The sequence below is a fragment of the Ambystoma mexicanum genome, chromosome 9 (assembly GCF_040938575.1).
Source record: "Ambystoma mexicanum isolate Mex_15411 chromosome 9, UKY_AmexF1_1, whole genome shotgun sequence".
Taxonomy (NCBI): domain Eukaryota; kingdom Metazoa; phylum Chordata; class Amphibia; order Caudata; family Ambystomatidae; genus Ambystoma; species Ambystoma mexicanum.
In genome coordinates, this window is record NC_090931.1 from 636,647,020 (window position 1) to 637,796,199 (window position 1,149,180).

The window sequence follows — 1,149,180 nt, forward strand, 5'->3', positions numbered from 1 at the left end:
ATTCGCCTTGACTAGAGAAGCCCTGCAAGGATGACTTCTCCCTTTGAGTTGGTGGGAACAATGAACTCCAAAGTAAGCCCATCTGGACATCCTCTCAGAGCTGGCTGTTTTTCCACTGCTGCTGGAACCGAAGTGCCAGGGAGAGGAACACTAGATTGAGTGTGTTGCTTTTAAGTCGGACCCAAGCGCTAGGAAGATACTCTGGACTTCCCTGATGCAGGACTGAGCAAGCCTGATTCACCTCAACAGGGTGCTGGACTCCAGAAGCAAGGAAAGTCTGAAGTGGTATCCGAGAACCGCAGTGTTGCTATTTGCTGTCAGACGCGAGGAGCTGAAATACAGAAGAACCGCTGAATTGAAGTTTGCCCATTGCTACCGCTGACCTTCCCATTGCAGAGCAGGAGTCCCCAGACATCCTCTCTCTTGTCCCCATGACTGAGGCTCAGGAACAACAGGATCTGCAGAGCTGTACAGGAACAGAAGGCAGTGGAACCATTTCTTCTAACCAGAGGTACTGTAAAGTCTAAGGGCCTCATCACGAGTTGGGCGGTAACGCCAGCGCTATTAGCGCCGGCGCTAATAGCCCTACTGCCAAACCCCCTGGCAATATTAGCGCCGGATCATGGGTTAGGCGGAAGGATTATTGCCCATTCCCCATTGGGCCTATTCAGGAATTCCTCATTCCCCATTGGGCTCAATGGGGAAAATGTGCGCTATTACCGCCGGCGGATTTCCTGCCGGCGGTAATCGCGCTGAAAATCGGCAATTTTGACTCAGATTTCCCCCCATCTTATAGCTGGGGGGAAATCCGCCAAAGCCATGATCTGGCGGACCCTTAAATGCGGCGGTAATAGCACTACCAGCGCTTTTAAGGGTTATCGCCAGACTCGTTATGAGGCCCTAAGAGAGCTTACCTCTTGGTGTGTAGCCTCACTTGCTCTCGGTTGAGAACTGTCTTGGTTACCTTGCACAGTTGCTAAAGCTTTTCCTCTCACAAGCCTCCCAGCTTGTGGCCCTTCAAGTGTTCTATTTTCTACAAACATTTCTAAAAACATTGTGCAAGACTTTTTAACCTACCTACAAAGAAGATCTTCAGCTCCCCTTGACATTGTGCAATTAACATTGGCTGTCCTGGCTCCCTGAGAGTCTCCTCTTTACCTTTGACTCTGTGCTTTATGTTTTCCCCCAGGAAAGGATTAAACTTATTTGACATTGGAAGGTTTTTAAAAGTACTTACCTGTTTATGTATTCTTTGTTAACCTTTGTTTTATTCCTGTAGTCTATCTTTTGCACCAAACTCAGGATTTCTCAAAATGTAACATTGATAAATCAATGTCCACAGTGTCCTAGCTATTTACGTCAGATGGGGGTGTAGGAAGAGTCTGTGTGCCATCCCCAATGGGTATCATCTAATTTAGAGAACCAGAGTGTGTTATGAAGTGTATTATAAGTGTTATATATATTGCTCTGTTCTGAAGAAGGCTTATACAACTGACTGTGAAATAAATTAATAATTGTTTTATCAAGAAACCTTGAGTGTAAATGTTTATTTGAATAACTGCTACTGTGAAACTCTTTGTCACAACATTACTGCTCACATTGACCCCTCTTGAGATAAGCCTGGCTGCTCAGCCACACTACCAACCTGTAGTTCAGACTTATACCAAAGGTTGGGGTCCCTATTGCCAGGAGGTCTGGAGCAGCTGACGGGAGAGAGCTGCTGGAGAGAGAAAGCAGCTTCTCTCGTAACAAGCAGAGAGACCGTGAGGCTGGAGAGGGAGCCGTGGAGCAGACCGGCTCGAGAACTGAAAACAAGGATGCAGACCGCAAGAAGTAACACGCTGCAAGAACTCCAGAAGCCAAGTGTTTGGAGGCAGTCTTAGCCTGACCACACGAAGCAGAAGAGCCCAGCAAGGACCACAGGACATTGTAGAGAAGCCAAGAAGTGGATAAGGCAACCAAAGAGGAGACGCCGAACAAACACCTCCGGCTTACCGTGAGAGGAGACTACACCAGCTAAAGCCGATGAGTCCACCCAGGGGAAGCTGGGACACCGGGGCATATTGGGAGCCATGGCAAAACCATGTAAACATTCATGAAGCATGAGAGAGAGAGAGAGAGCGCAAGCGAAAGAGTATTTCTTCAAAAGAGGGAACAGAAGGAAACCGCAAAGCTTTCAAGATTGCGTGTGTATGCGATACACGTATCTAAGAAAGTCCTTGCAGTAGAGTATACCAGGCAATTGCAAGTGAATGCATCTAAGAAAGCCCTGACAGGAGAGTATACCAGGCATTTGCAAGTGAGGCATCTAAGAAGTATACCAGGCAATTGCAAGTGAGTGCATCTAAGAACACCTTGGCAGGAGAGTATACCAGGCAGTTGCAGGTGTGTGTGTTGCAAGAGGAAGCCCTGGTGGGGAAGTAGACGAGGCAGGGACAATGTGAACATTGCATAGGTATTGCATTCAGTAAAGAGGTCCTGAGAAAAGCAAATCGGGATGAGCAAAAAGGCTTTGCTGATCACAAGAGGAGTGGAAACCTGGCAGGAGAGTATACCAGGTATCCTAAACAAGACCAGGACAGAGAGCCAAGTTGTTTTGTGCACTAATTGTGTTATTCAAACCTGGCAGGAGAGCACACCGGGTATCCTGACAAGACAAAGACAAAATGCCAAGTTGTTTGTGTACTAATTGTATTATCCAAACCTGGCGGGAAGTACACCAGATAACCTACCAAGACAAAGGGGCTCATTGCAAATTTGCCGGTATCCTTTAAAAGTGCCAGTAATACTGTGTACCAGCACTTTTACAGGACCGCCATAGTATGTGTAATACAGAACCCATTTGCCAGAATTACCAGCGCTGGTAACACCACTCACAGAATTACTGGTGCTGGTAACACAGGCAATGCAAATACTGGCAATGCCGCAACCATGGGCTGGTAATAACGGCAGAACGGTATTACGGCACATTATGAGCATGGACTTGCTGGAAATAGAGCATATAATTGCCAGGCAAGTGCGCATGGAGGCCAGGGATGGGTGCATGGCCCGTCAAAAACTCATTGATGACATTTTCTGAGTACCCCTTTCACTCTGCGCTTGCCTTGCACTTTACTGCATATGATGCGCACACACAATAAATACTTGTACCAAAATAAGGCATGTCCACTCATTGCTGCAAGTGAAAACTATTTTGTATTGATCGAAAAATTCAAACTACAACACCCTATGCCCCTGCCCCTCACAACTTTTCCCGACACTTGCCTCTCCCCCTCCCCACACACCCTGTCCCCACACACACCCCTCCCGCATACCGTATCCCCACACACCCCTCTCCCCACACACCCTGTCCCCACACACACCCCTCCCCACATAACCTGTCCCCACACATACCAAACACCCAAACATCCCAGTGTCAAACACAAAAGTGTCACTTTTTAGGCTTCTTGGCCACAGGCCCATGGCTTGCTCAGGTGTGGCTGTCAGCCGCTGGGAGCGGCAACTGGGGCTGTCCTGATGCGAGCTACCTGGGGTGGTCACAGTTGAGGGTGGGTCAGACCCATGGGCCCCCAAGTGCTCCCTGGTGACCTGCAGGGTGTGGTAGAGGGGCTCAGCCATTGTTGACACCCCCTCATTCCCCTACCGGAGCCTTTGTGTAAGAATGAAGTAGGCAGCGGTGGTGCGTCCCATGGCCAGTGCACACATGTGGCTGCTGGCTTGCATGCACTCCCTCATGAAGCAAGACTCATTCAGCTGCTGCTGAACCATCTTGGCCATTGCCCTGTGCCTTTCCTTCATGCCACGGACCCACGCATCCATGTCCTAGATGCTGGGCATGGCTGGTGGAGGGGGACTGTGCAGAGTGGTCAGGCTTAACGATGCTGTCGGGTAGGGTGTGTGCTCATCCCCATCATCTTCATACTCCTCCACCTCCTCCTAGCTGTACCTGTCACAATAGGGTGGTGGCTTGTGTGGCATCGGTGGTGTGTAGGGCACAGGAGTGACAGTTGGGCCACTGGAGAGAGTTGTAATCTGTCTGGCAGCTGCCAGTGGTGACTGTGGCTGTACAGCAATCACAACAGGTGGTGGTGGTTTGGCTGCAGGTGGTGGTCGGGCTGCAGGTGGTGGTTGGGCTGCAGGTGGTGGTTGGGCTGCCAGCCATGTTGCTGTCAGAGGATGTGCCTGTTGGCGTGAGATGAGCATGCAGTTAGTCTTCAGGGAGTCATGTCAGAGGGCTTGCATTACATTCATGCTGCATTGTGTGTGTCCTGCTCTTGTCCTGCTGTTTGATTGGCTTGTTTGTGTGCTTCTACATTTGGGGGGTGGTGGTGCACATTGCCTGTTGGTCTGCCAAGGTAGCTTGTTGTGTGTGCAGTGGGCCTATGTTTCATGTCCTGTTCTCCCTTGGTGCACATGGTTGCTCATCATGTGTCCATGTGTTGGGCAGTGCATCTTGGCTACGGTGTTTGTGTGTTGCTACGTCTGGTCGCAACCCCCTGGCATGTGTGTGTGACTGGCCCATTTTCTGTGACTGGCACGTGTTGGACCTGCTCCCTGTTTCCCTGCCCGGGATGCCTTTATTTTGACTCAAAAATTGGCATTTACATAGGGTTTGTTGTACTTGCCACCATCGCCTTGAGCCCCAGCACCGGCCTCTGCTGCCCCGATTCCCTCGATGCCCTCCATTTGCAAGGAGCAACTGCACATATCCTCCCAGGGCATCAGGGTCAGGGGTTCCACTGTTCCACATGCTGTGGCTGCAGATTCTCTCTGATGGGTGGCCAGAATGTTGCGGATTCGCAGTAGCAAGTCATTCCACCGCTTCAGGCAGTCACAGGCATGCATGGGACAGGCCCGACTGCAGTGACCTTGTCCACCACCTCCTGCCATAAGCTGTCTTTCTCCTTTGTCTTGTCCCCTTTTTCCTGCCCCAAACAGTGCATCATCATTTGCCACCACATTGTCGGTGAGTGCTGTTAAACGCGGCTTGCGTAGACAGACTTCTGGCACCCTGGATATTGTTCGCCAAGACTATGGTACTATGGTTTCTGGCAAGGGGGCAGGCGCACATCCATGGACCTGGAATATGCTGCTAATTCCGGTGTTCGGAGTACCTGTAATGGTACAACCGCCACGCCAGAAATACAAGCCTTTTTCTGGCTAACTTGTAATGAGGGCCAAAGAGCCACGTTATTTTTGACACCACTTTTCTTATTTCTCAAGTGCAAACTCAAGGAACTGATTTTGTTGAATAAGCAACCAAGGGAGGAGAAATACAGGGGAAGGGAATCACCCTCTGAAATAAGGAACTCTATCCTGTTAAAACATTTGTGTTGGATTTACGCGTTTTCCTTTTTGAACATTTGTGAACCATGTATGGCCAAGGAGATTACCCTTTTCACTTTGGAATGTAGTTTGTTAGAATGTGAGCACCAGAATAGTACTTTGGACACGGGACGGTTTTGCTTTGGACATCCTGACCTTGACAGACGCTTCGTTTTGGTTTTAGGTAGGGAAATACCTCTTAGAGCAGGGACAGAGGCATTTCTATGGCCAAACAGCATAAGTCTCTGTGTCTGTGTTGCATTCCTGGTTCCTCACACAAGCTATATGATAATTTGCTGTTATGAGTTAAGTGATAACTTAATGCCATGAATCATTGAGCTTTTTGTCAGGAAGTGTATTCATTCCATGTCTTGGGGGGTTTCCCTGGGTATTTGTGCAATAATGGATATGCCAGTGTATTTGTGCAATAAGTGTATGCTAGCCAGTCTCAAGCAGGGCCCGAGGTTATATCCCACCAAAGCAGTGCAGGGGGCTGGCAGCAACAGCACCAGCAGAGATCATGGTTACAGAGTTTTCCAGCCATATTCATAAGAGGACCCATTTGCCCTTGCAGCAACGAAAGAGGAAGAAGGAAGGCAATTACAAGCTCTTGAGGGTCTCACATGGACAGGTTTCGATGGTCAGGGTCACATGATCGGTGGCTTAGCTGTAGCGCTACAAATTCTTTTGGAAAATGTAGTTAATTTATGATTGCTTTATTGGTTGATTGAAAGATTTCAGCAAGCTAGCATCATTTAAGAGGTTATGTTATAATGTTTTGCCTCTGTGTCTTTAATAGAATCAAGACTTTTCTGAAAGTTACCATGGAAGATCTTCCTTCTGCAGTAACACAAAAGCTTTCTCACTTGAGGTCTGCAGGAGGGGGAAACTGAGCATCATTACATGGTTCCGTTCCATACCTGCGTTTTACAGCAAACAAGATAAAATTAACAGAAAAAAACAAGACCAAATGGCCTTGCGGGGGAAACATTTATTAAACACATTGTTTGCGTAGACTACTTTTTATAATGTGCTTATTTACTCTATCCTACTGGTTCATTGTTTGACTTTCTCAGCAGACTCATACTGGCAATCTAGCAGTCACTAAATATTGTGCATTTAGGCCACACTGTGCAGCTGGATTTTGTGAACTTTTATTTGAAAATGTTTTCTGCAGAATGTTAAAGGAAGTATCATTCCAATTACAACCCTGATATTTTTCATAAAGTAAGGACTAAAGCATTATATATTTGGGTCAAACTGTATTGATATTTAGAGCAAGCCTTCCGTGCCGCACCCCAAGGATGTGGTTCATTGATTGCAGACATTACCGTATTGCAGGGAGCACACCCTTTTTTGTCAAGGAGTCTTAAAGTCTGTTTCTTAAATAACAGTGGTCAAAGTGACAGGGAACTGTCAGGAGCAGAGATAGACTACTTTTACTTTTTACTGTCAACAGTTCCGCAACTTTTTGCAACCATTTTCGCCATTCCAGAACTGTTCTATGTGAAGTTTAAGCACATTTCTCCACTTAAGCACCCATTAGCCAGACCTTGCAGGATTTTGCAGCATTAAATGGCAGATTTTACGGCATGAAATGTCAAATTTTGTGGCACAAACCTTTATTTATTGCAGCATTTTTGTGGGACGTTTTGCAGGAAATAGGCAGAGTGCAAGGCTACAAGAGAGCCAGGGTATCATTATTATGTATCTTTTGTATTCATTTAATAGGAAGAGTCCCAGATGTCTCTGGCTTGGCAGAACAGTGTTTGATTTGGCTACATTTTTGGTTTAATGTACATGCCTATTTAATAGTATTAACTAAATTGATCATTATCAGTTGTAATGCTGAAAATATTCCCCTTCTATGTTTTCCAATCCCCCAAACACCCACACACCTCTCTCAGAAACACATATCTCACCAACTCCCCATCACAACTTGCATTCTTTAATCCCTCACTCTGTCATACAAATACCCACGTGCTATGTCACACTGTGAAGTCACAATTTGCACTGCCCAGCCCTTGCCACACTCCAAATCATACTCCCAACTCACACCTTACACTCTACAATTCCTCCTGCAATATACAGTCCTTCATTCTTTTGTGCTGCTTCTGCATCTTGCATCCTTTCTCTCATTCTATCGCACTCTTCCCTCATCCTTTTTCCCAATCTGCAGCTCAATGCCTCTTTCTGACCACACGCTGCCTCTACTTTCTGTACCTCTGCTCGCTCTCAGATTTCTGGGCCACCGCATCACTGCTTCCTCTGCTCTCTTGTGCAGCGCTTCCTCCTCTGACCCACTGCTCTCCCTATGGTTTCTTGCCTATCACTTCACATCTCACCCATCACTCTCCCTCTCTCTCATAGTGAAACCATTTTTTAATTTTTTTTAAATGTAGATTTTGACCCAGATCCTCAAAAAATGGGGCATTTAAAAAAAGAACGGAGGATATGCTATTTTTAGACAACCCATTTTTGGAAATGAGCAGGTCACCTTATTATCAAAGGTGACTGGCGCATTTCCACAGGCTTGAGCTGTAGCGCAAATTGTGCGCTGGCCAGCTGCCTTGAATGGTGTTCTGGGTTGTTTGACCGAAGTGTAATTATTTGCGGCGATATTGACCGTAGTCAATTTCGCTGCCAATTAATTTGCACTTCAGCCAAACAACCCAAAATGTACCTTTCACCACCACCCCATCCCCTCCCCTACTTAACTGCTTGGTCACTGCCGCTTTCCCTGCAACCCTGCGGTGCCAGATCCGTCCCTCTAACGCGGGTCGGATCCGACTCCGCAGGGTCCCTTTTTTGTTATTTTCTTTTTTTTCTGTCCCCACCTTCAATTTTGAGGAAAAAGGGGAAAACACTTCTGCAACCACCCTAGACCAAAAATACTGAACATGGGGAGCGGGTGACACCCCCGCAACATGTTTTCGGTATTTTTAAAAATCGAGCGAATAGTACTGATCAAAATAGGTCAAATAGTACCATTCGATCAATTTTTGTCATCAAAATGGGCAGTACCTTGAATAGAATCGCTCTCGCGACAGTGTCCTGCAAGCTCCCAGCACCTTTCACAGGGACAGGCCCTCCAGAGGCCTGCCACTGTAAAATGCAACCCCAAAAAATGCATTTTTATCCTGTTTGAGGAACAGAAATGCAAGCGACACAGCAGCGGTTCTTACCTTAAAAGAAATGCATGACAGGATCAGGAAAGATCCTGTCATGCAGTAGCAGCCCCACATCCTGTACGCGTAGGGTTACCTACAATTTCTGCACATTTAAAAATGCATCTTGCTTGCAAATGAGGCATGTGCTTTTAAATTGGCAGAAATGCCACTTTATTTGTTCAAGGAGGTGAAAAAGGCCATCTGAATGGGCGCGCATATAAAATTTGCCCATTCATGTGTCCCTTGTGGATTGGGCTGCACTTTTTTGGGGGGCAAGTGATGAGATGTGTTAGCGCATTTCATTTCTTGTGTAAAAAAAAAGTTAAGAACCTGGCACCCTGAGTATTTTTTTTAAACAGTAATTTTTGCAGATTACTTAAAAAAAAATATATATTTTTTTACTAAAGATGTTGTTTTTGCACAAAATGGCCGTTTTCGCAGCATTTTGCGGGATCGCAAAATCGCTATAAGCTGGAGGGTCTGAAGCAGTTACAGCTAAACTGAAATCTGTTTCAACTCAATCGGCTGTCAAACAGCATAGCTGCAACTCTTGAAAAATGTGTTGCACGTTGCACCCTGCCCGACTTACAGTTCCACTACTTTTTTTGGTACACTTCTACCACTGATAAGTAATGGTGCAGCTCATATTGGGCCTCATTATAAGTTTGTCGGTCCACGAACTATGGTACCGGTAAGCTTGCCGGTACCGTAGTTCCTGGGCTGGCAAACTACGAGTTTTGCTTGTGGGTGCCTTTCTGCCCGCCAGGTCAGACCTGGCGGGCAGAGTTGCACCCCGAGCAGAGCATGCCGGTGCATCCGGCTTCCCCATTCCCATTGAGCCCTATGGGGCTCAGATGGAAATGGGGAAGAATTTTTCCCGGCGCCCAAGAATGGGCAAATATTGGGTCCGGCTAGGCAGTAATGACCCGGTAATTGCCCATTTCTGGGCGCCGGAAAAAATAAAATACTGGCTACCGTCAGCCTCATAACGAGGCTCATAGTATTTTCAAAAACACAAGAGCAGAGGAGAGATTTTGACTTAAAAGGCAAGTTTATATTTATAAAAGAAACTTTAGAATTCTTCGCTTAGAGGGAAAATCAACCATGAACATTTTGCTTTGTCTCACATGGCTGAGGGAACACACAACTATGAATAGTGTGAAAGGAGTTCATTAAGCAACAGTAAACCATAAAACTATTGCATGGAAATTGGTTCAGGTATGACTAACATAAAGGTTCTTGGGAAATGTAGTCCTTGGACTCAGGATTATATACGAAGGACAGCAACTGAAAAGGCATAAAGTAAGTTCCAATCCTGAAGGCCTACTGCATGGGTTACTCTAGTGCTCAGTTTGTCCCTTCTTTTGGGGATTACAGGGCCTACACACCTCTCTCAGGAATTAGGGTTTTCTACCTTCGGACAGTGCCGCAACAGTCCTCTTCTTGGGGCTTTCCTCTCTTCCAGGGTGAAATCGCTCTCCCCCTCTGTTACAGATCACATCAAAGTCATCCCCTCCCTCTCTTCACTGGAGCACACCCTCTTCTGGGCTGACAGTGCTCTCCTCCCCACCGTTGGAGCAACAGCCTCTTATGGGATTCAAGGGGCTCTTCTTATAACATACCCTCTTCCGGGGATCAAAGTCACTCTTTATTCCTAATTATCACCCCCTCTTCTCTTATGTTAAGGGTCTTTGATGTATCTCTTTCTCAAGGATATTCCTCCTTTGTGAAAAGTACAGTGAGCAAAAAGCGATGGCTGCGGACTCTCAAAGTGGTAAAACAAAAACACAGAACAGGTTATCATGCCATGTTCTTTCTAGAGAGGGGCACCTGCTACCTTTTTTGTATTTTTGGAAGGAACTTGGGGTTGGTCACCCTAAGTTACCTGGGGGAATCCAGACCAGACGTGGACCCCTTGCTCACTGTGCTCAGAGAGGCACAGCTCCACCTCACTGATGAGGCCCAACAAGACTGAAACACGTGTCTGTGGTTGCTGTTGGTAATCTTGTTCAAAGGAGGATTGCCTGGCATTTCGGTGCTGGACTGCCCTTGTGGGCGGGACAAAGACTGATATGCAAATCGAAATTCCTCCTTTGTGAAAAGTACAGCGAGCAAAACAGGTTATCATGCCATGTTCTTTCTAGAGAGGGGCGCCTGCTACCTTTTTTGTACTATTTCTCAAGGGGTTTTTCTATCACACTCACTGGAGCACAAAAAGAGGGGGGCTTACAAATGAGGCCCTTACAGACTAACCTCACAGGATTCTTTCCAAAGACTCTACCAGAGAGTCTATCCAAATCAGACCCTGGGTCTTAGGCAAACAATGAGATAACAAATAGTTAGTAAAGACTACCTTTGCCCCAAAGAAACAGTATATTCAGGATCTCATCTCCAAGGATGCATCATGTATATAGCGTCAAAACCCGGAACAGATTCTGGAATGTCTACTAGGAATTCCTAGGAATATAGGGGAATGACTAGCACGTTCAGAGAGACCCCTTAGACATCAGCTATGGATCCTCCTTTTGGGAGGTAAATAATTGATCATAGAAGCTTGGCCTCCGGTTTTCCAAGCCAAGTGACCTGGGACAATGGTAGTTCTTCTAAGGCATGCAGTATTTTTGGATCAATGCTCGTTTTATACATTTCTACAAAATCCTGTATGTTTCCTCCACCTCAATGCTCAATGTAGTTTTTTATTATCAGCCATTGCTTCAAAACTTTTCCCTGTACAAAGGACTCATAATATGCAGTAGATGGTGTAGTCATTATGGGGAAACCCAACTAAATGACTTCCTGGGCACTTTCCAATACAGTCATCTCCATGTGCCATTTAATTATTTCTACAGTTCTATGGGACCCCCACAAGCTCATTGTCTTGGTCTTTATTTTATTTATAATCATTTTGTTTTCCCTGGCATATATAAACAAAGCATTCAGTGTTCACTGCAGCCCAATGTGTGTTTGGTCAAAAATGATTATATTTTCAGCATATAACAAACTGACTGCTTTTACACCATTTATTCTCGGTGGGAAATTATGGGCGGCCATCAGAGCCAATTCCATATCAGCAGTGTAGGATTTGTATAAAATCGGACCGAGTGTGCAGCCCAACTTAAGGACTAAATTTGTTGGTACAAATTTGGAATGGTGACCCTCAGCATTAAGTTAAATAGCAATTGATGTATTTGTATACAATTATTGTATAAAATACTACAATTGAGGGTCTATTCCCCATTCCTTTAATTTCATCCATAACTTGGGTCTTGAATCCAAGTCAAATGCTTTGGAAAAATCCACATAGCAAGAGTGGAGTTTATCAACCCCCTTAGTGCTTTCATGAATGATGTACTGTAGAGTGGCAATACTTGTAATAGTATTTTATCTCTTCCGAAAGCCGGTTTGGAATATACTCAGGCTATTCAATTCTTCCAACCAGTTACAGAACCTCTCCAATACAATATTGGCAAACGGTTTCTGGCTGGAATCCATCATGGCCAAAAGGTGGGAGTTTGATGGTTCTAATCTACCGCCTTTCTTAAATATCTGGACCATGATGGCTTTCCGCCAGCTATCAGACAATCTGCCAGTTTGGACTATGTACTTGAAAAGTACCGCCAAAACCCCAGCCCACAGAATGCCTTCACTCTTAAAAACAATGTATCGAATTCCATCCAGGCTGGGAGCCCTGGAGGCCTTAACTTTGCCAATAAGGCGCTCCAGGTTCTCCTCGTTAATGTCCTCACCAAATGGGCCTGCCTTCTCTTCCTCATTATAAGTAACCTCGTGACTGGGTACCCCGTCCATCTCCCCAAGATAATTTTGCTGAGAGAAATAGAGGGTTTGAATATATATTAGCCATGCCTTCTTAGATATGGAATTAGTTTCAACTGGTTAAATGAACATACAGTAGTTATTAAAACAACGCCAAAATCTACCCGCAACTGGTTAGATGAACATACAGTAGTTATGGGACTTTAGCCACGGAAATAGCTTCAGCCAGTTAGAATCTCTAATTAAAAATTTATGCATTTTATGCCAGTTTTGATATTTAGTGTCAAGATTTTTTAGCATTTTTAATCTTTGTAGAGGATCTATACTGACTTTATCACTAATCCACTTGCGTTCTCTGCAATATTGTTTCTTTCTTTCCAAGATAGCATGATCGAAATAGTTTGACTTATCTACCCTGGCATTTTACTGTCAAATTTTGCAATTCTAGTAGATTGCAACGCCGCTGTAACCATATTCCCCAAATCCCATTCAGTTGCCCTCAGTCTCACCTCCACATTCGACAGAATTTGTTTTATGTTTATAACATTTATGTTTTTGATGTTACTGGGTACCAACCAAAGCTTATTTCCTGCATGGTTTACCATAACCGTGGAACATTTGCCCACTGAGGGAACATTTGTTTCTACCCTTATAGTCCAGCTTAAAATACAGTGGTCACTCAACTTGTTGTGGGTGATAACACCAAAGCTACAAATGAGACTGAGCTCTGGGTCGATTATCACATAATCAATGAAAGATCTAACTATACCATTTGACCAGGTATATTGCATATCATATTGGAAGTCCCTACCTTTTTTCTGTGCGAGAGGAGCTGCAGCAACGTTCTTCCTTGATTCAGCTTTCCTTTTTTTTTTTTTTCTCGAGACTGTGTGCACTGCCACTTTAACGTCCCTGCCTTCAAAACAGGAAGGAGAGCGCGGAGCGCGCGCGGAGTCGGGAGTGAGTCAGTCTGCGTCAGTCCCTACCTTTTTCTGTGCGAGAGGAGCTGCAGCAACGTTCTTCCTTGATTCAGCTTTCCTTTTTTTTTTTTTTTTTTTTTTTTCTCGAGACTGTGTGCACTGCCACTTTAACGTCCCTGCCTTCAAAACAGGAAGGAGAGCGCGGAGCGCGCGCGGAGTCGGGAGTGAGTCAGTCTGCGTCAGTCCCTACCTTTTTCTGTGCGAGAGGAGCTGCAGCAACGTTCTTCCTTGATTCAGCTTTCCTTTTTTTTTTTTTTTTTTTTTTTTCTCGAGACTGTGTGCACTGCCACTTTAACGTCCCTGCCTTCAAAACAGGAAGGAGAGCGCGGAGCGCGCGCGGAGTCGGGAGTGAGTCAGTCTGCGTCAGTCCCTACCTTTTTCTGTGCGAGAGGAGCTGCAGCAACGTTCTTCCTTGATTCAGCTTTCCTTTTTTTTTTTTTTTTTTTTTTTTCTCGAGACTGTGTGCACTGCCACTTTAACGTCCCTGCCTTCAAAACAGGAAGGAGAGCGCGGAGCGCGCGCGGAGTCGGGAGTGAGTCAGTCTGCGTCAGTCCCTACCTTTTTCTGTGCGAGAGGAGCTGCAGCAACGTTCTTCCTTGATTCAGCTTTCCTTTTTTTTTTTTTTTTTTTTTTTTCTCGAGACTGTGTGCACTGCCACTTTAACGTCCCTGCCTTCAAAACAGGAAGGAGAGCGCGGAGCGCGCGCGGAGTCGGGAGTGAGTCAGTCTGCGTCAGTCCGCGTTAGTTGAGCGGACCTGACTTGACATGACTGCAACAACAGCGGAATCCACCCACGACGGTCCCGCAACAAGGCGGAAAACCTTGCATCAACGGAGAATGCAAAATCCATGGGTCGCCCTTAAACCAGATAAACCCACAACATCACCGCTACTCAAGGTAAGCGCTGTGCTCTGCAAAAATAAGTGCGCCACCGACTTGACTCTCGAGCTCAATATGCCAACTGAGCTAGTGCCTGAGTTGGATTCGGATGTACTGCCTGTGTGTAGCGAAGCGACTGTCAACGAAACGCTGTCGCTTTTACCATCTCAAGTTCTCGGCGAGTCCAATGAGCTATACACCATCGTTACTAATAATGACAATTCAACAGGTGAATCAGATAAACACATGACATCAACAAGTTTTACAGACTGCCAGCCAGCCATTGTTGTTCCTCCGTTAGCCGATAACACTCTAAAAACGATTGCGTCTGATAGTACGCGATCTTGTGATTCAACCCCAACTCCAACTCTGTTTATTGCAAGTGAAGAGCAGCAACTTAAACACACGAATATGGAAGGTCTATCAGTCACTGCTGCCGAGCCGCTCCCTGCGACGAGTCAGGCTGTGGGTGTGAGCCCCTGTTTACCATTTCAACCAGAATCTGCTGATATCTTTTACTCGCCGCTTGAAGTTACGGATGCAGAGATATTGGAGGCATCCCAAACTGAAGAGCCAAACACTTCCAACCATGATTCCCAACATGAATGTCAAGCTGCTTCAAATGTTTGCCAAGGCAACATTCATCAATTGTTAGCTGACGCACAAACAGGGCCCTCATTGATATCGTCAGAATGCGTAGCTAACATCGGCCCTGCGGCAAGACACTCGAAGATCATGGATTTTATGTCTCATGAGTGCGTGCCTACAATAACGCAGCACCCAATGTCCACTAGAACAAATCGACCAACATATTCCCGCCAAATCGTCCCAGAAATGCACGCCTTAACATTACAACATATGTCCCACAAACTGGCGGGAATGAAGCAGTCTTCCTTAATAGAGCATACAGGGCTGGAGTCGCCCCGTAGAAGTACTCTAATGAAGGACATTACAAACAACTCAAATGTTTCTCCTTTATTGTTTAAAACTGCGAAACACACCTCGGATTCAATGGACACGGGAAAAGCGCCGCACCAAGTGAGTACGGCGCAGAAAGGTCAAAATACTACAGCAGTTTCATCTCGGCATAGAACCTCTAAATCAAAAGTGGCAAACAAATCAAATACTGAACATGAGCAATCGGAAGATGAGATTGGTGAAACAGGGGAAAAGAATACCACGCGAAATCGTGAAGCACACTGGGCCTCACTAAATTGCTCACAGCAAAGTAGAGATGAATCCAAGGATACTCAAGCGAAACCAAGTCTCTCTTCTGCTGCGGCAATACAGATTTATAATAACGTTTTAGCTGCTTCTAGCACTGCCTTGCTCCCCTTCTCAAAGATGTATGAATCCTTACATGAAACTATAAAAGATCAATCCTCCTTAATTGTCAGCCTAAAGGAAAAGATGGACAAGTTTGAAGAAACAACAACTTTCCTTCAAAACCAACTTTTACGAGAGGCTGATAACACGATCAGATGGCAAGAAAGGTTAAGCGACCTTGCCGCCAGACACCACTGTCAAAACGACACCTTAACTGAAGGTCTATTAGACGCTGTAAAGTGGATGCGTCATTATGATTTCTCAACCAATTTAAGCTCGTTACCAAGCTGTTGTCATCTTAAATCGGAAACTGTCAAAAAAAATAACGTGCAACTTGATACTCACTGCAAAAATCCAAGTGGAGAACCAATACAGGACTCTTCCCATAATGCAGATTCACCAGCAAAACAAGATGTAGAGCAAAATTCGTGCAATAAAATTTGTTCAAATTCAAAGGACTTGCCACCCGCAGTATCCGACGAGGCCACAACTGACATCCAAGGACCCACAAATGTGATCTCAAATCTACCTTTAAAATTGACCTCATTTGGAATTTTTGATGGAGCTGCTAAATCTATCTCACTGAGGCCGGCATCAAATTCCAAATCTTCTTTAAGAAACGACAAAAATTTGGAAGTTGCGCCACCAAGCAAACGCCCTCAGAATGCAACAAAACCACGACCTTCCCCAACGAATACAACGAAAAGGAAATACATCAGAAATATAACTCAAAAAAACGATCTAGGTTTGTCCAGCGACACGGTGATAACCAAAGAAGACAATCACCCACTCACTGAAAGACCTCACATCGTGTCGTCTACAAAACGTGGTCCTCAACCTCCGTCAAAAAAACGTTTTCGAGCTGACGCCGAAATGAGCAAGCTGAATGAGTCCATCACTGACCTTTGTGACCTTTCAACTTACTCAGACGAATTGGAAGAAAACTCAACGGGAAAACAAACTGATGATCGTGTGCTGGTCAGTGACAATCGACAACGATCGTACGAAGAAGATGCGTCAAAGGGAAACCGCGCATTACCTTCTACGCAACTCACAAAGAAAAGTTCAAGGAGACACGAAGAAAACAGTCTTCTCCTTACTTCAAAGTTAAACCCGAAACAAACATCGTTTCAGAAAAAGAACTTTATTCGTCATCCTACTCGTGACTACATGGATCCAAGTGAGCAACTTAATCAGTCAGCTTGTAAAATACGACTGCAAAACCTTCACGTTGACGATGATGATCTAAATCTGAATCGTCATAATGTAATGAAACTTTTCAAATGTATTCCATCACTTCGTACTATTGTCTCTGATGACATCAAAATCGTTGAGTATCCCACAGAAAAATGTTGCGACCAAGTACTATTACACATTATTTCATCTTCAGTAAGAAACACTATTATGAAAGCCGCGGACGAACTGCTAGTATTTGGTTTTGACATCTCCCTCGAATTCAATGATGTCAACTTAAGCAGAGGACCCAAATCCAACTCTTGCAATTCTTTGTTAAAACAAGACGAAAGACGCACCATGAAACGTTCATCCATGCAAATGGGTAGCAACACTCGCGACAGAAACAACAAGTCCTTTTCCCACTTCAAACGCTTGGACAACACACCAAACTTCGCTGACTCGAGATACTAGCAAACACAGATCCCAAACGAAATCCAGTGCGTCTTCCTATCTTGGAACACAAGAGGTTTTAATCATCTTTTTAATAATGCTTGGGCAGAAACAGACACGCCCTTCGTCATCAGTCTACAGGAGACTTGGTTGAGTGAAGTACCCTCATGTGATGGATATGTAACGCTTTTGAATCCGGCCATAAAGAATCCCACAGGCAGACCATCCTCTGGCCTACTAATGTTGATAAAAATTACTCCATGGTGGTCCATAACTGAGTCCTTCTGCCCGAACCCCTTCGTCCAAGGCGTCATTCTACAGACCGCAGATATTAATATTCAGACGAGGAAACATCTTCTCATTTTAAACGGATACTGGAATCCGACACAAATTAGTAGCAAGAAATTTGTAAACTCTGTCATTACTCAAATCGACAATGCTCAACTAACATATACAAATCTCTCCATCATATTCAGTGGAGACCTGAACTGTTCTTGGTTCAAGCTAGAACAACCTTCAAAGACATTTACACCTATATCCAACGACGATGAACCAGTGAGAAGTCATATGTGGAGAAGTGCCTTGAATATTCGTGGCTGCCAAATGGTAAATGGAAGGGTGAAAGGTGATCAACCGCCCCGTCATACCTGGGCCAACAACAAATCACGATCAATCATCGACTACTATTGGGTTTCCCAAAACTTGTTTGAAAATGATCCTTCCCTAGAAATTTGTGAAACGAAATACAGCGACCACGATCTTCTCCGATTCTCATGTAGGTGTGAATGGTCAAAACAAACAAATAACTACTCAATTCCTTTGACAGTAAATACAGGAGGAAACCGAATACGAATAAATGGCTCCCAAGTCAATTCTTTGACTAAACAACTAGAAAACTCAAGCAAGTCTTTGACGGTCGATTATGTGCCATTGCTATCAAATTTTCGATCATCTAAAACTAGTCACAAAGCTGCAAATAATTCTCACAAACATTACACCACCATGCTCATTACAGATGCAAAGAAACAGATGCACAGAGATATTAGAGCTTTGAAAAGGTCCCCTCTCCCGACCTGTGGTGGAAAGCCCCTAAAAGTGGCAATCCGTTTGAGAAGGCAAACATATCGTAATTGGCTTCGATCTCAGAAAACAATAATTGATCAAGACAGAGCGGAATCACTCATGAAACATCTAATTACACTAAACACCTATGAGACTTGGAAAATACTAAATTCAGGAAACCAGCAATGCCATTCTTTAATAACACATGAAATCGACGCTGCAACGTGGGAAGCACATTTTTCAAACATGTCCTGTAAATCAACAATGGAACCAATATCAATTCCACGTGGTTCTGTGCCAAACTGGGACCTACAAATCACGTCAACTGACATAGAAGAAGCTATACATGGACTAAAAAATTCTAATGCAACGGGTCCTGACATGATTTCAAACGTGATGCTAAAAAGAAACGCTCCTGAATGGGCAGTCTTCATCGAGACGCTCTTTCTGCAATTGTCCAATAAAATGGTGATTCCGAAATCTTGGCAAAACGCTATTGTAGTGCCGATACACAAAAAAGGCAGTAGGGCGGACCCAGACAACTATCGTCCAATAGCTCTTTTGGACACGATTGGTAAAATTTTTGCTTCTTTCCTACGTCTAAAATTGTCAAACTGGGCTACGAGAAACCAAATCATCGACATTCGTCAAACAGGATTTACAAAAGGAGTCGGAGTCGAGGTAAATCTCATGATCTTAAACATCCTAAAACTAGAAACCTTAAAAGCAAAGAAAAAAATCCATATTGCCTTTATTGACTTACGAGGAGCGTTTGACAATGTAAATCGTGACCTGCTATGGAAGAAGTTGTTTGCCTGGAACTGTCCCCAAGAGCTGACCGCTCCAATAATTGCGTTACATTCTGATACCTCAATTAGAGTGCGGCTGAACACCCAGGGCGAATTGTCAAAACCTGTATGCACCAATAAAGGTGTAAAACAGGGGTGTCCATTAGCAGCGGAACTTTTCAAACTGTTTATTTCCGATCTCCCCAAACACTTATCGTCAGCACGTTCCTTCGCTCCGAAAATTAATGACACACAAATTCAATGCGTTGTGTATGCAGACGATGTTGTTTTGATAGATTCAACTGAGATCGGGTTGCAAAGACTCTTAAACAAGTTACAAGAGTACTTGGATTTGAACGATCTACATCTGAACTCTGGAAAAACCAAAATAATGACCATCGGAGCGGCTGGCTCAAAAAAGCAAAAGCAATTCAAGTGGTACATAAATGGGATCCCCTTGAACACCACAAACTCCATAAAATATTTAGGAATTATGTTTAATTCTTCAATAAACGAACAGCATTGGAAATCGGATCTTCTTAACAAGATGACCCAACTGAGTATTCAAGCAAGCAAAATCTATAACTCATTTGGTAAATTTAGCCTAAAACCAATTCTAATGTTCTACCTCCAAAAAGTGGTTCCAGTAATCACTTTTGGTTCTGAGGCTGGGTGGAACCTTGACGCGAAGATTTGGCAGAAGCTAGAGGGCCTATTTTGGCGTCGTGTGTTGAAACTTCCATCTTACATTTCAATGATCCAACTAAACTACGAGCTGTCACTAATCCCCTTGTACACACATGTCATGTGGAAGTCACTAATGACCTTGCGTAAAATGAACCTGACCCCAAGGGCCCCTGCGTACAATCTTTTCGAAGTAAACCCTGACCAATCACCATCTGGACTTCTACAAGAATGGAGACAATTGTTGGCCAAACTATTGACTCGAGCAAGCATCTCGCAAGAAGATCTGATGCTACGTCCTCAATGGGCCAAAAAGAAATTTGAGCAATGGAGTTGGATCGAGAATTATGATCAACGTGCGTTAATGCCAACTACGCTGAAATCTGATCTAGTAGTTCACAAATTAAATGTTCCTAGTCGATACTTGACCAAATGTCCATCTAGACATCATCGTGCTCAGTTCTTGAGACTTCGGTTGAACGCCCTTCCGACTAAAGCAATGCAAGCATGTCGTCACATGAGAGAAATGACCGACAACCTCTGTCGATTCTGCAAGCTTGAGATCGAAACTACAGAACATCTACTGTCGGGGTGTACGGCGTTGGTTGAACGGAGGACACAACATTTAAGTGGTTTTACCCCCGTGACCTCAAACAACCACCATTGGTGGCAATATGCAGCATCTGGACATAACGTCAAACTGACATATGGGGTAGTGAACTTTCTAGATTCCTTGAAACTACATGAAAACTAAAGGATTACCTTAAGTTTAGTCTTAACTACTAGGAAGAGTGACTGACTGGTATAGTGTCTTTTCTACTCCAACAGATGAAATGTAATAAAAGCACGGAGACCTGTCTGTTTACACACAGGTTTATCGAGCTGAAATTATAAAAAAAAAAAAAAAAATATTGGAAATCCTGAGTCATTACCATACATTTTAAATTTAAAAAGTCCATGATTCCTGCCCTGGAGATATGACACCCAATTAAAGAACTTTGGAGTAAATGGAAATCTCTCTCTTTCAAATCACCTGCAATTAAGACATGACACTTAGGTGTTCGCTCTTACCATTTAGTGACAGCCTCTAGAACACTCATCAGAATTTTGCAGGTTTGAGCGCCACCAGGAGGGTCATAAAAATTTATGATCAGGATTTCTTCGTCCTTCTGCGGTAGGTGCTTCAAAATACCCATTCAAATGTTTGCAGAGTTCGTCGTATTTGGCAGCAAGGTCAATTTTAGATTTTATTTTACCCCTATGGCTAGGCCCCGAGAGGCCCTACCCTTTCCTGAAGGCACAGCATGATTATGTAATATTTAAAAAGCATCAATACGAAAAGGCTTATTACACCAGGTTTCCTGGAGGATAAATATATCCACTTCACCCAACAGTTTTTGCCCCTCAGAGTTTTCAAAAAATGATCGAAACCCCCTCGTATTCCAAGATAATCAATTTAAGGAAGATGATAGTTCTGCTGGTCAGTTGGCCCCAGTAAGAGAACATGATGAAATCCAGTATTCCTTTGTAGAAGTTTTTTCGCGCACCTGGGAGCTTTTGGGATTGCAGGGCTCTCAGTACATCACGCTCTGACGAAAGCTTATTTACATTTCTGGCCCCAAAATATTAGTTGCTTTTCAACACCCGGTTTTGGGCCTTGCATTTTCTGACAGGCAATCAAAGTGAATCCAGCATGCATCAATTGCTCTGCATGTGTTTTCAGGAGGGCCACCATTAAGGGAGACGCCAACTCCACCAAGACCCAGTTCATGGAGGTATTCCATACAGGTAGCTCCATCTTTATAATATCACTGTATTGAATGACCTCCAGGTAGTGCATTTGTTTAAAAATAGACAAAAGGGTCGACCCATAAAAGGATTTTCAATAGTTGACTCATTCTCCTCAAGTATGATCGAGGTGCCCTCATCTTTTAAGGCATTAGGATGTATGATGGGAAGTGTGATCTTAGTACCCAATTCCGCTGGGATTGTGTAATTTTCCTGCTTATGCGCCCACTCTGACTTGGTGGGCCAGTCTTCGTTGAAGACCCGTTGTAGGACATGTGCAGCCTTATTTGTTGGCTCTTCTTTAGAGTTCACTTTTAAAACTATGCTACTTTCCAGAGGTCTTATTCCCCCAATTTTCAATGGGCCCTTCAGATATGCCTGGCGTATGATGCCATCTGGGGCACGTTTTTGGATTAATGTCCCCGTACCACAAAGGTAATCTTGGTGGGCAGATTTTTTGTCGGTTTTGACTTCGTTGTTTTGTATTCCAACTTCGTTTGAACCAGTGGTGCGTGTAGGGTCTGTGGTTGTTGGTTGTTTGTTTTTAAGTGCATTTTTTAATTCCATCGGAGGGGCAATTTGCGCCTCCTCGAAGTCCCAACCCACCAAGCTTATTTTCTTAGTTTTCTCTCGGGTTAGTGATTGGTTTTAGTTCTTTGTGCCCTGTTTTATCGGGCACTATCTTTATTTTGCCACGTAATGGGCTTTTATTACCTTCCTGCAGACTGGCCGTATTTCTAATTGGAGGCAACAGATCTGCGTTTTTTGTTGCGGCAGATAAATGCTCAATTAGTTTCAACATAAGTGTTTTAGTCTGTCACTGTTCATCGAGTATGAGGGCCAGGGTGTCAGATTGTACATCCAACTTGGTCACCATTTAAGCGTGGGAGGCCTTCAGGTGACTCAATTCGCTACCAGGAGGGTTGCAACAATTGATACTTTCACCATCACTCACAGACTCGTCTGAACTAGCCGAGTTTGCGTGTGATGCAAAAACCACCATATCCGGTGTATTAGAAAGATTAATGTCAATGGCGTCTTCGGGATTGTTTGTCCCTGCAACAGAGATTCCCCACCAATCGATGCCTGCTTCAAATTCACCACAAGTTTCAACAGTGAGTTGTTATTATCAATTAGATGTGAGAGGGAAAGTTCATGATCCTCCTCCAGTGTTATAGATGAATGGCGGGATGATGAAGAGGGTTTAGCTCCAAAGAAAGCAGTAATATCAGCTTGTAAGGGTAAGGCCTGTTTGGTATTATTTACCAGATCGTATTTGGTTTGTCATCTTGTGGAATGCAGCTTATTATGCATGACGGCACTGCGTAGAGTTGCTTTACGAGTCATGTCTGTTCTACTTCCAAGGAAGTGTGTAGCCCCTACCCTGTGATATAACTCAGGATGATCCAAAGGTGGTCAAAAGGCGTGGAGGAGGAGAAAGAAAACTAGACCAAACCCCACTCTCTTCAATACACCGTCCCAGTCACAAAGCACTTAATGGCCACTCGTCACGTTTTGCCAAAAAAGTTAGATGTATTTACAATGTAGTTCTGGAGGAGCACCAATTATTAGGTTCACAATGCAGAAGTGAATTCATTGTTTAAGTGATGTGGCTACAGATCGACCCCTTATGCCATTAGTGTCAATTTCCTTAGATTTGTCTCTCCCATACCTGGGGGCGCACTGTACCAGCTCTCACAGAACGCTGAAAGGAGGTCGCTCTAGTTCATGAATCAATGGAGCCGCCTAAGGCAATTCACCATCATTTAGAATGCGCCCGTTACCTTCCCAGGCTGCGCAGACTGCAGTAGACTGCACACTCTCTCGCCACACTCTTTGGCCGCTTTGCGGTGCTGGAAAGTCTTTAAAGCAGCGTTCAGGCTCACAATGGATGTAGCTCCGCCTCCTCAATCACAACACCGTATGTAAAGTAAAGAGAGTACTTCAGTAGACTGCACACTCTCATGCCACTCTCCGTGGCCGCTATGCAGTGGGGGGAAAGTCTTTAAAGTACTGTTCAGGTTCACAATGGATGTAGCTCTGCCTCCTCAATCACAACTCTGTATGTAAAGTAAAGAGAGGACTGCAGTAGACTGCACACTCTCATGCCACACTCCGCAGCCGCTTTGCAGTGGGGGAAAGTCTTTAAAGGACTGTTCAGGTTCACAATGGACGTAGCTCCACCTCCTCAATCACAACTCAGTATGTAAAGTAAAGAGAGAAACAAAAGAGCAATCCAATGTGGATAGCCACGTCCCCTGCACACTTTCTAGACGGCCAAGATAGGCCTATTGATAATTTTTTGTGTACATTTTTCTTGAAATACAGTATCGGTAACTTTCAATCACTTCTGTAGGAAATGTCCATAAATAATTCAATTGAAGCTTTCTATTTTATAAAAAACAATTATTGCTTTTTATTTGTCTTCTGGTGAGCCCAATGCGTTTCGAGTATAAAACACTTCATCAGGGGCGGCTTTTTTCAACAAATTAAAGTCTACAAAAAAAATACATATAAACATCAATTAATGTGAACTTGAAGCAGATATTTCACAATTTTGGAGAACATCATATCAATTTTTCAGATTAATTTTTGTACAAATTAATTTTTTACAGATCAATTTTTTACAAGGCAGTCGGCCTAATGTACAGATCAACATCCAATTTTGCAGTCCTCATTAGTTATTCATCACCCATAGAGCGGGAATATATAGGAATTCGTCAAAAAATCAACAATTAAGATTGACATGTAGATGTCCTAAGTCAAATGTAGGCATGTAGTTTCCTTCTTAATTTCAAATGTGGGGTAATGTCCCTTATGCATGCATAGTTGTGGTACACTGGGAGGGTGAGAGTGATTTCCTTATAAAAATTCAAGTGTAGGGAATTATCTAGAAAGAATATCCCCTATACATGCAAAGTGATGGGAAACACAATAGGAAAGGTGGGTCAATTATTGCAAAGTTTGTTAAAGAAAAAGTTGGGGGTGTAGAAAAATAGGCATGTATAGGGGATATTCTTTCTAGATAATTCCCTACACTTGAATTTGTATAAGGAAATCACTCTCACCCTCCCAGTGTACCGCAACTATGCATGCATAAGGGACATTACCCCACATTTGAAATTAAGAAGGAAACTACATGCCTACATTTGACTTAAGACATCTACATGTCAATCTTAATTGTTGATTTTTTGACGAATTCCTATATTTTCCCGCTCTATGGGTGATGAATAACTAATGAGGACTGCAAAATTGGATGTTGATCTGTACATTAGGCCGACTGCCTTGTAAAAAATTGATCTGTAAAAAATTAATTTGTAAAAAAATTAATCTGAAAAATGGATATGATGTTCTCCAAAATTGTGAAATATCTGCTTCAAGTTCACATTAATTGATGTTTATATGTATTTTTTTTGTAGACTTTAATTTGTTGAAAAAAGCCGCCCCTGATGAATTCCTATATTTTCCCGCTCTATGGGTGATGAATAACTAATGAGGACTGCAAAATTGGATGTTGATCTGTACATTAGGCCGACTGCCTTGTAAAAAATTGATCTGTAAAAAATTAATTTGTAAAAAAATTAATCTGAAAAATGGATATGATGTTCTCCAAAATTGTGAAATATCTGCTTCAAGTTCACATTAATTGATGTTTATATGTATTTTTTTTGTAGACTTTAATTTGTTGAAAAAAGCCGCCCCTGATGAAGTGTTTTATACTCGAAACGCGTTGGGCTCACCAGAAGACAAATAAAAAGCAATAATTGTTTTTTTATAAAATAGAAAGCTTCAATTGAATTATTTATGGACATTTCCTACAGAAGTGATTGAAAGTTACCGATACTGTATTTCAAGAAAAATGTACACAAAAAATTATCAATAGGCCTATGTTGGCCGTCTAGAAAGTGCGCAGGGGACGTGGCTATCCACATTGGATTGCTCTTTTGTTTCTTGTATAAATCCAGCCTAGGTACCAAGGCTGTGTCTTTCTCCCCCGCACCTCGAACTATTTACCAAAGATTACCATTCTGTCTAGCTTTAACTAAACTACATTTACTTTGGTGTGCAAGTGTACTACTTACCTGTGTTGTAAAGTAAAGAGAGACCAGCAGTAGACTGCACACTCTCTCGCCAACTCTGTGGCTGCTTCGTGGTGGGGGAAAGTCTTTAAAGCAGCATTCAGGTTCATAATGGACGTAGCTCTGCCTCCTCTAACAGAACGCGGAATGTAAACTAAAGAGGGGACTGCAGTAGACTGCACACTCTCTCGCCACACTCCGCATTGCTACATAGTATGTGCCATTGAGCAAAAAGTAAGGACTGGTCAGAATGGTAGGCATTTGGCTTATACAGTGCTTTAAATGGGCCGGTCCTACCCGGCCCTCAGTACCTGCACTTCTTATTTTTGAGCATTTGAGTGCCTGCACTTCTCAACACATGAAAGAGAGTATCAGTACTCATCTATGCTGCCAGGAGAAAATGAAAGCTTTTCATTTCTCTTTATTGCAACTTAAAGGACTAAGCTTCTGCAGCCTTTGATGGGGAAAGAAGAGCCCTTTCCCTCTTCCTTGTTCCGCCACCTGCAGTCCCCATAATGTCTCCTTCGGGCTGACCCTGCTGAATAAAAGGAGATACAAGCATCCATCTACTGTGCACTCAGCACACTAGACGTGGGACACTGTTTCGCTGAGTGGGTCCACCTGTCCTTTGATGGAGCAGGGATCGATTTGGAAAGCCTGGGAAATTACTTTTTCAAGATGTTTCTATGTTTGTGGCAGTGCCTATTTTATGCAAATGTTTAATTTGTGTTGTGATGGAACGTTTTCGACTGAAAACTCGCACATAGCTCCAGTTACCTACCAAATTTCTTATTAGGCAATGAAAGGGAGCAATAATAAAATTCCCCTTCTAAAGCTCCATTTACAGCTATGAAATCTGCTAGTTTGATAAGCAAAAAAGAAAGTCTCATTTAACATGGATATTCAAACTTTCTTAGCACAATGCAATGGAAGTTTGAGTGACAGGATCTCAGATACACTACTTTACCAAAGTTTGGGCTCCTTGGCACATAATTTAATCTCACTAGTTATTGCCTGCAAACAGGGTGTGCCTAAAAGGAGCCTGTGCCGAAACAGCCAGCGCTGAAATCGCTGGTACAGAATGTCTGGCTTCGTAGCTTGGGGGAGTACCTGCACTTTTTTTTTTTCATTTAAAGCACTCGGCGTATATATTCATATATTTTATTTTCAAATGCGAATTAACTGAAATGTTACATGCAGAATAGCATGTCAAACAGACACAATATAAAAGGCTGTCCCGTATTAGTACCTGCCAACAATGTAATGCTTGCTTGTGTTGTAGTTGACTTGTTAGTATAGTTTAGTTTACAGATTTATATAGCGCAGCCATGAACCCGTGGGCATAAGGGCGCAGGCCAAAACATAAACTATTGTGCAAAGCTGACGCGAGGAATCAGGATCAGAAGCGCTCAAGGGATTTACCCGGGACTATTGAAAAAAGACGGAATATGACTGTTTTGCTATTGCCCTATTTGTTTTGAGAAAGGCTCTTGAGCAGCCGAAACATGTGTAAACCAGGAATAAAGGGCAACCAGGAATAAAGGGCTTTGTGGCTTTGAAAAAAACGTATGTGTGGCGCAATCTTTGAGTGGCAGACCTTTTTGATCTGTTTTCTAACCAAGGAGGTAGGGGATTGGTTCCTCCAACTTTTGCCACACGGATGCGACATGGCTGAAAAGCCTTATTAATTAATCTAAGGTCGCCAACAGAAGAGGTTGTACCAACATACATCCCCACAAAAAAACGTTCAAAACATAAACTCAGAGACAGAGAAAGCCGATGATGAATAGGGAGCTATAATGAGCATAAAAGGAGTATAAAATGCTTGCGAGCCAACACTGAATTGTTACTCCACATAGCACTGAATAACATTGCAATTGGAATTCTGTGAGGTGTCAGATGTCAGTCAACAGGAAGAATATGGGGTGCTGTTGCACAGCTGAAGCATGGAGACGTAGTTCTCTGTGTTGCGTGCCTGTACCACTGACATCCTGGAATAACTGCACTTATTCCTGCAATAATCCAGTGAAAAGCCCAGTGTAGGAGGTGCAAAAGCGGAGCTGCACCGCCGCAGGACCCAATCAGCTTACATCCTCGTCTGGACCTTGGCAGTGGCCGATTGAGTGAAGTGGCTCCCTGCGGCCCATGACAGGCACCATTGTGGCTACCCGACCTAGCTGTGGGATCACCTGGGTCTGGCCAGGCGTCCCACCGGTTGCAGCTTGGTGACACCGGGTGGCTGGAGCCGCATGGACTTACCCATGTGACGGGTGGAGGGGTAGGGCAGAACCATGAGCTGCGATTGAAATGCACAGAACACCTGCAGTGCACTGGCACACCGGTAATCCCGGGCGGACTCACTGTGGTCCCCCCTCCCATACGTTGGAGTGCATACTGCTGGGGGGTGTGGCAACAAGGAAAGAAGAGACTGACCAAGTGGTGCTATAGTGATAGCTGCAAACCTTTATTTTTAAAGTAAAAGATAAACTTATCTGTCCTTCACTCTAATGGGGTTTCTTACCTAACCTAAAGATGCGCTGATGCAACCAAGATAGGGCATTCTGCATTGATCATCTGGGAAGAGCGCTTGGACAATGATTTAGCAAAGTGCTTTGAGCGCATAATGGTGGAAGGGGTGTGAGCACCAGTAACATGCGCGGGATACAGTCATCTGTTGCAGTATGCAAAAAATTTAGGGGCCTGAGAGCAGGCTTACCCTGGTCCAGCAAGACGCGCAGTTTCTCTTTGGTGGGAGAAGAGAACCGGCATGATTTCATGGCCAGACAGCCCTTGGTGGTCACCCTTTGTGTAGATCCCACTTCATCTGCCAGCTCTCTGCATCTTTGGCTTTCTCATGTCACCACAAGGTCCTAGGGCGGGCAAGACTCCAGCGCCAAAGAACAGCTCACGAGGCAAACAAAATGGCCCTGTGTCTTCAGTCTGATGAATTGATCTTATTATCTTTGTTGACCAGCGCACGCTGCTCTGCCTGCAGCACATCACTGTACGCCTATGCTTATGCCGTCGACATTCCCACAAGCTTTACTAGCCACCACATGCTTACGGCAAGCCCCGATCCAGCCGGCACCTTCATCCTCCTTTAGTCAGCTACTGTTATGCCTCACCTTGCCCGCCGCCTCCGCCAGGATGGCGTTTTCGACCTCTTTGAGGTCTGCACGCTTTTTGAGGCCGGAACGCCACGTTCCCCATTCGTTCCCACACTGTCATGGTGGCTGCAGCGGTTCGTTTGCCCAATCCAACATAGCATCATTCCTGGTTTGCTGGGTTGAAACGCTATTTCATTGTTTTGGGTGAACGGTAAGGTGCGCCTTATTGCGTTCATGTTTTCCTTCCTCTTCTCGACTCTACACTCTAGTTTCTTCTGTGTATTGACTCTTTTTTGCTTGTTACCTTACCCAGAGCCTTCTGGACTCCTCGTTTTGGATTCCATCTGCTATTTGTCCTGTCTGGACCAGAGACACTGCAGGGTTTTTTCCTCTTTTGGGCTATCGTCTCAGGGGTCACCAGCCCGAATTCCAAATCATACAGGAAGGTGGCTTCTGCGGACGGTAGACTCACTTTCACCAAAAAAAAGAGGAAGGAGGCAAAGGTAAGGCCTGGCACTGACAGCTACACACAACTCGACCTGCCCAGACGATCTCCAGCCAACATTCTATGCCACCTCGGAACTCGGCTTTGGCAGCTTACCTTAGGCCTCATGTATGCCATGACCTTGTGCAGATTACTACCCCCCCCTTTCCCTGCCTATCAGCACATTTCTAAGGAACAATAAGCTAAGGGAACGTACCAACAGCATTCCGAAAGCTAACCCTAGAGGGTACCTGACCCCCTTACCATATGGGCTGCCTACCAACGTCCAACCTTCATTCCATCTCTCCCTATCCAATCAGACACAAACATCTACCCCTAACCCATTGTCCACCCAGGTGACCCATGACAGGCGGCCTCTAGGCAGGGTGGACACCAAACCTGCTATACTGACTCCCACTATGCCGAACACCACCACAGTAGTATCCCAGCCACTAGCATAACCCCTACTAAGAGGAGCCCTAATAAATGGCAAGTCCATCCCAGCGCAAGCCCTAGACATAAACGACCTCATCACTGCACAATACCTTAACTTGTTAGCCATTTCTGAATCTTGGCTACACTCTGCATCTGGTCCAGCCCTGTCCCTAGCTATGCCTAAAGGTTACGCCATACTTAGAAGGGATAGGCTTGACTATAGAGTTGGATGTGTCACTCTAATCGTCTAAGACTCCCTTCAAGTAAGAATGTCTAATGCTACCATGAAAGGCAACTGCGATACCTTATCACTCAAATTATCTACCTCACCTAACAACTCCCTAAATATCCATGCCATCTATCGCCCCCTATGTCCACTTGCATCCTTCGAGAAGGATCGCATCCACACCTTGGAGGATAATATTAAGCCTACCTCCCTGCATCCTGTACCATCCTGCAAGGAGACCTCAAGCTAGGCCTAAACGACTCCATTGATCTCAATGCCACCCCAGTGGCAAACATGCTCTGTGCCCTGGGCTTCAGACACAGTATGACAGCCACATCCCACAACAAAGGTTGCACCTTTGGGTTGGATTTGTGACCTGAACAGCCAGTTCACCATCTCCTCTGACTCCTCATGCCCGTGATCGGACCATCATATTGTGATTTTCTTCTTCCCACCTACGCAGCCCTCATCTGCCTCCCCTCCCACCGACCTGGTCACGCAGTGCATGCAAAATGACCAAGGAAAATATCATTCCCCTTCTTTCACCACTTCAACTAGAACTACTACATTCCAATGACCCAAGTGTTCTTGCGAACATGTACTTAAGCACGCTGACAATAGCCGCTGACACAGTAGCACCACTAGCTGCCCGCAAGGCCGAACCTGCCACTCATATCAATGCTTGGTTTACCCCTGACCTCCAGGATCTGCGTTCCAAGAAACGCCTGGCTGAAGCCACCTGGAAGAAATCCCAAACGGACGTATTCAAAATACTATTCAATTAACATCTCCTAACAATACAAAAAGGCTATACTGGCAGCCAAATATGCAGCCTATAACACCAGGATTTCAAACGCCACGTCCAATATCCAAGAAATCTTTAAAATACTCAGAGAACTAGAAACCCTGACTGCCCCCCACTCCACCATTACCAGAGATATAATCTGGTGTACTAACGTACAAAAAAACATGCTTGGTAAACTAAACTCCCTGCATCTAGAAATTGCCACAAAACAAGCAACTATTAATACATCTAACATTCCTCACCTTCTGCCGCCTGCCTCCTCCAGTCTCAACACCCCTGCATTCCATTTTAGAGAAGTCTCTGAACTAGAAACCTCCAACATCCCCAAAGGTCTTAAACCACCCAGATGCAAAGGTGATGTCTGCCCTGCCTCCATCATCAAGGACTGCTCAAAAGCCTTAGCTCCATTTATCACTAGTTTAATAAACACCTTGTTTGCCTCGAGCCTTGTCCCATCTAGTCTAAAAGAAGCCTGGGTCCCCCCCTTACAAAAAAAACCTCTTTAGATCCAGCAGAACCCAACAACTAGCGTCCAATAATGACAGTGCCCTTCCTCTTAAAGGTACTCGACAGGGCTGCTTACAAACAAATACAACACTTCTTGGAAACAAATAGGAATGCGCAAGTCTGGTTTCTGGACAGGGCACAGCACTGAATCAGCTTTGCTGGACTTAAAAAACCACCTTGATGGGCGCTGTTGCGCAGTCGAGAGATGGCCGCCTGATTAAGTTGCTCTGTCTTGGGCAACATACTAAAGAGGTAAATATCCTTACTGATGCAGCGTTACTTTTTCGGAAAGCAGCAGGACTGATACCTACTAACCTTCAGCATTTGCTGTCTCATTGCCGTCTCCCATATGACACCGTAATAGAGAAATCTGCAGTTGTCTGAAAGGTGACTGCGACTGGGACCCCAGTCCGCCCCAGACCTCCAGGAGGGGCGGGGCGCCGCTGGTGAACAGAGCGAGGCTTCTGAGGCCACATTGAGGAGGAGCTGCTGCTGCTCTGCTGCACCGAATTGGGAGACACTCACTCGCGGCAGCTCCTGGTTTGCACAACCAACGCCATTGGGACCGCTGGGCCTCCTGGCATCGGGAGACGTTCTATACGTTCGATGGCGGCTCCTCCGCCTCAGCTATGTCAGCTGCCCTGACAGCTTTTGACCGCGGGAGCTCCAGACACAGGCTGGGCAGCCGTGTGGTGCGAGCGGCTCACCTGGTATATATCCTGCACTTCAGGGGCTGCCCCTTTGGCCGCATTGGGGGAGCTGTGAGCCGTATTGAGCACCCATACGGGTAGCTTCAGCCACGTCCTGCCGTGCTGGATGCGTGGTGCTGCAGCCATAGTGGCCTGATGTTGGACAACAGTCGCGGCAAAGAGAAGTCTCATGCCATACCTGGACCGCAGGTACTGAGCCCCGCACTTTCCCCCAGCTGACGCGCGGCTTTGTGCAGGGGAATCCGCGGCCGCGGCAAACCCACCTCCATTCCATCTACCCTAAGGGAGACAGCGGGGTCTCTACAAGCCTTGTTCCATGCTACCGCTCTGGAGAGATCCCCCCACTGCCACCTCAGCTGTGCGATCTGCCCTGTCCTCGAATAGTATTACTAGACCCTATTGGTACTGGCGGGACCTTGCTGTGTACTGGTGACTATTGCATGGGGTCCACGTTGATCCTGGGTATCCCCCAGGCACCACACCCACAATGCAGACCGGTAACCATGCACACTTTGGGTCTGGGGAGATAGAGAGGCAGGCAGACCCTACTGAACTGGCATGAGTGACAACTTCTAGATACAGCTGCCCACAATCTACCCTATTACCGCGAGGCAGGACGGCTGACTCGGGTTTAGGTCGGGGCGACTGGTGAGCGTTGCCTGACCTCAGTTGGCACTGTGCTTCCCCGGCGTGAAACACACCACCCTGGCACACCACTTTCCATACCATAATTGGCTGGGAGTGTCGCTATCCAGTTTGCTTGAATTCTACCAATTGCCTGCAGATTGGGGATGCGGTTGGGCATTACCTGCTTGACCAGATTGATTGAAGGACCCACAGTGCGATCCAGGAATGCAGAACACTGCTGTGTCAATGAGGGAGGACACAACCCATTCTATCCTATATAGGTTGCGACAGGTCTAGCGTGTGATTCTCTCCATGGATGGATAGCCACCTTTCCCATTAAGTCCCAGTTACTGGAACTGTCTTCACTTTGTTTGGTGGGCCTCAGCCTGGTTGGAGACTGGCTTCCCCCTGCGCCAAACCTGCAAACAAAGTGGGGACTGCACCCCATCCCACCTCTTTACTTCTCTGAGTGTACTTGATCTCAGGCACCTATCACCTGACACCCCTTGTTCCTTCGTACCATACCTGGTTCCCCGGCACACCTTTTACGGGGTGCCGAGTTCCATGTCCCATAGCCCAGATTAGCTGTGCTTACTGAGGACCTTGCACTAACGGCTGGTGGTCGGAATTGGTCACATCTGCCCTCACCTTCTTCACCTTGCCTCCACTTACTGTGCCCTACTGCAGCTCTCCATACATTCTGCTGCGGTCATGACCAAAGGGGCCAATAGAAAACAAATCTCTATCAACATGTTTAACAAGGCGGCACCAAAGCCAAATGAGGCACCTCCTGAAGCCGAAGCCCCCGAGCAGAGTCTCCCTGAACCCGTCTATTAGCCAGACTGATCTGTCAGGAGATGGGGGCACCTCATGTCCCAGCAATTGAAAGAGTGGATGGTACTCTGGCCCTCTCATCTCAAGAAGTCAATGATGAGTTTTGTTCCTTCTATGAATCGCTCTACACTAATATCGACACTGCCCCTGTGGCGGATATCGAATCCTTCCTTGACAGTCTGCCACTCTCGATTCTGTCCACAGAGACTAGGGAGGATCTGGACTGCCCATTGTCAGCAGAGTTGTCGTCCAAGGCAATCGACTCACTATCATCGGGAAGGGCGCGAGGTGCCGATGGACTCACTACTGAATTTTATAAATGTTATAAGGGCTGCCTGGTTCCCCGGTTGGGAGCTGTGTGGGAGGAGGCATGCGTTGTCGGTGCACTCCCACCGTCTCTCCGGGAGGCAGTTATCTCAGTGTTACTAAAGCTTGGCAAACCGCCCACACAGCGCGGTTCCTATCGGCCCCTCTTTCTCATTAATTGGGACATCAAAATATTTGCCAAGGTACTAGCCCTCCAGTTGGCACCGTATATGCTATTTATTGTCCACCCTGATCAGTCGGGTTTCATCCCGGGGCGCTCCATCCGTCTTAATCTGCGTCGTTTATTTGACATCCTAGTCCGAATCGACCCAGAAGCGCAGGCTGTGGCAGCCACATTAGATATGCAAAAGGCGTTAGACTCGGTCTACTGGAGGTTTCTGTGGTTGGTATTGTAGAAGAGTAATTTCGGTGTCCACTTCCTATCCTGGGTGAAACTTCTATATGCCTCCTCTGTTGCTAGGGTCCGCAAAGAAGATTGGTGCTCAACCCAATTTGAGATAGCTAGGGGCACCAGACAGGATTGCCCCTTTTTCGCCCTTAATATTTGCATTGGCCAATCTACCCCTTGGCAGATAGAGTCCATCAACAGCATGCCCACAGGGGTATAAGACTTTCTGGCGACCCAGAGATCATATTTTACAAAAAAGGGGGAAGAGCCCCCTGCGTGTTCAGTGGGAGTTCGGGGCAAGGCAAAAAATAAACAAGGGGTTGTAACTCTCACTGTAAAATGACCAAGCGGTTGCGGTCCAGTTTTATGTTCAGATTTCCCAACCAATGAATGTTCTGCTTCTTAAGAAGTCAGATAAATAGGGGAATAGCCAGGAGAACAATTAGGGCAGAAATATTTGACCATACATTTTATTTATTAATGCAAAAAGAAAACATGTTTTTAAAAATGTTTTCATTGTAGAGAGAATTAAGTAAAAAATAGTAGTTCTAAGCAATGCAATAAAGATTTTCACATGAGATGTTCAGAAAACATAGACAATGAAGACAAAAAATAACCACTTAAATGGTTGACATTTTCAAACAGAATTATTCAGAGTATGAACACAATAAAGAAAAAAAGAGGGGGGGGGGGTAAATTCACATTAAAGCAAACAAATTACACAGTTAGATTTGATGTTTACAATGCTAATCAAACTTTCTTATGACAAAGGTACCCATCCTTTGTCTTCGTCGGAACCGACAACTCCTCGATCCGGCTTCAAAAAATGCAGAGATTGTGGGAACAAGATGTCGTTGACTGACCCTCACAGGGTTTGTCTGTGGTGTTTGGGAGCTGAACACCATTGTTCGGAGTGCGAGGACTGTATGTCCATGACAGCTAAGGCCCTGAAGGAGCGTAGGGGGAAGCTGGAGAAAGGTAAGACTTTTAAAGCTACTTCTTCGTCGACGAAGTCGAGACATTCGTCTCCTCGTCACCATTCGCGCTCCAGGTCTCGGAGTGGGTCCCATCACTCCTCGAGATCGAAGCACTCGAAGAGGAGACGTCGAAGATCCCCTTCTCCGTCTTCCTCTTCCTCTGTTTCGCCAAAGAGAATCCCTTGCCCCACGAAACATAGTTCCCGGGCTGAATGGGAGGAATTCTGCAAAAATATGATGAGCGTCTTCGAGAAAGCGGCCTCGACCCCCTCGAAGACTGCCGAGAGCGATGCTCTGATCGAAAGACCCGAAGGTCAAAAACGCCGCGAGTCGCAGTACCCGGCGAAGGAAACCTCTCGAGCGCGTCTCGAACCCTCGAGTAGGACTATGACCTCCAAACCTTCTTCGAAGGTTCCGACGACGCTGTCGACGAAGGTTCTGTCGACGCCGAGGTCGGTGTCTTCGACGCCGTTGTCGAAGGGACCTTCGACACACGAGTCTGTCGACTCGACGCCAGCTTCGACACCGGCGTCGACGCCAAGAAAGGTCACGACACACCCAGTGACTATCCCCAGGTCCTCGATGACGATGGCTTCGAGATTGTCTAGTAGAATCCCAATTCTGTCGAGGTCATCGAGGCCTCCGCCTTTGTTTTCGACGCCACGCTCGAAGCCTTCGACGTCGGCGTTGACGACATCGACGTTTTCGAGGCCGATTATGACAAGTTCGGCACCCTCGGCTTTGGAAATGGGGTTTACACCCTTTATGAGTTCAGAACAATTGAGAACTATGTCCTCAATTATGGAAGAAGGTGAATTGTCTGAACAGGAAGACACATTTGAGTTGCAGGGACCTGTAACCCCAATCAGAGAGGAATTTTCCTCTGAAGAACGCAGGTTAAAGGATCTTCATGATTCCTTACATGAGGCAAGTGGGTTAGACACTTCCCCTGAGGTGGAGTTTTCTAGGCAAGACCCGGGGGAGCATGCTGAAACCCCCTATAGAGCCTTAATGGCCAGGATCACAGAGTTTATTGGGTGGTCTGCACCTTCACAATCTTTCCAACAAGATGACCTCACGGATATTCTTGACAAAGGCCCACAGAAGGATCCTGTGGTGCCTTTTCATAAAGCTCTTCAGAGGAAGATTATGACGAACTGGGAAACCCCAGATGTCGTCCCGGCAGTAAATAAAAAACTGTCTACAAAATACAGGGTATCCTCTACAGACCCAGAGTTTTTGTCAAAGCACCCATCCCCAGAAAGTCTGGTGGTACAGGCGGCATCTTCTACCGATGTCAAGATGGCTTATCCTACCGTCCCACAGGACAGGGACGATAAAAAATATGATGCTATGGCAAAGAAAGTTTTTTCGGCATGTAGCATGGCGTTAAAATCTGTTAATGCTACTTGCACCCTTGCTAGATTCAGCCATACCCTTTGGGAGTGTGCTTCTACAGCGGCTGACTGCATCCCGGAGGGAGAAGAAAGGGAGGCGTTCCTGAATATCATACAGGACGGTAAAGACGCTATGTGCGAATCCCTCCAGACGGGCATTGATTCGGCAGACAGTATCAGCAGAGCAATGGCGGCAAGTACAACAACCAGGAGATTCGCTTGGTTGAGAAAGTCTGGTTTTGCCCCAGATGTGCAAGCCAGGCTCTTGAACATGCCATTCGATGGCTCTTCTTTGTTCAGGAAAAAGGCGGATGACAGTTTAGAGAAACTGCAAACTTCAAAAGCAGCAGCAAAATCCCTAGGTGCTGCAATCCGTCAGACACCTTTTCGTCCCACAGGAACCACTGCGAGGGGCAAGTCCTTTCGCTTCTACTCCGCATTCGGAAGAGGTAGAGGACGACCGGCTCAAAGGGGACAAAGAAGAACTACCCGAGGTGGACGGGGTAGATATTCAAAAGCCGCAGCAACAGCAGGTGCCTCTTTACCATCGGCATCTGCATCAGCCGCCCCAAAAACACGCTGAGGTCTTCCCTCACAGGACACCTGTAGGAGGCAGGTTGACTCAACATCTGGCGGTATGGCAGGCTATCACGTCAGATGCTTGGGCATTGGAAACAGTTGCCCAAGGTTACTGCCTGCCTTTCCTACCCATACCTCAGAGTCAACCACCGGGGATCAGCTCTCAGAAAGCTCCAGATCCGCTCCTCTTGCAGGAAATTTTGGACCTGCTAGAGAAAGGTGCCATAGAACCGGTACCTGTAGCGGAGAGGAACAAGGGCTGGTACTCGCCTTATTTTCTCATTCCAAAGAAAGACGGAGGACTGAGACCCATCTTGGACTTGAGAGAATTGAACAAATTCCTCAGGAAAGACAAATTCAAGATGGTCACTCTTTCTCAGATCCTCCAGGCCCTTCAGTTCCAGGACTGGTTGGTATCTCTGGACCTTCAGGATGCTTATTTCCATGTGCCTATCCATCTCAAACACAGGAAATACCTGAGGTTCGCAATTGGCAACTCTCACTATCAATTTTGAGTGCTGCCATTTGGGCTGACCTCCGCCCCGAGGGTCTTCACCAAGTTAATGTCGGTAGTGGCGGCAAGTCTAAGGAGGGAAGGGATGCAAGTCTACCCCTACCTGGACGATTGGTTGATCAGGGCTGTCTCTTCGGAACAAGCTCAGATCCAGCTAAATCACGTGTGCCACTCCCTTCACAAACTGGGCTTCTCCCTCAATTTAAAGAAGTCACAATTGATACCATCGCAGAGACTCCAGTTCATAGGAGCGATCCTGGACACTTCCCTGGGAAAAGCCTCGCTACCAGAGGTGAGGGCTCAAGATATTCTACAGATGGTTACCAAGTTCCAAGATGCCCAACGTCTCCCAGCCTTCGATTTTTTGAGGTTGCTAGGCCTCATGGCATCCTGCATTTTCCTAGTGCCAGAGGCTCGCCTGAGAATGAGATCCCTCCAGTGGGCACTGAGGACTCAGTGGTCAGAATTCTCAGGGAGAATGACAGATCTTCTTCAGGTTCCCGACAGGGTGGTTCGAGACCTTCAGTGGCGCCCTGTCAGGAGAACATTCTGAAAGGAGAACATTTTTGGCAACCCTGGCCGGAGATAACAGTAGTCACGGATGCCTCACTCACGGGGTGGGGAGCCCACGCTAACGACTTGACCATCAGCGGTCGTTGGTCTCCATCGGAGTCCAGACTACATATCAACCCGTTAGAGCTGAGAGCCATCAGACTTGCGCCAAAGGCGTTCCTGCCAGCTGTACAAGGGTAAAACGTCCTGATAATGACGGACAACACAGTGGCCATGCATTACCTCAACAAAAGAGGAGGCGTAAGATCACTACCCCTGTGCAGAGAGGCGATGCAGCTCTGGTTTTGGGCAATCCAAGAAGGAATCTCTCTATCGGCAGTTCACCTAGCTGGAGAGAAGAACTTGACAGCGGACGCTCTGAGCAGGCAGAGCACAGTCTCCCACGAGTGGGAACTAGCTCAGGAAGTCCTTCAAGAGATCTTCGCCCTTTGGGGAACCCCTCAGGTGGATCTGTTCGCCACCAGCGTCAACAGGAAATGCGATCTGTTCTGCTCAAGGGAATTTCCCCGAGAGGAGCTCTGGGAGACTCGTTCATAGTGGACTGGGAGTTTCCGCTTCTGTACGTGTTCCCACCGGTCCCTGTCATTCCTCAAATGATCAGGAGGTTGAGAAGATTCCGGAGAACCATGATCCTAATTGCCCCGGATTGGGCCAGGAGAACGTGGTACCCGGACCTTCTAGACTTGTCCATCTGCCCTCCAGTTCGACTTCCACTCAGAGAGAACCTACTCTCACAGAAGGGAGGTCAGGTTCTCCATCCAGACATCAAAACCCTCAACTTTCACGCTTGGCTTCTGAAAGGTTGAGGTACAAGGATTGGGACCTCCCTGATGATGTTATGGAGGTGTTGCTTTCGGCAAGGAGGCCAGCAACAAAGTCTTTATACCGCTGCCGTTGGAACAGATTTTGCAGCTGGTGTAGAGAACAGAATATCGACCCTTTTTCATGTGGTACACCAATGGTTTTGTCCTTCCTTCTATATTTGGCGAATTCAGGCCTTCAAGTTGGCACCATTAAGGGCTATCTCGCAGCGCTATCCATCTTTAAGCGCACTGCGGAAGAACCATCCTATTTCAAGTTACCCTTGGTAATACAGTTTCTAAAGGGGTTAACCAATGTTTATCCCCCAAGACCATTCCAAGTTCCCCTATGGGATTTAAACTTAGTACTAACTTTCCTGATGGGCACACCTTTCGAACCACTCCATTCTTGTTCGTTAAGATTCCTTACCCTTAAAACTGTTTTATTAATAGCACTTACATCTGCTAGAAGGGTGAGCGAATTACAAGCTCTTTCTTGTAAACCCCCTCACACAATATTTCACAAAGACAAAGTTGTCCTGCAAGTGAAGCCTAATTTCCTCCCAAAGGTGGTTTCTGAATTCCATATCACTCAGAAGATTACCCTACCATCTTTCTATCCTCCTCCTCATCCGGGGAAAGAGGAAGAGAGGTTACACAGGCTAGACCCTAGAAGGGCTTTAAGTTTTTACATCAGTAGACTAGCCAGGATAAGACAGGCAGACCAGCTGTTTGTAGGTTACACAGGTCACAAGCTGGGGTTACCAATAACTAAGCAGACCATTTCCAGATGGATCATTCTAGCCATTCTGGAATGTTATAAACTGGCAGGAAAAGAGCCCCCTCAAAACCTTAGGGCTCATTCGACCAGAGGTATTGCAGCTTCATCGGCCCTCAAAAGAGGTGTGCCGGTTAAAGACATCTGTGCGGCCGCTACATGGTCATCTGTCCATACCTTTACACGATTTTACAATTTGGATTCCTCCTCCAGTCAAGAGACTAGGTTTGGAAGGGCTGTATTGCATTCTATTCATCAATAGAAGACAGCGTGAAGTCAGTACTCCCTCCTTCAATAATAGAATACTGCTATGGGAGCCTATCTAAGATGAGGAATACGTCGGAGGACACAATCCCTTCGAAGAACAAGTTCCTTCTTACCTTGTAACGTTCTTTCGACGGGATGTTCCTCCGACGTATTCCTCATCGATCCTCCCATTCATACCCGCAGTTCTACTTCCCTTTTTATTGCAGCTTACGCTCCTTCAGGGTGATTAGTCTAGTCCAGAAAGTATTATTGTGGGCTACAAAATGGAACTGAGCAACGGACGCTGCGCGCGGCCTTTATAGGCAGGATGACGTCGACGTCGATACGGCGGCTGTCGAGGGACATCGACTTGAAGGACGTCGACGCGCAGCGCCCTCTAGAGAAAAAAATTTCCGAGGCCAGCAGAGCTGGAAGGAGATATCTAAGATGAGGAATACGTCGGAGGAACATCCCGTCGAAAGAACGTTACAAGGTAAGAAGTAACTTGTTCTTTTTACTTAATTCTCTGTACATTGAAAAAAATTTTAACCAATTTTTTTCTTTTTGCATTAATAAATAAAATGTATGGTCAAATATTTTTGCCCTAATTGTTCTCCTTGCTATTCCCCTATTTATCTAACTTCTTAAGAAGCAGAACATTCATTGGTTGTGAAATCTGAACATAAAACTGGATCGCAACCCCTTGGTCATTTTACAGTGAGAGTTACAACCCCTTGTTTATTTTTTGACCCTGAGATCATTTCACTCTATGCGGATGACTCCTTCCTTTTCATCCGCTCTCCTGATGAGAACCTGGCCCAAATATTGGATGATGTTGTTCTTTTGGGTGAATTATCCGGTTTAAAGGTTAACTGCTCAAAGTCCATACTATTCCCGTTGACCGATGCCACTGTGATCCCTCAGGATCTCCATGGGCTTGCCTGGTCTCAATCAGAGATTACATATCTTGGGTTAGTGGTGGCACGTCACCGGACTCCATTATATGAACATAAATACGGGAACTACCTTGCCTCTCTCACCCGTAAAACTGCAGACTGGGCCAAATTACTGATTACACTAGCCGGAAGGGTGGCTATTCTCAAGATGATAGTTTTACCACAGCTCCTATATAGATTCCAGAATGTCCCGCTATGACGTGGTGTTGAATTTTTCAAGTCACTGACCCGGGCCATCAATGCCTTCCTGTGGCACTCTGTGGCTGTCCACCTGAAATTAGACACGTTGGCTGCTCCAATTGCACAGGGTGGGCTTGGTGCCCCTAATTTTGAGTGATATTGGATCGCTGCGCAGGCCCACTCCGCTAGTTTTTGGTTTGAATCCAGCGGATCCCCCCACGTCACACTCGAGCGCCTAGCAGCCAGCGATCTGGATATTCGCTCTTTGGTTCTCCTTTCTTTAAGCCTCAAACTAGACCCCATTACCAAGGTCACGATTTTGGAAACAGACAGACACCCCACATCTATTCCATGGCGACGTCCCCCTGTGGAACTGCCTCCCTGAATCTCCTAGAGTGGATGCTGCAACGGTTCTCAACTAGTCCAAGAAGGGTCTTGATACTTTACGGGATGTTTTCACTATGGGAACCTTTACAGAAGGGCTGGACCTACCAGAATCCTTTAGAGAGCAGCCATCCCGTTGGCTTCAATATGCGGGCTTGCGTCAAACTCTTAAGAGCAGGTGGCCTGAATTCCCTGCGATTCCCCCGGATGATTCACTACTATCCGAGATCATGATGGGCACCACCACGAGGGGGAGGGTCTCCAGGCTATATGGCCTTCTTCAGGGAAGAATAGCCCACTCTTGGGATATGCTTAGGGGGCGTGGAGTAGCGACATGGGTATTGAAAAAACTGATCATAAGTGGGACTCTCTGTTTGCCTGCACCCAAGAAGTCTCCTTTAATTCCAAATTCAACTGATCCAATTTAAAATACTCCACATATACCACTATACCTCAGCCAGACTACATCATATGTCAGGGGTCGGCCTTCTGAGTGCCCCAGATGCAGAATGCACAATGCTGATTATATACACATGCTCCGGTCCTGCCCAAAACTCTCTCCATTCTGGGAGGAAGTTTGTAGGGCTGTCTCTCAAATAATTGACTGTACCATTATACCATCCCATTTACTTGCCTCTTCCACAAGTTCCCCTGTACCTGTTGCAACCTCAGGAGGCTGGCTGGACTATGTATTTTACTTGCGACCCATTGTGTTTTGTTACTCTGGTTGCGCCCTAGAGCTCCCACTTTCAACCAATGGCTTCAAGCTGTCACTTGTGCCTCCAACATGGAGGAGCGTTGGTCTGCCATGCAGCTGACAGTGAGTAGACCCAGAAACATCTGGACCCCTTATGATCCTATTTATTCTCCTTGACCAATGAAAATGAGGATGACATTGACGGCCCGCAATCTCCTAACCGCTATTCTGGTTAATTTATCTGTGTGTATACTGGGTGCCTGCCTTACTTGATGCAATGTTTTTAAACTCCTCTATTATGGCCCTGCGTGGCCATGTTACCAGACTATGTACTTTGTTTGTAAGATGATGATGGCTTTCACTATGCTCTCTGTTCTCTGTTGTACTGTCAAGCAAATTAAATAAAAATACATTTTTTTAAAACACCACCTCGATGATCTTAAAGACGAGGGAAAGCCTGCCCTTCTCCTCCTCCTTGATCTATCGCCGGTCTACGACCTGGTCGATCATCAAATATTATGCCACCACCTTAAAGCCTCTACCAACTTCTCCCTGGAAGCCACGACCTGGATCTCTTCCTTTCGAATGGGTTGTGTCCTCCCACGTATTCCTCATCTTAGATATCTTGCCTCCCAGCTTTGCTGCTTCAGAATTTATTTTCCACCATAGGACGCTGTATTCGAGGCCTCGGAGTCGTAGTCCCTCAAGGGTCGCCTTCGAGCGTCAACGTCATCCACTGTATAAAGGGCTCGAGCCGCGCCCGTTACCTCAGTTCCGTTTTTCCAAGCAACTGCTTCGTGTCACGAACGGCGCATCAGGTTTTTTCTCGACGATGTCCTCGTCCTCTACTCCCACCACACCCAAGACAGGTTTAAAAAAATGTCAGAAGTGTGGTAAGAAAATGTCAATAACCGACCCCCATAGGAATTGCCTCTGTTGTCTCAGCCCAGACCATCGGGTTGCTGAGTGCGGTTCCTGTCAGGCCATGTCCAATAAGGCTCTTAGGGAACGGAGAGGTAAGCTGGCAGTGGGAGAGGAAACTTACAAGTCATCTAAAAGACAAAAAGATTCGGAAGAATCTAGTCGATAATCTCGCCATGGGTCGAGGAGGTCAAGATCGAAGAGTCACTCGAGGAAATCCTCCTCGTCTTCGACTAAGAAGTCAAAAAAGCAACATCACAGGACTTCTTCCTCCTCTTCCTCCTCTGAGAGGAGAGTGACTAATCCATACAAGCACGATTCCCCTGAAAAATGGGAGGCCTTTAGGGCTTTGATGCTTAAAATATTCGAGAAAATGGCCCAGACCCCTTCGAAGATGCCACTTGGAGATCATGCCCCTTCCCACTCTAAAAGTGACAGAGGGAGATCAAAGACTAAACATGCGAGAGCCGAAAAAGAATCGAGAGTGTCATCAAGGGAAAATTCTCCGACAAATCGTACTAAGACAAAACCTCTGGTGCATAAACCAGTGGTAGCGGAATCGACATTGGCGTTGAAGTCGAAACTCGACTCGACACAGTCGACGACTACAGTGTCGAAACCGCTGACAAAAGTGGCGTCGACACCCTTGACTGTATCGAAGCCTTCTTTGACAGTATCGAAACCTCCTTTGAAAACGCTGAAGCCAGCATCTTCTTTATCGACGCCTTCGATGCCTTTATCGAGGCATTCTTTAATCCGATACCCAAGTTGACGCCATTGCCCATGCCTAAGTCAATGCCACCCTCTTTACCTGAAAAAGCTTTCCATCCTCAACCCAGACAGGAATTTTTCAGATCCATGTCATCCATTTTTGAAGAACACTCCTCTGAAGAGGATGTTACCTCAGCTGGAGTTGGATTTCGAGCCAGAGAGGTCCCTGAAGAGCTAGTGGACCAGAATTCCAAGATAACAGATCTTTATGACTGTCTCCAAAATGCAAGTGGCCTAGACACTTCCCCTGAAGTGGAATTTGTGAGACCGGACCCTACAGATCATGCAGATCCTAGTTATAGAAATCTCATGGGAAGGGTCATTGATTTTATGGGTTGGTAGGCAACTTCCCCAAATTTCAACCAGGATGATATGATGGACATCCTGAGTGAGGGTCCTCTAAAAGATCCTGTTCTTCCATTCCATAAAGCACTACAGAAGAGGGTGATGGTAAATTGGGATTACTCCTGATTCGGTTTCAGCTGTAAACAAGAAATTTGTAGCAAAATACAGGCCATCTTTATCAGATCCGGAATACCTATCTAAACATCCCTCCCCTGAAAGTCTAGTGGTACAAGCTGCAACCTCCACTAGGCAATCAGTTTACCCCTCAATACCACCAGACAGGGATGATAAAAAAGTTGATGCTTGGGCCCGGAAGGTTTTTTCTTCGGGCAGCATGGCCCTTAAATCGACTAATGTAACTTGTACTTTAGCAAGATTTACATATACCCTGTGGAACTGCATGACATCAGCGGGTGAACACATCCCGGAAGGTGAGGAACAGGATGGTTTCCTAGCGATAGTAAAAGATGCTATGGAGTAATGCCTTCAGTCAGGACTGGACACTGCTGATAGTGTAAGCAGGTCCATACCATCTAGCATGGTCCTTCGCAGATTTGCATGGCTGAGGAAATCTGGCTTTGCACCTGATGTGCAGTTTAGATTATGCAATATGCCCTTAGACGGCTTGAGGCTGTTTAGCTGCAAGGCGGACGAGAGCTTGGAGAAGGTGCAGACCTCGAAAGCGGCAGCAAAATCACTTAGCGCCGCTATAAGTCAGCCTCAACAGCACTCCTACGCAGGCTCATCTTCCTGGAGGAGTCGCCCCTTTCGTTTCTACTCTTCTTTTGGAAAAGGGAGGGGGCAGGCCAGTCAAAGAGGCCAACAGAGAAAACCCTTTCGTGGTGGAAAAGGGAGAGGTGCTAGATCAGCCCCAGCAGCGGCTACTACATCCTCAGCCAATGCAGCAGCCGCTGCAAAGCCACTTTGAGGTCTTCACCCACAAGACCCCGGTGGGAGGCAGAATCACTCGGTATCTTGACGAATGACGGGGAATTACGTCAGATGCCTGGGTGCTAGAGATAGTGAGCAATGGTTACTGCCTAACTTTTCATCAAAGACGTCAAAATCATCCACCGGGAGCCAACTCTCTAAAAATTCCAGACCCGCTCCTTGTGCAGGAGATTTTAATCCTGCTAGAGAAAGGTGCAATAGAACATGTACCTGTAGCGGAAAGGAACAAGGGTTGTCACTCTCCTTATTTTCTCATCCCCAAAAAGGACGGAGGATTGAGACGCATCTTGGATTTAAGAAATTTGAACAAATTCCTCAGGAAGGACAAGTTCAAGATGGTGACCCATTCTCAGATACTTCAGGCTCTTCAGCTTCAGGGCTGGCTGGATTCATTGGACCTTCAGGATGCTTACTTTCATGTGCCAATCCATCTCAAGCACAGAAAGTACCTGAGGTCCGCAATTGGCCGTTCTCATTATCAGTTTCGAGTTCTACCATTTGGGCTGAACTCCACCCTGAGGGTTTTCACCAAAATTATGGCGGTGGTGGCAGCGAGTATCAGGAGAAGGGGGATTCACGTCTACCCTTATCTGGACAATTGGCTAATCAGGGCATGTTCACCCAAACGAGCCAAGGGACATCTGGCCTTGACCTGCCACTTATTACACAGACTTGGCTTCTCCCTCAATTACAAGAAGTCACAAATGATTCCAAGCCAAAGATTCCAATTCATCGGAGCAGTCCTGGATACTTCCTCAGCGAAAGCCTCGCCTCGCGAGGAGAGAGCTCACCACATTCTGCAGATGGTAACAAAGTTCCAAAATGCCTAACCTCTACCGGCATTTGACTTTCTAAGATTGCTAGGCTTCATGGCATCCTGCATTTCTCTGGTGCCAGAGGCTAGATTGAGGATAAGATACCTTCATTGGGCCCTCAGGACTCAATGGTCTCAATTTTCGGGGGAGATGCCAGATCTTCTGCAAATCCCAGCCAGAGTGGCTCAAGATCTGCTATGGTGGGCTTGCAAGGAAAATATCCTCAAGGGGGAACCTTTTTGGCAACCATAGCCGGAGATAACGGTAGTGACAGACGCCTGACTCACGGTGTGGGGAGCCCACACAAACGATTTGACCATCAGCGGTCGTTGGTCTCCATCGGAGGTCAAACTACACATCAACCTTTTGGAGCTGAGGGCAATCAGACTAGCGCTGAAGGCCTTTCTGCCCTCTGTACAGGGAAAGAATGTCCTGATAATGACCGACAACACAGTGGCCATGTACTACCTCAACAAAAGATGAGGCGTAGGATCACTCCCATTGTGCAGAGAGGCAATGCAGCTCTGGTTTTGGGCAATGCAAGAAGGAATCCCTCTATCGGCAGTTCACCTAGCCTGAGAGCTGAACACGGCGGCAGACTATCTGAGCAGGCAGAGCACAGTCTCCCACAAGTAGGAGCTAGCTCAGGAAGTCCTTCAAGAGACCTTCGCCCTTTGGGGAACCCCTCAAGTGGATCTGTTCGCGACCGGTGCCAACCGGAAGTGCGAACTGTACGGCTCAAGGGAATTTCCCCCAAGAGGAGCTCTACGGGACGCATTCGTGGTGGACTGGATATTTCCACTCCTCTATGCGTTTCCTCCAGTCCCTGTGATTCCTCAGGTAATCAGGAGGTTGAGAAAGTTCAGGAAAACCATGATCCTAATTGCCCCAGATTGGGCCAGGAGCAGTTGAGTAACTTTGCTGAAAATGTTGGGGGGGACATGACATCTGAAGACAAGGTGCCCCAGCCAAATGAATGGGGACAAAATGGTGTGGCATGAAAGTTGAGGGGGACAAACACCCCCGCCCCTCCCCCTAAAATTATGCCCATGGCCAGGAGGACGTGGTACCCGGACCTTCTGGACATGTCCATCTGCCCTCCAATACGTCTTCTACAAAGAGAGGATCTTCTCTCGCAAAAGGAAGGTCGGGTTCTCCATCCAGTGGTCAAGACACTCAGTCTTCATGCATGGTTTCCGAGAGGCTGAGATATAAGGATTGGGACCTCCCGGATGACGTTATGGAGATTTTGCTTTCGGCCAGAAGGCCAGCAACAAAATGCTTGTACGGTGTCGTTGGAACAAGTTCAGTAACTGGTGCAGGGATAAGAATGTGGATCAATTTTTATGTAATACTCCAACAGTACTTTCTTTCCTCTTACACCAGGCCAATTTGGGGCTCCAAGTTAGCACTATAAAAGGATCTTTGGCAGCGCTATCTATCGTTAAGCGTTCCTCGGAAGAGGTGTCCTATTTTAAATTGCCCTTAGTCATTCAATTCTTGAAAGGGCTAACAAATGTGTACCCTCCGACACCTTTTCAGCTGCCCATCTAGGATTTGAATTTAGTCTTAAAATTTCTCATGTGTACCCCTTTCGAACCTTTACACTCTTACACATTAAGACTTATCACTCTTAAAAAAATGTGTAAGTGGCTAAAAAATCTGCCCCCATAGTAAGTGAGTTGCAGGCACTCTCTTGGAAGCCTCCTCACACCATTTTCCATAGGGACAATGATATTCTAAAATTCAAACCATCTTTCTTGCTTAAAATAATCTCTGATTTCCATCTGTCACAGAAAATTACCTTACCTTCTTTTTACCCTCCTCTTCATGCTAATAAGGAAGAGGAAAGGTTTCATACACTGGACCCAAAAAGGGCTCTCAGTTTCTACATTTCCAGATTGGCAAATCTTCAACAATGTGACCAACTATTTGTTGGGTATACTGGACACAAATTGGGCCCTGGTGTGTCTAAACAAACCCTATCCAGATGGATAATTCTAGCAATCTCGGAGTGCTATAAATTGGCTGGAAAAGAGCCTCCAGATGCATTAACGTCTCATTCAACCAGGGCCACAGATCTTCAGAGGGGTGTCCGGTGCAGGATATTTGTGCTGCGGCCATCTGGTCGTCAATGCACACCTTTGTGAAGCATTACTGCTTGGACTCTACTTCATATCAAGGAGGACTCTTTGCAAAGGCTGTCCTTCATTCAGTCCATAATTGAAATTTCTGGTACTCCCTCCTCCAAATTCTTACTGCTTTCTAAAGATGAGGAATACGTGGGAGGACGCAATCCATTCGAAGAACAAGTTACTTACCAACTGTAACGTTCTTTCAATTGGATTTTCCTCCCACGTATTCCTCATCGACCCTCCCAACCTACCCATCCATACAGTTTGTGCCAGTTGCACTCAAATTTCCTTAAGTGCCTGAGGACTATAAAGCCTGATCAACTGATGCGACTGTGAACACAGTAAAAACAGAACTCAGGTAACGGGCGCAGCTCGAGCCCTTTATACAGCGGATGACGTCGAGGCTCAACGACAGCCCTTGAGGGACTACGACTCTGTGGCCTCGAACACAGAGCCCTCTGGTGAAAAGAAAATTCAGAAGCAGCAAAACTGGGAGACAAGATATCTGAGAGGAGGAATAAGTGGGAGGAACATCCAATAGAAAGAACATTACAGTTGGTAAGTAACTTGTTCTTCTGGTAGATAGATCCATGAAAGTGTTCGCAGACTCGTCTAGCGCCTCTGCAGCACCCATTTCCTGTGTTGTTCCTCAAGGATCTTGTGTATCCCCACCTTATACAATACATTTACCAAACCTGTATTCAACCTTTTGGACTCCATCAGCATATCGTACACTAACTATGGCGATGACACCCAACTGCTCCTTTCCTTGTTAGGCAACTATGACAGCGGCTCTACTACCCTCAACAAAACCTACCTGACAATTCAGGCTTGGATGGCCACTAACTATTTTTGCCTAAATGACGACAAGACAGAGCTCCTACTGCTTGGCTCCCCAGCAATGTTAAAGAAGCTCACTGCCCAGTACATTTCTTTCAATATTGACGGCCTACAGATCCCTGTCTCCTGTTCAGTAAAAACCCTCGGCACCACCTGAAAGCTACCCTTTCACTAACAAGTCAAGTGAACTCCGTTGCCTCTTTAGCTGCCTACACAACCAAACTGATCAATGCTACCAGACGATTTCTTACGCCAGCTAGTCTTACAATTGCTCAAGCAATAATCGGATCTAGGCTTGACTACTACAATGCCCTCTATGCTGGTAACTCGAAGCAGAATATCAGTAAGTTGCAGGTGATCCAAAACAATCCGAAACTTGGATAAAAGCGCTTCATAAATTCCAAAGAAAATACAACAAAAAACATACCAAAATAAAATACAAATTAAATATAAAATAGGATGTCTCTTGCGTCTGCACCATACAGGAGTGTGAAAGGAGAAAAACTATAGAACCCTGGGGTGATTTGCAGATTGCAAAAAGGTCCCAAGGCACCATTAAATCCCAAATTTCAGCCATCGGCCTTGACCAGCTTTTTCAGAATGTTTTTTAAGGTCTGATTAAATCGCTCCACAAGCCCGTCTGTTTGTGGGTGGTATACAGGGGTGCGTAGCGTGGTAATGTGGAGGATTTATTTCACTTCTGCTATAAGATTAGACATAAATGTACCCCCTTGGTTAGTTAGAATTTCCTTAGGAAAACTCACCATGATAAGAAGGGTATTACTTATTTTAGTATTTTCTGATGTGCTGATGTGTTACTCTTTATCGGAATCGCTTCTGGGTAATGGGTCACATAGTCAACAATTACCAAAATATACTTATTTCCTAATTGGGAAGGTTCTAAAGGGCAGACAATATCCATCCCTATTCTTGAAAATGGGATTTCAATAACTCAAAAGGGGTTATAATGGGGCTGAATACATATTGTCCAGAGCTGTCTTCTGATATAGTGTGTATGTGGCAACAAATATCCAAATGTACCCCTGGCCAGAAGAACCTGGTATGATTTGGTTCTGCTTCTTGGTGGAGCCTAAGTGTCCAGACGTCAAGTGGACATGCACCACAATGTGGCGGTGACTCCTAGGGAACACTAATTGAGTCCTTGATGCTCTCTCAGTTGTGATATCTTCTCGATAAAGGAGACCTTTGTTTATGAAGAAGAAGGGGCCTCGCTTTTATTTACCTTCCTCCTCAGTAACAGCCTGATGAAAAGCCGCAGTTAAAATCAGAATATTCCGTTGTGCGAATGCTAGATTGGGGGCTACTTCCATGTCTTCATCAACCGGACCCAGCACTAACAGAAGCGTCTTTGCTTGTCACTGGGGTAACCTCCTTAGGGAGAGGCTTGTCAGCTTCCCCAAATGCCTTGGTACCCAGTTCTGTAATCTCTTGCTCTGGGACTTCCACTGGTTTGGGAAAAAGGGCAGCTTCCAATATACCCTGCGCTACTTTAACCCCATTCTTGTTGTGGTAGGGTTTCTTCCCATGGTTCTGGAGCAAAATCTTGACATCTCCCTATTAATCCGGGTTGATCACTCCTGCTACTACATCTAGTGCATGCCTCCAAGCCAAGACCGACTTTACACACAAGCCTGATGTATGTGCCTTTAGGTGTGGACAAGATTAAGCCTGTGGGTATCAATTTGTGTTTTCCTACCTCATCCACCATGTCCTAGCTACTACTTAGATAGAACCCAATGGACTCTGAAGTTGCTTTTGTAGGGTCAGAGGCTCCGGTTGTCAATTTGGTACATCCTAAGGATCCCCCAATTATTGTCAGTTGTGCACGATCCATTTTGACACCATTTGTGGCAACAAGGTATGAGGCAACTGTCCAAGTGGTGTCATAGTGATTGCTATAAATGTTTATTTTTAAAGTAAAAGATAAATGTATCTGTCCTTATGGGGATTCCATACCTAAACTTAAGAAACTCAGCTGCTCATTAGGAGGTCTGTGAAAGTCCAAATCAAAAGGCACCACCCCAGTCCAAAAGCTCCTAAACTATCCCTGTCACTACAAGAAATAATACTAAAGTTCAGGTTCTGATCGTGAAACAGGAAAATGACTTATTTCTCGTAAATATAAAGTGTCCAAAAGATGTCAGTTCTCCTCAAAATGTTCCAAGCTTTTCATGACAACCAGAACAATTCTATAAGACCCTTGTGTGGCTAGGAGAGTGACTTCCTTCTCCTAACTGGTTCCCCAATTTCCTTGATTGACTTCATCAAAACTTGTAATTACTTCAAAGACGTTTCAACACACTTAGGGTTCTTTCTGCTCTTTATCCTGTCCCCACTGGGACGATGAAGATGCTCCCCAAGCCCCTCTCTACTTTCCAGCTCCACGCTGTTGTGGAACGGCCCAGGGAATTATTCTACAAAGAGATTCACTACTTCATATCGTTCATAATTTACAGTCTCGAGTATTCCCAACCCCCTCCCAGACTTGTACTTGTTCTTGTTACCTTCTCCCGAGGAACTCTTCACCGGCATCGTCAGTGGTTGCGGGTTCACTCTCTCTATTTCAGCTTCTTCTTTCACGCTACTTCTGCGGCCTGCTTCTCTCCACAGCCAATTACTGTTGGTGGTTTTGGTGCTCTTGTAGGACCACTCAGTCCACATATGACAGGTCACGCCACCACCACAGTCTTTTGTACTCTGCACACTCGCCCACGTGGTATTGCTGTATGCTACAGTAGGCAGTCTCAGCATCGTTGTCAGATGGAATGGTACACCTACTACAGGTCTCGCCAACACCTTTCTGTCCATGCAGGTATACAGCGGCAGTTCTGAACCTACTCGAAAGACACTTCCCTGTTCGTCTCTCTAGCTCTCGAGACGTGCCTTACTGCAGTTTCCCAAACCCCAAGATCTGCCTTGCAGGCTTCGATGCAGCCACCACGCTTGCTGGGTTCTCCTTCTGGACGTACAACAGCTCTCCGCATACCAGAACCGCACAGGCCACTGCCGGACAGGTCAGAAGATGACAAACACAGTCCTTCTTTGCTAGGCAGTTTAAGTAGCGGGGAGAGCCTCAGCATTATCTCAGTCAAATTGATAGCACCTTAACACGCGTTCCTCCCGCTCAATTGTAGCATTCTCAAGCTTTTCTTCGTCTCTGTGCCTATTACATCAGGGTGGTTTGATATTTTATAATAAACATCGTTTCGGACGTGATCTTATCTGTAGAAGATTCAGGCATTAAAATCAGCGTGCAGGGTTGGGGTTTAAAGGGTCTGTGTCTCCCACTTGCATCCTTATCCCCAGGAGGGGAGTCCCTCTCCATGAGCTCCTCCCCCATGTTACCACCCCTAGGGGGACTATTGGTTAGTGGCCCCACCTCCCTAGCCTCATGGAAAAGGGCTCCCCCTTGGGAGAAGTGACGCTATCTGCAGGATCGTCACAGGGCCAGACATGACTGTGGGCCGGGGGTGAAGGTGGGTGTCACCCTGGTGCCTCAGAGGTGCCATGGCCCAGGCAATGCTGGTGGGGAGTGATGGCCTGGGGCCTGAGGGGGGTCTTCCTGGACTGCAGTGAAGGGTAGTGGGCCCGGACCAGCGAGTGACCCTCCCCCTGGGAAAATAAGAGTCAGGACTGGAGAATCTGCTGGTTTAGGAGGGTCGCCTGCCTGGCTTGACCACCTGGACCCTCTTGTGTGAGAGACTGGGCAGGAAAAAGGTCAAGGTGGGCACCGCAGGCTGAGGCTGACAGACACAATAAAGAGGGGAGCATGGAGAAGAGGTGGCGAAAAAGATAAAATAAAGAAGCACACAGGATAAAATGGACTAAATATGCAGTCCCCAACCAATCCAGGCACAGGTTTCAACATCTACTGGAGTAATGATTAATGTCACTTTGCCACCTGGTGGCCTCTCAGTCACGGATTTAATGGCGGCTATCACTGACTCAAGATTTTCCATGGAAAATAAGATAGACTCCATTGGCATTGATGTTAATTTGCTTCGCCACAACCTCCACAAGATATCCACCAGAATTAGTGAAACCGAAAAGGGGATTGCTGAATCTGAGCACATCCTCCTGATACTTGGGCAACAGGTCTCTGATATGGCACAGAAGATTATAGTGCTGGACGACAAGATAAAAGAAGCAGAAGGCTGATCACCAGGAGTAACATCAGGATACTTGGCCTCCCATAGAAGTCAAAAGGCCCATGCATGGAGCTATTCCTTGAAAGATGGCTCATTGACATCATGAAGTTGAAGGGCCTCTTGAATATCTTCTCTGTTGAGCAGGCCCATTGTATTCCTACTTGCCGAGTGCTCTACCGAGAACTGTCAGGGCCAAGCTGCTGAACTACCGGGACCATGATGCAATCCTCCAGGTCTCATGCACTAAAGTACCCATAATGTATAATGGAGACAAAATCGACTTCTTACCGGACTATTCCAAAAATTGTAAAAATGCATGCCAATCATTCAACGCAGTCAAGAAGAAGTTGCAATCCCTATATGTTAAATATGCCCTTTTCCTCCGAACACAGCTGAAGGTCTGCCCAAATAGGAAGACCAACCTCTTTGCAGACCCTAAAAATACATGAAGCTGGATCGAACTTCATTTAGACAATGGTCTGGTAAGGAAGCAAAGAAAAACAAAACTAGCAACCCTGAATGCTCCCATTCGACCCAAGTCCCAGAGGCCTTCTGCAGATGAATCTGCAAATCTTCCAGATGATGATACTGAGTCACTGCAAAATGCGGGCTGAATGATTCTCATAAGACAAAATACAGGCCGCAAAAGATAAACTTAGGCAAGGGCATATCATCCCAAAACAGGTCCGGATAGGGCTCTCCAAGACAGAGCTTCCCAACCAAGGTGGTAGCGACAGACCCCCTCAAAATTCAGTTACACCAAATATGCTGTTAGTTGGGTGTAAGGGCGAAGGGCATTTCGACCTTTGCAATTACTTTTTAAGTTGTGGTTCATGTTATGGGGACAGATGAATCTAGTTTACAGGAAGTATGGCTGGGGGTGAATTGGGGAATGTTGGAGTTCAATTATGAATGATCAGAGGTAGTGTGAGGAGTCAGAAATGATACTCAGACACAAATTTGACATGATTTTGGCTGAAGACATTTGTTAGAAAACCAAAAGGGTTGGGAAAAGACCTTGCTGTCCCTGCACTAGTGGAGTTTCCCTACCTAAACTCAAAACTAAGGATCTGTCAGTGTCAGAATGCCAAAAACAAAACCATCCTTTGTCCAAAGTACTATTCTGACCCCTACATTCTAAAGAAAGGAATTCTAAATGAAACGGATAATGTCTTTGGCCTTGAGTGTTTGGTGAATGTTCAAAACAAACAAACGATGTGTAGTTTCCACTAAAAGAAGTTTCTTAAGGCTAGATTTCCTTGTTCCAGAGGATTTTTCCCTTCCCCTGGATTCTTTGTTGGTCTCTTGTGTTATAAATAACAGTTCTTGACTTTCCCTTGGGTCAACAACACAAGTTATCTTTTTGTCTTTCTTTCTTTTATGTGTGTTCAGAATACCTGCCAGGATTTTTGATTCTCCAGTCTTGTAGACCAACACAGCCTACTGGCTAATTGTTCACTTTCAACTTGCCTGGTGTGTTTCCCTACCAGGACTTCATTTACACTCTTGCAAGTGCCTGGTATGCTGTCCTGCCAGGCTTTCTGAATTCACACTCTTAGAATTGCCTGGCACACTCTCCTGCCAAGGCTTCTTGAAAATACATACTTGTAATTGCCTGGAGTTCTCTTCTACCAGGACTTTCGGGAATATTGCATTTGGAACTGCCTGGTATACTCTCCTGCCTGGGTTTCTCTTGAATGTACACATTTATAGCTGCCTGGTATATGCTCCTGTCAGGGCTTTTCGGATGTGTGCTCCTGCTCACTCTCCCACCTTTGATAGGTCTGTCTTGTAGCCTTCTTGGCTAAAATACTTGGTTTCTTATATATTGTTTTTTCAATCTTTCATTCATATATTAGTAACATGCATGGACAAACTTGAAAGTCGCTCCCTTTTGGAAATTTCCCTTTACATCATTCTCTCTCTGGGTTTTACAAACCGTTCCTTTTCTCTCGTGGTTTCACAAGTTACATTTATTTCAGATTTGCTAAGTCACCGACACGCCCCGGTGATCCCTCTGTCTCTTCCTGGACTCACTGGTTCTTGATGTTGTTTGCCATTGTTTTTATGGTCTGCCGGTGACGGTCTCCTCTTGCTTTCTGCGATGCGACCCTTCTTCCACCAGTTTCCTGGTTTGTGTGGCTTTCGCTGTGCTTGGCTGCTTCGCATGGGATTCCGGTGAGTAGAGTGCTGTTCTCCGATGCCAGTGAACGCCCAGGTGCTCCCTGCTTGCTTCTGGCATTCCCGCTGCGTGTCACCTGCTTCAAGCAACCTTCTCCCTCCAGGACTCTGAGCCAGTTGGCTCCACAGACTTCTTCTTGCACAGAGGGGAGCAAAACGCTACTTCCAGCAGCCTCTCTGTGGTTATTGCTTCAGTGATTGAAATGTCCCAGGCACAGGTGTGCACTCGCTGCCACAAGAGAGCTGCCTGTGCTCATGGATTTGCGTTCTCTGCATTACTTCACCCCTCTTCTACTTCCCAGTGTTGTGGGGATTGTTTCTAACAGTAGTCCCCTTCTAAAAATAGTGGATGAGTGTTTGCAATTAATTTTAAAAGCAAACTAAGTTTGGAGGACGAGTGTGTCGGACTGGGAAAAGTCTTTCACAACTTTACAAGACCAGTTTGAATTTAGTGACAGATTCACACTACCATACTACCCTCCATGGGTGGAAGAGGGGAGGTATTACAATAGTCTATTAGGCCATGGGGAGTTGGAGATGTATTTTCAGAGGTTCTAAGTGATCCGACCGCAGCTGAATTTGCCGCGCCCGGAACGTTCGCATGAGAAAGGTGCGAACTACCAAAGGTTTGCACCCTTCTCATGCGAACACACATACTCACACCCACACACACAACACACCAATAACACACCCCCCACCCACACCCTCAACATAAACAAACCCCACTTGCCTTCTTCTTCACGCTGGGTTCCTGCGGCGTCAGTTCCCTTTCATTTCAGTGATCGGGAACCAGCGCTGCAGGGTTCTTTTCTTTTTTTTTTTTTTTTTTAACGGAAGGCTGTGGGGGTGTCCCCGGCAACCCCCGCTCACTATAATATAAAGTATAGTGAGCGGGGCGGTGCGGGGGACACCACCGCAGACCCCGTTTTTTTACAGTACTACCACCAAAGGATCGAACTTTTGGTGTTCGAACCTTTGGTAGTAACATTTTCAGACCTAATGGTTCATGCGAACCATTAGATTTGGTCAAAACGACCAATACCTTTTCAGAAAGGTAAGGGAGATACCATGTCTCTCAGATGATATCACCACCCTCTCCCGGAGGTTGTCTCCCCCCATGTGATCCTCCCTTAAATAATCGTCCCCAAGGTCAGGATCAGGTAGCGGTTGACGTCCCCAGGCCACATGGGAGGAAGCTACCACCAGGAAAGGAGTGATAATACCATCTGATTTATCACATGTAGGATATGTTTTTTCCTCAGGGCATAGAACTAGATGCTGGAATGGGTTGAATGTCCTGTAGAGGGTTCTGTTACGTTTTCCAGATGAGTGATACTGCCAGTGCTCAGTTCAGATGCATGCATTGGAATGTCAATGGGCTTTATGACAAGATTAAAAGGGGCACGGTACGGCAATTAATCAACACGCATAAGCCTATCTTTGTAATGCCTCAGTACACTCACTTATCTGGGTCTGAATGCAGTTTTTTTAAACAGACTAATTATGGGAAGGTTTGGCATGCGGGATTCACTCTGGGATCGAGCGGTGTCATGAGACAGATTCACAAACATACACCCTTTGACATCACTGAGATCACATGGGACACCCGGGGTAGGTATCTTTTGGTGACAGGGCTGTTTAAGGGAGAAAAGATAGATCTTCTAAACGTCTACTCCCAACCGCCAGCATTGATTTCCTTCTCGAGTTATAAGGGCTGTTGTTGGGACATCCTGTTGATTTGTGGGTGATGGGGGGTGATTTTAACAATGTGATGGACCGCTCCACAGACAGATTTCCAAGGTCTGACGGTCGAGAACGGACCCAAACTAAACTGTGCGAGTTTGCGCAAGTCAGGGGAATTAGGGGTGTTTTCCGGTCAATCCATCCCCATCTTCAGAGTTTCTCATTTCACTCGGGTGCATATCTCTCCTTGCCCCAAATTGCCTATTTCTTTCTGTCTAACACAGACTTTAAAGGGTCAAGGATGCTAGTTTTCTTTCATGAGGTGTCTCGGACCACTTTCCGTTCATGCTCTCAATGGATAGATCAGAACGTGCTGGCCAAACAATGTGGCGGATAAACTTGGACAATCTTGGCTTCCCAGATGTCTCGAGACAATGGGCTGACAAAATGAGGTAATATTTCCTACTTTACACCCCTTCAGTGAAAGGATGTTTGTGTTAGAACTTGAAAACAAACGTTTGGAACAAGCCTTCCTCACGGACCGTCCCCTGACTTTCCACAGAGCCCTGCTACCGTCGCAGGCTTCATACAGCAATTGTGCAATGGACACGGCTTGTCAATCATGCCTAGTGTCTTGGGCCAGAATATATGAAACTGGGGACTAGGCTAGGAAAATGCTGGCGTGATTGGAACAGAGTGAAACCGCCTCCTGTCCTATCCTCAAGGACAAGACTGATGGAGAAGCAAACGCCGTTTTGGATTCCGAGAGGCCTTCGCTGGGTTTTATGCATGTGCACGCCAAATAGTGGTGGAGTCAGCTGTAACCACATATGCAGATATCCTAGAAGAAATCCTGCTCCCTAGTATTACTGACCAATGCTCTGAGACCTTAAAGTCGTACATAACAGAGGAAAGGCTTCTACAAGTGATTACATTTTTAGGCCGATATTCATTACTGGGCGGCCCTCCGACTCTAATTGCGCAGGCAGGCCGCTTTATTTAAGATGATGGCCCTCCCAGGTACTTATATGTTCTCCAGAACACTCCCATGCCGATACCAAAGGGGGAATTAAAACAAATCCATGGGAAGGGTATCAACCTGTAATATCAATGTAGACGCTATGCAGCTCGGTTTGGGAGGGCAGGATCAGTCTCCCGAGGACAGAAAATCCTTCTGAGTGGTGCAATTGGCCGTCGCAAATGAGTGGTTACATGGGGATCTCTCTTACCCACACATCGGCCTCGAACGAGAATGGGTGGTGTTTGAAGACCCACTTCTTGCACTACATTGTAATACGGGTTTGTGGGGAATGCCACTTGCATAGTAACAGGTTATCCGAACACATAGGGCAGTGATGAGGGCATTGGTATCTGACTGGTGGGTGATGTGCTTTATTAAGGGTGACTTAAGACATTTCAGGAATTGCAAAATGACTTCCGACTACTAACCCCAGACAGATACACTCGGTTTAGACATACATTGCATGCACAATCCCGGGGAGTTTATGACTACCCTGTCTAGACCCCATGGAAGATGACATTAATGCTAAAGTCATCAAGTGGTCATTAATTTCACCTAGAACCTGCTTAAGAGACTTAAGACTAGATGGGAATGGGATGTAGCTGTCACTGATAGGGAGGAGTGGCAAAAGGCCCTAATGTCCCCTAGAAAGTGGCTATCTCAGCTCGTTTTCGGCTAGTGCAGCTGAACGTCCTCCAAAGGGTTTATTATACGTGTGCACTGTTGTTCAAGTGTGGCCGCTCTACTGACCTGACTGTTTACGTGGTCGATATACAGAGGGTACATTCTTCCAGATATTTTGGTACTGTCCAAGAATCAGGAAATTCTGGCTTGCGGATTAGAGGCAGATATCCAGAGCACTGCTGCAACCTGTCCCTGACGAGCCAAAGCTAGCCCTGCTTTGAATATGATGGGAAACCCCCTTCACTAGGTACGAAAAATATCTCATAGCAAAGCCCTAATTAATGCTAAACAAAATATTGCTATGACATGGGGTGTCGGGGAATCACAGAAGATCTCCAAATGGTTGCAGGATATTGACCAATGCATGTCCATGGAGGAACAAGTGTATAGAGCTAGGGGATGCCCGGATAAGTTCATTAAAGTTTGGGGCAAATGGCAGGAGGACGACTAATGGCTGTAAATGATGGGACTGTTTTGATTACAAATATTACATTTCTTTTGAATATTGTGAGTTTTATCTTGGTCTATACACACAATCAATCGTCAGGACTCAGTGTCATGTTTGTGAACATAAACCAGGACATGGTTAAGATAATATGACAAACCAACATAAAAGCTCAAAGGGTAAGTCATATCATAGTAGCCAATTACACATGAGCGGTCTTGAGAGATGCAGGTGCGAGAAGTAGGTTAGTTGATGTGACCAAATTAATACTGCTTGGCAGGAGTACAGGCATGAGTAGTGGTTCTAAACTCCCAATCAACTCCACACTTCTACCAGAACAGCACTGATCTCAATTATAAAGATGCAACAGGCACAACATGAATGGTATACCTCCTTCTCCTCTTTTAAGATAGCCTGAGCTGAGGGTAGGCTCCCTTCTTCATTAACAGTTTGAGCCAGCATGGAAGCATCAAAAACAACAATAGTACGGAAACTACTGGAATAAATGGCTAGTTGAGTTTCTATAAAAAATAATACTTTAATTAAACTAAAATCACCAATAAACGATTTAAAACTCTAAAAAACTAACTCACAAATTAGATGCGAAGAGAATGCAGACTTCGTGAGAAAAGGGCACTCTGAGTATTGAAGAACAGGTAAATAGCCTTGTAGAAAAGTAAAGCATGTTTAAGAATATGTCTTTAAGGTATAACATGTGGTCTTTATTGTCACGAGGGTCCATAGAAGATAGCCAGGGTGGCAGAATCACATATATACACCCTCCTGTCTTTATTCAGCGTCTCGACAGCACCGAGCTGGGTTTCTGCACACTTTCGCATGTGTCAGTGTGGGTTGGAGTTGGCAAGCAGGCTCGATGGGATTCAATACAGCGATGCTGTTGACAAGCAACTACTGTTCGTGGCTCGAAGAAGCTTAGGTCTCAATACTTGGAAAGAAGAGAAACAGATTCAGTGGCAAGCTGGCTTTATTGAATTTCAGCAACGCAGTGCGATTCGACAGTGGCAATGACTTATGGCCCGAAGAAGCTTGAAACAGTTGGCAATGTTTGGGTTGGTGTAGCTTGAAAGTACTCAAAGCAGCCCAAAGATGAGAAATGGGTCTTTGCAGTCTCTCTAAGAGGTTTGGAGTGTTTGGAGTAGCTTGAATTGGCTCAAAATTGCAAAGAGAGCCAAAGGCAGGTTAATTTGGTAATTGGGGTGAAGTTGGACCCTTCGCCTGTTCATTAAGTAAATTTGAGTACATCTTCTGTCCTTCCCAGACAGAAAGCTTGCCAGTGACACTTGCAGCGGTTGCCATTTCAGCAGGCAGTCTTGGGTACCAATGTCCAGCTTCCGTCAGGCCTTGCCCCAGCGAGCCATTTCACATGTTTCCCTGAAGCAGTTAGAGAAAGTATCTGCACCCTTCTTGGAAATCCTTGTCTTCACCCAAAGGATGGGAACTTTGGGCAGCCTTTACCCCAACAAAGCTCCAGTGAAACATCTTCAAGGTGGTTCCAAAATGATTCCTCTAAATGGTTTTAGCAGGCAATTTTCCAAGAGGAGGCTCTAAGATGATTCATTTATACAGTCACTTTTCCACAGTGGTTGGTCTATTCCATGTCTTCTCTAACGAGCCAATCCTTGCTGTTGTAACAAAGGTTATTCCTTAAAATGTCAACTCCCAGAGTGCCTTGTCTGCAGGACGTTAGGGGGGCCTCAGAGAGGATGTGGGGGCTTAACAAATCCAAGATGGCTGGCTTCTTCTACAGTGTGGAGGTTCACTCCAGCTATACTCTCCTTCCACCTATTTCCTGTCTGCCTCAGATCAAAAGGACTCCTGAAATTTTCTCCCTGGTATGACTTCCCTGCTGTGTTTCAGAGACCCCTTTGAAGCTCACAACCTGCCTTAGAGGAGGTATATCATTTTCTTATAAGGGAGGTGTCAAGGTGCCATCCTGTCACAGGTTGCCCCTTGGGTTGAGTAGATAGGTGAATCCAGGGGGTTTCTTTAGAAGCTATCTGGTGATATTTGAAACTGCTTTTGATGAGTTCCACTGATTAAATGGCTTTCATGTTCAAGGAAAACATTCTAGTGTGCTGTGGCTAGTGGGGAAACGGAGCCAAAGTGGGAAGCAAGCACACTAAGGCAGAGATGGATGGATGAGTAGTGGAGATTCAGGGCAGGGGGTATGGAGCAGTGCAGTGGGCAAGATATTAGGGGGCAAGAAAGTGGATGTATTTAAAGATGAGGAGCACGAATTTGAATGGAGTGCGATTTTGTATGAAGAGCTAGCCAGTGTCGTGTCTCTGGGAAAGTGTGCTGGAAGATCTAGGTAGGTAGAAAAGTGTTTGGTTTGTAAAGTTGAGGACTTCATTGAGAGGAGTGAAAGTGTAGAAGGGAAGCGCAAGGCGTAGGAATGTACAGCAAAATGTACTGAGCACTAGAGTAGAGAGCTTTTGTAGAGTTGGGGGTGAGGTGTTGGCATATTTTTCTAATTGTGAGTATGTTAGGCCTGGCTGCAGTGGCAGTGGGTGTGATGAACTGAGAGTGTTTCTGGGGACTATCAAAAAGAACCAAAATGTTATGAATCATGGGTGGAGGTGTGAGGCAATACAGGGAAAGGAAAGAGAAGGGAGAGTAGGGTTGCCGTTGGAGGCAGGGAAGATGATGATTTCCTTCATAGAGGAATTGAGCCTGAGGCAGTGGTGAATGGTGGTTATGCAGTTAGTTTTGCATTCAGAGATTGCATAAGTGAATCGCCTTCAAAGAGGTGATGGTTAAAAACAAAGGAGGACATATGTTTACCTATAGGTGTAAATGGTGAAGAGTAATGACCCTTTAATTGAACATTGAGGAATGACCATTTGCAGTGGTGTGGGGGTAAGAGATGTTCGCATTGCATGAGATGTAGAAGGAGCAGTTGAAGTGATTGGATGAGGTCTAGTCAAGTGCAAGTGGAAGACAAGTCAAGTGCAAAGTGCAAGTGGAAGCAAAGTGTGGACAGATGTTGAAGGAGGGAGGGATGCTCTACAGCATCGAAGGCTGCAGAAATGTCTAGTGGAATGGGGATGGAGGAGAGGTGAGAGTGATTTACAGTGATTAGGAAATTAGGGAAGTGGGTGTAGAGAAGTCTCGGTGGAATGTTTTGATCTGCAATCAGATTGGAGGGGATTGAGAAGTGAGTATGCTTCGAGACAATTGTTTATATGATTAAAGATAATCCTTTTGAGGATTGTGTTGTGGTGGTGTTGAAAAGAGCTAAATCCATAGAACAAAGGATTGTTGGCTTTAGCCATAGGATTCCTAGATACAGGTATGATAGAGGCTGTTTTGTAGCAGGCCGGGAAGATGCCAGTAAAAAAGGAGAAGTTGAATAGGGCAGAGAGGTGGGTGGAGGTGATAGATGGGAGATGTTTGACAGTTTGAGGCGCAAAAGGAGCAATTGGTGCCCAGGATGGGTTCGCAGAGTATAGGATAAGTAGAAGATCCGTAGAGGAGGTGGCGGCGAAGTGCAATAGTAAGGAGAGAATGGGGTAACAGAGTTGGGTACGGAAGAGATCGGTGGCTGCACAAGGTATCCCTTATTTTTGTGATTGTGCAGAAGAAGCAGAGAAAATTGGGAAATTGAGAAGTTCTTAAGGGGGAAATCATGCTCTACAGGGTCCTGGATAGTTTGCATGGCTGTCAGCATAGAGAGGAAGTCAGAGTAGTAGTTTGAGCATTTATCTGAGCCAAGAGTGGTGGTAGGGGTAAGGAGACAGTGTTAGCAGAGTAAGGGATCTTTCTTTCTGCAGTGGAAGCATTAATATGTTTGTCAAGAAGAGCTGGATGGCTGAGGAAATCAATGCTTATGGACGTGGCTGAGGGCGGCGGAAGAGAAGGCAGAATAGTAGTGATCACTGATTACATGAACAGTGTGGAGTTCAATTCCATGAAGGCAAGCTCAATGGATTGAGCAACTGGAGAAGAGGGAGCTTGGAGGGAGAACTATGGAGTTAGGCTTGTCTTTACATTTGGTGATAGATGAGGGACCTGGCGTGAGTGGAAGGGGGTACAGCGATGTTGAAGTAAATGAGTGAATGATCAGAGGGGGAAGGAGACAATAGTGAGAGCAGAGCAGTCCATGACACAGTAGAAGAAGATAGGAATATGACTTCCAAGGGGATTACCCGGGAATATGTGTGGAAAAGGTTATGTAGGTTTAATAATGAGTTGTTGGAAAGAGTAGGGTAATGTTGAAACTAAAGGTCCGATGAGCCATCATCGGGCGACGGATAGATAGCACAGCGAGTAGAGCACTTGCTTTTGACATCCGTGCAGAGCCTGCTGATGTAGGTTTTGAATCCCGGGAGGGCCAAACTCAGGCTTTCATCCTTCCGAGGTTGATAAATGAGCACCACACACCGTGGGTAATAATAAGCAAAGCTCAGATACCTGAGGGTTTGTAGCGCTATATAAATGCAAAAGTATTATTGGTATTATTATTATTATATTCTAGAGGTTATGGGCTGTCCATTATGGTGGTAGGGACATCAGCTGGGAGTTTTTCAAGTAACATGTGCTGTTGAAAGAATAAATGGTTAAGGAGGCCTTTTGGCGGTAGGTGAATAGGATTGCAAGATGGTCACATTTTTGAGGTTTCACTGCTAGATTGTGTCCAGGTAATCTTTGCAGGACTTTGCTCATATGTTTGTTTTTCTGTGTTTTTTTTCTAAACTAAAATGTTGTTCAGGTAAACTACTACAAAAACAGCCAATAATGCAACATTGAATCTCTGGAAAATCGCAGGTCTATATGAATGCATTCCTTGATATTTAAATAAACCATAAGTTGTCCTGAACGCAGTCTTCCACTCATCCCCATTTCTTATATGAAGCAGATGGAAAGCATTCAGAAGATCTAATTTAGTGATCACACATACTCCTGAAGAGACTTGAGCATCTCTCAATGCGTGGTAGGAGATCACGATCCTTGATGGTCCCACGTTGTCAAAAGTTGATGCAGGCCAGAAGGTCAAGTGTCTTCTTTGGCGCGAAAAGTAAGGGTGCCCATGCAGGTGACTTGTAGGGGGCAATTAATCAGTTGTGCAGATGCCCACACAGGTATTCCCTCAGTGTTTCTTTTTCCTTCTAGGTGAGAAAATAACATCAAAAAGAAACCAAGGTATCATGGATAAGGTCTATTCTACAACTGTATTGACGATACTCTGGTAGTGCCTTATTTTTGGTACTTGTGAAGACATTCAGTAAAAGATGGTACTTTATCAGTACGTGGGTTTGTACCGATATGGTGTAGAGCTGTGAACCCCTTTCGGTATCTGTGTGCAGTGCCACTTGATTCCAATAGCCAATTCCTGAGACATACCTGTTTGATCAAAATTCCGATGTCAAAACAAGGAACATGTAGACAAGCCTATCAACAAGATGTTTTTTTGTACCCAATGATCCCGGTAGTGATTGATGAAAATCACATTTACTCTTTCCGTGGAAAGATGGCCGCCTCGTTGAATTTGCCGAGTTTGTTCTTCTAAAAGCCTGCATCGACCAGCTGATTGCGTGCTCAACCCCATATCAGCCAATTGGGAGGACGGGCGGAACATGTTAACATTCCACCCCTTTAAACAGCGTTCTCCGATTCTTGGTGTTTCTGCACACCCAAGTCGGGTAAGCATTCGCCTTGTGCGACTTTGACCCGCTCAATTCAAAAACTTTGCAGCATCGCATGTATCGGACACACAAGAATGATCCCGCTCACTTCACTTTTACTGCTATTCTCCTGCACCTGGACGCCGCACTCGCCACCACATACTAATGTGTCCCCGACCCAGACAAGTTCCATTCTACGTGAACTTTCGACTGGATTGTCAATGCCTATCAAAGCGTCTCCAAGCTGGTCACTGCCACTGCCTTAGGTGCCGTACACGCTAGACCCTCTCCACCTTCAATTGATTGATTTCTTATTTCTCTATGTTTACTGCGTACCCTATTCCTGAGGCACTTACTACGAATACTCCTAGAGTGTGCGCTATACCGAAAGCTACCTATGCGACTCCCAAATGTTTAGTATATAATTGACCACCCGACCCGTCAAGGCTCTAGTCGCTCAACACCTGCCATTATGCTCCCAATATTGTTCACTACTGTTTGAATGTGTTACTAGGATTCTTAGATTATTTCGCAACCTGTTGCTGGGTAAAGTCTGATGTTATACATTTAATGGATTTTATGACATGGCACACGCCAGCCAGGGACTTCTTCCACTGACACTGAAGGAGGCGCGCAATAAAAAAAAGCCTTTTTATTTTTATTTGAACCCTGGGTTCTTTTTTGAGAAGGCACCTGACCAATCTAACACCCACCTTAACAAATACCCTGTGTCGCAATGGACCATGAACCAGGCCGGTGTGTAAAAATGAAATATTTATTTATTTTTAGAATTGAAATGAAAATCAGAGCAAAACAAAATTTAGGGCAGCAGCCACCATGGTGTGGCAGTACCAATGCAAAGTCTTATAATACAGTTACTTCAATTTTCAACATAAGATACCTACACCTTTAATAGAAATGGAAACAAAATCACTTTTCTTCACAATTACAGATAGCACATAGGTTATGCACTCCCCCTGCAACACTTCCCCCAAACACCTGCTGACTAAATTCTGTGTGGATGGAAAGCAGTGGCAAGAAGTCAGAAAGAAGAGGGAAAAATCAGATTGAAAATTCAACCCAGCTCCCCAGAAGGGGAGGCCAAAACAAAAATGAAAACACTCCAAAATGAGCAAAATGGCATACTCAGATTTTACTGGTTACTGGCAGATCAGTTTACACTTGCGGTCGGATAGCTAGGACAGAATTTCGTGTGCTGCACTTAAGAGACAAGGAAGCTTACAGGCTACTGAGCAGGGCACTAAAGCAACGTGAACACAGGTGAGAAAATCGATTTTGGGAGGAAAACAATGCAACAGAAATCATACGCAGCAGAATTGCAATTTCTTATTTCACACAGGCTTTAAACTGGCAAACAGCTAAGAAAATGGGCTTAACAGTCAAAATCGGAAATCGGTTTTTGGAATGGGAAACAAAGGTACAAGACATATAGGATACTGAAGAGAAGGGATTACTCTGGATAGGATGATGGTATGGTTTTTTTTGATGGGAAATGCAAGTCGGATTTTTAAAGAAAAGCAAAATACACTGTTAAATTCGGTTTTGTTAGCACAATGATTAGTTCTACTGAGACTATATTTTAAGGACTATAATTGTTAAAGAAAGGCACATGTCATGAAGTGGTTGGGTTTGAATTGCAACCAGCTCATTGTGAATCTCTTCATAGGGGAATTAATTTATTTATTTCAAATGATACTAGGGAATTACACAGATAACTGGAAGAATTAGTAAAGAAATATGCTAACAGATGTAGAATAACTCAGATTCTCCTAAGGAGAGGGTAAACAGAGGATACTGGCAATTTGGGATATGACTAATGCTTTTATGGGATGATTTTAATAGGATTTGTATAGGATGCAAGGTGAAAGAGCGGGATATGCAGTTTTTGGGTACTGGGTGATAGGATACTTACAAGGTAAGCTTGAGTTTGGTAATTTGGACACCCAGCAAGGTCTCTGGACAGCGGGGCCAAGGATCTGGTCATGGGCAGCGGGGTCAAGCGACCTGGTTACTGGGTCAACTGGTTTCTCCTGGATGGGTACAGCTCGGCAAGGTCTGGTCACTGTGGACAGAGGGATGGGTCAGCTGGGCAAAAGGTCTGGTCACTGGATTCTCCTAAAGGGGATCAGCTGCATTTCCTCCTTTTCCCCTGGATTATTGGGTATGCCTGGATCTGAATAGGTTGTTCTGACTAGATCTGGATAGTGGTATGTATCTCTGCTTTCCTGGATCTTGGGGTCTGGTTTTCAGTTGCTTGTCCCTAGTGTTTCCCTGTCTCTCCCTTATATAGGCAAAGTGACATCAGAGAATTGTAAAATCTGGGGGGAAGTACTATGAACTTACCCCTCTACTGGGATAGGCCAGGCTCCGGGTGTCCCCTCCTCCCTCCAAGCTGAAAGGTTCAAAGATAGTGACATCACTTCATGTGGGTGCAATTTATGACTCCCTTTGTCTCACAGACCTATTTTTTACAAACATGAGTTATGGAACAAACACTTCATATTTACACTAGTCACCATCATAAAAATCAGATAGGCAGATCCCATATTTCACAAGGAATTGAATTGTCCAATTTCCAAGTCTGTGCGAGGTAGCATCGGTTTTGAGCACCATTTCATCGTTTTTAGGAAAAATATAATATTTACAATTCTGCAAATGGCTACACATATGCATACTACATATGCATACTAGTATTTGGCATATTTTCCCTACGTTTAATGTCTGTGCCATTCATGCTTGCCGGGGAAGATGCACATGGTCTCATTGTGCTTGTCCAAAAATCACATGAAAACTGGCATAATATCACATTGCTGCTTATTCAGAATGCGGGGAAAATGTCTTAAAGTATAATGTCCTTTATTGTCAATGAGTGTCATAGCTAGAGGCCCGAGAACACAAAAACCACACCATCTAGTGATGGGGCAATGGGTCACTTATATCCCTTTGGGACCCATAAACACAGGGGCCCTGGCTGGCCTTTGGCGCCAGGCTCATGTAGAGATGTGAGCAGGAACACTTTATTTCAGTGCAGGAGTGCTTTTACTTTATTTCAGTGCAGGAGTGCTTTTATTTTACAAGAACTTTCCAGGAGCTGATACATCATCATGTGCTGACTCATCGGGTGTGGCTCCCAAGGCCTGGTCTTCATGTGCTGACTCATCAGGTGTGCCAGGGTGTGACAATCAGGTTGAACCTGGTGGGCGTGGCTTCAGAAGCTCAGCTATAAGCTTCTCCACCCTTAAGGCCGGTGCTTTGCATTACTGTGCACTTGTGTGCAACGTGATGCTCACCGACCGCTTGGACCAGTTTACTTACCTTTGAAACCAGGCGTTCTCAAGCATACTCACCTCCAGGAAACCGGTTCTTCATCGCTTCATCTGCAGACTCATCTCCTGACATCTAGTGATCTTGATCCTGATGCCGCAGCAGCGCGCTCCTCATCCATGAACTCAGACGATGTGAAGAAGAAGAAAGACAAGGTTAGAACATCTGTCCTAGGAACGGACAGCAATACAAGACAACAAACTTCACAATACAACAAAAACAGACAAGGAAAGACAAATGCAAACAGGAACACTTACCTGAAGTATAGTGGCTTAGTCGCAGCAGGACTGGACTACGACGTACAAGGGACCAGTGAAGGAACTCGGTCCAGATCATACAAGTGCCCCTGCCAGAAGCAGCAGGACAGAGTGCTCGCCAAAACTAATCAACAGGTGAGCTTTCCAGGGACAGCGCATCCCACGGGTACCACGGTTTGGGAGAAGGGGTCTGGAAGGAGACCAGGCGCACAAGCTGGCATACTCACGCCCCCTATTCTCCACACAGGAGCAGTCCCAAGGAACATCATCTATTACCACCAGTCACAACATAAGCGCAGAGGGCGAAGTCGGACCCAAGTGACCTCACCCCCGGGAGGGCTGCAACCGTGCCCCAACACCTCCGCAGAGACCAGGTGAGCGTAACAGAACGTGAAACCTCTTCGAATCTCTGCCTGGGCATTATGGAATCTTCTGAAATGGACCAGTTGGCCCGATTACTGGAAGAGTTACGGGCTGAAGTTCATGCCTCAAGACAGGAAACCAATGCCCTAAGGAGGGATCTAATTGTTAACCGGGAGTGGACAGATGAACTAGCAAGGCAAATGCTCCAGGCACAGGCAGGCCAGGTCCCACTTCCGGGGTATTCCCCTCCTGCCGTGCCTCCACAGCCCATGCCAGTACAGGCGGTTCTTCCAAGGGGGGTTCCCCTGGCCCCTCCAGAACGCTTCACAGGTGATCCAAATAAGTATGCCATCTTTATGAATCAATGCCGCCTACATTTCTTGTGCAGACCTGGGGCATTCCCCAACGATCAAGCAAAAGTGGCATTTGTACTCTCATATTTGGGAGGTAGTGCAGCGGACTGGTCAATACCCTTGGTAAACCAGGATGATCCTTTGCTTCGAGACTTCAGAGGTTTCCAGCATGAAATGGAGAAACTATTTGCACGGCATACTCAAGGGAGGGTTCTGGACAATGAACTGTTGTCACTACGGCAGGGTAATCAAGACCTACTAACATATATCGCTTCCTTCAATTGTCTGATAGCACAAACTAACTGGCCAGAGGAGAAAAGAACTACACTCTTTTACTGAGGCTTGCGAGGGGAACTTAAGGACGTATTAGCCCAAGTAGTAAATTCCCCGGAAAGATGTGTAGAATACATCGACCTGGCAGTGCAGCTCGATCACAGATTGCAGGATCGGAAGATGGATCGAGCCTAGGCCGAGGAGCGGTCGGTCTATGCGCGACCCTGTGAGAATCAAACCAAATCCCACGATTAGTCTGAGCCAATGCAAATCGGAGGCTTGCAGAGCCCACACACCAAAGCAGAAAGGGAGAAAAGGAGACAGCTTTGTGTGTACTGTGGTAAGGCAGGTCACTATCTCTGAGAAGGCCTGATGAAACCACCCAGGAAAGCAGTTGGAGCAACTGACAAGGGTGAAGAAGAACAGGACTCGGGAAACTCCAACGCCCGGCAAGCGTAGGGGTCCACTTGTGGAGTGGTGAAAAGGAACCTATACAGACCTCACATCTAGTCATCCCTGTGCTCCTGATAAACCACAAGCAACCATTGAAAATACATTCCTTGGAGGCATCCATTGACAGTGGGGCTGTGGGAAATTACATGGACCAAGATCTGGCTACCCGATAGGCCTTCCTCTCCGACAGAAGCAGGTTTCGGAAAACGTCACAGCAGTTGATGGATCTCAGCTATCATCCGGCCCAGTGAAGCATTACACTGAGAAGGTCATGCTTCTGTGTCAGGACGGTCACCAAGAGGACATCACCTTTGATCTCATCGGTGCTCCTAAGTTCCAGATGATATTGGGAATGCGCTGGCTGGAAACCCACAATCCCAGTATTGACTGACGTAAACGAGTTCTGACCTTTCCCCAAGACTGTGCCGACCCCTGTTATAACAAGGGATTCTCATTAAAAGGTCTTACCAACTCAGGTTCGTCGAAGAAATAAACCATACTGGGCTTCACCAGTCCACTACCACCTGAATACCTGGATTACTAAGATGTCTTTCAAAAAGAACAAGCGAACACCCTACCTCCGCACAGACCGTATGACTGCCAAATTGATCTGGTTCCCTGCAGCCAGATTTACGCCCTAACAGACAGGAAAACCAGCATCTAAAAACTTACCTCGATCGGTATCTGGCAAATGGCTTCATTCGACCGTCCAAGTCCCCTGCATCCTCGCCCCTCTTTTTTGTGCCTAAAAAGGAGGGAGAGCTGAGAACTTGCATTGACTACAGAGCACTTAACCAGATCAGGGTAAAAACCCAGTACCTGTTCCCGCTTATCCCTGAGCTCTTGGATCAAGTCAAAAATGCTCAGATATATACAAAACTAGATTTACGAGGGGCCTACCATCTAGTAAGAGTCAAAAAAAGAGACAAGTGGAAGACGGCCTTTCGCACGAAATATGGCCTTTTTGAATATCAGGTTATGCCCTTTGGACTATCTAATGCCCCGGCGCCATTCCAATTTTTTGTCATGAATGACATGCTCCACGAACTGTTGGATGTCTGCGCTCTCGTCTATATTGATGACATTCTTATCTATTTGACCACCAAGGTGGACCACGTCAACCATGTCCGGGCAGTTTGGGAGAAACTGCGGCAACACCGGCTATATGCCAAATTGGAGAAATGCTTCTTTCATGTGACAGAGGTAGAATTCCTCAGCTTTATTCTCACACCACGGGGCGTACGCATAGACACGCGCAAGGTTGTCGCTATCCTTAACTGGCCCTCACCGACATCCATGAAGGGAGTACAGAGACTACTTGGGTTCGCCAACTTTTATCGCCGGTTCATTCCAGGGTTCTCCCAGATCGTCCACCCAATCACCTCTTTACTACGGAAAAATAAACAATTTAATTGGTTCGCAGAGGCAGAAAAACCTTCCAGGAGCTAAAACAAGCATTTACCACAGCACCAATTCTACGGCATCTTCGACCAGAACTACCATACGTGGTCGAAACTGATGCTTCTAACATAGCAATGGGAGCAGTCCTGTCACAACGAGATCCAGAAACAGGTCAGTGGCATCCCGTGGCATTCTGGTCTCGCAAGTTTTCAGCCCCTGAATTGAATTATGCAATCACTGTAAAAGAACTGCTAGCAATTAAGGCAGCGTTCAAAGCCTGGAGACATTGTCTTCTTGGAGCTAGACATACAGTCACTGTCGTCGCAATCTACAATGTATGAAGACCACTAAAGCGCAATCATCATGCCAACTCCGCTGGGCTCTCTTCTTTGCGGAATACGATTTTGTCATCACCTATAGACCCGGAGTACACAATGGAAAAGCGGACGCCCTGTCTCGCATGAGTGAGGGAGAAGAGGCATTCACTACACTAGACCCCGTGGCCATCATCCCGGAAGGACGAATCCAAGGCATGCATGCCGCAAACACCACTCTAGACAACTTAAATCTGACTGCAACACTTGATGAGTCCACCAGCGCAACGGGAATGGCTAGGGAAGGGAGACCAGTATACGATCGTGGACAACCTACCATACTCCCAAGGACGATTGTACATCCTGGACAAGAAATTACAGAATCAAATCATCACGATTCATTAGTAGAAGGGGATCCGGGAATAGCCAAAACCCTAGCTGAAATAAAGAAAAATTACTGGTGGCCAACGTGGCAAAAGGACATTGTCCAGTTGATCGCAACCTGTGGCACCTGTGCACAACACAAATCCAAAAAACAAAGTCCCACAGGTCTGTTACGTCCTTTAGAAGTACCCCCAGCACCTTGGCATACGCTATCAATGGATTTTATTATAGACCTTCCTCCTCTAACGGATACAATACCATCTTAGTCGTCGTAGATCTGTTTTCCAAAATTGCCCACTTTATTCCCATGAAAGGTCTCCAAATGCTTCTATTCTGGCTACCGTGTTTTTGGAACAGATTGTCCGGCTACACCGGTTCCCATTAATATTGATATCAGACCGAGGAACTCAGTTTGTCTCTGCATTCTGGAAAAGGTGTTGTAAAATTGCCAAAATCGACCTCCGGTTATCTACAAGCATCACCCCCAAACGACAGCCAGAATGAACGGACTAACCAGACCCTCGAGCAATACATAAGGTGTATGCTGCAACAAAATGAGGATACCTGGAAGGACATACTTTGGTTAGCAGAATATGCATATAACAACTCCATTCACACCAGTACGGGACAAAGCCCATTCTACATAGTGTACTGTCGACATCCACGGACATCCGTTTTCGACCCACTCGAATCATTAGAAATGCTTGCTGTAACGACCTTACACAAAACCATCACCCAGGTTCTTAAAGAAGCAGCAGAGCATCTTGCCCGAGCCAAAGAGAAACAGAAGCAGTTTGCGGATCGACACCGAAGGGAAGCTCCCAACTACCAAGTCGGAGACAAGGTTTGGTGAGCATCCAAAAACATCCCCCTGAAAGGACCACAGGCGTTCCATCCCAGATATCTGGGACCCTACACTATCAAGGCTGTGATCAACCCTGCGGCTATAAAATTAGAATTACTGGGGCACATGCGGATCCACCCGGTGTTTCATGTCTCCCTCCTAAAACCATTCAGACCAGGTACGCAGATCGATACTCCACTGGATCCCGAAATAGTTGAAGGAGAACCAGAATACCAAGTTAAAAGGATCCTAGACTCTAAGAGGGTCCGGTCCAAGTTATACTACCTCATAGACTGGAAAGGTTATGGACCCCAAGATCGGACCTGGGAACCCAGTGAGCATGTCCACGCTCCACGATTAATCAGGCAGATCCACTGCAATAACCCCACTAAACCAGGGCCAGGGGGGAAACCACCCATGAGGAGGGCCTTGAGGAGGAGTGCTGTCATGGCCACAGGCCCCAGAACACAAAAACCACACCATCTATTGATGGGAGCAATGGGTCACTTGACTCACTTATGTCCCTTTGGGATCCATAAACACAGGGGCCCTGGCTGGACTCAGTCCTGGTGCCTTTGGTGCCAGGCTCATATAGAGATGTGAGCAGGAACACTTTATTTCAGTGCAGGAGTGCTTTTACTTTTTTCAGTGCAGGTGTGCTTTTATTTTACAAAAACTTTCCAGGAGCTGATATATCCTAATGTGCTGACTCATCGAGTGTGGCTCCCTAGGCCTGGTCTTCATATGCTGACTCATCGGGTGTGGCAGGGTGTGGCAGGCAGGCTGGACCTGGTGGGCGTGGCTTCAGAAGCTCAGCTATATAAGCTGCTCCATCCTTAAGGCCGGTGCTTCGCGTTACTGTGGACCTGCGTGCAACGTGATGCTCACCGCTGCTTGGACCAGTTTACTTACCTTTGAAACCAGGCGTTCTCCTGCATATTGACCTCCAGGAAACATGTGCTTTATTGCTTCATCTGCAGACTCATCTCCTGACATTCAGTGATCTTGATCCCGATGCTGCAGCAGCGCGCTCCACATCCACGAACTCGGACCCTGTGAGGAAGAAGAAAGACAAGTTTAGAACATCCGTCCTAGGGCCGCGCCACATTTGAACCCTGCGCACCCCCTAGTTAACAACTTACCAGCTACTGTACCGCTGCAGCTTCGTTCCTCATTCCCTCCGGCTGCCGCCTCGTGCTCCGCAGCTTCTGTCGGGCCGGCAATACGACAAAAACAGACGAGGAAAGACAAAGGCAAACAGGAACACTTACCTGGAGTATAGTGGCTTAGTCACAGCGGAACTGGACTACCATGTGCAAGGGACCAGTGAAGGAACTCGGCCCAGATCATACAAGCGCCCCTGCCAGAGGCAGCAGGACGGAGTGCTCGCCAAAACTAATCAACAGGTGAGCTATCCAGGGACAGCACATCCCACGGGTACCACGGTTTGGGAGAAGGAGTCTGGAAGGGGATCAGGCGCAGAAGCTGGCATGCTCACGCCGCCTATTTTTCACGCAGGAGCAGTCCCGAGCAGCATCACCTATTACCGCCAGTCACCACATAAGCACAGAGGGCAAAGTCAGACCCGAGTGACCTCACCCCCGGGAGGGCTGCAACCGTGCCCAAACGCCTCTACAGAGACCAGGTGAGCATAACAGTGAGGTAGATTTGCCCTTGATGTGGGCGGTACTACAAATCCCCACAACAACTGTCTCTGCCAAGCTTGGCTGGCAACAAATAACTTTTATGATGTCATTTGAAGTTGTTGCCAGTTCCCCCTTCAGAGGGATGCTTGAGGAAATCGCACCTCACTGTTATGCCCCACCCATCTGGCCTCCTTTGTTTATTCTGGCTGGGCTGCTGGCCACTCTGACGAGGTTGCAAACTCCCACACTTTGGGCCTTTCACGTACCCCGGTGGGCTGGTTCACTGGTGGAGATAATTCTGTTCCCATGGGAGGCAGGGCACCTTTGAAGTAAGTGCCCGGCCAACCCTGCTCTGCTGGTTTCCCGTTTGTTTTCTTTTCTTTCTTTCAACAGAAACCAAGTCTTTTGGGGAATAAATATAATGTACATTTTAGAGCAAGACCTCCATCCCCACATATTTAATCCCATATCTGTGTGAGCACAGACTGTAATTGTCTTTCATTTTGAAACGACATTCACCTGCTTTGCAAAAGCACAGTTTTACACTTGGGTTAATTCTTCTTGTGTGTCACTTTACAAATGCGGTTTTTGGCGCACACAGTTTCACTTCACTCAATCTTCTGGAAGGCTTTTACAGATACGGTCAGTTTCTGAACACAGAGAGATATGGCCAAACATCTCTTTGAAATTGGCATGGGAAAAAGAAACACTGCATCATTTCTTTCATTTACTGCAGTTTATGCATGATGGTTGATAGCAAAAGAAAACACAAGCCGTGTTCAGTGGAAAACCACATTCTTTGCCTTTCAGGTGATTTCCCAGTTCATTAGCTGTTCTGGAAATGTATTTGCCTCATTTCTTGATGCTCAGCAGAAATAAAGCATACCATGGTGGGTTTCCATGAAGGGCACAACTTTGTGATGTTTTAAAATGAAATAAAGAGCAAAGTCTTGAATGCAGGTAATTTTCTTGTGCAGCCTGGAGTCTTTAAATGACAGAACAGCAATGCAGAGCCATTCTGAACTTGTTATTTTCCCTGGATTCAAATGAAGGAAAACAAAATGCAGCCATTCTTGGGGTCGCTGTGTTCAAATCTCGCCACACATGTGCTAAGCAGACAAAAGCACAGCCGTTTTTGGGTGAATGTTGAAAAGACGGTTTTATGATGAAGGGCATTTCTCTTATAATAACAATTAATAAAGTGTACATAAATTTGTCAATATACAATGAATTTGCACAGTTTTGTGAACCTAGCTCCAGAATGATGTGAGTGAGCCATGACATGGCCATTATATGTGAATTGCAGGAGTAGCAATCGTTCCTATACTTTAATCACAAATTCCATTATATAGTTGTTTCGAGTAATTTCTCACCTATGAATTGGTTGGCCTTGCCTCATCCTCAATTGTCATTTGTCATTCCCATCAGTACATTTCAGTCATGTTATTTTAGTCTGAAGTATACCTTGTTTTCAGTTGCTATTTAACAATATCATGATCGTTTTTTAGTATTTTCATTAGATCTTGACACCATTCGAATTGTTTGGAATACATTAGGTAATCTCTAAGAGATGGGATTTTTATTTTTCACTCGTTCATAAACTTTGTGTATTTAATTCTTGATTTCTCTCGAGAGTATTTGACTCATAAGTACAATCAACCCTCTACTAGTTGATAGATTCTAATGTATTATATATTTTCTATTTCGTTTGACAATAATTTTCTCTTATTTTCTTTCTTCTTGTCTCCCTCTCTTGCTCCTCTTCCCTCTTCTCGCTCCTTCCATATCTACTTTCCCCCACATACCTTTAAAATAATGTGTTGCAAAGCTTCCAGTATGCTGTTTGTCATTCTTACAAAAGTGTATATATATGTCAGTTTGTTGATATGTTTACTTACTTTCAATCTTTATATAGGGGCTAATGTGATTTCAAAATCACCATTTGTACATGTATTTCGCCGGAGAACCCTCCCAAACCTCACATAGAGGGTGTGCCTACTTGTTACATTCAATTGCATACTTTAATATGGGGCCACTTTGAAAAATATCTACAGGGCCACTTTTGGTTCCCAGTCCACCCCCTCTCATGTGAGAGCCTACTTGTGCCTCACGGGGTACTACAGATACTTTATCAAGGGGTATGGGAGCATTCTCTTCCCTTGAATGACTTGACGTCTAAAAAGATGCCAAAGGAATTCACTTGCACTCCTGCTTGCAAGACTGCTTTTCAGAACTTCAAAGATGGCTTGTGCAGGGCTTACTTTAAAGATCCCTGATTATGGTCAGAAATTCATTATCCAAAGAGTTGCTTATGAATTTGGAAGTGGAGCAGGTATATTACAGCTGAACTCAGAAGCGGTTGACCAACCCCTTGCTTACATCACCAGGCGACTGACTTAGCGATAGCACAACTGGGACACAATTGAAAAAGGCATTTGCGGTACTTTGGGCGGTATGCAAGATGAAACCCTACATGTTTGGGTCTCCTTTTACCATCCAGACTGACTACAGGTCTCTCATGTGGTTAATGGCCGTGCCGGGAGAGAAGCACAAGTTGCAGTTCTGGGCCATATCCCTAAAGATCCATGATATTGGGTCAAATCAATATAGTTGACTCCCATTTTGCTGAACTTTTTTACCTCTTTTTTAACCGCAAAATGCAGGGGAGAACCCTTGCTCCTCCCCTCACCTATCCCATTAACCCCCTTTCTATATACCTAACCCCAACCCAGGACCTATCTTTTTGCTGTAAATAAAAGAGTTAAACCAAATTGTGGTAAAATGAGATTCAACCAGTTTGGTATTTTCCTGAAAGCATCACTCGGTGCGAAATCACATGTGAATTACATCTAAAAAAACACATACTATCACCTTGAGCTCCTTAGACCGATTAAACCTTTCCTGTCCGAACAAAAAATGGTATTGCTCTCCCACATGCCACAATTCTCCACAGAATTTATTTCTGCAATGCTGTTTTAGGGGGGACCAAATTAGAGCTGCATTCATAAACTGCAAGTCATTCAAAATGATGCCGTCCGCATTGCTAAAAATCTGCCCCCGGAAATCTCATTTGTCAGAAATAAGAAAAGAGTTGTACTGGCTTCCAGTAGCAGCACGGGTGCAGTTTCAAATATTCCCCCATCAACCACAAATGTGTCCACGGCGATTACCCTGTCTACCTCAAGGATAGGCTGGCCAAACAGAAGTCTAAACGAGTTCTACGGTGCACGGGTGCTTGTTTGCTCTCAACCCCAGGAATAAGATGGGCCAATGGCAACGGCAGGTCTTCTTCTATCTTGGCTCCTATGGCTTGGAATTCCTTGTCTTTGAATCTTCGTCAGGAACGTAACTTGATTCCATTTCGGAAGCGTCTGAAAACCACCTTGTTTGAATAGGTTGCTTGCCTACTAGCTTGTCCTTCCTTCCTTTCCTTGTTGTCCTGTCTTTGATGTTATGTCTTGAGTCTCTATGTGCGCCCTGAATCCTGTGGGTTTTTGGCGCATTATAAACAAATAAATTGCACAATGAGTACAACAAAGCAACATCTCCCCTCGAGCTGCCACAACGTCTCTGCTTGCTTGTCTCCCTGATGCCTGCTGCCGGTGCCCGGTGCGTCCCGTCAACCGGCGCACTGTTCCTTTGCCTCAGGGATGCTTAATGACAGAATATTTGCAGAATTTCAGTGCGGCCCAGAGCCGGAGCCACAGTGCTTCACGGCTTCATCCCTCACTCGCTGGCCACGCCCCTGCAGTCCACGTTTTTAAAAAACGTTTATCTACGCTGCAAACACGTACCAAAATGCATGTTGTCTGAAACCTTGATAAACACTACACACGCTACCCGTGATGAAAACAACCTCACGTTTTTGCACTGCTTCTTCAACCTTTTTGGTCAGCACACCATCTGAGTACCCGTTTACTGAATCAAATCAGCCCCCTCAAATTACATGAGCTTATTTATACAGCCGTTAGCAGCTTATTCTTACCTAGTTCTGTGCTCATTCATTTTTTATTAAATGGTTGCATTGATTGCTGTATTATAGTTCCAATTTTTGTAGAACATTGATTGTGCATCCTTTTATTTGTGGAGCACAATACTATTGTTGCAACTGTATCAGCTCACACCCGCCTGAAGATAGCCTGCCTTCGGCCCATGTTACCGAAAGAGGTGAAGTAAGTAAACCTATCAGGCTGGGCCTATTTTAGACACTAATCATGCATGTACATGTACAATGCAGTAGGCATGTCATCACAGGCTCTGACATCCCTAAGTATGCTCATGTATCTGATATTCTGTGCAGTGAGTTCTGTTTAATGGTGGATAGGCCAATGAGTTTCTTTTTTGTTTAAATTCTTTGTAGTCTTCTACCTGATTGTCATTAATGCGGCAGATACGTATGAAGTTGTTGGTCACCTTCAGCAAGATAGCTGCATACTTATATCTTAATTGGCGATTTTGAGATATACAGTCGAATTGCACGTCAGGCTTGTGTAGATGTAAAATTAAATGCATTCTTGTACGTGTAGTTTGCTTTTCCCATGCATGACTACAAACCCGAGTATGCAAATAAACACAGCACCGGAAGAGCCTATCACTTGTCTGCCATTATTTCACCTCTAACCCCACCTTTCAATTATGCCCCCAATGCTCAGGTCACTCGCCCACCCCCACAGGAGTTGAGATCCCAGAGTACATTTTTTTCCATTATATTTCCCTTTTCAGGCCAGGTGGGGAGAAACTTTACTGATCTGTAAAAGAGAAGTTTTAAAACACCTCACTATGGGGTTTAGCTGCCTTAGAGGTGACAGTACTATTTTTGCTTCTCCCTTCTCCCACATTGTTGAAATCATGTCTGGGCAAAAATAACCCTAATGGCTCATTAAGATGCCAGTTCCTGGGAAGGATTGAACAAGCCTGTTCAACATGGTGGGCGCACTCCCTTTGAGCTCCAGCCTGAGATCTATCCTGAGGGCTGTGAGTCTCCGATGTAGCTATGTGATTGGCACAGCACTGGGTTCTTCGGAAGGGGGGTACCCTTACTCTTCTCTACCACTCCACCAGAAATGTTTGGTGTAGCCTGCTGAGCCAAATATTGGAGAGATACTTCCAAGATAGAGCCACCTGCCTAGTAATGGAGGTTACCTGAAGTCGACTCTGACAGAGATTGTGAAAATGCGCCATTGTTGAAGATATGTGAGAGACAAGGCTGTGGAGTCAAAAACTCGAGTGAATACAAAGCAGTGATTCAGTGGCATTGTGTGGAGCTCCTATGGATTGAGCATAGCCTCAGCCTGGAGTAGTGGAGGGGGTCTCGATCATCTTTAGAGCAGGAAGTGGGGCTGAGAACCTTTCATAAAAAATGCACAATATAAATAATTTCACATTATAAATCATTTCATACTGATAAAATTAAAGCCATGTGTTAAAATGTTCTAATCATAAAAATTAAGTAAAAATCACAAAACATTTCCATAAATGTAAGAGAGATCCAGACGCGTTTATGCAATACAGTGACCTTGCAGCCTGAAAAATTAACAACGGTTACGAAAATCTCTAAATATTTACCAAAATGTCAAGCTTTCTCTAATATTGCAAAGTTGATTCCAGTTAAGCCCTGATTTTCCATGCTGCACAAAAGAAGGCACCCAGTTCTTTAGTTAGGGCAGTATCGAAATCACCGCAAAGGAACACCATAGCCTCGTTTTCTGACTGAATCGCTTTTACTCTCAACCGGGGTGGAATTTGATGTTTCTTAAATTCTTGTACATAGGACAGATTAACCAAAAGTGTATTACATTATCGGTCATTTTCCAATGGCAACTATATAAACTAGTATTACTGAGTTTCTATTACTTTTTGTTGTGATTTAGCAGAAGCTTGCCACATGGAGCGAATGCAAATAGCATTCTTTCCTGCAGCCTTGCGAGGAAAGAAACAGGAAAGAGCAATGTACATGGACCTCTGAAATGAAATTGGTGGTCTCAGTGTCAAATCTGAAGACTAGATCGAGAGCAACCACTTTAAAAGTCCTGTGTTTTCCTACATTGGAAGGTGACAAAACACTACATGAGCTAGACAGTGTTTTTTGTAACTGGTTGTCCTGAAGGCCGTTAGATGAGGAGAAGTGAGTGTCCTGAGGGCGCTGAGACCCCGCCTGGAAACCTATATGGAAAAGAGGGCTTGGTGACGAAAGCTGGTTCTTAAATAGTTCTGTGAGCTGGCACTGCTCTTACTTGGTGATTCTTTTTTAGTTGTTATTCTCAAATGTCTGTTATTATGATTTTCAATGCTTGTGAGTGGGGTGCAGACCCACTAATACACGCCTCCATGCTGGGCACATCAATAGTGAACAAAAATAGACAGACCTAGGCTGTTGAGCCTTCGGTGTGGGACGCCCAGCCTACATTCCACTATGTGGTTATGTTTCCTTATTAGCGAAGTGGAATATAGGTTTCTTCGTGTGGTTTTCTTTATAAAAGATAGTCATTAGTTAGTTTTGTTTTCTGTTCATAAAGTTTTAATTGTCAAAAAAACGTATTAAGTGCAGATGCAAATCGTGTGAATGCATTTCACACTATTAACAGTACTTCATCAGGGCCTATGATTCTCGCCTGATCTGTACAGTCATATGCAAATAGTGATCATTATTAAATTCAACCCAACATAAATTATCATACAAGTTGAAATTGCATAGCAGCAAGCCAATCCATCCGTTAAAATCATTGTATCCACCTTAATTCAAATAATATGCGAAAGCATTGGGCCACAGGACAAACCAACCTCAACAAGAAGGGAATGGGAAACAGTAAGAAAACATGGGGAGAACATGGAGAATAGATTAGATTAAAGCACTATTTTCTTGTACTGGTGTCTAAATAGAGAAACCATATGTCATGGTATTTCATTAGAGCACTATTTTCTTATCCTGCTGTCAGATTCTATAACGTGATCGCGTGAGTCAATATGTTGGCGTTATGTTGCCCTTCAGGATAACACACATTTGTATTGATTTACTTGGAGGGTTCCCACGTACTGATCTTCCTTTATGGGTTCAGTGCGTGGTGAATCCATTAAAATCGGCCCGGTAAATACCAAATTAAAAAAGAAAATAAAATCAAAACTAACTGTTATTACGTGCAAGTGGCCACGCGTTGAACTAGGGGTGGTATAGCGTGCTCACTGCGTAGTGAACAAAGATAACGCTGTTGCTTCACAGAGGAATAGGCAGAAATATAAATGTAAATGTCTGACGCGTTCTGCTATGGCATAATTCCGCTGAACCGGCAAGTTCCACTCGGAAACGTGGCATAGCCAGAAGTACTGTGGTTCAGAAGTCTAAAATAGTGTGCTTTATTTGGAAATGTTTATAGCACATAATGTGAATACCGTCACCTCTGGGTGTTTACTACTCAGGGCCTCCTTTAGAGTTTGCCAATATTTCCGCCAAACTGCAGCATTGTTCCCAATATCCGACCTCCAATATCAATACTCCATGCAGTAATCAGGCGGTGACAGAAAGGGTCGATTTCATTTACAGTCATGCAGACTCGATAATTACTGCATGTGGGTATTACCAGTTGTGGTAGTTAGCGCAGGCTGTAATGGCTCTATGTGGGCAACATTTTCTCCACACAAAATCTGGTGAAATGTACCAGTTTCTCTTTGAAACTCTTCATTTGAAAGCTTGGTAAACGTTTTTACTGCACTGCCAAACTCTAAATGAGGCCCTAAGTCGGACTGAAGGCACCATGTGTAATGGAAGGAAGTTAGAAAAGGAGAGTTTCGAGCCCGCGTCTGCCCAGCAGCTCGAAGCAGTGTTAGTGTGTTCCTTAAGTAAGGGCCGTCAGTGATGTCAGGTAAAATGGTCTTGTGAAGCGTAACTCCTTCCAATTTGTGGCATCATGGGGCCCGAGTACTCTATTTGTACGGATTAAAAATACCCTGGGGTCCCCTATTTTGACAAATGTATAAAAAGTCTGACGTACTCTGGTTTTACAAATGAAAGGTACTCTGTAGTACTGAAGGTACGCTTGTGGCCTTTGGTTTCACAGGTGGAAGATTCCGAGTACTGGGATTTTAAACGTAATATTCATGACATGATAGATTCGTGTTCAGCAGAACTGTCAGTACAATCAGCAAGAACGCTTTGCTCGATTCGTTATTATGGGGTGCTGCTCTGCTTTGACAAATAAACTTACGTTGCACGCCCTCTGGTTCCACAAGTGCAAGGTACTCATGAGAATGTATACGAATAGTAGATGCCCAAGTGTCCTCCTCTGGACCTACCGATGAAAGGTTCTCTGGGGAGAGGTGTTGCTTCCAGACAGGCTAATTTATCAGGCGGGTGCTGTTGTGATTCACTGGTGCCATCACAGACATGTGGAGCTGCCAGGTCCCGCCCTTGGAGAAACGTGTCCTGATCCAAATTGCTTTCCACTGGCTTTCCACATGAAATTAAAACATAAGGGCATCTTTTTACAGTCTCCATTCTCAGACATCAGTGTACCCGGCTGCACCTTAAACCATTGACGAGGGAGCCCTGCCCAGGGCCGCGCCCGTGCAATAAAAGTGCCCTGGATACTGGCACCTGAGCACACCCAGGACGGCTGCTCCTGGCAGCCTGGTACCCTCCGCCCTTCGTGCTCCTTCGGGCAGGCAGGAGGAAACCAGGCCAGCCCAGGCCGAATGACTGAGCCAGCCTTATCGCCTTTGCTTCAGCCAGGCTCCTCGTGTATCGAGTCTCTCACCTCTACTAGGCTGGACAAATGCCCACCCCCCCCCCCCGCTCCTCCCTATATGTTTCTCACCTCAAAGACAAAGAGCTAGGGCTTCACACGGCCTCCCAGTGAGGTATTATCCTTTTAACACATCTCAGCAACAGACCCCTTACAACAGGAAATTATTAGTGATGAAAGCAGGTAAAACTGGCAGTCACTGTTGGTGTGCCACTTTTCCCCCTTAGAATTAGATAAGGTTGTATTAACTAATGCAAGTGTGATTGTTGGGGTGATTAGAAATGTTGGTGGTAGAGCACAAATCAATGTGTCATCAAAACCTGGTGAGATGGCTAAGCTGCTTCCAGCAAAAGTCATACCTCTTAAAAGCACACAACACCAACGATAGAAAAAGACAAATAAAAAACCATGGAACATTTAACCCTAAAGTTCATCAATGCTGCACGCTTGAAGGCCATTAACTCCTCCAACCCTGGGCTCCGATCCCAAGTCCCTCCTACACAGGGCCCTCTGTCAATCTTGGCCATGGGGCCCTTTGCCTTAAATCTGCCACTGGGGAAGGTGCCACACAAGTTATCTGCAGTACTCTTTGCTGCCCATTCTGTTCGTTCTGCCTCCCAAGGTAGAATGTGCTGAATAACACATCATTTTGGATCATACGTGACATTAGGTAGTCTAGTAACCTTTGGCTCATAGGTGGTGCAGAAGCATCCCCTCTTGAGGCTACATGTTTTTTCTCATGGGTGTTTTAGGGCCACTATTATTTTTTACTCTTGGGTGGCAATTTACCATCAAAGATAGAGAACCAAGAACACTGTTATAGGTATATGTAATGTGGCACGTAATGGATATCTCACACGAAAAGGTACCCTATTCGGGAAAGCGAGCGAAGCAGGATGAGTGCTGAGGTGCTTCATTCCTCACCAATAACCTTGCTTTTTCCACCATGTGGGCAACCTCCCCAGTATAACTGCCTGCAACCTAGAGAAGGACTGTGTGGTCGTAGGAGTTTCCTTTAGCAATGCCCACACTTCTGGCTTTGTTACTGCTTGTTTACAAAGGGCTATAAACAAGTGCTTTATATTTCCAGATAAGCCGTTGCTTCTGTATGATAATCTCATGATTAGCCCATAGCTCAGTCCTTTGCCTCGTTCATATATCACAAGGACTACTGGACTGGCCAGCGAATGGCTTTGAGTCTTGAACTGGGCAGACCTGAAGTGTTGAACTTGGAGATGCAAATCCTTTGTACCAAGCCACAAACCTCCCGACAGTTTAATGCCCAAAGGAGGAACCTCTTGAGTCTGAACCCATGCCATTGAGCACCACGGTTTAGTGAGGTAGACAAATCAGAAACACGCCAATCATCGATCAGATGAGTAATTGCATCTCTTAAAGAGGAAGGACTGTTATGGTGTAGCTAAACTCGGTGTCCACCAGGGCCCTAAGATGTAAAAGAAGAATGTATTTTCTGCTTGTAATATTATTAAAAAATAGTTAGAACAGGGCCACCTTCCTCCTTTCACCACCCTATCCATGGTCTTGTTTCAAGGTTCATTGTTCATGTGTCAGCTTTCGAATGTGTGCATTGCTGTGATGGGCAGCTCAACATTTGTTTTGCTAGTCAACCTTTACACCAGTGCTTCATGTCAAGACGTCTTCCTGGTGTAAATCCACTCAGTGGTTGGTTTTTTATTCAGGAGTCAAATTATCCCCATACTAGCAGACAAACGTACAATCTCTTCTCTGTAAACTAGAGTAACAGCAGAAGCCTGGACATTGCCCGATTGCAAATCTAGAATCGCAAAGTAGAAAAGACCAGAAAGCAGGCCTTCTTCAACTACTCAATCGTTCTGCCTGACATCAAACGGATGCCCTCTGTATTGCAATGGAGAAAATGGCTCACAACACCTCTTTGCGTAGCATCTCACCGACCAATAATGTACGGAATCTCCCCAACCGAGACTGAGAATGCCTTTCCCCTGTCTAACCCATGTGCCCTGCCTGCAACCCTCTGTATACACTCTCTCTGTATCCCCACTGCACTCTTAATGGTATTCCTCTCTAGTTGCATACATATTCGTGTATGCCAATACTCTATGCCCATTTTGTAAAGCGCTGTTTTGCTTCTCAGCTAGGTTTGCGATGTTGAAAGTTAAATAAAAACATAGATATACACCTACACAGGGTTTGAAAGAGCAAAGGATGCGTCCTGATTTCCCTGCATCTCTTTTTGGTTTCTACAGGGCATATTCTGCTCAGCAGGGTTCCTCCCACGTTAAAGGAGCCTGTGATTCCCACAGCTAGAAGGCACTTTTGTCTAACCACCCATGGGAGTTTCAAAGCCTTCTTGTTGTTTCTTTTGTACACCCATCTCACAGGGAGGCGGCCTGTCCCCACCCTTGCTGTTCCTGACGAAACTAATACTTTGTTCAGTGTTTAAAAAAAAAAAGATTTAAGTAAATGGAAAACGCAGATAGGTGAGGCTGGGATGGATTTTTTCTGGAAAATTTCCAACAATCCTGTGAAATTCAGAGTGCCCATTCCGGTTGGATGAGTGTTTAAATGGGTGAGCAGCAGTGCTCAGGAATCACTGTGGAGTCTGACTGCCAGACTGGGTTCCAAGCCAAAAGGGTGGCAGTGTTAATACGCGGATCGGGGATGGAAGGCCGTGACGGAAATGTTCTGAGGGGGAAAAGACTGAAGATTATTTCTCTGAAATAACCTTCAGTCTTTTCTCTCCTGAACATTTCCGGCTTGGCCCCTGCCTCCACCCACCTCCCTACCCCAAGCCCCCTACTTTCCTTCGCTGTGTGCCGCCGACTCTGTGTTCCTGTAACGCCTGTTCCCTTTCACTTCTGTAATCGGGAACGGGCGCAGCAGGGTCCTTTCCTTTTTTTTGCGCTTTTGAGGATCGGCTTTCGGGGGACACCCCTGCAACCCCTGCTCACAATATAGTGAACAAGGGTGCGGGGGACACCCCCCGCAGTCCCTGCAGCCCTTAGCACCGAATGGGGGATTTTGTCAAACTTTTCTGCCATTCAGAATTTTCGAACGGCTGAAATTCGGTCAAATCTCCCATTCAGGCTTTTTTTTGCAGGCTTTTTGAGTGATTCCTTAATATGCCAGATAGCAACAGTGGCTTTCTCGTTCGCCGATCGCGCATGGTTTGGTGTCCATTGATCAATGGCAAACCCATAGAAGAAGTGGTGGGAGCGGTTGGGTCTGAGCACCTACAACACTGCACAAGCAACAAGGAAGACATCTGTAGCGTCTGAAGCGCAAGAGCATCATACCTGCTGAAAGCCTAAGAGCTCTTTTCAGGTATCACTGAAAAAGAAAATAAGTAGATTACTGAGTGCAGGTTTAGGAAGGCAATGTGGTATGTGCTGGGCACCGCCTCTCACAATGCAGTTTCTCAAGCTTTAAACAATGCATTTCCTCAAGTGCAGTACATACATTTAGCTGTCCCTTTGGAATACATTGGGGGTCATCACGACCCTAGCAGTAGCCGTGCCGGTAAATAATGTCATGAATTTACCGGCGCCTGGGAATGGCCAATTACCAGGGCATTACAGCCCTGGCGGACCCAATAATTGCTCATTCCCGGGCACTGGTAAATATTAGTCCCCATTTCCTTTTGAGTCCCATTGGACTCAATGGGAATGGGGAGGAGGGATGCACCGGCACCATTTGTGAATGGTGCTGGTGCATCCGACATGGTCTGCGAGCGGGTGCCGGTGATATGATATGATATAATATGATATTTTATTTGTATCGCGCTCGTACACAAATGTTTCAGAGTGCGACTAGGCAAGGGAGGGGAACATGGGAGAACAACAAAAACGATCTTACTAGGCCCAGTGATATTGAGAACGCGCAAGTGCATGGGAAAGGTAAAAGGGGGAAAAGTGCATGGAAGTGGGAGAGTGGAAAGTGCAGAGCAGAGGAGAGCAGATAAATAATAAATATAAAATAAAAAGAAAATGGAGGCAATAACAGTGGTAGTGCAGCCAAGCAAGTGGCAAGTGCTGTATTTAAAGCAGCAGACTGAGTAAGTCTGGTAAGTGCAGAAAAAGGAGAAAATGGGGGTGGGGGCTGTATGGGTACAGATACAGTCCCCAGTGCAAGGGGTGGCCAGGAGGCAGTACAGGAGGGTGGCAGGGTGAGCAGGTACCTGGGCCCAGGGGACAGAGGGTGGCCAGGTGCACAGTGCCAAGAGAAAGTAGATCAGCAGGGGAGAGGGGGAGCGAAGGCAGAAGCCAAGAGGAAGGTCTTGAGGTGATTCCGGAACCGGAGATGGTTCTCCTCAAGTTTTAGAGTGGCAGGGAGGCTGTTCCAGAGGGAGGCCCCAGCCGAAGATAGAGATCTACCCCCAGCTTGTTTCTTTGAAAAACGATTGACCCGTAGGGAGTTAGAGGTAGAGGAGCAAAGAGTTCGAGAGGGGAGGTATTTGCGGAGGGATAGCTGAAGGTATTTTGGACCCAGGCCCCAGAAAGCCTTGTGGACAATGTAAAGGGTTTTGAATTTAATCCTTGCAGCCACTGGGAACCAATGGAGAGATTTCAGAGCTGGAGAGATGCGATCCCAGGGCTTGAGGCCAAGGACACGTCTCACAGTCCTGTTCTGGATAAGTTGCAGAGGTCGGAGAGTAGAGGCAGGTAGATTTAGAAAGAGGCTGTTATAGTGGTCCAACTTAGAGAGAACCAGAGGTTGGGAGACAGTGAGCTTCTGAGGGAAGGAGAGGAAAGGCAGAGTACCTCTGAGGAGGTGCAGTAGGAAGTTTGACTTTTTAGAGACCTCAGAGATATGGGTGGAGAAGGAAAGTGTGGAATCAAAGATGACCCAGAGGTTCTTAGCCTCTCAGGTAGGGGTGGGAGGAGGGCCAAGGGAGGCCGGCCAGAGAGTAAGGGAAAAGGATGGAGATGGTGTGTCGATGAGGAGGATCTCGGTCTTGCTGGCATTCAGACAAAGATCATTGGCGGCACACCAATCTTGAATGGCAGTTAGGCAGTCAGAGATGAGATAGGGAGAGGAGGTGGCTGAGGGCTGCCGGAAAATGAGTTGAGTGTCATCAGCGTAGCACTGGAAATTTGAGCAGAAAATGGCAATGCAGTGGACGAGAGTTGCCAGGTATTGGTTGAAGAGCCAGGGTGAGAGGTTAGACCCCTGGGGAACCCCACAGGTAGAGAGGAAGATAGATGATAGGATGGGAGGGTCGATCAGAGAGGAAAGAGGTCAGCCAGGTCAGAACCTGATCAGTGATACCCAGGTTATCACGGAGATGGTTGAGCAGGATGGTGTGGTTGACCATGTCGAAGGCAGACGAGAGATCAAGAAGGATGAGGACAGAGAGAATGTTAGAGTCCAGGTTGGAGAGCAGATCTTCACGGATGTTCAGGAGAGTAGTTTCCGTGCTTCTGGCCGCTCTGAAGCCAGACTGGTGGTCATGGAGACAGCCAACGGAATCTGAATGAAGGTTAAGCTGAGAGATCGCCAGCTTTTCAAGGAGTTTGCCCAGAAAGGGGGTAATGGAAATTGGGCGATAGTTAGACGGACAGGAAGGATCAGCTGTGGGTTTCTTGAGAAGAGGATGCACAAGGGAGTGCTTCAGAGGGGAGGGGAAGGATCCTGAGGCAAAGGAGTGGTTGCAAAAATCGGTCAGGGCCGGAGCGAGGGTGTCAATGCGGTCCTTGATGGTTTTAGAGGAGCAGGGATGAACCTGTTTTGACGAGGCTTTCATAGATCGGACTTGTCTAGTAACCTCGTCAGGGGAGAAAATAGGAAAGGAAGAGAAGGACGGTGGGGGGGTGGTTAAAGGGGGTCTACAAGCACAGACTGAGAGGGAATGGGGGGCAGGGGAGGAGAGGGTGGACATGATGTCCTGGGTTTTTGAGATAAAGTGCGAGGCAAGGGCATTGCAGAGAGCCTGGGAGGCAAGAGGAGGGGTGGAGACTGCTGCAGGGTTGGCAAGCTCCTTGCAGATCTTAAAGAGTTCTGCAGAGTTGTTAGATGCCGCAGAGACAAGGGCTTGAATGTGGGCTCTCTTTTTAGTGCAGACAGAGAGTCGGTATTGCCAGTTTGTCAGAGGATGAGCAGGAAGCCCTCCATTTCCTCTCAGCCGCCCTACACTTATGTTTAAGTGTAGCTAGGTCGGAGTCATACCAGGAATTGCACTTGGCTTTGGACTTCAAGCGGATCCTCATGACAGGGGAAAGAGCATCAAGAGTGTCAGCGATAGAAGAGTAGAGAAGGGACAGGGTTGTGTCGGGTGTGAGTCAGCCAGAGGAGGAGGAGGAGGAGGATGAGGAGAGAAGGTGGCAGCGAAAGCCTCAGCAGACACACTTCATAGGTCGGATATCCGAGAAAGTAAGTGGCAGTGTTGGGGTGGGGTTGGCTTGGGGGGAAGAGAGTGAGATATGGCATGAGAGAAGGCAGTGGTCACTTAAGGAGAGAGGAGTGGTCGAAGGGATAGAGAGGGGGAGGCCATGGGAGATCAAGACATCAAGTGTGTGACCTGCAGAGTGCGTCGGGCCGGAGGGGAGGATAGAGAGGGAGAGGGAATCACAGAGGTTGCGAAGAGCAGGGATGAGGGGCACAGAGAATCGAGGTGGATGTTGAGGTCACCAAGGAGGAGGAGTTGAGTGGTTGAGGCCAGGAGGGAGGAGGAGAGGTCAGCCCACTCAGAAAGAAAAGAGGTGATATTACCAGGGGGCCGGTAGAGAGTAGCAACAGTAAGAGAGTGGCTAGGAGAGATTGAGAGCCTGCAGACAAGGCTTTCAAAAGAGGAGTAAAGCTGAGTGGGAATGATAGTGGCAGGAATCCATCCAGGAAAGATCAGGGCTACGCCCCCTCCAGGTCGAGAGGATCTGGGTGCAGAGAGGATCTTGTAGCCATCAGGGAGTAGAGTGTCAAAGCTTGTGACAGAGCTGGCCGTGAACCATGTTTCTGTAAGACCGAGGACATCAAGGTCCAATTCTTCAAGGAGATGGCAGATGTCAGAGGAGTGTTTGACAGCAGAGCGAGAGTTGAGAGTGGCAAGATGAAGAGGGTGGCTGGCCTTAAAGATATTCCGGGGAGGGGTACAAATCAGCAGTGCTGGACTGACCCACCGGGATACCGGGACGTTCCCCGCTAGGCCTCGGGGCCATAGGGCCTATTTTCTTGCTTGGGGAGTTGGGAGAAGGATATCAGAAGGATATCATCATGTGAGCGAACATCCAGGCCAGACTGGGTGGTTAGCTATCACTGTGGCCACTGGCTGGTGCATTTCTTGTGGCCGGGGCTGCTGGGCCGGGCTTGTGCACGCCTGCCCATTTCTGAGGTGCACTGCCCCAGGGAACAAACCACACGTGCCCTGCCGCCTTGCCCTAGACACTGTCACTGTGCGCAGATGCACTGCAGCGCAGGCTCTGCCCAGGCAGGGACCTCAGTGGTGCTGACTCTGCTGCTGCTGAGTGACAAAGCGAGCAACGTGCTCAGGGGCAGGCTGGCCCTGTCTGCCACTTCATTTCAGGTGAGGGGTGTGATCGTGCAAATGCAATTGTTGAGACATATCCACAGTGTTTTACGTGTGCGTTTATTTTTTGGGCTTATTTGGATGGACGTGTTTTCGGTCCGATCTGGCAGTCCTGGCCTTTTGTTGCAGCACCCGCCTTGCTTGCAGTCCTTAACCAGACTTCAGCTATTTTACAGGCAGAGGGTATTGGTTTATTGTGATGAAGCGTGTTGCAAATGTGAGCAAGTGAGCCAAGAAATGATTGTAATTGCGCAACGAAAAGGCTAGGTCGGAAGGAAACGGGGTAGAGGGAAGGAATGGGTCTGCAAGGTGCTCCCAGCCCTAGGGCCAGACTCCTGGGGTGTTTATGTGGGATAGTCTTAATCACGCAGGACCCGAGCGAGTCTTGGCTCCTATGTATAAAAACTTCTGTAACTTCAAGGGGTCTCTGGATACACTGCACGCTTCCAAAAATCAGAAACTCTCGGGAGGGTAGCAACGTTCGGCTCTACATCAGGAAAGCACAGACATACAGAAATCCAGCATTATATTTAATGTTATTTCTTATTTGTTCGATTAGTTCCTTGGGTCATTGAATGTTGTGATCGGGTGCTAATGTGTCCCTATTTTTCCTGCCATTTTACCCTAACGCCATTCCTCGTCAGCCCCCTCTTCATTTCACTCTTTGCTAACGCAAATCTGTCTGCATGCTGCGCATGGCTGTTTATTAATCGTAAATCGCCAGCAAAGACAATATCGTGTAGCTTAATAATATTACATGGAGGTCAAGCCAACGGAAAGGCCAAAAAATTCATTCAAAGGACATCATTCAACCATATATACAAGGAAAGAGGCTCCCCCAGCTGCACAACAGATCATCACACATAGAACAAACAATTAATTTGTAATATTATATTTATTTTATACAAATAGTCTAAAAGAGTATTAAATTGTCTAAAGCTCTAGTACAATATACAAAATTGTATCTTACAGTTGGCTAAAAAGGTGCATACTGTTAGTAATATTAATGTCAAATAGTGACTACTGCGAAAGGTTATTATTAAGTCAGTTGATCACATGAAACCTAGGAATTAATCTGGGCATGCCGTGGGTGGTGCCCCAAGCGAGTGAAGGGAATCACTCAAGTGGGGGACCCCCAGTCGCTCTGACCAGACTAATTATATAAACAATCAAATAGATGTCAAAAAAGCAGTCCAAATAATATTGAGTCCAGAAAACCAAACAAAGAAGGTTTCGTTTCAATAATCAAATCAGGAACACAAAAGACCGAACTATGGAGAGAAATTGTATTGAATTCCAAACAACAAAACAGTAAAGCACACACACTAAAATCTAACTATGGGATGCTGTGCGTCAACTACTAAGGTGTCATGAAGAAGGAAAAAACAAATAATAAATGTGAATGACATGGCACCATTGGAAAATAGTAGTTTCGATGGAAATAACACATCTAGCAAAACATGCAGGTGATGTCCATCTTCGTCAGGACATAGCATTCCCTTGAATTTCATAGATTCTGGATTGTTCATCTGTGTTTTTGTCTGAACGTACCCAGGTGTGGTTAAAAAACTTTTTTGTCTTCTATATGTTTACACATTTTTAAAAAGTAAACACATTTTTCACCTAAAACAGGGTATGGAAAAGAAAAAAGAAGAAGAAAGAAACACATCATGAATAGCAGTTACATACTAAATAAAAAATAGTAGATGATCTATAAGTGCAACAAGCGGGACCTCTCCCATATCAATTGGTTTCAACAAGTCTTGTGACATTCAATGTAAAAAAGAGAAGGGGGAGAAAAGGTAATTACCATAATCTCGACCCTGTATGGGGGCTGATTCCACAATCCTGTCAATAAGTCCAGGGGGTAACTGTGCATCCGCACCAAAAAAAGAATCTCAAACAAATTGGATCTGCAACGCAAGGTATAAATATACAGTTAGAATTTTCAATTATCTTATAAAGTACATGGTAATGAAATTACTCAAGAAATTCCTACAGAGAACAAGTGAGGCAAGGAAATCAAGTAGATCCAGTTGTACCATGGTCCCGGTGAAAAAGGGCCCAAAAGGAAAAGAGTCGGAAAGGACAGTCTAAGAACAATTGATGAAAGTAAGAAAATAAAGGCTGACGCAATCACTGGATCTATAGGTGACTGAAAAAATATCAGATCCAAGAGTTATTTAAAAATGGATTGGTTGTCCAAATATAACCCACTTGTACATCAAATGTATGTGAGCTAAAGCTCAAAATTGAAAACTAGAATCGGGCAGCTCACCTGGATGCCCCAATGTATATGTTCAGAACTTTGAGAGCGTGGCATACAAGAAGACAACGCAGGTAGAGTTCAAAGTACCAGTCTAATAGTAGTCTTAGTAAGGACACTGAATCCCACGGTCCACAGGGCTTGTAAATTCCTCAGTTGTACAAAGACGAACTTGACAAAACGAATCTGCATAAATAAATAAATTAGTAAGTAAATGAATAGATACTGTTTCTATGGTCATGGTAGAGTTCCACGGTATAGAATAATTCCAGAGTAAACAAGCGAATAAATCTTGAAACTACCAATGTGACTCACCCAACTGCATGGTCTAACTAACATAAGAAAATAAATAAATAAAATAAAACAGCAAAACACTCCCATAGATTAGACCGTCTACCGGTTGCCTACTCGCTAATTGGCCCCAAAGTAAACGACCGGATGATTATAAACCACTGTTTATAGCTGATCCATTCTCCTAATTCCGAAAAGCACGGGCCAGTTTACTAGACCGTAAACGGCTGATAGCCCGTCCATCTGTTTGTTTAGGAATAGCCTGAAAGGCCGGAGCTTTAATCTAAACGAGTCTTGCCTTGTTGTGAACTTTCGGGTGTTAAGGACTCCTTATCACAAGGAATCAAAATTCAAGGCTCCCTCTAACAGTTGGCAACAGAAACAGATGGAGAGGGGCATTAATCCAAAAAACAACAAAAGGAAACAGGACCAGCATGTTACCTGTCGTTGAATGATGTCCTTTGAATGAATTTTTTGGCCTTTCCGTTGGCTTGACCTCCATGTAATATTATTCGTTGCTTCCCTCCAGCCAGCGAAGTAGGGGAAACCCATCGTTTGTTTTGCTGTAATAGTGCAGTGTTCTCACTGCGTGGGTTACTATTTGAGTACAACTCTTTTCCTCGCAGGGTCTTTCTTGATTGTTTTTCCTCCAGAACAAACTTGTTCAAGTGAAGTGTGGTATCTCTTCTTGGTTCCTCTACTCCTGGACTGCCATACATATACACTTATCCTCTCTCCCGATCTTTTCTTTTTCTTTTGATCAGTCAACAAAAGTTTTTTACCCCCCCTTTTTTCCTTATGGCGGCCTCAGATATCTACTCCTTTAGTGAGGAACAATTGGCTGAAGCCATTCGTGTACCCTCTTTTTTTGATTCATTGGCCCAGACTACCGGGGAAGAATCTAATACGGGTATCACCAGTGAAGATATTCTTAAATTAAGAAAAAAGAAATTTAGGACCGAGATGCATGGGCACCTTCTTACAGAATACCTTAAAAAGAACATCATACCACAGGGTTTGTTAGTCAGGAACGAACCATGTCTCTTTGTCGATGATCTAGAATACAAAACAGCATTCTCTGGAATAGGAACTAAATGTAGTAGAGACTGGATGCTTCTGACCATTAACACAGCCATCAAGAAAAGTGTCATCGTGGGCAACGAGATTGATGAAGCAGAGGCGGCATTTGCTCTTGATACTACTATTCTTAATATCAAGGAGAAGCTTGATCTTATTGACAAGCATACAAAAGAATTCATTAAATTGACTACAACAAAAAAGATGGAGAAACTTAAGAAAGATATTTCCACCTTTTCTAAAGAGTCTGCCTACCCATACCTGAGTCCCGAGTACGCGGGACCTGGTCTGTGGATCGATCCCGCTAATCCCAATCAAGGTCCCCAATTCTTTAAGAAGAGAGTCACCTTTTCCGACAGCTCCTCGGATGGGAGTGGCTCTTTCCAGAATCAAAATTCACGCGGATATAGAGGACGCCATTGGAATAGAGGTCCACGGAGAGGTAGAAGAGGTCGACAGAATTGGCATTTCCAACAGTACATGCAAATGCCAATGTTTGCACCCCAGGGACCTTATCCGGCCTTCCCTCCTTCCAATCTCCCTTTTCCTCCCGCCGAGCCAGGACCCCCGCCCTTAGAAAACATGTTCCAGACCAGGAGGAGATCTTACCAACGCTAATTAACCAGTCCGCGGTCTATAATATCTCTAAACGGACCTTAACAGACAATGAGATTACTGTCCTTGAAAAGGGCTTTTCATTTATTCCAATGCGTAATCCAAGTCAAATGGATCTAGAGATGGAGCTTCGGGGCTTTTTTAGAAAAATCAGACTAAAGGATTATTATGGAAATAACAGTAATGATTTAGATAACAACAACACACCGTTTAAACCTAAGTCTACCTTTACACCTACATCCCAAATGGTCTCCAATGAAACCATCATCTTTGAACGTGCAGTCTTACGAGACTTCCATTCCATTTTCGTGGAACCTACTGACTCGAAACATAATCAATGTTACAACTTTTCCAAAAAAGATTGGTCCTGCCTTGAAGAACTGAAAAGGGACACTTCTATTATCATTAAACAGGCCGACAAAGGCGGAGGGGTAGTTGTCTGTGATGCTTCTTTCTACGATTCAGAAGTACTAAGACAACTAGACAACGCCAATTTTTATTTGAAACTTAGAGGGGACCCTACAGTAGGAATACAAAATGAAATTCTAGCCCTAGCTACACGGGCTAAAGATGCAGACATTTTGAGTATTAAAGAATTCCAATTCCTTACTAACAAAGGTATGCGAGCTCCCCTCTTCTATATTCTTTTGAAAATTCATAAGAATATGCTTAACCCCCCAGGACGTCCAATAGTGTCGCTTTGTGGCTCGATCCTTGAACCATTGGGAAAATATATCGATTATTTCCTTAAACCCTTGGCGATGGACACCCCTACTTATCTGGCAGATACTACTGATGCCATTGTCCACCTTGAAGGCCTTCCTTTCAACCCTGTCAATAACTTGTTTATTACTCTGGATGTGGAGTCTTTATATTCCAACATCCCCCAAGCAGAGTCTCTACCTATTATGAAATTCTTTCTGGACCTTAGAAGCGATCCACAACTAGTTCCGAGTGAATTTATAGTTGACTTATTGGAAATCGCCCTTACTAAGAACTATTTTAGGTTCAAGAAAAGTTTTTATTTACAAGTAAAAGGAACCGCGATGGGCGCTGCTTTTGCCCCCAACTACGCGACGCTATTTATGTGGGCTTTTGAAAAAGTTTCTATATTCGACGACTCCAATCCCTTTCTGCAGTCCATCACTTTTTATAAGAGATACATAGATGATATTATTATCATCTGGGACAAGGCCAAGGGTGACCATGAACTATTTCTCACATGGATTAACTCCCTTAATGAACATCTTAAATTCACTATGTCCACCAGCAACACATCTATCTCTTTTCTAGATCTTCTACTTAAAATCAAGGATGGAGTCATCTCGATAGGACTCTATCGTAAAACCACAGATCGGAACACGATTCTGCATTTTGATAGCTTTCATCCTCAAGCCCTGAGAGAAAGTATTCCCTATGGACAATTTTTGAGAGCAAGACGAAATTGTACAGACAAAAAAGATTTCGTGGCCCAGTCTAACATCATAGAGGAAAGACTATCACAGAGAGGCTATCCCTCGCATATATTAAGACAGTCGCGCAAAAGGGCAAGGCACCAACATCGGGAAATTTTGTTGGCCAAAAAATCGCTTGAAAATTCGAACCAATCGCGCATGGTTTGTGCAATGACTTATAACACACACCATGCCCGAATCAAGAAAGCTATTGGTAAACATTGGCACCTGCTTCAAATGAATACACCTGATTTAGAATACCCCATGTTTGCCTTTAAAAAGGGCAAGAATTTGAAAGGCTGGTTAACCCAGGCTGACAGATTACGGACCCCTCTGTCTACCAAAACGATAACTGAGATGTGGGGAATGGAAAAGGTGACGGGTCACTACCCTTGTGGCACTTGTTGCCAGTGCGGTTCCACCAGTGCAACCAATATAGTTACCATTAACCATAGACCCTGGAAACTTAGAGGGCACACGACGTGCAATTCAAAAAATGTAATCTATGCCGTCATGTGCCCATGTAAGAAAACATACATAGGCAAGACTACCAGACCTGTCAAATTGAGGATATCAGAACATAAGTCTAGAATCAGGACCCGCAATTTGTCTTCACCTTTAGTTGCTCATTTTGTAGAGCACCTTCACAGTTGCGAAGATCTACGTTGGTGGTGTCTCCAACGTATAGTAGGATCCGATCAATATGCTACGGCCAACAGACTGGCCTCATGTGAGCATTGGTGGATTTACAACACCCAAAGCCACATTTCAGGTCTAAATGCCCAGGAAGAATGGCAATCAGTATTTAACTAATCAATATACAGATTACCTTTGTCCAGATATATGTAGGGCTCCTCCTTCCTTTTTTATGGTGCCATCAGTTTCTAATTTCGCTATTCCTGGCCCTGCATTCTCACAGGCCTTTCTTTTGTGTCACACTTCATGGAAGGGCCGACTGCGTTTTATTCTTTTATTTCTTTTGTTGTTTTTGTCCGGCTTTGCAATGCCGAGTTGCAAATGTGTCACGGCTCATTTCCAGGACACGCGCATGTGACTTAATGAAGGCGAGGTATCTATTCGTTTAACACATCAGAGACAACATACGTCCCGAATAGCCTACAGCCTTGCGAGCAATTTCAACCACCGCCCAATGCCTGAGGCTATACGCATTACGTCTGTAGTTACGTATTTAAGCCAGGCCACGTCGTAGGAACGACGGCCCGGGATTTCCGGTTTCGCGGAGCTTGAGTACAATTCAAGATTGCCGCAGATTGAATGACAGGTAACATGCTGGTCCTGTTTCCTTTTGTTGTTTTTTGTATTAATGCCCCTCTCCATCTGTTTCTGTTGCCAACTGTTAGAGGGAGCCTTGAATTTTGATTCCTTGTGATAAGGAGTCCTTAACACCCGAAAGTTCACAACAAGGCAAGACTCGTTTAGATTAAAGCTCCGGCCTTTCAGGCTATTCCTAAACAAACAGATGGACGGGCTATCAGCCGTTTACGGTCTAGTAAACTGGCCCGTGCTTTTCGGAATTAGGAGAATGGATCAGCTATAAACAGTGGTTTATAATCATCCGGTCGTTTACTTTGGGGCCAATTAGCGAGTAGGCAACCGGTAGACGGTCTAATCTATGGGAGTGTTTTGCTGTTTTATTTTATTTATTTATTTTCTTATGTTAGTTAGACCATGCAGTTGGGTGAGTCACATTGGTAGTTTCAAGATTTATTCGCTTGTTTACTCTGGAATTATTCTATACCGTGGAACTCTACCATGACCATAGAAACAGTATCTATTCATTTACTTACTAATTTATTTATTTATGCAGATTCGTTTTGTCAAGTTCGTCTTTGTCCAACTGAGGAATTTACAAGCCCTGTGGACCGTGGGATTCAGTGTCCTTACTAAGACTACTATTAGACTGGTACTTTGAACTCTACCTGCGTTGTCTTCTTGTATGCCACGCTCTCAAAGTTCTGAACATATACATTGGGGCATCCAGGTGAGCTGCCCGATTCTAGTTTTCAATTTTGAGCTTTAGCTCACATACATTTGATGTACAAGTGGGTTATATTTGGACAACCAATCCATTTTTAAATAACTCTTGGATCTGATATTTTTTCAGTCACCTATAGATCCAGTGATTGCTTCAGCCTTTATTTTCTTACTTTCATCAATTGTTCTTAGACTGTCCTTTCCGACTCTTTTCCTTTTGGGCCCTTTTTCACCGGGACCATGGTACAACTGGATCTACTTGATTTCCTTGCCTCACTTGTTCTCTGTAGGAATTTCTTGAGTAATTTCATTACCATGTACTTTATAAGATAATTGAAAATTCTAACTGTATATTTATACCTTGCGTTGCAGATCCAATTTGTTTGAGATTCTTTTTTTGGTGCGGATGCACAGTTACCCCCTGGACTTATTGACAGGATTGTGGAATCAGCCCCCATACAGGGTCGAGATTATGGTAATTACCTTTTCTCCCCCTTCTCTTTTTTACATTGAATGTCACAAGACTTGTTGAAACCAATTGATATGGGAGAGGTCCCGCTTGTTGCACTTATAGATCATCTACTATTTTTTATTTAGTATGTAACTGCTATTCATGATGTGTTTCTTTCTTCTTCTTTTTTCTTTTCCATACCCTGTTTTAGGTGAAAAATGTGTTTACTTTTTAAAAATGTGTAAACATATAGAAGACAAAAAAGTTTTTTAACCACACCTGGGTACGTTCAGACAAAAACACAGATGAACAATCCAGAATCTATGAAATTCAAGGGAATGCTATGTCCTGACGAAGATGGACATCACCTGCATGTTTTGCTAGATGTGTTATTTCCATCGAAACTACTATTTTCCAATGGTGCCATGTCATTCACATTTATTATTTGTTTTTTCCTTCTTCATGACACCTTAGTAGTCGACGCACAGCATCCCATAGTTAGATTTTAGTGTGTGTGCTTTACTGTTTTGTTGTTTGGAATTCAATACAATTTCTCTCCATAGTTCGGTCTTTTGTGTTCCTGATTTGATTATTGAAACGAAACCTTCTTTGTTTGGTTTTCTGGACTCAATATTATTTTGACTGCTTTTTTGACATCTATTTGATTGTTTATATAATTAGTCTGGTCAGAGCGACTGGGGGTCCCCCACTTGAGTGATTCCCTTCACTCGCTTGGGGCACCACCCACGGCATGCCCAGATTAATTCCTAGGTTTCATGTGATCAACTGACTTAATAATAACCTTTCGCAGTAGTCACTATTTGACATTAATATTACTAACAGTATGCACCTTTTTAGCCAACTGTAAGATACAATTTTGTATATTGTACTAGAGCTTTAGACAATTTAATACTCTTTTAGACTATTTGTATAAAATAAATATAATATTACAAATTAATTGTTTGTTCTATGTGTGATGATCTGTTGTGCAGCTGGGGGAGCCTCTTTCCTTGTATATATGGTTGAATGATGTCCTTTGAATGAATTTTTTGGCCTTTCCGTTGGCTTGACCTCCATGTAATATTATTCGTTGCTTCCCTCCAGCCAGCGAAGTAGGGGAAACCCATCATTTGTTTTGCGCTAATATCGTGTAGCTTGTCATGATAGTGTTTTGCTTTCTAAATATATGTTTTGGGCTTTAATCAACATTCAGAGCTGGAGTGGCTCCGCCCAGCTGTATGAAGTACTAGTGAAGGTTTGCTGCTGCCCGTCTCGAGCAACTCAGCGCACTCTTTTAACCACCAGGCCCAGCCGTCCAGGGCCTTAGAATAACGCTGACGAATTGCGCTGCACTGCACCTTGAAAAAGCTACAGCAGTGCTAGCTAGCTAGCTAGTAAGAAAGTCTCACTCGCGACAGGCAGCAACGTGCTAGTCCCTTTTCCTGAGGAGAATTGAATGTGAGTTTCAGGGGCTGCAGTGCTCACAGTCAGACCCTGGTGTATGAAATCTGGCACTGTTTTTGGCCGTTTTCAGCTTCCTCTGTAAACCGAGCTCCATGTATTTTGCTTCATTTACATGCGTTTTCTCTATGTGTATGTTTAAAAAAACGAATGGACCCTCTTGTATCTTGGCTGCCCGCGTGCCAGTTATTTAAATTCCTCAGTTTAGAGGGCAGTGTTCTGTCTTCAAGTTTCGGGTGTGTTTGGCTGCCTCAGGCCTAAACAGTTCATCAGGGCTGTGCTTTTATTGGATCTGTGCACTTCTGGGAGAATCTTTCGGAAAACATAAAAATGGCTATTCCACCTCAAAATAATAGCAGAATTCATGGGAAATGTAAGAAGAAATCATGACAGTGTTTAGTTTGAGTCCAAATATTTTTGTGGGATAATCTTGTATGAAGTACGACAAAATGTCACTAGTAGTCTAATAGTTTCAGAGGAGCATAATGAAAGCTCTGAGCTTGAGTGCCAAGGAGAATCGTCTCAAAGCGCTTTTCTATGGGAGGTGGAGACGCTGCAGTGCATCAAAAAGATGCATTTTTATTTTATTTTTAAGGGTAGAGTGGCTGGCTTCTCTGCAGATTTTTAAAGAGAGAACCTTCTATAGTCCAGGACCTCTACCGCAAAGCATTTGAGGGTGAACTTTGAATACATTAATGAATGAGTGGGCTTCTATAGTGCAGCACTGCAAACCAAATTGTCTCAATGCACTTCCTTTTAGGAGGCGTGGTGCAGCGGAATGTTAAATTTCTTCTAAGAGGGTGATGGCTGGTTTTGATGTGGATTGTTATAATGTGCACCTTCTACAGATCATGGTCGCTACTGCAAATCATCTGCCTCCTTTTGATTTGCAGTTAATATGTGGGATCTTGTGTGGGATCTGTAGGAGGCTGTTGTCAGGGGTCCATATGAAGCATCCAGGAGGCCACGTCTCTATTATTCCAAATGGTTGTGGACGTCACATCATGAGTCCTTTGCTCAGGCCTAGAGGCTAGGTCTGCGGTTTTGCGTCCAGTATTGGGGTCATATCTCTTATTACAACATGACTTTCTAATCCATATATGTTTACAACATACATTAAATGCAATCATTTTCACAAATTTTATTCAACATTTTTTTGGGGGATATTCCCAATCCCCTCATAGGAGGGTTGGGCTCACGCAATGTGCTCGCTCCTTTGGTGAAATATGGGGCCACTTTCAAAAAATGTCCAGGGCCGCTTTTGGTTCCCAGTCCAGCCCTGCAAATCAGAGGTACGCCCTGCGGAGTGGCAGAGAAGGAGAAAGAAGTGGTCAAGGTAGCCAAGGAGTGAGAGGAGGCGACAGCTGGAGATGAGAGGAAGTTGATGAGGCGAGGGAAACGCCTATCAAAGAGGAGGAGATTGGCCTGAGGACCTTGGACCATGACAGTGCCCTTTAGGTAGACATTAAGGATGACTCTGGAGGAGTCGAAAGAAGCCATGAGGACATCCCAGCGAGTGCCACCATTAATGGGAGAGGAGGAGACCGGACAAAGCACAGAGATCATATGAGGAGTCCATAGATCCGGTGAAGGTACAACAAAGAGGATGTCAGTGAGGGTCTGTCTGGAAGAGGCACTGGTATAGGTATCAGCGATAGGGAGACCAGGGTTGGAAGCCAAGATATCCTTTTTAAATTTCTTTTTTCCAGACTTAGTGAGAAGGGAAGGGTAGTTGATAGAGAAGCAGTTGGAATAGATGGGAGAAACAGAAAGCACCATGAGTGGTAAAGGGAGGAGGCAGAGGGAGGAGTATGCAAGTAAAGCAGTAATGAGCAGTCACTGGGCTAGCAGGTTGCAATCAATGGCTGAAGTTAGAATGCACAAATACACTTAAGTTTGATTTTTAGCCAAAAGCACAAATACAGCTAAGTTTGACTTTCACCTAAATGCACAAATACAGCTAAGTTTGATTTTCAGCCAAAAGCACAAATACAGCTAAGTTTGATTTTCAGCCAAAAAGCACAAAACACAGCTAAGTTTGACTTTCACCTAAATGCACAAATACAGCTAAGTTTGATTTTCAGCCAAAAGCACAAAATACAGCTAAGTTTGACTTTCACCTAAATGCACAAATACAGCTAAGTTTGACTTTCAGCCAAAAGCACAAATACAGCTAAATTTGACTTTCACCTAAATGCACAAATACAGCTAAGTTTGACTTTCACCTAAATGCACAATTAAAGCTAAGTTTGGTTTTCAGCAAAAGGCACAAATACAGCTAAATTTGATTTTCAGCCAAAAGCACAAAATACAGCTAAGTTTGACTTTCACCTAAATGCACAAATACAGCTAAGTTTCATTTACACGTTAGATGGGAGACCAGTAATAAAGGAATTTAGGGTATGCAAGTAAAGCAGTAATGAGCAGTCACTGGGCTAGCAGGTTACAATCATTGGCTGAAGTTAGAATGCACAAATACACTTAAGTTTGATTTTTAGCCAAAAGCACAAATACAGCTAAATTTGACTTTCACCTAAATGCACAAATACAGCTAAATTTGACTTTCACCTAAATGCACAAATACAGCTAAGTTTGACTTTCAGCCAAAAGCACAAATACAGCTAAATTTGACTTTCACCTAAATGCACAAATACAGCTAAGTTTGACTTTCACCTAAATGCACAAATAAAGCTACGTTTGGTTTTCAGCCAAAAGCACAAATACAGCTAAGTTTGATTTTCAGCCAAAAGCACAAAATACAGCTAAGTTTGACTTTCACCTAAATGCACAAATACAGCTAAGTTTGACTTTCAGCCAAAAGCACAAATACAGCTAAATTTGACTTTCACCTAAATGCACAAATACAGCTAAGTTTGACTTTCACCTAAATGCACAAATACAGCTAAATTTGATTTACACGTTAGATGGGAGACCAGTAATAAAGGAATTTAGGGTAGCGGTCACATGGGAGCGGTGAGCATATATATAGTTTTAAATTGGTACATAACAGGGAGAGTTCAGAGAACCCTCCGAAAAGGAACTACAGGTAAATCCAGGAGGGAACTAACCCAAAAAGTATATGTTGAAAGAGCCATGGCAGGCTGAAAGGCACCTGCTCGCAGACATCGTAGTTTGCCGGTCCGGTAACAACGTGCCGGTAGCTCACCAGCACTGTTGTTACCGGACCAGCAAACTTATAATGAGGCCCATAGTTTTTTGTCTAATACAGTGAAGTTACATAACGGATGGGCTTGTGCCACTATTCCTCATAATGTGATCACATGTTTGAACTAGATTCCTTGTCTAGGAAGCGAGGCTCCGCAATCTATGGCATATTTATGTGGATTGCAATATCATTTTTCATCTTAACCTCATTCTGGTCAACAGATGATACTGCATGCAATATGTCTCTCTTTGGCCAATATTCTATTTGCGGTACTAAGATATGGCACCATTGAAAATACTATTTTCACTATTTGCACCTAATTCTGTGCTGCTTGGCAAATGGAGGATGGCGCGATTTATTGTGTCATCCGGTGCTGCCATGATCACAATAGAGCACATTTTAGATGAGCCGTAATGTAAATTTACTGTGTAAAGTCGTACTTTTATGCATAAAATGTACGTTATGGCTCAATTTGATTCATTTGTATGGCGCAGAGGCAGTGGTCGAAGTGAGCGGGAGCGGTCGGGAGCGGTGCTCCTATATTTTTTAAAATTACCTTGTACAGCTCCTATACTTTTATTTTGAAAAGAAATCATTCCGGAATGGTTTTGTTTTAAAATAAAAGTGTAGGAAGAAGTTGAAACCTTCACTTTCAGTGCACTGCACTGAACGTTCCCTTAAACAGCAGGTGCAAGTGTTTGGGGGCTGTATTGTGTGTGGGAGGGGTTCTGGCAATGGGGTTTGTGGGGAGCAGGGGCAGGCCTGGCCAACAGGGAACATAGTTCCACTACTTTTTTTCGTACACTTCAACCACTGCGCAGAGGAGGTGCAGATCATAAGTTACGATTCCGCCTCGCTCTTCCTCTATGCCATACAAATATTGGAGAAAAATGCAATCCATAGGAATCCATTGTAAATGCTGCCGTGTGTAAATGGCAGGCAGCGTTTACTAATTTGGGTGGCGTATAAGTGAGTACACCACTATTTTACACTCTGCTTTTGCACGCCCCCATGTAAAAAGGTGAACATTATGCAGGGGGCATCTGTCTATGCCAAATTGTAATCACAATAGTTCTCCAGTGCGTAATTTATGAGGAACTCAAAAATGAGCTCCAATATGGCAGCTACAAATCAATTCCCGACGGACCGCAAGTGCAAATATTTGGAATAAAAGCACACCGCACTGCAAGAGCAGCATAGAGCACATTGCTGCAGCTTATTTGTTCCAGCACAAACCACAAATGTGTGCATGGAGGTGAAAACATACTTCTACACGTCCTTTTATTTCTTTCGGCAACACATTTGTCTTATTGCAGGTGTCTCGGTGGTTCTTTCTTAGTTTCTTTTGAGGAAAATAACCAATTTGCAGATGAGCTCACTCTGCGCAGGCAACAATGGTAGAGGGGGAATGCCAATTCAGGATGTTTTGGCGTTTCATGGCAGCCCTTCTGCCAACACCTGTATACTGTCAGCTTGCAGTGAATTCATTTATTTTATTTATTGAGTATTTATAAGGTGTCGATACACAATGTGTTTCGAGGCGCAACAAGACAAGAGGGTGTGGGAACAGGGAGGACAAAACAAAAACGATCCAACTAGGCCTTGTGACCTTTGGATCATGCAAGCTCAGTAGCAAGAAGTGCACGGGAAGTGCGTGGGGAAGTGCCGGTCAGGGCTTAAGGGCCTGGGAGAAAAGGGAGTGCCAGAGGAGGCCAGGTGAACAGAGCCAGGGGAAAGCTGAGAGTGCAGGAGAAGGAAGGTACACAAGATAAGTGTGAGGTAAGGGGCTGGAAGGGCTAGTAGGGTGCAGACCCAGCCAGGCTAGTGCAGGGGGAAGGGTCCGGAAGGGCAAGTGCAGGTTGATGGCGGGTCAGGGGAGACCAGGTGCAGGGGTAGACTGGACTAGGAGGGGGCGAGTGCCCTGTAAAACTCTGAAAGAACCAGGCATCCAGTCAAAGACAGACGTGGACATTAGCAGCGGAGAGGGAGAAGGATGGAAGAAGAGAAAAGGAAGGTCTTGAGAAGCTTCCGGAACTTAAGGAGATCTGGCTGAACTCTGAGAAGGGCAGGGAGGCCATTCCAGAGGGAGGCATCTGCGGAGGAGAGGGATCTATCCCACACTCTCTGCTTGGAAAAGCGTCTGATCTGCAGAGACTTAGAGTTAGACAACTGATGGGCTCTAGAATGGAGGTATTTAGGGAGAAAGAGTTGGATGTAGCGGGGTCCTAGACCCTTGAAAACCTTGTGAATGATGCAGAGGGTCTTGAACTTGATAATCACAGCCACCAGGAGCCAGTGAGAGATTATAAGGCTGGAGAGATGAAGCTTTAAGCCAAGGATAAGTCTTGCAGTCCTGTTTAGGATTAGCTGAAGGGGGCAAAGGGAGGATTTAGGCAGATTGAGGAAGAAGCTGTTGCAGTAGTCCAACCTGGAGAGAATCAGAGCTCTGTAGACATTCAGTTTCTGGGGGAATGTGAGGAAAGGCAGAATGCCTCTGAGGAGGTGCAACTGAAAGTGGCCCTTCTTGGCAAGGTCCGTGATGTGAGGAGAGAAGGAGAGAGAGAGGACTTGAAGATGGCACCAAGGTTCTTTGCCTCACAGGAGGGTGATGGGAGGGGGCCCATGGAGGGCAGCCAGAGTGTGGGAGGGAAAGAGGTAACAGGGGTCCCAATGAGAGGGATCTCTGTTTTACTGGCATTAAGGCAGAGATCGTTGCAGTGCACCATGCCTGAATAGCAGACAGGCCGTCAGAAATGAGAGAGGAAGAGGAGGTGGTAGAGGAGGGAAGCTTGAACGGGAGCTGCGTGTCATCCACATAACTCTGGAAGTTAGGAGATAAGGTGAAGATCAAATGGGCTAAAGGGGTCAGGTAAATGTTGAAAAGCCAGGGCGAGAGGATAGAGCTCTGAGGGACACAGAAGGTGGAGGGTGAGATGGTGGAGAGAAAAGGGCCCAGTTGAACCTGGGAATGTCGGTCCGAGAGGAATGAGGTCAACCAGTCCAGAGCCACGTTCGTAATGCCAAGGGTATCACACAGGCGATTTATCAGGGTGGCATGATTAACTGTATCAGAGGCAGAGGAAAGGTCAAGAAGGATGATAATGGAAGGAGAGCTGGAATCCAGATTAGAGAGCAAGACTTCACAGGTGATCAGGGAAGCATTTTCTGTGCCTCTGACAGCTCTGAAGCCATTCTGGTGGTTCTGGAGGCAGCCAACAGATTCAGTGTGGTGGATAAGATTGGAGATGGTCAGCTTCTCCAAGAGTTTGCCTAGAAAGAGGGTACTGGAGATAGGGCGCTAATTTGCCGGACAGGATGGATCGGCAGAAGACTTTTTGAGGAGAGGGTGCACAATGGAGATCCAGTGGTAAAGGAGTGATTGCAGAAATCGGCCAAGGCTGGAACAAGGGAGACAATGTTGTCCTTGATAGTTCTAGAGGAGCAAGGGAGCACCTGGTTAGAAGATTTTCATAGAGCTGACTTGTGTAGGAACCTCATCAGGTGTTATGGGAGAAATAGAGGAGAGTAGAAGGGCAGTGCAGAGGGGGGCTAAGGGAGGCCTGAGAGCTGGTGAGGGAAAAGAGTGTGGAGTAGAGGAGAGTGAGGACAAGATGTCCTGAGTTTTAGAAATGAAGTGAGAGGCCAGAGAAGTGGAGAGGGCCAGGGAAGGCAGAGGAGAAGTGGAGACTGCAGTAGGGTTAGCAGGTTCCTTGCAGATTTTGAAAAGTTCTGCCTTGTTGTTAGTGGCCGCAGAGATGTGGGCATGGTTATAGGCCCTCTTCTTAGAGCAGATGGAGAGTCTTTATTGTCTTTGGAGCAGACGGCAGGCCAGTTTGTCAGAGGATGTGCTTCAAGCCTGCCAATTCCACTCAGCTGCTCTGCATTTCAGAGCAGCCAGGTCGGAAGTGATACCAGGAGTTCCACTTGGAGGCAGGTTTCATGCAGATCCTCATGACAGGGGCAAGGATGTCCAGAGTATTGGCGATGGAGAGTTGAAGGTTAGTAAGGGCTGTGTCAGAGTGTGAGTCAGTGGCAGGAGTAGGAGGGGGAGTGAAGGTGGTGGCAAAAATGGCAACTGATACTCACTTCATAGGTTGAATCACGGAGAAGGAGGCTGGCAGTGCGGGCGAGGGCTTAGCCGGGGGACCCATGATCAAACCAGGAGAGAGGAGTAATGAGAGGGTTGGAGATGGGGATGTCAGAAGAGATGAGAGCATCCAAAGTGTGTCTGGCTGAGTGTGTCGACCAGAGGAAGGAATGGAGAGGGACAGAGAGTCACAGAGGTTGCGGAAGAGCCCTAAGTCGAGGTGAATATTGAAGTCTCTAAGGAGGAGAAGCTTGGAGGAGGTAGCCAGGAGAGAAGAGGTGAGATCTGCCCATTGTAAAAGGAAGTGGGAGACCTGGCCAGGGGGCCTCTAGATGGTGGCCAGAGTCAGAGAGAGGCCAGGAGGGAAACCAAGCCTGCAAACAAGGCACGAGGAGTTTAGTATAAATGAGGAAGACTATATATTATAAATGATAAGGGTTTATTGATACTTGAGTATTATTAATATATATATATATATATATGGGGATATGAAAGGAGTCTCTGAAGGAGGATGCTTCAGTCTCTCCAATGCCAGCTTCAGTGTCCTTTCCACCATTCCACATTCTCCTTCCAGAATCCCTGTAGATTCCACCCCTAGTGCAGCAGAAGATGTTACCATGCTACACATCCCTCTTCTTTCTAGACAAATCTTCACTCTCCATAGTCCATTAAGTACTTCGGTCTTTGATACCTTCTCCCAAACCTTGATACCGAAGTTTGTGTACCAGTTGGTGCATATATTGAATTTACTGATAAGGAAAATTCCTGACTCATTCTATTTTCATCAACATTAATCCTGTCCACACTCTCACCATTAGCTTTACCATCCATTCCCATAATTCTTCCATTGTTCCATACTCTTCCGTCACTTGTTCTTGCAGCATGTTTAAACACTTCAACAACTTGGATAGGATTAGACCACTTAATGCCTTTCACTCTCAAAGCTTCTGTCAGTTTTACTCTCACAAAGCATCCTACTTCCAATATCTTGTTAAACCTAAATCTTCTCTTGTCATGCCATACTTTATTACTACTTTGTCTCTGTCTAATCATATCTGCCGCGTCACAGGTTATTACTCTCATATTTAGCACTTCAGTCATCCATCCAGGGCATAATTTAGTGGTTGCTTTTCTACGCAGGCTCAATTCAAATGGTGAAACACCAGTAGTACTGTGTGGAGTAAACCTGTGTGCTATAACCACCTTTCTGACTGCTTCTTTCCAACTCATTCCATTTGCCCATGCCCATCTAATAGCATCTTTGAGAATTCTGTTATATCTTTCTACTACACCATTAGTTTGTGGGTGATAAATCGCACTGGTAACATGCTTAATTGATTTTTCTCTCAAATACTCTTCCATCTCTTTGGAAATAAATTGGGGCCCATTGTCTGATAACATAACCTCTGGATAACCCTCATGACCACATATATCTTCTACGAAATTAATAATATTCTTGGTCGTGACACTCAGCATCATTTTTAGTTCTGCCCACCTTGTTAATATATCAATCATAACCACACAAAATGTTTGACTTCCATCACTCCATACTGGACCCATTATATCAATCCCTACTTTCATCCATGGTCTACTTGGTATATCAATCATAACCATGGGGTACTCATTACTCACACAGCTCTTGTCTGACTTATTACAAAGGATACAGTCTCTTATGCTCCTTTCTATTTCTGCATTGCATCCCGGCCACCAATACATATTCCTTATTCTACTCTAGGTTTTGGAAATGCCTTGGTGCCCTTCATGTCCCAGTTCAATTATTCTCTTCCTGACGTCTTCAGGTGGAATTAGTCTGTCTCCTCTAAGTAAATATCCATCTTGTACACTTAGCTCATCTCTGACACTCCATAATCCATGTACTTCTGCCTCTTTGATTTTATTAATGGGAATATGTTCACTGTTGATGTTTTCTATCATAAACTTCATTTTCATGTCTTTATTCATCCCTTCCAACCATTCATCTTTGGCAATAGCTGTGTCCTGTAATATACATATAATTTCTTGTTGACTTTCTTCACTTTCACTTTCACCTTCCTCTTGAACATTCGTAAGCCTAGATAGGCAGTCTTCAGCATAATTCCTTACTCCCGGAATGTATTTAACCACTATGTTGAATTCTTGCATTCTATGAACCCATCTCCTTATTCTTGCCGACACCTTATCCAATCCTTTATTCATGAATAGTTCTACAAGTGGTTTGTGATCCGTGTGTATCTCAAATTCTGTTCCCCACACAAAGCTCCTGAATTTGTTTACTGCTCATACAATAGCTAAGGCCTCCTTTTCAATTGTTGCATATGACTTTTCTGCTCCTTTTAACAACCGTGAAGCAAACACAATTGTTTTCTCTTCTCCATCATGCAGTTGTGCTAACACTGCACCTAGACCTACGTTACTGGCGTCCGTTGTAATAATTGTACGTTGTCCTCTTACATAGTTCTTCACTGCTGGCGCAGTTGTCAAAGCATTCTTTATGTGATTGAATTCTTTCTCACAATTTTCATTCCATTCATATTTCACATTCATCTTGGTGAGATCCCTCAGTACGGCTGTGTGATCAGCAAACTTCCTAACATATTTAGAATAGTATTCATCCATTCCTAGAAATGTTCTCAATTGTTCTTTATTGCTGGGGGTTGCCATAGTATTGATTGCAGACATCAAATCTGGTTTAGGTGCAATCCCTTCCTCTGATATAACATGGCCTAGATATTCAATTTGCTTCCTATGTATTTTTGACTCTTAATGTCATACCCATCTTGTGCAATTTCCTCAATGCTTTTTCCAGTCTACTATCATGTTCAGATTGATCCTTGGCATATATCAACCCTTTGGTTTTCGGTCCTTTTGATTCGACCCTTTGGTCATTCGATCCTATGCATTCGAAACTTTGACCTAGAACCCATCTGCTCTTTATTATTTTTCTTTGGTCTGTTTTTTTTTTTAGCCGCTTTATTATAAGTGTCTATACTCTCGTCGATCAACTATTGTAGTTGCCTCTTGATGTGAGACGTTGATGTTTACTCATTCATTTGAAGCGCCACATCGCCGCCCTTCATACTATAGTGGCCTTTGTTTGCTGTTGCCACAATAACCTTCTTAAAATGGCCGCACGCAAATGACACGCGTCATCACACCGCGGGTGCTTTTCTCTAAAGTGCCTCCCTCGTACAATGGAAATACGCCCGAGCCACTCGAGGCAATGTTCAGGTTAGGAGCAACACGGCCCGAGGCAATGTTTTGATTCAATGCCATCACGCGGATTCAACAGCAAGTCTGTGCGCTTACTTGCGAACTTTATAAACAGCGATAGATTCAATTGCCTGAAACTCGCCTATGCAGTCACAGCTAAACTTTTGCCAATCATGTACCATAACCAGGCTATCTGCGGCTCACCTTCTTTTCATTGGATCCTTTGCTCAAACGTTCCATTCATCAGCTGATTGCAGGGTTATCCTTGTCGCCAATTGTAGTATAAATAAGGAAGACAACATATTATAAATGATAAGGGTTTATTGATACTTGAGTATTATTAATATATATATATATATAAGGGGATATGAAAGCAGTCTCTGAAGGAGGATGCTTCAGTCTCTCCAACCGCCAGCTTCAGTGTCCTCTCCACTATTCCACATTCTCCTTCCAGAATCCCTGTAGATTCCACCCCTAGTGCAGCAGCAGATGTTACCATGCTACACGGTGTAGGCCAGAATGGATATGATGGTAGTAGGGACCGACTCAGGGAAGATCAGGGCCACTCCGCCCCAGGGCCAGTTAGGCATGGGCTTAGAGATGATCTTGTAAGCCTCAGGGAGGAGAATGTCAAAACTTGTGACAGAGCTGCCAGTGAACCACGTCTCAATGGGAGCCAGGACGTCTAGGTTGATGTCTTCAAGGTGCCAGATGTCAGAGGAGTGTTTGACGGCAGAGCGAGATTTGAGGGTAGCTAAGTGGTAGCAGGTTGCCACTTTTAAAGATATTTCGAGGAGGGGGTGCAAGAGTGTGGTACACCTGTCGGAGGTGGCAGAGGGGTGACAGAAAGAGGATTGTCAGGAGAGGGGAGGAAGTTGAGAGACGTATGACGCCTATAAAGAAGGAGGAAGTTGGGCGAGAGCCCTGGACCATGATGGTGCCATTTACGTAGACATTAATGATGACCAAAGAGGACAGAAAGGATAACAAGTGTACCTCCCCATGAGTGCCACCATTAATGGTAGAGGAAGAGAAGATAAAGGGCAGAGGACAGGTACCATAAGGCAGTCCAAAGGTCATAAGGGGAGTCCGAAGGACATTTTTAGTGCACTGCCAATCTTGCAGAAATATGTCAAACATATTTTGTAAAAATAGAAACATAATACTCCTGGAGGGGGGCGCATTCTAGTACTGCTTCTGTCAACCCTAACCTTCAGTGAAGAAAAAAAGATGGCCACAGCCTGTTTTAAAATGAGTGCAAACTCAATTTCTGCATGTGCATCAGGAATGAAGAGCTTCAGTGATTGGGCTAACCAGAATAAAATGCCTGTGTTCCACGCACCCTAAATGGAGGCTGGATGTGACTTCCCAATGTCATCACAAATCTGTGTTGGGTCTTAAATATGCAAGCACACACACACACACGCACAGGCACACGCACACGCACACACACACACCTTGTTTATGCCGTAATGTAAAGTCAGAAACCAATACCTTTGTAAAGATGCAAGGGCAGTCTTCATCCTTAATGGTAGGGCGATGAACTAAAAGCATTGATCGTCTACCGTGAAGCATACATCTTGCCAATATAATTCTCAAATTGGGACACAGAGGCAGGTGTATGTTAAGTCCAGTGATGCCAGAAAAAACCCAACAAAAATCAATGGAAATATTATCTGCAGTGTTTCCATCTTGAAATGGGTAGTGCTGACATACTGGTTAATTTTCTTACGGTCTAATACCAATCTAAATTTTCCTACTGATTTTTATACAGGGACATGCTTTGAATAGACACCTGTGCCTTGTTGTGCCATTGCCACTGGAGCATTTGCTCTTTTTTGCTCTAGTTTCTGGACTGATTGCTTCAGTACTCTTTTTTTGTCTGGATTGCCTGGATATGGAGCATGCAGAAATCCTGAGGTGAGGTGAAGGAGATCAATACTTAATTTTGTATCCTTTCCTGATGATCTGAAAGACCTCTTTATCTTAAGTAGCTTTGTCCACGGAGTTGGACAAATATCTCAAACAACCTCTGAATGGGACATCTGGCGACCCTCCAAGATAGTCATGACCTTGGATTCTTGGCACTTGGTGATCTCACCTAATGGATGAATGAAAGACTGCTGGCCTTTCTTTGCGCCTGGGCCTCTTCCTAGATCATGGAAACTTGCAATCCTGAGATTCCAAAAGACAAAGGTTGTGTGGGTGCCGAAGTGGGCTTCGCCGTTCCCCTGAGAGCCCCTGTATGTTTTGTATCCTTGAATATCCTACCTTTGAAATCCTACGCTTAGTGCTGCATTCTTCTGAGCTGCATCCAGTTCTTGTGCAAATGTGGCAGGTAGCAGGCCTGAAGGCACCCAAAGTTAATGCTGAAAATCTAACCCTGTTAATTGCTCGAACTCAAATGAGTTCTGCTTGGTGATGCATCACATCAAATAGCACTGAGCATTCAGTTCTTCTGTTTAAGCTGAGACTGCGCAGCATAGGTAATGTTGCATTGGCTATTGTGCCAAATGAGCCCCTATGCGGCTCCTTCTCAATGCTGACTTCACCTTTATTTTGACTGTATCCCTTAAATGCCCTACCCATGGTAAAAGACAAAGAATATCAATTTGCAAGTCGATTGGCATGGTTAGCTCTTGTCCCACCAGCAGGTAATGCTTTTCCATGAATCCATTCCCTCAAGATTTTGTTGACAGAAGAGATTGGAGGGAAGACCCCTCTAGCACTTTGATGAAACTGCCAAATGTGGGGGTTGGAGGAAGGACCTTGATCCGGCACTGGAACCCCCATCCCTCAACACACATGTGCCACAGTGCTAACAATTAAATTATAAGCTCTCTTTCAACATATTTCTTTCCCACTGATCACCCTCAGGATCTCCCTCTTCCTATAAAGAATCTAATTCTGTGGAAGACAGAGAGAAAGAGGAAGCTGATTCATTCCTCCTGGATGATTTTCTCTTCTTTCCTAATAGCTCTGTGCAACAAGATTTTCTAGGAGAAGAGTCCTGACAGGCCTTACATTGTAGACTACTTTTCTCCTTCGATAATCGCTCATGGAGTTACTTCAAAGGGTGCTTGTCCCAAAGTCACTAGCGTGCGGAAAGCTAACTTTTCCACATGTTCCTCATCGAATAGGTGTTTTGCTGTGGTGTACCTATGTGCCCTGAGGGATCTCTAATGCGCCCTATAGAACAAACTGAATTAACAATATTAAAGCACTTTGTTTTTCAAATTGCCCAAATCAGCACACATCTTGCAAAAGAAATCATTATTTTAAAAATGTTCATTCTCAATTTGCTTTTTTTGGTGTTACTGACAGCAAAATGTTGAGCTTTCTTTGTGCCTTCTTGGTTTTAAAGAATGTTTTTCCCAATTAACTCAACACAATATGGCTGCCTGTCACCATACAAGACCAGCAGTTGATTTCATGTTGGAAGCTATCAAATAATAGATTTGTTGTGTTACTGTCAAAAAATGGGTCCATGAACAAATCTATTCCGTTCCTCCCTCCCTCTCTCCGTCTCTCTCATCTCCCCCGGGCAGTACCCTCCCTAGCCCAGATGCCTGTGAACCCCAAGATGGTCACTGGGTAACCCCTGCTGACTGTCTGGTCGTGATGGCCCTTTGTTTCTCTCTTCCTCTGTAAAACAAACTAGGTGAATCCTAACCTAGCTCCCACAATGCAATTAGTACACGAAGGCCATCCCCACTAACTACCGCCCAATCATCACCATCCCCTTCCTCCTCAAAATCCTGGATTGGGCGACCTACCTCCAGATTCAATTATTCCTCGAAGCTAACAATCTTCTAGGATAAATCTGTCTTCAGGCCTGGCCATGGCATGGAAACAGCATTGCTGGTTCTGAAAAACAATCTGGATGAGATCAAAGATGCAGGCAAATCAACCCTCCTTCTTCTGCTTGATCTGTCTGCAGCCTTTGACCTCGTGGCACACCGAAAACTCTGTCAGCACCACGCATCAGAAGCTAATTTTTCGCCAGAAGCCATATATGAGAGTTTTCACAGTTAATGCCTCGCACCACCCACCCCCAGCCCCTGTCACCTGCGGCATGCCTCAAGGCTTGTGCCCATCACCTAGCCTTTACAATATCTTTACTAAACTATTAATGACCTCCTTGACGACTTGGGCATTCTCTACTCCAACTACACTGACGGTACACAGATCCTCCTCCCTCTATCCGGCAATTACATCACTGACTCTAAAACTGCACACAGTCTACCGAACCATCCAGGCCTGGATGGCCTCTCATCTCCTTTGCCTCAATGACAACAAGACAGAATTTCCCATGGTCGGTTCCCAAGCCTTGACCAAGCTAACAGTTCCTTCACCTTTGATGGCATCACGATCCCAGTATCCAGTGTTGTAAAGACCTTGAGTGTTCACTTAAATGCCACTCTGTCACTAATGAGGCAGTTCAATGCTATTGCATCCTCTGCTGCTTACACCACCAAACTAATCAATGCCAGTAGACCATTCCTGTCGTCTGACAGCTACTTCGCCTTCGCCCAGGCACTCATCTGTTTCAGACTGGCCTATTGTAATGCTCTATTTGCTGCCACTTCCACATGAAACATCAACAAACTCCAGGTCATTCAGAAAAATGCTCTTAAGGCTGCCCTTAAGATTCTGAGGCGAGATCACATCACGGCTGCCAGAAGAAATGCTCATTGGCTACCTATACACAAGCTTATTATCTTCAAAACATTAGCCATCACCCACTATCAAATCTAAATCCTAAAGACCCAGTCGCTCCCTTCACCCTCACCGGCTGGTAATGCCAAGATTCAGCATAAAGAGAACTAGCGGACTGAGCTTCCCGGTCATCTCAGCCAAGAACTGGAATGCACTACCCCCTGCACTAAGATCAGAACAATCATACTGGTCCTTTTCGAAAACACCTCAAGAAATTGCTATTCTCTTAGGGCCCCTCCAGGGTGTGACCATGTACTGTATGACTCTTGTTTTTTCAATGTAATGGTCTTTTGTTGTTTTAACTCTCTAATCAGTGCCTTGATGCCCATGGGTTTACAGCACTTTATAAATGCAATACATACAATAAGTAAGAGGTGCCTTGCAGACAGTCAGGCTTCACTCAATCCTTCTCAGTATACCATTGTACTCCTTGCGCTGATGTTCTATCCTTCCTCCTCTATTTTCTACTCTCCTCCCTTTCTTCCTCCCTTCCTCTCTCTCACATCCGCTCTCCTCACCTTATTCCTTCTGATGTTCTCCTTCTTACTCCTACTTTCTTTCCCACTACTCTCCTCTTTCCACAATACTATTCTCCCCTCTCCTCACTCCTCCTTATCACTTTTTCCCACCAACCCTTGCGCATTCCTTCAGCAATCCTTCTCCACATCTCCATGCGCTCTCCTGCCTCCACTTAGTCATTTGGTCCTCTTTCTCCCCCTGTGACCTAACCCGAACCACCCACACCGTCCTGTTTCCTGTCGCCTTTTTTATCCTCAATTGATTCTCTCCCTCAGCTGATTTCCCAGAACAACCGCTGGCTTTCCTTTCCGCAGAGGAGGTGTTTCAGGTAAGCAAACACATAAAGGGGTTTTGAAGGGTTTAGGCCTAGCCCCTTCTTGTACGGGGGTCCTCCTGCATCTAAAAATGGCAGCCTGCTCAAAATTCTCACCAATGTCACATTTCGTATTAGAGCTAACTCGAGTGTTGCAAATGTCGAATCCATTTCGCATTGCGCTGAAATTCTGAGTTGCTGCCCTGATATGCAGATCACTCTGTGGTTCTGCTGCAGGTAAGAGAACTGACAGCCTTCATGTCGTGTACAGTGCAGCGATTGCCAGTTTACTGTGTGGATGGCGGTGCAGTCCTGCTGCTCTTCGCTGTCTCTTTCTTGGTTAGGTTACTTGCTCTCTCCTGTACTGCCAGCCCATCTGATGTTGTATTCCGATGTGACAAATAGATAGAAACTGGTCCGCTTTCTGCAGTACAGTCTCGTGACAAGGAAAGGTAGTACTTAGTTCAGTCATGCAGGCACAGGTAGAAGTGACCAAGATTGGGCCCTCCTAACACCCACACCCCACCTCTGGAGCGGGACTGGCTCTGGTGAAAACCCTGGTAGGCCTCTCATTCTCTCATTCCGGGTTGAGAGGGAGCCCCAGCCCCTCTTGACACGTTCAGGTCCCTTACCCTGTCATAATCTCCTTGTTACAGATATCAAAAATATTCCTTGTGCATTATAGAAATTCTTGAAAGAGATAGTTTGCTTCCAGATGTAGACCAAATACAGGGTACTTAGAGCATCTAACATAGACAAACGATAGTTCAAAAACATGTTTTACGATTTTGGTTAGGCCCAACAAGCAATGCCTAATTTAAAATGTTGGTCTTAACCACCTGGATAGTGCAGAGCTGTGCCTTATGCCTCAGTACGTGCAATGGTGGTTACTTCCTCCATGATGGGCTCTCTGGACTATTGTAACTCAGTATTTATTTATTTATTTGTTTATATAGCGCTAAAGCCCGCAGGCAGTATATCTTGGTCAACCAGCCTTTTTGATTCAGTGCTTGCAAATTCTCCAGAATTCTACACCACGGCTAGCGCTAAGTGCTCCCAGGTTTACTGGTTACCTTTGATTGACCGAATACATTTTAAGACTCTATGTATTACGCACCAATCAGTTCAAAAAACAGGTGTAGCATAACTGCAATCGAAATTGGTCCAATACCACTCAGTTAGATGCCTCCGTTCAGCCTCAAAACATTTGCTAATTGTCCCTCGCTATCGTCGGATGCCTGCTGGTGGCCGCTCCTTTTCTGTGCTTTCTGTGGAACTCACTCCCAGTTTGGCTGTGTGAGGTTACTGACCATCTTGGCTGCCGTAAGGCTTTGAAATCCTACTTATTTTAAAAAGTTTGTCTTTTGTTCTGTCAGCACCTTAAACTGTTTCCTTTGCATAGCGCCTAGATGGCCTTAGGCGTTAGCTCGTGCTTTATAAATTCCAATACACTAAAATACATGACAATACCGTGTTGAACCGCAACTCATGGTAACTTTTTAGTCATGACGACTATGCATCAGTGTTTTCCCATCACCTTCAAACATTATTAGCAACAAGAAGTTTCTACTCAAAACGTTTGATTTCAAGAAGCACTCAAAAAGGAGGGATGGTTTGATGATGAGTGTAGGACTGTAAAGAGGGAATTAATCCACTGCCTTGCTTACAACCTAAGTGTGGATAAAACCAAATTGCAAACCCTTAGAGCCAACTGTAAGCAAGTTATAAAAATGAAGAATGGGTCCTTTCATAGAGCAAAAGGGGACGACTTGCTTAGTGCAGTGAAAAGGGGAGATCCTTCAGCCTTCTGTAAACTAGAGACAGCCATAGAGCTGAATGGTGATTTAGACCTGCAGAGTAACATAGGTCCAGATATGTGGCGGAATCATTTCCAGGAGCTATATGAGGACACCTCGGTTAGCTTGGTTGATTAATTGGACAATGAGCCCCTTGAGGGGGATACATTTATTGGAGGAAATCAGTAACTGAGGAAAATGGGCCTTTAGATTATCAGTAACTGAAGTAGAGGAAGATATTACTTCACTGAAGGGACGCAAAGCACCAGGACTGGATAAAACACTCATTGATCTTTACAAAGATGAACTGTTTGTTTGGGCTCATGTCCTTTGGCAACTTTTGAATGCAGTGATTAATTAGAAAAGGGTCCCAGATTCTTGGTGAGGGGCTGAGATAGTCCCCATTTATTTTGGGAGGCTGTCCTGGGAACTACCGCCTAATATCGCTGCTAGATGCAGCAGGTAAAATGTTTGCTAAAGTAATATTCAGACCCACAGGGGTGGGTAGAGTCAAGTGAGATTATTAACCAGTTACAGGAAGGCTTTCAGCTAGGCAAAAGTACCTTAGAGCAGAGTTTTTTTTCCCTTCATTTAATTTTACAGACGTACTGTCTTGAACAATACCAAGATCTATGCGATTTGTGTGGACTTAAAACACGCTTTTGATGGTGTACTGAGGAAATTGCTATGGCAAGTTCTCTCCAAGAAGAATAAACCTGACCATTTATTGTCTGTACTCCAGCAATTATTTACTGGTAACACGGCTGTAGTTTGATGGGGCCTGTCGGGGAAGGTATCAAGACTGTTCAATGTGAAAAAAGGTGTGAGGCAGGGGTGTGTTCGTGTTCCCCTCCTGTTCTGCATCTATATACATGAAGTCAGTGAAGACTTGGTAGAGAACTGCCTCGCTCCACCAAGATTAGGTAGTGACAGGATACCAGCTCTTTTTTTTGCAGACGATGCGGTTCAGCTTGCCTCATCACCCATGGGCCTCCCTCTTAGGTAGTTTTATCCAACAATTGAGACTGTAGATAAATAAAGGCAAGACCAAGGGTGTGGTATTTAGATCTACATTTTCCAAGCACTGCAAATACAATATTCAGATTGACGTTTGTAGGCTGCAACAAGTCCTCTTTTATGATTATTTAGGCATTCGATTTGCAGAAAACAGATTATAGTCAGCTCAACTGGTTAAATCATATGCAACCCTGGAAAAGAATAGTGGGAGGGCGTAGAACATTCTCAGCTTGTCGTGGGGGGCGCGGAGGAGGGCGGTAACCACCACTATTGAGATTTACAACTTGCAATCTAAATCCTCTGCCCTCTATCGAGCTGAAATTTGGGCTGCATCAATAACCAGAGTTTAGCAACTATAGAGAAGAAGTGTATTAAACATCTTCTTATGCTGCCATTGAGTTCTACTAATGCACTGATTCATATGGAGATTGACCTTCAGCCAATTATGGATCAAGTGGGTCTTAAGCCAGTGCGTTTCTGGCTCAGAATATGGGCAACGTCAGGATTAGCCAAGTATTGAGGTGCCTTATTGCATATTTTGTCATTAGAAGGAGGACAGTCTCTTCCTTGGCTAATACATGTAAGGAAATGGCTAATTGCATTGAACCTGAATAGAGCGTGGCTTAACCCGGCCTCAATCAACAGTGGCAGCAAACACAATGTTAAAAATGCAGCTGCTTTGCTGTCAAGAAAAGAAAAGGTGGATTCTTGCCTACTGTTGGGTACCGCTCATTATATTTGTCCATTAAGCAAGAGTTCGGGTTTGAGGAGAATCTTGACATAATCTCACCATCACATGCACAAGCACTTAATATTGAATTTAGGTTGAAAACCTTAAGACTAGCAAAGTTCACAACGAATTGGAGTGGGCACAATTTTGCTATCTGTCCAGTTTGTGGAAAGGGTGATGAGACTGTATTGTGCTTTATATTTTTCTGTGATGGTTTAAAAATGCTGAGGATCAAGTATTGGATACCTTTACTTAAAGCTGCATGCATTCGTTCTATGAAGGATGCAATGGTTTATTGCAAATCTACAATCAACTTGAGTGTGATTTACTCTGTAGCCAAGTACATCCATCATGCATGGATCAGGAGGACATGGTTGAGTAACCATCTATCACCCAATATGAATGTAGCTATCAAGCCTTAAGTAAATTGATGTAGAACTAATGAGGAACAGGATATTAACCTATCACAGTAATTTGTGGGGATAGCATAATTAATTTTCTCTTTTAATGTACTTATTATATTCTTTTTGACATATTCGTTTCAACTTTCTTGGAAGTGTGTTGATTAATGTTGCTATGTCTTTTACTTCAATGATTTTATATCAAATCTTTGGATGTATTTGTTTGACCTGAAGACTTATGTCGAATTAAGTCAAATGAAGATAAAACGATTTCAAGATCCGATGCATACTACTTAACAATGCAGCATTGTAGGGCCATTACCAGGTGGCTGAAGGTCTCGACCAAAATTTAAAAGTCTGAGAGAAGTAAGGGCCTTTAACGAGAATCAAGGCATGTTACCACCTGCTTATAGCATGAGGAGAGGGGCATTATTGTTATTAGCACCCTGGGCGAAAGCCCTGACATGATAAGGTCAAAACATATTAAAAAAGGCACAGGCTGGGGAGAGCAAAGCCTCCAGTGTGTGTGTATGTAAATAATAAATAAAAGGGTGACAAGGCAGCGGGAGGCCAGCAGCTCCCAAAGTGGAAGGAAGGGAGCGGGGGAGGGAGTGTGGTATTGCCAATTGGCAGCTTGGAACGCAGGCTTTGATCCAAAGGTAAAGCCTGCATTCTGTGTAAGCTAATTAGCTGACTGGTATCCTCTGGTTGCTAATATTAAGTGCTCTTTGAGAAGGATGAAAAGAGCAACATCATCTCCTTGAACTCTGTCTCCCTTGCTAGGAAGCCTCCCAATACAGGTTTAAAATCCGCAAAACTATCCATATTACAGTAAATCTGGAAAACCTCAAATCGCCCTGAGTTCAGTGGGCCCTTCCTGATTGATTGCCCCTGGCTTTTGATGGCAGCGAAGGGCAGAAGGAGCAGTTATGTACATTTTGCTCCTTCCTCTTACTTCTGGTCCTTGTGTGGGCAGAAGTTGTGGTATTGTTATTTCTACTGCAGATGTGTTATTCGACACAGAAGAGGAATGGAAATGGCCCCTTTTTGCTGGCCATAATAATGTGACTGGCCATGTTCTTGAATACTTGCTAATAGGAATTCAGTCAATGAAAGAAACAGCCTTCAATATCAATATGGTTGTCTATATATATAACGGGACGACCGCAACTGACTTGTGTCGTAGCTGGCCTTAATAACTTACAGGTGTTACCAGAAAGGTTGAGGAATTTTATTGAAAGGCGCAACAAAAGTATATCAACTGGTTTGTGGGTGTACATCAGTCTGTCTATGAAAAGGCTGATGGTTTACTAAAGGCACCAGCTGTGGAGGGACCTGGGAGGTGGTGTTAGGGCCGCCCTCTCTCTCAGCTCCCATGGGGCCACCCCTAACCGAGGTATAGGTAACCCCTGGTTAATAGTACTGCCCAGTAACCCCTATTGTCTACCATTGCCTTCCTCAACTAAAGATGTCTCTCTAAATGGCTAGCTCTCTATCTCCCTCAGGTACTTTCTAACTGGCCCTACACTGATGATAGTTAGTACTAGTGACTGGTGTAAGTGGGTGCCATTCAACCCTCTATCCCCTTACTACTCTCCTCCTCCCATTTACTCTCCTTTGTCCAACTGCACCAAATGTCTCGCTCCACTTTCTCTACGATGTTTCTATACCACCAACCCCCTACCTCTATCCTCCGATGTGAGTACCTTCCTTTGTACCACTCTCCCCTCTGCTACTACTCAACCTTCTCTGCACTACGACTTCTCTCCCTGCTCCAAACTACTACTGATCTAACTTCTCCATGCTATGACTATAACTACTCTCACTGCCACTTCTTTTACCTCCCACCTCCCCTCACTTCCCTCTGTTGTCTTCCACACTTCTTGTCCTCACCCCCACCCTTTGATGATATTCCTCTATCCGCCCTACTACTACTACCCCCTCTGTACTACTACCGCTCTCTTATTCCCCAAACTCAGGGATATGCTTTCTTGCTCACCCTTCTAATACACTCACTCTCCCTACTCCTATCCCATTCTCACTTATCTTCTACACCCATCTCATCACAGCCAACTTCTACACCCCTCTTTACCAGCCTCACTCTCTCCTAGTGCTAACTCCCTCTCACACTAACTACTACCCCACTCGCCAACTCCTATTTCTCACCCTCTCTCTCTCTCTCTCTCTCTTATGCACCTGCTACACACCTCCCTCCCCACGTCCTCAGCTGATCTTCACTACACTACAAACAACTGGTACCACCCTCTCTAACAAGTACATCATTTTAGCAAAGCTCTGCCACCAACTCTCCAACACTCTCCTCCATTGTCTGTCCGCCGCCTGATCTCTCGCTCCACCTCCAGCTTCTCCTGTGACCTCACCCATATAATTCACACTCTGCCTTTCCTGCTACCTGTTTTATACTGTGGGACTGGTGGTTTAGTGCCTTTCTCCCTATCCCATTGCCTTTAGCACTTACCTGACTCCTTGCACCACTCAATGCCTGTCTTTTCCCCAGCACCTAGATGAGAGGTTTAAAAAACCCTCTATGCCCCTATGCCTTTTCTAACAAGGATTTTACAAGAGTCTCTGATGGTTTTCTGTCGTGTTGTGTAGCTGGAAGTACATTGTTCTGGAGTTGAGCGTCCTGTGCTCTTTTGAGGTGCTGGTTGCTGGTAGGCTGTGGTGAATGCTTGTGGGTCGTCTGGGTGGACATGTTGCTGCTTCCCCCTTTTGTTTTGGATCCTGTTTTGGATCCTGTCCGGGTCTTCTTGGCTGCTTTAAGATGGATCGTGGGCGATGTGGTTCAGAAACAGAAGAGAGGGAACCGTGGCCAGCAACTGTAGTGGGAGACACAGAGGGGTACCATTGTTAATATTTTTGGCACATGGGGGGAGTTGTTGGGGATGGTGGACTCCCCAACTTCCACCAGCGCTGGTTCTGTCTTTTATTTTAGTGAGCCTCCTGCCCCAGTTTGAGAAGGTTCACCCATCCCCCTTGAAAGGGTCATTACCCTGACCCTGTAACACTTGGCTCTTGTTACTTAAACTGCATGTGCCATTGTTTTCAAACTTAAAGGCAAACAGTTTCTGATGTTTGAGGGATGAGGTGTTAAAACAGCACTGCAGGTTTCAACATGATATAATATGATATGATATTTTATTTATATCGCGCTCGTATCAAGTGTTTCAGAGAGCGACAAGGCAAGGGAGGGGAACAGGGGAGAACAAAACAGCGATCTTACTAGGCCCAGTGACATTGAGAAAGTGCATGGGAAAGGGAAAGGGGAAAAGTGCATGGAAGGGGGAGAAGTGAAAAGTGCAGAGCAGAGGAGAAACAGATAAATAATAATAAATAAATAAAAATAAATAAGTAAGAAAGGCAATACACGTTGGTAGTGCAGCCAGCATGTGGCAAGTGCTGTGTTTAAGGTCGCAGGCAGGGTAAGTATGATAAGTGCATAAAGAAAAGAAAGGGGGTGGGGGTCTGTATGGGTACAGATACACACCCCAGTGAAACATCTGCAACACGCACAGACCACAGATCTATGTTGATTCTTCTCAAAATCCTATGTTAGTAGTTTTTGTTATACCTCACCACTTACCACTGTAGTGGTCTAAACAGCATAGATTATTGCCCGGAAAGTGGCATTTTGTAACCCACAAGGGGTGTCAAGATCCTAGCCTTCCGAAAGATTGAAAAGCGCGGACAGAAAGGAGGAAGGAAAAAGAGGGACCAGAGTTCACAAACATGAACGATTTCTAAAAGAAAGAGCGGAGGTAGAAGCAAGGGATGGAGTTTGTGATAGTTTTCATGGTTATACTGTCAGTGAAGAGCAGTGACAGCATACCACTGATTGGAAAAGGGCTAACGCATGATGCTCCAGCAAAGATGTGTGTAATCCACGAGAGCAGTTTTCAGTGTGTTTAAGAAGTAATCAGTCAGTAGGTGGTTGTGGGATGGGCTTGAGTTGCGCTCCAGCGCACCCTTGAAGTATGGTGGCTTGTTTGTCTGTTAGGTTTTACCAACCTGCCAGACACCAGACAGAAAATCCTGGGATTGCTCAGCCTGCAGTCCGAAGAGAAAGTGCCCAGAGTGGACAGCATGAAACGCTGAACACAAAAGGGAAAGAGGAATAGAGAGTGTTGACTCTGTCTCTGAGGGCCATACCTGCATGCCCACCTACTGGGCTGGGGGAAGGGGTGTTATTGGTATTGAAGGGGGAAATCTGCAAATAAAATTACGTTTTTTATCAAGTGGCCGAAGTCATCAATGTTCCATGAAATTCCAAACTAACCCCCAGATTAGACGGATAGAATGCAATGCTTATTGAGGGTGCGCTGGCCCCAAGCATGAAAAGAGTTGATTCCTTTTCACTGTGAGAAAATTAACTGAGAGGTGACGGTGTAAAATAATGCATGGCAGGCTAGCTGCATCATAGGTAATATTCTGTAAGGAACTGCTTTGGTCTGGCCTCCTATTCACAGTTCTTCTCTTGGAGCTCTGCCCTCTGGCTCTGGCTTAGAAGTAAAAAGCCTGCTTACAGCTGCCATTGAAGAGGGATACTCTTTATGAGAAAGTCCTTATAAAGTTAATCATCTATACTTGATGATTTTGTACTTGGATCAATGGCTGGAACCCTTACTTGAAATATCAGCACGCCAAGGAGAAGGAGGACATTCATTTTGTGGATCTGGCAATCTTTCAAAATCTACTGACCGGAAATGCCCTGCTTAGGTATGAGTATTGGCATCAAAGCCCTTGTAGGGCAACTTACCTCTTGCCCACGTTCTAAGTAACCAATAAAAAGGTACATATCGGACGGATTATGAGAAACGGTCTGTGCAGCTAACAGATAGACTGAGGGGAAAAGGGTATCCTAGACTACCGGTGAAGAGATCTAAAAAAAAGTGCCACAAATAACAACAGGCAAGCCTTGTTGGAAGGCAGCAAATATGAACATGTCAGTGATAGGTTGGTCTTTGTCAGCACTTTTTCTACAGCATCCAACAAAATCAAAAATCTAATTATTGACCATTGGCATATTGTAAAAGTGGAAACTACCTGTTTGATATATAATCTTTTTGGATTTGAATCAAATCAGATTAGATACAGTGGTAAGAACAAAGATGTGCATTCACCGTAGACACCAATATACTATCACAGAAATGTGGCATGTTGCTTTTGCCTTCCCTGCTAAACATAGCCAAGACATTGATCAGAGTTTGATCACAACATGACACAAAAATCATTCACAAATTGCAATACATCCACTGTGATATTTGAAATCAAACGCTTGTGCTTTAAGATGTACCTAGGGATAAAACATATGCAACGTTTTTACAGGACTCGTCGAACACAGGAGTTTCATCAACAACAAAAATAATTGTAGCCTCATTAATACAACATGTCTTACAACATAATAATTATGAAAGTGAAATCAAATGGGTGGTTGTACAGAAATGTAGCCACCACAAACAACAAATGGTGGAGGACATGATTTTTCAATGGTACAAGAACACATTTTTTTTGGAAAGGGACACATTAAGCATTTCTGGATATTAATTGGGTTTACATTAGGCCACAGAATGACATATAATATAAACCCTTGTGAAGTATGCAGAGTTGACACTCGCGAATGATAGCAGACAAAGGTAAAACGACTACATGGAACATCAAAAACAAAAAATGCATGGCAGCTAGTACTCATTGTTGTTCGAAATTGATGTTTGTAGTTCTAAACTGTGATAGATCCAAAATAACAGAATTTCAATGGAAACAAATATGAGGAAAAGCAAAATCTCCCAATGTCCCACAGTGCCAATTTCAAGCATGGTGCTCAAGACGATGATGTGAACAAGTCTGTATCAGGCATGGCGCACTTCTATAGTATATTGTAGATTCACAACAACGTGCAGATAGTAACAGCATCCTCATGTAATATCCAAACAGGAAATGTGATGAAGAGATAAACAAGAAACACAATAGCAGACAGCATGCCTCAACACGTTTCATTATACACAAAAGGATGGGTAAAGGTAACACCTCTACCACCTGTTTTCCTCCTTCCTACCTTTGATATTGTCCACCTTCTTTTCTCCTCTTTTCCCCACCACCCATTCTCCACCTTCCACCGCTTGATTTTCTTGTCTTTTATCTGCTGTCCTCTCTTCACCCCCTTTCAGCTCCATTCTCCCCCACTCCTTCCCCTCATTCTCCACTTTCCTCCCCCTCATAGCTACGTATCCCAACAGCAGCTCTCTCCAAACTCCTCTCCTTTCCTACTCCAGATGCCCACACTGCCGCCTTTCCTTCATACTTTTTATCCTCAATCTGCTCCTCCTTGGCTTTTGTTTGGGCCTTAGGGTTTTCAGGTTTATCTTATTATTTTCTTAGCTTTTTCATTGATCTTTGTGGCTGTGTTGTTTCGTGAGACAACGGTACCAACTGGCATGGAGGCTGGACTGTGGCTTTGAAAATCCTGTTTGCAATCTTGGGACTGAGTGCTCTTGAATGAATGCACCGTTGGATGCAACCAAGGTAGTGGAGCTGCATCTGATTTTTTTCAAATGGGTAAGCACCTGTGAAGCACAGTTTCTCTGCAGACGGTTATCGCCTGTTATGATTAGATTCTCCATTTTGTCTTTAGGCCCTTTATCCAACAGCTTGGAGGAGACACCCTGAACCACACTCTTAATGTCCCAAAAACCAGGTAGAGGACGCATCACCATCCACCCCACATCTATGATTTATAGCGACATCCCTGATTTTACTATCAGCAAGTCAGGCACTCGATTCATACAGCAATTACAAATAGAAACTTTAAAAGTAAACAGGTTTGTAGCATTTACCCCTAAAATGTGCAACTATCACAATCAAGCCTGCCCCAAGCTCTGGACAAACAAAGCCACATCCATCATCTTCCCCAAATCCACATCTAACCCACCAAGGGGCCTTTTGTCATTCTTGCCTTTGGGCCCATTTGTCTTAAATCAGCCACTGAGAAGAGGCTGCTCATCATGTTACTAAGAGCAAAGGAACTGCATTGCATTATGCAGACAGTTGTGGCAAGCATTTTAAACTAAACTGCGGGAGTGGACAGAGCCTACAATGATTCCTTATGAGAATTTATGACGAACATACTTTATTTTTTTAATGTATTTTTTTATTTGATTTAGTTGAAAAATCAACTTTACAAATATAGAAAAGGCATTACATGAAACCTAAAAACTGTTCATTATTATCTCTCTAAAATGTTTTGTCAACTACCATAATACATTAGTATTCTAAAATAACCATCACATTTTGAAACGCAGTACTTAAAATCAATTTGCTCGATTCTCTCTCTAAATTTGATGATCAACTGTCGCATTACACGACAAACAAAATCAACAAATCACTAGCTTAAATGGGTTAGATGGATATTGTCATATTCTCGCACTAAATCCGCTCTTCATTTCTGTGCAAAGTTACCAATAAAACCATCACATTTTCATCTCCACACAGCTATTAGTGATTCATATATTATTCTAAATCTTTCTAGGATATCTAAAGGTATATCATCATGGTATCCCTCCTTCCCCTATTTTTTTTTAATCTTTTCTTAAGGATTCCCCTTGCTCTGTCTCTGGGTTCATTAGATTGCATATATACTGATAAAATCAATAATTTTCAATTTCACCAGGTATCTAATTATCGCTATATTCAGCGTTGTGCATTACACATCATTTCCCATACAATGTCTTTACTACGTACTGTGAAGTATTTGAAATACTGCCTGAAACATTCACGTCTTAAAGCTTTAAGATTTGTACATTCTAACATTATATGCTGTATTGTCTCAATCTCATTATCATTTTTACAAAATCTGCATTTATTGTTTTTAGTTGTTCCAATATTCCATTTAGCAAGGACTGCCCATGTCGGTTTCAAGTTGAATCTAAATCTCATAATCTCATTTCTGTACTGTTGATTTGTTTGTTTCATCAAGTACCTTGTAACATCATTAAGTTTTGTGTGTGGAAATACCCATTTTGGAAACATTTATATTTGCCACACTCTGTTCTTGTCTTAATCCAATCTATGCTCCACAGCTTTTCTTTTGCCTTCACTGGGTTTCCTTTCAATAATGCTTCACTTATGCCGGCTTCTGTCAAGTTCTCTCTGCATCTATTTTGCCAATTATTAATTGTTTCGACTCCTTCCTCAATGAGGGTCTGGTTTATAATCACAATTACTGTGTTTTGGTAGCTTCCTGCACTTTTGCATTTAGCGTATAGATACAGCGAATTTCAGTCTATGATTACTTGTAATGAGGGCAGGCACAGTTCCAAACGTAATACCAGTATAGGGAAAGCTTTTTTGGGAGATTCAGTAGAGTCTTCCAATATAGGCCTTCTAATATGACCCAGTAAGGCTGTTCTTTCCCTGATTTACACGTCTCACCGTAGGTAATGGTAGGTACCACTTTTGGTCGGCAATAAGTAATTATGGTTTTGCTAGTACATTTCCTGTATTTGTTTAGGATTAATTTAGCTTGTGAACGGAGCATATTCATTTAACCTTAATTTCTTCTTGGTATGGGTCATCCGCATTAGAATCATTAATATTCACTTGAAGGTACTTTTATTGTTTAACCACTTTAACTGTTTCACCATTAATTTGCCATCTTTTATTAATTTTATTTTTAGATAGCTGGTTACCTCCAATGATCATAATGTTGTATTTACCTGAGCTAATCTGCAGGTTGTTGTCTTTAGCATGTTTTTCCACAGCTTGTATGATCCAACTTAGTCGTATGGGTGTTTGATCAAAAATGATTGAATCATTGGCATACAACATATATTTAATCTGCGTCAAGCTTAATCTGAGAGGGTTGGATTTTACCTTATTAACGTCGTTATTTATCTCGCTAATGTAGAAATTGAAGAGTGTAGCAGCTAACAAGCATCCTTCTTTTAGTCCCACATTAGTTTCAATTTCTTTTGTTAGTAATCCATCTCTATTCAATTTAACTTGTACAGAAGTTCCCATATATAGCTGCTGTACTGCATTAATTAAATACTCCGGGCAGCCTGCTGTTTTAAATTTACTCCATAGCAAAGGTCTGGATACCATATTAAAAGCTTGACGGTAATCTATAAAAGCTACATATAGTTTCCTTTTTTTTCTGTATAGCTTGGTTTTTTAGAGCTTGTAATGTATGCAAATTAGTTGTCGTTCCGAATCCTACAACAAACCCAGTTTGATAAGGTTCTAATAAATTATTCACCTTTAGCCATTTCTTTAATTCACCCAATATGATCTTTGCATATATTTTTCCCGGTGCGTCCATTATGGCCAGTGGTCTGTAATTATCAGGTTTCATGCGATTTCCCTTCTTAAATACGGGCAATATAATAGACTTTTTCCAATATTGCGGTATAATACCTGTTTTCTGTATTTGTAGATATATTTGATACAGAATTTTAGCCCATTTCACAGGGTGTTGTTTCAAAATAGCGTTTGATATGTCATCCGGCCCCGGGGCCCTGGCTTCATTCAGTTTACCAATTATTGATTCTACGTTTTCAATCTCTATCTCTAGTTTGTTGTCACCCTCTGTAATCAGTTGTATTTGTTGCTGCCCAATGGAACTCTGATAAAATAACTTCTCAAAATGTTCTATCCAACCATCTTACCCTATTGAATTTATTACATTCAACTTAGTCCCTGTTCCAGCTCCTTCTTTAAGCAAAGTCCAAATCTGGGCATTTGATTTATTCATTATCGATCTCAACATACATTCCCCATCCGCTTGTTTTTTCACAGATGTATACTGTCTCACAAAGTTTCTATACTTATTTTTTATGATTCCTACTTGTTTCTTGAAATCAAACTGTTTCTCAGCTGTAAGGTTTCTAATCCCTTTCCTAATTTGTCTTTTCTTATCTCGTATAATTGGATTGTAGACTTCGGTATTGCTTCAAATTTACGCAACACCTCTATATATGGCTTCTCCGGTGACAACAGTATCTGATCTAATAATTTGTCTAATTTCGGTTCAGACCATTTTATACGATTCAGACCTTGATTTACCTTGAGGTCATTCCCATCATATGTCTTCTTAAATTGCTTAATCGCTATATTACATGTAATCTCTATGACATTATGGTCGCTTAGGTCACTAGCTATAATTTTAAAGAACAATATTGTAGTTAGCGATTGCCTTGAAACGAAAACATAATAATTGCTGTTGTAGATCCTCTCCTCCATGTCGATTGCGGCGGGTCATCGCCTTGAGTACAGCCATTTAACATGGCCAATGTTTCGGTTTTCCATTAGGTAAAGCCATTTCTCCACTCTTTTAGTTGAGGTTTTTCTACAATTTGTAATGCAATGTGTGTTTAGGTCACCAGCAACTATAGTCATGATATAGTCAGATCAGTATCTATTTCATCTAATAGCTTTTCAATCAACGTCAATAATTGGTCATCTGTAACTCTCACAGGATTCCAATATGTATTTATGATGGCTATGACTGTAGGGGAATTCTCTATTTCATATTTAATAAATTGTAACCCTGGATGTGGATTCCTCCATTGAGACATTTTACCTGGTAAGGGCACCTTTAAAGCTGCCATTAAACCCATCACAGCTCTCCCTCTATTCTGCTTAATGGCGGCTACCCAACAAATTTGTCGGTTCGGCCACAAAGGTTCAACAGTCTGCCACGTTTCCTGTAGCAATATTAACTCAAACTTGTTCAACATTTCCCCTTTTTCCGGGATCATTAAATGAGAATTACCTCTGGTATTCCAGATGCCAATTTTAAACTTAGTTGTAACATTTCCTCCTTCATGCTAATTTGAAGTCCTTTGATTAGTTTCCAATTGAGATTTGACCAGCCATGCCCATTTAACTGGTTTGGGATCAGTTATTTTCTTTTTCTTATTTTCATAATAAACTTCTTGCTGCAAATGTTCTATTGACCCTAGGCAGTTTATCAATAATTCTTCCTGTTGGTATCTGTGCTCCTTTCTGTTTTATCCCTCAATATTTCTTGTCAATTTGTTCCTTTTTTCAATATTTTGCTTTGAGTTTAGTATCTTAAACCCACGCTCCTCTATTTTTTCTCCCTCATGCCACATCAATTTTCTAACTAACAATGAAGGAACGTGTATCTCTGCAGTATCTAATCTTCTGTTTCGGGTGATGGTAACAGCTGTTATATCTCACAATCGTATTTCCTCCAGGGATTTAATAGAGTTAAATAAGGCTAGTAATACCATTCTGTTTGGGTAGGGATACATATATTCTCTCTCTATCATTCTAATCGTGATGTATTTGTTTTCTTCAATCGCACTATATGTATCTTTTACTACTCCTTCCCTTACTCTCTCATTTTCCCTAGCCTTTACTTCTTCTTTTTCAGTTATTTCTCTAATATTTCTATTCATCTTTGCTTTTCCCTTTTTATCTTTCTCATTTACTGTGATGTTCTTTATGTTAGCCCTCTTTTGTTCCATGGTTTGAAATATCTGGGTTGAATCCCATATGTTTTGGTTCACCAATTCCAAATCATGGCTGATCACTTGTTCAGATATCTCCATGTCACTTCTATTATCTATAGATGTGTTAGTATGAGTGGTCATATTCATAAGTATACTCATGTTTGTATCTGTAAAGCACCGGCTATGGAAGTACTGGAATGGCTGGAAGTTACTGTGACCCGGTGGATTGTTCCAGCAGTGCAGCGCGCTCTAGCCTTCTTCCAATATGGCCACCGCATCTATTTCAGTGGGCGTTTACCAAAGCCCATTGCGTTGTATCCGCCCTTTGGTAACTTTCACCCAGTTCGTACTCTGTCCTGGTGTACCAGCATTTCTATGTCCTGAAGCGTCTCCGTCTCCGGCATCGCCTTCTCCTGTTTTTCTTTCTACTTTTCTTGTCCACTTGCCTCCTACGGTTCTTGACCACTACTCCAATTATTCCTTTCACTTCCCTTGTTGCTCTCTATATCCTTGTTACTTTCTCTGTGCCTCAGCGGTAGTCTCTGACTTCTCTCTCTTACTTTCAGCTTCTCTCTAACTTACTACTCGCTTTACCGTAACCACGTTACGTTTTCTGACTGTCCTCGGGTTCCCGCTCTGCCACTTCAGTCAGCGGGGACTCTTTCTCCTTGGCCGCAAAGCTCTCCGGCTTTTCTTCCTGTTCTATATTTCCTTACCTTATGTTATATTTTCCCCAGACTTGCCTGTGTTTTCTCGCTTCGCTCTATTTATACTTTTCTTGTTTGGTGCCGCTCTCTTCCGTTTCTGCAAGCTACCCCTCATTGTCCGACTAAATCTTACATGCTTTCCCCTGGAACACAGCCTTCCTTAACCCACTAAAGGCTGCCGGGTGTGCTCCTTCTGACTTTAATCCGGAGTCCCATTTCTACTAAACTTCACATCCCCAGTTCTCAGAAGGGGAAAAGGACTACTTTACTCTGCAGACTTCGATTCGTGTTAAAGGACACTCGGGGGTCTTACTCCTTTTTGGACTGCAGAAGGAGAAAGAGGACTATCTCTACTATCCCAATTACTACAGTCAAAGACATCCCTATTTAAACAACAGCAGGGTTTTTTGTGCCTTGGAGGCTTTTTACCTGGATTTAGGGGGCTTGGTCCTCCAGGTTCCCCTAGACTTGGGTAAGTCTACAGGCCAAGGTGGCCTACGAGGGAGCTTGCCCCTATCTACACCAAAAGAAGGAAAAGAAATCTAAAGAATCTAAGAGAACACGCCTAAAGAAGGATTCCAAAGCCCAAGTAAGTACATTAGCAGATTCACCGCGGAAGTACTAGAAAGTACTGTTTGCTGTCTCTGCTCACTGCCTGAGTTTCTGCCTGAGTTTCTGCAGCTACCGCTAGCGTTTCACTGACTGCGCTCTCCTGGGACTCGACCAGCTTCTTCGGCTGGAGGAATCATTTTGCAGTGACACTCGTTTGTGCCTACTGCTTTAAGAAAAGCTTCTGGCTGCACTTGTTCCCGCCTCTTCATCTTGTGGTTGGGCGGCATAAATATTGCCGCTCTTGCGCAATCGCGCGCGCACCGCGGAAGTACTAGAAAGTACTGTTTGCTGTCTCTGCTCACTGCCTGAGTTTCTGCCTGAGTTTCTGCAGCTACCGCTAGCGTTTCACTGACTGCGCTCTCCTGGGACTCGACCAGCTTCTTCGGCTGGAGGAATCATTTTGCAGTGACACTCGTTTGTGCCTACTGCTTTAAGAAAAGTAAGCCTAAGCAACTTTACTCAAACTAACTTAAGACACGGAAAGACAGAAAGACATTGTAATATACGGAAAGACACGGAGTTCTACCTTGCCTGTACCTTACCATTTGTAATTCTATCTCATATAGTGTCCTTTCTTTGTGTCTCTAGGCTTCTGGCTGCACTTGATCCCGCCTCTTCATCTTGTGGTTGGGCGGCATAAATATTGCCGCTCTTGCGCAATCGCGCGCGCACCGCGGAAGTACTAGAAAGTACTGTTTGCTGTTCGCGGTGTGCGGCTAAGCGGGGGTGCATTTCTAACTTGGTTTAATTCTTGGGAATCACTATAAGTAAGTCGGCTCTTCTATTTTTTTAAGCCAAAAGAGATCGGTGAAAAACAACCTCATTACTGCGGGTGTATTAAATTCTCATTCCACAAACATGAGAAACTTATACACACTAAGCACAGGAATGCCATTGCTTCCTAACGTTTGGAGACTAGAACACGAACATGCTAAAACTAAAACGAGTGAAACCAACACCAATACTGCTCCTAGCACTGCTCTCGCATGCTCTACACCTAGATTAGTACATGGGAGCCGAAGGTGTGTCAGCAAGAGGGCCTCTGTTGGTAACGCATCAGATATTCGATCTTTTTGCTTTCCTGCTGTTCCCCCCAGCATTGGTCCTGCTCTTCAAACTTCCATACCGATTGTCGACACTATTAGCTGTTTGCCCAATGACAAAGTCATCGAAGGTTATGATGAAGATGCTGTGATAGAAATAACTGGATGTGACATCTCCCTTTCAGACAGCACTGTTTTGAGAGAGGTATCTAGATCTCACACCAACGCTGTGTTGGGTAGTTGTTCTTCTCCCCCCCATAATGACGTGCTAATGACAATTGACTTAGTTAACCCTAAAAGTGATACCTCCAATCATGTGTTAGAAGAAAAACTATCCTTTTCACCAAATATCTCTGCAATCACTTACCAGAATCAATGTGTGTCATCCTCGTCATTCATAAATCCTACACCGCGCAGGCAAACAGAATCACAAAGTCACCCAGTGCAAGAGGGCGTGTCTAGGGCTGTTATCATATCATTCGAAGCTATGCAAACGACAATGAACATCTTACTTAAATTATTCGATACTTTGAATGATAAGATAAAGACCCAAACTGACTTACTTAATTTAGTGGTATCTTGGCAAACCAAACATGATGCTGCACTTGTAAAACAGGAGGTTGTAACAACCTCTGATTCAAAAGCAATAAAATACCCAACAATGGCTGCTTCGGCTGCATCATCTGTTTCTGAAGGGAATGATAATTTTTGCCCTGACACTGGTTTATGGACTCCAGTACTCCCTTGCTTTCCTAACATCATTGTTGACCAAGATACCAATGCCACATCAGACTTGGCCGCACTGGACAAACAAAGGATTAAGACTCCTCCTAATACAGTAGTTAACGACGTTTACACTATCTTTTCCAAAAAGAAACATCTGTTAAAGCAATTAAGCCCTAAACAGGCAGTAAACAGAGCGACAAAAAAATCTAAAAACATCAAGAGCTCCAAACAGCCAATTACAGCTGCCTCTAAACAGTTTATTAAACAACTTACAGTTACTAATAAGAGTGTTCAGGCAGCTTCTTCAGCTGTAGCCAAAAAATATCAGTTACTAGCTCAAACTCGTAAACAACAATCTATTGCTGCCTCACTTCTTAAACATAAAGCAACTCACTACGAGCCTCTTGATGACTTGATTAAGGCAGTAGATTCCCATGCTAGCTCGCACAAAGACATTACATCAAAAGCTGCCCCAGTGTTCCCAACAGGTGAACAGTTGAGTCACCTGGCAAATAACTCAACGATTAATGCTGCAACTCGCCGTGATGAGATTAGGAAAGCTGTTGATGCTTATATGGCCCTATGTCCAGCTCAAAGAAACCTTACAACTCCTGCATCCACAAACTCACCCCTCTCGTCCGTAACATCTTGTGAGCTCCAAGTTATGAGTGATCGATCAGACAAGGGTGATGTTGGTAAATTCATAAATACTGATGCCATAAATACCAAATCCCCTTGTTCTAGTGCTCACATGGATGATCAGTCGTCCGCTTCTAATTGTAAAGGTAAACTTGAATCGGAGATAGCCCAATTGGTTAAAGCACTTCTGCCTACCAAAAAGAATGGTGAAACAAGCAACAAGCTCTCGATACTATCGAATCACAACACGTCTATTCTTCAAGAAAAACCACAACCAAAACTTAGCCACCCCAATCTAGGATCACTGGAATTGAGTTGTCGTCCAAATCCACACCCCCAATACACACTAAACCCCCAATCCATTCTAGAAATATTCTTTGATATAGACTCTTTGAACGATGTCATTAGTTCTGACATTGAACAAGTTGAATTCATAATGCCCAAACAACAGAGTATAGTCAGACTATGGTTTCGATCCAGAGTAATCAAAAATCTCGTTTGGCAGGCAAGGGAGGTCCTCTTTTCCATGGGCTTCCTGGTAATGTGTGAAACGCAAAGAGAGTCCGAGTTTGGTCCTTCTGCTCAAGATAATGTCAAAAAGAATGTTACTTGGAGCAGTGATGTTGACAATCATGATTTGAACCGTGCTATAAGTCAGAATTGTAAATGCCTTTGCAAAATCAATGAAAGTTAACTAGAGCAAGAGAACGTGAAAATTGTTATATCTCTTGTTTCATGGAACACACGTGGTTTTGGTCATCTACTGGGAAACAATAATAAATCACTTTTGGAGTTTGATATTGTAATGTTACAAGAAACCTGGATTACGAAACAAATTTTATGGGATAACCATGAACTTCACTCCACGTTAGCCCTGAAAAATCAAAGAGGCCGTCCCATGTGTGGCCTGCTGACTGCAACTAAAATCAGTGTAAACATATCCATCATACACAATTACTCTCCCAACTTTTTCTCTCAACTAACGATTGTGTCTATTAATTCCGTTTTGTATGCTCTGGTTAACCTTTATTGGAATCCTCTTAAAACTGATGACTCAGAATTTGTTCTTGCTGTATCAACATTGTTGGACTATTTAACTGTTGTACCTAAAATATCACATATTATTGTAGCAGGTGATTTAAACCTTCACTGTGTCACAAAATTGCAAGTATCTGAGCAAAATCGGAGAATCCTATGGACTCACCTTATGAAGTCAAGAGGCTTCCTGATGATGAATGGGTCAGGGCCGAGTGATCAACCTCCACAAAACACATGGTCTCAAAGAGATAGCAGTGGAATCATTGACTATATCTATGTTAACGACTCACTATCCTTTCTCTCACCTGAATTCAAAATTAATCAAACTCAAAATAGCGATCACAACCTGCTATGTTTGCAATGGAAGATACCTCATTGACAATTATCGATTAGTGAAATAAAATGGGATCATCCTATAATGATAAATAATGGTGCCAATAGAGTACGATGGACTCCAGACACCATTACGCAATTTGGTATGTTGTTGGAATCTGCCTTTGACAGTACTCATAGTAGTACCGTTCCAAGTTCAGTATATTATGACATTTTACAAAAAATGACTCAATCCTACAACAAGCCGAGACTCTATAAGACGCGTTCCCATGTGTTTGATTGTAAAATTAAGGACAAGAAAACTTCCCTTAGGAAAGCAAAGCGAGAAGCTATGCTTCTACCTCTATGTGATCGTTTTCCAAAACTTAAACAGTTAAAAACAAATTATAAAAATTGGATTCGGCACCATAAAGCTCAAATGCTACAAAAAGACGGAGAGCACATGTTGGAACTCATAAAAAACAAGAACACATCGTGTACATGGAAAGCCATAAATAATTCATCTCTAACCTCACAACAGTGTAAACAAATTCAACAGGTCTCTGAATCCACATGGGTCGAACATTTTCAGAGAATTCTTGCGTCTCCTAATCATGATACCCCAGTTTCCACCCAAATTAAGGGCAATCCGTTCTTTCTTAAAATAGAGAAATCTGACATTCTGTATTATATTCAAACAACTAGCGCTTCAAGAGCTCCAGGGCCTGATGGGTTGTCCAATTACATCTTCAAACAAAACCCAGAATTGTGGTCTGATATTTTATTCTCTTTATTTCAGCAAATTAACTATTCCCAAATATTACCGAGTTCCTGGAAACATTCCATCATAGTTCCATTGTATAAAAAAGGCAATCGAGAGAAACCTGAAAGTTATAGACCCATTGCGCTGCTTGATGCGCCAGGCAAAATATATACCAGGATCGTTCTAAAAGAATTGAACACATGGATGAACCTAGTTAACATGCGTGACCCTTTTCAAACTGGGTTTGTCTCAGGTCTTGGCACGACTCCGAACATGCTTGTCCTCAATCTACTAAGAACTAAATATATCAATTGTAACCAAAATCTTTTCATGGCATTTGTCGACTTTCGTGGTGCTTTCGATTCTGTTGATAGAAGTTTGTTATTTTCTAAACTTAGAAGGTATGGTTGTCCTTATTCACTATTACGAATCATTGAAGAACTTCATTCGGACACATCGATTCAGATTAGATTATCTACAGAAGGACTATTGTCCAGGAGAGTTAAATCAGAAAGAGGGGTTAAACAAGGATGTATCTTAGCCTCAACGCTCTTCAATCTGTTCCTTTTAGATCTTGGCACAGACTTTGAGGAAATAGAAAGTGATGCTCCTAAACTAGGATCCCAAAGAATCAAATGGATCCTCTATGCCGATGACTTAGTAATGATATCTCAAACTCCCAGAGGCCTCCAGAACCTGATTCAATGTCTTGAAAAATACAGTAGAGTGAACAATTTGATAATCAACACAGAAAAAACGCAAGTGGTGATTTGTCAAAAAAACAATTCTAAGGTAAAATTCAAACAATGCAAATGGATACTAAATAATGAAAACCTCTGCTTAGTTAATACTTATAAATACCTAGGCCTACACTTTGCTGGAAGCCCGGTGCCTTTGTTACAGCCGTCCATCCTAATAGCAAAAATTCAATCTTTAGCCTCACAAGCTTCCATTATCCTGCGAAAATATGGGAAATTCACAACTAAACATGTGTTGCTTTTTTATAAACAAAAAGTAATTCCCATAATAGCTTATGGGGCTGATTCCCAACCACCACAACCAAGAAAATATTGGGACAAGCATGAAGGCACATTTTGGAAATCGGTTGTCAAATTACCCACCTGTACACCAACGGCATTGTTGAGACTAGAAATTGGCTCTAATTCAATCTATTGTCATGTCCTATGGAAAATGTGTTGTTTTTTCAGAAAATGTCTGATAGGTGTCTCCCAGCAAAATGTGATGAACACTATTGCGTACTACTTGTTAACCTCTGCTGACAGATTTCCAAAAGCTTGGCTCCAACATGTGATTAACATACTTACCGAAGCTAATATTTCTTTGCAAATGCTAATCTCAAATCCAACTAAAGCGAAGAAAACATTGTTCTTATATGACTGGATTCTGACCCAAGATCTGTGTAAAAATTTAGTTGATTTCTCTTGGACTACCTTTTATCCCAAAAAACTGGGTACAATGGAAAAATATTTACAAAAATGTCCTTCACATTTTGTACGAGCCCAGTTGTTAAGAATACGCTTAAATCTTTACCCCACACATGAAATCTTGTCCAGACGTGATAAGGTCCAAACGCAAAGTAAACGCTGTCGGTTTTGTAATGATAATAATTGTATTGAAACCCTTAAACATCTGGTAGTGTCATGTTCTGCATTAGAGACTCTACGGCAAATCTATTTTAAAAACTTTTTGCAGTTCTATTGCTTTCGCACTGAAGAAGAAATTTGGGGCTTAGTAATTAATAGTGAACGCCCAGCAATTTTAATTGCTTTAGTTAAATTTATATCTACTATCTTCCATTAACATGGAAGTGTTGTAAGTACAATGAGGTGTAAGATATTCTTCATTGTTTATATGTTGAAGATGAAATGTACTGAATTTTTTAGTTGTTATGTATTGAATGACTTAGAATAACTTTCTCTTTTGTGCTTTTTTGTTCTTTCTTAATTTTCACTTTCTTTTTCAACGTTGTTTTATATTAAATATTTGAAAGGTTGTTTCTCAGCCAAACAAATAAAAAAAAAAAAAATAATAAAAAAAAAAAAAAAAAACATTAGCAGATTCAGGTGAGGAGGAGGAACGGGAGGGATCTCTGGGTGTTGACAGTATCTTGTTTTCTATCTGATGTTATACTTCTATTAGGATCCATTTTGTTAACTTCATCATTTTCATAGATGTCAACAATTGTCTGCTGTTTATGTATATTCAACGTCTATTTCGCTTTTTTGAGCGGTGTGGTTAATGCTTTAACACATTTTCTTTCTCAGTATTCAAATTCTTGTTCTTCTGTGCTATTTGTGTTTTGTTCTTACTTTACTTTTCCCCTTTTTCTGTTGATAAAACATGTCATAGACATGTTCCTCTTCTGCTAAATTGCATGTGTTGCGGTTATTAAGTTCCACTTCTTCCTCAGTTGGGGTTACCTGCGTTTGTTCAATCTCTATTATCCCTTCCTCAATATTTTCAACATAACTGGGAATAGTACTATCAGAAAGTCATATATTATTCTCCTCAGTGGCTACGTCAATTACAACAAGCTCAACTGGCGTCTGATGGTCGACACTCGGACCAGGCCCCAGAATTTATATGGAAACCAGGCATGGTCTTTGTATTGTTTACCATCTTATTTTCTAAATGTTCGTACATTTTTGTTAGTCTATAGATACCTGTATTCATTGCAGCAAGCGTGATATCATAAAGCGGTATATTAGAGTGTTTAAGCCCAAAAGATGGTCTGGGGGTAGGTTTTATATATGACATATCAGAGGAAGCCGTAGGGTTCATGGTTTGTGGATGTAGTCTAGGTGTAAATACAGGAGATGTTGAAAGGTTTGTTTCTTCGTTTACTTGATTCAAAGCTTCCTTTTTTTGTTCATCTAATATTTGCGTTTCTGGTACACATATCTCGTTATCGTGAATGTCACTTATCTTTCTTCGAAATTATCGCCTGCCCCTCGTTCATCTTCCCCGTGTTTGTAGTTCCATTACATGCAGAGGGTTAATTATGTCTACACTTTTGTGAGGTACATGTGTATCAGTTACTTGTAAACGAACATTATCACATGCTATATTAGAGTTTTTACCACCATGTTGCTCGGCAGCGGTTATGTGATCTAAGGCTCTATTTTCTGTGCTGAGTTTTTGCGATAGTGACACTAATTTTACCTATTCTCTATTTGCTATCTCAGGTTGAGCAAATGTTTCACCCTCAGCGCCATTTTGTCCGCAGTGTTGCTGGTGACCCAACCCTATTAACACTTGAGAGTATAATATCAGTGTTTCCAAACTTTCATTTGCATGTACTTCGACCAACATTTCCTTAAAGTTACCTATCACCGACTTAGATTCTCACTGCTTTTTGTAACCTTCAGACTGTTTTGTGCTTACATTACTGACCATTTCACATATTCGGGTATTGAATTCCAAAATGTCTTCATCTGTTACGTGTACTGTTTTAACAGTTCTTAAATCTATGGCCGGCGCACCAGCTAACGCTGTCATAGTTATACCCGTTGAGATACGAGTATGCGAGGTTTCTTCAGCCATTACATGTACAGTTTTAGCAACACTTATGTTTGTATCTGACTCACCAGTTAACTCTGTCACGGGTAAGTCCGAGTTATCAGTTTTCGCAGTATCCAAACTTGTTGTCCTTCGAGTTGGTAGCCACAATTTCTGCAAGTCCGCACCTGCATATGAGAAATGGTTGTTTCCTTTCGTTTTCATTTTAGGAAGAGGGTTGCTCGGCTGTAATTTTTGTTTGTTCCACCTCTCTTGCGGTCATCGAATCAGGTACAGCAGGGGGTGTTCTCACACTAGTGGGAACGTTCGTGATAAGAGTTTGGCATATTTGTCTTCAAATTGTACACTGTGTACATACAGTTCCAGGGAGACTTTAAAGTGCCCACAAGGCTCAGAATCGCTAAAACTAGTCAATCCGCTCCTGCTATTCTTTACTAATGCGTGACGTTACTCCCTGAGAGCGCTGACTGCCCGACTGCCCCGCTGCACAGTTGAACAGCCAGCACTCTGAGGAAGCACTCTTCCTGAAGCACGCACACAGGAAGCGCGTGGCCTGGGGATTTTATGGCTTCTTGGGTAAGTAGGCGCAGCCTAGCCAATGATGTCAGAGGTTTGAAAGTAAAGCTGTAGATAGTATAATACAGAGTCCAACAGCAAGCAGCGTTCCAAAATACACAAGTATCCAGCCGAACAGTCAGCGCTCTGAGGAGGCTCTCTTCCGAACATACTCGTCCATAGCACTTAAGGGGTGCGTTGCCCTTTGTTGGAACCAAGCCCAAATATATAGAATGATATATGGGCAGTTATCAACTGCACAGATTTTTTCTGCCAAGCAGTTCTAAATGACATCTGATAGCCAACGGGTTCAGATATTGCTCAGAACTCTGAGGTAGAATATATATCTTAGTTGAAATCTACCCATCTTTCATTTTATGGTGTGGATGGCCCCTCCGCCTCCCCCATCTATAAACAGAGCAGGGGAGGCATGACACATTGATATAAAACATTAAAATAACAGGTTCCCTCACCCCATAGGAACCCCAAAAGGAAAAAAAAGATTACCTGGCAGAGAAAATGCCATATCCCTCTTCCATGAAGTCATGGCAGCTAAGTTGTACATTCGATACGTCTCTGCCATGAAGTGCCATGAAGTAGGAGGATACAGCATTCAAAAAGGGAAGTAGTTGCTAATGGGTTCCTATTGGAGCACTACGCAACAGTAACATACTTTTCTATGGGTTGTTTACGTTCGATGTCGCAAGCACCATGTAACTGGTCATCATTTTGAAGCAAGTCATCGTCCCTTTCAAGAAATTCCATAATGCAGAAGGAATGAAACACGTCAGGTTTTTTTTTATTTAGGAAACAAGGACATGTGTGTAAACATGTATTGTAACTGCACATAGCGAATAATGCGGTTACTTTACAGATAGACATACTGCAAGTGTACTAGTGGATAGCATCTAACAAGAAATGAATTGCTGGTTCTGTGTGGGGACGTTCATCCATAATATATTGAATTACTTAAACATTTTCTTTGAAAAGAAATCCAAAGATTGCACAAAAAGGGTTATTATTTTTGTGCCAGTAACACAAAAAATAAATGTGAGAATGTTTCTCTTGGGCCCCTAGTGTTGATAGATTTCTGTTTGCCAGTGTCAGCCCTAGGCCACTATCCCACGGTTCTCTGGCTCCTGCGTGTGTAAGATCACCCTTCACCATCTCTGCACACATGCTAGTAAGGCATTATGTCACGAGAGGGGCATATCGCATACTAATGTCTGGGACATGGGAGGGGGGCGTGTTGCTTATCCAACAGGGTCAAGGCCTGTGAATCTGCTCTCGGAAGGATCTATGTGATCATTGCGACGGCCGAAAATGCGGACTTATTTTAACCCTTTACACCACATATATATGTGGCAGGCAGGGGCGTTGCTAGGGGGGGATAAAGGGGGTATAGACCCTGATCTTTTGGTTGTAGCCCCGGATAGAATCTCAGGAGCTACAGCCAAAAGACTAGCTAGCCCCCAGTGCCAACAGTTCCGACATCAGCATAGCCCCGGGTCTTTTCCAGACCTAGCATCTCCCCTGGTGGCGGGAGACCTCCACAGGCCACGCCCATATTAATATTATATTATATACCCCCCCACATATATATGTGGTGTAAGGGGGGTCCAAAAAAAAAGTCAGCATTTTCGACCGTTGCAATTGTCAGGTCGACATTTTGGTACAATTCCCTCTCGGAATACATATGCAGCCGCAGCTGGGGACAGGAGATATCAATGGCAGGTGTGCCCCATAGAAATGCTAACAAGAGCAGAATGTTTCCACACTAGTCCCAGAGGATCTTGCACTGTTTGGACATACCCATGGTATGCACCAGGTCCTGACAGTGTTAGCTAAGGTAAGGGGAGGCTGATACTAGTGATGGCGGGTAAATGAAGGCACCAAGCTTGCGATAAAGCAAGGTGTTTGGTAACATGCAGATTTAATGCAAATTGCTGGCGTGTTTCTGTTTTGTTTGGCTGGGGTGTGACCTGTGTAGCTGATCCTCTCAAGGATGGCTGGGCAAGGACTGACATGTTGAAAATAATCCTTGCCTTTGCTGGATGCGGGGGATGAAGGCTGTGTGCCAGGCGGTTGCCTCACTCTAAATTGCCAGGTCTTAAGTAAACCAGGAAGCCAGGAGCTGAAATCCCAGGGACACACACATCGCAGGGAGGCCTTCCCTTCTCTCCCTCTGATATGTGGTTCTGTGGTCTAGTAAACTAACTCAGAGTTAGGAACTTTGATTGATATAAAGAAAAAGGGAAAAGGGACTTAAAGTCCAACTCACATATATGGTTTCAACCCTTTGGCCCATCCCTTTTCCCACCTAATGATAGGTAATGCTTATAACTGGCCGGTTTGGTTTATTATTTTATAATATGTAGTTGTTTATTCATGCCGTAATATTTTCTAGTATGTGCTTATTTATTCAATTATCATATAAGTGTTGAAAACCAGTCTTTCTGTACACATAGAATGTTTTGGTAGGACTGTTAACACATCCAATTCAAGTGACAATTCCCATAGCTCTTAAATAGACCAATGTCAGGTAGGTGTATCCCATCCAGTGCTCTGTTCTTTACATTTTGGGACTTGTAGTTTTGCATTTGCTGTTGTGAATTAACCCTATCACGCTAAGGGGCAATTGTTTTCGAAGCTTTTAAGTGGCACTCATTTGATTTGGCTAATGTAAAGATGTATTTCCGTCGCTTTGTTGATTCCTCTGGGTTGTCCAACTCTAGGCCTTAGGGTCGTATCCATGTCTGGTGTTCAGGATACCGCTTATTAATATTCATGAGATAAATTTGCATGGGATGATTCTAAATGCATGCAGATTTTTCCTCATGAATATATATATATTTGTATTGTTGTGTCTTAGCCGATCATCGACTTTTCACAATTACAAAAAAAAGTACATCTACAATTTACAGAATTAAAAAAACATTGAAACGGCGGCTTGGCCTGAAGCGCCAGCGATGCGGACGCTCATTGAAAGCCTCCTTGTGAAGCCCTTTCTATATGAAGTTGTTGTTGGTCTCAACGCCTTGGGGAACTCTATGAAGCCCAGGCTTTGCCTGTGAGCTGAAGGGGCACAGTCACAGCAAGCGGCAGCACTGGGAATTGTCTGGGAGCCGTTTTTTTGGAGTTGATGGCTCTGTCACATTTGCAGTGGAGCGACGGCAAAATGGCGGCCGTTCGCTGCAACGACAAAGTCCCCGCTGCCCAGCCCCCTTTTCCGAACCGTGCATTCTCCCGTTTAGGGAGCCGAGATTGAGGCGGTGATTCTGCCGGCGCTGCAGCGCAGGGGAAAGCTGCAGCGCTCTGGCATATATGTGAGGAACAGAACCATCGTGAATCTACTGGGGGTGGGACATGGCCAGATGTGATGTGGAGGTGAGGGTTTCCACCCCGCACCCCTTGATTAATAGTTGAAGCTTGGCTGCAGGGTAAGTGCTGGACTATATGGTGTAGCAGCTGAGCTTGGCTGGGAGATATCCTGGGCTCCGGGTCTGGCGGTCTGGAAACTTGGCCCACTGAGCAGGGGAGCAGCCTGAGGAGGATACCCCCAGGGCCTTGGTCGAGCATTTCTCCAGCATGGGGTCTGGCATGGATTCACATGCTCATGAATATTCCCCGTCGTCAGGCTGGGAATCCTCGGTAAAGAAAAAATCAGTTTCAGTTTCGTTTCTGAACTGTCTTTCTACTAATAACCAATCACTGGCCTCTGGGTCATACTGCCTCCAGCCAATGACTGCCCTCTACCTAAGCACCTCCTCTGGCAGCCATCTTCAGATTTTTACTGCACGTTCAAATGTTGGGAGTCCTTGTGCTATAGCTCTCGAGCCTTTACTGCATTTTGCTTTTTTCCTAAGAGTTTACTCTTATTTTTCGGTCAATTCGAGCCTCAAGCTCCACCGATTCTTCTTCCGATCAACGGGGACCCGTTTCAGTATTTTTCTACGCCCCTGAAGGGTGAATTTTCATTGAGTTTCTCTTCTTGGAGGATTCGGGAAGATCTTTGAGGCCTACCCCGCGTGGACATGGCCAGGACAAAGGAGACATGACGCCTGTTGGATCCAAGCTGTTTAGGATCTGCCCAGGATGTGGATTACAGAATGTCTTCAAGGAGGACGAGCACTCCCGGTGCCTCTACTGCCTTCACGATGACAAGTTGCACGTGGAAGAGGACTGCGTGTTCTGTAAGAACATGTCCGTCCGGACATTGAAGGACCGTCAGACTCAACTCACTAACTGGCCGGAGGGGAAGAGCCCAGCAGCAGGTGAGAAGAAGAAGAAGTCCAAGCAGTCTTCTAAGACCTTTGAGGGTGCTCCGGCTAGGGGGGCCCAACAAAAGGCAAAACACTGCGAGTCCGCGGGTACCGGGAGCAACGTTGGTTCGGGCTCCACGGCTGCCAGGCAGGGCACGGTGTCGCTGATGCCATCATCCACGAGCCAACGCTCTGGCTCGGGGAAAAGGAAGTCGGAGAACCCGGGTAAGATTCGGGAGAAGCCCCGGTCGATCCCGACAGAGAAACCCAAAGGGGGGCGAGGCAGTGACCCTCCCCCGAAGGTGAAGGCCCCAGACGTGCCCAAGGTCGTGAAGGCCCTGATTCACCTGGCGAAGGCCTCGATTGAAGGAGTCGTGGCGGCCCTGGCGAAGCCTGTGGAGGCTACCCCAGTGGAGATGACTTCTGGACCTAGAGTTTTCCTGCCACCCCGGAGGGAATCATCTTTTCAGCCTATCGAGAAGACCCCCGTGAAACCCCAGGATGAGAAAGAGGAGGGGCACGGTAGCCATAACGGACACAGATACCACATCCGAAGATGAGCTTGCTGGCGTCAAAAAGATCCTGGACAAGAACTACGAGGAAGTTAGGTCCTCCGGGAGGGATCCCGACGAGGTGGACGAAGAGAGCAACGGTGGGGCCGATGAGGAGCAGCGGGCCGCGGATGAAACGGATGTCCCCACGGCCCAGCCGTCACTCCTGTCGCAACCGATGCCTATGCCACAGGACAACTCAGGAGCAATCTTGATGGCTATCCAGACCCTGTGTACGGAGATAAGGACAAGGTTGCCCTTACGGACAATCCAGCGGCGCCTGGACCGTAGGGGAGCCCACCGAACAAGCAGAGGCGAATCCATCCCCCCTCTTTCCAGCCTTCACCTCTAACCCCTCCACCGAGGGATGAGACGGGAACGGAGACGGCACGGACTTGGATGGATGACGACGGTGGTGACGACGGGATGGATCTCCCGTCACCCCCTGCCCGGGCCTCCCCCCCGACGAAATTGGCTCCTTTCACGCCATGATCGGCAGGGCATCAGAGCTTTTCCAGCTTTGCCCCGAAGAGCAGAAGAAGGAGGGTTTCCTCTACCAATGATGGGAGGCCAAGAGGAAGACCGTCCTCTCAGTCCCGTTACTGGACGACATCTGGGATGAAGGGCTGTCACTGCTGAAGAACGCGTCCACGGCTCCTGCGAAGAGGGACCGGTACGAGAAGAAGTACCGGGTCCCAGACTCTGCCCCTATGTGCCTCAGAGCACAGCCGTCCCCTGATTCAGTGGTCTCTGCAGCGGCCAAGAAGAAATCAGCAGGGGCGACGGCATCAACTTCCACTTCCCCACTGGACAGCGAGGGGAAGAAGCTGGACACCATGGGACGACGAGTCATCTCGTCGGTGGCGACGGCCATCAAAGCAGCCAACGCCCTCGCGATCGTGGCCCGCTATGACAGGCAGCTGTGGTACAAGATCGCTCCCCTCCTGAATTTCCTGCCAGACGACAAGAGGGTGGAAGCCCTTGATATCCTACAGGAAGGCAAAGTGGCTTCGGACCACGCCATCACGGTGGCCACAGACATCGCCGAAACCGGCTTTCGCCAGATGGGCAATGGCGGTTGCCTTCGACGGCGCAGTTGGCTCAAGGCCACCGACTTCCGTCAGGACGTGCAGACCAGGGTACTAGACATGCCCTTCGATGGGAACAACCTGTTTGGCAATGCAGTGGATGAGTCACTGCAGGCCATCAAGGCGGACACCGAGACGGCCCGAGCCTTGGGTTCTCTCCATCAATGATGGCCGTCCTTTTGGGCCTCCGGAGGCAAGTCTAAAGTTGCCTCCAAAGGATTCGCCGGCGGTTCCGCATCGTACCACCAGGCGGCCCGCTCTTCGTCGCAGAAAGCCTATAGAGGCCGCAGCAAGGCTGGAGGACACCGTCATCGCCAAGGAGGCCAAGGTGGAAAGGCCTCGACGAAGCAAGACTGAACCGGCCGTGACGTTGGGCCCCCACCCGAGCACCACAGTGGGAGGCCGGCTGACAAATTTAGTCAGCGTGTGGGAGTCCATCTCCACCGACCGTTGGGTGCTAGATGCCCGGGTCCACGGGCACACTCTGGAGTTCCAAAGAAAGTGTCCCCCTCTACCACCTGTGGCCAGGAAGGTAAACCATGTGCCACAGCTGCTTCTAGAGGTACGAGCGATGCTACAAAAGGGCGCAATAGAACTCGTCCCGAAGCGGCTCCGGGATCTCTGGAGTATACTCGCGGCACTTCCTTGGCCGAAAGAAGACCGGCGGCTGGCGGCCCATCCTAGACCTTCGCCGCCTCAACAAATACATCAAGTCCCAGAAGTTTCTGATGGTCACCCTTCAGCACGTGCTGTGACAGCTGGAGGAGGGTGACTTCCTGTCGTCGCTGGACTTGGAGGATGCCTACTTCCACATCCCCATACACAAAGGACATCAAAAGTTCCTACGGTTCGTGGTCCAAGGGTGACACTACCAGTTCAAGGCCCTGCCCTTCGGTTTGAAGTCGGCGCTGAGGGTCTTCACCAAGTGCCTGGCACCGGTGGCGCTGCGGCTGCGCCTGCAGTGGATCCACGTATACCCCTACCTGGACGATTGGCTCATCCGAGCAAGGGCAAGAGAACTTGCCATCGATCACACAATGAAGAGAGTCCAACTGCTCACGGATCTGGGATTCTCGGTCAACTTCGCGAAATCCCACTTGGTACCGTCGCAAGATGCCCTGTTCCTGGGAGCCAGACTCGACACAGTGGCACGGTTGGCTTCACCGTCGGAGGAAAGGACTAAGGCCATCCTGGGCAAGGCTGTTGACTGTGGAAGTGGCCAGGGTGAGGTCCATCAAGTCCCTACTCGGCATGATGTCATTGTGCATCTACCTCTTGCGTCTATGCAGGTTGCGGATGCGGCCAATGCAGGAGTTCCTCGACGTCCGTTGGATGCAAGCGGCGGGCAACTTCGAAGACAAGATCTCCATCAACGAGGCGTTCCATCAAGCAATCCGGTGTTGGGGCACCCGCACGCACCTTGCGGCGGGCATGGATTTCCAGACCCCAGCGCATCAGGAGACGGTGATGACGGACGCCTCCCTGGAGGGATGGGGAGCACACACTGGAGATCTCCACGCAAGAGGCCTTTGGCTCCCGGAGGAGTGGTCCCTGCACATCAACGTCCTAGAGCTCCAGGCCGTGTTCTGGGCCCTCAGGTCTTTCCTTCCGTCCCTCAAGGGCAAAGTGGTACAGATCTTCACCGACAACACCACCACAATGTTCTACATCTGGAAGCAGGGGGGCACCAGATCCCCAGCCCTATCCAAGGAAGCGCAGGATCTGTGGCACTGGGCCGTCACCCAGGGGATGTTCCTGGTGCCTTTTCATTTGGCAGGAGTGAAAAACACTGTCGCCGACTCACTCAGAAGGGAGCTGCACTCTTGATACGAGTGGGAGCTTCGGCAGGATCAAGTGGATCTCCTATTCCGACCATGGGGCAGTCCCCAGATCAACCTGTTCGCGACTGCGGCGAACACCAATTGCCGGAGGTTCGCCAGCAGGTTTCCCCAACTGGGGAGCATGGGCGATGCATTCTCCTTCGCCTGGGACGGCTTGTTCCTATACGCGTTCCCAGCGCTGCCGTTGCTTCTGCGACTCATCAATCAACTCAGACGGTCCCGATGCAGGATGATCCTCGTCGCACCGCCGTGGTCGAGGCAGATATGGTTCCCGGACCTTCTGGACTTGTGGGTGTCCCTCCCAGCCAAACTGCTGACGGATGCAGATCTTCTCGTCAGGGAAGGAGGCGCCATCCTGCATCACGACCCGGGATTGCTGAACCTGCAGGCCTGGCTCCTGCAGCACTAGAGTTCGGAGACTACGATATCCTGGCGGACTGCAAGGAGGTACTTGCAAAGGCCAGGGCGTCCTCGACTCTGAAGTTCTATGGACATAAGTGGAAGAGGTTCTCTGCCTGGTGCCATGCACAGAAGATCAACCTTCTACGGATTACGTCCCCTCAAGTGCTGCCGTACTTGCTGTCGCTCGCCAAGGTGGGACTGGCGCATGCCTCCATCAAGATCCACCTGGCGGCTATCTCCCGCTACACCAGAGCTCCGGCCGGTCGTTGCTGTGGTCTCACCGCCTGGTGAAGGAGTTCATGAAAGGACTGTTTCGCTCTTTCCCGATGGTGAAGGCTCCAGCCCCGGTGTGGGAGCTCAACGTGGTGCTGACGAGGCTCATGGGTCCCCCATTCGAGCCCCTACACTCGGCACCGCTGAAGTTCCTATCGGGGAAGAAAGCTTTTCTTGTGGCCATCACCGCCGCACGATGAGGGGGAGAGATCCAGGCCCTCTCCTGTAAACCTCCATACCTGACATTTCACGAGATGAGGGTAGTGCTGAGGACGCCCCCCTCCTTCATGCCCAAGGTGCTGTTGGACTTACACCTCAACAAGCCCTTGGTATTACCTGTTTTCTTCCCGTCGCCTTCGCCGCCGGCTGAGAGGACTTTGGACTCGCTGGATGTGGCTAGAGCGCTGAAGTTCTACGTGGACTGCACGAAGAGCCTTCGGAAGACATCACAGCTGTTTGTGAGCTTTGGGCCTGTGAACCAAGGGAAGGTCCTCTTGAAGGCTTCCATTTCCTGATGGCTCTCCAGCTGCATCATGCACTGTCACTGGTTGGCAAACCGAACGTTGCCCGGCCTTCCGAAAGCCCATTCAACCAGAGCGATCGCCTGTCTGGTGTGCCCCTGCTGGACATCTGCAGGGCTGCTACATGGAGGTCGACACACACCTTCACGAGATTCTACTGCTTCGACCGGGAATTCCAGGGAGGAGTCCAGAGTCGGCCAGGCAGTGCTGCGCAACCTGTTCACTTGCAGGTGAGCCTGGTGAGGAGGTAAGAGATGTTTAATGTTGAGTTGTTGAAATGCTTAATGTTGAGCCTTGCCACCTCCCGTGGTTGTTCATGTGTGCACTGCTATGTATTCTTGTATTCATGAGTATGTGAATCCATGCCAGACCCCATGCTGGAGAAGGAACAAGTTACTTACCTTTAACTGTTGTTCTCCAGCATGGGTTTGGCATGGATTCACATGCAAACCCTCCCTCCAACCCCTCTGCGGCTCTTCTCTTGGTCCTACTGCCTCTTTACGTGCTACCAAATCTGAAGATGGATGCCAGAGGAGGGGCTTAGGTAGAGGGTAGTCATTGGCTGGGGGCAGTATGACCCAGAGGCCAGTGATTGGTTATTAGTAGAAAGACAGTTCAGAAACTAAACTGAAACTGATTTTTTCTTTACCGAGGATTCCCCGCCTGATGACGGGGAATATTAATGAGCATGTGAATCCATGCCAGACCCATGCTGGAGGACAACAGTTACAGCTAAGTTTCCCCATCTGGGCCCAGCATTTCCAGCGGAACCACCCTGGAATGGCGTGAGCCCTGAGGAGGGGAGGCATTGTTGGCCCTGATCATGCTGCCTCTCTGGTCTGTGGAAGAAGAAGGCTTTGCACTGCGCCATCTAGGTGTTTGTGTTCCGGTGATATTCAATACAAGCTCAGGTGCGGCTCTTAACAGCATCAGCAATGGCCAAACATAAAAAGCCACAAAGGAATTTTGACATTGCCTCGCTCCTACAACCTCAAGATAAAGGGAAAAAAGCAGAAGTGGGGAAAACCACTGGCCAGTCCCCGGAGCCCCGTACAGGATCACTAGCCACAAAAGAGGATCTTCAGTCCTTCATGTCAGAGATCAAAACAGAATTTCATAATTGCATGACTCAGATCTCAACGAAACTTGACCAAGTTGATCATCCGGTTCTGGAGGTGGAACAACGGCTCAGCGAGGTTGAATACCATTCTACAGAACAATCGACTCTAGTGGCAGAGCTACAGCACAGGGTCCGGGCTCTGCAAGAAGGAGGTGAGGCTATGGAGAGTGAACAACGGCTCATCGAGGTTGAAGACCATTCTACAGAACAATCGACTCTAGTGGCAGAGCTACAGCATAGGCAAAGACGTCTTTATGGGAGGGCAAAAGGGGTACTTGCCCCGGGCCCCCACCTTGGAGGGGTCCCCAAGAAGGAACCTTAGTAAAATAAAGGTCAGTTTACCTAGGTCAACAAAATTATGTATCACACATCATGATTTTCTATGGTGTGATTCTAAGACTAAACCTATTTTCTGTCTGTTGTTGGCAAGTACATGTTGTTCTGATGTTTTCATCCTGTAATGCTATTTTCACTGTGGTATACATAGTTTGCGTGGCACAACACCTGTAGCATTCTCACCTTTCTTTGGGGATTAAATTGATCATGTGCAATAGCCAAAGTTGAAATACATATTGATAAATGTGAGTGCCCCGATGGTTCAGAGGATAGCTCAGTGTGTTAAGCATTCATTGCAGAGATCTGCGTTCATATGCAAGATTACAATACCAAATTCCTGCAAGGCCGCCTCAGCGTTTTGAATGTATGAAGTTGTTAAGCCTGCATGTATATGTACTTTGTTTCATAGCACTCCAGGTGTTATCATCACCAATGTACCTGCACCAGATAACATTTTCTATAGAAACTAACAGAGCGTCAGTATGGTGAAGGTCTAGAAATTGGTTTGTTTAGATGGGGAGTTGTAAAACCTAGGCAGGCACCTCCATTGATGACAATAAAGTGTTAGAGCTGTTTATGTATCCAAATACCAGACTGTGGAACCAAAGCGTTCTTGCTTGGATCCTGGCTTTACCAGTAGCCGATACAGTGATCCTGGACAAATCTTATATCACTGACAGCACTGTACTGCCTTCTATGAAACGGTTTACTTCTCACATACTGGTGGCATTGTTTGGCCGATTGCCTGATCTTTCCTATCATGTAGGCCATTTGAGTGGAAGGAGTTCCAGACAGAAGAGAGCAGACCAGATATTGCAGGCTTCTTACAAGTATATTTTAGGGTCCGCTTATGTGACAACAAAACGGTTTGCTTTCTTGTGCAATTCAAAGGTTTTTCTGCATGTTTTTAAATACCATTGTGCAAGCCTGTTTTTGGGGTGTATTTGAAGCTTTAAAATACAAAAGAGAAACCTATATGAAATCTTCTAAGATCACATCCATTAGTATGCTGGTATTTATATACTTTCCTTGATGATGGAGATCATGAAGCTAGAATCATTCCCATTTTGCATAATATGTTTCTATAACATTTTGTTTTTTAAAATGTTTATATTCGGTTATGTGATTTTGATATTTTCCAAGTCTGTAAAATTGAATCATTTTCAGTTCAGGGTAAAAGCTAGAAAAGAATTGGTAAAGAGCAGAGATTGCATAGTGGGTACGATTCCCAGCTTCACCTCTTAATCAATGTGTGATCCTGGGTATCTCATTTAATCTTGTATTTGCTCACCTGTCAAAATTGCAAGTCCCTAAACCGTTCAAAATTGTAAGCCCTTCAGAGTGATTTCGTTCTCAGGGTATGATCGTTAAAAAAGACTCACTCATGGTTTCACTGGCTACATAGTGTTGCTTCCTCTATAATGATAGTGAGCATTGCTATATTACACACCACAGCCACATGTTGCTTTGCTCTGGAATGGCAACACTGTTTGAAAACCATGTCCCACTTCTAATCTCAGTCTGTCTGGATACAGACACCTTCCTGGTATCTTCAAATCGTCATACACTCTCTATGCTATGGTATGTGGAGTTTATCCTTACTACCCATTGGTCGCCTGTATCCATGCTTGAGCACTTTTGCTGTCTCTGAGGCAGCTAATCTGAGTCGTTTCACTATTCTGTCATATAATCTGTGTCCTGCAGTTATACTATGTCCAGTGTACCTTCCTCGTGGCTGCTATTGATGAAATTATTTCTGTACCTATGCTTGAAAACAAGTACCCTCGCGTAGACTGCTAATGTTGCCCTTGAAATGCTACTTGTTTATCACTCGGATTACAAAAAGAATGAAGAGGGAAATGTATCTGAAAGGGAGTTTATCATGCTTATTTTGATCTCTGTGAGGCAGCGTATCAATTGATGGGTTGTTATCGTGACACGGGGTGCTGAGCACTAGATATTCTATTTCCCTTAATTCCTTTAGTCTGTTGGAGGGGGGCCCCAAAGGTGTCCGTGCCCCGGGCCCCAAAGTGATTAAGATGGCCCTGAGCATAGGGTCCAGGCTCTGGAAGAAGGAGGTGAGGCTATGGAGAGTAAACAGTAAGACATGGAAACCAGGGCCCGTAGAAATAACCTTTGGGTTATAGGGGTCCCATCCACAGTGGCGGATCAGGCTTTGGGCACCTACATTAGGGACCTCTTTCAGGCGCGATCAACCCACCTTGGCAAGGTGATGCTACTCTTGGATCGAACCCAGAGACTGAGGACCCGCAGGGGGGTGTCCCCAGGCTGTCCTCCAGGTGTGATCACAAGGGTCTACTTTTATACAGTGAAACAAGAGATCTAGGGGTTCCGCTACACATTTTCCAGGACCTCGCAGCAGCAACGGTGCAAAGAAGAAGATCACTCAGGCCGCTAACTGCTCTCCTGCAGGACCAAAAAATAAGGTACCGTTGGCTGTTCCCCTCTACCTTGCTGTGTACTTACGGGGATGCAACCAGAACCATCAACTCCCTGGAGGAGGCAGAGGACATCCGGTGGGGACCTATCCCCGATAAAGACAATGGCTCGTCAATGGATCCCCTCACACCAAAGAAACAGGACGCTCCCAAGTCAAAGCACAACACCTGAGCAATGGTGGCCAGAGGTTGTAAGCCTGGCACGCCCCCAAAGCCCTCCTGAATATCTTTCTATGATCCTGCCACGTTTGTTTCCCAGCTTATAATTGTCCAGCATCCATTTAGGCAACACTCTTGATGCATTAATTTGGGGACCTGGGCGTCACACGGCCTATGCCTGACCAGGAGTGTGATGACACCTGGGGACCAATGGGGCGAAAAGCCTGGTTCTAATCGTTTTCACAGTTACGGTTCTTAAGTTGGTTTGAAAAATTGAAAACCCGGTTGCATCTCGGAACTGATGCTATGAATGAGCTAGATGACAAGTGATACACATCTGGGTCCCCCTCCATCACAACAAGTTTGGATTTCCAGGGAACCCCTCCCCATCATCAGAAACAGAACTTTCTCTCACTCAATGTAAAAGGCCTAAAATCTCCAATCAAATACAAATCGATGCTGCAGCGCTCCAAAGATCTGAATGGCTCTGTGGTGTTTCTGCAGGAAACTCTTCTGATTCCAGTGGATTTTTCATGCCTACATTACAGAGACTTCCCGAGACTCTACTTGGCCTCCTACGGTTCCACATCCTTCTGGCAAGACATACGCCGTTCGTGGAGCTGGAGACATTATTTAATCTGCAGGGGCACTACACAGGAGTAAAAGGTATGCTCTCCGGCCAGCTCTACTACCTGGTTTCAGTTTATGCCCCCAACGAGGGTCAAGAAACATTCTTGATGGAACTGGAATCTAGGTTTCTTCCCTTTCTCGAGGCTCAGGTGGTCATCAGGGGTGACTTTAATGAGGTCCCTGATCTGGTACTGAACAAAACACACCAGCCCATGACAAAAGACTTTAAGATTGCATTGGGGCTACTTCGCCTGTTTAGGTCCCTGGGGGTGGTTGAGACATGGAGTGTTCTGCACCTGGGCGAGAAGGATTTTTCATTTTTTCTCATGTTCACTGCACATCCTCTCGAATAGACTTATCTTTGGCCACCCCCCATCTAATGACATTTGATGATGAGGTGACTATAAAGCCGAGGATGCTCGCTGGCTATGCTCGTATTCTTCTAACGGCCCGAATTCAGGACCCTGATCCCCCTCCCATGCCCCAATGGAGTCTGCATGATCCAATCTTGAATGACATGGCACTCAGGGATGGGATTGCTAAAGTCATCCAGAATTATTTTCAGGAGAATCCCACAGACCTCACCTCAACAGCCACTACCTGGGAAGATATGAAAGCATTCATTAAGGGGGAACTAATTGCCCACGCTGCCGCCTATCAGAGGTGTAACTCAGAGACATGAACATTACTGGAGGGGGAGATAGCAGAGGCAGAACGTAGACATAAAGAGGGATGATCCCCTAAAATCTATAGTTCCCTCCATGTGGGCTGAAATAAATTGGAAGCCTTCTACGCAGAGGACACAGGCCGATCCCTTCCCCAAAAGAAACAGGGGTACTATGCGGTTATGCTTGATCAAAATGGCGCTGGTGCGCAATGCATTCTGGGAGCGCTCAGAGCCATGATGGATATTTACTTCATACCGCAGTGAAAAGCTGCACACATTTTGCTGAGTGTTAGATTCACGGTGCTGAGAAAAACATGGTTTCCAAACCTGGTATGCGGTCAAGGACATTTCTGCTGGGAAACCTAACTTTGCTATGGTTCGCTACTGTTCTCCGTGGAGCGTGTTTTTAGAGAAGGGAGGCACTGCGCTTCTTGGGGGAAGCTCTCGATTGACCCAGCTGGCAACCGACGGCTGTTCCTCAACTGCGCAAGAGCAATTTCCAGAAGGTTCGAGAATTGACTCCCCTTTGTGGAGTGTGTATATATGCGGGAGCCTCGAGGTGGTCAGGTGAGACTTCAGCCGGAGAAGGACACTTACGTCCGGCCCTCCTGTGAGCTGTGGTGCTCTCGGCCTGGCTGTTCCCAGGGTCTTCCAGCCGCTCTGGACGAGATGAGGAATCCTGTTACGCTCACAGTGATGTATTTCCTTTTGAATTCTTTACTTCTTCTGTGATCTATGTCCATATTATTTTTGTGAGTTATTTCTATGTACTTCTAAGTTTTGAATAAATAGCTGTATAAGAGCTCATTATCTTCTAAGAGTGCGTGGCTGTGAGTTATTGCGTCTGTCTACGTTTAAAGTATTTGCTCTGTAATTGCATTGGTGATTTATGTTTGTTCCGTGCACAAATTCCTGGTTAGAAAATTAGCTAAGTCTAAATGCCGGAATGTCGTTCTGGGCCTTCGGGATCTGCAGGGTACTGTCCAATATGCTGAAGAAGATGAACTGTAATTAGTGACCTCACACCTTGTTGAAACTATGACAGCGCCCCCACTGCCCCCGGGTCCCGTCTAAACAGAAGCGGCATATAGAAGGGGCTCCCCTCCTTCCCCATCTTTCTGACGCAGATGGTGAAGACTTGGAATCACCAATTACTACTGAGGAAATTGACTCAGTAATTAAATTGCTGAAAAGGCAGGCCTCGGGCCAGATTCTATAGGCTCTTTCGAGCCCAACTCTTGTCCCCCCTCACAGCTCTCTTTAATTCCTTTCGGCTCTCTGGCTGCACCACACCATCTATGCAGGCCTCATCAACCATCTTGATGTTAAAACCAGGGAAAGACCCGAGAGACTGTGCCTCCTACAGGCCGATCTCTCTGCTGAATAGCTGAATATAGACGCTAATATTTATTCGAAAGTGCTGGCCAATCGACTCGCTAGAGTCTTGCCCACGATAATTGACTCTGACCAAACAGGCTTTGTCCTTGGCAGACCGACAGGGGATAATATTCGCCGGGGACTAAATTTGGTGGAAATATCGGCCATGGAACGCTGCAAACTTGCACTTTTAGCGTTGGACGCAACTATGGCGTTCAACAAGGTAGACTGGGCTTTCCTGCAATTTACACTTGAGGCATTTCGTTTTAGAATGCTCTTTCAGAGAATGGTTCTAGCCAACTTTGTAGCACCTAAGACCTCTGTACGGGTTAACCTAAGGTATTCTGTCCCAATATCTGTCACATGTGACACAAGACAAGGATGTCCCCTACCCCACCTACTGTTCGCCCTTATTATGGAGCCCCTCGCCCAGAGAATTCACCTCAATCCCATCATCGAAAGGGGTCAAGATAAGCCAAAAACAACACAAGCTTTCCCTTTACGCCAAAGACGTAATGCTTACCCTAACAAACATCCGGCCCTCCTTGCAACAAGCGATCCTAGAGCTGAATTATTTTGATCAGGTGGCAGTGTTTGACATTACTATGGCAAATCTGTAGCCCGAGGGGTGGGATTAACTGCAGAAGAAATGGCCTTACTTCAGCCTGACTGCCCTATTAAGTGGCATTGTAAAACAATACAATACCTGAGGGTCCATATCCCTGCATGTCCAGGAGAGTTATACGCAGCTAACTTCCCATCCATTTTTAGAGAGCTAGGGGCCGATTTGGATGGATGGTCTACCCAGGAGATTTCATTGATGGGGTGTAACGCTCACCTGGTTCCCTCGGAGGCGCGGGTCTTGACTGGGCGATGCAACCGTCTTCAGTGTCAGGCGTAGGATACGTTTGGCTCCCGGATTCGGCCCCTTTCTCACCGAAAGTTTAACCTGAAGGGTGAGGTGTCTGCAAGTGGAAAATCAAGGTATTAGTGCCTGGAAGATTGGGAGAAGTCCCAAGCCCCTCTCTCCCTCTCTCCCCGTGGTACTCGGTCGATGGTTGTGCTCACCTTAAATAGGTGAATGCTAGGCTCTCCATCCTGCGTCTCATGCAGGGGCGCTGGGTCCAGTTACTTCACTGGATATGAGTTCAGCCTCTTAATTGCAGAGGGTAAGTTGAGAGCGATGCCACCGTGTGCTGCACGAGCGTGACTTGTAAGTATAAAAGTTCCCTTTAGATTGCTCTCTTCAAATGTCTTATCTCCTTAATGTCTGTCTTTTCCCTTTCAGATGCTGTCGGTGCCGAAGAAGATGCTCCCCACAGGTTCGTGGCAGAGAGCGTAACAAGATGATGGGGCATACGAAGGCACGTAAGTAGAAAGGCTGCTCTAGGGCTGTAGAATGCACCTTAATGTCTCTTTTGTCTTTACAGGTGCCGGAATGCAGCGCGAGCAGAGTTGGAGCGGGCGTAACACAAGTAAGCAGTTTTGTAACTAAGCGTTACTAACCAATGTTCTTTGTCTTTGCAGGCCCGATGCCGTACGAGATATGCAGAAAAAAAACGCCTTGAATGCTGCCGATGGATCGGGTAAGTTGAACCGCCAACTTTGCCTTTGCCTAACCTGTGCCTTCTGTTTTGCAGGAGCTGCTGAAGACTGAGGATTGGTTCCCAGCAGGTAATTTTCGTATTCACAGGATCCGGAACTGAAGATTCACTGGAGCTGACACGGTGAGCGTCCTGCTGCAGATGCAGAATAACGCGAAGCACCTTGCATCAATCGGGCGTGGTTTAAATAGTCCATAGGAGTGCTTAGGTGTCTTCTTCCACAGCCTCGCCCAGACAAAAGAGTTCCTGCTTCCAGAAGAGGTCCAGCATCAATGATCCAGGGAGTGGTGCCTGCCCCACCCAGAAGGAAAAGTAGTCCCTGCCAGAAGAGAGTGAAACATCATCTTGCTGGTAAGTAAGCAGCATGGTCTGCTGCAGGTAGGTCCACCCAAGCACTCTCACACTTGTTATGAGCCCGGCGCTTCCTGTGCCGGGACGGGTCCATGCTATGAGCCTGGCACCACCGGTGCCAGGACAAGGTCCAAAAGGTCCCTATTGGGACTTGCTGGTGCCGATAGTATATGTTATGAGCCTGCTTCCAAGGATGTTGGGCAGGTCCTGACTCCTTGGAAGCAGTGGTCATGACATGGGGCGCATTACGGCTTGCAAGATTAACCTGCTACGCCGGTTATTTTATGCTTGTGTATCTCTCCTAGTGGAGGTCCCATTGAAACCCCTACTCCGGTTGCAACAGAAACTGTTTCGGTTCATATGACGGGGGGGAAAAGCCGTAATAAAGTAATGATGGGCGATGCCCATCTGTGCAGGTTGGGAGTTCCCCATTCACGCAAGTACTATGTGGCTGTGCAAATATCATAATGAGTCGACATTGAGCAGTCCAGACTCCCACTTCCCCTCTACTCCCTACCGTATATTCCCCAATCTGCACAGAAACTCTGGCACGTACCTCTTTCCTCCACCAAAACCACAGTGAAAATTTGGGACTGGGCCTTAAAGACAAAAGGGCTCCCCAGAGCATAGGGCCGCCCACATCGATTTTCCATAATCCTGCCTTTACACCAAGCCTGTTCCCCTTGAACTTTAGGAACTGGACTCGAGACGGGTTGACCACCCTTTCCAAACTGTTTGAAAACGCTCAGCCACGCACTTTTGAGAACTGCGAGGGAGTTTTCCGACTTTCCAAGACTGACCGATTTTCCTATGCCCAACTCCGTCACTGGATTACTTACCCTCTAGTTAGACAAGGGGCCATCTGTGACCTTGGGCCTATTGAAATCACCCTACAGGAGGGCTCACAAAAGTGGACTATTTCTAGGATATACAGGCTTCTAAGGGATGACATGCTGGCTGGCCATCCTCACTACATGTCACAATGGGAGAAGGATCTGGGCCTCCCGTTAGACAATCAGTCTTCGGTGAACATTTGGACGAGGAATTTCTCCTCCTTGAGATGTGTGACAAAGAGTGTGCCCTTAAGCTGCTTTTTCGCTGGTACTACCCCGCTGTGCAGCTACATCATTGCCAGCACTTGTTGGGCCCTGGGTGTTGGCAGGGTTGCGGAGTACTGAGGGCATATCTGCATATGTGGTGGGACTGCCCCCTTGTTCAGGCTTTTTGGGAGGGGGTGCTCACCTCGATTGAAGCGTTGGACTTCCTAGGAGCCCTGAAGTGATCCTACTGGGCTCCCCGGTTCGTGGGGTTTACCCAATGGCTGGGGCGATTGATAAATTACACACCCAGCTTCTCCTGACAGCTAAGATCATGATTGCCCGTACTTGGAAGTCTCCTGAAGGCCCACTGCTGTCTTTATGGTGGGGTAAGATCTGGGATATCTTGGTTGCGGAGAAGGTAATCGCAGCAAAGGAAGGCCTAGTACACTGGTTTACAGATATTTGGGCTCCAGTCCTGGAATATGATCAAGACTTTCCAGCATAAACATAAAAACCTAGGCTGCCAGGGCTGTTCTTGTGAGCCCATGTGGGACTATGGGATAGTTTTCTTAACTTTCCAGATGGACGATGTAGGGAAGCTAGAGGTGGGTCAGAAACCACTGGGGTAACGGGTGATTAATCCAAATTGTGCATTGATTTAAGAAAGAAAATGATGTATGTTACGCTGTTGATTTTGTCACTCCTTATGTGCAACCGGTTTAAATAAAGTTGTTAAAAAAAGAGTGAACCAAAACAACACATTTTTACAATCACACATCAGTTCATAAAGAAAAAACAATAAATAGACTAACTTTTAAAAAAATAACTTTTATTTATTGATTGGCAGCACAAGTAGAGTACATTGGATTACAATGGATCTCAGGAGGTATCCTTCCATCTGTGTAATATGCATCTCTTGGCTACCATGCAACCCGGGTTGACAAAGGAATGGAGTCTCTTATTTGGTAGATTTTCCCTCACTCCAAACAGTGCCCCTAAGGGGGAGCGATCTAAGGGAATGTCCACAATTTCGGACAGGGTGTCCAACACAGAGTTCCATAACACCTGCAGGCGCCTACAGGTCTGAAGCATGTGCATATGGTCCGCCGGGGCCTCTCGACATCTAGGACAACTGTGTACAGCAGTATGATACATTTTGTTCAGTTTCATGGGGCTATAGTACAGTCTGTTCAGTATTTTGTATTGCATATATCTAAACCTGAAATTTAGGGAAACATTTTTGGTATGAGCACATATTTAACTCCACTGCACATCAGTTAATTCAATTCCCATAATGTCAGACCAGCCAGTCCTTGCCCACGAGGACAGGGTTGGTTGTTTATTCAGCAATATTTTGTATAGTGTCGAGAGTAGCCACTGGCTACCACAAGAATTGGCGATAAAAGAGAGCACCTCAGTTTCAGGGGGTTTGTTCAGAAAAGCCGGCCATTGTGCCATGACGGCCGCCCATATTCTGTAATACTGCATAAGTTGAACCCGCGTACCAACGTGCCTCTGTCGCCATGTTAGCGGAGAGATAAATGTACCATCCGGGAATAGGTCAGCCATTGCCTTTAACCCAGGGGGCCCCAGCACGTCGCTGCCTAGGTGTCCCAGGTCAGTCCGGTTCCCGGGAACCTCCCCAGAGGGAGCCATTTATAATTAGGATACGCTGTACCATGCGCAGCAAAGATGGAGCACCAGGCTAGCACTGTGGAGGCCACCAGGTCGAACGCGCAATTATCCTTGTATTTACGGCCCATGATCTATGTCCTGAGATCAGATCTACCCGCGGCTAATCTCTCAAGTTTGACATGTGGGGGTTGTAGCTTTTCGTCACACCAGTGGATGGCAAACAGGGCCTGTGCTGCCACCCAGTATAGCTCAAGATGTGGGGCCCCGAACCCTCCTCTATCAAAGGGGGAGTCATATCAATCCACATTTTCCAGACTGCACCAACGTGCCATAAAAATTGTGAGCAGTACCTCTAAAGTCTAGCGAAAAAGGGTTTGCCAGGCCAGATCGGGACATTAGTAAATATATATAAAAGTCTAGGCACTGCACCATCTTCACCAATGATAATTTGCCAGCCATCGAGAGTGGGCGTGCCTTCCATCTGTTCAGCCTGTTCATCACATACCCTTCCACCGCTAGATAGTTGTCTTTCAGTAGGGTGGATTTTTTTCCTGAAACCATCACACCCAGGTATTTAATTCCATATGGGGACCAATGGTTTTATTGTTTGCTTCCTCTATCTTTCTTTCCTCAACTTTCTTCCTGTCCTTTTCTTGTTTTAATCTACAATGATGGAAAAGAGTCAATTGTATCTCCGGCCATGGTTTTTCTTCGATTTCCACAATCTTTTTTAATTGCCTTAGTACCCCTCGGGAAGTCTGTGACTCAAAATGTGGTAATACATTGTGATGTCTTTATCCCATGGTTCTCTAGTTTCTAACCTCCACTTTTATTGAATACCTTGTAAATAAGCAGCAGGGCCTTCATCAGGCCCCATTTTCCTTGTCATAATTGCACCCATATCTGGCGTGTATGGGTATTGTATTCTGAGAGCCCTCCAAACTTCTGCTCTGCAATTATTAAAAGGAGCTCCGTCATGACTAGTGTTTTGGGCTGTCACCCCAGGATACCCTGCCCGCTTCCATATGTCCTCTGATTGTTCGCCCAATATGGCAGCGAATAGGCTTTTTATGTCACCTACTGCTAGTGTCATCCCAGCTGACATTCATCTCCAATTCATAAATCCACTTTCTCGCCCCTGCTGTAAGTGATGGCCATTTATAGATCAAGTGTTTTTATCTGTCTGCGGCCATCGTATACATACTGTGCTAGTCCTTCCCCTTTCCCGAATAAAGGGAACTGTTTTATCCCTGTTCCCCATCCACTCACGGCAACACCATTTGCCTTTGTAACTGCGTCTGCTATGCTAAATCTCTTTTGCACAGGTAATTTTTCTCTCTTCTAAACTATTTGAGCGCATTGTTGGGCGTCTCAATTGTTGAATGGGTTCTGGCCTTATCGCGGTTCCTCTATCTCTATCCACATTACCTCCCTCCCTATGTATGTAGATGTGGAGGGGGGGTGTGCTGCCTCCTCTTTGCTTTCCCTGGCTTCTTCATCTTCCAACATTGTATCGTTGCTGTTTACATCCGCTTCATCCTCCCTATCCTGAAAATCTAGCCGTCCCAGGGGAAGTCTCCAATATCTCCCACTCATCTCTTCTTCTATCATATTCCTGCCTTACTTTGGCTTGCCTGTTCTCCAACTTCCTATTGCTCCAATATCATCCTTTCTCTTCCTAGCTAGGCTGTAACTCCTTCTCATAACCCCTTCTCCCTCGTTATCTGACAATGCATGTCTGCTCATAATGTCATCAACTTCCTTGCTGAGTCTCTCTAAAGCTTCTCTCTCATTCTTTCAGTCTTGAAGTGTATGCCCACTGATAATATCATCAACCTCTTTTGATCGCCTTTCCCTTCTTCTTGCTGCATCTTGTTGTCTCGCCCTTTCTCTTTCTTCCTATTTTTTTCCTTTCTTCTTCGCTCACTTCCCGTCTTTGTTTACAATTTCTCCTTTCTACGTTTCGCCTTTTCTCTCTTTTTCTTTCTGCATCCCGTCTCTCCTTCTCCCTTTTTTCTTCATCCCTTTTTCGCTCTGTTCTCTTTGTCGCTCATTTTCTCTCTCCTCCACTATTCTTTTCTCTTCTTCTTTATCCTACCTGTCTCTGTCATGATTCCTGCCCCTCATGTCCCCAGCCGTCCAAGATGTCAGGCTGGAGCCAGGCCACGATCACCTACATGGCCCGCAAGGGCCTCTCCATCCCTCCAAAGACACACTTGGAGTCAGACCTGACTTGGCGCTTGTGGCACCAGACTCAATCTAGGATAACATTTGAGATTGGACTTGTGGTGCATTGATGGGGTGTGGTTCAGCCCAGAGACACCTGGGATACCCAGAGACTATTTAAGCCACGCCCAGGCTGAGAAACATGCTTTGTGTTTTCTGCACCTGCAGCGTGACACTCACCGTGTTCGGATCGGTCTCCAGTAGGCCTGCATCTTTCTTCTGCGCTCAGCTCCTGCAAGAACAAGAACAGCTTTAGGAACAGCCTTACCTTGTGGCGCTTCTGCCCATCATTCATCGCTTCTTCTGTTCTGCGGGCATATTCGGCGGTGTCATTCCCATCCCGGCACGCTGCTTCCTAAGGAAAAGGGAAAAGAACAGAAAAAAGGCATTAGTAAGCATTCAGCAAATCTTCGCTTATTTTTAAAGACTGTACGAGCTTCAAATGCTTGCCTGAGTCCCAGCCGCTCTGGGGGAACACTGTCCCCGGAACTTCTCATCCATCTACAAGAGGGAAAAGACACTCCAGGTTAGTGTGGAAACATCTAGAGGCGCCGCATACCGTGCATACTCACTGCATTTCTTCTTCATAACCTTCATCCACGCTGAAAACGTCGCGGCACCTAAAAGACACAGAAAAAGAACTCAGTTCAATACAAATACGAAAGGGTCGCATTGCATATCACACTCTCACTCACCTTCAGCGCTACTCATCTCAGCAGCATGTCGCCATCCCCGGACGCCAGCCACCATCTAAGGAAGGAAAGGAACGAAGTTGGAGAACTGTTCAAAAGACTCATTATACTTACCTGTCGGACTCTTGCCAGTGAAGTAACTAGGCAGCAACGAGCCCGCATCAATCAACGCACCCCTGCGCTGAAAGCAGGATGGAGAGCACACTTTCCAAGAAAACAAGGTGAGCTGTGGATCAAAGGGAAGGGTTGGACCCCGGGGAAGAAGGGGTTCAAGCACACAGAGACAATAGGGAGTTAAACTCTACCAATCCTGTGTTTCAGGCCCAGTCTCCAGTTGAGTAGACTGCAGGGAAGAGTTCAAGGTCGTTAGAGGTCAGAACAGGCTGAGTGACGTCCCCGTGGATACCAGGTGAGCGTTACAGTCTCTAACTTCCTTTGCCTTTTTTATATTTGTCAATGCCCTTTCCATCCAATTTGAGCATGATCTATCCCGGGTACCATTGTTGTCTCTCTCCGGTCATCTCACCTGCCTTTCTCTCTCTGAACCTCTTGCTCTGCTTCTGTTAGTTAGCCTTGCTTGCAACTCGTGACAATCATCATATTCTACATGTGTGGACAGTGGTCCGTGTTTGTCTATTTTCTCTCCACTTATAATGTCTTCACTACTGTATGCAAGAGGTGCATATGTGGCATTAGTATATCCTGCTTCTGCTTTTAATACATGTAATAGGTATAATCTCTGTACAGTCGAGGACTGCTGCTCGCTCTGGGATAGAGGAGGAGGAGCCGTGGGTGTCACACACCCTTCATGTCACAAGTTTGCCCCCTTCTCACCTGTTTTTCCTTTCTTGTGACGCTCTTGGATGTAGCTTCCTTGTTTCTTACTGTCCGGGATTTTTATAAACCTGGACGCGGGTCTTCGAAGTCCAGCGTGAGGTTTTAGCCTTCCAATTGGAAGCGTTCAATATCCGGGCGAGGAACCAGGAGGCAGACGAGTCGGCTTGAAGGAGTGGGGGCTCCGACTCCGAGCACGAGGAATTTCCAGGAGTAGACCCACGAAAACAAGGTAAGGGGAAAGGAATAAATGAGTACCAGGAAGGAAGGAAGGAAATAAGGTATCAAGGAGAGCGCAAAGCGAACTTCGGAAACGCACGTCTAACTACACCATGCAGTAGCGTTGAGAGGCGCAGTGCCACGGAGGCGTGGCCTTTTTCTAGGAAGCCGAACGTAGCATGAAAAAGCTGGTGTGTAGCGCTTCGGAAGCGCCGGCCATGTTGGTAGAACCGTGGAGTTTACACCGCGGTGCATCATGGACCATGAAGTCCAAAATGGGTGGGTTTTGCGGATCATGGCAGCATGCCTCCTCCTAAGCCCGGCCCCTTCGGGTTTGCCTGGGTGGATCCGATGATATCTTTGCAACAGACGAGGGGCATTCATGTTTGAGACTGGTTCCCAGGTGCGCTCACTGGGAGGGTATCCTTTCCAATCAACCAGATACTGGAGTTGGCAGCGTCTGTATCTGGAATCACATATCCTGGAGACCTCAAACTCAAGTTGCTTATTGACGAGTACTGGAGGGGGTCTTGGAGCAGTTCGGGTGGATTGCACAAATGGTTTCAGCAAGGAAGTGTGGAAGACTGGATGAATCCTTTTCCACAAATCCAGAAGCTGGAGTCGGTAGGCTACTGGATTAATGATTTCTTTTATGGAGAAGGGTCCATAATACTTGGGGGCCAATTTATTTGGTCGTAGATATCGAGGAAGAAGTTTCGAGGACAGCCAAACTTTCTCTCTGACCGCGTAAGGAGGGCTCGGTCTTCTTTTGGTGTCTGCATACCGTTTGACGTCTTTCCTGGCCTTTTCCAGTTTGGGGTGTTTGTGGACATTGATTAACATTTCGATCCAGGAATCAACTGCAGGGACTGGTGTTGGATGAGGCAGGATAGACGGTAGAACTGACTACAGAAGAACGGGCTGGTTTTGATGGCTGAATGATCCGAATTGCTGTAAGTGAACTCAGCTACAGGAATAAGGAGTGACCAATCATCCTGGACTTTGGTGGAGAAACAGCGAAGATACTGCTCTAGGGTCTGGTTGACTCGTTATGTTGCTCCATTGGTTTGTGGGTGATATCCTGATGACAACGCATGCTGAATTCCAAATATTTGACATAGTTGTTTCCAAAATTGAGATATGTATTGGGGGCTCTGTCAGAGATAATTTTGGATGGTAGTCCATGAAGTCTGAATATGTGTTCCAGGAAAATACCAGCCAATTCAGATGAAGATGGTAGCTTGAAGAAGGGTGTAAAGTGAGCCATGTGTGTAAAAAGATTGATAGTAACCATTATGGTCGTGTATCCTCTGGATAGAGGGTAACTCCACGATAAAATCTGTGGCGATGATTTCCCAAGGTCGAGTTGGCATTGCTGGTTGGTGTAAGAGACCTGCAGGTCTTCTGTTATCATGTTTGTTCTGGTTACAGACTGCACAGGATTGGACATAGGTTCATACATCGTCTTTCATCCGTGGCCACCAGAACTGTCTCTGTAAAAGATGGAGGGTGGTGGTGATGCCACGATGTCCTGAATGGAGGGTATTGTGACATAGTCTTGTGATTTTACGTCTGAGTTCCAATGTGGGTACTGCCAGCCGGTTTTCCTTGAAAAGATACCCGTCTTCCTGCTTGAGGTTCCTAAGACTGTTCCTTTCGTATTCCTTCCAGAGTTCGGAAGAAAGTGTCTTAGCATGAATGTCCTCCAGGAGAGAAATAGCTTGAGCTACAATTACAGAGTCAGGAAACATCTTGGGAAAGCAATGTGTTTCGAGAGGCTCGTAGTCAGGACGTCTGGACAAGGCATCAGCTATGATGTTATGTGTTCCAGGAAAGTGAAGAATCTGAAACTGGTATTGGGCAAAAAAAGAAGGCTCAGTGGGCCGGACGGCTGTTTCTGCACTCCAGGGATTGTAACACTTGTAAGTTCCGATGGTCCGTACGAACTTGTACTGGGTGTTTGGCTCCCAGAAGGAGATGACGCCAGTCAGTGAAGGCTTGTTGGATGGCTAGCAACTCCATCTCCAGGACAGAATAATGAGTTTCACTGGGAGTGAAGGTTCGGGATAGATAGGCAATGGGATGTTCCATCTTGTCAACAAGTTCTTGTTTCAAGACTGCTTCGATGGCGTAGTCGGATGCATCAGTCTCAACTAGGAAGGGTCCGACCGTATCAGGTTGAGCTAGGATGGGAGCTCGAGTGAATTCCAATTTCAATCGTTGAAACGCCGAGTCCTGAGCTTAGGACCACTGAAACGGAGTGTATTTCCTTAAGAGTGTTACAATACGGTGCACAATGTCAGAAAACGCGGGTATGAATTTCCTTTAAAAGTTAGCAAGCCCCAGGAAGGATTGAATATGTTTCACAGTAGTAGGAACAGGCCAAGACAAGATGGAATCAACCTTGGAAGGATCCATGCCGATACCTTTGGAGCTAAGAACAAACCCAAGGTAGTGAATGGTCGATACGTGGAAAAGACATTTTTCAGGTTTGGCCAGGAGCTTATGTTCACATAAATGTTGTAAAACTGCCTTAACGTATTCTTGGTGTTTCCGAGGTTCCTTGGAGTAAATCAGTATGTCGTCTAGGTATATAATGACGAAAAGTAACAACATGTCAGAAAAAACCTGATCCATGAAGCGTTTGAATACTGCGGGGGCACTAGCGAGAACAAAGGGCATTACCAGATACTCAAAGTGACCATAGGGAGTTCTGAAGGCTGTCTTCCACTCATCGCCTTCTTTTATATGGATGAGATGGTAGGCACCCCTGAGATCGAGTTTAGTGAAGATGACAGCACCCCTCACTGCCTCCAGGATGTCCGAAATAAGAGGTAATTGGTAGCGGTCCTTGAGGGTGCATTGGTTGAGGCCTTGGTAATCCAAACATGGTGTAAGCTCCTTAGAGTCTTTTTTAGGGACGAAGAAGAGAGAAGCACCAGCTGGGGACTTGGAAGGTCGAATAGTTCCATTTGTTAAATTGGTGTCCAAACATTCTCGGAGGGCACTCTTTTCCGGTTCTGACAAAATTAACATTCTTCCAAAAAGGATCACCCCTGAAGGCTCTGTATCAATGACACAATCCTCAGGTCTGTGAGGTGGGAGGGATTGAAGAATGGCTGTTGAAAACACATCTGAGTATGTTTGGTATATTTGGGGAATCTGGATGATGTTGGAGACAGTTACTGAGGATTGCTGAGGTTCTTGGAGGTCTTCTGAAGGGCTTGGTAAGGTGGTAAGAGATAAACAATGAGACATGCAATGTTCTGAACCGAGAAACAAGGAACCTGCTGCCCAATTGATGTAGAGATTGTGCTTCTGCAACCAGGGCATGCCCAAAACCAAGGGATAATGCGCCGATTTAATGATGTCAAATTTGAGGATTTCCTGATGATTGTTTATTGACAACAGTAAGTCCTTGGTTTGTTGGGTTATGGGTCCAGAAGACAAGGGTCTGCCGTAAATGGCTTCGACCAGTTGTACTACTTCTTTGGTTTCTCGTGGGATGTGATGTTTGACAACCCAATCATGGTCTATGAAAATGCCCATGGCACCACAGTCCACTAAAGCCAGGATGGGGTAGGATTCCTCTTTGGAAAAGGAAAAGATTGTTTGCAGGATCACAAGAGTGTTCTGTCCAGGAGATTTCAAGGAGGGAATAGACGAGGAGCAAACGTCTTTCTCCCGAAGCTGTGCTCCGCCTAGGATCGGGAACTGAAGTTTCCCGAACGCCGAGGTGGTGCTATGGGACATTCCCTTACAAGGTGTTTATCAGAGGCGCAATACATGCATAGCCCAGTATTGATCCTATGGATCCTTTCCTGGGGGGAAATAGGTCCTCAGATGGCTCCTAATTGCATTGGTTCAGGTTCCGATGCTTGTGGAATGGTTGCTTCTTTAGGACCGGGATAGTTCGTGGCTGGTTTAGGAGATGTTGATTTAGATTTCCTCTTCTCCGCCTTCCTTTCCTGAATCCAGAAATCAATCTGTAGAGAGAGGTCCATGAGGGCTTGAAAGGAGCTAGGGCGAGCTACTCTGGCTAATTTGTCCTTTATCTCCTCATTTAAACCTCTTCGAAAGAGGTTAAAGCTGGCTTCTGGGGACCAGTCAGCCACTTTGAATAACTGTTTGAAGCGTGTCACATACGTGAGCATGTCCTGGGTCCCTTGTTGGAATTCGAACAATCTTTCCTAAGCACTGTAAACGAGTTCATGGCGATCAAACATGGCCTTAAGGGCTTCCACAAACCCATCGTAATCATCCAGGAGAGCATCGCCAGTGTTGACTAAGGGAGTAGCCCAGGTTAAGGCATTGCCCGTAAAATGAGATATCATGAAGCCAACCTTAGCTCGTGGGGTAGAAAAATAGTATGGTTTGAAAGTGAAATGTACCAAACAGGAATCTAGGAAGGCACGTAGATTTTTTGATGATCCGTCATATTTGTCGACTACTCCCCCTAACAGGACACTTTCCTTGGCAGCAGAATCTCTAGACAAAACCAGCTGCTTTAATGCAGCATTCTCAGCCTTAAGTTTCTGAACTTCAGTGGTTAATTCTTGCATGCCTCTCATGAGGTCCTGGACTGCGGCTTCCATATCTGTCTTTGTATCAGGTTTGAGGCGTCTCAATCTGTCACAAGTTTCTCCCCTTCTCATCTTCTTTTCCTTTCTTGTGACGCTCTTGGATGTAGCTTCCTTCTTTCTTACTGTCCGGGATTTGTATAAACCTGGACACGGGTCTTCGGAGTCCAGCGTGAGGTTTTAGCCTTCCCATTGGAAGCGTTCAATATCCGGGTGAGGAACCAGGAGGCAGATGAGTCTGCTTGAAGGAGTCGGGGCTCCGACTCCGAGCACGAGGAATTTCCAGGAGTAGACCCACGAAAACAAGGTAAGGGGAAAGGAATACATGAGTACCAGGAAGGAAGGAAGAAATAAGGTATCAAGGAGAGCGTGAAGCGAACTTCGGAAACGCACGTCTAACAACACTAAGCAGTAGCGTTGAGAAGCGCAGTGCCGCAGAGGCGTGGCCTTTTTATAGGAAGCCGAACGTAGCATGAAAAAGCTGGTGTGCAGCGCTTCGGAAGCGCCAGCCATGTTGGTAGAACCGCAGAGTTTACGCCGCGGTGCATCATGGACCATGAAGTCCAAAATGGGTGGGTTCGGCGGATCATGACACTTCATCATGGTGATTAGGCATCCATTCTTTCGTATTTGGCTCGACTATGTCTTCTCCATACACTTTCCGTAGTTGCAGTATACATGGCCTGTTCTGGAGTTGTTTTTCATTATATGCGGCATGTAAAAAGGTGCACATGTGTTGCAGTACTGTCTTCGAATGAGTGCCTTCTTGTGGCCGGGGCATAAACATCTTGCCCGCAGTGTCTCAAACCCACTGCATGTGGTATTTAATAATTTTGTGCTTATATCGGGGCAATGACTTACAAAGTTGAATGATTGGAATGTGCCCCATTATAATACTGTGCAGAATAACTTACCAAATTATATTTCAATTCTCATTTGCCCCTTGTATCTCCTACCTGATGCTCTGCGGAAGCATCCGGCCCTCTGAAGAACAGCTGTGTGATCCAAACCGCTTCTCCCCAAAGTAGCGCAGTGTGGTATGAACAAACCCTGTGTACTGTGTGGTAGGAGGGGTTGTAATGTTGGTAGTTGCTCTCTGCCCCAGCGATGGATGTGTTGTGTCCCCAACAATGGATGGATGTGTTGTGTCCCCAGATGAATGAGTTGTATAGTAGGACCTAATAGCAAGGGCAAAGGAAAAGTCACTATGTGCTCCTACCTCTTTCCCCCACTATACCCACTAGCCCCACAGGGCTAAAGAGAAGGCTGGACTCACCTTATAGTTTGTTGCTATGCACACACATGTGCAAATGGGAAGTGCACCAAGGACCAGTTCCTTCACTGGTGATATGCGGTGCAGTCCAGCTGCGACTCACGTGGTGTTGGGGCAAGCTGCCCTTCTTAGGGCTTCATTACACGGATGGCGGTAGGGATTTACCGGTACCGGTAAAATACCGGTACCGGTAAATCCCTACCGCCTTACTACGAGGTCCCTTTGCGGGTTGGGGGATTTAACGCCTGCTTTTTGCAGGCGTTAAAATCCAACCCGCTAAGGGACCTCGGAGCTAATTACGGCACAGCAAAATTGCGGTGCCGTAATTAGCGCCTTCCCCATTCCCATAGAGCCCTATGGGGCAGAAATGGGAATGGGGAAGGGCAATGGCGGAAGGGGGATTTACCGCCCCTCCAACCTTGGAATGGGGCGGTAAATCCCCTTTCCCGCCAAGGCGGTGCCGGTATTTTACCGGCATGAGCCATGGCGCTAATAGCGCCATGGCTCACCGCCTACCGGGTAATGAGGCCCTTAGTCTTTATTTTGTGTTATGCAGTGATGATTGGTCCATGAGTGCCATAAGGTCAATGTCTAAACAGTAGTCTTCAGCTTTCTGTAGGTCTTTTGCCTTTCTTGCACTATGCACAATGTGGTGTGCTCTAGTGCTTCATGGCGGTAATGAGAATGTCTCTTTCTTAATCCTTCATTCTTCTGTTTGCAGGTGTTGTGGGTCGGCAGGCCAGCAAAGATGTGACGAAATAGTAGTTATGTTGGGGTGCACACGCCTTAAATGGGCTTTTGCAAGATGTGCGCGGCGTGTCTTTTGTGGAAGTGTTGCGCTGTAACTTAATTCGTATTTCTTCTTGCAGGAACAGGAACGTGATGGAAAACAAGGTCCTGGAATCTGGAGGCCCGGTAAGTGCTGTGGTAGGTGGCGCGGTGATGCTAGACAGGCTGAAGTTGTAAGCGTTAAGCCGCTTACTGATAGCAGAACTAGCACAAAGCAATCGTTGAGGGTATGGGCATGGTATTTATAGTTCTGGACCACTCCTAGCGTGCATAGACTGTGTAGCCTGATGTATGCGGTGGGGTGCTTGGGGGCCATGTTGGTTTCCAGATTGCATCCATCCCTGGTGGCCATCTTGGAGGCGGCTGAAGGAACAAGTTACTTACCTGTAACTGTTGTTCTCCAGCATGGGTCTGGCATGGATTCACATGCTCATGAATATTCCCCGTCGTCAGGCTGGGAATCCTCGGTAAAGAAAAAACCAGTATCAGTTTCGTTTCTGATCTGTCTTTCGTAGTAATAACCAATCACTGGTCTCTGCGTCATACTGACCACAGCCAATGACTGCCCTCTACCTAAGCACCGCCTCTGGCAGCCATCTTCAGATTTGGAAGCACGTGAAGTGGCAGTATGACCAAGTGAAGAGCCGCAGAGGGGTAGGCGGGAGGGTTCGCATGTGAATCCATGCCAGACCCATGCTGGAGAACAACAGTTACAGGTAAGTAACTTGTTCCTTCTCCAGCATGGGGTCTGGCATGGATTCACATGCTCATGAATAAAGAATACATAGCAGTACACACATGCACAACCACGGGAGGTGGCAAAGGCTCAACATTAAGCATCACATCAACTCAACATTAAGCATCTTACCTCCTCACCAGGCTCACCTCAGGCGAACAGGTTGCGCAGCACTGCTTGGCCGACCCTGGACTCCTCCCTGGAATCCCGGTCGACGCAGTAGAATTTCGTGAAGGTGTGCGTCGACCTCCACGTAGCAGCCCTGCATATGTCCAGCAGGGGCACACCAGATAGGAACGCCGTGGTAGCTGCGATCGCTCTGGTGGAATGGGCTCTCGGACGGCCAGGCAGCGGTCGGTTTGCCAACCGGTGACAGCACATGATACAGCCGGAGAGCCATCTGGAGATGGAAGCCTTCGAGAGAGCCTTCCCCTGATTGACAGGTCCAAAGTTCACAAAGAGTTGTGACGTCTTCCGAAAACCCTTCGTGCGGTCCACGTAGAACTTCAGCGCTCTAGCTACATCCAGCGAGTGCAAAGTCCTCTCAGCCGGCGACGAAGGCGACGGGAAGAACACAGGTAACACCAAGGGTTCGTTGAGATGGAAGTCCGACGGTACCTTGGGCATGAAGGAGGGGTGCGTCCTGAGCACTACCCTCGTGTCGTGGAAAGTCAAGTACGGGGCCTTGCAGGAAAGGGCCTGGATCTCTCCCACTCGTCGTGCGGAGGTGATGGCCACAAGAAAAGCTGTTTTCCACGATAGAAACTTCAACGGGGCCGAGTGCAGAGGCTCGAACGGAGGTCCCATGAGCTTGGTCAGCACCACGTTGAGCTCCCACGCCGGGGCCGGAGCCTTCACCGGCGGGAACGATCTGAACAGTCCCTTCATGAACTCTTTCACCAGACGATGAGACCACAAGGACGTCCGCCCCGTGGTTCTGGTGTATCGGGAGATCGCAGCAAGATGAATCTTGATGGACGCGTGTGCCAGACCAGCTCTGGCCAGCGTCAGCAGGTACGGCAGTACTTGGGGAGCCGTAATCCGTAGAGGGTTAATCTTCTGTGCGTGGCACCAGACAGAGAACCTCTTCCATTTGTGTCCGTAGCATTTAAGAGTCGAGGACGCCCTGGCCTTTGCAAGAACCTCTCTGCAATCGGCCGGTATGTCGTATCCTCCAAACTCTAGCGCTGCAGGAGCCAGGCCTGCAAGTTCAGCGACTTCGGGTCGTGGTGGAGGATGGCGCCTCCTTCCCTGGAGAGTAGATCCGCGTCCGCCGGCAGCTTGATCGGCGGGGACGCTGACAAGTCCAGCAAGTCCGGGAACCATATCTGCCTCGGCCACGCAGGTGCGACGAGGATCATCCTGCACCGTGACCTCTTGAGCTGGTTGACGAGCCGGATTAGCAGAGGCAAGGGAGGGAACGCGTAGAGGAACAGGCCCTCCCAGGGGAACGAGAACGCATCGCCCATGCTCCTCGTCTGGGGAAACCTGCTGGCGAACCTCCGGCACTTGGTGTTCGTCGCCGTCGCGAACAGGTCGATCTGGGGTGTGCCCCACCGTCGGAAGAGGCGATCCACCAGATCCTGCCGTAGTTCCCACTCGTGGCACGAGCGCAGCTCCCTGCTGAGTGAGTCGGCGATGGTGTTTTTTATCCCTGCCAGATGAAACGGCACCAGAAAAATCCCTTGGGCGACGGCCCAATGCCACAGGTCCTGCGCCTCCTTGGACAGCGCTGGGGACCTGGTTCCGCCCTGTTTCCTGATGTAAAACATGGTGGTGGTGTTGTCGGTGAAGATCCTCACCACCTTGCCCTTGAGGGACGGAAGGAAGGACCTGAGGGCCCAAAACACTGCACGGAGCTCCAGGACGTTGATATGCAGGGACTTCTCCGTCGGGAGCCAGAGTCCCCTTGCGTGCAGATTTTCGGTGTGCGCTCCCCACCCTTCCAGGGAGGCATCCGTGGTCACAGTCTCCTGGTGGGCTGGGGTCTGGAAGTCCATGCCCGCCGTCAGATGCGAGCGGGTGCCCCACCACCGTATCGCTCGTCGGAAACTCTCGTCGAGCTTGATCCTTTCCTCGAAGCTGCCCGTCGTCTGGATCCAGCGCGCATCCAGGAATTCTTGCAACGGGCGCATCCGGAGCCTGCACATGGGAATGAGGTATATGCAGGAAGACATCATCCCGAGGAGGGACTTGATGGACCTCACTTTGGCCGCGTCGGCCACCAACATCCGTTGCACCTTGCCCAAGATGGTCCTGGTCCTCTCCTCCGACGGGGAGGCCAGAAGGGACACTGTGTCGAGCCTCGCTCCCAGAAACAGTGCGACTTGCGCGGGCACCAGGTGGGATTTGGCGTAGTTCACGGAGAATCCCAGGTCCGTGAGGAGTTGGACGGTCCTTGCCGTGTGGACCACGGCGAGCTCCCTCGTCTTGGCGCGGATGAGCCAGTCGTCCAGGTAGGGGTAGACGTGAATCCCCTCGCGGCGCAGCTGCGCCGCCACCGGTGCGAGGCACTTGGTGAATACCCTGGGTGCCGACCGTAGTCCGAAGGGAAGGGCTTTGAACTGGTAATGACGCCCCTGGACCACGAACCTGAGGAATTTTCGGTGCCCCTTTAGGATGGGAATGTGGAAGTAGGCATCCTCCAAATCCAACGACGATAGGAAGTCTCCTTCCTCCAGCTGACCCAGGACGTGCTGGAGGGTGACCATCCGGAACTTCTGCGCCTTGATGAACTTGTTCAGACGTCGCAGGTCTAGGATGGGGCGCCATCCTCCCGTCTTCTTCTTCACGAGGAAGTATCTCGAGTAGACTCCGGAGCCCCGAAGCCTCTTTGGGACGAGTTCGATGGCACCCTTTCTGAGCATCGCCTTTACCTCCAGGAGAAGTTGAGGGACGTGAAGTTCTTTCCTGGCCACGGGGGGGACACGCGGGCACCTTCTTTGAAACTTGAGCGCGTGGCCCCGGGCCAGGGCGTCCAGCACCCAACGGTCGGTGGAGATGGACTCCCACACGCTGACGAAGCCCGCCAGCCGGCCTCCCACCGGGGTGCTTCGGTGGGGGCCCGACCCCACGGCCGGTTCAATCCTGCTTGGACGCGGCCTTGCCGCCTTGACCTCCTTGGCGACGACGGCGGGGTCCGCTAGACTTGTCTCGTCCTCTGTAGGCCTCTTGCGACGACGAGCGGGCCGCTTGACGGTAGGAAGCGAAACCGCCGCCGGAACCTTTGGAGGCGCCCTTGCCTCCGCCGCTCCGAAAGGGCGTCCGTCGTTGCTGCAGAACTCCAAGGGCCCGGGCCGTCTCAGTATCCGCCTTGATGGCCTGGAGGGAATCGTCCACTGTCTTCCCAAACAGGTTGAGCCCGTCGAAGGGCATGTCCAGGACTCTGGTCTGGACGTCCTGCCGGAAGTCCGTAGCTTTGAGCCATCCACGACGTCGAAGGCAAACGCCGTTGCCCAGCTGGCGGAACCCAGTGTCGGCGATGTCCGTCGCCACGGTGATGGCGTGGTCCGAGGCCACCTCACCTTCCTGCAGGATCTCCAGGGCCTCCGCCCTCTTGTCGTCCGGCAGAAAATCCAGCAGGGGAGCTATCTTGTACCAGAGCTCCCTGTCGTAGCGAGCCACGATAGCCAAGGCGTTGGCCGCTTTAATCGTCGTCGCTGCCGACGAGATGACTCTACGTCCCATAGCATCCAATTTCTTTCCCTCGCCGTCCGGCGGGGAAGTCGATGTGGAGGCCGCACCCCCCCCCCGCTTTCTTCCTGGCTGCCGCGGAGACGACGGAATCCGGGGTAGGCTGCGCCCGGAGGCATAGGGGGGCCGTGTCCGGGACCCGGTACTTTTTCTCGTACCGGTCTCTTCTAGCTGGCGTCGTGGAAGGGTTCTTGAGGAGGGAAAGGCCCTCATCCCAAATGTCGTCCAACAGAGGCACTGCGAGGACCGTCTTCCTCTTGGCCTCGCGCCGCTGATAAAGGAAGCCTTCCTTTTTCTTCTCCTCAGGGCAGAGTTGGAAAAGCTCGGAAGCCCTGGAGATCATGGAGTGGAAAGATCCGATCTCGTCGGGCGGAGAAGCCCTGGTGGGAGGCGACGACGGAATATCCTCGTCGTATGCCTCGTCGTCCGTACCCGTCGCTGCCGTGTCAGTCCCCGTATCATCCCCTCGGGTGGACGGGGAGGAGGGCTGGACGGGGCGCGACGGTTGAAAAGGAGGTGGTGGATGGATCCTTCTTTTCTTGGTAGGGGGAACACCAGAAGGTCCCGGTTCTGGATCCCCCGACGGGAGAGGTTCCTCCGTCGGTAACGGTAGCCTCGTCCTTATCTCGGAGCATAAGGACTGTATGGCCAACAAAATGGCCGCCGAGTTGTCTTGCGGCGCTGGCAGAGGGGAATCCGACGGGCGAGCAGGGGCCCCGTCGGTATCCTCGACGATGTCGTCGTCGTCACCTGCGTCGGGGTCCATTCCGACGGGCTGGCCTTCTTCCACGCCTAGGCAGTGGCTTAAGACCTCGATCAGCTCCTCTTCTGAGGTTGAGGCCGAATCTACGACGACGCCCTGCCCCCCCTTCTTCTTCCCCACGGAGGGTTTCACGGGGGTCCTATCGATGGGCACAAAAGAAGACTCCCTCCGAGGAGGCAGGGAGATTCTGGGCCCTGAGGTCGCCACCACTGGTGCAGCCTCCACAGGCTGAGCCAGGGCCGCCGCGACCGTTTCGATAGAGGGCTTGGTCGGATGGATCAAGGCCTTCACCACCTTAGGTGCGCTCACCGCCTTATCCTTGAGGGAGGGGGCACTGCCACGCTCCTCCTCTGCCTTAGAGCTCGACCGGGGCCTCTCCAGGAGCTTCGCCGGGTGCTCGGCCTTCCTCTTACCCGACCCAGAGCGTTGGCTCGTGGTTGATGGTGCCGGGGAGGGTGCGCCCTGCCTGGCGCCCGTAGAGCCCGACCGTTCGGCGCTCCCGGTGCCAGCGGACTCGCGGTGCTTGGCCTTATGTTGGGCCCCCGTCGCCGGGGCGCCCTCAAAGGTCTTAGAAGACCGCTCGGATTTCTTCTTCTTCTCGCCAGACGGGCTCTTACCCTCCAGCCAGTTGGCGAGACGTTGATGGCGGTCCTTCATGGTCCGTTCCGACATGTTGCCGCAAAACGCACAGTCCTTCTCCACGTGCGTCTTGTCCTCATGAAGGCAGTAAAGGCAGAAAGAGTGTTCGTCCTCCTTAAAGACGTTCTGCAGCTGGCATCCAGGGCAGACCCTGAACAGCTTTCCGGGCGTCGAGCTTCCCTTCTCCTGGGCCATCTCCGAGACCGGGCCTGAGAAGCTTCTGGAGTCCTCCGAAGTGTAGCTCGACGAAATCTTCACCCTTGAGGGGCACAGACGAATCCGATGTAGGATCGGTGGAGCTTGAGGCTCTTTTGACCGAAAGAATCGAAGTTTTTTGTGAAAAAGCGCGAAAAATAGCACTAACGCTCGAGAGCAATAGCACGAGGATCCCAACACATGAACGTGCGGTAAAAATCTGAAGATGGCTGCCAGAGGCGGTGCTTAGGTAGAGGGCAGTCATTGGCTGTGGTCAGTATGACGCAGAGACCAGTGATTGGTTATTACTACGAAAGACAGATCAGAAACGAAACTGATACTGGTTTTTTCTTTACCGAGGATTCCCAGCCTGACGACGGGGAATATTCATGAGCATGTGAATCCATGCCAGACCCCATGCTGGAGAACTCATGTTTCCATGGTGCCCCTACACCAGCCATGGCACGCTTATGCCAGCCAGCAACCAAAGTGATCCAGCCTTCCCCCATGTCTCTACCCTTGTGACTGCTGCATCCTGAGGGTGTGTTCCGTGTGATCATGACACTCCTTTCTCCTTTTCGCACCCCTTCCCAACAATACTTTTTTAAAATTAATACATCTGCCTCTCTCTCTGAAACCACGCCTTTTGCATCACCCAATTCTTCAGAGCGTCACCACAAACACCACTTGTGCTCCGAGCAGCCCCACCTCGCTGCTTCAACACCAGACCACACTCCTCGTCCACACCATTGCTTTTTCATCCTCCACAAACACACAAAAATCCACCTTTTTAAGGCCTAAGCTGTCTTACAACATGAGGCTGGAGCCAGCAATTACTACACAATAAAATACAATACAGCTGTTTTCGCAACTCCTGCCAAGGTAACCCATCTCTTTTGTTATTACTGACCCATATAGAAGCTTATGACGTGATCTTTTCCAACGATTGTCGGAAGCTATCGCCTTTTAACTCTTATTTCTCCACAATATACAAAAAACCCTTTTCCCACCTTTGCCATGCCTATTTCATACTTACATCTGTGGATCTGCTGAAGGTCTTCGGCGTCGAGTCTCCCCTAACAGCCAGCTGTCCAACCATGCCCTACGGAGCGGCATGAGGGGATCCGGACAGGACTTTCTCCAAGGGGATCCTGTCACCCGCTCTCTGTTGCGCATAATCCCGCTCTCCACAGGTCACCTCCGCAGCCTTCTGGGTACCCGGTGAGGACCCTTTGACAGTCAGACAACACTTAGCAAACTATTACCTCTGCTACCATCTGTTAAGACGGCCTAGGAAAACCCTAAATTACCCAGAAGACTCTGAGACAATCCAAACCGAAGACAAAATAGACAAAGTGCAAGGAAAATTCCAGCTTTATTATCATCCAAATAAAGCAGGGACAGCATACACGCATTACAATCTTGTTTCTCTCAGAGGATACATAGAAAACAATTGGCTAAATAGCACAAATTCGTCATCAATGACATCACAACATAATCTTAGTTGCAAAACCTACAGGGAACGGGGATTGGTTAGTGGTGGAGACTGGGGTAAGAGGAGAGAGGCCTGTGGACTGTTCATTGTTAATTAAAGAAGTTACCATCCCTCATTCCTAGACCATGAGACAGGGTGATCTCTTTGTACTTGGCCTTGTGCAGCATCTCGTGGCTGTGTGTACATGTAGGAGTACGGCAGGTGTCCTATCTGTTTTCACTTATAATGAATAGACACTGTCTTCCAATTATGGGTCACATGTGTTTTCTGTTTCCTCTAGGGACTCTCTTGGGTTATCCTTCATGGAGCTTTTTGGATTACTGTGTCCTTGCACCTGCCTAACAAACACTGGTTATGCTCTTAATTAATCTGGGAATATATTTGTACTTATTGCATTTTATATAGCGCTTTACATAAAACAACATATATGGCTTGCGTCTTGGGAATCGTTATCTCGTGCTTTCTCTCTGCCGTTCCTATGCTCCCTTATTTATGGTAACCTTGGCTTGGGTTGCTGGCTACTGTCTGAGCTTTGCATTGATATGTATTTTTGGGCATTCAGCGTTTTGAGTTCTCTCAAAGTCTTGAGGCCTTTTGTTTAATTAAAAGCATGCTGCAGCTTCCATTTTAAAGAAAATCACTGCCCAAATACACTCTTGTTTCTATGTTAGTGAACTCTATTCACGTGTCATTTATGTTGCATTTGCCTTATACATTAGGCATGTTAGTATTCTTCATGTCTTGTGGATGCTATGCTAATGTTCTTCATGTATAAATGCATATTTTACCTAGTGTTTGTGTTTCTTCATGTGGAATGCATGTGTGCTTCGTGTCTAATGCAGGCAATTGTTACTGTTAAAACATTACTTTCTTCTTTTGCCTTCTTAAGCCTAAATGGTCTCTGTCTTGCTGTACCTGCCTGGGATAAAGGCGATACGGTTGCGTCATTGAGTAAGGTTTCTCACCTGTGTGGCATTGGGTCGGGGGAGGGGACATATTCATCTGCCTCCCAACACAGGTATGCCCAGACGTGGTTCCCATACCTGCTGGGCATAGAGACCCTAGCTACTCCTCACTGATGAGGCTAAACTAGCCTGAAACATGTTTGGGGATGCTTGTGGTCTCATGCAGAATGGATGTGACCAAACAGTTTGGGCTGGACTGCCCTTTTTGGGGTGGGACCAAGCCTGATTTGCATATGGTCTTCCCCCTTTTGTAAGGGCTTGGCAGGTGAACAACAATGGTCTGGAGGGTGTCCCAGAGCAATGTCAGAGGATAAGACTAATTCTAGACCTTCCAGCCATCACCCCTTTTGTTTTGCTATGGTGCAACGGTTCAGGTATTCTGTCAGACCCTGGTGCTGGTGCTTTGTCTACAGTCTAGGAGTACAGCGCAAAAAATATTTCTCCCAGGGTAAATAGTACGAGTAATTCATTTGGCTCTCCAGGATCAAGGGTACTACAATTATTTGACAAAGTTGGCTCTGAAAAGGGCTTTTTCTAAGGAGCCACTGTCAACTCCATATCCCAGGCCTCCAAATGTTTGAAGGTGGAGGATTATCTAGGTTTCATTTTAGCAAACAACCCAGAGCCTGAAAACTTCTGTGAAGGCGAGGTCTTTTACAATAACGCCCCAGAACTGCCAGACTGGAGGGTTTGATCTTTCTCCTCACAGTTTGTGTGCTAAAAGGTCCAGGAACAAGTCTGGAAAAAAAAGTCCAAGAGCCAGTCTGACACCAACCAGAAGGAGGTCAAATCATCCTCCTCCATCCAAAGGGCAGCTGAATGACAGAGGTGAACAAGAGGAGTCTACAAACAGGAGCCTGGGAGTTGGAGTGGCCTCTTGGGCATCAGAGCTTGGGACACCGGCAGCTGTTGCTGAATTTTAAAAAATCACTGACCCTGGCGCTGAACGCTGATTAAATACATGCTTGGTACCATGGGCCTGGACAGAGACAGCAGTAGGACGAACAAGAAGAAAGATGGAAACTGAAGAATTTGGCATTCTCCTGGAGAGAATACACCCTCTCATCCAGGATAACAATCCGAGAATGATCCAGGAACTCAGAATTAGTCAAAGAAACCTTCGCTGGAACGGGGTCTGGTATCAGCATATTAAATGATCCACGGAAGAAGAAAGCTGATGCTCATTTGTATCCCACCTGATCTTGTGGTGCCTCTTCTTCAGAGACAAAGACTTAGGTAGTTGGGAGGGATTCAGGAATGATAATTGGAATCAAGGTTCCTCTTATGGCTACTCTGGTGCTTGTCAGAAGCTCCAGAAAATGTAGGAAGAAGACTTTGAATGCGGAACCTGAGGGTTCCTGAATGCAAGAAGGGCCGCAATCACCAAAGCACCTGGCCTATGGAGGATGTGGGGCTCATCTTCTAAAGGGTGGTCCCGGGCTACCACCCTGGCCGATTTGGTGGATTTAGCCAAAGCTAGATCCACCCTATCTATGCCTGTTGAGAGCTATGAGGTGCAGAGCCAAGGTCTTGGTGCCTCTCTTTGGCACTGTTATAAACATGTTTTGCTGGAAACTGGGTCCACACACAGAAGGACTGATGCTGTAAGATTGTGCTAATTGGTATACACACAGGTTACCTCTGTGCTAGAAGTCCTAATACTGAGAGTCCCTCAAGGGTCCCCAGGATGCCCACCAACTGAGGGAGCACTGCATGAAAGGAACCAACGCACCAAAGCACATCGGGACGCCCTCTTACCTAAATCAGCCTGGCATTGGTTCACATGTTTGGCACTTGATCTCTTCCTTGGGCTAAATATATTAAAGGTGGCTCCAGGGAGACTGTGGTGCGATGCCTGCACCAAATGCACAAGAGTGTACCAGATACAGGTTCTCGAGACACATTACACAGACCAGGTGAGGTTTGGCAGATGCAGAGAGCATATGCACCGTATGTACTACTTAAACTCTGTGAGATATGGCATGCACCCCTAGTGAAGGAGGAGCATGGCAAAAAGCTTTTAAAAATCCAATTGAATCTCTTTTTTTTTTAAACAACAGTAAGTGTGTTGCTAAGCAAATTTCAATGTTTTGCTGCTGGCTACTGCCTGCCTTGCCCATCCTGGTACGGATCGTCATGGCGGTTGGCCCACAAAGCAGGAGTAAAGTGCATGTGAGGCAGTCACTCAAAGATAAACCCAAGTACAGGAGCAAGGGTAATGCAGACTGGAGCAGCTTTTTCCTGGCACATTTTCCACCTGCCAATGCTGGGACTTTCCGGCTGTGATGTGATGGTGAGTGCCCGGTTGTTGCACGCTCAGTCTAAAGTTGCACCCATGCTCATCTGCATTTTTTTTAAAACACTCCCTTTCCTTGTTTGCAACATTCATTCTAAACACCCCTTATTCCCGAAATTAAGCAGTCAGTAAAACATTTACACCACCCTTATACTTGATAATGTTTTACCTTTCAAGAGACAACCAGACATCTCTGTATACTGCCTTATTGTACACAGAACACAGAAGTCACTTTTTCACAGAAGCATCTTGCAAGCAGGCAATGCATTTTCAACACACAGTTTACATGTCAGCGAATTAGACACATCACAGACTAGCCAGCATTAGTAAGTCAAATAAAAACAGGTTTGTGTGGTGTAGGTGCTCACTGTGAACTATGTACCCTTTCAGGTACTTTGGGATGCTAGTAGTCCCTTCGCAGTGAGATGTAACTACACAGAGAAGGGGACCATTAGCACTCTCCATTTCACACCTGTGTCTGCTCCAGCCTAGCAATAAAAGGAAGTACTTGAAAGAAACGTACCTGGGGCCTGTGAAGACCGGCTATGGCTTCACTATCACATTATCTCAAACCCCATGATAGGTGCAAGCCTGCAGTACACATAAAACAATCCTTTTATTAGAATTTCATGGAGGCAGACATCTGTGTTTTACACTTCAAAAAGGCACGCTTTTCCGCGTTTTCATTGGCCAAAATGTGTACCACACAGCAGTTTAAGTGCCTCCACCGGGGGGCAGACACCCGAGAAGAAGCTTGTGGGCAAAGACAAGGATCAAGGCAGTCTGACTCAGCCCCTCCTGACCCAGATCATCATGAGGTTTGGCCCTTGGAGAAGGAACACAGCTGAGTGAGGTGTGTGTCTGAGGAACAGCCAGAGCGTCAATGCAATCTGTGGCAGCTCTTGCCCATTGCCCAGCACCTTTTTGACTTGACGGCTTTGCTGTATTGCTGCTAGCTGCTGCCTCTCCCACACCTTCCTGGCCCTAATCATCATGGCTGTCGGTCTGCAGAAGGGGATCGAGACAGGCACATGAGAAGCCCAAGGACAATGGCAAGAGTCAAGGGGCCTCATTACATGGAAGGCGGTAAGGTTTTACGGTCACCAGTAATGGTACCGGTGACCGTTAACCCTTACCGCCTGATTACGAGGTCCCTTTGCGGGTTGGTACTATAACGCCTGCTTTTTAGCAGGCATTAAAAACCAACCCGCAAAGGGACCAGGGTGCTAATTACGGCACCGCAATTTGCGATACCGTAATTAGCACCTTCCCCATTCCCATTATGCCCTATGGGGCAAAAATGGGAATGGGAAGGGCAATGGGGGAAGGGGGAATTACCGCCCCACCAACCTTGGAATAGGGCGGTAATTCCCCTTTCCTCCAAGGCGGTGCCTGTATTTTACCGGCATGGACCAAGGAGCTAATAGCACCTTGGTCCACCGCCTACCGTGTAATGAGGCCCAAGGCAGTCTGAGGCCATCCCAGGCAGCTGGGGCTGCTGAGACCTATGGGTTTATTGGCTTTTGTGTTGCTAGACTGCCTTGTTGTTCCTGACATCTGCTCCTCTGCGAACGTATTGCAACATTTCTCCCTCCCAGTTACAATGGCATTGCTACCTGCCTGCCTTTTTCAGACCTCATCACGCTGACTTTATTTGTTCCTTTCCCCCTGAATGTTTTCTGGGAAACATTGAATTTCTCTATTGGGCTTTCAGTGCCCTTTAGATTTGATTAGGTTTTGCCTGTTTGTTTGTTTATGGTAAACGCTAGTCTTTTGTTTGCATATTCTATCTTGGGTTTATTTTGACCTTTTTTATTTCAATACCCTTTTTTCCTCTTACATTTCTTTACCATTGCCTCGTGTAATTTCCTACTATCTTATTAATTAGTGTGCAACTCTTTGGTGAAGGAGACTTAAAAGTTCAAATAAATAAATAAAATAGGTGGCACACTCCCTGTGAAAACTTAAACCAGAAAATGTCCCAATGATTGAAATAGTCATAGAGAGAGACTGAAGGAATAGGCAAAATAATCCCATACTAAAAGGATGGTGAGAAAGCAGTTCTTGGCTCGATAGTCAAAACAACATGAGCTTGTGGTTAGGGCACGAGGCATGTTTACATGGACTACGTTGGTGTCTAATGGAGTGTTCGTGTGTGGGATTCTTTATTCTAAATCCTACTGCTGATATATTAGCACCCGGGGTTGGGGGAGCAGCCAATCAGGTTCTGCCGATAGCGGGCTGAAACCGCTGATCTCAAACCACGTTCCAGAGAAACCGCGAGCTATCTCCCCTGCCCCGGACTGCCATCTTGTCCCCACTCTCCTTTTCCTTTTTTCTTTAACTTTAGTTATTATTGAGGAACAACACAAAAGGGTTGACCTTCCCCCGCAGCCTGATCCTCTGGTGGACTTCGAGGGGGAATTTATTTATTTATTACATTTGTTGTACGCCCAAACCCGGGGGTACCTCAGTGTATGTACATGAATACTTAAACTTAGTAGTTACAGAACATGTTATACGTATACTTAGACTTAGTTGTTGCATGCATATACAAGGAGTGTCTTAGATACAGAGTATTTACATAGCAGAGGAGAAAAGAGGTTAGTATTTATTAAAGGGCCATGTTTTGAGGAGTTTCTTGAAATTGATCAGGGATGGCTCATTGATGATCTTGGCTGGCAGTGAGTTCCAAATTCTGGGGGCTGCTACAGAGAAACTGGAGCTACCAGTTCTTGTGTTTTTGAAACGTGGTATATGCAGATGTACGTTAGCTGTGGATCTCAGGGTCCTGGTTGTATTTTTGCAGTTAAGGCTTTTGTTGAGGTATATAGTGGCATGCCCAGTAACACATTTGTGTGTGAGTGTAAGCGTTTTATGGAGTATCCTCGCTTGGATAGGGAGCCAGTGTGCCTCTCTCCTGAGGTGCGAAATGTGCTCTGGTTTTTTAATGCCTAGAGCCGATCTTACGTCTTTGCTCTGCAGTAGTTGGATTTTATTGATTTTATTTTTGGAAGTACCTAATAGAAGTATGTTGCAGTAGTCTATTTTGGTAAGGATACGGGCTCTTGCTAATGTAATGCAATTTTGTTGTGTAAGGAATTGGTGACTCAGCGAGATAGGTTTAGTGGTATAGGCTGTGGAAGATGCAAGGGCGTGATATATTTGTTCATAGTGAGACTCTAATCTAGGTAAACCCCTAGGGTTTTCACTTGGTTTGAAATAGGGATGGTAGTGTTGTCGATGGCAATATTTTTATATTGTGGGTGAAGATTGGCTAGTCGGGTAGGGGAACCTACTATAAGGATCTCAGTTTTTTCTCCGTTTAGACAGAAGCTGTTAGCTGCCATCCAGTTCTGGATGATAGTATAGATTTTGTTCACACTAATGGTGTCTTGGTCTAAGTTGCCTGAAATAGGGATAAGTATTTGTTTGTCGTCGGCGAAATTTGTGTAAATTACTCCCATTGCATCTAGGGCTGCAAAGAGTAATTTGGTATATGCATTATAAAGTGTTGGGGAGAGGCAGGATCCTTGGCGGACTCCCAGCGGTACTGGAATAGGATCAGCTGCTGTGTCGCCTATGGCTACTCTGGAGGTGCGATCTGAAAGAAATGATTTGATCCATGTGGTGGCTTCCTTGGAGAAGTGAAAATGATTAGCTAGTTTTTGGCACAGTTTGCTGTGATCTGCTAAAGCTGCGGACAGGTCAAGGAGTAACAGGATACATAATTTTCCTGAGTACCTGACTGAGTCCATTTGGTTTTTTAGAATCAGCAAGGCTGTTTCAGTACTATGTCCAGGGCGGAAGCCTGACTGTCTCTCTCCTTGGGCTTGGACTTGGGTATATGCAATTTTGTCTATGATCTTAAGGAGGAAAAGGACTGTGGTGATGGGGCTATAGTTGGTGGGAATAGTGGGGTCTTGGGTGGGCTTTTTAAGGAGTGGGGTAACCCACGCTTCTTTGATATTAGAAGGGATGTTGTTGCCGTTAAAAGAGGCACTTACAAAGTTGGTTATAATGGGCGCTAAAGTGGGGGCGCAGTCCTTAACTAATTTAGCAGGGGAGTTATCTCCTTTGCAGTTGAAGGGGTTGAGTGACAATGTGGTTACTGGAGCAAAGTGGAATTCAGGTATATTGTTGGTGGGAATGCTAGATGCCAGTGGGATTGTCTTGGTGGAGGTACCTAATATTTTTCTTTGTGATTCAATTTTGTTTGCAGCGTGCTAATTTTGCCAGTTATTGCATCTTGGATGGTGGAGCACCAAGCTTTATTTAAAACAACTGTACTAGGAGGATGGATGGGTGCTTCCAATTCCTTGATGATGGCGAACAGTTCTTTGGTGTCCGAGGAGGCATTAGCAATACGTGTATTAAGGGAATTGCCTTTCTGAGAGTATGCCTCCATTTTATAGGATTTGGAGATTAGTTGTAATTCTTTTTTAGTTTCACTAGAGGGATTTTTTCTAAATAGATGTTCTAGGGCTCTTTTTTTCCTCCTTAGTTCAATGAGGTCATTGTTAAACCTGGAGTTGCTAGGCTTGTGTTTGGGGCATTTGGATCTAAGTGGTGCTATTTCATCGATGGCTATCTTGATACAGGTGTGGTAATGTGACAAAATCTCATCTGGGTTATGCAGGGAGGGTGGTTGAGTGTTTAATAGTTTATTTAGCAGTGGCATTAGGTTTTCTGGGGTAAGTTTCCTAGAATTTCTCATCAGAGTAGGTACTGTAAGAGAGGACGGGGTTTGGGGGGGTGGTGCCCCTCGTTGTGATGATTTCAAATCTAATGAGGGAATGATCTGTCCAGGATAGTTCTGAGATGTCTTCTAGGAGGGCTGTGGTGTTCAAGGTTAGGATCCAATCAAGGATACGTCCTTTTGAGTGGGTTGGGGCATTGACAATTTGATTGAATTGCATTTCTAGAAATGCATTATGGAAGGCTGTAGCTCTGTGGTCGCATTGGTCGTTATATCCCAGATTGATGTCTCCTAGGAGGATACATTTTGTGTTGGGTTTGATGAGTGGGGTGATGAGCAGAAGTAGTTCAGTGTCTGGGTTGTTGATGGTACTAGGTGATCTATACATTATTAGGAGGTTGAAAGTGGTTTTAGCGTCAGTAGTAAGTTTGAGCGAGAAGAGTGCATAGCTTGGTAATGTTTCTATTTTACATTCTCTAAACTTGAGAGATGTTTTGAAGATGATGGCGACTCCGCCACCGATAGTTTCCTGTCAATCAGTATTGAGTATTCAGGGGGTATAGCTAAGGTGAGCTATGGGCCTGAAGCTGAGTGGAGCCAGGTTTAATTTATGGCAATGAAGTCTAATTTGTGTTCGAGGATAAGGTCGTGGGTGTCTATGGCGTGAGCGCCTAATGATCTAACATTGAGTAGGGCACCTTTTAGGGGTTTGGAAACAGGTGGTGAGCAGCTCGAAGGATTACTCTGTGGTAGCGGAATCTCTTTCTTTCTTCCGGCAGCCCTGGCCTTCTCCCCAATAAAGCAAGACCCCAGGTCGCTAACTTCAAGTCCACTATGGCCCCCACTTCCAGCTGCAGGGCTGGGTTTTCCGCCACAAAGGCCTCGCTCCCCGGGTGCTGGACTCCAGCAAGGCGTAAAAGCTGGAAATCTCTCCCCACCGGGACTCCCACGGTCCTAATGCCCAATCAAAGGAGCTATGAGGGTCCTGCTTCAACCCCGAACCCCCATTGGGCGATGGTATAAGCCCCTGCTCATGGGCTGCGATCACTGTGATTCTAATCCGTGTCCTCAAGTACGAGCAGCTGCGGCCCGCCTAGGCCCTGTCCTCAGTCTCTTCCTAGGCCTCAGCCTCCCGCAACCTGCTTGGAAATGGTTGACCAACAATTGGGTTTGTGCAAATAATTTTCTTTTGATGCGCAGAGTACCATTAATCCCCTTAAGAACAGTGACCTACAAGATATCAATGATTCTTTTCTCTGCTTTAGGGAATTCTTCAAATACTTGACATGGGTAAAAGGTGTTATTTTCTTTCCCCCTCAAATGAGCTTGCAAATTATTAACATGTCTGTTGTTTAATAAATGTCCTTTTTCTACATCTTTAAGAGTCTGTGCATGCTGTCTTTATAAAACGGGTCTTAAATGAAGTGCATTTTCTAAAGAATTAATTCAACTTCAAATGTAGTTTGAGCAGTTTGAGCTTTTGCAAATATCGGTGCTTGCCAATCTTTAGATAGGGCCTAAGAGCGAGACAGGTAGCAATATTCTCTGGCTTTTCAATCCACACCTTGTGGTTAAAGCTTTCTTACTTCAATGTCCCTGCAAATGTGGCCAAGATAGCCTTGTCTGGTGTCTCCAGAACACCTGTATGCATGCTGTCCAACTCCATCAGGTATGCGCAGGTGTGTATAGTGGAACTATATGGCAGATGTTTCCATGTGACCAACTTCTCTGAACCAACAGTTCCACCAGTCCACTTGCTGGGTCCCCCTGCTGGAGGCTCACTGGAGGTGACAGGCCATCTGCCCCACTAACTGATGGCACTCCACTAGCCAACTCTCTTGTGGCTGACGTGTGGCAAGTCCTACTCTCCAGGCTCACCCCCCTCAGTTCTCATTCAGAGGGTGTGGGTGCCGGGGGGTCCTCCTCATTGGCCCCTAGGCCCAACCTGCACTCTGTGCCGTGCAGCGGGGGGGTCCTCTGCCCCTGTCCACCCTGATGGCAATCAGAGTATCTCTACAGAGGAGCACGTCAACACAAATCTCTATGCGCTCACCCGCTAGGCAGGGTCAGGGACTCACAAGTGATGCTCCGGGCCAGGGACAATCAGGGCCAGCACTCTTAGGCAGTGTGGCACCTATGGGAATGGAGGTGACGACGTAAGGAAATGGAGGAGGCACCCAAATAACAGGGCAGCGTCCTCCTCCTTTGGGTAAGGGGGAGGAGTGCAGGCAAGCCCGGGAAACAAGAGGGAATGCAAGTCTGCCAAACGGGCAAGAAAGGTAAACAAAGGAAGGGGGGTGCCTGGGGTCTTATAGGCCGCTGGGCATTGGGCTGCCTGAGCATTGCAGCACAAGGACGCCGGACACTGGAGGACGGAGGCAGCAGTTTTGTTTTGGTTTTTTTGCAGCGTTTCCTGGGTAGCAGCGGAGCATATTGCTGGTGTCGTGAGCCGAGCCGCGAGGATGGAGGCTGCAGTGGTGAAGCGGATCTGCCGCCACGATCGAGCTGCCGTTGGGAAGCTGAGCAGGCCAAGGAGCGGAGTGGCGGAAGAAGGAGAGGACAATCGCAGTGAGGACACAACGGTGAAGCCACATCGGTGAGGCCGCAGGGAGGAGCAGCGAGAGTCGGAGGTGAGCGAGGGGATGGAAAGGGAAGTGATAAGGGCCCGTTTGCTCCTCTGCACGTACCTGCGACCGCAGCAAAGCACAAAGGCGTCCGCATGCGTGCTAGCCGGTCGCTTTTAAGATTTAAGGGAACAGTGATATTTCCGGGCCGCCAAGGGTGAAAAAGAAACTTTATTTGAGAAAGGCTTAGCATCGCACACTGGAACTCTGCAGTGTCAGAGTTCCAAGGCCCTGTTACGAATTTCAAAACGCTAAGGCTGGTCGCCGGCATCAGGTCTGTGGTGGCGTTTTGTTTAGCAGTTTTGCGCAATATAGCAATAGAAACTGTGCGTGCACCCTAGGCCGTTCAACCATAGGTTGGTACATTCGAGAAGGAAGCACATGCCTCAAAGCCAATTCTGGGAAGGACCTTACATTAAAAAAACAGGCCCACAGCATGTGATTAAGCAATAAAGGAAGGATCACTATTCCCAAGCAGTGCGTGTGCCCCAGAGGCTGCTGCAAGGGCCAACAGAAGCAGAGCAGGTGAAGGGTTCTGACACCAAAGAGGGTTTAACGCCAATCCTTTGCAGTGCGCGTGACTGGAGGCCACTGCAAGAAACAAATCCCTTGCAGTGCATGTGCCTGGAGGCCGCTGCAACAAGCAAGATGTCTACACAAGATGGGGGCACGCCAGGGTTCTGCTATCTTGAAAAAGAATTGGAGCAATTCATCATGATGGCATGAATGGCCGCCACCAAACACGGGCCAAATTGGTTACAGAAGGTGGCATTGCAGCTCGATGGGGAGGTGGCAGGGACAAGCAATAGGTCACAATCCCCACTGTTGTTCCCTAATTAACAGAAGAAGAGGCTAGGCAGCAGATTCTGACCATTGAAGATGAAGAGAGTGGTCCTAGCGAGGACGAAGAGCCGGTATCTAAAAGGAGCAGGACATTGACCGCTTAGGCTAAAGCAATCAGACAGCAGGCCGAGGCGGGCAAGAAGTGGAAAGCAGCTGGGGGTGACAAAAGCAGAGGGAAAAAGCAGGGGCCCATGGCCAACTCAGCGGCCTTGCCTGCGGATGTTCCAAGGTGTAGCAGCAGCACACCCAGCACGCATGCAGCCAGCTCGGCGGTGGTGGCATCAGAGGGACCTGCATCCTTGGAACAAGTTAAAGGTATGGTTATGCAGTGCCTGTAAGCATGGGGTAATGGGGGGAATGGTCAAATGTTGTGTAGGAATGTCAATGCATTCAATCAAGTGGGGAGGAATGCTGAAGAAATGCATCAGCAAGGGGAAGTGGAGAGGCTGGGTGGCTTGGGGGGGTTGTGAGCCCTTCCACCATGAATCAAGCCGCCCCACTGCTTAGGGAAATGTCTCCAGGGGAGGGCAGCCAGCTGCAGCAGGCGGGCGCAACACCGGTAGGCAGTCAAGGGCAAGGTATTGTGTGGGGTATTGGCACACAGCATGGGAGAGCAATGCAGGGCTTTGCATCAGTACGATCTGCGTGGAACGCCTTAGTATGGCACATTGCTTTGGCCTACAAGGAGAGGATTTGGCAGAAGGAGTTTTTTTTAGATCTTTTCCTTACTAGATATGGAGCCGGTGGGGCTTGGTTTACGTGAGTTGTCAGAGAGGGAAAGGGAGAAGAAGGAGAGGGAGAAGGTCAAGAAAGAGGAGAACTTCCACAATTGGTTGGCAGCTTTCAGGTTGTTGGCATCCAGTATGATAGAAAAGTTCCCACAGGATGCCAGGGCATTATTTGCATATGAGCAGTACATCCATAACGCATATCGGACCTATGGTGGTGAAGCTTGGTTAAAGTGGGAATTTAGGCTGAAGATACAGATTTGGCCTACAATGTCTTGGGATGAGGTGGATGTTACGGGTTACATCGAGAAAAAGGTATCATCAAGGGAGATGGAGGACAAGGCCCAGGGTGAGAAGCCTTATTACAAAAAGGAGAGATGGTCTTATGGGGACAGGAGGAGGGGGTCCTTTTGCAGGCGCTCCTCCTGGAATAGTCGGCCCAGTTATCAACAGTGGGAGCAAGCGGTATGCTGGCAGTTTGAGCAGGGATATTGCCCCTTTGGCACAATCTGCAGATTCAAGCACACAGGGGGAAAGGGGGCAGGGAATCACAGCACATCTTCATCCAAGGAGGGAAAGCAGAGGGGTAGCGCGAACCCCAAAGAGAAGGCTAAGCGTAATTGACACCCACTTGCCCACTCCCCTACTCCTGCATAAATTTATCCCATTTTTGAATACGTATCACAATAGCGCTGATGCTAAATTACTTTGGGAAGGTTTCAGGTGGGGGTTCAGAATCCCTTACGACAGGGCAATGGGGAGCAGGGAAGCAGACAATCTAAAATCAGCTGTGAGAATGCCAGAGGTAGTGGTGCAAAAAATTGCTAAAGAGATTAAACTGGGTACGGTGGCAGGCCCATTCTCTACCCCGCCTTTGGAGAACTTTGGGGTGTCACCGTTGGGCCTGGTGCCCAAGAGGGAAGAGGGGCAGTTTCGCCTCATACAGCACCTATCATTCCACGAGGGGCTGTCTGTGAAAGATGGCATAGCCGACGGGAGTTGCAAGGTTCATTATTCGTCATTTGAGGATGCAATAGAGCTAGTGAGAGCCTCGCAGAGAGGCACATTGATGGGGAAAACCGAAATTGAGTCTGCCTTCAGGCTACTGCCAATTAGCAAGGAAAGCTACCATTTGCTGGGTTTCAAAGTAAAGAACTCTTACTATTACGACAGATGCCTACCAATGGGTTGCGCTATTTCTTGCACTTATTTTTAAAAATTCTGTACTTTTTTGGAGTATGCATTGAAGCAGAGGGCTCAGGGCTGGGTGGTGATGCACTACCTCGACGACTTCTTGAGAAAGAAGGGACAGATCAATGTGGTGTGCTCATGAACAGGTTCCAGGCATTGATGGATGAGATGGGGGTCCCCTTGGCAAAAGGGAAGACAGTGGGCCCACTCATGAGGCTTACATTCCTGGGAATAGAGATAGACTCCTTGGAAGGGAAGTCAAGACTGCCAAAGGACAAAGTGGTGAAGCTTAAAGAAACTATCAAGGAATTGAGGGGCAGGAGTAAGGCCACCCTGAGGGAGCTGCAATCATTGGCAGGGAATTTGAACTTTTTGCGAGTAAGGTAATCCTGGCAGGGAAAGAATTTGCCAGGAGCATTGAACTCAAGACTGTAGGGCTGCAACACGCTTCCCAGCACGTGCAGCTGAGGGCGGAGGTTAAAGAGGATCTCAAGATGTGGGATGGTTTCCTGGATGATTTCAATGGGGTACTACTTTGGTGGGGGCAGTGGGCCACGAGCGAGAAATGAAGGCTTTTCACTGACTCTTGAGGCTCACACGGATTCAGGGCTATTTTGGGGAGCGAATGGTGCGGCCAAGCCTGGCCAGCAGCATTGTATCAGGAGGGAATTACCAGGGACATCACTCTGCTGGAGCTATTTCCTATTGTGCTTGCTTTCAGGCTTTGGGGAAAGTCTTTACGGAATAGGTGGGTGATTGTGTGGTCAGATAACCAGGCAGTGGTCCAAATCATTAATCAGGGGTCGTATAGCAATTTGAGGGTACTCAGATTACTGAGGGAGCTGACGACAAGCCTGCTCAAACTGAACTCCGAGGTAAGAGCTCGACACATTCCAGGAGTAAAGAAAGTGGCAGCTGACTCTCTCGTTTGCAGTGGCAGAATTTCATGGGGAACTGTCCAGGGGCAAGACAGAGGATGTGACCCCGTTCAAGGTTCAGTGGTGGGGCATGATCTGAGCTCACTGATCCACATGGCCCTGGCCCCGGGGACAGCAAGGAGGTACAGGGGGTGCTGGGAAAGATTCCTGGTCTTTCTGGAACACATTTTGACGGATCTCCAAAGGGTAGCGCCAGTACGCACCTTTGTCGGATGGGGATGGTGGTCTGGGAAAACCAGATCCCGGATGTCCTACCATTTGGCAGCAATAGCACATTACTACAAACTTGGGGGAAAGCCCAATCCCACCAAGGAGCATTACATCGTAATGGCTATGAAAGTTTGGGCAAAGCAAACAGAAAAAGCCTGATGCAAGGCGGCTCATCGATATTTTTAAATTACACAGTTTAATAGAACCTCTGCGCAAGATTTGCCGCAGCGAGGCAGAGAGGGTCTTGTTCACAGCAGCTTTTACATTGGCCTTTTTTTTACCCTTCATAGTGAGCGAGCTGGTACCTGAGAATAGAGAGGGACAGGCTCTGGGTTTTTAAGGCTGGAAGATGTACAATTATCAAAGGAGCAGTGTACATTTATTTAAGGAGATCTAAGACTGATCAGAAGGGAAAAGGGAGAACAGTCACACTTTCTAGCATACAGGGGAGCATAGTGTGTCCAATAGCCGAGCTGTCAGCTTACCTACAGGAGAGGCAACAGGCGGGTGTAGGGTCACGTCTATTCTTGCACAGAGATGGGTCGGCCCTGAGCAGGTTCCAGTTCAGGTGCGTGATGGGCATGGCTTTGAAGGGGATGGGTGTGACAGGAGGGGTGTTTGGAACACACTCTATTAGAATCGGGCGCCTAAAACAGCAGCCAAACTGGCCATGGGGCCTGAGGCAATCATGAGAATCGGGGGTTGGAACTCGGGGTGGATTAGGAGGTACATAAGGCCTGACAAAATGTAGTATTAATGTATCTGCTTCTCATCTCCCTCCGATTAACAGCAACCCGAAGGAGGAGATGGTCCGTTTGGGTACTGGGTTATTCTTTTGTGACTAGGGCAGGGTCTAAATGGACGGCAGAAAGACAGAGGATGACCGCTGGCGAGTATCGGATCTAGTGGCATGGGGTGCCTGAGATGAGATGGGCTTAGTTACAGGGGCACATGGATAAGCTGTTGGGTAGGCATCACAGGCCCGATGTATTGATCATCCATCTGGACGGCATCAACCTGACAAGCTGGGGCAGGGGGTCGTTGATGAGGGAAATGATGTTCACCTTACAGGAGTTGTCCTCTCAGTTGGTCGATACAGAGATCATCTGGTCCGAGAGCATTCCAAGACAGGAATGGAGGGGCATAGAAAGTCATTTGGCAGTTTAGAAGTGAAGGAGGAAGTTAAACGAGGCAATGGCCAAGTTCTGCAGGGGCAGAGGTTTCACGCAGGTCAGGCATGGGCTGATCATCTTGAAATTACCGGAAAGCTCTGAGAAGGACGGCGTGTATTTGTCATCAGCAGGCATAGATCTGTCTTTTGGAATTTGTGCACTAAGTTGCTGAAATTATAAGAGAAGAAATGGGGCAACCACGGTGGGCGTCGACCCACCTTTGGCGTGGCAGTGTTTCTGCGACCAGTGGTAATATACAGACTACTAACGAGCCGTAGGGAAGCGGGAATGGTTTTTGTTATTCTTGCGACCAACGCCCCTTGGAGGCCTAAGCGGTAAGGGCACGTAAGGTATCGTTGAGGGCTCGGCTTCCCCCGACACAACGGCACTCCTCTAGCAGGGCAGGTGGGGCTCAGACAAGAATGGTTGGGGGAGCTTTGGCCTACAGTGGACTTAGTTTGGGAAAGGGGAAGCAAGGTTTGGACACAGAGCAGTCGGCTGGTCGCCACACCTTCAGAACTATTTTCACAAAGTTTGGTTCGCAGTGTTTTAAATCTGGTAGTTATTAATAAAGTTGTGAAAATAAATCTGCTGCCTTTTATGCCAACAAAGAAAGAATGACTCATTCTGCACCTTTTAACCTTGGTGGGGTACCAAGGGTGGTGAATGGCTCGCTTCGCTCTGGCCGTTAACTCGTTTGCCGGGCCGTTTACCCCCGGTATAGCCCATAGAACGTGTTACTAAAGCTATATTGCAGCATCTGTAGAGCAGTTTTTGTGCCCAGTCTCCTGGAGCAAGCCTTTCCCAGAAAGTTGTAAAGAAGGGAGGGCCTTCATTGATGTAAGTGCAGTAAATTGTGTGTTGAATTTGGCCCTGATGAATGCAGAGAAATCAATGTAATAGCTAGGACGCAGAAATATATAATTAATAGCTAGGACATGAAAGCATGTTAACCTCATTTGTATTCTTTAATATTTTTAAAATCATATGTTCACAAATCAAAAAAAGGTACACTTCGATGACAGAATGTTGGAATGCCATCTAAACCCTTAATTAATTGGGAATTAGTCATAGGCAATACTATGTTGCACATGTAAATGTGAATTGTGTGGGCATGAGACCCAGTCATCATGGTGAGATCAAGGTCAGGCCCTCCCACATAGTGAATTGTAATATATAAATATTGGTGATTTATTGTCTATGATTCTAAGAATGAAACATGCTTTAAGACACTTAGATTTAAACACAGTAATTAGATTATATTTGATAAGATTAATTTGATACAAGATCTGTGATTACCTTTCAGATAGAATTTAAATAATTAAAAAACCTCTTAAAGATAATGTATTGTTCTCATGAGACCTTTCCATGTTGAAGAAAACTCTATATTAATTCTGATTCCCAGCGGGGTGAAATAAGATGCCCATATCTGTAGAAGGTGCCCAGGCAGCGCAGCCTAGGGGAGGTGACTGTCCTGTGATCTGGCACTTAGCTATGGACCCACTTTGATAAGACACCTCAGATATATGTCCTGGTCACTCCCCTGGATAAGGCACCTTGTAGGTGGGCTGCTCAAATGTATAACTACATTCACGGAGGGTAGACCGCGCTGTCTCGCTGTGCCCTGGTGTTTTGTTTCTGAGATGGTACGCTATCTCTATTGCGCTGCTCTTGTGTGTCCTCCAGACACCCAGTGTGAGGATTCTTGCTGGAAGACTGCTTTGGTTGCAGCTCTGTGGAGAGAAGCTAACCTGGTGGTTGGGAGGTTCTCTGTATTGTTTTCAGGGTATTTGTTATCAGTAGCCTGATAACCTAGTTGTATGATAGAATGACATTGATTAATTATGTGCTGGTGCTGGTTTTAAGGTATTCACTGGAAAGACGGGGGCTCTTTAAGGTCAGAGGGTCTGCAGCTGACAAGAACTCATACCTAGGTACCTAGGTAGCCTGTCATTGCATAAGACCAAGAACATGCACAGCAAACATGTGCAGCAGTGAGAACTTCCCGTGCATACTGAGAACGGGAACAGCATAGGCAACGGGAGCGCAAGCAAACAGCATGGGCAGCAGCAATGCAAGCTTCCCGTGCCAACAGAAGAGGTATGGCACCGGCAGCCAAAGTGCATGCTTCCTTCACACACAAACAAAGCCATCTCTGTTTCCATAAGCACCTCAAAACCTTCCTCTTTGCTTCGGCTTTCTCTCATCATCTCCCTTGCTGAACTCCTGGCTGAAACTGCACTGGTTACCTGGCCACCCTCTGACCTCGGGCCCAGGTCCCCCACCTCACCAGTTGCACTCCTGCACTGCCTCCCTGGCAACCCACGCACTCGGGGACTGTTTTCTGTACCCCTACAGACCCAAACCAGCACATGACACCTAATGTCTGCACTTACCCTTGCACTTGCCACCAGCTGGCCATACTTCTCTTATTGTTTATTTATTCTATTTATCCCATGTACTGCACTGTCCCCTCCCCCTTCTCACCCTGCACTTTCCCCCTTCCCCTCTCCCCTGCACTTGCAAGATCTGAATGACACTTGGCCTAATAGGATCGTTGTCTCTGTCTTCCCTTGCCCCCCCCCCCCATTGTCGCATTGCGCCTTGAAACACTTGTGTACAGGCGCGTTATACATGCCATATCATATCATATCATTGCAGCACAATACGCAGCAATTCAAGCTTCCCACTTGCACAGAATTGGTACATGACAGACAGCCACATGGCAAACATATCCCACAGACCAGGTGCAGCACAGCAGACAGATTTGGTCTCTAGCAGCAGGGATCCGATATTATGCAGTGTGTCACTGTGGGGAAACAGTGGTTAGCTTTGTCTTGCACCCTGCCTGGCATTTGTCATTCTCTTTTGTGTAAGCGTATCTTCAGCTGCACCTGTTGTGTTTTTGCTTTGCACGTTGGGGCATTTTTTAGCTGTGTCTCAGCATAGTATGTGCAGTCTATTATAGTAACATTGACCGCCTTATTACACGCTCCCTTTGCACTCTACCCTGCAAATGAAGGCAAGTAGGCGGTGGGAACCTGTGTACACAATAGTGTAAACATAACGGGTCCCCGGCGGCTAATTACAAAGACCTCCAGAATGAGCAGTTTGCTCTCTAGATATGCTTTCTAACTCTGGGGCCCTAGGCCAGCCAAATTAAGTGGCGGGCCACTGTGGACAACATCATCTACGGGCAGTGTTATAAAGCCTATGCTGCCCATCTGTGTATGTACATAGCACCAAGAGACCATAAACACGGAAGTGACCGCTCTATATAAATCACAATAACACAGAAGGATACTAGCTCAAGCACACGCATGTCGAATCACTTACAGTACAGCTGTACACACTGACTCCGGCTCACGGGTTGGTGGAGTAAAGCAATGGCAGTCTATTCTTGATTTCACTTTATTGCACGTGCCATATCCCTCTGGTTCGTACAGGCCTGATGGGCTCCAATATGGAACTATATGCACTGCTGCATATTCCACGGGAAGTTCGCAGATGGTCTTGATTGATGCAAATATGTTGTTCGTGTATGTACAGTGCTCAAATCGCGCCTTTTCATTGATGCCTCTGGGCACTTGGTCAGGTGCAGTGTGCTGATTTAAAATTAGAGGACTTCCGCCAGCTCCAGTGCGTGGGTGGTTGAGCCTAGTTGGTTTTGGGGTGTTCAAGAAGCGTCGTGCTTTTCTGATCTGGGGGTTGCTATATTGCGTGCGTTGCAGCGTGCTACATTGTCTGCCATACAGCACTCACTGGAAGCAGGGCGAATCCACGTTTCTGCAGTCAACACGAATCCCCGACCCCTCGTGGACAGGGAAAACACTGCAGCGGTTTCAGAGTTCCAAAATGTGCACGTGATGTGGTGGAGAGATCATCTGCCGCCGCGTTGACCTTCTCTGAGGCTGAACTTGTGTCAGAGGGATGTCCAAAAAGGGATGTCGAGGTATTCAACGTGCGTAGTGAGAGGACTTGGGTAATTCAGTCAGGATGGAGAAAAGAGATGTGTGGAGTAAGGAGAGGGTGGCAAGAGTGCCAGTGGTGCCAGGTGTGATGGAGGTGGCTGTTTGTGTGAAATAGCAAGGGAAGGAGGCGTGTTACATGTGTAAATAGTTTTACTGAGCATAGTTCTGTCATGGCTGTGGAATTCGGGTGCAAGGATTCCATGGTAGAGCTAAGAGTAAGGGGATCGAGTGTTTGTGTTTGAAGAAGGCTCATTGAGAGAGCGACAGCTGAAGGAATGGGAGTTTGGGCTGCTACTTTGCTGTAACCAGAAAAGGACATAAAGTTACGTGTCTCCAAAAAAACAACAACAAAAAAACGTGTTGTGTCAGTTCCATCTGCTATTCGGAAACACCCAAAGTTCGCTTCACTGCTAGGAGTTATGGGCGGGTTGTGCCATTTGCCCACCCTGGGAAGGTGCCCAGGTCAAATATGCTGAATGTCCAGGTGTTTATGGACAGCGTAATTGTGAGTACTCCGAGGATATTCAACATGAAGCCAGCCTTCGCCTGTAGGATACACAAATAGGGTTGTTAGCTTAGGTTAGACAGGCACATTCCAATAGATCTGTTGACAGAGTTTTCACACAGGTCGTTGCATTAAGACCTTGATTAACTTTTTTTACAGTGATTGGTTTCTTACGTTTCTTAACATCTTACTGTGATTGGACTCTAGAACCTGCGGTTTCCACACACATGCGCCTTAAAAAAATGAGGTTTCTATTATTGCGCTTCAAGCCGGACTCCAGCCTCTAAGCGCAGGACGCCTAGGTATCGAACGCTGCTCAGTGTAGTCTTGTATCTGAGACGAGTGCGTCGCCCCTGAGCTATCCTCACGGGACAGCCTTCTGAACTGCATTTCTGGCATTATAATCTATTACCTGCTGCAGCAGCCGAATTAGCTCACTGAGATACTGCACTAGCAATAAAAACAGAAGTCGTGATGTCTGATGAAATTTGATCAAACTCACCAGAGTGAAAATCTGAGTAAATACACACCTCATGTAGGCCTGTGTGTATGTCAGCCTCCTTCAGAGCCAATGACTTCTGATATAAAGCCCCTTTTCTAAATCTACCGCTAGTCACATCAATGATATGAATATTTGGACTGACCTTGTGTCAGGCAATACAGAGGCTGATTACAGGCAGACAGAATAAGGGCAGGGGGTTCAGGTCAAGAGCGTTCAACAGTGGTTCCCTTCCCTTCCACCATTGTGTTTGTATTCCCCCTTTACCACACCTCACAAGCAGCACCTCACCCATCCAGCCTCACCCCAGCATCTCACCTCACCTCCCGTAAATCACCCTTGCACCTTACCTGAGCACCCTACCCAACCTCATTCCAGCACGCAACCAAAACCCACCAGGGGACCCCATCAACCTCACACAATCCCCTCACCTGACCACAATCCAGCAACCCACACCACCCTCCATTCCTAGCTCGTTCCACTTCCAAAGAACACCCCCTTAGATTGGCCCAGAACCCTATAACACCCACCAAGCCTAGCACCTCAGCACAACACCCACACACTTTAGCTCCCCTCAACACAGCACCATTCCACCCTAGTTTGACCCAGGACATCACCCACCAACCATAGCTCACACCAGCACAGTGCGGACAAACCCTTGCTTCACCCAGCTCCCCAAGCCCATAGGTCATTATAGCACCTCAAACAAGTTTGCTCCAACAACCCAAAAGGTTGCCACAACACCCCATGCCTTAGAAGCTAGCACCCACCTACCCTATCCACAGCACAACACCAGCGCACCATCCACCCACCTTCTATGGCTTGCTCTATCACGGCAACAACGCTTGCCCCAACAACCCAAAATCTCACCCAACACGAACCAGCTATCCTACCTCTCTCCAATACACAACAATACCCACCTGCCCTAGATTTTCCCAGCCTGAGCTTGCCCCACCATTCTCACCCACCACAGCACCCCACTTCACCCACCAAAACCTTCCCCACCACCTCACCCATCAAACCTCACTCCTCGCACAAACCCTAACTCTACCCCGCTCCCTACCCACCAACTACAGCTTGCTTTAGTATCCCATCAGCACTCTAAGTATTCCCCCAGCACATAGTTCATCCTAGCATCTCAAAAAAGCTCACCCCAATAGCCCAAATGCTTTCCACAACACCCCACACCTTAGAAGCTAGCACCCATCTACTCTACCCACAGAAAAACACACAACACCAGCACACCATCCACCCACCTTATATAGCTTGTCCCAGCACAAAAAAGAAGCTTGCCCCAACAACCCAAAATCTCACTCAACTCAACATGAACCACCTGTTGTATTGTAACTCAGTCACACAAGTGAGCTATGTTCACACCAGTAATGAACACCATGAGACGGGATACAGCTCTTCCTTTCTTTATTGTCTAAGCATAACTGACTAACTGTCCCTTGCTAGTCCCCTCCCCACAGCCTCCCACATTCCAAATTCCACTAGCCACATTCCATATTCCCTTACACTACAACACCACCCATCCTACCTCGCTCCAATACCCAACTACTGAGCCTATACATATACATTATTGAAAGTGTCCCAAATCAATCCATAGTCTTCAATCACATTTCTTTAACATATGATACTCTTTCTCCGGCTGACAATAGTAGCATACTTTGGAGCCAATCCTTGAGTTGGGTCTTCCCACTAGATTTAAATTTCAGAAGAATCTGTTTCTTAGCCATTAATAAAGTTTTATATGGTTTCAGAGGGTAGTTTTAAATCGCTCTTAAAAAACCAAGAACACAGAAAAGCGGGGTACATGGTAAGACTGACTGAGCCACTAACTCCATTCACGAGAGGATTTGCTCCCAATACTGACAGATTATTCCACAAGAATAAAGCATGTGTATATTAGAGCCAGTTTCTTTATTACAGGGCCACCACACATCTGATTGTAGAAGTTTACAGCCTAATCTTCAACAGAGACCAGTGCAGACAGTGGATTATTCTCTGCTGTGTATAACTCAAGTCTAGATCCAAATTGAATCTTCTCATATTTTTTATATATAGTCAACCATTCGGAATCAGATACCACCATTCTCATCTCTGATTCCCAGGGTTTCCTTTCTAGTTGCTCCATTGATAATTCATAGCTTCCAGAGAGCAATTTGTAAACTACAAATGTAGGGAGATGTTCGATCTTTGCCATAATATATAGGCCAGCACGGTCATGAATTTTGGCATTTCATGGACAGAGGATGGAAGATAAAATGATTTGTAGCACAACAAACTTTGACCTTCAAGTGTTTCGCAAACAGGGCCAAAGTGGAGCTTATCCAATATACATTTTAAGTAAATCCAGCTAACCCGATCAAATGCTTTTTCTGTGCCTACACTCACAGCCATTAATAGTTCTTGTGAATTTTTATTTAAATGGATGACATCTATAACTTCACACATGTGTCTCACAGCTAAACCGACTCAGCATAAAACCAGACTGATTAATGTGAATAAGTCAAGCTAATATTAATCTCAGTCTGGTTGCATAGATTTTTGCCAAGAGCTTAACATCCACATTGAGCAGAGAGATGGGCCTTTAATTAGCGCATTTCGTATTATCTCTACAAGGTTTCAGTATGAGTGTGATTAAGGCCAATTGCATAGCCTCCGGTAACAAACCCTGTGCTTTAATTGCCAAATAGACATCAAATAGAATGGGGCACAATAGGTCAATAACTGTGCTGTAATACTGTATTGGGACCCCGTTAGGGCCAGGACTTTTATTCCTTGATGTATTCTTTATTGCCCCCAGCAGCTCCTCCTTACTTGGTTTTGCATCTAAAGTTTCAATTTCAATATCAGTTAAAACAGTTAATGCAATCCCTTGCATAAACTCCAACTTGTCAACTTCAGTACATGTATCCTCAGGCTTATATACCTCTTCATAAAAATGTCTAAAAGCCTCCATAATTGCATCATTTTCAGTCAAGACTATATTATAATCTGTGACAATGGACATACCACTCTTACTAGTCTGCACCCTTTTAAGCCTACTGGCCAAAAAATGATCCTGCCTTATGTTATGAGATACTGATTATGATTTCCCCTCTAATAGTAGCTTTCAGTGCCTCCCAAAGATGTCTTCTACCGAGTTTTTATTTTCAGCAATATAATAAACAAGTTCCTCTCTAATAGTCACCCTAACAGCCGTATCTGCCAGCAAGGTGGTATTGAACCTCCAACCTACATCTCTCTTCACATCAACCAATGAACAGACCAGGGACAAACTAATATCTGCATGATCAGAGATGACTATACTCCCAATCGAGGAGTCCAACATATATGGAATAGTCACCTAGAAACCAAAAAGAAGTCACTACAAGAGGAGGATTTGTGTGAATTGGAATAAACGCTGTCTAGTACTAGGATTCAGAATTCGCCATTAATCAACCAAGTCCCAAGTCTGTAACAAATACTTAAGCTCCTGAATTGCCCTCCCTTCTCTATGACATGGACTATCAGGACATCTATCTAACACCACATCAAGGACTTCGTTAAAGTCCCTCCCAGTATAATACCCTCTACCTGAAGTGACCCTAGGACATTTCATACCTCCAAATAGAAATTACCATGATCTGTATTAGGAGCATAAGCAAACGCCAGGATAGAGAAGTCCCCTCCAAATTAATCTATATTGCAACATAACTACCCATGGGGTCTATGATTTTCTTACCCAGGACCATGTGAATGTTACGTTGGAAAAGAACAGAAACCCCTCTCGATTTCTGATTATAACAACTAGATACTTCAACTGTATACTTCTTATTTAAAATATAATCCTTATCATTCTCTAACATGTGGGTTTCTTGCAAAAAAAAACATGTCAGCTCTCATCTTCTTTATATGTGTTAGAATGTTCTTTCTTTTGATTGGGTTAATTAGACCCTTCACATTCCATGACAAAATTTTCTGTTTCAAAGCTTAGATTGTTTATTTCAATTATGCACCAACCGACATATGCCCATAGGCAACATATTTGAGATGGCTCAAATTGAGACATACAATGGGAAAACAGGAGTGGATACAGATGTATATTAGGACAACGCAGGGTCCTAATATTCACCCTCAACATACATACATAAACCAACAATACAATAAATCCACAGTCATACCTTAGGTCAGAACAAAGTGCAAAAGAGATCCTGTACCCCCACTAAATAATTATATTATGCTAAATTCCGAATACCAATTCATCATAACCTTCCCAACTATTAGTCTTAGCTACACAGATGGAAGCCTAATAGAGAACACTTGTCTAAACACATATCCAAACAGAGTACACAATGGCAACATCATCTTCCTGCCGCAGAACATTAATAGTAACTATCAGCATCAAAGGTCTGTGTATAATATACAACTCTTAAGGAATCATGGCGCAGTCCTCAACTATTGTACAACCTATTAAATTGAAGCTCTAGAGACACTCATAATATCTAGGGAACAGCCAAAACGTTGCCTCCCTCATAACAACCCATCAAGACCCAATGTTCCCCTATCAAAATGCTCTCAGAAGGATATTGACCAATGTAGCCTCAGTACTTCTCCATGTGGACATATTTAGCCCCTCTACCTAAGAGCACACGATCATATTGCCATAAATGTGATCCCTAAGCACACATTTTAGCAGTGACTCACTTCCAAGCTCTAGCGCACATTCTACGAGAGACACTGCAATAATCCATTCCCAGTGCATGGGCGTGTTATCAGGGAATCATCCCCCACTGAGCCGCAGCGCCAGGTATAAACGTATCAAGTTACAACAGTTCTCCAATATCACACTCCCCCACTGAGCGACAGCATTGTATCCTGTGCACACTATATCACACCACCATAAACCTTCACCCATCAGGCACAGGCACATTCTCAAAAGCTCCCAGAAGTGCTCCCTTACGGTATGTTTTCACTGTACTATAGCGCCAAGAAGACCTGAACGCGCTAATTTCTCATTATTCATGTATAGTAAGCAACAGGTATGCTTTAAGCATTCAAAAACTCTGAGCTACTCAATAAAAACAGAACGAGAAGGTGAATGAAGATAGTCACCAACCATGGAGTTTACAAAAAATCGCTCATTGACATCGACCAGTAATCGTCAGAGAACAATTGGTATCCCTTGTCTACAGCATTCCAACACCAGAGGGAGCACTTATGACAGCAATTGGAACGCTCAGGGCAAATTAAAAAAACAACAGTAACAAGGTGCCAGCGCCATCTTGGAAGATGCCTAAATATTATATAATGTATATAAACACAAGCATCTTAACATAGATGTATACAGTACATTCACGCACACACATGTACCACATGTGATGACATGAAACCCAAGGGCTAAACAAAAGGCAAAACACATTACACCATTCTCGTAAGAGTTAAAGAAAAACAGACAGACATATAGGCACCAGAATAAGGCAAAAAATCGAAGCACCATATCAATCATAAAATACGTCTTATCCAGAACACCAACATAGAACAAATATTCACAATATTACACAGCAAGTATCGAATCCTTCAACGAACAGAATTAGCTCAGAGCCTTATTTTATCTAGAAGTTTCCCAGCCTTCACATGATCCGTGAAGGTGTGATTCTCACCCTCCTCCACCACCAGATGTTTTTTTAACTGGAAGGGCATAGATGCTTCCCTCTAATGGGTATGTCAGGCAGCCGAAAGAAACCCAAAAGGGGCTTTAAGGGTGTTTCCCCCCACTAAGAAATTTGTTTAAATAAGAAGTTCAAACAGTGCAATTTTTAGCATACTTCTATATTAACCCGTTGTTTAAAAGGCATACAATTTACAATCCGTTCTGCATTTTATGTTTATTTTTATTTGTATTTAGATTGCGCACACTGCAAACGGAATTGCCCCGTTGCACTGGCAAAATAGCCAGAGAGATAGTGCAATCAAGGAGAAACATGAAGGGGAAAAGAGAAATAAGGAACAGAGGTAAGCCAAAGGGTCAAGTGTAGCAGGGGAAAACATATGATGGAACTAGCAGTAGTGTAAGGTGAGTAGGCAGGTTAGAAAAGGAAGCTTTTGATTTCAGCCTTATAATCCATAAGGGAGTCCTTTGCTCTAAGATGAGGTGTCAGGGAGCGCCAAAGGCATGCGCCAAACAGAGAAGGTTCTGGAGACTGGTGTACGATGAGGGAGCGCTCTAGATGAGTAGTAATGGTGGATGTTTTTGTGTGCAAATAGTTGGAGGCCCAGCTCATTAATGCTCCAAATGATGAGGCAAAGCACCTTGATCCTGAGTGCCACCGAAAGCCTGTGAAAACTTATGCAGATAGAGCCTAAGGGAAATGCTTCAGGGTGGTTGGAAAGTCCTGTGTTTGTTTCGGATCTGTTCTGATGGGCATCGGGGTGAGATAACCTTAATTGTGATTGTGTAGCCTTGAGCAGGCCGGAAGGCAGAATATTTCCCATTGTAGAGTGTTTATTGTATGGTGATCTGTGTACCAAACAGGTATTTCCTGTTGGGTTAGTCTAGATTTGTTTCTGTTTATCCAATTTGCTTAATTGAAGAGCCATGTACTGAGTTGTTTCCTGGACATCAGGTGGGTCACTTAAATGTGGAGATGCTTGGGTATGGTGTCCCATAGTTTGTTAGCCAGTAGGGAGAATAAGGATCCCTCTTCCCTTATCCTGTTGAAGTTATGAACTGGGAATAGGCTGGCGTTGCTTGACTTTGGTGGCCTGGAAGGTGTGTAATGCTGGAATTTTGTTGTGAAGAAAGTTGGGCCCTATCTGTGGTAAATGCAGTGGGAGATGCAGAGGGTTTTGAAATGTATTAATTTCTTGATGGGAACATAGCTAGGTATGTAAAGTAGGGGGCTTATGTGTTTGACCCTTTTCACTCTGAGAAGTGATCTGGTGGCTGTGTTTTGTACTCTTTGTAGTTTATATATGAGATATATTGAGAGACCTAGATATAGAATCAGGATGCTCCAAATTCGGGCTTTATCTATCGATGCAGGCCCGGGTTCGGGCAACCTGAATGCTCACTGCACCCAACCTCCACCGACACCACTGTTTTCCCTCTTTTCCTTCCTCTTTCCCCCAAATCCAGTCCCTCATTACCCCTCAACACCAACCAACTTACCTCGAATGGGCTCCTCTGCCCAGCTCAGTCCGCTCCACTCTGTCGCTTAACTTCCGGGTAAGCCATGGAAATGGAAGAGGGGCTCAGAACGGAGCTCCGCCTTACATTTCCATGGCAATCCTGACTCTCTCCTGCTGCTGTTGCAAACGAAGCAGTGCAGGTTTTTTATATTGCTATTAGCCCAACAAGGGTTTGCCGAAGGGTGCTAATAGCAATAATACTATGTTTTGCGGGCTACACTGGCCTGTACCTTGGGCCCCAGGCCATTATCGGCCGGTGTAGCACGCAGAATGCTGGATTATTGCTGAAGTGATCTCACTTCTATTGTACTGTGTACAGAGATAGATATGGTATGATGCTTCATAGAGTCAGCAGTTGAAAAGAACAGCTTCTGACAATGGCTCTTACCTGCGGTTTGAGCGTTTGGCCACTCACCATTGCAATTATACAGATAGGTGGGCATTTTCCAAGTAGTGTGTACTGGCCACAGTAACACATCCAGATGCCACAGGAGAGGCCACTCTGCACAAGTATGTAAAGCTAATATGAGTGAGGGCATTGCAAAGAAGTGTGTGAGCATGGTTTAAAAGGAGTGCAGGATTGAAGAGGCATTAGTCATCTTACCACGAGAAGGATAATCATATATAGCGTCCCATATCGATGCCTAAATTATGGGTTGAAAATCCAGTTATTGGTTGACAGTAGCAACACCTTGGCCACCTAAGAATGGAATTAAAGCCTGGATCAGCCAAGTGAACATATTAATCTGTAGAACGTGGGCACAATGTATCCCAGGGTATTAAAAAGTACAATTGCAAGGCATACATTAGTTTTTCAAAATTGATTAGTCAAAATTGCTAATGAAAAGATGTTTTATTAGCAATCTAACCTAAATGATTAGCAATGTTTCTTGTAACAGTTTTCAGTGGGACACAAAGTTAATTGCAACAAGACATCAATAAATACTCAGTTGCGTTGCATCACGCTGTAGAGGTGCCACTAATTGTGGCGCTAGTGTGCCAACTTCCACATCAGAAGCAAACTGTTTTGTCCCGTAAATGACCTGTTATTTTTTGATTTTCTTCTATTTGCTGTGAGGCTCTTTTGTACAGATTCCCAAACATTACTGTCACAAGTGATCATGTTAGGCACCAGTTGACATTGGCACCCAAATGTAGCTCCTGGGAGCTTGTGATGTCAAGTTAACCAGGCTGTTCTATGCTAGAAAGGAAGCTAAATTGCATTCTTTAATTTCGATCCCTGATATTCAATCAATTCTCCCAACAGAATATAAATCAATTGTAAAATCCACTTCCTCTTGTGTATGTTTGGGGCTCAGGCAGGTGTTGCAGACATTTGGGTTCATCATGAAAACAAATGCAGGGCTGCTTCTGCAGTGCTTACGTGCCACATACATAGTGGCTGAGGTAGCTGGTTCTCTTCACAGAGACAAGTCTATGAATCTGGCCCTGGAGTATGATATGATATGATATGGCATACATAACGCGCCTATACACAAGTGTTTCAAGGCGCAACGAGGCAAGGGAGGGGGAACAGAGGGAAGACAGGCAACGATCTTACTAGGCCAGGTGTCATTCAGATCTCCAGGACTGATGCTGCACACAAACTCTCTCCACCAGAGAACTCGTCCCCCAACATGAAAGGAAGCCACCTGCGCCAGGTGCCTAAGCCACACAAGGTGATGGAGTCCTAAAAAATGGGGGAAGACTGTGCTTGGTCACTATGACAAAATGACCAGACTACCCTGCAGGATTCATCTCCTCCAGGCTGTACCTAACTACCATCATGTCTGTCATTATCAATCCCGCCCCTGAGCACATCATAATAAACAGCCGTGCAGTCACTTGTGACACGATTACCCTAATTTCTATGGTAGTAGTAGACGCAAAAGGTATACATTCACTGTGACCCTCATGTCCCTAGCAGCAGAATTTGGTGTCCATTAGCCAACTCAATGGTACTTATTTTATCGGCCTAGGAAGGATGAAGGGCAGAGTGAACCCAACGATTTGAACCTTTGGCCATGAAGTCTAACAGATCATATAGTGTGTGTGTTCGTCCACCTAGCCACAACCACCGATCCTTCCATAAAGTTGAGAAGCTCAATGCAAATATTAGTACAGGAAAGGCGTGCTAGCTCCCACACCCTGCATGTGGGATCAGAATTTCCAGCACCCAGCATCTTCCATTCTGCTATGGAGTGATGTTTATACTTCAACATAGAAATGCACTAGAAATGCCTCGTTTCATTTTTTTGGGGAAAACATTATGAAAACTATTTGGAGGGTGAGGAAACCACTATCCTGTGTATGGTGGACTCAGCTTAGTGGCATGCTTCTTATTACCATGTCATATTTAATTAATTTGCAAACAGCCCAAATGTGCTTTATTGGTAGTGCCAGTCTATGCATGTTTTTTGTGTGGGGCTACCAATCAATCTGGAAGAAAGGCTTATTGAAAAAAACATGGCCTAGACACATATAGCCCTTCTGAAAAACAAATGCTAACTATGCCAATTAAGAAAAATGGAGCACAGCAGTTATGGGGACTGTCTGTTCATGAAATCAGCCACCCCACCCTTCGATTTCATCTGAGGCGCTGGCCTTAGCCTCTACTCCATGTGGAGCCATCGGAGAAGAGCAAAAACGAATAGCATTTTTGGGATCTTAGCGATTGATTTGCAGCTCTTCCGAAAAATACTCGAGTAGTAGCTATAACTGCGAAGGTAGCTCATTTAGTCATCAGTGTGGTTTGTGTGGTCTCTGAATTAAACATCCCGCCTTTAATTTCTTCCTATGTAAATGCAATGGGCTAATAACCCTAACACTTCTTCCTCAACTCCTACGAAGCACTACTGAGGGTTACGGGGGAGGGTTGTGTGCTTTGTTTCTTAGAGTAGATACAAATAGTGTTTGAATACCGTGTGGGCAGCAGACTTTGCAAAACTATTTACTTCCAAGCTAATGTACTGTAAAATGAGTTCACGTGTGATGACCAGTAGCCATCCAATTCCACTTGGAACCACACCAGTGGCGTCGCTAGGTGGGGCCTGGGCGGCTGCACCCCCCCCTGTGAAACCATGTGCCCTCCCCTACCTAAGAGAGCAGTGACCATGTTCTCCCCTTACTTTTGTCTGTGCCCCCCCCTACTTTTGTCTTTGGCCCCCTCTGTGCCCCTCCTAAAATTGATTCCTGGCGCCGCCACTGAACCCCACACATCTACCCGCCCATCCTCGCGCCACGCGCTATCTTTGTGTATAACGGCCTCACTTGAAAACAAAGCCAAAGAGCTGCACGGGTGGAATTGAGAACATAATGTTAGGGATTTGCAATTCAGGATTAAAGGATCTTTTGATTAACACAAAACACTCACTCTTCCATTCAGAGGAGACTAATCCAGTTCTGCTTAAAACGTTGCATTCTGTGATTTGTAGTCATGTGTTTATAATGGAGAAATCTAGGACTACAAGTTCCAGAATCCAAATAAAACCAGGACTGGCTTATTGTCTCCCAAATGGAATATGTTGGCATATATTCAGAAAACCAAGTACATACATAACAACATTCGAGTGCACCAAAACGGCCAGATTTAAAGGAGTGCAACTTTATTTCATGTGACAATGTTTTTTTACAGTGTTTCTTAAGGCGAACAAGGTTCTCTCCCCTCAGATGAGTGCAAACTCTGCGTAAGACAACATTCAGTGCAACAATTAAAAAACATTAAACAGACCACCTCCATAGCATGGCCACAAAACTCCAGGACAACGCCAAGATGCATTTAGCGTCCCACCTCTTGCGTAGTAGGCAACGGTTCTGAACATATGCGAGCCTCGTTCTGGCTCGCGCAAGCGTGCATTTAATAAACGAGGTCCCGAGACGGCAGTTGCCGCTGGGACCCCATACCAGCAAGACGTGTCCTGCGTATGCTTACCTGGCAAGTGTGCGTGTGGGGTGGCCTGGGGCACATCCGCCTGGTAACACAACCTACTCGCTCTTACTCCACCCGAATGAAACACTTTCCGTAAAATAAACAAAGTGAAACCCACGCCAATGAAAGCGGGCCATAACGGGCACAGATAGAATGTAATGAGACACCCTCTCCCTGATAGAATAAATTGGATCCCCACACCAAACAAATCGGCCTTCCCGGCAGGGCCATCATTAATTTTGCAACCCCCTAACCTTAACACATACGACAGATAGGGAGTGTGTGGGGGGGGGCGCCCACCAGGGCAAGTGTTAGGCAGAATCCTGTGCAGTTCCCTTGGGGAACACTGCAGAAAGATTAAGACTACAGGAGTAAGTAGTAAACCCAATTGGTAGCAGTCTGCACCACTCAGATTTACCTGGTAGCTGTGGCTGAGCAGTCAGACTTCTCTCAAGAAGAGTAGAGCAGTATATAGAGTATACACAATAGGGCTAACAACACAGTAGGGCAAACAAACACTGACCAGAGCTTTGTATAAAAAGTATATAATTATTTATTTAAAACACACTTTAGCAATATACTAGCACTCTAAATCAAAAGCAAGTTAAAACACAGTCAGGTAAAGTATACACACCTCCCTTGATAACTATCAGACAAGTCAGAGTTAAAACACCACGATTTGTTAAACAGATGTGAGCGCATAACCTGATGGCGCGCCAATAGTTCAGTTAAAGGGAGAGAAAAAGGCAGAGCATAGAATTAAAACAGGTCCCAACACTTTTAGGAGTTCTCAGCAAGGGAATAAAGGCAGTAAATACTGTAGAGCCAGAGTTCATAAGCCAGGCCCACTTTGAAGGGAGCAAAGCGAAATGTGCCCAGGATCACACGGTTTAAAATGCACTAAAAGTCTTTGCAGAATGTTCAAAAGAGGTTGGGATGATTCAAGAAGGTAAAGTTAGAAGGTCTGGGGCCAACCCAGTTGGAAAGCCAAGGATGTAAGGGTCACCTTGGGTAAACCGAAGAAAGGTAGGCCAGGCAGGACACAGTACCTTAAAGAAAGAGGAAGCTCCAGCGGTGGCAGTTGATCCTGGCAGTGGTTGCAGTTCATTGTTTCGACCAGGGGAAGAGAGGATCTCGTTGAGGAGGAAATGTGGAGTCGTTGCACTGCACAGGGATGAAACCAGCCGCGGAGTTCGTCGATAAAACGTGCGTTCCTTTTATTCGCGGTCAAGGTGGTGAAGCTTGGCTATCCGGCCGCCGGGGTGCTTGGCACGGGCGATTCAACCAAGAGACGTCTTTGGAAGGCGAAAGGGGTGAACTGGTTGGTCCCACCAGCTCAGAGGAAGAAGACTCGTCCAGCAGATCTTCTCTTGTCGTCGGGAAAGTGGTGAGGTAGTTGCAGCAGGGCTTCACCGGTGGTGTCATCGTTGCAGATGGCTCAGCTTCTTCCCTCTTCGGATTGTTAGGTCCTGTGGCGACTTCTGAAGTTCCAGTCCCAAAGGCCCTGCTTTTATGCAGAAAAACCCCCATTCAACAGCCTAGCTGTCACTCAAACATGCTAAGTGGTGAGCCGGGCGGCTCATCACTGGTCCAATCAGAACAGACGCAACGCAGTCCAGGGTGCCAATTCGCCTCTCCACACATCCTGTGGAACCCAGACAGAGTGGCACAATTTGGAGGGCTTCTGTGGAGAAGCCTGCCAAAATGTGGAACAAAGGGCTCGACCTTGGTCAGAGTTACAGAGACGGACACGAATGCCATTTTAGAAAAGAGTTCTGGCAAAAAGACCCAACCGTTAATTTAATATTAAAAAATAAACCGGCGGTATCTTTAACATTGCACTAAAAAGTGGTGCGTTTAAAATCAATGGGAAAATCCCATAGAGAATATTCCGGTGGAATATTTCGCGTGGTAACCACTGCCACCAGCCAGAAACTCGACAAGGGGGGACTGGATAGTGCCCCCTTGAAAACAGACCCAGGGGCAATATAATTAACCCCTTCCAGTACTTCCACAGTCTATGTTTGGGAGTCACTATGACACCCCTGTGTTACTGCACTGAGGGTGCTGTGTAACACATACACAAAAAAATAGATGATACCCTATGGAGTAAAAAGAAAACCCCATAAGCACATAACAAGTCAAAGACATACCTCAAATCATGCCTAAGAGTGGGAGGGAAAGAGTCTTACTCTTAGCATGAGAAAAAAACAAACCCCAAAAATCCAGCAAAGCTGCTGGGGGACTCACTAGGTTTGGGAAATTAGCCTTATAAGAGAATTCTCCCTAACAGCAACCATTTCACATACCTTCAGAAAATCTCCAGCCCCTTCTACTACCACCGTGCAGCTGCACTAGTGGAAAACGATGAAAACACGGCAAAGCACTGAACTTGTACCATGCTATTCCTCTCTCTGCCAAAATAATCAAAAAATGTGCAAAGGTCCCTGGCTGAATTGTTAGTGATGTAGCAACCTGACCACTTCTCTCCTGAGCAGCGCCCATTATTTTCAGTCCAGCTTGATGGCTTAAATTTATGTCGCAGTTGCAGCGACAAACTTCATAATATGACAAGCAATTCAAATGTATTGCATCGCTAATAGCGATGCGATACTGCTTATTTTATGCCTTGCAATTGTAAGCCGAAGGAGGTTTCTGCATTAAGTAATATTGGCGTAGAATGCTAAGCAATGTGTGCACAAGGTTGTGTCTATTCTTTGGACTGTGATGAAAAAATTGCGTGGACAAATGCAGAGACTTTGTGGAAGGTATACATGGACTGATAGAGTCCACTGAGTGGTTAGCTCCCATTGTTATTACATTGAAGGCAACAACGAATCAGGAAATGTGTTGCTTTGGGAGATTGCTATAAAACAATGTCCATCTTATAAATTAAATGTTGAGCATGATTGGTGAAGGTAAGGGGTCCTCTGACTGCTTACTTCATCCAATATGCCATAAGGTGCAAATCGGTGCTTAGGCATGCCCTTTGGTTCGGCGTCATCAGTTTTTCAAAGAGACATGGACATTTTGTTAGGTAAGTTTGAGGGTCGCCACGTTCCCAAGGCAACAATTTAGTGTGGGCGTTCAGTGGAAAAGAGCATGATCGCTTATTGTCTAGAGTGTTATGTGAGCTTGGTAAAGTGGGCCTCACAGTTGAGAGGGGGGAATGACCAGAATCAGATTGCTTCAGCGTCTCATTAGGACACTGCATAACTATAGAGGGATAGTTTGTGCAGGCTATGGTATGTGTAGGCTATGGTAGAGGCTGATGACTTAGCCAGGCAGAAAGCTTAGAAGGCAGGCTCATAGTATTTCCTGCGTTCCGAGCCTCCTCCGAAGCTGGAGGCTGTCATCTTTTCTGCAGCGCAGGTAATACCCCAGTGCATGTGCCCCCCCACCCCACTCAACCTTTCCACCTCCACACCGACTCCACTTCCCTTTCCAACCTTGCACTACTTACCTGCGGCTGCCTTGCCCCTCACCAGTCTGGGAACGCTTGTTTTTCGGGCCTTCCCCTCTATGGCAATAGCCGCCAGGAGAAGGGAGAAGGGAGTACATGTAGTTCGCTTCTCCATTTTCCCATAGAGGACATTTTGGTTTGTAATTTTTTTTTTTTTTTTTTATTGAACTTTACTCGGTAAAACCAAGTTTTGTCAAAATTTCACAGTAGTCTGAAGTGCCAGTATCCTTTGATAGCAGTGGAATGCGGCCATACTGCTTTGTCTATCACACCTAGCAAGGTCGCCTAGAGCAAGGCTCCACCATTAGTCACACGCCTGGTACTGTGGCAGCTCATCTTCTAAGTTTTGCTGTTTAATTTGGTCGAAAACCCGGTCGATGAGTTTGGCTAAGGCTTGAGACCACTTGTTGTTTTCACCGGAGATCAGTCTGTTCCACAGATCATCTGTTCGAAAAATCCATAGATTATCGTCAAGCGCAGGGAGGTACAGATTTCTAGATTCCTTCGTGTTCACACATTCCATCACCAAATGTTTCAGTGTTTCCGTGGAATCGTTGTTTTTACATAATCTGCAATGTTTAAACCCTCCGCCTCCTCTAATGGCTATGATCTCTCTGGTGGGCAAGAGGTTGAGCCTTGCTCTCATAATTACGGTTCTCACTCCTTTTTCCGGGAACTTAGCACAGTACTGTAAAGGTTTTTTTACCTTGTTGAAAGTTGGCGGAAGATGGTTCAGGAGTTTATTCCCGGTGGCCTTTTCTATGGTCGAGATCCAGTCCAGGTCTTCTAATTTCTTTTTAATTCTGTCGGGGTTTTCTTTTAGCTCTTTATCTGAGCATTCAATTTTTGCCAGATCCTCCCTTCTTCTGTTGGCCCAGTTTTTCAAGGCCGTGCACTTCCCAGTTTCAATTTCCTCACAAATAGATGCCACGATGGGTAGTGCGTCGGCCATGATGATGTTTCTATATAGGCGCATCGCACTTTGGTCAACCATGGAGGCCAAGGATAGCAGCCCTAGTTCTCTCCTGATCGCCGGCATGGAGGTCGATTTAGGGAGCCCCAGTACTGCTTTCCACACATATCCTTCCAGTTTAGCCCACGTATTCCGTGGGAGGTATAACGAGGTCTCTGCTCCATAGATTAGATTTTTTAAAGAATTTAAAATACCCCCACTACTAGCACTCAGAAAAACATGCCAGAGTGCTGATAGCTATAAACCCCTCTGTGGGGAGCAGGGGGCGGCATTATTTGTCACCTAATGGCACTAGGGGCCATGTTAATGCCCTCGCTTTGCTCAGGCCTGTATCCTGGGCCCTGGACCATTACCTGACAGTTAATGACCCCCACATCAGGGTTTGTTGCTTGAATAAAGTTTAAATGTGGTCTTTCCTTGGACTTACGTAGTTTTACATGAAATTCATAATACACTTTCTGATAATATAGAAACCTTGAGAGCTATTTGAAAAAGGGAATTCATTTTGAATCTACTGAGTACACACATGCATTTGCTGGATAGAAAAAGGACATTTGCTCAGTTCCCACATTCCACATGTCGGGTGAGTGCTAGAACCTTGCTGACAGTTGATGCATGTGAGTATGCTATGGGCACATTCTTGAGCGAGGTGCAGGATATAATTGAGGGACTGACAGCATTTGTCTCACAGGCAGCTTTGCCAGATGTGGAAACTAGAGTGTGATCAAAAGGGAAGCTTTTGTGTGTTTCTGTGCATCAAGGCATTTTTAATGTTCTTGTGGGCAGTATTGTACTTGCTTAGATATGATCTGATCACAAGCCATTATTATTTGCTTAGCAAAAAAGATCAGCAATGGCTATTCATTTAACAGCTAAATGGCTAGGTAATTCACAGGAATATCATTTTAGATTGGATATGTTCCTGTGCTGAACAATAGTCTTGTAGACTATCAAAGAAGACATTTTGGAAGGAAGTTGTCAAAGCCTTAGTTCGGGAGATGAAATTATGGGGCACCATTGTTCAAGGAGCCGAAGGGGAAACTACATCAGAGCAGGTCTGGTTAGAGGAGTTGAATAAGGTTATGTAAGGTCAGAAAATATATGAAGGATGGACTGCCGATTAAGGCAGAATGCCATGTTAACTTTGTTAAAGTAAAGAATGAATTATTGGGGTTTGTTTTGGGAGTTATGAGAGGTACTTGTCTATTGGCACCAGTGAACCTACAGCCCAAATTTGTGAATGTGCCTACAAAGGAGATCTTAGAAAAATTATAACCCAAAGGGACAGCTGTTGGCGGCTTTCAATGGATTCTGATGAGAAGATGGTAGTCTATTTTTGTGAGGCATCTGCTATAAGCGATTAAGTATTCACAATGTATAATTCTGAATTAAAATCTATTGAGAATTCAGGAACGTGATAGAGTTAAGTAGCTTCAGATATAGTAGGTGCATGGGGGATTTTATGAAGCTATTTTCTGGTTGTTTATGCTTTAAAATGTTTCTAAATTGAGTTTGTGAGCAAGGTCACAATCAGGACAAGAGGGTCATCAAGTTTTTAAAAGGGGTGTTTTACTGATAAGGTTTTTCTGAAGAGTTATTCATTGATGATAGTGTTCAACTTACTTTCCAGATAGATGAGAGATGATATGAAGAGTTGCTTCATAATATTGCACTGTTTAGTTGCAAGTCTAAATCTCATTAAGGAACTGTCATTAATTGATAGATTGTATTGGAAGACGGTTCTGAGCAGTATGGTCTCTGCATAGAGAGATGCCCCAGTATTGGAAGATTTTATTGGAAGATGGTTCTTAGCAGTATGGACTCTACATAGCGAGGTCCCCCAGTACTTGGTGGGTATTCTACATTTATAATGTGCAGGCAAAGGAAGTTGAGTTCTTACTTTGTCCTTTTGGGGATGGATTTAAGGAAGGGCCAAGATGTGTATATGAATGTTGTTTTCAAGTAAGTGCAAGTGCATCGAAGGAAGTAAAAGAATATTATGAAAGTGACACAAAAGGATGATGAATTTGGAAGTGGGTGCATGTAGGTGTATTAAAAGCCTGTGATCCTAAAACAGTGTGAAGAATTTTCCACATTTTCACTGCCCAGGAAAGTATTAAAAGTGAGGACATGTTATGTAAAACTGGATAGTTGACCAAGGACAGGCTTGTGAAGGTGTATGCAATTGTTGTGGAGGATGCAGAGGAAGAGGCCAGTGTGTCTTGTACAGAGTAGAGTATGTATTATGATGATTGTGTGGCAACAGTATTTGGGACACATGGCGCCATCAATGAAAGTAGTAGTAATAATTGTGCAGAGGAAGAAAGAGTGGATGGTGTTCACCTGGATCAAGCTGACATTCAGAAAAAAAGTCAGAAAATGAGAGCATCAGGTAGTGAACCTTTTTGGAAAGAGATACCTGGCAGGAGAGCACACCAGGGTATCTGTGTGAGCCAAAAGGGGATATTCCTGGCAGGAGAGTAAACCAGGATATCAGGAGTTTTCAGTTGAGAATTTTCCTTGCAGGAGAGTGTACCAGGAAATTCACTTTGAACTGGTGTACTGAAGAGAAATGTTGTCATATTAAGTTGTTGTTTCAATTGAACATTGTGTCACCTGGAGAATTTGAAAAGACTTGCCTTTTGCCATACTTTAATCACTATTGAAGAAAAGACATGTGTTTAACCATCCTGAAAAGTAGGAAAGACTTTCCTTTGCCATATTCCATCCAGTATTGTGAAAAAGACATTCTGATTAGGCATCCTGAAAGACTAGGAGAGTGTTCCTCTTTGTTATATTCCAACCAGTGTTGTGGAAGAGAAGTTTGTTTTGTCAGCCTGTGGAAAGTATTAGGTAAAAGAGACAAGAGACTGGTCTTGAAACAGAACATTTTGAACAATTTTCCCGAAATAATCCAGGGGAAGGGAACCAACCCCTGGACACAAGGATTGTTTTGGTTGGAGTTATATGTTTATATTTTTTGCACATTTTTGTTGAATTGAAATTTTAAACATTTACCTTGCACCTTTTGATTGTGTACATTAGTGGGAGGGTCAGATTTAGTTTGGACACAAGGTCAACCTGTTTTTATTTTATAGGAAGGGACATTTGCTTTAGGATAGAGAAAGTTAGGCCTTTATCCAAACCCCTTTCTGTTAATAAAATGGCTGAGGATGAGAATATTACCACTTTGTGTCACCTCATTTCTGACCCCTCTCAGTCAGCTGATGATAAATCTAGGGTAATGAAAATCTTTGCAGGCTTCATGGTTGACAGTATCTCGTTAATGTTTAGTAAGGGATGCCTGTGGATCCAGATGTTAGCATTTAAATCTCTGAGATCTACACACATCTTGATTGAATCATCAGTTTTACCAACAATGACTATCAGTGCTAACCATTCTGAGGACTTGCTAGGTTTTATGATATCCCCCACACACACTTTTTTGAGTTCTTCAGCTAACGCATCCTTGGTACCAATTGGTATATTACTTACTTTGTGTATTGCCTTGGCTCCCCTTTTTAAGACAATACGTTTTTGTAAACCGCTTGAGCTTCCCAATCATTTTGTTGAAGACATTTGGAAATGCCTTCACTAGGCCCTCCTTAAAGGGGAAGTCTTGTGTGGCAATGCACAATATTGGGCTCGCTTCACCCAGGTGCATTTTATTTTGAATAGCTTCTTGTTCCTTCCATCCTAGAATAAATGACCCATTCTCAGCCATAAACGGTTCGCAAAAAGTCTCTGTGTCTCTAAACTGAAAATGAACCCACTTATATCCTCGAATGGTGATGGGGCTTTTCCTGTAGACTGTGGCCTTCACATGGTGGGTCTTAAATCCTGCTTATGCTCCTTTAGTTCACCCTCACACGTGAGGACATCCACGATTATATACCTGTGTCTAATATCATGTCTATTGGAATGCGATTGAGCTCCATTTGTTTCCATGGGCCCTTCTTCTCACCAGTGTTTTTGGCCAAAAGGAAATCCAGGTCGTCATCATAGTTTAATATAGTTAATACGCTCATGGGTGCCCAAATGTATCTGAGAGCTCTTATGCTGCCCCTGCCACTAGTATTCTTGCATGCTCTCCCCTAGTGGCGTAGCATGCCACATTTAAAACACTCTGAATTTATAGCTGAGCATTCTCTCTTCCCATTGTAGTGTCTGGTACATCCACAACTGTACCATCTAGACTGTGGATGTGTACCCTGCACGCTTCGAATAGCAGGCTTGTTCTTTCCATCTTTGTCGCTGGGATTCGTTTTATATTTTATTGGGCATCCAGAATGTCTCCTAATCTTCTACATCATCACTTTCCTCTTCACCATCGACCTGAATCCTTTTCATATCTTAGATGGTGGGGTCCTGTTGCACATTTCCATGCATTTTCTTCCTAGTTCCATTGTTATTGCCATCACTATTGCTTGTTCCAAGGTGGGGTCATTTACTTGCCATAGCTTCTGTTGGATGTGGGAATCCGCCGTGTGTAACATCAGCTGGCCTCTGAGGTATTTGTCAGCTACACCAGTGAATTTGCATGATACTATCAAACCTCTCAGGCTCGCTATATAGTTGTTGATGGACTCCCCCTTATTTTTCTTCCTTGTAAAAAAATAACAGCTCTCGAGGACCACGTTGGTTTTGTTGCCGTAGTGTTTCTCTAACTTTGCGATGCCCATCTCATACTTCCTGGTCAAAGCTGTGGCATTGGGGTCCCCAGGTCCATCCTGGTTAGTGACATCAGGTAGTGTGCGGAAAATCCTCAGTCCTTCTGCCCCTATACAATTCAGCAAGGAGGTTTGTTTCAAATTGTCATTGAACTTGCTCCCCCTGATGAACCTCAAATAGACTTGAAAGGAATGTTTCCATTGTTCCTACAGCACTAGAGGGTCTTGTGGGGATGAGAGGAATGTATATGGGGCCGGTATATTTTGCATTGTGCACATGCTCCTTCCTTCCCTTGGAAAAAAACTTTGAAACAACTTAAAAATTCCTCCAGTTGTGGAAGCTTTTAAATCTGTGTAAATGCCTGTATGTAATAAGAATGGCACATTACTCTTGTTACAGTTGAGTTGTGACATCACACTTGCCAATTCCAGAGCCAGCAAACTGCGTGAAAAGCAGCTTTCTGCAGAATTCCAACTACTGAAACACTTTATAAAGCCATGACAAGCTTTTCAGATTCCTTACTTTTGAATTAATTTTGTTGTCAAGTCACCCATTAGTCAATACATTTGAGATGTTTATGGTAGTATATTGATTTAGTAAGCTGCTGGGCTTTACCAAAGGAAAGCAGGAATATATTTGCATGACACCATATTTCTAAACCACAAACATTTTTTTATTGGATATTTAAACTGCTTAAAATGTGTTGTTTGTAAAATATTACACCTTGTATATTGGTATGTTTCTATATCATCAGATTCAACATGCATTCAGCATATCAACAACTGGAATATTTCTTTCCGAGAACTGATGAAGAGACCACATACTCATGTAGTTGATGGTGTTAACATGCATTACAAGGAATAAAATGTGTCTTGCTGTACATTATAGTGGAATCACAGGTCACCTCAGAATTCTGTGAACTTATAAAGGAATTCAGCCTTCAGCCTTGTTCCTCCATATAGTTTCGGCAGTTCTCGGTAGCTGGTAACCTACAATAAAGTATACGTTTTTTCTCAAGGAAAGCGACTGCAGCACAAACAAAACACCGACATTGCGAGCCATTGGAGGGCTCTTGTCGGGAGTTACACGCTTCCTGGAGGAGGCGGAGCTGGGCTGGTCACATGACCTTACACGTGACTTCTGTGGGACTACAAAACACAGAGGCCACCAGCAGAGCAGTGTATACGTTTTTTCTCAAGGAAAGCGACTGCAGCACAAACCAAACGCCGACATTGCGAGCCATTGGAGGGCTCTTGTCGGGAGTTACACGCTTCCTGGAGGAGGCGGAGCTGGGCTGGTCACGTGACCTTGCATGTGACTTCTGTGGGACTACAAAACACAGAGGCCACCAGCAGAGCGGTGTATAAGTTTTTTCTCAAGGAAAGCGACTGCAGCACAAACCAAACGCCGACATTGCGAGCCATTGGAGGGCTCTTGTCGGGAGTTACACGCTTCCTGGAGGAGGCGGAGCTGGGCTGGTCACGTGACCTTGCACGTGACTTCTGTGGGACTACAAAACACAGAGGCCACCAGCAGAGCGGTGTATAAGTTTTTTCTCAAGGAAAGCGACTGCAGCACAAACCAAACGCCGACATTGCGAGCCATTGGAGGGCTCTTGTCGGGAGTTACACGCTTCCTGGAGGAGGCGGAGCTGGGCTGGTGACGTGACCTTGCACTTGACTTCTGTGGGACTACAAAACACCGAGGCCACTACCCTTGAGGCGCTAAGCCCGATAGGTGAAAAGGGCGCTGACTGTTTTGCGCGCAGGTGGCGCTACATTTGGTTGGGAGACTGCGGAGGCTTACTCTCTTTGATCCCTCTCAAGAATTTACACACCACTTGTGCCTTGGTGTAAAGGTGAACCCCTGTCAGTTCACAGGAGGAGCTGCAGCAACAACAGTCTACGGCAGCTAGGCACGAAGGCTGGAAGGTAAACCTCACTTCTAAGTCGCATGTTAATACCTTGCAATCTGAAACAGAAACAACGGAGGAGGGCGTTGAAGAGACTAGCCCGATAAAACGGGCGGACACTCACCACCTAGAACCGAAGCCATCTTCAAAACCCTCAAATAACATATTTCACTCTGGAGTGGTGGGTGGCGACACTACGGGCTCCGACAAGGATACAACGGTAAAAGAGCCGCCACTTAAGGTACCTAGCCAGGCGCCTCAAAAAAAACTCCCACACAGAGCCATTCTTGCGACAGTCCTCAAAAGGAACAAACTGTGGCAAATGACAATTCCAGTGTTCTACAAAAGCCCAGCAATGCCCATGATGGCGCCCCTTTTGTCTTTGGAATTGACAATAGGACAAATTTCACCCAGTACCAAAATCAAAGGTCAAATTGAGGCTGGAAACCCTTAGGAATTTCATTTCAAACTGATCCAGCTATTCCAGACATCCCACGATCCGTGGATCATTGGTGGCACGCGCCCCTAGCACAGGGCTCAAATGGGGATCCAACGCCCACAATGCCCCCAGATGGGGGAGCCACCTTACACCAAGATAAAAACCGACTCAGAGGCTACCCCTTGAGGACTCACAAAGGACTTCCTCCGCAGCAGGCCCCGTTTCCTAGTAAACGATTTAGAAGACAACCTTCACCGACTGATGAAGATCTCTTAACGATCTTGGCCACCACTCAGGCGGAGAAACCTGCCAAAAACGATCCAAAGATAGACACAGAAATGATCACAGCATTTGCGCTTGTAATGGCCCCATACATGAAACTAATTGAGTCACAAAACGAGCAGCTCCGGGATCACACGACTACCATTGCCATGCTATACTCCAAAATGATCTTCGTAGAAGGATTTGTTACCGCGATCCAGTCAAACCTGGACAAAAGTGCTGATCAGTCCGCAGAAATCCTAAAGAGTATCATTGAGCCAATAATCAAGGATAGAGAAACTAGGAGATCAGAGAGGTTGAGTCTTCTTCTAGAAGGAGCGGGTGGCACCCAGGTGGGCGTGGTGAGTCCAGCAAAGACTTTAAATCAGACTACACCGTTATTTGGGAAGGGATCAGAGGAAACTTTTAACTCGCCAAAACATCAGGACAAATCCACTGGCACTGAACCCACTACAGAGACGAGGGGTGGCACTTCTCACAAAGACTCAAGTTCAACTACCCCAACGGTGGTTGACCCTCTACCTCCGGTGACCACCGTGCCAATTGGACCGACCAAACCTAAGGACAGAGTTAAATTATACGATCTGTTCACAAAACCAAACAGAGGAGTAAATCTGACGGCCAGTGAAAAATTAGAACTCAACAAAAAAGGTGACAGAGACTATGGAAAACCGATCTCTGGGTCGACAAAACAGTCAGGCTCTGCGCCCTCCATCTTACGAAAAGCACCAGCTCGGCCAAAAGCTACAACCAGGCTAACTCTACCCAGAAATTTGGTCTTACCCGACCAACCTTTAATCTATGCCAGAACTACAAGGCAATCCGGTGGGGCCTTCACTAAACAATCAAAGGTCCCTACCGAAGAGACCGACTACCTCTCAGACAATGAGAGGCACAACGATAGCGTGAACAGCTCTCTCATGGATTTATCAGTTTACTCAGACTTGAACGACTCCTGGGTCGAAGAAGTGGGCCCAGCATCTACGGCACCCGAATCTAGTCCAGAGAAAGAGGAAGCGTTGGCAATATCAGAACCTAATGACGCAGCTCAAAAGGTGGAAGGGGCCAACAAAAGGTCCGAAGAAGTTGGAAACGTCCTAGCTGAATCTCCCATCCTTCAGGCAATAAAACTGAACGTAAAGGGAGCTGACTCAGCTAGGAACTTCTTGTGGAAATCCAGAGTCCACATTCCAAGGGTCAGCCAGGCACGTGTCTCAGTGCAGGAGGGGGAGACCAAGGACACTTCTGGAGTCATGGCCTTCAAGACCCTTGAGAGCAAGAGGATTACACTGGAAATGAAGAACGTAAGAAAAGAAACAAACTCCAAACCCCAAAATGAGTGCGTAAAGGGCACACGAAGAACAGTGTCTTGGGGTGAAAATACTGACACGGGCTTAAGATCGTGGCCCAAAAACAAAAATTAAGACAAAGGACTGGATGTAAAGGGTGGTAAGGGCCCTTATAGAGTACTTCTAGAGAGAACTCTTGGCTACGAAGACAACCTCACTATGAATCGAAACAATGTAATGCTCCTTGTACATTCAATTGACTCACCCGACAACTTGAAATCAAAGGACATTGATCTGATCGAATTTCACAATGAGCAGCGCCAGGATATTGTGATCCTTCATATGGGGAAATGGAACACAAGATCTGCACTCCTCAAACTTGGCCCCAAACTCAATCTTTGTGGGTTTTCGCTTAAGGAGTTGGAGGATGGCAAGCGTACCTCTTCTGAAGGCATTAAGGATAGGGACCACGTCAATGAAGGATCTCAAAAGTACAAACCAGTACTGGAACATGGTCGTCCATCACACTTGGTGAAAAGGGCCCAGGACGAAACACAGGCTGACGTCCGAGGGGTTCCAACGCGCAGCTCCCCGAACACACTCGAGTAACTCTGTAAGCAGCCCGGACGACTGGAGGCGGTTGGCGGGGTTCCTAGCAGCAAAATCATAATGCCAGCCAGCTCCCTCCTGTGCTCCACGAACCACCTTGGCTAAAGGCAAAACAATCATGAGTTGGAACACAAGGGGGTTCACCCATCTGATTGGCAAACAAGCCTGGGACCTAACAAAATACGACCTCTTTTGCTTACAAGAAATGTGGCTGTGCGACCTACCCCTCCTAGACGGATATGAAATGTTCCTGAACCCTGCCATAAAGGGACTTAAAGGTAGACCTAGCTCGGGCCTCCTGCTGGGCATTAAACGCACATCTGGTCTAAGGGTGACTTCGTCCATAAATCAAAACCCTTGGATACAACTAACCACAGTCCAATTAAACTCCAAGGTAGGGTCTGACGTAGTGGAATGGAACCTGCTCGTTTGTAACATCTACTGGAGACCCATGGAAAGACAAGAGGACAACTTCAAGGAAGCCTTGCTTAAAGCGATCGATGACGCCAGGATCTCGCGTCCAAACCTGGAGGTCCTCCTCTGTGGAGATTTCAATATGGAATGTTTTGACAAAAAGGGGAAAAAAATCGAGTTTCTGTCCTTGCACTCCACAAACAACATATCAAGAGGAGTCGACCTCGACAAAGAATTAGCAAGTAGAAACATCTTAATGGTAAACGGAAGCCTACTGGGCGACCTACCTGCTGCCACTACATGGAAACGGGCAAACCAAGGCAGTATATTGGACTACATGTTTGTAACAGAGCCACTGATGGGGAAACTAAAATCGTTGAGAGTGATCCAAACAGACTTGAGCGATCACAATATCCTGGAACTTGAAACTGAGGAATGGAATACAGATCACTCCCAGATTGTCCAACACCTACCGGAATATCAACTCGACCTGACTCCGGGTGGAAACAGAATCAGGATCCAGAGAAAAGACATGGGTGCAATATTGGACAATCTACTGGGGCTACAATCTGTCGAGCAAGACCAAAATGCAAATCCCATCGAATACATCAAGGTATTGAAGGTCTTTATTTATTTATTTTATTTTTTACATTTATAAAGCGCTCACACAGCCCGCAGGCATCAGGGCGCTGTTACAAGAATTGTTTGTTTTTTCTTAGTTGCTAATTATGTTTTTTTTTTGTCTTAGTTACGTATTTATAACGCGCTTTAACACCCAGAGGTTTCTAAGCGCGGACCCGGGGATCGAACCTGTGTTGCTTCGTGTCGTTTTGCTTCCAAGATGCGCACGGTGCCGCTGAGCTATCCTCCCGGGACTTCCACAAAAAAGTTGTGGATAGGAGTGGTCCCACTACATATAGGCATGCCTATGACCACCAAATCGTAGCCAAAAAAAAGGCCGTTCAGAGGGCCAGGAGGCATTCAAAAAATCCAACACGCCTGGTGACCTAGTTCTGTACAAAGAAACCAGGAACAGCTAAAGAAACTGGCTCACCCAACACAAACACCTCTTATTGCAAAAAGATAGTGAGAAGATGCTAAATCTAGTCACCAGTAAAAACATCTCTGGTATATGGAAACTAATCAACGAGATATGCATCCCTGCCGATTCAAAAACTGTAAACCCAATTCCACCTAAGGCCTGGGAGGAGCACTATCAGAACCTCTACTCCGCAGGAAACCTCAGCGGCCCCCCAAATTCTTACCATCGGACAAACCATGGGATTTGAAATTTGACAAACAAGACATTGTGGATCTCATCAACAAGTCAAATTCATCCCGTGCTGCTGGGCCGGATGGTCTCACAAACAACATCCTTAAGAGAGACCCGGAGAAATGGGCTGAATTTATGACAACCCTGTTCAAAAACATAATTAGACTCAAAAGGATCCCTAACTTCTGGACCAGGTCTATAATTGTACCGATCTTAAAGAAGGGTGATAGGTCTGTACCTGGGAACTACAGACCCATCGCCCTACTGGATGCAGTGGGCAAAATATTCACTGCAGTGCTCCTCAAACATCTGAATGCTTGGAGTTGGCGGTCACATCACCAGGATCCCTGGCAGTCGGGGTTCCGCAAGGGAATTGGAACATCCCTGAACATACTAATCATTAACATACTAAAATGTATGGTCAAGGGAAAAACCTACAAAACCATCTATATCGCGTCAATAGACCTTGAACAGGCATTTGACTCTGTTGATCGTGGCCTCTTGTGGAACAAATTAAGGAAAAGGGGCTGCCCAAACAATCTGAGGAAACCCCTGGAGGCTCTTCACACAGGAACAACCATTCAGATTAGACTGGACAGAAAAGGAACCCTATCCAACAAAGTTGCGTCTGAAAATGGGCTGAAGCAGGGGTGTCGTTTGGCACCTGCCGTCTTCTGCCTATTTATATCAGATATGTTTGAAGCATTTGGGGCAGTAAGAAGCTTCCCTCCAAAAATTGGAGGGACCCTTGTGGGTAGGCTGTTGTTTGCGGATGACCTTCTTCTGTTAGATCAGACTGCAATAGGTCTACAGAGACAGCTGAAAGCTTTGGAACTGTACGTTCAGGAAAACGGACTGAGAATCAACCCAAATCATGGGGTTAGGAACAATGAACTCCGCTAAGACCTTTAGGTGGCATCTAACAGGGGACGTCGTTCCAGTGGTCTCGTCAATGATCTATCTTGGCATCACACTCAACGACAGCATCCAAGATGGTCCGGGTGTTCTTAGGCTAAGACGCAAAGTTAAAAATTTGGCATCTCAAGCACTTCTAATTAAGTCACGTTACTGTTCCTTCTCACTTCATCCCCTCATTGACTTTTACAAACTTAAAATTTCTCCAGTATTGATTTATGCAGCTGAGGCCAACTTCTTCCTTGCACCAGAGGTTTGGCGTGTGCTTGAAAGCCAGTTCTGGAAAAGGGTATGGAGCTTACCTTCATCTCTCCCAATGGAATGCGTGAGGAAAGAACTGGGGCTTACCTCATTGTATATCGCTATGGTCTGGAAAACACTAACCCTTTACAGCAAATGTTTGGTTCCTCCGGAAAGAAGTGGTTTCATGGCTATAAAAGAAGCACTGTCTGGTAACCAGATACCAGCTTTAAATACATGGCAGAATACATGTACAGGCATCTTGGAAGTCATTGCCCAAAATGTAGACAAGCTACTGGAAAATCCGTCCAGGGTAAAGAACAAACTGTTGGACTGGGATTGGATCATTACCCAGGACAGGCTCAGTCTATTTCCATCCATAACCTTGGGACTTGATGAACACTACAGCAGAGGTACATTGCTCCCATAACTTGAAAAATTCCCGTCCTACTCAGAAAGGCAGCTCTTTTTGAGATTTCGCTTGAACCTTCTCCCAACTAGGGAGGTGCTGGGGAGAAGGTCCAAAAAAAGAGAAGATGGGTTAACTCTGTGTCGATCTGTGGTTTGGAGGTAGAAACTTTACAGCATTTGGTAATGAGTTGTGTTCCACTCTCGGCCTCCAGAGAAAAATGGTTGGGAAAACACTTCGAGAACTTCGAGACAAATCCTCCGCACGAGAGGTGGACCATTTTAAGATGGGGAGGAAAAGTATCTCTGACTTTGGCACTGTTGAACTTTGTGAGAGACATTCTCTCAAATCTAGACACATAATCTCTCTGGTCTCAAACTTTCCTCCCTATATAGATGTGTAATTTTTAGTTTTTGTCTTTTTTCCTTTTCTGTTTTAATTAATGAACTATTTGCATTTAAAGTTTTCTTGAAAACTAATTGATGCTAATAAAAAAAAATATATATATTCTTGTAATGTACAATTGGGCTACTTTATCCCATATATTATGTACATGTTTTATAAATATAGTGTAGGGTTCCTTGTATTATAACAACATTTTGTGCAGGCGTTTATGCACATATTGCAGGCTCCCGTGTGTATATGAGAGTTATATAGTTATATGTGTATAACTAACCTGTCAGTCAAACCCATTTTCTATTAATGAAAACAATATTTCTTATTGGGGCAGGACTTAGAGCTAGCCAAGAGTGCAAAGGGGAAGGTGTACTGCTTTCACACTTGGCTGGGAACAGGTTGTGACTGTGCAGATGAGAGTCCACTTTCTAGATCAAGATGCAGTGAGGCAGGGACCCCGCCATTAACATTGTCATTTCTGTATGTGTGTGTGTGTCTGTGAGTGTATAAGATGGTTTTGTAGCTTCTGTGAAGGTTTGTGCAGGTAGGTGTGTGTACCTGTGTGTACGTGTTTGTGTGCTAGTTGGTATATGCATGTTTAGATCGATGTGTGCCCACCTTTGCAAACGCATGACTTGATCTGTGAGCGTGGGAGAGCACCTGTATACCCACCATATCAATCACTTTAAGTTGCCCGTAGCCGAAGACAATGGCGTTGGGAGGAGTTGCCACTGGCAGCATGAAGGCCAGGGATGTTGAGAGTGTGCAGGGCAGCATAATGTACAATGGATGGATCCTGATGGCTTTAGCCTATCACAAGATGAGAAAAGAGAGACAGCTGTGAAACACCACATTCATGTTCGCACATCTTTGTGCTGAAATCATATTTCATTAATTAAATACGATATATGATATGTCATCCACTGGGGAGAATGGTCAATCATTTTGTGTGCAGCGATTCTGTCTACCTCAGTTATATCTTAACGTTACAGCATTAGGCCGAAGCAAAGTCTCTGCCCCTCAAAAGCCACATAATATGTTCAAATAGTAAGCTGTTGTGATATTGTTATATCAAAACAAAAATTGGGGCACCCGGTATTCAGTCCTAAATTGCCGGAATGATTACATAATTTATAAATAAGCACCAAATTAAGGAATGGGCACAGTCTTTTCAATATGCCCAAACTCAGTAGGACATAGACCTACATCATTAAAACATAGATTCATAAAGCTATTCATACACTAGTTCTCTCTTATCTAGTATTCACTTTTATCACAAGGACCGTTATACAAAATTATAAAAACTCTTATAGAGAGATAGTTGTGTGATTAGTAACTGCCATTTTGTGAGCACGAACAACATATTATGTGGCTCATTACGAGTACGGCGGTGCGGTAAAAATCGGCAGTAACGGATTGGTAACTCAGTTACAGTCACATTACCACAACACCATACTACAAGTTAGGCGGGGAAGTGTAGGATTCACCTCCAGCAAAAAGCTGAAGGTAAATCTGCCACTTTACTGCCGAAAATTGGCAAAACCGTCGGAATTACCGCCGGTGGTCATTCCATCGAAATCTCCATTGTGCCCTACGGTCTCCAATAAATGGGGACTAACACCTCGTACCACCACTTGTAATCCGGCAGTAAATCCGCCGGACCAAGTGGCAGTAACTTTTATTTTGTTTGGCTGTATTGCGGCGAATTTACTGGTAAATTCGCCGGAATGCCGCCAAACTTGTAATGAGGCCCAGTGATCACTTAAATACAGGCCTATTTAACAAGTTAATAAGTGAGAAATCTGAACTCTTCATGTATGCGAAGGGGATTTTTAGACTACTAGTGTCGTTGTTGATAAAGAACCTGTTTGTTTGCTATCACAAAAATCATAGCATTGCACAAGTTCTGCAACACTGAACACCAATGAAAAACATTACAACATGTTGACATTGTGCTTTGGCCAGATTTTGGGGATACAGAGAACAACTCTATCCACCATCCTTTTGATTAACAGCCTTCATCTGGGCAACATTAAGTTCCAAAGCCGACTGCAGCCTGGCCTCTGCTTAGCTTAAAATTGCGTATTCATGATGGTATTGGGTGCTGAGTCAAAGCTGTGGAGCAACCCTACAGGCTGCAAGTGTCGACAATTTGGGGTAGAAGAGGTATATAGCCCTGTGAAGCACCTTTCAGAGAATTATGGTGGTAGGATCTGTGTATAAAGGTTAACTGATGAGACAGCACATTGATTGGGGTCACCCCGGAAAGTGTTCGTCCATGAATCTCATTGCCTATTCTGGCATGGTAAAGAAGTATACCTTGTTGCAGCGTTAGATTCTGAGTTTTGCTGGAAAGAGCATGGCATATTTCACGTTTTGACGCAAAGCCTCTTTTTGGCTGCCATGAAGGATTTTCGCTCCTGTTGCACACTCGCTGAGAAGTCAGGGGACAAGTGGATCCTGTTAGAGCCCAGTAGTAGATCCTCTTTGGCTCTGGCTGCTCGAAGTAAGGCATCTCGGTATCGGTAATTAAATACCCGAGCAATAATTGGGCGAGATGGGGTGCCAGGTTTCGGTTTGGGAGCAAGCATACGGTAGGCTCTCTCAACGGTGAAGTGTGGCGACAATTTGGGATTGTCTAGCAATGACAGTAGGGTGCGTTCCACAAATTCCTCAATTGGTTCAGTGATATTGTCTTCAGGGACCCCTATGAACGATAGGTTATTGCGTCGGGATCTGGATTTGAGATCGTTGTTCTTTTTACGAATAGTGAGCACCTGTTTCGATAGAGAGGTGACATCTGCTCTTAGTGTGCGGCCTCGTCTTCAGTGGTTCCAACTCTAGATTCCACTCCTGTGATACGGGTGTCAGATCTGCCCATGCATGACTTAATTGAACTGATTGTACCGCTCATATCATCCAATTCGGCGTGGAGGGAGGTGTATCCCTCCTGCATGTACTCCGTCATCTGATGCAGTTCGCCGGGTTCGTGATGAGTTGGTGTGCTGCATGATGCCTCAACTGCGCAGGTGTTATCCTCAGTGGGCTTGGACGCGGTTTTCGCAAACATATTGATGGAGCTCTGTTTTTTACCGGCAGCTTTTGTCATAGTGTCAGTTGATGCAGCTGACTCGAAGCGCTGTGGTCAAAGCTATGGGGGGCCAGCCTTAATGTCTCGGGGTTGGAGAGCATTCACAACTGATGGGACGTAAGGTATGGTTGTAAGGGTCTGGATTCAGAACACTGGTGTTTGTACCTGTGGGTGACAATGGCAGGTCGTGAGGTGTTGCTTCTTGTGTCTCGTGGGGTGGTTACACCGGTGGCCGTAACAGTCTCTGCCACAGGGATAAGGTGGGTGGAGCAACGATGATCAGGCAACTGAGGCAGATCAGGTTAGGGGATAGATAGGTACTGCAGGTTCCAGGTGGGATTGGGCCAGCTGAGAGCCAGTACCGGATCAGTGCCAGATCGGGGTACCACTCACTGTGCTAGTCTTTAGTCCAGGTAGGCGTACAAATGCCACTGTGGCCAATAGATACATTTCTCTCTGAGTGGGAGTTGAGGGCTGTAGGCCGATTGCAGGGTACACCACTTCCTTTGAGTGCTGGTAGTTACTGTGTGCAGCAGTATCACTGCGCTGTTGCCATTTCCCAGTGGTAAGGATGAGTAGGGTGCTCCAGGCAGTGGGATGTGGTTTGATAGAAGCGGAGGCCTCTACTGGACCCAAGCATAAAAGTGCGACAGGGTAGGATAAGGTTGCCTCAAAATACTTGGAGATAATGTATTGGCGAGTCCAGCTTCCCCTGAGGATAGTTGTACCCGGCCAGTTCTGGCTCCAGGGGGATCTGTTCTAATGTCCATAGTGTCAAGCATGTAGAAACTGGAGCTGGGCTGCTATTGGAGAGAATCAAGCAATTTGGCCCAGGATACTACTCAGGAGGGCCACCTGAGAGGCGTCAAGTTTAACTTCCAGGTCCCTTTACTTTCAACCAGGGTGGAGGGACCGCCTGAATAGGGCCGCTGCAGTGCGTAGTCTTAGCAAGGAGGGGCCCTGGTGGAGCGGGGGCTGATCGCCTTCAGTGCATCCTGGCTGGGCACCAGGGCAGGTCCCACTAAGGACTAGCAGTCCGGGCAGCCACAGTTAGCAGCATATTGAGGCATGGTGGGGGGGAGGTGGTGTCGGATTGAAAGGCAGCTGCCTCCGAGGTCCGCATCCGAAATGGTTCTGAGGAGGGTTGGTCGCAATGTCTGTATGCCGACTGGTAGGGGGAGAGGGCTTCACCTTTGTGGGATCGGCATGTCAGTGATTGGGCAGCTAGTTGTGCGCTGTTGCGGTGGGGGGAGTTAGTGCGGCTGGTATCTAGCTGGTCGTGGGGCCAGAGAGTGGACCCAGCACTGGGAACTCACTGGATGATCCAGCAGTGACGGGTGCAGGCAAGCGGTCCTGGCGCCCAGGTGCATCCGCTTTGGGCCGGCCCAGGGGTTGAGCAAGGTGGAGCGCACCGCAGATGGATTGTCTGTGGGCACCCTCAGTGGTGATGATGTGTCGTCTGGCAGCTGGTCCCTGGCGTCCTCCGTCAGGGCAGCAGGACCCCCGCGCACCACAGGATCCCGTGGCCAGTGACAGCTCCCTGCAGAGGCGGGGACAAGGCCTCACTGGGCCATCCTCAGGGCTGTGGAAAAATGATGCGCGGCAAGCAGTCCCTGGATGGCAGTTAGCGGGATCAGCTGCAGCGGTCTCGCTTCTGTGTTCTCCCATAGGGTCAACAGTAACTTTGTGGCAGTATCGGCACCCTTGGAACAGTAATCTTGAAAGAAAGCGATGCCGGGCTGCGGAGCTCAGGAATCAGGTGACCATCTTCCTTGAGCGCAACAGCGCCCCGCCAGAATAATATATTTCAAGCCTGGAGTTAGATCCAACCATTCAAAAAAGTATATATCTGTTTTGTAATCTACAGGTGATCTTCACAGTCTTAATTTCACCAGCAGACACCCACATTTGTGTAAAGACTATGCATTCCAACTGTTAAGCTAATATCGCCCACACATTCATGAAGACATTTTAAGCGGCAAATGTATGTAGGAGTACGTATCTCCTTGCCGACTTGCCTCATAACGAGTTGGGCAGAGAAGTAAAATGCGGGGGTAACAATATTATCACCGAATTTACTGATCCGCCCGTGTCCTGTGTTCCAGGGTATTCACCTCCAGCTCTGAGCTGGGCTGGAGGTGAACATGCTGGCTTCAAGGTCCTTTTCTGCGCTCTCGCCGTTGCCGCTATTACCACTGACCCCATTAAGATGGACAAAACGGATGCTGCAGGGTCAGAAGGAACCGAGGAAGCAAAAAGGTAAGTTGGGGTGGGTGGGCGAGGGTGGGGGGGTCAAGGTTTTGCTGGATGTGGCTGCAGCAAAATTGTATTTGCGGCCGAAATTGACCACAGTCAATTCCACCGTGAACAATTCTGACACGGTAAAATCACGTATATCCTGCAGGTTAACCTCTGGTCTGGAGCAATGTTTGCAGAGCTTTTCCATAGCAAAGAAGAAGGAAATCCTTTAGTGAAACCTAACCCACCTGTCCTTTGAGGGTTCTCAAACTCCACACGTATCAGTTCCTTAAGGGTTCAAAAGGTCTGCTCACACCTGTACTTTTAGAGTTCATAAACTCTGCTCTAATCTACAAGTTGTTCATGTATACAAATGTGTACTTAGTCTCCGCAAAACTGAACAGATATATGCACTGATGGTCCTCAACTCTACACATGTATGTACTGTGAGTGGTTTCAACCATCTCATGCATCTGTGCTTCGGGGTCATCACAATACATGCACATCAGTTCTTTGAGCGATCTCAAATTCCACACATCTCTGCTTTTAAGTTTTCCCAACGACTCACACCTGCACTTTGTGGTCCTCAGACTTCACACATCTGTGCTTGAAGGGTTCTCAGCCCGCTCATAACTTAACCTTATGCACATATGTGCTTTGAGACAGATTCCCAGGATATTTCAATACAAGGAAACACGCTGCAGCAATTATTCCTATTTAAAGTACGGTAAATAACTATTGGACGTACAGTGTTCTGCTGCTGATGTCCTTATTCTTTGATAATTCACAACAATTTCTTACAGATGTAGTTGCTTCATTTAAACTATGCGTTTGCCATGTGGATACTTGTGCGATGGGCATCAAGTATCCAAAATGTACATATATTTGTCTGTTAAGCCTCATTTGTCAAATGTTGAATTGTGCACCATTTTAGTAGCATTACTGACATTTAGCGGTGTATTTAAAAATAACAAAATAACAGTTTGTGTTTTTTTTATCTTACTTTTTTGCGAGCACACAATCACTATAAGCTGGTGGGTCTGTTTAGTGTCCTGAAACGAAACACATCTTTGTTTTGATTAGAAAACAATGGACCCTGGATGTCTTGCACCGATACACTATGATTAGTTGAATTAATAATCATGCTTTCCAGAGTTCTGTCCAAAAAAAAATAATTTGTGTTTAGAATAGGTCAGTCGACATGTGTTTCAACCGATCAAGGTCTTTTTCAAGGCTATAGGGTTTGAAAGCTACCCAGGTTGTTGGGTTAGTTGGACTATCAATTTTATGAATCCCAGTTTTGATGGCATGCCTTTGCACATCTAGTGTTTGTTGCACAATATAAATGAAAAATATGTGACCTATTCTAAATACAAATGAAAACAATGTTTTGACAAAATTCTGGAAAGCACGATTGTTAATTCAATTAATGATAGTGTATCAGCACACGAAATCTGGGGTGCATTGCTTTCTAGTTAATACACGAGGTGTGGACAATGCCTCTCCTTCCCATCACCTTGCTGCAGATCAAACTTTAACATAACATATATTATGAAATGGAATTACCCAGTGCTGCGAAAGTTGATTCAGCCTCTAGTGCCTAATCTCTCGTCATCTTTGTTTTGATGGTTCCCTAACTACACACATCTGTTATTTGAGGGCTTTTATACTGTATGCACATCTAGGTATTGGGGCAGTCACACATCACTCACATCTGCACATTTTGGGCGCTCTCAAACTGCACACATCTGTGCTTTGAGGGTTCTTAAATGCTCCACGTCTGTACTTTGTGTTCTTCAGGATTCACATTTCTTCCCTTCATAGAACCTCTCTATATAGCGGCATGCTTTAAAAGGAACATTTCAAAAGAATACCCAGCACATATAGATGGTTATTCCACTTCTAAGGCTAGCTCTTATTATGACATCAAAACACCTCACAAGTCCCATTTACCCTGATGCAAAACATGAATTTCTTGAAGATACCCTGGGCATTTTGGTGGGCTTAAGGGGTGCAATACACATATTGCTTATTGAATTTCTGGGTTCTCTAATGGGATTTCTAGTTTAATTCGTTATTTGGTTATTGTGTTGTGTATGTTTGTTGGTGGTGCCACTGGGTTATTTGGAGAAATACTACATCTTTAGAGAACATTTCATTTTCCATGGTGGTAATACCAACGTTCTACTGTATGTAGTAGAAGTTTTAGTTGCTTACCTGTAACTCCTTTTTGAATGGATTGTGTCCTCCCACAAATTCCTCATCTTTGATATATCCAAGTCTGCTTGCTGCTAGCTTCGGAATAGGGTCGAGCGTCGTGCAGCTTTGAATCATGGCCCTGGTGGCCTCCGTAACATCCTCATCCGTCACTTTGACGCTGGTGTATGAAGTACACGTGGTGACCGTTACCTCAGTTCCATTTTTTCCACATACTAGCATGCTTCAGATCGACATCGCCTCAGCAAAATTTCGATAATGTTTCACTCAAATCGAGTCGACTACATCATCTACTCGACATGTCCTCTACACCGAAGATGGGGTGTAAGCGGTGTGCTGACTGTGGGGCAGAAATGTCCATTACAGACACGCACTGTGTCTGTATGTGGTGTCTGGAGATAGGCCACAAGGTGGACGACTGTGGCTCATGCCAGTCCATGACTGTTAAGGCATTGCAGGAAAGGAAGGGGAAACTTGAAGCAGGTAAGCCCTCTCCCAAATCCTCCTCCATTACTCCGTCCAAAAGAAAATCTTCCTCTGACTTGAGGGATGTATTCCCTCAGAAAAAGCATTCCAAACACAGGAGACATCCCGATCGAGGTCACAACTCTCGTTGGCCTCTCACAAAAAAAGCAAGAAGCAACGTCACAGATCCTCGTCGACATCTTCCTCCTCTCCCGACAGAGTGTCTTTCCTGAAGAAGTCTTCGCCTCCCGTGGAATGGGAGGATTTCCATTTAAAAATGCTTGACATTTTTAAGAGGCAGGCTCCTCCGAGTGTCCCTCTCAAGGAGTCAAAGAAGTCAAGTCACCCCTGTGCATCTAAAAAAAAGACCAGTAGGGAGTCTGATGTGTCTCCTTCCCACGCACGTAAGAGCGCAGGAAGAGATGCTCCTTGACACAAGTCGAAGGAGTCTTCCCTGACGTACAAGACAAAGCCAACATCTTCCTCCTTGAAGGAAAAGGGTTCAGAGCCTTCAACTGCGGTCTCGAGGCTTTCTCCAAAGCTGCTGAAGCTGTTGAGTAGTTCACCCAAATCGTTGAGGCATGTGCTCTAGTTGAAACTGTCGAGGCATTCACCGACCGTTTCATTGAAGTTGTTGTGGCCTTCGACGCCATCGGGGCATTCAGTGCCTTAGAAGTCTGTAAAGGCCTCTATTGACTCCTCAAAATCGTACAAACCTTTGGCTAGACCAGATTTCTTCCGATCTATGGGGTCTATCTTCGGGGATTTGGACCAAGCTCCATTTGGGTATGAATTTGGAACACCCAATGTGCCAGAGTAGCTTATTTCACAAGAGTCAAGAATGCAGAACCTAAGAACCTAAAAGAAACCAGCCGTTGGGAGACATCTCCTGAAACTGACTTTGGGAACCTAGAGGTGGCTGGATATTCAGATTCATCCTACAAGTCTGTCTTTAGCAAAGTCTCAGAATATCTTGGCCGGTCAAAACCAGCTGCAATTGTGGAAAAGACGACCTGACCAATATACTGGACAGTGGTCCAGTAAAAGAAGTAGTATTACCAATCCACACCACTTTGAGAGTGAGAGTGGAAGCCTCAAGAGTGGGGCTGAGCCCTTCACTGGTCTAAACTGATTATATTGGGTGATTTAAACATATGGTGTAACGCCCAAGATGATGCTGATTGTAGACATCTTCATGACATTCATGACCTGCACCTTGCCTCTAATATACCAACACACATGGGTGGTCACTGTCTTGACCTGGTCCTCTATAAGGGTATTGAATTATGTGAATATAAAATTACACCAGTAAGCTGGTCAGACCACGCTGTGGTTAGTTTTTCATTTCCGATCATCTGCACATCAAATACTTGAACAATAAATACTAAGGAGCAGATGCTCCGGTGAGGGCGGTAGGGATTTAACGTTACCGGTAATGGAATACCGGTAACGTTAAATCCCCATGCGAATTACGACCCGACTCACCGCTATTAGCGGCACCGCTAAGTACGGTACCACTAATAGCGGGCAGTCTGCGTGCGCGCGACCCACCATCCCGTAAATTACACCATGCCGCTATTAGCACAGCATCGCAAGACGAGCGGACATGCCAATAGCGGCATGGTAAAGCCCCCAAAACCCCTTACCGCCATGGTGCAAATACCGGCATCACGAACCACACGTTAAGAGAACTGAGCAGTGTTCCCACCTGCCACAGGTGGACACAATCAGCACAGGTGGAGGCAATGGAGACTGTGGCAGCTCAAAAGGAACACACCACACCCCTGCACACACCAAGATGGTTCCAATACTAGCAGCATTACATGGGCTGTAGGACATGATTGCAGCACAGCTGCAACAACAACAGGCAGCACAAAGGAGACGCAGGGGGATGAGGAGGGGGGCAAGACAGGCACAGCAAGCACCACCAAGGCACCTAATCATACCACAGAGGCACCCACCAATCCCCAGGATCAGAGCCAGTCCATTTAACCTAACCCCTGAGCAGATACACACCCTGTATCGTCTGGACCGGGATACCATCACCAGCATCATGGACATGATACACAACGACATTGTGAGCCTCATAGACATCAGAACTGCCATCCCCCCTCTACTCAAGGTGGTGACTGTGCTCCACTTCCTGGCCACAGGCACCTACCAGCATACAGTGGGCCAGATGCATGGCATCTCCCAACCTGTATTCTCACGCATGCTGAATCAGGTACTCGATGCCCTCCTGAAGCATACACCTGAACACATATCCATGCCACGGACTGCCCAGGAGATTGCAAACACCAAAGTTGGCTTCTATTCACTGGCAGGCATCCCAAGTTGCACCAGGGCCATCGACTGTACACATGTGGAATTGGTGGTCCCACATCGCAATGAAGTGGTCTACCGAAACAGGAAGCAATTCCACTCCATCAATGTCCAAATGGTATGTGACGCCAACAAGATAATCACACATTGCTGTGCCCGATTTCCCGGATCAACCCATGATTCCATGGTCCTGCGGAACTCAACTATCCCACGCTACATGGAGCGACAAACCGCACAACGTTCGTGGCTACTTGGCGAGTAGCAGGGCAAGCACATGGCAGTGTGATTTGGGGGGGGGGAGAGATACATACTCCAATTGGGTGTGATTGGGGGGGAGAGATACATACTCCAACTGGGTGTGATTGGGGGGGGAGAGATACATACTCCAATTGGGTGTGATTGGGGGGGGGAGAGATACATACTCCAACTGGGTGTGATTGGGGGGGGAGAGATACATACTCCAACTGGGTGTGATTGCGGGGGGGGAGATACATACTCCAACTGGGTGTGATTGGGGGGGGGATACATACTCCAACTGGGTGTAGCTTGTCATCTGTCTGCAAAATGCACATACAGATGTACGCCAATGTCCATCTGGGAAGGCCGCAACGTACTTGAGATGAACCGACATGCAAGTATGAGCTACACAACAGAGATGACATTTCAGGTCTAGTAGCATCAAACATCCATCCACATGCACATTGCACAACATTCCACGCTACCAAATACCCAGATTTCATACGTGCCATCAAGATAGTCATCCGGAATCAGTTCAGCACAACATCAATAATGCAATGTGCCCTATGATGCATGCAAAGGGATCAGCCCTAGCCATGGACATAGCATTTCACCACGCACCTTTACCACCACTGAAGTGATGCCACACTGCATGGCAACATCTATGTTGTAATGGCAGTACAACAACAGTGAGGAACCAAATCTGCCTGGGCCCAGGGACACCTGAGACCTCGCCTCACCCAGGACATGTCAATTAATGTTGGAGGCAATAATGGGGCATGTCTACTTGCAGGGTCGATATCACCCTTGCACATTGCTGTCACACGGACCATCTGCAAGTATGCTGTTGGCTGTGTACTTGAATCACAATGCAATGTCAATTTGTGTGATATGAACAGGCCGCTCTTGAGGTGAACAGTAACAGGACCCCATTTGTTCCCCCATAGAGGTGATGCGGGCTATTCCCTGAAGAGCTGGCTCCTCACACCTGTACGGAACCCACAGAACAGGCACGAAGAGGAATACAATCGTACACATACCCATACCCGCATCGTGATCGAGCAGACTTTTGGCCTTTTGAAGTCACGGTTTAGGTGCATTAGCAGGTCTGGTGGCGCTCTCCTGTATGGCCATGAAAAGGTGGCCAAGATCACCATGGCATGTGTCATGCTGCACAATATGTGTATCAGACGGAATGTGCCACTGCCCCCTGACGTTGAAATAGAAGCAACTGATGAGGATAATGATGGTGATGAGGACAGAGGTGAAGGGGATGCAGGTCATGCAAGAGGGGATGGGCAGGAGGGACGTGCTGTGAGACAGTATCTGATCAACCAAATATTCTGAGGAACATGTTTTGGTACTGTCACATGGATATGGGTAGTAATGCACTGGTGTATGTTTAGAAGCACGCAATGAACCCTGTCTCCAATAAAGTACACAAACACAATGAAGATGTCCAAGCCTGTGTTTTGATCAGACACCAGTGTATTAAGTAACGGAAAGATGAAAAAGTGCATGTCCCCAAACTTCCCACCACCCTTCCACCCACCCCCCCACAACAGACCCATAACACCCTTCCACCCACCCCCCACAACAGACCCATAACACCCTTCCACCCACCCCCCACAACAGACCCTTCCACCCACCCCCACAACAGACCCATAACACCCTTCCACCCACCCCCACAACAGACCAATAACACCCTTCCACCCACCCCCCACAACAGACCCATAACACCCTTCCACCCACCCCCCACAACAGACCCATAACACCCTTCCACCCACCCCCCACAACAGTTCCTCATGTGTCTGCCATGTTTGCGTTGGCCCATGCACGCAGAAGAATCGCCATTGACCCCCTATTGGCCATTGTCTGCAGCAGCATTTGGAGGATGGCCAGACATGCGCCTGGTGGTGCGTGTTGAGCGGCGGAGGGGGCTTGTCTGCGTTGAAACGGCGGATGACGACGTGGCAGACTGTCCTGGTGGTGTGAAGTGGCTGTCCATTGTGTCAGCTATTCAAGTGAGGACCTCCCTAAGTCTGGCTATCTCCTCACACAGCCTGTCAGTACAGGCCTCCATCCTCTCACTGGAGTGCCTTGCCGTCTCCACAATATCCTCCCTGAGATGGGAAGCCTCCTCAACATGCTGGCCAACCAGCACAGTTAGTTCCTGTTGACGCTGCCGAATGGTGGCCAGCTCGAGGGCAGTGCTGGGCGATGGTGTAGTGGCTGCTGTGCCCTCAGATGCATCCATGACAGCAGGTGAAGCCACCATGGGGGACATTATGGCTAGAATGTTGTCCTCACCAGTAACATCAGACCCAGGTGTCTGGAATGGTGCTGGCTCAGGGGTTCTAGGGGGGCTTGGGGTGTGCATCTCCATTGTGCCAACTGTTGTGTCCTCAAGATCAGATAGGGGGGCAGTGGCGGCTGCCTCTTCTGCGGAGCTTGGCGCAGCTGATGGTGGGCCCTCGGTGGCTGGTATTGGTGGTTGTGGGTTCACCTCCGGTGGTGGGGCTGCAGTTTGTGGTGTGGCTACTTCTACCCTGGCAGTGGCACTCCTCCGATGCTTGACACTCATCAGGTGGAACCTTCCCCCCTTGCCCCTTGATGTCGTGGGGGTGTCCTCAGAGTCCTGTGCCCTTGGTCTCTTACTTGTAGGCGGTGCCTGGGATGCATTTGCGGCATCCTCACCATCTGTATGTGAGCCTGTCAGGGACAAGAAGGGAGATGGCATTGGTTACGTTTCTATGTACTTCATGCAGAATACATCAATGATGCAGTTGTGGCCATTGGGACTTAATAGTTGTGGATGCAGGAGATGTGGCAGTTCAGTGCCTCATCCATGCATGGTTGTGTTTGGCACTTGTCTCTGGTGATGTGTGCATGTGTGTGTGTTTGGGTCTGACACTGACATGGGCAGGGATGGATGCATGTGTGGATGTGTGTTCATGCATGAGAGGATTCTGGGCTCACATTTGGGGGGAACAGTACATTCACATAGCATCCTGTCATGTGTACACTCACCTCCATCCGAAGTGGTTCCCACGCCTTGCTCCATGGTGCCTACTCCCTCAATGGATTCCACAGGTCTCCTCCCATTACTTTAGTTTGATGGGTGAACCGGCTCCATCTGCAGTGGCTATTCGGTGCTTTTCAGCAAGGATGCCCCTCACCCGCAGTCTGAGGTCGTCCCACCTTTTCCTGCACTCACGCACAGTGCGGGAGCTGGTGCCCACTGCACTGACTTTCACCGCAACTTCATCCCAGATGGCCTTTTTTTTAGTAGTGTCGCCACCGCATTTCGTTGGCAAAGACAACCTCGGCATTGTCAGCCAGGGTCTGGGTCAGCATGTTCAACTCCTCTGATGTAAATTTTTCTTTGCGCTGCCTGTCAGTGCTTTTTTTGAATGCCTTGGGAATGTTGAAGGTGTCCCTGATGATTTGCAACTGTAACCTACTCCAAACAGGTACAGGGGGCAGAGGATGGCAATGGATTGTGTTTTTAAGGATGGCCGCCGTGCTCTTTCCCGTTCCTGTGCGATGACGCTATTTCCGGTTCCGCATTTTAACGGTCACCGCTAATTGCGGTGACCGCTATTTGCATGCAGCATGAGGGCGGAGGTGCAATCTGCACTTTCGTCGAGGGCGGTAAGTGATTTTTTGGGTCTTTAACGGCATGGCGGTAGGGTCTTTACCGGCATGGCGCTATGCTCGTGTCCGCGTACTTGTAATGGTACGCTATTAGCGCCCTCTTGCAAGGGCGGACACGTTAAGAGCGCCATGCCGGTAATTTGAGGTTTTTACCGCACAACGTGTAATGAGGCCCCTAGACTGTATTCGAAGTAACAACCAATTGGAGGACTTAAAGTACGCACAATTTCCAACTAATTGTATTGATCTATGCACACATATTATGACACATATTCAAATAAAGTGTGATAAAATTGCCCCCTTAAAAAGCCTAAACAAAACATTCAAGAGAAACAACCAGTGGTATAGCGAGAGGTTGAAAGACTACAGAAGAAAAGAAAAGATTTGGATCAGGACTAGAAACACTGTTGACCCCCAGAATGTTCAACTGGCTCTGGAAAAATACAAACACGAGATAAGGCTTGCAAAATCATCTTCTCTGCAGAAACAAATTAACCTGGCAGATTACAGGCCTAAAGAACTCTTTTCGGTGATTAAAAACTTTACTAACCCAGAATGCACTGATGTTAGCTTACCAGCCTCAACTCAAGTGGCCAATGAGTTAAGTACTTTTGTCTGGGAAAAAATTCATAAAATCAGAGATAATATAGACTTGCAATCTACTGATCTAATTGAAAAAAATATCGAATCGGACAAGGACAATTCTCATGTCAAATTTTCATTTACAATGGTTAAGACTGAGGAGGTTGTTAACTTGCTGGCTAGTCCTAAACCTACCAATATTGGATACGACCCAATCCCAGCCTATTTTGCAAAACAACACGCAAGTGCACTTGGTGAGGCTATTCAAATTTTTGTTAATGCATCTCTTGCTCAATGTTGTGTCCCACCGGATCTAAAGATATCATTTTTGACCCCTCTGTTATAGAAAGCAACACTAGATCACAAAGTGTTAGCTAACTATCGGCTTATTGCCAGCCTTTTATGGCCTTCAAAAATTCTGTAAGAAATAGTAACCATGCAACTGCAGAGTTTTTTGGAGGAACATAAGCTCCTGGACCCATATCAGTCAGGCTTCAGCGCCAGTCATGGAACGGAGACTGCACTGGTGGCAGTCTGGGATGACTTGTTGAAGGCCGCCAACGAGGGATCGGTCAGCATGTTAGTCATGCTGGACTGTTGGCGGCCTTCGACACAGTCGCCTTCAAAATTCTACTCTCTAGACTTGTATCAGTGGCCCGTGCATCTGAAGAGGCCATGGGCTGGTTTGCTTCTTTTTTGACGGATCGGACCCAGCAGGTCAACGCAGGTCCCTTTCTTTCTGACTCTCAGCCTGTGAATTTCGGGGTTCCTCAGGGATCCTCTGTGTCCCCCAAATTATTTAATATCTACATTCGCCCAGTGCTGAGAATCCTATCTGAGTTTGGGTTGTGTTATCATTCCTATGCTGATGACACCCAAATCTATATTTGACTGGAGCAACCTCAGGAGGAAAATTAATGAGTTATGTTATGTGCAGACAGGATAAAAACCTGAATGCTGAAGAATAAATTACAATTAAATCCAGCTAAAACAGAGGTTATTACACTCGGCCCAAAAAGAAAAGCCGGTGAGATTCTGCAATCAACCCCATGTCCATCTCTGTTTGAGCTACCGACAGAATTTTCAGACAAAGTAAATAAACTTGGCTATATCTGACAGTTCACTATGAACTGCAATCTATAGATTAACCAGATGGTCAAGTCTGTCTATTATCAACTCAAATTATTAAGCCCCTGCTGCCGCTTATTGAAAAGAAGGACCGCTCAATGGTGGTTGGAGTACTTACAAATTCACAGTTAGATTATTGTAATGCCCTCCTCATGGGGGTTCAAAAATTGCAATCACAAAGATTGCAGGTTGCACAGAATTCCGCAATCAGGCTGATCTTCAATTTGTCAAGAAGGTCAACTGTTTTCCAACATCGGAGGAGCCTTCATTGGCTCCCAGTAAAGCAGAGGATATTATTTAAAGTGCTGTGCATGGTCTTTAAGTGCATTCATGGATTAGCACCAGCCTACTTCACTTCGAAAATTATAATTCATCTCCCAACTCGATCACTTCGATCTATGGGAAAGAACCTTTTGGAAGTCCCTCTTGCAAAGACATCTACATGGGGCGAAAGACGTTTTTCCTCTTTTGGTCCTCGATCCTGGAATAGCCGACCACTGGAACTGCAACGGATCGAGTCTCTTCCCATGTTTAGAAAGCGATTAAAAACTTTTCTCTTTATATAACCAATCTATCACCTCTTCAGATATTGAGCCACAGTTTAACCAAGTCTATGTTTGACTACTAAAATTCCATCTGCGCCTAGATGCAGTTCTGCTCGGACCCTGTGGGGTATGCACGTTAGAAATTTCAAAATCAAATCAGAGTGATGGAGAATTGACTGAAACCAGATTCTGTCCCTCCAGTTTACAAATTGCTGACAACGAAATAAAGAACGGCTTCTATAAATCCCCCATTCCTCAATAGGGATCCAACACCAGAAGGCCTAGTGTTTCAAGCTGCTACAGCATCCTATTGGGCATCAGCTTATCCATCCACTCCTGCTGACAAGGACAACAGGAAGGCTGATGCTATAGGGAAAGGAATGTTCAGCGCAGGCAGTATGGCGTTGAAATCTGCAAATGCCACAAGTGCCCAATGAAGTATATACACACCCTTTGGGGGTAGCTGCCTTAGTAGCAAACCATATACCTGAAGGAGAAGAGAGAGAGGGGTTCTTGAACCTCATTCAGGATGGAAGAGATGCCATGAAACAGTCATTGCAGTCAAGTCTAGATACGGTTGACTCTGTGAGTAGGGCAATGGCTGCCAGTACCGTATTAGGATGCCTGGCATGGCTCAGGAGATTAGATTTTAGACCAGATGTCCAAGCATGTTTGCTGGACATGCCCTTCGATGGGACTCATTTATTTGGTGAGAAAGCTGACAGTAGCTTGGAGAAACAGCAAGCTTCAAGGGCTGCAGCTAAATCTTTAGGGGCGGCAATAAGGCAACCTGTACAGCCTTCAGGACAAGGGCAGAGAGGACACCCTTTTCCTTTATATTCTTCCATTTCAAGGGGAAGAGGGCAATACTCTCAGAGGGGTTAGAGGGGGGTAGAACTTCCCATACAACACCCTCTGAATTGCCCTCAGCTGCAACTGGAGAAGCTCAATTACTCCTTCACCCGCAAGTCTGTGATAGGAGGCTATCGCAACATCTCCAGAGTTGGCGAGGCACAACTTCGGATGCATGGGTGCTACAATCAATGGCCTTTGGTTAGTGCCTCCCATTCTTCAAGAAGCCCGGATTGCCCCCCAATAGCTCAATTTATGTTTTTTTCCAGATCCGCTCCTCGAACAGGAGATTCTCATCCTATTGGCGAAAGTTGTAATAGAGCTGGTACCTGCAGCGAAGAGGAACCAGGCTTCCTAATCTCCCTATTTCCTAATTACCAAGAAGGACGGAGGAGTGCAATCCATCTTGGACTTGAGATGCTTGAACAAGTTCCTCAGGAAGGGCAAGTTTAAGATGGTAACTCTTTCACAGATCCTTAAGGCCCTTCGACTCCAGGATTGGTTGGTGTCACTTGACCTTCAGATTTCTTACTTTCATGTGCCCATACATCAGAAGCACAGAAAGTACCCGAGGTTCTCGGTTCTCATTATCAGTTTCATGTTCTGCCATTCTAGCTCACCTCTGCTCCGAGGGTCTTCACCAAGCTTATGGCAGTGGTGGCAGCAAGTCTAAGGAGGGAGGTGATTCACATCTACCACTGCCTGGACGACTGGTTGATCAGAGCTTGTTCTCCGGAACAATCTCAGAGTCACCTCAGTCGAACTTGCCACTTCCTCCACGAGCTGGGCTTCCCCCTGAACTTCAAAAAGACCCACCTGACACCCTCACAGAAGCTTCAATTTATTGGAGCAGTCCTGGATTCAGCTTTTGGAAAAGCCTTGCCACCCAAGTTGATGGCTCAACATCTCTCGCAGATATTGCAAAACTTTCAGAGTACGCAACATCTCCCAGCCTTCGGCTTCCTAAGGATACTCGGCCTCATGGCAGCCTGCATTTATCTGGTGCCAGAAACCCGTCTGAGAATGAGATCCCTTCAGTGGGCTCTCAGATCCCAGTGGTCTCCATTCTCCGGCAGAATGACACACCTTCTCTAGGTCCTGACAAAGGTCGCCCAGGATGTCCTGTGGTGGGCCTGCCGGGAGAATGTAATGAAAAGATAACCATTTTGACAACCATGGTCGGAGATAACATTTGTGTGGAGTGCACATGAAGGATCTTTTAGTCAACGGACACTGGTTTCAGTCAGAGTCCAGACTCCATATCAACCTTTTGGAGCTGAGGGCAATCAGACTGACGCTAATGGCCTTTCTGCCCTCAATACGGGGGAAAAGTGTCCTGATAATGATGGACAATACAGTGGCCATGCACTACTTCAACAAGAGAGGTGGCGTAGGGTCACTCCCCCTGTGCAGAGATGCAATGTAGCTTTGGTTCGGGGCACCAAGAGAAGGAATCACTCTTCTGGCAGTTTATCTAGCCGAGAAGAAAACATGGCGGTAGAGGCTATGAGTAGGCAGAGCACGATCTCTGGGACTTAGCTCAGGAAGTCCTTCTGGAGATCTTTGCCCTTTGGGGAACCGCTCAATTGGATCTGTTTGCGACAAGTCTCAACACGAAGTGAGATTGGTTCTGCTCCAGGGAATTTCCCCCAAGAGGAGCTGTAGGGGATGCGTTCGTAGTGGATTGGGAATTTCCACTTCTGTACGCGTTTCAACCATTCCCCATCATTCCGCATGTCATCAGGACGTTGCAGACGTTTTGGAAAACCATGATCCTTATTGCTCCGGATTGGGCCAGGAGAACGTAGTATCCGGACCTTCTGGAAATGGCCATCTGCCCTCCAATTCGTCTTCCCCAAAGAGAGGGCCTACTCTTGCAAGAGGGAGGTCGCATTCTTCACCCAGAGATAAGGACTCTAAATCTTCATGCCTGGTGTCTGAGAGGGTGAAATACAAGGATTGGGCCCTTCCGTAAGACGTGATGGAGGTGTTGCTTTCAGCTAGAAGACCAGCAACTAAATCCCTAGACCGCTGCCTTTGAACAAGTATCACAGCTGGTGCAGGGAAAAGAAAGTTGATCCTTCTGCATGCTAACTTTCCACTGTTCTTTCTTTCTTGCTCCATTTGACCCATTAAGGGTTGCAAGTGGCCACAGTCAAGGGCTACTTGGCAGCACTGTCATTTTTTAAGAGATCTCCTAATGAGGGATCGTACTGAGGTGCCGATTGTCATACAATTTCTTAAGGGACTAACAAATGTGTTCCCACCTACTCCTTTTATTGTACCAACACAGGACTTGAACTTGGTATTGAGGTACCTCATGGGAGCTCCTTTTGAGCCTTTACACTCTTGTCCTTTGAGGATGTTCACACTCAAGACAGCCTACTCACTGGCAATCACGTCTGCTTGCAGGGTAAGCAAACTGCAGGACCTGTCTTTGAAACCACCTTTCATGTCATTTTTCAAGGACAAGGTAGTATTAAGAGTCTGTTCATCTTTTCTTTCGAAAGTAGTGTTGGAATTTCAACTAGCACAAGGTATAGTCTTATCGACTTTTCATCCTCCACCTCACCCATCAAAAGAGGAGGAGTGACTTCATTGTCTGGACCCTAGAAGGGTGTTAAGTTACTATATTTCAAGGACAGCCAATGTTCGTCAGGATGACCAACTTTTCGTAGGATACACTGCACAGAGATTAGGTTAGCGGTCACAAAGCAAACCATTTCTCGATGGTTAGTTATGTGTATAATCAATTGCTACTCTTTAGCAGGAAAAGATTCGCCAGAAGGGTTGAGGGCACATTCCACCAGAGGGGTGGCTGCTTCTTCAGCTCTGGAAAAGAGAGTGCCAGTACAGGACATCTGCAGCGCTGCAACTTGGTTGTCCCTTCATACTTTCAGCAGGTTTTACTGTATAGACTCTATGTCAGGAGAGGAGGCCACATTTGGCAAAGCTGTCCTCCATAACATTAACAAATAGAAATTCTTAGCACCCACCTCATAAAACAGACTGCTATGGGAGTTTATCAAAGATGAGGAAAACGTGGGAGGACACAATCCATTTGAAGACCAGGTTACTTACCTGTGGAAATGTTCTTTTGACTGGATGTTCCTCCCAAGTATTCCTCATCGCCCACCCATCCTTCCCCTCTTGCTTGCCAAGAATTTCTGTGTTTTACACCTTCCTTTCTCGCAACATCCAGTATGTCTCCATCTATGGCAAGGTATGCAGAATAAGGGGAATAAAATAGAACTGAGGTAACGCTCACAACACGTGCTTCATATACCAGCGTCGACATTATGGCCGAGGACGCTACGGTGGCCGTCGGGGGCCATGATTCGATGCCGCACGACCCTATGAAAAAAAAATATTCCACAGCAAGTTGCAAGGAGACTTGGATATATCAAAGATGAGGAATATGAAGGAGGAACATCCAGTCGAAAGAACGTTACCACAGGTATCTTGTTCTTCTCCAGCATGGGTATCTTTCTTAGCTTCATATGCTTGAATTATTCCTAGTCTGACGATGGGGAATAATTCAAGCATGTGAATCTAAAGGTCTAATGTTGTGGGAATGTAATTATTTGGTGCAGTCCAGATATTCCTTGTTGGGAACACTGCCTTCCTTGTAGGAATTCCATGGTTTCCATGAAATAAAACCTGAGTTCTTTGGTTAGATTACCAGGTTCATTGGTGCCGTCCCCAGGTTTTCAGGTAACATTAGTGAGTCCATCTGTGAAATAATCTGGTTAAGGGATAAACTTGCCATTTAGGGAACAGTAATTTCAGTAGTGGGAGTCATTCTCCTTGGTGGAATGACCACGTACTTTTGAAAAATCATTACACAATGTCTCATAATGAGTACACACACTATCAGCACTCTGCGTATGTCGTTGCTCACCATTGAAGCCAGGATTGGTAGGAAAAGCGTGGTGGTTGCCACATTGCTTGTGCACTCTGTGAAGGTGGCGATCAGGAGGCAGAGGATGAAGGCAATAGCAGGAGTTGGTATCGACTCCAGGGGTGTCAGCTTCTGGCCCAGCCAGCGAGAAAGTCCGGATTCCTGGAAGAATGGCAGTGCAGAGTACAATTTAATAAACCACACCAGGGATTACGAATGTTTGTGTCTTGTTGACACGTTTAGGAGGTTTATGGACAGTTCCTATGGGTACAAATCCATTGTAGGAATAAACAAAAAGACTGTTTACAGTAATGGGGACCCTTTGTGGCAATCTCAACGAATAGCCCAATGACTAAATGACCGTCTTTATTACCGTCTTCACCCTATTACCAATGTGTGGAGGAGGACGGTGGGAGCTTCATGATAGATGTATTTTCTGGCCTTTTGTTCCTCCAGCGTGTGCTGTGCAGTTCTGTCACTGAACAACAACATTTGTTTAGCAAATGGCCCACTTCCACCTGCTTTGTTTCTGATCATTGTTTATTATTGCTGTGTTTGCATGTGAAACATCTTCCTCTCTTGGCCGCCCTCTGCCCTCCGCTCCAGGTTATGCCACACTATTTGATTTGCCGACATGAAAGTGCCAAATAAACCATAATCACCACAAATAACAGTGACCTTTATAAAGTCACTTGAGCCTCAAATATAGTGAAATATAGTGACATTCTAACAGGAAGGCACAAAATAAACAGAGTGATCCAAATAACAATATACAAATTGTCCCACCATGAACTGTTCGTGCATAGGTCACGATGAAACCTTAACTCTCTCTTGATAATTTGGAGCCTCCCTAATTGCAATAGACATTGAGGGGTGGTAGGACATTTGAACCTGCAATTTTACAAAAGAAATTACTTTTTTAATTCAATATTTGTATTGTTTTGAAATAAACACAACAATGATAGCACAATGACATCGTGTTAAGCCAATACCCACGGGTTAAGGACAGTTTACGTTCCTTAGAGATGGAGCCAAGGGGCCAGTAGCAAATGTGTCCCACAACCAGTTCACATTTGGATCCCATTCACAGATCCTGCGTAATTCTATAATGTTCCCTGTCTCCTCCATTCCCTTCACCCGTCTTTGTGGGGGTCGCTGTCAGGTGTCGGACTGGATGCTGAGCCCATTGGTTTATTGATCAAATAATTCTTGTAGGGGCCCCACATGTACCTGGGCCTGGTGGAAGCTGTTGGAAGCTGATATGCAACCCCAACAATCTGTCCCGCACCCAGGTTTGTAACAGCAGCAGAGCCCTTACCCCATGCTTTTTGCAATGCAACGGTTAGCCAGTACCGGCAATGGCCCAACCAGCCGTCTTGAGTGCCCCGGGCCAGCCTTTGTTTAGCCCAGGAGTGCTATTATGGGAGACATATCCACTGGTACCCCAATAATCTTGTGGATTCTCTGAAAGATCCCAGCCCAAGATGTAGCCACAAGATTGCATTCCCAGGCCAGGTGTATGAAGGTAGTCAGTGAATATGCACATCTTACACATGCATCTGAAGTGCAAGGAAAGAATCTGCGGAGTGACGCCGTGTGTTGTATATTTGATGCAAGAATTTAAAGTGTATCAGCTTAAATCGACTGTTACGTGAGGCATATTTTGTTTGTGAACAGCAATATCGCCACATCTCTGGTATCGACTGGTGTGGGGTCTCCTTCCATGTGCCACAAGCTTTCTCTGGCCATCCCACAACTCTACCGAGGATCACAGCATACAGGCTGACATGGGAACGTGCCAAAGAGTCCCTTAATTGCATTTACACGTCCGTAAATAAAGGAAGATATCCAGAGCAGAGGAACCCTCAAATTGTTGAACCTATCTAAGGCCACAAATTGCTAATTTGGAAATATGTTCAAGAATTTGGTTAGGCCCAGCCTTCCCATACACTGAATGAAGAGTTTTTGACTTGTCAGAGGGACCCTCTGTATATGTATGATGGCCAACTTGGGTGATTAAAGTTGTGTGTCCTCCATTTCATCTGCTATTTTAGACCAGGCTAAGATGTACACGCCACCACATCTGTCATGCCTGCCCTCCTAGGGGCAGTTTTCAGAATGGTTGATCTGAGAAGAGATGGTGCCACTATTGCCCTTTCAATTTGAACGTGGGATCTGTCTGGGTTGGAGGAGTACTAGTATGATAAAAAATTGTCCATGGGCCGAGGGGTAATAGCACTCAAGGTCAGATGGAGCCCGTAACTATGCTCTTCAATGTTTTAAATAATGTGCTCAGCGGGAAAAAAAAGGAACATTCAGAAATAGATAGAGACGCCTCGGCAGGAGAACCCTTTAATGAGATATATTCTCACTAATAGGTTCTGCCACTTAAGTGTCGCTTCTCTAGCCCCCGCCTAGACCTTGCTAAAAGTCTCCTGCCAAAGTATTTCCAGGCTCCTAGCTAACTCCACCCCAAGATACCTGGTCCTAACCGCATGCCACTGGAATCCCAGTCTATCCGGAAACTCTGAGGTCCAGTCTGTTAGGGGGAAAGGGCTGATTTCACAGTGTTGATCTTGAGCCCAGAGAAGCAGCCAAATTCCAAAATGTCCTGCATTATCAGCACCAGGTTGGACTCAGGATTTGTAATAAAGAGAGTCATGTCGTCAGCATAAAGAGAGATTATTAATTTGTATGCGTATAACTGAATACCTCGGTGCAAGTGGCGTTCCCTTATAGAGCCCGATAGTGGTTCGATAGTCAGCACAAATAGCATCGGCGAGAGGGGCACACAACATATATTAAGATATCATTTTAATAGTACTTGGCAAAATATAGGTTAAAGGTTGTGATGTTCATGTCAGTATTTCACAGCATAAAAGCAGTCTGTTTTTAAGTTTGAAATGGATTGACAGGTGTAGGCAGATATGGCCTTACATTATTTAAAGAGCAATATTTGGTGTAGGATTTTCAGTGTAAAATGTATTTCAAATGTGAAAGTTGTAGACTGACACACCCTTTTGTTGATTGGATATAAATGTTCCCTACCAAGCAAAAAGGCATTGGTTTCTGCGCCTCTAACACCGTTGAAGGAGAATCCTTATTCGGTGACGCCAACCTTCCTTTTTTCAACATGCTCATGCCTCAAGGATTTGCCAGAAACTCCTGCAGTGCCAGTCATTATTATTTTATTTCGGGAAATATACTCCCATAAAAGTTCCTTCAAATAGTTGAGAATGTACATTTCGAATGGATTGTGTCCTCCCACGTATTCCTCATCTTAGATATATATCCTTACCTTTAGGTTTCACCTCGGATATATATCCTTACATTTAGGTTTCGCCTCAGAAAACATTTTGTCTCTCCAGCAGAAGGCGCTCCACTCGAGGCCGCGGCGTTGATGTCCCTCGACGGCATCAGTCAAACATCGCCGTCATCCACCCTATAAGCGCCTCGAGCGCTCCCGTTGGCTTCAGTTCCGTTTTTCCGTTAGCTTTGCTTCGGATCGAGTTAAACGGCGCTTCAGTATTTTGTGTGAAAAAAAAGCTATGTCATCGTTTTCGAACCCTTCCACACCGAAGACAGGCTTTAAAAAATGCCTAAAATGTGGAAAGAAGATGTCCCTGACAGATCCACATAAGAATTGTCTATGGTCCCCCAGTCCCGACCACCGTACAGAAGACTGTGGTTCGCGCCAGTCGATGACCCACAAAGCCCTAAAAGAGCGTAGAGGTAAACTGGCGATGGGGGAGGGTTTATCGAAGTCCACTTTAAAAAAGAGGGACTCGGACGAGTCTTCGAAGTCATATCATAAAAAACATCATTCGAGGAGTAGATCGAGGAAGTCTTCTTCGTCTTCTAAAAAGGCTAAGAGACGACATCAATCTCCCTCATCCTCTTCGACATCTTCAGAAGAGGTTATCACATGTCCATCTAAACATGACTCTCCGAGGAAATGGGAAGCTTTTCGAGTTTCCATGCTAAAAATGTTTGAGAACGCGGCCCAGAACCCCTCAAAAATAGCTAAAGAAGACCATGCTCCTGCTCACAAGAAAAGTGACAGAGGAAGGTCCAAAACAAGGAAAGCCGATAAAAAGACATCGAAAGAGTCATCGAGAGATTCTTCTCGATCACCTCGTAAAACCGATCCTTCGGTTCATAAATCGAAGGCAGAGGGAAACAAAATGGCGTCGAAAGATCATACACCATCAAAGTCGACATTGACGTCGTCGAAGACTTCGAAGGTCCTCGAGTCGACAACTCCCTCGAAGGAAGCTACATCGAGTTCACGCTCGAAAACCACGAAAGCTCCTTCGACGGTTTCCACAGCTCCCTCGACGATTACATCGAGGTCGTCGAAAGTTCCTTCGACGATGTCGAAGGAGGTGATTAAAACTTCTGCGCCATCGACGCTTACGTCGACGCCCAAACCTTTAATAAGGGAAAGACCTGTACTGCCTTTTCAACCTGAGAGTCAACATGATTTTTTCAGGACCATGTCATCCATCTATGAGGGAGATTCATCAGAAGAGGAGGAAGTAACCTCTGCTGGTATTACCACCAATAGCAGCATGGCTACCGCCAAGGTCGTAATGAGGCCCATTATCTGGAACACCCCAACAAGACCCCATTCTACCATTTCATATTGCCTTACAAAGAAGGGTTGGTTCTGCATGGGAACGTCCTGAAGCCATAGGGGCAGTAAATAGAAAGTTTGTGGCAAAATATAGACCTTGCACATCTGATCCAGAATACCTCAGCAAACACCCAACTCCGGAAAGTTTGGTAGTACAGGCAGCCACGTCCACAAAGAATGCGGCATACCCTACAATCCCTCCAGATAGGGACGATAAAAAGGTGGATGCATGGTCTAGGAAAATCTTCACATCTGGCAGTATGGCTTTGAAGTCTACTAATGTAACTTGTACCTTGGCAAGGTTCACATATTCCCTGTGGGACTGCATGTCAGCGGCAGCTGAGCACATCCCGGAAGGTGAAGAACGTGATGGCTTTCTAGCTATTATAAGGGATGGAAAGGAGGCTTCGGGAGAATGCCTTCAATCAGGGTTGGACACAGCTGACAGTATCAGCAGGTCCATGGTGACTAGCACAGTGCTACATAGATTTGCGTGGCTAAGAAAGTCTGGGTTTGCTCCTGATGTGCAATCCAGGCTTCTTAATATGCCCTTTGATGGCTCGAGGTTGTTCGGTAGCAAGGCAGATGAAAGTTTGGAAAAGCTACAGACCTCCAAAGAGGCGGCAAAATCTCTCAGTGCCACCATAAAACAACCTCAGCAACGCCCCTACACAGGCTCATATTCCTGGAGGGGTTGTCCTTTTCGCTATTATTCCTCAAATGGAAGAGGAAGAGGGCAGGCCAGTCAGAGAGGTCAAAGAAAGGAAAAGGTGCTAGATCAGCCCCAGCAATGGCATCTGTACCTTCAGCCGCTGCTGCAGCTGCCGCAAAACCACTCTGAGGTTTTGACCCACAAGACCAAAGTGGGAGGCAGGATCTCACAGCATCTAGAAGAATGGCGGGGCATTACTTCAGATGCTTGGGCACTGGAAACACTATCCCAAGGTTACTGCCTTCCTTTTCTAAAGAAACCTCAGAATCACCCCCAGGAATACAACTCTGCCAAATATCCGGATCTGCTCCTGTTGCAGGAAGTTTTATTCCTGCTACAGAAAGGTGCAATAGAACATGTACCTGTAGCGGAGAGGAACAAGGGTTGGTATTCCCCATACTTTCTTATTCCAAAGAAGGACGGAGGACTGAGACCCATCTTGGATTTGAGAAACTTGAACAAGTTCCTAAGGAGGCACACATTCAAGATGGTCACACTTTCTCAGATCTTTCAGGCTCTCCAAATCGAGGAATGGTTGGTATCATTAGACCTTCAGGATGCTTACTTTCATGTGCTAATCCATCTCAAGCACAGAAAGTACCTGAGGTTTGCGATTGGCAATTCTCACTATCAGTTTCGAGTTCTGTCATTCGGGTTAACTTCCGCCCCAAAGTTTTCACCAAGTTGATGGCAGTGGTGACAGTGAGTCTCAAGAGAGGGGGAATCCATGTCTACCCCTATCTGGACGATTGGATGATCAGAGCACGTTCTCCAGAGCAAGCCCTGGATCATCTGTCGCAGACTTGTCACTTCCTTCACAAACTAGGTTTTTCTCTGAACTTAAAGTCAAACATGATACCATCACAGAAACTCCAGTTTATAGGAGCAGTCCTGGATACCTGCTCGGGCAAAGCCTCGCCTCCCGAAGAGAGAGTTCACCACATTCTGCAGATGGTAAAAAAATTCCAGAATGCCCAGCATCTTCCGGCCTTCGATTTTCTCAGGTTGCTCGGTCTGATGGCATCCTGCATTTTTCTGGTGCCAGAAGCCAGATTAAGAATGAGATCTCTTCAATCGGCTCTCAGAACTCAATGGTCCCAATTCTCAGGGGAAATGTCAGATCTGCTGCAGGTCCCAGCCCAAGTAGCACAGGACCTACAATGGTGGGCTTGCAGACATCATATCCTCAGAGGAGAATCTTTTTGGCAGCCATGGCCGGAGATAACAGTAGTGACGGACGCCTCACTCACAGGGTGGGGAGCCCATATCAACGATCTGACAATCAGTGGACGTTGGTCTCCATCGGAGTCCAAACTACACATCAATCTTTTGGAGTTGAGGGCAATCAGATTAGCGCTGAAGGCCTTCCTGCCCTCTGTACGGGGAAAGAATGTTCTGATAATGACGGACAACACAGTGGCCATGTACTACCTCAACAAGAGAGGAGGAGTGGGGTCACTACCTCTGTGCAGAGAGGCGATGCAACTCTGGTTCTGGGCAATACAAGAAGGGATCTCTCTATTGACAATTCATCTAGCCGGAGAGCAAAACACAACAGCGGACACTCTGAGCAGGCAGAGCACAGTCTCTCACGAGTGGGAGATAGCTCAGGAAGTCATTCAAAACATCTTTGCCCTTTGGGGAACCCCTCAAGTGGATCTGTTCGCGACCGGGGCCAACCGGAATTGCGAACTGTACTGCTCAAGGGAATTTCCCCCGAGAGGAGCTCTAGGAGACGCGTTCGTGGTCGAATGGGAGTTTCCTCTTCTGTATACGTTTCCTCCAATCCCTGTGATCCCTCAAGTAATCAGAAGGTTGAGAAAGTTCGGGAAAACCATGATCCTAATTGCCCGGATTAGGACAGGAGAACGTGGTACCCGGACCTTCTGGACATGTCCATCTGCCCTCCAATACGTCTTCCAAGAAGAGAGGATCTTCTCTCATGACAGGAAGGTCATGTTCACCATCCGGAGGTCAACACACTCAACCTTCACGCATGGCTTCTGAAAGGCTGAGATACAAGGATTGGGATCTTCCGGATGACGTGATGGAAATTTTGCTTTCTGCCAGAAGGCCAGCAACCAAATCTCTGTATCGGTGTCGTTGGAACAAGTTCTGTAACTGGTGCTGAGAAAAGAATGTGGACCCATTTCAATGTAATATCCCCACAATTTTATCTTTTCTGTTACATTTAGCCAATCTGGGGCTCCAGGTTGGGACGATAAGAGTATACTTAGCAGCGCTATCCATCTTTAAGCATATTTTATAAGGACAAAGTAGTTCTTAGGGTTAAACCTTCTTTTTTGCCAAAAATTGTTTCGGATTTTCATCTGTCACAGAAAATAACTTTACCTACTTTTTACCCTCCTCCTCATGCAAGCAAGGAAGAGGAGCGGCTTCATAGACTAGATCCCAGAAGAGCTCTTAGTTTTTACATCTCAAGATTGGCAAAAATTCGTCAGTGTGATCAACTATTCGTGGGATACACTGGACGCAAACTGGGCCTTCCGGTAACTAAACAAACATTATCCAGATAGATAATTTTAGCCATAACAGAATGTTACAGATTGGCTGGAAAAGAACCAACTGATGGACTGAGAGCTCATTCAACCAGGGTCATGGCAACCTCAACAGCACTAAAGAGGGGTGTCCCTGTACAAGATATTTGTGCAGCAGCCACATGGCCATCCATGCACACCTTTATAAAACATTATGCACTGGACTCGACTTCTTCTCAAGGAGGTCTGTTTGCTAAATCTGTACTCCATTCTATACACGATTAAAAAAGATACTGTACTCCCACCTCCAATATAAAACTGCTTTGGGAGTCTATCTAAGATGAGGAATACGTGGGAGGGCAAAATCCATTCGAAGCACAAGTTACTTACCAACTGTAACGTTCTTTCGATTGGATGTTCCTCCCACGTATACCTCATCGACCCTCCCAACCTAACCCCACAGTACAGTTTACGTGAATTACACTCTAAACTCTTTTAAGGCTTAGGTCAAAAGAGGCATGCCATTAACTAATCGAAATCCATGGACTATAATATACGAAAAAACAGAACTGAAGTCAACGGGCGCGCTCAAGGCTCTTATACGATGGATGACGTTGATGTTCGATGGATGCCATCTAGGGACATAAACGCCGCGGCCTCGAGTGGAGCGCCCTCTGCTGGAGAGAGAAAACATTTTCCGAGGCGAAACCTAAAGGTAAGGACATATATCTAAGATGAGGAATACGTGGGAGGAACATCCAATCGAAAGAACGTTACAGTTGGTAAGTAACTTGTTCTTCTTAATTCTATATACTAAAACTATCAGATTAAAAGAAGCAAAACATTAAAACCAACTATACCATCCTAAAAGCATACTAGTGCCGTGCAACATTCCATAAGAATAAAAGATGCAAAACACAATTTTTGACAAGCTTTCTAGAGCAACAGGATGATTATTAATAGATAACATCTTCTAAGAGAAGGGTATTTAGGACAAAACAATAAACAATCTCTACCTCCATCTCTAACCATTACTCATGTGGGAAAATCACCATTCAGTTATCGAGAGCCCTGCTACTAAATCCTAATGCAGATGAGCACCGCAATTTGATCAAGTAACAAGTTATTAACGGGCCCGTTATTAGCTCCCTCCCCATTCCCATTGAGCCTTATGGGGGCTTAATGGGAATGGGGATGGCTTCCCTGAATGGGGAAATACCGGGTCCTCCAAGGTTGGAATGACCCGGTAAGTCCCCATTCAGGGAACCCGGACCCGAGTTTGGAGGAAGCCATGGTATCCAGTTAATATGTGGGAAAAAAATTCGAATGACAAAAATATCGAGAACATTTTATCGATTTTCTTTTTTCTAATGTACTATTTTTTATTTTACATGTTTTTTTTGTTTCACGAGTAAAAAAAAGGGTTAAAAAATATATTTAAAAAGGGGGGCTTGGGGGGGAACCCCCCGTTTCAAACAAAAAATAACAAAAAAAAGACATTCCACATATCTTTTTTTTGTAACATTTTTTCGACATTTTGGCATTCGAAATAATGTAATTCGAAATACTCACTATAAACCGGCAGCCATGCCGCAAATAGCGGCATGGCTACCTCCAAACTCGTAATGAGGCCCCTAGTCACACAAAATCACGTGTCAAAGCAACGCGGTCTTCAAACAACACTTACTGAACCATGGGGTTTACCTAGACCCGTGGGGCATACACCATGCGGAATGTGCAGTTGTTGTGCTTCTACAAATAGGTCTAAAGAAGTTGACCTAAGTCTTAAGAGACCTTGGGCACAATATCAATTCACTAATTGTAACTCCAGAATGGTGATTTACGCAATTTGGTGCTTATGTCGGAAGGAATATATTGGAATGACTGAGAGGAAAGCAACGTTACATATTATAGAACATAGAAGCTGTGTCAGGAATCTGGTACTCACTGCACCTCTGGTCAGATATTTTTTGGCGATGGGCCATGCACACGATTTGTTCATACGGACAATATTATTACAGATGTTGCCACTGGACAACACATCAGCAAATAAAAAAGGATTGTATAACAAAAAACAACGCTTAATTTTCTTGTGTAAAGCGTTGAGAATGGTCTTAATGAGACTATTGATTGGCTGAATGTATGATGCTCAGTCACATTAGATCCTTAGTAGGGACTTTGCAATGTGAACAAGCCAAGAATTATCAAGTGCTAACCAAATTTACAGACTTGACAAAAAGAGCTAAGATTTTTCTCAAAAGATTTTTAGGAGGGGATTATATGTCGATATTTGTGTACAATAGAATAGATGTGAAAACCATTAGGAAGATTAGATTCCTGTAGCCTTTTCACCTTTCCATGATGGCAGTCCGTTCAGTGCTGAATGCAGAGTGACAATTAGCATACAAGTGGTGCAGTGCACGCGATTTCCCGATGGTTAGATCCGCCTCCTAGTCGTTTTTTTAAAGCAGGTGTAATGGCGGAGGGGCCCTTCTACTGGTCAAAAAACATTTCGAGTGGATTGTGTCCTCCAACGTATTCCTCATTTTAGATGTATTCCATCCAGCTTTGCTGCTCTTCGGAAATTTTTTCGGCAGAGGGCGCCGTGCGTCGATGTCGTCGAGTCGATGGTCCCTCGAAGGCCTCCGTCGAGGGTGACGTCATCGTGTATATAAATAGCACGCGCGGCGCCCGTTGGCCTCAGTTCTGTTTTTCCGCAGTATACGTTGCTTTGGACATTCGGTGCGCTTTGAGTTCTGTGAAGAATAATATATAATACAAATGAAATATGTCCTCGTCATCGATGCCGACCACAGCCCCGAGATCGGGATTCAAAAAGTGCAAGTCGTGCGTCTCAAAAATGTTGATCACGGACCCGCACCGAGAGTGTTTGTGGTGCCTCGGAGAAGGCCACGACATGGAGGCCTGTACGAAGTGACAGGCGATGACGGGGAAGGCCTTGCGAGAAAGCAGAGGAAAGCTACAGGTAGGTCGAAAAACCGATCGTAAAGCCTCTAGCGTCAAGTCGAGATTCCGTGAGGAGAAATCTCCTTGACGCGAAAGGCATTGATCTAGGTCCCGAAGCGATTCCCATCGCTCGTCGTCTTTGTCAAAAAAATCGAAGAAACAATGCCACAGGTCTCCCTCCACCTCGTCGTCAGACGAGTCTCCGAAAAGGATGAAATGCCCCACGAAACACTCGTCTTCCGAAGAGTGGAAAGCATTCAGGGTCAAAATGATGGAGGTGTTTGAGAAACTCCCCAGGAAGGAGTTTTTCAACTCCCTGACCTCAATTTTTGAGGAACAGGAGAGATCTGATGAGGAAAATGTACCTTTTGGGCTAGAATATGGCACCCCAAATGTCCCAGAATGCTTGATCTCAGAAGAAAGCAGAATGAGGGATTTGTTGGAATCTTTACACAATGCAAGTGGCATTGACACATCTTCTGAGAATGACTTTGGCAGACCAGAACCAGGAGAGCATGCCAGTCCATCATACCGTCAATTAATGACGAAGGTAGTAGATCACTTGGGATGGGCTAGACCACCAGCCCAATTCATCCAGGATGATTTAACAGATATATTGGACCATGGTCCCACGAAGACCCAGTACTACCCTTGCAAAATAGGGTGGCCAAGAATTGGGAAACTCCGGATTCTATTCCTCCGGTAAATAAATCCCTCACCTCAAAATACCGCCCGGCCAGTACCGACCCCGGCTATCTGTCAAAACATCCAACTTCCGAGAGTCTGGTCATACAGGCAGCCACAGCTTCTAACAAACTTGCGTACCCTTCTATCCCTTCAGACAGGGATGATAAGCGTGTGGATGGCTGGGCACGGAAGGTATTTTCAGCTGGGAGTATGGCTTTAAAATCGGCCAACTCCACATGTGCCTTGGCAACATTTTCGTACACTCTGTGGGAGTGCATCGCAATGGCGGCGGAGCACATACCAGAAGGGGAAGAAAGGGAAGGGTTGCTAGCCATCGTTAGAGATGGAAAGGAAGCCATGCAGGAATCCCGTCAATCTGGATTGGACACTGCGGATAGTGTAAGCAGGTCCATGGGCACTAGAACAGTAAGGCCCATATTTGCGTGGTTATGGAAGTCAGATTTTGCACCGGACGTACAGAACCGCCTTCTGAACATGCCTTTTGACGGGTCTCACCTTTTTGGCAACAAAGCTGACGAGAGCCTTGAGAGGTTGCAGACCTCAAAAGCAGCTGCCAAATCTTTAGGAGCTGCTATTAGGCAACCTCAGCCTTTTCGTGCGCAAGGACAATCGTGGAGGGGACGATCCTATCGTTAATACTCCTCATATGGAAAGGCAAGAGGAATGGCCAGTCAAAGGGGCCAGAAAAAGGCCACTCGCGGTGGACGAGGAAAACGTGCAAAGCCAGCTCCAGCTGAAGCCTCTCTGCCATCAGTGGCTGCAACAACCGCCACAAAACCACTTTGAGGACTTGCATCACAAAACACCTGTAGGAGGCAGGCTGTCACAGCATCTGCAAGAATGGCGAGCCATTACTTCAGATGTTTGGGCTCTAGAAATAATAGCCCAAGGCTACTGCCTTCCTTTTCTAACGCAACCTCAAAGCAATCCACCAGGGAGACACCCGTTGAAGTCTTCGAACCCGCTCCTACAGCAGGAAGTTCTAATCCTACTGGAGAAAGGTGCTATAGAACCAGTACCTGCAGCGGAGAGGAACAAGGGATGGTACTCCCCATATTTTTTGATCCCCAAAAAGGACAGAGGACTGAGACCCATCTTGGACTTAAGAAACTTGAACAAGTTCCTCAGGAAGCACAAGTTCAAGATGGTTACCCTTTCTCAGATCCTTAAGGCCCTTCAACTTCAGGACTGGTTGGTGTCATTGGACCTCCAGGATGCTTATTTTCATGTGCCGATTCATCTCAAGCACAGAAAATACCTGAGGTTCGTAGTTGGTGACTCACACTATCAGTTTCGAGTCCTGCCATTCGGATTGACCTCCGCCCCAAGGGTCTTCACCAAGTTAATGGTAGTGGTGGCAGCGCACCTCAGGAGAGGGGGGATTCATGTCTACCCCTACCTGGACGATTGGTTGATCAGGGCGCGTTCTGCCGAGCAAGCACTGGATCATCTGAAAGTCACCTGCCACTTCCTCCACAGACTGGGCATCTCCCTCAATTTCAAGAAGTCGCAAACGACACCTTCCCAACAGCTTCAGTATATAGGAGCTGTATTAGACACATCCTTGGGAAAGAGCTCGCCTCCCAAGTCGAGGGCTCAAGACATTCTTCAGATGGTTTCCAAATTCCAAAATGGCCAAAATCTCCAGGCTTACGACTTTTTAAGGTTGCTCGGCCTCATGGCATCCTGCATCTTCCTGGTGCCAGAGGCACGCTTGAGGATGAGATCCCTTCAATGGGCTCTAAAGACTCAGTAGTCCCAATTGTCGGGTCAAATGAAGGATCTTCTTCAGATTCCGAACAAGGTCCGACAAGATCTTCTATGGTGGACCTGTACAGAGAACATCCTAAAAGGAGAACCTTATTGGCAACCATGGCCGGAGATCACAGTAGTGACGGACGCCTCACTCATGGGGTGGGGAGCTCATGCCAACGATTTGACAATCAACGGTCGTCGGTCTCCATCGGAGTCCAAACTACACATCAACCTTTTAGAGCTGAGGGCAATCAGACTAGCGTTGAAGGCCTTCCTGCCATCTGTCAGGGGAAAGAATGTCCTGATAATGATGGACAACACAGGGGCCATGCATTACCTAAACACAAGAGGAGGTGTGGGGTCACTACCTCTGTGCAGAGAGGCAATGCAGCTCTGATATTGGGCAATTCAGGAGGGAATCTCTTTAACGGCAATTCATCTAGCCGGGGAAGAGAATATGACGGCAGATGCTCTGAGCAGGCAGAGCATGGTGTCCCACGAATGGGAACTGGCTCAGGAAGTCATTCAAGAGATCTTTGCCCTTTGGCGAACCCCTCAAGTAGACCTATTTGCAACCGGTATCAACCGAAAATGCGAAAGGTTGCTCAAGGGAATTTCCCCCGTGAGGAGCCCTGGGGGACGCGTTCGTGGTGGAGTGGAATTTCCCACTATTGTATGCATTACCTCCGATTCCCGTCATTCCTCAGGTCATCAGGAGGCTGAGACGCTTTGGGAGCCGCATGATCCTAATTGCCCCGGATTGGGCCAGGAGAACATGGTACCCAGACCTTCTAGACATGCCCATCTGTCTTCCAGTACGTCTTCCTCAGAGAGAGAAACTTCTCTCTCAAATGGAGGGTCAGGTTCTCCATCCAGAGGTCAAAACGCTCAACCTTCATGCTTGGTATCTGAAAGGCTGAGATACAGGGATTGGAACCTTCCAGATGATGAAATCGAGGTGTTGCTTTCGGCAAGAAGGCCAGCAACAAAGTCTCTATACCGTTGCCGTTGGAAAATGTTTTGCAACTGGTGCAGAGAAAAGAATGTCGATCCTTTTCTATGTTCTATTCCGGAAGTACTATCTTTCCTTCTGAGCCTAGCACATAGAGGTCTAATATTGGAACAATAAAAGGTTACCTTGCGGCGCTTTCCATTTTCAAGTGCTCGTCAGAAGAATGCTCCTACTTCAAAATTCCTTTGATAATACAATTCTTAAAAGGACTCACTAATGTGTTACCTCCTCACCCATTTCAAGTACCGATTTGGGATCTCAATTTAGTCCTAAAATTCTTAATGTGTGCTCCTTTTGAGCCTATGCACACGTGTCCATTAAGATTACTAACATGGAAAACTGCCTTCTTAGTTGCTTTAACATCTACAAGAAGAGTGAGCGAATTGCAGGCACTGTCTTCTGGGCCACCCTATACTGTGTTCCATAAGGACAGAGTTGTGTTGAGGGTTAAACCATCATTGTTACCGAAAGTAATATCTGATTTTCATTTAAGTCAGAAAATTGTTTTACCCGCATTCTATCCGCCACCCCAGGAAAGATTACACAGGTTGGATCCAAAAAGAGCTTTAAGCTTTTACATCTCTAGACTTTCCAGACTTAGAGTGGACAACCAGCTGTTTATAGGTTACACAGGCAGGAAACTGGGTCAATCGGTGACAAAACAGAGAATTTCCCGCTCAATCGTGCTTTGCATTTCAGAATGCTACAGACTAGCACAAAAAGACCCACCAGAAGGGTTAAGGGCTCATTCCACCAGAGGCATTGCCTCTTCGACAGCCCTTCAAAGAGGTGTTCCAATAAGGTCCATTTGTGAAGCAGCAACTTGGTCTTCACTACACACCTTTTCAAAATTCTATAGCCTGGATGCTTCCCAGTCTAAGGAACTGAGTTTTGGGAAAGCAGTGCTTTATTCCGCCATCTAAGGGCATTGAAAAAATCTAACCCCTCCTCCAGAGAAATTATACAAAATACTGCTTTGGGAGTCTACCAAAGATGAGGAATACGTTGGAGGACACAATCCACTTGAAGAACAAGTTACTTACCAACTGGTAACGTTCTTTCGATTGGATGTTCCTCCAACGTATTCCTCATCGCCGTCCCAGCCTACCCCTCTGTAGATTTTTCCGGGTTATTGGCATCTCAAATCTCGAAAGTATGATACCTGTCTGCCGGCACAATCTACACAGTACAAGATCAAAGATAAAAAGGGGAAAAACAGAACTGAGGCCAACGGGTGCCGCGTGTGCTACTTATATACCCGATGACGTCACCCTCGACAGAGGCCTTCGAGGGACCATCGACTCGACGACGACAAATTTCCGAAGAGCAGCAAAGCTGGATGGAATACATCTAAGATGAGGAATACGTTGGAGGAACATCCAATCGAAAGAACGTTACCAGTTGGTAAGTAACTTGTTCTTCTGGATTCTTCAGTTCCTCAAGTGTTGGGGACTATCTCCCTTCTGCAGCCTTATTCAGGCTTCTTGTAAAGTTAATTAACTGCTGTCGGGCTGCCTCCCTACCCCAGCCTTCTTCAGGCTTCTTCTCTGTCTCTGGGTCTCCGACCCTGATTGACAGACATGGTGCCTTTTCACCAGGCACAGTTGCAAAGAACAGTAGTTTGGATATGTCTCCAAATTGTGGTTGGTCCCTGATAGGCAGAGCGGGTTTCTTACCACCAGACACTGCGACAAAGAAGAGTAGCTTGGATGCACTCCCAAGCTGTGGTGCCACATTCAGACTTTTTTACTCGCCTGCCAAGTACTGAATTTATTGTATATCACTCTCACAGTTCTCTTTGTGGTTCCTGGATTTTACATACAGGCTTGAGGTTTTCGTCAAGTACCCTGCTAAACATGGTTCACTTTTCTGCCAAGTATTATTATCTCTGTTTGGCTTTCTGAATGTCTTTTGACTTCCACTAGGGTCCTAGACCCCTTTGTGTGGCTTCTTAGACTTACTTGCCCCCTAAAGTTGTCTCTGTCACTCTATAGAGCCCCCAGCACCTCCCTGTACATCAGCCTACCTTATTTCATGGCCTGTGATGTTCTTCGGCCATCCTGCGTGCCTGCCATCTGCAGTGGGGCTTCCCGTGCTTCTTTTTCTCATCTCCGGGTGCCGGCGGCTCCGCCGTGCGTGCTTCTTCCTAGTCGGCGTGGGACCGTCTTCCATGGATGATGACCTTCGTGGATGCCATAAGTGTCTTCCTTGCTGCTTACCGCGCTGTCCCTACACACCGGACCAGCTTGACAGTGACCTCCTTCTTACTTGGCTCCCCGGTTTGCCTCTTTCCTTCGTCTCACGGTTCCTCCAGGGCGGGCTTGACCCTTTGTCAAGTCCTTCTTCACTTTTAACTTGGTTCTTTCCAATCGGTTGTCGATAACCACTAGAATGGGCAAAGTGGTACCGGTAGGTACTCTGTACTTCTCTGCACCTCCTCTGTGTCACAGTACTGACCGGGTTATGATGTTGTGGCTCACTAGAGGTCTTCCTCATCTCAGTACTCTCTACTTCTGGTTTACTACAGAAGTACATGGCTTAGGAGGGTAGGGGTGATGAGGGAGGAGGTGAAGGGAAGGTGGGGGTGTTATAGGGATACTGCAGTCCCCCAAAAGGTGACTCTTGGAATCAATAAAGTACACACAGTAACAAGTAGAAATTATAATAAAATTACATTGCAAGACCTACAGACATGCATTAACGATCTGATGACGTCTACCTCTAGCCATGATTCAGCTGTTTCATTGGCATCTTGCCATATTCAATGTATAGGTAAGATGCTTGACCAATGAGTGCCTTTGAAGATAAAGAGGATAAGGGAAAGAAAAAATAACCAAAAACGGTTTACTACTCATCTTGCCTACCTGGAGCAGGAAAAGAGAAAGGCGGAACACCTATGGATAAAAACCCAATCCCAAGACACTACAGAAAAATGGAAAGCTATTGAGAAGAATTACCGGACAAAAAAAGGCTTCTATGATACACACATTTCCAACTCTGCAAACAATACCAAAAAAAGAAAGTTAGTTTCAAGCAATCAAGACTGTGAAGCCGTGCAAAAACCGTTCGCTGATAAAATACATAAAGCACAATATAGTAATATTGGCACTGGAGAGATGAATGCCAGTTTTACCTCTGAGATTCTTTCTACTCAGTGTCAACATCATGAAAACCTCCTATTTTCATTTGAAGCTATCACAGAGGATTCTCTCATGAAAAGTCTTAAAGAAATGCGCCCCACTTCCTGCCAGACAGACATTCTCCCCGCCAAAGTTGTTTTAGAACATTCAGACACTGTTGCGCCTTTTTGAACGCGTTTTAGTGAAAGCTTGCTTTTACGATAATCATGTGGCTGACTCCTTAACATTTTTAACAGTGACTCCCCTATTGAAAAAGCCCAACCTAGATCCAACAATTCACTCTAATTTTAGACCTATAACTAACGTCCCATTTATGTTGAAATTAGTGGACAAAGTTGAGGCTATTCAATTCCAAAAACACCTGGAAGAGTCTAATATACTCCATCAGCGTCAATCAGGCTTTAGAAGCTTTCACGGAACAGAAACTGCAATGCTGGATCTACAAACAGAAATGTTAAACATTATTGATGAAAGTAGATCAGGTCTGCTGATGCTCTTAGATTTATCAGTAGCCTTTGATCTTGTAGACCATGTTAGATTGCTACACCAAATCCAGGATATAGGCAACTGCTCCACTAACACAGTAAAATAGTATCTTAACAATAGAACATCAAATATTGTCTGGGAAAACTCCTCCTCATGCTCAGAACCTATCACATGTCGAGTTCCTCAACATGTTTGTCCCTGGCTCTTTTTAACATCTTCTGTCATCCTTTATGTGATCTTTTGGAATCTACTGGGCTATATTTTACAAACTATGCCGATGACACTCAGCTTGTTTTTAAGGTGAGTGGGGACCACAGAAGGGATTCTGACTTAGTTATGTCTGTGCTTTCACTGCAGCTTCTAGTGCCATGCCACAGCCACCACCTCTAGTGTCACACACCGATGAAGTCCCAGCAGTGGGTCACAGACCTCAGAGGTTCAGCACGCCCTAATCCCCATCGCGTGGAGTGCAGCCACTGACACATCGCGGCAGGGCCCATGTCCCTAGAAGGGATGATGAAGAAGGGGAGGAGAAATATGACCATGACATGGCCGATACCACACCATGCTTCAGCCCGCAGCCACCACAAAGCCCACAAGCACTGCTTGTGACCAACATGTCTGCAATATGTACAAGGCTGTATGGCACTGAGAGGCAGCAAGCAGTCATATATATGCTTGTGGGCCAACAGCTGCATGAAATGCATGCCATTCGGGATTGCCTGCAGGGTTGTACCCGCAGGATTTCTGAACACTCAGCCATGCTACCACAGCCATGGTCACACTGGTACAGAGAGTGCTTGAGTGCTTGAGCACACAGATGCATCCTCTGCATCTGCTGATTCGCTCAACCAGGCCATCCAGCAAACCCTGTGGTACATCTGGGCACAGTGGTCTGAGCCATCCACCTCGGTGACCCCCACAGAGGGCTCCCTACCCAGCAGCCCAAGGTGCCGCTCACTGCACCACCTGACTGCCAAAGAGCAGGAGAAGGGCCCCAAGCCCAAGAGGGGCAGGAAATGACAGTCAGACACTGATGGGGTGTTTTGAGGGTGGGTTATTGGGAGGGTGTTTGGAGTGTGGGTTATTGTTGTGGTGAAGGTTGTTACACGTTCGAAGATAAAATTATATTCACTTGAAGCAATGACCGGACGTTCCTTATTGTGTGCAAGTTTTGAATGTGTGCAAGAAAATAGATATATACAAAGGAGCAAGGGGAGTGCAATTTGATGGCTTCATCAGAAGAAGTTCTCAATAAGTTCCTGGTGAGCCAGTCGCCTGAGCCTGGATTCCACATGCTCAGTGTGTGCATGCATGGCACCGTAGCCACCATGTCATCCTCCTCAGGGGGTGGCATGTCCAAATCTAGGGGTACGGGTATGTTGTGCCGGATGCCGATGTTATGCAACATTGCACATGCCAGCACAATCTGGCCCACCTTCTCCGGCCTGTTCAAGAGTGCACCCCCATCCGGTGTAAACATCTGAAGCGGACCTTCCACAGGCCAAAGGTGCGCTCAATTGACACCCTGGCCCAGACATGGGCCTGATTGTACGCCACTTCCTATGGCATCAGGGACTCCTCAGAGGAGTCATCAGTCAAAGAAGCTGCATGTTTTCAGTCACCTGCAAGGGGAAGAGACACAGGTGGCAAGCATGGTGATCTGGGAATGTGTTACCTGTAACAGCGGCTTCTCAATAGAAAGTCTGTGCATGCATGTCCTATGTGTCATCGCACTTTGCTATTTCACATTCCAGCCCTTGCATGTGGAGTCAACTACTCAAGGGGTGCATTCTGTCTGTCATGGTACATCTTGCACACTGCTCACAACCGACAGTCGTAGCTTCCATGGAACGTGATTGACAGGGCAGTATGCCATTTTGGTTGGTTTGGCGCTGTGCACTGCTCCCATGCTTGGTTCCTGATGGGGATCTGGGTTACACGTGCAGGTCATCTGTATCGATCAGTTGATGGATTCAAATACATGGTGCCCTGGTTAAAATGTCAGTGTCATATCCCTCAGCTGCAGTTTATCAGGATGTCATTACATGTACGGCAGTGTTCTTCAGGCCTTGATATGACGGACATCCCATGGGCTCAATTGGTGTTGGTGGTCCCTACTCCTGGTTGTTCCCTACCCCTGTCAGCTCACACCAAGGATGTCTGCTGGGCAGGCTGTTCAGACTTCCAGGGTGCCGTAGTATCAACTACTCTCCTTGTGTATATTTTGTAATGTGTGGTTTGACTTTGTATGGACGGTAACTATGGTCATTGGGTATGTTGCCATCTGTCATCTTCGCACTTCTTCCATGGCTCCTGGGGCCCCCACTGGACATCCTTTGGATGCCTCTAGATGGGCCAGCCCCCACCCTTGCAGACCATGTATGTAGTGGGATTTGTGGTGATGCATTCTGGTACCTGTAGTTCAGTTTGTGTGGCTGGACTGTTGGGGAAGCATGTCTTGACCATTCACTGCTGCATCGTGAGTCATGTCCTACTCAGGTGGGTTGCAGCATGTTATGCATTGGGTATGCGTGTGGGTCCTGCATGTATGAGGCCTTGTCTGGTCATGCAATCTCTATATGTGGGTAACACCCTCCCACCCCCCCCACTTGTACAGCAAGATTAGTGTGATGGACCATGTACTCACCCAATGCCCAGGTTCGTTGGCCTCTATCCCCCTCCATGTATGCTGGCAGGGTGCTGTTACGCAGGACCATGGCATCATGGGTTGATCCTGGGAACCGGGCACAGCAGTGATCGTGAGGTTGGCATCACAGGTGACCTGGACATTAAGTGAATGGAACTTCTTCTGGTTCTTGTAGACTTCCACTGAGGCCTGAAGTGCCACCAGCTCTACATGCGTGCAATCCAGGGCTACCACCACATTGGGCCTACATGCAATGGTGTCAATTCTTTTCTTTGTGGCGTTCACCTGTGCCCTGGTGGTGGAGAGTGCAATGTGCTGTCCAACATGGAGCAGCAGTGCGTCCAGCACCTGACCCGGCACTTTGGAAAATCCAGGCTGCAAAATGCCATTTAGCTGGCTCACAGTGTGCTGGAACGTGCCCATGCCAAGGAAGTGCAAGACCAACACCAGCTTTACTAGGTATGGCTGTTCTATGTCATCCTGGATCTGGATGAGGAGGTCTGCAGTGGTCTCCCTGTTGAGGTGGTAGAGGGTGAGGATGTGTGTGTCAGTGAGGGTCCATGGTGTAGCCCTTTCACAGGGTTTGGGCGCACGCTGTGCATGGCGTCTCCTCACAATCCACTTCCTCCCCCCCACTGCCTTTTGTTCCCTCTGGTGGTACTCCAGCCCCTGCAGCTCCATGTTGGCATGATTAGTGGCAGTATGGCGGTGCAGGGAAGTGTGTTTGGGGAAGGTGTGTCCTTTGTGTACTCTTCCTGGGTGCATTGGGTGACCTTTGGTGCACCAGTGGCCTAATTTCCATCACCTGAATATATTTACCACCTGCTTTCTGGTGTAGCTATCTCCACCTTGATTTTGCCGGTGTTACCAGTGAAAAACTACAGTGTTACAGCCATTTCCCAACGTGTAATTGGTTGGTAACACCGTTGTGTCAGTAATTCCGGTGCTGATCGCGCTGGCGTCGTGGATTCTGTTGCCAGTTTTACCAGCACTGGTATTTCCAGCGCTGGAAATATTGGCGCTGGTAATACCATCAATGGTATTGCCGCAACTCGTACTTCACCGGAACGATAAAAGTGCTGGTAACCGGAATTACCACCACTTTGACCATATCCTGGCAAACCCGTATTGAGTCCCATTGTTTCTTCTCTTTTCCCCTCATTTACTGAGTAATTCCTCGTTCAGAAAGGGTTTGTTGAGTGTTCCCTGCTCTTCCCTAGTACCAGTGCCTTTTGGGTACCTTCTCCAGCGCTGCAGTTCCACGGCTTCCCTGTAGTCAGTCTTGCGGTTGCATGGTGTATGTTGGGTCTCCCATTCAGCTCCTGTATGCACCAAAGTAACCTTTTCTTTCCTACATACATATCACTTATTACATTTCATAATGCCAGCTTATGCCATGCTACCCTCAACCAATCTTAAATTGGTGTCAAGGTAATTCTTTTAGCAGTGGCATTATTCGTAACTGAAAGTGGCTTCCTGGAGAGGGGAATGCAGACAGCTCTTAGACACCATCTGTTAGGGCCAATGTGTTCTGATTGTATTCCCTGTGTGAACACCATCTGAGCACATTCCCTAAGGAGCACATACCCTAGGGACTACTTAAGGAAATAACTTCCTTAGGGAATGCCACATGAGACCCTTCACAACCACGGGGGGCTTTGATGCTTCTAAGGGGGGTGGCCTCAGGGTACCAGGTAGCATGATCAACTACGACCAAGATATACCAGTTTCCGGAGGAGTTCTGAGGATCCAAAGGACCCACAATGTCCATACCTGTTCTCTTGAAAGGCTGCCCAACCATGGGTAGGGGAATTAAGGGGGACTTTGTGGCTCCACCCGCCCTGCCAGATGCTTGCCAGGAAATAGCAGGACCGGACAAATGCTTTTATCTTTGACCCCATTTGGGGCCAGTAGAGAAATGAGCTGACAGCGAAGGTGACCTGCCAACGGAACGTTGTTAGCCAACTTCAACAGGAGCCTTCTGTGGGACTGAGGAAACACCAAACGCCAGCTGGCCCCCGACTCAGAACTCTTGTGCTCACCAAACAGGAGTCTGTTCTCCCATTACACCTTGAACATCGCAGGGGTTTCTACCTGGTCTTGCTTCTCTACCTGCTCATACTTCTCTACCTGCTCCGGCCTCTCTTGGCCCTCTTTCTGATCCCACCTGTGAGGCTAAAAACCTTGGGGCATCTTCGACTCCACACTTTCCTTCTCTCCTCACATCTTTGACGTCTCTAAGAAGTCAGACTACCATCTGCACCTCCTCAGAGGTATTCTTCCTTTCCTCTCTTTCCCCCAGAAGCTCACTGTCTCCAGACCTCTGGTTCTCTCCAGTCTGGACTACTGTAACAGCCTCTTTCTAAACATGCCTGCCTCTACTCTCTGCCCTCTGTAACTCACCAAAACAGGACTGCAAGACTTGTCCTTGGCCTCAAGCCCAGGGATCGTATCTCTCCAGGACTGAAATCACTGCACTGGCTCCCAGTGGCGGCAAGGATTAAGTTCAAAACCCTCTGCATTGTCCACAAGGCCTTCAGGGCCCTGGGACCACAATACCTCCAACTCTCTCTTCCTAAATATCTTCCTTCCCGAGCGCTTCGCTCAACTGCCTCCAACTCCCTCAGGGTTAGTCGCTTCTCCAAGCAGCGAGTTGGTGGTAGATCTCTTTCTTTGGCAGGGGTCACCCTCTGGAACAGCCTCCATGCCTCTCTGAAACTTGAGGAGAATCATCTCTGGTTCCAGAAGCACAGCAAGACCTTCCTCTTTGCTTTTGCTTTCTCTCCTCCTCTCCCCTGCTGATCTCCTGTCTGAATCTGATACTGCACTGGCTACCTGGCTAGCCTCTGATCTCGGGCCCAGGTCCCCTCCCCTTCCAGTTGCAAACCTGCACTGCCCTCCTGGCAACCCTTGCCCTCTGGGACTGTTTTCTGTATCCCTACAGCCCCTATTAGCACTTGACACCCGATGTCTGCACTTACCCTTGCACTTGCCACGAGCTGGCCGCACTCCTATTTATTGCCTCTATTCATTTTACTGTTATCCTATGTACTGCACTGCCCCCTCACCTTTCCCCCCACAGTTTATCGCTTCCCCACTCCCCTGCACTTGCAAGATCTCAATGTCACCTGCCCTAGTAGGATTGTTGTCTCTGTCTTCCCTCTGTTTCCCCTCCCATGCCTCATCACACCTTGAAACACTTGTGTATAGGCGCGTTATAAATGCCTTATCATATCATATCATATGCCAAAGTTGGACAGTTGCGCTGCGCTTGACAAAAGTCAGCCTGGATTGGGCACCCAGCTAACGACAAGTCACTTATCTCGGGGAGACCTGCATGGTCTGAAGCTACTGTGTCCTCCACCTCAGTTTCGTGTTCTACGTCTGTAGGCAACCCTGAGCTCACTGAGTTGTGTGCCACCACAGCAATTACTTCAGTGGCCACTAGACCCTCTCCAGCAGGAGAAACCGTCTCTCTAGACTCAGGATCCGAACTGGGTATTACCGGTGGAGCCAGTCTTATACCATTGTCAGCCAGTAGAGCTGGACCCATTGCTGCCAGTGCTGCTGCCCGAGCTGCTTCCTTTGCCCTCAATCGTGTGACCGCAGCGATAATTTCAGCATCAGGCCTATCGTTCCCTAAACTATGGTCTACCAGAACGGTATTCTTGACAGCGACGCAAAGTTGAGAGGTTTACCCCTCCAACTGAACTGCACGATAGCCAGTGGGCATCGGGTGAGACGAACAAATCCCCTGACTAGTCTGGGGGACCAGGAATGATCTGGTCCTCTTGCACCCATCGTCGTCATACAGAAGTGATGCTTACAGCAGTATCACAGAGTACTGGGCTTTTGCACCCGTTAATGAACACATTGTCCAAAAGGATCTCTGTATTAGCGGGATCTGGGACCTCGGTTGGAGACCCAGTACCTTTCCCACTCAGGGATACAAATGCTCACATTGAATATTTCCTCTTCTTCTTCCATGAGCATAGCGTTGACTACGACGAGCTTGGGTCTAGCCTTGCAGGCAGGATTTCCCTTCCCATGTCTCTGATCTCATCAGATAATTCAGCCTTGAGGGGCTGTGAGCGTGGACGCCCCAGTGCTAGGGGTGCCCTCATTTCTCCTTTCTGCCAGAGTTGACGATGTAGGGGACGGGTTTCTCTCCTCTGACTTTTGGGGCCCTTTCTTGGCAGGGGGGTGCAAACCTTTGTCGTTAGCCTCTTTCGGTTTATGTTTCTTGCTCCCCTCTTCACCTGGTTTGGATACACTAACGACAGCCTTTTTCTGGATGCAAGAGCCACAAACTGATCGGCAGCCTTTGAAAGCTTCCGAGGGTCCATGATAGTCTTGTCCACTAGATTCTAGTGTAACTCCATCTCACATTGTCCAAGCATGCTCTCACATGTAATCAGATTAAACATGCCCATAAATGTGTGTACTTTGTTAGCTGTGACCCAACCACTCAGCTATTTCAGGGACTGATGCATAAATGCCTCAAAGGTTTGACTCCCCTTCTTGGTGAGCTCTTTGAAGCTCTTGAGGTACTGTTCTATGGTCTTGCAGAACTTCCAGAGGACTGCAGCCTTTATCTTGGAATAGATGGGACTCTCTTCCGGAGTCAACTGAATAATAACATCAGTTCCAACTGTTGGAAGACGGCTCATAAAGGCTGCTCCCCACAACTCCTCTTCCACTTCCTGGAGGCAGAAAGCTAACTACAGCTTTTCAAACCAGTCAAAAATATCCTTCCCCTCTTAATATGGTTGGACTTAATCCTTAGGGAGGTGGCACTAAGATTTTCCTGCGAAGCCACAGCTGGAGACATTTCCTTCTTGGCTGGAAGTTTTGGTGGCTTCTTTCTGGGCCTCAAGCTCCATCTTGCGCAGCATCACTAAGCCCCTTTGCTTCTTTTCCTCCAGGGTGACTCTCCTTTCTTCCAGGAGGTAGATCCTGTCAGGGTTGATTACAGCATGATGCCCCAGGTGTCTGGCTAGAGCTCATGATACCCTGGATGCGTGCAACTTGGGGGAGGCTTGTGGCCTTTGGGAGACCACTGTGCCTGCCTGGTGGGAGGAATGCTGAGAAGCTCTATCGCTGTCACTCTCCTCGTCAGTATCCACGCCCCCCCGGGTGCATGGGCAATAGGGTTTTGGGATCCATCTCGCTGCTGGTCCCTCCATCCCCCTAGCTTCCTCGAAAAGGTTGGAGACTTTTCAGCAGGTTTGCTTACTTAACCTTACCGCCATGAGGGAGACCCCTCTTTCGACAGGGGCCGCGCATTGACCATGTCATGGTCTGCACTGTGCTTATGTCGAGTTACATGGTTGTAAAAATACCATGGCAGTAAAAAACTAACACTAACTGCACACAGTTATTTTGGCTGGCTGGATGGCTATAAGAACAGTATATTTCAAATCCCACCGCTCCCACTAGTGTGTCGAATTGAATTCTTCCTCGCAGGAGTACAAGGGTTGAGCAGTGACAAATGGCTGCCCAGCCCTCACACTTCTATAACCAAAACACAATGCAATCATAAAGGTAAAACTGGGACAGTTAAGAGATATACCTTGTTCGCCTTTTGTGGTTACATGGGCCGAGGGCAGTCTCTACTCCTAAGAGGGGTGTGAAGGTGAACCAGTAGTGATCCAAACAACACAATATCGCAGTCCAAAATAAGGGAATGTCCAATCAAGGTTATATAAAAATACAAACACTTTAATTAAACACGCCATCTGCACGTAGAACAAAAATAGATTACTGTACAAAAACCCTCCCCAAAGGAAAGACAGAGAAGATTTGACAGACTGGAGAAAGTAGCACTTTGAGATTAGTTCCAGGGGTTGTAGGTAAGGTACTACCAAAAAGGATATCTTGGTTAAGACATCTGCCGTCTCATGGAAGAACTCGAACTTGATGTTCTCGGTCTGACTGAGACATGGTTCACGGCCACATCTGTCACGAATTTTGACACTCTCCTCTCTGATGGCGACAGGATAGTCTCTGTGCCCAGAACCAACCGTCCCGGTGGGGTAGTAGCCTTGATCTTCCTGAAGTGGATCCCTGCCTCTATCATTCCTATGCAGGACTACTCCTTTAAAGGCCTGGTCTGCAGGCTCTCTCTCCTGGTCGCTCTCTCACTGTGGCTAATATCTACCGGCACCTGACCAGGTAACTTCCTTCTTTTGCGAGTGGGCCGACCTCTCCTCCTCCTTACTGGCCTCTAATGCTCAGCATCTCCTCATCTCCTCCTCAGAGACCTCAACATCCTCCTGGATGCTTTCTGTCCTTCTGAGATTCTCTTTCTCTCTCTCTATTCTTCCCTCTGACCCGACTCACTCTGCAGGGCACACCCTGGATGTTCTGATCCCCTCAGACCTCCCCCTCTCTAACCCTCTCACCACTCCTCTCTCCTGGAGTGGCCATTTTCTCCTCTGCTCCCACCTCTTTCTCTCTACCCCTCAGGCCAAGCCGACTGCATCACTGCCACCCACCTTCTTGATCATCCGACCCAAGAAGCGTGTGTCAGTCAAGACTTTCGCCGCCACTTTGTCTCTCCCTTTTGCACCTCTGGCTAACTCATATCTTGACACAGCCCTGTCTAACCTCCATTGTTCAATCTCTGACACCCTTGATGTACTTGCCCCGTCATGAGGATCCGCTTGAAGCCCAAAACCAAGTGCAACTCTTGGTACGACTCAGACCTCATAACCTTAAGCACAAGTGTAGGGTGGCTGAGAGGAAATGGAGGGCATTAGTTGCACCCTCTGACAAACTGGCCAGCCACCTGCTCCAAAGGCAGTACCGACTCTCTGTCCACACTAAGAAGAGAGCACACATCCAAGCCTGCGACTCTGCAGCATCTAACAACATGGCCAAACTCTTTAAAATATGCAAGTAGCTGACCAATCCTGCTGCAGTCTCTACCTCTCCTGTTCCCTCCCAGGCCCCCTGCACGGCCTTGGCTTCTCCTTTCATCAATAAAAACATGACATCCTGTCTACCCTCTCCCCCTCTCCATCCTCGTCCTCTACTCCTGGCAGGTCATCATTAATGTTTACTTGAACGGTACCGTCTTGGTCCAAGTGCCCTCAAACCAACCTTCTCCTCTTTGATAGATGCTTCCTGCGCCTCATCAATTTTCTTTCTTCTCCTGCTGTCCCCTCTCTCCCCTCCACTGCTCCCTCCCCTCCCCCTGCTGTCTCCTCCTTAGCTACCTTGCCCTCTCCTCCTTTCTCTTCTGCCCTCCCTCAGGCCGCTTCTATACCTATGCAGGACGTACCGCTGATTTGTACCCTCCCCTGGAAGTCTTTCAAGGACGGCAACCTTCTCCATATTGTCAATCTAAACTCTTGCTCAGCTGTGAAACACTCCTCTGACATCTGCCACCTCCTGGAGGGACTTGATGTCCTCGGTCTCACCGAGACATGGTTCACGGGCCAGCTCTGGCACAAGCTTTGACACTCTCCTCCCTGATGGCTACAAGATCCTCTCTGTGCCCAGGTCGTACCGTTCTGGAGGGACTGTAGCCCTGATCTTCCCCGAGATTCCTGCCTCTGTCATTCCTGTGCAGGCCTACTCCTCTTTAGAATCTTTAGAATGCCTCTTCTGCAGGCTCTCTCTCTCTCCTGGCCATTCCCTTACTGTGGCTACCATCTATCGGACACCTGGTCAGATCCCCCCTTCCTCTCCAAGTGGGTAGACCTCTCCTCTTCCCTCCTTGTCTCAACCACTCAACTCCTCCTTATTGGAGACTTCAACATCCATCTGGATGCTTCCTGTCCTCCCACTGGACTCTTTTGTGACCTCTGCGACTCTCACTCTCTATTCTCCCCTCTGGCCCGACTCACTCTGCAGGGCACACTCTGGATGTTCTGATCTCTTCAGAGCTTCCCCTTTCATCCCCTCTGACCGCTCCTCTCTCCTGGAGTGACCACTTTCTCCTTTCCTCCCATCTCACCCTCTCTACCCCTCAAGCCAAGGACACCCCAGCACTGCTACCTACCTTCTTGGTTATCCGTCCCATGAAGCGTGTGCCAGGTTAGGCTTTCACTGCCACTTTCTGTCCTTTCCCCGCTTGGCTGACTCAGACCCTGACACAGCCCTTTCCATGCTCAACTCTGCTATATCCGATACTCTTTATGTTCTTGCCCCTGTCATGAGAATCCGCTTAAAGCCCAAAGGCAAGTGCAACTCTTGGTACGACTCAGACCTCATCACCCTTAAACGCAAGTGCATGGTGGCCGAGAGGAATTGGCGTGCTTCTGGTACATCCTCTGACAAACTGGCCTGCCGCCTGCTCCAAAGGCAATACCGGCTCTCCGTCCGCACCAAGAAGAGAGCCCACATCCAATCCCACGTCTCCGCGGCATCTAACAACTCGGCCAAACTCTTTAAAATCTACAAGGAGCTGGCCAATCCTGCTGCAGCCTCTACCTCTCCTGTCCCCTCACATTCCCTCTGCACGGCCCTGGCTTCTGATTTCATCTCTAAAACTCAGGACATTCTGTCTTCTCTCTCTTCCTCTCCCCCTCCTCCATCTACTCCCAGCTCCTCCTCTGGCCCTTCTTGGCCACCCCTGCTCCCTGCTTCTCTGCCTTTCCCTTGTTCTCCTCAGACGATATTTCTAGACAAGTCTGATCTATGAAAGTCTCGTCAAAACAGGTTCTTCCCTGTTCATCCGAAACCATCAAGGATCACATTGACACGCTTGCTCCAGCCTTGGCCGACTTCTGCAATCACTCATTTGCCACTGGGGCCTTCCCCTGCGCCCTGAAGCACTCCCTTGTGCACCTTCTCCTTAAGAAACCCTCTGCCGATCCCTCCTGTCCGGCTAACAATCGCCCGATCTCGATTACTCCTTTTCTGGGCAAACTCTTGGAAAAGCTGGCCATCTCCCAGCTTAACCTCCATACTCAATCTGTTGGTTGTCTCCATGACCATCAGTCTGACTTTAGAGTGGCCAGAAGCACGGAAACTGCTCTCTTGAACATCTGTGAATACCTGCTCTCAAACCTCAACTCTAACCTTCCTGCTGTCCTTAACCTCCTCGATCTCTCTTCTGCTTTCGATACTGTCAACCATGCCATCCTGCTCAACCATCTCCGTGATAACCTGGGTATCACCGATCAGGCCCTGGACTGGCTGACATCCTTTCTCTCTGATTGACCGTCTGAGGTCCAACTTGGGTCCTTCCTCTCTTCTATTTCTCTCTCTACCTGTGGTGTTCCCCAGGGGTCTAATCTTTCTCCCTAGCTGTTCAACCAATACCTGGCACCTCTCACCCACTGCATAGCTGCTCTCTGCTCCAACTTTCAGTGCTATGCGGATGATGCTCAGCTCTCTTTCAGGCTGCCCTCAGCCACCTCTTCTCCCTCTCTCATCCCTGATTGTCTGACCGCAATCCAGGAGTGGTGTTCCGCCAATGATCTCTGCCTTAATGCCAGTAAGACAGAGATCGTCCTCATCGGATCACCAGCTCTGTCCTTTCCTCTCACTCTCTGGCCACCCACCCTGGGCCCTCTTCCTGCTTCTACCTGTGAGGCTAAGAAACTTGGGGTCTTCTTCGACTCCACACTCTCCTTCTCTCCTCACATCGCTAATGTCTCTAAGAAGTCAAACTACCAGCTGCACCTCCTCAGAGGTACTCTTGGTTTTCTCACTTTCCCCCAGAAGCTCACTGTCTCCACACCTATGGCCCTCTCTAGGCTGGACTACTGCAACAGCAACTTTTTAAATCTACCTGTCTCAACTCTCTGTCCTTTACAACTCATCCAGAACAGGAATGCAAGACTTGTCCTTGACCTCAAACCCAGGGATCGTATGTCTCCAGCGCAGAAATATCTTCATTGGCTTCCAGTGGCTGCAAGGTTCAAGTTCAAGACCCTCTGCATTGTCTGCAAGGCTTTCTGGGGCCTGGGACCGCAATACCTCCAACTCTCTCTACCTAAATATCTTCCTACTCAACCCCTCCACTCCTACACCTGCAACTCTTTGAGGGTCAGTTGCAAAGAGTTGGGGGCAGACCTTTTTCTTTGGCTGGGGCCTCCCTCTGGAACAGCCTCCCTGCCCCTCTGAAAATTGAGCACAACCATCTCCAGTTCCGGAAGCACCCCAAGACCTTCCTTTTTGCTTCTGCCTTCTCTCTTCCTCTCCCCTGCTAATATCCTGTCTGATCCATGCATTGGTCACCTGACCACCCTCTGAATTGGGGCCAAGGTCCCTGCCGGTCCACTTGCAACCCACACTGCCGCTCTTCACCCCCTGCACTTGGGGTCTGTATCTGTAACCCTACAACCCCCTCCCTTGCACTTATTAGCCACCCGTTGGCTGCACTTCCGAGCACCCGCACTTGCCACCCGTTGGCTGCACTCTCTGCTGTTTCCTTTGTCTCGCACTTCTCCATCCTCCCTCCTTCACCTGTACTTGCACAATTTGAATGTCACAATGCCTAGTAAGATCATCGTTTTTGTCCTCCCTCTGTCTCCCCCATTGTCTTGTCACGCCTTGAAACGCTTGTGTGTAGGCGCGTTATAAATGCCTTCTCATATCATATCATATCATATCAAGACAGGGATGATTGTGACCTAACCAGTCTCTAGGGCCCAAGTGGACCAGGCGGCAGTTCAGTGTCACAGTACCTGAATTCGGTTCTTGTGGGCTAACGAATCAGACATGGGTTGCATGTTGATGTGAGCTGATCAGGCTCAGTCGGGCACGTAGGAAAGCAGAGGCCCTGGCAGCAAGCGGGCATCGAACAAGGGAAAATGTGGGTGCCGTTCCAAGAGCAGTTCAATGTTGGCTGGCAGAGTCAGGCTTTAGCCGCTGGCAGAGGTCAGCAAGTGACGCTCCAGCAGTTGTGAAGTGGTGATCAAGGGGGCATGAAGGTGCAAGCAATAGTTTTTGGGCTAGCTGGGCTGAGCCATGTGGTAACCTCCAGGTAGGATCGGCGAGTGACTGCCCAGGGATTCGGCTTGGTTTCCAGCTTTGAGCAGACACTTCAGGCATGGCAGTTGATGGGCTCCGCTAGGACGCCATTCTGTGTCAGGCTGATGGAGATGCAGTGCAATAGTTTGACTGGTTGTAGGAATGCAGATACCAGTACCTTCCCACTCATTCAGGATGCAGGGAACCGGTTCGATGCAGGTGAATAGGGCACTTGAGCTGCTTTGGCCCTTTGGTCCTCGAGGACAGGATTCTCCGCATCAGGGTCTGCTCTCCGGGGACAGAAGATCCATTGCAGATTGGATGGTCGAGTCCTGGTCCACAGTACTAATCGCTCCAGATAGTCTCTGTGAGTGGCTAGGGACGAGATTTTTCTTCTGTTTTAGACAGTTCCTTCTTCAACTGTGGCGGAGTGCTTTGGGCACTGCAACTGAACGTCTCTTTGGCCTTAAAGCCATCAAAGAGAGGCTGGGTCCTCTGGGTTTCTGTACTGCCGGGTGGCATTATCGGACCGTCTGACCCTAATACACATTCCCTTCCACAGCAGAGCTTACTCACCGGAGCTGACACATGTGCAATACCAATTGGTTTGTGGCGGCCACAATCATAAGTATCACCATGCACTATGCCTAAACTCGCCTGTCCTAGAACTCTAGAACTTTTATTGAATCTTTGTTTTGATACTTTGAAAATGTCACGCACTCGAAAGCAAGAAAACAGCTATCAGAGGTCCTGGTATCACTAAGGAACTTTCTAGGGATCTATGCTCGGAAGAGGGGGATCCAAGGATGAAAGGCATCACCCAACGTGCAAGCAGAAAGGAACTTTTGTTTATTATTTTGAACACATCATGTCAACAGAGGCAAGAGACTTTTTTGTACAAAAGAGACTTAACCACTGAAGGCCCTGATACCGGAAAATGGAACTGTTTGCTTGTCCTGGGAAAGCTTGAGCGTGTGCTGTGCTCCGGAATCCTACCTTGTCCCATGCTTAAAACGTGGGGAAGGGAGACCCCGGCCACCGAATGCTGACTTATTCTTTTTGAACACTACCTTCTTTCTTATGAACACTATCCCACACTTCTTTTGTATTCGGCGTAAGGTAGAAGCTTGCTCCCATCTTAGATTTAGGTTTAGATTTAGGTTTAGATTAGGCGTTTTTCCAATCTACCTTTACAGTTTAATAAACACCCTTGAACTGTGATCACTTGTGTCTGTCTTTACTATTGCCATCATGAGTTCCTTGCAGTAGCCACTACATTCAACAACTCTTCTTGTGGGACAGTCTGACTCACAATAACCAATGGAGTGGGAGGGCGTCTCCTTTCGACCACTGCAGTCCCTGTTTTTCTCAATCTTTTTCTTCAGCTCCACAGCCAGTATGGTAATGTTATGAGTAGAGACAGGAGCTATTGCGTTATTTGACTTTTCACAGTTGTCCCTCTGCTAAGGGATTCCTGGTGACATCTCAACTTTTTGTCATGCCCAGATCTATGGTGTTCAGCAGGAGGATAAGAATTCGAGCTGGAGTGTGACCAATGTTTTCTCTTTTTCCCTACAATTATCACTGCACCCCTTTGACAAGGCACAAGCAGCATGCAGAGAGGTGGCACAATTTCAGTAACCTGTTCTGACGTCTTCTCACTCAGCATCATTGAATGATCAACAACCGCAGCCCCTCCTCTCTGCATGGGAAACCCACTTATTGGGAATTCTTGTGCATGGAACCAGGTCTCGATTAAGCTGCTTACTCAGGCCACATATGTGGTAAACGCTGGAGGAGGAGCAGGATTGATGGAGCATAAGACAGATCACTATGCCCAAAAAAAAGATTGAACTCATACAGGGTCCTGCAGAAAGTGACTGGGGTGAGATAAAGGTTTGGACCTCTGTAGCCATATTCCTGAAAGTAATACTAAAAGAACATCCTTCATTACTATACTTATGAGCTGTTAGAATGAGCATCAAGGTCGTCTGCCACCATGGGAGACAGGAAAAACAGGACATGATGAAGAGGGTGATGCCATTTATCCCTACCCCTACTCCGAGCAATACAAAATCAATAAAATGTAATTTCCATTTTGGGCAATGAGTTGCCTGCCTCTGGGTGTAGTGTCACCCTCACATTCTTTGGACTGGTATGAGGAGGGAGGGTCATTCCCTTTGGGTAATCTTCTGTGATGCACTCTCAGTGATCTCAAAGTCAAATAGAGAACAACTTTACCAGGGCCATCCACCAGACACGAGCCATTCCACAATTAAGCTTAAAGGCTAAAAATAAAGTTTTAAAAAACATTGCGTTCCCAAGCTAATTGAGAAAGCAATATAGCGTGCATTTATTGATATGTTATTGGTATTCATACCTTTCTACAGCTGCCATTTGCATGGTCTCCATGTGCTCTGGCGGATCTGAAATAGTGGGGCATGGATGAGGTTAGAGGGGAATGAGGGAAAATGCAAGATAGCTTTATTAATGCGTAAGAGTGGAAATACCCGCAGCTCTACGTGTCAGTCGGTTTCTAGGTGTTCTTTGTCAAGAGCATAGAGGCATTTGTGTCCACATGGGAGCCTTGTGTGCCCGTGGTGTCAAGATGCATTTATAGTTAACGTGATATGTCAGTTGATTGGACCAGTGTAGTATTCTAAAGTTCAATGTCTTGGAAGGATTATTCGATTGCTGTGTGTGAGCGGGATAGTTCGTACGTGTATAGTATGCTTGAGTGTAGTGATAGAGAACACTAGTACAAAGAAGTTAGTGGTTGAGGGCCCGGTTCTAAACTTGGAGCCTCCGTCCACTGTGGCCATAACCACACCTCAAAAGGGCTGTTCTTAGTGTGTCCTCTCAGTTGTGGTGCCCTTCAGAAAAAAGTGCTTGGGGGGAGAGGTCCTGAGGCACCCTAAAGGGGCCGGAATCTCTCCCAGTGGACAGTGTGTGCTGAATGGTCCCGGATGAGAGTGAAGGAACACAATAAGGAGTGTAAGACATGGATAACATGCAGCAGCATCTTTTTCCCCAAGGAAATTTTATTGTAGGGGTTCCTGTGAGGGTTGAGTCCTGGTGGGGTCCCCATTAAATTGGGTAATAACAACTACTATTACAATGCTTAGAAATTTGCGAAATCCAGCATTAAGCGTTATGTAAGAACGTGGTAATATCATCAACATTATCTCCAACTTTTGATCCAGTCTCGCCATTTCCTACTGTGGCATGACATTTTTTACTGTATCACAGTACACAAAACTCGCCTTCTCCTGCCCCCACCCAAATCAACCCCCCGGGCCAGAAAAATCCCAACACAAGCCTATGCACATTTACACGATCTTAAAACATACATTCACACAGCCTTCACACAGCCAGCATCCATTTCCAAAATCATTCACACAGCATTCTCTCGCTCATTCAAACAGTTTAACGCGCTCATTGACAAAGCATTCATTTCAAACAGCCTTCACACACTCATTTCAAACACACATCCATGCAGCATTCATTCGGACCCTGCTTGTCACTGATGGTGCCTCTTGTGACAAGAGCCCTCCCACACACGAGACCTGCAATCAGGAAGCGCACCAGAGCACATTCTGGTTTCTGACATGCATGCAGGTGCTGGAGGGACCCTTTTCCAGTGCCCTGCTGAGTCTGGATGTGTGGGGAGGCGCAGGAGTGCCCCTTGCACATTCAGGCATGCAGTTCCCCAGCCTACATCCCCAGTGGGCCTTGCAAGGCGGGGAAAGCAAAACGCCCCAGCCTTGCATTTTCAATTGGACATCCAGTCTGGGGAACATAAACTGTCAAAGGTACAGTTTATGTTCTCCAGTGGTGGTGGTGTCTCGAGCATTAGCAAAAACCAAGAGCTAGAGGACCTTGACAGAGACCAGACTCTTTCAAAACTATTCTGAAAGTACTCTAACGAATGGATGCATAGTCCAGGCAGAATAATAAAAAATGCAGTAAGTCTTCTCAAGATGCCTGGTGGACAGGACAGATACTCTGTCGTTGTTGGCCCCTGCATACAGCTGTTATGGTTCTTAGAGGTATACAATTTAATCTCACTCTCGTAATGAGGCACCTATCCTTCGGATAGTCACTCCACACTAAGTAGCCCTGCAAGGAGTTGGCTGACAATATGATTTGGGTGCCATTAGATTGCTCGATTAGCTCTTTAATTTCTCTCTGAGTTTGGACACAAATTTTCAAGTGCATTTTTAATTTGATAAATTCAGCTTCCATTCCAACGAGAGGCAGGATTACTAAAATAAATATTAGAAGAAAATCTTGGAAGAAAAGTGTTTGTATGTTGAAGCGATGGAACTTCAAGGTACCGAGATCTTGTTGAAAGCAATTAATAAGGAAGTGTGTTAGAGTCGCTGTGCTATTGTTCCAAAGCCGGATTCAATAGAACACTGGTTCTAGGGAGAGATTGCCTTTGAGAAGTTCTATGTTCAATTCAAGATGACTAGCATAATTAGAAATTGAAGGTCGTAAACCTAGAATTTTCTTTAGGAAGTTGTTTTCTATAATTTATAGGGGAGCAAGATCTGCAATGCCCCTTAGATCCAAATCAAATCTTGCAACTGCCGCATATTTTGATATGTACACCTCCAAAGCCATCCTCACTGGCTGCGCCCTGCAGGTTTTGATAAAGAAACCCGCCGCCCCCTATGGCCTGTTGCATTTTAACACTTTATTTTTATCAATATGGGCCTTCCCGCTGAGTTCCAAACTAAATCACACTCCTGAATAATCAAATTTGGATACCCATGGGATTTGACTGGAATTGGTACAAATTGGAGGGCATTTAATCACACTTCTTCCTCCGTTACATATCATTAATGCTGATTTGTCCACATTAATCTTTGAATCCAAAGAGTTCATAAACTCAGTATATGCCGTGATCAGTAATTGAAGGGCATGGGAGGTCCTTGCAAAAATCACAGTATCATCTGCGTAAACCAGTGCCAGTGTAAAACGATTGCCAACTGTTTTGATCATCTGCGCCTGAGTCAAGCAAGACACTAAGAAGGCCATTAATGTACAGCGCAAAAAGGAGTGGTGCAAAAGACACATCCTTGACAAACCCCTAGATTCACATGAAAGTCTGCAGTGCATTGACCATTCAAGATGCACGGTAAATCGGTTCTTGTTTGATATACACTGAGTTGCCTATGATTAAATACAATTTGAGAGTTTGCTCACTGGTACATAGGCCTGTCAAAGCCCAGCTGATTATCAGTCAAGATGTTATTTTCTGGGACTCTAGAGTCCAGTTTAGCTAGGGTTCCTCTCCCAAAAATCTTGAAGCGATAGTCCAGGAGAGAGATTGGCCTATATGCCGATGGATTATTTCTCCACCTTATTGAACATTGAGTAAATAATCACCTTTTTCAAGAGTCAGGAAAATGTCACTCCATGATCATGACATTTGAACATAGTTGGAAAATGGGCCCATATTGATATTAGATGTTTGAATAGGTCAACTGGGATGATGTCAGGTCCTGGGCAATGACCATTTGCCTATTTCTTGATAACTTTAGCCACTTCGCCTATTGATTCTAACTAAACAAGCAGCTGTTTGACCTTCAGTATCGTTGGTAGTGTGTTTACAGGCTACCAGTTAAACGTTTTCCTTACAAGAGTGCTCTTTTGTAGTGTAAAGAGAAGAAAGTGGGTTACCCAAATATGATCCTCTATAGTGATTTCAAGACCGCTTGATCCACAATGATATATAATAGGGCCAGATGAAGACATTTCCCAAAATGCTCTAAAATCTTTCGATGCAGAGGTCTCAAATAATTCATACTATGCCAGATTATCAAATTCTTTCTTCCAGACAGAAATGGCTTTCTTGTAGGCAGACCGAGCTTGCACGATCATTACTCTCGGTATATCAGGATTTCTATGGGCTTCAAGAAGATTACCCTTAGCTATTTTGCAATCCCTGTTAAACCAGCCCATCAGTCTATGAGCAGATGGTACCTTTAGATTGTGAAAGAAAGAGTCTGTGAAGTTGGACATCAAGCCCAAATAGATTGTCAATCTTTGGGAAGCGTTAAGATCAAGTGTTACCAGTGAGGCAAAACAGCGTATGCTTGGCGTGATAAGAATATTATATAATCTTTCCTCATCAAACTCTTCCCATATGAGTTTCCTACTTTTAGAGGCTAATTTCACCAGACTTGTATGTGGGTAAACATTTGGAGGACCCAATACTGTTTTCCAGTTAATCGGTAATGTGATTGGATGGCGATTGCTGCAACAACCACTTTGGACTCAATAATGGAAGGCCCTTTGCATCAGGAATGCAAAAATAATTAATGGTCGAGCAGCCCCTTGAGCCTTTGAAGGTTAACGCCCCTGGAATGTCTGAAGGAATACGACTGTTGAGTGAACGCAGGCGCCATTCCAGCAACCAGTCATGCAATTGAAGCCCATTTGAACATACACCAGGATCTCTCATGCACAGATCTGCAATGCCTAATATGAAATCCTCACTACTGTTGAACAAATCCGGTGGAGATTGATCGATGTCAAGTGTCAAGTACTCATGTGGTGTCAACAGAGGAAGAATCATTTGGAGAGTCTCCGCTTTGAACCGGATTGTCTGCATACATAAGTTAATGTTCTTGAGATCGAGAATCATGTGAAAAACCCAAACCTTTGGGCACCAAAAATAAACCCTCCTCCTTCCTCCTCCTTCCTCACCAAGGTGAGGCAGAAATGATACCATGATTCTGTGGGAGAGAGTGGATGATGATTACCATAGCCTGGGCATTCTCTTTGTTCCTTCAGAGGCATGTGAACACTACTTCTGAGAGAGGGGGGATCGTTGTCAACTCAAACAGCAGCCTTCCCCAACAAGTCTGCACGCCCAGCCATCCATGATTAGGGTTTATTTATTTATTTGAATTTTTGTTTAGCGCTCGCCCTTGCCAGAGAGTCTTGTAGCATTTTACATGGTTTAAATATTGAAAATGTGGGCGTTCTGTAGGATGAACTTCAGCCTTCTCCCTTTCAGGGCCTCTGGTTGATAGTCTGTAATCTGCCCGTCTATGCTAGGCCTCCACGTTGTTTCAAGAAAACATTGGCTTGGCAGGGAAACACTTAGATGCAATTTTACCATCAAGGGAGTCTGAAAGCTTCCAATCTTTCGATGGATTTTGTCATCATACTGACCGTGTCTGTTCCAAGTTACTTGTCTCCCTGGTATGGGAACCACATTCTTCTGAGATGCGTGTGTCTTCCACTCCCATATGTGTATGTGTCTTGGAGTCTTCGCTGTTGCACTGCGAGAAAGGGCTGCAGTGGTGATAGAATTCATGTCATTGCTGCACATAAGTTGAATCTGCCTCCCCATCATGTTCAATTTTTCCCCACATTCATTATCCTTAGCCATCATGAAGAACATGTCTCGAAAGTCCTTCTGCTTGGAATGCACTAAATAGACTGTGTGCATTCTTGATATTAGAGAAAGGTTTTCAGGGAAGTGTCCACTTTCCTGTCAGTAACATCCCTTTGTGCCATGTCCTCCTGTGCCATTGATGCTTTGCTAGTAAGGTTAGGAATCATGGAATCCACCTTAACATGTCCCCCCAGTCTTGTGTGCTCCCAACCTAAATATTACCTTTTATTTATGAATTTGGGAAGTATTAACTTCTTACGGATTCCCCAACCTCTGTCCAATGCTTTCTGAATTGTGTGTAGTATGGATGCTATTTTCCAGGTATTCATTCAAAACTGCTAAGGCAGTTCTTGGCATCTTCTGCCTCAGAGGTCGAGCAGTACATTCCAAATGCCCCCCTACATGTCAAGGATATCTGTCTTTTTCTACTTGGGGGAACATATCTACTCTTGGCCCAGGGATCCTCTTCATACTCCTGGCCCTGCCCTTGGGGTAACTTCTCCCAGTCTTCATTCAGAGCCTGGGCCACCATCTCCATGAGTAAACTTTGCTGTTCCTCTTTTGATTTGGGTAACCCTGGGAATAAGGGGCTTCCCTGGGCTGGTTATATTTGTCTGGAACATGAACCACATCCACTGTCGAACCTAGGATTCCTTTGTCTGTATCTCCTAATTTTTGTAGAACGATTGGCATGCTCTGCAGATCCGTGTCCCCCATGAGAATTTACTCCTGCTTCTCTCTGATTCCAGGAGTTTCTGCTCCTGTACCATGATCTGTGATGGCAATGGCTTCTGCTACCATGATGAGAGGAACTGTGGCACTTCTTCTCTCTGGTAGGGACCTCGCTCGTCCTCTGTAGTGCCTTCTGTCTGAGGTCTCCATGTGTTCTATTTCGAGTTAATTTGCTGATAATTAAAGGCCTTTGATACTAGGTAAATCTAAACTCGCTTAACTTGTGCATACCCTTCCTCTGTCTCTCTGTCCATGAGTCACTTCCACTTCCTGGTTCATCCGTGTGGCCTCTGTCACTGATCTTCATCCCACCTTCTCATGGAAGCCCAGGCCATGCCTGATGTCACTGAGGGCATCGTTACAGAGGTACAAATAATTTTGGTGCCCCTCCCCACTCCGTTGGTAACCTTTCCATTGCACACCGTACAGTAGGTCTACCATGCCCCTAATATAACCCACAATCTCCTTTTCTTCTTTGTGTGTTAAACTCAGAATGCTCTTCCCAAAACAATATCTCTGACACTGAGGCAGGATTTGAAACACTTATGCAACCCCCCAACATACAATCTCACAAACACTGACACACATGCAGACGCCTAGGAAATGCACCTTAATGCAGAAGTATAATATTTAAGCATGGACATGTACAAAACAGGGTAAGAAGACGTTCTGAACAAAGAAACAAATCCCTTGTTTTAACTAACTCTAAATTGCAGCAGGATTTAATTATACAATCCAGTGTTTTTCAATTATGTCTTTTAGAAGGGCATGTAGGAGAGCGAAGAATAATTCAATGTCTTGGAGTGAATGCATGTATTTGCTCCTGAAGAATGTCGTTTAGAGTATCAACTACGATAGCATATATATTTTCTCCCATGCAGTTGAAATACAGCGTGCCGGCTGTCTTTTTGCTGTGGTTGGTTGTTGCTGGCGTATAGAATATTGGATGTTGTGTTTGACCCATGTTGTTCCCCTTTCCCCCTTGAACTGATCCCACGGACCAGCATTGCAAGCGGTGAAGAGGGGATACATGAGAGTGCGCCGTGTATTCATGTGGCTAGGGGCCTGGACTTTTTCTTCTTCCTTGGGTCTTAGAAGACACCCGGAAGTAGAAAAAAAGCTGTAGCCCTCTGCCTTGACATCGCAGCTGTTGATTATGAATTCCATATTCCTCTTCCGTGATGTCAATGGCTGCCAATAGGAGTCATATACAGCAAAAGAAACAGTATGAGGCTGATTTGATGCACTGTAGCAGTATACGCCAGACAAAATAACAAGTTAAGTGAGAAGATGAGCAATGAAAGCTTTTTGATCTGTATCTCCGACTACGAAATAGGCATGCTTATAGAACTATACTATGACCCAATTTTTGAATTACGTGCTAAATGCACGGGGGGACGGGGGGGGGGCTCATGCATGTGCACTTACTTTTGCTAACTAAATTACCAATTTTATCAGTGTCCATAGAAGAATCTGGGTGAGTGCACACACGACCACTTGCAAATAAACAACAAATATATGTATTCGCAACATATAAAGGAATATAGTAAAGATATGTTTTGCAATAGACATTCTACAAATAGGTTTTGGAAGTCATTAAAGGAGATGCAATACACACTTAATTTAAAAGAAATGCTTAATTAACAGATACCAAATTGAAAAGGTCCTAGCAACAGCAGGTCTACTCGGCTAGATGGTAGTGCTAACAACCACATCTCGGGATCTGGGATCTCCAGACTTGGTAGCAATCAGATAACAGGTCAGGCCATGGGGGTCTGGTGACGGTTGCAGACTAGTGGCCCCAGGACAGTGAGTCAGCAGCAGGAACGAACTTCTGTCTTTATTAGGAGAGACCTGAGAGAATGAGACCAGATCCACCAACCCTGGGACAGCACGTATGACAGGGAAGTCCTTGAGGCAAACTGGAGGTCATGTTATGCTATTGCTCCAGTAATAGGAGTCGGGAACTCTGCACCACCTCAAGCGAGACTGTTGTGTGTGAGATGTCCGTGGTGCCTGGCCAATTCCATTTCCTATTTTTGAAAAATGTTCTGCCACGATTCAAGAATTCATGTCATGTCACATGTGTTCCTAAAATGGGCACCATGCCTTATTGTTATTCGGTTGCCTAGCAACTACATTTGAGAAGCCGTGCCGTCGATTGGGCGCATTGTGTTATTTTAATGCCCAGGAAGCACCCGAAGGTGCTAGCCGGCCTATAAACAGAAGGCCGATACAAAAGGCCGCCTGTGAAGGCCGATACAAAAGGCTGCCTGTGAAGGCCGATACAAAAGGCGCCTGTGAAGGTTGATACAAAAGGCAGCCTGTGAAGGCCGATACAAAAGCCTGCTCGCCTGTCTGTGCCTGTCCGGGCCGACCCGTGGCCACAGGATGCCCGACTCTGCCCCTCTACATCCATTGCAGACCCTGATCTGCTCACCGCAACTAACTCTGATGCAGGGTAAGCCTATTTTGTATGCCTGACCTGATGCAAACATCCGGCCGCCTACCATAACACTCTTTGTTGGCCACCACCACGAGACCTCACCCTTGAGCGAACCACGCCCTCGTTTGCTCCAAGTACACCCGTGGTCGACACGTATCACCACACCTGATTCCCCATTATTACTCACCCACAAATGTTAATTCTAACGCAGCCACTATGTCTCCAAACGCTATGACTACTTATTAACCTGTAATCAAATGATGTAACAATACGGATCTATACTGTAATACCGTAACATGCTAACGGCACTGCTTGACCACCCTGCACATTCTGCTTAACGAGCCTATTCTGCTTACCACGTACTACACATCTGAACCGCTTCTCACCTTACATTTAGCTTAATGTGCCTCGTATGTCTACCATGCATAATTGTTGAATTGCCTCCTATTTCATTCTTAGCATAACCTGCCCCATATGTTTAACACGCTCAAATTGTTGAATTGCCTCCTATTGCATTCTTAGCATAACGTGCCTCATATGTTGTACACGCTCAAATTGTTGAATTGCTCCATATTGATGTTATATGCATAGCCATCCTGCAAAAACCCTCATCGATAGACCATCAGTCTAAGTTCACCACCGGTATTTTTCGGTATTACCCAAATTGACCTTTTACAATTGACCTTTTGCACAACTGACCTAATTATAGTGGTCCTAAGTGACCTTCTGCACAATTGACCTTCATATTATTTTAGTTATTTTATATATGTATTGGGTTGGTTATGGATTATAAATAATATAAGGGGATTGGGTGGGGGGTTGCAGGGGGTTTTGAATTGGGTGGTGGGTTCCGGGGGGTTTCCATATGGGTTTAGGCATATATGGCCTAATTGACCTTCTAAATTAGGTCAATTCTCCCAAGGTCAATTGTGAAAAGGTCAATTAGTATACAACCGTCTTTTCCTGTCTAATTTGCTTGCATAGTAGCACAGCTAGCTACCCCCGTTACTCATCCTACGCCCTGACTGCTTACACACTCATAATCAACTGGATCTGCCCTGCACGACCCTCTTGATCAAGCAACTCGACTCATCTCACAGTGCTCTGCCACGATCAAATAGTCAGATAATTTGCATGATAGCAAATCTTACAGCAGTCTATCTAGTCAACAGCCCAACTTTCCTTGCCACTACACCCCCTTGACTGTATACTGAATACTTACCTCCACCACCCGTACCTCACTATGTACTTGCTCTACATATTATGCTACACACCACTACTACTTGCCAACCTGCTACTGCTCACCTTGGCCACCAAGAACGCCAGCCACCCACCATTCCAGCCCACTTGTTTATCTAACAACATGCACAAAACAGCCTGCACATCGTTAACCATGAGCAGTAGGCTCCCGTCATCAGATAGCGTTCCACCTTCTGCCTTCTTGCCTTCCTGTTGGCACCTGTTCCGACTTCCAGGTGGCCGTCCCCTTAAAACTGCTCAAGCACACTGCCTCAATGTCCCAAGGTTCAAGCTCCAGAAGGCCGGGGGCAGCAACTTCCCTGTGCTTGCTGCTAAGCTATGGAACACACTACCCATCTCACTCAGATCTGAACCTTCCTTCCATTCCTTTAGAAGCAAGTCAAAATATGGCTCATAGCGCAAGATCACTAGCCCTCAGACCTAGACGACGATACGACTTCGCCCTCCGGTAACCACGTAAATGTGTCTATTACCAACATGCTCCCTGCCAATGTTTAAGCATGTACAAGATGTAATTGATTGTCCTAGAGGAATAGCTCAGCGGCAACGTGCTCACCTTGGAAACAAGACAACACGAAGCAACATAGGTTCGATCCCCTGGTCTGTGCTTAGAAACCTTTGGGCATTAAGCGCGTTATAAATACGCAACTAAGAGACATATTTCTGTAACAGCGCCTCAGTGCCCCCGGGCTGTGTGAGCGCTTTAAAAATGCAAATAAATAAATAAATAAAGTAAATACATTAAAAACAATTATGTATTCTCTATTATTGTACTTGTGTACCATTACAGTGTATATATGTACTGTGTAACCTGTGTAACCTTGAGAAATGCGCCCAGAGGCCCCGGGGCATGGTGCGCTCTACAAATAAACAAATCAAACAAATTCAGCTGGAATAAACTTATTTACTGTACACTTAACATGATATTTTAACTGAAAACAGGCCCCCTGATTTGTGCTGCCCCATGGCGGGGGGAAAGGGGCGTTTAAAAAAAAGCAATACATTGACAGCTTTAAAAAAAAAAATCTTTTTATTCTGATTTTATTACTTAACAGAACAAGAGCAAAGCTCTCAACACGAAAGTCCACCATAATGAGCATGCAAACATTGCACTTTAGAAAACATTTTCTTTTTTCTGAAGTCTTTCTGGATGTCCACTTTAACTTGTGGGATATATTTGCATAGACAACCCTACAATCACTCAACACAGTTCAAGTCGACGGGTGTCCCCCCTGGCCTCAGCACACAAGCAAATATCATCCCTTGTAAGAAAAAGAGTTAAGTGGGTGAACATTTTGTTGTCACTAGACCATGAATCCCACAAATCATAAACCCCATATTTCTGTACTTCAGAGGTGCCCCACTTGCATTTAAAGAACAATAAAAGCATGCTGCCCCGTTCTAATTGGAATAATTCAAACTCACCATCTATTGCTCAAATGTCTTCTCAGCTCCCGTCTTCTGCCACAACAGCCTTTCCAGGTATAAACTTTAATAGTTGTTCAGCTTATTCCACGTCCCAGAAAATATATTCCTTGTCCTTCCATGTAACCTTCAACTTCGCCGTTCTCAGCAACTCTGTCATTATGCCCAGAGCAAGAAAACGTTCTTAAGCACAGTGAACTTCTTCCTTCTTTCTGTGCCCAGCGCCAGGTCAGGAAAAATATGAATTTGTTCTTCCTGATATTTAAGATGGTCCCTCTTTGCCACGGCAGTCATGATTCACTCCTTGTCTCTCAAATCTGACAATTATACTATATAATAAAAGGCTATATGTAGGTTTGTCCGAAGCAGTCTTGCCCGCTTCGCCTGTTATTACTGATAGAGGGAGCTGTTGTCTTATGCATACAACAATAAGACTTTGAGTTCTTCTTCCGGGTGAATAAAGTGTGTATTTGCCTGTTATCACTGCTTGAGGGAGCTGTTTCCTTAAGCACCTCCACCAGTGCCCATCAGAAACCCAAGACCACTCATCTCCTGAACCCCACTGCCGACCCACCAGCACTGCCCGTGCCCGCTCCCCCCACTACCACACCCCACCCCGCAATCACCCACCCCCCGCCTTGCCATCATACCCCTGCCACCTCCCCCCCGACCGCACCCTTTCCCCTCCCTAAAAACTGCGCGCCTAGCCCTAGCGAGAACCAAAGCTGCCTCTGTCTCCCCCTCTAACCCCCCTACCCTCTCTCACACCAATCGCAGCAAAGAAAGCGTGCGGACTGAACGAGTGTGCCGACTGGACCAGGGTGTGAACTAGACGATGATAATGACTAGACGAATGTGTGGAGCGGACGAGTATGAGGAACGGACGAATATGTGCAACGGACGATACTTAATATGCTTTGGAATGAAGGAAACACTTGAAAACATACATCATACCACACCCCACGCTTACTCTCCCCCTTACACCACCACTCATCTAGAACACAGAGATACTATGACACCATTCGGTATAACTGTTCTCATATCTACATTCTCCCGCTTACTCCACATCACTCTAAGTAATCATTGCTGGTTTCACACCCCCCAGCCAGGCGTTCTCCTCAGGCCTAACGCAGCCACACTCGTTCTGGGTAAAACCGACCAGAGCGAACACATACTCCTGACCGCTCAATCACCACACCTACAGCTAAGAAGCAGCTACCACTCGATTTCCGCACCAGCTGCACACATACCTGGTGCGCACACGCACTTTTGGACTCCCTCTACTCTCTCTACTGACCTGAACTTCGGTTCCCAAGGGCGTTCAACCTACCAGCGCCTTCAGACCATACCAATGGTATATAAGGCACTATATATAAATGCAAAATAACAATAACAATAACAATACAACAATAGGACTTTAAGTTAATCTTCCATGCAAAATAAATGTGTATTTCAACAATGATAACATCAGTTAGCAACAGAAAAGGCCCAAGACAGATACCACTTCAACAGTATACTTCAGGTTGCATACACTAAGAAAATATATGCATTCAAAAAAATAATATTAAACAGAAATTTCATTAAGCACTATTTCTCTAACAAAATAAATTACTTTTTTTCAATGTACTTATGTATTATGTCATTATTAATTGTAATATTTTTTGGTATGTAATATATAATAATATTCTTCATGTATGTTTTAAACTTGATTTGATTTCAAATTACTTTATTTTATAATCTCATGTCTATTTTCAATCATGCTGCTCATGAATTGTGTTACTCTGACATCCCTCAACATTATATGTGATTCCAAAACCCGTAAGTGGAATCCAAGACAAGGGGCCTCACTACAAGCATGCCAGTCCAGAAACAAAGGTTGCCAGTAAGCTTACGGCACCGTAGTTTCCGGACTGGCATACTACAGGTCTGCCTGACGGAGCTGCTGTGCCCGACAGGACGCACCCTGCCGCACACAGCGCCCATGGTAGGCAGACCGTGCCACGGTGCTGGTGCTTCCGTGGTGCCCACTCCCATAGAGTCCTATGGGATTCTATGCAAATTGGGAATAACAATTTACCGGCACCTGGCTTTCCGGAACGCCGGAGTTGTAATCCCCCGGTGATACCAGGAAGTCAGGCACCAGTAAATATTTATGAGTCCGGCGGCAACCCGCCGGTAGTACCAGCACGGTTACCACCAAACCCGTAATGAGGCCCGATGAGGAGCGGATACAACAGTTGGCCATAGGTACTATGTTGAACCTTCAACCGATTCTCTGAGATTGTTTGAGGTTACTACTCTTCCACGTAAAAGGAGCAAGATCCTTTACAATTGTTTTTTGTATTAATAAAAATTACATTAAAATACATCACATAATGGTTTATAGTGACATTTTCGAATGCCACATTTTCGAAATGCCATTTTGTCGACACAAAAGTTGTCGAATTTTTTAAAAAAAAATGTTTTTATTTTATTTTTAAAATGGGGGGTTCCCCCAACCACCCGTTTTTTTATTGACACTTTATTTTACTAATGAAACAAAAATAAAACATAAAATAAAAATAAAAACATTCAGAAAAAAAATTCGCCATTTTGTTTCGACAAAATGGCATTTCCAAAATACGTTTTCGAAAATGAAACTGGATAGCCACATAATATATTTACACTCTTGTAATGTCTTCCGTTACGCACATTAGCCTGTGTACACAGGCTTTTCCAGTGATTTAATAGCAAAAGGTGTGGAACTCACTGGTGAGTCTGAGGGCCTCATGATGGGATGCCTTTTGATTCTCCAATTCTTGCCAACGTATATAGGATCTTCCTCTCCCTCCAACTCTTAGGGCTCCAGGAGCCAAGTAGACACAAAGGCGATTGGTTCATCTCCTTCCACACCCACCAGGAGACCAAGGATTCTCACCAGCTTCGCCCGCACCACGTTTTCCAGGAACTCCAACCTGGCTTCCATCATTTTGTTCCCCTTAATGGTGCCCTCCATCTCTTTCCACAATTGTTCCACTACTGGAGTTAGCTGTGTGCATTGCTGGTCCAGCTCAGATGTTCTTTGTTCTAGAGTGTAGTTCTGGAGTCAAGTTGTGCCACCTTTTCACTCATTTTGCCAAACTTGTTCTCCAGCCTAGCCACAGACCTTTCAACGTGCCCCAGGGGCGCTAAGACCGAGTTTCGAGATGGGGATGCCTGACGTGAGTCTGTTTCATTTGGCTGTTTACCCCATGGTGCAAAGACGTCTGTTTCCGCTCCCTTATCCCTTTTCCTGGTCTTTCCAGTTCAAATTTCGCCCTCAGATTCGACCCAAGATTTGGAAAACCCAGTTATCAGAGCAGAGCCAGATACAAGTCTGTCGTCTACAGCCCTGCACTGCTTCACTCAGATCACTCAAATTGTATTGACAGGACCATTAGAATCCACCACATCTGTGAAGGGTTGAAAGAGTTGGCAGTGACTCACTGGGCACCCTCTAAAATCCTGTAATTCTGCGATCAAGCTGAAAATAATGTGTTGGAAGAGGAGTAGAATCCTGTAGTATTCACCCAAAGCTTTGGTCTACTCATTGTTAAGAAAATTCCCATGTCAGCTTCAGGTGCAACCAGTGCCTTGGATTGTGCCCACATTAAAGATGGCGGACCTGCACAAGGAAAAGCACTCGGAACATCCTCCCTGGGGCCCCCTGATCTCCCCAGGTCACCCTGGTCCCTGGTCTTCACAAAGGTAAGCTCAGTCCTCCACGCTCTGCTCACTGCTACTGCTCTCTCACTCACATGAGGTGCTCGATTCGGTGCACTCTCGTGAGTCTGCTCAGCCCCACATCAGGCATGGTCAGAATCCGACACCAGCAGAGCGTTCTGAAGCCTTTCCCCCTAATTTCCACTGGTTCAGAGGGCTGAACGGCTAGTGAGGATCTGTGTCCTCAAGCCTCTAAGTGCAAAGCTCAGCGGGAAGGCTTTGGCATCGCCACCATCTTTGCCACGCCCCCCACAGTGACTGCTTTTAATGGAAAATAGAAGCCGTTATAGCTTGATGGGGTGCAATATTTTTACATAAGGTGGTGAAGGGGATCAATTTTAAAAAGTTTGAATACCACTGACCTAGTGATTGCTGTGCCCCGGTCCTGCAAGCCTCGTACAGAATGCTGCAACGCAGGGAGGGTGGGGGTAAGGGGTGTCTAAGGAACGGTAATGATATGCCTAAAATAAGAAGAATAGGAAGTGAATTTCTTAAGAATTCGTCCCCCACACTTTAATGATACATCTCACATGAATGCAGCTCGGAACAAGCCCTCCTGTTAAAGGCGGCTTTCTGTATTTTTACATGGACTCTCCTTTTCAAAAGTAGTTTCACGGTTGCACTAGGCACTTGTTGGCTGTGGCCATCTCCCCCTCGTCCCACTGCTTGCCCTTATGGTGCCGATTGGTCGTGCTCGCAGCAAATGACCAAATGTGGTTGTTGTGGCCAGCACATGCCTTTTGTGCATGCATCGAGCGCTCTTCGCCCATTTCACACTTGAATGCAGCTCGGGACGGGCCCTCCTGGGTAAGGCTGCTTTCTTTGTTTTTATTTGGATTCTCATTTTCAAAAGTGGTTTTATGGGTGCACTAGGCACTTGTTGGCTGTGGGCTGCCTCCCCCTCCTCCCACTGCCAGCCCTTATGGCGTCAGTTGGTCCGTGCTCACAGCACGTGACCAGATGTTCCCTGTTCACTGGCCCTCCCGGGGCAGCCTTGCCTGGGGAGCCGGCCAAGGGCCTAAGGCAAAGAACAGGTCCCTTTCTGTGCAGCTACCATTCCCCGTTTGCCCCTGTTCGCCCATGGACACCTGACGGTACACCTTACAGAGACAACCAGGTAAGGTGGAATGGGAGGGAGCAGAGCCATTACCGTGCTCTGGGAAACCCTGCCACTCTTTTATAAGTACTACCTGCTCTTACAGCTGTGCTAATTGACACTGTCCTCTTTAGTTTACCAATGTACTTTGTGAGAAACCAAAGGGTGTCTCACCGGCTAGTCCTAGGGGACTGGTCATCCAGGTGGCCAGGACACGGCCATCGCTTTTGGATCCAGTTCCTGGGGGTGGACCAGTGCGGGAGGATCACCTGGGTGAGGGTTCTTTGTGGAGTGGGGGTGAGACAGCCGATGGTGAGACACAGTATTCCCCCCTTTTTTGTTCATCTGCCCCATCCTATTTTTTAGGATTTTCCGAAGGCCCAACTCCCCCCCCCTTTTTACACAAACACTGGGCTGAGGAAGAGGGTGACTGAGTGTAAGCAGACTTACTCTCTCACATTGTACTGGACATGTCCCTTTAATCGGGTCAGACAAAGTCGAGCACTTTACACTAAATGCATAGACCTGATTCCAGTTAGCTCTCCTCACACAAATAAAAGGCAACCCCTAAAGACACACTCTGAGCAAGTCGGAACACGAGTACGAGCAGAACTTCCGGGATGAAGGCACATCTACTGGAGCAGAGCAACAGACCAAGGGATGAGAGCAGCGGGCCGAAATCCCCAAGGCTTCCCTACTGGAGGTTGTTGCCTCCGGCAGACTGCGAAAGGCACGTGGAGAAGGCCAGATCCCACAAGTGAAGATTGCATTGTGTTTCAAGGACGCCAGCAACCTTCCCGGGAGAACGGCAGAGTTGGGGAGGTGAGGCCAAGCCTGTGTTACTAACCTTGACTCGTAAATTGGAAATCGCAAAACAAGACAGAAGCGCACACAGCCAATAGTTGGCAAGTGACCCGAGAGACCGGTGTGTGTTAAAGAGAATGAAGTAGAAAAATATCACAAGTGAAGGCTGCACACGTGTGGATGGTACACGAAGAAAGGCAGAACTTTGAATTAACTTTAAAGTAAAATGCAGCTGTGAGATCAGTGATACTAAGTAAAATAGAGGTCCGGTGAAAGGAAGTAGCCCATTTGAAAGTCTCTGTGAAAGGTACATTTTTTTAGGCTAAAAGGCAAACAAACAGCAAAGGTGAAATAAAGAAGATGAATTCCTAGGGAAAGGAAGAGTGAAAGTAAAATAGTGAACGTTGAGTCGAAGTGGTCCTGTGGTGGTCTGTAAAGAAAGCCATGCACATTCGAAAAGACTTCGACATCCGAAAGTGGTATGAGCCCGACTGAGTGAGAACCGAAGTATAATAAGCTTGGGGAAGGGAGCCCCCCTTGCAACTTTGTGTTGAACTTTATCGGAAGAGGTCTGAGCCCGACAGAGGGGGACCTACGAGAACTGTGTGGTGAAAGGTCTGAGCCCGGCAGAGGGGGATCTTTGTGAACGTTTTGGTTGAAACATTATTTTGGAATTAGAGAAAGAGACTTTAACATTGAAGGAAGGCGAGCTTTGATCCACGGTTTTGAACTGTGTATTGTGTTAGAAACCAAGCCAGAGCGTGTCATCCTGCCTACAAGGATCGCCTTACTCCGGGAGGCCTACAGTGGGGAGGAGAGCTGGTTCAGCCACATTATCGTTTGAACAAGGATTTTTCCTTTTGCATGCATATCTCCTTTTTACACTTTTTGTACAAAAGATAGGCAAGTCATTAGGTTTTGTTAGCATAGGCCTTTTTGATTTTACAGACTCCAGTCAGACTGTTTTGTGTATCGTTTGATGGTCGAGACTACTCCCATCTTAGTTATAGGGGAAAATAGGATATTCTCCAACCCCAACATTTTCAATAAAGGTTTTACAAATGTTATCCATTGTGGTAGTGTCAATACTTGTGATACCATGCCTTCCCTACAACTTCCAATATGCTGCATTTAGAGGATCTGGTGGGGTTACCAAACTGTTATGCTGGGAAAGGGTGGCAGGTAGGTAATGTTCTGCACCTGGCAAATGTACTGATACCAGGTTGACCTATACTCATGTACTGTTTGAATGTTTTGAATCAAGGTGTATTTCTTCACACAGCAAATGTTTTGAATCTATATGTATTTCCTCACACGGCAAATGTTTTTAATCTAGGTGTATTTCCTCACACAGCAAGTGTTTTGAATCTAGGTGTATTTTCACACAGCGTAGGTTTGAATCTACAATTACAAGCTCACAATGTCTTCAGCTGTGCTCAGAAAGGCCACTAGATTAGGTCCTGCCGCACACCAAACTCTTTGAGAGCAGCCAATGGGCCTCAAACCGGCAGGTTGCCATCGGACTTGTAGATTTTACCGGCACCTGGCTTGCCGGAAACACCGGGGCATTGCAACCCTGGCCGTCCGGGACGTCAGGTGCCAGTAAAATGTTGTTCCCCATTCCCATAGAGTGCCATAGGACTATGGGAGTGGGGAACACGGAAGCACTGGCATTGTTAATACCGGAGTTGGTGCTTCAGTGAAAGTCTGCCTACCATGGCCACAGTGCCTGGCAGGGCCAGACCTGTCGGGCACAGCTGCTTCAGCAGGCTGACTTGTACTTTGCCGATCCACTTACCGGCAACGTTGTTTCCGGACCGGAAAAGTTGTAATGAGACACATATTGTTGAATTTAGATGTTTGTTGGGGGCTGCCATTGTACAGAATTTAGATGAACATGACACAAATGTTCACAAACCCACTAACAACCCTCAAATATTCTGCTTACCCTAAAACACAGAACAACATACTACATAACTCTACTGCAACAAAACATAAGGCCATCACAAAGCACAACAAACTACGCACAATACAGAACAGAAAACTAAAACAACTACACAAACTGCAAACATCCACACACCAAGCACAACATTACAACCACCAAACAACACAAACCGTCACACAGTGACAGTTTTTTCCAAACTGAAGCTACCAGCAGCACATAAAAGCTCTCGTGCTTGCACCTCTCAATCCCACTAACAAAACTCCCCCCAGCCCTCCTTCCTTTTCAGATCCACCAGAGCGCCAAGGGACTTGGTAAGTGGCAGCAGTGTGTGGTTCAAGAACAAAAAACATAACAACATCAAAGGTCATTTGTTTAATGTCTTCAAACATTCACTGCTTCGTTATTTTCCTCTTGTGTTCATCTCTGTGGCCACTAGGTGGCAGAGTGGTACTAGTTAATCCAAGGTGCCAACCTTGATAAAGCTTTTCAGCGAGGTGCCTTCGTTATCAGTTGTAAACAAAACTTGAATAAGCAATGCCCAAAGGGCGTTTTCAGTGTAATGTTGGCATAAATGTGCAATTGTTGAATGTGTGTCTACTTTTATATCGCACAGATTAGTGACTTTTATTCAGTTGTAAGTTCTCGCAATGCTGGGAAATGAAGCGATCTACTGACCACTGCTCCTCTCTGTAGAGCCACGTGCCCAGAATCTAATCAACATCTATGATATGATGTCAGCAATATTACCAGTGGGTACCATACTCCATCCTGGGCTTTCATTTCTCAATCAGTTGCAATCTGGTACATGTAGTATTCTTTCACTTCAACTGAATACGAGAGACTAAAGTAGGGGGACCAACTTTACTAAACTATTTCGGAGGGACACTTTAGAGGCAGAGGCGCATCAGACTACAATGTCGTTGATGCTGCTCTTTCCGCAGTATCCACTCTTTAACAGGAGTGGCATAGGCATTCTCACAGATACAAAGCACAAAAAATAAAATGACAGTACAGTTAGGCATACAGGCAGCTGCCTGTTAGATTCCCTTTGATGGTCTGTCCAGGGATTTCCGATGCCCTGTGTTGCAAAAGTTCAGCAGACCCCCTGGTTTGCCAACTTATTGACATGATCAAAAATGACATCACAGAAAATTACATTATAAAGGAGTATCATCAGTCTTTGATACTCTAGAGCATCATTGGTAGTGACATTAAAAGAAGTTTCCGTCTGCAATTCAATTCACAACTTGATGTGTGTGTTGTGCATGATGAAAGATCACTATTATCATTATATGTACGCACTCCATGGTTTAGCAAACCATGAGAGGGGATTTAAAAAAAAAAAAGAAATTGGCAAAAGCCACAAACTGCATTACTTCTAGATACTCTCACATTTGACAGATAGAATATAGTAATATTGAATGACTTGCCCAGGGTCACACGCTTTGGTTAAGTGATGACACTAGGATTTGGGCCCAGTCTGTGATTTAAGCACACGAACACATATCTTCCCAGCTGTAGTTCATACAAGTATTTGTTAAGGTTTGGGTTTTAAGCACTTAAATAATTTTATTTTTAAAACCCTACCATGAAAAGTAAACAAATTACACAAGCAACTACCTGCACAGTGTGTGGACTGTTGCAGAAACTTGTCGAGCAAAAAGAATATGATTATTCATTTATTTTCCCCGATCCAGAATGGAAAATTACAGTAGCGCCCTGCACACATGTGCACCTTAAACTAATCTCGATTGGTTTTTTAAACTGTATTCATGTTGAACGAAAATCCAGCACAGTATGAGGTCACCTGCTTGAGTCATTTTGTCACATAGCATGCAGGCGTATGCTCCTCTCCCATTTATTCACCGACCATTCGCACCTCTTAGGTGACAAAAACCCTTCCCCGAGCACTCTGGTCTGTGGGCCATCATCCTCTAATTGTTCTTATTGTACTGCTCTGCTTACACAGATCAAGAACTCAGGAGAAGGGCGTATCTGCCTTGCCCTTTGTTAGGGAGAATTCTCATTCTGTGGCTAATTTCCCTTACCTATAGAGCCCCCAGCAGCTTTGCTGGATTTGAAGGGTTGTTTCTTTTTTTTTTCCTGCTCAGAATGAGACTCTTTTTCCCACTCTGAGGCATTTTTGCTATGTGTGTTCTAGGCTATTTTTGGTGTTTAGTGTCTGTGGGATTTTCTCAACCCCATAGGAACCATTTTATTCACATGTGTTACACAGCACCCTCCGTGCAGTGACACAGGGGTGTCGTAGCGACCCCCAAACATAGACTCCATACCCTGGGACTGACTACTGTCTCCCAGGGCATGTAAAGTCCCCATTGACTTAACTAGTCAATTTTTGTGAACTAAACCAGTACAAGCCATCTTACTATGGAGGTTCTGGGAAGGGTTAATAGTTTTTCCCTTATGTTCATTTTGGAGAGGGTACCGTACAGTCCCTCTCACAAAAGTTTCTGGCTGGTAGCAGTGGTTACTACCATAAATATTCGACCGCAAATATTTTCCTATGGGATTTTCCCATTGTTCGAGGCTACCACATTTTCTGACAGCCTCTACCATACCGCCGGTGTATTTTAATATTAACTTTACTCCGGTAGGTTTTATTTGCCAGAACTTTAATATAACCTCTTTCTCGTGTCTTTCTCTAAACTCCTAACCCAGGTCGGGGATCCTTTATTCGTCCTTTTGGCAGGTTTCTGCCAAGAAGCCCTCCTTTCGGCGCCACTGAGTCTGGGGTGGGTACGTTGTATGAGAGGGGGAGTAGGACCCCTGGACAGGGTTGCCTCCGCAGCCCATGTTGCCTTGATCCTGATAGGCTGGAGGGTCTCCCGCCAAGATGACCACTCCACTGTGTGAGTGACAGCTAGACTGTATGAATGGGGCTGCTTTTGCATAAAAGCAGGGTCCTGAGGACTGGAAGAGCAAGATGTCGCCACTGCAACTAAGAAGCCGAAGAGGAGAGAAGCCAAAGACATCTGCAATGACTGAACCACCGGTGTGAAGCCCTGCTGCAGCGTCTCACCACTTTTCTCCACATGACGAGAGAAGATCTTCATCTGCAAGAGCCTTCTTCCCTTGAGCTGGTGGGGCTACCAGTCTGCCAATCGCCTTCCTGGACCTGCCTTGGTCGAATCAGCAGTACCCTGTACTCGGAGGCCGGATAGCCAGGCACCAGTCCACCCAGACTGCAATTTAAAGGAGCATACCTTTTATTTGTCGGGCAGCACCACGGCTGGTTTCATCCCTGGGTAGTGCAGTAACTCGAAACTTCCTCCACGACAATAGCCTCTCTTCCTCTGCTGGATCCCCGAACTGCAGGAACTACCAGGAACAACCGCCACCGCAGGAGCCACTTCTTGATTTTAAAGGTACATTGTTCCGCCAGGAAGCCCTTTCCTCGCGGTAGAACTAAAGGTGTGTAAATTCCTTTACCTACCTGTTGGGTTGGCCGTCCCTCTCTCTTAACATTGTCTTTCACCTTCTGCATCCACCGTTTCAAAATCGTTAACCAAAGACTTGACTGCAGCTAGAAGAACATTTTGCTCCTGGGCCCTTGCCCTGTACCACTGACTCTGGCACAGGCCTACTGACTCTGGCTACATTTGTTAGAACTGCCTTCTTTAGATTGCTTTTCAACTTAAAAACTATCACACGAAAAACGTGTGAAATTCAAGACAGGGAGGCGTTGGCCAGCTATAAAGGGCAGCAACACAAAAGTCAGGACTTTTTGCTCTCCCTGGCAGACGTGGGACATGGCCCTTTAAATCGGGACAGTCCTGCAAAATATGGGACGGTTGGCCACCCTATTGATGTAATCTCTATGACTGGAGTAGGTTGACATAGAAACCAAACTTTGTCAACACCTTATTTAGTTGACTTAAGGTAATGTTCAATACAATTAATATAATTACAAAAAGATAAGTAATGTATTTCTAGGTGCGGGGGAGAAAACCACAACCTTGGCATATAGGTTTTATATAGAACACTGTCTATGGCCAAAACAAAGTCAAACTTTTATGGGAGGTGGCAAAATGGCTCCTAAAAAGGGATCTAATTTGCTACTTCACAGCTTGATAGTGATTTTTTGTGATGATTTGAAAGTTTTTACATGTAGTTCATCCAAATTGTAATACAAATGACCATTCAATTGTTCATTAGTTCAGGCTTTTATTATTCATCTGGCCCAACGCGTTTCGAGTAAACTCTTCATCAGGACCGTACAATCATGTTTCTACAAAAAATTCAAACAAAAATCAATAAATTGATTGTATCAATTTACAATCAATAAACAATGCTTATAAATTACAATCAAAATCTATTCATTTTCATTCATACATGTTCGACAATTCACTTAGTTAGCATAATTAGGTGTTTAACATCTAAAGGACCTGTTTCCCTAATACTCCATAATGTTTAATCCTAAACGTAGGTTGCCATAGAGCCATCTGGTAACCTCAGACATAAAATTAAAAATGAACAAGCACTTGAAGCACTTCACTTTTGTATAAGCGCTGTACAAATAAACAATTACAAGAGTGCACTGGGCCACACATGGAAAAAGAAACACACTTCGAATGGATTGTGTCCTCCCACGTATTTCTCATTTTATGATATTATATCTCTCTAGCTTTGCTGCATCGGAAAACATTTTCTTGACTGAGGGCGCTGAATGCAGTGTCGTTGCGTCAATGTCCCTCGAGGGCCTACGTCGATCGTCAACGTCATCATCAGCATAAATGGCGCATGCAACGCCCGTTGGCTTCAGTTCTGTTTTTCTGAGCTTATGCTTCAAGTCATTAACAGCGCGCTTCAGTTATTAGCAAGAAAAATGTCTATTTCTTTGGCCCCTTCGACAACAAAATCTGGTTTAAAAAAATACCATGACTGCGGATCGAAGATGTCAATTAGGGATCCTCCTTGCGTCTGCCTGTGGTGTCTGGGCTCCGGGCACTGTACCGACGACTGTGGGTCCTGTCAGGCCATGACAGAGAAAGCTCTCAAGCAGCGTAGAGGTAAACTGGTAGTGAGGAGGTTGGCTTCGAAGTCTTCTTCGAAGCAGGAGAAAAAGTCCTGCGAGTCTAGGGACACATCCCTGCGTAAAAAATCAAAGCGGTCCGATCGAGGAGTCGATCGCGGCTATCTTCGTCTTCTTCCTTAAAGGCAGCGAAGAAGAGACGTCATAGGTCTCTCTCTTCATCATCTGATTCCTCTACCAAGGTAATCAGATGCCCGCCAAAATCCGATTCCCCAGCAAAGTGGGATGCATTTTGGTCAGAGATGAAGCGTATTTTCGAGAACGCGGCCTCAACCCCTTCGAAAGAAATGCACAAGAGCCATGCCCGGTCGCTCCCAAGGACAACAAAGGGAAGTCGAAGGTTACAACTTTGAAGCCATGCACTAAGACGGCATTGCGTCGAGAAAGTTCTCGACCCGACGAGAAGCCGTCAAGAGTGTCGACTCGGGATCCAAGTCCCTCTTTGGTACCGCCAAAGAAGCTTAAAGCATTGAAGACCTCGACGTCTTTGTGGACTCCATCGGAGTCAGAACTGTCGACGCCAAAGTCGAAAGCAGCGCCGAGTAAACCGCCGCTATTTTGAAAGCCATCTTCATCACCGTTGACGGCGACTTCGACTTTGTCAAAGCCTTTTGGCATACAGGACAAGATTTACAAACCTGTCCCAAACTAAGACTTTTTTAAGTATATGTCTTAGATATATCAGGAGGAACAGCCCGCTGAAGACAATTCCCCTCCTTTGGGGTTGCAATTTGGCACCCAGGATGTGCCAGAAGAGCTCATCTCTGAAGAGTCAAAAATGAGAGACCTGTATGATAATCTCCAGTCGGCTAGTGGTCTTGAAACCTCGCCCTGAACTGGAATTTGGCAGGCCTGACCTCTCTGAGCATGCGGATTCGTCCTATAGACATATCACATTCCGGGAGGCAAAGAAAGAGTCAGCTTCCTGGCTTTAGTTAAGGATGGTAAGGAGGCAATGGGATAATGTCTCCAGTCAGGTTTGGATACTGCTGACAGCATCAGCAGATCCATGGCTGCTAGCACTGTACTACTTAGATTTGCGTGGTTGAGGAAGTGAGGGTTTGCACCGGACGTACAGGCTAGACTGCTCAACATTGCCTTTGACGGCTCGAGGTTGTTCGGCAGCAAGGCAGATGAGAGTTTATAGCAGCTGCAGACCTCAAACACGGCAGCTAAATCCCTCAGCACCTCCATTCGACAACCTCAACAACCCTTTTCAGGTTCATCTACCTGGAGGGGTCAGTCCTTTCGTTTCTATTCCTCAATTGGAAGAGGAAGATGACAAGCCGGACAAAGGCGACAAAGAAGATTCCATTGCAGTGGACGACGAAGGGGTGCTAAATCAGCCCCAGCAGTGGCAACTTTACCCCAAGCCGCTGCTGCAGCCGCCTCTAAGCCACTCTGAGGATTTGACCCACAAGACTCTGGTGGGAGGCAGAATTTCTCAGCAACTGAACGAATGGCGGGGCATTACTTCAGATGCTCAGGCACTGGGAACGGTAGCCCAAGGTTACTGCCCTCCTTTTCAAAAAAGGCCTCAAGATTATCCACCGGGATACAACTCTGTCAAAATTCCGGATCCGCTCTTTGTGCAGGACATTTTAACCCTGCTAGAGAAAGGTGCAATAGAACATGTACCTGTAGCAGAGAGTAACAAGGGTTGGTATTCCCCCTACTTTCTGATTCCCAAAAAGGACAGAGGATTGTGACCCATCTTGGATTTAAGAAAGTTGAACAAGTTCCTCAAGAAGGACAAGTTCAAGGTGGTTACCCTTTCTCAGATCCTTAAGGCTCTCCATCTCCAAGACTGGTTGGTATCATTGGACCTTCAGGATGCTTACTTTCATGTGCCAATTCATCTCAAGCACAGAAAGTACCTGAGGTTCCCGGTTGGCAGTTTTCATTTTCAATTCCGAGTTCTGCCATTCGGGCTGACCTCCGCCCGAGGGTTTTCACCAAGTTAATGGCGTAGTGGCCGCAAGTCTCAGGAGAGGGGGGGATTCACATCTACCCCTAACTAGACGATTGGCTGATCAGAACTTGTTCACCCAAACAAGCCCAGGACATCGCTGTATCGCCTGCCACTCCCATCACAAACTGGGCTTCTACCTCAATTACACAAAGTCCCATATGATACTATTCCAAAGACTACAATTCATTGGAGCAGTCCTGGATACTTCCTCTGGGAAATCCTCATCTCCCGAGGTGAGAGCTCAACACATTCAGAAGATGGTAACAAAATTCCAGAATGCCCAGCATCTACTGGCCTTCGATTTTCTGAGGTTGCTCGGTCTCATGGCATCCTGCATTTTTCTGGGCCGGAGACCGGATTGAGAATGAGATCCCTTCATTGGGCTCTCAGGACTCATTGGTCCCAATTCTCACGGAATATGTCAGACCAACAGCAAGTTCCAAGCAGGGTTGCTCAGGACCGTCTATGGTGGGCTTGCAAAGACAACATTCACAAGGGAGAATCTTTTTGGCAACCGTAGCCGGGGATAACGGTAGTGATGGATGCCGCACTCAGAGGGTGGGAAGCCCATCCACACCAACAAACTGACAATCAGCGGTCCTTGGTCTTCATCGGAGTCCAAACTACACATCAACCTTTTGGAGCTGAGGGCAATCAGAATAGCATGGAAGGCCTTCCTGCCCTCTGTACAGGGAAAGAATGTCCTGATAATGAAGGACAACACAGTGGCCATGTGCTACCTCAGCAAGAGAGGGGGTGTAGGGTCACTAACACCATACAGATAGGCAATGCAGCTCTGGTTCTGGGCAATACAAGAAGGAATCTCTCCATCGGCAGGTCACCTACGCCGGAGAGAAGAACACAGTGGCAGACACTCTGAGCAGGCAGAGCACAGTCTCCCACGAGTGGGAACTAGCTCAGGAAGTCTTTCAACAGATCTCCACCCTTTGGGGAACCCCTCAAGTGGATCTGTTTGCGACTAGTCTCAAGCGGAAGTGCGAACAGCATTGCTCCAGGGAATTTCCCCCAAGAGGAGCTCTAGGAGACGCGTTCATGGTGGACTGGGAGTTTCCACTCCTGTATGTGTTTCTCCAGTCCCTGTCATTCCTCATGTAATAGGGAGGTTGAAAAAATTTGGTAAAAACAATGATCCTAATTTCCCCGGATTGGGTCAGGAGAATGTGGTACCCAGACATTCTGGACTTGTCCATCTGCCCTCCAATACATCTTCCACAAAGAGAGGATCTTCTCTCGCAAGAGGAAGGTTGGGTTCTCCATCCAGAGGTCAAGACACTCAGCCTTCACACATGGTTTCTGAAAGGCTTAGATACAAGGAGTGGGACCTCCCGGATGACGTAATGGAGATGTTGCCTTCAGCCAGAAGGTCAGCAACTAAATCATTGTACCATTGCCGTTAGAACAAGTTCAGTAACTGGTGCAAGGATAAGAATGTGGATCCTTTCCAATGTGACACACATATGGTGCTTTCTTTTCTATTACACATAGCCAATCTGGGGCTCTAGATTGGAACCATAAATGGATACTTGGCAGCGCCTTCCATTTTTAAGCGCTCCTCAGAAGAGGATTCCTATTTTTAAATCCCCTTGGTTTTACAATTTCTAAAAGGGACTTACCTATGTATACCTTCCAGTTCCATTTAATGTACCTGTTTGGGACCTAAACCGTGTATTAACATTCTTGACATGTATCCCGTTTGAGCCTTTACATTCATGCCCTTTAAGGCTCTTGGCATTGAAAACGGTCTTCCTTATCACAATTACATCAGCCCGCAGGGTAAGTGAGTTGCAGGCTCTTTTTTGCAAGGTTCCTCATACTACTTTCTATAAAGATAAAGTCATCCTCAGGCTAAAACCATCTTTTCTACCGAAGGTAGTCTCCGACTTCCATTTGTCGCAAAAGGTAACGTTGCCAACTTTCTATCTTCCTCCTCATTCAGGTAAAGAAGAGGAGAGATTACATAGATTGGACCCGAAAAGGTCTCTAAGTTTTTACATTTCAAGAATGGCTACATTTCACAGGTTGAACAACTTTCCATTGGGTATACAGGCCCCAAATTGGCCCTGGCAGTCACCAAACAAACAATATTCATATGGATTATCCAGGCCATGCGGGTAAGGATCCGCCAGAATGCCTAAGAGCTAATTCCACAAGGGGCATGGCAATCTCTGCGGCTCTTCAAAGGGGTGTCCCAATAAATGACACCTGTTCAGCGGCCACTTGGTCGTCCATTCATACATTTGTCAAAAACTAATGCCTGGATTCTTCCTCCAGTCAGGGAAGACTTTTTACTAAAGCCGTCCTCCATGATTAAATTGATTGATCGTGCCACCTCCAAATTGTTACTGCTTTGGAAGTCTATCATAAGATGAGGAATACGTGGGAGGACACAATCCATTTGAGGAACAAGTTACTTACCCCTGGTAACGTTCTTTCGACTGGATGTTCCTCCCACGTATTCCTCATCGCCCATACTAGCCTACGACGCTGTACAATTTACGTGTATTACACTATGCTTTCTGAGAGTCTACGTTCTTGGGTACGCCTGGTTAATTCCTCTAAGAAGGGGAAAGGAAAAACAGAACTGAAGCCAATGGGTAATGCATGCACTATTTATGCTGATATTAATGATGGACAGAGGCCCTCGAGGGACATCGACGCGACGACACTGCATACAGCGCCCTCTGTCGAGAATTATTTTTCCAAAGCAGCAAAACTGGAGAGATATAATATCATAAGATTAGGAATACGTGGGAGGAACATCCAATCAAAAGAACGTTACATTGGGTAAGTAACTTGTTCTTCTCTTAGGACAACGAGAAGGAAATCCTATTCTGACATCACAATGATAATTCATGTATCGAGGTATTCCTTTATGATTCACTGCCCTGCTGTATTTGCAGGTTAAAATATCCAGAGTTTACCCCCTGAGAAGTGTGAAGGCTCAGCTCCAGCCTGCCGCAGAGTTCTGGATGTAGACGTTGAAGCAGGGCCCGCCATGCAGCAGCAGTAAGCAGAGGGCGCGGGCCCCTCTGTGGTGAAACCGAGAATCCGGGCGAGCGCCTGCAGAGGAGGCAGGGTTATTGGAGCTGTGGCTACGGGGCTGGCAAGCCTTGGGGACAATCCACATGTGTCGCTAGCTGGGTCCGGATCACTGATCAAGGTCAGAAGAGCCTGGTGGCTGAAGACTAGAGGCGCTCCAGCACTGACAACATTAAAGGCGCGGAGCAGAGGAGACCCGGGAGACTCGTCGCTGGAGCGGTGCTCAATGACCGGCATCACAGTGACTGGGGCTGGAGCAGTTGTTGGCTCCTATCGGGTAGTGATGCGCAGAGAGCCAGCCTTTCCTTTGCTGGAAATCAAGATCACAGCTGCTTGCCCGGGGCGGTTACAAGCCATTCCACAAGAGGGACGTTGGGGGTAGGCATTCAGCTGGCATGAGGTCCCGCATGCGGGTGAGAACTGGAGCCAGAGGAACACTGGAATTTCACTACGTGATGCCTCAGAGAGGTCACCCAGATTAGAGGCCGCATTGCGATGTACAGAAGTGTTGAGAAGGAGCCCACAGGAGCATGCGAGCATATAAGTGAGGGTTTGTGGGGGACTGTGTTCTGGGTTCTGATGCCTGGACCGGTGGCACAACAATCTTTGCCCTTTCCCGCCCCTCAGGGACTGGGGGGATAATCGTGAGTTTTACACTCTTCAATTCTCTGTTCCCTTTAACTGTGCATCCACCACCATGTTGTACTTGTTCCCAGTGTTGTTGGCTAAAATCGATTTTAGATCTCCATTCCATTGTGCATCCACAACCATTTTCTACTGTTCCTAGTGCTGTTGGCTAAAGTCGAAGTTAGGTGTGCTTGTAATTGTGCATCCATCACCATTGTATACTGTTTCTAGTGCTGTTGGCTAAAATAGAATTTAGGTGCACATTCCATTGTGAATCCACAACCATTTCGTACTGCTTCTAGTGCTGTTGGCTAAAATCGAATTTAGGTGTGCATCTAATTGTGCATCCACCACCATTGTGTACAGTTTCTAGTGCTGTTGGCTAAAATCGAGTTTAGGTGTGCATGCCATTGTGCATCCACCACCATTCAGTACTGTTTCTAGTGCTGTTGGCTAAAATCAAATTTAGGTGTGCATCTAATTGTGCATGCACCACCTTCTGTACTTGTTTCCAGTGCTGTTGGCTAAATTCGAATTTAGGTGCGCATCTAATTGTGCATCCAACACCATTTTGTAGTGTTTCTAGTGCTTTTTTGCTAAATCAAATTTTTAGGTGTGCTACCAATTTGTTAACTGATCTGTATTTCTGGTAATTTCCAACGTACTCAAAGATCTGTCTGCTTGGCCGCCTGGTGTGATTCTACTGTTGCAGAGTGCTTACCCTCTCACCTGGTATCCTCTGGCTCCCTCCACACCCCCTCCTCCCTTTTCTCTCATCCCATAACTCCCTCCATCTCCCTTTTTTTTTTAACTGCTTCTCCATCTCATACCCCCCTTTCCGACTAACTTTGGTAGGAAGAAACTAAAAAAGGCATTTCTGGTTTCCAACCCTGGTGTGCCCATTGCGGACATGTACATCACTGTCTCCTCTAGGCAAACTATCACTGACATTCTCTTTGTCGTTCCTTCTTCTAACCTATAGACCTCCCCCATATGGTCTTTGTCCTCGCCCCTTTCTCCTCCTCTCCCATTACTGGCGGCACCAGATGGGAAGTGCTCTTGGCGCACTTCGCATCTTCCAAATGCACCATTAATGTCTATCATAATGGCACTATCATGGCCCAGGGCTCTCAGCCAACCTCTTTCTTCTTGACAGGCTTCTTCCTTCTGTCTTCAACTTCTCTCCTTCTCCTTCCACCCCTCCTTCCCTCATCCGCCTCCAACACCCCCCACTGGTGGCCCCTGACCCCTGTGCCCCCCCACAACATTTTTAAAGGGGGCAACCAACTGCACTTAGCCACCCTCAACTCTCGCTCTCCTATCAAACAGTCCTCTGACATCTGTCACCTCCTTGAAGACCTGGACCTCAATTACCTTGATTTCACTGAGATGTGGTTCCAGGCCAGCTCAGTCACTGCTTTTTACACTCTTCTTCCTGATGGCTACAAAATCCTGTCCGAGCCCAGGCCCTTTCGTAATGGTGGTGGAGTAGCTCTGAGCCTTCCCTGAGTGGGTTCCTGCCACCATCAGCCCCACCCAAGCCTACTCATCCTGTGGAAGCCTAGTCTGCAGGCTGCCTGTCTCACCTACTTTCTCTGTTACTCTCGCTACCATCTACAGACCCCCTGGGCCATCCTCCCTCTTCCTCTTAGAACGGGCCAACCTGTCCCCCTCTCTTCTTGCCTCCTCCCCCAAACTTATCTTCCTTGGGGTTTCAACATTCATCTCAACTCTCTCATTGGGGCCACTGTCCTCTTCCACAACCTTTGCAACAGTGTTTCCCTCTCTATCCTTCCTTCTGGCCCAACCCACTCGGTCAGACACACCCTTGATGCTCTTATTTCTACTGACATCCCTCTCTCTAACCGTCTGATTACCCCTCTCTCATGGTCTGGCCACTCTCTCCTCTCTTCTCACCTTGACCTTCCCTGCCCCTTGGTGCCTCCACTAGTACTGCCAGTCTCCTTCTCTGTTATTCGACCGATGAAGCGTGTGTCAGCCGCTGCATTTGCCTCTTCCTTCATCCATACTCCACCCCCCTCATTGGATTCTCCCTCTGACTCTGTTCTTGCTAATCTCCACCTCTCTATCTCCAACATCCTGTACATCCTTGCCCCTGTCATGAGGATCTGCATGAAGCCTGCCTCCAAATGCAACTCTTGGTATGACTCCAACTTGGCCGCTTTGAAACTGCAAAGCTGCAGAGCGGAAGTAGCTTGCGTATAGTTCATCCTCTGACAAACTGGCCTGCCGCCTACTTCAAAGGCAATAACTCCTCTCCATCTGCTTCAAGAAAAGAGCTCATCTCCAAGCCTGTGTCTCTCGAGCTACTAACACGGCTGAACTCTGTAAAATCTGCAAGGAACTTTACAATCCTACTGCAGTCTCCCCTCTTCCCACCCAGGCCTTCTGCTCTACACTGGTCATTCACTTCTCCTCCAAAACATTGGACTTGGGAGGATAGCTCAGGGGCAATGTGCTCGACATGGAAGCAAGATGACACGGAGCAACACAGGTTCGAACCCCGGATCCGCGCTTTGAAACCTCTGGGTATTACGCGCGTTATAAATAACCTATCATATCATGACATCCTGTCCTCTCTGTCTCCTACTCCCCCATCGACCCGTCCCCCTTCTCACCTCCCTTTTCCTCCCAAACGCCCTCACACTCTCCTCTTTCACTCCCATTGAGCCGGATGAGATCTCTCGAGTCGTCTGCTCTATGAAAGTCTTCTATAAACAGGTTCTCCCCTGCTCCTTCAGAACCATCAACAACAACATTGCCTCTCTCACTCGACCCTTGATTGACCTCTGAAACCACTCATTTGCCACTGGCTCCTTCCCCCAACCCCTCAAACACTCTTGGGTGCACCCTCTCCTAAAAAAGCCATCTGCTGACCCTTCTTGCCCGGCTAACTATCGCCCTATCTATATCACCCCTTTCTTGTGCATACTCATGTAGAAACTGGTAATCCCCCTACTGGCCCTCCACACGGAAATGGCCGGCTGTCTCCACGATCACCAGTCCGGTTTTAGGGCTGCCAGAGGCAAGGAAACTGTTCTCCTGAACACCCGTGGAGACCTATTCTCCAGCGTGGATTCCAACTCCCCCTCTGTTCTGATCCTCCTCGATCTCTCCTGCCTTTGACACTGTAAACCACTCCATCCTCATAAACTGTCTCTATGATACCCTAGGCATCACGGACACGGGACTGGCATGGCTTACCTCCCTCCTTTCAAACAGACCCTCCCAAGTGCAAACAGGTTATTTTCTCTCCTCCACACTTTCTACCTGTAGAGTCCCCCAGGGCTCCATTCTATTGCCATGGCTCTTCAACATATATCTGACCCCTCTGGCCTACCTGATCTCCACTTTTCCACCTCGTTTCCAGAGTTATGCAGATGACACACAGCTCTCTTTCAAGCTGTCATCCTCTACCTCTTCCTCCTCCTCCCTCATAACTGACTGCCTTACTGCTATTCAGGCCTGGTGCTCTGCCAGTGATCTCTTCCTTAATGCCAGTAAGACCAAGATCCTACTCATTGGGACTCCTGCTCCTGGTTTCCCCCCTCTCTCTGGCCTGACTCCTTGGGTCCCATCCCCTCACCCACCTGTGAGGCAAAAAACCTTGGAATCATCTTTGACTCTTCTCTCTCCTTCTCTCCACACATCACAGACCTTGCCAAGAAGCACAACTTTTATCTCCACCTTCTCAGGGGCATTCTTCCTTTCCTCACCTTTCCCCAGAAGCTCAATGTCTCCAGAGCCCTGGTTCTCTCTAGGCTTGACTGATGGAACAGTCTCTTGCTCAATCTGTCTCTTTCCTCCATTCGCCCCTCCAACTAATCCAGAATAGGGCTGCAAGACTTATCCTTGGCCTCAAGCCCAGAGACTGACTCTCTCCTGCCCTAAAATCTCTTCACTGGCTCCTGGTGACTGCAAGGATCACATGCAAGACCCTTTGCATCATCCACAAGGTCGTCTGGGGCCTGGGACCTCTGTACATTCAGCTTTCCCTCCCTAAATACCTCCCATCCAGAGTCTTCGGTCCTCTGGTTCCATCTCTGCAGGTCAAACACTTCTCCAAGCACAGAGTGTGAGGTAGATCCCTCTCCTTGGGTAGTTCCCCCCCTCTGGAATGGCCTTCCTTCCCCCCTCCAACTTGAGCCGGACCTTCTAAAATTCCAGAAAATTCTCAAGACTTTCCTTTTCTCCTCTTCCTTCCCTCTCCCCCTCCCATGCCAAATCCCCCTCTGCTGCTATGACTGGGGACTGTCCCTTTAGGGTCATACAGGGTCCAGACCAACCCCCACCAGGCCCTGCATCCCTCTTTACATCACTTGCCCTCATGCTCCCTTTCCCAGACCAGCCCAACCTGGTCCTCCCTTCCCATAGCACTCATCATCCCTTTCCCCCTTTTCCCCTGGCACTTAGCACTTCCTGGACTAGCTCAACCTGGTCCTCTCTTCCCACAGCACTCCTCCCCTGGCACTTGGCTCTGAGCCCCCCTGCACTTCCCTGCCCCCTTCCCTGGGGGCACACCACTCCTGCACTTCTTCAGCTACCGACCTCACCCCTGCACTTACCAACCTTCTCAAGCACTTGCACGGTAGGATTGTCAGGATTGTCATAAGACCAATATAACCGTTTCTTGTTTTTGATTCCTCTATGCTCACGATTCCCTTGTCCCTTGTCCCTTCATGTCTTGTGGTGCCTGGAAACACTTGTGTATAGGCGCCATACAAATGTCCAATAAATAAAATGCGTATCGGGCAGAGGGGAGAGTTGGCACAGTCTAACTTAAAAGTTTGCAGTTTCAGAAAGCATTGAACTAGAGACTTAGCAAGGACCAATCTACAGGGTCCTTTTTGGATGTCATCCAGATCTGGTAGAACATTACCTACTTACTACCCTAATTTTTGGTCTCAACCATACGTCACTCTTAATAAAGTGAATGGACTACACTTTGAAACGGAATACTGATCTATTCTTAAAAGCATGGATCATTCTTGAGCAAGGTCCAGCTTAGCTTCATTGAATAGTAAATCCAGTCAGGGTTTCAAGATAGCCACAATGCATATGCATAAGGAACATTTACATATGAGGAGTTTTAATGAAGCTCATTTGCATATTAGTTCATCGAGTCTGAGAACCGGACTGGATTTGACCATTTGGTGGGTTAAGATGCTCAACCTTAACCTTGGGAAGAAGCAGTGGAATATCGGCCCCTCTTTGAACCTTGGGTCACTCTAGAGAAAAGGACATGGACCACAATTGAGGAAAGTACATTTGTCATTCTTGCATCCTTGGGATACACTTGAGAAAAGGGCATTGGACACTCTTGAAACCTTCATTATAACTTGAAAATAAACCACTCTTTGTAACAGGAGAATAGTTACTCTGGGACTTCACTTCAGAAGAAAGACCAGTCTATCCCTGGCAATAGATTATCAGTCACTTTTGCAAACCACAGTTATTCTAGAAAAGGACAGAGAATGCACTTGTGTATGGAGTTTTGCTTACTCTTGAGAGCCTAGAGTTAGTCTTGAGAACAGAGCATGTGGCACTCTTGAATATAGGACACTGGTCACGTTTGGGATTGGGTACTGGCTTTGTTTAATAACATGTCACTCTTGGCTAAGGAGCCTTGGCAAGATGCGCAGGCATATTAAAGTAAATGCAAATTTTTCTTGAACACAAAGTTGGGGTCTCCACTAAGGATTGAATCACTCCTGAAAACAGAGCAGAGGTCTTTTTTTAGGAATCACCTGGCAGCACAAGCTCTTAATGACAAGTTCATTTATTTCATGAAGGTTATTTTATAGAATAGATTGTGTACTGGGACACATATTTAGATCTGGTAGACTCACTCGGTTGGGCACATGTGATTTAGAAGATTGATCACTCAGATTTAGGTTATGAAAATGAAGCGCACCTTATTACCTCACTGCCTTTAGCCAGAGCGAAGCCACCTCCAAGCAGGATCACAATGCCCCATGGCATCTTCTCATTTACAGTCTTCCAGTTCAGCAGGGCAGGAGGCACTCTAATCGTCTTCTTACCGCCTGCAGTAGTAGTGGCGGTATAGAGATTGGTCATTAGGAGTACAAATACGGTAGGAAACATTTTATCCAGAAATGTTATGACACTCCATAATTAAATAAGATCACAAACATTCCCAGAGGTCTTTGAAATCATATGATTGGCTTGTCAATAGCCAGGGACAATGTTATCTAACAATTGTATATCTGCCAGGTTTTCTTTTTAATACGTCTAACTATTGCAAGATAATGCCTAAGTACTACGCTTCTAAAAATGTTATATCATCCAAATCAAATACAGTATAACAACCTCCTTTACTTGCAGATTTGTTTATCACAGACTTTCAGGTTTTGATATCTTTTATGGAGACTACATTAGCTTTTTAAGTTTCAGAGACCTTCTTCATCAGATGGTAACAGGCAAAATTGAGGGACGGAAGAGATCTGAGAGTTTTACAAGGCTGACATGCAAGGAATGCAGTGCTGTGGTAATCTTATCTAACAATTGTAAATCCGCAACACAGAACTGTTGGCTTACAGACAAAGCAGCTAGAAATGGTACACTGTTTAAAGAGATGCTTGTGGTTACATAATTGAAGCAATCCATTCTTGTGTTCTTTCCCACACATGTTAAAAGTGTTTCTAAAATGTCGCCTAGTTAACTTGAAAAAAAATGTATGTCTTTTTATGATGAAAATGTCTTGGGGTGCAGGGTTTATAAAGACAGAGTGAGCATTGTGATAGCCTTTGTGTACACAGTTGCATTGCTGAAAACCTCTGCGCCAGAAATGAAAATGTTCAGATACTTAATGCTTTTTCACAATGCTGACTGACCACAGTAGTTGTAACACTTAAAACTTTACAAAAGGACTTTACACTGGTATACATTTTGTTTAGGCACTTTACATGCTGAGTGACTTCTATGTCTTGGCAAGAGAGAATAATTACTAACACATGTATGAAATTGAGGGGTACATTATCTGTGTTGTATGGTATGTTTTCTGATGGTTTGGGTTTTAAAGTTCACCATAGTGAGATATAAAACCCACATCTCTATTAAAAGTTTTGTTCTTTAGGTCGAGCGACTTCAAATGCTTCTTGTGTCTTGTATTTTGGTAATCCCCCCCTTAATACCAAAACTGACAGGTCCTCAAGTGTGTGTATGTGTGTGTGTTTATCTTGTGTAAAGTGGTGTTTTACCAGTGTTTCTGTTCTATGGCTTGAGATGTTTCGTCTGTGTATGTTCATTCTTTTGCACAGTTCCTGGCAGATTTCATATGTATACTTTTCTAGCAGGCATTTCTTGCATTGGGTGAGGTACACACTGTTGGAACATTTACAGTTCTAATTCCCTTGAATCTATATTGCTCGGTTCTTTTGGCTTGTTATCGCAGATTCAGTGCAGATGCATTGGTAGATTTTGCATCTTTTATTTCACGGCTACGTTACAGGTCTGAATTGTTGTTGAAATGTGTTTCTGGTCTGGCACTGTGATACATTTTTGGTTGTTCATATTGAATTAAGGGGGTGGTTCAATGGAAATGTCCTTTAGTGTTTCGTCCCTGTTGAATATTAGTTGTAGGTCCTCAACAATTCTGTTCATTTGTAGTTGTGGGTGATAGGTGACAACTGGAAGTATTCGTTCTGTAGTTCTTCTTTCTCTGTATTGTAGCAGGTTCTCTCTTGGAATTTTCGATGAACGATTAAACTCCCTGTCAATCTGTCTGGCTGAGAATCCCTTTTGAAGAAAGTATGTGGGAAGTGTGGCGAGTTGCTGGTCCCTTTTCCTCGTGTTGAAGCATATGTGTTGGTACCCAATAGCCTGTCTGTAAATAACAGATCTTGCTGTGTCATTTGGATGGAAACTTGTGCTGTGCAAGTACTTAATAAAAGAGGTTCTTGTATACAGCTGTTTCCATAAGGCCATTCCTTACCACAGAAATAGTGGTATCCAGAAAGTGTTTGCTTATCTTGGAATAGTCCAAGGGGAATTTAATGTGGTATTGAAGTAATGGATCGAGTCATGCAATTGTTTAAGAGAATATTCACCTTCTCTATAAATCATAAAAATGTCATTGATGCATCGTCAGTATGTTTGTTTTTTCTAAAATTGTTGTTGGTAATCTTCCTAAAGGACTGGCATAAACAGGTTCACATATTGAAGCACCATTTGTCTGCCCATGCCCCATAACAATGTTTTGTAGGATACCTCCACATAGAGAGCTTTCACCCCAGGACTGCTGGCACTCTAATTACTATCCTCAACACTCTTCAATATGGGACTGGAAAAGACAGAATCCCAGGAACCCCCACAAGATATTAAGAACCCATAAAACTAGAGTCAAATCCTAGAGACCAGTTTGTTTCGAGAGATCGATAAAATCACTTCTCCTCTACCAATACAGTCAACAACAACAAAATCAGTGGAATATGCAAGAGTCCCCGGATATATCTCATCCTTGTTCTTTCCTAGGTCTTAACAATGAAGAACCTGGACAAAGACCAGTCATATCCACCTTGCATAGGGGAAGGGTATGTGAGAAATCTGAAGGTTTCTTACCCGCGCTAGTCCCCGGGAATCTGTCATCCAGCTGGCCAGAACACGGGCATCGCTATTGGATCCAGTTCTTGGGGGTGGACCAGTGCGGGAGGATCACCTGGATGAGGGGTCTTCAGGGAGTGGGAGTGGGGCACCGGATGGTGAGACGCGGTATCCCCTTCCCTGTAACACCTTTTCCCCATCCTAGGAACTCAACCCCCCCACCCCACCTTTCCCGATACAAACACTTTCTCACAGACAGTTCACCGTGAGCGACAATGGACTAACACTAGAGCCGTATACCTGACATGTACCAATACAATGGTCAGGCAATTACTGATCATTACACACAGTGGATTTCCATCACACTTCCCCACATGAATAAAAGGCGGAGAACGAAAGCACACTTGGAGCGAGGAAAAGCATACGAGGAAACAGCAGTTCCAAGACGGCAGTTTAATACAAGGAGAAAGACGGCGAGACCAGAGAGGGTTACAAGGAGGGAAGTGCCCTTGACCTTTAAAGACCATTACTTTCATGAACCTTGGAAAGTAAGAAGCCTAAAACCAAGAACTAAAGCTGAACAAACCTACATTGTGCATCGAAGGTACCCGGGGCTCTCCTGTGTTGATAACCAAGGCATGGAGGAGCGATTGCCACTGTGGTATGGTCGTTGGCTCCTACAACAAAGCAGCACCAGTAAAGACAGCACAGCCAGTGAGTTGGAGAGACTGATACCGAACCAGCTTGTGTTTGAACCAAGGTTGCAAGCGGCAACATTGTATGAAGGAATGCAAAGAGTACAGTGTATGAAATGCATGTGATGAGGGACGCGAATGTAATTGGAAATCAAAGGAGTGAATTAACTTTGGGAGGCCATTTGAGATACCATATACAGAGTGGTCCAGAGCCACGTGTGTGCCCATTCGAAGGTCTCCGTTAGGCATCCAACTAAATGGCGACTGTATTGTATTGTATTGTAAAATGGATGTTTGTATCGAAGTGGTCCTGCAACGGGTCAAGCCTTCGATAAACCAAGGTGAACTACAATTGGTCCGAGCCCGGCTGAGGGAGACTAATTGAAAAGGGGAACGATCTGAGCCTGGCTGAGGGGGACCCGATGTGAACCTTGAGTCACCCGAGAAAAAGAAATATTCTCTGAACTTTGTAAACATTGGGATCTGATCCCAGAAGAGGGGGATCCAAAGTCACAATCGTAAAATAACAGGGATCTGAGCCCCGATGAGGGGGACCCAGGGGGAAGCACCTGAGCTGAATACTTGTATGAAGAAAAGAACTGTGTATCTTATTTATTTGTACATCAGGCCCTCTGAATCAAGAGACTTTGATGAGAAAAGAGATTTGGGCACAGAAGGCCATGTTGTTGGAAATAGAACTGTATCATTGTGTCGAAGAAGCCAGAGTGTGTGCTTTGCTCGAGTGAACCACCCAAATAACCAGACAGACTCAAAGAATATGGCAAAATACTACTTCATTATTAGCTCAAATAAAGTAGGGACACCTGGTGAACAAACAAACTGCAGCTCACACACTCTCAGCGATATTTCGATTATGCAAAGGTTTTATACTTCGATGTATGTCAGCTATGACAACATCCTACATGGCAAATAATACAAAACCTATCAGGTGGCGGTATTGGTTAAAGAAACATGTATACCTATATATTGTTTAGGTATAAGTAACTTAATTGGCTGCCCCGTATCTGGTAGGCACGCCTCGAACTACCTCTAAATACGTATAATACAGATTAATAGCAGAATAACAGCAGCAGATTGGCTTCTCCAACATTGTATAGTGCAGTGCCACATAGGCCCTCATGATTGTTTGGCATACTCTCCCAACCTTGGACTTTTGTCTCGTTAGCAGCACGTGAGCAAAACAAAACGGAGGTGCAGGGAACGTCAGACTACTACCCACTTGTTAATTAGCCTTACCATCTCTCATCAGTTAAGCCCCGAGCCAAGGCTTCTTCTTTGTAGTTGGCCTTGCTGACTGTTCTCTTCTCTGGGACTTTTAAGGGAGTGCAGGTACATCCCTATCTTCAGTTAGAGCCTAATGAATAGGCCTTGTTTTTGAGTCTTGAATCATGTGTGTGGGGACCATGACTTTGTGCATTTTGACCTTTTATTTGATGCTATTTAATTCAATTGTACTGGGTTTTATTACTCCTCTTGGTCTCTGGACACTTGGTTGTTCCATCTCATACGCTTTCTGCATCTTTTTAAAAAAAAACTTCTTTATTGGCATTTTCTTATTCACAACACAAACAGATCTTACTGATTTAACAACTTCATAACTAGGCCATTCGCCAGTCCGCCCCCCCGCCCCCTTTGACACACAAGTTATTGTAATTGGATCCATTAACAACAGGTCCATAGCTAAATACTGGACCATGGCATGCAATCTGGTCATAGCATTTTCTTTTCCTGGTTCTTATCGCTTGGTTTGCACAGTGACACCTTGCCAGGCAATCCGTAGGTCATCTTTAACGACTGAGTCAGTGGGCATGCCTGCCCTTCCTCTTTTCGTTCTGGGTCCAGCTCACGGCAAGTTCATCTCCCTTGTTTGAGTAGTACTGGCGGAAGAGCGGCCAGTAGTCCACCGGACGACTGCTGTCAGGTAGCGATAGAGCATAGCAGGATTCTCACTGTTCACACATATGCATGAGTTCCACCCATCTAGTGAACATCGGGGGTGAGCTCCTCCCCCAGTTGGAGGCGATAAGGTGGCGTGCAGTTATAGATGCCATTCCCAGTAGTTTCCTCTCCCATCGGGAGCCCCCTTCTATCATCACTAGGAGCCAGCCTGCGGGTGAGAATTCCATTTGGACATTAGTATTTTGGACATAACCTCCTCCACTTTCCCCCAAAAAGGGTGCATTCGTGGGCAGGCCCAGGCTAAGTGGTAGAAAGTTGCACTGTCCGCTTCGCACCTTCTGCACCTGGATGATCTGTCTGGGTAAATTCTGTGTAGTTTATCTGGGGAGTAATAAACTTGGTGAAGGTATTTATAGTGTGTCAGTCTATATCTGTTATTTATGGACAGTTTGCGAGTTTGGAGGCAAATGAGTTTCCACTGTTCATCGCTAAATGTCTCACCGAGCTCTCCCCTCCCAGGTGGTTTTGAACTTTTGGTCTGGGGCCTCCTTCCTACTTCTAGCTAGTTTGCATATAGTGGATACCAATTTCCGGGATGTCAGGGGTTTTAGTGCGTATTGTAGCACCGGGTGAGTAGTGGGTGCCTTGGGGAATTCAGGCATCTAGTTTGGAGTGTTTCCCTAAGTCTGTAGTACATGAAAAGTGTTACTGCGGTCCACTCTCTCCTGGATTTCAACGACTGCCAGGTTATAAAGTTCCCATCTTGTACAAGGTCTCCCAGAGTTTGAACCCCTAACCTCTGATAATGTATTCAGATTCCTCCGTCAAATGTGAGTGGTATACCTTGCATGTTGTAGACCTGGAGGTCCGGGGAGTAGGTTGTTTCCGTACCGGTCAGGAGTGACATTCATCCCCAGGCTCTGCATGTTACCATTGTGGGTTGGACTTCCCGCTGCAGTGGTTGTATTGATGTACCCCATAATTTCTCCACTATGTCTTCTGGGAATGTTGTCTCTCTGGCCAGTATGGTGTGTGGGTAGTCCTGGGTTAATTGGTCCCAACCTGCAACATATTGCAACTGTGCTGATAGGAAGTACAGGTATATGTCGGGGTATTCTAGGGCGCCCTGTTCGAATGGCCTTACCAGGATATCATAGGATATTCTTGCATGTTTTCCCGCCCATGCCAATCTGATCATTAGGAATTTTGTTCGTGCCCAGAAGGACCGTGCCGGCCAGATGGGGACATTATTAAAAATATAGAGTAACTTAAGGAGGATGACCATTTTGTCTAGGGAGATACGCGCTGCCTGGGACAAGGGTAGGTGTATCCAGGATTCTACTTTATGTCACAGTTCCTCTGACGTCTTCAGATAGTTATTGGCATACAGGCCCTCTATGTCGGTGGTCACCCTCTCCCCTAAGTAACGGATACCCAGGGGGCACCATCGAAACTCTAGGCCGACATTACTCTGGGAGGCCACCAGATTTGCTCCAGTTAATACGGAGCCCCGAGAGTTCCCCGAATGTACTGATGTCCTGCATCATGCGGGGGAGGTTCAATTTAGGGTGTTTCACATATAGCAGGATGTTGTCCGCATATAATGATACCATATTAAGCTGCTGCTGTATTCGCACATCACGTTGAGCGTGCAGTTCTCTGATATGGCAGGCCAATGGCTCCATCGCTAGGGCAAATAGTATGGGTGACGTGTCCTCCTGGTTGGATAGATATACTCCTAGGCCAGCCCGTTTGTATATACGGCCGCCCTAGGTGCAGTGTATAGCAGTTTAATCCATTGTATATATTTCAACCCGAGCGGTGTAATACTTCAAATAGGAATGGCCAAAGGGGTTTTCGCCATCCAGGGCGGCTATCGTTATGGGGATTTCCGGGTCTACATTGTGCATGAGTTCGAACACTCATCTTAAGTTGTGTTGTGTGGACCAGTTTGGGATAAAGCCGGCCTGGTCGGGGAGGACCAGCGCCTCCATATATGGTAGTAGTCTCTCTGCTAACAGTTTCGCAAGGATTTTATTATCAATATTAATCAGTGACAGCGGTCTATATGATGTGCATTTCTGCAGGTCCTTCTCTGGTTTAAGTAGGACTGTTATCAGTGGGTAAATAAAGGGGTAGACCAGCACTCAAGTCCCTGATCCTTCAGGTATACTATACAAATATCCAAAATTGGATCAGTAGAATGGGATGACACTAACTAAGTTTCAATACATATCAAATTTTATTCAGTAAACTCATCACAAGGAAAATTCATCCTAATATCATAAAAATCGATAAAAGAACAGTCAATTCATACCCTCAATCATAACCACATACAGGAATCATTAAGACATTCAAATATAAAAACACCCAAGTGTTTAGTACATCAATAAGCATTGGAAATATTGTTAAACCAAATATTTTCAGTTATCACTTAGGCAGTGACCCAGTCCATAATATCAGGTGTCGTTGTGTATCTGATGCCAAATTTGACCAGATATCTTTCACAGAAAAGCGTCGACTGTTATCAGTGCCGTTCTTGTGGATTCCGGGAAGGTTTTGCATGCTAGAGCGTTTTCAGACATGGCCTGTAGGTTGGGAAGGAGTATATCGACATATGCCTTGTAGAATTCTAGCGGTTAAGCCGTCATTCCCAGGTGCTTTTCCGTTTCGGAGGGCTAGTATCACTTTACGGATCTCTTCTATCGTTATCGGGTTATTTAGTACCCCCTCCTCCCCCCCATTTCAGATTCCAGCCATCCCAGGGCCACCTCGTCTAAATAGTTTATCAGGGCATCATATCCTGCTGTGACATGGGAATAATTCAGCTGTTTGTAGTATTCTCTGAATACCGAGTTCATTCCTGCTAGGTCTCGGACTAGATGTCCCCCTGAGTCCTCTATTGACGTAATGGGTGTCATGGGTTTTTCTTGTTTTATGGCCCAGGCAAGTGTTTTGCTTGGCCGGTCTCCCTCTCCGGATCTGGCGGCTGTTATTGGGTCCCCTATACACTTGTCCTCTTTGCACGATAATTGGCGGAGTTCCTCTCTCAATTTCCCAAGAGCCTCCCTGATTTCCTCTGAGTCTTGGCAACCTTTTTGGTTCTCTGAGTTTTTGATGGAACCCTCAGTTTTCATTATGGGCCTTCTTATGGCTTTCAGCACCCCACCCTCTCTAGAAATGCAACAGCCTCTCACATACACTTTGAAGGCTCCCAGACTATGTCCGGGTCGGGCCCTGAGTTAGTATTGACTTCAAAATATGTCCAGATGTCTTGTTCTATCTCACTTCTGAATGCTACATCTTCCAACGCAGAGGATCTGAACCTCTAATGTGCCTGTCTAGGGGGGTTTAGTAGACCGGGTACTCGTACCAGGACTGGGGAATGGTCAGATAAAGTGTGCAGCAGAATGATTGCTTCTGTCACATTCTTTGCCATCGGGGTAGTGGCCATTACGTAGCCTATACGGGATGAGCTCCCGTGAATGCTGGAGTAGTACGTGTATTCTCTCTCCTCTGAATGTTGTTCTCTCCATATATCATGCAGATCGTGTTGTTGTGCTATGAGTGACCAGGCCTGTGCTGCGAGGGGTTGCTGTAAATTGCGTGGTGGAGTATCTATAGTATTCTAACGTGAGGGCCATGTTGAAATTTCCTACCGAGATTGTATCATAACCCGGGAATGTCTGTATGTGTTTGGCACAGGCGTGGAAGTATTCCGGGGAGTCTGTGTTCAGTGCATAGACATTAATCAGTAGCAGATTAATCCCCCGGATCTCCCCGGCCAACATTATGTATCTTAGTTCTTCATCACAGACCAGTTTGTGTAGTCTATAATCGAGGGATGTGTGTAGGTAGATTGCGACCCCTCTTGAATGTGTAGTATATGACAATCCATATCTGTGAATCCCCCAGCCCGGCATGCCAGAGATGGGAGTGCCGCGGGCCAAGTGTGCTTCCTATAAACAAAGGACGTTGATGCTATGGCTTTTGCAATGATTTGCAATTAACTGTATCTTTTTTTGCCCAGTGAGACCCCTTATGTTCCAGGACATTATTGACAGCGGGTTACCTCCCCTCCCAGTCATAACTGAGTCATTTCTCTATTGCAAATTGAATAGTTTCCAGCCTAACCTTATCCCATATATGTATGAACCTGTGTTGAGGCATGCATGTGTGTGTCTTTGGGCGTAGGCGCTGAGAACTATCACCAGCCGCTACCAAAACTTCCCTGTTCCCTCCTTATCCCTTCCCCTTCCAACCCTCCTGCACCAGTAACTATAACCTACCGGCTTCTCCCCCCCTCATAACACCCAACATCAACAAATAACAACAGGCTGCTACTGAAGCGGGAATCGGGGAACTGAGGGCGGCCTCTGCACTCCATATGGCGACTACCATTATTTAAAGGCCCCAGCCCTCCGTCAGCGCCCGGAGGAGATTGGTTAAGTAACATTATAGTAACTTAGTGATTAAGTATCGTTATAAAAGGATATGGCGGTGGTCTCATGGTGTATGTCCTGGTGAACCCCCAGGATCTGGGATGTTCAGCTCAAACCGCAGATTCAGGGGAGGTAAAAAACAGTGTTGTGCCGTTGTGTTGTATACATAGCTTGGCCGGATACATCATCAAGTACTTGATGTTCTTCGTCTGTAAGGTTTTTTTCACGGCCTGGAACTTCTTACACTGTTCTTGCACCATGGGGATGAAATCCGGAAAGAGCCTGATTGTTGAGGGGCCCCATTTCAGTTCTTTCTTGCTGCGTGCAATATGGTGTCCCTGTCCCTGTAACAGAAGATTCTGGCTATGATGGGCCTCTCTGGTGCCCCGGGAGGGGGCCTCGCTGCCAAGGATCTATGGGCACGCTTCACCATATACATTCTGGACAGAGGTGGGCTGTCTAGGATCTCCATCAGGAGCTGCTCCACTTACTTCTCCATGTTGTCTATTCTGGTCTTCATTCTTGGTTAGGACTTTTTTGACAGCTTGTTATAGATCTGCAACTTCCCTCTGCAGCGTGGATACTTTGTCCTCATTCTCTCCGATCCTTTGCTTGGCTTCGGACCTGCGCCCACAGAGTTTTTCTATCTGTATTGCCGAGACATCTTCTTTGCACGTTAGGGCGTCTATTTTTGCCCCCCAAGCTGTCGGTGCTGCCTTTTAGGGCTAGGAGGGTTTGATTTTGCGGCTGTTCCGATCAGGCAAATTGGTCCATTTTTACTTGCTTCTTAGGGTTTACCATTTCGGTACTGGGACTATTTGATCCTGGTGGTTGCAGGGGGGGGGGGGGGTGTTCTTGCAATATCGTGCTGAGGTTGTCCCGTATATTGATCGGGTTCAAGCGCTCTGAGGAATGGTGACGTTCATGGTTCACTGCCTCCCTATTAATGCCAACGGGCCGGGCCTGCCCTTACTGTTTTTTTAGGCCAGTGTAGTTTATATTTTGACTGTTTGTTGCCCCCACGTGGGGAACCGTCCCCAGCAGTTCAGGTGCCCCCCTCCTGGCGGTAAGAGTGACGTTGTCTAGCCACAATGGTTTATTCTCTCTCAAACAGGCAAATATCCCTTGTGGGGCCAGTGGAGGATTTGTCGTGCTCTCCGGAGCTGAGAGTTTTAGCTCGGTGTTCGTGTTAGGGCCTCTCCCTGGTACTCCTCCAATTATGGGGGTATCTGACCGCTGTCAGTGCCCAGTCAGGCTGTTTTGTCCTCTGGATCCTTGGTCCTTTGTCACTGCAATACACCTGTTTAGACGATTCCATGCTGTAGCCTGTGCGTGTTGTGGGGCCTCAGCAGGTCTGCTGAGCGTATCAAGCGTTGGGCATACTCCGCCCGGTTATGCCTGCTCGCATCCAGGAGGCCGTATGCCGTTGGGGCTACCCGTGAGAGCCGGGCTGGGAGCTTAGTGACGGTCGAAGAAGAAAAAGGTGGGGGGCAGCGGGTGCCCTAGACGATTTTGTCACCCTGCAGCCCAGGCTCCTTGTGTACCTTGGTTTGCATGCATGGGCTGAGGATGGTGCCAGTGCCTCAGTGCCTACACTCTGCAGGGTATATCCACTGTTATCCGGGCCCACTCATCTAGGAGGCTCTTCCTTCCCCTTTCGGGCTGGTCTGCGATTGACTCAGAGCGGCGGTAGGGTTGTGTGGTCCTGGGTCAGACTCCCCCTCCTGCCCCACTGCGCAGCTTCTCTTGTGGTGTTGATTCCTATCACTGAATGGGGGTTCGGGTGTATGTCAGCGGCTGTAGAATGACCAGACTGCCCCGATCCCACTCTGCCTGTCGGCGGTCAGCCGTCTGCCGCCCCTTCTCTCTGCCCCGGGGGATCCAGCCAGCAGAGGTCTGTGCAAGCACTGGGATGATGTGGCGACTCGTATGAAATGCAGGATATGCTAGGATGGTCGGGTCTCAGTTTTCGTTGGCTTTAATTCGCCCTTACGCAGATCTTCTGAGGTGGTTCGCCTCCCACCCCGGAGTGTGGCTCTGGCCCGTGCACGTGCAGTCACGACTGTTCCTCGGCCAGGGGGTTCTTCTCTGCTCGCCATTCGGCTGGGACCTCTCGGGCTCGCCAGACTGTTGCATGGTCTACCGAACTGTACCGGGCACTGCTGGGATCAGTGGCCGGCTCTCTGTCCGTCCCGCAAACCTGCCGGTGCTGTCCTCCGGGCCTCTTCCTCTCTGGGACCGTTGATGTCTGTCGGGTCGGCGTTTCCCCCTGCTGCCCCGCCTTTAATGCTTGCTGTTGGGGGTGAGCGTAGTTGATCCCTTCCGCTGTTGGAATGTGCACTTTGCTGCTGTACTCTCCTGTCCCGGGCTCAGGCCGTGTGGTCGGCCCCTCCCCCACACTGGTATCTCTCCTCTGGGGTTTCTGCGCAAGGTGTTTCGGTTTGCTGCTCGTTGCCTGTGGCACCAAACAAGTTGTAAATTCTCCACCACCTGCACGGGTGTTTCCCACAAATGTTCCGCTGCTCTTAGGGCTAAAACGGGGCGATAGGTGCCAGGATCTTAAAGAGGAGTCTTTCAGGCGGTGGCCATCTTGCTCAGTCGCGTAACAGCGCCCCGCTTTCTGCGTCTTTAATTGTTCCATGCTTGGCACTGGCAAATGTTTTCTTCTTTACTTAATCTAAAAGAAATATGTCATGTGAACATTGCCTATCCCTTGTGCCTTGCAAGTGTTCCTTGATGTGGAATCCTTGATCCCAGGCCAATAGACATTCTTTGTTCTTTGCACAAAGCTGTTTTTCCAGCACCTTTCAGCTCTGCAGCCTTGGTCCGTTTCTGAGGTAGTATCATATCACACCCTCTATATAACTATGCATCTCTTCCCTCGTTGACTCCTCCAGCCTGGCATATACGTATCGATACTATTACGCAAACCGGGCCGGGATATCTTTACCATTCTCTACCACGACCCCATTTTAAGACAAGTCCGACGTCCATCTTTTTGTTCATGGTCGCTCTTATTGTGTTATATTTACATCTACAGCAAGCGTCTGTGTGTCTTCTCTACCATGCGTTTCTGCGTATATACATGTATTGATCCTCTTCTCACTTATCTCCTTAATGAATATGATTTCTTCTTCTCTGTATATATGTTTCTCTTATTACTTCAATTGAATCTTTATTCGTGAAGTATTTGCATATCATTTTAGTGCGCCTTCATGTCTTTTCTTTATGACGTTACTTTGCTTTGGTGTGATTTCTCTTATAGCTCTTCTATGTCCAATGTTGTATGTAGATATCCTTCTACCAGATCAGAACAAGGGTACATTTGATATGGTTGTCTAAGTGCATAACATCCCTTGTATCTTCGATGCGGTATAGGGATGAAACCGTGTGTCAAACACAGTACTCTCTTGCTGCTATTCCATTATGACGGAAGTTAGGGGGCGGGCACTAGAGATGACGTGTACATCTGCCTCTCTACAGTCCCCTAAAGGGTGGTAACATGCAGAAGGATCCCCTAGGGAGAGACTCCCCTCCTGCAGACAAGGATGTGAGTCGGGAACACAGCTCCTTTATCTCTCAACCCCAAAGGGCAATAACACCCAACCCTCCTTTACATATGATAAAGTCTGAAACTATGTGTTACTGTAATGTGTCAGACAGTCTCACTATGACAAGTACTGGGACGAAGAAGAACCCAAGTACGCCACAGTCAAGCATGAAGAGTGTTCGAACAGCTGTTCTTAATCGAACTGATAATACGCTGGGGCAGTTCCAGCTACTTAAGTTAAACAGTAAAAAAGGACAAGGAGAGCAACATCCGGAAGGAGATGTTGGCGAGCTAGGAGGCCACCACAAAGCCCATGCGTTTGAAACAGGGTGTTCGAATGCTGTGTCCGAGCAACAGTGTGAAGTGACAAAAAAGAACCAAGAGACGCAAGGAAAGCGTCTCTTCAGTTGGCTGGGAGCCGACAACCCTGAAGTTGAGTCAGTGCAGTGGTGGCATGACCTGTGGTGGGTGGACCGTACGGTCCACGAACTACGCTGAAACTGCCAACACTAGCATGCAGCAGAGCCACATAGGCAATTGCATGGTAAGTACGAGGAACTGTGGTGGTTGTGTGATAGATGGACTGGGGGGTCTGAAATGTGCACCCGACCTCCATCAGTAACAGGCCACAAAGTCAAGAGGGCCAAAGAAGATCAGAAGATGAAAGAGAGAGAAAGTACCCGCATCTCCAGGCCAAGATGGTGAAGTGTTCCCTGAGAAAAGGTAACAGAACAGTATTACGTCCGGGATGGGGCCAGGAACATGTGAGAAGATAGATAAGATAGAAGTAGATCCTTTTGCAACTCCCTGGTATTGAAAAGTCAAGAAGGACTCAGTGTCTTGACTTGACGCATTGTGAAGAATATATGGGACTATGTCCCCAAGTTCCACAGAGAGAGAGAGAAAACTACTCCCTACGCAAGCCTTGAGGCCACAGGTGGTTGTTGTTTCGCAGGATCAGACGCCGCCAAGAACCCCAGAGCTGTTGGAATGAATTCAGGTATTAGCACAAACAAGCACAGTACTGCAAACAATGTAACTGTTTACAAGGGTAGTGTAAAAGGGCTTACCTAAGGGTAATTGAAAGGTGCTAGGAACTCTGAGGCTGTGGTGCAAGGAAGCATCAGCAATCCATAAAGCCAGGCGCCAGAAACTCAGCGCTGGCTACACACCTGATAATTCTTGGATGTATTCGTGACCCTGTGATACTCGTGGACTACTTGGAGGCACCGTAGCAGTTCAAGGAACCTCTGAGACAGTAGAGTAAATGGCAAAGCAGAGAAGGGTAATCCAAACAATCCGTTAACCGTTAGCCAAAAATCCAAAAGTCTGTGAATCCGAGCAGGAACCAAAACCACAAATCCAAGGAGCAAGAATAATCAGTCCGTAATCCGTAAGCTTGGTGTCTTTTTCCAATGAATCCAAAACGTGAATTGAAAATGCCAAACAGTGTGTGAAACAGTTGTGAAGCGGCGAGTGATTCAAAGTGCGCAGCTTTTATGTCTGCCGACTCTCGATCATGTTTGCGGAGCTCAAGGCATGTGGCCGGGAAGTCGGCCCGGAACCAGGAAGTAGTTGCGGTCGGCTGCTCCAGCCCGCTCGCAATCTCCATGGCAGTTGCCACTGGAAACGAGGGAACAAACAAAATTGACCTCTGACATAGCCTTGGAGCTGATGACGCTTCCCTCGCACCACAGGTAGCGTGACCTTATGAAGGGCTGACTGTGACTTGGGGAGTCTAACTGTGCTATGTGTCTGGGAGTCCCCGGGGGCATGAGTGTTATGTAAAGCAGTGTGCCTGAGGGTAACCTTCCTTCTGCGCATTTGACACTCAGGGATCCTATTTGTCAGTCCGGCGACGGCAATTTGAAGAGTATTGGTAAAATGTTGAAGAGTCAAGGAGAGCTCGGAGAGTCTCTCCCTCATCCTGTTGGGGGGCAAGTTAAAGGGCGGTGTTCAAGTTGAGAGAATGCAAAGTCTGTGGAGGAAACTTAAGGAATTGATGAAGAATCTAAATTTGAAGCAACTCAAGAAAAGCCTACTGAAAATCTCGATATAATCTAGGAGAAGGGAGACTTTGTTCTGTTCTAGTTCAGTGATATTTGTCAAATATTAAGAAACCCAAACTTTGAGAGACTGCTACTCATGAGAAGGAAGTCATTCTCCTGGGTTGGGATAAGAACTCTTCCATTAGCTTAGTGATTTGTGTCTAGGTGACAGGGACAGAGTAGGTGTTTTTGACTAGGATGGTACTCTTTCTTTTGTTCATAACAGACTTCCTGACCGGTCAGAGTTTTAGTTTGTTATTGCATGGAAATCACCTTTAGTTAGGGATAGACATGATTACTTTCTTTTTGTTCAATAAAAGTTTATAACTACAAACATGCCTTCATTGGTCAGATCCCTCATTCCAAGTGACCACAAATGGTGTCAGAAGTTGGATAGTGCCCAACTGACATAGATTGGGGGTCCCTTAAGTTCACTAAACTGACCACCAGGGCTTCCAATCCCATGCTAGTAGCTCACAAATCATTTAGATTTGATATATGTCGCACTCAGGATATGGTTGTTCATGTGGGAGAGCGCCAACTATTACCGACAGGGTTGATTTTATCTCCCCCGAAAGGCACTTATGTGAGACTAGTGTCAAGTTTTAGTTTGTTAAGGTGGGGAAACCACTTTTAGTTAGGGATAGACAGAATTACTTTATTTTGGTTGTATGAAAATTTATAACCACAAACATCTCTTCACTTTGTCAGACTCCTCATTCCATATCACTACACTAAACACACCTTGTCACTCTGGATCATTCTGTGCATTTCAGAAAGTTATTCCTTGGCTGGAAAAAACATCCCTGAAAATGTAAGGGCACATTCGACCAGAGATGTGGCAACATCTTCGGCTCTGCAAATAGGTGTACCGGTGCAGGATATCTGTAACGCTGCAACCTGGTCTTCGTTACACACCGTCTCAAGATATCACTGCCTGGATTCCTTGTCGGGTCAGGATGCTAAATTTGGAAAAGCTGTTTTAAACACCATAATACAGTAACAAAATCCACTGGTCCCACCTCCAATTATAAAAAACGCTGTAGGAGTCTATTAAAGATGATGAATCTGTGGGAGGACGCAATCCGACAAACTACTAACCCCTGGTAATGTTTTTTCTACTGGATGTTCCTCCCACAGAATTCTCATTGCCCTCCCAACCTACCCCTCTGACTGTGGGTGAATTTAGCTAATTCAGACTTCCCATTCTTTTAACGTCCATGTGGGTTATGTATCCTAATGTCTGCTGTGCGAAAGGGGGGAAATCTAGAACTGAGGCAACGGGCTCAAGGCATGCTATTTATACCAACGTCACATCCGATCGTAGCCACTGAGGGACATAAAGTCTTTTGATGCACGGCGCCCTCAGCTGTCGAAAACGTTTCTGAAGCTGCAAGCCGGATATCGGTATATCAAAGATGAGAAATCCGTCTAAGGAATGTCCAGTAGAAAGAACATTACCATGGGTAAGCAATTTGTTTGTACTTTCTAATAATTAAACATTTTTAAAATGATTTCTGTAGTCAACTGAATAGTTGTATTAGATTCATATAATTTTCATTGAAATCAAAAGGTAGTTTTTAATTTAGTATAATTTTGATTTTACATTAAGGAATTTCAGTGCCATTAAATGTAAAATTTATTTTGAATTTGAGTTTTCCTTTCTAATTTTAACATTTGTATTGTATGTGCTTTGTAACAAGTGAAAAATTGACACATCTGTCCACAGAATCATTAATCTTTTGAGATGGTAAAGATTCCAATGTTTTGAAGCATAATTTCACATTGGCAATGGATTTGGTGTCAAGTCAGACATGAATTATAGTTCTAATTATTTGCATGAGTTTTTTAAGAGGATAGAAATATAGCGTTTGGGAGCAGAGAAGGACAGCAACATGCATCAAAGTGGAATGCCTTTTTTTGACTACTCCTTCCATGCAAAACCTCTTTAGTTTCCATGTTAACCCTTCATTTCTCAGTCCAATTGAGTCTCTTTGTCTCTTTGTGTCTTTTTGAATTCATTTATTATTTTGTCTAGCACTCCTCTGCTAAGTGGATGTACTATGCTTTTATTACTCATTCTAGCAACAGATTTCTTTTGTCATCCCCACCCCGTTGTCCTTTCCCTTATTGGCCTTCCAGTTCTAGCAATTATGGAAAATGCAACGTCTTGTTCTATATGCATTCACTTTAATAGGAACGTGAACGCATCCATCATATTTTCTCTATCCCACCCTTATTTCAGAGTATGCCTGGTTTGTTTCTTAAGTAATTGATTGATTCTTTATTAAAATTCTCCAATAACAACAACTGTAAATATAATCACACATAAACATCAAAGTATACAATTCAAAATGATGCTCTATATAAAATAGAGGCCCTCCTTATGAGGGCTCTAGAGACATAATTATATAGATTGTACAAAAAATCATCATCATTGCAGACAATTATTAAACAAATTTCATCTTGATAAAATCTAATATTTGTAACTTTAAAATGGGGGGATAAAAATCCCCTGCAAAGATCTAAATAACAAGTACAAAGAAGTCAAAATAACCCAAATCGTCCACCCAGCCAGTATTACAATGGCAATAGCTGCTTGTCACATTTTTATCCCACCGCATCTTGTCTTTTAATGCTAGCAAATTCATTATTGTCATAAGAAACAGACTCCTACATCATGCCCCAGATCAAATAGAACATATTTTGCCACCCCAAAGCATGAGATCGCATGCAGTGGCAAAGAGAGTAAATGGAGATAGATTGCTCACCGTCCTCAGGTTCTTCTCCAGATCCTACTGCATTGCTTTCTGCTTCTGCATAGTGCCAGTATTAGGCAATTAGAAGTAAAGAGAGCAGTCCGTGTATGAATGCTCCACATGGACAATAATGCGCACCCCTCATTATACCATTGGCATTTTAACATTGCAGGGGATCCCCTGATTTGCCAAACCTCCTTTTTTAAATTAGGGTTAATTGACTGACCCAAACAAACATTCAAAAAATAGCTAGAAAATCTAATTTGCTCCTGCACCTCAATGGTTGATATCCCTAATTCTAGATGCATGGCACTATTTAGAGCGCCTTGAGGGAGGCCCACTAGTTTCTTCAGAATAGCCTCAATTCTTGCTCCCATATATCCTCAAAGTGCATACCTTAGCTTTAAACACCCCCAGGCATTTATCTAACATGTAACAACCATACATGTAATAAAATCTGAGCAAGCCACACAGTCTTGCTGCAACCTTCTCGGCAATTGCCGAGATATGTTCCGACCATTTCCTGTTCTTAGTGAAAAGTAATCCGAGGTAGCAGTATGATTTTACTACCTCTATCATTTAATTGTCAAGGGCCCAAGATGAGTGATTTCTTCCCTTGCCAAATACCAGAACTTTGGTCTTCGTCTATTCAGTTTTAGGCCATGGGCAGAGAAATATTATTTGGCATAAAGAGACTCTGTTACAGCCCACCAAGTGTCAAGTCAATCAAGGAAGTGTTGTCAGCATACAAAAGGAATCTGAAGGCAGTGTCATTCAAAGGAGGAGGATTGGTACTAGTTCACATTATTTCTGGGTTAAAACCAGAAAACTACAAAATAAATAACATTGGAGCTAGGGCACATTTCTGCTTCACACACTTGTTAGTTGGGAATTAGTCCATCAACCGTCCGTCAGAGAATACCCACACTGAAGCATGTGTGTCTCTATAACAGAGTTGAAGCAGAATTAGGAATCCAACCGAACCAAGCCTTGGGATCGAGTCAAAGGCCTTTTCCTGGTCAATAAAAGCCACATATATATTTATTTTTTTTAAATGCATTTGGTTTATATCTTTAAACCTTACATTTATACATTACTCAAATTCTTTAGAAAACAAGTTAAATTTCTACAATCAAGTATTAGAAAGAAAAATATCAAAGTTTATCATATCGACTCTTGTGGCTCAATGTCCAACCAAAAGCGGATAATGGCGTTATCATCATTTTATTGTTGCCAGTTAGTATGAGCGACCAGCCACATATAGCTTTCCACCTCTAACTAAAGAATATTTATCAGTGTGGAAAGCACCAAACAGTGATCAATTGTGGAATAACTTCTTTTGTAACCTGGCTGCAATGGCTTAAGGAGGTCCGAAAATTCAGCCCAATCGTCGACCCTGGCTATTAGGCATTTAGTGTACTTGCCTGGGATGTCGAGCATTGGAATAGGTCTATAACAATTGGGGTCAACATTGTCCCCCTTCTAAAAGAAGGGGACTATCATGCTCTGAGACCATGTACAAGGTAATACCCCAGAGAGGCTCACTGCGTTAAAAGGTTTAAATAAAATCAGGCCCCATCTATCTGGGAAGCCTTTAAAAATATCGGAATACATCCCGCCAGAGCCTGTTGCTTTACCCAAGGGTAAAGTGTCCATGATCGAGACAATCTCCTCGGCACTGAACTTTACTTCTTCAGCGCTGAGGTCAGCACTTATTACTAAGGGCACTTTGACGGGATCCGAAATGACCCCCTGGAAGTGCGACCTACACTTCTCAGCCGAGATATACTCTCCCTATTTTCACCAGGCCCCTCAAAGCCGCTAGCCACCAGCTTCCAACACTGTTTGCTGTTGTTGGTCTGGACGCTTGCTCTAGTTGGTCCCACTGTTTTACAGTGTGCTCTGATTCGTTCTTTTTTGACAGTTTCTTATAGTGCCTTTTGAGTTCACGCAGAGAGTGTAAATGCATATTCTTCGCCCTATTTAGGGTGTAGATTTTGTTCTTCAACAACCTACACTCTCTATCGTACAATGGTGCGTCCCTTATTTTATTATTTTTCAGCCGTGCTTTATGGTTATAAAGAATGTGCATATGGTCTCCATGAGTTTATAAAACATAGATACTAATTCAGCATCTGAAGAGACTTTGGCCAAAATAAGAGCTCTAATATTGCTGGCAAGCCTGAATGGATAATTTCACCAAATTCCACCACATTGAATCATCACAATTGCCCAGTAGTGTTTCCCACTGCTAATAAATCTGGAGCAGAATTTGACATGTGTGCATTGTGCACCAACGTAGTTACTGGCACATTATCACTTTCTACTCTGTCTAGTACTGTGAAGCTAGCAATCTTACCAAATAAATGACAATCCACAATACACTAATCAATAGTTGAAATACACCCTCCCATCGTGGGTCCTGACGGGCAATCACCCAGAAACCTCCCGTTTAATTCAGTTAGTGTCAGGGAGAATTCTCAAAAATGTGCTAATTCCCTCCACCTTAGAGACCCCCAGCAACTTTGCTGGATTTTGAGGACTTGATTATTCTAACCTGGAGAGAGTGAGACCCTTTTTCCCACTCATGTATTTTAATGTGAATTTTACCTCTGTGTTTCTTTTGGCTATGGATTCTAACAAACTCCATAGGAATCATCTTGTACATTGTGTCACACAGCACCTTCAGTGCAGTGGCACAGGGAAGTCTTTCAGATTTCCCAAGGTTTAAATACCTTCTCTGGGATAAACTACTGTTTCCCAGAGCAGTAATGTGAAATTGACTTACTATCTTCCAATAGAGTGATGGATGGTTTACTTAATATCCCCTGTGTCTAAATGCTCATGTAATATTTTTATGTTACCCTTTCCTCACAGAATGGCTGGAGGCAGTGGTTTCGTACCGAACTACCATGGGTTTCATTTACCGCGGCTGTTCGCAGCCCCGGTAACTCTAACCACGGGAACCCTCTTTTTCAAAAGGGCGCAGTGCCATCTTTGACAGAGTGGTCCCCAGTCTTTGTAGAAAGGTCCTTCTGGGGAGATTCTCTGCGCGCCAAACCAGGTTTGGCCTCTTTGTTCATTTTGCCTTTGGCGGGGTTTCTGAATGAAACCCGCCTCTGGCTCCATAGTGTCTGGGGTAGGCAGGAAGTTAGGGAGGTGCCCAAAACTCTGTGTGCTTAGTCTCCTAGGAGACCCAAATGCACTCTGGCATGATTGGCTGGCTATCTGTCCGGCAAGGACAGCCACCCTGCTGGGTAAGTGACAGCTAGACTGGAATGAATGGGAGAGAACTGAATAAAAGGCAAGTCTTTTGGCTTGGAAGGCAGAGTCGACCACTGGACGAAGGAACCAAAGAAGAGCTTGAAGAGGACGCCTGATGCAACTCCTGGACAGTTGGTTTGCCTGGTGAAGCCCTGCTGCAGTGCCAACATGCCAAGTTCGTATCCACAAAGAAGCCCCTGCAAGGACGACTACTTCCTTTGAGTTGGTGGGACCAATCAACTCCAAAGTAAGCCACCTGGACACCCATCTCGGAGCTGGTTGAATTTCCTCAGAGTTGCTGCAGGAAACTGTATAGCCAGGGAGAGGGACACCAGATTGTGTGCGTTACTTTTAAGCTGGCCTAAAGCTTTTGGAAGATCCACCGGACTCCCACGGATCAGGACGGACCAAGCCTGAGCCCCCTCAGCAGAGTGCGGGACTCCAGAAGCAAGGACAGTCCACCTTGACAGCCAGGAACCACGTTGTTGCTATATGCGGTAGCTGAAACGTGAAACAGCCATTGAAAGTGAAGTTTGCAGGTTGTGGGTTTTGGCAGTCCCAGTGCAGTGCAGGAGTCCCCCGACGTCCTACCTCTTGTCCCCACATTGAGGCCCAGGAACAGTGAGATTCTGCAGAGCTGCACAGGAACAGAAGTCATCAGCTGCATCTTTTCTTCTTTACCAAGGTACTGTAAAACAAGTCTAAGAGAACGTACCTCTTACTGTAGAAGTGCTTGTAACTTCCACAACTCACAAGCCTAATCAGCTTGTGGCCCTACATTTGATTCTTCTTTTCATCAAAGACTCCCAAGAACTTGTGCAAAGACTTTTCCATTTACTTACCAGAAGTGCTTTATCCTATCCAATACTTTTGCCCATTGACTTCGGCTTAGCCCATTGAATTGAATGACTCTTCTAGTGAACTCTAAAAGGATCTGCCTTGCTTAAAAATATTTGTGGTCTCTTGTGTTCTAATAATCTTTGCCTTTCACCAACTTTTAAAGAGTGGTCTGAATGCCAACAGTAAGATATTAATGTTCCCAGCACCCTTGTTACTGAAGTCACCTGTGGGTGTAGGTTGTGCCTGTGGGCCATCCCAAATGGGTCTTTTATGATTCAGAAACTCAGAGTGTACAGTATTGAAGTGTATTTGTGTGTTACTAGTATATTGCTCCCTTCTAAAGAAGGTTTTATAACCGACTGATAAATAAATTAATAATTGTTTATGCAAGAAGCCTTGCGTGTAAGAGTTTATTTGAATACCTGTAACTGTGAATCTTTGTGTTACTCCACTACAGCTCACATTTCCCCTCTTGAGATAAGCCTGGCTGCTCAACACACTACCAAAACTGTGCAGTACAAGCTTATACCAAAGGCTGGGCTGCCTATACCTGTAGTCATAGTTGTTTGTAATGTTCCCATAGGGTACTGCATTCAAACCAAACCTTGCCTAACAGTTAGGGTGTGGTGCCTCCAGATGGACCACAGAGCTTGTCCATGATCATCAGGCTTAGAGATAGAAAGTAAGCATCTCTGGATCTCACATACTTCATCCAAAAGGCTGCACTCCTCGTCTAACTTAGGTAATGCCCCTAATTTGGCATTGAGATCACCTATAATGACAACATGATCCCTGGGGTTTAAGAATAAAAACTGCTCAAGTGAATCTAATACATCGCGGTCAATCACAGAGATGATTTAGATCATTACCCCGCCCCTTAAGTGAGAAAGCCATTATGTAATCCTGGTCAGTCGGGAGCTTCACAATGTGTACGAAACCATGTATTCAGGCCAGTCTTTGAATGTCCCATAACACTCTTATTAGCTGGTATCGAGAAACAAATATAGCCAGGTAGTGTTGGTGCCACCAGATTCCAAGTTCTTTTGAGGCAGATAATATCATACTGCCTAATTAAAGATAGCCAATCACCATCTAGCAATGTGTCTCTCAGACCAGCAATATTCCACAATATAATACTCATGCTAGTGATAAGCCGACCTCCAGGGGTTCCTGATGGGTCGGAGGAACATGATTTATGCCGCTAAAAATAGATTCACTAGCTTGCTGAGAGAGACTCATAGGAAAAAACCTTAAATTAAATATCTGACACCCGCACAATTGGGTGCATTGCACTAATTAGAGAGTGCTTATAAGAGTTTTTATTACCATGGTTTTTCCCATTAAAGGTGCATATCAAATTATGCTGCCTCCAGTCTTCAAGTGGGTCAGGGGAAGCAGTTTTGCTAGTCTTAGATGGGCCTTGAATTCTGTGTTGCCGTCAGGGGGACCTTCAACGCAAGTAACAACTTTGGGTCCACTTATGGTTGTTTGGGGACAATAGGATAGAATAAACAGGCCCCTGCATTGATGTAGCTAATATCGGAGGATTCAGGGCCCCCTCGGTTGCCAATATCGGGCCTTCTTTGGTCAGGAGAATCTGCAGTGTCACTGTGTTTCTAATCAGTGGCACCGGCAGCAAACCTTGAAGGTAGAAGAATTGCATGGAGCCACTGCACTACCTGCTATCAGGCTAATAGCAGGGCTGCAAACATGATTAGAGGCACACACCATTAAAAACAGTGGAAACACCATGTCCTGCGGACCCTCCATTAGCATCGCCAGCAATAGGCACAGGGCCGAAGTTAATAGCCGCCCTTAAACCAGCTGATCTTCTTAAGTACTGCCTAATAAAATTTGTGGCTTAAACCATCACAATTTGGTCAGCCATCTATGGGCTATCTCCAGTCTGTCTTTATTCCTTTGGAGATTTTGCTTCCGAAACTATGTGCAAAACTTCAGATATGTCGCACATCAATACTGTATTATAATTGTAGCCTCTGGAACCAGTCGGAATACTCGTTTGGTCAAAGGGAGAATTGACCACAGCACTTCAGCGGTGGCATCTATATTCATAACCAGTAGGCAGATGAAGCCGTCAGAACTGGCAAATAATCCAGATCAAAACTCTTGCATGCTCTGCACAGTTAGAATGCAACCTCTGTTCTATTGCTAGCCTTTCCCAGGGGATGATGGTAGTATTGCATGGAGCGTAACAGCTTGCCTGATGTCAGGCACAAAGATCTATAGGCCAGGGCACTGAAAGACATGTATTGACCGTAGTGAAGTTGCACAGTCACAAGGCAAAGAAGGACCTAATCCTCCACAGTCAATACTTACCTGGCAGTTGTCTCCATGTGTGGGAACATTGATTATAAATCAGACTAGTTAAATTCGTGTTTGAATCAAAACAACTTTGGAACATAAACAGCTCTGGGCCTCATTACAAATCCAGTGGTAACCCACTGGTGCTACTGACGGGTTGACGCCAGACTGAAACCCTGTTTCCGCCGCCTGATATCCCGGTGCCACCAGGACATTTCCAGTCCAGGCGGCCTGGGATATCAGGTGACGGAAAATGTTAGACTCCCTTCCCATGGAGTCCTATAGGACTCAATGGCATCGGGCACACAGAAGCACCGGCACTGTGGCTAACAGTGCCGGTGCTTCTGTGACAACTGCTTTCCGGCGCCGTTGCACCCAGCAGGTCAGACCAGCCGGGCGCACAGGCACAGGAAAGCAGAGTTATAGTCTGCCGGTCTGGAAAGGGTGCTGGTACGTTGCTACCGGCACCCTTATTTCTGGACCGGCAGACTCGTAATGAGGCCCGCTGTGCTTTTTTTGAAATCCCAGGGGGCGGCACGAGTGTTGCATATTTTTTAATAAAGCATATATAGTTGTTTAGGTTATAGAGTGTTCATTTAAAACATGTCCACATGTCCCATTCCATTTGGGAGACAGTAGTCCAGTCCTATTGTTCTCTTTACAATGGAACAATCCAGACTACAAGCCCAGAATACATAGTGAAAACCGTAACTTGGCTAGCATCTCCTGAATGGAATGGACAATGTTGGCATTTAAGGTTTTTGCGTATCGAGACAGTTGGAACGCAGTTCTTTATCCAGGTTTGTGTTAATGCACCTCCAAAAAGAGTGAAAGATGTCACACTATCACTGTCTTGAATTTGTATGATTTCATCTTATCCTATTTCGGAGAATTCATTGGTTACCATGAGTGTGAAATGTTTCAGTCAGAATGTTTTTTTCAGCACTTGTTTTTAGTCTTTTTCTGTGACAGGAAGTGTTCTCTGTGAATCTGCGTGATTGCCATTGGCCAACTGTCAACTAGCGACTTTGCAGGATTTAGACGATACATAGGCAAACAGGTATAATATCTAGAAACCCATATATTGGTTGAACATCAATTGCTGATATGAGAATGTATTTTGAAAAAGAGGAAATTGGCTTCCAGATTGTGAATCGAGCAAGGTAACATGCAATATGACTTCCCGGCTTAAAGAATAATTCTCGATCGCCTGCTCTTTTCTTGGTGCTTCCACCCTTGCTACCTATAATGTCATACATAGCCACTAGACTCTCTTTCTTTGGATTCATTACAAGAGCCTGTAACATTTAGTGACATGATTTTGCTGAGAGATTTTTCCATTGTGCATGGAAAGTTTATTTTTTTAATCTAAGCTGCCCTATCTGTAGACTGTGACGAATCCCAAGATTTTGTCACTTCTCACTGAGGGGGAGCCCCTTCCCATGAGGCCATGGCAGTGAGGTTGCAACCCGATAGTCCCCCTGGGGGTGGTACTCAGCGAGAGGATATCATGGGGAGAGACTTCACCTCTGGGGACAAAGGAGACTGTCTTGGGAGAACGCAGTATGATAACCCTCCAGCCACACCTTGTAGACCTTCGTATCCCATTTTACCCAACTCCCTAACCCATACTTCGATGTATGTTTGTAAGTCTGAAAACGTAATAACTACTGAGACGAGGAAGAGCAGGGATGGCCTATGGGAGACCTACTTAACAAATACTGTGACGAGGAGGAGGTGCTGAACAAGGAAGAGCAATGCTGAGCACTTGATCAAGTCTAGTCTTCTATGCCCGCTTACAATAACAACGAAAGAAGGGCTTACTATGTTGTCAAGCGAGCCCATGAGCAACAGCAGGAGTGGAAGCTGTGAGCCGCGGCAGCAGAGAGACGGCAGAGACCGCAGAGCAGAAGAAGCTGGTGAGTTGCAGAAGGAGGGTCTCCAGGACCAGACCTCGGTCAGTCCTTTGGCCGTGAGGCCAGGCAAAGGTAAAGACTATGTAAGAAGGCGGTTCAAGTGCCATACTCACATTGCCGGTAGTCACGGGTCACAGAAGCAGATGTGAGAAGCTGACGACCACGGAGGAGGAACGGACGGCCAATTCCAGTCCCCAGAAGAGCCACCGCCATGCGCCAGAGCCCCTAAAGGTAATGAGGTGACCTTCGGACCATCTGGGACATAGAGGGGATAGCGGGGACTAATCCATACGCCTCAAAGGTTGCGAGGCCTAGGAAGAGGCCAAGGAGGGTCCGGGACCCAACAATAAGTTGTGAAGTATACACACCTGAACCCAGAGGTGGTGAAAACAGGGACCCTGAAGAGAGAATTGTGAAGATTGGAGGAATCTCCTTCTGGCTAGTGGTAGAATAAAGCCACTGACCACCAGAGAAGGGTCGAGGACTCAGGAACAAGAAAACAACATGAGTCATCTTCCTTGTGGCAGTATTTGGGTTGAAAGGGCTCCAAGAACAGAAATACAAAGAAGAGAAATATGGATCTGGGACCTGCACCCACAAAAGAAGATCCCTACAAGTCATCTTCTTCGTGACAGTACCTGGCAGGAGAGTGAACTAGGTCTGCCAAATCAAAGCAGTAGAGAAATACGGATCTGGGACATGAACCCACAAGAAAAGAGTACAAATCCTCTTCCTTGTGGTTGTACTTGGCAGGGGAGTGAACCAAGTCTGCACAAGTCTGGAGACAGGGAAGCCTGGGTCTGGGACCCTCAAAGTGAAAGACTGAAAGTGTTGAACTATGACACTAAAGTGATAGAGAGGCCAGGGAAAGGGAGTTATTCTCCTTGGTGATGTTGAATTGTGCAACCAAGTGAAAAGAGACCAGGGAAAGGCAGTCATTCCCCCTGGTTGTAGCAAACTCTGAAGTCAAGATACCTGGAGAAGGGTCAGTCAGTAATACGTTATTCGGCTTCCTTCAATTACATTTAAATAAAGTAGATACAAAATACAATAAACTACAACCACACACTTCTGTATACAAAGTTAAAATATAATAGTTTAAAAGTGTGCAACCAGTTAAGAGTGTGCAAGTAGCTGAGCTTCATTAAGTTTACATCTCTCATTAAAAACGTTGTTAAATTGTCCTACGCAGATGTTTAAAAGGGGCATGAATGTATTCATACAGGTCAGATACGAAACAACCCTCACTGCATGGCAAGATAAACTGAATTGCCTCAGAAACTGATCTGATGTTGTTGTAGATAAAGTGGGAGCGCAACCACTGCCTCCATAGATCCAACAGCATCTTACAAATCAACAGAAAGTGGAGTAAGTCCTCAATGGTCCCACTATTGCAAGAGCAATACTTGTTCCTGGGCGGGTCATCGGATTGTGCTCACTGACGTACCTATAGATGTTGAACTGCGAGCGGTAGCTAGATATCTCAGTGAGAACAAATTTAAAATAGTGATCATGATCTGTTCAAATTCCAGATCCATGGCTTTCTTTTTAAACTGTTGTTTGTAAATTGTGCCCACATTGAGCTGCATACTATCGATATCCCACATTTTACAAATGGAGGCACAACTCTTAAACCAAGGATATACAGACCTAGTCATTCACCTGGTAACCAAGAATAGGGGAAGTGAGTAATTCCCCCTGGGTGTGTTGAACTGTGAAATCCAGATAACAGGAGCAGGGAGTCTCCTGGCAACCAAAGCTGAAAACACTGAAAAGTGTTAAACGATAAGCAATGTACCTGTCAGAGAACTGCTGGAACTTTGGGACTCATCACAAGTATAGCGGTAACTGGTACAATTGGCGTTAATTCTGTTACTGACAACTGTACTACTATGCCAAATTCTGACTTCCCCAAAAAATGGCAGTAATTCTTCCAGCAGAATTACCTCTGGCGGAATAACCTCCAGCAGTAATTCCTCCAATAAATAGTGGAATTAGTGCTGGGGCTAATTCTGCCGATGGAATTACCTTAAAAAAAAAGAAAACCTAATTCCGCCTAATTACAGGACCAAAATCAGCAGAAATACCTTCAAGAATTTGAGGAAATTCCGCCAAAAACACAGCACAGTTACCTCCAACAAAAAGTTGGAGGTAAATGCATACAGGTGCTACAAATCAAGGCACAGGTGCACCAGAACCACTCAGGAGGAGTATACAAGAGCCACACCTACCCCAAACACACACCCAAGCAACATGCAGCCACAAGCAGATGTTGATTATGGTCTCCAAAACCTGCTAGTCTACCTCCAGCTACAGCAGCATGCTGGACCACAGCACAGAAGGAGAAAGGCACCACAAGGGAGCAGGAGTCGTATGCTGCAGAGGGCACCCATACCATGTGTCTGCCCATCCTCATGGGCACTGATGGACAGCCAATTAGTGACCCTATACCGATTGGATCGATCCACCACCACCAAACTGCTCACCCTGATACAGGCAGAACTGCTGAGTGTCATTGCAATCAGAACTGCCATCCACCACCTGCTGAAGCTTGTGGCAATACTACACTTATATGGCAGAGGTGGATTCCAACACACAGTTGAGACACTGCATGGGATGTCACAGCCCACCTTCCCCAAGGTGCAGGACCACGTCCTGGATGCGCTGATGAGGCATGGCCATCTGCACATATCCATGCGCACCACCCAGGTGCAGGTGCATGCAGCAAAGGCACGTTTCTACAACAGTGCCCATTTCCCCAATACCATAGCAGCATTGGATTGCACACATGTGGCATTGGTACCCCCAGGCAACAGAACAGGCATACCGGAATGGGAAACAGTACCATTCCATGAATGTGCAAATGACCTGCGATGCCGACCTCACAATCAACCACTGCTGTGCCCGGTACCCTGGGACACCCATAACTCAATGATACTGCAGAACACCACTCTAACTGTGTACATGGAAAGGCACAGAGGACAGAGCACTTGGCTTGTGGGTAAGTAGCCGAAATCACTGGCACACACCTGGGGTATGTATGCATTAGCAAGGTGAAACAACTACAAGTCCCATGATGCAACAAAAGAAATGGACAGAACAGGCCCAGAACCCTGACTGACCCACGACAGGACACAAACTTGAACCATGTGACGACACAGGGCTTCCTGCCATGCAATGCAGCACAATACAACGCTATCAGGGCAATGTACAACCATTGAAAGCATTGCCATGGACCCTAAATGGCGTAGTGCGACACCATATTTGACCAGTGCACTGCTAATGACATAGCATTGTCAAATTCCTCATGACTGCCAACTCCCACAAAGTGAATGACTGCAAGTGACCCCTGTAGCCCACGTCCCATCAACCTCAATGCACACAAGATGCACCATGCACAACCACTGAGTCAGGCACATAGGGTAGACACGTCAGGACCATTGACTACTTACCCGACCCACACACCGCCATATCTCACACAGTCCATTCATGTTTTTCAGGCGGCGCTGGATACCCACAGTTGCCATGGCTGATGACCCCTGTGAGAAACCCTGCTACACCACAGGAGATAGCCTACAATGAAGCGCATTGGAGGACTAGGTCATGCATCGAGCGGACATTTGGACTGCTGAAATCAAGGTCTAGGTGCCTTCACCACACAGACGGTGCATTCATGTACAGCCCTGAGAAAGTTTTGCAAAATTGTAGTAGTATGCACAATGCTGCACAACTTGTGCATACATAGGAACATAGAAATGCCTTCAGATGAGGACCACAACTCCCCTAGCTCAGATAAGGAAGATGATCAAGCTGTGAACAGGGCACCAGAGGACATACATGGGGATATGAGCGAAGGACGAATGGTCCGCCAGGCCCTCAATTTCCTTTGACTTGGGATACATGCAATGAATGCACAAGTCCCAATTGCATTGAATTAAAACATACAAGATGATCTGGATTCAAGAGTGTTTTTTCCTGTCAACAAGGGACCCCCAACACCAACTCCCAGCCCCAACACCAACTCCCAATCTCAGCCCCAACACCAACTCCCACCCCCGCCCCAACACCAACTCCCATCCCCAAGCCTCTGCACCCATCCCCCACCCCCAGCCTTAACACCAACTCCCACTACTGCTTCCTTTTGTCCCCCTTTGTCCTCGGGGTGGCAAGCATGAGATGAGAGGTGCTGTGAATGGCTTGGTGGTGGTCTGGCATTGAACCCTTAGTAGGGGCGGCAGACACGCATCAACCCTGAACATTGCCCTGGGAGTGTTACTTTGTGAATATTATGGCTCGGGTCATGGTCTCATTGGGGGCTGATAGCTGCTTGGCCAGATCCCTCACCCTCTGGCTCACAAGGATTTGGCTGGCATTAGTGTTCACTGTGCTCCTTCACAGTCGTTCCATGGCCCGGGACATCTGTCTTGCAGACCCCTTAATCACATCCCGCTTTGCCTGTGAATGTGCTAATTGTTCCTGCGCAATTGCGCGCATCTGTGCCTGCCCCTGCTTGATGCGGTTTAGTCGGTCTCAGATGGCCTGTATTGTGAGGACTGCAACAGGCACCAGGGATTGGGCATGGCCATGTACTACATGCCGTGCTGGAGGATGGATTGGATCGGCCTGTTCATTCGAGGACGTGTCCTGTTGGTACTACAGTACATGGTGCAATGAGTTTGGTGAAGGAGTTGTGTGTAGTGGCAACATGCTATGCAGGGGTGAGGACTCATGGGAGAACTGGCAGACAGATGAATGAGCATGGCCTAATGGTGTGTGAGTCAACTCCACATGCACTTGTGCTGAGGCAGCCATGGGCTGTTGGTCTTGCAGGCTGTCGTCCACACTCATGCCAATGTGTGCCTCTGCAGACTGCACAGCTGTGGTGGTTTCCCCTGTTATTGGTAAAGCTGCCTGCACATTTGTGGCCTGTTGATACCGTATGCCTGTGTCATTTGCCGCGGTGGATGGAGCAGTAGTTGTCACAATACAGGGTGCCTTTTTTTTGGTGGAACGCTGCCACTCCGCGCCCTATCCTGTCCAATTGGCGCAGGGACACCTAATGGTGCTGGTGTAGTGGACGGTCCGGGCTCATCAGATGGCTCCTGGGTGTCTGTTGGGAGACATTGATATGTGAATGAATACATTGGTTTAGTTGTGCATGACAAGTCAACACATACTGCCACTTGCACTTTGCCCTCCCAGTGTATTGCGCCGGCAGAGGGTGATGATTCATTTGACTGGCAGTGTTGGGGTAGCTGGCTTTGTATCAAGGTATCCATGTGGTTGATGTGGGGTGACTTGCCTGTTCACTTACTCCAGACCAGAGCCTGATTGGTGCTGTCAGCTAATTGGTTGATATTGTGAACTAGGGGTCATGTCGACTTGATGTTGGTCATCGTGTTGATGTGTGGTACGTTGCAGCTGCTGGGCTCGTAGGGCTGACACACATGTCCAATGGTGTTCAGGGCTGGACATGGATTCAGTCATTGCAGTGTTGACTGTGCATGGGTGGCCCGTGTGTGGGCAAGGGGTAGTCGTGTAGTGCGCTGCGGATGTGTATTTGTTCTTCCATCCTGCCGTATCCTGATGGTGCCTGGCTGTCTCATCCCCTGCCCATTCTGCTTCGTTGCCATGTTTGGGGTGTCATGGCTTCAGTGACTCATGTAGTTGTGGCCTGCTGTCTTGTCATGATCTCTGCTTCCAAAAGGTCAGGGTTTTCCCAACTCCCTTGGAAGCAGATCCATAACCCAGGTTCCGAGTGCCAACCAGTCCCAATTGGGACCTTTTGGACCAGGTCCTGGCGCCGGTGGCACCAGGCTCATAAATATGCCCAGTCCCAGCGCTGGAAGCGCCGGGCTCATAATGCTTGGGTGGACTTACCTGCAGCAGACCATGCTGCTTACTTGCCTGCCAGTTGAGCCTCTGATCCTCTTCTGTTTGGAACTACTTTTCCTGTTGGGTGGGGCTGGAGCCACTCCCTAGATTCAGAACACTGGAACTCTTCTGGAAGGCAGGAACTCTTTTTTTTACCAGGAACTCTTTTCTTACTTAGGCGTGGCTGTGGAAGGAGACACCTAAGCACTACAGGAGGCTATTTAAACCACACCCGGTGGATGAATCTTGCTTTGCGTTATTCTGCACCCTCTGCAGCAGAACGCTCATCGTGTCTTCTGCATCCGGTCCTGGGCCTAAGGAAAAAGGCTTACCATCCTGAATCCAGTCTTCAGCAACACCTATAAAGACAAGAAAGAACAGGTTAGCATTCCGGCATCTGAAAGGCAAAGGCTTACCTACTCTTCGTGCACTCCGGAGGTCTTCACACTGCATTCCGGCATCTGAAAGACAAAAGCTTACCAACTCTTCGCACGCTCCGGAGGCCGTCGGCGCTGCATCTCGCATCTGAAAGACAAAACAAGGTGCGTTTAAAGACATTGGGGAACTTTAATACTCACGTGCCATTACTCCTTTCCACATCTAACCCAGTGGGTATCCCGGCACCCTGCAGCCGCTCCGAACTTGTACCTGCAAAATAAAAAGACAGTTAGAGCGCTTCGTGAAGCTGGCAACAAGCGCTTACTTACGTGCTTCCAGGCGCTTCTATTCATCACACGGGCTCCATCTTCAACTCACTTCAGCCCGTCATCCGCCATCGCCGGAACCCTGCAAAACAAGAGACATCATTATTAAAGACTTTAAAGACATTTGAGTTACTCAAAACTTACCGTTCGTGCAGTAAACGACGGACAGCAGTCCTCTGAAGTCAAGAGGCCTGCGCTACCTATCCAGTGAAGAAACTGGTTACAGCACCCTGCCCCGAGGCAGATGGAGAGCTCGGCATTCACTTACCTAAGGTGAGAGCGTTAACCTGTGGGGGTCTACAGGAGAGGAGAAGAGGAAAGAGATAGGGACACCCCAATAACCCCAGTTCATTAACCCCGTATTTTCTATCTGCAGACATCTCACTCTGCACGTCAGGCATACAGGGCACAGAGGTCCAGCCCAAAGAGCCAACCGGGTGCTGCACATGACCTTTGAAGATACGGTAGTCGCCCAGTCAAGACCGGCGCCTCTGCGAGAATCAGGTGAGCGTTACAGAACGCAAAGCCTACCGCAAAACTCTCGCCCAGACGCTATGGAAACCTCGGATACTGACCACCTAGCCCGGTTACTTGGGGAACTAAGGGCAGAAGTGCATGCAGCTCGTCAGGAAACGAACGCTCTAAGAAGGGAACTAATTATTTCCAAGGAGAGAACAGATGATCTTGCTAGACAATTGCTACAGTCACAAGCCGGACAGACCCCGCTACCCGCATCAGGGGCAAATCTTCCTTCAACATCCTCTATGAATCCAGTGCAGATCAACCTACCTGGGAATGTACCTCTGGCTCCGCCCGAACGATTTTCTGGTGACCCAAAGAGGTTTGCGGTATTTATCAATCAGTGCCGGTTGCACTTCTTATGCCGGCCAGCAGCCTTTCCAACTGATCAAGCTAAAGTAGCTTTTGTACTTTCGTACCTTAGTGGCAATGCGGCAGACTGGTCGATCCCTCTAGTTAATCGAGATGATCCGGTTCTCCATGATTTTCAAGCCTTTCAGCTTAGTATGGGAAAACTGTTCGCAAGACATGCACAGGGGCAGGCCTTGGACAATGAGCTTCTTTCGTTGCGACAGGGTAATCAAGACCTTTTGGCTTATATTGCATCTTTCAATAGACTAATAGTGGAAACTCAATTGCCTGAGGACAAAAGGATTACGCTGTTTTATAGAGGTCTACGTGGAGAGCTCAAAGACGTTTTAGCCCAAGTAGTGAATCCCCCACAAGACTGTTCGGATTATATAGACTTGGTCGTTCAAATAGATCACAGACTGCAGAACAGGAAGGCCGATCGTTCCAAGTTTGATGCTCGATTATTTTCCAAACCGCCCACTCCTTCCAAAGGAGTAGACTCCGGGGAACCCATGCAAATAGGGGGTCTGAAAGGTCCTCTAACACAAAGGGAGCGGGAAAGGAGAAAACAGTTGCAATTATGCCTATATTGCGGAAACTCAGGGCACTTTCTTCGAGACTGTCCGGTGAAACCTGCCAAGAAGGCAGGTGGAGCTGCAGTTACCACAGTTACAAACTCTGAGCAGGGAAACGACCTCGCCCGACAAGAATAGAGGTCCTCTTGCCGAGCGTGAAAACCAGTTCCGTGACCTCGCATTTCGTGATACCTATGGTCCTCATTAGCCCTGATAATCCGGGTCGATTACATGCAATTGAAGCTTACGTCGACAGCGGTGCCATCGGCAATTATGTGGATCATGAAATGGTTTTGAGGATGAATCTAACTCTTTGTCCCAAGGCTGTAAAGGACGTCATTACTACGGTGGATGGTATGGAGATAGCCTCCGGGCCAGTAACGCATACCACTCAAGAGGTGACGCTAGTAAGTCAAGATGGACACCATGAGAAGATCGTGTTCGATGTGATCAAGGCCCCTCAGTTCCAGATTATTCTAGGAATACCTTGGTTAGAGAAACACAATCCTCTGATCGATTGGCGAGCAAGAACGGTCCAGTTTCCAGAATGTGTCTCTACGTGTCACCCTCCACCTGGTGTTGCACTGGCAGCAATTTCTTCAGAGACTCCCCAGTTACCTCCCGAATACCTAGAATACCAAGATGTTTTCCGGAAGGAGCAGGCTAACTCTCTACCTCCTCATAGGTCTTATGACTGCCAGATAGACCTGATACCTGGATCTACTCCTCCTTGTAGTAGAATTTATGCCCTCACCGAGCCTGAGAACCTTCACCTTCGACAATACCTGGATCAATACCTGGCAAATGGGTTTATTCGTCCCTCCAAGTCCCCTGCCTCTTCAGCTTTGTTCTTCGTTCCAAAAAAGGAAGGAGACCTTAGAACTTGTATCGATTATCGCTCCCTGAACCAGATCACCGTTAAGAATAGATATCCGTTACCTTTGATCCCTGAACTCCTGGACCAAGTCAGAAAAGCATGCATATATACAAAGCTGGATCTTAGAGGAGCTTACCACTTGGTACGAGTAAAAGAGGGCGATGAATGGAAGACGGCCTTCCGCACCAAGTATGGGCTATTTGAATATCAGGTCATGCCCTTCGGACTTTGCAATGCCCCGGCCGCCTTTCAATATTTTATGAACGATGTCCTCAGAGAGCTCATAGATGTGTGTGTTGTTGTTTACATCGACGACATTCTCGTTTATTCTTCATCGGAATCTGAACATCGGAAACACGTGAAAATGGTCCTCGAAAGATTGCGTCAACACAAACTTTTCGCTAAATTGGAAAAATGTGTTTTCAACGTGACTGAAGTTGAATTCTTGGGATTCATATTATCACCTGGCGGAGTGCGTATGGATTCAAAGAAGGTCGATGCAGTTCTCAAATGGCCATCACCATCCTCCGTAAAAGGTGTGCAAAGCATGTTAGGCTTCGCTAACTTTTACCGCAGGTTTATCCCCGAGTTCTCTCGAATAGTCCAGCCCATCACTGCCTTGTTAAAGAAAAACAAACGTTTTGAATGGTCTACCGAGGCGGAACAAGCTTTCCAGGATTTGAAGACTAAATTTATCTCTGCACCAATCTTAAAACACCCTCGCCCCGAACTCCCCTATATCGTGGAAACTGATGCTTCAAGCCTTGCCATGGGGGCAGTTCTATCACAAAAGGACCCGGTAACCAATCAGTTGCATCCCGTGGCATTTTGGTCCCGCAAATTCTCGCCTCCTGAAGTCAATTACACGATTACTGACAAGGAACTTCTGGCTATCAAGTCTGCCTTTAAGGCTTGGCGGCATTATCTGCTGGGGGCCCGACACACCGTTACTGTGATTACGGATCACCGAAACCTGCAATATTTGAAAACCGCAAAAGCCCAATCCTCTAGACAACTCCGTTGGGCATTATTCTTTGCCGAGTTTGACTTCATAATTACCTATCGACCTGGTACCAAGAACGGTAAAGCCGATGCCCTTTCTCGGATGGGAGTGGAAGAACACTTGATCAACCCTAAACCTGTACCAATCATTCCCGAACAGAGAATTCTGGGTGTAATCACCACAGAATCCATAGAGGAAGTTAAGGATAAAGCCAGGCAACTTGTAACTCCAGCAGACATACAGAATTGGCATCTGCAGGGAAAGGACTTTGCAGTAAAGGACAACTTATTGTATTTCCAAGAACGATTATACCTACCCAGCACAGATTTACAGAAAAAAGTAATCTCTTGTTATCACGACTCCTTAATGGAAGGTCATCCCGGTATAGCCAAGACCTCAGAAAAGATCAAGCGCTACTTCTGGTGGCCGTCTTGGAAAAAAGATATCAGAGACTTTATAATGTCCTGTGGAGTATGCGCCCAAAACAAGAGTCAAAAGGAAAGACCAGCAGGCCTCTTACGCCCTATTGACATCCCACCTCGCCCTTGGCATACGCTTTCTATGGACTTCATCACCGATCTACCTCCATGCTCCGGATACAATACGATTCTAGTAATCGTGGACTTATTCTCCAAGATGGCGCATTTCATTCCGCTCAAAGGCTTGCCAACAGCAGCAATTCTGGCCCGAGAATTTCTCGAAAACATCGTCCGACTGCACGGTTTTCCTTCGGTTCTAATTTCGGATCGAGGTAGTCAATTTATTTCTCATTTTTGGCGAAGTTGCTGTCGGTCGGCTCAAATTGATGTGAGACTATCGACCAGTCACCACCCTCAGACCGACGGACAAACCGAGAGGACCAATCAAACTCTGGAACAGTATTTACGCTGCATGCTGCAACAAACTGAAAAAACTTGGAAAGATATCCTTTGGATAGCCGAGTATGCCTACAATAACTCTGTCCATTCGGGAACTGGGAAAACCCCGTTTTTTCTTTTGTACGGCAGTCACCCTCGAACCTCGGAGAAGGAAGCCCCTCACTATCAAGTAGGGGATGAAGTCTGGTTATCCACCAAATATCTATCTCTAAAACGGCCACGCACATTCAACCCAAGATACCTTGGTCCCTATTCCATCACTACCATAGTAAACCCAGTAGCGGTCAAGTTGGACTTGCCCCCGCACATGAAGATACATCCGGTCTTCCACGTCTCTCTATTAAAACCCGTGCAACCTCAAACCCGACTAACCAAATCTCCAAAACCTATCCTAGTTGATGGAGAACTCGAGTTTGAAGTCAAAAGCATTCTGGACTCCAAGATCTCCAAATCTAAACTATTCTACCTAATTGACTGGAAAGGCTACGGCCCCCAAGAGAGATCCTGGGAACCTGCTGAATATGTCCACGCTCCTCGCCTAATCAAAAGATTTCACCGAACATTTCCTGACAAGCCAAAACCCTCGGAGAAGCCCGGTTTGGGAGGGGCCTTGAGGGGGGGTACTCTCATGATCTCTGCTTCCAAAAGGTCAGGGTTTTCCCAACTCCCTTGGAAGCAGATCCATAACCCAGGTTCCGAGTGCCAACCAGTCCCAATTGGGACCTTTTGGACCAGGTCCTGGCGCCGGTGGCACCAGGCTCATAAATATGCCCAGTCCCAGCGCTGGAAGTGCCGGGCTCATAATGCTTGGGTGGACTTACCTGCAGCAGACCATGCTGCTTACTTGCCTGCCAGTTGAGCCTCTGATCCTCTTCTGTTTGGAACTACTTTTCCTGTTGGGTGGGGCTGGAGCCACTCCCTAGATTCAGAACACTGGAACTCTTCTGGAAGGCAGGAACTCTTTTTTTTACCAGGAACTCTTTTCTTACTTAGGCGTGGCTGTGGAAGGAGACACCTAAGCACTACAGGAGGCTATTTAAACCACACCCGGTGGATGAATCTTGCTTTGCGTTATTCTGCACCCTCTGCAGCAGAACGCTCATCGTGTCTTCTGCATCCGGTCCTGGGCCTAAGGAAAAAGGCTTACCATCCTGAATCCAGTCTTCAGCAACACCTATAAAGACAAGAAAGAACAGGTTAGCATTCCGGCATCTGAAAGGCAAAGGCTTACCTACTCTTCGTGCACTCCGGAGGTCTTCACACTGCATTCCGGCATCTGAAAGACAAAAGCTTACCAACTCTTAGCACGCTCCGGAGGCCGTCGGCGCTGCATCTCGCATCTGAAAGACAAAACAAGGTGCGTTTAAAGACATTGGGGAACTTTAATACTCACGTGCCATTACTCCTTTCCACATCTAACCCAGTGGGTATCCCGGCACCCTGCAGCCGCTCCGAACTTGTACCTGCAAAATAAAAAGACAGTTAGAGCGCTTCGTGAAGCTGGCAACAAGCGCTTACTTACGTGCTTCCAGGCGCTTCTATTCATCACACGGGCTCCATCTTCAACTCACTTCAGCCCGTCATCCGCCATCGCCGGAACCCTGCAAAACAAGAGACATCATTATTAAAGACTTTAAAGACATTTGAGTTACTCAAAACTTACCGTTCGTGCAGTAAACGACGGACAGCAGTCCTCTGAAGTCAAGAGGCCTGCGCTACCTATCCAGTGAAGAAACTGGTTACAGCACCCTGCCCCGAGGCAGATGGAGAGCTCGGCATTCACTTACCTAAGGTGAGAGCGTTAACCTGTGGGGGTCTACAGGAGAGGAGAAGAGGAAAGAGATAGGGACACCCCAATAACCCCAGTTCATTAACCCCGTATTTTCTATCTGCAGACATCTCACTCTGCACGTCAGGCATACAGGGCACAGAGGTCCAGCCCAAAGAGCCAACCGGGTGCTGCACATCACCTTTGAAGATACGGTAGTCGCCCAGTCAAGACCGGCGCCTCTGCGAGAATCAGGTGAGCGTTACATGTCTCATGTGGATGCTTCATGCATCTTTGTGGTTGCTGTTGCATGCATGGCAGTCACTGCATTTGTGTATGCCGACATGGTTGTACATCTATGGGGTCTTCATTCATTCATTCAGGTTCTCACCCTGGCTGCTGGCTGCAATTTCTGCGGTGCCCACGCCATCGATGCCAGCCATATGTAGGATGCCGCTCACCATCTCCTTCTAGGGTATGAGTTGGAGGGGTTCCACACTCCCGCCACCAGTGCCTGCCGTCTCCCTTCGGTGGATGGAGATGGTTCCACCTTTTTTTCATCTCATCTGTCTCCTGTTGCACATGGCCCACAGCCACCACCTTGTCGCTAATATCACCCCATATGGCATTTTTCCTCTGCTGACTTGTTTTCCGGTGTTGTGACCCGTATAACTCCTCCGAGTGGGCCACCACCTGCTCCGCGAGTACAGTTAGTTAATTCTCTGTGATTTTGGGCTTCCTAAGCCTTATATCGGAGACCCTGCTTTTCCCCTTTCCTCCTGACATGATTGTGATGGTCAATGGGTTTTGACAGCACTACTAAATTGTGATATCCAATGGATTGTGATTTCCAAAATGGCCACCGCATGGCTTCCTTTTATTGCAGTGATGTTTTTCCCTTGGCGGAATTTCCATCGACAGAAACTCTGCCATCCTGTACAGCAGTAACAATAATTCTGCTGATTTGTAGTGGATATTCCACCACATCCATGATTTTTGGCAGTAATTCCGCTGGGCGGGATTACTGTTACCGCCAATGCTGTGTGCGCGCGCACGCCATGTTGGAATACAGAAGTAATTCTGCTGCGGGACACGGAAGTAATGGTAATTCCGCAGCAGTGGAATTACCACTGATTCCTGGACTAACTCGTAATGAGGCCCCTTGTGTTGGAGGACACATTTGACCCAAGGAAGGGAGTAATTTCCCTAAGACAAAGCCAAAACCTGGAAGTGAACTTTTATCCCCAGTCCAGAAGCAGGGAGTCATTCTTCGGACCAAGATGGTGTACTTTATCTCTAGTTTAGTTTTAAGTGTATGGGACAGAAGTGGGGTTTTTGACACATGACACTGGACTATTGATTTACACAGATATTCTGTCCGAATCCTTAGTGTTTTAGTTGATGCAGGAAAACCTCTTATAGTCCTAGGGCGAGATATGTCTTTCCCCAACCCTTCTTTTGTAGCTCCAAGGTATCGAATTTTAAATTCGAACCCTGAACAGGCATGCATAAATGTGCCACAAAATAAGTCCATTCTTCCAGTGATGAAAGCCTTTCTTTCCATCACGTCAGTGAAAGTGGTTCAAATTCACGCAGTAAAAAACACTGTTTTCTTTTATGTGAACAAAGTTGGGGCACCCACTGTGCAAGGTGCCAATCCAATTTTGTCTCAACAAAACTAAAGGATGTCAGCGTTCTCCATCCTGTGTCCAAAATCCTATCCTGACCTTACAGCTAAGCTTAAGAGAAAGTGCATAGGGATTCATGCTTTCAACTGGACATCTGTAGTCTTCCTTAATGTTCCAACATAAAGTTCCAAAAGGCGCACAAATTAACAAATGATTAAAGTTCCCAAAGGTTTCACAACTCTTAGAACAATGGGAGAGGTATTCCTTTCACTCATGTTTTCAGCTTCTCTTCAGCTCTCTAGCACAGTTTATTTCCTGGTAAAAGACACATTTCCAATCAAGGGGGCATGGTCCCCTTCTAGCATCACACACTCAAGGGTTCCTCCTCACCCCCTGAGTTACTCCACAGTTCATAGTTCTTTTACAATTATTCCACTGAGGGGTTAAAAGTCCCTTTGTCTAGACATTGCACTCTTGAATTGAGATGCGGGACTCCAGATTCGCATTCCATTTGGCCTGTTTTACTCTTCTACCAGGACTTCACAATATTTGCTTTACATTCAATTTGACCTGGTTTATTAAACTGCCAGAACTTTACAATATTTCGCACTTAACTGGTAGACTGTCCTGCCAGGACTTTACAACAAGTTACTTTTCCTTTCAGGTACAGGTCCCCAGACTCGCGTTCACAAAGTAAACAGCATAGCCTAATCAATCAATTAAATCATCTATCATTGGCATGGGGTAATTGTCGAATTGCGTTTACCTTTTTGAAAATCAGTGAAAAACCTCCAGGATTGATCAGGCTTTGCGACAAGGACTATTGAAGGACTATTGAAGAGCACCAAGAACTTTGGGATGGTTCTTTAATATCAGAGGCTAGGATCTTCTCCACCTCCTGTATGACTATCTCTTGCCTGGTCTCAGGAATTCTAAAGGGTTTCAGGTTATCAACTTTCCCTGATGGAGTCCGAATATAATGAGACTCCTTTCACTCTCCCAGGTTCATAACTAAAAACATCCGGGAACTGAGTCAGAAGGTCCTGGAGATCTTGTCTCTGATTTTGTGAGAGATTTACGGGTGTTAAGTTGTTCTCTTCCTGTCCCTTCGTTAGATGGGTAGACATTACCACAGCTGTGTTTGCTTCCATTCCTATAGCAGGTTAATGTGATATACTTGGGTCTTCAACCGTCTATCCGGTTGGGAGAGCTGGTAGTTACAAGGACCTGTCTTCTCTGGGACCTCATAGGGTCTATGCCATCTTGATAACATTTTGTTCACTGAGGATGGCAACAAGACTAGAACCTTCTGTCCTATGGAATATTATCGCACAGTGGCTTTCTGGTCTTAAAGAGACTTCTGGTGTTCCTGAGTCTTAGTCAAATGGGTGCGGACTATATACCTTACGGTTGTTATATGTTCTTTCAGACATTGGGCTGTCTGAGACAGGGATAATAAAGCTTCCTCCCTTTCCTCCCACGTCTCCCTCAACATATGCAGTACATCCTGTGGCTACCATACAAAAGCTCCAAAGGTGAAAATCCTAAGGACAATTGGGTAGTCTTCCTAATGGTGAAGAGAGCCCAGGTTACCATGAGGTCCCAATTCCTCCCGTCCGCTTCCACCAATTTCTTTTACAATTATTCCACTCAGGGGGCATGATTCCCTTCCCCTAGATTTCACACACTTAAATTGAGATGCAAGTCTCCAGATTTGCATTTACTTTGGCCTGGTTTACTCTCCTGCCAGGACTTTACAACAAGTTACTTTTCCTTACAGGTATGGGTCTCCAGACTCACCTTCACAATGTTCCGCACATATATTTGGATGCAGGTCTCAGCCTTGCACAGTGCCTGGTTTACTCTCATGCCAGGCCTTTCCAATAAGTTACTTTTCTTTTCAGGTACGGGTCTTAAGACTTGCTTTGACAATGTTCCACACATATATTTGGGTGCGGGTCCCAGACTCACACACAGTTCCTAGTTTACTCTCCTGCCAGAACTTTTGATACTGTAATTGGGTCAGTGACTCTTTACCTTCTTGTTTGTTTCTTTCCCTTTTCATTAAAGGGCTTTCAGCCTGCTTTAGCACAATGCTTAGCTTTTCCTGTGGTGCATGACATTCGTCTTGAAGCGCTCAAGTGTCCTGCTTTACCCTTTTGGGCTCACCGGTTTGTTTTGGCAGCTCCATCCTTCTTTGCGTCGTCCCACGTTTGCTGTCGCTTGCCGGCGGCTCAGAGCAGCATTCTGGCCCTTCTCCGCATCTCGCCTTTTGTTCTGCGTCTTCTGGCAGCCTCCGACTATCCTCAACCTCACCACAGCAGATCTCTGGCTTCACAGCTCCCTCTGGACAGCGTTTGCTGCAGCTCTTCAGCATTGTGCAGCACTCCGCTTGCAGCAAGGTCTCGCTGTGGCATCTCTATATCTGCAGCAACTCTCTCTCTCACACAGCTAATGGGTGTTTAAGCATCCCGCTGCTATGTATTTCCTGCCAAAAACCTGAATGCAGCTGAAGGCTTCCTGGGTATGGTAATCTTCATCAATCTGGTCTGCTTTCTCGTCTTAGTACTTTGGTATAATTTGTCCGAAGGAACCCTGATGTGAGTAACAAGATGGTTGTATGGGTTCAATACCACAATAAGCCATGACAATCTGTGAACTTGGGGTCGGGGGGTTATACTCAGAGTGGAAAGGTGAATACAGCGTTTCTTGTGCCCAGTTTCTCTCCCTCTCATGAGGGGCCTCTCCCCCCACATGATCCTCCCTTGGGCAGCTACCCCCAGGGCCGGCATAAGGTAGTGGCTGACCTTCCCTGGCCATATGGAAAGAGAGGTTCCTCAGAGAGGAAGTGATGATATCGCTGGATTCATCACAGTGCCTAGCATCACCCTTTAGGCAGGAGTTACCACAAGGGATCATTGAGCTACCAAGAGATGCTAATGCAACTTTTTGCACAGCATTGTGTTTAAAAGTGTATAAGTTGTGTTCTAATTCTTCTTTGTTAACATTTTCAAATGCTCAAAGTTAATGTCACATATACAGGCTTGTGAAGCACCAGTTGCCTGAGGAGCCAAAAGTAGCTCCTGGTAGCTGTTGATTTTAAGTTAAGCAGGGTCTCCCATGCTATAGGCAGCAGCTAAACAGCTCTCATCTCCCAGATTTTTCAAACCCTGATTCTTCTTCTGTGTAGACCAAGGGCCTTGCAAGTGCAGACACTACAGTGGGTCTCCCAACCAAGTTCTGGAGCAATGGTTATCAGAGAAAATTGCCAAGAGGGACTCACAAAGGGCACTATGAGTAGGAACATTTCCGTTTGAGTCCATCATAGTAGAGCCAGAAGTAACTGTGATGAGATTTCCAAAAACATGTGTTAAGGGTACTGGTTATAATCACATTGACCGGACAGCTGAGACTGGACTTAAGCACCTTAGTCATAGAAGGCCACAACATGAATACAAGAGGACACGAGAGCTAGGATCTCTTTGATCAGATCACCTGAATAGAGGTTTTTGACTGAAACCCTTTAATAGTCTCCTTAATGGGGATCATACTTGACAGGGAGGGAAATGCAATCCCAGTAAAATGTTCAGGGTTTTCCCAAGGAATGGAATCCTCTCTACTGGGAATAAGTGAGGTCTTCTTTGATTTACTGAATAAATGAGCCTGAACAGAGTAATGCATCCCTCTTGAACGTGCTGCCACACAGCAGGTCCTGGGAAAGGGCATTCATCAGAAAGTCATTCATTTAGCGGTACTCTTGAATCCCTTGAAGCATGTGTTGGGCTGCAAACACTGAGAGAACCATGGTGAAAATTCAGACCAAAGGGAAGACATTTGTACTGGTAATATAAACCTCCTATTGTGAACCTCAGGAATTCTGTATGGTCTTTCTTGATGAGAACAAGGAAGTGGGCCTTTTGAAGATTGGGAAATACAAACATATGCCCTTTTTGGAGAGACTCCCAAGATGTCCAAAATATTCAATATGTTTGAAGGTTATGTAAGGGTGCAGAAGAAGACTGACACACAGTTGACATTGAGGTTGATATACACTTTTATTAGTAATGAAACTAAAGAGAAAACCTAACTTTCCCTAACTCTAAGAGGGGTTTCCCTACCTCAAATAAAATACTATGATTTCGGTCAGGATGTCCGTGTAAATCAATAGTCCACCATCCTGTGCCAAAAACCCACTTCTGTCCTTTACACCTATAACTAAACTAAATAGGTAGAGGATCTTCTTGGTCTAGAAGAATGACTCCCTTCTTCTGGACAGAGGATCATAGTTCCAGTTGCTAGGTGGGATCTTTACCTGAAGGAATGACTTTTTCCCCCACGTCTCAATCCCTTTCCAAGGCACAACACAAAGTTCTAGGTTGTAATGCCAAAAAGCAATACAGTTCTCAATTCAAACTCAAAAGGTAAAGTTCCAATTCAAACATCACCATTCCTGTTTTCCAATAGTTGCTTCTTCACTATTGGGTTCCTGGAAAATGCCTCCCTTCTCCAGGTATCTTGACACAAAGTGAGGGGGAATGACTCCCTTCCACTGGCCTTCCTTGGCTTTGTTCTCACACTCTCTTGGCTTTTACTTTCACACTTCATAACACCAGGAGGAATGACGGCATTCTCCAAGCCTCTCTTGGCTTACGTTGCACAGTTCACAACACCAGGGGGAATTACTCCCTTCCCCTGGCCTTTAATGCCTTTACTTTCACAGTTCACAACACTGGAGGGGATGTCTCCCTTCCCCTGGCCTTTCTCAAGCTTTTTATCACAGTTCACAATTCCAGGGGGAATGTCTCCCTTTCACTGACCTTTTGTCACAGTGCACTATGTCAGGGGGAATGTCTCCCTTCCCCTGGTGTGTCGAATATATAAAACTGTTGGTGCGAGTCCCAGACCCGGGTTTCTTTAGGGCTTCGCCTGGGCAGATCTGGTTCACTCGCCTGCCTGATACCACCACAAAGAAGATGGCTAATGAGGAGCTCCTCCTCCGGTTGTAGGTTCCCAACCCTATTTTCTCCTCTGTATTGTGTTCCTGATATACCTGGTTCACTCCCTTGCCAGGTACTATCCTATGGCCAATTGCTTAAGATATCCTCTTTGGGTATATCTGGGTCCCAGACCCCGGATCTGAGGTTTCCCTTGCCCCTTTTCTCGAACTCGACAGCCCATGTACTTTCTGGGACTGTGCCAGTTCATCGATCACATGCTTCTCCTACGTCTTGTTCGGTTTCTCACATTCTTGTCCTGCTTCTGCTGCATCTGCAGTGGCTCTGCTGTGCCTCTCTCTGTTAAGTCCTCCCTACTCTTTGTTGTCTCTGTAACTGTAGGGTATTCAGTCTCCCCTAAATAAATGCAAGTGTGTGGTATGGAATTGGGGGATGAGAATGTGTGCCTCACAGACTGAGGGGAGGTAAAGGAAGTGGGTGGAGGGTGAGGGGTGTTGTACCACATTCTTCCGAGATGTCCTCCCTGATCCCCGTAGGGGGAGTCTTTCACCATGAGTACAACCCCCAGCGGGACTATGGGTAGCAGCCTCACCTCCCTGGCCACATGGGATGGGGCTCCCCCGCGTGGAGAAGTGACGACATCTTGGGATTCATTACATATACATCTCCTAACGCTGTTTGCTTCCCCATCTTGCATTAAAGCAGGGTTTTGTTGTGGTGTCTTTGAATTCCACCTCTCTCTGTCCCCCGTATTCCATTCCCAAAAAGGGTATTAGTAGCAAAGTCATCTTCTTCCCAAGTATTCAATGGAGAGTACTTATCAGGACCTTTATTTATTTCTTCAAGGATATTGCCAAATCGGGGGAAAGTCAGTGCTGATGATAGTTTCTTCGGGGAGCCCTGGTATTATTGCTGAATTCATTATAGTTTCTTTACCCCTGATGTTAATGCCAACCAGAGTTCTGTGATATATCCCCTGGGCGCCATGCTCACAAGTGATTTTAACAGGGTTCCCTTTTGGTATTTCATCAGCATCGACCAGATCTGCTCTCACTGCTGTCTGTTCGCTCCATGGGAACTCCATTCTTTATGACTGGTTTGTGAGTTTTAAACGGGGTAGGTAGACAGAGACAGATACTAAGGGTCTAAATGTCTGGATCTTCCTGGTGTTCTATGTTGTCCCATGATTTTTCCGTTTTCCAACCTACCTACATGGGTTCTTTCCTCTGGTTTTTGGGGAAGTTTCTGGCTATATGTCCTCTTAATCCACAGGAGAAACAAATGGGAGCTAGGTTTGTGGGTCCTTTTGTTTCTTCGATATTAGTGAGTTTTTTTTTTTAATGGATTGTGTCCTCCCACGCATTACTCATCTTTGATATTCGATATCCAGCTTCAGCTGCTTTGGAATTTCTTTTTGGCATAGGGCGCTGTGCATTGATGCAGTCGACTCAATGTCCCTCGAGGACCTCAGTCTCGAAGGTGATGTCATCAAAGGTATATATATATATCGTAGCGCCTGTTGGCTACAGTTCCATTTTTCAGAGTAAGCTTACGCTTTGAGAACTACAGCGCGATTCCATTGTTCATTCAGAAAAATGTCTTCATCTTTGACACCTACTACCCGAAGACCGGGTTCAAGAAGTGTCAGGAGTGTGGCTCCAAGATGTCGATAACTGACCCACATCGAGTATGCTTGTGGTGTCTCGTGTGGAGCACAAGACCTCAGCCTGTTCGAAATGCCAGTCGATGACCGGGAAAGCTCTGAAGGAGCGAAAAGGGAAACTGCCGGTAGGTAGAAACACAAGAAATCCCCATCGACTACCCTGTCAAAGAAACCTTCTTCGGATGATGCGAGAGGTGACTCTCCTCGAAGGAAGAATGCAAAAAGGTCCAGGTCGAGGAGTGACTCCCACCACCCTCATCGTCATCGAGGAAGTAAAAAAAGAGGCACCAGAAGTCGCTAACTTCGACTTCTTCATCAGACTCCTCTCCCAAGAGAGCTATAATCCTGTCCCTCAAAGGCCTCCACTCCTGCCGAATGGGAAGCATTTAGGTTAAAAATCCTAAAAATATTTGAGAAAAAACCCTCAAAAAGCCATGCTCCTACTGCGCCTTCTAAAGCCGGTAAGGAAAGGGCTTGAGCCAAATCCTGCAAGCCCTTGAGCCCGAGATGAAGGCCAGATCCTCATCCAGCGCTGTCGAGGCATCGACGCGATGAGAAATCATCGAAGGATCTTTCGAGCCGTAAGTTGAAGAAAAAGTCAAGATTGAGGTTGTCGACGCAGCTGCGCCTTCAACACCAGCTGCGTCATGAGCGCCATCAACGCCAGCTGTGCCATCAACACCAATGGTAGCTTCGACACCGAAGCCAAAAACGACTTCAGTAAAGATTCCATCCCATCCCAGCTTTGACTTAAAATGTGCCTGATAGTTTTATATCAGAGGAGTCAAGGTTAAAAGATCTTTATGACAACTTGCAAACACAGCCAGTAGAGTGGACACTTCACCAGAGCTAGAGTTTGGTAAACCTGAAGCTGGTGAACATGCAGATGCAGCATATAGACCGTTAATGTCTAAGGTGGTAGATTACTTGGGATGGAGTAGACCTACCCTCCCCTTCGAACAGGATGATTTAGCAGACATCCTTAATAAGGGTCCGCAAATGGATCCCATTTTACCATTCCACATTGCTCTTCAAAAAAGGGTGACAGCCACTTGGGAGATGCCGGAGTCAAGTCCGACAGTAAACAAAAACTTGACACGAAAATACCGCCCATCTAGTAGTGACCCCAACTACTTGTCAAAATACCCCACCCCAGAAAGTCTGGTGGTGCAGGCAGTTACGGCAATCTCAAAACAGGCAGCTTACCCAACCATCCCTCCAGATAGGGATGACAAGAGAGTAGATGCATGGGCAAGGAAAGTATTTTCTGCAGGCAGCATGGGTCTTAAGTCAGCCAACTCCACATGTGCCTTAGCAAATTTTTAATTCACTCTATGGGACTGTATTTCCATGGCGACTGAGCATATTCCTGAGGGGGAGGAAAGAGACGGGTTCTTGGCTATTGTTAGAGATGGCAAAGAAGCCATGTGCTAGTCTCTTTTCAGTTGGTCTGGATTCTGTTGACAGCATCAGCAGAGCCATGGCAACAAGCACCGTAATATGCAGATTTGCGTGGTTGAGGAAGTCTGGATTTACAGGGGATGTGCAATCCAGACTCCTTAACATGCCTTTTGATGGGCCTTACCTTTTTGGCAGCAAGGCTGACGAAAGTCTTGAGAAGTTTCCAAATTTGAAAGCGGCAGCCAAATCTTTAGGTGCCGCTATTAGGCAGCATCAGCCCTTTCGCCCCAGTGGACAGCCTTGGAGGGGTAGATAATTTCGCTACTACTCCTAAATTGGAAGAGTGAGAGAAATGGCTGGTCAAAGAGGCCAAAAAAGACTACCTTGTGATGGATGAGGGAGAGGTGCAAAGCCCCCTCAAGCAGGGCATCCTTACCAACAGCCACTGCTTCAGCCACCTCAAAACTTCTCTGAAGTCTTGGGTCACGAAACCCCAGTTGGAGGCAGACTGTCTCAGCATCTGAAAGAATGGCGAGACACCCTTTCCCAAATATGACGGAGATGTTGGCAGTGGTAGGAAAGGCAAAGTATTTCTCAAAGTTAGACATGGCATCCACGTACCACAAGATAAGGTTGGATGAACGGTCTAAGGAACTAACAGCCTTCATCAAGCATGAGGGCATATTTCCGTTCTGCGGGATGCCTTTCAGTCTTGTTTCAGCCTCATCGGTTTTTCAGAAGGTGATGGATAAGCTTTTGAGGGACCTCCCTGATGTGCATTGTTTCCTGGATGACATTCTGGTATCCAGAGAGAATTGGGAAAAACAGGAGGAAAATGTAAAGAAAGTTGTGGGCATCCTGCAGAAGAGGGGGTTAACGTTGAGAGTGGAAAAGTGTGTGTTTGGAAAGGAGGTGGTGTAGTATCTAGGACACGAAATATCAAGTTTAGTTTAGTTTGTTTATTTATAAAGCGCGTCGGAACCCTCAGGTAGCTGGGCGCATAATCATGTGTACAGCAGAGTTACATATCGTTACACGAGCATCATAAAACCACAGACAGAGCATACATTGGTCCAGGCTCTGAGTGTTTACATACAAGAGTAGAATATACCGAGAAGGGTATATACAGAGAATAGGCACAAAATAGTTACAGTGGCGAGTGAGGACCTGGTTACAGGTTGGTCCTGAATAAGCTGTGGATAGAGTAAACATTACTGGTTGCATTACAATTACATTGCAGGTAGAGAGCGGCGGCTGGCCGGATGTGTCGGTGAGAGACTAGATGTCTAGGCTAGTAGCCATGATTTTACCATGGCTCTGAATGGCCAGAACGCAGTTTCCGATCTAATTGTGGGAGGGAGGGTGTTCCAACATTGTGCTGCGAGCACTGGGAAACTGGAGCCTCCTGCTGTTTTTAGGTTATAGTTAGGGATCTTTAGTTGGTGCAGGTAAGGAGTTCTGGTGGGTCTAATGGGGCAGTGTCTAGAGAATTTGTCAGAAAGGTAACGTGGGGCAGTGCGTGACAGGCACTTGTGGGTGATGACCAAGGTTCTTAGCTTAATTCTGTCGCGGATCGGGAGCCAGTGGACTTCTTTGCTAACCGTGGATATGTGCACCTTGTGCGGGAGGTTGAGGGCACATCTTAGTGCATTATTTTGCAAGATCTGGAGCCTATACAAGTGATGGGTTGAGGCCCAAGAACGAGTTGGTGGATGGGATCAAGAAGATAAAATCCCCGGAAAGCAAAGAAGATCTGAGATCTTTTCTAGGGATGACGCAACTTTACAGATAAGGTTATGAAAATGAGGAGTTTGCTCAAGGAGGGTGTAGAATGTGTGTGGGATGGAGATTGTAAAAGGGAGTTTCAAATGATAAAAGGGGAGATTGACATGGAGTGTCATTTCCATAGATGCCAGTGACACAGGGATCAGGGCTGTATTGACACAGATTAAGGAAAATGGTCAAGTAGTAATAGTAACACATGCATCAAGAATGTTGAGAGGAGCAGAGAGAAATTACTCAGTCTTAAAAGGAGGCCCTAGCCTGTCACTAGGGTGTTGAGACATTTCGAAACTTTGTGTGGTATACAGATTTTATCATCAGAACTGACCACAGGCCTTTAAAGGTAATTTTTGAAGAGAAGGGACTAGAGAAAGTGTCTAGGAGGGTGGCCTAATGGGTGGCCAGGATGCAAGGCCATACGTTTGTCATGAAAGTGATTCCTGGTGGGGAAAATGTTTTAGCAGACCATATCTCAAGACTGAGTGAGAGTGGACGAGGAGATGGTGATTGTCATGGGGAGGATGTTATTATCGACACTGTGTTTGTGACTCATGATGGCGTTATGACTCGCGAAGTTTCCAAAACCGAAGCAGTTTTGAGAAGTGAATATTGGTGTCCTGGATTTGACCGGGATGTAGAGAGAATGGTGGGGAGGTGTGTAGTGTGTGACGTCTCGGGTAAAAATGCTGTAGCGCGTCTACAACCAGTGGTAAAGGTAGACGTACCGTAGAAGGTGTGGAGTGATTTAGCACTGGATATCCTAACTCCTGTAGATATGGGAAGTGGACGTGGACAATTCATTGTTGCGTTAGTTGATTTGTTTTCACAGTGGAAAGAGTTCCAAGTTGTGCGAGATATCACGGCACAAGTGATGGTGGAATTTCTACAATGTGTCTTCGAGAGGGAAGGATTGCTGAATAAATTTTGACAGATAATGGTAGACAGTTTGTTGGAGGATGCTTCCAAGAGTATCTTAAACGTTGTGGGGTAAAGCACAACAGTACTGCGGCTTATCAACCGCAAACCAATGGAATGGTGGAAAGGGTAAATCGCTGTGTGATGGAGGCAGTGTGGATGGTAGGAGCTTGTGGAAGGGAGAATTAAGTGGCAGTCAGGGATATACTATATGCCCTGCGACAGCCCCACATGCGTCCACAGGAGCCCATTCGAATTAACGAGAGGGATGGAACCCAGTACTAGGGTATCACCTCCCTGGCTAGGTAGGGCACGGAATTCTGACTGGGTTGTGGAAGAGCTGAGAAAATGGATGGGAAGAAATGTGAATGAGTGAGAAAGATGAATGAGAAGTCGGGGAGAAGAAGTGTGGAAGTTGCTGTGGGTGATTGGGTGCATATCAAAAAAGGAAAAGGAAAAGGGGATCTATTATATTCCAATCCGGTCCAAGTAATGGAAGTTCTGAGAGGAGCGGTGAGGGAGCGGGGAGGTCAAGTGTGGAACTTAGCAAGGGTGGCACGGATCAGTTCAGTGACACGTTCAGAGAATTGACAGTTAATTTCCAGGTCCCATGAGGTATGGGGATTCCCCTCGAGGAGCTTTGTGAAAGGACATCTTGATGAAGTCTAATGTTTTTCTTGATTAAATAAATAGTTCATGTGTTCATGGTTGTGTCTGAAACCACCAGTTGTTTAATTAATAGGTTAAGGGAGGGAGATGTGTTGTAATGTGCTTCCTCCATTATAATGTGTAACCAGGATACAGAATGTGGCTAGCACAAGTACAGATGGAATGTTATTATTCTGGGTGAGAATCGGTTGGAGTTCAAGGTACTGCTGGATGTGCTGTGGGTCTTATGCTGTACATCTTACTAAATAAAGTCAGATTATTACCTACCTGGAGTGTTGGTATCATCCTTTCAGATATCCTGGCAGGAGAAGTAAACCAGGAGTGACCCCAAAAAGTGAACCTAAAATTGTGAATACAAGAGGGAGAATTCATACCCCTTTTAAGGAGCAATAATAAAGTCACGAATACCCTGGCAGGAGAGTATACCAGGGGTAGAAAGAGGACTGAGTATGAAAAAGTGAACTGTGATAAAGTGACATTGAAACTAACAGAAGTATTCTAGGGGAAGGGGAGCCCCGTTCCTGGTGGAACTTTGTTTCTTTTCTGTTTTTGCACCTTAAGAACTTTTTTGGTTGAGAACTTTGAATGAAAGCTACAAGTACCAGAATACCCTTGTGCACATTATACTGAGTTTAGAATGTAAGTGTCAGTTTAATATTTTTGGACACAGGGCCGAGGATGCTCTTTTGTTTAACATCCTGACACAGACATTCCTTAGTTTTGTTGAGGCAGGGAAACCACTCTTAGGATTAGGAATAGATAACATTCAGCCCAACCCTTTTTATTATTTTCTGGAAATAGTTTATAACCCAAACTTAACATGCCACTGTGTTCGAGTCTTATTCTTGTTTGTTTACAGCTGTTTGTGTCTTGAATACAGGGGAGATTGCTCCCGACTATCTGTTGATCCTTTTGGTCTCTTTCCTGCAAGTTGGATTTCCTACTTTGATGAGGGACTTCTCCCGAGGCACTCTTGATATTTAAAACTCTTGTTACCAGTTTGACAAGGTAGTTCACTCTTGGTGTATTCTTCACTTTGAAAGTAGGGAGACTGTCTCTTGCCTTTTTCCTCCTTGACTATTAGCACCCATCCGTCTGTTTTCAATTAATACTGGTCTCTTGGTCTTTTGTGTATCACTGTAATGAGGCAGATCACTGCCGGCTCTTGGTTCTTTGGGTATCACTGAGACAAGGGAGATCACTACCGAGTAACACTTGACTCTTTATCTGACTTGAACATTCCCCCAGACCTCACCCAGGTCTTCCGCAACTCCTGTTACCTTTTATGTGGGCGGAGTGCATCTCCCGTTCTTCCCGAAGTCTCTGGTTGGCTTCTAAATCACACACGTCTTCTGCATGTCTTTCTTGGTTCCTCTTTTGGGGCAGCTACATGGCACTATCCTGCTTGTGTCGGTCTGGGTGCAGTTTCTGGACCACTCGGTCCACCTCTTGGAGGTCGCGCAACCACCAACTTCCTCACAGTGGATGCTGGAGTCGGATCCGTCCTGACTCACAGAGAGCCTCTTCTCGTCCTGCTTGAGGTTCTCTTCTCCTGAGGGCAGGTAACTTCTATGTACATCCTCTTCTCCCAATGCAAATCTCCCAGGTCGGTATCTTGGGATGCCAGCTTCTTTTACTGCATCTACAGGCCAGCTTTCTTTTCCCCCAGTCCCTGAGTTCTTCTTCGATCTCTACTTTATACAGCGGGCTGTGCCCCTGCGTAACATCAAAATCTCCAGTTGTTTTGAAGTCCTCTTCATGCTTCCTTGAAGCCACCCCGTTGCAGTCCATTGGTAATTCATGCTAAGGTTATTCTTCATGTTTCCCTGAATCTTCTTCATCACAGTTATGTTGGATCTTGCAGGTGAGATAGAAGAAACCTTACAACAGCACACAGCAGTACTCTCAGGATGGTTCTTAGTTAGATTAACCAGGGCCGTGGGTTTTAAAGGAGAGGGTTTATGGAGGTTATTCATGGTATGGGAGACCTTGTCCCCATGAGGGGAGTCTCTCCCTGTGAGGTTCTCCCACATATTACCATCCCTAGTGGGACTTTTGAGTAGCGGCCTCACTTCCCTAGCCTCATAGGGAAGGGCTCCCCTCTGGGGAGAAATGATGAGATCCTGTGAATCGTCACAGTGCGCACCTTAAATCCAGTGACATATTGCATGCACACCTGGTGTTAAGGAGGAATTTGTGTTATAGGAAAGGAGGAAATGCTTTAATACATTGTTTTTAGAAAAATCCCATTTCATCCCATTTTTAACAAACAACCCTACAAATAGACACCTTGCGAAAAAAGAAAATAAATACATCCCAATGTGTACAAAAATGGCACAAAAAGGAACCAAAAATAGAAAAAGAAGCACAATTAAAAGGATAGGGATGAAAGTAGTTCCCTGATCTGACTGCTAGGTGAAAAGACAGTAGCTGCCAGATGGGGCGCCGGGTGCTCTTTTATAGAGGGTACATGGGTGCATAATGGGGGTTCCGGTATCAGGATTCTTGTACATTCAATTTCTGCCTTAATGCAGCATCTCTAGAGAAGTGTTTCAGTCCAGCTTGCTGCAGGAGTAGGTCTTTCCGGACAAGTTTTGAAGGAGGGGGCGCCTTCATGAATGTAAGAGCAATAAACAATGAAATCACACTGAGGAAATTAAAGTGATGAATGGTAGTGCACTCTGACATTTTTTTCAAGTGGCATTGTAAACAACGAAGCAATCTGTCTGTAAGCCTCTCATTCGGTCTGGGTGCTTCTAGCAGTAAAGGTCTGTTAGCAAACCCTTATTTGCAGCATCACACCTTCTATTTTGCATTATGTTACAGTACAAATGGGAAGTGGTCTTGTGTGACATTGTATAGCTCAATATTAGTTTATAGTGGACCACCACTGCACTGCTCTTCACCATATATTTGTGATGTAAGAATTTGTGGGAGGGGTTCATCAATCTGTGTAAACTTTACATTTTTAGAATCTGCAAAGCCTGCTCAGCCTTGTCCTGAATAGTAGAGTCAATACCAAGCTTCACTCGCTAGGCCTGAAAGAGACTGAGGATTGAGGCAGACCTCTCCATGCTTAATGTGAGAGCTAAACTTAATAGGCGGCTCCCTCCATGCCATCCGCATGCTATAAGAACTTGCCAGTTGATTCCTCCTTCACCTAAAACCTAAGAGTGCCGGAAATGGGAGCTTATTCCAAGTGGGTCTCTCTGCTTTCAGTTGTAGAAGTCTCCTTCTCCTGATTCCTTGGAGTTCACAGAATGGGGTCTCCTGCCAGGTTGGTCTCCCTGCTCACAGGTTTTGCCATTTATAGTACTTCATAACCTATTGACTAAAAGCAGGAAATGCTGGGCTTCCAGGTGGGCCTCTATGTTTTCAGGTTTCGTAAGTGGAGGTCTCCTTTAACTGCCTCCTGTGGGTGCACTTAATCTAGGGCTCATGCAAAGTGTGTCTCCCAGCTATCATGTCTTGTTAGTAGAGGTCACCTTTACCTGATTCATCTGAGTTCCGATAAGCACAGGTAGGAAGCGCTGATGGGAAAATGAACAACATGAGCGAAATGAAGATGGCAACAGTAGCATCTGTAACATATCTGTGGGAGAGGGAAGCAGAGCATCAGTAAAGGAACACAAGATTGGGAAAAAGCAAGGAAAAGTGGAGTAGAGGGGCTACAGAGAAATAAAACAGATGTGGGTGTTAGGATAGGTAACAAATAGCTTGAGAAAACAAAGTACCAACAAGAAGATAGGGTGGATGAAAGGTTGAGATAAGGGGATAAAAACATGAATGATAAAGTGGAGAATTGAGGCTTTGGAGAGATGAAAAAGAGCTGAAGGGGCCAAGAGTGGAGTGAACGAGAAAGGCAAATGTGAACCAGACATTAAGCAGCGATTTGGAAGACAAGAAAAGAGATGAGTTAGGAATGTCGAAATGGAAGTGTAAGGAGAGTACAAGGATTTTGAATTCACAAGAAGAGATTGAGCCGTTAAGAAATGAGCGATATACAAGTCAATATACATGATATGTAAAAGATGGCAGAATAGATTTTCAGGCCTGAAGAATAGAGGCAAACAAGTCAGGAAAGGAAGGGAGATGAAGATCCAAGTAAGGAAAGTGATTGTCTGAAGCAGAGAAATCTAAGAGCCAATGGATGAGATAGAAAAGAAAGTGGAATGAGGAATGTTGTCCTCAAGAGTAGAAAGATGCAGGTTGCAGGAAACAAGAAGATGATATTGTGACGAGGGGAGGTAGATACAGCCAGGTAACAGTAAAGACAGTAGCTAAAATTGGTGGATTGCTAGAGGAGCAGGCAAGGGAGAGATTTATGAATAAGAGCAGAAACAGGAGTGAATGCAGATTGTGGAGTCCATATATGAAAGAGAGAAATAATGTACAAGCAAACCAAAAGGGAGTCATTTGGAAGGATACATGAGGAGGAAGAATGAACATGTGCAGAGACATGAGAGCGAAGAGAAAATAAATTGTTATCCTGAGGTAAGAACGTGTGCTTCTTAGAGAAGATGCTTTATCCATTCCAAAATTATCACCCTTTGAAAAGTGTAAGAGGAGATATGTAATTGGCCATTTTTGCCTCATTACAATTTATCGAGACCCTTTGAATTTGAGTCTCTAGTAGTAAGATTTATAAATGCATGCGATTTGCATTTGGATTTCTCAATGTGTGACTGATACCAAAATGTCTGAATGTTTTTATACCAATAATTTGGTATGTCTGATAGTAAGTCTGTAGATGTGTATCTCTGATTACAGTAATTGTATGTGTGTGTTTATGAGTGATACCTTTCGATAAATCACTGATATTAAACCCTTTGTTCCTGAAGCTGAGATTTCAGAATGTGCATCTCTGGATGAAAAGAAGACGAGACAGTCGCCACATAGTATATCACTTTTCACTGCAGTGGACACTAACTCTTTCTTTCGGTTGAAGCTGATGGTGGCCCAACCTGGCATGAATCCTGGTTCCCTGGTGAACCACAGCAGCACCAGTAAAATGAACAGAACAAGAACCGCAATCTCAGCAAAGGTCATGGGGCCCAGCTTGCTGTGCTCACTGCGGATGACTTGGTAGGCCCTCTTTTCTTTTGCTTTTTCTTCAGGTTTAATTCCAAACCCAAAATTCTTACGGAAGCTGCAGGATGAAAGGGGTGAGATTAGAGATTGCAGCAAAGATGTGCAAATAAATATACATATTACACAGTTTGTAATCCAGTCTATGTGCTTCGAAGCCACACAGTTTTACTTGCATAAAAACTATAATATCTAATTTAAGTGATGCTGAGCGGCAGTCAAATCTTCAATGCATATGACATTTGCTAAGTGTAGAACTCTAATCCAGTACCAAATGGAATCACACTAACCTTTTAGATATAACACCATATATGCAAGCCTTGTACTACCCAGCACAGCAGTGAAGTGGCCCTATCACCAGTCAGCTTGGTGGGTACATTCTTTCAATATGGGCAGATCCATGTATTGTTTCCCTTCTTGAGGTGTGGTCAGGATTAAATCTGCTGTACAAGAACCCTTAAAATGGACAACCACGCTGGTTGTTTTTAGGTCAATGTCTATTTTTCCCGGGCAGATCTACGTGGTTCGTAACATAAACAGTTAGATGGAATCAGTGGTTCTTGTGCATGCTAAATTAAATTAGAGGAAACCTATACATGTATACATGCCTTTCAAATACAGAATTATGATGTAAATCAGCTAATTTCAAGTGTTAAGGAAAATAAGTATAGCAAGTGGGGCAGCTGAATAATATCTCGGCTATAGGTAACATAACATATGGTGTGAGTCAACTATGGTATCACTTACATATAACGTAATTCAGTGATAATGGGATAGTACAGGGCCATCAGTAGAAGTACTGAGGTACTGACTAATCAATAGTATATTCAAAAAATGAGGACATGGAAAATATGGCTAATTTTCAGTAATTCAGGATTATTTGGTTCCCCAGAGTAGCCAAAGCCAATGAAACCAAGAATGACCTGGCTGGGATATGTGAAACAGCATTCTAGAATAGGAAGGGGCTGGACGTAAAGAGATGAAGTAGCACATCAAGTCCTCAGAAGGTTGTGGTAGTCCTTAATATGGTAAGTTTATTTCAGAAGTTTTTCTTTCAAGGAGAAATGTAATGCCCTAGCAATACCATCACAACCTAAAGATGTTGAAAGGAACAGATTATGTTTGTTTGAGTGGCATTTATAATAAAGTGCAATCAAAGATCGGGGCTGGGCGTTTCCGAGGTGCAACACGAACAGGATTTGCATCATCTTATAAAATCCTGGAAAATGTGATAACCCGATGCACTTTACTTCAATATGAGATGTAGATACGACAATGTGATTGAGGGATGCATTACAACACCTCTGCTCAGAATGCATGGCAGGTAGGGAGCTGGGTTGGCTGGCAATGCTGATAATGCAGTGGGTGTTAGTCGTCATTGAGTCCTCCATAAATATTATGGAAGTATAGCAGGTCCATCGCACGGTTGCATTACTGAGTTTCTGTTTGCTTGACTGCGCCCTTTTCTGTCCTCGGTTGAAGGTCTGGTCTACTGTATTTTTGGGTGATGTGCCATTATTTGTTCAAAATGTAACAAAAAAAATCAATGAAATGCTGGCTTCCCAGCCCTTATCGATACCAGAGTATCTGAAAGCATGGGAGTCCACTAAGGGGGCCACATTGACTAGACTTTGGTACACTTAATCTATATCAGAGAAGAAACCTTTGAGTGTGGTGTACCACAAAGAAAGCCGCAAGGCTTTTGGGGTTCCATATTGCTTCGCCACATTGTTACCCTTGGACCTGTATGTTGATAGTAATTGATCTTTTCAACTCCGTCAAAAAGATAACTCATGCTGATGGAAGGTCTCTGGTGTGTAATGTTCAGGTGGGGGTTTGTAGGGACCAGAAATGCTTCAAGAAGCCATGAGTGTGCTGGCCTACTTGGAAAAGGGAACATGTAAAAGGCTCTAGGCAATATTTTCATTTCACTAGACCACACTAAAATTAACAATTCGCATCTTGTGCAATTCAATCAATCAAAGCAACTTTATTCAGCAGTTAAAAGCCATCAAAGTTCATCATACAATCATAGAATAGACAAATATGCATACAATACAATAGTAAAAGCATAATCATACATATGATAAAAATATAAAAACAAACCACATGTATAATATATATATATATATATATATATATATATATATATATATATATATATATATATATATATATATATATATATATATAGGGGGAGTGTTCTCGCAGGCCTAATACCATTCATTATCTTGCTACAAGCAAGTGATGGATTCAATATTATATTATGTTAGTCAATCAGTTGCCCTAGTGCACAGTTTTCAGCCCGATGAACATATTATGCTACGCAAGCCACTGTACGACAACCTACAGTACATTTACAAAATTCCAATGCATCCTGTAGAGTATGGAGGCCTGCTTGCCTAAGAAGCGTCTCAAATACTGTACTCTTGTTTGTTTCAACACATCACATAATAGCAAAACATTTGCAAGTGTCTCCTCACCCAGACCACAGATAGGGGGGCACGCCTGACCCACCTAGGGTCCATTACTTTGTGAAACATGCAATGTGAAGTGTGCCCATTATAAAACTAATATACAGACTCTCCTCAGGTCCGAAGTTCAATTTACATGCCAAACAGTGCATGGATCCTTCCAAAGCTCAACTTCATCCAAGTCATACAACATTCTTTTTACATGGGCAACCCACGGAATTTATCCTGCCGGGTAAGCTCAGGAGGTGTTTTAGAACATACCAGTATTTACCAAGCCCCTCTGTACACCACAAGCTAACCCAATATAGGGCCGGTACAGTGTGACTTCTCCCCAATTGGGCAGACATTAGGGTTCAAGGTAAAGCAGTGCATTGGGCGAGCATATGGAAACCTGGACTAGACTTTTTTAGGTGTTTATTTTCATTTTTTCTGGGCTAGCTACAGTCGCATATCCCCAGAGTTCTGCTCCATAAAGTGAAGCTGGAATGGCTTTTCTGCGATATATTTCTAGGACTGGCGTGACGGCATCTCTACCGTATCTTGCAGAGGAATTCTTGTGTGCGCCACTATGTTTTCCTAGAGCAGCACAAGCCTTGACCAAATGCGTTGTCGAGGAACCTTATTCCTAAATAATTAGGATTAGGATTGGATTGCACTTGTTCCAAAGGATTTCCAGTCACAGTAATGTCTATTTTATGATATTTAAAGAACCAGGGCCTGAAAACCAGCTCCTTTGTTTTACCGGTATTCAAGTTCAGCTTAAGCTCATTGCATCTTTTTTACAAAGATGTCCAGGTTATGGTTTAGGCCTTGTGGGGAAGTGGAACACAGGACCACGTCATCACCGTAAAACAGTACAGTATATGTGTCCATACCCATTTTTGGGCATTCTAAGCAATCATTCATTAGTGCTGCAATAATCTCCTCCACATCAATACAAAATAAAAGGGGGGCAAGGACACATCCTTGTTTTACACCTTTTAATCCATCAAAAGTGTGTGTGACTTAACCACCCAGGCCAAATCTCACTACTGCTTTGTTATTGCAGTGTAATGCCTGTATTATTGAGATCAGATGAACAGGGACATTCCTTTTCCCCCAAGACCTGCCAGAGTATTCCACGGGATACACCATCAAAGGCAGTCTTGAGGTCAACAAAAACAGCATACAATTTCATCCCCTCCCCTTAATTAAAATATATTTCTGCATCATTACGAACATTCTAAAACTTTGATCCATAGTACATTTCTGCTTTTGAAAAACGTTCTGAAGGTCACTAATGACACTATTTTCCTTTGCCGAGGTTTGTAAATAGAACAAAATCACCTTCGCAAAAGTCTTTCCTGCGCTATCCAAGAGCGAGATCAGCCTATAGTTTGCCAGGAACTCTCTGCCCCCCTTTATGTATATTGGTACTATTGATGCACATTGCCAGGAGGGCGGTACCGTGTTAAGATGTATAAGAGCGTTAAACAACCTGCACAGTACAGGTCCCCAAACGCAAGGTTCATCTTTAAAAATCCTACCTGGCTCAGAGGCCTTACCACTCTTCTGGGAACAGATCGCATATTGGACACCTTTCCCACTCACTTCAAAGTCACCCGCCTCCCTAAGCGGTTCAGCAATGTACTGGCTTATCGCATCATCTGGTGCGCACGATAACCTCTGGGGATCATCATATAAACTTGCAAAGTGTTCCTTCCAGCATCTCCGGTTATACATCAGTCAAAGGAAGCTTCCTCATGTGCATCCATCCCCGCAACCATCTTCCAGTAGGCTACCATACCACCCTCTTCAAAAGCCTTTGTAAGGCAGGCCCATTTATTTTGCTGCATATGCTTCTTTTTGTGGCTAAGCTTTTAGCAGTAAAATCTGCACTGAAGAAGGGCACTATTGTGGACAGCAGAGCCGACGTCAAGACATGCGAGCAACTGTTTTTTTTTGTTGCAATCAGGCAATCTAAGTCATACCAGCTAGGCTTTTTTAACACACCCTTTCTGATTCCGGACGGATCCCTCGTGAAAAAAGGAGAGAGATTTCCAATAAGTGTTTAATACTCAATTAGAATATCCTCATTGGGTGTCCCTTCTCCATCAGTCGTCTCCAAGCTGTCCACAATGGCCTCATATATTTTTGGTTTCAAACCCTTTTCTACAATCCTAGGCCATCTAAGTTTTCCATGCGTTCCCTGTTACTGATATGGCACCCACCCCAGGGTGAATTGGGGGTTGAGACTCAGGATCAAAAAGAAATCTAATAGTCAGCAGGCGATTATCACTTGCTATGTTTGAAAGTACTTCGAAATGGCAGATTTTATTCCAGTCCCTGGCCAGAACCAAAATAAAATCAATGATCCATGTGCCATTTACACCGATGTATATCAAACCAGCTAGTTGGTCGTTAGAAAAACAGCCATTACACGCTTTTAATTCTAAGCTATGAAGGATAGATATTGTATCTATAGCAAAGTGATTTTCTATCCTGGGCTTGTCAGCCACCAGGGGTGGGATGCCCCCAGCACCCTCCAGGTCATCCTAAATCCCTTCTAATTCGCCAACAGTTTCCATGTGAAGGTTGAAATCACCTGCCAACAGTAGATGGGACTTTGCTTGCTCTGAACATTCCCAAGTCATTGCCAGGTCCTGATTTCTTTCAATTACAGTTAACCCGAATGTCAGAACAGGCCTGTTGTATGGATTAAACAAAATAATATGTTCACCTCCCGATGTAAGCGCCTCCAAATGTTGGAGTTTGGCCAAACCCGTCGGTCGGAAAGCAATGTCCCATTTCAGAGTGACATCAACTAGGATTCAAAGGCCCCCACGTGGCCTACCTTTAGGACCTCTATTGGCAGGGATCTGAAATGATTGATTACCTTGCAACCTGACCATCTCATCAGTACAGGTCTCTTTCAGAAACATTATTTGGTAACCTCTAACAAAATCAATCCACTGAGGATCTTCAAAATACTTTGTTATCCCGGCTATGTTCGAAGAAATCAGCTTAATTTGGTGGCTATTGGGAATAGAAAGCTCATGCCTTGGTCAATCTATTTCTTGAAGACCACCATCTACCAGCTGCACATGTGTTGTTACCGCCCTCTAGTTACCTGGAAGCTAGCCACATGCTTATTTCCATGTGCTGGCGGTAGGACCAACAAACCCTTTCCACGCTTTGCTATTCCCCCAGGTTCATAGCCATTTAGAACAAGTGATCGGACCATATTTGACAGTCCTACAGGTGGATAGGTACGAAGGTCAATGTCCAAGAACCCATCCACCAAAACCTGGCGGCGGAGAAAAACCTGAAGGTAATCATACTGGCTGGTGGGAGAAGTCGCTTACAATTCACAGTGTCCTCTCTAATTATGGACAGACTGCCCTTGGCATATATAGCATCCAGTGGGCACACTTGTTCCTTAAGGAGTTTGGATCTTCCTTTGTGCCCACACTCAATTTGGGAACATTAACCATTACAAAATAGGGGGCTTTACCATCATTCACCCCACAATCATCAGCTCTTCTGTGACCAATGATCAATGGAAAGCTCCCATGCATTAGCTGCCTTGGCGTTGTCTTTTCCAAAGCAATCCTCGAAGGCCAACGCTGCCCACTTGAGAATAGGGGGTGAGGGGCAACACTGATGGCAGAACAAGACTGGGAGCCAGGCAGGCTAGCCCTGCATGATTCCATTAATTTACCAATAGTGCCAGAGCTATGGATACACATCTTTGAATCCCTCTGCCCGCAATGCAACATTATCAAAATATTTAGATTTACTATTATCCAGGTTCCTGTTAGGGAGAATTCTCATAAATGTGCTAATTCCCTTCACCTTAGAGACCCCCAGCAACTTTGCTGGATTTTGAGGTCTTGATTTTTTTACCTGGAGAGAGTGTGAGCCTTTTTTTCCCACTCTCTCATGTATTTTGAATGTGTTTTACTCTTGTCTTCTTTGATTATGGAGTTTTGTACAACTCCATACGCATCATCTTTTCATTTGTGTCACACAGCACCCTCAGTGCAGTGACACAAGGGAAGCCTTTTAGGCTGTCCCAAGGTTTAAATACCTTCTCTGGCATAAATTACTGTTTCCCAGAGAAAGTAAAGTGAAATTGACATTACTAGTCTTTTCAAATTCCTAGACCCAGCACACCCTATCTTACAATAGAGTGCTGGTGGGGTTACCTAGTATCCCCTGTGTCTAGAAACTCATGTAGCAGTCAAATGCTACCCTTTCCTCTCAAAATGGCTGGTGGCAGTGGTTTTACAACAAACCACCATGATTTTTCCCGACCGCGAACACCGGTAGTGATAAATCGCGGGAGCCTTGTTTTTCAAGATGCCGTCTGAGCCCCCTTTGTTTAAACAGGTCCCAGACTTCTTTTTCCGCCATTTCTTTTTGGAAAGGTCCTTCTAGAGTTTGTCTCTGTGCGTCAAACCAGGTTTGGTCCCTTTGTTCCTACGCCTTTGGCGGGCTTTTGGACTAAAGACCGCCTCTGGCGCCCGAGTGTCTGGGGTGGGCAGGAAGTGAGGGAGGTGCCCAAAACTCCCTGTGCTTAGTCTCCTAGGAGACCCAAATGCACTCTGGTGTGATTGGCTGGCTGACTGTCCGGCAAGGACAGCCACCCTCCTGGGTGAGTGGCAGCTAGGCTGGAATGAATGGGAGAAAAGTGGATAAAAGGCGAGTCTCTTGGCTTGGAAGGCAGAGTCGACCACTGGAACGAAAGAACCAAAGACGAGCTGAAAGAGGGCGGCTGCTGCAACTCCTGGACCATTGGTTTGCCCAGTGAAGCCCTGCTGCAGGTCCGAATCGCCAAGTTCATCTCGACAGAGAAGCCCTTCAAGGACGACTTCTCCCTTTGAGTTGGTGGGACCAAACAAATTGACACTAAGCCACCTGGATCCCATTCTCTGAGCTGTTTGTATTTTCGGAAACCGAATAATGAGGGAGAGGCACACCAGCTTGTGTGCTTGACTACAGCTACCGGAATTGAAGATTTGTCATTTGCCAGCTTTTTTGACCAGTCCCAGTGCAGTGCAGGAGTCCCCCGATATCCTCCCTCTTGTCCCCACGACTGAGGCTCAGGAACATCGAGATCTGCAGGAACTGCCAGGAACAGGCGTCTTCAGCTGCATCTTTTTCTTCATTGTAAGGTACTGTGAAAACCCGACTGAGAGAACTTACCTCTCAGTGCGAAAGTGCTTGAAACTTTGGCAACTTGCAGGTCTAGTCAGCTTGTGACCCAACATATGAATCTTACTTTTACAAACTACTTCTGAGAACTTTGGCAAAGACTTTTACGTTTAACTACCAGAACTGCCTTATCCTATACAAGACTTTAGCCCATTTACTTTGGCCTAACCGATTGCATTGAATTAACTCCTCTGGTGAACTCAAACTATTTGCACTGTTTAAAAGTAACTGTAATCTTCTTTTTATTAACCTATGCCTTTTTGCTCCTACTTCAAATACGCTGAATGCCATTTTTCTCCTCCTTCAAAGCAGTTTAAATGCCTCAGAAACTGACAGTGTGAAGTATTGAAGTGTATTTTTGTGTGATATAGATTGCCTCCTTCTAGTGAATGTTTTATAACTGACTGTGAAATAAATTAATACGTTTTTTACCAAGAAACTTTGAGTATGAGAGTCTATTTGAATACTTGTGATTGTAGACCTCTGTGTAACATCATTACAGCTCACATTCCTCTTTTGAGATAAGCCTGGCTGCTCAGCAACGCTACCAAAACTGTGTAGTACAGACTTATATCAAAGGTTGATTTTGCTTACACCTGTAGCCCTAGTTGTGTGTAGTGGTCCCAAAGAGTACTGCATACAAACTTTGCCTAACACTCGTGGCAGGCGGTGAGGATGAATTGTAGAGTTGTTACATTGAGAGTTCTGCTTCACTTTTGTTCAAATAGTAACCTTTACAAGGCTAAGCACCACTAGAAAAGCAATTTTGTCATGCCTGATACGGATAACTTCAGACAGGAAGCCCTGATCATTCTAACAGTAGGTCAACTGAAAGATATGTGTACGGTCAGGAATCTCCCTGTTAAAGGAAAGAAAAATGAATTGATTGAAAGATTGTTGTATTTTGAAAGTCTGAGAAGTGGGTCTGTTACACCTACTCCTTCAGCAAATGTGGAAAATGTTGATGTGGATGATAATTATTCAGAGTCTAACTGTAATGTAATTGAGGAGCAAGACGAGTTAGAGGAGTTTCAGGATGTGAGCCCCTCTGCACCTCAAAAAGCTCTTAGGCCTCAACCTTTAGCCACACGGACCCTACCAGGTCCAGTACTGAGCCCAGAATTTGTCTCCCTTGAAAAAATGAGACTTGAGTTAGAGTTCAAAAGACTCTAAATACAAACTGAAAGTAAACATCAAGAAATCAAACTCAGAGAAATGGAATTGCATCATGCTCTTGAAATTAAGAAATTGTCTCTTAAAACTCGTTCTTTTCCAGAGTCTTCTAGGTCTTCCAGTCCTAAGAGACCTTGCATGCCTAAGGAAGCTGTGATCATGTATGAGGTGAAGCTTGATATTTTGGATTGGCTGGCTGCTTTTGGGCATAACTATGGGATTCAGGGTTTCACAGGGAATCAGTTGATTCCTTGGCTTTTGTCTAGGCTCCCCCAGGTTGCAACTGATGCTGTAATGGAGGTGGGGGAACCTGAAAGATTGGAGTATGAAAATGTGAATCTAGCTTTGATAGCTAGATTTGGGAAAACTCCTTCCCAGTACTTTAAGAGGTTTAGGACCCTCAAAAAGCATAATGGCACACCTTGGGCTACCTGGGTGTGTGAATGTTGGAAGAACTTAGATGGTTGTGTGAAGGGTTACAGAGTTAACACTTTTGAAGGAATGAGAAATCTATGTGTGTTAGAATCTATTTTTGATGCCTGCTCTCCTGTGCTGAGACAGCATTTGGCTGACTCTAAAGAGATTGATCCCAAGAAATTAGCAATGGCTGCTGACTTGTGGGTTGCCAACAAGGCTACTTCCAAGGATTCTGGGGCAACTCAGAAAAAGGATGAAGGGAGGCAGCAAAAGAAAGATGGCAAAGAGAATTCTAATATCTCAGTCCAAAAGAGGGCCCCAAACAGAAAAAGGGTAAGCCACAAGGGAATCCGAATCAGGCTAGTGAAACCTCTGGTGCCAAACCAGAGGGAGGTCAGGAAAAGCCCCCATTTGTCAAAACCTTTTGAACATGTTATGCTTGTGGATCAACTGACCATGTGAAAGGGGATCCAAGATGCAAGGGTAAACCTTCAGGGGTCCACACTGCCTGCCTAGCCTTTTCCCCAGAAGGAAAAGTACATATGGCAAGTAGAAACTTTCAACTACTGGCTGAAGACCCCATTGAAGTGTCTGCCAGTGTTTCTTTAGTGTCTGTGGGAACAGCAGAATTTAGATGTCTATAATTCAATTGCAGATAACACAAAAGAATATTACAAGGACAGTGTACTTGTGAATGGTCAGGAGACCCCTGCCATTAGAGACACTGCGGCCAGCATTACAGTGGTGGATGAAACTTTTTTCAAACCTGAGGATGTTGCTTAGGCACCCAAAGGCCTCACTAAGTTTGCCGGAGGCCCTGTCAAAATGCTTCCAAGACTACCTGCTCTCACCCAGTGCAACAACATGACTGTAAGGATACCTGTTAGTGTACAAAGTGAGGTGCCTGGGAGAGTCCTGCTGGGGAATGACTTAAAAACTCTTGGAGTTGTATCAAACACCTCCAGGCCTCCTAATAAAAGGAAACAGGAACAGACAAAGAAGGCCAGAGAGAGTACCTTAACAGACTCTCAAGAGGTTGGTACAGGGGAACCTATAACACCCAGTCCACAGGAACGACTAACTGCTATTTCCAAGAAGAAGGCGACAAAGGGGAAGCCCAAGGTCTCAAGGAAAAAGCCAGAGAGCGCTCCTGTGCAACCCACAAGGATATCCCTGAGAGGACTGTCCAAGGTCACACCTGTGACTGCTCCACCAACTGAGGCTGAGTTTGAGGAAAAACCAGGAAAGGTTGAATCAGCTAATGAAGATTCAGAGCTGGAAGAAGACATTCCCCCTGTTGGAGATCTGGATCCTAAAGACCATCCTGAGCTGCAGTCTTTACTGGCAGAAGGTGGCCCCTGTAGGGCAGACTTCAGCAGGGTCCAAAGAGAGTGTCCTACTCTTGAAGGACTTTGCCAATATGCAACTTCCCAACTGGACGGGCAAGAGTCAGGGAAGCACATGTTGTTCTGGGAAGATGGCCTCTTCTACAGTGAACCTACTGAGTCTATCCCAGGGGACTACAGAAGACTTGTGGTGTCTCTAGAGATAAGACAACAGTTCCTACAGTTAGCCCATGAGATTCCTTTAGCTGGTCACTTAAGCTTTAAGACGACCAAGGAAAGGCTTTCTCTGTATTTGTACTGGCCTAAGTTGGGGTCTGATGTAGATGAATTCTGTAGGAGCTGTCACACTTGTCAGACATCTGGCCAGAGTGGAGCCAAGAATGTGGCACCTTTAGGGCCTCTCCCAGTGGTGGGAGTCCCTTTTGAGAGGATAGGAATCGACATTGCTGGTCCCTTAGACCCTCAAACCTCTTCAGGCAATCGATTTATATTGGTTGTAGTAGACAATGCCACTAGGTATCCTGAAGCCATACCTGTGAGGACTGTTACTGCTCAGGCAGTTGCTAAGGCCCTACTTGGTATTTTTACCAGGGTAGGTTTTCCTAAGGAAGTCATCTCTGATAGGGGATCAAACTATATGTCCCACTACATGCAGGCCATGTGGAAAAACTGTGGAGTGACTTACAAGTTTGGAACTGCTTACCATCCCCAGATGAATGGGTTGGTAGAGAGGTTTAATAGAACTATGAAGAGCATGATAGGTGCTTTAGAAGAACCCCTTAGAAGAAAGTAGGACCTTCCTCTGCCATGCCTTCTCTTTGCTTATAGAGAAGTCCCTCAGGAGGGAGTTGGATTTAGTCCCTTTGAGCTTCTCTATGGTCATCCAGTTAGAGGTCTGTTTGCCCTTATTAAGCAGGGGTTGGAGAGTGGTCCTTCCCCCAAGCCAGTGAGAGTCACTATGTGCCAGGTCTCTGGAGGAGAAGGAAACGCATGACGACAAAAGCATCTGATAACTTGAAAGCAGGTCAGGCTCTGGTGTAGCATTGGCATAACCAGAAGGCCAACATGGTTGAGTTTACTCAAGACCAGCAAGTTCTAGTTATGGTACCTACAAGGCAGAGGGCCTTACAGGTCAAATGGATTGGACCCTTCAAGGTTGTGGGAAAACATGGAGAAGTCAATTATTTGGTGGACTTAGGCAACCCGAAAGAGGCCCCCAGGGTCTTTCACACCAACCGTCTGAAAGTCTATGTCTCAAGACCAGAAGTGGGAGCTTTGCTTCTAGCTTCTGCTCATGAGGTGGAGAAGGAGAGTGAACCTCTGCCTGATCTCCTCAGGGGACAACCTTTAGATGGGATGACAGAAGGAGTTAATCTCTCTTCTAATCTGACACTGGAACAAAAGGGGGAGTGCGTACGTCTGTTAAATCAGTTTGCCCCTCTGTTTTCACTATCTCCAGGCTTGACCCCTTGTGGCCAGCATGATATTCTCACTGGTGACTGTTTCCCTTTTAAAAGCAGAGGTTACAGGATGTCAGACCATGTAAGAGGCCACATAAAGGAAGAAGTCAACAAGATGCTTGATCTCGGGGAAATAGAGCCATCTACCAGTCCATGGTCTCGTCCAGTTATGCTAGTGCCAATGTCATGATCCAAGGAGTTGAGATTCTGTGTGGACTATAGAGCTCTAAATGCAGTCACAAAGACTGATGCCCATCCTTTACCTAGGACAGATGAGCTGGTGGATGAACTTGGTTCAGCCAAGTACCTCAGTACATTTGACCTAACGTCAGGCTATTGGCAAATAGCTCTGACGGACCATGCCAAGGAGGAAACTGCTTTTTCGACCCAAGCAGGCCTCTACCAGTTTAAGATAATGCATGTTGAATTAGAAAATGCACCTGCTACATTCCAAAGGATGGTTAATCAAATTCTGAATTGGATGGAGGACTTCTGCATGGCATACTTGGATGACAATGCAGTGTTCAGCCCTACTTGGAAAGGACATGTTGACCACTTAGGATATGTATTGCAGGCTTTTGAGCATGCCCATCTGACCATAAAGGCAAGTAAATGTCAAATTTGTCAGAGCAAAGTCGTCTACCTTGGACATGAGGTAGGAGGAGGTGAAATAAGGCCACTGTCTAGCAAAGTACAAGCTGTACAAAAATGGGCCAGTCCACTAATCAAACCCAAGTGAGAGCCTTTTAGGTCTCAGGGTTATTATAGGAACTTCATAGAGAACTATGGGTCCATAGCTTCTCCCTTGAATGTGGTCTCCTTACCCAAATTCCCCAAGAAGGTCAGGTGGAATGAGAAGTGCAGTAAGGCATTTGAAGGATTTAAGAAAGCCCTTTGTCAAGCTTCAGTCTTAAGAGCTCCTGGCCATAGCCAAACCTTCATTGTGCAAACAGATGCTTCCAATACAGGTATAGGTGCAGTTCTGAGTCAGCTGGACGAGAAAGGTAGGGAACACCCTATCTGCTTCATCAGTAGGAAACTGAAGGAACCTGAGACCAAGTGGCCAACCATAGAACGTGAGTGTTTTGCCATTGTGTGGTCTCTGAAGAAGTTTAGACCATACTTGTATGGATCTACTTTTGTGATTCAGACAGAACACCAACCCTTGAGATGATTAATGAAGATGAAGGGGGAAAAACCTAAATTGTTACGATGGTCCATCAGCCTACAGGGGTTTGATATTACAATTGAACACAGTTCAGGGTGTAATCACCAAAATGCTGATGGTCTGTCCAGAATGTATGACCGACTGGGGTAAGGAGATTCATCCAGGGGTGGATTAAATCCTCCTGTCCCTTAGTCTAGGGCTGAATGAGAATTCTCATACATGTGCTAATTCCCTTCACCTTAGAGACCCCCAGCAACTTTGCTGGAGTTTGAGGACTTGATTGTTTTACCTGGAGAGAGTGTTAGCCTTTTTTCCCCACTCTCTCATGTATTTTGAATGTTTTTACTCTTGTGTTCTTTTTTTATGGAGTTTTAGACAACTCCATAGGCATCATCTTTTCATTTGTGTCACACAGCACACTATTCCTTAGAATTTAAACTCCATGAAAAGATTAGAGGCAAGGAAGGTCGGTATATCCTACTGGCTGGGGAGATATCTGGCCTAAAGCTCCTTCTGATGAACATATACACCCCAAACACAGACTCAACAGAGTTCTTTCAACGTTGTGCCAACTACATCCATAGATTCCCGGATTTCGACATTGCGTGGGTGGGTGATTTTAACATGGGCATGGTAACAGTATCTTTGGCTAGGAATATTATCAGTGCTGACATGCTCCCCAGACACTTTCAGACTATGCCCCAGTATTAATTCACGTTACAGGGCTGACCAAACCCCCGAAACAATCATGCTGGTGATTTAGGGCTGGTGTATTGGATGACACTGTGTTCCGGGAAGAAATTGGGCAAGACATACAAACTTACTTTCTAGCTAACTTGGGCTTGATCCCTGACCCCGGCCTGGTCTGGGAGGCCTTTAAGGTTTATATTAGGGGGTGTTGTATTTCAAAAGAAGGAGGGGTCCTGAAGACTCTACGCAGGTCTACACTAGAGACTGTTATTAAAGATTTGGAGATACAACAGGGATTCCAAGATTTACCAGCGGTACGTAATACACTGAGAATGAAAAGGGAGGAGGTGAGTCTATTGGCAGCCAAAGAGGAAAGGTTTATTGAAGACTCAATTGCGGCTGTGAGGTACAGTGAGGGCGATTGACCCAGCAGGACACTCTCCTGGTCTATCAAACATGAACGCTAACTAGGGGCCATTATATAAGTACAGGGCCCAGATGGGACCCCTAGTAAAGATCTCGAAGGGATCAACAGTATCTTTCGCAAAATTTTACGATCGCCTGTACACATCCCAATCGGATGTTGGACATGATACTATAGTGCAATATCTAGATAAAATAGCTCTGGGGTGGCTAGACCTGACCCAGGGTGAGAGCTTGAATGAACCTTTAACGGACGAGGAAATTCGAAAAGCAGTCCTCTCCCTCCCTAACAGAAATGCTCCAGGCCTGGATAGGATAACGGCCAAACTCTATAAGGCCTACGTGGACCTCCTGATGCCGCACTTGCGGGACATGTACGAGACCGCTGCATTTTCGGGCGTCCTCCATGAATCTACCAGATCCGCCATTGTAACAGTGCTGCTTAAACCAGTCAAGGACCCCCTAAAATGTACTTCGTACAGACCACTGTCCCTAATCAACACGGACAACAAAATCCTAGCTAAAATACTTGGCGACCGACTTCTATCCTACATGCAGGCACTGGTACTCCCGTACAAGGCAGGCTTCATCCCTGGACGGTCTACCCAAAACAACCTGAGGTGACTATTTACGGTTATGCATAATGTCATTCCAGAAATCCCAATTGCTGTAGCCGCTCTGGACTTGGAGAAGGCCTTCGATTCTGTAGATCGGCCTTTTCTTTTCCAGGTTCTCTGTCGCTCTGGGTTCGGCCTCAAATTTATACGTTGGGTCCGCCTACTATACACTGCACCCAGGGCCGCACTGTATACCAATGGAATGACCCTCTGACTATATTTATCCAACACGGAGGACGCGCCAGAATTGCCCCTTGTCACCAATTCTGTTTGCCCTCATAGTTGAGCCACGGGCCTGCAGCATACGAGAATTTCACTCCCACCGGGGTATACAGATTCATTCACACTGCTCCATTATTTCCCTGTACGTGGACGATATACTATTGTATGTGAAACATCCAGGGCAGAATCTTCGAACATTGGTACAGAAAATAAGCAGGTTCGGGGACCTCTCTGGGTTGAGAATAAACTGGACCAAGTCAGAGGTATTACCTCTGACTCCAAGTGTCCAGCAGCCACACATAGGAAGGGGCTTCAGATGGTGCCCACAGGGCATTTGGTATCTGGGTGTCCTGGTGACCCCATTCATGGAAGATCTATGTAGGGAAAACTATGTAAAGGCACTGGAAGTACTGGAGCACAGAGTGGGATCATGGATCCTTCTACCTATCTCCCAGGCTGCTTGTATTTCCCTGGCCAAAATGGTGATCCTTTCCGAAACTCCTATATATATTTAACAATGTACCCACATGGCCCCCTGCGAGCTTCTGGTCCTGACTCAAAAGCCTGATGGTGCAACTAGATTGGGCGGGCAGACAGGCAAGAGTGTCTTATGACAACCTCGCCCTTCCCTACGAACGTGGTGGCTTGAAAAACCCAGATTTATGTATATACTTATATATACTTATGTATATACTTACAGATTCAGTACTCTGTGTGGTGGTGGTCTCCCACAGCTGAACTCCCACATGCACGCCTAGCGAAAGCAATCACTTATCCAAACAACTTGAAGGGACTGTTATGGGGAAAGGGGCATGCTCCGAGATCCAACCACATGTAAAGCCGGGGGTCAAATATGCCGGGTGGTGGGTGAGGAGGTCTGTTACTCCCTAAATCTTCCCATATTTAAGGTACGTGGGTTCCCTATTGCCCACGAAAAAGTATTCCAGAAACACTTTGAGAGTTTATAACATGGGACACCATGAAAGCTAGAGCCAAATTGATGGCGGTGACTATGCTGCTCTATTTTTGTCTCGGAGATAATTAAAACCAAATGGCCAGGTTTTCTGCAAGCCCCTGTCCCCTCCCCAATATTTCAATATGTAATTGCCCCACTGTTCACTAGGACATTGGTATCCACCATCTAGAGGATGATTAGAACACTGAAGGATGTGATGGGCCAGAACTTTAGAATCAGGTGGGAACTGGCACTGGTGACAGTGATAACTGAAGAGCAGTGGAAAATTGTTTGCACACAGACCCGTAACCTGTCCCTGAATAATCAGTTCCGATTAATCCACTTCAAATTCCTACACTGTCTACTATTCACCAGCCCGCATGTATTGGTTCTTTCCTGAAAGATCCCCTCTTTGTAAAAGATGTGACAGAGACTCGGCCGATTCTGTCACGTGGCATGGTTGTGCCCACATATCAGACCCTTTTGGGAAATAATCGAGGACGCCATGTCTCAAATGTTAACATCTGTGAGGCACTACTCTACATAGCTGTGGCTGCTGTTGGCAATGATTGAGGAGGGCTCCCGTGCAGAAAGGAGATTGCTGGGGATAGCATCAGTAACTGCCAGATTTCTAATTGCTAAAACCTGGCGGAAACATAAAGCACCATGTTTTCAGAGTTGGCTGTACTTTATGAATATGTGTGAGAAAAGAGAATCACGATACGCAACAACGCTGCTAACCGGTAGCAGACCACTTGATTACTCGGACCTTTTAAGACACTACTTTGCCGAACAGATGCAGAACTCACCAGCTTCTGGAGGAAGCCCTACAACAGCAGGATCTCTCTCCCAATGTGAACGCACAACCTCACATATGTGGGAAACAAACTTTGGACAATACAGAACCAGGTGAGATGAGAACTCCCGCGTGCTGAGACATTTTATGGTAATGTAAAATATATGAGAACCAGGATTACTGTGGTCAACTTCTTATATCACTGGGATGGACCGTGTCATATTGTATCAAGCCTATGGTTGTACAAGTATGGGTAAAATTTGATGTGCTGTATTGGGTTGCTCAAGGGAGGATTGGGGGGTGTTACTGTTCTATATGTAATCTGGTAATCACTTACCGCTTTGTAAAACCAATAAAAAATTTTTTTTAAAATCACTATTTATTCATATCCGGGCTTTTGGCCCATTTCCCCCTCATGATCTTTTTCTAATTGCTCAGTAAGGGCTCTGGATTTACCAAAAGATCATCAGCAACTGGTGGGCTTCTTTGTGGTTTTCCTTGGAAAAAACAGCTCACTCCTCTATGGCATGCTTATATGGAGATCCCCAGGTAAGTAGCTGTTGCCTTTATACTATGGATGAGAAACTGTTCACTGCCCTTAACATGGAAGGCGTCGTCAGATTATGAGAGCAGACAAAAGCAGAAAGGAAACAAGGGCATTTTACAGTAGCTCAGGTGATACACACACGCTGCACCACTACCCAATCCGGGGGAAGCTCTGTACCTGTTCCTCTGCCCCTCGGTCCCACGGACCACAGACCACTTTCACACACTTCTGCGCATGCTCCGTGCCAGAAGTGAGGTTTTATAGTGAAGACAACAGCTTCCAAGTAAGCCTGCACTCATGGCACAGTCCAAGTTCTTAAAGGGCCAACAGCAGGAAAGAATTTGCCAAAAATCACCTCCACAAATGTAAGCACTTTACCAGCTTGCAGGAACCAGCATTACACACAGGTACCACAGACCACTTTCACCCACTTCCGTCTTCAAGATTGCTCTCAGTCGGCATAGTCACTCTAAACTCTCTTCATGAGATGTAAGACATCAACACTACCAAAAAACCATCATGATAAGGAACCAAGAACAACAATAACCCCATCCTGATGGATAACAACACTAGAGGTCTGATACTTTCAACACAAAGAATTGTGAAGTTGGACATTATGTAACGCTTAGAAGAATTGCAAAGTTAGCCATTTTGTAACGCTCAGAAGAATTGTGAAGTTAGCCATTTCGTAATGCCTAGAGGAACTGTGAATTTAACCATTTTGTAATGCCTAGAAGAATTGTGAAGTTAGCCATTTTGTGACTCCTAGAAAAATTGTGAAATTGGCCACTTTGTAACGCTTACAAGAATTATGAAGTTCGCCATTTTGTTGCACCAAGAAGAATTATGAAGTTAGCAGATGTGTTGCACTTAGACGAAATGTGAAAGGGAGCCAATGCGCTGCACACAATTGATTTGTGAGGATAGCAAATGCACTGCAATTAGATGAAATATGATGATAACCACTGTAATGCACTTAGAAGATTTTGAGGGTAATGTGGGGGAGGCATGGTATCACAAGTATGGCAATGAAACAATGGGTACAATTTGTAAAAACTTTATTGAAATTGTTGTGGTTGGAGAAACTCCTATTCTGCCCTATAACTAAGATGGAAGTAGTCTCGGCCATGAAGTAATAAATAATGCAGTCCTAGTGGAATCTGTCAAATCAAAATGGTCTATGCTAACAAAACGTAATGCCTGCCCATCTCTTTTGCATGTATGCAAAAAGGAAAAGTCAGTGTTCAAATGAATAAAGGTGATTGAACCAGCTCTCCTCATCACGTTAGACCTCACGGAGTAAGGCTGTCCTTGCAGGCAGAATGACACACTCTGGCGCGGCTTCCAATACAATAAACAGTTCCAGAATGTGGATTGTGGCCCATCTGGCCTTCCAGTTTAAGTCTCTTTTCTCGACTTCCAAATAATGTTTTAACCAGAAAGTTCACAAAGGTCCCCCTCTGTCGGGCTCAGACCTTCACCACACAGTTCTCGTAGGTCCTCCGCAACCGGGCTCAGACCTCTTACGATAAAGTTCACCACAAACTTGTCAGGTGGGCGGGGGGCTCCCTTCCCCAAGCTTATTTCACTTCAGGTCTTCCTCTGTTGGGCTCGGACCAATTTCGGATGTCAAAGACTTTTGAATGTGTGTGGTGTACCTTTCAGACCACTGCAGGACCACTTCAACTTAAAGTTTACAGTTCAACTTTCACTCTCCCCTTTTCTACGAGTTAAACCTTGTTATTTATATTTTGCTGTTCTTTTGTCTTCTCACTTCAAGCAAATTTACTTTTCACTTCGACATCCTTCGACTAGTATCCTTCAACATCGACTTCGATGGTGGATGAATTCCCGACGCCATCTTGTTAGTCGACACCTCCGATTTATGCACCGGTAGGTCTGGTCTTTCTTTATGAAGTGTCAGGGAAATTTCTTCCGACTTGTCGTCGGATTTCACGCATCTGGTCTTTAACCTCCCCTTGTCACTTTTGGAGTGAGCCTTTTTCGAGGGAGTCTGGGCCGCGTTCTTGAAAATGTTCATCATCAGAGCCCTAAAGGCCTCCCATATTTTGGGGAATCATGTTTAGAAGGGTATGGGATGACACTTGTGTTAGCCGATGAGGAAGAGGACGAAGGAGATTGTGTTGTCTTTTCTTCGATTTTTTTAGACGAAGAAGAGGAAGATTTCCTTGAACGAATTCTCGATCTCGATTTCCTCGACCTTCAGTGAGATTTTTCACTCGATTCTCTCGATTCTTTTACCTTTCTCGAAGAAGAATTCGAGGATTCCTCCCCCAACGCTAGTTTACCTCTACGTTTCTTACAAGCCTTGTTCGTCATAGCCTGACAGGAACCACACTCGTCGACCCGGTGGTGCAGGCCCAAACACCAAAGGCAATTTCGATGGGGATCGGTGATCGACATCTTCTTCCCGCACTTCTGACATCTTTTAAAGCCAGTTTTGGGCGTAGAAGGATTCGATGAGGAAGACATTTCGCCGACAAACTGAAGCGCCATTTTCGTGACACGAAGCAGTAGCTATCGGAAAAACTGAACTGAAGCCAACAGGCGCGGCTCAAGCCCTTTATACTACGGATGATGTTGACGCTCGACTGCAGCCCTCGAGGGACATCGATGCTGCGACCTTGAGCACAGCGCACTCCAGTGAATTTCTTTTTTCCGAAGCAGCAAAGCTGGAAGATACAAATATCTATCTAAAATGAGGAATACGTGGGAGGAACATCCAATCGAAAGAACGTTACAGTTGGTAAGTAACTTGTTCTTCTATCCTATCCCTCTTCCCTCACTAACCCAACGCGCCCTCTTTCTTACAGAGCAACGTCAGCACCCGGAGACTATACCAATGGTAAGCAGTGCATGATATAAGACAACTTAAAATACCATAACAATGAAAAATTAGAACTCTACTGGCTCAGCCAAGCCCTGAACTCCCAACAAGACCAGAGAATGAAATTCGAGGGGGCAACCATTAGGCAGCAGGGCCAGTTACTGGCAAATGTAAATAATTTCATACACTAAACATCAGAACCGACTATTCAGCAATGCGTTATATATTATGGAATGCTTTCCCCAAGTTAGCCCATCCTAATTTCTGAAAGGTTACATATATACCAAGACATTTGTAAAACCTTAGTTTTTAACAGTATGTAACCAAACTTAATGTCAGTTCTTCTTGGAGCTTACTCAGATGTCCAGTTTTAAGAGACCAAATAGACCCCTTATCAAGAGCGCTCACATTTCCATCCACACGCCCTCCTGCAGGGTGTGCTTTAGGATGAAGAATGACATTTCATTGCAAATTATTCAACCACATGATTAGCATAATCATTTAGCATAATCATACTATTGGCAATCTCATGTGTGTGCCTGTCAGATATCTTAAAATGTTACGCTCTCACTCTTGAGATCTGTGTTCACCAGGCAGTTTGCAGGTTTCAATTTTGGCAGGGCATAATAAACCTTTCATCTTGTTGAGGTTGATACACCAAATGAGTGTGTGCCACATAAAAACCAAGTTGTTATTAATTATTTTATTTAATTTTTTACATTTATAGAGCGCACAAAGCAACCCTTAGGCATCATGGCGCTGTTACAAGATAAGCTTACTTAGTTACGTAACAAGAAATGATGGGGGGAAAAAACTACAGGAAAAGACATCAGACACCCTGTAAGAAGTGTGTTATGTTCAAGAACACTTTCTTGGTACCTGCAACTGGTCCTAAATACAAATTGAAGTTGAGGAGGACAATTCCGTAATATAAATTACATTTGACATGTGGCAACATACTGCCTTATAGGCTTTACATTAACCATTCTTCTACAAGTAAGGTGATGATTGCTTGTCTACGGAGTTTGCTTTTTGTTCATTTCTGCACGTGCAAGGGGCATGAGATTGCCTAACTTTGAAAGTAACTGGCACATAGATCACCAAGTCTAGTAGCTTGCAACATGCCTGCCATCAAAACATTCCAACCTACGTTCTTATGTTATTAGACTGCACCCTGCAAGCAGTGAAGAAATTGATAGGTTCTTATTCATTTTTAATGTTTTTTTGTTCGTACGTACACAAGGCAACATCCTATTTAATGGAACAAACCCTATCAACACCATGCTTAGTTGCTGCTTTTTGAAAGCCACATTCGTCACATTGCTGCCCAAAGTGCCTTGCCGCCTACTGAAGACATACATCAGGGTAGAAGACGTCCGCCTCACCTGGAGTAACTCTCAGCAGGGGATACTCCTCTTCAGATTGGCAGGATGACAGGTTGGGGCATGCAATGTAGAATTAGTGGTTGTGGGTTTACATTAAATGCAATGTGATCCTCCTTGTTATAGATACGGAGACGGAAAAAGGATCTGTGTGTGAATGATTTCATAAAACAATTGTAAATTAGCCATAATCCTAGTCTGCAATTGAATGTGGATATTCTCCTATCAACTATACATACATACCCCAAGGTGGGGGAGCGGATAGCATTCCAGCGGAGTTAGGATAATAAGTGGTGGACGAGAAGGAGCAGCAGAGCATACCTGCTGGTGGGACCAGGAGAATCACCTGGTGACATACTCACTGAGCAGGAGGAGGCCAGTTTGAAACTGCAGGCTAGAGCTGTAGACCTGTTGAAGACAAGCTGGCAGGCACAGAGCCTGGCAGGAGCCAGACTAAAACTGAGATGCGTGGTTTTGAAGCAAGTCAGGGGTGCTACAGCTCCTAAATGACAGAGCGAGCAGGGCACTATATTGGGCACTATATTCTGAAGTTACTCTTTGCCGTATTTCTATCCTGCCTGCTCGTGGCGAATGCCGTTTGGCCTGGAGGCTCCTTTGTTCTTCGGTAGTCTGGGCATCTTCCATCATGGCCCCTGGGCAATCTATAGTGTGCTGATGCACACCACCAAACAGCATAGGCCTGCCTGATTGGTTGTTGAGATTCACATATCCCAGTAGGCCAGGGGAGACAGCCGGCAACACTGGCCTCCTCTAAGTGTGAGGCTTACCCTGTCTGGGCATGTCTGGGTGGAAGGGGCCTCCTCTCCCTTCTCGTCGGCAGCACACTGACCTAAATGATGTCAAGGATCCTGCAATCTTTGTGAACCGGCAAGTCTCCCCGCTGCTTTAAGACTCTTCTGCTACACAGCCCTGGCACCACTTTTTCCGTCAATAAATCTGCAAGATCCCCCCCTTGTGTGTACTCTCACTTCCTAAAGCCGTGCAGCTACTTATCTACTTCCCTACTCCACTCTTCCATTATGTCGCTTCGCTCACCTAACTGCACTCCTCTACAGTCTTGCACCAAAACGCAGCCGGCTGATTGTGCCCATACCTTGTGCCTCAATTCATTCTATTCATACTGTCCACCAATCCCTATCTTGCTTTGTGCATTTGCACTATGCGTTCGCCTGCTTGCTGCCTAACTCTTGACTTCTCCTCCCTTGGGATATTACAATTTGTTTAATCATTTTTTAACGCTGTCTTCACCCTGACTGTTCTGATGGTATACAGTGATTATAATGAAATACAAATAACAAAAAATTTGAATAACAAAAAAATATATAATGAAACAATGTCGAATTTTGGATTAAAAGTATATATGGGGTGTGAGGTAAGGGATAAAAAAGTGTTGGGGGTGGGGTAATAAAGCTAGGGAAACAGGGTGTTGGGGTGGACCCCCCCAAATTAAAAAAGAGAAAGAAATTCACTAAACAGACTAATGCTGGTTTACTCTACGTTCATTATTATTGTACTTTCTGAATGTTGCATCTCGACGCCTATGGCTGCCACTCCCTGTGATTGTGCTTTAACCTGGCCTCCAAGCTTCATGTGCAAAATCTAGAATGTGTAGGCATTTTGAACCCATGTGACTGTGTTTAATCTGCCCTCCTAGCCTCATGTGTAAAATCTCGAATTTGGGCATTTTGAACCCCGTGGCTGTGTTTAACCTGGTCTCCCAGCTTCATGTGTAAAATCTTGAATTTGGCCATTTTGAACTCCTGAGACTGTGTTTATAATGTAGGCCCGCCTTCTGTTCCCCCATATCTTATTCATCATGATGTGCTACTACTGTCTGCTGTAACTTAGCCTTTTACCTTGGATACCTGATTTACTGTTCATCTCCTCTTCTCGCCCTTGTACTGGCTGCTAGGCCGCCTGGTGAATTCCTCTTGCATAGTGCAGGCCCTCTTCCTGCCCCACAACCCCTGCATCCATGGTGCTCTCTGTCTCCCTGATGTACTCTAATTGTCACTCTATAACCTATCCTACCTTTCTCTCCAAGTCTGGAAGGAAAAAGTTTAAGAAAGTTCTCCTAGCATCTAACCCAGGCCCCCCTTGCCGATACTTATGTCAATGCTTCCTCACTGACATCCTCTTCACCGTCCCTTCTCCTGACCTATGGACTCCCCATATGGTCTCTATCCTAGCCCCTTTCTCCTCCTCGCCCATTAATGCTGGCACCAGATGGGAAGTTCTCTTGGCATACTTCTCATCATCCAGGTGCATCATTAATGTCTACCATAATGGCACTATCATGGCCCAGGGCTCTCAACCCAATCTCCTCCTTCTTGACAGGCACCTTCTGTCCCTCATTAACTTCCTCCCTTTTCCTGCCACCCCTCTGACTGCCACCCCTCTGGCCTCCACGCCCCGTAGGACTGGTGCACCACGTCCCTCTACCCCACCTGGGAAGACCTTTAAAGGCGGAAACCAGCTTCACTTAGCTACCCTCAATTCTCGCTCAGCTTTTAAACACTCTTCTGACATCTGTCACTCCTCAAAGACTTTGACCTTGACGTCCTCGCTCTTAATGAGACGTTGTTCAATGCCAGCTCTATCACTGCTTTTGACACTCTTCTTCCTGAAGGCTACAAGATCCTCTCCAGGACCAGGTCTAACCGGTCTGAAGGTGGACTGGCCCTTGCTTCCCTGAATGGATCCCTGCTTCCATCATTCCCAACTTCCGAGAACCCACTACAATGCAGATGGACCCGCAGCTCCGCCATGACGAGGGCTTATTTGCTCTTCACTTAACGAGCCATGCAAAGTATGGGCCTGTAATAATTTGATGCCCCTCTAAGAGTGCTACATGGCCTATACTCCTGAAGGCCCTTTTCTAGCAGCCGTGCCCTCACTGCTTCTCGAGCCCACACAGCGCTGCTGCAAGGACCCTTGCCAAAGATGGCGGACTCACAGCACAGCACTGGAGTGCACGCCTGACTTCCCTGCTGGGATCAGGCTGCTAACACGATTGGCCCACCACCACCTCAAAAGGACCAATAGGGAGCCGACAGGCGAACGCCGGCCCCCACCAAAGACCCACACACAAGACCTCTATTAGTGCCTGTTTGAGCCGACGTGCGGCACAGCTCTCTGCTCCCTTACCCCTGATTTAAGCCCCCTGCCCTCTGCGCCCTAACAGGGTATGGCACCTTGCTGAACGCAACTGAAACTCTTTGCCCCCATATAACAGTGCCTGATTTCGTCGCAACAGCGTGAGGCGCACAGGAACACCTAACAACCTAAATCTATACCTGGACTGTCCACACCATGCAACGCTCATCCACCCTAGACTATTACGACATCCCAACTCAGGCAACTGTAAGTTAACTGCATCTAGGGTCCAGCCTGCACTGATATTATGTTTTGCGTCTAGCCTGCCCTGCCACTGTGCCCTGCTATTGTGATTTGCACCCAGCCTGCATAGATATTATGTTCTGCATCTATCCTGCTCTGCCACTGTGCCCTGCCTTTGTGATTTGCATCTAGCCTGCACAGATATTATGTTCTGCATCTACCCTGCCCTGCCACTGTGCCCTGCCTTTGTGATTTGCATCTAACCTGCCTTGCCACTATGCCCTGCGTTTGCGATTTGCATCTAGCCTGCCCTGCTATTGTGATTGCACCCAGCATGCACTGGTATTATGTTCTGCATCTAGCCTGCCCTGTCACTGTGCCCTGCCTTTGTGATTTGCATCTAGCCTGCCCTGCCACTGTGCCCTGCGTTTGTGATTTGCATCTAGCCTGCCCTGCTATTGTGATTGCACCCAGCATGCACTGGTATTATGTTCTGCATCTAGCATGCCCTGTCACTGTGCCCTGCCTTTGTGATTTGCATCTAGCCTGCCCTGCCACTATGCCCTGCGTTTGTGATTTGCATCTAGCCTGCCCTGCTATTGTGATTGCACCCAGCAGCATGCACTGGTATTATGTTCTGCATCTAGCCTGCCCTGTCACTGTGCCCTGCCTTTGTGATTTGCATCTAGCCTGCCCTGCCACTGTGCCCTGTTATTGCGATTTTCACCCAGCCTGCACAGATATTATGTTCTGCATCTAGCCTGCCCTGCCACTGTGCCCTGCCTTTGTGATTTGCATCTAGCCTGCCCTGCCACTGTGCCCTGCTATTGCGATTTGCATCTAGCCTGCCTTGCCACTGTGCCCTTTTATGGTGATTTGCGCCCAGCCTGCATAGATATTATGTTCTGCATCTAGCCTGCCCTGCCACTGATCCCTGCTATTGTGATTTGCATCTAGCCTGCTTTGCCACTGTGCCCTGTTATTGTGACTTGCACCCAGCCTGCACAGATACAATGTTTTGCATCTAGCCATTCTGCCGTTGTGCCCTGCTATTGTGATTTGCACTTAACCTGCCCCGCTACTGTGCCCTGACACTGAGATCCGCACCTAGCCTGCCCTGCTATTGTGCTCTGCACCCTGTCCACCTTAAGTTTTGCCTCACCAGACACACCTACGGCACCCACCCGACACTCAGCCATGCATATCAAACTTCAATCTCCCATCCGTCAAGCCAGTCAACTCCACAACACAACCTGATCAACCGTCACTACCTCCTCTGTACCCTCCATCCTTCAGAGAAATAAAAGACTCATAAACAATATTATACCCACTCATTACCTTAGGAATTTCCATCAAACTAAGGCAAATAACCTCACTACACCTACAACAATAAGGAGACACAACAAGAATAAAGAACCCAACCATCCCTCTGTCATTAAAGGTGGTCTCATGAATGCCAGATCTCTCCTGGCACATGCCCTAGATATCGCCAACCTCATCACCATCAACAACTTAGATTTCATTGCCATAACAGAAACATAGCTACACCCAGCAGCCGGCCCAGCCCTTGCGCCTGCCCCACAAGAGGGCTATTGCATTACCAGAAAGGACAGAATCACCTCCAAGGGAGGCAGAGTAGCCTTCATTACCAAAAAAAATCGAATCATTAGATAACTACCCAATCAAGCTCTTCCATCAGGGGAATCCCTATCACTAAAATAACACTCTCCGCTACAGCCCCCATCCTCCTCCACCTGATTTACAGACCAACAGGCCCTACCTCGTCTTTCGAAGAAGACATGGCCACATTACTGACATCTGACCTTAAGCCCACATCCAAGGTCATCATTTTAGGAGATTTTAACCTGGGCCTCAACGATAATAATGACAAGCCACCGCCCTAGCCAACACCATTGAAGCTCTAGGTTTCTCAATCTGCTCCACCAGCCCCACACACACCAAAGGCCACGCCCTAGATTGGCTAGCCGACCACAACTGCACCATCAACATTTCGAACAATGACGCCTGCCCCTGGTCAGATCATAATACAATATTGTTCACCATCAACACACCATCTCACCCCAGCACACCTACCGCTATCGCACCTTAGCCAAGCTCGCAACCTTCGCAACATCACTCCTGCCAACATCCTCTCACTACCCACCCCAATCATAGATCACAATGACACAATTACCGACACCTCTGAACTAGTAGACATCTACAACCAGACTATTGAGACAGCCATTAATGAAATAGCCCCCCTCGGCACATATAAAGCCAAACCTAAAGCCCACATCAACCACTGGTTCACGCCAGAGCTCAAAGACCTGCGCAAAAACAAGAGAATTGCTGAATCTTAAATGGAAGTCAAACCCCAGCCTCGACAACAAGACGCATTTCGCCCCCTTAGCCTCAGAATATAAAGAAGCCACCCTACTAGCTAAGAGCAAGGCGGATAGCACACGCATAAACAATGCTAAGTCTAGCTCCAAAGAGCTTTTCTCTGTGTTACAAGAACTAGAATCACCATCCCAGGCCCCAGACACGGCCACTAAAGACCAGGCCTGGTACGAAAGCATACAAAGAGCACTCCTAGACAAAATTACCTCACTACAACAGAAAATCAATCAGAAAAAAATGAACCTCGCCCCCCCTCAACCATCTACTACAGAACACAACCCCACAAAGCCACTTCCTAGATTTGAATTCTCTCCCATTATGATTTAAGAGACTATAAAAACCATAAAAGGCCTCAAACCATCTAAATGTCAAGGCGACATCTGCCTGGCCACACTAGTCAAAGACTGCGCTGAGAACATTGCCCCGTTCATCACGCCATTAATTTACAATTCCTTTACCTCCAACAAGGTTTTAGACCTGACCACAGCACGGAAACAACCCTAGTCGATCTCAAAACCCAAATGGATGAATTTAGAGACAGAGGTGACCTGGCCATACTCCTCCTATTGGACCTTTCAGCGGCGTTCAACCTGGTGAACCATAACATCTTATGCCGTCACCTGGCCAGCGATGCCCACTTCTCCAACAATGCCATAAACTGGATTAAATTATTCTTGTCAAATCGCTCCATTAGAGTCTTCTCCCCCACAGCGGCTGCACCACCCTCACCAGTCACCGGCGGGGTACCACAGGGATCCTGTGTCTCCCCCACACTATACAACGCATTCACCAAACCGCTCTTTGACCGACTTGACAAACTGGGTGTCACATACACAAATTATGCTGACGATACCCAGATACTCATACCCATCACAGGCAACCATGACACTGACTCGAAATCCCTGAACACCATCTACTCTGCCATCCAGGCCTGGATGGCACAACACAAACTCTGCCTCAACGACAATAAAACTGAGATCATAGGCAGCCCTGCTAGACTGAAAAACCTCTCATCCTCTTACACTTTCTTTATCATCGACGGGAACACAATCATAGTGGCCAAAGAGGTCAAAACTCTAGGGGTATACCTCGACTCCTCGCTAACTCTCACTCATCACGTCAATGCCATAACATCAGCTTCTGCATACACAGCCAAACTCATTACTGCTTGCAAACCTCTACTAACGTTAGAGAACCGCGTCACACTGGCAAGAGCCTTGATCCTCTCCAGGATCGATTACTGCAATGCCATCTTTGCAGGCTCCTTGGCAAAAAACATCTCAAAACTTCTCCAAACTTCAGGTTGTTCAAAACAATGCTTTTCGAGCTGCACTCAGCATCCCTAAATCAGCTCACATAACCACTACTAGATGAGACATCCACTGGCTATCAGTCAAAGACAGGATCAAATTCAAAATACTCTAACGCACAAATGCCTGTCCAACACTGCACCTCACTATCTCTCCAGCCAAATAACAAAATCTCAACCATCCAGACCTACCAGATCTCCATATATCGGTCAGCTGGCCATCCAAAGATTTAAAAGAAGCAGGTGGTTCTAGCTTCCCGGTCTTGGCCGCAAACTATTGGAACGACATGCCCCCTGAGCTCAGAACTGACCCCTCACTCTGGTCATTCCGAAAAAAGCTCAAAACCTGGCTCTTCAAACAAGACCTCAAAGATAACTACTAAGTCACCACCTTCCATACTCATCCCCTCTAGTGGGAGTGAGATGCCCTATGGGACCCAGATATCACCCCACCTCACTTTCAGCTATACACCAACAAAACTCAAAATGTGGTCCTGCTGGATTCCAGTAGGAGGCAACCAATTCCCACGTTCCTGACTAAAATTAAATCAAAAGTATGTATCTGACTAAGCTAAATGTAATTGAATGTAACCAAATCCTTAACTACACCTGTAAGCTGCAATTACACATATATGATTGTGACTAAGACGAAAGTAACTGGATGTAACCTACTCCCTACGCAATTTCTAATGAGCAAGTCTGAAAGTAACTGGATGTAACCAACCTCATGATTCACAAGACTGTATTTGCACCTGTGACCATATGCTTAAGAACAAGCGCCCAGATGCCCCAGGGCTAGGTGTGCTATATAAATAAATACAATAAATAAATACCCACTCAATCCTAATCTTCCTTTGAATGCCTTGTCTGCAAGCATGCCGTCTCTCCTACCCTCTCGCTCACTCTTGCTACCATTTACAGGTCCCCTGGGCTGATCCCCTTCTTCCTCTTGGAGGGGGCCGACCACATCTCTTCTCTTCTGACCTCTACCTCTAACCTCCTCCTCTTCAGAGACTTCAATTTCCATCTTGACTCTCCTGATGTGGCCATTGTACGCTTCCGAAACCTCTGTGACTCTCTTTCCCTCACTATTCTTCCCTCTGGGGAAACTCACTCTGCTGGGCACATCTGGGATGTGCTTTTCTCAGCTGACATCCCTTTCTCCAACCCTCTCACTGCTCCTCTCTCCTGGTCTGATTATTCTCTCCTCTCCTCCCATCTGGAGCTCCCCGGCTCCCTGGCTAAGCTCCTTCCCGCACTGCCAGTCTCCTTCTCTGTCATTAGACCAATGAAGCGATTGTCAGTAGCCACTTTTGCCGCCTCCTACATTCCTCCTCACTCCCGCTACTGACTCAAGCCTTCACTTCTCCACCTCCAACACTATTGACATCCTTGCCCCTGTCATGAGGATACGCATGAAGCCTGCTTCCAAGTGATATAGTTGGTATGATTCTGACCTTAGCCGCTCTGACACATAAGTGCAAAGCTGCGGAACGGAAGTGGCTGGCTTCTTGCACATCCTTTGACAAACTGGCCTGTCGCCTACTCCAAAGACAATACAGACTCTCCATCCGCTCCAAGAAGCGGGCCCATATACAGCCAAACCTTTCAAAATCTGCAAGGAACTTGCCAATCCTACTACAGTCTCAACTTCTCCTCTTCCTTCCATCCCCTCTGTACGGCATTGGCCTCCCATTTCACTACAAAAACTCAGGACATCCTGTCCTCTCCTCAACTCCCCTCCCTCCTACCTCTGCACGCAGGCCTTCCTCAACCCTCCTCCCTCTTTCCTCCCTTCTCTCCTGTTTCACATGATGAGGTCACCAAGACAGTCTGCTCTATGAAAGTCTCCTCCACACAGGGGTTTCCCTGCTCCTCTAAAACTATCAAGTACAATATTGCCTCTCTTTCTCCTTCCTTGGCTGAGTTCTGTAACCATTCTTGTGCCACCCGTTCCTTCCCATCACCCTTAAAGCACTCCCTTGTGCAGCCCCTCTTAAAAATGCCATCTGTGGACTCTTTCTGCATGGCTAATTACCGCCCTATCTCCACTACCCCTTTTGTGGCAAACTCTAGAAAAAGTTGGCAATTTCTCAACTAATCCATCACACTGAATCTCTTGGCTGTCTCCACGACCACAGTCTGTCTACAGAGTAGCCAGAGGCAGGGAAACTGCTCTCCTGAACACCCTTGATGACTTGCTTTCAAACCTTGGCTACAACTCTCCTTCTGTTCTCATCCTCGATCTGTCCTCTGCCTTTGCCCTCATTCCACCCTCATAAATCGGCTATGTGATACCCATGGCATCAGTGACCGTGCACTGGATTGGTTGACCTCTTTTCTCTTGAATCAGCCCTCTCAAGTGCAACTGTGCCCTTTTCTCTCCTCTATCTCACTCTCCACCTGGAGCATCCCTCAGGGCTCTATCATCTCGCTGTGGCTTTTCAATATTTACCCTGCCCCTCTCGCCCACGGGATCTCCGCCTTCTCTCCTCATTTCCAGTGCTATGCTGATGGCACACAGCTTTCCTTCAAGATTCCCTCTTCCTCCTCTACTTCCTCTCTCATCCCCGACTGCCTGACTGCTATCCAGGCATGGTGTGCTGATAATGATGTCTGCCTTAATGCCAGTAAGACTGAGATCCTTCTCATTGGAACTCATGCTCCCTCCTTCCACCTACTCTCTGCCCGCCCTCTGTGTGCCCCCTCCCCTCACCCTCTTGTGAGGCTAAAATCCTCAGTGTCATCTTTGACTCTTCTCTCTCCTTCTCATCCCAAATCGCTGACCTTGCCAAGAAGGCCCACTTTCAGCTTTACCTCCACAGAGGCATTCTCCCCTTTCTCACCTTCCCCCAGAAACTCAATGTCTCTAGAGCTCTGGTTCTCTCCAGGCTGAATTATTGCAATCACCTCTTCCTTAACCCTCCTCTCTCCTCCCTCCGCCCTCTTCAACTAATTCAGAATAGGACTGCAAGACTTATACTTGGCCTCAAGCCCAGGGAGCGCATCTCTGCTGCCCTACATTCTCTCCACTTGCTCCCGGTGGTTGCAGTGATTTAATTCAAGATCTTCTGCATCATCCACAAGGCTTTCTGGAGCCGGGGACCTTGATAAATCCAACTCTCTCCCTAAATACCTCCCTGCTAGAGCCCTTTGGTCCTGTAGCTCCAACTCTCTGCAGATCAAACAATTCTCCAAGCATAGAGTGGGGGTGGGAGGTAGATCTCTTTCGTCGGCAGGAGCCTCCCTCTGAAATGGTCTCCATGCCCCTCTACATCTTGAGCCGGATCTCCTTAAGTTCCAGAAACTTCTCAAGACCTTCCTTTTTTCATCTTCCTCCTCTTCCCCTCCCTTGCTAGCCTTCATCTGTTGCTGTGACTGGTTGCCTGTGACCCCTATGAGTCCTCGGGGCCAGGCCTTCCTTCAACCAGTCCTCCCCTGCTCCCCTTTTCGAGCACTTGGCCTCAGGCTGCCTCCCCAGACTAACCACTGAGGCTGGTCCACCTTCATCCTCGCACTATTCACCCCTACACCTCCCACCCACGGCACTGGCCCTCTTGGCCTCCACCTTGCACTTTCCCATCGGTTGTCCCTGATTTGATTGAATGAAAAATGTCAGAGAGAGAAAAAAACGAAAGTCATTTAAACAAAAATGACTTTCGTTTTTCTCTACCGCAGACATTTCTGGTAACCCACATGCCCCCACTCCTTGACCCGAGCAGTTTTGTAAGAAGTGAAACCCGAGCAGTATTATCTGAGGTTTTCCATAATTGAAACAGGATGGAAGCAAAGTGATCCCAGAACACTTCTTGGATATAGAACAAGAATGTATTTTTTGTGACATTCAGTGTCTCTATTGAAGGGAAAATTTCTTTTTTCTATGTTTAATTTTTTCTTGTTTGTTTTTTCAAAATGTATAGTTTTTCTTTTTGCAATTGATGCAGGTCTTTTTTGGATTATTATCGTTCTGTATGGGGTATGATTTATTGAGGTATTGTTGATCTGATTGTCATATGTTTTGAGCCTGATACATACCTAAAAAAAGAAAAAAAAGTGTCTAACAGCTAGTGAAATGTCACAGAGGCTCATGTGTAATATATTGTTTTATGTTCTTTATTAAATAATTGAAAAAAAAAAAAAAAAAAAAACATCCTTAATGTATAGGGTGTAACTTCATATTTGGTTAAGTGACAAAATCAAAGTAAATGATCCAATTATATATTTTTTTGTTTGGTCAGAGAGAAAGAGGTGTGTACAGGTAATACATATACCATATCACCAGTTTATAACCTGTGGGGACATTTTTTGTTGGTTTTTGCTGATTGTTTTCCCCAGTCCACCACAGAGTAGGGGATTTACCCTCCAGTATATATACCCACTCTTTTACTTACCTTTTGGCGGCACGCTTTCAGTGTGTGTCGCCAACTCCTCCATTTGTCTGCAATGCAGGTTCCCTTAATTTACGCCCATGGAAACCAGCGCCACAGGGTCGTTTTTTTTAAAAAAAAGCTTAATGTGTTTAGGTCGCGCAACCACCGTTCACCTTGTTCACTAAAACGCACGGCACCGAATGGGATGGTTATTTGAAATGTTCAGCTGTTTGTCATTTTTAAACAGCCGTAATTTGAATAAATATCCCATTTGTTTTTGTTATTCGGTCATTTGTATAGATAAACTGAGGTAAACTGCTCAGAATTTGGCTGTATTGAAGTGAAACCATTGGTAGAGAGTGATTACTCATGAAGGGTTTTGAGGGAAGATGTGGGTAGGAATTGGGACGTATACAGAGTCTAATGAGATGGAATTTGAAGTATGCTTTTGGCTCTAAATAAGGAATGTAGTAAAACATGCATTTATTCATTAGGTGGTGATTTGTAATACACGCTACATGGCCAAATATTGCTTCACGGATCAGGGTCAGAATAAGTGGAGAAGGAATGTGAAACAGCAATCACAGCTAGGCTAAGGATCAAGTCCATATATATCTCAAGTCAGAATGCCAAATTAATGTGCAAAGGATTGAAGGAACAGTTTCTTTTCAGTGCCTTCCTAAAAGTACAGTGGCATTCTTACATTTTTTGTTTAGTGGATCGGTTTCGCAGTATAAATCCAATAACCCACTAGATTAGGACTATTCACGTCTGACCCACCTGTTAATCCGCAGCCGAACGTATACCGCGTTCATCACCCGCTCAACCCACCTTGCTCCTGACACTCAATGCTTACTGTGTACACATCCCTGTGCACAATCACCTGCGCATGTACCCACGCATACTGTCATCCCCTACTAATGATACACCATGTAACCTTCCTGAAATGTGTAACTGTAACACGTACATTGTCATCATTTACTGCTAATGCACCTTGTAACCCTCCTGAAATGTGTAACTGTAACATGTAAGCTTAAAGTATTCTTGAACACGCGCCCGGATACCCTCGGGTCTGGCGCGCGCTACAAATAAATAAACAAACAAGTCTCCAGAGCTGACTACACTTGTTTTTTGCACACAAAAAACATAAGCCACCTCTTGCTTATGATGTATACCTTAATGCAGACTGAATCTTCGCCAGGCTAACGCGGATGCCATATTAGCTGGCATTAACCAAAAATGATGGAGGGAGATCTCAAACTTTTTGTCGGACCTCCCTACTCACAAGCAAGCAGCCGCCAAAGCGGGCCTAACAGAAGCAAAGGTCATAGTCCAAAACCTTCTAGCATCATCAGTGGCACATATACACAGCGTGTCGGGTGTATGTGTGGGAATAGGCATGAGACACACAGCGTGGATGCATGTCACAAAATGTAATGCTGATGTACAGGACCGCATACTAGACTTTCCTTTTGAAGGGGCGGATTTTTTCCATTCATCTACTTTTGAGAAACTTACTAAAAAGAAAGCGAGCTCGCAGAGGGCCAAATCCCTGGCTATTTTGGCTAATCCTACACCTAAGGGTTTTGGGCCAGCCCATACCAGAACAGACAAATGACCAAAGTCATTCAGAGGCTTCCGATGTTTCCAGGAGAGGCGGGCCGACAACCTGACAGGTCTCCCAGCGCCCACAAGTGCAAATATCAGCACACAGATCTGAATGGGTTTTTCTCGTCTGTCTCCTCCAAACCAGCCTCAAACCCCAAGGAACAAGGAGGCCGGCGTGTGGGTCTACAGCACCCATGTTGGGGCAGACTGGCCCTCCACAGTCAATACTGCTGTCACATCTTCAGGGATCCATGACTTCTAACTGTAATTTCCACTGGTTTTCGGCTCCCTGTCCCACCACAACCACCTTCCTCACCTCCAATTCTTTAGATAAGCTCACCAGCACTACGTGCAGAGATAGCATGCCTCATCCTGAGAATCAGGTTGTAGTGCAAGTACTCCACTTGCAGAGAGAATCGGGGCTTTACTACAGGATCTTTGGTATGCAGTAATTAAATCGTGGAAAAAATATCGCCTTTACAAAAAATCACAGCAAAAGTGCTGTGGTTTGACCCGGTAAAGGTGTGCCCCATTATACCATTTAAGGGGAGCGGGGGTTGCACGGTTGTCCCCTGCATCCTTTACATGGATTGCAGCGTCAAAACCACAGCCTTTTTTCCACGATTTTTTGTGTAAACTGCCAATTTTGCCACGATTTTACCACATGGAACTGGATTTTTTTGGGAGTAGCGTTCGGCCTATCATTCCTCAACCTTTTTCTACCCTTAGAGAAATTCAAGATGATGAGCCCTGTGGATATTGAGGATGCCCTCTGCAAGGGAGATTGGATGCGCTCCCTGGAACTTAAGGACGCCTGCTCACATGTCCCAATCTGACAGTTGCTTTGAAAGTTTTTAGATTAATGGTTGTGGGTCTTCCCTTTCAATACAAAGTCCTACAGTTTGGTCTAAATTCAACTCCTTGTGTGTTCACGAAGATCATGAATGTGGTGGCTTTTGTTCACCGGACAGGCGGTCACTACATCTATCCCTACCTGGACAACTGGCGAGTCAGGGCCAGCTCTCCAGAAGGAGGGCGATATACAATGCAAGTATTCACAAACAAGGTTTTTGAACTGGGGTTTTCAGTCAACCAAGAAGTTGGATCTTACCCCTTCCCAGTCATTCATTTTCCTGGGAATTTCCTACACAAGAAAGATTCAAAGACATTTAAAGTGGGGTCAGCCATTTCCTCGGCAGAGAGACAACTTCGGTTTGGTGGTACCAGCATATCCTAGGGCCCATGGCACCATGTATCCTATCAGTACCATATGCCGGACTCAGGATGAGGATATTACAACTACATTTAGCAAATTTATGGGATCAGCAGGATAAGGAATCCCAATCCGACAAAATGTCCAGATCACAGGAGTTGAATCATGATCTCAAGTGATGGAGCATGGAGGTGAATGTAATGAAGGGGGCATCATTAGAACTCCTGTAATGATCATGACGGACTCATAGCTAGAGAGCTAAGGAGCCACACTGGACAGCTTCTCAGTTAATGGAATGTGGTCATCTCAGGACAGAGAACAGCATGTAAACTGAATGCGATAGGACAAGCACTCAAAGCCTTTCTACCACTCATCAAGGGCAAGGCATTCCTGATCAGAATAGGCAGTTACCCGTCCATGTTCTATATAAACAAGCAGGGAGACACACAATCTCCTCCCCTGTGCAGACTGGCGATGTAAATTTAGGACTGGGCTCTGTTCTAGGGCATTCTCCTGTCATGGGTGCACCTCCCTGGCGGGAACAACTTGGAGGCTGATAGTCTGATCGGGCTTAGAGAGGGTATCTTCGAATGGAAACTTCATCCCGAGGCCCTGTTCCCATTGTTCAGCTCCTGGGGTCACCCGGAATTGTATCTCTTTGCCACAAAGGAGAACCTGAAGTGTCATCACTTTGTTTCATGGATGGAGATTGGTAGTCAGGCTCTAGAAGACGTGTGCACCATCTCATGGGACAGGGTGGGGTGTTACACATTCCCTTCAATCTTATTGGTTCAGATGGTGATTTGCAAGCTCAGGAGTTCAATAAGGTGTCGCGTGATTCTTCTGGTGGCCCTGCAGTGGCCATCCAGAGTACGGTACTCAGACCTGGTTCACATCTCCCACAAGGGTCATTTCCCCTCTGAAAACAACAGGGACACATCTGCTGACTCAGCAAGGAGGATCAGTGGTATACCTAGCCCTAGGCGCACTATACCTAGCGGCCTGCTTTCTGAGGAGTTAACCCTGCGACATCTGGGCCTACCAGATCAGAATCTTATCATAATACAGAAGGAAAGAAAGGATTTGCGACAGGTTCAGTATAAAAGCAAATGGACACATTTTTGCTATTGGGCAAAGAACAACAACATGGATTCTGTCACATGCTCCCAGCTGCTATCTTTCTTGGTACACTTGGCACAATCAGGCATTCAGGTGGATACCTGCTGTATCTATTTGACGGTCATAGGGACCAATAGGAGTTGAGAGGAAATATAATTTTCATCTTCTAACCCAGTAGTCAAAATACATTTACAGGGTTTATCAAGACTTTACCCTCCTTCTAAGCAGCCACATCCTGTATGGGACCTTAATGTGGCCTTAGCAACTCTAGTTTATAAGCCTTTTGAGCTGATGGTTTTGACAGATATAAAGTGGGTGATACAAAAAATAGCTTTGTTAGTGGGTTTAACATCTGTCCGCAGGGTCCGTGAAATACAGGCACTAGCATCTTCAGAGCCCTATACAGTGTTCTACAAATAAAAAGTAGTTATTTGAACACATCCAAAGTTCCTGCCAAAAAAGTTTCATCATTTCATATAAACAGGTAAATTATACTACCAATGTTCTCTCCTAATCTGCAATCGGACGCAGAGAAGACCCTTTATTGTTTAAACTTCCGAAGAACGCTTTATCTTAGCAGAACTAACCCGTTCCGTAAATCAGACCCTCTACTGGTCACTTCCGGGGATCTTCTCCAAGCACTTAGGCATCAAAGTATCTATAGCGAGTTGGATGGGTCAGCTCTTGGAGAATCGTACAGGTTTCAAAATAAACTGTGCCCTCCAAATCTTCATGCTGATGCGGTCCAAATCTTCAACACCTCAGCAGTGGCTTTTCAGTGTCAGGTCTCTTGGGATGTTCCAATTAAGGCAGCTGCTTGGGCTTCCCCTTGAGATTTTGCAAACACTATTGTTTAGAGGTGAGTGCCAGATCAGATGCAACCTTTGGCCAGGAAGTGTTGTGGAATCTGTTTGCTAAACAAGGTAGTCAGTGAAAATGTAGCCAACAAAAAAATAGTCAGTAAAAAGGTTGTGGTAAAATACCTCTGCAGTGAAAATGTTGCCAAGCAAAAAGTAGTCAAAATGTAGAGCTGAAATGTAGCCATTAATGGAGTGCTGCTAGGGTAATTGGTAGGGTTAAGGAGGGTTTTGTGGGCTTATGATTGCCTGATTTAGGGTTAGAATAGGGGTTGCCATAAGGATATGAGTTAGAGTACAGAAGTTGCGGTTTAGTTAGTCGTAAGGGTCGATTAAGCATCATGGTTAGTGTAGGGGTTATTTTGCAGATTCAAGTCCACCATTAAATCAGACCATTCTTTAAGGAAGTTGGAATTGTAACATGGTGATATGCTACCACTCTTACCGGAGAGGATTTTCTGATTCCCTTGATATCTACAGTTTCTATTTTCAATTGTTCGGTAAGGCCTGATCTATTACTGTTCATGTGTTCAGGTATTGAGTTCAACCCGCCACTTAGTCCATCCATGTGGCTTTTTGCAATGGATATTGTAGTCTTGAGGTAGACGGCACAGTTGGCAAGGAATAGTTCAAGAGCCAACTCTCTCTGATTCCCTAGGAAGGAACATGGCTTTTTCTAAAATATTGTATAAGCATTTTTAACTGCCAATATTACATTAATGAGACTGAAATAAGGAGCCAAGGTATAGAAGGCATTTTACTTGGTGGGGAGGTGATGGTATTTTATAGGTGTGTGGTTTGGGTTGTGCGCGATGTCTACAAGGTGGTCTGGGGTCCTGTGCTCTAGCCATGCACTGAGGCCTTGCTTCAAGGTTGAGATGAGTTGTTTGATAGTTTGCCTTTAGCAAGTGTGGTGAGGACCATGATGGGTGCTGGTTGGTGCATGGTTGAGAAACTACAGCAGGTTCAAGTGGTGATTTAGTATTGATTGTGGATGCTATGTGGAGGTACGTGAAGGGCCAGTCCCCTATGCATAGCACAGAGGTGGTTGTTGGAGTGACTATGCTTTCAGCGGCCTATTGGCCGTTTCTCAGATGGATTTGGGAAATGAAACTCCTATGTAGAGAGAGCATTTGTTGTAGAAAGGCTTATTTGCGCATATAGATGCGATCTTTGATTGCCATTTATAGCTTCAAAGGGTAATGGTGTTAAACCATAAAATAGGAAAGGAGATGTCCATTGCTCTTCTTGAAGAAACGATCATATTGAACAGTCGTAAAGGAAACTACAAGACATCTTCACAGTCATGTCTGGGAGATGCTGCGAAAGGGTGCCACCAGCTTTAAGGCTGTCCAGGAATATTTAGAGGTTATCTGCTATCTATACTCAGTCCCCAGGACATCAGGTCTCATATGCAATAGCCGATGCCTTGGAGCACGTGTCTGGGGACCTGAAAAGACTGTTGCAGAGAGAAGCACATAACATTTGTGACCTGATTGTGCTAGTAACAAGATGTTAAAATCAATTCTCTGATAGCTCGATGTAATGATCAAGGATGTTTTAAAACTGTTTAGCCAATATAGAAACTATTTTTAATGATTTTGAAACTGAGGAATTGCCTGCTGAGAATTCATTCATGAGATCATTTCAAAGTCAATCAAAGTTAGAGAACTCTCTAATAAAACTTCTCATTATGCACAATTACTCCATAGTAAAGAATCTATGTAAAGATGTTTTATATTGCAACATAATTTCATTTTGTGTATAATATAGGCTCTCCAAGTATGTTCATCGAAAGCCAAATTCACTCTATGTTTCTGGATACAAAACATTAGTTTTAATACAGTGAATGTAAAAGGGAATTATTGACTAAGCAGGTGTTTATTCTCAAAACCTAGTGTGATTACAAGGCTTGAGAAACACAGTTGGAGACCCTTAAGAATTTTCTGCATTCATTGAAGTATTTACACTACTGCCAAACACATTTATTTCGCTCAGTCATTTCACTTGTAATTCAATTTGGCTTAACATGATTAAACATTAGCTAATTTTCTAAATACCTGCTCTTGGTATTTAATAGGTAATGGTATACTATTTTAAGCACTTGGTTTACCTAGAAGCCTGCGACAAGCAGAATAACGGTTGTGAGATATTATGTTGTGTAAGTGCCATGTAAAAGTCCAAGCCCTTGGTACTCTAGACGCGAAGGTGATCCATTACATAGCACAAGGTGATTGGAAGGAAGTTCCAGAGTGATATGGCCCAGACAGAGATTGTTCTGCCCCTAAGTCTGACACGCTTGAAAGATTGTAAAGTGGCACTGGGTACGATTGTGAAACGAGCAGACCAGGGAATAGGATGAAAATGTGTCAGAGATAAAAGAAGGACTGGTGAGATATAAAAATCTTCAAATCCATCCATTTTTTTCCCACGGGAAGAAAATGATAGCATAGAAACACTGATAAGAGGTGATCAAATATCTTTAACCTACTATAAAGACTGTTATTGCTGCCGTATTCTGGACTATTTTTGGAAAGGCCTCAGTAGATGATATTGCTGTGTGTAATAATTGGTGAGAGGAACATGTTTGCCACTCTGATAATGTCAGAAAATGAGATGCTTGAAGAATGTGGCAGAGAGAGTCTTCCGTTGAAGGAAGCGCAACCTGGGGACCAGGCTAATTTGATTACCCAAGTTGAGGATGCAATCAGTGTGAAATTCCAGATTCCTCATTACCAGGGCTGGTCAAGTACATGCTCCCATTTCCTCGGTCCAGAAATTGGCAGTAAATCCCTACATTTTTTGTAATGAGGTTCTCATTCTAATTGGGGTTCATTTGAATAAGGTCGGTCAACATCCACTGCTTTCTCTCAACCAGAAAGCGCAAGAGACAAGGTGTAGCTATGTGGAGAGGTTCGATGGATGAAAGGAAAGAAACTTAAAACCCACTACCCCTCCCTGTCTTGCCCAAGATGTGGATTCAATCACAAAGAAAGAGATAGTGCAAGTTAATGGTGACCCATTCACTGGGCCTCATTACGAGTTTGGCGTTGTCGTAAAACATGGTGGTAATGAAGTGGCAACAGCATTACCACTGCATTACCACACCGCTGAACTACAGGTTTGGCGCTAAGGCTGCGGAAATACTTCCAACAGAATGCTAGAGGTAATTCCCCCGCCTTTACGCCCAAAATGGTAACACTGCCAGTAGTAATAACGTTGAAATCCCCATGGAGTCATATGGGGTCATATGATGCTTCATTACGAGTATGCCAGTTTGGAGAAAGGTGCTGGTAACAACGTGTACTGGCACCTTTTCTGGACCAGCATACTCCCAAGTCTACCGGTAGGGGCAGTGAACTACCGGTAGACCCGACCTGCCGTAGTTCAGGCCCCTACGAGCAGATAATATACTGAAGCACCGGCACTGTTAACAACATTGCCGATGCTTCAGTGGTTCCCATCCATGGGAATGGGAACTTACCGTTACTCCACTGCCTGTAATATCCCAGTAATACCGGGATATTGGGCATCAGAAACAGTAAACAGAGATTGCCGGTACTACTGGCGGCTTACCGGCAATCTCGTAAATGAAGCCTGTGGACTCAAATTAATGGTGACTAACACTGCCTACCACCACTTGTAATCCGCTGGTAATACAGCCAGACCAAGTGGTAGTAACAGTAATACCAATTGATGGTATCTCAGTGGCATTACCACTGAGATACCACCAAACTTGTAATCAGGCACACTGTTTCTATAGCCTAAATGTCGACAATGCATTCACCATTATGGAAACCAAGCTAGAGCCCGCCAGGGGGTTTCTTTCTGTGGGTTTAGGGGTGTCTCCAGATCCCCTGAACATATTGTGAATACTGTGCTCTTACAAACATTAGTCCTTCCTTTTCCTGTGTGTCCCTCTCTATTTAGGATGTGAATGATTAGACACCTGTGTGCCTTGGGATGAGGCTACTTAATATCTCAGCCTTTGTGTTATCCATCTCATTTGTATTATTTTAATTTGGGAGGATAACTCACATGTAAAATGTGCACCCCTGACACGAACCCAGCATGCTCATTGCAGATTTTAATTTCAGTTTTCAAGATCCTGATGTCAATAAATTGAGTACCATTAAATTGGGTAAGAATTCGAACTGCCATTATTATTACAGCACTAGGAGGCGAGAGGAATCTGGCATGAAACACTATATACAAATCTGATATTATTACTAATATCATCTATGGTGAATGAAAGACTGGTTAGAGCATATTTTCTTCTCTTTCGACAACCAGAAAGTGTGGAATCCAGGCTCTAACTACAGGAGAAGCCTCCTTGCAAAGGTTCTCTTTGGTTCTACCCAAGGCTTCTAGCTCTTTAACCAATCTGCAAGCTTGGATTGGAGGTTGTAACCGCCTGTAAAGGCTGCATTCCAAGCTTCCTTTTGTGATGCGTAAACGCTGGGCTCTGGTAAATGATGTGTCACAGGCGTAAGCATAAGAGCATAAGAGGTCTATCAGCCACTTTTAGTCCCTAAAAATAGGCAAATACTCCCAAAAAATAAACATAGCGAGCACAAATACTCCCAACAATTAATAGGAAACTGGTACATATGAGGTTGTGTCCCTGCTTTCACCTACATTGCTGCATGGATATGTTTTGACTAGTACTGCACGTAGTACCACCGTAAGAAACTGCTATTATTAATGCCTGATCGGAAGAAGTAAACATGTATCTTTTAATGTGCATGAATAACTTGGTGCAAAGAAATTATGATCACTAAATCATTTCCGTTTTCCAGTTAAAACATATTTTCACTCACTTATACAATACTCCCATTGGAAATTAGAATAACATGTTCACTCCCATTAATATAATTTTACTCCCAACCTTAAAAAATATGCAGTAAAATACTCTCACATCAAAATCTTATCGGGAGGACTGGTCACAAGGAGCACCAAGGGTGACTGCCTTTTTTTCCATGCACAAGTTCTAATAGCGTTAGAACTCTTAACGTTAGGCTCTGTTGTGTGCTAGGTGACCTTTGCCCTCGGTCGAGGTTCTTTGCCTTCATCTCAGGTCTACTAAATTGGGTGGTGGTCACCTAGCATATTTTGAGCCCTCTGGTGCTGGCTCTAATTCTTCAATAGTTCCTCTGGGATCCAGAATTGCAACAACATTCAGAAGCACTTTGTTGATGCGAGTACCCCATAGTTTGCAAGAAGACAGACGTCAGCTTTTACCCCTTTGACTTGGATGCCACTCAATGTACTCACTTGAAGCCGAGGAACAAAATCTGCAGCCAGACATAAGAAAGTGCTAGCAGCAGTATCATGGTTGGGAATGCAAATCCAAACCAGGAAGCAAAGTTAATGATATTGTCGTTGTCAGGGAACAGCCTGCAAAGAAACAAAAAACATGTATGTCACAAATCCTTTTCACCCAAGATATTGCACATATTTCTTTCAACCTCAGATATTATACATGTTTCATCACACTCCCAGCTGGCTGAGTACTGGAGCATTCACAGCTCATTGGTTAGGAGTCTCAGGACCCATCGTAACAGTCCCTTTGGGTCCCTATATGGTGAGTGGGATGTACTATGATGCTGCACCTCTACATGAGAGGGGCTGTCAGAATCTTATGTATATCGGAAAAACCAGGGTGAGTGAATGGCATGCCTACACTTAGAGTAGTGAGAGACTCCCAAAATACCCTTGGGCAAGACACAATGGGCCTCATTACGACCCTGGCGCTCCCCTAATGAAGGGGGCCAGTACGGGACTGGCCCCCTTCATTACGGGAGCGCCGATTACAAGCTTCCCATCGCGGGACCCGGATCGGACGCCTGGTAAAACCAGGCGTGCTTTCCGGGTCCCGCGAGGGGAAGAAGGACGTAACAATGGGCCAGTTGTAATGTGCCCGTTTTTACCTCCATCCCCATTCCCATTGAGCCCTATGGGGGCTCAAATGGGAATGGGGAATGGTTCCTGCAAGGAGGAATTACCGTGTCCTCCATTGTTGGAATGACCTGGTTATTCCTCATTGCAGGAACCTGGTAAATGAGCCCAGTTTGGTGGCAGCCATGGAGCTAATAGCTCCATGGCTACCGCCAAACTCGTAATGAGGGCCAATGACTCTGTGGCTTACAAATACACAGACACAGAATGGTGGTTCAAAACCTTTATTTGTTATTGTATATCAAAATAAGAGACAATAATTATTTGTGCATAACTACAATACAAATACATAAAGGCTATCTTTTGGGACTACTTTGAAGGTGGGAGGTGCCGGCTAATAGAGTGATGGGACCTCAATTTGGTGACCTAGGAGTGGGGTGTAGACCTGAGAGTGCTTCCCAGAGGAACACCACTCGTCATCTGTCAGGAATTGCTTCAACAATTCTCAACTGTTATTTCCTCTCAGAACTCTTACTGGCAGGCAGCTTGGAACGATCCATTTGCAACAATGTTGGCAGTGGTAGCGCTGGTTGGAGTCTTTTCCCATACAGCATGGAAGAATGCATCATTTTTAAACCAACCTTTTACATGTTCAGCATTGTGTTTCTAAGAGGATTAATACATAAACCTTACTGAAACTAAACTTCGATTTTGCCTGTTCCTTTTTTACATATTTTCATATCGTATTGCATTGAACATTTTACCAGCAGCTGTGGGGATTGGATCAGGCATGTTACAGGGTACTATGTGTCATTCCTTCATACCTTTGTCACATGTTCCTCTAATATATGAAAAGATTACCCCTGGTAAAGTTCTTTCTGATGCATGTTCCTCCCAAGGATTCTGCATTTTTGATATATTTGGATCCTGCTTTGCAGTCTCTGAAATAATGTTTGACAGCAGGGGTCGCTGTGCGTCATCAGTGTCAATATCTCTCGACAGTTACCCTTCCTGCTTCCGGATGTGATGTTGATGATAGTATAAATTGCATGCACCATGCCCCAATACCTTAGTTCCTATTTTTCCCTCTCCCCATGCTCAGCCTTCTTGAGGAGAGTAATGTAATCTCGTACAGGCATTGAAAGAGCAAAGAAATTACAATTCGGTCGAAGTCAGAGGGGATAGTTGGGGAGGCGATGAGGAATCAGTGGGAGGAACATTCATAGAACATTACACGTGGTAAGTCATTTGTTCTTCTAATGGATTCTGTCCTCCCACGAATTCCTCATCTTTGATAGACTACCTTAGCAGTATTTAAGATGGAGGTGGGAGAAGCAGATTCTTGTGATGGTATAATTAGCCAATAATGTTATGTAAAGGTGCTCTTCTAAATCGAGAGTCCTGACCTGACACAATATCTAGGCAATACTGCTTTGAAAACTTATGGAGGGAAGAACATGTTGCAGCATTACAAATGTCCTGCACTGGTACACCTCTTTGTAGAGCCGAAGCAGTTGCCATTCCCATGGTGGAATGGGATCTTAAATGATAAGGGACTTCCTACCCGGTAATGGAATAGCATTCCGAAATGTAAAGGATAATATATATGGTAAGGGGCTGTTTGGTCACAGCTTTGCCAAGTTTGTGACCAGTGTAGCCAATGAATAGCTGATCATCCTGTCTAATGATTGTCATTTTTGATATATAAAAGCTGAGAACTCTTTTCTGGTCAAATCTGTGTACCCTCTCTTCTCCCTTAGAAGGGTGAGGATGGGGGTAGAAAACTGGTAGTGTGATTTTTTGAGATAGATGAAATTCAGACACCACCTTAGGAAGGAAGGAGGGACAAACCCTCAAACAAATCTTCTCCTTCCTAAGACTATGAAAGTTGGCTTGCAGGATAGAGATTGTAGGTCACTAGCCCTGTGAGCAGAAGTGATAGCCCTGTGAGCAGAAGTGATAGCAACTTAAAAGATGGTTTTCCAGGTTAGTAACTTGAGAGGACAGGCATGGAGTGGTTCAAATGGTGCGCCCATAAAAAATGTAAGAACCAGGTTCAAATCCCAGGACGAAACCAGAAAAGCGACTACCGGGAAAGTATTCATCTTAAAGTAAGAACCTTCTTCCGATGTGTGTTTGAATATTGATAACAACGCCAAGTATCCCTTACAGGTGTCCACCTGCAACCCTTGATGGGCTAGGTGCAGTAAAGAAAGCACTGCAGGTGTATTGCAAGAGAAATGATCTATATCTTTAGCTTAACTGAAAATCTTGTTCTAACGGCAGTTTAGTTGCTGGTCTTCTAGCTGGAAGCAACATCTCCATAACATCTTTCGGGAGGTCCAAATCTTTATATTTTAGCCTTGCAGAAACTAGGCATGTAAATTCAGCGTTCTAATTCCTGGGTGAAGGAAGCAACCTCCCCATGCCAGAGTAGATCCACTCTCTGGGGAAGACGGAATGGAGGGCAGATGGACAGGTCCAGAAGGTTCAGGTATCACTTCCTCCTGGCCCAATCTGGAGCAATCACAATCAGAGATTTCCTGAAGTGCTCCAGCCTTGGATCTTTCATAGATTCACATGCTTGAATATTCCCTGTTGCAGACTGGGAATCCTCTGTAATTAAAGCAATATAGATTGCTTATTAGGACTGTGAAGTAATTCACTTGTGTAGTCCCTCCACATCACTTTGGTCCTTATGACCCCAACCAATGAGGTGGCAGGGCTTAAGTTCCACCCCAGGCAGCCATCTTCAGATTTTTCACCACGGTCAGTTAGACACTGAAATCCTCTTTAGATCTCTGAGCAGCTTTCATCAGTTTTAGGACAAAAATCTTTCAATTGTAGTCATTCTGTGAACTATTTAATTCAAAAGGAGGTCATTTTCCTTCTCAGAGTTTCCTGGGCTCAGGAGACTCTGTTGTCACCATTCAATTGTCAAGCAAAATGTTTCCTCAAGGCACCCCATGACAGAGGCAGTCATGGAACCAGCAAAGGAGAAAACATATTTATTCAAAGACTGCAGTAAGTTCTGTAAAAGGTCATCTTTGTAAGGAATCAGCATCAATACTGCATCTACTGACTGTACCCTCATGACTTCCAGGCCTGTCATATCTGCAAGTCTTTCTCACAAAAGACTTTACAGGACAGACACAGGATGTTCCTGCTTCAACTAGCAAGCAGACAACTATCTTCAGATGAGGAATTGTCCAAAACAGTCCCTACCACTTCACACAAACATGTTGAGAAGCAAGCTTAAAAAAGACAAGCTTCTTCAGTTTAGAGGGCAGACTCAACACCTCATAAATCAAAAAAGAGGAGTGACAGGGGGCTTCAATTGCCTTAAAAGAGACTAAGGGCCTAATTATAAGTCAGGCAGTAAGGGGTTAACGGCGCCGGTAAAGGTGCCGGCGCCGTCAACCCCGTACCGTCTGATTACGAGTTCCCCTCGCGGGACCCGCTCTGCACGTCTGGTTTTACCTGGTTTTGCCAGACGTGCAGAGCGGGTCCCGCGTGGGGAAGAGGGAGCAAACAACGGGCCGCTCGTAATCGGCCCGTTGTTTGCTCCCTCTCCCATTCCCATTCAGCCCTATGGGGGCTGAAATGGGAATGGGGAAGGTCCGGGCCCCTGAAGGGAGGAATTACCGGACCCTCCGAACTCGGAATGGCCTGGTAATTCCCCATTCTGGGAACTCAGACCCGATTTTAGCGGCAGCCATGCCGCCAATAGCGTCATGGCTACCGCCAAAGTCGTAATGACAGCCTAAAAGTCATAATTCTGAGGAAAAACGCAGTCTAAAGGTACAGTGATTCTCCTTAAACCGTTATCCGCAGAACGGCCGTCCACTGGGCCACCGCCTATGAACTTCTCTTCTACACCCTCCTCGGGCAGCGGTGTGTCACCAAAACTAGGCGGACCGTCAACGCTGGATATGTCGACGGAAGGGCGTTCGAGACAACAACAATTAGAACCTCTTTGTCCACGACCAAAGCTTCGTCCACGAAAGGTTTGTCGATGGCCTCGTCGACAGCAAAGCAGTCACTGTCCACGAAACATAGCTGGACCACGAAAGTCCATCTACCAGGACACTGTTGACGGAGGCACTGTCGAGAAAACCATGTCCACGAAAATACCCAATGATGTCATGTCAATGGGAAAGTCACCGTCCACGGTACAAAGCACATCTAAACCAAGAGGGCCATCGTCTAATGTCGACGGCACAACATCTTCCCCGTCCATGACAGGTAGACAGAAGAAGAGCACACAATGGTGGACAGCCTAGGAACAGCTGGAAGCCTGTCTCCAATCAAGGAAATGGCAGGACCTCCAGATGTCATCCTCCAAAAAGATTTCTCCAATACTGAGGAAGGGGAGGAACCACTTATGCTGAAGGAACAAAGCCCACCTTGGCAACCCACCATGGAGGACATGTCAGATCCCTTTGCCGCTGCACTCATGCAGTCAATGCAAAGAATCATGGATGCATTTCAGAGATGGCAAAGAGCTTGATTAACGGCACCACCAACTTCAAAGCACCAAAGTGTCTCTCCACAACATGGAAGTAGATCACCTACAACAGTAGGGGCAGGTTCTCCATGGCGAGGCAGGTCTCCCTTACCTATTCACTATGTCTCTCCGCACCGATCTTCTCAGAGCAGGTCACCTCCTGCCCCTCCACACAGATTGCCTTCACAGAGTAGGCAGCATGAACACCGACTGGCTCACAGTACATCACCGCCAAAACCCTGAGACAGGTAGACCTCCTAGTAGACCTCAAAAGCAGAAGCAGTGCCCTACACCATGGATAGGTTCCCGAGACAGGTCGCACCCTGGAGGAACATTGCCAAGGCCTTCACCGCCTCCGAGGACCCGGGACAGAATAGCTCTGTCTAGAGCATCAGTATCAGATTTGCAGGAGAACCTGTATGACCCAGATCTTAGGGATGAACCCTTTAGGGACTTCTCGGATCAAGATACACAGGACGATGAGCCAGAGGAAGGGGAACTTTGCAGGGATACGCCAAATCAAGACAGGGATGAGTGGGAAACCCACTTAATTGAAAGCAACGAAAGCATGACTCACCAGTAGGTACTTCAGCACCAGAAGACGGTGTATCTTTTCACACCATAATGGCCAAATGAGCTTATCTGTTTCAACTTCAGGTTTCAAGAGAAGACAAGTAATCTGTGCTCTATTGGAATAGGGACAAGCACAGGCAGACAGTAACAACCATCCCAATCCTCAACACGATATGGGAAGCAGGGGAGAAGATATTAGCAACTCCTCTACGTACCCTAGCTCTAGTTGCTCATGCAGAGAAAAAATATAAAGCAATGGATGCTGTGCCATTTGGACACCCTATGCCAGACTCCGTTATCACAGTAGCGCAAAGAAAAAAGTGACCTACCTCGGCCTCACCATCAACAGCTCCCCTGGACAAAGAAGGTAGATAGCTCAAAAATATGGGTAGGAAAGTGTCCTCGGCGGTGTCACTCAACATAAGAGCAGGTAACACGCTAGCAATGACAGCTAGATTCAACAGGGAGCTATGGCTCAAGATGTCTAAGCTGGCCAAACATCTGCCGGCAGAGTTCCAAGAGGAGGCAAAGGCCATTGTGGCAGATGGAGAAGCCACATCTGACCATATGAGTGACACAGTAGTAGACATGGCCGAATGTGGATTCAGGCAAATGGCCCATGGTACAGTGCACAGAAGGCAGTCCTGGATGAAGCCCACCAAGGTACAAGCTCCAAAATCTGGACATGCCCTTTGATGGGCAAGACATGTTCGGCAAAAAAATAGGCGACCATTTTAAGGGTATAAAATCGGATACAGATACAGCGAGGGCTATAAGCTCTCTCAAGGATAAGGATAATAAACATCATAGATATCGTTCCTTTCGCGGTTCCACCGCAAGATACAAGGGGTACAGCAGATCCTTCAACATATAAGGATTGTCCTCCACTTTGTACTGAACCAGCAACAGATACGAAAATTCAGCAAACCAGATAAACATACAGAGAGGCAGGCAGGGGTCGGCCAGGCTAGGTCCCAGCGTAAGAAGAATTGACAGAAGAGCGCTACACCATCCACATCGCACCCCTGTGGGAGCGTGAATAAGCCAACACTTACACTGTTGGCAACAGATAACATCCAAAAGGTGGGTGTTGCAAGTGGTGCAAACAGGACACAATCAAATATCTGGGTCATCCTCCGTGTCTGCCTCCGCAACCTTGAAGGGTCTGTAGGGAAGGCATGGTGGTATGACACTGACACAATGATTACAATTTGTAAAACCTTTACTGAAAATGTTAGGGTTGAAGAAACTCCTATTTCGCCCTATAACTAAGATGGGAGTAGTCTTGACCATCAAACGATAAACAAAATAGTCCTAGTGGAGTACGTCAAATCAGAAATGGCCTATTGTAAGAAAAACCTAATGCCTGCCCTATCTCCTGTACAAAAAGTGTAAATGTATGCAAAAGGAAAAATCAGTATTCAAAAGAATATAGGTAGTTGAACCAACTCCCCTCCTCACATTACACCTCACGGAGTAAGGCTGTCCTCATAGGCAGGCCCACTCTGGCTCGGTTTCTAACACTCTAAGCCGTTCCAAATTGTTGATTGAAGCTTGCCTGGCCTTCCACGTTAAAGTCTTTTCCTTGACTTTCAAAATGTATATCAACGTAAAGTTCACAAAGGTCCCCCTCTGCCGGACTCAGACCTTACAGCACAGAGTCCACGTAGGTCCCCCTCTGTCGGGCTCAGACCTCTCACGTCACAATTCAAGACAAACTTGCAAGGGGGCTCCCTTCCCCAAGCTCATTGTACTTTGTGTCTCCCTCAATCAGGCTCAGACCCCATTTGGATATCGAATACTTTAGAATGCACGTGTTACGCTCACCTGGTATCCACAGGGACGCCACCCAGCCGGGTTACTCGCTGGTATGCTTCTCAGCTTTGCCCTGATGTGGTCTGCGGGGAAGGTTCTGCCTGAAAATACAGGAGGACTGTGTTCAAGATGGACCGACTGGGGGAAGTATCCTCCATCCACCCCCGTATGATTTCAGTCCCTCTGGCGCCCTCTCCTCACCTTGTGGTAGAATTAGGCGTGCTCTCCGTCCTGCCTTCTTTGCAGGGGCGCGTTGTCTTTCATGGGCGAGTGCGGTCCAGTTACTTCACCGACGTCGGCCCGTTTGATATTGTTCAGGTAGGTCTTATTGCTGTTCTTTAGTTTTGTTGCTATCCTGCATGCCTTTCTTTGTTTAAAATGTCTCTTTTTTTCTCCCTTAGGTATGCGGAACTTCAACGCGGCAAACTGGCTTGGTTGAGCCCCGCTGGTAAATGATGGCGCATTAAGAGCGCTATGATGCTGTAAGCGCTATGCGCAGCGCTGCAAAGTCTTGCCTTTGCTAACCTGTGTTTTCCTTCCTTGTAGGTCGCAGTGTTCTTCAGCGCGAGTGGAATGTCCGGAGTGGTGCCAGCCGAGAGGCGACCAGCCAGGTAAGCCTTTTGAGCAGTTCGTAATTTGTAAATGTCTCTACTGCTTTCTTTAATGTTGCCTCTATCTTCCTCTTTCAGGTTGTTCTGTCCGGGAGGCGTGCAGATTCGAGGAAGCTGTTCTCAGTAGCTGTGAGTGTTTAAAGATGAAAACTGCAGGTAAAATGCTGCTGCTAATGATGTTCCTTTTGTCTCCTTGCATGTTCTGCTTCTCCGAGGTTCAAGGGAATAGCTGGACACGGTGAGTGTCACGTTGCAAGCTGAAAAGTAACGCGAAGCGTGTTGTCTTGCTCGTGTGTGGTTTAGATAGCCCCAACAAAACAGTCCAAGTAAAGTAGTCCCTAGGCTACCACACCCAAAACACTAGACCGCATAGCTTGGTTCTTTGGAACCAAGCTATGTGGATGCCTCCATGTTGGCTGACAATACAATAAAGTAGTTCTCAAGCACATTGTTTTTCATGGTGTATGAGCCTGGCCCCATGAGGGCTTTTGAAGAGGATGCCAGGCTCTAGAGGCCCGAGTCCTGACTCCACCTGGCCAATGGGTTTGCCAGAGGGGGTTTTGGGCTAGGGTTGTGACAGCACTCCCCCCTAAGGCCCCTCCCATGGTGTTCCTTCTGTCCGGCCCAGGTTTGGTTGGGAAGTTCCGATGGAATTTCCTGATTGGACGTGGTGCGTGGATATTCTCACTGGGCTCCCAGGATCTATCTTGTGGTCCAAATCCTTTCCAATCGACGAGATAATATAGCTTGGTCCTAGAGTATTTAGAGTCCAAGATATCTTTGACTTCGAATTCTGGTTCTCCATCAACAAGTATGGGTTTAGGTGCTGTGCCAATCTGTGTGCTGGGTTGCATTGGTTTCAGGAGGGACACATGGAATACCGGGTGGATGTGTAGATTAGGTGGTAAATCCAGTTTCACGGCTGCTCGGTTGATAATTGCCTTAATGGTATAGGCTCCTAAGAATCTGGGATGAAAGGTCCGGGTTCCCTTGATGGGTATGAATTTAGCGGCTAACCAAACTTTGTCTCCTACTTGATAATCAGGGGCCTTTTTCCGGTGTTGGTCGGCAAATCTCTTTTGTTTTTCTTTGGCATGAATAAGGTGTTCCTTTGCCCTTTTGAAAGCCTGAGTAATGGTTGTGTGTAGAGTCTTTACCGCTGGCATTTCCAAGCTGGCTGCAAGGTCGAATTCAGAGGTACGTGGATGTCTGCCATAAAGGGTATAGATGGGCGTTTGTCCGTGCTTTAATGCAAAGAATTGTTATATGCATATTCGGCTATCCATAGTAGGTCTTTCCAATTCCTTTGTTCGTGGTGCAGCATGCACTGTAAATATTGCTCGAGTGTCTGATTGGTTCTCTCGGTTTGGCCGTCCGTTTGGTGATGGTGACTGGCAGATAGCCGAACGTCGAACTGCGCCATTGCACAACATTTTTTCCAGAAGTTTGAAACACACTGGCTGCCTCGATCAGAGACCAGAATCGAAGGGAAGCCATGTAGCTTAACCACGCCCTCCAGGAACACTTTTGCTAAAGTGGCTGTGTCTGGGAGGCCTTTGAGAGGAATAAAATGGGCCATCTTCGAGAATAAGTCCACAATTACAAGGATGGTGTTGAACCCTTGGCTTGGAGGTAGATCAGTGATGAAGTCAAGGGAAAGAGTGTGCCATGGAACTGGAGGAATGTCCAATGGTTGTAGGAGACCAGATGGTTTTTGTTTCTGTGATTTATTTTGTGCACAGACACCGCAGGACTGAATATACTGAATGATGTCCTTACGCCAGGTAGGCCACCAAAAGTTCTCTTTCACCTTAGCTAGGGTTTTGGCGATCCCAGGATGCCCTTCGATCAGTGAATCGTGATAGTTTGAAATAATATGCTGTTGTAATTCCTTCTTGGGTACATATAGGCGATCCCTAAAAAAGGGTAGATGGTCCTTGATGGTATATTGTTCTCCTTGAGTTTGCCATGCGAGGTAGGCATCAGGATTCATTGTCCGTTGGATTTCTTTTTGTAGTTCTGCATGTGTTAAGGCTGTCGTGATACCCAAGAGTTTGTCTTCAGGTATAATAGGTACTGGGTCTGGAGTTGTATATACTATTTCATCTATGCCCATGCGATATAAGGCATCCGCCTTTCCGTTTCTGACTCCTGGTCGAAATGTGATTACATAATCATATTCAGCGAAAAAAAGAGCCCACCGTAATTGGCGGGAGGACTGGGCCTTGGCTGTTTTGAGATATTGCAGGTTCGGTGGTCTGTGATGACTGTAATGGTGTGTCTGGCCCCCAGAAGGTAGTATCGTCAAGGCTTTAAAGGCAGATTTGATAGCCAGGAGTTCCTTGTCCGTGATGGCATAATTAATCCCTGGAGGTGAGAACTTTTTCGACCAGAAGGCCACAGGATGTAGCTGGCCGGTTTCCGGGTCTCTCTGTGAAAGGACAGCCCCCATTGCGAGACTGAACGCATCAGTTTCAACAACATAAGGGAGGTCTGGACGAGGATGTCGCAGGATTGAAGCGGAGGTAAACCTTTGTTTAAGTTCCTGAAAGGCTTCTTCTGCTTCTTCAGTCCAAGCAAACTTTTTATTGTTTTTTCGTAATAGTACTGTGATTGGGTGCACAACCTGAGAGAAGTCTGGGATGAACCGGCGGTAGAAGTTCGCAAAGCCCAGCATGCTTTGTGCCCCTTTCAGAGACGTCGGTGAAGGCCATTTCAGAATGGCATCTACCTTGTGCACGTCCATTCTGATGCCTCCTGGAGTAAGGATAAAACCAAGAAATTCTACTTCGGTGATGTGAAAAAGCATTTTTCAAGCTTTGCAAACAAGTGATGTTGACGGAGCTTGGTGAGGACTGAACGAACGTGCCTGACATGATCTTGTTCCGAGGCTGAGTATACTAAGATGTCGTCTATGTACACTAAGGCGCACACATCAATTAACTACCTTAAGACGTCATTCATGAAATACTGGAATGCCGCAGGAGCGTTGCATAACCCGAAGGGCATGACTTGATATTCAAACAAGCCATACTTAGTACGGAAGGCGGTTTTCCATTCATCTCCTTTTCTGACTCAGACCAGGTGGTACGCTCCTCGAAGGTCCAATTTGGTATAAATCTGGGCATCTTTAACTTGGTCTAGCATCTCAGGGATAAGTGGCAAGGGGTAGCGGTTCTTCACGGTGATCTGGTTCAATGTGCAGTAGTCAATACAGTTTCTCAAGTCTCCTTCCTTTTTCGGTACGAAGAACAAAGGACTGGCTGCGGGGGACTTCGAAGGACGGATAAATCCGTTTGCAAGGTACTGGTCTAAATAGGATTTCAAATGAAGGTTTTCTGGTTCTGTGAGAGTGTAGATCCTGCCACAAGGGATTTGTGCACCAGGAACAAGGTCGATCTGACAGTCAAAGGGCCTGTGCGGCGGCAATGTATTGGCTTGGTCCTTTCGGAAAACATCCTGGAAATCATGGTATTCACTTGGTAAGGTATTAGTTGCTCCCAGGGTTGATACTGTCGCTCCGGGAGTCATGGGGATACAGAAGTCGGGTTTCTCCTCTTGGTAATAGCAGGCAGGGGAGCAGTCACCGGGGAAGGTTAATTTTCGTGCCCGCCAGTCTACCAAAGGGTTGTCAGCAACCAGCCATGGCATCCCTAGTATTAGCCTGAACTGAGGTGCCTTGATGAGATCGAATGAAATAGACTCCCGATGTCCGTCCTGGTACAGCAAGGTTACCCTGGCTGTGCACTAGGTTACTGGTCCGGAAGCGATTTCTGTCCCATCCACGGTGGTTACCTTGTCCATAGTTGGCTTAGAACACAAAGAAAACCCCATCTCTGCTGTCAGATCAATATAATTTCCAACTGCTCCGCTATCGATGTATGCTTCAACGGCATGCATTCTTGACGACTGCTGGTGGTTAATTAAGATCACTGGTATTGCAAAGTGTGAGGTCAGCAACTCTTTCTTCTCACTCGACAAACTGACCTCTACGTTTGTCGAGCTTGGTAGTTTTCCGATTCCTTAGCTTCATCCTTCTCCGTGGCCCCGACTGTTCTTCTTGGGGGTTTTACTGGACAGTCCTTCAGGAAATGTCCTGGTTTCCCACAATACAAACAAAGCTGTTGTTTTCTTTTGTCCCGCTCTTGTTTTGTTAATGGAGGCCGTATTCCTCCAATCTGCATGCGTTATACAGCATTTTCAGGTACACATGGTGTGTTTTCCCTTGGTCGAACATACATGGTCCGAGGGTCCGTCTTAGACCGGTCTGCCTTTCGGTCCTGCAACCGGTGGTCTAGCTGCACGACCAGATTTATGAATTCTGCACAGCCTCTGGGTGGATCAACCACCTGGGCTAAGACGTCCTTTAATTCGCCTCGTAAGCCTCGATGGAATAACGTAGTTCTTTTGTTTTCTGGCCACCTAGCTTCGGCAACCAGTCTGTTGAAGGTAGCAATGTACATTAACAAGTCCCGATTCCCCTGTCGGAGGGACAAGAGTTCATTGTCTACTGCTTGTTCCTGGGTATGGCGAGCAAAAAATGTTTCCATTTCTCTCTGGAACCCCCCAAATTCATGTAATAGAGGATCGTCACCAACGGCACCAACCAATCTGCTACACTACCACTCAGGTATGATAAGACAAAAGCTACCTGAGCTTGGTCGTTTGGAAATGCTCCAGGCCAACAAAGAAAATGAAGGCGGCACTGATTGATGAATGCCGCATACTTCCGTGGGTCGCCCGAGAACCTTTCTTGTGGTGCCAGGGGTACTGTTCTGCACCGGAGTGGGTGGTATGGCGGGGTTTTGCATCGTTGGATTGCTTCCAGATAGGGGTGTCTGTCCTGCCTGTGATTTCAAGTATTGACTGCTAATCTCTTCAGTGCGTTCTTTGGTCACTATTAGGTCTCTCCGGAGGGCATTAGTCTCTTGTCGGGCAGAATGAAGCTCAGCACGAAGCTCTCCTAGTAATTGGGTCAATTGGTCCATTTCTGATGTCTCCATGGCGCCCAGGTGGATTTGTTATGGTAGGCTTCGCGTTCTGGTACGCTCACCTGGTATCCACAGTTACTTCACTGACGCCAGGCCCGTTTGATATTGTTCAGGTAGGTCTTATTGCTGTTCTTTATTTTTGTTGCTATCCTGCATGCCTTTCTTTGTTCAAAATGCCTCTTTTTTTCTCCCTTAGGTATGCGAAGCTTCAGCGCGGCGAACTGGCTTGGTTGAGCCCCGCTGGTAAATGATGGCGCATTAAGAGCGCTATGATGCGGTAAGCGCTATGCGCAGCGCTGCAAAGTCTTGCCTTTGCTAACCTGTGTTTTCCTTCCTTGTAGTTCGCGGTGTTCTTCAGCGCGAGTGGAATGTCCGGAGTGGTGCCAGTTCTTAGGAACCAAGCTATGTGGATGCCTCCATGTTGGCTGACAATACAATAAAGTAGTTCCCAAGCACATTGTTTTTCATGGTGTATGAGCCTGGCGTCAAAGGCGCCAGGCCTGGCCCCATGAGAGCTTTTGAAGAGGATGCCAGGCTCTAGAGGCCCGAGTCCCGACTCCACCTGGCCAATGGGTTTGCCAGAGGGGGTTTTGGGCGAGGGTCGTGACAGCACGTGGTTCTTTTACCAGACCACCGCAGGACCACTTCGACTCAAAGTTCACGTTTACTTTCACTTGGTTCGCTTTTGCTGTCTGTTTGCTTTATAATTTCAAACAATGTACCTTTCACCGAGAATTTTTAATGGGCTACATCCTTTCACCGGACCACTCATTACTTAGTATCTCTGATCTCATAGCTGCCTTTTACTTCAAAGTTCATTCGCAAGTCTGCCGTTCTTTGCGTCTCATCCACAAGCGTGCAGCCTTCACTTATGATATAATGTTGCTACTTCATTCGCTTTAACACACACCGGTCTCTCATGTCGCTTGCCAACTAACCGGCTGTGTGTGCTTCTTTCTTCTTTCACTATTTTCAATTCACAAGTCAAGGTTAGTACCACAGGCTTGGCCTTGTATCCCCAACTCTGCCATTAACCCGGGAGGGTCGCTGGCGTCCTTGGAACACAATGCAATCTTCACTTGTGGGATCTGGCCTTCTCCACGTGTCCTTCACGGTCTGTCGAACACAACAACCTCCAGCAGAAAACCCCTGGGGTCTTCTGCCCGCTGCTCTTGTCCCTGGGTCCGTTGCTCTGCTCCAGTAGGTGTGCCCTAGTCCTGGATGTTCTGCTTGTACTCGTGTTCCGCCTTGCTCCGATTGTGTCCTTAGGTGTTGCCTTTTATTCGTTTGACGAGAGCTAACTGGTATCAGGTGTATGCACTTAGTGTAAAGTGCCTGACTTTGCCTGACCCGATTAACAGGTCATGTCCAGTATGATGTAAGAGAATTAGTCTGGCTACTCTCAGACACCCTCTTCCTCGGCCTAGTGTTTGTGTAAAAAGGGGGTGTAGTCGGAGTTGGGACTTCGGAAAATCCTATAAAATAGGATGGGGTATATGAACTAAAAAGAGGGTATTACCACGTCTCAACATAGGCTGCCTCAGCCCCACTCCCCGAAAACCCCTCACCCAGGTGATCCTCCCGCACTGGTCCACCCCCAGGGTCTGGATCCAAAGGCCCTGGCCACCTAACAGAAAGATCCTCTGGGACTAGCGGATGAGACACCCTCTGGTTTCTCACAGGTCCACCTTCTGGAACATCTAAAGGTAGAAGTGGACAAGCTCCTACAGAAGGTGGCCATAGAATGTGTCCCGGAAAATCAAAAGGGAAAAGGATTCTATTCTCACTTCTTCTTTATCAAGAAAAGAAATGGTTAGGGGTGCCCAATTTTAGACCTGAGGGCATTAGACAAATTTATCAATTGCATACAATTCAAGATTACACCCCTCCAACTGGTGCTCCCATGGTTAAACAAAGACAACTTTGTGGCGCACATGGATCTGGAAGATGCGTACTTCCATATTCCGATTTACCCGACACACAAATGGCATCTCAGGTTCTCCGCTGAGCAGGCACATTTCCACTACTGCATGCTCCCTTTCAACCTCAAATCAGCCCAAGGGTATTCACAAAGTGCCTAGTGCCAGTAATAGCACATTTCAGGCGAATAGGGATAGAGGTATTCCCTTACTTAGATGAGTGGCTAATAAAGGTAAACTCTGCAAAGGCCACAGCCACAGCAGTAGCACAGACAACATCAGTGCTACAAGACATACTTCTTTCGATCAACAAGCCGAAATCATCACAGATACTGGCTGAACCACCCTCTTCCTCGGAGCAGAGTTGGACACTCACATCCCAAGGGTACACCCATCATCAGAAAGGATAACCACAATGCTAGGCCTAGTTGCTTGGTTTATCATCAATGCCTCTTCCACAGTACGTCTGTCGGTGTCCAAAACCTATACTTGCCCTCACAACTAACACTAAACAATGTGTAGGGATGTCAGCACTAAAAGAAATAGTGTTGCAAACAAAGTTCTTAGCTCCTTCCAGCTCTTTCGCGTTTCAGCCCCTTCCCCTAGTTCAAAACATTTCCACACAAAACGATCTTGGGGCTCCCTTCCCCAAGTTCAACACAGTTTCAATGGACCTCTGGGTCCCCTTCCCCAAGTTGAACACATTTCAAAGAGTCTCAGCGCTCCTTTCCCTATGTTTAACAGAGTCAGTTCTCTTGACTTTCAATAAGTGTTCCAAATCAGCTTTGCAATCTTCCAGGCTTTTCCACGGTTTACTTCACTTGTTCTCTTCAATACTTGATTGACACAGCAGCTTCAGAAATGTAACTTTCCTTAATTCACTCCAAGTAGGAGTTATTCGGTCTTGGTGCAGTTATCGGGCGACCACACAGTCCACCCACTAGAGGTCATGCAACCGATAACCCTTGGCACTTTCTTATGTTCAATTGCTTTCAATTGACTTCCTTGCCAACAACACAGGCTCCCTCTTTGAACCTGTGTCAATTGCGGAAGTGGCACGCAAGTGTACTGTTGGGCTGGAGAGTTTCTGAGACGGAATTGACTGCCTGGATTGAGGCGTTGGGACTTTGCCCTGACAAAGTCCGTTGTTTGTTTTTGTGCCCCGCTCCTTGGTCCCTGCCCACAGCTCTCGGCTCCGACGTGCTTATAGCTTCCCGTGGTAGCGCACCCGCAAGTGGCACGCAAGTGGGCTGTTGGGCTGGAGAGTCTCTGAGACGGAATTGACTGCCTGGATTGAGGCGTTGGAACTTTGCTCTGACAAGTGAGTCGGAAAGAGGAAGCTCAGAAGGCTCTTTTTGCAGCGCAACACGCTGGTTACCCTGCAAAGTATTTTGAAGCACTGCGAAGTATTGGTGCCAAATGCTGGGTCTTGGGATCTTGTGACATACTCAGAGACATATTTTGGGACTTGGGGACTTGGGGACTTGGGGTTTGGGGTTTTGGGTTTAGGAAGTTGTGAATTTGGAGACTCATGTTGATGATGGTGTAGTGCTTTAAAGTTAGGCTGCACACTGATTCTTGGTATTTTTATTTTTCCAACAGAGTCCGTTGTTTGTTTTTGTGCCCCGCTCCTTGGTCCCCGCCCACAGCTCTCGGCTCCGACGTGCTTATAGCTTCCCGTGCTAGCGCACCCGCGCGCGCACCCGGAAGTGGCATGCAAGTGGGCTGTTGGGCTGTTAGGCGGTGAGGCGGCTGGGGCGGTGGGGCATAGTGAATTTGGTGTGTCCCATTAACTTTTATGGGTCGGGGCATCCTCCTTTGTGGTATATGACTTATAGTTTTACTTTGATTGTTTGTCCCCTGTAAAGCGAGTTATTTGTGTGCACAGTCAAGCCCACTAATTATGGCAGAGGGGTTGCGCAGTGTCACAAAAGCAAATCTACAAATTCTAAAAAAAAAGCAGAGGCCGAGCAAATTGTGGCCAAATTACATTTAGATATGTCTTCCATTCCACTTTCTCGTGAAGACGACATGGAAAGAAATCTTTCCCCTGAGCCGTCACACGGAAGTTTACCTTTGTAAGAAAACGTGAATGGCTCCTTTAAGATCTTAAAAGATGAGGCCTTGTCTATAGAAAGCGATCCCGCTTCTAAAGCTCCAGCCTCCCCTGAACGTGCCAGGGAAAACGATCTGTGTAATCCTCTTGTATCTGATGGAACCGTTCCTCCATTGTCAAATACCTTGCCTGTAGCCAACGGTAATTTTGACTCGACACCTTCTAAAATAGAGGCCCATGCAAATATAGTCACTGAGGTGTCTAAAGAAAACTCCCTGCACAAAAATCGCATAATGAATATTGCTTGGGAGATTCCCTCTTCGAAACTGGCTAAAAACACCATAGAATTCTAAACAGCACTGCGGTCCTTATCCATCAAAGAAGCTAATAAAATATCCCCGAGAGGTTGGGATAATGAAGAGTCTAACCTAAATCTTAGTTTAGTTAGAGAAGCGATAAAAAAAAAATGGGAATTGAGCAGTTTGGCATAAATACTGCTGATTTTTCCATGATGGCCCCTGTAATAGAGCTGGAACTGGGAAAGCGCATAAGACTGTCACATGAACCTTCTACCCCAGTCAACAAAAGTAAATATGGGATTGATAATGTTTTTCTATTTAACAATCCCCAACCTTACTCGTACGCTGTGCCTCCTCATTTCAGTGCTCAAAAAGACGCACGAATGCTAGGGGGTCATCTTTCTTCAAGAATAGTTAGTGTGGGAGGGCCTGCTACTCAGATAAACAGTTCCCCCATCTTAGAAAAATCGATGCTCCAAGGTACCCAACTTTCACATAGTCCAGAAGGTCTTGGGCCTTCTCATATTGATTTCAATAAGTCCATGAACCATGGAAATGCGCCACAGATGAATCACGTCTCGACAGATCAAAAAACTCTAGAGACGAACAACAACATTGCCTTGAAACTTTCCCTGTGTTGACCCGGATCCTAAACTTACTAGATAGGGGTCACGAGCAAACACATGAGGAAATAAAAATTTTGCAGATGCAATTGTCTGAACTCATAGGTAAGCTCTGTAAAATGGAGGGCATGTTGTTTTCTTGTAATATGTTTTCAGCCCTGATTCATAACAAACACGCAATGCCGGATTCACAACATATTGCCACTCAAACTAAGTCTTTAGCAGAGGCTGTGACCGAAGGACTTTTGCCCAAATCTGTTAAAGAGACGGTCACTGTCTCACCGATTGTAGGAATAGAGGACACTAATGCATCTAACATTGCAGCCCTGACTATCTTAGTTACTGAGATGGGATCCTCACTTGCATCGCTTTCTATGCCAACTGATAAGCAGGCAATTTTGCCCATGATGGGCATTGATGAGGCCCACCTGCATAGTCCGACGGCATTGACTGACCTAATTGATCTAACTGGAGAGGATCAGATGTCAAAGGATATAGAAAAAAAGTCTAATGTTGATCAATCGCGCGCCAAACCTATATCTTTGCCCCAAACTAAAAAACAAAGAAAAGCATTGGTTTGTGCTGAAAAACCAGTATTTTTAATAAAAACTTGAAAGGAAATCAACAAAAAAAAAAAAAATCAAGAATGTGAGAAAATAGATAAACATAATACACACATGAAAGATATTTGTAATTTATCTGAGGGAGACAATATCATCGAAAAAAATCTTTCATGAAAAGAAAAAAGCCTTGGAATGCAAGGCGAAGGATGATCGTAAAACAGAATCAATTAAAAATGATCCAAAGAAGCCTCAAATGAAAGTTAAAAAAGGGGCAGTCTGCGTGGACGAAGGAATGGCAAACTCAGACCTGGAACCAAATCCTTTTCCTGAATCCCCCAATCAAAAACAATCTGTTCTCTCTAACTTTTATCCAATGTTGAAAACAAAAAAGACTGAGAAAGTGATCCTTGGCACAGATAATGGGCAAAGGGCCTTTAAATATGCAAGCTGTGGAAAGAAGTTAGTAAAGATTAAATCTTCTATGTCCAATGGTCCAAGTCTGAAAACATCTGACTCAAAAGCGCTGGATTTACATGATGTACTCGATGATAATGTTGCCCACGAAAGAGCACAAGAAGGCAAACAAAAATCACCAACCTCAAATACGTCGAATTTGTTGTCACCATGCCCACTAGGAAATTCTAATCTTAATGGGACAAAAGCTGCCGCAATTTTGGGACAGCACGACTCCTCAGCAATAGATAACTCTATTGACATAAAATCTGCTACGGTTATGGGATGGGAAAGCGCGCCACAGCGTCATGGTAAGGCTCGCCTGAATCGTACTTTTATGATGTCTGTCATACAAGATATTCCCGCCCTGCGGATCATTCGCTCAAATGATATAGATTGGGTGAAATTAGCAGCGACAAATAACAACAGAATGATCTGCAAATTCATGTCTCCGTTTATTCTAAAGCTGCTATGGGAACATAAAGAAGATATAGCATCCATTGGTTTATCCATCTGCATTTTTCCCACGCCTGAGGAAACAACGATTTTTCTGGAAACAATGCCTCCTGTATTCGAAAGTAATCCTCCTGGATCCACTCAGGGCGTTCCATCTAATCTGGATGCTGACACTATGAAACAGTTTATGGCATTTGTCTCAGTACTAAAGGAGATGTCATGGGGAGATCCTAATATCGATCAACCCGCAAATCAACCAAAAGGGATGAGAGATTCCTAGCTTGGTTAAACTCTCTATCATCTCGTGGAACTCATGCGGTTTGAACAACTTCAAAAAATGGTATAGCCTAAATTATTTTCAAAGACCTGATATTATTTTTATTCAAGAATCTATGAATCAAAACAACTTTATCATAGAGGGCTATTTTGCATTTACACAGGGCGCCAGGCGGGGTCCCTTGGGACGACCCTCGGGTGGTCTTGCGATCTTAATCAATACCGCATATAAATGCTCCACTGTGATGATTAGTAGTTCTGAATCAATATTAGCTATAGCTCTAAAAGACGATGAGGATCCTTCCATTATTCTTATACTGATCTGTATTTATTGGAATAAACTAACTACCCCAATTGAGAGCATCTTGGATGAATTGAACGATGTATTAGAAAAGGGCCTCATTTTGTTTCCTTCAGCCAGAATTATTGCCGGTGGTGATTTGAATTGTTATTGTTATGACAAAAGTATTTACAACAATGCCATGTGGAATAATCATTCATCTATCTCAAAGAAATATGGGCTCTTGTGGAGTACCTTTTTTCTTGACTGGGACATGCAGACGCCTTGCTTTCCTTTGGATCTTTACCACTACACTTGGGCGAGAGCAGGGTGCAAATCTTTAATCGATTATTTTTTTATTTCATCTAGTCTTTATTCGAGTATTGACGCCTTAGTGATAATCAATCCGAATCTAGGTGATCATATGATGATTTCTCTGACCCTGAACCTTTCCATGGCTCGCTTTGATAACAACCTTTTTTTTAGCTTTAGTAGAACCTGATCGTCACTCTTTAACAGTGAGATGGAATCCAAGGGTATGTTCCATCTTCACACAGCACCTTGAATGCGATCCTAAAATCATTTTACTGTCTGCTCCAGGAAATCCTTTTCTTCTACATTGGGATAATCAGAATTCGTCTAGAATCCAATTTCACTTACAGAAGTTAAATAACATATGTAAAAAGACTGAGCAAGTTATTTCTACTCATATCCATAAATTTAACTTTCAAGTCTCACATCTGAAAGCGCAGAAAAATTCTGAGGTCAGAGAAATTATTAAAGCATTATGTCCGTCTGAAAATCGTAATGCATTAATTAAAACTGTTAGACAACGATATCGAAACAAGCTAAAATGGCTAAAGGGAAAACTGCATTTCGAAGACAACCAACGAGTTATCTATCATCTGCTGAAACATGACTCGAGGCAAATCTGGAGTATATTGCGCTCAATTACATCGGATTCTGTTAATACAATTGAATCTGTTATTAATGCAGGAAGGTGGGTCTCCTACTTTAAGACCAAATATCATATGCCTGAGCGCTTTGGTATGCTAAAGGGAGGAGAGCCTCGGTTGCGTTTAGACACACATGACAGCTGGTCGATTAGAGATATTATTGACGCCATTGGTAAACTTAAACATTCTAAGGCCCCAGGACCCGATGGTGTCCCTCTGTGTGCTTAAAGGGGTAATTCATAGAATTCAGCGCACAAGTGGCGCACGCGGCTGGCGCACAGTGTGCGCGTGCGAATCCCTGCGCCAGCCGCGTGCGCCAAAATACATTTCCGCGCACAGCGTATTCATGGATTCCAGCCACCAAAACCAGCCGTGGCGCACAGTGGCGCAGCGACCCTGTAGCAGCGCCAGTTATGCCCCCAAGAACGCCCCTTGCGCAGGGAAAAGGCATCAAAATCCCCAATCCAGCGCAAAGGGCTGCGCTAACCCTGTACCAGCACAGCAAGCGGGGTACGTGTATCACTGGGGTGCGCGGGAAGTTCTTCACGTTATTTCAGCTGGGTACGTGTATTTCAGGGGTGCGCGGGAAGTTTCACATGTGAATTCAGCAGGGTACGTGTATATCAGGGGTGCGCTGGAAGTTCCACACGCGAATGTCCTGGGTACGTGTATTTCGGGGTGCGCAGAAACTTACACACGTGAATTCAGCAGGGTACAGGCAGCAAATGGCAGGGCACGTGGGCAGCAGGCAGTCAGGCAGCAGCAGATGGCAGGTGGGAGCGTGCTCGGGGCTCTGGGGGGCAGTAATTCGGCCTTCTGGGCAGGAGCGTGGTCTTCCGTGTGCTTACGCATGGCCAGCCTGATACGGAGTGATTTGGCACGTGAAAATTCTGCACGTCAGCGTGTAATTCGAGGAAAGGCCCTTAGCGCGTAAGCGCGTCTGCACGCATACGCAATTTCATTGGACAGAAGGCCCCTCAAGTGCAAGCGCCCCTGTGACGTGACGCGCGCAGGCGTGCATGGGCATTTCAGCGCGCGTGAAAAACTGCACGTCCGCGTGTAATCCGAGGAAAGGGCCCATGCGCGTAAGTGACGTGACGCGCGCAGGCGTTTCCCTCAGCACGGGTTAAAGGTGAGCGGGGCCAGCAGTTCGCTGTACGTGCCTTTCCTGGAGACTGACGTGTGTTGCTGCTTCCTGTTGTTTCGCGCGCCATCACAACTTCACAACTTCACAGCTATCAAGGCCGTATCTCTTCTTTTGGCGGGGGTATCGCGCTAGTCAGACGGTGAGTCGCACACGCTCTTTTTCCCACTGCGGGTGCCCCTGTGTATCGCACCCATTTTCGATGTCATAGTAGCCTGCGTGTCCCACGCGTACACGTTATTCGTGTTACTGGTTGAATCCACGCACGTAGGCTGCAGGGTTGCGTGCACGGTTTTACTGCAGTTTTGGGGTGCCTGAGCATTGCGTGACCCGTCACTACATCACCGGGGTCACATACAGCCTTGCAGGTGCAGGGGGGCTGTTAACATCTTGCTTCCCACCCCCTTCACCCCAATTGCCCAGGTCAATTGTGGTGTACACCTCCCATTGGCACCACTCCATCTGTGCCGGCACTACTACATCTGTGCCATGGTTGGGAGGGCACCAAAGGTGAGGGGCGCCTCAGCTGGGCGTACTCCTCATGGCGGGCGTGATCGGGGACGTGGCCGTGGTGACCAGGGAGTAGGGGGACTCCAGGGTGTCCAGGGCGGCCACAGAGGGGGAAGAGGCAGGGGTGCGCCACTTGAGCACAATGTTGTGCCATGTGTCGGTGCAGTCATGCCACCACCCCCTGTGGTTCCGGGGGATGCAGCTTCTGCATCTGGCACTGGCGCCCTTGTGATCCGGCAGTCCGTTCCATCGACTGCCACGGGCCCAAGGGTAGTGGTAGCTGCAGGTGCAGCTGTGGACACCGCCACCCTGGCTCAGGGTCTGCCAGCGCAGGCTGCGTTGGCACTTGAGGAGCCCTTGGTAGATCTCCAACAGGCCAGGAGGGAAACCATAGGGGCAGGCCGGGCTGCTCAGACCAAGACACGTGTCCCTGGGGCAGTTATGTCATCTGCTGCCCCGAACAGCCGGGTGTTGGCAAGTACAGGGGTAGATGCACCCAACAACACCCCGGTTGTGAGTCTGCCAACCAGGACCGGTGCGGTCAATGACCCTGCCACAGCTGATGTTGCTGCGCAGGGTCCATTAGAGGGCACCCAGCTGCCACTGACACAAGTCAGGCCTTTGGTCGTCCCTCCACCTGCCACTCCCTCGGCTCAATCCACCGAACCCACTGGCCATACTGGTCAGGGCGGCATTAGCCAGCCAGGGTCTGCGCCACAGTCCAAGAGGAGGAAGGTTGCACCTGCAGCACAGGCTGGGACCCCACACACAGCCACGACCTCCTGCACGTCGAGGAAGAAGCCTTTCTGCAAGCAGGAACTGGACTTCCTCGTGGACTACGTGCGGGGCCACAGCCGTGACATGCTAGTGGGTGCCAATAGTCAGACTACGGCTGCCCAACTTGACACCCACTGGAAGCATGTTGCGGAACATGTCAGTTCATTCGGCCATGAGGTGCGCACGGCGCAAGAGTGCAAAAAGCGTTGGAATGACATCAAACGCAGCACTAAGGCTAAGCGTGCCTCTAATTACAACTTGACTCTGGTGACTGGCGGTGGTCCTGCACCAGAGGAGGAAGAGCTCACTCCGCATGAGGCACTCGTTGCGGAGTTCATACCACCTGAATTGGTCGAAGGAGTGGGAGAGATGCTGGACTTTGATGCCCAGTCCAGTGAGTGTTGATGCGTGTTTGTTGAGGACGTGTGTGTTTCACTTGTGGGATGTGTTGTGCATGATTGCCACTACATGTGACGTGTACATGGTTCTGATGTGTAAGTAATGCAATGCTTCCGTGATGCATGTCTCCTCTGCCTGCATGCGGGGACTCCATGTAGGCATGCTCCCTTGCCCCTCCTCCGCCACTCTGCACCCCAGTTCCACCTTTGCACTGGTCTGCTTCAATCTTGCCAATGTGTACTTTCTTGTTCATGCGTCCTGTGTAGATGCTAACTTCCAGCGTAGAATCTGCCAGAAATATGCCGTGTGGTACAGCCTTAGTACTTGATGCAGGGTATCTCACTTGTACTGTGCATAGGTCAGATGTCCCGCAGGGACATGAGTGCCCATTTATGCTCCATGTGCATTGCACGCATGCCCCTATGTGTCCTTGACTGGATGATCACTGTAATACAAGTCCTTGGTTACATACATTGCATGGCATCTCATCAGCCTTCCCATGTCAACTGTGGCTCAGTACTGCGTTGCACACATGTTTAGGGTCTGACAATCTGTGTGGCTCACAGGCCTCAGCCTGTTCAATGGCCAATGACTCTGTCCAACTGTTGTTGTGTCTTCTTCACACATGGGCGGCATCCAGAGTTTTCATCATGTGTCCTGCTTACTGTCCCATCATCATTTGCAGTGTTGTCACTTGAATCACATTAAGCTGTTGATGCCAGTCAACACTGCCTGTCAATACACAGATGTATGGTCATCCTTTTGATACCATGCTAGGCATCCCTGCTTTGGTACTGGGGTGGAGGGGTGCTTGGCTTCTAGATATGGTACACATTGAATGCACAATGCACGTGATGCCTGAATTTGACCTTGCACTGCCTTCACATTTCCTGGCACACACCATGGAGTCCTTGTACATGTAGGTAGTGAGTGGCGTACACATTTTCTGCACTGCATAGACCCACTTCCATGGAAACTGCCAACTTTCAACAGGTCTGATCACAGAAGCAATTCAAAGTTGACCCAGCATGCATGCCAGGTTATATGTTGTGTGTCACATGTCTGCCTGATGCATTTGCTGTCGGTGTGTGTGTGTTGTGTGCTTCTGACATGTGTAGTGACCTTTTTTCTCTCTATTTTTCAGGTGATGACGCAATGGAGGCGGAGGATGGTGTTGTCATGCCAGACACAGGGTTGTTACCACTACATCAACCCGGCATAAGTGGGGGTCGTGGGGTGGTAGGCCACGAAAACCCCCAAGTGCTACAGTCCATCTTGTCTCTGGCTGCCTATGAGTCCAGCCTTGATGACGACTCTGACGTCCATGTTGAGTTGGATGAGCATCAAGTCCATGTGTCAGGGGTGAGTGATTCTGATGTGGACACTCCTCTGTCTGCGACACCTGCACTGAGGGATCAGACAGTCTTGGTTCCTCCGCCCGTGGTGGATCGGGACGCAAGGTCACCCTCCACACCAGTCACTGATGTGCCTGGGACATCACGTCGACGGGGGCATGTAGTCGTGCAGCCGCGGGCGGTGCCAACACAGCGAGGACCCCCGGTCCTTGGGTCCCGCAGGGGTCAAGCCCGGCAATGCGGTCGCCGCGCGCAACCGCAGTATACTGAGTGGGAGCAAGACATGACTGCCAATTCAGAACGGCAGGGGGCAGCAATGGAGAACATCGCTGAGAGCATGGAGCGTGTGGCCCGATCTGTGCTCCCCCCTGCTAGGCAGGTGCTTCTACAGCAGCAGGCGGCACGGTCCACGGCCCGCTCGCTCAGGCTGGGCATGGCGGCCTCAGACAGGGCACGCCAGGCTGAAATGTCGTCTCTGCGTGAAGCAATTACTGCTCACGCAGAGGCGTACATGGATGCCCTGAGGGAGGAGTATGCTTCCCTCAAATCCACTCTGGGTGTCCTTATGATGTCCCAGAGGCAGCGGGTGGAGGAGAGGTTTGCACAGCTTGAGCGTACCATCTCGGCTGAGCTACAGGAAGCACGTGCATCACGTGAGGTTCTGCATGCAGACCTACGTCACATCGCCACACAGAACCAGGCTCACCCGTCCGGCAGACTTGCTGCCGACGAGGGGCAAGCTGCGGCTAGGCGTGGCCAGGCTACTGTGCCACGTCCTCCTTTCCAGGATGAGCCAGACTCGGATGACCATCTATCTCCCACTTAGGTCGGGCTGTGCAGGCGTTGAGCCCATGGAGTTTTTTTTTTTGGCTCAGCATCATCGCATGTGGATGTTGAGCAGCACCCTGTACCTCCCCCCTCCTGGGTGCCTCCCCTCCCCCCCCCGGGTCGTATGTGGCCATTTTTGATTTTTCTTTTAGTTTAGTTAGTTAAGTTTCTGTTTGATAGTTAGTTTAATTAGGTAATGTAGGTTTTCCATAGTTAGTGTAATTAGTTAATATAGTTTAAAATTGCTTGTCTATTGTGCTTTCATGTGACGGTGCGGTGCTTTGTGGCTTTCGAAGGCATCCACTGTCTGTTCCAGCTGGGCCCTTCAGGCTTGTCTTGTGTATGTGTTTGCTGCTTGGGGTCCTTGACTCACATATGCCACTCCTGCCTCCCTTATCCATGGGCTCGCAAGGATGGTTCGGTGTGACAACCTATTACACAAGGGCTTTGGACTGTCATATCTGTGGCATGTCTGGTGCTGTGTGACTTGTGTTGACACCCCTAGTGGGGATGATTTCGGTGTTATTGACCACTGTTCAGCTTTTGCTAGATGGGGTGTTTCATGATTAATGTGTACATTCATTGCTATGCATTGTGTTGTATGTTTCTTATCTTTACTGTACACGTGCTTGTTGCAATTCATGCCGTAGATATTGTGTTCCACACTTTGGATGTGAAAGACGGACTGATGGTGTGATTTCTGATGTAACTCTCTGACATGGTCAAGTAATGAGATGCCTGAAGAGACACACACAGATGACTTTAAAGCATTAATCATGTGTTTCATGCCCTTTCTGCAGGGGGATGAGCCTCCAGAGCACCTTTGCCAGCAGACATGGCCCATTGGACGTCAGAATTCTGGACACGTTTGTTGGTGCCCACATGCACATGTGTGCACAAGCAGAGGCACAGGGATTGCAGACCTACATCCTAGAACTGCTGACGTGCTCCAAGGAACTCCAGGCAAGGTGAGCAGCACAGGGTGGCCACAACACAGCAAAGCTTGCACCAGGCGAGTTGCACATGCAGGCTTAGTCACAGCACTGAGGGTGAGCTTGGACGAATATTGGTGTTGAAGCACACAATGCAGCTCAGATGTGTTGGTGGACTGATGGCTGTTGATTGTAAAGTTGTCTGGGACACCTGCAGGGGCAGTGGCACATACCCTCCGGTACACCAAGGTCCATTGAGGCACTTGTATCAACCATGTAGCCTTCTGAGACATGGAAAGGGGCAGCTCACAGGGACATACAGCAAGGGACATACTCGGGTGCAGTGCATTTCATTTCCATGTACATTTTGATAAATGCACTGCCAACTTTGTTTCGGTCATGGTTGTACACAACTTGCTCTGAAGTCATGCCTTGCTATATGGGTCTGTCTGCTTACCCAGGGAACATTGCATGTTGTGTGAATTGTGACACATTGGTGTTCCATTTGCCATGCACCCACCGGCGGCTGACTTACTGCATTGACTGTGTATGACCCATCACAGGGGTAATGTTATATATGGGTACGAAGCATCTACACCGGATTGCCTGTTTGTAGAGTAGTTTGTTGCTATGGGGCATGTTTGGTGGTGTGTTTTTGTGTAATGGGCACGTACAGGTTGTTGACTGTGGCTCTCTTTGCAGCATTGCAGTGCTCCTGTAACCGGACCTGAGAGTGCGCAGGCAGAGGCCAGCACTCAAAACCAGAGCTAAGTCTCTTGTTGTTTTTCTTTCAAACTGCTCTGCATAGGCTTGCTGGGGGGTGCACTAATGCATGGATGAATGTGTAATTCAATTTGGTATGTTTCTTTTCCCCTAATCACCCGGAATCCTATCCAATTTTGAACCCTGTACCCTCTACACGGTGTTCCTGCTTCCCGTACCTATCCAAGCAACGTTCCCTAACCCTCTTTCCCCGCTGGGGTTGTGGATGCCTGTGTAAGCCCCAAACTTGCAGGCGCCAAAACCCTAGAGGGGGTGGTTGGTTCGTGCCACTCCTAAGCCTGGACTACAGAAGGCCATGACAATGATGTCCAAGTTTGTTTGGATTGTGTATGTGTTCATGCAGGTAGTACATTTTCGTGCATTCACTACTTTCATGTGTCATTCCTCCTCCCCTCTCCTGCCACTCATTCCAGTTATCCAGTGTGCCAACACCTGTCCCGACTGCATATCCCTGACCCTCCTTCCCCACCAGGGTCTCAGAGGCCTGTGTGAGTTTGACCTTGCAGGAACCCGGGACACGGTGGGGGTGGTTGTTTCGTGACACTCCCACGCCTGTACACGGGACCTGTGACAGTACACATCCGTTCATGGTGCATCATTCTATGTTATGTACCACACATGGTTCACATCCTGTTGTGACATTGTTTTACTGTGCTACCTTGGTTGTTACATCATTGTGGTAGTACTTGGCCTTTGTGAGGTACTGCTACGTCAAGTCATCTACTGGAGGGTGTTCTGGTTCGTTTTTCTGGCTTGGATTTTGTGATTTTGCAAATGAGTGTGGACTCTGAGGGTGCAGGCACCTTTTTACACACAAGGTGGGAGATGGTGACGAAGGGGAAACGTGATCCTGTGGCCAGGTGGAATTGAGTGTAGAAGGCTCCATGACCCAGGTGCAGTTGTTCAGTGGGTCATGGTCATTTGTGAGGGAGGGGGGGTTGTTGTTGATAGTTGCCTTGCCCTGCAGTGTGATGGGAACCCTGACATTGTAATGGTGGTATCCTATGTACATGTTGTGTTCTGCTGATCAATGCCTGTTCATGTGTTGTGTTTACCTTTCAGGTGCGAGGGGATAGTTGTGGTTTGACATGCTGGGGAGTACACGTGGTGAATGTTCACATGTGATGTGTAGAGGACACTGACGGTCACTTGATTGCACATGCATATGTTGAGTGCATGTCCTTACTGACCCACACACTTGTACTCTGATGCACTACATGTACAACCACCCTTGCATATCCACGTGTACACTGTTTGCCTTCTGGTGCCCACTGTGTCCCTGCAGCACATGTTCTGTGACCAATTATGGATCCTGTACATGCCTAATTTGCTTTTTGATGTGGTCTGTCGCTTAGATGTGATGCTAAGGGTGTGCATCACACACAATGGCTGTTCACTGTGCTGTGCGCTGAGCAGTGTGTTGCAGGAGGTGGACACAGCACACAGAAGCTGCAGTGTTGATTTTGCAATGCACAATGTGCATGTAGACAGGAATTCATTGTTATGTTACGTCTACAACTCTTGTAATGCATTTGGAAATGACTTATTTTGGGTGGGAGGTTGTTGGTCAGTCATTTCATCTGATTCCATGTCAGGCATCATTGTCTGATGCCACTGTACGTTTTGGACATGGCAATGTGTACCTTATTGTTACTGTGTTGGTGTATGGGTATTGCTTGCCATGTCATGTTGTGGTTTGGGAGGGTTTGAGTGACATAACAGTGATGGCCATGGCCTGTTTTGCAGCTGTGTGTGATTCACACCTTGCATGTCAGGGTCATCCGCTTCTCAAAGCAACTAGCTGGGGGTAGATCTCTCTCCGCGGCAGGGGCCTCCCTCTGGAACAGCCTTCCTGCCTCACTGGAACTTGAGGAGAACCATCTCCGGTTCGGGAAGCACCTCAAGACCTTCCTCTTTGCTTCTGCTTTCTCTCTGCCTCTCCCTTGCAAAATTCTTCACTGGAACTGCACTGGATCTGCAACTGGGCCACTCTCACCGACCTCGGTCCCTGGCCCAGCCACTCTCCACTTGCACTGCCTACCTGGCAACCCCTGCACTGCGGGACTGTCTCTCTATCCCTACAGCCCCCCTTCCCAGCACTTGTCTGCACTTACCTTTGCAGTTGCCACCAGCTGGCCTATGTATTTGTTTTTTAGTCTACTTACCCTGTACTGCACTCCCCCTCCCCTCCCCTTCCCCTTGCACTTTTCCCTTCCCCCTACCCCTGCACTTGCACAATCTAAATGACACCTGGCCTAGTAGTATCGTTGTCTGTCTTCCCTTGTTCCCCCCTCCCTGCCTCATCGCACCTTGAAATACTTGTGTATAGGCCATATCATGTCATGTCATATGTGTGCCTTTTGGTCACACAGGATAGCTTGTGTTTAAGTAGCTAGGGATGGAGACAATGTGGCACTTCCATGGCAACTATCTCAGGGTGGTAGGGTTGTGACAGTTGACTGTCTCTTTGTCATCATCGATTGTCACCTGGTATGTGCCAGGCCTGTGTGCACTCCGCAGGGGTGGGAGTTTAGGTGAAAAATGTGGCCACAAGCTGGGTCCGGGCTTCCTCGCCACGTGCCCTGTCCCCTCCCATGTGGCCACAATGATCCTGCACACTACTGGGGGTGCATAGAGTAGCTGCCCGCCAGAGCGGTCAAGGGAGCGGAAACGTGACTTGAGCACTCCGAATGTGCGCTCCACTATGGCCCTGGTTGCAATATGGGCGGCGTTGTATCTTACCTGGGGTGGGGTGGTGGGGTTCCGGATTGGCGTCATCATGTGGTTGCTCAGAGGGTAGGCACTGTCCCCTGGGGAGGTGTAAATGGTTGTGATTATTGGGGTTTGTGTATTTGTGTGTGTGTGTGTGTGTGTGTGACATGCATGCATGTGCAAGGGCATTTGTACTCACCTAGGAGCCAGGTGTCGCGATGCTGGCCAGCTTCCAGGGCCCGGCTCAGGGCGGACATTCTGTATATGAAACTGTCATGGGTGGAGCCAGGGTAGTTTGCATAGACAGAGGTGATGATTCCCTTTGCATCGCATACCACCTGTACATTGATGGAATGCCAGTGCTTGCGGTTTTGGTAGATGTGCTCAGTGGCCCTAGGTGGATGTAGGGCCACATGGGTGCAATCTATGGCACCGAGCACTTTGGGGAAGTGTGCCACCCTGAAAAAATCCAGAACAACGGCCTGCCTTTCTGCGGGTGTTCTGGGCATGTATATGTGCCTGCGGACTGAGGGGCGCGCTGTCATGATTGCCAATACCTGGTGTAGGCAGCGTGACTGCGTGGCCTGTGAGACCCCCCCCACTATGGCAGTAGTCCGCTGAAATGACCCAGTGGCCAAAAAATGCAGGACATTGAGCACCTTCTCCAAGGGGCTCAGTGCTTGGGAGCAAAGGGTGGGGGATGTAAGGTCATCTTCCCACTCCCTGACCAGGTCTAGGATGATATGGGGTGGAAACCTATACCTGCCGTAGACCTGGTTGTCAGGCATCCCAAAAAGGCTTGTCCGTGGTCCGAAAATGCGTGCCCTGGCTATTCTCCTCCTCCTGCGGTGTCCCACGATCAGTGCTGCGACAAATGGGGCATTCATCGTAGCTGTATATACGTGTTTGTTGTTTGCGTGCACTTTTATACTGTGCGCGGGGACGCTTCCGCCTGCCTTCGTGTGGCGGACGTGTTGACGCCTGTGTGCGTCTTTTGCCGTGCGCGGGTTTCCCGTATTCAAATCCATGAATACGGGTTGTTGGCGTGCATGTGGGCGTTCCGTGTAGTTCCCTGCAGTACTTCCCCAGTTACGCCTTCTTTTTCACGCGTTATTCCCCATTGCGCGTATTACGCCCACTGTTCCGCCCACTTTGGTTGTGTGCGCCGCCCTATGGGCGCTTTTGCTGTGTGTGCCTGCGTGTGCCATGGCAGGATTGGGCGCACGGACAGCGGGAAACACGCGCAGCGTCTTCCTTGAATCGCACGCGTGCGCTGCGTTTCTCACGCTTGCGCTACCTTGCGCATGCTTGCGCTGGGATTTTCGGCGCACGTTTGCTCCATGAATCGACCCCTTAATATCACATATATGTTTGCATAGCACCAGTTTGCTTGGGAAGCAAAAAGTAGCTTCTTGTAATTGGTGTCAAGTCAACCAGGCTCTCCCAGGCTCTAACCAGGAGCTAAATAGCTCCCAGTAATTTCGAACCCTGGATAACATTCAAAGTAATCTCCAATAGGGACAAGGTTTGCTGAGGAATGACGTGCATACCACCACAGGCTTGACAGGTACCTCCAGTCTGCAAACACACATACTATTGACCAACTTATGTTCAAATATTAAATACAAAGCGTCAGTCCACTTGGAGTATATGGTCACAGTCTCCGAAATCCCGTCAACCAAAGTTTAAGCAGTGAACCCCACTATTTGCTCTTCACAAATCGCTGAAAAGTAAACTGCTGATACTTGCCTTATATTTAGGACTGCCAAATCAGTATAAAGCAAGTGTCAACGAACAAGGGTTGGTGGATGGGAACCTACCCTCAGCTGGGTTCTACTTCCCCTTGTACTTTACCTGTGAGTGCAACCTTCTTACCCCATTCATTACTTTACCTCCCAGCGCTCCCCATTACTCGAGAGCCTAACCAAACTTTCTTCTTGAAACCAACCATGCTTTACACCTGCTATGACATTTCTTCCATAGAAAAACAAGCCCACGGTTACCTTGTGTTATATAATTTGGGCCTCAGGCCAGCGTCTATATAGCAACGATTTGTAATCACTAACCCAATGCATATTCGGTTTTATAACCTAGTGCTGAGAAGCGCCCACAAGTGACATGTTGGGGATTTATAAAACTCTTAAATACTTAAGTAAATAACTAAATAAAAATAAAAACACAAAATATATGCGTAAAAGTAATGACATTGGATACATGAACTTGTGGAATTACTTTCTACCTTGTTCTCCTGATACAGTTCCTTCTGAATAGTGTTGTGGTACATCAGTGTGGTAGAGGACTGGAGTGCCACGTTCCTCTTAGTTATTGTCTCAAGTAATGTTCACCTCCCGATGTCGGGGTACTTTCTTCTTTTATTGCTTCATGGGGACACTACAAAGTGCTTACCAGAAACCAGATATTTACAATACTTACTCGTCCATCTGTCCTTTGAGTACCAGGTTTGGGGCTGTGCCGGTCAGCGTGGCTATGCCTCCAATGCTGGCAGAGTAGCAGACACTCAGACTCATCCCCTTGCAGAGCTTTAGGTGATTCTCCTCCTTAAAACGCTCATCCTCTCCTGAAGGTATTGATCCTTTCTCATTTCCTGTAGAGAAAGAATGGAACGTGCTGAGTACTTTACAGGATGTTTTGGTTATTCAACTGGTGCACCAAAGTAAGTAGTGTTGCTATTGGAACATAGGAGAGATTTGCTAATAGGAAGAAGTAGTTGCTTAGTGAATGAATTACTGGTATATCATAGCTCTGAAAATTGAGACCACCTTTGTGGTTTGAGTGGTGGGTCTTCAGAGAATTCAGAAACAGTGGAGGGTGGATGTGACGTTCATAATGCATACATTAAGGTACAGAGTACTTTGGCTCTCTGCAGTTAGTGAATTCTTCCCAAATCTCTCCCTAGTTCATGCATACCTGGGATCAGTATGGGTGCACTGCCATTGAGAGTGCTTTTTTCATACTGATGAATTCTTCAGACAACAGAGTTGCAACATGTTTGTTATGCTCATGTGTTACATTTTCACATTTGCAGTGTGCTTATGTGGGCTATTTCAATTCCTAATGTGCAGCACTTTGAGTGACTCTTTATTATGAGCCTCAAAAGGCAAATGTGATGGAGTGCTATGCCCATCAAAATGTAAAATCATGTAGTTAGTATTAATTGATCTTCTGTGGAACAGTGTCCATAGAGGACATCACACAGCCATATGCTCATGTAGTCACAACAAAGGAATTTGCATTTGTGGAATAAGACCAAAGTACTCTGTGTCTATAGGTTTTCAATAAATGGTTGCCTTCTTGCTATACAGTTTATCAGTTTAACTGTACTTTAAGACAGTTAGAGGTATTTGACCCCTGGTTTATTAATAATTGCTTAAATTTACTTGCAGAGTATGCTAAAGAGCATGGTTTAATTATTCATTTTCTAAAGATCAAAACTATGGTCTTTTGTAGAAGTAATATAATGATAATGATGTGTTTTTTATATAGCGCCCTAATCCAAAGCTCTTTACAGAGCACATATTTACATACAATATCACCCAACCGAAATTGGTACTAATTTATCGACCTCGGAAGGATGAAAGGCTGAGTTGGCTTTGCCGGGATTCGAACCTGTGACCTGCAGATTATGCTCAGATCGCAGCAGTGAGCACTCAACCCGCTGAGCTATCTTACCAGCATGAGAGATACGGCTCAATACGACTTTAATCTGAATGGAGATAGGATTGAACGTGTGACCAAGCACAATCATCTGGAAATTATTATTGATCATAGGTTAAGTTGGGCTGATCAATTTAAAAAAATCAAACCGGAAGCACAGCAGCTAGTTGGTCTATTGACCAAATCTTTCACTGAAGATGCAGGGTATTCGTTGTCCGCTTTGGTCCTGATCTACAAAATGAAAATTGTGGCCAAATTGTCTTATGGGATAGAGGTTTGTGGAGCTAAAGTTGAGAAAGTATTGTATACATTGGAAGGGTTTTGCTAAAAGGCTTTATTAAGTTTAGCGTGGTGACTCCCTGTTGATTTTATTTATTGAGAACTAGATATTTGCTCTATTCGGTCGATTGTTCTAATTTGCTGTATGACCTACTACTGGATGCTGCTTAACTCAGGTGATACAATTCTGAGTTAGTCCAACTCCTCGAAATATGCTAGCATTATCAGCCTGCTCTTAACAATGGATAACCAGCAAGCATAATTGAATTATTATATGCAAAGGAAGACCATCATTATTGGTAAGGTATCATATACTTTTCCATAATTGGTAGAATAATTAAACTCACTACGAGCAATACATAGCCAAAATGGCGGCCGTAGCGCGATGTAGGCCATGACGCCAACGTGCGGATGATGCCATCACGCTAGGGCACGCCAATAACAGACATTCGCCAAAGAATCGTAAAGTTAAAACAATCAAATCTAGAAGGAAGTATTTGCATGACCAAGTCGTTGTCCCTTTACATCTTATCATGCGACCGAAATTACAATAGCACCAAGAGATTACTTTCTTTAATTAGATCAACACCACGGATCCAATGTGCACTCCAAAATGGCGTCCATAGCGTGATCACGTTCATCATGTAGTTTTACGGATGACGTCATGACGCTATAAGACGCACATAAATAGCGGCCATCTTAGCTGACCAAAACGAGCAGTTCCAGCTATGATCCCCAATCTGGCTTAATCGCACCAAAGGAGAAATCCAGGTAAGAAAATTTGCAATGCATTTAGTTTGGGAGTTGAATATCTCAACTCTAGAAAGTATATTTTTGAAATAGAAGGATGGAGAGCCCCAATCCACCGCAAACTTAGTTTCTCTCTTATACTATCAACAGGGACTGACCTTTACTAATATAAGAAATACAAATCCAACAAGATCCTTTAACTATTAAGATGCACAGGAATCCAACCATTGACCATCAAAAGTCATAAGGAAACGCTGATCAGTAAGAAATATTCTTTTTGTATCACTTCGGATACTTATCTTAAAAAGAAAAAAATGGTTTCTAATGAAATAGGAATTTGTGTAAAGTATTGAATCTTGGTATACACTTGCAGTTGTTGGCGCAATGTTTGTCTAAATAATTAACTAACACATTATAATGATGCATATATGTCACAAATTGATTTTACCCTTTTACTATCTTTTTTCTTCAAAATTGTATCTCTTTTTTTCTCTCTTTTTTTCTCGTTTTTTCTTGTTCGCAATAGCAATATATGCATATTTACCTCCTGAAGAACCACCGAATACAAAGTGGGGAAACACGTGTTGAGGGCTAAACATGTGAAAATCAAAAAAAAAAAAAATCTGATTCTGTGAAGATAACAGATATCCTTAAAACAATCTAAATCAAATCAACTATTATTTTGGAGCGCCTGTCAAACAGTGTTTGAATTCTTTCTTTGATACAATTCTTCTGTCCAGTAGATGAGAACAACAAGACCTGTGCTCTTTGTAAAACTTCTATTTCTGACAAGATCATGGATGAGGGCGTGACATGGTGTACAATACTGAACCTCAAACCTCAGCTATTCACACTAACTTCATTTAAAAGGCAACTTTAGAATGCACTGGGTGTCCTCGACAAAGAGCAAGCATAGATGGATCTTAAATCTAAGAAAATTAGTCCCAACTACATTAGGAGCCCAACATACTTATTGTATTAAATTGTACCGCCCAAATTATATTAAAGAGTTCCCCAGTGCTTATATTGGGAAGAAATATCTATGTGTGTAATTTAACGTGGTAGAGACTCTTGATAATATTAGGGGTCAGATTGGCTTGGGTTCAAGTTAATATAGGAGGAGCTTCTTTTTAAAATGGAAGTGACGTTTAAAATCCAGGCATAAAATCCTGGGTCACAGTAGCAGCAAACATCTTAGACAGGAGCTCAGTAGTCACACAGCCTTCACACAAAACACTTAGCTCCTCACTTTGCGCACGCACTTCACGTGGGTTCAAGTTAATATAGGAGGAGGTTCTTCTTAAAGTTGAAGCAACCTTGAAAATCCAAGCATACAATCCTGGGTGACAGTAGCAGCAAACAACGTAAACAGGGACTCAGGATGCACAAAGCCTTCACACAAACACTTATCTTCTCACTTTGCGTGCTATTCTGATCTCGACTGAGTGCTCACGGGATGAACAATGGGAAAGCGCATGATCCGTCATAAAAGACATATCACATAATTTGAAGTCAAAGTCAATTCAAAGTGCCCTAATAACAATTCAGACTGTTGTGGTCTTGAAAAGCATGTGTACCATTGTTTGCCAGCGATGTGGAGTCAGAGATGCAGGCTTCTAGCATGGTATGTCAGGAGCTTTGCAGACTTTGGTGCCCAGAAGTTCATAATCAACATCACTGCCACTCGACACTGCTAAACTATCTGGAGGGAGATATTTATAAAATGTCGATACCTAAAAAGTATTATTCTGGCGTTCTTGGTTGACAAATATGGTAGTGTAAAGATGTGGGAAAAAACTGCCCACCCACCGCCGCTACAGTTTTGATTGGGTGCGCTAATGGATATTGCACTGCAGGAGTAATTGACAGTAAAATGAATGGGATGTAGCACAGATAACGTAGCCAATAAGTGTACGTTTACAGACACAAGCTTGCCCTCACACATGCCCCAGATGTCTAAGGTTGCTCTAGTCCACTTAGCTTGCAAGCTTGCTATTCCCCATTACCTGCCCACAGCACTTTCTTGTAATGAGTGTGAATTTGCCATAATAAAACATTGCAGCAATCTTGGATTGAGGATGAATGGTAAATTTACTTTTAAGCAGATGCTCTTTTAGCAACAACATAAACAGTACAGAATAACTGTGTTTGTAATAACTCTTTTACGTCTCTGGGCACTACCTGGTGCAGTGGCTGCACATAAAAGGGCCCATTGGAGCATCCTAATTAGTTAATACTAAACTATGGAATTTTATCATTGTGATTTAGTGCACATATCATCTCGATATGACTTCCTGTGATGTGACTTCCTGTGATGTCACTTCCCCTTTTCAACATGCGCTCTCACCCTCCAAGCAGTTGTGAAAGGTTGAGAGCTATACAAACACATGCACATACGTATACATTCACTCACTCATTTACACCCATACACACGATACGCTCGCTCATTCACACACAAACCCAGGCTCAGCCTTCCAAACATAATACACTCACTCATTCACACACTCATTACACAAAACATAGCACGCCTTGCATGCACGCACGCACGCACACACGCATACATACATAGAAACATTCATCGTAAAAATCCAACACCCACGCAAACACACTAACAAAAAACGTTTTTTCTCTTACCTGCCCGAATCAGTCTTCTCGGAGGGACTCTATGCATCCAGCTTCCAGGCTCCACCATGCAGACGGGGCCAGGAATCAGGAACAGCTTCGTGGCTGCTGACTTACGCATGGGAAAGCAGAGCATTTCTTTTTTAAGTCGGAGTGGGAGGACTCTTACTTCACATATAAACAGGCCGATTCATGGAATTAATGTGCGCCGAAAAAACGGCGCACGCGTGCGAAAACGTGCGATTCGCAGTGAAATAGCGAAAATTGCAGTGCAAGTGCGATTATCGCACAGAAAACATCGCACATCAATTCATGGAAGTCCGTGCACGCGCAAAATGTAGGATGTGCGCTGAAAAAGTGCGCGGCGCATGCTGGCGCACGCTGGCGCACAGGTCATCGAACGCTGTGCGATAAGGCCACAGCGAATTCGCACATAGCGCGGCGCACATAACAAAAGTAGGCGTAACACGGGGCGTCACACGCAGAATGGGGAACAACTCGTGAAAATGTGGGCGTCACGGGGGAAGTACAGGAGGCAAGTGCGCAGAAGGCCCACACGCTCGCCTACAACACGTATTCATGGAATCGAATAGGGAAAAACAGCGCACGGCCAAAGACGCGCACAGGCCCAAACATGTCCGCCACACGAAAGCAGGCGGTAGCATCCCTGCGCAGGAAAAAAATGTGCGCCAAAGTTCTACACTCGCGAGAAGGCCCACACGCGATCGGGCCTGGGGGAGCGTGTGCGTGTATCTCAGAGGTGCGCGAGAAGTTTACACGTGATCGGGCCTGGGGGAGCGTGTGCGTGTATTTCAGGGGCTCGCAGGTGTTTTTACACGCGATCGGGCCTGGGGGAGCGGGGTACGTGTATTTCAGGGGCTCGCGGGTGTTTTTACACGCGATCGGGCCTGGGGGAGCGGGGTATGTGTATTTCAAGGGCTCGTGGGTGGTTTCACACGCGATTGGGCCTGGGGGAGCGTGTGCGTGTATTTCAGAGGTGCGCGAGAAGTTTCACACGCGATCCGGCCTGGGGGAGCGTGTGCGTGTATTTCAGAGGTGCGCGAGAAGTTTCACACGCGATCCGGCCTGGGGGAGCGTGTGCGTGTATTCCAGAGGTGCGCGAGAAGTTTCTCACACGCGATTGGCCTGGGCGCGTGTATATCAGGGGTGCGCGAGAAGTTCCACACGTGATTGGCCTGGGCGCGTGTATTTCAGGGTTGCGCGAGAAGTTCCACACGCGATTGTCATGGGCGCGTGTATTTCAGAGGTGCGCGAGAAGTTCCACACGTGATTGGCCAGGGCGCGTGTATTTCAGGGGTGCGGGAGAAGTTTCACACGCGATTGGCCTGGGCGCATGTATTTCAGAGGTGAGCGAGAAGTTTCACACGCGATTGGCCTGGGCGCGTGTATTTCAGGGGCTCGCGGGTGGTTTCACAAGCAATCAGGCCTGGGGGAGCAGGGTACGTGTATTTCAGGGGCTTGCGGGTGGTTTCACACGCGATCGGGCCTGGGGGAGCGGGGTACGTGTATTTCAGGGGCTTGCGGGTGTTTTTACACGCGATCGGGCCTGGGGGAGCGGGGTACGTGTATTTCAGGGGCTCGCGGGTGGTTTTACATGCGATCGGGCCTGGGGGAGCGGGGTACGTGTATTTCAGGGGCTCGTGGGTGTTTTTACACGCAATCGGGCCTGGGGGAGCGGGGTACGTGTATTTCAGGGGCTCGCGGGTGGTTTTACACGCGATCGGGCCTGGGGGAGCGGGGTACGTGTATTTCAGGGGCTCGCGGGTGGTTTTACACACGATCGGGCCTGGGGAAGCAGGGTACCACTCACCGTCTGCCTTGCGTGTAGAAGAACGCGTAGCCAACACCCACCCGCTGTGAAGTAATAGCGTGTGAACCCCAACGCCTGCAAGACACACGCACCGCACCCCACGAAAAGCAACGCCCGTGCGCCATACGTCACAGACACGCATACGCGCTAAGGGCCTTTGGTCCAATGGAATCGCGTATGCGTGCTGACGCGCTTACGCGCTGAGGGCCTTTCCTCGATTCACACGCTGACGTGCTGAATTTTCACGTGCCAAATCACTCCGTATCAAGCTGGCCACGTGTAAGCACACGGAAGACCAGCTCCTGCCCAGAAGGCCGAACTACTGCCCCCCAGAGCCCCGAGCACGCTCCCACCTGCCATCTGCTGCTGCCTGACTGCCTGCTGCCCACGTGCCCTGCCATTTGCTGCCTGCACATCAGCCAGGGGTGCTGTTGCTGTGACCACCCCTGCTGGAACCGAAGACTCCCGACTGGGATTCCATCGCTCCACAGCCCAGCCCCAGGACCCAGTTGCCCACCCACTCCTGCCTCTGGGGTTGTCATGTCGGGCACTGCAACATCTGGCACCACTGACAACCCCCGGCCAGAGAGGCAGAGGGGCACCAGCTTCAGTGCCACCGAAGTTGGTGTCCTGGTGGAGCAAGTCCTGGGGCAGTATGATGCCCTCTTCGGAAGTTCCCGCGCCGACAAGGAAGGACGGACTCGGATCTGGACTGACATCGTGACTGCCATCAACGCGGAGGGGGTGGCAGTCCGCGACTTCCAACATGTCAAGAAGCGCTGGGAGGACTTCAGGTCCAGGACCCTGAACAAGGCCCGGCGCCTCTTGAAGGCAGCGGATGCCAAGGGGCGCCGGGGCCACTTGTCAGAAGTTCAGATGAGGGTCCTGGAACGCATATCACCAGCGCTCCACGTCCAGGTCCTTGAGAGGCAGACCCGTCTGGAGTCGAGCGGTAAGTGTACATGCATCATGATTGAAAGCTGTGCGTGTGGTAATGTTTCAGTGGTGTGCAGGTTGCACATCTGTTTGTATGGGGTCGAATATGGGTGGGGGTGTACAGGGCCTTGGGGCTAACACATGCGAGGGCTGTAATGTGTGAGACATGGATGGTGCATGTGTGTGTAGGCTTGCATGCCAGATGCAGTTGTGTGGGCACACGTTTGGATGAATGTGTATGTAAGTAGACATGTCCGTGATGTCACGCATGTATGTTGTTTTCAGCTGCATGTATCAGCACTGTGTACATGTGCATGTGTGTGTATTTGACAAGGGTGCAACAGTGATGCAACATGGATGCATGTGACAGCGGGATGTGGAAGCCTGATTGGCAGATGTGACATGGATGCCCATCTGTACACTGCGACACTTGGCAGAGGTGTACACATGCATGCAAGTGTGGTGGTGTGTGTACATGTGTGGTGCACTTCCTGTGTTGAATGTGATGTCTGGCTCAGCTTTGCCTGCTCATGCTGTTGTATGGGTATGGATGGTGCTGGCAGTTGCGATATGGCTGTGGTATGGCTCATGTGTGCGAGTTGAAATGACATGTGTGTTGGGGATTGTGATGGCATGTCTGAGGTTTGCCAATGCCACTCATGTACAACTGTCATGTGTGTATGTGTCCATTGTACAGTGCCCTGATGCCTGTGTTTTATTTCTCCCTGTCTGCAGCGTCAACTGATGAAGAGGGCGGAGAAGGTGCTGTGGAGCACAGCGGCGGGGATCCCACCGCCAGCCGGAGACGCAAGGCCCGGCTCCCCTCCCATGTTGTCATCTCGTCGGGGAGTGAGGAGTCCGGTGCCGCGTCCCAGGCCGCAGCTGCCGGGGGTAGTTCCAAGAGGCGGAGGTTGGAGTTGGACTCCTCGGCAGCAGAAGGGGCAGCTGGGACCCCACAGGGCCCAACGGGGGAAGATGGCACAGAGTCATCCAGGTTGGTGGGGGGTTTGGTGGAGGAGGCCGTGCAAGCAACAGAGACGGGGTCTGGAGGTGGGGATCCCACTGGTGCTAGTGGTGCAGTGCAGGACCAGGGACAGGAGGCAGCACAGGCCGCCGCGGAGGTGCCTGTGTGCAATCCTGTCCCTGATCCTGTCCCTGCATCATCTTGCACCAGCAGGGATGCCTACGTCCAGACCTGTTTTCAGGCAGGCGATGAGCAAACGACAACTGGCCTTCCTCTGCCTGCGGACTTGGCTATCCGGGTCCGGGTTGAGCCTGTCCTGACTGGTGTGGCGTTGCGTCAACGGGCCATGCGAGGTGACCTGCAGTCTTTTCATGAGGAGACTGCACGTCATCTCGAATGGCTCGTTGACCACGTCAGCCTGCTGGGACAGGTCACCCAGGCCGGATTCCTCTGTTTGATGGGGCTTGCTACGACCCCCTCCTCAACTGAACCCCCTACGCGCCAGTCGTCCTCCATGCCATCTTCCCACCCATCAGTCACCTAGGTGCCCTGTGGAGCTGCCTCTGACGGTGCGGCCAGGCTGGTGGAGGAGGCATCCCTGCCACAGTCGGGAGTCGGACGTCCAGCAGGGGTGGCCACATCAACGACTGCACCCCAGCCGGCGGAAGATGTGCAGGCAGCAGGAGGCAGTGCACGGGCAGAGGCACAGCAGCAGCAGCAACGTGGTGGGAGCCATGAAGGCTCGGGGCCTTCAACATCGGAGGGGCAGGCATCGGCCGGAGGGCAGGAGGACCCAGGACAGAGAGTGTCTTCCGTGTGGCAGCGGTTGGGCCACGCCATAGATGCGGAGCGGCAGCGGGCGGAAGAGGCACGGCTCACAATGGTCAGGTAGTGTTAGGTTTCCTTTGTTTTTTGATTTATTTTGGACCTTTTGGACATTGGCCACATTTTTGTATATAGGTTATTTTATTAGTTAGTGTTGTTAGATAGGTTTCATTCTTTTGTTGGGATAATGGACCCTGGCTTGTTCGTCTGTACATAGTTCACTGTTGGATTTTATTTTTCTTTCACAATTTACCCATGGAGCAATGGCTTTCAATTATTATTTCCCATTGTATTTTCTTTTGTGGACAGTGACTTTGGACACCATTACTTTGGATTATGATTTTTGGTTTTGCTTTTTTTCACGGACATGCTTCTTTTCATTTTTGTACATTCCCATTTCTGTTTCTTAATTTTTGAATCTATTTATGTTTCCTTTAATACATATTTTTTTATCGAACTTCAATGTGTAGTATCATCTCATTGGTTTCATGCATATCATGATATGGGTTTTGAGATTCACTGACACCATTGGGTGTATGTGAGGGACATGTGTTTGTTTCGAAATTTGCAATTGGTGTTCTGTCATGTAATTGCCATTTCTGAGTGGGTGGATGCAATACTCGGGTGGGTATTTTGCATTTGGAGGCTGACCATAGGGACCAGGGATCTAGATTGTGATGACATGTTGGCTGGGGAACATGAGTTGGGGCCTGCTGGCAGGTGCCCCACAGTGCTGGGGGGTGGGGGTGGTGGGGAACATGAGTTGGACATGGGTGGGGGCCTGCTGGCAGGTGCCCCACAGTGCTGGGGGGTGGGGGTGGTGGAGAACATGAGTTGGACATGGGTGGGGGCCTGCTGGCAGGTGCCCCACAGTGCTGGGGGGTGGGGGTGGTGGGGAACATGAGTTGGACATGGGTGGGGGCCTGCTGGCAGGTGCCCCACAGTGCTGGGGGGTGGGGGTGGTGGGGACATGAGTGGGACATGAGTGGGGGCCTGCTGGCAGGTGCCCCGCAATGCTGGGGGTGGGGGTGCAAGGGGACATGAGTTGGTGCTCATTAGTGCAAGGAGACATGTGCCTTTGCTGGGGGGCATGCCCATGTTGGGTGGGCTGCCTGCGGGACATGACCAGGGATGCAGGGTAGTCCCCTGTGGTGTGGGCTGCCTGCAGGGGCCGTGGAGGATGTACAGGGAACACCTGGGAGGACCCACACTGCCAAATCACATGTAGGACTCCTCGGCACCCCTGAAATACACGTACCCTGCTGAAATCGCGTGTGAAACTTCCCGCGCACCCCTGAAATACCCGCACGCAGCCCAATCGCGAGTATAACTTCTCGCCCAATCGCGTGTGAAACTTCTCACGCACCTCTGAAATACACGCGCCCAGGCCAATCGCGTGTGGAACTTCTCGCGCACCCCTGAGATACACGCGCCCAGCCCAATCGCGTGTGGAACTTCCCCGCACCCCTGAAATACCTGCACGCAGCCCTTCTCGCGCACCTCTGAAATACACGCGCCCAGGCCAATCGCGTGTGGAACTTCTCGCGCACCCCTGAGATACACGCGCCCAGGCCAATCGCGTGTGGAACTTCTCGCGCACCCCTGAAATACCCGCACGCAGCCCAATCGCGTGTGAAGCTTCCCGCCCACCCCTGAAATACCCGCACGTAGTCCAATCGCGTGTGAAACTTCTCGCGCACCTCTGGAATACACGCGCCCAGGCCAATGGCGTGTGGAACTTCTCGCGCACCTCTCAAATACACGCACACGCTCCCCCAGGCCAATCGCGTGTGGAACTTCTCGCGCACCTCTGGAATACACGCGCCCAGGGCAATCGCGTGTGGAACTTCTCGCGCAACTCTGAAATACACGCGCCCAGGCCAATCGCGTGTGGAACTTCTCGCGCACCCCTGAAATACACGCGCCCAGGCCAATCGCGTGTGGAACTTCTCGCGCACCTCTGAATACACACGCCCAGGCCAATCGCGTGTGGAACTTCTCGCGCACCGCTGAAATACACGCGCCCAGCCCAATCGCGTGTGGAACTTCTCGCGCACCCCTGAAATACACGCGCCCAGGCCAATCGCGTGTGGAACTTCTCGCGCACCTCTGAATACACGCGCCCAGGCCAATCGCGTGTGGAACTTCTCGCGCACCCCTGAAATACACGCGCCCAGCCCAATCGCGTGTGGAACTTCTCGCGCACCCCTGAAATACACGCACCCAGGCCAATCGCGTGTGGAACTTCTCGCGCACCCCTGAAATACACGCACCCAGGCCATTCGCGTGTAGAACTGCCATTCGCGTGTAGAACTTCTCGCGCACCCCTGAAATACACGCGCCCAGGCCATTCGCGTGTGGAACTTCTCGCGCACCCCTGAAATACACGCACCCAGGCCATTCGCGTGTAGAACTGCCATTCGCGTGTAGAACTTCTCGCGCACCCCTGAAATACACGCACCCAGGCCATTCGCGTGTAATACTTCTCGCGCACCCCTGAAATACACGCACATGCTCCCCCAGGCCAGATCGCATGTGAAACTTCTCGCGCACGCGTGTTCCCGACACCCGTAATACGCGTTCCCCGCTTTGCGTTTGCTGTTTGCCAGTCCGGTAAACTGGTACAGGGTTGGCGCAGCCCTTTGCAATGGTTTTGCGATCTTGATGGCTTTTCCTTGCGCAAGGGCGTTCTTGGGGGCGTAACTGGCGCTGCTGCAGGGTCGCTGCGCCACACTGCGCCACGTCTGCTTTTGGAGGCGAGAATCCATGAATACGCTGTGTGCGGAAATTGATTTTATCGCACGCGGCTGGCGCAGACATTCGCACGGGCACGCTGTGCGCCAGCCGCGTGCAACACTTTTGTGTGGAATTACATGAATCGGCCTAAAAGTCTTTAGTTTCTTTCTAAAGCCAGAGTGCAAGCACCCTGACTTCAAAAAGAAATGCTCTGGACTGCAGAAAGATAATTTCTCTCAGAAGTCCGAGTGCACATGCATACTCTGGCTTCTGAAAGAAAGGTTTTCTTTCTGAAGATGACGGCTCATGTTGCGGGGCCACCCACACTGCGGGGGTTTCAGGGGCCCCCGTTTCGCCAGTGGCTGCGTCATTGCAAACTGACGAGGTTATTAAACAAACCAAATCTTAGCCCCATGTCTCTGTTCCATTGTGACATAACTGTATTTTACTGAGCACTCTTTCGAGCGCTAGAAGCGCGTTATTATTGCCCATGAGGACATTACTAAGCACCTTAATTCATAAATATTTCATGAAAACCATTGAATGTAAACGTCATTTTAGACACGATTTGCGAGTCATCAAAATGCCTAATGTATATTGTGTATTTGTGACTGGGTTATGCTGTTTTAACCATGGAGCTTTTTTCCTTATTCATCGTTATTAGTATTATGCGCTATATGACCCATTTATTAAGCAGTGTTTTATCTTCCCACACGTTTTTCACTTTTTCTTAATGTTTTTTTTTTATTCTGTACTACTTTATTATGTGCTGTTGAATAAAGGTTTATGATGATGGTCAGGAAAAAGTGGTTTGGGTTAAAAAGAAATCTGCCTGGGAGCACCACAGGGAACACCACATGGAACTTGCTGGTTATCCAAATTAAAGTCTTGGCACACATCTACGTGAGGAGGAGGAGCAGGATGGACATGGAAGGAGGCTGCCAGTGGCAGAAGAAGACACATAGGGGCAAGGACCAACAGCAGCCGGGGAGGATAGAAGAATGGAAAGAGCAGTGGAGGGCTAAATGTTGGCCAGACAGAATTCAAATCAGTTGGAGGTGAGTGATGTGGGCACAATCTCTGGCCAATAGAAGCAATTCATGGTTATACCAGCTCATATAGCTCAAAGATTGTCCAATGGGGAAGGCTGTCGGGATTCCAAGAGGTATAATAAATCCATGTAGACCAGGCCCTAAGGGCCGCACTGTGTGTTATGGGTCCTGAAAACCGGGTAAAGTCGCAAGTGCAGAGGGTGCTTAACAAAGTATACAGGACAATAACTTGCAGTATGGCCTGAGAGCGTGGTCTGTAAGGCTAGTACACCACCCCCTCATTGTTTAAAAGATCAAATAAAAAAGTTATTTCTTCACCTGCAGGTCCAAAGCCAGAATATTTTTAATTAGATCAGGTTTGATCCCTTTGTTTGTTTTGCCTGTACTGAAACCCGCCTCTGGCTCCGGTGTGTCTGCAAAGGCAGGAAGTGAGGGAGGTGCCCGAAACTCCCCTGTCCTTTGTCTCCATGGTTACCTGAATGCACCTAGTCCACCCTGCTGTGTGAGTGACAGCTAGGCTGTGCATGAATGGGAGAAACCTTCTTAAAAGGCGAGGCTTCTTGGACTGAAGAGAGAGTCGACCACTGGGACGAACAACCCGACGAAGAAACCGTAAACAAAGCTTGCTGCATCCTCCTGGACTTTGAATGGCCTGGTGAAGCCCTGCTGCTTTGCTGAAACTTCTGACAAGAGAAGCTCCGGAAAGGACGACTTCTTCCCTTAGGTTAGTGGGACCAACTTGTGCGCGCATCTTTAACTTCACATCAGCTGTTTCCTCCAACATCAGCCTGGTGTCTGCATGTTCTTTTCAAATGAAGATCAGCTGCTTTTGCCTTTGCCTCTGACTGAGTGCTGTCCAGCACACCTCTCCATCTGGATCAGCTGTGTGTGCTAAAAGCCTGTGGACCTCACGTGCACCTTTCATCAGGAAATCAGCTGTTCGTGATTTCCACCGAGCACGCATCCAGCAGCAGTTGAACATTTTACTTAAGTAAGGCTGTGGCTCACATTCTTCTGCCACGCCCCCCCCCCCGCCCTGTGAATGTGAGTCAAGAAATTGCACTTAGTTTTTATTAATGGAAAAAAATGAAAGAAAGCAAGTAAAGAAACGAAAGTTTGGAAGAAGTTAAAGTGAGTGCTTTTCTGTTTGCGCATCTGATTGCAGCTCATGCTAAGAGAAACACGTGTGCAGATCCATGTGTTTTTCACATAGCACATTGCTGCATTGTGCTCCTGATTTGCCCTGTTGAGAGAGCCTTTGACCTCCATTTTGCTTTATCCAGAAAGCATTCCATTAACCCATTCCAACGTGGCTGCATGATTTTTATTGCATTCTGGGCTGGCTGTCTTTGGCCCTGATGATTGGCTGCCTGCATCTTTCAATCGGATTGGTGGGGCTGGGAGGTGTGGAGCCAGCCTGTTGTTCTAAGGCCCACATCTAAGGCCCCTGCCCGCTTACCGGGATGCTACATGATGCTACTACTACAGCCTGATCCTCCCTGGGGCTGCCAGCTCCCTCAACTATGAACCTGGACTTCCAAGACTCTCTCACTTCCCCCTCTATTGGTTGTTTCGCTCCTTCTGCCTACCCTTTTGATTTCACTTCACTAACCTTCACTCTACCTTCTTGTTTTCAACTGGTCTTCCCTTCATGCTCTCGTCTAAGCATTCACCTATAATTCTACCTCATTTCATTTACCTATTGGTACCTTAGCAATTGCCCTGAAATTCTAATGTGCTTGTGTTTGGGAAAGTCAAATTTGGGTGTGTTTGGAAAGTCCAATCTGGGTGTGTTTGGGAAAGTCAAATTTGGGTGTGCTTGGGAAAGTCAAATTTGGGTGTGTTTCCGTAAATCAAAATTGGCTGTGTTTATTTTTCACCTTACTTCTGCCCTCAATTGTAACCTGCTAGCCCAGTGACCGCTCCATACCTCTGATCTTGTATATTTCTCCTACTGCCTCCTCTCTCTACCTGCCCATGCCGTTATCTGTTTCTCCCATCTATTCAAACTGTTTCTCTATCAACTTTCCTTCTCTTCTCACTAAGTCTGGTAAAAAGAAATTCAAAAGGTATATCTTGGTTTCCAACCCAGGTCTCCCCATTGCTGATACCTTTTCCAGCACCTCTGCCAGACAAACCCTCACTGACATCCTCTTTTTCGTTCCGTCACCAAATCTCTGGACCCCTCATATGATCTCTATGCTATGTCCTGTCTCCATCTCTCCCATTAATTGTGGCACCCGCTGGGATCTCCTTGACTCCTCCAGAGTCTTCATTAACGTCTATCTAAATGGTGCTGTCATGGTGCAAGGGCCTCAGGCTAATCTCCTCCTTTTTGATAGGAGTTTCCCTCACCTCATCAACTTACTCTCATCTCCAGCTGTCCCCTACTCTCTTCCCCTGGCTACCTTGCCCTCCTCCACTTCCTCCTTTGCCCCATCTCAAGCTCCTTCCACACCTCCGTGGGCGTACCTCTGATCTGTACCCCTCCCCGAAAGGTCTTTAAGCCTGGCAACCTTCTCTATATTGCCACACTCAATTCTCACTCGGTTGTTAAACACTCCTCTGACATCTGTCACCTCCTAGAAGAACTTGACCTTGATGTCTTCGATCTCACTGAGACATGGTTCACGGCCAGCTCTGTCACAAGTTTTGACACTCTTCTCCCGGGCGCCTACAAGATCCTCTCAGCCCCCAGATCCAACCGGCCTGCAGGGGGTGTAGCCCTTATCTTCCCTGAGTGGATTCCTGCCTCTCTCATTCCCATTCAAGCTTACTCCTCTTTTGAATGCCTAGTCTGCAGGCTCTCTATCTTTCCTAGCCACTCTCTTACTGTTGCTACTCTCTACCGGCCCTCTGTTCAAATCACCTCTTTTCTCCCTGAGTGGGCTGAACTCACCTCCTGCCTCTTGGCCTCAACCACTCAACTCCTCCTCCTTGGTGACCTCAACATCTATCTTGATTCTACCTGTCCCTCATCTGCACTCTTTCGCGACCTCTGCGATTCACTCTCCCTCTCTATCCTTCCCTCCGGCCCGACTCACTCGGCTGGGCACACAAATGATGTCTTGATCTCATCCTGCCACCCCCTCTCTACCCCTCTTACCACTCCTCTCTCCTGGACTGATCATTGCCTCCTCTCCTCTCATCTCATCTCTCCATCTCCTCCCCCCCAGGCAAGTCCACTCCTAGATTGCCACCCACCTTCTCAGATAACCGGCCCATGAAGATTGTGTCAGTCGAGGCCTTCGCTGCAATCTTCTTCCCACCTCCTCCACCCCAGGCTGACTCACACCCTGACACAGCCCTCTCTTTTCTCTGCTCCTCTATTTCTGCTACTCTTGATACTCTTGCCCCCGTCATGAGGATCTGTTTGAAGTCCAAAGCCAAGTGCAATTCTTGGTATTACTCTGACCTAGCTACACTTGAACGGAAGTGTAAGGCGGCAGAGAGGAAATGGAGGGCTTCCTGCTCATCCTCTGGCAAACTGGCCTGCCGCCTGCTCCAAAGGCAATGCCAACTCGCTGTCCACACTAAGAAGAGAGTCCACATGCAAGCCCGCATCTCTGCGGCATCTAAAAATGTGGCCGAACTCTTCAAAATCTGCAAGGAGCTGGCCAACCCTGCTGCAGTCTCCACCCCTCCTCTCGCCTCCCAGGCTCTTTGCAATGCCCTTGCCTCTCACTTTACTCTAAAACCTAGGACATCATGTGCACCCTCTCCTCTGCTCCCCCTCCTCCTCCCTCTCCTTCTCGACTTGCTGGCCCTCCCTCAGCTACCCCCATCCCCCTTTCTCCTCCTTTCCTCTTTTCTCCCCTCCCGAGGTAGCTAGACAAGTCCGATCTATGAAAACCTCATCAAAACTGGTCCATACCTGTTCCTCTAAAACCATTAAGGATCACATTGACACCTTTGCGCCGGCCCTTGCTGATTTCTTCAACCTCTCATTTGCCCCTGGCTCTTTCCTCTCCCATCTTAAGCACTCCCTTGTGCATCCTCTCCTCAAGAAACCCACTGCTGATCCATCATGTCCGGCAAACTACTGTCCAATTTCCATTACTCCCTTTTTGGGTAAACTCCTGGAAAAGCTGGCCATCTCTGAGCTTAATCTCCATTCCAACTCTGTTGGCTCCCTCCATGACCACCAATCTGGCTTCAGAGCTGCCAGAAGCACAGAAACTGCTCTCCTGAACATCCGTGAAGACCTCCTCTCCACCCTCAATTCTAACATTCCCTTTGTCCTCATCCTACTAGATCTCTCCTGTGCATTCGACACGGTCAACCATACCACCCTGCTCAATCGTCTCCGTGACAACCTGTGTATCACTGATCAGGCACTGGCCTGGCTGACCTCTTTTCTCTCTGACTGACCCTCCAAGGTACAACTTGGATCGTTCCTATCTTCTATGTCCCTCTCCACATGTGATGTCCCCCAGAGGTCTAACCTCTCGCCCTGGCGTTTCAACCAATACCTGGCAACCCTCACTTATAACATCTCCATTTTCTACTCAACTGTCCAGTACTATGCTAATGAAACTCAACTCAGTTTCAGGCTTCCTTCAGCCTCCTCTTCTCCTTCTCTCATCTCTGATTGTCTAATCGCCATTCAAAATTGGTGTGACAACAACGATCTATGTCTAAATGCCAACAAGACTGAGATCCTCCTTATTGGTACACCACTTCCATCCTTTCCTCTCACTCTCTGGCTGGCCTCCCTTGGCCCTCCGCCTAGCCCCACTTGCGTGGCTAAGAACCTCAGGGTTATCTTTGACTCTACACTTTCCTTCTCCGCACACATCTCTGATGTCTCCATAAAGTCACAATTTTTACTTCACCTCCTTAGAGGTACTCTGCCTTTCCTCTCCTTCCCTCAAAAGCTCACTGTCTCCCAAGCTCTGGTTCTTTCCAGACGGGACTACTGTAACAGCCTCTTTCTAAATCTACCTGTCTCCACTCTCCGCCCTTTACAACTAATCCAGAACAGGACTGCGAGATTTGTCCTTGGCCTCAAGCCCTAGGATTGTATCTCTCTAGCCCTGAAATCCCTTTATTGGCTCCCAGTGGATGCAAAGATTACATTTAAAACCCTCTGCATTGTCCACAAGGCATTCTGGGGCCTGGGTCCAAAATACCTTCACCTATCCCTCTGTAAATACCTCCCCTCTCCAGCCCTTCACTCCTCTACTTCTAACTCCCTCAGGGTTAGTCGTTTTGCAAAGAAACATGCTGTGGGTAGATCTCTGTCTTTGGCTGGTGCCTCCCTTTGGAACAGCCTCCTGGCCACCTTGAAACTTGAGGAAAACCCTCTCCGGTTCCGGAAGCATCTCGAGACCTTCCTCTCTGCCTCTGCCTTTGCGCCCCTTCTCCCCTGTTGATCTGTTTTCACTCTTTGCATCGTGCACCTGGCCACCCTCTGTCATTCGGGCTCAGGTACCTGCTCACCCTGCCACTCTCCTGCACTGCCTCAGGTCACCCTCTGCACTAGGGTTCTGTATCTGTACCCATACAGTCCCCCTCCCACTTTCTTCTGCACTTATCAGATATACCTTTCTAACTAACTTTCACCTGCCACTTGCTGGCTGCACTACCAAGGTGTATCGCCCTTATTTATTATTTATTATTTATTTTATTTTATTTTTATTTAGGTTTTCTCTCCTCTGCACTTTCCACCCCAACTTTCATGCACTTTCCCCCGTTTCCCTTTTCCATGCACTTGTGCTTTCTCAAATGTCACTGGGCCTAGTAAGATCGCTGTTTTCTTTTTTGTTCTCACTTGTTCCTCTCCCTTTTTGCCTCCCAAACACTTGGGTAAGAGCGCGATATTAATAAAATATAATTTCATTTAATTTCAACTAACCCCGAGACAAACTTTGCTGGAAGACCTTCCCCCAACTGGCTGTACTTCTTTGCTGCTGCAGGAACCGAGTGCCAGGAGTCAAGAAATCCGTAACATCGAGTCGAGTGCAACGTCTGTAAACTGGCCAAAAGCTCCAGGAGTCTCCTGAGGAACCTCCCAATGCAGGACGACCCAAGCTCGAGTCACCTCTCCAGAATGCAGGACTCAAGGAGTGAAGGTAGCCCAACCGGTGACCAAGATCCGTGGTGGTGCTGTTTACCGAGCGCTGAAACCGCAAAGTGCTGCTGAGCTGAAAAGAGCCCGTAGCTGCCACTGACCATCGAATTGCTGCCGCAGGAGTTCCCAGATGTCCTCCCTCTTGTCCCCACAACTGAGGCCCAGGAACCCAGGATCTGCATCGCTGCAACTAGACAGAAGCCAACTGGACCCTCTTCTTCTAACCAAAGCTACTGTTCTAACTTTGGGGTACTTACTTCATTGTCTGTAGCTTGCTCTTCTCAGTTGAGACTGGCAGTAGGTGCGTCTTCTAGAGTTGATCTCAGCTCGAACTTTCACAAGTGTAACAGCTTGTGACCCAACAGTGATTTTTTTTCAACAAACTCTCTAACTTTGTGCAAGACCTTTGCTATCTAAGAAGTGCTTCGGCTCCATAGACTTTGCTCCAATTCACTTTGGCTGTCCTGGCTCCCTGCAGACTCTTCTATTCCATTGACTTTGATTCTTACTGTCCCTCATAGGTGATGCATTGGTTTTAAACTAATATTGCTGGGAAAGGTTTTTATTTAGACTTCATTGGAAGATATAAAGTTCTCACATGCTCTGAGAACCTGTTTAACCTTTTTCCTTCCTGTAAACTTTCCTTTCTGCCAACCTCAGAATTTACAAAGTGTACAAATGATATATAAATGCCATTACTGTCCTAATTAGTGAAGTCACCTCAAGTTATAGGAAGTGTGTATGGAGCATCTCTAGAGAGTATCTACTTGATTTGGGTTGATTCTTAGAAAGTATTTTGGAGTGTATTTTTATTGTTGCACATTGCCCTTTTTAAAGAATGCTTATTTAAAAATAACCGTTAAATAAATAAATAGAACATTTTTTTAACTAAAAACCTTGAGAGTAAATGTTATTTGGCTACATGTATTGGTGGATTTCATTGCTACAGCTCTACAGCTCACATTTACCCCTCTTGAGATAAGTCTGACTGCTCAGTCACACTACCAACTTGTTTAGTACAGACATATACTAATAGGTGGGTTACCTAATACCAAGTGGACACGGGTTGTGTAGTCTCCCACAGTGTTACTATATCAATTCTTGCCTAACAGTGCTAAAATATGAGTAAGAGAATGTGAATGCTCAGGGAGGAGGAGGAGGGTTGTGGCTTCCTACACAACCGGGGCGCATCTGCTGGGGGCAGACGAGCAATGTAAGGGAATTTGGTAGTATGGTGTGGGGGTGCAGGTGGGACGTGAGGGTTTGAGGCTGGGCCACATCTGGCTTGTGCAGCCCGGCAAATATTAGGGTGGCTGGGAGCAGGGCCAATTCCCCCCAACGTAAAAAGAGTGTTGCAGTGTTTCCAAATGCCTGGGAAGCGTATGCCAGGTGCGGCCCAGATTATTAGGGTGGGCGAGTGGTGCAGGCTGCAGGGCTTCTGTCAGTGAGGCACTCCAGTGATGTGAGGGAGCACCACACTGAGAACTCGTGTCTGTGGCTCTGTGTGCTCTCAGCACAGCATTCCTGTGAAGAGAGGGAGCGTCGTGCGGAGAGCTGTGTCCCCACCTTCATGTGCATCGATATGATGCCTGGCTAATCTGTGAGCAATACCCGTTTGTTTAGCTCGCGGATTAGCCAATTGCCATAGCAGACCGGTGGGTGCACTAATAGGGATCTCACAAGGAAATGTAAAAGTGTTGGCAAATAAGAATTCTCTCATGTAAATCGCATTTGCTGTGTATAGAGGTAAATTGAGCAAAGTAATGATTCAAAGTCATGAAGATCCTAAAAGTGGGAAATACACTTAGTAGAAGTAGAAATCCAAGCATTCTCCTACAAAATAGCGGCCACCATTCTGATGTCTTCTCTGAATGAGCCAGCATTGCTGCGGACATACCATAGCCCATGCCACAGTATTCAACCAGCGAAAGTCTTGGTGAGTGGTCATGTGAGTAGACTGAGGGAGCTGCAGAAGTCACTTTCATCTGTGGTTAACTTTCTCATCCTCTGAACAATATACATTATGCAAAATGAAGTCATTGGGTATATGTTTACCAAGTAAGGCAGTGTGAAATATGGGATATGTAGGCATATTGGTTAGAAGCTACGTCTGTGGCCAGCAGAAGGTGGAACAGTGCAGTAGTCCTGTTCTGCCAAAAATACTTATTTATTTCTTTTAGTTTATTGGGCATGCAAGGTGCTTGAACATCAATAAATTGTGTTTCAAAGTGCCCACAGGGCGAAGGGAGCAAGGTAACAGCAAGACAATGGAATATGATAGCAGTGATGAGCAAAATACAAAAGGCAGTCCTACTAGGCCTTGTGAACATTCGGATCGTGCAAGTGCAAAGAGAGGGGGGGGGGGAGCAAGTTCTAGAGGTTCCACAGAGGGGGGAAGTGCCAGAGGACCAGTTGCAGAGGCAACAGGTAAGTGCCAGAGAGCCAGTTGCAAAGGCAACAGGTAAGTGGCAGGCAGTGACCACTTGTTGGAAGAGGGGTCATCAGCCAATACAAAAAATGCGGGCCTGTGAGACATCACAGGCCAGCAGTGCCGGAAGGCAAGTGCAGGGGTAGGGCGGATGCTGCGGGCGATTGGACAGAAGGTCAGGTCCCAGAAGGACACATAAGGGCCCAGGCCACCAAACACAGCGACTGTGGGGTTTAGCATGGGAGGGAGAGTGGGAAGGAGGAGTTGAAAAGGAAAGACTTGAGGTGCTTGCAGAACTTTAGGAGATCCAGCTCAAGATGGAGAGAAAGGGGGAGGCTTTTCCAGAGGAGGGACCAACCGTGGAAAGAGAATGGCTGCCTGCTCTCTCCTTAGAGAAGTGCTTGACAAGCAGGGAGTTGGAGCCGGAGGGTAGGAGGGATCTGGAAGGAGAGTATTTGGTGAGAGAAAGTGGCAGATAACGTGGACCCTAACCCCAGACAGCCTTATGGGTGATGCAGAGGGATTTAAATGTGATCCTTGCAGCAACTCGGAACCAGTGGAGAGATTTGAGGGCTGGAGGTATACAGTCCCTGGGCTTGAGGCAAAGGATAAGTCTTGCAGCCGTATTCTGGATTAGCTGGAGGGGGGCGGAGAGAAGAAGGTAGATTAAGGAAGAGGTTGTTACAATAGTCCAACCTGGAGAGTACCAGAGCTCTGAAAACAAGCTTCTGTGGAAAAGGGGAGGTATGGGAGGACACCTCTGAGGAGGTAGAGTTGGGCGTCCCCTGCTTGACCGCAATCCCAGCCTCAGTACACTCGTAGCTTTACGAGTACAGGTAAGCCTGCAGACCTCTACAACTAGTGTCTATGACAAATTCTGAGACAACCCACTAAAACACATGTTGTTGCACCTACAGATTGAAGAATTGATTTGGTCTGGTTTCCAGACCTTTGATCTTGCGTGAAGTTGTTGTCAACTCCCCGCATATTTTTTCCACGGGCTACCTCGATCCCTTGAGGTAACTTTCCTTGGTTTTCTGATCATGTTCAAATTAACTGTGTTATTTCATTTACACATTATTTATTTTGGCATCTTTTCTTTTCCCTACTGTGTGGCTTAATTCACCTTTTCCATTTACCTTGCAACTCATCGAAAATTGGTATGTTATTTTTATATTGTTTTCACGCATGGTTATATTTTGTAACACAATCACGATTTTGTTTATGTTTTTCAAAACTTGATGCTTTTGGTATAAATGTTCCACAGTTTGTGTAAATTAGACCTGCCCTGATGAAGGAGCTGTATGCTCCGAAATGCATTGGCACTTTATGTCTATAACAATTATGGGATGAGTTAGCCGCGGCCTCACTAAGATTTTATTAGTGACCAACTTGGAATTTTCTTTTTGATAAACGCATATTACTTTTGGATCCGACTAAGAGATTTATTTGGATGAGTTACATTCTGTAAATACAGTGAACATTTACTAGTTGACTCTAATTTTGCAAATTGCACTGCCCTTGGTAGGGCTTATACAGAGAGCGGCTGTGTGGCCAGGTTTGTTACCTGGTCTTCTGTATATTTTTGTGTTCCACGAGTCAGGGTGTCTCCAGACTCATCGTAGCCAGCTCCTGTGAATTTTTTGAAAGATGATTTATAACCTCAACCTTTTTTGATCTGTTTGAAAGTGAATTTAAACAAGTGGTGCCCACTTACTTACCTTCCTGCTCTTGTTCTTCCTTTTTTGAGACACACGTGAGTGGATATACCATCCCAGAACAGGCAACAAGATTTTCCTGAAGATTATAACATTGAATGCATCAGACAACTGCAAGATCGGACCATTTCTGCACCTTTAGACCAAGACCCCACTCTTTCTATCAAATTGAACCTTGAGATGTTGTTGGATAAAGCCATGGAATTAGACTGGATAAATGAACACACCTATAAATTCCTCAACAACCCACACCCAAGGGTTCCCAATTTCTATACGTTGCCCAAAATTCATAAGGATCTTGTTAAACCACCGGGGAGACCTATTGTTGCTGGAATGAGTAGCATCAATCAACCATTGGGAGTGTATATTGACTTTTTTCTGCAACCTCTAATACAATAAACTTCCACATACGTTAGAGATACCACACACCTCTTACAGCAACTACACTCTGTTATTTTTGATTGTGATCACCTGATGTTTACCATTGATGTGAAGAGTCTATACACATCTATACCTCATGACCTTGGGATAGAATCAGTTGAATGGCTGCTGTTAAAAGCACCAGAAATTCGAGCACAGAAGGAATTTATACTATCTCTACTTCACTTTATTTCAGAGAACTCATATTTTCAATTTCAAGACAAATTCTTCCTTCAAGTGTCTGGTACATCAATGGGGGCCACTATGGCACCATCCTATGCGAACTGTTTTATGCATAAGTATGAAATGGACCATATACTGAATAACCAGGAATGGAACAAAAATATACACCTCTGATTACGGTTCATCGATGATATTTTTGGAATATGGACAGGCACGGATGAGAGCTTCAGTGACTTTTTCACATATCTTAACAACATCGACCAGCGCATCCAGTTCACCAAAGAGACCTCCAGAGACAGAATCACATTCCTTGATGTTCAGATTGAGAAAAAAGACGCCAACTATTCTACTACATTATTTCGAAAAATCACAGATCGCAATAACTTACTTCACCGCCTGAGTTTCCATCAGTCCAGTTTACTCAAAAATCTTCCTTACAGTCAATTGTTGAGAGTTAAAAAGATCGTGAGCGATCCTGAAGACTACTTAGCACAGCAATTGAACATGAGAGAGAAATTTGAAGCACGTGGATACAGAAAGGATGAATTGGATTTGGCAGTCCAGAGGGTTAATTCCCTTGATCGTGACAGCCTATTGAAAAGTACTACTAAACCCAAGAAAGAACTCAAAACTCCAGTATATGTTTCTAAATTTTCCATTCAGAGTAACAAAATAAAGAATTCCATTAAGAAACATTGGAGCATTTTTAAGAATGATGTAAGGGTCCAGAATCTATTTGAACAACTTCCAGTCTTTGCTTATCAAAGGAGCAAAAACCTACGAGATAAACTGGTCCACACGAGGCCACCGATGAAAGAACCCATTACTTCACGCACAGGAACATATCCGTGCTTACATTGCATCAATTGTAATTTGGTGATCAAGGGTGACACGATATACCATCCCAGAACAGGCAACAAGATTTTCCTGAAGACATTTGGTACGTGTGATAGTGTGAACATTATATATGGTATAAAATGCCCCTGTGGTAAGTATTATGTAGGACAGTCCACGAGATCAGCAAAGGCACGTTGGAACGAGCACCGTTCGTGCATACGTACATGTAACACCAACTCGGCGGTGGCACGCCACTGGCGTGATGAGAGCCACAACCTGACTCAAATTAGATTTGTCATTCTTGAAGTGTTAAAGAAATCGAATCCCCATGAGGATTTGGGCCTGCGACTCAACCAAAGAGAAACCTTTTGGATAGACAAACTTGGGAGCCTCTACCCAAATGGCCTAAATGAAGAGATTAACTATCACTGTTACATTTGAATCATTGTTTTCCATGCTTGACTTAAGAGGATTATGTTGATACATGAGTGACTAGTACATGATTCCCTTCCTCTACCAATGTACATTTATACCGGGACACTTTGGATGACCTCTCTCTTTAAGGGGGTCATTCATGTCTTTTATTTTAGGATTCAATATGAATTGTTATCACATTAGGATCCAATCACCAACGTTTACACACCATTGTCGCCCTTCCCGAACTTAGGTTTGGGACCCAAGGTAGCGCCTTCCGGGGGCTACCGCATGCGACTGGTGTATTTATGATAAATGTACATGATATATCCACGATTACACCCATTAGTTGTTTATGTAATGGTTTAGATACACATGCTACCCTTGCATGATTTTTTCCATATATCGCAGTGTGTCTAATATGCTTATTATTATCATTATTATTATTATCACAATGTTTGTTTATTTTATCTATGAAATTTTCACTCATTTATACACAATTGTCAGTATGTTTTCTATGTCTATTAGCCTTTTTTCTCACATTCAATTTTCTGTTCTTTTCCTTCTACAATTCTACATTTATCAGTAGCTTTACTGTAAATTCTTTTTTATCTGGATTCCTGGCTTGAATTGCCTGATTGCATGGAGTGCAATCGTCAGTATGTTTTCTATGTCTATCAGCCTTTTTTCTCATATTTAATTTTTGATTTTTTTCCTTCTATAATTCCGTAATTATCATCAGCTCTACTGCAAATTCTTTTTTATTTGAATTCTTGGCTTGAATTGTCTGATTACATAGAGTGTAATCGGCAGTATGTTTTCTATGTCTATCAGCCGTTTTTCTCATATTTATTTTTCGATTTTTTTCCTTCTATAATTCCGTAATTATCATCAGCTCTACTGCAAATTCTTTATTTCTATGATTCTTAGCCTTGATTGCCTGATTGCATAGAGTGCAACTGCCTATCGGCATCGTGTCGATCAATGGACACATTTGGGTCACGTGTTTATATTAGTATGAGTAACCTTGGGAACGCTGTTCCCTGGCAATGCGGAATGGCGTCCCCTGCTTGACCGCAATCCCAGCCTCAGTACACTCGTAGCTTTACGAGTACAGGTAAGCCTGCAGACCTCTACAACTAGTGTCTATGACAAATTCTGAGACAACCCACTAAAACACATGTTGTTGCACCTACAGATTGAAGAATTGATTTGGTCTGGTTTCCAGACCTTTGATCTTGCGTGAAGTTGTTGTCAACTCCCCGCATATTTTTTCCACGGGCTACCTCGATCCCTTGAGGTAACTTTCCTTGGTTTTCTGATCATGTTCAAATTAACTGTGTTATTTCATTTACACATTATTTATTTTGGCATCTTTTCTTTTCCCTACTGTGTGGCTTAATTCACCTTTTCCATTTACCTTGCAACTCATCGAAAATTGGTATGTTATTTTTATATTGTTTTCACGCATGGTTATATTTTGTAACACAATCACGATTTTGTTTATGTTTTTCAAAACTTGATGCTTTTGGTATAAATGTTCCACAGTTTGTGTAAATTAGACCTGCCCTGATGAAGGAGCTGTATGCTCCGAAATGCATTGGCACTTTATGTCTATAACAATTATGGGATGAGTTAGCCGCGGCCTCACTAAGATTTTATTAGTGACCAACTTGGAATTTTCTTTTTGATAAACGCATATTACTTTTGGATCCGACTAAGAGATTTATTTGGATGAGTTACATTCTGTAAATACAGTGAACATTTACTAGTTGACTCTAATTTTGCAAATTGCACTGCCCTTGGTAGGGCTTATACAGAGAGCGGCTGTGTGGCCAGGTTTGTTACCTGGTCTTCTGTATATTTCTGTGCTGCTACTCTGTCAGCATAGAACAAGAATCTGCTACTTTGCACTTTCCTAAAACAGTAATACAGGATACCATGAGGCGGAAAATGACACCTCCCACAGTCACTGTACTTGGTCATTAGGAGGCCTGGGCGGTGAATCATCCTTCTCCCACCAGCCTTGTGGATACATCTATGCTGAGTGGAGCATAGTGCATTTTTTGACACATTGATTTCTGTGTGGGAGGGTGGCGGGTGTTACTGAACTGAATGAAGCACAGTGCCTCTTGTAGTATTTAGTCCTGTTGAGGTATCAGTATTGATGGAGGTCAGCAGGTTTATAGTACAAATAGACCCACATTCTCAAAAAGTAACAAAAAATCAAATGCGCAGATGATGTTCTTTTTTATTTGTGTGCAGGTCTTCGTGTTCACAACAGTGCCCTGCGCGTTTCTAAATTATGCACTGGCCAGCCCCTTTAAATACATTAATGTCAGGACCTGACTTGCGACACTGATATGACATGCTACCAACATGCACAAGGGAGAATGTTTCAGAATGACGGGCCATTCAAAGGCATGAGCACTGTAAAATGTTTTAAAAATAAAAATGCATTTCTATCCCTATCTGAGTTATAGAAATGCAAATGAGACAGCAGTGTTTCATAACGCTGATGTTGCACTTAAAAATAATTCATAGTGTGACTCTATCATGTAATGTGCCATCCACTTCACAGAAAAAAGTCGATGAAAAAGGGCATAGCTACGAACTGCTGAGTCCCTATGGCTGCCAAATCCCAGGGAGAGAAAAAGTAATACTCTCCATAGAACTACAGGTCCATGTCTCTCCGGATCTAATTGTATATTTGAACCCGAGACAGAAGAAAGGGCTGAGAATACTACCACTCTTCGCCTGTGACCAAAACATCCAAGTCATAGGGCCTCATTATTAAGTGTGCCGGTCTGGAAAAAATGCTGGTAATTCCAGCTCAGGAATTTTTTTGCCGTAGTGGCACACTTCAAGTTTGCATGTGGGGGCAACGGATCTCCCAGCAGGCCTGACGTGCCGGGAGTAAATGACTGAATCACTGGCACTGTTAGTAACTGTGCCGGTGATTCAGGTCATCCCATCCCATGCAGTACTGTGGAAATGGGAATTTACTGGCTCTCTGCCACCTGCAGTGTCCCAGTAATCCTCTTGCTCTTATAAGGGTGTGGGTCCCATACTCGCAATGTGCTGTTGCAATAGTTTGGTTTACTCCCCAGCCAACCATATGCTTCCTTCTGTACTGTCGCTGTTTCTTTCAGGGTCCCAGACCCTCTTATTCTCTTGCTCTCATGATACCAACAATGATTGCAATCCTGTACTCAAGTATCAAAAAAGACTTATTTGAATACGAGAAGCCAGAATGTTCTAGAAGAAAAGTGGCTTTAGCCAGCGGAAGAGCTTTGGGATGGGACATGCTGATGCCTAGTAAAGCCAGGACCAAGTAGTGTGCCATTCTGCTTCCTGGACTTCATGTACACATTGTGTCTGATGTGTTGCTTCACCATGCTTTTTCCTGCTGTGTCTGTATGCTGCCATCTTTGGTTCCTTTACAAGGCCGTCTTAGGTGCTTTTACTTTTTTAGTTTCACCTCTGCCACTGGCAGACTGTTCCAAGCATTCATCAGCCTTTCTTCGCTCCTCCTCCAGGCCATACATGCAACAGTTCTATGTGGTCTCTTGGACCAAGACTTTCCATTTGCTCTATGTTTATTCCTCAACTGAATCATAATGTCTCTATCATTCACTCTCCCTTTTTCCTATGAAAGTCCTTGAGCCACTCTTCATTGGACTGATTGTTTTAAAATATTAAAAAGTTGGTTGCCCACCGAAACTCAATTTCTCCTTCTGAATTTGGGCACTTGAAACCAGATACAATATAATCAATGAAATATCATCAGTGCTATGAGAAAGGGTGTTCACACATCAACCTCATATGTGAACCACAACCTCCTTCTTGATCCTCCCAAAGACTTGTCACAATAGTATAACTTACTGAGGTAAACAGACTCCGCGCCAAGCACATTTTGTTGTTTGGCAGCCATTACAGCCTCCCATTCCATTGTGTACGTCTCTTTAGGATAGCTGTGCCTTATATGCCTGCATGTGCACTTTTAATTTGACTTTTATGTTCCCCACACCTGCTTGGTATCACCTATATAGTAGACCTTTGTATTAAACGCAAAATGTACATACCTTGTTTACCGGCTACAATGGAATATCGCTTAAGAATGCACTGTGAATACCCAGAGAACTGATCGCTAAGGTAGTCAACGTGGGATCTCCTTTTTCTCCCAATCTACTCCATTTAGTACCACCTTTCACTGAGGCAGTGCTTGTCTGAACACAAGCTCAGCTGGGATAGTGCTCCCTACAAAGAAATGAAGGTGGGGTGGATGCTTTGATAACCAAAGCCTGAAATGCTTGAGAAACAACAATGAGCAAATGTGGTGGGGAAGCAATGATGATAATAATATGACATTGTTATATAGGTGTTAATATTTCCTAGTTTAATGATACTCAATTTATCAACCTTTGAAGGATGAAGGGCTCGTCAACATTGGCGCGGTCCAAACTAGCGAGACGAGGGCTGGACTTCTTCAGATGCAAGCACTTTAACTTGTGAGCTGTTCTCTCAGACAATAATACCAAGGGTTTTACTTGAAGCTACTCACTTTCATTTTGGTCCTCTGGCATCTGCAGTATTCTCTGTTGCTGCTCAATTGACTGTTTCTCACTCCCAGGACTGGGTGCTGGCTTTCTCTTGGCCTCATCAGGGCTGGCAAAGTTGGCCTGGGGAGGGCCATACTCCTCCAGTTCAAATGCTTGATTAATTTCCGCGTTTGGCTGACCACCATCCTGCTTCTCTTGTGCCTTCAGCTTCTTCTCAGAACTGTGCAGCTGATCCAGCACGGCCTGCGCTATGGGCACCATCATGGCTGTGGTGGCAGTGTTGCTAATCCACATGGATAGGAATGCCGTCACAAGCATGAAGCCGAGCAGCAGCCTGCAATCAGGATGCAAAGAAAGCAGAGAAGATTATCACCTAACCTCTATTCAGATTATGAATGAGCAGATCTCCCTTGTAAAAACTGGGAACTATGTAATATACACTGACCATTGTTAACATGGGAAAATCAAAGCAATACTATTCTACTATTTTAATGATGAAAATATCACATAATATTTACAAGAAACAGTACAGTTCCTACCAATATACTCATACAAATCTATGCACAAATACACACAACAATATTATAAAGCACAATTCATCATACAAATTACCAAAAAACGAACACAGTGAAGCCCAATTTCATTTATGTACATTCATGTGAACATTTTATCTAACTAACAGCCTTTCCTTAACATACAAATAAAATTGATCAAACAGTCCTAAATATGGTCTACGTGTTGTTTTTGTATAATAACGTTCTCTTGTTCTGTCTGTTGGTACTCATCCAACATTACATCCAGACACCAGTAATTATTATTCTCATTAAAAGATTGAATGGCTTGTGAACATTAACGTCTATCCAATGACTGACTTCAGGCCTCATCAGGAGTCTGGTGTTATCCCGGCGGTAATAGCGCCGGGATACCGCCAGTGCAAATAGCTACTCGGTCTGGCGCTATTAGTGCAGAATCATGAGTAGTGGTACAGTGGTAAGTTCCCATTCCCCATTGGGTCCAGTGGACACAATTGGGTTGGGGAGTGCTATTACCGCCTGCAGTAATTGCGCTGTCGGTAATAGGGCTGAAAATGGATGAAAACGGGCGTAAAGCAGGATTTTTACCTCCAACAAAAAGCTGGAGGTAAAACCCCAAACTTTCCACCCAACTCATAATAGAACCAGCCCTTAAATACACAGTAATAGCATTACCGCCGCATTTAAGGGCTACCACCCAACACATGGTGAGGCCCTTCCTTAATAAAAACTTTGTTCTTGTAATCACCAATCGATTTAGATGTGTACAGCAAATTAATGCCATGTCTTCACCATCGATTAACAGTTTAGATCATAATTTGAAGTTTACCTGTGAATTGATTGCAGAGAGCATTACTTTTCTTGGATATGGTTATTTCGCATAAAGAAGTATATTTCATTTGTAAACCTACCAACAGAAATACCACACTCAGATTCTCCAGCCATCATCCCAAAGGAATTGTACTTTACTCGCTGTATGGAATGTATTTTAGGATTTGCAGGAATTATATGAGAATAAAACATTAATTTTTTGTAAATCAAATTTTATTGCAGTTTTTAAAGTATAAACAGACCAATTCAAAGTATTAATTACAATTGTTTGAACAAGCTCTTCTGTTCCCCTCCTCCGTTCACTTTTCGTCACTTCCCATCTGTGTTGTCCATGGCTTGTGGGCCACCTCTCCTTCCCAAAGCCTCGCCTGCCATCTGATATTTCGTATTGAATGGCAATTATGTTTCCTTTATATTGTCCTTCACTCCTTCGGAGTAAGATCTTCATGTCACCCACTGTCAGTGTCGTCCCATCCGTCAATCGTTCTAACTCATATATCCATTTCCCCGCTCCTGCAGTCAGCGAGGGCAACTTGCACCTCATATTCTGTTTGTCCATCTATTGCCATGGTATATATTATGGTCATCCGCCACCATTTTCTAGCAACGAGAACTGTGTCAACTGTATTCCCCTGTCGTGTCTCTCTGTCTTTGGTAGCTGTGAATGCTTTCATCATCCTCACTCTTTTCTGTGCAGGGAAGGCTGTTAGCCTCTGTGCATATGTAGTAAATTTGCCTGCTCTATGTGATCTACCTTTGGGATGCTCAAGGCGCACTTTGGGTTCAAACTTACGTTTCTCAGTGTCTTCCTCTCCAGCCCGCAGTGTCTGCCTTTTGAGGCTTGCTTCTCTGAATGGGGCAGCTAGGCCTCCCCCTTCATCAACGTCACTTTCTCCTTGGTCCTCATCGGACTCTGTGGTTCGGATGCTGTCGTTGCTGTCCTCTGATCCTTCATTTTCAAAATTAAGTCTCCTTAGCATGCATTTCCCTTGTCGTTTCCCCGTTACTCTGTCTAGTGAGTTACTCTCTCCCCTCAATGGAGACCCTGCTATACTCCTGCTTGTCTTTTCGGCGCTGAAGCACTATCCTTCCTGCTCCTATACAGTATCCCTATTCTTCTTTGTATCCCCTCTTCCTCATTGCCATTTAAATGTGTTTGTCCCGTCATTGTCTGCTACCTCCCTGAGGCATCTCTCTCAAATTATGTCTCTTTTCCGTTCCTCTCTTCTCTGCGTCGATGCTCTTCAACAAGCCTTTCAATTTCCATCTTCCTCTTCTCTCTCTTCACTTACAGTTACCTCTCTTTTTCTTCCCGTGCTTTTATCATCGCTTTTTCCTCTATCTCTGTCTGTCTTTTCCTCTCTCCACCTTTTCCCTTTTGTCTGCCTTCTCTTTTCCCTTTTCAGCCACTCTTATTCCTCTTTCTCTTCCCTCTCTCTTCTCTTTACTTCCTCCATTATCTCTGCCCAATCTCTGCCCTCGTCTTCTGTCCCCTTGCACTTCTGAACTTCCTCCTCTGCACTTCTGTGTTTGGCTGCATTCCTTCCATTCAATTTGAGCAGTATCTGACCTTCTACCCACTCGTTTGGTGGGGCTGTCACTTCGTTATCCCCACTAGGTCCCGATCTCATTTTGGTATCTCCCATCAGTTTCACTGCAGGTCACTGCGCTCCTTGCGTTTGTCATTTGTAGCCTCTATCCTCTTATTTGCCTGTTTCGTGCCACTAAGCTTGTCCTTGCTGCATATACGGTATTGCTATACCCTGGCGCTGCTTTTAATTCCTTCAAGGAAGGGGAGGAGGAGCCGTGGCCGCTTCGTCCCCCACATCGCTATGGTTCAGCATCCACTCTCATTTGGGTGGCTCGGCGTCCCCACCATGGAACATTTTCCATAGCTCCAGTATTGCTGATCTGTTACTCAATTTCTTTATAGCTGGCATGTAAATACGCGGTCATGTGTTGCCGCACATATTTGGAAAGACTGCCCTCCCGGGGCCATGGCTTCACCATTTTGCCTTCTGTATCATGTTTCCATTCCGCGTTATACTTGCGTAATTTGTCTTGATACCGTAGAAGGGACTTACACAAATGTTGAAGGGGTGTATGCACCCATGGTGGCACTTCACTCACTGACTGCCGATACTTACTTGACCTCAAGTCAGGGTTTTTGACACATTTGAACACTTTGTCAAGTTGTATATTGCACAACTATCATCAATTCTCAATTAAATTCTCCAAAACCGTAACAATTCTTAACATATTCCACCAGCCTCTCTGGCTCACCACCGCCAATAAGAACATGCTCTGTGCACTACCCACACTGTATTTTATGCCCTTAAACGCCAAGCCACATTTCCTTCACATGCTCTTCGAACCCAGCCCAATCGGCATAACACTCTTTGACAATTTAAACATCACTTCATCAGGTTAAAAAACCATTGTCTTCTATTATTCAACACTTCCAGTTTGTGTCTTCTTTCCGCTTTCTCTTACCACCACATCTGTGCCCCACTACGGGCCTTCGCTCTCATATCACCGTGCCATATCCTATTCAACAACCTTATATTTGATGTCACAAGCTTAAAACAAAATCCCAGTTCTACAAGTGTGAATCCCAATACTTTGAGTGCCCTCTCAATTATTACAACATTCCAAGACACAATAACACACATGACAAAACACACGGCCGTCTTCCTGCCTCTCAAATCACAGGGAATACCAAAATCATGTGGTCCTTCTTCTATACTGCTGCACATAGGAATACATCTACATGAGATAAACTAAGAATCCACCTTCCGCGACTTCGGTGAGCTACGCTAGCGCCTAGACACAGGGGGTCCATACAAAAGTCATCCATGAACCAAGCTAACTGCCTAGAAAACAGGTATACTTTTTTTTGTCTTTTGTCTTTTCCATCCGTAAACTAAGCTAGCAGCTAGAGGACATGTATACTATTTTTTTTGTCTTTTGTCTTTTTCATCCATAAGCTAAGGTGATGCCTAGAGAACAGGTATCCGTTTTTGTCTTTTTTCTTTTTTTATCCGTAACCTAAGCTGACGCCGCGAAACACGGATGCTTCACAATGACACAAAACAAACAACGTACAACAATTTCCCCTCCCCAGTATTTGTAGTATGGCTGAGTCTATACTTGCACTCTGTGGATCATCTGAAGCCTTCAGGCACCGCCTCTCCCACAATCTGCCACTCTGCCGTGTGGTCTGCTTGGCATCCCATGGGGAGCGGGCACAAATGTCTCCAAGGTGGCTCCTGATGGCTTTGTGATTATCCACGCTTGGTTTTTTAATGCGGTCCTCGCTGGTCCTGATGCCTTCCTCGGGGCATGCAGCAGAATAAGAAGGTCTTAATTGCTGAGAGGTCTTAGCGACCGTCCTCTGCTACCACTTGTAATAGTGGCAAGGAGACTATTATCCGTCTCCCCGTTTACATGCCCCAAGAACGGAAATCCCAGCCATAGGACAAAGTTCACTGTCTTCATTAACAATTCAATAACAGGGATTGCAGCATGAGAAATGCAACTTTATTCCAGTTTTGTCAACCCACAACGTCACAAAAATGTTGTTAGATCCCCAAAACCTAACAGGGGAAGGGATTGGTTAGAGAGGTGAACTACATATACATTTTATAAGGGAATAGCACGGTCACTGGGTGAGCCATATCTGGTGGCTCCTCCTGAGGCCACCTTTATGTGTTGCGAATACAAAATTACAGGTTAGTGTAAGGTGATTGGCCGGTGCAATATAGTGTAAGCTTAGCGTGGAAGGTGATTAGGGATTGGGCAGAAAGGGTCTTCTCAGCCTTGAGAGCTTTGGACAGTCGCAAAGCCAAATGCGACTATTCAAGGTAGTGGGAACGACCCCGAAGGTACTGCATGTTCCCAATAAGTTACCATCTCCGATCTCCTACGGCCTGAGACAGAACATTTGGCTTTGAACCTGTGTTACTTTTGTATCCTCCTGTCTTTGGTTCGATGGGAACAGACACCTCAGTCTGGCTCAAATGAATAGGCTCTGTCTTGTAGGTTCAGGTCACGTGTGTAGGGACCACAAAATGTATTTCTCTTGCTTGCAATGTAAGGATTTGTGGCTTGTTTTCCCTCCAGGTGTACTATCTCTTCTGCTAACTTGAATCCTTCCTTCTCTCAGTGTCCTTCTTGAGGCTGTGCATGGTGTCTGAACTGAAAGCTTGGTCTGCATGCTTCAACAGAATCAGCCTGTCAGCCTTTCCCTGTGTTCTTGAGTTCGTCTTGCTTTTCCGATTCACTCCAATGTACCTATGGCTTAGTTGCAGTGAAGCCTCTGCAAGCAGTTCATATGTATTCTCATGCGTCTTGCCATTTTCACATAGAAAAAGGTATACGTCTATCAGTCCTCTAGCTATATGAGTCATAAGCATATCCTTTGTGTCTATCATCAGTAAAGCTAAATGTCTGTAACTTCGTTTGAGTTGGTCATTGACAATCACTGGGGTAGATCTTGGAGCAGTTTGAGAGGGCTGAACATATGGTTTCAACAGAGAAGTGTGCAAGACTGGATGGCTCCTCTTCCATGATTCTGGTAGACGGAATCGAAAGGCCACTGGATTGATGATTTATTTTATAGAAAAGGGTCCGTAAAACCTGGGAGCCAATTTATTTGGCCATAGGTGACGTGGTAGGAGTTTTGAGGATAACCAGACCTTATCGCCTATTGAATAGGAAGGTCCTGGTTTTCTTTTGGAGTCGGCATAATGTATAACGTCTCTTCAGGCCTTTTCTAGGTGTTCTTTAGCTTCCTTGTGCACATTGATTAATGTCTCAATCCAGGAATCAACTGCGGGAACTGCGGTAGGGTGAGGAAGAATGGATGGCAGTACTGAAGGATGAAATCCTTGACTACACAGCTGAATGATCCGAATTGTCGTATGCGAACTCGGCCACAGGTATTAGGATTGACCAATCATCCTGGACCTTGGTGGCGAAGCAACAAAGATATTGCTCCAGGGTTTGGTTCAGTAACTCCATTGGTCTGTGGGTGATAACCCGAAGACAAAGCACGTTGGATTCCCAGTATACAACATAACTGTTTCCAGAACTGGGATATGTACTGGGGTACTCGGTCAGAAATGATCTTGGAAGGTAGTCCATGAAGCCGGAATATGTGTTCTAGGAAAATTCCAGCAAGTTCAGATGAGGATGGTAGCTTGTTTAGAGGCGTAAAATGGGCCAAATGTGTGAACAGATCTATGGTAACCATTATGGTTGTGTAGCCTCTGGAAGACGGTAGTTCCACGATGAAATCTGTGGCGATGATTTCCCAGGGTCTTGTTGGTATTGCCAGTTGGAGCAGGAGACCTGCTGGTCTTTTATTGTCGTGTTTGTTCTGGTTACAGACGTCACAAGTCTGGACGTGGATCTTGATATCGTCCTTCATCCTTGGCCACCAAAACTGTCTTTGTATTAGATGGAGGGTGTTGGTGATACCACGGTGCCCTGAATGGAAGGTATCATGGCATAAGTTTGTGATCTTTTGTCTCAATACAGGGGTGGGGATAACCAATCGATTATCCTTGAATAGATATCTGTCTTTTGTTTTGAGTTTCCATCGGTTGTTTCTCCTAAACTCCTTCCAAGGTTCCGAGGACTGCGTTTGGATTCGGATATCCTCCAGGAGAGTAATTGTTTGAGCAACAAATATAGTGTTGGGAAACATCTTGGGAAAGGTCCGGTCTTTCATAATCAGGACGTCTGGGCAAGGCATCGGCAATAATGTTATGTGTTCCAGGGAAATGGTGGATTTGAAATTGGTATTGGGCAAAAAAGAAAGCCCAGCGCGCTTGACGACTGTTTCTGCATTCTAGGGATTGTAGGACTTGAAGGTTCTGATGTTCCGTGCAGACTTGTACTGGATGTTGGGCTCCTAGAAAGAGAGTTCGCCAATCAGTAAAGGCCTGACGGATGGCTAAAAATTCCTTCTCCAGGACGGAATAATGAGTTTCACTGGGAGTCAAGGTGCGGGAAAGATAGGCGATGGGGTGTTCTAACTTGTCAGCAAGTTCCTGTTTCAGGACTACCCCAATGGCATAGTTGGAGGCATCAGTTTCAACAATGAAGGGTCGGTCAGTGTTGGGTTGAGCAAGGATGGGAGCTTGTGTGATCTCCGACTTCAACCGTTGGAACGCCGAATCTTGGGCTGAGGTCCACTGAAAAGGAGTGTCTTTCTTTAGTAATGTAACTATAGGATGCACGATCTCAGAAAAAGTTGGAATGAATATTCTGTAGAAGTTAGCAAGTCCCAGGAAGGATTAAATTTGCTTTACAATAATGGGAACAGGCCAAGAAAGAATGGAATCAACCTTCGAGAGTCCATTCCAATCCCCTTTTGGCTAAGAACGAATCCGAGGTAGTGAACAGTAGATACATGGAAAAGGCACTTCTCGGGTTTGGCCAGGAGTTTGTGTTCACGTAGACGTTGTAAGACTGCCCTTACGTGCTTTTCATGTTTTGTATGGTCCTTGGAGTAGATTATTATGTCGTCTAGATATACGATGACGAAGAGGAACAGCATGTCAGAAAATACCCGATCCATAAAACGTTGGAAGACTGCTGGGGCATTAGCAAGTCCAAAGGGCATAACCAGGTATTCAAAATGGCCAAAGGATGCTCTAAAGGCTGTCTTCCATTCATCACCCTCCTTTATACGAATAAGATGGTAGGCGCCCCTGAGATCTAATTTTGTGAAGATGACTGCACCTCTAACCGCTTCCAGGATGTCTGAGAGGAGAGGCCATGGATAACGGTCCTTGAGAGTGCATTGGTTAAGGCCGCGGTAATCCAGGCATGGCCTAAGCTCCTTGGAATCCTTCTTGGGAACAAAAAACAGAGAAACGCCCACCGGGGATTTGGACGGGCGAATAGTTCAATTTTCCAACTTGGTATCCAGGTATTCCCGGAGGGCCCTTTTTTCAGGTTCTGACAAAATAAACATTCTTCCGAAAGGAATAACTTCCGAAGGTTCAGTATCGATGGCACAATCATCAGGTCTGTGGGGTGGTAAGGCTTGAACAATGGCTGTGGAAAACACATCTGCGTAAGCCTGGTAGGCCCTGGGAATCTGGATGACGTTAGAGACGGTGACTGGTGCTTGCTGAGTTTCTTGGAAGTCATCAGGGGGCTTTGGTAAGGTGTTTAGGGACAAACAGTGGGACATGCATTGTTCCGAACCAAGAAACAAAGAGCCTGCTGTCCAATTAATGTAGGGGTTGTGCTTCTGTAACCAGGGCATGCCTAGGACCATAGGATAGTGGGCAGATCTTATAATATCAAATTTAATCCTCTCTTGGTGGTGGTTAATGGAAAGAAGAAGCTCCTTGGTTTGAAGGGTTATGGGTCCTGAAGGCAGGGGTCTTCCATTGATAGCTTCAACAGGCTGCATAGTCTTTCGTGTTTCGTATGGAATGTGATGAGGAGTGACCCAATCAGTATCTATGAATATGTCCATGGCTCCACAATCCACTAATGCCATGATGGGGTAGGATTCTCTCTTGGAAGGCGATAGGAATGCCTGTACAATCACAAGGTTGTTTTGTCCAGGAGAGTTCAAGGAAGGAATTGATGTGGAGCAGACACCACTCTCCCGAAACTGTGTCCCATCTAGGATCGGGAGCTGGCGTTTCCCGAACGCCGTGGGGGAGCGATAGGGCACTCTCTCACAAGATGTTTATCGGAGGCGCAATACATGCAGAGACCACTGTGAATACGGCGCATCCTTTCTTGTGGGGTAATGGGTCCACAGAAGGCCCCCAGTTGAATGGGTTCTGGATCCGAGGTCGGAGAGACTGCGGGCTCTGGACTGGAAGGATGGTCTATGGCAGTTTTTTGGAATGAAGACTTAGACTTCTTTTTCTCCGCCCTTCTTTCCTGGATTCAAAAGACGATTTGCAGGGAAAGGTCCAAAAGGGCCTGGAAGGAATTTGGGCGAGCTACCCTGGCTAACACGTCCTTTATTTCTTCATTCAGGCCTCTTCGAAAGAGGGTGAAGCAGGCCTCTTGGGACCAATCAGCTTCCTTCATAAGTTGTTTGAAACGAGTCACATATGTAAGCATATCCTGGGATCCTTGGCAAAAATCAAGTAGACGTTCTTGAGCGCTGTAAACCTGTTCAGGGCGATCAAACATGGCTTTTAGGGCTTCCACGAACCCATTGTAATCATCCAGGAGGGCGTCGCCCGAATTGACTAGGGGGTTGCCCAGGTCAAGGCGTTACCAGTGAGGTGTGAAATCATAAACCCCACCTTTGCTCTCGGAGTGGAAAAGTAGTAGGGCTTGAAGGTGAAATGTACCAAACATGAATCAAGGAAGGCACGAAGGGTCTTTGGAGAACCATCATATTTGTCCACTACTCCACCCAACAAGACACTTTCCTTAGTAGCAGAATCACGAGACAGGACTAGCTGCTTTAAAGCAGCATTCTCTGACTTAAGATTTTGAACTTCTGTGGTGAGTTCCTGCATGCCTCGCATGAGATCTTGGACCGCGGCTTCCATCTATGTATCTGTATGGTTCTTTAGGCGTCTCAATCTGTCACAAGTTTCTCCCCTTCTCACCTGTTTTTCTTGTTTGCTTGTGACCTTCTTTGGTGACTTCTTTCACACGGTCCGGGATTTATATAAGCCCATGTGCTGGTCTTCGGATTCCAGCGTGAGAAAGATGTTTCAATTCTAGGATACGTTCAGAAGTCCAGGACGGAACCAGGAAGGAATAGTGTCCGGGCTTGGAGGCACGGAACGCCGTGACACGAGCGCGGGCGACAATCCATGAAGTTCGGAGGTAAGTTAGAGGGAAGGAAGGAAGGAGGGGGATTCAAGGAACTGGAAAACAGGAGTGAGGAAAAAGCCCCGAGCGAACTCAGGCAACACACGTCCAACTACAGCGAGCAGTAGCGTTGAGACATGGAGCGCCGCGGGGGCGTGTCTTTTTAGTAGTCTGCAAGGCATGGAGGGCAAAGACTGGCAGGCTGCATTCCGTATCAGGCGGCCATGTTGGGAGGATTACTGCATTCAGTGCTCTATGGGTCAGGGACCATGAAGTCCAGAATGGAAGCAGGCGACGGTTCATGATACACTGTGTGATTGCACATGCTCAACGCAGGATCTTGTGCTTCTCCACCAGCACCTGCTCGCTCCTGGCCCACTGGGCCTCTCCCCCCCCCTGTGTGCTGCCCAGTGTTCCCCCATCTACAAAGGCCACTCAGAAGCCGTGACCCTTCCCACAAGAAACCCCACACTAGTACTCACTGTTCCATTCCAGGCAGCTGTCTGTTCAACACCGGAAGAGCCACAACGAGCTCGAAAAGCTCGTCCAAGACCGAGGAGTCCACAGCTGACCACCCGAAGCTGCTCCTGCAGCGCCTGTGAGAGAGCTGTGACACTGCGGCGCTGCTCACTGTCACTCCCGCATAGCTGATCACCCGAGGCTGCTCGCCGGCGCCTCCAACGCTCTTGCAGCACCTGTGAGAGAGGCGTGACACCGCAGCATTGACCACCGTCACTCCCACACCAGCAACGACACACAGCCCCTCGCCTTGCTCAGGAGAGCACCCACCGTGAGTCGCGCAGCGCCCCGCCCCACCCTTGCGCTAATACGGAGCTCACGGACTGACGGGAACGCTGGCCGTCCAGAGGGGGAAACCAAACAGAAAACAATCAACCCTCATTATGCACACTGTGCAGCCCGCTTCCCCTCACTAAGCCTTGAACAAAACCCGAAAACGGGATCCCTCCCTCCCATACAGACTTTGTGTCCCCTGCAACAACCCATCTGATGAATCAATAGAACGAATCCTAACAACACCTGAACTGCTGGACAAGAGACCACACAGGCTCACCCGACAGATTCTATCAGAAACCTGCTGCAAATTCCTGAATCGAAAGAAGCCCAAGGAGACCGAAAGGGCCTGTCCCTTGGACCCTCACACTCCCAGCTCACCCAACTCAAACACCACATTCACGGTCATAACGACATGAGTCCTAAAGAACTGCCAGGAGACCGAAAGGGCCAGCCCCTTGGATCCTGTCGATACAAACTCAACTGCGGCAACACTGCAACTCTGCCCAGGAGACCGAAAAGGCTTGACCCTCGGATCCTATATTCTATAAGCATCTCAACGGACTCTATACTGCCAGGAGACCGAAAGGGCTTGACCCTTGGATCCTACCCACCACGCCTTGAAAGAACTGGAAGGAGACCAAAAGGGCCTGACCCTTGGATCCTGTCAATTCAAATCCAACTGCGGCAATACTGCACCTTTGGCCAGGAGACCGAAAGGGCTTGACCCTTGGATCCTGTATCATATAAGCATCTCAGTAGAATCCTTACTGTCGGTAGGAGACCGAAAGGGCTTGACCCTTGGATCCTACCCACCACGTCTTAAAAGAACCGACAGGAGATCGAAGGGGTCAGCCCCTTAGATCCAGCCGAGACGACTCCAACAGACAAACCCCTTCATTCTTTGAGAGGAAAAATAATCCAAATACACATTGAAAGGACAAGCATCAACCTGAAAGACTGTCCCCTCCAGATCACAGTGAATCTAAACATCGAACACAACTGCACTTAACGAAAAGTGACCCCAGCGGGCAATCAAGACTGAGAAGAAAAGTGTCTTGGCTCACTACACACACATCAACCTTTTGGCACCTGGCCCCCACAAAACACGAGAGGTAACCCAAATGATAGGGAAAATACCAATAATACTTGACATCATGCCGACTCAAATTAAGAACAAATCAACAAGCCTTCACAACAAATCAGGAAGAATGTCTACAAATCGTACCACCAAACAACAAATCCTTGGAGGTCCAAAAACAAGACTACGAACCAAACTCAGCATTGCTGCTAACTCTGATCTAGACTCCTCGCAACTAACTATGGAACAATCACTTCTAAGAGCATCTAACTCCAAAGGAATTGCAAAACACCTACCACAGAAGTTTGATCTGGACCACCCATTCCTCGAAGACCCCAACAACACAGTAGACACTCTCATCACCAACATCACAACCCAAGGAAACCCCCAATCAGAGCCTGAACAACTAATCACTGGTGCCACACACCACTCAAAACCTGAAGAAAGAAATCTTAATCAAATCAACATGCAAGCACAAATTCACAGCTCTAGCAATCTGAAAAACTGGTGGATTCCACCATTGAACAGGCGAGCGTTAGCATTAACCAGCCCGGTGACAATGTTCAAACCCCAAAGATAAGCCTACAAACCACTGTGTACCCAGAAAACCCACCCACAACTGCTAACCAAGACACCCCTCAGCCAAGAACTACTCCAAATTTGACAGAAAACAGAAAACTGGCAGAAACCATCAGCGACCCTCCAAGTGACATCACCAACCACCTCAGGCCCAATGTCCAGATCGCAAATACATGTACACAAACCTCTATCGAACCAGAAAACTCAGCAGCCCTTAAAACCGATGACGTGACACATGAAGGCTCTAATGCTACAGCAAAGGATCTTAACAACCATGTATAGGAAAAAGACACTCCAAGACACCAACCAAATGAATCTAGAACCCACAACAACCTCCACAAGCTATCAAGCACGGCAACCCTACAAAGAAAGAAAGAATAAGCAAGACGAGCCAAACTCTCCTGGCTACAAACACACAATTCACTTAAAATGGCACAACCACTAGAATGTGTCCCTAACAAAGAGGCAACCAAGGCCGCAAGATTATCGATGGACATCACCGAAATTGAATCGATTATGACAAGCATAGACAAACGAAAGGAAATATTTGGCACTCTGCCCGGCAACCATCACTTGCATTTAACCTCAACCCCCTGTATTATGCAAGAAAGGCACCAGCTGCCTGGTAAAACAGAAACCAAAACTATTGCTGCTGACAAACAACATCCACCAAACCGTTTTAACTATGAATCAGATGACTCCTACTACACACCGGATCCAACAACTAAGAACCAACAACCTACTCCCCAGTGTAAAGTTCAACAGGATAAAAACACCAACACAACACCGAAAGACCCTGACCTTGATGAACACAACCACCCCAGGATTCCCACTACCATGCTGGCTCTACAAAACATGCTCATCACAGTCTATCCCAATCAATGATCCCTTATCTCAAACTACACAAAACCATGAAAGACAGTATCAGAGACCAAGCAACTCTCTTAGCCATGATACATTCTAAACAAACCTATATGGAGAACTTTATCTCCACCATTGAAACCCGTCTCAACATAGAAGCAGAACAATCAAATCGCTGGCAACAAAGATTATCCGAAATAGCAAGAAGTGACCGCCAAGAAAAAGCAAAGCTAACATCTGAAGTACTATCCTTGCTGAAAGCACACCACCAACAAAAAACAGTCCCTCAACTGAACCAACTGACTGACCAATTTACACCCGCCCCCCTCCTTCCGAATTTACTGTAACAAACGAACCCTGCAGCTTTGACCACTGATCAATGCCTCCCAAAAGAAACAACTGGAAACATCCTCACCCCACAACCGACTACTCAGGAACCTATCATGTTAAACAAGAACCCCACAGATCCATATCAGATCTTCTCAAATGGGAAGAAAATACCAGATCACAAACCAATACAAACCAAAAATAACAAAAAAAGACAAACAGGATCAAGAGCGTTCCTGAGAACAGTGAAAGCAACCGACCTGCCTCACACACCGCCGAAATGCAAGACTCAAACTCTCTCTGCACCACACATCATGCTAACTCAAGAAACACAAAGAACCACTACTCAGCCACAGTCTCTGGTACCACGAGCAACACCCGATAAAACACAGATTGATGAAGAGTTACTCAACTTAACCACCCATGGTGACCAAACACCAGACGATACACCACCATCCGTACAACCCATAGCTCCCTCGAGCTTCATAATAATAGATGAATACGCTTCTGAATCTGAATCAGCAATAACAGACAAGTATGAAGAAATCTCAGACGCGTCTTTGGAAAATGACACAATGGAAGCAACAATGGAGACAACATATGATCAAATCTCATCCGACTCATTTAGATCACGATCGCAAGACCGCACCAAGGATAGTTTCACACTCCTATCATTTGTAAATCTGTTACAGCAAAAAGAAATGTATGCAATTTGCATTGAAAATGAAATCATCAGACCTGAACCACTAATACTCAATAGAACAAACGTTCTACGCCTTTTTGGAGCAATACCGCAGCTAGACAAAATAGCAACAAGAGACATCGATCTGATAACATTTGAGGATGACCTGCACCTAGACAAAATCATCATCGAACTATGCGATCCTACTGATCAAGAGCTGATTCTATCAAGACGCTCCCAACTCAAAAAGCTCGGTTTCACATGCTGGGCCACCACCATAACAAGATCAACCAATATACAAAAACACAGACCAAAGAACGACAGAGACGCTTACTGGCAACATCAATCCAGGACAAAAACGAACAACGACAACAGCCATCATTCGAGAGCAGCCAGGAACCAGAGCCGATCACCACAACTAGAATAATCCAGCAGATCCGAACGACCATTCAAAAGAAACTACGACTTGGAAAACCCGTAAACAGAAACCGTATCCCCACAAAACTCAACGACCTCTAGATTATAACAATTAACAAATCTGGAAAACACGTGGTCACTCTGTTCGTGGAATATCAGAGTAAACTTGCATCTCTTCAACAATACCTCACAGGACCTAGAAAATTACCAAATCATATGCCTGCAAGAATTCTAGCTCAGCGAAACACCAGCCTGCGATGGCTTCCTGACTTTTCTCAATCCTGCAATAGTCAAAAAACAAGGCAGACCGGCATCAGGCCTCCTCACCCTAGTCAAGATAAATCCTCAATGGACTGTATTGAGCACCGAAAAAATCAACTCTTGGATCCAAATTACAACAATAACGACCACACAGCAACATCCAAGAAAAAAAAAAATCATGAACTAACGATTGCAATATTAAACCTATATTCGAACCCCGCAGCAATAAGAACTGAATCCTTTATCGATGGAGTATTCATACCAATCGACAGAATTGTCGCAAACCAACAATCTGTAGAAATAATAATATGTGGAGACCTGAACATCAACCTATTCACGCAGAGCGGCATTCTTCGATCGCAAACACAACTCTTACCAAAAGCGAGCAGATGGATGAACGAAATCACCACCTGCAACTTCATCCTCTTCAACCATGCAATGAACAACTCTGCATCTTACATGCCAACTTGGTCCAGAGGATCTTCAACTGCAATCATTGATTAAATATTCTGATCACACAACTTGCATGCATCTGTGATGACAGCTCACATGATAAAATCAAACAAAAGTGACCACAATCAATTAACTGTACATTCCCACGCGCAAAATGAACAGATAAAAACCATACCATCATGTCCATTAGAACTTGATGGAACATCAACCAGACTACGCATCCCACAACCAGCGATGGCATATCTACCAGAGAGGCTCCACGCTTCCACCCTGAGAGATGCCGACAAATTGAACTATGAATGGATCCTAATACCCTTCCAACAAACAGTCAAAAACCGACCACAGAAAAACCACCACCATACATACAACCAGGAAATAGTTGGCAATAAAAAATGTCTGATAAAATCGATACGCCATCTGAAGAAAACAAAATCTTCTGAAAATACAACACGGATAAAAAAGCTGAAACAATCATACTCCAACTGGAGAAAATCTCAACAAAAAATCCTCCAACAAGCTGACGCAGAGAACATAATGAAAACATACAAGTCACACAACACGAGAGACCTTTGGAATCTTCTCAACGATAACTCACAAAAACAACATAAATTGACGGCTAACATCTCACAAGAAAAATGGATCACACACTTTTACAACATCTATGGGGCCCGACCAACGAAGCATCAAGACGAAGCGGCCCGGAACAAACCAAAATGGCAAGTAAACGTCGAATATGACAAATTCATACGAATGATCAAAAACCTAAACACCTCAAGAGCACCTGGTCCCGACGGCATATCCAACGCTGTCATCAAACAGGACCCGCCGGCCTGGGCGAATTTCATGTGTCAGATCATAGCTCTGATAAACATACTCAACCAAATTCCAAAATGTTGAAGGTCTGCTATAATCGTCCCCATCTACAAGCAAGGCCCTCGAGTTGAACCACAGAACTTTCGCCCAATCGCCCTACTGGACCCGCTTGGAAAACTTTTTGCATCAACACTACAAAAGCAACTAACTGCTTGGGCAACTGACAATGGCAGGTTCTCGGCTAGGCAAACAGGCTTCACCGACAACGTGGAAACCAATATCAACTTGATGTTACTCCACCTAATAAAGCATGAAGCCATCAATAACCACACCACTGTACACGCCGCCTTCACAGATCTTAAGATGGCCTTTGACGCCATATCACGAGACAAACTCAAAGCATGGAAGTGCCCATCGAACATCCTGGAGCCAATCATTGTATTATACTCAGAAACTTCTATAAAAGTGAGACTATCAAAACAAGGTTCTACCACCAACGCAATCACTACGGTAATTGGACTAAAGCAAGGGTGCCCTTTGGCGGCAACCCTGTACAACTTGTTTACAGCAGACATTGAGGAACACCTGATTAACAACCAAACCAACCCCGTGAAAATAAACTCAATGCCAGTCCCCGTTATGGCATATGCTGATGACATCATCCTGCTTGACAAAACGACCTCTGGATTACAAGCAGCCTTGACAGCACTGAGCAGTTACATGAAAAGAAATGAACTAGCAATCAACATCACAAAAACCAAGACAATGGGCCTCATTACGACCCTGGCGGAACGGGTTAAACGGCGCCGTAAAAGGCTGCGGCGCCGTTCAACCCGTTCCGCCACATTACGAGGTCCCCTCGCGGGACACGTTAAGCACGCCTGGGAAAACCAGGCGTGCATACCGGGTCCCGCGAGGCGAAGAGGGAGCAAACAACGGGCCATCTCGTAATGGCCCGTTGTTTACTCCCTCTCCCATTCCCATTCAGCCCTATGCGGGCTGAAATGGGAATGGGGATGAACCGCGTCCGTGTCCTCGAGTGAGGAATTACCGGGCCATCCGAACTCAGAATGGTCCGATAAGTCCTCATTCCGAGGACACGGACATGCATGCGGTTTTGCCAATAGCGGCATGGCTACCGGCATACCTCGTAATGAGGCCCAATGACTTTAACCAAACCATCAACTGAAAAAGCAAAACAACCAACATTCAACATCGATGGAAACCAACTAGAAAATGTGACAACCTTCAAATATCTTGGCATACTAATAAATCAATCTAAAATAGATGAACAATGGCTGGATAAAATAGAACAAACATCACAAACTCTGGCACGACAAGGATGTCTCCTCCATCGGAAATATGGGAAATTCTCTTTCAGACCTATCATGGCTTACTATAGACAAAAATACATTCCCATAGTTACTTACGGCACAGAAGCAATGATGAATACTGGCACAGTAAACTGGATGAAATACAAAGCAATTTTTAGGCGTAAAATCCTCCACCTCCCGCAGTCATACCCAATGCCAAGAATAAGACACGAAATGGCAACCCAATCAATTGCATCCATCGTACTCTGGAAGAGACTAGACATATTCTGAAAAAAATCCTTTCCGACCAGAAAACTTCAGCGATACAAATTCTGAGAGCACATGCAAACACTTTCAACAACACGGTACTACAAAAATGGAAACAGACCTTAATGAAGAAATGGCAAACGATGAGATATCAGAAGAACTGTTAACTCTCCACCCACAACATGCTAAAGTCAAACTCCTACGAAACGATTGGATAAAAACGATCCAAACCAAAAATGCCTATCAACAGAACCTCCAGTGCAACACAGATAACAGAAAAATTCATGAGTTACCATCATATCTCCAAATGTTTCCAGACCAAACCATCAGAACAACGTTTCTAAGAATACGCTTGAACATCCTACCTACAAACTCATACCTTGCTACAATTAGGCAGATTTCCACCACAAATAACCACTGCCGCTTTTGCAAGGTCGAAACAATTCCTGAAACCATATTTCACCTGGTGATAGAATGCCAGTCACTTTCAAGCCAACACCAACAATTTTGGGCCTTTTTTTAACTCTCATCACAGCAAATGGACACAGAAGAAAGATGGACCGCCCTACTCAATGGACAAAACAACAAATACACATACACAATCACTCTTTTTCTCAGCACTATACTAGAACTCAGCAAAAGAACTTCCTGAGACACACTTCACTTATTATTCTATCACAGTCCCTAAAGCACAGATGAAAAAGTTTATAAACAAACTAAAACATCTAAAAATTCAAAAAATATACTGTCATCCAGGTGTGGTCTGAACGGTTGTGTGAGTGAGAAACGCTTCTCACACCAGCGATACATCAATGATGGGGAGGAAGGGCCCAGAAGCGTCTGTTGGGTTAGGGCCTTTGGCTCCTTTCGGGAGGCCCACTATGTGTATGTTGCTCCTTCCTGTGGTGGTGTGGTTATTGCGTGTCCTTTGGCTTCCTCCACCCTGATTTTTAGGTTGCTCACTTGCTGTTTCAGTACGTGGATCTCCGAGGCGTGGGATGTGCGTGCTGCCGTATTTGGGGACGTTTCTTCCTCCAGTTCATCTGTGCACTCTGCTATTTTCCGTACGTCTTGACTAACTAGGTTAACGTCCTCCTGTACAGCGCCCACTTTGAGTTCCAACGCTGCCTTGAGTTCGGCTGTGGCTGCCTCCAGTTTGGTCTCCCATGTCACGTTCAGGTCCGCAATCGCGTCTAGGATCTGTTGGTCATTGTGCGTGGGAGTAGTGTCCGGCTGCGTGTTCTTTTCTTTATTTCTGACCCCCTCCGTTTGTGGCGGGGCCTTCGTCTATTCTTCCATCGTAGGTTGCTTCCCTTTAGTTTTGGGGAGTTTGGATGCCATCACGTTGCTTTAGTTTGTTGCAGTGCTGAGTAGCTCACCCTTCTTTCCTGGGGGTGACTTGTGAGGATACCTATCGCATGGTCCGAGCCCCCCTTAACGCTCTGCTTGCGGCTGGAGTTGTCTTGGCGGGTCCTCACACCTGCGGTTGTCACCACATCCCCTCCGCTCCCGGGGCCTCAGCCGGGGTTTTTGATTGCCTTCCGTGGTGCCTGCTCATAAATGTCTTCGTGCCCTCCACCTCTCCATAGCAAAACAGAAAGGTGATAGCTGGAAGGTTTTGAATTAATCATAACCACAGGCAAAGCTCTGGGCAACCCTCCAGACCATCGTTTTTCAGCCTGCCAAGCCATTACAGAAGGGGAAAAACCATATGCAAATCAGGCTTGGTCCTACCCCAAAAGGGGCAGTCCAGCCCGATCTGCTAGGTCACATCCCTTCTGCACGAGACCACAAGCATCCCCAGACATGGTTCAGCCTTGTTGGGCGTCATCAGTGGGGAGTAGCTTGGGTCTCTAGGCCCGGTAGACTCGGGACCCACGTCTGGGCATACCCGTCCCACTCGGGGTGACTTTAGCAAAACAGAAAGGTGATGGCTGGAAGGTATTGAATTAATCATAACCACGGGCAAAGCTCTGGCCAACCCTCCAGACCATCATTTTTCAGCCTGCCAAGCATTACAGAAGGGGAAAAACCATATGCAAATCAGGCTTGGTCCTACCCCAAAAGGGGCAGTCCAGCCCGAACTGCTAGGTCACATCCCTTCTGCACGAGACCACAAGCATCCCCAGACATGTTTCAGCCTTGTTGGGTGTCATCAGTGAGGAGTAGCTTGGGTCTCTAGGCCCGGCAGACTTGGGACCCACGTCTGGGCATACCTGTCCCACTCGGTTTGACTTTAGCAAAACAGAAAGGTGATGGCTGGAAGGTTTTGAATTAATCATAACCACGGGCAAAACTCTGGGCAACAACTCCAGACCATCGTTTTTCAGCCTGCCAAGCCATTACAGAACGGGAAAAACCATATGCAAATCAGGCTTGGTCCTACCCCAAAAGGGGCTGTCCAGCCCGAACTGCTAGGTCACATCCCTTCTGCATGAGACCACAAGCATCCCCAGACATGTTGCAGCCTTGTTGGGCGTCATCAGTGAGGAGTAGCTTGGGTCTCTAGGCCTGGCAGACTCGGGACCCACGTCTGGGCATACCCGTCCCACTCGGTTTGACTTTAGCAAAACAGAAAGGTGATGGCTGGAAGGTTTTGAATTAATCATAACCACGGGCAAAACTCTGGGCAACCCTCCAGACCATTGTTTTTCAGCCTGCCAAGCCATTACAGAAGGAGAAAAACCATATGCAAATCAGGCTTGGTCCTGGGCATCCAGCCACTCCGTTGCACCCTCTGCAGTCTCGAAGAAGAGGGCCTTGTTGTTATGGAACACCTTCAGCCTTGCCGGGTACATCAGCATGTATTTGAAGCCTGCCTCACGCAGTCTCCTCTTCACTACCCCATAGTTCAGTCGCCGTCTTTGTACCAGAAGTGTATAATCTGGATACGCAGTGATGGTCACCAAGGCTCTCTGTATTGTACCTCCTTTCTGGAAGTGTTCAAGTATTTTCTCTCTGTCTCGGTATTTCAGAATGTTTGCAATTATCGGTCTCGGAGGTGCCCCTGGGGGAGGTCTTCTTGAAAGGGCTCTGTGTGCTCTCTCCGCTGCGAACCCCTGGGTAAGCGCCCCCCCCTCCAATCTCCTAAAGAAGCATGGTCTCAATGTAGTCTGTTGGGTTGGGGCCTTTGGCTCCTTCCGGGAGGCCCACTATGCGTATGTTGCTCCTGCGGGCACGTCCTTCGGCTTCCTCCACCCTGTTTTCCAGGTTGCTCACTTGCTGTTTCAGTACGTGGATCTCCGAGGCGTGGGATGTGCGTGCTGCCGTATTTGTGGACGTTTCTTCCTCCAGTTCATCTGTGCGCTCTGCTGTTTTCCGTACGCCTTGTCTAAGTAGGTTAACGTCCTCCTGTAGAGCGCCCACTTTGAGATCCAAAACACTGCCTTGAGTTCGGCTCTGGCTGCCTCCAGTTTGGTCTCCCACGTCGCATTCAGGTCCGCAATCGCGTCTAGGATCTGTTGGTATTGCGCGTGGGGGTAGTGTCCGGCTGCATGTTCTTTTCTTTATTTCTGACCCCCTCCGCTGGCGGCGGGGTCTTCGTGTATTCTTCCATCGTAGGTTGCTTCCCTTTAGTTTTGGGGAGTTTGGACGCCATCGCGTTGCTTTAGTTTGTTGCATTGCTGAGTAGCTCACCCTTCTTTCCTGGGGGTGGCTTGTGAGGATACCTATCGCATGGTCCGAGGCCCCCTTAACGCTCTGCTTGCGGCTGGAGTTGTCTTGGCGGGTCCTCACACCTGCGGTTGTCACCACGTCCCCTCTGCTCCCATGGCCTCAGCCAGGGTTTTTGATAGATTTCTGTGGTGCCTGCTCATGAATGTGTTCATGCCCTCCACCTCTCTGTCAGGTGTCATCATAGTGTGCTTATTTTGCCGTTGTTGCCAGTCTGCCTACGCTGTGCATCCGGGCCTTTTTGTCTCAGGGGGGCCTCATTATTCCCATTGTGGACTGTGTGGTGGGCCAATCCACTGTTGCCTTCTGCGGTGCTCGCAATGCCACCTGGCCGCCTCCTGATGCACCACAGCGGTCACACCGCTGATTTTAACAATGTTGCTGCGGCGAGCCGCTACCTAGGTCAGCAGTACTTAGGAAGAGGTTCCAGCATGTATCAGCGTGTCCCATGTGGCGTTGTGCACTTGTGCCCTATCCCATACGCCCCGGGATCTTGTTCGTTTGGGCCTGATGTTCTGGTTCCATATATGGGCAGCGCTACGCCCCACCTTCCTTGTTGGACTTGCTCCGCGGCCGTTCCTATGGTGTCCCTGTGGCTTTATCTATGTTGTGGCCCTTTGCTACAGTTTTCTTTCCTGCTCCATTGGGGCTGGGGACCCGTAGGTTGCCCCCTCATTGCTCCATCTCATCTCATTAACTATTGTGGGCCATATACCCTAGGATCCAGTGTTAATATATAAGGTGCTCCTAGAGTCGTGGAGTAGGACTGTGTGATGTTTCCTGCCTATTTGTCGGGCCACTTCACTGCTGTTGTCGTAGGGGTGCTTATTTGCTCTGCCCGTGTGTGGGCTGGCACACCCTCCTGAGCAGTTTCCCCGAGTCCACGTATGCCGGGGTTCTCCTCCAGCCACGCTTCGCTTTTTGCAGTGAGTTCACCTGTGTTGTGCCACCACTCGCTTCCACTGCAATTAGGGCGCCCCTCAGGCTCCAGTAGCCACGTCAATTTTGGTGTTCCAAAGGGCCGGCCCGAGCCTTTATTGTGCTGCCACTGTTGCGCACTTTTTAATCTGTGCAGGATCTTACAGTCTCTCTGCTCCAGGCTCCGCTCCGAGCCTTTGCTACTGTATCAGTTTGTATCGGCCATTTTAATGTCCACGTCCGCCTCGGGCAGTGTGCACCCACTGGCAGCCAGGTGTGCTCCGATCAGCTGTCTTCTTCTTTCCCCCCTCGGCCCGATGAGGCTTCCAGACCTGTACCGCTGCCCCCTTTGTCGCTCAACCCCTAGCCTCCGGTGCCAGGATGTGTTGTCACGGACCACTTGCCTTGATGGTGTCCTTCTTGGCACGCTTGCTCAGCCGTTCCTCTCTACGGCCAGGAGAGTGGCTTTCAATGCTATGGGGTTGGCTCGCCTACCATCGCACTCCAGTGCGGGCTTAAATCAGCTGGCAGCAAATTTGTGTCACAGGATTTGTCAGTTACACAGACCCTGTGGAGAACTCCTTTGTTCTCTGCTGATCGCCATCTTGGTATTTCACCAAGGGCACGCTGCCCATCTTTTCCTCGTCCGGATTCTGACTTCTACACCGCAATTCTCTACGTTGATCCGCACGATTTGTTCTCTGCATATTCGTGCAACCGCTTATACAGTTTTCATGTAAGATAGCTCCGCATGAGCATGTCTTATGGCAGGATCATTCAGGATCGGCAGGAGCTCCGCAGGAACGCATCCGATCGTATGGCTCTGTAGCTACGCCCCCCTGATTGGGTAATACTTTGCTAGGACGTTGGGGTCTTCTTTTCTTTCAGGCGTGGATTAATGTATGCCAATTTTGATACTAGTGGGACGATCCCAGTGGTGATGGTGTTATTAAGCAATTATAGAAATTCATGCATCAACGGTAGATAAGTGGTATGCTTGCAGAATAATGTGTTAGTGGAGGAAAATAGAATCCCAATGGTCAAGGAATCAGTGACTTTGCAATTTCCGTATGTACAGCAATGGGTACTGTTACATATATAGTAATGGATCTTGTGTATATTGCACTAGCAGAATAGTACCGATTGCATAATTTACACACTTGACCGTTGTTTATGTTTATATTTTTATATAGTGCCGCAGCCCGCAGGCATTATGGCACTTAACATGAAGACACGGACGACAAGTAAATGACGGGACAAGCAGGCCCTATAAATAGGCAGAGATGGGAGTTCCTGAGATACAAGTTTATCTGAAGAGAGCTGTTTTCAACATCTTTCTAAACTTAAGATAACTTAGTTCTCGTCTAAGGTGAAGTGGAAGTTCCATCTTAGGGAGGTTTTAACAGGAAAGGCTCGGCCCAGTCCGTTTACTTTTTTTGCAGTTCCTGATTGACTAAAGCTTTATTTTCAGACCTTAAGCTCCTACTAGGAGTATATGGGCTGATTTGCTTTTTCAAAAACTCAGGAGCTGTTCCATATAGGCAATGGTGAACTAAGGTCATTGCCTTAAAGGTAATGGACCTTGAATCGATAACCAGTGGAGGGCTTTCTTCTCTTTGGTAATATGATCCCTTTTGGTTTTACCGGCGATAGTCCTGACCACATTGTTCTGGACAGTTTGGCATTGCTTAATGTATTTTGTGCTGATTCCCCTCATGAGCGAATTTCCATAGTCCAATTTGGACAGGACAATGCCTCTGGCTAAGGTGGAATTATTTTGTTGATTCAGATGAGGTCGATTTCTATTTAACAATTTTTGATGGTCCCTGCAATTTGCTTCAAATAGGGAACATGTGCATCTGCTCCCAAGGAGACTGTAAGTAGACACCACGGGTCTTTACTTTCTCTGACACCTTGACTGTGGCATTTTTAATTTCAAATGCCTTACAGGCTGGATCAAGTTTGGATCTAGATTGAGCCAAAAACCATGAGTTCCGTTTTCCCTCCATTGAGGCACATCCATTTGGACTTCATCCATGCCTCAATGGAGTTATAGATGGTGTTAAGCTTGTCATTGTCAGTAATATGACAGCCTATTCACTCCATAACTAGCTGTGTGTCATCTGCAAAATTGGTGAAAAATATACCCGTGTTGGTAAGGAGGGTGCAGAGACAACGCATATATATATTAAAAAGAAGGGGGGAGAAACTGGCTCCTGGGGTTACACTACAGTCTACTGGTTGAGAGGCTGAAGAATATTCGCCCCATTGTATCTTGGAACACCTATTGCCAAGAAACAAAGAGATCCAATCAATGACCTCTTGTGAGCAGTTTCCTGCCCTATCAAGGGCCTCTCTGAGCTTCTGATGGTCCAGCAAATTGATAGCTGGCGAGAGGACTAGTAATATGAGTAATCCTGATTTACTCCAGTCCATTATCTCCAGCCTTTTAGTCGCAAGATCCAACAATGCCGACTCAGTTCCATATGCCTCTCTGAAGCCAGATTGTTGGACATGCAGGAGATTGTTTTTGATCAATATATTTTGTAACTGTCCTGTGGTAACTTTGTCTAAGATCTTTAACAAAAAGTTGGAGTTGGTGATAGGACGGAGGTTTACTGGATCACGTTGCTCTAGACCAGGTTTTTATACTAAGGGAGTGACCGTTACCGTTTTTATAGAAGTAGGCACTTTGAGATCTATGAAGGAGGCATTGACCATATGACAAAAAAAGGGGGGGAATAGTTTGGCGTTGTCAAGAATCAGTTTTGGAGGTAAGATGTTTTCTGCACATGAAGTGCATTTAGTTGCTGATAAGATTTTCATGATCTCCTCTACAGAGATTGGGGAGAAGTAAATTTCACCTTTTCGGAATGATCTGGTTCTGTAACAGAGTCAAGGTTTAATGGTGCATGGTTAGCTGTAATACATGATCTGATATTTTCCCTTGCCTTTCATGTTTTATTACAGAAGGCAGTTTGGACAATCTCACAGACTACTCCTCAAACTATCCAGAAGAGACCACATCACTCCTGCCCTAAAAACAATACTCTGGCTCCCAGTAAAACATTGCATCACCTTCAAAACAATGTTCATAGCGCACAGGGCAATCAGTGGACAAGGAGCAGAATTCCTACAAAAGAAAATAACCATCTACAAGCCAACGAGACTCCTCAGGTCAAGCAACGAAATCTGCCTGGATCTAAAACCATACCTTAAGAAAAAACTCGGAGGCACCTCCTTCTACCACTTAGCCGCAAAAACCTGGATCAACATCCCAAAAGAAATAAGAAACATCAAAGATCACCTAAAAATTCAGGAAATTACTAAATACCTGGCTCTTCAACACCACAGACTCAAACTGAAAAGTGAAATAACAGAAAGGAAAAAGGATGACTAAACTTAAGAGGATACTGACAACACTCAGAATCGACTAAGAAACCCCCACAACACCTGGACAGGTGACGCCAAGTCAAATTGAACACAAGCGACACCCTAAAGACAAAATCAATGCCACCAGCCAATCCCAGCCAACATCCTCACTCGCCCCATAGTTGCTACCAGGTACCACACTATTGTAGAATTGTCTAAATGTTAGCAATCAACACACTCGAACTGAGTTGTGGATATTAGCAGGTACACTGGCCATATGAGTGGGAAAGGAACACAGGTAAGGTTATGAAGGAAGTTGATGGAAGTGGAGGCAAGATGTGAAAGGGACTGTGAATACCAAACAAGCTCAAATCAGGACAGAGGTGCAGAAATGCTCCCACACCCGATCTGGGCAGATTACGCAAACCCAGCGCCACACTTCAAGACAGAAATGCCAACTAACCAATCCACTAACAATTTCCCCCTCTGCATACACCTCTCTAACTCCAAACCAAACACAACCACAAAGCTACAGCACAACAAACCGCACAAACTTCACTACATTGCAACAACAAGACAAAAAACACACATAGACTTGCACAACAGTACACGATGACTACGGGCCGCAAACACCCCAGGCCCAGCCAACGGAACCACAGGGCTGCGTCCGCCAACAGCACATCAATGCTCCCTTGCAGCCTCATCCCACTAACTCCCCCTCCCTCCCTCTTTCAGAGCTGCCAGAGCACCAGGGGACCACTCAGGTGGTGATAGTGCACGGTACAAATGTCCTTGAACATTAACATTAACATGGTTGGAATGGGGGGGATAGTGTTGCCGGTTTTTCAACTGATTTGAGGATTTGAAACAATTTGCCTGTCGAATTAGATGCAGCAGTAATACGGTCGTTATAATAGTTTTTTTTAGCTGGTGTCACCTTTTCTTTATACAATTGATCTAGATTTTTCCAGATTTCCTTGTTGACAATGGATGGATCTTTTTGCCATTTTCTTTCTGTTTTTCTTTTGTCTTTTTTGAGTTCACAGGTTTCTGTGTTAAACCAATTTTGATGATTTTTGTTAGGTCTTGCTAATTTCTGTTTACCAGGGGCATATTGATTGAGTACAAAGTGATTATTAAAGATGGTAATTAATTTTTCATAGGAGTCATCCTCGTTGGTGGCATTCATGATGTTTGAGACGCCAAGTGCGAGAATGACTGGTGTGATCTTTTTGAGGTTTCTACTTAACGTGGATATAGGAGTGTTATTTAATTTCTTAACGGTGTCATGAGGTGTAAATCTTAATTCAATTTTATAATGATCGGTCCAAATGCATGGATAAGTCCCAAGAATAGTAGTGTTCACATTATTGGATATGGCCCAGTTAAGCTGGTTTCCAGTATTTGAAGTGGGTTCTGTATTGACTACCTGAAAGTCAATAGCATTAAGTTTCTTTTTCTAGGAGAATAGCCTCTTTATCTTGTAGGCTTCCTATGTTATGTTATGTTATTTGGCATTTATATAGCGCCCTATATATCATTGGTATGATCTCAAAGCGCTTGTGGGTTGAACGCCCTTGGGGACGGTAGGCCAGGTCAGTCGAGAGAGTAGGGTAGAAAACATTGATTGGGTGCACTCAATACGTGTCCAGCCAGTGTGATTTGCGTAATGGAGGCTGCATCCTAACCCTAGGTGTGGTGGTAGTGAGAGATACGTCGAATGTGTGCAATCAGGTGGTTGTTCTCCAAGACTGTATTCTGGCGGCATTAGGCCTGTGTAGGACGTTTATGTGTGCAGCTAGGCCGATTTTATCGTGGGGTATAGCTGCGTTCTAACAGGTTCTTGAGGTGTTCATGAAGGAATTGTTTGTATGTGAGCAGCTAGGCTGAAATTGATCGAGGGATATAGCTGCGCTCTATTGTTTGTTGGTGTAAAGTGGAGAGTGAGCATAGAGGTAGGAATGGTCTGGAGTGGATTATGTACTTTTAGGAGCCCACTGTTCCTGGTTACTTTCTGGGTCTGGATGAGCTGGCAGTGATCGTCCTCATGTTTCGTGGTAGCGGTACTCTGAGGCAGATTTACAGGTTGGACCGGAGTAAGTTATGATTTGCCCGGTCAGAGGGTCATTGTTCATTAGGCTCGGCACTATGTGTAAAAATATACAGAGTCGTCCCTGGATAACTCTGGATGTCGGATTTCAACGTGAGCAGAGTACAAATAGAGTGGGTAGTTGCACAACCCTTCCTGAAACTTATCTGCTGGTAATTTAGCAGCCCTCTTTCTTCAACCCAAGCGGACAGCAGGTCCAACAATACATTTGCAAACAACTTGGAGCTGCAGTCTAACATTGGCAGAAGTCTGTAGTTAGTAGGCACTTCAAGTGGTCCTTTCTTGAAAACAGGAACAAGGACTGAAGCCTTCCATGAACCTGGAATGCAACCCGTTTCACAAATCTGGTGATATAGTTGATGAAGAAGAGGAGCCCATAATAAGGGGTCTCCTTTTAGCACCAGGTTACGTAAACCATGAGGGCCAGTAGCACCAGAGGCCTTAGATTTAACTATGCTGGATATGAGATCCGCCTCTTCTATTGATTGATTGATATTTTATTTCTATTGCGCTCATACACAAGTGTTTCAGAGTGCGACAAGGCAAGGGAGCGGAACAGGGGAGAACAAAACAGCGATCTTACTAGGCCCAGTGACATTGAGAACGCGCAAGTGCATGGGAGAGGGGGGAGGGGAAAAGTGCATGGAAGGGGGAGAGGTGGAAAATGCGAAGCAGAGGAGAAACAGATATATAACAATAAATAAATAATAAAGGCAACAAACAGTGGTAATGCAGCCAGCAATTTGCAAGTGCTAGGTTTAAGGCAGCAGACAGGGTAGGTCTGATAAGTGCAGGAATTAAAAGGGGGGGGCTGTGTGCCTGCTAGTCAGCGTATTACTCATGGACTTTAATTTTGGACCCGAATAGGATTCATCGCCCCTCCAAAAGACGCTGCCTGTGTGTTGGCCCCACTGTGCCTCTGACATACGTACAATCTCCTTAGCCTGGTTACTCGTGCCCTGTGCTCTTAAACAGTGCCAGAATGTCCTTGAATTATTTATCCTTCTTAATTGATTTATGAATTTCCAGCCTGTGTCATTCGCTGAAAATCTGTGCCCCCTCAGCCAGGTCTTGTACCTTGCTCTGGTCCAGGCCATCATTTCTATTTTGTCCTGAATGCTCAACCTGCCCTCCCTTTTTATTCTGCAGATATTCACATTTAGCACTGTATTCCACTTAACTATAAGAAGATCGAAGCAACGGCCTGAATTGGGAATGTGTTTTTTTATGAGTTTGTGCCTCGGGTCTATTGGTCCCAATAGGGCTTGGAGATTACTTAGATTCCCCTTACAATAATTGATGATTTGTGCTTCTTTCAAACCACATTTTCCCAACTTCTCAGTGACTGGCGCAGTGTGATTGTATAATTTGCTAACTTGTTTACCTTTTTGTGGAGTATTGGGCAGAATACCCACGCCCTACAATCACCCGCTGCCATCTTGAGAATATATATTGTGCACGCAAGCGCTTGGGTACCTTTGTCTTCTTGCCCCTGGATTTGTTTGAAATTATCAATAATACCCACGGTCCAGCGAAGCCTCTTCCCCTGCAAATTCACCGTAGGGTTGCAAACCAATCTGTCTCTAGGTTTAAATGTGCCCTCATTGTAGGTCATCATAGGCACTGCATGGTCACTGACCTTTGTAGGTCTTATTTCAAGCTCTTGGTTGTATCTAGCTAATTTAGTGTTGTTAAAGATAAAATCTATGTGGCTGCTATACAGACTGTTGGACCAGGTGGTTAACTTTTCCCGTAGTGTAGGAGTTAAAGGACTAAGGTCAAACTCGGCCAAGGCCCCCCTCCATTCCTTAGCCCGGGACCCCATCTGGCTCTTCTTGCGGTTCCTTCTTTGCTTTGAATTATTTGACCACAGTGAACTTTAAAATCGCCTGCCAAAATAATAATGCCCCCAGGAAACTCAGTATGCCAGCATCTAAAGGCCTCTATCACTGTGTCCATTAACTCTACCGTTAACTGACCACCAGTTGGGTCATAGATGGTGGCCACTAGTACAGCTCCTGGACCCCTTCCTACGTTCTTACAGTGGTAAGCCATAACATTTCGAAGCGCCCTGTTTGTATGATATTCAGACATGTTGGTCGGCACCTTTGCTCCAATACACAATCCGCCTATGGGCCGTCCGCTTAACTGACAGAGAGAAGGGCAAAACAGGAGCGTATACCCATCTAGCTCAAACGTTGAGCTTAACCAGGGCTCCTGTAAACAAAAACAATGGGCATTTCTCATAATTGTCATAGACTCAAGGTTGTTGAAAAAGGAACTGTGGCCCCTGGTATTCCAGGACAGCAGTCGAATAGTACTTAGCTCACCCAGTATAGGGGGTCAATGTTGTGGCTGAGTTACCCGGGCCATTGTCCCTTTTGCCTCAGCAATCCTTGATTGTTGTCAAACTTTCTTGTTCCCGATATAGCGTCTATAGAGTGAAGGGCAGAGTTGGGCGACGTGTTGTAGCTGGCTGGACAGAAAACTGATATTTCAAAACCCAAATCATGTAGAGCTTTAGCATTATTACAAATACGCTGCACGACTATAGGGGATAAAAAAAGGGGCCAGCACCCAATTAACTTTACTGTCAAATGTGGGCAGCTCAATCTTAGAAATGCCCTTTGAAGACACAGTACAGAGGTCTGAGATTAAATGTAGGCGTTCCAATAACTATGTTCTATTTAAAAAAGGACTATGGTCAGTTGTGTTCATCTCCACGAACTTGATGTGTAGAAGGTCTGTATACCATGCTGAATCCGTTTTCTCCCTCGGTTTATCAACTGGTTTTGGCCCTCGCTGGTCCACTCGGTCAAGCCAAGTGACTTGCTTATATGGCCCTTGATCGGTTTCCCGCTGGTTGGTATGCCTACTTGGTAGCGCCTCTCAATACTCAACTTCCCAATCTCCCATTGCACCAGCAGGAATCTGCGAGGGGTCATTTGGCAGCAGCAATGGGCCTCTTGGGGGAGTGTGTTTCCCGACGTTACCTTATTTGTAAGGGCATGTTAGGCACAAAGGAAATGGGACGTTCTTTACTTGCTGTCGGTTTTATATCCTGTTGTTTGTAGACTGGTTTCAGTAAGGACAAGTTGGTTCTGCTTGCCAAATCCAAGTTGTCAGCAGGAACCTGCAAGTTCTTGCTTGATTGAGCTGCTGTCTCCACAGGCGCTCTGCCCAGCCAACCATCAATAGGGCCCCTGAGGTTACCGCACCTCACCTCCCCATTCCCAATAGGCTTAGTCACAGTGGTCAACCCTGTTCTTTTTGGTGACCCTTACAAGCACCCATTTTTCTCTGTTTAGGGATCCGTCTTTCCGATTGCAGTCCCTTCACTGCAGGGACCCTTTTCTTACATTGTCTATATTTTTGAGATGGGGGGGGGTTTGGCTCGTTCAGAAGAGAGTGTTCTGTATAGATGGTCTCTAATTCCGCGGTCTCAGATTCAGCCACCACATATTCCGACCCTTCCAAGGGGATATCCTGACTTGGAGGGGACATGGCCTTTCCGCGTTTGGAGTCCGACGTTACACCCAACGCCAGAGGCAGCACTGCGGGCCATCCTGGAGCTCTGGCTGGGCTGCATTACACCATTTCCTTCAGGGGAGTGATGGGGACCCTGCCGGGGCTGCCTGAGACCGCAGCTGTACTTGTGGATGGCCGACCTACATTGGAGACAGGTGCCCAAGGACAGGGGCAGTGACCCCGGCTGTCCTGGAGCTCTGGCTGGGGTGCGTTACAGCTTTTCCCTTCGGGAGGGACGGGCAACCCCGCCGGTTTGCCCCATAGCAGCCGCTGGACTTCAGGACCGCCGACCCGCTTGGGAGACAGGCGCTAAAAGCTGGAGGGAGCACTTCCAGCCGTCCTGGAGCTTTGGCTGGGCTGCATTACACCTTTTCCTTTGGGGTTGTGATGGGGACCCTGCTGGGGCTCCCTGAGACTACGGCTGTACTTGTGGAAGGTCGACCCACATTGAAGACAGGTGCCCAAGGCCGAGGACATCACACCCGGCCATCCCTGGCCGTGCCGCATTACAGCTTTTCCCTCCGGTGAGGGATGATGACCCTGCCGGGGCTCCCTGGGACTCCAGCTGGACTTGGGACAGTCGACCCATATGGGAAACAGGCACCCAAGGCCGGGGACATCACCCCCACCATCCTAGAGTTCTGGCTGGGCTCTGTTACAGCGTTTCCCTCCGGGGAGGTATGGAGACCCTGCTGGGGTTCCCTGGGAATGTTGCTGGCCTTGTGGACAGTCAGCCCACATTGGGGACAGGCTCCCAAGGCTGAGGGCAGCTCCGCCCTATGTGCTGGAGCTCTGGCTGGGCTATTTTACAGCTTTTCCCTCCAGGGAGGGATGGGGACACTGCCGGGGCTCCCTGGGACCGCCGCTGGACTTGTGGACGGTCAACCCACATGAGTGACAGGCGGCAAAGTCCAGAGACATCACCCCCAACCGTCCTGGAGCTGTGGATGTGTTGTATTACAGCTTTTGCCTCCGGGGACGGATGGTGACCCTGCAAGTCTCCCTGGGACTGCCGCTGGACTTGTGGACCGTAGATCGACATGCGACATGGTAGACAGTTGCCCAAAGCTGGGGACATCAAACCTGACCATCCATTGAGCTCCGGCCTGACTGCATTACAGATTTTCCCTCCAGGGAGGGAAGGGGACCCTGCCGGGGCACCCTGGTACCGTCGCTGGACTTGTGGACAGTCGACCCATATTCGAGACAAGTGCCCATGGTTGAGAGCAACCCCCCAGCCGTCCTTGAGCTTTGGTCGTGCCACGTTACTGCTTTTCCCTCCGGTGAGGGATGGTGACCCTGCCGGGGCTCCCTGGGACTGCCGCTGGACTTAGGGACGGTCGACCCACATAGGAAAAAAGGTGCCCATGGGCAGGGCTATCACCCCCAGACATCCTAGAGCTCTTGCTAGGCTGAGTTACAGCTTTTCACTCCAGGAAGGGATGGGGACCCTGCCGAGGTTCCCTGGGACAACTGCTGGACTTGTGAACAGTTGACACACATTGGGGACCGGCGCCCAAGGCCGGGGACATCACCCCTGGCCATCCTGGACCTCTGGCTACGCTGCGTTATAGCTTTTCCCCCCAGTGAGGGAAGAGTACACTGCTGGGGCTCCCAGGGACCGCTGATGGGCTGGGGTACGGTCGACCCACATGGAAGACAGATGCCTATGAATGGGGGCAGTGCCCCCGGCTGTCCTGGGGCTCTGGATGGGCTGCGTTACAGCTTTTGCCTTCGGGGAGGGACGGGGACCCCACCCTCACCCCCCAAAAATCCCAACAAGACAGCATAATGTTGTTTTGCCTTCTTTGGGGGAAATGTGTGCTGTTTTGCATCCATTTGCCCCCAAGGAAGGCAAACCAACATAGGGAAATTTTGCCAGAGGCACAATAGGGGGCTGGCCCTCTACCTGTAGGGCCAGCCCTCTTAGTGCTGCCCCATGGAGGGGAAAATCCTTCCTGCTTCCTTGGGGGGGCAACATTGAGGGTCTGGCCCCATTTTCCCAACCCTGGGAAGCAGTAAAGAGCACTAAGCCACAAGGGAAAGATTTTGGAGTTAGGGGGCTGTATCGCCCATTGCCCGTCGCAGTACACCCGTCCGTCCTGGATCTCTGGCAGGGCCACGCTAGAGTTTTTCCCTCCTGTGAGGGATGGGGACCCTGTGGGGGCTCCTTGGTACTGTCGCTGGACTGGGGGTAGTCGACCCACGTGTGAGTCAGACTCCCAAGGCCGTGGCCAGCACCCCGGCCGACCTAGAGCTCTGGCTGGGCTGCGTTACAGCTTTTCCATCTGGGGAGGGATTGGGACCCTGTGGGGCTACCCTGGGACCACTGCTTGGCTTTGGAACGGTTGACCCACATGGGAGACAGGCGCCCAATCCCGGCGGCAGCACCCCTGACCGTCCTAGAGCTGTGGCTAGGCCGTGTTACAGCTTTTCCCTTCGGGGTGGGACGGGGACCCCACCCTCACCCCAACCCTCATGTGGCCAAGGACTTGGGCAGTGATCCTGGCTGTCCTGGAGATCTGGATGGTCTGCGTTACAGCTTTTCCTTCAGGGAGGGACGGGGACCCCGCCAGGTCGCCCCATGGCAGCCTGCTGGACTTCGGGATGGTCGACCCGCATTGGAGACAGGCGCCCAAGGCCAGAGGCAGCACTCCGGGCCGTCCTGGAGCTCTGGCTGGGATGCATTACACCTTTTCATTCAGGAGAGGGATGGGGCCCCTGCCGGGGCTGCCTGAGACCACGGCTGTACTTGTGGATGGTAGACCCACATTGGAGACAGGTGCCCAAGGCCGGGAATATCACCCCTGGCCATCCCTGAGCTGGTCCCCCCTGCCAGGTTCCCTGCGACCACCGTTGGACTTGTGGACAGTCGACCCACATTGGGGACAGGCACCCAAGGCCGGGGACATCACCCCCGGCCATCCTAGACCTCTGTCTGGGCTGCGTTAAAGCTTTTCCCTCCTGTGAGGGATGAGGACAATGCCGGGGCTCCCAGGGACCGCCGCTGGGCTGGGGGACGGTCGACCCACATGGGAGACAGGTGCCCAAGGATGGGGGCAGCGCCCCAGGCTGTCCTGGAGCTCTGGCTGGGCAGCATTACAGCTTTTCCCTCTGGGTAAGGACGGGGACACCACCGGGTCACCCCATGACAGCCGCTGGACTTGGGGACGGTCAGCCACATGGGAGACAGGCCTCAAGGCCAGAGGCAGCACTCCCAGCCATCCTGGAGCTCTGGCTGGGCTGCATTACACCTTTTCCTTTGGGGGAGTGATGAGGACCCTGCCGGGGCTCCCTGGGACCACCGCTGGACTTGTGTATGGTCGACCCACATTGGGAACAGGTGACCAAGACCAGGGAGATAATTCCCGGGCATCCTGGACCTCTGGCTGCGCTGCATTAAAGATGTTCCCTCCGGGGAGGGATGGGGACCCTGCTGGGGTTCCCTGGGACCACTGCTGGACTTGTGGACAGTCGACCCACATTGGGAAACAGGAGCCCAAGGCCGGGGACATCACCCCCATCCATCCTAGAGCTCTGGCTGGGCTCTGTTACAGCGTTTCCCTCCAGGGAGGTATGGAAACCCTGCTGGGGTTTCCTGGGAATGCTGCTGGCCTTTTGGACAGTCGACCCACAATTGGCACAGGCGCCCAAGGCCGGGGGCAGCACCGCCCGCTGTCCTGGCTGGGCTATTGTACAGCTTTTCGCTCTGGGGAGGGATGGGGGTACTGCCGGGGCTCCCTGGGGCCACCGCTGGACTTGTGGACGGTCAACCCACATGAGAGACAGGCGGCTAAGTCCGGAGACATCACCCCCAATGGTCCTGGAGCTGTGGCTGTGCTGTATTATAGCTTTTGCTTCCGGGGACGGATGGTGACCCTTCAGGGCTCCCTGGGACTGCCGCTGGACTTGTGGACTGTCGATTGACATGCGACATGGGAGAGAGTTGCCCAAAGCTGGGGACATCAAACCTGACCATCCTGGAGCTCTGGCCTGGCTGCATTACAGGTTTATCCTCCAGGGAGGGATGGGGACCCTGCCTGGGCTCCCTGGTACCGCCTCTCGACTTGTGGACAGTCGACCCACATTCGAGACAGGTGCCCATGGTCGAGAGCAGCACTCCCGGCCATCCTTGAGCTTTGGCTTTGCCGCGTTACAGCTTTTCCCTCCGGTGAGGGATGGTGACCCTGCCAGGGCTACCTGTGATTGCCGCTACCCACATAGGAAAAAAGGTGCCCAAGGATGGGGGCAGTGCCCCCTGCTGTCCTGGAGCTCTGGCTGTGCTGCGTTACAGCTTTTCCTTTCGGGGAGGGACAGGGACTCCACCCTCTCCCCCCAAAAATCCCAACAAGACAGCATAATGTTGTTGCTTTCTTTGGGGGAAAATGTGTGCTGTTTTGCACCCATTTGCCCCCAAGGAAGTCAAATTTTGCCAGAGGTACACTAGGGGGCTGGCCCTCTACCTGTAGGGCCAGCCCCCTTAGTGATCCCCCATGGAGGGGAAAATCCTTCCTGCTACCCTGGGGGGCAACATTGTGGGTCTGGTCCCATTTTTTAAAATCATTTCATTTATTTATTTGCATTTAGTTTATACAAACCTTTGCAAAATGTACACAGCGTAAGAAAAATCAATTGAGAATAAAATTACATTCTTATACAATTCATAAAAAAACAATTCATTCAAAACAGTACAATACCATATTTCGAACAAACCTAATCCTAAATTTTCTAATTATACATACACCAACATACATGTAGCAGCAATTCATTACAGAAATATCAACAGCAAAGCATATTAAAATTAAAATTTTAGATCTATTACCATTCCTATACAACCAACCTAACAAAACAATAACACAATACTTTCAATGACACCCTTCCTTCAAAATTTAAAACATCTACATATATGTAACAAAATCAATAAACTATATGTAAAAATCATTTAGGATCTTCGTGTTGTACATTCTTAGAAGTTCTGTTGATGAAACATTATCTACAACCTATAGCATCTTTCTATATAACCAATCCTTCAATAGTAATCTCAATATAATCATTTTAACTTCAGGTATATATTTTTATGGTAAACCACACACATTTTTGAGATCCACTATTAATCTAATTTTCAATGACACACTCTGGACATGAAGCATTTGATACCAAAAAGTTTCCCTATTAACCAAATTAATTGATGCCACAAACTGTGAAACATATCAAATTCTTTGTGGTAGAAGCACTGGGCAAATCAATAATAGATGTAACGTTTCCACTTCTCCTTCCACCTCACAGAATCTACACCATTTAATGTCATCACAGTTATTTATTCAAATGTTTACAATTTCATTAGTCAGCATAACATTGGCTCTAAATCTCCTGATTTGATTTAGAAAAGACTTACTAGGATATTTCACCAAGTACACTTCTAAAACTGGATAGAATTTCCATAATGAGCAAACTTCATTGAAGATCCTTGAATTGTACATTATTTCATTATTAACACACCAATCATAACAATTAAATCTCTCACTTTTGATGGTCTGTTTAAAGGTGTGGTAATAGACTATCCCAAAGTACATAAAACAGATTCCACCTCCTGGTTCAGCTTCATCATAAATACACCTTTTTTATCCACCTCAGCTATAGCATATAATTCTCCAGCATGGGGTCTGGAATAGATTCACATGCTCATGAATATTCCCCGTCATCAGGCTGGGAATCCTCGGTAAAGAAAAAATCAGTTTCAGTTTCGTTTCTGAACTGTCTTTCTCCTAATAACAAATCACTGGTCTCTGGGTCATACTGCCCCCAGCCAATGACTGCCCTCTACCTAAGCCCCTCCTCTGACAGCCATCTTCAGATTTTTACCGCACGTTCAAGTGTTGGGAGTCCTCGTGCTGTAGCTCTTGAGCTTTTACTGCGTTTTGCGATTTTTCAAAGAATTTTATCTCATTTTTTCGGTTAATGGAGCCTCAATCTCCACTGTTCCTACTTCTGATCAACGGGGACCCGTTTCGGAATTTTCTTCGCCCCTCAAGGGCGAAGTTTTCATCGAGTTCCGCTTCTTGGAGGATTCCAGAAGATCTTTGAGGCCTACCCCATGTGGACATGGCCCAGGACAAAGGGAGCACGACACCCGGATCCAAGCTGTTCAGGAGCTGCCCTGGATTTGGATTGCAGAATGTCTTCAAGGAGGACGAGCATTCTAGATGCTTCTACTGCCTTCACGAAGAAAATACGCACGTGGAGAAGGACTGTGCGTTTTGCAAGAACATGTCGGAGCTAACCATGAAGGATCGGCGGATCCGCCTCACCAACTGGCTGGAAGGGAAGAGCCCAGCAACAAGTGAGAAGAAGAAGAGGTCCGAGCGGTTTTCTAAGAACTTTGAGGGCGCTCCGGCGACGGGGGCCCAACAAAAGGCAAAGCACCGCAAGTCCGCGGGCACCAGGAGCGCCAAACGGTCGGGCTCCTCGGCTGCCATGCAGGGCGCACTTTCACCGACGCCATCAACCACGAACCAACGCTCTGGCACGGAATAGAGGAAGTCAGAGAACCCGGGTAAGCGTCGGGAGAAGTCCCGGTCGATCCCGACGGAGACAGCCGAGGGGAAGCGAGACAGCGAGCCTCCCCCCAAGGTGAAGGTCTCAAGTGCGTCCAAAGTCATGAAGGCCTTGATTCACCCGGCTAAGCCTCTATTGAGGGAGTCGTGGCGGCCCTGGCAAAGCCTGTGGAGGCTACCCCACTGGAGGTGACCTCAGGGCCCAGAGTTTCCCTGCCACCGCAGAGGGAATCCTCTCTTCAACCCATCGATAAGACCCTAGTGAGAACCCCGGTGGAAAGAGAAGTGGGGGCCGGTGGCCATCACGGACACGGATACAGCCTCTGAAGAGGAGCTGGCTAGAGTCATGAAGTTCCTGGACAAGAGGTTCGAGGCGGTCTGGTCCCACGGGAGGGATCCCGACAAGGCGGACGAAGAAAGCGACGGTGTTGCCGACGAGGTTCCCGTGGAGGCGGAGGATTCCACTCCCCAACCATCGTACCCGTCGCAGCCGGGACCTGGGCCACAGGACAACTCAGGAGCAATCTTGATGGCGATCCAGGCCTTGTGTACAGAGATAAGGACAAGGTTGCCCTTACCCCAGCGGACGACCCAGCGGAGCCTGGAGAGTCAGGAAGCCCTCCAAGCAAGCATCCTCCACCGCCCTTCCAGCCTGCACGGCCCTCACAGCCTTCATCTCCCTCAACGGATCCGAGGGATGACACGGGAACAGAGATAGCCACGACGGGGACGGAGGACGGCGGTGGTGACGACGGCATGGGCCTTCCATCGCCACCTCCTCTGGCCTCTCCGCCCGACGAAATTGGCTCCTTCCACGCCATGATCGCCAGGGCATCCAAGCTCTTCTAGCTCTACCCCGAAGAACAGAAGAAGGAAGGTTTCCTCTATCAACAGCGTGAGGCCAAGAGGAAGACGGTCCTCTCGGTCCCGTCACTTGACGACATCTGGGACGAGGGGCTGACGCTCCTGAAGAACCCGTCCACGACCCCTGCCAAGAGAGACCGGTACGAGAAGAAGTACTGGGTCCTGGATTCCGCCCACATGTGCCTTAGGGCGCAGCCGACCCCGGATTTGCCCGTCTCAGCGGCGGCCAAGAAGAAAGGGGCAGGGGCGACGGCTTAACTTAGACCTCCCCGCCGGACGGCGAGGGGAAGAAATTGGACACCATGGGACGACGGATCACCTCGTCGGCTGCGACGACGATTAAAGCGGCCAACGCCCTCGCGATTGTGGCCCGCTACAACAGGGAGCTGTGGTTTAACATCACTCCTCTGCTGGACTTCCTCCCGGAAGACAAGAAGGCTGAGGCACTGGAGATCCTGCAGGAAGGTGAGGTGGCGTCGGACCACGCCATAACGGTGGCCACGGACATTGCTGACACCGGCTTCTGCCAGATGGGCAACAGTGTTTGCCTTCACCGGCGTGGTTGGCTCAAGGCAACCGATTTCCACCAGGACGTGCAAACCAGAGTTTTGGACATGCCTTTTGACGGAAACAACCTGTTTGGCAAGACAGTGGACGAGTCACTGCAGGCCATCAAGGCCGACACAGAGACGGCACGGGCCTTGGGGGTTTTTCAGCAATGACGGCCGTCCTTTTGGAACTCCGGAGGAAAGCAAGGTGCCTCCAAAGGATTCGGCGGCGGCTCCTCATCGCTGGAGGCCTACAGAGGACGCGGCAAGTCAGGAGGATCTCATCCTCATCGTCAAGGAGGCCAAGGCGGCAAGGCCGCTACCAAGCAGGACTGAACCGGCCGTAGCGTTGGGCCCCCACCTGAGCACCCCGGTGGGAGGCCGGCTGGCAAAGTTCGTCAACGTGTGGGAGTCCATCTCCACTGACCGATGGGTGCTGGATGCCTTGCCTGTGGGCACACTCTGGAGTTTCTAAAGAAGTGCCCCCGTATTCCACCCGTGGCCAGGAAGGAAAACCACGTCCCTCAACTGCTGCTGGAAGTAAGGGCGATGCTGAAGAAAGGAGCCATCAAACTCGTTCCAAAGAGGCTCCGGGGCTCTGAAGTGTACTCATGATACTTCCTCGTAAGAAAGAAGACCAGCGGCTGGTGACCCATCCTGGGCCTTCGTCATTTAAACAAGTATATCAAGTCCCAGAAGTTCCGGATGGTCACTCTCCAGCATGTGCTGGGGCAGCTGGAGGAGGGCGACTTCCTATCGTCACTGGACTTGGAGGATGCCTATTTCCACATCCCCTTTCTAAAAGGACATCAAAAGTTTATCAGATTCGTAGTCCAAGGACGGCACTACCAGTTCAAGGCCCTCCCCTTCGGATTGAAATCGGCGGTCAGGGTATTCACCAAGTGCCTAGCACCAGTGGTGGCGCAGCTGCGCCTGCAGGGGATCCACGTCTACCCCTACTTGGACGATTGGCTCATCCGAGCAAGGACAAGAGAACTCGCAGTCGAGCACACAGCGAAGACCGGCCAGCTGCTCACAGATCTGGGATTTTCCATCAACTTTGAGAAATCCCACTTGGTTCCGTCGCAAGTCGCACTGTTCCTGGGAGCCTGGCTCGACACAGTGGCATGGTTGGCCTCTCCATCAGAGGAAAGGACGAAGGCCATCCTGTGCAAGGTGCAACGGCTGTCGACCATGGACGTGGCCAGGATGAGATCCATCAAGTCCCTTCTCGGCATGATGTCCTCGTGCATCTACCTTGTGCGCCTGTGCAGGCTGCGGATGCGTCCACTGCAAGAGTTTCTCGACGCCCGTCGGATGCAAGCGGCGGGCAGCTTCAAAGACAGGCTCTCGCTCAACCAGACCTTCCGCCAAGCGATCCGGTGGTGGGGCACCCGCGTGCCTCTCGCGGCGGGTATGGACTTCCAGACCTCAGCACATCAGGAGACGGTGACGACGGATGCCTTCCTGGAGGGATGGGAGCGCACACCGGAGATCTCCATGCAAGAGGCCTTTGGCTCCCGGAGGAGAGGTCACTACACATCAACGTCCTGGAGCTCCGAGCCGTGTTCTGGGCCCTCAGGTCGTTCCTTTTGCCCCTCATGGGCAAAGTTGTGAGGATCTTCACCGACAACACCACCAAGATGTTCTACATCCGGAAGCAGGGAGGCACCAGATCCCCAGCCCTATCCAAGGAGGCCCAGGATCTGTGGCACTGGGCCGTAGCCCAAGGGATGTTTCTGGTACCCTTCCACTTGGCAGGAATAAAGAACACCATCGCCGACTCACTCAGCAGGGAGCTACACTCGTGCCACGAGTGGGAGCTGCGAAAGGATCAAGTGGATCTGCTATTCCAATGATGGGGCAATCCCCAGATTGATTTATTCGTGACAGCGACGAACACCAAGTGCCGGAGGTTCGCCAGCAGGTTTCCCCAGCCGGGAGCATGGGCGATGCCTTCTCATTCCCCTGGGACGGCCTGTTCCACTATGCGCTCCCGCCATTGCCGTTGCTGCTGGGACTCATCAACCACTCAGACAGTCCCAGTGCAGGATGATCCTCGTTGCACCGGGGTGGCCGATACAGATCTGGTTCCCGGACCTTCAAGACATGTCAGCGTCCCCCCTAGTCAAACTGCCGACGGACACGGACCTCCTCTCCAGAGAAGGAGGCGCCATCCTCCACCACGACCCGGGGTCGCTGAACTTGCAGGCCTGGCTTCTGCAGCACTAGAGTTTGGAGGGTACGATATCCCGGCGGACTGCAAGGAGGTGTTTGCAAAGGCCAGGGCGTCCTCAACTCTCAAGTGCTATGGACACAAATGGAAGAGCTTATCTGTCTGGTGCCGGGCACAGAAGATTAACCCTCTGCGGATTACGGCCCCTCAAGTGCTGCCGTACTTGCTATCGCTGGCCAAGGTGGGGCTGGCCCATGCCTCCATCAAGATCCATCTGGCGGCTATCTCCCGCTACACCAGAACTCTGGGGCGCTCATCCCTGTGGTGCCATCGCCTGGTGAAGGAGTTCATGAAGGGACTGTTCCGATCGTTCCCGCTGGTGAAGGCTCCGGCCCCGGCGTGGGAGCTCAACGTGGTGCTGACCAGGCTCATGGGCCCACCATTCGAGCCTCTGCATTCGGCACCGTTGAAGTTCCTGTTGTGGAAAACAGCGTTTCTTGTGGCCATCACCTCCGCACGACGAGTGGGAGAGATCCAGGCCCTCTCCTGCAAGCCCCCATACCTGACCTTCCACGAGACGAGGGTGGTGCTGAGGACGCCCCTCCTTCATGCCCAAGGTGCCGTCGGACTTCCATCTCAACGAGCCCTTGGTGTTACCTGTTTTCTTCCCGTCGTCTTCGTCGCCAGCCGAGAGGACTTTGCACTCGCTGGATGTAGCTAGAGCACTGAAGTTCTAGGTGGACCGCACAAAGGGTTTTCGGAAGACATCAAAGCTGTTTGAGAACTTTGGACCTCTCGAAGGCTTCCATTTCTAGATGGCTCTCCAGCTGCACCATGCACTGTCACCGGTTGGTAAACCGACCGTTGCCCGGCCGTCCGAGAGCCCATTCGACCAGAACGAACGCTGCTACCACGGCGTTCCTATCTGGTGTGCCCCTGCTGGACATCTGCAGGGCTGCTACGTGGAGGTCGATGCACACCTTCATGAGATTCTTCTGCATCGACTGGGATTCCAGGGAGGAGTCCAGAGTCGGCCAGGCAGTGCTGCGCAACCTGTTCGCCTGAAGGTGGGCCTGGTGAGGAGCTAAGAGATGCTTAATGTTGAGTTAATGAAATGCTTAATGTTGAGCCTTGCCACCTTCCGTGGTTGTGCATGTGTGTACTGCTATGTATTCTTGTATTCATGAGCATGTGAGTTCATGCCAGACCCCATGCTGGAGAAGGAACAAGTTACCTACCTGTAACTGTTGTTCTCTAGCATGGGTCTGGCATGGATTCACATGCGAACCCTCCCTCCTACCCCTCTGTGGCTCTTCACTTGGTCCTACTGCCACTTTACATGCTACCAAATCCGAAGATGGCTGCCAGAGGGGGGGCTTAGGTAGAGGGCAGTCATTGGCTGGGGACAGTATGACCCAGAGACCAGTGATTGGTTATTAGGAGAAAGACAGTTCAGAAACTAAACTGAAACTGATTTTTTTCTTTACCGAGGATTCCCAGCCTGACGACGGGGAATATTCATGAGCATGTGAATCCATGCCAGACCCTTGCTGCAAGTTGCGTTTTTTACCAAAGGACTAAAGATTTCAATGACTGTAGACTTATTTCATATCTAATCATTTCCATAGGCAAACTTTTTGGCAGAAAAAATAATACCCCTTTCCAAATTAGACTTTCTATACCTTTCAAATATTCTAGACATTGATATGACCAAAACTCAGAACCATACAAGAGACGAGGAACAATCTTCATCCTATAAAATTCTCTCAAAGGAACTAAGGAAAATTTTCCGAATTTGCGTTCAATTATTCTCGTTTGTCTGAGTGCAGTTTCGGCTTTCGTCTTCAACAGATTTTTTGCCATACTTACTAAGCCTATATCTGAGATTACATAACCCAAATAACCCATGGTACTGGATAGCTTAACTTGCTTCCCTTCACAACACCAGGATAATTTAGATTGTGTTTTTATTCTTTTGCCTAAACGCACAATGACAGTTTTAGTCGGATTGATTTGAAGCTTTAGAACTTTTATATATTCCACAAATGTATTTATTATACATTGGAGCCCCACTTTTGTACAGTCTAGTAAAAGAAAATCATCGGCATATGAGATCCACTCAATCGAAGAGCCTCCAATTTTCGGGGAAACTAATCCCTTATTTTTGAGAGCCCTTCCAGCACCAGAAGTGTATAGGTTGAAAAGGGTTGGTGCTAACATGCACCCCTGCCTCAATCCATTAAGAATATTAATTTTCCTTGTTAACAGCCCTCCTGAGTTCAATCTTACTTGAATACTAATATGTGAGTCCAAAGCAATTATGATGTTTAACAAACTTTGTGGCATACCCATTGCATTTAACATTCTCCAGAGGGTAGATCTACCGTCCCGATCGAATGCCATACTAAGATCCATTAAGGCCATAAAAACAGGCTGAGCTCCTTTTTTCATGGTGTCTCTTTGAAAGGAAGTGAGAATCAGTCCCCCACAATCTGTTTCATACCTTTCTTAAATCCTGTCTGGTAATACTCAAGATGTCATTTGTATCTATACATTTCTGAATGTCAATTAATACCAAGCACGCAAAGATTTTGGAATCGGCATCACTCATAGCAATTGGCCTATAACTTGTCGGATTGCTTCTTAGAACTTTTTTATAAATTGGAAGAACATAGGACAGACTCCAAGAGTCGGGAATGGTCTGGGTCATAAGAATGTTATCAAACAACAGGTATAGGATTTTGGACCATACACCAATGTTCTCTTTTAACAGTACATTTGAAATACTATTAGGACCAACACTTCTTGGGTTTTATAATAAGGCAATTGATCCCAGTACACGTCAAATTGATGCGCCAGCCAGATGACTCAATTTTACCAGCAGTTGCATAATATACATATTTCCTATATATTTTAGAAAAGTGGTAAATCCACAGTTGTTCATTTATTGGATTGAGGAATCTTGTAATTTTGTTTTGCTTCCAGATTGTTTAAAACCTCCCAGAAGGATTTGGAGTTATTATACCTAATGGATAGAATTAGTTTTTCACAATCTTTTTGGTATAACGTTCCTCTATACCATATATTCCAGTTTTTGAAACTTTATTTAAGCTTTTTGATCTTCAGCATTTTGACCCCCACAACATCTTTACTTTTTTGTATAACTCTAATTTCTTTACAGAGACTAGCTTTACGGTTGTGAGTCAACAGATCGAATCTATACAAATGATTAGTAAAAGGCAATTTCGAGTTGGAATTCTTATTAACCATCTTCATCATGGTTTCTTTTAAATAAGGTGTATAATTTGACACAGAATATTTTAATAATTTCAATTCCATTTTTAAAGACTCAAAATCATGTAAAATAATTGTTATACATTTCTTTGTTTTATTTTGCGTCCATTTCAGTCTGTTGCACCCTGTATTGACCAAAAATGTAGCATTCAAAAACTCTGAATTGGCTACTGAAATTGAACATTGTAAATCACAAATAAGCATCGCATGATCACTGTATGGGGAATCTTTTATAACACATTTTCTCAATCTCGTGCTAAATTGATAGGAGAGAAAGACATAATCCAGAATAGAGGAAGACCCCTTGCAAATTCTAGCCACAGGGCCCCTCTTACCTTAGGATTGCCTCTCTTACAATTACTGGTCGTATCATGTCTCAAATCTGCATATAATAAAGGATTGATATTACAATCTGCATTAAGATCCCCACCAATTACAATTTGTCCCCTTTAGTTTTGTCAAGCCAGATATCTATAATGTCCCCTAATTGGGAGAGATTTTATTCCAAAAGAGCATCACAGTATTCCAATGGATTCCAATAGACATTAACGACCATCATTTATAATACATGGGCCGATTCTTTAATCTGAATAGTAAGTATAAGCATACAATTATCTATTCTCCATTCATCCAACTTCCTAATAGATCGACCTTGACGATAGCCAATCATGAGACCCGCTTTAGGCATCCCTCTCTCCCCAACGATCGCAAAAAAGTATTGATGGTATGGAAGCCATCCCAAATAAATTCCCCTCTCACCCACAGTTCCTGAAGTAGAATGATATCAAATCCAGATAGCTCTTTAATTAGTTCTACTTGATTCACCAGATGGGAATGGCCATGCGTATTCCAAATACATACACGTAATTTTTCAATATTGCTACAGTGGTTCAAATTTTGAAGCTGACTAATAGAGTCTCTTAAAGATAGAGCCAGCCATCGCCAAGCCTGAGTCTCCATTCCTTTATTCACTTCTTCTTCTCTATTTACTGTCGACCCCTTTCTGTGGATATCAGAGTAATTCCTTGTCATGGAGTCCTTTCTCCCATTATCCCCATTGGTTGTTCAAAATTAGCAATGTTGAAGACCCTTTTTTGTAGGGCTGCTGCTTCTTTTAGGAATAGGGCCCTCACAAGTGGCGAGGGAATAACAAGCCGTACGTAGTCAAACCTCAAGTTATGGATGAAGTCCACCAATATTATGTCTGATGACGAAATTAGACTTAATTCAGGGATCTCAAACAACAACGAAAGAATATATGATCTATTCAAGGCTCTAGGACCCCCTCCTCAAACAGATATGACATTATCAAACTTGGGTAGTCTGGAAATACAGTTTTTCTCAAATCAACTTCAACCTGGGATAAAGTTCTTTTATCCCCCTCCTTATAAATGTTATTGATAGATCTAGAGTTCTCCCGGCCCATACCCAAATATTTATTCTGGCCTTGAGAACTCTGATGTTTTTATCTTCTTACATGGTGAAGATGAGACGTGTGACAGCTTCCGTATCCAATAACATATTACCAGCCACATTGGACACCAGATCTCCACCATGGCTCAATAGACCCTCATCCTTCTTAGGTACCACTTTGTTGGTTACCCCGTTTTCTAGCAAATTCTTATCAATTACCTTTGCCAATGGCACATTGCATCCCTTATCAATCCCACCTTGAGGTATAACTAAGTCACCAGTGGATACCTTTGAATTTGCCACAGCTTCATAATCTATAGGAACACTATCATCAACCTTTTCTCGATCCAAGAGTTTGAGGTGGACCTTCTCCAACAACTTGTCAGTACCCACTTGCTCCCTATGGGCTGATATGGGTGTAACCGTCCTAGAGAGAGTGTTCGGGTTTTTAAAAATCTCAAAGAAGTCATTGATGCCATATTCAATAGATTTGAGCTGTAATTCAAGACGGGCAGAATCTTTTTTATTTTGCAAGACATCAGCGAGATTCTATTCCAACTCTTGATACTCGCTCTGGGTATATTGATCCAGGGTCAATTGTACTACTTCCAGATTTAGGTCCTTAGTTGTTTTATGCCCCACCTGGATCTCTGACTCTACTGGGGATTTATTTGCATTTAAACCCTTTGGAGGTTGACGCATATCAGCTAAGACTTGCCTCTCAGAAATAACCTCCTGAGAAGCGTCCTCGATAGTATGCGTGAGGATTGTATCTCTCAAAAATGTCCTAGATGAGTTCTTCCACATTTTCATATCATTCATTTTTTTTTGTTTAAATTTTTTCTTGTTTTTTGGTTAATTTAACCTTGGACGGTAAACCCTCCACTTGTTTGTATTCCAGATCTGAATTGTGGCCCCCTCTACCATATTGATCACACTGACTGGAGGAATTTTACATATGGCCAGCTGAGCAGAAATATCATTGGGGCTTTTACAAGCATCTCCTTACATATGGGAATAGTGATGTCTATTACTTCCAGAATAGAAGCGTCGGGATCTTTATCGTTGTGCATATTCAACCCCTTACTTTGGTCATTCCACTTTAACTTAACCTTGTCGTCTAAGAGAGCAGAAACACAAATGTTCATGTCTTCGTTAAATTTATCCAGAAGAAGCCCAATAATCCGAAATATGCCGTGAAGCACTTCCGTTTGTTTCCTGAACTCTTGTATGACAAGACCATTATGAAAACCTAGTAGGGACAATAACTCAGGCACGTTAATATTGCAAGATTCTATATCACCACTTTTGTCATTGTGCACCGAAAGACCCAGCAAGGAGTCACCTTCTTGAAAAATAGAAGGAGTGTCAATAAATGATTTATTACTTTCATTAGCTAGCACCTTTTCGGGATCTTCCACAAACAATGATTGGGAGGAAACTTCATTGATAGGATCTAATTCTATCACAATATTTGTGTAATTTTTTTAAAATTCATTTGAGCAATACATTGCACAATCAGGTAATTCCTCCTCATTATCACTGATTGTAGGTAGTGGAAGGGCAGCTGCTCTAGCTAAACTAGATCTTTGTGTATTGATGGACCCAAATATACCGGGAACTATATTGGTCCTATCCATATTGGATTTTCTCTTCATACTAGGCAATAGCCACACTCCCAACAAAAGTACACGTTTCTACAATTATGAAAAGAATCACCACACTGCCTAAAAGACTTTCATGTAAAAGCGCATGGAATTCTAACTGCAGATTAACTGTGGATTGATTTAGACATATACCTGCTTATTGAATTTCTCTCTGACTGCTATGACTATTGCAGACCGCATGGCAAAATAAATACACACAGCCACGCGAGCCTCATTAAATAATAGCGTTTCAGTAATCAGTGAACAAGGATACTACCATATCCCGCAGTATAACATGTACCTCTGGCACTCCACGTAAAAGAGACCATGCAAACCAATTTCACCATCGAGCTTTAACAGACCGTGTGCACCCCTGCACACCCGAACAGCCAAACAGCCTACTTTGGGCTACTTCGGGTGTGCGTGCGGGTGTGCAAAGAGTCAGTATTTGTGATGGTAGCGAGGTAAATTGGGGGCCGAGACACACGGATCCAAAGACCAATCACAGCACTGAATAAACAAGAGAGAAGAGTCCGTTAGACCGCTAATACAAACGTGTGTAGAAACGTGTGTAACAGAGTAACAGAGTTCACTGCTAGTAAAGTTCCAAGGATAAACGTTTGGCCTCTTAGAAGAATCTTGCTACTTCAAAAGTTACGGCAGGGGAACTTTGTTAAACTTCTTCTTGCTGACGGCACAGGCGACTCGCAGGACACAGCAAGCAGCATCTAGTTTGGCCCAGCCAAACAGCCTACTTTGGGCTACTTCGGATGCACGCGCGGGTATTTGTGATGGTAGCTGGGTAAGTTGGGGGCGGAGACACACGGATCCAAAAGCCAATCACAGCACTCAAAAGTTACGGCAGGGGAACTCTGTGAAACTTCTTCTTGCCGACGGCACCAGTGACTCGCAACACACAGCAAGCAGCATCCAGTCTGACCCAGCCAAACAGCCTACTTTGGGCTACTTCGGGTGCGCGGGCGGGTGTGCTGCAGGGTCAGTTTTGTGATGGTAGCTGGGTAAGTTGGGGGCGGAGGGACACAGATCCAAAAGCCAATCACAGCACTCAAAAGTTACGGCAGGGGAACTTTGTTAAACTTCTTCTTGCCGACGGCACCCGTGACTCGCAGCACACAGCAAGCAGCATCCAGTCTAACCCAGCCAAACAGCCTACTTTGGACTACTTCGAGTGTGCTGGTCCCATTTTGCCAGAGCCTGGGAAGCAGTAAAGAGCACTAAGCCACCCGGGAAATGATTTTGGGGTTGGGGGGCTGTATCGCCCATTGCCCGTCAAATAACACCCGGCCGCCCTAGTTTTTCCCTCCGGGGAGGGATGGGGACCCTGTGGGGGCTACTTGGGACTGCCGCTGGACTGGGGGGTGGTCGACCCACGTGTGAGGAAGACATCCAAGGCCGGGGGCAGCACCCCGGTCGTTCTAGAGCTCTGGCTGGGCTACATTACAGCTTTTCCCTCTGGGGAGGGATGGGGACCCTGTGGGGGCACCCTGGGACCACCGCAGGGCTTTGGGATGGTTCACCCACATGGGAGACAGACGCCAACGGCCGGCAGCCTGCATGGGAGACAGGTGCCCAAGGCTGGAGGCAGCACCCCTGGCCGTCCTGGAGCTCTGGCTGGGCTGCATTACACCTTTTCCTTCAGGGGATTGATGGGGATCCTGCCGGGGCTGACTGAGACCACGGCTGTACTTGTGGATGGTCGACCCACATTGGAGACAGGTGCCCAAGGCCGAGATATCACCCCTGGCCATCCCTGAGCTTGTCCCCACTGACGGGTTCCCTGGGACCACCGTTGGACTTGTGGACAGTTGACCCACATTGGGGACAGGCGCCCAAGGCCGGGGACATCACCCCTGGCCATCCTGGACCTCTGGCTGGGCTGCGTTAAAGCTTTTCCCTCCAGTGAGGGACGAGGACACTGCCGAGGTGTCATGATTCCTGCCCCTCATGTCTCCAGCCCTCCAAGATGTTAGGCTGGAGCCAGGCCACGATCACCTACATGGCCCTCAAGGGCCTCTCCATCCCTCCAAAGACCCACTTGGAGTCAGACTTGGCGCTTGTGGCACCAGACTCCCTCACTCCCATAGGATAACATTGGGGATTGGATTTGTAGTGCATTGATGGGGACAAGATGGATGCCCCCACATATTTTGGTTTCTAGAACTGCATGTGCAGTCTAGTCTTTTGGGTGTGGTTCAGCCCAGAGACACCTGGGATACCCAGAGACTATTTAAGCCACGACCAGGCTGAGAAACATGCTTTGTTTTTTCTGCACCTGCAGCGTGACACTCACCATGTTCGGATCGGTCTCCAGTTGGCCTGCATCTTTCTTCTGTGCTCAGCTCCTGCAAGAACAAAAACACCAATAGGAAGGAACAGCCTTACCTTGCAGCACTTCTGCCCATCATTCATCGCTCCTTCTGTTCTGCGGCCATCTTCGGCGGTGTCATTCCCATCCCGGCATGCCGCTTTCTAAGGAAAAGGGAAAAGAACAGAAAAAAGGCATTAGTAAGCATTCAGCAAATCTTTGCTTATTTTTAAAGACTGTACGAGCTTCAAACGCTTACCTGAATCCCAGCCGCTCTGGGGGAACTCTGTCTCTGGAATTTCTCATCCATCTGCAAGAGGGAAAAGACACTCCAGGTTAGCGTGGAAACATCTAGAGGCGCCGCATACCGCACTTACTCACCGCATTTCTTCTTCATAAGTGGCATCCACGCTGAAAATGTTGCAGCACCTAAAAGACACAGAGAAAGAACTCAGTTCAATACAAATACGAAAGGGTCGCATCGCGCATCGTGCTCTCACTCACCTTCAGCGCTACTCATCTCAGCAGCACGTCGCTATCCCCGGACGCCGGCCATCATCTAAGGAAGGAAAGGAACAAAGTTAGAGAACTGTTCAAAAGACTCATTATACTTACCTGTCAGACTCTTGCCAGTGAAGTAACTAGGCAGCAACGAGCCCGCATCAATCAACGCACCCCTGCGCTGGAAGCAGGACAAAGAGCACACTTTCCAAGAAAACAAGGTGAGCTGTGGATCAAAGGGAAGGGTTGGACCCCGGGGAGGAAAGGGTTCAAGCACACAGAGACAATAGGGAGTTAAACTCTACCAATCCTGTGTTTCAGGCCCAGTCTCCAGTCGAGTAGACTCCAGGGAAGGGTTTGAGGTCGTAAGATGTCAGAACAGGCTGAGTGACGTCCCCGGTGAGCGTTACAGAACGCAAAGCCTCACATCAAAATCCACCTGGCCGTCATGGAAATGTCAGAAACCGACCAGTTAGCCCACATGTTGGGGCAGCTACATTCCGAAAGTACATGCAGCCAGGCAGGAGACCAACACCCTGAGGAGAGAGCTGATAGTAGCCAAAGAACGCACTGATGATTTAAGCCAGCAACTTCTCCAGTCACAAGCAGGGCATGCACCATTGCCGGGAAGCGTGCCCTCGATGCCAGCACCATCAGCCAATCCCGTTCAGATAACCCTTCCTGGGGCAGTTCCCTTGGCCCCGCCCGAACGATTTACGGGGGATCCCAAGAGGTTTGCAACGTTCATGAACCAGTGCCGTCTGAACTTCCTTTGTAGAACAGGGGCCTTTCCGAATGACCAATCATGTGTCGCTTTTGTGCTATCCTACCTGAGTGGTAGCGCCGCGGACTGGTCTGTACCCTTTGTGGCCCAAGACGATCCTTTGCTGCATGACTTCAGGGGCTTTCAGCAGGAGATGGAAAAACTGTTCGCCCGTCGTACTCATGGGCAGGCATTGGACAGCGAACTTCTGTCCCTACGCCAAGGGAATCAAGACCTATTAACAGACATAGCCATGTTCAATAGACTTGTAGTTGAAGCAGAATGGCCAATGGAGAAGAGAACCACGTTATTTCATCGGGGCTTGCAGGGGGAGCTCAAGGATGTTCTCACACAAGTAGTGAACCCCCCGAAAGACTGCTCAGAATTCATTGACATTGTTGATCAACTGGATCATAGGTTGCAGGACCGAAGAGCAGATCGAACCAGACCGGACCCTCGCCCCATGTATGTGCGTTCAAAGGACAATATTGCCCACACAACGGAAGGTTCAGGAGAACCAATGCAAATCGGGGGGGGTCAGATCCCCCTTGACTAAAGCGGAAATGGATAAAAGGAGACAGCAGCAGTTATATCTGTACTGTGGAAGGTCAGGTAATTTCCCTGTGAAGCCACCGAGGAGGACGGTAGGGGCCACGGACAAGGAAGATACCATCAAGGAATTGGAAAACTCCCCAGCCCGGCAAGTGTAGGGGTCCACTTGTCGAGCGAAGAAAGTGAACTACAGACCTCCCATTTTGCACTATCTGTGGTCTTGATCAATCACCAACAACCATCTCGGATGCACGCCGTAAGAGCGTACATTGACAGTGGAGCCGTTGGGAATTACATCGACCAGGATCTCGCGTCAAAGATGGGGCTTCCGTTATGCCCTAAATCAACCACTGTCGACGGCACAGAAATAGCTTCTGGTCCAGTATTCCAATGCACTGCAGCTTTAACCCTTCTGTGCCAGGATGGACACCAAGAATCTATCATTTTCGACCTTATTAAGGCACCACAGTTCCGGTTGATTTTGGGAATGCCATGGTTGGTAGCTCACAATCCTCAAATCGATTGGCGAGCAAAAGAATTGGCCTTTCCCGAGACTTGCGCTCACACATGTTATCGCCAAGAGAAACAACCAATAGACACCAGAACCTCCACGCTTGCGACTGTGGCAATCAGCACCCTACCAAGTGAATACCAGGACTTTCAAGATGTCTTTCAGAAAGAACAGGCTAATACCCTGCCACCGCATAGACCATACGATTGCCAAATCGACCTAATACCCGGCACACAAATCCCTTGTGGGTGAATTTAAACACTCACGGAACCAGAAAACCAGCACCTGAAGGCCTATCTTGACCAATACCTGGCCAACGGGTTCATCCGTCCCTCGAAGTCTCCAGCAGCCAGTCCTCTATTCTTCATACCTAAAAAGGAGGGGGACTTGAGAATGTGCATCGACTATCGCGCACTGAACCAGATTACCGTAAAAAACTGCTACCCCCTGCCACAGATCCCTGAATTGCTTGATCAAGTCAAAGATGCCCAAATCTACACAAAACTAGACCTGAGGGGGCATATCACCTTGCTCACGTAAAATAGGGTGACGAATGGAAAACTGCTTTTCGCACCAAATACGGCTTGTCCGAATATCAAGTAATGCCCTTTAGCCTTTGCAACGCGCCTGCAGCATTTCAATATTTCATGAACGATGTCCTATGGGAATTGATTGATGTCTGTGCTCTAGTGTACATCGACGATATTCTAGTATATTCCGCATCAAAGCAGGACCACGTTAAACATGTCCGATCCATATTGGAGAAACTCCGTCAACACCAGCTCTAAGCCAAGCTCGAAATGTGCTCATTCGACGTCTTCGAGGTGGAATTCCTGGGCTTCATTCTCAGCCCGAATGGAATCCGATTGGATGTACACAAGGTAGATGCTATCCTGAACTGGCCATCCCCAAATTCATTCAAGTGGGTTCAAAGTATGCTGGGTTTTGCAAACTTCTACCACCGGTTCATCCCAGGATTTTCGCAAATCGTGCATCCCATTACGTCATTGCTAAGGAAAAGCAACAAAAAGTTCCAGTGGACAACAGAAGCTGAGGAAGCTTTCCAGGAACTCAAGGCAAGATTCACATCTGCCCCAATCTTACGCCACCCTCGCCCTGATCTCCCATACCTGGTGGAAATAGATGCCTCAAGCATGGCTATAGGAGCCGTCCTCTCACAAAAGGACCCAGAAACGGGCCAGTTACACCCTGTTGCCTTCTGGTCGCATAAATTCACACCCCCTGAACTCAATTACGCTATCACAGACAAAGAACTCCTGGCCATTAAGTCAGCCTTTAAGGCATGGCGGCACTACCTCTTGGGCGCCAGACACACAATCACGGTAATAACTGACCACCGGAACCTCCAGTACCTAAAAACGGCAAAGGCCCAATCCTCACGAGAACTACGTTGGACTTTTTTTTTGCTGAATATGACTATGTGATTACATTTCGATCAGGGGTGAAAAACGGGAAGGCCGATGCCCTTTCCCGTATGGGGGTGGAAGAGCAAGGGTATCAGACGCCTGACCCAATAGCAATCATCCCGAGTGACAAGCTCCTAGGAATCACAGCAACCATAACTCAGAAAGAATTACATGAAGAAATCCAAAACCTGATGAGTCCGGAGCAATTACAAGCATGGAGTGCACAAGGAGAACATTACATGATAAAAGATCAGTTGCCCTACTTCAGGAATCGTTTATTCTTACCAAACCAAGAACTACGAGAACAAGTCATGTCCGTTTATCCTGATTCCTTGATCGAGGGCCACCCCGGAATCGCTAAAACCCTAGCAGAGGTAAAACGAAATTATTGGTGGCCCACTTGGCGTAAAGACATTATCCAATTCATCCTATCTTGTGGAGTGCGTGCTCAAAACAAGTCATCCAAACAGAAACCGACTGGGCTATTACAACCATTGGAAATCCCACCAGCACCCTGGCCCACGTTGTCCCTCGATTTTATTACTGACTTACCACCCAGTCAAGGGTTTAACACTATTCTTGTGTTCGTGGACCTATTTTCAAAAATGGCACATTTCATTCCTCTTAAGGGGCTCCCAAATGCTTCCACTCTGGCAAAGGTATTTCTTGAAGGCATCGTACGGCTCCATGGGTTTCCTTCAGTTTTGGTCTCAGACCGAGGTACTCAATTCGTATCTAACGTCTGGAGAAAATGCTGCTCTATGGCCCAGATCGACATCCGGCTATCCACCAGTCACCATCCCCAAACGGATGGTCAAACTGAGAGTACAAACCAGACGCTCGAGCAATATCTGCGTTGCATGTTACACCAAGCTGAAGGAAGCTGGTTTGACCTATTATGGATAGCTTAATATGCCTATAATAATTCCCTACACACCAGCACTGGGCAGACACCCTTTTATACCATGTATGGCAGGCACCCACGTACTTCTGTGTTGGACGTTCCTACAACCCTGGAAATGCCAGCAGTCAAAACCTTGCACACAACCATTTCTCAAACCTTTAAAAGGGTAGCTGAACACCTACTTCAAGCTAAGAATCGCCAAAAGACGTTTGCTGATCAACACCGAGCAAAGGCCCCCAACTACCAAGTGAGAGACAAAGTCTGGCTGGCGTCTAAACAGGTGTCCATTAAAGGAACCTGAACTTTCCGTCCAAGATACCTGGGTCCATTCACTGTCACCTCCGTGATAAATCCTGTGGCGGTCAGACTAGCTTTGCCGTCAAACATGCAGATTCATCCTGTGTTCCACGTGTCTCTCCTTAAACCTGTTCAACCTGGGACCCTGGTAGCAACACCACCGCAGCCAGTAGTAGTTGCCGGGGAGCCAGAATTCGAAGTCAAGGACATCCTGGATTCAAAGTACGTCAGATCCAAATTATAGTACTTAGTAGACTGGAAGGGGTATGGTCCACAAGACAGGACATGGGAGCCTTGTGAATACATCCATGCACCTCGCTTGCTTAGACGATTTCATCAAAACCATCCCAACAAACCAGGACCAGACAGAAGAGCCACCATGAGAGGGGCATTGGGGGGGAGTGCTGTCATGATTCCTGCCCCTCATGTCCCCAGCCTTCCAAGATGTCAGGCTGGAGCCAGGCCACGATCACCTACATGGCCCTCAAGGGCCTCTCCATCCCTCCAAAGAACCACTTGGAGTCAGACTTATCGCTTGTGGCACCAGACTCACTCACTCCCATAGGATAACATTGGGAATTGGACTTGTAGTGCATTGATGGGGACAAGATGGATGCCCCCATATATTTCGGTTCCCAGAACTGCATGTGCAGTCTAGTCTTTAGGGTGTGGTTCAGCCCAGAGACACCTGAGATACCCAGAGACTATTTAAGCCACGCCCAGGATGAGAAACATGCTTTGCGTTTTCTGCATCTGCAGCGTGACACTCACCGTGTTCGGATCGGTCTACAGTAGGCCTGCATCTTTCTTCTGCGCTCAGCTCCTGCAAGAACAAGAACACCGTTAGGAACAGCCTTACCTTGCAGCGCTTCTGCCCATCATTCATCGCTCCTTCTGTTCTACGGGCATCTTCGGCCGTGTCATTCCCATCCCGGCACGCCGCTTCCTAAGGAAAAGGGAAAAGAACAGAAAAAAGGCATTAGTAAGCATTCAGCAAATCTTTGCTTATTTTTAAAGACTGTACGAGCTTCAAACGCTTACCTGAATCCCAGCCGCTCTGGGGGAACTCTGTCTCGGGAACTTCTCATCCATCTGCAAGAGGGAAAAGACACTCCAGGTTAGCGTGGAAACATCTAGAGGTGCCTCATACCGCACTTACTCACCGCATTTCTTCTTCATAACCGGCATCCACGCTGAAAACATTGCGGCACCTAAAAGACACAGAAAAATAACCCAGTTCAATACAAATACGAAAGGGTCGCATCGTGCATCGTGCTCTCACTCACCTTCAGTGCTACTCATCTCAGCAGCACGTCGCCATCCCCGGACGCCGGCCATCATCTAAGGAAGGAAAGGAACGAAGTTAGAGAACTGTTCAAAAGACTCATTATACTTACCTGTCAGACTCTTGCCAGTGAAGTAACTAGGCAGCGACGAGCCCGCATCAATCAACACGCCCCTGCGCTGAAAGCAGGACGGAGAGCACACTTTCCAAGAAAACAAGGTGAGCTGTGGATCAAAGGGAAGGGTTGGACCCCGGGGAAGAAGGGGTTGAAACACAGAGAGACAATAGGGAGTTCATCTCTACCAATCCTGTGTTTCAGGCCCAGTCTCCAATCGAGTAGACTCCAGGGAAGGGTTTGAGGTCGTAAGAGGTCAGAACAGGCTGAGTGACGTCCCTGTGGATACCAGGTGAGCATTACACCGGGGCTCCCAGGGACCGCCGCTGGGCTGGGGGACGGTCCACCCAGATGGGACGGGGGCAGCGCCCCAGGCTGTCCTGGGGCTCTGACTGGGCAGCATTACAGCTTTTCCCTCTGGGGAAGGACGGGGACCCCACATGGGAGACAGGTGCCCAAGGACAGAGGCAGCACTCCTGGCCGTCCTGGAGCTCTGGCTGGGCTGCATCACACCTTTTCCTCGGGGGAGTGATGTTTTCTCTGCCAGGGCTCCCTGAGACAGCGGCTGTACTTGTGGATGGTCGACCCACATTTGAGACAGGTGCCCAAGGCCGGGGACAGTCACCTTGGCCGTTCCTAAGCTTTGGCCATGCTGTGTTACAGCTTTTCCCTCCAGTGAAGGATGGTGACCCTACCATGGCTCCCTGGGACTGCCGCTGGACTTGGGACGGTCAACCCACATGGGAAACAGGCACCCAAGGCCGGGGACATTACCCCCAGCTGTCCTAGAGCTCTGGCTGGGCAGCATTACAGCTTTTTCCTCCGGGGAAGAATGGGGACACTGCTGAGGCTCCCTGGGACTGCCGCTGGAGTTGTGGACGGACAACCCACATCGGAGACAGGTGCCCAAGGCTGGAGACATCACCCCCAATTGTCCTGGAGATGTGGCCTGGCTGCGTTACAGGTTTTTCCTCCAGGGAGGGATGGGGACACTGTGGGGGCTCCCTGGGACCGACGCTAGACTTGTGGAAGGTCGACCCACATAGGAGACAGGTGCCCAAGGCCGGGGACATTACTCCCAGCCATCCTAGAGCTGTGGCTGGGCTGCGTTACAGCTTTTCCCTCTGGGGTTGGATGGGGACCCTTCTGGGGCTCCCTGGGACTGTCGCTGTGCTTGGGGATGGTCGGCCCACATGTGAAACAGCCACCCAAGGCCAGGGACATCACCCCCGACCATCCTGGAGCTCTGTCTAAATTAAAGAATTTCCCTCTGGGAATGGATCGAGACCCTGCCAGGGCTCCCTGGGACTGCCGCTATGCGTGGGGATGGTTGAACCACATGGAAGACAGCCGTCCAAGGCCAAGGACATCACCCCTGACTACCCTGGAGCTCTGGCTGGCCTGCATTACAAATTCTCCTACAGGCCAGCCAGAGCTTCAGGATGTAAAGCAGCCCACCCAGAGCTCCAGGCTGGCCTTGGGGGTGGTCAACCCAAATGGGAGAAGGCCACCCAAGGCCAGGGACACCACCCGACCATAAGAATGTCCTCTTCCTAGGCCCATTGGTGTACCAGTGGTTTAGCCTTTTCCCTTTGCGCCCAGGTAAGTGCACCGACACATGTGTGGTACCGTTTCCATCGGGATACCTGTGGGAACGTGGGAAGGTAGGACTTGTGTTGTTGCCTCTGTATTTCGCTGGTTTCCTTGTGGCAAATGTCTGAAAATTGTTTTTTTCCCTACATTTTGAACTTTGCCGGTCCTTGTGGGTAATACATTCTAAGACGATTTGCAGAGGTTAGACCTGTTTGTATTCCCACAGGTGTCTTCTTTTAAAAAATGTATGGGGTTCCCTGGTTTCCTTGGTGGCTAAAATCTGTGGGTGGTCCACAACTCCCAAATGCCAGTGGTTTAGCCATTTCCCTTTACACCCAGGTATGTGCGCCCATACATGTGAAGTAGCGTTTTTGTTGGGACACCTGTGGAGATGTGGAAAGGTCGGAAATGTGTTGTTGCTGGCGTGTTTCAGTGGTTTCCTGGTGGCAAATGTCTGAAAAAGTTTGGTTTTTTGCCACTTAGTGGAGATTGCCGGGCCTTGTGTGTAATACATTCTAGGGCAATTGGCGAAAGTTAGACCACTTTGGATTCCCCCGGGTGTCTTCTTTTCAGAAATGTATGGGGCACCCTGTTTTCCATGGTGGCTGTAACACCCCAGGCCCAAACGTATGGGTTGTCCAGACGGCAAAATCCTGTCTTAACCAAGGTGTTTGACGTACCAGTGGTTTAGCCTTTTCCCTTTGTGGCCAGGTAAGTGCACCCACACATTTGAGGTACCATTTTTGTCAGGAGACCTGTGGGAATTTGGGAAGGTAGGACATGTGGTGTTCCCAGCGTGTTACAGTGGTTTCCTGGTGGCAAATGTCTGAAAATTGGGTTTTCTCCCCTCAATTTTGGATTTTGCTGGGCCTCGTGGATAATATATTCTAGGGTGATTTGTTCAAGTCAGACCTCTTTGGATTCCCACAGGTGTCTTCTTTTCAGAAATTCATGGGGTTCCCCATTTTCCTTGGTGGCTGCAAAACCCCAGGCCCAAATCTGTGGATTGTCCACAACTCCAAATACCATCAGAATTTCCTCTTCTTTGGCCCTTTGATGTACCAGTGGTTTAGCCTTTTCCCTTTGAGCCCAGGTAAGTGCACCCACACATGTGAGGTACCGTTTTTGTCAGTACACCTGTGGAAATGTGGGAAGGTAGAACATGGGTTGTTGCCGCGTGTTTCAGTGTTTTCCTGGTGACAAATGTCTGAAAATTGGGTTTTCTCCCCTCAATTTTGGATTTTGCTGGGCCTCGTGGATAATATATTCTAGGGTGATTTGTTCAAGTCAGACCTCTTTGGATTCCCACAGGTGTCTTCTTTTCAGAAATTCATGGGGTTTCCCATTTTCCTTGGTGGCTGCAAAACCCCAGACACAAATCTCTGGGTTGTCCAGACGGCAAAATCCAGTCTTCCCCAATGCGTTTGAAGTACCAGTAATTTAGCCTTTTCCCTTTGCGCCCAGGTAAGTGCACCCACACATGTGAGGTACCGTTTTTGTCGGAACACCCGTGGGAATGTGGGAAGATAGAACATGTGTTGTTGCCAGCGTGTTTCGGTGGTTTCCTGGGGGCAAATTTCTGAACATTTTGTTTTTTCCCCCAGATTTCGGACTTTGCCGGGCCTTGTGGGTAATATATTCGAGGGCGATTCGCGCAAGTCAGACCTCTTTGGATTACCACGGGTGTCTTCTTTTCAGAAATGCTTGGGCTTCCCCGTTTTCCTTAGTGGCTGCGACAGCCCAGGGGCCAATCTGTGGGTTGTCCACAAGACCAAAATCCTAAAAATGTCCTCTTCGCAGACCCTTTGGTATACAAGTGATTATTAGTCTTTTCCCTTTGCGTCCAGGTAAGTGCACTCACACATGTGAGGTACCATTTTTGTTGGGACACCTGTGGGAACCAGGGAAGGTAGGAGATGGGTTGTAGCCAGTGTGTGTCAGTTTTTTCCTGATGACAAATGTCTGAAAATTGTGTATTTTCTCTCAATTTCGGACTTTGCCAGGCCTTTTGGGTAATACATTCTAGGGCTATTCGAGAAAGTCAGACCTCTTTGGATTCCCACAGGTGTTTTATTTTCAGAAATGCTTGGGGTACCCCATTTTCCTTGGTGCCTGCGACAGCCCAGACCCAAATCTGTAGATTGTCCACAACTCTAACTATCATCAGAATTTCCTCTTCCTAGGCCCTTTGGTGTCCCAGTGGTTTAGCCTTTTCCCTTTATACCCATGTAAGTGCACCGACACATATGTGGTACCATTTTTGTCAGGACACCTGTGGGAATGTGAGAAGCTAAGATATGTGTTGTTCCCAGCATGATTTGGTGGTTTCCTGGTGGCAAATGTCTGAAAAATGAGTTTTTTCACCACTTTTTGGAGTTTGCTGGGCCCTGTGGGCAAATCATTCTAGGGCGATTGGAAAAAGTCAGACCTCTTTGGATTTCCCGGGTGTCTTCTTTTCAGAAATGTATGGCCTTCCTTGTTTTCCTTGGTGGCTGGGACACCGCAGGCCCAAATCTGTGGATTGTCCAAAATTCCAAATATCATCAGAATTTCCTCTTCCTAGGCCCTTTGGTGTACCAGTGGTTTAGCCATTTCCCCTTTGCGCCCAGGTAGGAACACCCACACATGTGAGGTAGCATTTTGTTGGGACACCTGTGGGGATGTGGGAAGGTAGGACATGTGTTGTTGCTGGTGTATTTCGGTGGTTTCCTGGGCGCAAATATCTGAAAATTGTGGTTTCTTCCCTACATTTTGAACTTTCCCGGGCCTTATGGGTAAATATTCTAGGGTGATTCACACAAGTCAAACCTCTTTGGATTCCCACGGGTGTCTTCTTTTAAAAATGTATGGGGTTCCCCCTTTTCCTTGGTGGCTGCAACACCCCAGGCCCAAATCTGTGGGTTGTCCGACGGAAAAATCGATTGTTCCCCAAGACATTTGAGGTACCATTGCATTAGCCTTATTCCCTTTGGTCCCAGGTAAGTGCGCCGACACATGTGAGGTACTGTTTTCATCGGGACACCTGTGGGAGCATGGGAAGGTTGGACATGTGTTGTTGCTGGCGTGTTTCATTGCAACTCTGGTAGCACACTTCTGAAAATTGTATTTTTTTCACCACTTTTTGAGTTTTCTGGACCTTGTGGGTAATACATTCTAGGGCGATTGGCAAAAGTCAGACCTCTTTGGATTCCCCCACATGTCTTCTTTTCAGAAATGTATGGGGTACCCCATTTTCTTTGGTGGCTGGGACACCGGCACAGACCCAAATTTGTGGATTGTCCACAACTCCAAATACCATCAGAATTTCCTCTACTTAGGCCCTTTGATGTACCAATGGTTTAGCCTTTTCCATTTGTGCCCAGGTAAGTGCACCCACACATGTGAGGTACCGTTTTTGTCGATACACCTGTGGGAATGTGGGAAGGTAGGACTTGGGTTGTTGCCGCATGTTTCAGTGTTTTCCTGGTGACAAATGTCTGAAAATTGGGGTTTCTCCCCTCAATTTTGGATTTTGCTGGGCTTCGTGATAATATATTCTAGGGCGATTCGTGCAAGTCAGACCTCTTTGGATTCCCACTGGTGTCTTATTTTCAGAAATGTATTGGGTTCCCCGTTTTCCTTGGTGGCTGTGACACCCCAGGCCCAAATCTGTGGTTTATCCAGACGGCAAAATCCAGTCTTCCCCAAGGCGTTTGACGTACCAGTAGTTGGCCGATTCCCTTTCTGCCCAGGTAAGTGCACCCACACATGTGAGGTACCGTTTTTATCAGAACACCTATGGGAATGTGGGAAGGTAGGACAGGTGCTGTTGCCGGCGGGTTTCGGTTATTTCCTGGTGGCAAAATTCTGAAAATCTAGTTTTTGTCTCCACTTTTGGGAGTTTGCCAGGGCTTGTGGGTAATACATTCAAGGGCGATTGGCGCAAGTCAGACCTCTTTGGATTCCCAGAGGTGCCTTCTTTTAAGAAATGCATGGGGTTCACCGTTTTCCATGGTGGCTGCGACACCCCAGGCCCAAATTTTTGGGTTGTCCAGACAGCAAAATCCAGTCTTCCCCAAGGCGTTTGACATACCAATAGCTGACCTTTTCCCTTTCTGTCCAGGTAAGTGCACCCAGACATGTTAGATACCTTTTTTGTCAGGACACCTGTGGGAATATGGGAAGGTAGGACATTGGTTGTTGCAGGCTTGTTTCAGTGTTTTCCTGGTGACAAATGTCTGAACATTTTGTTTTTTCTCTCATTTTTGGACTTTGCCGGGCTAAGTGGCTAATAGATTCTATGGCGGTTTGCGCAAGTCAGACCTCTTTGAATTCCCACTGGTGTCTTCTTTTCAGAAATGCATGGGGTTCCCTGTTTTCCTTGGTGGCTGTGACACCCCAGGCCCAAATCTGTGGGTTGTCCAGACGGCAAAATCCAGACTGCCCCAAGGCGTTTGACGTACCAGTAGTTGACCTTTTCCCTTTCTGCCCAGCTAAGTACACCGACACATGTGAGGTACCGTTTTCATCAGAACACCTATGGGAATGTGGGAAGGTAGGACATGTGCTGTTGCCGGCGGGTTTCAGTGATTTCCTGGTGCCAAAATTCTGAAAATTGTGTTTTTTTCTCCACTTTTGGGAGTTTGCCAGGCCTTGTGAGTAATACATTCTGGGGCGTTTGGCGCAAGTCAGACCTCTTTGGATTCCCAGAGGTGTCTTCTATTAAGAAATGCATGGGGTTCACTGTTTTCCATGGTTGCTGCGACACCCCAGGCCCAAATCTGTGGGTTGTACAGATGGCAAAATCTAGTCTTCCCCAAGGCGTTTGACGTACCAGTAGTTGGCTTTTTCTCTTTCTGCACAGGTAAGTGCACGCACACATGTGATTTCACGGGGCGTCTGATGTACCAGTGGTTTAACCTATTGCCTTTGCACTCCGGTCAGTGCACTGACCCATGTCGGGTACCCTTTTCATCGGGACCCCTGTGGGAATGTGGGACAGTAGAACATTTGTTGTTTTCTCTTGGTTTTCAGAACATTTTCACACATTTCCTACTTCACTTTGTTACATTTCATTACCCAAATCTGACTTACATTTATCACTGTTCAGGCACGCTATGCTTTTGTAACCTGCACAAGTCACCTATCCATCAAAAGTTATGCCTGTGCTCTTTAAGAAAATGTATGCTTGCCATTCTTCACCGCATTCGTTTTCCTTATTTTGAAATGCTAAGTACATCTGTTTAGTCTGTCAGTATAGAAATCCTCTGTATGATGGCTCAATTTTTGGCATGTGGTAATGCTTGTTTTGGGAAACATTACCAAAAATGTGTGATTTCTTAACTAGATGAGTCGGGGGAATGTAGCCGTGCATTGCTTTTCTCAATATTGACAGAAGCCATTACCTTACCAGTCCAAACTTGTCCAGCACATACTTTTTTTCACTAATTTTTCCAATTGTTTCCCAAATTATAGAGATTTTAGGTACATAGTTGTTGCATGACCTGTGCAAATCACCCCTTCCTGAACTTAGAATTGTGTCTATTTTTCAGTAATATATGCTTTCTGGGTTCCCATCGAGCTTTCCTGATAGCCCCCACGTTTTTCTTGCTACTATTTCGCTCTGCGCTGGGCTAGTTCCGCATTGTCACGGGCAACCGAACCACAACCCCTCTCACCGCTCACAATGCTGTGGTGTACCGGTGTATAGCAGTCTGGCAGTGCTACAGCCTCTGCTCGCTCCTCTCCTCTCCGCTCTCTCCACTCCTCCCCGCTCTCTGAACTCTCTGCTTGAGTCCCTGGTCTCTCAGCTCAGGGCTAGAGGAATTGACCTCGCAACGTGCTCGTAGGAGGATCGTCAAGCCGCACTGTAAGGGGGAACGCTCTAACTCTCAGAACTCACGGCAGCTCCCAACAATCTGTCAGTCATACCCAGTCCCAATGATTTTATATTGAAATTTGGAACTCCAGATGTTAGCTGTAAACCCATTGGCATACTCATAGAATTACTTTAGCAGTAGCAGCCGAGAATACACGGGCATGAATGGCCCTTCCAAGTCCTCTCCCTGCCGCAAATGACCTACACACAAATGGTTCATCCCCACCTTAAGATGCTAAAAATCCATAACTGGTCCCTGGAGCGCAAATGGTGAGACTCCAGAACCCTCCAAAGCAAATCAGCACTCGCCCAATACCACGAGCCAAAAAAGCCTATTATAATAAAAGGAACCTGAACTGCCGTAGTGGCAGCAAAGAACTCCACAGGATCATCACAGAATTCCTGAACCCATCCTGCACCACAGCCCAGACTGCCTCCACACAAACACTCTGCAACTCCCTCTCTGAACACTTCTACAAACCATCCATAGTCAGGACGCCCAACCTCAACACCAAACTCTCCAACCAGTCTGCCCACCCTACACATGCTCTACAAGAATCAACCGTCCAACTCCCCGAAAACCCTTCATTCTGCTCTTTAACCCTATCTTGAGCGAGGAGTTTGTCATACTAATATCCATCAGCTGGCCGGTTCACCCCTCGACCCTTGTCCTGCCTCTCTCCTCAAAGAAATTTCACCTCCACTGGTGCAGGAAAACTGGCTTTGTCCATTCTTAATGGCTCCCTCACCTCCTGCCACTTCCCAGAACCCTTCCAAACTGCACATGTAAAACGACTTCTCAAAAAAAGCATCCCTCGACCCTCTCCTACCAATCAACTACAGGTCCATTTCCAACACCCGATTCTTGGTAAAGCTCATCGACTGCACTGCGTACTCTCCACGACACGGAACAGAACCTACTCTGATCTCTATCTGGGATGACTTCAAAGTCACAGCAGGCTCAGACGGATGTGCCGCACTTGTTCCTCTTGACCTCTCGGCAATGTTTGACACCATTAAACACATGATCCTCCTTGACAGACCGCACTCCCTAGGAATACGAGATTCAGCGTTCACCTGGTTCAGCTCATTCCTCACTAACAGACACAAAATCACTCTTCTCCCCCTTTCCACTCCACCGCAGGCCCAGTAAACACTGGAGTACCCCAAGGCGCCTGCCTCTCACCCCTTCTCTTCAAACTTTACATGACCCCCCACCCAGGATCATCTGCTCACACAACCTCACATGTTATAACTATGCGGGTGACACACAAATTATATGATATGATATGATACAGCATTTATAACGCACCTATACACAAGTGTTTCGAGGCGCGATGAGGCAAGGGAGGGGGAACAGAGGGAAGACAGAGACACCGATCGTACTAGGCCAGGTGACATTGAATTCGCGCATGTGCAGGGGAAGGGGAAAAGTGTGGGGGAAAGGGGAGGGGGCAGTGCAGTACATGGGAACGACAGTAAAATAAATAGAATAAATAAGCAATAATTAAAAGTGCGGCCAGCTGGTGGCAAGTGCAAGGGTAAGTGCAGACATCAGGTGTCAAGTGCTGGTAGGAGGCTGTGGGGATACAGAAAACAGTCCCCAAGTGTGGGGTATGCCAGGGAGACAGGGTACAACTGGCTTGGGAGAGGACATGGGCCCGAGATCAGAGGGTAGCCAGGTGACCAGAGCAGTTTCAGCCAGGAGTTCAGCGAAGGAGAGGAGGAGAGAAAGGAGAAGCAAAGAGGAAGGTTTTGAATCATCTTGAGAATTCCTAAATCAACCTCCAGCATCGCCCTGACCTAGCAGCATGTCTCATTGACACTGACCGCTGGATGACGACTAACCATCTCCTTCTAAACCCAGGGTAAACAGAAATTGAGGCATGCGGCAAAACTGCTCTATTCCCCCAACTGACTCCCTGGCTCCCCTCACTCAGTCTCCCCCTCCCCCTGCTCCCAACCACCACCACTGTCAAAAACCTCGGCTGCACAATGGACTCGGATCTAACTCTGTCTCACCACATCAACAATGCATCCAAATCCTGTCATTTCCTCCTTAGGCTTCTGAAACGCATCTTCTGTTACCTCACTTACCCCAATAGACTGGCTGCAATATGTCCTTTGTCATGTCCAGGATTGATTTTGTGAACTCCCTCTACCTGGGTGCACCTCTCTGCCAAATAAACAAACTCCAGCGTTCAAAGCTCGGCTGCCAGGCTGCTTCTCACACTGGGATGAAAGGACCACATCTCACTCGCTCTTCACACCTTACTAGGGGAGTACCGAATAGTAGATTTAGTATTTGGTAAAATACTGAATAATTGCCCAAAGAAGTGTCCGCCAATTACTATCACTGGGGTGGGGGGCCATCACTTTTAAAAAGCAACCTTTCTACATGCTTGCCACACTATTGCTACTTTCTGACTGCATTTGTTTTCATTATTGTCCTGCCATGTTAGTGGCCTCTTCGGGTCATCAGTCATGAAAGCAATTTCACTTCATTTACAGCAATTTGCTGGTTTAATTACTGTGCTGATGAATTGCTTGAAGGAATTAAGTTACGAGTCTTTGCCAGTGTGGACACACATTTTACAAGATAACAGAAGGGTCTTCAAGAATGCCCCACCAGTGGGGGCCTTTTGTTATTATTAACTCATCTCTCCTGCCCGCACATCCTTTGGTGTTGTGCTGCAACCACCCAAGGGAAGGGGCTATTTAGAAGACGCAGCAGGGAGCTCATCATAGTTTGATGGCTTTCTTTCAAAGTGGAGGGGATTATCTTTTGGGAGGGGCTGCCGAGTGGCAGTGGAAGGAGAGAGTTGGCCACCTTGTGCCCTCCAAAGACAAGAACAGGTTAATGAATCTGACCAGAGATGGGAGGAGACAGCGGGAGCCCCTCTCTCCAAAGGAAGACAATTACTGACCATCAGTTCCTGAAAATGCAAAACCAACAGTTTGCCATAATTGTTTTTGTAAAAAATGTTTTCCCTCTCACCCAAAATAAAGGGTGTATTCAAGTGTTGGCCCCCCCTCCACCCAAAGAAAACCCACGTTAATTTATTTTCAGTACAAAGCTGGCAACGCCATTCAAATATTTAGTGTTTTCGTTTTGTGTGCTACATAATATATATTTTTGAAGCAGCGTTTAGTGATAAGAAATAAAAGAGGCAGCAGGCATGTTGTGCTTGTGTGTTTTCAGAGGACCATTGTGAAGCAAATGCGCCAGAAGAAGAAATGTTTGTGCTTTTCCTAGAGTGCATGCACCCTGCCTGGATGTAGACAGTGTGCCACACATACACACTTCATGCCAGCAGGGGTCTGGCAGGGACAGTGACACCGCTTCAGTCCCACTGGATCTACAGAGGGGACCTGTGTCTTATTGGGGACCCCTGGCAGGCTTTCACACAGAGTGGCCTACCTTAACTGGCAACACACACACACACGCACACACAGAGACATAAACCCTGCAGCACCCATGACATAACAAACTGCTCCTAGGGGTTGGCGCCTTCATCCCCAGTTAAAAACTGTGGCAGCTGCATTTGTGACACGTACAAACTGTGCACTGTTCGTATTTGATTCTTTGTTAATCATCATGCGCATTGGTACTAACTTATGTGCATTGAAGAGTACATTACGGTAGCCACAATTTGCGCTCCCTCGACAGAAACCTTGTGAATCAGGAGCAGCCACTTGAAAGCAATCACCACTCCCTACTTTCATCCTCATCTTCAAAGCAATAAACATTGTCACCTGCCTGATGTGTCAGAGACCCTTAGCGCGTACAGGCCTGCCTTTGAAGCTTCTTAAAGCACATTGTGCCAATAACATTGGGTAAAAGTACCAGCTGTACAGTGCTTTGGCAGTAGCTTTGCACTCATCAGCGGGTTTTAAAATGCAGCTTTTCCTGCTCATTTTCAAATATATAAACTTCCAAGTATTACTAAACAGTCTATCAGAAATTGCAGTTTGTAAATATGGTACACTCAAATACAAAGACGGTGAGATGCCTGAATGATTCCAGGCATGCAGTCCAAGAGGAAACTATTCAGCTTCGAGTGATAATTAATTAATTATTTGGCCAAATGCCGAATAGCTCATTTTCAGCCGGAATTCGGCTGAATATTTACTGGAAGCCGAATTTCGGTATACCCCTACACCCTTCACTGACTCCCAATTGGACATCCAGCCACATTCAAAATCCTGTGTATTACACAGAGAGTGGTGCACCAAATACCTACAAGAAATAATCACCACCCAATTCGCTCCCTTAGGTCAAGGACAGCCCTCCTCCTAGCGGACCCCGCCTCCAATTTGGCCACAATCAGAGGGTCAGCCTAATCAACGATGGCGTCAACTTTGTGCAACTCACTGCCTCCACGCATTAGACACAGCCAAGACAACACGCCTTTCTGGAAGGCACTCAAAACCTGGCTCTTCCCCCTAAAACTCAAGGGTTCTCCCTGACCGCCGATTTACCACCACATCTCAAGAAATGGCTGGGTATGCCTTCATTACGGGCACATCAATAGGCTCTCGGACCAGGAGATATATACCTCCAACTATCTAGAGACAGTGCCCTTGACATGAAACCTGAATCATAGTAGCCCATCTGGAAATTGTAGCAGCACTTATTTACCTATGCCATGACGGAGGTGTTTTCATTGCCTTCCTCGACCAGGTATACATTAAACTATGAGGCCAAGAGATATTTGTCTCCAATCTATCTGGACCGACTGTGCTAGACTCCTATCCCAAGCACTAATAGCACTTAGCTACCATTGAGATGGCTGAGCTTGATCATTACTCCTTCCAGATATGCAATATGCTATCAGTCCAGGAGATGCCCATCCTTGCTGATCTTACTTATGTGGAAATCTTGGAGCGAAACTACATACCAAGGCTACTTATATCTTTGCTAATCCTACCTATCTGGGAATGTATCTAGCAAAAATACTGACCAAGGGCCTCTCCAGCACCTATATTAAAGCAATATGATTTGGACCAGATCTGGCTGTCATCATCCTCCAGACAATGCTAATAAGCAATTGCAGACCCAACAAGACACAGGGAAGACCTAGGCTAATAGCCGAACCCAAAGGGAGATTCTGTCCCCTCGACAGGCACTGGAAACTCATCAGGAACACAGTCCCCCATAAATCCACACAAACACTCAAACACAACAATATGCTAACTCTTCCCTCTGCACTAACAAAGGATAGAACGCAGCTATAACCCTCGATTAATTCGGCCTAGCTGCACACACACACCTCCATGATCACTTCGTCAGTCTTTAGAGCGCAGCTGTATCCCATGAAAATGTGCCTAGCTGCATTCATAATCCCATTCACAAACTCTGCCGCCGGCAGAATGCAGCTACCGAAGTCCAACTGGCCTTGCTGCACACATTCCGCTGATCTTACACAACCACTGCACCACGCCTAGCACTAGAATGCAGCTACACACCACTTAATCCACCCTAGATGCACACATACCCAGTGCACCCTAACACTTTACTACACTACTCTCTCCACTGACCTGGACCACAGTCCCCAAGGGCGTTCAACCCACAGTGCTTTGGAATCATACCAATGTTAAAAGATGCTATACAAACACCCAGTAACATAACATAATATAACATAACATATACTCGTCCGGCATCCTTGTGAGCCTTTCCATATCATAGATATCCTTTACCTTTAGCAGCCACTCTCTTTTAGTGGGAAGTTATGATATTTTCTAGTTCTGTGCGACACACCTCCTCATGGCCACCAGGATCGTGTGTCACATTTGGTTCAGGGTGTGGTTCTCCCCGCCCCCCTCCCCTATTCCAAAAAGAATAAACAACTGGGACATACTCCTTGCATTACCGTCTAGGTCCCTCACCCAGGCTAGGACTTCCTTCCACAACCTCGGAATGTGGTCACAACCCCAGATATGTCTGTAGTCCCCCACCTCCTAGCACCCCCTCCAGCAATCTGGGTACACTTCTGTGTACATTGTAGGGAGATTGGCTGGAGTATAATGCCATTTGTGAAGGAGCCTAATGGCTTGGGCTTTGTATTGAGTTGCCACCAACGTCTTATAGGCCTTCCTGCACATGAGTGCCTAGAGATTGTCTGTGATCTCCACCACCAAGTCCTTTTCCCATTGTGTACGCACCCAAATGGGTGCAGCCGGTTCTGCCAATGGTATTTCCCTATACAGAGTTGAGACCTTTAGACCCACTTGACGTCAGGATCAGCCTCTCGAAGGACGTCATCTCTGTGATGAATCGGATGATGTCATCACGCCTTTCCCTGAGACAGCCTCTTCTCATATGGACATGGTACAGCAGCCGCTACCTGATACTGACCCTGGGGGCGGCTATTTGAGGGAGAACCACATGGGGGCAAGTGACCCACGGGGGGATGACATAACATCATCAGGTGAGGCACAATATCCCCCTTTTCCTTTTAGGGATATTCCCTCCATCTCTCATGTCCTAATGGTATACTGTTATAATTTCCTTCAACAACTTGACAATCTTGCTGACAGTATTCCTCAATATCTGAAAAGCAAAAAGGAACAAGAACTGATACGAGGAAGAGGCAAGGAGCAACGGTGATTACTTCTAATGTGAACCAACACCAGCAGTCTAGTAGCTGGAAGTAGGATATTGGCCTGCCATGGTTTAAAAACATGCCGGGAAAAAAAGCATGAAGTTTGTCTTCTTACCTAGCTGTGGTAAGAACAAGCAATGAGAGAGACCAGGAGTACGTCGTCAGACAGCACAGCAGGCTCTCTGCTTCTGACATGGTACGGACCAACCTGAAGAAGCAGGCAATCTTGCCAATCCTGGGAGATCAGAGAACGCTGAACAAAGAAGCTCATGGGTCAGAGCACTGCCACTGAGATGCCGAGAAAAGGAGAAGCTGCCAACGGGAGTCAGAGGCGTGGGGGAACTGGCGAGCCAACTAAGCGGTACGCTGACCTGTTGACAAGCTGCAGACCGACACAAGAGAAGCAGGGGACTCCGAAGTTGCTGCTGAGAACTGGTGAACCCGCTGAGAGGGACAGGGTCACCAAGAAACCTTGGAGGGGATACTGTATACAGAAAGAAACACAGTATAAGAGCTGGGGAGGCCTGAGCAAGATAACAGGCCCCCTGGGAAATTTGACTATAACATAAAAAGTCCATGGGAAAGGGTTTGGAACCAGAGCCATGTTATAAAATACACATGAGTTAAACAGTGTGGAAGTCCATGGAAAGGCGTCTTGGACCCGTAGCCATATCATAAAATAAATCAGTGTGGCAGAAAAGACTGAAATGAAATAAATGTTGAAAGAAACTCCTGGCAGGAGAGTATACCAGGCAAAGCCATATGGGTGAATTGAACTACAGTGAATGTGAAAAGGAACCTGGCAGAAGAGTGTACCAAGTGTTTTGCAGGTCTGGGTCCTGCACCCAAATTGTATCAAGGAACAATATGAAAGAACTTGGCTGGGGAGTATACCAGGTGTTCTTGTTGTTTGAAACAGAGAATCCCAAGGAAGATTCATGCCCTTTGGATTTTTGGATTACCTTGAATGTGAGAAGGCTTTGGGGAAGAGGAACAATTCCCCTGGAATAAGTTGCAACATAAAGAGGAGGGGAGTTATCCTCTTGAGCTACAAATAACTTGGTTATTCTTTTGAACCTTTTTGTTTTGGTGAAAAGAAGCCTTGGGAAGGGAGTGATTCCCTTGAACTGTGAACATTATTCATTTAGAATTTTTATCGGATTTACCCCTTTTTGTTAAACATGACCATTTGTGCACTTTGCAAGTCAGAGACATTTCCCTTAGCACCTTCGATTTACTTTCAGAGCGTGAGGGCTAGGATAGGATTTCGGACACAGGACATTTTTGCTTTTGACATCTTGACAATCAACCGGCCCTTAGTTTTTGGTTGAGGTAGGGAAATACCTCCTTAGGTTAGGGACATTGAGGCATTTTCCAATCCCGTTTTCATTTAATAAAAGTTTATGGCAAACACCATGGCCCTTATTCACAGTGTTTTTTCCAATGGGGTTTTGTCATTATAAAATGCTTCTGTGAATTTGGCCCATGAGTCCTGTGTGCCCGCATCTCATTCCTGGTTCATCACATCTCCCTCCGGAGTTTGTTGCCCCAGAGTGTGTCCATCAGTAACCCCTTGAGTTGGAGGTAGAGGAGCACTGGCAAAGTGCCCACATTCAGCAGTGCTTCCAACCTGTCTCTAAGTGGAGGGGCTCAGATACAGCTTAAAGGTAATGGCCACAACGTAAGCCATCACATTCCCCTTTCTTCCCCCAAAAGCTTCCAAAATACCGCCAGTACCGGATGACCTGTAATCCTCTTCAGAATCCTCTGTGGGGCCCACAGCCATTTTCCTGCGGACACCGGGTCGAATAGGGAATTCTCTATGAAGGCCCACTGCTTAGAGTCATTTTTATCAAGGTAATTCACCAGAACCCTCAGCTGCGTGGCCTTGCAATACCTGGTGAGGTCGGGAAACCCCACCCCTCACTTTTCCTTGGGGATTCATAAAGTCTCATAAACTATTCTTGGCACCTTGTTCTGCCACAGGAACCCTGTGAGGGGTTGCTGGGCCCTTCGGAGGAAGGCTTGAGGGACTTCTATTGGCAGCATCTGGAATAGGAACAGTAGTCTAGGCATGATTGTCATCTTAATCATGTTGAGCCTTGCCATGCAAGACAGTGTTATTTTATCCTATCTACCAATGTGCCGCTGAATCTGGTCCCACAATGGGGCGTAAATTGCCTCAAACAGACCGCCATATTCTCAGTGATGGTTATGCCCAAATACCGTAACCCCTCCTTCCGTGTGAGCAGCGGAAGGGCCTCGACATACTCCCTGTCTCCCCCCCCAAGCTTCCCACCGGGATAGCAATAGATTTAGTCAAATTAATCTTGTACCCAGATAGTTTACTGTATACCCAGAGTTCCTCCATTATGTGGGGGATGGAATCCTGTGGGGAGGTCACATAGAGCAGCATCTAGTCAGCGAATAGGCTAACTTGAAGGTATTCTCCACCCCTCTCATAAGTTTGTTGGCTCTAATGATATCTGCTAGTGGTTCCATTGTCAGGGCATACAATATGGGGACAGTGGGCAACCCTGCTGTGTCCCCCTCTCCAGGTCGAAGGGCCTCAATCTGTGTCCATTGACCCACACCCTCACTTTTGGGTGAGAGGACAGAGCCCCCATTCGGTCCCTCCACAGTCTCCCAAAGACCATTCTTAGAAGTTCCTTCTCCATAAACGACCAGCTGACTCGGTCAAAAGCCATTTCGGCATCAAGGGAGAGCATTACCATACCCTCCACTCTGAGGCGCTGCCACCAAGTCCAGAATTTTTGTCAAGTTGTGCGAGCCATGTGTATCAGAGATGAAACCCAGTTGGTCCCTGTGTACCAGTCCTGGGAGAGCCGAGTCCAGCCTAGGAGCAAACACCCTGGTGTAAATGTTCACATAGATGTTTAGGGGTGATGTCGGGCAGTAGGATGAGCATTTCGTCCTGTCCTTCCCTTCTTTGGAAAGGACCGCAATAAGAGAGTCCAGGAAGAAGGGTAGGATCCCCTCCACTCCCCGGATACCATTAAAGACTCAAACCCAGTAAGGAGGCAGGACATCTGAATAGTTTTGGTGGGATTTGCCCACTTTCGGGCGCTTAATGGCCTCCAGTACCTCCTCCCTCGTGATGGGTGCATCTAGTCATTTCCTGTCAGCAGGACCCAAAGTAGTGAGATCTAACTTTCTTCAATAGCCGTCCAAGGCCTCCCCAAAGGCCTCATCCCCATTTCTGAACAGGTCTGTATAATAGTTAGTGAATTCTGCTGCAATGTCTTGCGGGTCTTCCCGACTCCTCCCACTAAATCCTGGTATCTGCTTCACTACGCTGTGCAGCTTCTGAGTCGGCAGCTTGTGCGCCAAGAGCGCTCCTACTCTAACCCCTTTTCTGTGGTAGTTTTGCTTTGTAAATTTCATTCTGTGGTAAATTCAACCCACCACCAGAACATCTGTTGCATATTGAAGAAAAAACTAAAACGAATGCCAATCAGCTGATCTGTGTGACTATGTTCTGTTAATTTAGAAAAGCAAAAGAGGGCACAATAAAAAAAAAGTGACATATTTTGCATGTATTTGATTCTTCGTTCTCTTGACCTTTCTTGATTACCTTTAAAATAGGCAAAGGTTTGAAACATAAAGTCAGGGCCACAAGCATTGTGAATAAACAACCATCGACCACCATTCCATCTATGTGGAAGTCAATCCGAGTAGAAACGGGGGTACGCCTTCCGTTAGAGTAGTTGATGAGGAGATATATCAACCGGAGTAGAAAGGGTGGTATGCCTTCCTTGATGTCTACAGTGTTGCCTCTCGTCAAAAAGGCTCCATGTGAGGAGTGTAGTGTTGGTGTTTAGCACCACATGATGTTCTCGAGGGAGGAGTGTTTGTTGGTGGAAGGTGCTTTCCTGCTTTGAACGAGGGTGAAGACATATGACCCCCACTGGTCTTTGGTTTCGGCAGAGAACCCTGCGTTGCCCCATCTTTATTCACAAGCTTTTTGTGTCATCAACGTGTGGCTGGGATCTTAAGCCCTATTGGTTAGAGTCTAAAAAGACCAAAGGATTTGGAGTGACTACGGAAGTGAATGGCTACACAGGCCCAATGGGGCTATCTGTGTAGAATTTTCCTATGGAAACGTTTATTTTAATGATAAGTTTTAAATTGAGGATTCCCAGTCTGACAAATATTCAAGCATGTGAATCTATGAAAGATACCAATGCTGGTGAAATACAGTTACAGGTAAGTAACAAAGGGCCTCATCACGAGTTTGGCTCTAAACCAGCACAATTCGCTGGGTGTAAATATCGTTACCGCTGGGTCGCAATCAGCGCCGTATCACAACCTGGCGTGAACCCGCCCCCGACACCGCCGGTAACGCTGTTAGCGCCTGGCGGTAATAGCGCTGGAATAAGGGCTACTGCCAAGGAAGCGGTGCTAATAGCGCTACCGCTGGCAAACCCGGTGCTATTAGCGCTGGTGCTAATAGCACCGGCGGAAATTGCGTCATTGCCAGAATGGGAAGCATTGCAGTGGCCATTTTGAAAAACACAATCCATTGAATATCTCCACTACCTGCAGCCAATCGTTCCTGTTAAGCTGCAGATATGTCCCTGGGGAGGCTACGAGGCAAGGGGCTGAACATGGTCTGAGAACATGTAGGTAGCGGCCCACTGTGAGGAGCTGTATGGAAGCAGGCAAAAGAAGGCCAGTGGCGGACAGCAATCTGGAACACCATTATAATAGTTTCCAGTGTACCCCGTGATGGTGAGGACTGCCGGAAGAGGTGGAACAACCTGATGGTAAAGGTGCAGGGACTGCTGTCCCAACACGGCCATGAGTCCCTGGCGACAGGAGAAGGCACTGTCGAGCGACTGGTCCTCACCATCTGGGAGGACAAATGTAGTACGGTGCTGGACCTCAAAGGGATAGAGGGGCTCGGCAGTGCAGAGGTGGGACCCATCAGCCAGAAGGCAGGAGGTGAGTGACCCCCCCAAACAAATGCATGCACAAATGACACCCCAGCATAAGAAGCCCCAGTGGACAGGGACACAAGCCAGCACACCCCGAAGCTGGGCATGCCGATAGGGCAGAGTTACGGGGTGGCACAACAGCCACCCTCCACAGCAGCCATGGGGCATGGCACCAAGGACACTCCTGAGCGTCACAGCAGCGGGAAGGGCAGGCAAGTAAACCAAACAATTGCCATGCCCACCACACCCCTACTGGCGCACCCTGTGCCAGCGGGATTGAGGTGCGTGAGTGACCATGACACCCTGCAGCAGTCACCCCAGCATGAAGCTGTCCCAGTAGGCTTGCCCCATGAGGGCATGGCAGACAAGCCACAGGGAAGTACACGTCCCACACGTGGACATGCACCCTGCCTGCCAATCACTGTGCACCACAGTACAGCCCTGCTGTTTGCACAGCATTGCCCCATATAGTCATGAAAGTGCAATAGAACCAGCCACCCCCCAACACCACCATGTGAGTGCCACCCCGGTAGGGGATGTGGGGCCATGAAGGTGCACAATCATGCTTGTCAGACATAATCGGGCCCAGCATGGACACCCTGCCTTACCCAAACACAGGCCAATGACCAACAGCCTATGGGTCTCACACCCATCGCCACAAGCAACCCCATGATGGTGGTCCCACATGCATCCTCCCATGGCTAACCATGCCCATTTGCCCATATGTGTGGGGTCACATTATGTACCATTGCAATTGTGTCTTGCATGCCTACAAACGTGGGGGAACCATACCTGATGACATTTCCTATGTCCCCTACAGGCACTCACGCATCGCCATAGGCGTCGAAAGAGGAGGTAGCAGGCAAATCAGGGAGTGGTGCTTCAAGGCCGTCAAGTTCTGCCACCACCATTCCACATAGGTGCACACGATCCTCACCTAGGCGCACAGACCGACGTGCACTGCCTGCAGCCAATAATACCAAGCCTGCAGGTGGCACCGTAGGCCCTATGTCAACACCATCAGCCACCAGGAGCAGTGCAGGCCAAGCTGCGCCCATACCTGCAGTCGTACGCATGGAAACAGAGCCAACACCTGCTGCCAGTGCCACTGAGGCGCCAAAGGGGGACAACCAGCCCAGAGTGAACACCTGCTGAAGGCCTACACTCCCCAGGAAGACCTCCACACCACCAGCACATAGCGACACCAGAGCCTGATGTGGACACTCCATCTGATGGCTCACCTGCATTCAGCCTTGGCCCAGTGTAGAGCCCCCCAACCAGACCGCGTAGTCCGTCACACAGCGTGCTGCTGCAAAGGCTGGATAACATGGAGCACAGAGAGCGGGATATGGAGGAGATTGGGCACACTCACTCTGCACACGTGTAGGCCATCAGGGAGAGTATCCAGGGGGCAACCCGCAGGGTTGTGAGGCAAATGGTGCGGAACAGGCCCGAGATGAGTACTGTAAGGAACGCATGGTGGTAATAGTAAAACAGACACAAGTGGCCACAGTTCAAGGGTGCTTATTGAAATTGTTCAGGGGTGTGATATCGCCTATCTAAACCTAAATCTAAAGATGGAAAAAGCAAGAGAGCGTTTGTGTACTGTTACTGTTGTAGCTCAGTGACCTTCCAGTCACAATGTTATGTATGATTGGGTTGTCGCATCTTCCTGAAGTATGGCGGTAAAAAAGCTAAAATGCTGCTTGAACTAGTGAATGTCACAATACTTAATTGAAGACAGGTGCCAAATGATCTTTTAGTTATCACTATTTATTTTCCATAACGTGGTGCCCTTTATGATGACACATGTTTTGGCCAATTTGGCCTTTTTCAAATCTTCCGAAGAGAGCCGAAGCGTAAGACAGCAGTTTGAACAAACTAGATATTTAACCCTTTATCTCATCAAAGTGAATTGAATCCCTAAAACACCAATGAATAATTGATAATGCCCTGATTTGAAAAAGGCCAAATTGGCCGAAACACATGTCATCATAAAGGGCACCACGTTATGGAAAATAAATAGTGATAACTAAAAGATAATTTGGTGGTCCTAGTGGAGTTTCATCAACAAAAAGGGCCTTTTCTAAAAAAAAACTATTGCCAATCTGTACTACTAAATTACAAAAAGTGTGGGAGTGAAGTTCATAAAAAATAAAGAAGTGTTCACAAAATGATAAGTCAGGATAATTGGACCGTTGTCCTCCCATCCCCACGTTTTCAGCATAGGGCAAGGTGGTTCACTCGAGCAAAGCGCACACTATGGCTTCTGCAGCACGAGGATACAGTTCCATTTTCACAGTTCACAAATTTCAAGACCTTCTGTGTCCAAGTCTCTTTACATCTCTTGATGCAGAGGGCCTGCTGTACCAAAAAAACAACACGTAAATGTTCCTTTTAGTATTCACAGTATTCAATTTGGGTGTTCATGCTGGATCCTCCTCAGCTGTACTCAGATCCTTTTCGCAAACAAAAACTTCAACGTTAGATCCCCTCTTCCGGGCTCAGATCCCTTTTCAAACAAAGTTCAATGAGTCTCCCTCAGCTGGGCTCGGACCAATTGGATTTACTTTAAACTATCAAAGACTTTAAAATATGCCCAGGGTTTAGCTTGACCCATTGCATGACCACTGCGATCTCAATATTCCTCTCACACTCAGCATCAGTTGGATACCTAACAGAGACTTTCGAATGAGCACCCACATGGTGCCGGACCACTCTGTGTATGGAATCCTTTTCTTGTTTCCCAAGAGTTCAATTATTAAGTTCAACTGATTCTTTTTTTACTTTCAATTGCAGCTGCGTCGTTCATTCCGAACACTTCACACACTGTTCTCTTTATACAATGTTGTCGCTTGCAACCTTGGTTCAAAACACAAGCTGGTTTAGTATCACGTCTTTCCGACTCACTGGCTGTGTTCCTTTTTTTGATGCCGCTTTGTTGTAGGAGCCAAGGACAGTACCACATCGGAAATTGCTTCTCCCCTCCTTGATTACCGACGTGGGAGAGCCCCAGGTATCTCCGACATACTGTGCAGGTTTGATCAGCCTTAGTTCCTGGTCTTCGGTTTCTTTCTTACCAAGGCTTTTGAAAATAACGTTCTTTATAGGTCAAGGGGGCTTCCCTTCTTGCAATCCTCTCCGGTCTCACCGTCTTTCTCCTTGTATTAAACTGGCATATTGGAACTGCTATTTCCTCGTGTGCTTTGCCTCACTCAGAGTGTGCTTTCGTGCTCTGCCTTTTATCCGTCTGGGGAAGTGTGATGGAAGTCAGGTGTGTGTACCTTGCCTAACCATGGTGTTGGGACATGTCAGGTATATGGCTCTGGTGTTAGTCCGTTGTCGCTCACACTGAACTGTCCGTGAGAAATTGTTTGTGTTGGAAAAGGGGGAGGTTCAGTTCCCAGGTATGTTATCTGGTAGGATGGGGAAAATGTGTTACAGGGAAGGGGATACCGTGTCTCACCGTCCTGTGTCCCACTTCCACTCCCCGAAGGCCCCTCCTCCAGATGATCCTCCCGCACTGGTCCACCCCCAAGAACCAGATCCAAAAGTGAGGGCGTGTCCTGGCCACCTGGATGACAGAACCCCAGGGACTAGCAGGTGAGACACCTTCTCACATTACCAATACATCGCCCTGACAATATATGAACAATGTGTCAGAGATGACAGAGGGTTCCTCTGCCCTAGCAGAAGCCATCGGGCAGGGCAATGAGTTGCAATGGCAGCAGTACCTGGTGACATGCTCCGTCTTGTCCACCTCCACCACACCCACAAAGGGATCCCAACAGGGCACACTGCACCGACAGTCCCAGCGCCTTCTTTGCACAAAGTCACTAGGGAGTTGGCAGAGGGCAAAGAGGCCCCGACAGTGAATGACTCTGGCACATTGGCCGTCATGCCATTAAAACTGTAAAAATGAATCAATGCAAGGACATTCCTGATTGTGTAATTGTCATGTTTATTGATTGGGGTGGTGTTACACAGTCGTGCATGGCTTGTGCCATGTGAAAGTGTCAAAATAAAATGTCTATCATCCCTGGCATGCCATTCTCCCATGCCTCACGTCATCTCCTGCAATGTATGCATTTTTCTCTGCCGCAGGCACTGCTTTTTCTTCCTCCGAAGTTGGCATTTCCACGTCAGGGGGTAGCAGAACATTTCTCCTCAGGCAGATATTGTGCAACACAGCACACCCAAGCACTTTCTTCCCAACTTTCTCTGGAGCGTACATCAGGGCTTCACTGGTATGGTCAAGGCTGCGGAAACATGCCTTCAGGAGGCCAAAGGTACGCTCGATGCAGACCCGGGTCCTGCTTTGAACATTGTTTTAGGCATTCTCTTGCAGTGTTTGTGGATCATACACAGGGGTCATTAGCCACGGCAGCTGTGGGTATCTGGAGTTACCTGCATGGGTGGAGGCACACGCATTAGTCACGGTGTAAGGTGTGGGGGTAGACTTACACAAGATCAGGTCAATGGAGTACTTGTGCATGCAGATGGGCCTTCATTTCACGGCAGATGGGCCTTCATTTCACAGGATGTCTATTCATGAAGCGTCACTCGTGCCATGCATTGTTTGTGCTTCACATGCACCCTGTTCCCTTGCAGCATATGTTACGTAGGGTGTCTGTCGAGGACATGTCCAGCAGATATGGTGGCTGTCATGTTGATGTGTATTCACACCGTGCATGGGGCATGTTGCTGTGTTCCCCATGGATCCTCCCTGGGCTTCAGGTGGCAACGGGGGGGCATTGTCGGCTGCCCGCATATGGGTGCATGGCTGTGGCACTGGCAGGGATATTGTGCTGTGTGGAATTTTTGCCATTTCTCTGCATTGCTTTGGTGAGCGCATGTTGCATTGTGGTACCTGTAGTCATGTTGGTGTATTTGGTTGATAGTGTATGTGTACTACTGCTTCTCCATGCAGGTAAGTCCGACATGTGCATGCTCATTGGTCTGTACTATGACGTTGGTGCGGAAGGTGGTCAAGTGCCAATTTCACATTCGCTTGTCATGCCAGCCTTTGTGTAGTTCAAACCCCCCACACTCCCTTTTGGGCATGTGACCCACAGCGCATGTGTGCTAGCTTTTCTACTCACCCACTATATATGTCTGTTGCCCTTTGTGCCTCTACATGTATCCTGGCAGTGTGCTGTTTGCAGGACCATGGCATTGTCGGTGGAACCAGGGTAGCAGGCACAGCAGTGGGTGATGATGCGGTTGGGGTCTCAGGTCACCTGCACATTCATGGAGTGGTAGTGCTTGCGGTTTCGGTACACTGCTTCGTGGGCTTGAGGGCCAACAGCGCAACATAGGTACAGTCCAGGGCAGCGATCACATTTGGCATCTGGGCAATGCCATAGAACAGTGCATTCATGGCATTGATCTGGGCTGGAGTGGTAGGCAGTGAGATGTGACGTTGCACTTGCCGCAGGAGGGCTTCAAGCACCTGGGCCAGCACTGCACAGAATGTGGGCTGTGTCTTGCCTTGCATCATGGCGTGCTGGAAGGTGATAGTTCGAAGGTATTGTAGGACGGACACTAGTTTCAGCAGTGGGGGCACATCTGTCTGGATGTTGATCCTGCTTCCTATGCCGTCCTGTATTGTGGTGAGCAGCTCTGTTATGGTCTCCCTGTTGAGGTGGTACAGGTTGACCAACTGGCTGTCAGCGAGGGTCCAAGGTGAGGGTCTGAGCCTGGGGATTGGGGCATGCCTCTCCTCCTCTCCTGCCTCCCCCCCCCCATTCTCCTGTACTCCCTGTGCCATGTCCTGGTTGTCCAGCCTCGCTACTTCCAAGCACAGCATGAGGAGATGCCTTTCCCAGCTCACAGTGGCTAGTGACAGCATGGTGTTGGAAACAGTGTTTGGGTTTGGGGTGTGCCTTATGTGGGCCTCTGGGGTAGATTGAGAGCAACTGTGGCTTCATTTCAGGCACCTGTCTTCATTTACTCCAGCTGGAGGTAACTGCGCTGTGTTTTCGGCAGTATTAGCGCCGGTTTTCTGTGCGAATACCACCAGACATGGACTTGTGATGCGGCTGTGATCGCTCCTCATGTGGCCGGCTGTAATTGCGTCGGCTGTAATAGCGCTGGCTGTAATTGTGCTTTCTGTGAAAGCGCAGGCTGATTTTCATGTCGGCAATATCTGCATCGGCTCATGAGCCGGCGCAGCAGTATTGGCGATGCTTATTCCGTTACCGCCGCTTTTAAGGCTTACTGACGGACTTTTGATGAGGCCTAAAGACATTTAACAATCTTTCCCAAGATTTTCAGACTGGGGATGCCCTTGAAAAACATTTTGTTTGGAAAATATCAGCCAAATCCCCCCACTAAGTCAAACGTTGTTAGCAATAGAATTTTCGGATTTCTTATGGCTCATAGGTATCACCTTAACTATAGGGTGGCAATATATATATTTTTTATATTGCCGCCCTATAGATAAGGTGAAACCATTGTACATATACTGTTCTCAACATTCTTTTGCTAATAACTTTTGATTTTCTGGATGAATTTAGATGAAATATTCAAAACAAAAGGTTTGTCATCACCCCTACCCCCCAAACTGCACATTTTTGGAAAGATTTGTTAAAAAATGTAAAAGGTACGAGGAAACAAAAAACGCTGTTTTCAGCCTACTGCCATTCATTTACCTATTGAGAAAAAGTAAAATTTGTGTGAAGCCATAGCACAAAAACAGCTGGACGAATTTGGACCAAATAAGAAACAACTTGTGCACAAAGCGCTGACTTAATTTCCTTGACAGGTTTGGAGTAAATCTGTCAATTTTCTTAAAATATTCAACAGTGAATGGGGTTCACCATTGCTCCCAAAAACCTGTATGTATCTCCCATGATGCTTTTCAAAAATAAAAAACCACCATCTTGTTTTTCCATAAATGCAAGTGATTTCCACAGTAATCTCACAGTAAATTTGCAGTAATTTTGCAGTAATTTCATGCATAATTAAGTAACTTTTGACTCACTGGGCGGATATGTTTGAAATTTTCCAAAATAAAGATTTGCCGATTCCCCCCAAGACTCGAAATTTTGGGAGCAATTTCTCAAAAGATCAAAAAGTTAATAAGAAAAGAAAAAACACTGTTTTTGGCCTAGTCCCATTCATTTTCCCATAGAGTATAAGTGTATAATTTGAACACCCGTAGTGCATAAACCGCTGGACAGATAAATAATAAACAACACAGGCACAAAGTGTCTCAGATATATTTTGTAAATGTTTTGTGGGAATTCCATCAAGTATTCTTTAAAATATCTGACAGAGAAGGGGGTGCCCACTGCTCTCCAAAATGTTTTATATCTATCCTATTGTGCTTTGAAGCAGAGAGGCTGAGAAGCTTTTCAGAACTGAATACTACTATTATTTTTGCTCGATGCAAAAGATTATCACAGGGATATCAAGGGAAGCCGAAGGCCGTGGCCACTGGCCCTGGCCAAAGGCCAATGATAGAGGGCCTTGAAGAAACTATGGTAGAACAAAACCCTCGAAAGTCAGTGAATAAACTTTTATTAAGAGAGAGGGAAGACTTAACACAACAACATCCTTGAAATTCAGCAGATGTGGGCAGTGAGTATCATTTTAACTTGGCATTACCCCCATAAATGTCCCTTTGATGCCATTTTGCATGTTATTATGAATCCCTTCTGTCACGCTATGTATGTGCTAATGGGCTTTGCAAAGGATGGACACCGAATTAAGATGGTACTCACTTCCCACATCCGCTGAATTTCAAGGGTTTAGTTGTTTGAAATCGAATCACCTTGACACTCTCGTAACAAAATATATTTGAGCAAGAAAAAGTACTTCCCTATATATTTATAGAATCACCCAAAAAGTGATGGCGGGTTTAAATAAGGCTTGAAAAAAACTCTTTAACCTGAAATCTGAAAGTAGGATAGTCCATTTGAGCCAAGTCATACATTGCACAAAGCCACCTAGTAGCCATCGCTGGAAGTTCACCTCTTGTTCTGAACCACATCAGCAAGACATTGTGGGTATGCAAATTAGCCCAAGTGCAAGCCTTTTTCTCCATTGTCTTTGTCTTAGAGGGCAGTGCTACTTTATACATAGCTTAATCAACCCAAAGTTTTCTGTAGAAGCACTTTATATTGTTAATCCATTTTAAAATAAATGAGATATTTTCTGTGAGGCTCTTCTGAGGAGTGACAATCTTAAATCTCTCCTTGAGTAGGAAGCTATTCTAGGCTGAAAATGTGAGGCATGCCATCCAACCATTATTGTCCTTCTTTGAAAGGAATAGAAATGAAAGAAGTAATTCTGATTCACCTGATTCAGTGGTATTTCGTCATTGGGTCAGTTTCAGAAGTTTCTGTACGTCCTCTAGAAGATTCGATAAAAATTGTCGGCGAAGGGAGTAAGATTGGAGAAGGACAAGCGGTACCCTGTATCCATTGGGTGCTATAGTGTCCAAGGGTTTGATGTTTTTTCTCTCCAAGATGTTACATAAAGGGATATTCTAATGAATTGTGTCCGCTCACGGATTCCTCATCATAGATATATTCATATACTGCTTTGTATTCTCGGCAAATAAAAAAAGACAACAGGGGCGCCATCATCGACATCACGTGCGTAAGTGGGAATGGTCGAGGGACATCGATGACGATGCTGCACAATGCCCCCTGCTGTGAATATCTTTTTCAAAGACTGCAACACAGGATACAGATATATCTAAGATGAGGAATCCGTGGGAGGAACATCCATCAGAAAGAACATTTCGAGGGGTAAGTCATTTGTTCTACTGCCCCAACTAGGGGTGAGAACGATGCTAGATCATCTTACTTTTAAGTTTTGGCTTCTCACCATGTGTTGAAGTGGCCCCAAACAATTCCTGGGCTGTTGAATCTTCTTGGGTGATGCAGCAGAAGATTGTCTATATCCGATTCTGCTCTGAGTTCAACCTAAGAATCCTCTGATGCCTCTACAGCTTGAGCTCTGACCTTTCTGCTGAAAGGTAGTGGATATGATATGGCATTTGTAGCACGCTTATGTTTCAAGGCACAACGAGGCAACGAAGGGGGAACAGAGGGAGGACAGAGACAGCGATCTTACTAGGCCAAGTGACATTGAGATTGTGCAAGTGCAGGAGAGGGGGAAGAGGAAAAGTGCCAGGGGAAAGAGGAGGATCAAAACAATAAGAAGAAGTGTGGCCAGCAGGTGGCAGGTGCAAGGGTAAGTGCAGCCAGCAGGTGTCCAAAAGTGCAGGTAGGGGGACTGTAGGGTTACAGATACAGACCCAAGTGCAAGGGTTGCCGGGAGGTAGTGCAGGTGGGCAACTGGGCAGGCAGGGACCTGGGCCGGAAATCAGAGGGTAGTCAGGTTACCAGTGCAGTATCAGACAGGAAATCAGCAGGGGAGACGAAGAGAGAAGGCAGAAGCAAAGAGGAAGGTCTTGAGGTGCTTCTGGAACCGGAGATGGTTCTCCTCAAGTTTCAGAGAGGCAGGGAGGCTGTTCCAGAGGGAGGCCGCAGCAGAAGAAAGACATCTACCACCGACTTGTTGCTTGGAGAAGCCACTGACCCTGAGGGAGTTGGAGGTGGAGGAGAGAAGAGCTCGAGTAGGAAGGTACTTATGAAGAGAGATTTGGAGGTATTGTATTGAGGACCCAGGCCTCAGAAGGATGATTTAGGAATTAGCTTGGATAGGACTAACACATATTTTGCTGTCTACGTGTTTTCTCTTTATTCAATTCTTCATCCATTCATGGAGGGAAAAGTGTAAACCCATCGAAAAGAGGAGCCGTAACCTTTTGTAAGACTTCCCAAAGGAGCTTTGTACTTATGAGCCAAGTCACCTGCTTCATCTCTAGTCCTAAACACATCACTCCTGCACACTTCCCTGGTACAATCAGCTATAGTTGTTGCTTCCCTTATTCAGTGTAAACCCCCATTTTTTCTAAACACCTCTGGGTGCTCTATCCCTACCAACATTATCCAGATGTCATTAAAATACATTTTGTGAAGAATAATGCAGTAAGAAATGTGTGACCTCTCACCCTGAAGTTTTGGTTTTGTTCATTCTGGTGGTATGAACACCTTCTCTGCATACCTCCTGGCTGTCCCATACGCCAGCCTCCGCATGAGGAGGTTCCAGTTGCATTTTGCGAATTCCTGGGATCAGGAGTCGGGCCATCAGGGGAACCCTGTCTCCATCCCACAACATCTGGACCACAAACTCCAATGGTGGTAGCAGGAGGAGAACATCTTGGTTGGCAGACTGTTCCGTCCACCCCCCATAAAGTACACCATTACCTATTAGCCACTCTGTGAACGCACTTGGTGCATGGGCTCTGGACTCAGACTGACAGGCAGAATCACATCAACTGGCTTGAACTTGTGGCAATCCATTTGGTCCTCAAGTCCTTTCTCCCGACCATCGAGGACAGGTCTGTGTGAATTCATAAAGACAACATGACCTGCATGTACTATATCAACAAAGAGGGGGACAACATATCCCTGCAATTGTACTTGTTGACCCTGGAAATCTGGGAATGGGCTACCAGCCAGGAGTTGTGGATCTCAGCTGTCCACCTTCTGGGAGAATCCAACCTGGAAGCAGACAGACTCAGTCGCCTGACCACCGACATTTACAAGTGGCAGCTGAATGGGAGAGTATTCCAGGAAGTGTTCAGCAGATGGGGCCACCCCACCACAGACCTGTTTGCGACAGTAAACAACCGAACTTGTAAGCTATTTCGCGTCCTGGGGAGGAAGGGGATGCAACTCTAAAGAGGACGAACTCCAGATACCCTGGGATGGGATGTGGGCATATGCATTCCCACCCACACTGCTGGTGCAGAAAGAGGTGAGCAAGATCAGGAGCTCCAGGAACCTCAAAATAATCCTCATAGCGCCTCACCTGCCGGCGCGACTCTGGTTCTCGGACCTGCAGCAGCTGTAAACCCAGCCGGAGATGGTACTTCCTCTGGGCAAGGGCCCTTTACTAGCGCAGCAGGGAGGTGCAGTGCTACACCCCTCCCCGAGAGGCTAGCCCTAGCTGCCTGGTTCCTGAGCAGCTAGCGCTCCAGCACCTTCAGTTGTCGAGCGACAATCTGGAGATCATTCAAAGTGCCAGAAGTCAGATTACACGCAAGCAGTACAGAAGCAAATGGACGAGATTCTGCTTTTGGGCTAAGGAAAATGGGGTGAACCCACTGGTATCCACCCTCGACAAGTCATATCATTCTCGGCCTATCTCGCCAGGTCTGGCGTCCAGATCGATAATTGCCGGACATACCTGGCCTCTATTGGTGAATACAGGAACTCCGACTCTCCAATCCTGTCTTCAGCCAATCCCGTAGTGAAAAAACACCTGACGGGGTTGACCAGGCTGTATCCCCTGGTCAAATGCCTGCATCCTGCTTGGGACCTCAACCTGGTGCTAAGTGCTATAGGCCATAAACCCTTCGAACCCATGGCCACAGCAGACATCAAGTTGGTTACTCTGAAGACAGCCCTGCTGGTTGGTTTTACGTCAACTCGCAGAGTGAGAGAGATTCAGGAATTAATCCCCTTGGAGCCATACACTAGATTTCACAAAGACAAGGTTGTGCTTTGCACACACCCAAAGTTCCTTCCAAATGTGGTGTCATCCTTTCATATCAACGAGGAGATTGTGCTCCCCACATTCTTCCCGGACGCCAAGGAAGACTCCGAGAAAACGCTCCACTGTCTGGATGTCAGGAGAGCGTTGACATTTTATCTGGATAGAACGAAGGGCATCAGCAAGACGGATGCACTGTTTGTAACATTTGGAGGCTCCAGGCCTGAGAAGCAAGCTTCCAAGGCATCCATAGCACGATGGATGACAGCAGCGATCCAGGAGGCATACAAGGTGCAACGTAAGGATCTGCTACAGGGCATGCATGCAGATGTGGTAAGAGCCAAGGCGACCGCAGTCGGGTTCCAGCTCAAAGTTCCTTGGCAGGTGATCAGCAGGGCAGCAACATGGGCCTCCCCTTCAGCTTTTTGCAAACACTACTGCTTGGATACCAGTGCCAAGGCAGATGCAGCATTCGGCCAAGCGGTGCTATTTAATCTATTTGCCTAGTGGGTCAGGCTCTTCTCCCCAGGTCATTGTGTCAGTTGTAATCGCCCATACAGGATGGAGGGAAGGGGACGGGACGTAGGAGTAATTAAGTCTTACTCACCTGAGTGACTAATGTACTCCTAGTCCTCTTTCCGTCATACGTCCCACCATCCATCCCCCTATAATAAGACCAGTGAGGTTGTTCCGACATGTCAAGAGGGGACTGAGGTGTGGCGTTGGTGGGTAGTAAATTTAAAGGGGACATTTATTTTTCTGGTGGAAAAGAGGTTCCGTTCCCGTCCCTCGCGAGAGATACCCATACAGGATGGAGAAAAGAGGACTATGGACTAGGAGTACATTAGTCACTCCGGTGAGTAACACCTAATTTCTGTCTGTCTAAATTGTGGAGGACAAAAGGGCATGCCAATGAAAGGCTCTTAAACAGAAGCTGGCCATTGTACATGGGGAGTGACCTGGGTAGCTCTGCTGTGGGGAAGCACAAACTAGATGCCATACAGAAAGGACCTGCTGGCTAAATTGAAGCCCCACCATCATGTGCCAGAGGAAAATGGCACTTTTCTCTGTTGACGTTCTGATACTATTGTTGGTGCCATGGTTGATTTCTGCCGGCTGCAAATCTGAGTTTAGCGCCCAGAACCCTGTGCTTCAGAACCATGTGTAACATGCTTGTCTCTCTGTGTTTTCTACCATTGGATGAGGGAGCTGGATGTGAATGTTCAGTTAGATGGGGTAAGTGTTGTGATATGGCACTGTTGGTGTGAGGAATTTGACTATCAACACAGTGGATGTGCACTCGCCTGGGCTTTTCGAAATGTTTAAATAAAAAGAATGATGATAGACCAACCTCAGGAAAATCTGTGGGACTGATCCACACACATTTTCCTGTCCTCATACGATGACAAAGCATAGACCTGTGTACTTCGGGCTGGACAACGCCTACAGGCACCATCCGCCCCTGTCATATTTAGTTGGAATGTGACAAGCCAAGGAATGCACAAAGTCATCTCCAGGGCCACCCTTCCCCCTGCCATGGTCAGCCTAATTAACTGACAAAGGCTCCATGGATCCACCCTGCTCTTTTGTTAGGCCCTGCAGCTGGTGGCAGCCATTATCATACCAACAGGGAGTAATTAGAAAAGGCCCCCTGGGCCTGGCTTAACAAAGGAGGCAGTAAACCCAACAACCTTTCATATGCAACTGTGTTAACTTGAAGCCAGCTTCTGCCTCTCAGTATCGATGGCACTGAACTGTCATGCCTGAGTCTGTTGTTTACAGTAGGCCACCCCACTAGGGGGACCCCATTCATAAGGTATGAGAATGTGTTGTGCAGGAGTCAAAGTGTCGGGTCCCGCTGCAGCTTCAAAGGAAACCTGCCGCTTTAATGAGGAACCACAAAGAGATCCATTAACCAGAGAGACTCTTTGAGCAGCAGACGGGAAGATGGGTGGGACTTAGTATCACAAGTAAGTGTGGCCAGAGCTCTTTCTGTTGAGAGAAGGTTTCATCCATTTTAGTTCTGGGGCACACCTTGATCCTGTTTCCCCCCATTTACATTCCTTGTTGCAAAGCACTCTGGTTATGGCCTCATGCATACAGGAGATTGTTGGTAGGGACACCAGGATTTAGTAATTAAGGGTGGCTTAGCCTACACCAATCACTGTGTCCCAGTTGGCTTTAAAAGAAGGCGAGCCCCTCTTTTGGCAGATCATCTGACAAATTGCCCAAAAGTAACAAAGAAGAACTCAACCTTGGACCCTGGCTAAAGGTACGGTCTGCCTTACATCTTCCTTCAGTGAAGGAATGCCAGGATCTACAAAGAGGGAAGCAAGACCCCTGCCCTAAACATTTCCCAGGGAACCGAGGGAGATAAAGAACTTAGCGGACCCTCCAGCCACTCCAAAACCAGTACCCAGCCAGCACACAGCATGCCCTGCTAGGCTCTGAGGTAAGCTTCCTGGATAGAGAGTACCACAAGGTATCTGAATCTACAACCAAGGACAAGGCAGCTGCCTGCAACACACTCCACAGCTGTGTTCCGACCGCCTTAAAGGAGGACACAAGACCACTGAAGAAGCTGGGAGAAGTGCCTCAACGAGCATGTACCGACGTGCGCCTTAAAGGACATTTTTGAGCCAGTTGAGTTCCTCGAGCTGCAACCGACTGCAATGCTGACTGTTGTCAAGTCGCAGTTTCTTAAAGACATCTGAGACGTATCGACCATTGCTTCAAACCCGCCGAACAGCACTGAGACAATGATTCCTGACTCTGAGCCGCCCAGCCTGCAGCCGTTCGTCCAGCTATGCTTCGCTGAACTATTTTGCTGCCTGATACCCACAGCTGACTCCCATCTTGAACTCTGTCACAGAAGCCTGCAAAGCACCCTGAAGCCGACTCAACCCTGTCGAGCACCAAGAACATTTATAGCCAAAGGTACATTGTTGTTCTGTCCCCCTGGTCCTTCCCAGAAGGCCCCTAGAGACATATTAAGACCCATTTCTCGCTTTGTGCTGAATCCAAGAAACCTTAAATTGTTGTGGTTATTAACCATAGCGACTACCCTTCTGTCAGTATCCACAGCGCATCCCTTTTCTTTCTTTGAAACTATCTGTCCTCTGCATTCCTTTACAGGGCGGGTTGTATTGTGTAGTGTTGCTAGAACCGTTTGTTGTGATATAAATAAAGTTGATATTTTTGATAATACCTTTTCTGGACAGTACCTTTTATCATTGGGTAATAAGTGTATCTTCGCTGTGTTGCAACTAATCAAAGATCCACAATCTTTCGGAGGTAAGCCTGCTGTTCTGTTCACGTTACCAAAATAGGAAAAGGAGGTTTTTGGAGGCCTCAAGAACAAAGGCAAATCATGAAATGTAATTGTGGAATGGACGGATAGAATGAATTTAAGTGAATTGACTTGGTCGATATAATTGCTTTATGTTTGTGAGAGTTTGTGCATAAGTGATTTGTGATCTTAAATCAAAATGCAAAACAATTGGTTATGTTTTAATAATTGTAACAATTGATTTAAATGTTTTCAATACATTTTTGTATAAAGTGATATTGTAAAAGTTGAGTAAATCAGCTAAAACAATAATAACAAAATAAAAAAAAAGGCGGTTTATAATTTGCTGGTTATTCCAATCTGTTCAGATCCCTTCTGGTGTATTACAAGTGTGGCGCTGATCGGTGGTTTAGAAACCGATATTCACCCCTGGACCACTGGTACCCCGGAAGTTGATTTGTCACAGTTGGTGATGGTCATGGCATTCATGTAGGGGGACAATAACATTGGACCCTCGTGTGGTAAATTGAGGGTTCAGGCATTTCCCTGTATGCGTTTGAGCCTGTGGCTGGCTTTTCCAGATCCCTTTGCTGGAATCACAGAGCTGGCAGTGATCCTGGTGGCAGCATGCATCCCATCAAGGATGCCCTAGGCTCCAATGCTATCAAATCATGCATGAACTGTTTAAAGTGGGGGACAGACCACATTGTGGAAACCTGCAATGGCACCTACAGCCATGATGTTGCCCATGAGGAACTCAGGGTTTTTCTCTTAGCTGCAAGAGTGTAACTCACCCTGTAAGACAAGAGGAAGCCAACTGGGCTGTGCAGAAGCCAGATGGACCAGGTTTGGTCCTACCATCTGACAGGATTATAGACAACAGAGGAAGCATGAGAAGTCGCGTACCTGACAACAAGGAAAACAGACTGTTTCCTGTTTTCCACCCAGCCAGACACCTTTGCCAATCCATGATGGCAGCAAGAGCTTATAATTGCTTGCACACCTCTTCCCGTGGATCAAGAAGTGCAATCATCTTAGGAGGCACAGACTGATTCATAAACTGACGAAAAGCTAATGACCAAGGTGACCAGAAATCTGTACGGAAGGATCGTAAGAGAGGTTTTTCTTGGTTTTCTCTCGGTTTTCTCCTTGCTGGATGTAAAAAGGGAGATAATTTGAAGGCCAGCTTTCCAAAGGCAGGCACATTTGTTTTCACTGTCCGGTTCCTATGATGCAGACCCTAATAAAGAGGGGGACAAAGAGCGAGTTCTGTGGAACGAGATCCTACAAAGCAGTGACAGCAGTGACAGCAGTCATCTGATTACCTGCAGTAGCACTCCTTAATGACATTTACTGACTGGTTCTGAAGTCTGATGATCGAATACACCAGCCTTGCAGTGGCAAACCTGACTTGGCCAAACATCCTTATCTGTGTTGTAACAGATGGTGTGCCAAATAATCAATTGTAACAGGTGTCAAAAAAGTCATAAAAGTAACACATTTCACAACTATTAATGGCCCCTCTTCTTTTTCAGACAGATACACAGCAGATTTTGCAAGATGTGGGTATATATTCAGTTAAAGTAAAAACATATTGTGGTCATTCATGCTCATTCAATATATAATTACTCTGAGACTTCAAGGTGTGGTGACAGTTAGTTGATAGAAATGTACCTTTCATTGAATCTATAAGGGGGGCTGGGTCAACACGACTGCCTCAGTGACAACAGCATCCAAGTACAAAGCATTTTGAGCAGTCACAGTTCAAAATGCTTTGTGGTCAAACTGAACGCATGCCAGATATAAGGATCAGTGGGGAGAATTATCCACTCAATTCTTTTCAACATGTGTTAAGCACTCATACACACCAGAAAATACACTTTAATGGATTGTATTCTCCTGCAGATTCCTCATCAGATAGCTATCCATTCCCGCGCCAGCTGCTTGGAAACATATTCGATAGGGGGCGTAGTATGACTAGGCCGCCGATCCCTATTGACTCAACCGTGCCATTCGTCGGCTCCAGGTGTAACGTCGGCCACCATATATACTACGTCACTATGCCCCATACCTCAGTTCCTTTATTCTGCGCACTCAGCACATTGCTTTTCAGAACGAGTCTCGAGAGAGAAATTGTAAATTCAATAAAATTGGACTAAAATTGTCACTTTGCTTTTTGTTGATATGTCCATTCCTAAGGCGTCCGGGTTTAATGGGCTCAAGACTGCAATGCCAAGATGTTGATCACTGACCTACATGGCATCTGAATGTGATGCCTGGGTAAGGATCATGTCATCGGAAACAAGCAGAAGGATCCAGCTTTAAGGTCATTGCACATATTTTCTGGAACTCCCTCCCCGCAGGCATCAAAGACAAACAATCTTACTTTATGTTCAGGAAACTGTTAAAAATCTGACTTATTAACTAATTTGGCTAAATCCACACCCAACCCACCATCTCTTCCTTTTGCAGGATTTGTTCCTGTTATCTGGCTGTCCTTGGTACTAGCGCCATGATACCCTCGAGTTTGGCCGCTACACAAATGCAATAAATTAATAAATAGATAAAGTTGAAGATTGTGGTTCTTGTCAGCAGATGAACCACAAGTCGTTGAGGGAACGGTTGGCGAAGCTAGCGCTCGGGTGGCCCCCATTGAAAATCCCTGGCTCATTTGATCGCCATGTCATCGCGGCAAGCGACAGAGGGTCCTACGCCTGACAAGGAGGAAGGTACCGGAAGAAGACCAAGAAAACATTGCAGTCTCAGAGCGATTCGTCATCCTCATCTTCCCACAAATAGAAGCAGCGCTACCAATGCAGGTAAGAGAAATGCAGTAAAACCTATCTGAGTCAAGCAGAGTGGGAGACTTTCAAAGAGCAGATGCTCCTAATGTTTAAAACAGCCGCAGCCGGTATGACTCCGGTCTCGACACTGCAGGCTCCCATGGCTCCAGTTGTGCCAGGAGGCTCTGGCACCAAGAAATCCAAGTCAGGCCTGATGCCCTCGTGCTCGACCACGACTACTGGGAACACAAAGGGCCCAATGTCATCTGCGCTATTAGGACTGGGAACGGCGCCGTCAAGGGTGATGACTGACCGTCCCATTGTTCATGAGTCTCGATCGATGTTATCCGACACTATGCAGTTGATTTTTCGATGAGGAGGAGGGGGATCAGGTGGCTTCGGGCCTCTGGGTGAAGGGGCCAGTGGAGATGACTTCTTTGCCAACCAGGCTGATTCGGTTGCTCTTGCAGAGAGCTCCTTGATGCAAGTGGTCTGGACACATCTACTGAACTAGACATGCAATAAGCCACAACATGTGGACTTGGTAATGTCCAATACCACAGAACCGTTGAGAGGGTGGTGGAAGCCTTGGGTCTGAGTGCAGCATTAAAGACCCTGTCAGCCTATGACCTGACAGATATTCTAGATAAAGGCCCCAAAGCAGAAAGGGCATTGCTATTCAATGTGGCTATTTCTGATCCCATTACAACCTTGTGGCTAAAACCTTACTCCACTCCAGCTGTGATTCAGAGCTTCCCGAAAAGTACAAACCGCCAAGGGGGGACTTGCCGTTTCTGTCTACTCACCCTACCCTTAAAGGCCTAGTAGTGCAAGCAACTCCAACTTGTCAACAGCCAGGTAGTCTAAGAAGACCGATACCCTAGTAAAGAAGAATTTAGCTTCAGGCAACATGGCCCTCAAGGCAGTGAACGCATCCTATGTGTTCGCCAAATATTCACATGTTCTATGGAGATTTGTCGAGCAGGCAGCAGAACATATCCCTGCTGGCAAAATGAGGGATGGCTCTCTGTGACTTGTGGGTGATGGCAATGTGGTTGCTTTCCAGGCACTGCTGTCAGGCCTTGACACTGCAGGCTGCGTGGGTAGGGCAATGGGATTGTCCACTGTGCTGAGAAGGGCAGCCTATCTGAACAGTTCTGGGTTCTTGCCAAATGTCCAGGCTAAGCTGCTGGACATGCCTTTCGATGGCCTAGGGCAGATGAATCCTTGGAGAAATTCAAGAAATCTAAACTAGCTGCCAAGTCGCTTGGCCTGGCTGTGCAACAAAAACACCAAAACAATCTTTCTGCTTCGCCTCAAGGGGAAGAGGCCATAGTCGGTATGTTCCATTTGGGATGAGAGCACAGCTCCCACAAGCCAGAGACGGACAGAGGTGTTTTTCGCTTCTCAGACTGGGAAAAGGGGCCTCTAGGGGTCAGTAGACTGCAGACATAGTGCCAGGGGAGCGCCGCTCGCCAAGCTGCTTTGAGTCCTCCCCTCATGTTTCTCTGATTGGAGGGAGAACTTGCAAGCATTTTCCTCAGTGGAAGGAGATAACCTCCGACACCTGGGCATTGCAATTTGTCTAATGGGGTACTGTGTTTCATTTTGAAGCAAACCACCAGACATAACACCACTCCCTCAGCAACAACCAGAACAGGGGCTTCAGGAGGAACTGCAAACCCTGTTATTGAAGAGTGTGGTGGATGAGGTAACACCTGAGCAGAGAGCATCAGGCTGCTATTGCTGTTATTTTCTGGTACCTAACAAAGGAGGAGGACTCCGTCCCATTTTGGACCTCAGGGCTTTGAACAAGTTCCTGAGTAAGGACAAGTTCAGAATGGTGTCTTTGAAAGAAATTCTCCAGGCACTGCAACTTCAGGACTGGTTGGTGTCGCTGAATCTTCAGGACGCTTATTTTCATGCGCCATTGGAAGCACAGGTGTGTCCTAAGATTCGTCATAGTGGACACACATTACCAATTGAAGGTGCTCCCCTTTGGACTAACCTCTGTGCCCAGGATCTTCACCAAGCTGATGGTAGCACACCTCAGGAGATCTGGTGTCCACGTATTCCCATACCTGGATGACTGGCTGATCCGAGGGAGGTCGCCAGAGCAAGTATCGACTCAGCTCAAGGACACCTGCTCACTGCTAAACAGGTTGGGCTTCTCCCTAAACTTCCAGAAGTCCCTCGTCACACCAACACAGAAGCTCCAGTTCTTTCTAGAAATCTTGGACACATGGGTGGGGAAGGCTAGCCCCCCTGAAGAGAGAATCACCAGTGTCAGGCAAATGGTTGAACTCTTCCAGACCGACAACAGCTTACCAGCGGCCTCCTTCCTCCACCTATTAGGTCTCATGGCTTCCTGCATTTTTCTGGTGCCAGAGGCCACACTGCACATGCACTTTCTGCAATGGCTACTGAGAAATCAGTGGTCCCAATACTTTGATGCAATGAAGGACATCCTCAAAGTGTTGAGGTCAGTGGCCAGCGACCTTTCTTGGTGGGCCAACAGAGAAAACATGATGACAGGGGAAGCATTTTGGCCTCCATGGCCCATGGCCCAAATGGTCATGGATGCATTATTGAAGGGTGGGGGCATTCATTGTGGGGATCTGCAGCAGGATGGCTTTTGGTCACCAATGACAGCCGTTGGCATATCAATAGGTTGGAGTTGCTGGGGATCAGATTACCCCTGATGGCCTTTGCGCGCTCTCTCAAAGGGAAGCACATCCTTTTTATGACGGACAATACAATGGCCATACACTACCTCAACAAACAGGGGGTTGGGAGGTTCAGTCACTACCCCTTTGGAAGGAGGTGCTGCAACTATGGTTCTGGTTGCTGGAGAACCAGATCTCCACTTCAGCTGTCCATCTAGCATGAATGGAGAACGGACTGGCTGACACTCCGAACATGCAGAGCATGGTATCACATGAGTAGGAAGTGTGCCAGGAAGTTCTCGAGGGGATCTTCGCTCAATGGGATACCCCGATGGTAGATCTGTTTGCCACGAGAGCAAACGCGAAGTGCAGACACTTTTGCTTTTCGGCCATATCCCAGCGAAAGGTGCACTGGGGGATGCATTCCTGATTGAGTGGGTCTTCCATCCCCACTATGGCCCTCATTACGACCCTGGCGGAGAGGGGTTTACGCCAGCGTAATGCATGGCGTACCTCTCCGCCAGATTACGACTTTCCGTAGCGCCATGGTGATTTTTACGCCCGGATTTTCCGGGCGGAAAAATCCATGGCGCTACGGGACCTCTTGTTAATTACGCCACCGTAATCTACGGTGGCGTAATTAACGCCTTCCCCACTCCCATTATACCCTATGGGGCAAAAATGGGAATGGGGAAGGGTAAATGGGGATTGGGGACTAACCGCCCCGCCAAGGTCGGAATGGGGCGGTGAGTCCGCCAACCCCCATGGCGGAGTTAGCAGCTCTGCGCCATGGACCATGGTGCAAATTGCACCATGGTCCTCCGCCAGGGTCGTAATGAGGCCCTATGTCTTCCCTCCAATACCTGTCATCCCGTGGGTTATGAGGAATTTTAGGATATCTCTAGCCACCATGATCTTGATCGCCCCGGATTGGGCAAGGAGGACATGGTACTTGGAACTCCTAGAATTGACCATCTGCCCACCTCTCCAGTTGCTTCGACGGCCGGACCTCCTATCCCAGTCGGAAGGTTGAGTACTCCACACAAACCCAGAATCACTCAACCTACATGCGTGGCTCTTGAGAGGATGAGATTTGATGACTGGCACCTCTCAGAAGAGGTACTTGAGGCTGCACACAGACCGTCTACCAGATCTCTGTACGCGTGCAGATGGAGAAGATTCAAGGTGCGGTACAGGGAATTCAGGATAGATCCTATTGCTTGTTTCACCACTAAATGAGGGAGTTCCCTTTATCGCTAGCATCCTCAGGCCTTCAGGTTGGTACAGTCAAGGGCTATTTGGTGGCTTTGTCCATTTTTAAGATGTCTCCGGATCAAGGATCCCAATTCACGATCCCGCTTATGACCCAATTCCTGAAGGGCCTTGTAAATAGGTTTTCGCCTACACCATTTGTTGTTCTGGACTGGGACCTAATTTTGGTTCTCACATTTTTGATGCCGGCTCTGTTTGAGCCCATGCATTCATGTTCGGTCAGGCTACTTACCTTGAAAACTGCCTTCCTTGTGGCAATTACATAGGCAAGACGTGTAAGTGAGCTGCAGGATTTATCCTGTAAGCCACCTTTCCTCCGGTTCTTTAAGGAGAAAGTCTCACTCAAGGTGCAGCTTGGATTTCCTGTCTAAAGTGGTCTCTGAATTCCACGTGTCTCTGAGCATCGATTTGCCAGTGTTTTACCCTCCTCCACATTCTTCCATAGATGAGGAGAGGCTGCACAGATTAGACCCTAAGAGGGCTCTCAGCTTTTATGTGGCAAGGACTGTGGAATTCAGACACACTAACCAACTCTGTGGCTTTCTCTCTGTCTAGAAAGCATTTGTCTGTATCAAAACAGACACTCTCTCCGTACATAACTCTCTTCATTGCAAAGTGTTACCAGGGAGCAGGGGAAGATCTGTCACCAGGAATCAAGGCACATTGCACCAGGGGCATGGCATCATCATCTCCTTTGCATCGGGGCATTCCAGTAAAGAAAATATGCTGATCAGTGATTACATCTAGGCATTACTGCCTGGATGTAGCACGTGGTGCGGACGCCCCTTATGGTTGGGCGGTTTTGCAGAGCTTCCTTGTCTAAAGGGCTTTCATCCCACCTCCGTACTCTGTACTGCTTTTCGAGTCTGATGAGAAATCTGTGGGAGAATCCATTGAAGGAGAAACTACCGGTAATGTTCTTCCTATCGATTCTTCTCCCGCAGATTCCTCATCACCCTTCCATCTGGCCCTACTATGAAAGTGGTTGTCAGTCTATAAGTGGTTGTCCTCTTCTTGTAGGACGAGTTTTTGAATATTTGTATGTTAGGCTCAGTTTGAGGACTTTCTGCGACAACGCTGTCAGTCAGTGATTTTCAGTGCAATCCTGTTCCTTTTAAAATAAATGTTTTAAAAAAAGATTTTTATTTGGACGTTTCAGCCTGAATTCTTGGATTCTTCTTAGCGAGAAAAGGTGAGTAACTAAGGTACGGAGGTGTAGTGGCATAGTATTTATGGCAGCCAATGTCATGTTCGGAGCACACGAGTAGCGCGATCGAGTCAAGAGGGATCGACGGTCGAGCCAAGTCCTGCTATACCGCCTGGTGAAAAGGTTTCTGAGCAGCTGACACTGCAATGGATATCTACCTGATGAAGAACCTGCAGAAGACAAATTCATAGAAAGAACATTACGGTAAGTCATTTCTCCTACTGCTCCTACATACCTGACAGAGTCTCCCTACCTGAGCTCAGAAGAATAAAGTGGCATGACGTATTAAGTGAGGGATCAGAATGTCTGCGAGTCGCTGTTTGGGAGTAAGATAAGTTCATGTATATACCATTAACAGAAAGATATGCACAAACTGGGAATAGCAGCAACAGCTGGAAATGCAGCCAGTGAATTCCACCCACCTAACACATAAGCAGAATCGATAACTCACAGAGCTGGTTTGACACCGACAATCAGCAGTACGCGGAGGGCAATGCGCTTGTGAAGGTTCCAGTGCTCCACTGCAATAGCAAAGAGTAACCCTCCAATGAAGAGCATGTTTGTGTCTTTCAAGTACTGTGCGCAGACCTGTAAGAAAGAGACGAACAAGGTGTCATAGATGGCACTGGGCAACTCATGAACAGGTAGGTAGTTCTGACAAAGCAGACAGTTGGTTTGGTAGTGTGCTCACAGATATAAAAAAAACTGGAACAAGTTGAACAAAAAGCTCTGGGCTTGTTAAAGCTTTAATTTATTCCCCTATCCTGGTTTAGCTAGAAATGCTAGAAATGAAGTTGGGACAACAGCAAACTGACAATGATTGCTTTGTTACTGGAAGTACCTCTACAGACTGCATTGGAATTGAAGAACTGGCACATTTGACACTGGGATTGGTAGAGTGGGCAATTACTGCACAGGTAGAGGTGGCATGGGTAGCATTGGCAAACCTGCTGCCGATGGCACTGGGTTTTTAAAAAATCTGACATATGTTAAAAAGCCCGACAAAGTAAGCGTATACTGAACTTGTAGTGAGAAGTTGACTGAAATAACACTGGTCCTGGCACAGCAGGGCCAGATGGCATTGCCCTGGCCAAGTGAATTTATATGGTACCAAACATGGCACATATATCGCCAGTTGTGGTCTAACTCCTAGAGCTGTCACTAGGTTTAGGAAAGGGCAATAACGAGACCAGTCTATTTTAAAGGAACCGCTCAGAACCCTTTTAAATGTACCTTCACAACAATTCTCCTAAATAACCTCAAATTGAACCCTATTCCCACAATCAACTTTGCATTTATTGTAGGCCTCCCTTCTGAGATGAGATTGATGGAGGGCTTCGTCAAGGTCCAGCTGCTGATGCATGATGAAGATCATATGATATTGAAATAGCATAACTGAGCTTCCGACCCAGGCATGTCACTGAGACAGTTGTGCGACTGGGATCTTTGCTTCCTATATCTTGATGTGGCTTTATACTAGCAACTGTATATTTTAAAATATCATAGCAGTGCTACAAGACGAACATTTACTACTTGGAAGATTGGGGGACCCCTTAAATTACAAAAATAAAATTGTTAAATAAAGTGTTGTTTCAAATGTTTGTCGTTATTTAGGGTGTCGTTATTAACAAACAGTAGATTTTCCCAAAGTATATTCACACATGTCTTTAAACCACTGATGAGATGCAGTGACAGAATTTGACCAGCATCCACTAATCAGCACGTTGAACAACTGATTTGTTAAAAGACATACATTAAAATTACAGTAAAATCATAGATAATCTGTTATTGAACATATACTAGAAGTGGGCTAATTCAAGAGCAGTCAAGAAGCATCTGAATGCGATCTGCTGATGGCAACCAACATCTTGGGTAAGTAGAACGTTTTGTTGAAAAAACGCAAATCATTAATATGAAAACCCCACCTAAAGTACTAAGGGAGTATCTTCCATGACACTATTAAGTAGAAGCAAAATATAATTAAAACGGTAACGCATTCAGCAACTGGAGCTTATACCTCTTCAAATAAGGAAAGGTGGGAAGCATTTTAAAGATATGAGAAATTGTGTAGATCAGAAGAAACATTAAAAAAACCTAGACATTTATCAATTTATGGCAGATCTGCAGCATAATCAATTGACATTTGTGAAAATCAATCCTTGGAAAATAAATGTAAAGCCCAGAGGAAAAAATAATTAACCAATAGAAAAAGAATAAAGCAGCAGATCCAGATGGTCTTCTGAATGATTTCCTACAGAAATGGGCCCATTGTTAGAGAACATCTTTATTTATACATGGTGAGAAGGGTAAATCTTGAATAATACAAAAATATCCATATTTCCAAAAGTTAATAAAGATCCATAACACTGTCAGCCATATAGACCTATTTCACTACTACATTCTGACATCAACATTTTGGGGAAAATACTAGCCACAAGTTTCAACCCAATACTCCCAAAACTGATAGTCAGTGAACAACAAGAATTTGTAACACAGAAGGAACTATTTCTATGTAACTCATACACTTTTAACTGCAATAGATAGGTCCCACTACCCATTCACACAATATATGTATGTTAAAGAGTATTTCAATGGATGTCTTTTCTCCTGCATATTCCTTATCAGATAGATATCCCTTCCAGCATCAGCTGCTCTAAAACCTTTGACAGGGGGCGTAGTGCACCTCAACTTGACCGTCGATCCCTCTTGACTTGATTTGGTGGTTGTCACCTCCGGATGTGATGTTGGTTGTCGTTCTTATACTGCGTAACTACGCACCTGTACCTCAGTTTCTTTTTCCCGCAAGCTCAGCTAACTGCTCACAGAACAACTATCTCACGAGAATTTACAACCAACAAGTTTTTGTCTTTTTTTCAACATGATTTCGCCAATATCCATTCCCAAAGTGTTGGGTTTCAAGCGCTGCAAGGACTGCAGTCCGAAGATGTCCGTCATCGACCCACACAGCATCTGCGTGTGGTGCCTCAGTGTCGGCCAGGTCACCGAGGGCTGTGGTTCTTGTAGGACAATGAACATGAAATCGCTACGGGAGAGAGCTGTGAAACTCGCATTATGGTGGCCCCCTCTAAATCCCCAGCCTTCTTGACCGTCTGGTCGTCAGAGGTCGATACTGAGGGGCCCACTCCTGAAAAGGAAGATAGACATTAAAAAATAATCAAAGAAGAGATCACACTCTTGGATCCTCCTCCTCCCAGCATCAAAAGAAATGGCGTCAACGCAGCAGGCACAAATCCAATTTGTCGGACAATCCCTACCTCCAGAGCTGAGTGGGAGGCTTTTAAAGAGCAGATGCTCGTTATGTTCCAGAAAGCAGCTACGGGTACGTTTGACACCTGAAAGCAGCAGGCTCTGGTGGCCCCATTGATGCCCGGTACCCCTGGCCCCAAGCAGACCATGTTGTTGTCATCAAAGCCCTCCAGCTTGATGCCGATTGTTGGCAGTGCGGGTCTGTTTAGGCGCTGCTAGGCCAGGGTCCATTGCTGTCGTCCCGCAGGCGGACTTTTCAACACTATGGGTTGGAGTGCCCAGCTAGACCCTTGTCAGGTTGCAAAATCACAGACATTCTGGAGGAAGGACCCCATGCAGATAAGGCCATGCCCTTCAATGTGGCTATTGCTGAACCCATCGCCACACTCTGGCAGAGGCCACGTACCATCCCCCGAGGATTTCTGAATTCACTAAATAATATAAGCCGGCAAGGTGAGATCCAATTAACCGCTCCTCTCAACCAACGCCTGAGGGATTGGCGGTGCAGGTGGCTACTGTGAACACTAGGCCAGCCACATCCACATCTATACTCCTTATGGATAGGGAAGGGAAGACGGTTGACACCCTAGCCAACACAAGGGTTTTCTTCGGGCAGTATGGTCCTTGAGGCAGTTAATGCATCCTGTGAATTACATATTTGGTTTGTGGAAGGCTATTGGGGATGCCTCTCGGTACATTCCAGAAGGAGAAATGCAGGAAGGCTTTCTGAGAATAGTGGATAATGGCCAAGAAGTGGCCCGGTTGTCATTGCAGATGGGCCTGGATGTAGTGGACTGCATCAGAAAGCTCTATGGAGCCGCCAATTATCTTGAGGAGACAGGCGTACCTGTCCATGTCAGGATTCTCCCGCAACGTCCAGAACAGGTTGCTGGACATTGGCTTTGATGGTGAGAATCTGTTTGTCCCTAAGGCTGACAAGTCCTGAGATAAATGTAAGGACTCAAAGCTTGCCACCAACCTCTGGGCCTAGCTGTTCAGCAGCTGGCTGAACCTGCCTTCGGCTTCACCTCAAGGGGAAGAAGATATAGACGATATATCCCCTTTGGCAGGAAAGCTCAGCTCCCACAACCTAGGCAGGGCCAGAAGCATTTCCCGTGCACCAGAAGGGGCAGGGAGGCCTCCAGAGGCCTGCAGTCAGTAGCAGCAGCAGCTGGGGTGGCTCCACCCTCAAAGCCACTTTGAGTTCTACCCCACCCATGTTTCCCCGGTTGGAGGATGGATAGGAGAGCATTGGCCCCAATGGCAGGAGATTTCCACTGATGCCTGGGCCCTTTAGCTCATCCGATGGGGCTACAGTCTGCCCTTCCTGAAGAGGCCACCGGACAGACCACCTTCACCTCCTCAACAGCCGAAAGCTCCAGGAAGAACTGAGGACCCTGTTACTGAAGGGTGCTGTGGAAGAAGTACCTTCCGAGTAGAGAGAAGATTGGGTTGGTATCCCCAGTATTTCCTGGTACCCAAGAAAGGGGGAGGACGTTGTCCCATCTTGGACCTCAGGGCCTTGAGCAAGTTCCTTAGAAAAGACAAGTTCAAGATGGTGAGAATAATTCTCCACGCTCTCAGGCTTCAGGACTTGCTGGTGTTGATAGATCTACAGGATGCTTATTTCCACTTGTCGATCCACCAAACGCTAGTATATTTCTGAGATTCCTCATGGGGACAGGCACTACCAATTCAAAGTGGTCCCCTGTTGGTTGACCTCCACTCCCAGGGTCTTCACCAAGGTGATGGCAATGGTCGCGGCTCACCTCAGGAGATCCAGCATCCATGTGTTTCCATACCTGGACGATTGGTTGATCTGGGGGGAATCAGCTGAGCAAGTTTCGTCCCCCTCAGGGTCACTGGTTCAGTGCTACACATGATGGGCTTCTCCTTGTACTTCCACACAACACCAATGCGGAGGCTCCAGTTCATCGGAGCGGTCCTGGACACTCGAGAGGGAAAGGCCTTTCCCCCCTGAGTAGAGTTGCCAATTTCAGGCAGATGGTACAGTTGTTTTCAGAGCCACACCAGTTTGCCGGCAGTCATCCGTCTGATCTGTTAGGTCTCTTGGCTTCCTGTATTTCTTTAGTGCCAGAGATCAGACTGCGGATGCGATCCCTGCAGTGGCGACTAAGGAGTCAGTGCTCCCAATACTTCGGCACATTGAAGGATGTCCTAAAGGTGTCCAAGTCAGTGGCTTACGATCTCTCTTCGTGGGTCAGCAGCATCAACATGATGGTGGATGAACCTTTCTGACCTCTGTGGCCGCGGGCCATGGTAGTTAGGGACGCATCCATGAAAGGTCGAGGCGCTCACTGCAAGGACTTGCAAGTGAGTGGCCTTTGGCCCCCAATGGAGAGCTGTTGGCCCATCAACAGGCTGGAGCTCCGGGCAATCAGACTAGCCCTGAAAGCTTTTGCGCCCAAAGGGAAGCATGGCCTCATCATGACGGACAATATGGTGCCCATGCACTTCCTGAACAAGCAGCAAGGTGTATAGTCTCTTCCCCACTGCAGGGAGGCAATGCAGCTGTGGTTCTGGCTTTTGGAGAAATAGATATCTGTCTCCGCAGTGCATTTGGCAGGGATGGAGAACAGATGAGCGGATGGTCTGAGCAGGAGGTCCTCGAGGGTATCTTCACACAGTGCAGTACCCCGACCTTGGATCTGTTTGCCACGGAGTCCACAGGAAGCAGAGACAGTTTTGCTTGAGGGAATTCCAGGCGAGAGGCGCAGTGGAGGATGCATTTTTTGTGGAGTGGTGCTTGCCAATATGCCTTCCCTCTGATTCCCGTAATTCTGTGGGTTCTCAGGAAGTTGAGGAGGTATAGAGTGGCCCTGATCTTTAGCTCCCCGGACTCTGCGAGGAGAAAATGCTACTCGAAACTCCTGGAATTGGCCATCTGCCCACCTCTCCCGTTGTCTCGGCGGCCAGATCTCCTATCCAAGTTGGAAGGTTGAGGGCTTCACCTGCAACCTGGAGTTCCTCAATCTACATGCGTCGCTCTTGAGAGGATGAGATATGATGACTAGGACCTTTCGGAGGAGGTACTTGAGGTGCTTCTGGCTGCACAAAGCCATCAACAAGATCATTGTATGCATGCAGGTGGAAATGATTTGAGGCGTGGTTCAGGGAATGTGAGATTGACCCCATCTCTTGCCCCACCAATACAGTGATGGAGTTCCTTCTATCACTCGCCTGGTCAAGCCTTCAGGTGGCGACAGTCAAAGGGTACTTGACGGCTTTGTCTGTTTTCAAGCAGTCTCCGGATCAAGGAACGTTTTTTTACAATTCCGGTTATGGCCCACTTCCTGAAGGGTTTTGTAAATAAGATTATAAAAGAGGCAGCTAGAGATCTAGCCCCATTAATCACTAAACTTATAAATTCCTCCTTCTCCAGTAACTCTGTCCCAAGTAACCTCAAACAGTCCTGGGTTCTACCGCTACTAAAGAAACAGACCCTCGACCCAGCCATACCCATAAACTATAGACCTATTACGACGGTCCCCTTTTTATTGAAAATCCTAGATAGAACTGCCTTTCTGCAAATTCAAGATGGATTACCTTGAAACTCACAAATTACTTGGAATCTGGCAATCTGGCTTTAGACCCCAGCATGGCACAGAAACCGCCCTTGTTGAACTTAAAAGCCAGACGGATGAACTGAAAGACAAAGGCAAAATGGCCATCCTACTCTTACTGGACCACTCAACGGCTTTTGATTTGGTGGACCATATAATACTTTGAGATCACCAATCATCAGCAGCCCATTTCTCCAGCTCTGCAGTCACATGGATCCAGTCTTTCCTCGCAAATAGAACAATGCGTGTATTCTCACTCTCAGCAGCTGCCGATCCCATTCCCATCACCTGCGGAGTCCCTCAAGGATCCTGTGTTTCGCCCACTTCGTATGATATTTTTACAAAGCTGCTATGTGACAAACTGGATCGTCTGGGTGTCACCTATACAAACTATGCGGATGACACCCAGATACTCCTATCCCTATCAGGAACTTATGACATAGACATCGCTTGGATCAATGAAGTCTACAGCATCATTCAGGCATGGATGGCTACACATGGCCTCTGCCTGAATGATGATAAGACAGAGTTGCTCCTAGTTGGCTCCCCTAACAACCTTCGGAAACAAAGTCCTCACTATTCAAGCATCCCTATTGATGAAAATAGCATACCCGTAGCCAAACATGCCAAAACATTAGGTTTTTACCTCGATGCGCAGTCTAACTTAACCAAACAGGTGAACATGACCTCATCCGCCACTGCCTATACCGGCAAGCTGATCAGAGCCTGCAGACCACTATTATCACCTACCAGCTGTCTCACATTGGCGAGAGCGCTCATACAATCGAAACTGGACTACTGTAACAGTCTTTACCTAGGTGCCAATAAAGCCATCTTAAATAAATTACAGATCTTACAAAACAATGCGCTTAGAGCAGCACTAAATATCTCCAAAAAAGAGCACATATCAGAAACTAGAAAGCAACACATGTGGCTCTCTATACATAATAACATTGATCTAAAAACCATTTGCCTCACTCATAAAGCGCTCAAGTCACAAGCCCCTCCATATCTCACAAACAAATTCTCATGGAAAGTGTCCAATAGAATCACTAGATCCTCCAACACACCCTGCTTGGTGGTGCCCAGATACAACCTAAAAAGAGCCGGGGGCTCTAGCTTCCCAGTACTAGCCGCCCAGCTTTGGAACACACTCCCTCAGAACATTCAATCTATTCAAGTATTTGACAAATTCAAAAGCCAGGTCATCACATGGTTACTGAGCAAAACATAACGTCCACAACTAATAGCCTCTACGGTCCCCTTGTTGGGACTGCAAAATGTGCCCGCACTGTCAATATGACTCTATGCTATGACTGCATAACTTGTATAATAGCTATACTCCTCCGCTCACTCACTTCCCATATTGTAACCCTGCCATGATTGTGTAAATTGTATAACTGTATAACCTGTATAACTTGTATATTCCTCCTGTCGTATACTTTCCCATATTATACTGTACAGTATTGTAACCTTTCCATAATTGTGCATACGCCTTGTAACCATTATTGTTCTACTAGCGCCCAATTACCCTCGGGTCAGGTGCACGTTATAAATAAAATAAACAAACAAACAAACAAATAAGTTTCTGCCTTCCCCGTTCGTGGTCCCACACTGGGACCTTAATTTGGTTCTAACATTCCTGATGGCAGAGCCATTGGAGCCTTTACACTCTTAACCTAGCTGCCTGCTTACAGCATTTCTGGTGGCTATTAAGTCAGCCAGATGGGTCAGTGAACTGCAGGCCCTTTTGTGCAAACCACCATATCTTTGTTTTTTCAGAGAGAAGGTCTCTCCCAAGGTACGGCCAGGGTTCCTGCTGAAGGCGTTTTCAGAATTTCACCTGTCTAGGGCTATCGACTTTCCGGTGTTCTACCCACCCCCTCATCCCTCCAAGGAGGAGGAGCAATTCCATCGGCTAGACCATAAGAGGGCACTTATCTTTTATGTGACGCAAACGGCAGAGTTTAGGAAATCAGACCAACTGTTTGTGGTCTTTTCCTTAGCGAAGAAAGTTTTGGCTGTCTCCAAGCAAACTATTTCTAGGTGGACTACACTGTGCATTTTGGAATGCTATCATAATGCAGGAAAGGAGCTTCCACCAGGAATTAAACCCCACTCTGCCAGGGGTGTTGCTGCATCTTCAGCTCTGCAAAGGGGAGTGCCATGGAGGGACATTTGTCAAGTGGCGACATCGTCCTCACTGCATACTTTACCAAACTCTATTGCCTGATGTTGTCCATGAAGCTGATGCTCGCTTTGGGAGAGTGGTTTTGTAGGGTTTCCTAGTATGGGAACTTTCATCACACCTCCTTGAATCATACTGCTTGGGGAGTCTATCTGATGAGTAATCTGTGAGAGAAAGTCAATCAAATGAAGGAGAAATTACTTACCAGTAATGTTCTTTCTATGGATTCTTCTCCCGCAGATTTCTCATCAATCACCCTCCCAGCCAGCCTTGCTATAAAAGTGCCTGTAGTTTGGTGACTGATGTCTTTGATGGGGGAGACGAGCTGTCTCTTTGAGCGGCTTCCATAGAGTTATGACTATATTTGTGTCCCGTGCATATAATTTGTGTACAATTTTAAAAAAAAATACAATCACATGGCGACGCCTTGTTAGGTTCTCCCTTTTTGATTTTTATTAAATCAAAATGTTTTTGGATTCTACCCTTCGCAGCGGCTGAGCTGGATGAAAAAAGGTGGGGAACTGAGGTATGGGGGTGTAGTGATGCAGTATATGAACAATGGCTGACATCACCTCTGGAGTCAACAACTGTTGCACTACGCCCCCTGTCAAACGTTTTCTAAGCAGCTGATGCTGAAAGGGATATCTATCTGATGAGGAATCTGTGGGAGAAGAATCCATAGAAAGAACATTACCGGTAAGCAATTTCTCAATTTGAACTGGTAGAGTGGGCGATTCTCTGGGTGGCAATTGAAAAAAAGGTTTCAGGGCAAATATGTATCAAATCATCAGAGTATTCCACGAAGAACCACTGGCAAATTAATTACGATTAAAAGCCAATGAAGATCCAAACTTTCCTTCTAATGGATTGCGTCCTCCCACGTATTCCTCATCTTAGATAATATATATCTCCAGCTTTGCTGCTTCGGAAAAATGTTTATCGACAGAGGGTGCTGTATGCGGTGTCATCGCGTCGATGTCCCTCGAGGGCCTCCATCGATCGCCAACGTCATCATCTGCATAAATAGCACATGCAAGGCCTGTTGGCTCCAGTTCCGTTTTTCTGAGCTTCAAGTTATTATGGCACGCTTCAGTTTTTCGCAAGAAAAGTGTCTTCATTATCTACTCCTTTGACACCACATGTCGAGTTTTAAAAAATCCCACGACTGCGGATGGAAAATGTTTATCACAGATCCTCACTGCGTCTGCCTGTGGTGTCTGGGCTCCGGGCACCGTACCGACGACTGTGAGTCCAGTCAGGCCATGACAGAGAAAGATCTCAGGGAGCATAGAGGTAAACTGGCAGTGGGCAGGGTAGCTTCGAAGCCTTCTTCAAAGAAGCGAGTGAAAAAGTCTGGCGACTCTAGAGGCTCTTCCTGGCGTGAGATCACAGCAATCTTTGTCTTTTTCCTCAAAGGAGGTGAAAAAGAGACATCATAGGTCTCCTTCATCTTCGAGTGATTCCTCTATGGGGGTAATCAGATTCCTGATAAATTCTGATTCCCCGGCAAAGTCGGACGCAGTTCGGTTGGAGATGATGCACATTTTTGAGACTGCAGCCTCGACCCCCCGAAAGAAGTGCACAAGAGTGACAAAAGGAAGTCGGGCCATGACAGAGAAATATCTCAGGGAGCATAGAGTGACAAAGGGAAGTCAGGCCATGACAGAGAAAGATCTCAGGGAGCAGAGAGGTAAACTGGCAGTGGGGAGGGTAGCTTCGAAGTCTTCTTCGAAGAAGCGAGAGAAAAAGTCTGGGGAGTCTAGAGACTCTTTCCGGCGTGAGATCACAGCAATCTTTGTCTTCTTCCTCAAAGAAGGTGAAAAAGAGACGTCATAGGTATCCTTCATCTTCGAGTGATTCCTCTATGGGGGTAATCAGATTCCTGATAAAGTCTGATTCCCCGGCAAAGTCAGACGCAGTTCGGTTGGAGATGATGCGCATTTTTGAGAATGCAGCCTCGACCCCCTCGAAAGAAATGCACAAGAGTGACAAAAGGAAGTTGAAGTTTACATCTTTCGAAGCCGAGCACAAAGCCTGCATTATGTCGAGAAAGTTCTCGACCTGACGAGAAGTCGTACGAGCGTGTCGACAAGTTGGGAACCGAGTCCTTCTTTGGTACCACCAAAGGAATATAAAGCGTTGAAGACTTCGACGACTTTGTCGACTCCGTCGGAGTCAGATCTGTCGACGCCAAAGTTGAAGGCAGTGCAGAGTAAACTGGCACCATTTTCAAAACCATCTTGCACACCCTCGACGACTATTCCGACTTTTTTTCAAAGCCTCTTGGCATACAGGACAAGGTTTACAGACCTATCCCTAAAAAATACTTTTTTACGTCTATGTCTCCCTCCTTTTGGTTTGGAATTTGGCACCCCCAATGTGCCAGAAGAGCTCATTTCTGATGAGTCAAAAATGAGAGACTTGTATGACAATCTTCAGCCGGCTAGTGATTTGGATACCTCGCCTTAACTGGAATTTGGCAGGCCTGACCCCTCTGAGCATGGATATTTGTCTTATATAAAGCTCATGAGTAAAGTCACTGAGTTTATGGGGTGGAGCAGGCCTTCCCCTGCGTATTAACAAGATGACGACCAACATCTTACACCAGGGTCCACAGAAGGACCCAATTTTGCCTGTTCTTATGGCACTGTAGAGAAAAGTGACTGCTAATTGGGAGACCCCTGAAGCTGGACCTGCGGTTAACAAGAACTTTGCAAGGAAGTACAGGCCTTCCAGCACTGACCCAGAATACCTTCCAAGCATCCCACTCCTGAAAGCTTGGTAGTTCAGCCAGCTATGTCAACCAGGCAATCGGCGTATCCCTCTCTGTTATAGACTAGCGGGTAAGGACCCGCCGGAAGGGGTATCAGGTAATATTATCGCCACCAAAAATATCGCCGTACATATGGTCGTCGGGAACGGCCATAGGCGATATTTTTGGTGGGAATAATTTATGGGGTAAATGGTTGGGGGTGTTGCGGGAGTGTCCCCCGCTCCCTTTTAAAATATATGGGGATTGCGGGGGTGTCCCCCGCAGGTTCAATGGGGTAATATCGCCGCAAAAATATGGTGACATTTTTGTATGGCGATATTTTTGCAGCGATATTATCACATGGAACCCCGGAAGGACCAAGGGTTCATTCCACAAGTGGCATGGCAACCTCTGCGGCTCTTCAAAGGGGTGTCCCAATTAATGATATTTGCTCAGTGGCCACTTGGTTGACAATCCATGCATTTTTTAAACATTACTGCCTGGATGCCACCTCCAGTCAAGGAGGACTCTTTTCAAAAGCCGTCCTCCATTTGATCCATGATTAAACTTTAATTGATACTCCCACCTCCAAAAGAAACACTTCTTTGGGAGTCTGTCTAAGATGAAGAATACATGGGAGGACACAATCCATTCGAAGAACAAGTTATTTACTTCTTGTAACGTTCTTTTGATTGGATGTTCCTCCCATGTATTCCTCATTGCCAGAGGCGTTGCTAGGGAGGGTGAGGGGGCTATAGCCCCTGGTCTTTTGGTTGTAGCCCCGGATAGAATCTAAGGGGCTACAACCAAAAGGCTAAATAGCCATGATTCCCGACAGTCCCAACATTAGCATAGCCCCGGATCTTTTACAGACCTAGCAACTCCCCTGCTCATCGCCCCTCCCAGCCTCCCCCACCATATAATTTACATGTATCACACTCTACGCTTTCTGAGAGCCTACGATCTTGGGGAAGGCGTGGTAATTACTCTAAAAAGGGGAAAGAAGGTCGGCCACCAGGGGGCGCACGGATGAGTCGCCTCTCCGTGTGAGCTCCGTACACAAGGTCCGAAAAGTGGCAGTGAGCCCCCACTTTGAGACCCCCCCCGATGCTGATTTTCGAGCGAGAGGTGCGGGAAGGTGTCCTCCCCACCTGGGAGAAAACCCGGTGAAAATCGGAGGCGGCATCATAGCGAAATTAACTTCGGCGCGCTGAGGCCTCCGGCGCGGCGTGCGAGCTGCGGATCCTCCGATGCAGGCCTGAGCACACGCGGGGAGAGCCGCTTCCTGTGATTGCCCCGACGCGGTTCCTGGAGCCGTACACTACTGCTCTGTCTGGCTGGGAGCCCCTCTTGGAGCTCGCCGACACTCCCACCGCTGCACAGTGAGTGGATCTCCCCTCTCCCCCTGTACCACGAGACGGCTGTCCCCTCCACTGCCGGTCTCTGCTGGCCTGTCCTCGGCCCTCGGCCCGGTGACGTGGCGGGGCCTAGCCCTCCCTAGCAGCTACCCTCCAAAGGAGCCCGGCACTCGCTGCATGACCGGGGAGGAGGGTTGGAGGGGGAGCCACACATTGTGACCGTAGAGGAGGAGACGGTTTACGAAGACATGGAGCTCCGGAGTGCCTTATGTTGCCCCCCCCCAGCGGACGTGGCTCTGTTTAGACACCCTGCACGTAGAACAACACCGCGGATGACGGTCCCTCGTCCTGAATGGTATCTCCTACCACCACTTCTCTTGTGATACGCGGTTCCGTGCAGAATCCACTTCTACTCCAGAGAATCACCGGAACTGAGGGTTGGGCCCCCAAAAGGTTGGGGCGTGTGCCTCCTCGAACACCCCCGCATACCAGGCAGCCACCGTTGTGAGGACGAAAACCGGCAGCACACCCCTGGGTCTTCGCGGATCTCCTCTGGCTGACGTGGGATTGGGAACTAGGCCCTCTGCAAGCCCTCTACACATGCCTCACCGTACTTGCTGGACACGCTGACACATACCTGTTTTTCTCCCTGGAACGATCTGCCTGAATGCGAATGGTCAGTCCAGACCCAACCTCCCCTGCTGCGCAATCTTACATGAATATCTCTTCAGGCAAGTAGTGGTACAATACTCGTGAGATTCTGGTGGCCCGTGTCCATATCAGAAGTACTGTGCGTGAAAGGCCCCACGACTGAACGGGTCCTAACGCTATATCCACTGAAGATCGCTAGAACCTTTTTTATCCTGCTGGGTGATTCGGGGTCCCACCCCCCATGGACCCTAGGACTAAATTGGCGAAGTATACGTTCTCACCAATTGCCAGATCCCCCTTTTCGATTTCTATGATGTCATCAGCAGGGTCCGAGGCTGCTGCGACCAAGGCAGACGTAGCTGACCTGCTTGCTGAAATGAAGGGCATGCGAGCAGACATTGGCAGTAGGATAGATAAGATCACACAAAGGATAGACAAAATGGACGACAGGCTCGAGCAGGTTGAGCACAATCAAACATCTCTGAGTGTATTAGAAGCGCAGATGGATCACCGCATTGCAGACATATCAAACAGAGAAGACGAATTGCGTCTTAAGGTCGACGACCTTGAAAACAGGGAGCGTCGTAACAACATCCGAGTTTTTGGTGTTCCTGAGAAAGAGGGTGAAACCGAACTGGACCTGAAACACTCATTACACGCTATCTTGAAGCTCCTCTATAACGACGACTCGATTGATGCACCTAAAATTGACCGAATCCACAGGGCTGGAGGTAGACCGGGGGGCCCGAGATCGGTCCTGGCCCGATTTCATAATTATGCGGACAGAGCACGAGTTTTGGATAGGGCCAGAACCGCCCCACAATTGTCCTTGGAGAACTCCGTCATTTCTCTCTATCAGGACCTGTCATCCCTCACGCTAGCAATGAGGAAAAAGTGCTCTCCGATCACGAAAATGTTGAAGGACAAGGGTGCCAGGTACCGATGGGGGTACCCATTCTCCCTCACCTTCGAGTGGGAAGGCTCGACATTGAGACTTGTCTCGGAGAAAGATATTGCCGACTGCATATCGAATCTGATAGGCCCGCCGGAAGATGCCTCTTCTCATGAAGATCAAGGGAAATCTGGCGGCGAATGGAAAACCAAGGCTCCACGGCGGAGAAATATACCAGGTTCTAGGAAATATAGAAAAATGAACACTTCCCAGGACATGGAGCACTGAAAGTGTGAGAACTGATCAAGTTATTCTGCTGAGGGGGTTATGGACTCGTGTACAGGAGTCAACCTCCTGCTTCGCGACTTCCATAGATGGCCTACAGGCCAAATTGTGAGTGGTCACTTTCTCCACGTGCTAGGTATCCATAGCTCTGTGTGCCTCAGAAGCTCGGACTGTGATATGGAGTAATATTCACATTGCGTTGGCTCCTGGAGGGAGGTTGATGACTCTGTTATTAGATTATTGTTAGCGTTAGATGCGCACAAAAGTTGGGGGCTCACTGATATATGTGATTTTATTATGGTAGGACCGCCTGTTTTGCGGTCTTCACTGGTGGTCCGAGTTCGGCTGGGTGATGTTAACCTGGGCGAATCGGGCGCCGAATACGTTGGGGATGGGGAAGGGGTTGGGGGAGGGGGTGTTTGGAGAACGCACAGTCTGCACTAATCTTGATCCAATAGATGCACAGATGCACCTTGGAAACACTGAGGTCTATTGTACGTGCCGAAAGACCTGGTCGTTGGCCTCTAAAGAGCTTTCTGGGATCCACTCTTATGACACTGACCCACACATTGCAATAGCCGACGGGATATGTGCCACGGCACAGACGAAATGGCCGCCCACGACCTCTGAATATATCTATGATGGCACCTACGCCCCGTAGTGACACATTACGCATTTGCACACTTAACGTCAAAGGCTTGAACTCCCCCACGAAACGATCAATGGTGGCCAGGGAATTCAGGCAATCAAACGTAGACATCCTGTTCCTTCAAGAAACGAGATACCGGAGGGGTGAGGAGAGGGCCATACCGTCACGGGAGATTGGACTTGCTTACTGGAGCTCGGGTATACTGAAGAAGGCAGGGGTGGGGATTCTGGTTCGCAAATGCCTGCGGATGACAGTTCTTGACATATGGACAGATACTGAAGGTAGGGCGATCACGGTTGTGGGCAACATAGGGGGCATAACAATTACTCTGGCTACGCTTTACGCACCCAATCAGGGACAAAATCGGTTCCTTCACAAAATCTCTGAAAAGGTCTTCAATATGGCTAAGGGGCACACTGTCCTGGGTGGGGACTTTAACACATGGATGGACAGTTCTACTGACAGACAGACTAGAGCCGACGCATTAGATCCGCCCGTTACCCGAATTGAGGCTGACATTAAGTTTACCCTTGATCTGTATGGCCTTGTTGATAGCTGGCGATACCTGCACCCGTTAGACAGAGGCTTTACCTTTCACTCCCTCCCCCACGACACACTCACACGCATCGACTATATTTTCCTTTCCAACGATCTTCTACGCGTGCTGCAAGCTGCCACTATATATCCCTCCGCATGGTCAGACCACGACATGGTTGCGATTGATATATCTTGGACTGAGCTCGCACCCCGGAATACTAAATGGAGGTGTAATGAATCCCTCTGGGCTGACCCGGTCTTTAAAGGGACCTTTGAAACCGAAATCGAGCAATTCTTTTCCACTAATGATACAGGAGAAGTGGGGAAGGTGTCTGTGTGGGAGGCAGCCAAGGCAACTTGGAGGGGAGTCCTTATAACGGAAGGGGCTCGAAAGAAAAGGGAACGCGCTTTAATGGAAAGGGGCATCAGGGAGAGGCTTAGTGTGGCTCAGAACCTGGCGCAGTCCTCCCCGTCTGATAGACCTAGGTACTTAGCTGAAGCCAAACAACTCAGAGAAGAATTGAGGATACTTATTGCTGGCAAAACAGCCCAGACCCTACAGTGCCTTAAGCAAAAGTATTACGAGAAGGGGGATAAAGCAGACGCCCTGTTAGCAGCCCGCCTTCGTGCACAGAAAGCGGAAAGATGGGTTGATAGAATTGAGAGGACTGACGGCACTCTTATAGATACGACTGTCACGTCCCCGGAGGACATACAAGAGGCATTTGCCTACTTCTATGAAGACCTATATATGTGTGACCCACCTCCCCCTATGGGAAGCATAGACGCATATCTTGAGGACGCGCGTCTTCCTACTCTCACAGGTACGGAGGCCGAATCCTTAGATACACCGATCACTGAGGATGAAGTTGAGAGTGCCATTAAGAGGCTGAAAATAGGGAAAGCCCCAGGGGATGACGGATTCACACCGGGTTTCTATAAAGCATTCTCCACCCTTCTTGCCCCTTTCCTAGCATCCTTGTTTAACCATATCTTCGATACGGGTCAGGCCCCCCCATCCTTCTCTCAGGCCCTCCTGGCTGTAATTCCTAAGGAAGGTCGAGACCCCAAATACTGTAGTTCTTATCGACCCATCTCGCTTCTTAACATCGATGCAAAGGTGTATGCCAGAGTCATTGCGGCTCGGCTCGAAACATATCTCCCTAGACTGATACACTCTGACCAAGTTGGCTTTGTCCTGGGCAGGCAAGGCGCAGATACTATGAGGAAAACACTACACTTACTTCACGAGGCACAGGGAATGAAGGGGGACCCATCTCTTTTGTCGTTGGATGCTGAGAAGGCTTTTGATAGGGTGTCATGGGACTTTTTGGAAAGAGTGTTAGTGTCTAATGGGTTGGGACCGAAACTCTGCCGCGCCATTAAAGCATTGTACACCTCCCCCACGACGTCTGTGGCGGTGAATGGAGGATACTCACGCTGGTTCCCCCTTGAAAGAGGAATGAGACAGGGTTGCCCACTGTCAGCAATATTGTTTGTGATGTCCCTCGAACCACTGGCGCAGAAATTAAGGAGTGACAGTAGAGTTAAGGGCATCACGGTAGGAGACAGGGAGTATAAACTGGGACTATACGCGGATGATATCCTGCTTCATCTGACGGACCCCTTAGACTCGATCCCAGCTGCGCTCAACATAATTGAGGAATACGGTGCACTGGCCGGCTTAAGAATCAACACAGGGAAGTCAGTCCTCCTCCCGATTGACAAAGATAGGGATTCTGAGATCGTGCGCTTTGCCCCGCTAGGAGTTCAAGTCAGCCTTACTACCCTCCGTTACTTGGGCATCAATGTCACCCGCGATCTTGACTCCTTATATGGAGCTAACTTTCCACCACTGTCACTCGCCCTACAGAAAGATAGCCAACGCTGGTCTAGGCTCACGATCTCCTGGATGGGCCGTTTAAATGCCATAAAGATGGTCTTTCTCCCTAAAATATTATATTTGTTTCAGATGCTCCCCATTAGGATCCCCCCAGAATACTTCACGGAAGTGAGAAAATTGTTTCTGACCTTCCTATGGCAGGGCCAGAGGCCAAGGATTCCGAGATCCTTACTCCAGCTCCGCAAAGACAACGCAGGAGTAGGCCTCCCGTATATGGAGACATATTACAGGGCGACACAACTTAGGGTTCTTGTCCCGCACTTTAGGCAACGTTCAGAGCCCCAGTGGATAGCGCTGGATAATTATCACCTCCGTCCCTTTATTGTGTCCGAATGGTTATGGGTCCCCAGATCTCAATTGCGTGAGGGAATCAGATCCCACCCTATCCTGGGCACATTGTGGGCAGTATGGAAACCCGGCGGGAAAATGATGGGCGTCACGACATGGCCATCTCCCCTAGGACACCTTTGGTCACCAGGAATCCGAGATGCAATCCCAGAACCAGGAGGCTATGAAACATGGTATCAAGCGGGGCTGGAAAGGGCGGGCCAATTATGGCGCAATGGAACCTTTATAACCATTCAGGAGCTCCAGGAGGCGCTCGGCATAGGCCCGCTCTCGGTCTTCCTATATTTGAGACTCAAAGGGGTAATGACAAGGTCAATCTGGAAGGACCAACTGCAGAGGGATCTTACCCCGTTTGAAATGATCCTTGATCGATGTACGGGCTCCAGTGGCCTGATAAGTGCTATGTACTCGGCTTTGATCGAGGCCGATATTTCCCCCTCCTTGGTGCTTAAAAGCAGATGGGAAGCAGATATGGGTAGGCAAATCTCGCAAAAATTGTGGCTACAAATCTGCAGACGTACTGCGAAATCCTCTATATCCTGCCAGTATAAACTGCATGCTATAAAGTTATTGTATAGGTGGCAGTATGACCCGATCAGGCTCGCCAAGATGTACCAAGGGGTTAGCCCATACTGTTGGAGGGGCTGTGGGATGCGAGCTGATTATTGGCACATGTGGTGGGGGTGTACAATGGTTCAGACCTACTGGTCGGAGGTTCTTAGCTGGATCAGGGAACTGGACAATGAAGGAAGGGTACAGCACCCAATGCTCATCTTGTTTGGTCTGATCGAAACAGGGGACAAAGTTGTAAAGGCACCTACAATGGTACACGGTCTACTGATGGCTGCACGAGCCTGTCTCACTATGGTATGGAAGAGGCCAAAGCTCCCTAGTAAAACCGAGTGGCTTGGGGTTGCCCAAACTCTCTATAGAATGGAATGCTTGACTGCCGCCCTACGCGGAGACCTTACGGATGTCGAAAGTGCCTGGTTTGAGTTCAGAGCCAAACATGCCTTGTAAAGATAATGTGTGCAGAATACTGTTGTGATTTGTGCCAATACTGACAATGAACGATGATTCTCGTTGTGGCGGCTCCATGGGCCACGCTATGTGTCTTGGTCGGACACTATATTTGTACTCAAAGCTTTCTGATGTGGTTTCACTGTTTAATGTTGTTTTTCAATCCCGTACTTGGAAATGTTAGAGAAGGGAGGGGAGGGGGGAAGCAAGATTGGGTATTACAGATTTTACTTGCAATATTGTTTAACTCTCAGGAACTATTGCGCATGCCATACGGAGACGGTATTCACCTTACATGCCATTTCTAATATCTTATTGACAAACTCTGTATGTAGATGACTGTTGACTTTGCATAAAATCAATAAATTTTGAATTTTAAAAAAAAAAAAGGGGAAAGAAAAAAAACAGAACTGAAGCCAATGGGCGATGCATGCACTATATATGCTGCTGATGATGATGTCGGCGATCGACGGAGGCCCTCGAGGGACATCGACACCGCATACAGCGCCCTCTGTCGATTTTCTTTCCAAAGCAGCAAAGCAAGAGAGATATATTATCTAAGATGGGGAATACGTGGGAGGAACATCCAATCGACTAACGTTACCAGGGGTAAGTAACTTGTTCATTGGGGGGAATGTGCCATGGGTGCCCTTTATCTCTTATTTTATGTACAATGTTTAGGGAGCCATTCATATACAACATTCACCAAGATAAAAAACATGGCTCTTTTTAAAAATGTTTGATTACTTTCAGATTATTTATAATTTTGTTGATAAATGACCTAAAATTGGAGGCATACTTAGTCAGATTGTCAAGATTTCAGATTATAAAATAATTTTAGGGAAAATGTAACTGCACAGAGATCCATGTCACTGGTAAATATAACACACATTCCAAGCAAATTACAGAAATGTGTTTAATCAAACTTTGGAAGTCTAAAAATAATTGAATCATTTGAAAAGATCACTTACGGGGCAATGCTAGCATCTTCTTTTCCTCAGATATAGTGAACCACAGATTCATTTGTCTAGAATAATAAACTCCCAAGAGTTTCATGGAGGCATGATAACACTCTAAACAGAAGGTTGGATGGGCTTTGTCAGGCTTTCAATTCTATCACTGATTCAACAACATCACAAGGCTACCTATTATTATGTTCAAGAACCAGATTCAAATATATAACTGGCCATGCAATACTACAGAATTATCAATTATTATAAGGGAAAACACCCTACTGTAGTTTATAAGAATATTGTACGTGACAGAGGAGTTTCAAACGATGAGTTCCTTTATAAGGTTACAGACTCTGAGGTGACTTGCAATATTTTGTATAAGTATGGTTTCGGGGGACTACTAATAATACATGGCTATATACTGTCATGCCCTTTATTACCGGGGCTCTTGCTTAGTGTTATGCAAGAGTTCCTCCAAACTAAGCAAGAGTTCCTCCAAAAGCAGATCCATATAATCAATCTAGAATCTGTATGGATTCCCCAAAAATATGCAGCTTCTAATGTGTTGCAGAAAAATAGTTTGAGTTTAATAGAAATGCCTATAAAAACGCTTTCATGCTGTGCTTTGAAATAAGTAGCAACATGCGGTTTCTTGCTCTCATTTGTTGAAATCCAACACTGCACAAAATAAACATACTGTGATAAACAGTTCCTTATGAGTTGATGGCTGTAAAGTGTCAGAGAGCGATTTTAGAAGAAAGGAATTTGTAAAGCTTGTCATAGCTTTAAGTGCTGCATTGGCAGCTGGAATTCAGCTTGGTGCTGGTTTAAGCAGCCGGCATTTTGATGTCACAACTCAAGCATAATAACTGAATACGGAGCAGTTGGTATGTAATGTTCTTGTTGCAGGTCATTAGTGATGTCACAACTAGCCTTAATAAAAACACGTGTTGGCCATGTCTACCTTTTCAGTGAATCTCTTAGCTCTGTAGGAACAGTACAGATTATTGTAAAAATTGCTAATTGTAATTACAAACAAGTAAATATAAAATAAATAAATAAATAAATAAATAAAAACATTATTTACAATCTTTTTTTTTCTTTCTTTTTCTTTTTTGGATTCACATATTTCTTGATAAACACATATTACATTACAATCAAAGACATTCCACAGAAATATGTACATAACTGGTCACTTTTTCATCTGACAGGTACATTGCAACATCGAAGTATATACTCTCGTAAAATTCAGACTAGATGATGGACCATATGTATAGTAAGCAATCAATTTAAAACAACTCCAAAAACTTCCCCAGATTACTTCATGCAGGTTTCTTTTCTTATTGCTGTACAGAATCACTCTCTCCATTCACATACGTTGCATATCGATAAGTCATGCATTGACTGAAGGTGCTAGCTCATTTTTCCAATCTTGCAATATAATTATTTTCCCCGTCAGTGAAGCTCTGAAGAGCCAGAACCTCTGCAGGTTTGACAAATCAGCTATTACATCCTCTTCCCCCGTTATAATGGTTGTATAATCGTAATCGATATCCAATCTCAAAATCTTGTTTATATTTTTTGCAATTTCTTGCCAAAATACCCTCAAAAAGCTGCACTCCCACATCATATGCTCAAAGGTGCCCTCATATGCTTACACCTCCAACATGCCTCTGACTCTATCAAACGCCTTGCATGGAGTTTAAGCGGAGTCCAGTATACCATGTTTAATGTGTTGATCTGTCTTGCCTTGCCCTTTCTCCAAGGTTTAACGATGGCATGCTCACATTCCTGCATATATTGTCTTAATTAACCTCTTTGTATTTAGCCAGGTGTTTGTAAGTCTGTGAAGCAATATGACCATACATTTTGAACTCCTTCAGCCAGTCTGCGGAGTATTTTCCTTCATCTGGGATTTTCGCCCTATGGTCCTCTTTAATCTCCAATATTCGGCAATACGTGCAGCCTTCCAACCCTTTTTCAGCATTCAAATTGTTAAAAGTGATCCACTTCTTAACCTTAAATAGGTTGCCAAGCCATCGGATATCACAGAGGAACCAATATACCTAGAACATCGGTTTTAAGTCCATCTCAATTTCTGGGTTAAGCCATAAAGAAGAATTTTGGGAACAGGATGCATCCCCTTTGGTCAAACACACCAGACCTTGACAACATTCTTTTAAAAATGTGGTTGGTAGATAAGATTTACAACAATTTCCATCCACTGATGTCAGAAGCGCCCTCAGTGATAGCGGCGTACATCAAGTCGTCTCTGCCTGCGTCCAAACATCTGTTGAACCCTCAATGAATGGGAGTAAGTGTCTTGCCATGAAAGCCAGATGACAGTTTTTAAAGTCCTGAACTCCCAATCCTCCTCTTTCTGGTGATAGCTGTAATTTCCATAACTTAATGCGTGGCTAGTTTCCTTCCCATAAGAAAGATTGTACCATACTCTCTATTTTCCCCAGTTCCTTTTTCTTTATGGTCAACGGGATCATACTCAGGATGTAATTTTTGCGTGGTGCAGTAGTCATCTTGATGGCGTTAACTCTCCCCCATAGGCTGATTTAGTTCAGACCATCTATCTATGTCTTTCTTCAGGTTCTCCATCATAATTTTCCGATTCACTTCGATCATGCGGTCCACGTCTCTAGTTAACCAGATTCCCAAATATTTCATTTTTTCAGGACACCAACTGAAACCGTAGCTACTTATTTGTCCACTTGTACATCCCTATGAAGCTGCCATGGCTTCTGATTTTGACCAGTTTATCTTGCATCCTGAGAAGTCATGAAATGTGTCGAATTATCTCATTGCCGCCGGGACCAAAGTATCTACATCACGTGTCAACGTGTCACTAACAACATGTCGTCAGCATATAATCACAGTTTTTGTGATGCTTCACGGAATTGGGCTCCTCTGATTAATGGATCCCATCTGATTCACTCCGCTAAAGGTTCTATCTCGATGACGAGCAGTAATGGTGATAGTGGACATCCCTTTCTCGTCCCTCTTTCCAGTTCAAAACTCTACGATGATAGACCATTCGTATTCACACTGGCTGTGGTTTTGAGTATAACAGCTGTATCCACTGAAGTAGATTTTCTCCTAGGCCGAAACCTTTCAAAGTCGTTTGCAAGAAGTCCCATTCAATGCGATCAAATGCCTTCTCAGCATCTAGAGACATGATCACCACATCTTTTGACAATTTCCTACTCACATATAAGGTCAGAATTAGTCTGCGCATGTTTTCTGATGTATGTTTCCCCTTGATAAAGTCTGCCTGTTCTGGTCCAATCATTTAGGATAATATGTGCTCCAATTGCATAGCCGGTGCTTTTGCTAGTATTTTATTATCTGTGTTAATTAGGCTTATTGGTCTATAGCTACTCATTTCCAATAGTGGTCTGCCTTTTTTCAGAGATAGAGAAATAGAGGCCTTCCTAGTAGTGGATGGGAGTAACCTTTTATTCCTTAATGAATATAGCATTGCAAGCATCAGTTTAAATACCTTCTCTAATTTTGTACAGTTCCGCTGGTAGGCCTTCTGGTCCTGGACATTTCCCTACATTTAGTCGGTAAGCCATTCTCTTAAGTTCCTCCACACTAAGATCAGTTTCCAGACTTATTCTTTTTTCATCATCTATTTCTTTAAACAACTTTGCATGTGGACACCTGTAGCCAGCTTTGCTATCTCCAGCCAACTGTATACCTGTAGCACCTTGTACGGTACGGCCCATTACACTTGCCCCCTGTGTCTGCGCATTAAGTTTGCAGATCTCCCAAATTACTATGATCTACGAGTCTGCTTCAAACTACAACTACCTTGCATGTGACACTATTAGATCTGCCGAATACTAAAGAGAGTTACACGCTGCTTATATTCAGCCCTCTTGTTAGATGCCTGGCCGGTCGCTGCACAATACCGAAGGCACCATCTTCCTCCCAAGAGGCCACCGCTATGCAAGTTACAGATCCTCGCATACCTGCCTATAAGCACTTTGTTGCCTGGCAATCATTTTCCTTCCAGTACTGTGGCCATTACTTTGAACACTTTATTGTTCTATCGTGAACGGCTGTGCTGTGGCCTCATCCTGAATGTTGCACTGTACTGTTGCCCAATTGTTGGTGCACTATGCTGTTGCCCCATTCTGAATTGCTGCACCTCACTGTTGCCCTACTATGAGTTGCTGTATGGTGCTGTTGCCCTACACCGAATTGCTGCACTGTGCTGTTGCCTTACTCTGAATAGTTGTTGCACTGTACTAGCGCCCTATTTTGATTTGCTGCACTGTGCTAGTTGTCCTGTACTGAATGCTGCCTTATGACCCTATCTTGAATGCTGCACTGTGCTGTTGCCATACGTCAAATGTTACATTATGTCGATGACTCTATGCATAATGTTGCCTTATGCTGATGCCACTGCCTTAAATGCTGCACTATGCTCAAGTGCTGTTGCCACTTCTTAAGAGATGCTTTACGCTGGTAACAATAACACCTATATTAGCTCACCATTGGCCCTCAGACTCCAGTGCCCTAGAAAGTGACACCCTCACCAAATACCAGTATGCTCATTACAGCCACCAGCCAGACTATCGGCTTCACATTTCTCATACAGAGCTTTATACTCTACCTTATGAGACTTCATACACCACATACGACTCTGGGAGTTTTTCCACCATGGCGCCCACCCATTTGTCCAACAACTCCACTACTAAACAACTTCCAGATACGAATGACTTTCAATACCCAGTAATACTGAGCATTCGCTGCACCACCAAGGCTATGAATACTCGTCTCAGAGCTAGGTTAGCCAAAATACTTGAGCCTCCTATCAGCTCACTTCCTACCACTACAGGAAAAAGGACACCTAAAAATTCAACAAGCCCAACGCCTGCAAGCACTAATTTAGCATACAACCGCCTTCCTATAACAAAAAATTGTATAGCCCAGAACCACAAACCTAAAGTCCATCTAGTTCCCCACCTGACAATCACAACTGCCATGAGCCTTCCTATTAAAGGAGCCCTAATAAACTCTAGATCACTAGTAGCAGACGCCACGGAAATTGCCGAGCTGATCCAGAGTGACGACCTAGACTTCCTTGCCATCACCGAGACATGGTTACACACTGCAGCAGGTCCTATGCTTATGCTCGCAATTTGGGCTTCCATGACCCTTCGGACCAGCCCGCCTTAGCAACTGCAAATATTCTATCAGAACTTGGCTTCACCCAGAGAAGCAAAACATCCACCCATAACAAAGGTAGAATACTAGATTGGGTGGCAGACTATAACTGCCATGCCAATATCCTCTCCATCTTACCGCAAGCCTGGACCAACCACTACCTACTCTCATTCATGCTTTCTACCAACAGACCCCCGCCTACACCTGCCCCCAGGGCTCCACCCACACTAAATAGAAATAAAAAGAGTATTACAGTGGATAGGCTTACTCTGCCGTACTTCCCACCCTCAACTCACTGCCCAACAGCACTGACTCTGAGAGCCTAGTTAAGGAGTACAATAAAATTATGGCCTCCTCCTTAGACCAGATCACCCCCTTCAAACTTAGACCAAGTAAGCCGAAAATCCATCTGAATAAATGCTTTACACCATTTCTAAAAAACCTAAGGCAACAAAAAAGAAACTGTGAGGCTGCGTGGAAATGACTACCATCAGAAGCTAACAAACTCAAGCTTACCAAATTGTCATCCCTCTACAAAAAAGAAATTTGCCTTGCTAAACGAATATCCTACTACACTCACATATCACTAGCGAAGTCCAATATGAAGGAATTATTTACCATTCCCAAAGAAATAGAGACTCCCATAGCAATACCAGACACTTGTACCAAAGATAAAAAATGGTGCTCAGACATTCAACACGCGCTAACCAATAAAATATCCACCTTACAAAATAAAATATCTAATAAAAAGCTTCTTTAAAGGACTCATCCCCACCTAAAATAATTGGGAACACCAACAAAGTCCAACACAGCCGATTCAACTTCTCCAAAGTATCTATTCTTGAGGTCGAAAGAACTATTCTGTCCCTCAAACCCTCCAACTGTCAGGGTGATCTCTGCCCAGCACAGCTTATCAAGGACGCGGCTCGAGACTTGTCACCCTTCATAACTAAGCTCATCAATGCGTCCTTTGCCACCGGCATCATCCCCACTACCCTCAAACAATCATGGGTACTCCCACTCCTGAAAAAAACGACACTAGATCCATCTACACCCACTAACTATAGGCCAATCACAACAGTGCCCTTTCTTCTAAAAATTTTGGACAAGGTGGCCTATATGCAAATACAAAAATATCTGGGACTACACCACTTACTAGGAGCCAGACAATCAGGCTTCCGTCCACAACATCGAACGGAGGCGGCCCTCATCGATCTCAAAACTCAAGTCGATGAGCTTAGGGACAATGGCAAATCAGCTCTACTCCTCCTTCTAGACCTTTCAGCTGAGTTCGACTTGGGTGATAATACAATTCTATGCAACCATCTTGACATTGCAGCACACTTCTCCAATGACGCCATAACTTGGATCAGATACTTCCTAAGTGGCAGAACAATGATGGTCTTCTTGCCCTTACCAGCGGCAGACCCCATACTCATCACCTGTGGCGTGCCACAGGGGTCCTGTGTCTCGCCCACACTGTACAACATTTTTACCAAGCCCTTGGACCATCTCGGTATTATCTACACCAACTATGCAGATGATACCCAGATCCTCATCCCACTTTCAGGGGATTAGGACAAGGATTTGGCCTTGGTAAACAGAGTACACATCATCATCCAGGCATGGATGGCCATGCAATGACTATGCCTGAATGATGATAAAACAGAACTCATCATCCTGGGCACCCTCACCAACTTAAAAAAAACAAGGCCCTGACTATTCCTCATTCATAATTGATGGCAACCGCATTAAGGTAGCACAGGAGGTAAAAACACTAGGGGCCTCATTCCGAGTATGGCGGTAAGGGATAGCGGCCACCGGTAACGAGACCGGTGGCGGTATTCCCTTACCGCCATACTCCGAGTTCCCTCTGCGCCCTCGCCCTTAACGCCTGCTTTGAGCAGGTGTTAAAGTCGAGGGCACAAAGGGGCCTGCAAGCCAATAACGGTGACCGTAATGAACGGTCACCGTTATTTGCATCTTCCCCATTCCCATTGAGCCCTATGGGGGCTCATTTGGGAATGGGGAAGAGCCTTGGTGAATGGGGAATCACCGCCCCGCCAACCTTGGAATGGGGCGGTGATTCCGCCATCCACCAAGGCGCTGCCGGTCCGGGTACGGCGTCAACCAAGGCGTTAATAGCGCCATTGGTTAGCGCCGTACTCGGAATGAGGCCCTAGGTTTTTATCTCGACTGTACTCTCTCCTTTGCCAAACAGGTTAACTCACTAGCGTCCACTACGGCCTATACATGTAAACTCATTAGAACAGACAAGCCATTTCTTTCTAATAGCAGCTGCACTATCCTGGCCAGAGCCCTCATCCTGTCCCACCTGGACTAATGCAACACCCTGTACCTAGATTCTACCAAATCCACAGTGAGAAGAATCCAAACCTTACAAAATAATGCCCTTAGAGCGGTACTAGGCATCTCCAGAAGAGACCACATCTCTGTGAGCAGTCCTCAGAACAACTGGTTCCGGACTAATGACAAAATCCTCTTAAAAACTTTGTCAATAACCTATAAATCCCTGAAAAAAGCTGCCCTCATCTACCTTTCTGAGAGATTCCAAAAACAGACCTCCCCAAGACCATCCAGATCAGCAAACAAGGATCGCCTATCCATCCCTAGATTCAAACTTTCTACGAACGGGGTTAACAGCTTCCCCGTGAAAGCGGCCAAATTATGGAACTCCTTGCCCTCTTGCTACGCTCACCTGGACCCCACAGGGGTGTCGATCGGACACGGACAGCTGCGGTCTCCATCAACGTGATGCGTAGTGCAGAGATGACTGTCTGGACATGGCCCGCCTAGTCTTGTCTGCTGGACCCAAAGAAGTATTTTCCTGCAAGTGGAGACAGGGATTAGCCACCTGTGGGTTTTAGTGATGGCCTCCCAACTGTTCTCGCTCTCCCCCACTAATCACCTCTGATATCCCCTTAGTAACCTCACCTTATGTTTGTAAAAGATGAGCTCTCCATCCTGCGTGTCTTGCAGGGGTGCGTAGATACCAGTTATTCACTGGTTTGAAGGCGTTGGGAGAGTTCTGGTAAGCATTGACTCTGAAGTCCCAGGCGGGATTGGTAAGTATCAAGTTCAAAGAGTTCAATGTGCCCGATGTTCACTCTTGTCCCCTTCCTTAAGTTGCAACTGAGTTCGTGAGAAGAAGGTCTCGTAGCTGCTGCTGGCGTTCAGGTAAGAGTCTGTGTTACCCAACGGTGTCCGGTAACTATTGCATGCGTTAACGTGTTGTTTTTCTCCCTCTTTACAGATGCGGCATATGAAGATATGGAGAATAATACCACCGGTGGTAAATCAGGTAAGTCTATGGTGGTAAGAGGTATTTGTTGATTCCCTTGGCTCACCTTGTTATTCTTGTGCCCCAAGGTGCCGGAGTATGGCGAAGAAATGATGGAGACAGTGCCGGATCGAAAGATGCTGTGAGAACTGGTGAGTATGGCACCGTGCTGGAGCTGGCGAAGCGACACGTGCAGGACTCATGTACTTTCCAGGTCGGGAGATGAAATGGATCTGGAATCATGTGAGGAATTTGAAATAAGTTTGTTTTCTAACCTTGTCTTTTTCTTCCTCTTTATTCTAGGAGCTCCGGATTCGAGGCGGGTGTGGCAGAAGACTGGATGCTGACTGCAGGCACGCGGGCGTGGCAGAAGACTGGATGCTGGCTGCAGGCACGGTGAGAGTCACGCTGCTGGATGCAGAATAACACGAAGCATGTGCTGCTGTTCGGGCGTGGTTTAAATAGCCTCCAAAGTAGTCCCAGGAAAGAAGTCCCTGTAGTAAAATAGTCCCATCCAGGCCTCACGTTGGCTTGGATTTATTTGCAGCATGGTCTGCATGAGGTAAGTAATGTCTATGAGCCTGGCGCCTATGGCGCCAGGACTGATTTTTATTATGAGCCTGGTGCCTACGGCGCCAGGACTGAACCCAGACAGCCCCTAGCTGGGGCTGCTGTTTTTTTTTTGTAAATGTCTGGATGCCTGCTCCCGGGGCTGATGGGCTTGATCCAGATGCCCGGGGGTACGCATCATGACAGCACTCCCCCCCAAGGCCACTCCTAAAGTTGTTCTTCCCCTTGGCCCTGGTTTGTCTGGGAAGTTCCGATGGAATTTCTTCACCAACCGAGGTGCATGAACGTGGTCACTAGGCTCCCATGACCTTTCCTGTGGTCCGTAACCTTTCCAGTCGATTAAATAAAAAAGTCTTGATTTAACCAACTTAGAGTCCCGGATATTCTTTACCTCGAATTCAGGTTCTCCATCTATTAGGATGGGGTCAGGTGGTTTGGCAAGTCTTATCCCGGGTTGAACTGGTTTCAGAAGTAAAACATGAAAGACAGGATGGATCTGCATATTAGAGGGTAATTCCAACTTGACGGCCACCGGGTTGATAATGGCCTTAATAGTGTAAGGTCCCAAATACCTAGGATTAAAAGTCCGAGTTCCTTTTAGAGGTATGTGTTTTGTAGCCAGCCAAACTTGATCCCCAATGTGATATCGTGGAGCATCGCTTCTATGTTGATCAGCATTTTTCTTATATTTCTCTTTCGCTTGTTTCAAATGTTCTGTTGCCTCCTTAAAGGCTTGTGTAATAGTAGAGTGTAAATGACTAACTGCAGGCATTTCTAAGTGCTGAGGTGAATCGAGTTCTGAGGTTCGAGGGTGATGTACGTATATGGTACAGAAGGGGCTTTGTCCGGTTCCAGAATGTACTGAGTTATTGTATGCATATTCGGAAATCCATAAAATATCCTTCCAATTGCTTTCGGTCTGGTGCAGCATGCAACATAGGTACTGTTCAAGGGTCTGGTTGGTCCTCTCCGTCTGACCATCGGTCTGGGGATGGTGACTGGTTGATAACCTCATGTCGATTTGCGCCAATTGACAACATTTCTTCCAAAATTGTGAAATGAATTGACTGCCTCGGTCAGAGACCAATACGGAAGGAAATCCGTGTATTAGAACAATGTTTTCGAGGAACTCCTTGGCCAAAATTGAAGCGGAAGGTAATCCTTTTAAAGGAATAAAGTGGGCCATCTTGGAAAAAAGATCCACAATAACTAGTATGGTGTTAAATCCATTACATGGAGGTAGATCTGTAATAAAGTCTAAAGACAAGGTGTGCCATGGTGTAGGTGGAATATCCAAAGGTTGTAAAAGGCCAGCAGGTTTTTTCTTCTGGCTTTTGTTTTGGGCGCATATGCCACAAGACATCACAAATGACTTTACGTCTTTTCGCCAAGTGGGCCACAAGAACTGTCTCTTAATTTTCGCTTCAGTTTTTGCGATACCTGGGTGCCCTTCCATCAGGGTGTCATGGTAATTGGAGATGACTAGTTCTTGTATTTCCTTGTGTGGTAGAAATAGTCGTCCTTGATAGTAAGGTAGGTCATTGACGACTGAGTAGTCCGGGCCTTTCTTTACCCACTCCTGCAGGGTTGCTGGATCGAAGAGTTGTTGGATTTTTTAATTAATATCTTCTAATGTCTGTTGAGTAGTTATGCCAAGAATTCTTTGCTCAGGAATTATTGGCACCGATTCTGGGTTTGCATATGCTTCTCCCATCCCTATTCGGGATAAGGCATCTGCTTTGCCATTTTTGCGGCCTGGTCGATAAGTGATCACGAAATCGAATTCGGCAAAGAACAATGCCCATCGAAGTTGTTGCGATGATTGGGCTTTGGCTGTTTTTAAATACTGCAGGTTCCGGTGATCAGTGATTACGGTAATGGTATGCCTGGCACCAAGAAGGTAGTGCCGCCAAGCCTTAAAGGCGGATTTGATAGCTAATAGCTCTTTATCGGTAATCGCATAGTTTAACTCAGGTGCTGAGAACTTTCTGGACCAAAACACTACTGGGTGAAGTTGACCAGTTTCAGTATCCTTCTGGGACAGGACAGCTCCCACGGCTAAACTGGATGCATCAGTTTCTACTATGTATGGAAGCTCAGGGCGTGGATGCTTTAAGACAGGTGCTGATGTGAATTTCGCTTTCAGCTCTTGGAAGGCCTTTTCAGCCTCTTCAGTCCACAAGAAGCGTTTGTTTTTTCGCAAAAGTGCTGTGATGGGGTGTACAACATGGGAAAAGTCCGGAATGATTCTGCGGTAGAAATTAGCAAATCCGAGCATGCTTTGTACCCCTTTGACTGAACTGGGTGATGGCCACTTGAGAATTGCGTCCACCTTTCGAGAGTCCATTCGGACTCCCTTTGGAGTCAGGATAAATCCAAGAAATTCAACTTCTGTAGCATGAAAAACACATTTTTCCAATTTTGCATATAACTTGTGCTGGCGTAGTTTCTCAAGGACTGCACGCACGTGCTTAACATGGTCTGAATCTGAGGAGGAGTACACTAGAATATCATCTATGTATACGACGACACAGACGTCAATGAGTTCACAAAGGACATTGTTCATAAAATACTGGAAGGCTGCTGGTGCATTGCACAAACCGAAGGGCATCACCTGATATTCGAATAATCCGTACTTGGTGCGAAAGGCAGTCTTCCATTCGTCGCCTTTCTTGACACGTACCAGATGATATGCCCCTCAGAGATCTAACTTAGTGTAGATACAAGTATCCTTTACTTAGTCTAGTAATTCGGGGATCAGAGGCAATGGGCATCGGTTTTTTACCGTAATCTGATTTAATGCGCGGTAATCTATGCACGTTCTAAAGTCACCTTCCTTTTTTGGCACGAAGAATAAAGCTGAGGGTGCAGGAGACTTAGAAGGACGAATAAAGCCATTAGCAAGGTATTGGTCCAAGTATTGCCGTAGGTGAAGATTTTCAGGTTCCGTGAGGGCGTAGATTCTACTGCATGGGGGTTGTGCAGCGGGTAGGAGGTCAATTTGACAATCGTATGATTTGTGAGGAGGTAATGTATTGGCCTGTTCTTTTTGAAAAACATCCTGAAATTCTTGGTATTCCTGAGGTAACTGCACGATTGGGGTAACGACTGTAGCCAGGCCTTTGTTCAAAGTTTTCTCCGGGTAACAGGTGTGTGCACAATCCGGGAAGGTTATTCTCTTCTCTCGCCATTCTATACAAGGATTATGTGTTTCCAACCATGACATCCCCAATATTATCTGGAACTGTGGGGCTTTGATTAGATCAAACACAATAATCTCTCGATGCCCATCTTGATTCAACAGTGTCATCTCTGGAGTGGAATGAGTTACAGGCCCCGAGGCAATCTCAGTTCCATCAAATGTGGTGATGACATCCGAAGTGGTCTTTTTGCAAAGAGGTAGATTCATCCTTGACACCAATTCATGGTCCATATAGTTTCCTACGGCCCCGCTATCTATGTATGCCCTTACTGCATGCATACGTGATGGCTGCCTGGGATCAAGTAGGACCATTGGAATGATCAGATGCAAGGTCTGAGTGTCCTTCTTTAAGCTCGGCAAGCGGACCTCTACGCTTGTCGGGCATGGTCGTTTCCCGAATCAGGCTCTATGTGGCTTTTATCAGCAACTCCTACCACCTTCTTGGGTGGTTTTGTAGGGCAATCCCGTAGAAAATGTCCTGAGGTTCCACAGTACAGACACAACTGCATCTGTCGTCTTCTTTCTCTTTCCTTTTGAGTTAAGGGTCCTTTAACCCCCCCCGATCTGCATTGGTTCAGATGCATCTGTTCCTTTGGGGGCAACGTTGGGTTTAACCAATACCCGATTCTCGAACTTAGCTCGATCAGTCTTTCGGTTCTGAAGTCAGTGGTCTAGCTGGACCACTAAGTCTATAAATTCTGTGCAATCCTGAGGTGGGTTCACAACTTGAGCCAAGACGTCTTTGAGTTCTCCCCGAAGTCCACGATGAAACAATGTAATTCGTTTTTCCTACGGCCACCCGGTTTCCACCACCAACCTATTGAAGGTTGCAATATAGTTTAGCAGATCCTGGTTGCCCTGTCGTAAGGATAAAAGTTTGTTGTCCAGGGCTTGACCCTGTGAGTGTCTGGCGAATAGTTTTTCCATGCTCCTTTGAAAACCCTGAAAATCCCGGAGAAGAGGATCATCCTGGTTGACTAACGGAATGGACCAATCCGCTGCGCTGCCACTAAGATATGACAATACAAAGGCTACTTTGGCTTGGTCATTTGGAAAGGCTCCCGGTCTGCATAAAAAGTGCAAGCGGCATTGGTTCATAAACACGGCGAACCTTTTGGGGTCCCCAGCAAAGCGTTCGTGTGGAGCTAACGTAATATTTGCTGGTAAAACCACTTGCCCAGGATTGCTTGATGAAACAGGGGTTGGTTTTCCCCCATATCCAGGTAGAGGCGTTTTCCCAGCTTGGTTTTGCAGTAGTTGCCTAGCCAGAACATCAGTGCGCTCCTTTGCGACAATCAGTTCTCTGCTGAGGGCATTAGTCTCTTGGTGAGCGGCATGTACTTCCGCCCTAAATTCCCCCAATAATTGGGCCAGTTGGTCAGTTTCCGAGTTTTCCATAACACCCGGGTGGGTATTTTTAGAAAGGCTTCGCGTTCTGTTACGCTCACCTGGACCCCACAGGGGTGTCGATCGGACCCGGACAGCTGCGGTCTCCGTCAACGTGATGCGTAGTGCAGAGATGACTGTCTGGACTGGCCTGCCTAGTCTTCTCTGCTGGACCCGAAGAAGTATTTTCCTGCAAGTGGAGACAGGGATTAGCCACCTGTGGGTTTTAGTGATGGCCTCCCAACTGTTCTCGCTCTCCCCCACTAATCACCTCCAATATCCCCTTAGTAACCTCACCTTATGTTTGTAAAAGATGAGCTCTCTATCCTGCGTGTCTTGCAGGGGCGCGTATATACCAGTTACTTCACTGGTTTGAAGGCGTTGGGAGAGTTCCGGTAAGCATTGACTCTGAAGTCCCAGGCGGGATTGGTAAGTATCCAGTTCAAAGAGTTCAATGTGTCCGATGTTCACTCTTGTCCCCTTCCTTAAATTGCAACTGAGTTTGTGAGAAGAAGGTCTCGTAGCTGCTGCTGGCGTTCAGGTAAGAGTATGTGTTACCCAACGCTGTCCGGTAACTATTGCATGTGTTAACGTGTTGTTTTTCTCCCTCTTTACAGATGCGGCATATGACGATATGGAGAATAATACCGCCGGTGGTAAATCAGGTAAGTCTATGGTGGTATGAGGTATTTGTTGATTCCCTTGGCTCACCTTGTTATTCTTGTGCCCCTAGGTGCCGGAGTATGGCGAAGAAATGATGGAGACAGTGCCGGATCGAAAGATGCTGTGAGAACTGGTGAGTATGGCGCTGTGCTGGAGCTGGCGAAGCGACGAATGCAGGACTCATGTACTTTCCGGGTCGGGAGATGAAATGGATCCGGAATCAGGTGAGGAATTTGAAATAAGTTCGTTTTCTAACCTTGTCCTTTTCTTCCTCTTTATTCTAGGAGCTCCGGATTCGAGGCGGGCGTGGCAGAAGACTGGATGCTGACTGCAGGCACGCAGGCGTGGCAGAAGACTGGATGCTGGCTGCAGGCATGGTGAGAGTCACGCTGCTGGATGCAGAATAACACGAAGCATGTGCTGCTGTTCGGGCGTGGTTTAAATAGCCTCCAAAGTAGTCCCAGGAAAGAAGTTCCCCCGGACCACACCAGAGTAATAAATAGTCCTTGTAGTAAAATAGTCCCATCCAGGCCTCACTTTGGCTTGGATTTATTTGCAGCATGGTCTGCATGAGGTAAGTAATGTCTATGAGCCTGGCGCCTATGGCGCCAGGACTGATTTTTATTATGAGCCTAGTGCCTACGGCGCCAGGACTGAACCCAGACAGCCCCAAGCTGGGGCTGCTGGTTTTTTTTGTAAATGTCTGGATGCCTGCTCCCGGGGCTGATGGGCTTGATCCGGATGCCCGGGGGTAGGCATCATGACAGCACTCCCCCCCAAGGCCACTCCTAAAGTTGTTCTTCCCCTTGGCCCTGGTTTGTCTGGGAAGTTCCGATGGAATTTCTTCACCAACCGAGGTGCATGAACGTGGTCACTAGGCTCCCATGACCTTTCCTCTGGTCCGTAACCTTTCCAGTCGATTAAATAAAAAAGTCTTGATTTAACCAACTTAGAGTCCCGGATATTCTTTACCTCGAATTCAGGTTCTCCATCTATTAGGATGGGGTCAGGTGGTTTGGCAAGTCTTGTCCCGGGTTGAACTGGTTTCAGAAGTGAAACATGAAAGACAGGATGGATCTGCATATTAGAGGGTAATTCCAACTTGACGGCCACCGGGTTGATAATGGCCTTAATAGTGTAAGGTCCCAAATACCTAGGATTAAAAGTCCGAGTTCCTTTTAGAGGTATGTGTTTTGTAGCCAGCCAAACTTGATCCCCAATGTGATATCGTGGAGCATCGCTTCTATGTTGATCAGCATTTTTCTTATATTTCTCTTTCGCTTGTTTCAAATGTTCTGTTGCCTCCTTAAAGGCTTGTGTAATAGTAGAGTGTAAATGACTAACTGCAGGCATTTCTAAGTGCTGAGGCGAATCGAGTTCTGAGGTTCGAGGGTGATGTACGTATATGGTATAGAAGGGGCTTTGTCCGGTTCCAGAATGTACTGAGTTATTGTATGCATATCCGGAAATCCATAAAATATCCTTCCAATTGCTTTCGGTCTGGTGCAGCATGCAACGTAGGTACTGTTCAAGGGTCTGGTTGGTCCTCTCCGTCTGACCATCGGTCTGGGGATGGTGACTGGTTGATAGCCTCATGTCGATTTGCGCCAATTGGCAACATTTCTTCCAAAATTGTGAAATGAATTGACTGCCTCGGTTAGAGACCAATACGGAAGGAAATCTGTGTATTCGAACAATGTTTTCGAGGAACTCCTTGGCCAAAATTGAAGCGGAAGGTAATCCTTTGAAAGGAATAAAGTGGGCCATCTTGGAAAAAAGATCCACAATAACTAGGATGGTGTTAAATCCCTTACATGGAGGTAGATCTGTAATAAAGTCTAAAGACAAGGTGTGCCATGGTGTAGGTGGAATATCCAAAGGTTGTAAAAGGCCAGCAGGTTTTTTTTCTTCTGGCTTTTGTTTTGGGCGCATATGCCACAAGACATCACAAATGACTTTACGTCTTTTCGCCAAGTGGGCCACCAGAACTGTCTCTTAATTTTCGCTTCAGTTTTTGCAATACCTGGGTGCCCTTCCATCAGGGTGTCATGGTAATTGGAGATGACTAGTTCTTGTATTTCCTTGTGTGGTAGAAATAGTCGTCCTTGATAGTAAGGTAGGTCATTGACGACTGAGTAGTCCGGGCCTTTCTTTACCCAGTCCTGCAGGGTTGCTGGATCGAAGAGTTGTTGGATTTTTGAATTAATATCTTCTAGTGTCTGTTGAGTAGTTATGCCAAGAATTCTTTGCTCAGGAATTATTGGCACCGATTCCGGGTTTGCATATGCTTCTCCCATCCCTATTCGGGATAAGGCATAAGCTTTGCCATTTTTGCGGCCTGGTCGATAAGTGATCACGAAATCGAATTCGGCAAAGAACAATGCCCATCGAAGTTGTTGCGATGATTGGGCTTTGGCTGTTTTTAAATACTGCACGTTCCGGTGATCAGTGATTACGGTAATGGTATGCCTGGCACCAAGAAGGTAGTGCCGCCAAGCCTTAAAGGCGGATTACCTGCATGAGGTAAGTAATGTCTATGAGCCTGGCGCCTATGGCGCCAGGACTGATTTTTATTATGAGCCTGGTGCCTACGGCGCCAGGACTGAACCCAGACAGCCCCTAGCTGGGGCTGCTGGGGTTTTTGTAAATGTCTGGATGCCTGCTCCTGGGGCTGATGGGCTTGATTCGGATGCCCGGGGGTAGGCATCATGACACCTCTACACTGAGAATAGACCAATCTTACCAAAACCTTAGAACCAACACTATCCTGTGGCTGAAATCCAATGACCACTAAATTCCACGACATAGAACCCTGCAGGGCAACTAGCAATACCATTCTGTTCTGTTAACGGTAAATAACGACACATTCTGCCTTATATGAAATGCATCTCTCTTTGAGACCCACTACTGGCTACCCCCACAATGGTAACCATAACTCTCTACACACTGCCTGTAATATTTGTAAATATCTGTTTATCCAATATTATCTGTAAATACCTGTACATACCATTTATGTATGTAATGTTTGTAAGTAAATTATCTTATACCATGGGCCTCATTACGAGTTTGGAGGCAGCCATGCCCTTAATAAGCTGCCTCCAAACTCGGGTCTGGGTCCGTGGTCACTGAATGGGGAAATACCAGGCCATTCCGACTTTGGAGGGCCCGGTATTTCCCCATTCAGGGAACCCGGACCATCCCCATTCCCATTTGAGCCCCCATAGGGCTCAATGGGAATGGGGAGCATGTTAACAATGGGCCCGTTAATGACGGTCCCCTTGTTAACATGCTAGTCCCCTCACGGGACCTGCAAAGGGCGTCTGCTCTGACCAGACGTCCAGAGCGGGTCCCGCAAGGGGACCTCGTAATAGGGCAGAATGGGTTTAACGGCGCCAGCACCTTTACCGGTGCCCGCACCTTTATCAGCGCCGTTAAACCCATTCCGCCAGGGTCATAATGAGGCCCCATGTCTTGTAACTAAGCTTTGCATATTCTTGTAACTGCTGTGCCCTGATACCCCTGGGTCTGAAGCGCATTATAAATAATAAACAAACAAACAAACAAACAAAAACATCCTTTGATGTAATCCTTCAAGTCTTCCTCATTCGTATTTGCTTCAGAAGTGTACAGTTTTCAGTACTAATCTCTAAACTCATTGTTTATTTCCACTGGCTTAAATGTGGTAACTCCAGAGGATCCCATAATTGCACTGATCATTCTCTCACTCTCCATTATCCTCAGTTGATGTACCAGTAGCCGGTCACACTTCGCACCCCCTTCGTAGTAATTGCATTTTGTTCTGAATAGTAGTCTCTCTGCTTTTTCCAAAAGTATTTTTTCAATTTTATTTTTCTTAATTTTTAATTCTAAACGTAATTCTGTAGTTCAATTTATCATACATTGTGCTTCAATCCTATTTACCTCTTCCTTTAACATCCTCGACTCCTTCTCCCTTATTTTCAATTTTTTACTTGAAAGGCCAATTAATATACCGCTCATGTAGCACTTAAGTGCCTCTCAGATTCCACAGACACTTCATGTGTCCAGTATTTTTCAACAAAAAAATGTAGTCTCCTCCACAATTTTACCCAGTCTCTACATCATCAAGCAACGTAGTGTTCATTTTCCAAAAGCTCGTTTTTGGCATTGGTAAGGTTAATGACATCACGAGTTGGCCGCTAACCCCGGCGGTATTACCGCCGGGGCTATTAGCTCTACCGCCAAATCCCCCTGTGCTATTAGCGTCGGATCCTGGGTTTGGCAGAACGGTAAGTCCCCATTCGGCCCATTCGGGAATCTCCCATTCCCCATTGGGCCCAATGGGGAATGTTCGGCGCTATTACCGCCGGCGGTAATAGCGCTGAAAATCGACAAAATTGCAGCAGCTTTGTCCCCATCTAAAAGCTGGTGGTAAATCCACCAAGCCCGTGATTTGGCAGACCCTTAAATGTGGCAGTAATAGCATTACCCCCGCATTTAAGGGTTACTGCCAAACTCGTGATGAGGCAGATTGTCAATTTCCCCCCTTTTTACATTTTGTGTGCACATACCTGATGTTAAAAGTAGATCAATACGTGAGTATGTATTATGTCGATCAGGATGAAACGTGTAGCGCCTGTCTAATGGGTGATTCTATCTCCATATATCTAGTAAATTAAACTCTACCATAAGATCTTCAAAAGCTCTGTTTAACACCCTCCTCAGAACCTGGTGAGCTAACACTTTTGTCCCATAGCAGATCCAATGCCACATTAAAATCACCCCCCAAGATGAGGTTATGTTGGCCCAAATTCTGTATAAACTGAGTCAGAGAGACAAAGAATGAACCATCCCCTCCGTTAAGAGCATAAACATTGCAAATACTCCATATTGAATTCTGTACATTCATGGCGATACACACTATTCTTCCATCCGGTGCCGTTAAACCCTTACCGCTGCATTACAAGGTCCTTGAGCGGGTCACGCTAAGGGCGGCTGGTTTTACCAGGCACACTTAGTGGGAGCGCTAAAGGACCAGCATGGTAATAACGGGCCCATTAATAACATGCTCCCCATTCCCATTGAGCCCTATGGGGGTTCGAATGGGAATGGGGAGGTATCGGGTCCAGGTTCCTTGAATGAGGAATTACTGGGTCCTCCAAGGCTGGAATGGCCCGGTAATTCCTCATTCGAGGAACCCGGACCCAGTATGCGGTAAGGGGGTAGCCATGATGCTAATAGCACCATGGCTACCTCCAACCTCAGAATGAAGCCCAGGGACTCCGTGACCTTTTATATCTTATTAGGTGCAGCAGTATAAATTCCATGCAGCAGTGGTACCTTTGACATTCTAAAAAGGGCACAAAAGTGTGATCTATTTAGATTAAGGTTCGACCCCAAGAAGTATGAAAGTCAGCATTTAGCTGTAATTTCTTTAGTGCTTGTGCATCGACTTGTGCCATTCATGTGGTCTAACGAATCTCGCCTCTCCCTGCCTTGGTCTGCCCCAGGTAGTCACTTATTCACGACCTTCCGGATAGGTGTTGGTTAGAGAAGTTTATCAAAGTAGACATACACTCTTGAATGCTCCTTAACTATGAAGTCGAAGGGGACTCTAGTGTTCAAAAACACATGTATTCTCTCAATGCTCCCAAAACACACCCAACAAATCTAACCATAGAGGACAACAATATGTTCAAATTAGAATATCGAGAATATACCAGTGCAAGGAATTGTTTTGCAATCAGTGCCATAAACTTGCCACACTATGGGATTACTCATTACATGCCATACCAAGCGTGCTGTCATCCCAGGGCACCAACCGACCTAACACCTGCATACACCAAGGCCCATGACTTGAAAGCTGGAAACACAAGCCGTATTTAAAGTAGAAAAACGTTCAATACCTGGCAGACGCCTACTAACTGGAGCTGCACTGGGAGGCTAATCCCCACAAGAGTCTTCCAACTGCAATTATTCGATCTTCGAAATTTTAAAGTTGAATTTTAAAGTTGAATCCGGGTGGGCAAGTCACCAGAGCCTAGACCAAGATACCACACATCTCTCCCTTCAGAGGGTAACCCAATACTATACTAAACATGGTCCTGTGTGGATAGTTGCTAGGAGTCCTCAAATATTGCTCCGAGGGTGCACAACACTAGACTTCCCCTGCTTGCTGTTCCTGTCCCCAAACTGCCTTCCCCCCTCTCTCCAGCTCATCAACAAGAACGTCCTTTGACCAAAACCAAACTGCGAAGTGATAAACTTTGAGGAAACAACGGGCGACCCCTCTGTTGTCATATGAACAGCAAGATTGAAGGATGAATGATTAGACCCACACAGTTCAATTTAATACGGGTCTCCAAATCCCCTTCCTCTCTGCAGGCGCACATTATAGTGCCGTCATCTTCCCACAGCACATCTCTCAGGTCAGCCTAGGTAGTAGTTAGGGAATGCTTCAGATGCAGACTGTTTCTATACAAAGACATGTGAATCTGTACCATGACATTTGTTTATTTCTAGGTTTCACATAACTCCCCTTATGACACAGGCGGTGTTAAAGTTCTTAGCAAGATATATTGCAGTCATAAAGGCTTGATGGGAAAGTAAGGGAAGTGACATGGGGGCAATATTACTGTAGTTTGGGTGCGTCAAGTGGTTCGCTTTGTGGCCGCCATGACAGTGTTAGTGAAGACTACTTTTACCAGCTTCCACCCCTTGGGTGCATAGGGCCTAAAAGTTTCACGGGGTCATACCGTAGCATAACCCGCACAGCTCTATGGCTTCAGCGAAATCAGGCCAGCACGGTCCCATAGTGATTTGCAGTGCTCATTATTATTGCCATAGATAGATTGTATCTCCTCCTGTGTGCTGTTGATAATGGCATTTACTGAATGTATTTCCTGTGTTGCCCTAGAGAACCATCTGGGAAATGTGTTCTATATATATATATATAATTAATTCATGTTTTATTTCTCAGGAGCAGAACCCCCGACCCTCCCTTGGTTTTGTGCACTCTCCCTGCGGTCACTCAAGCTAAGTTGGGGAAATTTATAGGCCTTCCCACTTAAAATATTCAACAGTCATTACAGACCGTGAACCATTTATAATCCTGGAGCCCCGTCTGGAGCTATCCACCCCACCCTACGCTACAGGCCGCCTCCTACCACTGCTGCCAGGTGCTGTCAGGGGCAGTTCAGCAATCATTGCGAGCTCCCCGTTTCTTTCCATCACTGGCAGGGTGCAAGACTAATGCTGTGTGTCAGGTAATAATAATTAACTAAGACATAATGCTGCGTTATTAGCAAACTGTGCAGCAATCTGGACTGTTATTGCTGATGGCTATGATCTGATCATTGGATGAAAAAGGGCCACAAATGGTTTAGGTTGTGAAACCACAGAGGTCCCTCTTCGGATGTGAGCTGTGGTAGCAGACCAGCCATGCTTTGCTACCCCTGGTCCCTAAAAATTCTCCTAGTCACATCTGTTAGTGGGGAAGCTAATTTCGATGCCAAGGAACAGCGAAGCATACTTCTCATATTACAAATCATGAGCTAAATTTAATTAATAGAGGGGATATATGTTCCATCTGTTACGGTGGAAAAGGAAGGAGGGCTCCTTTAAGGAGGACGGACCAGGGACGAGGGGAGGGAGGCGGGAAGAGAGAGGATGGGGAGGGGCAAGGGAGGAGGGAAGGCAGTTGTAAAGAGGAACAATAAAGTGAAAGTGGAATGTTCCCTGTCTCCTGCATCCATCACTGGGGATACGTGGTGGGGCCTAACAACTGGCGACGAGAAGTGACATGTCCTCACGGCAGGACATCACCACCACATCAAAGGCAGAGCATGAGAAGGAAACCACTGCCATGAGTAAGCAGCACCCAGCGCCGAGCTGAACAGAGGGAAAGAAGTCAGTGGAGAGGCTGAGCATGGATGCGGAGGACCACGCAGTAGGACCGATGCGAATCCAGCAGATCCGAAATAGGCTGAGTAGTGTGGGCCCCCCTTCGCTCTTGTTTCTGATACCCTAATACCTGGGGAGAAGAAATAATAATACAGACAGAGTATTTGTTAGTGGAAAAATTATGGCCGTAGGCTATTTTATTTTCTACAGAAAATAACACCACACCATAATCATGATGACCAACAATAAAACTCGCTTTTGGGCACGTCGTTTCCAGGGGATGTGAAAGCCCCGCCTTTTCCTAGGCTATTTTCCGATACCCATGGACACGCGCCGCTGCTGCCTACGACTTTTCTTCTACCGTGTACCGTATGAAAGTACTCGGCGTGTCTGTTCCATGTTCTTTGTCTTCTTGTTGTTGTGCGGGATGGGTGGCAAAACGTTTTCTATCCCCCTTTTCCAGGCCCTGGGAGCTTACCCGAATGAGGTGAGCTCCTGCCTGGTTATGTGTCCTCCTGCCTTACCTTGGGGTACTTATACCCCTTTCCCCTTTGTTGTCCGACCTGGGGGGGGGCTGAATTTCCTCCTGCCCCCCCTTGCCTTTCCTCGCACCTTTCCCCATTTGTGTACGTTCCCCTGTCAACGCAGAGGGTGGGGGCGCCGCATTGTCTGCCCCTCCCTCTTTGTTTTCGCGCCGTTTGTTCCCCCACCCTGCGCCTAACCCCCCAGGCCCTCCATCGTGTCGTACTTTGTACGACCCGGGGCCTGGGGCATAGGCTGAGTAGTGTGGGCCCCCCTTCGCTCTTGTTTCTGATACCCTAATACCTGGGGAGAAGAAATAATAATACAGACAGAGTATTTGTTCGTGGAAAAATTATGGCCGTAGGCTATTTTATTTTCTACAGAAAATAACACCACACCATAATCATGATGACCAACAATAAAACTCACTTTTGGGCACATCGTGTCCAGGGGATGTGAAAGCCCCACCTTCTCCTAGGCTATTTTCCGATACCCATGGACATCCGTTCCTGGACACGCGCCGCCACACCTGAGTGGGTGTTGCCTAGGCCACTCAGGTCCCCCCATAAAGCATCCCTAACTGCATCCCGGTGCTGTTAAAGCTCTGAAAATGTTATCTGAAAATACCCCCATCCCCTTGTTGGAGAGGTGTACGCCATCCTGATGGAACAAATCCGGGTCATTCTGTGACAAGCCATGTTTTATGAAATGGATCCCTGTGCTCCTGCAATACCTTTCTACTGTTTTGTTTAGCTTTTTTCTGGCTGTTTCAATGGCATGCCTCCTGTGTGCCCCGTACCATATTCTGCGGGTGATGATCTCGGACATAAAAATTTCTGTTTTCCACCAGCAGTGTGCTATCGCCCTTAATGACTCACACATGTTGCGCATTAGCTCGGCCCTGTTTGTTTTGACCAGGTTGTTACCCCCAAGGTGTATTACCAGGTATTCGGGAGGGTCCCAGAACCCGATCAAATCAGATAGCCGGTCGTGAATGTCTTCCCACAGCATTCCTGGGAGGCCCCACCAGGAAGTTATCGTCTTTTTAAAATGCAGGCCCTCTTTGAAGTCTTCTATCCACCTGCCCGCCCGGGTCACGAAAGAATGGCCGACTATCCACGCTGATCTGTATGGCCCTGTATCTGCATTTGTGGGTGGGAAAGGCATCATATCAGATTTTCTCGTACATATTTTTTGAAACATTGTGACCTCCACCCCCCAATTTTCTTTACGCCCTTTGCTCCCAGGCCCCCTGCCCATGCCGATGTGGCTGCCCCGATTCTGAAAGAGTGGGTCCCAAACTCAGCTGCATCCCACCCCCCCTTTGCTATGGTTTTCTTTAGTAATGCTTGGAACTGGTATCTGCTGAGGGCCTTGCCATCCCTATGTATCAGTAACTGCCCCCCGACTTCCGGTCGTACCTCCAGGAATTGTTTGGTAATGCACCTGGGGCAATGTTCCCTTTCCTTGATGCAGTTTAGCTCTATTGCTCTTCCCTTCCCCATTTGGTCTGTTTTTGATTTTCTCAGTATTATTGACATACCTTTGGACCCTATGCTGACGTTGCTTTTTGCTAGCCCGTCTCCTGCGAATGTATTGCGTGCTACCAGTTCCCCGATCCTGAATGCCCCATAGTATGCTAGCACAAAAGCCGTTCTGAATAACCTAGTCTCATAGCTGTCGCTACATGTGTCATGCAATAATTGTAACAGCTTCACCACTTTCTTAAAAGCCAAAGGTCTCCTGCTGTCTGGTTTCCTTCCTTCCAACTTTGCCCAACCCCTCATTGCATATTTTATCCGTGCACTAACTGTCGGGTCTATCGCACCGGCCACTTTTGCCGTATATGCGACCGCGGCCAAATGCGCTGCTGCCCAGCTTTTCCTTTTTCCTTGCGCAAATGCTTTCGCCAAAAAATCGCACATTTTGGAAACTGTAATTTCCCCCACTTCTTGTAAAGCTGTTCCTTTTAGCACATCAATCACATGTTTTTCATATTGCTTACCAGTCTTGTATGTTATCACGCTCCTTGCCAATCTTTCAATCACCTGGCCTTGTTCCTGTGGTCTTTCCTCCTCTTCCGAGTCAACCTTGTAGTTAAACAATCTTTTTCCAGTGCTTCTAGTGGGACCCATGCCTTTTTTGGCGTGGGCGTTTTCATCCATTTTGCGTCCGGCCGTAGCTCTCTGAACTTGTCCCACTGGAAACGAGACAATGCATCAGCAACCATATTTTCTTCTCCAGTGATATGCCTTGCCCTTATGTTAACATTATTTTTTAGACAATCCAACGTTATTGCCCTAATTAATTCCAAGACCAACGGGCATGATGCGCTTCCGTTATTTATCACGTGCACTACTGCCATGTTGTCGGACCAAACATTTAGCTCTCTGTTGTTTAACTCTGTCTCCCATGCGCACAGCACTACCCAAATCGGGAACAGCTCTAGTAGCGTAATGTTACTTGTCCATGCAGCCTCGTGCCATGATTCAGGCCAACCTTCTGCGCACCATTGTGTACCCAGTATCGCTCCAAACCCAAAGCCCCCGGCTGCATCCGTGAACAACACCCTTTTGTCTTCTTCATTTATGGGTATTCGCCATATCACTGACCTGTTAAATGCTTTAAGGAATTCGCTCCATACCTCTAAGTCTTTCTTGATTCCTCCACCCATTCTGACCCAGTGGTGTCCCTCTTTGGTCCCTCTTGTTCTCTGTTCCACCCTCCTCTGGAATATCTTGCCTTGTGGTATGACCCTGCCAGCAAAGTTTAGTTTCCCTGCTAGCGATTGCAATTCCTTCACTGTGGCCTTGTTTCTCCCTTTCAGGTCTTTGATTGTGCCTAGCAGGTCTGCCACCTTCTCTCCCGGGATCCTACACACTTCTATCCGTGAATCAATTTCAAATCCTAAAAATTGGATTATCTGTGTTGGGCCCATTGTTTTTTCTTCCGCCAGCGGGAAGCCCCACTCCCTTGTTACTGCCATGAATTTCCTTAATGTATCCTTACACAGCTTGGAACCCTGCGGTCCCACAAACAAAAAATCGTCCAGATAGTGAACCACTTGCGCCTCTAGCAACTCTTTTGTGAGAGCCCATTGTAGGAATGAGCTCACTTTCTCAAAATATGCGCATGATATGGCGCAGCCCATTGGGAGGCATTTATCGACAAAATATTCGCCCTCCCAATGCATGCATAGCCACTTGGTGGGTATGATAAGTGGTGGATCAGCCTAAATTCGCCTGCCTCCTTCTTGGGGACCAAGCCTAGTGGTGAGCATATGTACTCGGAAAATGGTGGTGACTTGTAAGGGCCCCCCATTCTCCCCAGTTCCACCTCTTTCCTGATTTCTTGCCCACTAGTTCCTTGTTCTCTAATGCGGATTTCAGGTTTCTAGGGATATTCTGGGACCCGTGCCCCTTGAAAGGGATGTTGAAACCCTCTTGAAATCCTTGCCTGATAGTCTCAGCTACCTCTTGGTCTGGGAAGACCCGTAGCCATTTCTCCATTTTCTCGATTTTGACTGGTGTGGCCCCTCTCTCTACTTCTTCCTCAATTCCGTTTTTCCTGCACCCTGTGCGTGCTGGATGTTGCTCGGGTGCATTTGGCGGTACTATGTTCCCCCTTACAATTCTCGCATCTGTGACTAAACTTGCATTTCTTACCCCAGCTACATGGTATCCCATTCTCGAAATTTCTGCATTGGGCTGACCCCGACTTATCTGGCCCATAGCTCCCCCTACGACCCCCTTGGGCTGTTGGTAGTATGTTGCTCTGCCAACTTCTCTGAGTATTGTATTGTCTGCTCCGAAAACTCTGATCCCTCGTTCTGTCGTAATAGTTATCGTATCTCCTATTGTTATATCTGTAATCACTTCTGTAGTCGTTCTGCCAATATTGCTTCCTATGATAGCTTCCTGTACTACCCTGTTCTTTGTTGTCCCATTTTTCTTTTAGGACATTAAATATGTACAGGTTGTAGTTTTCCTCATCCCAACCTATGTCTGGAAAGCAGTCCATTTCCTTCCTAAATTCGTGGTCATATTCTTTCCATGCCTCTCCCCCAAATGCCTTGTACACCTTCAAAACTTGCTGTTGGTATGTTACTAATGATGCCCCGTCTTCCGGGTATTTTTGCAGAATAATGGTGGACATAATCTGAAAGGCCGCCGTCCAATTATCGAAATTCCTTGCTACTGGTGCCCTTTTTAATAAGCCCTTCTCATCTTCCTTTACATCCTCTATTGATACATTCTGTCCTCTTCTTTGTACATCTAGTAATGAAAAGATGTCTATGAGCTCTTTTCTCCATATCTTTTCCTTCACCTTCTGACTAATGTACCATGCCTGTGCCTTCAATGACCGACCTTGTGCATCCTTTCCAACCGTGGGCCTGCCATATTTTGTCATAACTGTGGCTGTGTCTATCGCTGTTACCGTAGTTGACCCTGCTGCAGGCACCGGTGGGCTGGTGGGCGCTCCCTGAGGGGTGGACCCTGGGGGGGCCCCTTGCGGCACTGCTTGTGGTATGGGGGCCCTGTCTTCTGCTGGTACTGGCCCTCCTGCTCCCTGACCGACACCTGCCCCCCCTCTGTTGCTTTTTTCTGTTTATCTTTGTATACTACCCCCTTCCATTTTACCCATGCCTGCAAATGGTCCCTTTCCTCATCTTCGCTACTTTCCGTTTCAGACAATATATTTTTTTGCTTCTTCTCTTTCCCCTCCATGGGCTCTGGGCGACTTACCCTGAGCCGTGATGCATGTTTTTAACATTTTCACAATTTTGTCCCCAATATTATTATCAAATTTTTCAGTAACTTTTTTGTTTCCTTTCTTCTGTTTTTTCTTCGGCACCTCCGTCTGCTCCTGTGGGTCCCTTGCCGCCTCTCTTGACCTTTTCTGGCCTTGTGGCAGCGCATCCTCCTCTTCGCTGCTACTGGAATCCTCTAGTAGCAAAGGCGACATAGCCCTAGCCCTTTCCTCCTTTTGCATCACCTCCACCACCCATTGTGCTCCATACTCCTTTTCTGCTTTCTTTGCCCATGCGCTGAATTCCTGTGCTCTCTTTGCCCTTACGTCTGCCATCTCTCCACACTTGGCTCCTTTTCCTTTCCTCTTGTGTGAACTGGATACTCTTTATTTACTACAATAGTTTTTCTGATTTGCTTTGCTTCCTCTTTGCTCCGGATATTTCCTCTGCTGCCCTTTTATGGCCTTTATCTTGGCTTCAGATGCCTGATTTTGGTCACCATTACAAGTGTGTGTCTCTTTAAATTCCCTTGTGTCCTCCTCTCATTATTGGCACCAAGAGCGTTAACTTTGCTCCGTGCCGTCTGTGGCCACGCCCCCTTGCGCTGTCTTCGGCTTGTTTTGTTGCTCTGCCCTTAATTGGTACCTGAGCCCAGGATCGCTGGATCCGCCCCACACGTAGCCTTATTTTTTGGAGCCGCGCACCCCTGTGTCGCCGGTTTCCTGTAGTCTCCGCTCGTCGTCACCTGCTGTTATCCTTCCGCCGTAACTCGCCGTGCCGCTGGACTCCCTTCTGCAGTGGCCCGGCGTGGCGCTCTTCTCTGGGCGCTCAGTCCTTGTGCTTGCATACAGCGACGCCTGCTTCTCCTCTGCACTCCTGCTGGTCCTCGGATTCGTTAGGTCCCGCTGCTCGGCTCGTCCGTGTGGCTTCTCCTGTCTGCGTCCCCGACGCGGACACGGCACCCGGCACCCTTGTATCTCTTCCGCTGCTCTTTGCCTCAGATGAGGGCTTCGTCCTCTCACGGCTCTCCCGCCGACGCCACAGCACCCGGCGCTCTTCCCACAGATCTTCGCCTCAGATGAGGGCTTCGTCCTCTCACGGGCTCCATCTGCAGCGGGGGGGAGAGATGAAAACAAGAAAAGCCTGCAGAGGCAAAACGTTTTCTATCCCCCTTTTCCAGGCCCTGGGAGCTTACCCGAATGAGGTGAGCTCCTGCCTGGTTATGTTTCCTCCTGCCTTACCTTGGGGTACTTATACCCCTTTCCCCTTTGTTGTCCCCCTGTGGGGGGGGGCTGGATTTCCTCCTGCCCCCCCTTGCCTTTCCTCGCACCTTTCCCCATTTGTGTATGTTCCCCTGGCAACGCAGAGGGTGGGGGCGCCGCATTGTCTGCCCCATCATCTTTGTTTTCGCGCCGTTTGTTCCCCCACCCTGCGCCTAACCCCCAGGCCCTCCATCGTGTCGTACTTTGTACGACCCGGGGCCTGGGGCAGGCGCAGCGGAAGATGACCGGTGGGTGAGGAGGAACCAGAAGATGGTGCAGAGGACACGGCACGTGAGGAGGGAACTGACTGGTGGAGTGATGATGACCCGGCACAACCGGCAATGATCCGAAGGGCAAGGACAGCCCTGCATGGCCACCGGTAAGAAGAGCGGGATGGCTGGAAGGAGAGCCAAGAGGGCGCACACCACGAATCTGCAACGCCCAGGCGTGACCGGCAGAAGCAGCAGAGGGTGTGGAGGAGCCAGCGCCACCGCCGGAAGGACGAGCACAGCGGCTGGAAAGGACAGGAGAGGAAGGGACCACAGAGCTAAGCGCCAGGCATGATACTGCAAACGAGGCTGCAGGAAAAGTAGCGCATGTCGCGGCCAAAAGCCCAGCCCACCACAACGAACACAAAGCAGTACAAAACGGACGCTACGGTTGCCAATATCATCCATAAATGTGTACACGGAGACGCTCCAACCTACCTGAAAACATTGGTTCCACAGTATCGCTTGGCATTGCGTTCGTCTAACAAAGGGCTGATTGTCTGTCCCAGGTTTAAAAGGGAAAAGGGTGTCAGTAGATCCTTCCAGGTCAGAGCTGCCACGTTTTGGAATACTCTCCCTATTCCCATGATGCAAGACCTGAATTTTCGGACCTGTGAAATGTTCCCATGCTATCTGTTCGTCTGTTTGTGTTGCACCCTGAAGCCTGTGGGCTGTCGGCACGTTATAAATAAATAAATAACAGAAAAGAGTATTAGCTAAACTGCCTACTCAGCCCCACACTACTACTAAACTAGAAGTGATCCCAATCATAAAGATAAAACAGGCATAGCCATTGAGGTATACCTCTTTCACCTTTGGGGGAACAGTGGCGGAAGGCAGGCTATACTCTCAGGAGGGGTGTGAAGTGATAACAGGAGCAATCCAACCAGTAGTTAGTACAAAGACTCAAAAATAAAAAACCGGCCCTCTCAAGGTTTTCTCAAAATATATATACTTTTATTTTTTATTTTTGTATTCTATTTGGTATGTTATAGCAATCGATTTATTTTCATATCAATAAACATAAAAGAAGAAAAGTTAAATCTTAAACGTCATAATGTACAAAACAACTTAATCTACAGAAATAAAAAAATTAAGACAAGAATATATAAAACAGTGATCTATCTCTTAACTATCAAGTGAAAGTTCTGTGTCTTTTCAAAAGTCTTCACTTACTTTCTAACATACATTATACGATCATAGCAAACTACATATTTACTTTGTTTTGGTAAATGGTTTAGTAATGGTTTAGCTATATTGCACAGATTATGAAGTGCGATAATTAACGAGGAAGTATTCCCTAACATGCATTGGCCCCAAAACACAGCTGTCTTCATAATACTCACGTTATGGACCAATTTACCTAATGATTCATAACGTGCTTCTTTTATCTTAGGGCACTGTGTGTATATATGCCTGAGGTTTTCATATGCATTAATATTGAAACATAGTCTGTATGTCCTCCTATCTCCTGTTAGAGAGTCGGTCCTAGTACAGCTAAGCATGGAAGTTGATTAAACCTTATCAGCATGAAGAATCTCTTTGTCACAGCACAGGGGAACTTTAATAGATAAAGTTGGGGCTTAGCAAATACATAGGTTAATTCAACCCCATCTTGGATTGAGGCCTAGTTCAAGATTGATACATCTAAGGGACCTCTTGCCTAATTCAGCCATTATTAGATATAATTCCCAAGATAAGTCCACCGCACAGTCTATTTTCACCAAGACGTTCTGGCAAACATTGGTTAGCCAATCCAATTTTTTTATTACTCACATCACTGAGTTCACCGCTTAATAGCATAAAAATAGGTATTTCTAGCTTTTTTTAATTTTGAGCCACATATTTAGCCTATGGATAGCCAACATAGTTGTCAAGGAGGCTGAACCAAGTTCTGATCTAATTATGCTTAGAAGAATATTGAGTCGTATCCAGCTGTAAAGAGCCTTCAAGTAAGTCAAGCAACTTATCCATAGATTCCCAAACCTCTAGTCTGTACAATATGGTGGGAACCACACTTTATTTGTATGCCAGAAGAAGCTCACTACTACTATTTCCCTCATAGGAGCGAATATAGCTCATTATTGGTCCCAACTTTCTATGAGCTTTAGTTGCATTTTTGGCAAGAGTATCCTGCCCAGAAAGTGGGTCCGTGATTAGTAGGCCCAAATACTTATAGCTGGAAGTCTTTTTTTTTTTTTTATAAGATCGCCTATATTGACCTCCATTTTTCTTAAAGAATTTTGGGGAGAAAAAAATCATAATTTCTTTTTTCCTTACATTTATTGTTAAGTAGTTTTTCCTGGAGTACTCAAAAAGAGGGGGGGGCATAGACCCCTTAAGGCCCATCATAATGTGATCCAAGATGACAATGTTGTTGGCGTATGATATATCAGGAAATGGAATTGGCCCCGCTTGAGGCGGAACGTTGTTAAATGTTTCTAATTCAGCGGCTAGATCAATCGTGTAGAGGTTAAAAACAAGGGGCGTGAGTCCGCAACCCTGCTTTAAACCTCTACCTGTAGGCACATAATCAGTAAAGCCGCCTGCCCCATATAAGTAGACATGGACCATGATGTCTGTGAAGTTGGAAAAGCAGATTGAGAAGTCTTTCTCAATCCCTCAACTAAGAAGTTTGGACCATAGTTTTGTTCTGTTGATACCGTCAAAGGTCTTGCTATAGTCCACATAGACAACATATAAAGGCAGGCCCTTGCCGTGCTTAGCTTTATTAATGAGAGTAAGTAGTATTTGTAAATCATGGAGAGTAGAGCAGCAGCGTCTAAAGCCAATCTGGGTTACATGGAAAATGTATTCAAAACTAACCTAAGAGTCAAGAGCCCTCAAAAGTATCTTGGCAAAGACTCTGCCTGAGCCAATAGTTTGCAGGGTTATCTCTAAGCCCAGACTTAAAAATAGGTATCATCAATGATCATTTCCAAGATTTCGGAATTGCATTTGTCGCTATGATGTATGTAAAATAGTCAAAGAAAATGGCTGCCCAGGTGCAGGGGTCTTCCTTAACAATTATATTTGTCTGGCCATCTGGTCCCAGAGCACCAGATCTTTTCGGGCTCTTATAAGACACCCAATGTCATCCACGGTATAATCACTTAGGTCAAATTTAACATTATGAATGTCCCAGCCCACATCCTGAGCAGCAGAATAAGTTTCAGAAGCATATGTCAGCCACTTATCTGCTGTGACATTGTTTATTAAGGCCATGTTGGTTTGGTTAGTTTTACCATTTATTAAAGGCCAACATTTTTTGTATCTTTAGACGTGTCTTTAGACGTGAACATTTTCAGCATGGTCTGCCATTTTGTTGTTCTGTTGAAGTATTTTTGTTCTCTTAGCCAATTTCTATAGCGTTTTTTTTAGTACTTGTTTTTGTTTAACATCCCATGACAGAGACTTTAGTCTTCAGCATTTTACAGAGAGCTCTTTCAAGGGCATGTTTTCTTATTGGCTATTAGGCTATCATAGGCATCACAGCTAGGAGAAAGCAATATACTCTGCTTTGGGTTACGGCACTAAATTATCCCAATTTGGCTGTCTAATTTCCAATGCGGATCCCAAGACAGGTTCTTGGTTGATAGCCAATACCTATCTTAGATTATCATTTAAAACCTAGATATTATGCCTTGTCCACAACACAAGATTACCATGCTTATTGACAGAAAGAGTGCCTTCCATGCAGACTTTAGACATAAGCATTCGCAGACATTCCTCCTCTTTACCCCTTTCAGGCTGAATAGTGTTGGCATTGCTCTCCATAGTTAGGTCCTCCATCATTACAGATGAAGATAAGCTCTCATAATCTGCTTCCAGAGCCAATATATGACTGGTCTGTGTTATTAAGGGACTATCAGCACTAGACGGCTGCTCATCAGGAATATGTAGCAAAGATGTATTAAATTTGTGCTGTAGTAACACGCCGTCAAGATAGTTTTTATTTCTATTCTTTTTGTTTTTTGCTGTCTTTTTCTTCTTTCCCTTCTTCCCTTCTAGTGGATAAATATGGGACTGCTGGTCAGCATCTTCAATCATTGAGGCAAGGCGTCAATGGGTTCAGCGTCCAGTTGCCGGTGTTTCTGTTTAATGGCCTTCCTCTTTGTAACTCTTTTTGGTGCTGTCTTTTCTTTTACCCTACTGTGATTTTCCTTTCTGCTCCTCATTCGTGTCATGCAAGCCAGAGGAAGTTATGCAGAGGTTGTCCTGAACAACACTGTCAGATTCAGGAATATTCGTGTTAATATTTACTTGTAAGTCACACATGGTGACCATTTTTGGGTCTATTATGTCTTCAGGCCCATTCTCTATCGTGTTTGGCTTAGAGAGTGCTTGTTGGAAATCTGCCCTTCTAATATTAATACTAAGTTCTGCAATAATTGTTCAATATTAGACAGCTCAACATACTGGTCTTTCCGAATGTTTTGTTATCCAGTGCAGACATCCAGCAAAGTTTTGCTCCTTGTCTCAAATTCCACTGCATGAGGGCAGGTTAAATAGAGTCTCTCTGGGATCGGGCCGTATTCACATTGATTACATCATACTCAGAGTGGGTAAAAAGGCCATGGGCAAGGCTGTGACTCAAGTTTTTAAAAGATTTGGAAAAAGCGCATGGGTCTACATTTAAGCAATTCGTGTCCGTGGGGGAATTCACGAGTGCACAGTCGGGTAGCTTTAATTCAGCACCCCCTTTCTGCAGACTTAAACACATCTCTAGAAGGGAATTGTTGTAAATCGCTGAAGGGGCTGTGCTATTAATTATATTTTCGATGTTACCAGCTGTTGTACATACAGTAACTTTGCATGATGGCGTCCCCGTAGTTCCAAAGAAGGCTGTAATTTTCCCCTTCGCTTTTCCCTCAGTATTTTTTCTGAGGCTGGAATGTGATCTGTCACATGCCACGGTCGACTGTGCAGGTTATAAGCCATAGGTCCTGCCAACCAGCTCTCTGTACACAGAGAAATGCCCTTACAGCACCGCAGGCAGAAATAACACACATTTCTTACCAGATCTCACAAGTGGTAAGATGATTGAAAGCGAGCAGTGAGGAGTCAGTCGCGTTCTCTTCGTGCCGTCAATCGGCTCTTCACATTGATACCACCTCTAGAGTAATAGCTATTGGAGTTGATCTAAGACAGTCAGCTTGGGTTAGAGCCACTCATTTTAATAGGGATGTTCAAGAGAAAATGTTAATCTTACCCTTTGAGGGGAATGAGTTGTTTCACTCTTCAACTGATGAGGAGTTGAACAACAAGAAATAGTCCAGTGCTGCGGTCAAATCCTTGACTGTATTGACAAAGGCACCCCAAAAAACCCTTTCAAACATCCAGGCAACCACACTCTGATTTTAAGAATCAAAATCTCAGAGGGTTTTGTGGATACCACGAGAGAAAGGGCAGGCAACCTGACAGGTCGCCCAGCTCTCATGGAGGAAAGCAGCAGAACACTTCTAAAAGAGGATTTTTCTCTGCTTCCTCAGCATCTGCTACTGATCAAAGAAACAATGATTTGTACCTCTGGATCCACTCCTCCCGAGTCGGAGGCAGAATTTCAAGTTTCCATAACAGCTGGTGTACCATCCCGGAGAGTTTCTGGATCCTTTCAGTAGCCATGAGGGGTTACAGGTTACCAATTGCCTACTGCCCACCTTCATCTTCCCCTCAAATTCAACTAGGTTCGGAATCTCTCCTTCAAGCGAATGCTAACCTCTTGGCAATTTGAGCGATAGAGGAGGTTCCCACTCAAGAAAGGGGCAGCGGCTTTTACTCTTGCCTGTTTACTGTACCCAAGAGGAATTAGGCAGGCCTGCAGACAGTATTGGACATTTTCTATCTAAATCTATCAGGTGAAGATGGTTACGCCAGCTCACATTCAGAATGCCCTCAACAAGGGAGATTGGTTGAACAGGCTTTATATAGAGGACACATAACTGCATGTTCCCATCTATGCCCATCTATGCCGTGTGCAGGAAATTCCTCAGATTGTCCTTGGGACAACAGCATTTTTAGAACCGAGGGCTCCCATTTGGTCTGAATGCATCCCCTAGAATGTTTATGAAACTGATTTGGTGGAAATGCATGTATATGTTGGAAGGTTTTGTCTATGTCCGAAGTGTATAAGTTATATAATTCGGGCGCCAATGGACAGCCTTGCTTTAGCCCCATGGTGGTGTGTATTTGGGATGTTGTTAACCATGACTTGTCCAGTCTTACTCTCACAGACGTGTTGGTATACAGCTTTGATGTTATACAATACTGTCAGAGGGCACTTACATTGTGATAACTTCCGCCACAAGTTTTCTCTGCTGACCATATCGAAAGCCGTAGATGGGTCCACAAAGGCCATGTATGTTTTAGTTTTTGTTTTCACTGTTCTATCTTTCAGCAGGTTGATTAGGAAGATTTTAAGGGCAGTCCCTCTCCCTTTTACAAATCCCGACTGCCATGGGTCCCTTCTTACTGCCTCTGAACTCCAAGTAGATAGAGACTTCAGCAGGACAGAGGCGAAAATCTTCCCCAACACATCAAGAAGGGCTATAGGCCGATAGTTCTCCGGGTTTGTCCTAAGGCCCTTATTGAAGATCGGGACGATCACTGCATCCCTCCAAGAGTTAGGCACCTTCCCTACTGATACTATATGTTCAATTAAATGGTTCAGAAAGGTCGCCCATTCTAGTGGATGATTCTTGAACATCACATTCGTAAGACCATCCGGTCCTGGGGCCCTCGAGTTTTCGAGTTTCTTAGTAATTTCTTCCATAGTAGAGACAGTATAATCCAATTGCGTGTCCTCTTCAATTGGACATGTTTTTGATCTTACTCCTGGACTCACTTTCGGCTGTTTTTGAGCGTAAAATTTACACCATATATTCACCGATATTGGATTCGACATCAAAGCGTCTTGCGGGGCATTTGTTTCATTTATGATGCCCCAAATTTAATTGCTGTTTTTATTTTGAATTTTTCCTAACATAAAAATAGATTCCTGGCTTAACATAATTTTGTTTGTGGATACGTAGCCAGTTTCGATATTTCTGTTTAGCTTTCTTTATTTTCTCCACTGTTTCTTGATTTTTGTTTTTGGTTAGGTTCCTTATTTTTTTCTTCAAGAGATTTTTTCGCTCTACAATCACTTTATCATACACATGATTTTTTGTGGTTGTCGGTTTGTTGTCACCTTCCTTCTGGATAGTTCTAAACTCTTCGAGTAGGGGTAGGTAGTCAATACTATTTACATCTTATTCTCTTTGTCTTTTCTTTATCAAAGCCCTTAGGTTTAAGTTTAATCCAAAAAGGTTATCAGTTTTTATTCTTAGTCTATTTCTACCCGGATTAACTGAGACTGACAAATCGATTCCATGATTGGTTATTTTGTTATTACAAGTCAACTGTAAAATGTTGTGATTACTTGATGAAGTAGTGACCACCTCCAACTTTTCAATTTTATGTGACAAATTCAAAGAGATATTTATATGTTCCAGGATCTCCATCGAGAATAGGCCTCCCCAGGTTGGCCTTCCCGGGATATCCCCTTTTATTGATCCATTCAGGATTACACAATCTCTTGAAGTTAGTGACTTTCTCCATCGGATACCTCGTTTTTGTTTGTTCGTACTAACTGCACATAAGTTGTCTGTTAGTGAGTTACCTATGTGAAGGCATGAACAATTTAGGTCAATTTAAGTCACCCACTATTATGAACGTTGGGTCTGGCCATTTTTCCCTCTTTTCATCGATTAGTGTTGCTATGTCTTCTGGGAAGTTCACGTTTGATGGTACTACCGGGTTCCAATAGACATTAATGATTATCAAAACTCTGCAAAGCAATTGGAACTTGCTTTGTTTTAATCGTCAGTAACTGGATATACGGGGTTAAATTTAGCTCATTGAGCACTTCCCAGTTCATGTCGTTCTTTATTGCTACCAGTAGACCCAATTTAGGGCTTTCCTTTTGTCCCTTTAAGGCTGGGTTTATTAGCACTTGTTATCCGTCTATAATCGGGGCATCCGGCAGCCATGTTTCCTGCAAACACATAACGTGTGCTTTCATTTGTTGCAATTCACCTTTTCTATAAAGGTGAGTGAAACCTCTTGTGTTCCAACTCATCAACCACCATGGCTCTTCTGTTTTCCCTTTTAAACATTATTCTGTTTGTTAGGCAGAATCACCTGCAGTACCCTTTGGGAACACTACAGGTAATTAGGACTACAAGTGTAAGCACAATTTCACCTTTGGTACAAGCCTGTACTACACAGTAAAGTGGTAGCGATGGCTGAGCAGCCAGACTTATCTCAAGAGTTTAAGTGAGCAGTAGAACAAGTTACACAAAGGACCAACAAATACAGTGATTCAAATATACACTTACTCAAGGTTTCTTGGTAAAAGAATATACGTGTATTTACTCAGTCAGTTAGAAAACATTACACTAGCATAAGCATCTCAATATCACACACTAATAAACCACAAACATACAACCGGTAAGTAAATGAAAAGTTTAGCTCCAAATGAATTGGGAGCAAAATGGCACTTCAGATACTTAATAAAGGGGTAAAAAGACAAGGTTATAAGAATAGACAGCCCAAATACATTTGTAGGCAGGGCAAAGGGTTTCAGTTAAATACAACCAGAAATTCTTCTCAATAGGCCTCGGCCAAAGTCAATGGTTCAGCGTCTTTTGTATAGGATAGCACAGTTCTGGTAAGCAACGGTTAAGTCTTTGCCACAGAGTTTAGAAGAATTTGGCTAGGCAAAAAGTATGACAAATTTTAAGGGCAGGACAAGCCTTCGTAGTTGAGGAAAGTTTCATGCACTTTCTTGATGGCCGAAAAGATTTCCGGTCCGCGTTTGCACAGTGCCTTGTCAATGAAGAAAGCTGTAGCTGAGGAAGTTGTTCCTGGCAGTTCGAGCAGATCTTGCTGTTCCTGAGCTTCAGTCGTGGGGACAAGAAGGAGGACGTCGGGAGGTTCCTGCGCTGCCCAGGGATGAGGCCAAAAGCTGTAGCAAGACGTCAGTTTAAGGTGTGAGTGCCTTAAAGTCCACAAGCTGGTTTCCTTCCCTCTGGCTATCCGGTTTTCAACAGCACTCTGATGAAAATTCAACCAGATGGGGTGTCCAGGTGGCTTGCGAGTTGGTTGTTCCCACCAAACTCAAGGGAAGAAGCAGTCTTCTTCCTTCATCTCGTCTTCGGTTCTTTTGTTCCAGTGGTTGACTCTGCTTTCCAAGTTCCAGAGACCTGCTTTTAAACAGTTTTCCCCCATTCATTCCAGCCTGGCTGTCACTCACATAGCAGGGTGGCTGTCCTTGCCGGACAGCCAGCCGGCCAATCACGCCAGAGTGCATTCAGGTCTCCTAGGAGACTAAGCACAGGGAGTTTCGGGCACCTCCCTCACATCCTGCCCACCCCAGACACCCAGGCGCCAGAGGAGGGCTTCAGCACTGAAGCCCGCCAAAGGCCAACGAACAAAGGGACCAGACCTTGTTTGGCATGCAGAGACAACCACAAGAAGGACCTTTCCTAAAAGAAATGGCGAAAAAAGATGACCGGACTCTGTTTTTACAGATAGGTCTTGGGCGCCATATTGAAAAACATGGCTGACCCGATTTTTAGCTACCGTTGTTAGTGGTCGGGAAAATCATGGTAGTTTGATCTAAACCACTGCCACCAGCCATTTACATTAGGAAAGGGTAACATATTACTGTTACATGAGTGTTTTGACTCAGGGGAAGCTAAGCAACCCCTCCAGCACTCTATAGGAAGATTGGGTGTGCTGGGTCAGTAAATTTAAAGAGACTAGTAAAGTCAATTTAACTTTACATGCTCTGGGAGACAGTAGTCAGTCCCAGAGAAGGTATTTAAACATTGGGAAGTCTGAAAGACATCCCTGTGCCACTGCACTGAAGGTGCTGTGTGACACACAGAAAGAGATGATACCACTGTAGTTGTTTTAAAACTCCATAACCAAAGAACACAAAAGTAAAACACACACACAAAATACATGGAAGAGTGGGAAAAAAGGCGCACACTCCTCCTAGAATAATCAAATCCTAGAAATCCAGCAAAGTTGCTGGGGGTCTCAAAAGGTAAGGGAAATTAGCACATTTGGAGAATTCTCCCTAACACTGTTGCATTTTTGCTGCTACCAAGTTAGCTAGCCAGTTCCATTTGTCATCATCCTCTTCTGTATTTTTGTTTTATTCTTGTGTATTCCCCATATTCCTTCCATTTTTATGCATGTTGTTCCCACTTGCCTGGTTTCCTTTGTTTTTGGCTGCTTCCCTTCCTATGGGTTTTGTACTTTCTAAACCATGGTTTTCCCCCTTTTTTTGTGAGCAAGTAGTTGTTTTCACTTAAATCAAAGCCCATTGGTCTCAAATGGAAAGCTTCTTCCAAAAGTAATTTTTTGACCAGTCTCGAGACTGAATGAAGCAACACCTTATCTGTTTGTTCCTCTTCTGGGAAATCTACTCTGGCTATATCTTTAGATGCTATCAGTCTCAGTGCCGGGATATGGTGCGATCATCTGAACATTTCATCTATTCAAGATCAGACCATCATTGTAATGCAACATCCTTTCCAGAATGAGGCCTTTTGATTGTTCCGAAGTGCCTTCCTCCTCTTCATATACATTTTTATCATTGGAACCGTTTGATGGTCGATATCTATCTATTTTTTTCTGAGCTCAACGAGTTGTTCGACTAACTTCTTCTCCTTTTTGATCGCCCTAACCTCATTGGTGATGGTACTTGTTTTTTTCCCTCTTCTTGCGTATTCTCCTTATTCCGGTCTTTAGAATACCTATCTCATTTTTCCTTGTTTAATTTCCGGTTTGGACCCTTTGGAATTCTTTCAGGGTCCATTGTTTCTGAGCTTCTAGCTTCTTTTAATTTTCTGGGCTCACCAGGCCCTAAATCTTCTGTTAAATGTTTCCTTTTTGGTTCATCCATTTGGGAATCCTCCCTCTCCTCATTTTCTTCGGAACTGCTTGTATCCCTCTCAGAAATTACTAAGTCAAGATCTTGCTCTGGGTCAGTCTTGTATCTAGTGCTTTCCTGCTCCTCCACCATTTCCTCGTCGTCTGAGATCGAATAAGTTGTGAGGTCCAATAGTTCCTGCTTGATTTCTTCCTCGTCTGAGAGCTCCACAATCTCTGGAGTTTTTTTTCCTCTTTCCTTTTTCTTTTCATCGGTCTTTTTGAAGGTGGTCCGTTCTATCAGCACTGTACGTTTAAAAAAAAATAGTCAACTCTTGTTGGAGTTCTGGTTAGTAGCCAATGGTTGATTCTTTGTTTTTTTTTGTCGTAGTACTCCCTTTGACACCCTTGTTCTTTTGTTCCAGTTGTACAAGTTGTTTTACATGTTTTTTTCTAGATGTTTTTAGTTTTACTTGTTCCCTGTCTTAGTGAAAAGGTAAAAACAAATGTACTTTTTCAGTATTGATGTTCGATTCACTGCTTTTATTTTCGCTTTCTTGAGCTATTATCCGTATACTTGGGGCTATAGATTCTGAGATTGTCTTTTTTGTTTTTCTGTTTTTTCAGAGCCATTACTGGCTTGGTTTTTCGATGGGAAATGTCTTTCTCATTCGCTATAGGCGTTCCTGGTGTGTTTGGTTCTGACTCTGTTGACTCTGTACCCCTACTCGCATCCCTGTTGTCTGTCTGTTGATTTCCTAAGGTGTGTGAGTTTCCCTATGACGCTCCCTCCTTGTTTTCTTTGTTCTTCCTTGGGGCCTCTTCTTTTGTTAACTGAATTAATGACTGTGTATTTTCTACTGTATTTACCTCTCCAGAGTCAACAGTCTCTTGGGTCGTGTTTTCAATATCCCAATTCATGATATATGCAACTTGACCGTTCCCCCCCCTTGATCTCGCTTGGATATATGATTTTTTTCCATAGTATCCTTTACAATGAGGTTCAACGCGTAGTTGTCAATCACCGCCATTCGTTGCGACTGACTACAACCTTCTTTCTGTTCAGTTTGAACCCCCATCTCCCCATAAAGATTCCGCGCTTGTGGGCTTGGATTTCCCAAATGTTGTTGGTCCAAGCTACATGGCTCTTTATCCTTGTTGTTGTCTGGAGAGACCTGAGATTATATTTGGTCAGTGCTGCTCTCTGGGACTGGTTGTACTCCATATTCTGCCTCATAATTATCAATATAAGAATCAGTACTAGCTCCTATAATTACTCTGATGTTAAATGGGTAAGTAATGAAGTTGTCCGTGCACAATCGATCGTGCACTTTTATGCTAGACTTGTTAGGGATGCCTGGAGTTTCTGGTTCGGATGCCCATGACGGCGTGGAGCTGTCCACCAACTCCAAATCTTCCGTATCTGCTCCCGGTCTGTCCTGAAGTATCCTCACCTGCAATGGACCTGATGGCACTGAGTGTGGATCCAGCAGGGGGGCCTCAATAGTGGTTTGTTGCAAACGTAACATATTTCCCTTCAAGTTAACTGCTTAAATATAAAATATAAAATATGTCTGTAGATTAAGTCTACCAGCACGGTTTCTTTTCCGTGTATAAACGGTGGCTTACCTTGGTCCTTAGCAAACAGAACCTTGTTCCTTCGGCCGCGTGTTACAGAGCTTGTCCGCCACCAGCTGACACCGGACACTCTGACCACACTCCGCTGCGCTTTGCTCCCAGCCAAGCAGGGGCGTCGTGGAAGTCAGCAAGCCAGCAGCAAGTGAAAATAGACTTCAGGCAGCATGCCAGCAGCAGGTGAGTATAGACTCCTTCTCCTCAGGTCCTCCCACATTTTTCTGGTACTAATCCAAGTTTTCCTTTTCGCAAAGGTTGAATTCAACAATAAACACTGTCAAGGTCCACGGCACACCGGGCACTCTGACCACACTCCGCTTCACTCCCAGCCCACTTTTTGAGAAGGGGCGAGCTTCGGCGTCAGCTGAGGCGTGGCAGTCAGCAAACCAGCAGCAAGTGAAAATAGACTTTAGTCAGCAAGCCAGCAGCAGGTGAGGATAGACTCCTTCTCCTCAGGTCCTCCCACGTTGTTCTGGCACTAATTCAAGTTTTCCTCAGGTGGATCTTTTTGCGACAAATCAGAATTGCGAGTGTCCACGCTGCAGCCCCACTGGGGCAGGATGCAGAATCTTTAGGGGATTCTCTGCAGATTCCTTGGGATAGTGAAGAGCACAAAGCACTTCCCCCAATTCTTCTGATTCCGAGGAATCTGTCAAAATTCAGAAAGTCGGTTCATTGCATTATGATATTGATAGCACCAAACTGGACGATCCGAATTTGGTACTTGGACTTGCTACATCCTCAGTTCTGATGGTCCATGGCTAATTCCTGTAACTCAAGATCTGCAGTCACAGCAGGAGGGGGAGGTGTTCCACCCCTCCCTGATAACGCTGACCTTAGAGGCCTGTTACCTGAGCAGTTAATATTTGCTGGGTTGGGCCTGTCAGATGACAGTATGGCTATAATGGCTATAATGGCTATGGCTATAATGGCTATGGCTATATGGCTATAAAATCTATAAATAATTTTGTTTGATATATATATATATATATATATATATATATATATATATATATATATATATATATATATATATATATATATATATATATTACACGGCCCATGGTAGTGGCCGTGTAGTTATTGTTAAGTTGCTAAACCAATAGGAAGAGCACTTTTTGGGCGGGTTATAACTTCGCTCCCCCTGGACAAATCTTCGCCAAAAATAAAGTATATTGGCCACTCTGATTTTTTTTTGCAAAGTTTGGTGTGGTTTGGTGAAGGGGGGGCAAAGTTATAGGAGGGTCCCACAATTTCTGTCGTGCCTACAGCCCAAACCGCTGGACGGTTTTTCACCAAATTTGCGGCAGGAGCGGCGGATTGGTCCCGAAAGCGTGCTTTTGTTAATTTGGTGTCAATCCGTCCAGTAGTTTTTTTTAAACGAACAAAACATAAGCCAAAATAATTAGTGATATCTATGACCGCTCCGCGAACACACTTCCCTGTTCGCTCTGCAGACAGGACACCGATTAGATAATCGGCTCACGTCATGTCCGCGGACAGGCGACGTGTTCTCTGATTGGCTGGGATTAGGCGTGAGGCGCGTCAAATTGTTTCGATGCGCCTGCCATATTGTATGTATTGAAGTGTTTGTACGTTGGTTGTAATTATTTTTTAGTATGTTAATTGAAGTGCATAGTTTTGAAGTGGATGTATTATGTTTTTGGGTTGTGGTCATTTGGTAGGTGTTTGTTTCTATGGTTGTGTCATGCTGCTGTGGTTGTGGCCAGGGCCTAGAGTCTTGGGTGCATGGCCTAGGGCCTACGGCCTTCACCAATGCACCCAAGACTCTAGGCCCTGGCCACAACCACCGCAGCATGACACACCCATATAACAAACAATTTGATTGTGGTATGTGGGCTCTTTCGGGAATATGTTTTCAAAAATGTGAGTACTGATTGGTAGTGTGATAGCGTTTATAGGATAGTGAGATGATGTGTGTTTGTTTGTTTATTGGATTGTGTTCAGATTGTTGGTATTGAAGACTCTAGGCATTTTGGGTTGTATTTATTGGCGAGGTGTTCGTTTGCATGGCTGTGTTATGTTGCAGTGTTTGTGAGTTTAATTATTATATACTTACTGTTTCCTTTGTTGAGGCTATATGAAGAGTTTTGGCCAGCCTATGCAGTCAAGACTGTAGTGTTTGGAAACAAGCGTTGCAGCATAAAATACCCATGGAAGCAAACATTATGGAATGTGATTTATGGTTAGGTGTTTGCTTGAATGGGTTTCTTATGCTATGGTGTTTGTGAGTCAAATCATTATATACTTACGGTTTGACTTTTGTGGTTGTATGCAGTTGTTTTATGACATGGGTAGTTGGAGCAGACATTGGGCCTCATTACGACCTCGGCGGTAGCCATGCCGCTATTGGCGGAATGGCTGCCGCCGAAATTGCGTCCGGGTCCCCAGAATGGGGAATTACTGGGCCATTCTGAGTTTGGAGGGCCCGGTAATTCCTCCTTCCAGGAACCCGGACCCAGACCTTCCCCATTCCCATTTCAGCCCCCATAGGGCTGAATGGGAATGGGAGAGGGAGCAAACAACGGGCCGATTACGAGTGACCCGTTGTTTGCTCCCTCTTCCCCTCGCGGGACCCGGTAACGATGCCTGGTTTTACCAGGCGTCCTTACCGGGTCCCGCGAGGGGTCCTCGTAATGTGGCAGAACGGGTTTAACGGGTCCGCCTCCTTTTGTGGAGCCCGTTAACCCGTTCCGCCAGGGTCGTAATGAGGCCCATTGTTTTTCAATCACTGTGATAAAAGAAAAAATCACGTTAGTATAGGTAGTTTATAATGAGTATTGCATTGCATAGTAGACACTTCTGCATTTTGTCGACCCTCAGTTAGTACTTTAGAAGTACTATAATTCAAACCACTGTAGTGTGCAATTTGCTAAGTTCCTGTGTTTGTTCATTAAATCATTGGGTCTGTGGGAAAAAAAATCCATGCTGGATTAAAAAAACACTTTCTACGTTGTGGTACAATATATTTGTTTCATTGGCCCTCATTAGGAGGTTGGAGGTTGGAGGTAACCATGTCGCATTTAGCAGCATGGTTACCTCCTTACCGCATACCGGGCCCTGGTTCCTCAAATGAGGACTTACCGGGCCATGTCAACCTTGGCGGACCCGGTAATTCCTCGTCCGAGGAACCCGGACCCGGTCCATCCACATTCCCATTCGAGCCCCCATAGGGCTCAATGGGAACGGGGAAGGAGCTAACAACGGGCCCATTTTTAACGGGCCCGTTGTTAGCTCCCTGGTCTCCTCGCGGGACCCGGTAAGGACGCCTGGTTTTACCAGGCGCCCATTGCGGGTCCTCCGAGGAGACCTCGTAATAGGGCGGAATGGGTTTACCGGCACCGGCACCATTACCGGTGCTGGTAAACCCATTCCGCCAACCTCCTAATGAGGGCCATTGTTTTCAGTAGGAGGAATTGAATAGGTGTATGTTTTTTATTTGGAAGTGGTGGTAGTATTGTTGCAATTAGATAGCAGTTGGTGTATTATATTTGTTTATTTCTTTTTCCATTTTAGTGGTATTCATCTATATGTTGGCTTGTTGCAGATTTTTGGGGCAGTTAGATGCCTGTTGGCGTATTCTAACTGTTTATTTCTTGTTTCATGATATTCATCTATCTGTTGGCTTGTTGCAGATGTTTGGGCCAGTTAGATACCTGTTGTCGTATTCTAACTGTATAGTTCTTGTTTGATTTTAGTGGTATTCATTTATCGGTTTGCTTGTTGTAGAATCTTGGGGCAGTTAGATACCTGTTGGCGTATTCTAACTGGTCATAGTTTTGAAGTTCAAGTTTTGTTTATGTTCATACACAGATTAGTTGTTACTACACAGGTTAGTTGTTACATTTTGGTTTTAAGAATATTAAATAAGCATTAACAAGATTTGCTGGTAATTCTTTTTTTATATATGCAGTGTAGTGACCTCCATTGTTGTGCATTGTTGTGGCTCCTGCATGGTAGATTATACCTATTGTTGTGAAGGTTTTCTTACCGAGTGATACTTGTCCATGTGTGAATCCAGTCAGCTTGCAGTTGTTTTTAGTACCATCTGCATTGTAACATAAAAGCATTACTATTATGTATTTATTATGTGTCTGTATTTGTGAGGTGGAACGATTATCGGAATTTCAGGTATACACATAATCTGCTATGGTTTGCATTTTGTAGAAGTTACGGAAATGGAATGGATTCACAGTTAGGTATGGATACATACTCAAAGTGTTCATTAGGAACTCTTTCTTGTACTACATGCTTGCAAAGAGTGCATGTATGTTTCCACATGTATGAAATCTGGAAGATTGCATTTATAGGTATGTTTTTGTTTGCTAGTACATCAGAAATTCTTGTGGATCTTCTTGTGAGTTTATAGTGTATTTGACCATTCCAGCACAGTAGTACAATTCCTGCCTTATTCCAGAAACACTGTAACTGTTGTCAGGATTGTTGGTTGCATTTCTATGAGGGACTAACATTATAGGTATGGATACATACTCAAAGTGTTCATTAGGAACTCCTTCTTGTACTACATGCTTGCAAAGAGTGCATTGCATTTATAGGTATGTTTTTGTTTGCTAGTACATGTAACGCTCACCTGGTTCCCACGGAGGCGCGGGCGTGGTCTGGACGGCAGTGGCCTCTTCGAAGGAGATGTTCAGCACCCTGAAGATGGAGTGGGCTGGGTTCCCAAATCCGGCTTGTCTGGCTCGGATGAATACCCTTCTGTGAGCGAAAAGGAAGGGTTAATACTCTGCGGGTTTTGTGTTGATCTCCCGTTCCCCTTCTCACCCTCCTTGCAACCCTTCTGTAATTCCCTGTGGAGACTCACCTTAGGTATTGAAAAGGCGAGCTCTCCATCCTGCTTCTGATGCAGGGGCGCGTTGGGATCCAGTTACGTCACTGGATAGTAAGTTCGAGTTCGCTTGTCTGTTCCGGTAAGTACCGTAAATGTTTATGGCACGCTTGAGTCTAAACTGTTCCTCTTCTCTTTTACAGGTAACGGAAGACTCCAGGCTGAGGGCGGTTTCCGTCGAAAACCTGATTTCAGGTGAGTTTTGGTGTAGGCCCACTACTGTCTTTTCCTGTCTCTGTTTCCTTAGGGGCCGGAATTCGAGAATGCCGAAGAAATGGAGCCGGTACGAAGCAGAAGCTGAGTCCGACCTGTAAGCAGGTAAGTTTTAAATTGTTTGTTTGCTACGGTACTTGCATTCACTAATGTGATGTTTGCTTTTTCCCCATAGGGGCCGGGGTGCTGAAATGCCCAAGGAATGGCATCGACCCGAAGGTAAGAAGAATTAGCTTGGCGGGTAAGTGCTTCTTGGTTATTTTCCCCTTCTCACCTTGCTTTCTTCTCTTCGTCTCCCCGAAGGTGCTGGAATGCTGCAGGAGATCCGGATGGGCGTCGCAGAGCCGAAGGCGCCACGTGCAGGTAAGAGAAGTGCGCCGAGATGTATGCGACGCGGTGAGTATTTAAAATGATGTCTTTTTGCAGGAACGTTGGCGCGCTGAATCCGGAATGCAGCTTTAACAGGTAAGGTTTGTTTTCACCTGTTTCTTCTTCCCTTTTCTATCCTTAGGCGTTTCCAGGATGCTGGCAGGCATGGTCGAGGACTGGAGCAGGAGCAGGCACAGTGAGCGTCCAGCTGCTATGAGCAGAACAACGCGAAGCGTGGTTTGCTGTCTGGGCGTTGCTTAAATAGCCTTTCAAGTAGTCCCATGTATGTATCCTTCCACTGAAGGTATGTATCCTGCCACCAGCCACACCCGTGTGGTTAAGTAGTTCCTTTTTCATCTGAAGTTGTAGAATGATCTGCCAGGTAAGGAAATTGCAGCATGGTCTGCTAGGTAAGTTTGCACCAAACACTATTCCTTCCATATCTTGTATGAGCCTGGCGCCGATGGTGCCAGGACTGTTATCCCTTATGAGCCTGACGCCAACGGCGCCAGGACTGAGTCCAAAGAGCCCCTATCTGGGGTGGCTGGGACTTCCCTAGTATACATGTTGCCTGCCTCTGAGGGTGCCGGGCCCTGTCTGGCTCCTTGGAGGTAGGCATCATGACAGTACCTCCCCCCAAGGCCCCTCCCAAGGATGTACAGTCCGGAGGCTTTGGTTTGTGTGGAAACTTACGATGAAATTTTTGTATTAGACGAGGTGCATGTATATGATCGCTTGGTTCCCAAGATCTCTCCTGAGGTCCATATCCTTTCCAATCAATTAGGTAAAAAACCTTTGACTTGGACATCTTAGAATCTAATGTCTTTAACTTCAAATTCCAGTTCCCCATCTACTGGGATTGGTTCTGGTGGCTTGAGTAGCCTGGTTCCGGGTTGTACAGGTTTCAACAGTGATACGTGGAAAACCGGATGGATTCGCATGTTGGGGGGGCAGATCAAGTTTGCAGGCTACCGGGTTGATTACAGCCTTGATTGGATAAGGCCCTATATATCTTGGGTTAAAAGTTTGCGGGCCTTTAAGTGGTAGATGTCTAGTCGCCAGCCACACTGGATCTCCAACTTGGTAAGGAGGTACTTCGCTCCGATGTAAGTCAGCATTTTTCTTATATTTGTCCTTGGCCTGCTGTAAATGAGTCTTGGCTTCTTTGAAGGCTCGGGTTATGGTGGCATGTAAGTTATCCACGGCGGGCATTTCAAGGTCTTGAGGTGGTTCAAGATCCGAAGTTCTGGGATGGTGGCCAAATAAGGTATAAAAAGGAGTCTGGCCAATTCCTGAATGCACAGAATTGTTGTACGCGTATTCAGCAATCCATAAAATGTCTTTCCAATTATATTCTGATTCATGCAACATGCACCGTAAGTACTGTTCCAATGTCTGATTTGTTCTCTCGGTTTGGCCGTCGGTCTGAGGATGGTGGCTGGTAGATAAATGCACATCAACTTGTGCCATTTGGCAACATCTCTTCCAGAACCGAGAAATAAACTGGCTTCCCCGATCAGAGATTAATATGGATGGAAAACCATGTAGACGAACGACGTTCTCAAAAAATTCCTTGGCTAGGGTGGAGGCTGAAGGCAGCCCTTTCAAGGGAATAAAATGGGCCATCTTGGAGAAGAGGTCTACAATTACCAGTATAGTATTAAATCCATGACAAGGAGGTAGGTCAGTTATAAAATCCAGCGATAAAGTGTGCCAAGGTGCCGGTGGGATGTCCAGAGGTGGTAACGGACCGGCTGGTTTTTGCTTTTGACTTTTATTTTGGGCGCACACTGCGCATGTCATCATGAAAGATTTTATATCCTTTCCCCAGGAGGGCCACCAGAAATGCCTTTTAATTTTTTCTTCAGTCTTAGCGATGCCCGGGTGTCCTTCCATTAGTGTCTCATGATGATGGGCAATAACGAGATCTTGCAAATCCTTTTGAGGCAAGAACAGTCGCCCCTGGAAATAAGGTAAATCGTTATTAATTGAAAATCTGGGATCTTTCAGGCTCCATTCTTGCAAGGCTGCAGCGTCGAAAAGCAATTTAACTCTAGTTTGAATATCCTCTAGAGTTTGTGAGGAGATCACCCCCAAAATTCTCTGTTCGGGAATAATCGGAACTGGATCTAGAGTTGGGGTAGAATCGCCCATTCCTATTCGAGATAGTGCGTCCGCCTTGCCATTCTTGCAGCCGGGGCGATAGGTGATCACAAAGTCAAATTCTGCAAAGAACAGGGCCCAACGGAGTTGGCGTGAGGATTGAGCTTTGGCCGTTTTTAAGTATTGAAAATTCCTGTGGTCTGTAATTACGGTAACAGTATGTCTTGCGCCGAGAAGGTAATGACGCAAAGCCTTGAAAGCTGACTTGATAGCTAATAGTTCTTTATCTGTGATTGCGTAGTTAACTTCTGGAGCTGAGAATTTTCTGGACCAAAAGGCCACAGGATGCAGTTGGTTCGAGACTGGGTCCCTCTGTGATAGAACCGCCCCCATGGCTAAACTAGATGCGTCAGTTTCCACAACGTAAGGGAGATCTGGACGGGGATGTTTTAACACAGGTGCGGAGGTGAATTTAGTTTTTAGTTCCTGAAATGCTTGTTCTGCTTTCGTAGTCCATTCGAAGCGTTTGTTTTTCCGTAAGAGGGCTGTGATGGGTTGAACCACTCGAGAAAACTCCGGGATAAACCTTTGATAGAAATTGGCAAAACCAAGCATGCTCTGAACCCCTTTCACAGAACTAGGGGATGGCCATTTGAGGATCGCGTCCACTTTCCGTGAGTCCATTCGAACTCCCTTTGGCGTTAGGACGAAACCAAGAAACTCAACCTCTGTGACGTGAAAAATGCACTTTTCGAGCTTTGCAAATAGTTTGTGCTGGCGTAGTTTCTCCAGGACGGCCTTAACATGTTTTCGGTGATCAGAGTCCGAGGAAGAGTACACTAGGATGTCGTCAATATATATGATGACACAAACATCTATGAGTTCTCGAAATATGTCATTCATAAAATACTGGAAGGCAGCAGGTGCGTTGCACAACCCGAAGGGCATCACTTGGTATTCAAAGAGTCCGTATTTGGTGCGGAAGGCCGTTTTCCATTCATCGCCTTCTCTGACGCGCACCAGATAGTAAGCCCCTCTTAAATCCAGCTTGGTAAAGATGCAGGCATCTTTCACCTGGTCGAGGAGTTCAGGGATCAGAGGCAGGGGGTAACGATTCTTAACCGTTATCTGATTTAAGGCGCGATAGTCAATACATGTTCTAAGGTCGCCTTCCTTTTTCGGCACGAAGAACAAAGCTGAAGAAGCCGGTGACTTTGACGGGCGAATAAACCCATTGGCAAGATACTGATCCAAATACTGGCGTAAATGAAGATTCTCTGGTTCGGTAAGGGCATAAATCCTACTACAAGGCGGTTGAGCATTGGGTACCAGATCAATTTGACAATCGTATGGCCGGTGAGGTGGTAAGGTGTTGGCCTGTTCTTTTTGAAAAACGTCCTGAAAGTCCTGATACTCAAGTGGTAGTTGTGCTGACACACAGGTTACTGAGGCTAGACCCACTTGTGGATTTCCGGAATAACAAGTTTGTCTGCAGTTAGGAAAGGTGATACTCTTTGCTCGCCAGTCAATTCGAGGATTATGTGCTTCTAACCAAGGGATCCCCAAGATTACCTGAAATTGTGGAGCCTTGATTACGTCGAACACTATGGTTTCCCTATGACCATCTTGGCCAACCAGTGTCATTTCTGTGGTAGAATGTGTTACCGGCCCAGAGGCAATTTCGGTCCCATCAACTGTGGTAATGACATCTTTGGTGATTTTTGGTCGGAGAGGGAGACCAATCCTGGAAGCCAATTCAAGATCAACATAGTTCCCAATAGCCCCACTGTCGAGATAGGCCTTTATGCCATGTAATCGTTGAGGCTGCTTTGGATCCACGAGGGTCATTGGCATGATGAAATGCGAGGTCAAAGAGTTTGTCTTCACGCTCGGCAAGCGGACCTCTACGCTTGTCGGGCTTGATCGTTTCCCGAATCAGATTTTGGAAGGTTTTGGTCTGTGGCTCCAACCACCTTCTTGGGTGGTTTTACCGGGCAATTTCGTAGAAAGTGTCCAGACTCTCCGCAATAGAGACATAACTGGTTTTGCCGTCTTCTTTCTCGTTCTTTCTGCGTTAGGGGTCCTTTTACTCCCCCAATTTGCATTGGCTCCGAAGTGTCACTACTCTTGTGGTTTGCGTGGGTTTTTACCAAAGCCCGAGTTTCAAATCTAGTCCGATCAGTCTTTCTATTCTGGAGTCTATGATCAAGTTGGATCACTAAATCAATGTATTCCTCACAGAGTTGGGGTGGATTCACAATTTGAGCCAGAACGTCTTTTAGCTCTCCACGAAGTCCTCGATGAAACAAGGTGATTCTTTTATTCTCAGGCCACCCAGTTTCCACGATCAGTCTGTTAAATGTGGCGATATAAGATAGGAGGTCTTGGTTCCCTTGACGCAAAGACAGAAGTTCGTTATCCAAGGCCTCACCCTGGGCGTGCCGGGCAAATAATCTCTCCATACTAGCCTGGAAGCGTTGAAAGTCACGAAGGATAGGATCGTCTTGATTTACCAACGGAATAGACCAATCGGCTGAACAGCCGCTGAGATACGATAAAACAAAAGCCACCCTAGTTTGGTCATTAGGGAAGGCCCCAGGTCTACATAAAAAGCGTAAACGACATTGGTTCATGAAAACAGCGTATTTCTTGGGGTCCCCCGCAAAACGTTCAGGTGGGGCCAAAGGCATGTTTCCCGGCAGGTTAATTTGCACCGATTTAGTGGAAGCCATAGGAGTGGACTCTCTCCCGGAAGCAGGTAATGGCGTTTGTCCAGCCTGATTCTGCAAAAGCTGTTTAGCCAGGTCATCGGTTCGTTCTTTGGACAAGATCAGTTCTCTTCGAAGAACGTTGGTTTCTTGGCGGGCGGTGTGAACTTCCGCCCGTAATTCCCCCAATAGTTGGGCCAGTTGGTCTGTTTCGGAAGTCTCCATGGCGCCTGGGTGGGTAATTGTGGGTAGGCTTCGCGTTCTGTAACGCTCACCTGGTTCCCACGGAGGCGCGGGCGTGGTCTGGACGGCAGTGGCCTCTTCGAAGGAGATGTTCAGCACCCTGAAGATGGAGTGGGCTGGGTTCCCAAATCCGGCTTGTCTGGCTCGGATGAATACCCTTCTGTGAGCGAAAAGGAAGGGTTAATACTCTGCGGGTTTTGTGTTGATCTCCCGTTCCCCTTCTCACCCTCCTTGCAACCCTTCTGTAATTCCCTGTGGAGACTCACCTTAGGGATTGAAAAGGCGAGCTCTCCATCCTGCTTCTGATGCAGGGGCGCGTTGGGATCCAGTTACGTCACTGGATAGTAAGTTCGAGTTCGCTTGTCTGTTCCGGTAAGTACCGTAAATGTTTATGGCAAGCTTGAGTCTAAACTGTTCCTCTTCTCTTTTGCAGGTAATGGAAGACTCCGGGCTGAGGGCGGTTTCCGTCGAAAACCTGATTTCAGGTGAGTTTTGGTGTAGGCCCACTACTGTCTTTTCCTGTCTCTGTTTCCTTAGGGGCCGGAGTTCGAGAATGCCGAAGAAATGGAGCCGGTACGAAGCAGAAGCTGAGTCCGACCTGTAAGCAGGTAAGTTTTAAATTGTTTGTTTGCTACGGTACTTGCATTCACTAATGTGATGTTTGCTTTTTCCCCATAGGGGCCAGGGTGCTGAAATGCCCAAGGAATGGCATCGACCCGAAGGTAAGAAGAATTAGCTTGCCGGGTAAGTGCTTCTTGGTTATTTTCCCCTTCTCACCTTGCTTTCTTCTCTTCGTCTCCCCGTAGGTGCTGGAATGCTGCAGGAGATCCGGCTGGGCGTCGCAGAGCCGAAGGCGCCACGTGCAGGTAAGAGAAGTGCGCCGAGATGTATGCGACGCGGTGAGTATTTAAAATGATGTCTTTTTGCAGGAACGTTGGCGCGCTGAACCCGGAATGCAGCTTTAACAGGTAAGGTTTGTTTTCACCTGTTTCTTCTTCCCTTTTCTATCCTTAGGTGTTTCCAGGATGCTGGCAGGCGTGGTCGAGGACTGGAGCAGGAGCAGGCACGGTGAGCGTCCAGCTGCTATGAGCAGAACAACGCGAAGCGTGGTTTGCTGTCTGGGCGTGGCTTAAATAGCCTTTCAAGTAGTCCCAGGTATGTATCCTTCCACTGAAGGTATGTATCCTGCCACCAGCCACACCTGTGTGGTTAAGTAGTTCCTTTTTCATCTGGAAGTTGTAGAATGATCTGCCATGTAAGGAAATTGCAGCATGGTCTGCCAGGTAAGTTTGCACCAAACACTATTCCTTCCATATCTTGTATGAGCCTGGCGCCGATGGTGCCAGGACTACTATCCCTTATGAGCCTGACGCCAACGGCGCCAGGACTGAGTCCAAAGAGCCCCTATCTGGGGTGGCTGGGACTTCCCTAGTATACATGTTGCCTGCCTCTGAGGGTGCCGGGCCCTGTCTGGCTCCTTGGAGGTAGACATCATGACAGTACATCAGAAGTTCTTGTGGATCTTCTTGTGAGTTTATAGTGAATTTGACCATTCCAGCACAGTAGTACAATTCCTGCCTTATTCCAGAAACACTGTAACTGTTGTCAGGATTGTTGGTTGCATTTCTATGAAGGACTAACATTTGCAAACACAATTGGTCTGTACCATGTAAATAAATGTTGTCAATAATCGGTGGCAATTGCAATAGAATATTTATTGCTACATTTGCATAGCAATTTACACAAGTTATATTTGAAAAGTTTAATAGATTTGACAGTTCTGTGTCCAAATCATTTGTTGCGAGTGTGTGTTGCTTCTTTGAAAAGGTAGTTGAGTTACTTTGATTAGTAGATTCTTCTTTGGTTGTGGTCCTTGATGAAGTATTAGCTTCTTTTACTTTCTTTGGAGGAATTGCTGTGAGATCCTGCCTAGATTGAGTCTGAAGTAGTTTCCTTTTACACCGTTTTGCTTTTTGCGGAACAAGATAGGTAACTCCTTGTGATTTGTGAATGGTGACTGCGTATGCTAGAGTTAGATAAAATTGTTCTCTGCGTACATACATGTCTTTGAAAAGAAGGAAGCAGGCTTTTGAGCATCCTATCCTTTTAACTTCGGATAGTTTGTCAAAGAGAATATTGACAAATTGAATGTTGTTGTCACGTGGGTATGTTTGAAAGCCAACAACTGTACCAAGTGCTCCATTAACTAGTCCTTGCTCTTCGTCAAGGTTTTGTTTGAGCATTACTCTACAGTTTAAAGATAATTTGTATGTTTTCTCCAAACCAGCTGTGTTAGAGATAGAGTTTTCCAAGGTGTTTAGCCTTGTTGTGGCGTGTTGACACATGGGTAGTGTTATACCATGCACGTCCAGTTTGGCTGTGGAGGCAATTTGAACTATTGGTTGCATTTCTTTTTTTAACATGGTTTCATTAAATTTTGAACAGCTTGCAAGAGTTGGCGTCAAGGACATACCATTGACATTTTTGTGTGCTAATTGTTCCACGACAACAGTAGCACAAGAGTTATGGCCATAGAGTGCATGGATGTGCCTGGTTTTTAATATAGATTGTGCTTCTTGAGATAGTACACCAACTCTGATACTTTTTCAAATGTTGCCGTATGTCAGGTCTGCAGACTGATGCATATTTTCAGTTAATTCTCTGTATTGGAAATGTTGACAAAGGATGACATTTCCTATGCTGCCAAGAATTTTATGGCACAGTTTGTGCCCTAAGGTTTTAAAAATAGGTTCAGCTTTCACTGGTGTTAATTGAAGAAGATCTCCGAAAACAATAATGTGTTTTCCTCCAAAGAGCTCTTCGTAGTCTGTTTTGAGGATCTCTTGTAGTCTGAGGTGAATTAAAGCCAACATTAGGTTGGAGACCACGCTCACCTCATCTATTAGCAGCATTTTCATTTGTTTGAAAACTCTGCGTAGTTCCATTGCAGCTTCTGTAGAAAGTTTGTAATAGTCTAATTTGTTTTGGTGTTCTACTGGAAGGAGTAGTAATTGGTGTAAAGGGACACCACCTATGTTGTAGGCAGCTAAACCTGTTGGGGCAGTTACAACAGCTGACAGTTTGTTCTATGTCAATTGTTGAAAGAACTTGCTGATGATTTTGATTAAGAATGTTTTGCCTAAACCAGCTTGACCACTCACGTCTAGCAGTATAAGTTTGTAATCTTGGCAGGTATAGTTTTTATTTTCATGTTGCACACCATATTCAATTTGTTTTGTTACTTCTTGGAAAATGCTACTCTGCTCAGTGTTTAGTTGTGATTTCAGTACAGCAAAGTCTCCTGTAGATTGCTCATACTGACACATGGGGCCTCATTACGAGAATGGAGGTAATGAAAAAAGGAAGGCGTAATGGTAATAGTAGCATCATTAACAGGTCCGGGGCATTCTGACACGACAACGCGTCAATACCGGCACCGCCCGTACCGTGCCCCCTCATACCGGCATGTGTGTGTACACGTGCCCCTTCGGGGAGCAAATACCGACATGCCGGTAATAGGAGGACATCACAACCCACGCGGACATGCAAATACCGGCATCTCGAAGGCGGTAATCAGGGGCTGCATGATGCCGGCCATACAGGCATCGCGGACCACAAGCAAACAGCAATCAGCATTCAAGCCAACTGCCACAGGTGCACACAATCACCAGAGGTGCACTCAATGGAGTCTGACCCAGCATAAAAGGAGTACACCCACACACCACACCCCTTCCCACACCAAAATGCTACCACTAGCTGTTGCAATCATGGCGCTGGAGGACATGCCTATACTGCTACAACTACAGCAACAACAGCAACTACAACAACTACAGCAGCAACAACAGGCAGCACAGAGGAGATGCAGGAGGAGAAGGAGGGTGAGACAGGCCCAGCAATTACCACCAGTGCAGCCAGTAGTCCCTTCTAGGCAGCCGCCAATCCCTCGCATCAGACCCAGTCCATTCAATCTAACCCCTGAGCAGATCCACACCCTGTACCGGTTGGACCGGGACACCATCACCACCATAGTGGACATGATAGGCAACAATATTGCCAGCCTCATAGAAATACGCACTGCCATCCCCCCGCTACTAAAGGTGGTGTCTGTGCTCCACTTCCTGGCCACAGGCACCTACCAGCACACAGTGGGCCAGCTGCATGGCATTTCACAACCACTATCTTCACGCATGCTGACCCAAGTGCTGGATGCCCTCCTGAAGCACGCTAGCACACACATATCCCTACCACGGACTGCCCAGGAGATAGCCAACACCAAAGTAGGCTTCCATGCACTGGCAGGCATGCCCAATTGTGTTGGTGCCCTGGACTGCACCCATGTCGAATTGGTAGTCCCCATGCCGTAGAGGCGGTGTACCGCAATCGCAAGCAATACCACTCCATCAATGTGCAGATGGTATGTGACCCCAGCAAGATCATCACACATTGCTGCGCCCGATTTCCTGGATCAACACATGATGCCATGGTGCTGCGTAACTCCACGCTACCCCGTCACATGGAGCGACATGCTGGACCACGTGCCTGGCTGCTTGGTGAGTTGGCTGAGTGGGCCATGGCAGTGCATTGGGGTAGGTATGTGTTGTGATGCATACCCCACCTGGGTGGGAATGGGGGGGATGCATACACCACCTGGGTGGGAATGGGGCGGGGGATACATACACCACCTGGGTGGGAATGGGGGGGATGCATACACCACCTGGGTGGGAATGAACGGTGAGTGGAGAATGCACGCTGTACTAATGACACCTGACCTGAACCCCCCCAACCCCAACAGGACACATCATTGGCACACATCTGACCATTAACTCATATCAATGACCACATATAAGACTAAGAACCTGACCACTATGTGTATGTCAAGCAATGCATGACTAAACAGGATTGCAACTGTGCCAATGTGGCTACTGTGTCCATGCACAGTGTAGTATACACAGCATAAATGGGAGGTTAAACATTGTCGCACAACCACAGTACATCCCCCTCAGCATGCATCATTTCACCCTGCATCATCTATTGAATGCCATCCAGGCTACCACAACTCATAGCAGTATATTATGCATCTAGATGACATTTGTGCATATGTACAGGGACATGTGCATGTCCACACCAAATAGTTGCGGCCATGACTGTGATTCCTGAAGGTGGCAGCTCAGAGTGACACACACCTATTTGTATTTGCTTGCAGGTGATGGAGGATATCCCTTGAGGTCGTGGCTAGTTACCCCTGTGCGGAACCCGCGGAACAGCCATGAAGAGGAGTACAATCGGATACACACCCGTACCCGTGTACTGATTGAGCAGACCTTTGGCCTGTTGAAGGCGCGGTTCCACTGCCTAAGCAGGTCTGGTGGAGCACTGCTTTATAGGCCTGAGAAGGTGGCAAAGATCACCATGGCCTGTGTCATGCTGCACAACATGTGCGTCCGGAGAAATGTACCACTGCCACCTGACATTGACATGCATGCACCGGGTGAGGATGATGAGGATGGAGACGGAGGTGAAGCAGCACCCCTGCCAGTACTTGATGCACAGGATGGCCATGCAGTACGCCAATCACTGATTCACAAATACTTCTGAACCACAGGGACTTTGACAGACATGTGTCAGTGACACACCGGGTCCATGTGGACATGCACACAGGGAATGTTGGGATTTGGGTACTGAACACCGTCATACAATAAATGGATACACATGAAATGAACAATGTCCAGGCATTATGGTTTTTCTCACAACAGGTGTATTGGTTTAAACTGCAAAAATGTGACAACCACCCCCCCTAGACCCCTCCAGTGAACTCCCAAACCCCCCAGTGAACTCCTAAACCCCCCCAGTGAACTCCCAAACCCCCCAGTGAACTCCCAAACCCCCCAGCTAACTCCAAACCCCCCCAATAAACTCCCCCAAATGCTCCCATCCACCCCCAACAACATGTGTCCCACTCCCATTGTCCGCCCACACTACTTGCGGGACTTTTTGCTCTCCGGGGGCTGCATTTCGGTGTGCCTTGCACTCCTTCTGGTAGGACGCACAGGGCTGGTGGGGACTGAGGAAGCAGGTGTGGTGGCTGATGAGGAGTCGATGGGGACTTCCACGCCTGCTGCAAGTCATGGCCGCGGCATGTGCAGCAGGATGGATGTTAGTACCTGTGTTATGGCCCCCAGACAGTCCCTCATCAGCATTGCCGAGGCATTCACTGCGGCTGTGTTGGCTGTAATGGTGGCAGTGGTCCCTGCTATGGCTGTGGCAATTCCCCGCCTGGTGTCCTCGCCATCCGCTATGTATTGCCGCAGGAGCTCCAACATCGACTCCTGTCGGGCCTCCACCCTCGCCAGCTGTGACTCAAGGGTGTTGGTGGGAGCAGGAGTGGTGGGGGGTGGTGTCACGGGGCCTGCATTTTCAGTGCTGTCCTCCAGGAAGGGACTCGGGTCCAAATCATGCAGGCAGGGATCAGCACTGATGTAGGTTAGTGAGGGCTGAGTTTGGGGCGGGGGTGGACACAGGGCTTGGGGTGGGTGGACATGTCACTTCCGTGACTCCCTCCTGGTCCACATTCTCCTCAAAGTCATCTTCAGTGGTGGCCAGTGCTTGTAGGGACTCCCCTTCCACTGGTGTGGTTGTGGGCAGCTGTGTCTCGACTGTGTCAGGCACACTGCCTGTAGGTGTGGGCTGCGTGGCTGCCCTGGAGTTGGTGGTGGCAGTAGCCCTTTTCTGTGGGTAGCCTGTGGCGGGACGTGGATGCCCTAGCGGTGGTGTCTTGGCTGGCATCTTCTCCATCGGTGCCTGGGGGGTAGAAGAGATGCAGGGCATCAGTGATGGTGTTACATGTCAGAAGCATACTATGGTGCTGTTCATTATTCATTTAATCATGCATTCATGTCTTACAGGTGTGTCACACAGGGTAGTATGAGGGGGCATTTTGCAATTTGCTGCATGGCAGGTGGCATGCCGTTGAGTTGGGGTTTGTGTGATGTATTACATGGGCACGGTCCATGTGTGTTGGCTGTGTGTTGGTTATGGGATTGGCACTCAGCATGCATTTCTGTCTGGCAGGGTTTGGCCCACCATCTGGACTTGGATATGTTCATGTGGGTGTTGGGACATGCATTGCCTTGCCTAGACTCTCTTCCACATCACTTGTGCTACGTCATGGTTTCCCTTACAGGGATCTGCAGGGTCACTCACCTCCTTCTGGTAATGATGTTGCACCCGTCTCCATCTCCCCAAATCCCTCGATGGACTCTGGATTAATGAAGGTGCTTGCGGTCTCCTCCCAGGTGGTCATTTTGGCAGGAGAGTGGGGACCCCTGCCTGTGGCCATGGCCTCCCTCCTGTTGCTTGCAATGATGTTACGGACCCTAAGGCGGAGATCGTCCCACCTCTTCCTGCAATCCTTGACACTACGTGGGGTGGTTCCCACAGCGGACACCTTGCAGGCTACCTCCTGCCAGATGTCCTTCTTCTGCTGTTGCACCTCACGCTTCAGGTTCTGGGATTTGATGACATCTGCATGTGCGGCAAGGGTGTCCGCAAGCATATTTAATTCAGCATCGGAAAAGCGCTGTTTCTGCAGCTGGGGGGTGGTCTTCCGGGTTGCCTTAGACATTATCGAAGTATTGCCACTGAGCTCTCCTGGAAACAACTGGTGGTTTGGGAGGATTGCAATGGATTGTGTTTTTCAAGATGGTTGGCGAGTTTGGAGAGCCCGGTAATTCCTCCTTCAGGGAACCCGGGCCGGACCTTCCTCATTCCCATTTGAGCCCCGATAGGGCTCAATGAGAATGGGTGCGGGAGCTAACAACGGGCCGATCACGACCGGCCCGTTGTTAGCTCCCTGGTCCCCTCGCAAGACCCGCTCTGGACGTCTCGTAAAAGTGCAGAATGCGTTTAACGGCGCCGGCACCATTACCGGCACCTTTAAACGCATTCCGCACAGGTCGTAATGAGACCCATGAAGTTGTTTACTTGACCTGTTGTTGAAACTGGTCTAGGGAAACCAAAGCGGCATTTGGTGTAGTATTTCCCTTTGTTTTTATATTTGCGACAACAATAGTTCCCGCATTTGTGTCTTTGAAATTGTAAAATTTGTGCATGAAGGTCACTATGTGTTGTTTGTGAAGGGATTTCACAAGTGACATATTTTTGAATGAACTTCAAAACAGTGACATCACTGTCCTTACCAAATTTAGGCGCATCTTTAATCCATAAAAGCATATGGATGTGTGGTGCTCCTCTAGCTTGGTATTTATTTCTCCAAAAGAGGTTTTGCACTTCTCCGAGGGGAGGAACAGTTATATTACAAATGAAGTGTAGCATAGCAATGAAGCAATGATGGAAATATCTTGATACATTCACAGGATCTAGAGAGCAGAGCTCTCTTGGTGTTTTTATATCTATGTTTGTTTTGTTTTTGTTTGCTATGCGTAGGAAATCGTGTAAATCTTCCCATGCATATTCTGCACAACTTAATATCACAAACCAAGTGGGTGGGCCAAGGTTTCTTATCATACAGCGTACATCTCTGTGACATCGGAACCAGTATTCTTTTGTACCAGGAATGTTTGCTAAAAGATTGGTAATGCTTGACTGTAAAATCTCATCTTTTTCTTGCACTTTTTGTAGTAATTCCATAGCTGACATATTTTGAAAATGGGTACCTGATTTCAATGTGTGTGCAACTCCATAGCATAGAGTTGCTAGTTCCCTTTCAATGAGTAGGTGGAATATGTATTCCACGTTTTGTCGGAATTTGGGTTCTTCAGAATACATTCCTAAAGAGCGGTATTCTGATGCTGTTATTTGTGTGGGTCTATCATCGTACCTTCCTCCTTTTCCAGTAGGAAAGAGTAGAGTAAAGGCACGCGCTTCTATACTTTTTTCCCATATGCTGATTGGAGATCCTTTGGCTGGTCGCATTTGGTATGTTTCCAGTGCATCATCTATGGTCTCTTTAAAGTGCAATGGGTGAATTGTATAATGGTCTAAAATATTGGATTCTGTAGCAGGATCTAGAAGTTGAAATTGACCAGTTTCTGATGAGTCTTAAATTATTTCAGTGGTTTCCCTGAGGTTTTCTTCAATATTAATTTCTCTGTAGTATTCATTGTTGTCTTTTAGATATTGCAGGGCTCGTCCAACTTTATGTAAGTCTGCAAGTTGTTGCCAAATTTTTTTGTCTTTTGTAGGTACGCCATTTACTAAGATAATTAAAGATTGATCTATTGGACGTTGCACTCCCAGAGTGTGTACATTTTCTTTGAGATCTAATAGCAAATAAACTACTTTGCCACAAATGCCTTTCACTAATTCAGAGGGAAGAAGTTTTGCTGTTTTTGAAGGCGTATTATTCCTTGAAATGGGTGCACTGTTTGAATTATGATGCTCTCCTATAAGTTGAGTTGTTGAAGGGGTTTCGGTAATGGGAATAATTCCAAGTTATTTGTGATAGCACGTGAAGGTGTTTGGTTGTTGTCAAGTTTTGCAGTGCAGTAACTGCAAAGTATTAAGGGGTCAGTAATTTCGTATTTGTTTTCTGCTATAAGATAGAGAAATAATTGGAACCACTTGGAATTTTCATTGTCTTCTATTTTGTACGTTCTGTCTATAGTTTTTGTGCTATTTTTATAAAAAGTTCTGCGGCAACATATACACAAATTGTAGGGTACTTCAGCAGATGTACTTTTAAACTTTAGTATTTCTTTTCTGTATGTGTGAAATACAAGGTTGCCATCTGTACAGTTGTTGGTAGTCTGTTGTAAATCTATTGCATTTTGTAAGTGGCTTTCAATTCCAAAATATTTTCTCTGAATATGGTCTATTTCTTCAAGTAGTTGTTTGGCTGTAGCATGTAGAAGATTGTTATTTAAGTTGGCTAGTGCTAAAGCAGGACTTTGGCATGGTACAGTTATGGACCAGATTTCCTATAGTTGTATGGTGTGTTGATATCATTTTGATATGGTGGAAGGGGCTTTTGCAAATAGGTCCAGAAATGCAGGTTAATGAATGTCCTTGTAGTCCTGTGTATTTGCACACTGGACAGGTAGGTATTTAGTAGTAGTTTAATTTTGAATTTGTCTTTGTCTTTCACATACTGATTGAGGAACTGGCGTAAAGATTTGAAAGATTTTTTGGCAATTTTACATATTGATGTGCAGGGCCATTTGTAGACTGACGCATTGGTTCAGTGAAATGGAGAGTTGATACTACGTTTCCTGGGGATATTTATGTGAGCAGTGTTTCTTGTTCCATAATGGTATTGTTAAGTTTTTCATACCCGTGTCCACTGCTATGTATGGCAATTGGCTTACTTTGCTTTTGTTTGTATGCTTCTTCATTGAAATATGGTTCTGTGCTGGTGGTGTGACTCCATTCACCTACACAGATGTTTGCGAAGCTATCTTTTTTGATAGTCCGTTTATTGAGAAGTCTTTTTTGTAGTTTAGTACTTAGTTTTGTTAGTGGTTTCATTCTGTTAAAAACTAAAATAAATAATTTCCTTTTGAGAAGGATTGCACTGTCTATGAGAGCTTCTGGGATTAATTTTCTACAATAGGTTTTAACGGTTGTGCGTGATTTGTCTCCTGTTTTTATAAGCTTCTGAAGGACTAAGAATTTGTTTTGTAAAATAATTTATTTGGTATGCTTACTTGTGGCTACATCGAGATTTATAGGTGCAGTGTTAGCACTAGTGGTAGCTGCAGTCTTGTTAATCACTTTCTGTTTCATTTTCTATTTTGGAACAGGCAAAGTTTGAGGAGGCAAAGTTTCTTTACTGGAAGCTGGTTTTGTTTCGCTTAGTGACTGTATTAGCTGTTTTGTTTGAACTTTTTGTACAAATTCTGCTAAAGGTGGATGCTTATTTTGGACACTTTCATTTTGGTTTTGTCTACTTCTGCGTTGCTTTCTACAGAGTTGCTTTTTGGTAGGCATTCTTTGGGGTCTGCTGGAGAAAAAAAAGAAAGTGGGTTGGGATGTTGTGCATTGTATGTGTGCTTTGTGCATGAGTGTCTGAGTATGATGGTAAGCATGTATGTAGTGGTGTGTGATTGTGCAATGGGCTGTTACTTCAGGTTGGGAAGGCTATTCTCATATTTGAGTGTTACTATACTGGTGTTCAGATGACAGTACAAAGTATGCACTTGCTGAGGGGCAAGCAGTAATACTGAATCTAATGATGCAGGGTTAATACAATTGTTTATTCTACAATCCTAGAATTCTATAGTGTTTGAGTAACAGTTAAAACATTATGGCAGTGCTGCACTTACTCTTTTGGATGGAAAGAGTAGGTTTCTTCTGAGTTCTGGTTCGTACTTCAGACCCTGCTGGTTTTCAGGATAGTGGTCTTCACTGCAATTGTGAAAGAAAGAAGTTAGTAAATATGTGTGTTAATAGCACTGTTGTTAATGTATACATGAATTTGTTTGTTTTTGCAGTAGTAGTTCTTTCTGATAACTGTGCATAGCATGTAGATATAGGGCCTCATTACACGGATGGCGTTAAGGAAATAACGATACCGGTAATGGATTACCGGTATCGTTAAATTCCCTTGCCGATCATGACCCGGCCAATCGCCATTAGCGGCACCTCTAAGAACGGTGCCACTAATAGTGGCTAGTCCGCGGGCGCGTGACCCCTCATCCCGTAAACAGCGGCATGGCGCTATTCGCACCCAATCACAAGCCATGTGAGCGTGCTAATAGTGGCATGGAATAGCCCCCATAATCCCATACCGGCATGGCATAAATACCGCCATCGCGAACCACCCGTTAAAAGAAATGAGCAGTGTCCCCACCTGCCACAGGTGGACACAATCAGCACAGGTGGAGGCAATGGAGACTGTGGCAGCACAAAAGGAGCACACCACACCCCTTCACACACCAAGATGGTACCAATACTAGTAGCATTACATAGGCTGGAGGACATGATTGCATTGCAGCACCTACAACAACAGGCAGCACAGAGGAGACGCAGGAGGAGGAACAGGAGGAGGGCGAGACTGGCACAGCAAACCCCACCAGGGCACCTAGTAATACCACAGAGGCAGCCACCAATCCCCAGGTTCCGAGCCAGTCCATTTAACCTAACCCCTGAGCAGATACACACCCTGTACCGTCTGGACCGGGATACCATCACTAGCATCGTGGACATGATACATGACAAGATTGTGAGCCTCATAGACATCCAAACTGCCATTCCCCCTCTACTGAAGGTGGTGACTGTGCTCCACTTCCTGGCCACAGGCACCTACCAGCATACAGTAGGGCAGATGCATGGCATCTCACAACCAGTATTCTCACGCACGCTGAACCAGGTGCTTGATGCCCTCCTGAAGCACGCACGTGAACAAATATCCCTGCCACGGACTGCCCAGGAGATTGCAAACACCAAAGTCGGCTTCTATTCACTGGCAGGCATCCCAAGTTGCATCGGGGCCATCGACTGTACCCATGTGGAATTGTTGGTCCCACATCACAATGAAGTAGTCTACCGAAACAGAAACCAATTCCACTCTATCAATGTCCAAATGGTATGTGACGCAAGCAAGATAATCACACTTTGTTGTGCCCGATATCCCGGATCAACCCATGATTCAATGGTCCTGTGGAACTCAACGATACCACGCTACATTGAGCGTCAAGCCGGACAATGTTCGTGGCTACTTGGTGAGTAGCAGGGCAAGCACATGGCAGTGTGATTGGGGGGGGGAGAGTTACATACTCCAACTGGGTGTGATTGGGGGGGGAAGAGATACATACTCCAACTGGGTGTTGACTGTCGTCCGTAGAACAAATGGACATACATATGAAAGCCAATGTCCATCGGGGAAGGCCACAATGTTCTGGAAAATAACCCATATGCAATTTGAAGCTGCACAACATTGAGAACTATCCAAGATGCCAAATATGACACATCCATCCACATCCACATTGCACATCATGCCACACCACATATTACACAAATCAGCAACATGGCCTCAACATAGTAATAGAAAATTAGCACTGCACAACATCAATACAGCAATGCGCCCTTGAATGCATGCAAAGGGGTCACCCCTAGCCATTGCACTGACCCACACCCCTAGACCACCACTGAAGTGATGCTTCACAGCATGGCAACATCGATGTCAGAATGGCAATACACTAGCAGTGTGGTACCAAATTTGCCTGGGCCCAGGGACACCTAAGACCTGTCCTTACCCAGGACATGTCAATGACTGTCGGAGGCATGCATGGGGCATGTCCACTTGCAGGGACGAGCTCACCTTTGCACATTGCAGTTACACAGATCATCAGCATGCATGCTGGGATTCGTGGATGTCAATCACAATGCCAAGTTGGTTATTGTGATATGTACAGGTTGCACTTGAGGTGAACAGTAACAGGTCCCCATTCTTCCACCCATACAGGTGATGCCGGCTATCCCCTGAAAAGGTGGCTCCTTACCCCTGTACGGAACCCACAGAACAGGCACAAAGAGGACTACAATCGTGCACATACCCGTACCCGTGTCGTGATTGAGCAGACATTTGGCCTTTTGAAGACACGGTTCCGGTCCATAAGCAGGTCGGGTGGGGCTCTCCTGTACGGCCATGAGAAGGTTGCCAAGATCACCATGGCATGTGTCATGCTGCACAATATGTGTATCAGACGGAATGTGCCACTGCCCCTTGACGTTGAAATGCAACCACCTGATGAGGAGGATGATGGTGATGAGGACGGAGGGGACAGGGATGCAGGTCATGCAAGAGGCGATGTCCAGGAGCGACGCGATGTGCGTCAGCATCTGACCAACCAAATATTCTGAGACACATGGTTCAACTCTGTAGCATGGATATGGGTATTAGTGCACTGGTGTTTGTGGTGAAGCGCACAATGGTCCCTGTCCCCAATAAAGTACACATACACAATGAAGAAGTCCAAGCCTGTGTTTTAACTAGTCACCAGTGTATTGAAGATATAATGTGATGAAAAAGTGCATGTCCCCAACTATACCACCACCCTTTCCCCCACCCCTCCCCCCACAACACTCCCAAAACACCCTTTCCACCCTCCCCCACAACACTCCCAAAACACCCTTTCCCCTCCCCCCCAACAACCGCATGTGTGGCTTGCACAACGTTGGTGTCCTGCTGCACATGTGCCAGCTAGACCCTGCTGTCCCTCATTTCCATTCCCACCACCACCATTAGGAGGTTGGGAGGGTGTGCGCCTTATGGTGCGCAAGGAGCGGCGGCGGGGGCTTGTCTGCCTCGAACTTGCAGAGGATGAGGTGCCTGTTTGTCCCTGTGGTGGTGGTGGGTACTGGCGGTCCATCGCGTCCGCTATGCGGGTGAGGACCTGCCTCAGTTGGGCCATCTCCTCGCACAGCCTGTTGGTACAGGCTTCCATCGCCTCCCTCGTGTGCCTAGCATTCTCTATGACCTCCCCCCTCAGACAGGCAGCCTCATCCACATGCTGGCCAAACAGCACTGTAATGTCCTACTGGCGCTGCCTGATGGTGGCCAGGTCAGCTCGTGGTGTGGCTGCTGCACCTTCCTCCATGTCTCCACCATCAGGTGAGGCCACTGGTGGGCTCCAGCACCCTGCCGTGGTCTCCTCGCCAGACTGGCCATGGATACTGGATCTTGCTGTTGGCCGTGGACTTGCTTCTGGGCTTCCCTGGGGGCTGGGGGTGTGCATTTGCATGGGGAACTCATTGGGGTCCTCCACGTCAGACAGCAGCGCTGTGGCTGCTGCCTCACCAGTTGAACTGGTGGCAGCGGAGGGTGGGTCCTTCGTGGGTGTAACCTGTGTTGGTGGGATCACAGCAGTGGGTGCAGCAATTGTTGCAGCCGTAGATTGAGGTATTGATGCAGTGGCCCTCTTGCTATGTTTGCCCCTCTGCAGGTGCTCACTCCTCCCTGTGCCCCTTGATGTGGTGGGGGTGTCACCTGTCTCCTGTGCCCTGGGTTTTTTCTTTGCAGGGAGAGCCTGAGTCGCTGTGGCCTGTTCTTCGCTGTCGGTCTGTGAGCCAATGGGGGACAAAGACGGGGATGGCATTGGTGATGGCTAAACGTGCTTCATGCAGATTCAGTTCATCATGCTGTTCTGTGCATTGGAACTTCATTAGTGGGCATTCAGGTCATGGGACTGTTGAGTGGGTCATGGGTCTGTGTGGCACTTGTGTGTGGTGATGCGTGCATGTGTGTGTGTGTTGGGGTGTCACACTCACATGGGCAGGGTTGGGTGCATGTATGTTTGTGGCCGCATCCATGAGATGATTCTGGGCTCACATTTGGGGGGGTGCCTCACCATTCACAGTGCATTGTTTCATGTGTACACTCACCTTCATCTGATGTTGTGGCTGCACCACACTCCATCTCCCCGACTCCCTCAATGGATTCTACGCCAATCGTGCTGGCGCAGGTCTCCTCCCACTCCTTGAGTTTCATGGGAGAATCATCCCCACCTCCTGTGCCCATGGCCAGCTTACGGTTCGCAGACAGTATGCTGCGGACCCGGAAGCAGAGATCGTCCCAGCGCTTCCTGCACTCCCTGACGGTGCGGGTGGTGGTGCCCACCGCACTGACTTTCAGGGCAACCTCTGCCCAGATGGCCTTTTTCTTAATCAGGGTCTCCCGCCACATGCCATTGGCAAAGACGACATCAGAGTTTGCTGCAAGGGTCTCTGTCAGCATTATAAGCTCCTCATTCGTGAACTTCTCCTTACGCTAGTGGTCTGCCCCTTTCTTGATTGCCTTTGGCATTGTGAGGGTATCCTTGAGGCTTTGTGATGGCAAAGTGATGGTCCTGGGGGCAGAGGATGGCAATGGATTGTGTTTTTAAAGATGGACGCCGTGCTCTTTCCCGTTCCTGAGCGATGATGCTGGTTCCACTATTTAACGGCGACCGCTAATAGCGGTGACCGCTATTTGCGTGTTGCAGGAGGTAGGAAGTGCTATCAGCGATTTCGTCGGTGCCGCCAAGGTTTTTTTTGGGGTCTTTAGCGTCATGGCGGTAGGGTCATTACCGGCATGGCGCTATGCTCGTGTCCGCGTACTCGTAATGGTATGCAAATAGCAGCCTCTTGCCAAGGTGGACACGTTAATAGCGCCCTGCCGGTAAAGGCCGTTTTTTACCGCGCACCATGTAATGAGGCCCATAGTGTCCTTTGTCTATGTGCATTCTGTATATTTTACTTGGAATATGTCAGATGAGCTTGCCTTAGAAATGATTACAATAGTAAGCACACAGAGCACACTTGGCTTTTTAAGGCCGTGTTATTGGATGTTAGGAGATAGGAGAAATAACCGTATGCTTTTCTTGCTAGTTATACAGGGTAAATGGCAGGAAACTGTGGGGAAAAGCATGCAATGTATGCATTTGTGAAGGTGTGGGAAATAAAGCAGAAGGATTTGATGGGTTCAGCAGCTTATTATTCTCCAGGATAGTTGTAGGGGAGAAGGTTCAAATAAGAAAACCTGGAAAAGTGGCAAAGGGACAAAGCAAGTTTACCAGACTGGAGGTGATTAGCAAACTACTTGGTGATCCCGTGGTGCTTGGAGATGGGAGAGTCTGAAATAAAGTAAGGGTTGCAATGAAGGGTCTGGTGCTTGCCTTGCAGACTGAACGGAAGGGGGAGATGTTGTATGTGTTGGTTTACTACACTGTTTGTACATAGTTGTATATGATGTGATAGAGATGACTGCACCTGTGTATAGTTGAATGCTGTTGTAAATTCTAGAATGGAATGGGCAACCAGCTGGAATGAGAGAGCTGTTTAGATTGAAATAACAGTTGTAGAGGCAGTGGTGTTGTTTCAGCTGGGAGCCTTTCGAATGGTATTTGTTTGCATGAATAAAGATGCATGTACTCATCCTGGCTGTGTGTTACTTTATAACACACTACAAAGCCTTCTCCCACAATTATACTGTTATTTGTCCCATCTTTCAACATTAAATGACACTTTGTTAGACAGTTGTGTGTGTTGTGTCTGATTACTATTATAATCATTCCTAAATGAAGTTCAAATGATAGATTGTATGTAATATATCCAGAATGTATAGAAAGGAAATTGTATGTACATCCTATGCACTATAATGCATTAAATGCTATTATGCTTGAAATGTGGATAAATAGGTGGCAGTGGTTACACAAATGACAGAATGAATGAAGACAATAACAGTTTGCAGATTACAGTTAGTAATATGGGAAATAAAAATTGGGAGAGCAGACAGCTTTGCAAGTGACATTTGATCATAGCAGATGGGAGAAATGACAGTAAGCTTTTTTTTTACAGGTTATACAGGGTAAGTGGCAGTTACCCTGTTTACATGCATTTATACAAGAGCTGTACATGTAGTGCAGAAAATATTCATACCTGTAGTTTGTGTTCATACATGTGGATGGAGAGCAGATAGCTATCGCTGTGTCTTTCAGAAGGCAGATTGTCTGGATTTTGGGAGACTCATGGATAAATTGGTTGGAGGTCCATGTAGATCGCTGTGGGGTGGCTGCACATCTTGGATTCCCTCATGTGGAAGTGCACTGGCATGGAGTGCGTGGAATGAAGTGGCTGGATTTGGTACCTCTTTGTGCAACTTTAGTGACACAGTGTCATCCAGACATTATTATTATTCATTGTGGAGGGAACAGTATAGGACATGTCTCTGGAATCTCTTTGCAAATTGCAATGAAGGAAGGACCTGGGAAAGTCATGGACATGTTTCCAAAGTCCCGAGTAATTTTTTCTCGTATTGCGCAGACAAATGTGGGTGTGTTCTTCTTCATTTGGTGCACAAATGGAGAAAGTGAGGCGCAATGTCAACAAGGCTGTTTGTGCCTTTTTGAAAGATGTTGGAATGTCCTCTTTTCACAATGAAAATATTATGTTTCATAGTACACACATTTTTCGCAGAGATGGAGTACATCTTACTTATGCTGGCAATCAGATATTTCTGAGAAATATACAAAATGCATTGCAACCCTTTTTGGAATTATAGCCATCCTTTTTCCAGTAGGTGTTGACCATTTGAAGTTTTCAAAACACAAAAAAACCCACCAAAAGGCTCTTTTCAGAGCCACCACTTCCTCCCAGAGAAGAGTGCAATGGTTTTGATAGGACAGCACCCCAAAAATGTTAAATGTCCGCAGACTTCTAAAAATGCACAGGGCCCTGCAGCATTTCATTGGCACTTCTATTTTTGAACTGTGAAAGGCAGCTCTGAAAAGAGCCTTTTTTGTTTTGGTTTTTGTTGTTTTGTATTTTTTTCAGACATGACACATAAGGAAAGGAAGGGAAGGGAGGGTAAGGAAGGGGCACCAACCACAGGGATAAGTATGGGCAGGTGGAGAGAGGAAGATGTACGGTGGACCTTAATCAGGTAGTGGGCAGTCCTTCTCATGCTCACGGACCGAAGCCTTGAAAGCACTTCGAAGGGTCTCCCCCCTGCAGAGTACTGTGTCGCAGTACATACACAATACTGTGACCCTCGAAAGTTAAGGGTCTACAGCATCACAAATGGCCTGCGAGGCAGCTGGAGGGATGCGCTGCCCCACAGGAGTGCCTCTTGTGGTGGCAGGAGCAGAAACAGAGGATGCTGCAGGGGAACTCAACCTACTACGTTTATCGCAAGGTACAACCTTATGAATAGCCCCACCGTGGAACAACCGTAGGTGTCGCTTCATTGAGGTAGTACCGTAGCTGTACAAACCTGGTTTGCCACGACTCAGCATCAACTGGCACTGAGTGCAGCACACCTTGTTTGCATGAGCTTTCAGTACTCCATCAAGAGTGGCAAACAACCTCCACACCCAAGACTCACGTTGAGTGTTAGTAGTAGAGAATTCCACTACCTCATCCTCATCATCCTCTTCATCCTCCTCTGCATCCTCATGCCTGTTTCCCTCTGCAGGCCCTTGGGAAGGTGGTGCTGGTGGAGGGGTTGGGTTTGGTGCTGAGACAGAAGTAGCACCAGCAGCAGCCATTGATGCCATCAGGACAGCTGTCAGGAATGTTCCAAAGGGAATTAATACAGTAGCAAAAGCAGGTCCACCAAGGATCAATGTCCAGCAATGCTCTGTCTTGCTTGGAAATACAAAAGCAGAATGAGGACCAGCTCTGGGGTGTGGCCTTTTATAGGGGTGCTGGGGCGCGCTTCGCGGATACCCACGCTGTGCGCGAACACTTCGAACACCAAAAAAGGCTCAACAAGTTCCAAAAAGTATGTAGATCGATAGGGACATTGGGCCTCATTACAACCCTGGCTGCGCCGTATGAACAGTGCCAATAAGGTACCGGCACCGTTCATACCGGACCGCCACATTACGAGTTTGCTTGCGGGTGGCGGTATGCGCGTCTGGTCTGGCCGCAGGAAATTGTATGTACATCCTATGCACTATAATGCATTAAATGCTATTATGCTTGAAATGTGGATAAATAGGTGGCAGTGGTTACACAAATGACAGAATGAATGAAGACAATAACAGTTTGCAGATTACAGTTAGTAATATGGGAAATAAAAATTGGGAGAGCAGACAGCTTTGCAAGTGACATTTGATCATAGCAGATGGGAGAAATGACAGTAAGCTTTTTTTTTACAGGTTATACAGGGTAAGTGGCAGTTACCCTGTTTACATGCATTTATACAAGAGCTGTACATGTAGTGCAGAAAATATTCATACCTGTAGTTTGTGTTCATACATGTGGATGGAGAGCAGATAGCTATCGCTGTGTCTTTCAGAAGGCAGATTGTCTGGATTTTGGGAGACTCATGGATAAATTGGTTGGAGGTCCATGTAGATCGCTGTGGGGTGGCTGCACATCTTGGATTCCCTCATGTGGAAGTGCACTGGCATGGAGTGCGTGGAATGAAGTGGCTGGATTTGGTACCTCTTTGTGCTACTTTAGTGACACAGTGTCATCCAGACATTATTATTATTCATTGTGGAGGGAACAGTATAGGACATGTCTCTGGAATCTCTTTGCAAATTGCAATGAAGGAAGGACCTGGGAAAGTCATGGACATGTTTCCAAAGTCCCGAGTAATTTTTTCTCGTATTGCGCAGACAAATGTGGGTGTGTTCTTCTTCATTTGGTGCACAAATGGAGAAAGTGAGGCGCAATGTCAACAAGGCTGTTTGTGCCTTTTTGAAAGATGTTGGAATGTCCTCTTTTCACAATGAAAATATTATGTTTCATAGTACACACATTTTTCGCAGAGATGGAGTACATCTTACTTATGCTGGCAATCAGATTTTTCTGAGAAATATACAAAATGCATTGCAACCCTTTTTGGAATTATAGCCATCCTTTTTCCAGTAGGTGTTGACCATTTGAAGTTTTCAAAACACAAAAAAACCCACCAAAAGGCTCTTTTCAGAGCCACCACTTCCTCCCAGAGAAGAGTGCAATGGTTTTGATAGGACAGCACTCCAAAAATGTTAAATGTCCGCAGACTTCTAAAAATGCACAGGGCCCTGCAGCATTTCATTGGCACTTCTATTTTTGAACTGTGAAAGGCAGCTCTGAAAAGAGCCTTTTTTGTTTTGGTTTTTGTTGTTTTGTATTTTTTTCAGACATGACACATAAGGAAAGGAAGGGAAGGGAGGGTAAGGAAGGGGCACCAACCACAGGGATAAGTATGGGCAGGTGGAGAGAGGAAGATGTACGGTGGACCTTAATCAGGTAGTGGGCAGTCCTTCTCATGCTCACGGACCGAAGCCTTGAAAGCACTTCGAAGGGTCTCCCCCCTGCAGAGTACTGTGTCGCAGTACATACACAATACTGTGACCCTCGAAAGTTAAGGGTCTACAGCATCACAAATGGCCTGCGAGGCAGCTGGAGGGATGCGCTGCCCCACAGGAGTGCCTCTTGTGGTGTGTGGTGGCAGGAGCAGAAACAGAGGATGCTGCAGGGGAACTCAACCTACTACGTTTATCGCAAGGTACAACCTTATGAATAGCCCCACCGTGGAACAACCGTAGGTGTCGCTTCATTGAGGTAGTACCATAGCTGTACAAACCTGGTTTGCCACGACTCAGCATCAACTGGCACTGAGTGCAGCACACCTTGTTTGCATGAGCTTTCAGTACTCCATCAAGAGTGGCAAACAACCTCCACACCCAAGACTCACGTTGAGTGTTAGTAGTAGAGAATTCCACTACCTCATCCTCATCATCCTCTTCATCCTCCTCTGCATCCTCATGCCTGTTTCCCTCTGCAGGCCCTTGGGAAGGTGGTGCTGGTGGAGGGGTTGGGTTTGGTGCTGAGACAGAAGTAGCACCAGCAGCAGCCATTGATGCCATCAGGACAGCTGTCAGGAATGTTCCAAAGGGAATTAAAACAGTAGCAAAAGCAGGTCCACCAAGGATCAATGTCCAGCAATGCTCTGTCTTGCTTGGAAATACAAAAGCAGAATGAGGACCAGCTCTGGGGTGTGGCCTTTTATAGGGGTGCTGGGGCGCGCTTCGCGGATACCCACGCTGTGCGCGAACACTTCGAACACCAAAAAAGGCTCAACAAGTTCCAAAAAGTATGTAGATCGATAGGGACATTGGGCCTCATTACAACCCTGGCTGCCGCCGTATGAACAGTGCCAATAAGGTACCGGCACCGTTCATACCGGACCGCCACATTACGAGTTTGCTTGCGGGTGGCGGTATGCGCGTCTGGTCTGGCCAGACGTGCATACCGGCACCGCAAGCAGACCAGGATGCTAACAAGGGACCCGTCATTAACGGGTCCGTTGTTAGCATCCTCCCCATTCCCATTGAGCCCTATTGGGGCTCAAATGGGAATGGGGACGAACCAGGTCCCGAAAATGGGAATTACCGGGCCTGCAAAAGTCGGAATGGCCCGGTAATTCGCTTTTTTTGGGACCCGGACACGAGTTTGGAGGTAGCCATGCCGGTAATGACGGCATGGCTACATCCAAACTCGTAATGAGGCCCATTGTCTGGGACATGTGCAAGGGTGAACCTACACAGTAAAATACCTTGGATTGCTCAAAAAAGCACTTTTTTGATGCCCGGATTGTATTTGCAAACAAGGACCCATGCTTAGCGTGGGTGCGGTCACATGATGATGTTGCGACGCGTTCGCGAATGCGATGGGTGTCCATAGGACACCAAATGCATGGGGTCGGGTGTACGCATGCGTGCAGGTGTTCTACAGACAGTGTTCATGTCCCCAAACTAATTAAAAGTGCGACACACGTGCAGCGGACAGTTACGGACAGGCGCGATGTTCGTAGGACCCAAGGGTGTACTACGCATGTGTGTAGGTTTTCTACGGACAGTGTTCAGGTCCCCAAACCAATTAAATGTGCGTCACAACTTTGCGTCACAACTTTGCAGACAGGCGGACGGACTATGGCCCTCATTACAACCTTGGCGGAGGACCATGGTGCTCTTAGCACCATGGTCCATGCCGCTAAGGTTGCAATTCCGCCATGGTGGATGGCGGAATTACCGCCCCATTCCAAGGTGAGTGGGGCGGTAATTCCCCATTCACCAATGGCCCCTTCCCCATTCCCATTTTTGCCCCATAGGGCATAATGGGAATGGGGAAAGGCGATAACTACGGCACCGTAAATTACGGTGCCGTAATTATCGCCAAGGTCCCTTTGCGGCATGGCTTTTAATGGCTGCAAAAAGCAGCCGTTAAACAGCCATCCCGCAAAGGGAACCTTGTAATTAGGCGTTAAGGGTCGGCGCCGTTTACGGCGCCGTAAACCCCTTAACGCCTGAGTCGGAATGAGGCCCTATGTGTTCTACGGACATATTCATTATGGTTGTGGACAATGCGAACAGGGGGTATGTTCTAAGGACACCTTAATTTGAGTAGTTGCAGACATCTGGACGGATTTAGTGTCCTGCATTTTGATTGCGGACAGTGCGAACAGGCATTGTGTCCTAAGGACACCCCCATTTTGGTTAATTGCGGACATCCCGGACACCCGCGCTGTCCACAGACACCTCAACTGCCTTTTTAAAAAAAACAAGACATAGAGGAATATAGTAACAGCACACATAATATTTTATTATTGTATAAAAATATAAAAATTATGAAAGAGAGAGGAAGCAGAAATGGATCCAAATACAGGGCAATTAGGGGTTTGTACATGTTGGATGGTAGGGGAGGAAGGGATTGAAGTCTCATCATAATGTTTTTCTTGATGGGGATATTTGGGGATGGTTGGCTGGGACATGGAGAAGGGGAATAGGTACATGTAGGACAGTGATATTAAATTCTTTCTTTTATATGGTCCTCTACAAAGTTTTTCAAAATAATGAAATTTGCCATTAATAGATCAATTTTCTGCTCTAAACGCTGCAGATGATTTCCCAAGGTGTCTGTTTCTGGATTATTCTTTTGTCTGTATGTTCGGTTAAAAAAAATGTGTTAAGTACACATAAAATAATGGTTATTGATTGGTTTGTTTAGAGAAGTGTAGTGTCTAACATTAGTATTACTGTTTTCACTCATTTCGTCCTGAGGAACATTTTCTTCTAGCCATTCCAAAGTACTAGACATTTCTGTGTAAAATATATATATATAGTGTACCTTACTACAGAAAGTTTATAAATATAGGAATGACTGTAGTGTACTTACCAGTTTCTTTTTTAGTTTTGCTATTACTGCTTCTTAGGTGTGCTGTTGATTTTTGCTGTGCAGTGTCTGTGAGGTAATTCTGCTGGAGGCATGTGCTATTTTCTTATGCTATGTTCCATTATGTTCCATATGCTATGTAATTGGACTGTTGGTGTCTTACATATACAGTTTGCACTTCTTATTTATTATTGAATGTAATTTATGTATATGCTGCTCTTTGAACATGTTCAGTGTTTTTATTGCATGATACAACAATGTAAGATACCCCCTGAGTTTTTGGATAGTGTTGATGTTGACCGAGTCCGTCCGCTGACATGCACATGGTCCGCGGACATCAGAACCACTAGCGTGGGACAGGGGGTGAGTATGTTCTATGTTACATGTATATAAACTAAGGGAATCCTGCTAAACACCTATCAAATTCATGCTATCTATTTTTATATTCAGTGAACAAATCTTTTTTAAGAGAATGTTATGGTTAAGTTGCGCTCCTAAAAAACTATGAAAATTCTGTGAAAAAACATTGTTCATGGGACGTTATGGTTTAGTTGCGCTACTAAAAACCTATGAAATTGAGTGAAAAAACTTTGTTAAGGGATATTATGTTTACAAGTAAAACCAAAAAAACCCTGAAATTAGCAAGTTATGGTAAGCTAAGCAACCATAACTCGCGCTACCACCATGCAGTGATGTCATCAATGACATTTAACATTTCAAATCTTTGATGTCCTGGGGGTTAGTCTCAGCAGTGCACGGTGGTGGTGCGAGTTATGGTTGCTTAGCTTACCATAACTGGTGAATTTCAGGGGTTTTTTGGTTTTAATTGTAATCATAACGTCCCTTTAACAAAGTTTTTTCACTGAATTTCATAGGTTTTTATTAGTGCAACTTAACCATAATGTCCCTTTAACAAAGTTTTTTCACTGAATATATATATATATATATATATATATATATATATATATATATATATATATATATATATATATATATATTACACGGCCACAGTAGTTATGGTTAAGTTGCTGTTTCCATAGGAAGAGCACTTTTTGAGCGGCTTATAACTCTGCTTCGCCTGGATGAATCCTCACCAAACTTTGCAAAAAAAGTATATGGCCCACTCGCAAAGTTTGGTGAGGTTTGGTCCAGGGGGGAAAAAGTTAAAGGGGGGGGTCCCAAAACATATTTTTTTCCCATAGACTGAATGAGGGAAAAACTTTGCGCACGGCTACAGGTCAAACCCCTGGATGGATTTTCACGAAATTTGCTGCAGGTGCAGGGGCTTGGACTGGAAAGCGTGCTTTTGTAAATTTGGTGGCCTTCCGTGCAGTACTTTTCATTAAAATGACCAAAAAGTAGGTCTGAAAGAATTAGTGATATCAATGTCCGCTTCGCGGTCACACTTCCATGTTCGATTCACGGACAATACACCGATTGGCTAAGGGGCTGGCGTCATGACCGCGGACACGCGACGTCTCTGCTGATTGGCTGCAGCGAGACGTGTTCTGCGTCAGATTGTTTGGATGCGCCCGACATCTTGGATCAGCCGATAGCGGAGCGGCAACCAGCGGAAACATGCTATATTTATAAAACTCTTTTGCTGTGTCATAGAGCGTTGGGAAAGGTTCAGACAGTAAAACTTGGGTGATGAATGCATTTGTTCTGGCGGTCGGTCTTCATGGTGTATTTTCTATGGCCACCTTGTACACACAGAAAATGAGGGGTCTAATAGCAGTAGTATTTCAGTCCATGCAATGCACAGGGAACTTGTAACTGTTGTACGGACATGCGTGGTGTTAGCGAACATTGAAATTGACAACATGCCGAAATTGCATTACTTTTCCCTACGGATATTGCATTCATTAGTACGCCATGATGTATTTTCTATGGCCTCCTTGTACGCACAGAATATTAGGGGTCTAATAACAATAGTATTTCAGTCCATGCAGTGCACAGGGAACTTGTAACTGTTGTGCGGACACGCATGGTGTTTGCGAACATTGAAATTGACAACATGCCGTAATTGCATTACTTTTTCCTACGGATATTGAATTCATTAGTACGCCGCCATGGGTGTGACATGCTACAGTGGTTGTGGCCAGGGCCTAGAGTCTTGGATGCATGGCCGTCCGCTGAAGGCCGAAGGTCTTACTTCCAAGACTGTAGGCCCTGGTCACAACCACCGCAGCATGTCACACCCATGGATACACCCGTAGTATTGCGTATCGATTGGCTGGTTTGGGGAGTGTGTACCGTCTTGGGTGCATGGCCGAAGGCGATGCACCCAAGAACAAAGTTATAAGCACTGGACGTCCCATCACATGTAATATCTATGGACATACAGCTAGGAGTGCAGCCTCTGGCCAGAAGCACTGACGGATACCACACCTATAGACAAGCCCCAACTACCACACATCACTGAGGTGGTTGTGGGGAGACCCTGCACCCAACAACAAAGTTATAACCTCTTCATGATGTATTTTCTATGGCCACCTTTACGCACAGAAAATGAGGGGTGTCATAAGGGTAGCATTTCAGTCTGTGCAGTGCACAGGGAACTTGTAACTGTTGTAAGGACACATTGACAACATGCCATAATTGCATTACTTTTTCCTATGGGTATTGTATTTATTAGTACGCCACCATGGGTGTGACATGCTACGGTGGTTGTGGCCAGGGCCTAGAGTGTTGGATGCATGGCCGTCAGCCGAAGGCCGAAGGCCTTACTTCCAAGACTGTAGGCCCTGGCCACAACCACCGCAACATGTCACACCCCTGGATACACCTGTAGTAATGCGTATCGATTGCCTGGTTGTGGGGAGTGTGTGCAATCTTGGGTGCATGGTCGAAGGCCATGCCCCCAAAAGCACATTTGTACATAGTGTAGTTATATGCCCCAATGGATGTTATATGGTGTGGTAGTAGTGGCCAGGATGTAGAGTATTTGAACAAAACAATAAGCACTGCAGTTGTAAGCAACTATGGATTGTATATACTGTATACCCATACATTGATAAATCTGTGGCCTCACACTCACGTCTGTAGCCTGTGGCTACAAACTACTGCAGCATACCACAGCTATAGGTACACTTGTACTATCATGCAACATCATTAAGATGGTTGTGGGAGTTTGTATGTAGTGAAATTACAAGGCAGAATGGCTCCAATATGCTGTGGTGTTTCTGCCCAGGACCCAGAGTCTTGCCTGCATGCCCAAAGGCCATGCACCCAAGATTGAAGTCATAAGCAGTGGGGTTATAAGTGAATATGGGTGTGGTGTAATGCGGTAGTTGTGTGCACGTCCTAGAGTCTTGGCTGCATGGCTGCAGACGATGGTCCCAAAAGTTAACTTATAAGTAGTTAATTTACAAGGACCATGGTTTTGATATGGAGCGATGGTTGTGGGTAGGAACTATACTGTTTGTACCTTGGTCGTAAGGCGTAGGTGGTAGGGTCCACAACCAAGATGCAAGGGCCAGCCTGCAGCCACTGCAGCATATTAGTACCATAGATTAGACGTGTAGGTTCGCATGTGTACAAAATGACTGCCAAAATACTTACTCCTTACTTTGTTCAGTATCCATATATGTGTTAAATGACTTTAGTACTTGGCGGAAGTATCATTTTTGTAATTTCTGTGATAAAAGGAAAAAGTATGTTAGTCTTTGCATTTTATGAAAACTTACTACATTGCATAATAGACAGTTTACCTTTTTTTGTTTACCCTCATATTTAGTTTACAAACCAGTGTACTGTGCATTCAGCTCAGTTTCTGTGTTTGCTTTTCTAATCCTTGGGTCGGGGGAAAAAAAATCCATGTCGGATTAAAAAAAACCTTCATTTGCTATGATACTAACTACTTCCTTGTTTCATTTGAGTGTTTCCTTCATCTTTCTGAATAATGTTATGTTTGTTGCCTTGCTGGCGATTTGTAACAACAGTTAGATACCTGTAGGCGTATTTTAACTGTGCATTTGTTCTTACAGTTCTGTGATATTCATTTATTTGTGTCGTTGTAATATCCTCTTGGGCAGTTAGACACCTGTTGGCGTATTCTAACTGTTTGTAGACTTTTCCATAATTTTCTGGTAGTCTTGAAGTACACATTATTTATTACATTTTGGCTTTAAGAAGATTAAATACGCATTTGTAAGATTAGCTGGCAATCGCTGCTTTAGAGTAATGGTGCTATCATTACATTCAAACCATCCACATTTCTTTTTAATGTATGCAGTATAGTGACCTGCACTGATTGTAGCACCTGCATGGTAGATTATACCTACTGTTGTAAAGGTTTTCTTTCCAAGTGACACTTGACCGTGTGTGAATCCAGTTAGTTTGCAGTTGTTTTTGGTACCACCTGCATTATAACGTAGAAGCATAAGTATTATGTAGGCACTATGCGATTGTATCAGTAAGGTGGAGCGATTGTCTGAATTGCGTAGGCCGTAATGCGGCCCAGAAGGGAGATCTCTTGCGATAGCCAGCGGTTGAGATCCTTTTCCAACTCCTCAAAGGGGGGGGGGGAGTTTGTCTGATACACTTCTCCTACACCATCTCCTAATTGCATTGTATGATGTCTAAGCTGCACTGTTAGGCCTCTCTCCCACTATACAGGTCTCTCAAACGTAGCAGGAGTTCTGCCTCCTAATTGCATTGTATGATGTCTAGGTTGCACTGATAGGCCTCTCTCCCACTATACAGGTCTCTCAAACTTAGCAGGAGTTCTGCCTCCTAATTGCATTGTATGATGTCTAGGTTGCACTGATAGGCCTCTCTCCCACTATACAGGTCTCTCAAACTTAGCAGGGGCTCTCTCCCCAAACTGCAGTGTAGGATGTTTAGATTGCACTGACAGGCCTCTCCCCCACTGCGCGGGTCTCTCAAGTTTAACAGGGGCTCCGTCTCCAAACTGCACTGGGTGGCGCTTAGATTGCGCTGGTGGACGACTCTCCCACTGTGCAGATCTCTCAAACTTAGCAGGAGCCTGGTCTCCGAACGGCACTGTGCGATGTTTAGATTGCACCGATAGGTCCCCCACCCAATATACAGATCTCTCAAATAATCTAACTGCGCTTAGTTCAAAACTCTACCAATCCCGGAATCCCCCACCAACAGTTCGCCCTTAGGAAACATACCCTACCCTCCGACAGGAAACAACACTGAGCCAGACAACACCCCAGCGTACCCATAGAAGGAAAACCGAGGTCACTGCGAACGCACAGCACAAAGGACCAACTACATACCACGCCTGCACCTAAACTGGAAAATGGCCCGTAGCAATAAAGGACGCAGAGAAAGAGAACAAGACCATACAACAAGAGACGCGATCACACAACACCGACAGAACCCACAAGAAACAGCCCGATTGGAAGAAAACGCGCCTAAAACAGCCACAACCGAAATAAAATCCACAAGAGAAAAATCCTTATACCTCACACCTTACCTCGCAACAACCACGGTACACCGACACACCAACACAGAAACCTCGAAACATGCAAACAAGTTCCTGATACATGCAGGAAAAAGAGGGGGGCGCTCATCAAGAGAGTGGGAGGGCTCCGACCCCATCACCCCTTACATTACAAGAACAGAGGGGCAACATCGACTTCCACTACATCCCACACAATACGGCGAAGTACCAACAACCAGCAACGCCACCCCCGACCAAACAGCCGGACCCAATGAAGAAACCACCACTGATCTTCATCCGAGTAGCATCACAGCAGAAACACCAAGACTAATCAGCCCTGTTATCAACTTACTAGACCGCTTCAATGAAGAAGCAGCTGTCGCCGTTCTTCATCCTACCGACATCAATGCGGAAACTCCACGAACAGACAATAACAAACCTGAACAACAAATAACCCCAAAACAAAACCTCACCCAGAGAATCCACTGTAATCTAATAAACGCAAGGTCAATGTCCAAACACTCAACGGAAATATACGACCTCCTGTCAGAAGGAAGGATCGACATCCTATTTGTAACCGAAACGTGGCTAGACGACAACCACAAGATCACCCTCAACAACTGCCTGCCTGAAGACTTCAAATGCATCCAAACAAACAGAAAATCCAAAAGAGGGGGGGGGGCTAGCAATCATCCACAAGGAACAACTGGCCATCAAAGTGGAAGATCCACTAAACATCGATAAATGCGAATCCTTAATACTACGACTTTCAGTAAACCCCAAAACCAACCAGAAATTCATACTGATATACAGACAGCCAACCTACGATGCGACTTTCGTAGACGATTTTACGGAAGCAATCACTACCCTAGCCATCAACTACAATCACCTGATCATCCTCGGAGATTTCAACATCTGGTTCGACGAAGAAAGCACAACCACACAAAAATCCTTAACCGCCCAACTAGCAGCCATGAACCTACAACAACTAGTCAAGGGAGCAACCCACTCAGCGGGGCACACACTTGACGCAATCTTCGCCAACAAGGATCTCATCACCACGGCACCCCCGATTCAAATACTTTGGAGCGACCACCTCATTATTCCGTTCACAATCACAGCGGCCGCTCTGACAAAAAAGCAACAAGAAAAGCAACCCATCATGATGAAAAGAAACTGGAGAACCATAAAAAACTCCAATCTAACCGAGCTCCTAGAACTCAGCAAACCACAAGCATCAACCATGGAAGAAGCAGGCCTAGACAAAAAAGTTGCCCTACTTCATACCTGGATCGCAACAACCCTTGACGACATCGCCAAAGAAAAGCCCTTCACCCCATCACACAAGAAAACTACAGCAAAATGGTTCACCCCACTACTCAACGCCATGAAAAGGAAAAACCGAAATGAATGGAGAAACAACAACAACACCGCAAACAAATTGAAATACCTACAACAGATCCACGCATATAAAAAAGAAATACAAAAAGCAAAGAGGAAATACTACGACAACCGAATCTTCAGAGCACCAAACGCTCGAAAAGGACTATTCAAAATCATAAACGAAATAAAAAAAAACACTGCCTACAACAACACGCCAATTCCATCGATGAAACTTTGCGAGGACCTCGGAGAACACTTCAAAAACAAAATGACCTCCATCCAACACACCATACAAAACAGACCAAGCGTTCACAGCTCAAACCCCACCAACGCAGACGAGGAACACGCAAACAAGCTATGAAACCTCCCAGAAATATCAGTTGAGGCTTTCGTCAAACGGTAAACCAAAGCAACAAATCGGGCTCTCCAGAAGACCCTTGTCCCTCGGACATATACAAAACAATTCTCAAACAAGGAACCCCCATGGAATCTCCTCAACCTCTCAATCTCAACAGGTAAAGTACCGCAGGCCTTCAAATTGGCTTACATCAAACCACTACTCAAAGACACAACAGGAAACGTAGAAGACTTATCTAACTAGAGACCCATCTCCAACATACCCTACATAGCCAAACTACTAGAAACGCATGTCTACCAAATAACCCAAGAATTCATAGAAGAGCACTGCCTACTAGACCAGGCACAAGTTGGCTTCAGACCTATGAGAGGAACAGAATCGGCTCTCCTCTCAATATGGGACGACCTAAAAACAAACGCAGACTCAGACAACAGCACCGCCTTGATTCTCCTTGATCTGTCTGCAGCCTTTGACACTGTCAACCATGCCATCCTCATAAAGAGATTAGAAGGACTAGGGATAACAGACACTGCCCTACTATGGATCAAATCCTTCCTAACAAACAGAACAGAAACAATATGGATGAAACCTTGTAAATCCAAACCCAGAGTCTCTATGTGCGGAGTACCACAAGGATCATCCTTCTCTCCGCTTCTATTCAACATCTACATGTACCTACTAATCAAACTCCTTAAAAAACACAGCCTCACATGCTACAACTACGCCGTCGATACTCAAATAATCTTCAACATACAAGACACCCGAGAAGAAAACACCACACTAGAGAACTGCCTTTGTGACATATTCAACTGGATGAACCTCAACCATCTCAAAATCAACCCAGGCAAAACAGAGATAATGATTGTTTCAAAAAAGGGAGGAGACATCAACTACATCCCCTGGCCAAGAGAGCTCGGCAGCACACCAGAACCATCATCAACTGTAAAAAACCTAGGGGTCCTCATGGATAACAACCTCACTCTGGAGCCACAAGTAAACTCGGTAATCAAGAAATGTTTCTTTCTCCTGCGAGCAGCAAAAAGGATCCTACCGCTCCTGTCATTCGCCAACAAACCACTTTCCATCATCGCTCTGATCATGTCCAGAGTGGACTATGCCAATAGCCTATACCTGGGCATACCCGAACGACTTCTAAAAAAACTGCAACGCATACAAAATACAGCAGCCAGACTCCTCCTCAAGCTACCCAGAAGAGAACACATCACACCCGCGCTAAAAATACTACACTGGCTACCACTGAAACAGCTAATAAAGTTCAAGGCCATGTGCATCACGCACAGAGCAATACACAAACAAGGCGCAGAATTCCTAAGTGACAACTACGCCTACACCGACCGACAAGAACACTGAGATCAAGCAGCGACATACGCCTGGAACCAAAACCCTACAACAAAAAAAGACTCAGAGGATCGTCTTTCTCTCACCAGGCACCCAAAACCTGGAATGACCTACCTAAGATTATACGGAATACCACAAACTACCTAGCATTCAGGAAACTCCTCAAATCATGGCTCTTCAAGGCATAACCACAACGGAGACGCACTAGAATGCCCAGACATCAAACAATGATGGAAATAACTCCAACCTCGACCACCCTCAAATTGGACAAACACTCAAACCAAATACCAACCACTCGACAGAGCATAAGACATCATGGAAAATAGCCACAAAGGAAGGCTGCAGAGACTGACCACATACCTAGACCCACACGAAAGCCCAATTGACTCCCCCACTGGTACGTACCGGACGAACATACCCAGACCGACAGACGCATCGAGATAGACGTTGGCCTGCGTCGCATCTGGATAGGATCGATTGAAGAATAACATGCCCGCACTTAGAAGAAACATGAATGCTAACATGTGCCACACCTAGAGTTGTGAATGGCGGCCTGTGTGGCGCTCGGATGGAGTTGTGAATGTTAGCATGCCCACAACTGGACGGGTCTCTGGACACTGACCTGCGCCGCATCTGGGTGGGAGTGTGAGTGTTGGCATGACCACGCCTGGATGGAGTCCTGGGGGTTGGCCTGCGCTCAGATGGAGTTGTGAATGTTGGCATGCCCACAACTGGACGGGTCTCTGGACACTGGCCTGCGCCGCGTCTGGGTGGGAATGTGGAGGCCGACAGGTGCCGCACTCGGACAGAGCTGTAAATGTTAGCATGGTAAAGGTCAGGTAACCTACTAACCAATATAAGCTCAAACTCTGCATACTTATCTCACTCAAAAAACTCGCACAACCATCTCTTGCACAACAAGCCGCACGCACTTCACAACACTGCAACAACACACAAGCAGGAACAACAGCACACGCGGACTGACTCCGATCCGATACCCGCACCAAAGCTCAGCACCCGGTGTATACCGGGTTGATGCTGCCAACAGAACACCACTCCTCTCACTATCCTACTCCCTTCTTCACCTTACTAACCCATCCCACCTTTATCGTTTACAGATCCGCCTGAGCGCCTGGGGACCAATTCCGTTGGTGACGGTGCGCAGTACAAATACCTTTAACATTTAACACTTTTGCCGAGTGGGCCTGGATTTGGACCCCCAAATATGGAATTGACTTGCCGCTCCACTGAATCAGGCTTTGCTTCTCTAGGGCTTTTCTTTCACCTGGGCCCAGACCCACCGATTTCTCAAAATTGATAGCGAAACCTGCTACTCTCCCGAATCTCTGGATTTCGGCCAAGGCCGCCTTCATAGAGGCCGCGATATCAGTGATAGTCAATAACACATCGTTGGCGTAAAGAGCTATCTTCTGTTGGGAAGGGCCTACTTGTGGGCCTTTGATCCGAGGGTTCAGGCGGATGCATTGGGCCAAGAGCTCCATGGTGTTAGCAAAGATTTCATAATTGTATATAATTTTCCCTCCATGTGTCAACCCCCAAACATTTTGCTGCTGTTTAGACACCATTGACTGACTTTGCCAGAGAAGCACAACCTTCAGCTGCACTCCTCTGGGCTTTTGCTCCCTTTTTATGGGGAAACTGACATGCCCTTAAGACATTTTGTACTGGGAGACTTAGTTTCCCTTAGTCCTTTCCTCATGTTGCAACTTTTGTGCTATAAACAACATAGGGAAACTTTTGAATGGCACCTCCAATCTAGGGTACGTTGTCCTTTCTGTTACCACTGTCTATATTTAACACACAAAACAGAAATCGGAGAACAGCTTCTCTCGAGCTAGTTAATAACTAAGCCCTCAAAGCATAGTCCTTACACTCTCCTTAATCGGAAAAGATATCCTGTACCTTCATGGTGCTACTGGCCCTAGAGAGCGCTGTGGCACCGACTATCTGGAAAAGATAGATGAAGAGAAACTCACCCTATTCTTTACATATAGTGAAGTGACTTACAGACAAAATATTACCAAAGGTACACAAAATGTATTAAAAAATTGCAGATTAGATGAATTCCTAATCTGCAATTTTTTAACCATTTTGTGTCCAAATTAGGGTTTTGGTAAAGACTAACTTTAGTAATATTTTGTCTGTAAGTCACTTCACTATATGTAAAGAATAGGGCGAGTTTCTCTTCATCTATCTTTTCCAGATAGTCGGTGCCACAGCGCAACTTTTGTGCAACATGTAACAAGTGTGCAATGTATCTTACCATACAGCACACTTGGGTCTATAGTCATTTTCCTAAGGCCCTAGAAACTCTCGCTGGAATTTTTATGAACTGTGCAGATGTTTCATGGACAGGACTGGTGGCAGCTATCTTTTCACATTCTTTTTAACTCTTTTCTGCCATGTTAACCTTGTTTGGCACGAATAGGTGGCCTGGCTCCAAAATGGCCATGCCACAAGGTTCTTTGTCCTGTCCTTTGGCCATTTTGCCCCTTCACCTTCCTCAGGTTGAGCCGACTCGGGTCGGTCCTTATTTGGTCATGCACTTTCCTGCGAGTCCCAATGCTTTTGCGGGCTTCTGCATGCCTTGTGTGTATCCCTCCAGGATGTGGGCTGGAATGTCTGGTTCCAATACACATCCTGGGTGCCAGAGAGTCTGGAGTGCCATGAATGACTGGGACCACCATGGTCCGTGATTGGTCCATGTATGGAGTGTGTGTTTCTGAGCAGATCTCCCATTGAGTCCTCTTCATTTTGGCACGAAAGGAACTTTGGATAAAAGGAGGCCAAAAACACCCACACCAGGTCGATCTCCTGAGTTCTCACTGAACAAAGGATAGGATCCAAGTATCCTGCAACTACAAAGCTGAGTCGAGGAACTGCTGGTGACCCGCTGGAAGGTTTGGCACCCCGAGCCTGCTCTCATCCCGTGGGACCCCTCTGCATCTGGTCGTCATAGAAGGTCTGCGAAGATGCTTTCACCCATTGGAATAGTGGGACCAACTATTCTCGGCACCTTCACCAAACCCTGCAAGTAAGCTTTCTCGGAAGTGTCCGTGGGCCAACCAGTGGGCTGACCAGCTTACCCAATTGCTTTGCTCTGTCACTGCTGCCGTTTCGAGAAGGCCCTCGAGACTTGGTATACTGCTAGCTCTGTGTCCACAGCACCCTCACACCGAATTTCGTACACTTGGCGTTCCCAGGTCTGAAGTGACATGAGTGCGCCAGGACCGGAGTAAACGCGGTTACAGTGTTGCCCCGCCGCAGCAACGTCCTTTGCAAGTCTGCTGCATCTGTGACGTTCTTGCCCCTAAAGCCTGCTGCAGTGAAACTGGGTTGATTCATCCACCCAGAGTGGAGACATCGCCACTGTCCTGTTTGAGAATCATCGCTCTATCTCAGGAACTAAAATGTGCCGAGACGTTCTTTTTTGCGTCGGGGACCGGTGAGTACTCAATACCCCAACCGGTGGCCCCTAGCGCAAGGGCCCATTTTTATGAACAAGTGGCCCCTGGCGCCCCCTCTCCTTTCCACTGCTATTGTGAAATAGCGACTCCATCCGGAACTCTCAAACTTCCTCTGCCTTCAAGTGGAGCCCCTGCTTGAACAATGGGAACTTGTTCTGCATCGCCTCATCCACCTTCCCGAGCTGCTAGAGACCCCTGAAGAGACCCTGTTCTGCCCATTGGAACAACCGTGTGCGTTTGCATTGCAGGTACTATTGAGCACAAGGCTCCTCTCTTCTTAGGGGTTGGACTGTCTCTTAGTTAGGTGTATTTTCGATGTTGAACTGGGCCTAAAGAATATCTGTACTGCCTGTTTCCTTCCCATCTAGGTTGTCGACATATTTCGTGCATTTACCCCTTTAGACCCCAATGGTCTTGTATATATATTGCATTGCTTGTGAGGTGTTGCTTTACTTAGTGTTACTGTGATTCTTTTGCTATGATCTATGTTACAAAGGCCTTGTAATAAATGTGTCTATATTTTTAATATAACACCTGTCTGCAGAAATGTGTAAGTGTCCTTGCTCTGTGTGCTCATTGAGGTCTTTCAGTCACCCTCACCCCTCCTGAGACGTAGGGCCTCATCACGAGTTTGGCGGTAACCCTTAAATCCGGCAGTAGCGCTATTACCGCCCCATTTAAGGGTCCGCCAAATCAGGGCTTCGGCGGATTTCTCCCCAGCTTTGAGCTGGGTGGAAATCCACCGAAAATCCGCGCTATTACCGCTGGCGGGAAATCCACCGGCGGTAAAAGCGTGAAAATTCCCCATTGAGCCCAATGGGAAATGGGGAATTCCCGAATGGGCTAAGTGGGGAATGGGCAATACCCGTTCGGCCAAACCCGTGATTCCGCGCTATTAGCACCGGGGTGTTTGGCGGTAAGACTATTAACGCCGGTGCTAATAGCGACAGCGTTACCGCCCAACTCGTGATGAGGCCTTTAGTCTTGACCGCCTGCTATAGCTACCCTGATTAGTCTGGCTTGTCCAGAGGTTACCCTGTTCCAAGAAACTAGGCTGGCCTTCTGAACCTCTGCCCACCAGGTCAGAGTCCAGAAATCCATCTTTCTCCAGCATTGGATCTTTCATGGATTCACATGCTTAGAATATTCCCCGTTTTCAGACTGGGAACCCTCGGTACACTTATATAGCCGTTTTTCCATTGGAAAACTTCGACACTTTTGTGTCCTATCCACGTCGTTTTTGGGGCACTCACGTTTGCCCCAATAGGACATGGCGGTATAAATGCCCCACCCCCGCGGCTCCCTTCAGATTTCAACCGTCTTCCAAAGTAGTGGGATCACCTCGCGTCATCTACTATTTTGTCAAGGTTGTTCATTGTGGTTTTTTCCTGATGTCTGGAAAAGCTCTGTTCCGCCCGTGCGCTACATGCGGGCTGAAAAAAGTGTATGAGGGGGATGGACATATGGACTGCATATATTGTCTATACCCTCACCACTCGGCAGACAAGAGCGATATATAAGGGCTTCTCCCAAAAGACTCTTAAAGACCGGAGTCGGCGATTGGTGGCCTGGTTGAGCGATGGAGCCGGTGTGTACAAGCCTTCGGAGGTAGGCTCCATGCGTAGCCTGGCCTCGGCATCAAAATCCTCAGGGGCCCCCCGCCGTTCGGCATCGGCTGAACCCCCGGTGAAGAAACCACGCCCTGCGGAGAAGGGGTCCTCAGGAAATCATTCCGCAAGGGAATCTTCACTGAAGAAAACATCATCATCATCATCGTCGAAAAAGGAGAAAAAGGAAAAGTCGAGATCCTCCTCAGGTGATCACCATAGATCATCCTCGAGTCGAGAGTCTGAGAAACACAGGTCAAGTTAAAAAAAGGCGGGAACGCCTCAGGGAGCTGCGCAGATAGCACCGTCGTCGACAGCAGTACGATCATCGACTCCCTCACTACCAATGACCCAGTTGGCTTCGTCTATTGTTATGCTGCAGGTGGTGGCTACAACGACGGCTGGCCCAACCTTAGCCTCGTCGACGGAGATGCAGGAGGCCTGGCGACCGGAGGTATTCGACCCGGTTTTACCAGAATCCTTGCTGCAACAGGAGGCGGCCTTGTCTGTGTCCTCTGTGGACGAGAAGTGTGAGAGGATAGCTGGGCCTGCAGAGCTCGGGTTACAAGGGGTTAGCAAGCTGACTCTTTCCAGCACGATTAATATCCCGGTTACAACCCCTCTTCTTAACCCGCAGTCTGTTCTATCACTGGAAGTTCTATCCAAGTTGCAGACCTTGTTAAAGAAATTGGACGAGAAATTGCCTCAGGTGGCAGCTCCAACCATATCGACCGTCGACGAACCTGGCCCTTCCCGTCGGCCAACTCCGACGATGTCGACGACTGTACCGGCACGTGAGGACCTCACAGGTGCACGCCCGGAGGAAGGAGAGCTGCTGGACTCAGACTCAGACAGAAGGTCCTTATCGGATGTTTTGTTATCCCCCTCTACGGATCCAACCTGGGAGTCGGAAGCAGAATTCTAAGCCCCAAGGAACCCAGCTCAGCCGTCTCCCCCGGACGACATTGGTACGTTCCATGCCATGATGAGCAAAGCATGTACCGAATTCGGATTGGCTCAGGAGGAAGAGAAAAAAGACTGTTTTCTATTCAACCACATGGGAAAGAGAAGGAGGTCGGTGTTCTCAGTACCCACCCTGGATCATGTGTGGCAGGAGGGTTTACAGACGATGCGTCATCCTTTCTCGGAGGCCGCAATAAAAGGTAGGCTAGAGAAAAAATGTAAGGCTCCAGAATCCACCCCCAAATGTCTGTCCTCCCAACCAGCCCCAGAGTCAGTGGTGTCAGCGGCTGCGGCGAGAAAAGCAAGGTCCCAGCACAAATGCACGACTCCTCTGGAGAACGAGGCCAGGAGACAAGATGCCTTTGGAAAGAAGGTGTTGTCGGTGGGTGCAACGACGGTGAAGGCGGCCAACTCTCTGGCTATAATGGCCAGGTATGATAGAGAGATGTGGCACCGGTTGGCACCCATACTAGAACATCTCCCAGAAGAACACAGGAAAGCGGCGATGTTATTCATCCGTGAGGGTGAAGAGGCCTCAAATCATTCTATAAACATTGCTGTGGACCTCGCAGAATCAGGATTTAAGCAAGTCAACAACGGGGTGGTTCTACGGAGACAAGCGTGGCTTAAATGCACTAACTTTAGACCTACGGTGCAATACAAGGTGCTGGATATGCCCTTTGAGGGAGAGCTTCGGTTCGGCGAAAAGGTGGATGAGGCCTTAAAGGGCATGAAGGAGGACTCTGACACGGCGCATTCTTTGGGTGCCCTCCAAAGTGGAAGGAATTTTCGTTCTTTTCGCCCCTTTAGGGGAGCATCAGGGAACTCCCGATTCTCAACATCAAGGGACAGGTCTTTCAATAGACCGGCGTCCTCCTCACAGGGCTACAGATGGGCTTCTCAAGCCGCGAAACGACGCCCGGACTACCAGACCTCCAAGAAGAGGACGGGCTACTTGTCGTCGTCGAGAGATAAGCAGACCAAAGACCAGCAATGACGAGCGTCAGAACGTCCTGGGAGGCAGGGTATTGCATTGTGTCGACGAATGGGAGCAAATAACCATGGATCAGTGGGTGCTGGACACTGTAAGGTTTGGGCATTCCCTGCAATTCAAAAGCAACCCTCCACATGTTCCACCAGCGTTTTTGGCTCAACCCCACCTGAGCGTGTTGCAACAGGAGGTGGTGCTTATGCTACAAAAAGGGGCTATAGAATTGGTTCCTGCATCGCAGAGGGGTCAAGGGGTTTATTCCCGATACTTTGTAGTGAAAAAGCCAAACGGAAAATGGCGTCCCATTCTCAACCTTTGCGACCTCATCAAAGCATTGAAATGCCTAAAATTCAAGATGCTCACACTTCAGGAAGTGATCCGGTCTGTCCAAGAAGGGGATTTTCTGGCATCGCTGGACCTTCAAGACGCGTACTTCCACATACCAATGCGTCAACGACACAGAAAGTTCCTAAGGTTTGTAGTAGGACGGACTCACTACCAGTTCACAGTGCTTCCTTTTGGACTAAAATCCTCTCCCAGGATGTTCACGAAATGTTTAGCTCCATTTGCAGCATGGTTGAGAAAGCAAGGCCATCACGTGTACCTGTATCTCGACGACTGGTTGGTAAGGGGATCCTCCCCTATGGCAACCCAAACAAGTTTGCAAGCCACCATGCCACTTTTACGACGGCTGGGATTTGCAGTAAACTTCGAGAAGTCTTTGTTGACTCCATCGAGAAGCTTAATGTTCTTGGGTGCGGATTCGAAACCCAGTCAGGGTTGGTGAGGCCATCTGTCGACAGAATCCACAGACTCAATCAGTTAGCAAGTCAGTGGAGGATCAATACCAGAGTATCAGTGAGGAAATATATGTCGATACTGGGCGCTATGGCGTTGTGCATTCCTCTGGGGAACAACTGCCGCCTTTTCATGAGGCCAATTCAGGAGTTCCTGGCGGACCGGTGGACCCAGACCCAAGGACTCTGGTCGGACAAACTGGTCGTCGACGACGACGAGCTCCTACGAGCTCTTCGATGGTGGCAGAGCTTTCAGAACCTATCCAGGGGGGTAACCCCGGCAGGAACCGGAATTTTGCATGACCATAGTGACGGACGCGTCGCTGACGAGCTGGGGTGCACATATGGGCATTCTCCAGATGCAAGGTTGATGGTCTCCGAGGGAGTCGCTCCTGCACATCAACGTTCTGGAGTTGAGGCAGTGTGCTGGGCCCTAAAATCTTTCCTACCACAAATAAAGGGCTTGGTAGTGAGAATACTGACAGACAACACGACAGCAATGTTTTACTTGAGAAAACAAGGAGGCACGCGGTCCAGAACCCTTTCCACCGAGGCTCAGAAAGTATGGCAATGGGCGCTGAAGCACGATATAACCATCGTAGCTCACCATCTCCCTGGAGTAAGGAACGAGCAAGCGAACTTCCTCAGCAGGAAAATGGACCAAATACACGAATGGAAGATAGACAGTCTTCAGTTATTGAAGATCTTCGAGAAGTGGGGGCAACGTCCCCTGGATCTCTTTGCAACAAAGGAGAACAAGAAGTGCGAACTGTACGCCAGCAGGTGGCCAAAGAGGGGCTCGCTGGGGAAGGCGTTCTCCTTCCCGTGGACGGACAAGTTTCTCTACGCCTTTCCTCCGTTTCCTCTCATACAGAGAACCCTGCAATGGATTTGCAGATACAGGTGTCGATTCATCCTAGTGGCTCCGTATTGACTGAGGCAGGTGTGGTTTTCCGACATGCTTCAACTGTCAATAGAGCAGCCGATAACATTTCGAAAGCCCCGAACCTCCTGTCCCAGGACAAAGGGACAGTGTGGCATCACGACCCGGACAGTCTCAATCAAACAGCTTGGCTCCTGACTCTTCAGAGTTTGGTACCCTGAGTATTTCGTCGGATTGTCGGAGAATTCTGCAGGCTGCACGGGCCCCTTCCATGAACACGTCGTATGCATGCAAGTGGAGGAGAGATCTCGTCACCCTTAAACGCAAGTGCAGGGTGGCAGAGAGGAAATGTCGTGCTTCGTGTTCATCCTCTGACAAACTGGCCTGCCGCCTGCTCCAAAGGCAATACCGTCTCTCCGTTCTCATCAAGAAGAGAGCCCTTATCCAAGCCCGCATCTCTGCGGCATCTAACAACTCGGCTGAACTCTTTAAAATCTGCAAGGAGCTTGCCAACCCTGCTGCAGTCTCTACCTCTCCTGTCCCCTCCCAGGCCCTCTGCATGGCACTGGCCTCTCACTTCATCTCTAAAACTCAGGACATCCTGTCCTCACTCTCCTCCTATCACCTCCCTCCCTCTCTTCCCGGCTCTTCCTCTGGCCCTTCTGCAGCCACCCCTCCTCCCTCCTTCTCTGCCTTTCCCCTTTTTTCTGCTGACGAGGTCTCCAGACAAGTCCGATCTATGAAAGTTTCACCCCTGTTCCTCCAAAACTTTCAAGGTCCACATCGATTCCCTGGCTCCCGCCCTGGCTGACTTTTGCAACCACTCCTTCGCCTCTGGAGTCTTCCCATCCCCCCTCAAGCACTCCCTTGTGCACCCTCTTCTTAAGAAACCCTCTTCTGACCCCTCCTGCCCGGCTAACTATCGCCCAATCTCCATCACTCCCTTCCTGGGCAAGCTCCTGGAGAAACTGGCCATCTCCCAGCTTAACCTCCATGCTGAATCTGTTGGTAGCCTTCATGACCATCAGTCTGGCTTCAGAGCTGCCAGAAGCACGGAAACTGCTCTCCTGAACATCTGTGAAGACTTGCTCTCCAACCTTGACTCTAACACTCCTTGTGTTCTCATTTTGCTCAATCTCTCTTCTGCCTTCGATACTGTCAACCATGCCATCCTGCTCAACCGTCTCCGTGATAACCTGGGTATCACTGGTCAGGCTCTGGCGTGGCTGACTTCTTTCCTTTCCAATCGACCCTCCCAGGTCCAACTTGGGTCCTTCCTCTCTGACGTCTTCTTCTCCACCTGTGGTGTTCCCCAGGGATCTAATCTCTCTCCCTGGCTTTTCAACCAGTATCTGTCACTCCTTGCCCACTGCATCGCCGCCCTCTGCCCCAACTTTCAGTGCTATGCGGACGATACCCAGCTCATTTTCAGGCTACCCTCCGCCTCCTCCTCTCCTTCCCTCATCTCTGACTGTCTGTCTGATATCCAGGAATGGTGTGCCGCCAATGACCTCTGCCTTAATGCCAGTAAGACTGAGATTCTACTCATCGGCACACCCACTCCCTCCTTCCCTGCAGCTCTCTGGCTGGCCTCTCTTGGCCCTCTTCCTGCTCCTACCTGCAAGGCTAAAAACCTCAGGGTCATCTTCGACTCTACACTCTCCTTCTCTCCTCACATATCTGACGTCTCTAAGAAGTCACACTACCAGCTGCACCTCCTCAGAGGTATTCTTCCCTTCCTCTCCTTTCCCCAGAAGCTCACTGTTTCCCGAGCCCTGGTTCTCTCGAAGCTGGACTACTGTAACAGCCTCTATCTTAACCTGCCTGCCTCCACTCTCCGCCCTCTGCAACTCATCCAGAACAGAACTGCGCGACTTGTCCTTGGCCTCAAGCCCAGGGACCGTATCTCTCCAGGACTGAAATCTCTACACTGGCTCCCAGTGGCTGCGAGGATTAAGTTCAAAACCCTCTGCATTATCCACAAGGCCTTCTGGGGCCTGGGGCCAAAATACCTTCAACTCTCTCTTCCTAAATATCTTCCTTCCCGAGCCCTTCGCTCATCCGTCTCCAACTCCCTCAGGGTCAGCCGCTTCTCAAAGCAACGAGCTGGGGGTAGATCTCTCTCCGCGGCAGGGGCCTCCCTCTGGAACAGCCTTCCTGCCTCCCTGAAACTTGAGGAGAACCATCTCCGGTTCCGGAAGCACCTCAAAACCTTCCTCTTTGCTTCTGCTTTCTCCGTCCCTCTCCCCTGCTAAATTCTGCACTGAAATTGCACTGAATCTGCAACTGGGCCACTCTCACCGACCTCGGTCCTGGGCCCAGCCACTCTCCACTTGCACTGCCTCCCTGGTATCCCCTGCACTGCGGGACTGTCTCTGTATCCCTACAGCCCCCCCCCTTCCCAGCACTTGTCTGCACTTACCTTGCACTTGCCACCAGCTGGCCCTATTTATTTATTTATTTTTATTCTACTTACTTGTACTGCACTTCCCCCTCCCCTTCCCCTTGCACTTTTCCCTTCCCCTACCCCTGCACTTGCGCGGTCTGAATGATACCTGGCCTAGTAGGATCGTTGTCTGTCTTCCCCTTGCTCCACCCTCCCTGCCTCATCGCGCCTTGAAACACTTGTGTATAGGCGCGTTACAAATGCCATATCATATCATATCATATCAAAGCCAGCCAGGATTGCACCCCTTGAATATAACTCCGGAACAACTTCTACCATATCTGCTGCATTTGGTGGAGAGCGGATTGTCTTTTTCGTCAATAAAGGTACACCTGGCGGCCATCTCAAGGTTCACGAGGAAAAGGCAGTTTTCTCCCTTGTTTAGTGATAGGCTGATAAAGCACTTCATGAGGGGTCATGAGGGGTCTGTTCCGTACATTCCCGCCGATTAAGCGCTTTCCACCGACATGGAGTCTTAACTTGGTGTTAGCGGGGCTAATGAAAGCTCCCTTTGAACCGATGGCTTCCTCGTCTACGAAGTTCTTATCGTGGAAGTTGGCTTTTCTAATAGCTATTACGTCAGCTCGACGGCTCTCGGAGATACAAGCATTGGTCATAGATTTGCCGTACTTGAGGTTCTTTAAGGACAAAGTGGTGCTGTCGACTAATCCTCATTTTATTCCAAAAGTTCCTACTGTTTATCATAAACATTCGTCAATTGTTCTACCTACCTTTTTCGCAACTCCTTCATCGGCTGCGGAAAAGGCCCTCCATACTTTGGACGTGAAGAGAGCTCTGAAATGTTACCTTCATCGGTCTCAGCAAATCAGGACTACGCAACAACTGTTTGTGGCTTATGGTCCGTCGACGAGAGGAAAGGCAATCTCAAAACAAGGACTAGCTAGATGGGTCTCGTCGACGATTGCTTTTTGTCACTCTAAGGCGGGAAGGTCGTCCGAGAGCTCATTCCACGGGATCAACTTTGTCCTCGGCGGCGCTGTGGGCAGGGATTCCGCTGACAGACATTTGCCAAGCGGCGTCCTGGTCGGTGCCACACACGTTTACCCACCATTACTGCCTTGAACGGCAATATTCGGACGATGTGCAGATGGGAAGAGCAGTCTTGCGCCATCCGTTTCAGTAAGGTAAGCCCTGACCAGGGGGAATGACCTTATATATATATAGGCCAATAAAGAAGCAATGAGAACTGCACAGGCTGCTTCTCTCTTCAATGAAACACTGAAACAGAAGAAAGCGGCCCCACGCTCCGGGAAAACAACAGAGAGCAATAGCGAAATTGGACTTCTAAAAGAGCTGGAAAAACTTCAAAAAAAGAAGTTAGCAAATGGTGGGAGGAGTACCCCTTAAAAAACTATATGGAAGTAGGAAGAATCCCACGAGGTCTCAGAATATTGACTATCCCGTCATTTGAGGAACAAGACCCCGAAATGCTCAAAGAATGGAGCGAAGCCACTAACACCTGCTCAAACATGTTTTTGCAACTCTTGTTAAAATATGCGGGAGCCGACAGAAGGAAAGCATTCGAGAAGATTAAAGAGGTGGAGAAGAGGTTGGCGGAGACGCCGGAAAGCGAGGAAGGAAAGAAACTGAAGATCAATATGGAGAAAAACCTTACAAGTTACGAGGATGAAATTAAACAGCGGAAACAACGTGACAAATAAGACTATGAAAGAGGAAGTATCTATACGTTTGCCCGGAGATTTGAGCAATTAAAACAAACATCTGCTAACCAAATCCCTATAGCCATGGAGGATGATGACAAAGATGGAAACGCAGATTCCTTAGCATCAGAGTCAGATGCGACGGCAAGTGAGAATGACGAGCCAACCGTACGTTTAAATATTTTAGAAGAAATGAGACTGTTACGCCAAGATGGCAAAAAACAAAAACAATCAAAAGGAGGAAATCAAAGCCGAGGGAAGAGCAGAGGCGGCCAGGCAAAACGAGGAGGGGGCAGAGGGGCAACCAATGCCACAAACATTATACCGGCCAGATCACTATGCTCTGGAAAATAGACGATAAAGTCAAAACTGGAGGACAGAAAATTATCAACTTGTCGGACCATACCCTTACTAACCATCAGGAAAGGGTTTTAAATCTTGGTTTGAACTTCTGCCCAGCTGCATCTTTCAACTACGTTCAAACACGGATTGATTTTCACCATTTTGTATGCAAACTTCGTCTAAAGAAATTCTTTGCCACCAACCAAATTGCCACCAAAAAAACACTTAAAGAGGAGGCAAAACAGATCTAACGATTAAGGATTTAGAAGCACTGACAGACTTGGTAGATCTACAAAAAATACTGAGCCTGATGAAGAGCTTGGAGAAAGGAGAATAGATCTTGACGATCTTAACATAAGAACAGATTGGACCACGAAGAGCAAGCTCAAATTGAAATCTAAATTTAACCCAAAGGCTAATCTGGGCAATAACATTGAAGTATTTCAGACTCTTGCTATAGAGGACTTAAAACAATATCGAAGGGCGAAAAAAACGAAATTTAAAGACAATCTGTCAATAAAAGACAGGACAGCCTTGAAAGAACTACAGTTGCTTACCAACTGTGTCATCAAGCCCTCAGATAAAGGGCGCAACATTGTCCTAATGAATAAGGATGACTACATAAAGGGGGCATATAAACAACTGGATGACAGAAAATGCTATGAGAGAATTGGAAGCAATCCCATCAAAAAGTTGGAAGAGAAAATAAATAATTTCCTGTCCGGATGGGAGAGTAAAGGCATCCTTACTGAAGACAATTGTAAGTTTCTGAAAACATCGAACTCGATTATACCCACAATCTATTTTCTCCCCAAAGTGCACAAAGACACGAAAAAACCACCTGGGAGACCAATAGTTTTGTCAATGGGCTCGGCCCTGGAAAATATGTCCAAATATATTGGGCCTCATTACGACCCAGGCGGTAAGTTACCACCTGGGTCGTACCCTTACCACCATGGTGTAAACTACGTTTACACCATGGTGGATGGCGGATTTACCGCCCCATTCCAAGGTGAGTGGGGCGGTAAATCCCCATTTCCCATTTACCCTTCCCCATTCCCATTTTTGCCCCATAGGGCATAATGGGAGTGGGGAAGGCGCTAATTACGCCACCGTAAATTACGGTGGCGTAATTAGCACCATGGTCCCTTAGCGCCATGGATTTTAACGCCTGCAAAAAGCAGGCATTAAACTCACCATGGCGCAAAGGGACCTCGGAATCAGGCGTTAAGGGTCGGCACCGCTTACGGCGCCGTTAACCCCTTAACGCCTGACTCGTAATGAGGCCTATTGACAATATGCCATGGGAACAGAATTACATCATGGCAACAATGGATGTTGTGTCATTGTACACTTCCATCGGACATGAATATGGCAAGCAGGCATGCGAAAAGTTTTTAAATACAAGATCGCTGAACTATCTGGAACACACACAAATGGTTTTGGAGATGATTGACATGTGTCTGACAAATAATGTTTTTATCTTCAATAATGAATTCTTCAGACAACTGCAAGGCACTGTAATGGGCACAACCTTTGCCCCATTGTATGCCAATCTTACAATGGGAGCCTGGGAAGCTTCCAATGTCTGGTCAGATCAGAATCTTATGTCAACAGAAAATGTTGTACTCTGGCTAAGATATATTGATGATCTTTTTATAATCTGGAAGAGATCTGAGAAGGCATGGATCGACTACTCAATGATAATGAATACAATCTCAGGTTCACAGAGACACATAGCCGTACTTTCCTAGCTTTTCTGGATGTGAACATTAGAATTGTAGATCAGACACTAACAACTGAACTACACAGGAAACCAACTGGAACCAATACACCTTTGCATGCGACCAGTGGCCATTCAAAAACCTTAATCTGGAGCATACCCTATGGGGAATTTATAAGAATTCAGCGCAACAGCTCAACTTTGAAGGCATAGGACCAAGACAGTAAAATCGCAGCAAAGGGGTTTTCTGAACAATGCTATCCAAAAAAGATTATTGAGAAAGCTTACATTAAAGCAAGGAAACAGGAAAGATTGAGCCTTCTCACAGGATCCCGAACCCTAGCCAGAACACAGAATGAAAAAGAAAAAGATACAACAAGACTGATTCTAACCTTTGACAATGAAACATCTAAGATAAAACAGATACTAAGAAGACATTGGAAGATCCTAATGGCTGACAAAGACCTTGCAAACAATCTGAAACTGTACCCAGAAGTAAGTTTAAGACGCAACTGTTCCTTGAAAGATACCTTGGTTCAAAGTTTCATGAAAAATGAAGCAACATCAAACAAAGGAATGTGGCTAACAACACAGAGATTGGCTTTCTTCAAATGCACAAAATGCAATATTTGCAAATATGCCAAAAATTGCGCAATCTATGAACATCCGATTTTAGGCAACACTATTAAAATCCTGGACACGATCACATGTGAAACCAAATATGTTGTGTATGCATTAGGATGCGCCTGACAGAAATGGTACATAGGCAGCACTAAATGCAAGCTTAAAATACAGATTCAGCAACATGTAAGGGCAATTCGAAACCAAGACCCGAACTACCCAATGGCCAAACATTTCAGCGAACATTATGACAGCAACATGCAGAGTTTTTATTTTTTTGGCATCTACAAAATTGATAAAGAACCGAGAGGTGGCGACCAAGAAAAAAGACTCCGCCAAAAAGAGACCTGCTGTATTTTGGACTTTGAAACAAAACATCCAATAGGCCATAATGTGGACGAGGACCTGTATACCTTCTTGGGACAGTAATTTCAGACTTTGTGAATGCATATTCTGCTTTTTTGTCTTTTCATCTCTGTGTTCCTTCATTTTTGTTCACTTTTTTTCAATTTTTTTACTTTTTAACTTCCTGCTTTACATGACCTGCCATGGACAATTTCTATTAATCCATCTTTCATTTCCTAATTTTAACTTAGATGGATAACGTTCAAGCCTATATACAATGAGATTGGTAACTATCTCAGTTCCCATTTCCTCTCTTGCTATGTCTCTGCCTCTCTATTCATTCAAATTTTTCTTTTCATTTCTCTCTTTCTCTGTTTCTTTCTTTTATTCGGTATTTATAAGGATGAGGCAGCAGCCTGGTGTGGGGACAGTTATTGGGGTCTCCATTTTTTCTCTTTTATGCACTTAAGGTGATCTTGTTGTTTTAACGATGAGACATGTGATGGAGGGGGGGTTTGAAAGTAAGAAACTTTGGCATTGTTACAGCAATTTCTTTTGACAATGGAAAGTTGTATTTTCTAAATCAGAGATAGATTTGTATGATATAGTATGCCCTTCATATATGAACCAATTCTGTTTTGAACATTAGCTTCTATTGATAGCGAGATAGTAACACACCAATTTTGGGGCTACTAATGTGTTAGTTCCATACAGACAGATATAGATATATATATGTTTTCAGAATTGTTTGCTAATCTATATCGAACCGGTAATGTCTAAGTTGATAGTCTTCTCTGTTAAATAGACATATGAACATACAGGCATTACGGACTGTCCAATGCCACTGCTCAGGGAGTTATAGCGACTTTAGCCATTGTATACACTATGCTTGGACAGTTGCCAGATATCTTCCTGATATTTTCCTCTGATAACGCCAAAAGAGACTGGTTAGTCATAAATAGAAGAGATTGGGCCACTAACATAGGAATTTCAATGATAACGATTAGGGTGAGTCCATGGAGATTCACCGCACCCACAAGAGATATACGGAGCATACATGTGACAACAAAGAAAACATAGATGCATTAAGCATTTGATTTTATAAAATAATGAGCACTATGCACTTTAATGCTGGCACATTGCACTTTAATGTTGCTGTATTTTGCACGAGTTGCACTAGACACTTTGAGCAAAATGCATGCACAAGGCACTTTACAAAGCTGGTGATAATATGTTGAACTATGTATGTTCCCTTTTATACAATGTTGTATATATTTTATCTACATTTTAACATTCTAGTGGGGGTGTGTTAAAGTAATTGAAAGTGTTACGTTTTAAAACTATGTTACATCATCTGTTCCAAAATGGCCGATAGGTTCACAGTTACCTGCTCAGTCCATCTTTTATGTCAATTTGAAGTCAAACTTCCTGTCACATGAGGTATTTTAACAATATGGTGTTTGAGTATCACTTGTTGTGATCAAGCGATGAGGTAACCGCGAAAACGCGTCATTTTTGTGCCACTAAGTATGGCGCACCACGTATTTTGTGGTTTTTATTTATAGTCATGGTCTACATAATAAAGAAGATATTTTGTCTGCAGTAAACAAGCTTCCTGGTGATTCTCTGTCGAACGGGGGAGTGCCTCCCATTCTGACTGTAGCAAAACAGTCTCATATATATATATATATATATATATATATATATATATATATATATATATATATATATATATATATATATATATATATATATGTAGATATGTGAAAAGATATGTGTATATATACTTGTACCTAAGTGCATATAGTGATTATGATGGTTACTGTTGTGGTCGTTCTGTGAATTGGCCAGTTATATATGTATATATGTATATATATATATATATATATATATATATATATATATATATATATATATATATATATATATATATTGGTATAGAAAGTGTGTGCTCAGAATAATGTTAATTGCATTCTCACCGCCATATCAGGGTTACTGCTGTGCAATCTATTCTAAGCATGTGAATCCATGAAAGATCCAATGCTGGAGAAGGTAATAGTTTCTTACCTGTAACTCAATTTTTCCAGCATTGGTATCTTTCATGGATTCACATGCGCCCGCCGGCCTCCCCTGAATGCAATGTACATGCTGTATTCCCCCATGCTACTTTGGAGGGGTTCAAATCAGAAGGGAGCCGCGGGGGCGGGACATTTATACCGCCACGTCCTATTGGGGCATACGTGAGCACCCCAAAAACGACGTGGATAGGACACAAAAGGACACAAAAGTGTCGAAGTTTTCCGATGGAAAAAAGGCTATATAAGTGTACCGAGGGTTCCCAGTCTGACGACAGGGAATATTCTAAGCATGTGAATCCATGAAAGATACAAATGCTGGAGAAATGGAGTTACAGGTAAGAAACGATTCCCTAACACATGGCCAGGGCAAAGAGCAGGGGAGACAGAGGACATCCTTGTCTCGTACCACATGTAAGGGGGTTCAGGTCTGACAGGAGACCATTGACTCATAGAAGGGTATTGGGGGATTGATAGTTAGCTAGCACCATTTTTTGGAACGTCGGGCCATAGCTGAAGGCCTCGAGGGCGAGGCGCAGGAAGGTCCAGTCCACTTTATCGAAAGCTTTGGTGGCATCCAGGGCCAGTAGGGCAAGTTGTTGCAATTCTTGGTTGGCGACATCTATTAGGTTTAGGGCTCTGGAAATGTTGTCTCTCGTTGACCTGTGGGTTATTAACCCAGTCTGGTCCGGGTCTATGATGCTAGGGAGGATGGGCGCTAAATGGTTGGCCAGGATCTTAGAGTATATGTTGGCGTCCAGGTTTAGCAATGAGATGGGCCTATATGAGCTGCTGTCCCTGGGATCTTTTCCGGGCTTGAGAATGAGGATCGTGATGGACTCCTGCATGGTAGGGGTGATACTTCCGGTGGTGGCAAATGAGTTGAAGAGCCGGGTTAAGGGGGCTACCAGCTGAGGGCGGAAGAGTTTGTAAAACCAGGTGGAGTACCCATTCGGGCCCAGAGCACTGGGTTTCAGGCTTTTTATGGCCGCCACAACTTCCTCGCTTGTGATGGGGGCTTCAAGTTCTTCCATCCCCGTGGGCGTGAGGTGTGGGAGAGCTGCATCTCGCAGGTAGGTCTGTTGTTCACCTTGGGACTGCTGTCATTATCTCAGAGAGATGGGCCACTGCCAGTCGTAGCATCTCGCGTTCTGCAAATTGGACCGTGCCCTGTGGATCGCAGAGGCCCAGGATGGTGTTTCTTTTCTTCGTTTTGGCCAGTTTGTCTACCAACAGCTTATTTGCTTTATTATTGTGACATAATACCACTGTTTAGTTCTGGTTAGCAGGTGCGCCGTGGCTTCAGCGTAATGCGCCTCCAGCCTCTTTCATGCTGCCTGTAGAGCCCTGTAGGATTTCAGGGACTAGCCCTTCCGCTTGTCAGTGGCTTCGGCCTCCCGGACTTCAGATTTCAGGGCGGTGCAGGCCGCCTGTTTTCACTTGTGAAAGGTTGCGCCTTGGGCGATCAGTTCCCCTCTGAGTACCGCTTTCATGGCATCGCAGGTGTTGGCTGGGGACATGTCCTTGTTGCGATTTTCTGCAAAGAAGTTTTTTATTGATCTGGCAATGGAGTCCCTTACTTCCATGTCGTTTAAGATAGAGTCATATAGGTTCCATCGGCGGCGAGGGGGTGGGTCCAGATCGCGTGCTCGTAGGGTCAACGAGACCGGGGCATGGTCAGAGAGGATTCTGGAGCCAATGGTGATGTCTGTGTAGCCCAGGATCTGAGGGGAGGCCAGTAGTTGATCAATTCGGGAGAAGGTACGATGCATGTATTAGTAGAAATAAAGTTTTCCTCATCTGGAAATATTACCCTCCAGGTGTCCACGATGTCTAGGGTCCAAACGAGATGACGCAGGCCCCTTGCCAATTTTAGGTCTCTAGAGGATTGGGGGTGCGATCTGTCCTTAAGTGGGTCCCGGCGCCGTTAAATTCTCCCCCTATGATGACTTGTCACTCAATAAATGGGAAGAGAGCCTCCTCTAAGTCTGGGTAGAACCCTTCCTGGTGATCGTTCGGGGAATAAACTGAGATGAGGGTGTAGAGTTGGTGGAAAATAATGCATTTGATTGCAATAAAGCGACCCTCCAGGCACCGTAGTGAATGCAGGATTTGCGGTCTCAGATCTTTTGCAAAGAGGTAGCAGTATCTCCCTTCTTGGTGCCGTTGGAAGCCAGCAGTTGTAGGGGAGAAAGTCTACTACGAAGGCGGGAGAAGTCCGCTGGCATCAGATGATTCTCTTGCAAGAAGGCCACCGAGGTTCCCTCGTCCTGTAGCCTTTGCAGGGTGGATTTCCTTTTTTGGAGGGAGTTTAGGCCTCTGACACTTAGGGTGGTGAATTTCAGTTTTTGGTGTGTAGGCTGGACCTCTAGGGTCTTTTGTCCCAGGAGGGGAGGGTTGGGAGGATTCTAAGTCAGCCATGATCGCGAGGGGCGAGTTGGTTTGGGTTCTCCTGTGGCTGAGTTTTTCCAAGTAGCCTCCAACAGGAGGATACAACTTCTAACATTGGTTTCCAACGGGAAGCCAAAACCCTAACTTGGGGGAACGATTTTGACTTATCGGTACATCCCATAGCCAACCAGGCTGTTGTCAACTAAAGGGGTTGCGTTTCACTTCAAGGGTAAAATGGTGACATGCACCTTGGAGTTGGGCATGGGCTGCACGGGGCACGCAGCAGGATTTAATAAGCAATGTTCCAATGCTATGCGTTCCTTGAACCTACCGCTGATCTTCATTTAGGTTTGCGACTTCTCTGCACTCTTCTCCAGGATGCTCGCCTCGGTTTAGGGGAAGCTGTGCCCTGTCTGGTTAACACCCGGTTGTGGGACGAGGACCCCACACCCTCCAGGGAGCCGGGGTGTAGGATTGATGCTGCGTCGTCAAGATGGCTGATCGTTCGAGGGGTGCCATTTTGCGAGAATTGCAATGCCGTTGGGAACAGCCACCGATAGCGGATATGATGGTCTCGGAGGAAGAGCGTGAGTGGACGCATAGCCCTACACTTCTGCAGCACCAGGAGAGAGAGGTCCTGAAATATTTGGAGTGGGGAGCCTTGGAACGATAGTTCATCGTGTGAGTGACCTTCCTTGGTGGTATAAAAATGGACTCTCGTGATTACATCCAGGGGGAATCGCAATCTGTCCCTCGTCGTGGGCACAGTCTGTGGGTGCGATCAAGTAGGAGCTGAAATTAAGTCGCCCATCTACTCGGGTAGCTCCTTGTCGGGAACTGAGGAGGGGACACCTCGAATGCGCAGGTTATTACGGCAGGCATGGTTTTCGAGGTCCTCTTGCTTGAATTGGAGGATCTCGGTTCTGTCCACTAAGGTCTGGATCGTGCGTTGCACCTCCACCAGTGTAGTGGAATGTTCTTCGGCTAGATCTTCAGTTTCCCCCATTCCTGTGCTCGATGTCCGCGACCCACTGCTCCATTTGTTCCAGCTTTCAGGTGCGCTTCGACATGCAGGATCTGAATTCTGACTTAATATCGGACATGAAGGCTTGGAAGTCTTCTTTGGTTGCGAGGGTCCCTTTATCTTCCGGTGCTTTTTGAGGCATGAGTTTTGAGGAGCCCAATTTCTTGCCTTTCTCTGCTGCGAGGAGCATTGTGGAAATGTCAGCAGATTTGGGAGATTTAAGGAGTTTAGCCATTGTTCCAGGGAGGGAGATGGCTCCCAGTGAAGCTTATGAGTTATTATTGACGCTGGTGAGCAGTTTATTGGCCAGTGGAAATTCCCAAGACGCCAGCCGAGGGACCAAGCTACCTTACTTTGGCGGCAGCGCGGGAGTGAGGTAGGCTGGGGCGCCCCAGGAAGCAGCAGGTCAAATTAGTGTCAGTAGGCTCTTCTGCTGAGGTTTATATAGTGCTCAGAGCACAGATAGGGGGGAGAGAGGAGGTTCCAAAGCTGCAATGACAATTGGTGGTCTACTCACCGGTTGCTGAGACCCCCCGGGGTGGAAGCAGGGGGACCAGGCTTCTCCGTTCTAGTGGTGATGGGAGGTGGGCAGGGGCGCCCCAGGAAGTTGGAGATATTTTGCATTTGTATTTGTATTTATTAGGTTTATATAGCGCTTTACACCAAAGCGCTGCACATTTTAACAACAGGATACATTTATCAATAACAGAAATCACAGTAACAGTAGAAGCGAATACAATTTTGAATCAGATCGACAAAGCAGTATGTGGAGCAATTAGACAGAAGGGAAGGGAGTGGAGGAGTAGAACTGGGAGGAGGATGGAGGAAGGGGAAGGAAGAGGAGGAGGGAGACGGAGGGGTAAAGGGAAGAGGATGGAGTGGAGGGGGAGAGGAGGGAGCTGATAAGGAGGGGAAAAGAGGGGAATGGAGGGATAGGGGGAAGGGGAGGGGAATCATGGCGGGGAATGGAGAAGGAGAGATTGAAGGGAGGTGCGGAATGAGGAAAAGGTAGGAATAGAGCGGATTGAGAGAGGTAAGGAGTTCCGGTGAAGGGGAGCTAGGAGTTGGAAAGAGCGGAAGCGGGAGGAGGCACAAGGGGAAGGAGGAACAGTGAGGAGGAAGTGGTCAGCAGAGCGAAGAGGGCGAGAGGGAGTGTAGAAAGAGAGAAGGGAAGAGAGATAAGGGGGAGCAAGATTATGGAGAGATTTGAAGACTAAGCAGAGAAAATGAAATTTAAGTTGGGAGTGAAAGGGAAGCCAGCCAAGGGAGGATAGGGAGGCAGAGATGGAATTGCGGGAGGTGAGGAGACAGAGTCCTGGAAGAAACGTAGGCTGGGTTCTGGAGGTGGAGGGGTGGGTTTTGCTGGTTTTGAGGGTCCAGTCCGCAAGCCCGCGGTGGCAGAGACTTCTGGGGGAGTCCATGTTGTAGCTATGCGGCTCTTGGTTGTGCCGGGAGAGCTCAGGGCTAGAGGTAACAGTTTCTTCAGGACCGTGTTAGGCCCCCCTGTGGTTTTGCTTCAGCCCCCCTGGCTGTAGGGGTAAGACCGCCACCAGGAGCTGTGTGGGCGCAAAGGGCGCTCAAGAGAAAGTGAGGGGGGGACGGAGATGATGGCTGCCACCCTAAGGCCGTGATACGGGCCGGGGAGAAGTAGTAGATGAGATGAGGGACCCCCTCTGGGAGCGGCGTTGAGGAGCCGAGACCTCTCCCCTCCAGCATCCAGAGGGTGAGACCACGCGTCCCACCGGTGAGGACAGTTCAGAGTGGGGGGAGGTGGAAGGCGGCTCCGAAGCTTCAGGCTTGTGGAGAGCTGAGAGTCTCTGTTAGCTCTGCCCGCGGGCGGAACTCGGCTTCAGATGGGCAATGCAGCTAAGTGCCCGAGGAGGCAGCTGTCCCCCGGAAGGCTGGCGGGCAGGTGGAGAGCACCTGGAGGAGCAGAAACAGACTGAAGGCGCTGGAGTAACCCTCAGCGTGGGCCCCAGCCAGGTACAGCCGGGCGCAACCCACGGCAGCCCCGGGGAATCAGGTCAGAGATGGGCTCCCGGCAGAGCTTCTGTCAACGCATTGTCAGCAGCTGAGTAACTGCTTACCGGGTGAGCGCCGCCAGGGTCCACTGGAGGGAGGGGGTATTTCAAAGGTCAGAGGCCCCCCCGTTGCAGCAACAATGCCGACAAAGGTTGCTGGATAGCCGCTAAAGTGGGGCCAACACGGCCCGCCCGCCATCTTGGATTTGCTTGGCGATCGGCACCAGCAAGTTTACCCGTGGCATTTTTGGTGCTCCAGCGCTCAATTTACTGCCATCAGGGCACCTGGCATTCCGCAAACCGAATCAGGCATTTGTGATGTTGGAATATAGTGGGAACTTAGGTTTTTTAAATGAATGCTGCAGAGCCGATGTGGAGGCCATTAGAGGAGCTGCCACATTGCTGGTGCTCCAGGCCAAGCTGCTCCTTTTTGCACTTTTAAAGCAGTTTCAGAAATGTTCCCGGGTGTGCAAAACTATTTCAAGGTATTGCTTCACTTTAAAAGTGGAGGTAACGGAATTACCACCACTTTTATCGTACCGCCGAATCATGAGCTGGTGCTTGTTCCGTGGAAATAGTGCCAACATCGAGCGTAATTCTGGCAGTGCAAATTCTGTCCACGGATCAACTGCCAAGATTGCAACCGGTATTTCTGCTGTATGACAAGTTGAAATACTGCCGAAATACTGCAGAAAATGGATGGTAATTCCACCAAAAACAGAGGTAAATGTATGCAGGTGATGGAAATCATGCCACAGGTGCACCCAATCCACTCAGAAAGGGATACATAAGGCCCACACCTTCCCCAAACACACTTTCCATCACCATGCTGCCACTAGCTGTTTCTAACTGAGACATGCACTTCTCCTGCTCCACATTGAGCTGCAGAGGCATGAACAGTATCACAGCATGCAGAGAGGAGGAGCTGACGCCATACAAGGCGAACATACATTCCTCAGCTCATGCCCTAACCCTGGACATGAACTGATACTCAGCCAATCATGCTGTACCGGCTGAACAGGGAGACCACTGTTGAGCTACTCACACTGATCCAAGACAACATACAGAGCAGGATAAACATTTCAACTGCCTTAATCCCGCTGCTCAAGCTTGTGTCGGTCCTTCATTTCTTTGCAACTGGCTCCTACCAGCACATTGTGGGCATGCTGCATGGCATGCCTCAACCCACATTTTCATATGTGCTTGTGCAGATGCTGGAAGCACTCGTGCGCTATTCCTTCCGGAAGATATCCCTTCACACCACGCAGAGATAAATGCCATGAAGGCACGTTTTTACGCAGCAGCCAACCTGCCCAACGTAATGGCCACTCTGGACTGCACCCATGTGACGTTGATCACCCCCCAGGCATCCAAAGATGTATTCTGCAACAGGAATCAGTATCACTCCATGAATGTCCAGGTCTTCTGCGATGCTGACCTCGCAACCACATACTGATTTTCCTGCTTGCTTCTTTACACACACACATGATGCCATGGTCTTGCGGAACAGCGCACTGCCTGCATACACACACACGCGACTGGAGGAACCATAGTGCATTTGAACACATTCCGACACATCGAATGTCACAGGTCAACACTGCTCAAAGAAAATGCAACACTGGTAGAAATTAATGCCATGTACCCTGGTAACCATGTATGTGAAACCATAAAGGAATGAACGCATACACCACAAACCTGCACATGCACAACTAATCACCCATTAGGGCACATGCATGATAGCAACACATAGGCCGAATACAGGCAACATGCATTCTGAAATGCCAATCGCAGACCCCGAATGTGATGAGTGGTGGCCGTGAGCTACGTGAAAGGTGTACCATGACAATGCATATGTTCCCCCATAGTAAATTACTCTACTTTCAAGAACTGTGATGGTATATCATGTTGTACAACAATTCTGGAAAAATGCATGCACAGAGTGTCCATCAACATGTCGTTAGAAAAGACAACACATCCACAATGCACTGTGACGGACACCTGTGACCTTTGCCCTTACAGGTGACTGGATATCCCCAGCAAAGGGTGGGCTACAATGAGGCATACGCCAGGATCAGGCTGTGCATAGAGCGGGCCTTTGTCCTGCTGAAGGGTCATTTTCGGTGTCTACACAGGACCGGAGGGGCTTTGATGTACAGGTAAGAGAAGGTTGGACAGATATATTTCTTGCCTTGCCATGCTCCACAACATCTGCCTCAGACAACATGTCCCCCTGCCCCCTGATGAGGACATGACACCCCTAGAAGACAATGACTCATACCTGCAGGTGCAGTGCTGCCACACAAAGAGCAGAAGGAGGGTAGGTATGGTCGTATAGTTCAGCAAGAACTAATAGAAAATGATTTCTTATCACATTGATAATCACATGCTGCGCTCCTTTGTATATAGGAACGTAATGAATAAATCACATTCACACAATGAGTGTCATAGCGTTGCTTCAAGTAAAGTAGAATGTAATGCTTACGTGTGAAATAAGACATCCCCAACACAACCTCCCCACCCAACTTCCCCGCCCCAACACATCATCCCCACCACACCCTCCCCACCCACCTCCCCCCTACCCAACACACCATGCCCACCCACCTCCCCTGTGCCCAGTGAATAAAGTGCAATGCAGTGTGTCACTCATTTTCTTGGCCTTTTGCCCTTTCCAGACAGTTCTTGTTGTGGGCGGCCCATAGTGCTCATGGAGCATCGTTGTGGGCTGCCAGCTGCAGATCCCTCCATGGTTGTCACTGAAGTGGTCTAGTCAGACTCTGGGTCCCGAATGTGCTGGATGGTCAGGAGCATGCTGGGCTGCAATGACTCAGCGAATGCCGATATGCCCTCCGTGAGCTCTCTGACCCTCTGTCCCACCACAGTTAGGGCGGCAGCTGGCACTGATGATTGACGTCGCTCAACGTCCAAGGACCTTGCAAGCCTCTGTGAGGCACCCTCAGCAGAGTCACGTATCGCTTGCAGATGTTGGACTTAGGTGCCTGCAAGTGACACCATGTTCACCGGTCGTCACTCCATTGTGTGCAGCCTCTTCCATATTGCATTAAGTGAATGCTGTGCAATTGGTATGATATGATATGATATGGCATTTATAACGCGCCTATACACACATGTTTCAAGGCACGTCGAGGCAAGGGAGGGGGAACAAGGGAGGACAGACAGCGATCCTACTAAGCCAAGTATCATTCAGATCGTGCAAGTGTGTGGGTGGTGGGCTATGGGGAGGCTTGGGCTGCAGCAGGGGTACCTGAAACCTCTGTGACCTCCACTTGAATCAATGTCACCCTCTGATTCTAGATCACATTGGACTTGTGCCTGGTTGTCTGGCTCTGGTGAAGAGGGGGTGTCATCGGAAAGATGGGTGAGTGTGGGTGCAGCTTAGGTGGGTTGGTGGCAGCATCTTGCAGGCTCTGATTGAGCAGTTGCAGCTGGCAGGGGTGCAGCACCTGCAGCTGTGGTGGGTAGTGCTCCCATTAGGTGCAGCACCGGCAGTGGCATGTGATATGCTGCTGGATGGGGGCACTTTCCGCACTGGTGTCGACTGTGGCAGTGTTTCCACTCCTAGCAGCTGGCATGGCGCTGCTGGTCCCTGGTTCCTTGCTGCTGCCATTACTCCTGCTCTTCCAATTCCTGGACAACTCAGGGGTGCTGGTTGTGGTCATCCCACTAGTGGCCCTGCTATGGGAGTTAGATGGGCCTGATAACTACTCTTGAGTCGACTGTGAACCTTTTGGGTGGAAAATTACTTGCTTTAAGTATGCTACATGGTGGAAGTTCATATTGGAAGTTCATCATACAAACATGTGGTCTATTGGGCAGGAATGATTGCATGCCAATGCATATGGCTAATGCAAGGTGTGGGAAGTGTCTGCTGAGGGTGTACACCGTAGTGGCAAGGAACCTTTGCCTGTTGGGCTGGTGACGTGGCCTGTACATGCGGTTGGGCTGGTTGTTCACTTTGCCACTTGCGCCTTTCAGAGCACACATAGGTGCTGCTCATAGTTGCATGGCCACACATGCTAATTCATACTACAGTGCATGAGTATGTGCACAGTTGCCCACCTTCCCTTGCATAGGTATTTGGTGGCATTGCCGTTGGGTGCATTGGCATTTCGTTGCACATTCCACTGTCCATTAGGCCCACCTATGCTGAGGGACACTTGAATTGAATGGTAATTTGGCCAGTGCATTGTCATGGGAGCGGGGGACATTCATACTCACCACCTTCACCTTGGCTGCTGGCTCCAACTTCAGCACTCCCTACACACTCCATCCCCTCCATGTGGAGCATGCTGTTGACCATCTCCTCCAACAGAGTCAGGACAAGAGGGTCCACAGTGCCGTCTCCTGTGGCCGATGTCTCCTGCTGGAGTTTGAACAGGAGACTGCAGGCCTTGGTCATGAGATCATTACACCTTTTTCTGCAGTTCTCACTGTCCCGTGGGACTGTGCCCACTGCCGTGACCTTGTCGCGGATGCTGGTCCAGATGGCAGCCTTCGTCTGGCTAGATGTTTTTGTATGCCTAGAGCCATAGAGCTCTTTGGCATGGGCCACCAGCTCATCAGTGAGGACTTGCATCTCTGCCTCACTGAATTTCTGTTTCCTGAGGAGCATATCAGGTCCCTCCCTTTCCCTTTGTCCTGTGACATTACTGCTGTGTCACCGAAGAACTCATGATGAGGCCCTTAAAATGCCGATACAAATAGGGCCTCATTACGAGGTGGGCGGAATGGGATTAACGGCGCCGGTAATGGTGCCGGCGCCATTAATCCCATTCCGCCCTATTACGAGGTTCCCTCGAGGGACCCGCTCTGGACGTCTGGTCTTACCAGACGTCCAGAGCGGGCCCCGCGAGGGGACCAGGGAGCTAACAACGGGCTTGTTATTAACGGGCCGTTGTTAGCTCCCTCCCCATATCCATTGAGTCCTATGGGGGCTCGAATGGGAATGGGGAAGGACTGGGTCCGGGTCCCCTGAAGGAGGAAATACTGGGCCCTCCAAAGTCGGAATGGCCCGGTATTTCCCCATTCAGGGAACCCGGACACGAATTTGGAGGCAGCCATGCCCTTATTTAGGGCATGGCTGCCTCCAAAGTCGTAATGAGGCCCATAGACAAACAGCTTGGACAATAGTTTGGTGGGTTAATGTTCCAGTCAGAGAGAACTGTGCGACCCCTGAAGTTCACATGGCTGAATCCAGGGATGGCCAACGGGGAAGGGAATAATAACATTGGTTATCTGTGCAAAGAAACATTGGATACTTACCACTATTGCAAAAATCAGCTTGCGTGATTATTATCAAAACAGCTCTCTTGATATAAAGTGGTGACAGCCTCCTTGTTTTGGAACAGGAGTATCACAGTGCAAAAAGGATATGCAAGCTATTCTCCTTAATCAGATGCCAATAACCCATAGTAACCTTATTTGAACTTTGGATGCTTTACCCAATCTCAGTGAATTAGCACAGTAAATTGATCTTCGCTCAAGGCTTCCATTGACGCGCTTCATAGGTATGTTCAGTCACACCTGCAGCAAGATATCAGACCAAGAGCACCTTCTTGCACGTGATGCTGAGGCTTTTGATGTGTCATATCTGAATTATTGCAGCCTTTCTGGATCCTCTATGGCTGGAATCGGATATGACCGATTCCAGCTTTATGTTTCACTCACTGTTAATGGAGGTTGAACCCCAGACCATAAGCCCAGCAAAATGGTGGTGGCTAAGTATGGATGGCAAAAATGGCACCTGAGGTGGTATCGCTGGGTACTAATGGGTTAATCCATTGTCTCCAGCTTTCCCCACTGAACCTTTGTCTCTGTGTTATTGCAGCATCCAGGAGACAGTGTTGCAACCAGGCTTGCATTGGCGTTGGCTGGAACAGGCTTCTGATGGTGCACCATCAGGTACACTGTTAATGAGGCGCACATGGCATCCTGTGGCTAATTTAGTAATCAGGACCTTTATCAGATTGCACATTTATTAGATGAGCAACATATCTGGTATGGGAGCAGTACAGGACACTCCCCTACAGGGAAACGTCACCTTCCTGTGGATGCCTTTACCCCCAGACCAGAGGCAGGAAGCGAGAGGTAACTAAAACGTTAGCACCTACATGGCGGGAAGGCAGGAGGGGTCCCAGGTAGGGCAGGATTGAGGCTAAGGTTCATCCATCCCAAAATGTACAGATCTTTCTTCTCCATAATCTTTCGGCTCTGTGTGTTCCTTGCTAGCCTCGGGTTCTTGGTTATAATGATGCACACGTGAGCGAGAGGTAACTGAAACGTTAGCACCTACATGGCGGGAAGGCAGGAGGGGTCCCAGGTAGGGCAGGATTGAGGCTAAGGTTCATCCATCCCAAAATGTACAGATCTTTCTTCTCCATAATCTTGCGGCTTTGTGTGTTCCTTGCTAGCATCGGGTTCTTGGTTATAATGATGCACAAGTGCACTCTGTTCTGTGTTTCCAAGTGCAATAGCCACAGGGCATGGCTTGCAATTCTGTAGGAAGGGGAGCTATTGATTGACTCAATTGATCCAATAGCCAGAGAATCGGATAAAGTCATCTGCTGGGCCCGGGGGAGCTGGGATAGATTGTGAAGGTGAGGAAAGTATCACCAGTATGTCCTCTGCAAAAGTACACTTTTACTTCTGGCTTTTTTCATTTTGAAGTCCCCTATGACGAACAGATGGCAACCGCACATGGTTCCAGGGCATTAATGAATACCACAGGTGGCAGCCGACATCCTTGTTTCCTGCCCTTCATAAAAAGCACCTTTAACAATTCACAGAATACTGTCCAGAGATATGAAGTAAACCATTTTCCACAACTGTTCCTAACCGGTGGCAGAATTCCATCTAACAATGAATATTTCAAAAAATACTTTTGCCAATTTAAGTGATGTTTAAACTGCTACTATGGAAACGAAATTTGCCTGCTTTCAGAGCAAAAGGCCTAACATGAAAATTGCAGTATTCTTCTCTTATTCGGCAAGGTCACGCTAGGGTATCCAGGAGCTGACAAAGGCAGAAGCAAACCCCTTGATTTGGCTGTAGAATGTGAGCACAGAATCTTTTACATAGCCCCGATACCTTTATTAAGGTGTGCACACTATTCAATCCTTTCAAATCATATTTTGACTTTATGTTCTTCCTTGTTTTTGCTTAAGTAATAGAGTAATTGCACACTTCACAGATGTTCTGGGTCTCCATCAACTTGAGAATAGCGATTCAGGGTTTACGCGCTTTGAGATTTCTATGGTGTGAGCTGGCACAGTATAAAAACGTAATAATGATAATAATATTACCTCAGCAAAAACAAAGAGGGGATGGCTGGAAGGTTTAGAATGAATCTTAACCTCTGGCATTGCTCTCGGCAATCCTCCAGACCATCATTTTTATTGCCTGCCAAGCCATTACAGAAGGGGCAGTCCAGCCCAAACTGCTAGGTCACATCCCTTCTGCACGAGACCACAAGCATCCCCAGACATGTTTCAGCCTTGTTGGGCCTCATCAGTGGGGAGTAGCTTGGGTCTCTAGGCCCAAAAGGCCCGGGACCCACGTCTGGGCATTCCACCCCCACTTGGGGTGATAAAGCAAAAAAAATAGGTCAATCCTGCAAAGCTGCCATCTTGCATTAATGTATTGCTATAGTTCTAGGAGCTATTGCATATTCAGCAAAATCGACCTACTCCACTGACTAATTCATGTTTCTCTGTTTTTGCAAACAATCAATTTTCCCAAAGGGTCAAAAAGATATCTTTCAAGTGGTTTTGGTCTTTCTCTGTCTTCTCTTAGAATATCAAGATAATACCAAATTTGTTTATTAACTTCCATTTCATAATTTATTAGGATACATACTTTGTTTTTTGTGTGTGTTGATGACAGTACGAGAAACTCTTTTTAAAAGTTAGCCTGTCTGTTAAACCCAGGTTGAACTATAACAGGTAACGATTTTAGGAATTGTATGAGTAAACTAATGAGTAAGGGCAGTACAATATTTCACAAGACTATTCTGCATCAACCACACCTTCAAGTTGTAGGCAGTATCACCACTCTGGAAATTAAAATCCCCTAGATAAATGACATGTTTAGATTTAATTAATCACTATATTATAAGAAAATAAGATTGATTGCCAGAGTTGATGGTACATTGTTTTTTTTCACATATCTCATGGCCGTTTTCAAATAAGTACACTTATCCCCTCCTCGCCCTTCCTTCCCAATCTTCATCCACTGAGTTTTTCCCGTCTGTAGTTGTTATTACATCCTTTGTCCACTTTTCCACTTCCGTCTTCTTCCTTCGTATGTGGCAGGCCCTTCCAGTTTTCCCTTCTCAATGGGTCTTCCCTTATTCACCCAGAAGTGCCCAGAAGTTTGAGTTTCCTTGGGCACCACGGGTCTCTGGCATCATTCTTTAAGAATTTGAGTACTAAGTCCCAGTCGACATGGAAGCCCCCGATTCTCCCTGAAGTGAGTAGGACACCCATTCCAATGCCGCAAAGTGCCAAACCTTTCCCACCCATTCATGTTCCCTTTGTGGCTCTTTTGTTTCCAGTTTTGTGCAATGATAACTGGCCCTGCCATGATTAGTATCACATACACCTTTCGCTGAGCCTTTAGTGCCAAGTCACTGAGTACTCCTCCTATCACTAGGATCGCCTTTCCTCTGTTTCCCCTTCCTGTTACCCCCAGGATTTCCTCAATAGCCCCTTCTGTTGTGACCCAGAACCGCATAATGCGTGGGCATTCCCACCATATATGTTGCCACGTCCCTAGTGCCCCACATTCCCTCCAACAATTCTAGTATACCCGACGGGAAACACTTATGAATTTGCACTGGGGTGAGGTGCCACTGAAACTTTAGTTTCACCCATATCTCCTGCGCTTGAATTGACCTTGTGAGCTTGGGGATATTTGTCCACAACTGGGCCCATTCCTTTGCATCAATCGGTGCCCCCACTAAAGTTTCCAATTGCTTCATGAAACGCCTGTGGCTTTATACCTCCTATTCTTTGATGTGCTCATATATCGTGAATGCAGGTCCACTCATTCCAGGGGAGAATTGCTGGTTATGCAATATTGGGGTGCATTGCGATGGGAACGTTATGAATCCTGCTCTACCTACTACTTCATCCAGGTATCTCCCACTAGAGTTCCAACCTTGCTAACGTACATATTTCCTGGTCTGTCACTTTTTGGTTTCCACAGCACCCCCTCGAGGTGGCCCCATGCCACAGAATTGTCCATGTGTCTCCAAACCTTCTGCTTGTCATCTTTAACCCATTTGCTAAGGACCCTCGTCTGCGCTGCCAGGTAATATGCCCTAACATCTGGCTCTCCCATCCCTCCCCTATTTCGTGGCATCATCATTACTGTTCGTGCAACCCAAGGTTTTCTATTATTCCTTACAAATTTGCCTGTGGGCCTCTGAATAGCTCGGAAAAAGGACTTGGGTACGTTTGTTGGCAGCTCTGTGAAGTAATGTAGTAATTTTGGTAATATCACCATTTTTTAAACATTAATTCGAATGGATTGTGTCCGCCCACGTATTCCTCATCTTGTGATATTCGTTATCGCCAGCTTCGCTGCTTTCGGAAAAATGTTTTCGGCAGATGGCACTTTGCTCGAGGTCGTGGTGTCGATTGTCCTTCGACGGACTCCGTACAGTGTCAACGTCACTGTTGGTATAAATAGCTCGAGCCACACCCGTTGGCTTCAGTTCTGTTTTTCCGATTGCTTCGCTCTCGAGAACGGCGCGCTTCGAAATTTTCTGTTAGAAAATGTCATCATCATCTACTGCTTCTACACCCAAGACTGGGTTTAAGAAGTGTATCAACTGCGGTTCGAAGATGTCAATTACCGATCCTCACGCATCTGCCTCTGGTGCCTGGGTTCAGATCATCGAACCGGCGACTGTGGCTCCTGTCAGTTGATGACGGAGAAGGCCCTTCGTGAGAGAAAAGGTAAACTAGCGGTGGGGCGGGAGGCTTCAAAGGCCACTTCGAAGGCCTCGTCGAAAAGACATAAAAAATCATCCGATTCAAAAGAATCGGAACATCACAAAAAACACTCTAAGAGATCCCGATCTCGTAGTAGATCGAGGCAATTTTCATCTTCTAAAAAAGTTAAAAGGAGACATAGATCTCCTTCACCATCATCCGATACATCGGCCGAATTGGTTCGATGCCCTACTAAATCGGATTCCCCAAGAAAATGGGAGGACTTTAGAAGAAAGATAATGGAAGTCTTTGAGAATGCGGCCTCGACCCGCTCAAAGAAACCCCAAAAGAGCCAGACCCTGGTCGCTCCATTGGACGACACAGGGAAGTCGAGAACTACTGCGGTAAGACCCAGTAGTACGGGTGAAACCTGTAAAACTCGAGTCGGCAAATCGTCGAGGAATCCTCGAGAGTCGAGTGTCTCCCCGACACCACATAAAAAACAGAAGTTGTCAAAAACATCTGCAACTTCGTCGACGCCATCGGCGCCGACAACTTTGACATCGAAGCCTAAAGAGTCTTCGACGCCTTTGTCGAAGACTTCATCGGGGTCGTCGAAGATTCCTTCGACACCTTTGAAGAATCCTTCCATTCCTTCGACGAAAACTCAGGAGGAAGAGAGGAGATTTACGCCATTACCAAAATCAGACTTTTTTAAGTCTATGGGCCTCATTACATGGTAGGCGGTAAGGGTTTACCGGTACCGGTAAACCCTTACCGCCTTAGTACGAGGTCCCTTTGCGGGTTGGTGAATTTAACGCCTGCTTTTTGCAGGCGTTAAAAACCAACCCGCAAAGGGACCAGGGAGCTAATTACGGCACTGCAATTTGCGGCACCGTAATTAGCGCCTTGTCCATTCCCATAGAGCCCTATGGGGCAAAAATGGGAATGGGGAAGGGCAATGGGGGAAAGGGGAAATACCGCCCCGCCAACCTTGGAATAGGGCGGTAATTCCCCTTTCCACCAAGGCGGTGCCAATATTTTACCGGCATGGACCAAGGTGCTAATAGCACCTTGGTCCACCGCCATCCGTGTAATGAGGCCCTATGTCTTCGATTTTTGAAGAAACTGGCTCTGAGGATGAGGAAATCTCTCCCTTTGGAGTGCAATATGGCACTAGACAAGTTCCAGAGGAATTTATAGACCCAGAATCTAAAATGAGAGACCTGTGCGAGACTCTGCATTCTGCTAGTGGCATTGACACGTCACCTGAGCTAGAGTTTGCAAGACCTGACCCTGCAGAACATGCAGATTCAGGGTACAGGAGTTAAATGAACAGAGTGGTAGAATATATGGGCTGGGTAGAGCCTCAAACACTTTTGAACAGGATGATATGACGGACAGAATTGTTCGAGGCCCTCAGAAGGATCCAGTTCTCCCCTTCCATAGGGCGCTCCAAAGAACAGTGGAAAAGAACTGGGAATACCCTGACAACATTGCTGTAGTAAACTGCAATTTTCCTATGAAGTATAGAACTTCTACTTCTGATCCCGAGTATCTGAATAGACATCCCACTCCAGAAAGTCTGGTTGTTCAGGCTGCAACTACCTCGAGACAAACTGTATATCCAACCATACCTCCGGATAGAGAGGATAAGAAGGTTGATGCTTTGCCCGTAAAGTTTTTACTTCGGTTAGCATGGCTTTAAAGTCAACCAATGTCACCTGTACCCTAGCCAGGTTCACACATACCCTGTGGGAATGCATTTCGGCGGCGGCTGAACATATTCCGGAAGGCGAGGAAAGGGAAGGCTTCCTGAATATTGTCAAAGACGGGAAGGGGGCAATGGGGGAATGTCTCCAGTCTGGACTGGATCCTACTGAGAGTATCAGCAGATCCATGGCATCAAGCACAGTGCTACGCAGATTTGCGTGGTTGAGAAAGTTGGGTTTTGCACCAGATGTGCAGGCCAGGCTTCTCAACATGCCCTTTGATGGCTCGAGGCTGCTTGGTAGTAAGGCTGATGAGAGCCTAGAAAAACTACAGACCTCAAAAGCGGCAGCTAAATCCCTTAGTGCCTCCATTCGACAGCCTCAGAAACCCTATTCGGGCTCATCTTCCTGGAGGGGTCGTCCTTTTCGGTACTACTCTTCTTTTGGTAGAGGAAGAGGACAGGCTTTTCAAAGGGGAAAAAGAAATGTCACTCGTGGTGGACGAGGAAAGACTACATAGCCATCTTCAGGGACGGCATCTTTACCCTCAGCCGCTCCTGCAGCCGCCTCCAAATCACTCTGAGGTCTTATCATACAAAACACCAGTGGGAGGCAGAATCTCTCAGCATCTGAAAGAATGGTGGGGCATTACTTCAGATGCTTGGCCGCTGGAAATAGTAGCTCAAGGTTACTGCCTTCCCTTCCTAAAAAGGCCTCATGATCATCCACCGGGAGCCAACTTGGCCAAAATTCCAGACGCGCTCCTTTTGCAGGAAATTTTAACACTGCTAGAGAAAGGTGCAATAGAACATGTACCTGTGGTGGAGAGGAACAAGGGTTGGTACTCCCCTTATTTCCTCATCCCAAAGAAGGACGGAGGATTGAGACCCATCTTGGACTTAAGAAACTTGAACAAGTTCCTCAGGAAGGACAAGTTGAAGATGGTAACCCTTTCTCAGATCCTTCAGGCTCTCCAACTCCAAGACTGGTTGGTATCATTGGGCCTTCAGGATGCTTACTTTCATGTGCCAATCCATCTCAAGCACAGAAAGTACCTGAGGTTCGCAGTTGGCGATTTTCACTATCAGTTTCGAGTTCTGCCATTCGGGCTGACCTCCGCCCGAGGGTTTTCACCAAGCTGATGGCGGTAGTGGCAGCGAGTCTCAGGAGAGGGGGGATTCACGTCTACCCCTACCTGGATGACTGGTTGATCAGGGCAAGTTCTCCCAAACAAGCTCAAGAACATCTGTCGATCACCTGTCACTTCCTTCACAATCTGGGTTTATCCCTCAATTTCAAGAAGTCCCACATGATACCATCCAAAAAACTCCAGTTTATCGGAGCAGTCTTGGACACTTCCTCAGGAAAAGCCTCGCCTCCCGAGATAAGAGCTTTCCACATTCTGCAGATGGCAACAAAATTCCAGAAAGCTCAGCATCTGCCGGCCTTCGATTTTCTGAGGTTGCTTGGCCTCATGGCATCCTGCATGTTTCTGGTGCCAGAGGCCAGATTGAGAATGAGATCCCTTCAATGGGCCCTCAGGACTCAGTGGTCCCAGTTCTCGGGGAGTATGTCGGATCTTCTACAAGTCCTGAGCGCAGTTGCTCAGGATCTACTATGGTGGGCTTACAACGACAACATCCTCAAAGGGGAATCTTTTTGGCAACCATGGCCAGAGATAACAGTAGTAACGGATGCCTCACTCACGGGGTGGGGAGCTCATACCAACGATCTGACAATCAGCGGTCGTTGGTCTCCATCGGAGTCCAAACTACACATCAACCTGTTGGAGCTGAGGGAAATCAGACTAGCGCTGAAGGCCTTCCTGCCCTCTGTACAGGGAAAGAATGTCCTGATAATGACGGACAACACAGTGGCCATGTACTACCTCAACAAAAGAGGAGGCATAGGATCACTCCCACTGTGCAGAGAGGCAATGGAGCTCTGGTTCTGGACAATACGGGAAGGAATCTATCGGCAGTTCACCTAGCCGGAGAGCAGAACACGGCGGCAGATGCTCTGAGCAGGCAGAGCACAGTCTCGTTAGCTCAGGAAGTCCTTCTGGAGATCTCCACCCTTTGGGGAACCCCTCAAGTGGATCTGTTCCCAACTGTGGTAAACCAGAAGTGCCAACAGTTTTGCTCAAGGGAATTTCCCCCCAAGAGGAGCTCTAGGAGACGCGTTCATGGTGGAGTGGGAGTTCACTCTACTGTACACGTTTCCTCCAGTCCCTGTGATTCCTCAAGTAAACCGGAGGTTGAGAAAGTTCAGGAAAACCATGATCCTAATTGCCGCGGATTGGGCCAGGAGAACGTGGTACCCGGACCTTCTGGACATGTCCATCTGCCCTCCAATACGTCTTCCGCAAAGAGAGGATCTTCTCTCGCAAGAGGAAGGTCGGGTTCTCCATCCAGAGGTCAAAACACTCAACCTTCCAGCATGATTTCTGAGAGGTTGAGATACAGGGATTGGGATCTTCCGGACGACGTAATGGAAATTTTGCTTTCAGCCAGAAGGCAAGCAACAAAATCCTTGTATCGGTGTTGTTGGAACAAATTCAGTAACTGGTGCAAAGATAAGGATGTGGACCCTTTTCAATGTAGCACCCCAATGGTGCATTCTTTCCTATTGCATCTAGCCAATCTGGGGCTCCAGATCGGCACAATTAAAGGATATCTTGCTGCGCTGTCCATTTTCAAGCACTCCTCGGAAGAGGTTTCTTACTTCAAAATTCCATTAATCATTCAGTTCCTGAACGGACTTACCAATGTATATCCACCTGTATCGTTTCATGTCCCAACTTGGGATTTAAACTTAGTTCTTAAATTTTTAACTTGTATACCATTTGAGCCTCTGCACTCCTGTCCATTGAGGCTTTTAACACTAAAAACTGTCCTTCTTGTGGCATTAACATCAGCCCGTAGGTTTAGTGAACTACAAGCTCTCTCATGTAAACCTCCATATACCACGTTTTACAAAGACAAGGTAGTTCTTAAGGTTAAACCATCTTTCTTACCGAAAGTAGTTTCTGACTTCCATTAGTCACAAAAAATAATTTTACCAACATTCTACCCTCCTCCTCATTTGGGTAAAGAAGAGGAGAGACTGCATAGACTGGACCCCAGAAGGGCCCTCAGTTTTTACATTGTCAAAATTACGCCAAGATAACCAACACTTTGTGGGTTATACAGTTCGCAAATTGGGGTTGGCAGTGACAAAATAAACTATATCCCGCTGGATTATTCTAGCTATATTGGAATGCTACAGATTAGCAGGAAAAGACCCACCGGATGGGCTACGGGCACATTCCACTAGGGGAATGGCTACTTCTGCGGCTTTGAAGAGCGGAGTCCCGGCAAAAGATATTTGCTCGGTTGCAACATGGGCATCAATGCATACCTTCATCAAGCATTACTGCTTAGGTGCCTCCTCCTCCAATGAGGGTTTATTTGCCAGGGCGGTACTTCATTCCATCCATGAGAACAACAGCTAGTACTCCCACCTCAAAATTGACCACTGCTATGGGAGTCTATCACAAGATGAGGAATACGTGGGAGGACACAATCCATTCGAAGAACAAGTTACTTACCAACTGTAAAGTTCTTTCGATTGGATGTTCCTCCCACTTATTCCTCATCGACACTCCCAACATACCCCGCAGTACAGTTTACGTTTCTTACACTTTCCTCTCACGAAGGGTATATCAGTCACGGGGCACGCCTGGGTGTTCCACAAATATTTCCTTGAAAAAACAGAACTGAAGCCAACGGGCGCGGCTCAAGCTATTTATACCAACAGTGACATCAAAATGGTACGGAGTCCGTCGAGGGACAATTGACGCCACGACCTCGAGCACAGCGTTCTCTGCCGAAAAAAAATTCCGAAGCAGCGAAGCTGGCGATAACGAATATCACAAGATGAAGAATACGTGGGAGGAACATCCAGTCGAAAGAACGTTACAGTTGGTAAGTAACTTGTTCTTCTACCGATCCATGATATTGACAGTGGGCCACATTCCTGAAGTTTATTCCTGACCTCTTTCACCAATGGAGGGTAGTTCGTCTCGTATAACGATTCAATGTCTTTCATGATGTTGACCCCCTAGGTATCTTATACCCTTGGTGGCCCATGAATATCTGAATGATTTTTTGGGTTCCTGTTCCTTCTCCACTGGGATCGTAAGGTTTAATATCTCTGATTTATGTATATTTATTTTTAAACCCACTACAGTCTCAAATGTACTCAATTCCCTGCCTAAAGCCCTGATTGATCCTTCCGGTACCCGAAGTATTAATAACAAATAATCCGTGAATGCAGCTACATAGTGTGTGCATCACCCAAATGGAACTCCTAATATGTCAGTTGCTCCCCTGATTGCTGCCATTGGTGACTCTAGATGGACTGTGTAGAGTAACGGAGACAGATGGCACCCTTGTTTCATGCCTTTTCATACCCTTAGTGCACCCTAGAGATGACTATTGATCAATAGTTGCAGGGTTGGATTTGAGTAATTCGATTTATATTTGCAATGAATGTAGACCCAAATCCCTTTTTAGTCATAGTCTGAAAAAGGAACTGCCACTCCACTCTATCAAACACTTTTTCAGCATCAAGGGTGATCAATATGCCTGGGATCTTCTTTATATTGACCTTTTCGATTAGGTGAATTATTCTCCTGGTGTTATCCCCAGTTTGTCTGCCCCTTATAAACCCTGATTGATTGGTGTTAATGATGATCGGAAGGAGCTGGCCTAACCGGCAAGCTGATATTTTTGTGTCGATTTTAGCATCTAGGTTGATTAATGCTATAGGTCTATAGGACGAACAACTTTCTGGGTCCTTTCCTGGTTTCGGAAGCAGCATCACCTTTGCTTCCTCCATCGTTGGGGTGATCTTTCCCACTTCTCCAAAGGTATTGAAAATTGACACCAGGTGTGTGAGCAGTTGTTCCCTAAATGTTTCATAGAAATCGGCCGAAAAGCCATCCGGCCCTGGTGATTTGTTGGTGGGGAGCGAGATCATAGCCCTAAGCACTTCCTCTATTGTAATGTCTTGTTCCAACTCAATTTTTTCTTGATCAGTTATGACTGGGAGCACACAGCCCTCTAGGTAATTCAGTTGTGCCTGCTCTACGGGATCGTCTGATTTGTATAATTTTGTGTACCATGCCTTGAATTCATGTATAATGTTCTTTGTCTCCACACTCTCCCCTCCCTCTCTTTGTTTAATTTTCAATATGGTTTTTGCCTTTTCCTCTTTCCTGAATAGCCTTGCTAATAGTCTATCCGATTTGTTTGCCTTTACATAATATTTCTGTCTGAGGTACAGCAATGCACGTTCTGCTTCTCTCGATTCTAGGATGTCTAGTTGCCCCCTTATGGTCCTGGATTCCCTTCGTGTTTTCCCACTAGCTCCCACTCGCATTTTTGCCATGACCTTTTTCAGCTGTTCTTACAGGTCCCTCTCTAGGGCCCTTTTCTCTCTGTCTCTTCGGACTTTTATCACAATAATCCTTCCTCTTATTGTTGGTTGAAGGCGTCCCATTTTACAAGCTGGTTTGTGTCCTCTGTTTTATTGTCTATGAAGAATTCCTCAGTGCTATTCCATAGTTCCTCTCTCAATATGTCGTCCTTAAATGTATACGCAGGGTATTTCCATATCCCTGGAGTTACGTTATTCCATTTCACTATCAGGGTTAGGGGGGCATGGTCTGATATCAATATTGCTCCCACTTCTATTTCTAGTACCATGCCTAGCAAGTTCTGCGTCACCCAGATGTAGTTTATCCTGGAGGATGTCTTATGCACGTGAGAGAAGAAAGTATATCCCTTGGTTTCCCCCTCTTTTCCCTCCAGACATCCGCCAGAGCCAGTCTCTCTATTCCCTCACCTAATTCTTTCAAGGGCCTACAATGGGTTCCCGCATATATGGTAGCAACCATATATAGTTCCCCCTTCCCTTGCAGAATGGCTCCGAACATTTATATCTAGATTATTACGCACCTCTATTAATACCCCTCCTTTTTTATTCCCCTTGTTGGACTGGAGCATTTGTCGGTAACTTTATTGGGTGCATATATGGTAGCAACCATATATAGTTCCCCCTTCCCTTGCAGAATGGCTCCAAACATTTATATCTAGATTATTACGCACCTCTATTAATAGCCCTCCTTTTTTATTCCCCTTGTTGGACTGGAGCATTTGTCGGTAACTTTATTTTGTGCGCGTCTGTGGCTTGGACATGTGTTTCCTGTAGGGTCAGGAGATCCAGTTTTCCCTTTGGTGGAACTTTCCAACTTCTTCTTTTTAAGGGGTGAGTTCATCCCATTTATATTTAGGGACATAACTCTCAATCCTACCCTATTAGCCATATCCTATGTGGAATCTAGTAGTATCTGTCTTTCCACTGGTAACTCGATTGGGTCCCCTCCCCCTTCACTGCCCCCCTTCCCCGTCCCTCCCCTCTGCCCCACTGAGTGGGTAGACTTGACCGACCTCTAGCCCCTACCAACACGCCTACCCGGGGATCAAGTCTATATTTCAACCCAGTCCCCATTTGTGCAGGCTCTCCCAAGCCCATATCTTGATTCCAACTCCCGCCCGACCCTTGTGTGCTTACAAATCATGCCCTCGCCAGGCTTCCTTATGTGGGTTATACTGTGAAGTAAACCCTACCGCTCATTTAAGATGTTCTTCAGCACTGTCATTGAGTCCTCTGGGCCCAGGTCTTGAGATTCCGTCTTGTCCTCTTGTTGGCCTTTCTTCTTTATGTTTTTCCACTGCACCGCTGTCCACTCCAAGTTCTTTTGTCTTGCTTTGGTTTTGTCGCGGCGCTTGATTCTTTTCCATCCTCCTCTATGCCAAGTATATTTGCTCCTTCCTTGCAAGTCGAGATCCTGTGTTGCCTTCCATCCCATTCGAACACCATGCCAAAGGGGAATGTCCAGTAATACGGAATGTCTTTCTCGCGCAGAAAGCTTGCCACTGCGCCCATCTTCTTCCTCTTGAGCAGTGTTATCTGGGACAGGTCCTAGAAGAGTTACAGCTCCAAGTCATTATAAGATAACTGTTTCACCTTTCTCGCCGCCCCCCAGTATTCCTTCTATATGGGAGTAGTCGTGTAAGGCCGCCAAGGCATCTCTCTGTCCCTCTCCTGGTTCTTTCCTGGAATGGCCAACTCTGTGAACCCGGCCTAGTTTTAACTCGCCTCCCTATTTCGGTTCTGCCAAGTCGGTGAATATTTGCAGAAATGTCTCCTTAAGGTCCTTATCCTGTACTTCTTCGGAAAGGCCCTTTACCCTAATGTTAGATCTCCTAGAACAGTTTTCTAGGTCCTCTGTTTGAAGCTCCAGGTTATGGGTTGCTTGCGCTAGGTACTCTACTAGTTTGGCGGTTTTTCACTCATCTTCTGCGAGATCCTGCAGCGCCGTCTCGTTGGTGTCCACTCTCTCCTCAAGTTTTGTGACATCACCTTTTATCTTGTGCAGGATTGAGGCCAGATCCTCAGGCATCTTTTCCAGTTGTGTTTAGACAGTGCCTGCAATTTTGTCCTCAAAGTCCTCAAAATATTGTTTTAGGATGTCCTGTGTAACCTCTTGATCTTCGCTTTAACGCCCATAAATTCTTGTCTTTCCGGGCTACTTTCCCCTTCAGCTAGAGATTCTGGGTCGGGCCTCCACATTTTTGGTATCACACCTTGCATGGGGTTTCTTTGCGCCATTGGTTGGGTCTCCCTTCCCCTTTTTTTCGAATTTCCCCCTTTATCACTGTAGCCTTTCCTCGTGTTAGATGGATCGCTGAGGTTGATGGTAGCTGTCCCCCCCTTTACTGGGTTCCCTGTAGATTTGTCTATGTCTGTCTTCCCAGGTTGTAGTATGCGTTCTAGCGCGTTCGCCCGGGCTGCCCTGGTTCTCCTTTCCTTCTGTTCAGGAAACCTCTGCCCCTTGGTTGGGGTTGAACCTTAGATCTTCGGGGTTCTCCACTTTACCCCTGTCACTGTCTCCAAAATATGTTACGCTCACCTGATATCCCCGGGGGTGTCTGGAAGGCTCTGAGATCTGGAACCCTGGATGCGTAGTTGCCCAGTGCTGAATAATGAATCTTAGTTATTTGTAGGGTGAGCTATCCGTCCTGCGTTTCTTGTGCAGGGCGCTTGACATTTGTTGGCGAGCTGCCCGAGTTGCTTCACTGGTGCAGTACGCCTTCCTTGGGCCCAGGCCTGCTGTGTAAGTCTTTGTTCTGTTTATGGTGGGAATTCATTAATGTCTTTATCTCCTTCTTTTTGGGTGCGAAGGTCTTGATGCTGGCGTGCCGGATGGAGAGGCACATTTCCAGGTAAGAGAAAGCGCGAAGCGCAGCACCTTTATTGTCTTTTGAAGCTAACCTGTGTTTTCTTCTTCTTCTCCTCACAGGCTGCTGTGGTGCTGTGAGTGGATGAGCGCGCAATGAAAAACAGGCCCCCGGAATCCGTTAAGGTAGTACAGCGCTGTGCGGTTGTTTAATATTGAAAGCAAACCTGAATATGTCTCTTTTCCTTTGCAGATGTTGCTGTTGTGCTCCGGATGGAAGCGTGGCATAGCGCGATGGAATTCAGGTAAGACTGATGGAATTCGATGTTTTGGAAGCGCGCGTTCTAATATTGTTTTTCCCTTTCTCGTTATTGAAGGTCGCAATGTTCGAACAGCAGCTGGGGTAGCGGTTTGCTGAAAGTCCTTAAGCTAGTACTCACAGGTGAGTGATGTTTCTTCTTCTCTCAGTTTCCACAGATTGCAGCCAAGTTGAGATGCTGAGTGCTGGATGGTGTTTTCTCAGGTAAAACAGAATAATCTTGTTCTTGTTCTTGCAGGATTACAGGAAGATGCTGAAGACCAGGAGCTAGGCACGGTGAGCGTCACGCTGCTGGTTGCAGAATAACACAAAGCATGTTCTGCAGTCAGGGTGTGGTTTATCTAGCCCAGGTAAAGTAGTACCAGGGAAAGTAGTTCCAGGCCTGCCACACCCAAAACACTAGACCGCATGGCTTGGTTCTAGGAACTAGACTGTCTGGGTGCTTCCATGTTGGATTTAAAGGCCCATGTACATAAATGGGACCTAGTTTGAACAGCCCTTCCTTCCTACATATGAGCCTGGTGCCAGGACTGGCTCCAGGAGCCCTTTTGCAGTGGTTTTAGCCCTCATGGTTCTGGTGGGAGCCTGCTTGTGGTCAAACTTTTGCCCCCTCACAGTGGTCATGACAAATATCTGTTCCCCGGATGGGGTTCTTTTCCTGTTTAGTGGGAACGGGAGCCAGAAGTGCTCTATTAATGTTGCTGTGTCATTATAGAGAGTGGGTAGGAGGGATGACCACAGGGCCCTGTTTTTCTTTGTCCCTCTGGAGCTAGGTGGCTTGTGCCTCCTCTGGTCCCTCTGGGTAAGTATTCCTTTTGTCCCCCTCCACCTCCTTTCAAAGATCAGTGTGGCCTTAAGGGGGATGCTGTGGCCCCTCTGTTCTTGGTGTTAGACTTGTCACTCCCCTCCACCTCTGGCTGGGCTCCTGTATTGTTGCTCTCTTCAGCTAGTTTGCATCTGCTCACCTTAACGGGGCGCCTCTCCTTCTTGTTACGCTTGCGGTTCCTTTCTCTTTCCTCCGCTTCCTCTGCCGGTCCATCTCACCGCGTTCGTTCACTGCTCCTCCTCGGGTAACTCCTCCGCCTCCTTGCTCCCATTGATGGTCCCCCTTCTCGCCTCCAGGTGACCAGCTTCCTCCAGGGAGGTCTCCCCTTTACTCTGGCAGACACGGCCCTTATCCTGGCCTCATGGGGGTGAGCAGCAGCTGTCCCTCCTCTCGACTCCTCTGCTTGCCTTAATATACGGCCTCTGGTGACCGCGCTCTCCTGCACCGCACCTCGGCCCCCCTTGGGGTGCCTCAAAGCGCTGCTCCTCTCTTTGTCAGCAGGCCCGTCCAAAGTTCCAGGAAGCGCCTGCTGGGTTTACCCGCTCCGCTGCGGGCTTGGAGTTTTAACAAGGTGCATTTTGTTCACTTGCTTCCAAACACCAGACTCGACTGCTGGACGGCTCTTTCTGTGTCCGCATCCACTGCTCATTCAATCCGCACCCGGGGAGAGGATTAATGCAAATGTATCTGAGTTGTGAAGGGTCGGTGGAAAGGAGAGCTTGCTCTCCTATCGCCAGCCATTTTAGAATTGATGGTCCATTGTTAATGGTTAAATGCATTGTTTGGATTTGTTAGTGTTTGAAAAGTCACAGTCAGGGTTTTGAGAAAGTGGACATTTCCACCAGTGACCAGTCAAAAATCTCAAATTTTTTAAAATGGCAACCAAATCCCCTCTAGCAAGACGTACCCAATTCAAATGAAGTATATTATGGGCGTAGGAGTGCTTGTGGTCCTGTATGGAGAGAATGTGACCCAGCACTTCGGGCTGGACTGCCTCTTTTGGGTTAGCATAAGACATATATACCTACGTATGAAGTTAGGCTTCTTGTTATCGCTTAATACTGCTCGGTAGGTACTTCGGAATGCTCCAGAAGTGGAGAGGAAGAAAAGAGAGGTGGAAGAAGAGGGTTGAAAGAAAAATTGGGGAGATAGTGGAAAGAAGCATGTTCTGAGAAGGAGTTCGAATGTAGTGGCACTAGGGCTGAGATTTCACAGGCAAGGAGTTCTCGCCTGATTCCTGCACAGTGTCTGCAGAAAGACCCCACTGTTCCCTGTCACCCTCTATAATGAATCATTTAGCTAGTGAGATAAACTTAATTGGAGGGAGAAGGGACTGTGGAACCGATAGGTGCAAACCCCTTTATTTCCCTAGACATGGATTTTGAAAGGACACGTACATGGGGATTTGAGGAAGCTTGAAACCCATTGGGTGATAAGGCACACACAAGGCAAAGGAGATTTGTTGAGAGCCATGGTCTTTGCATGAAAAACTGTAGGGTTCTAGAGATTCTGTGGCCCTCATTACAACTCTGGCGGTAACCGTGCCGTTAAAAACGCACGGCTGCCGCCGGAGTTGCATTTTTCCGGCACCCGTGAATTGGCAAGAACCGGGTCATGCCGAGTTCGGTGGACCCGGTAATTGCCCATTTTCGGGTGCTGGAATCAAGAGCCGCCCCATCCCCATTCTGCCCTATAGCACTGAATGGGGATGGGGACGTCGGATGCACCAGCACATTCAGAGTTGTGCCGGTGCATCCAATGTGCTCTGCTCGTGGGTGCTGTTACAGCCGCCAGGAAAAACCTGGCGGGGGAAACGGTTCCCACGAGCAGAGCCCGTAGTATCGCGGTCCGGGAAGTACGTTACCGGCATGCTTATGGGTACCATTCTTCCCAGACCGCCATGCTCGTAATGAGGGCCTGTGTCTGCGGAGGAGAAGAAGAGAGTAGAACAAGCAAAGTATTAGCTCAAGTCCACACAGAAAATTTGAATATGCAAGTTATAGTGACATAATGAAGACACAAACAGCATGGTACAAGCTCTTACTCCTGTACCAAGTTCAAAGGAAATCATACACATTTTAATATTAGGCATATTTTGAAGCCCTCTGCAACGGTATAAAATGACACTCGGAAATTGACAAATAAATAATGAATGTGCGGTTAAATCTATGAGGCAAATATGATGTCTCCAATAGCAGGAATATATCAACACTTGCAATCACAAGGATAGTTCTCAACAAAAGGCATACGGTTCAAAAACAAGTTGAAAGTAAGAACACGATGCAGCCAAAATCACATGTTGGAATGTTGCATTTGTTTCTCAATTGTCGTTTTAAATGACACAAACGGTTCCTATGAAGAACGGGTGAAATACTCAGATTTGGAATGCGGTTTTTGGGCTGGGGATAGATGCACATCACAAGGACAATATAGGAACGAAAGGATGGTTGTAGCTGAAGATTTGGAAGAGATTTGGAAGATAAAAAGAGGTTCAGTTTTGGTAAAATGAAGCCGTGAAAGAGAGTGAATCGGCTGGGAATGAAAGACAAGTTGTACTTAAGCTAAATTATCAAGGCTAGATGGTGCTGCCCATGAAACAGGTTAAGTCGGCTGCATTAACCTGCCCCGCGCTGCGTTTCTCTTTGCAGGGAAATTAATTAAATTATTCAAAATATTACTAAGGAGTTAAAAAATGGGGTGAATGAAAGAATGGCGCTAACACGAGGAATCACGGACAAGATGCACAGAGAATTCTGACAGTAGGACAAATTACCAAGGCATGGATAGGATTGCTTAAAATGTGGAATAAAGAAAAAAGGGTCAAGATGAGGTAGGCTATGTGTTTCTATGGGACGGGCAATACTCACAGACCACGCTTGAGTTTGGGATTTTGGAACAGTCAACCGGGTTCAGGTCACTGCACAGCACGGGTCACCAGGTAGCAAACAGCTGGATAACAAGTGCCGCTGGATGGCAGAGGTACAGCGGGCATGCAGCTAGCAGGCAACAAGCCGGTCTGGTCTCAGGATGCCCCCCCAAAAAGGGTACCACAGTTTTTCCCCTGGTTAATAGGATTTTAGTGGGATTTTTTTAATCTAGGCCTTGCTTGGTAGGGTCAGCTTTGCTTCGGCCTTGCAGTGAAATCTGGCAAGATGGATTTAGAAGATCAGGAACGCAGGCGCTGGAAATTCAGGAGAGAGTGTGTCTCAAGAGTTCTGTCAGCCTACCTTTATATAAAGCATGGTGACATCATGGAATTATATGGTAGGGCAGGCTTAGGCTGAGTACACTCGTAAACAACTGGATTGGTCAGGGGTGATTGTTACCGCCTTCCGGTCAATTGATTGGACTTTTAGAAACCTTGCATCAGCTTTATGATGTGGGTTTACTATGCATTGGATCATCCCACAGTTACTTTAGCTAAAATCATTCTTCACATAAATCACACATTTACGCAATTTTGGCATCTTTACAAATTAGCTAGGCAGATTACATATTTCACGCTGAGCATGGCAGTCCAACTCTACAGTTTATCAGACTTTGTTTTGCCCTTCTACCAGTTTTTCGCACGTTTTAGTGGGAAATATATTACTTAAAATTCTATAACTTTAGGTGTGGGTACACATTATCAAAGGGCATATCTCTCTTAATTTTTAACGTTCCACCATATGTCCTTTCCCCATGATTCACATTTTTCTGGCATTTGTGTCCCATGCATGCTATTGACAGCCAAGATATCTTATTTAAAAGTCACTGAAATTACATTTAAACTCTACCATTTTTACATTTCTGAGCTGTCCGGTTACAGAATTAACAGTCTTAAAAGTGTATTAATCAAATAGTATCTTGAGCTAAATGGGGCTGCCTTTTGTCCTCCAAATATGGGCATGTCTTTCAAGGCAACCCCCAAAGGTTAGCTTCCCCACGGTTGTCATGCAGTTTTTCTTTGAAACTCCTTGGTTTGAGTGAATAATTGGTGTCACTTCCCAGGTCGCACTTAGGTGTCCCAGATCTATTACCCCAGCCTGGAGCACAGAAAAAAGTCTACTGGGCAGGGGATGCTTTAGTGCTCTTGGCCTATTCAAAGTTTTCAAGGTGGCAATTAGCATGCCTGTGTCCTAGAAGTTTATGGTGGCTTCCTTTTTGTGGGGGAAGGCCTCAGTTTAGCCAGCAGAAAGACCTGTTCCGGAGCTTGCAAAATCCAGCCAATACATTTTAATTCTTTTATTTTCTGTTATTTTGTTCTGAATCAAAAACAAGCCTGTTGACTTAAACATCCCATATATGTTCCCCAGCAAAAACCCCTTTATATTACTAGGCAAGGACAAGTTTTTATTCAACATTATACTTTTAAAATAGGCATTTGTTACGCTCACCTGTTATCTACAGGGGCGCCACACGATACTGGATGGAGGTCTAAGCGCTATCCCGGACCCCTCTCTGCTTGGTTATGTGCCAGACGTTGGGTAGCACTTATAACAGGAGAATGGAGGGTTAAGATACTGGTTATGTGATGGGTGGCTCCCACCTCCCTCCGGTCCAAATACTCTCCCTTGGGGTTATTGCTCACCTTAGGTTTTTGTGTGTTGAACTCTCCGTCCTGCGTCTCTGTGCAGGGGCGCATGGTTGGTGCGGGCATTCCGTGGACCTAGTTGCTTCACTAGTCCATGTGCCCTTATGTCGGGTCCAGACCGGCTGTGACTCCGACTCTGCTTGCTGTCTTCCAGGAGAGTTATAATGTCTTTTCCGTCTTTATTCTGTCTCTTTCTTTCCCTCTGTTTTTTCTCTGTCTTCTCAGCGTCTTGCTCCACTACGCTGTTCCCTAACAATATCTCTTTTTGTTTTCACAGGGATGGTTGCGATTTCGGAGTTGCTGCGCCAATGACAAAGACCGCAGTGAGTTATTGATGCGCAGAGCACTGCGCTATTTATTGGCGTTAATTGCTAACCTGTGTTCTCTTCTCTTCTTTGTACAGGTTACAGCGATGTTCCGGAGTGATGAGCGATTGAAGCGCTGCTTGCCCAGGTAAGTGCTTTGTTAAAGCTGACCTTGTTCCTTCTCCCCTGCAGATTGCGGTGAAACCCGGAGATGGGCGAGGTAAGAGAAGCGGAGGGTGCTGCCAGGACTCACTGTTTGCCCAGGTAAGAATTGTTATTAATGCTGTCCTTGTTTCTTTACCTTTGCAGGTTGCGGCGAACTCCGGAGATGGGCGAGGTAAGCAAAGCGCAGGATGGATTCAAGGCCGGTTACTTCACAGGTAAGTGGTCTTGCTTGCTAATGCTGTTCTTGTTCTTCCAGGTTATTAATGGAATCCGGATCTAGGGCTTCAGGATCGAGCCGCCGGAGAAGCAGATGAGCAGAAGCTGGACACAGTGAGCATTATGCTGCAGGAGTGCAGAATAACTCGAAGCGTGTTCTGCTGTTTGGGTGTGGTTTAAATAGCCCAGATAAAGTAGTTCCAGGCCAAGTAGTTCCAGGCCCAGCCACACCCAAAACACTAGACCGCATGGCTTGGTTCTAAAGAACTGATCTGTGTATTAGGCCTCCATGTTGGATTAAGGTCCAAAACTGGTATTGCTTTATTCCTGATAATGAGCCTGGCGCCAAAGGCGCCAGGACTGACGCCATGTATGCGTCTTATGGAGTTTTAAGGCCCTTGGGGCCAGTGTGAAGGGCTTTACCCCCACTGCTGCCAGGGGGCTGTTATATCTGAGGGGGTCAGGGGCATGGATCGTGTCAGCACTCCCCCCTAAGGCCCCTCTCAAGGATTTCCTCCGTCCGGCCCTGGTTTGGTCGGATGGTTCCGATGAAATCGTCTTACCAGGCGTGGCTGATGGACATGCTCGCTAGGCTTACATGTCCTGTCCTGAGGGCCGTATTCCTTCCAGTCCACTAAGTAATATAACTTGGACCTGGTGAGTTTAGAATCTAGGATGTCCTTCACTTCAAATTTAGGTTCTCCGTTAACCAGTACTGGATTTGGTGTTGTTTTGACCCGAGTTCCAGGCTGAACAGGTTTTAAGAGTGACACGTGGAATGGATCTGCATATTTGGTTGTAAAGCTAGTTTTACTGCCACAGGATTTATAATAGCCTTGATGGTATAGGGCCCTAGATATCTGGGATGAAATGTTTGAGTTCCTCTTATGGGCACGTGCCGAGACGCCAACGAGACTTCATCTTCGACTTGGTAGTCTGGGGCTTTTCTTCAGTTTTGATCAGAGAATCTTTTCTGTCTTTCTTTGGCTTGTATCAAGTGTTCTGCTGCCTTTTTGAAGGCTTGAGTGATGGTCGTATGTAAAGTTTTCACCGCGGGCATTTCCAAGGCCATGTGGGTATCTAATTCGGAAGTACGTGGGTGCCTTCCATATACGGTATAGAATGGATACTGTCCGGTACTGGTGTGTAGCGAGTTGTTGTAGGCATATTCGGCTATCCACAGCACATCCTTCCAGCTTTGTTCCACTTGATGTAACATGCACCGTAAGTATTGCTCTAGTGTCTGATTCGTCCGTTCCGTTTGGCCATCAGTTTGGGGATGGTGACTAGTAGACAGACGAATATCGATTTGGGCAATTGCACAACTCTTCCTCCAGAAGCTAGACACAAACTGATTCCCTCCATCAGTAATCAGGACAGAGGGGAAACCATGTAATCGTACGATTTGCTCTAAAAACACCTTTGGCAGACTTAATGCGTTTGGTAGACCCTTAAGCGAATGAAATGGGCCATTTTAGAGAATAGGTCAACAACCACTAGGATAGTGTTGAACCCTTGACAGGGAGGCAGATCTGTGATGAAATCGAGGGAGAGTGGGTGCCAAGGTGTAGGTGGAATTTCCAGGGGTTGAAGAAGGCCCACCGGTCTTTGTTTCTGGGATTTATTCTGTGCACAAATGCCACATGACAGAATAAACTGCATAATGTCCTTTCGCCAGGTAGGCCACCAATAATTTCTTTTCACCTTGGCTAGGGTCTTGGCATTTCCTGGATGTCCTTGTATCAAGGGGTCGTGATAACCAGAAATGACTTGTTCTTGTAGTGCCTTATTCAGTAGATATAAACTCCCTCTGAAATACGCGAGTTGGTTCTTTGTTGTGTAATGTTCACCTTGAGTGGTCCAGTCTTGTAGAGCCTCAGTGTTCATTAGGAGCCGAATTTCCTTTTGTAGTTCGTCCAGTGATAACGTTGTTGTAAGTCCTAGAAGTTTGTCACCTGGAATAATGACCACCGCGTCTGGAGTTGAATATGCGTTCTCATCAATACCTATGCGGGCTAGGGCGTCAGCTTTTCCGTTCTGGACTCCAGGTCGGTACATGATTATGTGATCATACTCTGCGAAGAATAAAGCCCATCGGAGTTGACGGGATGATTGAGCCTTTGCCGTCTTGAGGTATTGTAGGTTGCGATGGTCGGTGATTACTGTGATGGTATGTCTGGTGCCTAGGAGGTAATGCCGCCAAGCCTTAAAGGCTGCCTTGATGGCTAGGAGTTCCCTGTCTGTTATTGCATTATTAAAGTTCAGGTGTAGTACATTTTCACGACCAAAAGGCCACGGGATGCAACTGGCCTGTTTCGGGATCCCTTTGGGAAAGAACAGCCCCCATTGCCATGCTGGAGGCATCTGTTTCCACTACATGTGGGAGATCTGGGTGGGGGTGTCGTAGCACCAGGGCTGAGGTAAATGTTTTCTTGAGTTCCTGGAAGGCCTTCTCCGCCACTTCTGTCCATTGGAACAGTTTGTTGTTTTTTCATAATAAAGAAGTGATCATGTGCACAATCTGGATGAAACCCGGGATGAATCGTCGATAAAAGTTTGCAAAGCCGAGCATACTTTGGACACCTTTGACTGAAGACGGTGATGGCCAGCTAAGGATGGCATCTACTTTGTGCATATCCATCCGGACGCCTCTGGGAGTGAGGACAAAACCAAGGAACTCGACTTCGGTGGTATGGAAGGAGCATTTTTCAAGTTTGGCGTATACCTGGTGCTGTCGTAGTTTTGCAAGGATGGAACAAATGTGCCTGACTTGGTCCTGTTTAGAAGAGGAGTACACCAAGATGTCCTCAATGTAAACTAGGGCACATACGTCGATCAATTCCCGTAGTACATCATTCATGAAGTACTGGAATCCGACAGGAGCGTTGCAAAGCCCAAAGGGCATCACCTGATATTCGTACAGCCCATACTTAGTACGAAAGGCGGTCTTCCATTAGTTTCCTTTCTTTACACGCACGAGATGGTATGCCGCCCTGAGGTCCAATTTGGTGTAAATTTGAGCATCCTTGACTTGGTCCAGCAGTTCTGGGATAAGGGGAAGGGGATAACGGTTTTTAACTGTTACCTGGTTTAGTGCGCGGTAGTCGATGCACATTCTCAAGTCCCCCTCCTTCTTGGGTATGAAGAATAGGGGCAAGGCTGCCGGGGATTTGGATGGGCGGATAAAACCATTTGCCAGGTATTGGTCCAGATATGATTTCAAGTGGAGATTTTCACGTTTAGTGAGTGCATAAATTCGACTACATGGGATTTGTGCACCCGGTACAAGGTCGATCTGACAGTCATATGGCCTGTGGGGGGGTTAGCCTGTTCTTTTTGGAAAACGTCTTGGAAATCATGGTATTCGCTAATATTCGTATTACTTGTTACATCTACTACCAACGCCTCTTTATCTTGGACAGGTGTCTCTGGGTCATACGATGGTATTTCCACTTGGTAGCACGCTTGAGCACACTCATTGGAGAAGGCTAATTTCTTGGCTGACCAGTCGATGTTAGGATTGTGAGCCACCAACCACGGCATCCCTAGTATCACCCGGAACTGAGGGGCCTTGATAAGGTCAAAGGCAATGGCTTCCCGATGTCCGTCTTGGCACAGAAGGGTCAATTCTGCTGTGTGTTGAGTTACAGGACCAGAATCTATCTCCGTGCTGTCGACAGTGGTAACCTTCTCAGTTGTCTTTTTCTGACAGAGGGGAAGCCCCATCCTTGTTGCCAGGCCTTAGTCTATGTAGTTTCCAATGGCTCCGCTGTCTATGTATGCCTCCACAGCATGCATACGAGACGGTTGCTGGTGACTGATCAAAATCACAGGCAGGGCAAGGTGTTAGGTCTGTGGCTCTTTTCCTTTGCTCAACAAACGGACCTCTATGCTTGCCGGGCCAGGAAGTTTTCTGACTCTTGTTCTCCTCCTTCTTTCTCTGTAGCTCCAACTGTTCTCCTAGGGGGTTTTACGGGACATTCTCTGAGGAAGTGACCTGATTTCCTGCAGTACAGGCATAATTGCTGTTGTCTCCTTTTGTCTCTTTCGGCCTTGGTTAAAGGGCTCCGTACCCCCCCAATTTGCATGGGTTCCAAAGTGTATTCTGATGAACGCAGACTGTTCTCCTTTGAGAGTACATACACAGTCCGATTCTCCGTTCTGGCTCAATCTGTCCTTCTAACTTGCAGCCTGTGGTCTAGCTGCACCACTAGGTTGATGAACTCTGCACAGTCTTTTGGTGGGTTTACCACCCGAGCTAGGACGTCTTTCAATTCCCCCCGTAATCCTTGATGGAATAATGTTTTGTTTCTCCTCAGGCCACCCAGTTTCTTTTTTTTAAAATTTAAGTTTTATTAGTTTTATAACATATGGGGAGTAGAGACAGTTACATGCATGTTAAATACACATTGGTGCATCATTGTAACATTTTGATGGGGTAGATGTCGTACGTTCGACTATTATTGTCCTCCCCACCCCTTCCAGGTTTGGGTGTTGAATTCCCTCCCTCCCCCCTCACTCCCTCTGACGGCGTTTCGGATTCTACCATTCGTCGGCAAGAGCTTAGTTCATGCTTAACATAGAGTGGGACTTTGTTCTCTTGTGCTTCATTTATGCTTAGGTTTCGTGGCAGGCTAGGTTTGTTGAAATGTGTCCGCTGTTGTTCGATTCTCGCTCGGGGATGCTGCTTACGCCGGTCGTTGCTTTTGAGCTCGCTTGGTTATTCGTTTCCAATATGCTGATTGACGAAGTCACACCATATTTCTTCGTGTTGCGACGCCTTATCACGGAGGGCTGCCGTGATTTTCTCCATTGTGTGGATATTCCTGGCGATATGGATCCATTCTTTTTTGACTGGGAGGTGTGAGGACTTCCATTTGTTGACAAGGCATGCTCTATCAGCTAACAGCAGCGATGACACCAACCCTTTAATCATGGTTAGCTCCTCTTCTTCTTCTTCTAGGCCAAACAACATCAGGAGGGGAGCTGAGTTCCTCTCGATGCCGTCTATCTGTTTAATCCATCCTAGAACTTCGTTCCAGTATATGCAGACTTTGGGACAGTCCCACCACATGTGCCAGTAGTTAGCTTCCATTCCCCATTGTCTCCAGCATTTCGGACTGTTGGTTTGGTACATTTTCGACAGTCTGAGAGGGTCGTACTGCCATCTGTGGAGTAGATTTATTGCATGTAGCTTGTATTGTGAGGCGATTGATATCGGGATGTTGTGCTGCAAATCGTGTCCCACATCAGCTGGTCAAATTCTCTGCCAAAATCTTTTTCCCATTTTTTTTTAGACGGAGGCTTGGGGCCTGGTCGGTGCAGATTAGGGCGCTATACATGCGTGCTAGCAGGCCTTTGTTTGTGGTGGTCGTGTCCAGGATTGTTTCAAAGGGCGTTAGCTCTCTTTATGTCTTGTCTTTCCATTCCTACTTGGACAGGAAGCCTTTCAAGCACAGGTATAAGAAGATCGGTATGGGGTGTATCTGGAGGGCTTCTTCTTATTCTATGACTGGTATGAATTTGTCTTTTCTCCATAACTGACCCACTCTTTCAAGTCCTGCGTCGAACCAAGGTTGATATCTTGGGTGTTCTGGGATTTCTTCTCTGATCCCTGGGGCCCATAGGTGGCTCAGAGGGGAGGCCATGTGGTCACGCCCACCATTCCCTTTCCTTCTTTCCATATATTCCATATTGTCCCCAATATTGGATGATTGCGCAGTCTCCTTGTGAACTGTGGCCGGGGAACCCATATCCATTCTGCTAGGGTCGCCGGGGTTAGGTTATCGTTGTCTAGTTGAACCCATTGCAGGTCCTTCCTGTCCCTAAGATGAGGGATGAGGAATCTTAATTGGGCCGCCTGATAATATCGTTCAATGTCAGGGAGACCAACTCCTCCTTGGTCCTTGGGTAATATTAGAGTTTCATGGTATTCTGGGTTTCTTTCCCACCCATAGGAATCTAGTTATTCCCCTTCTCACTTGTTTGAAGAAGTGTTCTTGGACTGTCACCGGGAGTACCTGAAAGGGGTATAAGAAGCGTGGGTGACTAACCATCTTTACAGCGTTCAGGCGTCCCATCCAAGAAATTGTGAGAGGTTGCCACTTTGTGAGGTCTGCGTTGAGGGCTGCGAAGAGTTGGGGGAAGTTGGCTTCCCATATATCTGCAACGTCTCTGGTCAAGTTGACACCTAGGTATCTTAATGTAGGGCTGCCAATGATGAGTCCCAATTGCTCTAATTCTGTTTGTTGGTCCGGTGCAGGTTCGTGCAGAGGGAAGAGGATGGATTTTGTTTTGTTCATTTTGAAGCCTGATAGTGCTCTGTATTCTTCTATAAGATGAATTGCCTGGGGGACTGACGTCATTGGATTCTGCACATGGAGCAAAATGTTATCTGCGTACAGGGCCAGCTTGTATTTGCGGCCGCTCACGCGTAGTCCCTCGACGCCATCACTCATTCTGATCTTCTGTGCCAGTGGTTCCAGGGATAGTGTGAATAGTATGGCAGAGAGGGGGCATCCCTGTCTCGTTCCTCTGGTCAGAGAGAACCAGCGTGAGTAGTGGGAGTTCACCGCAATGGATGCCTGTGGTTAGGTGTAAACAGCTTTGATTCCTCGTCTGAGGGCAGGGCCTACGCCTATTTTCTTCAGCGTGGCTTCAAGGAAGTGCCATTCGACTCTGTTGAACGCTTTCTCCGTGTCAATTGAGAATAGCACAGGTGTGTTTGGCATTTTCTTCTATTTCTATTACATGGAGGGTCTTGCGAGCGGAGTCCGCTCCCTGTCTGCCAAGGATGAATCCCACCTGATCGTTGTGGATTATGGCTGGCATATGTGACTCTAACCGTGCGGTTAGGACTCTCGAATAGATTTTAGCGTCCATATTTAGGAGGGAAATAGGGCGCTAGGGTGCGCACAGTTTAGGGTCTTTACCTTCTTTGGGGATGACTGTAATTAGCGCCTCGGAGAAGGATTCGGGAGCGGTACCTGATTGGAGAATGTTATTGAAGAGCTCGACCATGAAAGGGAGGAGGGTGCCGATGAAGGTTTTATAGAAGCCGGCCGTGTAGCCATCGTTCCCAGTGGCTTTCCCTCTTGGGAGTCTCTTGATTGATTCTTCTATCTCTTCGCCGGTGATGGGAGTGCCGATAGTATGTCCTGGGGAAGGCTTGGGAGGGATATCTTGTTCAGGTATTCTGTGATTGCTTTCTTGTGTGATGTGGAGTCTGAGGTATATAACTTTTCGTAGAAGCTGGCAAAGGCCTCTGAAATGTTCAGGGGGTGGTTTTTGTGGGAATTGGGCTCACTTTCTATAGCTGACACCCATCTTTCTTTACACTGCCCGTGAAATCTGGCGGTGAGCAGAGCGTCTGCCTTGTCTCCTTTCTCGTATTGTTTTTGTTTCAAGTATTGTAGTTAGCGCACGATTTGATCTGTTTCCAGTTGACGCAATTTCTCTCTCTTGCTGTTAGCTTCCTCTATTTTGTGGGCTCTATCAGGGCCGGCGGACTGGGCGTTGTAGTCTAGTTGGGTTATTTCATTTCTGAGCTTGTTTTCTATGAGTTGGTGTTCTCTTTTCTTTGCTGCTCCTTCCTTGATGAGTATCCCTCTCCATGTGGCTTTTCCTGCCTCCCATACCGTATTCACTGAAACTTCACCCGTGTTGTTCTGCTCAAAATACTGGTTAATGTCCTGCTTGAGTTGATCTCGGAATATCGGGTCTTTCCAAAGTGTTTCGTTGCAGCGCCATTTCGAACTTCTGTGTGGCAGCGCCAGTCGATTGAAGGTGATTGTGACCATGTCATGATCTGACCACGTTATAGGAGATATTTTGGATATTGACATTGCTGCAGTTAGCTCCGGGGTGAGGTAGATGTAGTCGATTCTGGTATATGTGGCGTGTGGCGCTGAGTAGAATGTGAAGCCTGCTTGCTGAGGGTTCATGTGACGCCATGCGTCTTTGAGTTTGTAGGCATCCATCATTTCTATTACTTGTGTGCGACCAGCCTCTGGTGGAGTAGAGGCCGTTGGGTTACCGGCTTGTCTGTCCATCGCTGGGTCTATCCACATATTAAGATCGCCTCCTATGATTACTTCGCTTTCCACTTCGAGCATGATTTTAGGGACTATATGTTGTAAGAACCTGGACTGCCCAGAGTTGGGGGCGTATACGGATGCGAGCGTGATGATAGTTAGTACCTTGTACCTTACCGACCAATACGAGAGCCCAGCCGCTTACATCTGTCCAGGTTTTCATGATTTCAAAACGGAGCTGTTTGTCGATTAGGATGCCAACCCCGTGGTGCAGAGCTCCAGTGTTCGGTACCTGTCTTGGCATAGAGGACCCTTCTTTCCTCTCCTCTACTATATCTGGTTTCCTGCACAAAAAGTATGTTGAGTTTCGCCCTTTTAAATTCTCTGGACACTAGTGACCTTTTGGTGGGGGAATTGAGTCCCTTGTCTTTTAAGGTGCCAATTTTAATTGTGCCTAGCCTGACGCCTTTCGTTTCATGGTTATCAACCATTTATGTGTTTTCTTGGTTCACTCTTCAAGTCCCCTCTCTTCTCGTTGGGGGCCGACGTAGAAGCGATATTCTGGTAAGTGCTCATGGCAGTCTTGAGCTTTGGTGCTTTCACCTGCCCTCCCTCCTCCCTCCACTTAGGGGCATCCAACGTGATACCCCTTGACCTCTGTATCTTTTCTTCGTCTTTCCTCACGTCGATGAGGACTTGCATCATTGCTTGGTGGTGTCTGGATTGGACTAGATAAAAGTGTTCAGTCCAATGTCGGACCACCGGTGGGGACCGTTACCTCACGTCCTTATTGCAATTACAGTCATTTTAAGAATGTGTGCCCCCTTCCCGTCACCCCTCCCCCAAACACATTGGAATTTAACAATAACAGTGATAAATGGAAGTGTAGCGATACATGCGGTTTTCGGGCTCTTCATCGGCTGTCTGTTCCCCCCCTTACATCAAGGGGGGACTCTTCATCGCTTTGTACCCATTTGGAGGGCGTGTAAGTCACCAGGTTCTTGACAATTGCCCATGTTGTGTTCTTCAGTTGTCCGTTTTGGGATGTAGTTCCCTGGGATGGATTTTCATTTTCCGCTTTCGGGTGTATTATTGCCTCACCTGTACTTTCTTGACCCCTTCACTCTTTTTCTCCTTGGGTCCTGGAGCTCCCATCGCATTCCGTTCTGTTCAGTTTCCTCTCGTTCCCCCTCCCCTGGACCTGTTTCGATGATGTCTGTGATACAGTCTCTGATCGCTTCTTCGGATCGCAGCAGTATTCTTCTGACTCCGTGCTCAAAGGTGAGGGAGAAAGGATATCCCTACCTGTATCTCGTGCCTTGCTCTTTGAGCCATTTTGTAAGGTGGCTGCAGAGACGTCTAAGGGCTAAGGTGAGCGAAGATAAGTCCTGAAATATGGTTACATGGGCTCCCCCCAGTGTAAGGGGGCCGCCGGATCTGGCCTTCTCCAGGATCCTGGTTCTGTCCTGGTATCGGTGGAATCTGGCGAGGACCAATCTTGGGCCGCCGGGTGGTCGTCCCGCTCTGTGTATTCGTTCAGTTTTAGGCTCGTCGATGTCCTCATCTGCTGTCAAAATTTTGATGATATTGTGTATTTATTTTTTAGGTCTTCCTCTGTTTCTCCTTCGTGTTCCGGTATTCCGAAGAATCATAGGTTGTTCCTTCTTTCTCTATTTTCTAAATCGTCCATCTTCAGGCGTATTTCTTCTTCCCTCTTCTCGATGTTTTGTATCCTCAGGTCCATTTGGGTTTCAAGGGTGTCGATCGAGGCTTGATTATTCTCAACACCTTCCAGTCTCTCTTCAATGTTGTCCATTCTCTGAGTGATTTTGCTGCCCAGATTGGCTCCCATGTTCTTTATTTCATTCAAAAGGGTGGTGATGTCGCCCTTGGTGGTAGCTGCTCCTATTTCCGCGATGTCTGTTGACATTATGTCTTTATGGTGGAGGGCTGGGGGAGATGGAGCATAGGCGTACCTGGCTAGTTTGCTCTTAATGTTCATGAGGCAATTCTTGGGTCACAGGAGGCACACGCTCACTGGTTTGGGGGCCTTACCCTCTGTGCCGTCGCGCAATCCGATGGCTCTAGAATGATTCCAGGTGGGTGGGCTGATGTGCGGTCCACTGTGTGGGTCGGAGGCTGGTATAGGGGCTCTCTGGCGGTCTACAGTGCTGTTAGGCCTGTTCGCGATCGAGACCCTCCCGGGGCAGCTTCCCCCTCGTGCTGGTTCGTGCTGTGCCCGTCCCTGGGAGGTAGGACGCGGGTCCTGCGGGATCACAGTCTTTGTATCTGATATCCGCGGGGGGTCCAGGGTGGACCTAGCGCCTTTCACAAGTCCATTGGTATGGGGTGTCTTGAATTCAAATCAGGTGCAGTTGTGATGCATTCCTGGGGTCTTGTTGGGGGTGAATATGTAAAGTCTTTGGGGTGGGGTCCTTCTCCCCTCTTGCGTGGTGCTCCTCTGTATATGGGCGTGGGGTTTAGCTCCTGTCTTTCACCAGTGTTTCCCAGCTGTCTTGGGAGGCCTGATGGGATCACTCTGTGTGGGGAACGTTCGCACAGGTGGTTGGGCCGGCCTGGGGCCGTGTGATGGGTCTGTGCCTTGATGCCTTGTTTTCCCAAGTGTCCGGGGGTGACAGATGTTGGGTGCCTGGGTTGTGCGTGCCCCGGCTTTTCTTTGCACTATGTGTTCCTGGTGGGCGGCCGACACTGCAGCACATATACCATGGCCTCGTGCGTCGCGGGCAGCTTCTCCCCGGTGGGTCGCAGGCACCAGGGTCTCTGTGTAGCGCAGTCTCTGCTGCTGTTAACGATGTGTCTGCCGTACGGCCGGGGAAGCACCACCCACCTCTGTTGCTGGTAGGGATCCCTGTGCGCTCCGGCAGGTTTCAGTGGGAAAGGCACACAAGGGGGGGGCCACTGGGTGCCGCTGTAGGCTCCTCCACTCCGCGGCACCCACGCCTCAACACCAAGCACCCAGGAGGATGTGCCGGGGGGGCCGGGTCTTGGAGCACCTCTTCAGTGCGCGATGCGCCCCAGGGGCCTGCCTTCAGATCTGCGGCGTTGGGCTGCTTGCACTTCACTTTTTCTTTCGTTCCTTTTCCCGCCGGAAACTTCAGTCGTTGTTTTCTCCGGTTTCCATCGTCCAATTTTCATCAGGGTTTTTCCTTAAGTGGTGGGGGTGTCTTCCGATGCGCGTTTCTCTGTTTTACTCCCATGGAGGGGGTCGTGGTGTGGGGGCTCAGCTCACTTTACAGACCCATGAGGGTGGAGCTCACACAGGGAAGTTGGTCATCAGTGCGCCCACTGGTGGCCTAGGCCACCCAGTTTCAACATCTGTTAAAAGTGGCGATAAATGTTAACAAATCTTGGCCGCCTTGGCGGAGGGACAGAAGTTCGTTATCCAGAGCTTGTCCCTGGGTATGTTGGGAGAACAGCTTCTCCATCTCCTGTTGAAACCCCCTGAAATCCTGCAGGAGTGGGTCATCCTGGCTTACTAATAGGGATGTAACGGTATAACGGTATACCGTTAAACATACCGTGAACCACTTAATTGAACAATAATAACCGTCACATTGTTTATACCGTTATACTGTTCATACCGTTAAGTGTGCTTTTCAATCTGATTTGGAAAGGCTGCAGTAAGCAAGTGCTGAGCAGTCTTGGTCTTGCACTGTTGGATGTGCCGTTTGCCAAGTAGTTTCAGTTAGAGCAGTTTTTAATGCCATTCCATAAACCACACGTGCCTGACACAAAATCAATATGTTAGCAATAGGAAGAATAGATACAGTGCCAAGAAGGAAAAGGGTTTACTTTAGGGTGGCGGCTTTGGGGTTTATATATTTATAATGGATAATGTTCTCTAAACATATGGCAATGGGGGATTTCCCTGGTTCTATCATTGAATTTACATATAATAAGTCACACTGCGAAATTCACTGATCTGTCGGTATTCCCTGATGCCATACCAAAGGGTAACATGTCCGTGATTACTGAACACCTTTTGGCCCGCAAGTAAACTAAAGGCTGTAACGTAAAGAGAGAGTGCGCGTGTGTGTGTGTGTGTGTGTGTGTATGCGCACAAGCGTATACTACCATCAGCCTCCATTGATCTGTGGCATGCAGGTTATCAAGATGGCAACATGTTCATCTTCACCAGTAGCCAGTGGGGGAGCAAAAAGCCTAAATGACCACTTAAGAAAAGCTATTCAGTTTGCTTTGCCAGTTGCAGCAGCCCCCCCCCCTCCACACGTGTGTTTGTGTTTGGTGGAAGCAAGGCATTTCAGTGGAAAGTATGTTGAAAAGCCGAATTCTGGCCCTGGGTGCCTGGTTTATTTTGTGATGTTAAATCTGTCAATGTATGACCTTTTAGAAAATATTTGTTAAGATTAGTTAACTCCACCTGCTAAACCGCAATAACCATGATATACCGTCATTTGGCAAGAAGGTTATCATACCGTCATAAAACTAATACCGTGACACCCCTACTTACTAACGGTATGGACCAATCCGTGGCACTGCCACTCAGATATGACAGAATGAAGGCAACCCGCAACTGATCGTTAGGAAAGGCTCCGGGTGTACAAACAAAATGGAGGCGGCACTGGTTCATGAATACTGCATATTTTCTTGGGTCCCCCGTAAAACGTTCCGGTGGGTCCAAAGAAACTGCTCCATGGAGGACCACCTGCACTGGATTGACGGATGTGGCTGGAACCGATGGAATACTTCCTGGCAACGGAGCCTGCCCAGCCTGTGTTTGGAGCTAATTCATCGGTGCGGTCCTTTCACAATCAACTCCCTCCTTAGGGCATTGGTTTCTTGCTGGGCGGAGTGCACCTCGGCCCGTAATTCTCCCAGTAACTGGGCTAGTTGGTCAGTCTCTAATGTTTCCATGACGCCCAACAGGTTGTTTTAATTGAGGCTTCGAGTTCTGTTACGTTCACCTGGTATCCACGGGGCGCCACACGATACTGAATGGAGGTCTAAGCGCTATCCTGGACTCCTCTCTGCTTGGTTGTGTGCCAGACATTGGGTAGTGCCTATAACAGGAGAATGAAGGGTTAAGATACTGGTTCTGTGATGGGTGGACTCCCATCTCCCTCTGGTCCAAATCCCCTCCCTTGGGGTTATTGCTCACCTTAGGTTTTTGTGCATTGAACTCTCCGTCCTGCGTCTCTGTGCAGGGGCGCGTTGTTGGTGCGGGCGTTCAGTGGACCTAGTTGCTTCACTGGTCCATGTGACTCCGACTCTGCTTGCTGTCTTCCAGGTGAGTTATAATGTCTTTTCCATCTTTATTCTGTCCCTTTCTTTCCCTCCGTTTTCTCTGTCTTCTCAGCGTCTTGCTCCACTATGCTGTTCCCTAACAATGTCTCTTTTTGTTTTCACAGGAATGGTTGCGATCTCGGAGTTGCCGTGCCGATGGCGAAGACCACTGTGAGTTATTGATGTGCGGAGCGCTGCGCTGTTTATTGGTGTTAATTGCTAACCTGTGTTCTCTTCTCTTCTTTGTACAGGTTGCGGTGATGTTCTGGGGTGATGAGCGATCGAAGTGCTGCTTGCCCAGGTAAGTGCTTTGTTAATGCTGACCTTGTTCCTTCTCCCTTGCAGGTTGCGGTAAAACCCGGAGATGGGCGAGGTAAGAGAAGCGCAGGGTGCTGCCAGGAACAGCTTCTTGCCCAGGTAAGAATTGTTATTAATGCTGTCCTTGTTTCTTTAACCTTGCAGGTTGCAGCGAACTCCGGAGATGGGCGAGGTAAGCAAAGTGCGGGATGGATTCAAGGCCGGTTACTTCACAGGTAAGTGGCCTTGCTTGCTAATGCTGTTCTTGTTCTTCCAGGTTATTAATGGAATCCGGATCTAGGGCTTCAGGATCGGGGTGGCGGAGAAGCAGATGAGCAAGAGCTGGACACGGTGAGCGTTACGCTGCAGGAGTGCAGAATAACTCGAAGCGTGTTCTGCTGTTTGGGTGTTGTTTAAATAGCCCAGGTAAAGTAGTTTCAGGCCAAGTAGTTCCAGGCCCAGTCACACCCAAAACACTAGACCGCATGGCTTGGTTCTAAAGATCTGAGCTGTGCAATAGGCCTCCATGTTGGATTAAGGTCCAAAACTGGTATTGCTTTATTCCTGATAATGAGCCTGGCGCCAAAGGCACCAGGACTGACTCCATGTATGTTTCTTATGGAGTTTTAAGGCCCTTGGGGCCAGTATGAAGGGATTTAGCCCCACTGCTGCCAGGGGGCTGTTATCCCTGAGGGGGTCAGGGGCATGGATCGTGACTCATTTTTTTCTTTGGTTTGCAACAGCCCATTTTGACACATGGTGAAAGCTGCTAGGATTTCCCTTTTAAATTCGCTTCTTCCATCTGACTTCCCACATTTGTTTTGCAGCCATAGTCAGTTCCTTATGTACAGCAATTTGCTTGAAACACAGATGCATTGAAATTGTCACAGACACAAAGAGCTGAGATTTCTTTGAAGCATTGATATTTTTGACATTTTGTGACTCAAATATCTATCTTTTTCTGTGGCTGAAAGTGACGTTTGTTTGGATTTTTCAGATTTGGCTGGCACAGCCTGTCATTCAGGGATCATGCTTTCTTCTGCTGAAGCACAATGTGGATATGGATGGGCATGGCAGGGCCTTATGGATAAAAGCAAGGTGATGTAGAATAAATGAAAATAGCGTCAGGGCAGCATTTCTTTCTGTATAAAATATTCCCTTTTGAATGGCAACTTTTTGCAAGCAGCAGAGCAGCGCTTCTTTCATTCGCTTCTTTTGGGTGTACCCAAGAAGATACTGGCACCTTTCTCAGTGTGCCCCCTGTTCCAACTCTGCCAATGGTGTTTGTCCAAGATGGGGCAGCCATCCTCTTCTTGCTGCAAAACACAGTTTTGATGCAATGGTGCTCCAAGGAGCCAGCGCAGCCATTTTGCTGTTGACTGCAGACAGAAGCGCAGCTTGATTATGGATGGGGATTCTGCTGAGTGGGTCAATATATCCCACATCTTTGCCTCAGATTTCTGATCTGTTGTCAACGACCGGGGGCTCTCCCACCTGGATGGGGAAACACGTTCCTGGCAGGTATCAGAATCACTACTCTGGCTTCTCTGAAAGCCTGTCCAGCACACTGCAGCACGCCTCATCGCATGATTGAAGAAGTTCAACATTTCCTCCATTCTCAAGGAACTACAATGAGCACCCCTCCAAGTTCAGAACACTTTCAAAATAGCCTGCATTACCTACAAAGGTCTACTGTTGAAAACACCATCATACTTAGATAAAAAGATCACCATCTCAGGAGGTCCACCCAACACCAGGAGCCATGATATCACCAGACTGGAATCCAAGGAATGCAAGAAGGAGAAGACCAGAAGACAATACGATCTGCCGCTATGCTCCCACACTCTGGAACAACCTACCTGCTAATGTCAAGCAAGGGTATGGGAGACCCTCTACTGAGAACGAACATGGTTCACATAACCTGTTCTATGGGATTTCTTCCACTCAGGAGGGTCTACAATCACGCTTTAGCTCACTGCACCCTTCACAGAGGAGAAATAGCTATTTGCATATCAGTCTGGTCCCACCCCTAAGGGAAATTCTCCTCTGAACAAGAGTGATATCAGCAACCCCAGACACATGTTTCGGCCTTGTTGGGCCTCCTCAGTGAGGTGAAGCAGAACCTCTCTATGGCACAGTGAGGAAGGGGTCTGTGTCTGGGTTACCGTGGGTTACTTAGGGTGAAAACCCAAGTTTTATAAATTAAGCAAGGATGTGGGAGACCCTCTACTGAGAATGAACATGATTCAAATAACCTGATCCATGCGAAACGTTGTAGTGAAATAATGCTATGGAAATGAACGAAGTGTAATCCTTTGTGTTGCCGAAAATATCGAATGGAGCATTGTAATAGATTAACTCATCATAAAGAGCGTAGTAAAGCCATTATTGTCTGTGATTATGGTCAAATACATTAAATGGAAGGCATATAACTTACTTTGCATCCTTGTTTGGAATTAATTCAGAAGTCTGTAACGCGAGCACTCGCTCGAGACCAATCTAAGCGAGTACTCAAACGTGCGAAAATAAAAAAAGTGCTTCAGTAATGAACAGAATGTTTAGTTCGCATCACAACTAAAACACATATTTTAACTTATCACACATGTTGTGTGATCGTCTGTTGTAGGCATTTTTTTTAAATGCATAATCCTTCAAAATACCAACTCATTATCAAAGAAAATATGCATGCAATTTATTTAAAAACAGCTCACTAAAGACGATCGAAGAGAATACACGAACGCACGAAAACTAAAACAGATGTTTTCAATTTAGCGCGTTTGAAGCGTATCGATCGTCTATAGTAAGCATTTCTTAAATAAATCGGGTGGATGTTATTACTAGAAAAGGGGTGAATGTAATTTAAATGTTATACGCAAAACACGAAAGAAAAATATGAGAGAATGAGCTGAGATAGAAAATGAAGATAGCTCGACATTTTAGGTCAAAAGATTTCACAATGCGTGAAATGCAGCTGCCGGCGGGAATAACCAAAGAAAATGGAGGAGGAGGCCCAGTAACCGCTGCAGGGGGCTCCTCTAACCTTCTCCCCTCCCCCTGGGTAAGGAGTGGGGGCAGAACGGCGCCAAAACCACCCAAAGCCCGCGAAGGGCAAACAAAGGAAAAGAGCGGGGTAAGCCCTTTATAACGAGCAGGCATCCTACAGCAGGAAGCATCCAGCACCTTCAGTAGGACGCCTGCCCCGCCGCCGCCGTAAAGAAGGATTTCGTTTGTCGGGGGGGTACATTGATAAGATGAGGCCCGCCAGGGAACCCGAGGACAAACCGCAACGGGAGAATTCCTGGGTTTGGAGAGGCAGAGGGGGTTATACACAGCGAGGTAGGGGATCCTTTCGCGGGCCCTCCTCCTGGGTCTATCGGGCAGAAACCCACCAGGGGGAGCGAGAAGATTGTTGGAGGTTTGCAGAAAGGGATTGCTCCTATGGTCAAGTGTGTAAATTCAGGTACCCAAGGGGAGGGGGGGGGCTCCGGAGCCCGCAGCTCAACTTCAGGCAAAGCAAAACATAAAAGCAGCAGCAAACCTAAAGAGAAGTCAAAGAGAGATTGAGGTATTAATGAAGGGAGATGATATTGACAAACCTGTGAAAGACATGAGTATGATTAAAAGGAACTTACCCACACCAGTTAACCTCCTTGCCATGACTCCTTTTCTTAATACATACCACAACAAGGTTGATGCAAAGTTGCTGTGGCAAGGGTTCAGGTGGGGTTTCAAGATCCCAGGGGCACGAAACCAAGGGGTTAAAGAGGCAAATAACTTGCGGTCAGCACTGGAAAGGCCAGAGGTGGTGGAGCAGAAAGTGGAGAAAGAAATCAAGCTAGATAGGGTGGCGGGCCCCTTCTCTTCCCCTCCCATGGACAATTTAGTGGTGTCACCACTAGGATTGGTGCCCAAAAAAGAAGAAGGCCAGTTCCGCCTGATCCACCATCTCTCCTTTCCAGAGGGGCAATCAGTGAATGACGGCCTACCAGTGGAATTGTGTAGGGTGCAGTAAACCTCCTTGCAGATGTTATACAAATGGTAAAAGCAGCAGGGAGGGGTGCCCTGTTGGGAAAAGCAGACATTGAGTCAGCGTTTAGACTATTGCCAATTCACAAGGACAGCCATCATCTGCTGGGTTTCAAGGTGGGCAAGAAATATTTTTATGACAAATGTCTGCCAATGGGCTGTGCCATTTCATGCGCTTATTTTGAAGCATTTAGTACCTTCTTGGAATTCACGGTGAGAGAAAAAAATGAAGGAGGGTGGAATGTTACATTATCTTGATGATTTTCTATTCATTGGTAAGAAAGGGACCGAGGAATGCAGGCCACTCATGGAGGCATTTCAGGGGTTGATGTCCCACATGGGGGTCCTGCTGGCTCCTGGAAAAACAGTGGGCCCAGCCACCACTCTGACATTCTTGGGGATTGAAATCGATTCAGTAAAGGGCGAATGCAGGCTCCCGCAGGACAAGGTGCAAAAATTGAAAGACATGATACAACGTTTGAAGGGGAAGAGCAAAGCAACACTGAGGGAGTTGCAATCACTGGCGGGTAACCTCAATTTCGCGGGGAGAGTAATGCCTTCGGGGGAGAGTGTTTGCAAGAAGTATAGAACTGAAGACAGTGGGGCTGCAGCATGCCTCTGAACACATCTGGTTGGGATACGAGGTAAAAGAGGACCTCAGGATGTGGGAAACATTTCTGTCAGAATCAAATGGGGTCTCAATCTAGAGGGAGTACTGGGCAAGCAGCGAAAGGCACAAACTATTCACTGATTCATCGGGGTCTCTCGGTTTCGGGGCAATCCTGGGTGTCAGGTGGTGCTGCAAAACGTGGCGGCAGAGTGGCATAGGAAAGGAATCACGAAGGACATCACGCTGTTGGAACTGTTCCCCATTGTCATAGCATTTAAGTTGTGGGGGGAACTCCTTGAGAACAAAAAAGTATCCTTTTGGTCAGACAATTTAGCAGTGGTTCAGATTATTAATCTGGGGTCATCAAGCAATTTGAGAGTGTTGAAGTTGCTCAGGGAACTCACCAAATGCCTGCTGGCATTAAACATCGAGGTCAGGGCACAGCACATTCCCTGTATCAAAATTGCGGCCGCTGATTCTCTGTCTCGTTTACAGTTGGAGAAGCTCTGAGAAAGCTGCCCAGAAGCAAGGAAGGTGATGGCCCTGTTCAAGGAACAGTGGTGGGGAATGATTGGGGTGATCTGAGCTCTTTGATAGACACACCCCTGGCACCAGGGACAGCGAAGAGGTACAGGGCAGGTTGGGAGCGTTTTCTTACATTTCAAAGGGAGGTTTGGGCGACGAAGCACAAAAGACAGACTCCGAATGAGCCAGAAGGAAGCCGGAAGGGTCTTTGCTCTTCTCAGACCAGCGCCTCTTGGGAGCCTAACGGCAGGGGTGTCTGGTGGTAACAACAAGGGCTCAGCTTCCCCCAAAAGAAACAGCGCTCTCCCCACCCACGGACACCTGCATGGGCAGGGTAGGCACAGGCACAAAGGGTGGGGAGAGTTGGGCCTACTATGGACGCTATACAAAGGTATAGGGGGAAGCAGGTGATCTTGGACACGGAGCAAGCACCACACTTACAGACTGGATTTCACGAAATGTGTGCAGTGATTCTTTTGTTGTGGAAATAAAACTGCGGCCAAATTTGCCATTTTGAAACTACTGTCTCATTCCAAGTTAATTGCCTTGTAAGAAAACAAGTTGCATCTGAGGAATGAGCAAATGATGGCTGATTGGCCATGGGTCCAAATGGACAAATGCAGGGGTTAATGAAAACTAGGAAGGTCGCGCAGTGTGTACAAACATGCTCGCAGTACTAATGAAAACTAGTATGCATAGTTGAATGTAAAATGTAATGGGCATTATAAAAAGAAGTTTGCTCGACATTTTAGGTGATGCGTAATTTTAGTACAGGTGAAATTTGATTAAAATATCCACTCGATCTTTTAGTTACGAGATTTTCTGACATTACCAAATCTTAGACGGGGTGCACTCCCATTCAAAAACCTGAGAGGAAGTCCAGAGCTGAGATGCATGCTGTGAGGTGAATACGGATTGCGAGAGGCACACTGGTCTTACCAAAGTGGAATCCATGATGCCCATCATGGGGAAGAGTAGGACTGGCAGCAGCGCGGTGACTGCAAGCGGCAAGGCCTCAAAGCACCAGAACAGAGCCATCAGGATGATCACATATGCGCAGCTGGCTTCCTGCAGAGGACAGAGGGGATGGAAGGTTAGCAGCTCAGAAAGGGGTGCTTGCAGCAGTGCTCAATGGGCATTACACAGAGAGCAGCGCATAACAGTGCTACCATGAAGACAGCATGCACAGATCTGCTTACAGAGGACAACATGAAAAGGCAACACAGAGTTCAGCATACAGAGGACACCACACAAAGAGCCTGCCAATGGGTACTAAAGAAAGGAAGCACACAAGGCCAGCTTAGAGATGGCAGCATATAGAGGGCAGCACACAGGGCAGCATTCAAGGAGAGCATGCACAAAAAAGAGTAGTAGGAAACAGCTGGGAAATACAGAGGGGACACACAAAGGCACTATAGCGGAAGCAGCACACATGGGGTAACACAGAAATGTATCATACGCAGAGCAGCAGAGTGGGGAACCACAAAAAGAAACACCTAAAGGGCTGCACACAGATGTTCAGACACAAAGGGAGGGGACCAAATAGAAGACATTTGAGGTAAGCAAACAAAGATAGCGCAAAGAAGGTATCACTGCGGAGACAACACACAGAGAACAGCTTTGAGACTGGCACACAGGCAGCGCAACGAAGCATGTGAAGGGAAGGACACATAGAGCACACTAGCAAGCGTAGCAAAGAAAGGTAGCATGCAGGGGTCAGCAAACGTGTCAAATACAGCTGGTAGCCCGCAAACATATGAACGAGAATGCAGCATATAGAGGGTAACACAGCAATAGCGTGCAGTGGCCAGCCCACAATGGCACTACACAGAGGGAGGAATACAGATAATAGCATATTGAGCTTAGCACAAAGAGGACAGCATAAAGACAGTAGCAAATGGAGTTACACGTAGAGTGCAGCACATAAATAAATGCACATAGGGGATAACCATGTACTGGGTTACTTAAAGAGAGTACAGCGATGCAGTGTAGCTTTGAGAGGTGATAAGTTAGAACACATTAATAGGTATCACACATAGACCGGTGCACAGAGGTAATAGATAGGGGGTCCCACACTTTCAGTCATGCGAATGCGATTTTGATAGACCGTTTTTCTGGGTTAGTAGAAGGGGTACGAATTTTACATTAAAAAAAGGATAGCATTCAAGTATTGTTTATTCAGTACTTGTGTTTACTTGCATAAATCCCGATCCTTTATAGTATTTTCCATTCCATTTTTGCATGGAGGTTGTTCAATAGATTAGTTTACATTTTTGGATGGCTATTATACCAGGGTTTATAGTAAGAGTCACTATTCCTCATGACAACCCCGAGGTGGAACAAGTTGAGGACCTTAAAAAGGTCCAAAATCCTCACAGCCCTCAAGAACCACGCCTATTAAGATGAGATCACTCACTTCATTCCTCAGCACCATCAAGGCTTCCATCATTCAAGGCACCTTCCCCATACTCTGAACACTTGCCAAAACCTCTCTTTGCTAAAATAAACCACACTTGGCCCAGACAACTTAGTCAATCCCCACCCCATCACATACAGATCTTTCTTCAAGAAACTCGTCTGCCTCCAGCTACATGACAATACTGTGCAGCACAACCCCCATCATGATTACCATAATGGCTTCAAACACTGAGACAGCCACCATTGGCCTTCACATCACAGACTGGGAGATCCATATCTACTGGTCCTGCACAACCTCTCTGCCACATCTATCCTGCCGATCACAAGGCCCTCCTCAACATCCTTGCAGACAGCTCAGTCTGAAGGTCAGCCATAACATCAACATGCATCAACTGCAAAACCACCTCTACTTCATCCAGCTCTTGACGTGGAGCTTGTTCCTGAAGTTCAACCATATGGAAACCGTTCTACCTGGAAATGCTACCAAGCAAGCTCTAGTCCAGAAATGGCTGAGGGAAATGGAACTCAATGGATATGCACCTCAAACAAAACCTTGCATGAATTATCTGAGATCCAGCAATGATTGAAACCTCTCGTTTGAGGCTCATGTCACCAACAAAACACAGACAGCGTTGTGTCTGTTATCACTTCTCAGCAGAGTAAAGTCTGTCATCTTACACCCTGATTTCAAAACTCTCCTCAATACTTTGGCTCACCCACTGGATAGAGGCAATACCTTCCTTGCAGATGAACTGGCCTCTCACCCCAGAAAGCAGTCCAACATGCCCTAGTCTGCCTCAAAGATCAGAGGAAATTCAGCCATATCAATCCACCCTCAAGCAACTGCACTGGCTACCCTTCCAGGCCAACATTGTTTTAAAATACCCTGCATCACATAGAAGGCCAGGACACCCAAAGCACCTTCTTAGCCAGCCAAAAGGTTCACCATCACAGGAGGTCAATGCACCACAAGAAGCAACAGCAAGAAGTGCAAGAAAGAGAAAACAGCAAAACTGCTCTTCTGCCTCCTTCAATGAAGCTGGAGTACTTGTACATGCTAAGGCTGACCTTACAAGGACAGAGAGGAGAGGTCTGTCTTATTTAAGTACAGCGTTGAATGAAAATGAAGAACTGACACAAATAAAGTCAGCATTGTAAGGGATTGCATCAGACCTAACACATTTAAATGAATGAGGTGGAGTGAATAGTGGAGAGGCAGAGGTTTCTAGCACAACGCTAAAATGGTAAAGGAACAATAAAGCGAATTGCAATAGCTATGTGCCAGAACAATCAAACTAGAAAATAGTGTAAGGAGCTCTGTTATTAAAATATTTGGGATCCTGGAAGATGTTGAGATGTTGAATGCACAAATCCCGATAAAGTGAAACTGTTCATGGTATCACAACTACGAGGGGCTTTGACTTATTTTAATTAATGGGACTTGAATGCAGAGGTGGGGGAGCCAAAGAATTCATGGGTAGAGCCGAGCCTGAGGCAAGCCACGTGGCTGGCGTGGCTCTAGGAGCCAAACACGAGCCAAACCAGCAAAAGATGCACACCTTGCCATCTGTCCCCACCCTCAAATACAAAGCCCATATAAAAAAACAATACCTGGCATCCTCCTCCCTACCTTGCGCAACGCAAACTCATAGCTGAAGTCCTGCCTCCCTGCCCCCATAAGAGAAAACATGCCCGCATAGCAATTTTGGAAGACTTGGCACAGTGAAATTAAATGATTTGCCCAGAATGACACACTTTCTGTAAAATGTGATTTGATCCTAGTCTGCACTTTGGACACTTGACCACATAACCTTTCGACTCTAGCTGATATAAATGTGTGCTAATGTATGGTTTTATGTAGTGTGAGGGATCAAGAGTAAGACTCAGACACAGTAACACGTTTTGTATTGATTAAAAACTTTTATTATAAAAAAAAGCAGGCTTGGGGAAATCCTACCTGCCCCTGACTGTAAGAGCAGTTTTCCTGCCTCAACAAAACTAAGGAACGTCTTTGTCAGGATGTCTAAAGCAAAAAGTGTTCTCTGTCCTGTGTGCAAAATCCTAAGCTGACCCTCACACACTAAACTCTAAAAATATAAAGCCTATAAGGTGCAGAAAAGAAAAACGAATAAAGTTCCACTAGAGAAGAGCCTTCCCCTCCCCTAGAGTTCTTTTGGCTATTACAATGTCACTTTTGGATATTTCTACAATCCCAAAGAGGATGACTCTTCCCTTGAGTTTTCTCCGTTTACACAACACTTTCTCTTTATTACACAATTTCAAGGGTGATGGCGCTTCCCTTGAGTTTTCTCTGTTTCTCTTGATTTTATATTCCCAAGGGCAATGGCCCTTCCCTTGAGTTTTCTCTGTTTCTCTTGATTCTATATCCCAATGAGAATGGCTCTTCCCTTGAGTTTTCTCCGATCCCACAACAGTACCGTTTCTTTCTCAGGACCCTGATGCCCTTTTCAGAAAGGGGCATGGTTGTACCCTTTTGGTCCACAATAAAAAGGGGGTTCTTCCCCTGTTTTCTCAGCACTTCCTGGGGGTCTCTGCCCCGTTTCTCCAATCCCTGGCTTACTGTCCTGCCAGGATTTTATTTTGCTACTTGCGTGCACATCCCAGACTCGCTGAGTGTCTGGTTTATTCTCCTGCCAGGGCTTTTTGAATCCTCTGAATATTCGAGTGCAAATCCCAGGTTCACACTCTTCATTAGCATTCACTTGATTGTGTATGCAGCTAATTATATCTTTCATATGTCAGGCCACCGACCCTTCTCCAACTGTGTTAAATGTCCCAGCTCCCTTGTGTGGGTTTTTTCTCTTTACTGACAGCACACGGAATCTGCCCTGAAGCGCCCCTGGATCCTAATCTCCTTCTCTGGGCTTACCAGTCTTCTGTCGCAGCTTCGGCATCCTTGTGTCTCACTGTTTCCTCCGCTGTCTGTCTGTTGCCTGGAATCGCTTCTCAGGTCCTGGCTGGCCTTGTCATTCGCTCGGCAGTCACTGCTGCTCGGGATGGCAGTGTGGCAAACACTCTTCCGCCTAACTTCCCTGGGGCGCCGTCCTCGCCAGCCTCTTCGCTCCAGTCTGCAGCTCTCTTTCCTCCCGTGTCCCAACCACTGTTGGGAGGGCTGATTCTCTCGTCTGGTTCAGGTGTTTTATATTTGCATGTCCTGGCACCTGTTAACATCTTCCAATGACTAGAACGCAGCATTGGCTTGCTGCTTCTAGTGATCTTCATCACTTCATCCCTCTTCCTCGTCTCAGTGTTATAAAAGGGGGGGCAAGTACATAAATCTCAGTGCTTGTTGGTTCAGTGTTAGCAAAGGAAGAGGGATGTACATAAGGTCGGTGTTCAGTAAATAGTGGAGATTCTTTGTCCACACCACAATATGCCATATATAAATGGGGGCGGGGTGAAGGAGTGTTGTTGGGTCCTAATGGGACTGGGAGATGCCATAATTGACCTAGCGATTCTATCCCACTCCTATGAGGGTTGTCTCCCCTCATGAGGTTCTACCTCAGCTAGCCTCTCCAGGATCAGGATCAGGTAGCTTCTGCCATTCACTGGGCAAATAAGGAGAGATTGCCCCTGGGAAAGGAGTGAAAACATCGCTAGATTTGTCACAGTAGCTAAAATAATGCTATATTTCATAAAGATGACTTGAAAGTACCCAAATAACAATATAAAACAACCTGATACATATATCAAGCCTTACGTTTAGCAAAAAGAGTGGTTATAGCTTTATTTTCACCATCCCAACTGAAACTGTACACATACCAGAATGCAAAGTGATGTTGGCCCAAACTGTCCCATGTTTTGCAACTCTAATTTCAAGACTTAGACACACAACCACAAAATTGCAACTTCGAGTCATTGTTCACACAGACTTGGAGCTGGTTATTGTATACATCTTCTAGTGGGCTTAAGCTCCAGGGAAGCTATCTTCAGCAGGCACAATGGGAGCAGCAGGCAGCATCCAAATGTCCTGGATGGTGGGAAATTGATGGCAAAAACTAAAGAGCTGTGTGGCAGGTGGAAAATATGACTATATTGGCATGCCCTTTGTCCAAGAACAGTGTGACCGCCCACCACCCCATTCACAAACTGGGAAGTACATGAAGAACCCGGGACCACTGTCCATAGCCCGGGACAGTAAAAGAAACAATCCTGGCTGGCTCCTTGTAAAGTAAAGGAAAATGCTCCAGGCAAACCCACTTGCCAACCAAAAAGTGAAGTACATCATCTGTTCCACTTCTGTTACAGAGAAACATGGTTCATAAGTAACAGCAAAGACCAAGTTAAAGGATAGTTCCGGGACTTTTTTTTTATTGTCCCTACGGGTCGGCCATGTGTTTGTAAGCATAAATCGGTAGATCGTAGGAAACTTTCCTTTGGACCTTACCCGACTTTTCGCCCATTATCGCACTCGAAATCAGCCTCCATTTTGTGATAATCCTATCATTCCGCCGCATCGACCTGGCTCACCTGCCTTTGCGGCACTAAATCAAATCCCCCGCCCCTGAGCCTGACATCAGCAGACGCGTACTGCCCATTTCAAGCACGTCTCGTGTCAACAATCGCTGCGCCTCAGCTATTGATGTGTTGCCATGGAAATGGCAGGACGCCTCTTTCCCCAATAAGTATAAACAGACCGTTTCACAACATACAGCAGCAGATTTTCGATTCCATTCCTCTCTCTGTGTTACTTTGAGTATTCTGTGACTCGTTTCAGTGCTCTGGTTAGCTACCTTCGCCGCTTGTAGCCCGTGTGAACACCTGTACCATCTCTGTAAATTATTTTACTATCTTTACCGCACAATGGCCACAATAATGCCGTATATGTACGAGCCCGAGTACACCGAGGAGGAACTACTGGAAAGGCAAGCACGCGAAAACGATGGGGATTCGGACGGCAGTTGGGAGGACCAGTCAACGGATGAAGAGCCTGGACCATGTCGCATGGACGGCGTCTCCACCTGGTGCACGTGCAATCGGTGCGAGCTAATGCCAACTGAGGAGGAGAACTGCTGCTGCCGTGAAAATTCCGGGTGCTTGGCCTACATTTCGGAAAGCGAGCAAAGTCTGCAGGAAGGCGAGCAAAGTCCGCAATGCATCACCGAGCTGCCAGAGTTCAGGGAAGCCTGCCTCTCACGGACAGTGTTGAGGATGATGATGGTGCTTATGCACGAACTTCGTGGCACTGTTCGTCCGCGTAATCCGAGTAACGAGTAAGTATACTCTGTTTGTGATGTCAGTGATGCCACCACTATTTCATGGTCGTCTCCCACATATAAAATTACATTTACATATCATTCGAACGCATGTAAATTGGTTCCATATAGTGCATTTTCTAGATATAATTTTTTTCTAAGAAAAATGACATGTGTTACCTGAATCGACATTGATAAGAAAGTTTGGTCAGTTTAATACAGTTTGCATCTTTTTTTTTCACAGGTGGTACAGGCTGGTGGCCTATCGTTGCTTCACTTGGTGGCTTCACGGGAGGCTCGGACACCGCGTTCGGAGAGTAATACCTGCCTGTGCGGTACTTGCCATTAGACAACATTTCCCCAGTGACAGTGGACAATACCGCGGATTTTCCCTCGATGTGCTGCAACCTCAACTTTACAATGTGTAATGTTTATTATTTATGTTTAACTAAAATCTAAAATAAAGCCCAACATATATTTTAGCAATGGTTGTTTTGATTTTTTAAATGAATCTAGTGTGTCTCCGTTGAATAGCCTTCCAGTGCCTTGTCTTGTCACACCACATGTCTCCGGCCAGCATCCTCCCTCACGCTGGCCGCACACCTTCAATCCACATAACCGTTGAACCCATATATGCAGCAGTCATACATATATTATTTTGTGGGTTGGCATCAAGCGTTGGCAATAAAAAGCTGTTGGATTTTATTGATACAAAACATGGTTATAGGTAAATAATAAATATGGTTGATCATAATAAATCCTCTTTTTGGGCACCGGGTACAGAGATGACCCCCATATATTCTCCTGGGAGGGTGAGGTATTTATAAACTCACCCCCCTGCCTTCCATGTAGTAGATCCTGCAGCCATCCTCTTACATTCAGTTAGATGGCCTCTCCTTGGTGAGGCCCTGCGGCAAACGGGTCTTGTCTGCACGACCACCGCCCCGATCCACCCCCCCGCCCTATCAAAGGCAGTTCGCACCGGGGTACTTGTGCTGGCAAGTGGAGCTGTCAGGGAGCGATAAAGGCCAAGAGGTGCCAAAGACCATGTACACTTCAAAGTGGTCTATAGAGCATGGGTTGTTGTTCCCATGTCTACCTCCAGACCCCGTGTCTCCTGCCAAGCATCCCCCCTCACGCTGGACGGCCCCCTGCAATCCACATAAGTGTGTCTCCATTCACGAGTCTTCCTGTGTCTTGTCTGCACGACCACCGCCCCGATCCACCCCCCGCCCTATCAAAGGCAGTTCGCACCGGGGTACTTGCGCTGCTGGCAAGTGGAGCTGTCAGGGAGCGATAAAGGCCAAGAGGTGCCAAAGACCATGTACACTTCAAAGTGGTCTATAGAGCATGGGTTTGTTGTTCCCATGTCTACCTCCAGACCCTGTGTCTCCTGCCAAGCATCCCCCCTCACGCTGGACGGCCCCCTGCAGACCGCATAATGCCACGACATATACACGTCATTCATTCACAAACACACCCCTGTTTCGAATTCTTTATAACCCACTTCATATTTCTAATGAGAACTTCTTTGCGCTTTGCTAGTCAACCCGTGAAGGTGCTGGTTATCTGCTCTTCGTCTCTGTGAACTTCCGTGACCACTTTGAGCAAACTCGTCAGTTTGCAACCTGTGAACTGCTCCCTGTTCTACGACAAGAAACTACTCTGATCCCTGCATCTAACTGTTTGTTCGTCAAGGTAAGTCCATGTACCATAATCATTTTGCGTCCAATTTTTTAATTTATATCTATTTGCTAGTAGTCATCAAATTGCATCCATGTTTTCTTTTCGTTCACGACAGTACATGCAAGGAACTAGTCACATGTTCTGAGTTTAGTCAAATTACTTTTTCTATTTTTTGAAAGTTATTGAAATACTTATCCGCATGTGAATAACGTGTATAGTTCCAAGAACCAAAACGGACCTTGCATTGAACCTTTTATGTGTCATTTAATGTTTTAACACATTGGTATTCATAGAGAATTGTTGATCTTTACTTTTCAGAACTTTCCATAATGCCTGCCTGTTCCATTGGCGGTTGCCCTTCGAAGACCCATAACAAATCTGAAGATACTATAATGCATGTTTTCCCTAAGACAATAGATCAGATAAGAGAATGGGTCCGATATTGCGGATATCCAGCCTCTGAGCTAGAAAGTAGAGTCCTTGAAGTCTTTGCGGACAAGAGGGGTGATCGATACCGCATCTGCAGCAGGCACTTTAGCCCAGACATGTACTCCACATCATTGCTAATAAAGAAGAAAACACCGCGAGCGAGGCGAAAATTGCTCTCAACCGCTATTCCCACTCTATTCGTCCACATCCCTCCACTGGTGAGTCAAGTTTACGTATTTGTCTCTCGGCCTTGCGGTAGTGTGTAGCATTAGCTAACAATAATTTCCCCATTTATGTATCCACTCAATATGAAGGCGGAAGATTCTCCATCCGTGTCGTTATTGCAGTCATCAGCCACTTCAAGCGCCTATCGGGTAATCTTACTTAGCTATTCTGACACTGACTTGTTTTAGGCATGTAAATCAATAGTTTTAATTGATCGTGTAATCATTTTACCTAATGGTACACCACAGTACTCGTCCTCTAGTCTTTGTTTTCAGTTATAATTATTGTTATCCAAAATAATGCAAGTACTGTCTTTCAGGGAGATGCTGAGGAGTCCAACGCATTGACGACAACCGTAGATGTCACTCACATGCTCGAGGTACGTTTCCGGACAGTTCCATCGATGGAGATCATCAGATCTTGCATTCTTGTAGCGTGATTGTTACACACAATGTTTCTTTCGTTTTTAGCCATTGGTATGTCCTTCTGTCGTCGCCCTCCTATGTGTCTTCTTTTTTCAATATTGTGTTCATTACTAATGAAAGTCCTATGTTTCAGGGAGTCGATGGAGCATTAGTCCAAGAAGAAGGGGGAGCATGCAGTTACGGGTCGGCGCAACAGCTTGCAGAAGTGTGCACCGCAGTTACAGCGTCCCTTGATGTTCTTATGCATTTCGAGGTATGGATACTGACAGATCAATCATGCGAGATCAAATGACGTGATTACATCCGCTATACTTCCTTCTTTATTAACGCAAGTACTATGTTTCAGGGAGCTGACGGAGCTTCTTCAACAAGAACATCACCCCTAGTAGTTGATGCAGATCTCTGGGTGGTGACACTTCCAACGATGGAGCAAATCGAATCATATTTAGATATCCATTATTTATTTTAGACAACTGATCATTTGTGCAGGTCTATTTAGATGAGCCGTTGACGCCTGCAGAAAGTTTATGTTCTTTTAAACAAAATAGAAAACCATACTAATGCAATTACTGTGTTTCAGGGAGTTGCTGAAGCGTCATCTTCAATAATATCATCAATGGAAGTCTATGCGGAGCCCGAGGTATGGATCTTGACAGTTCAATCTAACTAGATCAACAATGCGTGAACTATTGTCGTTTGAATGTTCTACACAATGCGTTCATTCGTGTTTTGCTATTGAGATGTACGTATGGGTATTGGTCCCCAAGTACATTTTGTGTTTTCAATATTATTATACATACTAATGAAAGTTCTATGTTTCAGGGAGTCGATGGAGCCTCAGTGAGTGATGGATGTGCTTATCATGAAAATATAGTCGTTGCAGCGCGAGAGGAAGTGGAGACATGCACACACGAGTCGGAGCAACAGCGTCCAGATGTTGAAGTTCGAGGCAAGAAAGTTTCAAAGAAAAGAAAGCAAAAGAAGGTTAGTGTCCTGTTCACTATATTATGTTGTCTTTCACTGTCAATAGTTCAATACTGTAAGTTGTGTTTAAACTGAACATCCCTTTTCTAATCTGTCCTCTAGTTGCGAGTGGGTGTAAGAACTAGATCTACACAGACAGTGAAGCGAACGAGAGATGTTGCTTGTCAAACCTTTTGGCAGGGACTTGAGACTGGAGATGCATCGTGCCAATGGGAAGAATATGAAGTGATTGACAACGGAGCTATACCACCACCAGCCATTGATAGTGAATGTCCTCCTGGTAGTTTGGATGCAGTCGGAGATCAATTCACAGAATCCACACCCGCAAAAAATAAGAGCGCGCGAAAGTTGAAGACATTGTTTTTTTCTCCCATCTCCGGACAAGGAACAGATGTTGCAATGGAAGAGAATGAAGTGGACGACAATGAAACACCATCAATATCACTCAGCATAGCGGAAGACGATATCAGAGATTGTACCTTTCATGCGAGTGACATGTCCTCAACGTTACAGGCCGAACCAGCTGGGATGCAGAGTGACAGTATAAGGAAAGAGGCCAAATTCATTGTATTCGATAGCTGTTTGATGGATATTATTATGATGATGAAATGTGGGCATTGGGTTGGTGGGGAAGTATGTGGGGAGCCATTGATTAATGTGACTCGTGCAATTCGAGGCACTAACCTTAAAATACATGCCACCTGTACACAATATCATCCGTTCGCATGGTCTGCACAACCCATGCTGGGGCAACTGCCAGCAGGCAATCTACTTTGTGCAGCGGCCGCACTTTTTAGTGGTTCAAGTTTTAAAAAGTTACAGTATTTCTTTCAGTTTGTGGGAATCCATTTCATTGCGAAAAGTCAGTTCTACAAATACCAAACCGATTATCTATTTCCAGCCATCAGCGAAGCTTGGAGAATGGAAAAAATGTCAATGGAAAGTACATTCGCGGGCAAACGCTTCAGGCTAGCCGGTGATGGACAGTGCGACAGCCCAGGATTTTCAGCCAAGTACTGCACCTACCACTTTCAGGACATGGAAAGTAAGAAAATTGTGAGTTCGGTGGTCGTGCAGGTGTCACAAAGTACATCCTCAGTGGCCATGGAGAAAGTTGGCTTTGTAGCATCATTGCAAGAACTACAATCGCGGGGAATGGTGATCGACCTGATAGCCACGGACAGACACGTTTCAATTGCCAAGACAATGAGAGAAGAGTACAAAAATATAAATCACCAATTTGACGTATGGCATCTTGCAAAAACAATCAATAAAAAATTGTCGGCTGCAGGAAAAAAAAAAGATATGCAAGGTATTTCACAGTTGTCCAAGTCAATCAGCAACCATCTTTGGTGGAGCTCAAAAACATGTGAAGGGTCGTTGGAAATTCTACTGGAAAAATGGCGGTCAGTAATGTTGCACTGTAGCAACGTACATCGATGGTCGACAAATGAGCATTTCCACAAATGTGAACATGGCCATTTGTCCACAGAGGAGGCACGGAAGAAGAAGTGGTTGATTCCTTCATCACCCACTCACAAGGCCATTGAAAAGATTGTATTTGATAAAACTATAACAAGAGATTTGAGGGGACTCACGGAATTCTGCCACACAGGAGATTTGGAGGTGTTCCACAATATGTGCCTAAAGTACAGGCCCAAAAGATTGCATTTTGGCATGGAAGGCATGATAAATCGGACTCTTCTAGCGGTCTTGGCACATAACCATAATGTTGGCCGTCAACAAAGTAGGACGACCGGAACTTTAGGGACGCTTCGCTACAATAAGGCCTTCACTAAAAGAAGTAAACAATGGGTGATCAAACCAGTGTTTGAGGATATGCAATATGAGTTTATTGAGAGACTTATCGTAGATGTCCTCGATAGGCACATACATGGAGTGGTGAACGAACCTATGCAGGGGACAACTGCATTGCCACCCAACATTGCCTCTGTTCCATGTCCACCTAAAGCAGAGCTCATTGAGAAATACACATCACGGTTTAAATGATTGTAATTTGATTGTCTGTTCTCTCGAGTCTCCTCATGTTGCAGGCCCATTGCAATTAAACCAAACAGTAATATAAATCATTTTTACAAAAATTATAGAATGTTTCCGTATTACAAACACATGGCCGACCCATAGGGACAATAAAAAAAAAGGCACGCAGACAAGATGCCCTTACACTAACTGGAGCTAACTAGAAATGTGTGCTCGCTCAAAGTGAAGGTCAGCTGCTTTGATGTTTTGCTCGGGTGGCGGAACGACCCACGACCCAGTATAAGGTTCTATTGTGATTTGACCTTGACAGGCCGGGACCATCCTGAAAGACTAAGAAAAGATAATGAATAAAATTTCAGAAACGAAACGATGAGCCACGTTCATTAGAAGAAGTAACGTCGGCAAAGAAGGAGTGGTGTTTCGGGTCTGCCCTACACAGAGACACAATGGAAAATGCAAATATAATGTAAGTAACTTTTGATGAGTTTATACCGCAATTTCATTACTATACAGTGGCTTTAAAGACGGGTTCAGTTGTACTTGTTCGTTCTATGTGGCATATTGTTTTCTACCGCGCACTATCTTGAGGAGAAACATCTGCTTTTACTGAAGCACCTCAAAACCTTCCTCTTTGCTTCTGCTTTCTCTCTCCCTCTCCCCTGCTACAACTGGTCCACTGTCTGCGACCTCGGTCCTGGGCCCTTCCACTCTCCACCTGCACTGCCTCCCTGTCAACCCCTGCACTGGGGGACTGTCTCAGTATCCTACAACCCCCCCTTCCCAGCACTTGTTCTGCACTTACCTTGCACTTGCCACCAGCTGGCCCTATTTATTTATTATTTTATGCTACTTACCTTGTACTCCACTCCCCCCCCCTCCCTGCCTCGCCACGCCTTTAAACACTTGTGTACACCCAGTAGCGCTGTCCTCGCTATGATTTTAATAAGGATCTGATGGTGAGACTAATTTCATTTTTTATGTTTTTAGGTACATCATTCACTACTGTCTGTGTCACGAGTACCGGACACCGGCGGACGGCTTCTACAGCCGCCAGTTGCTTCTCCGCGTGAACAACGTTACCACCCTGACCATTTTATGGGACGATCGCCAAGTACAAGTATGCCCTTACGCGGTACTAACGGTTAGATGCAACATACCTACCGTTGTGGTGGCCTAGTGCCTCGTTGTTGGAACAGCCATGCGATTATCAGTGCGACCGAAGAGCTTATTTTTATCGTAAACCAACACCCTGTGTACTGCACACGAACATCGCTTCCCTCAAGACGAACTAATTTGGATCGAGAGCAAAGAAAAATGCAAATCGCTGAATATTCTCTAAACATTTGATGTCCAATAAACGTACTTTGCCAAATGTACAATCTTGCCGTTTGCTTTTAAACCACGGTTTCACATTCCGAATTGTGGCGCTGTATTGTGAGATGCTCTAAGACCCTGTGTACAGCAAAGGACCATCGCGTTCCTCAATACGAACTTTTTGGAACATGAGCAAATAAAAATGCAAATCGCTGAATATTCTCTAAACATTTGATGTCAAATAAATGTACTTTACCACATTTACAATCTTGCGGTTTGATTTCAAAGTACAGTTTCATATTCCGAATTGTGGTGCGCTGTATTGTGAGCTGATCTGTGTTGATTTCCGGGGTCTGTGTGGAGTCGCGTAGAAGACGCCTGGGCGCGTTTGCCTACGCAGCTCAGTCACGTCACGGATAGAGGCGGGGAATATGAATGTTTTGATAAAGTCTGTTTCAGGGGCGGGGGATTTGATTTAGTGCCGCAAAGGCAGGTGAGCCAGGTCGATGCGGCGGAATGATAGGATTATCACAAAATGGAGGCTGATTTCGAGTGCGATAATGGGCGAAAAGTCGGGTAAGGTCCATAGGAAAGTTTCCTACGATCTACCGATTTATGCTTACAAACACATGGCCGACCCGTAGGGACAATAAAAAAAAAGTCCCGGAACTATCCTTTAAGAATTATTTGAGCCTGTGAGTGTGCAATATGATAAATATTTGTATTATCTTTGGAGCAAGCACTGCAGTTTAATATGCTATATATAACTGGGACATTTTGTGTAGTGCACATTTACCAAAATCACTTCTAAGTGGTCTAAATTGTGGCAGCCAAAGGAAATATGACCCACTTAAGTAAGGAAATTTGCCCAGGATTGCATAAATTGGTCAAGTGTGGTTGGACATTTTGCAGGTTTAACTGTCACTGGGTGGCAGCGTCAGTTGAATTTACTATGTGAATTTAATAAAGCATGAGAGGATGAGATCATGCTGGCATGGCTCCAGTTCAGCTCTTCTTTCACACAGGTACTCCAGTCGAAACAGAGCCAGTCATTTTGCTCTAACCAGGGTCGAGCCCACATCTATTTGAATGACGGATATTCCATTTTCCAACTACCATTATGAAAAAGGCTGAAACAGAAAGATGACCACTCATGATTTTGTACATAGAAATCTTTATCTTGAAATAGAGGATTATATTATTAAGAACAAATAAACCCAGGTGGGTAGGTAATATAAGTCTAATAGCAATATGTTGATATTAGTAGAGAATTATGCAAGACTAGATGGACTATTTTCATGTTTTTGAAGACAGAGGGATACTAGTTTATCTCCAAGCTTCAGTAAGGCCCAAGTTGGTAGGCAAATGACAAGACCACTCCCATAACTCGGCCCCTGAAGCATAGCTCTTTGATGAATAAAGAGTGCAAGCTAAAGTAGCTGACTTCAAAATCTGACCTGGAAATAGCAGATGGAGGGTGAAGGCATACATTACTTTCAAAAGTATAACTTAAAGACCTAATTAAAACTAAAAAGATTGTCCTGCCTTTTAAGATAAGCCCCAATTACCAACCTCATGTTTGGATATGTCCACTAGGATTGCTGTGGAGGCCAGATATGAGATGAAAGAAATACATTCATTCACGGATGCCTTGACAGGATTTATGTTCATCTCTAAAGCCCAGTGACCGAATCACAGCCCTCTGCTTCTGCACTGCCCCTTTGTGGAGTGTTTCCAGGCCTGAAAGATGGTCTGGATATTTTGGTTTGTTCCAGGAACAAAAGAATCAAGCTCATCAATGCAAAGATAGGATGGAAAATCAGCACCTTCTCCCGCACCAGAAGATCTACTGTTTGTGGAAGGTCAAGTGGACTGAGGATCGACAGATCCTGAAAGTCCGAGAACTAAATCTGAAGAAACCAAAATGGAGAAATCAGAATTACTGTACAGAGACTAAAGCTCCTGAATTGCATCAGTTTTCTGAATTAGCAGGAGAGGAGGAAAGGTATAAATTGTCTTCTGAGACTAATCTAGAATTGAGCTTTTCCTGAGGATTTTTCTCTGATGTTCATCCAGGAAGCTTTTTGGAGGCACAGCCCTGGGGCTCATTACGAGTTTGGCGGTGTAGTAAAAAAGTTGAGGTAATACTGTTTACCTCCATTTTTTCTGTACCGCTAAACTACAAGTTTAGCCATATTACCCCTGGCAGAATTACCGGATGGCTCCACTTTACCTCCAAAAAGCAGCAGTATTACCATGCGGTAAATCAGCCAGAGGTAACACCGCCAATATTCCTATGGACTCCATAAAATGGGGATTTACATTGCCAAATCGCCACTTGTAATGCAGAGGTATTAATGACCAGAGGTAATGCCTTCAGTGGTAATACCACCTGACCAAGTGGCGGTTTTCGGTAATTCCATTTTGTGGTTTTGTGGTGGATTTACTGCCAAACTCGTGATGAGCCCTAATATTGTTCCGTTTTGGAAATAAATGCACTCATGAATGGCCTCATTTGTGGGAAATATCTTTTGCTATGGATTAGGTCAGTTCCCTTTCTTAAGGGACATAAAGAAGCCTACTCAATGAATCTTCTGTAATGTTATTCTTCCCTTCAAGATGGAGGGCGATCAGGAAACAATGGCTAAAGAGCCCATTACGAATGGGAGCAGGAACCTCGTGGCATGTTATATAAAACAATGCTGTTGTTTTGTCCATAACAATTAGCACCACCTTTCCCTGAATGGAAGGAAGAAAGGACCAAGAGCAAAGAAGACCACTCTTAATCTCAGGACATAAGGAGAGATTGCCCCTGGGAAAGGAGTGACAACATCGCTAGATTTGTCACAGTAGCTAAAATAATGCTCTATTTCATAAAGATGACTTGAAAGTACCCAAATAACAATATAAAACAACCTGATACATATATCAAGCCTTACGTTTAGCAAAAAGAGTGGTTATAGCTTTATTTTCACCATCCCAACTGAAACTGTACACATACCAGAATGCAAAGTGATGTTGGCCCAAACTGTCCCATGTTTTGCAACTCTAATTTCAAGACTTAGACACACAACCACAAAATTGCAACTTCGAGTCATTGTTCACACAGACTTGGAGCTGGTTATTGTATACATCTTCTAGTGGGCTTAAGCTCCAGGGGAGCTATCTTCAGCAGGCACAATGGGAGCAGCAGGCAGCATCCAAATGTCCTGGATGGTGGGGGGAAATTGATGGCAAAAACTAAAGAGCTGTGTGGCAGGTGGAAAATATGACTATATTGGCATGCCCTTTGTCCAAGAACAGTGTGACCGCCCACCACCCCATTCACAAACTGGGAAGTACATGTAGAACCCGGGACCACTGTCCATAGCCCGGGACAGTAAAAGAAACAATCCTGGCTGGCTCCTTGTAAAGTAAAGGAAAATGCTCCAGGCAAACCCACTTGCCAACCAAAAAGCGAAATACATCATCTGTTCCACTTCTTTTACAGAGAAACATGGTTCATAAGTAACAGCAAAGACCAAGTTAAGAATTATTTGAGCCTGTGAGTGTGCAATATGATAAATATTTGTATTATCTTTGGAGCAGGCACTGCAGTTTAATATGCTATATATAACTGGGACATTTTGTGTAGTGCACATTTACCAAAATCACTTCTAAGTGGTCTAAATTGTGGCAGCCAAAGGAAATATGACCCACTTAAGTAGGGAAATTTGCCCAGGATTGCATAAATTGGTCAAGTGTGGTTGGACATTTTGCAGGTTTAACTGTCACTGGGTGGCAGCGTCAGTTGAATTTACTATGTGAATTTAATAAAGCATGAGAGGATGAGATCATGCTGGCATGGCTCCAGTTCAGCTCTTCTTTCACACAGGTACTCCAGTCGAAACAGAGCCAGTCATTTTGCTCTAACCAGGGTCGAGCCCACATCTATTTGAATGACAGATATTCCATTTTCCAACTACCATTATGAAAAAGGCTGAAACAGAAAGATGACCACTCATGATTTTGTACATAGAAATCTTTATCTTGAAATAGAGGATTATATTATTAAGAACAAATAAACCCAGGTGGGTAGGTAATATAAGTCTAATAGCAATATGTTGATATTAGTAGAGAATTATGCAAGACTAGATGGACTATTTTCATGTTTTTGAAGACAGAGGGATACTAGTTTATCTCCAAGCTTCAGTAAGGCCCAAGTTGGTAGGCAAATGACAAAACCACTCCCATAACTCGGCCCCTGAAGCATAGCTCTTTGATGAATAAAGAGTGCAAGCTAAAGTAGCTGACTTCAAAATCTGACCTGGAAATAGCAGATGGAGGGTGAAGGCATACATTACTTTCAAAAGTATCACTTAAAGACCTAATTAAAACTAAAACGATTGTCCTGCCTTTTAAGATAAGCCCCAATTACCAACCTCATGTTTGGATATGTCCACTAGGATTGCTGTGGAGGCCAGATATGAGATGAAAGAAATACATTCATTCACGGATGCCTTGACAGGATTTATGTTCATCTCTAAAGCCCAGTGACCCAATCACAGCCCTCTGCTTCTGCACTGCCCCTTTGTGGAGTGTTTCCAGGCCTGAAAGATGGTCTGGATATTTTGGTTTGTTCCAGGAACAAAAGAATCAAGCTCATCAATGCAAAGATAGGATGGAAAATCAGCACCTTCTCCCCCACCAGAAGATCTACTGTTTGTGGAAGGTCAAGTGGACTGAGGATCGACAGATCCTGAAAGTCCGAGAACTAAATCTGAAGAAACCAAAATGGAGAAATCAGAATTATTGTACAGAGACTAAAGCTCCTGAATTGCATCAGTTTTCTGAATTAGCAGGAGAGGAAGAAAGGTATAAATTGTCTTCTGAGACTAATCTAGAATTGAGCTTTTCCTGAGGATTTTTCTCTGATGTTCATCCAGGAAGCTTTTTGGAGGCACAGCCCTGGGGCTCATTACGAGTTTGGCGGTGTAGTAAAAAAGTTGAGGTAATACTGTTTACCTCCATTTTTTCTGTACCGCTAAACTACAAATTTAGCCATACTACCCCTGGCTGAATTACCGGATGGCTCCACTTTACCTCCAAAAAGCAGCAGTATTACCATGCGGTAAATCAGCCAGAGGTAACACCGCCAATATTCCTATGGACTCCATAAAATGGGGATTTACATTGCCAAATCGCCACTTGTAATGCAGAGGTATTAATGACCAGAGGTAATGCCTTCAGTGGTAATACCACCTGACCAAGGGGCGGTTTTCGGTAATTCCGTTTTGTGGTTTTGTGGTGGATTTACCGCCAAACTCGTGATGAGCCATAATATTGTTCCGTTTTGGAAATAAATGCACTCATGAATGGCCTCATTTGTGGGAAATATCTTTCGCTATGGATTAGGTCAGTTCCCTTTCTTAAGGGACATAAAGAAGCCTACTCAATGAATCTTCTGTAATGTTATTCTTCCCTTCAAGATGGAGGGCGATCAGGAAACAATGGCTAAAGAGCCCATTACGAATGGGAGCAGGAACCTCGTGGCATGTTATATAAAACAATGCTGTTGTTTTGTCCATAACAATTAGCACCACCTTTCCCTGAATGGAAGGAAGAAAGGACCAAGAGCAAAGAAGACCACTCTTAATCTCAGGACATAAGGAGAGATTGCCCCTGGGAAAGGAGTGACAACATCGCTAGATTTGTCACAGTAGCTAAAATAATGCTCTATTTCATAAAGATGACTTGAAAGTACCCAAATAACAATATAAAACAACCTGATACATATATCAAGCCTTACGTTTAGCAAAAATAGTGGTTATAGCTTTATTTTCACCATCCCAACTGAAACTGTACACATACCAGAATGCAAAGTGATGTTGGCCCAAACTGTCCCATGTTTTGCAACTCTAATTTCAAGACTTAGACACACAACCACAAAATTGCAACTTCGAGTCATTGTTCACACAGACTTGGAGCTGGTTATTGTATACATCTTCTAGTGGGCTTAAGCTCCAGGGGAGCTATCTTCAGCAGGCACAATGGGAGCAGCAGGCAGCATCCAAATGTCCTGGATGGTGGGGGGAAATTGATGGCAAAAACTAAAGAGCTGTGTGGCAGGTGGAAAATATGACTATATTGGCATGCCCTTTGTCCAAGAACAGTGTGACCGCCCACCACCCCATTCACAAACTGGGAAGTACATGTAGAACCCGGGACCACTGTCCATAGCCCGGGACAGTAAAAGAAACAATCCTGGCTGGCTCCTTGTAAAGTAAAGGAAAATGCTCCAGGCAAACCCACTTGCCAACCAAAAAGCGAAATACATCATCTGTTCCACTTCTTTTACAGAGAAACATGGTTCATAAGTAACAGCAAAGACCAAGTTAAGAATTATTTGAGCCTGTGAGTGTGCAATATGATAAATATTTGTATTATCTTTGGAGCAGGCACTGCAGTTTAATATGCTATATATAACTGGGACATTTTGTGTAGTGCACATTTACCAAAATCACTTCTAAGTGGTCTAAATTGTGGCAGCCAAAGGAAATATGACCCACTTAAGTAGGGAAATTTGCCCAGGATTGCATAAATTGGTCAAGTGTGGTTGGACATTTTGCAGGTTTAACTGTCACTGGGTGGCAGCGTCAGTTGAATTTACTATGTGAATTTAATAAAGCATGAGAGGATGAGATCATGCTGGCATGGCTCCAGTTCAGCTCTTCTTTCACACAGGTACTCCAGTCGAAACAGAGCCAGTCATTTTGCTCTAACCAGGGTCGAGCCCACATCTATTTGAATGACAGATATTCCATTTTCCAACTACCATTATGAAAAAGGCTGAAACAGAAAGATGACCACTCATGATTTTGTACATAGAAATCTTTATCTTGAAATAGAGGATTATATTATTAAGAACAAATAAACCCAGGTGGGTAGGTAATATAAGTCTAATAGCAATATGTTGATATTAGTAGAGAATTATGCAAGACTAGATGGACTATTTTCATGTTTTTGAAGACAGAGGGATACTAGTTTATCTCCAAGCTTCAGTAAGGCCCAAGTTGGTAGGCAAATGACAAAACCACTCCCATAACTCGGCCCCTGAAGCATAGCTCTTTGATGAATAAAGAGTGCAAGCTAAAGTAGCTGACTTCAAAATCTGACCTGGAAATAGCAGATGGAGGGTGAAGGCATACATTACTTTCAAAAGTATCACTTAAAGACCTAATTAAAACTAAAACGATTGTCCTGCCTTTTAAGATAAGCCCCAATTACCAACCTCATGTTTGGATATGTCCACTAGGATTGCTGTGGAGGCCAGATATGAGATGAAAGAAATACATTCATTCACGGATGCCTTGACAGGATTTATGTTCATCTCTAAAGCCCAGTGACCGAATCACAGCCCTCTGCTTCTGCACTGCCCCTTTGTGGAGTGTTTCCAGGCCTGAAAGATGGTCTGGATATTTTGGTTTGTTCCAGGAACAAAAGAATCAAGCTCATCAATGCAAAGATAGGATGGAAAATCAGCACCTTCTCCCCCACCAGAAGATCTACTGTTTGTGGAAGGTCAAGTGGACTGAGGATCGACAGATCCTGAAAGTCCGAGAACTAAATCTGAAGAAACCAAAATGGAGAAATCAGAATTATTGTACAGAGACTAAAGCTCCTGAATTGCATCAGTTTTCTGAATTAGCAGGAGAGGAAGAAAGGTATAAATTGTCTTCTGAGACTAATCTAGAATTGAGCTTTTCCTGAGGATTTTTCTCTGATGTTCATCCAGGAAGCTTTTTGGAGGCACAGCCCTGGGGCTCATTACGAGTTTGGCGGTGTAGTAAAAAAGTTGAGGTAATACTGTTTACCTCCATTTTTTCTGTACCGCTAAACTACAAATTTAGCCATACTACCCCTGGCTGAATTACCGGATGGCTCCACTTTACCTCCAAAAAGCAGCAGTATTACCATGCGGTAAATCAGGCAGAGGTAACACCGCCAATATTCCTATGGACTCCATAAAATGGGGATTTAAATTGCCAAATCGCCACTTGTAATGCAGAGGTATTAATGACCAGAGGTAATGCCTTCAGTGGTAATACCACCTGACCAAGTGGCGGTTTTCGGTAATTCCGTTTTGTGGTTTTGTGGTGGATTTACCGCCAAACTCGTGATGAGCCATAATATTGTTCAGTTTTGGAAATAAATGCACTCATGAATGGCCTCATTTGTGGGAAATATCTTTCGCTATGGATTAGGTTAGTTCCCTTTCTTAAGGGACATAAAGAAGCCTACTCAATGAATCTTCTGTAATGTTATTCTTCCCTTCAAGATGGAGGGCGATCAGGAAACAATGGCTAAAGAGCCCATTACGAATGGGAGCAGGAACCTCGTGGCATGTTATATAAAACAATGCTGTTGTTTTGTCCATAACAATTAGCACCACCTTTCCCTGAATGGAAGGAAGAAAGGACCAAGAGCAAAGAAGACCACTCTTAATCTCAGGACATTTGTTGTGATCCCCTTTGCCCTGTGCACTCCAAAGAATGCAACTCTGAAGTTGATAGCAGTGGGTACCCTAGCCGTTTTCTGACAACGCTGTTGTTACTGATATTTTTTTTTCTTTCATTAAGCATTTTAGCGTAAATTAATACATAACTTTTTGCTTAGTCATTACAAAATTCCTTTAAGTCAGTTTCCTGCGTAGCCGAACACAGGTATTGGCGAGAGGTGGTCATTGTCCTTATTCAATCTCTCTTATTTATCCTTCAAAGGTCCTTTCTAAACTATGTGTTTGGCTCAAATTTGTCCTGGTCCCTGACCATGTTTGTTATTCTTATTAGCATATTTTCTAAATATATGCCAAGTCCTCTTGCGGTTTTCTTATCCAATTCATCATATAGGGCTTGCCACCATTTATCAGAGTCTTGGCCGCAGGTTGGCGTCAAAATGTTCTGGAGATATTTCTCTCTTTCCCCGATTATTTCACTGCAGAACATTAGAGGATGTTATAAAGACTCTTCATTTTTTTGCATAGTCGACATGTGTCCGTTTTTTCTAGGCCATATTTCTTTAGGATCTGTCGTGTTCGTAGCACGTTTAGCCTGAAACGAATAATCAGGTCCCTGTGCTTCTGTTTGGCACTCTTCTTTAAGTAACTGGGAAGCTGATTGACGAAATTCACTAGAGATTTTGACAAGATGTGAGATTTGGAGGTTGACACACTTGTTTCTGACTGTGCCCAGTCTATTGATAATAGGAGGGTTTCAACTCTTTTCGGATAGTCACATAGGGTTTCCACTCGGGTGCATAGATTTTCCAAAATCAGTTTGCACTCATCACTCCACATTTTAAGGGGCCAGAAATCTGGAGTATTATCTTCCTGTTTCAGTATTTTTGTATTGCACAGGGCATTCCATTAGCTCTACTTTTCTGAATGTTGAAAGTGCTTTCCAGATCACTTGAATATGAATTGAATATAGGCCAAGTTCGTGGCGGATTACTCCAATTGACACTGAATTTGCAACATTCAGAAGTCTTCTCCAGAATCTGGCCTCTAATTTATCCCATACTTCCCATGGCATTCCTAGGCATGTGTCACTTGCGTATAATATCACAGGGATCACTTTGTATTTATAGAAATCTACCACAGCTTGTAATGAAAATTTCCCATATCTTTTCTTCACTAGTAGGGCTCGGGCTATAAGCTGGTCCATTTTAAGTTCCAAAGCTGAAATCCACGTTTTTTCTCCGCTATTATCACCTATCATGGCCCCTAGAAATTTTGTGCACTTCTTCACTTTGATCACCGTCTGTTGTAAAGTCCATGTGAATTTTTTGGGATGTTTCTTGTGCCCTTTTTTGAGAATGAGAATTTCTGTTTTGTCAGCATTTATTTGTTGTTTATTTTCATCCACATAATGTTGTAGGGCATTCAATTTATGTTGTAAACCTATCGCAGTCAAATCAAAAAGTATTAGGTCCTCTGCATATAATAGATGCCCCAAGATGTTTCCACTCATGCGTGTGTGGCAGGCTCTCGCTGGTTCTATCCATTCTTTAATATCGGATATGTAGAAGTTATACAGGATTGCCGGTAAAGGGCAGCACTGTTTTAAACCTCTTTGTGTAGGTAAAGTTAGTCGCTCAAAGACCCTTGCAGGTCTAACCTGATCTGTTTGAATGCAAGGCGATGATGGTTGCAAGTAGGTTTTGTGGGCATCCTTTTTTCGTCAGCTTGTACCAAAGAATTTCACGATTGACCCTATCGAAAGTGGAGGGCATATCCACACATGCAACATATAGTTTGTTGTTCTCTTTCAATGTTTTCATTTTTGATAAGTTAAATGTTAACAAGTTTAGCCCGCAGTCTACATTTGTAACAAAACCCGTCTGTCTTGGGTCACGATTTTCACTCTTTGTTAACCATTCATTTATTCTTTTAAGTAGGATGCTAGCATACAATTTTCCAAGCACATCTAGGAGAGATATTGGGTGGTAATTTCCCGGTTTCATTCGATCTCCCTTTTTGAACACCGTGATTACTACCACTTTGACCCAAGAGTCCAGAATGTGCATCTTCGTGCCAATTCTCCTAAAAAGGTTGTCACAGAGGTTAGCCCATAGAGCTCTGGCCTTACTAGCTTTCTTAATTAAGTCCAATATTTCATTTTTCGTGAAGTTTATTTCCCACAATTCCATCTTTTGTGAGGGTCTTTGTAGTTTCTGCTCCACGCTGTTTTGGTTATAGATTTCTCTAAAATGATCCAGCCATTGATTTTCATCTATCAGATTTATTTGTTCATTACCAATAGATGCTTGTTTGTTTATCAATGACCAAAGCGCTTTTGCGTTTTTATTTTCTAGAGTCAACATCATGTATTTTGAGTCCTGTTGGTATAATTGAGCTCCGTGGGCTTTTGCCCAATTACGAAAACTTGTTTTCAGGAGCTTACCCTCTTGTTCCATTGTATCGCTCTGTAACTTTTTTTAGGACACGTAGATCTTTCGCTAGTTGTTTTTTCTTGTTTGCTATTTTTGGATCAAAATGGTGTGCATGCATCTTTCTTTCCCGATGTTCTTGGCCATTTTCTCTGAATAGTGAAAGGCAAGATTTGTATTTTACCCCTAGGGATGGAGTCGCTATCCGGTGCTCTATAGCTGATTTTAACTGGGGGATCCGCTTATTTGTTATCCTCAGACAATTCAGACCATTATTAACGCTTACACTATAAGGCCATTTTCCCACAACTTTTGATTGATTGCTCCCTTTACCAGTGGCTAGTTCTCTATAAGTTAGGATTATCTGTTTGTGGTCACTTTTGATGAAATCTATTATTTTTAGGGTTTTGATGTTTTGAAAGGTGACCATGTCTACGAAGAAATAGTCAAGAGTTGCACTGGCGCGCCATGTTTTTCCACCTGGATGATCACCATCTACATTGCCATTTACAAGATTGAAATCTCTGATTCTCATTTCGTCCATCCACCTTAATGATCGTGATTCTTTTTGTGGGTTCTTTTGCATTTTTTTCTTATGGGTTTTAGTATCTAGACAATCGATGTTTAAGTCTCCAGAAAGGGTGATTCGCAGGTTCGTAAACTCAGCTCTAAGGTCGTCTATACTCTTCATGACTAATTGAACGAAGGTTTCACCATCCTTCGCTTGGCTGTTCCAATACACATTAAAGATTGCTTTTGTTCTTTTGTCTTTGGTATTTGCTTTTCCATCTTGGAAGATTAGTATTTGGATATGAGGTGAAGACGCTAATTAGCGTATCATTCTTGAGGTTAAGTTTTTTTTTACAATTATCAAAAGTCCTGCTGAATGTCGGCCAGCTTTTCCTTTATAGGCTTTGTTCAGGTAGCAAGAATGACCGACTATTAACGGTGTATTTAACAGCCAGCATTCTTGCAAACATATGACTTCTGCTTTCATTAGATCTATATTTATGTTGACAAGCAGGTGTTTGCATCCTCTGGTGTTCCATGATGCTATCCTAAATTCCTCTTGGGTCCACTTTGTTTCGCTCTATTTCTTTCTTGAGCTTTCCAAGGATGAAGCTAGCTATTCCCATGAGGAATTTTCATCAATTTTGTGGTTTTATGGGGACTCCTTTTCTCATATGAGCTTTTAAACCTGGACTTGCTGTGGCATTCTGTTACATGAGAATCTTTATGTAGGTGTTCTGTTCCAGAGTTTTTTATCATTGCTGAGAGAATTGTTGCGATTTTCTCTTGTTTATTTGCTTCACTTCTAAGAGTTCCCGTTTAGATTGTAGAGTTGCGAAGTGTACTTGACTCTTCGGCTCGCCGGATAGCTCTCTCTGCTCCTCTCTAAGTGATGTATTTTGTAGAATCTCATCATCAACTTCGATAAGACTCTCGTCTTCATGTGTAGACAAGTACAGTAGGGAATCATCTTCTTTCCCGCTTATCAAGGAAGTTTCATATTTTTTGTGCTGAGTTTGTTTGATAGATATCATTTCATCACTTGGTAACACGTGTTCTTCCTCGCTATTTTGTGTCTGACTGATATGCGAGGATTGACTGTTCAAATAAAGCCGATCGCTAATTGGTTTTATATTGCGAATTAATTTTCTCGTTCCGCTGTTTAACATTGTTTTACACTGCGGTTGATTTTTTGTTTTTTTAGTTTGTATTACAGAAGATTTTTTTCTCCCATATCTTTTCCATTTTGTCCCGCGGCAGGCTTTTCTGTCTCAAAGGTGGTAAAAGTAGCTTGCCTAGCTTTTAAACCAAACTTTTCCTCGAGTCTTCCTTTCTCTTGGGAGTTCTTAAATTCTAAAGGCTCCATTGTGATTGATGATTGGCATTGTTGATCTTTATTTATCATTTGGTTAAAAGGTATATTAGTAGGTGCGGCTCTTTTGGGGGCCCCACCTTCATCTGAGGGAGCTATTGCGGTATTTTCAGTCTCTGAAATTATTCTCACCAGTGTTCGTTCTTTCCTGAGATCTTTGTCTTAATCTCCGGCTACTTAATTTATCTGGACTGTCTTGTGCAAATTGTTATCAGAGACACTTTGGCACTGGTTTTCATTGTTAGTGTTATTTTCTTGGTTTTGAATCTCATTTTGGATTTTTCTTGTGACATCAGCTCTTAATAAGTTTGTTATTTCATTGAAGCTGTTTAAAACAGCGCGTTTGTCTTGGCTGGCTTCCTCCATGAGGTCAGCCAATGTTTTAGCAAAGGTGTTTTCAGCTTCTTTCTCTCTGTTCCTTCGTTCTTTGGTTGCCTCTATATAGGCTTCGATGTAAATTCATTTTGACTGCATGAGAGCAAGCAGAGTTGTTTGATTCCAATAATTTTCATGTAAGGCCTCATATAATTTGAGGAAGGAGGCTTTCATGTAAGGCCTCATATAATTTGAGGAAGGGGGCCAGCGTGATTGTTATCATGGAGCCCACGGCGGTTTGTAAATTTATAAATTGCACTGCTATATCAGGGGGTTCTTGTTGTTCTGTTTTTTTATTTAGTCTTTGTCTTCTTCTTCCCTGTTTTTTTTTTCCTGATATCTCTGTTATTCCTCTTTCTCTGGGAATAATTCTTTACTGAATCCATCCTTCTAGTTCTTCCTCTCTAGATGAAGCAAATCCTCATCGTCTTCGGTTTGTTGTCCCTGGCCAGACGCACTTGATACCTTTTTGTTAGTCACAGGTAGGTACCGTTGTTCTGGTATAGCTTTTTTTAAATTGTCTTCCCCAGTTGGCCCGACTTTAGTAATCTTTAGTTTTTTTCCTGGTTCCATTTGGGTTGTCGATTTATTTAGGTCAACTTCATCTATTTCACGCTTTTCTTTTCTACCTACTAGAGGCTCGTTTTTTGATAGTTGGGCCTTTATAGGCAACCTTGTGTCTTTTTTGTCTGCTACTAGGTCTGAGGCTGAAGTAAATTCCTTACTTATTTAGTTTATTTCGCCCACCGTTATTTCCTTTTGTGACAGTAGGATTTCTTTATAGTTTTTTTCCTCTGTCTGGATTATGAACTGTTGGTGTTAGAATTTCTACCACAGGATTATCAATTATATCACCTATCATAAGTAGGTTGCCTTTGCCTGAGGCTGTCAATATCTCTTTATCTGATGCTTCACGCCAAATGTTGTTTTCTGCTTGCAGCAAGGTCACCAAGCTTTTGACGGACTTCATTCAGTATTAGATGTTGAGGTCTTAAGCCATTTGCTCGGGTGAACTTAGATGTTCTATTTTTTCATCTCTTTGCGCTGATTTGGTGGCTTTGTCTATTGCAAAGCTATCTGTTTCCTTATCGCATGTCTCAGTCTGTAAAAGCCGATTCATTGGGCTAGAATTTCTTAATGGTACAATTGACAGATTTGGAGTATTTGTTGACTCTTAAAACGGCTGGCTGTTCGTTTCAATTTCATCTGGATAATTTGCATTGTTTTGGTTTCTTGGTGATTTATCCAGGGGGCTGTCTATAAAATCACAAACTGTGTCAACGTACAACAGTGATTCTATTGGAGGCAAGTCTGAACCTTGTAGTTTTTCATTTTCATATTCCTGTGTTAGACCATGCCAATCGGCGGCGCTCGCTTTACTCAATGCGAGCACCAACTCCAAGGGTGCCCTCCGGCCTGCACGACTCCGTCGCTATGCGCATGCGTCTCACAGGGCCCTGCCACTCCCACAGCGGGTGCCAGCAACGACATCCCAGTCGGGGCACAGATTTCGTCAACCTCACGGTAAGGTGTAATGGAATCGCAGCTCGTAGGGGGTGCGGGGTACAGGTTTCACAGGGGATATTGTAAACGTATGTATTGATCCTTTATAGATGAGAAATCTGGCTTTGTGCCTTCCGTTTCAGGTGCTACTCTTGCCTCAGTGAGGTCTGGAGAGTTCTCCCGCAAGGCTAAGGCTTCCGTTTCTTCTGTTCCACTATTGTCACCACTATTTCTGTTGATGAAAGTTGATGAATTTATGAGATTCACGCTTTTCTTTGCGCAGGACTTGGATTGTTCCGCGGTGGAACCTCTTACATGATTACTAGTGAACAGATTTAAGGAACCCTCTCCCTCAGAGTCCATCGGGTTACATTTGATACGGCTATGGGTATGGGGGGTGGGGTTAGCTGGAAGGTTTACATGAACATGGTCCATGGTGCTGTTTTAACAGCCTCTCTAAGCCTCCTGGGCTCCCCGCACTTTTCCTCAATGTCGCTACACTTGGCCTGCAATACTGAGCGGGCAAGTCAACAATGTGTAGTTAAAAGCGAGGGTATAGCTGCCGCGTGGGTCAAAGGAATGTCCTGCAGTCCCCACGCGGTAGCAATTTCAATCTGTTGTACGTATTTGCTCTGTGTGTAGTGTGTAGTGTGTAGTTTACCTGCTTTCCCGGTCTTCCAGTAACTTCCAGGGACTCCAGATACTCTACACCTACTCCGGTCCACTTTGTGGGTCCGGGTGCTTAAGAGTCCTGGATCCTCCTTCTCTTGATGGAAATGGAAGAGGTACTCGAGTTCAGGCAGCGAGAAATCCAACGGGAAAAAACACAGGCCCTGATTCATGGATTACTTGTGCCGAAAAAAACGGGATTTGTGCACCATACTGCCTGCAAATCCCTGTTTAACAAATGGGGATTTGCGGGCAGAATGGCGCACACATCCCGTTTTTTTCGGCGCAAATAATCCATGAATTACCCCCACAGTGTCCACACTCCACACAGCTCCAGAAACTGCATCAACTCCAACTGATATTACAGCAGGAGGACGATAGAAAAGAAAATCCCCCATGGAGTTCTCCGATTTTGTCCACCATATTTGGGATTCCAGAAGCTGAGCTCGGATACCAATGAGCTTGGCCCGGGACCCCGTAAACTGACTCCACCTCAGAAAGAGATGCCATTACAGGATTCTCTTTCACAGTCAGCCAAATAGGATGAGGTGGATGCATGATGTCATAAATCCTAGCAGCATCTGGAAATGCCAACCTGAGATCATTTCCTGTGTCTGATAATGAAGAATGGTTTGCTGAAGAGGCAAACCTCTGTCATGTGGTAAGAAAGTTTCAGTGAAAAAAGAGCATTCATGCTGTCCCAAAAATGAGGGACAGAATGAAGAGAACTATCACAAAAGCAAGGTGCCACAGCAAAAAGCAGATAAAATGGTGAAAGGCAATTGCCTAACCCTTGCTTCTACAGTGACACTATGTGAGCCATCCCCATAAGACCCATCCACATCTTCCAAGCGAGTTAAGAAGTATAAGAATCTTTCCCATTGACCTAGCGGTTGTCGTCTACGGAGGGCCTCATTTACGACAGGCTGGTTTGCAAGGGTCCTCGTCTATCATATGCTTGCCTATGAGGGGCTTTCTCTATGAGAGGCTTTGTCTGCAAAATCTTCATCTATGAAGAGCCTCATGTACAAGAAGAACAAATCAGAGAGAAGCCTAGTCAAGGAGAAAACTTGTTTACGTGAGGGCCTTGTCAATGACCGCCTCATCTACGAAAGGTCCTTGTCTGTGAGAGGGCCTTGTCTGTGAAAGGGCCGTGTCTGTAAGAGGACCTTCTCTGTGAAAAGACTTTGTCTGTGAGAGGGCTTTGTATGTGAAAGGGCCTCCTCTACGAGTCGCCTTGTCTATGAAAGGGCCTAGTCTATGAGTGGACGAAAGGGCCTTGTCTATGAGTGGTTTCATCCATGAGAGGGCCTCGTCTAGGAGAGGACTTGTCTACGAGAAGGCTCGTCTGTGAGGGGATTTGTCTACTAGGGTCTTGCTAATAAGAAGGCTCATCTATGAGTGGTCTCGTCAATGAGAAGCATAGTCTTTGCAAGAGCCTCATTCACAAGGGGCTTTGTCTAACACAGGATCATTTATGAAGGGCTTAATCTACTTCATACTTGTCTAAGACTATTTCCTCTATGAGAAGCCTTGTCTATGACAGCTTCCTATTAGGGAGGTGTTGTAGTAGTAGTAGTTTGTCATATATAGCGCCTTTAGCCCATTAGTATGACCCCAATGCGCTTGTGGTAGGAACACCCTCGGGGGATTGACAGCCTTGTCAACGAGATACCTCGTCTATGACAGCTTTGTCAGCAAGCTGCCTCTGCAAAAGGCCTAGTCTACTGATGGCATATTCTATGACAGGGATTCATCCAAAACAGATAGGTCTATGTCAGATGTCGTCTGTGACAGATCCTTATCCATAACAGAGATTCGTCTAGAACAGAGACTTGTTTATAACAGAGATTTATTTAGGATGCTCATCTAGGACAGATTTGTTTGTGACAGAGACTCGTCTTCACCAGACTTGTCTTTGAGGGGCTTCGCCCATGACAGTGTCATCAAAGAAAGCCATATTCTGCGAGAGACCTAGTCTATGAGCAACCTATGTATGACATAGTGTCAAACATGACAGACTCTCATCTACGCGGGGGCCTCGTCCACAGTGGCTTTGTCGGCAAGGGATCTTATTGATGGAAGTCTTCCTCAGCAATGTCAACAATCAAGCTGGTTAATTCATGTGGCCCCTTCTTGGGCCCAGCAGCGCTCAGTCGGCTATTGCCTGTAGTTACACTAGACACGCTACCTCCCTTCGCCAATAACATAGTCTCCATTCCAGAAAAGGGGCACATCTGGTATAACTTCACTTCCCCCTCTCAGTCTGAGTTCACCTACAACATATAGAATAGGCAAAGTATTTAGTCTGGTTTATCCAGTAAGGTCTCATTCCCTTTGGTTGTCTTCCCCACTTGATATTGCCCTCTATTAGGCATAGTGAAGACAGTTTGACACACTCCTCCATTGAGGTGTATTTATCAGTAGTTTCAACATATGCTAGATGCCCAGTGCCACTGTCTCGTTACTCAGGAAGGATAATTAAAGGATCCATAAAATACCTTTTCTAAAAATTCCCTCCAAACAATTGGATCTGCAGGGGAGCAATGTGGTCCCTTTTGGAGCTGAAGTGCCATCCATTCAAGCATATTCACAGGCGTATATCGATCTCGCCTCCTAGAAAGCTGTTTCCTTTAGACATTGCGTCTTGGAGGAGACTGGGGAGAGCCAGGTTTTTGCAATCAATAAGCCTTATCAGCAGAAGGTGTTGGTATGTAAATTGCAGTGTTTTTCTTTCAAAGAGTCGGTTGTACTACAAACCTTTCCTGATAGGTCTTCCTCCTCGGCCAGGGGGACTGAATTGTCCCTGGACTCTAGAAGGGACCTAAAACATTTCTATCGGAGCATGGATGAGTCAGTCTTCTTAGTTCTAACTGCCCCGAGTGGCATTGGCATGAGTATATCTTAAGCTGGCACAGCCAATTGGATTTCACCTTGCATCCAGATGTGCCACTAAGGACTGCAAGGACTCTTGCCAGGAATTTGGGCTGCATCTTGCTTGTCCATTTTAGCTCGAGGAGCTAAGTGTGCCATGGGAAGTGAATTTGTAAAGAAGTGGTCTATGTATATGATTCCCAGAGTGTTAGAGAGAATTCTCATAAATATGCTAATTCCCTTCACCTTAGAGACCCCAGCAACTTTGCTGGATTTTGAGGACTTGATTTTTTTACCTGGAAAGAGTGTGACCCTTTTTTCCCACTCTTTCATGTATTTTGATGTGTGTTTTACACTTGTGTTTGTTTGTTTGTTTGTTTGTTTATTTTATTTATATAGCGCACCTGACCCAGGGGTATCTGGGCGCTTTGAGGTGAAGGTAATGGTTACAAGATGCAGTTTATACAGTTTATGCAGTTTATACAGTTTATACAGTTTATACAGAAAGAATACAAATAATACATTCAAAATAGCAGAGGAAGGCATGGATAATGATATATACAGTTATGGGAATGGGAGTACAGGGTGCAGGTGTAAGGTAAGTAGTGTTAGTTTTTGTTCAGTAACCATGTGATGACGTGACTTCTGAATATTTGAAAGGTAGGAATAGTTTTGATGTCCTGTGGAAGTGAGTTCCATAATTGTGAGGCTAGGACCGGGAAAAAAGTTCCGCCAGCTCTTTTTAAGCTATACCTGTGCACCACCAGGCAAGATGTGTTAGTAGATCTAGTAATTCTGGCTGACGATTTAAGAGTAAATTTATCTGTGAGATATGGTGGGGCTTGGTGGTTCAAAGCTTTATAGGTAAGGCAGATGGTTTTTAAGTCAATTTTTTCTTGTATGGAGAGCCATTTGTACAATTTTCTGGTTGCTGAAATGTGCTCTCTTCTAGGTACGTTTAATGCAGCTCTGAGTGCATTATTTTGCAGGACCTGCATTTTGTTAATTATGGATTTGTTTGCGCCTTTAGACCATTGCAGTAGTCCAGTTTGGACTGTATAAGTGCTCTGGCCAATATAAGGCAGCTATTGGAAGACAGTAGGGGTCTGCACGCCCTGATCAGCTTGCCTGTGTAGTCAGTGGCTGAGGCAGTCATATTTACTTGTTTGGTTAGGTTGGTATTGGCATCGAGGTAGAAGCCAAGTGTTTTTACATGTTTGGCAATAGGTATGCTGTTCCCGTCAATGAGGATGCTACTGTAGTTGGGACTAAGTTTCATCAGGTTGTTGGGTGAGCCGACTAGGAGTAGCTCAGTCTTATCATCATTCAGGCAGAGGCCATGTGTGGCCATGTGTGTTTTTTGATTATGGAGTATTAGATAACTCCATAGACATCATAGTGTCATGTGTGTTACACAGCACCCTCAGTGCAGTGACACAGGGATGTCTTTTAGACTTCCCAAAGGTTTAAAAACCTTCTCTGGGATAAACTACTGTTTCCCAGAGAATGTAAAGTGAAATTGACTTCACTAGTCTTTCCAAATTCCTAGACCCAGCACACGCCATCTTACAATGGAGTGCTGGAGGGGCTACATACCCTGTGTCTAAATACTCACGTAGCAGTCAAATGCCACCCTTTCCTATTGAAAAGGCTGGTGGCAGTGGTTTTACAACAAACTACCATGATTTTTCCCGACCGCGAACACCGGTAGCTAAAAATCACAGGAGCCATGTTTTTCAAGATGCCGCCTTAAGCCCCTTGGTTTAAACGGGTCCCGGTCTTCTTTTTTCGCCGTTTCATTTTTGAAAGGTCCTTCTAGAGTTTTTCTCTGCGCGCCAAACCAGATTTGGTCCCTTTGTTTGTGTGTTTAGCGGGCTTCAGGACTGAAGACCGCCTCTGGCGTCTGAGTGTCTGGGGTGGGCAGGAAGTGAGGGAGGTGCCCGAAACTCCCTGTGCTTAGTCTCCTAGGAGACCCAAATGCACTCTGGCATGATTTGCTGACTGCCTGTCCAGCAAGGACAGCCACCCTGCTGGGTGAGTGACAGTTAGGCTGGAATGAAAGGGAGAGAACTGTTTAAAAAGCGAATCTCTTGGACTGGAAAGCAGAGTCGACCATTGGAACGAAAGAACCGAAGAATAGCTGGAAGAGGATGGCTGCTGCAACTCCTGGACCGTTGGTTTGCCCAATGAAGCCCTGCTGCAGGTTCATCTCGACAGAGAAGCCCCTTCAAGGATGACTTCTCCCTTTGATTTGGTGGGACCAATCAACTCGTAAGCAACCTGATACCATTCTCAAGGCTGGTTAGGATTACCTAGGGAGAGGGACACCAGCTTGTGTGCTTGAATCTACAGCTATTGGAACTGAAGTGACTCCATTTTGTTTGTGTTTTCCGATGATCCCGTGCAGTGCAGGAGTCCCCCGACATCCTCTTGTCCCCACGACTGAGGCTCAGGAACAGTGAAATCTGCAGGAACTGCCAGGAACGAACGACTTCAGCTGCATTTGTTTCTTCATACTAAGGTACTGTGCCAACCCGATTGAGATAACGCCACTCTCGCGGTGAAAGTTTGTGAAACTTTCCCAACTTGCAGGCCTAATCAGCTTGTGACCCAACATATGATTCTTTTTCGCCTAAACTAATTCTGAGAACTTTGCAAAGACTTTACCGTTTGAAATCAGAACTGCTCTTTCCTATCCCTAACACTAGCCCATTGACTTTGACCTAGGCCTATTGACTTGAATTGAAATCTTCTGGTGAACTGAAACTATTTGCACTGTCTAACAAGTATATGTGATCTATTCTACTTACCTTATGCCTTTTTGCTCACTTCTAAGTAACTTAACTGCCATTTGGCTTCTGTTTCAGGGGAGCTCAAACTGTCTCAAAATCTTAGAGTTTTGTATTGACGTGTATTGGTATATAATATTAAATTTCCTCCTTCTAGTGAAATATTTTCTAAATGATTGGTTAATAAATGAATAAGTGTTTTACCAAGAAACCTTCAGTATAAGTGTCTACTTGAACCACTGTGATTGAAAGTCCTCTGTGTAATGACTTGTACTGCTCACATTCACTCTTCAGATAAACCTGGCTGCTCAGATCGCTAGCAAAAACTGTGTGGTACAGACTTATACCAAAGGTTGGTTTGGCTTACACCTGTAGTCCTAATTGTGTGTGCTGGTCCAAGAGGGTACTGCATGTAATTCTGCCTAACACTGGTGGCAAGCGGTGAGGATAAAGTATAGTTGTTACATTGAGAGTGCTGCTCTTACTTTTGTTCAAGTAACCTTCACAAGGCTAAGCACCACTAGAAAAGCAATTGTTTTATAATGCCAAATATGGATAACTGCAAACAGGAAGCCCTGATCATTCTAACAGTAGATGAACTGAAAGCTATGTGTAAAGTGAGGTCTCTCTCTATTAAAGGCAAGAAAAATTAATTGATTGAGAAACTGTTGAACCATCAAACACTGTGAGGTAGAGCTATAACCCATACCCCCTCAGCAAATGTGGATAATGTTGATGAGGATGATAATGATTCAGAGTCCAACTCTAATGTTATTGATGAGTTAGAAGGGTCAGAGGAGTCTCAGGATGTGGGCCCTATTGCACCGCTACTTGCTTTAGGTCCTCAAGCTATAACCACAGAGAACCTACCCTACCAGGTCCAGTACTGAGTCCAGAATTTGTCTCTCATGAAAAAATGAGACTTGCGTTAGAGTTCAAAAGAATCCAAATGCAAACTGACAGTAAACATCAAGAACTCAGACTCATAGAAATGGAAATGAATCATGCTCTTGAAATGAAGAAATTGTCTCTTGAAAATGATTCTACCCCAGAGTCTTCTAGGTCTTCCAGTCCTAAGAGGCCTTCCATGCCTAAAGAAGCTGTGCGTATGTATGAGGTGACACTTGATATTTTAGATTGATTGGCTGCTTTTAAATATAACTATTGTATTCGGGGTTTCATAGGGAATCAGTTGATTCCTTGGCTTTTGTCTAGGCTTCCGCAGGTTGCAACTGATGCTCTAATGGAGGTGGGGGAACTTGAAAGATTGGAGTATGAAAATGTGAAGCTAGCTTTGATAGCTAGATTTGGGAAAACTCCTTCCCAGTACCTTAAGAGGTTTAGGTACCCCTTGGGCTACCTGGGTGTGTGAATGTTTGAAAAACTTAGATGGTTGGGTAAAGGGGTGCAGAGTTAACACTTTTGAAGGAATGAGAAATCTATTATTTTTGTTGGAATCTATTTTTGATGCCTACTCTCCTGAGCTGAGACAGCACTTGGCTGGCCCTAAGGAAATTGATCCAAAGAGGTTAGCAAAGGCTGCTGACTTGTGGGTTGCCAACAGGGCCACTCGCAAGGATTCTGGGGCAACTCAGAAGGATGATTGGGAAGCAGCACAAGAAAGATGGCAAAGAGAATTCTAATACATCCAATCCAAAAGAGGGCCCCAAACATAAGAACGGTAAGCCACAAGAGAAACCAAATCAGGCTAGTGAAACCTCTGGTGCCAAACCAGAGGGAAGTCAGCAGAGACCCCCATTTGTCAAAGCATTTGGAAAATGTTATGCTTGTGGGTCTACTGACCATGTGAAAGGGGATCCCAGATACAAGTGTAAACCTTCAGGGGTGTATAGGAGGGCGGAGCGACCTCTGACAGGTCCATGGGATCAGAGCTCACCCTCGAGTACTTAAAGACGAGATAGTTGCACCATGAGCTGGATGGGGTGCAGGATTCACTTACTCCAACACCAATCAATAAGGACAACTCAAATGGTTTGGCAAAGGGAAGTCCATTTAATGACAAGTACAAAAAACAGGGAAACATTAGGAAATCATCAGTGATCCGATCGCCCGTCTCGCTTCAACTTCCACAATATTCATTCAAACAGCAATTCCTATAGGCAATTTTCGTCATCATTGACGTGTAACACCCGAAAGTTTGTCATGCAAGTCTATTGGTTGGAAAAGGTAACTTAAGTATAGGTACTATAACTGTATATGGTAACGGGGTGTGAGGATTGGATAACTTTTATCCGGTGGGCGTCTACACCCATCCCTCTACTTCACTCATGCTAGACGTCACTACAAGTACGACATCTCATTGGTTCTACTATCTATAGGACTCTAGATTACTTCGTCCATTGTGATTGGGTCGGTTACACCCATAGGCATAAATTTCCACTTTAATTAGCAGCTTGCAAAATGGATACCCAGATGCGGCATGCCCCAGGATTCACCCTGCCTCCCTTCCATCAATCAGTACTTTAGGGCTATGTGTCAATTAGTTGGCTGAGGATGGCCTCAAAACTGTAGCTTCTTATCAGGGAAAGTTATGGCATCCTCGGGTTTTGGGTGACATCAGACGTTGGTACCTCTTCGCGCTTGGCTGGTCACGTGTCAGTACACCGTGAAACTGCTTCATTTTCCATCTATTTGCATATTTGATTCTCTCTTCGATCACGCCATCTGCCTGGGCCTCCTTATCTCGACCTTCACGGGCAGGCTGCTGTGCTCTTAAGTTTCGATTCTTCGGAGTTGCCGCTCTCCTCCCTTCCTTGGGTTGACCTCGAATTCCTAGGCATGAGCTGCTTCTTGCTAAGTTTCTATTCCACTCTTTCGTCTGTCTTTGTGCTGGTATATGAATCCTGGCCTGTTAGGCCCCTACCATCCTGGGCTTAATTCTGCTTTCCTGTAAAGTGGACTGCACTTATATAATGTGCTTCATTGAGGTAGATATCTATAGTTGGCGCTTGCCGCTCTATTCTTCTGCTAAGCATAGCAAGCCACACTGTTTCCTTAGCTTCTTGTGTTACAAGCCTATGTACAGGCGTTAGCTGGTTGCATCCTTTCATCCTGTTTTATGGTTGTTGTTCGTTCATCTGTACGTCTGTCCGGGCCCTCGTGACATCACCATTTGCCTTCGATTAAGGCTCTTTGGGTCTCTTCTGGGACAGTCTGAAAGTAGTCTTCATGTCGTGTCAGCTGTCGGTACGGTTGTCTCAGTAGTTACTGTGCTGCCCATGGTTGTCTGGTTATTGGTACTTCAACAGGGATTTCTCTTCTGATGGGCACTGGGCACTCCCCAGTGTGGCTCTCTGTTGGTTTATTTGTTCCTCATACGTCACATATCTCGGCGAGTATGTTCCTGGTATTTCAAAATGGGTGGCTGGAGTGCAGGCCATATTTAGGACCTCCTCTACACTCCCCCCTCTAGTCGGTTCTTCAACCACTTCTGCTTCCTCCTTTGTATTCACCATACTTGGTTCTTCTGTATTCATTTCTTCTTCATCTTCTGGGTTTGTACATGATGGTGCGAAGGAGTGTCTCTTTGGAGTCCAAATTTGTATCACTCCTTTCAAACTTCCTACTGTTTTTACATGTTCGTCTTTGTTCCAGGTCATTAATTGGCATTGTCCATTTGGGCTACAACAAATCCATTTTCCTTGGTACTTTCTTCGTTTCCTGGGATACACAAATTTTGTTCCTTCTGGAGCATATTCGCTGGCCTTCACAAATTCTCTTATTTCTTCATCAGTCAGGTATCTGGGCTTCCATCCTGGTTTGACATTGATCATGATCTTCATCCCTATGGCTTTCATTGCAGTTTTCTGGCATTGTGAGATAATTATCTTGATAACACAAAATCCTAATAGTATCACCAGTAGCAGAATATGTCTGCCATCCATTGTAGGACCAATGAGAAAAGTGTTCCAAACCAGCTGCTGTCATCAACTTCGTCAGTTTCATCGATCATCTGGTTCTGTAGCTTAGTTAGCATCTCTATGGCTTCTGTCAAAGTTCCATTTTCTCCGTCATGGGAAGGTATAAATGTGCAACATGATTCTCCGATTTTTGCACAAATTCCTCCATCCATCGCTGTGATCATGTCAAGCACATATCTGTTCTGTAGAGTCATCAGTCGGATTGCTCTTAACTCTTCCTTGATTGCGTTGAATCCCTTTATTGTCGAGTTGATGGTTTGCAGTAATTCCCATCTGGTGATTTGCAACTACTTAGTATTTTCTCCAACCTGGAATCTTGGCATGATTATCGTTGTGAACACAGATGAGGTGAGGCTGAAGAGCCTGTGCTCATACGGGATTGCATGGAATGCTTCTTCTGATTTGGCAGAAAAGTTATTTTCTCTCTTCCTTCGGGATACCAGTTCCACAGATCTCCTTTTCCTCAGGTGAGCATCTGCTTTTGGGAAACTGTCAATATTCAGGTACCTTTTTGGGATCACTAGTGTAGGAACGTGGACGTTCACTATTGTGCATATGCCTCCCCAGTTTTTTGGCAGTCTTATGTATGCTTTGGATCCACATGCCCAGTAATGGCCCATAATTACTGCAGTTCCGTGAGTCATTCCTGGAGCTTCAAAGATTTGTCCGCAGTTCTGATTCTCTCCCATCTTCTTCGTGCCATTGTTCCTGAAGCACAATTTTGGGTTTTCCAGTGGCACTATCTGCAGGGGTCCCCCTCTGTCTTTGACCCATGTTAGTAATTTTGTGAGTTTCGGCCATAAAGGTTTGCACAATCTCTGAGAGTTCTCTATTGCTTCCTTATAGGCTCCAAAGACCATCCATGCTCGGCAGATCGCCACTCCTTCTTCCCATCCATCTGGTGAAAGCACTGTTCCCCAAATCTGCATTTGGCCTCTGTTCCGCCAATTTCTTGCCTCCTCTGGAGCTTTTCCTTGGACATTTCACTTTGGGTACACTTCCCATCTGATTGGTGCTCCTTTAACTCCAGGCTTCTCGTACCTGATCACATGATTCCTTGTATGGGCTCTGTTTCTCGTGTTAATGTCCTGTATATAATCATCTTCATCTGGGTAATTTGTTTCGGTTGCCCATATCAATGAGGCATCCGTCCCCATAAACTGGCCTCCGGTGTTGCACATTTCTATGTGTGAAAGACAGTGTGCTGTCGGGACATCAATTTCTACAGCCACGAAGATCTTGGATTTCCCCATGCTGTACGGTAGGAGTGCACAAACAAAGCATTCTCCTTATGATTTCCTTCTTCCAACTTCTTTCATGTGCTGGTACCAAATGTTGTTTCCTAGATGTGCTGTGCTGTCTAGGTAGTCGTTCAGTTCACTGTTATCTTCATGCAGGCTCCTCTTGATTCCTAGCGTCTTCCTGTAGTTTGCTATAACTACATCTCTAAACGCGTCTGTGTGGCTTTTCCTTGCTGGAGGACTCTCGGGCATTCTGGTCGATGGAGCAGGTTCCTTTATCTGCATCGATGTGGTAGGTGGAGGTTTTGCAGTTCTCTCCTTCTCTTCTTGCATTCTTTTCCTGCCCTCTATAAGTGCCTTTATTAGCCACCATCCTGTCACCGGCCCAGTGTATGGCTGCATTGTGGGTCTGTGCTTGTTCCTTGTGTTGGAACTTGTGTGATTGTCAGTACAGTCTCTGCAATTTTATTTTTCAGTTCCTCATGCCGTTTCTTTGTTCTAGCTATAAATGGGAATAAATGGTCTATTAACATTTGTGTCTTTTGCAGTGAATTCTCCTACAGCCGTTTCTGTCTTTCTGTTAAGTCTTTTTGTTAAGTCTCCTTTCTTTGGCTTTTCTCTTGGTTCTTCTCAGTTTCTCTCATTATTTTCTGGGGCCGATTGTTCTGTAGGCAGTCGCATGCCCTCGATTGCCTTCGCTTGAGGTCCTGTGGCCATTGACACATGCCCTGGTTTGTGTGCATTCAGTGTGTGGGTGCGTGTGGTAGTCAGTGCTATGTTTTCATTCATTCCGTGCTGACCCTGTCTCCAGCTTTTCTCTTCATTCGTTACCTCAAGTGTGTATGTGTCACTGTTAATTATATTCATTTTCAGTTCGTTTACTTTACCATCAGATTTTCTCGGGACTGGAATAACTATGTAGGGTCTGGGTGCTTTTGTGGGACTCATGCGTACATCATCAGGTGGGTGCACTGAAATTGGAATGCTTCGTACACCAAGAAAATATGCAGTTCTGATTGTTATTGACAGCAAAATAATGATAAACACAATGCACAGATACATGATAGTGCGGTGGGTAAAATGGCAGCATTTCCTTCCAGAGAAGCGGGGGCGCCCCTCTGCTTGTGGGAGGACCAAGTTACTGTTCTGGGCTCCCATCTTGATCATAACAAAATGTCAATGTTTTATTCTTTTCCCCCAATTCACTGCTGTTCTCGAACAGTTTGTATCATAAAGTGTCTGGTGCTTCACAAGTGTCCCCCCTCTTGCGGGTGACGATTGTCTCTTGATACAGGATGCAGTGTCCTTGCTAGACTATGGAAAAATAGATTAGACTAACACTTCGATAAGTCACTTTTACTGTGTATATTAAAAGTAGGTGAGTTCCCAGTCCACCCCCCGGAATCAGCTTCAGTCCTGAGGACATGCTGGACACTGTTCAATGTGAAGAAATGGGAAAAATGGCAATTAAAACAAATAAAGGTGAAGTTCTTGTCTCTGTTCCCCCGATCTGTCCCTCGGCAGAAAGATGAAGTGCTTGCCTCGACTTCCTCGATCTGTCCCTCAGCGGAAGGTTTCACTGGAATCTCCTCATGTAATCTCTCTGAAAGTTGGACAGCTCCACTTGCAGCATGATGCCATGGAGGAGCGTTCCCATCTGTGTGATGTTAGCTGGATCTCTGATGAAGGTGAGGACGTCAACCTCGACAGGTCTCCCTACTATTTCCAGAAAGTCAGTTACTAGGCGAAAGAGGACGTTGTGCGCCAGTCAGCTGTCCTCAGGTGACAGGGACATTTGTCCTGCCTTGCTGGGTTCAGGATTACAGGCCCTTCCCTTGACGTGAACAATGCTTGCACTTTCCTGACGCGTGGATTGCGACCAAATAACTTAGCGTGGTCCATAGCTAGCTCAAAAGTTCATAGTTTGCTGGATTCCAAATAAACATGAGAGTATCTGTGGTTCTCCCTACAATAGCTGGACACTCCTCTATGATGCGAAAGAAAAGCATATTTACGAGTTCATCTATAATTGTCTGTGGTGGAAGCATTTGTGTCCTTATCACTTTATTCAGGCAGTCCAATGAAGGCTTCCGCGATGATGGTAAGTAGTTGCCTGATTATCTTCTTGTTTGCAGGATCTTGGATAAAGTCTGTGACACAGGTAACCCTCCCTACCAGCGACGGATATGATACCAATACTAACTGGAAGTAGGTGAGGACGTCCTCTGTGATGTTTCTGCTGGTGGACACCATAAATGCTGCCAAACAAAATCTTGATATTTGATGATTCAGGATACTGAGTTTAGCTCTTAAGGTAAAAAGTCCTTGATCAATGTCTGTTAGAGTCTTTTTTCTCAACAATGCTGGGGTGTGGGTTGATTCACAAGTTTGTGTCACCAAAACGTGTTGTGGCTTAAATGTACAATTTTCTTCTTTACCCTGCAAATAGGATGCACAGAGGGTCCGTTTATATCCTTATCCCCTTCGCTTAGAGGAAATGTCTGGTTTAAGCCACAATTTGCACAAGGGGTTATTTGTCTTTGCTTTGCTGCGCATGCGTCCTACTTCCTCGTCATAGATCTCATCTGCACGTGCTGAGGTTCTTCCCCGTTGTCTGTGGGTTCTTCGCGGTGAGGTGCAGCTAGAGGGCTTTCTCCAACATACAGCTGAAGGAGTGCAGTCCTCTATGATGAAAGGGCCATTGAATCTTGGCTCGTCCCACCTCTTCCTCGTGTGGTTTTTTACTAATACCACATCTCCAGGAAAGACGAGTGGAACACATAGACCTTGAGCTGGGTCTGTTGTAGCATCTCCTGCAGCGTTTTGTGCTGTGCTGCACCCTCTTCGTTGTCGCTGCAGTTGGTCTGAAATTACAGTAAGACTGGATGTCATGCAGTTCAGATATTTTTGTAATTTGGATCCAAGGACCTCTCGGGTTGGCTGGGCATCACATCTACCTCTGTCTCGCGGGGCTAGGGGAGTACTCATTCTCCTTCCTGTGACTATCTTGTGCGTGCGGCGTAAGATGATGGTCAGAGCCTGGTTGCTTCCGAAGAGCATACAATGCCAGTGGAAGGCAGTGCAACCATCCCCTCTTTAGAGTAAGCGTCAACTTGGCTATCCTTTCTTTTAACAAGCCGTTGACCCTCTCACAGATACAATTACCTTCTGGATGATACGCCAACGAGAACTTGTGCTTTATACCAAGCAACAAGCTAATCTACTCAAAGACTGAATTGGACCTGCTTCTATCCATCTAGAGAATGGACACACCACTACAATTAAGTATCTGTACCCGTTGCACACTTGAATCATGTCGACATAGTCGATATGTAGGTGCTGAAAAGGCCCATTTGGCCAGGGGATGACTCCTCTCACTACTTTTAATGTGTGCCAAGCAGTGAAATGCTGGCAGACTATGCAGTTCACCATAAAGAATGCAACATGCTTAGCTAAATTCATTATAAACCAGTCTTCTACGAGTGTTGCTGCTAGATTCTCTTTTGTCATTTGTAGGGGGTAATGCAATTGCTCCAATGCTATTTTTAGTAGGGCTACAGGTATTACTGGTTTACCAGGGCTGTCTTGCCGCCACAATCCATCAGAGGGGTTTAAAGAATACCCTTGACTTTTCCATAGGTTCTTCTCGTCCTGTGGTGCCTCCCCTTGAATCTCCATTAGTTGTGCCTGCCCCAGATTACTATACGCTTCAGGTGGGGTATGTGCCACCATCATTCTCTCATGGGTGCACGCCACTTCCACTTCCATGACCATCTCATTTTTGGAGGCCATGCGCATTGCTTCCGTGTCTGCTGTGTGGTTCCCGCGTGACACAAAATCTGTCCTTTTGGTGTGGGCGGCGCATTTCACGACTGCTATGCCCACTGGGAGCTGGTGTGCCTTAATCAGCATGCTGCACTGACGTGCCGTCTGCTCGGAGGTAGCCCCTCCTTTTACAGCGCGCTAGTCCTGCGTGCACTGTGGACGTCAAATAGGCAGAGTCACTGTACACCATTACTTCCTGGTCTGCGTGATTCTCTATGGCGAGTATCAATGCCAATAGTTCTGCAGCCTGCGCTGAATAATGAGATGGTATTCATGCACTGACGAGTACTTGAAATTCTCAGTTTGCTATGTGTTTCATTATGGCAACGCCTGTATATCTTTGTCCGTCTTCTTGATCGATTCTCGAAGATCCGTCAATAAAAACGATCTCTCTTCCCGCCAGGGCATTTTCTTTCACCCTGGGGATTTCATCATAGAATTCTTCATAGTTTGCAGAGTCATCTATCGGCTCTCCTTCAGTGACGGGCTCTGCTATGAATGTAGCTGGGTTCACTGTTTTACATCGAACTACTTTGATCGATGGATTAGATATGATCACTTCATATGCAGAAGCTCTCTGAGACGTGACTTTAGGTTTCTCTAAAATAGCGAATAATGAATGTTCGACGTGTAACGTCGTGGAACATCCCATCACAATAGTGGTTGCCTTTTCTATGGCTAACGCTGCGGCAGCAAAACTTTGTTCACATGGGAAGTGGCCTCTCATTACTGGTTCCATGATCCCGCTATAATATGCCAGGGGCTTGTATCCCAACAAAGTTTTTTGAGCGAGCACTGCCATCATAACGTTGCCATCTGTGTGCAAAAACAGGTAGAATTCCTCTGCATAATTTGGAATCCCGAGAACTGGAGCCGTACTAATCGCTCTTTAGAGTTCAGCAAACCCTTTTTCCATTGTCTCAGACCATTCAATCTTTTCCTTTGTCACCTGGGCTTTCTTTAGAGCCTGAAGCAAAGGCCTGGTGTATGAGCTGTAATCGAACACCCATGCTCTAACATAGTGACATAGGCCTAGAAAGCTCTGCATTTGCGGCTTAGCCGTGTTCAATGTGGCTTCAGCCTTTTCTGGGGTCACCTTCTTGCCTTCATGTGAGATCAGCTGGCCTATGTATAGCACTTCCTGTTGACAATATTGTAACTTTTCCTTGTCAACCTTATAACCTTTCTCAGCCAGTATAGTCAATAGCCGAATAGAATTGCGTCTGCATTGTTCTTCCGTGGAGCTGCAGATCAAGATGTCGTCCACATATTGCAAGCCGACACTTTCTAATGCAATATTGCTTAGGTCCATCTGTAGGGCTCTATTGAAAATGGACAGGGCCACACAGTACCCCTGTGGCAACCTCGTGCTTTTCAGACGCATTTCTCGGAATGTGAATGACATCAGATCTTGAGAGTCACAGTGCAACAGGATTGAGAAAAAGGCATTTTTCAAGTCAATCACCGTGAAATATTTTGCCTGAGTGGGTATATTACATAGGATTGTAGATGGATTAGCGACTAGAGGGAACTCGGCTTCAACAATATCATTTAATGCTCTTAAATCTTTAATTAAACGCCAAGACCCTCCCTTTGATTTCATGACAGGATAAATCACTGTATTACATGGTGACTCAGACGTCACCAAGATGCCCTGGTACATCATGGCGGAAATTGTCTTCGCGATCCCCTCATCTGCCTCTCTGGACGTGGGGTACTGTCGCGCTCTCTGTAAAATTTCCCCTGGTTTCAGTTTAATATTCACTTCTCCCACTCCCTTCAGGAGGCCTACGTCATATTGTCCTGTAGTCCATACTGAGACAGGCACCTGGGCCATGTCGTCATCAAAGTATTCCGGGCGTATCAGTGCCAACATCATTCTCTGGGGCACTTCTCTTTTGATCATTTTTACCCAAAATATGAGCCTCACTTCCACTCTTGTCTAATCTGAGTCTGGTTGTTCTTCAAACAGATCGTCATCGGTGATGTCAGTCACTCGACACCCTTCTTCAATGGCGATAATTGCGCACCATTGTCTGCTTTCATCATGGTAGCCTTCAATCAATGCTATTTTCCCTCGCACAGCTGCGTTATGTATCATCAAGGGAAATACTTGTCCCTCCTCTTCATGCATCGGTATTCTTGGGTCTGAATAAAAATTCATCAGGGTCTCTCATAGTTCTATCTGCAAGGCCTGGCAATCCTGCCATGAACACATGCATGCCATATGCGAAAACTTCTGGCTCTACTGGTATAGCTCTCATGGCTATGTGCCCTGAGTATGCCCGGATCATTTAGCAAACTTTGAATAATGCATTCCTACAGTGGAGCATACTATGCCTTCCTCCGTAAACAAGATTGTCATGTTCAAGTATGTCATTAAGCCTTGACCCAAAATGTTTACTGGGGTCTCACGTGAATATAGTAAAGGTATACGGAGACTGGGAGTGCATCTGTAAAGGGAACTCGACTTTGAGCTCCTGTAAAACTCTGAGTATCTATGGCCTCGCCGGACAAGGAAAACTTGCCTTCACGTATGCACGAGCGTGTTGCACCCATGTCAACTAACATGTCAACTAAGAAGGAATATTCTTTACCCCCTATGACGACATTCACCCTAGGTTCCCTATTAGGGTCTGGTGTCACTGATAGTATAGAACACATCAGGGTTCCCAGTGAGCTGTCCTAGTTCATATATAAGTTTGGCCCACTGTACACTTGTGGATTCCTTCCACTCCCTGGGCTGTCTCCCCTTCCGGAATTTGTGCCCTGAGACGATTGCGGTGGTGCCTGTTGAAATTGTCCTTGAGGCAAATTCCCCATGTTTGGGGGTTGAACCCCTTGCTGCGCACCCTGCTGCATGCCTGGTGCTTGTTGCTGCATTGTCCTGTTGTGAGACAATGCTGCATTGTCCTGTTGTGAGATCATAGGTGGATTCGCCGTACCTGCTCCCATTCCTTGGCTATTCCGCCACACGTCTTGACTTCTGCATGTGCACGCCAAATGCCCCGTCATTCCACACAGCCAACATACTGGTGGTGGTCGGATTATTTGTCTGTTTGACATATCTGGGTTGCCCATTTACATGTTTTGAAAACCTCCTTGATTACTCTGGAAACCTCCTTGATTACTTTGCCATCCTCTTCCTCTAAATCCCCTTCCCCTCGGGTACAGTCCTACGTTACCCTGGTTGTTCTGCTTTTCGTTAGCCACCTGTTGTAAGTTCTGTTCAGCTGGGCTAGTTAGCATGGCTCCTTCGAGAGCATTCTTTGATAATTTCTTTTGCATCAGCTTCGCTTCCTCGCCCTTTCGTGTTGCCTCCTTTTTCCGATTCTTTTCTTGCAACAATCTACAGTAACGTGCGATAGTTAACTGTATTTCAGCCCAAGGTTTAGCCTCAACCCCTACCAATTTCTTGAGCTGTTTCTGCACCGGTTCTGGCAACCCTTGGCACAATATGTGGTAAAACACCAGTATAGATTTCGTCCAAGATTCATATGTTTCGGGCACCCATGCGTCTTGGAAATTCTGGATATAAATCAACAGATCTTCCGACTCCTTAATTTTGCGAGTCATTATAGCTCCCATATTGGAAGTGTCTGGGTACAGCACTCGTAGCACTTTCCATACTGCTGCTCTGCAATTATTAAATGGTGCTCCGTCATGTGCTGTGTTAATTATGGTTACACCAGGGTACCCTGCCTGTGTCCACACATCGTCTGCTCTCTCACCAACTATGGCGATCAGGAGACCTTTAATGTCCCCTATAGCTAACCTGACACTCCCTGTCATTTTTTCTAACTCGTGTATCCACTTCCCGGCTCCCGATGTCAGCATTAGAAGCTTATTTTTCTCGTTTTCGCGATCCATGTGTGGCCATGGAATATATTACGGTCCTGCTCTCCCCTTTTCTAGTAGCAGAAATTGGAATGCACAGCCTTCCTTCTCTTCTCTCATAGCTCTCCTGTCTACCGCTGTGGTAATATTCCTGCATCGCCGTCTGCCTGGCAATGTCCTCAACCTGTCTACATAGGCGGGTGCTGACACCCCCCTCTGACCATGGGGTGTTCCATCATGCCGGTCCGACTGTGTGGCAGACTCTGATGTCCTCGGTGCGGACTCACTAGCATCCAACCGTCGTACCCCTTTGTCCCTTGGGAGCCGCTTTTCGCGCCGTCTCCCTTCTTCATTTGTCTCACGCTCTGTTTCCTCTCTGGAGTCGGACATTGGTTGTTCCCAATTCACACAACTCCTTGTGTCATCGTTTTTACAGATTTCTAGTCTGTCCAGAGACAGTCTCCTGCTCCCACTACTTCGGGTGACATCCTCAGTGTCATACTGTTGAGTGCTTTCCAAGCGCTCGCCTTCCCTTTCCCTGTGGGATATTTGTTCTAGTCCCATTTCATCATATATCTTATCGATCGTTTCCCCGATGCTTCTGGTATCGAAGTAATCTTCAACATTTGCCCTAGTCGTGCCTGGTACTGAGTCGTACGCAGGGAAGAATTCTTCAATGTCTTCCCATTCTACAACAGGATCAGGTTTTTTAACTTCCCGCTCCAAATATTCGAGATTGCATGCCCTCTGTCTACGCTTATGTTCTATGACATCATCACATTCTTTGCGCTTCCTCGCCTCTTCTCTGACCATATCTTCTTCTCTTCTTCTTTCATTTCTATGTTCATTTTCCGTTCGAACTTCCTCATCCCTTCGTCTCCTTATCTTGTCACATACTCTTTGCTCTTCTTCTAAACCCTGCTGTTTTTGTCTGTCCAAGGCATAGACTGCTCTCTGTTTGCGATCGAGCTGTTTCTCTTGCTCTTTGCGATATAGCTGTTCACGCCTCAGTCTATCCTTCCGTCTTATCCTTTCATCCCTTGACTCCTTGTCTTTCTCTTTTCTCTGCGCCTCGTCTAACCTCTCTATAGGTCTCACATCATCACTTCCTTTTCCATCGAGTTTCAACAATATCTGTCCTCCCATTCATTCGTCTTTTGCAAATGCTATCTCATCAGTTCTGCTTTCACCTTCTTTCCATTTCTTTTCCTCTCTCTCCTTATCGAGAGATGCACTAATCTGTGCCTGATCCTTCCTCTCATCATCTCGTCTCTCCTTGTCCCTCGGGACTGCGAAGGTAATAATCTTGTCCTGATCCTTCCCTCGTTTTGGTCACTACTGTAAGTAGGTGACTCATATGCGGGGTTGCTGTACCCTGTGGCTGCTTTAAGCTCTCTTAATGGGTAGAGTCCCTCAAGCATACTTCCCTCGGTTTCTGTTTCAGGCGGTGCAGGTGGCGCGGTAGGCGTCTCACCCCCCTCCGTGCATACGTTTAATATCCAGTCAGCAGGTGACTCTTCTTCCTTCGACTGTACGAACATTTTCCAAAGTTCTAGAACAGCCAGTCGTTTCTCTAGTTTTTTTCCTTTATATGTGGCATGCAAGTAAGTCATCATGTGCTGTAAGACAGCTTTAGATAAAGACCCATTTTGTGGCCACGGCATAAACATCTTGTGGGCGGTGACCTTAACCCACTCAGTGCTATATTTCTTAAGCTTGGGTGCATGTTTCGGGAGTTGCTTACATAAGTGTGCTAATGGTGTAATTTCTTCCATGCTTAAATCTGTTCTACTTTCCTCTTAAACACCACTTTTCAATGCTTCCATGCAATTTTAACACTGTCAATAATATGAGCAAGCACCAAACACCGCAAGCTTCAATCCAATCCTTTCCCGTAAAAACTTTTGATCACCAATTTTTTCAAGAACATCAATCCATGTGCGATTCCCTCTCAACTATAGAATCGCGTAAAAACCCTATTTGATTTTAAACAATACAAGACAACATTTCTTACATGTGACATACAACAGAACAGGTACAGCAGACATTTGACGGACTAGACAGACACCAGCTGGACACCAATATCTCTGCCTCTAATTTGTACCCCGACATGGATTTTAAACAAACTCCTTTTACGACGTCTTTAAACATAGTAGTAGCCTAGTCGTCCCCTATTATGTGGGCTCTGAGTTCACGTTTCTTCTGACCGCTATATTAAAGCTCAGGAACAAGGCGAATCCTCTCTCTCCTCAGGTGTCCGGCCCTGGTATTCTCTAACTTCTCTTCTGTCCGCCCTGGAATCCTCTCTCTCCTCAGGTGTCCACCCTGGTATTCTCTAACTTCTCAGGTGTCCTCCATGGTATTCTTTAATATCTCAGGTGTCTACCCTGGTATTGTTTAATATCTCAATTATTCTCAAGTCATTATCCCCTTATATATATACAGTCTTCTCTACTTCTGACTATTTTGTTTTTTCCATCTTCCTCCGTTACCTTTTCCCTTATTTGTTCTAATGCCTATGACATTTGCCAAAGCATTCAATTTTTTGTTTCACTCACCGCTCGCATGGTTCCTCTCTGGATCCTCCGGATCACCGCCTTTGTTACCGCCTTCTTTAGTCTTTCGTCTGTTCCGCTGCCCGTAGGAATGGAAGGGTTTATGTTAATAAAACAGGTCCCTTCAGACCCACTGCAGTTTTTGGATAGATTTAAACTATCATTGTCCACGGGAAGCTTCACAGTCTACTCGGCCAAATGTCGAAGGACTTGTGATATTGCCGAAGACCTAGAGTTACTTCGTGTCCACAGTCAATAGGTGTCTTATTTTAATCAATAATCAATAATCAATGGTCAAAACCATCCTCTGCTACCAAGTGTACAGGAGGGCGGAGCGACCTCTGACGGGCCCATGGGATCAGAGCTCACCCTCAAGTACTTTAAGACGAGATAGCTGCACCATGAGGTGGATGGGGTGCAGGATTCACTTACTCTAACACCAATCAATAAGGACAACCCAAATGGTTTGGCAAAGGGAAGTCCGTTTAATGACAAGTACAAAAAATGGGGAAACATTAGCAAATCATCAAGGATGCGATCGCCCGTCTCGCTTCAACTTCCACAATCTTCATTCAAACAGCAATTCTTATAGGCAATATTAGTCATCATTGACGTGTAACACTCGAAAGTTTGTCATGCAAGTATATTGGTTGGAAAAGGTAACTTAAGTATAGGTACTATAACTGTATATGGTAACGGGGTGTGAGGATTGAATAACTCTTATCGGGTGGGCGTCTACGCCCATCCCTCTACATCACTTGTGCTAGATGTCACTACAAGTACGACATCTCATTGGTTCTACTAGCTATAGGACCCTACATTACTTGGTCCATTGTGATTGGGTCGATTACACCCCTAGGCATAAATCTCCACTTTAATTAGCAGCTTGCAGAATGGATACCCAGATGCGGCATGCACCAAGATTCACCCTGCCTCCCTTCCATCAATCAGTACTTTAGGGCTATGTGTCAATTAGTTGGCTGAGGATGGCCTCGAAACTGTAGCTTCTTATTAGGGAAAGTTATGGCATCCTCTGGATTTGGGGGACATCAGACGTTGGTACCTCTTCGCGCTTGGCTGGTCACGTGTCAGTACACCGTGAAACTGCTTCATTTTCCATCTATTTGCATATTTGATTCTCTCTTCGATCTCGCCATCTGCCTGGGCCTCCTTATCTCGACCTTCACGGGCAGGCTGCTGTGCTCTTAAGTTTCGATTCTTCGGAGTTGCAGCTCTCCTCCCTTCCTTGGGTTGACCTCGAATTCCTAGGCATGAGCTGCTTCTTGCTAAGTTTCTATTCCACTCTTTCGTCTGGCTTTGTGCTGGTATATGAATCCTGGCCTGTTAGGTCCCTACCATCCTGGGCTTAATTCTACTTTCCTGTAAAGTGGACTGCACTTATATAATGTGCTTCATTGAGGTAGATATCTATAGTTGGCGCTTGCCGCTCTATTCTTCTGCTAAGCATAGCAAGCCACACTGTTTCCTTAGCTTCTTGTGTTACAAGCCTATGTACAGGCGTTAGCTGGTTGCATCCTTTCATCCTGTTTTATGGTTGTTGTTCGTTCATCTGTACGTCTGTCCGGGCCCTCGTGACATCACCATTTGCCTTCGATTAAGGCTCTTTGGGTCTCTTCTGGGACAGTCTGAAAGTAGTCTTCATGTCGTGTCAGCTGTTGGTACGGTTGTCTCAGTGGTTACTGTGCTGCCCATGGTTGTCTGGTTATTGGTACTTCAACAGGTATTTCTCTTCTGATGGGCACTCCCCAGTGTGGCTCTCTGTTGGTTTATTTGTTCCTCATACGTCACATATCTCGGCGAGTATGTTCCTGGTATTTCAAAATGGGTGGCTGGAGTGCAGGCCATATTTAGGACCTCCTCTACACTCCCCCCTCTAGTCGGTTCTTCAACCACTTCTGCTTCCTCCTTTGTATTTACCTTACTTGGTTCTTCTGTATTCATTTCTTCTTCATCTTCTGGGTTTGTACATGATGGTGCGAAGGAGTGTCTCTTTGGAGTCCAAATTTGTATCACTCCTTTCAAACTTCCTACTGTTTTTACATGTTCGTCTTTGTTCCAGGTCATTAATTGGCATTGTCCATTTGGGCTACAACAAATCCATTTTCCTTGGTACTTTCTTCGTTTCCTGGGATACACAAATTTTGTTCCTTCTGGAGCATATTCGCTGGCCTTCACAAATTCTCTTATTTCTTCATCAGTCAGGTATCTGGGCTTCCATCCTGGTTTGACATTGATCATGATCTTCATCCCTATGGCTTTCATTGCAGTTTTCTGGCATTGTGAGATAATTATCTTGATAACACAAAATCCTAATAGTATCACCAGTAGCAGAATATGTCTGCCATCCATTGTAGGACCAATGAGAAAAGTGTTCCAAACCAGCTGTTGTCATCAACTTCGTCAGTTTCATCGATCATCTGGTTCTGTAGCTTAGTTAGCATCTCTATGGCTTCTGTCAAAGTTCCATTTTCTCCGTCATGGAAAGGTATAAATGTGCAACATGATTCTCCGATTTTTGCACGAATTCCTCCATCCATCGCTGTGATCATGTCAAGCACACATCTGTTCTGTAGAGTCATCAGTCGGATTGGTCTTAACTCTTCCTTGATTGTGTTGAATCCCTTTATTGTCGAGTTGATGGTTTGCAGTAATTCCCATCTGGTGATTTGCAACTACTTAGTATTTTCTCCAACCTGGAATCTTGGCATGATTATCGTTGTGAACACAGATGAGGTGAGGCTAAAGAGCCTGTGCTCATACGGGATTGCATGGAATGCTTCTTCTGATTTGGCAGAAAAGTTATTTTCTCTCTTCCTTCGGGATACCAGTTCCACAGATCTCCTTTTCCTCAGGTGAGCATCTGCTTTTGGGAAACTGTCAATATTCAGGTAACTTTTTGGGATCACTAGTGCAGGAACGTGGACGTTCACTATTGTGCATATGCCTCCCCAGTTTTTTGGCAGTCTTATGTATGCTTTGGATCCACATGCCCAGTAATGGCCCATAATTACTGCAGTTCCGTGAGTCATTCCTGGAGCTTCAAAGATTTGTCCGCAGTTCTGATTCTCTCCCATCTTCCTCGTGCCATTGTTCCTGAAGCACAATTTTGGGTTTTCCAGTGGCACTATCTGCAGGGGTCCCCCTCTGTCTTCGACCCATGTTAGTAATTTTGTGAGTTTCGGCCATAAAGGTTTGCACAACCTCTGAGAGTTCTCTATTGCTTCCTTATAGGCTTCAAAGACCATCCATGCTCGGCAGATCACCACTCCTTCTTCCCATCCATCTGGTGAAAGCACTGTTCCCCAAATCTGCATTTGGCCTCTGTTCCTCCAATTTCTTGCCTCCTCTGGAGCTTTTCCTTGGACATTTCACTTTGGGTACACTTCCCATCTGATTGGTGCTCCTTTAACTCCAGGCTTCTCGTTCCTGATCACATGATTCCTTGTATGGGCTCTGTTTCTCGTGTTAATGTCCTGTATATAATCATCTTCATCTGGGTAATTTGTTTCGGTTGCCCATATCAATGAGGCATCCGTCCCCATAAACTGGCCTCCGGTGTTGCACATTTCTATGTGTGAAAGACAGTGTGCTGTCGGGACATCAATTTCTACAGCCACGAAGATCTTGGATTTCCCCATGCTGTACGGTAGGAGTGCACAAACAAAGCATTCTCCTTATGATTTCCTTCTTCCAACTTCTTTCATGTGCTGGTACCAAATATTGTTTCCTAGATGTGCTGTGCTGTCTAGGTAGTCGTTCAGTTCACTGTTAGCTTCATGCAGGCTCCTCTTGATCCTTAGCGTATTCCTGTAGTTTGCTATAACTACATCTCTAAACGCGTCTGTGTGGCTTTTCCTTGCTGGAGGACTCTCGGGCATTCTGGTCGATGGAGCAGGTTCCTTTATCTGCATCGATGTGGTAGGTGGAGGTTTTGCAGTTCTCTCCTTCTCTTCTTGCATTCTTTTCCTGCCCTCTATAAGTGCCTTTATTAGCCACCAGCCTGTCACCGGCCCAGTGTATGGCTGCATTGTGGGTCTGTGCTTGTTCCTTGTGTTGGAACTTGTGTGATTGTCAGTACAGTCTCTGCAATTTTATTTTTCAGTTCCTCATGCCGTTTCTTCGTTCTAGCTATAAATGGGAATAAATGGTCTATTAACATTTGTGTCTTTTGCAGTGAATTCTCCTACAGCCGTTTCTGTCTTTCTTTTTAAGGGCTTTTGTTAAGTCTTCTTTCTTTGGCTTTTCTCTTGGTTCTTCTCAGTTTCTCATTATTTTCTGGGGCCAATTGTTCTGTAGGCAGTCTCATGCCCTCGATTGCCTTCGCTTGAGGTCCTGTGGCCATTGACACATGCCCTGGTTTGTGTGCATTCAGTGTGTGGGTGCGTGTGGTAGTCAGTGCTATGTTTTCATTCATTCCGTGCTGACCCTGTCTCCAGCTTTTCTCTTCATTCGTTACCTCAAGTGTGTATGTGTCACTGTTAATTATATTCATTTTCAGTTCGTTTACTTTACCATCAGATTTTCTCGGGACTGGAATAACTATGTAGGGTCTGGGTGCTTTTGTGGGACTCATGCGTACATCATCAGGTGGGTGCACTGAAATTGGAATGCTTCGTACACCAAGAAAATATGCAGTTCTGATTGTTATTGACAGCAAAATAATGATAAACACAATGCACAGATACATGATAGTGCGGTGGGTAAAATGGCAGCATTTCCTTCCAGATAAGCGGGGGCGCCCCTCTGCTTGTGGGAGGACCAAGTTACTGTTCTGGGCTCCCATCTTGATCATAACAAAATGTCAATGTTTTATTCTTTTCCCCCAATTCACTGCTGTTCTCGAACAGTTTGTATCATAAAGTGTCTGGTGCTTCACAAGTGTCCCCCCTCTTGCGGGTGACGATTGTCTCTTGATACAGGATGCAGTGTCCTTGCTAGACTATGGAAAAATAGATTAGACTAACACTTCGATAAGTCACTTTTACTGTGTATATTAAAAGTAGGTGAGTTCCCAGTCCACCCCCCGGAATCAGCTTCAGTCCTGAGGACATGCTGGACACTGTTCAATGTGAAGAAATGGGAAAAATGGCAATTAAAACAAATAAAGGTGAAGTTCTTGTCTCTGTTCCCCCGATCTGTCCCTCGGCAGAAAGATGAAGTGCTTGCCTCGACTTCCTCGATCTGTCCCTCAGCGGAAGGTTTCACTGGAATCTCCTCATGTAATCTCTCTGAAAGTTGGACAGCTCCACTTGCAGCATGATGCCATGGAGGAGCGTTCCCATCTGTGTGATGTTAGCTGGATCTCTGATGAAGGTGAGGACGTCAACCTCGACAGGTCTCCCTACTATTTCCAGAAAGTCAGCTACTAGGCGAAAGAGGACGTTGTGCGCCAGTCAGCTGTCCTCAGGTGACAGGGACATTTGTCCTGCCTTGCTGGGTTCAGGATTACAGGCCCTTCCCTTGACGTGAACAATGCTTGCACTTTCCTGACGCGTGGATTGCGACCAAATAACTTAGCGTGGTCCATAGCTAGCTCAAAAGTTCAGAGTTTGCTGGATTCCAAATAAACATGAGAGTATCTGTGGTTCTCCCTACAATAGCTGGACACTCCTCTATGATGCGAAAGAAAAGCATATTTACGAGTTCATCTACAATTGTCTGTGGTGGAAGCATTTGTGTCCTTATCACTTTATTCAGGCAGTCCAATGAAGGCTTCCGCGATGATGGTAAGTAGTTGCCTGATTATCTTCTTGTTTGCAGGATCTTGGATAAAGTCTGTGACACAGGTAACCCTCCCTACCAGCGACGGATATGATACCAATACTAACTGGAAGTAGGTGAGGACGTCCTCTGTGATGTTTCTGCTGGTGGACACCATAAATGCTGCCAAACAAAATCTTGATATTTGATGATTCAGGATACTGAGTTTAGCTCTTAAGGTAAAAAGTCCTTGATGAATGTCTGTTAGAGTCTTTTTTCTCAACAATGCTGGGGTGTGGGTTGATTCACAAGTTTGTGTCACCAAAACGTGTTGTGGCTTAAATGTACAATTTTCTTCTTTACCCTGCAAATAGGATGCACAGAGGGTCCGTTTATGTCCTTATCCCCTTCGCTTAGAGGAAATGTCTGGTTTAAGCCACAATTTGCACAAGGGGTTATTTGTCTTTGCTTTGCTGCGCATGCGTCCTACTTCCTCGTCATAGATCTCATCTGCACGTGCTGAGGTTCTTCCCCGTTGTCTGTGGGTTCTTCGCGGTGAGGTGCAGCTAGAGGGCTTTCTCCAACATAGGGTTTAATGTCATTGAGAAAAATCCATGCTCTCCTGCCCTGCAGTTTTACAGCTGAAGGAGTGGAGTCCTCTATGATGAAAGGGCCATTGAATCTTGGCTCGTCCCACCTCTTCCTCGTGTGGTTTTTTACTAATACCACATCTCCAGGAAAGACGAGTGGAACACATAGACCTTGAGCTGGGTCTGTTGTAGCATCTCCTGCAGCGTTTTGTGCTGTGCTGCACCCTCTTTGTTGTCGCTGCAGTTGGTCTGAAATTACAGTAAGACTGGATGTCATGCAGTTCAGATATTTTTGTAATTTGGATCCAAGGACCTCTCGGGTTGGCTGGGCATCACATCTAGCTCTGTCTCGCGGGGCTAGGGGAGTACTCATTCTCCTTCCTGTGACTATCTTGTGCGTGCGGCGTAAGATGATGGTCAGAGCCTGGTTGGTTCCGAAGAGCATACAATGCCAGTTGAAGGCAGTGCAACCATCCCCTCTTTAGAGTAAGCGTCAACTTGGCTATCCTTTCTTTTAACAAGCCGTTGACCCTCTCACAGATACAATTACCTTCTGGATGATACGCCAACGAGAACTTGTGCTTTATACCAAGCAACAAGCTAATCTACTCAAAGACTGAATTTCCAAAATGAGCCCCATTATCTGACCTCATCACTTCACACACCCCCCACCTAGGGAACACTTCCCTCACTAGGAATTTGGCCGCACAGGTAGAGTCTGGGTGTGTACATGGACCTGCTTCTATCCATCTAGAGAATGGACACACCACTACAATTAAGTATCTGTACCCGTTGCACACTTGAATCATGTCGACATAGTCGATATGTAGGTGCTGAAAAGGCCCATTTGGCCAGGGGATGACTCCTCTCACTACTTTTAATGTGTGCCAAGCAGTGAATTGCTGGCAGACTATGCAGTTCACCATAAAGAATGCAACATGCTTAGCTAAATTCATTATAAACCAGTCTTCTACGAGTGTTGCTGCTAGATTCTTTTTTGTCATTTGTAGGGGGTAATGCAATTGCTCCAATGCTATTTTTAGTAGGGCTACAGGTATTACTGGTTTACCAGGGCTGTCTTGCCGCCACAATCCATCAGAGGGGTTTAAAGAACACCCTTGACTTTTCCATAGGTTCTTCTCGTTCTGTGGTGCCTCCCCTTGAATCTCCATTAGTTGTGCCTGCCCCAGATTACTATACGCTTCAGGTGGGGTACGTGCCACCATCATTCTCTCATGGGTGCACGCCACTTCCACTTCCATGACCATCTCATTTTTGGAGGCCATGCGCATTGCTTCCGTGTCTGCTGTGTGGTTCCCGCGTGACACGAAATCTGTCCTTTTGGTGTGGGCGGCGCATTTCACGACTGCTATGCCCACTGGGAGCTGGTGTGCCTTAATCAGCATGCTGCACTGACGTGCCGTCTGCTCGGAGGTAGCCCCTCCTTTTACAGCGCGCTAGTCCTGCGTGCACTGTGGACGTCAAATAGGCAGAGTCACTGTACACCATTACTTCCTGGTCTGCGTGATTCTCTATGGCGAGTATCAATGCCAATAGTTCTGCAGCCTGCGCTGAATAATGAGATGGTATTCATGCACTGACGAGTACTTGAAATTCTCAGTTTGCTATGTGTTTCATTATGGCAACGCCTGTATATCTTTGTCCGTCTTCTTGATCGATTCTCGAAGATCCGTCAATAAAAACGATCTCTCTTCCCGCCAGGGCATTTTCTTTCACCCTGGGGATTTCATCATAGAATTCTTCATAGTTTGCAGAGTCATCTATCGGCTCTCCTTCAGTGACGGGCTCTGCTATGAATGTAGCTGGGTTCACTGTTTTACATCGAACTACTTTGATCGATGGATTAGATATGATCACTTCATATGCAGAAGCTCTCTGAGACGTGACTTTAGGTTTCTCTAAAATAGCGAATAATGAATGTTCGACGTGTAACGTCATGGAACATCCCATCACAATAGTGGTTGCCTTTTCTATGGCGAACGCTGCGGCAGCAAAACTTTGTTCACATGGGAAGTGGCCTCTCATTACTGGTTCCATGATCCCGCTATAATATGCCAGGGGCTTGTATCCCAACAAAGTTTTTTGAGCGAGCACTACCGTCATAACGTTGCCATCTGTGTGCAAAAACAGGTAGAATTCCTCTGCATAATTTGGAATCCCGAGAACTGGAGCCGTACTAATCGCTCTTTAGAGTTCAGCAAACCCTTTTTCCATTGTCTCAGACCATTCAATCTTTTCCTTTGTCACCTGGGCTTTCTTTAGAGCCTGAAGCAAAGGCCTGGTGTATGAGCTGTAATCGAACACCCATGCTCTAACATAGTGACATAGGCCTAGAAAGCTCTGCATTTGCGGCTTAGCCGTGTTCAACGTGGCTTCAGCCTTTTCTGGGGTCACCTTCTTGCCTTCATGTGAAATCAGCTGGCCTATGTATAGCACTTCCTGTTGACAATATTGTAACTTTTTCTTGTCAACCTTATAACCTTTCTCAGCCAGTATAGTCAATAGCTGAATAGAATCGCGTCTGCATTGTTCTTCCGTGGAGCTGCAGATCAAGATGTCGTCCACATATTGCAAGCCGACACTTTCTAATGCAATATTGCTTAGGTCCATCTGTAGGGCTCTATTGAAAATGGACAGGGCCACACAGTACCCCTGTGGCAACATCGTGCTTTTCAGACGCATTTCTCGGAATGTGAATGACATCAGATCTTGAGAGTCACAGTGCAACAGGATTGAGAAAAAGGCATTTTTCAAGTCAATCACCGTGAAATATGTTGCCTGAGTGGGTATATTACATAGGATTGTAGATGGATTAGCGACTAGAGGGAACTCGGCTTTAACAATATCATTTAATGCTCTTAAATCTTTAATTAAATGCCAAGACCCTCCCTTTGATTTCATGACAGGATAAATCACCGTATTACATGGTGACTCAGACGTCACCAAGATGCCCTGGTACATCATGGCGGAAATTGTCTTCGCGATCCCCTCATCTGCCTCTCTGGACATGGGGTACTGTCGCGCTCTCTGTAAAATTTCTCCTGGTTTCAGTTTAATGTTCACTTCTCCCACTCCCTTCAGGAGGCCTACGTCATATTGTCCTGTAGTCCATACTGAGACAGGCACCTGGGCCATGTCGTCATCAAAGTATTCCGGACATATCAGTGCCAACATCATTCTCTGGGGCACTTCTCTTTTGATCATTTTTACCCAAAATATGAGCCTCACTTCCACTCTTGTCTAATCTGAGTCTGGTTGTTCTTCAAACAGATCGTCATCGGTGATGTCAGTCACTCGACACCCTTCTTCAATGGCGATAATTGCGCACCATTGTCTGCTTTCATCATGGTAGCCTTCAATCAATGCTATTTTCCCTCGCACAGCTGCGTTATGTATCATCAAGGGAAATACTTGTCCCTCCTCTTCATGCATCGGTATTCTTGGGTCTGAATAAAAATTCATCAGGGTCTCTCATAGTTCTATCTGCAAGGCCTGGCAATCCTGCCATGAACACATGCATGCTATATGCGAAAACTTCTGGCTCTACTGGTATAGCTCTCATGGCTATGTGCCCTGAGTATGCCCGGATCATTTAGCAAACTTTGAATAATGCATTCCTACAGTGGAGCATACTATGCCTTCCTCCGTAAACAAGATTGTCATGTTCAAGTTTGTCATTAAGCCTCGACCAAAAATGTTTACTGGGGTCTCACGTGAATATAGTAAAGGTATACGGAGACTGGGAGTGCATCTGTAAAGGGAACTCGACTTTGAGCTCCTGTAAAACTCTGAGTATCTATGGCCTCGCCGGACAAGGAAAACTTGCCTTCACGTATGCACGAGCGTGTTGCACCCATGTCAACTAAGAAGGAATATTCTTTACCCCCTATGACGACATTCACCCTAGGTTCCCTATTAGGGTCTGGTGTCACTGATAGTATAGAACACATCAGGGTTCCCAGTGAGCTGTCCTAGTTCATATATAAGTTTGGCCCACTGTACACTTGTGGATTCCCTCCACTCCCTGGGCTTTCTCCCCTTCTGGAATTTGTGCCCTGAGACGATTGCGGTGGTGCCTGTTGAAATTGTCCTTGAGGCAAATTCCCCATGTTTGGGGGTTGAACCCCTTGCTGCGCACCCTGCTGCATGCCTGGTGCTTGTTGCTGCATTGTCCTGTTGTGAGATCATAGGTGGATTCGCCGTACCTGCTCCCATTCCTTGGCTATTCCGCCACACGTCTTGACTTCTGCATGTGCACGCCAAATGCCCTGTCATTCCACACAGCCAATATACTGGTGGTGGTCGGATTATTTTTCTGTTTGACATATCTGGGTTGCCCATTTACATGTTTTGAAAACCTCCTTGATTACTCTGGAAACCTCCTTGATTACTTTGCCATCCTCTTCCTCTAAATCCCCTTCCCCTCGGGTACAGTCCTACGTTACCCTGGTTGTTCTGCTTTTCGTTAGCCACCTGTTGTAAGTTCTGTTCAGCTGGGCTAGTTAGCATGGCTCCTTCGAGAGCATTCTTTGATAATTTCTTTTGCATCAGCTTCGCTTCCTCGCCCTTTCGTGTTGCCTCCTTTTTCCGATTCTTTTCTTGCAACAATCTACAGTAATGTGCGATAGTTAACTGTATTTCAGCCCAAGGTTTAGCCTCAACCCCTACCAATTTCTTGAGCTGTTTCTGCACCGGTTCTGGCAACCCTTGGCACAATATGTGGTAAAACACCGGTATAGATTTCGTCCAAGATTCATGTGTTTCGAGCACCCATGCGTCTTGGAAATTCTGGATATAAATCAACAGATCTTCCAACTGCTTAATTTTGCGAGTCATTATAGCTCCCATATCGGAAGTGTCTGGGTACAGCACTCGTAGCGCTTTCCATACTGCTGCTCTGCAATTATTAAATGGTGCTACGTCATATGCTGTGTTAATTATGGTTACACCAGGGTACCCTGCCCGTGTCCACACATCGTCTGCTCTCTCACCAACTAAGGCGATCAGGAGACCTTTAATGTCCCCTATAGCTAACCTGACACTCCCTGTCATTTTTTCTAACTTGTGTATCCACTTCCCGGCTCCCGATGTCAGCATTGGAAGCTTATTTTTCTCGTTTTCGCGATCCATGTGTGCCCATGGAATATATTGCGGTCTTGCTCTCCCCTTTTCTAGTAGCAGAAATTGGAATGCACAGCCTTCCTTCTCTTCTCTCATAGCTCTCCTGTCTACCGCTGTGGTAATATTCCTGCATCGCCGTCTGCCTGGCAATGTCCTCAACCTGTCTACATAGGCGGGTGCTGACACCCCCCTCTGACCATGGGGTGTTCCATCATGCCGGTCCGACTGTGTGGCAGACTCTGATGTCCTCGGTGCGGACTCACTAGCATCCAACCGTCGTACCCCTTTGTCCCTTGGGAGCCGCTTTTCCCGCCGTCTCCCTTCTTCATTTGTCTCACGCTCTGTTTCCTCTCTGGAGTCGGACATTGGTTGTTCCCAATTCACGCAACTCCTTGTGTCATCGTTTTTACAGATTTCTAGTCTGTCCAGAGACAGTCTCCTGCTCCCACTACTTCGGGTGACATCCTCAGTGTCATACTGTTGAGTGCTTTCCAAGCGCTCGCCTTCCCTTTCCCTGTGGGATATTTGTTCTAGTACCATTTCATCATATATCTTATCGATCGTTTCCCCGATGCTTCTGGTATCGAAGTAATCTTCAACATTTGCCCTAGTCGTGCCTGGTACTGAGTCGTACGCAGGGAAGAATTCTTCAATGTCTTCCCATTCTACAACAGGATCAGGTTTTTTAACTTCCCGCTCCAAATATTCGAGATTGCATGCCCTCTGTCTACGCTTATGTTCTATGACATCATCACATTCTTTGCGCTTCCTCGCCTCTTCTCTGACCATATCTTCTTCTCTTCTTTCATTTCTATGTTCATTTTCCGTTCAAACTTCCTCATCCCTTCGTCTCCTTATCTTGTCACATACTCTTTGCTCTTCTTCTAAACCCTGCTGTTTTTGTCTGTCCAAGGCATAGACTGCTCTCTGTTTGCGATCGAGCTGTTTCTCTTGCTCTTTGCGATATAGCTGTTCACGCCTCAGTCTATCCTTCCGTCTTATCCTTTCATCCCTTGACTCCTTGTCTTTCTCTTTTCTCTGCGCCTCGTCTAACCTCTCTATAGGTCTCACATCATCACTTCCTTTTCCATCGAGTTTCAACAATATCTGTCCTCCCATTCATTCGTCTTTTGCAAATGCTATCTCATCAGTTCTGCTTTCACCTTCTTTCCATTTCTTTTCCTCTCTCTCCTTATCGAGAGATGCACTAATCTGTGCCTGATCCTTCCTCTCATCATCTCGTCTCTCCTTGTCCCTCGGGACTGCGAAGGTAATAATCTTGTCCTGATCCTTCCCTCGTTTTGGTCACTACTGTAAGTAGGTGACTCATATGCGGGGTTGCTGTACCCTGTGGCTGCTTTAAGCTCTCTTAATGGGTAGAGTCCCTCAAGCATACTTCCCTCGGTTTCTGTTTCAGGCGGTGCAGGTGGCGCGGTAGGCGTCTCACCCCCCTCCGTGCATACGTTTAATATCCAGTCAGCAGGTGACTCTTCTTCCTTCGACTGTACGAACATTTTCCAAAGTTCTAGAACAGCCAGTCGTTTCTCTAGTTTTTTTCCTTTATATGTGGCATGCAAGTAAGTCATCATGTGCTGTAAGACAGCTTTAGATAAAGACCCATTTTGTGGCCACGGCATAAACATCTTGTGGGCGGTGACCTTAACCCACTCAGTGCTATATTTCTTAAGCTTGGGTGCATGTTTCGGGAGTTGCTTACATAAGTGTGCTAATGGTGTAATTTCTTCCATGCTTAAATCTGTTCTACTTTCCTCTTAAACACCACTTTTCAATGCTTCCATGCAATTTTAACACTGTCAATAATATGAGCAAGCACCAAACACCGCAAGCTTCAATCCAATCCTTTCCCGTAAAAACTTTTGATCACCAATTTTTTCAAGAACATCAATCCATGTGCGATTCCCTCTCAACTATAGAATCGCGTAAAAACCCTATTTGATTTTAAACAATACAAGACAACATTTCTTACATGTGACATACAACAGAACAGGTACAGCAGACATTTGACGGACTAGACAGACACCAGCTGGACACCAATATCTCTGCCTCTAATTTGTACCCCGACATGGATTTTAAACAAACTCCTTTTACGACGTCTTTAAACATAGTAGTAGCCTAGTCGTCCCCTATTATGTGGGCTCTGAGTTCACGTTTCTTCTGACCGCTATATTAAAGCTCAGGAACAAGGCGAATCCTCTCTCTCCTCAGGTGTCCGGCCCTGGTATTCTCTAACTTCTCTTCTGTCCGCCCTGGAATCCTCTCTCTCCTCAGGTGTCCACCCTGGTATTCTCTAACTTCTCAGGTGTCCTCCCTGGTATTCTTTAATATCTCAGGTGTCTACCCTGGTATTGTTTAATATCTCAATTATTCTCAAGTCATTATCCCCTTATATATATACAGTCTTCTCTACTTCTGACTATTTTGTTTTTTCCATCTTCCTCCGTTACCTTTTCCCTTATTTGTTCTAATGCCTATGACATTTGCCAAAGCATTCAATTTTTTGTTTCACTCACCGCTCGCATGGTTCCTCTCTGGATCCTCCGGATCACCGCCTTTGTTACCGCCTTCTTTAGTCTTTCGTCTGTTCCGCTGCCCGTAGGAATGGAAGGGTTTATGTTAATAAAACAGGTCCCTTCAGACCCACTGCAGTTTTTGGATAGATTTAAACTATCATTGTCCACGGGAAGCTTCACAGTCTACTCGGCCAAATGTCGAAGGACTTGTGATATTGCCGAAGACCTAGAGTTACTTCGTGTCCACAGTCAATAGGTGTCTTATTTTAATCAATAATCAATAATCAATGGTCAAAACCATCCTCTGCTACCAAGTGTACAGGAGGGCGGAGCGACCTCTGACGGGCCCATGGGATCAGAGCTCACCCTCAAGTACTTTAAGACGAGATAGCTGCACCATGAGGTGGATGGGGTGCAGGATTCACTTACTCTAACACCAATCAATAAGGACAACCCAAATGGTTTGGCAAAGGGAAGTCCGTTTAATGACAAGTACAAAAAATGGGGAAACATTAGCAAATCATCAAGGATGCGATCGCCCGTCTCGCTTCAACTTCCACAATCTTCATTCAAACAGCAATTCTTATAGGCAATATTAGTCATCATTGACGTGTAACACTCGAAAGTTTGTCATGCAAGTATATTGGTTGGAAAAGGTAACTTAAGTATAGGTACTATAACTGTATATGGTAACGGGGTGTGAGGATTGAATAACTCTTATCGGGTGGGCGTCTACGCCCATCCCTCTACATCACTTGTGCTAGATGTCACTACAAGTACGACATCTCATTGGTTCTACTAGCTATAGGACCCTACATTACTTGGTCCATTGTGATTGGGTCGATTACACCCCTAGGCATAAATCTCCACTTTAATTAGCAGCTTGCAGAATGGATACCCAGATGCGGCATGCACCAAGATTCACCCTGCCTCCCTTCCATCAATCAGTACTTTAGGGCTATGTGTCAATTAGTTGGCTGAGGATGGCCTCGAAACTGTAGCTTCTTATTAGGGAAAGTTATGGCATCCTCTGGATTTGGGGGACATCAGACGTTGGTACCTCTTCGCGCTTGGCTGGTCACGTGTCAGTACACCGTGAAACTGCTTCATTTTCCATCTATTTGCATATTTGATTCTCTCTTCGATCTCGCCATCTGCCTGGGCCTCCTTATCTCGACCTTCACGGGCAGGCTGCTGTGCTCTTAAGTTTCGATTCTTCGGAGTTGCAGCTCTCCTCCCTTCCTTGGGTTGACCTCGAATTCCTAGGCATGAGCTGCTTCTTGCTAAGTTTCTATTCCACTCTTTCGTCTGGCTTTGTGCTGGTATATGAATCCTGGCCTGTTAGGTCCCTACCATCCTGGGCTTAATTCTACTTTCCTGTAAAGTGGACTGCACTTATATAATGTGCTTCATTGAGGTAGATATCTATAGTTGGCGCTTGCCGCTCTATTCTTCTGCTAAGCATAGCAAGCCACACTGTTTCCTTAGCTTCTTGTGTTACAAGCCTATGTACAGGCGTTAGCTGGTTGCATCCTTTCATCCTGTTTTATGGTTGTTGTTCGTTCATCTGTACGTCTGTCCGGGCCCTCGTGACATCACCATTTGCCTTCGATTAAGGCTCTTTGGGTCTCTTCTGGGACAGTCTGAAAGTAGTCTTCATGTCGTGTCAGCTGTTGGTACGGTTGTCTCAGTGGTTACTGTGCTGCCCATGGTTGTCTGGTTATTGGTACTTCAACAGGTATTTCTCTTCTGATGGGCACTCCCCAGTGTGGCTCTCTGTTGGTTTATTTGTTCCTCATACGTCACATATCTCGGCGAGTATGTTCCTGGTATTTCAAAATGGGTGGCTGGAGTGCAGGCCATATTTAGGACCTCCTCTACACTCCCCCCTCTAGTCGGTTCTTCAACCACTTCTGCTTCCTCCTTTGTATTTACCTTACTTGGTTCTTCTGTATTCATTTCTTCTTCATCTTCTGGGTTTGTACATGATGGTGCGAAGGAGTGTCTCTTTGGAGTCCAAATTTGTATCACTCCTTTCAAACTTCCTACTGTTTTTACATGTTCGTCTTTGTTCCAGGTCATTAATTGGCATTGTCCATTTGGGCTACAACAAATCCATTTTCCTTGGTACTTTCTTCGTTTCCTGGGATACACAAATTTTGTTCCTTCTGGAGCATATTCGCTGGCCTTCACAAATTCTCTTATTTCTTCATCAGTCAGGTATCTGGGCTTCCATCCTGGTTTGACATTGATCATGATCTTCATCCCTATGGCTTTCATTGCAGTTTTCTGGCATTGTGAGATAATTATCTTGATAACACAAAATCCTAATAGTATCACCAGTAGCAGAATATGTCTGCCATCCATTGTAGGACCAATGAGAAAAGTGTTCCAAACCAGCTGTTGTCATCAACTTCGTCAGTTTCATCGATCATCTGGTTCTGTAGCTTAGTTAGCATCTCTATGGCTTCTGTCAAAGTTCCATTTTCTCCGTCATGGAAAGGTATAAATGTGCAACATGATTCTCCGATTTTTGCACGAATTCCTCCATCCATCGCTGTGATCATGTCAAGCACACATCTGTTCTGTAGAGTCATCAGTCGGATTGGTCTTAACTCTTCCTTGATTGTGTTGAATCCCTTTATTGTCGAGTTGATGGTTTGCAGTAATTCCCATCTGGTGATTTGCAACTACTTAGTATTTTCTCCAACCTGGAATCTTGGCATGATTATCGTTGTGAACACAGATGAGGTGAGGCTGAAGAGCCTGTGCTCATACGGGATTGCATGGAATGCTTCTTCTGATTTGGCAGAAAAGTTATTTTCTCTCTTCCTTCGGGATACCAGTTCCACAGATCTCCTTTTCCTCAGGTGAGCATCTGCTTTTGGGAAACTGTCAATATTCAGGTAACTTTTTGGGATCACTAGTGCAGGAACGTGGACGTTCACTATTGTGCATATGCCTCCCCAGTTTTTTGGCAGTCTTATGTATGCTTTGGATCCACATGCCCAGTAATGGCCCATAATTACTGCAGTTCCGTGAGTCATTCCTGGAGCTTCAAAGATTTGTCCGCAGTTCTGATTCTCTCCCATCTTCCTCGTGCCATTGTTCCTGAAGCACAATTTTGGGTTTTCCAGTGGCACTATCTGCAGGGGTCCCCCTCTGTCTTCGACCCATGTTAGTAATTTTGTGAGTTTCGGCCATAAAGGTTTGCACAACCTCTGAGAGTTCTCTATTGCTTCCTTATAGGCTTCAAAGACCATCCATGCTCGGCAGATCACCACTCCTTCTTCCCATCCATCTGGTGAAAGCACTGTTCCCCAAATCTGCATTTGGCCTCTGTTCCTCCAATTTCTTGCCTCCTCTGGAGCTTTTCCTTGGACATTTCACTTTGGGTACACTTCCCATCTGATTGGTGCTCCTTTAACTCCAGGCTTCTCGTTCCTGATCACATGATTCCTTGTATGGGCTCTGTTTCTCGTGTTAATGTCCTGTATATAATCATCTTCATCTGGGTAATTTGTTTCGGTTGCCCATATCAATGAGGCATCCGTCCCCATAAACTGGCCTCCGGTGTTGCACATTTCTATGTGTGAAAGACAGTGTGCTGTCGGGACATCAATTTCTACAGCCACGAAGATCTTGGATTTCCCCATGCTGTACGGTAGGAGTGCACAAACAAAGCATTCTCCTTATGATTTCCTTCTTCCAACTTCTTTCATGTGCTGGTACCAAATATTGTTTCCTAGATGTGCTGTGCTGTCTAGGTAGTCGTTCAGTTCACTGTTAGCTTCATGCAGGCTCCTCTTGATCCTTAGCGTCTTCCTGTAGTTTGCTATAACTACATCTCTAAACGCGTCTGTGTGGCTTTTCCTTGCTGGAGGACTCTCGGGCATTCTGGTCGATGGAGCAGGTTCCTTTATCTGCATCGATGTGGTAGGTGGAGGTTTTGCAGTTCTCTCCTTCTCTTCTTGCATTCTTTTCCTGCCCTCTATAAGTGCCTTTATTAGCCACCAGCCTGTCACCGGCCCAGTGTATGGCTGCATTGTGGGTCTGTGCTTGTTCCTTGTGTTGGAACTTGTGTGATTGTCAGTACAGTCTCTGCAATTTTATTTTTCAGTTCCTCATGCCGTTTCTTCGTTCTAGCTATAAATGGGAATAAATGGTCTATTAACATTTGTGTCTTTTGCAGTGAATTCTCCTACAGCCGTTTCTGTCTTTCTGTTAAGTCTTTTTGTTAAGTCTCCTTTCTTTGGCTTTTCTCTTGGTTCTTCTCAGTTTCTCTCATTATTTTCTGGGGCCGATTGTTCTGTAGGCAGTCGCATGCCCTCGATTGCCTTCGCTTGAGGTCCTGTGGCCATTGACACATGCCCTGGTTTGTGTGCATTCAGTGTGTGGGTGCGTGTGGTAGTCAGTGCTATGTTTTCATTCATTCCGTGCTGACCCTGTCTCCAGCTTTTCTCTTCATTCGTTACCTCAAGTGTGTATGTGTCACTGTTAATTATATTCATTTTCAGTTCGTTTACTTTACCATCAGATTTTCTCGGGACTGGAATAACTATGTAGGGTCTGGGTGCTTTTGTGGGACTCATGCGTACATCATCAGGTGGGTGCACTGAAATTGGAATGCTTCGTACACCAAGAAAATATGCAGTTCTGATTGTTATTGACAGCAAAATAATGATAAACACAATGCACAGATACATGATAGTGCGGTGGGTAAAATGGCAGCATTTCCTTCCAGAGAAGCGGGGGCGCCCCTCTGCTTGTGGGAGGACCAAGTTACTGTTCTGGGCTCCCATCTTGATCATAACAAAATGTCAATGTTTTATTCTTTTCCCCCAATTCACTGCTGTTCTCGAACAGTTTGTATCATAAAGTGTCTGGTGCTTCACAAGTGTCCCCCCTCTTGCGGGTGACGATTGTCTCTTGATACAGGATGCAGTGTCCTTGCTAGACTATGGAAAAATAGATTAGACTAACACTTCGATAAGTCACTTTTACTGTGTATATTAAAAGTAGGTGAGTTCCCAGTCCACCCCCCGGAATCAGCTTCAGTCCTGAGGACATGCTGGACACTGTTCAATGTGAAGAAATGGGAAAAATGGCAATTAAAACAAATAAAGGTGAAGTTCTTGTCTCTGTTCCCCCGATCTGTCCCTCGGCAGAAAGATGAAGTGCTTGCCTCGACTTCCTCGATCTGTCCCTCAGCGGAAGGTTTCACTGGAATCTCCTCATGTAATCTCTCTGAAAGTTGGACAGCTCCACTTGCAGCATGATGCCATGGAGGAGCGTTCCCATCTGTGTGATGTTAGCTGGATCTCTGATGAAGGTGAGGACGTCAACCTCGACAGGTCTCCCTACTATTTCCAGAAAGTCAGCTACTAGGCGAAAGAGGACGTTGTGCGCCAGTCAGCTGTCCTCAGGTGACAGGGACATTTGTCCTGCCTTGCTGGGTTCAGGATTACAGGCCCTTCCCTTGACGTGAACAATGCTTGCACTTTCCTGACGCGTGGATTGCGACCAAATAACTTAGCGTGGTCCATAGCTAGCTCAAAAGTTCAGAGTTTGCTGGATTCCAAATAAACATGAGAGTATCTGTGGTTCTCCCTACAATAGCTGGACACTCCTCTATGATGCGAAAGAAAAGCATATTTACGAGTTCATCTACAATTGTCTGTGGTGGAAGCATTTGTGTCCTTATCACTTTATTCAGGCAGTCCAATGAAGGCTTCCGCGATGATGGTAAGTAGTTGCCTGATTATCTTCTTGTTTGCAGGATCTTGGATAAAGTCTGTGACACAGGTAACCCTCCCTACCAGCGACGGATATGATACCAATACTAACTGGAAGTAGGTGAGGACGTCCTCTGTGATGTTTCTGCTGGTGGACACCATAAATGCTGCCAAACAAAATCTTGATATTTGATGATTCAGGATACTGAGTTTAGCTCTTAAGGTAAAAAGTCCTTGATGAATGTCTGTTAGAGTCTTTTTTCTCAACAATGCTGGGGTGTGGGTTGATTCACAAGTTTGTGTCACCAAAACGTGTTGTGGCTTAAATGTACAATTTTCTTCTTTACCCTGCAAATAGGATGCACAGAGGGTCCGTTTATGTCCTTATCCCCTTCGCTTAGAGGAAATGTCTGGTTTAAGCCACAATTTGCACAAGGGGTTATTTGTCTTTGCTTTGCTGCGCATGCGTCCTACTTCCTCGTCATAGATCTCATCTGCACGTGCTGAGGTTCTTCCCCGTTGTCTGTGGGTTCTTCGCGGTGAGGTGCAGCTAGAGGGCTTTCTCCAACATAGGGTTTAATGTCATTGAGAAAAATCCATGCTCTCCTGCCCTGCAGTTTTACAGCTGAAGGAGTGGAGTCCTCTATGATGAAAGGGCCATTGAATCTTGGCTCGTCCCACCTCTTCCTCGTGTGGTTTTTTACTAATACCACATCTCCAGGAAAGACGAGTGGAACACATAGACCTTGAGCTGGGTCTGTTGTAGCATCTCCTGCAGCGTTTTGTGCTGTGCTGCACCCTCTTTGTTGTCGCTGCAGTTGGTCTGAAATTACAGTAAGACTGGATGTCATGCAGTTCAGATATTTTTGTAATTTGGATCCAAGGACCTCTCGGGTTGGCTGGGCATCACATCTAGCTCTGTCTCGCGGGGCTAGGGGAGTACTCATTCTCCTTCCTGTGACTATCTTGTGCGTGCGGCGTAAGATGATGGTCAGAGCCTGGTTGGTTCCGAAGAGCATACAATGCCAGTTGAAGGCAGTGCAACCATCCCCTCTTTAGAGTAAGCGTCAACTTGGCTATCCTTTCTTTTAACAAGCCGTTGACCCTCTCACAGATACAATTACCTTCTGGATGATACGCCAACGAGAACTTGTGCTTTATACCAAGCAACAAGCTAATCTACTCAAAGACTGAATTTCCAAAATGAGCCCCATTATCTGACCTCATCACTTCACACACCCCCCACCTAGGGAACACTTCCCTCACTAGGAATTTGGCCGCACAGGTAGAGTCTGGGTGTGTACATGGACCTGCTTCTATCCATCTAGAGAATGGACACACCACTACAATTAAGTATCTGTACCCGTTGCACACTTGAATCATGTCGACATAGTCGATATGTAGGTGCTGAAAAGGCCCATTTGGCCAGGGGATGACTCCTCTCACTACTTTTAATGTGTGCCAAGCAGTGAATTGCTGGCAGACTATGCAGTTCACCATAAAGAATGCAACATGCTTAGCTAAATTCATTATAAACCAGTCTTCTACGAGTGTTGCTGCTAGATTCTTTTTTGTCATTTGTAGGGGGTAATGCAATTGCTCCAATGCTATTTTTAGTAGGGCTACAGGTATTACTGGTTTACCAGGGCTGTCTTGCCGCCACAATCCATCAGAGGGGTTTAAAGAACACCCTTGACTTTTCCATAGGTTCTTCTCGTTCTGTGGTGCCTCCCCTTGAATCTCCATTAGTTGTGCCTGCCCCAGATTACTATACGCTTCAGGTGGGGTACGTGCCACCATCATTCTCTCATGGGTGCACGCCACTTCCACTTCCATGACCATCTCATTTTTGGAGGCCATGCGCATTGCTTCCGTGTCTGCTGTGTGGTTCCCGCGTGACACGAAATCTGTCCTTTTGGTGTGGGCGGCGCATTTCACGACTGCTATGCCCACTGGGAGCTGGTGTGCCTTAATCAGCATGCTGCACTGACGTGCCGTCTGCTCGGAGGTAGCCCCTCCTTTTACAGCGCGCTAGTCCTGCGTGCACTGTGGACGTCAAATAGGCAGAGTCACTGTACACCATTACTTCCTGGTCTGCGTGATTCTCTATGGCGAGTATCAATGCCAATAGTTCTGCAGCCTGCGCTGAATAATGAGATGGTATTCATGCACTGACGAGTACTTGAAATTCTCAGTTTGCTATGTGTTTCATTATGGCAACGCCTGTATATCTTTGTCCGTCTTCTTGATCGATTCTCGAAGATCCGTCAATAAAAACGATCTCTCTTCCCGCCAGGGCATTTTCTTTCACCCTGGGGATTTCATCATAGAATTCTTCATAGTTTGCAGAGTCATCTATCGGCTCTCCTTCAGTGACGGGCTCTGCTATGAATGTAGCTGGGTTCACTGTTTTACATCGAACTACTTTGATCGATGGATTAGATATGATCACTTCATATGCAGAAGCTCTCTGAGACGTGACTTTAGGTTTCTCTAAAATAGCGAATAATGAATGTTCGACGTGTAACGTCATGGAACATCCCATCACAATAGTGGTTGCCTTTTCTATGGCGAACGCTGCGGCAGCAAAACTTTGTTCACATGGGAAGTGGCCTCTCATTACTGGTTCCATGATCCCGCTATAATATGCCAGGGGCTTGTATCCCAACAAAGTTTTTTGAGCGAGCACTACCGTCATAACGTTGCCATCTGTGTGCAAAAACAGGTAGAATTCCTCTGCATAATTTGGAATCCCGAGAACTGGAGCCGTACTAATCGCTCTTTAGAGTTCAGCAAACCCTTTTTCCATTGTCTCAGACCATTCAATCTTTTCCTTTGTCACCTGGGCTTTCTTTAGAGCCTGAAGCAAAGGCCTGGTGTATGAGCTGTAATCGAACACCCATGCTCTAACATAGTGACATAGGCCTAGAAAGCTCTGCATTTGCGGCTTAGCCGTGTTCAACGTGGCTTCAGCCTTTTCTGGGGTCACCTTCTTGCCTTCATGTGAAATCAGCTGGCCTATGTATAGCACTTCCTGTTGACAATATTGTAACTTTTTCTTGTCAACCTTATAACCTTTCTCAGCCAGTATAGTCAATAGCTGAATAGAATCGCGTCTGCATTGTTCTTCCGTGGAGCTGCAGATCAAGATGTCGTCCACATATTGCAAGCCGACACTTTCTAATGCAATATTGCTTAGGTCCATCTGTAGGGCTCTATTGAAAATGGACAGGGCCACACAGTACCCCTGTGGCAACATCGTGCTTTTCAGACGCATTTCTCGGAATGTGAATGACATCAGATCTTGAGAGTCACAGTGCAACAGGATTGAGAAAAAGGCATTTTTCAAGTCAATCACCGTGAAATATGTTGCCTGAGTGGGTATATTACATAGGATTGTAGATGGATTAGCGACTAGAGGGAACTCGGCTTTAACAATATCATTTAATGCTCTTAAATCTTTAATTAAATGCCAAGACCCTCCCTTTGATTTCATGACAGGATAAATCACCGTATTACATGGTGACTCAGACGTCACCAAGATGCCCTGGTACATCATGGCGGAAATTGTCTTCGCGATCCCCTCATCTGCCTCTCTGGACATGGGGTACTGTCGCGCTCTCTGTAAAATTTCTCCTGGTTTCAGTTTAATGTTCACTTCTCCCACTCCCTTCAGGAGGCCTACGTCATATTGTCCTGTAGTCCATACTGAGACAGGCACCTGGGCCATGTCGTCATCAAAGTATTCCGGACATATCAGTGCCAACATCATTCTCTGGGGCACTTCTCTTTTGATCATTTTTACCCAAAATATGAGCCTCACTTCCACTCTTGTCTAATCTGAGTCTGGTTGTTCTTCAAACAGATCGTCATCGGTGATGTCAGTCACTCGACACCCTTCTTCAATGGCGATAATTGCGCACCATTGTCTGCTTTCATCATGGTAGCCTTCAATCAATGCTATTTTCCCTCGCACAGCTGCGTTATGTATCATCAAGGGAAATACTTGTCCCTCCTCTTCATGCATCGGTATTCTTGGGTCTGAATAAAAATTCATCAGGGTCTCTCATAGTTCTATCTGCAAGGCCTGGCAATCCTGCCATGAACACATGCATGCCATATGCGAAAACTTCTGGCTCTACTGGTATAGCTCTCATGGCTATGTGCCCTGAGTATGCCCGGATCATTTAGCAAACTTTGAATAATGCATTCCTACAGTGGAGCATACTATGCCTTCCTCCGTAAACAAGATTGTCATGTTCAAGTTTGTCATTAAGCCTCGACCAAAAATGTTTACTGGGGTCTCACGTGAATATAGTAAAGGTATACGGAGACTGGGAGTGCATCTGTAAAGGGAACTCGACTTTGAGCTCCTGTAAAACTCTGAGTATCTATGGCCTCGCCGGACAAGGAAAACTTGCCTTCACGTATGCACGAGCGTGTTGCACCCATGTCAACTAAGAAGGAATATTCTTTACCCCCTATGACGACATTCACCCTAGGTTCCCTATTAGGGTCTGGTGTCACTGATAGTATAGAACACATCAGGGTTCCCAGTGAGCTGTCCTAGTTCATATATAAGTTTGGCCCACTGTACACTTGTGGATTCCCTCCACTCCCTGGGCTTTCTCCCCTTCTGGAATTTGTGCCCTGAGACGATTGCGGTGGTGCCTGTTGAAATTGTCCTTGAGGCAAATTCCCCATGTTTGGGGGTTGAACCCCTTGCTGCGCACCCTGCTGCATGCCTGGTGCTTGTTGCTGCATTGTCCTGTTGTGAGATCATAGGTGGATTCGCCGTACCTGCTCCCATTCCTTGGCTATTCCGCCACACGTCTTGACTTCTGCATGTGCACGCCAAATGCCCTGTCATTCCACACAGCCAATATACTGGTGGTGGTCGGATTATTTTTCTGTTTGACATATCTGGGTTGCCCATTTACATGTTTTGAAAACCTCCTTGATTACTCTGGAAACCTCCTTGATTACTTTGCCATCCTCTTCCTCTAAATCCCCTTCCCCTCGGGTACAGTCCTACGTTACCCTGGTTGTTCTGCTTTTCGTTAGCCACCTGTTGTAAGTTCTGTTCAGCTGGGCTAGTTAGCATGGCTCCTTCGAGAGCATTCTTTGATAATTTCTTTTGCATCAGCTTCGCTTCCTCGCCCTTTCGTGTTGCCTCCTTTTTCCGATTCTTTTCTTGCAACAATCTACAGTAATGTGCGATAGTTAACTGTATTTCAGCCCAAGGTTTAGCCTCAACCCCTACCAATTTCTTGAGCTGTTTCTGCACCGGTTCTGGCAACCCTTGGCACAATATGTGGTAAAACACCGGTATAGATTTCGTCCAAGATTCATGTGTTTCGAGCACCCATGCGTCTTGGAAATTCTGGATATAAATCAACAGATCTTCCAACTGCTTAATTTTGCGAGTCATTATAGCTCCCATATCGGAAGTGTCTGGGTACAGCACTCGTAGCGCTTTCCATACTGCTGCTCTGCAATTATTAAATGGTGCTACGTCATATGCTGTGTTAATTATGGTTACACCAGGGTACCCTGCCCGTGTCCACACATCGTCTGCTCTCTCACCAACTAAGGCGATCAGGAGACCTTTAATGTCCCCTATAGCTAACCTGACACTCCCTGTCATTTTTTCTAACTTGTGTATCCACTTCCCGGCTCCCGATGTCAGCATTGGAAGCTTATTTTTCTCGTTTTCGCGATCCATGTGTGCCCATGGAATATATTGCGGTCTTGCTCTCCCCTTTTCTAGTAGCAGAAATTGGAATGCACAGCCTTCCTTCTCTTCTCTCATAGCTCTCCTGTCTACCGCTGTGGTAATATTCCTGCATCGCCGTCTGCCTGGCAATGTCCTCAACCTGTCTACATAGGCGGGTGCTGACACCCCCCTCTGACCATGGGGTGTTCCATCATGCCGGTCCGACTGTGTGGCAGACTCTGATGTCCTCGGTGCGGACTCACTAGCATCCAACCGTCGTACCCCTTTGTCCCTTGGGAGCCGCTTTTCCCGCCGTCTCCCTTCTTCATTTGTCTCACGCTCTGTTTCCTCTCTGGAGTCGGACATTGGTTGTTCCCAATTCACGCAACTCCTTGTGTCATCGTTTTTACAGATTTCTAGTCTGTCCAGAGACAGTCTCCTGCTCCCACTACTTCGGGTGACATCCTCAGTGTCATACTGTTGAGTGCTTTCCAAGCGCTCGCCTTCCCTTTCCCTGTGGGATATTTGTTCTAGTACCATTTCATCATATATCTTATCGATCGTTTCCCCGATGCTTCTGGTATCGAAGTAATCTTCAACATTTGCCCTAGTCGTGCCTGGTACTGAGTCGTACGCAGGGAAGAATTCTTCAATGTCTTCCCATTCTACAACAGGATCAGGTTTTTTAACTTCCCGCTCCAAATATTCGAGATTGCATGCCCTCTGTCTACGCTTATGTTCTATGACATCATCACATTCTTTGCGCTTCCTCGCCTTTTCTCTGACCATATCTTCTTCTCTTCTTTCATTTCTATGTTCATTTTCCGTTCAAACTTCCTCATCCCTTCGTCTCCTTATCTTGTCACGTACTCTTTGCTCTTCTTCTAAACCCTGCTGTTTTTGTCTGTCCAAGGCATAGACTGCTCTCTGTTTGCGATCGAGCTGTTTCTCTTGCTCTTTGCGGTATAGCTGTTCACGCCTCAGTCTATCCTTCCGTCTTATCCTTTCATCCCTTGACTCCTTGTCTTTCTATTTTCTCTGTGCCTCGTCTAACCTCTCTATAGGTCTCACATCATCACTTCCTTTTCCATCGAGTTTCAACAATATATGTCCTCCCATTCATTCGTCTTTTGCAAATGCTATCTCATCAGTTCTGCTTTCACCTTCTTTCCATTTCTTTTCCTCTCTCTCCTTATCGAGAGATGCACTAATCTGTGCCTGATCCTTCCTCTCATCATCTCGTCTCTCCTTGTCCCTCGGGACTCTGGAGGTAATAATCTTGTCCTGATCCTTCCCTCGTTTTGGTCACTACTGTAAGTAGGTGACTCATATGTGGGGTTGCTGTACCCTGTGGCTGCTTTAAGCTCTCTTAATGGGTAGAGTCCCTCAAGCATACTTCCCTCGGTTTCTGTTTCAGGCGGTGCAGGTGGCGCGGTAGGCGTCTCACCCCCCTCCGTGCATACGTTTAATATCCAGTCAGCAGGTGACTCTTCTTCCTTCGACTGTACGAACATTTTCCAAAGTTCTTGAACAGCCAGTCGTTTCTCTAGTTTTTTTCCTTTATATGTGGCATGCAAGTAAGTCATCATGTGCTGTAAGACAGCTTTAGATAAAGACCCATTTTGTGGCCACGGCATAAACATCTTGTGGGCGGTGACCTTAACCCACTCAGTGCTATATTTCTTAAGCTTGGGTGCATGTTTCGGGAGTTGCTTACATAAGTGTGCTAATGGTGTAATTTCTTCCATGCTTAAATCTGTTCTACTTTCCCCTTAAACACCACTTTTCAATGCTTCCATGCAATTTTAACACTGTCAATAATATGAGCAAGAACCAAACACCACAAGCTTCAATCCAATCCTTTCCCGTAAAAACTTTTGATCACCAATTTATTCAAGAACATCAATCTATGTGCGATTCCCTCTCAACTATAGAATCGCGTAAAAACCCTATTTGATTTTAAACAATACAAGGCAACATTTCTTACATGTGACATACAACAGAACAGGTACAACAGACATTTGACGGACTAGACAGACACCAGCTAGACACCAATATCTCTGCCTCTAATTTGTACCCCGACATGGATTTTAAACAAACTCCTTTTACGACGTCTTTAAACATAGTAGTAGCCTAGTCGTCCCCTATTATGTGGGCTCTGAGTTCACGTTTCTTCTGACCGCTATATTAAAGCTCAGGAACAAGGCGAATCCTCTCTCTCCTCAGGTGTCCGGCCCTGGTATTCTCTAACTTCTCTGGTGTCCGCCCTGGAATCCTCTCTCTCCTCAGGTGTCCACCCTGGTATTCTCTAACTTCTCAGGTGTCCTCCCTGGTATTCTTTAATATCTCAGGTGTCTACCCTGGTATTGTTTAATATCTCAATTATTCTCGAATCATTATCCCCTTATATATATACAGTCTTCTCTACTTCTGACTATTTTGTTTTTTCCACCTCCCTCCGTTACCTTTTCCCTTATTTGTTCTAATGCCTATGACATTTGCCAAAGCATTCAATTTTTTGTTTCACTCAACGCTCGCATGGTTCCTCTCTGGATCCTCCGGATCACCGCCTTTGTTACCGCCTTCTTTAGTCTTTCGTCTGTTCCGCTGCCCGTAGGAATGGAAGGGTTTATGTTAATAAAACAGGTCCCTTCAGACCCACTGCAGTTTTTGGATAGATTTAAACTATCATTGTCCACGGGAAGCTTCACAGTCTACTCGGCCAAATGTCGAAGGACTTGTGATATTGCCAAAGACCTAGAGTTACTTCGTGTCCACAGTCAATAGGTGTCTTATTTTAATCAATAATCAATAATCAATGGTCAAAACCATCCTCTGCTACCAAGTGTACAGGAGGGCGGAGCGACCTCTGACGGGCCCATGGGATCAGAGCTCACCCTCAAGTACTTTAAGACGAGATAGCTGCACCATGAGGTGGATGGGGTGCAGGATTCACTTACTCTAACACCAATCAATAAGGACAACCCAAATGGTTTGGCAAAGGGAAGTCCGTTTAATGACAAGTACAAAAAATGGGGAAACATTAGGAAATCATCAAGGATGCGATCGCCCGTCTCGCTTCAACTTCCACAATCTTCATTCAAACAGCAATTCTTATAGGCAATATTAGTCATCATTGACGTGTAACACTCGAAAGTTTGTCATGCAAGTATATTGGTTGGAAAAGGTAACTTAAGTATAGGTACTATAACTGTATATGGTAACGGGGTGTGAGGATTGAATAACTCTTATCGGGTGGGCGTCTACGCCCATCCCTCTACATCACTTGTGCTAGATGTCACTACAAGTACGACATCTCATTGGTTCTACTAGCTATAGGACCCTACATTACTTGGTCCATTGTGATTGGGTCGATTACACCCCTAGGCATAAATCTCCACTTTAATTAGCAGCTTGCAGAATGGATACCCAGATGCGGCATGCACCAAGATTCACCCTGCCTCCCTTCCATCAATCAGTACTTTAGGGCTATGTGTCAATTAGTTGGCTGAGGATGGCCTCGAAACTGTAGCTTCTTCTTAGGGAAAGTTATGGCATCCTCTGGATTTGGGGGACATCAGACGTTGGTACCTCTTCGCTCTTGGCTGGTCACGCGTCAGTACACCAACAAGCTGCTTCATTTTCCATCTATTTGCGTATTTTATTCTCTCTTCGGTCTCGCCATCTGCCTGGGCCTCCTTATCTCGATCTTCACGGGCAGACTGCTATGCTCTTAAATTTCGATTCTTCTGAGTTGCCACTCTCCTCCCTTCCTTGGGTTGACCTCGAATTCCTAGGCATGAGCTGCTTCTTGCTAAGTTTCGATTCTGCTCTTTCGTCTGGCTTTGTGCTGGTCTAAGAATCCTGGCCTGTTAGGCCCCTACCATTCTGTGCTTAATTCTGCTTTCATGTAACGTGCACTGCACTTATATAATGTTCTTCATTGAGTTAGATATCTATAGTTGGCGCTTGCCGCTTTATTCTTCTACTAAGCATAGAAAGCATCACTGTTTTTTTAGCTTCTTGCGTTTCAAGCCTATGTACAGGCATTAGCTGGTTGCATACTTTCATCCTGTTTTATGGTTCCGTTTATTTATATGTCGACATCGTCTCTTCTTCTATGTCTGTGATATCTTTATCCATGGTGTTTCGTCTTAGCGTGTCATCTTTTGGTTGTTGTTCGTTCATCTGTACATCTGTCCGGGCCCTCGTGATGTCACCATTTGCCTTCGATTAAGGCCCTTTAGGTCTCTTCTGGGACAGGCTGAAAGTAGCTTCATGTCGTGTCAGCTGTTGGTACGGTTGTCTCAATGGGTACCGTGCTGCCCATAGTTGTCTGGTTATTGGCACTTCAACAGGTATTTCTCTTCTGATGGGCACAGGGAAGAGCCCCAGTGTGGCTCTCTGTTGGTTTATTTGCTCCTCATACGTCACATATCTTGGCGAGTATGTTCCAGGTATTTCAAAATGGGTGGCTGGAGTGCAGGCATATCTAGGACCTCCTCTACAGGGGTCCACACTGTCTCCTTAGCCTTCTCCCTAAGGAAGAAGTACATGTGACAAGTGGTAACTTTCAAGTACTGGCTGAAGACCCCATTGGAGTCTCTACCAGTGTTTCTTTAGTGTCCCTGGGTCTGTGGGAACAGCAGAATTTAGATGTATATAATTCAATTCCAGATAACACCAAAGAATATTACAAGGACAGTATACTTGTAAATGGCCAGACACTGCCATTAGAGACACTGGGGCCAGCATTACTGTAGTGGATTAATCTTTGTTCAAGGCTGAGGATGTTGATAAGGTACCCAAAAGCCTCACTAAGCTTGTTGCAGGCCCTGTCCAAATGCTTCCTAGACTACTAGCTTTCATCCAGTGCAACAACATGGCTGTCAAGATACCTGTTAGTGTGCAAAGTGAGGTTCTTGGGATAGTCCTGTTGGGGAATGACTTAAAAACTCTTGGAGTTGTATGAAGCACCCTCAGGCCCCTCCTAGCAAAAGGAAACAGGATCAGACAAGGAGGGCCAGGTACCTTAGATGGCTCTCCAGAGGATGTTACAGAGGAATCTATAACACCTAGCCCACAGGAATTACTAACTGCTATTTCAAAGAAGATGTAGACAAAGGGGAAGCCCAAACCCTCAAGAAAAAAGCCCAAAAGCACTTCTGTGCTACCAAGAAGGACATCCCCGAGAGGATTGTCCAAAGTCACACCTGTGACTGCTCCACCAACTGAGGCTGAGTGTGAGGAACAACTAGGTTGCATCAGCTGCTGAAGATTCAGAGCTGGAAGACCTTATCCCTGTTGGAGATCTGGATCCTAAAGACCATCTTGAGATGCAGTCTTTACTGGCAGAAGGTGGCCCCTGTAGGGCATACCTCAGCAGAGGCCAAAGGGAGTGTCCTACTCTTGAAGGTCTTCGCCAACAGGCAGCTTCCCAGCTGGACGAGCAAGAGCTAGGGAAGCATAGGTTATACTGAGAAGATGGCCTCTTCTACAGTGAACCAACTGAGTCTATCCCAGGGGACTACAGAAGACGTTTAGTACCTCTAGAGACAAGAAACCAGTTCCTATAGTTAGCCCACAAGATTCCTTTGGCTGGTCACTTAACCTTCAAGAAGACCAAGGAAAGGCTTTCTCTATATTTCAACTGGCCTAAGTTGGGGTCTGATGTAGATAAATTCTGTAGGAGCTGTCACACTTGTCAGATCTGTGGCAAGAGTGGAGCCAAGAATGTGGCACCTTTGGTGCCCCTCTGTGGTGGGAGTCCCTTTTGAAAGGGTAGGAATCAACATTGTTGGTCCCTTAGACCCTCCAACCTCTTCAGGCAATCAAATTATATTGGTTGTAGTAGACCATGCTACTAGGTATCCTGAAGCTATACCTATGAGGACTGTTACAGCTCAGGCTGTTGCTAAGGCCCTACTTGGTATTTTACCAGGGTAGGTTTTCCTAAGGAAGTCATCTCTGACAGGGCATCAAACTTTATGTCCCAGTACATGCAGGTCATCTGGAAAAACTGTGGAGTAACTTACAAGTTCTCTACTGCCTACCATCCACAGACAAATGGATTGGTAGAGAGGTTTAACCGTACTATGAAGAGCATGATAGGTGCTTTAGAGGAACCCCTAGAAGAAAGTGGGACCTTCTACAGCCATGCCTTCTATTTGCTTATAGAGAAGTCCCTCCGGAGGGAGTTGGATTTAGTCCCTTTGAGCTTCTCTGTGGTCATCCAGTTAGAAGTACATTGGCCCTAATTAAAGGGGGGGGGTAGAGAGTGCTCCTTCTCCCAAGCCAGTGAAAGTCACTGACTATGTGTTAGGTCTCCGGAGGAGAATGACACACATGCTGACAGAAACATCTGATAACTTAAAAGCAAGCCAGGCTCTGGTGAAGCATTGGCATGACCAGAAGGCCAACATGGTTGAGTTTACTCAAGACCAGCATGTTTTAGTTATGGTTCCCACAAGGCTGAGGGCCTTACAGGACAAATGGATAGGACCCTTCAAGGTTGTGGGAAAACCTGGATAGGTCAGCTACCTAGTGGACTTAGGCAATCCTAAGGAGGCTCCCACAGTCTTTCACACCAACCGTTTAAAAGCTTATGTCACCAGACGTGGGAGCTTTGCTTCTAGCTTCAGCTCAAGAGGAGGAAGAGAGTGAACCTCTACCTCATCTCCTCAGGGGACAACCTTTAAATGAGAAAATAGATGGAGTTAATCTCTCTTCTAATCTGACACTAGAACAACAGGAGGAGTGCAAGTTTCTGTTAAATCAGTTTGTCTCCCAGTTTTCACCATCACCAGGCGTGACCCCATGGGGCCAGCATGATATTCTCACTGGTGACTGTTTACCTGTTAAAAGCAGAGGTTACAGGATGTCAGATAATGTCAGAACCCACATAAAGGAAGAGGTCACCAAGATGCTTGATCTCAGGGTAATAGAACCCTCTACTAGTCTATGGTCTAGTCCAGTTGTACTAGTGCCAAAGGCAGGATCCAAGGAATTGACTAATTGTCCATCCTTTAACTAGGACAGATGATCTGGTGGACAAACTTGGTTCAGCCAAGTACATCAGTACATTTGACCTAACGTCAGGCTATTGGCAAATAGACATGACAGACCATGCCAAGGAGAAAACTACATTTTCAACCCCAGTAGGCCTCTACCAGTTTAAGGTAATGCCTTTTGGATTAAGGAATGCACCTGCAACATTCCACATTCCAAAGGATGGTTAATCAAGTTCTCAATGGGATGGAGGACTTCTGCATGGCATACTTGGATGACATTAGAGTGTTCAGCCCTACTTTGAAAGAACATGTTGACCACTTAGGATATTTTTTGCAGGCTCTTGAGAAGGCCCATCTGGCCATGAAGGCAAGTAAATGTCAAATTGGTCAGAGCAACGTGGTCTACCTTGGACATGAGGTAGGAGGTGAAATAAGGCTATTGCCGAGCAAAGTACAAGCTGCACAAGAATGGGCCACCCCTACTACTGAAACCCAAGTGAGAGCCTTCCTAGGTCTCACTGGTTATTATAGGAACTTCATTGAGAAGTAAGGGTCCACAGCTTCTCCCTTGAATGTGGTCTCCTCATCCGAATTTCCTAAAAAGGTCAGATGGAATGAGGAGTGCAACAAGGTATTTGAAGGACTTAAGAAAGCCCTTTGTCAAGCTCCTGCCTTAAGAGCTCCTGACCACAGGCAAACCTTCATTGTGCAAACAGAGGCCTCCAATACAGGTATAGGTAAAGCTCTGAGTCAGCTGGATGAGAAAGGTCGGGAGCACCCCATCTGGTTCATCAGCAGAAAGTTGAAGGAACCAGAAACAAGGTGAGCAACCATTGAAAGAGAATGTGTTGCTATTGTGTGGTCATTGAAGAAGTTTAGACCATACTTGTATGGATCTACTTTTGTGATTCAGACTAACGACCAACCCTTGAGATGGTTAATGCAGATGAAGGGGGAAAATCCTAAATTGTTAAGATGGTCAATCAGCATACAGCGGTTTGATTGATTTTACCATTGAACACAGGTCAGGGTGTAATCACCAAAATGCTGATGGTCTCTCGAGAATGTTTGACCGACTGGAGTAAGGAGATTCATCCAGGGGTGGATTAAATCCTCCTGTCCCTTAGTCTGGGGGGGAGGGGACGAGTGTTAGGGAGAATTCTCATAAATGTGCTAATTCCCTTCATTTTAGAGACCCCAAGCAACTTTGCTGTATTTCGAGGACTTGATTTTTTTACATGGAAAGAATGTGAGCCTTTCTTCCCACTCTTTCATGTATTTTGATGTGTGTTTTACACTTGTGTTCTTTGATTATGGAGTTTTGGATAAAAATCATCTTTTCATATGTGTTACACAGCAATCTCAGTGCAGTGACACAGGGATGTCTTTTAGACTTCCCAAAGGTTTAAATACCTTCTCTTGGACAAACTACTGTTTCCCAGAGAATGTAAAGTGAAATTGGCTTTACTAGTCTTTCCAAATTCCTAGACCTAGCACACACCATCTTACAATGGAGTGCTGGAGGGGTCACATATTATCCCCTGTGTCTAAACACTCATGTAGCAGTCAAATGCTACCCTTTCCTAATGAAAAGGCTGGTGGCAGTGGTATTACAACGAACTACCATGATTTTTACTGACCGTGAACACCGGTAGCTAAAAATCACGGGAGCCATGTTTTTCAAGATGGCGCCTTAAGCCCCTATGTTTAAACAGTTCCAGGTCTTTCGCGGTTTCTTTTTGGAAAGGTCCTTCTAGAGTTTGTCTCTGCGCGCCAACCCAGTGTTGGTCCCTTTGTTTGTGTGCCTTTGGCAGGCTTCAGGACTGAAGACCACCTCTGGTGTCAAAGTGTCTGTGGTGGGCAGGAAGTGAGGGAGGTGCCCGAAACTCCCTGTGCTTAGTCTTCTAGGAGACCCAAATGCACTCCGGCGTGATTAGCTAGCTGACTGTCCGGCAAGGACAGCCACCCTGCTGGGTGAGTGACAGCTAGGCTGGAATGAAAGGGAGAGAACTGTTTAAAAGGCGAGTCTCTTGGACTGGTAAGCAGAGTCGACCACTGGAACGAAAGAACCGAAGAAGAGCTGGAAGAAGACGACTGCTGCAACTCCTGGATCGTTGGTTTGCCCGGTGAAGCCCTGCTGCAGGTCCGAATTGCCAAGTTCATCTCGACAGAGAAGCCCCTTGAAGGACAACTTCTCCCTTTGAGTTGGTGGGACCAATCAACTCGTAAGCCACCTGGATACCATTCTTAAGGCTGGTTTGGATTAACCAGGGAGAGGGACACCAGACTGTGTGCTTGAATGTACAGCTGCTGGAATTGAAGTGACTCCATTTTGTTTAAGTTTTCTGACGATCACGTGCAGTGCACGCGTCACCCGACATCCTCCCTCTTATCCCCACGACTGAGGCTCAGGAACAGTGAGATCTGCAGGAACTGCCAGGAACCAAAGACGTCAGCTGCATTTGTTTCTTTATACTAAGGTACTGTGCCAACCCGATTGAGAGAACGCCACTCTCGCTGTGAAAGTTCGTGAAACTTCCCCGACTTGCAGGCCTAATCAGGGTGTGACCCAACATATGATTCTTTTTCGCCTAAACTACTTCTGAGAACTTTTGCAAAGACTTTACCGTTTGATACCAGAACTGCTCGTTCCTATCCAGAACACTAGCCCATTGACTTTGGCCTAGGCCTATTGACTTGAATTGAACTCTTCTGGTGAACTAAAACTTTTTGCACTGTCTAACAAGTATATGTGATCTATTCTACTTACCTTATGCCTTTTTGCTCACTTCTAAGTAACTGAACTGCCATTTGGCTCCTATTTCAGGGGAGCGCAAACTGTCTCAAAATCTTAGAGTTTTGTATTGAAGTGTATTATATAATCTTAAATTGCCTCTTTCTAGTGAAATGTTTTCTAAACGATTGTGTAATAAATTATTAAGTGTTTTACCAAGAAACCTTGAGTGTAAGTGTCTACTTGAACCACTTTGATTGAAAGTCCTCTGTGTAACCTCTTGTACTGCTCACATTCACTCTTCAGATAAGCCTGGCTGCTCAGCTCGCTACCAAAAACTGTGTCGTACAGACTTTTACCAAAGGTTGGTTTGACTTACACCTGTAGTCCTAATTGTGTGCGGTGCTCCCAGAGGGTACTGCATGCAATTCTGCCTAACACAGAAGACCTTAGCAGCCCCAGCCCCAATAATACAAGTCCCAGGCCAGGAAAGTATCTCTCGCACTACTGAAATTAATCGACATGGACAAAAAGCGCCATGCCGGAAGGTCCCCTAAAAAAGCAGTACCCCCCACTATAATCATTCAGCACCTGCAATTACTCCCCAGCGTCTCCATCAACTATAGTCCAATCCCATTTTGACCAGCATCAACCCCAATAGAAACCCAGCCGGGGGAGGGCAGGCAACCGAAAGAGAGGTACACTCAGTAAAGTCAAGCTGTGTGCCAACTACACATTCCTTGATGAAGTTACAAACTCGCTAAAAAGCATTCCTTTAATATAAAACTAACCTAAAATCAGAGCCTTTCGCACATACTAAATAATACTTTGCACTGCCATTCTATGCGAATGCACGTTTTAAACCAGATCACCCGTTCTAAAGCGAGGAAAAGGAACTGCTCGCACCGAAGTACCGAGTTGTGCCATGACCTACTTTGAAATGCTACTCTGATTTATAACATGAGAATCCTTATGTATATTCCAACTCAAAGAACCCGGTACATTTGGATACTGCACGTCTCAACCTTAAATTGCGAAAGCCATGAAAGTCATTACTAGTGACCCTTCTGTATTCACATGATTGTAGCGCGTGCATGTTGAATGAAGGGCACAGTTGGGCAAGCTTGGCAAGGCAAAGTAAGTCAAACGTCCAATTTGGCTTATGGTGTAAACATCTTCTCCTGGGACCACAGCCCACATCCCAGGAGGCATGGTGACTGGAAAGGCAACCGCCTCCCTCCCAAATGGTAACGAGGGTACAGTGAAAGACATTCACGTAGTACAGGGCGTATTATGGCATATCATGAAAGGTGCGTGCATACCGAAAGGGCAGGTACTGCCCCAACATCCCTCCTGAGACTGTAACGCAGGCAGCTCAAAGCTAAACAAAGCGCTGTCCAATCCACAATAGCGTGTCCTTCATAATCCAACTGAAACCCCAAAAGGAAGCTGCCAGAATGGGAGGACTGCTAGTGGAACATGAGAATGGCACTACACTCAGTTTGAAAACGGACAGGTTAACCATGTAGTTTTACAGCACACCTGTATTCCTCCTATACAGGTGGCAACTTCTTGATGGACTCGACTGGAAAATTCCACGCACTCTGACAGACATGCGTGACTCTCGTGCCCATATTTCACATAGACAGAGAGGATAAGATAAAGACGGGCTTCCTACAGCTTATCACATTCTCAAGCTTTCCATACTACCCACACCTTGAGGGCTCGTCAGCTAGCAGCCAATGGGTGATCAGCGTAAGACTGCAAAGCAACCCTTGATACTGAGAACAAGTCGGATCTCCTCACAAGGAGTGCGTTGCAGCAAGAAGTATAACAGTCCAAGGCCAAGTGGGAGGACATAGCAATCATGAGTCAACACTGACAAGATTACGCATTTGAGTAATCAGTTAACAGCCAGGCTCATAAAACTGGAAGCCAGTTTGAATGAAAAGATAACGTAAAGTGTTTCTCTCCCAATATGTTTTCCGCTGCAGTCGTAATGGAGTTGTCTTCGTTATATACCTGAAGAGCATCAGTTTTAATGTCTGTACTTTGGAGAGCATAGCACCCAGCCAACACAAACACAATCATCCTAGAGCATCAAATAAAAGCAGTGGAAGGCAATCCTTTCTGAGAGGCGCGAGGCAGGGAGGATCCTTGAGGCATTTATATTGGCAATGAACATGAAAGGCATTTTTACATGTATGTTTTGTTTATTCTGGCATTTTATATAGCCCTATCACGCTGACTGTGAGACCCTGAAGCAGGTGCAACACCAGAAAAATCAAGACTGTGACAGCCACAGGAAACAAAGCAAACATTCAGGGCACTCCAGGGTCTGTGCTGTGGCCACATACTCTGAGGCCCTGAGAAGGCGCAAACTCCTCCATGCCTACTGGGATTACCGAGAAGTGATCGAATGCGAAATGTCTGAGGGACAAAAAAACGAAAGTTATTTTTTCGAAAATAAGCTTGGGTTTTTGTTTCCCACGGACATTTTGAACCGCCTGCTCCACCCAACACCCCCTTACTTACCTCCTGGCAGCACACCGCAAATCCCCTGCGACACTATTTCCCTTCACACACATGGAAGGTACCCAGCGCCGCAGGGTCCTTTCCCCGAAGTCCCGTAATCTCAATCAAGGAGAGCGGTCGTGACCCCTGCTCCCCCTGATCGACATTTTTTCCATTCGTTTTCCCCCCCATGCGATATTCAGCATGTTCTGCTCTTCGTTTTTTTTTCAGTACCTTTGTACGGATTCCTGGCTACTGGCACCCTAGTTTATAGGTAAGCTATCTTTGAGGCCCAGAAGAAACTCTTAAATTAGGGAGGGTTCCAATGTATCCATGGTCGAAGTGAGCGGAACGGTCGGGAGCAGTGTTCGACTACTTTTATTTTTTACTGTTAACAGCTCCACTACTTTTTGCAACCATTTTCACCATTCTGGTACTGTTCTTTGTTAAGTTAAAGCACACTTCTCCATTTTACCATCGGATATCAGCTCCAGCTAAACTGAAATCTGTAGTAACTCAAATGGCTGTCAACCAGCAAGACTGCCACCCTTGAAAAATAATGTACTGCACGTTGCTCCTTTCTTTCCTACTCTGTCCCCTGCATGAGCCACAGTTCCATTACCCTTTTGGTACACTTCTATCACTGAAATAAAGCAATAGATTTGTTCATACACTGTGTTCATACATTGGTACAGACACCTGGGGGAACATGCACAAAATAATAGCGCAAATGAGAGTAGAACAGAGAATATGCGCGTTTCATATGTGCTATTTTTAGAAATGCGCAGGTCACCTTATTCTCAAAGGTGACCTGCGCATTTCAGGGAGGGGGGGGCTGGACAGTGACTCGAAGATGCGCTGTCCATTCTCTTTGCATAAATTAGTGTCCGGACTGCGCTCCCAACACTAATGTATGACATGCTCCCAGCAATCACATGGTTGCTGGGAGTGCATTTTACAGAGATAGTGGCTTTTAAATGCCATGAAAAGCTCCATTATATGCGCAAATGCGCAAAGGGGAAAAAGAGCATATGATACACTCATTCAGATGCCCTTTGTGAATTTTTTTGGTGCAAGTGAGGAGTTGCGCCAAAATCATTTTTGGAATGTGGCTCCTGTGACTACTTCGGCTGAAGAATACAACATTACAGGGGGTAGGGTAAGCTTAGGAGTTTGGTCGGGGTAGGAGGCCCCTCTTCAAGGACACGTGCTCTCCAGTCTGGGGGAATTCCCACTTTGGAAGAACCTGGAAACTCTATCGAAATGACTCATTAGATGCTTAGCCCAGTTTCTGGAGTTAGTGGCGCATTTAAAGTGAGCAGCCTTGTTACAGGAGATGTCACAAGGCAAGACGTTCTGAAATCACGCCATCGCCTTAGTATGAGCAAGAGGCATTTTCACTTACGAAAGCTCAAAGAAACTGCCAATAGAAGAGCAGTTCTCTTCTTCTAGTCCCCCAATATAGCTCCTTTATTATGGCTTGTGAGAAACTGGGCAGCTAGTGTAGAGTGAAATATATTGTCACTGGGACAAAAGAAGATCAAACGAGAGGCATTGAGACAAAGGGCCTCATCCTTAGTTGGGCGGTATTCTAGCGGTAATTGCGCCGGATACTGCCCAACACTATTAGCGTTACCCCAACTTGGCCCGGCGCAGTTTGCAGCAGATCCCGAGTTGCGGTGGGGAGGTAAATGCCCATTCCCATTGCGTCTATTGGAGCCAATGGGGGTTTCTTGGCGCTATTAGCACCAGCACATTTAGTGCCACACTAATAGCACCAAAAAGGGACGGAAAGGGGAGATTATTAGCTCCAGCAAAAAGCTGGAGGTAAAACTCTGACTTTCCTCTCAACTCGAGATTGGGTTGAGCAGTAAATTCGGAGGTAATAGCGTTACAACTGCATTTTGCTGCTCCTCCTAACTCGTGATGAGGCCCAAAGACACCAAATAGGACATTCTTTTTTTAAAAAGAGATAGAGAAAGGCATTTGGGGCAAAGTTACAGTTAAGGAGATGCAGAAAAAAAGATAGAAACACTGGGGAAAAAACAGAGAAAGGGACAAGAAAATTGAACAAGAACTGGGAAAACTAACAGTGTTGGCTTTTAAATAAACATTGCTAGCCACTGCCAGCATATGAAGAGTTATCCACACCGTTTGCCCCTCTCACCAGAGAGCCAGATGTTAGCATAATTTTCCTGGGATTACCATGCAAGGTGTTTCTGAAACAGTGTTCGGGTGAGCCGGTTGCAGCACCTCCATACTCGCTTGGGGCAGGTAACAGAGCAAATTATTGCAATTCTTGGCATATGTGTACCAATGGGCATGATAACCATGTTACAACCCCACATGCATGGGTGCTCACGTCATAGACAAATGCATGACTCAAATGCTCCAATAGTGACATTATATGTCTGGTATAGTCCTCATATATAAGGCATATCAGCCTTACTGCTGCCATCATATGGCAAGGGTGCCCTCAAGTGCCCTGCTAATGCCATAATATGCCCGGTAGACTCACCAAATCTAAGGTATAGCCCTGCATATCCACATGGTACCATCATACCGCAGGTTTAGCTTCAAATGGTCCATTAATGCCATTGCATGCCTCGTATAGTCACGATATGTAAAGTAAATCGTCATTGATGAAGGTTCCGCTGTCCTTGCATATGTATTCACATTTCCAGCTGCATGTTCTGTGGGACATACTACTAATCCTCAACATATCTCAAAAAGTCCAGGTTATCACAGTGTTGGTTCTTTCACGTCTGGACTACTGTAACAGGCTCCTGATGGGGCCCCTAGCCACCTTCAACACGGATTATAGGTGATCCAGGACAATGCACGAGACGCATCCCGGGATTCAAACCCAGAGACCAGATCCCACCAGCCCTCCTAACTCTGCATCGCCCCCCTGACACGATGCAACTAAAATCCTGTGCATGATTCACAGTGGCCACAGGAACAGGATTCCACCATAGCTCAGGCAACACGTTAAAGAATACCCATCAACGCGCACAGGAACTGGAGTCCACCATAGCTCAGGCAACACGTTAAAGAATACCCATCAACGCGCACAGGAACTGGAGTCCACCATAGCTCAGGCAACACGTTAAAGAATACCCATCAACGCGCACGGGAACTGGAGTCCACCATAGCTCAGGCAACACGTTAAAGAATACCTACCAACGCGCAACCCGTGGCACCCTCTTGCTCTAGATCGCTAGTGGCTGCTCTTTTAAAAAAGAGAGACTTGGCGGAATAAGCTTGGGATCTGCCGGATCCTGCACCAGTGTCGCAGCTGCCATCAAAGAAGAGGAAACCACCGCCACTTCTGTAAAAGATGGAACACGTATTATCTCTTCTTTGACAATTCTGTACTTGCCTGTTGAATACACATGCGCTTACAGTCTCTATTCACTCTAACTGCCCTCACCCGCTCCCTCTCTCAGCTACTTGCCAACAAGCCCTTTGCCTCTGCTTACGCTAACATTGCTATTTTTCTTGTATACACACCAGTGTACCCGATGTTCTCTCTTCTATGCACGTATGCTTCTATTCCTGATGTGTCTTTGATTGTGTTCATGTGCATTGCAAAAGACTACGAACACAACACAGAATTCTGTGATGTGCATGGTCTCCATGGGCAGGGGAGAGATGTGTTCACTTCTCTCTGCAACACCTGGCCAATCATTTGAGTATCTGGGTGTTAATGCCTGGTAAGGGGGTGATGGTATCCAGACATTATAGCGAAAGAAAAGAACAATGTTGGGAAACACTATTTTTGTTCTCCCACTCTGCAGCACTTTCCCCACATATTCTAGAACTGGAGTTGGTTTACATAATGTGCCAGGCCTAGAATATGTTGAGATTGCGAAATAGAAAGACGTATACATTGTTTGTCCCAACAATGCTTCATCCAGGGATATAATGATTCAAAACCAGGAGTGAGATCCTGGGCATTCCATGGCAAGCCTCTTAATGGAACAAGCATCTGGGTATTATATGGCACATTTTGGCAACAGTGTGGTTACGTGGACATTGATGGCAAAAACATGGCAATGCTGCACGAGCCTCGTCTTCTGATAGCCAAAGCTGGTGTATTATAGCAATACCTGTCATATGATATTTTACCAGTTCCTGGCAAATAATATGAGGACCAGAGCAAATGATGGAAGCCCCTAGGCACATGATGGAGATATCTGGCTAATAGTGAATGCCTGGCAAATGTCAATGCAAAAGCCAAAACGACTGGCTTGTCAATGCATTTTACTTTTTGCATCCAGCAACATGAGAAAGATTGGTTGTAAAATACTAATCCTAATTTACTGGCTCGTTTTTTAAAGATCAACCATTTGGAACGCCAGTTATTGATTAATCATAGATTCTGACTGTCAGCAATGTTTCTCACCTGAGGATGTCGTGAATGTCTGGGAGCATGGAGATAAGTGTTACCTAAACCAGGTAAATTCCCAAACTTTTTTTCTCGGGGGATCAGAACTCAAAGGGAATTCATTCAAAGAGAAAAACAGAGAATGAGTCTGATTACCCCTCTTTCCATTGCCCTAAAATGTCACCGTGACGCTCAATTACAGACTAGACACATCCCATCTTACTACTAAGGGACATCATGACCCCAATACAGGAACCGATTTAGAAAAAATAAATTCACTTTTAATATTTATGTGCATAAAACAGGGGGTGACAAATGCCCTACAAACAACATTACACAATTGAACAAGACAGGATTAGTTAAAAAACCTTATTTCACTATGACAGAACAAGGTACAAATGTGCTCATGGAACAAGGGGGTGCAAACAACACAAAAATGCTTTGTTTGTATATGAATCCCACATTTAAATCATGAGGGTATTTCAGATAGATGTTGACATGTTTCGGACGTTTTTTTGTTTCGGACACTATCTCTAGTGTCTTAAATCTCTCTTTTCTTAGGCCATCTTCAGGACACGATTCCTTCAAAAGGTCAACAATGACTTTATACCCCAGAGTTGATCAGCATGACCACTTTCCCACTCTGATGGCAGAGAACTGCAGTGCAAGATGAGGGAAAATAATTGCCCTAGATCAAATGGGTGATTTAATCACACACTGTGTGTGTTTTCCGCGCTGTCTCCCGTGTTCGATATCAGGAAGCTACAGATCCGTTGGCAATCCAGAGAAATGCAAGAATGAAGCCGCAATTGTTCTACTTGAATTCCGGGTGTTTCATTATGAATACCAAGATGTTTATTGCCCCAGTTGCAAAGAATGGCTTAGTCACACCTTGTTAATTTGATGATGGCTGCCATTCGCAGAGTCAGAAGACTCTAAATCAATTAGGTGTCCAGGTGAATATGAGTCCTCTTCATCAAGCCGTTCCTGATATCGAACATGGGAGACAGCGCAGAAAACACACACAGTGTGTGATTAAATCACCCATTTGATCTAGGGCAATTATTTTCCCTCATCTTGCACTGCAGTTCTCTGCTATCAGAGTGGGAAAGTGGTCATGCTGATCAACTCTGGGGTATAAAGTCTTTGTTGACCTTTTGAAGGAATCGTGTCCTGAAGATGGCCTAAGAAAAGAGAGATTTAAGACACTAGAGATAGTGTCCGAAACAAAAAACAGCCGAAACATGTCGACATCTATCTGAAATACCCTCATGATTTAACTGTGGGATTCATATACAAACAAAGCATTTTTGTGTTGTTTGGACCCATTTGTTCCATGAGTACATTTGCACCTTGTTCCGTCATAGTGAAATCAGGTTTTTTTAACTAATCCTGTCTTGTTCAATTGTGTAATGTTGTTTGTAGGTCATTTGTCACCCCCTGTTTTATCCACATAAATATTAAAAGTGAATTAATTTTTTCTAAATCGGTGCCTGTATTGGGGTCATGATGTCCCTTAGTAGTAAGATGGGATGTGTCTAGTCTGTAATTGAGCGTCACAGTGACACATTAGGGCAATGGCATGGAGATAAGGCCTGTCGCTCCCAGACACCAGCAGAAAAAAATAATGTGGGGGAAAATCCTCTAATCAGGCTCGAGTAGGAATCAGCAGCATTCTGGTTCCAAACAGCAACAACGAGATGCAGGCTTAACAAAGGATCCCATGGAAAAAGGATAAAAGGAGAAGGCTCACAAGGGAAGCAAGCACAGGAACAGAATGAGGCACAGAGGAAAGAATGGGGGGGAAATCCTGTAGGGAACAAACCTCCAATCAGGCTCGAGTAGGAATCAGCATCATTCTGGTTCCCAACAGCAACAACGAGAGTCAGGCTTCACAGAGGATCCCATGGAAAAAGGATAAAAGGAGAAGGCTCACAAGGGAAGCAAGCTCAGGAGCAGAATGAGGTAAAGGAGGATACCTGAAGCATTTCAAGGTTTTGACTGGCTGGGGTTGGTACCATACCAAAACATACATGCCCACCACCCCATCTTTCAAAAAAGAATGCATTCCCGTCAGCATCTGATTCTGACGATGGCAGACATGCATCCAATTCCTATGTAGTCTGCCAGATTTAAGTGACTGTCACAAGCTGGCGGATTGCTTGAGACTTAATGGAAATGCCCCCTGCCATGCTAATACACGACAGGAGGCATTTATGATTGCACTACAAAGTTCAAAAAACGCACTGAAACTTGGGCTCGCCTGAATTTCCATGCATGTGGCCTTCGTGGTGCAAGCAGTCAGGATTGCATGGTGGAGTGCTAACACACCAATGTTAGGGAGAGCGACCCTCTCTCTGCAATTAGCAAAGGGAAGAAAATGACCAGATTAAATCCAAGGAGTAGGCGTGGTATGTTGACCTCAGTAACATCTGCAGATCTACTTCAGGATGCTCAGGTTTAAAGTCAGGTTACACATCTAAAAGTCTGCTTAGCAACAGGTGCAAAGCTAAGGTGTGAACCTATCTGCCCATTCGTTCCTTTATGCAGCCACCCTGTGGCCCTCAGCAGGTATCCATGAGGATTGGGAGAGTTTATAGGGGACTTTTCTCTTTAAGCACCCCAGTTCAGCCAGGGATCGCAGTTTTCCATATTGTATTAGTTGTCTTTCTGATCCTACTTTCCACATCACAATATTGGCGCCAAAACAATGAGTATGTGAATGATGGATATCTTTGAGAGGTGACTGCATTAGGATGGCAAAATAAAATTTGAAATGAATGACTTAAAAGTACACCATTATACTGAGTTCATAGTTGGAATCGCTGATTGTATTGTAGTGTGCCAGGGTCCGAAGGCTCAAGCTTCCCAAAAAAGTGACTTAGACAGAATGAAATTGAGTGAAAATATGATTGGAGCGGGGGTATGTGGGGAGAGAGACACATAGAAAGTGATACAAATAGAAAGAGCAAGACCCATATAGAAAGTAAGAAAAATAGAGAAGTGCGTGACTGGGCAGGGAGGCAGGGTGAATTTCATAGAACTGGTTCGGGGAGACCTGGTCGGACCCGGAGCGAGAGCAATTTTTGGGCTTTAATGGGTCTGAGCGCTGACCCACTAAAAACCTAGAGTGGTGATTACATGCGCTTCTTTTTTTCCATGTAAAGCCCTGAATGCAGGTCCAGTGAAATGTCTGGATCTGAAATCGGATTGTTTTGAATCTAGTAGCTTTCCCTCATGTGATTGGTGTGGCTGCTGTCTAAACATTACGTTTCTTAGGTCTTTGCAAAACGCACATCCGCAGAGAGTGAGGAGGTAATTACCTAGTTACACTGGAATGAGGAGTCTGGGACGCTCAGTGAAGGGAAGTAAGGTGATTTGCTCAAGAGGTTGAGTCAGTGGCAGGGGGCGGGTACTTGCCACTAAGAGGGTGCCGCCAACAAGGGCTCGTCTCCTCGTGTGACATCACCGCTAAAGACGCACATTGCTTTCATAATTCACTTGATTGAAGCCAAGTGTGGGGACACACTGACCTTTCTGCTCCAGCTGGATTGGGTGCACTGTTATTCAGATGAATGCCTATTGTTCACCAAACAAAGGTCGACATTCTATAGCATCGAAACAAACTGATCCTCACTGTACAATGCTCCACATTACTAAAAAATATATACTGCTCGCCACCTAGGGTTCGACACATGGACTAGGTTGACATACAAACTATTACATTAAGAAATACTTTTGAAAATAAAACTAAATAGTTTTTGTTAGGGAACTTAGAAAAAATAGTTAACATGTATATAACATATTTATTTAGTGATTGACATCCCTTTATGGCCTTCTAGGCAGTCCTAACACCCGCCCACCTGGTGCCTTCCTGGTTGCTGCTCTTTTTCCCTACTTAAGCAGCCCTCCATCCTCTTTTCCTTTGCAGATGGGGAGCAGGTGCAAGTGGATCTAGGTCACCTGGCCTAAGCACCACCCACCTTCTTAGCCCTGCCTCTTCCTTTCTGCTCTTACCTCTTAGATCAAGGGCGTCTCTTGCCTGGGCGTCCAAAGCAAAGGGCAGACAAAGAAAAAGGCAACTCCTGTTTGGACCAGGAGGACCCAGGGGCAGAAACTCTGCTCATGTGAACATGCACCAACATGTGTTTTCTCCCTCTATCCCCACAGGCCATCACCACCATCATCAGGCAACACCAACATCAAATTCTACGGTGCTGGGGTGATGACAGGTGCTCCGTGGCACAGTAAGTTGTGCATTTATAAATTATTTATTCTCGTGCCGCAGCGCGTGTGTGCCCGCTACCCACTCCCTTTGTCCTGGTTGCTTCCTTGTTTGTTGGCCCTCCCTGTCCCTCCCTCCCACCGCACTCCCATTGGTTGGCAGGCCCTTTAAATCGGCCACCCAAATCAACCCCTGACGTGGGAGCCCCCTGGGCCAAGGACCAAAGGCTAAGGACAGCGCCAGTGGTGTCTGCCGGTGTCCGCCGTGGTAGCACGTAGCCTGCAGCCATCGACCTGCTGCAACTGATCAGGTAAGTCGAATCTGGGTGTGTTGCATTGTGCTGTGCTCAGATACTTAGCCTTTTTTCCCCCTTTTGGGAAAGTCGAATGTGTGTATGTTGTATTGTGCTGTGCTCAGATACTTAGCCAACAACTTCGCCACGTGCACTCCCTCACATCGTAGGTCCCTGCATCCTGTTCCGTTCCCCCCTCCTGCGTTTCCCTTCCTTCCTCTGCATCTCAGCCCTTCTCTCTTCAATCTATTTTGTACTATTCTGACACTGTCTCGTGATCCACTGTTTTTCTGGAACTACTTTGCATTGCCTGCATTCTTCTTCTAGGTAACTGTTGTGTTCTGTGCCTTGATGACTGTATTGTTGACCGTATTGACTTGGTGTTTGCTCTCTACAGTTCTTGAAATTGTGTTGCTAGCCACGGTTTGTGGCATCACATTGAAATTGCCTGCATTCTTCACTTCTAGGTTCCCTGCTGACCACTGTGTTTTGCTTTTGGTCCCGTATTGCATCTGCTTTCTTTACTTGCAGGTTCCCTGTTGTGATATGGGCTTTGCCTTGGTTCTGTACTACATCTGCATTCTCTACTTCTAGGTTCCCTGTTGTGCTCTTTTCTTTCTGATGGTCCTGTACTGCATCTGATTTGTAGGTCTGTTATTCTTGTTCTTTGTAGTGCCCCCCTCTTCCTTTCGTGTACCCCTGTGCCTCCCTTCTGTCTGCCCACCCCATGTGACCTCCCCTTCTCCATCCCCTGCCTGGGCTCCCCTCCCCCTACCTCCCACCCTCCTTCCTCCCTGCACCCCCTATGGTGCTCTCTGTCTCACCTATGTTTTCTAACTGCTTTTCTATTGACTATCCTATCCCTCTCACTAAGTCTGACATGAGGAAGCTCAAAAGGGACATCCTGGTCTCCAACCCAGGCCTCCCTATCGTGGATACCTACACCAGTGCTTCCTCCAGAAAGACCCTTACCGACATACTCTTTGTCGTTCCCTCTCCAGACCTATGAACCCCCATATTGTCCCTGCTTTCTCTCCTTTTTCCTCTTTTCCCATTAATGGTGGCAGCCGGTGGGAGGCCCCCTGGCCCCCTTCCAGTCCTCTTAAACAATCATTAATATCTACTTAAATTGCACTGTCTTGGTCCAGGGCCCTCAGGCCAATCTCCTCCTCTTTGATAGACGCTTCCTGCACCTTATCAACTTCCTTTCCTCTCCTGCTATCCCTTCTTACCCCTCTCTGGTTCCTCTGCCTCCTCCTTCCTCTGCCATCTCTTCAGCACCCCCTGATGCTTCTCTGGCCACCCTATTGCATCCCTTCTCTGCCAGCCCTATGGCACTCTCTTCTCCCTCTCTGGCTACCCTGCCTTCTCTTCCTTCCTCATCTTTGGGCACCTCCAAGACTTCTGCATGGTGTACCTCTGGCCTGTACCCCTCTCTGGAAGTCCTTTAAATGTGGCAACCTGCTCCACATCAGTACTCTCAACTCTCACTCAGCTGTCAAACACTCCTCTGACATCTCGTGGAAGAGCCTGATTTGTACATACTCGCTCTCACCGAGACTTGGTTCATGGCCTGCTCTGTCACGAGTTTTGACACTCTCCTTCCCGATGGCTACAAGATGCTCTCCGAACCCAGAACCAAACGTCCCGGTGGGGGTGTAGCCTTGAATTTCCCATAGTGGATCCCTGCTTCTATCATTCCAATTCAGCACTCCTCCTCCTTTGAATGCTTGGTTTACAGGCTCTTCATCTCTCCTGGCCTCTCTCTCACTGTGGACACTATCCACAGGCTGCCTGGCCAGGTCGCCCTCTTCCTCTCTGAATGGGCTGACCTCTCCTCCTCGCTCCTTGCCTCTACCTCCCAGCTTCTCCTCCCGTGAGACTTGAATATCCACCTTTATGGAACTAACCGTTCTTCGGGACACTTTTGCAACCTCTGGGATTCTCTCTCTCTCTCTAGTCTTCACTCTGGGCTGACCCACTCTGCAGGGCACAACCTGGATGTTCTGCTCTCCTCAGACCGCCCCTTCTCTAACCTGCTCATTATTCCTCTCTTTTGGAGCGATCACTTTCTCCTTTCTTCCCACCTCTCTATCTCTTCTCCGCAATTGAAGTTGACTCCAGCACTGCCACCTACCTTCTCGGTCATCCGACCCATGAAGCGTGTGTCAGTTGACGCTTTTGCCGCTACTTTCTCACCTCCTCCTGCAACTTTGGCTGACTCACACCATGACACAGCCCTCTCTAACCTTCATCTCTCCATCTCTAACACTCTGGATGTCCTTGCCCCTGTCACGAGGATCCGCCTGAAGCCCAAATCTAAGTGCAACTCTTGATACGATTCTGACCTCGCCGCCCCTAAACGCAAGTGGAGGGCAGCAGAGTGGAAGTGGAGGACCTCAGTCGCATCCCCTGACAAACTGACCTGCTGCCTGCTCCAAAGGCAGTACAGACTCTCTGTCCTCTCTAAGAAGAGAGCCTACTTCCAAGCCTGCATCTCTGCGGCATCTAACAACTCAGCTGAACTTTTCAAAATCCGCAAGGAGTTGGCCACTCCTGCTGCAGTCTCTACCTCTCCTGTTCCCTCCCAGGCCCTCTGCACGACCTTGGCCTATCATTTCACTACTAAAACTCAGGACATCCTGTCCACCCTCTCTTCCTCTACCTCCTCTACCACTCCTGGCCCATTTGAGGCTGTCTCTGCTCCTCTTTTCTCCTCCTTCTCCCGGTTCACCCCTGACGATGTTTCTAGACAAGTCCGATCTATGAAAGTTGCATCCAAGCAGGTTCTCCCCTGCTCATCCAGAACAATCAAGGACCTCATCGACACCCTTGCTCCAGCCTTGGCCGATTTCTGCAATCATTCCTTTGCCACTGTAACTTCCTCCCCTCCCCCTTCAGCACTCTCTTGTGCACCCCCTTCTAAAGAAGCCCCCGGCTGATCCTTCCTCTCCGGCTAACTATTGCCCGATCCCCATCACTCCTTTCCTGGGCAAACTCTTGGAAAAGCTGGCCATCTCCCAGCTTAATCTACATACTAAATCTGTTGTTTGCCTACATGACCACCAGTAGTCTGGCTTCAGAGCTGCCAGAAGCACTAACACTGCTCTCCTAAACACCCATGAAGACTTGCTCTCCAATCTTGACTCTAATCTCCCTTCGGTCCTCATTCACCTTGACCTATCCTCTGTTTTTGACAAAGTCAAGCATGCCATCCTGCTCAATAATCTCAGGGACAACCTTGGTAGTACTGATCAGGCACTTGCCTGGTTGGCCTCCTTTTTCACCGACAGACCGTCTCAGGTCAAACTGGGGTCTTTCCTCTCTTCTATCTCTCTCAATACATGTGGTGTTCCCCAGGGGTCTAACCTCTCTCCCTGGCTCTTCAACCACTACCTGGCACCTCTTGCCCACTGCATCGCTACTTTCTGCTCCAATTTTCAATGTTATGCGGATGACACTCAGCTCTCTTTCAGGCTCCCCTCAGCCATCTCTGCTTCTTCTCTCATACAGACTGTCTAGCCACAATTCAAGAATGGTGTGCCACCAATGATCTCTGCCTTAATGCCAGTAAGACTGAGATCCACCTCAATGGGACACCCGCTCCCTCCTTTCCTCTCTCTCGATGGTCGCCCACTCTGGGACCTCTTGCTGCTCCTTCCTGTGAGACTAAGAACCTTGGTGTCATCTTCGACTCCACCCTCTCCTTCTCTCCTCGCATCTCTGAACTCTCTAAGAAGAAGTCAAACTATCAGCTGCATGTAAGGATCTGTTCTTCTACTGCATCCTAGTGGAATATGGAGAGAGTGAGTTTGATTGACAATGGAATGTTACTGGGTGGAATGTTTGTGTATGACTGGTGTTCTCTGGAGGGCAGTTGGAGATGTAAGCTTGAGAGAGAGGATGCGGTGCTTGCCTATGTGAACTGGAATCTACCATCTGATTAATATGACTCTAGAAACTGGATGTTATACATGGAAATATAATAAAGAAGTTAATCATTCACACCATGATGTCAGAGTCATTATACCTGAACCCAGATTTCCACACTGCACCTGCGCAGAGGTATTCTTCCTTTTCTCACTTTACCTCAAACGCTCACGGTCTCCAGAGCTCTGGTCCTCTCTAGGCTGGACTATTGCAATAGCCTCTTTCTAAATCTTCCTGCCTCTATTCTTCGACCTTTACAACTTATCCAGAACAGGACTGCAAGACTTGTCCGTGGCCTCAAGCCCAGGGATCATATCTCTCGAGCTCTAAAATCACTTCACTGGCCCCCGTGGCTACAAGGATCAACTTCAAGACCCCCTGCATTGTCCACAAGGCTTTCTGGGGCCTGGGACCACTCTACCTCCAACTTTCTCTTCCAAAGCATCTTCCTTCTCGAGCTTTCCGCTCATCCACCTCCAACTCTCTGAGGGTCAGACGCTTCTCCAAGCAGAGAGTTGGGGGCAGATCTATCTCCTCGGCTAGGGCTTTTCTCTGGAACAGCCTCCCTGCCTCTCTCAAACCTGAGCAGAACCACCTCCAGTTCCAGACGCAATTCAAGACCTTCCTTTTCGCTTCTGCTTTCTCTCTTCCTCCCACCTGCTGATGCACCTGACTGCTCCGCGCACTGGTCACCCTCAGAACTCTGCCCAGGCTCCTGCATGTCCAGTTGCCCTTACACTGCCTCCGGGCTCCCCATCACTCCAGGGTCTGTATCTGCAACCCTACTTTCCCTTCTCTCTACACTTATGAGCCACCTGCTAGCTGCACTTTTGAGTTAACTGCACTTCCCCCTTCCCCTCCCCGCTGGCATTTATCCCCTTCCATCTTCCCCGCACTTGCATGATCTGAACGACACAAGGCCTGTAAGATTGTTATTTTTTCTTTTTCCTCCCTTGTTTCCCCTCCGTGTTTTGTCGCGGCTTGAAACACTTGTGTACAGGCACGTTATAAATGCCACATCATATCATATCATATAATTTCCTAGATGTTTGTGTGTGTGCATAATCCAAGCCCTTTTCAGGAAATACTCCTTTCATCTTAACCAAGGTCCTGATGGAGCTCTGTGTCCTACTACACTACCCCTTCTTCTGCAGCAGCCTGAAAAGCATAACATGAACACATTATCTTTCTATCAATGAAGGCGTAACGCTACCTCTGTAAAGACAGTTCTTGCTGGATAAGCCTCCAAAGACTCAACCTCCAGCACTCCCCAAGTCAACATGGGCCTGGTAGAATGGATGCACCTCTCCAAAAAATATGTGAAATGCGATATCCTCTTCATTATCACATAGTCATGTTTTACACAGACACATGCACTCAGTGCAATTTTAAACTTAATGGAGCATATTCATAACAACCCTCCCTCCTTCCCCAGTCCAAGTAATTCAATCTCAAAACACACGGATGCCATGAAGGCCAAGATACGTGCTTAACGGAGAAAGGAATTAAATCATTCATACAGATTGCTCTGTACAAACTCCCCATCGGAAATGCCTGTACCAAGGAGTGTGCCGTTTCACTCATGGCCAGCATCAATTCTCGCTGCTGGCCTCCAATCCACAGGGCCTTTAGGGCTGGAGCAGAGGAGACAGGCACTTTTGATAAATTGTATGGAACCAGCTTTTTGCGGAATGTGCAACTTTCCTGACTGGCCCAATCCCAGGAAATGTCTCGTTTGTAGCTCGGTTTAGGCCGCTTTCTCCTTTGCTGTACTTTATCTTTTTCCCAAATCCATCCTCTTTATGTCTTTTTGCTGATGCCTCTCTCTCTTTAACTGCAGCCTTCACAGTGTGTTCTCTTTTACTGTTTCTTTCTCTCCTTGTTTCTCTTTCATGGTCTCTCTATTTTTGTCTCTATTGTTCTGCCTTTTGTCCCAGTAAGCCACCTCTTACTTTATATTTATCCCTCTCCAATCTTTGTCCATGTTTTTGGCCATCCGTTTCTTGACCTTTGCGCCAATGCATCTCCATCACTCTACCTCTTTCTCTCAATATTTTTATCTTTCTACATTTCTTTTATCCGTCTCACTCTTCTACTGTATCTGTGCCCTTCTGATTCTCACACTCTATCTGGTTCTCTCTGGCTTTGTTCCCAGGGCCCTTTTACACAGGTTATGACTGATTTGTTACTCCTTTTCTCTTGGCTCTCAGTCATTTTTGATACTGACATTAAAGAGGATTTGAGTAGACGCAAGGAGTGTAATTGATGTAAGACCCATGTTGTCTGGTGTATATTGTTAATTGTGTTGGTTGAGAAACGTTTGCTTGCAATATTAATATAAATATTGATGTTCCAAATGAATCAACATGTTTTTCTTTAAATGTTGCAGATAGATGAGGGTTTTTCCCTGATGATGGAATCTATAGTTCCGAAACACGTAGGTTTTAGTCCAACATAGACCCTCATTTGTTTTGTAATATATACTGATATAATTGATCAATATGATATAATTATGTAGTACAAACAGGTGGTAAGAGATTTAGGTCTCTGATAACAAATAATTTATGTTTTTTGTTTTGTTCTGTTGAGGGTGTTTTCTTAGACAGTGAATGAAACAGATACAGGAACATTGTGACAACACGACAATCTTGTTATATTTAGTGAATTATCAAATTAATTAATTAAGATTTCTTAGTTGTTATGAACCAAATGAGGAATTAATATGTTTTGATGAAAGGGTATGTTCTGATTAAAATCTTTTTTGACTATCTGATACACATACAGTGGTTGTGTGATATTTGTTAAACTCAAGTAGGTCCATTCGGCCAAACCTGATGAGAGTGTGAGGGTAGAATTCTGGGCAGTTTTGGCCCAGACTTCTCTTGTGTGTCACGTCAAAGTATTCTCATATGTATTAACCAAGAACACTCACACCAACTGGTGAATATCTGATGTCCAGATAAAGATGTCCAGGAAATATCCCTGAGGTATGCCCCTCATGCTGCACCTAAGGAGTGAAATATAGATATTTTAGATAAAGTGTGTCCTTAGAGTCCTAAAAAAAGAAGAAAGGACACATCTGTAATTCCTACTTGGTCAAATGGTCTAAAAGCGTACCCATGATCTTTAGTCAGAGGCACTAAAATGGCTGCATTTGGCTGCCGTGTCAATCCTCAGGCTGTCAGTATTCGATGTGAGACCAAAATGGCTGCTTAAAGTATCGGCATATCTTTTTAACGTAATGATGTCATGCTGTGTTGACAGCCATGACGTCATTAATGTAAACAAAATGCCAGCCGCATAAAGCGATGTCGCGAATCCTGGTAATTGTGGTCAAATGCCGCCAATGCAATGAAAGAAAGATCTGTAATGAAGATAGTCTAATGACTAAATGTATATCTGTAAACAGTCCAAAAATAAGGACACCTGATGCGCCCCTAAATCTGAGACCACCAGTGCCTGTTATTATATTGCAAGACTATCCTATACAAATGTTGTACCAGCAGTGGATGAAAGAGAGATCAACTAAAGAAGATGTAGCTAATAGTCAACCATAGGGTGTTACCCTACTTTCTGTACAATGTGCCTGACATTTTTCTGATAATGTAATGTATGATTTGCTATGGTGGTCTCTACCCTAATAACTAGGGTGTACATTCCGTAGTACAAAAACATAGATCCATCTTTACAACACAATATTACCATGGTATAAGTGTTACTCGTAAGAGTGTACAATCTAGTAGTCTCTGCTAGTTGTAATCTTCTCAAAAATACAATAGATGGTGTCCTCATCACCTATAAAGGGTGTCAATCATTATAAACACATTTCTCTTTGTACTATGTAGAAAATGGAGTCCATCAGGATTGCGGACTTATTAAAGGTACATATTTATACATATTAATTTGCAGAATGCCCTTAATATGGGGAACTGTATAATAATGTATGTTCTTTTGACGTGAGAGTTGTAATTGCAAAAATAGTAACCTTGTGTAATGGGTTTTTTCAACAATTAGCTATATCTATGATTACTTTGGTTTGTTTGTATGATAATGCTTACAACGATACTGATAGAAGAATTACTTGGGTTTTGATAGGCCTGTGATAGTGTGCAGAGGACTGGAGTTTCCTTATCTTGGGAACTTTGACTATTTTCTATCGTTGTTTGGTCCATGTGCCAGGACCAATATTTTCTCCCCTGAACCTTGAATTTTCACCATCATTTCATCTAAAAGTATTAATTTAAATACAATTATATGCACTGCGCTACCATATCTCTTTTAATTGGCGTTCACATGCATGATGTGTCCTTTGGCATCACAGATCACCTGTACATTTGTGGAATGCCAATGTTTCCTGTTGCAATATGTGTCTCTTGGAGGTGGGAGGGGTGGCACTGCTACATATGTGTAGCTGATGGCTCCCAGAACCCAGGGAAAGTTTGCAACTGCGTAGAATTCCTGGCACACTCTCTGCCTTGTCTGCAGTGTGCATGACAATTGAATGTGCCTATGCACACATGCTAGGATACAGTTCAAGACCTGGTGCAGTCACCTTGATTATGTGGGCTGCGATACAATGGCTGTGGTACACTGGAAAGATCCAGTGGCCAGGAAGTAGAATGCGGATAGCACTTTGACCAGTGGTGTCACTGCCTGTGAGCAGATGGTGGGTGATGCCAGGTCATTCTCGCAATCCCTAACCAGGACTAGGATGACATAGGGAGGGAAGTGGTATCTTCCATGCACCTCCTCATCTTGCGTCCCAAATATTGTTGTTTGTGGGTGGAAGAAAGGACAAATTGTATTTAGCATTAGCCATTCACAATTAATATTACAGCATAAATCCAGAAAGAAAACTTGTGCCTCAATCCGAGTATGACGGTCCTGAATTAAGGGTGCCGGTAGCAACATACCGGAACCCTTTCCAGACCACCATACTCCGAGAAGGCCGGACTTTCAGGCCCCTACCGGCATGTTTCTCACTGAAGCACTGGCACCGTTAGCAACGGTGACAGTGCTACAGTGTCCCCATCTCCATGGAGTCCTGTGGAACTCCATGGAAATGGGGACTAACCCTTACCACCGCCGCTTGTGATATCCCATTAACACCGGGATATCAGGCGACGGTACGGTGTTACAGGGTTGCCCCCAACCTCGTAATGAGGTCCAAGGTTACCATTTTAAAAGACAACCCCATTTAAATTACTGAGAAAAGAAAATATGTATATTTAAAAAGGTGAAAGGTTACAAACATCTGATACAAAATTCATATAATTAAATTCATGAATAGGCTCATTGCTTCCTTAGTCTCCCCAATGCTTTTATTTATAAAAATGCTTTCTAAGCAATTGCCTTTTGAAATCATGCCGTATAAAGCAGATCAGCAAAATGTGAAAGGTTCTATTCACAGCCAGACCCACAGGCACATTCTTTGTGGCCCCTTAACCAGTCAGTTGATTCTTGCCAATAGAGATAACATATTTGATTGAATCATTAAAATTGTCCTCCTATGCTCCAGAGATCTGAAAGTGCTTACAAGTCCCTTGTCAACAAGGATCTTGCGTGCTGTAGCAAAGAATGTCATTGAGGGTAAACCGCACATTTGCTTCAGCATGCTTGCATGGTCTAGCCATGCCACCTTGTCTTTAAGAGCACTGTTGATTACTGCGGGGTTATTGACTTGGTTGAGCACAATGCCTTACTTCTTTTCCAGTATAACCCCATATTTGCACCATGTATACTTTTGTGCCGGAGATGAGCGGATTTCGGTCACCGCATTTAACCTGCTTGGGTTTTTTACATTGCATTTATTCATTTTGCCAAAAGACTCCAGAACGTGCATTCAGCAAGGACTGCAATACTGAGTACCCCCAGCTCAGACCTTAGAGCGTCTCCTGGTGTGCTTTGGTCCAGACTGGTTACTTTTCTTAAAAATTTGTTTTGGGCTGCATCTAGTCTAGAGACGTCAGCAAATCCCCATATTTCGCTGCCATATAATGCAAACAAGTGGATTTTCACCACCATCATCCTTAAGCATTTGTCCAGTCTCCCCCCGAACTCCCAAAATCTGTAATAAAATCGAAACAGACCCCTAAAGCTTCTCTCGATCCTCTTTGCAACCACTTGGATTTGATGCGACCAACTGCGATTCCTGTGGAACAAGATGCTTAGGTAATTGTCTGAGTCCTCAACTGTGATGTTAATTTTATTTATTGGCCTTACGAAGTTCGGTTTACTGTTCCCAAACACCACTATCTTGGTTTTTCCCAAGTTCAGTTCCAAACCGTGCTCCTCGAAAAGCCTTGGTGTATAAAGCCAGCTTTTTGGAGCCCCCTCTGTGTAAGGCCTATCATGGCTGTATCATCGGTATACAGCAACACGTCATACCTAACCCTGTTTATAAATGGGGGGGGGGTTGGTTTTTGCCAGCGAATTATAGGGGGTCAAAATCAGGCAGAAAAATTATAGATAATAGCGAGGTGAGAGGGCACCCCTGCCTAACACCTTTGTTGGTTACAAATTCCTTGGTATAGCCATTGGTTCCTGCGCATCGTACTGAGGCCGAAGATTTAGCATATAGGAGTTGAATAAGCTGGAGAAGCCCCTCAGAAACCCACAGCCTGTTCAGTTTCTTCCATAAAATTGCCCAATCTAATAAGTGGAATGCTCTTGCAAGATCCAATAATGCAACAAACACCCACCCCTCCCTGATCTTAGCAAATTTTTTCAATGATGGTGTTTAGCATAATGCATTGGTTTACCTACATCCCTTCCTCAAACTGGCTGTGTGTCCAGGAGAATGTTGTTAGACTCTTCCCATTCTTGTAGCCTTAGAAAATGCATTTTTAGAACATTTTGCAGGAGATTGAGGAGAGAGACTTGTCGATAGCAGTGCGGATCGCTACTTGCTCCTTTTTTAAAGAGCGGGATGGTCAGTCTCCTTTTCCACAATGAGGGGATTATCTAGACATTCACTGTTGCGTTGAACACCCATACCCGGGCAAGGGACCACCACTCTGGAAACCACTGGATAACCTCTGATCTGATGCCTTCTAGCTCTGCTGCCTTCCCACCTTAGCTGCTATTAGGGAGGTGGTAATCTTGTTTGCTGTGAATGGTGACCTGGTATTACCATGATTTCCCTTTTCTATCTTGATGACGCTATTTGGCATTGCTTTAAATAAAATACCTTTAAAGTGGGATCTCCAGACCTTGGGCCTGATTGTGCCCGTATCGTCGCTTTGAGTGTCTTTGGACTGTTTTGCTACCAGCCTCCAAAACTCCTTAATGTTGTTAGCTCTGACTTTTTTGTCCAGTATATCTCACTGTTTTCCTACATAGGCAGATATTTTCTTTTCAACAGGTTTTTTTAATTCAAGTTTTAGGAAGTGCAATTCGCCTGCTTTCCAAGACCTTGGGCCTCATTACGAGGTAGGCGGTAGCCATGGTGTTATTAGCACCATGGCTACCCCCTTACCGCATTCCGGGTCGGGGTTGTCAAAATAGGGACTTACCGGGTCATTCCAACCTTGGAGGACCTGGTAAATCCCCCTTCCGAGAACCATTCCACATTCCCATTCGAGCCCCCATAGGGCTCATTAGGAATAGGGATGGAGCTAATAACGGGCCCACTAATAGCGGGCCAGTTATTAGCTCCCTGGTCCCTTAGCGGCTCCCGCTAAGGGTGCCTGCTAAAACCAGGTGCCCATAGCGGGACCCGCTAAGGGACCTCGGAATAGGGCGGTAAGGGTTTACCGGCACCGGTCTCCTTACCGGTGCCCGTTAACCCTTACCGCCCACCTCGTAATGAGGCCCCTTGAACTGGATTCCTCACAGAGCTTCTGTTTTGCTCTCATTTTTGATATTACCCTGGATGTGCCTATTTGCTTCTGAGTGAGTGTCCCCAGGATTATCAGGGATAGCTCTTCAAATGCAGCTACTATTTGGAGATTTGTCTCATGCAATGCAGTTATAACTGTTCTTAGCAGTCTGATATCTTAATTACTTAGCATACTTTCAGTTAGTTCTCTAATTATGCTTGATTTGCCTGCCTTTATCAGTGTTCTGTCATCTTCTACTTCTGGGAGACATTCCATTTAATTAGTAATGGGTTGTGATCGCTGTCTGTGTGATTGATGACTGTGAAGTCTATACTGTGTTTATATGAGAAGTAATCCACCAGATTGCCTGAGCTAAAAGTGGCCTTTGGAGGAATGTTTATGGATGGACGATTCTGGCCCTCCTCTTCCTCCTCCTTCCATGTAGTAATATCAGTGGTAGCAGTGCAGGATCCGGCATTGTAGCAATCAAATGTTCATTATGATTGGATTGCGCTTTTTATGTGTGGCCTTTCTTTGGGTTTCACATTGATATCACAATTTATGTTTATCAGTACGGTTGCTGTACATATAATGGGGCACTGCCAGCCTTTCCTAGTCCAATCCAATGCTTGCAATAGGGAAGAGCAGGGCCTGCAACCTTTGGCTCTCCAGATGCTTCGACATACAATTCCCAAAAAGACTATCCAGCATAGTCAATGGTAAGGGATCATGGGAACTGGAGAACAAAAGATCTGGACGGCTGCATGTTGAAGACCCTTGGGCTAGACTCCAGCAGGGGTATGCAATCATTGGCTCTCCAGATGTGTTGGACTCCAGCTCCAGTCAGCCCTAGCCAGCATAGTCAATTATCAGCAATCATGGGAATCATAGTCCAAAACATCTGGAGAGCCTCAGGTTGCATCCCCCCTAGATTAGGGCAATTCTTCCTCAGAAGGGCAGATATCATTTTAAAGGGACAGTGGCACTTTTCTCCACAGGAAAGCTATATAGTCACTTGGAAAGTACTGACACTGCTGTGCTTTTATTGGGTTAATACTGTAGTTTCTCAGCAGTGCTGCCATACTTTTAATGGTGCAGTGTCAACCCTTCTCGCCAGGTCTGCTGTACCTTTACTGGGGAAACTACCAGCTCTTAGCAGGGCTGGTATACATTTCATGGAACAGTTCCAGTACCTGTCAGCAGGGCTGTTGTAGATAAAAGTATCCACACTTTCCAGAAAGGTTGTCATACTTTCAATGGGATGTTGACTTTCAATGAGCTGGTGCAAGAACGTTCTCGGCAGATTGGATGTACCTTTATTGAGGGAATGTTGTAACTTCTGAGCAGGGCTGTTAAACATGGAATACAACAGTATCCATATTTGCAGCAGGGCTGTTAAACAGTCAGTGCAACTATGTAGAGGAGCATACATGTACATCACTGATAGACTCTGCCCCCTCTCCACCGCCATACCACATCGAATGTATGAGAGACATTATGCACTCAGACAAGTATTGAATCTACCCTCGTACTGAGGTGGTAGCGGGAGATTTGCATGCACTACTGAATACCGAGGAGTTGTAAAGAAGATCTGACAGGTGCAAAGTGATGTCATAAGAAGAATATACAATGATGCACTGAAACGAATACTTAAAGAATTAAGATGTAACTGAAGAAACAAGAATAAACATAAGTACAAGTAAGAAGAAACCATATACACAAAGCAAATAAGTAACCAGATGAGTAGTGAATGTATATAAGCAGAAACACAAGTTAGATGAGCCATAAAGAAGCTTGCTGCAGTAGAAAACATAGCAGAGGTGAAGCTACCATGTTGAAAAGATTGATGCCAGCTCTCAATAATAGTAAGCAAAGACCCAAAGGCGAGAGACCAGAGCTGCAGAGCTGGCAGAGGCTGGAAATACAAATTCATGCATGAACAAAGAATAGCTGCTGGCCAGAGATCAAGAATGCCATAGCGGGCAGCTACTGAAAGATACAAGGGGAGTTAACGAGGATAAGCAACATACACACTAATTATTTCGCTTAGATTAGGTAAAAGAGCGAACATTTATGAGTGCCAAGTATCGACAATAAAAGATGCAGAAAAGCCTATGTGAGTTGGAACTTCCAAGTCTCCAGAGGCTGAAGAGGGTAATGGCACCTGAGATAATTGAATCAAATAGCACTAAATAAAAGGCAAAATTGCCAAAATCGTGGTCTCCTCAAACGTGATTCAGAACTCGAAAACAAGGCCTATTCATAGGATAACGATATACCTCAACTCTCGTTTAAGTTCCAGAGAAGAGAACATCCAGCAAGGTCAAGTACAAAGGAGAGGCCTTGGCTGAAGGCTTGGCTGATGAGAGATGGTAGACTAATTGGGCAAGTGGGCAGTAGTCTGATGTTGGTCTCTGCACCTGCGTTTCGTTTTGCTTACGTGCTGCTAGTGAGCTGATTGACCAAGTTTGGGAGAGAAATCCAGACTATCATGAGGGCCTATGCAATGATGAGCATACAATGTTGCATGAGCCAATCCGCTACTGTTATACTGCTATAATCTTTATTATACGTAGTTAGAGGGAGATTTGAGGCTTGCCTACCAGATAAGGAGCAGCCAATAAAGTTATTAACACTTATGGGCTCTATAAGTAGATATGTTCCCCTAACCAATCCCTAACCCGATAAGTTTTATTATTTGCCACTTAGGATGATGTCATAGCTGATGCATATTGTGGTATAAAGCCTTTGTGTAACCAATCTGCATTGTGAGTGTGTGGACTACAATTCGTTGTTCGCCAGATTGTCCTACTTTATTGAACTGTGTGTCCGGCCATTTGGGTCCAAGACTGTTTATTATGGTAATCTCATTCTGCCCATAAAATCACCCAAAAAGTGCTACTACACATTTGGTAGAGGTGCGGATGGTTCTGATCCAGACCCTCGAATTCTCAACGTCTTTGACCATTTGCCAAAAGACCGCTGAGTTTCCTGCAGAGAGCGGTGCTACAAACATGTGTGATCAGAGGCGGTTGGCAGGCGCCCCTTTGAAGACATTTCTCTGCGATCCCTACAGGCGAACAGAGTATTATTTAACGGATTCCTGCAGCTACAGCCAAGGAAGAGTGCACAACACACTCCTAAATGGAATAAAATATAAATGAGATACGTCTATCAGGAAGATAAAACGAGACGATCATAGAAACAGTGTGCACACATGTTTTGGGGGATTTTGAAAAATAACAGTGTAAAAAATGTATTGACGTGTTTTGTATTAAGGCTGATGAAATAAGTTTAAAGCCTAAAAATTATAAAAACGATAGAAATAAAAGTTGACAAATTATTAGGCCCTAGAAAAGCAAGCGATTGGCGTAGATCAATCGTAGGAGGGATAATATTTGGAAAAAAATAGGATACAACATATTCTTAAAAATTATCAAAATATTAACAGGATAATACGAATTGAAGAGCGTGATGAGACAAAGGAAAGACAGATAGAAATAGAAGAGGAAGCCATAAGACAAAAATGAGAAGACAAATCAAGTGGAATGATAATAATGCAAAACAAATGGATGGGAGGTCAGATACTATTGAAGTTAGATGGGAAGGGCATTGACGATGTTAAAGAAAGAGAAAGAAAGGGAAGAAAGACAAAAGAAGAAAAAGCTGCGAGAAAGGGCATTTGGGGTTGAGAAAGAAAAGGAAGGGAAGAGAAAGGAAGAACAGAGAAGGAATGAAGAACAGAAAAAAGAGAAAGAGAGAGTATAAGAGAAGAAACCGGAAGAATAGAAGCCCAAAGACTGAAAAAACTTAGGTTGCAAAGAAGGCAAGCAGAAGAAGAGAACAGGGAGATGAGGAAAAGGGAAGAAGAAATGAGAAAGAGTAGGGGACAAAGAGATGAAGAAATAGATCATATTATTAATAGAAGTATAATACCCATCAAAGCACAAGAGCAATGGGAGGAAAAGAGGGGACCACAACAGCCCCACAGGAAGCTGCAAGGGATACCAAGAATATAGACATGGGCTGACGAGCATGAGGCAGAAGGCATAGGGAAAAGGGGTGGGGACCTATATAGACAGATGAGAGAGAAAGGTGGCTATGGAGTTGTGGGGAGCTTTGCATGATCTCTGCCGAAGGAAACGGGAATTAGAGCATATAATACATTCATGGACGAGCATAGAATGCTGTCCCTAAGCAGACTAGATCTTGATGATGAGGAAAGAGATGATAGTCATACCAGTTGAGGTATAATGATGTCAGATGAAGAAAGAGAGGAGAATGAGAAATCGCGAAGAGAAGGTCTGAACATAGAGAGGGAGGGGTGAAACGGTCAGATTTAGAAGACCCTAAAGAGAAAACACCAGAGCCAAAACCATATTCTGAACGACCACCAGCATGTTTGCACAGTGCAAAGACTATGTCCCTGCATTATGTAAGCAGTTTAAGGCCACTGCCAGGAAGAAGACGAATGGGCGAAACTAGCCCCACCTGGAAGCGGCGAAGAGTAGGGGGTTTACACAATTCCCGCTATTAGAGAAAGGGAGAGGACGACCACGTTATATTCCGTGGCCACAATGGACAAGGAAAATCTCAAATGTAAATTACCTAGTTTGACTGTAGGTGCAGAACAATTGATTTATGAGTTTGAGAGAATGAGAGCGGCAATGGCACAAGCAGTAGGTGACATAAAAGGCCTACTGGCAGCTGTGCTAGGGGAGAGAGCTCATGACATTTGGAGACAAGCAGAGTATTCGAGTGTAACTGCACAGAACATGACACATGATGGAGCGCCATTTAATAATTGCAAGGCAGATATATAGAGGGCACTTAGAGTACAGTATCCTGACACATCAGACATGGGTGCGATCATGACTAGGAAAATGGGAGAGGACAAAGATCCTGTTGCCTTTATTCAAGGGATTCAAGAATGCAAGCATTTCGAGAGGAGGGAACCATGGGATAAAACAGTGACATATTTTATCATATTTTATATCAGGGACTGCCCGAGCCAGTGCAACAGCAGATGAAGAAACAGGTAGGGATGGAAGCGAAGTCATGGCCAGAAATAAAGTTGACTATTGTACACCATTGTCAATTGTTACAAGAGAAAAATAAGAAGAAAGCTGAAAATAGAAAGCAGGAGGAGGCGAAGTTAGTTCCGAAGAAATTGTCAAAATTCACTATAGAAGGAGCAGTATTGACGAGTGGTGAAGGAGCAACCATACACGAAACACAGTCAGTGCAGCAACATGAAGCCCAGTCAGTGCAACAAAGCAATGTAGTGCACCCTATGGATCAGAGTGGGTGCAACCTTTGGCCAAGAGGTAGAGGGGATGCACCTAGAGGGCCAGGATGATTTCAAAAGCCTCAAGGGGAGGAGGATTCAATGGGGAACAGCCACATCAATGCTGGAATTGTGGGAGAACAGGACATATAGCCCTAACATGTAGAAGTAGTGGAGGAGGCATGTAATAGAACTGGCAAGCTCCAAGGAGGGATGGACTATTCGTTGCAGTACAATACAGAATCACAGGAATTTTATGCTCAAGATCACACACAGTATCAGACATGCGTGCCACAAATACAGCAAGCACAGCAGGTCCCACAACAAATGCAGTCGCCACAGGGCAACCACAGCAAGCACCCATGCAGACACAACAAACACAAGCACAGCAACCACAGTACACACTGGTACAGCAAGCAACAGTGTCACAATGGAAAGCAAACACAGGAGCTCCATAGGCTTCCACACCCAGTATAGGGAGTGTGACAGTAGTGGGAGGGAATTCTTTTACGGGTACAGGGATGAACTTATAACCAAAATAGGAACACCCACAGAGCGACTTGATGTGTTCAGTACTATCTGTGAAACAAGACCCACACGAGGAACCAAGGGTCATGGTAATGATAGAAGGCAAGACATTTGCGTTCCTTGTGGACATGGGAGCAACTAATTCCTGTGTTTGAGAAGGAAAATACCCAGCGTCTGAGATTGCCATGAATGCGATGAGATTCTCTGGGGCTACAAGTTTGGTTCCTTTTACTGAAAAATTACCACTTTCTGTAGGTGAACATGACGTGTCAATGCCAATTCTATACTCTCGGCAGGCACCAGTCAACATATTAGGCTGTGACTTCATGACAAAACTTAGCATGACGATATCCTTTACTGACAAAGGGATTGTGTGTTCGCCTCAGGGTTGCATTACATGAACGTGAGAGAATTTATATTAGCCTTTACAGGCCAGAAACCACTACGAGGGGGTCCTTTAGAACTAGGAACATTTTTTATGGAGTAAATATTTTGTTGACATGGCGTCCTGGACTGACAGGGAAAATATTGAGAATACCTGATGAATTTTTATTTAGACCAGAAATACCTATGAATGGTGAGAAGGGACAGCTAATTCCCCTAGAACTAGAAGCAGCAGCAGTAAATCAAGAGAGGGTAGTTGTTCATGGGACAGATGATGAGGGATGATCATGGACAATGGTGATAACTCTTAAGGAAGGATACAGACTGACGGATTTGAGAGACGAAGACTTGTTTAGAGATGAATAGTCAGACAATGAATTTGTGTTTTTTATAAGTCTCACTTATTGGATGAGAATTGAGAATTGAGAAATACCACAGAAAATAGCATTGGTGAAAAAGAAATCGTCATTCTTTCAGGAAGACTTAGAGAAGGTGCCAAGCATCTTGTGGACTAATAGTCCATATGACGTGAGTTTATTGAGCGGAGCAGGTGCAGCGAAGATCAAGCTTAAACTAGGAGCAATTCTGCCATGTACAAAACAGTATCCAATGTCTAGAGAAGCAGATGAAGGCATATTCAAGATCATTTCTGCTTTAATAAAGCAGGGAATATTACTGCCATCAGAATCCCCATGTAACACGGCTGTGTACACAGTGAAGAAATCAACTGGGGGATCAAGCAGATTTATTAGATCTCTGACCCCCTAAACAATATTGTTGAAGCAGAGTTTCATTTGGTCCCGAATTCTGCATCAATATTATGCAACATCCCAGCTAAAGCCAAATATTTTACTGTCATAGATTTAAAGAATGCTTTCTTTTCAATTCCCCTTCATGAAGACTCACAGGATTTGACTTCATTTTTGTATAGAAACCAGTGCCTCAAACACACAAGGCTTCCTCAGGGGTACTGTGAGTCCCCATCAATCTATAATAGGGACCTTCAGATGGCCCTGGGCATTGTACAACTCAACAGCACGATAATTCAGTGTGTGGATGACATTTTGGTGTGCAGTGAGACAGAGGAAAGGTGCAGGGAGCACTCAGTTCGACTGATTACAGTACTAGCAGAAAAGGATATAGGCTAGACAAAGAAAAACTTGAATATTGTCAGAAAGAGGTCCTTTACATAGGACAGACCGCTTATCCCTCAAAAGGGGAGAAAAGTGACACCCGGAAGAGGAGAAGCAATCATGAGAACTCTGAAACCTTAGACATTAAGGGAAATGCAACAGTTTCTAGGCCTGTGTAATTATTGTAGGGTCTGGGTTTTTGACTACAGTACATGATATGATATGATATGGCATTTATAACGTGCCTAGACACAAGTGTTTCAAGGCACGATGCGGAAAGGGAGGGGGAACACAGGGAGGACAGACAAGAATCCTACTAGGCCAGGTATCATTCAGATTGCGCAAATGCATGGGAAGGGGGAAGGTGGAAATTACGGGGGAAGCAGTGCATTACATGGAAAAGAAAATAAATACAAGTAAAGGTATTGGCAAGCAAGTGGCAAGTGCACAGGTAAGTGCGGGATCAGGTGTCAAGTGCTGGTAGTGGGACTCTAGGGATACAGAAACAGTCTCCAAGTGCAGGGGTTGCCAGGCAGGCAGTGCCGGTGATTGTGACTGGCGGGGGAGGGACCTGGGTCTGAGATCAAAGGGTGGCCAGGTAGCCAGATTCAGCCAGGATGTCAGCAGGGGAGAGGAGGAGAGAAAGATGAAGCAAAGAGAAAGGTTTTGAGGTGCTTCTGGAACCGGAGATGGTTCTCCTCAAATTTCAGGGAGGCAGGGAAGCTGTTCCAGAGGGAGGCCCCAGCCGCAGAAAGAAATGTACCGCCAACTCATTGCTTGGACAAGCGACTGATCCTGAGGGAGTTGGAGGCGGATGAGCGAAGAGTTCGAGAAGGAAGATATTTGGAAAAAAAGATTTGAAGCTATAGGGCCCCAGAAGGCCTTGTGGACAATGCAGAGGGTTTTGAACTTAATCCTCACAGCCACTGGGAGCCAGTGCAGAGATTTCAGTCCTGGAGAGATACGATCCCAGGGCTTGAGGCAAAGGACAAGTCTCGCAGTCCTGTTCTGGTTGAGTTGCAGAAGGCGGAGAGTAGAGGCAGGCAGATTTAGAAAGAGGCTGTTGCAATAGTCCAGCCTAGAGAGAACCAGAGCTATGGAGACAGTGAGCTTCTGGGGGAAAGAGAGGAAAGGAAGAATACCTCGGAGGAGGTGTAGCTGGTAGCGTGACTTCTTAGAGACGTCAAAGATGTGTGGAGTGAAGGTGAGTGTGGAGTCGAACATGACCCAGAGGTTTTTTGTCTCGCAGTTGGGGGCAGGGAGAGGGCCAAGGTAGGCAGGCCAGAGAGCGACAGGAAAGGTGGGAGAGGGCGTGCAGACGAGGAGAATCTCAGTCTTACTGGCATTCAGGTCGTTGGCGTCACACCACTCCTGGATGGCAGATAGACAGTCAATGATGAGCGAAGGAGAAGAGGTGGCCGAGGGTAGCCTGAAAGTGAGCTGCGTGTCATCCGCATAGCACTGAAAATTGGGGCACAGAGTCGCAATGCGGTGGGCAGGGATGCCAGGTATTGGTTGAACAGCCAGGCAGAGAGTTTAGACCTCTGGGGGACACCACAGGTAGAGAAAAAGATAGCAGAGAGGAAGGACCCAAGCTGGACCTGTCGGTCAGAGAGGAAAGAAGTCAGCCACGCCAGGGCCTGACCGGTAATACCCAGGTTATCACAGAGACGGAGTGATTGTGATTGGGAGATAGTTAGCCGGGCAGGAGGGGTCGGCAGAGGGTTTCTTAAGAAGAGGGTTCACAAGGGAGTGCTTCAGGGGTGATGGGAAGACTCCAGTGGTGAAGGAGTGATTGCAGAAGTCAACCAGGGCAGGAGCCAGGGAGTCCATCTGGTCCTTGATGGTTTTGGAGGAACAGGGAGAACCTGATTTGGTGAGACTTTCATAGATCAGACTTGTCTATAAACCTCATCTGCGGAGAACAGGGGAAAGGCAGAGAAGGAGGGAGGAGAGGTGGCTGCAGAAGGGCCAGAGGAAGAGCAGGGAGTAGGGGGAGTGAGGGGAGAGGAGGAGAGTAAGGACAGGATGTCCTGAGTTTTAGAGACGAAATGAGAGGCCAGTGCCGTGGAGAGGGTCTGGGAAGGGACAGATGAGGTAGAGACTGTGGCAGGATTTGGCAGTTTCTTGCAGATTTTAAAGAGTTCAGCCGAGTTGTTAGATGCCGCAGAGACGCGGGCTTTGGATATGGGCTCTCTTCTTGATGAGGACAGAGAGCCGGTATTGCCTTTGGAGCAGGCGGCAGGCCAGTTTGTCAGAGGATGTACATGAAGCACGCCATTTCCTCTCAGCCACCCTGCACTTGCGTTTTAGGATGATGAGGTCAGAGTCGTACCAGGAGTTGCACTTGGCTTTGGGCTTCAGGCGGATTCTAATGAAAGGGGCAAGGATATCAAGAGTATCAGAAATCGCAGAGTGGAGCATGGATAGGGCTGTGTCAGGGTGAGAGTCAGCTGAAGGGGAGGAGGGGGCGAGAAGGTGGGGCCGAAAGCCTCAACTGATACGCGCTTCATGGGTCGATTGACTGAGAAGATGGGTGGCAGTGATGGAAGTGGCTTGGCCTGAGGGATAGGGAGGGTGAGATGGGAGGAAAGGAGAAAGTGATCACTCCAGGACAGAGGAGTGGAGAGAGGGACAGAAAGGGGAAGGTCTGAGGAGATCAGAACATCCAGAGTGTGCCCTGAAGAGTGAGTTGGCCCAGAGGGGAGAATAGTGAGTGAGAGAAAGTCGCAGAGGTTGCGAAAGAGTCCAGAGGGAGGACAAGAGGCATCCAGGTGGATGTTGAAGTCTCCAAGAAGGAGGAGTTGAGTGGTCGAGGCCATGAGTGAGGAGGAGAGGTCCGCCCACACAGAGTTGAAGGACCAGATCTGACCAGGTGGACGATAGATAGTAGCCACAGTAAGGGAATGGCTAGGGGAGAGAGAGAGCCTGCAGACGAGGCATTCAAAAGAGGAATAGGCCTGCATAGGAGTGACAGAGGCAGGAATCCACTCAGGGAACATCAGGGCTACATCCCCTCCGGAGCGGTTGGATCTTGTAGCCATCAGGGAGGACCGTGTCAAAGCTTGTGACAGAGCTGGTCATGAACCATGTCTCGGTGAGACCGAGGACATCAAGGTCAAATTCTTCAAGAATGTGGCAGATGATGGAGGAGTGTTTGACAGCTGACGAGAGTTAAGAGTGGCAATGTGGAGAAGGTTGCCGTCCTTGAATAATTTTTCCGGGGAGGGGTACAGATCAGAGGTACGCCCTGTGGAGGTGTAGGAGGAGCCGACAGGGGGCAGAGAGGGAAGGAGAAGGCAAGGTAGCCGAGGAGGAGTCTGCAGAGGAGGGAGAGGGGCCAGCAGGAGAAGAAAGGAAATTGGTGAGGTGTGGGAAGCATCTATCAAAGAGGTGAAGGTAGGCCTAAGGGCTTTGGACCAGGATGGTCCCATTCGAGTAAACATTAATGATGACCTTAGAGGAATGGAAGGAGTCCAGGAGGGCATCCCACCGGGGGCCACCATTAATGGGAGAAGAAGAGAAAGGAGAGAGCACAGAGACCATATGTAGAGTCCATGGGTCTGGCGATGGAACGACAAAGAGGATGTTTGTGAGAGTTTCCTTGGAGGAGGCACTGGTGTAGGTGTCAGCGATAGGGAGGCCTGGGTTGGAGACCAGGATGTCCTTTTACAACTTCTTCCTACCAGATTTAGTGAGGAGAGCAGGATAGCCAATAGAGAAGCAGTTAGAAAACATAGAACAGAGAGCACCATAGAGTAGGAGGGGAGAGGAGAGAGGTGGAAGGGAGAGGGTGAGATACTAGAAAAGGACACAGGGCTGGGTGCAGGCAGATGCGACAGCGAGAGGCAAGCCGGTTGAGTAATAGGACAAGACGACAATACTCAGGAATAAAGAGCTAACAAAAGGCATATTATAAGACAGAAGAAAACACACCTAAGTTTGAGGGTCCTGAATAGAGGGCGAGAGGCATATGTTTAACAATGCAATTCTTTTTTTTTTTAAATACTGGTACAATGCATAATGTTCAAAACAGGGGGAAAAACACAACCGAGTTAGAGAGACTGGTGGAAGGGAAAGCTTGTGGGACTAAACTGGATGACTGGCTGACCACTGGCATCCCCTGCGTACACCTGCAGACACTTACAGGGAGCCGCCTAAGTAGAAGCCACCATATATTCGACCACTCTTAAAATGATTTAAGGAAGCACAGATAAGCAAAAGTAAAATAGTATGGGAAGACGACATGACTGAAGAATTCGAAGAATTAAAAAAGGCGATTTACACAGCCACAGTGTTAGGCATACCAGACCATAGTGAAGAGTTTTACTTATTCTCACATTCAAATGGAGAAGAGATGGAAGCAGTACTAACACAGAAGATGACATTAGGACATCCACTAGCCACAAACTACTAGCCTATTATAGTGGGATTCTAGACCCAGTAATGAAAGGACATTATCCTTGTGAATAGGCTTTAGCAGCTTCTGCTTTCGCAATTGAAAAAGCTACCAGTATTACAATGGGCTGCTCAATTACATTATTTGTCGAGCACTCTCTATTTGCCATTTTGGAGAAACCCAAAAGTACAGTGACTACATAAAGAGCGTCTGATACAAAGTGATCATTTTGAATCCAGCAGTCAAAATTGTTAGATGTAGAATAGTGAATCCAGTGATATGCATAGCAGAACTAGTAGGAAAGGATGACTATGTACACGGCTGCACAACGTATACTGAATTTTATGATGATATTCCCCATGTTAGAGAAAATGCTCTCAGAGGGGGGAAGTTCTCTTTATTGATGGTCCTTCAAAAATTGACCAAACGATTGGTGAAAGGCATACTGGGATGGCAGTAGTGAAATTAAAAAAGAATGGCGAATTTAAAGTAGTGACAAGTGTAAGATTGTCTTCACATTGTTCAGCACAGGCTGCAGAATAAGTGACACTTATCGCTGCATTTCAGAGATTTGAAAATTAGTGAGTGACAGTGTATTCTGACTCTACATATGTGATGACAATCGCACACCAGGGTTGTCACATTGCAAAAGGAGGGGTTTCCTCCATGCATCCGGCACTCCAGTGCAACATGCGTCTATATTGGGCAAGCTCATTAAAGTACTAAATCTCCCACTGGCTATTGCTGTGGTTAAGTGTGCCGCCCATACTCAAGGGGTGGACCTAATTTCTCATGAAAACCAAGCCGCAGACGTAGAGGCAAAAAGATTAGCTTACATCTAAATATCTCTGATTTCGAATTAGAAGATGCTAAGCAAGGATCAGAGTGATGCATGCTGATGCAGGAAGGATTTAATATGTTATCCATTATACAGTTAATTGAGCTGCAAGTTCGAGCCCCACAGGAAGAGCAGGTCCTATGGGAAAGAAGGGTGTGCTTTATCCCCACTGAGGCTTTATGGAGACAGGATAGCACAGGAAAGCCAGTTATGCCTCTAGCATTATTGAAGGTGGCACTGTAGCAGATTCACTACCTTCTGCACACCACCAGAGTCTTGCTGCAACAATTGCAGAAGACTGGTTCACACCACATTTATTAGAACTTGTGGCACAGTTTATTGTAAATTGCATTGAGTGCCAGAAATGTACAGTGGGGCACACCCTGCAAACAGTGAGAGCAGCAATCCCTAGGCCCAATGGTCCATTTCAGCACCTACATATAGATTATGTGGATATGCTACAAGTATGTAATGGATACAGGTACATGCTGTAAGTAGTATGTCCCTTTTCCACATGGATCAAATAATTCACAAGGGTGATGTGTACATCCCAGTGTTAGGACTACCAGACTATAGTGAAGAGTTTTACTTATTCTCACATTCAAATTGAGAAGAGATGACAGCAGTACTAATACAGATGATGACATTAGGACATGGGGCCTCATTACGAGGTGGGCGGTAAGGGATTACCGGCACCGGTAAGGGCACCGGTGCCGGTAATCCCTTACCGCCCTACTACGAGTTCCCTTTGCGGGTTCTCCCTTAACGCCTGGTTTTACTAGGCGTTAAGGTCAGGACTCACAAAGGGACTTTAGAGCTGTAACGGTACCGCAATTTGCGGTACCGTTATTAGCACCTTCCCCATTCCCATTGAGCTCTATGGGGGGTGAAATGAGAATGGGGAAGGGTCCTGGTGAATGGGGAATTACCGGCCCCGCCAACCTTGGAATGGGCGGTAATAGCTCCATTCACCAGGGCGGAGTCAGTAAGGTTTTGGAGGCAGCCATGGCGCTAATAGAGCCATGGTTACCTCCAACCTCGTAATGAGGCCCATGGACACAAACCACTAGCCTATTATAGTCGGATTCTAGACCCAGTAAAGAAAGGACTTTATCCTTGCGACCAAGCTTTAGCAGCTGCTGCTTTCGCAATTGAAAAAGCTACCAGTATAACAATGTGTCATGATTCGACGTTTCAGTCCCTTTTGGACTACGTGGTCCATAAGACACTGCTACATCCCTTCCAAAGTATATCCAACATGGCCGTCGCTAGTGCATCACTACCGCTGTAGTGTTTCCAGGAGTTTGCCAGTCTCTTGAAAAGAGACACGCCCCCGCGGCGCTTTGCATCTCAACGCTAACTTTCCAAACTTCGACAAGTGTGGTCGTACTTCCCTTGCGCTTAGAACATTCTTCCATCCAGGTTTGTTTCAAGCCCCCCTTTCCTCTTAGCTTACTAGCGCTTGCCCTTCTCTGGGCCTTGCAGCCCTTAGCGCTTTTCCCTTACTGCCTTGTACTTGTTCTGGTTCCTTCCTGGCTTCCCTTCTCCCGAGACTCTGCGAAATCTTCCTTTCCTTCCTGGAGTTGAACGCATACTCACTTCGGTCGGATTTCACCTGTACGCTGGTGACGGAGGATACGCGACCGTGTCTCTACAAGACCCGAGCTGTCCGGAATAAGGAAAAACCCCAAACCAAGACTTCGAAAGATAAACAGGTGAGATTCCAGGCAAAGTGTGACAGTTTGAGATGCCAGAGATTTAATATTCATTCTACTATGGAAGCAGCCGTTCAGGACCTCATAAGAGGTATGCAAGAACTGACAACTGAAGTACAGAATTTAAAAGCTGAAAATGCAGCATTAAAACAACTTGTGCTATCCAGGGATTCGGCGTTCCAGGAAAGTGCCATAGTAGGGGGTATTGTGGACAAATATGATGCAACCACCAAGACACTGCGTTCCTTCCTTGACTCATGTTTAGTGCACTTTACCTTCAAACCTTACTATTTCTCAACACCCAGGGCCAAGGTAGGATTTATAATCTCCCACCTTTCGGGAAACGCATTGGGCTGGGCAACTCCCTTAGTAAACGCTAGGGACCCACTCCTGGACAACTATGAAGTATTTGTGGATGCCTTTAAAACTATGTTTGATCGACCAGAACAGGTATACAGTGCCCAAGAGAAGTTATTGGAGTTCCAACAAGGTCCTCAGGATATGTTGTCATACGTCACCCATTTCAAACAATTGGCCAAGGAGCTGACTGGGCTCCAGAAGCCTGTTTCACTCTGTTTCACCGTGGATTGAATGACGAGAGCAAGGACGAACTCGCCATTGTGGCCCGCTCAAGTTCCTTCCAGGCTTTACTGGATTTGTCCTTGCAAATTGATTTCCGCATCCAGGAAAGGAAGGCTGATAAGAAAAAAACATGTACCTTGACAGCAAGAGCCCCCTTGGATTATACCAGTCCTAAGGAGACAGTGTCTAATCCTCCACCGGATTCTGAGCCAATGCAACTTGCGTCCTTACGGGGACCCATTTCTTCACAAGAAAGGACTTGCAGAATCAATACTGGACTTTGCATGTATTGTGCATCTGACAAACACCTTGTAAGAAATTGCCCTATAGCTCCACCTAGGCGTTCGGGAAACGCCAGCTCCCGATCTTGAACAGAGCCCAGCTTCAGGAGAAAGTTATGTGCTCCAAGTCTTCTCCAAGCAAAACCAGTCTACCCATGAATAGCCTGGTGATTCTTCAGTTGTCTCTGTCAATCACAAAACAAGAAATGTATTCCGTCCTGGCCCTGGTGGACTGTGGAGCAATGGGCATATTCCTTCACCATGATTGGCTCTGAAACACCATATTCCCCGGAAGGCCAAAGACATCATATAGGCGGTAGAAGGTATCAATGGAAAACCATTATCTTCAGGGCCCATAACTCAACAAACCACGGAACTGCTACTAACCATAAACAATCATCAAGAGATGTTGCACTTCGACATTATAAAAGCTGCTCATTACCCGATGGTGCTAGGCATGCCATGGCTTCAAAGACACAACCCATATATCAACTGGACAGCAGGTTCTTTGTTCTTAGGATCTGAATATTGTCTTTCACATTGCCTGTTTCAGGAGGCACAACCCCCTTCCTCAGAAACCTGGAGTCCAAGAAGTCCTCCATTAGTGTGTCTAACGTCACCCAGGTACCTGACTCTTACCAACAATTCTCGCAAGTATTCTCATCAGATATCGTTCAAGCATTACCTCCCCACCGACCTGAAGACTGTGCCATTGAAACCGACGACTCTGCAGTCATACCATTCGGAAGGATTTTCATACTTTTGGAACCTGAGAAAAGAGCCCTACGTGAATACTTGGACACTAATCTTTCAAACGGCACTATTCGCCCATCAAAATCCCCTGCAGGGGCGTCCTTATTCTTTGTGCCAAAGAAAGATACCAAGGAACTTCGAACCTGCCTGGACTACCGGGGTCTCAACCAATGCACACAAAAGGACTGTTACCCATTACCACTCATCTAGGAGATCCTGGAAGCAGTCCGCAGAGCTGTTATTTTCACCATACTTGATCTTCGGGGCACCTATCATCTGATCCGCATAAGAGAAGGTGATGAGAGGAAAACTGCCTTCAGAACACCCTTCGGCCATTTCGAGTACTTAGTGATGCCATTCGGATTATCTAATGCCCCAGCAGTATTTCAACGCTTCATGGACAGAGTATTCTCAGACATGCTGTTCCTCTTTGTCATCATCTATCTGGACGACATCCTGATCTATTCCAAGGATCTTGCAATACATCAAGAACATGTGTCTCTGATCTTACAACGTTTACGAGAGAATAACCTACTCGCCAAACCAGAGAAATGCATTTTTCACGTTCCTACTGTTCGCTATCTGGGATCTATCCTAGGTCCTCAAGGAATTGAAATGGATCCTACCAAGGTCGACTTGATCCTCTCGTGGCCCACTGCCATATCAGTAAAACAAATACAATCCTTCCTGGGACTTGCAAACTTTTATCGGAAATGAATTTCTACGTTTTCTTCTATTGTGCAGCCCATAGTTGCATTATTGAAGAAAGACGTTCCCTTCGACTGGACAAAAGAACAAGAATCTGCCTTTGACGAGTTAAAATAAAGGTTTACTCAAGGACCCATCCTGGCTCAACCTGACATTAACAAACCCTTTCTGGTGGAAACCGATGCATCAAACTACGCCATAGGGGCTGTCTTAAAACAAGAATCGGAAGATAAAAAAGAACATCCCATAGCTTATCTGTCTCGTACTCTAAATTCCAGTTAAGCACATTATTCTGTGTTGGAGAAGGAATTGCTTGCCATCCGTCAGGCTTTTACCGAATGGCGTCATCTGCTCTTAGGGTGCCAAATATCTAATTCAAGTCTGGACTGATCACCGGAATTTACAAGTTCTTCAGTCATTGATGTGCAGAAAAAGTCGGCAGGCTCGCTAGGCCTTTTTTTTGCTCAGTATCAATTTCAGATCAACCATGTTCCAGGAGTAACCAATATTATTGCTGACGCTCTGTCCAGATGGCCTGACTATGAACCTGAGGAACCCTGTGCCCTTCTAAAGATGTTTCCCGATTCTGTCTTTATTGCCCAGGCAAATTCCTTATTGGATAATATCCTCTCAGAAACTCCTTTTTCGGACCTATGGAAAGATTACCTTAAGACAAACAGATGGGTACTCTCGGCTAAAGACGGTTAACTTTTTAAGGATAAAAACCTAGTGATACCTACACAAGAATTAAGATCGAAGATAATAACCCTCTGCCATGATACCTTCCATTCAGGACATTGGGGCATATCAGCAACTCTTAGACTAATTCAGAGGAACTTTTGGTGGCCCAGAATGGCTGAAGATATAAAAAACTACCTCCAAGCTTGCGCAATCTGCAGTCAGAATAAGTGTGACAATAAGAAACCAGCAGGACTTCTGTACCAAGCTGCCTTATCGGACCGACCTTGGGTGACTATTGCTACTGACTTCATCGTGGAGCTACCTCCCTCCAAGGGCTTCACGACAATAATGGTCACCATTGACCTGTTTTCCCATATGGCTCACTTCACTCCCTTGGAAAGGCTACCTCCAGCAGAAGAGATGGCAGGCATCTTTGTAAGCCATATCTTCAGACTTCATGGCCTCCCTTCTAAAATCATTTCTGACCGGGCCCTCAGTACATCTCACAATTTTGGCAGTACCTATGCAAAATGTTGGCCATTCAACATGCCTTATCTTCAAGGTATCATCCTCAAACCAATGGGATTATAGAACGAGTCAATCAAACACTCGAACAATATCTACGATGTTTCGCCTCTAAAGTACAAGATGATTGGTCTGTTTTGATTCCCGTGGCTGAATTTTCTTACAATAACTCCGACCATGCTGCCATTAAAACGAGTCCATTCTTTTCTTCCCAAGGATTTCACCCATCTGTGTTACCTACAGTTCTGCCTCACTCCACCCCAGTTCCATCCGTCGATTCCTGGATTGAGCGTTTGGTTACTGTACACAAGGAAGTGAAATGACAGTTGGAAAAGGTCAGGATGGATGTTAAACGATATGCTGATACCAGGAGAAGACCAGGTCCGTAATACGCCATTCTGATAAGGTCTGGCATTCCTCCAGACTCTTACCTCGACATTTAACGCCCAACAAGTTGGCTACATGTTTCTATGGACCTTTTTCGATAAAAGAAATCATCAACCCTCTAGCCTTCAGACTTCAATTACCCAGGTCCTGGAAAAGGATCTATCCTGTTTTTCATACATCCTTGCTGAAACCTTATTCACAAACAACTAGGACCTCTCCTCGACCTACCCCCGTGCTCAACAATGAACAAGTTGAATTTAAAGGATTTGTGACTACAGATATAGAAGGGGTCGTCTACAATATTTGGTGGAATGGAAAGGATATCCTCCCAGTGAACGTACTTGGGAACCAATGTCCAATATAAATGCCCCTCGCTTGTTACGACGGTTCCACTTAACCCATCCAGGCAAACAAGGAGGATCGCAGTTTAAGAGGGGGCATGCTGTCATGATTCGACGTTTCAGTCCCTTTTGGACTACGTGGTCCATAAGACACTGCTACATCCCTTCCAACATGGCCGACGCTAGTGCATCACTACCGCTCTAGTGTTTCCAGGAGTTTGCCAGTCCCTTGAAAAGAGACACGCTCCCGCGGCACTTCGCGTCTCAACGCTAACTGTCCGAACTTCAGCAAGTGCGGTCGTACTTCCCTTGCGCTTAGAACATTCTTCCATCCAGGTTTTGTTCAAGCCCCCCTTTCCTCTTAGCTTACTAGCGCTTGCCCTTCTCTGGGCCTTGCCGCCCTTAGCTCTTTTCCCTAACTGCCTTGAACTTGTGCTGGTTCCTACCTGGCTTCCCTTCTCCAGAGACTCTGCAAAATCTTCCTTTCCTTCCTGGAGTTGAACGCATACTCACCTCGGTCGGATTTCACCTGGTGCTGGCGAAGGAGGATACGCGACCGTGTCTTTGCAATACTCAAGCTGTCCGGAATAAGGAAAAACCCCAAACCAAGACTTCGAAAGATTAACAGGTGAGATTCCAGGCAAAGTGTGACACAATGGGATGCTCAATAATATTATTTGTCGAGCACTCCCTATTTGCTATTGCTATTAGAGAAACCCAAAAGTCCATTGACTACATAAAGAGCGTCTGTATACGAAGTAATTATTTTGAATCCAGCAGTCAAAATTGTTAGATGTTGAATAGTGAATCCAGCGACATTCATAGCAGAGCCAGTAGGAAAGAATGACTATGTACACAACTGCACAATGTATACTGAATTTTATAATGATATTCCCCATGTTAGATAAAAAAGCTCTGGGGATGTGGGGGGAGTTCTCTTTATTGATGGTTCTTCAAATATTGACCAAACGACTGGTGAAGGCATACTCGGAGGGCAGTAGTGAAATGAAAATAGAATGGTGAATTTGAAGTAGTGACGAGTGTGAGATTGCCTCCCCATTGTTCAGAGCAGGCTGCAGAATTAGTGGCACTTATAACTGCACTTCAGAGATTTGAAGATGAGGAAGTGACAGTGTATTCTGACTTCGCCTAAGTGACGACAATCATACACGCAGGGTTGACACGTCAGAAAAGCAGTGGTATCCTCTGTGCTATCGGCACTCCAGTGCAACATGCATCTCTATTGGGCAAGCTCATTAAAGTACTGAAGCTCCCATTGTCTATTGTTGTGGTGAAGTACGCCGCCCATACTCAAGAGGCAGACCTAATTTCTCCTGAAAACAAAGCCGCAGACATAGAGACCAAAAGAGCAGTAAGGATCAGAACGATGCATGCTGATGCAGGAAGGATTTAATATTGTATCCATTGTACAGTTAATTGAGCTGCAAAGTCGAGCCCCACAGGAAGAGCAGGACCTATGGAAAAGAAGGGGTGTGATTTATCCCCCACTGAGGCTGTATGGAGACAGGATAGCACAGGAAAGCCAGTTATGCCTCTAGCATTGTTGAAGGTGGTGCTGGATCAGCTTCACTACCCTGCACACACCACCAGAGAGAGTCTTGCTGCAACAATCGCAGAATACTAGTTCACACCAAATTTATTAGAACATGTGGCACAGTTTATTGTTAATTGCATTGTGTGCCAGAAATATACAGCAGATACAGCAGAGCACACATTGCGGGCAGTGAGAGGAGCAATCCCCAGTCCCAATGGTCTGTTTCAGCATCTACATTTAGATCATGTGGATGTGCTAAAAGTATGTTATGGATACAGGTACATGCTGGTAGTAGTATGTCCCTTTTCGAGATGGGTCGAAGCAGGTCCATGCACACACCCTGATGCCACATGCACTGCTAGGTTTCTTATGCGTGAAGTGTTTCCTCGATGGGGCGTGTGTGAAGTCCTGTGGTCTGATAATGACCTGCATTTTGTAAACAAGTAGTTTGAACAGATAGTTCTTCTATTAGGAATAAAGCATACATTTTCCTCAGCATACCACCCACAGCTGAATGGTGTCTGTGAGAGGTTAAACAGGCTTCTTAGGGAAGGAATAGCTAAAATGAAAATAACGCTGAAGAAGGGATGTGTACATTGCCTACCCCTTGCTCTATTTGCCCTGAGAAACCAACCTGGCTCAGATCACCACCTAACTCATGAGTTGCCGACTGGATGGTGCATGTGAGTACCCCTTGCTCCTCCCACTCGAGTAAAAACTGATGCCCATGGGATAGCAAAACCATAAGTTGATGAGGTGCATGATTATTTAACAAATATGACTGCTAGTGTTTCTTTTATTTCTCAACAGATCAACAATAGGAGGCAAGGGTTGAAGAAGATTGAGGAAGATAACCAACCGCCTGATTTAATTGACTCTCTTAAGCAGCCTAGTTTATACCCATGAGACCAAGTACTCATTAAGAGTTTTATTAGAACTTGGAACAAGCCCTGCTTTGAAGGACCGTACCTAGTAGAGGTGGTCACCCTCATGGCTGTAAAGTTGCAAACAAGGAGAGCCTGGTTGCATTTGAATGACATGAAGCTCTACAAAGGAGAGACCCCAAACCCTCTGGCACCCAATGACAGTTAAGCAAGAGAAGACGTTCTGCACATGCTGACCAGATCAGCTACCAAGGGCAAGGATAAAGAATTACTGGATTAAAAAACAAACTAGTAGGGAATGAATGGATTTACAGCTGTTCCAGAACTTTCTCAGTTGAATTCAAAGTAGATCCTAAAAACAGTCCTATTATTCGCAGAGTTATTAGAGCCATCATATTCCAATATCTGTCATAAAAAGTACCAATTCGAAAAATAACTTAAGGTGAACACAGTAAATTAAAAATGGGAATTTTCCATTATATAAAAGATACACTAACAAGAAGACCAGCTACTCCAACAGAGATCATTTATTATGACAATACTTCTTCGAACTACATTTTGCCTTATGTGTTGTTTGTATTTTCTTATGCGCTTTACATTTCGTTAGATACTGTTTTATAATTAAGGCTTCCAGTTTTCCGTTTTTGCTGATTTTTACAGATAAATACAGACAGAAATCCATCGGATTTCTGTCTGTATTTTTTTATAAAAATTGAAAAAACCCAGAAAAACAGGTCTTTCTGTCTGGTTCTCTATGATGTCACTCATACATCGCAGGCCAATTGCATTGCATATTGGCAGCATGGAGAGTGTAAAAGTTGTTTAAAAATAGCATTAAAGTTCTACAAATTGCTGACAGCATATATCTTAAGGCAGCAGCAGTCACAGGTGCAGCCGTTTGTTGTTATGGAACTAATTGAGCTAGCATTTTTCCTATATTGCTGCATGTGTGCTTTAATAAATATATTTTTTATTAGACTAAATGCAGAAAAATACTGGTTGTGAATTATCTTTTTATATGACAAAAAATAAATGTTGATAAATACAGAAAAAAGGCCAAAACATTAATATGGATAAATACAGATGGAAATAGCAGAAAAATAAATACCATAAAACCGGGAGCCTTATTTATAATTCAAGTGAAATATCTGAGAATGAGACATCTCTTCCTATCCCTGACAAAGATATGTCTGCCAAATTGCCTGATCCAAAAGAGATGTTAGGGAAGATAATGAAGGTATAAATTTATATCTTGACAATTCGGGCCATTTAAAAAATAACGTGTGGTAGCAACACATAAGAGAGGTGTGGAAAAGAATGTCTGATGAAAGCTGCTATGTATGCTCTCTCATCCCTTATGCCATTAACGCAGCCAGGACATTAATTTCAAGAGAAATATCTGCACACAATGCGAAGTGCCTAAGCCATCTAGCAGCATGCACAACAAGAGGACAATTGAAAGAAGATAGGCAACCCTACAATGGCGATCAAAGAAATCATTTTCATATGAAGATGCTTATGTAAAAACACAGAAGATGGAAAAAGACTATAGGTTGGTTGAGCATAATGCTCATATGTTCATCCCTGACTAGAGAACAAATAAGGGTTGCCGATCAGAAGAGGTTGGGATGTACAGGTGTATAGGAAATACCAGGATTGCCAAGATGCTGGTAGATACCTCAACTATTGGTATATGGACGAGTTGCCACCACTGCAGGATGGGAAGAAGGAATGTTAGCATGCAGTGCACATTTGTTGATGAAAGAACCAGTAGAGATAGTGCAAACTGTAAACGACGGCTGCCTAAAGTCATGGGTCAAGTATTCCAAATTACTAACCTGGGTTGAAAATGAAGCAGGACCAGTGTCCATAATACCAATAAAGAATGCAACAGTATGCTTCAGGAATAAAGGCCTGGTTGTAGTTGAAGAAAATAAGGGATGCAAGCAGAGGCTCAAAGTAGCAGGAACGAATGGAGGAACTGTTGTGCTATTGGATCGCTATTGGGCCTGTGGATCAAAGGCTTATCTGCGGCTGCCTATAAATTGGGGAGCTAAGTGTTCCCTGGTGATCATACATGTTCCTGCATTGGTGATTCCCCAAAGTGATCACCATATTGACAGTTCCCCAAAAACTGATGCACCCTTGAGGAAGAAGAAATCGCTAAGTCTCACACGACGGAAGAGGGAGAACTATCTCTCAGCAAAATCAATAAATGCCTATCATGACATTCCAGATGAACATAAGTTGTTCAATAGAACAGCAGTGATATTTACAGCTACATTCATGCGAGGAATCCACACTGCAATAAACCCTAAGTGGTTACATATCACTAGGTGAGAGCTGCAACAAACAATCAACACGACAATAAAAGGATTTAATGCAATCAAAGAAGAACTGAGGGCAATCAGGCTCATGACCCTGCAGAACAGGTATTTCTAGGATTTAATTACAGCAATGGAAGGAGGCATGTTGGCCAATATCAAGCCTTCTTGCTGTAAATTGTACTTGTAATTGTTTATTTGTAAAGCATGTATTCACTAATGAAGTGCTTCAAAGCGCTTTAACGTGGGAAGGGAACAAGGGAATTCAGTCATCATTCTTAAGCCTTGAAGATTTCGATTGATCAAACAAAAATAATTAGCATGACAGGAAGGAATGAGAGGAGGGGGGTTGGGGAGAAGGAATAGAGCATACAGTCAATAAACTACCATACTGTACCTAATGGCTTGTAAGATAGTTCAAGTGCATGACAAACCGTGAGGAGAGTGGGGGAGCAAGCGTAAAGGACATACAGAATAAACTACCGTGATAGGCTTGGCGACGTTTCAGAATGACTGGAGGTTGGTCATCACTAATGCACCTATGTGTGAGTATTTCAGGCACAACCAAGGTTGGGAGGGGAGACATAGTGAGGACAGGACAAACTTGTTAAGCCTAGTACATTCAAGGTCGTGCAGGTGCACAGACAGGAAGTGCGAGGGAGGGGGAGGGGGCAAGCACACCCAGTTCGTCAGGGGCATAGATTAAGTGCAGAGTGGTTGCCCCTCTGATGGAACGTATTCCGAGTGCAGTAGTGCCAAGCAGAGTGCAGAGGCCCTGAGGCAAGTGCAGGACTGGCGGGGGAGCCTGGGACCTGTGAGGCTCTGGAGGTGCACCAGGCAACCAGTCAGTGAACTGAGCAGTTCAGCAAGAGAAAGAAGGAGGGAAGCAGGAGTGAAGGGAACGGAGGTTAGCAGCGGAGAGGGGGAGAGAAAGAGGAAGAGAAGAGGAAGGTTTTGAGGAGTTTCTGGAACTCAAGGAGGTCTGGCTCAAGACAGAAGAGGCAGGGAGGCTGTTCTAGAGGGAGGCACCTGCAGAGGCTAAAGATCTACCTTCAAATCTCTGTATTGGAAAAACGGCTCACCCGCAGCGTTGGAGGAGGCCGAGCAGAGGGCTCTAGAAGGAGAGTGTTTAAGAAGAGAGCATTGTAGACAGTACTGGCCCCGGCCCCAGAAAGCCTTGTGGACTATGCAGAGGGACTTGAACTTGATCCTTGTGGCCACAGGGAGCCAATGGAGAGATTTCAGCACCTGAGAGATGCGGCCCCTGGGTTTGAGGCCAAGGATAAGTCTTACGGTTTTATTCTGGATAAGTTGAAGAGATCAGAGAGTAGAAGTAGGAAGATTGAGAAAGAGACTATTGCAGTAGTCCAGTTTTGAGAGAGCCAGGGCTCTGGAGACAGTGAGCCTCTGGGGAAAGTGAGAATAGGTAGAATACCTCTAAGGAGGTGCAGATAGTAGTGGGACTTTTTGGAGATGTCCGGGATGTGAGAAGAGAAGGAGAGAGTAGAGTTGAAGATGACCCCCAGATATTTTCCCTCAGTGGTGGGTGAGTGCGCAGGACCAATTGAGGTAGGCCAGAGTGAAAGTGGGAAAGCAGGAGCAGGGGTCCCAATGAGGACGATCTCTGTTTTACTGTCATTAAGGCAGAGATCATTAGCAGCACACCAAGACTGAATTGCGGACAGACTGTCAGAAATGAGCGGGGAGGAGGAGGCAAAGATCTTGTGGGCCAAAGGGGCCATGTAGGAATTGAAAAACCAAGGGGATAGATTAGATCCCTGGGGGACACCACAGGTAGAGAGAGTGATAGCGGAGAGAAAGGACCCAAGTTCCACCTGGGGAGGCCGGTCAGAGAGAAAGAACGGTAGCCACGCCAGATCCTAATCTATGATGCCCAGGGTATCACGGAGATGTGATATCAGGATGTTGTGGTTTACCGTATCGAAAGCAGAGGAGAGGTCAAGAAGAATGAGGACAGAGGATGAGTTAGACTCAAGGTTTGAGAGCAGGTCTTCACCTGTGTTCAGAAGAGCAGTTTCCATGCCTCTGGATGCCCTAAAGCCAGAGTGATGGTCATGGAGACAACCAACAGATTCAGTGTGGAGGGTAAGCTGAGAGATACCCAACTTCTCCAGGAGTTTACCCAAGAAAGGAGTGATAGAGCTCGGGCGATAGTTTGCTGGAATAGAAGGATCGGCTGAGTGTTATTTGAGCAGAGGGTGCACAAGAGAATGCTTGAGAGAAGTGGGGAAAACTCCAGTGGTGAAGGAGAGGTTGCAGAGGTCTGCCAAGGCTGGATCTAAAGAGTCAATGTTGTCCTTGGTGGTTTTGGATGGTCAAGGGCCCACCTGTTTGGAAGAGGCTTTCATGGACCAGACTTTTCTAGATACCTCCTCAGGTGTGACAGGGGGAGGGAGGAGAGAAGTGGGTGGCATCATGGGGAGGGGGAGTGGGCCCAAGAGATGATGGTGCAGGGGTGTGTGTGGCGGAGAGAGAGGACAGGATGTCCTGTGTTTTGGCAGTGAAGTGTGCTGCCAGGGCCCCGCAAAGGGCTTGGGTGGGTGCAATAGAGGATGTGGCTGCAGAAGGGTTGGCCAGTTCCTTGCAGACTTTAAAAAGTTTGGCCACGTTGTTGGATACCACAGAGATGCAAACTTGAATATGGACTCTTTTCTTGGACTGGATGCAGATTCTATATTGCCTTTGCTTTTAAGGTCAACCAAGTCAGAGTCATACCAAGAGTTGCACTTTTTGGCAAGCTTCAGTTAGACCCTCATGACAGGGGCAAGGATGTCAAGAGTATTGGAGATGGAAAGGTGCAAGTTAGAGAGGGCTGTGTCAGGGTGGGAGCTAACTGCAAGAGTAGGAGGAGGAGAGTATGTGGAGGCAAATGCAGCCACTGACACTTTTTTCATGTGTCTGGTGACCTTGAAGGTGGGAGGCAGTGCAGGGTGTGAAAGTGCTAAAGGAGAAGAAAGCGAGAGGAGAGAATAGAGTGCTCAGTCCATGAGAGTGAGGTAGTGAGAGGGATAGATAGAGGGAAGTCTGTGGAGATGAGAGCATCCAAGGTGTGGCCAGAAGTGTGTGTCAGACCAGAGGGTAGAATGGAGGGAGAGAGTCGCATAGGTTGCAGAAAGCTCCAGAGGAGTCAGGAGTGTCAAGATGGATGTTAAGATCCATCAGCAGGAGTTGGGAGGAGGAGGAAAGGAGCGAAGATGCCAGGTCAGCCCATTCTGAGAGGAAGAGGGTGGACTGGCCCGGTGGGCGATAGAAGGTGGGCAGAGTAAGAGAGGAGACAGATGAGAGAGGGAGACTGTAGACCAGGCATTCAAAGGAGGAATAGGCCTGAGTGGGAATGTTGGAAACAGGGATTCACTCTGGAAGGATCAGGGCAACTCCCCCTGTTGTGCCTGGGCTCAGAGAGGATCTTGTAGCCTTCAAGGAGAGGTGTGTCAAAGTTCGTGACCGAGCTGTCCCTAAACCAGGTCTCAGTTAGAGCAAGAATATCAAGATCCAGGCGTTCAAGGAGGTGGCAGATGTCGGAGAAGTGCTTGACTGCAGAGCGAGAATTAACCGTGGCAATGTGGAGCAGATTGCCATTTTTTAGAGATTTACGGGAGGTGGAGGGGACAGAGGTCACCCCCCATAGGCATTGCAGGTGCCTGAGATATAGAGGCAAGAGAATGCAGAGGGGCCAAAGGGAGTGCAGGCAAGGGAGCCTGGACAGTGGTAAATTTACAAAATGCTTCATTTTTGCATGTTTCTCAATTGGGTATTTTTATATATGGAAATTCAATTCCAAAAGTCCTTCCTTGGATACTTCAATTACTGGAAGTGCACAATACGATGCAATCCATTTAGTGATCTTTCTCAAGCTATTTTTTTTCTTTTTTCTTTTTCAGAATTTCTAATAAGTGAATTTATTTTTCTGAAAGTTGATGCTTGGTACTGTTTCATGCAGAGCACACTGCATAGAATGTCGACGTGTCATAGTGTCATAGAGAACGTGTGTGAAATGCATTTTAAAAGAAATAGTGAAACAATTAAAACAATAATAGTAACAAATCTTGAAAGCACAACAAAATAAATATTGATGCAATTAGACATTAGCACAATTCATTATGTTTCTTTCTTCAGAAGTCTATATTGCCAATCCCTGGTCTACGATAATGTGGCACTCAGTGGAGTGGTAAAGGGTTCTAGTTGGTCCTTGACCATGACGTTTCGGCTGATGATGCAGGCGCCTTCGACTGGGCCTTTGGACTGGTGAGCGATGTGCGTAGAGAAACATAAAATTCATGTGCGTCACCCACAGTCTCATATTGTGCACTTCCAGTAATTGAAATCTCCAAGGAAGGGCTTTTTGAATTGAAGTTCAATATATAAAAATACCCAATTGAGAAACATACAAAAATTATGCATTTTGCAAATCCACAGGGCAGGACGCTCTTTGTTACATTTGTATAGCAATACCCATAGTCCTTGCCACTTTAGGGTTACCCTCCAGTTCTATATCTGGGACAGTGGTAGATGGCAAGGGAGCCAGTGAAGGAGGGGCCACAGGGAGCACGCGAGCCCCAGATGCCTCGGCAGGGGGTGACAAGGGCATCAGCGTGGGAGATGCTGACAAGGTTGTCAGTGCAGAGAGTGTGCCCAAGGGAGCCAAGATAGTAGAAGACATCAGAGGAGCCAAAGTAAGATATGCGGTGTGACCAGGCGGCGGCAAGGGAATCGAGATGTGCCTAGCAGGCAAGGGAGCCAGAGAGGCCATAGGTGCAGTTGGCAAGGGAGCCAGTGAGGAGGAAGGTGGAAATTTGATAAGGTGAGGGAGGAGCCTATCAAAAAGAAAGAGGTTGGGCTCAGGCCCTTGTACCAAGACGGTACTATTTCGATTGACATTTATGATGACCCTGGAGGTCGAGGAGAAGGCAAGAAGGACCTCCCATTGGGTGCCACCAGTGATGTGTGAGGAAGAGTAGGGAGAGAGCAGTGCGACCATATGTAGCGTCGATAGGTCTGGAGAAGGAACGACAAAGAGGATGTCGGTGAGAGTCTCTCTGGCGGATGCACCGACGTAGGTATCAGCGATAGGAAGGCCAAGGCTGGAGCCAAGTGTGTCCTTCTTAAGTTTCTTCCTGTCAGACTTAGTGAGCAGTGAAGGATAAGAGCTAAATAAGCAGTTAGAGAAGATAGGAGAGATAGAAAGTGCCATTGTGATGGTGCACATAGTGTGGTACACATAACTAAGCTAAGCAGCTGAAGCACAGGGGAGGAAGTTGACAGGAGGGCGCAAGCGAACAAAGTAAGCACATAATAGGAATGGAAAAAAGCAGTGGGAGTCAAAGGGGGTGGTTCAAGGGAACAAGAAACAGAAACAGTACAGAGGGCAAGAGAGTATGTTGGATTTCTAACTAGCAGAACATACCAATGCAGGATGTAACCAGACCTAAATTTGATTTTTAAACTAACAGTCACAAACATGCAGGGTGAAAGCACACCTAAATTCGATTTTATTTTATTTTTTAAACAAATTTATTTTAAAGCAAGGCAGGACAGGTTACAAGTAACATTACATGGCAACTTTTCATATCATTAATAGTTTCATCAGGTCTGTACTCCCCCCCCCCTTTCATTTTCCCAACTCCGGACCCCAGACCCCCTCTTCCAGTTCTCCCAGGCCACATCTTCAGCCCACTGACCCCGTCTGTTCAGTGGCCTCCTGATCTCTCAGAGCCCATCGGGTGTTGATCGGGTTGAATGTCAAGGCGGGGAACCGCTGGTCATAGTCCAGTACTGGGGCTCAGATATTCTGAAAGCGGTGCAGGACCTCCGCTCTCGCTGCGGTGACCTTCTCAGCGATCAGGATGTCCCAGAGTTTTCTCCACCAGTGAGCCATGCAGGGACCGTCCGGGGACTTCCAGAAGCGGGCCAGCACAGTTTTTCCTGCTAAGAGGCATTGCGTTAATAGTTTTGCTCTATTTCCGGAGCGGGGGTAGATCCCCGGGGTCAGGACCCTCAGTAGGATGGTTTCAGGGTCCAGTGGGAGGGCGGTTCCGGTAATCTGTTCGATGGTCGATAGGCATCTAACCCAAAATTGCTGAATCTTGGAGCAGGCCCACCACATGTGAAAGAAGGAGCCAGGCTGGGCACAGCCCCTCCAGCAGGAGGGGTCCACTCATGGGTTCATATGGTGTAATCTGAGCGGGGGGTAGTACCATCGCAGCATGAGCTTGTATGCGCATTCCTTGTTAGTGACACAGGAAGATGAGGTGTGGGTGCGAGACCAGATGTCCACCCATGTTTGATCGTCAATCGGGTGACCTAAGTCTGCCTCCCATTGGGCCATACATCGAGTTTTTGTTTACCAGAAAGTCCCCCTGGAAGCGTCTGTATAGGGTCAAGGTTCTGCCTCTAGCTGGTAGGTCTCTGAGAGTTAACTCAAGGGACGTCAGGGGGTGGGTGGCCGCTTGGAGGGTCTGGGGGTGGGAGCGCCAGTGGCGAAGCTGGCAAAAAGTGAATCTATCTCCCTCCTGGAGTTGAAACACCTCTTTGCATTGTTCGAAGATGCAGGTTTTGTTCCCAAAGTATAGCTGTTCCAGGGTTTCGAGGCCCCCATCTATCCAATTTTGGAAGTTACGGGGATGAGCCCCCGGCGAGAAGTTTGGGTTATGAAAGATTGGTGAGAGAGGACTTTGGCCTCTCGGGATTCCCTTCCGTTTCAGGGCCGAGTCCCAGGAACTTATGGTGTGTTTAGTCGTCCGCAAAATGTCCTTCCAGCGCTCCCTGAGGGGGCGCCGGATATGTTGGTGGAATCGCAGGGGGAGCGTGAGTTGAGCTTGTTCCAATTCCACCCATCTGGGGTGGGCTGTGCTTATTTGCCAGGCGTGAAAGTGTGCTAACTGCGCCGCTGCTCTATATGCCTGGAGATCGGGGACCCCGAGGCCACCGAGCCTGGCATTACCGACTAGGGTCTTGTGGGGGATCCTGGCCTTCTTGCCATTCCATATAAACTTTAGCATCTTCCTCGGTAGATCCTGAAGAGCCGGTGTCGGTATGGGTACGGCAAGGGAGGAGCAGGCGTAGAGAAATCTCGGGAACAGGTTCATTTTGGTGGCCTTGATCCGTCCCATTAATGAGATTTCTTGCGTGGTCCAGCGCTTCCGGTCCCCCTCTAGTTCTCGAAAGAATCTGGGGAAGTTTGCCTGCTAGGTGTCTTTCGGGTTTGCCGAAATGTGAACTCCCAGATACGGGATGGACCGTTCCCGCCACCTAATTGGGCACAATCTGGTTAGTGCCTCCCGTTCCTCTGGCCGGAGGCCGACACCCAGGTCCACTGATTTGGCAAATTTGACAGTGAAGCCGGTGACCTCCACAAAATTCTTTAATTCAGCCAGGGCATGTCTCGCTGAGGAGCTAGCTTCTGAGAGCATCAGTAGTATGTCGTCGGCGTACAATGCAATTTTGTGTTGAGATGGGCCCACCTGCGGGCCCTTGATGAGTTTGTTCTGCCTGATCCTATGGGCGAAGGGTTCCATTGTGAGGGCAAAGAGAAGGGGAGACAGTGGACAGCCCTGTCTTGTCCCGCAGCTCATGGGGATCGGAGCCGAGAGGGCGCCATTGATCCTCAGGATAGTTTTAGGGGCCTTGTAGTTGGCCAGAACCATGGACCGGAACATTGGGCCAAAACCAAAAGCTTCTAGGGTGCACTCCATGAATGACCAGTCTACCCTATCGAAAGCTTTGGTGGCGTCTAGGGCCATTAGGGCGAGGCCTTGGGAGTTTCGGTGGGTGATGTCAATCAAGTTCAGGGTTCTCCGGATATTGTGTCCCACGGTTCGGTGCAGGATGAAGCCCGTTTGGTTGGAGTGGATTATGTCTGGAAGTATGTGTGATAGCCGGTTAGCCAGGATCTTAGAGGTTGGCGTCTATGTTCAATACGGCGATAGGTCTGTACGAGGCTGGGTCTCTCGGGTCCTTCCCTGGCTTAGGAAGGAGGATAGTTGTGGACTCTTGCATTGAGGGGGTCACTGAGCCCGACCCCTTGAATGAGTTAAAAAGTGTCACCATGTGGGGGATCAGTTGGGGTTTGAATATTTTATAGAATCTCGAGGAGAACCCGTCCGGGCCCGAAGCCCGCGATTTGAGGGCCTTGATAGCCTCGTTGACCTCTTCATCTGTAATTGGAGCCTCCAGTTGCTCTCTCGTGGAATTGGGGAGGCGTGGCAGGGCAGCCTTCCACGGGTATTCTTTTTGTTTGGATCAATCTCGTGGGGGTGCCGTCATGACATGGGTTAGGTGGTCCACTGCTAGTTGTTGTTTCATTGTCTCAGAATAGTGACTCCCCCCTTGTGGGTCTCGGAGCCCTGCGATGGCATTGGTGCATCTCGTTTTGGCCAGTTTGGCTACCAGTAGCTTGTTAGCCTTGTTGTTTTTAGCATAATAAAATTGTCTGGTCTTAGCCAGTAATTGCGCAGTATGCTCCGCATAGTGGGCCTCCAGTTTCTTTCTGCCTGAGTGGGGGGCTCGTTGAGATCTGGGGAACCATCCGTTTTTCTTTTGGGCTTCTCCTGCTGACTGCAGTTCTTCTTCCAGGGCTTGCTGGATTCGACTCCGGTCCTGGTGGAATGCCACCCCTTGGGCTATCAGGGCTCCTCTAACCACTGCTTTCATCGCATCCCAGTTGTTAGCAGGGGAGGTGTCTGAGACCGGGTTCTCCTCAAAGAAGTTCCTAATGGTGGTTGCAATTTTGTCCCTGATTAGCATGTCATTGAGGATCGGGTCATAGCGCCCATCTACGTGGAGTATTCGCTTTGGGGTCCTGGATGCGAAGTTCCATTATTATCGGAGCATGATCCGAAAGGATCCTTCGGCCGAATGGTACCTCATTGGTGAAAGCGAGGGTTTGGGGCGAAGATAGGAGGAGGTCAATTCTAGAGAACGTTTGATGAACATGGGAGAAGAAGGAATAGTCTTTCTCGGTGGGGTGGAGCACCTGCCACGAGTCTACCACCTCCAGGGTTCTGAAAAGGCGCAGGAGGCTAAGGGCCTGCGTGAAACCACCAGGGGTGACAGGGTGGGATTTGTCTCTGGTGGGGTCTGGTACTCCATTGAAGTCTCCTCCTATTATTGTTTGGCCTTCTACAAAGCTAAAGAGGGAGTAACACAGCGAGTCATAAAAGGTTGCCTGCCCCGAGTTGGGGGCGTATACTGATACAAAGGTATAAGGGTCCCCCAGCAGAAGGCATTTGACGGCCACGAAGCGGCCCTATGGGCAGGTTATAGAGTTCAGTATCTGGGGATTTAGTTCTTTCCGAAACAGGATCGCCGTGCCCCTCTTCTTAGAGTCTCCTGAGGCAAAAAACTGGCATGGGTAGGTGCGGGATTGAAGACGACCAAAATCAGCTGGAAGGAGGTAAGTTTCTTGGAGTAGCGCCACCCCGGCCTCCTCGTCCTGTAGTTTCTGTAAGATTGACCTGCGCTTGGGGGGGTTAAGCCCGTTAACGTTCAATGAGAGGCATCTCAGCATCTGATGCTCCTGGGTCAGAACCTCAGTTACTCCCTTCTCCGGGGGGGAGTTGACAGATCACCCATTAGTTGCCATCATAAGGGTGATTTGGAAGCGTGCTGTCCTGCTCTTGGGGTTTTAACACCGGCCCCCAATGGGAGGCCAACTTTTTAACTGGAGGGGTGGGCAACTTTGTGAGTGTAGCCCAAACCCTGGCCAACAGGGCCAATTGAGACATTAGGAATAACATGTATTTCCAAGGACTTTAAGATGGGACGAACCTTGGAATGGATATGATCCGTGGGCGAAGCCTGCCGCAATGGGTCATCGTAGGTTTGTGCAGGGCCGAAACTGATGCTTTAGGTTAGCAGTGGGGGGGGGGGGGTTGGGTGCCCAGGCAGGTAGTACAGTGACGGGTCTTTTAGCTTAACTTAGGGTCTGATTACATCCTCCTGTTGTTTCGGGATGCCCTCGACCATAAGGACTGCCTAGGTTGCAGGGGAGGGGCCAACTCAGAGCTCCCTGTTGCCTCCGGGCTCGGCGAAGCGGCCCCCTTGGGGGAGGCCGGATGCATGATCTTGGCGGCATCTTCCAGGTGACTGGCTCTCCGGAGAGAGCCGTTAAATAAGAATTGCAGTGCCGTAGGGAAAAGCCATCTGTACCGGACTTGTCGTTCCTGAAGGAAGAGGGCCAGAGCGCCTTTCTTCTTTGCAGAGTTAGAAGCGAAAGATCCTGATGGCAGAGATGGCTTCTTTCATGGAGAAGTAGTGGACTCTAGTGATAACATCTGGAGGAAGGTCCGAGTCCACTCCCTGGCGCAGGCGCAGTCTGTGGGTCCGATCCAGCTGTAGTTGGGATTTGTCTAGTTGCGGGAGGAGGGCCTGGAAGAGGTCTCCTATATATTCTGGCGAATTTTTGTCTGGGACTGAGGATGGGACTCCCCGGATCCGAAGATTGTTGCGGCGGGCTCTGTTTTCCAAGTCCTCCTGCTTAAATTCGAGGATTTCACATTTGTCTTGGAGAGCTCTTACTGCCTGTTGGATGTCTCCCAATGTGGTTGTCTGGTCTTGAGAGCGGTCCTCGACTTCACCTAGCCTTTGCTTCACCTCGGTTACCCTGTGGTCAGTTTGCTCCAGTTTGGTCATAAGTTCCGATATGCAGGACCGAAATTCGGCTTTCATGTCTGCCATAAAAGCCAGTAGGTCGCCCCTGGTGGCCAGGGTATCACCCTCCTCTTGGGAAGTCTGTGAGGTGGGCTTGGCAAGCTCTGATTTTTTCCCCTTGTCTGGAGCGGTAAGCATGGTGGCAATGTCTGCGTTTTTGGTTGTTTTTGTTTGCTTAGACATGGTGGCGGCTCGTGGGGTGGAGGAGGTGTTGGAGAGGCTGACTTCGCGTCCAGCCACCAAGGCACAGGTTATGGGTTGGGGGTGCTAGTTCCGAGGTCAGCCGATGTGAGGCACCCCAGTGTGGAGGATCAAGTTCGGCAGATCTGAGGGATTTGGGTGAAGGAGAAGTCCCCTCTGTCCAGTGGGGGGAGGAGGTAAGACACTCCGCTCTAGGGAGGCGAGAAGATTACCAGGTCCCCACTGGAATCTGGTTGGGGGAAGGAGCGTGAGCGCAGCAATGGGCCGGGGCACCCCTGGAAGTGGGTAGCTGGAGTGTGCCGCCTATGAGGATCCTGTGGGGTTAGAGTCACTCCCTAGCAGCGGATGGGGGAGGCCAAAGCAGGGCGACCCATTATGGGGAACAGTCCATCTGTACCCGGAACAGAAGCAGTAACACCGGGCCGGGGCACCAGGTGGGTGGCGTCGTTGCCTGGGAGGTCTACATACCCCCAGTGAGTGGTAACAGAGGCCCAGGGCTTGGGGCAGCAGATTGGATGGACAGTGGAGCTGGAGACAGAGGTTTGTGGACCTCCCACGTTGGCCAAGTGGGGTCTGTTGTGCGCACAAGATCACAGCTTCACTCCAGTAGCTGGGGGAAAGGGAGAAGAGGAGCCTCCCATTCCCAGGCCAGGGAAGAGGCACAGAGTGAAGGCATGGGCCGAGGCGCCCCAGTAATCATGAGTGCGGGGTCCGGGTCAGCTGTGGAGTCTACCTCATGCGTTGATTAGGCTCCGAGGAGAGGAGGCTGGAGCAGGTTCCATGGGCCACCGAGGGGGGAGGGAGCAGCCTCTCCGTGATGAAGTGGAGCACGCACTGCAGGCTTCTCTGGCGGAAGCCCAGGAAGGACGTGAGGAGGGCCCTCAACCCGGCCCTCATCCCCCAGCACCCCTACCTGATGGGGCACCGCCTGTGCCGTTGTTCCCTCCGGTGCCAGAGTCGAGGTGCTGTACGCTGCGGGGCCGCGGATCGGCCCGGGGTGGGCTGCGGGGGTGACGGGGACCTCGCTGTGCGGCCCGCTGCATGCCGCTTGCTTTGGGGTGGTTGCGTGAGGGGGATCCAGGGGACCACCTGATCGGCACCTCACATTGGATCCGGGAACCACAGCGAGCCGCGCTGATGCCGAGGGCGGTCTCGGGCGCAGTCACCCACAGCTCCGGGGCTCAAGGATAGGCGCGGCCGCCATCTTGGGTCTTCCGATGCTGGTACAGGCCAGGTGGTTCAGGGCGGATAACTTTGTTTCGGCAGAGCGCTACGCTCCCCTCCTCAGCCCATAGATGCCTTAGGCGTTCCGACGCCCTGGGGGTTAATTGGGCTCCTGCGGGGCTACGTGGAACCGCATTTATTTCGATATTGCGGCGGGCTTCACACGGCCGACCTCAAGGGAGCAGCCACATAGATGGCGCTCCAAGCCACGCCCCCCCTAAATTTCATTTTTAAACTAACAGTCTCAAACAATGCAGGATGAAACACCAAAAAATGAATATTGTGACACAGGTATTAAAGCAGAGCAGTACAGAAGTGGGGTGAGAGCTGAGGAAATATGGAAAGCAATCTAAAGGGTAGAGCTTTAAGTTCAAGGGGACATATGTCAACAGAGATAGGAGAGGGGTGTGGCTTGGAGGCCATGTGACGGGAGCCTAGGCTTGAGAGCACTGGAGTGAACCTGATAACACCCTAAGAAAGCTGGCATAAATAGCTACGAAACACAGTCAGAACACCAGCATAGGTGTCAGAACACCTAGAGAACAGCTCGGGAGAGTGCTGCAGCAATCAGAGTGGGACGAGCAGAGAAACTCGAACATACGGATCCAGCCCGTGGCACACAAGATGGCGGGCGCAGTGTTATGAGGGTGCCCGGAAGTGCAGTCGCAGCGGAGGACCCGAGGGTGCCCACCAGGAAGAGGAGACGCAGGGTGGGTCGCCACCAACAGCAGCTGATCACCGTGTGTGCCCCGGATGCCCTGAGGATAGCGAGTGCGGCGAGGACCCTGAACATCAGGGGGACAGGCTCGGAGCGTGGGTAGCGCCAGCCTGACTAAGGTTGCCGGGCAGAGCGCTAGTCAGTGGTGCGCTGGGGACAAAGGGAGTCGAGAAGAAGAGAAGACCCGTCCCCGACTCTGGAGCTTCGGAGAGGGGAGCCCCAGGCACCAGAAAGCCAGGTGGAGCAGCCCGGGTGGGCCATCAAAACAACACAGCGGTGGACGGAAAAATCGAGGTCCCCTGTCCCCCACGGCCGGACTTTGTTCAGAGGAGCCCCGTTGCGGGAGGGTGGCATGGGCCCTGCAGTGAAGGACGCATCCCCCCCCAGCTAGCGGGGCAGAGGGAGACAGTCTGCGTCCATAAACACCGGGGATCCTAGCCAGATCCGGCGGGCAGCCAGCGCTGGATGGGCGAGGGGGACACAGAGAACTGGGGCCCTACCAAGCAGGCTGTGACCTGCAAACCGCTGGACAACCCCTGGGAATGCCCTGACACAAGAAGAAAGGCAGTGGAGGGGAGCCCAGAGGCGCAGGAACCTGCTCCATGTGGAGTGGGGGAACACAACCATCTGTGCTCCACGATAACCTGCATAGTGGCACAAGGCTGGCCCACACACCAACCACACGCATTGGCCCATGGTGCCCCGGGTGAGCAGGGGAATAGCTGTAAATCGCGACAGAGGCACCACCACACGGAGCATCCCTGGAGAGAAGGGGTAATACAGGCACGTACCCAGTAGGTGGAGATACGACCCGCAGCGCTCTTGTGTCACACTGAACATTAACAGCTGGACTGGTCTCGGGTCCCCTACGGCCTGTACCGGATTAAGAATACCAATGAAGCAGGCGGCAAAGCTGCAAGCACCTCTGCTGCAGGTGAGAAGTCTCTAGCTAAGCTGGCATACAGGGAACCATCACTGCGCAGGGCCCCACAAGACAACAACAGTGGGCAGCATCTGGTGAAAGTGGGAAGGCGCAGCCCACTCACTGCGTAACACAATCAGAGGGCGTGGATAGAGCGAAGGCTGTCCTCTGCCAAGGGAACAAGCCGGCAGGGGGGGAGACTATCCATCCTACCCTGCACAGGCCGGGAACAGGGACCAACGTGCTAAATGAACAGCTAAACGAGATACAGCAGTCCACGAGTGCGGAGGGGGCCCGGATGGCCCACCGAGCCTGAGACTGTGGGTGGAGGGCGAAACAGGTGGGACTGCAACCTGTTACCCGGGACTCAAGGGGTTAACGCTCGTGAGCCCCCTCCGTTGGAAAGGCGGAGTTTGACTGGGCAAGGGGGTTATGGGGCACGTGCGCTGCGAGTGCCAGTTCCAGTTTGGTTGTGAAAGAATAAAGAAGTTCCTCTTATCTCTCCGTGTGTGCGTCCTTCATTTGGGCCTAGATCCCTAGGCAACATTTGGCGACGAGGATCTCTCCCGCGCACCGGAGTCCTCCTCCTACGGCAGTCCGCCTGTGGTGGCCGATCCAGCGAGCCCCCTCCTCCTGCTCCACCTCCGCGCAACACGGCACTCCGCCGAATCCGCCTTGCCGGACCTCCTCCGTCGAACCTCCGCGGAAGCGACCCCGCCCGCGCACCCGTGGGCCTTCTCTCCCAGGCGCCATGAGCACCTCCAACCCGGGGTCCAGCCAGGGCTCGCCTCAACTGCCACGGGTGGCGAAGTCGATTCAACTACGACTGCCCCCGCCGTTCACTATGACTCCTCAGGCCACCAAAGGCCCCAGATGGACCGACTGGATGGACGATTTTCGACACTTCGTGAGAGGTTCCGGCGACGGGGACTCCCCCAATATGAGAGACATTTTCCTTAACCTGGTAGGGGGAGAGATCAAAACGGTCGTCAAGGCCATTCCGCCCACAGACCAGGACACTTTTCCCAAGCTGATCGGCGCTTTGGACAAACTGCTTATCATCGAAGTCAATCGGGACTATGAAAGATACCTGTTCAATCAATGCACCCAACTCCCGCAAGAGACCGTCGACGAATTCATCACACGTCTACGGGTGAAAGGGGCGAACTGCCAATTTGATGCGTTCTCGTTAGAGGAAGCTATCCGGCTGAGGGTGATCGAGGGATGCCTCTCCCCCGCACTCAAGAAACAGCTCCTCAAGAAACCGCTCACCATGCCCGAGGTCAGTGAACTCGCCCGCATCCACGAGAGGGTGGATGCGCAGGCCTCAGCCATGGGCCATTCCAACAACGCGAAAGTGGACTCAGGGGAATTCGTGGCCGCCATACTGCCCCCCCGTCAAGGCGACAGGGGCCCTCAGCCATATAGACCACCGATTGCCCCGTCGATGTCAACCCCGCGTCTGCAAAGACAGTGCTACCGCTGCGGGATGTCCTTCCCCCACTCAGGGTCTTGCCCAGCCCTGTCCCAGCGATGTACCAACTGCGGGAGAGAAGGACACTTTCACTCCGTTTGCAGGGAGGGCGTACCATTTCCACCGATGCGGCCCCAGGCGGCCCCCAGAATGCCGTTCCGCCCGCAACCCCTGCAATACAGCCAGCCGAGACCATATCAACAGGGCCTCGGCCAGAGGCGTTACGTTCGTGCGATGGACGAATACCTAGCGGCAGGATATGCCCCTCCGTATGACCAGGCCGAACAGCCCAGACATTTCACAGACGAATACGACAACCCGCCTGCAGAATACAGGCCGGAAACCCTCTGCCAAGACGACCAGGCGGCGGCCTACTACGCGCCGCAGGACCACTACGACCAGGATGAGTTCGTGAACCTCATCCTCGACAACAAAGAGGCCAGGGAGGCCCCGCAGATCCCGCTCAAGATGGCGAATTGCCAATTTCAATTTATGATCGACTCTGGGGCCACAGTGAACATCATGGGTGAACAAGACTACGCCAGGATACCATGCCCGCCACAGCTCAGTCCGTCTCGCTCCAGAATCTTCCAGTGGGGTGCCGCCACCCCGCTCCAAACGGTGGGTCAATTCACCCAGTGCCTTCTCCTGAACGGGCGGCAAGTCGATGCGACCATTCACGTGATACGGTCCCTCGCCAAGAGCCGATGCCTCCTTAGCTACTACACGGCGTCGCACCTCGGACTGATCGAAATTCACGTGAATGCGGGAGACGTGATCACTGCCGCAGCGGCCAAACCCGGCCAGGGGAACACGGTAGATGCGATTGCCTATCATCAAACTCAATCGCTCGTCTCACAAGAAGACATCGCGGAGGCCTTCCCCAAGCTCTGCGTGGGGCTAGGAAAACTACAGGGACCCCCCATCCGGCTCCACATTGACCCCAACGTGCGTCCAGTGCCGCAACATCCCAGAAGGGTCGGATTCCACCTTCAGGAGACAGTTTCGGAGGCGCTCCAGCAACTGCTCCGCGACGACATTATTGAACCGGCGACGGGGCCGACGCCGTGGGTGTCCCCCCTTGTGGTGGTACCCAAGGAAGGGGGTAAGATCCGCTTGTGTGTGGACATGCGGGTGGCCAACACGGCGATTCAACGGGAGCGACACCCGGGACCATGTATTGAGGACATGATTGTGCTGCTGAACAGTGCCCAAATGTTCTCCAAACTGGACTTAAATCAGGGATACCATCAGCTGGAGCTCCACCCTGATTCCCGGCCCATAACCACGTTTGCGACACACGATGGGCTCTTTAGATACCGGAGGCTGAACTTTGGAATCTCATCTGCCGCTGAGATCTTCCAGGAAACTATACGCCAGATCATCCGACCTATCAAGGGGGCTCTCAATTACAGCGACGACATTCTCGTCTTTGGATCGTCCAAGGAATCCCATGACAGGGCTCTACACGACACATGCGAAGCCCTTCAGAGTGCCGGCCTCACGCTCAACATATCAAAATGCCGGTTCAGCAGAACAAAACTCAAGTTCTTTGGACATATCTTCTCCAAGGACGGCATGCTGCCTGACCCTGAGAAGGTCGAGACGATCACCAACCTCGCCGAGCCCCGACAAGTGGCGGACGTCCGCTCGTTCCTTGGCATGGCAGGATACTGTGCGAGGTACATCCCCCACTATGCCTCCATCACAGACCCGCTGAGGAAACTGCTACAGAAGGAGTCGCCGTTTGAATGGACACAGGCCTGCCAACAGGCTTTCGCGGACATCAAGCAAGCCCTCGCCGAGGCTCATCGCCTCGCATATTTTAACCCACAGTGGCACACCGAGGTGGTAGTCGACGCCAGCCCCGTAGGCCTCGGCGCCATTCTGGCCCAAACCAGTGGCGCGGATGTTAACCCCAGACACGTGATTGCATACGCGAGCCGAGCGCTATCAACACCTGAACTAGCCTACTCCCAAGCCGAGAAGGAGAGCTTGGCAGCCGTCTGGGCGTGTGAGCATTTTCATAACTTTATAATCGGAAAGAAGTTTACGCTGATCACCGATCATCAGGCACTCCTCTCATTGTTTGGGAACCCGCATACCAAGATGCCACCGAGGATCGAGAGGTGGGGCATCCGCCTCCAGGAATATGATTACGATATCGTACACCGCCCGGGGGGCGACCTTAACCCCGCTGACTACCTCTCCCGACACCCAGTAGGGGCCCCGCTGGCACGGAAGGGTGACGTTGCGTATGTGCAATATGTGGCGGCTCAGGCGCTGCCCCCGGCACTATCACTTGAAAGGGTAGCGGCCGCATCGGCAGCCGATCCCACGACAGCCCTGGCGATCAGCCTCACGACGGCCAACAAGTGGAAAGATCACCAGAGAGCCACCCTAGCTCACCCGGGCGTGAACAAGCAAGAAATCGAACGGCTAGCCAGGGTCCATGGTGAACTGGCGGTAAAGGACGATAACATTCTGCTCAGAGGGTGCAGGATCGTCATCCCTGCCACACTCAGGAGCGAGGTGGTCAGCATAGCGCACGAAGGTCACAGGGGAGCGGAGAACACAAAGAAGCAGCTCAGATGCCATGTGTGGTTCCCCTTCCTGGACGCAGCTGTGGACGAGTGGGTGAAGAACTGCCACGCCTGTCAGTGCACAGCCCCTGCAGAACGTCCGCCCCCGCTCCAACACACTCAAATACCTGAGCACCCATGGGAACGAGTAGCCATGGATTTTTACGGGCCCACTGAAGCGGGCGACTACATTCTGCTCTTCGTGGATGAACACTCAAGATTCCCGATTGCCAAGAGAGTCAGTTCCACAGCGTTCTCTCAAGTTGCGGCAACGATAGAAGAGGTCTTTAGTGAGTGGGGGATCCCCAAGTGGGTCAAATCCGACAACGGACCACCGTTCTGTGGACACGAATTTGGGACATTGGCAGAGCACCTGGGGTTCAGGCACATGAAGATCACACCACGTCACCCCCAGGCTAATGGAATGGCGGAGCGATTTATGGGATCGATTAAGAAGACCATTCAGAGGGCACGGCTGGACGCCGTTGATACACACCAAGCGCTATGCCGCTTGTTAAGAGACTACAGGAACACTCCTCACGAGGTCACAAATAAGACGCCTGCAGAGCTCATGTTCAGATATGTGGTGCGAACTCGCATCCCGAGGAGTACGGTGCAGGCTGAGCCGGCCGACCAAGATCTGCTCCAGAGAGATGCGGTGGCAAAAGAGGTTGCGAGGCGTCGCACCGATGCACGAAGAGGAGCGGTGCTGCCGGAGCTCCAGGTGGGAGACGAAGTCCTGGTACAGCAGCCGGCAAGCAGGAAGACAGACCCGCGGTTTGCTCCAAGCCCCATGAGGATTGTTGCCATGAAAGGCACGATGGTGACGGCGGAAGATGAGAACAGGACCATCACCAGAAACTGTCAGCAGTTCAGGCCATATACAAGGAGAGAGCCCACGGAAGGAACCCAAAGGGCACTTTCACCGGAACCACGGATGCCGAGGGATGATGAGTGGTTTCCCCCGGAAGGGGACCCCCGGGACATGGCCCAGAGTGAAGTGATTGAAGAGGAGCCTGATCTGGGGACTCGAGGTGACAACCCAACGGACTGAGGGAGAACAGACAAGTGTAAGGACATCCCAGTCATAAACTGTATAGGATAAGGTTTGGCCAACACCATTAGAATGCCACGGCGCATTCAACAAGAATAAGGTGGCGAGGAGAGACACACAGCGGAGCAGGGAAGAGCGACGGGCCGTGCAGCCTGGACACCTGGGTGTGCCGGGCCCCTGAGGGTATCACAATCAAGCAGACCGCTGGCAACGCAAGAGCTAACAGGGACCGCCGGACTGAAGGGGGGCATCCTGGACAAGGGACCCATCGGATGCAAGACCTTGCACAGCCAGCAGTGACCGGCGCTGAGAACCAGACCACGACAGCAGGGCTGAGTTGGACGCTAAGCACGCGGCTGGAGGACGTGGAAGAGCACAATCCACTCGAGGAGCTGGGCAGGCCCCCGGCAAGGTGAAGGGGGAAAGGACGGGGATACGCCGACTGGCAAAGGATGCCAAGCAAATCGAAAGGGGGAAAGGGCAGGCAAACCACCATTGAACCCTTTGCCAGGATGTCGGATAAGGGCCAGCCCACTCCACTGGACACTGCCATGGCCTCATCCAGCACTGTACAGCAGGAGGAGGGCGAGAGCGAGAGCCCAATATTGGAAGCCATAGTGGCTCCATGGAAAATAAGCTGGAGATGACCATAGTGGCCCTGAAGACATCCCTGGAAAGCAAGATGGATACGGTGATGGTGGACATGGGCCTCCTCGACAAGATGCACGGAACCTGGCTGACCGTGTGGGCATGAAAGAGCAACAAGTCCAGCAAAACACCACTGACATTGCAACCACTCAGACCCAGATGTTGGATGTGCACAGATGGGTGAAGAACCTGGAACAGAGGGCGGAGGATGCAGAAGGGAGGGCTCGAAGGAACAATATCCGGATCGTTGGACTGCCAGAGGGAGAAGAGGGCCAGGACCCTACGAATTACAGTGAGAACCTCGTGCTACATGAGATCAGAGCGGGGATATTGTCCCAAGACTTCGCAGTGGAGAGAGCCCACAGAGTCTTGACCAGGCGGCCTCAGCCAGGGGCTCCTCTGAGATCAATGATTGCAAGAATCATGAACTTCAAAGACAGAGATAAAATACTGACATTCTCTAGGGAAGGCGGGGGGTGATTACCAGAAATTCCTCTAGAATAACGACTTACCCAGACTATACCATTCTGGTCCAGAGGCAACGTGCACGATACAGACCTACCAAGGAAAGCCTTAAGGCAGCGGTTCTACGTTATATGTTGCTGTACCCGGCAAAGCTGGAGGTGATATGAGAGGGCAGCTCGCATTTCTTCGAGACGGCGCAGGAGGCTCAGACATGGATGGATCAACAGGGCATACCGCAAGGGAGACCCAGAAATGCCAACAATAATGAGAATCCACCCCGAGTTCAGCAGGAGTGAACCTGTCATGGGATGACGGTCCCGACGCTATAGACATTATGCCAGCCAGCAGACATAAACTAAAGGAGCAACGAGATTCACTATTCCCACGGATGGCGGAGAGACACTTAACCCCAAGACTTCTGTTAGTAGAGATGCCAGTTTTGAGGCATCACTCTGCCGCAAGCCGTTCCCACCCTGGTATGCGCTACGAGAGAAGCAGCGAGGCCTGAGCAGGGGGAGGGTGGCTGGGCGTTTCGTTATTAGTTATAATTAGTGAATGGGGGGACAGGAAGAGTGAAGTAGTAGTTATTGGGTTAGTCTGGGTAGGAGATGGCACAAATGGAGAAAGAAGCATTAAACGACAAGGACAGAGCAGAGGAGAAGAGAGAGATCAATTAGAGCTACGTCCAAACACAGAAGTAGCACACGAGCCCATGGGAACGAGCGGGCCCCCGGATCCAGTGAACACATGGGGCAGGAAGCCATAAATATAGTCACATGGAATGGCAGAGGGCTTAACGCCTACGTCAAGAGACTGAGGGTCTACGCCTGGCTGAATAGGGCAAAGGTCCACATTGCAATGCTAAAGGAGACACACCTGATGGCTGAAAAGCAAGCTAAGATAGACAAGAAATGGGGAGGCCAGAAGCACAGCTCAACATACTCTAACTATGCAAGGGGAGTGGTCACATGGATCGCTACAGGGATCACATTCCAACTCACAAAACAAGAAAAGGACGCGGAAGGCAGGGTCCTGATCATACAGGGCATGCTGGGGAATCGAGAGGTGTCTCTGATGAATATGTATGCTCCCAACCACAAAGCAACAGACTTCTTCAGGACACTTATACCTCGGCTGGCCCCAAGTAGGGATGCAACAATCATCTGGGCCGGCGACTTTAACTCTATATTGGACCCCCGACTGGATCGGTCGGACACCAAGCATAAGAAACCAGCACCGCCAGCCAGGGCAATGCGGAAGATACTGGAGCAGCTCGAGCTAGAAGACATCTGGAGAGAGGTACACAGGGGCAAAAGGGGATACACAGATTATAGCGCCCCACACGGGACATTCACTCGAATAGACTATTTGTTCATGGGCAAAGAGACACTGGGGGAATTCACCGGGGTACAGATCCATGCACGAACATTGTCCGACCATGCCCCACTGGGAGCAGCGTGGGCACATACTCACAGGAAAGCCCCCATACCCACATGGCGATTGAGGGCGGAAGCATGGTTGGATGGGGAATTCCAGAAGCACATCCAGAGCACGATAGACGATTATTTTGAGCATAACACAGGGAGTGTGGATAGCACTGGCACGGTCTGGGAGGTCCTTAAGGTAGTGGTTAGAGGAGCAGCAATGGGTAAGACTGGAGGCCTAAGGGGACAGATTTTGGCCGAGCTAGAGAGAGTATAACAGGAGGTCGAGAGGGCGGAAGCACAGGTGGGCGAAATGGGAGGAGAACAGGGAGAGCTCATTATCTTGAGACAACAGTGCATGGCACTCTGGGATAGCACTCTGGGAGAGGCTGGGGAAGCTGGATTATGGGAATTATATACAAAGGCTACATGCAGAGGGAGACAAGCCTAGCAGACTCCTAGCCTGGCTAACCAGACAGGAGTGCAAGCGGGAACCGATAAATGCAATTAAGACAAACTGGGGGAGGTGACTAGGACCCAGGAAGGCATAAACACAGTTTTCTCGCGATTCTATGAGAAACTATACTCCCGAGGCGGAGGAGGGAGATATAGCAGATGCTCTGGTGGAAATCAAGCTTCCCCAACTAACAGAGGAGCAAGCCCAAATGTTAGATACACCCCTCAAAGTGGAGGGACTGTCAGAGGTGATAGCCCAGGGACCCGATGGGCTACAAGGGGAATTTTACAAGAAATACAGGGACAGTCTGGCCCGAGACTACTAGAAACACTAGAAGAGGCATATGAGAGGGGAAGCCTCCCGAGTAGCATGTAGGAATCCATAATAGTGCCTATATTAAAACCAGGGAAACCGCCCTTAGAGTGCGGGTCTTATAGACCAATTTCCCTGATAAACCAAGATTCCAAAATCCTCACAGCAGCCCTGGCCAATTGGCTTAAAAGGGTCATACCCACGTTGGTGCACCCAGACCAAACAGGGTACGTACCAGCAAGGAATACTACGTGGAATCTCTGCAGACTCCACTACGTCATAGACAACATGAATCAGGAAGAGGGGGAAAGTGTGGTGGCATCATTGGATGCCATAAAGGCATTTGATTCGGTGAACTGGGACTGGCTTCTGGGAGTGCTTGCCCACTTCGGGATAGGAGAAGGGTTCCTACGTTGGATCAGGCTTTTATACAAGGATCCGAGGGCGAGGGTAAAGACGGACAGACAAGTTTCGGAGGAATGGAGTATAGCGCGGGGTATTAAGCAAGGGTGCCTACTGTCCCCGATGTTATATATCCTGGCCCTGGAACCGTTTGCAGCCTTTTTGAGGGCCAACTACAGGGACACCGGGATAGAGATAGATGGGGAAGTACACCAGATATAAATTTATGCGGATGATGTGCTACTCTAGTCCAGAACCCACTGGTCCACTTGCTGGACCTGCTTAAAGCGCTAGGAGCATTTGGCAGGCTATCGGGAATTACCATCAATAAGGAAAAATCCTTGCTGTTCCCCTTGGCGGGCCTGAGAGGAGTAATGCCAGAGTGGTTACCTGAACTAGGCCTCACATGGACCCCACTCACTTAGATATTTAGGAGAGGACATATACCACAAGATTAAAGAGACAAATACGGCTAATACACAGGTGGACCTGCATAAAATGGGGAAGGCCATGCAGTTTTGGAGGACACTACTGTTGAGGATGATAAGTAGGGCGGCCCTGTTGAAGATGACAGTCCTACCCCGCCTCTTGTACTATTTCACTAACATTCCTTACAACATCCCAGGGTCATTTTTTAAACTCCTACACAGCATGGCAAGGGAGTTCCTGGGGGGAGGAGGTAGAAACAGGGTGGCACTGAACACACTACGAAGGGGTTATGAGTGGGGGGGCATCAGGCTCCTGGACTTTGAATGATATTATCTGGTAGCTCAGCTCCAATTTGTGGTGCAGTGGCTAGGCGAGGACATATCCATAGATTCAATACTTTTTTGATTGTCACTGCAGCGATATCACCTGAGAGAGCTCCTGTGGATAGACACAGCTTCAGCCAAGGCACTCCCCAGTATGGTTCAGCTGGGCCGGCCCCATGGAAAAGGGCATGGAAAATCCAAGGCATAAGAAACCCTTGCTCCAGGCATATCCCACTAGTGGGTTTAGTGGATGTTCGCATAGCAAATCTGGCAATGTTCAGAACACAGTGGGAAGACAAGGGAGTCGCCCAAATAGGAGATCTGTGGCAAAATGGGCATTGGGTGGACTTCCAGACCCTGGTAGAGGAGCAAGGTATACACATTGGCCAATTAATGTTGTACAATAGCACGGTCAGTATGATAAGGAAGAGATGGGAGACCCTACCGGAGACGGAGGACACAGGGGGGGCACTAGATGTGTGGTATGATATTTCAGAGGGGCAAAACAGAGGGGGGTCTGGGAAACTCTATACCAGCACGAACACAGCCCATTGACTTGTTCTTGGGTGGATGGCCCCTGGGAGATTCTCAACCAAGTCTTTAGCTCACTGTTCTCTTCACAGAGAAGAAATTTCCCCACATATCAGCCTTTGTCCTGCCCAGGGGCAGTCCAGCACCGAAATGCTAGGCAATTCTCCTATGAACAAGAATACCACAGCAACCCCATACACGTGTTTCAACCTTGTTGGGCATCATCAGTGAGGTGAAGCTGCGCCCCTCTAAGAACAGTGAGCAAGGGGTCCACGTCTGGATTCCCCTGGTAACTTAGGGTGAGACCCAAAGTTACCTAGTATGCAAAACAGAGCGGGGTCTGGGAAACCCTCTACCAGCACGAACACAGCCCATTGACTTGTTCTTGGGTGGATGGCCCCTGGGAGAGTCTCAACCAAGTCTTTAGCTCACTGTTCTTTTCACAGAGAAGACATTTCCCCACATATCAGTCTTTGTCCTGCCCAGGGGCAGTCCAGCACCGAAATGCTAGGCAATTCTCCTCTGAACAAGAGTACCACAGCAACCCCATACACGTGTTTCAACCTTGTTGGGCATCATCAGTGAGGTGAAGCTGCGCCCCTCTAAGAACAGTGAGCAAGGGGTCCACGTCTGGATTCCCCTGGTAACTTAGGGTGAGACCCAAAGTTACTTAGTATGCAAAACAGAGGGGGGTCTGGGAAACTCTCTACCAGCACGAACACAGCCCATTGACTTGTTCTTGGGTGGATGGCCCCTGGGAGAGTCTCAACCAAGTCTTTAGCTCACTGTTCTTTTCACAGAGAAGAAATTTCCCCACATATCAGTCTTTGTCCTGCCCAGGGGCAGTCCAGCACCGAAATGCTAGGCAATTCTCCTCTGAACAAGAGTACCACATCAACCCCATACATGTGTTTCAACCTTGTTGGGCATCATCAGTGAGGTGAAGATGCGCCCCTCTAAGAACAGTGAGCAAGGGGTCCACGTCTGGATTCCCCTGGTAACTTAGGGTGAGACCCAAAGTTACTTAGTATGCAAAACAGAGGGGGGTCTGGGAAACTCTCTACCAGCACGAACACAGCCCATTGACTTGTTCTTGGGTGGATGGCCCCTGGGAGAGTCTCAACCAAGTCTTTAGCTCACTGTTCTTTTCACAGAGAAGAAATTTCCCCACATATCAGTCTTTGTCCTGCCCAGGGGCAGTCCAGCACCGAAATGCTAGGCAATTCTCTTCTGAACAAGAGTACCACAGCAACCCCATACACGTGTTTCAACCTTGTTGGGCATCATCAGTGAGGTGAAGCTGCGCCCCTCTAAGAACAGTGAGCAAGGGGTCCACGTCTGGATTTCCCTGGTAACTTAGGGTGAGACCCAAAGTTACTTAGTATGCAAAACAGAGGGGGGTCTGGGAAACTCTCTACCAGCACGAACACAGCCCATTGACTTGTTCTTGGGTGGATGGCCCCTGGGAGAGTCTCAACCAAGTCTTTAGCTCACTGTTCTTTTCACAGAGAAGAAATTTCCCCACATATCAGTCTTTGTCCTGCCCAGGGGCAGTCCAGCACCGAAATGCTAGGCAATTCTCCTCTGAACAAGAGTACCACAGCAACCCCATACACGTGTTTCAACCTTGTTGGGCATCATCAGTGAGGTGAAGCTGCGCCCCTCTAAGAACAGTGAGCAAGGGGTCCACGTCTGGATTCCCCTGGTAACTTCGGGTGAGACCCAAAGTTACTTAGTAAACAGAGGGGGGTCTGGGAAACTCTCTACCAGCACGAACACAGCCCATTGACTTGTTATTGGGTGGATGGCCCCTGGGAGAGTCTCAACCAAGTCTTTAGCTCACTGTTCTTTTCACAGAGAAGAAATTTCCCCACATATCAGTCTTTGCCCTGCCCAGGGGCAGTCCAGCACTGAAATGCTAGGCAATTCTCCTCTGAACAAGAGTACCACAGCAACCCCATACACGTGTTTCAATCTTGTTGGGCATCATCAGTGAGGTGAAGCTGCGCCCCTCTAAGAACAGTGAGCAAGGGGTCCACGTCTGGATTCCCCTGGTAACTTAGGGTGAGACCCAAAGTTACTTAGTACATTTCAGAGGGGGACACACAATGCCCAGGCTTTATGAACAATTACTAGAAACAAATAACACAAGAGAATTACAAGCACGAACTAAATGGGAAGAAGAGCTACAGAAACCCTTCAAAGACGAGGAATGGAACAGGGCCCTCCAATATGCAAAGAAAGTCTCCAGGAATGCAAGGTTTAGACAGATGCAGCTGTATCATACATAGCGCATATATAATGCCAAAAAGAATGTCAAGAATGGGAACAGACAGATCCGGGGCTGCCCACGCTGTGCGGTAGAGCTGGCGGATATGGTGCATATGTTCTGGTCATGCCAAAGAATATCGAACTTCTGGGACAGTATCAAAGAAAGAGCGATAAGGGGGGAATCCAACTGCAAGCATGGTCGCCGACAGTCAGAGAACACACTTGGCAAAAATGAAAGACCTGATGACAATACTGGTGAAAAGCTGCATAACAATGGTGGGCGGATCTGCAAACATGGGCGATAGCCGAGACAATATTGTGGACAAGGGCACAAAGGGGAGAAGGAGACAGTGGGTCTAAAATAATGTCATGAAACACCATTGTACAGGAACTGTTCGGAAGCAATGAAAGGGACAGCATGACCGAGCCAGGAGGCCCGGCTGAGAACTTACCAGCAACAGAGTAAGATTGGGGATTACGAGCTGAAAGAGTCAATGAGCCAAGGAGGAGATGGACGGCCAATATGTACCCGGGTGGAACACACAAAAGTAGCGTAAAACATTATGAAGGGAAGGACAGGAACCTCGCTGTGAACTGAGTGGATAAGGATTATAAGAACTCCAACTTGAAAGTGCCAGTAGAAATGTGTTGTTTAAGTGGGTTTGTGTTATGTTTTGTGTTGAAAATGCAAATAAAAAGGTTTTAAATAAAACAGACATAGGGCAATTAGAATGACTGGAGAGGCAGAGTTTAAGAGTCAAGGAGAGATGAGGCAGACAACTGAGCAACAGTCAGCACTCACATGAAGGCAGGAGGGATGCCACAGTCCAAGGGTGCAAGGATGAAGTGCCCAGCATAATGCATGTCTTTGCCAGCAGTAATAAGAGGAGAGTCCGGGGGGAGCATGTCCAGCAAGGCCCGGACAGGCACAGACAGGGGCCATAGATGTAGGCCTTTGAGCTAGGAGGCCGGCTTCCTCGTCTGCCTGGTCCCTAATAGACAAGAAGAAGGTGTGCCCAGCCAATGAAGCACAGTCTGACAATGTTGCTGTGGTTACTTTCACAGGCACTCTGTTCATTCATACCTAGCCATGATGGAGAAAATGGAACCCTGACAGAAGCAACAACTATGCTGTCAACCCTGCATAAAAAAAATGCGGAGGAAGTAGACGAGATCGAGGGTGAAGATTGGTTTTCATCCCAAGTTTCATGGGTTCCAACTAGGCTGGCAAATGCCTTCAAACTACTTGGAGCAATTCTAGTGTTAGTGTTGCTGGGATTCTACCTTATAAGAATATTCATTGGGCAATGCAAGAAGAAAGCAAAGAAAGCAATTGGAATGAAGATAATGATCGATGTAAATGCTGTGACTGATGAGCACACACAGACCGAAAACACTACCCGTGAGCACCTGAAAGAAAGTCCTCTAGCACCCCCAGGAACAAAGTTCTGTTACCCTAAGGCTCATAAGAACTATGCAGGGCAGTGGGTGTTCTGTCAACTAAGTGGCGAGTGCTGCCACATGACCTGGAGTGTGGATGAACATATAAAGAATGCAGGTGACCTGAGGAGGGTGACTAAGATATTGATTCCGAAGAAATCATTCAGGAGAAGAAGAATGAAGAGGACGGAGGAAGAGGAGGTGGTCAAAAACTTAACCAGAGGGGGGAATGTAGAGGATCAGACGTGTATGTCACTGATAGACTCTTCCCCCTCACTGCCGTCATGCTGGATAAATAACAAGAAGACACTCTGCATGACACCAGGTATCATCCCAATACTGCATCGAGTGTATGAGAGATGTTATGCACTCAGAAAGCCATATCGAATGTACCCTCGTACTGAGGTGGTAGCAGGAGATTTGCAGGCACCACTGAATATCGAGGAGTTGTAAACAAGTTACGACAGGTGTAAAGTGATGTCATAAGGAGAAGATACAATGATGCACTGACACAATATAAGAATACTTAAATAATGAAGATGTAACTTAAGAAACAAGAATAAACATACGTACAAGTAAGAAGAAACCATATATACAAAGAAGATAAGTAACCAGATTAGAAGTGAATGTATATTCACATAAACATAAGGTAGGTGAGCCATATAGAAGCTTGCTGCAGTAAAAAACATAACACGGGTGAAGCAGCCATGTTGAAAAGATGGACGCTGACTCTGAATGATGGTAAGCAAAGAGCTTGAGGGAGAGAGACCAGAGCTTCAGAGCTGACAGAGGCTGGAAATACAAATTCATGCATAAACAAAGAATAGCTGCTGGCCAGAGATCAAGGATGCCAAAGCGGGAAGCTCCTGAAGTTTACAAGGGGAGTTAACGAGGATATGCAACATACTCAGGACATATTTCTCTGAGATTAAGTAAATGAGTGCACATTTATGAGTGTCAAGTATTGACAATAAAAGATGCAGAAAAGCCTATGTGAGATGGAATGACCAAGTCTCCAGAGGCCGAAGAGGATAATGACACTCGAGATAATTGAATCAAATAGCACAAAATAAAAAGCAAAATGGACAAAATTGTGGTCTCCTCACACGTGATTCAGAACTCGAAAACAAGGCTTATCCATAAGCCCTGGCTGAAGATGACAATGGACCTTAACTTAAAGTTCCAGAGAAGAGAACATCCAGCAAGGTCAAGTACAAAGGAGAGGTCTTGGCTGAAGGCTTGGCTGATGAGAGATTGTAGACTAATTGGGCAAGCGGGCAGTAGTCTGACGTTGTTCTCTGCACCTGAATTTCATTTTGCTTACGTGCTGCTAGTGAACCGGTTATCCAGGGTTGGGAGAGGATGCCAACCTATTATGAGGGCCTATGCAACGATGTGCATACAATGTTGCATGAGCCAATCCGGTACTGTTAAACTGCTATGATCTGTATTATACGTAGTTAGAGGGAAGTTCGAGGCTTGCCTACCGTAGAAGGAGCAGCCAATAAAGTTATTAACACTTATCGACTCTATAAGTAGCTATGTTCTCCTAACCCATTCCTAAACCCGATAGGTTTTATTATTTGCCACGTAGGATGTCATCATAGCTGACGCATATTGAGGTATAAAACCTTTGTGTAACCAATCTGCATTGTGAGTATGTGGCTATAATTCATTGGTTGTCAGATTGCCCTACTTTATTGAACTGATAATAAAGTAATACTTTGCCATTTTCTTTCAGTCTGTCCAGTCACTTGGGTCCAAGACTGTTCATTATGGTAATCGCATTCTGCGCATAAACACGCTTAAAAAGCGCTACTGCAAAACTAAATCAGACTTCTCAGCAGGACTGTTAAATATTGAATGGAACAGTACTATATATTCTCAGCAGGGCTGTTAAAGATTGAATAGAGCAGTACTATGCGCCTCATTCTGGTTTTGGTGGTAATCTGGTGCTAATTCCACTAAATGAATGCAAACATCAGTTAATATTACTAACACCTGGTCCTGTGGGTTTACCATGGGATTGCAAGTGGTATTGGGGCAGTGTTAATGCCCATTTTCAGAGTCCATAAGACTCCATAGGGTTTAGGCAGCGTTACTGCTAGCGTTAATTTTGCTGATTTCTAGGGAAAATTGTAGGATTTACCTCTGGCTCTTTGCTGGAGGTAAATCCTCCCCTTTTTCTCCAAACCTAGAATTCAGTGATACTTAACAATAGTGGTCATTTTGTTACCGCCTAAAAAACGCCACTTTTTTACTGCATCACAAAACTCGTCATGAGTCCAAATAGCTCCTCAGCAAGGCTGTTAAATATTGGATAGGACAGCACTTGCTCAGCAAATGGTAAGTGGTAATGTAGTGGTAACTCTGTTACCAGTTACCACTGTATTACCACCGAATTACCGCACCACCATACTGGAACTTAGGTGGTAAAGTAGAGGATTCTCCTCCAGCAAAATGCTGGAGGTAAATCCTCCAGCTTACTTCCAAAAAACAGCAAAATCGCCAGAATTACTGCTGGCAGTAATTCTGCCAAAATCCCCATGTAGTTCTATGAACTCCGAAAAATGGGCACATACACTGCATACCACCACTTATAATCCTGTGGTAAATCCGCGGGACCAAGTTGCGGTAATACTAATTCCATTTGGGGGTATTTTGGAAGGGGTAGTTCGCTCAGAAATGTTGTCACAATCGATCAGGCATGTATTTATGAGCTTAGATCGATCAATCTCAAAAAAATGTTGAATACTTCTTACTTTAGTTTTTCTCACTTTTACACATGCAAAAACGACAGGTCGGGTACCACCATCTTGTGCTAATCTTATCTGTTGATCCATCGCCCTAAGTTCAAGTGCCCTCGTGGCAGTAATTCAGATCGGCCGCCCCTAAAGCTGACATCACTAGGCGTTCACGCCCCTTTTCACCACACCAATGCACGTCTCATGTCAATGTCCTCTGTGTACAATCTATTGATGTGTCTCCGTGGAAATGCCAAGACGCCTCTTTCCTCGACAAGTGTAAATAAACCCTTTCTGATCACACAACGCTGGAGTTTCTTTTTGCTTAGTACCAGTGTATTTAATTTCGAGCCTTGCTGACTTGTTTGTGCTCGGTTCAGCTATCTTCCAAGTGCTACGCACTGAGAATAGGTACTTCCAATGCCTAAAATGGATTAACTCAGTAGTCGCTTATTACAAATGTCTTTACCAAATAATATATAAATTCTACTGTAACATGGCATGTTCTTTGCATGTGTCTTGGCAAACTTTCAACGTTTGACCCTAATATTCTGGTCTTTGCACAATGGGTTTTTGTAAGATGGCTGTTTCTTCTCTTGTCTTCTTTAACATTGAATGTTAATGCTATGACTCATTTCGTTACTGTATGCAAACAACATTTTTTAAAGTTTTCTTACTGTTGATTTTGTACTTCTTCAATATTCACAAACTATGGCAACAATTCAGCCCTACCTATACAAGCCAGAATAGAAGAGGAAATACTGGAAAAAGAAAGAAGCCAAAACAATGACGAATCAGATGAAAGTCATGATGAACAATCATCAAAGCCTGAACCCAGTCGCATGGAAGACGTTTCCACCTGGCGTACCTGCCACCGGTGTGAGCTTAGGTACCATGTACCATGTACCTACTCTGGTGGAGAACTGCTGTTGCAGATAAAACTCTGGCTGCTTGGCCTAGATCCCTGAAGAAGATACACCACCGCTATGTGTTACACTGCTGCATGACTTCAGGGCAGGTTGCCTTATAAGATCTGTGTTGCGAATGATGATGGTTCTTATGCATACTCTATGTGTGTTGTGTGTTTGACAACCAAGATGGCTAACTTTATGTGGTATTCCCCAACATCATTATAACTTCTATGGATCACTGATGAAAGCATTTTAGTGTAAATTGAATACATTTCTCTTTCAAATCTCGAAACAAAATATTCATCATTAGATTTACTGTCCAAAAAATTAAATTTCATTCACTTGGAAGTTAAGTACACTATTTCCCTACCACCCAAACTATTTTTACTGGAAGGAGCATTCACATTTCTAATGCAGCACTACTTGAAATCACAAGTACTGCACAAAAAGATACTCTTTAAAGCATAACAATGCCTTACATTTTAAAAGGTAGTGAAAAAAATAAATGTATGCAATTATTTGGTTCATTCAAGTAAACTATTTCTGTATCTCTTACATAGGCTTGTGTCCTATTATGCATTTACATGGTGTATTCATGGAAGACTACGATTCCAAGTTCAACAAGTAAGTCCTGCCTGTATGGTCCGAGCCATTTGTGAGAAATTCCCCAGTGACCACGGACAATACTGGGGATTTATACAGACAGTACCTCCACCGCAGCAGTACAATTTGTAGTTTGTCATTGACATCCACTTCACCAAAGTTATTAAAAAAAATAAAAGAGTTAATAAGAAAGGTTGTTAAACAATTTGTGTAAGTCCACAACACGTCTAAACATCTAAGAGGATCATGAAAGATCTGTGCGCTTTAAAATGTTTACTGGCCTATTGCGCTCCTCTCACCCACATCCATCCCCCCTCCGCTATCAATGGAATTTCGTACCTGTGGCCACAAGCTTGCAAGGGGGCTGGGTGCCTGGGCACACTCAAGGTGCTGAATACCATGCACACCTTAAAGGGTCTTTCGCACAGGGATAATGGGCTGCATGGCCAACCCAGACCTGGTGTCTCCAGACTCCCCTATGAAGACCCCGTCCTTGCAATCAACATATGTATGTGTCCCTTGAACATTGTTTCTGGGCCTGTTGTGCTCACCTCATTCAAATCCATCCCCCCTCCGATATAAATGGTATTTCGCACCTATGACCAGTGTGAGGAACCTGAGGTCGTCCTCGCCTCTTTTCCCCCTGTATCCTCCTCTCCGGTTACCAGGGAAAGGCCATCACTCTTGGATCCCGACCCTGGGGGTTGATATGCGAGGGTGGATCACCTGATTGGAGGAGACTTGGGGAGTGGGTAGAGTATGTCCTTAGGTGAGACATTGTATCCCCCATTTACTTTCCATAACAAACCCTCTATCCCTCAAGCCTTTAAAGGCTATTGCCAGCTCTTTCCCTATTCTTCCTTAAAAACTTCCCAAAGAAACACTAGTTCAGCACTGGGACGAGGAAGAGACCAACTAGAGAGACACATTCTCATTTTTTAATGCATACGCATACAGACCTCCGTTGTGTACTGAGAGGAGGAGTAGGGCAACAAGAGTAAGGAAGGACTACCACTTCAACAGTGAGCGCTCTAGTCCTTTTGGACCAATCATGGTGGCGGGAACTTTAAAAGCCGGAATCATTGTTGAAATGGAGACAGCTGTGGAAGCAGGGCTATGAACTGCTGGGTGCAAGCAGACGTCTCCAGAGCAGCGGTGTGGCAAGCAGGGCGATCGAGATCCTTTGGAAGATGCAGAGTTTATGCAGCAGGAAGCAAAGCTGAAGGAATCTGGAGGCCAGTGGGAGACCGCAAGAGGGAGGTGTACCAAGTAGGGAGAGCACTGGGCTGGCAGGCGAATATGCAAAGCAAGCAATGAACATTGATTTGAACAGAAAGGAGCGTTTCTATGAATACCGAAATGAGTGAAAGCAAATATACACACTTTTTAACACCGAGCATAATGAAAGCAGGTTTGAGCACTTTTGAATATTGATCAGAGTGAAAGAAAGTTTACGAATCTGCATGATACAAAGAACTGTATTATAAGAGAAACCAAGCGCTGGCAAAAGCCAAGAGAGTTCAAGGAACTGTGTTATACGAGAAAGCATGCTTTGGCAACAATCAAGAGAATTCAAGGAACTGTATGCTAGGAGAAAACACCCATTGGCAAGAGCCAAAAGTACAAGGAAGTTTGACAAGTTCATGGTGGCCGAGCAAGCCACGGTACAGTGTCAGGAGAGTGTGACACAGGTAAATAAGTCAAGAATCATTGTCAAGATGAAGCAGTGGCCTAGTGTTGATGAAAAAGCAGCAAGAAGGGGGTATCAGTTGAGTGACCTGTAATGGGTGGACCGGGTGGTCTGACAACTGTGCCTAGACTGAGTGCACCCCTGTATGGAAAAGCCACTGAAAGCACCCACAACAAAGCTTTTCTATGATCTGCAAAAAACTATTATGTGATTTTGAAGTCAAGAAACTGAACTACATCCCAGACCTGGTTTCTCCGGACTCCGCTTTGAAAACCCGGTCCCTGCAATCAACATATGTCTGTGCCCTTTAACTGAGTTCCAGGCCTTTTGCGCTAGCCTCATTCACATCCATCCCCTCTCCGGTATCAATGGCATTTCGCACCTGTGACGGTTCGCTCACAAGGGGGCTGTGTGCATGGGAACGCTGAAGGTGCTGAATACCATGGACACCTCAAAGGGATCTTTCGCACAGAGACCTTGGGCTGCATGACTACCCCAGACCCGGTGTCTCCATACTCCCCTTTGGAGACCCAGTCCCTGCAATCTACATATCTCTGTGTCCTTTGACTATCTTCCAGGCCTGTTGCGCGTGTCTCATCCACATCCACCCCCCTCCAGTATTAATGGCAGTTCACACCTATAACCATTGTGAGGCATGCATGGTATCAATACAGATACAACCTCAAAAGTAACAGTTTGAAAACCTTTATTAGAAAACTTCATAGGTTTGGTGTAATGCCTAACTGACCATAATTCTAATGGGGTTGTTCCCTCAACTGATCCTTCTAAGGGCCATCGATGTCCGTAAGTCCAAAACCAAATTCTGTCTGTGGCCAAACCTATGCTTGCCCTCACTCCTAAAACAAATGTGATGGTAGGTCTTCTTAAAGAAAAGTGGTGGTTCAAAAAGAAATGTAAACCAAGACTAGTTTTATGTAGCCTTACTGTCAGGTTTAGTTCTGCCAGTTTAAAAAGAGTTCAACGGAAAAGGGGTGCCCTCTGCACCTTTCTGGTAGGGCTCTTGTAGCAGGACAATGCAGTTCACAATGTCTTTGGGTCTCTTGGGGTTCCCTTCCCCAAGCTCTGGTCCCTCTGGTTCCAAAATAAAAGTCACAGTTTCTTTTACGCCTCTCAGGATTCCCTTCTCTAAGCCTAGGCCTCTCTCCTTTCAATAATGTCTCTCACAGTTCCTTTTTGTCCTCTCAGGGTTCCCTTCCCCAAGTATAGGCCTCTCTCTTTTCAACAATGTCTCTTACAGTTTCCTTTTAGGCCTCCCAGGGTCCCCTTCCCCAGATCTAGGCCTCTCTCTTTTCAACAATTTCTCTCAGGGTTCCCTTTGGGCCTCTCAGGTTTCCCCTCCCCAAGCTCAGGCCTCTCTTGTTCAGAAGGATTCACATTTTCTTACTTTATAACTGAAATTAAGGTTCACAATGCCTCTCAGGGTTCTCAGGGTTCCCTCCTGCAAGCTTTGCCTGTCTCCCTACAACAATGTCTTTTACAGTTTCCTTTGGGCCTCTCAGGGTTTCCTCCCCCAAGCCTAGGCCCCTCATGTATCACAAAGTTCACTTAAAAGTTTACAAACACAAAACATTAAAAGTTCAACTTGTCAGGATGCACCTTTCAAAGCACAGTTCTTTCTGGTGAGGTCGCAACAGCTATCCCTTCACTTTGGAGGATTTCACCCCCACTTCACTCTCAGTGTATCTCCCCCCTTTTCCACCTTCTATCAAGTGGCGCTTTACACTTTCTTTCATCAACACTGAGGCGGTATCAAAGACTTTCGAGAATTCAGGGCTTTTGCTCCTCCCCATGCATGACCACTCTGATTCCTGGCCCCTCCTCTCCTTGCACCTTTTGCCTCGCTGTGCCTCTTGCACACTTTTCAGGCACCTTCTGCCCTTTCCCTTCCTGCTTAGTCTTGCCGTGTCTCTTGCACTCTTCCTTTGCCTTGTTGTGCCTCTTGCACACTTCTATTGCCTTGTTGTGCCTCTCGCCCACTTTCTCTCTTTTCCTTCTTGCTTTCGGGTTGCTCGCGCACTCTCTTTTCAATCTCTGTCCTTCACATCTTACGGTTTCTGCTTTCTATGTTTTTGCGCCACTCGCGCCCCTTTTTTCTCTTTCTATTGTTACTAAATAATTGTGCTGGTTGCACCTTCCGCCGCTACTGCTCCCGCCCCAGCCATTCGCACGCTACTGATTCTCTCTCTCTCTCTATCTCTCTCTCCCTCTCTCTCTCCACTCACTGAGTAGCGCAGCGCTTGTGGGCGGTTTCCTCAGGATCTGTGTGTCGAGGTTAGGGTCTCAGCACCAGCACATGGGTCCCAGTCAGGGGAATGAGCACTGGCCAACAGCTTTCCCCAGTCCAGCACCATGGAGACTCGGCTCCCTCGCCATGTTGCAACCACTCTGACACACCAGGTCAGCGTCTTGGCGTGCTGCTCTCCTCTGGAACCTTCGGGCTCCTCCAGCTGCAGCCTCTGGTTCCCTGGGGCTCATTTACTCTGGCAGACTTCACCTTTTATACCTGAACTGAGGGTCAATTGGAGTCAGGTGTGTGTGTTTGGTGTCAAGTGCCTGGCCCTGCTTGACTCTATCAAGGGTACATGTTAGTGGTAGAATGTAGGCGTCTCAATTCATCGTCCTCTTCGCAGTACTTTTCACACAGGTAATCTCTCTAACTCCCAGTTGCCTTTTCCTCGTCCCAGTACATGTTGGAAATGGGGAGGTGGAGATGGGATGTCACTGAAAATACCCCATAAAGGCTGAATAATCATAGGGTGATTGACAGAGGAGAGAGGGGAAAACCCTGGTCCTGTTTTTATACAACTGGTGTAATTCCCCTTTTGTTTGGTTACTCCTTTCCCCTGGTACCCTGCCATGAAAGCACTGCTCTTGACAGCACCCCTATGGTCTGAAATGGTAGAAGAGAAAAGGGTGTTGAGGTCAAAGCCAGACTTTACTCTCATCTGACCCTCCTCACTTCTTGCTGATTTTCTGGTATGATATTTCTGCCTCCCTCTTGGATCAGCAACAGGGGGACCTGCATATCCCATGAAGGCTTCGGTGACTTTTTCCTCCTTGTCTTTCATCCCATTGAGATACTGCATTTCACCTGGGGTCTTCACATGGGTGCAACCCTGGACTTCCCTACCCAGGTGAACCTTCCTCGCTTGTCCACCCCGAGGGTTAGAATCCAAATGCGATGGCCCTCCCCTGGCCATCTGAATAGAGGATAGAGAACACAGGGTCTACATGGGGGAATACCCCCAGGTTTCTCACACCATGCACTAGCAAGGGGGCTGAGTGTATGGGGACGCTCAAGGTGCTGAATACCATGTACACCTCAAAGGATTCTTTCGCACAGAGACAATGGCCGAATGGCCACCCTGGATCCCTTGTCTCCATACTCCCCTTTGAAGACCCAGTCCTTGCAATCTACATATCTCTTTATCCTTTGACTATGATCTGAGGCCTATTGCGCTCACCTCATCCACATCCATCCCCCCCTGGTATCAATGGCAATTTGCCCCTATGACCATGCACTTGCGACAGGGCTGTGTGGATGGGAACGCCAGGGTGCCAAATACCATGTACATCTCAAAGGGTACTTTCACACAGGGACCATGGGCCACATGGCCACCCCAGACCCAGTGCCTACAGACTCCCCTTTGAAGACCCAGACCTTTCAATCAACATATGTATGTGTCAGTTGAACATTCTACCGGGCCAACTGCGCTTGCCTCATCCACATCCATCCCCCTTCACTACCGATGGCATTTCTCACCTGTGGCCGTGCTCTCACAAGGGGGCTGCACTGGCAGGATTGTGAAGGTCAAACATGGTAATGGAGGCCTGGAGGGTGTGAACGAACACGTCAGACATTTCCATAAACACCCACTTCTGTAAGCCTTTATATCCACTGTGGAAGTTACCAAGAAAACATCTCTGAAATCGACAACAGGTATCGCCATCTATCTTTTTACATTGCTTGCTGAATCGGCTCATCTGTTCTTCTAAGTAATGGTTAGTCAACTATTACTATTGGTTTCTGTAGTGTTAATGTTTTGCGACCACTTTCTATTGCTTTATACTCAATGTACACCTTTTCTCATTTTCATATTTTTCATATTCAAAAAGTCAACGGTTCTATGTAATTTTATCTCTGGAACACATAACATTACACAGTATTGCTTCCAAATGTAATGTTTTCAATGCATGTTTGCTTAAGGTGGATTTTATAGAATGTAAATAAAAATGTAATATCAAAGCAATGTGATGTTTGTTTTACTCACTGTGATACTTTTGTAATAGTAATGTTTATTTATATATTTTTAGCACATCATAATGACAATTTAACAATCTCTTCATGTATCATTTTGGGTTGCCCTAATATCAGCTATGCCAAAAGTCACAGTACAGTCCTGCATGTATTTCCAAAGGATTTAAATTTAATAAGCACATAGCTGTTGAACTGCAGATTTCCAGTTTCCGCGATTGAAAGCAGAGCCAAGGATGCCTTGGATGACATGAGGGGCAATCGATTCCAGGTCTGCAGCATGCACTTCTCAGAAGACATGAACGAACCATCAAAGTACATTAAAAACATCGCCCCAGACTACTTCACAAATTACTTCCCAAGGCAGTCTGAATTTCAGCACACGCTGACCTAGGTGAGTAATTGACGCTGAATTGTTTAATGTGTTTTACTATTTCCTAAAATTGTCTGTCTAATATGTATTCTAAATGACCACTCAATATATTGAAATATTCTGTGAGCATGTAACATAATGAGGGTTACACTAATAATTCAATGCAATCAGAGCCTTTCCAAACACTTACATTGCGTCCTTTAAAAATAGGTTACTGTGTTAAATGTGTTAATTACCATGTCTGTCTTTACGTAGACCACACTGATGGAAGTTAACACCGTTACCACGGAGGAAACCACAGACAAGCCCAACGTGCAAATGGTGAGGCCAGGCGACTTGCACATATACTTATTTTGTAGGTTTTGATGTGGTCTAAATTACAATACTAACATACATTTTCTACCAAACACTTGTATGAATATATACATTGATTAAACAACCGAGATTCTACATCAACCACTATTCCATAGTCAACAACAACCGCATTCACCTTTCAAGTAATTTATTTTATACTACTCCTTCAGATGGGACCACACAATATATGTATAGGGTCAAGTTCAACTTAAAACATATTGATTATTGTTATGCATAATATTAGCTTTTGATACATAGTGGCATGTAGGCGTGTATGTGAATATCGACCATCTTTTGCATCTAATGTTTATTTTTGTTTTTGCTTTTACATCCTTATAGTTAACATTACTTTGATGTAAGGGGGGTGCTGGAACTTCTATTCTTCTGCTTTAACCCGTCTGGAGGATGAGGTGTGAGAAGTGAGGATTTACTGAATTTCAGTGACAGTTGTTAACAATATTTTGTTTATATTTAAGATGTGTTAATTATTGTTATACTTTGCAATACTGTCAGCAGATTCCAAAACATTGAATCAACAACCTTGATGTATGGCAGTTGGTGAGCAGGTGCAACTGGATCTAGATCACCTGGCATAAGCCCCGCCCACCTGTCAATCACTTTAAACAGTTGGTGCCTTCCTGGTTTGCCTCTTTTCCTCCTACCTAAGCAACCTTCCAGCTTCTTTTCCTTTGTAGTTGGTGAGCAGGTGCAAGTAGATCTAGGTCACCTGACTTAAGCCCCGCCCACCTGTCCATCACTTTAAACTGTTGTTGCCTTCCTAGTTGGCTGCTTTTTCCCCTACTTGTGCAGCCCTCCAGCCTCTTTTCCTTTCCAGTTGGTGAGCAGTTGCAAATGGATCTAGGTCACCTTGCCTAAGCATCACCCACATTCTTAGCCCTGCCTCTTTGTTTCTGCTCTTAACTCTTAGATCAAGGGTGTCCCTCACCCGGGCGTCAGAAGCAAAGGGCAGACGAAGAAAAGGGCAATTCCTATTTGGGCCTGTTTGGACCAGGAGGAACCAAGGCCCAAAATTCTGCTCAGACAACAGGTAAGCATGTAAAAGTGGTATTCTCGCGCCACAGTGCTTGTGTGCCCGCTCCCGCCTCCTTTTGTTGCGATTGCTTCTTTGTTTGTTGGCCCTCTCCCTCCCTCCCACCATATTGTATTGTAAAGTATCAGTTATCATCCATTTACCTTTCATACAATAGTTAATATGTTTTAATGGTTTCCATAGGGAAATGTGGTTATATTTGTAGATCTGTATAAATGATACTTGAAGTGGAAGAGCAAATTGCACGGTTTATACATTTTCAAATTCTATTTTTCAGCTTGGTCTTGAGCTCGGCAAATCAAAATGGACTACTTCAAAGCAAATTAGGAAATCAAGGGTAAGTAACAAACAGGTTTGAAAAAAAGTGAATTTCTTTAGAAGTTATTTTATTTATATTATATTTTGAGGTTGTAATTCATGTATTCTGTGTGCATGTTATAAATTAAGCATGTATGTTTTTTTATTGATTTGAGGCCTAGGAAAAAGAGGAACATAAAGACGCAGACTACAACACAAACTAATGATGTCGCTTGCCAAGCCGATGTCCCTTTGGAGCGGCTACGTTTTGAGGCTCATCACGGTCCACTCAAGATTCAAAGTTCTGATGCTGATGTTCAGTGGCCAGAATTTGAATGGAATGGCACCAGTGACCCATGGAAAGTAACCATGGATCATTGTTACAGCACACAACGTTACCCATAAGAGACAGACAACACATAAGATTTTTCAGAATTGTTTGCAGACCCACTCACTCAATCCATACCTTCTACAAAATTTCAATCTAGGAAAGAGACAATGGGGGTCATTGTGATTCTGGTGGTAGCCGTGCTGGTGCGTACCGGCACGGCTGTCGCCGGAGTCATGAACTTGCCGGCGCCCGGGAATGGACAATTACCGGGGCATTACAGCCCTGGTGGACCCAGTAATTGCCCATTCCCGGGTGCTGGAAAATATTACTCCCCATTCCCATTTGAGTCCCACTGGATTCAATGGGAATGGGGAGGACAGATGCACCAGCACCATTCGAAATAGGCATAATTACCACTATTGGAATTACCAGCAGTGGTAATCCCGCAGAAATACCATTGAAGTGCCATGGACTCCAGTGAATGTGGACTAACAGCGCCTACCACCCCTTGTAATCCAGTGGTAATTCCACTGGCCCAAGTGGCGGTAACAGTGAATCAGTTTGGTGGTATTTTGGAGGATGTACACCGAAATACCACCAAACCTGTAATGAAGCCCTATAACGTATCAGCAGGGATGTTAAATATTCAATGGAACAGTTCTATCCCTAATGGCTGTTAAATACTGAATGCTACAGCACTATATCTTCTAAGTAGGGTTGTTAAGTACTGAACGGAACAGTGCTATATTTTCTGGACAGGGCTGTTAAATATTGAATGGAACAGTACTATAACTTCTCAGCAGAGCTGTTAACCATAGAGTGGAAGTGTACTAGTACTTTTCAGCAGGGCTGCTGCACCTGCAATGAGACAGCCTCCATGTTTCTAAGTATGATTGCTATAGTTTCAATGGAACAGAACACACTTTTAGTAGTGCAGTTTGAATACCTCTCTCCGAAGGACTGCAGTAGTTGAAATGTCAGAAACCCTCTAATTAAAACAAACTAAGAAGAATATGTTATAATTGTATATACTGCCGCAAACAATGTAGCCAAATCAAAACACAGAGCATTAAGTCTTGTAGATTTTCTGCATTCCAAAATCCAGCTACCACAAAATAAAATATACAGATACATAAGGGGGAGAGGCACATGGCTAGCCTTGCAATAATGATTTTACAATATGGGTCTTTTTATTTTCTGTTGGTTAGGATTATTTAAAACCTACTATATGAATGTTTCAGTTGTACACCAATTGATATTTAGTTCAGTTGCAGTAGAAACATACATATGAGTTTTTAGGTTTTGGGCCTGATTAAAAGATTGGTGGTATTTACCAGGAAAATACCACAAAATGGCTTTATTGTCATAACATGGGGTAAGCATGTGGTAATGTTAAGGGTCCGTGTGATTAAGTTATTCCCCATTTTGGAGTGCCCTAGTACTCCATGGGGAATTCTTTATCACCATTTGATATGTAACATCCCTGCAGAGAAGTTATAGCACTGCTCCATTCAATATCCAACAGCCCGGCTATGGAGTGATAGTGCGGTTACATTCAATACATATTTAACAGTCTTGCTGAGAAGTGCTGGTGCAATCCCATCCAACATTTAACAGCCCTGCTAGGGAGAGGCAGTACTGTTCCATTTCAAGTCCGAAACTCATCATTTTACATTGGTAAAACATCTGGCTATCTAAAATAACTTTTGAATGAGGCCCCCGATATTTTACCTCCATCGACAAACTCACAATCAGGGCCAACTTTTTTAGGGCAGTTACTAGTGTAGCCGACTAACCCAAAACACAAGCTAAGCAGGTGAAGCCTTCGGAAGTACTCTATATTGCATGAGCTATTTTTAAGCAGATAAAGGATTAATACCTATATTGAATAATTGGTTGCGTCATGAGTAACTGATTGCTATGTTCGCACACTGGTGTATAGCTTGTATGTTGTGTACCTCAAATAGTTTATTAACGTGCTTAGGAATAGTTGTAAGGTGGATTCGTCATTTGTTTTATTCAGAGTTCTTATTCTTTTTTGTATTCATTGTATTTGTTGCGTGAACCTAGCTCAGGTAAATTGTGAAGTGTTGTGCAATAGTTCGTCATTGAGTTGAGGTAGGAATGCAGTTTTCCTCGTTAGAGCTGCGATTAGGTAGCAAGATTTGGGCAAAGAAGTAAACATTCAACCCATTATTATTATTATTAGTATTATTATGGTATTTATTGAGCGCAGACCTAGCTTCAAGACGCAATGGGGCACTTTACAGAGGTATACAACTTTACAGATGCATAACGGAGCGCTTTTCAGAGATAACAACAGAACAGATATACAGCGGCATGTAGAATTCAGAGGGGCATAGAGGAGGGGTACAGCTGTGCCAGGTGGTGGGGAGGAGAGGGGCAGGCGGCATCTAGTGAGTCAGTTGGTGTGAGGGGCAATGTGATGACCTAGACGTTAAGGAGGAGAGATTCCTTGAAAAGATGGGTCTTGAGTTCTTTTATGAATTGTAGGAGCGTGGGTTTCAGTCTGATGCTGATATGGAGGAGGTGCCATAGTCTTGGGGTGTTGGCAGAGAAGGCGTGCTTTCTGGTCCATTTCGTTTTGCAGCAGCGGATTTCAAGTCTGCACATGTCCTGGCTCCTGGTGGTATGCTGTCCGCCAGAGATGCTGAGTTTCTCCACGAGGTAGCTGGCTGACTTGAGGGCGATTGCCTTATGGATGATGCAGCAAGACTTGAAGGTGATTTGTGCGTGCACTGGGAGACAGTGAAGGTCGATGAGGGCTCGGGTGACGTATTTGTATCTGCGTAGACCCTTGATGAGGCGTGCAGCCACATGTAGGACACTTTTCAGGGGCACAACCCATTTCAGGAATTAGAAGAAGTCAGTGAACTATAACATTTCTAACTGCAATGCTTAAGTTCCGAGAGATTGAAACATTTACATTAGGGGTAGACACACATGTTGATGTAGCCAGATGGGCCAGGGGGGATTTTCTGAGAGTGGCTTGGGGAGCCTTCCCCTTATCCGAGTTTGCCCACACTAGGTATTAGTGCGAGGGAAACATGATTCTGTTTGTCGGCAAATGCCCCGTCTGTCAGACTGGCATTGTTGGAACTAAAGAAGAACGTTTTTGAAGGTAGATTTTTAGTTCAGGCTGAAGTTTAGCAAAGTAGGGCTTGGGTAATGTGAAGCTGAAGGGAATTCCTCAAACAAGGGCCATTGATAGAAAAGGCTTTTATGATTTTTAGACCGTCTGTGCTACAGATCCTGGTTGTCTGTGTTCCTCCTGATTTCGGAAGTTCCAATCCTAGCTGTTGCTGTTTAAGTAGAGATAGGTTATTGGAGACAATGTAGCCTGACATCAAGTTCATCCAGGGACCTAGTGATAGCCAGTGTGAGAGCATCAGCAAGATCGTCATAGGATCCTACGTCTTGCTTCCTGTGACAAGTGTTGGTACCGCACAGAAAATGGATTTCCAAGACATGCCAAGTGGATTTGAGGGGGCACTCCAGGTTGAGAGTACATCCTGGTAAAGAAGGCCGAAACGCACCTGTGTCAACATCTTTTGAATACAATATATTGTGCATGAAAGTGTTTATGGTCTGAGACAGTACATCTCAGCTAAAAAGTTGATTGCGGTTGATGTGTCGCATTCTCTGAACTACCGAATGACCAAGTGTGTGAAATTAGTACTGGGTACAGGCAATTTTTGTTATAAGATATAAGCAGAGCCAGTCTAGACTGGCACAATACAAATAAATAGAAATTGCTATGGAATGTGGATACTTAGCACGGGTATTGAGCCCACTCACTTACTGACCCCAGCACTTTTCCTTTATGTGGAATGTTTTGCAGATTTCTTGTGTTAGAATGCAGAAGCAGTAGTAATTTTTAAATGGTGTGAGACATATATTTTTGTAAAATTAAAACATGTGTCATAAATATGTCTAATAAAATATGTGATACATTTTTGAGAAAAAGGTCTTAAACGTACAATCTGCTAATGTGCATAAATGAATTGGGATGAATGTTAAAAGAGGCACAGGTGACAACAATACTAAGTACCTCCTGTTAGGTGCTTTGTGTGGATACATTATTATCCCGCTAGTGAGAGGTATGTATCCAGGTCCCTATCTTTTGTCCAATCTACTAGGCAAACTCAAGTGTGAGAAACCGACAGGGACTGAGCCCGGGAGAAGGTAGTGGCGAGACTATGAAGGAGGATCCGTGGTGGACACCTGTCCACAAATCATTGCTAATACCACCGCCAAAAACAAGTCACAGCGTGTCCGGTCAAGCAGTGAAGCACCGGGACACCGTAGGAAATGAAAGAATATGAGGAGAGAAATGCCAGAGAAGAGAAGGCAACAGCGGTCTATAACCAGAGAGACACTGTTTGAGGAACAAGGATCCCGAAGACATTCCCCTTGAAGAACAAAGGTAACGGGTAGAACAGGAAGCACAGGAGGGCCTGGAGGAATCATTATACCGCACAAGCAACTCGTCTCAGTAGGAGCTATGAAACAGAGTTAAGCTGGAAACAAATGTACAAGAAGAAAATAATACCAAACAGAGAGAAAGCTATGAGGCAGAGTTTAGAGGAACTAGACAATTGAGACACATACAAAGTCAAGTAGACCAAAAGAAGCTGATGTATAATTGCCAAGGAGAAAGGAGGGAAAGCCTACCAGATCAATAATACCTCCCAACAATGCGCAGAGACCAACAACCAGGAATATAGAACTTATAAGACATCTCCAAAAGGGATTCCCGAAGAGTAGGGAAAACTCAATTGTCCATTTGAAGAGCTGAAGAGACTGATCCAAGAAGCCATGAGAGACTATTTGTAGATGGTATAGTAAAGAGAATCCTACAGACGGGTACCAGAGGTGCCCTCAGGAGAAGGGAGTCCTTCTCCTGAATTAAGTTACTTTTCATAGTGGTAGGGTCAGTTAGGGTAGTTTTGGACAGCAGACTTATTTCTTTGGATGTGCATAACTGACTCACGAGCACCTTAGTTTGTAACATAGGTAGTAACCACCCAAAGTGATAGGGAAAGTTAGGCATTATAGTGTTACTTTATTAAAATATTGTGTATCATGTCCTCAGAGAGCCTGTATCCTTCTTCTGACTCGCCACATATGTCACATCACTTCTGCACGAGACCACAAGAAATGTATTCTAAACCTTCAACCCACCACATAGGGACCCAAGCTTTACCTCAGTGATGAGGCCCAGCAAGGCTGAACCATGTCTGAGTTTGCTTGTGTTTCCTTGTTGATGGGACATGGCCTCTCAGTTCAGGCTGGTCTTCTCCCATGGGCTGTATTTCCAATACTGATTTGCATATGGGTGGTCTTCTTTTGCAAAGACCCAAGCGGGATAAAAAACAGTGGTGTGGAAGAGTGTCTAGAGTAATGATAGCAGTTAAGATTAATTCAAAACCTTGCAGCATCTCATTTTTTGGTTATCTCATTGTAGAATAAATGTAGGACTTGCATTACTGAGTTAAAGCCATCAGGCATGTTGCATGGCTTTCATTGTTTAAAGTGCAGGAGTTGGTAGTGAGTGTTTATTCATGTTTGGCTGTGTACTCTTTGAAGTGTCGGGTGCAGACGATGCAAAAGCTGTGGCACAGTTGCATTGTTTTTGTGTGAAGTCAACCTTCTACCAGTGATGTCTACAGGTGTACCAGAAGCTCGGGGGATTTTTTGTGTCTGGTGAAGAGGAAGAACTCTGTCTTAAGTAAAATGGGGTTTTGGTAGACTGAGGCTCTCCAGGCATTAAGGCAGAAAATGGTGTTTCTCAAGCAATGTAAGTGCACAAATGGATGCATCTTTGGTACGGGTAATCAGCTTGTTGACAGATGGTTATCCTTCATTCGGTGAGGACTCCAAGTGGTCCTGTGTAGCCTCCGGGCTGTTTCTTCTACTGGGAACCTGCATACAAAAAAGCCACCATAATCTGGAAGTGTCTTCAAAGTCACCCACTTATCTCTACGATAGAAGTATCTGTATGTGGCCATTGGGGGCTAAGGGGCCCTTCTGTGCTGAACTTTGAGAATACTGGTGCATACATTGGCGACTGAAAGAGTCCCTGCCCAATCGCCTGTGCTGTGAGGTGGCCTTACAGTGGCATAAAGGAACAATTGTGTCAGAGCCTTATCTGGTAAGAGTCATGTAACATCGCAGCTCCTGTACAGGAACCCTGAGCTGTACAATGATTGCACTTTCAGACAATATATTATCAGAATATCACACTATTCCCTACTCCTCCTGTGTGCAAGCCTTGCAACATTTCCTAGAATGTGTCAGCGAAGTTGTAGCTGGGTTTGAAATTAAGATTCAAAGAGCAGGCGCTAAAGCCAGCTCCTCGGTGTTGGGAATCACCCAATAGGCATGAGATACCTCTGGGGAAGCAGGAGCAAGTACAGAACGCACCGCAAATCTAACTTCCAGGAGATCCAAACCTTACTATTTTGTCAATTATGTATAATCCATTATCTTTTAATGTGTCTTTATTCACAGTCTCAAATGCTCAAAGTGAATGCAACATGTGCATGTTTGTACGGTACCAGTTGGCCTGGGAGCCAAAAGTAGCTCCTATTAGCTGCTGGTTTCAAGCTAACCAGGCTCCCCTAGGCTGGAAGCAGGAGCTATGTAGGTCCCAGACCAATCTTAGCCTTTTGTTCGCTAACTACATTCACACAGTGTATTCTAGACTCAGCCACTTCTGGCCCACTTCTGCTGTTCTGGCTTGGCTGTTGAATTACTATCCTGGAGTCAGTGGTGCAACACCATTGAGCTGACCAGGCTTCAGCTCCCCACCTGACATTTTGGGCTATGTTGATTCGACCTGGCTGACCTACAGAGCTGTGGCAGGACAGAACAGGACACAGATGTTAAATGGCACTGGGCTTTACTGTTAACAAAGGCCCTGCAATTACTAACGAAAAGCATTTCACTGTAGAACCTGGATTCATATGCATACATGTTTAGGCAATTGAAATTGTGATGTGGTGTTGATACTTGCATGCCAGGGGAGTGAATGGTAGGGTAGAAAGGGGACAGGAGACTGCTCATTCTCACAGCAGTTCTTAAGTGGGTGCTTTCAGACTTAAAGGAGAGAGCAGCGATGGCTAAAGGGCCGGCTCTTGCCGGGTCCGAGATCCGGCATCAAGGTTTATAGTCATAATTTAGAAAACAATAATGTCAAAAGTCATTTTTTAGAAAAAAAAATGTCGAAAAAAAAATGTCGAATTTATTTTTCAATACGTTTTTTTTTAAATGTGGGGGTTCCCCCCCAAACCCCACTTTTTTATTTATTTTTTTATTTTACCCATTTTTTATACTTACCAAAGCCAAAAAATACATATAAATAAAAAAATAATACATTTGACATTTTTTTTTTCGACATTTTTTTTTCGACATTTTTGTCATTCGACATTATTTTTTCTAAATTATGACTGACCACCCCGGCATCAGATATCTGTCCAGATCTCGGGTCCCGGCCAGCATGGCCTGGCGGCTTGTGATCAAATCTGCTCTGTGCGAGCGCCCAGCTTTGCCGAGGGAACACACGCGAGCTGGGGGCTCAGTGAAATATGCCAGCAAGAATTCTGCTATTTGTAGTCTCTCTGTCAAGATAAGGGGAATGTCACAATTGTACACGTTTTGCCTACGATATTTCTCCTTATGTTTATAAAAGATGGCTTGAAAAGTACACAAACCATGGTAAGGTACGCACACAAATATATACATCCTTAAATATATTTGTGTGCATAACTTACTATGGTTAGTGTACTGTTCAGGGCATCCTTTATAAAGCAGATCATTGTTGATAGTTGAAAACCAAACAGGAGGATGAGGTGGGAAGATGAGAGTGCAAGTGAGTTGTGAACATTTGTATGGCGCCTATACAGTAAAAAGTGTTTCCTGGCGCCACAAGACAAAAAGAGTGGGGGTTTGGGTGGGGGGTGGAAGAGGAGAAAATAACAATAACAGTTCTACTAAGCCTTGTGACATTTGGATTGTGCAAGTGCAGTAACCGGCGGAAGGGATGACATGGGGGGTGGGGGGAGTGGGAGAAGAGCAGGCGGGAGAGGGCCCAGGGGCCGGGCAACTGCTAAGGGGAGCCCAGGAGGGCAAGTGCCCATGGGAACCAGGGGTGGGGGTCAACTTGTGTGAGGAAGTGGGTGGACCAGACTAAGTAGGCTAGTCAGGGAAGGGTGCACGAGTGCAAGTTCTGGTAAAAAAGGGGTACAAAGAAGGCTGGTCCCAGTAAGGCTTTAAAGGGACACAGGCAACCAGACGCAGCGGCAGGTGGAGACTAGCCAGGGAGGGGGAGAGGGAAAGAGGAGGAGAAAAGGAAGGTCTTGAGAACATTCCGGAACTTAAGGAGATCCGGCTCAAGTCGAAGAGGGGTAGGGGGGGGGCATTTAAAAGGTAATCCTGGATCAATATTTTCCCAGGATGTCATGTGGCAAGAGAGTTTACAATCCTGGAGACTGGAGCAGTTGCTTTCCCTGATTGTGTCCCTGTGCTACTTTTCAGGGCACAAGGAAAGGATACCTGTGGGTGGACAGTGTCGCTTTTTTTCAGAGGACAGACACAGCACATCTTGGGTGTTTTTGTGGCAGGCAATCTTGCTGAAGTGTTTGGCTACCAGGATTTCGCCCAGGTTGTACATTCCCAATGTTGAAGCTTACCCACAAGACTACACAAAATTGTCATCAAAGCACGTCTCATATTTGGATATTTTGTTTTCCAGCGAATGTTGCACTATAGATTGCTGGGTTTAAAAGGTGAGCACCTTTTTTATTTTGACAGTCTAGTTATTGGAAAGAAAGAAGCAGCATGAAATAAATTGCACCATTTTAAAACTATTATTTTGAACAATTCCATTGAGCAGAGTTCCATTGCCAGCTTTGCCCCCTCTGAACTCCGCATCCTCGGAACTCTGCCCCCTGCAAACACTCGCTCCCACCCCTGCCATTGTGGGATCCCCCTTTAAATTGTTTCAGTTTCCACCACTGGGAGAGAATTAACTGCTTGTAACATTGAAGCTGCACTAGAATAGTCTCATTAGAATGCGTAAATTAGTTAGATGCCCCCACACACATAGGTTTGCCCCTCCCCCATCTCTGAAGTTAGCGCATCTGCCAAAATTTCCTAAGCTATCATAAATCACACCTTTTCCACTTCTAGGTCACCCCGTCTATAGGTCTGTGGCATTTCACTCACTTGCCTCTCCTCTTACCTTCCCTGTATTCCTTTTCCTCCACAGAGTAAGGTCTAGATTCCCTGTGTGGGGGCAAAACCTCCAGAAAAGCCAGGCCTTCTGATACCATTGCAGTGGTGATTTGGTGCAGTATAAAAGCCCTAGACCATCGTTTAATGGCCCACTGCTGGCTGTCGTCACTAGTGCTTATCAGGAGTATCAGCACTTCTAAAATGGTTTGATATACTTTTCATGGGACAGAAGTTGCACTTCACAGCAGAGTGGCAACAGGTTAAGGGAACAACTCCAGGGCTTCTCAATGGGGAAAGCCAATAATGACACTTCAGAACAAGGCTGCTACTGATTGGACAATACATGGTCTTGAATGCACCAATCATGTCAATTCGTTTGATTGGTTATGCCAATCTTTTTTGTACCCATGAACGACTTAACACTTGCTGTATGTAGTTTTTAGTCATTTAATCAATGTCAAAATGAGGTCAAGTAAACCATGATTGCAATTGACAAAATTGATAACATTAACCAAATGAAACAGTTGCAATCATCTCCGGACTGCTCACAACTGCCAGATAGGTATGGGGCTCCCCAATCCACAAGGAGGCGATTCTGTGCCATATGAGGCAAAGGGAATTTATGAAGGTGGATCTTAACCAAATTCCCACTCTTGGAGCCGAGGGATGCGTGGTCAACGAAACTGCCCTCACGCTTGCGGATATGCAAATTGCTGGAGGACCAGTGGTGGAAACCCTTCATCATCCTTCAACAGCTTGTGTTGGGCAACCAATGAAATATCTCAGTGATGCCAAATAGAAGATTAAAAATAAATGTCGTTCTGGTGACGATTTGATGCATTTCTGCATCAATGGACAATCGCGTGGTGCAGTATCGCTTTGTACTATTTGAGGGTACTGGTTCGTGAATGCAGCTCACTCTTTTTTAGCTTGATGTGTTATTGCATTTAGGGTGGTATTAAGAAACGGTGCACTGTTGCAAGTGCAATTTGCACTACTATTGCCTAACATTCTTTGAATGCATGTGTGCATCATACCAGCATTTATTTTATTTATTTAATGTTTTCAATGTATAGAGCGCGCAAACAGCCGATGCTAGACTTTTGTCTTAAAGTAATACGTTGTGTGCACTACGGCAATGTTTGCCCTAATGCTAACTGCCCCATGACCAGCGCAACATTTCTGAAATGCCACCTATAAAGTTTCTGTGTAAGGCAAAATCGTGTTTTTTTTTTATTAACAACTACTTATCGCCAGGATTGCTATACATTTCAGGTGACAGCGCTGACACCTCTAAGTAGACTCCGTGAATCACAGCACTTAATTTCTTATCTGCAGATCATGCACTGTTTGTCTTGTCGTGTTTGCGAAAAACTAAAAGACATTTAAAGTGAGGAGGCGGTACCTTAGCCTGGACGGCCAGCGGGAGCGCCAGGAAGAGCAGAGGCGTCAGGTAAACGATCAGGTATTTCCGATAAGCCAGCAGGGTTCTCCAGAAGGAAGCCATGGTGCCGCCCGCGAGTTCTCTCTTTTGCGGTGGGTAGAGTGCGAGACTGCAGCCCTGCTCCTGCCTCCGAGGGCCTGGGGCCACGGGGGTGGATAGAAGTGAGTCCGGAGGATCGTATCTGAGATGCGGGAGCTCTGCCCTCCCCCTTCTGGGACTACTTAAGGAGCCTGGAACTCATCCGGTCTGACCTCAGCCACTGCTGTTTGCTGACACCCTCCGAGACAGATGTCAGGGAAGGAGAAAGCGAGGGATCTGGGACGGAATAAAAAGAGATTCGTGTATTGTGTGACAAGAACCTGCTCTCCGCACCCCTTCCGGTCAGCCTCACTGCCTGTGTGCATAGTGTCAGTGACTGGAGGGCAGTGCCAAGAGCGGGCTCTGCGCCCGGCGCCATCATGTCAAAGCTTTTCATTCGCCTCATTCACAGTCCCAAAGCTGGCCCTCGTCACAGTCTCACAGTATAATGTATCCAGTGCTTAATTCGTTCACATCCCCTGGTCGCACATTAGTCATAACTTCTGAGCTAAACTGAACTCACCCCTTTCACAGCTTCCAAACCAAAGCTCCCTTTATTCGCAGCTCCAAAGCTCGCTTTATTAACAGCCCTCAGAGCTCACCTTATTCACTGCCCCAGACCTCACCTTATTATTTACCCTCAGAGCTCACTTTATTCACAGCCAACAAAGTTAACTTTATTCTTTTTTTACATTTTGTGTCAAATGGTCTATACAAAATAAACAAATTTGTGAAAGTGTGTTTGTATGTTTGGGGTTGGCTCCAACCCCATAACAGTTGGTGGTTTGACATTTTGGCACGAGGTCGGCATATCAGTCTGGGGTGTACTGGCGATAGTGAAATCTTACCGACCCCACCCATTTGCCCTGCACAGGGTAGGGTCCAGCTCTGAGCTATCAGTATAGGCTATTTTGGGAGATGCCGATTTTGCGACTTTTCCAATAATAGGAAGTTAGGAATCAAGGTTGGCGTACCAGTCTGGGCTCTACTGGCGGTAGTGACATTTGACCAACCCCACCCATTCGTCCTGCACTGGTTTGGAGCGGGGTCCGGCCCTATGTTATCAGTATAGGTGATTTTGGGAAATTGTGATTTTGAGACTTTTCTAATAATAGGAAGTTAGGACACAAGGTCGGCATTCCAGTCTGCGTGTACTGGCAATAGTGACATGTGACCAACCCCACCGATTCGCCCTGCACAGGGGTGGAGCGGGGTCCAATACGTGCTATCAGTATTGGTGATTTCGGGAGATTGCCAAGTGTATAATTTTTCAAAAATAGGAAGTTATGACACAATAAAACATACGCAAGGCTGTATCAGATCCTCATGTGCATTGCAGCTACCGACCTGTGCAATGCCGGGTGGTACAGCTAGAATACTAATAATACTAGAAATTCACATAACCTACACTAAAATCAGAAAAAATGTACATTAAAATATTCAATGCTATTGCACAAGATTTATCTGCACCAAATAACGATAAAGGGCAATTAAAATGAATTTGAGACAATGGTCCAGATACAATCTTTCCCATAAAAAATGCCATGGGTTCAACATAAGCCCGAAAACCACACTCCCAAACATGCTATTTCTCAGGTTTGCCAAAGCAGGACAATCAAGAAGGAGGTGTTTAGCAATTCAGGTGAATTAGCACATTATCGACAAGTTGGACCTGTCAAATTCTTTTCCTTCCATAGAAACCTATTTGCCATAGTCAGTAATAAATGAAAACGAAACCAAAGAACAGTTCTGGAAAATTTCCAGGACAGATACAATAACAAATAAGGTGCACTGGATCCACATTTCGGTTTACTCTTACAGTGATCATTATATCGTTTGTAGTCCTGTATTTTTTCACAAGTTTGGACCCAGTCTCTTTGCCACAACTGTTTTTTCACCAGCAAGATGTTACTCTCTATCTCTTCCATACTACTACATAAATCACCAAGTTGCGTTTTACAACTCTGTACAAAGGGATACTTAATTGTAATATGATCGTTATTCATAAATTCATAGAGTTAGCAGGTTTTTAGTGTTTAAGGAGATAAGTCCAAATTCATATCGTTTGATGGTCATAGGGACCGCTTTTGGCAATCCCAATGTACCCTTTCACAATATTCCTTCATTGCGGTCCAAATTGTAGTTGTTTAACTGGTGGTACACTTCCAAACCATAATATAAGGCTGCAATCACCTTAAACCCATAATATGTCTTTACAGGCTCGAGTGAGAATCTGCCAAAGAAAAAATGCAGGGCTTTCATTTGACATAACATATGTTTAGCTTTGGAAATTAGATGTTCGGTCAAACATTGTTTCAATTGGGTACCATAGATGTTAAACCCGAATATTTTACATAATGGCCCTCTTCTATTTGTTGCAAAGTCAAGTTCCAATTTGTGCTTGTTCCGTTTTTATGGGGTTCAAGCACTGGTAACTTAGACTTTGCAGGGTTTACAATCAGTCCATTCTTGACAGTGTACAAGCTAAATGCGTTCAAAAGTCGGGAAATTCCTACTCTACAGTAGTGCAACAGCAAAATGTCGTCCACGTATGTTAGCCAGAACAATTTACACCCATACACTATAGGGGAGATGAAGCGAAGTCGGCAAGTTTGTCTCCTAAATCAGATAGGTAGAAGTTAAATAGTAACAGCGCCAGCACACAGCACTGGCGCAACCTGTTGGATGTATCGATTAGTCGGGTCAAGTTGCCTTGCCGACTTAGCCTAACTCTCAATGTAGTGTTGGAGTGAATTAGAATCATTATGGCCAACAAGTTAAACGGAATATCCAATTTCACTACCTTAGTGCACAGCAATTTTCTGTCAGTTTTGTCAAAGGCCAGAGATAGGTCGATGGACGCAGGATAAATGACAGAAGTGCGCTTTTGTCAAACAGACTGCTGCAGGTTATCAATTATAAGCCCTGCATTAGATGTTACCACTCCCTTTCTGAAGCCAATTTGATTTGGTTTGAGAAAACCCATTGAGGAGGCCCAGGATGATAATTCGATCAGCACAGGAGACACAAAGATTTTAGATTTTGTGTCCAAAAGTGTGATCGATCTGTAATTTAGCAGGTTATACCTGTCACCAAATGGGTACAATTATTGTGGCATTCCATCAGGCAGGTAATTCCCGCCTATCAGGAACCGATCTGAACACTTTAAATAGAAGTGAGGCCCAAAAACTGGGATCAGATTTAAGTACCCCATTGCAAAACCCATTAGGGCCAGGCACTCTTGAATGGCTTGCTTTACGGATAATAGATTAGATAATCCCAAATACGAAGTCAAAAGATGATGAAAAACCTGCTCCTTTCTGGGAAGCACTTATGCATTTTGGGGAATATAATTGGGGAAAATGGGCTACCCAGACCTCATCGACTATAGGATTACCCTGAAGTTCCAATGGGGAGCTTTCCTTCTCATTAATTAGCTTCCAAAAACACCTTTCTGATTTACTTAATATGACATGTAGCATCTTTTCCACAGCTCTCAAGTGCCTCATAACTCTAATTCCCTTAATCTTATTTAAATAATTTGATTGTTCTTGTCTAATCCAAGTAAGAAAATGCAAATCCTTCAGTCCTGTTCTCTTTAACCTTCTAATGTTCCTTCGCATTTCACGCTTAGTCGCCAGAACCTCAGGAACATATTTTGTTTTTAGGTCTAACACTAAATTCAGTGAGTTAACATCTCTGAATAATACTTTGGATAATGATAAAAAATTGGAAGTGCTAGCTAGTGATACTAAACTGCAATGCTAAAGTGCTTGTCCATGTCTCTCTGAACATCTTCATAAACATACTCATAGTACTCTCATTCCCATTTTAACCTGTTTTCCCATTATTCATGGTCAAAAAAGGAATACAGCTCTTTGGATTTACAGAATATGGACACACAAAGTGCCCTAGGAGACTATGATGGCCACTATGGTCCCCATTACGTATTCTGAAGTGGTCACAATAATGAACCATTTCAGTGGTGACAAAGATAAAATCGATCCTGGAAAACTGGTTAGAACAGTGCCAAGTTGGTTTACCCTCAAGATCACCTACAACATTACCATTCAAAGGTGCAAGATCCCAATTTTTACATAAATGTTGCCATTTCAACCACCTTCCATAGTCTACCCCTCGCAGTATGAGATTTTGCTAAACAATCAGCATTGAAGGCCCCAGCTATGATTAAGTGATTCATTTCCTGGAAATGCTTAAAAGAATTGATTCCAAATGTTCCAACATCACATCTTGACTCATCTGTTTATAGTTACAGTACACATTAATAACTAGAATTGTATGAAAATTACAATGGAACTTCATCAGGGCTACCAAAACACATGGAGTATAACCATACAAAATATCAATTGAAACCGCCTAATCACTCTTGGCTGCGATCAGGAGGCTTCCACAAGGCTTACACCTCTAGTTTTCCAGGGCCGTCTGTTGCCATACTTTAAAACCATCAATAATCATTTTGTCAGCCATAAATGTCTTCTGTGTCACCAAGATTAGCAATAGCATTTCTCTCCTGGGTAAGGCGCGAAGAGACTCGGGTGTTCCAGCAGGCAATGCTAAAAACCTGGTCTGGCGTATTGGGCTTTCGTATTGTGACTGTCAATTTAGTTTTTTGGTATACCCTTTGTGATACAGTGCTACACCCTGGGCATGTAATTGATAAAGAACTTGCATGAATTTGCTGGTTAGCTCTGTATGGCCTCAAATCAATGCCTCTTTAACTAACTCGTCAACATTGGAAAAATAATTTTGTACCAAGTTAAATGGATATCTATTGCAGCGACATCCAGTCTATTCTCCGAGACAAAGTCCACTCTTGACATATCGCTGGGATAGCATGCAGTAAAGTCAATATCCTGCTCTGAGTCATAATTAGATTGTCTTCACCAGCGAAAAGAGCCTCTATAATAAACTGATTACGTTAACTTTATTCACACACTCCAGCTCTCACTGTTTGTATGGCTCTCTGGGCTCGCCCTTTCACAGGCTCCAGAGCTCACCATATTCACTTCTTCAGTGTTCACTATATTCACATAATCCAGAGTTCCTCGATTCACAGCCTGCAAAGCGTCCCTTTTCGCAGCCTCCAGAGCTCACACCTTTCACAGCCCAAGGGGGTGCCTTATTCACAGAATCCATTTCTCATATTAGCCACAGATCCACAGGCCACCTTGTTCATAGCACACAGAATTCCCCCTTTTCACATCACCCAGAATTCACTCCATTCACTGACTCCAGAGCTCATCTTATTCACACGTCCACTGCTCGGCTCATTTACAGGCTTCAAAGCTCACTTCATGTACAGCCCCAGAGCTTACCTGATGCATATCAACCAGAGTCCAGTGTATTCACAGTCTCAGACCTCACCTTATTCACAGACCCCCAAAAGCCCACCTTAGTCGCATCCACAGAGCTCACCTTGTTCATAGCTCTAATGCCCCAGAGCTGACCATTTTCAAAGGTCCACTGCTTACCTAATTCACGGTCTCCAGAGCTCAACTTATTCACAGCCAAAGATATTATTTTGTTCACTTCAGTATTCACTGTATTCACAGTCCCAGAACTTTCCTCATTTGCAGTCTCAGAGCGCACTTTATTTATAGCACAATAGTTTCAGGTATTCCCAGGTCCACAGCTCACTTTATTCACAGCTCCAGAGCTCACCGTATTCGTAGCTCCAGTGCTTACCTTATTTACATCATCCTGGGTTCAATGTATTCAAAGTCCCAGAACTTTCCTCATTCACTGCCTCGAAAGTTTACCTCATTCACAGGTCACCTTATTTACACCATTCTTGGATCGCTTCATTCACAGGTCCTTAGCTAAACCTGTTCACGGCACCCAGAACACACAGTATTCACATCACCCAAACCTCTCCTTATTCACAGCCGCCAAAGCTCTCCTCAATCACACCCCAGAGCTCACCTTGTTCAAGTTGCCCAGATCTCACCACCATATTCACACTCACTAGAGCCTCATCCAAAGCCTGCAGTGATGTACTTTATGTGATCCCTACCTCGCAAAGCCTTCCCTCCACCCCTAGGGGACTGTCCAAGACCCCCAGCAGGTGCTCTGGCTGGAGAAGCGGTAGGGAGAAGCACACACCTGTCACTGCATCAGTAAAGAAAGTAGGCAACACCCCCTCCAGCGGCTGGCTAATCCCTGTCATCCCCACTGGAGTGGCTTGCTAATGTCACATATATTTTATTGATGGCCCACTGCTCAAACCCTCCACCAACCCATTTGTATTAAAACATGCACCGTAAAAAACAAATAAATCTATTAACATTATATAATATCAATATACAGTACATCTAATAGATGCCCCACACATAATGCTCATGTTCAAATGCTTGTGACAAGATTCTCAGTAATGAACACTCCATGAATGCTCTTACACTCTCATGTATAGTGTAAATCTTTTAATTATGAGAAATAAGTAATAAAGAAACACTGCTAGCATTATAGTCACTAAACATACCACACTTAATATGCAAAAGGTAATCAATGACTATGCAACTATCATTGTCTTTGCCTCTATGTTTACTCAAGACAAATCAATCATTTTAGAAGCTTCTAGCTATTTCAATAGTAACCTCAATAGATCTCGCTAGGCAACCTCATAGAATGACCTTCCCCCTCAATAGCTCTCAGTTTTCCGATTGTGATATTAAAGATGGGTAAAACAGGTTCTCATACTCACTACTATCCTTAGAAGGTAGGGGGATGAGAGCTAGAAGCCTGTGGTCTACACAATCCAAGAAATAAAATCTATATATATCAAATCCAATTGCAAAAACCATTTAAAAAAACACCTATCAGGATCACTATGGTCCCTTTTAGTGAAAAGTCAGCAAAAATAGGAAAATGCTTTAAAAGGATTCAGTGTCAATTGGAAATTACCATGGCGTTAGTAATAATCAGTTGTGAAAATGTGGTGAACTGCATGCAGCTCCAGTAGTAGTTCTTCTCAAAAGCGAATAGCAAGAGTCTTAAAACGTCAGAAATCCAATTTAGTGGCTTAAAAAAATCAGTCAAGGAAAAAGGATAGACTCCCCCCTCTCGATAGTAGAGAGTGGCTCCAGTGCTTCACTGTGGACGGTCCTCCCAGCTACCGTCGGCCTCCTGTCTCTTCCAGTTCCATCAGAATAGCTCCTCTAGCCCTCCATGAACTCATCCATTTTATAGTATCAGAGGATTTTACCTCGCTATCAGCAAGTGCAAGATGCAACTTAGATCATAACTCACTAGCAGTGTTTAGCAGGAGCAAGCTGCTGCTTAGGTCATACCACACTATCAGCATTTAGCAGGGGCAAGTTGCTTGTTTGTGTCTAAAGCAAGATCAACAGCAATTTGCCTAAACATTTCTTATCACGCTATGGCTAGTTGCTAAATAACCTATAGCCTACATTCACTCTTCTCTCTCATATCTGGCCTTGCCCAGAAACATTGTAGTTCCATTAAACATTGTTATTATTGTCTAGAACATTTTGTTTTGTTTACTACAACCACGGGGACACTTGGAACACTTCCCAGACTGTTTGGAGTGCATCCCAAAAGTATTGTTTACGCAATGTGCTCGTGTGTTCAATAACAAAGATAAGGTTGGCACACAGCCCAGACATCCACATTAAACATAATTCTCTGTTCTTAATTGTGAATTCTGCTAATTGTCCAAATATATTTTAATGTGATTGCATTACGTACATGCCTGCTTGCTAACTATATCGGCAGCAATACCGCTCAACCCAAGGATTCCGGCTAAATTACATGGCAGCTTACGTCATTCCTAGGTGCAGAACTTGCCTCAAACATAGCTCAGTGTATAGGCAGGGGCTGGTGTTGTGTCCCAGAGGTGATACAGTTAATGCTGGATGAGTATGTTCTGGTTTGAGCGCGTCATGGATGCGGAGTCCATTAGGCATGCACTGGTTTGCACATGCATGTTATGATGTTTGCCGCACATGAGGCATTCCCAGCTCAGAGAGAATAAAGCAAGTTATAAATACTGCTGGCTCTGTGTAATCATTCTCTTCACATGCTATATGCACAAGTACACTACATCTCCCAGTTGTATTGTAGTGCTCAGAACAACAAATTTGCAATACAAGCACGAATGTGCCAGTGCGAATAGTACAAGCCGGTCTGTGCGGGTCAGTGTAAGGTAAGTGTAGGTTCTTTCCGATCCTCGCTCACTTTTATTTATTTTTATATTTATACGCTTAGTACACCAATATGGGCCCTAAAGAAGTATTACAGGCCATAGAGCTTGCTAGAGCAAAGTTTGATGCTAATTGTCTCCAGCCTGCACATATTCTCAGTGCCCTTTCAACAACCAAGCAACACGTTGTAACAGTGTCATTGGAGGCTCAGTCTATGGGACAGGGCTATACTCTAGCACAAGGGGGCGAGGGGACTCTTTCTCCTTCTACTCTGATCATACCGTGCTCATTTGCAGGTGGAGGGAGTAACACCTGAAATAGGTGGGGAGGTTAAGTATGTGCCCTATCCATGGAAGCAAGGACAACAATGGTATTACGCAGGGAGTGGATTTGATATATGAATTTGTACCGAAGGCCTTAATCCTACTTGGTACACATGGGAAAGAGACATTAGAACCAGCAAAATGCTGGTAGGAAATTTTAAGTTTGTATTATTGAATACTAGATCTCTTATCAAACATGCCCTGGAGACGGCCACTTACATTGGGGAGAATAACATTGACGTATGTGCCCTAACTGAAACTTTGGGTCACAGTGCGGATGGCCCAATGATAGGTCTGGCGATTCCTGAAGGCTACGGTATTCTATGTCAGAATAGAGCAGAAGGGAGAGGAGGTGGTGTTGCAATAATTTTTAAACGTGAGCGAAAAATCTGGGAAGTAGAGACTACATCATTTCCGGATACAAAACTACTACTAGTTACAATTGGCATTAATGCTGAGACTACTATCAACATACTTGTATTATGTAGAACTCCAGGAGCGGGGAAGGATTTTCCTACTCTGTTGAGTAATTTTCTACTTCCACTCCTTAAACCCCATTCTAAATTTATCATAATGGGTGACTTTAATTTCTGGTTAGGATGTGAAGAAGACCCCTTTGCAGTGGCTCTGGAGGATGCCTTGTCCACATTGGGCTTTCAACAACAGATTAGGAAGCCCACACATGACAAGGGACACACCCAGGACTGGGTGGCTTCCCATGAGCTAAACATTATGGAACAGGATCTTTTCTCCTGCGCATGGTCAGATCATCATTACATTCACTTCCAGATCCATGATCTATCTGTGATCAGAAACCGGTCAATAGGAGGGCACCTATTGTGACTAGAAACTGGAAAAAAATTACTTCAGAGGCTCTAATGCCACTGTTTAAGTCCGCAGCTCAGAACATTTCACTAATAGATGACTTGCAAGATAGAACCAATCTACTCTTACGTACATGCCAGGAATCCCTGGACATTTTAGCCCCACCTAAGAAAAAAATTCTTTCTGACCTGCACAACGGGAACAAATGGTTCAACATTGAGCTCCAAAAGTTGAAATCAGTTAAATTGAAACTGCTATACAAATAGAGGAAAAACCATGGACTCTCAAAACCTGATAGGTTATAGAGCAGGTGCTAAGGATTATAAGGCTGCTGTTCTATTGGCAAAAGAGGAATTGTTTAATGAGAGAATTTCTAAGGCCGGCTCTGAGAGTAAGGAATTGTTTAAGAACCTTAGAGAACAAGAAACTCTCAAGGGGCCAGACAAGGAAATCATCTGTAAAGATGATGATTGGTGCAGTAAAATACAGGATGGAATGGTAGGGAAATTAGTGAATATTAAAAGAGGAATTGAGGAGCAAAAGGTGCTGCATAATCAATCATGCGATGGTTCAGCAGGGCTTTCGCACTGCAACGCAGGTCTGCAGGAGGAGTTTAACCTCTCTCCGATTTCTGAAACAGAACTGCTAAAGGTCATCTCAAAACTTAAGAACTCTAAATGTATGGGTGATCCCGGCTCTTCAATGATTATTAAAACATGTCCAGCCCCACATATATCAGCTATATGTAAATTTGTAAACAGCTCCTTTGCTGAAAATCTTGTTCCAAATAGTTTTAAAAAAGGCGTGTATTTTACCTTTGCTTAAAAAACAGGTCTATGTCCTTCGACAGCTACCAACTATAGACCAATTTCTAATACCCCCTTCTTGTTAAAGATTATAGATAGGGTTGCCTATACTCAGATCACTGAATATCTAAATCAACATCAGATTCTGAAAAAATATCAATCTGGATTCAGACAGCACCATCGTATGGAAACTGCTTTACTTCATTTGAAAGCGAAGCTACTGGAGACCATGTATAGGGGACAAGCTTACTTGCTGATGATCTTGGATCTTTCTGCAGCTTTCAACTTGGTGGATCATTCTGGTGGACGGTGACGTGGAGGCCAAACCCTTTACTTTACTATATGGGGTACCTCAGGGGGCCTGCGTCTCCCCTTCGCTCTATAATCTCTTCATGATCCCATTCTTTGACACCTTGGAAAGTAATGATATTACTTTCACAAATTACGTGGATGACACACAATCTGTCATCCCGCTCACAGGAATACATGAGGAGGATGAACGGAAAGTCAACCTAGTATATGATAAAATCCAAACTTGGATGCTCCAAAATGGGTTGGCACTAAACAAAGATAAAACGAAACTAATGGTTGTTGGCCTACCGAAAAAAATCCAAATGTTAGGCCCAACAGATAACAATTTTTCCATAGCTGGCTGCAATATTGAAGTTCAGAGCAAAGTTAAAACTCTGGGGATTACCTTGGACCGAAATTTGAATATGAGGCCACATATTAGTGGTTTAGTGTCAACATCCACCTATTATATTAAACTACGTACATCAATTCAGCCTTGTATCTCACAAAAGAATGCTGAAACAATTGCTTGCGCTATTATCGGTTCAAACATTGACCATTGCTACAGTCTGCTTATCGGCAGCCCTCAAGCAAAGCTCCACCGCCTTCAGGTGATACAAAACAGTGTTGTAAGAGTGGTCACCGGGTTGATATGGGGTGACCACATTTCAAATGCAAGGCAGGCCTGCATTGGCTGCGAATTAGGGCCAGAATTCAATTTCGGCTATTACTGATCACACAAAAATGCCATCTGGAACGCATGCTTTCCTACCTAAGGGATCGGCTGGTGAGGAAACATAATGCTAGAGCTCTAGGAATTAACAATTTAAATTTATTAGAGATTCCTTGATATAACTCTAATAAAGCTCTTATGGGTTCATTTGCCAATGCTGCCCCTAGAGCTTGGAATGCTCTTCCTGATGACCTTAGAGACATACAATCGACTGAAATATTCAAGAAGAAACTTAGAACATTTCTCTTTTGTTAAATCTAACCCCCAGCAACTGTTTCTATCGACAAATGTTTCTTTGACACTATTTTGAATGCATTGTTCCCCTTAGTATTACATGTTGTTCTTTTGTGTGTGTCTTTGTTGGTGCCCGTAAGCCTTTGGGTCATTGGAGCGTAATACAAATACAATACAATACAATACAATACAATGGCGTTAAGGGTGGGATTTTGTGATTGAATTCTGCTCCTTTGACAACAAGAAAGTTCTCCTTCACACCAGGCCAACTAAGGTGCATTAAACTATCTGAGCCCCCATAGTGCCTGGTGCCTTCTCCATCCTTGCTACTCAAAGATACACTTGAAATGACAGACAATGAACATACAGGAGAAGATGCCTCCATTGCAGCTGCCTTTTGTCGTCCTGTACTCTTTGATATGAATGATCAGCAAGTGCTAGGCCGGCGTTGGGAGCCGTGGCTAAGACGTTTTTAGTATTATCTTGAGGCCTCTGGCAAAAATGCATCTGATACATTTGCCAAGAGACTCCTGATCAATCAAGTGTGTGATGAAGTGGAAGACCTCATTCCCACTTTCCCTCGAGACGAGGTTGACTCCTACACTGGGCTGAAGGAAGCACTGAGTGCATACTTCGATCTTTAGAGTAATGTCAATCACGAACGTCACACGTTTAATATTGCCTGCCAGCTAACGGGTCAGTTCCTAATGCCTTTGTGACCTGTCTTCGCAAACTGGTAGCTCACTGTGATTTTCACAAATTTACAAATGAAGAGGCCATTTGATTCCGAATCATTGGACGATGCTTGTCTTCATTTAGAAAGAAACTGCTCGGAAAACCTCTTCCTCTCACCACAGTACTATTGATGGCCAGAACAGAAGCCAGTAGCCAAGCGTCCCAGATAGAAACTGGTAAAGAACCCACAAAAGAGCAAGTATACTAAGTTTCACATGTAGCGAAGAACAGACACACCAGTAACCTTCCACCAAGAAGATATTCGTCGAGGGGAAGATGCTACCACTGTGGTCTGCCTTTTATGCATCAAGAAGGCGTGAGGTGCCCTGCACTGGGACAAAAATGTAGCAACTGTGATAGTGAAAATCGTTTAGCTGCTGTTTGTAACTCAATACCTACCCGACCATACGGAAACAACCTTTCACATGTTCCTGCCAGGCACGATCCTCGTGTACATGGATCTCCACCAATGAGAAGAGGCATGGATGCAAGAAGACACCTGGTGGGTCATGTTCGACAAATGACGGGAAGATCCTCATCACCACCGCCTCCCAGATGCAGGGATGGAAATGATTATGCATACATGATGACTGATCGGGTGGCGTCAACTGCAAGTGAGGTTGATCTGCTCGTGGAAGACCACTAAGCCAAATTCTTCATCGACAGAGGGGCAACTCTAAACATAATGTGCGTGTCATAGTTTCACAAGATGATTTGTTCACCTCGATTGCCACCATCGGAACTAAGAGTGTTTCAGTGGGCTGCAAAGCGTCCGGTGATAAGTCACGGGAAGTTCTCAACAACATTCTACTACAAAGGAAGACCAATATTCATGTTCCTCAAGGAGAAGTACCAGGAAGCAATTTGCTGGGTCTTTCTACTGCCATTGCAATGAACATTGCAGCTGTAATGTATGTCATGCAGCACTCTCCTCTAATGGTGCTGTGATTTCCCTCTCAATTCAAAGGTGTAGGATGCCACGAAGGAGAACCAGTGGTACATCACATCAATGAATTAATCCCCTCTCTTTGGCACAACATACTTGGAGAATACCTATTCATCTTCAGCCACAGGTTGAGAAGGAAATCAATTGTTTGCTAGCAGATGACATTATTGAACTGGCAGTTGGCCCCACTCCACTCATACATTGTAGCGCTGCCAAAGAAGGGCATGATGGATAACCTATGCATATGCGTCAACCTGAGGCAATCTAACAAAGCAATTCAAAGATAAAGACACCCGTGGATGCACGTGGACAACATGATTAGTCTGCAGAATGGGTTAGAGTCTTCTCAAAACTTGACCTCAACAAGCGGTACCATCAGATTGAGCTAGATGTGCACTCCAGGTACATCACCTCTTTTGCCACAGATATTGGTCTATTTTCGCTAAAAAAGACTAAGGGCCTCATTACGACCCTGGCGGAAGACCATGGTGCTATTAGCACCATGGTCCATGCCGTTAAATTACCGACTCCTACATGGAGAAAAGGGGAATAACCACCACATTACAAGGTCGGCGGGGCGGTAATTCCCCCTTCCACCATGGCCCTTCCCCATTCCCATTTTTGCCCCATAGGGCTCAATGGGAATGGGGAAGGCGCTAAGTACGGTGCCGCAAATTGAGGCCCCGTAATTAGCACCAAGGTCCCTTTGCGGTTCCCTACTTTAACGGCTGGTCTTCACCAGCCGTTAAGGTCGGGTCCCGCAAAGGGACCTCGTAATTAGGCGCTAATAGGTTAACGGCGCGGCAGCCTTTTATGGCGCCGTTAACCCATTAGCGCCTGGGTCGTAATGAGGCCCTAAACTTTGGAATATTATCATCAGCAGAGATATTTCAAGAGAGCATTCCAAAGGTGATAATTCATATAAAAACTGTTTCAACTACACAGGTGATATTTTGATCTTTTCTTCTAAAATTGAGCAATACGAGTTGGCACTGGTGCAGGTGTGCACTGCACTGATAAATGCTGGACTGACCCTCAATCCTGACAAATCCTGTGACTTGTTGTTGTATAATATCCTTGACAAATGACAGGAAGCGTGTTGACTCCTTGATGTCTCTTTATTCAACAGCAGACATCTTCAGGGTATGTAACTGCACACATAAAAATAATGGGTGGACAACAGGCCCTTTAACATGTGGCAGGCTGTGCCACAAGTTCTGTCCTTGATTAGGCTCTGGGGCCTAATAATCTGTGAGGAGCGCTCAGGACGCGTCGCCTCACGTCCCCTCCTCGCTCCGTATATCACGCCGGAGCCGGGGCTTCCGCCCACGGACGAGATCTCGCGAGAGCTCGCGGCTCTCACGATATCTCTACACACCTACCCCTGGTAATGCAAAGGCAGTTCATTGCAATACATAGTCATTGTATCTCACCGGTCTTCTGTGCTCCCTTTTGGGCCGATCGCCTTTCTCGCTGTGCACATCATGCTGTTCATCTTCTCGCTCTACCGTGGGTGCATCCGCTTCCAGCTCAGTTTCCTCCCCTTCTCTACCCTCGGTCACCGGCTCACGTTCTTCCCCTCTCTCATAGTCCATTTCTCCTTCGGCTTCAGATCTTTCCAGGGTCTTCTCTCTCTCTTGCCTCTTCCCAAACAAGGCTACTCTTTCCATGTTCCATGTGCGTCCATCTTCGATGCGGACATGGTTGGTTCCTCGGTGAATCACCTTTACGGGTCTGCTGAACCGTGAGCCTGTGATTTGATCCTTGGTCGGTAGTCATATTTTGATCCAGTCTCCCTCTTTGACATCTGACCCTTGTGTGGTCCTTCTTCTTTTGTCACTCCATATTTTGATTCGTGCCTTGCTGTTTTCTATTCTCCACCACTTCCGACATGTCCACTTCTTCATCTTCTCTTACTTTGGCCAACCATGGTGGCACTAGCGTGGAAGCTGCTCTCCTCCCTCTCAACATGCGAAACGGGGATATTTGAGTGATCCCGTTGGGAGTCAGCCTGTGAGCCGCTATGGCCTCCTTTGTTGTATTGAGCGGGTCCATCCCTGAGGCAGTTGCTAATTGAATGGCTCCCTTGATGAACCTGTTGGCTCTCTCGACAAGCCCATTGGCTTGGGGATGATAAAGTGCTGCTTTCTTCTGGTGTATGTGGTGTTTCTTCAGGAATAGTTCCATGTCCCTGGAAATCAGTTGTACCCCGTTGTCCGTCGCCAACTCATTGGGGAGTCCTTCCCTCTGAAAGATGGCGGTGAGGACCTCTATTACTGTCGTGGTGGTAATGTTGGGAACAAACTCGGCCTCGACCCATTTTGATAAGTAGTCCACTAGCACTATGCCATACCGATGTTCGAGCGCCATCGCCTTCAATGGTCCTATAAAATCTAGACCTACTTTTGACCACACCGCTTCTGGGACCTCAGTGGGGATCAGGGGCGTCTGTCTGATCTTTAGGCGCTTGTCACTGTTTAGACACTCATGGCATCTCTCGATCATGGTGCGGATCTCTTGATCCATGGACGGCCACCAGTAGGCTTCTCTCACTCTTCGACGTGTCATGGTGTTTCCCAGGTGGCCCACATGGGCTCTGCAGAGAATGGTCTTTCTCATACTCATGGGCGGGATTATCTGGTCCGACTTCATTATTATTCCGTCGGTCTCTGAGATCTCATCTGCCACTTTCCAATAAGGTCTCATACCCTCTGGCATTGCTTTCTCATTGGGCCACCCGTTTCTGATCCACTCTCTGATCCTCGCCATGGTCGGATCCTTTCCATCTTCTTCCATCCAGTGTCTCTCACTGAGTTCTAGGTAGTCTGGCGCTTTGAGATCTGTGATGGATGCTACAATGCATTCTTCTTGCAGGAAGGTGATGGCATTGTCCTTGCCCTCTGGCAATCTTGACATGCAGTCCGCCTGCGAATTCTTCCATCCCGAGATGTGTTGCACCTCAAAAGTGTACTCCTGCAGTTTGGCTGCTATGCGTGCTAATCTGGGCGTTGATACCTTCGTGCCTCCTGGGCTGAGCATGTGGATAAGGGGTTTATGGTCCGTCACTAACTTAAATTTTGTGCCCCACACATATGTTCTGAAATGTTCTACGGCCCATGCACACGCTAGCATCTCCTTCTCTATGGTGGAGTAGTTTTGTTCGGCTGATGATAAGGCCTTCGAAGCAAAAGCTACCACCTGTTCCGTGTCGACTTTCTTTTGAATTAAGACAGCTCCTAGTCCATATGCACTGGCGTCCGTAGTGATGACTGTACTCCACTCGGGGTTGAACGGTTGCAAACACGGTGCTTCTACTATATGCCGTTTTATGCTCTCCACCGCTTTCCTTTGGGGTTCTTGCCACGTGTACTCAGATCCTTTTTTGAGGAGTTCGCAGAGTGGGGCTGAGGTTTCTGAGAATTTGGGGATGAATTTGGCATAGTACTCCGCCAACCCAAGGAATGACTTCACTTCATCTTTGCTGGTGGGTTCCGGTGCTTTAATTATGGCCTGCATTAAATTTTGTTTGGGACTTATCCCTTGCTGTGATATCCTGTACCCCAAATACTCAACTTCTTTCGCCTTGAATACACATTTTTCATGCCTTAATCTCACTCCCGCATCCTGCAGTTTGGTGAGGACTGTTCTCAATGTGGCATCGTGTGTCTGTTTATCCCCCGAATAGACGAGGATGTCATCCTGAAAATAGGCCACGTTTCTGACGTTCCGTAGTAGGGCATCCATCATGCGTTGAAATGCTGAAGCCGCTGACGATAAGCCGAATGGCATTTTGGTGAACTGGTAGGTTCCAAACGGGGTGATGAAGGCGGTGAGGGGTTTGGACTCTTTGTGCAATTGTATTTGGTGGTACGCATTCCTCATGTCAAGTTTAGAGAATATTTTGGCTTCCTTCATCATGAGGATGAGTTCATTGATGCTCGGCAGTGGGTAGCTGTCTGTGATAACTTCCAGGTTTAGGCTGCGAAGGTCGATGCAAACCCTTAGCTCTTCTGAGTTTGGTTTCTTTATAAGTACAACTGGGCTCAGCCACTCTGAAGCTTCAATTTCTTCGATGACACCATCCATCTTCATTTTGTCCAGTTGACTTCTGAGTGTGTCTCTCGCCGTTGCTGGTACCTTACTCTATGTTTAATTGGGACAGCGTTGGTTTTGAGCAATATTTTATGGACGAAGCCCTTGATATGTCCCGGCTCCTCCGAAAATAGTTTTGGATAATCACTTTTCTCTACTGGTCCACTCCTCCCGCAGACTGACAGTACCTGATCTTCCGTGCTGGGGTCCAGTCTGATTTTCAGCTTATCCTGGTCGTCCCACCCTAAAACCGCCGGGCCTTCTTGACTGAAGTAGACTTTGGTGATGGTTTCTCTACCTTTGAACTCCACTTTCCCTTTGATGTAGCCCAATAGGTCTACTGACGCCCTGCCAAAAACCGTAGGTTTGTGCCGTGTAGTGAGCACTCTGACTTTTTCTGTCCCCATCATCTCTTTGTACATGCGCAGAGGTATTATGGTGAGATCGGAACCTGAATCTGCCATAACTCTTGTTTCCAGCCCATTAATCTTGATGGTACAATGGGGTTTTTCTCTTCTGGCCCGTGGACTGTTCACCATGATGACTGTAGGTCTTCCTTCATCTTCGGAGGACGATTCCCTTTCCGTGTTGTGATCAGTGTTTACGCTCGTGATTTTCTTGTTGCGCCACCGACACACAATCGAGAAATGACCAATTCTTTTGCATACCGAGCACTCTTTGTCTCTGGCAGGGCACTCTCTGTCGAACGCCAGGTGTTTCGTGCTTGTGCACCTGTGGCATTTCAGTGGTTCTTTCTTTCCCCATTTCCCTTCTTTCAAGTCGGATACCTGTCTCTCTTTCTTCGGGCCGAACGCCACTGCTTGTATTTCAGCGGAACTGTGGCCTCCTGCGAGTTCTTTCCTTCTCCCGGCCGTTTCCTCGACCGCTCTCGCAATTTCAATCGCTTTATCCAGCACCAGTTCCTTCTCCAAAATGAACTTGTCTTGTACTTTCCTGCTGTTGGTGTGAACCACCAGCATGTCGCAGATGAGGCTCTCTGCATTGTGACCGAAGTTGCACAGTGCCGCCAGTTCACGCAGCTTAGTAATATAGTCGTCTACGGGTTCTGAGGCTTCCTGCTTGCGGCTATAAAACCGGATTCTGTGTAGGACGGTATTCTCTTTGCTGGCGAACCTTTTCACAATCCTTCTTACGGCCTCCTTGAAAACGTCGTCGTTGTCACTAGCCACCGGCTCCGGGGTGAGACTTTCGAACACCCTCTGTCCTTCCACCCCTAGGGCATTAAGTAACATCGCCCTGCGTCGCACCGCCGAGTAGCCTGCACCGCCCAAGGCCTCTACATACGTCGTGAACAAGGGTTGCCATTGCGGCCACGGAATGGCGGGTCTACCTGGAGTTTGCAATAAGGGCGGTGGTGGTGTCGCTCCTTGCATGGTCCTACGCGGGTTACAGCGGTAATCCTCGTCGCCAATTATGTTGTATAATATCCTTGACAAATGACAGGAAGCGTGTTGACTCCTTGATGTCTCTTTATTCAACATCAGACATCTTCAGGGTATGTAACTGCACACATAAAGAATAATGGGTGGACAACAGGCCCTTTAACATGTGGCAGGCTGTGCCACAAGTTCTGTCCTTGATTAGGCTCTGGGGCCTAATAATCTGTGAGGAGCGCTCAGGACGCGTCTCCTCACGTCCCCTCCTCGCTCCGTATATCGCGCCGGAGCCGGGGGGCGGGGCTTCCGCCCACGGACGAGATCTCGCGAGAGCTCGCGGCTCTCGCGATATCGCTTCACTTGTCTTCCACAAGTCACAGCTGAAATTCTTTGGCCATATCTAATTGCAAAATCAGAGGAGTCCTGATCACTGTAAAGTTGAGGCCATCTCAAAAAATGGCACCCCCTTAAGATGTCAGTGACTTTCGGTCATTCTTAGGGATGACCAGCTACTGCAGCAGGTATATCAAAGACTTTGCCACCACAAGTACACCACTTCTAAAACTTACTAGGCAAGGGATTGCTTAACAATGGTCCAGAGAGCGTGAGACAGTCTTTCTTCAGATCAAGAGGGACATTGCGTCAGCTGAAAACATGGTGTACTTTGATCTGTCTGTGTGCATGGAATTAACGGTAGTTGGTAGCCCTGTAGGGTTGGGATCAATACTGGTTCAACATTGCCCTGGAATAGTATATCTGAGGGCAGTAATAACGTATGCCAGCAAATGTCTATCAGATGCAGAAAAACAATAGCCAGAGAAGGAAGGACTTGCTGTCATGTGGGCTTGCAAGCATTTTCACATTTATGATAATCACATATCTTCACGCTCTAGTTACCATATATGAGAATCCTCAATGCAAGATGCTGCCAAGAATACAAAGATGTGATCTGTGGCTGCAAGTCTTCAATTTCAACATTGTACACAAGCCTAGAAAATAAATCAATCTGACATGTTGTATGTCGCGGTACTCAGTACCGGGTATGTCTGCTGGTGTCAGCATGGTGGAAAATGCATCCGTTTTCTCACTCATGTTGTCCCTTCTGGCCCCATAACTCCAGCTCCTATTAAGGAATATAATTAAAGTGATGACACAATGAGGTAAGTGCAAGAATGAATTGCATCCCGGAGATGGTGGTCAGTGTTTCCTGAAGGGTCTCAGGAGAGAGGCATTTCTATGGTGAAGCTGTGCACATTCAAGCAAGTGATGGGTGAGCCTACCGTGTCAACAGAAGGGTTTGTCATGAGAGCCAACAGGTTGGCCATTCCCTCAGAGCTAGGGCAACAGGTTGTGGACCTGGCACATGAAGGTCATCAAGGAAATGCAGCAATTAAACTACAAATCAGAGACACTATGGGGTTTCTCGGGATTGCTGCACCCATGGAGTGCACACTTAGAGCATGCAAGCTGTGTCAGAGTTCAACACGGCTAGATAACCGAGAACCTCTCAGAATGTCGAAGGTACCAGGTTCAGTGTGGAGCCAGATCGCTGTTGACTTCTTTGGGCCGTACCGAAACAGTAAACACTGGCTAGTAGTCATGTACGAATTCTCTTGGTTTCCTATTGTACAGATGGTTTCCTCCATGGGAGCCAGTACAATCCTCCATGGGAGCCAGTACAATAACTTCAGAACTAGATAAGATCTTCTCAGCATGGGGAATCCCCAACGTCCTTAAGTCTGACAATGGACCTCCGTTTAGCGCCCTGGACATTTCTCCATTTACGCAGTACTTGGGCATCCATCATAGAAAAATCACTCCCCAGTAGCTTCAAGAGATTCATGAGCAGTCTCAAGAAGGTCTTACAACAAAATGAACTAGGATCCATGTCACTCAATCCCTTGCTGTGCAACGTCCTATGAGACAACAGAAATTCACTGCATTTGACCACGGAAAGTATCCCTCAGAATTGATGTTTGGGAGAAGATTGAAGACATGGCTTCCTCACATGCATGGACCACCTCCTATGCATGATCGAGAAGTGACTGTCATGACCAGCGTAAAGAAGGAGGACATGAAGAAGTACACTGATCAACAAAGATATGCCACAGAATCATCTGTGTGAGCTGGGGACAGGGTGCTTGTCAGTCGCAGCCAGGAAAGGAAATTGGACTCCCAATTTGATCCGATACCTTTGACAGTGTCTCATTTGAATGGCCCAATGATGACAGCACAATCGCCCAATCGAGTAATCGCCCGGAACATATCTAATTTCAAGAGATATGTTGTAAGGGAAGGAGGGAAGCTGAGGATTGCAAAAGTGAGCAGGGTAGCGTAGAGCGTATGTGTGGTTGTGTGGTTAGGTGTCTCGAGAAGAAGGGAGCAAATGGAAGTGCATGTGAGACCATTATGGTGCATCCGAAGGCCTGTGCGTCTCATCGAAGACATTTTAAAGTGATAATGGACATAAGCACTATTTCTTATCTGGGGGAGATGTTGTGTCCTGTAGGCAACACAGTTAACGCTGGACAAGTACGTCCTACGTGGCCGCGTCATGGATGCTGTGTCCAATAGGCAAGCGTGGGTTCATGCATGCATGTTCTGATGTTTGCCGAACTCTGTGTAATCATTCTCTTCATGTCTATATGCACGAGTACCCGACAGCTGGCACCGGCCGAAGGCAACTGATGTGATCACGCTTTACCAAAGCACGACCTCCCTCTAAGGCGTTCATCAGCAACTGTCATGGATGTGCCAGGAGACTCCACATTCTCATGTGCATTCTAGAGTGGGCACGTTTCATTCAAGAAACGCTCCGGGTACATGACAAAACATCGCCCCCTTTGTAATAACAAAGCAAAAATAGTGTATATTTAACACACGCGTGGAAGTGAAACAAATAGTACACCAGGTCAAATGGTAGACAAGCACATAGACCCAGGGCCCTGCATTCATCTGTACTTAATTGGGGCCTGCATGCATTGACCTTATTTGCTGCCCCCTGGGAAACAGTGGCTGGGGTCCTCGCAGGAAGTACGCCTACCTGCTCTACTCCACCTTACCTCTCCATTTTTCCCTAGTCACCTTCACTATCTTCCACTGATGCCATTATTTCCGTCAGCTACCTCATGTTTCTTGCTTTTCATTCCCATCAATCTTTCTGAATTTCATCTGCGCAAGTCCTACCTCAGAACCGAATTTCCTGAACACACTGCCGCTCTGGTTTGATCTGAAATGTTGAAAAGCTGAGACTTTAATATTCACCATGTCTCCCAGTCAAACAGGACCAGATAGAGGGACAGGGACCCACGTTAAATTGATGCATGTCCTGGAGTGGCGATGATAGACGGGAGGGGCAATGGGCTGGCCGTACTGTCTGTACTGTCCTTTAACAATCTACATTGTCCAAAACAAATTAGTTGGGTGAACCTTTTGTATGAATGTGCAGACATTTCCCTAAAACGTAAACAATCACAGGCATATTTTTCCTGATTCGGGACTGTCTCAAGTAAAGTACAACATTCCCCCCACCCTTTTCTCAATGTATAAATGTATGTGGGAGAGCTTTTGTTTTGATGAGAAAGAAACACCAGCTTGTTTCCCTATTTCCCTGACCCATCACAAGAAACCTTTGAAACATGTACACAGTATAAAGCACAATTTATGTATTTTTTGTATTTAGTGTGTTTCAATAAAACACTTATCACACAATTTAATAAAATATCAAAAAACACCTTGAGAAATATGACTACTATAACAATTTCTAATATTCCATATTATCCATTATCATATAAAACAATCGCAATAAAGCGACAAAATGTATACGTCCATATACAGTGTTCTCTCTATAAAATTAATTTGTGTACAAATAAAATATCCTCACATGATTCCTTTCAGACCAGTAATTTAATCTCTCATTGCAGTGTAATATAATTGAGGAACAAGCAATAAAATAGGCCCAGAAAGATTCAGCCACTATATTATCTATTGAGAAAACACATTTTTTATAGGCTTTTATATAACTGCCATATAAAACTGGGCATAGGGCAAGCAACTGTCTTGTATCAGGAGTCGAACTGCACAGTCTACAGAAGCTCTTATCTCTGGAAATGCCTGACCTCGAGCCCATCGACGTCAGCAAAGGGAGCTGGTATAAGCACAGAAGCATAAGGTACCACATTTTAGTATTTGTGTGCCAAGTGTCATTTGAACGCTTGAGTGGCATGTTGAGTGAACATGACTTTACTCTACAGATATCCAATATTAGTTTACCAATCCCATGTAAAGGCTTTCTTCTTGAGCTCTTTGATCATACAGCCCAAGATAGCCTTTTCTTCAGGTTGCCATTCTATAATTGTGTGAAATGTATCCCGCTCCTGTACAAATGCTCTCAACTCAGTGCTATTTAAATTAAATTATGAAACAACAATATAATTAGATCTCCCTCACAATGCAGCATTTTAAAATACAGAATGCTTTTCCTGATTTCTAACAAAATGTTTAGTTAGGGAAGGCCCAATTTCAGTCAATTAGCTTCCATAGGAACCCCCACCAGGCCCAAACCAAGTATGGTATGCCACAATGTTTCTTCCAGAACACTCAGCCAATGAGATTCTGTATATGATTCCAGGCCATGAGTGATGCTCTCCTTATGTATGTTCAACATCCCCTCAATGGAATTGCCTCCCTGTGTCCTGACAAAGTGCTTTATTGCTGCAAACTTACTTAAGGCACTCCTGCTAATATTTTGTTGTATAACGGGCAGAACATTACAATCAGTAATGGTCACCGCTAAATATTTGAAACTTGCCACTTGTTCTATTTTCTTATTTTCTATGCCCCAGGAACTAACCTTTTTCCTGTAGTCTTTGTCAGGACATTAGTTTTGATTTTCCCTGATTAATTATAAGAACATTGTCCTTAATATAGGATGCCAACACTGTTATTGTGTTTGCAAGCCAATAGGAGTTCGATCAAGAATCACCAGGCGGTCAGCATAGCTTAGTCATAGGATATGCTCTGAACCAAGCTTGAGAGGGGGATTGTGCACTCGGTACAATGATCCATTTAAATTGGCCAAGTACATGTTCAACATTGCGGGAGCGAGAGCACCTCACTGCTTGAGTCTTCAATTTGTATTGATAGGTTTCGAAAGCATGCCTTCTGCATCCAGCCTTATTTGGACCTAGGTATCCGAATACAAACACTGGATAATCTTTAGTAAACCATTAGGAATTTCCCATTTAATAAGCTTCTGCCACAATTTATTGTGGTTTGTAGCATCAAACGCAGCTGTGAAGTCAACCAGGGCAATACAAAGATTTGAGTCTTTGTTTGCCTTCATGATTTCAATAAGCAGTTGGAGGATAATCACATTTTCCATAGTCCTAAATCTTTCTGTGAAAAAGTAGCATACCATTTGCTCATGGAATCCAGCATAGCCCGAAGTCATTAATTATCCTGGTCCATTCTTTCCCCTTTCTTGTGTGCTTTTTCCCATGATGTTGGTATCTGCATAATGGCAGGTATCGGTATGAGCATCTGCCAAAGTATTGGTTCCCAACACCAAGGATCATTTTTGAAGTCTGAATTAGCAAGACCATCGGGCTCTAGAGTGGTTACACCTTTTAATCATATCTACTATGTTTTCAGTGCTATATTTCAAATGAAATGTTTCATTGTGAGTCTCCATCACTCTGGCATTGCCCTTACTATCGAAAAATGTCTTTTAAAATATTTGGTGGCCACCCCTCGTCGCCAAATCCGCACATGCTATAAGATATGACTGGCTTTTTTCTATATACCCATTAAGAAAAGTCATATTTTTCTTTTGCCAAACTATTCGGTTGACTTTTCCCAGTACTATTTTTGAGTTTATTTCTATCAGGTTCTCAATCTAATTCTACAGCCACAGAGAGAGTAGCACGGTCACTTTGGCTATTAAACATAACCTGACATTTGTTTAGACAAGCAGTTGTACTTTCACCGATAATTTTTTTTTTATCCCACTCCAGCAGGCTCTCTGCATTAACCACGTTGTGTGTTAACATAAACTCACCCCATTTGAAACCAACATTCAGCCAGCAGTAGCTAGCTGTTTTAGCAGAGGAGGTGGCCAAGGAGACACCAAGGCTGGTAGGCAACCACATGGCCAAAACCCAATGCAACAAGCATGCTGAACTGTGGAATCATGTCCGGATCGCGAGAGAGCTGTGTCGATGTACCCCCCTACAAAGAACTGCCGTCAGCGATGGTATGGCTTGAAGAGAGGAATGCAAGGCATCTTGACAGAGCATCACAAAGAATGCATGGTCACAAGTGGCGGGTCTGTACCTGGCCCCTTCATGCATCTCTGGGAGCTGACGGTTGCTTGAGTTCCACAGTAGTAAAATGGTAAGGGAATGCCAAGGTCAGAGTAGGGTCCCAGATAGATGAGTACCAATCCATCACTGTTATGGTTCCATAATGGTAGCCATAAGGAAGGGTGCACATGTGCTGGGTCTTCTAGTTGTTTATCTGTGCAACTAACACTGGAGTCCAACTACAACATCATCCTTAACCTGTCAATGGCAACACCATATGGGAGTCATGTCTGAAGATGTGCCTGAGAGGAGAAAGCACTTCACAATCCATAGGAAATTTCACTTACCAGTGGCACACAATGACCAAGTGGATCTCAAGGGGATGTATGCGATTTGGTTGTGGCACAATTGTTCACGGCCAAATTGACCGTGGTCAATTCGGCTGTGAAGACAATTTTGCCATGGCCAAATCGGGCCAAATTTAGACCCCCCGCCACCTCTAAAACACTCTGCACCCACCCGCTACTTGCCTTTTTTACATCCGCGTTGTTTCTGACCCTGCAGTGTTGGATCTGTCCCTACTACGCGGGTCGGATCCGACGCTGCAGGGTCTGCTTTTCCTTTTTTTCCCCCGTCCCTGCCACCAAACCTCTGCTACCCCCAAAGGCCACCACTACCAAACATGGGAGCAGGGGATACCCCCACAACCCACGCTCCCCATGTTTGGTAGTGATTACCCACATTGATTGTTTACAAACGATTGAATGGAACTGGCTGAATTTGGCCATATTTACCATACCATTGTTTGTAAATGATCAATTTGGGTACTACCTTACAAGGAACCCACAAGTTCACACAAGGGGCCATAGACAGACAGCCAGCCATAATAGTTGGCCAAAATCAATGAGGACGTGACTAGGCAGCCTGGGCATGCAGGATAGCGAGGTTAAATGGCTGGCCACTGTTACACATGAATCAAGTGAAATCATGGTTTATCTCAATGATCTACAGGAATGTCACTGACACCTTGACTTGATTCCTCACAAAAGGCTCCCCCAGTGATCAGGAGGAAACCATCCACATCCCAACGATGATGTACTGGAAAGTCACCTGTTAGGGCCAGTGACCCCTTAATCATAACCTCCTCTGTGAACACCACATTCACCACAACCTCAACATTAACGTCAAGCAGGTCCACCACAGAAATGTCAAGTGAGTTGAGTTCTGTGGGCCTGTCTTAAGTGCATGGGCCTCTGATGAGACCCAAACCATGCACACTGGTCTAGCACCCATTGAGGTGCCTAAGGAAATACTGCACAACGTCCCCCAGATTAAATCGTTCTCAAAACTATCCTGACCAAGGTCACAGCACAACATACAGCAACCAAGGCATTATATTCCACAATTGTCATAAAGGTTGATGATGGAGGAAACACTGTTATGAAAACCAGACACAAACCTGTGGATGTGCAGACTGACACAGACCTCGTTCCCATGCAACCATCTGAAAGAGCTGCGTAACTTCTACCTTCTCCTTTGATCCCCAGGGAAAGGCCAGGGAACTGACCCCAACATACATAAGGCCAGCCATGAGGCCTTCCTTGCGGGATGCTGGACATGGAGGCAAGGTGGCAGGGGGAGCTTGTATCCTGCCAACTCACAGCCCTATGTGATGTGCATCAGGTTATCCGTGGCCTTGTAAGCAAGATGGGTCAATATAATGGCTGTTGATGTGAATTTAATGATGCTGCTGCGAAGGCGTTTACCCAGAAAATCCAGCACACGCGGGAGTTAGCATGGGCGACTATGGATCCTAGGCCATGTCTGGAATCCTTGAGAGTATGGAGCAGTCCCTAATACTAAATGACCAAATAGAGACACTAGGGTAACTAACTAGGGGGGCTGGTCCTAGTATATTAATCAGTAATACATTAAAAAAAAATCCCCTCTAAGAATATTTTAAGCAGGTGTTTCTTTTTAAAATGTTAGCCTACATTAGACTATCTTTATTAGAACATCGTACAAAACTGTGAAAAAGGCGAAATTAATACATTATTTCACAGAGTACTGTACTGGAGCTCCAAAAACACCAATTCTTACACTGTTCCAGACCTAGAAGTTGTCCTTTATATTATCATTTCTACCACTCTATTTGCTAATTGACACCCTTTTCATCAGTGCAGGTGAGGAAAATGAATCTCTGTTCCTTTCTGAAGAGTTTCTTTTTATCAACATTGCTGTCTTTCCCCAATTAACTTGATAAACGGTGGTACAGCGTACATCTTCTGCACACTGCTCTTTTTCTACACTGTGTTACTAGCGCGCTGTCACCATTTTATTTCTAATGCAGCTTTTGTGTTCCGTTATCCGTGTCTTTGCCTTTCTCTCTGCCTTGCCTATGTACAATTTGTCACACGGGCACCAAATTAAATAGCCATTTTAGAATTGCAATTTGTGAATTTGATTTGTTTCCATGGTCTAGGCAAACCCTGATTGACTTCTGTACTCCTACCAAGCGCCACCACCACACATAATACTAAGACAGAGCACCCCACAGGTTCTGCCATGTACGATAGGCAATGCTCCCTGTGGTACATGCTCAGTGTGCCCACAGACTTCTCCAACTACATCAACAGACATTGGGTGGAACACACCTTGGTAGCAAAAAACATTCACAAACTCTAACACACAGAGCATAATATATCTCGTCACCTGCCCATGTGGCCTTCAGCATGTGGGCATGACGACGAGAAAGATAAAGCAGCTGATAATAGAGCATAAGTCATGCATCCAGACCAAAAAACGTACAGCCCCGCTGGTGATGCATCTCATAGAGAAGGCACACACATAAGAAGATCTGAGGTGGACAGTAATTGAACACGTGAAAGTACCCATGCAGGGGGAGACATACACTGCTCCCTCATTCTAAGAGAACAGAGCTGGATATATAAATTAAAGACAGACATAAGAGAGCTAAATGAAGGCATCCCTTAGCAACACCTTTCAGTCTTATAATTAGCCAGTCTATCTCAGAAAACCTCCCTTCCACTTAAGCACAACACAATAGGACTATATGCTCAAAAGTAACAGACTTGGGCATTAGGAAACCACACTTGGCATACGCCAGAGGCGCAGGCAGGGTAGGGCCTGAGGGGCAAGGCCCACCCAAAATCTGTAAATGCCCACTCAGCAGCGCTGTGTGGGCATTTACAGATATTTTTGTCAGTGCAGTGGGCCCAGCTACATTAGCATCAAGCCCAATTTGCTAGACAATCCTGGCTACGCCTCTGGCATACGCACTAAGTACAACCCAGTGAGATATAGGCAACTCAATCGGGTTACAGATGAGGGGTGAAAGACACCAGAACTCTTAAAGTGTCTCCATGCCTTAAAAAAACCCACACTATAATAGAGGGAACATGCCTCCGTTGATCCGTTAATAACCATCGCAAGTTTCTACCTAGAATTGGTTGTTGAGAGTGGCTGTGATAGACACAATTAAATGAATGTAACACTGGATAAGTGCATTTCCAGTACCAATAGATGCCTTCCCATTAACAGCTTCACACAGAGAAGCAAAAATGAGAGAGAAGCGTTAACATTCCCCTCCTATAAACACACAATTAGCATAAACTGATGCCATTAACCTACTCGTGAGTGCAGGAGACATCTTAATTCCAAATTGACTCCGCGCATTCAAGGGCATTTACCTCGCCAGAGTAGAAAACCAACATGGATCGAAAAAAAGGAGGCCCGATTATCATGAGATTGAGCATATGGTTCCAAAATATGTATAATACTTTCAAAAAAACAAATGCACAAGAAGCGTAAAATTTTGCTCCTAAAAACACACATTATCATGGCTTATGCCAGAACAAAAGGGGAGAACAAAAAAGAAAATAGCAGTCTTACTATGCCCAGTGACATTTAAGAAAGCACAAAGGGGGAAAGTGCATGGAAGAGGGGGAGTGGAAAGTGCGGAGCAGAGGGGAGAACATAATAAATACTAAATAAAATAAATAAATAAAGGCGATAAAACCATGTTAGTGCAGCCAGCAAGTGGCAGATGAAAGTGTGAAAGTTAGTCAGATAAGGTATATCTGATAAGTGCAGAAGAAAAGTGGGAGGGGGCTGTGTGGGTAGAGATACAGAACCCCAGTGCAGGGGGGGGCGTGGCCTGGAGGCAGTGCAGGAGGGTGGCAGGGTGAGCAGGTACCTGGTCCCGAATGACAAAGGGTGGCCAGGTGCACAATGCCGAGAGAAGAAACAGATCAACAGGGGAGAAGGGGGACAAAGGCAGAAGCAAAGAGGAAGGTCTTGAGCTGCTTCCGGAACCAGAGATGGTTTTCCTCAAATTTCAAGGTGGCCGGGAGGCTGTTCCAAAGGGAGGCCCCAGCCAAAGACAGAGATCTACCCCCAGCTTGTTTCTTTGCAAAACGACTAAGCCGGAGGGAGTTAAAAGTAGAGGAGCGAAGGGCTTGACAGGGGAGGTATTTACAGAGGGATAGCTGAAGGTATTTTGGACCCAGGCCCCAGAAAGCCTTGTGGACAATGCTGAGGGGTTTAAATGTAATCCTTGCATCTACTGGGAGCCAATGAAGTGATTACAGAGCTGGAGAGATACGATCTCAGGGCTTGCAGTCCTGTTCTGGATTGGTTGTAGAGGGTGGAGAGTGGAGGCAGGTAGATTTAGAAAGAGGCTATTACACTAGTCCAGTCTGGAGAGAACCAGGGCTTGGGAGACAGTGAGCTTTTGAGGGAAGGGGAGGAAAGGCACAGTACCTCTAAGGAGGTGCAATACAAAGTTTGCCTTTTTGGAGACGTCAGAGATGTGTGCGGAAAAGGAAAGTGTGGAGTCAAAGATAACACAGAGGTTTTTAACCGTGCAAGTGGAGGTAGGATGAGGGCCAAGGGTGGCTGGCCAGAGAGTGAGAGGAAAGGATGGAGAAGGTGTACCAATAAGGAGGATCTCAGTCGTGTTGGCATTTAGACAAAGATAGTTGGCGGCACACAAATTTTGAATGGCGATTAGACAATCAGAGATGAGGGAAGGTGAGGAGGAGGCTGAAGGAAGCCTGAAAATGAGTTGGGTGTCGTCAGCATAGCACTAGGAAGTTGAGCAGAAAATGGACATGCACTAGGCGAGAGTTGCCAGGTATTGGTTGAAGAGCAAGGGCTTGAGGTTAGACCCCTGGGGGACACCACAGTTGGAGAGGGAGATAGAATATAGGAAGGACCCAAGTTGTACCTGGGAGGGTCAATCAGAAAGAAAAGAGGTCAGCCAGACCCGAGTCTGATCAGTAATACCCAGGTTGTCACAGAGACAATTGAGCAGGGTGGTGTGGTTGACCGTGTCGAACGTAGAGGAGAGATCAAGTAGGATGAGGACAGAGGGAATGTTAGTGTCGAGGTTGGAGAGCAGTTCTTCACAGATGTTCAGGAGAGCAGTTTCCGTGCTCTGGCAGCTCTGAAGCCAGATTGCTAGTCATGGAGTGAGCTAACAGAGTCAGAATGAAGATTAAGCTGAGAGATGGCCAGCTTTTCCAGGAGCTTACCCAAAAAGGGAGTAATGGAAATTGGGCTATAGTTTGCCGGACATGATGGATCAGCTGTGGATTTCTTGAGGAGGAAGCACAAGGGAGTGCTTAAGAGTGGAAAGAGCCAGAGGCAAAGAAGAGGTTGCAGAAATCGGCAAGTGCCGGAGCAAGGGTATTGATGTGGTCCTTAATGGTTTTGGAGGAACAGGGATGGACCTGTTTTAATGAGGTTTTTAAATTAATCAGACTTGTCTAGCTACCTCATCAGGGGAGAAAAGAGGAAAGGAGGAGAAAGGGTGAGGAGAGGGAGCTGAGAGGGTTCAGCAAGCCGAGAAAGAGAGGAAGGAGGAGGGGGGGTGGAGGAGAGGGTGAACAGGATGTCATGCGTTTTAGAGATAAAGTGAGAGGCAAGGGCATTGCAAAAAGCCTGGGAGGAAAGAGGAGAGGTGGAGACTGCAGCAGGGTTGGCCAGCTCCTTGCAGATTTGGAAAGGTTCGGCCGAATTGTTAGATGCCGCAGAGACGCGGGCTTGTCTGCCGACTCTCTTCTTGGTGTGGACAGCGAGTCAGTATTACCTTTGGAGCAGGCGGCAGGCCAGTTTGTCAGAGGATGAGCAAGAAGCCCTCCATTTCCTCTCCGCCGCCCTACACTTACGTTTAAGTGTAGCTAGGTCAGAGTCATACCAAGAATTGCACTTGGCTTTGGACTTCAAACGGATCCTCATGACAGGGGCAAGAGTATCAAGAGCAGCAGAAATAGAGGAGTAGAGAAGAGAGAGGGCTGTGTTAGGGTGTGAGTCAGCCCGGGGTGGAGGAGGCGGGGAGAAGGTTGCAGCGAAGGCCTCGACTGACACACGCTTCATGGGCTGGATAGCCGAGAAGGTGGGTGGCAGTCTAGGAGTGGGCTTGGCTTGGGGGGAGGAGATGTAGAGATGAGCGGAGAGGAGGCAGTGATCACTCCAGGAGAGAGGAGCGGTAAAAGGGGTAGAGAGGGGGAGGCCAGAGGAGATCAAGACATCAAATGTGTGACCAGCAGAGTGAGTCAGGCCGGAGGGAAGGATAGAGAGGGAGAGTGAATTGCAGAGGTCGCGAATGGGTATAGATGTGGGACAGGTAGAATCAAGATGGATGTGAGGTCACCAAGGAGGAGGAGTTGAGTGGCTGAGCCCAAGAGGGAGGAGGAGAGGTCAGCCCACTCAGAGAAAAAAGAGGTGATTTGACAGGGGGCCCATAGAGAGTAGCAACAGTAAGAGAGTGGCTAGGAGAAAGACAGAGCCTGCAGATGAGGCATTCAAATGAGGAGTAAGCCTGAGTGGGAATGAGAGAGGCAGGAATCCACTCAGGGAAGATCAGGGCTACACCCCCTCCAGGCCAGTTGGATCTGGGGGCTGGGAGGATCTTGTAGCTGTCGGGGAGGAGAGTGTCAAAACGCGCGACAGCGCTGGCCATGAACCACGTCTCGGTGAGACCGAGGACATCAAGGTCAAGTTCTTATAGGAGGTGACAGATGTCAGAGGAGTGTTTGACAGCCGAGCGAGAGTTGAGAGTGGCAAGATGGAGAAGGTTGCTAGCCTTAAACACCTTCTGGGGAGGGGTACAAATCAGAGGTACGCCCTGCAGAGGTGTGGAAGGAGCTTGAGATGGGGCAGAGGAGGAGGTGGAGGAGGGCAAGGTAGCCAGGGGAAGAGAGTAGGGGACAGCTGGAGATGAGAGGAATTTGATGTTGATGAGCCAAGGGAAACGAGTGCAAGAAAAGTCACACTCATTTTCCTGGCTTTACTTTCTATAAATTACCACACACTAAATAGTATATGGTATAATGTTTTATCCCTAAAATGGAGTACCTGTGTCTCTATTTATCTTATGTCTCTGTCAGAAAGTGTGCTTTCCCACAGCACGAAGGTGAAAAGCTGTGGCACAGTTCTTAGCATCTGGATATAACACAAAAGGAGGTTCAAGATGTTTCTGCTGAACCCACCGTCCTGATGAAGGTGGTATTAATGGTTTCATCCCACTGAAACCAGATGACATGAAGAAACGGATGTGAAAGCAAGAAGAACACACTGTACAGAAGCTTGACTTTTAAGATTCATTTCAAGTAAAGATTCTCTCACTTGTTTGTTGTTTTTTTGCAATGTAATTTAAAGACAAATGGAAAGTAAAAATATGGGATAGAATACTAGCAAATATCTGCAAATAGAGGTATCCCATAACGCAAAACTTCTTTGCTCTGTCCAATTTACAAAGCAAAAAGGTGTGGATAAGTGGGTGGATGGTCAAGAATAAAAAATATACAGACGAAGTTCCACACCACTTTATTTTAACTCTTTATTTATATTTTAAATTCTACAAAATCAGAGTACAAAGTCAACAATGTAATAATTTTAACAATCCCCCTTGCAACAAAAGAATATGCTGTCAACTAAAACAGGGACCCCATAAAAGGAATTACAAAAACATAGCAATAAATAGAATAACATATTATGAATCACAAAAAAGATTTCATTCCCAATTATGAGTCCAATAAATAAAATAAGACAAGAAGACATTCCACACATTCACACACACACAGACTTACACAATCAAGCATACAACATACCCAGAATTCCTACGGACCATATCAATTGTGAATTGCATCCAAAGTTCCAAATAAAGATCTCCCCGATCCTGCTTATCAACCAAAACTTTCTCAAAGCCAGAATCTTTTCATCATACATGAAACAGCTTTCTCTCTCTATCCTTTCACCTAGATAGGCGGCACACCACCGCCAACTAGGGCAAGCACACTCCCACCATAGGGACATTTAGTACCTTTACAAGGACATTTACCTGGGCGCTCAGGTTATGCAAACAGTAGGTAATGTTTTCTCTCTCTACACAGTGTTGACAGTACGTATTTTGGGTGCTAGAGAGAAAGCGGCTTTTACCCACAAGGCCTAATTAGTGTTTTTGCTCATACATTTTACAAACAGTTGTAATCATAACACATGGGCCTCATTACGCGTATGGCGGTAAGTGGTAAAATTGGCAGTAACTTAGTTACTGCCAATTTTTCCATTATGTCAAATTATGAGCTCGGGCCTGGAGTAGAGGATTTACCTCAGGACATTCCTGGAGGTAACTTCTGCCACTCACTGCCAACAAATTGGCAGATTCGGCTGAATTATCACAGCAGAAATTCCACCGCAGTAATTCCAACATAAAAGCCCCATTAAGTCCAATGGACTCAAAATAAATGAGGAGTTGCACTGCCACTTGTAATCCAGCAGCAATTCCACTGGAGCAAGTGGCAGTAACAGTAATTCAGTTGGAGTGTATTCCAGCAGATTTACCACACGGATACCACCCAACACGTAATGAGGCCCATAATCTTTGGAACTTGCTAGGACAACCAACATTGCATTTAAGATGATCACTTGTACCTTGGCTATTTTCTAATGCATCTTCATTCATTACCACTTTACATTGCTGCTCACTCGCCCCTGCACCACCAACATTGCAATGTTCTTCTCCACACACACTTGCCATTGATCTGCTCTAGTATTTGTCAGAGCGCACTGTTGTAATCACCACATCCTTGTCTTCATTTATCGCATCCTTCTTATTATCATCCCCTCCACATTCCTATTCAACTTGACAATTCTCAGCTTGTTCCACCAACCATTCTTGCCAAGCTTTGCAACACCGTGACTGATTCAGTAATCACATCCGGATCAAAATATTGTGAATTTCCCTTAGTAAACTTGAAAGATTTTTTTCCCCTGCACTACATTTCCCACTTGAATGTCACTCTCCTTGACGCATTGCCGGCTGTCAAAATGCATCTTGTTCTTCCACTGCAACAACAGCACTCTTTCATGAATCTGTCCCACATCCCCCGGGAGCATACCTTCCCCCAAAAATCGACCAATCCAGGCAGGCACCAACTTTGATACTGCCTTCCTTCCTCTTAGCAATTCAAAAGGCAAACCCCCTGTTACCACATTGGGGGTGATATAATATGCCCAGAAAAATCTGCATTTCATTTCTCTTGACATAAATTGAACGCCATTGTCCATCACTAATGTTTCGAGTGTACCTTCTCTTCCAAATAGATCTCATAAGTACTTGACCACACTGACCATAGTTGGCGCCGCCATAAACTCTACTCAAACCACTGAGGGTGATAAACCACAACAACCAGCGCATAATGCTCATCTGGATTCAACTTGTGCATGGACCTATAACATCTACGGCTAACTTTTCCCACTGTGTTTTGGGCAAGCCCACAATCTGCAAAGATACCTTTCTACACTGCATGCTTGTATCTGTGGTTCGGCACACACCACGCCTGTCCAGTATCCAATCTATATCTCTGTCCGTTCCTGGTCACCAATAATATTCCCGCAACCTCTTTGTTTATTTAGACCCACCATGGCCTTCATGGTCCAAGCTCAATCATTTGCTCATACACCCAATGGCTGTACCATTCTGTGATCACGTGATCACGAATAAGCACTCCATCTTATACTGACACCTCCTCTTGAATCTGTATTAAACTTGTAACTCTCTGTCCAAACCACCCTCTCTAGGCCACCCATTCAACACATGACGTATCACCTGCATCAATACTTCATCTTGTTCCATCACACTCTTCCACTCATCATTGTCAACTACATTCCTTCCATCACTTAAAAATGCTACCATCTCCATATCGACTTCTCCATCATCCTTGCACCTACTATCGGTAACAGCAACTGACAAAAGAAATCAGCTCTCACATTCCCTTTTCCCGGTACATATTCCATTGCGTTTACATACTCGTAATTTATAAGACAATCGAGCCGACCTCTGAGTAGATTTACCAGAACCCCCAGCTTCCAAACCTTCCACAACGGTTTATGGTCTGTTCTTAGTGTAAAAACTGTACCCCAGAGACCACCAGCGGGCACGGAACATGCTGGACGCGTAGGTCTCGCGCTCTTGACAGCACCGCAGGGCCTAGTGCACTCTGCCAGTCCCCGGCATGAAGTACAGTGCCCAGCCAGAGGAAATCCCCTCTTCATGCAGCGGGCCCCACCCTGAGTGGGTGTCGGGGGACCCGCAGTAAGGACTCTCTGTGGCACGACTTGGAGCGGTGACCCCTGGAAAGATCCATAGAGCACACCCCAGCAACGGAGGCCGGTGTGCGCCGGAGACACCGGAGGCTTCCGACACCGAAGGCAGCCGACCCTGCGGCACCGCAGAGAGGACCAGTGGAGCCGCGCGCCCCCCCTTCTGTTGAAAACCTGTGCCTGACGGACGTGTGTCGGGGGAGGCGCAGCACCAAACGAGGACGGGGCTACGGCCCCCCATACGCGGTCCCCACCAAGATAGAGAGCCGCGGATTCAGGGGAACGCTACCCGGGCCCCCGTCCCTCGCCGACGGGGAGGAACGGAAGTGCGCCCACCAGCACGTCAAGGAGAGCCTCTCTCCTGGGAGGCCCAGGGCCCCTCCCGGTCTACCACAAGAACACAGAGGCCCACACAGAGACCCACGCACGGCTGCCCTTGTGGGAGGAAATGCCCAATACAAGGCATCGGCCCCGCGCAGCACCAAGGGATGCACGGGGTGAAGGCCCACAGACGCGGTCCCTGCTAACACAGGGAACCGTGCGGGTATCACAGGCCCAGGAGGACGCTGCCTGCGCCCCCACCCTTGGCTGACGAATTGAGATGGGGAGGAGCAGGAGAGTGCCCGCCAGCACGCCAGGGAGAGCCTCTTTCCCCGGAGGACCAGGGCCCCTCCCGGTCCACCTTCAGAGCTCTCAGAGGCCCACCCAGAGCCCCATGCACTGCCACCCACGTGGAAGGAAGCACCAAAGTCAAAGTCGACGGCCCCACAAGTACCAGGGAGGCACTCCAGTCCGCGGAAGCCGCCCTACTGGGCCCACTACAGTGACTGTGAGCGAGGAGGTGAGGAGAGCATGGGGGGGGGAATAGACTGGATGCAGTGTAAACGGGCTGCCCCCGCACAACCTTCCCCTTGCGGTGCCCCGGCGCTCCACCCAGCCGGTGAGAAGGATAGAGAGGCCAGAGGCGCCTGAGATCTGCTGCCCCACCTCTGGCCCTCACCCCAAAGGCCCTACTTGAATACACAGACCCGGGCCTCGGACACAGCCCCCGCCCACAGTGCCGCAAACCAACACAAGGCACACCACCCAAGACCACAGCACTCCGGGAACAGGGAAGTTTTTGGGCCGTAGACTGTACCACATGGACCTCCGTAAGGGAAACCCGGACAGAGGCACCACCCATGGGTGCGCCAGGACACCCAGATCCTGGAGAGCACGCTGGTATCTGGGGCGATCTCGTCTCTCCAGTGCTTTCGCCGGCCCCACTCAGCCACAAGCGAGGCCCCCAGAGACACCATGCCCGCAGGCGGCAACCCCTCCCCCCCGCGGCACTCACAAAGGATGATCTCAAGGACATCCTCCACGGGACCAAGGCAATTCGAACAGACATACAAGCGTCAATAGTGGATCTCAAGGGAAGGGCGGAGACCTTAGAGGAGAAAATGGAGGGGATTGAAAACAACCACCTCCAGATGAACCTCCTGGACATGAAATATGAGGCAAGGCTAATGGACTTAGAGATAAGAGATGAGGACATAACCCTGAAGATGCACGATTTAGAAAACAGAGAGCGCCGAAACAACCTGCGCATCATGGGCGTGTCACAGGAGAGAGGGGAGACAGCGGCTGATGTGGGGAGGAAGGTCCAGGGCCTGATAAGCCAGCTCTTCACGTTGGAGGGGGGCAAAGAGGTCCAGCTGGAAAGAGCGCATCGGGGTGGAGGGGGCGCGGGAGGAGGCCCAAGGTCTATCGTAGTGCGGTTCCTCCACTACAGAGAGAAAATGGAGGTCTTGGAGAAGGCAAAGAGGCTGGGAGCTTTATCTTCGAAGGCGACACAATTAAGATCTACCAGGACCTATCTTCTTTTACGCTCACCCGCAGAAGAGAATGTCGGCGTCTCACCCAGTGGCTTACAAGTCAAGATATAAGATACAGGTGGTCCTTCCCTTTCGCCCTGTCCTTTGAACGAGCTGGGGTGGACTATAGAGTGACCAGTGGCAAGGATGCCTTGCAAGTGCTGCAAGTGATCAAGGGGGATGCCCCGGGGGAGGAGAATGGGGTAGACACCCAAGTATCAGGTGACATCATGAGAGAACCGGCGGGCCCTAGGTCCACAAAGAAGAAGACGAAGGGCAGAAGAAAATTCAGGAAACCAAACACCCCGACATCTGAGGCCGAAGGGGACTAGGTGAAGTAAGACGAATCAACTGGAAGATCAAGACTAGCTCGTTAGCAACCCCGGCCGGGGACATGAATTTCATCAAGAGAACTGCGGTGCGGGAACATGTTCACACCCTGGTGGCTTGACCGTTGGCAGGTGTCATGAACAAGGGAGGGAAAAGGGAGGGGGGAGGAAAGGGAATTGAGGACAAGGACCTTGGGGCACGGGACCTATCCAGCTTTGAAAAGAAGCAGGGCAGCTCCCACAGGACCGGGAAAACAATGAATCCAACAGAGAAAAGCAATGGCAGACATTGAGGAAAGGGGCCGGGTTGAGTCACTCAGGATGGGGGGCCGGGTTGAGTAACTCAGGATGGGCTCCCTCAATGTCAAGGGGCTCAACTCCCCGACAAAGCGCTCCCTTCTGGGAAGGGAAATGAGAAACAGGAGAGTGGATATTTTGTTTGTGCAAGAAACCAGAACGGTGAGGGGGGAGGAGAGGGCTATCCCAGGATCGCACATGGGTCAGACCTTCTGGGCATCCGGCCACATAAAGAGAGGAGGAGTCAGTATCCTGCTCCATAGGAATCAGAAACTAACGGAGGTGTTCACTTGGGAGAGGGAGGATGGGAGGGCCCTGGTAGTGCCCGGTAACCTACATAATACCAGAGTCACCCCAGCAGCGATATATTGCCCCAACGTGGGTCAGAGGGAATTCGTCCAAGAGGCCCTGGAGGAGGTCATGGCTAAAGCGGACGGTCTTCTACTCCTGGGTGGGAACTTTAATATGTGGACAGACTGAAAGCTGGACCATAGTGGGACCACAGTCCCACCGAATAGCAGTGGGGGGAAACATCATGGTGAGCTGCGGGAACTAATATGGGAGCAGGGGTTAGTGAATATATGGCGGGAACTGCACCCGAGGCTTAAGGGATACACCTTTTACTCTGCAGTCCATGGTACCAGAACCAGAATAGACTATCTTTTCACGGGGAACCACCACATGAGCAGAATAGAGGCCTGTGAGATTCGGCCGGTTAGCTGGTCAGACCACGATATGGTCTGGTCGGACGTCAGTATAGCAGGCCTGAAACCCAGGGAATCGCTATATGGAAATGCAATGATTTCCTGCTGAGAGATGCGGTCTTTAAGGAAGAAATGGCAACGGCGATCAGAGAATTCTTTGAGATAAACGACACAGGGGAAGTTAACCGGGAAATTGTGTGGGAGGCGGCAAAGGCAACCTGGAGGGGTAGGCTGATTAGTGAAGGGGCCTCCAAAAAAAGAGTTAAGACTCTCCTAACCCATAGGTTAAGATCGGAGATAATTTCGTTAGAAAGGTCAGAGGGGAAGATGGAGACAAAGAGAGAGAGGGACCTGGGCATCGCGAGGGAGAAGAGACAAGAATTGCGGGAAATGGAGATGGGCAAAATTGTAGCGGGACTCCAACATTTACGTCAAAAATAGTATGAAAAAGGGGACAAGGCTGATGCCATGCTGACCGCAAAACTCCGAGGCCAGAGGGCGGATAGATGGGTGGCAAGATTAAAGTGTGCGGAAGAAGGGGACGTATCCGACCCGGAAGAGATTGCAGAGAAATTTGTATCTTTTTACGAGACCCTGTACGGGAGAGAAGGGGAGACAGAAAAGGAAGCTTGCGATGAATATCTCAGTGGGGTCACCCTCCCGGTCCTTGGACCCCTAGAAGCATCAACCCTTGACGCCACGATAACGGAGGAGGAGGTACTAAGAGCCATAGCTGGTCTGAAGAGGGGCAGGGCCCCGGGGGAGGATGCGTTCACGGCAGGCTTTTATAAGGCATTCTCGGGCAACTTGGCAGGGTTTCTGGTGGGTCTCTTCTCGAACATAATGGAGACGGGTAGGGCGCCCACATCCTTCGGCAAAGTGCTAATTACAGTAATCCTGAAGGAGGGGAAGGACCCGTCGGACAGCCGCTCCTGTAGACCAATCTCCCTCCTAAATGTGGATGCAAAGTTATTCACCAGGATCATTGCTATGAGGCTGGACGGTCATATGCCGAGGCTAATTCATCCTGACCAAGTGGGTTTTATACAGGGAAGGCAGGGGGCGGACACACTGTGTAAGACTCTGCATCTGATGAGGGAGGCAGCACTGAAGGGTGGAAACCCTGTCCTGGTGTCGATCAACGCTGAAAAGGCGTTCGACCGAGTTGACTCGGGGTTCCTGTAGGGGGTACTCGAGAAGCTGGGGTTTGGAACCGGGATTAACCAAGCTATCAAGGCTTTATATGTGTCACCAACTGCCAGAGTCACAGTTAATGGGTGTCTGCCACAAATTTTTCACCTCCAAAGAGAGACGAGGCAGGGCTGCCCCCTTCCCCCGCTCCTATTCGCCATGACAATGGAAATACTAGCAGAATACATCAGAGGCTCTCCGAGGGTTCAGGGAATCGAGGTGGGCGAACGTACCTTCAAACAAGGTCTCTATGCACATGATATTTTACTTCACCTCCGGGGGCCCGCAAGGTCAGTCCCAGCCGCCTTGCAGGAGATTGAACGGTTCAGTCGCTTCTCAGGTTTTAAGGTGAACATTGGCAAGTCAATGATCTTCCCCTTTGCACCAGATGCAGACAGAAATGTTGCCGAACTTACCCCACTGCATCTCCAGATTTGTACGGAGGGGATAAAATACCTGGGGATCAACATAGTGTGTCCTGAAGAGGATCTGAGCCAGGCCAACTACCCCCCGCTGTTTGATAAACTGTTCAGGGATATGGAGGGCTGGGGGAAGGGGCAGATCTCCTGGATGGGAAGAATAAATGCCATAAAAATGAACCTGCTCCCCAGAGTGCTGTATGTCTTCCAAATGCTCCCCTTGGCAGCTCCAGACACATACCTCAGAGAAGCCAAGAGGCGCATAATGAAGTTCATATGGCAGGGCCAGAGACACAGAATAGGTTATGAGACCCTCACCATCCCCAAAGATAGAGGGGGGTTCACTTTGCCAGACCTGAAAGTCTACCATAGAGCAGCCCAATTTAGGGCTCTGGCCCCGCATCTCAGAGAGGACCTCTATAAACAATGGGTATACATTGAAAACTTCTACCTGCGCCCAGTCACCGTAGGCGAATGGCTATGGTCCCATTGCATAAGCTCCCCAAAAGAATCAGGGACCACCCAATACTGGGTACAATGTGGAAAGCATTAGCGGGGAAGGGAAATAGAGAGAAAGTCACTACATGGCCCTCGCCCCTGAGCCACATCTGGTCCACTCCAGTGCTAGAGGAAATTCCAGGCCACGAACACTACCAGTCATGGTTCGACGTGTGCCTTTGCAGGGTCAGCCAACTGGTGAGAGAGGACAGCTTCATAAGCATCCAGGAGCTCGAGGAGGCTCTGGGAATCGGCAAGCTCTCCCCACTTTTATACCTTCGCCGTAAGGGAATTTTAATGAAGCCGCAGCTAAAGCCTTGCATACAAAGAAAGCTCACCCCGGTCGAGAAAATCCTAGACTCTCACGAGGGAACGATTAAAAGCCTTAGAGGAAAATGGGAAAAGGACCTGGGCTGTGACATCGGGGATGGGCTCTGGGGGAAACTATGTGGCAGGGCATTCAAGACATCCATTTCGTGCCAGTACAAGACTCATGCCATCAAACTTCTTCATAGGTGGCAGTATGACCCGATCACCCTCTCCAGGATTTTCCCAGATGTCGCCCCGCTATGTTGGCACGGTTGCGGGGAAAGAGCTAACTATTGGCACATGTGGTGGTCTTGCAAGAAGGTTCAAGCCTATTGGTCGGAGGTGCTCAGTTGGCTAAAGGATGGGGGAGAGGGGGTCTATCCATTAGAGCCACTCCCACTATTATTCGGGCTACAGCAAAGGGACGAGCCCTGGGAGAAACTCCCGGATCTGACACACTCCTTACTGTTGGCAGCCAGAGCTGCACGGGCCAGGACATGGAAGAGAGCAGTTCTCCCCACAAGGAGAGAATGGGTGATAGTGGCCAAAGACATTTACTTTATGGATAGACTAACAGCAGCAATACACGGCTCCAGCGCACAGCTGGAGGCCGATTGTTTGCAATTCATAGAGGTGTTCGCTAACACGGAAGACGATGCAGAAGGGTAACATGGTCACTCCACCCGGCCCGAAACCAGTTTTTGCATAGAACTCATTGTACTTCTCCAAGGAAGGTTCACTATTTTTGTTTGTTTATATGCCCGGTCGGCGCTGACCAAAGAGGTTAACCACGGAAACGCGGATCTTGTGCCCCAAGAAAGGGGGGTTGGGGGGGGAGGGAGGGTGCATACAGCAGAGAATTATGGTTCTTTAACAGAAGTTGATACGGGCATGTGCCCCAATGTTATTACTTGCAAGAGCGCTTTGTTGTTTGTAAAAATTAATAAAAATTGAATTAAAAAAAAAAACGTACCCCCACATAAGACTTGAAATGTTGCACGGCCCATACACAAGCAAGAGCTTCTTGCTCAATTACTGAATATTGTCGTTCAGCTTTCCTCAATGTGTGCAAAGAAAACGCCACAGTACACTCCTTCTCTGCACTCACTTGTCCCAACACCACACACAAACCACACGTACTTGCTTCCACAGTTATCACACACAGTGTACCTTCTCATAGCACTTTCAATATGGGCGCTTCTCCAATACATTTCTTCATTCTCATGATCATTTTTTTACTCACATCATTCCACTCATATTTCACCCCCTTGCACAACAACTCTCTCAAGGGTTCCACCAATGTGTCATATCCAGGGAAAAACCTAATACTCGCTCAACCCCATAAATGATGACAAACCTTCCTTACCTTGAGGTCTTGGCACCTGCATAATGGTCATAACTAATCCTTCACTTGATTTTACCCCATGAGCCGATATCACATGGTCTAAATACTCCCGTAACCTTTCACAAACTCACACTTTACTTTCTGCAATGTCATCTGTAGAGAAACCCCTCAATGCTCACACCAGAGAAAATACAACCCACTAGGGGAAAAGGGCTAGCACACCTCTTGCAAGGAGAACAAGTTTTATTCTCATAAAAAACAAGTACGTGATAGCAAAGGACTCTGCTGCCACAGAGCACACTGACAAAATCAATACGGGTGGTAACTTATAAAGCGAAAAAGCATCACAATTGATGTACATCTCGTAGGTTACAAATCCACATAGCTGGTTGGTGCAATCCTATACATAGCCATAGGGGATGACAGGTCATTGGTCCCAGTTTCTCCTGTCCATCTTCTTCCATGTGTGGTTCTTTTTTTTTTAAAACTTTTATTTTTGGACGGCAGAAGTACACAAGGCATACACAAGACAATAAATGCATAGCAGTTACATCATGGAGCAGCACATCATAAAGGATACAGCAATCACAACATGGACAGCCGGGCGATATCTGAGAAGGAGCATACCAACCGAAAAACAGAGGAATAATGTAGGGGCTCACACAGTGGGATCAGAGCCCGTCGGGGCAGGGGACAGACCAGATTCGGGAGTGCCCTCGCTTCGGATGCTAAGGTAAGCGTTAAATTCAGCCCAAATGTTCCTGGGGCGAGACTGAGCTGGGAGCATAGACAAGTACTCTTCCTCGCAATTGCGTGACCAGGTGAGTAAGCGCAACCATTTCTGAAAGACCGGGGGAGTGGGGCTTTTCCAGCTCTGGAGTATACACTTTTTGGCAATCATACAGCCTATGTTTAGGAACTTAGCCAGGCGTCTGGTTTCATCGGTTTTCCAGACCCCGAACAGAATCGACAAGGGGTCAGGATCAACCACAGTTTCAGTTATGTCAGAGAGTGTTTTCAAGATGCATTCCCAGAACCCAGATAGCTCCCTGCAGGACAGAAACATATGCAGGTGATCAGCCTCCTCAGTTCCACAGCGAGGACACAGGGCCGCGGCGGCGCGCGCGAACGCCGAAGTCCTGTGTGGAGTATAGTAGAGCCTATTGAGGAGTTTGTACTGCATGGCGCGGTAACGGAAATTGAAGGAGACTTTTTTCGTGTGTAAGCACATTGCGCCCCAGTCGCCATCAGACAACTCCAGGCCCAACTTATTCGCCCAACCGTCGCACGCCCCGAGCGCCGGGATTGTGATGGACTCCTGAAGGATCCTATATAGTGAAGAGACGACACCGCGGGCGCCGCCTGAGTTGGCAATGCGATCGCCGGGTTATCCGGGGGTTCATCAGGAAATGAGGGCCATGCAGTACGGAACCCTGCCCGTAGCCTATAATATTGGAGGGTCTCCAAGGCGGATCTGGTGTGGCCTTGCTTCCATGTTTGGGGGTTAATGAACTTGCCTTCTGGGTAGAAATCGGACAGTGCTTGATACCCCAGCGTTCCCCAGTGTTGGGCCAAGGCGTTATCGTGCGTGGGTTCCAAGTCAGGCAGGCGCCACACCGGGAGCCATTTGTAGTAGGGGGGGGACCTGTTCGACGGGCCTAGCAAGCGTTCCCATGCGTGAATGGTCGTGGCGACAGGGTCAATGGGAGAGTCAGGTGTGTAACGGCGATGTAGTATAAGGGACATCACGTTGGTGCCGGCGGTCGCTAGTCGCTCTAACTTGACATGTGGACGTGTTGGGGAGCCCGGGTACCAGTGCATGTTGAGCCTGGGCCGCAGTCCAGTAAAGTAGCAGATTCGGGGAAGTGAGCCCCCCTTGTTTATAGGGGAGCGCCATGTCAGTCCACTTCTTACGCACTGCACCGGAGTGCCATAGGAACTGAGCGCATAGTATATGCAGTTTAGTGAAGTAGGCCTTCCCCGGCCACACGGGAACGTTGCTAAAAGTGTAACGAAGCTTGGGGAGCAGGATCATTTTAATTAGGGAGAGACGACCAGCCATGTATAGTGGGAGCGATCGCCATCTTGACATCTTGGCCTCTGCGGTTTGCGCCGCGGTGAAGTAATTGTCGGCTAGCAGAGTGGATTTAGTCAAGGATATCTGCACCCCCATGTATCTGACACCGTCCGGGGACCAGCGAAGGGGGTACTCAGTGGTGGGTTGTTGGGTAGATTTAGTGAGCGGGAAGATATCTGAGTTTGAATAATTGATCGTGAAGCCAGAGTAGGTGCCGATGCAGGTAACGTCCCTCAGTATGGGGTCAATGTGGGTCGTGGGCTCTCTAATGTATAAAAGCATGTCATCTGCATATAGAGATATGATTTCGGGGTCATCCTTCAACCGTATCCCCTTGCGAGCATGACGAGCACGGACATAATCCGCCATTGGCTCAATTGCGAGGGCGAAGAGGTTCGGGGAGAAGGGGCAGCCCTGTCGGGTACCCCTGAAGAGTGTGAAAGGGTCGGATGTCAAGGAATTAGCCCTGACCCGGGCCACAGGGGAGGCGTATAGTAGTTTAATGAACCTGATCATGTTTGGGCCAACTCCCATCGTCTCCAGCACCAGCCACGTGTAGTTCCAAGAGACCATGTCAAAGGCCTTCTGAGCATCCAGAGTGACCGCCACGGCCTGGGCGTCTTGATTTATACGGGACATAACATTAAACAGTCTCCTTATATTATGAGAGGTGGACCTGCCGGGGACGAAGCCCGCTTGGTCCTCATGGACCAGATATGGCATAATGGGGAGAAAGCGGTTAGCTATGGTCTTAGCAATGATTTTCGTATCTAGGTTCATGAGGGAAAGGGGCCTGTAAAACCCACACTCGTCGTCTGGTTTGCCAGGCTTAAGTAGTACCGTGATGACAGCCTCACGCATGGATGGGGGGAGAATAGAGGAGTGGAGCGCTTCGACCCAGACCTCGAGTAACTTGGGAGCCAGTATGGCCACCTGTTCTTGATAAAACTCAGCCGTGAGGCCATCAGGTCCCGGCGCCTTGCCTTTGGGCAAGTTAGAGATGGCGGCCACTATCTCATCCAGCGTTACCGGGGAGTCCAGTTGGTCGCGGGCAGCAGGGGATATTTGGGTGGTGGGGATCTGAGCAAGCAGCTCGCGCATGTGTCGTTCGGAGTGTTCGGGAGGCTGGGAGTAGAGGGACATGTAGAACTCAGTAAATACCTCCAAAATCTGTTGGTCAGCCCACTGTACATTGCCAGATGCGTCTTTGATGGAGGTGATCTGAGCTCGGCCAAGTTCCCCCCTCACCACGCCCGCCAGAGTCCTCCCCGGTCTGTCACCCTCGCCATATTTCCTGGCAGCCTGTGGGCGGCTGAAGTACTGGACTTCGTTGTTAGCGAACGCATTGTACGCCTGCAATTCCTCGCTGATTTTAAGAAGTAAGGCGGGATCGGCGCCAGTGGAGCATTGCTGCTCCAGCTGTTTTAATTTAGCTTCAGAGCGACCGAGGCTGGCTCGGATGGTTTTCAGTACCCCGGACTCCCGCGAGATGGACATCCCCCTGATGTATACCTTAAAGGCCTCCCACCTAACCGCGGCTGAGGTGTCTTGGGGAGAGTTGTGGTCAAAGAAGGATATAATGTCTGCGAGGATATCAGCCCTAAAAGCAATGTCCCTGAGGGCCTCAGATTTGAAGCGCCAAGTGCTCAGTGTCGGAGTGGGTATACCCAGCCTCATATAAAGTGTGATTGGGGCGTGGTCAGACAGAGTGCGGGGGAGAATCCAGGACCCCTCCACCCCTCCCATGGTTTCACTGGACACTAAGAACAGGTCTATACGAGACGAGCTGTTGTGGACAGATGAGTAATAAGCATACTCCCGGCACAAGGGGTGTACTGTCCTCCAGGCGTCGCAAACATTGAGCGTCTGCATATGGCCACGCAACCTGCATGCGGCACTGGTTAGGGCTCGAGAGGACGTGCCAGTCCTATCCAGGACAGTGTCAAGAATAAGGTTTAGGTCCCCCCCCCATACAATCTGGACTCCCACGTAGCCCAACAGTATAGCAGTTACCGCATCGAAGAACTCAGGAGAGTCAACGTTGGGGCAGTAAGTGTTAACAAGTAGGTATTCTCTATTCACCATCGTGCAGTGTAGTATAACATAGCGACCCTCAGGACATACGTAACTTTTGTGCAGAATGAATTTGATCGATTTATGGATCATTGTGAGGACTCCCCTGGATTGGGAGGAGTAGGAAGTAAAGAATCTAGTGGGGCCCCACGACGGGGCCATGGTGCCCGGAATGTGGCCATTGGAGTGTGTCTCTTGTAGGAGTAGTATCTTACAGCCATGTCTATTAGCAAAGGCCATGATCTTGCGGGCCTTGGTGTGGTTGCTCAATCCGCAAATGTTCCAGGACATTATAACGGTAGACATGTCAGTGGCGGATCTCTAATCCCGGCACACCCGCATCAGTGAACATCCCAGGTATAGCAGCAGTGTGCACTACCGGGGTTGAGGTCGGGAGTGCGCTTATGTTTTGCCAGTGTGCGTGCCGTGAGCCCTAGTATGCCGTTTTTTCCAAATACCCCATTCCCACCCACCACCCTCACCACTGACCCAACTTCAGTAGTGTGAACAACACCCACCCCCAACTATGAGGAGCCGGGCCGGCCCCAACATGGCCCAGACTGCCCAAAAGCCCAACCGGGGCTGACCCACAACAAGGGCATATCCAAGAACAGTGCAATCGCAGTGGGGTGCGCCGTTGCCGTGCGGAAGCACGCTAGGAACCAGCTGGTTCCGTTACAAAACGAACATTGTTAGCGGACAAAACGTGAATACCCCAGTCCCACCCAATGGAGCGCAGGGAGCAACACACACATCACAGGGGTCCAGCAACCCAGCCCAGGCGAAACCATGAGAAGAAACATGCCCCAGTGCTCGTGAATAGAGGGCAACGGTTGCAACCAGACCAAGGGAGCTGAGTATGTCAGAGAGCAGCAAGGGTAAGTGTGGGAGAATAACTTGGACAGGATAACAGGTGCTCCTCGGAGAGCAGTAATTAAACCCGCCTAGGAAAGCCTTGTATACAAGTGAACGCGGAGGTGTGATTACTCATGGATATGAACAAAGAGTGGCAGGACTCGATCTACATATAAGCATAGTATCAAGGCATCACAAAGCAAGCATAGAATTCACTCATTATTCATATTATCATCGGCCGGCGGGTGGAGAGGAACATGTGCCTCGATGAATTTGACCGCCTCAGATGGCACTGTAAAAAAGTATAGTTTGTTGTTGAACGTAAACTTCAAGCGTGCAGGGAAGAGTATGGCGTAGGGGATGTTCCTTTCCCTGAGGAGTTTCTTCACTCCAAGGAACTGGCGACGTTCCTGCTGAACTCCGGTGGAAAAGTCGGGGAAATTCCTGATCACCTGCGAGTCCAATCGTAACTCGCCTTTATCCCGTGCGAGGCGTAGAATTAGGTTGCGGTCCTTGAAGCTCAGAACCTTGGCAATGATGGGTCTTGGAAAGTCACCGGGTTTAGGCCGGGGTGACAGCGCCCTATGGGCCCTCTCGATGGTAAAGAAGGGAGACATGTCTGGGTTACCCAGTAGTTCCTTCAAGAGATCCTCGACCGCCAATTCCAGTCGACCCTTGAGCGCATTTTCAGGGACCCCAACGATGCGTATATTGTTTCTGCGCGACCTAGATTCGAGGTCATCACATTTGGCTTTAACCGCCTTCATATCCGAAACCAAAGTGGACACAGTGCCCTGGAGTGTAGATATATTATCTTCATTGGTACCAATCCTGCTTTCGGTCTCCGTGATTCGAACCCTGTGCTGATCCAGTTTGGCTCTGAGTGAAGCTACATTGGCATTAATGTCATCGAGCTTTTCATGGAAAGCTGCAAAGTTTCTAGCCATGGATTCCATTATCGCTGTGAGGTCAGTGGTGGGTGCCTCGGCGCATGGCGGGTCGTCAGCCGGGTCGCTTGGTACGTGGGCCGAGTCGGGCATCGGGGCGGCTTTAGCGAATTTGTCCATGGCCCCAGTTTTATTGTTATTCCTCGATCTGTTAGACATCGTAAATACTGTGGCAGGGGGCCCTGAGTGGCCAGAGTAAAGACTCGAGTGAGGAGATGCAGGAGAGGTTCAAGGCAAATGACAGTGGTCCAGCCCGCCGATTCAAACAAATCCTGACAGAGGCGGCAGGAGCTGTAGCATCAGGGAAGCATAGAGTAGCAGCAGGGAGAGAGTGATCCAACCGCCTTAGAGGGTGAGGGTGGTGTCCAGAACAGATCCAGGATGAGCACCACAGAGAGCACTGCAGGAATGCAGGCCTTAGTGCATAAGAGGGTATTGCATGGGGCCGTGAAGGTGATGGCCCGCAGGGAAGCCAGGCCGTGCCAAAATGTGGGCCCAGTATCAATCCGGGGTGCAAGGACCTCGCCTCGCCGCAGGATATGGGCCCAGAGACCAACCAAGGTGGCGCAGGAGCCAGCCGGGGCCGCGCGGCGCGGGGAGAGAGGCCCAGATCGAGGATGGCCTGTAGTGGATACGGGGCAATGTGGCTCCGGCGCGCAGCAGCCCCAGCAGCTCCTCACCTGGTATGTAGCCCGCAAGTGTCCTGTCAGGGAGTAGGTGCAGCTCCTCAGGTCCTCGGGCGCCGCCGGCAGCTGTGTAGAGCGAGAGGTCGTAGGCCGCAACCAGGCTGTGAATGACAGATCAGCGGGGCCCCAATCGAGTGCCGCAGCCAAGCCCGGCGGCGGGCGCAGCACCTCCAGGAGGGGTGCACCGCTCAAGTGTTGAGCAGCGCGGAGGAGGGGCGGTCCAGGGTCCCCCAGCACCGGGCTCTCCGGCCGGGCAGACCGGGCTCATCAAGGCCCGAGGGCCCCGGCCCCAGAAGGGGGAAAAAGTCCAGGATGAGCGCCGGTCCAGCGAGGGGCGCGACCCAATCCGCGGCGCCTCTAACGCGGACCGCAGGGCGTCTCAGCAGGCGGGCCAGTGGAGGGATGCGGCAGGGGGGGCCTTAGTGTGGTGGCGGGAGCCGGGAAAGAAAGTCTTCAATGGGGCGCCGAGCACCGCGGCGGCCTCGAGGGTCCCGCAAAGTGGATCTCCGGCTCCCAAGGTCCGATCCGAGCCAGGATCGCAGAAACACGTAGCCACAGTAATAGGGATGCCAGTGGGTCGGTCGGGTAGGCGCAGAGCTGCATTCGCCCGCAGATGTCCTCGGATGAAGAGCGGCTGTGCACGGAGCTCAAGAGCTAGGCAGCCATCTTGACGGCTGCTCAACAGCGCCCCCCCTTCCATGTGTGGTTCTTATTAGCACATCTCAGGGAACACAGCTCTTAATGTTACGTTCACCTGGTATCCACTGGGACGCCACCCAGCCAGTTGGTCGTTGGTGCCCTTCTCTATGACTCTCTGGTGTGGTTCTCGGTGTCGATGGGATTCCGCCTGGAAATGAAGACTATATTAGAACTGGACGACCAAGGTAAGTTTTTCCCCACCTCCCTTGTGTTTTCAGCCCTTCCGGGTTCTATTCTCACCTGACTGTCGGAATTGGTGAGCTCTCAGTCCTGCTCTCTGGGCTGGGGCGCGCTGTCTTTTGTGGGCACGGGCGGTCCAGTTACTTCACTGACTGCGGCCCTTGTAGTGTCTTTCAGGTAGGTCTTATTGCGATTGATGGCGTTGTTATTCTTGCATGCCTTTTCTCTGTTCTAAAATGTCTCTTTTTATCTCCCTTAGGTGCGCGGAGTATCCGCTTGGAGAACTGGGTAGGCTGGTTTGCACCGGTAGATGATGGCGCACAATAGCGATATGATGCGGTAAGGAGGCGCTTTGCGCACCGCAGCGATGTCTTGTCCTCACTGACTGACTGTGCTTTTCTCTTTTTCGTAGGACGCTGTGTGCTCCCAGCGCAAATGGAGTTCCGGAGCTATGCCGGTCGAAAATAAGCCAGCCAGGTAAGTCTCTAAGCGCTTCGTGGTTGTCATGTCTTTTACCTCCTTTAATAATGTCTTTCTCCCTTTTTTCAGGTCCTTCGATCAGGATGGCAAACTCTTCAAATGGAGCTGCCCAGGAGCTGCGAGCAGTGAAGGATGGAGATTGCAGGTAAGATTCTGCTGCTACCAATGTTCTTTGTTTTCTGCAGGTCCGGAATTCGTCAGGCTTGTGAGAAAGCTGGACACGGTGAGCGTTACGTTGCTAGTAGCAAAGTAACGCGAAGCGTGTTGTCTTGTTCGGGTGTGGTTTAAATGGCCACTGCAAAGTAGTCCAGGTAAAGTAGTCCCTAGGACACCACACTCAAAACACTAGACCGCCTAGCTTGGTTCTAGGAATTAAGATATGTGTATGCCTCCATGTTGGCTGAACGCCCTAAAAAGTAGTTCCACAAGCAGATGTCTATCTTTGTTTATGAGCCTGGTGCCAAAGGCGCCAGGACTGGCCCCAAGAGGGCCTGAGAAGTGGATGCCATGCCTTATAAGCGATCTGAGTCCTGATTCCACCTGGCCAATGGGCTTGTCATTGGGGATCAGGGCTGAGGGTCGTGACACTTATTTGCCAATTAAAAGTTACAAATCATAGTGTGCCCTATCTGTTGGCCTAACGCGCACCTGGTACTGCAGACATGGGTGCAGAGGCTACTTTCGAAGACACACTATCTTAAAAACCTCAGCTCGATCCCAGACGCGTCAGCGCCATTCGAGTTCTTCCCAGCCCAGACTTACATTTGCTACTTTCGCTCCCTGGCACAAGGCAGCACAAATCACAGGGGCCAGGGATATTCTGCTGTGTTCATTCTGATATATTGGTGATATAACTGCTTTATGGTTGGTGATCTGGGACTGACCTATGCTCGGGAATGTTGAAGTCTTGGAATAGGGGCATCTGGTCACTATAACTTAGAGTTTGGGCTGGCGGAGGTCAGTGGCTCGTGCCCTCCTTCCTGTGGGATAACTGCTCACATGGAGCTCTTGGCCCCCTCAAGGCCTTACAGGGTGCATTCTTTCTGGGTTACATGTGCCACTAATAGAAGATAATGAGAGTTTTATAAATCCCAGTGGATTTGGCCTTCCCACTGCTGACCAAGCTGCAACCTTCTTCTTCATTCACACATGTATTTCCATGTTTTGCACCTGGGGCTACTTCCCTGGCTGCAACACAGTGTCAGGCCTCGATTTCAAGATTGCTGCTGATTTCTAAAATGGTGTTTCATCTTGGAGCGCAATATACACTGAGTCACATAATAAACTACCTATAGTGCAGCTTCTATCGACAGCCCCCTCTCCCCTACACCCTACCAAAGCCTCTACAATACACTGTTAGGCCGCTGCCGCATTCAGACCCTCTTGGGGGCCTGGGACGATCGCCCCTGCTTCCCAACACATCCCTCTATCACACAAGCTAACCAACACTTTGGACAGGATCCTGTTATGTTCACTTTCATTCTGCCCATAAATCAACAAATCGTCTTAAAATGCCAACACTCCTTTCAAACCTCTGAACATCTCATACATTACACATTGAAAAACAGAAGAGGCTGATGCTAGTCCAAAAGGCATGCACTTTAACTGATATGCCCCTTCAGGTGTCGCAAAAGCTGTCAATGTTCTGGATACTGGATGCATTTGGATTTGGTGGTATCCAGCCTTTAAATCCAGTGTAGAAAAAGACTTAGCATTCACAACCTTCAATATAAGGTCTTGAAGTTTTGGCAGTGGGTGGCAGTCCACCCAGATCACTCAATGTAACCCCCTCAGGTCCACACAAAGCCGAACATGTCCATTTTTCTTTCTTGCCACCCCACTGGAGATAACCACAAGGACAACTCAATGGGTTTGATTATCTGTTCTTTTACCATGCTGTAAAAATGATCTGCAAGTTTCTTCGGCATACTAAAAGCTACAGCCCGTACGCCTTGTCTGACAGACACAGCATTGTGCTTCAATTTTATCTGATGTGCAAAACCCCTTAGGATAATGAGCCTATCTTCAAAAACAGCCTTATGATCTTGTAAGATCTTCTCCAGCTTGCTCTTGTAAGATACAAACAATACCTGATTATCACTGCACACATCTAAAACCATCCTCAACCGTGGCTGAGTTCCCCACCCCAGCACATTTATCCCTTTACTGGCCGAATACATTTTTTCTTCAGCAAAGCATTCTTTGAACTCCAATTCTGTCTGGAAATACCCTTGCAATGCTATTCGTTCTCCTCCAAACTGCTCAGGTGCAATCAGATCTCTTGTCAAACAAATGTGGCCAAAGAACTTGGACTAGGTCTCCTGAGATATTATACTCACTGTGGCACCAAAATCCACAACTAGATTGACATATTTACCACCAATATTAACATTGCATCAAGACAATGTTCTCATTTTAGAAGTGGCACACGATGATCCAACCATCAGTACAATGTTCTCTGCATTCCTGTCGTCTTCTACCTTGCCCTCCGCCGCAAGGTTTACATGGCCGCCTCTGTCCATTTCCAGGCACTTTCTGATGGATACAATGTGTCCAACACTTCCACAACAGTAACACTTTGTGGTGTCACGCATGATGCCTCTTCCACCTCTTCTTACACTCATTCCTCCTCCACTTGCAGATGTTCTTGAGGATCTCTCATTCAGATGGGAGCATGATGGGTTTGCACCATTTTGCATGTCCAATGCCTTTACTCCACTGGCACACAAGAAAAAAGCCCTCTTTGCATTTAAAATATATTTTACATTTGCCAGATTCCACAGGTGAGATCTAGTCCCAAAGTTTCTTTCATAATAATGTATTCATATATTTATTCATACATAAAAATACATCTTTACAAAAACACATTTCATCAATATTTTGCAACTAGCCACAAACAAAAGGCTAAAATGTAGATACCAAACCCTGTAAACCTAACACTACACAGTCACATCATACCAGTCATTGATTACATTTGCCAAATCTTCAGCATCTTTCTATTCCCCTTTAGAAATGACAAAAGAGCTATTGGAGTTCTCCTTAACAAACAATGTGTTTATCTTTAATGAGGCATAATATAGACAGACGAAGAGCATTGTTATGGGCGCGACATATGCCCCGACCTTGGCAAACCTATTTATGAACCACTACGAACAGGTTCACGCCTTTTCTGATTCCGACTTCAACAATTTGATACAGAAATGGCACATATACATTGATGATCCGGTCAGGCACACAGGCACAACTTGAGGCCTACAAGGAACACCTAAACAGCAACAAGTTTGGGATTGAACTAACACGGACACAGAGTTATCACACAATCGATTTTCTCAACATCAAAATCACAGTTAATGACACTGGATTTAACACCACCACTTACTGAAAACCTACCAAGGTCAACTCGGTCCTTTTTGCAACAAGCTGCCACCGAAAATCTGTGGTAGACAATATCCCTAAGGGGGAATTCATAAGAGCTTAGAGGAATTGCAGTACAAAGTATGCATTCAGAGCTGAATAAAACATACTACAAGATAGATTCTCAGCGAGAGGTTACAATGAGAAGCCTATCGAATCAGCAATCATAATGGCCACCAACAGGGCCAGAAAACACTACTGACCCAACTAGTAAGGACCAAACCAAAAAAGGAGAATTGTACAAGATATGTGACCATGTATCGCCAGGACAGTCACCGGGTGCAAAGAATCCTTAACAAGCACTGGCACCTCCTAAGCATCGACACAGATATCCAAAAATGGATACCTGCTAGACCCCAACTTTCATATACCAAAGCACCAACATTAAGGACCATGCTTAGTCCATCATTCATGGCACCTATCCAATCGAAGAATCTTAATTAGCTCAGCTCTAAAAAAGCTGCAGGTTTGCATATGCGTTGAATACTAAATCTGTCTACTTTAGCGATACCCAATGCCACGAAGTCACTGAATTTATAAATTGCAAATCAAAAATTGTCTCACATTTGATCATCTGTACCTGTAATCTGAAATATATTGGAAGTACTATCAGAGAACTGAGAACCAGGACCAGAGAACACCTGGGCCTTCTCAACTCACGAGACGCCAGGTGCCCTTTGGCATTACATTGGCAGGAAAATCACAGAGAAGAAAGAAGACAACAGATTTGTGGGACTGGAAGTCATCAAAAAAGATTCAAGAGGTGGTGACAGAGAGCTCAGACTGCGTCAACGAGAGGCAAAGCCCATCTGTAAATACAGACGTGTGACTCAAGCTGCCTCGCACCATGGACCAGTGTATCCCAACACAGTCCAAAGTCTGCTCATGTTATCTGATATTATGTCCATTTAATTGATTTTGGCGAATGTTAGACAGGCCAATGCACTTCTTTTTTGTTTCAATTCTGTTTATACTTATACCAGATTGTAATTCATGTGGCATATATATATATATATATATATATATATATATATATATATATATATATATATATATATATACATATATAGATGTTGGTCACCTTCAGCAGGATAGCTACACCCTTACATATAAATTGGACCTTTTGAGAGGGATTATCGATCATCTTTAGAGCAGGAAGTGGGACAGAGCACTCGAGAGAAGAGGGGCACCGAAATGACTTATGGCCGTTGGAGTGACAATCCACATACTGCTCATATGCCGAAGCCAGGTTGCTCAGACTGAAGCCCTACACACCCATATAGTTTGTGCTACTGTGCTTTCTTCCATATAGACCACTTATCATTCTATGTGAAAAAGGCCACCAAAGCAGAGAAGCAGGTCCAACAGACAAGGGAATCCTTTTTTCAACTATGCTCAAACACTGTGGTTGATCGAGAGCACAGCTATTGTGAGGATTAAGGTCCACAGGAGGTTAATCTGAGCAAAGGTGAGAGTCCTTTCACATGGCTGTCAACAGAGACCTCTGAAAGTCCTCTCAGAATAGAACACACTTGCTGCCCATGACTCTTTGATTGCGGCTGCCTTCATCAAAGACAGTCTTTTTTTTGCGGGTATTAGACCCGAACCCAATTCTTGATTCTGTGCAGCCACGGATTACTTGGGCTCAAGTGAACCGTGAAACAAGCAAAGACTACTGTAAAAGCTCACAGGATAGTTAGATGGCGCTAGAAGCTTTTGATAAAATAATGTTAAAAAAAACAATATAAATAATTTCACATTATAAATAATTTCAATTCAATTCAAAATACTTTATTTAGGGAACAAGCCCAAAAACGTGAAATTCAAATAACATACAAGTCATAAAAGCATAAGATCACAATATAACGAACAGACATGAAATTAAAAAAAAGATGCTAAAAACATGGATTACAAATATTGTGATCAGAAGCAGATTTTAAAACCTGTTAAAACCACTTTAGATACAGTAGCCAAAATATGCAGGAAGGCTTACGATTGATTGTTCACACAATATTTGGATCCTACCCGCCACACTTTAGCAAACAATCTGAAAAGCTACAAACTGCCTAAACCACTTCCCTGTGACATGTTATTTTACAGATAACAAGAGCATCACAGGGAGAACATGCTTGGTATTTCAAAAGGACTGGGAGGGTCCACAGTTATGCAATTTCACCCAAATGCTAGGGGTAGCGGAAATGACATGACACACCTGGTGACATCACAGGAAGTCACCATAGACCCAACAACATCATATGGATTAACATTTCATGACCTTTAACCCTGAGGAAATACCAGGAAGGGCTCACAGGTGTAATAATATGTGCTTAAAATGCCAAATAGCTGCTAAAGCTGACAGATGACTATTTTAGATGCAACCATATTTTCATTAGGGTACTGCCTTTCTATGCCATGAATAGGGTATGGTAGGAAAACGGTTCACCCAACGGAAACAGCACAGACCAGAGGCACTGCCATTCATATGCGACTATTGCATAATGTGGCCATTGACTGTTATCGTGTGCCCAATATACCTACACATGTCGTAGTCCTATTCTATGTAAAGCCCCACATTCCCCGGTGCTGGTATAATGCAGAATGCAAAGTGTTTTCACCTGTATGCAGACACTGCCATCCTATATCTGTTACAGCCATAACATGCATGGCACAACCTTACAGTTGTTTCCATCATTTGCTAAACACAACTTGAAATGTCCAGTGATGTCGCCCAAAGGCACTCAGTGCACTAAACACCAAATGTAAGGGATCATCTTACATGTCTAATTGCTTCCATTGTACAGTAATTGAAGCGCAGTATCAAGTGCCACCAAATAGCTCCTATGCATGGTATTAGGCACTGTATGTGCAATCTCACTTGTGTGCAAATGCAGATGCTTCCATCATGTGCCAAGTGCAGCCCCAAATAACTGAGTAATGCCATCTGGTGCATTTACCTTTCACTTGTATGTTGTAAGTCACCAATATGTGTTCTTTTGCTTCACATGTCTAATTGCTTATATGGTGTAAGACACCAAATGTAGTGCTCAGCCTTGCATTTATAATTGCTGCTATCATATGCGGCCAAACGCTTCTTCAAATCACCCAATAATGCCATCCAAAGCTCCTAAAGGAATGATATGTATGCTAAAAGTAACCATATGCATTATTGTACAGCCTTCACATATCTAATTGTTGCTATCATATGCCAGGCACAGTTACAAATAACTTGATGGCATTCAATGCCAATTAATGTCCCATATAGATGATTTAAGGCACCATACGCAGTGTTCAACCTCCCACGTGTAATTGCTTTGATAATATGCCATGGGAAGCCTCCAATGCTTGCTACAAAATGTCCTTATGGCCTCACATAAATGGTGTAAGTCACCATATGTATCATTCCACCTCAAATATCGAATTTCTCTGATCAAAAGTCAAATGCAGACTCAAATACCTAGTATGGGCATTCAGTGAAAATGAATGACTCAAGTAGAAGTTACCATGTGTAATTATTGCCCTCATAAAAACAATCAACAAAGCTTCAAAATCCCAGATATGCCACTCATTGCACCTATGGCCTACAATGTATGATAAATGTCACGATAGGCCTTGATTCACCTTGTTGGTCTAATTGATTTCCAGTGCCTCCTACATACTGTGCATAAGCATCACATACAATCTTTTGTTCGTATTAATTGAAGACATCTTATAGATGTGGTGGGGGGCAGAGCATTCTTGGGTAGAGCTCTGATAGTCAAAAGCAAACTGAGTCGATAAGAGAATGACTGTAAATATTGAATGAAATAGAATGCAAATCAAATAAGTGGCACCATTTAAGTTGTGAGAGTTTGATGGGAAGGAGCCAGCCACCCATTTTTGGGGGGCTAAGGAGACATCTTAAACGGATGTTTCAAACAATGGTACAATGACACTTTGGAGTGCTACAAACATGTTATGTTTTGTTAAAGTGCATTTGTATAGCGCCTTATATACTATTGGTGTGATCTCAAAGTGTTGTGGGTTAAATGCCCTTGGTGACGGCAGTCCAGGTCAATAGAGAGATAGTAGAGTAGTAAATAGTGCTTTGGGCACTCAGTAAATGTGCAGCCAGGGCGGTTTATGTGGTGTGTAGCTGCATTCTAATACTAGGCGTGGTGCGGAGGTTGTGTGAGGTCAGTAGAATGTGTGCAGCAAGGCCGTTGACTTCGGAGTTTGCATTCTGGCAGTGGTTGACCTTGTGTATGAGATTATGTGTGCAGCTGGGCCGATTTTCTCGTGGGGTATAGCTGCATTTAAAGACTGTTAAGGTGTTCATGGAGGTGGTAGGTATGTGCACAGCTAGGCCGAAAATGATTGAGGGGTATAATTGCATTCTATTGTTTGTTGGTATAGAGGAGATAGTGAGCATATCGGTATGTGTGAGTGTCTGTGTGGATTGCTGGGAGACCCCTATTCCAGATTACCTTCCAGTGCCTGCTGAGCTGAACGTATCTATTCTAGAGGCTCGCAGCATTGGTTCTCCGCGAGTGATTCTCTGTCAATCACAGAGTTCGTTCAGATTACGGGGCTTAAGGTTGTCATTCCCTGCTTGGCAGTGTCATCGGTGTTGAGTTGCTTTATTTGTAATCTTTATTGGATTAAGTGAATGGCAGGTCTGTGGTTGTCACTGTGTCTTGTTGAGTCTGCCATTGTTTATTGGAAGATACCTTCTTGTTACATCCATTTACGTTTTATTGGATTTATGAGTACTAGCTAGATTCGATAACTGGTGTTCAGTGGACCGAGGGACCAGCAACAGCCACTATGGTCATCCCTGAGTCTTGTTGTGTCTGTAGATTGCTTATAGGATGACACCTTTTAAGTGTGCATTTACTTCAGTTCGATTCTATCAGACATACAAGTGCCTCCTAGGTATGAAGACCGGTACTCGGTAAGTCCGAAGGTCAGGCAACAGATCAGGCCGGGATGTAAGTGGTGTGCCTGAACTGGCAGTGTTATCTGCAGCGGGGGTTAGAGTGTTCCTGATCTGGTGTGCGTTTGGAGTATTGATGACAGGCAGCAGCACCTCGATGTCACTTGCAGGAGCTTGCCTTGCCAGATTCCTCGCCTGTTTCGGGCAATATTTCCTTGTGGTGGATCAGCGTCAGTCCTTTGCTGAAGCTTGGTTATAAGTGCCAGTGTGCCCATTTTCCAGGCCCTGGGTAGTTGTTTATGGCAGTTGGATGGGTATTCCTGTCATAGTTTATGGTTTGAATTGCTGAATGATATTGTATCATTGTTCTTTTCAAGAGCTACGAGTGCTAGGGAGCTCATCTGATTGGGGAGTGTAGTGCATATCTGCAAGAGACAAAAGAGCAAGTCCAACCCAAGCATACTTGATACTGCGCCGCAGGTGAAGGAGTTCATGGCATCAATTCACAGGCAGATCAGGGTAGCATGCCTTTGATCAGACACCACCTCTGCTAATCTTTACAATTCTATCTAGATGTGATGCATGGCTATTCTTCACAAATCTATCTGAATGTAACGCACGGCTAATCTTCACAGTTCTATGTAAATGTGACACATGTGTAACTAATCTTCACAATTCTATGTAAATGTGACGCATGGCTATTCTACGCAAATCTATCTGAATGTGACGCATGGCTAATCACAATTCGATGTAAATGTGACGCATGGCTAATTTTCGCAACTGTCACGACTGGCTGGCACCGGCGTTCCCTGTGGCGACGCTGGAGACTGCGTGCACTCACCGTTTTCCCCTCTTCCAAGATGGCTTCTCATCCTCTGGGTTACGGTGCAGTGTTTTCACGTTCACAAGTTAGATGTCCTCTGACGTCATCTCGTTCTCTCACGGATTCCGGATATGGTCCGGCAGAGCCGAAGCCCAGAGCGTCGCTACTCTCTACAGACGCTACGTGAGTTCGCAACTAGGGGGTTTACTATTCTATTCCTCCTACCTATGCTTACCTTTCCTTTTCTACTCTTTCCTACAGCCGTCCCATCCTGCCTAGCCTTCCCGTTCCGCAGTCCACAGATAGTCCCTCCTTTCAGACAAATTAGGTACTTACCCAATCATTATATTGATTCCTCTCATACCTAGTTCCTTCTCTCATCTCTCGTTACTTATTTCAAATCAGGACTTCGCCGAGGTACAGTGACCCGATCCAGTGATTCCTGTAAAACTTGAGGAGCTGCAGCCAGCGGAGACGCGACCGATCCAGCTTCTCATCCATCCCAGCAGGGTTTTTTCCCCAGGAGGGTTTCCCTGGGATCCCTTGCACACCCCTTCGGTTCCCTCTTAGGGAGGAGGGAGGTGTTAGGGGCCTCAGGGGACTCCCCAATTGCCTCGTGGACTGCTGCACGAGACAGGTTAGTGCCACATCATTACAGCTAGCGACGCCTAAAATTTATGGGAAGAAGGCTTAGATACACATCATGACTACTTTGCAGGCAGCCTTAGATCAAGTGCAGCAGTTGACGACCGCAGTACAAGGATTGTCCCACGAGGTACAAGCCTCAAAGCATGAAAATGCAATCCTTAAACAGCAAATGTTCAATAAGGCCCCCAGGGCCCCCAGAAATTCCTCCTGGCCCTCTACCAGGCGGGAAATATGACGGAAACCCGCATTCTTTATGGGAATTTTTGGATGCTTGTACGGTGCAATTTGCTTTTAAGACATCATTCTTTCCCTCAGACAGAGATAGAGTGGGATATATGATTACTCATCTCACGGGCCCCGCGCTAGCCTGGGCCACGCCTATTGTCACTTCCAATAATGCCATATTGGATTCTGTGCCCGCTTTTACGGCGAGTCTAAAAGCTATGTTTTCTCGGAGAGAATACAATGTCTCCTCTCAAGAGAAACTCCTAGACTTCAAGCAAGGTTCTTTAGGAATCTTAGAATTTATTACCCGCTTTAAACAAATGGCCTTAGGCACATCCTGGGCCGATGATGCACTTATCACATTGTTTAGGAGAGGGGTGTGTGAGGAGGTGAAGGATGAATTGGCTCGAGTTCCGAGACCAAACACCTTAGCTGAACTAATCTCATTAACCATACAGCTGGACTTTCGACTGCAAGAAAGGCATGCAGAGAAGAGGAAAGGGAGAAGTCATCGCTCTGCGCCAGAATTGGTATCCTTCTCTAAATCAGCCACTGCAGACGAACCTATGCAGTTAGGCACTACACGGGGTCCTCTGACTCAAGAGGAACGCGCCCGTAGAAGAAGCCAGGGACTATGCATGTATTGTGGCTCTTCTGATCATACCGTGCACGAGTGCCCAGTCGCTCCTCTCAGAAAACCTTTCCGTTCGGGAAACGCCAGACCTCAACCGTAAGGGGACCTACGGTCGGGGTAACTGATACAGGTTCCCAATCTCCTACAAGGTTGTCTCCCTCGCTGGACATGGTAGTCTTGCGCGTCACTTTTTCTTTGCCAGATGAAAACATCGTTTCTGTCCCAGCATTGGTTGACTGTGGAGCAGCCGGTTGGTTCATGGACGATTTTTGGGCGAGAAAACTGAATATTCCCCGATCTCCCAAAGCTATCGCAATACCAGTTGAAGGCGTAGACGGAACCCCACTAATATCGGGACCTATCCGAGAACAGACTCACACTTTGACAATGCTCATTGGTTCACATAGGGAGGAAGCCGTATTTGATATAATAAAAGCAGCTCACTACCCTGTCATTCTGGGCTTGCCCTGGTTAAAACTACATAACCCATACATAAATTGGGCAGCCGGTTCCATTTTTTTGGGATCTGAATATTGTACCCAACACTGTCTTACTGAAGGATCAGTTGGATTTTGTGCTCCTTCATCTAACCCTGTGGCCTCTCAAAGGATAGTAGACCTGATTAGTCCTGTTACTCCTGAGTATGAAGAGTTTCAGGACATTTTTTCCTCTTCCCAATTTTCTGAACTTCCGCCTCACCGGAGAGATGATTGTTGCATCCGTTTAGACTCCTCTCAGCCACTTCCCTTTGGAAAGATGTACATCCTTTCCGAGAAGGAAAAATTAGTCCTACGGCAGTATTTGGATACCCACCTCAGAAACGGTTTGATTACGGAATGGACTTCTCCTGCAGGTGCATCATTATTCTTCATAGCTAAGAAGGACACGGAGGAATTACGTCCCTGCATTGATTATAGGGGTCTTAATAAGATCACGATTCCTGATCGATACCCAATGCCCTTAATACCGGACATCCTAGAAGCAGTAAAAGGGGCAACTATTTACACAAAGTTGGACCTCAGAGGGGCATATCACCTCATTAGAATCAAGGAAGGGGATGAGTGGAAGACCGCGTTTCGTACCCCTTTTGGACATTTTGAATACCGAGTAATGCCCTTCGGACTCGCGAATGCCCCGGCAGTTTTTCAAAGGTTCATTGACCATATATTCTCAGACCTCCTTCTTCATACGGTAGTGGTGTATCTTGACGACATATTGGTATTCTCCAGGAATCCTAAAGAACATCACTGACACGTATGTCAAGTGTTACACCGATTACGGAGTAATCACCTCTATTGCAAGCCTGAAAAGTGTATATTCCATCAGACTACAGTCACGTACCTGGGGTTCGTTTTGTCCGCTACTGGAATTTCCATGGATCCTCGCAAGGTGACCGCTATTCTGGAATGGTCCTCTCCTAGTTCTGTCAAGGAACTACAGAGATTTTTGGGGTTTTCGAATTTCTATAGGAAATTTATAGCAGGATTTTCATCAATCGTTCTGCCCCTTACAAGACTACTCAAGAAGGGAAAGCCTTTTTATTGGACAGAAGACGCCCAGTCAGCCTTTGATACTTTGAAGACTCTCTTTACTTCTGCTCCTCTCTTACGAATCCCAGATCAAAGCTTACCGTTTATAGTGGAAACTGATGCCTCCCATTTTGCGTTGGGTGCGGTACTTAAACAAGCCTTAACTCACGGACCAGAACACCCTGTGGCCTTTCTGTCCAAGACTTTTTCTTCCTCTGAGATCAATTACACGGTGTTAGAGAAAGAGTTGCTGGCGATCAAATGGGCCTTTCAGGAATGGAGACATCTCCTGTTGGGTTCCCAACATCCCATTGAGGTCCGCACCGACCATCAGAATCTCAAGAGTTTACAATACGCTGAAACTCGTAACAGCCGGCAAGCAAGATGGGCCCATTTTTTTCTCCCTACAATATCACTTTCACTATAATTCCAGGTAAAACCAATCTTCAAGCTGACGCTCTATCTCGCAGAGATCCGGATTGCAAATCTGGTTTTCAGACCGAGAGATTGTTTCCTCATGCTACGTTCATATCTATGGTCCAGGACTTCCTCCACTCTGTAGCAGCCCAAACTCTAGTCTTAATGGACTCCATTAAAGGTCAGGCAGACAAATGGGGACTAAGTCTCGAAGACGGATGTTTCTACCGGGGTCATCAGGTCTACATTCCCTCACTCCTGCTCCGAACGGAAGTCATGCACATGTGTCACGATTCTATGGTTGCTGGACATCGTGGAATAGCCAGTACCCAAGAACTCATACTGAGACATTTCTGGTGGGAAACCTTAAGAAGGGACGTGACTGATTACGTCTCTTCTTGTGTGATCTGTTTGCAAGTCAAGGTTCCTCGCAGTAAACCGTTGGGAAAGCTGGCTCTAGCCCAAATACCTACTCGTCCCTGGCAATTGATTTCCACAGATTTTATCGTTGACTTACCTGTCTCTAAAGATCATACAACCATTATGGTAACAGTGGATTATTTCACCAAAATGGCTCATTTCCAGGCTCTACCCTCAGTACCAACAGCTCCACAGATGGCAAGACAGTTCATAGACTCCATCTTTTCCCGGCATGGTCTTCCTGACAGCATAGTGTCAGATCGAGGTTCCCAATATATTTCTCGATATTGGCAACAAGTCTGCTCTGCTTTAGGCATAAAGAGAGCCTTGAGTTCGGGATACCATCCTCAAACTAATGGGCAGACTGAACGTTTAAATCAGACTCTGGAAACGTATCTGCGCTGTTTTGTATCAGCGGCACAGGACAATTGGAAGGATTGGTTACCCTTGGCAGAGTTTGCCTACAATAATGCTCCTCATGCTTCTATCAAAACTAGTCCCTTTCATTGTACCTATGGGTACGATCCTTCCTGCTATCCCTCATCTCTTCTCAGAGCTTCGGCCTTTCCAGATGTGGACGCCCTAATGGGCGACATTCAACAGGGACATCTTTTGGCCAGAACCCCATTACTGGAAGCTCAAGAGCATTCTAAACGTTATGCTGACTTGCATCGTTCATCGACTCCAGTGATTGTCCCGGGGGATTTGGTCTGGCTCTCAGCAAAGTTTCTGCCCAGACATCTGGTTCCCTCTAAATTGTCTCCGAAATATTTTGGTCCTTTTACAGTATTGAGAGCAAAAGGTTCTTTGGCTTTTGAGTTACAGCTCCCACCTTCTTGGTCCAGGATCTACCCAGTTTTTCATGTTTCGCAACTCAAACTTCACAAATCGGATCATTTTGATCGATCTATAAGGGCCTACCCGCCTCCAGTGGCTACTATGGAAGGTCCGGAGTTCGAAGTCTCGGGCATTTGTGATTCCCGTTATCATCGCGGTCGACTGCAGTATTTGATCCATTGGAAGGGTTACTCGGTGGCTGACCGTACGTGGGAACCGGCTTCAGCAGTTCACGCCCCCTTACTGGTTCGCCGTTTCCACAGGTGTCATCCGGGCAAACCAGGAGGTGTTACCCTCGGAAGGGGGCATACTGTCACGACTGGCTGGCACCGGCGTTCCCTGTGGCGACGCTGGAGACTGCGTGCACTCGCCGTTTTCCCCTCTTCCAAGATCGCTTCTCATCCTCTGGGTTACGGTGCAGTGTTTTCACGCTCACAAATCAGATGTCCTCTGACGTCATCTCGTTCTCTCACGGATTCCGGATATGGTCCGGCAGAGCCGAAGCCCAGAGCATCGCTACTCTCTACAGACGCTACGTGAGTTCGCAACTAGGGGGTTTACTATTCTATTCCTCCTACCTATGCTTACCTTTCCTTTTCTACTCTTTCCTACAGCCGTCCCATCCTGCCTAGCCTTCCCGTTCCGCAGTCCACAGATAGTCCCTCCTTTCAGACAAATTAGGTACTTACCCAATCATTATATTGATTCCTCTCATACCTAGTTCCTTCTCTCATCTCTCGTTACTTATTTCAAATCAGGACTTCGCCGAGGTACAGTGACCCGATCCAGTGATTTCTGTAAAACTTGAGGAGCTGCAGCCAGCGTAGACGCGACCGATCCAGCTTCTCATCCATCCCAGCAGGGTTTTTTCCCCCAGGAGGGTTTCCCTGGGATCCCTTGCACACCCCTTCGGTTCCCTCTTAGGGAGGAGGGAGGCGTTAGGGGCTTCAGGGGACTCCCCAATTGCCTCGTGGACTGCTGCACGAGACAGGTTAGTGCCACATCATTACAGCAACTCTATGGGGATGTGACACATGGCTATTCTTCACAGATCTATTCAAGTGAGACACATTGCTAATCTTCCGAATATGTTTATTGTAAAACATTTCCTGCCCCCAAAATTCATTTGGGCGCAGCACATTTAGTTTCCCACAAAATGCATCTAAATCCTGAATGACGTCTGCCCCCTAGTTTACATGTAGGCACAACACATTTCCTTCCAGAATTCAGTACAATGGTCAACTATGAGGCGTTTCACAATGGTTGACTATGGAGCATAGCATAATTCAACTCAGAGGCCAACTATGTCAGCACTGTTTACATATTAGTAATAGTGTAAGAGTGGCTAGGTTTCTGGAGCACAGTAATGGTTGTGCTACAATGGCTAGTTACAGGGCGTGTCAACGTTCAACCCAAATTTGCAATGGTGCGGAACACAATGGCTAACTATTGGGCGCAGCACAGTTATATATCAGAGCACAGATGGGAGATATAATAAAGCTACACCAACAGTTCTGGTGTGAAGTATGGCTAACGTACATAATTTAGGCTCCATCTAGAGTATAACTATTTTACACACTTCGAGTGCTAAAATGGCTACCTTAAACAATTAGACTAGATAACAGGTAATACGAGTGGTGGGGTTTTTCTGGTGTAGAGTAATGGCTGTACTCCTTAACCATACCACATTTACCTTATCCATCGCTGTAGGTTATCTGCGTCAGGCGTCACAGGCGAACACGGGCAAACACAGAGTGGAGCTTCTTCTTCGGTGCTGCCATTTGCCTCTGGCCTTTAGCCGAGGGCTGCCTGGGCAAGGCTGCCCTGGGAGGGCTATTGAAGAAGGTTGCTTCCTGGCCATGTTACCAAGGACAAAGGCCAATCATAGGGAGTGAAAGGCAGGCTGGGGCCTATGGATTACTAACTGCAAGCCAGAGAAAGCAACAGAGAATGGACAGGCACCCTGAGTCCCTCAGCCAATTGCTATCAATATGGGAGGAGAGAGGAAAAAAGAACAGAAACAAACAAACAACTACACCCCAAAGCAGTCCTCTGTAAAAGTTGACCAGCAGAAAAAAACGATTTGTAAAATCCACTTAAAACGCAGATAAAACCCCACAAAATGACCCTGAACAGGCTGGACACTTATTACCAGGTGCATTTGAGAAAACAACCCTAGGACTGTTGTCCTGTTTAACAAAACTGGATCCTTTGAGGGAAGGATATGCTCCAGGATGAATATCCCAAAGACCTCCTCCTGATCTAAGGGGCAAATGTCTTCCTGAGAACTGTTGTTATGCTCAGGGGTAGCCAGCTGGCCAGACCTTGATTCATGACCCACTACATGGATGGAGGGGCCCAATCCATGCCCCTTGAAAGCAGGAATGTCTCAGTGTATTGTTAATAGTTTCACCATCATTTCTGCAAGAGTCAGCCCTTCTGTCAGAGCATCAGATGCATCCGACTTATCACCATCCTTCTGCAGATAGTTGCTTATTGTGGATGCCTCAAAAACAGAGCCAGACTTATCAGTCAGCGGAGTAGAGAAGTCTAGTTGAGAAGACTTAGATAAAAATGGGAAAATGGATCCCTGGCTTGTCCACCCCTTACAACCCAGATTTATACCATAGCCAGAAGCACTGTTCCCAAGAGTTAAAGAGCCTTATAAAGCTTGTTGCTGCATTTGTGAAGGGGCTGCCACAGAGGTGCCAGCCCCTAAAATGTGCTCTTCCTTATGGAGAAATGACACCTTGGAAATCAGGTTACAGAGGAATTTCCTCGACGTGCAGTTTTTGGTGGTGTTAACAGATTTCAAATTCCTTTTTTTATGTGTTTCTTTTAGGTGGATGGCATGTTTGGGCTCTCTTCTTCGCAGGGCTATCCTCTGGTGAGGCAGAACTGCTCCCGAGCTGCCAGCAGGAAACTCAATCATGATGTCAGAGTCCCTACGTGACACTGACAGGGGATTGACCATTGTTATATCCTTTTCTTCTTCCTTGGAGAAAGCCTGGAAATTACTCAGGCTATGCCAGATGGTCCATGCGGAACTTGAGCGGACCCTTGATCGTCCAACTTCACGTCTAGACATGACTCGTCTGGGCTCCTTGTTTGGACTTCCTGATTGACAGACTGTGCACTTATGCGGGCCATGGGTGCGGCCCAGCGGTCTGTGCCAACGTACACAATCCTGCGTCCATGGCAGGTACTTCCTTCCTTGCCCGATTCTGCAATCAATCCCCCCAAAAAACACATTTTAGCACACATTTCTTTACAGGCCATCCGTAGCTCCCGGACTTCATAGTTCAGGGTATCATAACCCATAGAATCGAGAATGGAGGAAAGCATGGGGAAGGAGAAGGCACGCGCACCGGCAAGAGTACCGTAGAGTACCAGACTGCAGACCTGCAGTACCCTCTATGCTCTGTGCCTGATAATTGCCTCGGATTCTTTAATTTGTGTCAAGACTTATTCAAATCATCAGGTTTGCCTCAATTCAAGACATCGCTGGAAAAAGATATACTGGACTATTAACCTAAACAACTAAATTGTATTCATCTGCTTTTTTGCATTTTTTTGATTAGACTGGGCCCGCCCATTTTCCAGCAGTCCTCTACACAAATACACTGGCGCGCACCAGCGCGGGCGCAACGGCAAGAGTACCATAGTGTACCAGACTGCAGACCTGCAGTACCCTCTGTGCTCCGCACCTGATAATTGCCTTGAATTCTTTCATTCGTGTCAAGACTTATTTAAATCATCAGGTTTGCCTAAATTCAAGACGTTGCAGGAGCAAGATATACTGGACTATTAACCTAAACAACTAACTTGTATTCATCTGCTTTTTTACATGTTTTCTTTAGATTGGACTTGCCCCACCCATTTCCCAGCAGTCCTCTACAAAAATAGACTGGTGCACGAACCAGCGCGCGTGCACCGGCAAGAGTACTGTAGAGTACCAGACTGCAGACCTGTAGTACCCTCTGTGCTCCGCACCTGATAATTGCCTTGGATTCTTTAATTTGTGTGAAGACTTATCCAAATCATCAGGTTTGCCTCAATTCAAGACGTCGCTGGAACAAGATATACTGGACTATTAACCTAAACAACTAACTTGTATTCATCTGCTTTTTTACATTTCTTCTTTAGATTGGACTGGCCCCGCCCATTTCCCAGCAGTCCTCTACAAAAATAGACTGGCGCATGCACCAGCGTGCGCGCACCGGCAAGAATACCATAGAGTACCAGACTGCAGACCGCAGATCTGTAGCTCTGTGGGTCTGGACTCTGCGTACCGGCACCAAGATCTAGTTTGTAATCTGAACCTATGAGTGTGTCACTTGCCCTGTTCTAGTCGGGTGTCAAACTTCCTTGATAGTGTCTCCAACGGAGCATCTGTCCTTGCCTTATTTCCTCTCTTGTTTGGCATCCTATTCTCAGCGTTCTAACTTCTTATGTCTTCCTACAGGTTGACAACAGGCATGCCAATACCGGTGCGTCAGCCTGTAACCTTCCAAGCTAAATTAACATTGAACTTGGACTTGTTCTGTCCTCCGGGCACTAACTTAGGTCTGACGCAGTTCCGAGCAGTCTCCGATGCAAACTTTGACACGAGAGACACTATTTCATCCATACGTAATGCTTGTGTGCTGAAAGAGGTACTGCCAATGAATCTATCAGCTGAATGAAATGGAAGCGTGCCTAAAGTCACTTCCCATTTAGTTTCGGATTCTACCATGCAAAGTTGCGCGGCTGCTCAAGTAGCGAGTGACACGCTAGACACCTTCTTCACTCCTTTCCATTCAGCCCCCAACTTCAGTGAAGGCCAAATTCCGGTGTCAATTCATCAAATTGACTCGTCCACCATTCCGCCTTTATATTCCCAAATTGTTCAACAAGGTCTGACTTCAGTTAGCTCCCCAAGCAGATGTAGACCTCAATACTCATATAGCTCCACCCAATTGAATGGAATTTCAAGAGAGGGCCCGCAGGATAATGACATTGAAGATTCTCCTGCAAGACTATCTGGTTTACTGGCCCTATTTTCCAATGAGTGCAATATTAATCATGAATCAGCTTTGGAATCTGAGTCACCCTCAGTGGCTTTGTTTTCCAAGCCAGCACCTCTCCCCTCATTTGGGTTTCCTTCTGTCAATTCAGCTAATTTAGACGCAGCCCTAGTGGCAATCAACACTAGTATATATACTCTGGTCAAATTATACGAAGGAGTTGAGCTAAAAATGTCTGCCCAAACAAGTTTGCAGCACTCACTCATAAAAAAGCTAGACTGGATGGTCTGGAATCTCCCAATGATATTGGAGTCTGCTTGTTCACATTCTAACAGGTAGTACCGACTGGCGATGCCGGAATCAGGGATGGATGCGACAATGGAGTTAAACCTGACCCCCCTGACCTTTCCATTGAAATTTACTCTCTTGATATCCAGATTGTGGAGACTACTAATTCTGTCACAAGCTTGCTACCACCATTTAAAGGTATTCCTGACAAAACCCTGTTCTTTGATGTCTTTTGCCCGACTGGTATCAATGCGAAAAAAACAATAAAAAGAGGAACCGAAAAAGGACCTGAAAAAATAAAAACAATATCAAAAAAATCTAGAAACATGCACATGCCTGCTAAATCTATTCCGAAAACCAAAACGAAAATATTCATAGCTAACATTGTCAATGAGAGTGGATCGAGGTTAAACTTACCTAAAAATCCTCCAGTAACTCTCCCTCGAGCTTCTGCAAACCAAGGGAACTCAACTTTCCGCCCCATTCCTCCGCTACCAATGCCGGCATTGCCTCAAGATAAGCCAGATCAATATACTTCTCTGTCTAATGTACCATTATCTAACCATGTTTCTGCGATCATTGTGCCTTATAACATCGAGAGTGCAGACATTGATTTGATGGACATGTCTGTTTATTCAACGCACTCCATTCTGTCAGTCTTGAAAAATGGATACATCTACTGTGTGACCGCAAACGTATTTTGATGGCTGTGGGCCAACCGTCTCATGCACGATATGACAGAATATAGGTTTCCGAGTTTGCCAATGAACGGCCATTTTGAGGTAACAAGAATCGCCATTTTGTTTTCTAACCATTGCTTTTTGCTTTCTGTTCTTATTGCTTCGCAGTACATGTTCTGCTTGCACTGCTCGACTGTAAAACATTGTTGTCTGCACGTGAAAGGACAAGGCCGCAGGGCCGCGAGGATAACAAGAGTTTGTTGAAACACAACGTAGGCAGTGCCAGGAAGAATGCCCGGCTCCCTCCCGAATGTAGCCTTGAAGCAGAGCTGCAGGGCATTAATCATTTCGCAGCTGCCAGCCAATCTCGATATATGGTAGAATATGTTAGAATAAAGCAGCTAAAGGCTTGAATTATGCTCTTCTTACGGCCTCCCTTTACTGAGCCCGTTAGAGCGTGTCTGCTCCGAGGACACGAATAGCACCTCATAGATAGCAAGGTCTGGAATGCAACTCTCCCCCCGTATGTTGCTCGCTTCCAGGAACAGAAGAGCTGTGTTCTGTTCAACAACTGCAAGATGCCTCCGCACTCACAAATTGCAAATTGTTACTAGAATAGATATTTGAAGGTGTCATAGTTGTCGAAAGTGTCCATCATCACACCAAGTTCAAAGAACCCCAATAAAGGGGGGTGTTAAACATGTCATAGCTGATTGTTTGATATGCATTTTGTATATATGTAACTGATGTACGTAATTCACTCTCTTGCATCCCTCGAGGTCTAGAAATACACGTCACAGGGCGTGAGACCGAGTTGGCCAATTGAGACTTTTGCTTTGCAATAAACCCTAGTTTTGGGAATACAACCTCATGTATGGTGTATCTATCGTGTGTGATGACTCGCCTTGTTTCCATAGACGTAAGGGATCCCTAGGGGCCCCTTTCAAGATGGCGCATGAATAGGGACCCTCCCCCACTTGTTCCATCGCATATGTTGTAATTGAGTAAGGCGGAGAACGGCGAGGACGGGACGATCGAGCCGGGATCAAGAGGTGTTCGGGGTGCCCTGTAGAAGTGATGAGAGACTCCTTTGCAGATCTACACAATCTGATCCCTGATCGACGTGCCTGGCTAGAGAAAAAGGAGGCGAGGGTCCCGAAACGAGGCAGAAGCCAAGAAACGCAGACACAATGTCATTTGGTGCGTCAGTACTTGATTTATCAGGTGAGTCATTCCCCGATTGAAAGTAATCCTGATATTGGTTGAGAGTTGACTTTGCAAAATCAAACGCCCTAGGTAAGGTTGATTAACCAGGGGGAAGGTTGAAACATACCTGGGGTATTGTCCACCCTAGCGGGGTTTTTCCGCTGTGGTAGACAATCTTTGGAAGATGGCCAAATTGCACCACCTGGGGGAACGCCGGCATATGAGATGTATGTGAAGTATGGTGTGGGTGCGATAATATTCTGTGAGACTTGGCATAGGCAAACCAGAAAGCAACAAGACCATCAGTGGCCGATTAATGGTAGTTTCGAGATAGCGAGAATAGATAACTTGGAAAGGGTGTTGATAAGAAAGAAAGAGCGTCCTGCATCATTTGATATCGTTAAAGACTGGAGAAGGGAAGCAATGCTCAGATTTAAAAGTAGGGCGAAGCATGCGCGCAGGCATAAATCGAAAGGTGAAGTAGCAGAAGAGAAAGAAGAGGAGGAGTGGACAGAGAGTCTAAGAAGGTCAGGTAGACGTGACCAGTTGAATATAGAAAGAATATACCCACAACGAGAATTACATATAGCAGATGAATTGATAGAAAACATATTGACTTATACAAAACAAGACCCAAGATCAGAAGTGAGGCCAACCACCTCAGTAACAATTGCCCAAACTCCGCCTGTGGCCCAAACTCTCCCTCCGGTAGCTCAAGCCCTCCCACAGCCACAGACCGCACACGTAACACTTCCTATTAGCCAACCAGGTCCACAACAGACACTCCCTGTTCCCATTGTCCCATCTGCACCTCCCGCCTTAGACGCAGACTGGGTACCGTCCGTTCCTCCCGGGGTTGAAGTTGAAACCACGGGGGCGAGAGGCGGGACTGAACAACGGGGATGCACGAGGGTAACTCGCAGCGCGATCAGCAATGAAAGGAAGGTGGAATTGCAGCAACAGGCAGAAATGTATATAGACGGGAATGATGGAACGGCAGCATTGGCCTCGATGTATGACTTCCGAAGAAGCAACGAAAGACAGGTAGTGTTGGAATGCATGGGGGAATATTTGGTGGAGAAATGGAAACAGTTAATTGGGAAATTACCACCGCAGTGATTGTTAGATTTGAATGCATTAGCACGCTGTAGGGAGAGGGATGAAGAAGTGAGAGCACATGTATATGGACTTTTTGAACTTAAAGACGAATTAGATAATGATTATGCCGAAATGTTTACTACACCTGGGTACAGGAGTAAGGATATCGGGAGACCTCGGAAGGGAATGCAGGGGTCACATAATGAACGGCAGCAGTTACCATCACCGGGGCAGAAGGAAATGGTGGACAAATTATCGTTGTTAAAACAGATGGGGGCAGACTTGAACGCATGCCTATTAAAAACGCAGGTACTACTGCAGCAGGTAGTAGGACACAATAGAGGGAGAGGGAACGCACAAGGAAGTAGTAATTTGAATATGCATGGGGGACCAGTGGGACCAAATCAGTGTGCGTATTGTAAGGAGGAAGGACACTGGTGAGCGCAGTGTCTGCATCTGCAGAATAGAAATGGGACTGGTCAGAGTAGACAGCATAGAGGACACCAAGGAGCGAATGGACCAAATAGAATAGTATGCAGCAGCACCACAATAATGGAGGTAATCAAAACTAAGCCCAAAACCAAAGTGCCCCTAACCAGAGTCAGGGACAGCAAAACCAACAGCATGGAAACCAGAGTGGGGGAAATAGAGGAAAGAGTGGGAACGTTTTCGATACACAGCCAAACACGTATTACAGTAACAGTAATGATTACACATCGGACGATGTGTTATTTCCCCCAATAGGACAGCCCAGGACAGGGATCGGAACCAGTGTCTATTCCCGTGAATCAGAGAGGACCCTACGTAGGAATGAGAGTCAGGAATGAGGAGCACCGCTTTCTTGTAGATACAGGAGTGCAAAAGTGTTCAATAGACCACCACTTGGTTCCGGATATACCACTGTCAGGGCAAAAGAATGTTTCCGTAGGGTTCGCAGGTACACCAGTCATAAATCCAGTGTCCGAACCAGTCCCAGTTATCATAGGACCATTCACTGAACACTGTCCTTTCCTTTTAACAGAAAATTGTGGGGAGAACCTGTTGGGATTAAATTTGTTGAAAAAATTAGGTTCCGTTATACATTGCACGGCAGACGGGGTGTCCCTAACGATTTGGCCACAAGATGCCCCTGTGTCAGAATTCATGTCTGAAACTTTACCAGGAGAACTAAGTAAAGTGCCAACCTGTATATGGGCAATGCATGACAATGATGTAGGATGCTTGAAAATAGAGCCAGCAAAGATCATTTTGAAAGAAGGTGTTACCCTACCGCGAATTCCCCAATACAGAATTTCAGCTGAAGGTGAGAAAGGATTGAAGAGTATTGTTACAGATTTGGTGAAATTAGGGGTAATTGAAGAAATTACAAGCAGTACATGCAACAGCCCGAATCTTCCAGTTTATAAAAAAGGAGGCAGTGAAGTACCATACCGTTTTATAATTGATTTGCGCGCGCTAAACAAGGTAGTAGATCCACAATTTCCTTTAGTGCCAGATGTCGCTACAATATTGACAATACCTGTTTCAGCAGAATATTTTAGTGTAGTTGATCTAAAAACCACATTCTTCAGCATTCCAGTGGACAAGGACAGCAGATATTTGTTAGCGTTCACATTAGGAGGACGATCATTTACATTCACGCAGATTCTGCAAGGTTACACGGAAAGTCTGAGTATTTACAGTAGAGCATTGAAAGAGCAGCTACACATGCTAGAATTACCAGTGGGTTGTGTACTCTTGCAATACATACCCATAAAAGAAATTGGGGAGAATGAATCACCCCCCCCCACGATTGCTTAATGGTCACTGAGGAAGAAACCAAGGGAAGAGTTGATTTAAGTGACACCCCATAGAAAGAGCCAGATGGAGAGTTATTTTGTGACGGCTCTTGTTTTAAATTACCATACGGCACGACAACTGCTGCATACGCTATCACTACCCTAGAGAGCGTTGTAGAAAGCAAAAGAATCCCCTACAACTCGGCAAAAGCCGCAGAGATAATAGGATTAACCAGAGCCTGGAGATTTCTGAAAAATTGAATGTGAATATATATACTGATAGTCAGTATGCTTTTGGGGTGGTTCATAACTTTGGTCGACTCTGGGCTGAGAGAGGGTTTTTGACATCACACGGAGCCAGAATTCAACATGGCCCTTTGATTGTACGATTGGTGTCTGCACTCATGCTTGCAAAATGCGAGGCACACAAAAAGGTAACATGCAAAGTAGGAGAGGGAAACGCGTTTGCAGACAGAATTGCGAAACAAACTGCCACTGATTTAAATACCAAAATGATGACGGTTCAGACTGAGGAAGTACCCTGTATGATAGAAAATGGAGTTGCCACTGTCAAAGAAATGCAGGCCGAAGCTACGGCCGATGAAATACAAGGGTGGGCAGAGGGCTCTGCTGAGTTAGATCTGGAAGGTTGTTGGGTGGACAAGGGAACTAGAAACTGGATGTTACCAAATTCCTATGTGACTGCAATGGTCACAATGGCCCACAGCCCTACCCACATCTGTGCGAAAAAGATAATACAGCACCTATCTACAGTATGGCAGAATGTAAACATAAAGAAGAATGCAGAGAGGTTGGTGCAGAACTGTATCACATGTTTACAACACAATGTAGGAAAGGGAACAGTGACTCCAATAGGCAGTTTTGGCCCGCCCTCTATGCCTTTTGAGGTGATCCATTTTTATTTCATAGAGATGGAGAGATCCAAAACTTGAAATATGTCTTAGTGGTGATCTGTGCATTCAGTAAGTGGGTGGAGGCATATCCCTTAAAGGACTGCACAGCAATGAGCACGGCAAAAGTAATGCCTAAAGAATATTTTTCCCGTTTTGGCTTGCCCCGTGTTTTATGGTCAGATAATGGCCCGCATTTTGTGGGTGCAGTGGTGTTACAGATATGCGCGGGTCTTCAGATCGATAAGAGATTCCATAGTTCAAGGCATCCGAGTTCGGCCGGTCTTGTGGAGAGGCACAATTGGATTCTCAAGTCAAAGATCAGTAAAATATGCGCGGGAAGCAAGTTGAGTTGGGTGGATGCATTATCAATAGCGCTGTTATGCATGCGTACATCTGTACAGGCTAAAACTGGGCTCTCCCCGTATGAAATCGTAATGAGGGGGCCGGCAAATGTTTGGTGCGCACCTCAGCCAAAACGACTTAGAGAGATAGAACATCCTGTGCTTAGTACTTATTGTGGCCTTTTATTGCAGAAATTGCGTTTGATTCATCAGCAGGTGCAGGAGGCATTACCAGTCAGATACACCGGTCCGGGGCACGCGCTGGAGCCAGGAGACTGGGTGCTGCTTAAAATTTTTGAAAGAAAGTTATCGTTAGCACCCAGGTGGCGCGGCCCCTATCAAGTACTCTTGGCAACGCAGACGGCGATACGGTGGATGGACGGAAGTCGTGGATCCATGCCACCCATGCCAAAAAGGTTCCAACGTCACTGAAAGACTTGCCTGACCCAGGTGACTGAAAAGAGACAGCGGTCCCAGAAACGGAAGAAACTGTTGCCAGTAAGCAGCCACCAAATCTGCCCAAACGAGAAGTGAAACTCGAAACAAAGCCTGAGACGATTGCCAAAAAGGGGAAAGGGCCAAGAGTGCCCCAACGTTGCCCAGCAGAATCGACATCACTGTTGGCCGACACGAAATCTGCCTTGCAAATACCAGCAGAAAAGAAACGTGTACCCCTTTGGCGCCCACCAGCACTTGCCAGCACGCCAAAGACTGAATCTGCATCACTGGCGCGGCGCACACCAGCACCTGCAGTAGTGCCACAGGCTGACTTTGAGCCTGAATCTGGAAGTGCACCGGCACTGTTCACGGATCCCACGATACCAGGAGTGAGGTGATACAATTTGCGGCCTCGAAATACAAAGTGATCCGCAGTTCTTTGGCGTTTATATCAACTTCTGGTTCTGCTCATGGACGGAGAAGGTACTAGAGGTGTAGAGGAGAGAAGCATGAGAATTGTGCAAGTCTGACAATTCAAGACTCGCGGCTCCTCGATGCGATCATAAAAAGTACATGTGTCCTGAACCAGATTGGACAAGCTGGGCGCACATGGTACTAAGGCAATAAGATAACTGATCAAAGGTCCTCTGAGCAGTATGAGGAAGGACAAGTGATCTTGCCTAAAAACAAATAAGCAAATCCAGGCTATAAAGGACTGGCAGAACTGTTCTGTGACAAATCCGTTGAACTTATTGACATCAGAGCAAGTGCAACGAAGAGAGACATCCACGACAAATTGTAATAAGGAAGAGGAAGGACGATGAGAAACATGTCGGGACCGGTTCCAGCCTCCTCCTGCACCACTGCTGAGAATGACACAATTATAAAGACTGTAAACTTAAGAAAAACGCATGGTAAAAAGAATTGTATGCGGGCACTGACAATAATTATGTGCTTTATGAGCGTGGTAGCACCAATAACGACAGCCCTAATATTATGGTATGTGGAATCGATACACCAATTAGAAATGTTTTACCAATAGTTATTATATCCACTACTGAAAGCCCGGTTCAGGTGATTACTTATACCCTGTCCCCAATGGAAGAAAGACACAGCGAAGGGTTTGGTTGTTATTAATTATGAACATGACACATGCAATTCTGAAGAAAACAAATTGCTGGGTATGTGCCCATTTACTGCAGCATGCTGGGAAGGGGATAGGTTGGTATGTACAGCCATTACCATTAAGTTCTGCATGTAGTGCATCTTTAAGTGCAATGTTCTATGGGAAATGGAATGAGAGTAGTACGGGTCAATTAGACAGAACCAACATGAATGAGTTTGAGGAAATAATAATGAAGCCTGTGGGTTGTTCCATATTCCATAAAGCACAAGTACTGGCCCCAGAGCCTTCGAAGAAAAGTACACGAAAGATAACCCGACAAAATAGACAAGATAGATTGTCCCCACCAGTTAAAACATCTGTGATGACGTTTCGTGTAAGAACAGAAGGGGACAAAGATGCAGTTCCCCCTTCTTGCACAGTGAATTATAACCCAATAAATGTCCTTTTTTGTCTAAAAAGAAAGGCTCCTTTTCAGTCGGAACATTTACTGGGTGCATGAATACAATGGTATTGAAATGGGAAATAGAACCAGTATATGTGGGAGATCCAGTTATTTTATATGCGGAGAGAAAGCATATCCGTGGTTGCCCAGAAACTGGGGAGGTACATGTTACCTAGGTCTACTGTTCCCAGGAGTGTTCCTCTTAGAAATAGCAGGCATGGCCAGACTATCCAGATCTAGAAGCAAAAGGAGTAGCGAAGGTGTTTTGATAGCAACTGACGTAGCAAAATAATTCATTCCATTCTTGGGGCAGATAGTGGACTCCTATAATATAAGGCAGCTGTCCAGAATACTAAAAAATACCATAAACACAACAACAGATATACTATTTAACATGACGTTGGAAGAAAGAGGAATCAGGTTAATGACGCTGCAAAATAGAATGGCTCTCGATGTGATCCTGGTTGATCGTGGGGGAATTTGCAAAATAGTGGGATCAGCATGTTGTGTATATGTAGATGACTATTCCCCTACAATCTTTGAAGCAATAAAGAAAATGTATGTCCTAAGTTCCGAACTCCCTACTGGAGAAGGAGGCTGGGCAATAGGGTCTTGGTTTTGGGGAATACTGCGTTCTTGGGGATGGAAGTTGTTTTCAATATTAGTAGTGGTGTTTGGAATATTCATAATGTGCTGTTGTTGCATACACTGCCTACCAATAGTTTGCACTGAGGTAACTGAGGGATGTACTAAGGGATGTATGCATATGATGACAGAAAGAAAACAAACTCATGGTCGGGCTGACCAAGACACGAATGAGATGAAAACAGTAAAAGAATTGATGGCTATAGATATTGATGAAAATGATGATGTCTACGATACCATGAAAAATTCAGACATAAGTACTTCAGACTTATCATCATTAGAGGAAGTTTCAATAAATATATGAGATGTTTGGCATACGGCCAAAGGAGGGTTTGTCAGTCTAGAAAAATTGATACCTCTACTGTGTGACCGCAAACGTATTTTGATGGCTGTGGGCCAACCGTCTCATGCACGATATGACAGAATATAGGTTTCCGAGTTTGCCAATGAACGCCCATTTTGATGTAAGAAGAATCGCCATTTTGTTTTCTAACCATTGCTCATTGCTTTCTGTTCTTATTGCTTCGCAGTATATTTTCTGCTTACACTGCTCGACTGTAAAACATTGTTGTCTGCACGTGAAAGGACAAGGCCGCAGGGCCGCGAGGATTACAAGAGTTTGTTGAAACACAACGTAGGCAGCGCCAGGAAGAATGCCCGGCTCCCTCCCGAATGTAGCTTTGAAGCAGAGCTGCAGGGGATTTAATCATTTCGCAGGTGCCAGTCAGTCTCGTTATATGGTAGAATATGTTAGAATAAAGCAACTAAAGGCTTGAATTATGGTCTTCTTACGGCCCCCCTTTACTGAGCCCGTTAGAGCGTGTCGGCTCCCAGGACACGAATGGCACCTCATAGATAGCAAGGTCTGGAATGCAACTCTCCCCCCGTATGTTGATCGCTTCCAGGAACAGAAGCGCTGTGTTCTGTTCAACAACTGAAATATGCCTCCGCACTCACAAATTGCAAATTGTTACTAGAATAGATATTTGAAGGTGTCATAGTTGTCAAAAGTGTCCATCATCACACCAAGTTCAAAGAAACCCAATAAAGGGGGGTGTTAAACATGTCATAGCTGATTGTTTGATATGCATTTTGTATATATGTAACTGATGTACGTAATTCACTCTCTTGCGTCCCTCAAGGTCTAGAAATACACGTCGCGGGGCGTGAGACCGAGTTGGCCAACTGAGACTTTTGCTTTGCAATAAACCCTAGCTTTGGGAATACAACCTCGTGTCTGGCGTATCTATCATGTGTGGTGACTCGCCTTGTTTCCATAGACGTAAGGGACCCCTAGGGGCCCCTTTCAATTCCTATCACCGAAATTGTCCACCATAGCCTACACAACAACCAATCTACCACTAGCCAGCCAAAACAAACTTTTTGTGTAACCTTGAATATTGATGATCCAGCTTTTTATGTTTTAATCATGACTTGATATATTGCAGTGTTGTTGGTATAGATGAATTATACAGTTGTCCAGCGGACTACTGAATAGATTTGACTGCAATTTTGGACAAAACTTTGGACCTTTTATTAATAAAAAAATATATATATTTTTTTAGCTATTCAATTTTAAGTATGGAGATTATAATGTATTTTATACATGCCTGATGTTAAATGGATGGTTATTGTGCAGACCTTTGATTAGTGCACTTGTATTTGTTTAGTGAAGTGAACGAATTCTTGTATTACCATCTCTGTGACATTAGTCTGATGTCAAATTGATACTATCTATGAAGTGAAGAAGTGATGAAAGTACTTTTGTAAATAATTTTACCAAGCTTATTGAGTCTTTTACATAATCCTAAAATTGACACTATTATATAGCTTTTTGATTGGAGCACTCGTAATTGTTTTATGAAGTGATGGAATCATAATCTCAGACAAACTTTTAAAGTTCCTTGGAAGCTAGTATGTAGCCAATGTGATGAATCTAAAACAAGGGCCATCTGACTTTTAGAATAACGAACTATACGATTTTAATATTGGAAGTTTAAAAATAATAACCTTGAAATAAGACTAAAAACAGGTTCTTTCCAATTAAGCTTCCACAGATGTTAATATTAATATATTCTCATTGTTATGCAGAACAAGATTGCATGTCGATTGAATGTGAATATCAATTATGTAAATTGTTTTGTATTGAAAAAGTTGTAATAACAACTAAACCAACTTTTAATAAAATGAAATAAAAGAATGCGTCCACCACCTGTTTCCCCTCAATATTACTAGATGAACCTTACATTAAACATTCAATCATCAGAGCTAGGCACTGAAAGGGCACCCAGCCCGGGGCCACCACCCCCCATGATGGGAGTACAGACCGAGTCAGCCATTTTTCCCTGCAGCAAAATGTCTGGCAAACCGCTATGGCTGTTATTCCTCCTAAGTAGCACAGGCGATGACGTCACCTGTGATAGTCACCTCCTCCCTGTCATCCTGTAATGGTGAAAAAGTAGGTCTCAAGTCCAGCGAATGCCAGACCCTTTTTGCCAGCTCATACGAGACTACCGGGGGCAAAATAGAGACATCCGAGATCAGATCAACATTTGGATGATTTTCTAAATCGGTTTCATCAATATGCTCCAAAGAGCAGGAGGCCGACTTCATCAGAGGAGGATCCTTACAACTCTTAAGCTCCACTGTAGTGTGTTGACAGCCCTCACCACAACCGTTCGACAGGAGCTCTTTACAGACAGTAGGCATTAAGTCATTTCTTCCAGATACAGTGGCAGGTTTAATGGACACTACAAATTAACAAGGGGGTCCTTGGCGTCCCTCTGCCAGACATTAGTCCTGGTTATGAGAGACTTACCCAGAGTGAGTCTTTAGCTCACTATATTTCACAGAGAAGAAATTTCCCAAACATATCAGTCTTTGTCCTGCCCTGGGGCAGTCCAGCACCAAAATTGTTACGCTCACCTGACTCCCACGGAGGCGCAGGTCTGGTTTGGAGTGTTGTTGCTTCTTCTATGGTGAAGCGCAGGACCCGGAAGATGGACTGGACCGGACCTTCGAATCTGGCTTGTCTGGCTCACAGGAATATCTTTCTTAGGGTTTGAAAGGTTGAGCTCTCCATCCCGCTTCTCATGCAGGGGCGCGTTGTATCCAGTTACTTCACTGGGATTTTGATTGTAGAGGGTTCAAGTTTTGTTTTCCCTGTATAGTACCGTAAGGATTCTGTTAATGAGTATGATTCCGCAATAATAATTGTTCGTTGTCTCTTTTTCAGGTGCGGAAACTATTCCGAGAAGAGCTGTGGAACCGAAGAATGAGACTCTGGTGAGCTTGATGAGAGTTCTCTCAGTGTCCTTGTATCAATGCGCTCACTAACGCTGATGTCTTTTTTCCCCATAGGGGCCGGGGTCCGGAAATGCCTGGATGCGGCACCGACCCGAAACGAAGCTCAATCCAGAAGAAATCAGATAAGTCTTTAATGGGCGTTTGGGTAATGTCTTTTCATGCGCCCACTAACGCTGATGTCTTTTTTCCCCATAGGGGCCGGGGTCCGGAAATGCCTGGATGCGGCACCGACCCGAAACACAGATCAATCCAGAAGAAATCAGGTAAGTCTTTAATGGGCGTTGGGTAACGTCTTTTCATGCGCCCACTAACGCTGATGTCTCTTTTTCCCCTTAGGGGCCGGGGTCCGGAAATGCCAGGATGCGGCACCGACCCGAAATGAAGTTGGAATAACCCTACAGGTAAGCTTTGTAATGGAAATTAAGGTTTCCTTGTTCTCTTTCCCCTCTCACCTTTATTCTTGTCTTTTTCTCCCTAGGCGCGGTGATGTGGCTGCGAGTCCAGATGTCGCCATAGAACGTGGTGGTACCTTGTACAGGTGAGTGAGATGCTGCGCTACAGTGATCGATGCGATGTGCTTTTAAATGGATGTCTTCCTTTTCAGGACCGTCGGCGAGATGTCTCCGGAATGCGGATTTAGCAGGTAAGGACTCTTCTTTACCCTTTTCTCTTCTCTTCTCTCTTTGCAGGTGTTCCAGGATGCTGGCAGGAGTGGCAGAAGAAAGAATGCAGGAGCAAACACGGTGAGCATCCAGCTACTAGATGCAGAACAACGCGAAGCGTGAGTTGCTGCTTGGGCGTGGCTTAAATAGCCTTCAAAGTAGTTCCAGGTATGTATCCTTCCTCCCAGGTATGTATTCCTCCCCTGACCACACCCATGTGGTTAAGTAGTTCCAAAGATAAAGTAGTCCCATTCAGGCCTCAGAAGGCCTGGATGTTGCAGCATGGTCTGCATCAGGTAAGTTAACACTAAGCACCTTTAACACAAAGTCCCCTTTTATGAGCCTGGCGCCTATGGCGCCAGGATTGTGGCCCAATATGAGCCTGGCGCCAAAGGCGCCAGGACTGAGTCCAAAGAGCCCCTACTTGAGGCTGTTGTGACTTCCCTTGAAGACATGATGTCTGCCTCTGGGGTAGCTGGGTCTTGTCTGGCAACTTGGAGGTAGGCATCATGACAGTACCCCCTCCCAAGGCCCCTCCCAAGGTCGTCCTTTCCGGGGGTTTCGGCTTGCTTGGGAATTTTCGGTGGAATCTTTGCACTAATCGCGGGGCGTGTACATGGTCACTTGGTTCCCAAGATTTTTCCTGAGGTCCGTACCCCTTCCAATCAACTAGATAGAAGAGTTTTGATTTTAACATTTTGGAATCCAATATGTCCTTAACTTCAAATTCTAATTCCCCATCGATTTGAATTGGTTCAGGTGGATTGCTTAGTCTGGTTCCAGGCTGCACCGGTTTTAACAGTGATGCATGAAAAGCGGGATGAATTTGCATGTTGGCTGGTAGATCAAGTTTAAAGGCCACCAGATTAATTATAGCTTTGATGGGATAGGGTCCAATGTATCTGGGATTAAAAGTCTGCGGTCCTTTGAGAGGCAAATGCTTCGTTGCCAGCCACACCTGGTCTCCAATCTGGTACGAAGGTGCTTCACTCCGATGTAGATCAGCATTTTCTTTGTATTTTTTCTTGGCTTGTTGCAAATGAGTTGTAGCTTCCTTGAAGGCTCGGGTTATAGTAGAATGCAAATGATCAACTGCAGGCATTTCCAGGTTTTGAGGAGGGTCTAGGTCTGAGGTTCTAGGATGATGACCATACAAGGTGTAAAAAGGGGTTTGTCCTGTTCCAGAATGTACAGAATTGTTATATGCATACTCTGCGATCCATAGAATATCTTTCCAGCTGTTTTCAGATTGATGCAACATGCACCGAAGATATTGTTCAAGGGTTTGGTTAGTCTTCTCGGTTTGACCATCAGTCTGGGGGTGGTGACTAGTGGATAAGCGTACATCAATTTGTGCCAGTTCGCAACATTTCCTCCAAAAATGAGAAATAAATTGGCTTCCTCGGTCTGAGATTAATATGGATGGAAAACCATGCATACGAACTATGTTTTCCAGATATTCCTTGGCCATGATGGAGGCTGAAGGTACCCCTTTTAAAGGGATAAAGTGGGCCATCTTGGAGAACAGATCCACGATTACCAAGATAGTGTTATATCCATAGCAAGGAGGCAGGTCGGTAATAAAGTCCATTGACAAGGTGTGCCAAGGGGCTGGTGGAATATCCAAGGGTTGGAGGAGACCGGCTGGTCTCTTCTTTTGACCTTTATTTTGGGCGCAAACTCCGCAAGACATCACAAAAGATTTTATGTCTTTTCTCCAGGATGGCCACTAGAATTGTTGTTTGATCTTTTCCTCAGTTTTTGCGATACCAGGATGTCCTTCCATTAATGTATCATGATAGTGAGCATTGACCAATTCTTGCAGTTCTTTGTTGGGCAGAAATAACCGCCCCTGGAAGTACGGTAAATCGTTATTAACGGAAAAGTGTGACCCCTTTTAAGTCCATTCTTCCAAGGCTGTGGAATTTAAAAGTTGTTTAACTCGAATTTGAACATCCTCTATAGTTTGTAAAGAGGTCAAGCCTAAAATTCTTTGTTCGGGTATAATTGGTACTGGTTCTAAGTTTGAATTTGTTTCATCCATTCCAATCCCGGATAAAGCGTCCGCTTTGCCATTCTTGCAACCAGGGCGGTAGGTGATTATGAAATCAAATTCTGCAAAGAATAAAACCCATCGGAGTTGGCGGGATGATTGGGCTTTGGCCGTTTTTAGATATTGCAAATTCCTGTGATCTGTAATCACCATAATGGTGTGTCTTGCGCCGAGGAGGTAATGACGCCAAGCCTTGAAGGCGGACTTAATAGATATTAATTCTTTGTCGGTGATTGCGTAATTGATTTCAGGAGCCGGGAATTTCCTGGACCAAAATGCTACAGGGTGCACCTGATTAGTTTCTGGATCCCTTTGAGACAAGACAGCACCCATGGCCAAACTGGAAGCGTCGGTTTCAACAATGTAAGGGAGATATGGGCGCGGATGCTTCAATACAGGGGCGGAGGTGAATTTGGTCTTTAGGTCTTGAAAGGCCTGTTCTGCCTCAGGAGTCCATTCGAAACGTTTATTCTTCTGTAAGAGGGCTGTTATGGGTTGAACCTCTTGAGAAAATTCCGGGATGAATCTTCGATAGAAATTGGCAAAGCCAAGCATACTCTGAACCCCCTTAACAGAGTTAGGAGATGGCCATTTGAGGATGGCGTCCACCTTTCGCGAGTCCATTCGGACTCCTTTAGGTGTCAGGATGAATCAGAGAAACTCAACCTCTGTGGTATGAAAAACGCATTTTTCGAGTTTTGCAAACAGGTTGTGCTGGCGCAATTTCTCAAGAACTGCCCTGACATGTTTTCTGTGTTCGGATTCTGAGGAGGAGTATACCAGGATGTCATCGATATATACGATGACACAAACATCGATAAGTTCCCGAAGAACATCATTCATAAAGTATTGAAAGGCGGCAGGTGCGTTGCATAATCCGAAGGGCATCACCTGATATTCAAAGAGCCCATATTTGGTGCGGAATGCAGTCTTCCATTCGTCGCCTTCTTTTATACGTACCAGGTGATAAGCTCCTCGGAGATCTAACTTGGTGTATATACAAGCATCTTTTACCTGGTCAAGAAGTTCAGGGATCAGAGGCAGAGGATAACAATTCTTAATCGTTATTTGATTTAGGGCGCGGTAGTCAATACATGTTCTAAGGTTGCCTTCTTTTTTCGGCACGAAGAACAGAGCTGAGGAAACAGGAGACTTTGACGGGCGAATAAAACCGTTGGCAAGATACTGATCTAAATACTGACGCAAATGAACGTTCTCAGGTTCAGTAAGAGCATAAATCCTACTACAGGGCGGTTGAGCATTGGGTACCAGGTCGATTTGACAATCGTACGACCGGTGGGGAGGTAACGTGTTTGCCTGTTCTTTTTGAAAAACGTCTTGGAACTCTTGGTATTCAACCGGTAGTTGTATCGTGGTGGAAGTAACTGTGGCCAGACCCATATCTGGATTTCTTGGATAACAAGTCAGTTCACAATCAGGAAAGGTTATTCTCTTTGCTCGCCAGTCAATTCGAGGATTATGTGTTTCTAACCAAGGGATTCTTAGAATTACTTGAAATTGTGGGGCCTTGATTACATCGGACACAATTGCTTCCCGATGTCCATCCTGTCCCACTAATGTCATTTCTGTAGTGGAATGTGTTACCGGCACTGAGGCTATTTCGGTTCGATCTACTGTAGTAATGACATCCTTGTTAACTTTCGGACGGAGAGGAAGATTAATCCTGGAGGCCAATTCACGATCTACGTAGTTTCCAATAGCTCCACTGTCGATGTATGCTTTTATAGCATGCAAGCGCTGAGGCTGTTTCGGGTCCACGAGCACCATTGGCATGACAAAATGCGAGGTCAAAGAGTCTGTTTTCAAGCTCGGCAAGCGGACCTCTACGCTGGTCGGGCTTGACCGTTTCCCGAATCAGGTTCTATTAAATTGTTGTCCGTGGCTCCAACCACCTTCTTAGGTGGCTTTACCGGGCAGTCTCGTAGAAAGTGACCAGAAGCCCCGCAATAGAGACATAGTTGCTTTTGCCGTCTTCTCTTTCGTTCCTTCTGTGTCAATGGTCCTTTAACACCGCCGATCTGCATAGGTTCTGAAACGTCGGTACTCTTAGGGTTAGCGTGAGTTTTGATCAGCACTCGAGTTTCGAACTTGGACCGATCTGCTTTTCTAGTTTGCAGTCTGTGGTCAAGTTGGACCACTAAGTCTATGTATTCTGCGCAGGCTTGAGGTGGATTTACTATTTGAGCTAGAACATCCTTAAGTTCTCTGCGCAGGCCTCGATAAAATAGTGTGATCCTTTTATTTTCGGGCCACCCCGTTTCTACAACCAGCCTATTAAAGGTGGCAATATAAGATAAGAGATCTTGGTTACCTTGTCGTAAGGATAGTAGTTCATTGTCAAGGGCCTGTCCCTGAGAATGTCGAGCGAATAATCTTTCCATGCTCGCCTGGAAGCTTTGAAAATCCTGGAGAATTGGGTCATCCTGACTTACCAACGGAACAGACCAATCAGCACCACAGCCACTGAGATAAGATAATACAAAGGCTACCTTGGTTTGATCATTAGAGAAGGCCTCAGGTCTGCATAGAAAGTGTAGGCGACATTGGTTCATAAAAACGGCATATTTCTTGGGGTCCCCCACAAAACGTTCAGGCGGGGCCAAAGGCATGTTTCCAGGTAGATTGATTTGTACCGGGTTATTCGAAACCATTGACGAGGCATTACCCCCAGAACTAGGTAAAGGAGTTTGTCCTGCTTGACCCTGCAACAATCGTTTGGCCAGGTCATCAGTTCTTTCCTTGGATAAGATTAATTCTCTTTTGAGAGCATTAGTTTCCTGGCGGGCGGAGTGTACTTCTGCCCTTAATTCCCCCAAAAGCTGAGCCAGCTGGTCTGTCTTGGAAGTTTCCGTAGAGCCCGGGTGGAAAATTGTAGGTAGGCTTTGCGTTCTGTTACGCTCACCTGACTCCCACGGAGGCGCAGGTCTGGTTTGGAGTGTTGTTGCTTCTTCTATGGTGAAGCGCAGGACCCGGAAGATGGACTGGACCGGACCTTCGAATCTGGCTTGTCTGGCTCACAGGAATATCTTTCTTAGGGTTTGAAAGGTTGAGCTCTCCATCCCGCTTCTCATGCAGGGGCGCGTTGTATCCAGTTACTTCACTGGGATTTTGATTGTAGAGGGTTCAAGTTTTGTTTTCCCGGTATAGTACCGTAAGGATTCTGTTAATGAGTATAATTCCGCAATAATAATTTTTCGTTGTCTCTTTTTCAGGTGCGGAACTATTCCGAGAAGAGCTGTGGAACCGAAGAATGAGACTCTGGTGAGCTTGATGAGAGTTCTCTCAGTGTCCTTGTATCAATGCGCTCACTAACGCTGATGTCTTTTTTCCCCATAGGGGCCGGTGTCCGGAAATGCCTGGATGCGGCACCGACCCGAAACGAAGCTCAATCCAGAAGAAATCAGATAAGTCTTTAATGGGTGTTTGGGTAATGTCTTTTCATGCGCCCACTAACGCTGATGTCTTTTTTCCCCATAGGGGCCGGGGTCCGGAAATGCCTGGATGCGGCACCGACCCGAAACAAAGATCAATCCAGAAGAAATCAGGTAAGTCTTTAATGGGCGTTGGGTAACGTCTTTTCATGCGCCCACTAACGCTGATGTCTCTTTTTCCCATTAGGGGCCGGGGTCCGGAAATGCCAGGATGCGGCACCGACCCGAAATGAAGTTGGAATAACCAAACAGGTAAGCTTTGTAATGGAAATGAAGGTTTCCGTGTTTTCTTTCCCCTCTCACCTTTATTCTTGTCTTTTTCTCCCTAGGCGCGGTGATGTGGCTGCGAGTCCAGATGTCGCCGTAGAACGTGGTGGTACCTTATACAGGTGAGTGAGATGCGGCGCTGCGGTGATCGATGCAATGTGCTTTTAAATGGATGTCTTCCTTTTCAGGACCGTCGGCGAGATGTCTCCGGAATGCGGATTTAGCAGGTAAGGACTCTTCTTTACCCTTTTCTCTTCTCTTCTCTTCTCTCTTTGCAGGTGTTCCAGGATGCTGGCAGGAGTGGCAGAAGAAAGAATGCAGGAGCAAGCACGGTGAGCGTCCAGCTGCTAGATGCAGAACAACGCGAAGCGTGAGTTGCTGCTTGGGCGTGGCTTAAATAGGCTTCAAAGTAGTTCCAGGTATGTATCCTTCCTCTCAGGTATGTATTCCTCCCCTGACCACACCCGTGTGGTTAAGTAGTTCCAAAGATAAAGTAGTCCCATTCAGGCCTCAGAAGGCCTGGATGTTGCAGCATGGTCTGCATCAGGTACGTTAACACTAAGCACCTTTAACACAAAGTCCCCTTTTATGAGCCTGGCGCCTATGGCGCCAGGACTGTGGCCCGATATGAGCCTGGCGCCAAAGGTGCCAGGACTGAGTCCAAAGAGCTCCTACTTGAGGCATGTGACTTCCCTTGAAGACATGATGTCTGCCTCTGGGGTAGCTGGGTCTTGTGTGGCACCTTGGAGGTAGGCATCATGACAGAAATGCTAGGCAATTCTCCTCTGAACAAGAGTACCAACAGCATCCCCAGACACGTGTTTCGGTCTGGTTGGACCTCATCAGTAGGGAGGAGCTGTGCCTCTCAAAGAATAGTGAGATACACCCTACTGATGAGGTTTAACCAGACCAGAACAAGGCGGGACAAAGACTGATATGTTTGGGATATTTCTTCTCTGTGAAAGATAGTGATCTAAAGACTCTGGGTAAGGCTCTTGTAACCAGGACTCATGTCTGGCAGAGAGTCTCCCAGGACCCCCCTTGTTATCTGCATATTTCAAGTAACTTTGGGTATCACCCTAAGTTACTAGGGGAATCCAGACGTGGACCCCTTGCTCACTATTCTTAGAGAGGCACAGCTACACCCTACTGATGAGGTTCACCCAGACCGAAACACGTGTCTGGGGTTGCTGTTGGTACTCTTGTTCAGAGGAAAACTGCCTAGCATTTCGGTGCTGGAGTGCCCCAGGGCAGGACAAAGACTGATATGTTTGGGATATTTCTTCTCTGTGAAAGATAGTGAGCTAAAGGCTCTGGGTAAGGCTCTTGTAACCAGGACTCATGTCTGGCAGAGAGTCTCCCAGGACCCCCCTTGTTATCTGCATATTTCAAGTAACTTTGGGTCTCACCCTAAATTACTAGGGGAATCCAGACGTGGACCCCTTGCTCACTATTCTTAGAGAGGCACAGCTACACCCTACTGATGAAGTTCAACCACACCGAAATACGTGTCTGGTGTTGCTGTTGGTACTCTTGTTCAGAGGAGAATTGCCTAGCATTTCGGTGCTGGACTGCCCCAGGGCAGGACAAAACTGATATGGCGAAGTGGTGTGTAAGTGGAAGCAGTCATTGCAGTCTCCAATCTTTTCGAGTTAATTCCTGTGCAAGAACCTGATTTGGAGTCCTACTTCACTGTTTACTACCACTGGAGGTGTAGGAGTTAAAAACTCCCAGGACCGCGAAGCGGAGCGGAGTGGTGTGTAAGTGGAAGCAGTCATTGCAGTCTCCAATCTTTTCGAGTGAATTCCTGTGCAAGAACCTGATTTGGAGTCCTACTTCACTGTTTACTACCACTGGAGGTGTAGGAGTTAAAAACTCCCAGGACCGCGAAGCGGAGCAAAGTAGTGTGTAAGTGGAAGCAGTCATTGCAGTCTCCAATCTTTTCGAGTGAATTCCTGTGCAAGAACCTGATTTGGAGTCCTACTTCACTGTTTACTACCACTGGAGGTGTAGGAGTTAAAAACTCCCAGGACCGCGAAGCGGAGCGAAGTGATGTGTAAGTGGGAGCAGTCATTGCAGTCTCCAATCTTTTCGAGTGAATTCCTGTGCAAGAACCTGATTTGGAGTCCTACTTCACTGTTTACTACCACTGGAGGTGTAGGAGTTAAAAACTCCCAGGACCGCGAAGCGGAGCGAAGTGGTGTGTACGTGGAAGCAGTCATTGCAGTCTCCAATCTTTTCGAGTGAATTCCTGTGCAAGAACCTGATTTGGAGTCCTACTTCACTGTTTACTACCACTGGAGGTGTAGGAGTTAAAAACTCCCAGGACCGCGAAGCGGAGGAAGTGGTGTGTAAGTGGAAGCAGTCATTGCAGTCTGTAGCAGGTAAACCCCCATTGACTCGAACTGTGGCCACTATATTGACACTAGATTGACATTTACTAATGACCATTTGAACTGAACTGAGCTGCTTGATATCGCTACTGCTTCCACGGTGGAAATTTATAAAAACATTAGGTGCGAGTGTCACAAGAATCCAACATCACCTCTGCACAATTGTCACAGCGAGTGGAAGCAACGTGTGTGGGGAGTAGGAGGAGCTGCGTTGCGGCGACTGCGGGCTTCGTAGCCTTTGAGCCGCTTGACTCCACCGCGTATTTCAGTTTAGCGTGGGAAGCAAGAGAAGGGCTGAGCGGCGACTGTGGGCGTTTTAGCCTTTGAACCGCTCGGCCCCAACGTGAATTACATCTCCTCGCATGAAGTAGGAGGAGCGTTGTTCGGCGTCTGCAGGGCTCCCAACTTTTGAGCCGTTCGGCTCTAACGCGATTCTCTTCTCCGTGGGGGAAGCAGGAGAAGGGCCGAGCGACGACTGTGGGCGTTTTAGCCTCTGCGCCGTTCGTTTCCCACATACTCAACCCTCATACGAGGGAAATCAGAAGAGTTGAGTCCTCTGCATTTGGTGGTTTTAACACGTGCTGGGAAACACGGATAAAACCCTTTCTCTTTTTTTTTTTTTATCCCAATTTTCAGTGCACTTTTATTTCTGTTTTTACCTTCCCTTTCTATTTTGGCCCTCTCCCTTTTTTTTCTTTCTTGGTATACATCCCAAGATAAATCGGACCCATGAATTTGAGGAGCACCTCATTGCATGATGATCCCAGAGCCCCTGAATGGGAGGATCCGAAAATGAAAAAATGCCAGTCGAATAGTGGCGCTATATGCTCCACAGAGGATTCTAACAGGGGCCAAACTATGGAGGTGGGGTAACCGCGGACGCAAATTCAAGTGTTAGTGCATGTAGACTCTTGTATATCTTCAGTTTCTACGCCGGTGAGATGTGTTGGGGCCCTGGGCTCTGAGTCCACCTTAGTTGACAATTGGAAAAAAGGTCTCGAATATACAACAACAACAAAAATTCAGAAAAAAATAAAAGACAACTTTGGGGTAAACAAAGTGGTGCTTGAAAAAATAAATCATAGACTCAGTAACACATCTTCAAGCCCCGTAGGAGCCAACAGTCAACCCGATGAATTTGTCAATCCCCCTTTTGCTCTGGATACAAGTACTCCTATCTTGAGGCATCTAAATATCTCGAGCATAGAAAACAATCAAGAACACTTGAGTCTGGTGCGGGATCACCCACCGATTGAAACATCTTTTGTTATCAGCTCAAGTGAAACCCAGGAGGCATTTGTGGCTGAGGGGGCTGAGTTGAATGTTAACACACTAACTGCACTCAGTTATGTGTTGAATTCACTGGTCTCTGTTTTTGAACTCTTGAAAACTGAAGTACAAATCCAATCTGGATCCATGATGGAATTGACAAAAGAGGTAGCTGTATTGGACGGCTCCGTAGTAGGTTGCTGCAATGCCGTCAATTCAAGTGTACTGCCGAAACTACAGTCGATGCAGCTGGAGTTTGTCAAACAAGGATTAGACATCTCTGCGATGCAGAGGACCATTGCAGACATACATAAATCAGAAGAGGCCAGCAGATCCGTAAATAAAGCGCTATTAGCCCTATTGCAAATGTATAATCTAAACTTGCAAGAACAGCAGGTGCCAGAGCTTAAAGAAGCAGTCCCTTCACATGGGAATGAAATATCCCTCTCAGCATCAACACTAGAAGAATTTATGAGACTGGCGAATGTGAATGATGATCTCTTTGACGTAGTCCCAGTGGAGAAATCTTTAGTAGTAAACATCGACAGTCAACTGGACTCCAAAGAGGATGTATGTGAAGAAGTCAGTATCATAAGTCCAAACAAAGGCAGGAAAAAAATGAGAAAGAGGGCAGCAAGACGGGCAAAAAGAATCAAAGAAAAAAAATCTCAAATGAAAGAAAACAATCTGGAGAAAAAGCCAAAGGACCAGAATCGAGTAAAACAAAATAACTCGGCAACCAACATGTTTCTAAAGAAAATTGAGACTACTCACTCTTCAGTGGCAGAGGATGATAAGGAAATTATTGAACTGCCATCCCCGGATAGACCACAGGCAAAAGAGGGAGGTGCAAAGAAGAATCTTAATCAAGAAAAATCGTCGCAAGTCATCCATGAAAACAAAGAAAAACCAGGTGCTAATAGAAACAAGGTCAATCATAGTATGCTCACGAAAGGATCGCAAACAGAAAAGTACCCAGATAAGCCAGATGTGGTCCAAGCATTGTCTAAATCAAAGAAGGCAATCTCTTTGGCCCCCGTTTTTCTGAAAGTTAGACCAAAGATGGGCGCTACTGTAACATTGAATGATGGTGGACCGGCGGCATTAATGAATTCTAGCACAAAGATTTCTCCAATCTTCTTGAAAAAACATAGTGCTCAAAAAGAACCTGCAGTATCCAGCAACATTGAGTCGAATGACATTTCAAACGTGCCTAAGAAAGTTAGAGCTCAACCATACTCACCATTAGAAGCCTTGGTAAAGGAAATTTCGCAGAGCGAACTACGGAAGATACAACATCAGGAGGTAGTACCTGCAGTGAAAATAAGTAACATTAGTGAAAGTGTGGATACAGTCCATGACAGTAGGGTGGATGTAATGGCCCACAGATCCGAAATTAGGAAGGCTGTAGATGCTTATATGCAAGGCCATTTTATTCCTCCACATATAGCTCCAGTGCCGAAAAATATGCATTGTAGATCGATTGATTGTGACGACAAAACTGTGGAGATTGAGAAACAAGCCCAGAAGGGTTTCGAGACGGGGGGGTCTATCTCTATGTATCCAGGAGTGGTAACATCTGCGATTGTCCCAGTAAGTGTGGAATTCGATACCCCAAGGGTAATCACTCCTGTGGATTCTGAATTATCTTCTTCTGCACAAGTGAGTCTACCTAATGACTTTTCCAAAGAGGTATTGTCACTGATTAAAAATGCTTTAGGGAAATTGGCTCTGAATATGAGAGAGAAGAAAATTAATGTGGCCTCTGCAAAGCGAGTTAAAACACAAGATGCCCGGGGAATGGGAAAGTCACCCCTCGATTGGCCCTGTGTTCTATGATTCTGAAATGTAGACCAGCCCCATGTATTCAATATGACTTGAACCGAAGAGCAATTTTAGCAATTTTTTCAGATATACCATCATTAGAAGATATTACTTCTGCTGATTTGACTTTGGTTGAATTCCCATCCAATCAGAATCTAAATGCAGTATGGGTGTTGTCAAGCCTCGCACACGCTTCATGGAAGCCCGGGCTTTACCTTACAAACACCGTAATCCAGGTGTCCCGGTGTGTACTAAACAAAGTGTTCCACGTTCTCAGCCCGGCGCCTGGAAATTGGCATGGCAACGCTGGAAGCCTGTTTTCCGTCACATGACACGTTCGACTCGAGCGTGGTTACCGGTTCATGTGACTTAAGCACCTCCCACTGCAGTCTCGGTGCTTCTGAATTTCGTTTCGAACAGTTAGCGCTTCCCTTGCTTGGTCCCTTGTTAACCCTTGCTCCTGTTCTCTCGTTCTTGCTCCTGTTCCTACCCGCACTCCTTCCTTCCTTGCCTTTCTACTGCCTTCCTCCTGCCGACTACGGAACTCCAAACGGACTGCCTCAGGACACGTTTTTGCCATTGTTTGCTGTCCGCCCCCTGCCGACTACGGAACTCTGAACGGACTGCAATTGGACACGTCCTGCTTTCTGCTGCCCGCATCCTGCCGACTACGGAACTCATACGGATTGCTTTCGAACTTTCTGCCAAGACCCACAAAACCAATCAGTGACTTTTTTGACTTCGGCACACGGACTAGAGACTTCTTTGGTGTGCCTGAAGTCTAGAGGCGTCCTCGTGCCGTCGGGAATAGCCAGTTGGGTTTTCAGCATTTGGAATTGCTTGAACATTTCTTCCAGCGCATCGTTTGATCTACAACACCTAGACAGGAAGCTATTGCACAGACTTCAACCTCCCTGGTTGCTTCCGTATCCTGCGGTCATCAGGTCAGTGGTAACTTCAGTTACTATATGGTTACACTTGTTTTCCAATTGGTCTTGTTGTTTAGTGACGGTAACCGTTTGTTGTTAAACCATTGTTTGTAACAGCGGAACCGCAGAATCCCGAAATCCAGGCCTGCACCTCCTGCGTCTCGTCTTGCATCCTGTCTTTCATGGAATGGATCCCTCAGCTTGTCTATTTGATTATTCAAGTTAGAGGGGTACATTGTAGGGAAGACCTCTTCGGCTACACGACGGGGCAAGTCACGGCCGGACATAACAGGTGTGGATGCAATCTAAAGTAATATGTAATCTGGTATGGCAGGCTAAAAACTCTCTATTTGATCTGGGCTTTTTGCTTAATATAGAAATGGACAGTGCAATAGAACCTGAGGTACCAAGTAACATGGATTCCATACCAAAGGCAAAAAGTGTAACGTTAAATGATCAAGAAACAAAGCAACAATTACAAGAGAGGAATTTTGGTGCTTGCAATTGTAATGGGCAATTGTAATTGTAATTGTAATTGTAATGTAATTCTACTACGGCAAATTCTATTCCTCTTGCTCTAGTCTGCTGGAATTCGCGGGGATTCAAACATCTGTTGAATAATGATGAGAGTGGCTTAGGTAAATTCGATATAATTCTACTCCAAGAGACCTGGTTACTAAGCCCCATAGTTTGGTCAGGATACAAGATACATTTGAATCCAGCTCAGAAGTCCGTAGTAGGTAGACCCTCAGCAGGTCTGCTGGTAGCCTTGAAAGATGAACCAGGATCATCATCAAATCTGTGGGCAATGCCAAATGCGCACATGTTACTTGTAAGGGCGGTGATTAATGGTGACGCCTACGCGATTTTGAACATATATTGGAACCCAGTAGCAATCTCATCTGAGTGTTTCTTTAGGGATCTGAATATACTATTTGACTTAGTTTCGGCGGATGAAAAGATACTGTATTTCATTTTAGCAGGGGACTTGAACATGAATTGCCTAGCCACAAATGGTGTGCAAAAGAGTGAAAAGTTGCTGCAATGGAACACAATGGTTACCCTTAGAAGCGTTCAAGACAGGCATTCCTCCAGCACCAACTTGGAAGAGAGGAAACTGTGTATCCACTATTGATTTTATTTATTTAAACCCTGCATTATGGTCAGTGATGTGTTCCTTTTGTGTGTCTCCATCTGTGACTAGTGACCATAACATGTTATGCGCCAGTTGGCAAGTAATGGCAAAAGTTAATGTCAACAAACCTAAGACAATGAAAGGTGGATGTTTTGTGGTAAATGGTGGAAAGAACCGACTATGATGGACGGAGAACGCCTTGTTACACTTTAACCAAATTTTATACGACTCAAATAACTCAACTAATCGGCAAACATCTGATGTGGGTTTAACATATAGTAATGTAATGCAAAAATATAGTCAACAGAAGAATGCCAATTCTCAAAGAGAAAGCCATATCCATATTTTTGATAGATCCATATTCATTAGGAAGAGAGCGTATTGTGCCGAAGTGAGAAGTTTAACAAGGCATCCTCCCTCTGTCAGGACGGTTCTTATCAGAAAAATCCGCTTGAACTATAATAACTGGCTTAAAGGACATCGAGCCTCACTCTATCAAAATGATGGAGCCATTATGTTGGCAACTTTGGCTGATAAAAATATCTCAAAAATGTGGGCCATACTAAACCAAACAAATAATGCCCGCCAGTTAGATCTTCAAACAACAGCAGTTGGGGTATATCAGTGGATAGAATATTTCCAACTACTATATGCTTCACCCTTAAACACGGTCTTGATACTAAATTTGCGTGAGGTGTTAAGGTTTTGGTTACATATTGATCAGAAGGAAATAAGACAACTAATCATGACCTCAAGCAATTCACGCGCTGTGGGCCCTGACGGGATCTCAAATTCCGTGATGAAAAAACACCCTGAAGCTTGGAGTTCAATTCTTTACCACATATTCTCTGCTATAAATAGAAATAAAAAATTACCTAAAACATGGACGGAAGCAATCACAGTTCCGATTTACAAAAAAGGTGACCGGCAACTACCGACGAGCTACCGTCCAATCTCTTTATTGGATGCTCCTGCTAAGATATTCTGTAGAATAATACTAAAAGAGCTTAATGAGTGGGTGGACAAAAACCGCCTAAGAGACCCTCTACAGTCAGGCTTTGTCAAAGGCATGGGCACGATACCTAACATCTTAGCCCTAACAATGATACAATCCGAGCAAGTCGATGGTGGACTCCCCTTATATGTGGGGTTTATTGATTTTAAATCCGCCTTTGACTACATTGATAGAGATATGCTCGTAGCTAAGCTTAGACTACATCGGTGCCCAACATCCCTAGTACATTTAGTGATGTTATTACATACCACCACGTCTATGCGAGTTAAACTGAATATGGATGGAAAATTATCACCAGCCATCTTCACACATAGAGGGATGAAGCAGGGATGTGCTCTTGCTTCATTCCTATTTAATTTCTTTATTCTTGATTTAGGACCTGCCCTAATGAATTGTGTAGTAGATGCGCCTCGCATAGGATCCCAAAAGGTTGCATATTTACTATATGCAGATGATTTGGTATTGTTGTCCCGTACACCCGTCGGCCTACAAAATATGCTAAACCAATTGGGTTTATATGCAATAACAAATAATCTTGTGATTAACACAGCCAAATCCCAAATACTAGTCTGCAATAACGAATGTCTCCAAAAAATATAATTTTGAATGGTCCCTTCAAAATTGTGTGTTAACAAAAGTTGTGAAATATAAATATCTTGGAGTATATATTGAGCACAAGAAAACCCTAAGCACCATCATCACTGAAGTGAGGGTTAAGCTGAATGCCTTGATATCTCAATCAAAAATTCTCCTAAGAAGATATGGCAAGTTCACAATGAAACATATTGTGTCCTTTTATAAGTCCAAGGTAATACCAATTTTGCTATACGGTGTTGAGGCCTCGGTACCACAAAATCGTAAGTTTTGGGACAGCATTGAAGCTAGATTTTGGAAAAATGTTCTATCACTCTCTTCTGGAACACATTGGCCATATTGCGAATTGAATTGGGATTGGTCTCTCTTTATGCCCATGCATTATGGAAGCAGTGTGCTCTTCTACGAAAAATGCTGGATGGGTTAGGGAGGCCTACCTTTTTGAATGTATTAGCCCAAAATCTATTAACAGCAAAAAATGGTATGTCACCGAATTGGAGAAATCACACTCTAAATGCGGCTTCTGATGCCTCGGTATCGATTGAGCTTCTTTTGACAAATCCTGATCGTGCCAAAAATAAAATTTATCAAGCTGACTGGATCAGCAATATGGAACTCTATACAAAACTTAAAGACTTCGATCCCGATGCATTTGGAACCAAAAGGTATGGAGTGATAGCAGATTACCTGTTGAAATTACAGTCACATGCATGCCGACAGAAATTTCTAAGATTTAGATTAAATCAGTATGAAACAAACAAGATCTTGTTTAGAAGAAAAGTAATATCAAAGGAACAGAATTTCTGTCGTCATTGCAAAATTAAAGAACAAAGAGAAACGCTACAACATCTTATAATTGAGTGTCCTGCATTACATGACATTAGAGTGAAGTGCTTTGGGGAAAAATTATTGGTTCAGAGTGGCTCAAGTTACACACAAATATGGAATCACATATTCTCTAATCCAAGAATAACTATACAGATTGCAACTGTGCAATTTCTAAATATGATTTTTCCTGAAACGAAAATTGTATAAAATAAATCAAAGTGAATCAGCGATTGACATGTGTAATGTAAGCTGAAAGAAGGGTGTATATTCTGTTGTCTCAATTGTGCACAACTGGGTTCAAGTAATTTCCAAGTGTAGATGCTCTCATTATGTTTTATGAAAATGTATGCAAGATTTGAAAAGTTGGTTTACCAGCTATAACAAATAAAGAAAAAGAAAATTAAAAAAAAGACTGATATGTTTGGGATATTTCTTCTCTGTGAAAGATAGTGAGCTAAAGACTCTGGGTAAGGCTCTTGTAACCAGGACTCATGTCTGGCAGAGAGTCTAACAGGACCCCCCTTGTTATCTGCATTAATGGACACTACGCCATCCCCACTGGACAAGCAGTTACTGGTGTGCGGTTGGGGTTCATTAAAAGGCTCTTCACCTGCAAGCGGGACCAGGTAGTTTAACAACATACTCAGACCATCTTCCTGCATTATTTTACTTCTTAATGCTCACACCATAACATTGTTACAACACTTGTATAAAATGGGATAGGACCAGCACAGCTCTAAACCAAACGAGTTGCGCGTGACACCAGGCACAACACCTCCTACACCCTCTAAAGAGCCCTTACCAGTCTGGACTTTGTAAGACTGTTACACCATCTAACCAAACAGGGAGACACCCCCTATACCTTTCGCCACCTCCTAGGTTAGTTTCAGACGAGATAGCGCTCAAAGTGTTGGCAGCAGGCTGAGCGATCCAACCGGGTCCTTCTAAGGCACCCCTCACACTCACATATTACTTCATCACTTCAGTTCGAAAGGTTCGACTAAGTGAAGAGGAAAGAACCTCATGGCGTTAAAGACGTCTGAACACAGTCGTCAAGCCGCACCAATAGCAACGAAACAAGCTACTGACTGCTTCTGAAAAATCTGACGCCTATCAGAGTGTGACTAATCTCTACATACCTCCTGTGTCCCTCAACTCACTGCACTCCTATTTGAATCTATGCTCATTAAATTAAACATCTCATCCTCTTTTCACATCACCTTCCTTCTCATACAAAGACACCTGGGCCACAATGCACATTTTGGGTTCAACTTACTAACTTCATCTCAAGCTCTCTCTCCGGACACGACAATCTATGCATACTAACAGATTTCGACATCTGGCTAGAGTTACCCTGTAATAGATTCTGCAAGACCCCAGTCCCAAACTTTGGAGGATTATACCTCAATATGCTCACCCTCAATGCAACACACACTGCCGGCCACACTTTAGATGCTATTCCCTGCGTTCCCAAACTCTTACGGGTCTTGCCTTCTTTGGGGATGCCATTGCTGATCACTCAGCATTTTTCTTCGCTGTGATTTTGCCAGCAAGTCCCAAGCAATCCACTATGTAGGCACAATTGCCCCTTATAGAAAATTAAAACAAGTTAATCATGAAAACAAACTTATGCCATTACTGAAGGAGAATATACCAGCCCTTTCTCCTATTTCAAACACATTGGGCCTCATTACGAGTTTGGGGGTAGCCATGCCCTTAGTAAGGGCATGGCTACCCCCAAACTCGTTTCCAGAATCCCTGAATGGGGAAATACCGGGCCATTCCGACCTTGGAGGGCCCGGTATTTCCCCATTCAGGGAACCCGGACCTGGTCCATCCCCATTCCCATTTGAGCCCCCATGGGGCTCAATGGGAATGGGGAGCATGCTAACAACGGGCCCGTTGATGACGGGCCCGTTGTTAGCATGCTGGGCTGCTCGCGGGACCCGCTAAGGACATCTGGTAAAACCAGGCGTCCAGAGCGGGTTCTGCAAGTGGACCTCGTAATAGGGCGGTAAGGGGTATATGGCTCCGGCACCTTTATCGGCGCTGTTAACCCCTTACCACCCTCCTCGTAATGAGGCCCATTGTGTATAGGCGCAATATAAATAAACTATCATATCATATCATCAAAAGCATTTAATAACTGGCCGTCAAAAGCACTCAACGCCAATGCTCCATTCAAACAAGGCAAAAAACCCTGAACAAGCTTTGATGGTTCTCTGACCACCCAAAACATTGGGTATCCAGTGATTTTACCGAAAACATTTTTCTGATGGATTTTTTACTGAAAGAAATCCGTTGAAAACCATTGAATTCTTTTCTAAATACATATGGGGGATTTAGGGGTTAAAACGGATGGGGAGGGGGTCAGGTGTTTAAAAACACAGCAAAACAATGGGTTTGGGGAAACACCCCCAAGTACAAATAACATTTTTTAAACTCTGATTTTTTTTAGAAATAAATCCATTGAAAAAATCACTATCTAAAATGTTTTTTTTCCGTAAAATCCCATACAACCAAAATATGTACAAAAGGTAAACAAAACTCCATGCCTGGAGAAAGAATCACAGACCAAGCAACAAATTAGATTTCCTTAGACAGACGCGGCTATCGCTCGGAGATCCGGAACGCCAAATCAATATAGTATAGTATAGGTCAATTATGCCTCAAACCGTAAAACCGTCAAAATGAGTTATTTTTTAAATTATCTCTGAATTCATATTACTTATTGCCCAATGAACTGTTATAAGCTCCCCACGAGCTCTAACTCTCTCCAATATCACTTTCAGAATATACCCTTCACACTAGACTCCAAAATTCAAGCAAAAATCACAACAGCTCGCTCAACCTTTTTTCCCACTACTCCCTTCTCGTCACCCCATCCTTGCCTGAGTAACCTGTTCCTCTCCTTCTCACCCCTCCCAATACCCAAATGTGAGTCTTGCATTAATAAGTGTGCCATATCAGGCGTGTAATCAGCTCCCGCCCACCTGCCGTGCTCAAATAACTTCTCACTGCCCCCTTAGCTGAAGTTGCCAAAACTCTTAAAAACCACTCCTTACATGATGGGGATAGTCCCCTCAGATTTCAAATGAGCCTATTGTAAACCTTACTAAACAAATCAGGGCTTAATCAGGACAGTCTCAATCATTACAGATCCATCCCCAACTGCTGTTACTTAGCTAAACTGGTAGATAAAGCTGCTTAAAACCAACTTATGTAATTCGCTCAAGACCCTGCACTTTCTGGTTTAAGACCTGATTATAGCACAGAATCAGTTCTGCTCTCTATCTGGGGCGAGATGAACCTTAGCGGAGAACATAATCAGGCCTTGACCCTTATTCTACTGGACCTAGCTGCAGCATTCAACCTGGTTGACCCCCACATCCTTCGCCAACGCCTATGTATCCATGGTATTAGAGCTAGAGCACTCAACTAGTTAATGTCCTTTTTCACTGGCCAATCTCAATGCATCTACATCCACCTTTCCACTCAGAGTTCAAAACATTTCTTTTTGGCGTATATATCAGGGTGCCTCACTCTCACTCTTAATCTTACATCTCTACTGCAGCGATTTCCCCACCTTCCTAAAATCTCTTAATCTCTCTTGCTATAAATTTGCAGACGATGCAGAACTCATCCCTAAAATACAGAGCTTTTCTGCCCCCTGGTTCGACATTTCAGAATGCATTAAAAAGCAAATCGACACCTGGATGGCACACAACCATCTCTTATTGAACCCAGAAAAAAATGAAATCCTTACAGCTGGTAAAGCATCATTAAAACATCTACTAATAGGAACAGAACTAACTGTTCCAGCTCAAACCAATTCCCAGACAGTCAAAAATCTAGGAGTGACTCTGGACACCAACCGCTCACTTGAACGTCAAATCACTACAGTTGCCCGACAATCCTTCTATCACTTGAAAGCCCTCAAAGATCCTCACATTTTTAGCCTTTCCACCAAAATCCACAGCTTATTATATCAATAGTAATCACTAGATTAGACTATGTGAATAGCCTGAACCTAAGTGCCCCAACAATAGCGAGTCCCAACCCCAACATAACGCAGATGCGCATATCTTATTGTGACTGGGCTACAGAGATCAATTCTCTGCAGCACTCCAGTCACTACATTGGCTACTGGTAAGTAGGAGAATCACTTTCAAAACCCTGTGCATAACTTTCAAAGCAATTCAAGGAAAATGGTCCACATTTATCCAAGCATAGTCAACAGGTACATTCCAAATTTAAAGTCTCCAATCAGCCACACTCATTACCTTGGTGGTGCTCACCTATCCTAAGAAGGAGTTCGGAGGATCCTCCTAGTCGATTCTTGCACCACAACTCTGGAACACTCTCCTCAAAGAGATTGGAACCATAGTGTTGCCACAATTCAAAAGAGCCTTCAAATCATTGCTCTTGCAACTGTTCACCCTGTGGTGTTATCATGTTATTTATTGAACTAGTAGATTTTGACCAATTTCCTAGCTCAGATAGCTGTTGAACAACCACACAGAAGCCGGCCGGCAAACCTTACTGGCATATGGTTTCAGTAAGCACAAATAATGCTTTACTCTGACTCTACTAAGTCTATGTTCTTACCTTTCCCATCATTATCTTATCTATGCATTGTTTTTCTTGTAACAAATTGCGGTTATTTTCTCAAACATTGGGCGGTTCTTCGGATACTTTTGCATTATTTCTGTTAACTTCCTGTTGGCACTTGTACTATTTAAGTTGTTTATATTCAATTAAGCCCTACCAATATTAAATTTGCCTATCATATTTTTGCTGCACTGCCAACTCACATCATACTGGATATTATGACTCTTCATCTCATTCCAACCATATGTTTAGACAGCCTCCTCTCCTTTCTCTAATAAATCTTTACTGCTTGACCTTAATGTTAATATGAAAAGGTTTTTTGCGCGGTCTCTCTGCGCTGTGGCGGTTCTGCAAAGAAAAGAGTTAAGGGGGAGGGTAAGGTTAGTGGGATGAGCGAGAAAAGAGCAAGAGAGCTGTGATGTGCTGTTGGCAGCTTCAGTTCGGATGAACCATTCACTGAGCCTGGGTGCGAGATTCAGAGGCAGCTGTCATGTGGTGTTGTGCAAGGTTGTGCGTGCTATGGCTTGCGGATTGCGGTGTTGTGAAGTATGTGCGGTTTGCTGTGCAGAGGAGTTCTGGTTGTCTTTAGTGCAGTATGTGAGAGGTGTATGAGGAGGATTGAGTGTTAGTACTAGTTCACCCAGATGTGAGAAACGACTAAGCAACAGAGTTTGCTTAGATATGAGAAATGGCTAAGCAGTACAAATCACATAGATGTGAGAAATGGCTAAACAATACAATTTGCCTAGATGTGAGAAATGACTAAGCAATATGATTTGCCTGGATGTGAGAAATGGCTAAGCAGTCCAAATCATCCAGCTGTGAGAAATGGCTAAGCAATACAATTCGCCTAGATATGAGAAATGACTAAGCAATACGATTCATCTAGATATGAGATATGGCTAATCAATACGATTCGCCTAGATGTGAGAAATGGGTACGCAATACAATTCGCCTAGATGTGAGAAATGGCTAAGGAACTCAATTTGCCTAGGTGTGGGAAGCTAACACATTGGGTCTCTATGAGGGGTGTGGTTGTCGTATGAATGTGGGTGTTCGCATTGGATTGTAGGCTTATTGGTGTTGAGGTAAGGGAGACGAGAGTAATATAACAGTAATAAGAGAAGTCGGTCAGTTTAGTGGGGTGCAGTGATTGCTGCTCCCCATGTCCGCACCACGCTTACTTTGTCAGTTGACACAGGTTGACGGCTGCCGGCTTGTTGCTTCCATGGCTGACACAGGAAGACACAATCTGTAGCTACTTCTGTAAGAGCTGCCCTTTGCATTGGGTCCCTTCGCTGAGGGGGCTGCCCCAACAGGAGGCTGCCCTGGGTGGCCATACTGAAAAGGTCCAGGCAGCTAATGGGGACACAGGGAGAGGACTAGGGGCGGGAATACACAGCAGGCCAGGAAGCGGGGTGGAGGAGGGGAACAGCGCTGTAAGCAGCGACAAAAAACATACAGTGAAAAAGAGAACAACAGAGAGCCAATGTATTGAGCTAAAGGGGGTCAGTAGGCACAGGGGAAAGGGGGTCAACCCTCACCTGCATTCTGGAGCCAAAGATGAGTGCAGGGGATCCGCGTGTTGTTACACCTGACAGTAGCGAGCACGCAAGCCTATGGGGACATACCATAAGGTACGGCCGTGTTGGCTGCTGCACTTATTATATTTGAGTTATATTTCATTTTATTTCATTTTCTTTCAGCACACGTAGGTGCACAGCGGGTGACTGGACGACGCATTGTTGAAAGATTTTGTTTTTATATTCTGTTTGTTTTGCTCATCTCCTTATAAGCCGCCTGCCGGCTGGAAAGTGCCAGGCTTCCTTATTCAGACACGCTTCTGCGGTCTGTTTTTGCTTTCCACTCACTGGAGTGGGAGGGCTTTGACATTGTTTGCTCTTTAAGCAGACTGCTCATGCCTTTTCTCAAACACCGTAAGGTATGGCCGTGCTGGCTGCTGCACTTTTCATATTTGAGTTATATTATATTTCCTTTCAGCACTCTTAGGTGCACGGTGGGTGACTGGGCACTGCATTGTTGAAAGATTTTGTTTCTTTTGCTGATCTCCTAGGAAGCTGGCCATCTGGAAGGTGCCTAACTTCATTGTTCAGACACGCTTCTGCGGTCTGTTTTCCCTTTCCACTCACTGGAGTGGGAGGGCTTTGGCATTGTTTGCTCTTTAAGCAGACTGCTCCTGCCTTCACTCGAATACTGTAAGGTATGGCTGTGCTGGCTGCTGCACTTTTTATATTTGAGTTATATTTCATTTTATTTCATTTCCATTCAGCATGCTTAGGTGCACGGCGGGTGACTGGACGCCGCATTGTTGAAAGATTTTGTTTTTATTTTCTGTTTGTTTTGCTGATCTCCTTGTAAGCCGCCCGCCGGCTGGAAGGTGCCTGGCTTCCTTGTTCAGACGCACTTCTGTGGTCTGTTTTCCCTTTCCACTCACTGGAGTGGGAGGGCTTTGGCTACTGCGATAGGATGTGTATTCATAAGGGAGACGCCCACCGGAGGAGCAGTGGATGTTCGCATCGGTCGAGGGCCTTGTGCGCCAAAGTCGCGCCTAAGTCAAGCCCATCGGTGCTCATCCATACGCAGCTCTGCCTCATTGCCACTAATTCCTCAATCTGTATGAACTCCATCTCCTGTGCTGATTTACTTAGCTTGGCTCCAGCTGCTACTATTTTTCCACCTGATTTTAATGCTAATTCTTTAGTTTTAGATAATGCCCCCTTGGATAGCAGGGCCCGCAGTTCTGTGAACTGTTTTGTAGTGAACGCCCGCTCTTTGATTGCGCACGCCCAAGATTGTACCAGCTTTCTTGAGAACTATCATCCTAACCTCGTGTTTGTTTCCGAAATGTGGTTTGGGGGAACATTTCGATCCGTCAGCAAGTCAGCGTTTGCCTCCTAACTATGAGATCCTGGGCTGTGATTGTGCAGCGTCTCATCCTGGTGGGGACCTTGCTGTTCTTTTTAATTGTCATTTTAAAGTTATCTCCATTGCAATTACTTATTCTCTGAAAATGGAATGTATCCTTGTGCCCATTTTAGTTTCTGCTACTCTTACGTTATCACGTTATTTTGCTCTCTTGGTGTACCACCCTCCCGGCTATGATCGCAGTTTCTGTCTCGATTTCCGGCGTTTCTGTCTCGATTTCCAGCGTTTGTGGCTGGCATACAGCAGACATACCCTAACATGATTGTTGTTGGGGATTTTAATCTCCGATCGAACAAGTCCAACTACCATCTGGTTGGTCATTTCTTGGCAAATATGTTGGATCTTAGCCTACCACAATTGGTCACGTATCCTACACATTTTATGGGCAATACTGTCGATCTTATCTTTGCTGCTTCAGCTATTGCCTCTGTTTTTTCTGCGCTCCCTGTAATTTGGTCGGACCATATGGTGGTGCTCTTTTCAATGCAGCTTGAGGGTTCCTTTCTTCCTCCTCCACGGCAGTATATTCAGAAACGCTGTTTGCACACTGTTTTTCTCTACACCATCACACAATTAGAGTGCAACTATACCCCTCTATCAATTTCGGCCTAGCTGCTCAGATACGAACATTAACAGACAAACACCCTATCATTCTAATAAAATGCAGCTATACCCATGACAAACCGGCCTAGATGCACACATAAGCGTCCTACAGGCCTAACGCAGCCAGAACCTAGTCCTGGTGTCCACCCGCCAGACTGCACACATTCAACTGACATCAATGCCTCCACACCTAATGCTAGGATGAGGCTACCATCAGGCAATTACATCAGCTGCACACATAACGGGTGCTCCCAAACACCCTACAACACCTTATTCTCTCAACTGACCTGGACTACGGTCACCGAGAGCATTCAATCTGCCAGCACTTTGAGGTCATACCAATGATATATAGAGCGCTATATAAATGCCAAATAACATAACATAACTATGTTGTTCTTTTTTCACTGTACGTTTTTCTGTGCTGTTTACCATGCTCTTCCCCTCCTCCACCCGGCTTCATAGATTGCTGCGTATTCCCGCCCCTAGTCCTTCTCCTGTGTCCCCATTGGCTTGCATGCTCGCTACTGCGAGGTGAAACAACTCCCTGCTCCCCTGCACTCATCTTTGGTTCCAGAAGGCAGGTGAATGTTGACCCCATTTCCCCTGTGCCCACTGACCCCTTTTAGCTCAATATATTGGCCCTCTGTTGTTCTCTTTCACTGTACGTTTTTCGGCACTGCTTACGGCGCTCTTCCCCTACTCTACCCCACTTCCTGGCTCACTGTGCATTCACACCTCTAGCTCTCCCCCTGTTTTATGTTATGTTATCAACACTTGTGCAGCGCATGCACCTGAGCCATAGTGCTATCAGAGGGGGTACTTTCAAGATGTGAGATAAAGCAGCTTACTAGATGTGATTCAATCTTGCAAGAACAATTCCTAAGAGTGTAAATACATCACAGTATCATAGCATGCACCCTCTATGTTTTAGTCAATTGTAATAAGACCGGTTCTAGGAGAGCGGCACAGGCAGGCGATGCAGACTAGTAGATTTCAAAGTACTATCACAGTGGGCACTGTTCAGTGCAATGCTAATAGTACCTAACAATTTTCTAAGTGTGAGTCAATGTAATGCTAATAATTTCTAGCAATTTTCTGATGTGACGAAAACTAGTAAATTCACAGTAGTATTACAGATTTTGAGAATTCTGTACGGTGGGAGAGAGGCCCAGGTCCCACAATACACGTTTCACCATCCAACAGACAAAGATGCAGGTAATACCTAGACTCGAGTGTCCTGCAAAGCTGTGAAGAGGCCTACGTTTCACAATACACTGCGTTTCACCTCATAGAAGATAAAGATAGAGGCTATACCAAGATAAGAGAGTCTTATACAGTGGGAGAACGGTCTAGGTTCCACAATAGGTGGGTCTCAACATATAGCAGCCAGAGACGAAGGTCACACCTAGATTCGAGAGTCCTGCAGAGCGGGAGAGAGGCCCAGGTATCCCTGGTCTAATATATTGAGCTAAAGGGGGTCCGTGGGCACAGGGGAAAAGGGGTCCACGCTCAACCTGCATTCTGGAGCCAAAGACGAGTGCAGGGAAGCAGCGTGTGGTTAGGCCTCGCAGTAGCGAACATGCAAGCCACAGTTGGTCTAAAATCAAATAGGGCTAGAACACAATTCGCCTAAGTGTGAGATATGGCTAACCGACACAATTCGCCCAGGTGCAAGATATGGCTAGCTCACACAATCCGCTCAAGTGTGAGATATGGCTGACAAATTTGTGTACAATCAACTAGGGCTAGAACAATTCACCTAAGTGTGTGATAAGGCTAGCTAAAACAGTTGGTATAAAATGAAATAGGGCTAGAACACAATTTGCCTAAATGTGAGATATGGCTAAGTAGCACTGATGGGGAAGGGGAATAAGGGGGTGGGCTACAGGAGGTAAGGGGATCAAAAGAAACACCCTGAAGCATCAGTATTTGCAAATAAAGTTACAGCAAGTGAGCTAATAAACACACGCAGTAGCAGGCACAGGTGACGCACTCACCTCAGGCTTGGGGGCTAAAATGCCTGGGATATGGCCAGAGAGGGGGCAAGGCCCTCGTTGGATGCTGCACTGGCCTGGAGGCCCAATCAACTGTGGGGCGAGTGGGTGGGGGGGGCTGAAAGGCGGATGTGGAAGGGTAATAAGGAAGCAAGTGAGCTATTAAACGCTCGCAGTAGTGGGCACAGGGGACGCGCTCACCTCAGGCCTGGGAGCTGAAGTGCCTGGGAGATGGTCGGAGAGGGCGCAGGGCCTTCGTTGGATGTTGCACTGGCCTGGAGGCCCAGTTAGTCGCTGGGGGAGGGTGATAAGGGAGCTGGCTACGGGAAGTAAGGGGAACAAAAAAAACACGCAGCAGTATTTACAAATAAAGTTACAGCAAGTGAGCTAATAAACGCTCGCAGTAGCAGGCACAGGGGATGCACTCACCTCAGGCTTGGGGGCTAAAATGCCTGGCAGATGGCCAGAGATGGGGCAAGGCCCTCGTTGGATGCTGCACTGACCTGGAGCCCCAGTCAGCCATGGGGGAGGGCTGGGACGAGGGGTGGATGGAGAATAAAGGGGCGGGCTACAGGAGGTAAGCAGTGGCGTCGCGAGGGGAGGGCCTGGGGGGGAGGGCGCCCCCCCCTGTGAAACCCTGTGCCCCCCCTTGTGCCTCCGTACCTAAGACGAGCAGTGACCATGTTCTCCCCCTTCTTTTGTCTGTGCCCCACCAACTTTTGTCTTTGGCCCCCTCTGTGCCCCTCCTAAATTTGATTCCTGGCGACGCCACTGGAGGTAAGGAGATCAAAAGAAATACGCTGAAGCAGCAGTCTTTGCAAATAAAGTTACAGCAAGTGAGCTAATAAACCCACGAAGTGGTAGGCACAGGGAATGCAGGCGCTCTCACCTGAGGCTTGGGAGCTAAGCATCTGGTGAAAATATATTTTATTTCATCAGACGACTCAGCATAGGGAGAGGCCTGCCTAAGCTAAAATCAGATCACTTGAATGGGGTGGCAGAAGACAATGTAACAATAATGCTACGTTGTGATGCACCCTACAAAGGGGACCGATACAGAAGACAGTAGTGTGATTTGGATACCAGTCTGGCCTGCATAACTTTAAATGCAAGCAGAAGTGGCGGCTGGTGAATTGCCTAATAAGGTAGGGCATAAATGTCCTCCGCCTCCCCTCAAGTGGTCTTAGCCGCAGCAAGAGAGGAGAGCCCATGCATATCCGCTCATCTCTTGCGTTAGTGACTTACAGAGAACGTTACAGTACTATGACGGCATTTCACACTTCATGTTTCATATCAAAGCAGCACCTGGTTAGTTTATACCTGGTGGCTCTGCAGAAATATGATGCCATTATTGGAGCATTTGAATAGCAGCATCTGCAAGGCTTGAACTGCACATATGACCACAACACACACACACACACACACACACCCCACACCCCCCACACCCCCCTTAGATTATGCATATATATCCACCCACACATAATAATATGCCTAAACACAACAGATTGTTTTCAGTAGAGTACATTGTGCATTGAATTACATCCAGGTACTCCCAATTTCGACATAGAGGTCACAGTGAGATGACATTATTTGACAAGGATCACACACCTTGGTTAAATGGCCAAGCTGGGATTTGATCCCAGTTTGCAATTTGGGCACATTTGGTACACATATTTTCTAATGTGTATCTTTCATGAGCTAAAATGATATTGTATTTTAGAAATGACTTGAAAGGTACACAAATCACATGATAAAGTAATCGGACACTATTTGTGATATACACACAAACACACACACATGTTTCTTGGGATGTCTGTGCATTGGAAACATATCATGTGCACAACCATCCTTACCAAAAGGCCCTGTTAAAATGTTGTCTGAGTCAATTAAGCATTGCGTTATGTTATGTTGTGTTAATATGCTTTTTTACCACATCAAATCACCACCACAGTAGTATCAGAGTGCTTTCTCTGTGAAGTGGCATACAGTCCCCCATACAGTTCCCCACCAGAGTTATTGAACTATCCAGACCTTAGTTTGCTGGACAAAATAAAATTAATGAGGGTAAGATAAGAGAATGGGAAAGCAGGACATATTGCTATTAACACAGGGAGTGAAAGATGCAGAGGGGAAAAGAATGTTGTGTGTTTTCATGGGTGAGAATCAGTCCAGTTAGGTGGACAATAGTTCTGCAAAAGCAGGGAAGAGGATATGTCTTAAAGTGATGTGATAATTGGGTTGTGTTTCCAAGGCAGATTTGGATAATTGTAATTTAGTACACACTATAATGTATGCATGAGGGGCTCAAATGTATGCTCAGGCAATCCTGGAAGTTTGGTAGTTTGGTGCCTTATTTTCATTGACGTATCTATACTATACTTCAGGTCAAATTTCAGAATGTTAACAGTGTGATTATCAAGCGGTAGCCAAGAGTGACACAATCAGGAATAGACTGTGTATAAAGGTGAATGCTCTTGGTGACGGAAGTAAAAAGGAATGGAGTGGCCATTTTAAAAAGGTCTGACAACCTGATGTCAAAAATGTTATTATTAAGAGTTTGTTCCATGTCGTGCTAGTCTTTATTTTAGTCTTTATTTTAGTTCACAATGAGAGAGGGTGGTGCCTTGCTTTGAAGTCGGCTATCAAATTAAATAGAGAGAAAGAGAGGGAGCGAATGCGAGAGAGATCGCCAGATCAGCATATAATATGCCCGGTACAGCAACTCTATAAATAAAGCCCTTATAGAAGGATGGCATGCAACAAGTGTATATTTGAAGTTGCGTTTTCTCTTTTTTGCTTTAAAGCCTACAAGCATCAGAATGAAAAGCAATGTGCGCTTTAAAAATGTCCTGAGGATTTTGAAAATCTACTTCCAAGACTTAGGCACATAAGAAAATCCTCTGATATGGTAACCTGCTCATAGTAATTGTTTGACCAAAGATGTCACTTGATATTATGCATGACATATAAAAAGGTGAAGGTACGCAAAAAGCAAATACTTGTATTTGTTCCTGGTGTTCCTGGACCCGTGACTACCTTGCAGCAGTCCAAAAATGCCACCTCATTTTCCTGCCTCAGGCACCTGGACTCCTTCAACTACAGTTTCGAGTGCCTGCTCCCTCTGACTCTATTGGTTCCTACTGACCATCTCTCATCTCTGGTCCCGAATCCACCTTTGGCGCCATCCTGTACCTGGACTCCTCCAACTACAGTTTTGAGTGCCTGCTCCCTCTGACTCTATTGGTTCCTACTGACCATCTCTCATCACTGGACCCGAGTCCACCTTTGGCGCCATCCTGTACCCACTCTTGTCACTTTCCTCTCCCCATTCCACACTTGGTCCTACATTGCCCAGTGCCTCCCCTTTCTGTAACTATCACACTGGTCTCTACCCCCTACATTTGTAACTCCTACAACTACGGCCCTTCGCTGCTTGTCCTTCTCTTTGTCTTTTGGAATGCGATCTTCCATAACTCCTTTCCACCTCACTGTCCACCCATCTCTCCACCCTTCCACCTTCTCCTTTCCTTTCTATTCTCCTCTTTCCTCCTTATGTCTAGTCCTCTTCACTATCCTCATCCCCACTCCTCCAGTTACCCTCCTTCCTTCTCTCACGGCCCTAACCTTCTTTATCCCCCTACTGCCAACCACTCTGCCCTCTTGAACACTGCTCTCTGGAACACCAGATCGCTCTGTAATAAAACCGCAGCTATTCTTGACTTATTCTTTCACCTTAACCTTCATTTCCTCTGCCTAACTGAAACCTGGATTCCCCCTCATAACACCTCTGTCCCCACCTCCTTAACGACCTCCTCTTCCTCCTTCATCCACACCCCCGCCCCTCTGGCCGTGGTGGAGGCGTAGGTCTCATTTACCACCCCAAATACATCTACTCCTCGTCCTCTCCAACTCTCCCTTCTTTCCCTTCCTTTGAATTCCTCTACAAGTCCTTCTCCTCTCCCCACACTATTTCCTTCCTGGTCATCTATCATCCCCCTGGCCCTCTCTCTTCCTTCTATGTAGACATTGATCACCTCCTCTCACTTATCTCTCCCTGGCCCTCTCCTCTATCTGTACTTGGCGACTTTAATATTCATCTTCCTTCTCCCCCTCAATCTTCTCCCCTCTTCTCCATCCTAGACTCCTACCTCCTCTCCCCCTTTCTTTCATCCCCCACTCACTCATCTGGTTCCATTCTTGACCTCATCTTCAATTCTTCCTATCCCTCTTCCCCTGTCTCTTCTCTTCCTGTTTATCTCTATGACCATGCATTACTCTCATTCTCCCTTTCTCCTCTCTCACACTCCACTACTACTAATCCCTCGCCTCCAATCTACTCATGTCGTGACCTCCGTGACTTCGACGCCACCCTCTTTTCCGACACCTGCTCTTCTTCTCTTCCATCTCTCCAAGACTTTGCTTTACTCTCTGCAGACAATGCTCTATCTTCCCTTTCCTCTTCTATCTCCGCTGCCCTTGATCAACTTTACCCCCTTTCTCTCTTCCGTCCTACCCGGAAGCCTTCTCAACCCTGGCTTACTTCCCATCTCCGCTCTCTGTGGCGCCTTCTCCGGCGGTTAGAGAGACTCTGGCTCAAAACTCCCTCGCTTTCTAATCAAACCTCTTACTTCTTTTACCACACACTTTACAACTCTTGTCTTGCAGCGGCCAAATCCTCCTACTACTCTAACCTTCTCCAGTCTCAAGCCTCCCACCCTCGTCTGATTTTTCAAACTCTCTCTCGTCTTCTCTCTCCTCCTACTCATTATCCCTCATCCAATTCCACACTTTCTCCTTCGGACTTTGCCAACTTCTTCTCCTCCAAAATCCTCACCCTCTGGCAAAAAATTAACTCCCTCTCTGACTCCCCCTCTCCTCCTCCCCCCTCTCCTCCCTCTTCCGTTATGTCCATCTTCTCACCTGTTTCCCCTTCTGAAGTCTCCTCCCTTCTATCCAAAGCCCACCCCACGTACGCCCCCTCTAACCCTCTCCCCTCCGTTCTTATCCCCAAGATCTACCCTCTTCTTATCCCTGACCTTACCAGTTTCTTCAACTCTTGCCTCTCCTCATCAACCTTTCCCTCTGCTTTCAAACATGCAACGATTATTCCTATTCTAAAGAAACCCTCTGCCGATCCACTTCTCACTGCTAACTACAGACCTATCTTTCTTCTACCTTTCCTTTCTAAGCTTCTTGAGCGCCTTGCCTACTCTCAACTCTCATCCTTTGTCACCACTTCCTCTCTCCTTCCTCCCTTCCAATCTGGCTTCCGTCCCAAACATTCCACTGAAACTGCTCTTACCTCTATCCTTAACTCCCTCCTCTCTGCTCGACATGCCAAGCAATCCTCTATCCTTATTCTCCTTGATCTCTCCGCAGCTTTTGACACTGTCGATCATCCACTCCTGCTCCACACACTTTCCTCCTTCGGGTTTAAAGGCCCTGTTCTAAATTGGCTATCCTCTTACCTCTCCTCCCGTTCCTTCGCAGTATCATGGGGAGGCCAGACCTCTCCTTCCTTCCCTCTTATTTACGGTGTTCCTCAAGGTTCTGTACTTGGTCCTTTCCTCTTCTCTCTTTACACCTCCCTCATTGCCCCTGTTATCTTCTTGTTTGGCATCTCCCACCATTTCTATGCTGACGATACTCAACTCTTTCTTTCTTTCTCCTCCTTCTCAACTGAGCTTCACCTTAAGCTCTCCTCCTGCCTCACTGCTATCAAGAACTGGATGTCCTCCCGCTTTCTCTCTCTTAACACCGATAAAACCGAAGTCCTTTTCTTCCCCTCTAATTCTCTTCCCCCTTCCTTTCCTCCCCCTTTCATTCACTTTCCTCCCTCCAATCTCCCTATCTCTCCCCAAGCTCGTAATTTAGGCGTTCTCTTTGACTCCTCTCTCACCTTCTCGCAACACATTTCACTCAGCTCTCGCACCTGCCGATACCACCTCTATAATATTCGCAAAATCCGGCCCTCCCTCACATTCCATGCTACCAAACTCCTAATTTCCTCTCTCATCTTTTTCTGCCTCTTCTGCTGCTCTTCTCTACTCTTTGGACTTCCCGCATCCCAGCTTGTCCCTCTTAAATCCATATACCACTCTGCTGTCCGTACCCTTTGTCTCCTTACCTCCTGTGACTCCATCTCTTCCTCGCTCTCTTACCTTGGCTGGCTACCTTTCCACTTACAGCTAAAATTTAACTTTCTCTGCCTTGTTTTCAAATCCCTCCATGATCTTGCTCCTCCTTATCTCTCCTCCCTTCTCTCCTTCTACTCCCCCTCCCGTTCCCTTAGTTCCGCTGACCATTTCCTTCTCACTGTACCCCCATCCCCTGTGCTTCCTCCCGTTTCCGGTCCTTCCAACTCCTTCCACCTCTGCACCGGAACTCGCTCCCTCTCACAATCCGCTCTACCACGAACTTCACCTCATTTCGCACTTCCCTTAAATCCCTCCTCCTCCATTCTCCTCCTTGAAAACTTCCCCTCTGCCCTCTCTACTTCCCCTCCCCCTTCATCTGAGTCCTCTCTCCCCTCTCCTGCTCCTCTCTCTCTCCCTTCCATTTTCCCTCGTCCAATCCATCTGCAACCCCCCCACACCTAGTCCCACTCTCCCCTTCAGTTAATTGCTCTTTGCACTGTTTTGTTGAATGATTCATGATGTAATTTTGCTCCCACTGTTATTTGTTGTTGTTATCTTGTATTATGTTGTTCCATTGTACAGCGCCTTGGTGTAAAGCGCTCTATAAATCAATTAATCAATCAATCAATCAATCAATCAATGTTAAACAAGCAGACACCATGGCAATAAGTAGGTTTGCTTGCTTGAGAAGGGCTGGACACAACCACAAGAGGGGCAGAAGGCGTCTCTTAGAAAGCCAACCTATTTATTCAAGATGAGAGCCGGGAACCTACCAGTTTCCTTCTCTTTTGTTTAGAACAGTTATGCACAAAAACAGGGAACCGTTTACCTTCTTAGCTGCAAAGCATATTTACAGACAAAATACCTCTTTCGCGGGAGCACGCAGAGAGCACATCAAGTTTGAAATATGTAAGGGACTTAGGACCTTCGCATAATTTGCATTGTAGAACTGTTTGCAATGGATAGCGTTAGGGGTCAATCTGCGAGATGTATACACATTTTAACTACATGATTTTAAAGAAACTGAAGCTGCAATTCACACATAGCTGGTAATCATGAATTAAATCACCCAAGAGATCAGGCTCTACATAGAACACTGCTACATTTGTATGGCAGTAAATGGAACATGCCAACCTGAGATAACGATAGAGCACTGCTGTACATGACATCATACCCCATTTAAGTTGGGAGATGCTCGTCAGCCCTGGTTTTAACTTTGCATTTTGCTAACTGTAATCTGAGGTTTATAATGGTGAAGTCTGAGAATACAATAGAACCCGGAATGGACTAGAATCTCCTCCCGAATGGAATGGGGCAAGCTAGCATATAAGATCCTAATCTCTTATGCAGACCAGACTGGAAAGGCAAAGAATCCTGAAAGGCCGGAGAACTTCCTCACTGAGATTCTGAGGTAACCCTAACTAAAGGCAGCTTGCACCCAAGAACTGAGCGCTCCAACCTGCAGGTTGTTCTTCTGTTAGCTCCACTGTTATCCCTCCCCTAGTCTTTGCATTCTGCTCTGCCTTAACTCTGCCTTGACTGCAAGCCACTTCATGATACCGAAGTAGTACTTCAGCAAGTGCAAATTACAAAGCAGCCATTGGACTGCAGAAAAGTGAACTCCCCAAAAGATAGTGTGATCACTGGTTTAGCCTCGGGCATTTGGCATGTCACTGTATCTCATTGTGAAAAGCCAACCGTGGAGTTGATTATGTTCAATCTGGCCAACGCCCCAAAACTCCTGATGAGCCACACTCAGAAACCACCTGAAGCTGAGACCCGGAATCATATAATAAAGCATGCAGCCTGGATAATGACTGAAGCCTTCTCGTTTTTTTACGTGGACAGGCCAGTATATTTCTCCAGCATTGGATCATTCATGGATTCACATGCTTAGAATATTCCCCGTCGCAGGCTGGGAACCCTAGGTATATTTGTTAAGACGTTTTCCATTGGAAAAAATGTGACACTTCTGTGTCCTATCTACGTCGTTTTGGTCTGCTTACACATGACCCAATAGGATGTACAGTATAAATAGCCCCGCCCCCGCGAATCCCTTCAGATTTCAACCGTCTCCAAAGTAGCGGGAGCACCTCGTGTTTTCTACTCTTCACAAGGTTGAATTTTGTCTTTCTTTCCCAATGTCTGGGAAGGCGTTGCTCCACCCGTGTGCCACGTGCGGACTGAAGAAAGTTTACGAAAGAGATGGGCACATGGATTGCCTTTATGTCTTCACCCGCATCATTCTGCGGACAGCTGTGAGATTTGTAAGGGATTCTCACAGAAGACGCTGAGAGACCGTAATAGGCGTCTGGTGACGTGGCTGAATGAAGGGGCCTACCCTTGATTGGAGGTAGGATCTGCACACAGTCTGGCATCGAGGCCTAAATCTCAGGTAGTTCATTGGTATCTGCAGAGCCTCTGACGAAGAAACCACGTTCTACAGAAAAACGTCCCTCGTTGGGAAAACATCCGACGAAAGACTCCTCTTCATCATCAAAACATGGTTGTGTGGACCAGGACCGCCAACAAGAAAAATCTTCCTCTTCCTCTTCATCAAATAAAGACAGGAAAGATCCTTTGAAGACCTCCTCCTCAGGGGACCATCACAGGTCTTCCTCGAGTAGAGACTCGACGAAGCATAGGTCTAGCTCAAAAAAGGCGGGACCGCCTAAAGAACTGGCATCAAAGCCACCACCGTCGTCAACGGGAGTGCCATCGTCGACAGGTTCATTACCACCGGCGCAAGCGGTACCTGCAGTAGCCGCGTCGACCCCGGCAGCGACGATTGAAGGGGCTCCGAGATTGACATCATCGACGGTGGATCCTCCAGAGGTTTGGCAACCAGCAGTGTACGATACAGTTTTGCCAGATACCCTATTGCAGCAGGAATCGGCTTTTTCAGTATCGTCAATGGAAGAAGACCGTGAACAAATTGTTTGCCCAGCTGATCTTGGTTTGCAAGGTGTTGGCTCGTAGACAGTCTCGGGAATGCAAAGTGCTCCCGTCAAATCGTCTTTGCTAAATCCTCAGTCAGTTTTATCGTTGCAGGTGTTGACCACGCTGCAGTCTCTACTGAGCCAACTAGATGCAAGGTTACCCCCCATAGGGACACCTCCAGAGATACCAGCGATACCTGCCAACGACAAGCCAGGTCCCGCTCTGCGGTCAACGTCAACGACCGGGTTTCCGGACTCCCGTCCGATTAGCGAGGAGCCTCCCCGCTCACACCCGGAAGAAGGGGAATTGCAAGATTCAGAGTCAGATCAAGGGCCTAGAGACTCTTTCTTGGACATTTCGTCGTCCCTTTCGAGAGATCCTACATTGGAATAGGAGGCAAAAGTGGAAACTCCTAGAAGCCCAGCTCAGCCGTCACCGCCAGATGACATTGGCTCCTTTCACGCGATGATGGGGAAAGCCTCTATCGAATTTGGTCTGACCCCAGAGGAAGAAAAGAAGGAATGCTTCTTATTTGACCATATGGGGAAGAGGAGGAAGTCAGTCTTCTCAGTTCCTATTCTGGACCACGTCTGGCAGGAAGGCTTGCGAACCATACGCCATCCATTTTCGGAACCAGCAATCAAGGGCAGGTTGGAAAAGAAGTTCAAAGCCCCGGATTATACTCCTAAAGGTTTGACCGCACAGCCCTCTCTGGAATCGGTAGTGTCGGCAGCGGCTGCCAGAAAAGCCAGATCGCAGCACAAGTGTACAACCCCTCCGGACAGTGAAGCTAGAAGGCAGGATGCCTTTGGTAAGAAGGTCTTGTCAGTGGGAGCGACGACAGTCAAGGCAGCTAAATCGCTGGCTATCATGGCAAGATACGACCGTGAGGTGTGGCATCACTTGGCTCCTATCCTAGGACACCTGCCTGAGGAGCACAGAAAAACAGCCATGTTACTGATCCGTGAGGGGGAAGAGGTATCAAACCACTCTATCAACATCGCCGTGGACTTGGCGGAGTCCGGATTTAAACAAATAAGTAACAGTGTGGTATTAAGAAGACAAGCCTGGCTGAAATGTACAAACTTTAGACCGCAGGTCCAATATAAGGTGCTCGATATGCCATGTGAAGGTGAGCAGTTGTTCGGAGAGAAAGTGGACGAAGCCCTTAAAGGCATGAAGGAAGATTCAGACACGGCAAGGTCGCTCTGAGCCTTACAAAGTGGTAGAGCGTTTCGGTCTTTTTGCCCCTTCTGCGGAGCATCTGGGAATTCCCGGTTTGTGGCATCCAGGGATCGGAGTTCCAACAGGTCATCATACTCCTCCCAAGGTTACAGGCGAGCTGTCCAAGTGACACGAAGAAGCCGAGATTTCCAGGCTTCTAGGAGAAGAGGAGGACAGTCTTCGTCCACCAAAGGCAAGCAATCAAAGTCCCAACAATGACGAGCTTCAGGACGTCCTGGGAGGCAGAGTGTCCCGTCGCGTCGACGAGTGGGAAAGGATAACATCAGAGCCTTGGGTGTTGGACATGGTAAAACTAGGCCACTCTTTGCAGTTCAAGAACATACCATCTCACATTCCACCTGTGTATTTGGCGCAACCCCCTCTTCACATATTACAGCAAAAAGTGGTGCTTATGCTGCAAAAAGGGGCAATAGAATTTGTTCCGGTGGCCGAGAGAGGTCTGGGAGTTTACTCCCGTTACTTCGTGGTAAAAAAAAACAACAGCAAGTGGCGACCCATTCTGGACCTTCGAGCTCTCAACAAGACTCTGCAACGCCTGAAGTTCAAAATGCTTACGCTTCAGGAGGTCATCCGGTTTATACAGCCGGGGGATTTTCTGGCATCGTTAGACCTAGAAGACGCATATTTTCACATACCCATGCGTCGATGACACAGAAAGTTTCTAAGGTTCGTGGTCGGTCAGAGTCATTACCAATCCAAAGTGCTTCCATTCGGCCTGAAATCGTCTCCCAGGACGTTCAGAAAATGTTTGGCTCCAGTGGCAGCATGGCTGCGAAGAAAAGGTCATCATGTCTACCCTTACCTGGACGATTGGCTGGTAAGGGGCTCGTCGCCGGGAATGGCGCAAGCAAGCCTTGAGGCCACCATACAACTACTCCAGCGGTTGGGCTTTGCAATCAACTTCGAGAAATCCTGTTTAGCTCCCTCAAGGAGCTTGGTATTTTTGGGCGCGGTCCAAAGTCCAAACACATTCAGGACTAGTGAAGCCGTCCTTGGAGAGAGTTCAAAAACTCAAACAAAAAGCGAAGGAGTGTAAAGGCGGCACCAGAGTGTCAGTCAGAAAATACATGTCACTGCTAGGGGCGTCATGTATCCCGTTAGTGAACAACTGTCGTCTCTTCATGAGACCAATATAGGCATTTCTGGCAGACCAATGGTCTCAAAGTCGCGGATTGTGGTCTGACAAGTTGAGCATCAGCAGCGAGCTTCTACAAGCGCTTTAGTGGTGGCAGCTCTCAGACAATCTGATGAGAGCAGGAACCGGATTTTCAATTGACGGTGGTAAAAGATGCATCTCAGACAGGATGGGGAGCCCATCTGGGATCCCTGCAAGTTCAAGGCCAGTGGTCCCCAGGACAGTCGACCCTCCACATCAATGTGCTGGAGTTAAGAGCGGTACGTTGGGCTCTGAAATCATTTTTACCACGCATACGCGGATCAGTTGTAAGAATATTAACGGACAATACAACAACAATGTTCTTCCTCAGGAAGCAAGGGGGCACTCGTTCCAGAACACTCTCGAGCGAAGCTCAGGAAATATGGCGTTGGGCCCTCGAACAGGAAATAAGCATAATGGCTTACCATCTGCCAGGGGTGAACAATGAACAAGCAGACTCTCTCAGCAGAAAGATGAATCAACTGCACGAGTGGGAGTTAAACGATCAACAATTCTCAAACGTCTTCAAGAAGTGGGGTCATCCTTCTCTGGACCTTTTCGCAACCCGAGAGAACAAGAAGTGCAGACATTATGCGAGGAGATGGCCACAACCGAGCTCGCTGGGGAAGGCATTCTCCTTCTCGTGGACGGGCAGGTTCGCGTGTGCGTTCCCTCCGTTTCCGCTCATTCGACGGACCCTGCAGTGGGTTTACAAATATCCATGTTGTGTGATTCTAATTGCTCCTTACTGGGCGAGGCAGTTGTGGTTTTCGGACCTGCTCCAGCTGTCGGTAACAGAGCCAGTGAGGTTCCAGAAGATTCCGAACCGTCTATCCCAAGACAAGGGAGCAGTTTGGCATCACGACCCGGGTTCCCTCAGCCTGACAACTTGGCTCCTGACTTCTCCGAGTTTGGGGCCCTGAACATTTCTTCGGATTGCCGCCGGATTTTAGAGGCAGCATGAGCTCCGGCCACGAATACTTCATATGCATGTAAGTGGAAAAGATTCCGTGTGTGGTGTAAGGATCAGCCGGGGGAGGAGCCCTTAAACATCGCTTCAGAGCAAGTTCTTCCATATTTGCTACACTTGGCGGAAAGAGGGTTGTCTTTTTCCTCCATATAGGTTCATTTGGCAGCCATTTCAAGATTTACTCATAAAAGACATTCAACTCTGTTGTTCAGCGATCGACTGGTCAAGCATTTCCTGAGAGGGTTATTTTGGACCTTTCTTCCGGTCAAAAAGTTCCCTCCTAATTGGAGTCTCAATCTGGTGCTGTCAGGACTAATGAAGGCTCCTTTTGAGCCTATGTCGTCGTCATCCCTAAAATTTGTGTCGTGGAAAACAGCCTTTTTGGTGGTTATTACTTCAGCAAGAAGACTGTTGGAGCTGCAAGCAATGGTGATTGATCCCCCATACTTGCGTTTTTTCAAGGACAAGGTGGTATTGGCAACCAACTCTCATTTTATACCAAAAGTTCCAACTACATTCCACAAGCATTCTTCAATTGTGCTGCCAACATTCTTCACGGCGGCTTCTTCTTTCGCGGAAAAATCTCTCCATACATTGGATGTCAAAAGAGCTTTGAAGTTTTATCTCAGTCGTAATCAAGATTTTAGGCGTACGAGACAACTGTTATTGGTTTATGGGCCTTCGGTAAAGGGAAAACCAATCTCCAAACAAGGACTAGCCCGCTGGGTGTCGTCGACAATTGCCTTCTGCCACTCTAAAGCAGGGAAGCCTCTGGAAAGACGTCCAAAGGCTCACTCAACAATATCCACCTCGTCATCTGCGGCATTGTGGTCCGGAATCCCGCTGGTGGACATCTGTCAAACGGCATCCTGGTCGGTGCCGCATACATTTACTCAGCATTATTGCCTAGAGCAACAGCATGCAGCGGATGTACAGATGGGGCAAGCAGTTCTGCGACACCTGTTTCAGTAAGGTAAGCCCCACAGAGGGGTGTATCTTCCTTTCAATGTACCATGATTGGGGTTACTGTCAATGTACCATGATTGGGGTTTTGTATTGCTAACTGCATGTGCGGTTCTTGTAATATTGGTTTGCATTGCACACCTCTAGATTAGGAGTACTGCTATATAATCTATTCTAAGCATGTGAATCCATGAAAGATCCAATGCTGGAGAAGGGAGTAGTTTCTTACCTGTGACTCCATTTCTCCAGCGTTGGTATCTTTCATGGATTCGCATGCGCCCGCCGGCCTCCCCTGAATGCAAACTTGATATGCCCCCTACTACTTTGGGGGTTAAAATCTGAAGGGAGCCACGGGGGCGGGGCTATTTATACCGTACGTCCTATTGGGTCATGCGTAAGCGGACCAAAATGACGTAGATGGGACACAAAAGTGTCGAATTTGACGACAGGGAATATTCTAAGCATGTGAATCCATGAAAGATACCAACGCTGGAGAAATGGAGTTACAGGTAAGAAACTACTCCCAAATGTGCCTCTGTCCATCCCCAGCCAGCACACTGGTTGGCTCAGGTCCTACTTGTTGCATGAGCCATTAGTGCCAGGAACAAAGGAGCACATAAATAGATTATAAACTTGTTCTCTTGTGATAGCTCAGAAAGGTTAAACATGCCCGTTCGCCCCCAGGTAAGAAACCACCCTTTTTCATGGCTATAACACTCACACCCCTTCTAACTCGCACTAACCCGCCCCCTCACCTCGGGCAACAAAAGCATGGTCTGTGCAACACTCCAGGCAGGCCTTGGCCACTACGCATGCACAATGTGCATGATGATCATGCTGCTGCAAGGACACACTGTGCACTGCACCAGGTGAACGCTGTAATTATGCACTATCAAACCTTACATGCTTCACCTGGTGTAAAAATAAGGGGCTTTGCCTGGCTCCTGAGTCCTGACACCTAAAGGTACCATCCAACTCTGTGCGTGGCCAGTGATATTATGCACAGTAATGAAACCATAAGAAAGCATTCTCAAGTTGGCTCTTCCAGTATCCCTATTTACAAACATTATCTTGTTGGCTTTGACCTTAATGCAAGTATAACTCTCCAGCCACAAGAAGAAAACATGTTATAGATGTTGCACAAATGCTTCCCAACCCCCATACCACCATGTAAGAATACTCATATTGACGTTGCCCTCAATGCCAGTAAAACATGCAATGCTACAGTAAGGAACCATTGCCTTGTTTGGCTGTACATATACCTACTCTCAGCATGTAAGAGCACTCATCATGTTGACTTTGCCTTTAACACCAGTAAAACATGCAATGTCACCATAAGAAAGCATTTACTTGCTGACTGCACACGTGCCTTTACCCTCCCCAAGTAGGAACACATATCATATTGGCCTTGCCCCTTATGTGAGTAACAAATGCCATGGCTAACAAAGACAATGTCCTGTCTGGGTACCCATTGTGCTATAAACTCCACCCCAAACCGTCCTCCATGTAATGACATTCATCAAGTTGGCTTTGCCCAAAAATACTGGTAAAACATGTAAGAAAACCTCCATGCTTCAATGCCCCTTGTCTGGACCCCAGCCTTGCATGCACACATCCGACCAGCCATTCACCCAGTGGCAGCTGGTGAATTTTTTATTTGGAGGGGCATAAACATTTCCCACAAATATGCTAGAATGTGCGAGCATAGCGAGAGAGCCCGAACCAATCAAAGGTGGTTCAGGGTCTGAGGGGGATTTCCTCCCTGAGAAATATTTTTGAATAATGGGTTCAAATGGTACATTGTACAGCACACTTTCTGTACAAAATTGGATAAAAAGTCAGACAATTTGCAATAAGTTTTGCAGGGTAAATCTAATACAATACTCTAATACCTGTGATTCACCAACAGTGCACAGGAGCATTTCCCAATGTATTTAAATGATGCCTTTGTCCACAATATATGCCAGTCTAAAACACTTTAATGCCGGCTGCACCCATATATGACAATATTCCCCTATAAGAACCTACTCATGTTTGCTTTGTGCATAATGCCAGTAATTATACTATAAGAAAACACCCAGGCTGCCTTTGCCAATATATGGCAGCACCCCAACATAAGGACATACTCCTGTTGCCTTTCTCATTCAAAATGAGATGCCATAATAAGAAAACATATCCAAACTGGCTGCATCAAAATTCCAATCTAGCCGAGTAATAACACAAATCATGCTTGGCTTATCACAGATACCCAGTAAAGAAAATGTCATGCCACACTAAGAAAGGGCTAGACTTTCTTCCCCAAAATGCCAGTCTAGCCAGGTAACACTATACCATGCTTGGTTTATCATAGATGGACAGTACAAAATATCATGACACAGTAAGAAATGGCTAGACTGGCTATACCAAAATCCCAGACTAGCCACTAATAATGCATACCATGCCTGCTTTATCACAGATACCCATTAAAATTTCGTTTTAGTGCACCACCCTGCCCCATCAGACAACCCCCTCCCTCCTACTCCTCTACCATGTAAAGACTGGAGGGTGGTATCTGTATGTCTGCCCACTATAAAGTTGAGGTAGAGACACAGAGCAGCCAAACCAAGGTTCCCAAATTGCAGCTATGGACGAGCAACCAAGTCTGAGACTCAAGGGGGGGGTGATGCATGCTGGTTCATAGGTGCAGTGAATCCCCAAGCTTCCCACAATGGAATGCCCACACACTATGTTAGGTAATAATTATATTACAGTATACAAAGTCAGTTAGATATACACAAATAAATAAGGCTCACTTTGTACTAGAAATCTGATCAGGCAATTTCACTTAATAAGTACAATTCAATGTGGTACCACTGTTACCTTTAAATTCTTTATACTGTATCAACTGATAACAGTTATTGAAAAGCATTTAAAGTATTAGGCAAGGGTTAACCACATAAACAGTTTGTAGAAAGGCAGGTAATAATTAGAACATAGGCAGAATGCTTTCTTTAATTTAATGCAATAGTGTGTGAGGATCCCCCCCACTTTGGCAACCTGTAAGGAAATGTTAAAGTGTACTTTATGTTGTATATCACAGCCCAGTCCAAACATGTTCATCAATAGTCTGCTTCTCTTTCTACAGATCCCACTACCCCAAAGTACCTGGGAAGCCACAGGATAACAGGATTCAAGATGAATCTGGGACCCCTGGATGACTCTTGAAGATGGAAGATGCTCTTCCTCGTCACAGTACCTTGGGTGCCTTGGAAGGCAAAGTGATGGAGTTTCTCAGCTTCGCTCAATGAGGCCCTTCGAGGATGGATCCCCTCCCCCACCCTTGGAAGAAGGTCCCACTTGGATGTCAGGGTCGAGCAGGAGAAGGGAACTAAGCAGTGGCGGAAAGGTAGTAATGCATGTCTGTCGCGGTAGTATCCAATGTTATGCCGGCTGTGGATGTCCCATGAACATGAAACTTGCTGCGGGCCTCGCCAAGGCTGTTAGGGAGAATTCTCATAAATGTGCCAATTCCTCCCACCTTAGAGCCCTCCAGCTCTTTTGCTAAACTTTGGGACTTTGAACTTTTTAATTCTGTTTGTTTCCTGTGTGTATTTCTTTTGGTTATGGAATTTTTAGACAACTCCATAGGTATCATCTTTTCATGTGTGTCACACAGCACCCTCGGTGCAGTGACACAGGGAAGCCTTTTTAGGCTGCCCCAAGGTTTAAGTACCTTCTCTGGGGTAAACTACTGTTTCCCAGAGAAAGTAAAGTGACATTGACTTTACTAGTCTTTTCAAATTCCTAGACCCAGCACACCCTATCTTACAATAGAGTGCTGGAGGGATTACCCAGTATCCCCTATGTCTAGAAAATCATGTAGCAGTCAAATGCTACCCTTTCCTCTCGAAATGGCTGGTGGCAGTGGTTTTACAATGAATTACCATGATTTGCAAAGTACTGTTGGCTGCCGGCTGCGTCGTCGCTTTGCCCTGGGATTTGGACTTGGGACTTTGCCTTGCTTCACTACTTGGAGCACGACCGGACTTTCCACACAACGAGCCCTCGACCGGATGACGTCCTTCTTGGTTGCACCGAAGTGCCTGACTCAAGGAGTTCCTGTAGGAGGCGGGCCCGCCCCCTGTGCAGCCCCCCTCCCCTTCGAGCCTCCTTATCAAGCAGCCTCTGGCGCACCCGCGCCGCGCACCGCAAAGTACTTGCAAAGTACTGTTGGCTGCCGGCTGCGTCGTCGCTTTGCCCTGGGATTTGGACTTGGGACTTTGCCTTGCTTCACTACTTGGAGCACGGCCGGACTTTCCACACAACGAGCCCTCGACCGGAGGACGTCCTTCTTGGTTGCACCGAAGTGCCTGACTCAAGGTGACTGTTTGCATATGGACTTGAATCATCTTCCTTGAGTGATTATTGCGTGGGGTGCCTGCCGGGCTGTGTGCCCACTGACTCTTGCTGGGTTGGGTGGCCTAACGCGCTGTGTGTCCTCCTACACTTCCTGGGTTGGGTGGCCCTACTGATGGTGTGTTGCCATTGGGAGTTGTGTTCTTGTGGGAGGTCCCACGGTTTTGAGCGCCCTACCACAGACCCCTAATCAGCCTGCTTTCTTTTTCTTTTTTTGAAGGAGTTCCTGTAAGAGGCGGGCCCACCCCCTGTGAAGCCCCCCTCCCCTTCGAGCCTCCTTATCAAGCAGCCTCTGGTGCACCCGCGCCGTGCACCGCGAAGTACTTGCAAAGTACTGTTGGCTGTTCGCGGGTCGCAGGGCGCTTTGAGGCGGAGGTGTTGTGCTTGTCACACCTTATGAAGGGCTGGTGGCGAACCTCGCTAAGGGGCTCTTTGAGGTACGCCACTAAATTGAACCAGTAGTTTGGAAATACTCATTTGTGTGCTATCAAGGAAGGCGTTTGTCTAGAGTAGAAGCACAGAGGGGCTATTCTATACTTCCACTAAGTTTTCTGGTTCCTCCCTGCCGACAGGAGGCTGTGGGCTATAAGCCTTTGATCCTGTCGGTTAGAGGTGCTTGCTCTATCATTTCGAAGTATTGTATGTTTACCATCGTAAGTGTACAGTTCCAGGCATCCTGTATACGCATGGTTGCCGCTTGCTGTCACATGCGATTTTGTTGTCCCGTTAGTTCCAAATAGGGACGATTCTTTTGCCATACGAAACAGAGTAAAGTTTCACACTCGAGCTAGCGTTGGACACCACTTCTTTCTGTTTGGAGTTGTTGCATTGGCTAGTGACTTTAACCTAAGCATTTCTTGTCACTACTGTGGAAGGTGTTGTTTTGTTCTCCCCTCAGGCTACATTGTGAATATACAAACGGGTGGGGTACTTCTATTCGTACCTGAGGTGCGTCTAGTTTTCTAGTATGAGCCCAATTCTTAGAAGTGGATGCAAAACAGGTTCCACTGCGAAGACAAACAAGAATCACGCGGGGAATAGAACCCCTAGTAATTCCCTCCCATCGCTAACCGGTACTAAAAAATCCTCCGCAAAAATGTCTAACTTTCAAGTGGAGAGCACCGCTAGGGTGGTTCCGGACGAAGTTTTTGTTTGCAATGCTGTAGTCCCCCTGTTAGTGAATCCTATTTCTTCCCCTGGGCTTCCCAATTCCTTGGCTCAGCCAACATTTACCGTACAAGATGCTAATGACATGGATGGGGTGGTGGGTGATGTAGATGTGTTTTCACAGGACCCAAATTGTGCCCTGACCCATGAACAAGGAGGTCTTCCTTACAATTTAGACACCTCTATGATGGCACCTACTGTAATTAATGAATTAGCAAAAAGAGTGCGCCTCTCTCTTGGCCCCTCTTCTCCTGCCTCGAGCTTGTTCCCTTTCCGGGAACAAGTACACTTCCACCTGCCAACAGAAAGAAGCATAAATATTGATGTCAAGCAAACAGACAAGGCTGTAATGACGTTGGCAAAAGGTTTGCAAGCAATGCCTGTGCCTCATTTTGACAACTTTCTAGTTGACGAGGGTTTGCCAACAGGGATGTTTCTTCCACCTAGAATCGACCCTTTTTCCCTTGGAAATGAGGATGCTGATTTGTCTGTTCCAAAAGTGGAAGCTAGATCGGCCTCGCTCCTGAAGATTCTTCTTCCATTACCCATCAACATGAGTCTTTCAATTTTCCCGTCATCTCCCGCATACTTAACTTGTTGGACAAGGGGCATGAGCTCACCCATTGTTCAATAAGGGAGATGCAGGGTTCGCTAGGATCCATGAAAGACAAGATGTCAAAATTGGAAGGCTGTATTTTAGCTGACAACCAATCCAAAGCCTTCTATCTGGCCCAATTCGAAAAGATGCTGGCAAATGTCAATTCCACCCTGCGACCCTCGCGAGATCACATTTTGACCTGTTCACAAGGTACGCAAACTGACTTTGGAATTCATCTTGCCTTCATGCCTCAACGATCCTATTCACAAGTAGTGCAGGGAGATAAGAGAGTCACCTTAGACTATGGGAATTCAGAGGCTATTGACCTTTTTGAACTAGCTAAATTACAGCATGATCGGCTACTGCAGGTGGAACAACTCCTGTATAAGATGGCTGGGACCCCACCGCTCCAGGACGGACTTGCTTCTTTTACCAAGAGTCCTGAAGCTGTGGAGGAGAGTGTCGTCCCTCCGGACAGTCCTTCGGTGTTGACGGCGCTTATGATCCCCTGGTCTCCAACTCTATTGTGGCTCCTATTGCGACGTTGGAAGTCGAAGAGGGGCCGGTGGAACATGAAGGAAGGCATTTAATCTCTCGCAAGGCAAGAAAGTCTTTTTTACGAGCCCAAAAAGTCTCAATCAGACAAAGGCCATGCAGAGAAAAGTAGCCATCAATGCACCCCCAGGTAGGCAAGTGCAGATGCCCCTTGTACCCTGCTTACCAACTATTGCTAACAATCTGAGTAACAACGACGATTTGGGTTTAGACTTGGGGGACCTTGACGAGGAAAGTAGGAAACACCTGCAGATTGCAGCCTTAAAAAGCGGGAATGTGCAGATCACCGCTGGTGCCGCTCCTAAGACACCAACGGCAAAAACGCAACCGCTACTGCACTGCTTCTTTCCAAATATTGAATCGAGAAAAGTCCTTACTAGACAGCCAGTTGGCACAAAGGTGCCTCCGGTTGCAAGCCCTGCATCTGCCCTAGAGCCCACCGAACCTCCTCCTGGTGCTCAGGTGAGTGACTCGGTCGCCCTGCCAGCTACTGCTGCTGCAAGCTTAACATATCCCTATGTGCCCCTGCCACTTTCAGCCGGAGGTCATGAGGCTGACGTTGCAATTTTGGCAGAGGCTGCCATTGATAGGGAAGAACATGAAGACTTGGCCCAGCATCCCAAGTCTGCCCAGTTGCCGTCGGACTTGATCCGGCATGGTGCAGTTGGGAATCTGCAGAAGTGCCCAGCCCCGGGAGCAGAGACCATCAATGAGGCTTTGTCTTTTGCACAAACGCCCAAGGATATGAAATTAATCATTGGGTGGTCTAGTAACGCCGAGATTAATGGCCCTGCTCGGATTAATAGGTCATTCCTGATGAACTCTTTCTTTCAGATTCCAGCCTTAATAAATCTATCACCCAAGGACCTGGATTGGGTTAAGCTGGCGACCCATAACAACCATAGAGTGCTCTGCAGAGTTCAATCCCAGATTATATCCAAAATGCTCTTGGAGTTCGCAGATGATTTTTATCTAATTGGGCTTGTTCCGCATCTGTTTTTGGATATGGAAAGTGCTTGGGACTTTCTCGATTGGGTACCCGAGCCGCCAAAAGAATGCCCCGCAGAACCCGCTGCGGTCATTTTTGAAGCTCACGCTAACCAACTAGCTGTACAACTGGCCTCGCTTAACCAAACACTTAGTGGTTTAGCGTGGTTGGAGCCCTTGCTAAAAGTGGCGGCAGTCATAAAAGGGCCTACTTCTGAATCATAACTGCACAGTTTCTCTGTTGCCTCGTGGAATTGCTGTGGTTTAAGCAATCTCGGGGCATGGCATAGACGGGTTGTGCCCGACCAAAAACCTGATATTTTATTTCTGCAGGAAACAATGGCCATGTGCGAACTCTGCCTGGATGGCTATACTTGCTTTTCGGTCCCTGCCTGTCGACAAAAATGTGGCCGCCCTGCAGGGGGAATTGCCGTATTAATCAACAATGGCTTGAAGGCAGTGTTAGCCCTTATGGACACCTCTGACTCATGCCTATTGGTTAAGGCCTTGTTTGAGCACTGTTCTATTCCGACTCTTTTTCTCTTGTCAATTTATTGGAATCCAAAGGTGGTGTCGTTGAACTCGCTTTTAGAAGATTTGGATCGTATGTTGGGTCTTGCTGCAGTCACGTGTCCCGATCACGAAATTGTCATTGGAGGTGATTTGAATTCTTATCTGCCCCTTAACAATGTTGCATTGCCTACTTCCAACTCCTCCGCTTATGCCCAACAAGCCCGCTGTAGAGGAGACACCTTGGCACTTTTTTTTAAGGAAAGGGGATCTATCCTATACAACTTGCGAATCATTCATGTAGATCGTCCTGGAGGCGTAGTCAAGCTGCATCTCTCATTGACTATTTGCTGGCCTCTAGTGTGTGCACTGGGCTGCTCGACCCTATCCTTATTCGGGATGTGGGTCTGAGCGATCACCATATGCTGACTTCGCGCCTACACATTAAGAGTGTGGCCTATGAGGTTTCAGCCCCGGTTTGTCTGGTCAAAGGCGATAGGCACACTATCTCTGTAAACTGGCATCTGTCAGTGTGCCGGAAATTGGTGTTCCTGGTTAATAGGGACCTGTTGGTGTCCCATGATGATTTTGTCTCTGTGGGTAACATGGAAAAAATCAATGAGATACATTTAGCAATGATTCATGGGCACCTAGCCAACCTTGTGAAAGACTCGCGCGGCAATAGCAACTTGCGGGACTTCCATGTTAATGTCGACGCAGTCGCACTACTAAAAAGGCAAAAAAACAGCGAGCTGCACAAGCTGAAACGAATGCCGTTGCACATTTTCGGCTATATCAGAGAAAAAAACATTATTGTTGCTCGATTTAAAATGCAATTAAAATCTCTTCGACAGGCTGCTTTCACTCTGGCCAACCAAAATATGATTGAGTTGCTATGCAAAAAAAAACTCGTGATGTATGGGCTATCCTAAGAAATCCTGCGGGAAAAGTGGATAAGCGAATGGATGTGTCCATCACAGGCGTAGAATGGGAGCAATTGTTTCGTCAAAAATATGCAGTCTCTGAAACACACCTTTCGTCGGAAGCGCTGACAATGCAGCTGTCGTTCCCACGTGTTTGCCCGTGGGTTCTTAAAGATATCATATGGGCAATTGCCCAACTGAAATTTTCGAAAGCGGCTGGGCCTGACGGGCTATCTCCTTGCGTGTTCAAGGATGATCTGAATTTTTGGGCCAGGTACTTGCTGCCACGCTTCCAGCTGGTTTATGAATCCGGCAGAATTCCTAAATCATGGTTAAGGGCTACAATGATTCCTATTCACAAAAAGGGTGATTTAAGCAACCCGACAAATTTTAGACCTATCGCCTTAATCGACACATCAGCTAAAATTTCTGCAAAGCTGGTTCTCTGCGAGTTGGAAGCCTGTCTAAGTGCCTCTCCCATTTTGGCAAAAGCTCAAGTCGGCTTTCGGAAAGAAATGGGCACCCAGTTAAATGCCTTGACTCTTGCCCATCTTCTTCACGCCGCTCATTCCAAGACTACCGCTACCATATATATGGCAGCATTAGACCTTTCAGCTGCCTTTGATAACGTCTTATGAAATCGTCTGTGGCAGAAGATGCTAACATATGGTATTCCTGCTGCATTAGTAGCAATAATTGCAGCATTACATCAAAACACGTTTTACAGGGTCCGTATTAACTCTGAGGGGCTTCTATCAGATATCATTCCACGTGTATAGGGGTGAAACAGGGTGCAACTTGGCAGCGGTTATGGCTAGGTACCAACTCCTTCCCGGTAGCTTTGGGTAAACTTCGGCTACACTGGTTGGCTTTTGCCGACAACGTAATCCTATTCGACAGGGTCCCTTTTGGTCTTCAAAATAAATTAAATACCTTTTATGAGTATTGCACTCTAAACAACATGACCATCAATCCAGCAAAATCTCATATAATGGTTTTTACAGCCAAAAAAAAAATACCAAAATTTAACTTTGTGATTAATGTGCTTCCCATCACGAAAAAAGAAGAAATAACCTATCTAGGTTATCACCTGTCGAATGGAATGTCTGTCGGTGCATGGCGCACAGTGTTGAATTCTAAGCTGGCTCCCTTGCTGGCCCAAATGAGAATTATTTTTCGAAGATACTGTAGATTCTCCCTCAGCCCCTTGTTCCAATACTATACCCTGAAGGTAGAACCTATTCTGCTCTATGCAATTGATGTCTGTCTTGTGAACTTGGGGCCTGTTTTAAATTTGCTCCAAGGTAAGTTGTGGAAAACTATCCTCGGTTTGCCTGGTTACCTCCCCAATCCTATCATTCTACATGAACTGGGCCTTTACCCTTTAGCAGACAAATATCAGTGGCGTATGGTAAATACCTTTTGTAAAATGCTTACTCCGCCTCCAAACTCCCTCTATGAGGATTTTCAAAACAATGTTAGCTCAGAAACATTCAACTTCGAAGTGCGGGTTTAACGCCCGAATACAGGCCATTTTAATCTCATTGAACATGTCACAACAAGACCTAATAGATCACCCGCATAAGGTCAAAATGCGTTTTTTAAAAATTCATGGGCCCACAATTCGGACTTGATTGGGGGATATTCCTCCTTTTCTATCTATGCCACATTTAGGCAGGCTGTCTCCCCTAGACTACCATATTTATTATGCTGCCCTGATAAAGCGGCAAGAAGAACCTACATGCGCTTCCGCTTAGACCTAATCCATACAGCCTATCGGATCAGGAATTGGTCCGTTTATAAGGCCCAGGTGTAGATTCTGTCTTAAGCTTTCCGAGAGTGAAACCCTGGAACATCTTTTTATGTACTGTGACTTCTTTGACAATGATAGGCGTCGCTGTTTGGGTGCCTTTTTGTATTCACACTCTACCTTTGAACGTCACTTTGGCTTCGTTGCATGAAGGGTAATACCACCTCAATTATTCTAGCAACAGTTAGACTTGTTCTGCTCATTGAAGAACAGCTGCTACAACGCAATTTGGCCTTACGGAGTATGTAGGTGTCTGAGGAGTTGCTTGGAACCTGGCCAAATGTTTGTGTAGCATTTATGAGATAGCCAATTGTTTTCTCGTAGCAGGTGCTGGGGCCATTGTCATCATTTTGATCTTCTTAGAAGTGGTGTCGTTTATGAAGTTGTCTTATAAAGTTTCAGTGTAAAATGCTCTCTCTCCTCATGTGGGAACAAAGAAAGCTGCAAGATGCTTGGTGTCTGTTTTCCTTTTGGTTAAAAGGACCCTACATGGTTCTCATGGGTTTGATTATGTGACGGCCTAAATTTTTTAAATTTAGTATTTTCTGCTACCCCCTAGAGTTGGAGGTGATTTTGACTGTTGTCGAGTCTTTTTTAGGCTTTCATGTGTTATGTATGTGTGAATATTGTTGTTTTGTGTCAGGATAGATAGCATTGATTTCCTTTTAACATTTGTAATACTTGATTTTAAGATGTAATATTTGTAAAGGTGTAAATTAATTTTGCTACCGAAACAAATTGAAATAAAAAAAAAAACAAAAAAAAGAATTACCATGATTTGTCCCGACCGCGAACACCGGTAGCGTTAAATTGCAGGAGCCATGTTTTTCAAGATAGTGTCTGCGCCCCCTTTGTTTAAACAGGTCCCGGTCTTCTTTTTTCACCATTTCTTTTTGGAAAGGTCCTTCTAGAGTTTGTCTCTGCATGCCAAACCAGGTTTGGTCCCTTTGTTTCTACGCCAGTGGCATGCTTCAGGACTGAAGATCGCCTCTGGCGCCCGAGTGTCTGGGGTGGGCAGGAAGTGAGGGAGGTGCCCAAAACTCCCTGTGCTTAGTTTCCTAGGAGACCTAAATCCACCCTGGCGTGATTGGCTGGCTGACTGTCCGGCAAGGACAGCCACCCTAATGGGTGAGTGACAGCTAGGCTGGAATGAATGGGAGAGAACTGTATAAAAGGTGAGTCTCAGGCCACCAGGGGGCGTTTAGGAATTGGCAGCCTAATTCCCGAGCTCCTGCCGGAGTCAGGTCTTTACGGGGATTGAGCCCCCCCTGAGACCACCCCAGGGAAAACAAAGGAGACCAGATGGGAGACCCCCTGGTAGAAAGAGCGACGTCCGGGGACCCCGGAGAGGTGGAGATCTGGCACCGCAGCCTCCGCGGCGGGCGCGCTGCGGACGACCGGTGCTGCTGAGGGCTGAAGGAGAAGCGGAGGCCCGCCGAGCCCGGGGACCTGCGCGGAGGCGATTGGCCCCCCCATGGAGACGACCTCCAGCAGCCAGCAGCGAGGACCGCTGTGCGGGGCCATCCGAGCCACGCGGGGTGAGCTGCCCCCACCGAGCGAGACAGGGTTTTCCCCACGCCGCACCGGAGAGGCCTGATCGCGGCATCGGCGGCCCGCGCCGGAGGAGTGAGGGAGCGCCCTTGTCTCTCGGACCAGTGGCCACCCGAGAAAGGGAGGCGGCGCGGGGGCCAAAAGTCTTCCCCGGGCTTGCCTCCAACCCTGCCAACATAAAGAAGGGGCCGGCCAGGCGGGCCGAACGGAGGAATTTGCCGGAGTGAGGGGTGGGCGGATGCCCCCCCCCCTGTGGAGAGCACGAGAGTCGCCGAGGGCCCCCGCGCCGGGTGTGAGGACCCCGCCGGAGGGAGGCGGGGCGTGTGCCCGCCTGGCGGCTATTCCCCCCCAGATAGGATAGGACACCAAAAGACCACGGAGGCGGGGGCAAAGTGACTCCCCCTCGTGGAAAGCAAGAGACCTTGGGGCTCCCGCGCTGGGTGTGAGGCCCCCGCCAGAGGAGAGCGGGGCGAGTGCCCGCTCGGCAGCGGCCCCCCATGAACGGTGAAGGACCACGGAGGAGGTAGGAGAGTGATCCCCCCCAGGGGGCTCCTGTGCCAAGTGAGAGGCCTCCACCTGAGGGAGGCCCCCCTCCAAATACAAAAATAAGGGGGGAGAGAAGGGGGAACAAAAAAAAACAAAAAAAAAGATGACCGCGGGGCGTGTGCCCGCCAAATAACGATCCTCCCGCGGCAGCAAAGGAACATTCCATTTGAGTGGAGGCAGATCTTATCCCGGATCCCCCCCCTTTTTTGCATGAGCTCCTTCTGGGCTCTCCAGGAAGGAAAACACCGACAGACCCGAGAGGGGTTCCCCACTACCCGCCGGGACCGCGGTCTTGGCGGCAGGGCACAGGGAGGCACCAGTTGAACTGGCGGGAAACCTTGCAGGAATATCGTTGCTAGGAGACAGCAAGTAGCACTAAAGGTACGAACCCTAAAAGAGAAATGGCACGGTCGGGGGCCCCGGCACCCTCTACAGCGGCAATGGAAAGAGGCTTTGCCTCGATCCTGCAGGAAATCAGGGACATGCGCTCTGACATCGCTCAGAAGTTCGAAAAAATTGACCAAAGGGTGGTCAAGGTCGAGGACAGATTGCTACAAGTCGAGACCAACCAGTCATCAACAGCGGCCCAAGAAATACAAATAGGCATGAGGCTGGATGCCCTGGAGAAAAGGGACGAGGAACGGGCCCGGCAGATGGATGACTTTGAAAATAGGGAAAGGAGGAACAACCTCAGAATTTTTGGGGTACCCGAAACGGAAGGAGAAACAGAGAGAGACATCACCCGAGCGGTGCGAGACATTATCACCCTCCTGTTTGGAGAAGAGATGACGACGGAACTCACATTCAACAGGGTACACAGGGCGGGGGGCAGAGCGGAGGGCCCCCGGTCGATCTTGGTTCGGTTCCATTACTATTCGGAATAGACAAAAGTGCTGGAGAGGCCAGAAAGGCCTGGGAAATCATCTACAATAATGCCCAGATCTCAATCTATCAGGATCTTTCTGCCTACACCCAGGCCAAGCGCAGAATGTGCCGCCCCCTAACGCAGCTGCTCAAGGAGAAGGAAGTGCGCTACAGGTGGGGTTACCCCTTCTCCCTGGCTTTCGAATATATGGGTCAACGAACAACTCTGGTCATGGAAGATGACATACGGGGAGCTATCCAAGACTATGTAACGGACTCGAATCCCCGGTGGGGCTCATCGGGGCCGGAGATGGGCAGACCTGATGGCCCCGGCCCGTCGGGAGACAGGAGAAGAAGAACTGGTGCGAGGAAATTCAGAAAAATGAGCACCCTGTCACCAGCAAAGGACGGTGAACGGAATGACTCTGAAGACTGAGAACGGGGGAGATCCGGCAAGATTTGGACAGACGGGTGAGGACACAGAAGTTCTAACATTACCAGCGTCCACTACGAACAGCAAGTATAAGGGGTCCGCAGAAGGGGTGTTGCCACAGGGGGGGAAGGGAGGGCTCAGAATGATGAGCTTAATACGGATCGCCTGGCCGAGGTGGGCAGGCTGGTGGTTCGGCCAAAAGCCAGCGATGGCAGGACTAAATGGCTGGACGCCGGGGTGGGGAGAGGGGGAGCACACGAAAGTTGGGGTTGTTCAATTAGGGGCTGGGAAGGGGGGGCAGTTGGGGAATTATTTCAGGCCCACCCGGGGGGGTGGGGGGAGAGGGGGAGCAAAATACAAAACTAAGGGAGCACCCAAGGAGGGACAAAGTGATGATGTTGACCGAGAGAAAGGAAAACTGATTATGGCTGAAAGTTTGCCGGCCTTGGGAGTGGGTTCCCTCAACGTACGGGGCCTGAATACCCCCACAAAGAGGTCCCTGGTCTGCAGGGAATTTAGAAGGGCGAATCTTGACCTCCTTTTCTTGCAAGAGACTCACTGGGCAAGGGGGAAGGAACCCATAATGCGGGGAGGAGGAATTAGGGAGGTTTTCTCTGCATCCCACAAGGGCAAAAAGAGAGGGGTGGCCATTTTGTTAGCGAGGAATGTTAGCTTCGAGAAAGAGGCCATATTGAAATACCCAGAGGGCCGTTATTTGCTGGTATGGGGGTCCCTGCAGGGCGCCCCACTTACTCTTGCCGTTGTCTACCGCCCAAACGAAAGTCAAATTCAATTCTGGGAGGAGGTGAGGGATAGACTCAAGCTATTCGTCAAAGGCACGGTGGTGGTGGGGGGGGACTTCAACATGGTCCTGGACCCAACTCAGGATAGGAAATGCGTTGGCCCCCAGACCTCCAGGGCAGCAGACGAGACCATGGCTCGAAACTTCCAAAGGGTCAACTCGGAATTAGGCCTGGTGGACACGGTCCCGACCCCAGTACAGGCTCCCCCTCTTTCACATATTACTCAGCCATCCACACGTCCTTTTCCAGGATAGATTACATCTTAGTGGATGAGACCCTGCACCCTTTCGTTACTGGCCACAGGGTGGACCCCGTCCCCTGGACCAATCATGATTTGGTCCGAGTCACCATAGCAAGGGGTTGGCTAAGCGACCGCAGGGGTCGATGGAAGTGCAACGACTCCCTGCTTAAGGACGAGGTACACGCGCAGGAAGTGCTTGACGCCATATCGGAATTCTTTGAGCTAAATGATAATGGGGAGGTAGGCTCGCACACCCTATGGGACGCTTTTAAGGCGACCCTGAGAGGAGTCCTGATCAAAATGGGAGCCCAGCAAAAAAGAGAAAGGGAAGCCCAGGAGAGGTCTTTGAGAGAGAAAATAGCCCAACTTCAGCCGGGAGGCCTCTCTGTAGAACCCTTAGAACCCTTAGACCGTGATCAGGTAGCCGCCCTGGACGACTATAGGCTCCAGTTGAAAGATCTCCTCCTTCACAAAACAGAAAGGAGTCTTCAACTGGTCAAACAGAAATATTATGAAAAGGGGGACAGGGCGGACAGGATTCTGGCCTGGAAACTGAGGGAGGTACAGAAAAGTAGAATGGTGAGAGCAGTAAAGGACGAGGAGGGGTCGATAGGCCATGACACACTCCACATAGGAGAGGCCTTTTGCCGATACTATGAAAACTTATACACAGAATATACCGGGGGAGAGGGGGAGATTGAAGGGTTCTTAAACTCTATACAAATCCCGGCCCTGACCAGGGAGATGTCGGAGAGGTTGGAGGGTCCGGTAACTGAGGACGAGGTGGAACATGTGATCAGCGGGATGAAGGTGGGCACTTCCCCGGGCGAGGACGGCTACTCGGTTTACTTTTATAAAAGGTTTTGCTCTAGCCCCGCACTTGGTAAAGGTGTTTAATGCGGTGCTGGAGGGGGACTCTCTTCCGGACTCCATGATGGAGGCCATAATTGTGGTGTTGCCCAAGGACGGCAAGGACCCCACGGAGTGCTCCTCCTACCGCCCAATATCTTTGTCGAATATTGAGGTAAAGATCCTAGCTAAGGTAGTGGGAAGGCGGATGGAGGAGAAACTGCCGAAACTGGTCCATGGGGACCAAGTGGGGTTCATAAGAGGAAGACAGGGCTCAGACAATATCCGTAAAACCATAGACTTGTTCCACTATGCCTAGGTGTTGGACCTAGACGCAAGTGTTATCTCCCTGGAGGCGTTCGACAGGGTCGAGTGGAGGTATATGGAACTCGTCCTCTGGAAAATGGGCTTTGGGGCATATATCAGGGAATGGGTTGCCGCACTATACAGAGCCCCAAAAGCAAGGGTACAAGTGAATGGCAGGTTGTCAGATCCATTCCCCCTCTCGCAGGGAACAAGGCATGGGTGCCCTCTTTCCCCCCTGATCTACGTCCTCACAATGGAGACCCTAGCCATAGCAGTTAGAGCACACCCGGACATTAAGGGGATCAGGAGAGGCGAAGTAGAATTCAAGCTCTCCCTGTTCGCGGATGATATTCTGGCCTACCTGGTGGACCCGGGCTCCTTACTCCCCCCCCTCCTGTCCCTGATGGCCGCATTTGGGCGTTTCTCGGGGCTGAAGATCAACGCTTCTAAATCAGTTCTGCTCCCTATGAGAACACGGGACCCGGGTTTAGAATCCTTGGATAGGCTCAATGTGATAACTGTGGGGAGGGTCTCTATTCGATACCTGGGGGTCCTCCTCACCAGGGATATATCACAACTTGCCCTTACTAACTACGACCCCGTCATGGCAGGGATCACCGCAGACCTGAGGAGATGGGGCTTTATGATTCTGTGCTGGTACGGCCGCATGACGGCAGTAAAGATCAATATACTGCCACATTTACTGTATCTCTTCACCGCTCTCCCAACCAGCGTCCCCGACCAAACCTTCAGGGCTCTTCAGAATGCGGTGCAAGAGTTTATATGGCAGGGTAGGACCCCGAGGACTGCGAAGGCCGTCCTAATCTTACCAAGGGAGGAGGGAGGGAGGGTTTGGGTTGCTAGATTTTCAACTATACTACCGCGCCGCCCAGTTGCGTGTCCTCCTGGAACACATGAAAGAGGGTATTGGAACCTACTGGTCATATTTGGAAGATATGGACGCCAACTCTCTCAAAGTTCGAGACCTCCTATGGGCCCCACGCAGCTTCATCCCGAACAGACTCAAATCCCACGCGACACTGGGAGTTCTCTGGGCAATCTGGAGGGAGGGCCCCCAGACGGCATACCTAACGTCATAGCCGTCCCCGATGTCATCTCTCTGGGGTCACCCCCTCAGACTGGGAAGTAGGGCCTCAGGCCTGGTCTGACTCGGGAATGGAGTGGGCGGGGCAGATGTTTAAGGAAGGGGAATTTCTTGCATATGAGGAACTGAGTGACGCTCTCGGGCAGGGGTCACTCTCCATATTCGAATACCTCCGCCTGAAGGGCATCCTTTGTGACCAAGCATGGGGCCAAAATTTGAAGAGACAGCTGACCCCCTTTGAGAAATTACTCGATACAGCAACCTCAAGGAGGGGGGCGGTATGCGGGATGTACAAAATCCTGAACACTATTAACTTAGTGGAGAGGAGAGGCTTCTGCACCTTTTGGAACAATTTGGCAGGCGAGGAGATCTTGGTGGACGATTGATCAAGGATATTTAAAATAGCATTCCACAGGAACTTATTCACAGCTGATATGGAACACAACTTTAAGATTTTGCAGGGGTGGCATAGAGACCCCATGAAACTGTCAAAAATGTTCTCGGGAGTGTCCTCCGTCTGCCCAAGGGGGTGTGACCAGGCCGGAACGAGGGGGCACATGTGGTGGCACTGCCCAAAAGTACAGGCGTACTGGGAGAAGGTAAGGGGCTGGATTGCTGAAGTCTCTGAGGAACTACTCCTGAACCCTCTGATGATGTTGCTTATATAGGTACCCTAGAATGTGGGAAACAATGCTGAGGGCGGGATGGGTGGCCCTGGTGCAGAAATGGAAGAGCCCGGAGACTCCCTCGAAGGAGGACTGGCAAATAAAGGTAAAGAACATGTTCCTAATGGACAAATTAACGGCAATGATGAACAATGACTCAGGCTCGTTCCAAGCAAACTGGTGCGGGGTGCAGCAGACCTGGGGATGTGATGTACACTGACGCCCGGTATGGGCCCTGCGGGGGCGGGTGGGGGCTGGGGTCAGGAGGGAACAAGGGATGGAACGGGCACCCACGGCCCGGGGAACGAAAAAACAGCCATAGCAGAAGTCAACGATCACGTTTTCTCCCAATGCTCCGGACACAAATGTGCTTCCTACGAGAATCATGGTTCAAGTGGGGTTAAGTTATCACGGGGGAGGGTATGTATTGGGGTGGTGGGGGGGGCTTGGGCCAATGGGCCAGTTGAATGTATATCCTTTGAATGTGCATTAAGCCCGATTGTTACATTAAGAAAATGATAATAAAACCAAAGTTAAAAAAAAAAAGGTGAGTTTCTTGGCTTGGAAGGCAGAGTTTATCACTGGAACGAAAGCACCGAAGACAAGCTGGAAGGGGACGGCTGCTGCAACTCCTGGACCGTTGGTTTGCACAGTAAAGCCCTGCTGCAGGTCCGAATCGTCAAGTTCATCTCGACAGAGATGCCCTGCAAGGACAACTTCTCCCTTTGAGTTGGTGGGACCAATCAACTCGACCCGTAAACCACCTAGATACCGTTCTCGGAGCTGGTGGTATTTTCCTCAGAGTGCTGCAGGGAACCGAATAACCAGGGAGAGGGACACCAGTTTGTGTGCTTTACTACAGCTACCGGAATCAAAGATTTGCCAGTTGCCAGTTTTGCAACCAGTCCCAGTCCCGACGTCCTCCCTCTTGTCCCCACGACTGAAGCTCAGGAACAGCGAGATCTGCAGGAACTGCCAGGAACAGAAGTCTTCAGCTGCATCTTTTTTTTCATTGTAAGGTACTGTGAAAACCTGACCGAGCGAACATTCCTCTCTCTGCAAAAGTGCTTGAAACTTTGGCAACTTGCAGGCCTAGTCAGCTTGTGATCCAACATATGAACCTTTCTTTTACGAACTACTTCTGAGAACTTTGGCAAATACTTTTCCGTTTAACTACCAGAACTCCTTTATCCTATACAAGACTTTAGCCCATTGACTTTGGCCTACCCTATTGCATTGAATTGGCTCTGCTGTTGAACTCAAATTATTTGCATTGTCTGAGAGTAACTGTAATATTCTTTTTTATTAACCTATGACTTTTTGGTCCTACTTCAAAGTACTCTGAATGCCATGTTGCTCCTCCTTCAAAGTAGTTTAAATGCCTCAGACCCGTACTGTGTGAAGTACTGAAGTATATTTTTGTGTGATATAGATTGCCTCCTTCTAGTGAATGTTTTATATCTGACTGTGAAATAAATTAATAAGTGTTTTTACCAAGAACCCTTGAATATAAGAGTCTATTTGAATACTTGTGATTGTAGACCTCTGTGGAACATCCTTACAGCTCACATTCCCCTCTTGAGATAAGTCTGGCTACTCAGCAATGCTACCAAAACTGTGTAGTACAGACTTATACCAAAGGTTGGTTATGCTTACACCTGTAGTCCTAGTTGTGTGTAGTGGTCCCAAAGGGTACTGCATACAAACTCTGCCTAACAAAGGCTTGGATCAAGAAGGCAAGTTCCTTGGTGGTTGTCGAGTTTCGGTGGTGATGGGTGCACTGGCATAAGTAGATGTCGGTTTCGGTATTTCGCGGTTGGCAGCCTTTCGGTTCTTCGTGGCGAAAGAAGAGCTAGGGCTTTGCAGGACTTTGAGAAACAAGGGGGAAAGGCAAAGGAAACCAAGAGGCCACCAGTGGTCATCTTGCCTTTGTGTAGAAATCCATTGATTCCTATGGCAGGGCCTGGGTATCCCAACAAATTGATGATACCCAGAGCCCGCTGTCAAGTCAGCATGTAGCTGCCACCAGCCCATAGCCTGCTCTGTGGGCAACACCCATTTGCCCAACAACATACACTAGGGCTACAAGGGTGTACCTCTACCCATGGGTTCCCTAAGGGTATCCAATGGATACTATTCACCAAAAGGTAAAGATGAAGAGCTGCTCTGCCAGGGGACCAAACTGGACTCCTGTGCAGAAAAAAACACATAAAACACATCCAGATACGTGGTAGGACAAGGACGAGGAGGCTCTGTCCCTCCCAAACCATTTCCAGCATCACATTCCCCAACCCCCAAAATCTGCTTCACAGCCCAGCATTAAACACAGGCACATGCACACATTCACACACCATTCACTCGCTCATTTACACATGCACCCATTCACCATACACTCACACACACCCAGCCACCCATACGTCATACACTCACTCATTCACACGAATTAGATAATATACATATGCCCCCATACTACCCTCTCCCTCCCACTCCCTCAAACCCTACAATCAGCTCCTCGGCCCAGAATTAAACAAAAGCACACACACACATATACACACACCATTCACTTGCTCATTTACACATGCACCCATTCACTATACACTCACACACATCCATTCACCCATAAATCATACACTCACTCATTCACACACGTTACATAATATACATATACCCCCATGTGTCCCCTCTCCCTCCCACACCTTCCCTAACACCCCCAAATCAGGTCCTCAGCCAAGCCTTTACCAGAAGCACACACACATTCACACACCATTCTCTCGCTCATTTACATGCGCACCCATTCACCAAACACTCACACAAATGCACACCCAACCACCAATACATCATACACACCGATTCACATACATTACATAATATACATATGCCACTACACGTCCTCTCTGACTCCCCCATCTCCCAAAGTCAGCTCCTCAGCTTAGCATGCACCACAAGCACACACACACATGCACTTGCTCCTTTACATATACACCGAATTACCATGCGCTCACACACATGCACACCGAGTCACTCATACACTCACTCATTCACACACCTGACATAATGTACATATACACACACATTTGCATGCACAGAAGCGCAGACATTTACAAAAAAATAAAATGTTCCTACCATTTTAGGGGAATCGTCGCTCGTAGAGACTCCTGTGCAGGCAGATAGAGGCCTCCAGCTCCGTGGTCCATGCAACAGGATCGTGGTTCCTGACATGCGCACATCAGAGGAGCTGGAGGCCTCCATCCATGTTCTGAGGCGGGCTCAGACTTCAACAAGAAATAATGGGCCTCATTACAAATCCGGCGGTAACCCTGCCGGTGCTACTGGTGGGTTGGCGTCGGACTTGTAAGATTTACCGGCGCCTGGCTTGCCGCTAACACTGGGGGATTACAGCCCTGGTGTTCCAGAAAGTCAGGCACCGGTAAATTGTAATTCCCCATTCCCATTGAGTCCCATACGACTCAATGGGAATGGGGAAAACGGAAGCACCGGCACCGTTTATAATGGTGCCAGTGCTTCCGTTACGGCTTGCTTACCGTGGCCGCTTTGTCCGGCAGGGTCTGTCCTGTTCGGCACAGCGGCTCCGGCAGGCAAACCCGTAGTGTGCCGGCCTTAAAACAACGATGTGGTAGGCTTACCGGCACCGTTGTTTCCGGACCCGCACACTTGTAATGAGGCTCAATGTCTTTTTGAAGTGACTCTGACTTCAACAAGAAATTATTTCTGTTATGGAAAAACATGAATGGAAATAATTTCTTTCTGAAAATAGAGTGACTTCAAAAAGAAATGTATCTAGGATATGGGGTGGCACCACTGCGCACCGTGAAGGCTGCAGGGAGGGAGGAGGGCGGTATGCCAGTGCCTGTTCAGGCTCTGGGTGAGGGAGAAGGGGTGGGAATTATTGCCAAAAGTAAACAGTGCTCGAAAAATCCATCTTTAATTTCAGTTTGGCACTACATCTGTGATCCCTGGTCCAGGGGACGCAGAGGCAGGGCCAGAGGTCGCAAGGGATTTACCTCCATATTACATCTCTGTCGATCGACTTTTTCCAAAGTGATAAGTATTTTGGGTAATTCAAACGAAAATGTGTGTTAGTTTCCATCACATCAAAGTAAAAGGGGCAGCATTTAGAAGAATTACTAGACCATTTGTGTGAAAACACGACAAACCAGGAAAATATTCAGAAGAACATTTAGAATACATTATTCTGTTAATAACTTGATAAATCTTCAGATAATGTTCAGGTCTGAGACTGGTTTTGTGGACAATATATCCAGGAGATTGTGTCTGAGTTACAGATGCAAAAATGTCCTTCTCTACATAAAGAGGGACTCATTTATGCTTCAGATCCTTGGACATTTCTTCAGGTATATGGACATCTTTGTCCAATAAATGAGCAAAATGTATCTAGGTCAGCAGGGATGAAACATGGTGAAAGCAAGTCCAAGATTTTCCCCCTGGTGTGTTTATGACATGCCATAACATTTACTTGTGGTGGGAAAGTCCTCCAACCTTGTGTAAGTGCAGCTAGGGAAAAGGGGGTTTACTATGCACAAATAAATCCACAGATTGCAAGCCTGTCTCCAAACATAGGGGCATTTTAGGAATGCTCTGTGGTAGGGCAAAGACACGCTTTACAATTTTGTTTTTAGATTTGACTAGATGACTCCCATAAAGTGAGGATCACTGGTGGTTTTTTGGGTGGTCCATTTTATGTAATTTTGGAATTGTATACTAAGGTAATCATGAAGAATAACTCCATCCAGGGTAATATTTGCCATACACTTTTGTGTGGGGTGGCAGATCATAACCATAGTTTTTTGGCAATTTACACTAAGACATCTATCTTGGCAAAAATGGAAGACAATGTCAAGCTGTTTTTGCAGGATCATTCTTGTCTTAGAGACGAGGACTCCATCGTCCACGCAAAATAAAGTGCAAACCTTTTTGTTGACTACCATGGGGGCATTGACTTTAGAATTTGAGATTTTTATCTCTAGGTCATCTATATATAAACAGATTCAGATCTGCTGTCCATGCCTTGGTCCTCTCCCACCTGGATGGTGGCAACGCCCTTTTGGAAAGCCTTTCGGCGACTGCCCTGGCACCCCTGCGATGTGTCCTGCATGCTGCAGCATGTCTCATTAAAGGACTCTGCAAATTCAACCACATCACCCCAACCCTCATCGAACTGTACTGGCACCCACTGCAAACCTGTCTCATCTTCAAATCCTGTTGCATCATCTACAGGGCTGTCACCCTGAAGTCCCCAAGCTACCTCACTGAGAACCTCAGCATCCCCGGAGGCCAGCGATACACCAGAAGTAAAGAAACGTGCACACTTGAACTCCAACGATGCTGGAAGAAAGAACCAGAAGACAGACCATCTCTTTTTTTAATTTTTTTTATTGGCATTTGAAACATAACCGGCACAGTGTGCCAACAAATACATTACCCCTACCTCCACCCCTCGGTACTGCCCCACATTTCGTATGCTACATTTTGTTCACAATACTATGGTCTGTAGTTATATTATATAGTGCCACGTTTGGCTCATCCTTCTCGGCTAGTTGTTATTGATTGTGTGTTGAAAAAAGTCTGCTTGTGTACGCCCACCGTGCCTTGTCCCCTCCAGCTTCTGTAGTTTAAACTAGGGTGTGTAGGGCTCCACCTCTCTGTCATCAGATTGTCTGATCAAGAATTGCATATAAGCGTCCCCACATGTGTCTATCGCCATATTGGTTACAGGTCATAGAGCCCCATCCACTTTCCATGTCATTACAGTATAAAATATCTGCTCTCCATTGAGCTATCATTGGGCTCTGTCTCCCCCCTCCCCCCCACAGCATTGCCACCTGTCGCTTGGCCAGTATCAGGAGCAGCCCCACCAGTTTCCTAGTGTATTTGGGTATCAGTTTAGTGTAACCCAGCAGAGCCGTCAGCCAGTCCGGTTCTACCGCTTGTCCTGTGATACCACTGATCGTTTCAAATACCTGCTACCAGAATTGCCGTATGCTAGAACAGCCCCAGGCCACTTGGAGAGAGTCGGCCCTGCGTTGTCGCATCTGAATCATCTACCCGAGGTGTCTGGGAAGTAATCTTTCAATTGAGTTGGTGTATAGTACAATTGGTGCAGATATTTGAAATTGATTATTTTAAAGCTTGTGTTGATGGCCCACTTTCTAGTCATCTCACAACAGTACTTCCACATCTCTTCCGAAATCTCCCGTCCCAAAGTCTGTTCCCATTTCCTCTGAAGAGAGGCTATCACTTCTTCCCTAGAGTTGAGGCTCATAGTATACAATCCCGATGTTACAATACTGCCAATACCACCATAGAGCAGCCTGTCTAGTGTGCAAGCGACCTGTGGTTGCCAGCGGAATGTAGAGAACAGCTGACATAAGGTCACCTTCAATCTATAATATAAGAATATATCCAGCACAGATAATTCCCCTTTATCCTTCAGCATCTCCAATGTTATACACATCCCGTTGGGGAAAAGTTCCCCAAAGTGTGTCACTCCTAGTCTCTTCATCAGGGCCACAAACCCTGGCTCACTAGTGATAGGGACCTCAGGAATATGCATTACCGGGAGCCTAGGGTGTAGAGAACCTCCCCCCCTGGTCTTGTGTTCTATGCAAGTCCAGGCTCTACAGGTTACATCTACCATATTGTGTGTACGGTGTGCTCTGCCCAGTGCTGTGAGGATTACGGACCACAAAAAGGCCGGCGCCGCAATTGCCCACCCCACCTCCATGTGTCTCCTATCTCCCTGCACCCCAAACCAGTAGAGGAGAAACCCTGCCTGTGCCACGTTATAGTATGTTTCAAACTCTGGCAACGCTGGCCCCCCTTTCTGTATGGGCGCCGCTAGTTTGTCCCAGGAGACCTTAGCTTGTTTACCCACCCATATGAACTGCCATACTGCTGATTTCAGTTCCCGGAAATATTCCCTAGGCACTGCTATTGGGGCATTTAGGAAAAGTTACAGAAACCTGGGGAGTAATGTCATTTTAATCACAGATATCCTGCCATAGAGGTTAAGAGGAAGGTTCTTCCATCTGGACATGGCCACCTTTGCCTGTTCCAGAACTCTTGTATAGTTGCTGCTATATACACCCTTAATGTCCCTAGCAATGTTAATCCCTAAATAGCGGGTCTGGACCATATGCCATTGGAACCCCTACCCGTCTTGGTCCTGCTCCGCTTTGTCTGTTAGTGGGAAGAGGACCGATTTAGTGGCGTTTACTTTTAACCCTGAGACGGTCTCAAATCGTTGAACATCACGCATGACCGGGTCTAGGTTGGTGCTGGGATCCTTGATAAACAGCACCTTATTGTCTGCGTAGGATGATATTACCACTCTATGCTCTATGAGTATGCAGTTGGACTCCCCAATGTATGTGCATTTTTCGTATTCTTTCTGGTAATGTTTCGATTGCCTGGGCGAACAACAAGGGGGGAAGGGGCACCCCTGTCATGTCCCCCTACCCATTGCTATAGTCGGTGTTAGTTGGCCATTCACCCTTATCCTGGCAACTGGGTATGTGTATAATAATGACACCATAGCTATGAACTGCTCCCCCATTCCCATACATTGCAGCACGGAGAACAGGAAAGGCCATTCAAATGAATCGAAGGCTTTGGTGGTGTCGACTAGGGCTGCCACCGCTGAGTCCTCCAGCCGCACCGCTGTGATCCTCCTGTGTCCATATGAGGTGGAACGTCCTGGTATGAAGCCCGCTTGATCTGCTCTTACCATTGTTTGCATCAGGAGTGATAATCGGGACGCCAGTATTTTTGCTAAGATTTTGTTGTCGAGATTAATTAGTGATATGGGGCGGAAGGAGGAGCAGTCATTGCAGGGCTTGTCTGGCTTTAGTGGTACCACTACCATTGCCTCCCTCAGGTATTCTGCCAATTGCCATCTTCTAGGCTGTGTTGATACATCTGTAGCAGGTAGGGAGCGAGTTTATCAGCATAGTGTTTGTAAAATTCCGACGTAAAACCATCAGGTCCCGGGGATTTCACAGTTGGTAGGGATTTAATTGAACTCAGTACTTCCGCCAGTGTCAATTGGCGGCCCAGCCATTCCCGTTGTTCATCCGTGCACCAGTGCAGGGCAACCTGATCCAGGTATGTATCTATCTCCGATTGGGAAACCCAGGTTTGGGAGCAATATAATTGGTTATAGAACCCAAGGAATTGTTGCACTATCTCCTTGTCCTCAAACCAATCCACCCCTTGTTCATCTGCTGTCACAGGATTCTGCCCCTGACGTTGACCATTTTGATTGACCTTGCTAATGTCCAGCCCGGGGTCTTCCCTTCCCCATACTGATACTGACATATTGCTGACCTGCCCCATATGTATTTGGCTTCCCTTTGTGCTAACTCCTGCAAGTCCTGCAGCTGTTGCAGAATCTCTGCTTGTTATTGGCATGATGGGGTGGGCACGGCCGCTTGCATTGCTCGTATATTACTTTCCTTGGCGGCCAACTCCCCTCTAATTTGCTCTAGGATCCCTGATTCCCTGGATATGCATTCCCCACTGATCACGCATTTCATACATTCTCACAGTGTCCCCGCGGACCCTACAGAGCCCTCATTAAAATAAGGAGTCTTTGGCCACCGTTAACCCCTCCCAAAACACTGTATCCGTGAGGCCCTCACTTTTAAATGGGATGCTTCTCCCCTAAACGGCCTGATAGTTCAACAGTCAGTAGCACAGGAGCATCGTCTGACAGTGTGCGGGCAAGGATTACTACCTCTCTGACCTGTTCCAACAGCGATTGTGATGTCAGAAAGAAGTCTAACCGTGACGCTGAGTTATGGGGTGCGGAGTGGTGCGTGTATTGCTGTATGTTCTGGTTTCTAACCCTCCACACATCTTCAATTTCCCATGTGAGGCCCATGTCCTATAGTTTACTTGTCCCCCCGCCCCCTGGGCATTGGCCATCCCCGGTTCGATCGTATGCAGGGTCCATAACAGCGTTGAAGTCATCTGTCCAGATTATCTCCCCAAGTGATAGATTCCCCAGCTGCTGTTCTATCCAATCCAACGTGTCTATCGTATCCTGGTTTGGCCCATAGTAATTAATTAAGGTGTAGAGTTTCCCCTGAATAGTGCCCTGCACAACAATAAACCTTCCCCCCGATCTTTGACAACATTGGTCTGGTGGAACCCAACAGAGCTTTACATGAGGGTACTCACTCCGCTTGCATACGAGGAGTATGATGAGAAGTATCTGTGACAGCCCCAGCCCTTCCCAAATTTAGACTCCACAGCTGGTGATAAATTGGTCTCCTGTAAAAAGGCAATCCCAACCTGATGGCCCTGCATATACAGCAGGACCTTAGCGGGGGCATCCCATGGCCGCGTCCCCCCCTCCTTCCTTTCCCCCATCAAACCCGAACGCTCAGGCCGGCACCCCTCTCCATCCCCGTCAACCAAACCCCCCTCACTTCCCCCAGGCTGGCCTGCCGTAGGCAGTGATCTGAAAACCTGAAATAACACGCTCGACAAGTTGTAAAGGTTGGAAGAGTTAATGCCACAGCAGCTTTATTTGCATAAAGTCTTGGAGTTATCTTACAGGCGATCCGTAATTCACCACACCACAGGTTCTTCAACGCTGTGTGTAGTTACCTAGGTATGCCCCCTTTGTCCGCCCCTCCCCCCCACCGTCCGGGTCTCTTACTACCAACTTCTCTCTACCCCTGGCCATTCGATAGGTTTTCCTTGTATCGTGCTTCATGACTTTATCCCCCCCTTCTGCTCTAAGGTACTTGTTGGTAACACCCCCCCCCTGACACACATCACTGTGTCCTATGTCCGCTTCTATCTAAAACAGGCAGCCACTCGGTGCCTCGCTATTAGCAGGTTCCTATACAGACACCACCTTCAGTGCCCCAACACAACACATACCCCACATCACTTTTACATTTTACATACAACGCCGACACTGCCTTCCGGTGCCGACTAACATTTCTCCCTGCCTATACAGTCATCGCTTCGTGATGTCCAGCTATCCTAGCGCGCCTTTCTACTCTAATCTGGCCCCTCCGTCCCCTACTATGCCGCTTCTATTGTGAGCCTCTCAACCCCAATTTATCAGCCCCCGGTGTCCCCCTTCCGCCTTGCAGTCCCCCGGCCAGGGCCTTGCCGTGTCCCCTGCACTCCCTGTGCCCTCTCCCCCCAGGCCTCCCTACGAGATCTAGCCCAGCGCCCCCACCCCTGTCATCTTCCGTGGTCCCTAGCCCTGACCATTCCTTTCTCTGGCTTGCTCCTCCCCTCTCCTGGTCCCAGGTTTCTTTGCCTCGGGCCACCCCCCCAACTTTCTCCCCCTGCAGATCCTAGTCTCTCTTTTCCCCCAAAGGCCGACTTCCCCAGCCCCGTTCTTTCGTCCCCCCGTCACTTACCCCCCCAGCCTTGTTCATTGCCTGCCCCCCCTTTACTTCCTTGAACCTTGCGTCGCCCCCCTGTTCCCTCTGGTCGCCTTCCAGTCCTGTCTTAGGCCCTTCCCCTCGTGTCTCCCTCCTTCCGTAAAGACTACCCCCTACTGTTTCGACCGACTTCCCTTGAAGACCTTTGTTGTAGGTTTGTGTTTTATTCATCTTATCCCCCCCCACGCCCTGCACTTTTGGGTTTGGAAATGGCTTCCAAGTCCCCTAAAGCCCTCCCCTTTTTCCCCAGGGCCTCCCCTGAGTCTAGGACTCTTGGGGCACCGTAAGATCTAATCTGTTGGCTGAGCATTCCCCTATGGGCCTGCCAGTGCTTTGCTATAGGGATCGACTTGTGACTCCTCCAAGACTCTCTGCTGGCTGCCGGCGGCAGAGAGTTCCCCCCCAGCCTGCACAGGATGCTCGCTTTCCCATGCCTCTTTTCCCTTGTTCATCCCCCCCGGTCTTCCACCCTTGGTGTGAGGCCCCTCCCCTGCCCGCCCGTGTTAGCGCATAGACCCCTGCGTGACTTTATGTACAACCAGCATCCCTTAGGGCCTCCCTCCATTCCAGGGACATGAGTGCGTTCTGTCCGCCCCGAAATAACCAGGTACCTTTAAAGTGATCAGAGGGTGGCGTACTCATACCATTCCTCTGCGTTTCAAGAAACCTCCCATCCTGCAATTGGTCTTTCTCCTGGCCTCCTCTATAGCCCCGTGGCGCAGCGCCCTCCTCCACTCCTGCCTTGGTATTATTTCCAACCACATGACATTGAAGCCCTGGAAAACCCCCCCAATCCTGGTGAAGAGAGATCTCAAGAGTTCCGTTAATTCCCTTCTGCCTTTAGCCACCAGGTCTTTGCCCCCAATGTGTAGCAACAAAATGTCGGGTAAAAGGTGTTGCTGCGCCGCTTGTTCCAACGTGGCCCATAGTTGGTTGCTTTGGAGGCCTGCCTTGGCGATCCACCGGATCTGTGTATTACGGAGGCCCAGGTTGCCGTCCCTAAATGCCGTCCGTGCTCTTGCTGCTGCCCTGGACACAAAGGAATGTCCAACGACCCATACCTGGGTGGCATCTGTGGAGACATAGGAGGTCAATTTAGCCTTGAGTGAAGTGGTGCCCCGGGTACTGCGCCGGACCCGCACCCCCACGCGGCACGCATTGTCCGGTTAACGTACGTAAAGTTTGTATTTGTCTGAGTCCCATCTCCCGATCTTTTTGACCATGTCTTCCCCCAAACCCTCTCTGCTCGCTGTTGTCGCTGCGCCAATACGGAATGAATGGGTGGAATATAGCGCCGGGTTTACACCAGATCTTCCCAGGGTTGCACCCAGGACCCTTCTGAACTGGAACTGCGTGAGGGGGGCTCCATCCTTATGCATAAACAGGTATCCGGGTCCGCCACCCCTAGCCATTAGGTATGCCACGATGTTCAGCACTGGACAGAAAGCTTCCTGCCCCAGTTTCGCAAAAGCCAATTCGCAGCCCTTAGCCCCCTGATCCGTTTTGGATAGACTTATCGTGACGAATAGCGTCTCGTTCCTGAAAGAGACGTCACCGATTAGCAGGGCCCTGTGCTCGTGGTCTGCTTTAGCCTTTGCCACCAGTTCGCTAACCCGTAGTGCCCCGAAGAAGGCCAAAGAAAAGCATGCTTTGAACATGGTGCTTTCGTGCCATGAGTAACAGGCGCCAGACGTCGCAGTCATGACCTTCTACAGCAATTCAAAATCGATGGGTCTCCTCTCTGTTGGTGGTTGTGGTGACCCCCTGTCCCTGTCCCAACCTTTCAGTGCTGCCCTCACCAAGAAACCTTTGGTTGGATCAGGGCCGCCTGCTAGTTGGCTGTGAAATGCCACCGCACTGAGATGGGCTGCAAGCCATGACCTTGATTTGCCCGCCCCTTTGGCCCGCAGCACAAAGCAGTCCACCTTCTCTTCCCCGCTCGCCTCCCCCCAGGTGGTTAGTGTTCTCTAGTAAAGTGCTAAAGTTGGCCTTGTATCGGGCTCTGGTGCTTTCAGCCAGTGCCCTTGAGGCTAGCTGTCGCATTCCTTGACTCAACACACTAGTTGCCACAGTTGGTTGTTGAACGGAGTCATGGTGGGCAGTGCTTGCGGATGCGCTTTCCGGAATCGTGTCATCTGTGAACGAGAAAGAGCATCAGCCGCTGTGTTAATAAATCCTGGGTATGTGGCGCGCTTTCACCGCTGCATTCATGTATAGACATTTGCGGACCAGATGGCGCAGCAAGCACAGGGTGGCGGGGCATCGGGCTGAGTTGTTGTTTACAGCCTGTACTACGCCCATGTTGTCTGACCAAACCACCAATCGTTTGTTGGTTAATTCACACGTCCAAATGTGCAATGCGGCCACCACCGGGAACAATTACAACACTGTGATGTTTTTACAGAAGCCATTCCTGCTCCATCCCCTTGGCCAATCGCCCCTGCACCATTCCCTTCCCAGGATGGCCCCAAAGCCCACCCGGCCTGCCGCATTGGTGAACAGCTGAAGCTGTGCACACGTTGTCCATGGTGACTGCCATAAGCATACTTCGTTGAACTCTCTCAGAAATGTGCGCCATACCCTGAGATCCTCCTTCATACCTGTCCCCATGCGTATCTTGTGCCAGCCCTTCACAGTGTCGCCAGTCGCCGCAGCCAGTCACCGCAGCCAGTCGCCTTGCAAACATCTTCCCTGCTGAGGTGACCCTGGCGCCAAAGTTGAATTTACCCACTAAGAATTGGATGGTTTTCACGGTGGTTCTGTCGCTTGCTTGTGCCGTGTTGATGTCAGAAATGAATTCTTATATCTTATCCCTGGCAAGCGGCATGCCACCCCCCTCTGTGTCTATTTTAATCCCAAGGTAGGTTAGTTTAGTGCAGGGTCCTTGCGTCTTATCGCCTGCTAGCGGTACCCCCAGTTCCTCCGATTAGGTCATGAAATTGTTCAACAGTGAGGCGCATGCGTTCGTGTCGCGCCTTCCCACAAACAGGAAGTCATCAAGATAATGCGTTTTGCCCCCCCTGCACTCAAGTTTGTCTAGTGCCCATTCGAGGAAGGAGCTGAAGGCTTCAAAGTAAGTGCAGGAAATACTACAACCCATTGGCATGCATTTGTCCACGTACACCTGCCCCTCAAATTGGAAGCCTAGTAGGAAAAAACTGTCCGGGTGTACCGGTAGCAACCTGAAAGCCGCCTCTATGTCTACTTTTGCCAGCAGGGCCCCTTTTCCCGCTATACGTGCCAGGCTGACCGCTTGGTCGAAGGAGGCGTAGGACACTGAACAATCCGCCTCGTCCAACCAGTCGTTGACTGACCCCCCTTTTGTGTGCGATAAGTTGTGGATGAGGCGGAAATTACCTCTTTCCTTTTTTGGTACTATCCCTAGTGGGGAAATGTGAGATTACTCAATGGGGCAACTTGGTATGGGCCTGCTATCCTGCCCAATGCAAGTTCCTTGGCGATCTTATCCCTAGCAACGTTGGGCCACTCATTTATAGATTTTGAGTTGGTCGCCGTTCTGGCTCCTATGGGCCCTTTGTAGGGGATGCGAAACCCCATCGTAAAGCCCTCCGCCAGGAGGTCCCTACCTTGGGACAAAGGGTATTGTGATAACCAAGGGAGCAAACTTTCAACCTTGATGGGGGAAAACCCTTTGCTGTCCAACCCATTGGCTGGCCTCCCCACCCTCGCCCCACCCTCTGCCCCCTGCAGACCTTTATTACCATTGTTGCTTTGCATGATTGCCCCAGCCGGTGTGAATGCCCTTGCCCACTCGCTCCTTGAAGTACCAGCTACACAGTCACCTTGAAGAAATAAATGTTTATTTTAGGGTACAGCATATACTGGACATTGGTAATTGGTTGACATGACAGGAGTGTGCAGCCTGAAGCCTGTTGCCCCCAGCTTGGCAATTTTAATGTGCCTATTTAGTTAGGTCGTTGGCCACCGGATGGCCCTGGCAGCCTCTTGCTGGGTGACCTTGTGCCCTACACAGGGAGCATGCGTGCCTGAAATTGCAGCTTTGCCCCAATTACAAAACCCATCATTGTAAAATCTGCAATAGAGCAGGGCCCTCCCATTAGGATGGTTCGGTGGCCCCCCGCCCCCTGCACTTGCCAGTCCCGGTGTGGGTGCTGTCTGTACTGGTCCCGTGGCTGACCAGCCCGGTTGTGGCAGGATGTTGCCGTTACCCCATGCGGCTGACTCGGCTTTGCCTTCCCTTGGTGCTCCTGGTTTGGGGGCTATGGATACCATGGTGAGTCCAGTCCCTGCTAGCGAAAAACCTTCGCTTAGGTCTGCCAGGTGATTGGCGTGCCCTCCCGCTAGAATGATTGTTCCGTCTGCCTGTTCAATAGTCCCCCTGGATGACCCCAGCCAGTCCTCTACAGATTTGTGCACCCATTTGAGGTCAGGGTCATGTTCCATGCTGAGGCGGAAAAGCTGATCTCTCAAGAACCATTTGTTGCCGCCCAGTTGGTTATGCTTGTGTATGACGCACGCCCTGTACCCCATCAGTGCCGGGCTTAGGGATGGATATTTTAGATGGATCGTTTGGGCCAGTATTTTGAAAGCGGCCAGCCAGTTTGCCAGGGTTTATGCCGGCCTCACTCTCTTCCTAGCTTTGACCGTCTCCCTCCCCCCTGTTTCGAGCAATGTGTCCTGGCCTTCCATTTCGTGTTCGAGGAAGGGTAATAACTCTATGAATTTTCCAGCCCAAATCTGATTTTTTACCCATTCAGGTAGGAGCCAGGAAGAGTAATCGCCCCCTGTTACGGCTGGTAGTTTGGTGAGGTTCCTCGAGCCTGGCCCCACATTTACTTGGTATGCCTGGTTGCCCGCCCCGCTCCCAACCGCCGCGCTGGCGACCGGCCTGCTGTTGCTTGCCCCTTGTTCCTTCCCCCGCCACACATTGCCTGCTCCCGTGGTGGCCGGCCCCGTGTTGTTGGCCATTGTGGAGGCTGCTGTGGCCTTTGCCTCTTGTAGTGCCAACACCGCCTTGGCAATTGTATGTATTAATTCAGACTCACCATCTATGTTCAAGGGCACGTTGCTCAAGACTTGCGGCAACTCCCTATCTGGGGTAGGCACCAGTTTGGGCAGAGCCTTGGGCATGGGCGTATGCGGTTGCGGTGTCAGCTGCGGAATTAGTGGGACGCTGGTGGGGTCCGTGGGCAGCGCCGCCAGGCGTGCCTTAAATGCCGCTAACTCCTCCTCCAGATCCCATTTTGTTTTTTTTTGTTGCGGCCCCCCCGCTTGTTTTTGTCGTTCTTTTCCGAGGGGGGCAAACCTCCTGAGCACCTCTCGGTGGCGGGTGATCGGCCCCATTGGTGCTTTCATTGCATGCAGGGTCTTTGGTCTCGATGACAGACTTGTCCACCTCCTGGTTAACCTCCGGGGTTGGGATCGTATTGGCCAGTGAAGGGCCACCCATCCTTGCTATGGCTGCCTGCCACCCTAAAACCTCAGCGAGGGCAGCGTATTCTGCCCAAGATTGGGCATCCATCCCACGCCCTGTTGATGATGATGATCCCGCTACTTCCTCCTCCGTATGCCCGTCCTCCAGTAACACGAGTTCTATGACGTCGAGCCCCGGGTTACCCGCGTTAGCGTGAACCGACATGGTGACCTATATGGAAACAAAATTAGATGCTGCTGTATTCGTTTGGCATCAGCGGTTGTTAACTGCCTGATTCCCCCCCTCCACTGTTGCCCCACCCTCCTGGCCGGATACTGTGGGAGCGTTGGAGTTTGGTTCTGCAACTTTCCCTCACCCGGACAGGCATGCAAGTGCCAATGACAGCAGGGAAGCAGGCAAAGTTTTTGGGCCTACCCTGTCTCGTGAGTGAATTAATGGTCTACCTGATGATGGCCCCTGATTGTGAACATGGTGCCCACCCACATCCCCCCGATTGCTGATACGTGACCCCCCTACCTCCCTCCAGGGCACTCAAGCTTGGTGCAGCTGCTGATGATAGTGTCGCATAGGGGGCGCCCCATCCTTGTGACGTGGGATTCTGCAAATGAGCGCATGCATACCTACCCTTTGTGCGTACCCGTCCCCCTTTATCAACATGCTGCCTTTGCCCCCTCGTCTGTTACATGCACCCTCCCCCACCTTAATGATCCTGCCCTACTTTGCGTATCCCGCCCTTCACGCCTAACGCCACTACTCGCCCAATCCCCGCCGCCACCCCCCTTAAGACCGTCTAACGCCCTGCCGATTTGAACCTACGGTGTGCCGTTCTGGATTGCGCTGCTCCCACCGGTTCACCTCAAATGCCTTAGACTATGTGCATTTCGGAATTTGTGTTTGCCGTGCTTGTTGGCATGTCAATATCTACGCGCCCGTCCCCACTCCCCCCTTATTCTGCTGCCCCATCCCCCAGAGTTCAACCCCTCATTTCCTTCACAGCTTCATCGTGCCCCCCTTTTTCTACCCCAGCTGGTCTGTTTGCGCGAAGCAACTTATTACGCTGCGGCCCTTGGAGCAAAGCATCAGATGGTAGACAGGCCGGAGATGTGGGCATGGCACGGCTGTTGCTACGGGTGGCGCGGCGGCCACCATGAGTCAAACCTGCCCTGTAAACAATACAACCTTGGATGCGTGGCGCGTCGGCCATTAAACATATCATCGAATGGTGAGCGGACCGGACCTGTGATCATGCCGCGGCGGCCCTTGACATGAATGCACGTGTTCCCACTCTACCTAACCTAAGCATGGCGCGGTGGCCCAATGATTCGTTGTCCATTTCACAAATTACAGTGCTGTTTTGCTGGAACCGCCCGTATCGCAGCAATCCATCAATTGTATAAACGGATGCTAAACATGGCGTACAGCTCGGGGTGGCGCGGCGGCCAACCTGAGTCAAACATGCATTGTAAGCAATACGGGCATATAAACAAATGTCAAATAGTGAACAGGCCAAACCTGTGCGCCTTGCCCGGCGGCCCTTGCAGACGATGCACGTGTCCCCTCTAATGCCTAACCTAGACATGGCGCGGTGGCCCAACAATACCTAGTTTGCTTCCGAACTTGCTATATACTCTTACGTAACCTGCCCGTGTCGCTGTGGCCCTCCAATGTAGTAAACAGATCCCACATCTCGTGATAACAGAGGTGGCGCGGCAGCCCTAATGAGTCAAGCATGCCTAGTAACAATGCGAACCATGCACACATGGCATTGAAACCTAACCTCGGGTAATATGCCGGCTGGACCTGTGCCCTTACGCGGCGGCCATTGAAATGTATGTGCATGCCCACCACTCTTGTGCAGCTTAAACGTTGCACGGTAGTCCCGCAGTTCAATGTTCCCCTCCCAGACTGCAGTGTTGGCAATGTGGCACGGCGGCACGGCGGCCATCCAGCTGCCCATATGTTGTGTTCAAAAGAGTCAAAACAAACGTAGCGAGGCAGCCCCTGGATTAGGGCAAAATTAACGAAACCATCAAACCACGTGGCGCGGCAGCCGCACAAAACATGACATATTCTAGCATTACGGTTTCCGAGGCCTACCCAAAATCTTAATCAAAACACCCTCCTCCAGATCCCATTTTGTTTTTTTTTGTTGCGGCCCCCCCGCTTGTTTTTGTCGTTCTTTTCCGAGGGGGGCAAACCTCCTGAGCACCTCTCGGTGGCGGGTGATCGGCCCCATTGGTGCTTTCATTGCATGCAGGGTCTTTGGTCTCGATGACAGACTTGTCCACCTCCTGGTTGACCTCCGGGGTTGGGATCGTATTGGCCAGTGAAGGGCCACCCATCCTTGCTATGGCTGCCTGCCACCCTAAAACCTCAGCGAGGGCAGCGTATTCTGCCCAAGATTGGGCATCCATCCCACGCCCTGTTGATGATGATGATCCCGCTACTTCCTCCTCTGTATGCCCGTCCTCCAATAACACAAGTTCTATGACGTCGAGCCCCGGGTTACCCGCGTTAGCGTGAACCGACATGGTGACCTATATGGAAACAAAATTAGATGCTGCTGTATTCGTTTGGCATCAGCGGTTGTTAACTGCCTGATTCCCCCCCTCCACTGTTGCCCCACCCTCCTGGCCGGATACTGTGGGAGCGTTGGAGTTTGGTTCTGCAACTTCCCCTCACCCGGACAGGCATGCAAGTGCCAATGACAGCAGGGAAGCAGGCAAAGTTTTTGGGCCTACCCTGTCTCGTGAGTGAATTAATGGTCTACCTGATGATGGCCCCTGATTGTGAACATGGTGCCCACCCACATCCCCCCGATTGCTGATACGTGACCCCCCTACCTCCCTCCAGGGCACTCAAGCTTGGTGCAGCTGCTGATGATAGTGCCGCATAGGGGGCGCCCCATCCTTGTGACATGGGATTCTGCAAATGAGCGCATGCATACCTACCCTTTGTGCGTACCCGTCCCCCTTTATCAACATGCTGCCTTTGCCCGCTCGTCTGTTACATGCACCCTCCCCCACCTTAATGATCCTGCCCTACTTTGCGTATTCCGCCCTTCACGCCTAACGCCACTACTCGCCCAATCCCCGCCGCCACCCCCCTTAAGACCGTCTAACGCCCCGCCGATTTGAACCTACGGTGTGCCGTTCTGGATTGCGCTGCTCCCACCGGTTCACCTCAAATGCCTTAGACTATGTGCATTTCGGAATTTGTGTTTGCCGTGCTTGTTGGCATGTCAATATCTACGCGCCCGTCCCCACTCCCCCCTTATTCTGCTGCCCCATCCCCCAGAGTTCAACCCCTCATTTCCTTCACAGCTTCATCGTGCCCCCCTTTTTCTACCCCAGCTGGTCTGTTTGCGCGAAGCAACTTATTACGCTGCGGCCCTTGGAGCAAAGCATCAGATGGTAGACAGGCCAGAGATGTGGGCATGGCACGGCTGTTGCTACGGGTGGCGCGGCGGCCACCATGAGTCAAACCTGCCCTGTAAACAATACAACCTTGGATGCGTGGCGCGTCGGCCATTAAACATATCATCGAATGGTGAGCGGTCCGGACCTGTGATCATGCCGCGGCGGCCCTTGACATGAATGCACGTGTTCCCACTCTACCTAACCTAAGCATGGCGCGGTGGCCCAATGATTCGTTGTCCATTTCACAAATTACAGTGCTGTTTTGCTGGAACCGCCCGTATCGCAGCAATCCATCAATTGTATAAACGGATGCTAAACATGGCGTACAGCTCGGGGTGGCGCGGCGGCCAACCTGAGTCAAACATGCATTGTAAGCAATACGGGCATATAAACAAATGTCAAATAGTGAACAGGCCGAACCTGTGCACCTTGCCCGGCGGCCCTTGCAGACGATGCACGTGTCCCCTCTAATGCCTAACCTAGACATGGCGTGGTGGCCCAACAATACCTAGTTCGCTTCCGAACTTGCTATATACTCTTACGTAACCTGCCCGTGTCGCTGTGGCCCTCCAATGTAGTAAACAGATCCCACATCTCGTGATAACAGAGGTGGCGCGGCAGCCCTAATGAGTCAAGCATGCCTAGTAACAATGCGAACCATGCACACATGGCATTGAAACCTAACCTCGGGTAATATGCCGGCTGGACCTGTGCCCTTACGCGGCGGCCATTGAAATGTATGTGCATGCCCACCACTCTTGTGCAGCTTAAACGTTGCACGGTAGTCCCGCAGTTCAATGTTCCCCTCCCAGACTGCAGTGTTGGCAATGTGGCACGGCAGCACGGCGGCCATCCAGCTGCCCATATGTTGTGTTCAAAAGAGTCAAAACAAACGTAGCGAGGCAGCCCCTGGATTAGGGCAAAATTAACGAAACCATCAAACCACGTGGCGCGGCGGCCGCACAAAACATGACATATTCCAGCATTACGGTTTCCGAGGCCTACCCAAAATCTTAATCAAAACACCCTCATCTCAAACAATTCCACGAGGCGCGGCAGCCCCCCAACAGATAATGGCAACGGTCGCTATTATACTTGTTCTCTACCATATGTTACGAAAGGTGGGGGTGGATGATTAACATCGGGCCCTCCTATCAAAGAACATCAGGAGGCGCGGCGGCCCCCCAACAGATAATGGCAACGGTCGCTATTATACTTGTTCTCTACCATATGTTACGAAAGGTGGGGGTGGATGATTAACTCGGCACCCAAGCGACCAATGTAACATAACCCCTTCTAGCGGGTAACACGTACCGCAAAACGTGGCGCCAACCCCCAGATAATCCGTCCCTCTCCGACTTATATATCATGCGAAAACAGCATTGGTAACAACGATCGCAATAAGGATGCAAAGCGGCAGCTATTAAAGCCAAGCACATATCTCTACGACTATTGTTAAACATGTCTCGTCGGCTCATGTATCAAACACAAGCCCCTCCTCTTGTTTTACGATGAGGAAGCGGCATTAGTGATGACGATGTCTGTGAAACCCAAAGTTCCAGACCTAACCGCTCCGCTCCCTTCCAAGGCAAGCTCTCACTCGCACCCTACCCCGCGCCCGCCACCCTCACCCCCTCGCGTCGCCGCCACGTACTACCGGCACCCTTTACGTTCTTTCCCTGGCTGGAACGAAATCTGCTTCACTGGAACGCCCGAGTCTCGCGATCAACAGTCCGTGGTACTCCTGGAACACCGCCCGACCTCACCACCGCTAGCCGCCCTAAATTTGACATCGCCCTCCTCTCCAGAAAATGAACTGCACTGAGCTCACGGGGGGGGGGGGCAGGAACCAAGGGAAAGTGAATGCATAGCCTGCATTTCCACCCCTTTATGGGGCCTTCTTCTCCCTCGATTCCCCACCCCGCCCTGTGTCCCGTGCGGACCCCACCTCTTCTGGGGGAGGGCTTCTGGACGTTTTGAGTGCCTGCCCCTCCTTCATAACTGAGGCGGGAGGGAGGTTGGCTGGGCAACCCCCACTAAGGGGCGGCGCCCGCCATGCCTCGTACCTCGGCGCATTCGCCCGCCATTTCTCACTCTTTGACAGGCAATTTAACCCTCTGACATTCCAGGTGATAAAACAAAGTGGCGTCATTGATCATTGATAAAGCACATGCATCTCCAGGGGACTGTGATTTCAGGTGGTCTTTCCCTCCCGTGCCCCCTCGGTTATACTCCGCTAGCTCCACGCAATTCGTGTGTGGTGTATTGCTCATACTGATTTTCCCCCATCCTCACCGACAACCCCAATTCATCAGTATTCTACGAGCCCCCTTGACTCCCCACCAACAGCCCCAACTTGTCACTTCCCTGATCCCCCTCCCTCTGATCACCCCAACTCATCAGCTATTTCCATATCCCAACATTGCATAAAACCTGAGTTTCCACTTGAGGAATAGCCAGGAATCCAGTCATAAAACCACACCTATGTAATTACGTGGTTGCCCCTGTCTCGCTCAAATCTGGTCCCAATCAGACTCAAGTGTCATGCATTACAAGGATATGCATCACTGGTTGTGCTTTCACCCACTGTTCCCTCATAGCTGGGGATTTCTTGGCTGCAGTTCCAGAAAGGCATTGGCCTCCTCTGGAGTGTGAAAGAAGATTGCTCGCCCTTCATTTTCTATATGCAGCTTGGCTGGAAACAGCATGGAGTAGCGAATGTCCCTGTCTCACAATTGTTTCTTGACTGGAAGCTACGTCCTCCTGGAAGCTTGTACTTTATCTGAGAAATCCGGAAAAGAGTTTGATCGTGTCTCCTTTGTAAGTCACCATCCCCTTGTCTCGACCTTTGCAGAGAGCGACGTCTCTGTCTCGAAAGTTAAACATGCAGGCTATAATCGGGTGAGGTGGTGCTCCCGGAAATGGCCTCTTCCTTCCTTTAAATACACCGCGGAGAACTCCTCTGGCCCCAGTGCCTCCCGCAGTATCTCCTCCACGAAGTGTTCCATATTTCTCTGCTCCACCAACTCGGAACTCCAACTATTGTTAGGTTGTTCATTCGTGGTCTGGACTCCAAGTCGTCCTGTTTGTCAGTTAGCTCCTTCAACACCCGCCTCACAAGGGTCATCTCCCTGGCCCCTGATGCAGACTCGTCCTCCATATTGGACACTTCCCTCTACCTCATCCAGTCTCTCCCTGTGCTTGTCCAGGCGGACTTGCATGTGGTCGACCTTGCGGTGAGAGTATCCATTTTCCCGTCCAGAGACTGTATACCAGTCTGCAGTTGATTAAACATTTCCTTAATGTCCTGAAATGCCCCAGCTGGGTCTTGGGGTACTGCTTGGATCCATGCCTCCGGGGAATCCTCCATCGATTTGTTGTTTCTCATTTGAGAGGGTGTGTCGAAGTGTAATTTGGACTGCTGTTTGCCACCTTTTCCAGACTTGGACTATGTGATGTGGTCACACTGTGTTATATTTGGCTCTCTGTCCAGGTGTGCACCCCCTATTGTAGCGGTCGCGTATTCTCCTGGTTTAGCTCCTATGGCCCCTTCAGATCAGGACCGAGAATTATTATCTGGAATTGTTTAATGGAGGGAGAGGCTCCTCGCAGGTAATTGGGTTCTACAATATTGAACTAGTGCTGCGTCCAACGTTACCACTTATCTGGTGACTTTTTCAACGATTTTGTGGTCTGTAATGGCTGTGAAAGCTGTCAGGGTATGGTCTCCCCCCCCCATCCTCAGTTCACAGTATTCCGCCCCTATCCACTGTGTTGTGTAGGTGTAGGTGATTCCCAAACCCACCAGCTCTACAGATTGTTGTCCTTACTGCCAGTAATACAAGACCGTAGCTTCGCCAATGGGGAAAGGCGTCGCTTCTCCCTCCCAGCAGGCAGCGCTATATTTTATGGTGAGCGATGCACACTGTGTAATGTCCGCCTGTGGGCATTGTGATTTCCGGGTCAGAATCAGCATTGTCTCGTTGCCCCCACATGTCTAGTAGTTTGTTTTGCTACAGCGGACCCGATTTGCCCCGGCCACTGAGTGGGGTCGGGATCTGGCGGCCCCCCGTGCTGCGTATATGTATCGCCCGCTACTAGGTGTCCTTTGATGTAATGTCAGGCAGTGCTACTCGCTCAATGCCGGATTGTGCTCGAGTGCCGTTCCTATGTGGCGGTGGTTCCCCACTTCTAGTCTGGGATTCACTGGGTTTTCCGGGCCCAGAGATGGCTCCTCCTCCCTCGACTCTGAGCAGTTGTGTCCTGGGGCCTGTACGTGTCCTCTGAAGCTTCACTTTCCCGGCACCGATTAACTTCAAAACTTCCCCTCGTGTGAGGTGTAAGTAGTTCCTTGCACGACACTACCTCTGAGTATTAAACTTTATCTGGGAAATCTCTGGATATTTGCCAGATCTGAGTAGGTGTGTAGGAGCTCACAGGCTTGCAGCCATCTTGACTGGGCTCTCTAGCGCCCCCAAGACAGACCATCTCTGTCTATACTCCAAAACTCTGGAAGACCCCATCAACATTAGACTTTCCCCATCACTTCTAGTTCAGGAAAGAGCTCAAGACCTTTTCCTTCAAGGAATGGCTCTTCCCTAACAGTCTCCTCCCTTGGTTGCTTATAGATCCCTCACTGCCAATTTCCCATCCTCGGCCTCCCTGTTAGCTCCTGTTCCCTTTTTCTTTGCTTCCCTCACTGTGTTCTACCTCCTATGATAGTAAAGTGCTCCGCTGCTTCCCGAAGCTAGGTCGGCGCTCAATAAGTACTCAAATAATAATATATAAAAGGCAAGGTAACGGACGAGAACACACCCTTGGCGGACTCCAATTGGTACTGGAAATGGGTCTGTTGTCTCTCCATTCTGGCCAAACCTGACCACCGCTGTGTTAAGCTCATACAACCTAGTGATGGGGTTTAAAATATCAGGAGGGATTTTTAGATTGACTAAAATAGACCATACTACTGAAAGATATGATGACCTGGGAATAAACCCCTCCAGCCCTCAGATTCCCCTGATGTCCCACTGCGTGCAGGAGATGGAAGAGAAATACACCACTGCAAGTGTTGGACGGGTATTTTTATTACAGTCCAATACAATATAATTATAGACAGAATCCAACTGGGCGTTAATCTAAGATGCTTGTCACAAGATGACATCAGGAGTACATTTATCATAGTCAGCAAAATACGTGGAAGAGAGTGAGATACCTAGAATATGAAAGCCAAACATTGCAAATACATTACGTACATATTTTCATATCAGAGGTGACATTTTGTTCTCGGTTATGTTGTGCTGCACTGCATTGACCTTCATGTCTTCCTGGTAAGGTAAACATTTCTCGCGTGTTCTGTCCTAGGACAGTCAGGGCGATGTTCCTTAGATAACATGTTATTCAAAACATTGCTTCTTCATGTTTGTAAAGAAAATCACAGTAATTAATTGCCTCCATTAACTCACAAAAGCAGCAGAGATAAACACGCACAGCAAGAAGGCCTTTTCTCCTTGTGAATAAACAATTAATTCTTTTTGCACGTAGAGCACCAGGTCGTCCATTGACTGGATCAATTTGGCATGCTTTAGGGGTTTGTTTTTGGCACAAAGCATGCCTCGATTCTTCCAGTTAATCTGTGGCCCCATAACCCATTCCTGACATATTCAGAGTCAGTGATTATGACCAGTTCATTGAGTTGGTGGTGCACTGCAGTGAGGATGGCTTGATAAATAGCCATCAACTCTGCAACCTGACTACTTCGGGGTCCTCTTTTATAACCAGCAGAGAGTTCCGGGCTATCATTCACCCAGGCATTCCCAATGTCAGCCACCATTTCTTTTTCCCCATTGTTATCAACATGGTAGAAGCACCCACCCACATAAACTGTGGGTATCCCTTGACACGTGCTTTCTTCATAGACCTTGTGTGGGGAAGTTAAGAACACCTCCACGTTGTTGTTGGTCATTAGACTTTCATCCTCGAGACAGTTTTCTTGAGCACACTCATGCATGTCCGGCAACCCTTGCGCTAGGGGACTCTTCTTGTTTTGGCCATATCGGACCTCCACAGGAAAGCTTTGCATAAACAGAATCCAGGAGGTAATTCTGGAATTACTAACGTTCCCTGCCCAGGGAAGGGGGCTTGGTGGATAAGGATGAGAACAATAATATATACACAATTTCCACCAAAGCTACCCAGCTGTTACATTCAAAGCTAGGGAGAAAAAGAGTAGCATGGAAATAGTTATACCATCATATTAATTAAATTCAAAGATGGTAATGGGTCAGTGATATATCAACAACATATTTTATTACAAAAACATATTTAAAAAGACCTGACTAGCAACGTCAGAGTCAAACAACTTTTGTTTATCCAGGGTCCGAGGGATCATTGTACCGGGCCCCCAACTAACTACCATTCGATTAGGCCAGCGGGGGCTCCCTTCTGCTTTCTATTTTGCTTGTTGGCAGGTGGGTTACTTTTAGGCCCCCCGTCTCCAGATACAATGGAGGCGTCATTTTTACCTCCGCCACCTTTGAAGCAGCAGTGGTGTTAGATGGTTTTGGTGGTATTTCTACTCTCAACAGGCTTTTGGACCTCATAAATCCTGGTGGCCTGTTCAATCACCCAATCCAGGGTCCTATGCTCATGAAAATCACACACCAACTGAGTCATTATGTATTTGGGGAGAGCATGGAAATATGTAGTCATGAACTCCATACTATTGGTGTTCACCCGCTGGGAAGTCTGAGCAAATGCGCGCTTTAGCTCCTGCACAAACTCCCTCAGCACCTGATCTTCCCCACACTGCAAGTTATATGCAGCCTTCCAGGCCTCTTGTGCGTTCCTATGGGTGGGAAAATGTTTCAGTATGGCCACCTTATACGGGGACCATTTATGATAATCCTGGTCCTCCAGTCCTGCAAAGTAACTGGAGCACTCAGGTGAGAATGTCCATTTAGCAAATGCTATACAATTCACATCATTCCTGATCTGGAATGATGCCATCATCTGCTCATAAAGTTCCAGGTGCTCCCATACCGAATACTTGCCATTCTTGTGGGATGGGGTCAGGAAGCTCTTTATGGTTTTGATTTGTCATATTGAGTCTTTGACAAAACCTTTGTTTCCCTGTATTTTCCTTCTTCCGCAACAGAGTCCATTCACCTTCTGACTCAGAGCTACTACCGGTACTCCTTTTCCTGTCTTCTAGGGCCTCCCAATCTCTAGGAGACTGAGAATACCTCCCAGAACCACGGGGTCTGCACTCCTCTTGCCTGGTCCAAAGTGAACTCTCAGAGTCACTCTCCCTGGAGTTCCTTTCAGGCCTAGGATAGAACTCAGTGTCCTTATCCCTCCTATCAGTGAGTCTAGGGAATTCCCCCCTTCCCCTGAATACACAGGGGTTTTTAGAATGCCCTTCCTAGGCTGAGGGTATGGCTTTTCTCCTTCAGTGAAAGCGGGCAAGGTGGTCTCTTTGTAATCGCATCTTCAGCCAATCTAACTCCCTGACTTTCTCCTTATAAGAGTTTTCATGGTCTGAAGTACTTACCATAGTATTCCTTACTTCCCAGGACACACTGGTCTGGCCACTTTTACTTCTGTGTGGTAGAGATGAAAACTCATCAATATAGGACAGGGACTGGCCTTCCTGATCAGTTGGACTAGACCTGGGTGACTCTAAATGCCTCATGTCGCCCTGTTCTGGATAGGTATCATGCATGAGGTCAGTTCCCATTTGTGCCCAAGAGGATATAAATGACTGTCACGGGGCCCCTGCTGAGAGGGGTGCCACACCTTGATCAGTGGGCCTTGTCCCATATCCTGATTGTTCAGGCTGCCTCAGGTCCTGTTTATAATTTTCGATTTCCTTGGTGAGACTCTCACACCTGGTTCTCTCTTCATTTATTTGCTGTTGTTAGTCAGAGAGCTAGATTTTTAATTCTGACACTAAAGCCTGATTAATCTCATGCACCCTGCTCTGAGCTACCAACCGATACTTTGTTTGCAGCACCTCCTGCTGAAGTGATTCATTTTCCCTCTGTGAGCCTTGTATGAAGCATGCATATTCAAGACGCGTTTCCTTCAGGAGATTAATCTCTTTGTCTTGTTTATCCCTACATGTTGCTGCCTCTAATAGTTCTGCTTCTGTTTGCCTTGCTCGCTATACAAGCTCCTTCCTTTCTTCTCTAATTCTGGTCAGTTTCTGAGAACCTGACAGTTCCTTTTCTACCTCCATTTCCAACTGATATATCCTCTGTAATAGGAGGCTGTTATCCTAATTCACGAGGTCTTTTTCCTGAGCCAGCTGCATCCTCTGTTGTTTCAGAGTACTTAACTGCTGATATATCTGATCAAAGTCATTTTGGGAATCAACCTCTTTGATAATTAATTGACTATTCTCAGTTTTAAAATGTTTTATTTCTGATTGGAATGCGATAATGTCCTCCAAAAAGACTGTCATGATCACTGCTTCCAAGGAGCCAGGACCAGCCCAACGTCCTTGGAAGCAGGACCCTAACCCTAATCCTAGGCACCAGCCGGTCCCCACGGGGACCTTTTGGACCATGTCCTGGCGCCGGTGGCACCAGGCTCATCAGAATCATCGGTCCCGGCACTGGAAGCGCCGGGCTCATAATATGTGTGCAGATGCTTGGGTGGACTTACCTGCAGCAGACCATGCTGCTTACTTACCAGCCTCTTAGAAGTCCTCTGTGAACAGGAACTACTTTCTTACCTGGGTGGGGCAAGCTCCACTCCCTGTATTCAGCACTGGAAAGCTTCTGGAACTGGAACTCTTTTCTTACCTAGGCGGGGCCGTGGAGGAAGATGCCTCATCACTCCAAGGCTATTTAAACCACACCCGATAGACGAAACGTGCTTCGCGTTATTCTGCATCTGCAGCAGAACGCTCACCGAGTCTGTTCCAGCCTTTCTTCTTACGATCCCGAATCTGCAAGAGTCATACTCACCATTCCTGCATCCTGAATCTGCAAGAAGCATACTCACCATTCCTGCATCCAGTCGACAGCAGCACCTGCAGAGACAAGAAACAGCAGGTTAGCAAGGCAGCCTTATCTCGCAGTGCTACTCACCTGATCCATCGGCTGCGGTCATTTTCGGCACGCTGCACCTCCGCCTGCGAAAACAAAGGCATTGTCACTACTTACCGGCACTCCGTGAATTCTGGATTTCTTCACACTGCATCGCCGCCTGCGGAGATAAAAGCATTGTATCTACTTACGGACATTCCGCGGACTCCGGCGCTGCAAACCAACTTCTGAAAGACAAAAGAAGAGACATTAGACAGGTATTTACTTACGCCCATCGCGCTCTTCGCAATAGACTGCTCTTCAGCACGAACTACACTGCAAGGAAAAGACAGTTAGAGCGCTTGCATTTACTCACGCATTTCCAGGCGCTTCACTCCATCTTCCTCAAGAGTCCTGCAAGACAAAAGGGAGAAAAGCATTATACGAAGTCCTGTTCAATGTTAACGTGCCTTGCACCTAAAGACTATAAAGACTAAAAAGGTGTCTGGAAACTCACCGCTCGTGCAGTTAACGACGGTAACGGTCTTCTGAGTCCAAGAGGCCTATGTTTCACCAGTGAAGGAACTGGCAACAGCGCCCTGCACCAGACGCAGATGGAGAGCCCAGCATTCACCTATCTAAGGTGAGCACGTTGACCTGGGGGCTCTACGGAGAGGGAGAGAGAGGAAGAGGGGCATTGAACAACCCAGACCATTAACCCCCATATTCTTTCACCTGCAGAAACCTCACCCTACGAGTTCGACACACAGTGCGAAGAGGTTCGACCCCAGAAGCCCATCGGGTTCTGCACATCACCTTTCGAGTCACAGACACCTTCCTGCCAAGATCAGCGCCTCCGTGGGAATCAGGTGAGCGTTACAAAGACTCTATTATGAGCAGACTGGTCATTTAGCTTGTGTTGCAGGGCGCTCAGATTTTCTACACACTCATTTTGTGAATTTTTCCGTGCAAAAAACAGAGTTTCACGCTCTGCACTCTCTTGCTGCAGTGGTTTAAACTCAGCTTTGAGTTGTTGATCAAGATCCTGGGCCTGTGACAGGTCTCCAGCCTGATTCATCCTACTAGCCTCACCAATTTGCCAACGCTTTTCTGCTAACAACAAATGAAAGTATAACTGAGCAGTTAGCTGAGCCATTTGTATCTGTTCATCACGAACAGTTGTGGTCATATAAAATGCTCCGAGTGCTTTGTGCAATATTCCGGCTTCAGGCCAAATATGATTGCTTACTGATGTAATCTCCCGCACAGTTCTGGTTTGCTAGTTTCCTCACTCATCCTCAACCCATTCTCCTTTGAGAAATAATTTAGTTAGGAGATGCTCCTTGTACCTTAGTCATTTTCTCAATTGGCTTTTTGCACTTTAATAAAACTTACTTTATTCAGGGGCAAAATCACCCTGTTCCTGCTTGATTTCCTGACTCAAATAAATTGTTACACACCATTAATTTCTTACCTATACACCTCCCTGGAACTCACGAGTCAAGTCCTAGCGGCACTTTAACAAAACAAATATGACATTCCCTCCATCTTAATGAAAATGCACCAAAACAAATAGACTGTCACAATGTACTTGTCATGGGTCAGGAATAGGAAGCAAAATTCCAGCCTGAGCCGCCACTTTGTAACAGTTTATTGAGAGGCCATCCTCAACACGGGGAGTTCCTTCCCTCCCTACTCACGTGGTTATGCAACAAACTGTTTAACAGATTCTTTTTTTTAGCCCTATCTCAGACACATATCATGCCCTTTGAAACCCTCGCCCCTGAGCTAACAATGAGCCAAGAACCAGGCCGGTGTACGGGAAATATATAGGGATTTATTTAACCCCTTAAGTGCCATGGATGAGATATCTCGTCCTTGACATTACCTCTGTAGTGCCAAGGACGAGATAGCTCGTCCTTTTTTGGCACCTTGTTTTGTGTGATCCCTGCAAGCACACACACAAAACTGTAATCCAACCCTCGGGCTATCTGAGGGGGGAGGTCCCCCCTCACTGCCAGGGGGCTGGATTACCTTAAATTTCACGTCGGCGTGCGTCATGCACGCAGACGTGAAAGTGAAAGTAATTTTCACCTCAGCAGCCATTTCGGACTGCTGCGGTGAAAACACATGGTGAGTCTCCACCTTTCTCCCCCTCGATCTCTGGCTGTATGTCAAGGTTCTCCCCTTTCCAACGATACCTTGTGTGACAGCATTGGTGCTCCCGGATTAGGAAGGGGCATGAACCCCAGGGAGGGCTGAATGAGATGCCCCCCTCCTGCATTTGGTGTGGGGGGAGAGGGTCAACCCCCAGTATATTAGAAAATTCCCCAGCGGTGTAGGGTGCCCCTCAGCCCCCCCTAAAGTGCAGCCTGCCATTTTCAAATTTTTTCTTTGTTTACCAAATCTGCCTTGGCGCACAGGGGCACATTGGTGTGCCAATCTGGCCCCGGGGGGCTGAAACCTTACTGCCCCACCCACTGGGGGACCTGTCCCACCGTTTTTGGTGGCCCTCTCCCCCCACCCCAAATGGTGGGGGGTGTACCTCACACAACTGTTTGTAGGAGGCCCAGGGAGGCCTGAATGAGGTGCCTCTGCCACCCATTTGGGGTGAGGGGGGAGAGGGCCACCAAAAATTGTGGGACAGGCCCCCCATTGGGTGGGGCAGTAAGGTTTGGGCACCCTGGTGCTAGATTGGCACACTATTGGGCCCATCTGCGCCAAGGGGAGTTGGGTTACCAAAGAAAAAAAAAAAATGGTAGAGCGCATTTTAGGGGGGGCTGTAGGGCACCCCAAACCGACAGGGAATCTTCTAATGGGAAGGGGTGGTGACTCCCCCCTCCACCCACAATGGAGTGGGGGCCATGTCCTGCAGCCCTCCCTGGGGCCAGATATCTGCTCCTAGGAAGGGACACCTGAGCCAAGGGAGGAGTGCAGGACAGCCCCCCCTTATCTGCCCCCAGGGAGGGCTACATGAGTTACACCGCCCCTCTAATTGGGGTGGGGGTGGAGAGGTGCACCCCCCATTTCATTAGAACATTTTCCGGCGGTTTAGGGTGCCCCTCAGCCCCGCCTAAAAAGTGCAGCCTGCCGTTTTCAATTTGTTTCTTTGTTTACCAAACTTCCCTTGGTGCAGATGGGCACATTGGTGTGCCAATCTGCCCCCAGGGTGCCCAAACCTTACTGCCCCACCCAATGGGGGGCCTGTCCCACAATTTTTGGTGGCCCTCTCCCCCATCACCCAAAATAGGTGGCAGGGGTGCCTCATGCAGGCCTCCCTGGGGGCAGGTATCTGCCCGTAGGAAGGGGAAAATGGGTTTTCAGTGGGGGTGTTAGGTTCAGTAGACCACCAGGGAAGGCTTGCAAGCGGGGGCATGCTTGAAAACTATTGATTTGTTTTTGCTGGTGTGACCGTAGGTAACACATGTTTTTTGTTTTGTTTACAGCTTTTTCTACACGAGCAGCTGCAACGTTATGTGAGTACTGTTTTTTATTATTCTATGGTTAGGGCCCACTGTCAGTGGGGTGGGTGAGACTGGGGCTGGATTGTTGGTGGTGTGGGTGGGAATGGGCCGTCTGGGCACATATGTTGGTGGGCTGAGACACAATTGCAGGGGCAGGCCACAAATTGCCCCCCCATGCCAGCAGAACATTGGTGTTTCCCTGGGAGCGGATCCCTCCCATGTGGGTTGTTCGTCTGCAAGCCCAGGCTCCAGCTCTGGCTGTGCTACGTTACAGATGTCACCTCCGGGGAGGAATGGGGATCCTATCAGGGCTCCCTGGAGCTGCTGCTGTGCTTAGGGGACGGAACACCCACATGGTACATGGATGTCCAAGGCCAGGGACATCAACTCCAACCATCTTGGAGATGCGGCTGGGCTGTATTACAGCTTCTCCCTTCGGGGCGGTATTGGCACACTGCCGGGACTCCCTGGTGGGGAGAAGCTGTAACGCAGGGCAGCCAGGGCTCCAGCAAAGTCGGCGGTAATATCTCTGGCCTTGAGCACCCTTCTACCATGTGGGTCTTTGCCGGGGGTTCTGGGTAATAAATTCTGGGCCGATTTGCGTAAGTCAGACCTCTGTGGATTCCCACGGGTGTCCTCTTTTGGGAAATGCATGGGGTTCCCTATTTTCCTTGCTGGCTTCGACACCCTAGGCCCAAATCTGTAGGGTGTGCGCATGAGCAGAATTCCTGAAATGATGCTGTGCCGAAAGACTTGGGGTTACCTGTGTTTTAGGCTTTTCCCTTGGCGCCCACGTAGATGCACCCACACAGGTGAGGTCCCGTTTTCATCGGGACACCTGTGGGAATGTGGGACGGTAGGCCATGTGTTGTTGGCGGCGTGTTTCGGTGGGTGAGCCGAGTGAAATGTGCGGAAAATGCGGTTTTTTAGCCACATATCAGACTTGGCTGGGGTTTCTGAGTAATAAATACTGGCCCGATTTGCGCAAGTCAGACCTCTGCGGATTCCCACGGGTGTCCACCTTTTGTAAATGCATGGGATTTCCTGTTTTCCTTGGTGACTTGGACACCCTAGGCCCAAATCTGTAGGTTGTGTGCATGAGCAGAATTCCTGAAATGATTGTCATGATGCCTACCCCCGGGGACCCAGACCAAGTCCAGCAACCCCGGAAGCAGGCATCAAGTTATACTAAGCAAACCCAACAACCCCTGCTAGGGGCTATTTGGGTGCAGTCCTGGCGCCTATGGCGCCAGGCTCATATGGAGAGTCAGTCCTGGTGCCATAGGCGCCAGGCTCATAGATTAAAACTTACCTGATGCAGACCATGCTGCAAACTCACCTGATGCAGACCATGCTGAAAGAGCTCCAAGCCAAAGGAGGCTTGGAAGGGACTACTTTACCTAAGGGACTATTTTTTTACTCGGGTGGGGCTGGGGAGGAATACTTAACCTGGGACTACTTTGGAGGCTATTTAAACCACGCCCAAAGAGCAGCACACGCTTCGCGTTATTCTGCATCCAGAAGTGTAACGCTCACCGTGCCTGCAAGTCTGCATCCAGTCTTCTGCCACGCCTGCCTCGAGTCCGGAGCTCCTAGAAAAAGGGGAGAGAAGGATAAAAGGTTAGAACAAGAGCAATACCTTTGATCCTTACCTGAATTCCCGATCCATCGCGCCTTCGAGCTGGAAGAAAGAAGTTGTTTTATGCGCGTCACCTCGCCTTCAGCAGCGCCGCGCTGAACTCACCGGCCTTCGCAGCATCTTCACATTCCACCGCATCCTTCTGCATGCTCCCGCCGCAGTCCGGCACCTAAGGGGAAGACAAGAACAGCAAGGTGAGCCAAGGGAATACACCGAGGCAATATTAGTTACCCCCCATAGACTTACCCGATTTTACCACCGGGGTACTATTCCTCTTCATGGGTCGGCGCAGCTTCCACTGCATCCTCGCCGAACCCCGGCCCCTAAGGGGAAACAAAAGGACAGCAAGGTAAAACAAAGGGACGAACAAGGGGAAACCTCCTCACCACAATATACTTACCTGATTTTACCGCCAGAGGCATTATTCCCCGAGACTTCATATTTTCTCTCAGCGCCTGAATAAGGGAGAAAGCAACAGGTTACATATTGACATTATTTTATCGAACTGTGTTGGATAATACAAATCCTTACATGAATATTACCGGTTGCCACGAGGAACTCTTCGCTAGGGTCAAGCTGCAACCTGCAAGGAATCGGACAAGAGTGAAAGTCAGACATTTGAACTCTTACAAACTACATACTTACGGCGTCTTGCCGGGAATGTCAGAGTCAATATTGTTCTGGAACTCACTAATTCCTTCGAGCCAGTGAAGCAACTGGCTATCAACGCGCCCCTGCGCTCAATGCAGGATGGAGAGCTCATCTTTCCAAACCATCAGGTGAGACTATAAGAGGGGACATCAAAAGTGATCAGTGGGGAGAACAGCGGGAGTGAGGGAGGCTTAACGCTCAACTCCACGGGTGGTTAATTCCCTTTCTCCATTTTCAAAAGAATATTCCTACGGGCCAAGCAAACGAAGCTAGGTGGGCCAGTCCAGTCCGTCATCTCGTCACTACGCGTCACATTGGTGGAGGCCGCAGCTATCCAGTTCAGATCGATGCCCCTGTGGGAGCCAGGTGAGCGTAACAGAACGCGAAGCCAACCCACAAATTCCCACCCGGGCGTTATGGATACCTCAGAAACTGACCAATTGGCCCAATTACTAGGGGACCTGATGACTGAAGTGCATTCCGTCCGTCAAGAAACTAATGCTCTTAGGAGAGAACTGATTTTGTCAAAGGAGCGAACTGATGACCTTGCTAGGCAACTACTGCAAAGCCAGGCTGGACAAGCACCCCTACCAGGTCCCGGGGGGAATCCAGCTCCTGTGTCATCGAGTAACCCTGTGCAAATAAACCTACCAGGAAGTATTCCATTGTCATGATGCCTACCCCCGGGGAACCAGACCAGGTCCAGCAACCCCGGAAGCAGGCATCACGTTCCCGGGAAAAGGCCCCGGGGCCCCTGTTAGGGGCCCTCTGGACACAGTCCTAGCGCTTTTGGCGGCAGGCTCATATTGGACTTCAGTCCTGGCGCCATAGGCGCCAGGTTCATAAGGGGAAAACTCACCTGAACTTACCTGATGTAGACCATGCTGCAAGTCCCAAGCCTTCTTGAGGCCTTGAAGGGACTATTTTACCTTGGAACTATTTTGCCACTCGGGTGTGGCGGTGGAAGAATACTTACCTGGAACTACTTTGGGGAGGCTATTTAAGCCACGCCCGGAAAGCAGCACACGCTTCGCGTTGTTCTGCATCTCGCAGCTGAACGCTCACCGTGTCTGTTCCAGCATCCTGACTCCAGCCACGCCCGCCTCGAACCCAGAGCACCTGGAAAGAAGGGCAGAGAAGAAGAAAGGTTAGACAAGAACTTTACCAGCTTCTTACCTGAGTCCGGAGCCTTCACTTCGTCGAACCTAGGAAAGACTTTTATTTTTAAAACGCGTCGCGTTGCCCGCTGCAGCGCCGCGCTCCACTCACCTGTCCTCGTGGCATCTTCTCCCTCCACCGCGACCTCCGGCATGTTCCACCGCATTCTGCACCTAAGGGGGAAGAGAAAGACAATAAGGTGAGCCAAGTGAACTTATAGGGGAAATTCTGGTTACCGCCCTAAGACTTACCTGATTATCGTTGGGGGAACCATTCCTCTTCTCGGGTCGGCGCAGCTCCATCTGCATTTGCCGTACCCCGGCCCCTAAGGGGAAAAGACAAAAGCACAACAGGGTGAATGTTAAGGACAATCTCGAGGAGTCACCCCACCACAGACTCACCTGGTTTTACCGCCGGAGATACAGCTCCTCGACTCTTGACTTCGCTCAGCACCTGAAATAAAGAAAAGATTACAGAATACGGAATCGGATAGGAGTGAAGGCCAGGCATTTGAACTTTTATGAACCGCATACTTATGGCGTCTTGCCGGGAGAGTCAAGAAGGCCCTGGAACTCACCCATTCCGTCGGCCAGTGAAGCAACTGGTCCCACACGCGCCCCTGCGCCAGAAGCAGGATGGAGAGCTCATCCTTTCGAACCATCAGGTGAGACTTTACGGGGAATATCGGAGGTGGTCAGTAGAGAGAGAAACGAGAGGTGGGGAGTTAACGCAATACTCCACGGGTGGTTAATTCCCTTTCTCCATTCGCAGAAGGATACTCCTACGGGTCAAACAAGCGAGGTTTCGGGGTCCTGTCCAGTCAGTCTTCACAGTCCTGCGCATCACCCTGGAGGAGGCCGCAGCAATCCAGACCAGACCAGCGCTTCCGTGGGAATCAGGTGAGCGTTACACCATTAGCTTCGCCCGAACGCTTTGCCGGAGATCCCAAGAGGTTCGCCGTGTTTATGAACCAATGCCGCTTGCACTTTTTATGCAGACCAGCAGCCTTCTCAAACGATCAAGCCAAGGTAGCCTTCGTATTGTCATATTTCAGCACCAGTGCAGCTGATTGGTCAATTCCAGTAGTTACTCAGGATGAACCAATTCTTCGGGATTTTCAGGGCTTTCAAATGAGCATGGAAAGACTATTTGCCCGGCACTCCCAAGGACAGGCCCTAGATAACGAACTTTTGTCCCTACGACAAGGTAACCAGGACCTTCTATCCTACATCGCGACCTTTAATAGGTTGATAGTGGAAACTGGATGGCCTGAGGTAAAACGAATCACGTTATTTCATCAAGGGCTTCGAGGAGAACTCAAGGATGTCTTAGCTCAAGTCGTGAACCCACCTCAAGACTGCGCTGAATATATAGACTTCGTGGTCCAGTTAGATCACAGACTTCAGAACAGAAAGGCTGATCGAGCCAAGTTTGAGAATCGGGTGTTGGTCAAGACCCACACTAACCCCAAAGGAGCAGATGCTTCAGAACCCATGCAAATCGGAGGGGTTAAAGTACCCTTAACCCTGAAGGAAATAGAAAGGAGACGGCAAATGCAATTGTGTCTATATTGTGGAACTTCTGGGAATTTTCTACGGGATTGCCCTGTAAAACCACCCAAGAAGGTGGTAGGAGCTGCTGATAAAAGCCATATGGAGTCAGACTCGGGAAACGGCCACGCCCGACAAGCGTAGAGGTCTGCTTGCCGAGCTTGAAGAAGGATACTCAGACCTCGCATTTCATCATACCAATGGTCCTCGTAGATCCAAGGCAGCCATCGCGTATGCACGCAGTAAGGGCAAACATTGATAGCGGGGCCATAGGAAACTATGTGGACTACGAATTGGCTTCCAGGATGAATCTACCTCTCTGCCGAAAAACCCCCTCAGATGTCATCACCACAGTCGATGGAACTGAAATTGCCTCTGGGCCTGTAACTCATTCCACCGCAGAGATGACACTATTGGGTCAGGATGGGCATCGAGAGACTATTGTGTTTGATCTAATCAAAGCCCCACAGTTCCAAATAATACTGGGGATACCTTGGTTGGAAACACATAATCCTTGTATTGATTGGCGAGAGAAGAGAATAACCTTCCCGGATTGTGCACACACCTGTTACCCAAAGAAAAATCTGAACGCAGGCCTGGCACCAGTAACCACAGCAGTCGTGCAACTACCTCCAAAATACCAAGAATTCCAGGATGTCTTCCAAAAAGAACAGGCAAACACCTTACCACATCACAGATCGTACGATTGTCAAATCGATCTCATACCCGGTGCACAACCCCCTTGTAGCAGGATCTACGCCCTTACGGAACCTGAGAATCTTCACCTACGACAATACTTAGACCAGTACCTTGCTAATGGCTTCATTCGCCCATCCAAGTCCCCTGCATCTTCAGCTTTGTTCTTCGTGCCCAAAAAGGAAGGTGACCTCTGAACGTGCATAGACTACCGCGCATTGAACCAGATAACTGTTAAGAACCGATACCCATTGCCTCTGATCCCTGAACTACTAGACCAAGTGAAGGACACTTGCATATACACTAAGCTAGATCTCCGGGGGGAATCCCACCTGGTACGTGTAAAAGAGGTCGACGAATGGAAGACTGCTTTTCGCACTAAGTATGGGTTATTCGAATACCAGGTGATGCCTTTCGGGTTGTGCAATGTACCAGCAGCCTTCCAATACTTCATGAACGATGTCCTTCGTGAACTCATTGACCTTTGTGTTGTCGTATATATCAATGATATTCTAGTATACTCCTCTTCAGAATCTGACCATGTGAAGCATGTCCGAGCAGTCCTTGAGAAATTGCGCCAGCACAAACTATGTGCAAAACTGGAAAAATACGTTTTTCATGCCACAGAAGTTGAATTCCTTGGGTTTATCCTGACCCCAAGAGGAGTCCGAATGGACTCACGAAAGGTGGACGCAATTCTTAAGTGGCCATCAACAAGTTCAGTTAAAGGAGTACAAAGCATGCTTGGCTTTGCCAATTTCTACCGCAGATTTATCCCAGATTTTTCACATGTTGTACATCCCATCACAGCACTCTTGCGAAAAAATAAACGCTTTATGTGGACTGAAGAAGCTGAAAATGCCTTCCAAGAGCTGAAAGCGAAATTCACGTCTGCACCTGTATTAAAGCACCCGCGCCAGGAAATTCCATACATAGTGGAAACTGATGCATCCAGTCTAGCTATGGGAGCTGTCCTGTCTCAAAAGGACCCTGAAACTGGCCAGCTTCACCCAGTAGCATTTTGGTCCAGAAAGTTCTCGGCACCCGAGTTAAACTATGCAGTTACCGACAGGGAGTTATTAGCCATTAAATCCGCCTTCAAGGCTTGGCGGCACTATCTTCTCGGTGCCAGGCATACCATTACTGTGATCACCGATCACCGGAACTTACAGTATTTAAAGACAGCCAAGGCCCAATCGTCATGCCAACTCCGATGGGCATTGTTCTTTGCCGAGTTCGATTTCGTGATAACCTATCGACCAGGTTGTAAGAATGGTAAAGCAGACGCCTTATCCCAAATAGGGATGGGAGAGGCAGAAGTGAACCCAGAACCAGTACCTATAATTTCCGAACAAAGGATTCTTGGCATGACAACGCTACAGACACTAGAGAACATTCAGGTAAAGATCCAACAACTCTTTGATCCTACAGCCCTGCAGGACTGGGTAAAGAAAGGCCCGGAATACTCTGTCACCAATGACCTGCCTTATTACCAAGGGCAGCTATTTCTGCCACATAAGGAACTACAAGAGCTAGTCATTTCCCGTTATCATGATACCCTTACGGAGGGGCACCCAGGTATTGCAAAAACTGAAGCTAAGATTAAGAGACAATTCTGGTGGCCCACCTGGCGAAAGGATATTAAATCATTTGTGATGTCTTGTGGCATTTGCGCCCAAAACAAAAGTCAAAAGAAAAAACCAGCTGGACTCTTACAACCTTTAGACATTGCGCCTACACCATGGCACACCTTATCGTTAGACTTTATTACTGATCTATCCCCATTGAATGGATTTAACACCATTCTAGTCATTGTGGATCTTTTTTCCAAGATGGCCCACTTTATTCCTTTAAAGGGATTACCTTCAGCTTCAATCCTGGCCAAAGAGTTCCTCGAAAACATTGTTCGCATACACGGATTTCCGTCCGTATTGGTCTCTGACCGGGGCAGTCAATTCATTTCACATTTTTGGAAAAAATGTTGTCAATTGGCGCAAATCGATGTGAGGTTATCGACCAGTCACCACCCCCAAACCGATGGTCAAACGGAGAGGACCAACCAGACTCTCAAACAATACCTGCGTTGTATGTTACATCAGACTGAGAGTAATTGGAAAGACATTCTTTGGATCGCCGAATATGCATACAATAATTCAGTACATTCTGGAACTGGACAAAGCCCCTTTTATACCCTATATGGGCACCATCCTCGAACCTCAGACCTTGACTCACCCCAACACTTAGAAATGCCCGCAGTGGACCATCTGCACGCTACGATTACACAAGCCTTTAAGGAAGCAACTGAACATTTAAAAAAGACGAAAAAAAAATACAAGAAAGATGCTGATCGGCATAGAAGTGATACTCCACAATACCAGATAGGGGACCAAGTATGGTTAGCCACAAAACAAAACATATATCTCTAAAGGGAACACAGACCTTTAGCCACAGATATTTGGGACCTTACTCTATTAAGGCCATTATCAACCCAGTGGCTGTCAAGTTGGACTTACCTGCTAATATGCAAATTCACCCCGTCTTTCATGTGTCACTTTTGAAGCCAGTGCAACCAGGGACAAGACTAACCAAGCCACCAGACACCATCCTTGTAGACGGGGAACCCGAATTTGAAGTTAAGAACATCCTGGACTCCAAGCTGATAAAGTAAAAACTTTTTTATTTAATCGACTGGAAAGGTTAAGGACCACAGGAAAGATCATGGGAACCTAGTGACCACGTTCATGCACCCCGATTGGTGAAAAAATTCCACCGAAATTTCCCAGACAAACCGAAACCACAAGGAAGAACGACTTTAGGAGGGGCATTGGGGGGGAGGGCTGTCATGATGCCTACCCCCGGGGACCCAGACCAAGTCCAGCAACCCCGGAAGCAGGCATCAAGTTATACTAAGCAAACCCACCAAGCCCTGCTAGGGGCTATTTGGGTGCAGTCCTGGTGCCTATGGCACCAGGCTCATATGGAGAGTCAGTCCTGGCGCCATAGGCGCCAGGCTCATAGATTAAAACGTACCTGATGCAGTCCATGCTGCAAACTTACCTGATGCAGACCATGCTGCAAGAGCTCCAAGCCAAAAGAGGCTTGGAAGGGACTACTTTACTTAGGGACTATTTTTTTACTCGGGCGGGGCTGGGGAGGAATACTTACCTGGGACTACTTTGGGGGATATTTAAACCACGCCCGAAGAGCAGCACAAGCTTTGCGTTATTCTGCATCCAGCAGCGTAACGCTCACCGTGCCTGCAAGTCTGCATCCAGTCTTCTGCCACGCCCGCCTCGAGTCCAGAGATCCGAGAAAAAGGGGAGAGAAGGAGAAAAGGTTGGAACAAGAGCAATACCTTTGATCCTTACCTGAATTCCCGATCCATCGCGCCTTTGAGCTGGAAGAAAGAAGTTGTTTTATGTGCGTCGCCTCGCCTGCAGCAGCGCCGCGCTGAACTCACCGGCCTTCGCAGCATCTTCACATTCCACAACATCCTTCTGCATGCTCCCGCCGCACTCTGGCACCTAAGGGGAAGACAAGAACAGCAAGGTGAGCCAAGGGAATACACTGAGGCAATATTAGTTACCCCCCATAGACTTACCTGATTTTACCACCGGGGGTACTATTCCTCTTCACGGGTTGGCGCAGCTTCCGCTGCATCCTCGCCGAACCCCGGCCCCTAAGGGGAAACAAAAGGACAGCAAGGTGAAACAAAGGGACGAACAAGGGGAAACCTCCTCACCACAATAGACTTACCTGATTTTACCACCGGAGGCATTATTCCCCGAGACTTCATATTTTCTCTCAGCGCCTGAATAAGGGAGAAAGCAACAGGTTACATATTGACATTATTTTATCGAACTGTGTTGGATAATACAAATCCTTACATGAATATTACCAGTTGCCACGAGGAACTCTTCGCTAGGGTCAAGCTGCAACCTGCAAGGAATCGGACAAGAGTGAAAGTCAGACATTTGAACTCTTACGAACTACATACTTACGGCATCTTGCGAGGAATCTCAGAGTCAATATTGTTCTGGAACTCACCAATTCCTTCGAGCCAGTGAAGCAACTGGCTATCAACGCGCCCCTGCGCGCAATGCATGATGGAGTGCTCATCTTTCCAAAACATCAGGTGAGACTATAAGAGGGGACATCAAAAGTGATCAGTGGGGAGAACAGCGGGAGTGAGGGAGGGTTAACGCTCAACTCCACGGGTGGTTAATTCCCTTTCTCCATTTGCAGAAGAATATTCCTACGGGCCAAACAAACAAAGCTAGGTGAGCCAGTCCAGTCCGTCATCTCGGCACTACGCGTCACATTGGTGGAGGCCGCAGCTGTCCAGTTCAGATCGACGCTCCTGTGGGAGCCAGGTGAGCGTAACAATGATGCTGTTGTCGGGGAGTTTCTCCCAGGGTCGGCTGGGCCTTCCGCAGACCTCCGGGCTGGGAGGTCCCAACTCCTCCTGCGTTTCCCAAAAATGAGTATGAGACACACACAAGAAGCAAGGTGGTTCTGCTGTTTATTGAACAACGGCAGGGATGGGTCTAGGATCGTACGCGTCCATCCAGACTCTCGAAATTCGTGGGGCTCGCAGGACCCTTTTTGCCTCAGTATGACACGCTACTTGCGTCACCTGGGAAAGTTAGCAAAAAACCTATCGCCACTCTGGATTGGTTCCTCGAGTGGTAGGGTTAGTATAGCATACGTATAGAGAACGTTGTTAGTGGTTAAGGGTCAGTCAGGTGGTATACTTGGGTTGTCCCTTCTATTAGATACTTGAAAATTGTTACACGAAGACCCCTAATGATTGGCTAATGTTAGTGGCGTCAGTGATGAGTGCCCCATGTTCTGATTGGTCCACTCGCGAGCCCCCCAGCCTGGGACCATCGTTGTTCCCAGCTTGCGGTGTACCTGTCATTTGCAACAATATGTAACTATGTGTTCGTGCAGACAATGCGTGGATTTGCTCATATGCCTGAGAGCAGACCATTCCCATCGCTGTAGGTGTCCATTGGGTCATTTTATTGTTGCAGCCTGTGTCTCAGATGTGTGACCCAGGCGACTTCTCCCTCGTGGGTCTGGCACCCTGTCAAGTTTGGCTTGGTCACGTGAGGAGAGACCGTGGCTGAGGCAGAATTCTGCACATTTAAAGTTGAATTTGCCTCTGGGTGCCTGGCTTTGCTTACAGGTGTGACCTTGGCGTCGGCTGGTAGCATACGAGTTGCAACATCGCTCCCTTGGCTGTCAGTTCTCGCTGGGCTCGTTCTGCAGGGTCAGCAATTGTACTCTTGCTCGCCCAGTGTTCATGGAGGCTCTTGCTTGCAGCCTACTTGGGCCTGGTTCATAGGTGGGGATGTGTAATGCACGGCACTTAAGTTGCGGTGTCACATTGCTTCATAGGCAGTATCATGTCTTTGTTGTATTTTCATCACGATGCAAGGGTCGGGAGAAGCGTCAGCAAGCATGTAAACGAGTGCTTTGTGCGTCTTGCGTTTCTGCATTTCGGAGAACCTATGTGAAAAATAATAAAGATGCGCGTCAGTGGGTGTGTCCTTCACCTACGTCATAGCACTGAGTATATTCTTCGTGTGGATTGGTGTGGGAGTGTCCAGTGTGCATAGTTGCACGTGTGTTCTGACAGTTGGCTAGGTCGTCATGGCATCTCTAACGATGTAGGTCCTTATTGTTGAAGGGCTTAGTCGAGTTCATCCATACCGCAGGTGTCGGCTTGAGTAGGGCAGGCTGGCGGGCAGGCTGGTGGGCACATCCGTATGTTCTTGTACCAAGGTATTTGGTCGTCTGGTAGATAGACAAATTCATCTCGTGGCGGGTGTCTGGGCCGCGATCCTCTTGGCCAGGGGCGCGAGGAGATTGGAGGGAGTCTTTTCTCCCATTCTCCCACTTCAGTCCCCCCTCTGGTCGACTTGTCGACCACAAACATATCCTTTTCTCTATCTCCTCTTACTCTCCATATTTTAGTTACTCCTCCCAGGTGTCCGTAGTGGTTGACATGGTCCTCAAATGACCAATACATATATACACAACTTCCTCCCGGTTTGCAGTATACCCATCTTCCGATGTAGCTCCTCGGTTTCATGGGTTTTCGAGCTTTACGGATGGTGGGTCCAGGTGGTTGGTGATGATCTGTCTGCACAGTTTTTCTCTTTCCTTTATTATGGTGTCTGTGTGCTGTTCATCATCATTTGGCATCAAGGGGTGCACACCAACCATTTTGATTATTTCGTCTGTAGTGCGTGCCTTCCTGCCCTTCCAAAACCTTATTATAATCAATGCAGCCACAGCCAGTATTATGCATCCAACTATAATCTTCAGCCCGTCCGACAGCCATGATGGCATCCATGACCATAACAATGAAAACCAGCTATCATCCTTCTTCACTCCTTTACTTTCTTCCATCATTTTGGAGTGCATCTGGGCCAGTTGTGATACTGCTTCGGTAAGTGTACCATTGTCGGCATCATTAGCAGGAATAAATGTGCAGCATGATTGTCCTATCTTTGCGCAAACTCCTCCCTCCATCGCTGTGAGGAGATCCAATACATATCTGTTCTGTAGTGCTACCATCCTCACCGCTCGTAGTTCCTCTTTTATTGCGTTGAATCCGTTTACTGTTGAATTAATGGTCATCATTAGTTCCCATCGGGTTATCTGGAGCCATTTAGCGTTTGCATAAGCTTGTAGTCCAGGGTGTATTATTGACGAGAAGAACATTGCGGCTCTGCTAAATAATCTGTGTTCTGGTGGGATAGAAGTGAGTGCTGTTTCTGACCTTCTCCACAGGTAGTTTCCTGTCAGAGGTTCTCCTTGTCTCTTTTTTCTGTTCAGGACATTATTGTTGTTGTTGTCGTTGTCCGAACCCCTCTGTGATTGTACCGATCTCTTCGTTCTCTTGTTCCCTTCATCCATTTTGGGGAAGTTGGCCATGTTCACATGTTTTTGGGGCACCACTAGTGATGGTACATTGATGTGTACCATTGTGCATATAGCATTCCGCAATGGGGGCAGGGTGTGATATGCCTTATTTCCGCAGGCCCAGTAGTGATCCATTATTACTGCCGTTCCTGCACCTCCCTCTGGTAACTCTAACACGCTTGCACAGTTGGTGTTGTATCCCACCTCCACATCTCCTCTGTGTTGGTAGCATAACTTGGGCGCGGTCAGCGGTAGTATGCTCATTGGGTCTTCATCCTTCTCCATCCATGTCAGCATGGGTACGTACTTGCCCCATGTCGTCCAACATCTGTCATTGTGTTCCTTTATGGTGGTAATATTTTCTCTTGTTACCATGTTGCTACCGACCACTCCTATGTCCCATTCATTGTTCATGTATACCTTGCCTGTTATTGTTACCAGTGGCCTTTCCCAACAGCCTTGTGTACCAGGAACTTCAGTGGCGTACCAATCACATGGTAGGTATTGTAGTGTTACTTTCTTCGTTTCTCCCTTTTCAGGGCCACTTGTCATGTATCTGAACGCTTCAGCATGCAAACTGCTCTTGTGGTAACTCAAATATGACTTGAGGAAATTGTTTTCGTACGGATATGTGTCTCGCGTTTTCCACTCCATTCTCATCACCGTTCCTTGAAATCGCCCTGTCATTTGGAATAGTGCGAGATATACTATACATCGTGCCGTCTTTTCTTCTATTTCTGTGGCGACGAATGTTCGAGAAGCGCTCATGGCGTATGGGATCAATGAGCAAACATAACAGCTGTCTTCTGTTGTCTGCTTACCTATTTGGGTCATGTGCTGGTACCACATGTTGTTCGAGACGTGTGCTGAATCTGTTATGTAATTATCAATACCCTTATCATCTGAGTATGTGCTGCGTTTAACTCTACTTCCCTTATGTGGAGGGTTGCTAGTACCACCTGACGTAACACCTGTTGCAGCCGTGGGAGGGGGTACGTTAGGTTTGGGTGCAGCCATATTATTGATAGCATAACTTTTCTGCCATACAGAGGCAGCCAATAGACCAGTGATGACCAACACTCCTATCATTTTTATTACAAAAGCTAGTCTCACCGGCATTTGCTCTTACCTTGCTGCAGTCCGGCAGCTTATTCTTGCGACATTAAAGTTGCCTGCCTGAAAATTCTCAATACGCTTGTTATTATGGTTAGTTGTTGTTATCAAGCCCTCCCTATCAAGTAGTCGTTCAGTGCCCAGGCGAAGAGCTGTTCCCACGCCAACCTAAGTGATCTATCTCTTAGAGCAGGTAAGTGCTGGTGAAGATGGGGAAATGATTGTTCTATGGCCAAAACAAATGCGGTGTAATAGACGCGTACCCTCCTTCTTTTTAGGTACTTTGGCCTTCTTAAATGATATACAAATTGGTGTGATAGGGCTTCAGGGTAGTTATCGTCCGTGGGTAGCATCTACTCCTGGGCAATGTACGCTGTTAGTTACTTATTTTCTCGACAATACAATTACACACGGTACCTGCATGTGCAAGAGAAGAAAAAGAGAAAACATACAAGTGTTTACATGTGTGTGTGCAAAAAACAATGTCCTTCAATTGGGGGTGACCTTAGCGGGCAGGGGTTTTGGGGCTCAATTGGCGGAAGCCTGTTTACTTTTCGTTCTCGTGACCATGGGATGGGCTGTGGGCAAGTGTCCAGTGTCTATTTCAGTACTTGTCTCTGGGGACTCTGGGAGGTGATCGGGTGTAGTGACACTAATGTCGTCAGCTGTGGTCGACGTCTCCTTCTCTGTAGGCGATGCTGTCGTCGTTCTTCCAATGGCCCTGTCGGTAATGCTAGGGCGGGTCTGGAGTTTGTAGATCTTCACGTCGTGTAAGTGATTCCAAGCACGCTTATCCTGCAACTTCACCGCTCTCGTAGCTACCTCCTCTACCAAATGAGGACCAGTAAAGCGTGGGCTGTTCCACTTTCTGTTGAAGTTGCGGAGTAGCACGTGGTCACCTTTAGCAATTTTGCTGAGTCCTTCCTTTTCCAATTCTTTGTCGGCGTCTTCTTGTTGATAACTCTTAGACCCGCCCCGCGTGCGCTCGAGCTGTTGAGATACAAACGCTACACTAGTAATCAAAGAAGACACATATTGGTACATTTCATCACCAAGAACAGTTGCAGTGTTTTCATAATCTGTGAAAGCTCTTGATGTAGGCGTTAGAGGAAGGCGCATTTGACGTCCTGTCACCACCTCGTGAGGAGTGAGGTGGTGGTCAGACCCTGGCCTATTCCTTAGCTCAAATAGAGCTAGCGGAAGACAATACAACCAGCTCTTCTTTGTTGTTTGCTGTATCTTTGCTATTTCTTCTTTCAATAGGCCGTTCAGACGTTCACATATACCGTTGGCCTGCGGGTGATATACACACGCAAATTTATGCTTAATGCCCAGCAAAGACGTGAAGTGCGGAAACATTTCATTAGCGAAGTGTGGGCCGTTATCTGACCGCAGTACTTCACACACACCCCACCTCGGGAAAACCTCCCTCACTAGAAATTTAGCTGCTCTGAACGCATCTGCATGTGAGCAGGGTCCTGCCTCAATCCACCTGGAGAATGGGCATACCACTACAATCATATACCTATTTCCTTGACATACATTTATCATATCAACGTAATCAATATGAATGTGCAGGAAGGGTCCCTCTGGACGGGGTATAGTACCTTTTATCACTTGCAGCCTGTGACCGGCCATAAACTGTTGGCATGTAAGGCAATTGCTGATAAAATTTGTTACATGAGAATTTAACTCGGGGCAGAACCAGTCTTCCCTAATTCGTGCTGCAATAACTTCCTTTCCTGTATGAGATGGGTGATGGAGCTGGGCCAGGGCGGTGTTCAATAGTGCCAACGGCATGACCATCTTTTCAGTGTTACCCTGACACCACAGTGCGTCAGTTGGCGACATTGTACATCCTCTTTTTACCCATAGTTCCTTTTCTGCCATTGGTGCGGCCGCCTGTAATTCCATTATCTGTGTGGCTGGGAGATGGGTGTACCCTTCTTTCATCAACATCTGTTTAGCTATCCCCCTCCCTCTCTCTGACTCTGGGGGCTCCATATTTCACCAAAATACGCCGCATGTTTGGCATGTGCGTCTACTGTTTCATTCCCTTTTGATATATGATCTTCTCCATTAGTGTGTGCGGGACATTTCACTAAAGCTATTTCTTGGGGATTATTGATAACTTCAATTAATTCAGCTAACAAGAGAGCATGTTGCACTGGCGTGCCGTCAGCTCCCCTAAACCCCTTTCTCTGCCATTTTATCAACCCCGAGTGGACAGTTGACGTGACATATGCGCTATCAGAATATATAGTAACTCTTTTGTCAACGCTTTCCTTCAACGCCAAGATCAGTGCAACCAATTCTGCTACTTGAGCCGAATAATGCTGTGGTAACTGTACACATTTCACCGGGACACACACCAAATCTTCTGTCATTTTTACAACTGCTGCCCCAGTTCTCCTTATCCCATCACTCTGGTCTATTGTTGATGACCAATCAATGAACAAGAGCTCCCCTCCATTGAGCGCATCCTCTTCAACTTTTCTAGTACATGAGTACATTTTGGTAGTCTGCGTACAGTTGTGAGCGTAATCACCTTCCTCAATAACTTCCGCTTTAAACCTTGCAGGGTTAACTGTACTGCATCTAACAATTGATAGTTCTGGTCTAGACAAGATGATCTCATAACCTGACGCCCTCTGCGTGGTTAGTGTGGACTTAGGCTTGTTCAATATTGCAAATAGTGCATGCTCCACGAATAGTGTGTTTGGGCACCCCATTGTAATAGATGATGATTTCTCCACCGCGAAGGCAGCTGCGGCAAGTCTTTGTTCACAAGGGAAATGACCTAACATAACAGGGTCCAAGTGACCGCTGTAGAACGCTATTGGCTTGTATCCCATGCTTGTTTTCTGAGCCAATAGGGCTTTAATTACTGCTGAGACACAATGTGAAAAGATAAGGAACTGTCGTTCATAATCTGGGGTGGCCAGTACCGGAGCAGTTGATATTGCGTTCTTCAACTCGTCAAATGCTTCTTTCATTTCCCTTGTCCACCCCAATTTTTTCTCCCCTTTGTTTGCTTCTCTCAATGCTTCAAGTACGGGTCCTATGTATGAGCTGTAATCAAAAACCCATGCTCTACAGTAGTTGCACAATACCAGGAACTGCTGCAGCTCCCTCACTGTTTGTGGCAGTGGCGTGTTTGATATACCCTGTGCTCTTTGTGGTGCAATCTTTCTTCCGTGTTGGGATATTAGTTGACCAATGTATAACACCTGTTCCTGACAATACTGTAACTTTTCTTTGTCTACCTTGTAACCTTTTTCAGCCAATATTGTCAGCATTTTCAATGAGTCTTCCCTGCACCTTTTCTCGTTTGTGCTGCAAATTATTATGTCGTCAACATATTGCAGCACCGTACTTTCCAATTCAACGTTTCCCAAGTCCATCTGTATTACTCTGTTGAAAATTGAGGGCGACTTGCAGTACCCTTGTGGTAACCTGGTGTGTTTCCATTTTGTGTTTCTGTACGTGAAGCTTGTTAAGTCTTGTGAATCTGGATGCAGGGGTATTGAGAAAAAGGCATTTTTGAGGTCAATCACTGTGAACCGTGAGGCCCCTGCTGGAATTCCACATAATATTGTGGCCGGGTTTGCTGCTATGGGGTATTCTGCTTCCACAATGTTGTTCAAGAGCTTGAGGTCCTGGATAAAATGCCAAGACCCTCCTTTAGCTTTGCGCACTGGGTACACGGCCGTGTTACATGGTGATTCTGATGGTACCAGTATGCCGTTATTTATTAGGGCCGTTATTGTTTCGTATATGCCCTCATCTGCCTCTTTTGATAGTGGGTATTGCTTCACTCTAGGGAGTATTGCACCCTTTTTCAGCTTTATTCTTACTCCCCCGATACTCTTTATGCAGCCCACGTCATAGGGACTGGTGGTCCACAGTGATGTTGGAACTTTTGCCATATCTTCCTCGTAGAAGGGAACTGGGGTAGATGCGGGTGCTTCAAGTGCCATGGCAATTTTCTGTGCCACTTGCTTATATGTCACTCTTAGCCATATATCTACACTCAACATAAATACCATTTCACCCTCTTCCTTGTCTTCTGAAAAGAGCTCCTCATCGGACACCTGGGTGACCCTGCATCCCTCAGCCAGCGCTATCACTGCCCTCCATGCTCTCCTTTCCCTGTCTTGGGCATGTACTGCGATATAATCAGCAGTCGCTATAATACTCTCGATGCTCACTGAAATCACCTTCCCTTCTGGTTCATTGGCAGGTGTCTCAGGTCTGAACAAATATGCTGCTGGCCTCCTCCAGATCTTCCCTTCTATTCCTGGCATCCATGCGAATGCTATGTCTGTTCCGTACTGGAACAGTTCGCCATCTACTGGCTCAGCCCGAGTTACTGTCTGCCCACAGTATGCTTGCATAATTTGCCGTGCAGTGAGCATGTTTATTCCTGGAGTGGAACAAATTATGCCGTCCTCAGTGAAGGAGATTGTCATATTTAGCCTGCTCATTATGTCTCTCCCAAGTATGTTTACTGGCGACTCCCTTGAATACAGGAGCGGGATGGACATGTCATAATCCCCTATTGATAAGGAGATGTTATCAGTAAAGGGAACCAACCCCCTAGCCCCAGAGAATCCTTGGGTGTTCATGGCCTCACCTGACATCTTAAATTTACCTTCCCTTATGCAAGACCGGGTTGCCCCAGTATCAACAAGGAATGATAATTTTTTGTCACCTATCGTTACCTCAATGCGTGGTTATTCCGCACTATTAGGTGTTACCGACAGGATGGGACACACCAAGGACGTCTGTGGACTGTCCTATTGTGGGTATAATGATTGACCACTTCCTGTGTAAGGGTTGTGTCCCAGGACAGTCACCCTTCCCAGTTGTGTTTGTTGTAGCTGTGTATTGGTGGAGGTTACCTTATGGTCTTGTATTTGAGTGGGCTGCTGTGCTTGCTGCACTTGGTGTTGTTGTGATATCGCTACCTGTTGTTGCGGTAGTGAATATGTCTGTGGCTGTTGTTGTGTTACTAACTGTTGCTGCGTGCTGCCCTGTTGCAGCCCCTGCTGTTGTTGGTAACCCTGTTGTTCCCTTGTAGGCCCTTGTTGTCCTTGTTCCCCCCACGCTGGTGTGGAGGGTCTCATTCTACATGTGCGTGACATGTGCCCTAACATTCCACAAATCCAACATACAGGTGGTTCCCTGGTCTGCCATGGGAAACTTCCTGAATTATCCTGGTATACTGGTTGCCCAGTGGGGTAGAAGCTTCTGAATCCTCCCCCTTGCTGTTGTGCATGATAGCCATATCCCCTCCCCCTCATCATTCCTCCCCTTCCCCTGTTGTTATTATAATATCCGCTTCCTGATGTCAAGTATCCTCCTCCCATGTTAGCCGTGTATGGTGGGGGTGGTGGCAGCTGTTGTGTTATAATTTGTGGTGATTGTATTTGGGAGGGATCTTGTGCGGCCACTACTTGCGTGGGGTTTGGTGTCATTGTTGTAGGTGTAGTTATTATGGCACCTTCCATCGTGTACTTAGTCAGTTTTCTCTGCACTAATTTAGCCTCTTCCGCTTTACTATCTTCTTCCTTTTGTTTCATCTTTTCTTGCCACGTCCTACAATGGTGTACTATCGTCAGTTGTATTTCCGGCCAAGCCTTTGCTTCCATCCCCACTACTTTCTTCAATTGTTTCTGTACTGCCTCTGGCAGCCCTTGTATTAGTATATGATAAAATATTGCCGGTGTCTTGTCCCACTGCTCTCTAGTTTCCATACGCCACTTCTCCTGAATTTCCTGGATATAATCAACAGGATCTTCGTTCTCACGCATCTTGCGTGATGTAATTGCTCCTATGTCTGAGGTGTCTGGGTATTGTACCCTTAGTGCTTGCCATAATGCATGTCTGCAATTTGCAAATGGCGCCCCGTCATGTGATGTGTTCGTTATTGTGACCCCGGGGAAGCCCGCTCTCTTCCAGATGTCATCTGCTGCATCCCCTAATATTGATATTAGTAGGCCCTTCACGTCTCCTACTGCCAGTTTCTGTCCTGCAGTGTGTTTTTCCATCTCATATATCCATTTCCCCGCTCTTCCACTTAGTGATGGGAGCCTACACTTTATATTTTCCTTGTCTGCATGCTTCCAAGGGACGTATTGTGGTCTAACCCCTCCTCTCTCCAAATGTGGCATTAGGTTGTGTCCTATCTGACCCCCCGGGTGTCGCGGTGTTGAGTCCGTATACCCCTCCTCTTCGTCTATGTCGTCTGTTGTGTCCATATTTCCCCCGCTCATAGCTGCTTCCCCTTCATCTCTTCCCCTTCGTTTATTATTTCCTTTATTTGATGTGGGCGTGTGTGATCGTTCTTCCTGCCTGCGTCCAGGGAGATCTCTAAGCCTGCCGGCATAGGGTGTGTGTTCGTGAGGGGCGGGTGCGGGTGTGGGTGGACATGTTGGACGGGATGATGAGGGTGTAACTGCACGTGTTTGCCTTCCCGCCATTCCTTGCTCTCCTTCCTCACTTCCCCCCAGTTCTTCCTTCCTTCTGCAAGCCCATGGTGATTCCCTGTTGGTTCGCGTGATGTACAATTTATCTAAGCTTTCCCTTTCCCCGTTTCTTCCTTCTCTCCCCATTCCTTCTTCTTCCTCGCTGCAAAAATCATCCAGGAGCGACAACCCCCAATCTGTCTTTTTCCCCCGAATCGTCACTGTTTTTAAATCTATTAAATCCGTTCCTCCCACTTCTTCTTTACCAATTGCTCCCCTTTGTGCTGATGTTGTTGCTACTTCTGTGTCCCTGCGTACATATTTCCTTATCCCACTCTCCCCTCTCCTATCTCCTCTTTCCCCTTCTTTTTCTCTACTATTTCTCCACCTATTTCCTCTTTTCTTTTTTAATTCCTCCATTACTTCACCACTCATTTTTTCTAATATCCTTTCTTCCTCTCTCCTCCTTTCCCATCTCTCTCTTTCCCGTTCTAATATGCTTTCTATTACCCTCCCTTTCTCGTATTTCTTTGTGGTTTCTGATAGTATTTTCCTCTTCCATATTTCCATTTCCTTTTCTTTCTCTTCTTCCTCCCTTTTCTTGTCGCGCTGTGCTGCTCGAGATACCCTTTCTGCTGCCGCCTTCACCCTTTCAGCTTCCCTCTTCCGTTCTTCAGTTCGTTCCCTCAATTTTTCTAACTCATTCTTACTTTCTTTCCTTTCTCTCCTTCTCTCTCTTTCCTCCCTCTCAAGCTGTTTGATCAGGGCGTTTTGCTCATTCCTTAACTCCGCCAATCGTTCCTCCAAAATCTCCTCCTCTTCTCGTAACAGCTCCCCTTCCTTCCTTTTCCCCCCTTCCCCTTTTATCTCGCTTTTACTCTCATCGTCCTCGTTCATTTTTCTTACTACCTCCTTCTCTTCTCCCGTTAATGTCCCTCATAATTTTAATAACACCTGCGCAGCTACCCACTCGTTGTGTCCTATGGCTGCAATTTGTTCTTCACTAGTCTTCCCTTCCCTTGCGGGCATCTTCGTATAAGTTGGCTCTACCGCACTTGTCACCTCCCCCCCCGTGTAGCCACCTGTAGCTGTATACGGTGGTGGGCTGTATGCTGGGTTCGAATACCCCTCAGCCGCCCTTAATTGTTGCCTTACCACTTCTCGTAGTTCCGTTATAGGACATAAGCCCCCTTCCTCTTTTTTCACTACTTTCGCTAAGGGCATGTCGTCGGCCTGCTCCTTTTTTATTTCTGTTTCATTTACGTTGCTAGGCTTTTCTCCTCCCTCTTGTCCTCTTTCCATACACTGTGTGTTTTCACTCTCTTTTTCCCCATTCTCTTCTTCCTCCTTAACCTTCTTCTCCTCCTTTGTTTACCCCACAGTGAACATTCCGGTCGGTCCTGGTCGGGACCCCTGGAACATCCTCCATAAGTTAAACACCTCCACATGGTGCGTCAACTTCTTCCCCTTGTATGTGTTAGGTAGATGGGTCAGTAGTGAGTGCTGGACATATGGGTCGAAACTGCCGTTAGGCGGCCAGGGTGTTGTCATTTTGTTGTCCGTCCCCTGTGTCCATTCTATGCTGTATTTAATCAGTTTCTCCCTATGGGGTGACAGTGTTTTACATATATGCTGTTGCGGGGTAGTGAGGGTGTTTCCCCACCCTCCCGATCCTATCCCGTATGATATGGTAGCACAGTGTTGTTAGCTCCCCTCGATATAGTAGTCGTTATCTGGCTAATAAACTCTATCAAATTTTACAATTTCAGATGTTTTACCTGGCCCCGTAGTTTGGGGACTTGCGATCGTCCGCTAAAAAGAAAACAGTCAAATATAACGCTTGCAAGTATGTATTCTTTTCTCTGTCTTTGTTTCTCTCACTTAATACCGTTACGGCCCCCTACGGCCAAGGCGCACGTAGCCCCCTGCGGCTGCGTGTCCTGTGTGACGTGCTTATACAGCCGTCCCACTTTTCTTCACCCCTCCTCCTCCTTCCTCACTCGTTGTTGCCGGCGTTCTCCGTGCGCGGTCACGTCCCCCTCTCCACCTTGCCCCAATCTAATCGTTGCCTTTCGAAGGGATTGTGTCCTCCGACGTATTCCTTATCTTAGATAGAAATCCTTCAGCTTTGCTGGCCTCGGAAAATTTTTTCGCCAGAGGGCGCTGCGCGTCGATGATCGCCGAGTCGATGACCCTCGACGGCCTCCGTGCCGACGTCGACGTCATCCTGCCTATAAAGGCCGCGCGCAGCGTCCGTTGCTCAGTTCCGTTTTTCCGCGCTTCGTTGTGCCTCGGAACACCGTTGCTCAGTTCTCGTCAAGATAACGTATATAATAACTACTATTTACCTCGATATCGATGGCATCCTCCTCCGACCCGACGACCCCTCGGTCCGGTTTCAAAAAGTGCCGAGACTGCGGGAAGAAAATGTCGTTGACGGACCCTCACAGGGTCTGTTTGTGGTGTCTGGGAATCACGCACCAGAGTTCGGAGTGTGAGGAATGCCTTTCCATGACGGCGAAAGCCTTGAAGGAGCGTAGGGGGAAGCTCGAGAGAGGTAGGTCAACTTTAACTTCCTCGAAAGCTTCTTCGGTAGAGTCGAGACGTTCGTCTCCTCACCATAAAAAACACTCTCGATCTAGATCACGAAGTGGCTCCCACCACTCGTCGACATCGAGACACTCGAAGAAGAGACGTAGGAGATCCCCTTCGTCATCTTCGTCGAGTTCTCCTGAGAGAGTTCATTGCCCCACAAAACGCAGCTCGCAAGCTGAGTGGGAGGAATTCAGGAAAAAGATGCTAAGCGTCTTCGAGAAAGCGGCCTCGTCCCCCTCGAAGACAGCTGAGGGTGATACCCCGGGTAAAAAACCCAAAAAATCTAAACGCCGCGAGTCGCAGTACCCGGCGGAAAAGTCAACCCGAAAGCGCCTCGAGCCATCGGGAGATAAAGCATCATCGACGCCATCGTCGAAAACTCCTTCGAAACAGAGGTCGGCGCCATCGACGCCGTTGTCGAAGGATTCATCGGCGCATCAGTCGATCGAGTCGACGCCGACGTCGACGCCGATATCGACGCCGGTGAAGGAAAGAACCACGGCTACTCCACAGCCAACGGTTAGACAAAAGACCTCCGACTCGACGCCGAGAACGTCGACGTCGTTCTCGAGCAAGACTCCGATCCTTTCGAGTTCTTCGAGGCCTAGTACACATTTCTCGACGCTTTTCACGGCGCCTTCGAGTACTTTCACGTCGGTGTCGACGACATCGACGTTTTCAAGGCCTGTGATGATGGCTCCTTCTGCATTGGAAATGGGGTTTATACCATTCCAAAAACCAATGTATCCCCCTTTAACCTCGATTTTTGAGGAAAGGGAGGATTCAGACCAAGATATTGATTTACAGAGGACCACATCACCAGAGCCAGAGACTTTCGCCTCTGAGGAAGGAAGATTAAAAAATCTTCAGGATGCACTTCAGGAAGCTAGTGGCTTGGACACTTCTCCTGAAGCAGAATTTATCAAACCAGACCCAGGAGAACATGCGGAGACTCCATATAGAGCTCTGATGTCTAGAATCATAGAATTTATGGGTTGGTCTGCACCTTCTCCTGCCTTTCAGCAGGATGACCTCACTGACATACTGGACAAGGGCCCACAGGAGGATCCTGTGGTTCCATTTCACTCTGCTCTACAGAGAAGGATTTTGACAAACTGGGAAACGCCAGAAATTATCCCGGCAGTAAATAAAAAACTGTCAACAAAATACAGGGTGGCTAGTTCTGACCCTGAATATTTGTCAAAACACCCTACTCCTGAGAGCTTGGTTGTACAGGCTGCAACCTCATCAGGCAGCACATCTGCATACCCCACTGCTCCGCAGGATAGGGATGACAAAAAATATGATGCCATGGCTAAGAAGGTTTTTTCTGCCTGTAGCATGGCGTTAAAGTCTATTAACGCGACCTGTACGCTCGCTAGGTTCAGCCACACCCTTTGGGAGTGCGCTTCATCAGCGGCTGACTGCCTCCAAGAAGGAGAGGAAAGGGACGCATTTTTAAACATCATCAGGGATGGTAAAGATGCGATGTGCGAGACCCTACAAACTGGCCTAGATTCTGCTGACAGTATCAGCAGGGCCATGGCGGCAAGTACCACAATCCGCAGGCATGCGTGGTTGAGGAAGTCTGGTTTTGCCTCTGACGTGCAGACCAGGCTTTTGAATATGCCCTTTGACGGTTCTACCCTCTTTGGAAAGAAGGCGGATGACAGTTTGGAGAAACTGCAAACGTCCAAGGCAGCAGCCAAGTCATTGGGAGCTGCTATCCGTCAGAATACCTTTCGTCCTTCGGGATCATCGTGGAGAGGACGGTCCTTTCGTTACTATTCCTCATATGGAAGGGGCAGGGGACGACCGGCTCAAAGAGGCCAAGGAAGATTTACCCGTGGTGGACGGGGTAGGGGAAAGAAAGCCGCACCCGCAGGAGCAGGAGCCACTTTACCTTCGGCAACTGCATCAGCCGCTTCAAAACCACTCTGAGGTCTCCCCTCACAGAACACCAGTAGGGGGCAGGTTAACTCACCATCTGACGGAATGGCAGGCTATTACGTCAGATGCTTGGGCTCTGGAGACAGTAGCCCAAGGTTACTGCCTGCCCTTCCTACATATCCCTCAGAGTCATCCACCGGGGAACAACCCTTTGAAGCTTCCAGATCCGCTCCTCTTGCAGGAGGTTTTAGACCTGCTAGAGAAAGGTGCCATAGAACTGGTACCTGTAGCGGAAAGGAACAAGGGTTGGTACTCCCCCTACTTCATAATACCGAAGAAGGACGGAGGACTGAGACCCATCTTAGACTTACGGGAATTGAACAAATTCCTCCGAAAGGACAAGTTCAAGATGGTGACTCTCTCTCAGATCCTTCAGGCCCTCCAGCTTCAGGACTGGTTGGTATCTCTAGACCTCCAGGACGCTTATTTCCATGTGCCGATCCATCCCAGGCACAGGAGATACCTGAGGTTCGCAATTGGCAGCTCTCATTATCAATTTCGAGTTCTGCCATTTGGGCTAACCTCCGCCCCGAGGGTCTTTACCAAGCTAATGTCGGTTGTGGCTGCAAGTCTAAGGAGGGAAGGGATTCATGTCTACCCTTACCTAGACGATTGGTTGATCAGAGCTGTATCTTCGGAACAGGCTCAGAGACAACTAGATTATGTTTGCCACTTCCTTCACAAGCTGGGCTTCTCCCTCAATTTAAAGAAGTCACAGATGATACCATCACAGAGACTCCAATTCATTGGAGCAGTCCTGGACACTTCCCTGGGAAAAGCCTTGCCACCAGAGGTGAGGGCTCGAGATATTCTGCAGATGGTCATCAGATTTCAGAATGCCCAATATCTCCCAGCCTACGACTTTCTGAGGTTGCTAGGCCTCATGGCATCCTGCATATTCCTCGTGCCGGAGGCTCGCCTGAGAATGAGATCCCTCCAGTGGGCACTGAGAACTCAGTGGTCACAGTTCTCAGGAAGGATGACAGATCTCCTTCGGATCCCGGTCAAAGTAGCCCGAGACCTTCAGTGGTGGGCCTGTCGGGAGAACATCCTGAAAGGAGAAATGTTTTGGCAACCATGGCCGGAGATAACAGTAGTCACGGATGCCTCACTCACGGGGTGGGGAGCTCACGCCAACGACTTGACCATCAGCGGTCGTTGGTCTCCATCGGAGTCCAGACTACATATCAACCTGTTGGAGCTGAGAGCCATCAGACTAGCGCTGAAGGCTTTTCTGCCGTCTGTACGGGGAAGAAACGTCCTAATAATGACGGACAATACAGTGGCCATGCACTACCTCAACAAAAGAGGAGGCGTAGGCTCACTACCACTGTGCAGAGAGGCGATGCAGCTCTGGTTTTGGGCAATTCAGGAAGGAATCTCTCTATCGGCAATTCACCTAGCCGGAGAGAAGAACTTGACAGCGGACGCTCTGAGCAGGCAGAGCACAGTCTCTCACGAGTGGGAGATAGCTCAGGAAGTCCTTCAAGAGATCTTCGCCCTTTGGGGAACCCCTCAAGTGGATCTGTTCGCCACCAGTATCAACAGGAAGTGCGACAGATTTTGCTCAAGGGAATTTCCCCCGAGAGGAGCTCTAGGAGATGCGTTCGTAGTGGACTGGGAGTTCCCACTTCTGTACGCGTTCCCTCCGGTCCCTGTCATTCCTCAAATGATCAGGAGGTTGAGAAGGTTTCGGAAGACCATGATCCTAATTGCCCCGGATTGGGCCAGGAGAACGTGGTACCCGGACCTTCTAGACATGTCCATCTGCCCTCCAATTCGACTGCCATACAGAGAGGATCTTCTCTCGCAGAAGGAAGGTCAGGTTCTCCATCCAGCCATCAAGACCCTCAACCTTCACGCTTGGTGTCTGAAAGGTTGAGGTACAAGGATTGGGACCTTCCGGATGATGTTATGGAGGTGTTGCTTTCGGCCAGAAGGCCGGCAACTAAAACTCTATACCGCTGCCGTTGGAACAAATTTTGCAGCTGGTGCAGAGAAAAGAATATTGAACCCTTTTCTTGTGGTACACCTATGGTGTTGTCATTCTTACTTTACCTGGCTAATTCAGGCCTACAGGTTGGCACAATTAAGGGCTATCTCGCAGCGCTATCAATCTTTAAGCGCACTGCAGAGGAGCCTTCATACTTCAAAATTCCATTGGTAATACAATACCTAAAAGGATTAACTAATGTTTATCCCCCGAAACCTTTTCAAGTTCCCTTATGGGATTTAAACCTAATTTTAAACTTCCTAAAGGGTGCCCCTTTTGAACCACTACACTCTTGTTCATTGAAGCTTCTCACCCTCAAAACTGTTTTGCTAATAGCATTGACATCTGCTAGAAGGGTTAGCGAGTTGCAAGCCTTATCGTGTAAACCTCCACATACAATCTTTTACAAGGACAAAGTTGTTCTTCAGGTGAAGCCTAACTTCCTCCCGAAGGTAGTCTCGGAGTTTCACATCACTCAGAAGATTATATTACCTTCTTTCTACCCTCCTCCTCATCCGGGGAAGGAGGAAGAGAGACTGCACAGGCTGGACCCTAAGCGAGCCTTGAGCTTCTATATCAGCAGATTGGCTAAGATCAGACAAGCAGACCAACTCTTTGTAGGTTATGCAGGACATAAGTTGGGCCTTCCAATAACAAAACAAACCATCTCCAGATGGATTATTTTAGCCATTCTGGAGTGCTACAAATTGGCAGGAAAGGAGCCTCCTCAAAATCTAAGGGCTCATTCTACCAGGGGTATCGCAACATCCTCAGCCCTTCAAAGAGGGGTGCCAATTCGAGATATATGTGCGGCTGCCACATGGTCGTCCGCACATACATTTACCAAATTCTATAGCCTGGATTCCTCCTCTAGTCAAGAAACTAGATTCGGCAAGGCTGTGTTACACTCTGTCCATTCTGGAAGGGTAACATAACTTTTATTACTCCCGCCTCCAGTCACAATACCACTGCTATGGGAGTCTATCTAAGATAAGGAATACGTCGGAGGACACAATCCCTTCGAAGAACTAGTTACTCTTACCTTGTAACGTTCTTTCGATGGGATGTTCCTCCGACGTATTCCTTATCGACCCTCCCATCCATCCCCGCAGTATGACTTCCTGTGGGTTTGCAGCCTATGCTCCTTCAAGGTGATTAGTCTAATCCAAAAACATTACTGGGGACTACAAAACGGAACTGAGCAACGGACGCTGCGCGCGGCCTTTATAGGCAGGATGACGTCGACGTCGGCACGGAGGCCGTCGAGGGTCATCGACTCGGCGATCATCGACGCGCAGCGCCCTCTGGCGAAAAAATTTTCCGAGGCCAGCAAAGCTGAAGGATTTCTATCTAAGATAAGGAATACGTCGGAGGAACATCCCATCGAAAGAACGTTACAAGGTAAGAGTAACTAGTTCTTCACCTCCGTCCCCCTCCCCTTACTACTATTCACTTCCCCACCACTCTTCAACAATTCTGCGTGGTCGAGGTATCCTATAAAAGCCCTACGGGTGACGTCACTGACCTCTTTCGAAACTACCGGTAAGTGCTTTTCATACTTCAGAATGCTCGAAATAAATGTTGCTATTTATCCCTGTTAACCCCACAGCTGTCCTCTTGTCACGCCTGGAACAAGGTAACCAATAATATAATCAGACTGCGCACGCTGCGTTGCCTCGCGTGTGATACGCCCCTCAACAGGAGGGCTTAACCAGCCAATTATCTTCCGTATTTAGGCAACCAGTTAGCTACCGCCTACAGGAAAACGTCATCTATCTATCGAGTTTCGCTGCTCGATCAATAGGAATCCTCATCTACTCATTGAACAATAATCGCCAATTCGTAGGAAACCGCACACACACACACCCACACACCCTTACAGGTGGTCGCGACCTAGGCCAATCAGTGTCTACGAGTGGTCGCACGTGATGTTTTCGTGCTCCGCCCACTCTTCTTCATAGCGTAGCGGACTGCGCCTTGCACTTGTCCAGTTACCAATCACTTCACCATCAACACTAATTTATCAAATCTTCGCTGCACACCTTGGTAACACCTCCCACCTCCCTTATTCCATTCCTCCCCCCTCCCTCACAATTTCACATTGCTTGTTGGGTGTGGCTTACTCACCAAGTTCTCTTGATGCGGGGCCGCTCGACTGCGTGCACCCCTCCAAGCGGCTCGCCACCTCCCCTCGTCTGGACCACGTCTGGACACTCGCCAACCGCGGGTGGGATACTTCTCAACCGGCTCCCGAGGGCCAATATCCGGATTGCGCTGTCCGGTCTTCTCGCAGTTCCGCGATGGTCCTGTAGTCCTCAAAAAAAGGGGCAGCGGCAGAGGGGGCCGCGCCGCCAGGCCTCCTCGCAACGAGAGTACTCGGAAAAAAATAAAAGGTAGATCGTAACCAGATCTCAGCAGTGCCTCCAACTTGTCGGGGAGTTTCTCCCGGGGTCGGCTGGGCCTTCCGCGGACCACCGGGCTGGGAGGCCCCAACTCCTCCCGCGTTTCCAAAAAATGAGTATGAGACACACACAAGAAGCAAGGTGGTTCTGCTGTTTATTGAACAACGGCAGGGATGGGTCTAGGATCGTACGCGTCCGTCCAGACTCTAGAATTCGTGGGGCTCGCAGGCCCCTTTTTGCCTCAGTATGACGCGCTACTTGCGTCACCCAGGAAAGTTAGCAAAAAACCTATCGCCACTCTGGATTGGTTCCTCGAGTGGTAGGGTTAGTATAGCATACGTATAGAGAACGTTGTTAGTGGTTAAGGGTCAGTCAGGTGGTATACTTGGGTTGTCCCTTCTATTAGATACTTGAAAATTGTTACACGAAGACCCCTAATGATTGGCTAATCTTAGTGGCGTCAGTGATGAGTGCCCCATGTTCTGATTGGTCCACTCGCGAGCCCCCCAGCCTGGGACCATCGTTGTTCCCAGCTTGCGGTGTACCTGTCATTTGCAACAATATGTAACTATGTGTTCAAGCAGACAATGCATGGATTTGCTCATATGCCTGAGAGCAGACCATTCCCATCGCTGTAGGTGTCCATTGGGTCATTTCATTGTTGCAGCCTGTGTCTCAGACGTGGGACCCAGGCGACTTCTCCCTCGTGGGTCTGGCACCCTGTCAGGTTTGGCTTGGTCACGTGAGGAGAGACCGTGGCTGAGGCAGAATTCTGCACATTTAAAGTTGTATTTGCCTCGGCGTGCCTGGCTTTGCTTACAGGTGTGACCTTGGCGTCGGCTGGTAGCATACGAGTTGCAACATCGCTCCCTTGGCTGTCAGTTCTCGCTGGGCTCGTTCTGCAGGGTCAGCAATTGTACTCTTGCTCGCCCAGTGTTCATGGAGGCTCTTGCTTGCGGCCTACTTGGGCCTGGTTCATAGGTGGGGATGTGTAATGCACGGCACTTAAGTTGCGGTGTCACATTGCTTCATGTGCAGTATCATGTCTTCGTTGTATTTTCATCACGATGCAAGGGTCGGGAGAAGCGTCAGCAAGCATGTAAACGAGTGCTTTGTGCGTCTTGCGTTTCTGCATTTCGGAGAACCTATGTGAAAAATAATAAAGATGCGCGTCAGTGGGTGTGTCCGTCACCTACGTCATAGCACTGAGTATATTTTTCGTGTGGGTTGGTGTGGGAGTGTCCAGTGTGCATAGTTGCACGTGTGTTCTGACAGTTGGCTAGGTCGTCATGGCATCTCTAACGATGTAGGTCCTTATTGTTGAAGGGCTTAGTCGAGTTCATCCATGCCGCAGGTGTCGGCTTGAGTAGGGCAGGCTGGCGGGCAGGCTGGTGGGCACATCCGTATGTTCTTGAACCAAGGTATTTGGTCGTCTGGTAGATAGACGAATTCATCTTGTGGCGGGTGTCTGGGCCGCGATCCTCTTGGCCAGGGGCGCAAGGAGATTGGAGGGAGTCTTTTCTCCCATTCTCCCACTTCACTGTGCCGAAAGACTTGGGGTTACCTGTGATTTAGGCTTTCCCCTTGGCACCCAGGTAGGTGCACCCACACATGTGAGGTACCGTTTACATCGGGACATGGTTGGGAACATGGGACGGTAGGCCATGTGTTGTTGGCGGCGTGTTTCGGTGGGTGAGCTGAGTGAAATGTGCGAAGAACATGCAGGTTTTTTGCCCACATTTTGGAATTTGCCTGGGTTTCTGGGTAATACATTCTGGGCCGATTTGCGCAAGTCAGACCTCTGCGGATTCCCACGGTTGTCCTGTCCTCTTTCCGGAAATGCATGTGGTTCCCTGTTTTCCTTGGTGGCTTGGACACCTTAGGCCCAAATCTGTAGGGTGTGCGCATGAACAGAATTCCTGAAATGATACTCTGCCAAAAGACTTGGGTTTACCTGTTTTTAAGGCTTTCCCCTTGGCGCCCAGGTGGGTGCACCCACACATGTGAGGTACTGTTTTCATCGGGACACCTGTGGGAACGCGGGACGGTAGGCCATGTGCTGTTGGCTGCGTGTTTCGGTGGGTCAGCTGAGTGAAATGTGCGGAAAATGCGTTTTTTCACCACATTTTGGACTTTGCTGGGGTTTCTGGGTAATAAATTCTGGGCCGATTTGCGCAAGTCAGACCTCTGCGGATTCCCACGGGTGTCCTCTTTTCGGAAATGCATGGGGTTCCCTATTTTCCTTGGTGGCTTGGACACCCGAGGCACATATCTGTATGGTGTGCCTGTCCGGAGAAATCGTGAAATTAAGATGTCGGAAAGGACTTGGGGTTAGGGGTGTGTTCGGCTTTCCCCTTGGCGCCCAGGTCAGTGCACCCACACATGTAAGGTACCGTTTTCATCGGGACACGTGTGGGAACGTGGGAAGGTATGACATTTGTTGTGTTTGTGTGGTTTTCATAACGTTTTGACCCATTTGCTGGTGCCCTTTGTCACACAACTCTTTCATTTCCCAAATGTGCCCTACATTTAGTCGCTGCTTTAGGCACCATACACTTTTGTAACCTGCACAAGTCACCTACCCTTGAAAATGTCTGCCTGTGCTCTTTTCAAAAAATGTATGCTTGCCGTTCCTCACCACATTAGCTTTCCTGATTTACACATGCTAAGTATGTCTGTTCAGGCCATAAGCATAAAACGCATGTGTACCATGGCTCAGTGTTTGGCTTGTGGTATTGCTTGTTTTGTGAAACACTACAAACATTGTATGCTTTCCTAAATGCAAGAGTCGGGGAATGTAGCAGAGCATTGTTTTTCTCAAAATTCATAGAAGCCATTGCTGTACCAAGCCAACCATGTCCACCACATACCTTTTTTTCTGTCATTTTCCCGCTTTTTTCCCAATCTATGGCATTTTGTCCTACCTAGTTGTTGCCCGACATGCGCAAATCACCCCTTCCTAAACTTGGAATTTTGTCTAATTTTCAGAAATGTATGCCTTTCTGTCCTCCAATTCGGCTTTCCTACCCTTTTCTTCCATTCCGTCCATGCATGTCCAATTGGCAAAAATGGCCAAAATCGCCAACCTCTCACAAAACGGTTGATAACCATATGAAAATAATGTTTTGTTGTTTCCACTCTACCTGTTCTCGAAAGCCAGGAAATTGGGGAATTCAGCAGAGCAAACCATTTGTTCCTAGCTCTTTCAAGGAAAAAACCACAGGCTTCTTTGTACATAATTTTATTGGTATTTTTTGAAAAAACACACATTTTTCGCCCTTTTTGGTTATTTTCTCTCACCCCCCTACAACAAAGTAGGATTCCTGGGTGGGGTTACGCCCACCTACATGTGGAAATAAAAGGGCCAAATTTGTCTGAGATATCTCATGTAGCAGCTCATGTAGCAAAAAAGTTACAAAGCATTTAATGGCGACATACTGAAATCACCAAAAAAGGTTTTGCACTGGGGGGAAAACCCATGGCACTTAAAGGGTTAAATTAAAAGTAATAGAAATTAGCACAAAAATGTTAAACACCACTTTATCCGTGGCACAACACAATCAACTTCTCTCAGCATAAATAAATCACAGAAGTGAGTTAAAAAGAACACACTCACAATTCTTACTTACTGCAAATTTTACTTCACTAAATTATTACATTGACCAATAACAAATGCACTTATATAATGTTGTGCAATTTTGTTTTTCCTGCAGGTTTAAAAGGGTAGCAGTATGATTTCAAGATTGGTAAAAATACATATGGCAATTATAATTTCACCCACACCTTTGGTTTAAAATAAGCACCAGAGGATTTATCGGTTTGTTTTTCAGACCCCCCCTTGCTTTGGTCTATGTTGGGAAGTCAGACAGAAGAATGGGAATGCTTTGGGGAATTTTGGATTTCAGACCCCTCCTTACTGAAAGGCCTGTGTTGGGGAAGCTGGATAAAAAGGCTGGATTGATTTAAGAACAAAGACACCCCTCTTCCTTAAGAAGTCAGGGGCAGCTGGACAACAATTAAATTTACCAAATTAAATTATAGGCTATAGTTTTCAGCGCACACTGGGAAGTGAGCTTTGTTAATTTTGAATTTTAACAAAATCCACCCTGTAGTGTTCTGCCAAATGGGGAATTAATTAAATTCATATTTTTGGTTACATAGGCTAAGGATCTACACAGTTTTGTCCCCCCGCCCACTATAAAGGGAAAGGATTCAAGGCAAACAGACTCCCCCACCTTTTGGTTTTCCAGGGCTTAGTTCTACTTTCATAGCAAGCCCCTATTTAAGGTACAGGAAAGCCAGCTGGACACTCTGGAAAGATAGGGCAGGGGTCTGGTCGCTCCAGTCTCAAAGATGGCCTCCCGCTCTCCACCACAGGACCCAGTCAGCTTTGAGGCCTTCCTAGAGATAGACAGCTCCACACAGATGCACTCTCAGCAATCTCCTCTGCTGTCTCCTCACAGCTGTCAGATGGTAAGTTTCAGCAGCCTTCCTGATGGCCTGTCTTTTCTCTCTGTCCTTCTGTCTTTCTCCTTTTTCTCCCTGTGTCGTAGTGCAGTCCCCCTTATATAGCAGCAATGACACACCAATTTTACAATCTTGGGGAAGTACCCTGCAATAATTCCTGCCACTATGATTGGACATTTACCCTTCTTTATCCTTTCTAAGGCAGCCTCCAAGTCAGGATTGGTTTAGGGGTCTGGAGCACCAAATGGCAATTCCCATTTGTAATCGCCCCTTTGTTCTCCTTTCAATTTTTGGCAAAACCTAGTTATGTATCACAACTTCATAATTTTACTAGCAACTGCCATAAACATATTTTCTGATTTAGCTAATCATGCAGAATTAGATAAGCCGACCACCAAACCAGTACGATGTATCACAGCCATATGGCACATTTCTGCAGTTTCCATAATAAGCACAGCAGTTATGAATATGTAAGTTATTAAGCATATCCCTAATTTCATTTTCCACCTGCTCACCAACTCTCACATTTGGAACATGTTCAGATCAGCCAGAAACCTAGTCTAGCTGGCCATTACAGTTCCCTGAATCACAGGCAGATTAATTTTATATCCGCAAAATCGCCTAGAAATTACATAAAAAATGGTACAAAAATGAAATAAATCCACATTATGGTTGCTTAGAAAAAGGCCTGCATGATAATAGTCCTTTTAACTTGATTGTGAATCTTCCTGTGGGACAAATGGCAATTTTTGCTTCCAGCCATTTGTTTTCACTGGGTCAGCTTGTACCCTCATCAGTCTTCTTTGTGTTGGAAGCTTGCTCTTTGAAGTAGGTGCCCCCATTTTCACACATATTAGTCGTGCTCCAGCCAAGGGTGACTTTCCTTGAAGTCACTGCTTTCAGAGCCAGTGGGTCTGGAGAACACTGAATTTCGACGAATTTAACAGGACATGTGAGATGTGACATCCATGCTGTAAGTGGGAGTTTTCCTTTGTGAAGTTTTCCCCACAGCCAGAAACAGGGCCTACCTTGGGCTGACATTTTTTCATGAAGACAAAGTGGCTCTTCGAATGTCACCAGAGTTTTGTTGGTGAAACATAACATACTTTCTCTTTGTCAACCCACACATCATGTTTTGTTTTCCTAACATTTTTCTGTGAGCAGTGATATTTGTTTTCACTTTAACTTTTTTTTAAAACCGTTTTTATTTGCACACACATGTGCAGGCCATTTTGTTCAATGTTTAAAATCCTGTTTTCCATGTGACAGGGATCTTTGATTTCTCCTTCCCTTGTAAATTAAAATGGTGCTTATCAATTGGTAATGACAGGTAGGCCCCTTTCCACATGGCTCTTTCATTTTACTTGAAAAAACAAAATAAAGTCCTGGCCGTTTTTGTTTCAGTGTTTAAAATGCCTGCCCTACACCGGGCATACCTGGTTGCAAAAAAAAAAAATGATTTTGAGGTCTTGGAAATCACCAAACTCCTTCTACATTGATGACTGGTTAGAAGAGTTGTTCACCATTTCCACCTATGAGAGAGCAATTTAGAAGTAATCAGGAGACACTGAGAAATGTTTACATATATGGGGATGTTTTCTTGATACCTAGGGCTGATGTGTCTATATTATTTGTTGTGTGCTTATTCTCAATGAACCCCTCCCTTTCTTTTTGTATTCCTTCTTTCAATATCAAATGTTCATGGACATTGAGACTGCAATTTTGTGACTGCTCATTTGTATCACCACAATAGCTATGCTGTTTAAATGGTTGGTAAACACCTCTATTGAATTCCATGATGTTTGCCCTGTAAAATAAAAACTTTTAAACCTAAAATGCCTGCCATTCATGTGAAAGGGACTTCTGTTTGGGGCCTTTAAATGCACCCCACACTACATTGATTGAAAGGAAAGAAACATGTTGGGATGTCCTTATACTTGCTCTTAGTAAATTAATGTAATAATAGGGTTCATTTGTATGTTAGAGATTGTGCAGATTAATTACTAGTACTTAGCACAACTCTGTGCCTAGAGTGTTTAGAATGTTTTGTGTGTGTTTTTAGTCTTTGTTTTTTGTTGTCCAGTTAACCAGCGACAGTAATATATGCTTTGATCATTTAATCCAATAGATCAAAACCAGTACTGTGTTGCACAAGACACTTTATCTATATGAAAGATTGATTCTTTTGTATGTTTTGAATAAGATTTTTTATGAACTGTATTGATGCTGTTAATAACATGTATATATTGTTTACTATAATATGGTAATTGAATTTGTTATCTTTACTAGAATTGTGCCACTCTCTTGTTTCATGAACACTGCTTGACATACATGTGCTCGAGGTTTTTTGGTTTACAGTCAGCCATGAACACTGGCTTATTAGTCATGTTATGGGGTTCTAGTGTACACTGGACCAGAATGGAGACTAGGTACAGTGGAAAACAAGGGTGGTTTGGTGGGACCAGGGTCATGATCGAGCCTCATGCCCTAGGCAATTAAACATTGACTTGTATCCCCAGCCTGCGCTGCTGAAAATGACACAAATCAGAATGCGCTGCAAAAAAATGTTTGTTAAAGGAGGTTTATAGTGCTTTCATATATGTTATGTTATATGGCATTTATATAGCGCTTACTTCCATTGATATGGCCTTGAGGCGGTGTGGGTTTAACGCCGTTTGGAGGACCGAGATGTGTGATGTGAAGGAGGATTCTACAAGGCGTGTGTGCATTTTTAGCAAGAACGCAGGTAGGTAGGGAGTGGCTGGATCCCTGAGAGCAGCCCATGGAAATCAGAATAGTGGATGGGTGCTGTGATAGACTATCAGGAGAGTAGGAGACTCAAGGAGACGGATTATGTGCACGGATGAACCAAATTCATTTGTCAGACTCAGCTGCATTGTATTGGAAGTGGTGATGTGTATTGTGAACTTGAGTAATGAATGTTGCAGATGTATGCTGGTGTGTGGCCGTGCCCGAGAGGGATACAGGTAAGTTTCATTGTGATGAAGTGCCAGATGTACCAGTGCATCAATGCTGATATTTAGTTACCATGAGTTCTCATAAGTCCTCACTGGAATACTTTCCGTGCGGGTTTGGTACCACCTTATTGCCTCATCAGGTGCCCCTGCCTTCCTGCCTGGGGGTGATAGTTCACCCAGAGAGAGGTGGACATGGTCAGTCAGGATGCAGGATAGAAGAGCCAGGTCTTGAGGGCTCTCTTTCTTTAAATTCTTGTTATTGTTTCAAAATAAACAAAACAGGGACAATTAGCAACATGACATCCAGTCAATAGCAAAACATAATGCAGGCAGGATTGATTCGCAACAATTGAAAACTGTTAACTTTGCTAGGGAAAGCAGCAAGGAAGGAACAGAGGTGAGCAACCCCCCAAAGCCCAAGACATCAATATGACACAAACACCCCCTTCACCCTCGATGCATACCCATAGAGTTCTGATTGCTACCTCCATGTGTGAGACATTGGAGGAATCTTACCTAGTGTTCGTCTCTGAGTGTCTGCTCAGTAAGTAATTCTGTTAGGGACCTCATATATTCCTGGGGCGGGAGGAGACCAGCCCCAGTGCTCCTATATTTCTCTTCCATGTCATGACAATACACTTCATCTCGTATCCATGCCTGTACTGATGGCAGAGGCCCCTTTCCACACCCCCTAGCAACACAGCGTTGGGCCAGCACCAGTAGCAACCCCCCCCTACCCCACACGTCTCTTATATCCCAGAAATGCCCCTTGGGTATCCTAAGAGTGCAGCAATGCGAGAGATTTTCAACCTGCTTGCCAATTATCTCATTGAGTTTCTGAGAGACATTAACCCGAAAAGCTGTTGTCGTATTACATTTCCATGCCAAATATAGGAAGGGAGCTGGGGAATAACCACATCTCTCGTAAGCATCCGAAACCTCAGGGTAAAATATGTGAAGTCACGCAGGTGTATAGTATATCTTATGTAGATATTTAAAATGTAGCAATTTGAAGCAAGTATTAATGGAAACACACTTAGTCTGCACGCAACAGTATCTTCATATTTTGTCTGCTGTACTGAACCCTCCCAAACTCCATGTGCTGCCTCTAACCAATCAATGGATTTCGCCTGAAACCTAGAATATAAGCAGGAGGTCAGACGACTCCCACCCTCTGCCTCCATGTTCTCATGCAACAATTTTCAGGTTTGTGGCTGAGTAAGAAATGAGCTGAAAAACTCCTTTAAATTGTTTTGCATGTATAGCAAATTGTCTAACGCAGATATACCCCACAGTTCCTTGAATCTATCCAAAAATATGAATTGATTGTAAGGGAATATATTAGATAACCTGGATAAGCCAACCCTCTCCATGCTTTGAGTGGAGAGATTTTCGCTAGTCGGGGGGAGTCCTCGCAATGTGAATGATAGGAAGAGATGGGGATTAAAGTGTAGCCGCAACCATTTTATCCACAAGCTTAGACCAGGCTGAACAAGTACAGACAACCAAATCTGCCATGCCAGCTCTTGCAGGTATACCCTTTAGAATAGCTGTTCTGAGGAGTTAGAGGGCCGCTACTGCCCTCTCAACCTGTACGTGAGTCCTGTCAGGGTGGGGGAGCACCAGTATGAAAGAAACTGCGCCTGTGCTGCCAAGCAGTATCCCTAAAAGTCAGGAAGGGCCAGCAGAAGGACCAGTTGATTCCAACTAGTCTGAGCTTTTTTGTCAGACTAGATAACTGTTAGAACACGCTTCCGGAGGCAACCATCAATGAGTATTCTTGTAGTAGGGCGTGTACACAATAGAGAGACCATGGAGAGAAACAGATTCCCCAGCCCCATCCTGCGAAGTAAGGCCATCATTAAGAGGCATTCCACAGAATCAAAGGCCTTCTCAGCATCTAAAAGTGCAGAAACCGCTGGCAGCTCCTGGTTCAAGGCTTGCATTCGCCCAAATATTCTGCATAGGCCATGTGATGTAGACCTACCAGGAATTAAGCCAGACTGGTCAGTCAACAAACATCTAGGCATATACAGTGCCAGCCTACCGGCCAAAGAGTATTCATGAGCGAAATAGGCCTGTAGGCTGAGCAATCCGAAGGATCGTTTGTAAGTTTCAAAAGCAAGGTAATCACTGCCTCCCTCAGGTAATCCGGTAACTGTCCACTATGTATAGCATGTTGGTATACTTCAAGGAGATGTGGTGCTAAAAACACAGCATAGGCTTTTTAAAAGTCTGCCGTTAGACCATCCGGTCACAGTGATTTCCCCCGGTAGTTCCCGTATTGTGGCACAAATCTCCAGTGTGGTAATGGGAGCATTTAGCACCTCCCTTTAAGTCAAAGAATACCAGTAAAGGGAAATCTGATCTAAAGACTGGTACACTTGTTGTGGTGACATCCACAACACCGATGTGTAAAGCCCAATATAATATCTCACAAATTCTTTAACAATATCACGGTCCGAGGTGTAAACAGCCCCCTTCAGCCCGCCTTTATCCCTCAGAGTGTGTACAAACGTGTTGGGCCTCTCACCTTGAGCTACCGATGCCAATCTTTTCCCTGAGCTTTGGCCCTCACCATATTGTCTAGCGTTCGCCTGCCTACTAAGTAATTTACTTTCCCCTCTGAGCTGTCTCCCTGAATAGTGCCAGTGCAGCATGTAGAGCAGCCGGCGTGGCTGGGTTATCAGCCTTCATAACGTCCCCTTCCAACTGTTTAAGCATGTACTTCTAACCCTCCAGTTTGCATCTAATAGTCCTGAGTATATCACACTTTTTGGTGATACAGGCTCTGCTAATTACACTCTTAAATGCTTCCAAAAGCACTGCTGGAGAGGACACAGATCCCACATTCTCCTTAAAGAAGTTGTCTATTTGTTCCTGGATAGCCGTCCTGAAGATAAGGTCCCTTTCTTGAACCACCACCTGACTCCTCCAGACACTGCCCGGCACCTTAAAGCTCTGTTTACTGGCAAAAGGGTCTGAAAGTGTATGCAGCCTGATCACGGTCCATCTTGCACTACAATGGGCCATAGGGATAAAGTCAATTTAGGATGCTGACGTACCAAGGAATAAAAAGTGTATTCTCTCTCCAATGGGTGTCTGTCACTCCACATATCTGTCAGACCATACAAATCAGCCATTTGCTTGATCTTCAATGCAGCCTTAGAAGGAGGCCTCAGAGTAGTAGTCGATCCATGAGCAAGCACCGTATTAAAGTCCACCCCCAGATGAGCATGTTATCATTGTTATCATTGTGACATTGTAACTTCTGACCAATCCAGTCTAGGTATTACAAGG

General features: G+C 46.5%; 1 protein-coding gene across 1 annotated transcript; it reads right to left on the reverse strand.

Moving 5' to 3' along the window:
- Positions 1 to 198,252: 198,252 nt before the first annotated feature.
- Positions 198,253 to 937,883, reverse strand: SLC13A2 (solute carrier family 13 member 2). The gene is made up of 12 exons (XM_069615341.1): positions 937,531 to 937,883; positions 754,862 to 754,990; positions 581,299 to 581,435; positions 482,246 to 482,577; positions 452,372 to 452,543; positions 419,497 to 419,619; positions 376,115 to 376,333; positions 374,676 to 374,776; positions 319,227 to 319,348; positions 250,216 to 250,377; positions 229,653 to 229,790; positions 198,253 to 200,133 (listed from the first exon to the last, which is right to left on the reverse strand). Exons 1-12 carry the CDS (start codon positions 937,630 to 937,632, stop codon positions 200,005 to 200,007), a joined length of 1,866 nt encoding a protein of 621 aa, XP_069471442.1. The 5' UTR covers positions 937,633 to 937,883; the 3' UTR covers positions 198,253 to 200,004.
- Positions 937,884 to 1,149,180: the final 211,297 nt, after the last annotated feature.

What these genes read in the sequence shown, in the direction of transcription:
- SLC13A2 (XM_069615341.1), bottom strand. Translation starts at nt 937,632, where the DNA reads ATGGCTTCCTTCTGGAGAACCCTGCTGGCTTATCGGAAATACCTGATC. An exon ending in TCGGAACTCAGATGAATCAG is followed by an intron (nt 319,349 to 374,675) that starts GTAAAGGTGACC and finishes CTACTACTGCAG; the next exon opens with GCGGTAAGAAGACGATTAGA. An exon ending in CTCTGGCTAAAGGCAGTGAG is followed by an intron (nt 250,378 to 319,226) that starts GTAATAAGGTGC and finishes CCATTCTTCCAG; the next exon opens with GAATCCGGACTTTCTCGCTG.